Below are 1153433 nucleotides of genomic sequence, written 5' to 3'. Positions count from 1 at the left end.
TTCTGGCATTTTTCTCCCCGTTGTATTTCTACACCTGCCTCCAACCCTCTCTGCAGTCCCTGCTTTCTGGCATGTTTATCCCTGTTTTATTTCCTCACCTGCCTCCAGCCCTTTGTGCAGCGACTGCTTTTTCTGGTATTTTTCTCCCTGTTTTCTTTCCACACCTGCCGCAAACCCTCTCTGCAGTGCCTGCTTTTTCTGGCATGTTTCTCCCTGTTTTCTTTCCACACCTGCCTCCAACCCTCTGTGCAGCTCCTGCTTTTTCTGGCATATTTTTCCCTGTTATCTTTCCACTCCTGCCTTCAGCCCTCTGTGCAGCGCCTGCTTTTTCTGGCATGTTTCTCCCTGTTTTATTTCCACACCTGCCTCCAACCCTCTGTGCAGAGCCTGCTTTTTCTGGCATGTTTCTCCCTGTTTTCTTTCCACACCTGCCTCCAACTCTCTGTGCAGCGACTGCTTTTTCTTGCATGTTTTTCCCTGTTTTCTTTCCACACCTGCCTCCAGTCCTCTGTGCAGCTCCTGCTTTTTCTGGCATGTTTCTCCTTGTTTTCTTTCCACACCTGTCTCCAACCCTCTGTGCAGCGCCTGCTTTTTCTTGCGTGTTTCTCCCCATTTTATTTCCTCACCTGCCTCCAGGCCTTTGTGCAGCAACTGCTTTTTCTGGTATTTTTCTCCCTGTTTTCTTTCCACACCTGCCGCCAACCCTCTGTGCAGCGCCTGCTTTTTCTTGCGTGTTTCTCCCCATTTTATTTCCTCACCTGCCTCCAGCCCTTTGTGCAGCAAATGATTTGTCTGGTATTTTTCTCCCTGTTTTCTTTCCACACCTGCCTCCAACCCTTGGTGCAGCTCCTGCTTTTTCTGGCATGTTTCTCCATGTTTTCTTTCCACACCTGCCTCCAGTCCTCTGTGCAGCGCCTGCTTTTTTTGGCATGTTTCTCCCCATTTTATTTCCTCACCTGCCTCCAGCCCTTTGTGCAACGACTGCTTTTTCTGGTATTTTTCTCCCTGTTTTCTTTCCACACCTGCCTCCAACCCTCTGTGTGGCGACTGCCTTTTCAGGCATTTTTCTCCGTTTTCTTTCCACACCTGCCTCCAACCCTCTGTGCAGCTCCTCCCTTTTCTGGCATGCTTCTCCCTGTTATCTTTCCACACCTGCCTCCAGCCCTCTGTGCAGCACCTGCTGTTTCTAGCATTTTTCTCCCTGTTTTCTTTCCACACCTGCCTCCAGCCCTCTGTGCAGTGCCTGCTTTTTTTGGCATGTTTCTCCCCATTTTATTTCCTCACCTGCCTCCAGCCCTTTGTGCAACGACTGCTTTTTCTGGTATTTTTCTCCCTGTTTTCTTTCCACACCTGCCTCCAACTCTCTGTGCAGCGACTGCTTTTTCTGGCATGTTTTTACCTGTTTTCTTTCCACACCTGCCTCCAGTCCTCTGTGCAGCTCCTGCTTTTTCTGGCATGTTTCTCCATGTTTTCTTTCCACACCTGCCTCCAACCCTCTGTGCAGCGCCTGCTTTTTCTGGCATGTTTCTCCCCATTTTATTTCCTCACCTGCCTCCAGCCCTTTGTGCAGCGACTGCTTTTTCTGGTATTTTTCTCCCTATTTTCTTTCCACACCTTCCTCCAACCCTCTGTGCAGCGCCTGCTTTTTCAGGCATTTTTCTCCCTGTTTTCTTTCCACACATGCCTCCAACCCTCTGTGCAGCGGCTGTTTTTCTGGCATTTTTCTCCCCATTTTCTTTCCACACCTGCCTCCAACCCTCTGTGCAGTGCCTGCTTTTTCTTGCATTTTTCTCCCCGTTTTATTTCTTCACCTGCCTCCATCCGTCTGTGTAGCGACTGCTTTTTCTGGTATTTTTCTCCCTGTTATCTTTCCACTCCTGCCTTCAGCCCTCTGTGCAGCGCCTGCTTTTTCTGGCATGTTTCTCCCTGTTTTATTTCCACACCTGCCTCCAACCCTCTGTGCAGAGCCTGCTTTTTCTGGCATGTTTCTCCCTGTTTTCTTTCCACACCTGCCTCCAACTCTCTGTGCAGCGACTGCTTTTTCTTGCATGTTTTTCCCTGTTTTCTTTCCACACCTGCCTCCAGTCCTCTGTGCAGCTCCTGCTTTTTCTGGCATGTTTCTCCTTGTTTTCTTTCCACACCTGTCTCCAACCCTCTGTGCAGCGCCTGCTTTTTCTTGCGTGTTTCTCCCCATTTTATTTCCTCACCTGCCTCCAGGCCTTTGTGCAGCAACTGCTTTTTCTGGTATTTTTCTCCCTGTTTTCTTTCCACACCTGCCGCCAACCCTCTGTGCAGCGCCTGCTTTTTCTTGCGTGTTTCTCCCCATTTTATTTCCTCACCTGCCTCCAGCCCTTTGTGCAGCAAATGATTTGTCTGGTATTTTTCTCCCTGTTTTCTTTCCACACCTGCCTCCAACCCTTGGTGCAGCTCCTGCTTTTTCTGGCATGTTTCTCCATGTTTTCTTTCCACACCTGCCTCCAGTCCTCTGTGCAGCGCCTGCTTTTTTTGGCATGTTTCTCCCCATTTTATTTCCTCACCTGCCTCCAGCCCTTTGTGCAACGACTGCTTTTTCTGGTATTTTTCTCCCTGTTTTCTTTCCACACCTGCCTCCAACCCTCTGTGTGGCGACTGCCTTTTCAGGCATTTTTCTCCGTTTTCTTTCCACACCTGCCTCCAACCCTCTGTGCAGCTCCTCCCTTTTCTGGCATGCTTCTCCCTGTTATCTTTCCACACATGCCTCCAGCCCTCTGTGCAGCACCTGCTGTTTCTAGCATTTTTCTCCCTGTTTTCTTTCCACACCTGCCTCCAGCCCTCTGTGCAGTGCCTGCTTTTTTTGGCATGTTTCTCCCCATTTTATTTCCTCACCAGCCTCCAGCCCTTTGTGCAACGACTGCTTTTTCTGGTATTTTTCTCCCTGTTTTCTTTCCACACCTGCCTCCAACTCTCTGTGCAGCGACTGCTTTTTCTGGCATGTTTTTACCTGTTTTCTTTCCACACCTGCCTCCAGTCCTCTGTGCAGCTCCTGCTTTTTCTGGCATGTTTCTCCATGTTTTCTTTCCACACCTGCCTCCAACCCTCTGTGCAGCGCCTGCTTTTTCTGGCATGTTTCTCCCCATTTTATTTCCTCACCTGCCTCCAGCCCTTTGTGCAGCGACTGCTTTTTCTGGTATTTTTCTCCCTATTTTCTTTCCACACCTTCCTCCAACCCTCTGTGCAGCGCCTGCTTTTTCAGGCATTTTTCTCCCTGTTTTCTTTCCACACATGCCTCCAACCCTCTGTGCAGCGGTGTTTTTCTGGCATTTTTCTCCCCATTTTCTTTCCACACCTGCCTCCAACCCTCTGTGCAGTGCCTGCTTTTTCTTGCATTTTTCTCCCCGTTTTATTTCTTCACCTGCCTCCATCCGTCTGTGTAGCGACTGCTTTTTCTGGTATTTTTCTCCCTGTTTTCTTTCCACACCTACCTCCAACCCTCTGTGCAGCGCCTACTTTTTCAGGCATTTTTCTCCCTGTTTTATTTCCTCACCTGCCTCCAGCCCTCTGTGTAGCGACTGCTTTTTCTGGTATTTTTCTCCCTGTTTTCTTTCCACACCTGCCTCCAAATCTCTGTGCTGCACCTGCTTTTATCTGGCATGTTCCTCCCTGTGTTCTTTCCACACCTGCCTCCAACCCTCTGTGCAGCGCCTGCTGTTTCTGGCATGTTTCTCCCTGTTTTCTTGTCTCCAACCCTCTGTGCAGGGCTGCTTTTTCTGGTATTTGTCTCCCTGTTTTCTTTCCACACCTGCCTCCAGTCCTCTGTGCCGCACCTGCTCTTTCTGGCATTTTTCTCCCTGTTTTCTTTCCACATCTGCCTCCAGTTCTCTGTGCAGCGCTGGCATTTTTCTGGCATTTAGCTCCCTGTTTTCTTTCCACACCTGCCTTCAACCCTCTGTGCAGCGGCTGTTTTTTCTAGCATTTTTCTCCCCGTTTTCTTTCCACACCTGCCTCCAACCCTCTGTGCAGTGCCGGCTTTTATCTGGCATGTTTCTCCCTGTTTTCTTTCCACACCTGCCTCCATCCCTCTGTGTAGCGACTGCTTTTTTTGTCATTTTTCTCCCTGTTTTCTTTCCACACCTGTCTCCAACCCTATGTGCAGCTCCTGCTTTTTCTGGCATGTTTTTCCCTTTTTTCTTTCCACACCTGCCGCCAACCCTCTGTGCAGTGCCTGCTTTTTCTGGCATGTTTCTCCCTGTTTTCTTTCCACACCTGCCTCCAGTCCTCTGTGCAGCTCCTGCTTTTTCTGGCATGTTTCTCCATGTTTTCTTTCCACACCTGCCTCCAACCCTCTGTGCAGCGCCTGCTTTTTCTGGCATGTTTCTCCCCATTTTATTTCCTCACCTGCCCCCAACCCTCTGTGCTGCGCCTACTTTTATCTGGCATGTTTCTCCCTGTTTTCTTTCCACACCTGCCTCCAAACCTCTGTGTAGCGACTGCTTTTTCTGTCATTTTTCTCTCTGTTTTCTTTCCACACCTGTCTCCAATCCTCTGTGCAGCTCCTGCTTTTTCTGGAATGTTTCTCCCTGTTTTCTGTCCACACCTGCCTCCAACCCTCGGTGCAGCTCCTGCTTTTTCTGGCATATTTCTCCCTGTTTTCTTTCCACACCTGCCTCCAGTCCTCTGTGCAGCGCCTGCTTTTTCTGGCATGTTTCTCCCTGTTTTCTTTCCACACCTGTCTCCAACCCTCTGTGCAGCTCCTGCTATTTCGGGCATGTTTTTCCCCTGTTATCTTTCCACACCTGCCTCCAGCCCTCTGTGCAGCGCCTGCTTTTTCTGGCATGTTTCTCCCAGTTTTATTTCCACACCTGCCTCCAACCCTTTGTGCAACGCCTGCTTTTTCTGGCATTTTTCTCCCCGTTGTATTTCTACACCTGCCTCCAACCCTCTCTGCAGTCCCTGCTTTCTGGCATGTTTATCCCCGTTTTATTTCCTCACCTGCCTCCAGCCCTTTGTGCAGCGACTGCTTTTTCTGGTATTTTTCTCCCTGTTTTCTTTCCACACCTGCCGCCAACCCTCTGTGCAGTGCCTGCTTTTTCTGGCATGTTTCTCCCTGTTTTCTTTCCACACCTGCCTCCAACCCTCTGTGCAGCTCCTGCTTTTTCTGGCATATTTTTCCCTGTTATCTTTCCACTCCTGCCTTCAGCCCTCTGTGCAGCGCCTGCTTTTTCTGGCATGTTTCTCCCTGTTTTATTTCCACACCTGCCTCCAACCCTCTGTGCAGAGCCTGCTTTTTCTGGCATGTTTCTCCCTGTTTTCTTTCCACACCTGCCTCCAACTCTCTGTGCAGCGACTGCTTTTTCTTGCATGTTTTTCCCTGTTTTCTTTCCACACCTGCCTCCAGTCCTCTGTGCAGCTCCTGCTTTTTCTGGCATGTTTCTCCTTGTTTTCTTTCCACACCTGTCTCCAACCCTCTGTGCAGCGCCTGCTTTTTCTTGCGTGTTTCTCCCCATTTTATTTCCTCACCTGCCTCCAGGCCTTTTTGCAGCAACTGCTTTTTCTGGTATTTTTCTCCCTGTTTTCTTTCCACACCTGCCGCCAACCCTCTGTGCAGCGCCTGCTTTTTCTTGCGTGTTTCTCCCCATTTTATTTCCTCACCTGCCTCCAGCCCTTTGTGCAGCAACTGATTTGTCTGGTATTTTTCTCCCTGTTTTCTTTCCACACCTGCCTCCAACCCTTGGTGCAGCTCCTGCTTTTTCTGGCATGTTTCTCCATGTTTTCTTTCCACACCTGCCTCCAGTCCTCTGTGCAGCGCCTGCTTTTTTTGGCATGTTTCTCCCCATTTTATTTCCTCACCTGCCTCCAGCCCTTTGTGCAACGACTGCTTTTTCTGGTATTTTTCTCCCTGTTTTCTTTCCACACCTGCCTCCAACCCTCTGTGTGGCGACTGCCTTTTCAGGCATTTTTCTCCGTTTTCTTTCCACACCTGCCTCCAACCCTCTGTGCAGCTCCTCCCTTTTCTGGCATGCTTCTCCCTGTTATCTTTCCACACCTGCCTCCAGCCCTCTGTGCAGCGCCTGCTGTTTCTAGCATTTTTCTCCCTGTTTTCTTTCCACACCTGCCTCCAGCCCTCTGTGCAGTGCCTGCTTTTTTTGGCATGTTTCTCCCCATTTTATTTCCTCACCTGCCTCCAGCCCTTTGTGCAACGACTGCTTTTTCTGGTATTTTTCTCCCTGTTTTCTTTCCACACCTGCCTCCAACTCTCTGTGCAGCGACTGCTTTTTCTGGCATGTTTTTACTTGTTTTCTTTCCACACCTGCCTCCAGTCCTCTGTGCAGCTCCTGCTTTTTCTGGCATGTTTCTCCATGTTTTCTTTCCACACCTGCCTCCAACCCTCTGTGCAGCGCCTGCTTTTTCTGGCATGTTTCTCCCCATTTTATTTCCTCACCTGCCTCCAGCCCTTTGTGCAGCGACTGCTTTTTCTGGTATTTTTCTCCCTATTTTCTTTCCACACCTTCCTCCAACCCTCTGTGCAGCGCCTGCTTTTTCAGGCATTTTTCTCCCTGTTTTCTTTCCACACATGCCTCCAACCCTCTGTGCAGCGGCTGTTTTTCTGGCATTTTTCTCCCCATTTTCTTTCCACACCTGCCTCCAACCCTCTGTGCAGTGCCTGCTTTTTCTTGCATTTTTCTCCCCGTTTTATTTCTTCACCTGCCTCCATCCGTCTGTGTAGCGACTGCTTTTTCTGGTATTTTTCTCCCTGTTTTCTTTCCACACCTACCTCCAACCCTCTGTGCAGCGCCTACTTTTTCAGGCATTTTTCTCCCTGTTTTATTTCCTCACCTGCCTCCAGCCCTCTGTGTAGCGACTGCTTTTTCTGGTATTTTTCTCCCTGTTTTCTTTCCACACCTGCCTCCAAATCTCTGTGCTGCACCTGCTTTTATCTGGCATGTTCCTCCCTGTGTTCTTTCCACACCTGCCTCCAACCCTCTGTGCAGCGCCTGCTGTTTCTGGCATGTTTCTCCCTGTTTTCTTGTCTCCAACCCTCTGTGCAGGGCTGCTTTTTCTGGTATTTGTCTCCCTGTTTTTTTTCCACACCTGCCTCCAGTCCTCTGTGCCGCACCTGCTCTTTCTGGCATTTTTCTCCCTGTTTTCTTTCCACATCTGCCTCCAGTTCTCTGTGCAGCGCTGGCATTTTTCTGGCATTTAGCTCCCTGTTTTCTTTCCACACCTGCCTTCAACCCTCTGTGCAGCGGCTGTTTTTTCTAGCATTTTTCTCCCCGTTTTCTTTCCACACCTGCCTCCAACCCTCTGTGCAGTGCCTGCTTTTATCTGGCATGTTTCTCCCTGTTTTCTTTCCACACCTGCCTCCATCGCTCTGTGTAGCGACTGCTTTTTTTGTCATTTTTCTCCCTGTTTTCTTTCCACACCTGCCTCCAACCCTCTGTGTGGCGACTGCCTTTTCAGGCATTTTTCTCCGTTTTCTTTCCACACCTGCCTCCAACCCTCTGTGCAGCTCCTCCCTTTTCTGGCATGCTTCTCCCTGTTATCTTTCCACACCTGCCTCCAGCCCTCTGTGCAGCGCCTGCTGTTTCTAGCATTTTTCTCCCTGTTTTCTTTCCACACCTGCCTCCAGCCCTCTGTGCAGTGCCTGCTTTTTTTGGCATGTTTCTCCCCATTTTATTTCCTCACCTGCCTCCAGCCCTTTGTGCAACGACTGCTTTTTCTGGTATTTTTCTCCCTGTTTTCTTTCCACACCTGCCTCCAACTCTCTGTGCAGCGACTGCTTTTTCTGGCATGTTTTTACCTGTTTTCTTTCCACACCTGCCTCCAGTCCTCTGTGCAGCTCCTGCTTTTTCTGGCATGTTTCTCCATGTTTTCTTTCCACACCTGCCTCCAACCCTCTGTGCAGCGCCTGCTTTTTCTGGCATGTTTCTCCCCATTTTATTTCCTCACCTGCCTCCAGCCCTTTGTGCAGCGACTGCTTTTTCTGGTATTTTTCTCCCTATTTTCTTTCCACACCTTCCTCCAACCCTCTGTGCAGCGCCTGCTTTTTCAGGCATTTTTCTCCCTGTTTTCTTTCCACACATGCCTCCAACCCTCTGTGCAGCGGCTGTTTTTCTGGCATTTTTCTCCCCATTTTCTTTCCACACCTGCCTCCAACCCTCTGTGCAGTGCCTGCTTTTTCTTGCATTTTTCTCCCCGTTTTATTTCTTCACCTGCCTCCATCCGTCTGTGTAGCGACTGCTTTTTCTGGTATTTTTCTCCCTGTTTTCTTTCCACACCTACCTCCAACCCTCTGTGCAGCGCCTACTTTTTCAGGCATTTTTCTCCCTGTTTTATTTCCTCACCTGCCTCCAGCCCTCTGTGTAGCGACTGCTTTTTCTGGTATTTTTCTCCCTGTTTTCTTTCCACACCTGCCTCCAAATCTCTGTGCTGCACCTGCTTTTATCTGGCATGTTCCTCCCTGTGTTCTTTCCACACCTGCCTCCAACCCTCTGTGCAGCGCCTGCTGTTTCTGGCATGTTTCTCCCTGTTTTCTTGTCTCCAACCCTCTGTGCAGGGCTGCTTTTTCTGGTATTTGTCTCCCTGTTTTCTTTCCACACCTGCCTCCAGTCCTCTGTGCCGCACCTGCTCTTTCTGGCATTTTTCTCCCTGTTTTCTTTCCACATCTGCCTCCAGTTCTCTGTGCAGCGCTGGCATTTTTCTGGCATTTAGCTCCCTGTTTTCTTTCCACACCTGCCTCCAAATCTCTGTGCTGCACCTGCTTTTATCTGGCATGTTCCTCCCTGTGTTCTTTCCACACCTGCCTCCAACCCTCTGTGCAGCGCCTCCTGTTTCTGGCATGTTTCTCCCTGTTTTCTTGTCTCCAACCCTCTGTGCAGGGCTGCTTTTTCTGGTATTTGTCTCCCTGTTTTCTTTCCACACCTGCCTCCAGTCCTCTGTGCCGCACCTGCTCTTTCTGGCATTTTTCTCCCTGTTTTCTTTCCACATCTGCCTCCAGTTCTCTGTGCAGCGCTGGCATTTTTCTGGCATTTAGCTCCCTGTTTTCTTTCCACACCTGCCTTCAACCCTCTGTGCAGCGGCTGTTTTTTCTAGCATTTTTCTCCCCGTTTTCTTTCCACACCTGCCTCCAACCCTCTGTGCAGTGCCTGCTTTTATCTGGCATGTTTCTCCCTGTTTTCTTTCCACACCTGCCTCCATCCCTCTGTGTAGCGACTGCTTTTTTTGTCATTTTTCTCCCTGTTGTCTTTCCACACCTGTCTCCAACCCTATGTGCAGCTCCTGCTTTTTCTGGCATGTTTTTCCCTTTTTTCTTTCCACACCTGCCGCCAACCCTCTGTGCAGTGCCTGCTTTTTCTGGCATGTTTCTCCCTGTTTTCTTTCCACACCTGCCTCCAACTCTCTGTGCAGCGACTGCTTTTTCTGGCATGTTTTTCCCTGTTTTCTTTCCACACCTGCCTCCAGTCCTCTGTGCAGCTCCTGCTTTTTCTGGCATGTTTCTCCATGTTTTCTTTCCACACCTGCCTCCAACCCTCTGTGCAGCGCCTGCTTTTTCTGGCATGTTTCTCCCCATTTTATTTCCTCACCTGCCTCCAGCCCTTTGTGCAGCGACTGCTTTTTCTGGTATTTTTCTCCCTATTTTCTTTCCACACCTTCCTCCAACCCTCTGTGCAGCGCCTGCTTTTTCAGGTATTTTTCTCCCTGTTTTCTTTCCACACATGCCTCCAACCCTCTGTGCAGCGGCTGTTTTTCTGGCATTTTTCTCCCCATTTTCTTTCCACACCTGCCTCCAACCCTCTGTGCAGAGCCTGCTTTTTCTGGCATGTTTCTCCCTGTTTTCTTTCCACACCTGTCTCCAACCCTCTGTGCAGCTCCTGCTATTTCGGGCATGTTTTTCCCCTGTTATCTTTCCACACCTGCCTCCAGCCCTCTGTGCAGCGCCTGCTTTTTCTGGCATGTTTCTCCCAGTTTTATTTCCACACCTGCCTCCAACCCTTTGTGCAACGCCTGCTTTTTCTGGCCTTTTTCTCCCCGTTGTATTTCTACACCTGCCTCCAACCCTCTCTGCAGTCCCTGCTTTCTGGCATGTTTATCCCCGTTTTATTTCCTCACCTGCCTCCAGCCCTTTGTGCAGCGACTGCTTTTTCTGGTATTTTTCTCCCTGTTTTCTTTCCACACCTGCCGCCAACCCTCTGTGCAGTGCCTGCTTTTTCTGGCATGTTTCTCCCTGTTTTCTTTCCACACCTGCCTCCAACCCTCTGTGCAGCTCCTGCTTTTTCTGGCATATTTTTCCCTGTTATCTTTCCACTCCTGCCTTCAGCCCTCTGTGCAGCGCCTGCTTTTTCTGGCATGTTTCTCCCTGTTTTATTTCCACACCTGCCTCCAACCCTCTGTGCAGAGCCTGCTTTTTCTGGCATGTTTCTCCCTGTTTTCTTTCCACACCTGCCTCCAACTCTCTGTGCAGCGACTGCTTTTTCTTGCATGTTTTCCCTGTTTTCTTTCCACACCTGCCTCCAGTCCTCTGTGCAGCTCCTGCTTTTTCTGGCATGTTTCTCCCTGTTTTCTTTCCACACCTGTCTCCAACCCTCTGTGCAGCGCCTGCTTTTTCTTGCGTGTTTCTCCCCATTTTATTTCCTCACCTGCCTCCAGGCCTTTGTGCAGCAACTGCTTTTTCTGGTATTTTTCTCCCTGTTTTCTTTCCACACCTGCCGCCAACCCTCTGTGCAGCGCTTGCTTTTTCTTGCGTGTTTCTCCCCATTTTATTTCCTCACCTGCCTCCAGCCCTTTGTGCAGCAACTGATTTGTCTGGTATTTTTCTCCCTGTTTTCTTTCCACACCTGCCTCCAGTCCTCTGTGCAGCGCCTGCTTTTTCTGGCATGTTTCTCCCTGTTTTCTTTCCACACCTGTCTCCAACCCTCTGTCCAGCTCCTGCTATTTCTGGCATGTTTTTCCCCTGTTATCTTTCCACACCTGCCTCCAGCCCTCTGTGCAGCGCCTGCTTTTTCTGGCATGTTTCTCCCCGTTTTATTTCCACACCTGCCTCCAACCCTTTGTGCAGCGCCTGCTTTTTCTGGCATTTTTCTCCCCGTTGTATTTCCACACCTGTCTCCAACCCTCTCTGCAGTCCCTGCTTTCTGGCATGTTTATCCCCGTTTTATTTCCTCACCTGCCTCCAGCTCTCAGTGCAGCTCCTGCTATTTCTAGCATGTTTCTCCCTGTTATCTTTCCAAACCTGCCACCAGCCCTCTGTGAAGTGCCTGCTGTTTCTAGCATTTTTCTCCCTGTTTTCTTTCCACACCTGCCTCCAACCCTCTGTGCAGCTCCTCCCTTTTCTGGCATGCTTCTCCCTGTTATCTTTCCACACCTGCCTCCAGCCCTCTGTGCAGCGCCTGCTGTTTCTAGCATTTTTCTCCCTGTTTTCTTTCCACACCTGCCTCCAGCCCTCTGTGCAGGGCCTGCTTTTTTTGGCATGTTTCTCCCCATTTTATTTCCTCACCTGCCTCCAGCCCTTTGTGCAACGACTGCTTTTTCTGGTATTTTTCTCCCTGTTTTCTTTCCACACCTGCCTCCAACCCTCTGTGTGGCGACTGCCTTTTCAGGCATTTTTCTCCGTTTTCTTTCCACACCTGCCTCCAACCCTCTGTGCAGCACCTGCTTTTTCTGGCATGTTTCTCCCTGTTTTCTTTCCACACCTGCCTCCAACTCTCTGTGCAGCGACTGCTTTTTCTGGCATATTTTTCCCTGTTATCTTTCCAAACCTGCCTCCAGCCCTCTGTGAAGTGCCTGCTGTTTCTAGCATTTTTCTTCCTGTTTTCTTTCCACACCTGCCTCCAACCCTCTGTGCAGCTCCTCCCTTTTCTGGCATGCTTCTCCCTGTTATCTTTCCACACCTGCCTCCAGCCCTCTGTGCAGCGCCTGTTGTTTCTAGCATTTTTCTCCCTGTTTTCTTTCCACACCTGCCTCCAGCCCTCTGTGCAGCGCCTGCTTTTTCTGGCATGTTTCTCCCCATTTTATTTCCTCACCTGCCTCCACCTTTGTGCAACGACTGCTTTTTCTGGTATTTTTCTCCCTGTTTTCTTTCCACACCTGCCTCCAACCCTCTGTGTGGCGACTGCCTTTTCAGGCATTTTTCTCCGTTTTCTTTCCACACCTGCCTCCAACCCTCTGTGCAGCACCTGCTTTTTCTGGCATGTTTCTCCCTGTTTTCTTTCCACACCTGCCTCCAACTCTCTGTGCAGCGACTGCTTTTTCTGGCATATTTTTCCCTGTTTTCTTTCCACACCTGCCTCCAACTCTCTGTGCAGCGACTGCTTTTTCTGGCATATTATTCCCTGTTTTCTTTCCACACCTGCCTCCAGTCCTCTGTGCAGCTCCAGCTTTTTCTGGCATGTTGGTTTCTCCCTGTTTTCTTTCCACACCTGCCTCCAACCCTCTGTGCAGCGCCTGCGTTTTCTGGCATGTTTCTCCCCATTTTATTTCCTCACCTGCCTCCAGCCCTTTGTGCAGCAACTGCTTTTTCTGGTATTTTTCTCCCTGTTTTCTTTCCACACCTGCCGCCAACCCTCTGTGCAGTGCCTGCTTTTTCTGGCATGTTTCTCCCTGTTTTCTTTCCACACCTGCCTCCAACTCTCTGTGCAGCGACTGCTTTTTCGGGCATGTTTTTACCTGTTTTCTTTCCACACCTGCCTCCAGTCCTCTGTGCAGCTCCTGCTTTTTCTGGCATGTTTCTCCATGTTTTCTTTCCACACCTGCCTCCAACCCTCTGTGCAGCGCCTGCTTTTTCTGGCATGTTTCTCCCCATTTTATTTCCTCACCTGCCTCCAGCCCTTTGTGCAGCGACTGCTTTTTCTGGTATTTTTCTCCCTATTTTCTTTCCACACCTTCCTCCAACCCTCTGTGCAGCGCCTGCTTTTTCAGGCATTTTTCTCCCTGTTTTCTTTCCACACATGCCTCCAACCCTCTGTGCAGCGGCTGTTTTTCTGGCATTTTTCTCCCCATTTTCTTTCCACACCTGCCTCCAACCCTCTGTGCAGTGCCTGCTTTTTCTTGCATTTTTCTCCCCGTTTTATTTCTTCACCTGCCTCCATCCGTCTGTGTAGCGACTGCTTTTTCTGGTATTTTTCTCCCTGTTTTCTTTCCACACCTACCTCCAACCCTCTGTGCAGCGCCTACTTTTTCAGGCATTTTTCTCCCTGTTTTATTTCCTCACCTGCCTCCAGCCCTCTGTGTAGCGACTGCTTTTTCTGGTATTTTTCTCCCTGTTTTCTTTCCACACCTGCCTCCAAATCTCTGTGCTGCACCTGCTTTTATCTGGCATGTTCCTCCCTGTGTTCTTTCCACACCTGCCTCCAACCCTCTGTGCAGCGCCTGCTGTTTCTGGCATGTTTCTCCCTGTTTTCTTGTCTCCAACCCTCTGTGTAGCGACTGCTTTTTCTGGTATTTTTCTCCCTGTTTTCTTTCCAAACCTGCCTCCAAATCTCTGTGCTGCACCTGCTTTTATCTGCCATGTTCCTCCCTGTGTTCTTTCCACACCTGCCTCCAACCCTCTGTGCAGCGCCTGCTGTTTCTGGCATGTTTCTCCCTGTTCTCTTTCCACACCTGTCTCCAACCCTCTGTGCAGCGGCTGCTTTTTCTGGCATTTGTCTCCCTGTTTTCTTTCCACACCTGCCTCCAGTCCTCTGTGCCGCACCTGCTCTTTCTGGCATTTTTCTCCCTGTTTTCTTTCCACACCTGCCTCCAGTCCTCTGTGCAGCTCCTGCTTTTTCTGGCATGTTTCTCCATGTTTTCTTTCCACACCTGCCTCCAGCCCTCTGTGCAGCGGCTGTTTTTCTGGCATTTTTCTCCCTCTTTTCTTGCCACACCTGCCCCCAACCGTCTGTGCTGCGCCTACTTTTATCTGGCATGTTTCTCCCTGTTTTCTTTCCACACCTGCCTCCAAACCTCTGTGTAGCGACTGCTTTTTCTGTCATTTTTCTCTCTGTTTTCTTTCCACACCTGTCTCCAATCCTCTGTGCAGCTCCTGCTTTTTCTGGAATGTTTCTCCCTGTTTTCTGTCCACACCTGCCTCCAACCCTCGGTGCAGCTCCTGCTTTTTCTGGCATATTTCTCCCTGTTTTCTTTCCACACCTGCCTCCAGTCCTCTGTGCAGCGCCTGCTTTTTCTGGCATGTTTCTCCCTGTTTTCTTTTCACACCTGTCTCCAACCCTCTGTGCAGCTCCTGCTATTTCGGGCATGTTTTTCCCCTGTTATCTTTCCACACCTGCCTCCAGCCCTCTGTGCAGCGCCTGCTTTTTCTGGCATGTTTCTCCCAGTTTTATTTCCACACCTGCCTCCAACCCTTTGTGCAACGCCTGCTTTTTCTGGCATTTTTCTCCCCGTTGTATTTCTACACCTGCCTCCAACCCTCTCTGCAGTCCCTGCTTTCTGGCATGTTTATCCCCGTTTTATTTCCTCACCTGCCTCCAGCCCTTTGTGCAGCGACTGCTTTTTCTGGTATTTTTCTCCCTGTTTTCTTTCCACACCTGCCGCCAACCCTCTGTGCAGTGCCTGCTTTTTCTGGCATGTTTCTCCCTGTTTTCTTTCCACACCTGCCTCCAACCCTCTGTGCAGCTCCTGCTTTTTCTGGCATATTTTTCCCTGTTATCTTTCCACTCCTGCCTTCAGCCCTCTGTGCAGCGCCTGCTTTTTCTGGCATGTTTCTCCCTGTTTTATTTCCACACCTGCCTCCAACCCTCTGTGCAGAGCCTGCTTTTTCTGGCATGTTTCTCCCTGTTTTCTTTCCACACCTGCCTCCAACTCTCTGTGCAGCGACTGCTTTTTCTTGCATGTTTTTCCCTGTTTTCTTTCCACACCTGCCTCCAGTCCTCTGTGCAGCTCCTGCTTTTTCTGGCATGTTTCTCCTTGTTTTCTTTCCACACCTGTCTCCAACCCTCTGTGCAGCGCCTGCTTTTTCTTGCGTGTTTCTCCCCATTTTATTTCCTCACCTGCCTCCAGGCCTTTGTGCAGCAACTGCTTTTTCTGGTATTTTCCTCCCTGTTTTCTTTCCACACCTGCCGCCAACCCTCTGTGCAGCGCCTGCTTTTTCTTGCGTGTTTCTCCCCATTTTATTTCCTCACCTGCCTCCAGCCCTTTGTGCAGCAACTGATTTGTCTGGTATTTTTCTCCCTGTTTTCTTTCCACACCTGCCTCCAACCCTTGGTGCAGCTCCTGCTTTTTCTGGCATGTTTCTCCATGTTTTCTTTCCACACCTGCCTCCAGTCCTCTGTGCAGCGCCTGCTTTTTTTGGCATGTTTCTCCCCATTTTATTTCCTCACCTGCCTCCAGCCCTTTGTGCAACGACTGCTTTTTCTGGTATTTTTCTCCCTGTTTTCTTTCCACACCTGCCTCCAACCCTCTGTGTGGCGACTGCCTTTTCAGGCATTTTTCTCCGTTTTCTTTCCACACCTGCCTCCAACCCTCTGTGCAGCTCCTCCCTTTTCTGGCATGCTTCTCCCTGTTATCTTTCCACACCTGCCTCCAGCCCTCTGTGCAGCGCCTGCTGTTTCTAGCATTTTTCTCCCTGTTTTCTTTCCACACCTGCCTCCAGCCCTCTGTGCAGTGCCTGCTTTTTTTGGCATGTTTCTCCCCATTTTATTTCCTCACCTGCCTCCAGCCCTTTGTGCAACGACTGCTTTTTCTGGTATTTTTCTCCCTGTTTTCTTTCCACACCTGCCTCCAACTCTCTATGCAGCGACTGCTTTTTCTGGCATGTTTTTACCTGTTTTCTTTCCACACCTGCCTCCAGTCCTCTGTGCAGCTCCTGCTTTTTCTGGCATGTTTCTCCATGTTTTCTTTCCACACCTGCCTCCAACCGTCTGTGCAGCGCCTGCTTTTTCTGGCATGTTTCTCCCCATTTTATTTCCTCACCTGCCTCCAGCCCTTTGTGCAGCGACTGCTTTTTCTGGTATTTTTCTCCCTATTTTCTTTCCACACCTTCCTCCAACCCTCTGTGCAGCGCCTGCTTTTTCAGGCATTTTTCTCCCTGTTTTCTTTCCACACATGCCTCCAACCCTCTGTGCAGCGGCTGTTTTTCTGGCATTTTTCTCCCCATTTTCTTTCCACACCTGCCTCCAACCCTCTGTGCAGTGCCTGCTTTTTCTTGCATTTTTCTCCCCGTTTTATTTCTTCACCTGCCTCCATCCGTCTGTGTAGCGACTGCTTTTTCTGGTATTTTTCTCCCTGTTTTCTTTCCACACCTACCTCCAACCCTCTGTGCAGCGCCTACTTTTTCAGGCATTTTTCTCCCTGTTTTATTTCCTCACCTGCCTCCAGCCCTCTGTGTAGCGACTGCTTTTTCTGGTATTTTTCTCCCTGTTTTCTTTCCACACCTGCCTCCAAATCTCTGTGCTGCACCTGCTTTTATCTGGCATGTTCCTCCCTGTGTTCTTTCCACACCTGCCTCCAACCCTCTGTGCAGCGCCTGCTGTTTCTAGCATTTTTCTCCCTGTTTTCTTTCCACACCTGCCTCCATCCCTCTGTGCAGTGCCTGCTTTTTTTGGCATGTTTCTCCCCATTTTATTTCCTCACCTGCCTCCAGCCCTTTGTGCAACGACTGCTTTTTCTGGTATTTTTCTCCCTGTTTTCTTTCCACACCTGCCTCCAACTCTCTGTGCAGCGACTGCTTTTTCTGGCATGTTTTTACCTGTTTTCTTTCCACACCTGCCTCCAGTCCTCTGTGCAGCTCCTGCTTTTTCTGGCATGTTTCTCCATGTTTTCTTTCCACACCTGCCTCCAACCCTCTGTGCAGCGCCTGCTTTTTCTGGCATGTTTCTCCCCATTTTATTTCCTCACCTGCCTCCAGCCCTTTGTGCAGCGACTGCTTTTTCTGGTATTTTTCTCCCTATTTTCTTTCCACACCTTCCTCCAACCCTCTGTGCAGCGCCTGCTTTTTCAGGCATTTTTCTCCCTGTTTTCTTTCCACACATGCCTCCAACCCTCTGTGCAGCGGCTGTTTTTCTGGCATTTTTCTCCCCATTTTCTTTCCACACCTGCCTCCAACCCTCTGTGCAGTGCCTGCTTTTTCTTGCATTTTTCTCCCCGTTTTATTTCTTCACCTGCCTCCATCCGTCTGTGTAGCGACTGCTTTTTCTGGTATTTTTCTCCCTGTTTTCTTTCCACACCTACCTCCAACCCTCTGTGCAGCGCCTACTTTTTCAGGCATTTTTCTCCCTGTTTTATTTCCTCACCTGCCTCCAGCCCTCTGTGTAGCGACTGCTTTTTCTGGTATTTTTCTCCCTGTTTTCTTTCCACACCTGCCTCCAAATCTCTGTGCTGCACCTGCTTTTATCTGGCATGTTCCTCCCTGTGTTCTTTCCACACCTGCCTCCAAATCTCTGTGCTGCACCTGCTTTTATCTGGCATGTTCCTCCCTGTGTTCTTTCCACACCTGCCTCCAACCCTCTGTGCAGCGCCTGCTGTTTCTAGCATTTTTCTCCCTGTTTTCTTTCCACACCTGCCTCCATCCCTCTGTGCAGTGCCTGCTTTTTTTGGCATGTTTCTCCCCATTTTATTTCCTCACCTGCCTCCAGCCCTTTGTGCAACGACTGCTTTTTCTGGTATTTTTCTCCCTGTTTTCTTTCCACACCTGCCTCCAACTCTCTGTGCAGCGACTGCTTTTTCTGGCATGTTTTTACCTGTTTTCTTTCCACACCTGCCTCCAGTCCTCTGTGCAGCTCCTGCTTTTTCTGGCATGTTTCTCCATGTTTTCTTTCCACACCTGCCTCCAACCCTCTGTGCAGCGCCTGCTTTTTCTGGCATGTTTCTCCCCATTTTATTTCCTCACCTGCCTCCAGCCCTTTGTGCAGCGACTGCTTTTTCTGGTATTTTTCTCCCTATTTTCTTTCCACACCTTCCTCCAACCCTCTGTGCAGCGCCTGCTTTTTCAGGCATTTTTCTCCCTGTTTTCTTTCCACACATGCCTCCAACCCTCTGTGCAGCGGCTGTTTTTCTGGCATTTTTCTCCCCATTTTCTTTCCACACCTGCCTCCAACCCTCTGTGCAGTGCCTGCTTTTTCTTGCATTTTTCTCCCCGTTTTATTTCTTCACCTGCCTCCATCCGTCTGTGTAGCGACTGCTTTTTCTGGTATTTTTCTCCCTGTTTTCTTTCCACACCTACCTCCAACCCTCTGTGCAGCGCCTACTTTTTCAGGCATTTTTCTCCCTGTTTTATTTCCTCACCTGCCTCCAGCCCTCTGTGTAGCGACTGCTTTTTCTGGTATTTTTCTCCCTGTTTTCTTTCCACACCTGCCTCCAAATCTCTGTGCTGCACCTGCTTTTATCTGGCATGTTCCTCCCTGTGTTCTTTCCACACCTGCCTCCAACCCTCTGTGCAGCGCCTGCTGTTTCTGGCATGTTTCTCCCTGTTTTCTTGTCTCCAACCCTCTGTGCAGGGCTGCTTTTTCTGGTATTTGTCTCCCTGTTTTCTTTCCACACCTGCCTCCAGTCCTCTGTGCCGCACCTGCTCTTTCTGGCATTTTTCTCCCTGTTTTCTTTCCACATCTGCCTCCAGTTCTCTGTGCAGCGCTGGCATTTTTCTGGCATTTAGCTCCCTGTTTTCTTTCCACACCTGCCTTCAACCCTCTGTGCAGCGGCTGTTTTTTCTAGCATTTTTCTCCCCGTTTTCTTTCCACACCTGCCTCCAACCCTCTGTGCAGTGCCTGCTTTTATCTGGCATGTTTCTCCCTGTTTTCTTTCCACACCTGCCTCCATCCCTCTGTGTAGCGACTGCTTTTTTTGTCATTTTTCTCCCTGTTTTCTTTCCACACCTGTCTCCAACCCTATGTGCAGCTCCTGCTTTTTCTGGCATGTTTTTCCCTTTTTTCTTTCCACACCTGCCGCCAACCCTCTGTGCAGTGCCTGCTTTTTCTGGCATGTTTCTCCCTGTTTTCTTTCCACACCTGCCTCCAACTCTCTGTGCAGCGACTGCTTTTTCTGGCATGTTTTTCCCTGTTTTCTTTCCACACCTGCCTCCAGTCCTCTGTGCAGCTCCTGCTTTTTCTGGCATGTTTCTCCATGTTTTCTTTCCACACCTGCCTCCAACCCTCTGTGCAGCACCTGCTTTTTCTGGCATGTTTCTCCCCATTTTATTTCCTCACCTGCCTCCAGCCCTTTGTGCAGCGACTGCTTTTTCTGGTATTTTTCTCCCTATTTTCTTTCCACACCTTCCTCCAACCCTCTGTGCAGCGCCTGCTTTTTCAGGTATTTTTCTCCCTGTTTTCTTTCCACACCTGCCTCCAACCCTCTATGCAGCGCCTGCTTTTTCTTGCATGTTTCTCCCCGTTTTATTTCTTCACCTGCCTCCATCCGTCTGTGTAGCGACTGCTTTTTCTGGTATTTTTCTCCCTGTTTTCTTTCCACACCTACCTCCAACCCTCTGTGCAGCGCCTACTTTTTCAGGCATTTTTCTCCCTGTTTTATTTCCTCCCCTGCCTCCAGCCCTCTGTGTAGCGACTGCTTTTTCTGGTATTTTTCTCCCTGTTTTCTTTCCAAACCTGCCTCCAAATCTCTGTGCTGCACCTGCTTTTATCTGCCATGTTCCTCCCTGTGTTCTTTCCACACCTGCCTCCAACCCTCTGTGCAGCGCCTGCTGTTTCTGGCATGTTTCTCCCTGTTCTCTTTCCACATCTGTCTCCAACCCTCTGTGCAGCGGCTGCTTTTTCTGGCATTTGTCTCCCTGTTTTCTTTCCACACCTGCCTCCAGTCCTCTGTGCCGCACCTGCTCTTTCTGGCATTTTTCTCCCTGTTTTCTTTCCACACCTGCCTCCAGTCCTCTGTGCAGCTCCTGCTTTTTCTGGCATGTTTCTCCATGTTTTCTTTCCACACCTGCCTCCAGCCCTCTGTGCAGCGGCTGTTTTTCTGGCATTTTTCTCCCTCTTTTCTTGCCACACCTGCCCCCAACCCTCTGTGCTGCGCTTACTTTTATCTGGCATGTTTCTCCCTGTTTTCTTTCCACACCTGCCTCCAAACCTCTGTGTAGCGACTGCTTTTTCTGTCATTTTTCTCTCTGTTTTCTTTCCACACCTGTCTCCAATCCTCTGTGCAGCTCCTGCTTTTTCTGGAATGTTTCTCCCTGTTTTCTGTCCACACCTGCCTCCAACCCTTGGTGCATCTCCTGCTTTTTCTGGCATATTTCTCCCTGTTTTCTTTCCACACCTGCCTGCAGTCCTCTGTGCAGCGCCTGCTTTTTCTGGCATGTTTCTCCCTGTTTTCTTTCCACACCTGTCTCCAACCCTCTGTGCAGCTCCTGCTATTTCGGGCATGTTTTTCCCCTGTTATCTTTCCACACCTGCCTCCAGCCCTCTGTGCAGCGCCTGCTTTTTCTGGCATGTTTCTCCCAGTTTTATTTCCACACCTGCCTCCAACCCTTTGTGCAACGCCTGCTTTTTCTGGCATTTTTCTCCCCGTTGTATTTCTACACCTGCCTCCAACCCTCTCTGCAGTCCCTGCTTTCTGGCATGTTTATCCCCGTTTTATTTCCTCACCTGCCTCCAGCCCTTTGTGCAGCGACTGCTTTTTCTGGTATTTTTCTCCCTGTTTTCTTTCCACACCTGCCTCCAACCCTCTGTGCAGCTCCTGCTTTTTCTGGCATATTTTTCCCTGTTATCTTTCCACTCCTGCCTTCAGCCCTCTGTGCAGCGCCTGCTTTTTCTGGCATGTTTCTCCCTGTTTTATTTCCACACCTGCCTCCAACCCTCTGTGCAGCTCCTGCTTTTTCTGGCATATTTTTCCCTGTTATCTTTCCACTCCTGCCTTCAGCCCTCTGTGCAGCGCCTGCTTTTTCTGGCATGTTTCTCCCTGTTTTATTTCCACACCTGCCTCCAACTCTCTGTGCAGCGACTGCTTTTTCTGGCATATTATTCCCTGTTTTCTTTCCACACCTGCCTCCAGTCCTCTGTGCAGCTCCAGCTTTTTCTGGCATGTTGGTTTCTCCCTGTTTTCTTTCCACACCTGCCTCCAACCCTCTGTGCAGCGCCTGCGTTTTCTGGCATGTTTCTCCCCATTTTATTTCCTCACCTGCCTCCAGCCCTTTGTGCAGCGACTGCTTTTTCTGGTATTTTTCTCCCTGTTTTCTTTCCACACCTGCCGCCAACCCTCTGTGCAGTGCCTGCTTTTTCTGGCATGTTTCTCCCTGTTTTCTTTCCACACCTGCCTCCAACTCTCTGTGCAGCGACTGCTTTTTCTGGCATGTTTTTACCTGTTTTCTTTCCACGCCTGCCTCCAGTCCTCTGTGCAGCTCCTGCTTTTTCTGGCATGTTTCTCCATGTTTTCTTTCCACACCTGCCTCCAACCCTCTGTGCAGCGCCTGCTTTTTCTGGCATGTTTCTCCCCATTTTATTTCCTCACCTGCCTCCAGCCCTTTGTGCAGCGACTGCTTTTTCTGGTATTTTTCTCCCTATTTTCTTTCCACACCTTCCTCCAACCCTCTGTGCAGCGCCTGCTTTTTCAGGCATTTTTCTCCCTGTTTTCTTTCCACACATGCCTCCAACCCTCTGTGCAGCGGCTGTTTTTCTGGCATTTTTCTCCCCATTTTCTTTCCACACCTGCCTCCAACCCTCTGTGCAGTGCCTGCTTTTTCTTGCATTTTTCTCCCCGTTTTATTTCTTCACCTGCCTCCATCCGTCTGTGTAGCGACTGCTTTTTCTGGTATTTTTCTCCCTGTTTTCTTTCCACACCTACCTCCAACCCTCTGTGCAGCGCCTACTTTTTCAGGCATTTTTCTCCCTGTTTTATTTCCTCACCTGCCTCCAGCCCTCTGTGTAGCGACTGCTTTTTCTGGTATTTTTCTCCCTGTTTTCTTTCCACACCTGCCTCCAAATCTCTGTGCTGCACCTGCTTTTATCTGGCATGTTCCTCCCTGTGTTCTTTCCACACCTGCCTCCAACCCTCTGTGCAGCGCCTGCTGTTTCTGGCATGTTTCTCCCTGTTTTCTTGTCTCCAACCCTCTGTGCAGGGCTGCTTTTTCTGGTATTTGTCTCCCTGTTTTCTTTCCACACCTGCCTCCAGTCCTCTGTGCCGCACCTGCTCTTTCTGGCATTTTTCTCCCTGTTTTCTTTCCACATCTGCCTCCAGTTCTCTGTGCAGTGCTGGCATTTTTCTGGCATTTAGCTCCCTGTTTTCTTTCCACACCTGCCTTCAACCCTCTGTGCAGCGGCTGTTTTTTCTAGCATTTTTCTCCCCGTTTTCTTTCCACACCTGCCTCCAACCCTCTGTGCAGTGCCTGCTTTTATCTGGCATGTTTCTCCCTGTTTTCTTTCCACACCTGCCTCCATCCCTCTGTGTAGCGACTGCTTTTTCTGTCATTTTTCTCCCTGTTTTCTTTCCACACCTGTCTCCAACCCTATGTGCAGCTCCTGCTTTTTCTGGCATGTTTTTCCCTTTTTTCTTTCCACACCTGCCGCCAACCCTCTGTGCAGTGCCTGCTTTTTCTGGCATGTTTCTCCCTGTTTTCTTTCCACACCTGCCTCCAACTCTCTGTGCAGCGACTGCTTTTTCTGGCATGTTTTTCCCTGTTTTCTTTCCACACCTGCCTCCAGTCCTCTGTGCAGCTCCTGCTTTTTCTGGCATGTTTCTCCATGTTTTCTTTCCACACCTGCCTCCATCCCTCTGTGCAGCGCCTGCTTTTTCTGGCATGTTTCTCCCCATTTTATTTCCTCACCTGCCTCCAGCCCTTTGTGCAGCGACTGCTTTTTCTGGTATTTTTCTCCCTATTTTCTTTCCACACCTTCCTCCAACCCTCTGTGCAGCGCCTGCTTTTTCAGGTATTTTACTCCCTGTTTTCTTTCCACACATGCCTCCAACCCTCTGTGCAGCGGCTGTTTTTCTGGCATTTTTCTCCCCATTTTCTTTCCACACCTGCCTCCAACCCTCTGTGCAGCGCCTGCTTTTTCTTGCATGTTTCTCCCCGTTTTATTTCTTCACCTGCCTCCATCCGTCTGTGTAGCGACTGCTTTTTCTGGTATTTTTCTCCCTGTTTTCTTTCCACACCTACCTCCAACCCTCTGTGCAGCGCCTACTTTTTCAGGCATTTTTCTCCCTGTTTTATTTCCTCCCCTGCCTCCAGCCCTCTGTGTAGCGACTGCTTTTTCTGGTATTTTTCTCCCTGTTTTCTTTCCAAACCTGCCTCCAAATCTCTGTGCTGCACCTGCTTTTATCTGCCATGTTCCTCCCTGTGTTCTTTCCACACCTGCCTCCAACCCTCTGTGCAGCGCCTGCTGTTTCTGGCATGTTTCTCCCTGTTCTCTTTCCACACCTGTCTCCAACCCTCTGTGCAGCGGCTGCTTTTTCTGGCATTTGTCTCCCTGTTTTCTTTCCACACCTGCCTCCAGTCCTCTGTGCCGCACCTGCTCTTTCTGGCATTTTTCTCCCTGTTTTCTTTCCACACCTGCCTCCAGTCCTCTGTGCAGCTCCTGCTTTTTCTGGCATGTTTCTCCATGTTTTCTTTCCACACCTGCCTCCAGCCCTCTGTGCAGCGGCTGTTTTTCTGGCATTTTTCTCCCTCTTTTCTTGCCACACCTGCCCCCAACCCTCTGTGCTGCGCCTACTTTTATCTGGCATGTTTCTCCCTGTTTTCTTTCCACACCTGCCTCCAAACCTCTGTGTAGCGACTGCTTTTTCTGTCATTTTTCTCTCTGTTTTCTTTCCACACCTGTCTCCAATCCTCTGTGCAGCTCCTGCTTTTTCTGGAATGTTTCTCCCTGTTTTCTGTCCACACCTGCCTCCAACCCTCGGTGCAGCTCCTGCTTTTTCTGGCATATTTCTCCCTGTTTTCTTTCCACACCTGCCTCCAGTCCTCTGTGCAGCGCCTGCTTTTTCTGGCATGTTTCTCCCTGTTTTCTTTCCACACCTGTCTCCAACCCTCTGTGCAGCTCCTGCTATTTCGGGCATGTTTTTCCCCTGTTATCTTTCCACACCTGCCTCCAGCCCTCTGTGCAGCGCCTGCTTTTTCTGGCATGTTTCTCCCAGTTTTATTTCCACACCTGCCTCCAACCCTTTGTGCAACGCCTGCTTTTTCTGGCATTTTTCTCCCCGTTGTATTTCTACACCTGCCTCCAACCCTCTCTGCAGTCCCTGCTTTCTGGCATGTTTATCCCTGTTTTATTTCCTCACCTGCCTCCAGCCCTTTGTGCAGCGACTGCTTTTTCTGGTATTTTTCTCCCTGTTTTCTTTCCACACCTGCCGCCAACCCTCTCTGCAGTGCCTGCTTTTTCTGGCATGTTTCTCCCTGTTTTCTTTCCACACCTGCCTCCAACCCTCTGTGCAGCTCCTGCTTTTTCTGGCATATTTTTCCCTGTTATCTTTCCACTCCTGCCTTCAGCCCTCTGTGCAGCGCCTGCTTTTTCTGGCATGTTTCTCCCTGTTTTATTTCCACACCTGCCTCCAACCCTCTGTGCAGAGCCTGCTTTTTCTGGCATGTTTCTCCCTGTTTTCTTTCCACACCTGCCTCCAACTCTCTGTGCAGCGACTGCTTTTTCTTGCATGTTTTTCCCTGTTTTCTTTCCACACCTGCCTCCAGTCCTCTGTGCAGCTCCTGCTTTTTCTGGCATGTTTCTCCTTGTTTTCTTTCCACACCTGTCTCCAACCCTCTGTGCAGCGCCTGCTTTTTCTTGCGTGTTTCTCCCCATTTTATTTCCTCACCTGCCTCCAGGCCTTTGTGCAGCAACTGCTTTTTCTGGTATTTTTCTCCCTGTTTTCTTTCCACACCTGCCGCCAACCCTCTGTGCAGCGCCTGCTTTTTCTTGTGTGTTTCTCCCCATTTTATTTCCTCACCTGCCTCCAGCCCTTTGTGCAGCAAATGATTTGTCTGGTATTTTTCTCCCTGTTTTCTTTCCACACCTGCCTCCAACCCTTGGTGCAGCTCCTGCTTTTTCTGGCATGTTTCTCCATGTTTTCTTTCCACACCTGCCTCCAGTCCTCTGTGCAGCGCCTGCTTTTTTTGGCATGTTTCTCCCCATTTTATTTCCTCACCTGCCTCCAGCCCTTTGTGCAACGACTGCTTTTTCTGGTATTTTTCTCCCTGTTTTCTTTCCACACCTGCCTCCAACCCTCTGTGTGGCGACTGCCTTTTCAGGCATTTTTCTCCGTTTTCTTTCCACACCTGCCTCCAACCCTCTGTGCAGCTCCTCCCTTTTCTGGCATGCTTCTCCCTGTTATCTTTCCACACCTGCCTCCAGCCCTCTGTGCAGCACCTGCTGTTTCTAGCATTTTTCTCCCTGTTTTCTTTCCACACCTGCCTCCAGCCCTCTGTGCAGTGCCTGCTTTTTTTGGCATGTTTCTCCCCATTTTATTTCCTCACCTGCCTCCAGCCCTTTGTGCAACGACTGCTTTTTCTGGTATTTTTCTCCCTGTTTTCTTTCCACACCTGCCTCCAACTCTCTGTGCAGCGACTGCTTTTTCTGGCATGTTTTTACCTGTTTTCTTTCCACACCTGCCTCCAGTCCTCTGTGCAGCTCCTGCTTTTTCTGGCATGTTTCTCCATGTTTTCTTTCCACACCTGCCTCCAACCCTCTGTGCAGCGCCTGCTTTTTCTGGCATGTTTCTCCCCATTTTATTTCCTCACCTGCCTCCAGCCCTTTGTGCAGCGACTGCTTTTTCTGGTATTTTTCTCCCTATTTTCTTTCCACACCTTCCTCCAACCCTCTGTGCAGCGCCTGCTTTTTCAGGCATTTTTCTCCCTGTTTTCTTTCCACACATGCCTCCAACCCTCTGTGCAGCGGCTGTTTTTCTGGCATTTTTCTCCCCATTTTCTTTCCACACCTGCCTCCAACCCTCTGTGCAGTGCCTGCTTTTTCTTGCATTTTTCTCCCCGTTTTATTTCTTCACCTGCCTCCATCCGTCTGTGTAGCGACTGCTTTTTCTGGTATTTTTCTCCCTGTTTTCTTTCCACACCTACCTCCAACCCTCTGTGCAGCGCCTACTTTTTCAGGCATTTTTCTCCCTGTTTTATTTCCTCACCTGCCTCCAGCCCTCTGTGTAGCGACTGCTTTTTCTGGTATTTTTCTCCCTGTTTTCTTTCCACACCTGCCTCCAAATCTCTGTGCTGCACCTGCTTTTATCTGGCATGTTCCTCCCTGTGTTCTTTCCACACCTGCCTCCAACCCTCTGTGCAGCGCCTGCTGTTTCTGGCATGTTTCTCCCTGTTTTCTTGTCTCCAACCCTCTGTGCAGGGCTGCTTTTTCTGGTATTTGTCTCCCTGTTTTCTTTCCACACCTGCCTCCAGTCCTCTGTGCCGCACCTGCTCTTTCTGGCATTTTTCTCCCTGTTTTCTTTCCACATCTGCCTCCAGTTCTCTATGCAGCGCTGGCATTTTTCTGGCATTTAGCTCCCTGTTTTCTTTCCACACCTGCCTTCAACCCTCTGTGCAGCGGCTGTTTTTTCTAGCATTTTTCTCCCCGTTTTCTTTCCACACCTGCCTCCAACCCTCTGTGCAGTGCCGGCTTTTATCTGGCATGTTTCTCCCTGTTTTCTTTCCACACCTGCCTCCATCCCTCTGTGTAGCGACTGCTTTTTTTGTCATTTTTCTCCCTGTTTTCTTTCCACACCTGTCTCCAACCCTATGTGCAGCTCCTGCTTTTTCTGGCATGTTTTTCCCTTTTTTCTTTCCACACCTGCCGCCAACCCTCTGTGCAGTGCCTGCTTTTTCTGGCATGTTTCTCCCTGTTTTCTTTCCACACCTGCCTCCAGTCCTCTGTGCAGCTCCTGCTTTTTCTGGCATGTTTCTCCATGTTTTCTTTCCACACCTGCCTCCAACCCTCTGTGCAGAGCCTGCTTTTTCTGGCATGTTTCTCCCCATTTTATTTCCTCACCTGCCCCCAACCCTCTGTGCTGCGCCTACTTTTATCTGGCATGTTTCTCCCTGTTTTCTTTCCACACCTGCCTCCAAACCTCTGTGTAGCGACTGCTTTTTCTGTCATTTTTCTCTCTGTTTTCTTTCCACACCTGTCTCCAATCCTCTGTGCAGCTCCTGCTTTTTCTGGAATGTTTCTCCCTGTTTTCTGTCCACACCTGCCTCCAACCCTCGGTGCAGCTCCTGCTTTTTCTGGCATATTTCTCCCTGTTTTCTTTCCACACCTGCCTCCAGTCCTCTGTGCAGCGCCTGCTTTTTCTGGCATGTTTCTCCCTGTTTTCTTTCCACACCTGTCTCCAACCCTCTGTGCAGCTCCTGCTATTTCGGGCATGTTTTTCCCCTGTTATCTTTCCACACCTGCCTCCAGCCCTCTGTGCAGCGCCTGCTTTTTCTGGCATGTTTCTCCCAGTTTTATTTCCACACCTGCCTCCAACCCTTTGTGCAACGCCTGCTTTTTCTGGCATTTTTCTCCCCGTTGTATTTCTACACCTGCCTCCAACCCTCTCTGCAGTCCCTGCTTTCTGGCATGTTTATCCCCGTTTTATTTCCTCACCTGCCTCCAGCCCTTTGTGCAGCGACTGCTTTTTCTGGTATTTTTCTCCCTGTTTTCTTTCCACACCTGCCGCCAACCCTCTGTGCAGTGCCTGCTTTTTCTGGCATGTTTCTCCCTGTTTTCTTTCCACATCTGCCTCCAACCCTCTGTGCAGCTCCTGCTTTTTCTGGCATATTTTTCCCTGTTATCTTTCCACTCCTGCCTTCAGCCCTCTGTGCAGCGCCTGCTTTTTCTGGCATGTTTCTCCCTGTTTTATTTCCACACCTGCCTCCAACCCTCTGTGCAGAGCCTGCTTTTTCTGGCATGTTTCTCCCTGTTTTCTTTCCACACCTGCCTCCAACTCTCTGTGCAGCGACTGCTTTTTCTTGCATGTTTTTCCCTGTTTTCTTTCCACACCTGCCTCCAGTCCTCTGTGCAGCTCCTGCTTTTTCTGGCATGTTTCTCCTTGTTTTCTTTCCACACCTGTCTCCAACCCTCTGTGCAGCGCCTGCTTTTTCTTGCGTGTTTCTCCCCATTTTATTTCCTCACCTGCCTCCAGGCCTTTTTGCAGCAACTGCTTTTTCTGGTATTTTTCTCCCTGTTTTCTTTCCACACCTGCCGCCAACCCTCTGTGCAGCGCCTGCTTTTTCTTGCGTGTTTCTCCCCATTTTATTTCCTCACCTGCCTCCAGCCCTTTGTGCAGCAACTGATTTGTCTGGTATTTTTCTCCCTGTTTTCTTTCCATACCTGCCTCCAACCCTTGGTGCAGCTCCTGCTTTTTCTGGCATGTTTCTCCATGTTTTCTTTCCACACCTGCCTCCAGTCCTCTGTGCAGCGCCTGCTTTTTTTGGCATGTTTCTCCCCATTTTATTTCCTCACCTGCCTCCAGCCCTTTGTGCAACGACTGCTTTTTCTGGTATTTTTCTCCCTGTTTTCTTTCCACACCTGCCTCCAACCCTCTGTGTGGCGACTGCCTTTTCAGGCATTTTTCTCCGTTTTCTTTCCACACCTGCCTCCAACCCTCTGTGCAGCTCCTCCCTTTTCTGGCATGCTTCTCCCTGTTATCTTTCCACACCTGCCTCCAGCCCTCTGTGCAGCGCCTGCTGTTTCTAGCATTTTTCTCCCTGTTTTCTTTCCACACCTGCCTCCAGCCCTCTGTGCAGTGCCTGCTTTTTTTGGCATGTTTCTCCCCATTTTATTTCCTCACCTGCCTCCAGCCCTTTGTGCAACGACTGCTTTTTCTGGTATTTTTCTCCCTGTTTTCTTTCCACACCTGCCTCCAACTCTCTGTGCAGCGACTGCTTTTTCTGGCATGTTTTTACTTGTTTTCTTTCCACACCTGCCTCCAGTCCTCTGTGCAGCTCCTGCTTTTTCTGGCATGTTTCTCCATGTTTTCTTTCCACACCTGCCTCCAACCCTCTGTGCAGCGCCTGCTTTTTCTGGCATGTTTCTCCCCATTTTATTTCCTCACCTGCCTCCAGCCCTTTGTGCAGCGACTGCTTTTTCTGGTATTTTTCTCCCTATTTTCTTTCCACACCTTCCTCCAACCCTCTGTGCAGCGCCTGCTTTTTCAGGCATTTTTCTCCCTGTTTTCTTTCTACACATGCCTCCAACCCTCTGTGCAGCGGCTGTTTTTCTGGCATTTTTCTCCCCATTTTCTTTCCACACCTGCCTCCAACCCTCTGTGCAGTGCCTGCTTTTTCTTGCATTTTTCTCCCCGTTTTATTTCTTCACCTGCCTCCATCCGTCTGTGTAGCGACTGCTTTTTCTGGTATTTTTCTCCCTGTTTTCTTTCCACACCTACCTCCAACCCTCTGTGCAGCGCCTACTTTTTCAGGCATTTTTCTCCCTGTTTTATTTCCTCACCTGCCTCCAGCCCTCTGTGTAGCGACTGCTTTTTCTGGTATTTTTCTCCCTGTTTTCTTTCCACACCTGCCTCCAAATCTCTGTGCTGCACCTGCTTTTATCTGGCATGTTCCTCCCTGTGTTCTTTCCACACCTGCCTCCAACCCTCTGTGCAGCGCCTGCTGTTTCTGGCATGTTTCTCCCTGTTTTCTTGTCTCCAACCCTCTGTGCAGGGCTGCTTTTTCTGGTATTTGTCTCCCTGTTTTCTTTCCACACCTGCCTCCAGTCCTCTGTGCCGCACCTGCTCTTTCTGGCATTTTTCTCCCTGTTTTCTTTCCACATCTGCCTCCAGTTCTCTGTGCAGCGCTGGCATTTTTCTGGCATTTAGCTCCCTGTTTTCTTTCCACACCTGCCTTCAACCCTCTGTGCAGCGGCTGTTTTTTCTAGCATTTTTCTCCCCGTTTTCTTTCCACACCTGCCTCCAACCCTCTGTGCAGTGCCTGCTTTTATCTGGCATGTTTCTCCCTGTTTTCTTTCCACACCTGCCTCCATCGCTCTGTGTAGCGACTGCTTTTTTTGTCATTTTTCTCCCTGTTTTCTTTCCACACCTGCCTCCAACCCTCTGTGTGGCGACTGCCTTTTCAGGCATTTTTCTCCGTTTTCTTTCCACACCTGCCTCCAACCCTCTGTGCAGCTCCTCCCTTTTCTGGCATGCTTCTCCCTGTTATCTTTCCACACCTGCCTCCAGCCCTCTGTGCAGCGCCTGCTGTTTCTAGCATTTTTCTCCCTGTTTTCTTTCCACACCTGCCTCCAGCCCTCTGTGCAGTGCCTGCTTTTTTTGGCATGTTTCTCCCCATTTTATTTCCTCACCTGCCTCCAGCCCTTTGTGCAACGACTGCTTTTTCTGGTATTTTTCTCCCTGTTTTCTTTCCACACCTGCCTCCAACTCTCTGTGCAGCGACTGCTTTTTCTGGCATGTTTTTACCTGTTTTCTTTCCACACCTGCCTCCAGTCCTCTGTGCAGCTCCTGCTTTTTCTGGCATGTTTCTCCATGTTTTCTTTCCACACCTGCCTCCAACCCTCTGTGCAGCGCCTGCTTTTTCTGGCATGTTTCTCCCCATTTTATTTCCTCACCTGCCTCCAGCCCTTTGTGCAGCGACTGCTTTTTCTGGTATTTTTCTCCCTATTTTCTTTCCACACCTTCCTCCAACCCTCTGTGCAGCGCCTGCTTTTTCAGGCATTTTTCTCCCTGTTTTCTTTCCACACATGCCTCCAACCCTCTGTGCAGCGGCTGTTTTTCTGGCATTTTTCTCCCCATTTTCTTTCCACACCTGCCTCCAACCCTCTGTGCAGTGCCTGCTTTTTCTTGCATTTTTCTCCCCGTTTTATTTCTTCACCTGCCTCCATCCGTCTGTGTAGCGACTGCTTTTTCTGGTATTTTTCTCCCTGTTTTCTTTCCACACCTACCTCCAACCCTCTGTGCAGCGCCTACTTTTTCAGGCATTTTTCTCCCTGTTTTATTTCCTCACCTGCCTCCAGCCCTCTGTGTAGCGACTGCTTTTTCTGGTATTTTTCTCCCTGTTTTCTTTCCACACCTGCCTCCAAATCTCTGTGCTGCACCTGCTTTTATCTGGCATGTTCCTCCCTGTGTTCTTTCCACACCTGCCTCCAACCCTCTGTGCAGCGCCTGCTGTTTCTGGCATGTTTCTCCCTGTTTTCTTGTCTCCAACCCTCTGTGCAGGGCTGCTTTTTCTGGTATTTGTCTCCCTGTTTTCTTTCCACACCTGCCTCCAGTCCTCTGTGCCGCACCTGCTCTTTCTGGCATTTTTCTCCCTGTTTTCTTTCCACATCTGCCTCCAGTTCTCTGTGCAGCGCTGGCATTTTTCTGGCATTTAGCTCCCTGTTTTCTTTCCACACCTGCCTCCAAATCTCTGTGCTGCACCTGCTTTTATCTGGCATGTTCCTCCCTGTGTTCTTTCCACACCTGCCTCCAACCCTCTGTGCAGCGCCTGCTGTTTCTGGCATGTTTCTCCCTGTTTTCTTGTCTCCAACCCTCTGTGCAGGGCTGCTTTTTCTGGTATTTGTCTCCCTGTTTTCTTTCCACACCTGCCTCCAGTCCTCTGTGCCGCACCTGCTCTTTCTGGCATTTTTCTCCCTGTTTTCTTTCCACATCTGCCTCCAGTTCTCTGTGCAGCGCTGGCATTTTTCTGGCATTTAGCTCCCTGTTTTCTTTCCACACCTGCCTTCAACCCTCTGTGCAGCGGCTGTTTTTTCTAGCATTTTTCTCCCCGTTTTCTTTCCACACCTGCCTCCAACCCTCTGTGCAGTGCCTGCTTTTATCTGGCATGTTTCTCCCTGTTTTCTTTCCACACCTGCCTCCATCCCTCTGTGTAGCGACTGCTTTTTTTGTCATTTTTCTCCCTGTTTTCTTTCCACACCTGTCTCCAACCCTATGTGCAGCTCCTGCTTTTTCTGGCATGTTTTTCCCTTTTTTCTTTCCACACCTGCCGCCAACCCTCTGTGCAGTGCCTGCTTTTTCTGGCATGTTTCTCCCTGTTTTCTTTCCACACCTGCCTCCAACTCTCTGTGCAGCGACTGCTTTTTCTGGCATGTTTTTCCCTGTTTTCTTTCCACACCTGCCTCCAGTCCTCTGTGCAGCTCCTGCTTTTTCTGGCATGTTTCTCCATGTTTTCTTTCCACACCTGCCTCCAACCCTCTGTGCAGCACCTGCTTTTTCTGGCATGTTTCTCCCCATTTTATTTCCTCACCTGCCTCCAGCCCTTTGTGCAGCGACTGCTTTTTCTGGTATTTTTCTCCCTATTTTCTTTCCACACCTTCCTCCAACCCTCTGTGCAGCGCCTGCTTTTTCAGGTATTTTTCTCCCTGTTTTCTTTCCACACATGCCTCCAACCCTCTGTGCAGCGGCTGTTTTTCTGGCATTTTTCTCCCCATTTTCTTTCCACACCTGCCTCCAACCCTCTGTGCAGAGCCTGCTTTTTCTGGCATGTTTCTCCCTGTTTTCTTTCCACACCTGTCTCCAACCCTCTGTGCAGCTCCTGCTATTTCGGGCATGTTTTTCCCCTGTTATCTTTCCACACCTGCCTCCAGCCCTCTGTGCAGCGCCTGCTTTTTCTGGCATGTTTCTCCCAGTTTTATTTCCACACCTGCCTCCAACCCTTTGTGCAACGCCTGCTTTTTCTGGCCTTTTTCTCCCCGTTGTATTTCTACACCTGCCTCCAACCCTCTCTGCAGTCCCTGCTTTCTGGCATGTTTATCCCCGTTTTATTTCCTCACCTGCCTCCAGCCCTTTGTGCAGCGACTGCTTTTTCTGGTATTTTTCTCCCTGTTTTCTTTCCACACCTGCCGCCAACCCTCTGTGCAGTGCCTGCTTTTTCTGGCATGTTTCTCCCTGTTTTCTTTCCACACCTGCCTCCAACCCTCTGTGCAGCTCCTGCTTTTTCTGGCATATTTTTCCCTGTTATCTTTCCACTCCTGCCTTCAGCCCTCTGTGCAGCGCCTGCTTTTTCTGGCATGTTTCTCCCTGTTTTATTTCCACACCTGCCTCCAACCCTCTGTGCAGAGCCTGCTTTTTCTGGCATGTTTCTCCCTGTTTTCTTTCCACACCTGCCTCCAACTCTCTGTGCAGCGACTGCTTTTTCTTGCATGTTTTCCCTGTTTTCTTTCCACACCTGCCTCCAGTCCTCTGTGCAGCTCCTGCTTTTTCTGGCATGTTTCTCCCTGTTTTCTTTCCACACCTGTCTCCAACCCTCTGTGCAGCGCCTGCTTTTTCTTGCGTGTTTCTCCCCATTTTATTTCCTCACCTGCCTCCAGGCCTTTGTGCAGCAACTGCTTTTTCTGGTATTTTTCTCCCTGTTTTCTTTCCACACCTGCCGCCAACCCTCTGTGCAGCGCTTGCTTTTTCTTGCGTGTTTCTCCCCATTTTATTTCCTCACCTGCCTCCAGCCCTTTGTGCAGCAACTGATTTGTCTGGTATTTTTCTCCCTGTTTTCTTTCCACACCTGCCTCCAGTCCTCTGTGCAGCGCCTGCTTTTTCTGGCATGTTTCTCCCTGTTTTCTTTCCACACCTGTCTCCAACCCTCTGTCCAGCTCCTGCTATTTCTGGCATGTTTTTCCCCTGTTATCTTTCCACACCTGCCTCCAGCCCTCTGTGCAGCGCCTGCTTTTTCTGGCATGTTTCTCCCCGTTTTATTTCCACACCTGCCTCCAACCCTTTGTGCAGCGCCTGCTTTTTCTGGCATTTTTCTCCCCGTTGTATTTCCACACCTGTCTCCAACCCTCTCTGCAGTCCCTGCTTTCTGGCATGTTTATCCCCGTTTTATTTCCTCACCTGCCTCCAGCTCTCAGTGCAGCTCCTGCTATTTCTAGCATGTTTCTCCCTGTTATCTTTCCAAACCTGCCACCAGCCCTCTGTGAAGTGCCTGCTGTTTCTAGCATTTTTCTCCCTGTTTTCTTTCCACACCTGCCTCCAACCCTCTGTGCAGCTCCTCCCTTTTCTGGCATGCTTCTCCCTGTTATCTTTCCACACCTGCCTCCAGCCCTCTGTGCAGCGCCTGCTGTTTCTAGCATTTTTCTCCCTGTTTTCTTTCCACACCTGCCTCCAGCCCTCTGTGCAGGGCCTGCTTTTTTTGGCATGTTTCTCCCCATTTTATTTCCTCACCTGCCTCCAGCCCTTTGTGCAACGACTGCTTTTTCTGGTATTTTTCTCCCTGTTTTCTTTCCACACCTGCCTCCAACCCTCTGTGTGGCGACTGCCTTTTCAGGCATTTTTCTCCGTTTTCTTTCCACACCTGCCTCCAACCCTCTGTGCAGCACCTGCTTTTTCTGGCATGTTGCTCCCTGTTTTCTTTCCACACCTGCCTCCAACTCTCTGTGCAGCGACTGCTTTTTCTGGCATATTTTTCCCTGTTATCTTTCCAAACCTGCCTCCAGCCCTCTGTGAAGTGCCTGCTGTTTCTAGCATTTTTCTTCCTGTTTTCTTTCCACACCTGCCTCCAACCCTCTGTGCAGCTCCTCCCTTTTCTGGCATGCTTCTCCCTGTTATCTTTCCACACCTGCCTCCAGCCCTCTGTGCAGCGCCTGTTGTTTCTAGCATTTTTCTCCCTGTTTTCTTTCCACACCTGCCTCCAGCCCTCTGTGCAGCGCCTGCTTTTTCTGGCATGTTTCTCCCCATTTTATTTCCTCACCTGCCTCCACCTTTGTGCAACGACTGCTTTTTCTGGTATTTTTCTCCCTGTTTTCTTTCCACACCTGCCTCCAACCCTCTGTGTGGCGACTGCCTTTTCAGGCATTTTTCTCCGTTTTCTTTCCACACCTGCCTCCAACCCTCTGTGCAGCACCTGCTTTTTCTGGCATGTTTCTCCCTGTTTTCTTTCCACACCTGCCTCCAACTCTCTGTGCAGCGACTGCTTTTTCTGGCATATTTTTCCCTGTTTTCTTTCCACACCTGCCTCCAACTCTCTGTGCAGCGACTGCTTTTTCTGGCATATTATTCCCTGTTTTCTTTCCACACCTGCCTCCAGTCCTCTGTGCAGCTCCAGCTTTTTCTGGCATGTTGGTTTCTCCCTGTTTTCTTTCCACACCTGCCTCCAACCCTCTGTGCAGCGCCTGCGTTTTCTGGCATGTTTCTCCCCATTTTATTTCCTCACCTGCCTCCAGCCCTTTGTGCAGCAACTGCTTTTTCTGGTATTTTTCTCCCTGTTTTCTTTCCACACCTGCCGCCAACCCTCTGTGCAGTGCCTGCTTTTTCTGGCATGTTTCTCCCTGTTTTCTTTCCACACCTGCCTCCAACTCTCTGTGCAGCGACTGCTTTTTCGGGCATGTTTTTACCTGTTTTCTTTCCACACCTGCCTCCAGTCCTCTGTGCAGCTCCTGCTTTTTCTGGCATGTTTCTCCATGTTTTCTTTCCACACCTGCCTCCAACCCTCTGTGCAGCGCCTGCTTTTTCTGGCATGTTTCTCCCCATTTTATTTCCTCACCTGCCTCCAGCCCTTTGTGCAGCGACTGCTTTTTCTGGTATTTTTCTCCCTATTTTCTTTCCACACCTTCCTCCAACCCTCTGTGCAGCGCCTGCTTTTTCAGGCATTTTTCTCCCTGTTTTCTTTCCACACATGCCTCCAACCCTCTGTGCAGCGGCTGTTTTTCTGGCATTTTTCTCCCCATTTTCTTTCCACACCTGCCTCCAACCCTCTGTGCAGTGCCTGCTTTTTCTTGCATTTTTCTCCCCGTTTTATTTCTTCACCTGCCTCCATCCGTCTGTGTAGCGACTGCTTTTTCTGGTATTTTTCTCCCTGTTTTCTTTCCACACCTACCTCCAACCCTCTGTGCAGCGCCTACTTTTTCAGGCATTTTTCTCCCTGTTTTATTTCCTCACCTGCCTCCAGCCCTCTGTGTAGCGACTGCTTTTTCTGGTATTTTTCTCCCTGTTTTCTTTCCACACCTGCCTCCAAATCTCTGTGCTGCACCTGCTTTTATCTGGCATGTTCCTCCCTGTGTTCTTTCCACACCTGCCTCCAACCCTCTGTGCAGCGCCTGCTGTTTCTGGCATGTTTCTCCCTGTTTTCTTGTCTCCAACCCTCTGTGCAGGGCTGCTTTTTCTGGTATTTGTCTCCCTGTTTTCTTTCCACACCTGCCTCCAGTCCTCTGTGCCGCACCTGCTCTTTCTGGCATTTTTCTCCCTGTTTTCTTTCCACATCTGCCTCCAGTTCTCTGTGCAGCGCTGGCATTTTTCTGGCATTTAGCTCCCTGTTTTCTTTCCACACCTGCCTTCAACCCTCTGTGCAGCGGCTGTTTTTTCTAGCATTTTTCTCCCCGTTTTCTTTCCACACCTGCCTCCAACCCTCTGTGCAGTGCCTGCTTTTATCTGGCATGTTTCTCCCTGTTTTCTTTCCACACCTGCCTCCATCCCTCTGTGTAGCGCCTGTTTTTTTTTGTCATTTTTCTCCCTGTTTTCTTTCCACACCTGTCTCCAACCCTATGTGCAGCTCCTGCTTTTTCTGGCATGTTTTTCCCTTTTTTCTTTCCACACCTGCCGCCAACCCTCTGTGCAGTGCCTGCTTTTTCTGGCATGTTTCTCCCTGTTTTCTTTCCACACCTGCCTCCAACTCTCTGTGCAGCGACTGCTTTTTCTGGCATGTTTTCCCTGTTTTCTTTCCACACCTGCCTCCAGTCCTCTGTGCAGCTCCTGCTTTTTCTGGCATGTTTCTCCATGTTTTCTTTCCACACCTGCCTCCAACCCTCTGTGCAGCGCCTGCTTTTTCTGGCATGTTTCTCCCCATTTTATTTCCTCACCTGCCTCCAGCCCTTTGTGCAGCGACTGCTTTTTCTGGTATTTTTCTCCCTATTTTCTTTCCACACCTTCCTCCAACCCTCTGTGCAGCGCCTGCTTTTTCAGGTATTTTTCTCCCTGTTTTCTTTCCACACATGCCTCCAACCCTCTGTGCAGCGGCTGTTTTTCTGGCATTTTTCTCCCCATTTTCTTTCCACACCTGCCTCCAACCCTCTGTGCAGCGCCTGCTTTTTCTTGCATGTTTCTCCCCGTTTTATTTCTTCACCTGCCTCCATCCGTCTGTGTAGCGACTGCTTTTTCTGGTATTTTTCTCCCTGTTTTCTTTCCACACCTACCTCCAACCCTCTGTGCAGCGCCTACTTTTTCAGGCATTTTTCTCCCTTTTTTATTTCCTCCCCTGCCTCCAGCCCTCTGTGTAGCGACTGCTTTTTCTGGTATTTTTCTCCCTGTTTTCTTTCCAAACCTGCCTCCAAATCTCTGTGCTGCACCTGCTTTTATCTGCCATGTTCCTCCCTGTGTTCTTTCCACACCTGCCTCCAACCCTCTGTGCAGCGCCTGCTGTTTCTGGCATGTTTCTCCCTGTTCTCTTTCCACACCTGTCTCCAACCCTCTGTGCAGCGGCTGCTTTTTCTGGCATTTGTCTCCCTGTTTTCTTTCCACACCTGCCTCCAGTCCTCTGTGCCGCACCTGCTCTTTCTGGCATTTTTCTCCCTGTTTTCTTTCCACACCTGCCTCCAGTCCTCTGTGCAGCTCCTGCTTTTTCTGGCATGTTTCTCCATGTTTTCTTTCCACACCTGCCTCCAGCCCTCTGTGCAGCGGCTGTTTTTCTGGCATTTTTCTCCCTCTTTTCTTGCCACACCTGCCCCCAACCGTCTGTGCTGCGCCTACTTTTATCTGGCATGTTTCTCCCTGTTTTCTTTCCACACCTGCCTCCAAACCTCTGTGTAGCGACTGCTTTTTCTGTCATTTTTCTCTCTGTTTTCTTTCCACACCTGTCTCCAATCCTCTGTGCAGCTCCTGCTTTTTCTGGAATGTTTCTCCCTGTTTTCTGTCCACACCTGCCTCCAACCCTCGGTGCAGCTCCTGCTTTTTCTGGCATATTTCTCCCTGTTTTCTTTCCACACCTGCCTCCAGTCCTCTGTGCAGCGCCTGCTTTTTCTGGCATGTTTCTCCCTGTTTTCTTTTCACACCTGTCTCCAACCCTCTGTGCAGCTCCTGCTATTTCGGGCATGTTTTTCCCCTGTTATCTTTCCACACCTGCCTCCAGCCCTCTGTGCAGCGCCTGCTTTTTCTGGCATGTTTCTCCCAGTTTTATTTCCACACCTGCCTCCAACCCTTTGTGCAACGCCTGCTTTTTCTGGCATTTTTCTCCCCGTTGTATTTCTACACCTGCCTCCAACCCTCTCTGCAGTCCCTGCTTTCTGGCATGTTTATCCCCGTTTTATTTCCTCACCTGCCTCCAGCCCTTTGTGCAGCGACTGCTTTTTCTGGTATTTTTCTCCCTGTTTTCTTTCCACACCTGCCGCCAACCCTCTGTGCAGTGCCTGCTTTTTCTGGCATGTTTCTCCCTGTTTTCTTTCCACACCTGCCTCCAACCCTCTGTGCAGCTCCTGCTTTTTCTGGCATATTTTTCCCTGTTATCTTTCCACTCCTGCCTTCAGCCCTCTGTGCAGCGCCTGCTTTTTCTGGCATGTTTCTCCCTGTTTTATTTCCACACCTGCCTCCAACCCTCTGTGCAGAGCCTGCTTTTTCTGGCATGTTTCTCCCTGTTTTCTTTCCACACCTGCCTCCAACTCTCTGTGCAGCGACTGCTTTTTCTTGCATGTTTTTCCCTGTTTTCTTTCCACACCTGCCTCCAGTCCTCTGTGCAGCTCCTGCTTTTTCTGGCATGTTTCTCCTTGTTTTCTTTCCACACCTGTCTCCAACCCTCTGTGCAGCGCCTGCTTTTTCTTGCGTGTTTCTCCCCATTTTATTTCCTCACCTGCCTCCAGGCCTTTGTGCAGCAACTGCTTTTTCTGGTATTTTCCTCCCTGTTTTCTTTCCTCACCTGCCGCCAACCCTCTGTGCAGCGCCTGCTTTTTCTTGCGTGTTTCTCCCCATTTTATTTCCTCACCTGCCTCCAGCCCTTTGTGCAGCAACTGATTTGTCTGGTATTTTTCTCCCTGTTTTCTTTCCACACCTGCCTCCAACCCTTGGTGCAGCTCCTGCTTTTTCTGGCATGTTTCTCCATGTTTTCTTTCCACACCTGCCTCCAGTCCTCTGTGCAGCGCCTGCTTTTTTTGGCATGTTTCTCCCCATTTTATTTCCTCACCTGCCTCCAGCCCTTTGTGCAACGACTGCTTTTTCTGGTATTTTTCTCCCTGTTTTCTTTCCACACCTGCCTCCAACCCTCTGTGTGGCGACTGCCTTTTCAGGCATTTTTCTCCGTTTTCTTTCCACACCTGCCTCCAACCCTCTGTGCAGCTCCTCCCTTTTCTGGCATGCTTCTCCCTGTTATCTTTCCACACCTGCCTCCAGCCCTCTGTGCAGCGCCTGCTGTTTCTAGCATTTTTCTCCCTGTTTTCTTTCCACACCTGCCTCCAGCCCTCTGTGCAGTGCCTGCTTTTTTTGGCATGTTTCTCCCCATTTTATTTCCTCACCTGCCTCCAGCCCTTTGTGCAACGACTGCTTTTTCTGGTATTTTTCTCCCTGTTTTCTTTCCACACCTGCCTCCAACTCTCTATGCAGCGACTGCTTTTTCTGGCATGTTTTTACCTGTTTTCTTTCCACACCTGCCTCCAGTCCTCTGTGCAGCTCCTGCTTTTTCTGGCATGTTTCTCCATGTTTTCTTTCCACACCTGCCTCCAACCCTCTGTGCAGCGCCTGCTTTTTCTGGCATGTTTCTCCCCATTTTATTTCCTCACCTGCCTCCAGCCCTTTGTGCAGCGACTGCTTTTTCTGGTATTTTTCTCCCTATTTTCTTTCCACACCTTCCTCCAACCCTCTGTGCAGCGCCTGCTTTTTCAGGCATTTTTCTCCCTGTTTTCTTTCCACACATGCCTCCAACCCTCTGTGCAGCGGCTGTTTTTCTGGCATTTTTCTCCCCATTTTCTTTCCACACCTGCCTCCAACCCTCTGTGCAGTGCCTGCTTTTTCTTGCATTTTTCTCCCCGTTTTATTTCTTCACCTGCCTCCATCCGTCTGTGTAGCGACTGCTTTTTCTGGTATTTTTCTCCCTGTTTTCTTTCCACACCTACCTCCAACCCTCTGTGCAGCGCCTACTTTTTCAGGCATTTTTCTCCCTGTTTTATTTCCTCACCTGCCTCCAGCCCTCTGTGTAGCGACTGCTTTTTCTGGTATTTTTCTCCCTGTTTTCTTTCCACACCTGCCTCCAAATCTCTGTGCTGCACCTGCTTTTATCTGGCATGTTCCTCCCTGTGTTCTTTCCACACCTGCCTCCAACCCTCTGTGCAGCGCCTGCTGTTTCTAGCATTTTTCTCCCTGTTTTCTTTCCACACCTGCCTCCATCCCTCTGTGCAGTGCCTGCTTTTTTTGGCATGTTTCTCCCCATTTTATTTCCTCACCTGCCTCCAGCCCTTTGTGCAACGACTGCTTTTTCTGGTATTTTTCTCCCTGTTTTCTTTCCACACCTGCCTCCAACTCTCTGTGCAGCGACTGCTTTTTCTGGCATGTTTTTACCTGTTTTCTTTCCACACCTGCCTCCAGTCCTCTGTGCAGCTCCTGCTTTTTCTGGCATGTTTCTCCATGTTTTCTTTCCACACCTGCCTCCAACCCTCTGTGCAGCGCCTGCTTTTTCTGGCATGTTTCTCCCCATTTTATTTCCTCACCTGCCTCCAGCCCTTTGTGCAGCGACTGCTTTTTCTGGTATTTTTCTCCCTATTTTCTTTCCACACCTTCCTCCAACCCTCTGTGCAGCGCCTGCTTTTTCAGGCATTTTTCTCCCTGTTTTCTTTCCACACATGCCTCCAACCCTCTGTGCAGCGGCTGTTTTTCTGGCATTTTTCTCCCCATTTTCTTTCCACACCTGCCTCCAACCCTCTGTGCAGTGCCTGCTTTTTCTTGCATTTTTCTCCCCGTTTTATTTCTTCACCTGCCTCCATCCGTCTGTGTAGCGACTGCTTTTTCTGGTATTTTTCTCCCTGTTTTCTTTCCACACCTACCTCCAACCCTCTGTGCAGCGCCTACTTTTTCAGGCATTTTTCTCCCTGTTTTATTTCCTCACCTGCCTCCAGCCCTCTGTGTAGCGACTGCTTTTTCTGGTATTTTTCTCCCTGTTTTCTTTCCACACCTGCCTCCAAATCTCTGTGCTGCACCTGCTTTTATCTGGCATGTTCCTCCCTGTGTTCTTTCCACACCTGCCTCCAACCCTCTGTGCAGCGCCTGCTGTTTCTGGCATGTTTCTCCCTGTTTTCTTGTCTCCAACCCTCTGTGCAGGGCTGCTTTTTCTGGTATTTGTCTCCCTGTTTTCTTTCCACACCTGCCTCCAGTCCTCTGTGCCGCACCTGCTCTTTCTGGCATTTTTCTCCCTGTTTTCTTTCCACATCTGCCTCCAGTTCTCTGTGCAGCGCTGGCATTTTTCTGGCATTTAGCTCCCTGTTTTCTTTCCACACCTGCCTTCAACCCTCTGTGCAGCGGCTGTTTTTTCTAGCATTTTTCTCCCCGTTTTCTTTCCACACCTGCCTCCAACCCTCTGTGCAGTGCCTGCTTTTATCTGGCATGTTTCTCCCTGTTTTCTTTCCACACCTGCCTCCATCCCTCTGTGTAGCGCCTGTTTTTTTTTGTCATTTTTCTCCCTGTTTTCTTTCCACACCTGTCTCCAACCCTATGTGCAGCTCCTGCTTTTTCTGGCATGTTTTTCCCTTTTTTCTTTCCACACCTGCCGCCAACCCTCTGTGCAGTGCCTGCTTTTTCTGGCATGTTTCTCCCTGTTTTCTTTCCACACCTGCCTCCAACTCTCTGTGCAGCGACTGCTTTTTCTGGCATGTTTTCCCTGTTTTCTTTCCACACCTGCCTCCAGTCCTCTGTGCAGCTCCTGCTTTTTCTGGCATGTTTCTCCATGTTTTCTTTCCACACCTGCCTCCAACCCTCTGTGCAGCGCCTGCTTTTTCTGGCATGTTTCTCCCCATTTTATTTCCTCACCTGCCTCCAGCCCTTTGTGCAGCGACTGCTTTTTCTGGTATTTTTCTCCCTATTTTCTTTCCACACCTTCCTCCAACCCTCTGTGCAGCGCCTGCTTTTTCAGGTATTTTTCTCCCTGTTTTCTTTCCACACATGCCTCCAACCCTCTGTGCAGCGGCTGTTTTTCTGGCATTTTTCTCCCCATTTTCTTTCCACACCTGCCTCCAACCCTCTGTGCAGCGCCTGCTTTTTCTTGCATGTTTCTCCCCGTTTTATTTCTTCACCTGCCTCCATCCGTCTGTGTAGCGACTGCTTTTTCTGGTATTTTTCTCCCTGTTTTCTTTCCACACCTACCTCCAACCCTCTGTGCAGCGCCTACTTTTTCAGGCATTTTTCTCCCTTTTTTATTTCCTCCCCTGCCTCCAGCCCTCTGTGTAGCGACTGCTTTTTCTGGTATTTTTCTCCCTGTTTTCTTTCCAAACCTGCCTCCAAATCTCTGTGCTGCACCTGCTTTTATCTGCCATGTTCCTCCCTGTGTTCTTTCCACACCTGCCTCCAACCCTCTGTGCAGCGCCTGCTGTTTCTGGCATGTTTCTCCCTGTTCTCTTTCCACACCTGTCTCCAACCCTCTGTGCAGCGGCTGCTTTTTCTGGCATTTGTCTCCCTGTTTTCTTTCCACACCTGCCTCCAGTCCTCTGTGCCGCACCTGCTCTTTCTGGCATTTTTCTCCCTGTTTTCTTTCCACACCTGCCTCCAGTCCTCTGTGCAGCTCCTGCTTTTTCTGGCATGTTTCTCCATGTTTTCTTTCCACACCTGCCTCCAGCCCTCTGTGCAGCGGCTGTTTTTCTGGCATTTTTCTCCCTCTTTTCTTGCCACACCTGCCCCCAACCGTCTGTGCTGCGCCTACTTTTATCTGGCATGTTTCTCCCTGTTTTCTTTCCACACCTGCCTCCAAACCTCTGTGTAGCGACTGCTTTTTCTGTCATTTTTCTCTCTGTTTTCTTTCCACACCTGTCTCCAATCCTCTGTGCAGCTCCTGCTTTTTCTGGAATGTTTCTCCCTGTTTTCTGTCCACACCTGCCTCCAACCCTCGGTGCAGCTCCTGCTTTTTCTGGCATATTTCTCCCTGTTTTCTTTCCACACCTGCCTCCAGTCCTCTGTGCAGCGCCTGCTTTTTCTGGCATGTTTCTCCCTGTTTTCTTTTCACACCTGTCTCCAACCCTCTGTGCAGCTCCTGCTATTTCGGGCATGTTTTTCCCCTGTTATCTTTCCACACCTGCCTCCAGCCCTCTGTGCAGCGCCTGCTTTTTCTGGCATGTTTCTCCCAGTTTTATTTCCACACCTGCCTCCAACCCTTTGTGCAACGCCTGCTTTTTCTGGCATTTTTCTCCCCGTTGTATTTCTACACCTGCCTCCAACCCTCTCTGCAGTCCCTGCTTTCTGGCATGTTTATCCCCGTTTTATTTCCTCACCTGCCTCCAGCCCTTTGTGCAGCGACTGCTTTTTCTGGTATTTTTCTCCCTGTTTTCTTTCCACACCTGCCGCCAACCCTCTGTGCAGTGCCTGCTTTTTCTGGCATGTTTCTCCCTGTTTTCTTTCCACACCTGCCTCCAACCCTCTGTGCAGCTCCTGCTTTTTCTGGCATATTTTTCCCTGTTATCTTTCCACTCCTGCCTTCAGCCCTCTGTGCAGCGCCTGCTTTTTCTGGCATGTTTCTCCCTGTTTTATTTCCACACCTGCCTCCAACCCTCTGTGCAGAGCCTGCTTTTTCTGGCATGTTTCTCCCTGTTTTCTTTCCACACCTGCCTCCAACTCTCTGTGCAGCGACTGCTTTTTCTTGCATGTTTTTCCCTGTTTTCTTTCCACACCTGCCTCCAGTCCTCTGTGCAGCTCCTGCTTTTTCTGGCATGTTTCTCCTTGTTTTCTTTCCACACCTGTCTCCAACCCTCTGTGCAGCGCCTGCTTTTTCTTGCGTGTTTCTCCCCATTTTATTTCCTCACCTGCCTCCAGGCCTTTGTGCAGCAACTGCTTTTTCTGGTATTTTCCTCCCTGTTTTCTTTCCTCACCTGCCGCCAACCCTCTGTGCAGCGCCTGCTTTTTCTTGCGTGTTTCTCCCCATTTTATTTCCTCACCTGCCTCCAGCCCTTTGTGCAGCAACTGATTTGTCTGGTATTTTTCTCCCTGTTTTCTTTCCACACCTGCCTCCAACCCTTGGTGCAGCTCCTGCTTTTTCTGGCATGTTTCTCCATGTTTTCTTTCCACACCTGCCTCCAGTCCTCTGTGCAGCGCCTGCTTTTTTTGGCATGTTTCTCCCCATTTTATTTCCTCACCTGCCTCCAGCCCTTTGTGCAACGACTGCTTTTTCTGGTATTTTTCTCCCTGTTTTCTTTCCACACCTGCCTCCAACCCTCTGTGTGGCGACTGCCTTTTCAGGCATTTTTCTCCGTTTTCTTTCCACACCTGCCTCCAACCCTCTGTGCAGCTCCTCCCTTTTCTGGCATGCTTCTCCCTGTTATCTTTCCACACCTGCCTCCAGCCCTCTGTGCAGCGCCTGCTGTTTCTAGCATTTTTCTCCCTGTTTTCTTTCCACACCTGCCTCCAGCCCTCTGTGCAGTGCCTGCTTTTTTTGGCATGTTTCTCCCCATTTTATTTCCTCACCTGCCTCCAGCCCTTTGTGCAACGACTGCTTTTTCTGGTATTTTTCTCCCTGTTTTCTTTCCACACCTGCCTCCAACTCTCTATGCAGCGACTGCTTTTTCTGGCATGTTTTTACCTGTTTTCTTTCCACACCTGCCTCCAGTCCTCTGTGCAGCTCCTGCTTTTTCTGGCATGTTTCTCCATGTTTTCTTTCCACACCTGCCTCCAACCCTCTGTGCAGCGCCTGCTTTTTCTGGCATGTTTCTCCCCATTTTATTTCCTCACCTGCCTCCAGCCCTTTGTGCAGCGACTGCTTTTTCTGGTATTTTTCTCCCTATTTTCTTTCCACACCTTCCTCCAACCCTCTGTGCAGCGCCTGCTTTTTCAGGCATTTTTCTCCCTGTTTTCTTTCCACACATGCCTCCAACCCTCTGTGCAGCGGCTGTTTTTCTGGCATTTTTCTCCCCATTTTCTTTCCACACCTGCCTCCAACCCTCTGTGCAGTGCCTGCTTTTTCTTGCATTTTTCTCCCCGTTTTATTTCTTCACCTGCCTCCATCCGTCTGTGTAGCGACTGCTTTTTCTGGTATTTTTCTCCCTGTTTTCTTTCCACACCTACCTCCAACCCTCTGTGCAGCGCCTACTTTTTCAGGCATTTTTCTCCCTGTTTTATTTCCTCACCTGCCTCCAGCCCTCTGTGTAGCGACTGCTTTTTCTGGTATTTTTCTCCCTGTTTTCTTTCCACACCTGCCTCCAAATCTCTGTGCTGCACCTGCTTTTATCTGGCATGTTCCTCCCTGTGTTCTTTCCACACCTGCCTCCAACCCTCTGTGCAGCGCCTGCTGTTTCTAGCATTTTTCTCCCTGTTTTCTTTCCACACCTGCCTCCATCCCTCTGTGCAGTGCCTGCTTTTTTTGGCATGTTTCTCCCCATTTTATTTCCTCACCTGCCTCCAGCCCTTTGTGCAACGACTGCTTTTTCTGGTATTTTTCTCCCTGTTTTCTTTCCACACCTGCCTCCAACTCTCTGTGCAGCGACTGCTTTTTCTGGCATGTTTTTACCTGTTTTCTTTCCACACCTGCCTCCAGTCCTCTGTGCAGCTCCTGCTTTTTCTGGCATGTTTCTCCATGTTTTCTTTCCACACCTGCCCCCAACCCTCTGTGCAGCGCCTGCTTTTTCTGGCATGTTTCTCCCCATTTTATTTCCTCACCTGCCTCCAGCCCTTTGTGCAGCGACTGCTTTTTCTGGTATTTTTCTCCCTATTTTCTTTCCACACCTTCCTCCAACCCTCTGTGCAGCGCCTGCTTTTTCAGGCATTTTTCTCCCTGTTTTCTTTCCACACATGCCTCCAACCCTCTGTGCAGCGGCTGTTTTTCTGGCATTTTTCTCCCCATTTTCTTTCCACACCTGCCTCCAACCCTCTGTGCAGTGCCTGCTTTTTCTTGCATTTTTCTCCCCGTTTTATTTCTTCACCTGCCTCCATCCGTCTGTGTAGCGACTGCTTTTTCTGGTATTTTTCTCCCTGTTTTCTTTCCACACCTACCTCCAACCCTCTGTGCAGCGCCTACTTTTTCAGGCATTTTTCTCCCTGTTTTATTTCCTCACCTGCCTCCAGCCCTCTGTGTAGCGACTGCTTTTTCTGGTATTTTTCTCCCTGTTTTCTTTCCACACCTGCCTCCAAATCTCTGTGCTGCACCTGCTTTTATCTGGCATGTTCCTCCCTGTGTTCTTTCCACACCTGCCTCCAACCCTCTGTGCAGCGCCTGCTGTTTCTAGCATTTTTCTCCCTGTTTTCTTTCCACACCTGCCTCCATCCCTCTGTGCAGTGCCTGCTTTTTTTGGCATGTTTCTCCCCATTTTATTTCCTCACCTGCCTCCAGCCCTTTGTGCAACGACTGCTTTTTCTGGTATTTTTCTCCCTGTTTTCTTTCCACACCTGCCTCCAACTCTCTGTGCAGCGACTGCTTTTTCTGGCATGTTTTTACCTGTTTTCTTTCCACACCTGCCTCCAGTCCTCTGTGCAGCTCCTGCTTTTTCTGGCATGTTTCTCCATGTTTTCTTTCCACACCTGCCTCCAACCCTCTGTGCAGCGCCTGCTTTTTCTGGCATGTTTCTCCCCATTTTATTTCCTCACCTGCCTCCAGCCCTTTGTGCAGCGACTGCTTTTTCTGGTATTTTTCTCCCTATTTTCTTTCCACACCTTCCTCCAACCCTCTGTGCAGCGCCTGCTTTTTCAGGCATTTTTCTCCCTGTTTTCTTTCCACACATGCCTCCAACCCTCTGTGCAGCGGCTGTTTTTCTGGCATTTTTCTCCCCATTTTCTTTCCACACCTGCCTCCAACCCTCTGTGCAGTGCCTGCTTTTTCTTGCATTTTTCTCCCCGTTTTATTTCTTCACCTGCCTCCATCCGTCTGTGTAGCGACTGCTTTTTCTGGCATGTTTCTCCTTGTTTTCTTTCCACACCTGTCTCCAACCCTCTGTGCAGCGCCTGCTTTTTCTGGCATGTTTTTCCCTGTTTTCTTTCCACACCTGCCTCCAGTCCTCTGTGCAGCTCCTGCTTTTTCTGGCATGTTTCTCCATGTTTTCTTTCCACACCTGCCTCCAACCCTCTGTGCAGCACCTGCTTTTTCTGGCATGTTTCTCCCCATTTTATTTCCTCACCTGCCTCCAGCCCTTTGTGCAGCGACTGCTTTTTCTGGTATTTTTCTCCCTATTTTCTTTCCACACCTTCCCCCAACCCTCTGTGCAGCGCCTGCTTTTTCAGGTATTTTTCTCCCTGTTTTCTTTCCACACATGCCTCCAACCCTCTGTGCAGCGGCTGTTTTTCTGGCATTTTTCTCCCCATTTTCTTTCCACACCTGCCTCCAACCCTCTGTGCAGCGCCTGCTTTTTCTTGCATGTTTCTCCCCGTTTTATTTCTTCACCTGCCTCCATCCGTCTGTGTAGCGACTGCTTTTTCTGGTATTTTTCTCCCTGTTTTCTTTCCACACCTACCTCCAACCCTCTGTGCAGCGCCTACTTTTTCAGGCATTTTTCTCCCTGTTTTATTTCCTCCCCTGCCTCCAGCCCTCTGTGTAGCGACTGCTTTTTCTGGTATTTTTCTCCCTGTTTTCTTTCCACACCTGCCTCCAACCCTCTGTGCAGCGCCTGCTGTTTCTGGCATTTTTCTCCCTGTTCTCTTTCCACATCTGTCTCCAACCCTCTGTGCAGCGGCTGCTTTTTCTGGCATTTGTCTCCCTGTTTTCTTTCCACACCTGCCTCCAGTCCTCTGTGCCGCACCTGCTCTTTCTGGCATTTTTCTCCCTGTTTTCTTTCCACACCTGCCTCCAGTCCTCTGTGCAGCTCCTGCTTTTTCTGGCATGTTTCTCCATGTTTTCTTTCCACACCTGCCTCCAGCCCTCTGTGCAGCGGCTGTTTTTCTGGCATTTTTCTCCCTCTTTTCTTGCCACACCTGCCCCCAACCCTCTGTGCTGCGCTTACTTTTATCTGGCATGTTTCTCCCTGTTTTCTTTCCACACCTGCCTCCAAACCTCTGTGTAGCGACTGCTTTTTCTGTCATTTTTCTCTCTGTTTTCTTTCCACACCTGTCTCCAATCCTCTGTGCAGCTCCTGCTTTTTCTGCAATGTTTCTCCCTGTTTTCTGTCCACACCTGCCTCCAACCCTTGGTGCATCTCCTGCTTTTTCTGGCATATTTCTCCCTGTTTTCTTTCCACACCTGCCTCCAGTCCTCTGTGCAGCGCCTGCTTTTTCTGGCATGTTTCTCCCTGTTTTCTTTCCACACCTGTCTCCAACCCTCTGTGCAGCTCCTGCTATTTCGGGCATGTTTTTCCCCTGTTATCTTTCCACACCTGCCTCCAGCCCTCTGTGCAGCGCCTGCTTTTTCTGGCATGTTTCTCCCAGTTTTATTTCCACACCTGCCTCCAACCCTTTGTGCAACGCCTGCTTTTTCTGGCATTTTTCTCCCCGTTGTATTTCTACACCTGCCTCCAACCCTCTCTGCAGTCCCTGCTTTCTGGCATGTTTATCCCCGTTTTATTTCCTCACCTGCCTCCAGCCCTTTGTGCAGCGACTGCTTTTTCTGGTATTTTTCTCCCTGTTTTCTTTCCACACCTGCCTCCAACCCTCTGTGCAGCTCCTGCTTTTTCTGGCATATTTTTCCCTGTTATCTTTCCACTCCTGCCTTCAGCCCTCTGTGCAGCGCCTGCTTTTTCTGGCATGTTTCTCCCTGTTTTATTTCCACACCTGCCTCCAACCCTCTGTGCAGCTCCTGCTTTTTCTGGCATATTTTTCCCTGTTATCTTTCCACTCCTGCCTTCAGCCCTCTGTGCAGCGCCTGCTTTTTCTGGCATGTTTCTCCCTGTTTTATTTCCACACCTGCCTCCAACCCTCTGTGCAGAGCCTGCTTTTTCTGGCATGTTTCTCCCTGTTTTCTTTCCACACCTGCCTCCAACTCTCTGTGCAGCGACTGCTTTTTCTTGCATGTTTTTCCCTGTTTTCTTTCCACACCTGCCTCCAGTCCTCTGTGCAGCTCCTGCTTTTTCTGGCATGTTTCTCCTTGTTTTCTTTCCACACCTGTCTCCAACCCTCTGTGCAGCGCCTGCTTTTTCTTGCGTGTTTCTCCCCATTTTATTTCCTCACCTGCCTCCAGGCCTTTGTGCAGCAACTGCTTTTTCTGGTATTTTTCTCCCTGTTTTCTTTCCACACCTGCCGCCAACCCTCTGTGCAGCGCCTGCTTTTTCTTGCGTGTTTCTCCCCATTTTATTTCCTCACCTGCCTCCAGCCCTTTGTGCAGCAACTGATTTGTCTGGTATTTTTCTCCCTGTTTTCTTTCCACACCTGCCTCCAACCCTTGGTGCAGCTCCTGCTTTTTCTGGCATGTTTCTCCATGTTTTCTTTCCACACCTGCCTCCAGTCCTCTGTGCAGCGCCTGCTTTTTTTGGCATGTTTCTCCCCATTTTATTTCCTCACCTGCCTCCAGCCCTTTGTGCAACGACTGCTTTTTCTGGTATTTTTCTCCCTGTTTTCTTTCCACACCTGCCTCCAACCCTCTGTGTGGCGACTACCTTTTCAGGCATTTTTCTCCGTTTTCTTTCCACACCTGCCTCCAACCCTCTGTGCAGCTCCTCCCTTTTCTGGCATGCTTCTCCCTGTTATCTTTCCACACCTGCCTCCAGCCCTCTGTGCAGCGCCTGCTGTTTCTAGCATTTTTCTCCCTGTTTTCTTTCCACACCTGCCTCCAGCCCTCTGTGCAGTGCCTGCTTTTTTTGGCATGTTTCTCCCCATTTTATTTCCTCACCTGCCTCCAGCCCTTTGTGCAACGACTGCTTTTTCTGGTATTTTTCTCCCTGTTTTCTTTCCACACCTGCCTCCAACCCTCTGTGTGGCGACTGCCTTTTCAGGCATTTTTCTCCGTTTTCTTTCCACACCTGCCTCCAACCCTCTGTGCAGCACCTGCTTTTTCTGGCATGTTTCTCCCTGTTTTCTTTCCACACCTGCCTCCAACTCTCTGTGCAGCTCCTCCCTTTTCTGGCATGCTTCTCCCTGTTATCTTTCCACACCTGCCTCCAGCCCTCTGTGCAGCGCCTGTTGTTTCTAGCATTTTTCTCCCTGTTTTCTTTCCACACCTGCCTCCAGCCCTCTGTGCAGCGCCTGCTTTTTCTGGCATGTTTCTCCCCATTTTATTTCCTCACCTGCCTCCACCTTTGTGCAACGACTGCTTTTTCTGGTATTTTTCTCCCTGTTTTCTTTCCACACCTGCCTCCAACCCTCTGTGTGGCGACTGCCTTTTCAGGCATTTTTCTCCGTTTTCTTTCCACACCTGCCTCCAACCCTCTGTGCAGCACCTGCTTTTTCTGGCATGTTTCTCCCTGTTTTCTTTCCACACCTGCCTCCAACTCTCTGTGCAGCGACTGCTTTTTCTGGCATATTTTTCCCTGTTTTCTTTCCACACCTGCCTCCAACTCTCTGTGCAGCGACTGCTTTTTCTGGCATATTTTTCCCTGTTTTCTTTCCACACCTGCCTCCAGTCCTCTGTGCAGCTCCAGCTTTTTCTGGCATGTTGGTTTCTCCCTGTTTTCTTTCCACACCTGCCTCCAACCCTCTGTGCAGCGCTTGCGTTTTCTGGCATGTTTCTCCCCATTTTATTTCCTCACCTGCCTCCAGCCCTTTGTGCAGCAACTGCTTTTTCTGGTATTTTTCTCCCTGTTTTCTTTCCACACCTGCCGCCAACCCTCTGTGGAGTGCCTGCTTTTTCAGGCATGTTTCTCCCTGTTTTCTTTCCACACCTGCCTCCAACTCTCTGTGCAGCGACTGCTTTTTCTGGCATGTTTTTACCTGTTTTCTTTCCACACCTGCCTCCAGTCCTCTGTGCAGCTCCTGCTTTTTCTGGCATGTTTCTCCATGTTTTCTTTCCACACCTGCCTCCAGCCCTCTGTGCAGCGGCTGTTTTTCTGGCATTTTTCTCCCTCTTTTCTTGCCACACCTGCCCCCAACCCTCTGTGCTGCGCCTACTTTTATCTGGCATGTTTCTCCCTGTTTTCTTTCCACACCTGCCTCCAAACCTCTGTGTAGCGACTGCTTTTTCTGTCATTTTTCTCTCTGTTTTCTTTCCACACCTGTCTCCAATCCTCTGTGCAGCTCCTGCTTTTTCTGGAATGTTTCTCCCTGTTTTCTGTCCACACCTGCCTCCAACCCTCGGTGCAGCTCCTGCTTTTTCTGGCATATTTCTCCCTGTTTTCTTTCCACACCTGCCTCCAGTCCTCTGTGCAGCGCCTGCTTTTTCTGGCATGTTTCTCCCTGTTTTCTTTCCACACCTGTCTCCAACCCTCTGTGCAGCTCCTGCTATTTCGGGCATGTTTTTCCCCTGTTATCTTTCCACACCTGCCTCCAGCCCTCTGTGCAGCGCCTGCTTTTTCTGGCATGTTTCTCCCAGTTTTATTTCCACACCTGCCTCCAACCCTTTGTGCAACGCCTGCTTTTTCTGGCATTTTTCTCCCCGTTGTATTTCTACACCTGCCTCCAACCCTCTCTGCAGTCCCTGCTTTCTGGCATGTTTATCCCCGTTTTATTTCCTCACCTGCCTCCAGCCCTTTGTGCAGCGACTGCTTTTTCTGGTATTTTTCTCCCTGTTTTCTTTCCACACCTGCCGCCAACCCTCTGTGCAGTGCCTGCTTTTTCTGGCATGTTTCTCCCTGTTTTCTTTCCACACCTGCCTCCAACCCTCTGTGTAGCTCCTGCTTTTTCTGGCATATTTTTCCCTGTTATCTTTCCACTCCTGCCTTCAGCCCTCTGTGCAGCGCCTGCTTTTTCTGGCATGTTTCTCCCTGTTTTATTTCCACACCTGCCTCCAACCCTCTGTGCAGAGCCTGCTTTTTCTGGCATGTTTCTCCCTGTTTTCTTTCCACACCTGCCTCCAACTCTCTGTGCAGCGACTGCTTTTTCTTGCATGTTTTTCCCTGTTTTCTTTCCACACCTGCCTCCAGTCCTCTGTGCAGCTCCTGCTTTTTCTGGCATGTTTCTCCCTGTTTTCTTTCCACACCTGTCTCCAACCCTCTGTGCAGCGCCTGCTTTTTCTTGCGTGTTTCTCCCCATTTTATTTCCTCACCTGCCTCCAGGCCTTTGTGCAGCAACTGCTTTTTCTGGTATTTTTCTCCCTGTTTTCTTTCCACACCTGCCGCCAACCCTCTGTGCAGCGCTTGCTTTTTCTTGCGTGTTTCTCCCCATTTTATTTCCTCACCTGCCTCCAGCCCTTTGTGCAGCAACTGATTTGTCTGGTATTTTTCTCCCTGTTTTCTTTCCACACCTGCCTCCAACCCTTGGTGCAGCTCCTGCTTTTTCTGGCATGTTTCTCCATGTTTTCTTTCCACACCTGCCTCCAGTCCTCTGTGCAGCGCCTGCTTTTTCTGGCATGTTTCTCCCTGTTTTCTTTCCACACCTGTCTCCAACCCTCTGTCCAGCTCCTGCTATTTCTGGCATGTTTTTCCCCTGTTATCTTTCCACACCTGCCTCCAGCCCTATGTGCAGCGCCTGCTTTTTCTGGCATGTTTCTCCCCGTTTTATTTCCACACCTGCCTCCAACCCTTTGTGCAGCGCCTGCTTTTTCTGGCATTTTTCTCCCCGTTGTATTTCCACACCTGCCTCCAACCCTCTCTGCAGTCCCTGCTTTCTGGCATGTTTATCCCCGTTTTATTTCCTCACCTGCCTCCAGCTCTCAGTGCAGCTCCTGCTATTTCTAGCATGTTTCTCCCTGTTATCTTTCCAAACCTGCCACCAGCCCTCTGTGAAGTGCCTGCTGTTTCTAGCATTTTTCTCCCTGTTTTCTTTCCACACCTGCCTCCAACCCTCTGTGCAGCTCCTCCCTTTTCTGGCATGCTTCTCCCTGTTATCTTTCCACACCTGCCTCCAGCCCTCTGTGCAGCGCCTGCTGTTTCTAGCATTTTTCTCCCTGTTTTCTTTCCACACCTGCCTCCAGCCCTCTGTGCAGTGCCTGCTTTTTTTGGCATGTTTCTCCCCATTTTATTTCCTCACCTGCCTCCAGCCCTTTGTGCAACGACTGCTTTTTCTGGTATTTTTCTCCCTGTTTTCTTTCCACACCTGCCTCCAACCCTCTGTGTGGCGACTGCCTTTTCAGGCATTTTTCTCCGTTTTCTTTCCACACCTGCCTCCAACCCTCTGTGCAGCACCTGCTTTTTCTGGCATGTTTCTCCCTGTTTTCTTTCCACACCTGCCTCCAACTCTCTGTGCAGCGACTGCTTTTTCTGGCATATTTTTCCCTGTTATCTTTCCAAACCTGCCTCCAGCCCTCTGTGAAGTGCCTGCTGTTTCTAGCATTTTTCTTCCTGTTTTCTTTCCACACCTGCCTCCAACCCTCTGTGCAGCTCCTCCCTTTTCTGGCATGCTTCTCCCTGTTATCTTTCCACACCTGCCTCCAGCCCTCTGTGCAGCGCCTGTTGTTTCTAGCATTTTTCTCCCTGTTTTCTTTCCACACCTGCCTCCAGCCCTCTGTGCAGTGCCTGCTTTTTCTGGCATGTTTCTCCCCATTTTATTTCCTCACCTGCCTCCACCTTTGTGCAACGACTGCTTTTTCTGGTATTTTTCTCCCTGTTTTCTTTCCACACCTGCCTCCAACCCTCTGTGTGGCGACTGCCTTTTCAGGCATTTTTCTCCGTTTTCTTTCCACACCTGCCTCCAACCCTCTGTGCAGCACCTGCTTTTTCTGGCATGTTTCTCCCTGTTTTCTTTCCACACCTGCCTCCAACTCTCTGTGCAGCGACTGCTTTTTCTGGCATATTTTTCCCTGTTTTCTTTCCACACCTGCCTCCAACTCTATGTGCAGCGACTGCTTTTTCTGGCATATTTTTCCCTGTTTTCTTTCCACACCTGCCTCCAGTCCTCTGTGCAGCTCCAGCTTTTTCTGGCATGTTGGTTTCTCCCTGTTTTCTTTCCACACCTGCCTCCAACCCTCTGTGCAGCGCCTGCGTTTTCTGGCATGTTTCTCCCCATTTTATTTCCTCACCTGCCTCCAGCCCTTTGTGCAGCAACTGCTTTTTCTGGTATTTTTCTCCCTGTTTTCTTTCCACACCTGCCGCCAACCCTCTGTGCAGTGCCTGCTTTTTCTGGCATGTTTCTCCCTGTTTTCTTTCCACACCTGCCTCCAACTCTCTGTGCAGCGACTGCTTTTTCTGGCATGTTTTTACCTGTTTTCTTTCCACACCTGCCTCCAGTCCTCTGTGCAGCTCCTGCTTTTTCTGGCATGTTTCTCCATGTTTTCTTTCCACACCTGCCTCCAACCCTCTGTGCAGCGCCTGCTTTTTCTGGCATGTTTCTCCCCATTTTATTTCCTCACCTGCCTCCAGCCCTTTGTGCAGCGACTGCTTTTTCTGGTATTTTTCTCCCTATTTTCTTTCCACACCTTCCTCCAACCCTCTGTGCAGCGCCTGCTTTTTCAGGCATTTTTCTCCCTGTTTTCTTTCCACACATGCCTCCAACCCTCTGTGCAGCGGCTGTTTTTCTGGCATTTTTCTCCCCATTTTCTTTCCACACCTGCCTCCAACCCTCTGTGCAGTGCCTGCTTTTTCTTGCATTTTTCTCCCCGTTTTATTTCTTCACCTGCCTCCATCCGTCTGTGTAGCGACTGCTTTTTCTGGTATTTTTCTCCCTGTTTTCTTTCCACACCTACCTCCAACCCTCTGTGCAGCGCCTACTTTTTCAGGCATTTTTCTCCCTGTTTTATTTCCTCACCTGCCTCCAGCCCTCTGTGTAACGACTGCTTTTTCTGGTATTTTTCTCCCTGTTTTCTTTCCACACCTGCCTCCAAATCTCTGTGCTGCACCTGCTTTTATCTGGCATGTTCCTCCCTGTGTTCTTTCCACACCTGCCTCCAACCCTCTGTGCAGCGCCTGCTGTTTCTGGCATGTTTCTCCCTGTTTTCTTGTCTCCAACCCTCTGTGCAGGGGCTGCTTTTTCTGGTATTTGTCTCCCTGTTTTCTTTCCACACCTGCCTCCAGTCCTCTGTGCCGCACCTGCTCTTTCTGGCATTTTTCTCCCTGTTTTCTTTCCACATCTGCCTCCAGTTCTCTGTGCAGCGCTGGCATTTTTCTGGCATTTAGCTCCCTGTTTTCTTTCCACACCTGCCTTCAACCCTCTGTGCAGCGGCTGTTTTTTCTAGCATTTTTCTCCCCGTTTTCTTTCCACACCTGCCTCCAACCCTCTGTGCAGTGCCTGCTTTTATCTGGCATGTTTCTCCCTGTTTTCTTTCCACACCTGCCTCCATCCCTCTGTGTAGCGACTGCTTTTTTTGTCATTTTTCTCCCTGTTTTCTTTCCACACCTGTCTCCAACCCTATGTGCAGCTCCTGCTTTTTCTGGCATGTTTTTCCCTTTTTTCTTTCCACACCTGCCGCCAACCCTCTGTGCAGTGCCTGCTTTTTCTGGCATGTTTCTCCCTGTTTTCTTTCCACACCTGCCTCCAAATCTCTGTGCAGCGACTGCTTTTTCTGGCATGTTTTTCCCTGTTTTCTTTCCACACCTGCCTCCAGTCCTCTGTGCAGCTCCTGCTTTTTCTGGCATGTTTCTCCATGTTTTCTTTCCACACCTGCCTCCAACCCTCTGTGCAGCGCCTGCTTTTTCTGGCATGTTTCTCCCCATTTTATTTCCTCACCTGCCTCCAGCCCTTTGTGCAGCGACTGCTTTTTCTGGTATTTTTCTCCCTATTTTCTTTCCACACCTTCCTCCAACCCTCTGTGCAGCGCCTGCTTTTTCAGGTATTTTTCTCCCTGTTTTCTTTCCACACATGCCTCCAACCCTCTGTGCAGCGGCTGTTTTTCTGGCATTTTTCTCCCCATTTTCTTTCCACACCTGCCTCCAACCCTCTGTGCAGCGCCTGCTTTTTCTTGCATGTTTCTCCCCGTTTTATTTCTTCACCTGCCTCCATCCGTCTGTGTAGCGACTGCTTTTTCTGGTATTTTTCTCCCTGTTTTCTTTCCACACCTACCTCCAACCCTCTGTGCAGCGCCTACTTTTTCAGGCATTTTTCTCCCTGTTTTATTTCCTCCCCTGCCTCCAGCCCTCTGTGCAGTGCCTGCTTTTTCTGGCATGTTTCTCCCTGTTTTCTTTCCACACCTGCCTCCAACTCTCTGTGCAGCGACTGCTTTTTCTGGCATGTTTTTCCCTGTTTTCTTTCCACACCTGCCTCCAGTCCTCTGTGCAGCTCCTGCTTTTTCTGGCATGTTTCTCCATGTTTTCTTTCCACACCTGCTTCCAACCCTCTGTGCAGCGCCTGCTTTTTCTGGCATGTTTCTCCCCATTTTATTTCCTCACCTGCCTCCAGCCCTTTGTGCAGCGACTGCTTTTTCTGGTATTTTTCTCCCTATTTTCTTTCCACACCTTCCTCCAACCCTCTGTGCAGCGCCTGCTTTTTCAGGTATTTTTCTCCCTGTTTTCTTTCCACACATGCCTCCAACCCTCTGTGCAGCGGCTGTTTTTCTGGCATTTTTCTCCCCATTTTCTTTCCACACCTGCCTCCAACCCTCTGTGCAGCGCCTGCTTTTTCTTGCATGTTTCTCCCCGTTTTATTTCTTCACCTGCCTCCATCCGTCTGTGTAGCGACTGCTTTTTCTGGTATTTTTCTCCCTGTTTTCTTTCCACACCTACCTCCAACCCTCTGTGCAGCGCCTACTTTTTCAGGCATTTTTCTCCCTGTTTTATTTCCTCCCCTGCCTCCAGCCCTCTGTGTAGCGACTGCTTTTTCTGGTATTTTTCTCCCTGTTTTCTTTCCAAACCTGCCTCCAAATCTCTGTGCTGCACCTGCTTTTATCTGCCATGTTCCTCCCTGTGTTCTTTCCACACCTGCCTCCAACCCTCTGTGCAGCGCCTGCTGTTTCTGGCATGTTTCTCCCTGTTCTCTTTCCACACCTGTCTCCAACCCTCTGTGCAGCGGCTGCTTTTTCTGGCATTTGTCTCCCTGTTTTCTTTCCACACCTGCCTCCAGTCCTCTGTGCCGCACCTGCTCTTTCTGGCATTTTTCTCCCTGTTTTCTTTCCACATCAGCCTCCAGTTCTCTGTGCAGCGCTGGCTTTTTCTGGCATTTAGCTCCCTGTTTTCTTTCCACACCTGCATTCAACCCTCTGTGCAGCGGCTGTTTTTTCTAGCATTTTTCTCCCCGTTTTCTTTCCACACCTGCCTCCAACCCTCTGTGCAGTGCCTGCTTTTATCTGGCATGTTTCTCCCTGTTTTCTTTCCACACCTGCCTCCATCCCTCTGTGTAGCTACTGCTTTTTTTGTCATTTTTCTCCCTGTTTTCTTTCCACACCCGTCTCCAACCCTATGTGCAGCTCCTGCTTTTTCTGGCATGTTTTTCCCTTTTTTCTTTCCACACCTGCCTCCAACCCTCTGGGCATCGCCTGCTTTTTCTGGCATGTTTCTCCCTGTTTTCTTTCCACACCTGCCTCCAACCCTTGGTGCAGCAACTGCTTTTCTGGCATTTTTGTCGCCCTGTGCAGCTCCTGCTTTTTCTGGCATGTTTCTCCCTGTTTTCTTTCCACACCTGCCTCCAGTCCTCTCTGCAGCGCCTTCTTTTTCTGGCATGTTTCTCCCTGTTTTCTTTCCACACCTGTCTCCAACCGTGTGGGCATCGCCTGCTTTTTCTGGCATGTTTCTCCCTGTTTTCTTTCCACACCTGCCTCCAGCCCTCTGGGCATCGCCTGCTTTTTCTGGCATGTTTCTCCCTGTTTTCTTTCCACACCTGCCTCCAACCCTCTGTGCAGTGCCTGCTTTTACTGGCATGTTTCTCCCTATTTTTTTCCACACCTGTCTCCAGTCCTCTTTGCAGCACCTGCTTTTTCTGGCATTTGTCTCCCTGTTTTATTTCCTCACCTGCCTCCAATCCTCTGTACAACACCTGTTTTGTCTGTCATTGTTCTCCCTGTTTTATTTCCTCACCAGCCTCCAGTCCTCTGTGCAGCTCCTGCTCTTTCATGCATTTGCTCCCTGTTTTCTTTCCCTACCTGCCTCCTGTCTTCTTCCACCTTTATCTGTGCCTCCCAAGCTTATTACCAACAGGTCACGTGAAAAAATTCTTTTCACGTGTGGGGTGTGAACATTAGTTACTATTATGGCAGCCTCTTCAGATAAATGCATTGCCTATAGCAAAGAACATGTACAAAAATTGTTACACTCCCTGTCTGTGTTATCAGACACAAGCAATGGTATTCTAAATAAAAATAATGACCAATGGGATGAACTAGCTCAACTTAGAAAATGTTTAATTCGCACAGAACGACACGGTGTCATCATGCTACAATACCTCAAAAATCAGGTGCTCCCACAAGGTCTCATAGTTAGAAATTAACCCAGGTTATTTTTGAATAATCCTGACTTTAATATCAAGTGGAGATATATATACAATAAATGCGGTCGGGACTGGTTAGTACTCATAATAGATACAGCTACAGAAGTATCTAAACAGATTGAAATTGATATTTCTAAATTACAAGATGAACTAAAAAAAGATTTAGATCTTGATGCCTTTAGAACGTGTAAAGAGGATGTAAAAAGGTTTTTCCTTACATTACTGATGGCTATAAGTTTGGTAACAATCAACAGGGTACAAACTCTATTAAAAAAAGGGTTCACTTCCGTAATACCTCTTACAGCTCAAGTGACGATAGGAGCACAGGCTCTAAAGACCAAAGTAACCAACAGGGCACAGGCAGAGGTCGAGGACAACGGCATCAGAATAGGCAAAGACAAGGACGTCCTTTTTTAGGACAGGGGCCCAACCGAGGGGATTGGGGAAATCAGATACAGACACGCAGCAGAGAGAGGAATCAGTGGTGATTAATTTGTCAAACTATGCCTTAAGCAGGAATTAAGAGCTAGTCCTCAATAAAGGCTTACATTGTGTCACCACTAAATATCATGATCGTTTTGAATTTAGGTCTGAGTTCCATAGTTTCATGCGCAAGGTTCATTTGAATGAATTCTTTCAGAATGACAATGCCTATGAAAGCCTCAACCATACTGGTTTGAGAAACAAATCCACTTTCTTTTAATGCGCCAGCACACAGCAATACCTCTGAATCTCGAGTATTTGAAAAACAGGTACTCAAAGACATTTACAAACTGGAACAACAAGGTATCCCCCGTCATTCCAATTTTGGCAGTGCTCAACGGGCATTGATTTCCAAATTGGCCAAGGTGGAAGACGTCATAGTGAGGCAAGCTGACAAAGGTGGGGCTATTGTGCTACTCAATTGTAATGACTATTTGGGTGAATGCCTATGGTTGCTGAACGATGCTAAAAGCTATCGTCCTATTCCCTCTGATCCTTCAACCACTTTGATGGAAATTATAGAAACCAAGGTGTTGAGGGCCTAAGATGCAGAAATGATCAGCAAGCAAGAATGTGACTACCTCATTAGAAAACAAGGGTGGGTACCGGTATTTTACATCTTACCAAAAGTCCACAAAAGCCTCATTAATACACCAGGCAGACCCATTATATAGGGAGTCCGTTCCATACTAGAACCCTTATCTAAATTTGTTGATTACTATTTAAGACCATTTGTCCTCAAAATGAATAGCTACTTAAGGGACACATCAGATGCCATTAATAAAATTGAGAATTTGCCTTTCAGCCCAGGCAAGTCTTTATTGATTAGCCCTGACATACAATCATTGTATACAGTCATTCCACAAAGGGCCACTCTGGAAGTGGTAGAGGAAATTTTGAGAGACAGAGAAAAAGGGGCACCCAGTCAGCAATGCCTTTATTATGTGGTGTGCAGAGTTTTCTTTAACCAGAAACGTTTTCCAGTTTCAAGGAGCCTTTTTTGAACAAATAGAAGGCACAGCCATGGGTGCTGCCATGGCACCGAATCTTGCTAATCTTTATGTGGAATACTTTGAGAAACATGTCATCTATCCCGTTACCAATCCTTTCAAAAAACATCTATTGAAATGGTTACGGTTTATAGATGATATTTTCATATTATGGGAAGGCACGTTAACAGAGGCAGAGGCCTTTGTGGAATGGTTGAATGTACAGAATCCGTTTCTAAAATTCACCAAGGAAATCAATGTGCAAGAGATTAATTTCCTTGATATCACCATTTTTCATCATGGTGGGAATCTCAAAGTGAAACCCTATAAAAAGAGAACCGATAGAAATGCTCTTCTACATTTCTCTAGCCATCATGCCAACCACATCAAAACAAATTTACCCTTTGGGCAATTTCTCAGGCTAAAGTGAAATAGTAGTTTGCAGCAGAATTACAAAGACAGTGCTGCCCTTCTATCCAAAAAACTTTGCAATAATGTCTATCCAGCTAAACTGGTAAATACGTCCTCCAAAAGGACATACAATAATAATCGGGAGGCTTTATTAGAAAAAAATAAAAGAGATGACAAAGAAAATCGTATTGTGCTTGTCAACACTTTTTTGAATTTATCATATAAAATCAAAGGCATCATCAACAAAACATGGAGAAAAGTCTATAATGACAAATCCATCCCTCCCCCATTAGTGGCTTTTAAGAAAAGTCAGAACATCAGATGGATGCTGATTAGGAATGATATATATCGATTAAGCATATGGCAGGACCAAGACAAACTACTCTATGGGGGCTCCCACCTGTGAAGGGACATTTCCCCTGTAGGAAATGTGTGATGTGTGCCTCGACCAAAGAAACTAAACAGATTACATTAAATCCAACTACTCTGTGGACATTCAATGATATGACCAATTGCAATACAGAGAATGTGGTTTATTTAATCACTTGTCTGTGTGGGCTACAATATGTTGGAAAAACTAACAGGAAATGCCGTACACGTATGGTGGAACACCCAGTTATATAAAAAATCAAATACTAATGGCACCTATGGTCAAATATTTTGTTCAAATGAAACATTCCCATGAAGATTTTAGGTGGGTCATTTTGAAGAAAATTGTAAAAATAAATCAGAAATAGACCGCAAACTAATATTATTTGAACAAAAAATGATTTTTCAATGCCAAAGTCACATCAATGGCCTCAATGAGGAATTGGATCGGCAGCACACGGGTATTAACGTGGTGAGAAAAACGGTGTCTTTTAAGTAATAATCTTGTGCCCCTATAAAAAGGTTTTACCATTGTGACACTGACTGTGTTGTATAATTAAACAAAAATCTTGTGCCCTCTGAAAAAAGTTTTACCAGTGTGACTTTTCTATATAATTATTGCTAGTGTACCATCAGGATGGTTTTCTTTTAAAAAAACAGATATATTCGGTGTTAGTGTCATATGATATTTGATATCAACCATTTCTTGATAGGATATGCTTGGTCGATGCTGTCAAAAGAAAACAAAACTAGACTATTTATATTTTCTAACATGAAATCCAGTGCCGGTTATTAACTCTAGTAGTTTGGGGTTCTGTTATTAATATTTCGTTTTTCCTCTCTGGGGCAGGTCGAAGTGTTGAAGTCTTTTTTCCATGTCTATGGCCACTCTCAGCTGGGTTTCCAAATTGTACCATCACTGGACGTTTGACGTTCCATTTGTTCTTAATTGTGTAGTGGGTTGAAATGGAATGGTGTTTTTCTGTGTAGACCTGTTTGCACAATTACATTTGGTTACAAGTGCAACCGCGTGTGCACAGTCCCCTTTCTATATGCATGGAGGACGATTTTACAGTCCGCTTTCTATCGCGGCACCGTAATGAAACATATTTATACAATTCCACGCATAGTGCGACCGGCACGCTTGTGTGAGAGACGTGGTATACGGACAACCAGTGTTTCCTTGCTTGTTCAGACTTCAGTCATTGATGACAACTTTCAAACAAGGTAGATTGACATATATTTTGTTTTTGTCTTGGTAAAAGCGGCACATTTGCGTGTTTGTAGTCATATTTAAGTGACTCAAAGTGATAGCTTGGTGACCTTTTTTTTTGCTTTTTAAAGGGATCTTACTTTGAAGGTTTTTGAGTGAAAAATCGTTTTTGGCTGTGGAAAGGACCACAGCGGAAACCTTGCGTGCAGCTAATTACCATATAGGAGGTACTATGACAACACTAATGGGTATGAGGTGATGGGTTTAGCAGTACTACAGCACGCCTTTTAGTGCACAGCACAGCCTTCTTTACACATGCTGTGGTGGTTTATGGTGTAGGAGGGCATTCAGTTCTTATTTCCAGAATGAAGGACACAAAATGGTGCACAATATGGTGACAGTGGTGTCGTGGTGATGGGATAAGTTGTTTGGATGTAATCCCATTTTGACATACAACAACGGGTTGTGTTTTTTTGCAGCACTGGTTAGGACCCTTGGCTATTTAGGAGCCACCAAGAAAATCATAAAGACTTGATAATTGGAGTCTTCAGCTACTCAAGTGTGTATTGTTACACCAGCACTACTAACATCCTATTAGGAGATAGGTAGTAGTTTGTAGAGAGTGTAAGGCAGGGTTGACAGCAACATATGGACCTCACCCAGCGCATTGCAATTAACCAGCATGTGTACTGGGTTGTTGAGCTATGTTTTTGAGCTTATACTGACTTTCAAATATGGATGATGGTGACATATAGTGATGGCCCCCGCCTTTCTTCATTTTCTGGCTTTAGGAGAACTATTGAAATCTCCATGTGTGGCCCTGGATTACATGGTGGAAACTAAGAAAATTGAGCTCTTCCCCTGAAGAAAGTTCGTGCAATTAGTGCACTTAAGAACTGAAACATGTCGGGATCGTTGTTTGCCTGAGTTAATAACACTCAGTTTTTGGAAGAAGTGTTAAAGTCATTCGTGTGTTTTTGTACTATGTTGTATTCATTGTATGTGATTATATGTATGTGAAATTAGTGATTTGTATTGTTTTTATATCCACCATGTTTTGTTGTGTTGGGCTATATTCATGCAAAACATTTTCATGAGTTTTTAATTTTGTGGGAAAAACTTTATTAAAATATTTTTTTTATACTGTGGATAAACATTACGTGCTGGGTCTATTTTTTCAAGACTAGGTGTACAGGGAGGGTTTGTTGCATCAGACCATATGTATAGATCAGCAATTTTGAAAATATTGAATCGGTCTCCTTTATGTATAAATTATATGTACGTTGACATCATACCTGTCGAGGAATGATGGCGAGCAGTGTTACCCAAGCAGCTAGAGGCCAATATAACCCAGGCCCCTGCTGGACTGGGCACACTTGTCCCTCTCCCTCGCATTTCCGGTTATGCGCACTTGCATAACCTTGAACTTGAATGTTCTAGGCCTTGCAAGTCTGGCTGTCTGTCCGGCCCTCCCTCTTTCTCCCCTTGCTAGCTTGGTTGTGCTTGAAATACTCATGCAAAGAGGTATTGGATGAGCAACTAACTACAAGCAACATGAAATGTTTTTATTGATCTGTATGCCCCTCTCCCTCCACCCCCTCTCCCCTTACTATTTGTCAAGAACCTCAGTAGTATATATGCCTCTGGCCTAGTATGCTAGCTATTGTTGTTAGATCGTTCGGAATCTTCAAGGCCTAAGAATGACGACTGTAGTCCCTTGTACCCTTTCTGCATTGAAGCATTTTGAAGCACTTCACTTGAGTATAAGCGCTTTACAAATGAACAATTACAATCACAATTAGAATTAAAAAAACACAAGGTGGTAAATAGAGGCTGTGAACTATTAAGTGGCAGACAAAGTCCTGATTCAAAACCCCGACCACAACAACATGCCTTTCAGATCTCAACCATGACCAAGAGTCACTGCCACAGGGCTCATGATTGCTGATTACTGTTAGCAGTAGGGGAGAACACGCAGTGAGAACGGCTGGTCCATTCATGAGGTTTTATTACAAGTGCATAGAAGAAGATTTAATTGCATTTGAACTGGAAGCGAAAGAGCAGGAATATCAGGAAGCCAGTAATCCCAACTGATAAATGCAGAAACAACCAAGAGACACAGTGGCTGGTCCAGTACAGGAGAGAGACCCGCCAAGATCACACAGTAGGTGAAGCACCCGTAAGGACCACACACCTCCAAGACTTTGTAGTTTATGATTTGATCAAGTCATGCAATCAGATGATATACAGAAGATTATGAATTTATTTTGGGGAGAGATTTTACCTGATGGCAACAGGCAAACACTCCTGCGGGCATTTGTGATGAGGCACTGAGCATCATTGTGAATGTTGAATAAACAGAAAGGCACTGCACACAGACTGGTCTTCCAAAATTACTCTACTGAAGTGTGTGCATCCTCTCTGTGGTGTCTTGCTACACCCTCATACCTGGGGCACTGGGAATCGCCAGAGGTGACCATAACAAGACCGTCTATCTTGTTTGTAAATTGTTGACCCTCCTGTAGTGGGTGTTGATCAGTTTTGCTAGCTTCAAGATTCACATTCTGTGGACTAATGCCTTTACGCATGCATCCCACAAGACGCTTCCTTGCTCCTTAGATCCAGTCGTGACTTCCTCCACAATATCCACATGGCATCTTTCCACCAGTCAAAAATTGAATGATTGCTTGAATGCTGATGGCTGCTTTCAGCTCATAAGTCCCTCATACAACTTCCAGCACAGCACTAATACTCAGTAAAGCAATGACAAATCACCAAGGTACTGTCATCTTATGTGGGGTTTCGTGATTTAGATCCTAATCTATAGATTTTCTCCCACTCAGGAAAATCTACAGTCACGTTATAGCTCACTGGTCCCTGCACAGAGGAGAAATATCCATTTGCATATCAGTCCTTGTCCCACCCACAAGGGCAGTCCAGCACCGAAATGTTAGGCAATGCTCCTCTGAACAAGAGTACCATCAACAACCCCATGAACATGTTTTGGCCTTGTAGGGCATCTTCGGTGAGGTGAAGCTAGGCCTCTCTAAGACTGCCAGAGGTAATTACCACCACTGCCTGAGGTATTCCTGAAAATTTGCCAATTACAACTTAGTTAGTGGTATTGCTGGAATACTGCTGGAGATATTCCAGAAATACCACTTACTTTATTTGTTTTTTTATCCATTTCCACCATCAGCTTAAGGGTGGAAATGGAAAGTGTTCATATCACTGCTGTACATTTGTTTAATGCACAACAGGGTCAATTCTGACAAGCTTCATAGTTACATGGGAAAGATGGTGAGAGGATGGGTATCAGAGATGCCCACTTTTTCAACTCTTCCAATGCCCCCAATCAAGAAGAAAATACCAGCCCTTAAGGGAAGCACTTGTGCTTCAATAGTGTACAGAACAAAATGTAAAACACATTCCGGGGACTGTACAATATGTACCTCCACCTCTGGAGTGGAGGAAGAAATTACAGGACTTTCAAGGTGAAATACCACCTTGTAATACTGTGGTATTTTTCCTGCTGGTGGTATTCCCTTGGAATTCTGTTTGAGGTAAATGCCCCCACTGTCTGTATTGAGGTGAGTGTTAAAACTGGTGCTATTTAGTAAATATTTATGTGGTAATCTGTGACATCAGGAACAGAAGGTAAGCGCTACATAGGAGAAATCACCAATCTTTCACAAAATGTAAGCGCTACATAGGAGAAACATCTTTCACAAAATGTAAGCGCTACATAGGGGAAACCTCTTTCACAAAATGTCACTGCAAATTCATCATGAAGCAAGTATATGTCTTCTTTGCCACCAGGGGCAGGGGGGATTGCGAGTCATTTCGAACTGGAGAACGTGCTCGACAGTTTCAAAAAGTTGGGGTTAGCCCCGCAATGTGTCGGAATAGTAAAAATTCTGCTTCATGATTAATTAACTTCTACTCATTGATAAAAGAACAATGAAAGCTTTAACACACTCAACATTATTATTAGTTTTGGGATATTTATTGAGAGCAGACCAGGGCCGGTCTTACAACAGATTGCACCCCAGGCGGGAAGCATGTTGGCGCCCCCCCCCACCCGACCGGTGATCTCATGCATGTGTCATGGTCTGAGAAGTGGGAGTGGGGACTATGAGTTAACAAAATTGTCAATGCTGGCATCTGCTGAATTTCATGAACCTCAGAAAACAGCAATAAGAGGGTCAAACCCGAACAGGCCTGGTTATGTTAGTCTGCTTTTGCTCTTCATTTTTAGTAACAATGACCAGTTTGCTGCTGTGACTCAGGTCAGAGAATCGACAATGTCAGATCTACACTAATGTCATTCGTATTGTCAAACTAGAAATTATATTGTGCCTCCTATTGCTATGAATATATGTATATTGGCCTACGCCAAGCTGCTAACAAGCTGCTTATAAACTACATGTGAATAAACTCGCATTGCAAGGTCCTGACCTTAGAAACCATGTAAACTGTCATTTTGGGACAAGCCGCCATTTTAGGTTTTCTTGCTCTATAAAGTCACCATGTGAGCTAAAATGGTAGCCTATGTTATTCAGAACAGAACTCGATTGTCATGACCTCTGTACAGCTAATGTATAACTTGCCTGCAGGCCACTTGTTAGGGTCATGAGCTGAGACCTTGTCCTTCTGCTGACCTGTGTGCAATGGATTACCTGTATCACCGAAACTGATCTATAATTGAATGAGAACACCTGCTTAACTATATTGTATAAATTAAGTCCCGCATTGTAATGTTAGGCCTAGTTCATACACTAATATACCTATAGATGAGCAGATGAACTAGATTTGACCTGGCAAGGGACCCTAGAGCAGTAACCTATTTATGGAATGGTTAACCCAAAGGAGGGCTGAACAGCAGGCTTGAAATGTATAAAAGCCTGACTGTTTCAATGAATATTTGCACTCACTGAGCACACCGAACCCCGCCGGAGTTCGCTGTGTTGTACTGAGGGTCGATAGCTATCTGAATTTTGTTCTGTTCTTTTGTAACTGGATTCAGTATAAAATAAAGTACTTTGTATGTTCCTTTGTAACCTGTGTTTGGTGTGTTTCCTTTTTGGTTACCCTGCCTCATATTATTTCCTTGTTTTCACAGGCTGACTTCAAACATTTAGCCACTCTTAAAAGGTGATGAACTGGTCTTGAACAGTGTTACTTGAACCTCCAAGAACAAGCACCAGCAACCTACCCACCGATAGCTGTACAAGCCCGTCTATCTCAGCATTAAAATACATGCATTTGTGCAATATGTAGTGCATCAAATATTTCATGGGAGGTTAAATATATTTAGGAGGGACACACGTAAACAATATCACTAGTCCATGTGAGTGGGAAAGTCTACTTTAAACATATGCAGAGAGTTGACATGCATGTACAATTCAACATAGCTCCCAATGTTAATGTTGGAGAGGTGGCGTTCTAAAATTATGACATTACTATGTGGACTTTACATTGAAACACACTGCAGTGCATTACCATGGCAGAGAAATGGCAGTTTGAGTATTGGGGTTTGTTTTGTTCATGCTCGTGAACTCTCAACATTCTTAAATGTTTCCTTCGTGATCACTCATTTTAGCTCCCAACAGCACCATGAAACTGTAAGATCGCAAAGAAAAACGATGTCTACCATCCCAACATAAAAACAAAAAAAACAAAAAATTCTTAAAGGTTGGACGGTAACCTTTTCTTGGGACTCGTTAAGTTTACTTTTTGCAAATTACTAGTCGCGTGCTGCTTGAATAACAGCGGCCCTTGCACATTGTGCAGTGTATAGACGAATTTCATTTCAAGGGACTTGGAGTACTGCGGGTATCAGGGGAAGCATCTCCAGTGTACCCCAAGCGTAGTGCGCTTTGCCCTCCACCCTCATCCCCCAGCCTTGCTGCCCTGTGCTTTTTCACATTCTCCATTATAGTAAAGAACATTGTCCCGAGCTTGGGAGAGAAATGGACTATGCAGAAGGAGCTGCCTCCCCAGGTTGTGTTTAGCTGCTGGTCTATCAAATGCAGAAATGGGTGGCATCAAGAGCCCCATGCTCTGAAACACCTTTCGTGCACTGGCTGGTCACACGACAGAAAGTGTGAGCAGGTGATTCTCCAACACTTGAACCATTATTTAGAGACCTGGCTTTGATTAATGTGGCGTTAGCTAGTCATGGCCATTTCCCAGCGTTTGTGTTAAAGGAGATTGGAAGCTGCACCGTGCTACGGTATTTTAAAGGCCATGAATTGATGCTACAGCATGTCGCCCCCAATGGAACAAAGAAAGTGAAGCATGCATCCTGCAAGTCTGGGTATTTGCATTATACAGAAGACGGGCCAACCGTCCACGGAGACGGGTTCTACTATAGTTGCTGAGCCGCTTTCCCAAACCAGCTGCTGTGCAGACTTCGCTCAGCTTTTGGTCCAGCGCTTGCATCCATCCTTCACACCATCATTCACAAGGCGCGTTCGTGTAGGTGTTTGTTTATCTCGTTAGACTAGCGTGATTGCTATTCCAAACAAAAGAAGCATAACGACAAAGAGTATAAGACAAGTCTGAGCGAACAGTGAAATGTATGAAACTCTTACACTAAAATAAAGTCAGCAGTGCATGCCCAGGAAAGAGGGAACGACAAACAATATGCTCGGGAGCAGGAACTAGGGTGGCCTAGTAACCTCCAAACCGGCTCACGTGTGGTACTGGCCCCCAGGGCCTCGCGCTCGAAGTGATTTTGGCCTGGCCACGGGCTGAATGGCCGACGGACGGACCAATCCAACCCCACTGGAACTTGCAACTGTTTAAGATCTGCTGACGGTGACACTCTGCACAGGTCTTCCGAGAACCGGGCTTTTGATCTCCTGAGGAGAGTCCACCACCAGTGCTCGCTTCCTTTTTCATGACTACTTGATCCTTGACAAAAGTGTCTAGCTTTGTGGCCTCCAGAGGCCGTTCTTGGTTGGCCCAGTCATCTCCGCAATACCATTTTAAAATAAATAAAACACCTATGCAGCAATAGGCCTCAACTGCGAGGACGGGAGCAGGAGAAAAGAAGTGTGCTTGCCTCGGCATGCTGTAGTTACTGCCGGATTTCCTGAAACAAGGTCCAATCAGCGAGGGCAGAATGCGGCAACTGTTTGTATTTGCTGATTCTGCTGCTTGGCAGCTTGTGCTTGTGATGGGAACAACTTCAGGATTTAGTGACCCAATCACTCCTCTTTTCTGTAATGGCCGAAGCCGACAACACCAGCCAGCCCCAATCGATCCACACTTCAGTGTCAGTGCGCGTCCATAGCCTGGAGGAGGGCACACTGCATGTGCGCCCATGGGCCTGGCTGGCGCCAGCGGCGCCGGCGCCACCCGGGGCCGGGGGAAGGTAATAAAGCAACAAATGTTGCTAATTTATTTGCCAATTGCCCTGCCCTGCCTGAGGGCCGAGGCCAGGCCCGTTTCTTGGCCTGGGCGAGGCGGGCAACTGCTCGGGGCGCAATAGCCCTGGGGGGTGCAATTGCCACGGTCCCTGGAGCCTCTGGAGGGGATAGAATTCCCCAGTTTGTGGGGCGGCGCATTGACGTGGGGAAAGTTCCGCAGGTCAGGTGCTGGCGCTGCCCCTTCCGACTGCAATGTCACGTAGTACAGAAGTACTACGTGACATTACAGAAGTCAGAGGCTCCCTCTGACCACTTTCGCGCCACTTGGGGTGGGGGCAATTAGCACACCAATAAAAACACTTTAGGTCCCCCTGCAGCTAAGACCAGCCCCTTCCATCACAATGCCGGCAGGAAACTCCTAATGGTGGCCCATTAGTCACTAAATGGTTTCGTGCTGGCATTGAGATGGGAGGGGAGGTGCATTGGGCTGTGGGGAGTAGGCGTGCCTTGCAGGGACGCACGGTGGGCCCGACACGGTGCAAACGGAGACCCGTTTGAGCCCATGCTGCGTCCCTGCAAGCCCAGAAAATTGCCAAAATAATAGTTTAAAGCACCGCTATTTCTTTCATGCCACTTCTCTTCCAAACTATATATCAATTCCACTTTAAACCACTTCCATGGTAATGGTGACGAGTTACTTCACTATGCGGATAATAGTTTTGACCAGTGTTGCTGAGTAAATATTCTTTAAGCCACGAACCGGTTTATTAATTTATTTATGCAATGTTTGTCGGGTACATGGAGACAGATCATTTATTTATTTATGCAATGTTTGTCGGATTCCTGTATCCGACACACATTGCATAAATAAATAAATATGCAGGTACCCGACAAACATTGCATGAATAAATAAATTATCCTGGTCCATGTATCCTTACAACAGTCAAGACTTTACTGTATCAAAGCATACACTTGATTCCCATTCAAAGAATGTTAAAGTGATTGTTTATTGGGTTCAGGTGTCTCGTTGTCATTGCCCTTTTGGCTTAGGTTGCCTCCAAACCCTCTTCAGCATCTTGTGTTCTTTGTTGGTTGTATATACTGCATCCTATGCCATATTCATGGTCTCTTGGTGTGCCCAGTCCTCATTATCTGCAGCCTAAGTGGGACTGGGGCATACAATTGTCTTGGGCACCAATGAAAAAGTGGCAATTCATTCCTTGTGTGACGGACTGTTTGACTTTGGGTAGGAGTTCCTTAACGATGTAGTTTGGGAATGGCGCACAGGGTGCAGTGGGAGTGGTGCACGGGGTGCGGCAGGAGTGGAGCGTGGGGTGCATTGGGAGTGGCGCATGCGATGGGGTGTGGGAGGGCGCATTCCTAGTGTTTCGCCCTGGACACCAAATGGACTAGAAACTTCCCTGCCCGAGGCCACAGCCTGCAGCAGTGCCAGTGGTAGAATACACGTGTAACACGTTTGTTTCCTAACATTATAAAAAATGAACAGGCACATTTGTTTTTATTGCCCTGACCAGCACTTCCCGTCTCCCCCACACTTCTTGTTACTCCACTTGCACAATCCGAATGTCACAAGGCCTAGTAGGACCGTTTTTGTCATCCCTGTTCCTCCCACCCCCCTTTTGTCGTGTTGTGCCTTGAAATACATTGTGTATAGGCGCATTATAAATACCCAATAAATAAAATAAATAAATAACGCAGCACTCTGGTCCATTGCGACCTGGTGGATTGAGTTGTTGAAGACTGGTTTCATGAGCTGTGCGTCTCTTTTCAAACATTCTTTGGTTACTTAGCAAACAACCACTCTTCTAGCATTACCTCCAAACTCAGAATGAGGCCCGTAGGGCACGTTCGATGACTGGCAGGTGCGGAGACGACGGTGAAGAAGAGGAAGATGAAGGCGAGCTGGGGCGGAACAGGGAACGAGGGAGAGCCCTTTAGGGCCTTCATTTGTCGTTGATATAAATTAATGTGCACGCACCTACCTCCCACAGGCGGATGGACTGGTTATCCCCGGCACAATTCGCTCAACCCCTGGCATTTCAGGGGGCCATTTACCTGCAGCCGTGTATCGTTTGCTTCAGCCCACAGTGTGAGCGCCGCTGCACATGTAATGGGCCTCATTAGTCGGAGCAGTGCCAAGGAGGCACGTCTCCACTCTTTCAAGGCCGCTCTCTCTGTCCCCCTGTGCATGTTTCCAGCCTGTAATGAAGGCGCATAAAGGGGCAGAGATCCAGGGCAGCAGGTCAGGTGCCACGCAGCTCGCAAGATCCCTGCCTGATGGCAATGACACATAAAGCCCTGCTTGAAAACCATGATCAAGGATGTGTCAAATTTTCAAAGGTCAAACCGACACCCATCCGTTGACATTTAGGATCAAGACATGAAAAACCTTCGCAAGCGCCTCCTACAGTCTTTCAGCACTGCATGCAAAAAACAGCCCCAGAGGCCCAGAGGCCCAGAGGCCAATGTATATTCTAAGTGAACAATTCTAATTCACTAACTGCATGTGGCAACACAGCACTGGCCCACACAACTTGTATAGGCAGGTTTAGCGCGCGCGACGTATCTGCGCCTTGAGGAGGAGCATTGGCACGATGCGCTGTATTCTCTGTCTATGGAGGGCACAAGGCAAGAACTATAAGAACCCTCAGCCTCTAGTCCGCAAAAGGAGGAGCTCGATATTAAAGAGTGGCATATTCCTCATCGGCACCTTCAGTTTCAGAATACTAAGCTCCATACTCCTGGCGCGGGCACAGTACGCCACTCCCCGGATAAGCCTGGGTGCTCTGATACTACTACGGTGATGATTTGGCACAGTATGATAACAGATTAACAACAAATAAGACACATAATTGTAATTGTTTATTTATAACGTGCTTAATTAATAGCCAGAGGTTTCTAAGTGCAGATGCGGGGATCGACCCTGTGTTGCTCCGTGTTGTCTTGTGTCCAAGGCGAGCGCGTTGCCCCTGAGCTATCCTCCCGAGACACAAGTGCATGAAATGCGGACAAATTATCATAAACATCAAAGCGGTCAATAGCATGAATAAGTCGGCCTGGATTCCATACACGAGTATTTTTCCTCAAGCAACGTAAGGGTTTGTCACTTGGTCTAATGTCCTTTTCTCTGAGCTCTTTCCTAGACTTTATGGGCCCCATAACAGAAAAACATCAGCGTACACTGCACCACCGGCAGACAAATCCCACCAAGACCGCCCAGTGATTGTGTTGGCATTAATTATGGAACTCGATAAACGAGTAGCACCGCCGATGCCAGGCGGTAAGGCACAAGACTGGGAGCAACCTGCCCAGTGACTACCATAGAGACCCCTTCAATAGAAGTCCCCGTAGTCACAAAAAGAAAGTAAAAAAGCATGGAAGCCAGCAAAACGTTTGGGGGGCCCACAAAGATAGACAAAAGAACCCCAACTATGGAAATCTGCTGGTTCTTGAACCTGGGACTGGAACTCTCCTTTGAGGGTCCCTCGGGCTCCCACTCTGGCTGGGGGCCATTCCTGCTTAACCTTTGGGGTAAAAAAAGAACTTAGCTAACTTTTCTCCCATACACGTGGCAGGCCTATTGGGGTTGTCCCATGTGTTCCTAGGGAGACATTTGTGGAAAATCGTGAAAAGTTTCCTTTAAACATACTTACCTGGACTAAGACATTTTAATATTGTGAGTATAATTAATCACTATTGTCCACTCTTTCCCATAGGAAATAATGGTGTCACTGTAAAAGATTATAGTGACATGTTTGAATCTAGCTCTGTAGGGGGTGAGGGTGGTGGGGGTTGGTTTGGCTGGGACCTTCTTAGGCCCGCCCACCGCTGCATTTCTGATTGTATCTGCTGCTTGTTGGTCCTTTGGCCTGTTGCCTGAATTGCGCCGCCCCTTTTCCTCCCTCCTTTCTAGGAACCCCAGAGGCCTCGCACCGCCTCTTAGGATTGCCCTCTGGAATGGATGTCTAACCAATCACAATGGGGGTCTCATATACTTGTTATAGATTCTTTGTTGGCACTTAATTGGTAGCTTTCTAACCTTGATGCAATGCTAAGCAAAGTGTGAAGTGCACAAAATGGGCCAGATTCTCAAAACGTGTTTGGGCACAAACGCATCTCCTCACTTGCGCCCAAAAAAGTGTCAGCCCAATTCTTAAAGGGCCTCTGAATGAGCCCATCTGTGACAGCTGCGGGTTAAACCGCTCCTGTCACGCTGGCATTTCCTTCCCCCAAACGGGGAGGGCAATTATTCCCCCCCACCCCAGATTATTTCACAGAGAGTGAATTGAAACCACACGGCTGCTGGCAGCCTGCCAAACAATAGTGTGGGGGAGGCTGGACAGCGCATCATTGCGCCACCGTCCATCCTCCACTGAAATGCGCAGGTCACTTGAGAATAAGGCGACCTGTGCATTTCTAAAAATAGCGCAAATGAAAGGAGTGCATTCTCTGCGCTACTTTCATGTGCGCTATTTTTGTGAATTTGTGGCAATGTGTCTTCGTTGTCTGCAGGGACTCGGCGGGCACTGCACTGTCAAATTACAAGGAATTGTTGAAGACCCGGACTTAATGACGTGCGCACCTTGGTGAGTTGGCCTTATAATTATATGGGTGCTTTCCCCCTTCGCTCTCATACCATAAGCGAGTCATTTGGGAATCTTTCTGTTTGCTGAGGAGAGGTGGGGGTGATGGGAGGAGCCGGACTGAGACAGCCCCTTAAGTCAATGGGACGGGTCTCCGCCTCCTCTGCCTTACACTATAGGTGTGGTGTTCATTTCGTACAACATGACTACGACCAAAGGCGATGCAAGAAAACAAAAAATAGGAAACGCCATTTTGCCCTCAGAGCAAAGCGAGCCTATAATGTAAGAAGCAACCAGGCGCCCACACACAGGGCCTCATTCCGAGTTTGGAGGTAATCATGGCGCTATTAGCGCCATGACTATCTCCAATACCGGTACCAAGTCCGCCCTCGTTCAATGGGGACTTACCGGTCTATTCCGACCTTTGCGGGACCGGTAAGTCCCGATTGAAAAAGCCATTCCCCATTCCCATTTGAGCCCCCATAGGGCTCAATGGGAAGGCGCTAATAACGGTACCGCAAATTGCAGTACCGTTATTAGCTCTAAAGTCTCTTAACGGGTCCCATCCTTAACGCCTGGCTAAGGGAACTCGGAATAGGGCGCAAAGGGATTACCGGCACCGGTGTCCTTATCGGTGCCCAGTAACCCTTTGCGCCCAACTCGTAATGAAGCCCACAGTCTTTCTAAAAAAACAATGATCCTTAAAACATCTGGAAAAGCCCTAAATAAGGACGATAATGTTGCAGCCATGCCTGTATACGACCTAGCAGATTGCATTTTATCTGGAATGAAAAATGACGATTGGTCAAACCGCACGAAATTGACCCAGGGGATTTGTGTCACTTAGGGACCAAACAGAATGGGGCCATTAAAACAGGTGTATTTTGTGACATTGAAATGGATTGCCAGGTTTCAGATTTACCTCGGCTAGAAAATGGCCCGAGCAATATGATTTCTAATGTTACCGTAAGTCCTAACGCGGTGTCGAACCACGGTCACCATTTAGAAGAAGAGTGCATAGAGGGTGATGCAGGTGGGATTCCCCACCAAGTGATTGGTCAGCCTATTCTAACCAGTCTATCATCGACTCTGGATCCCGGGGTCCCTGCTCAGGAAGGAAAGGCCTCGGTAAATGCAATAGGTGTGAGTACTGTATCCCATACCCAGACTGGTCCCAGAATGGAATTAGATAAGAGATGTGAGTTGAAGGAAAGTCAGCAGAGTATCTATCCCTCATCAGCTTTATGAAGTCACGAGAGAAATCAACTCTCTGGAAAATTAATGTACCGCAATAGGGTCTAGCGATGCCTTGTTCTGCGTCTCTGTGGGAGCTTTACATTTTGTTATGACGTCAATAGCGAAAATGTTTACTAAGTTAAACGAAACAATTTGTTATAAAGACTTCATGGGAGATTTGTTAATATTAATGAAAGAACTTCAGTTGGAGTCCAACCTCAAACAAACCCACAACATTTTAGAGAGTAACAGGGGGAGGGAGGATGTTTGTTTGTTTGTTTATTGAATTTGTAGGGCGCACCGAACCCTTAGGTAACAGGGCACAGTGTGAGTTTGTTAGTCGGATAATGAGCTGATCCTGGAAACCATTGTTTCTCCTTTATTCTTCCAGTCATTAAGTACTGGGGAGGTAGAAGGTGCAGTGGTAATTCAACTTGACCCATCGCAGAGAGAAGTAGAAGGGGGAACAGTGGACCACAACTACAAAGGGAGAACAGGATAAGGCCGCCAGTCATTACAATCTATATGCTTAGGGTAAAATCATCGGAGGTAAAGTTGGTAAGAAAAGTACCAAGATGAAACACAGATGATCAAGTGGGTAAGGGGATAAGAGCCATGAGCTTGGTAGGGATAGTGCAGACGAGGAAGTGCAGTGAGGATAAATTGCACACCAGAAATCAAACAAATTAAATGTAGATCATTTAAATGGATTAAAAATGGGTCTCAACCCCTATATCAGATGTGGGGACTAGTAAAGCATGGGCGGAAAACCACAAACCGTTAAAACCAAGACACGGCAGGCAGAAATGCCAGTTATGGATTTCCACGCTGAGGCGAAGCACAATTGCGCGGAGGAGGTAATAACTGACCCCGCTTGTATCAGTGGAAAAGAGCATAATCTCCCGACGACTTGTACTAAAGACCGTGAACAGGTTGCAAGAGCTTTGATTGATCCACGCCCCATAAGAGAAATGTATTAATCCCTGGAGGCTCAGACTCTGTGGCTATCATGTTCCAATTAAAGTGATTAGCATGGATAATTTATTTCCCGATGAGCATAGTGCTCCGTTCAGTCGCTCAAAGATTCGAGTGCGGTTTTATTTTATCCCCTCATTAAGGGTTCTTGTAAGGAAGGACATTGACTTCAAAGAATTTCAAAGTGATATTAGCACCCAGAGAGTTTTAATCTATTTTTACAGCAAGTTAGTACAGAGACACATGGTATGATTATGAGTAATGGGAGTAGACCTTCTACCTTGCATGGAAGATGGAGCAGTTTCAGTGATCTCAAAAGTTGTTAGAACTCAAAAAGATCAATTACATGTTCACCTGCAAGGCCCATAAAGCACAGATATACAGGGTAAAGCCGATAGTACGATTATTGTAAAGGTTACAATTCCGATCAAATGGTGAGTGTTATACTTCCAGGACGGATCCGACAAACGTTATAACAGTAGACGTTTTTTCCTGGTTCCTGTATGTGTTACAACTAAGGCTGGCGACTAGGCCCTAAAATGACATATTTTATAGAGATTCTTCCATGGCACACCTGTGGGTCACGGTCGCTATAATGGCTCGAAGGAACCCTTTACGGCCCATGACATTAATCACCCACAGGAAGTCTGGTCTACCGTGGCCTTTATGGTTTATCGTTCTCTGCATACACGAATTACCCACAAAAAAGTCACCCAGACCACCTGGTGGGGGACTACTGATCGAAGTCAGAAGTCGACTCTCAATACAAAATAAGAATCAGCCGGCATACCAGGCTACTTGCTAGTGGGAGAAGGTCACTTTTCCCTCTGCAGTAAAAAATGGTAAAATACTTACCTTGAGCATGTATGACCCTCCTAGATTAAGAGAAAGTGTTACAGAAAGTGTAACTGACAAGATCAACCACAGGAGAAAAAGGCGATTTTAATTGTGGATGCAGTATTTTATTAAAATGTGTCAATGACGACAGCTACCATCTGATTAGAACATGGAGATTCGAATAAGGCCATATTTCAGATACTTCCAGTAACTTCAAGGAATAAAAACTGGGAATGTGCATTTATTTCTCTGGAAATTAGGTTGTTAAATGGGACAACGATTGGGATACTGCTGCTAAATTTACCAGAATGACCACCATCAGTGTCTGTTGTGGACTATATATTTGCATTGGCTTGTGATGACCAAGTGAACATTATTTGGCGGTAACGTTAAGTGACAAGTGTGATCCGTCGTCATTGTTACTGAGATGGCAAAAAATCGATGCTTTTAGGTACCGAAATGGGACAGTTAAGAGCGGCTTTAGGGTCCCCAGAAGTAGACTGTAAGGGCCTTTAGCTATTGAATAAAGCTAAGCTAACTTCAAAAATAAGAGATCTGGATTCGTCCATAATTATGGAAACACTAAAAGCAAAGAAAGGTCTGACGAGGAGCTTAGCTGAAGGGCCATCTTTGTCTGATCTATCAACATGGTGCCACCTAGGTTAAGGAGGCTGAGTAGAGAGATATTAGCAAATTTGTGAAAAACTTCAGGCTATTAAACGTTTCACTGGCAGATCCACCAGATACAATTCACAATCTCTGGGAGGCATTATTCAGTCCCGTCCCGGCCCATTCAATGGAATGAAGCTTTGAGAGATTTCTCCACCAGGGTAAAAAGCCTCAAGATACATCATCCATCTCGGAAAACACCTAAGCCATTCAATTTCCTGCTCAAGAGCATGGAGTCAATGCAGCTAAAAGCTGACTTACAGTTGACGGAGCAGAAAAAGAGCTCCTCTACTCTTCCCATTTTGGCAGCCTGTCAAGTTTGCCAGAGGGAAGGTATGGTTTAACATGAGCACTCTAGACAAAAACCCAGCCTGATGCCAAGGTATGATTCCAACATCACTGACCTACTCTATCAATATTCCGAGTAGCTGCTTACTGAGTATTTTAGCAATTCCAAGGAGCATACCAATCAGGATGGATAGGGTCGGGTACTGTAAGCGGTCAGAAATGCAAGGCAGACAACTTGATAAAGGTTTTTCACAAGAAGCCATTTTATTAACTTAAAAGGTTGTGATAAACGTTTTGTTTTCCCTAACCTAATGTGGATTTCCCTACATATGAAACTAAGACCAAAGGAAAACACTCTAATACATAAGAATATCTGTCCCTCCCACTTCTCCCAATAGCCAAGTTCTGTTTCCAATACAAAATTCCTTCACTTCTGGAGGGTTTCACTTTGTGTCGTGATTGTCTTAGAATCAAACAAAGTTAATTTTTCTTCCAATGAATATTTCGATAGGAATTTTCTTTTCTTGAGAAAGACAGCTGCTACACACTTCTTATTCATACACAACAATATTTTCGTCAGGACGGTTTGACCACAGTTCATCAAACATATTGGTGGCGTTGCCACTTTCTTTCCACCACAACCTTTCACCACAATAAAGTACATTAATATCTTCTTCCTGGTTCACTAACCTGCCAGGACTAACACTGACAATGCCTTTCCTGGTGTACTCTCCTGCCAGGGTGAATCTCCTAACACTACTACAAGTACTATGTGGTGTGGGTTACTTTAAAACATCAGTTAAGTCTTTTGACTGTCAACATTAAGATTCACAATTTCTTCCATAAGGATGCAACACATGTTTATGCTGTTTGTTCCCATGTTTAATTGACCACATGTACGGCAGATTATATTGTTCTCCCCCTTTCCACTCATCACAAAGAGGGCTACCATCTTTGAGTGTTCACTATCACACCTGGGAACTGTTGATATTGTTTTTGTGTTCAACTTTCTCTCTCCAAGAAAGCGGCCTTCCCCTTTTTTTCCAATTAATTACCCTTCTTTGTCTTAGGCAGTGCTGGTTGTTATTTGTCTGATAGATTGCTTCCTCTTTACGTTGGAAATGCTGGTTACAGTTCTGGTTTGATATTGCCCCTTTGCTTTGCCAATGGTGGTTATACTGGGATTTTAAGTGCCCAACATTCTGATTCTTCTCTTTATCATAAATGCCGGTTTTAGTTTATCTTAACTCACTCTGTTTGTAAAACCTGCCTCTAGATGAGGGTTTTCAAGATATTATTGGTCGTTTCTTGTTTTCACAGTTTAAAACAAAGGAAAGATCATATTTCTCAGAAGGGAGGGCACTGATGCTCTGATTATTACACTGACCATAAGGGTTTTCATTATAAACATTTTTGATACCTTTAGGGAAAGGAGTCGCACTCGGACAACAAGCCACTACACATTCTGGCATTATGGCTATCTCATCCTTCAAAGATGATGAGCACTGCATCCCTCCTAGCAGAACCCTTCTGTTCCCTTGGGGGCCATTTCCTCCCAGATGATCCACCCGGCTAATACCACCTCCAGGGTTAGGATCAGGAAATGTCGCCTGCCTCTGGCCACCGTCTCGGGAGGATAGCTCAGGGGCAACGTGCTCGCCTTGGAAGCAAGATGGCACACAGAAACACAGGTTCAATCCCTGAGTCCGCGCTTAGAAACCTCTGGGTGTTAAGCATGTTATAAATAACCAATCATAATCACCTCGGAGGAGACTTTAGGCAGGGATTCTGTGAGGATTCTGCAGGATTCACCACAGTACTCCTTGATACCTCTTTGGTAAAGAGGGACCATTATTGCCACTGCCCATGAGCGTTGGACAATCCTAGCGTCCACCACAGACTGAAAAAGGGTGTTACAAGAGGAAATATTAGTGAATATATGTAGCACAGATGTGCAGGTCCACTAGAGCAGACCTATTCCTTTCTCTATGTGCAAAATCTCTGTTTTGCTGTTAGATGGGACATAAAGATCTCAATGTCCACCTACTACCTACTTAATTTGATGAATGGTGTTTACAGGTGAAGTTAATACAGGTAATTGCTGTGCCATCAATATAGAGAAGCAAGGGAAGGGCACTTCCAGTGAAATCTCAGCGCTCCATCGGCTACAGAGAGCAGCTCAGAGAACGCTGCTGGGCCGGATTGTTCTGCACGATGCCTATTACCGCTTTTTCTTGGAGTACCTTAGCAGTGCATGCTCAATGCCCATGCAATGCCTGAGGTATTTTGCAACCCCATCATAGCATGGTCCATTGGGCATGTAGACTGGGGTACCGTAGGTGCATTTATGTCAAGGGGGTAATCCTACACATCCATGCTATTCCATGCCTCATGGGGTGCCAAATTCTTGGCCTGAGTCCATAGGCAGGAAGCAGAACTCTGGGAGAGGCATTGATATGCAATCTCCAAGCAACCTGCCTGCATGCAGAGTACACAGAAAATCTGAGAGCCTTCAGTGATGTGGGGTCCTGAGGTGGGCTGGTGGAGCGGGTAAGTAAACATTAAAAAGAGCTGTCTGTCTGTCTGTCTGTTTGTTTGTATGTGGATGTATTATTTGACTGGAAGGTGTACATGAGTGAAGGGGGAGTGGAGCTGGCGATTGAGGGGTGCATGCAGAGGCCAGTGATGAGCAAGCAATTAGCTTTGAATGGCATTCCTGGCATATTTTGAGCACTGACTGCAAGATAATCTATTCAAAGTCAATGCTGGCACATATCTGCCCTGCCAACATGAAAATGTCTTCTTACAATGACAATATTGGCATTATTAGGCCACCCGACATGAGTGTGTTCTTAGCATTATAATACTGGCAAATATTGTCAAAGCCAGCATTAAAATGTCTTCTTATGATGGCAAAGCACTGGCATAATTGTGGGCACAGACATCATGAAGTGGGTTTTACATTTACAGTGCTGGGATATATCATGGGCAAAGGCTTTCTACCACATTTTCCCACAGAAGGATGCTGCAACATGTACATATTTAAGGCACTATTTAAAAATAATTCTGATGTAGAAACCCCTCCTCCCCCAAATGATGCTGTACTTATCAGGGCTCCCTCACCACACTCGGTTGCTCGTACTCGTTGGTGTGAAATGCGTCACACCAGACTTAGTGCTGCAGCTCAGAGTTCCTTCCTCACTATGACTGGGGTCAGGATCTAATAGTACGGCGAAGCATTCTAACCAAGATAAACACTTTCAGGCTATGCTCAGCTACTAAACAGAAATCAGATTCACACCCGGAGAAGGGCGTTCAGCCAATCGGGTGGCGGGAACAGCGGGCGAGAAGACATAATCTTTCTAATAGGAGAGTATCTGCAAAGTCTCATGTGGTTTCTGTTAAGATGGATTTCTGAACTCTGACCTGGTGGCCAGAGGTTCAGAAGGACAGCCTAGTTTCTTGGAATAGGGTCACTTTCTGGACAAACCAGACCAAGCAAGGTAGCATTGGCGGCGGTCAAGACTAGGGGCCTCATTACAAGTTTGGTGGTAGCCTTGCCGGTAAAACAGGCAGGCTGCTGCCAAACTTGCGAAAAAGTCTGGCACCCACGAATGGGCAATCACTGGGTCATTACGGCCCTGTCGGAGCCGGTAATTGCCCATTCTCGGGCACTGGAAAATATTCTTCCTGATTCCAATGAGAATGGGGAAGCCGGATGCACCGGCACCATTCATGAATGGTGCCGGTGCATCCGACATGCTCTGCTCGCGGGTGCCGGTACACGCCCGCCAGGCCAATACTGTAGTTACCGGACCAGCAAACTTGTAATGAGGCCCTAGGTCTCAGGAGGGGTGAGGGTGACTGAAAGACCTCAATGAGCACACAGAGTAAAGGACACTACAAATCACTCCCAGGCAGGTGTATCTATATTACAAAATATAAGTACATTTATTTAAGGCCTTTGATCTTCAACACACAGCATTTAGCAATCATAATACATCAAACCAACACAACACTACTATAATACATATACGCAATACCAAGTGGCCTAAAGGGATAAAAGCACAGAATGGGTCCACAACCTAAAAGGGAAGGAAGCAAGCAGTGCAAATAGTCTTTAGGCAGTTCTTCATAAAGTTAACCCTAACTGAGAGGCAGTCCAGTCCCTACGAAGAGAGAAGCCTAGTGCTCAATGTACTTTCAAATGCTGGTGCATGCAATAGAGCAGAAGGGTGAAAACAGGGTCTCTCGCAGGGGCTGTAGCAGCTCAGGAAGGTGGGTAAGGCAATGAAGAACAAGTTCCCACTATACGTGTAGGGTCTCCCCAAAAGGACAGAACAGGTTCCAGGAGTTGGGAAAGGATCGATAGCTCAGGCTATCTGTGGAAAGGAGAGTGGCCCTCAGGGGACAATCATGCGTAAAAATGGATGGATACGCTAGGGGCCCCCGGTAAGGGTTGCAGGTACTCACCTACCCCCTGCACACTCTGGACCAATCGTCGGCAGTTGAGTCCACTTCGGTTGCAGGTTCAAATGCTAAAGTTGTGCGGCTCTGCGGCTCTGCGGCTTTCAGCAGCAAAGTTACAGCAATGATTCCCTGGCGGGACAGTGGTGATTTCTCTGCTCCTGTGGATGGATCAGGCCAGTTGCACTGTAGCAGGCTTCAAGGCTCAGAGGGGAACAGCAGCAAGGCACCTGTGAAGTTCGTCACCACGGCTGGGTGATACAGTAACCATGTGTACTCAGATTCAGGCGATCTCTCTTCATTCCAGACCTGGGAATGGCAAGTGTACGAAATTTGATGTGCGAGGGCCGTGAATATAAAGCTTTTGATGTACCAAGTTTCAAGGGTCTCCTCCAAACGGTTGCAGTGTCAGAGCAAAGGTCCTGCGCAAGCTGGTCAGCCCACTGGTTGGCCCAGGGACACTTCCAAGAAGGCTTACTTGCAGGGTTTGAAGAAGGTGGCGAAAGTAGTTGGCCCCACTATTCCAATGGGTCGAAGCATCTTCGCAGACCTTCTAGTTCGATCAGATGCAGAAGAGTCCAGAGGGATGACAGTGGGCAAAACTTTCCAGCGGGTCACCAGCGGTTACTCGACTCAGCTTCTTAGGTTCAGGATTCTTGGATCCTATTCTAGTTTCAGTGAGAACTCAAGAGATCGACCAGGTTTTAGTGTTTGTGACCTTCTCCTATGCAGAATCTCCTTCGCGCCAAAACGAAGAGGACCCAATGGGAGATCTGCTCACATACAGGCACACCAGACTCTATGGCACCCAGGATTTGTATTGGAACTAGACAGTCCAACCCACATCCTGGAAGCACACACACAAGGCATGCAGAAGCCTGCAAAAGCTTGGCCTTTCACGGGAGAATGCATTCCCAAATAAGGACTGACCTGGTCGGCACGACTTGGGGAAGGCAGAGGGGCAAGATGGCCAAAGGACCGGACAAAGAACCTTGTGGCATGGCCATTTTGGAGCCAGGCCACCTTCCTATGCCAAACGCAGTAAGTGCGGTTTGCATGGCAAGAAAGGGTTAAAAATATGCAAACAGATGAGCTGCCACCAGCCCTGTCCAAGGCACATCCTCACTTCTCCTAAAAAGTCCTTTGAGGGAGTCTGGAAATGAAAGGAAGACCCAAGAGCACTGTACTGTAAGAAACATTGTGCACTTGTTACATGCTGCAGAAAAGTTGCAACATTGGAAAGGACTAAGGGAAACAAAGTCTCCCAGTACTGACTGTCTTTAAGGGCATGTCAGTTTCCCCATAACAAAGTGAGCGAAAGCCCAGTGGAGTGCAGCTGAAGGCTCTGCTTGATTGGCAAAGTCAGACTATGGTGTTTAAACAGCAGCAAAATGTTTGGGGGTACACAACTGGAGGGGAAACTTCACATAAATGGGAATCGTTCCTAACCATTTCCTGGCACATAATTCCCAAGAATGCTTTCAGACGGTGTCGACTAGCAGCCGCCAGCCATGGAATTCGCCAGGAGCTTTACTTAAATTAAAAACGAAGTTTCAATTAGCAAATTACATGCAGTCTTCTTTCCTTCTTGTGGGTACTTAAGGACCTGCCATAGTCGGCATCAGCAATACACCCGAGGGGGCATGCTCTGGAACTGCTGGGAACAGCTCAGGAGAGAAGTGAGAAAAGAGCTGTGTGTCAAAGGTAGGGATCCAAGCTCCATTTAACCTGGAAAGACATCGCCATTGATTAGAGTTCCAAAAGCATGCATGCTCTGATAACTGTCATGAGGCATGCATTACCAAATCGTGGCTCGCACTAGCACATGCCGAGACCAATCATAAACTTTATCCACTTGACCTACTTCTCCCCCTCTGGAGCTTCTCCCTTCCTCCTCTATCCATGCAGGCTCCTCTGCTACCCACGCACCCTAATAGCAACCCCCTGGGTATGTTCCCTGTGTACAGTACAGCATTGCTTGCCAAGCAGGGTCATGTTTTGTACATCCCATGCATATACGTACATCTTGCCTATGCAAACTTGCATGTGCTAGATTTCATGATAACTGTATATTATCACACAGGCCCCACCCTTCTGACCCTACCACAGGCTCTACAAGGACCAGCCGCCACCTGAACTGTAGGCAGACTAGTCCCTACAGTGCTTCCACTTAAGACATTCTGGGACAACTGTACTTAGATCTAATCCCTGCCATAAACCACATCTTATCCTTACTTCCTGATTAGCCCAGAACTCTGGGAAAAGGGGTGGCATGTTGCCGTTAAACCTTGGCCTACCCAGCCCCCTCACACTCTAAAAGCTATGACGATTCGAGAGAATAATAATAAATAATAATAATGATAAGAATGTTCTACAGTTTACATTTATAATATGCAGGAAATGTTTGTAAACCATTTTGTTGGCGTAGTTTGCTTAAAGGCTTGCATCGATTATATAAAGAAATGAAAGCAACATAAGTGAAAGGTAGAACCTAGGAGCAGCCTGTCTCACCTGGAACTAATATAAAGTCTAGCATGACATGACATAGAACAAGCTCTGTAATAAGAACTTTTTTGATATCAGTGAGCCAGGCCTTTTTAAGGTGACCACTCCATTCCCTTACCTTCTGTTACCTGCAACGTTCACCTTTATAGACAGTAATCCTTGATTGCGCCACTCTTGTCTCAGGCATGGCAGTCACAGAATTAACATTCTGGAGTTGGACCTGGGGTGCAAAGTATAGAGACGCCCAAGCAAATGACCCACCAAACTGCCCGTGCACACACTCAAGCCCTTTGTGCATCCAACATTACATTGGGATCTAACTTACAATTCTCAGAATCTGCCTTGGAAACACAACCCAATCATCACAACACTTTAGGGCCTATCCGCCTCTTCCCTTTTGCAGAACTATGGCCCGCCTAACAAGGCTGGCACGTGCCTAGGCTTTCAGAAAACATCCTTTTCCGGCTGAATCTCTCCTTCCCTGTGTTCCTAGCCTCTATTTCTCACTTTCCCATCCACTTATCTTCCCCTCATTCATGTTCTTTCTTTAAGCAGACTAAGGTATGAATTCCGTGTATGGGGGCTGCGTGTGCCACTCCGCGGACAATGCTATGGTACAGTGATGATTTGGGCAGTATGAAAGCATATTAACATAGCAGTGAACCCTTATGGTCCTTTTAATTAAGATAACATATCGTACGATGGACAGGATGAAGAATAACTCTTACATAATTGGCCTATCTTGCGTTTGGATAATGACCTGCTTGCTTTGCTAACAAAGAAACACAAGTTTATATACACTAAAGCTCATAGCATGAAGAACAAGCTAAGTCCAGCAGAGCGTGATACACCAGAATCCAGTTTAATCCATTTTACATCAATAAGAAGACTGACTCAGGAAGTTGGCAAATGGTCTGTTTTATTTTCAATTATCTAAAACAGGGAATTACAACTGACATCTGCGGATGTTGCACAGCATGGTCTCAAAGTATTTCATAAAAAACAGTACGTTTATAGCAAAAACATATCATACGTGACATCATACTACGTAGCAAGCTAAGAAAACCTACACAGGATTGTGATAGGGCTAAGGGGAGTATCTAAGTATACTTTCTAGAAGGGATTGGACTGTTATTGGGTCTCTATAGTCAGGTGGGCAACTTATGCCCTCCCTTAGTCATCTTCAACAGTTATTAGAAACACAATACATCATTGGATCTCAAACTATAAGGCCCCTCGTTATATGGTCCTCTACAATTGTTTGGCACGCTTGTACCCTCTGGAACATTTGATTCTCTATCAGCATGTAAGCTGATACCCCAGGTGCTGGTGGGTGGACTTGACCGTACCTCCCCACCTAATTAGCCCAACATCTCTCATCACTCATGCCTTCTGCCATTCAGATTGTCTTTGAACTTGGCCGTGTAGTTGCTTTTCTTCTCTGGAAATATAAGGGAGTGTCAGCATGTTCTTATCAATGTTCAGGTCTACATGACCACTTCTATTTCTGTCCTGGACTGACGTGACAGGAGACTGTGAACTGGCCCATTTTATAGCATTTAATTGTCTTGAATAAAGAAACTTGGCACTCATGGTGTTCTCTCTTTGCAACTTAACAAGAGATGCCTCAGCATCTCACATTCACTGTTCTCCAAGGACTGATAACCAGTTTTGGGTGGTTTAGCCTTTGATACCAGGCCAGTCTTCCTTTGGTCCATCTTCGAGCCCCCGCTTATTTCTTTGCTGCAAAACACACTCAGCTATCAACCCTCCTTTCTCCACGGGTTGAGCTTACTAAAATTGTGACATCGAATGTCCAGTTTCTACATACATATATATATTGGCGGCACCACCTGCAGTTTATTCACTACGTATAGCCTGCCTTCATGATTTCTTAGGTCTACTTGCGTTACGGCATCTGTACAGTTATAAAACGGCTTCCATGTTCTGCAGTGCTTCTTGCGCATGCAATCTTCATTACGCACATGAACATTTTCTCAATACTTTACTTTGCCATCAAATTCTATAAAGTCTATGAAATCTCTTATTCAGTCATCCTTCTCAGTGCGTCACACTCATTTCTTGTGACATCACCAGCCTCTCTTTTTCACATCTTCACACTTCTTCAGGGGTCTCCCTCAAGAGACCATAATCTCTTTGGGGATACATCACATAGGGTTTTAGCAGTGGATACCTTTTCTGAAAGGCTTTTCATGTAATCGGCACCATAACAGGCACTGCCCATGTCACAATTTCTGGTTTCCAATATATAGGCAGAATAGGGGCAGGACTTCCTGCAGAGGCAATCAGCTGCTCCTCTAAAGCATAACATAGAATTATATAACATAACATAACTATGAAACATTATGTGTAGTCTGTATGGGTTACCTGGGCCTGGTGCCATTCTGGCACCACTCTGGTATGTTCGCAAATTTCTACAGCGGTTACATCCGAGCAATATAAGAAAAGAAAAGTGTATACTTAAAGAAACTGGATAGTGATTACAGCACTTATCGATGAGAAGAGGAGCCCCATCTGCCAAGAAGAAAGTGGAGCGGTGAGGTGGGGCACAAGTGCAGCAAAATAACATAAGGTAGTAATATAGATACCGCCGCAGCAAAGAAGAAGCAACAGACGTAAGTGGCCAACAGATGCACAATCAATATCCACAACTGGTTTCCTCTTCACTCATGAAAGGGGACTACCTCTGAAAAAAACTTCTGGGGGTCAGAACAAAGGGTGACTAACTCAAAGTGATGCAGCAATTTTCCAGATCTGGAGATACAACTCTGATAGTAGGGCTAAGTGAAACTTATGAACAGCAATTTACTGGTGCATGTATAACTGATGCAGAGTAATATGACCCTGGACTATGTATTTCCAGGAGGCAACCATCCAGGCACTGATGGGACCTTGAAGATCCTAATGTGTTCACATATGGACCCACATGAAATACCCAGACAGGTAAGACTAGTGACTTATAATAGACACACAGATGGATTAGAAACATGGATATGTTTTCATGGTTCCCCTGCTATACATATTCCCCTTCTAGGGATCTTGAAACAAGATGTGACGTCCCATGAAAATACAAGACACCCTCTCCAGACAAGACCCATGGAAGCTCAAGACAAGAAATAAGAAAGTTGTCTCTTTTAGAATGCAATGTGACCAATCCGGCCACAATTAGAGTCCTGAAGAAAGCGGAAAGTGGCTTATGCCCGCTGAAACCGGTTGACACGCAGAGGCTCAGGGTGATGTCCTGATCCTCAAGACTCACATAACAAATAGTGAGCTTGGTATAATTACATCATTTTACTAGAAAAGAGTAAATAGTATGATATATAAAAACTGTGGGGGTCATTACGACCTGGGCGCAAAGGGATACCGGGCACCGGTAATGACACCGGTGCCGGTAATCCCTTTGCACCCTATTCCGAGGTCCCTTTGCAGGTCCCTCCCTTAACGCCTGGTTTTACCAGGTGTTATGGACGGGGCCCGCAAAGGGATACCAGGGTCAATAACGGTACCGCAATTTGCGGAACCGTTATTGACGCCTTCCCCCTTTCCCATTGAGCCCTATGGGGGCTCAAATGGGAATGGGGAATGGCTTTTCAAATGGGGACTTACCGGTCCTGCAATGGTCGGAATAGACCGGTAAGTCCCCATACCACCAAGTCGGTGGCAGTACCGGTATTGGTGCTAGTCATGGCGCTATTAGCGCCATGACGAGCACCAACCTCGGAATGAGGGTTATATATATATATATGTTACTTTTATGATTGAGTTTTAAGATTGATGATAATCTGCAAATCTAATAAGTCACTCTGAATGGAAGCAATAAAAATAAAATCAGAGGTTTTTGACTTCCAAACAGTGTGCTCTGAGTTTTAGCTGTTGAGGAATGTAGTGAGTTAGGATAGGGTGAGTTTCTCTTCTATCCCCTCACCTAGAGAGGCGACACACCAGCGCTTGACCAGGGTGAGTACAGTCAAGGGACAGTGAGAACATTCTTTTAGGGACCTCTAGTTAGGGACTGTAGATATAGGAATAACTTTTGAATAAATTGATCCTATCCGTGTTGTGTTAAAGTATAAATGGGTTGGGACAGAAAATGCTAACCCTGTGACTTAAGTTGTATTTAACTCTCCGGGGAATGCTAAGTATAAGCCTGCATAAGCCTGCATAAGTCTGCAGGTATAGGCGGCCGTACTAAACATCTCCAAAACCATCCTGCTGCAAACACTGGACATAACAGACAAACAAATATCCCTCTGGCAAAGCCTACCTGCACTTAGTGCAGCATTATTCAGGGGACCCCTCCCAAATCACCCTCCCTTACTCATCACCCATACATCAATACAGAATGCGGGAGGGGCTCCATCCACCTGTAGCTGCCCCTCCTAGAAGGGAAGAGACCCACCTGTACCCGGCCCGGGCTGACTCCAAGATGCCTCTCGGTCAGGTACACACCACTCAAAATGTTCCCGATGCAGAGCAACAGGAGCACACTTTACTGCCGCACAAGAAACGGATTCAGTGGCTCATTAAGAGTATGGTGCTGTGGGAAAAAAGTGGCGCTAATACTGGAAGCAAATTCTCCCACTTTCCGTCGAAAAAACAGCACAATTGGCGGAATTACCGCTGACGGGGTTACTGTGGTGGTAATTCCGCCTAATTCCCCAGTGGAGTCCCATGGACTCAAACCGCCACCACCACTTGTAATCCAGCAGTAAATCCGCCAGCCCAAGTGGCAGTAATGGTAAACCCGTTGGGCGGCATTCCGTAAGATTCGTTTTCCAAAAATATCATTTTTAGATTTCACGATCTGTGAATCAACCATTTTAACCTCCAGTTGCTTTTCCTATCCATTAAGTCTTCACATTATTTGATGTTCAATCGGCCGCATTTTCGAGCTGTTCAAATGTGAGCATTTTCAATGGAGCGAGGTTCACCTGCTGAGCAGTTTCATAGGTAAAAGTGTGAGCAGCTTCCGTCATCCTCTGCACTGCAAATGATTTTTTTAGCTATTTTCTTATCAGAGCTGCTCCTTTCCCAGCCAGAGCCGGTCCTATGTACCTTCTGCAGATATGAAAGCTGAAGGCGACGGCACATAAATACGCATCGCTGTGACAGCTTGCTTGGTGCCAGGCGCTCATGCCTGCATAGGCTGGTGCCAGCAAATGCACGATTCCTCCTGCGGGATCAAGGCTCAAGTCGAGGGTACACGTGGGTGGACAGAGTCCACCCACTTTTTTCAGAGGGTGGACACAATCCCCCCCCCAGGACTTTAAGTGGACTGGGGCCGAGCAGCCCTGGCAGTCTCCGAAACTTAGTTTTGAGGCGGGGCCCTGCCGGGGCCCACTAATCTCCTCTGGCAGCCCCAGCCACTACGCGAAAAGGCTTTTTTATTCTAAAAACCTGAAGGTCTCGCTCGTGTGCGAGAGCTTCAGGCTTCAGAAAAAAATGCCTTTCAGCCATAACGGTGGCGCCGCACCTGCGATGCATCCCTTTAAGCAAGAGATGCCCGTGGGCCGGCGCCACCATTATGGAGAAAACGTGAGGCCGCTGGAAGCAGAGGCCTTGTTTTCTAAATCCTGAAGCTCCCGCGCATTCGCAGGAGTTTCAGTCTTCAGGAAAACGGCCTCAGCTTCCGGCGGCCTCACCATTCCAGCCTTAATGGTGAAGCTGCCCCTCCCCAGCTGGTGAGAGGCAGCGCCACCATTAAGGCTGAATAGGTGAGGCGCTGCAAAATAGATGCAGAGATCAGCACCCTCTGCCCCATGGGGAGAGGGTGTTGATCTCTATAAAATGCTGCTTGGCAGGGGTGCCAGTAGGCCATTGAGCCATGGCTCGTCCAGGGGCGTGGCCTAATGGGCCAGCAGGCGACCCCCGCCATTAGGCCATGGCCCCTTGATGAGCCCCGCCTCATTTTGTAGTGCCACTTAATGCACTGCATCCCCCCCTCCCAAGCTAAAATGAGAAACATTGATCGTCCTCTTTGAATTTATGAATTAAAGACGACCTCGGGAATCTAACTGCAGTCGTCAGGCTTGCAGGCCAGACACTTCTCCGCTATACTATATAACCTGACAAAAAACGGCAAACTAAAGGAGAAATGTCCCATTTCGGTACTGCAAGTCCCAGGGAAATTATTCGTATTGGTTCTTGGAGTTTAAAACATGCACACCTTTTAACGTTTTCAAAAGCAATATTAGAAGAAAATATCCTCTCTTGGTTTTGTGTGTATTTTGATTTTATGAAAGGCAAATGCCACTCGTCCTGTGGTTTGGGTGGTTATGCAAAGCCAATTTTATGAAATGTGCATATTTCACCTTGATATGCTGATTTAGGGCGACGTCGCATCACATTGCCTTTGTTAATGAGTCCCCCACTTTAATTTTTAGGACTTGACCCCTGTGTGGGATGACCTCCTTTACCTAGTGACAAGAAACACTGGTGTTGTCTTGCTTCCCCAACTTCTGCTCCATACTAACCGCTTTGGGGGAGCGGGGGGCGTAGATCCCCAAGGCGTGCACACCACATGTGTTGACCTAGAACTTGTAAAAGGGGTGCAATCCATTGGACTGGTTGATAGGATTGCGTGGCATCTATCAGGTCTTTCATGATGGATGTGCCTCGCATATAGCCATGTTATGCAATCCCTCTGAGGTCCAAATATTCAGGACCACCAAGTAGCGCTTGGAAGCAGCAGAAGTCTGGCATTAAGGATTATATTATTACAGGTGGACCGGGTCTTCAGAATCATATTTAAAATCCCTGTTTATGGTGATATCCGCCTCTTACTTCCCATTATAAGAAGGTGCTGACCTAGGCTCGGGAAGCTCAACACCCTCTGCTTGCTCGGGTGGACCATACCCTGCACTGTCCAGTGCATTAAAAACACCAAAAAGTAATGGTAGAAACACACTGAATTCATCATAACCACTGGAATTTCCTCTCTGCTCCTTCTGTTCCATTGTTTCTTCATCTCATTGGTAGCATTAGAGGGGACAACCAATATGACATCATCAGCGTTGGCCATGCCATCAATGGGAACAGTCCAACTCAAACTGGTAGGCTATGTAACCTATATGCCGCACTTAGAGTTGAGAACATTAGCCTGCGCCGTATCTAGACAGGACTCTGAATGTTAGCGAGTGCCACACCTAGACGGAATCATGAAGATTGCCAAGCACTACACTTAACTACTAACCAATATAAACTCTAACTCTCTGCATACTTAAAAAATTCACACAGCCATCTCTCGCACAACCAGTTTACAAGCACTTCACCACACTTCAACAACACATAAGCCGCACCAACAGCACATGCGGACTGACACAAATCCAATACTCGCACCAAAGCTCAGCACCCGATATCTACCGAGTTGAAGCTGCCAACAGTACACCACTCCTCTCACTATCCTACGCCCTCTTCACCTTACTAACCCATCCCACCTTCTCATTTACAGATCCTCCAGAGTGCCTGGGGACCAATTCCGTTGGTGACGGTGCTCTATATAAATACCGTTAACATAACATAACATAACATACCCTATGCATGCTAATCTCACCATTGAGTGAGACGTGTGTGGGCCTCCCTTTAATGAGGTGCAGTTTGGTTCCATAGGCAAGGGAAGCTAGGAATCATTATTTGGGGATTACCCCTCCCCCATATGGAGAATCCCTGTAAACGCCACTGAGAATCTCCTCTGGGTTGCTTCCATTCCATCCTAATTTTAGCTTGCTGCTCTATTACAGAAGGGTACCTGTAAATATGCAAATCAATCTTACCCCTGCCACCAATGGGAACAGGGGAGCCCAAACTGCTAGACCACATCCTGCCTGCACAGGAAGTCAAATCCCCCCAATGGTTTCCTGCTTTTCTCCCCAGAGACGGGCCCGTGCTCGCTGTGCCTTGGCAAGCAAGCTGTGCCTTGCTGCCGTGGCCCAACACGACTCTATCTAATGGCAATTCTTATTGTATTTCATTTCAGCAATTCTGATGTGTGTTATTAGCTATAACAAAGCAACGATAAACAGCATACATCCGGGCAAAGTAGTTACAACTCGTGCAACTACAGCAGGTCCGCAATATTTAAAACTGGTGTCATTTCTACAGGCATATGATATGAGATTGCAATCTTGACAGTGTGAGAGTGACACATTGTAACTGCCACTGCTTCAGTAATGCTGCACAAATGTGCGTCCACTGAGCAGCCATTTTTTCTGATGTGCTTTGCAACTATTTGCTGCAAGAAATTCTCCTGAGCACTGTTGCAGACCCTCCATTCTTTGCTGCAAAACATGCTCCTGAGCACTGTTGCCGACCCTCCATTATTTCCTGCAAGACATGCTCCTGAGCACTGTTGCCGACCCTCCATTCTTTGCTGCAAGACATGCTCCTGAGCACTGTTGCTGACACTCCATTCTTTGCTGCAAAACATGCTCCTGGGCACTGTTGCCGACCCTCCATTCTGTGCTGCAAGACATGCTCCTGGGCACTGCTGCTGACCCTCCATTATTTGCCACAAGACATGTTCCTGGGCACTGCTTCCCACCCTCCATTCTGTGCTGCAAGACATGCTCCTGGTCACTGCTTCCCACCCTCCATTCTGTGCTGCAAGACATGCTCCTGGGCACTGCTGCCGACCCACCATTCTTTGCTACAAGACATGCTACTGGGCACTGCTTCCCACCCTCCATTCTGTGCTGCAAGACATGCTCCTGGGCACTGCTTCCCACCCTCCATTCTGTGCTGCAAGACATGCTCCTGAGCACTCTTGCAGACCCTCCATCCTTTTCTGCAAGACATGCTCCTGGGCACTGCTGCCGACCCTCCATTCTTTGCTGCAAAACATGCTCCTGGGCACTGTTGCCGACCCTCCATTCTGTGCTGCAAGACATGCTCCTGACCCTCCATTCTTTGCTACAAGGGCACTGCTTCCCACCCTCCATTCTGTGCTGCAAGACATGCTCCTGGTCACTGCTTCCCACCCTCCATTCTGTGCTGCAAGACATGCTCCTGAGCACTCTTGCAGACCCTCCATCCTTTTCTGCAAGACATGCTCCTGGGCACTGCTTCCCACCCTCCATTCTGTGCTGCAAGACATGCTCCTGAGCACTGTTGCCGACCCTCCATTCTTTTATGCAAGACATGCTCCTGGGCACTGCTGCCGACACTCCATTCTTTGCTGCAAAACCTGCTCCTGGGCACTGTTGCCGACCCTCCATTCTTTGCTGCACGACATGCTCCTTGGCACTGTTGCCGACCCTCCATTCTGTGCTGCAAGACATGCTCCTGGGCACTGCTGCTGACCCTCCATTTTTTGCTACAAGACATGCTCCTGGGCACTGTTGCCGACCCTCCATTCTGTGCTGCAAGACATGCTCCTGAGCACTGCTGCTGACCCTCCATTCTTTGCTACAAGACATGCTCCTGGGCACTGTTGCCGACCCTCCACTCTGTGCTGCAAGACATGCTCCTGGGCACTGCTGCTGACCCTCCATTCTTTGCTACAAGACATGCTCCTGGGCACTGCTGCTGACCCTCCATTCTTTGCTGCAAAACCTACTCCTGGGCACTGCTGCCAACCCTCCATTCTTTGCTGCAAGACGTGCTCCCAGGCACTGCTGGCGACCCTGCATTCTTTGCTGCAAGACATGCTCCTCGGCACTGTTGCAGACCCTCCATTCTTTGCTGCAAGACATGCTCCTGAGCACTGCTGCCGACCCTCCATTCTTTGCTGCAAGACATGCTCCTGAGCACTGCTTCCCACCCTCCATTCTGTGCTGCAAGACATGCTCCTGGGCACTGCTTCCCACCCTCCATTCTGTGCTGCAAGACATGCTCCTGGGCACTGCTGCCGATCCCTCCATTCTTTGCTACAAGACATGCTCCTGGGCACTGCTTCCCACCTTCCATTCTGTGCTGCAAGACATGCTCCTGGGCACTGCTTCCCACCCTCCATTCTGTGCTGCAAGACATGCTCCTGAGCACTGTTGCAGACCCTCCATTCTTTTCTGCAAGACATGCTCCTGGGCACTGCGTCCGACCCTCCATTCTTTGCTGCAAAACATGCTCCTGGGCACTGTTGCCGACCCTCCATTCTGTGCTGCAAGACATGCTCCTGGGCACTGCTGCTGACCCTCCATTCTTTGCTTTAAGACATGCTCCTGGGCACTGCTTCCCACCCTCCATTCTGTGCTGCAAGACATGCTCCTGGGCACTGCTTCCCACCCTCCATTCTGTGCTGCAAGACATGCTCCTAGGCACTGCTGCCGATCCCTCCATTCTTTGCTACAAGACATGCTCCTGGGCACTGCTTCCCACCCTCCATTCTGTGCTGCAAGACATGCTCCTGGGCACTGCTTCCCACCCTCCATTCTGTGCTGCAAAACATTCTCCTGAGCACTGTTGCCGACCCTCCATTCTTTTCTGCAAGACATGCTCCTGGGCACTGTTGCCGACCCTCCATTCTGTGCTGCAAGACATGCTCCTGGGCACTGCTGCTGACCCTCCATTCTTTGCTACAAGACATGCTCCTGGGCACTGTTGCCGACCCTCCATTCTGTGCTGCAAGACATGCTCCTGGGCACTGCTGCTGACCCTCCATTCTTTGCTACAAGACATGCTCCTGGGCACCGTTGCCGACCCTCCATTCTGTGCTGCAAGGCATGCTCCTGGGCACTGCTGCTGACCCTCCATTCTTTGCTACAAGACATGCTCCTGGGCACTGTTGCTGACCCTCCATTCTGTGCTGAAAAACATACTCCTGGGCACTGTTGCAGACCCTCCATTCTTTGCTGCAAGACATGCTCCTGAGCACTGCTGCCCACCCTCCATTCTTTGCTGCAAGACATGCTCGTGGGCACTGCCAGCGACCCTGCATTCTTTGCTGCAAGACATGCTCCTCGGCACTGTTGCCGACCCTCCATTCTTTGCTGCAAGACATGCTCCTGAGCACTGCTGCCGACCCTCCATTCTTTGCTGCAAGACATGCTCCTGAGCACTGTTGCAGACCCTCCATTCTTTTCTGCAAGACATGCTCCTTGGCACTGCTGCCGACCCTCCATTCTTTGCTGCAAAACATGCTCCTGGGCACTGTTGCCGACCCTCCATTCTGTGCTGCAAGACATGCTCCTGGGCACTGCTGCTGACCCTCCATTCTTTGCTACAAGGGCACTGCTTCCCACTCTCCATTCTGTGCTGCAAGACATGCTCCTGGGCACTGCTTCCCACCCTCCATTCTGTGCTGCAAGACATGCTCCTGAGCACTGTTGCCGACCCTCCATTCTTTTCTGCAAGACATGCTCCTGGGAACTGCTGCCGACCCTCCATTCTGTGCTGCAAGACATGCTCCTGGGCACTGCTGCTGACCCTCCATTCTTTGCTACAAGGGCACTGCTTCCCACTCTCCATTCTGTGCTGCAAGACATGCTCCTGGGCACTGCTTCCCACCCTCCATTCTGTGCTGCAAGACATGCTCCTGAGCACTGGTGCTGACCCTCCATTCTTTGCTACAAGACATGCTCCTGGGCACTGTTGCCGACCCTCCACTCTGTGCTGAAAGACATGCTCCTGGGCACTGCTGCTGACCCTCCATTCTTTGCTGCAAAACATACTCCTGGGCACTGCTGCCAACCCTCCATTCTTTGCTGCAAGACGTGCTCCCAGGCACTGCTGGCGACCCTGCATTCTTTGCTGCAAGACATGCTCCTGAGCACTGCTGCCGACCCTCCATTCTTTGCTGCAAGACATGCTCCTGAGCACTGATGCAGACCCTCCATTCTTTTCTGCAAGACATGCTCCTTGGCACTGCTGCCGACCCTCCATTCTTTGCTGCAAAACATGCTCCTGGGCACTGTTGCCGACCCTCCATTCTGTGCTGCAAGACATGCTCCTGGGCACTGCTGCTGACCCTTCATTCTTTGCTACAAGGGCACTGCTTCCCACCCTCCATTCTGTGCTGCAAGACATGCTCCTGGGCACTGCTTCCCACCCTCCATTCTGTGCTGCAAGACATGCTCCTGAGCACTGTTGCCGACCCTCCATTCTTTTCTGCAAGACATGCTCCTGGGCACTGCTGCCGACCCTCCATTCTGTGCTGCAAGACGTGCTCCTGGGCACTGCTGCTGACCCTCCATTCTTTGCTACAAGGGCACTGCTTCCTACCCTCCATTCTGTGCTGCAAGACATGCTCCTGGGCACTGCTTCCCACCCTCCATTCTGTGCTGCAAGACATGCTCCTGAGCACTGCTGCTGACCCTCCATTCTTTGCTACAAGACATGCTCCTGGGCACTGTTGCCGACCCTCCACTCTGTGCTGAAAGACATGCTCCTGGGCACTGCTGCTGACCCTCCATTCTTTGCTGCAAAACATACTCCTGGGCACTGCTGCCAACCCTCCATTCTTTGCTGCAAGACGTGCTCCCAGGCACTGCTGGCGACCCTGCATTCTTTGCTGCAAGACATGCTCCTCGGCACTGTTGCAGACCCTCCATTCTTTGCTGCAAGACATGCTCCTGAGCACTGCTGCTGACCCTCCATTCTTTGCTGCAAGACATGCTCCTGAGCACTGTTGCAGACCCTCCATTCTTTGCTGCAAGACATGCTCCTGAGCACTGCTGCCGACCCTCCATTCTTTGCTGCAAGACATGCTCCTGAGCACTGTTGCCGACCCTCCATTCTTTGCGGCAAGACATGCTCCTGAGCACTGTTGCCGACCCTCCATTCTTTGCTGCAAGACATGCTAATGAGCACTGTTGCCGACCCTCCATTCTTTTCTGCAAGACATGCTCCTGGGCACTGCTGCCGACCCTCCATTCTTTGCTGCAAAACATGCTCCTGGGCACTGTTGCCGACACGCCATTCTGTGCTGCAAGACATGCTCCTGGGCACTGCTGCTGACCCTCCATTCTTTGCTACAAGACATGCACCTGGGCACTGCTTCCCACCCTCCATTCTGTGCTGCAAGACATGCTCCTGGGCACTGCTGCCGATCCCTCCATTCTTTGCTACAAGAAATGCTCCTGGGCACTGCTTCCCACCTTCCATTCTGTGCTGCAAGACATGCTCCTGGGCACTGCTTCCCACCCTCCATTCTGTGCTGCAAGACATGCTCCTGAGCACTGTTGCAGACCCTCCATTCTTTTCTGCAAGACATGCTCCTGGGCACTGCTGCCGACCCTCCATTCTTTGCTGCAAAACATGCTCCTGGGCACTGTTGCTGACCCTCCATTCTGTGCTGCAAGACATGCTCCTGGGCACTGCTGCTGACCCTCCATTCTTTGCTACAAGACATGCTCCTGGGCACTGCTTCCCACCCTCCATTCTGTGCTGCAAGACATGCTCCTGGGCACTGCTTCCCACCCTCCATTCTGTGCTGCAAAACATGCTCCTGAGCACTGTTGCCGACCCTCCATTCTTTTCTGCAAGACATGCTCCTGGGCACTGTTGCCGGCCCTCAAATTCTGTGCTGCAAGACATGCTCCCGGGCACTGCCAGCAACCCTGCATTCTTTGCTGCAAGACATGCTCCTCGGCACTGTTGCCGACCCTCCATTCTTTGCTGCAAGACATGCTCCTGAGCACTGCTGCCGACCCTCCATTCTTTACTGCAAGACATGCTCCTGAGCACTGTTGCAGACCCTCCATTCTTTGCTGCAAGACATGCTCCTGAGCACTGCTGCCGACCCTCCATTCTTTGCTGCAAGACATGCTCCTGAGCACTGTTGCAGACCCTCCATTCTTTGCTGCAAGACATGCTCCTGAGCACTGCTGCCGACCCTCCATTCTTTGCTGCAAGACATGCTCCTCTGCACTGTTGCAGACCCTCCATTCTTTGCTGCAAGACATGCTCCTGAGCACTGTTGCCGACCCTCCATTCTTTGCTGCAAGACATGCTCCTGAGCACTGTTGCAGACCCTCCATTCTTTGCTGCAAGACATGCTCCTGGGCACTGCTGCCGACCCTTCATTCTTTGCTGCAAGACATGCTCCTGAGCACTGCTGCCGACCCTCCATTCTTTGCTGGAAGACATGCTCCTGGGCACTGCCGGAGACCCTCCATTCTTTGCTGCAAGACATGCTCCTGGGCACTGCCGGCGACCCTCCATTCTTTGCTGCAAGACATGCTCCTGGGCACTGCTGCCGACCCTGCATTCTTTGTATTGGAAAAGCACTTGTTTCTCCTCAGAAGGTCCAGCAAATCGTTTTGCTTTTCATTCGATTTCTTCAGAAAATCAGAGCATTAAATGCACCATTTCACCCGTTATTAGGCACATTGTCCGCGAGGGGTAACTAGGATGTGTGATATATGTTGTATACAATATAAAGTATCCACACGGATGCCTATTAAAATAAAGCTGTCGTTCGAAAATGGTGGCTTATATGCTGGGAGCCACTTATCTGGTATATCCCAGCAGAGTAGTCAGGGCACCCTGAGTCAGATTCCCTCATAACTTCCAACAGTGTGGACTATTCCCTGAGACGTCTTTGCTGCAAGACATGCTCCTGGGCACTGTTGCCAACCCTGCATTCTTTGCTGCAAGACATGATCCTGGGCACTGCTGCTGACCCTCCATTGTTTTCTGCAAGACATGCTCCTGGGCACTGTTGCCGACCCTGCATTCTTTGCTGCAAGACATGCTACTGGGCCCTGTTGCTGACCCTCGCCTTCTTTGCTGCAAGACATGCTCCCGGGCACTGCCGGCGACCCTACATTCTTTACTGCAAGACATGCTCCTCGGCATTGTTGCAGACCCTCCATTCTTTGCTGCAAGACATGCTCCTGGGCACTGCTTCCCACCCTCCATTCTTTGCTGCAAGACATGCTCCTCGGCACTGTTGCCGACCCTCCATTCTTCGCTGCAAGCCATGCCCATGTGCACTGGTGCCGACCCTCCCTTCTTTGCTGCAAGACATGCTCCTCGGCACTGTTGCAGAACCTCAATTCTTTGCTGCAAGACATGCTCCTGGGCACTGCTGCCAACCCTCCATTCTTTGCTGCACAACATGCTCCTGGGCACTGTTGCCGACCATCCATTCTTTGCTGCAAGACGTCCTCCCAGGCACTGCCGGCGACCCTGCATTCTTTGCTTCAAGACATGCTCCTCGGCACTGTTGCAGACCCTCCATTCTTTGCTGCAAGACATGCTCTTGGGCACTGCTTCCCACCCTCCATTCTTTGCTGCAAGGCATGCTCCTCGGGACTGTTGCAGACCCTCCATTCTTTGCTGCAAGACATGCTCCTGGGCCCTGTTGACGACCCTCCATTCTTCGCTGCAAGCCATGCCCATGTGTACTGGTGCCGACCCTCCCTTCTTTGCTGCAAGACATGCTCTGGGCAATGTTGCAGACCCTCCATTCTTTGCTGCAAGACATGCTCCTGGACACTGCTTCCCACCCTCCATTCTTTGCTGCAAGACATGCTTCTCGCCACTGTTGCAGACCCTCCATTCTTTGCTGCAAGACATACTCCTGGGCACTGCTGCCGACACTCGATTCTTTGCTGCACGACATGCTCCTGGGCACTGTTGCCGACCCTCCATTCTTTGCTGCAAGACGTCCTCCCAGGAACTGCCGGAGACCCTGCATTCTTTGCTGCAAGACATACTCCTGGGCACTGTTGCAGACCCTCCATTCTTTGCTGCAAGACATGCTCCTGGGCACTGCTTCTCACCCTCCATTCATTGCTGCAAGACATGCTCCTCGGCACTGTTGCAGACCCTCCATTCTTTGCTGCAAGACATGTTCCTGGGCACTGCTGCCGACCCTCCATTCTTTGCTGCACGACATGCTCCTGGACTCTGTTGCCGACCCTCCATTCTTTGCTGCAAGTCGTGCTCCTGGGCACTGCCGGCGACCCTGCATTCTTTGCTGCAAGACATGCTCCTCTGCACTGTTGCAGACCCTCCATTCTTTGCTGCAAGATATGCTCCTGGGCACTGCTTCCCACCCTCCATTCTTTGCTGCAAGACATGCTCCTCGGCACTTTTGCCGACCCTCCACTCTGTGCTGCAAGACATGCTCCTGGGCACTGCTGCTGACCCTCCATTCTTTGCTACAAGACATGCTCCTGGGCACTGCTGCTGACCCTCCATTCTTTGCTGCAAAACATACTCCTGGGCACGGCTGCCCACCCTCCATTCTTTGCTGCAAGACGTGCTCCCAGGCACTTCCGGCGACCCTGCATTCTTTGCTGCACGACATGCTCCTCGGCACTGTTGCAGACCCTCCATTCTTTGCTGCAAGACATGCTCCTGAGCACTGCTGCCGACCCTCCATTCTTTGCTGCAAGACATGCTCCTGAGCACTGTTGCAGACCCTCCATTCTTTGCTGCAAGACATGCACCTGAGCACTGCTGCCGACCCTCCATTCTTTGCTGCAAGACATGCTCCTGAGCACTGTTGCTGACCCTCCATTCTTTGCTGCAAGACATGCTCCTGAGCACTGTTGCCGACCCTCCATTCTTTGCTGCAAGAGATGCTCCTGGGCACTGCTGCCGACCCTCCATTGTTTTCTGCAAGACATGCTCCTGGGCACTGTTGCCGACCCTGCATTCTTTGCTGCAAGACATGCTCCTGGGCCCTGTTGCTGACCCTCCCTTCTTTGCTGCAAGACATGCTCCCCGGCACTGCCGGCGACCCTACATTCTTTGCTGCAAGACATGCTCCTGGGCACTGCTGCCGACCCTCCATTGTTTTCTGCAAGACATGCTCCTGGGCACTGTTGCCGACCCTGCAGTCTTTGCTGCAAGACATGCTCCTGGGCACTGCTGCCGACCCTCCATTCTTTGCTGCAAGACATGCTCCTGGGCACTGCTGCCGACCCTCCATTGTTTTCTGCAAGACATGCTCCTGGGCACTGTTGCCGACCCTGCATTCTTTGCTGCAAGACATGCTCCTGGGCCCTGTTGCTGACCCTCCCTTCTTTGCTGCAAGACATGCTCCCGGACACTGCCGGCGACCCTACATTCTTTGCTGCAAGACATGCTCCTGGGCACTGCTGCCGACCCTCCATTGTTTTCTGCAAGACATGCTCCTGGGCACTGTTGCCGACCCTGCATTCTTTGCTGCAAGACATGCTCCTGGGCACTGCTGCCGACCCTGCATTCTTTGCTGCAAGACATGCTCCTGGGCACTGCTGCCAACCCTCCATTCTTTGCTGCACAACATGCTCCTGGGCACTGTTGCCGACCATCCATTCTTTGCTGCAAGACGTCCTCCCAGGCACTGCCGGCGACCCTGCATTCTTTGCTTCAAGACATGCTCCTCGGCACTGTTGCAGACCCTCCATTCTTTGCTGCAAGACATGCTCTTGGGCACTGCTTCCCACCCTCCATTCTTTGCTGCAAGGCATGCTCCTCGGGACTGTTGCAGACCCTCCATTCTTTGCTGCAAGACATGCTCCTGGGCCCTGTTGACGACCCTCCATTCTTCGCTGCAAGCCATGCCCATGTGTACTGGTGCCGACCCTCCCTTCTTTGCTGCAAGACATGCTCTGGGCAATGTTGCAGACCCTCCAGTCTTTGCTGCAAGACATGCTCCTGGACACTGCTTCCCACCCTCCATTCTTTGCTGCAAGACATGCTTCTCGCCACTGTTGCAGACCCTCCATTCTTTGCTGCAAGACATGCTCCTGGGCACTGCTGCCGACACTCGATTCTTTGCTGCACGACATGCTCCTGGGCACTGTTGCCGACCCTCCATTCTTTGCTGCAAGACGTCCTCCCAGGAACTGCCGGAGACCCTGCATTCTTTGCTGCAAGACATACTCCTGGTCACTGTTGCAGACCCTCCATTCTTTGCTGCAAGACATGCTCCTGGGCACTGCTTCTCACCCTCCATTCATTGCTGCAAGACATGCTCCTCGGCACTGTTGCAGACCCTCCATTCTTTGCTGCAAGACATGTTCCTGGGCACTGCTGCCGACCCTCCATTCTTTGCTGCACGACATGCTCCTGGACTCTGTTGCCGACCCTCCATTCTTTGCTGCAAGTCATGCTCCTGGGCACTGCCGGCGACCCTGCATTCTTTGCTGCAAGACATGCTCCTCGGCACTGTTGCAGACCCTCCATTCTTTGCTGCAAGATATGCTCCTGGGCACTGCTTCCCACCCTCCATTCTTTGCTGCAAGACATGCTCCTCGGCACTGTTGCCGACCCTCCACTCTGTGCTGCAAGACATGCTCCTGGGCACTGCTGCTGACCCTCCATTTTTTGCTACATGACATGCTCCTGGGCACTGCTGCTGACCCTCCATTCTTTGCTGCAAAACATACTCCTGGGCACGGCTGCCCACCCTCCATTCTTTGCTGCAAGACGTGCTCCCAGGCACTTCCGGCGACCCTGCATTCTTTGCTGCACGACATGCTCCTCGGCACTGTTGCAGACCCTCCATTCTTTGCTGCAAGACATGCTCCTGAGCACTGCTTCCCACCCTCCATTCTTTGCTGCAAGACATGCTCCTCGGCACTGTTGCCGACCCTCCACTCTGTGCTGCAAGACATGCTCCTGGGCACTGCTGCTGACCCTCCATTCTTTGCTACAAGACATGCTCCTGGGCACTGCTGCTGACCCTCCATTCTTTGCTGCAAAACATACTCCTGGGCACGGCTGCCCACCCTTCATTCTTTGCTGCAAGACGTGCTCCCAGGCACTTCCGGCGACCCTGCATTCTTTGCTGCACGACATGCTCCTCGGCACTGTTGCAGACCCTCCATTCTTTGCTGCAAGACATGCTCCTGAGCACTGCTGCCGACCCTCCATTCTTTGCTGCAAGACATGCTCCTGAGCACTGTTGCAGACCCTCCATTCTTTGCTGCAAGACATGCACCTGAGCACTGCTGCCGACCCTCCATTCTTTGCTGCAAGACATGCTCCTGAGCACTGTTGCTGACCCTCCATTCTTTGCTGCAAGACATGCTCCTGAGCACTGTTGCCGACCCTCCATTCTTTGCTGCAAGACATGCTCCTGGGCACTGCTGCCGACCCTCCATTGTTTTCTGCAAGACATGCTCCTGGGCACAGTTGCCGACCCTGCATTCTTTGCTGCAAGACATGCTCCTGGGCCCTGTTGCTGACCCTCCCTTCTTTGCTGCAAGACATGCTCCCGGGCACTGCCGGCGACCCTACATTCTTTGCTGCAAGACATGCTCCTGGGCACTGCTGCCGACCCTCCATTGTTTTCTGCAAGACAAGCTCCTGGGCACTGTTGCCGACCCTGCATTCTTTGCTGCAAGACATGCTCCTGGGCACTGCTGCCGACCCTCCATTCTTTGCTGCAAACATGTTCCTGGGCACTGTTGCCGACACTCCATTCTGTGCTGCAAGACATGCTCCTGGGCACTGCTGCTGACCCTCCATTCTTTGCTACAAGACATGCTCCTGGGCACTGCTTCCCACCCTCCACTCTGTGCTGCAAGACATGCTCCCTGGCACTGCTTCCCACCCTCCATCCTGTGCTGCAAGACATGCTCCTGGGCACTGCTTCCCACCCTCCATTCTGTGCTGCAAGACATGCTCCTGGGCACTGCTTCCCACCCTCCATTCTGTGCTGCAAAACATTCTCCTGAGCACTGTTGCCGACCCTCCATTCTTTTCTGCAAGACATGCTCCTGGGCACTGTTGCCGACCCTCCATTCTGTGCTGCAAGACATGCTCCTGGGCACTGCTGCTGACCCTCCATTCTTTGCTGCAAAACATGCTCCTGGGCACTGTTGCCGACCCTCCATTCTGTGCTGCAAGACATGCTCCTGGGCACTGCTGCTGACCCTCCATTCTTTGCTACAAGACATGCTCCTGGGCACTGCTTCCCACCATCCATTCTGTGCTGCAAGACATGCTCCTGGGCACTGCTTCCCACCCTCCATTCTGTGCTGCAAAACATGCTCCTGAGCACTGTTGCCGACCCTCCATTCTTTTCTGCAAGACATGCTCCTGGGCACTGTTGCCGACCCTCCATTCTGTGCTGCAAGACATGCTCCTGGGCACTGCTGCTGACCCTCCATTCTTTGCTACAAGACATGCTCCTGGGCACTGTTGCTGACCCTCCATTCTGTGCTGCAAGACATGCTCCTGGGCACTGCTGCTGACCCTCCATTCTTTGCTACAAGACATGCTCCTGGGCACTGTTGCCGACCCTCCATTCTGTGCTGTAAAACATGATCCTGGGCACTACTGCTGACCCTCCATTCTTTGCTGCAAGACATGCTCCTGGGCACTGCTGCTGACCCTCCATTCTTTGCTGCAAAACATACTCCTGGGCAATGCTGCCCACCCTCCATTCTTTGCTGCAAGACGTGCTCCCAGGCACTGCTGGCGACCCTGCATTCTTTGCTACAAGACATGCTCCTCGGCATTGTTGCAGACCCTCCATTCTTTGCTGCAAGACATGCTCCTGAGCATTGCTGCCGACCCTCCATTCTTTGCTGCAAGACATGCTCATGAGCACTGTTGCAGACCCTCCATTCTTTGCTGCAAAACATGCTCCTGAGCACTGCTGCCGACCCTCCATTCTTTGCTGCAAGACATGCTCCTGAGCACTGTTGCAGACCCTCCATTCTTTGCTGCAAGACATGCTCCTGGGTACTGCTGCCGACCCTCCATTCTTTGCTGCAAGACATGCTCCTGAGCACTGTTGCAGTCCCTCCATTCTTTGCTGCAAGACATGCTCCTGGGCACTGCTGCCGACCCTCCATTCTTTGCTGCAAGACATGCTCCTGAGCACTGCTGCCGATTCTCCATTCTTTGCTGCAAGACATGCTCCTGGGCACTGCTGCCCACCCTCCATTCTTTGCTGCAAGACGTGCTCCCGGGCACTGCCGGAGACCCTCCATTCTTTGCTGCAAGACATGCTCCTGGGCACTGCCGGTGACCCTGAATTCTTTGCTGCAAGACATGCTCCTGGGCACTGCTGCCGACCCTGCATTCCTTGTATTGGAAAAGCACTTGTTTCTCCTCAGAAGGTCCAGCAAATCGTTTTGCTTTTCATTCGATTTCTTCAGAAAATCAGAGCATTAAATGCACCATTTCACCCGTTATTAGGCACATTGTCCGCGAGGGGTCACTAGGATGTGTGATATATGTTGTATACAATATAAAGTATCCACGCGGATGCCTATTAAAATAAAGCTGTCGTTCGGAAATGGTGGCTTATATGCTGGGAGCCACTTATCTGTTATGTCCCAGCAGAGTAGTCAGGGCACCCTGAGTCAGATTTCCACATAACTTCCAACAGTGTGGACTATTCCATGAGACGTCTTTGCTGCAAGACATGCTCCTGGGCACCGTTGCCGACCCTGCATTCTTTGCTGCAAGACATGCTCTTGGGCCATGTTGCCGACCCTGCATTCTTTGCTGCAAGACATGATCCTGGGCACTGCTGCTGACCCTCCATTGTTTTCTGCAAGACATGCTCCTGGGCACTGTTGCCGACCCTGCATTCTTTGCTGCAAGACATGCTCCGGGGCCCTGTTTCTGACCCTCCCTTCTTTGCTGCAAGACATGATCCTGGGCACTGCTGCCGATCCTTCCTTCTTTGCTGCAAGACATGCTCCTGGGCCCTGTTGCTGACTCGCCCTTCTTTGCTGCAAGACATGCTCCTGGGCACTGTTGCCGACCCTCCATTCTTTGCTGCAAGACGTGCTCCCGGGCACTGCCGGCGACCCTACATTCTTTGCTGCAAGACATGCTCCTGGGCACTGCTTCCCACCCTCCATTCTTTGCTGCAAGACATTCTCCTCGGCACTGTTGCCGACCCTCCATTCTTCGCTGCAAGCCATGCCCATGTGCACTGGTGCCGACCCTCCCTTCTTTGCTGCAAGAGCTCCTGGGCAATGTTGCAGACCCTCCATTCTTTGCTGCAAGACATGCTCCTGGGCACTGCTTCCCACCCTCCATTCTTTGGTGCAAGTCATGCTCCTCGGCACTGTTGCAGACCCTCAATTCTTTGCTGCAAGACATGCTCCTGGGCACTGCTGCCGACCCTCCATTCTTTGCTGCACAACATGCTCCTCGGCACTGTTGCCGACCCTCCATTCTTTGCTGCAAGACGTGCTCCCGGGCACTGCCGGCGACCCTACATTCTTTGCTGCAAGACATGCTCCTGGGCACTGCTTCCCACCCTCCATTCTTTGCTGCAAGACATGCTCCTCGGCACTGTTGCTGACCATCCATTCTTTGCTGCAAGATGTCCTCCCAGGCACTGCCGGCGACCCTGCATTCTTTGCTGCAAGACATGCTCCTCGGCACTGTTGCAGACCCTCCATTCTTTGCTGCAAGACATGCTCTTGGGCACTGCTTCCCACCCTCCATTCTTTGCTGCAAGGCATGCTCCACGGCACTGTTGCAGACCCTCCATTCTTTTCTGCAAGACATGCTCCTGGGCCCTGTTGCTGACTCTCCATTCTTCGCTGCAAGCCATGCCCATGTGCACTGGTGCCGACCCTCCCTTCTTTGCTGCAAGACATGCTCTGGGCAATGTTGCGGACCCTCCATTCTTTGCTGCAAGACATGCTCCTGGGCACTGCTTCCCACCCTCCATTCTTTGCTGCACGACATGCTCCTTGGCACTGTTGCCGACCCTCCATTCTTTGCTGCACGACATGCTCCTGGGCACTGCTGGAGACCCTGCATTCTTTGCTGCAAGACATGCTCCTCGGCACTGTTGCAGACCCTCCATTCTTTGCTGCAAGACATGCTCCTGGGCACTGCTTCTCACCCTCCATTCATTGCTGCAAGACATGCTCCTCTGCACTGTTGCAGACCCTCCATTCTTTGCTGCAAGACATGTTCCTGGGCACTGCTGCCGTCCCTCCATTCTTTGCTGCACGACATGCTCCTGGACACTGTTGCCGACCCTCCATTCTTTGCTGCAAGTCGTGCTCCTGGGCACTGCCGGTGACCCTACATTCTTTGCTGCAAGACATGCTCCTCGGCACTGTTGCAGACCCTCCATTCTTTGCTGCAAGATATGCTCCTGGGCACTGCTTCCCACCTTCCATTCTTTGCTGCAAGACATGCTCCTCGGCACTGTTGCAGACCCTCCATTCTTTGCTGCAAGACATGCTCCTGGGCACTGCTTCCCACCCTCCATTCTTTGCTGCAAGACATGCTCCTGGGCACTGCTTCCCACCCTCCATTCTTTGCTGAAAGACATGCTCCTCGGCACTGCTGCAGACCCTCCATTCTTTGCTGCATGACATGCTCCTGGGCACTGTTGCTGACCCTCCATTCTTTGCTGCAAGACGTGCTCCCGGGCACTGCTGGCGACCTTGCATTCTTTGCTGCAAGACTTGCTCCTCGGCACTGTTGCAGACCCTTCATTCTTTACTGAAAGACATGCTTCTGGGCACTGCTTCCCAGCCTCCATTCTTTGCTGCAAGACATGTACCTCGGCACTGTTGCTGACCCTCCATTCTTTGCTGCAAGACATGCTCCTGAGCACTGCTGCCCACCATCCATTCTTTGCTGCAAGACATGCTCCCGGGCACTGCCAGCGACCCTGCATTCTTTGCTGCAAGACATGCTCCTCGGCACTGTTGCAGACCCTCCATTCTTTGCTGCAAGACATGCTCCTGGGCACTGCTTCCCACCCTCCATTATTTGCTGCAAGACATGCTCCTCGGCACTGTTGCAGATCCTCCAATTTTTGCTGCAAGACATGCTCCTGGGCACTGCTTCCCACCCTCCATTCTTTGCTGCAAGACATGCTCCTGGGCACTGCTTCCCACCCTCCATTCTTTGCTGCAAGACATGCTCCTCGGCACTGTTGCAGACCCTCCATTCTTTGCTGCAAGACATGCTCCTGGGCGCTGCTGCCGACCCTCCATTCTTTGCTGCACGACATGTTCCTGGGCACTGTTGCCGACCCTCCATTCTTTGCTGCAAGATGTCCTCCCAGGCACTGCCGGAGACCCTGCATTCTTTGCTGCAAGACATGCTCCTCGGCACTGTTGCAGACCCTCCATTCTTTGCTGCAAGACATGCTCCTGGGCACTGCTTCTCACACTCCATTGGTTGCTGCAAGACATGCTCCTTGGCACTGTTGCAGACCCTCCATTCTTTGCTGCAAAACATGTTCCTGGGCACTGCTGCCGACCCTCCATTCTTTGCTGCACGACATGCTCCTGGACACTGTTGCCGACCCTCCATTCTTTGCTGCAAGTCGTGCTCCTGGGCACTGCCGGCGACCCTGCATTCTTTGCTGCAAGACATGCTCCTCGGCACTGTTGCAGACCCTCCATTCTTTGCTGCAAGATATGCTCCTGGGCACTGCTTCCCACCCTCCATTCTTTGCTGCAAGACATGCTCCTCGGCACTGTTGCAGACCCTCCATTCTTTGCTGCAAGACATGCTCCTGGGCACTGCTTCCCACCCTCCATTCTTTGCTGCAAGACATGCTCCTGAGCACTGCTGCCCACCCTCCATTCTTTGCTGCAAGACGTGCTCCCGGGCACTGCCGGCGACCCTCCATTCTTTGCTGCAAGACATGCTCCTGGGCACTGCTGCCGACCCTGCATTCCTTGTATTGTAAAAGCACTTGTTTCTCCTCAGAAGGTCCAGCAAATCGTTTTGCTTTTCATTCGATTTCTTCAGAAAATCAGATCATTAAATGCACCATTTCACCCATTATTAGGCACATTGTCCGCGAGGGGTAACTAGGATGTGTGATATATGTTGTATACAATATAAAGTGGATAGAGATACCAACTAACCAATACCACTAACAATTTCCTTCTCTGCATACAGCTCTCAAACTCCAAACCAAATAAAACCACAAACCTCCAGCACAGCAAACCGCACAACTTCACTACACTGCAACAACAAAACAAAAAACACACATAGACTCGCACATCAGCACACGGCGACTACCGGCCGCATGCACCCCAGGCCCAGCCGACGGAACCACCGGGCTGAGGCTGCCAACAGCACATCACTGCAATCTTGCACTTTTCCAGCCTCCACCCACTAACCCACCTCTCCCTCCATCTTTCAGAGCCGCCAGAGCGCCAGGGGACCACTCCGGTGGTGATAGTGCGCGGTACAAATGACCTTTAACATTAACATTAACATTAAAGTATCCACGCGGATGCCTATTAAAATAAAGCTGTCGTTCGAAAATGGTGGCTTATATGCTGGGATCCACTTATCTGTTATGTCCCAGCAGAGTAGTCAGGGCACCCTGAGTCAGATTCCCACATAACTTCCAACAGTGTGCCTATTCCCTGAGACGTCTTGTTGGAATTGAAATAATATTATGCCTCCTATCGCAGTAATTGAATGTGTATTGGCCTACGTCAAGTTGTCTAAAATATCATGTGAATAGACTCCGCGGCAAGGTCTTGACCTTAACGAAAAGTAATGTAAGTCGCCATCTTGGATTTAGCCGCCATTTTAGGTTCTCTTGTAATGTGGAAGTCACCCTGAACATCAAAATGGAGGCTGAATGACATTCTGAGTGAGATTCTGGCCGTTGTGACCTCCGCACACACGAATAATTAATATGCCTGCAGGCCACTTGTCGGGGTCGTGAACTGAGACCTTGTCCTATTACTGACCTATGTGTAAATGAACAACTGTATCAGCGGAACTGCATACATTATAGGATTGACCTGGCAAGGAACCCTAGGCCTGATCCCAAGAATGGTTAACCCACGAGGGGGTTGGCCAGGATAAAGGATATAAAAGCCCAAGTATTCCGAATGTACGGTCTCTCTACTAATGCATCGAACCTTCGTTGAAGTTCGTTACGTTACTCTGAGAGCCGAATAGCCATCCGTTTGTCAATTGACTTTGGTAACTGTTGTAGCTTTTTAATAAAGCACTTGTATGTCCTTTGTAACCTGTGTTGGTGTGTTTCTTTTGGGCTTCCCAGCCTCATATCAATTTTTATGTTTTCACAGTTGGCGCCCGAATAGGGACCCTCAAGATTGATGCCGGATCATTGAAGGTTGACGCAGACTATCGAACCGGGATCGGACGGTGTGATTTTGCGGGCCCGACTGAACGAGACGCGATACCTCGGCAGCGCTGCACGATCCGATCCTTGGACGATAGTCGTGTGGTCTGACACGGCATCTTGACGAGGGTCCATTTTTGAGGCGGGCAGATTTGTCGAAACCACCAAACACAAGGTAAAATTCGTTAGGTAAGTTCTTTGATAAACCGTACGGTCCTCCTTAGGTTTGGTCAGGTGCAGTCGTGACCCGGCTCTTAATTTAACCTGACAATTTGAATTTGGCGTATTGTATCTGCAGACACAATTATTGACCAGGTAACACCAATTTTTTGTGAAATGCCTGGGAAATTGTCTAGCTGCTTTAGGGCTCTATTCCGCAGCGATCGACAATCTTTGGAATTTAGCTCCCGGCACCAAAGGAGGGGTCGCCAGCATGTACTATGTACTGTAAGTATGGCATTGGTAGTATAGTATTTAATGATATTTGGCACAGACAGACCAGACATGCCTCCGAATTTCAGTGGCCAATCAATGGCAGTTTTGAGATCTCCCGTATTGAATACCTAAAATCGGTCTTGCTAAAAAAGAAGGCTAAACCTGCAGCCTTTGATGTTTTACAGAATTGGAAAAAAGAAGCGTTACAGCAGCTTAAAAGTAGGGATAAACATGCACGCCGTCATAAAACAAATGCCGAAAAAGCGTTGTTATATGACAAAGAAAAACATTCAGAATCAGTTAAAAATATGGATAGGGCTTTTTCACTTGGAATCCAGAAAATGTACCCCTCTAAAAATGTTCATGTTTCCGAAGAATTTATTGAAAAATTGTTAAACGAACGCAGGCCTGGTGCCTCTGCGCCACCTCCGTATGATCCTTTCTTGGGCGCTCTGCCCATTCCTGCTGTTGCTCCTGCTGTTATTCCTGTTCCCCCTGTACAACCTATTGTTCCTATTCCTCTAGTTGTTGTTCCTCCACCTATCGCAGCGCCCCTTCCTCCTGCGCCGATAGTTGCACCTTTATTAAATTTACCTGCACCTCCGCTCCCGAGTGGTCCCGTATTGACTGAAGTTGATCAAGGTGCAGGATCAAAGATCGTCACTCGTAATACTGTTTCTGCAGATAAGAAACAGGAATTGTTTGCATGGGCTAAGCACTGTATGGAGAAAGGAGATCAAGTTAATGTTTTTTCCACATTATCTAATTTGAACAGTTTTCCCGAGAAAAATGTTTTTATCGAAGGTTTGGGGACTCATTTATGTGTGATGTGGGGTAGATTACAAAATTCGGATCTTCCACAAGGGGAGAGAGATCTAAATGCTTTGGCACTTTCGAGGGACACAGAGCAGAAAGTATATGGTCATGTTGAAAAATTGTTTGGGTATAGGAAGGACTTTGAAAAGTCACGAGATGAGGATGCCGAAGACGATAGTATGTATGTACAGAAACGGTTCCTTCCGTGTCGTAGATCGGCACCTGAGGAAGTACGGATTTGTACCAAAGATGCGATTCGATGGATCTCGGATTCATCGATTCCGCCAGATGAAGTATATGACACGTATAGTCAGTAGACAGTACAAATGCAAAGAAAGGTAATTCAGGTAATGGTACAGTACCTGCAAGAAGAATGTGTAAGAAAGAAGGTTAGTTGCCCCATAGAATTGTTGGGGATTTGTAAAAGGGCTTTTTCGCCCGACACTTCTTCGGCCGCCGTAGCGCTCGACCTGGCTCTGTTACTTAGTAAGCGGCCGGAGGTACCTATATCTCAGTTGCCTATGAGAGAGGTTCCTCCGACCTTTGTCCCAAAAGTTGAGATTCCCGCCAACGCTGGGACTGGTGCCCCCGCTGTGGATATCCCTGCACATTATGTATCACAATTCGTTCACGTCCCGTTTTCACGACAGGAAGTGAACACTATTAGACAATCAGTTCCCGATATCAGAAAAAACCCGACGGGGTTTTACAAAGAGATAGAGTCCGTCTTGCAGTCCTCTGTGTTCACCTTAAGTGATATTGACTTGCTATTCCCTGTACTCCTACCCGTAGATGTATGGAAGCAGGTTCGGACAATAGACGATGTGCCAGGGTTGGGAGATACGTGGGCTAATATGATTAGGATTGATGGGGAAAGACCAGCAGGTGAGAAACCACCACAGGTAATACTTATTTTGCCTGATAGAATTGTCGCAAAATTAAAAACTATAATTCCAGAGAAAAGAATTATTTGGGACAAGCTTACGGCCTGTGTTCAAGGGAAAACTGAAGGCGCCACCGAATTCTTTAACAGATTCGAGCAGGTATTTTCTGACTTCAGTGGGCAGGATTTGGGTACAGAGTCTGGGAAAAGGTTGTTTGTGGACAAATTTGTACGTGGATTGTTGCCCGACATCCAGTCACAGATTATGTCCTCTGAGAGCGCTTGGCAGGCAAAATCTCAATCTGAGGTTTTGCACATGGCTCAGTATTATGAGAACCTCGTTAATAATGAGAAGGAGAAAATAGAAAAGAGGAAAGGAGATTTGAAAACCAAAGTATTATTACAACAAATTGTTAGAAACCCCAGAGGAGGCACGACACAGACCAGAGGTCAGTATGTCCCAAAAGGAAATGTTCCTTTGGGTCCTGTGAATATTAATCAATGTGCTTATTGCCGCCAGGAAGGTCATTGGCGAGCACAGTGCCCCATCCTTCGACAAAGGTCAAACAGTGCGTTTGGGAGTATGGGTAGACGACCCAGGGGCCGCCCTGGAGCAGGGGGCCCTGATAGAGGTCAGTTTTTGCAAGATCCTCAGCAACCTTTTTCACGGGAAAATCAGACCTCGAGTGTGGACTCGAGGAACATATTTGATCACCCTTCTGCTGCCTACCTTTCTGAAGAGCTTCCTTCCGACAATACTCTATTTCATTAGGACTGCCCGAAGCAGGGTTTGGAACCTTCACCTATTCCCGTTAATCAGAAAGGCCCCTACGTTGAATTATTAGTAGGGAATAGGAAACACCAGTTTTTGATAGACACTGGAGCACAGAAGTGCTCCATTGATCATTCTCGGGTTCCAAACATTCCACTGTCAGGGCAAACAAATGTTTCCGTAGGGTTTTCTGGTATACCAATTGTCTGTCCGGTTTCTTCACCGGTGTCTGTTGTTTGGGTCCCTTTACGGACCATTGCCCTTTTCTTCTCACTTTGAACTGTGGAGAGAATTTGCTGGGGTTGAATTTGTTAAAGAAATTGAATGCAGTAATTCATTGTTCCTCTGATGGAGTACGGCTGACGGTTTCACCGCAGCAACTTCCTAATTCTCAGTTTCTGATTCGACCTTTGCCTCCTGAGTTTAGCATTGTCCCGGAATGTTTATGGGCGGTTGACGACAATGATGTCGGGGTACTGCAGATTGAGCCCGTTAAAATAGTTTTGAAACATGGAGTTAAACTACCACGCATTCCGCAGTATAAAATATCAGTTGAGGGCGAGCGTGCTTTGAAATGCATTGTCTCCGATTTTGTGCATCGTGGGGTGATCGAGGAGATTACAGGTAGTTTGTGTAACAGTCCGATCTTGCCTGTATATAAGAAAGGCGACAATGCAATCCCATACCGGTTCATAATTGATCTTCGTGCTATTAACAGAGTTGTCGCCCCACAATTTCCAATCGTGCCTGATGTGACGACGACATTGACAATGATCCCTGCTACGGCTACGCACTTCAGCGTTGTGGATTTAAAAAATGCTTTCTTTAGCATTCCTATACATAAGGAAAGTAGATATTTGTTTGCGTTTACCTTGGGGGGACGCTCATTTACATTCACTAGGGCACCTCAAGGGTATACTGAAGGTCCAAGCATTTATAGTAGAGCTTTGAAAGAGCAGCTCGACACCCTTGAATTGCCACCTACTTGTACACTGCTTCAATATGTTGATGATTTGCTTTTGGCTGCAGACTCTGAAAATGCTTGTAAAGAAGGCACTATACTGTTGCTTGTTCATCTAGCCAAAAATGGTCATAAAGCTTCGCTCAAATAATTTCAATATTGTTGTCAGGAGGTCGCCTATTTAGGGTACCCCCTGTCAAAGGAGGGGAGAAGATTGACACCTGAAAGAATAAAACACATTTCTGGCATGTCTGTTCCAAATACATAGAAGGAAGTCAGAGCCTTAATAGGTATGGCTTCTTACTGTAGGTTGTGGATCCCGAACTTTTCGCTAGTGATAAAACCGATGTTGGCTTTGACGAAGAAGGGCATTTCTCTGCCACTGCCATGGAAATCAGAACATCAACGATCATTTGAGCTTCTCAAAACCGCGATATGCTCTGCACCGGTTCTGGATACTCCAAATTATGACAAGGCCTTTGTGTTGTTTGTGCATGAATGTGATGGATGTGCTTTGGCTGTTTTAACACAGGAACACGGAGGGAAGAATAGGCCGTGCGGCTACTACTCCTCCGCCCTTGATCCTGTCGCATGCGCTTTGCCAAGATGTTTGCGAGCTGTCGCTGCTGCTGCCGCGTCTGTAAAACAGAGTGAGGGAATGGCCCTAGGCCATGATTTGATTTTGATGGTACCTCACTCTGTAGATATCCTATTGAACAAAACCCAAACGCAACACCTCACCTCTGCACGGTTAACAAGGTATGAATTAATTCTGTTTGCCCCGCACATTCAAATTAAGAGGTGTTGTGTTCTTAATCCGGCTGAACTCTTACCTTTCCCGCAAAACACTGTTTGCGGTGACGAAGAATTACATGACTTTCTGTATACCACTGAACAAGAAACGAAGGGAAGGATAGATCTTATAGATACTCCTTTGGACAATGCAGACGGGAAGCTGTTTTGTGATGGCTCCTGCTTCAAACTTTCAGATGGTACATATACAGCTGCTTACGCAGTTACTACATTGAATAAAGTTGTTGAAACTAAGAGAATTTCGCATAACTCCGTGCAGGCCGCAGAGATTATAGCATTGACCCGAGCTTGCGAACTCTCCGAAGGGCGTATAGTAAATATATATACTGATAGCCAGTACGCCTTTGGGGTGGCTCACAACTTTGGGAGGCTCTGGTCGGAAAGAGGGTTCCTGACCTCACATGGGACCAAGATTCAGCATGGCCCCTTGATAGTGCAATTGCTCTCGGCACTCTCGCTTCCTAGGCAGTTAGCGATCATGAAATGTGCAGCACATCGTAAGGTCATAGATGATGTGGGAAAAGGGAACGCCTTTGCGGACCTGATAGCCAGGCAAACGGCCACAGACCTTAGCACAGACATGTACGCGCTAAGAAAAACAAAAGATGCCTATGTAATGGATGAAGGTGTTGGGTCTGTGCGGGATATTCAAACTGATGCTACAGTAGAAGAATCTAAAAGGTGGGCCGAAGGAATGGGGAAACTAGATGATGATGGGTGTTGGGTGGATACATCTGAAGGAAAATGGTTGCTCCCTGATTCATATGTACTGGCAATGGTTACGATGGCACACGGTCCTACACATGTGTGTGCTCAGCAGATCACAAAAATGTTAGAACAAGTTTGGGTGAATAACAAGATTCTGGAGACTGCAAAACGTCATGTTCGGAACTGAATGATCTGCTTAAAGCACAATGTGGGTAAGGGGACAGTAACTCCAAGGGGAAGCTTTGGGCCCCCTTCTGTTCCCTTCGAGGTCATTCACTTTGATTTTATTGAGATGGAACGGTGTAACAATCTGAAATATGTTCTTGTAATTATTTGTGCCTTTAGTAAATGGGTCGAGGCTTTCCCCGTTAAAGATGCTACCGCCATGACCACTGCAAAGATTATGGTAAAAGAATTCTTTCCTCGATTTGGGCTCCCAAGGGTAATTTGGTCGGACAATGGTCCTCATTTTGTTGCAGCAGTAATTTTGCAGATATGCATAGCATTACATATTGAGAAACGATTTCACTCAGCTAGACATCCTCAAAGTGCTGGGTTGGTGGAAAGACATAATGGTATCTTAAAGAATAAGCTTGCAAAAACATGTGCCGATACCAAGCTGAAATGGCCAGATGCCTTACCTATTGTATTATTGGCTATGCGTACCACACCTCAAACTAAGACTGGGCTTTCTCCATTTGAGGTAGTGATGGGGAGATCTGCTAATATTTGGGGTCTCCCAAAAACTAAAGCCCTGAGAGAGGTGGAAAATGTATTGCTTGTAGACTACTGTAACCAGTTAACTAAAAACCTGTATTTCATTTATCACCAGGTCTATTCAGCTTTACCTGTACGGTTCACGGGCCCAGGACACGATATACAGCCTGGAAGTTTGGTCCTAGTGAAGGCCTACGAAAGGTCTTCCTGTCTCGCTCCTCGTTGGAAGGGACCCTACCAGGTGCTGTTGGTCACCCAGACAGCAGTGCGGGTGGCTGGGAAGAAACACTGGATCGACGCGACGCATGTCAAGAAACTTCCTCACCCGACGCCACACGTTACAGAAGAAGCAGATCCCCTCGCTGATGCTACAGTCCCTGATCTTGGAGTAGCAAACAGCGCTGTGAGTGCGTCGGAGAATTTCTCTGAGCCCGTGGAGCTTGGGGAACAGTCCATTTCGTCTCCGCACTCTTTTGAAAAATCACTTCCGGAAAACACTGTTTCAAGTTCTGCGACTTCCGTCGCCTCCGATACGTCGCTTCCCTCAGGAAGTGACGACACCTTATTTTCGGATCAAACAATCTTGGGTACCACCAGGTACAACCTTCGACGAAGAAAATAGAACAACGGCACGGGTTTTTTCGTGCATTTGGGAAAGAGAAGTGATTGAAAGTTTTCTTTTGTATAAGAAAGTTTCTGTTGAACAACAGGAAGAAAAAGGGATTCTGCTGGCTAGGGTTGGGAAGGACTAAGAAATCGCGCGACCTTAGCGTCGCCAGCAACGAACATTGGGGTCGTCGATTGAGGAACTACAATGCCTGCCACCTCCACTGCTGCTCCCTGCACTGGACTTGTGAATAAGGGGGTGACCAACTTGGACAATGAACAATGTGCCTGGGCCCCGAAAACGTATTACTGTGTTTTGATAATGATAATTGTTATTTTTGCAACTACTGCTGTAGGACTTTGGTACTTTGAAGAAATCTATCCTCTAAAACCTCTACTACCGACCGAGATTGTACCAACTGCTTTGACTCCCTCTGTACTCCTCCACACTCTGTCCCCTAGAGACTCCCAACATAGACAAAAGTATCATAATAACACTCTAATGATAGTAATGAATGCAACGCATGCCATTTTTAATAAGAGTAATTGTTGGATTTGCACTCATTTACCGCAACATGGAAACAAGGGACTAGGATGGTATATTCACCCTTTACCTTTAACGACTGCTTGCTATGCCTCTCTTAGAGCACTATTCTTTGGCCGTTGGAATGACAGCATCTCAGGGAATTTTGATGGAACTAATTTGAATGATTTCGAGAAACGTGACTTAACTCCCCTGGGATGCTCGCTTTTTGCAAATAGAAGTAAACCTAATGTCGCTTCTATTAGGCCGTCTGATAAACTGTCTCTTCCTTTTCAAACTTTAATTTCCTTTAAAATGGCTCCGATAGGCAATAAGGACGCTGTGCCTCCTTCTTACTCTATAAATCATAGCCCTGATTCGGTCCCCTTTTGTGTACAAAGAAATGGCACTCGGCCAATAGGAGATTCTGAAGGTTGTATGAACACTGTAAATTTGACTGGAGAAAACAGGCCTCTGTATGTAGTTGGGCCTGTTTATTTTGTTTGTGGTAGCTTAGCATTTCCCTGGTTGCCCAAGGATTGGCAGGGAACCTGTTATTTAGGAATCCTGTTACCTGGGGTATTTGTAGCTAGTACATTGGAGGTTTCTAAGGCTCGCCCACGGCGGGACAAGAACGGAGATACCCCTGGGCAAGTATTGGGAGATGTAGCAAAATTAGTTGTGCCCTTTTGGGGACAAATAACAAACTCTGAGAACATTAGGGGATTAGCAAGGGTACTGGAGAGAACGATCAACCGGACCACGGACATACTCTACAATATGACACTAGAACAAAAAGCAATAAGATTGGTAGCACTCCAAAAATCGGATGGCATTAGATGTCATTTTGGCAGAACGCGATGGAGTATGCAAATTGGTGGGGTCCGCTTGCTGTGTTTTCGTACTAGATTCCTCGCCGACAATTTTTAAAGCAATACAGAACTTGCATATCCTTAGTTCTGAAGTACATATCCCTGTAGGAGATTGGAATCTTAGCACCTGGTTCTGGGATTCTTTACGATCTTGGGGTTGGATGGTGCTTTCTGTTATTCTGGTTATTTCGGGGATCCTGCTATTTCTTTGTTGCTGTTTTCAATGTCTTCCGAGTATATGTGGAATGCTAGGGGGATGTTGTGCCCAAGCAGTGAGCACAATAGGGCATAGAATGTATGCCCCAGATACAGCATCCAAAGAGTTTGTGTTACAAGAGGTTCTGATGAATGACCTAATGGCTATAGATATTACAGACAATGATTCGGGATGTACGGATGACAATGCATGGAGTTATTTGCAAAAGTATTAGAAATGATATTAGCACTTGGCATAGGCCAAAAGGAGGGTTTGTTGGAATTGAAATAATATTATGCCTCCTATCGCAGTAATTGAATGTGTATTGGCCTATGCCAAGTTGTCTAAAATATCATGTGAATAGACTCCGCGGCAAGGTCTTGACCTTAACGAAAAGTAATGTAAGTCGCCATCTTGGATTTAGCCGCCATTTTAGGTTCTCTTGTAATGTGGAAGTCACCCTGAACATCAAAATGGAGGCTGAATGACATTCTGAGTGAGATTCTGGCCGTTGTGACCTCCGCACACACGAATAATTAATATGCCTGCAGACCACTTGTCGGGGTCGCGAACTGAGACCTTGTCCTATTACTGACCTATGTGTAAATGAACAACTGTATCAGCGGAACTGATCAAAATGCATACATTATAGGATTGACCTGGCAAGGAACCCTAGGCCTGATCTCAAGAATGGTTAACCCGCGAGGGGGTTGGCCTAGGGCTGGATAAAGGATATAAAAGCCCAAGTATTCCGAATGTACGGTCTCTCTACTAATGCATCGAACCTTCGTTGAAGTTTGTTACGTTACTCTGAGAGCCGAATAGCTATCCGTTTGTCACTTGACTTTGGTAACTGTTGTAGCTTTTTAATAAAGCACTTGTATGTCCTTTGTAACCTGTGTTGGTGTGTTTCTTTTGGGCTTCCCAGCCTCATATCAATTTTTATGTTTTCACAGTCTTTGCTGCAAGACATGCTCCTGGGCACTGTTGCCGACCCTGCATTCTTTGCTGCAAGACATGCTCCTGGGCACTGTTGCCGACCATGCATTCTTTGCTGCAAGACATGATCCTGGGCACTGCTGCTGACCCTCCATTGTTTTCTGCAAGACATGCTCCTGGGCACTGTTGCCGACCCTGCATTCTTTGCTGCAAGACATGCTCCTGGGCCCTGTTGCTGACCCTCCCTTCTTTTCTGCAAGACATGCTCCTGGGCACTGCCGGCGACCCTACATTCTTTGCTGCAAGACATGCTCCTCGGCACTGTTGCAGACCATCTATTCTTTGCTGCAAGACATGCTCCTGGGCACTGCTTCCCACCCTCCATTTTTTGCTGCAAGACATGCTCCTCGGCACTGTTGCAGACCATCTATTCTTTGCTGCAAGACATGCTCCTGGGCACTGCTTCCCACCCTCCATTTTTTGCTGCAAGACATGCTCCTCGGCACTGGTACCGACCCTCCCTTCTTTGCTGCAAGACATGCTCCTGGACAATGTTGCAGACCCTCAAGTCTTTGCTGCAAGACATGCTCCTGGGCACTGCTTCCCACCCTCCATTCTTTGCTGCAAGACATGCTCCTCGGCACTGTTGCAGACCCTCAATTCTTTGCTGCAAGACATGCTCCTGGGCACTGCTGCCGACCCTCCATTCTTTGCTGCACGACATGCTCCTGGGCACTGTTGCCGACCCTCCATTCTTTGCTGAAAGACGTCCTCCCAGGCACTGCCGGCGACCCTGCATTCTTTGTTGCAAGATATGCTCCTCGGCACTGTTGCAGACCCTCCATTCTTTGCTGCAAGACATGCTCCTGGGCACTGCTTCCCACCCTCCATTCTTTGCTGCAAGACATGCTCCTCGGCACTGTTGCAGACCCTCCATTCTTTGCTGCAAGACATGCTCCTGGGCCCTGTTGCCGACCCTCCATTCTTCGCTGCAAGCCATGTGCACTGGTGCCGACCCTCCCTTCTTTGCTGCAAGACATGCTCTGGGCAATGTTGCAGACCCTCCATTCTTTGCTGCAAGACATGCTCCTGGGCACTGCTTCCCACCCTCCATTCTTTGCTGCAAGACATGCTCCTCGGCACTGTTGCAGACCCTCCATTCTTTGCTACAAGACATGCTCCTGGGCACTGCTGCCGACCCTCCATTCTTTGCTGCACGACATGCTCCTGGGCACTGTTGCCGACCCTCCATTCTTTGCTGCAAGACGTCCTCCCAGGCACTGCCGGAGACCCTGCATTCTTTGCTGCAAGACATGCTCCTCGGCACTGTTGCAGACCCTCCATTCTTTGCTGCAAGACATGCTCCTGGGCACTGCTTCTCACCCTCCATTCGTTGCTGCAAGACATGCTCCTCGGCACTGTTGCAGACCCTCCATTCTTTGCTGCAAGACTTGCTCCTGGGCACTGCTGCTGACCCTCTATTATTTTCTGCATGACATGCTCCTGGGCACTGTTGCTGACCCTCCATTCTTTGCTGCAAGACGTGCTCCTGGGCACTGTTGCCGACCCTCCCTTCTTTGCTGCAAAACATGCTCCTGGGCCCTGTTGCTGACCCTCCCTTCTTTGCTGCAAGACATGATCCTGGGCACTGTTGCCGACCCTCCATTCTTTGCTGCAAGACGTGCTCCCGGGCACTGCCGGGGACTCTGCATTCTTTGCTGGAAGACATGCTTCTCTGCACTGTTGCAGACCCTCCATTCTTTGCAGCAAGACATGCTCCTGGCACTGCTTCCCACCCTCCATTCTTTGCTGCAAGACATGCTCCTCGGCACTGTTACAGACCCTCCATTCTTTGCTGCAAGACATGCTCCTGGGCACTGCTGCCGACCCTCCATTCTTTGCTGCACGACATGCTCCTGGGCACTGTTGCCAACCCTCCATTCTTTGCTGCAAGACGTGCTCCTGGGCACTGCCGGCAACCCGCATTCTTTGCTGCAAGACATGCTCCTCGGCAATGTTGCAGACCCTCCATTCTTTGCTGCAAGACATGCTCCTGGGCACTGCTTCCCACCCTCCATTCTTTGCTGCAAGACATGCTCCTGAGCACTGCTGCCGACCCTCCATTCTTTGCTGCAAGACATGCTCCTGGGCACTGCTGCCCACCCTCCATTCTTTGCTGTAAGACGTGCACCTGGGCACTGCCGGCGACCCTCCATTCTTTGCTGCAAGACATGCTCCTGGGCACTGCTGCCGACCCTGCATTCTTTGTATTGGAAAAGCACTTGTTTCTCCTCAGAAGGTCCAGCAAATCGTTTTGCTTTTCATTCGATTTCTTCAGAAAATCAGAGCATTAAATGCACCATTTCACCCGTTATTAGGCACATTGTCCGCGAGGGGTCACTAGGATGTGTGATATATGTTGTATACAATATAAAGTATCCACGCGGATGCCTATTAAAATAAAGCTGTCGTTCGGAAATGGTGGCTTATATGCTGGGAGCCACTTATCTGTTATGTCCCAGCAGAGTAGTCAGGGCACCCTGAGTCAGATTCCCACATAACTTCCAACAGTGTGGACTATTCCCTGAGACGTCTTTGCTGCAAGACATGCTCCTGGGCACTGTTGCCGACCCTGCATTCTTTGCTGCAAGACATGCTCCTGGGCACTGTTGCCGACCCTGCATTCTTTGCTGCAAGACATGATCCTGGGCACTGCTGCTGACCCTCCATGGTTTTCTGCAAGACATGCTCCTGGGCACTTTTGCCGACCCTGCATTCTTTGCTTCAAGACATGCTCCGGAGCTCTGTTGCTGACCCTCCCTTCTTTGCTGCAAGACATGATCCTGGGCACTGCTGCTGACCCTCCATTGTTTTCTGCAAGACATGATCCTGGGCACTGCTGCCGACCTTTCCTGCTTTGCTGCAAGACATGCTCCTGGGCCCTGTTGCTGACCCTCCCTTCTTTTCTGCAAGACATGCTCCCAGGCACTGTCGCTGACCCTCCATTCTTTGCTGTAAGACGTGCTCCCGGGCACTGCCGGCGACCCTGCCTTCTTTGCTGCAAGACATGCTCTTCGGCACTGTTGCAGACCCTCCATTCTTTGCTGCAAGACATGCTCCTGGGCACTGCTTCCCACCCTCCATTCTTTGCTGCAAGACATGCTCCTCGGCACTGTTGCAGACTCTCCATTTTTTGCTGCAAGACATGCTCCTGGGCCCTGTTGCCGACCCTCCATTCTTCGCTGCAAGCCATGCCCATGTGCACTGGTGCCGACCCTCCCTTCTTTGCTGCAAGACATGCTCTGGGCAATGTTGCAGACCCTCCATTCTTTGCTGCAAGACATGCTCCTGGGCACTGCTTCCCACCCTCCATTCTTTGCTGCAAGACATGCTCCTTGGCACTGTTTCAGACCCCGAATTCTTTGCTGCAAGACATGCTCCTGGGCACTGCTGCGACCCTCCATTCTTTGCTGCACGTCATGCTCCTGGGCACTGTTGCTGACCCTCCCTTCTTTTCTGCAAGACATGCTCCTGTGTACTGTTGCCGACCCTCCATTCTTTGCTGTAAGACGTGCTCCTGGGCACTGCCGGCGACCCTACATTCTTTGCTGCAAGACATGCTCCTGGGCACTGGTGCCGACCCTGCATTCTTTGTATTGGAAAAGCACTTGTTTCTCCTCAGAAGGTCCAGCAAATCGTTTTGCTTTTCATTCGATTTCTTCAGAAAATCAGAGCATTAAATGCACCATTTCACCCGTTATTAGGCACATTGGCCGCGAGGGGTCACTAGGATGTGTGATATATGTTGTATACAATATAAAGTATCCACGCGGATGCCTATTAAAATAAAGCTGTCGTTCGAAAATGGTGGCTTATATGCTGGGAGCCACTTATCTGTTATGTCCCAGCACAGTAGTCAGGGCACCCTGAGTCAGATTCCCACATAACTTCCAACAGTTTGGAATATTCCCTGAGACGTCTTTGCTGCAAGACATGCTCCTGGGCACTGTTGCCGACCCTGCATTCTTTGCTGCAAGACATGCTCCTGGGCCCTGTTGCCGACCCTCCATTCTTCGCTGCAAGCCATGCCCATGTGCACTGGTGCCGACCCTCCCTTCTTTGCTGCAAGACATGCTCTGGGCAATGTTGCAGACCCTCCATTCTTTGCTGCAAGACATGCTCCTGGGCACTGCTTCCCACCCTCCATTCTTTGCTGCAAGACATGCTCCTCAGCACTGTTGCAGACCCTCCATTCTTTGCTGCAAGACATGGTCCTGGGCACTGCTGCCGACCCTCCATTCTTTGCTGCACGACATGCTCCTGGGCACTGTTGCCGACCCTCCATTCTTTGCTGCAAGACGTCCTCCCAGGCACTGCCGGAGACCCTGTATTCTTTGCTGCAAGACATGCTCCTCGGCACTGTTGCAGACCCTCCATTCTTTGCTGCAAGATATGCTCCAGGGCACTGCTTCTCACCCTCCATTCGTTGCTGCAAAACATGCTCCTCGGCACTGTTGCAGACCCTCCATTCTTTGCTGCAAGACATGTTCCTGGGCACTGCAGCCGACCCTCCATACTTTGCTGCACGACATGCTCCTGGACACTGTTGCCGACCCTCCATTCTTTGCTGCAAGTCGTGCTCCTGGGCACTGCCGGCGACCCTGCATTCTTTGCTGCAAGACATGCTCCTGGGCACTGCTTCCCACCCTCCATTCTTTGCTGCAAGACATGCTCCTCGGCACAGTTGCAGACCCTCCATTCTTTGCTGCAAGATATGCTCCTGGGCACTGCTGCCCATCCTCCATTCTTTGCTGCAAGACATGCTCCTCGGCACTGTTGCAGACCCTCCATTCTTTGCTGCAAGACATGCTCCTGGGCACTGCTTCCCACCCTCCATTCTTTGCTGCAAGATATGCTCCTGAGCACTGCTGCCGACCCTCCATTCTTTGCTGCAAGACATGCTCCTGGGCACTCCTGCCCACCCTCCATTCTTTGCTGCAAGACGTGCTCCCGGGCACTGCCGGCGACCCTGCATTCTTTGCTGCAAGACATGCTCCTCGGCACTGTTGCAGACCCTCCATTCTTTACTGCAAGACATGCTCCTGGGCACTGCTTCCCACCCTCCATTCTTTGCTGCAAGACATGCTCCTCGGCACTGTTGCAGACCCTCCATGTTTTGCTGCAAGACATGCTCCTGGGCCCTGTTGCCGACCCTCCATTCTTCGCTGCAAGCCATGCCCATGTGCACTGGTGCCGACCCTCCCTTCTTTGCTGCAAGACATGCTCTGGGCAATGTTGCAGACCCTCCATTCTTTGCTGCAAGACATGCTCCTGGGCACTGCTTCCCACCCTCCATTCTTTGCTGCATGACATGCTCCTTGGCACTGTTGCAGACCCTCCATTCTTTGCTGCAAGACATGCTCCTGGGCACTGCTGCGACCCTCCATTCTTTGCTGCACGACATGCTCCTGGGCACTGTTGCTGACCCTCCCTTCTTTTCTGCAAGACATGCTCCTGGGTACTGTTGCTGACCCTCCATTCTTTACTGTAAGACGTGCTCCTGGGCACTGCCGGCAACCCTACATTCTTTGCTGCAAGACATGCTCCTGGGCACTGCTGCCGACCCTGCATTCTTTGTATTGGAAAAGCACTTGTTTCTCCTCAGAAGGTCCAGCAAATCGTTTCGCTTTTCATTCGATTTCTTCAGAAAATCAGAGCATTAAATGCACCATTTCACCCGTTATTAGGCACATTGTCCGCGAGGGGTCACTAGGATGTGTGATATATGTTGTATACAATATATAGTATCCACGCGGATGCCTATTAAAATAAAGCTGTTGTTCGAAAATGGTGGCTTATATGCTGGGAGCCACTTATCTGTTATGTCCCAGCACAGTAGTCAGGGCACCCTGAGTCAGATTCCCACATAACTTCCAACAGTGTCGACTATTCCCTGAGAGGTCTTTGCTGCAAGACATGCTCCTGGGCACTGTTGCCGACCCTGCATTCTTTGCTGCAAGACATGCTCCTGGGCCCTGTTGCCGACCCTCCATTCTTCGCTGCAAGCCATGCCCATGTGCACTGGTGCCGACCCTCCCTTCTTTGCTGCAGGACATGCTCTGGGCAATGTTGCAGACCCTCCATTCTTTGCTGCAAGACATGCTCCTGGGCACTGCTTCCCACCCTCCATTCTTTGCTGCAAGACATGCTCCTCGGCACTGTTGCAGACCCTCCATTCTTTGCTGCAAGATATGCTCCTGGGCACTGCTGCCGACCCTCCATTCTTTGCTGCACGACATGCTCCTGGGCACTGTTGCCAACCCTCCATTCTTTGCTGCAAGACGTCCTCCCAGGCACTGCCGGAGACCCTGCATTCTTTGCTGCAAGACATGCTCCTCGGCGCTGTTGCAGACCCTCCATTCTTTGCTGCAAGACATGCTCCTGGGCACTGCTTCTCACCCTCCATTCGTTGCTGCAAGACATGCTCCTCGGCACTGTTGCAGACCCTCCATTCTTTGCTGCAAGACATGTTCCTGGGCACTGCTGCCGACCCTCCATACTTTGCTGCACGACATGCTCCTGGACACTGTTGCCGACCCTCCATTCTTTGCTGCAAGTCGTGCTCCTGGGCACTGCCGGCGACCCTGCATTCTTTGCTGCAAGATATGCTCCTCGGCACTGTTGCAGACCGTCCATTCTTTGATTCAAGATATGCTCCTGGGCACTGCTTCCCACCCTCCATTCTTTGCTGCAAGACATGCTCAGCGGCACTGTTGCAGACCTTCCATTCTTTTCTGCAAGACATGCTCCTGGGCACTGCTTCCCACCCTCCATTCTTTGCTGCAAGACATGCTCCTGAGCACTGCTGCCGACCCTCCATTCTTTGCTGCAAGACATGCTCCTGGGCACTGCTGCCCACCCTCCATTCTTTGCTGCAAGACGTGCTCCCGGGCGCTGCCGGCGACCCTCCATTCTTTGCTGCAAGACATGCTCCTGGGCACTGCTGCCGACCCTGCATTCTTTGTATTGGAAAAGCACTTGTTTCTCCTCAGAAAGTCCAGCAAATCGTTTTGCTTTTCATTCGATTTCTTCAGAAAATCAGAGCATTAAATGCACCATTTCACCCAGTATTAGGCACATTGTCCGCGAGGGGTAACTAGGATGTGTGATATATGTTGTATACAATATAAAGTGGATACAGATACCAACTAACCAATACCACTAACAATTTCCTTCTCTGCATACACCTCTCAAACTCCAAACCAAATAAAACCACAAACCTCCAGCACAGCAAACCGCACGAACTTCACCACACTGCAACAACAAAACAAAAAACACACATAGACTCGCACATCAGCACACGGCGACTACCGGCCGCATGCACCCCAGGCCCAGCCGACGGAACCACCGGGCTGAGGCTGCCAACAGCACATCACTGCAATCTTGCACTTTTCGAGCATCCACCCACTAAGCCACCTCTCCCTCCCTCTTTCAAAGCCGCCAGAGCGCCAGGGGACCACTCCGGTGGTGATAGTGCGTGGTACAAATGACCTTTAACATTAAAATTAACATTAAAGTATCCACGCGGATGCCTATTAAAATAAAGCTGTCGTTCGAAAATGGTGGCTTATATGCTGGGAGCCACATATCTGTTATGTCCCAGCAGAGTAGTCAGGGCACCCTGAGTCAGATTCCCACATAACTTCCAACAGTGTGGACTATTCCCTGAGACGTCTTTGCTGCAAGACATGCTCCTGGGCACTGTTGCCGACCCTGCATTCTTTGCTGCAAGACATGATCCTGGGCACTGCTGCTGACCCTCCATTGTTTTCTGCAAGACATGCTCCTGGGCACTGTTGCCGACCCTGCATTCTTTGCTGCAAGACATGCTCCGGGGTCCTGTTGCTGACCCTCCCTTCTTTGCTGCAAGACATGATCCTGGGCACTGCTGCTAACCCTCCATTGTTTTCTGCAAGACATGATCCTGGGCACTGCTGCCGACCCTTCCGTCTTTGCTGCAAGATATGCTCCTGGGCCCTGTTGCTGACCCTCCCTTCTTTTCTGCAAGAAATGCTCCTGGGCACTGTTGCCGACCCTCCATTCTTTGCTGCAAGACGTGCTCCCGGGCACTGCCGGCGACCCTACATTCTTTGCTGCAAGACATGCTCCTCGGCACTGTTGCAGACCCTCCATTCTTTGCTGCAAGACATGCTCCTCGGCACTGCTTCCCACCCTCCATTCTTTGCTGCAAGACATGCTCCTCGGCACTGTTGCCGACCCTCCATTCTTTGCTTCAAGCCATGCCCATGTGCACTGGTGCCGACCCTCCCTTCTTTGCTGCAAGACATGCTCCTGGGCAATGTTGCAGACCCTCCGTTCTTTGCTGCAAGACATGCTCCTGGGCACTGCTTCCCACCCTCCATTCTTTGCTGCACGACATGCTCCTGGGCACTGTTGCCGACCCTCCATTCTTTGCTGCAAGACGTCCTCCCAGGCACTGCCGGCGACCCTGCATTCTTTGTTGCAAGATATGCTCCTCGGCACTGTTGCAGACCCTCCATTCTTTGCTGCAAGACATGCTCCTGGGCACTGCTTCCCACCCTCCATTCTTTGCTGCAGGACATGCTCCTCGGCACTGTTGCAGACCCTCCATTCTTTGCTGTAAGACATGCTCTTGGGCCCTGTTGCAGACCCTCCATTCTTCGCTGCAAGCCATGCCCATGTGCACTGGTGCCGACCCTCCCTTCTTTGCTGCAAGACACGCTCTGGGCAATGTTGCAGACCCTCCATTCTTTGCTGCAAGACATGCTCCTGGGCACTCCTTCCCACCCTCCATTCTTTGCTGCAAGACATGTTCCTCAGCACTGTTGCAGACCCTCCATTCTTTGCTGCAAGACATGCTCCTGGGCACTGCTGCCGACCCTCCATTCTTTGCTGCACGACATGCTCCTGGGCACTGTTGCCGACCCTCCATTCTTTGCTGCAAGACGTCCTCCCAGGCACTGCCGGAGACCCTGCATTCTTTGCTGCAAGACATGCTCCTCGGCACTGTTGCAGACCCTCCATTCTTTGCTGCAAGACATGCTCCTGGGCACTGTTGCAGACCCTCCATTCTTTGCTGCAAGACGTGTTCCTGGGCACTGCTGCCGACCCTCCATTCTTTGCTGCAAGACATGTTCCTCTGCACTGTTGCAGACCCTCCATTCTTTGCTGCAAGACATGCTCCTGGGCACTGCTGCCGACCCTCCATTCTTTGCTGCAAGACATGTTCCTCGGCACTGTTGCAGACCCTCCATTCTTTGCTGCAAGACATGCTCCTGGGCACTGCCGGCGACCCTGCATTCTTTGCTGCAAGACATGCTCCTCAGCACTGTTGCAGACCCTCCATTCTTTGCTGCAAGATATGCTCCTGGGCACTGCTTCCCACCCTCCATTCTTTGCTGCAAGACATGTTCCTCGGCACTGTTGCAGACCCTCCATTCTTTGCTGCAAGACATGCTCCTGGGCACTGCTGCCGACCCTCCATTCTTTGCTGCACGACATGCTCCTGGGCACTGTTGCCGACCCTCCATTCTTTGCTGCAAGACGTCCTCCCAGGCACTGCCGGAGACCCTGCATTCTTTGCTGCAAGACATGCTCCTCGGCACTGTTGCAGACCCTCCATTCTTTGCTGCAAGACATGCTCCTGGGCACTGTTGCAGACCCTCCATTCTTTGCTGCAAGACGTGTTCCTGGGCACTGCTGCCGACCCTCCATTCTTTGCTGCAAGACATGTTCCTCTGCACTGTTGCAGACCCTCCATTCTTTGCTGCAAGACATGCTCCTGGGCACTGCTGCCGACCCTCCATTCTTTGCTGCAAGACATGTTCCTCGGCACTGTTGCAGACCCTCCATTCTTTGCTGCAAGACATGCTCCTGGGCACTGCCGGCGACCCTGCATTCTTTGCTGCAAGACATGCTCCTCAGCACTGTTGCAGACCCTCCATTCTTTGCTGCAAGATATGCTCCTGGGCACTGCTTCCCACCCTCCATTCTTTGCTGCAAGACATGCTCCTGGGCACTGCTGCCGACCCTCCATTCTTTGCTGCACGACATGCTCCTGGGCACTGTTGCCGACCCTCCATTCTTTGATGCAAGACGTCCTCCCAGGCACTGCCGGAGACCCTGCATTCTTTGCTGCAAGACATTCTCCTCGGCACTGTTGCAGACCCTCCATTCTTTGCTGTAAGACATGCTCCTGGGCACTGTTGCAGACCCTCCATTCTTTGCTGCAAGACGTGTTCCTGGGCACTGCTGCCGACCCTCCATTCTTTGCTGCAAGACATGTTCCTCTGCACTGTTGCAGACCCTCCATTCTTTGCTGCAAGACATGCTCCTGGGCACTGCTGCCGACCCTCCATTCTTTGCTGCAAGACATGTTCCTCGGCACTGTTTCAGACCCTCCATTCTTTGCTGCAAGACATGCTCCTGGGCACTGCCGGCGACCCTGCATTCTTTGCTGCAAGACATGCTCCTCAGCACTGTTGCAGACCCTCCATTCTTTGCTGCAAGATATGCTCCTGGGCACTGCTTCCCACCCTCCATTCTTTGCTGCAAGACATGCTCCTCGGCACTGTTGCAGACCCTCCATTCTTTGCTGCAAGACATGCTCCTGGGCACTGCTTCCCACCCTCCATTCTTTGCTGCACGACATGCTCCTGGGCACTGTTGCCGACCCTCCATTCTTTGCTGCAAGACGTCCTCCCAGGCACTGCCGGCGACCCTGCATTCTTTGTTGCAAGATATGCTCCTCGGCACTGTTGCAGACCCTCCATTCTTTGCTGCAAGACATGCTCCTGGGCACTGCTTCCCACCCTCCATTCTTTGCTGCAGGACATGCTCCTCAGCACTGTTGCAGACCCTCCATTCTTTGCTGCAAGATATGCTCCTGGGGACTGCTTCCCACCCTCCATTCTTTGCTGCAAGACATGCTCCTCGGCACTGTTGCAGACCCTCCATTCTTTGCTGCAAGACATGCTCCTGGGCACTGCTTCCCACCCTCCATTCTTTGCTGCACGACATGCTCCTGGGCACTGTTGCCGACCCTCCATTCTTTGCTGCAAGACGTCCTCCCAGGCACTGCCGGCGACCCTGCATTCTTTGTTGCAAGATATGCTCCTCGGCACTGTTGCAGACCCTCCATTCTTTGCTGCAAGACATGCTCCTGGGCACTGCTTCCCACCCTCCATTCTTTGCTGCAGGACATGCTCCTCGGCACTGTTGCAGACCCTCCATTCTTTGCTGTAAGACATGCTCTTGGGCCCTGTTGCCGACCCTCCATTCTTCGCTGCAAGCCATGCCCATGTGAACTGGTGCCGACCCTCCCTTCTTTGCTGCAAGACACGCTCTGGGCAATGTTGCAGACCCTCCATTCTTTGCTGCAAGACATGCTCCTGGGCACTCCTTCCCACCCTCCATTCTTTGCTGCAAGACATGTTCCTCGGCACTGTTGCAGACCCTCCATTCTTTGCTGCAAGACATGCTCCTGGGCACGGTTGCAGACCCTCCATTCTTTGCTGCAAGACGTGTTCCTGGGCACTGCTGCCGACCCTCCATTCTTTGCTGCAAGACGTCCTCCCAGGCACTGCCGGAGACCCTGCATTCTTTGCTGCAAGACATGCTCCTCGGCACTGTTGCAGACCCTCCATTCTTTGCTGCAAGACATGCTCCTGGGCACTGTTGCAGACCCTCCATTCTTTGCTGCAAGACGTGTTCCTGGGCACTGCTGCCGACCCTCCATTCTTTGCTGCAAGACATGTTCCTCTGCACTGTTGCAGACCCTCCATTCTTTGCTGCAAGACATGCTCCTGGGAACTGCTGCCGACCCTCCATTCTTTGCTGCAAGACATGTTCCTCGGCACTGTTGCAGACCTTCCATTCTTTGCTGCAAGACATGCTCCTGGGCACTGCCAGCGACCCTGCATTCTTTGCTGCAAGACATGCTCCTCAGCACTGTTGCAGACCCTCCATTCTTTGCTGCAAGATATGCTCCTGGGCACTGCTTCCCACCCTCCATTCTTTGCTGCAAGACAGGCTCCTCGGCACTGTTGCAGACCCTCCATTCTTTGCTGCAAGACATGCTCCTGGGCACTGCTTCCCACCCTCCATTCTTTGCTGCACGACATGCTCCTGGGCACTGTTGCCGACCCTCCATTCTTTGCTGCAAGACATCCTCCCAGGCACTGCCGGCGACCCTGCATTCTTTGTTGCAAGATATGCTCCTCGGCACTGTTGCAGACCCTCCATTCTTTGCTGCAAGACATGCTCCTGGGCACTGCTTCCCACCCTCCATTCTTTGCTGCAGGACATGCTCCTCGGCACTGTTGCAGACCCTCCATTCTTTGCTGTAAGACATGCTTTGGGCCCTGTTGCCGACCCTCCATTCTTCGCTGCAAGCCATGCCCATGTGCACTGGTGCCGACCCTCCCTTCTTTGCTGCAAGACACGCTCTGGGCAATGTTGCAGACCCTCCATTCTTTGCTGCAAGACATGCTCCTGGGCACTCCTTCCCACCCTCCATTCTTTGCTGCAAGACATGTTCCTCGGCACTGTTGCAGACCCTCCATTCTTTGCTGCAAGACATGCTCCTGGGCACTGCTGCCGACCCTCCATTCTTTGCTGCACGACATGCTCCTGGGCACTGTTGCCGACCCTCCATTCTTTGCTGCAAGACGTCCTCCCAGGCATTGCCGGAGACCCTGCATTCTTTGCTGCAAGACATGCTCCTCGGCACTGTTGCAGACCCTCCATTCTTTGCTGCAAGACATGCTCCTGGGCACTGTTGCAGACCCTCCATTCTTTGCTGCAAGACGTGTTCCTGGGCACTGCTGCCGACCCTCCATTCTTTGCTGCAAGACATGTTCCTCTGCACTGTTGCAGACCCTCCATTCTTTGCTGCAAGACATGCTCCTGGGCACTGCTGCCGACCCTCCATTCTTTGCTGCAAGACATGTTCCTCGGCACTGTTGCAGACCCTCCATTCTTTGCTGCAAGACATGCTCCTGGGCACTGCCGGCGACCCTGCATTCTTTGCTGCAAGACATGCTCCTCAGCACTGTTGCAGACCCTCCATTCTTTGCTGCAAGATATGCTCCTGGGCACTGCTTCCCACCCTCCATTCTTTGCTGCAAGACATGCTCCTCGGCAATGTTGCAGACCCTCCATTCTTTGCTGCAAGACATGCTCCTGGGCACTGCTTCCCACCCTCCATTCATTGCTGCAAGACATGTTCCTGGGCACTGCTTCCCACCCTCCATTCTTTGCTGCAAGACATGCTCCTGGGCACTGTTGCCGACCCTGCATTCTTTGCTCCAAGACATGCTCCTCGGCACTGTTGCAGACCCTCCATTCTTTGCTGCAAGACATGCTCCTCGGCACTGCCGGCATCGCTGCATTCTGTGCTGCAAGACATGCTCCTCGGCACTGTTGCCGACCCTCCATTCTTTACTGAAAGACATGCTTCTGGTCACTGCTTCCCACCCTCCATTCTTTGCTGCAAGACATGTACCTCGGCACTGGTGCAGACCCTCCATTCTTTGCTGCAAGACATGCTCCTGGGCACTGCTGCTGACCCTCCATTCTTTGCTGCATGACATGCTCCTGGGCACTGTTGCCGATCCTCCATTCTTTGCTGCAAGACGTGATCCCGGGCACTGCCGGCGACCCTGCATTCATTGCTGCAAGACATACTCCTCGGCACTGTTGCAGACTCTCCATTCTTTGCTGCAAGACATGCTCCTGGGCACTGCTTCCCACCCTCCATTATTTGCTGCAAGACAAGCTGCTCGGCACTGTTGCAGATCCTCCATTCTTTGCTACAAGACATGCTCCTGGGCACTGCTTCCCACCCTCCATTCTTTGCTGCAAAACATACTCTTCGGCACTGTTGCAGACCCGCCATTCTTTGCTGCAAGACATGCTCCTGGGCACTGCTTCCCACCCTCCATTCTTTGCTGCAAGACATGCTCCTGGGCACTGCTTCCCACCGTTCATTCTTTGCTGCAAGACATGCTCCTGGTCACTGCTTCCCACCCCCCATTCTTTGCTGCAAGACATGCTCCTGGGCACTGCTGCTGACCCTCCATTGTTTTCTGCAAGACATGCTCTTGGGCACTGTTGCTGACCCTCCCTTCTTTGCTGCAAAACATGCTCCTGGGCCCTGTTGCTGACCCTCCCTTCTTTGCTGCAAGACATGCTCCTGGGCACTGTTGCCGACCCTCCATTCTTTGCTGCAAGACGTGCTCCCGGGCACTGCCGGGGACTCTGCATTCTTTGCTAGAAGACATGCTCCTCGGCACTGTTGCAGACCCTCCATTCTTCGCTGCAAGACATGCTCCTGGCACTGCTTCCCACCCTCCATTCTTTGCTGCAAGACATGCTCCTCGGCACTGTTGCAGACCCTCCATTCTTTGCTGCAAGACATGCTCCTGGGCACTGCTGCCGACCCTCCATTCTTTGCTGCACGACATGCTCCTGGGCACTGTTGCCAACCCTCCATTCTTTGCTGCAAGATGTGCTCCCGGGCACTGCCGGCAACCCTGCCTTCTTTGCTGCAAGACATCCTCCTCGGCAATGTTGCAGACCCTCCATTCTTTGCTGCAAGCCATTCTCCTGGGCACTGCTTCCCACCCTCCATTCTTTGCTGCAAGACATGCACCTCAGCACTGTTGCAGACCCTCCATTCCTTACTGCAAGACATGCTCCTGGGGACTGCTGCCGACCCTCCATTCTTGGCTGCATGACATGCTCCAGGGCACTGTTGCCAACCCTCCATTCTTTGCTGCAAGACGTGCTCCCGGGCACTGCCGACGACCCTGCATTCTTTTCTGCAAGACATGCTCCTCGGCACTGTTGCAGACCCTCCATTCTTTGCTGCAAGACATGCTCCTGGGCACTGCTTCCCACCCTCCATTCTTTGCTGCAAGACATGCTCCTGGGCACTGCTGCTGACCCTCCATTGTTTTCTGCAAGACATGCTCCTGGGCACTGCTTCCCACCCTCCATTCTTTGCTGCAAAACATACTCTTCGGCACTGTTGCAGACCCGCCATTCTTTGCTGCAAGACATGCTCCTGGGCACTGCTTCCCACCCTCCATTCTTTGCTGCAAGACATGCTCCTGGGCACTGCTTCCCACCGTTCATTCTTTGCTGCAAGACATGCTCCTGGTCACTGCTTCCCACCCCCCATTCTTTGCTGCAAGACATGCTCCTGGGCACTGCTGCTGACCCTCCATTGTTTTCTGCAAGACATGCTCCTGGGCACTGTTGCTGACCCTCCCTTCTTTGCTGCAAAACATGCTCCTGGGCCCTGTTGCTGACCCTCCCTTCTTTGCTGCAAGACATGCTCCTGGGCACTGTTGCCGACCCTCCATTCTTTGCTGCAAGACGTGCTCCCGGGCACTGCCGGGGACTCTGCATTCTTTGCTAGAAGACATGCTCCTCAGCACTGTTGCAGACCCTCCATTCTTCGCTGCAAGACATGCTCCTGGCACTGCTTCCCACCCTCCATTCTTTGCTGCAAGACATGCTCCTCGGCACTGTTGCAGACCCTCCATTCTTTGCTGCAAGACATGCTCCTGGGCACTGCTGCCGACCCTCCATTCTTTGCTGCACGACATGCTCCTGGGCACTGTTGCCAACCCTCCATTCTTTGCTGCAAGATGTGCTCCCGGGCACTGCCGGCAACCCTGCCTTCTTTGCTGCAAGACATCCTCCTCGGCAATGTTGCAGACCCTCCATTCTTTGCTGCAAGACATTCTCCTGGGCACTGCTTCCCACCCTCCATTCTTTGCTGCAAGACATGCACCTCAGCACTGTTGCAGACCCTCCATTCCTTACTGCAAGACATGCTCCTGGGGACTGCTGCCGACCCTCCATTCTTGGCTGCATGACATGCTCCAGGGCACTGTTGCCAACCCTCCATTCTTTGCTGCAAGACGTGCTCCCGGGCACTGCCGACGACCCTGCATTCTTTTCTGCAAGACATGCTCCTCGGCACTGTTGCAGACCCTCCATTCTTTGCTGCAAGACATGCTCCTGGGCACTGCTTCCCACCCTCCATTCTTTGCTGCAAGACATGCTCCTGGGCACTGCTGCTGACCCTCCATTGTTTTCTGCAAGACATGCTCCTGGGCACTGTTGCCGACCCTCCCTTCTTTGCTGCAAAACATGCTCCTGGGCCCTGTTGCTGACCCTCCCTTCTTTGCTGCAAGACATGCTCCTGGGCACTGTTGCCGACCCTCCATTCTTTGCTGCAAGACGTGCTCCCGGGCACTGCCGGGGACTCTGCATTCTTTGCTGGAAGACATGCTCCTCGGCACTGTTGCAGACCCTCCATTCTTTGCTGCAAGACGTGCTCCTGGCACTGCTTCCCACCCTCCATTCTTTGCTGCAAGACATGCTCCTAGGCACTGTTGCAGACCCTCCATTCTTTGCTGCAAGACATGCTCCTGGTCACTGCTGCCGAGCCTCCATTCTTTGCTGAACGACATGCTCCTGGGCACTGTTGCCAACCCTCCATTCTTTGCTGCAAGACGTGCTCCTGGGCACTGCCGGCAACCCTGCATTCTTTGCTGCAAGACATGCTCCTCGGCAATGTTGCAGACCCTCCATTCTTTGCTGCAAGACATGCTCCTGGGCACTGCTTCCCACCCTCCATTCTTTGCTGCAAGACATGCTCCTCAGCACTGTTGCAGACCCTCCATTCTTTGCTACAAGACATGCTCCTGGGCACTGCTTCCCACCCTCCATTCTTTGCTGCAAGACATGCTCCTGGGCACTGCTTCCCACCCTCCATTCTTTGCTGCAAGACATGCTCCTGGGCACTGTTGCCGACCCTGCATTCTTTGCTGGAAGACATGCTCCTGGGCATTGCTGCTGACCCTCCATTGTTTTCTGCAAGACATGCTCCTGGGCACTGTTGCTGACCCTCCCTTCTTTGCTGCAAGACATGCTCCTGGGCCCTGTTGCTGACCCTCCCTTCTTTGCTGCAAGACATGCTCCTGGGCACTGCTGCTGACCCCCCATTGTTTTCTGCAAGACATGCTCCTGGGCACTGTTGCTGACCCTCCCTTCTTTGCTGCAAGACATGCTCCTGGGCACTGCTGCCGATCCTCCATTCTTTGCTGCACGACATGCTCCTGGCCACTGTTGCCGACCCTCCATTCTTTGCTGCAAGACGTGCTCCCGGGCACTGCCGGCGACCCTGCATTCTTTGCTGCAAGACATGCTCCTGGGCACTGTTGCTGACCCTCCCTTCTTTGCTGCAAGACATGCTCCTGGGCCCTGTTGCTGACCCTCCCTTCTTTGCTGCAAGACATGCTCCTGGGCACTGCTGCTGACCCCCCATTGTTTTCTGCAAGACATGCTCCTGGGCACTGTTGCCGACCCTCCCTTCTTTGCTGCAAGACATGCTCCTCGGCACTGTTACAGACACTCCATTCTTTGCTGCAAGACATGCTCCTGGGCACTGCTGCCGATCCTCCATTCTTTGCTGCACAACATGCTCCTGGCCACTGTTGCCGACCCTCCATTCTTTGCTGCAAGACATGCTCCTCAGCACTGTTGCCGACCCTCCATTCTTTGCTGCAAGACATGCTCCTGGGCACTGCTGCCGACCCTCCATTCTTTGCTGCAAGACATGCTCCTCGGCACTGTTGCAGACCCTCCATTCGTTGCTGCAAGACATGCTCCTGGGCACTGCTTCCCACCCTCCATTCTTTGCTGCAAGACATGCTCCTCGGCACTGTTGCAGACCCTCCATTCTTTGCTGCAAGACATGCTCCTGGGCAATGCTGCCGACCCTCCATTCTTTGCTGCAAGACATGCTCCTGGGCACTGCTGCAGACCCTCCATTCTTTGCTGCAAGACGTGCTCCTGGCACTGCTTCCCACCCTCCATTCTTTGCTGCAAGACATGCTCCTAGGCACTGTTGCAGACCCTCCATTCTTTGCTGCAAGACATGCTCCTGGGCACTGCTGCTGACCCTCCATTCTTTGCTGCAAGACATGCTCCTTGGCACTGTTGCCGACCCTGCATTCTTTGTGTTGGAAAAGCAATTGTTTCTCCTCAGAAGGTCCGGCAAATCGTATTGCTTTTCATCCGATTTCTTCAGAAAATCGCAGCGTTAAATGCACCATTTCACCCGTTATTAGGCACATTGTCACGGAGGGGTCACTAAGATGTGTAATATATGTTGTGTGTATGCAATATAAAGTATTCACGCGGATGTCTGTTAAAATAAAGTTGTCGTTCTTAAATGGTGGCTCCCATTTTGGGAGCCACTTCCTATCGGTTATGTCCCAGCAGAGTAGTCAGGGCACCCTGAGTCAGATTCCCCCGTATCTTCCAACAGTGTGGACTATTCCCTGAGACTCTCAACCTGTAGTACCTTTATGAAGGCAGGCTCCGTTATTTCCACAAAGAGTCAACCATGGGATTGGATTCCAGCACAACAGCATAAGAGCGAGGTGGGCTGAAGGAGGACGGGAGGGGCCAGTGGGCGAGAGGCGGAGCTTTTGGGAGTGGTGCTCCTCTATTTTACTTTAATGAAGTTTTACTGTTCCTATACTTTTATTTTTAAAAGAAACCGTTTGGGAATGTTTTTCTTTTAAAATAAAAGTGTAGGAAGAAATTGAAACTTGCACTTTTAGTGCACTGCACTGAACGTTCCCTTTAACAGCAGGCGCATTTGTTTGGGGGTTTTTGTATTGTGCATGGGAGGTGGCGCGGCGATAGCGTTTGTGGGGAACAGGGGCAGGCCAGCCGGGAACATAGTTCCACAAGTTCTTTCATCACTTCGACCACTGCTTTTCGTACACTTTCGACAACTGGGAGCAGGCGATGATTCACCAAATTGCCAGTGGTAGCTGAAGTGACATCACAGACCGGCTGACATCACAGGACGTGATGTCACTTGACCTTTGACTTGGATATCATCAGTGCATCTTTAACTCTGGTGACATTACCGAAAGTCGCTTGCAGGAGTAAAAAAAAGTACATAAATGTTAACATTTTAAAATACCAAATACGTATTGAAGCAGACAAGAATATTTTTGAAACCAACCACATTTACAAAAAGGGTGCTTCCTTCATATACCATGCGTGGAGTCATGATATAATAGGGATAGACACAATAGTACAACCTAGGACGAGGCAATATTGGTTCCACCATCGGGTTCGCTATTTGAAGATCTAATTAAGCAATAAATATAACAAAGCATTGAGTAATTATTGGGGAGTGCTGTGACCCGATTCTTGCTGAAATGGACTCAGACAAGCTTACATTGATGTAAAACCCGGTGAAGGTGCACAACAAAATGAAAATTGTAAAATGGGGAAAGATATACAGAGAATGTCATTGTATAAACTACAAAGGGAGCTCTTCACACACCTGAGGACATATACAGAGATGCAGTCCTCCATGATGAGATTCCCAGAGCCGAAATATCATTACATTCATAAGCGCCTTCGTCTTAACTCACTAGGCCCCCTATAAAGGTGAGGTCCCATAAGAGGGATCCCTTGGCAAGAAAGATATTGTCGGCTCTGTAGGGAAGCAAAAACACTAAAACATTGGCTGTAGTGCAACACTAGGGCCGAGGAAAATGTGGCTGGGAAAGTTCATAAAGAGATTAGAGGATTTAAACAGTGAAGTCATGTGGGTTAGGCTCTTGTATCGATACTCTACCTCAATGACCATTGCTTTAGTGAATATGTTAATAGTAATCCACAAAACGTTTGGGGCATTTTATTCTCAATTAGTCCACCATAACGAAGTAGGGAAGCAATTATTCGGATAGGTGGAAAATGTAATCTTGTGAGTTAGAAAGGGAGGCCCTGATAGGTATATAGACTATAATATCATATTGTATTGTGTTGAATGAATTAATGTCCATAATGTTTGCTTTAGAATGTTGTGCCTGAATTAATGTATTGCCATTTGTAATGAACTAAGAGTTATGGAGTATATGATTAAACATGTGTTAAATTCTTTAATAAACTATAAACACAAAATAAATAGGTCAAGACACAACTATAAATATGCCACTTGAGCATTGTACGGCCAGTTACTTCCATATTATGCCAATTATAGCTGCATGTCAGGTATTGTCATTATATGAAAAGTAAATCCCCTTATATTGCCAGTTGCTACAATAATACAGTATCCAAAAATCCAATAGATGCAAGTCACATTGAGTGCACAGGAGCATTAATGTTTTAATACAAGGTTATCTATATAGCGCTTTCACCAAAGCGCGGTTCATAGCTCATATTTACATACAATTATCATCCTGACTAAAGTTGGTACTCTTTAGCCTCGGAAGAATGAAAGGCTGAGTTGGTCATGCCAGAATTTGAACCTGCGACCTGCATATCACACACAGATCACAGCAGTGAGCACTCAACCCACTGATCTGTTGTACAGAGGAGCAGGGTTTCACTGACGGGCCCATAGATCAGTGCGAACCCTCTAGTACCTGTAAAACAAGATAGCTGTACCATGTGAGGACTGGGGGTGCAGGATTCACTTACTCCAACACGACTCAATGATGGCAAAGGGAAGTCAGTTTAATGACAAGTACATCAAACAGGGAAGCAGTTAGAAATCAGCATTGAGGCAACCACCCGTCTCGCTCCGACTTCCTCGAACTTCAGTCGAACAGCAATAGTTATAGGCAAAACTCATCATCACTGATGTCTAATTCTACAAAAACTCGACATGCAATACAATTGGTTAGGAAAGATAACTTAAGTATAGGTGCTATATCTGTATATGATAATAGGGTATGCGGATTGGATAACTCTTTTCGGTGGGTGTCTACGCCCATCCCACTACATCACACATGATTGACGTCACTGCAAGTATGACGTCTTATTGGTTCTACTATCTTTAGACCTCCAGATAACTTGGTCCATTGTGATTGGGCAGGTTACACCCCTAGACATAAATCCCCATTTTAATTAGCAGCATGCAGAATGGACACCCATGTGCCTGGTGTCCCAAGTTTCACCCTGCCTCCCTTCCATCAATCAGTATCTTAGGGCTATGTGTCAATTAGTTGGTATGGCCTCGAAACTGTAGCCTCTTATCAGGAAAAGTTATGGCATCCTCGAGTCCTGGATGACATGAGGCGGTGGTACCTCTTCGTGCCTGGCTGGTCACGTGTTAGTTCAACATGAATCTGCTTCAGTTTCCAGCTTTTAGTGCATTTAATTCTGTTTCAGCCTCGCCACCTGCATGGGCCCCCCTTATCTTGACCTTCATGGGGCAGGCTGGTATGCTCTGAAGTTTGAGTCTTGTTAGCTGACGCTCTCCTCCCGTTCTCAAGTTGACCTCGATTTCCCAGGCATGAGCCGCTCTTTGTTGAGTTTCGATTCCGCTCCTTCTCTTGCCTCTTGCTGGGTTACGGAACTTGGCCTGTCAGGCCACTGGCAACCTGGGTACAGTTCTGCTTTTACAAAATGGAGTCGCACTCGTATAATGTGCCTTATTGAGGTAGATATATGGTTGGCGCTTGCCGCTCTAATCTTCTACTAAGCATTGCAAGCAGTATTGTTTCTTTAGCCTCTTGCGTTCCAAGCCTATTTACACACGTTTAACTGGTCAGTTGCTTCCATCTTGTCTCGTAGCAGCGTTTCCTTATGTTTTAACATTGTCTCTTCTCTGTGTTCATTACATTTATTTTCGTAGTTCCTCACACTGGCGTGCTTGTAGCCGCTTTTGTTCATTCACGAGTCTGTTCAGGTCCTTGTATCATTTCCACTGGCCTTCCATTAAGGCTCTTTGGGTCTCTTCATGGACCGTCTGTAGGTACTCTTCGTTTCGTATCAGCGGCTGGTACGGCTGTCTGATATGGTACCGTGCTGCCCAGGGTTGTCTGGTTATGGGCGCTTCAACAGGTATGGATCTTCTGATGTATACTGGGCAGAGTCCCAGTGCAGCTCTTTGTTGATTAATTTGCTCCTCATACGTCACATACCTTGGCGAGTACGCTCCTGGTACCTCAAACTGAGGGGATGGGATGCAGGCCATGTCTGGGACCTCCTCAACACTCCCCCCTCTGGTCGGTTCATCGACCACTTCTGCGACCATTTCTGCTTGCACTTATTTCCTTTGATTCTTCAGTGTCATGTTCATCGTCTTCAGGGTTTGTACATGATGGTGTGAAAGTGTGAGTCTTTGGAGTCCATATTTTCATCACTCCTTTCAAACACCCTGCTGTTTTCACATGTTCGTTTTTGTTCCATGTCATTAGCTAACATTGTCCATTTGGACTGCAGTAGATCCATTTTCCTTCATATCTTCTTCGTTTCTTAGGATATGTGAACCTTGTTCCTTCTGGCGCGAATTTGCTGGCCTTCACAAAGTCTCTTATTTCTTCATCCATCAGGTATCTGGGTTTCCATCCTGGTTGGACATCGACCATTATTTTCATCCCTATGGCGTTCTTCGCAGTTTTTTTGCACTGTGTAATGATTATCTTGATAACACAGAATCCTAGCAGCCCCATTGCTAGTAAAGCTCCCATAAACTTGAATATATCTGCCATCCATTGTGGGACCCAGGAGAACAGGTCTCCAAACCAGCTGTCATCGTCCACTTCATCACTTTCATCGATCATCTGGTTTTTCAAGTTTGTCAACATACTTCTGGCCTCTGTTAGGGTTCCGTTTTCTTCATTGGGCGATGGTACAAATGTGCAAAATGATTCTCTGATTTTTGCACAAACACCTCTATCCATTGCTGTGATCATGTCAAGCACATATCTGTTTTGGAGGGTCATCAGTCTGATTGCTCTCAGTTCTTCTTTGATCGCGTTAAATCCTTTTATAATGGTATTGATGGTCTGCAATAAATCCCATCTGGTTATCTGCAACCATTTAGCATTCACTCCAATTTGGATGTGTGGCAAGAGCATCGTGGTGAACACTGTTGAGGTGAGGCTGAACAGCCTGTGTTTGTATGGGATTGCATGGAATATCTCTTCTGATTTGGTAGAAAAGTAATTTTCTCTCTTCATCTTGGATACCAGTTCCACAGATCTCCTTCTTCTTAGATGAGCATCTGCTTTCGGGAAACTGTCCAACTTCAGGTCATTCTTAGGGATCACTAGCACGGGAACGTGGACGTTAACTAGTGTGCATAGGCCTCCCCAGTTTTTCGGCAGCCTTATGCATGCCTTGGATCCACACGCCCAGTAATGGTCCATAATAACTGCGGTTCCTTGTGTCATTCCTGGAGCTTCAAAGATTTGTCCGCAGTTTAGATTCTCTCCCATCTTCCTTGTGCCATTGTTTCTGAAGCACAGTTTCGGGATCTCCAGTGGCACTATCTGCAGGGGTCCCCCTCTATCTTCGACCCATGTTGGTAACTTTACTAGCTTTGGCCATAGGGGTTTGCACAGTTTTTGAGAGTTTCCTATTGCTTCCTTGCAGGCTCCAAGGACCATCCAAGCTCGGCAGATCACTACTCCTTCTTCCCATCCATTTGGGAAAACCACTGTTCCCCAGATCTGCATTTGGCCTCTGTTCTTCCAGATTTGTGCCTCTTCTGCAGTTTTTCCTTGAATATTCAGTCTCGGGTTTATCACCCATCGTGTTCCTGATCCTTTGACATCAGGATTCTCGTATCGGATCACGTGATTCCTTGTGTGCGCCCTGTTTCTTGTTTTAATGTCCTGGACGTAGCCATCTTCGTCTGGGTAGTCCTTTTCGGTGGCCCATATCAGTGAAGCGTCTCTTCCCATAAATTGTCCTCTGGTGTTGCACATTGCTACGTTTGAGATATAGTGTGCTGTGGGTACATCGATTTCTACAGACTAGAAGATCTTGGATTTGCCCATGCTGTACGGCAGGAGAGCAAAGACGAAGCATTCTCCTTCTGACTGTCTTCGCCCTACTTCCTTCATGTGCTGGTACCATATGTTGTTTCCGAGATGGGCTGTGCTGTCCAGGTAATCATTGAGTTCATTGGTGTCTTCATGTGGGTTTCTCTTAATCTTCAATGTCCTTTTGTAGTTAGCTATAACCACATCTCTAAATGCGTCTATATGACTCTTTCTTGTTGGAGGATTCTTGGGCATGCTTGTTAGCGGAGTTCGAGCTAAAGTGCTCGTTATTACAATCTCTGTAGTTCTATTTTTCAGCTCCTCGTGCAGTTTCTTTGCTCCGACTATGAATGGGAACAAATAATCTATCAGTGCCTGCATTTTCTCTGTGAGTTCCTTTGTGGCTATTTCTGTTCTTTCGAGGGATTTTGCTATGCCCTCTCTCTTGGGTTTCTCACTTCACTTCTCTTGATTACTTCCACTATTTTCTGGAACTGATTGTTCGGCAGGCTGTCTCCCCTTCTCTGCAGCCTTCGTTGGAGGCCCTGTAGCCATTGACACTTGCCCTTGTCTGTGTGCATCCTGTGTGTGGGTGCGTGCAGTGGTCAGTGCCGCATTTTCATTCATTCCATGCTGACCCTGTCTCCAGCTTTTCTCTTCATTTGTTACCTCAAATGTGTCTAAATCACTGTTAATGACATTTAATTTTAGTTCGTTAATTTTACCATCAGGTTTTCTTGGGACTGGAATAACTATATAGGGTCTGGGTGCTTCCGTAGGCCCCAGACGTTCATTATCTGGTGGGTGCACCGAGATTGGGACACTTCGTGCACCAATAAAGAAAGCAGTTCTGATTGTTAATGACAGAAAAACAATAATAATTACTATACATATGCACATTATCGTTCGGAAAGACAATTTGCAACATTTTCTTCCAGGGAAGTGGGGGCGCCCTTCTCCTGGGGGTAAAACCAAGTTACTGTTCTGGGCCCCCATTTCGAACGAGTTCATAGTCAGTTATTTATTCCTTCTCTTGCTCTGATCTCGTAGTTCAAGAGTTCATTACCATTAAAGTGACGAGTGCTTTACAAATGTCCCCCCTCTTCTGGGTGCTGTCGGTGATCTCTGGGTATGCAGTACAGTTCCTTTTGCTAGACTTTGGAAAAGGGTCAGGCTAGCAACCTTGGTACATCACATTCATAATGCATATCTATAGTAGGTAAGGTCTCAGTCACTCCTCGAATTTGCTTTGGTCCTGAGGACATGCTGGAATCAGTTCAATGCGAAGGGATGAAAAGACGGAACTGCTAAAAATCACACAAAAATAAAATGTTGTAAAAATAAAAATAAAAGTGACCATGAACAATAAAAATAAAAATGAAAAATGAAAAATAAAAATAAAAAAATAAAAAAAGTAGAAGGAAAGTACAAAGAAAAAATAAGATGGTGTAGTTCTTGTCTTTGCTCTTCTCGATCTGTCCTGCGGCTGAGTGGTTGAAGAACTGTGTATCTATCCTCGATCTGTCCTACAGTGAAAGTTTCACTGGAATCTTCTCAGAAGTCGATGGACATTAGTGTTTTTAATCTGAGCTATAATGGCATTCAAGAGCATGTTTAGCTGAGTACTCTTTACTGGATCTCCGAGAAATGTGAGTACTTCAACATTGGTTGGTCTACCCACTAGTTCTGGAAAGTTCTCAATGAGGTGAAAGAAGACATGGTATGCGTATCTGCTGTCTTCTGGTGACAACGACATTCGTCCTGTTTTTCTGGTTTCCAGATCATAGGCCTTTCTTGTGACGTGAACAGTCTTTACACTTTCCTGCTGTGTGGATTGTGACCACGTAATTTAGCTTGATCCACACTTGGTTCAGGTATTCATTGTTTCTTGGATCTCTGATGAATGTTAGGGTATCTGTGGTTCTCTCTACGAGTCCTGGGCATTCCTCTATGATGCGAAAGAAAAGCGTGTATGTCAGCTCGTCAATGATCACTTGTGGTGGAAGCATCTGTGTCCTTATCACCGTACTCGGGCAGTACAATAAAGGCTTACGCGATGAAAGTCAGTAGTTGCCAGATTATTTTCTTGTTGGCTGGATCTTGGACAAAGTCTGTGATACTGCTAACTCTCCCTACGAGCGACGGATATGTCTCTAGCACGAACTGAAAACAAGACAGCACATCTCTTGTAATATTCCTGTTGGGGGATGTCATACGTTCTGCAAAACAAAGTCTGGGTGTTGGTTGATTCAGGTGACTGTGTAATGTTCTTAACCTTTGCTCTTAGTTCATCAAAGTCTCGTTTACTAAGAATGCTTGGATATGGCTTGATTCAAAAGTTCGTATCATCAGTGTGTTGTGGCTTAGATGTGCGATTCTCTTCTTCACCCTGCAACTAGAATGCACAGAGTGTTCATTATGTCCTTATCCCCCTTTGCTTGGAGAAATTGTCCAGTTTTATGCCACAACTTTCATCTGGGTTCTTTGTCTTGATTTTCCTGCTCATGCGTCCTTCTTCCTCGTCATAGCTCTCGTCTGCACGTGCTGAGGTTCTTCCCCGTTGTCTGTGGTTTCTTCGTGGTTAGATGTAGCTTGGGGGCTCCCTCCTATAGAAGGTTTAATGTCATTTATGAAGATACATGCCCTTCTGCCCTGGAGCTTGACAGCGGAAGGGGTGCAGTCCTCTACGATGAAAAGGCCATTGAATCGCGGCTCATCCCACCTCTTCCTGGTAAAGTTCCTTGCAAGCACATTGTCACCAGGGAAGACGAGGGGCGCATGTAGACTTTGCACGGTGTCTGCATCAGCACTTCCTGATGTGTTTTGTGCTGCGCTGTCCCCTTTTCGCCGTCGCTGAAGCTGGCCTGAAATGACAGAGGCGCTGGATGTCATACAGTTAAGGTACTCCTTCATCTCTGTTCCCAGAACCTCTCTAGTCAGCTGGGCATCACGTTGTATTGCTCTCCTCTGAAAAGTGCACGGAACTACCATAAATCACCAGTGCAATTATAGAGCAAATACTTCAACCCAAAAACAGACACAATAATTCACAGCCACGCACACTTTAGAAGATAATCAGCTCTTTACGGCTATTTATTCAAAGCTTACAGGTACATAGAAATAACTCGTACAACTCACATGGGCATAGATCACAGAAAACATAAAGACGTCAAAGAAAGAAATACATCACCGTGGGCGTAGCTTAATGGAACTTCATCTCGCCAGAAGCGGCTGAAAGACCCCGATAACAGCCAGGCCGAGAGCACAACAACCCACATGAGTGTCGGACCGAAGCGTCCCCCCTCCGACTGAGGTCTTTGTGCTTATCCCGTCTGACCGTTGAGGGCTTCCGCATATATGCCCTCCTCAACAAGGGGTGGCAACTTCTCGAACCTTCTGGCAATGCGCTTGCGCATTGATGGGTGACCGTTGGTTGCCAGCTGGGTCAACCGACAGTAACCTCAAGGAGCAAAGCACTTCTCTCTCCTAAACGCCCCGGGAAACAATTCCATAACTCATCTCGAAACCTTGGCAAGCCATAGCAAACCAAAACAAACTTCGCTATCAGGTACCAGCCGGCACCTGCAGATCTTAGCTTTCCCAGTGCTGTGTCCTTGGCTGGGAAGGCCTGCATTCCAAGCCCATCAGCGAATAACGTTGAAAACATGTTGTTTCGCAAAGCAAGTGTAGCTTTCCACTGAGGCATGGATAAATATCCATCATGGCTCTGAGTGCTCCCAGAATACACTGCGCACCAGCGCCATGTTTTAGCTCAACCATCACAATCCAACCTTGGATATTTACTTTCCATAGCCCAGTGGCAAAAGAGGCGGTCTTTGAAACCGACGAAATATCAGAACCAAGTTGGGACAACAACAAGCTATTGTGATAGCTAATATAATACAAATACAAGCAAAAGCATAACGCAGTGTACCTCCAATATCAGAAAATAACCAATCCCATCAATTCCTAGTATGCTCTTGGGACACTTGAGAAAATGAGAACCCTCAAACCTCTAATATGACTTTCAATGGATCTACAGTGGTCACTTAGATTGAAACAACACATCCCTTCAACTGCGTTACACCCTAAATTATGTTTCAGCAATAAGTAATCAACAGCAGCTCTGTTCTGCATTAAAACTCTTAACCACTAAACACGCTAATTTCATCAAAGATTTGTAACCTCCGGCAGCTAAACCCCAAACACCTACTAATGAAAGGGTTAATGCTAAAACCTCAGCTTCTGATAGCAAATGTACATGTGAATCACAGTCAGGAGATAATCCCTACAGATGCAAAGATTGACCTTTTATCTCGAGTTATCACTGAGTGTAAAGGAAACATCATTAGTCCTAATCGAGTCAAAGCACATGTTACCACATGGAAAGAGCCATCCTGTTTCAAATGCTACCATCTCTAATTATAGCTCACACACTTGGCAGCATTACTACAAATCAAAGGCCTTAATCGCACAGTTAACTTTGGTGTGCGCATTCATTTTATCTCAAAATATATTATGCTCCTGCTCGCCCAATCCTGCTGCCCAAACAATTCATGAATCATTTTCCTGGCCACATGCAATGTAATAATTTTGGAAAAGGCAAAACATAAACATCTCTGGTTAAGGCAATTCATTTGGAAGGGCAAAACATTTCATTTTCTCTTTTCACATATTAATCTCAAAATGCATTTAAGAATCAGGTTTCAACATGTTGGCATTCAAGTGCTGTTTCACACAGCTGTTTGTGGTGCATGATGTCACAGTCCACAACTCATTGTCCACAGTTCTTTAGGCAAGAAAGGCAAAACAGATCAACAAGGTCATTACAACCGTCGACTAAACCATTTGAATGTGCAGCATCAAATGTTTGACAATATACCAAGTCCGCACCGTGACAGTTCAGCAAAAGGTATTACTTTGTTGGACACTTCTCACAGGTTGCCGAACAAATGTTCTCATACGTCACGCACGTTAGCAGCATTGAGTGCGGTGCAGGACAGGTTCAAAGTTGACATTGCACCTCGCAGTGACTCGCTTTCTCTGGGAATGCGTCTGCTTGACTGATCAGTGTCACCCGGCAATTGCACACGTCTACCCCCCAATCATGGCACGCTACTTTCGTGGTTATTTGCCTAGGCAAAATACAAACAGAAAGGTTAAGATTTCATCAAAAGGTACACTATCAGTGTTATCCACATTAGGATGTCATCAAAACTTCAATATCAGCGTTGTCCACCCCTTTACTTAACACCACCCCCACCTTCAGAAGTCTCATCACTCTTCTGCATGTTACTGGGGGCTTATTTGCACTCAACCATACGGGGTGTAACCGCCTACTCACAAACTCATTTGTGCAATGCGGTCATAGTTGGTCAATGGTACCTCAGACTGATCTGTGATTTTACAAAAGCCATATAATAAGTACCCAGGTCGCACTTCTTAATGGATCAATGTTTTCCTTTGTCACCAAAGCGATCACGAATGCCAGGCACCAACTTGCTTCCAGTGTTTCATGATCTTGATTTAGGTTGCCCTGCTGGCATCACTCCATTTTTCAAAGGTAAAGTCCTTTAGTCCAATACCGCCTGCAGTTGCACAAGCAGCTTTGTTTATCTTCTCTCCAGTTCTCCATACAGGCAGTGTCTTTCAAGCCTCTGGTTTTCCACTTGTCATTTTCCTAAAGGGTGTTTGCGGATTTCTTGGGCCACCCTTTTGAGAGCGATAGTTTGAGTCAGTTCCTTTATTTGCTTCAACAAATCATTCATTCTTGCACTAAGCCGTGAGGCTTCTGGATCATGGCTAATGTGCAGTGTTCATGTTATACTCCAAAGCCTCGCTCTGCATGTTGTCTCTTGCAAAACGGCTACCTTTGTCAGTTTTTTTTTTCTGGAACACCATAATGTCTTTGTCAGTTACTCCAGCCCTGGCAATGTAGCTTGCATTTTTGCCAGCTATGTATTTTCACTTCTCAAAGCGCCTAGAGGTTTCTTCTCCAGTGCACAGCGCTTTACTTCAGTTCACATCACATGGGGTACTGGGATGCAGCTTGCACGGCAATGTCTCTTGAAATGGGCAGCTGTGTCTTTTCTTAGCCCATTCACAGATGCACAGTTTCCCCAAATGTTCATATGCGCGATGCGCGCCCAGTCTGCCATTTGATACTGGGCAAATTCTTTACTTGCATACATCATCATGTGTAAGGTAGATTGCGCTCTTTTTCATCTTCACTCACAGCAATTATTGCCTTCAGTTCAGTTTCAGCATTCTGTAATTGCACCCCCCTCCTCAGTTTTTGCTCACACTGACGGTGTCTCTCACAGGGGATGGAATGCAGGAATGTCATTGTTTATCTTTCACGCAGCAAGCTTATCTCTTTGCTCTATAACTCTTAAACTGTGGCGGCTTCAATGGAAGGCACTCGTTTCAGACAGTTCACCCAGATTAACTCTTTCCTGCGCTGCTCCAGCAACTCAGAAAAGCTCCCATATCTGCCAGCTTCGGTAAACACCATTTCACCGAACAGGAGTGCAGCATTTTTCTTTTCTGCCTTCCTTCAACCGTTTTTTTTTTCGTGCACCTTGCCCAAGACAGTGCAAGTTATCTCCAAGCCACAAGCTCCGCACAGCAAGGCTCTTATTTTCAAAAGAGGCACATTTTCTTGTCATCAGATTCAACTTCATGTAATTTTGCAAAATGTCTTTTTAGCTTGTTTAAACTGATGTCCCATTTAAAGGCATACATTTTTTTTTCTTTTTCCTCGTAACCTTGTAGTTTGGCTTCACAAACTCACTCCAATGCACTGTGCGATCTTTCAAAAGAACCCGCAACCCACTAAATCTTTGTGCTGTCTTATCACACACAGATTTTCCATTCTGTTGTACCATTGCCAGAATATAACCACTTATGTCAGTGCATTCAAAACATGTCATGTGTAGTGCAGCTCCCTGCACGTTATCTGCAAAAGCAACCCACACTCTGTATTGCTTGTGGGCCGTTAATTTGTCAACAACATTTTCACTATATATCACAATAAACTTGTCCGTGTCGCGTATAAAACATACATCCCTTAATAACAGCAGTACTTTTGCTTTTAGCAGCAATTCCATGGTATAGCGTGCAAACAGTCAAAATTCTCTAGGGGCAATTTAGAAAATGTAAATTGTCTTTTCCCCCCAAACCCTTGCAAACTGGTTCTGCAATTTCAAATCAATACACAAAAATCGAAAATTCAAATGCCATTCGCTCCCTTTTTTTTAATCAAGTGAGTCTCTCACCCCTTGCAAACATGGCACAGCTAAAATGCAATGCAGGCAATTTTAGTGTGTTCCTTTAAATGAAATGCACCACCAGCACATGGAATTTATAGTTGCCAAAAAACAAACCCTTTAAGCTTTCAACACCGATGTTACTCTTTCTCCTAAACAAGGCTCATTCCCACGTTATCTTCAGGAATGTGAACACTTCAAAAGCATACATTATAAGAAAGGCGCATCCTCGCCTCCTTTATATTACAGCCCCCCACTCGCTAAGACACTGGGGCTGAATCACAAGGTTTAAACACTAGTCACAATTTGCTTATCAAATACTTGCAATTTTTTCTTTCTCTGCTCTCATGCCAAAATAGAGCAAGCTTTCACTTTGCAACTTTGTCAAGGGAAAGCGCATGAAAAAATTCTTTCCTAATTGAACATAAATCTTTAATTCATCATTCATCGGAGCACTGTGAACATAGACATTTTTTCTTTCTGCTCACGGCTTTTCGGCTCCTTTTTTTTTTAATTTCCAAGCAGTAAGTCAGCCACGACTGCTTTACTGAAGGGGAAAGATCTCAACCACACATGTTATCGGCCGCGGCAGGCCAACACAAAAGGTGCTGTCTATTGGCTGTCTCAGAGCTGCAGTGAGACGACCAAGGAAAGGCGACAGCCTGCTCTGCACTCTCTCACACAATCATCATTTCACAGCAAGGGAAAAGGAAAAAAAAACAAAACAGCTTAACACAGTTCAACACTCACTGCCCAAATAAAACAACCTTTCGCTCGTTGAAACAGATTATTTGGAACAGTTCATCACAAATAACTTGGCTTCAAACAGATTATTTGGAACACTTCATCACAAATATCTCTGCGTTCAGACGGATTCTTTAATATTTGGAGCAATTCATCACAAATATCCCATCCTCTCGTCGCCAAAAATGTATTGCTCTCCTCTGAAAAGTGCACGGAACTACCATAAATCACCAGTGCAATTATAGAGCAAATACTTCAACCCAAAAACAGACACAATAATTCACAGCCACGCACACTTTAGAAGATAATCAGCTCTTTACGGCTATTTATTCAAAGCTTACAGGTACATAGAAATAACTTGTACAACTCACATGGGCATAGATCACAGAAAACATAAAGAAGTCAAAGAAAGAAATACATCACCGTGGGCGTAGCTTAATGAAACTTCATCTCGCCAGAAGCGGCTGAAAGACCCCGATAATAGCCAGGCCGAGAGCACAACAACCCACAGGAGTGTCGGACCGAAGCGTCCCCCCTCCGACTGAGGTCTTTGTGCTTATCCCGTCTGACCGTTGAGGGCTTCCGCATATATGCCCTCCTCAACAAGGGGTGGCAACTTCTCGAACCTTCTGGCAATGCGCTTGCGCATTGATGGGTGACCGTTGGTTGCCAGCTGGGTCAACCGACAGTAACCTCAAGGAGCAAAGCACTTCTCTCTCCTAAACGCCCCGGGAAACAATTCCATAACTCATCTCGAAACCTTGGCACAGGCATAGCAAACCAAAACAAACTTCGCTATCAGGTACCAGCCGGCACCTGCAGATCTTAGCTTTCCCAGTGCCGTGTCCTTGGCTGGGAAGGCCTGCATTCCAAGCCCATCAGCGAATAACGTTGAAAACATGTTGTTTCGCAAAGCAAGTGTAGCTTTCCACTGAGGCATGGATAAATATCCATCATGGCTCTGAGTGCTCCCAGAATGCACTGCGCACCAGCGCCATGTTTTAGCTCAACCATCACACACGTCTAGCTCTATCTCGGGCGGTAAGAGGGGTCCTCATCCTTCTGCCTGTGACTATCTCGTGCGGCGTGAGATGATGGTCTGAGCCTGGTCGGTTCCGAAGTGCATACAATGCCAGTGGTAGACAGTGCAACCATCCCTTTTTTAATGTGAGCTTCAACTTGGCTATCCTCTCCTTTAACAGGCCGTTGAGCCGTTCACATATCCCATTCCCCTCCGGGTGATACGCCGACGAGAACTTGTGCTTTATACCAAGAGACAAGCTAATCTGTTGAAAAACTGAATTAACAAAGTGGGCCCCATTATCTGATCTCATTACCTCGCACACCCCCCATCTAGGGAACACTTCCCTCACCAGAAACTTGGCAGCACAGGTAGGGTCGGGGTGTGTACAGGGACCTGCTTCTATCCATCTAGAGAATGCACACACCACCACAATTAAATACCTGTACCCATTGCACACTTGAATCATATCGACATAATCAATGTGTTAGTGCTGAAAGGGTCCATTTGGCCTGGGGATAACTCCTCTTACTACTTTTAATGTGTGCCCAGCTGTGAATTGCTGGCAGATTATGTAGTTCACCATGAAAAATGCAACGTGCTCCGCTAAATTCAGCGTGAACCAGTCTTCTGCGAACATTGCAGCTAGATTTTCTTTTGACATGTGGATGGGGTAGTGCAGTTGTTCTAATGCTACCTTTAGCAGGGCGACAGGCATCACTGGTTTACCACTGCTGTCTTGCCTCCACAACCCGTCAGAGGGGTTTAAAGAACACCCTCGACGCTTCCACACATTATTCGCCTCCTGAGGTGCTTCCCCTTGGAGTTCAATTAGCTGCATCTGCCCCATGTTACTGTAGGCCTCAGGTGTGGCTCGTGCTACCATCATCCTCTCATGGGTACGTGCCACCTCCACGTCCATGATTGTTTCATTTTTTGATGCCATGCGCTTGGCTTCCGTGTCCGCTTTGTGGTTTCCACATGATACGAAATCTGTCCTCTTGGTGTGGGCGGCGCATTTCATGAATACTTTGTCCACTGGGAGCTGTAGTGCTTTTATCAATCTGACCAATAAGGCTGCGTGTTGCACTAGCGTGCCGTCTGCTCGGAGGTAGCCCCTCCTTTTCCAGCGCGCTAGACCTGCATGTACTATGGAGGTCACATAGGTGGAGTCACTGTACACCGTTACTTCCTGGTCTGCATGATTCTCAATGGCGAGTATCAGTGCCAATAGTTCTGCGGCTTGCGCAGAATAGTGAGAGGGTATTCGCGCACTGACGAGTACTTGGAACTCTTCATTTGCTAGGTGTTTTACCACGGCCACGCCTGCATATCTTTGTCCGTCTTCTTGATCGATTCTCGAAGAACCGTCAATAAACACGATTTTGCCACCTGCCAGGGCATTTTCCTTTACCCTGGGGATTTCATCATAGAATTCCTCATAATTCGCACAGTCATGTATAGGTTCTCCCTCTGTGACTGGCTCAGCTATGAATGTGGCTGGGTTCACAGTTTTACAACGCACCATTTTGATCGATGGGTTAGAGATAATCACTTCATATGCGGATGCCCTCTGAGATGTCAGAGTGCCCTTTGGTTTTTCTAATATGGCGAATAACGAGTGCTCGACGTACAATGTCATGGAGCACCCCATCACAATGGATGACACCTTTTCAATGGCGAAGGCGGCAGCAGCTAGATTTTGTTTGCATGGGAAGTGGCCTTTCATGACCAGGTCCAAACTCCTGCTGTAATACGCTAGGGGCTTGTACCCCAGTGAGGTTCGCTGAGAGAGTACTGCGGTCATAAAATTGACATCGGTATATGAGAACAGGTAGAATTCCTCTGCATAATTAGGAATCCCGAGAACTGGGGCCGCACAAATTGCCCCCTTAAATTCTGCAAACCCCTTCTCCATTGCCTCAGTCCATTCAATTTCTCCTTTTGTTGCCTGGGCTTTCTTCAAAGCCTGAAGCAAGGGCTTGGTGTACGAGCTGTAGTCGAAAACCCATGCTCTGACATAATTGCACAGGCATAAGAAGCTTTGCATTTGTTTTATCGTGAGTGGTTTAGCCGTGTTCATGATAGCTTCAGCCCTTTCTGGGGTTACCTTTTTCCCTTCGTGTGAGATTAGTTGGCCTATGTACAGCACCTATCGCTGACAGTATTGTAACTTTTCCTTATGAACTTTATATCCTTTCTCAGCCAGGATAGTCAGTAGCTGGACAGAGTCGCGCCCGCATTGTTCCTCAGTGATGCTGCAGATCAGAATGTCATCCACATACTGCAAAACAACACTGTCTACTGCAATATTGCTTAGGTCCATCTGCAGGACTCTATTGAAAATGGATGGAGACTCACAGTACCCTTGTGGCAACCTCGTGCTTTTCAGGCGCATTTGTCTGAAAGTAAATGACGTCAGGCCTTGAGAGTCACGGTGCAACAGGATTGAGAAAAACACATTTTTCAAGTCAATCACCGTGAAATATGTTGCCTCAGTGGGTATGTTGCATAGAATTGTGGATGGATTAGGGACTAGAGTGAATTCGGCTTCAACTTTATCGTTTAATGCTCTTAAATCTTGGATCAAATGCCAAGACCCTCCCTTTGATTTCTTGACAGGGTAAATCACTGTGTTGCAAGGTGATTCTGACGTCACTAGAATGCTCTGCTCCATCATGGCGGAAATTGTCTTCGCAATTCCTTCATCTGCCTCTCTGGACATAGGATATTGTCATGCTCTTGGTAAAATTGCTCCTGGTTTCAGTTTAATTTTCACTTCACCTGCCCCCCTCAGGAGGCCTATGTCATAGGGCCCTGTAGTCCATACCGCGGCAGGCACTTGGGCCATGTTGTCATCAAAGTATTCTGGACGTATCAGCGCCAACATCATTCTCTGTGGCACCTCCCGTTTGATCATTTTGACCCAAAATATGAGGCTTACTTCCACCCTTGTCTCTTCTAGGTCAGGGTGTTCTTCGAACATATCGTCATCGGTGACGTCAGTTAGTCGATACCCTTCTTCGATGGCGATAAGCGCACACCATTGTCTGCCTTTGTCATCATATCCTTCGACCAATACCACTTTCCCTCGCACTGCGGCAGATTGTATCATTAAGGGAAATACTTGTCCCTCCTCTTCGTGCATAGGTATTCTGGGTCTGAATAGAAACTCATCAGGTGTCCTCATAGTTCTATCTGCGAGGCCTGGCAATCCCGCCATTAGCACCCGCACCCCATATGCGAAGACTTCTGGCTCTAACGGTATAGCTCTCATGGCTATGCGTCCTGAGTATGCTCTGATCATTTCGCACACGTTTCAATAATGCTTTCCTGGAGTGGAGCACACTATACAGTTCTCGGTAAACGAGATTATCATATTCAATTTAGTCATTAAGTCCCGACCCAGGATGTTTACTGGGGTCTGACGTGAATATAATAAGGGTACATTAATTTCATGCTCTTCCACAGAGACTGGAGTGCGTCTGTAAAGGGAACTCTACTGTGAGCTCCCGTGAAACTCTGAGTATCTATGGCCTCGCCGGACAAGGAAAACTTGCCTTCTCGTATGCACGAGCGCGTCGCACCCATGTCAACTACCCCCTATGACGACATTCACCCTAGGTTCTCTATTAGGGTCTGGTGTCACTGATAGGATAGAACACATCAGAGTCCCCCGTGAGCTGTCCTATTTCATATATAAGTTTGGCCCACTGTATACTTGCTGATTTCCCCCAGCCCCAGGGTTGACTCCCCCTTCGGAGCTAGTGCTCTGTGACATTTGTGGTGGTGCCTGCTGGGATTGTCCCTGCGGTACGTTCCCCATGTGCGGGGGTTGAACCACTTGCTGTGCCCCTTGCTGCAGGCCTGGCGCCTGCTGCGGCACTGTGTGATTTTGTGCACTGCCCTGCTGCGAGACGGCAGGCTGATTCACCATGCCTGCCCCCATCCCTTGGCTATTTTGCCACATGCCTTGGCTTCTGCACACACGCGCCACATGTCCTGTCATTCCACACAGCCAACACACTGGCGTGGTCGGGCCATCTGTCCTGCTGGCATAGCTGGACTGCCCATCTATGCATTCTGAAAGCCACTTTGATTATTCCCTGGTGACCTCGAAACCCACCCTGATTACTCTGCCATCCTCTTCCTCCAAAACCCCTTCCCCTCAGGTAAAATCCTTCGCTACCTTGGTTATTCTGGGATGGGTTAGCTACTGATTGCATGCTTGGTTCAGCTGGGCTTGTCAGCATGGCTCCCTCGAGAGCATACTTTGAGAATTTCTTTTGCACCAGCTTTGCTTCCTCACCCTTACAAGTTGCCTCCTTCTTCCGGTTCTTTTCTTGCAACAATCTGCAGTAGTGTGCAATTGTCAACTGTATTTCGGCCCATGGTTTTGCTTCTACTCCTACCAATTTTTCCAGCTTCTTCTGCACCCGTTCGGGCAACCCCTGACATAATATGTGGTAGAATACAGGGATAGCTTTCGTCCAGGACTCATGCGTTTCGAGCACCCATGCGTCTTGGAAATTCTGGATATAAATCAACGGATCCTCTGATTCTTTCATTTTCCGAGTCATTATAGCTACCATATCGGAAGTGTGTGGATATAGCGTTCGCAGCGCTTTCCACACTGCTGCTCTACAATTATTAAATGGTGCTCTGTCATGGGAGTTGTCGATTATGGTTACCCTAGGGTAGCCTGCCCGTTTCCATACATCGTCTGCTCTTTCACCAAGTATGGCGATTAGGAGGCCCTTAATGTCCCCTATAGCTAAGGTGACACCCCCTGTCATTTTCTCTCACTCATGTATCCACTTCCCTGCTCCCGATGTCAGCATTGGCAGCTTATTTGTTGTGTTCTCTCGGTCCATGTGTGGCCATGGAATATATTGTGGTCTTGCTCCCCCCTTTTCTAGCAGCGGGAATTGGAATGTGCAGTCTTCCTTTTCTTTCCCCATAGTTCTTTGGTCTATAGCTGAGGTGGCATTTACGCCTTGCCGTCTCCCTGGCAATGCCCTTAATCTATCTGCATAGGCAGGTACTGATGCCCCCCTCTGACCGTGGGGTGTTCCTTCATGTCGGCCGTACTGCGCGGCAGACTTCGGTGTCCTACTTGTGGACTCGCTAGCGTCTGACCATCGTACCCCTCGGTCCCCTGGGAGCCGTTTTTCGCACCGTCTCCCTTCCTCCTGTGCCACATCCTCCATTTCCCCACCGGAGTCAGATTCTGAATACTCCTAGTTTACACAACTCCTTGCATCTTCTTCGTTCTGCCCAATCTCCAGCCTGTCTAGGGACATTCCCCTGCTCCCACTACTTCGAGTGCCATCCTCAGTGTCATATAGCTGAGTGCTCTCCAAGCGCTCATCTTCCCTTCCCCCATCGGATATCTGTTCTAGCCCCATCTCACAGTATATTTTATCAATCGTTTCCCCGATGCTTCTGGTGTCGAAGTCATCTTCAATATTTGTCCCAATTATTCCTTGCACCGAGTCGTGTGCAGGAAAGAATTCTTCTATGTCTTCCCATTCTACAAAAGGATTGGGTTTTTTAACTTCCCGCTCCAAATATTCTAGATCTCGTGCCCTCTATCTGCGCTTACGTTCCATTTCCTTATTTACTTTGTTGCGCTTCCTCGCTTCTTCTCTAGCCTTATCTACTTCCCTCATCCTTTCGTGTCTACATTCCTTTGCCCTTCTAGTTTCCTCCTCTCCTCTTCTCTTCGCTCTCTTCTCACGTACCCTTTGCTCTTCTTCTATCCTTTGCTTAGTCTGTCTGTACTGGTAGTAGGCTGCCTCTTGTTTGCGATCGAGCTGTTTCTCTTGCTCTTCGCGATATAGGTGTTCTCACTTCAGCCTATCCTTCCTTCTTGTCCTTTTATCCCTTTCTTCCATCACTTTTCCTCTCTCTCTCCTTTGCGTCTCATCAGATCTCTCTCTTGGCCCTATATCATTGCTTCCTTTTCCATCCAACTTCAGCAATATCTGACCTCCCATCCATTCGCCTTTCGCGAATGCTATCTCAGCAATTCTACCTTCATTTTCCTTTCATTTACTTCCCTCTCTCTCCTTATCAGGAGGTGCACAACTCTGTGCCCGATCTTTTCCTTCATTTTCGCGTCTCTCCTTGTCCCTCGGGACCGCGGAGGCAATATTGTTTTCCTGTTCCCTTCCCTTATTGTCATCACTACTGTATGTAGGCGACTCATATACAGGGTTGCTATACCCCGTGGCTGCCTTAAGTTCTCTTAACGGGTAAAACCCCTCTGTCTTACTCCCTTCAATGACTGGCTCAGGTGGGGCTGGTGACATGGTAGGCGTCTCACCCCCCTCCATACATACATTTAGTATCCAGTCTGTGGGTGGTTCTTCCACCTTTGTCTCTTCAAACATCTTCCACAATTCTAGAACAGCAAGACGTTTCTCTAGCTTCTTGCCTGTGGCATGTAGAAAAGTTGTCATATGTTGTAAAACGGATTTAGATAGGGACCCATTCTGTGGCCAAGGCATAAACATCTTGTGGGCAGTACCCTTAACCCACTCTGTGCTATACTTTCTTAGTTTAGGAGCATGCTTAGGTAGTTGCATGCACAGATGCGCATGTGGGGTGACCTCTTCCATTTTCAATTCCATTACCAACAGTATTTATACAGTTTGTTATCCTTTTACTAGTATGAGCGAGCACCAGATACGCAAGTTCCAATCCAATCTTTTCCCACCAAAATGTTACTATCAATTAACTCAAAACCATCAATTTATTGACGATTCCCTCTCAGTTACAGAATCGCGTAAATTAGTTATTAGTGACAACCATTTTACTTTTTCATAAAACTATGGTTTGACAGATAAAATCATCGTTGAAACATAACTACATCTTTTGAGTCTTTTTGAACATTATTTCTACAAATTGATACTGGATGCCTATATGATCTGAAATTAATTATAACCCAGATTGGGATCTCGGAGAGCGGCTGTATGACTGGGTATTTCACCTGGTCTCCTGCTTCAGTTGTTATTGTTGGCTTGGGTGTCTCCAAACCTTTTACAGCCTGCTCCTGCACAAAGGACTACTTCTGAAAAGACTGATACTTTTTTGAGATTTGGTATACCCTTCACAAGTAGATGAATTTTCCAGTGGTGCCCACTCATTTTGCTTCCTACAGAATCGCGTAAAACCAAATTTCATTTCGGACAATCAACGATACCGTTCTATTACATTTGACGTAAAACAGAACACATATGACAGACACTTGGCAGACTAGACAGACACCAGCTGGTCATACATATACCTGCCTTCTAATCAATACCCTGTCATGGAGTTTAAACAAACTACTTTGATGCGTCTTTAAACATCACCGTAGTCTAATTGTCCCTTATTATATGGCTATGAGTTCATGTTTCTTCTGACTGCTGTATTAAAGTGCAGGAACAAGGCGAATCCTTACGTTTTCATGTTTTCATCTCAGGTGCCCCCCTGGTAATCCTTCGTTTTTATCTCAGGTGTCCCCCTGGTACCTCTTGTTTTTCTCTCGGGTGTCCCCCCGGTATCCACTCTTTATCTCTTATGCTCGAGTCATTACCCCCTATATATATATATATATACATATATATATATATATATATATATATATATATATATATATATATATATATATATATATATATATACACAGTCTTCTCTACTTCTGGCTATTTTAATTTTTTCTACACCACCCACCGTTACCTTTTCCTTACTTGCTCTATTGCCTACAAGACATTTGCCAAAGTAACGAGTTTATTGTTTCACTCATCGCTCATATCTTTTCCTCTCTAGAACTTCGGGATCACCGCTCCTTCCTCTTCCAGCCTTTTAAGGTTTTTTCGTCCAATTGGCTGCCCGTGGAAATGAGAAGGGTTATGCTTGGAAAGGCGGGTTCCTTCAGACCCACTGCAGATTTTTTATGGACTTACTCTATCATTGTCCACGGGGAGCTTCTCAGTCTACTCAGCCGGAATGGCGAAAGGACTCGTGATATTGCCGAAGGCCCAGAGCTACTTCGTGCCGTTGGTCTATAGGTGTCTTATAACTATATTAATCAATAATCAATGGCCGAAACCATCCTCTGCTACCAAGTGTACAGAGGAGCAGGGTTTCGCTGACAGGCTCATAGATCAGTGCACACCCTCTAGTACCTGTAAGACAAGATAGCTGCACCATGTGAGGACTGGGGTTGCAGAATTCACTTACTCCAACACGACTCAATAATGAGGACTCAGTAATTTGGCAAAGGGAAGTCTGTTTAATGACAAGTACATCAAACAGGGAAGCAGTTAGGAATCAGCATTGTTGCGACCACCCGTCTCGCTCCGACTTCCTCGAACTTCAGTCGAACAGCAATAGTTATAGGCAAAACTCGTCATCACTGACGTCTAATTCTACAAAAACTAGACATGCAATACAATTGGTTAGGAAAGGTAACTTAAGTATAGGTGCTATATCCGTATATGATAATAGGGCATGCAGATTGGATAACTCTTATCGGGTGGGCGTTTACGCCCATCCCACTACATCACACGTGATTGACGTCACTACAAGTACGACGTCTTATTGGTTCTACTATCTATAGGACTCCAGATAACTTGGTCCATTGTGATTGGGCAGGTTACACCCCTAGACATAAATCCCCATTTTAATTAGAAGCATGCAGAATGGACACCCATGTGCCTGGTGTCCCAAGTTTCACCCTTCCTCCTTTCCATGAATCAGTATCTTAGGGCTATGTGTCAATTAGTTGGCTGGGTATGGCCTCGAAACTGTAGCCTCTTATTGGGAAAAGTTATGGCATCCTCGGGTCCTGGATGACATGAGGCGGTGGTATCTCTTCGTGCCTGGCTGGTCACGTGTTAGTTTACCATGAATCTGCTTCGGTTTCCAGCTTTTAGTGCATTTAATTCTGTTTCAGCCTCGCCACCTGCATGGGCCCCCCTTATCTTGACCTTCATGGGGCAGGGTGGTATGCTCTGAAGTTTGAGTCTTGTTAGCTGACGCTCTCCTCCCTTTCTCTGGTTGACCTCGATTTCCTAGGCATGAGCCGCTCTTTGTTGAGTTTCGATTCCGCTCCTTCTCTTGCCTCTTGCTGGATTACGAAACTTGGCTTTTCAGGCCTCTGGCAACCTGGGTACATTTCTGCTTTTACAAAATGGAGTCGCACTTGTATAATGTGCTTTATGGAGGTAGATATATGGTTGACGCTTGCCGCTCTAATCTTCTACTAAGCATTGCAAGCAGTATCGTTTCTTTAGCCTCTTGCGTTCCAAGCCTATTTACACACGTTTAACTGGTCGGTTGCTTCCATCTTGTCTTGTAGCAACGTTTCCTTACGTTTTAACATTGTCTCTTCTCTGTGTCTATAACATTTATTTTTGTAGTTACTTGCACTGTCGTGCTTGTCTTCGATAGCCGCTTTTGTTCATTCACAAGTCTGTTCAGGCCCTTGTGTCATTTCCACTGGCCTTCCATTAAGGCTCTTTGGGTCTCTTCATGGACCGTCTGTAGGTACTCTTCGTTTCGTATCAGCGGCTGGTACGGCTGTCTGATAGGGTACCGTGCTGCCCAGGGTTGTCTGGTTATGGGCGCTTCAACAGGTATGGATCTTCTGATGTATACTAGGCAGAGTCCCAGTGCAGCTCTTTGTTGATTCATTTGCTCCTCATACGTCACATACCTTGGCGAGTACGCTCCTGGTACCTCGAACTGAGGGGATGGGGTGCAGGCCATGTCTGGGACCTCCTCTACGCTGTCTTACCGATTTGCTATTAAAAATGCAATGCCACCATAAGAAAGCCTGTGGAAACTGGCTGCAAAATTTAGGCCACTCACATAATAACACTTAACTAACATGTTTGCTGTAGCCTTGATGATGCACAGTAAACCATGCCATGCCACAGTAAATCATACCTAGACTGGCAGCACCAAAATGCCCATCTAACCACGTAATAACACTTATCATGCTTACTCTATCATAGCTGTGCAGAAGAATATACAATGCCACAGTAAGGACTGGCTGCACCCAAATGGCAGTCTAGCCAGGTCATTACACTTATCATGATTGCTTTATTACAGATGCCCAGTACAAAATGTCAAGCCACAGTAAGAAATGGCTAAACTATCTGCAGCAAAATGCAAGTCGAGACACATAATAACATTTATGATGCTTACTTCATTATAGATGCCCAGAAAACATGCCATGACTCAGTAAGAAATGGCTAGACTTGCTGTATCAAAATGCGATTCTAGACACTAATAATTTATATCCTGCTAGCTTTCTAAATCCATTGCTGCTCCGGAAGCTCCTCTGCAGGCAGGCTCATCTCCCATGCTCCATGCACGCAAGGAACAAGCTCTCATCTTCTGCCGACACGTCCTGTTTGCACAATCCTAGCATTGCAAAGATTATTGGGTGTTGTCAATGTATCTGGGACGTAGACCTGGGATGTGTATCTAGTTCTACTAATTTTTTACATGTATCATGCATGTGGTATTGGCATCTATGTACCTTGTTGAAAGTAGTTAGATAGGGCCATTAGCAAAAGATTGGTCTGTTTAGTTGTGACAAATGGAGTGACCCATATGCACAGCTAACATTCTAATTGAATATTCTCTCTCTAGCCTGTTGTATAACAAAGAAGACTTGTTTCTTTTTGTTTTTTGTATCTGAAAGTAATCATCTACATGTGTAATTGACTGCATTATAATAATGATAATGATGTGTTATTTATATAGCATTAATCCAAAGCGCTTTACAGAGAACATATTTACATACAATATCACCAAACCGAAATTGGTACTCATTTATCGACCTCAGAAGGATGAAAGGCTGAGTTGGCCTTAGGTCTGCCAGTATGTAGGGGTTGGTGCGGACAACAGGTTCTAGGTAGGGTTTTATTATCGTTTTGACATTTATTTGTTTGATGTGTATAATTTGAAATAGGCTATACTCATTGTATGTATGTCTGTAGGACCCATGGGCCTACTGAGTAAATAATTCAATTTGTATATCTTTTGTGTCTGCCATTCAACAGATGTATTCAAATATAATCTACGATAGCCATGTGCTCCAGTTAGGGTGTGGCTTTATTGAATCAGAATTCGAAGTGGCTCATTTAGGGGACTTGCCTCTGTGTGATTCCTGTGTTGCGTAGAGCAGGGGAGACAGAGCCTTCCGTGTCCTGTGGGGAGCTGGAGGAGAGGGTTCTTTTTTAAGTCAGCCTAACGTCAAAAAGAAATTAAAACCATAGCAGAAATAAGTTATTTTTGAATTCAGACTGACTTAAAAAAGAAATGAATGGAAAGAGGGCTCTTGTCTGGGAGCTCTCTTTACTTTCGGTTTCTCTTTGCCTCTGCAGACCGCAGGGGTCGCAGAGATAGAGCCAGGGGTCACACAGGAGTTGCCAAGGTTGCAATTGCAATCTCTGGCGACCCCCAATTTACGTCCCTGCCCGACTGGGTGTTTTTGCTTGCGAGGACAGTAAGGGGTTTGGTGCATAGTGGGTACTACCAGTGGTTTGGCAGAACAGAAGGGATGATGTGAGGCATGTACATGTATTTTGTTGTTTTAGAGATGTATGTCTCTTTGGGTGTTTTTCTTGTTCCATTAAAGGAGAGAGATATGTTGTGACTTGTCTTTCCCTTCTATTCCGTTCTGGATGCATGTGAGGTCATGAGTGCATGGATATACAATGTTGAGTGAATGTTCTCTTCTGAGTGTCCTGTGAATATCAGTTGATTAGAGGCTGGCTGGGAGAGAAAGTGACCGGTGGATGTGTCCCATTTGTACCTGTCTTGTCACCTGTAACCTTTAACTCTGAAACTTGCAACTAAGAGGTTTTTCCTTTCATACCTGAGGCCTCAGTGTCATCTGTACTAAGAATGTACTCCTTAACAGTTTCGCTCTCTCCTCAGAGAAAGTCTTGAAAATCCAGAGTCTCCTGACCAATCCAGGAGGTTAGGCAGGTCTGTATCAAGATGTTCAGATTTTATCAAGATGTAGATTAACACACTTACCTATCTAGAGAGATCAATGGATGATGCTGACAGTTTAATTTCTAAAGTTTCTAAACCAAGTTCTTAGTTTTACAAGCAGCTGTAAAATAATCCATAGGCTCTTTATTTTAAGATTTGAACATCTGTAAATCCTTAGAATAGCTCATTGGGATGAGACGCTGCAGCAGAGATCTAGCTGCAGGTTTCACATAAATCACAGCAGTGGGCACATTAATCCATCAAGCAAACATTCCAAAAGAAATCCCTATGAGCAAAGGTGAGAGTGGTTCTTCAACCATTTTATAAAGTACACACCAATAAGAATGGTCTGTTCAAAGTTTTAAGAACATTTGTCAATATTCTGCAACCAAATACATTTTATAGGAGCAAGAAAGTGTAAAAGCTGATTTAGGCACATCTGACATTAAGAGGTCTCTTCCCAATCCATACCAACCTTTTAGAGAGATAGGCCAGTCCAAATGGTGGCACAAATGCCAGATTTTGTCTGAATTTGGGTCACAAATTGGTAATATTACTCGCTTCCTTTACAACCATACCCTGGAAGTGTATTTTTTGTCTAATTGTCAGAAGGAATTTTGGAGTCTCAACGTCTGTACAAGAAAATGTAGATTGTATCTGGGTTAGAACAAAAGATAGACATCATTGATTGATTTGTTATTTATTACGCGGCTATACACAAGTGTTTCAAGGCGCCAACATGGTAGTAATGTTTCTTGATCTGGACTCAATCTTTGACTGGAGAAATTAGTGATCTTTACCTGCAAGATGATCTTCTCTTGTTCGGAAAATTCCGAGAGAGCCCCGATTCCGAAAGGTCTGTTATGCTGGATCCTGATTGTAGTCTCTCGTTGATTCCTGAAGCCTAAAGGCTCTTCCTCCTTAGATGAGTCTCTTCCAGAGGAGTCCGAGAAGTTAACCCATTGTTTGCTTTTATTTCTGCAAATTGATTACTACCTTTTCCCAATTGGTAGTCCATTTTCAAGGATGGCATGTAGTCTGCAGCAAGGTATGCGTAAACGGTTTCCTTTTGTCTGTTGGGTAGAGTGTCTGGCACCGCGTGCAGGATCTAGAATGTTCAGAATGACACTGCTCATCCCCTGATGGTATGCAGTGATAAAACCGCAAAAATGTTGCCAGTAAAAAAAATCACGGCAAAAATGCTGTGGTTTGACCCGTTAAAGGTGTACCCCATTACACCATTTGCAGGGGCAACGGGGGTTGCAGGGGTGTCCCCCGCTTCCCTTAAATGGTATAATGGGTCTGGAGGTTGCGGCGGCAAAACCACAGCCTTTTTGCCACAATATTTTGTGTCCACAGCCATTTTTGCCGCAATTTTAACACATGGAACCCCCCGACATACATGTCATGGTATACAGCAACCGTCCAGAATGTGTGCCTTTTTGTGTCTGTGGTAGATGGAATACGGGGGAGAGGTGCAGTACTCTGGTCTCACCTGGTGTGCGACTATATGCTGTGGTCTATGGAATACCGTAGTGCTATTGTTCTCCAGGACCACAGCCTGCTGGAACCCTTTGAGATCACCCATAGTGGGAGTTGGTCCCTGTGTTCCCGGCTGTGAGGTCTTGCCTTTAAATCTTCCGTGCTCCACTACTGAGCTGCCTGGCTGTTGGCTGCCAGGATGCAGCAATGTCTGTATCAGGCCTTCATGTTTTTTTCGAAAGCCCTACAGACTATGGTAAAGCGGTTAGGTGTACCACACCGGCAGCTTGAGAGCTTGCATGCAGCCAGTGGGTGTGAAGTGCGTCCACACTGCCCACCGGTTAGGTTTTCAGGGTCTAGCTTTGCATTCACTCCTATGAATAGTGAGTGCCTCGTGAGTGAATGGGCTTTCTTTGTTTTGGATCAGTCCAGCTCTTAGTCTGCGTCCTGGCCAAAACGAGAATGCTCGTACAAATGTCCATGTGCTGGCCAGATTACAGACTTTGCAACGCTTGGTTCCACCTTGAGTGAAGAGTGGCCTTCACTGCATGCAGGCTCTACCATGTGCAGAGTGCATTGGGCCACACAGTGCATGCCCAGGACATGGATTCTTCTCTGGTGTCCCACATGTGTTTAAGACTGTTCTGACTTGCAGGCCCGGGGACAGGTGGATCGCTCAGGGCCAGGTTCCGGCTTGCGGGCCCAAGCACAGATGTATCATTTGGGGCCTGGTTCCGACTTGCAGGCCCAAGCACAGATGGATCGCTCAGGCCTGGTTCCGACTTTCAGGCCCAAGTGCAGATGGATCGCTCTGGGCCAGGTTCCGGCTTGCAGGCCCGAGCACAGATGGATCACTCAGGCCAGGTTCCGGCTTGTGGGCCTGAGCACAGATGGATCCCTCGGGCCAGGCTCCAGCTTGCAGGCCCGAGCACAGATGGATCCCCGGGGCAAGGTCTTCCTTCCATTAACTGCTCATTCATTGTATGATGTTTCTTAGGAACTCAACCCTCTCTGCTTTGAACATCTGTCCTCCGGGTACCATGGCATTTAGCCTTGACATATTGCTTTATTGTAGGATCACTTTTTGGACCTGTGCAGCCAGAGCCAGGTTATCAGCTCACCTTGCCTACCAAATGAGTTTCACATTTTATGGTCTTTTAATTTATAAACACTTGCAGGACTGTTGGTTACTTTATTTTTTTACTATGTATCTCTCAATATTGGTCTGATGGTTGCACTTGCTCTCTGATGCAACAAGCATGAAAGGCCCGACACAGAGCTTTGCAGTTCTCTGCTTTCTGGGAATGGTTGCAGGCAAGAATTCATTCTCCTCACTGCTCTTTCTTGCGTAGGTGGAGTGTCCAGTTGAATCTGCTTCTCTTTGTCCTCTTTGCACTTGGATCTGCTTCTCTTTGGCCTCTGTACTCTTTACTGGGTGCTGCCCCTCTTTACCCTTTCTGCTCTTTCTTAAATGGGTGGGGGGTCCTACGTGGATCTGCTTCTCCTTGAAAAGATGGAGGGTCCCGTGTGGATCTGCTTCTCTTTGACCTCTTTGCACTTGGATCTGCTTCTCTTTTGCCTCTCTACTCTTTATTGGGTGCTGCTTCTCTTTTCACTCACTGATCTTTCTTGCATAGATGGAAGGCCCTATGTGGATCTTCTTCTCTTTGCCCTCAATGCTCTTGGTTGTGTGGGTGGAGGGTCCTATGTAGATATACTTGCCTTTGTCCTCTCTGCTCTTTCTTGATTGGGTGGTGAGTCCAGTGTGGATCTGCGTCCTTTTGTCCCCGCTGCTCTTCCTTGCATGCGTTGAGGGTCCTGGGTGTATCTGCATCCCCCTGTTCTCTATGCTTTTTCTTAGAAAGGTGGAGGGTACTGTGTGGATATGCTTCTCTTAGTCCCCTCTGCTCTTTGTTGCAAAGGTGAAGGGTCCGGTGTAGATCTGAGTATCTTTGCCCACTCTGCTCTTGCTTGTGTGCGGCGAGGGGGAGGCTCCTGGATCTGCTTCCCTTTGTCCTCTCTGCTCTTTCTTGTGAGGGTGGGGGTTCCCATTGGAATGGCTTATCTTTTCCCTCGTCACTCTTTCTTGCATAGGTGGAGGGCCCTGTGTGGATCTGCTTCTCTTTGGCCTCCCTGCTCTCTCTTTTTTTTGGTTTTATTTGGCATTCCGTTTCAAACCCTTATTTCTTAAACAGACATGCATGGTGTAGTTTACCAAAATGGCACAAATGGTATTACAGAGTATACTTGGCACATATATATGGAATTCTGTACACATCAGTACACCCATGTGTATATTAGTCAGTTAATGGATTATGCACTGTTAATTCCATCACCCAGTAGTTCCCCTTCATTCGCTTTCCACTCTGTTTGGCACCAGCTAGATATAATCTGAGAGGATTCCATATGTCCTTTGGCCTACAAGTCACTGAAATCGTGGACACATAATACTCCTCCCGTTCATTGACAAATATCAAGTCTCTCAGCCACTCCTCACTCTTAGGGGCGAGTCTTGATTTCCTGTGTCGTAGGATACATTTCTTTGCAACAACGCAAGCTATATTAAAAAATCAACGTGTGACAACCGACACTTTACCAATATCCCCCAATAATTATTTGAATGGCGTCATCAGTGGCGGAATATCCAAAATGTCACCCAATATTGCAGCAATCTCCTGCCAAAACAAGAAACTCAGTGGGCAATCCCAATACATATGGAAAAAATCTGCCGGAGCCTTACCACATTTAGCACAGTCACCGGGAGAACATTTAGCCAGTTTGGCCAGGGTGCAATGCAACTGGTTTAGCACCTTGAACTGTATTAACCGGTGTCTAGCACTCATAGACACCTCCTTATTCAGTAGGCAGTATCTCCTCCATTTGTCATCATCTAATGAAAGACCTAAATCCTTCTCCCACTTTTCTCGCATTATAGTTTTGGATTTTAAATGAGTTTGCAATAGTCTGTACAGTTTGGACACCATATGCCTAGTCCCACCCCCCATGACTTCCTGCTCTTTCTTGCGAGGTGAAAGGGGGTGCTCAGTGGATCTGCTTCTCCTTGCCCTCACGGCTCTTTCTTGCACACATGGATAGTCCAGTGTGGATCTGCTTCTCTTTGCCCTCACTGCTCCTTCTTGCACAGATGGATTATCCAGTGTGGATCTGCTTATCTTTGTCCTCCCTGCTCTTTCTTGCATGTGTGGTGGGTCCTGTGTGCATCTGATTCCATTTGTCCACTCTGCTCTTGCTTGTGTGGGTGGGGCGTCCTGTGTGGATCTGCCTCTCTTTGTCCTCTCTACTCTTTCTTGATTGAGTAGCTGGTCATGTGTGGATCTGCTGCTCTTTGTCGTCACTGCTCTTACTTGCGAGGGTGGGGAGCCCTCTGTAGATCAGCTTTTCTTTGTCCACTCTGCTCTTGGATCTACTTCTCTTAGCCCTAACTGCTCTTTTTTGCAATGGTCGGGTGAAGGGGGCCATCTCTGGATCTGCTTCTCTTTGTCCTCTCTGCTCTTGCTTGTGTGGGTGGAGAATCCTGTAGAGGAGCAGCTGAATGCCTCTGCAGGAAATCCTGCCCCTACCTCCTGTATGTTGGAAGCCTGAGATTGTGCCATGCTTGACAGCAGCAGTTTTGACCATACCCTGAGAATATTCGAAAGAAGGTACTCTCTGAGAAAGCCCTACCAAATGTATTCCCCCAAGAGACGATAATCTGAGGGAGGAACTCGCCGATAAAATATGAAAAGAGCGAGAGTGGAGATGGTGTCATCACAAAAGATGAGCGTGACGCACTGAGAAGACTGGTTGAAGAGAATATATGGACCTTATAGAACCTGATGACGAAGTTAAGAATCAAGTAAACTTGCATATGCGAAGAGAAGATTGCACGTGACACACTGCAGAACATGCAAGCCGTTCAATAATTGTACAGATGCAGCAACGCAGGTAGACTAAGTGATCTTAGAAGCTGGCTATATGTAGTGAATAGACTGCAGGCAAAGCCGCCGTTGTATAGAATTTGGATATCGGTGTCATGAATTTAGTAAGCCCAGACCCATGGAGAAGAAAGGCCGAGAGCTGTGTAGCAGCAAGAATTAGCTGAGATCGCAGACTTGAATGACGAAGCTGTCTGGCCTGGTGTCAAGGCTAATGGAAGCCAAGACTGGTTATCTATTCTTAAAGGCAGCAAACGTGAGAAGCTGAATCATCCCTTGTTAAGGTACAAAGAAAGAACACCAAACATGCCAAGTTTGATTCAATTAAGACATTTAAATGCTGCAAAATGGACCAAACCGTGGTCTTCTGTCATGTGAGCCAAGAGCTTGGAGTTCTAGAACAACGATAGTGCATGCTCGCACTCCCGTACATTCCCAGAGAAAAGAATATGCTGCAAGGCCAAGTTCAAAGACAATCTTCATGGCAGAAGGCATGGGTGATGAGAGATGTTGGTCTAATTGGGTGGGGAGGTAGAGTCAAGTCCACCTCCTGGCACCTCGGTATGAGCTTACATGCTGCTAAGTGAACCGAATATACAATGGAACCATGTTTTCTTTTGCAAAACATGGTCAGCTATTGAATGACAAATTAGACTGCATCTTAAATCAGGGTCAATGAAGTGAGCTGGAAAGGTTATATTCCCCAGATGAGTTTGTGAATGTTATTTGGCATCTCAATCCACCTCGATCTAAATCAATAAATAATGTTAAAATTCACATACACACATTCGAAGACTCATGCCAAAAAAAAAAACTTTAAAAAAAAACTTGCATTGCCTAAAATCAGCACATATTGATTCAAAGTTCTTTCTTGGGCAAAAGTTAAGGCTAATCAATAATTACAAACATTGGTCGCGTGAATATCGAATGCTGCGGAACATTCAAGATGGCCAAAATATGTTAAATTCCCTCTTACCTTCTCAAGTAAAGAATTTTTGGGCTTTAATAAATTTCAAAAATGAATCTCAAAGCTCACGACAAACATCATTAATTTCCTCTTCGACATGGGTAACATAATTCACTGACTATAATTGTGCCTCCTAGTGTCCCGACTAGATCAATGAGGACAAAACACCATGATCTCTCAATATTTGTGAAGATGACTTATAGAACATAATTGTACACTCATCTAAATGTCATATGGTCGGGCCGCATGGACTTACAAATAACATTTTACGATCAGAACCTGAAATATGGGCAGTAATATTAGGCAATCTTTTTGAACAAATAATCAAGAACAAAAAATGCCCGGCCTCTTGGAAACAAGCAACAGTCATCCCCATCTAGAAGAAGGGTCTCAGATCAGATCCAGCAAACTATCGACCTATTGCCTTGATGGATTGCGAAAGTAAGATCTTTGCTGGGTTAGTATTGCAGGACCTCGAAGCATGGGTTGACAGCAAGGGAATCCTGTCCAGATTTCAAGTTGGTTTCCGTAAAGGCCTCTCCACACTATTGAGTGGCACAATACTTAACGCCTTAAAGGCTCAGTCATATGAGACCAATGCTTGTCCTACTTACATAGCACTAATTGATACATCTAAAGCCTTTGACCTCGTCAACAGATCCAAACTTTGGTACAAATTGTGATCCTGGGGCATCCCTGAAAGCATGTTTCAAATTCTCATTGTTCTACAAAAACTACTATTAAGATCTGTCTAAATCAAGCTCGTGATCTATCCTCCGCTATTCCCATAACCAAAGGAGTTAGGCAAGGCTGCCTCCTAGCCGCCCTTCTTTTTAACTTATATTTGTCTGATTTGGTCCCCTTTCTTCAAAATTTCACTTTTGTTTCCCCTCTCATAGGTAATACCAAAATACATCTGATGACATTATGCAGATGATATTGCCATAATTGATAATACGCCTGTTGGGCTCCAACTTCTTCTCAATGCTCTCAAGTCATATGTAACCAATAATGAGTTGGTTGTCAGTCCTAATAAATCTGCCATCATAGTATTCGACAAACCTCATAGGAAAACTCCAAAGCTGCAGTAGTCACTAACTAATCAAACAATCATGATAGTAAAAAAGATCAAATATCTTGGATTTAATATTCAATCTAACCACTCAGTTTTGGACCTTATGAGAGAACTCGAGAATAAGGCCCTTCAATTCACTTGTCAAATGAAAAAACTTCTCTTTGCATTTTGTCACTTCTCCCTATTGCCTCTCATCAGATTTTTACAGGGGTAAGATTCTCCCCTCAATTGTGTATGGCATGGTATGTAATCCGAGCTCTAACAACATTTATTGGGATCGATTGGAAGGAAACATTTGGAAAAACACCTTATTCCTACCAATGTTCCTACCCATTGTCAAATTAAGATATGAACTAGGAATCTTTTCTTTACAGTCATGTTATCAATGGAAGGCACCCGTGAGCACAGCTCGTAGTATGGCGGTCCGGGAATTACGGTACCAGCATACTTACCGGTACCGTAGTTCCCGGACCGCCATGCTTATAATGAGACCCAATGTGTGTAATAAGTCCGGGATGTGACTAATGCACAATAAAAAAAAATAAGAATCAAATGTTCCAGACATGGCACGAGCATGCCAACCAATTGTGGAGGGCCATATAACGAAGGGCCTTATAGTTTGAGAGCCAATGATATACCGTGTACCTAATAGTGTTGAAGATGACTTCCACTAGAGGTAGGCAATAAGTTGTCCACCTGACAGTAGATATCCAATTATAATCCCACTGCGTATAGAAAGTATACTTAGATGTCATCCTTGAGCCTACCACAACCCTTCGTAGGTTTTTCTTATTTGCCACGTAGTGTGACGTCATGTATGACACATTTTTTGTAGATAAATGTGTTTTTATGTGAATTCTAACGAGAGCTTGAGCAAATGTCTGTTGATGTTTTTTGTAACTCCCTGTTTTAGGCCATTGGTAATAAAACAGAAAAACGTTGCCATCTTTTCTGAGTTGGTTCAATTATTTTGTGTCTGAGTTATTCTGCATCCATTGCATGCGTGTTATCCAAAGGGCTCTAAGCTCATCTGCTTCTCTTTGTCCACTCTGCTCTTCCTTGTGTGGGTGCGAGGGGCGGGGAGTCCTGCGTGGATCTGTTTCTAGTCCTGCGTGGATCTGTTTCTCTTTGTCCTCTCTGTTCTTGCTTGGTTGGAAGTTACTGTGTGGATTGGCTTCTCTTTGCCTTCTCTGCTCTTGCTTGTGTGAGTGGAGGTTCCTATGTGGATCCGCTTCTCTTTGCACTCTCTGCTCTAGCTTGTGTGGGTGGAGAATCCTGTGAGCATCGGCCTCTCTTTGCCCTCTCTTCTCTTGCTTGTGTGGGCGGGGAGTCCTGTATGAATCTGCTTCTCTTCTCCCTCACTGCTCTTTCTTGCAAGGGTGGGGGGTCCTATGTGGATCTACGTCTCTTTGTCATCACTGTTCTTGGATCTGCTTCTCTTTGTCCTCTCTGCTCTTTTATGTTTGGGTGGTGAATCCTCTGTGGAACGGCTTCTCTTTGCCCTCTCTGCTCTTGCTTGTCTGGGTGTAGGGTCCTGTGTGGATCTGCTTCTCTTTGCACTCGCCGGTCTTGCTTGTTTGGGTGGAGGTTCCTGTGTGGATTGGCTTCCCGTTGCCCTTTCTGCTCTTGCTTGTGTGGGTGCAGGGTCCTGAGTGGATCTGCTTCTCTTTGTCCACTCTGCTGTGGGGGTTCCTCTGTGGGTCTGCTTTTCTTTGTCCTCCCCAGTCTTGCCTATGTGAGTGGAGGATCCTCTGTGGATCTGCTTCTCTTTGCCCTATCCACTGTTGCTTGTGTGGGTGGGGAGTCCTTTGTGTATCGATTTTCTTTGTCCTCCCCAGTCTTGCTTATGTGGGTGGAGGATCCTGTTTGGGAGGATCCTGTTTGGATCTGCTTCTCTTTGCCCTCCCCGCTCTTTCTTGTGTGGGTGGAGGATCCTGTGTGGATCTGCTTCTCTTTGCCCTCCCTGCTATTTGTTGCATGGGTGGTGGGTCTCTTTGTTCTCTCTGCTGTTGCTTGTATGGGTGGAGAATGCTGTGTGGATCTGCTTCTCTTTGCCCTCTCTCGCTCTTGCTTGTGTGGGTGGGGAGTCCTGTGTGCATCTGATTTTCTTTGTCCTCACCGGTCTTGCTTATGTGGGTGGAGGATCCTGTGTGAATCTGCTTCTCTTTACCCTCTCCTCTCTTGCTTGTGTGGGTGGAGGATCCTGTGTGGATCTGCTTCTATTTGCCTTCTCAGCTCTCCTTGTGTGGGTGGTGGATCTGCTTCTCTTTGCCCTCACTGCTATTTCTTGCATGAGTGGTGGATCCTGTGATTATCAGTTTCTCTTTGTCCTTTCTGCTTTTTATGGCGGATTTGTGCTAGTGCAGAGCCCATAATGCTCTGTTCAGCTCAGGTGGGCATACTGCCAAGAGGCCTCTGCCTTCTCCTTCTCCATATTTGTTGGGGGCTATTTTTGGGGAGCAGTGTGGCGGGCATTGTGAGGGCCTAAGGACAACGAGGCAGGCCAGCTTAGGTCTTCTTTAGAAGTCTTAGAAACAGAGATCAACAGAGGACACCCTCACCCCCTGCCACTCCCAGTCAGTGACATAATTTGGCAGTCCCCAGGGTCGAACCTCCAACCCCTGAAGTCTCCCTTGCTATCCTGTGGTCTCCCTCTTTGTTTTATTTTATTGAAGCTCCTGGGCTGTGGTCAACACCATGTGGGTCTTTGTTTCTGGAGTGGCTGGCTTTCTTGTTCAGGCCTCTTAAAAAAAGCAGGGGGTTCCAAAAGTGTAACACTTTGAGCAGTGACCCTAAATAAGAAAGAATAGTAATAACAAATAATTTGCCTTTCTGGAATTCTATACAATAATCGCTAGACTCATTAACGGTTTATTTCAGGCACACTTCAGGGGGTGAGTCATTGATTTAGTCTGTTATTTAACACCTCAAATTCACAATGCAAACAAATACTTCCAAAAAGCATTTAGAGTAGAATAAGCATCCATTTCGTCCTATGTATTTTGCTTTTTGCAAGTTGCAGTTATAGCATGTTTTTTCTGCCGTTGTCTCTGTTACGATCATCACAAGACATTGCATCTCGGTGGTCCTCGGTCACTTGATAAAATCCTTGTGCCTAAAAGCTTGTGTACAGTGTAGAAATGTTTGACTATAGCACATAAAGTGGCCCTTGATTTCATTGTACCACAATTAATGGTTAGTTGTAATGTGTCTATCTTTGCTATCTCCCTGGCACCCTGGTCAGGATGTTTGCATATAAGAGGTAACGAGTGCCCAGAGTACGGGATGCCATGTGAGTGCACTGCTTTCCCTGCTCCACTCTACATTTTTTAATACACAGTTATGAACCCTCACAATGGTATGTATTTTGCCAGCTTCTGAAGCCTAAAAAGTAGATCCACGCTGGCTTAACATGTGGCCAACTTTGCACCAGACCTGCAAATGAACTGGCCTGCTGTTAAATCTCAGTTACCAGTTTAATGGTATCCACTACAGAGTGTAATTTCCTTTCTGACTTTAAGAACATTCAGACATGTAATTTACTATAGCAGGTAAGCTAACTATAGCCGGCAAGATAGATCAATAGGTTGAGCGCTTCCTGCTGTGAATGTGTGTGTGATCTGCAGGTTGCAGGATTGAATCCCGGCAAGGCCAACTCAGTCTTTCATCCTTATGAGGTTGATAAACGGGTAGCAACACAGGTTGGGTGATATTGTATGCATAGGTGTTCTACATAAAGTGCGTAAGTGATATATAATAACACATCATTATCATTCGACCTTGGACGTCTGCTTGCATTCACAGTTAGTTGGTAATACAGGCCCATACACACTGATATTAACGATACATATGGTGATTCATTCTTGGATGAAATGTATATCACATTACAGTGATATCGTAACCATATTTTTCATAGTGTAATTAGGAACAATGCTATGTGATGACACTTCCTGTTTTGTCAAGGGGGGAAAGATCATGTGCTATCACTTCCCATGATGTCACTTCGGGGTGGGGTCAAGTGACATCACTTAATATGATGTCATCACAGGTTAAGGGTCGTGTGATGTCACTTCCGCTGCCCCCGGCATTTTGGTGAAATGACGCCCCTGCATTGAGCAGCTACCTCTGGACAGGGGGCCATAAACTGCTCAAGTAAAACGGGGCGATCTAAGGTCAGGCCCCGAATCTCGCAAGGCAGGATCACATTTTCCTTTAGCCCTGACAGGAACAGAAGCAGCCAACAACCAGTATGGGGGAGGTATTATTTGCTCTGGGCAAATCAGAGATGCATGCCAGTCAGAACGCTCTGTTCTGCAACCCTGGCGCTGCAGAAGTGTTGTTTTGCATGTAGATTTCTCAAAAGAACAGTGCATGTTAAAGCCCAGGGGGGCCTCAACTGTGCAGGCCTTCCAGGTGCATTGACTTGCCAGGAGCAGTGGTCGAAGTGAGCGGGAACAGTCGGGAACAGTGTTCCACTACTTTTGTTTTTTACTGTTAAACGTGCCACTACTTTTTGCAACCATTTTTTTAAAAACATTTTTTATTGATTTTATTAACAACCTTACAACACAAACAAACACAACAGTGCATGTCATAGAACTTCAAGCTTCATGTCCGATATCGTGACTTGTCCAATGTCCCTTGCCCCTCCCTCTAACTCGAGCCTATCTCGCTTCGCTCCCCTCTGTTGTTTCCACTTGGGATGCCTCCCTCTCTGTATTCTTGGAGGAGTCACCTTCGCTTGGACAAGATTGCGTAAACCCAGACAGTGTGGCCACTAGGTGTCTCCAGGGCACCACGGTTTCCGCTTCCTCCTCCCCCCCACCATTCGTCGCTTCATACCATACTGCCGCTTCCGCTTCTGCCCATTTCAGGAGATCCTGCCACCAAACCTCTACTCTTAGCCTATTATGTGCTTTCCATCCCATGGCGATCCTGCGCTTGGCAAGTATAAAGGCCAGATCCCTGAGTTTGCTCCTGTGTTTCAGTGTGCGCGGTCTTGAGAATCCCCCTACCATACATGCCCATACAGATTCCACATCTAGCATGATCCCTTTCTCCGTTAAGCGGTGGGCTACTTCTCCCCAGAATATTCCAATTTCTGGGCATGCCCAGAACATATGTATCATCCCTGCATTTACTTCGCCACATTTGGAGCATGTTTGTATTTCTGGGCCCTTGAATCGAGCAATCCTCTGGGGGGGTCATGTACGCTCTATGGGTGACATATAGCTGGATCTGATGCAGTCTTGCATTCCTGGACACTTTTTGGTGGTATCTCTGCACCCTCTCCCATAACCTATCACCCATGGGTTCCCCTGCTTCATCTTTCCAGTTCCGTCTCCGCTGGGTCACTTCCTTCCCCACCCTGGACATCAGCAGTTCATAGATTCGGGAGACCTCATGCCCCCCCCCCTGTGAGATATCATACATTGTTTCAATAGCCCTGTCGGGTTGGTCTTCCAGCGCTATTTCGGACCATGTTTCTTTCACCCACCTTATCAATCTAGTGTACGTCATATACTGCTCCGAGTGTAGGCCAGTGTCTTCTACCAGTGCATTGCAGTCCGTTATCCTCCCATCTTGCCATACATCTCCCAGCGTTGCTATGCCTACTGGCTCCCAATACTTGCGGATCGTCTTCCTCAAGTCCTCCTCCCTTCCTGTCAGTGCCACTAGCGGCACCTGTGGAGAACACTGGTCAGGTACTCCATGATCTGGCATGCCTTACACCACATTTTCCATCCCAGTTCTAACATATTTGTGCACTTTTTGAGCTCTGGTTTCGGTAGCCATATCCACTCTTTCAAGAAGTATGGGACACAGTCCGCCCTCAACAATCTGGACTCTGACGTTGAGTCTTCCGTTAACCACTTGGCCACATATTGTAGTTGGCTGGCCAGATAATAAACCTCAAAGAGGGTACTATTATGCCCCCTTTGTCATACACGTTCTGCAGTTTCCATAGGGCTATTCTATTCCTGGTGTTGTGCCATATGACCCCTGTGCAAATACTCTGAAGTTAGACAAAGAATCTCTTGGGAATCATATATGGTATATTCCCCAAAAAGTGTAACAACCTCGGCAGTATCACCATTTTCAACAGTGCCCCCCTCCCTACCATGGCCACGGGGACCCTAACCCAGAATCTCATGCTGCTCTTTATTTTTTTTCCACTGCTTTCTCTGTATTGTGTTTGAATTCAGCCTCCACCGTATGATAGACATCAATCCCCAGGTATCTGAAAGTTCTAGTCTCCCAAGGTATTTGCAATACAGGTAGGTTCTCCCGCGGGATCCCTTTATATCTTCCTAAGGGGAATATGCACGACTTCTTAGGGTTGACTGTAATGCCTGACAGCATCGCAAATCGCTCCATTACTTCTAGGATATACTGCAGGTTTTCCTCCGGGTACTTCAGATATAACAGCATATCATCGGCATACAATAATATTAAGTGTGGTCCTCCTTTTATGTAGATCCCTACCCCCTCATATTGTTGCCTCAGGTATATCACTAAAGGTTCCAGTGCAAGGATGAACAACATCGGGGACCAAAGGCATCCCTTTCTGGTGCCCCTTCTGAGTTGCCACCTCTCTGAAATGATCGCCCCTGTCTTGACCCTACGTTTTGCAACCATTTTCACCATTCTGCAACTGTTCTTTATGAAGTTAAAGCACACTTCTCTCCTTTAACACCGGATATCAGTTACAGCTAAACTGAAATCTATTTGAACTCAATTGGCTGTTAAACAGCATGACTGCAACCCTTGAAAAATGTTCGCACATTGCTCCTTTCCTTCCTACTCTGTCCCCCCACTGGGGTCACAGTTCCACTACTTTTTTGGTACACTTCCATCACTGGCCAGGAGATCAATTTCTGATATGCAACTGACTTTTCCCAGCCCTTCTAGCCTGTAAACATCACAAGCCAATGACTTCCCAGCCCTTCCAACAGCACCAGCCAGTGACTAAATCACCCACTTGCGGGCAAGTCTCTGACTGTGGCCCAGCTCTAAAGTTACGTTCCAGGGGGGTTACGGCCCCCTCTAGGCAGTGTTTTAAATGGAAAAAAGAGATTTAGGTACTCACCATTCTGGGCTTCAAGTGGGCCGGGGCTCAGACCAGGTAAGGTGCAAGAATTGCTCTTGTGCTGGGGCTCTGCTGAGTCTCGCAAATCTGTTTCTATTAAACTTAAACTGTCTCTATTTGTCTCCATTTTTTATTTGTGTCTTTTCCTTTGTGTTTCACCCGCTCTTTCACCCAGTGTAAATTCCTTTTTTCTGAGCTTAAACCTTGGGACCCTGGCACACTGAACCATTACAATCAGTGGTTCCAACCAAAAGCTCAGTATAATGGTGTAATTTTAAGTCATTTGCATGAAATTTGATTTGGTCAGGCTAATGCAGCCTTTTCTCAAAGACATCCATCAATCACAGGCCGATTTTGCCCTGTTTTCACACCAATATTGTGATGTAAAAATGTCACCAGGCTTTGAAGGGAAGGGGAGTCAGAAAGACAACTAATGGTATATGAATAACTATGATCTGTGGGTAAACTAGGGTGCTAAAGAGAAAGTTGCAGATAAACTCTCACAATCCCCATTGAATCCTGCTGAGGGACACAGAAAGGAAACAATGAGCAGAAAGGTGCGTAACTGAGCAGGCCTGTAGGTGTGTAACTGAGCTTGAAACCTGATCATCCCAATGAGTTGCTCTGCAGGCCTGTAGGTGTGTAACTGAGCTTCAAACATGATCATCCCAATGAGTTGCTCTGCAGGCCTGTAGGTGCGTAACTGAGCTTCAAACCTCCTCATCCCAATGATTTGCTCTGCAGGCCTGTAGGTGCGTAACTGAGCTTCAAACCTGATCATCCCAATGAGTTGCTCTGCAGGCCTGTAGGTGCGTAACTGAGCTTCAAACCTCATCATCCCAATGATTTGCTCTGCAGGCCTGTAGGTGCGTAACTGAGCTTCAAACCTGATCATCCCAATGAGTTGCTCTGCAGGCCTGTAGGTGCGTAACTGAGCTTCAAACCTGATCATCCCAATGAGTTGCTCTGCAGGCCTGTAGGTCCGTAACTGAGCTTCAAACCTGATCATCCCAATGAGTTGCTCTGCAGGCCTGTAGGTGCGTAACTGAGCTTCAAACATGATCATCCCAATGATTTGCTCTGCAGGCCTTTAGGTGCGTAACTGAGCTTGAAACCTGATCATCCCAATGAGTTGCTCTGCAGGCCTTTAGGTGCGTAACTGAGGTTCAAACCTGATCATCCCAATGAGTTGCTCTGCAGGCCTGTAGGTGCGTAACTGAGCTTGAAACCTGATCATCCCAATGAGTTGCTCTGCAGGCCTTTAGGTGCGTAACTGAGCTTGAAACCTGATCATCCCAATGAGTTGCTCTGCTGGCCTTTAGGTGCGTAACTGAGCTTGAAACCTGTTCATCCCAATGAGTTGCTCTGCAGGCCTGTAGGTGCGTAACTGAGCTTGAAACATGATCATCCCAATGAGTTGCTCTGCAGGCCTTTAGGTGCGTAACTGAGCTTCAAACCTGATCATCCCAATGAGTTGCTCTGCAGGCCTTTAGGTGCGTAACTGAGCTTCAAACCTGATCATCCCAATGAGTTGCTCTGCAGGCCTTTAGGTGCGTAACTGAGCTTCAAACCTGATCATCCCAATGAGTTGCTCTGCAGGCCTTTAGGTGCGTAACTGAGCTTGAAACCTGATCATCCCAATGAGTTGCTCTGCAGGCCTTTAGGTGTGTAACTGAGCTTCAAACCTGATCATCCCAATGAGTTGCTCTGCAGGCATCCCAATGAGTTGCTCTGCAGGCCTTTAGGTGCGTAACTGAGCTTGAAACCTGATCATCCCAATGAGTTGCTCTGCAGGCCTTTAGGTGCGTAACTGAGCTTGAAACCTGATCATCCCAATGAGTTGCTCTGCAGGCCTTTAGGTGCGTAACTGAGCTTGAAACCTGATCATCCCAATGAGTTGCTCTGCAGGCCTTTAGGTGCGTAACTGAGCTTGAAACCTGATCATCCCAATGAGTTGCTCTGCAGGCCTTTAGGTGCGTAACTGAGCTTGAAACCTGATCATCCCAATGAGTTGCTCTGCAGGCCTTTAGGTGCGTAACTGAGCTTCAAACCTGATCATCCCAATGAGTTGCTCTGCAGGCCTTTAGGTGCGTAACTGAGCTTGAAACCTGATCATCCCAATGAGTTGCTCTGCAGGCCTTTAGGTGCGTAACTGAGCTTGAAACCTGATCATCCCAATGAGTTGCTCTGCAGGCCTTTAGGTGCGTAACTGAGCTTCAAACCTGATCATCCCAATGAGTTGCTCTGCAGGCCTGTAGGTGCGTAACTGAGCTTCAAACATGATCATCCCAATGAGTTGCTCTGCAGGCCTTTAGGTGCGTAACTGAGCTTCAAACCTGATCATCCCAATGAGTTGCTCTGCAGGCCTTTAGGTGCGTAACTGAGCTTCAAACCTGATCATCCCAATGAGTTGCTCTGCAGGACTTTAGGTGCGTAACTGAGCTTCAAACCTGATCATCCCAATGAGTTGCTCTGCAGGCCTTTAGGTGCGTAACTGAGCTTGAAACCTGATCATCCCAATGAGTTGCTCTGCAGGCCTTTAGGTGCGTAACTGAGCTTCAAACCTGATCATCCCAATGAGTTGCTCTGCAGGCATCCCAATGAGTTGCTCTGCAGGCCTTTAGGTGCGTAACTGAGCTTGAAACCTGATCATCCCAATGAGTTGCTCTGCAAGCCTTTAGGTGCGTAACTGAGCTTGAAACCTGATCATCCCAATGAGTTGCTCTGCAGGCCTTTAGGTGCGTAACTGAGCTTCAAACCTGATCATCCCAATGAGTTGCTCTGCAGGCCTTTAGGTGCGTAACTGAGCTTGAAACCTGATCATCCCAATGAGTTGCTCTGCAGGCCTTTAGGTGCGTAACTGAGCTTGAAACCTGATCATCCCAATGAGTTGCTCTGCAGGCCTTTAGGTGCGTAACTGAGCTTCAAACCTGATCATCCCAATGAGTTGCTCTGCAGGCCTTTAGGTGCGTAACTGAGCTTGAAACCTGATCATCCCAATGAGTTGCTCTGCAGGCCTTTAGGTGCGTAACTGAGCTTGAAACTTGATCATCCCAATGAGTTGCTCTGCAGGCCTTTAGGTGCGTAACTGAGCTTGAAACCTGATCATCCCAATGAGTTGCTCTGCAGGCCTTCAGGTGCGTAACTGAGCTTCAAACCTGATCATCCCAATGAGTTGCTCTGCAGGCCTTCAGGTGCGTAACTGAGCTTGAAACCTGATCATCCCAATGAGTTGCTCTGCAGGCCTTCAGGTGCGTAACTGAGCTTCAAACCTGATCATCCCAATGAGTTGCTCTGCAGGCCTTTAGGTGCGTAACTGAGCTTGAAACCTGATCATCCCAATGAGTTGCTCTGCAGGCCTTTAGGTGCGTAACTGAGCTTCAAACTTGATCATCCCAATGAGTTGCTCTGCAGGCCTTCAGGTGCGTAACTGAGCTTGAAACCTGATCATCCCAATGAGTTGCTCTGCAGGCCTTCAGGTGCGTAACTGAGCTTCAAACCTGATCATCCCAATGAGTTGCTCTGCAGGCCTTTAGGTGCGTAACTGAGCTTGAAACCTGATCATCCCAATGAGTTGCTCTGCAGGCCTTTAGGTGCGTAACTGAGCTTGATCCTGATCATCCGAGCGCTGCTCTGAAGATTTTGCAATGCATACTCTTTGGTTCCAAGAGGGTCATTCTCTTCCCTCTACTAACTCCCTATTACTGGCATGTTAGCAGTCCTGCTACGATATTTTGATTGCTTGGCCCACAAAGCGCAAAAGTATGGCAATTCAGGCGAAACCAAGTTTCAGTCTATCCTTTGCACTTTGTAGTGTGTATGGCGTGAGGCATTTACATGAATTCCTAGGGAATCCGCTAGCTTACCGGTTGCTAAAAAGCTGGAGGGTTCCTTTCTGGGACCCCACCCAAACCAGTCAAACCTCTGAAAATCCCCTGGAGTGGAAAATGATGGGTCTCAGGGAGATAGCTCAGGGGCAACGTGCTAGGGGCAACGTGCTCACCTTGGAAACAAGACAACACGGAGCAACACAGGTTCGTTCCCCGGGTCCGCGCTTAGAAACCTCTAGGTATTAAGCGCGTCATAAATAACCAATTATAATTATAAAAAGCCATGTGTAAATCTTTTGTACGTGGTTTTTACACGTAATTTACCACTCAGAGAGATTGGAAAATGACTCCCTAAATCTGCCACGTTGTTATGGAGGAATGTGGTCTGTGGACTCCCAATTTTTGCAGGCAAGTCAGTGACATCAAATCTTGCTTATTGTAATCAAGATTGTAAGGCTTTGTTGACACAAAGCGAAACCTCAGGGGAGCAGCTCTGCTTCCAGGCACTGTGACATTTCACAGGAAAAAGTGCAAACGCGAGCTGGGGCGGCCTTGGGGGGAGGGACGTTTGGCAACATTGAGAACGGGTAAGCTCCTCAAACATGGAGAAGTCCCGGCCCTGGGCAAAAATAGGAAGTGCAGGTACTGAGGAATGGTCAGAGCCGGCCTATTTAAACACCCTAGTGCCACTCCTCCAGGGGCGCAGTGGGAACCAAAAGAGGCCGTGGAAATAATTTTGGAAGTCTCCCCATTTACACATTTTCAGCAAGCCCAACCATTTTCCTATGGGAAAATATTGACATAACACACAAAAGAGGCCCAGGGTGCAGAGGCCTACCTAGAAGTTCCCTATGAGCCGGTCCACCCTGCACTCCTCCCTCTCGCATGTAGGGTGCGCAGGGGTCTTCATGGGTTGGCATCGCCCACAGCAGGTTCTCACCAGCCATCCCTGCGGCTTGGTGGATTTCCTTCTGGTTGCGCGTCCGACACGTTGTCCTCTTTCTCTCTCTCTCTCCCCACGGACATGATGAATCTCTAGCGTCTCCTCGTTTATCGGCAGAGAGGTGCCGCGGCGTGTTTTATGGCTCGCCCCAGTTTCAATCTGTGCAGGCTTTTCTGTTATCTGCTGTCACCGGGAGGTCGGCGCGCCAGCCCCCCATTAATCTACCCTAACAGGCCTCATCACCACCACCGCGTCTCTGTGGGCAGCCGCAGCCCACCTCCCGCAGCTGCCGAGCGGGCACTCGACGTTCCGAGAGCCTGGGCGGGAAAAGTGGCCACTGGAGTGCACTGGCCTGCAGAGAGCGCTGCACACATGTGATTTACGGTCGCTATTTGAATCCAATAGTTCCATATTTTCTGCACGAGAATCCGCCAAACCCTACGTCGTAGTGCTGCATTTGCTCGCACTATGTAACATGAGGTCACGTTGAAAAACAGTTCAAGGGCCGTGTTAGACACCCAGTCCACAGGTACAGCCCTTGCTGACTAGCGCTAGGAATGCAAAACCAAGCAGGTGAGGGCTGGGAGACTTAGAATTAATCCTAACCTGTTTAATGCTAAGGCCAACACATGTCTGATGTTGCTTGTGGTCTTGTGTAGAAGGCACGTGACCAAGCAGTTTAGGCAGGACTGTCCCTTTTTAGGGTGGGACCAAGTCTGATTAGCACACGGTCTTTCCGCTTTCCAAAATGGCTTGGCAGGCTAAAGAAAGACGGTTGGGAGCGTTGCCCAGAGCAATGCCAGTGGTTGGGAATAATTCTAAACCTTGCAGCCATCCCCTCCTTTGTTATGCGAGCGCCAGGAATGCCCCAGTCCACGGAAAAAGGCCTTTGCTCTATACTGAAATGAAGCTAGACCTGCAGTTTAAAGTGTAGGAAAGTGAAGGGCGAGTGCGCCGAGACAGGCTAACAATCCTGGTGTGGCGGGTTGCCCAGAGCATTGCAAGTTGTTCATAATAATGAAAAATGGTAGTCAGTGTTTCATGTATTCCATCCTCAACAACCACAGAGCTGCCGGCCTAGGAGTTTTTCAACATATATACTGGCCCCTGAAACAGTTGCATATGGAGATGCACACTTTTCTCAAACTACACATGCACATTGGTGTCCCGTGAGATGAACCAACCAGCACAATCCAATAGTCAGCAGTCTGGCATCTACACAAAAATCATTACACACATGTATGCTGTACTGCGATACATGCAATAGTTGCAATAGTTTCTAAGCACCTCAATCTGTGTCGTCGATAGACCTTAGAGAGAGGGGTAGTCAGTCTGTTATGTTCCTTTTCCTGTTGAGAATCTCCCTGTCTACAGACTTGACCCCCCCCCCCCCCCCCCATAACACATTTTTTTGGGAGTACCCATTGCTATAACTGCTGTACTGCGAAGGCCATGAATGTCTATTGATTGTTTTGTTTAGATATGCACATTTCAGAGGAATGTCAAATGACTTGTCACCTAATAAGAGCAAATGGACAAGGTTGCTCATTTGAGGAAGCATGGGGGCATTGCTAGTAAATGTCAAGCTGTATTACATGCTGGCCACAAACATAGACAAAGGACAAGATTGGCACATGGACATACGCCTGTATCCAATCATTGAAAATCTGAGGGAGAGCTCACTTTGGCATTTGTAGCCTATTGGGCAGACAGTATTCCTCTCTAAGGCCCAATGGGTAATATGAGTACACGAAAAAGAGGGCGGGGGGAACAGTTATTTGTGACCTGAAATCCTAGGTACACGTCCCTACAAAAGACTCTAACTGCGCCTTGGAGTGTGTGCCTTAGCCCTAGTTAGCGGGGGTGGGCTTGCCCTCTCTAACCTTTTTTACATTATTTTCGGAAATAAAAAGCAAATGAATAAAAAAGTGCATCTGGACTAGTTTAGAATTTGAAATGTTTTACGTACTGTCCACACACCTAACATAAAAACTCTAGACAGGTAGCATAATTATATGTTTAGCTAGAGTATAAGACAGACTACTTTCTGATTTATTCCTCAAGAAAGCGTCTATTGTAACTGGGTCCTCATATCCTATATCTCGGGATAAGTTTCCACGATCTTGCAAAAAAATATTGATGAGACTTTTTTTCACTTCCAATGAATGTATATATTCATTCTACTTGGGGGGCGAGCGAGGGTCGGTTCTGTTTGGCACATCCTCATTAGTCGCATCAGTTCAAAGAGGCTACAGGAGGGGAAAGAAACTGTCCATACGTTTTCCGTAAGTTGGAAATAGTCTACGCAATCATTTGCGGAGCCTAAACTCCAGTGGTTTCTCATGCGGCTCAGTTTCTTAAAGTGGTAATTGCATGCAGGGGACCAACAAGGTTGCCAGTTACATGCTCTTGGGTCCCAGAAGTCAATTTTTTACAATCACAAAAAGGAGGGGACAAAGGAAGAGTAAAAAATAGCAAAATTGCTTTTACTCTTTCATTTTAATCTCCGTTTTATAAATGCTGCCTGCTAATTACACTTCGCAGACTGCATTTACAACGGATTCCTATGGAAGCTGTCTGCATTTAGGAGGTGCTAAATGCCGGCAGATTCCGCAGGAATCCATTTATTTTATGCCTGCATGAAAATGTCATGGATGTGCAAAATAATGTGCTTTTGAAGGTGTAAAGTAAGTTGCTTTTGCAGGCACAGTGGAAACGAGAAGGAAGAAATGATTTTCCCTTTACATTTCACATTATGGAACTAAATGTTCTCCTTGATGTAATTTGGCAGCCGGGAGCCGTTGCGTGTCGACATAGAAGTAGGCGACAACCCGCCACAAAATGTTGGTCATTTGCACAGCAGTGTGCAAATGTGCAGGTAAAAGGTGGCGTACACACGTGTATGCCACCTTTTGCCTGCACATTTGCACTCAACCGTGCAAAGGTGTAACTGCTGACTGCCATGCTCACATCATAGGCAGAATTTACAATGGATCCCTATGGAATCCTCCTGATTCATTTTGGCTCATAAAGCCGCCCTACACCATATGGATTCCTAGCATTTGCGCAGGGATGAAAAACCATGCCGGCGCAAATGTTGGGGTATTTGTATGAGGGGCGGCTCATCCATAATGGACGAGGGGGCGATAACACATTGGGTCTTGGCCCCCTCTCACCCATTATGGAGGAGCCAGCCCAGTGAAATACAAGCACTGCCTCTGCTGTTTTTTGCAGCTGAGGGAGTGCTCTTAACTGTCAAAGGGAAACACTGGGCAATGAGGGAAGGAATGCCATGTATTAATGGGCATCTGATATATGCCCAGTAAAAAATGCCTTGACTGGGCTCCCAAGCACCTCGCATGTACACAATTAATGTGTGCCTGTGAGGCACTCGGAGCCTCAGGGGGCAGGTATGGCAGTTTTTCCTTGGCATCTATGCCCATTAAAAAATGCCATGACTGTGCCCTGAGACCCCAGCTCCTGACACGCATCTGCCTACTCGACCCCCCCAGCACCTCGCAATCACACTTTATCACATTCATCATTAATGTGATTATGTCTGACTGCAAGGCGTTAGCACACCAGGGAGCAGGCATGGCATTTTGATTTACTGTGGGTGGTTGGTAAAGCAAGCATCATAATTGTTATTATGTAGCTAGACTTGCATTTGAATGCAGCCAGTCTAGCCATTTCTTATTGCGGTATGACATTTTATATTGGGCATCTGTGGTAAAGCAAGCATGATAAGCATTATTATGTAGCTCGACTGGCATTTTAGTACAGCCAGTTTGGACATGTTTTCATACTTTGGCATGCATGTATAATGGTAAAGCAAACTGGAGTATGTTCTTACGTGGGGATACTGCCATGTATTGGCAGAATAAACATGGGCATGTTTTCTTATAGTATCATCACTGCCATTATGCACAAAGCAAACATGAGCATGTTCTTATACGGGAACAGTAAGGTATAACGGTGCAGTCAGCATGGAAATGTATGGGCACAGCCAGTGGGAAAATATTTTATATTGGCACATATTGTGGGGCAACAGCATCATGAAAATGTGTTGGAGAAATGCTCCTGTGCACTGTTGGTGACTTGCATCTATTGGATTTCTTTCGTGAGTTACCCTACAAAACCCCATTGCAAACTGTTTGTCTTTTTACCCAATTTTTCTAAAAAAAAGAAAGTGCTCTAAAATGCACATTTTGCACCCATTATTTTAAAAAAAATCTCGTGGGGGAGAAAACCTCCAGAACCCCACTTGAGTGGTGTGGGCTCTGGCATATCTGGGACAAATATTTACGCCCCTCCAGTAAAAAGAATTCACCAGCCACCACTGATTTGTATGGCAGAGAGGAAGGGAGGTGGCGGAAACACAGGTTGCATTCCACCCCTCCTCGCTGCCATAAAAATGAATGAAAAGCAGGTGTGAAAGAAAGGTTTAAGAGCCTTACGCAAGGCTTTTACACCTTCCATTCATATTACTCCCTGAGCAAAATGAGCTTCAGTGCCTACAAAATGTCCTAGAGCAGTAACGAAAAGTGTAGAGACTGGTGTAGCCCTTTTACGGCATGTTTTTACACTTACCGTGACTTTCACAATGAGCCCCAGACCGTTTTAGACCTGGAACCACAGACTACACCACGGGCTAAATCCCAATCTCTATATTCAGGGAGTTTAGGGAAATTCTAGCCCCAGCGGGGAGAATGTGTTGCTGGAAACACATTCCGCTCTAGAAAGAAGCATGCTGACCTTCCGGTCCAATGCCTTCAACATCTTGCTCATCAAGCGTTCCGGGAGCACATTCAAAACCTCGTCAATGTCTCATCAGTGGCAAGTATCTGGGCTTGTAAGGCCTCATCAATCTGACTCTGCTCCCTTGACCACCCTGCTGGCAGACTCTTTGCATACTTGTGTCCTGCGCAAGTAGCAGCCCTATAAGAATGGATGGCGTGGTACCGGTTCCTTCCTTGGTTGGGGCTCCGTAAGAAGTTCAGAATGTGCCCTGCAGGATCTGTACAGGAATAACACTGCCTTTCCAGGCACCAGCTAGTCAATGCCGCACAGCCGGATGCATGACCCTTAAAGCGCTCCTCTTTTCCACTTCACGTGTCCCCGGAAATCCTGCAGGCTACCAGTTGCAGGAGGCTCACCTGGGTAAGCAACCATTTTAGGAGGACCATCGGCGCCCCCAGAAGAGACCGACCTTGAGGAGGAAGGACTGGAAAATGTAAGTTAAGTCCAAACAAAGCTGTTAGCCAACCTTGCATTGTGCAGAAAAGAACAACTGTCATCAAAGTCATATCCTGCCTGTTACTTTGGCTACTACCCGTGTGATCATCACAAAGGTTGTAAGACTCATTATGGCTGACCTCCCAAGACCTGAAAAACGTATCCGTGCCCACTGCCTGTGGATCCAGACTCCACCAGTAGATAAGTTTGGCAAGCCTCACATCAGCTGATGAAATCCAGAATCCATTTGCTGTGGCGAGAAGGCCCTTTTGTATTCCTGTCCACTGCACCAGGAAAGCAGAACGGATGAACTGAGATGTTGTGGTTAACTCAGCAGTGACAGAAGTCCTTTGCTAGCACCCATGGTGGCCTGGACTGGGTGCTTCTCAGGTGGGTGATGAATCTGACGGCAGATACATTGTCCAATCCGAGACAAGTGCAACATGTTATCCTGCCAGACATTTGGCTACAATGGAACCTGGAAACAGCTCCAAGCTATCAACATGTAGATTGAGTTCCTCCTTTCACCATTTGCCACCAGAGGATATATCGGCACATAAAGAATCCCATCCTGACCTGTTCTGGTCCGATTCTATAGTTAGATCTGGGAGTGTATTGCACTCCATCCTCCTATTCCAGGCCTGGTGTGGATCATCCATCACCGCAATACTGTCTTGGGTTCATGGGGGAAGGGATGTGATTTATGGTACTAGGCACATCTGTTAGGGGCTTGATTTTCAACGTATGCAGTGCTCTGTACTTTGGCTGGCCGGTGAGAATGGCTTAAATGGATGAGATTCGTAGTCCTACCAGCCTGACCAACTGATACAGCAAGATCAACTGTAAACATTAAATGATGTCCCGGGGAGTGACGTGGCACTCCTCCATTCGCCAATTTCCAGCCCATACGAGTTGGTACGGCTCAGAAATTTCATATGGCCCGGAAAGTGGGCAATTAGAAAAAGCCAAGTCATTCCCCCAATGTTGCTGTGCTCGCAGCAGGGATCTCAAGCGAGAGCCATGCCTCCAAAGGAGTGACACGTCTGTCTGCACGGTGCTCATGTGCTGAGGAGCGCCACGCTGGCAGCTTCCACAGAGGTCGGAGTAGTGGTTGCAGAGCTCTCAGGGTGGCACTCACTCTCATGACGAGAGTACCATGGTGAGAGCCCTGCTGCTGCTCCCCTCTCTCAGCACGGCAGCATGGAGAGCCCCGAGGGGAATGGCGCAGTGCTCCAAACTGGGCTGCACCTAACAGACTCATGCACGAACACAAAATTCCTCCCCTTACCCGCCTTCTCCTTACCTTACTGAGGTGGATGGCTGCTCCCCCCCCTCGCTGGATGAAATCTTTGCTGGGCTGCACCTCGCATACACGGCCCGGCATCTTCCTAAGACCCCAGCGCCCCCTTGCCAGGATGTTCCTAGCAGCATCCTGGCTACTAAGTCCCACCCACCTCATATTATGTGGTTGCTGGGAACCATATAGTTCCCAGCAACCACTTAAGGCAGACTGCCTTATTTCTTTTCTTTGGGACAAAAAAACTTTATAGACCACACCCTTGGGCCCTACTGGCAGTTATGGTCTCTGAAGACCTTGTTAAACTCCCTCGCTGAGCTTGGCCTTTAACTTGGTCTTCAGGGCCCATAACTCCCAGTACAGCCTTCAGGCTAGGTCTATAAAGCTTAATTAAAAAAGAAAACGCCCCATCCCATCGTGTGCACATTCTGAATGAGTAGTTTCAGTATCAAATTCTTGGCGGCTAAAATGAAACTTTAAAAGTTCTTAAGTTTCATTGGGGTAGGTTTGAAATTATCCTATTATAGGAGGAACTCTTGACCTTCTAAATGAAATCCTTTGCAAGATGAAATTGATCCTTCAGGACCTTCCTGAGAGACCAAAGGGCAGATTGGATGAGAGACCAAAGGGCAGACTAGATGAGAGACCAAAGGACAGATCGGATGAGAGACCAAAGGGCAGATCGGATGAGACCAAAGGGCAGACTTGATGAGATACCAAAGGGAAGATCTGATGTGAGACCAAAGGGCAGACTGGATAAGAGACCAAAGGGCAGACCAGATGAGAGACCAAAGGGCAGATCGGATGAGAGACCAAAGGGTAGATCGGATGAGACCAAAGGGCAGACTGGATGAGAGACCAAAGGGAAGATCTGATGAGAGACCAAAGGGCAGACTGGATAAGAGACCAAAGGGCAGAGCAGATGAGAGACCAAAGGGCAGATCGGATGAGAGACCAAAGGGAAGATCTGATGAGAGACCAAAGGGCAGACTGGATGAGAGACCAAAGGGCAGATCGGATGAGAGACCAAAGGGCAGATCGGATGAGAGACCAAAGGGCAGATCGGATGAGAGACCAAAGGGCAGATTGGATGACAGACCAAAGGGAAACCTGATGAGAGTCTCCAGGAACATTTTTTTATTTTTTAAAATTTTTTTATGTTCTATTGGTTGTTTATCTTCCAACCTTTAATATACATATTCCATACATTCCTTTACATAAAGAGTATAGAAAGGAAAAAAAGGAGAAAAAGTCTTCCACCTTACATCAAAGGAGTTTCGATTTCAGTTCCAGATCAAATATTTAGTAATTATTATTTCACCTATTGGGTCTAGCAGGATAATTCCCTAAGCATAAGATTCTATGTCATTAGTTCAGTTCTGAACAATTCATCTAAAAATGTCAACGCATCAACTGTTGTGCCAATTTAAGTTGCCACTAGAAGTCTCTCCCAAAGTTGATCTTCTCCAAAAAGGTCTACATCATCCAAAAAGGTTGGCATAGCTTTAGTTCTCTGCTCATTTAGCAAGGGGCAAGTTATCAGCAGATGGCTGGTTGTTTCAATCATATCGGCTTTCATACAGATTCTGCAAGTCGCTTCTTGAATCGTGATTTGTTTCCTTGACAAAAGCAGTTCTTTGGAACCAAAAATATTTAATCTCACTCATAAGAGTACGTCCCTATAGTACGACGATGGAAATTTCATCAGGTAGGCCGGTAGTTCATACATTTTCTGCTGTTCCCAGATGATTTTAATGCACAGCTTACTCTGTTGTTTTAGCTTGATAGTTTTGATCCAATCTTTCTCCAATATAGACCTTTTAGCCTTGTTAGGGTTGTTTCTTAGAGTATCAAGATCGATGTTTAGGCTAGTTAGCTGCTCTATGCATTTTAGTTTCCAGCTCGATAAGACTTTACTTTTTGATGAGTTAATCCCTTTTAATATTACATATGGTTCCAGAGGAAAGTCTATTATACATTTCCGATAGAGGGAAAGTGATTTCCATAAAACAATCGATGTTCAAGATTGTAATCTCAGTTCATACCTTATGACAGCTGCAGATATCATATTTGGTAGCCTTAAAACCCTCCTCCAGAAAAGGCCTTCACATAGATCCCAGGTCTTCCCAGACAAATTCAATAGGGACTCAGTGCCATATGTTATAACTGGAGTCACCTTTTGTTTATAAAAGGTGACAATTGGACTCAAGGAAAAAGTACCACAGCGTTGATGCAGACCTCTCCCCTGATTTGTTAGTTTCAAGAGTTTTTCCTTGATTATGATATACTGACCCAATTCATTAATGTTTTTATTAATACATATCCCCTGATATGTTATTCCGTTAACAATTTCTAGAGGACTATTTTCAATCTTCCAATGGAAAGTTCCCAACTTCTTGTACTTGCGGCCGCCTTGGATGGATTGCATGATGATTATCTTAGATTTTCCTACGTTGATTCTCATGTCATTGTTATCCAGGTATGTTTTGAAAGCATTAAGGCGCCGTTGCAATCCATTAGCTGTTAAATCAACGAAGACTAAAACATTCGCATATATTATCCACAGGATTTTTCCCTCCTCGATTTTTGGAGGAAAGCCCCTGACTAATTTCTGAGGCTCCTTCAAGTCAGCCAAATATAGAACAAACAAAAAGGGTGCCAAGGCGCCTCCCTGTTTGATCCCACGAAAGGTTTTTATTTTCTTCGTTAGGTTGCCATCTTTGCACAACTGAATTTGAATCGATGTATTGGAATATAACGCTTGTATTGCCTCTAAGAGATCTTCCGGGCAGCCCCAATTTCTCAGTTTAGTCCAAAGCAATTCCCGACTAATACCATCAAAAGCTTGTTTAAGATCAATAAATACGAGATATACTTTCCTCTTAGTCTCTAATGCTCTTAATTTCAATAGATTCAAAATGAACAAATTTAGGAATGTTCCCACACCACGTAAAAATGCAGATTGTCGCTTCTCTAAGATGTCTGCTTTTTTAGCCCAAGCTTTCAAATTGTGGAGCAGTAGTAACACAAAATGTTTGCCAATAGAGCCTAATAAGGCAATGGGCCTGTAGTTTTTCGGGTTACTCTGATCCTCCTTTTTAAAGATTGGCATGATCAAAGCTTCTTTCCATGATGCTGTCAGGGTTTTAGTTTCCATGATTTGCGTAAAAAGTAAATAGATCAAGTCTGCCCATTCATCTTTATTAGCTTTGAGCATTTGGTTTGAGACACCGTCAGGACCTGATGCCCTAAATGAACTTAGTTTTCCTATCATTCCAAGTATTTCCACTCGGTCGAAGTCAATTGACCATGGTTTATTATGGTTTGCTACAATTCAGAAGTTTTTGTTTTCCAATTGCCTCTTTACTAGAAAAGAGGGACGTATAGTGACTAATCAATCTGTCTTCAGGGACCTGATTTGTTAGTACTGCTGATTGGAAATAGTTTCTGTTATTAATGACGTCCCACAGATGTCTAGGATTGCATGCACGAATTGCTGCCAGCATTTCTTCTGCATCCTGCTGGACTCTATTTGCTTGTGTAGATATCAGCCAGTTTTTATAGACTTGTTTACATTTCCTGATTTCTTCCTTCGTCTTTGGCAGATCCATTTTTGACAGTTTGTATATGTAACGCTCACCTGATTCCCGTAGAGGCGCCGGTCTTGACTGGGCGTATACCGTATCTTCAAAGGTGATGTGTAACACACGGCTGGCTCTTTGGGCTGGACCTCTGTGCACTGTATGTCTGACTCGAAGGGTAAGATGTCTGCAGATAGAAAATATGGGATTAAGGAACTGGGTTATTGAATGTCTCTCTCTTCTTCCCTTTCTCTTCTCCTGTAGAACCCCAAAGGTTAACGCTCTCACCTTAGGTAAGTGAACGCTGTGCTCTCCATCTGCCTCGGGGCAGGGTGCTGTAACCAGTTTCTTCACTGGATAAGGGGAGCAGGCCTCTTGACCTCAGAGGACTGCTGTCCGTCGTTTACTGCACGAACGGTAAGTTTCGAGTAATTCTAATGTCTTTAAAGTCTTAGTAATGATGTCTCTTGTTTTGCAGGGTTCCGGCGATGGCGGATGACGGGCTGAAGTGAGTTGAAGATGGAGCACGTGTGATGAATAGAAGCGCCTGGAAGCACGTAAGTAAGCGCTTGTTGCCTGCTTCACGATGCGCTCTAACTGTCTTTTTATTTTGCAGGTACAAGTTCGGAGCGGCTGCAGGGTGCCGGAATACCCACTGGGTTAGATGTGGAAAGGAGTAATGGCACGTGAGTATTAAAGTTCCCCAATGTCTTTAAACGCACCTTGTTTTGTCTTTCAGATGCGGGATGCAGTGTGAACACCTCCGGAGCGCACGAAGAGTAGGTAAGCCTTTGTCTTTCAGATGCCGGAATGCAGCGCGAGGCGTTGGTGACAGCCGATGGACCAGGTAAGTGAAGAGCTGTCACTGAAGACCGTAATGCTAACCTGTTCTTTCTTGTCTTTTTTTAGGTGTTGCTGAAGACTGGATTCAGGATGGTAAGCCTTTTTCCTTAGGCCCAGGATCAGATGCAGAAGACACGATGAGCGTTCTGCTGCAGAGGATGCAGAATAACGCAAAGCAAGATTCATCCATCGGGTGTGGTTTAAATAGCCTCCTGTAGTGCTTAGGTGTCTCCTTCCACAGCCACGCCTAGGTAAGAAAAGAGTTCCTGCTTTCCAGAAGAGTTCCAGTGTTCTGAATCTAGGGAGTGGCTCCTGCCCCACCCAACAGGAAAAGTAGTTCCAAACAGAAGAGGATCAGAGGCTCAACTGGCAGGCAAGTAAGCAGCATGGTCTGCTGCAGGTAAGTCCACCCAAGCATTATGAGCCCGGCGCTTCCAGCGCTGGGACTGGGCATATTTATGAGCCTGGTGCCACTGGCGCCAGGACTGGGTCCAAAAGGTCCCAATTGGGACTGGTTGGCACTCGGAACCTGGGTTATGGATCTGCTTCCAAGGGAGTTGGGAAAACCCTGACCTTTTGGAAGCAGAGATCATGACAGTACCCCCCCTCAAGGCCCCTCCCAAACCGGGCTTCTCCGGGGGTTTTGGCTTGTCAGGAAATGTTCGGTGAAATCTTTTGATTAGGCGAGGAGCGTGGACATATTCAGCAGGTTCCCAGGATCTCTCTTGGGGGCCGTAGCCTTTCCAGTCAATTAGGTAAAATAGTTTAGATTTGGAGATCTTGGAGTCCAGAATGCTTTTGACTTCAAACTCGAGTTCTCCATCAACTAGGATAGGTTTTGGAGATTTAGTTAGTCGGGTTTGAGGTTGCACGGGTTTTAATAGAGAGACGTGGAAGACCGGATGTATCTTCATGTGCGGGGGCAAGTCCAACTTGACCGCTACTGGGTTTACTATGGTAGTGGAATAGGGACCAAGGTATCTTGGGTTGAATGTGCGTGGCCCTTTTAGAGATAGATATTTGGTGGATAACCAGACTTGATCCCCTACTTGATAGTGAGGGGCTTCCTTCCGATGTTGATCTGCTCCTTTCTTGTATTGTTCTTTAGCCCTTTGAAGGTGAGAAACAGCTTCCTTAAAGGCTTGGGTGATTGTAGAATGCAGGTAGTCTACTGCTGGTGTTTCAAGATCTTGGAGGGGATCCAACTCCGAGGTTCGAGGGTGACTGCCGTACAAAAGAAAAAACGGGGTTTTCCCAGTTCCCGAATGGACAGAGTTATTGTAGGCATATTCGGCTATCCAAAGGATGTCTTTCCAAGTTTTTTCAGTTTGTTGCAGCATGCAGCGTAAATACTGTTCCAGAGTTTGATTGGTCCTCTCGGTTTGTCCGTCGGTCTGAGGGTGGTGACTGGTCGATAGTCTCACATCAATTTGAGCCGACCGACAGCAACTTCGCCAAAAATGAGAAATAAATTGACTACCTCGATCCGAAATTAGAACCGAAGGAAAACCATGCAGTCGGACGATGTTTTCGAGAAATTCTCGGGCCAGAGTTGCTGCTGTTGGCAAGCCTTTGAGCGGAATGAAATGCGCCATCTTGGAGAATAAGTCCACGATTACTAGAATCGTATTGTATCCGGAGCATGGAGGTAGATCGGTGATGAAGTCCATAGAAAGCGTATGCCAAGGGCGAGGTGGGATGTCAATAGGGCGTAAGAGGCCTGCTGGTCTTTCCTTTTGACTCTTGTTTTGGGCGCATACTCCACAGGACATTATAAAGTCTCTGATATCTTTTTTCCAAGACGGCCACCAGAAGTAGCGCTTGATCTTTTCTGAGGTCTTGGCCATACCGGGATGTCCTTCCATTAAAGAATCGTGATAACAAGAGATTACTTTTTTCTGTAAATCTGTGCTGGGTAGGTATAATCGTTCTTGGAAATACAATAAGTTGTCCTTTACTGCAAAGTCCTTTCCCTGCAGATGCCAATTCTGTATGTCTGCTGGAGTTACAAGTTGCCTGGCTTTATCCTTAACTTCCTCTATGGATTCTGTGGCAATTACACCCAGAATTCTTTGTTCGGGAATGATTGGTACAGGTTTAGGGTTGATCAAGTGTTCTTCCACTCCCATCCGAGAAAGGGCATCAGCTTTACCGTTCTTTGTACCAGGTCGATAGGTAATTATGAAGTCAAACTCGGCAAAGAATAATGCCCAACGGAGTTGTCTAGAGGATTGGGCTTTTGCGGTTTTCAAATATTGCAGGTTTCGGTGATCCGTAATCACAGTAACGGTGTGTCGGGCTCCCAGCAGATAATGCCGCCAAGCCTTAAAGGCAGACTTGATAGCCAGAAGTTCCTTGTCAGTAATCGTGTAATTGATTTCAGGAGGCGAGAATTTGCGGGACCAAAATGCCACGGGATGCAACTGATTGGTCACCGGGTCCTTTTGTGATAGAACTGCCCCCATGGCAAGGCTTGAAGCATCAGTTTCCACGATGTAGGGGAGTTCGGGGCGAGGGTGTTTTAAGATTGGTGCAGAGATAAATTTAGTCTTCAAATCCTGGAAAGCTTGTTCCGCCTCGGTAGACCATTCAAAACGTTTGTTTTTCTTTAACAAGGCAGTGATGGGCTGGACTATTCGAGAGAATTCGGGGATAAACCTGCGGTAAAAGTTAGCGAAGCCTAACATGCTTTGCACACCTTTTACGGAGGATGGTGATGGCCATTTGAGAACTGCATCGACCTTCTTTGAATCCATACGCACTCCCCCAGGTGATAATATGAATCCCAAGAATTCAACTTCAGTCACGTTGAAAACACATTTTTCCAACTTAGCGAAAAGTTTGTGTTGACGCAATCTTTCGAGGACCATTTTCACGTGTTTCCGATGTTCAGATTCCGATGAAGAATAAACGAGGATGTCGTCAATGTAAACAACAACACACACATCTATGAGCTCTCTGAGGACATCGTTCATAAAATATTGAAAGGCGGCCGGGGCATTGCAAAGTCCGAAGGGCATGACCTGATATTCAAATAGCCCATACTTGGTGCGGAAGGCCGTCTTCCATTCATCGCCCTCTTTTACTCGTACCAAGTGGTAAGCTCCTCTAAGATCCAGCTTTGTATATATGCATGCTTTTCTGACTTGGTCCAGGAGTTCAGGGATCAAAGGTAACGGATATCTATTCTTAACGGTGATCTGGTTCAGGGAGCGATAATCTATACAAGTTCTAAGGTCTCCTTCCTTTTTTGGAACGAAGAACAAAGCTGAAGAAGCAGGGGACTTGGAAGGATGAATAAACCCATTTGCCAGGTATTGATCCAGGTATTGTCGAAGGTGAAGGTTCTCAGGCTCGTTGAGGGCATAAATTCTACTACAAGGAGGAGTAGATCCAGGTATCAGGTCTATCTGGCAGTCATAAGACCTATGAGGAGGTAGAGAGTTAGCCTGATCCTTCCGGAAAACATCTTGGTATTCTAGGTATTCGGGAGGTAACTGGGGAGTCTCTGAAGAAATTGCTGCCAGTGCAACACCAGGTGGAGGGTGACAAGTAGAGACACATTCTGGAAACTGGACCGTTCTTGCTCGCCAATCGATCAGAGGATTGTGTTTCTCTAACCAAGGTATTCCTAGAATAATCTGAAACTGAGGGGCCTTGATCACATCGAACACGATCTTCTCATGGTGTCCATCTTGACTTACTAGCGTCACCTCTTGAGTGGTATGCGTTACTGGCCCGGAGGCTATCTCCGTACCATCCACCGTAGTAATGACGTCCTTTACAGCCTTGGGACAAAGAGTTAGATTCATCCTCAAAACCATTTCATGATCCACATAATTGCCGATGGCACCGCTGTCGACGTAAGCTTCAATTGCATGTAATCGATCCGGATTATCAGGGCTAATGAGGACCATAGGTATCACGAAATGCGAGGTCACGGAACTGGTTTTCACGCTCGGCAAGAGGACCTCTATTCTTGTCGGGCGAGGTCGTTTCCCTGCTCAGAGTTTGTAACTTTGGTAACTGCAGCTCCTACTGCCTTCTTGGCAGGTTTCACCGGACAGTCTCGAAGAAAGTGCCCTGAGTTTCCGCAATAGAGGCATAATTGCAACTGTTTTCTCCTTTCCCGCTCCTTTTGTGTTAGAGGACCTTTCAGACCCCCTATTTGCATGGGTTCCCCGGAGTCTACTCCTTTGGAAGGAGTTGGCGGTTTGGAAAATACTCGAGCATCAAACTTGGAACGATCGGCCTTCCTGTTCTGCAGTCTGTGATCTATTTGAACGACTAAGTCTATATAGTCCGAACAATCTTGTGGGGGATTCACTACTTGGGCTAACACATCTTTGAGCTCTCCACGTAGACCTCTATAAAACAGCGTAATCCTTTTGTCCTCAGGCCATTGAGTTTCCACTATCAGTCTGTTGAAAGACGCAATATAAGCCAAAAGGTCTTGATTACCTTGTCGCAACGAAAGAAGCTCATTGTCCAAGTCCTGCCCCTGTGAATGTCTTGCGAACAGTTTTTCCATACTGAGCTGAAAAGCTTGAAAATCATGGAGGACCGGATCATCTTGATTTATTAGAGGGATCGACCAGTCTGCCGCATTGCCACTAAGGTACGAAAGCACGAAAGCTACTTTAGCTTGATCAGTTGGAAAGGCTGCTGGCCGGCATAAGAAATGCAACCGGCACTGATTGATAAATACTGCAAACCTCTTTGGGTCACCAGAAAATCGTTCGGGCGGAGCCAGAGGTACATTCCCAGGTAGGTTGATCTGCACTGGATTCATAGAGGATGTAGAAGGAAGATTTCCCCCAGATGCGGGTAACGGGGTCTGTCCGGCTTGTGACTGTAGCAATTGTCTAGCGAGATCATCTGTTCGCTCCTTGGAAACAATCAGTTCCCTTCTTAGAGCATTCGTTTCCTGACGGGCTGCATGCACTTCTGCCCTTAGTTCCCCAAGTAACTGGGCTAGCTGGTCGGAATCCGAGGTTTCCATAGCGCCTGGACGGGAGTTTTGTGGTAGGCTTTGCGTTCTGTAACGCTCACCTGATTCCCGTAGAGGCGCCGGTCTTGACTGGGCGTATACCGTATCTTCAAAGGTGATGTGTAACACACGGCTGGCTCTTTGGGCTGGACCTCTGTGCACTGTATGTCTGACTCGAAGGGTAAGATGTCTGCAGATAGAAAATATGGGATTAAGGAACTGGGTTATTGAATGTCTCTCTCTTCTTCCCTTTCTCTTCTCCTGTAGAACCCCAAAGGTTAACGCTCTCACCTTAGGTAAGTGAACGCTGTGCTCTCCATCTGCCTCGGGGCAGGGTGCTGTAACCAGTTTCTTCACTGGATAAGGGGAGCAGGCCTCTTGACCTCAGAGGACTGCTGTCCGTCGTTTACTGCACGAACGGTAAGTTTCGAGTAATTCTAATGTCTTTAAAGTCTTAGTAATGATGTCTCTTGTTTTGCAGGGTTCCGGCGATGGTGGATGATGGGCTGAAGTGAGTTGAAGATGGAGCCCGTGTGATGAATAGAAGCGCCTGGAAGCACGTAAGTAAGCGCTTGTTGCCTGCTTCACGATGCGCTCTAACTGTCTTTTTATTTTGCAGGTACAAGTTCGGAGCGGCTGCAGGGTGCCGGAATACCCACTGGGTTAGATGTGGAAAGGAGTAATGGCACGTGAGTATTAAAGTTCCCCAATGTCTTTAAACGCACCTTGTTTTGTCTTTCAGATGCGGGATGCAGTGTGAACACCTCCGGAGCGCACGAAGAGTAGGTAAGCCTTTGTCTTTCAGATGCCGGAATGCAGCGCGAGGCGTTGGTGACAGCCGATGGACCAGGTAAGTGAAGAGCTGTCACTGAAGACCGTAATGCTAACCTGTTCTTTCTTGTCTTTATAGGTGTTGCTGAAGACTGGATTCAGGATGGTAAGCCTTTTTCCTTAGGCCCAGGATCAGATGCAGAAGACACGATGAGCGTTCTGCTGCAGAGGATGCAGAATAACGCAAAGCAAGATTCATCCATCGGGTGTGGTTTAAATAGCCTCCTGTAGTGCTTAGGTGTCTCCTTCCACAGCCACGCCTAGGTAAGAAAAGAGTTCCTGCTTTCCAGAAGAGTTCCAGTGTTCTGAATCTAGGGAGTGGCTCCTGCCCCACCCAACAGGAAAAGTAGTTCCAAACAGAAGAGAATCAGAGGCTCAACTGGCAGGCAAGTAAGCAGCATGGTCTGCTGCAGGTAAGTCCACCCAAGCATTATGAGCCCGGCGCTTCCAGCGCTGGGACTGGGCATATTTATGAGCCTGGTGCCACTGGCGCCAGGACTGGGTCCAAAAGGTCCCAATTGGGACTGGTTGGCACTCGGAACCTGGGTTATGGATCTGCTTCCAAGGGAGTTGGGAAAACCCTGACCTTTTGGAAGCAGAGATCATGACAGTATAATTGGGATCGGAATTCTCTCCTTTTTTCAACTAAGATTTTATTGAAAGCATGCTTCCTATTTACCACTGTTAACTTCAACTAACCTTGTTTAGTTCTAAAACTCATCAGCACCCAATCATACTCCACATCTTTTGGGTTATTAAATATATGGGACTGATATTTTTCCGATAGATTGGCAATATTTTCCTGCTTGATTCTTAGTTTATTTTTCTCCCAGCATAACTCAGTAGGAGCACATTTAGGTCGCTCATATTTCATCCAATCAAATGTCATTTCGATCTTCAGAAGGGCATGATCACTATCAACTTGCTTTTTAATTACAAGTGATTTGACGTATTTCCATGTGTTGCCTGCAACAAAGCAGTAGTCTAGACAGGCACAGTTGTTACCACAAAGCCAAGTGTCTGTACCCTTTAGGTCTCCTCGGAGTCTCCAGGAACACTTGGCGAGGGTTGAAAATGGGTATCAGAAGACCAGCGCCCCTCAACTATAGTTGTCTCCTATATAAGAGTCTCCTGGCAGCAGAACATCCATAAGTAGATAGGTTTTTGCAATCTTTAAGTGTCTGTACTATAGCCATAGAAATAGCATTCATAGAAAACCTTTGGGCCGCACTCCTGCAAGAAAACGGCACATTTCTCTTTTCGATCTCACAATTCAGCATTTATTTACAGACACTGGACCTGTAGGAATTCTACTGTAGCAGAAGGATGGACTCGAGGCACTTTTGGTGAAATAATTGTAATAAATGGCTAACTAAAGAGTTTCCCGAAAGTTGCTCTCCAATTGTTTACTCCATGCCTCAACTAAAGTTTAAGTTGTTGTTGGGACACTCAGCTGTTGTAATGTCTGTATACCTTGAGGAACGTCTGCAGCTCCACCACAACCAGTGAATCTCCTTGTGAGGGAGAAGAGACTCTACTATTTCAAGTATATATATATATACATATCAAACTCCTGAAAATAAAGGTACAGATTAGTATTAGCCCTACAAGTCCACAGAGAATCGACCCTAACTTCAGAAATCCAGCCTTAAATTGTCTGGGGCCTTGTGCCCAAAAGTTCAGCAAAGTTTCCACAGTGTGTGAATTGGAAAAAAAATGAAGGTATGGTCTCTGTGGTCAAGTGATCAGTTCCAAGTGTAAGGGGACGAGTTAAACTAGCTAACAAACATATTCCCAACTTTCGCAGTCCTTGTGTGAGCAAGAAATGGCAAAGCCAAAGTGTTAGAAAGGTTTTATAAACGTTAACAAACGTTTAAAGTGAGTTTAGGGGGCAGGTAAGTATCGCTATAACTCACCCCCTGTACGCTGATTCTTCATGAGACTTGGCAAGTCGGTTGAAGAAGGTCCGATGTCACTTTTCCTGCCATCCGCCTCAGAACTTGATCCCCAGGGGTTGCAGGTTCGAGCTGATCTCTGGTCCGTGTCTGATGCTGGAGCAAGGACTCTCAGTGGAAGAATGCAGTAAAATTCGAAGCAGGGCCACTTTCAGGACAGGAATGGATGAAGGTAAGCAATTGTGCATGACTGCCACCAATGCGCAGTGACGCAAAGGGATTCACTTGCCGCTGTCAGACCTTCCCTCCTATCTCAAGACCCCTTGATTCTAGGACCACGAAATCTTGCAGAGGTAAGGCCTGTTGCACAAGCTGAGGATCCCCCAAGTTCCAGGCCTCAATTCGGAATGGTGACATCTGCAGCATGGTAGCCCAAACTCAGAGCTGGTCAGCCACAGGGTGCTCCTCTGGCACTTCTGAAGGCTCTTCTTCGTAGGCCTCCGAGCTGATGTCGAGAATGGATGGTCCCTCTACTCCAAGGGTTGCAGCTCCTTTGCAGGACTGCTGGAGATCTTCCACAGGTCAGGGCTCTACCAGGGCAGTAGCAGAAGTTAGTCGCCAGGCCGTCTTCCAACGGGTCGACGGTCTCCTTGTAAGTCTTGTAGCTGTACAAGAGTCTTGGCGCCACTGGCGTAACAGGGGTCCCCGCACCCCCCCGCGGGGTGGGGGGCCCCACCAGCACATGTCCTGGGAGGGGCCCCCACTTGTAGAAAAAAAAAAGAAAAATATTTTTTTTCACAAAAAGAAAATAAACATTCTTTTGGAATTTACTATGCATTCATAAAGAAATTATTTCTGTAACAGTAACAGAAATAATTTCTTTATGAAGGCAGAGTGACTACAAATAGAAACTTTGTTTTTGAAGTCCGAGGGCAGCGCTCTCCCCATGGCATGGAAGGCCCTAGGCTGGAGGCCTCCATGTCATTGGGTGGGGAAGCCCTATGACTTCAAAAAGAAACAATGGGCCTCATTACAGGTTTGGCGGTAACCGTGCCGGTGCTACCAGCAGGTTGTCGCTGGACCTGTAATGATTAACCGGCACCCGACTTCCCGGTAACACCGGGGGATTACAACCCTGGAGGTCTGGGAAGTCAGGCGCCGGCAAATGCTAAGTCCCCATTTCCATAAAGTCCTATCGGACTCAATGGGAATGGGGACCACAGAAGCACCGGCACCGTTAATAACGGTGCCAGTGCTTCCGTGAAAACTATGCAGATGGTTGCCGTTCTGCCCGGCAGGTATTACCTGCCGGGCAGGATGGCAACCGCCCGCAGAGCTGTAATATGCCGGCCCGGAAACAATGGTGCCGGTAAGCTTGCCAGCACCGTTATTTACAGTCTGGCATAGTTGTAATGAGGCCCAATTTCTTTTTAAAGTGTAAGGGCTCCCCTCAACCCCATGATGAGTGCGTGTGTGAGTGTATGTTGAAAGGGTGCACACTTAAACGTATAGGTGGCTGCTTGTGTGTGCCTGTATGGTGAAAGGGTGCACACTTAAATGTGTGGGTGGCTGCCTGTGTGTGCCTGTATGGTGAAAGGGTGCACACTTAATGTATGGATGGCTGCCTGGGTGTGCCAGTATGGTGAAAGAATGCACACTTAAATGTATGGATGGCTGGGTGTGCGTGTGTGTATATGGTGAATGGTGTGTGTGCTTGCATTCAGGGGTGCAACAAAACCTACATTTCGGGGGCTAACCCCTCAAATGTTGGAAGAGGCGCTAACTTCATGGGCGGTGGGGGAGGGGCAAACTTATTTGTTTGGGGCATCTAATTTCTTTACGCATTTTAATGAGACTATTCTAGTGCAGCTTCAATGTTACAAGCAGTTAACTCTCTCCTTTAAGGTTGAAAGCACCCACTTATGCACTGCTGTGAGAATGAGTGGTCTGCTGTTCCATCTCTACCCTTCCAATCACTCCCCTGGCATGCACGTATTAAACCCACATCACAGTTTCAATTGCCTAAAATATTTGGCATTTGAATGCAGGTACTGACACTGAAATGCTTTATGTTAGTATTTGCTGCGTTCTTGTTAACACCGAAACCCAGGTGCCGTTTAACATCTGTGTCCTGCTCTGTCTGGCAACTGCTCTGAAGGTCAGCCAGGTCGAGTGAACATAGCCCAACATTTCAGGGGGTGAAGGGGAGTGGCGAATCCCAGTCAACTCAATGGAGTTGCACCAATACCTGTTGGTAATCTTCATTACTCCCAGCCCTATTCTTCCTCGTCCCAATGTGTATGAGACAGTACTTGTGTATAAGGCACTCTGCCTCATACACAAGTACTGGGATGAGGTATAGGTACATAGAGGTAATGCCTGATTAAGCTACCTGTAATCTTCATTACTCCTAGTCCCACTCTTCCTCATCCCAGTACTTGCCAATGAGGCAAGGAGCCTCAATCGTAAGCCCTGGGGCAAGGAAGAGGGACGTGGAGATAATTCTGATCCAAGAAGCTGATTTTGGAAGTTGGGGTGGGAGGTAGAGGGGATGTGACGGGGGGCAGGATTGTACTACAAATCATAATGGCTGTACATGTCCAGGCTAAGCAGGCATGATATGTGGTATTAGTGGCTAGAGAGGCATTGTGTTGCAGCCCGTCTAGTCATTCCTCAGTTTGGTATGACCTCTTTTTAACTGGGCATTTCTGATAAAGCAGTCCTGCTAAGTGAATTACCTGGCTAGACTGTCATTTGGGTGCTGCCAGTCTAGCCGTTTCTTACTGCGGCATTGTATATTTTTCTGGGCATCTGTGAGAAAATTATATGATATAAGTAATTTATAAAGCACCTGCACACAGGTGTTTCTAGGCATGACAAGACAAGGGAGGGAAGATAGAGGGAGGACAAGACAAACAATCTTACTAGGCCTTGTGTCATTCAGTTTGTGCAAGTGCGAGAACGAGAAGTGCAAGGGGAAAGGGAGGGGGAAAGTGCAAGGGAAAGGGGAGGGAAAACAGGGCAGCAATGCTCTGAGTAAGTGCAGCCAGGGCAGTGCGGCTCTGGGTAGTGCAAGGAGAACAAGGGACTGTAGGGTTTTAGCCCCTAGGTGCATGGTAGGCCCAGAGGCAGTGCAAGGGTGACTGATCAAGGAGAGTCTGGACTCAGTGAGACTGTGAGGGTAGCCAAGCAACCAGTTGGTACAGCAGACAGGTAGGTGAGGTAGGCCAGCAGGGGAGGGAGAGAGAGAAAGCAGAGGGGAAGAGGAACATTTTGAGCTGCTTCCAGAACTTCAGGTGGTCCGGCTCAAGTTTGAGAGGGTCAGGTAGGCTATACCAGAGGGAGGCACATGCAGAGGAGAGGGATGTACCCCCCACTCTCTGCCTGGAGAAGCGTCTGACCCTTAGAGAGTTGTAGGGAGCTGAGCGAAGGGCTCGAGAAGTAAGATATTTTGGTAGCGAGCGTTGGATGTAATGTGGGCCCCGGGCCCAGAAAGCTTTGTGGACAATGCAAAGGGTCTTGAACTTGATACTTGCAGCAACTGGGAACCAGTGGAGAGATTTCAGGGATGGAGAGATATGATCCCTGGACTTGAGGCCAAGGATATGTCTTGCAGTCCTGTTCTGGATTAGTTGCAGAGGCTGGAGAGTAGAGGAAGGCAGATTGAGAAAGAGGCTGTTGCAGTAGTCCAGCCTAGAGAGAACCAGGGCTCTGGAGACAGTGAGCTTCTGGGGGAAAGTGAGAAAGGGAAGAGTCCCTTTGAGGAGGAGCAGCTGGTAGTGGGACTTCTTGGCGATGTCCGAGATGTCAGGAGAGAAAGAGAGAGTGGAGTCAAAGATGACACCAGGGTTGTTTGCCTCACAGGAAGGCGAAGGAAGTGGGCCCAAGGCAGGAGGCCAGAGTGAGAGAGGGAAAGCAGGGGCAGGAGTCTAAACGAGAAGGATCTCCATCTTTCTGGCATTAAGGCAGTGATCATTGGAGGCACACCAATCCTGAATCACGGATAGACAGTCGGGAATGAGCGAGAGCAGAGAGGAGTCTGAGGGGAGCCTGAAGGAAAGCCGAGTGCCATCCGCATAACACTGAAAGTTAGAGGAGAATATAGAGATCAGGTGGGCCAAAGGGGCCACGTAGAGGTCAAAAAACCAGAGTGAGAGGATGGAGCGGAGAGAAAGGGAACAAGTTGGACCTGGCAGGGGCAGTCCAAGAGGAAGGAGGTCAGCCACTCAAGGGCCTGATCCGTGATGCCCAGGTTCTCATGGAGTCGATTGATCAGGATTGCATGGTTGACCGTGTCGAAAGCAGAGGAAAGATCAAATAGGATGAGGACAGAAGGAATGCTGGAATCAAGGTTAGAGAGCAGATCTTCACAGGTGTTCAGGACAGCAGTTTCCGTGCCTCTGGCAGCTCTGAAGCCAGACTGATGGTCATGGAGACAACCAACAGATTCCGTGTGGAGAGTAAGCTGGGAGATGGCCAGCTTTTCCAACAGTTTGCCCAGGAAAGGGGTGATGGAGATTGGGTGATAGTTTGCCGGGCAGGCAGGATCGACAGACAGCTTCTTGAGGAGTGGGTGCATAAGGGAGTGCTTAATGAGAGAGGGGAACGTTCCAGTGGTGAAAGAGTGATTATAGAAATCAGTCAAGGCTGGAGCAAGGGTGTCAATATGGTTCTTGATGGCTCTGGTGGAGCAGGAGAGCACCTGTTTGGATGACACTTTCATAGATCGGAATTATCTAGAAACCTCATCAGTTGTTGTCAGAGAGAAAGAGGAGAAAGGAGGAAGAGAAGTAGAGATGGCCAAAGGGGGGCCGAGAGAGGAAGAGGAGGAGGAAGAGGAGATGGAGGACAGGATGTCCTGAGTTTTAGCAGAGAAGTGAGATGACAGAGCCATACAGAGGGCCTTTGAGGGAACAGGAGAGGTAAAGACTGCAACAGGATTGACAAGTTCTTTTCAGATTTTAAAGAATTTGGCTGTGTTGTTAGAGGACACAGAGACACGGACTTGAAAGTGTGTTCTCTTCTTGATGAATGTTATTGCTTCGACTGGCATTTTGGTGCAACCAGTCTAGATATGTCTAAATGTGGCCAGGCAAGCTTTACTATATTGTTATTACGGGTTTACACTGGTCTACATTGTGCAGCCAGTTGGACATGTTTTTATTGTGGCATGGAATTTGTAATAGCAAAGCATTAATGTTCCTGTGCGCTGTCGGTGACTTGCACCTATTGGATTGGTGTTACCTTACAAAACAATTGCAAACACTCTGGCTTTTTAGCCAATTTTTCTCAGAAAGTGTGCTGTATATTATATTAAAACACATATTTATATCTTTCTCCTAGTGCAGTGTGCGGCATATCCCTTCAGCAGCATGTTTGTGCGTATTGCGCAAGTGTGATAATCTAGGCCGGCCATTGTGTGGCGCGACCCTTGATTTGTTGCTGAGTTGGGGGGGGCCTCAGCATGGCTCGCAGGGGGCCACCACATATTGTGTTACGCCACTGCTTGGCTCCTTCACTTTCTTCCAGGATCTCTCTAGAGTGGGTGCTGGGGTCCTCTTCATGTCCAAAAAGCCAGGTAAAAGCAGCAGCCCCCAATAGCCAATTACAGATCTACCCCCCACACACATCCCAGCAGTGGTCCAATCAGGACCACTTGCAGCAAAACTCACTCATTCCACCAAGACACGCTGGCACCAGTATGTGGATTGGGACCAGACAGTTCGAGCCCACTTCCTGGCAGCAAACACACATAGCCCTCCAGTAGCCCGCCAAAAGCCTCTGCTTTCCTGGGTACTGAAGTCCATATAAGGATATTCCTGGCCTCACAGGCCAGAAAGAAGGCTAGAAGACAAGATGGAAAATGGACAAGGGAAGAATCTTGTGGCATAGCCATGTTTGGCCAGTAGGCACAGTTAGTAGCCAAATGCAGTAAACACGGTAAGGTTAAAATTAAATGCACCAAAAAATGGTAAAAAGTCACGGCTGCTACAAGTTGTCCATTTAGCACACCTAGAGTAATCAAAAATACTCTGAGTGTTAGTCTAAGGAAAAACAAAAAGTGTACGCCATTGTACTGCATTGTAAAATGCATTGTACAATGATAAAGAGCTACCACAAGTGATAACAAGTTACTAAAAGTAGTAACAAAGTAACTAAAATAAGGGAAACAATATTTCTCTGTGCAGACAGTCTGAAGGACATGTCAGTTTCCCCATAACAGATGAGCAAAACTCCAGTGAAGTGAAGCTTAAGGCTGAACGGCACTGTAAAAAGCACAGGTCAGATACAAAAATAAAAGCAAAAGGTTTTGGGGTCCATAGAAATGGATGGAAAGGAGCAGTAAAGAGGAATCTTTCCTAACATGAGGTAACTCATTTATTGCAGGGCTGGGTGTGTGTTAGCCACCTGGCCTGGGTGTAGCCCCATGTGGAAGCCACCCCAAGAGAAGAGTGGGCACTTTCCACTTGGGCATAGAAACCCACCTCAGGAGATTTTGGAGAACCAGTACTTCAAAGACAGTCCCCCATTGCAGTGGTCTCCTTTTGCTTATTTATTGTGCATTTGTAAGGCACTTATACATCAAGAAAATTCTGTTTCAAAGCACCCACAGGGCAACAGGGAGGGAACATGGGAATGAAAACAAATATATCATTGAAAGATAGAGGAGGCCCTGCTAGTCCTTGTGAGCATTCAGAACATGCAAGTGCAGAGAGGGATGAAATAATGGGTGTATGTGCTGGGTGTACCCAGAGGGAAGTGATGGGGAGTGAGCATCTGTAAGTGCCTAGGTGAGAGGTTAGCTGCAAATAAATAGGTGCATGCCTGTGGTGGCATAGGCCAGTGGGCGCCAATGCAAGTGCTGGGAGCGGGCAGACACTGAGGCGATTGGCTGTGGGAGGCCAGGGCCCAAGAGGACACAAAAGCGCCCTTGCCACCAATCTCAGCAACTATGGAGTTTAGCAGAGGATGGAGGAAGGGAAGGAGGAGGCGAAAAGGAAAGTCTTGAGGAGTCTCCGGAATTTGAGGAGGTCCAGCTCAAGAAAAAGAGGAAGGGGGAGGCTGTTCCATAAGAGTGAGCCTGCCAAGGAAAGAGACCGGCCACCAGCTCGCTGTTCAGCTAAGCGCTTGACACACAAAGGTGGTGCCAGAGGAATGTAAAGATCTGGAGCAAGAGTATTTAGTGAGACTAAGTTGTAGATAGTGTGGTCCCCGACCCCAGACAGCCTTATGGATGATGCAGAGGGATTTGAATTTGATCCTTGCAGCAACTGGGAGCCAGTCAGGGCTTTAAGTGGGGTAAGAAATCGAGGGGGGGGCCTCATTTGGGGGCCTGGCTTGTGGGAGGGGCGTGGCCTAAAAAGTACGCAAATCGTAGGGTATACACACAAATATATATAAATGTTATATATTTGTGTGCGTACCTTACTATGGTTTGTGTACTATGCAAGCCATCTTTTCTAAACATAGAAATATGCAACATATTTCTACATTTCTAAAAGATGGCTTGCAAAGTACACAAACCATAGTAAGGTACGCACACAAATATATAACATTTATATATATTTGTGTGCATACCCTACGGTTTGCCTAGTTTTCAGGCCATCTTTTTTTAAACATTTCAGGTTAATAAAAGATGGCTTTGAAAGTACACAATTCAAGCCATCTTTTATAAAGCTTTGACTACGGACAAAATTGTCAGTCGGCAAAGCTTTATTAAAGATGGCTTGAAATGTGTACTTTCAAAGCCATCTTTTATAAACCTCGAAATATGTCGAGGAATCCCCAGGTTCGCCAAGGGTTAAAGACGCCTCGGCGACCTGGGAAACAAAGGGACAGTAACTGCCTCTGGTGACCTCTCGCGCAAGGGGTCACCAGATGCAGTTACTATGAATGACGGCAGTGGCAGCCAGTCACAGCGTCGCTGTGGCTGGCTGCCACTTCTGTCAGCTTGCCTGACTTCATTGCAGGCGCATCATCCCGTCACGGCTGCGGCCGCAACGGGATAATGCATCCTGCCAATGTTGCGATAGGACGGGGCCCCGGCAGGGCCCCGGCTCAGTCCCACGTTTTGGTGACTGCCAGGGCCCGGCCCCGGCAGGCCCCGGCCCACTTTAAGCACTGGAGCCAGTGGAGAGCTTTTAGGGCTGGAGAGATGTGGTCCCTTGGCTTGAGGCCAAGGATAAGTCGTGCAGCCCTATTCTGCATTAGCTGGAGGGGTTGTAAGGAAGAAGAGGGTAGATTAAGGAAAAGGCTATTGCAGTAGTATAGCCCAGAAGGAACCAGAGCTCTAGAGACAGTGAGCTGCAGGGTGACAAGTGAGTAAAGGAAGAATTCCTTTGAAGGAAGGAAAGAGAGAAGTCAAAGATGAATCCAAGGTTTCTGGCTTCAGATGAAGGAGAAGGGAGATAGCCCATAGAAGATGGCCAGAGTGAGGGGAAGAAAGAGGGGCATGAGTCCCAACAGGAAGGATCTCAGTCTTGCTGGCATTGAGGCATAGATCATTGGAAGTACACCAGGACTGATGGCAGATAGGCAGTCAGGAATGATGGAGGAAGTTAGGAGAGGGTCAGAGGGAAGTTTGAAGAAGAGTTGTGTGTCATCTGCATAACGCTGGAAGTTAGGGTAGATGGTGGAAATGAGGCATACAAGTGGTGCAAGATGGGTGTTAAGGAGCCAGGGAGAAAGGTTGGAGCCCTGGGGGACACCACAGGTGGAGATAGAGGTGGGAGAGGATAAAGAGGCCAGAATGACCTGGAACAGATGGCCATTGAGGAAGGTCAGCCAGTCCAGTGCCCACTCAGAGATACCTACGGTGTCATGGAGCCGTTTTATGAGGATGGAGTGGTTGACCGTATCAAATGCAGAGGAGAGATCAAGTAAAATGAGGACAGCTGCAGAGTTGGAATCAAGAGATCCGAGCAGTTCCTCATGGGTGTTCAGAAGAACAGTTTCTGTGCCTCTGGATGGTCAGAATCCAGATTTATGGTTGTGGAGGCAAGCAACAAGCTCAGTGTGCTGGGTCGCTGGGGGAAGACCAGCTTCTCCAAGAGTTTTCCAAGGAAGTGGGTGAAATAGGGCATTAGTTGGCTGGACAACCCGGGCCTGCTGAAGGTTTATTCAGGGGGAAGCACACACGGGAGTGCTTGAGAGAGGAGGGGAAAGATCCAGTTACAAAAGAGTGGTTGCTGAAATCAGCCAGTGCAGGGACAAGAGAGCCAATATTGTCCTTAATGGCTCTGGAGGTGCAGGGGGAGACCTGTTTAGAGGAGACCTTCATGGAGCAGACAACTCGGTTGACCTCGTCAGGTGTGATAGGAGAGAAGAAAAAGAGAAAGGCAGAGGGAGTATGGGAGGCTGTAGGAGGCACAGTGGTCTGGGAGGGGGAGAGGGACGCAAGGGTGCTCAGGATGACCTGAGTTTTTGCAGTGAAGTGTGTTGCCAATGTGTTACAGAGGGCCTCGGAGGGAAGAGGTCATGTTGGTGGATGCACCAGAGACGTGAACCTGGAGTGGTTGCTTCGGTTGAGACATCAAAGTGGATGTTGAAATCGCCCATGAGAAGGAGTTTACAGGTGGTTGTGAGGAGAGAGGAGGAGAAATTAGCCCATTCAGAGAGGAACAGGGTGGTGGAGCCAGGTGGCCTGTAGATAGTGGCAATGGTCAGAGTGGAGGTGGGAGAGATGACCAGCTTGCAAACCAGGATTTCAAAGGAGGAGTAAGGCTGGATGGGTGTGAGGGAAGAATGCACCCACTCAGGGAAGATAAGAGTAACCCCGCCTCCATCATGGTTAGGGCGAGGCTTAGAGGTGATCTTGTAGCTATCAGGGAGAAGGGAGTCAAAAGCAGTGACTGAACTGGCATTGAACCACGTCTCGGTAAGGGCGAGGATATCAAGGTCAATGTCTTCAAGGAGGCAGATCTTGACAGAGTGTTTGATGGCAGAATGAGCATTGAGCGTGGCTAGGTGCAAGAGGTCTCCACCTTTAAAGGTCTTCCGAGTAGGGGTACAGAGCGTGGTACACCAGCCGGAGGGGAGGGGACAGAGAGAGGAAGAAGGAGTAGCAGGAGTGCGTCAGGCGCTGTCCAAAGAGAAGTAAGTTAGGTTGAGGGGTCTGAACCAATATATTTGGGAGGAATTTAACCATCCGCACAGGGAGTGTGTGCTTGCCTGGGATTGTTTTGATAATGAAAATGAATGATGGGAGATCAAGCTACGAAAATGTGTGAGGCCATTCCGCACACATCTTCTATGCTCACCACACAAAAGCAAAGTCACATGTACTCTGGGAGGACACAGCCTACAGGCGCTGTCCTCCCCTGTCATATTCAGGTGGAATGTGACAGCCACAGGTACATCTAAGCATCTCAAGAAGGGGGAAGGCACACCTTCCTCCGGCCATGGGAAGCCTAATTTAAATATCACAGGCTCCATGGATCTGCTTTCCTGTTGTTTAGTTTGGCTGGTGGCAGGGCATACTAACGAGAGATAATTGAGGCAGAACAAACAGGAAGGCGGGGCTAACACCTCTTTGGTATGCAATGTGGCAACCTGAAGCTAGTTTAAGATAGCCTGTTGTTGCCAACAGGTAACCCAATTGCACTCTTCCTGGACCAAAGTCCTTTTACAATATTCTTACAGTATATTTCAATCAACATATAAAATGTAGAACAATAATGTCCATTATGAAACTTCAGTGAATCTTCAAGAAACATAACAAATAAGCAGATATATTTAATTGAATTACATTGATGCTATCACAACCAATTGTTTTGGTGTTACACCCCTGTTACATCATGTATTTAATAAAGAAACATATACAAATCCAAAGGCAAATGTCTCATCACTTCTCCTTCGCAAAAGAAAGCTGCAATTCCTTATTCACAGACAACTTAAAATTCAGAAATTAAACTAGTCGACTCATTTCGGATATGTAATATCAATCCTCAGGGCCTTGAGTTCTTTCGGTCTAACACTCTACATTTACTTGTTCATCTATCCACCTACAATAGACAATAAAATGTCCTGTTACCTCTCTATTTAATTTATACTTCCAGTACAACCATATTGTGGGAAGCAAAACAAGGACTAACCTCAGGTAATTCGAAGTACTTTATGTGTAACTGTGCCTTAAAACGAAAATGAGTTTTGTTAGCTTTGTGTGTATCAGGCAGTTAAAATATAGCCCATCGCTATGCTCGCTCAAAATGAAGATATAGATGCCTTCATATAACAATCACCCAGCTTTGAGTGTTAGGCAGCCGGCTGGGTGGTTCTGCAGGCTTTGTACTCTTAATGAAAGGCCTTCTGTCTCTCTGAAAAAAAATAGCGGCAAAGTGTGGTGTTTTAAAATGAAATCCCTGTAAAACCATATGAATTACAAGACTGCCCACGTGTTATTGGGTGAACACGTCTGCTGTTCCTAGCTCCGCCAGAGCCACGGTAGCAGCAGTGACAGTGCATACCCTGCCCACGTGGGATATCTGGCTCAAGTCGTCTTTCCGTTTTGGAAACTTCCTAACTCAGCCCCTACTTACTTGATTGTCATCTACATGGACCGTAAGGCAGCCGACCGGGTAACCAGTGGGGCGCCCCACTTCCGTGTGTATGGTAACTATGGTGACACTCCACCTGAGCACTCCGTGAAGCGTCCGAGCGGCAGCCATCTTGCTTTGGAGATCTTTTTATGTAAAAGATAACTCGACTCCTTTTGCTACTCACAGCCAGCCAATGTTCTATTATGGCCTATCCACCAGGGCAGTGTCAATGAAGGGGTCAAAGAAATAACTGCTACGTGCCAATTAAAAATATAACCTGTTGGTAATGTGCAGGGTTGTCTACATATAAGGCTCATTCTGAAAAGTAACTATAAATTATATACTGGATAAGTAACTAAACACGCAAATTGCACAAGTCAGATGTGCATCGACCTGACCAGCTTACTACTCATGTTCTACTCATCTTTAAATTAAACTGCATTCTGTAATGCATATTACATTGTCCCTCACTGCAGTCACTCACCGCCAGCTCCTCTCAGGTTATGAGCCTGCTCACATTCCTTCGACTGCTGAGGAGACCACCCTCCCTATCCATGTCAATACATCACATAAGTCATGTCCTCACAAAGTACCATATACTTTCCCTGTTATTGTAAAGACCTTGCAAATGTAAACTGCACACAATCTACACAAAACACATCAGATCACATTCATAATTCATCCATCTCGGGGTAATTGAGTCCAGCAGTTCTAACCAGACAATCTCTCTTTTTAACAGTTTCTTGTGTAAATCACCCCATTTCCTATTGACACTTGTTCGAATATGACACACTTCAATTGTGCTACATTATGTCTGGCTTCCACAAAATGCATAGCCACTGGGGATTGTAAACCTTTCGTTCTAATGTTGGACTTGTGCTCTGTCCACTCCACCTTACTTTAGCTTTACGCATAGTCATCCCCACATAGTAGAGTCCACAGGGACATTTTATGGCACACACTAAATGTTTTCGAATCACAAGTACACAAGTGTTGTAACTCAATCGTTTTACCTGAGCATGGATGTGTGTTTCTATTGCCTTTCATTAGATTATCGCAATGTTGGCAATTACAGTGCCTCTGTGTGATTCCTTCGCTCTTTTTGGCTGTACTATGTCTGCTCTCACCAACGTAATGTGTAAAGCGTGACTATTTCTGTTGGCGAATGTCGGAGGCTCAGGGAAAAGCCTTTGTAAAATGGGGTCTATTTGCATCATAGACCAATTCTGTTGGTTTACTTTCTTAATCTTTGCACTTTGTGTCGAATGAGTAGTGGCATATACCAACGATGGATTCATCTTTGGTTGTGTTGGTGCCAATAATGTTTCCCTCGGTATCATCTCCACTTTCTCTGATATTCACTTATTCATCTCTTTGTCGTATTTTCTCTCCAGGAATTTTTCCTGCAATCCAGATGCCGTTTTTTTATACTCCTCTTGGTTAGATGTATTCCTTCTGTACATTAGGAATCGACTAAGCGGCACACTATCAATTGTCCCCTTCGGATGAAAGCTAGTTGCGAGCAATGGACTGTTTCTATCAGTGAGTTTGGTGTAGATCCTGGTGTTGAGGCCATTATCCTTGCAGTACACCTCAACATCCAAGAAATGAATCATTGTATCACTGTACTGCGTTGTAAATTGGATGCGTGGGTGCATTTTATTAATCATTTCAAAGAACCTGTCAAGTTCATCTGCTGGTCCTGTCTAGATGCCAAACACATCGTCTATATATCTTACAAAGATAGAGAGATGTTGCATCCATCTTGGTGAATTCAAAACATGTTCCGTTTCTAAATAAAGCATGTAGGTGTTCGGGTATGTTGATTGAAATATACTGTAAGAATATTGTAAAAGGACTTTGGTCCAGGAAGAGTGCAATTGGGTTACCTGTTGGCAACAAAAGGCTTTCTTAACCAAGTGTTGTGTCCAGTCTCCATAGACCTGGAGGCTATACCCAAATGCACCAGAAGGGTTAATGAACAGATAATAGAAATAGATATACTATGTGTCAAGCAGCAGATTGAACATATTGGTAGAAATACAGAAGATTGGGCCCTTCCCGTATTATAACTTGAAGCTAGTTCCCACCCCTCTGTAGGAAAGGCAGTGAATCGCATGTCTGGGTCAGTTAGTTACCATAGGTACCCCTGCAAAGCGGAACCCTTTCAGAGGGGAGAAATATGTGATTTGAGGGAGACAGGACGTCTGCTCTCATCACAAACTTCAAGGGAGACCTTCGCTTTATTCAAGAGTCACAGAGACTCAGTTAACCAGAGAGACCCTTTGATCTACAACAGACAGGAAGATGGGTGGGACTTACAGATATGTTGTCACCCCTTACATCTCCTGTTGCAGAGCACTCTGGTCCTGACCTCATGCATAACAGAAGATTGTTGGTGGAGACCCAGGATTGGTTCATTAAGGTAGTTCTAGCCTGCACCAATCACTGGTGCCCATTTAGCTTTAAAAAGGGCTGAACCCCTCACTTAGCAGAGCATCCGATGACTTCAAAAGGAGTAAGAAGAAGGACTCATTTGGACCCGGGATGAAGGTACAGTCTAAATTATATCTTCCACCAGTGAAGAAAGGCCAAGATCTCCAAGAGGGAAGCAATATCCCTCCCCTAAACATTTCCCAGGGAACAGAAGGCGATACCGGACTCAGCGGGCACATCCAGCAGCTCCAGAACCAGTACCCAGCCAGCACACAGCGTGCCCTGCTAGGTTCTGCCAGCAAGCTTCCTAGGTGGGAAGTGCCAGAGAATATTTGAACTAAGAACAAGGCCATTGCCTGCAAACAATCTTCTGAGCTTGGGCAGTCTGCCTTGAAAGGGCGACACAAGCCCTGCGAAGAAGCTAGGAGGAGTACCACACAAGCATCAACCAGCGTCCATCTTTTAAAGACATTTTCGAGACAGTTGAGCCCTCGAACACCCACCGGATGCACCACTGACTGTTGTCACACCGCAGTCACAAGAGCTGTGTGAGACGCCTCGACCAGCGTTCCATATCTGCCAACCAGCCCAGAGACAAAGATTCTTGACTCCGAGCCGCCATGTAGGCCAGCCTGCAGCGGTCTGTCCACCCTCACTTGCCAAACTGACTTCCACCTGATACCTGTAGCTGTCTCCCATTTTGAACTCTGTCTTGGGAGCTACCAAGCGCCCTAGAACCGCCTCAACGCTGTCGAGTATCAAGAACTTCTTAAGCACCAGTTACATTGTGGTTCTGCCCCCTGGTCCTTCTACAAAGGCCCCTAGAGACAGTTACAACCCTTTGCCTCTTGGTGCTGTGCCAAATAACCTTGAACAATACGACTGATTACTTTACCAACTATGCTCCTGTCAGTATCCAAAGTGCTTCCCTTTCCTTTGTGAAACTGCCTGTCCTCTGTATTCCTTTACAATGGGGGTTGTATTTTGTAGTGTGTTAGAAATGTCTGTTGTAGTAATAATAAAGTAGATATTTGTATACAACCTTGATTGGACAGTACCTTTTATGATTGGGTAATAATTGTATTTCCGCTGTGTTGCAACTAACCAACGATCCACGACCTTGCGGAGATAAGCCTGCCTCTCCTATCCACATTACCAAAATTGGACAAGGAGGTTTATAATGTACTTGTGTTACAAACTGTTCGGATCCCTTCTGGTGTACTAGAGGTGTGGGCTGATTGGTGGTTTAGAAACCAATATTCATCCCTGGACCACTGGTGCCCCGGAAGTTGATTTGTCACAAAAGTACCATTGTGACAAACATTAATGATATACCTGGATGAAGCAAAGCCAGCAAAGAAGACTTCCCATTTAGTGTCACCATTAATAGGTGTGGATGCAAGAGGAGAGAGAATAGAGACAAGATGTGTAGTCCATAGATCTGGAGAGGGGACAAAAAAAAATATATCAGTGAAGACCTGTCTGGAAGTTGCGCTGGCATAGGTTTCTGCTGTAGGTAGGCCAGGGTTAGTGGTCAGGATGTCTTTTTTAAGCTTTTTTCTTCCAGACTATGTGGGAGAGGGAGGATAGGTGATAGTGTGGAAGTTAGAGAAGATAGGGGAGATGGTGAGTGCCATAGGGAAGGAGGAGGATAGTTGGAAGAAAGAGGAGGGGCTGCACAGCACAGTCCAAGCACAAAGGCACCAGGCGGCTTATTAGCCAAGGCAAACAAGAGCGCAGGTGCACTGGGAATACTTTAGTTCAGCAGATGGGTGCAGAGAAGTTAAAAAGAAAAACACACACCAGGCTTCGAATTTGCAAAAGGACACAAGATGCAGTGCAAAAAGGGTGCAAAGATGTTAAAACACATACTAGGCTTTGAATTTGCAAAAGGCACAAAATGCAGTGCAAAAAGGGTGCACCGATGTTAAAGACACACACCAGGCTTAGAATTTGCAAAAGGACACAAGATGCAGCGCAAAAAGGGTGCACCGATGTTAAAGACACACACCAGGCTTAGAATTTGCAAAAGGACACAAGATGCAGGGCAAAAAGGGTGCACCAATGTTAAAGACACACACCATGCTTCGAATTTGCAAAAGACACAAGTTGTGATGAAAGAAGGAATAAGTGAGAATAAGTAAGGCAAGGAAGGCAGAGTGCTGTACAACAGCAGTGCTCAACGGTTGGAGAGACAGCGACAATGTTCAGACATCACTCACAGGTATACTGCGGGATGCGTGGGTTTGCAGAGTCCCAAGTTTGTGAGGTTACAGGCAGCCTGCCTGATGACTGTTCGATTGTTTGCTGTGGGGTGAAAAGGGTCCCTTCAAGCCCTCCTAGGCCCAGACAGACACAGGCAGGGGCCTTAGGTGTGGGTCTCTGTGCTGGGGGATGGCTTCCTCACCTTCTGGTTTCTTATTGGTTTGAAAGAAAGTGCGTCTAGCCAATCAGGCGCAGTGCGACAACATTGCCAGGGTTACCCACTGAGGCACTCCAGTGCCGTGGAGGGTGGCCATCTTGGACTCACAAGTGGGGGTTAAAATCAGAGCCGATTCCGTATTGCCTCAGGAGTCCCCCATCAATGCTGCTACATTTGTACTAATGGAAAAAGTGGTTTGGATGCCCTTGCGCTTTGGTGCGGGGTGCAGAATGGGAGAAAGCGCACTGCTGGTGGGGCCTGATGTGGGCCATTGTACTGGCGGTCGGCTACCTCACCCGCCGGATTCCTAGTGGTCTGAAAGACGGTGTACCCCGCCAATCAGGCACAGTGTGACCATGTTGCCAGGGTTACCCAAGGAGGCACTCCGGTGCCAAGGAGGGCGGCCAACTTGGACAGCATTGATTGCCCACAGACTCGTTGTAGGCAGTACGGTAAACTCAGCACCGGTCAAGCGCAGCACTGCAGATTGATTCAATGTAGTCACTGTGGCCACCGCTCATTGCTAAGGATTTGACTCCTAGGGTACTCATTACTGGAGTCCTTTTGATGTAGACTGACAGCAGAACAGGTTGGAGTTAGAGTCGTCCAGAGGAACATTTCAGACCACATAGGGCTTCCTCTCACCATCTTGGATGCTGCTAGGAATCCCCAAACCTCCTACTCTCAACCCACTTCCTGTAGACAAGGCACTCTGGGAATGACACCAGCAGGCACAGGACACTTGTTGCAGCAGCTTGGATTGGATCATTGACAAGAGCTTTGCTCTGGACCACTCTGCAGTAGCATTTTCCTATATAACAGAGGCGGGGGCTCCTCTTCTACCCTTAGCTGATTCATCTTTGGACTTCAAGATAAGAAGGATGCATCCAAAGGTTCCTTTGTTGGGGGATACAGTCTATTGAAAAGTTCTCTGCCATAGAGGGAAAGACACAAGGCTAGAATGAAGAGGCACGCTCTTCTCCTTAACCATTCCAAGGGCACATGTGTGGTGAAACTCCTGTGTGGACAAGGTCTGCTGCAACGGAAGCACTGATACCCAGGATCCTGACAATGGAGGAGATAGAACCCGAGCAAGATTGCTCTACAAACCTTCCTGGTTGTTAAGGGCAGAAAAAAGAACTCATGCCTTGCCCTGGAGAGCCTGGACTAAGCCTCCCAGCTACCCAGAAGCCATGGGTTCCACTTTAAACCCCTTCTGTATTACACCAACCCAGACATTGACTGCCTGTCCCCAGCTTCTTCAGGCCATGTGCAGTTGCTGCTTGGACCGCACTGTGTGTTGGATCCAATCAACCAGTTCACCAACCAGATTCCAAATCACTGCCCCAGGAAGCTCCTAGAAGCCTGGTTCAATGCCGGTGAACCCCAGAACAAGAACTAAATGTATTTGAAGTGGGCTTGTCCCCCTGGCCCAGCTTGATGGGCTCCAATGGCATTTAAGGCCCCACTCGTTACATATATGAGGAAAATCTCAGTAAACTTGGGCATTGCTAATGAAATTCTTGCCTTTCTGCAGGGTCTTCAAACCGAGCGTGCCTCTTTATTCCAAAGTCTGTGGTCTCTGTGTTTTCCTTTACAGAGGTGGATTATTAGTGTTCTGTTAGTTGTGTGCATTTTTAGTGTAAAGCTTTGTATCTCTATAGAACCTCTGATGGACATTTCTTTTATTTTAGTACCACAGTACTATTACCATTTTGGATGCTTCTGTGCTAGCTCACATCCCTTCTACAGGGCATCACTATCACTCGGCCTGTGCTACCCTAACAGGTGAAGAAGGAGTATCCTTTATGTTGCTCCTTGTTTCACCTTTGTGACTGGGAACACTGCTGGTTCACTAGTAATGTGGGGCTGAGTAGACGCTTTAGTTACTACCCATACATGTACTTCTGAATAGCAGTAGTCATTACGTCACACTTCCTCTGCCAGTTGCAGGATTTTTGGTAGGAACCTGCCAACTCCAGAAGTGTATCCTGAGATCGTTCAAACTTTTCACACCCGTCCTAAACCCACTATTCTGTTTCATGAGAAATGTCAGCATCTGGGAATCCTGCTTGGTCCTCATCAAAGGTTTTGAGGACTACAAGACAGGACCACTGTGTAGATACACTGTTCCCCAGCAAGAGAGCATCCTTTAGAATAAACTCTGCTCATGGACTTTAGATTAATGAGGCCTTGTGTGCCCATATACTCATTGATACTGGAGGTAGACAAGGTTTTAAATGTGCTCCTGGACTGGCAGACTAAAAAGAGTTTGATATTGAACATATTACCCGGGAAGATGAGCATTGAAATACAGTTTTCTAATGCTGCCTTCAACATCCAGTCTTTGGAATTCTGTTGTTAGTGTGTTGCATACTTCCCCATCTAGTAGCTTCCGGAGTCTCTTCTGAATCCACTTTCTCACACTGAGGGATCTAGGCTAGTCAGAGCATCGTGAGTGCAGAATTTCCTCCATTTCGAACTTACTGCCCGTTGATTCCTGCCTGGACGTCAGAGAATGTCATAGCCTCATTCATTTCTCCCCAGTGCCTAGCTATCTTAGACACTGGGGGAATAGTCCCATTGAGGCAGTGATCACTTCCCAAATCATCCTCGTCATAGTACTTGACCCTCCGTAGCATAACTGGAGGTCAACGTCATAGCCTTAAATATCCACCTCTGAGCCAAAAAGCGTGAGGCTTCAATCGCGCCCTTCAGCAAGAAACCTTCTTTTACCTCATCCAACGAATCCTTCGAGGGTGGATCAGGTCCACTCTTGCTTTCATGGCCGTGAGCTTTTCATTCATGAGTTTGGTAACTGCACGCACTGTGCTACGGACAGTCCCATCGAGGCAAGACCCCAGTACTTTCTAAAGCGGTCTGTTCGTCACGGTTGCTTGAAAGGACGGACATCTCGTTGCCCTGAGGAATCTGAATACAAGTTTGGCATGTTTGCCAGCTTTCCCCGTTTATCACCCTGGTTCCTATGTCATCACCTAGCCAATGGGCTGTCACCAGCTTTATAGGTCTCGGACCCTTCCAAGCTTATATGTATAAGCAATGAGACTAAGCCCTACTTCAGTAAGATATTTCTGGGCCTGCTGTGGCAGGGCCGCCGCGGTAGCTGCTGCAGGCCTCCATGATCTGACATGCTAGGCTTCGAGGCCTGTCACCCCGCGCCCCGGTCTCATGAGGATCTGTTGCTCTGCCTCCTTTCAGCCCTTTAGAAGACCATATCCTCAGTCTCTCCCTGGGAAATATGGACAGGAGAAGTTTGTGAGTGCAACGACAATCCCTCTCCGACCGCTTTTGAGCCCTCAGGCCCTGGTCCTGGCCTACTTCCCTGCAGGCTCTGAAGGGTCCTCTAGAGATGATGCTCAAATTAGGTCACTCTGGGCCTGATCAGCAAAGAAAAGGCAGCCTATCAGGTCACTAGCGTTGTGTGCAGCTCACTTGCCAGGATGTTCCCTTGATATGATGCTGGCCACTACAATGAACTCCAGTACAATGTGGGACCAGTACAAAACCGCACAGATCTATCAACAGATAAAATAAATATCCCACAACTCCCTTTTACACAAACAGCACATGCGTATAGCTGTAACAAACATGGAATCATAAATAACACACAATTCCCTCCTAGAAGGGCGGAATTATGCTCATTTCATGCCCAATCCGCCTAGAAAGAGGCAGAGTCCCGCGATGGTGTCATGTTCACGGATGGACACGTGACTGTATTAGAAAATTGAGTCACGTGATGTTTTCATAAGGATCACTCTTTCCCTGGGTATTATGGAAAACTAGTTTGTTGAGGTTTTATCTGTCAATGCTGCAAAAAAGGGGCACAGCCCCTGCCACAGTTTAGGATTGACTCTGTGTTTATCGGATGGCTAGAGCCAAAGCACTGGTGCAGGGGGTTCGAAAATGTGGCCTTCATGCCCACAACCGGACACAGGTAGGACAGAAGCCTTAAGCACGTGGCCCAGGTTTCCGAGAGACTATGACGATCCTGTGTAAAACAGCATTACCTCCAATCGCAGGCCCTAAGCCAGGATCACCTCCCTCATGAGCACTGGGCCAGCACCCAATCAGATATTGAGTGAGCCGAAGTCCCAGCCCCTGAAGGCATCAGAGCTTTTTCTATGGCTGCCTGGACCGTAGATCTGCAAGGCTGCCCAGCTCTCTGAGTTGCTACAGTGGCCCTTCAATGTTACATCAGGACTCACAACATCTCAAACAGATATTCTACCAACTGTACTACCTTACCATAACTAGGCGGTTAGTTGCCACTGTCAGACCCCATGCCCTCCAAAGTTTCACCAAACCATGTTGGAGCTACTCGAAGAACCAGTGAAGAGGGCATCATCTGGTGCTGGGGTTAGACCAGTCGGTGGGCCCCCACCTGTCAATGGACTGTGAACCTTCAACCTGTTTCTGGTGCCAAGTTTGGCACATGCACTGTCCGTCATACAGGTTTGTCTCCAATCAAGAAGCATTTTGCTGCTTTTGAGGTGGTTAGAGTGTTGCCTTTTTTATCCCACCGAGTGGCAACTAGGAGTGTATCCAGATCCCAGTTCTAGGACTTCTGGCAATCAGTGAACAGGGGTCAAAGTGTACCAAAAATAAGTACTACTATGTGCCTCATAAAAGCAAAAAACAAACCTGACCTTTGCCTGCGTCCATGAACGGTGCTGCAGGTAGCAAAAAGGGAACTAAGGCAGATTTCCCGAAAACAGTAGAGGGACATGGTACGCTTTTGTTCCCGCTCACTCTCACCTCTGTCTGTTAACTGTTATGCGCCTGAATCTTTAGTTTTTCTCTCGTCAGTCGGATAGGCAATTATTTTTGTTGTCCTACTTTATTCACCTGGCAAGCTCTCTGCCTTTAATTTCCCTGGGCTGACCTGCGAGGCGGTCCGCACACTGATTGGAACACCCACTACTGAGTTTGGCGCCAGAGGTTGAGAGGAATGTCTTGGCTGATACAGTTGCTTTCAAAATGAAACCATTTGTCTCGGCCCCCATACTCCGCATCTCTGCGCGCTTCCCCAAATTCCTCCCATTTATCTTCCCTTCTAGACATCGATTTTCTTGCCATTTGCTGCATCTGCAAGCGGGAGCCACGTTCTCCGTGATGGCGGCGCGACCGCCTTCCCACAAGAAGGTCGCGTTCATTGTGTAATCAGACTTCTCTTTGGCGCTCCCCTCCATGCAAAGCTGGACTTGAGCTGGAAAACCAGATTTTCCAGCAGCTCTGGGAGTCTGAGGGACCAGTCAGGCCACTCATCGCCATTCTTCTATCTCCTCTCCTCACAAATCTCTCCTCTCTTGTTATATAATACAGGGCAGCGATGGTTAAGGTGAGTCGCGAGTTACATGGGAAATTGAAAAAATGAATTGCTAATAACTTTTTACTTGCACAACGGATTTGGCTGATATTTTGCAGACAACTTTGGACTCACTTTGTGAGTGAGTGGGGGTGCAGAGGAACCTCTTTTTTACCTGCCATTTTCCAAATCACAGCTCTCCTAAACTACTGATAATATGTAGTTCATTGGTATTATAGATGCAGTAATGGGGGGCAGAGGGGAGGACAAAAAAAGTTAATATATTTATACAGCTTCATTGAGGTCGTGGTTGAAAAATCACAGACTAAGGATGTGTCCAGTGGTGCTGAAAAAGACTATGGGATAACAAAATTCTTTAAATTCAGGGAAAACACATTAGTTTAAGTGCAGTTAAGGTGACTAAACATAACGCAAGAAAACCCTTGAAATTCAGCGCATTGGGAAACTCAGGACCGGCTTAGCTCTGTGTGTTCCCGTTGCAAAGCCCAAGAGCACATATATATTATGAGAGAATGGATTCACAATGCCATACAAAATGACATTAGGGGGGATATGGCATTATGGGGGAGATCAACAGTAACACGCCGAGTTAAGCCGGTCCTGTGTTTCCCAATGCGCAAGGATTTTCTTGAGTTATGTTTAGTCACTTTAACTCGTTTTTTCCTTGAACATATATATATATTGTAAGGGTGCAGAAGGAGGAGACTGACAAACAGGTGGCATGATGATTGCTATAGACATTTATTAGTCAAGAAAATAATGAGAAAACCTAACTTTCTCCGTCTCTAAGAGGGGTTTCCCTGCCTCAACTTAAATACTGAAGGTTTGGTCAGAATGTCCATGTAAATCTGGAATCCACCATTGTGTGTCAAAAAGCCTACTTCTGTCCCTTACACTTAAAACGAAAATAAAGATAAAGTAGAATTTCTTGGTCCAGAAGAACGACTCCCTTCTTCTGGACTGGGGATAAATGTTCACTTCCTGGTGTTGGTTTCTTCTTGGGTGAATGGTTTGCTTACCTGGGTCAAAATTGTCCTCCAACACAAATGACAAAGTTCCAGCACTTTTATTTAATAGACAAACAGCTTATCATTTAATACTTTGTATCAGAACGTATTTTCTGCTCTGGTTACCAGGAGAATTACTCCCTTCTCCTGGTATCTGGATATTACAGTTCAACACAACCAGTGGGAATGACTCAATTCCTCTGGCCTTGGTTACCAGGAGAATGCCTATATTCTCCTGGTATCTTGGTTTCAGGGTTTAAGAATGCCAGGGTGGATGCCTCCTTTCCCTGGCCTCCCTTCCACTTGCTTTACCACAATTCACAACACAGTGGGAATGACTCTCTTCCCCTGACTTCTCACTTACTTAGTTTAGCAGTTCACAACACCCGGGAGAATGACTCCCTTTCCCTGGCTTCTCTTGTAGTTGGGTACACAGTTCACACCACCAGGGGGAATTACTTTCTTTCTGATACATTCGTTTTGGAAGACCTAGTTCACTCTCCTACCAGGTACTGCCACAAAGAAGTTGACTTTGGATGGATCATCTTTTGTGGGCACGGGTCCCAGACCCTAGTTTCTCTATGGCTCACTTTAGGCAGACCTGGTTCACTCTTCTGGCAGTTACTGCCCCGAAGAAGAGGATTTCTCTGGCTCTTCTTTTGTGTTTGGGGCTCCCAGACCCATGAGTATGCGGTTTTTCCAGGGTTCCCCTGCTCGGTGTGTTTGGAGTCTCCATTACTCCCTCACGCCCTCACCAACCATCCCTGGCTTCCTCTGGTAGGTCTGGGTTTCTCTGGGCTTCCGCTTCAGTCTTTCCCCAGTTTCTCTTGTTTTGTGGCATGATACGGCAGCTCCACAGCATGTAGTTTCTCTCGACATGCGTGTCTGCACTTACGTACACTGTTCAGGCTCGCCTGGACCTTTGGCTTGCAAGTTATCTGTGTGGTCCTTACTTGGTGGACCGAATACGGATGTTACGGCTCCCTTATTCGCGTCTCGATCAGTGGAATCTGCTCTGTTCACCGCCGAACCGCTTCCTCGCTCATAGTTCCTCCAGGGAGGGCTTGAGCTACGAGTAATATTCTGAATGGACACTGACAACTAGAATGCCCATCCAGGTTCTCATCATGGGTCTTCATTGTTCCACGCCTCCTTCTCATCTCAGTACTTGTCACAGGAGTCATCCTTAGGTAGTCCGTACTCTTCCTCATCTCAGTGGATCTTATGTCACTGGCCCTACACAGGTACATAGGTGGATGAGTATGTTCTTGCGGGTGTACCACAGGAGTAGGTTGGTGAGGGGTAATGGGGAGGGGGGTCACCTCCCCTGTTTTGTTGCATCACAACCAATAGTTTGATATCCTGCCCAGCAATGATCGAAATAAGCATGGACCCCCTTTAATTCCTCTTATCCACGTTATGCGTGCTGAGCAATAATGAACAAAGGGCCTTTCATAAGCAGTTCACAATGAAAGGACCTGTGTTCCAGCACATATACAGGACACTTTTTTAACAACAGCAGCCATGAGGAAGGTATACAGGCTGTAGTATAGTCGCAGAACACACAGCTCAATAAACGTATGAAAAAGGTATACATTACCTAGCAAAGATACAGAACTCAGATTAGCAGCTTCCTAAAATGTGCTAAAAAAAGGTTAGAGGAGTCTGGTTGGAATCAAAGAGAAAGCCATACATACCATTGCTTAGATGGAGGGTACAGATTAAAAGTGACCAGAAAAGTGCACATATCGAAACATAGACTGAGATTAGAAAACGGTCATGGTTCACAAGCAGTAGTGCAATGAGTGAACAAAAAAACAAATGAATGTGTGGCATGTAGTATATCAATGGTCACTACTACACATGACACAACACTGCAATCAATTAAACCACGAGAGATGTTTTTTTGAAGAGAACTAAATCACTCTTACGGGATGATGAGGGAGAGTGAGACAGGATAATGCAATGGATTGCTAATTGGGACCTGGGATGAGGAAGAGTGCAACGGTTAATGGTGTACTAGGACAAGAAAAAGAGGTGGGGTAATTGCATACAAGGAAGAGGGAGGCAGGGATAATGCAACCGATTACTAATGTTGTACAGGGACGAGGACGAGTGAAGCAAGGTTCATGGATTTACTGGGACTAGGAAGAGTGAGGTGGACATAATGGGTTACTGAGATGAGGAAGAGGAAGCAGGGATAATGGGGCATGGGGGCAAGAAAGAGCAAGGCAGGGTAATTCAATGTGTAAATAGTGTTCTGTGAACAGGAGGAGAGAGGCATATGATGGATCGATTACTAATGTCATACTGGGATGAGGAACAATGAGGTGGGTTAAAGCAACAGAACAGTAATGGAGTACTGGGACGAAGAAGCGTGAGGGGGCAACGGGGTACTGAGATGAGCAAGAGGGAGACACGGTTTTACTGGGTACTGAGACTAGGAATAGAGTGGCTCAGGTAGTACAATGGGTTACTAATGGGGTACTCAGACAAGGAAGAGTGATTAGGAAGAGTGATTAGGGGCAATGCACCAAATTACTAATTGGTACTGGGATGAGGAAGAGGGAGGTGAGACAAGGATGCATTCAGTATGAGGAGGAAGAGGGAGGCAGGGCTTAATGGGGTACAGAGGCTGATATCATGGAATGGATTACTAATGGGGTACTGGGATGAGGAAGAGCGAGGTGAGTTAATGCAATGGATTATCACTGGGTACTAGGACAAGGAAGGGGGAAGTGGAGGTAATGCAACTGAACACTATTGGGTTACTGTGACAAGATGAATGAGGAGGAGTAATTCAACTGATTACAGATGGGACTGGATTGAGGAAGTGTGAGGCAGAGGTAATAAAGTACTGGGAGGAGAAAAAGAGGTGGTGTAATGGGGTACTGAGACAAGGAAGTGTGAGGTGATGATAATGCAACAGATTAATAATGTTGTACTGGGACAAGGGAGGTGGGGTAATGCATAGAATTGCTAATGGGATACTGGGACAAGATAAAATGAAGCAAGATCATTGGGTACTGGGATGAGGAAGAGAGGGGTGGGACAGCTGGGTACTGGGACAAGGGAGACGGGGTAATGCAACACATTACTAATGGGGTACTAGGATGAGAATGAGTGGGGCAGGGGTAATGGGATATTGGCATAAAGAAGACTGAGGTGGGTTAACAGGCTACTGGGACAAGGAAGAGGCAGGTGGAGTTAATACTTATATACAGAGAGGAACAATGCTCTTTTGATCACAAAAGAATGTACAATAGATAAGAAATCAGATTTGACGGGAAGCCGTGAGCTTCTTACAATGAGATGAGTTTGAGTGACATTCTGGCCAAGTTGTGAAGGGGAGTAAATGGACCAGTCATCAGGAAGAATACATTGGACGACATACATAGATTAAGGACAACCAACAATAGACATTATTAAGTGCAGGTAGGCGGTATGGCCAGGTGTGTTAGGGATGCGACCATGATGAATGAAATGGTAGAGTGGAGACAGCGAATGTGAGGGACAGAGGCAGGTTCGAGGTGAAGGAAAAATGTTAGCTAGATGGCAGATGAGAGGTAGTTTAAGAGGATAATCTGGAGGCCATTCAGCCTGGTGACAGTACGAGGAAGTAGGTGTGAAGTGAGGGAGTTCAAAGAGAGTCCTGATAGCAAAGTTAATGCTCTTGTCGAGAGGACATAAAGCATAGATGTGGGGACCAAAGAGGATGCTGGCACAGTAGTCTAGTTTAGAGAACACAAAAGTGGTTAAGAGATGCTTGGTGATGTTGAAAGGAATGTGGTGCCTGATTTTCCTAATATTTAGAAGGTTGAAGCGAGCCGCTGTTGCAGTTTTGCAGTTGAAAGTAGAGAAGGTGTGAGCAGGGTAATAGATGACACCAAGGATTCTAGCTGAAGAAGAGTAGGGGAGAGTGTCAGATGGGAACTGGATAGGCAGGGGAAAAGACGAGAGATTATTTGGTAGGGAATAAGAGCACAGCTTTTTTGGCAGAGTTTAACATCAAAGAGTGCAAAGCCATCCAATATTTAATGGCAGAGTCTGAAGGTATGATGAAGCAAGACACAGACAATAGATTCAAAGTTCAAAATAAAATGGTTCATTAACTCAAATGTCAGGATGGCTGAAGGCCTAACTTGCCTTATGCTAAGGTGGGATTTCCCTACTGAAAAAAAACTAAGAAAGGTCGGAGTCCAATGGTTCAACTTAAAAGCCTGTATGTGTCCAAAACCTATCCGTGCCCTCACAACTAAAGCTAAACAATGTGTAGAGATATCAATAATAAAAAAATAATGGTGATCAAACAAACGTGTTGAGCTTCTTCCAGCTCCTAGCTTCCTTTTCAGCTCACTTCCCCAAGTTCATGGTGGCTCCACAAAAAAGCTCTCTGGTTTGAAATTCTTAAGTTGGAGGGTTTCTTTTGGCGTTCCGTCCTCAACGTTCCAAAGTCCACATCAATTACAGCCATCCCACAAGAACTAGGTTTGCTCTCTCTATCAGTTATGATAGACAATAGCAGCATGCAACTCTTCAGAAAAACCCTGATGCCGGACAGTCCACGAGTATACCAAGTGATTGCCGAAGAGGCCACCAAAGGCACCTGTGCACCGCTCAACGCTTGGCTGGAAAAGAAAAAAGCCCAGCTAAAGACCATTGCATGCACCGAAGACGACCTGATAACTAACCTTCAGAGGATAAAAACCAAAATGGAAGATCAAGATTGGATCATGACCTTAGACCAAGCATCCGGCAATAAACTTCTGAGTCATCTACCTCTAATATCTCGCAAAAGAAAAGAGATAGTGACATACGTGAAGAAATTTCCCGACAATAGTCTGAGAGGAACATTCTTGAGAGCAACGCTCAACCTCCTTCTGACCAGGGAAATTCTCGAAATCAGATCACAATCAACAAGTAACGTCTGCAGACTATGCTTCGGAACTAATCAACCGGAAACTATGACACCTGTTGATGTCATGCCCCGCCACTCAAGAACTTAGAAAAGCCTATCTCTCCCCCTTGTTTTTGGACTGTGATCTCCGTGAAGAAGATCTTTGGTGGATGCGTCTCCTCTCCAGCGACAACACCAGATGGACCATCGCTGCAGCCAAAATCCTGAAATTGACAATGGGAAAACTCCAAATTTCGAATCCAGATGAAAAATAAGTCTAATTGGCAGGGCCTGACCTTTGTCGACAACACGGTTTTTCACCACTAACAACCAGTCCTTGTAAAAGCCTAACTTGGATACACACAATAAAAAAAAAAAATAACAATTCTTAAGTACATAACAGTTGCACTACTCCTTTGGTTTGCCTTGCCCAATTTCAAGGCAACACAGTTCCACAGAAAAGGGTCTTGAGGATTCCGACCTCAAGACAATGCTAAAGTTCAACAAGCCTCAGGATTCCCTTCCCCGAGACTTCTACTTGCCAACCTCTGCTTGGTCTCTGTTTCTCAATATTCAAAACAAGTCCAAAAGTAACATAACTTTCCTTCCGGATAAACCTAACAATTCATTCAGTTTACTCTTTCTTGATGTGCTTCAGCAAGGTATTTGGCTTCCACAATTAAGGGCTCCCTGGTCTAGGTGCAGTAGTCAGATTACAAGATCCACCCATTATAGGTCGAGCAACCAGGAACCTCTTAGGTTCTCTGACCCACAGGATCTTTTACTTTTGCTCCTGTGTTGAAGTCTCCACTCACTTGGCTTCTCTCTGTCAGACTTTTGGCTTTGTCACATCGTGTAACACAACTTGGGCCAGTCCTTGACCTTGCCACACTTTATACTGTTACAGGAGTTCACTTAATGTTTATTTCAATCATAGACCACCTTGCGGTCATGCTCTCACACAATCATTCACTGTTGCTTTCTTGCAGTTTACTGGGCTTTCACAAAACAATGTTTGCAGTTTATCTGCATTTCTCGCTTGTCGACTTGGCTTTCACAAAACAATGTTTGAGGTTCATATGCATTTCTCGCTTGTTGCAACTTTCCTCATAAAGGTTTCATTCAGTGCGGTATTCGATAAAAGGTTTCATTCAGTGCAGTATTCGATAAAGGTTTGATTCAGTGTGGTATTCAACACTAACAAGGTATTTGCTTTGCTGTTTAAGTTTCACGCAACCCGTGCCTGGAGTTTTATTAGTTTCATGCTCTTTTACTCGTTCAGCGCTTGCTGTGATTTCAGTTCCCCACAGCCCCTGCAGGAGTGCCCCGGTTCGAGTGACTTTCTCCCTTCACTCACCGATCCTTGGCGTTCACTCCGGGAAACTGCACGGCTCCCCTTCTGTTCCACTCGCTGGCTTTCCTTTGCTTGTGAGCTCCACTCCCTCTCCTGCTGCTCTTCGGTGTTCTCAGTCAGCTATGCTCTGCTTCCGTGGATGCTGGCAGCTGCCTTTCTTCTTTTCCCTCGATCGCAGATCCGGCTGAGTTTTTCTGACCTCAGAGGCTCCCAAACTTGTGGTTCCCGTACAGCTCATCTGAGTGGTCTGCCGGCATCCTGGCTTCACTGCTGGACCCACCATGGCTGTCTCCTCACAAACTGGACTCCATGCTGGACTCTCTTATGCAGGGCTCTCTGTTGGTCCCTTGTGCTGGTTTTCTCTGTTCTTATACACCTCCAACCACTCACAGGTTGCAGGTGTGAGTCTTTAATTAGACTTGCTTGACTACAATTAGAGGGACATGCCTGACCTTCACAGTACTCTGCAGGCATCTACACGGGCACAATACTAGAGTGGTGAATTAGGTTACTAGTGTTCACTACTCCTAGTCGCCTCTTCCTCTCAGTACTGTCATAGGGAAATTGTGGAAAATTGAGGGGGGATGTTTTACAATAGCCCATAAAACTAGGGCTAGGGGAGGGTTAGGTTGGTTTTCAGAAGGAAAAGGGGGATACCATGTCTCGCCTGTGGGTACCCATTTCCCAGTACCCAAGGACCTGCACCCAGGTGATCCTGCCTCGCTTCTCCATGCCCAGGATCAGGATCCAAAAGCGATGGTCTTTCCCGGGCCATCCAAGTAGAGGATCCAGGGGGAGTTGTAATGAAGATACCCTCATGTTTTCTCACAAGAGACAGTTAGAAATGTTGATAGAGGGATCAGAGGAGATTTCAGGGAAAGAGAAGAATATTTGGGTTTCATATCTGTGAAGAGTTGGTACGAGAACCCAAAGGAGGAGATTAGTGCCCCAACAGCAGAGATAGAGTGTAAAGAGGAGAGGACCTAAGACAGTGCTTTGTGGAACACCAACAGTTAGAGGAGTTGAGAGGTGGTGTTGCTCCAGGAGACAGAGACTTGGCAGGTGCCAGGTAGGATTCAATCCAAGTAAGGGCTTGTTCATGTATCCCACAAAGAAAGGTTGTATTAAAGAGATCAGAGTGTTGGATAGTGCCAAAGGCTGTAGGCAGGTCAAGGAGAATTATGATGGAGGATAAGGTGGAGTGTTTAGCAGAGGTGATGAAGTTGAAGGCATTCATAAGAGCAGTTCCATGGAGTGACAGGAGCAGAAACATGCTTGTGGGGGTATCAAAGGGCCTGCAGGTCTAGGAAATGTGTAAGACATTGAAAACAACACTTTCACGCACTTTAGAGTAATGCAGGTGGAGAGACACAATGCAAACTTTAGCCAGTACATTCGGGTCAGCCCTTGCTTTTTTAGGAAAGGGCAGACTGTGGCCGGAATGAAAATAGAGGGAAAGCAAGTGGAGTTGAAGAGCAGGTTGAAGAGTTCAACGAGATGAAAGGCTACTAGAGGAGCAATAGGCTTAACTAGTTGAGGAGCAAAAGAATTCTAGGGGGCGCCATCGGGGTTAGCGTTCATCAGTAGAAATAGGTCTTCTTCAATATTAGTGTGACTAAAGTAGGAGATAGAGGCAGAGAATGATAGGCGATTAGGTGGAATGTAGAATGCATGAGGAGGGAGTGTGAGGAAGGTCAGGAAAACATCCCTCATTTTGGAAATTCAGGCAGTGAAGTATTCAGCTAGGTCATTAGCTATGAGATTGGTGTTGATAGTCATAGGTTTAGGAGGAGTGAAGAGTGAGTTGGAAGTGCCCCGTAGCCGGCAAAGATGGTTGGAGTGAGGGTCAATAAGGATGAGATAGAATTCAATTTTTTATCTATCCAAAGAGGACTTGAGAGAGTTCAGGGCAGGGAAGTACAGTTGCAGGTCATTAGCCGAGTGGGTACACCTCCATTTGCACAGCAGCCAACGCATGTCTGTGTAGAGAGAGCATATGAATGGGGTGACCCATTGTCGAGAATGCTGAGATGTAGGGGTAAAGGTTAGCAGTGGGAATGATAGGAGAATAATTCGTATAATAAGGATTAGAAGCTGGAGAAGGCAGTGTTGGTGGAAGAGTCATCAGGTGTGAAGGAGGAAATTGGGAACTGTAGGTCTGAGAGAAAGGTAGGAATAGCAGATGGTTTACATTGCCTCTTAGAAGAGATCAGAGAGTGGAAAGGAGATGGTGGTGGAAACAATAGAGGGATCATATAGGGATGGTGTGACAGTAGCATTAGTGGCTGAGAGAAAGGTGGAAATAAATAAGAGATCCAAAGTGTTACCCCTGTGTGGGTACATAGGGTATGGATAGAGTGGAGAACATGGTCCATAAGAAAAGACTGAAATTCAGATTTCTGAGAAGTGAGTGGTTGGAGAGGGAAGGTTAAAAATTACCTAAAGAAATTAAGTTATGTTTAGTGAAAAGAGAGTCAAGGAGTTGCCCAAGTTAATCAAAGAATGGGGAATACAGACAAGGAAGAGGAAGGCATGGGCTATGCAACAAATTACTAATGGGTGTGAAGGCATCAATCATGAAGCAAGGCACAGACAACAGATTCATAGTTTAAACACAAGATAGTTGTTAACTTAAATGTCATGATGGTAGAAGGCCTAACCTGCCCTATACTAAGGTGGGAATTTCCTATCTGAACAAAACTAAGGAAAGTCTGAGTCAAAGAGTTCTACCTCAAAGTCTGTCTGTGTCCAAAACCTATGCTTGTCCTCACAACTAAAGCCAAACAATGGGTAGGGATGTCAAAAATGAAAGAAATGCTGATCAACACAAAGTTCTGAGCTTCTTCCAGCGTGTAGCTTCCTCTTCAGCTTCACTTCCCCAAGTTCAAGAAGGTTCCACAAAAGTCTCAAAATGACCTTTCCCACTTTCAAAGTAATGCAATTCCACACAATCCTCACGGTTCCCTTCCCCAAGTTCCAAGCAAGACAGTTCAAAAGGAAAAGGGTCTTGAGACTCCGTTCTCCAGACAATGCTTGCAGTTCCTCAAGTCTCGACCTTCCCTTCCCCAAGATTTTGACTCAATCACTTGTACTTGTTTCAGTCTTTCAAAAGGTTCAACACAAGGTAAGGTCATCCCGACCCTCTTTCTGGATTTTTTCACCAGTTCACTTGTAGTATATCTCCTTGGTTGATTTCACATTGTCTTTCATTCTTACGGTTCATGGGTCATCGGTCTAGGTGCAGTTTTCAGACCACATGGTCGACACATCACAGGTTGCGCAACCAGGATCCTCAGGCTCTTCAGCACACGCATGCTCTTCTATACCTGCTCCTGTTTGCAGAGTTACTTTCACTTAACTGCTCTTTGTTGGACTCTTGGCTTTACATGCAGGTCACACTTTTCTGGCTTCTCCTGGTTAGCCTCTTGGCTCTGCCATAATGTGTCACACACCTCTTGCCAGTTGTTTGCACCTTGCCACACTACATTTACTCTTAATGTTCACTTTGTAGGTTTTGTTCATGTCCCACCTTTCTATGGCATCTTTCACACTTGCACTCCTTTCTATATGTAGCTTTCACATGGGCATGTCCTCCTTGGCAGTTCCTTGCTTTGCCCATTGAAGTTTTACTCCATTTCACATTATAATAAGCTTAACTGCAAGGTTTCATTCAGTTTGCCATTCAATGGATATCAGTTATGCTTGATTTTTCATGTTTTTCTTAGATTCGGTATTCAATATGCACCTGATATGGTAAATTTCAGCTTTTTACTCAGTTCGGTATTCAATATATATTCCTTTAGCTTCTTTCCAGGTTTCCATTTCATTTGGTAAATATTATGCATTCACTTTGCTCACTTTCAGGCTTTCGTTCAGTTCGGTAAATGTTACCTCACTGGCAGCCCGCTCAGAACACCCCGGTTACCAAGTGCCTTTCCTCGACACTTTTTTTTTTTTCTTTGGCGGTCAGCGAACCAGCGTCTGCAAGTAGCGCTCGCATACGGGACTTGCCTTGAATACGCCTATTGCTTTGCTGCCTCTGGACAGATGCAGACAGCGTCCTGCTTCCTCATATTTCCACAGCTCCGGCTGTTGTTCTATAGTCACAGAGGCTCCCTCTCTGGGCTGCTGGACAGCATCCTGGCTCCTCCACAGGTCCCACCACAACTGCCTCCTGCAAAAAAGTGGGTCACTGCAGGTTCTCTCCCCACAGGCCTCCTTGTCTCTTCTTCCTAAAGAGTTCTCTGGCTCTATTTTTATACACCTGCAACCTCCTAACAGGTTGCAGGTGTGGATCATTAACTAGGTTTGCCTGACCACAATAAAGGGGACATGCCTGACTCTCACCATACTCTGCAGGCATCTTCCTCGCCCCAGTACCAAAGTGGTAAAAGGACAGTGCAGTGTTCATTCCTCCAGTCTCCTCTTCTTCGTCCCAGGTTGAATGAGGAAAATTGAGTGAAAAGGTCTTGCAATAACCCATAAAGGTTTGGGGAGGGTTAGGTTGGTCATGAATAGGTAAAGAGGGATACCATATCTTGCCTGTGGGTCCCCCACTCCCACTCTCCAAGGACCCTCCACCCAGGTGATCCTCCTTCGCTTCTCCACCCCCAGGGTCAGGATCCACAAGTGATGGCCTTTCCCGGGGCACCCGAGAAGAGTATCCAGGGGGTTTAGGAGAGAGAATAACCTTGGGTTTCTCACATGGGGTATTTGGATGAGGAAGAGTGAGGCGGGCAATGCAATGGATTACTGATGGAGTCCTGGGACAAAGAAGAGTGAAACAGCGGTAATGGAACAAGGAAGAGGGAGGTTGGGGTAGTCAGGTACATGGACGAGGAAGAGGCAAGTGGAGGTAATGCAATAAATTACTAATGGGATACCGGGAAGGAGAATGAGGCGAGGGCAATGGGCTACTGGGACGAGGAAGATGGAGGCAGAGTTAAGGGGGTTCTGGGATAAAGAAAGAGTGTCTGGGTAATGCAATGGATTAGTAATGGTGTATTGGGACGTGGACGAATGAGGCACGTTAATGGAACAAATTACTAATGGGGTATTAGGACAAGAAAGAGGGAAGTTATAGTAATGTAACGGATTACTATTAGGGTACTGGGATGAGGAAGATGGAGGTGGGGCGGGGATGGATGTGGTATGTATGTGTGTCTGTATAAATATATATGTATATACACATATACACAAATAACATAACGGTATATATGTATAGAAACAGTGTAATATATAAACATAATAGGGGCAAAATTATAGGAGGGGTCCCAAAATGTGTGGTTTTTCCGATAGATATAATGGAAAAGAAATTTAGTCACACCTACAGCCCAAACCACAGGACACATTTTCACAAAATTTGCAGCAGGAATGGGGGCTCGGTCCTTAAAGACGGTTTCTATAAATTTGGTGTAAATCTGTCCAGTAGTTATTTTTAAAACAGCCAAAACGTAGGTACAAAAAAGAATCATAATATCTTGCTTCGGTCTGCGGACTCACTTACCGATTTGGTCCGTGGACAGGCCTCTCATTGGTCCAGAGGGCGGTGTGAAGTCTGCGGACATCAGACGTTCCCGCTGATTGCATGGTAAAAAGCATAAGGTACGTCAGATTTTTGGAAACGTCTGCCATGTTGGATTTGCGGTCAGCTGCTGCTATCCGTGGACAGCACAGTGGGGGAAAAGTCTGGAAAACACATGTGGGGTTATTTGCTAGTGGAAAGAGGTGCTGGGAAGGGTGCAGCAGTGGAAAAAAAGATGATATGGGGCTATTTTTGTAGGTGGAAAAGGGCCAGGCAGGTGTCATAGCAGTCCAAGGGCACCGCAGTAGTTCACGGATGCCACAGTAGTTGAAGGACAGTGCCATGAAAGGACAGCTTGGAAAAGACATTTAGGGTTCTTTGATGGCTGAGAGAGGGCATAGAAATGGTAGGGAAGTGGAATGAAAGTAATGTGGAGCTGTTTTTATAGGCGAAAACAGGGTTTGGAAATACTGTAGAGTCCGCAGTGAATTTCTGTGTCTGCGGACATAATTTCAATTGCAAGGGGGTCATGGTGAGTTTCATTAATTGATGGTTTATGGTATGTACTTGTTATATAGTTCATTGTATTGTGGTGGCTATGGCCAGTGGTCACATTCTGAGGGGCATGGCCTTGGCCCATGCCCCCCAGATTCTGGCCACTGGCTGTGGCCACCACCGTAGTGATATGTGTATAGTAATGGCTATGGGTACTTAGTTTTATAGCGTTCGGAAGCTAATATCTCTGGTTTATTTTCTGTTGATAAATACAGTACAATTTGTTAAGCAGGATAGTTTAAAAGCTGTAGTTGTATACAATTTTACGTATACATTTTCTTTAGACCCTCATAAACAGTACATTTTAAGTACTATGTGTGAGAAACTTAAAGATGTCTCCCTAGCTAGTCCCCAGGGATCTGTCATCCAGGTGGCCAGGACATGGCCATCGCTATTGGATCCAGTTCCTGGGGGTGGACCAGTGAGGGAGGATCACCTGGATGGTGGGGCCTTGGGAAGTGGGAGTCAGACACCGATAGGTGAGATGGGGTATCCCCCTTCTTTCAACACCTTTTCCCCATCCAACCACGTAGGACATTCAAAGACACTGCCCCCCCAGCCCCCTTTTCTGACATGAACACTTTCGCAACGACACACAAGAGAACGGACTAACACCAGAGCCGTTTACCCGACATGTCCTAATACAAGGGTCAGGCAAAGTAAGGCAATTGATCAGAATCACACACACCTCACAGCCTTTCCCTTCCCCACAGGGATAAAAGGTGGAACAAGAGAGCACAGTACGAGCGAGGTAGACAGCACAACGAGATGGCTATCCAGACCCGGCAGTTCAAAAGGAGGAGAAAGGTGGCAAATATCAAGAGGCTGACAAGGAGAGAAGTGACCTTGCCCTTTTCGACTCGGAAGGCCGTGGACATTAGCACCAATGTCTTGCAGCAAATGTCAACGGTACACAGAGCATGTGATGCTGATGAGCAGGAGCAAGAGAAGCTCCTGTGCCCGTGGTACCCGGCCTTGACTCCAGTGAAGAGAAGAGCCATGCGGTACATCACAACCGGTGAGTCCAGGGGAGAACTGATAAAAATCTGGCTGTGTTGAATGAAAGTCGCAGAGTGGCACGTTGAGAGAAATTCTAAGAATTGTAGACATGTTAAGGGAAGACCAGCTGCAGAGGGAACCGGTACCATGTGGGTGATAACTCAAGAAATTCTGGCCAACCCCATGTTGAAGAAAACGGCAAATACCAGAAGGTCGTAGGAGAGCCGCCAAGTCAGGTCAAAGTGGTCATACAGGAGGTCTAGCAAATAGTTAATAAAAGCAAGGGAAGTGAATCCTGCATTGTGAAAGTAAAAGGGAAGTGAATCCCGCCAATATTGAAAGTATTAAAACAGCAATAGTGAACATGAAGGAGGGAAGCCAGTAAAGAGGGGCAAAGTCTAAAGTCCCAAGAAACAGTGTGTTGACGAAACGTGAACCCGGTCGAGGAATGTTCACTGGAACTGTTTAAAAAGACATTAAGATTTGTGACTAGGAAAAGCAATAGTGAACCCGGTGAAGGGAGGCTGAAAGTAAACAGGGGGCAGAGCCCGGAAGAGGGGGACCAGGGGTGAAAAATCCTCACACTAACTGAAACCAGGAAATAAACTGTCATTTTGTTGAAGGAACTTTTGTTTGTTGTTTTTGTAAAACCTATCAGGCTCTTGGAACTGTTTTTGGGGATCCAAACCTGGAAGAGGGAGTTCAAGTGGTTGAGAAAAGCTATCACCCAACTATACGAAGAACAAGGGTCAGGGCCCAGAAGAAGGGGACCGAGGGGTGAACCGTTGTCACCCTAATCGAGAGACATAGTGAACCCGGCAGAGAGAAATTGAGAATCGAGAAGTGTCTGCACCCAGAAGAGTGGCACCCAGGGGTGAGACCATCACCCAAAGAACATATAGAACTAAACCTATTTTGTTTGTTATTTTCCTACCCTCGAAAGCAAGAGACTTTTTGTACAGGAAACTTGACCATCGGGGATCCTTATAAACTGCACCAGAACTGTCGGCTCGTGGTGTGAAAGCTTGATTGTGTGCTGTGCTCCAAGATCCCACCTTACCCCATGCTCAATACCTGGGGAAGGAAGAGCCAAGCTATCGCACCCTGACATATTATTTGTGAAAACCTTTTTCCTTGCTTGAAAATCATCCCACACCCTTTTTGTATTAGTTGAAAGGTTTGGCAATAGGTTTCTTTGTATAGGCCCTTTTTATTTGACACAAGGCCACCAGGACTGCCTTATTTTCCATTTTATGGTCGACGCTTGCTCCCATCTTAGATTTAGGTTTAGATTAGGCATTTTTCCAACCTGCATACTGTTTAATAAATACCCTTTAACTGTGATCACTTGTGTCTGTCTTTACTGCTGCCACCATGAGTTCCTTACATATGTTTGGTACAACATTAGTGTATGAAACACTGCTGTTGTCTTGACATTAAATAATCATTGGGAAATAAAATCCATAGTGTATTAAAAAAATGGATTACAGTTATGTCAGTGTAAGGGTGATAGTATGTTTGTTTGAAGTATGTTATGATTAAGGGAATGCTTGAAGTACTTAGATACCTGTTGGCGTATTATAACTACTTTAGAAGTTAGAAGATGTTTTGTCGTATAAGAATTGAGATGGCGTATTTGAAGTGTTTTGGAATCATGGGTATATTTCAAGTAGTTAGATAACTGTTGGAGTATTTTAACTAGATTGACTTTGAAAAGTACTATCGTAGTATTATGGATGTACTTAGATACCTGTTGCAGTATTCTAAATGTTAATTGTGGTATAGTTTAGTGACTAAATTGGGGTTGAAAGAATATTAAGAAGGCATTTGTTAAATTTGCTAGTAACCTATGTTTTGAAGTAACAGAGGTATTGTTACATTCAAACCAACCACTTCTTATGACATATGCAGTGTAGTGCCCTGAAATGGTTGTGGCACTAGTCGGGTATATTATACCTACTGTTGTGAAGGTTTTCTTTTCAAGAGATACTTGGCCGTGTGTGAAGCCTGTAAGCTTACAGTTTTTTTTGGTACCATGTGCTGTGTACCTTACAAGCATTACTATGACATATTGGCTATGTGAGTTTATTTGTATGGTGGAACGATTGTGTGATTTGTAAAACGAGCATAATATGCAAAGATTTACATTCTGCAGAAGCTGCTGAAATGGAATGGATTCAAAATTGGGTATGGATACATATACAAATTGTTGATTAGGGATGTGGTCTTGTGAAACATGGTTGCATAGAGTGGATGTGTGTTTGCACTTGTAATTTATAGGGCTGTCTTTGGTTAACAGCACTTGTAGTAAGTACATTATGAAATGATGTGGCATTCATAACTCGCCTGTAACCAAGTGTTTCTAGGCGCGACAAGACAAAGAGGGGGAACCAAGGGTGAACAAAATAACGATATTACTATTATTATTTGTAATTCTTCAAAGCGCCACATGCCCATGGGCCTCAAGGTGCAAACCAAAACAAAGGGCCAGATAGATCAGAGGGAACAAGTCAAGCAAAGTGAGAGAAAATAGATCCTAATTAGCAGAGTCACTAGGTATTGTGTCATTCAGATCGCTCAAGTGAGGGAAAGAGGGAAGGGGAGGAGTGCCAGGGGCAGGGCAAGGGGGAAGTACAGTTAACTCACAAGTTCAGCCAGCGAGTGGGTAATAAGTGCAGAGAGAAGGGACTGTACGGTTGCGGATAAATATCCTTAAGTGCTAGCTGGGGAGCCCAGAGGCAGTGTAAGGGCAACTGGACATGAAGGAGCCTGGGCCAGAGTTCAGAGGGTGATCAGGTGACCAGTGCGCCGGAGCAGTCCGGTGCATCAGAAGGAAAGAGTAAGAGAGAAAGCGGAAGCAAAAGGAAGGTCTTAAGTTGCTTCCAGAAACGGAAGTGGTTCTGCTCAAGTTTGAGAGAGGCAGAGAGGCTGTTCCAGAGGGAGGCCGCAGCCAAGGAGATAGATCTGCCCCCAACTCTCTCCTTGTGGATTTTCTTCTGTGTTTATGGTAAATTGTAAGTGTTGTCAGGATTATTTGTGGTATTTCTATGGACGAGCATTTGCAAACACAACTGGTCCGAGTCATTTAAGTAAATGTTGTGAACAATTGGTGACAATTGAAAGAGAAGATTCATTGTTCCATTAGCATAATAATTTACTCCATTTGTGTTACTGAATTCAAATGGACCAGAGAGTTCTCTTTGTGGATTGTAAAACACAGGTACTGCCAATATGTTGTATGAAAAGGTACTTCATAAATGAAAACAATGCCATACATTTTACAAGGTAGTGCAAATTTAATAAAATGTAATTATTGCCTTCACTTAGTTAGTAACACCTTTATTAGGGATCCCAATATCCCCATTTTTGATTTTACATCAATATCAGAGGAGGAACTGACCACCATTATTAACAAACTTAAGGCAACCAATTGCACCGGGGATCCCTGTGCCTCAACTATTATTAAAACCTGTCCCCCCTCTCTTATTCATGCCATATGTACATTTGTCAACACCTCGCTACAGAGCTGTTCGGTCCCAGACGATTTGAAACAGGCTTGGGTCACTCCCTTGTTGAAAAAACCCAGCCTGGATCAAAACGTCCCTACTAATTATAGGCCCATAACTAACACTCCTTTCTTGCTCAAGATATTGGATCGAGTTGCTTATATTCAAATTGCGCAACACTTAAATGCCCACCCCATTCTCAACCCTTTTCAGTCAGGATTCAGACAAGGGTTTGGTACGGAAACCTCGCTTCTTGATCTGAAGTCTCAGTTACTACAAAGAATGGACTCTCAAAAGACCTCTCTCTTAATCTCCCTAGATCAATCGGCAGCATTCGATCTCGTCGATCATGCCATTCTAGCAGATAGGCTCATGTCAGTAGCTAACTGTTCACAGGCCGCTACCAACTGGATACTTTCATTCTTATCCAACAGGTCTAGCAGGGTATGTGCCAACAATGCCAAAGCTCCTGCAATTCAGACATTGTTTGGAGTGCCACAAGGCGCCAGTCTGTCTCCTTGTATCTATAACATCTTTATGTCCCCTTTCTTTGCTCATCTGGCCCATGAGGGCATCCTCTTTTCCAACTATGCAGATGACACTCAATGTGTCATCCCTCTTACAGGCCAGCATTCGGAGGATGAAAAGGAACTTAACCGCATCTTCGCCTTGATTGAACAATGGATGATGTGGAATAATCTTGCACTTAACCGCAGCAAGACAGAACTTATGATTGTAGGATCGGACAGCATCATAGCCAAATTGGACTCAATGTATAAACATTTCCAGCTGGGAGATGTTCTGATCTCCACTCTTCCCAAGGTTAAAATCTTGGGTGTGGTATTGGATCAATCACTCAAGATGAACTCCTATGTAGCCAGTACCGTCTCTTCCGCTAACTACTACACTAAATTGTTATCCCATCTGCGTCCCTACATTTCCCAATCCAATGCTGAGACCATCGCCCGAGCCATTATAGGCTCCAAACTTGACTACTGTTGTAGCCTATTAGCGGGCGCCAGTAAAAAAATCGTCAAACGACTTCAGGTGGTTCAGAACGGAGCAGTCAGAGTGGTATCCGGTCTTTCTCACAGGGTACATGTCTCGGAGGCACGTCGAGCACTACACTGGCTGCCCGTAGAATCAAGAATCTCCTTTAGACTTATGGTCATCACCTTTAAATGTCTTCAGGGCAAGATGCCCCCATACCTGCAAAGGTACATAGGAAAAAAATCCTCTGCTAGAAACCTTCGGTCTAACAACCGGAACTTGCTTCAGCAGCCCAGAGTCAAAAGCAAAAAGGCACAATGTGGTGCTTTTTCCTCAGTGGCACCGGCACTTTGGAATGCTCTGCCAGACCAACTGAGAAACTCATCTTCTCTGAATTCATTCAAGAAGGGCCTTAAAACCTTCCTCTTCAAATAGCTGCCCCTGGTTTATTAATTCTGCTACCCCTTAGATCGTTTTTAGCCTTTCTTTCTTCCTTCTCTGCTTTGTTTTTGTTTGTCTGCGCCCTCACACCTATGGGTTTATGGTGAGCCATATAAATGCAATGTAATGTAATGTAATTTCAGTAATTTATGTCTGTATCTGTTACACAGGTGGTGCAGGTTTGTGGCATATCCCGCATTTACATGGTGGATTCCTGGATGGCTGGTATTTTGCATCCAAAGAGTAATGCCTGCTTATGTGGTACGAGCCATTTGTGATGAATTATTCAGTGGCAGCGGACAGTACAGTGGATTGATGCAGCCAGTATCTCAGCCAGAGCAGTATAATTTATAGCATCATTGATATCCACTATGCCAAATTAAATACAAATATAAAAAATAATTCAAGCTAAACAGGTGTGAGAAAGTTTTGTAAGTGCACTACACATCCAAACATATAAGAATACTGTTGTATGTTGGTGTGCAGTAACACGTGCATTGGCCGATGGTGCTCGCCTCATCCACATATATCCCCCTCCCGTATCAATGACAGTTGGCACCTGTGATTGTGCGTTCGCAAGGGGGCTTGGTGGATGGGGACGATCAAGGTGCAGAACACCATGTGCACCTCAAAGGCATCTTATGCACTGTGATTATTGTCCAAATGGCCACCTCAATTCCAGTGTCTCCAGACTCTCCTTTGAAGACGCTGTTTCTGCAATTAACATATGTATGTGTCCTTTGAACATTGCCCCAGGCCTATCGCGCTCTCCCATCCCCATCCATCTCCATCACTTTCACCTAGAAGATCAACGTCTGTAGTCCTCTGGTACTTTCTTGGATGTACTATTGCAACAGCCTCTTCCTTAATCTACCCACTTTCTCTCTCTGTCCCGTTCAGCTAATTCAAAATAAGGCTGAGAGACTTATCATTGGCCTCAAGAACAGGGACCGCATATCTCACTGTGGCTCTTCAACCTTTACTTGGCATCTCTAGCGCACCTAATCTCTACAATCTTTTCTAACTTTGAGTGTTATATGGATGACACTCTGCTCTCCTTTAGGCTCTGTGCTGCATCCTCTCCTCCCTCGCTTATTTACAACTGTGTATCTGCGATTCAGGAATGGTGTGCCTCCAACAATGTCTGCCTTAATGCCAGTAAGACTGAGATCATTCTTATTGGACCCTTGCTTCCGCTTTCCCTCTTCCAGTCTTGCTGTCCTCCTTGGGTTCCGTACCTTCGCCTTCCGGTGAGGAATAAAATGTTGGTGTCATCTTTGACTCCACCCTCTCCTTCTGTCCTCACATTACGGACGTCTCTAAGAAGTCCCACTACCAGCGGCACCTACTGAGAGGTATTGTTCCTTTTGTCACTATCCCCCAGAAGCTCACTGTCTCAAGAGCCCTAGTTCTCTCTAAGAAGGACTATTGTAACAGCCTCCTTCTAAATCTTCCTGCCTCTACTCTTTACCCTCTGCAACTTATCCAGAACTGGAATGCAAGACTTGTCCTTGGCCTTAAGCCAAGGCATCATATCTCTCAAGTCCTGAAATCTCTACACTGGCTCCAATATGTAGTTGCAAAAATCAAGTTTAAGACCCTGGTCATTGTTCACAAGGCTCTCTGGGGCTAGGGACCGCACTACATGCAACTTTTATCTTCCTAAACATTTTTCTTCTTAAGCCCTCCGCTCAACCACCTCCAACTCTCTGAGGGTTAGACACTTCTCCAGGGTAGAAAGTAGGGAGTGGGGTAGATGTCTCTCCTTGGCTGGGGACTCCGTCTGGAACAGCTTTACTGCCTCTCTCAAACTTGAGCAGAAACACCTCCGGTTCTGGAAGCAATTGAAGACTTTCCTTTATGCTTCTGCTTCTCTCTCTCTCGCCTGCTGATCTTCTTGTTCTGCTGCACTAACTGGTTACCTGGCAACCCTCTAAACCTTATGGGGACCAGGTTTCCTTATGACCAGTAGCCGCATGCACTGCCTCCGGGCCCACCGTGCAATAGGAACCGTATCTGCAACCCCATGGTGCCATGCCTATTTGCACTTAGCTAAAGTAGGCCACCCTGGCATCACTTACTGGAGGTTGCTTATTGCACTCTCCCCTTTCATCCCCCTGGCACTTCTCCTCTTGTTTCCTCTTGCACTTGCACGATATGAATGACACAAGGCCTAGTAAGATTGTTCGGTTTTCCTTTGTTTTTCCCCTCCCTGTCTAGGCACGCCTAGAAACACCTGTGTACAGTCGCGTTATAAATGACTTATCATATCATATCATTGTTGTTTTGTTCCCTGCCCCCCCACCCGTTTTCTGGTCTTGTGGCAACGAGGGGATATTTATTTTTGGGGGTGTAGGTGCTTCACAAATAACCAAGAAATAAATGAATAAAGTAAATGAAGTCTGGACACTCTGGAATATAGGGACCATGATAAGTGGCTGCAGAGTGCAATAGGGCAAAGGTTTATGTGCCACAGTGTTAGCCAACATGGAAATAACGGGTGAAGGAATTTGTATTGCCAATGTGTATTATGAACATGCGCCTGTGACCTTTGCACATTTACATCTTACTGTGGAGGGCAACGAGGGGCACCTGCATGAATGCAGAAAAGGATATGATTGCGGGAATAGATGTACCCAGAAGCTAGCAAGCCTGTACTACAGTGTTCGTGTCTCTACACTGTTACGTGATCGCTGTACTTCTCTTTCTGTCACTATTTTCCGTTCAGGCTCAAGCAATTATGCGGGACAAACCCGGTTGCCTTTGTGGTTGCTTTAAGGATGAAATTCAAGACCCTTGCATTATCCACAAGGCAGTCTGGGGCATGGGAATACACTACACCTGCATCTCTTTCTGGCAAACTACTCTTCTTCACGATACTTTCGATACTGTCACTCCAACTCTCAGTTTGGGAAACGCTTCTCATAGAGAGCAGGGGGCAGATCACTATTGACATATAGGGAAACCATAAATGTATTGGGAACAGGCACGTTGATACTGTTCAAATGGAAGTACATATTGTGATATGTGGTTTACTTGAAATAATTTGTTGTTTTTCAGTACACTGATTGCCAGTAATATTGTTCATTTTTGTGGCATGTGTTACAAAAAACGAAACTGACTCAGGCACGCTGTGAACGCTAGATGAAGGGTCTCATTGTTATGTGTCCTTGAATACACTGCAAAAAGAATTTGAAGGACTAAATGTGTTGAAAATCCACAAAGAAATTATAAGATTCACTATATTGAAAGCTAACGCCAGAAAGTAAAGTTTCTATTTTAGAAAACTGTTTTTTGAATCAGTTGGACCTCCGCTACATTGGAAGAATGGATTCGCAAAACGCAATGTATAAAGTAAGCAAGATTTTAAATAATATTTATTGACGTGTGGATTGAAAGTGGGCTGTGTGCCATATAATGAACTTTCTGATGGATGAATGTTCAATTTGCCACAAAGAATAGACGTGTTAATTGTAACTTAAACTTATAGCCAAAATAAGAATGTACTGGGTATATTCAATTATAAAGTGATTACTAAAATATGCTTTTGCATTCTAGATTTTACATAGTTACAGTCTGCCGGCAAATGGCTTCTTCAACAGTATTTGAACAATAATTAACAACGGATCTGTGATAACAATTATTTGGGGCGATCACCAGTCAACAATCTGTCCTTTGGCGGTTCCAGTAACAAGGAACATGGGAGCATATAGGTTCTAGAAACGTGCGGATGTGAAAGTGTTAGATTTATTTCAATTTTAAAGCACTCCTGTGTAATGGAGCGCCATATGCATAGATTACTCGTTGGTCATAGAAGATAACTTTTTTGAAGAACGCAAAGACTTGGATTAATAGGTCGATGATGAGATTTGGCGTTAAAAGATCACCATGGACATCTACATCAAAAATGAGAACGATGAGAAGTTTGGTAGCTATGAACTGTGTTTGAAATGCAAACCAAGTTATTGCGGACTTCATTTTTTAAAATTGTTGTGTCAAAATGAAAACTATTTGTTACGGTACCGACCATTGCTGTTTTCTTTGAAATAAAATGTTTCCATAATTTTTGTAAAAAGAACCAGAAGTTTTGCATTTGTTGTGTATGTGTGTGTTTAAGTTCCTGGTTCTGCATTAGATAACTTTATGACGTTGGTGATGACAGGGTACGTTTGGCTACGCTGCCCACTAATGTCATTGAAATAGCTGAAGTTCATCCTGACGGTATAGTGATGTTAGCATTAGGGGCGTGCAAGCGTAATCAGTGCCAGGAGGGCCTTTGGCGTTAGGGTGATAGAATCTTATTGAGTCTATCTACTTCATTGAGAAATGTAAAGTAGATGGAGTCTAAGATACATTTTTTTGTTCTATTTCTTACCTGAGCAAAGGTGGTTCCTAAAGGAACCTTTTTTTGTTGATATTTAATATATTTTTTTTGCAGCAGAGGTCAGAAAGTAAGATGAGAAGGGAAATGAGGGAAGAGGCACCAACCACAAATATGGAGGGCAGGTCGACAGGTTAAGATGTTGCACGTGGTAGGTAGGGGGCAGTGTTTCTCATGCTCCTTGATTACAGATTCAAAAGCACTTCAAAATTTCTCCCCCCTGCAGAGTGGTGTATTGCAGTATATACATGGTACTGTTGTCTTCGAAAGATATGGATCAACAGCCTCTTGTATCGCTTGCAAGGTAGCTGGTGGGATTTTGTGTCCAACAGAAGTAGGCTGTGTGGTTACAGTACTGGTTGAGAAAGATGTGGTTTAAGAAGACAGCCTACTACCTCCTAAGCTTTAGTCTTTGGTACATTCTCAACAGTGGTAAAGAACTGCCACGCCCATGATTCTCTGTGGGTGGTAGCAGTAGTCACTTCCTATAACTCATCTTCTCGGTCCTCTTTAGTGTCTTTTGAAGTACTGCTTTTTTTTGTTTTGTAGGTCCTCCAACTGGTGGTGGCGTTGGCTCTTGAGGAGAGGAGGAGGTATGGCAATAGCTGATGCCATTTGTAGGATAAATAGCAGTTGTGCTAATATTCTTCCATGTATGTGCTCTGTGCTAGATTGTTCATGAATAATGAGTAAGAAAAGATGTAGGAGCTGTGTACAGTAAATGTTTAGCTTGAAAGTTGCTAGGTACGCAGAAAATGAAGTTCCAAACTGTTTGCGAAGCACGGACCCGATCGTGAAGTGCGGACGCATTGGCAGACATGTTATCATGCAATGCCCAAGAGCGTGGTCACTTGACACTGTCTGTAAAGTCTGCAAATGTCGACGAACACAAAAACAGTGGAAAAGTGGCAGAGTTTTAAGGTGAAACTTTGTAAATTGGACACAAATGTTGCTATATTTAGGGTAAGTATGATATTACTAAGTTGTAGGATGCACTGGTAAAAACCCATGAAATTAAATGGAAAAATGTTGTTAAAGGAACATTATGTTATGTTATGTTATGTTACTTGCCATTTATATAGTGCTCTATATAGCATTGGTATGACTTCAGAGCGCTGGTAGGTTGAACGCCCTCGGGAACTGTAGTTCAGATCAGTAGAGAGAGATGGTGTCGTAGGGTGCATGGGCGCACCAGATGTGTGCAGCTGATGTAATTGCCGGATGGTAGCTGCATCCTAGCGTTAGGTGTGGTGCTGAAGATATCAGTTGGATGTGTGCAGTTTGGTGAGGGGACACCCAGACTGGGCTCTGGCTGCGTTAGGCCTGAAGGACGCATATGTGAGCAAAAAGGCCGGAATGTGCTCGGCTAGCTGCGTTTTATTAGGGTGATGAGGTGTTCATGGGGTGTGTTTTCGTATGTAAACATAGGGGTATAGCTGTGTTCTAGTTGAGTGATGGTGTATAGTAGAGAGTGAGCATAGTGATGTGATATGATGGTTATCTTTAAAGCACCCAAGACCAACCACCAGCCACGCGAACATGATAGCAGGGAACAGAGCGACACACGGACACATAGATAAAGGGGGCTGGGCTTACAGCGACATGAGGGGGGATACGGATATATAGCAAAAGCACGGGGAGCAGGAAAGCGCGGTATTGCTAACATTCACAATCTTGTCTGGTATAGGCTAGTGTTCACAGTTCTAACCAAGTGTGGCATTGCTGAAAATCACAATCCTGTCTGGGTCTGACATAGGCTAACATTCACAGTCCTATCTAGATGCGGCGCAAGCTAATGTTTACATATTTAACTAAGTGTGGCATTGCTAACATTCACAATCCAATCTAGGGGTGATGCAGGCTGATATTCACAGTTTTAACTAGGTGTGACATTGCTAACAAACACAATCCTATCTAGATGTGACGCAGGCTAATAGCCATGGTTCCGTTTAAGTGGGGTACATGCTACCATTCACCATGCTACCTTACTGGTGCACCAATCACAATTCCGCCTAAGTGTGAAACATGTTGACAATTGTATTTCTATCTAGATGCGACTCAGGCTAATGTTCACAATTTCATCTCTAAGTGTGACACATGCTACCATTCACAATTCTATCTACGAGTGGCACATGTTGACATTTACAATTCCATCTAAGTGCCAATCACAGTTGCATGAATGTGTGGGGCATGCTGACAGTTGCATATCTATCTAGGTGTGACTCAGGCTATTGTTCATGATTTCATCTCTAAGTGTGGCACATGTTGATGTTTACAGTTCTACCTAAGTGTGGGTTCATGCTACCATTCAGGCAAATGTTCACAGTTCAAACCAAGTGTGGCATTGCTAACAATCACAATCCTATCTAGATGTGATGCAGGCTAGTGATCACAATTCTAACCAAGTGTGGCGTTGGTAACATTCACAATCCTGTCTGGGTCTGGCATTGGATAATGATCACAGTTCAAACCAAGTGTGGCATTGCTAACAATCACAATCCTATCTAGATGCGATGCAGGCTAATGGGCATGGCTCCGTTTAAGTGGGGTACATGCTACCATTCACCATGCTACCATTCTGGTGCACCAATCACAATTCCATCTAAGTGTGGGACATGTTGACCATTGTGTTTCTGTCTAGATGCGATTCAGGCCAATGTTCACGATTTCATCTCTAAGTGTTCGCAAAATCTGACGAAGTGCGGCATTGCTGACATGTGCAGTTCTGAGGCAAGATAATGTTGAGTGGCAGGGTTTTCCGAAAGAGTAATTGCTCTACTCCCCACTCATGCCACACTTACTTTTTAGGTTGCTACTGGTTAACGGCTGGTCGCTGGCTTCCCCTGCGGACACCGCTGACACTTTCTGGGGCCGCCTCTGATGGAGCCGCCCTTTGCCTTTGGGTCCTTAGCTGCAACGGCTGCCAGACAAGGGGCTGCCCTGGGAAGGTCGGTTAAGATTAAGGTTACAAGTAAAACCGAAAAACCTCAAAAATTCACCAGTTATGGTAAGCTAAGCAACCATAACTCGCATCACCACTGTGCACTGGTAAGACTAACACCCAGGACATGAAAGATGACATCACATATGTCATTGATGACCTCACTAATGACATCACAAATTAAATTAATTTTAATAAACAGTCCCTACAAGGGGTTGCATTTATAATGTTGGAAACAAGATGTTAGGGGCGATTGGGTGAACTAATCATGAACTACTTAATGTATTAAAGAATGCACTCATGTAAACAAATTGTTATAATTTAGTGTTGTTAGTAGAGGAACTTAATCATACATACATATAGGCAATGGTTGCAGCATGCACCATAGAAGTACAATATTTTTAATCTGGTAATTTCCGATAGTGAAATAATAAATGCTACCTTATGAGAGTTTTGAGTAATGTTAAACATGGAATAAATAGGTAACAATTGAAAACTTACCATGTACAGAAGCACCACAAAAAATTACAGGCCCCTACGCAGCCTGCAGAGTCTGCGGACAGTGCGGTAGTCGGCAGACATCAAAAGAAAGTGTGTGGTGGTGGCATCAAAAACATTTAACTCTTGTGTGGGAAAGTGGTGACTCAGAAAATAGCCTTTTTTTGTATTTTCTTTCAAATGTTTTAATTAGACTAAAGAACATTCTATTAAACTGAACAATTTCTTTAAACGTACAAAAAAGTAGGCATTTTGTTTTCCCTCTGTTTCCATCTATTTTTTTTTGTTGCACCTACTGGAAAATGCTTTCTATATTTACAAAAACTGTTTCAAAGCATTTTGAAAGTTTTGCAGAAAAAGCTAATTACCGGCATCGGTAAGATGTACTCCATCTCTGTGGAAAATATTGGCAATGTCAAATTTAATATTTTCATTATGAAAAGACATAATGCCAACTTCTCCCAAAAATGCACACACAGCCTTGTTAACATTGCGCCTCGCTTTCTTCATTTGTGGACCAAATGAACTTGAGCGCATACACATCTGCCTCTAGGCAATGCGAGAAAAAAATCAGTCTAGAATTCGGAACATTTCCTTAAATTGCCAAATGTCTCCTTCATTACAAACTGCAGTGAAATTTCAGTAACATACCCTTAACTGGTCCCTCCACAATGAACAATGATATTGTCCGGATGTTGCAGTGTGACCATATTTACACAAAATGGGAGCAAGTCTACCCACTTCATGCTGTGCACTCCATACCATTGCACCTGAACATCATCAAATCCAAGATTTTCAGCCACTGCAGAGTGCTCTGCATACACCTTCAGCCAATGGATCCACAAGTCACCCAAAATTCATACACTCTGACTCCTGAAGTACATAGCCATAGCAATCTACAGTCCTCTCAGCAAACAAAGCTTCTGGCAGAGGCTCTCTTGTGTACCACTCCCAGGAAACCTGATTGGCTAATCCCCTGGGCTGCACAGTCCCATTTCCATTCCTGGCATCCGCAAAAGACCTGGATGTGGCACAAGCGTCCGCGGACTACCACTGTGTCTGCAAAAAGATTGTCCAATTGAAGGGGGTGGGGAGAGAAATTAAACACAATATAAGTTATTTTATCTTTAGTGGTGGCTCTGAAAAGAACCTTTTTTTCAGTTTTGATATTTATTGGGAGCTTTTCCGTTTTTCTTTCCTACATCTACTCACATGCACTCTACATCATTTTCACAGGAATTTTCAGAGTGTATTTTGAATGTTTTGAAGAAAGATTACATTACAAAAACAGTGAAAGTTATGCCATCAATGAAAAAAGTATGTCCACCATCCAGCAGAATGTTCTCATTTGGGAAGGATGTCATCCCAACACCATGCAAAAATTAACATACCCCTTTGTTCACAATGCATCTTTCTGCCTCTTGTTGGGGACAAAACACATTGGTGCATCTCCATAGTGCCGTAGAAGCATGTGTGAAAAGATTATCTTTCCACATGGAAATAGTTCCATTAGTGCTTTCAGCAGATGTTTCAATGAAATCTGCAAATATAGTACATTGATGTAGCCCGCACATGTCCTGCACAATGGCCCACAATGATATCTGGACATTGGAAATCAGACATGTTTTTGCAATTTGCAAATAAAGTCTCCCAGTTTTGGCTCGGCACACCATACCATAACCCTCCACTCCCTCCAATCCAATGTTAGAAGAAATGCAACACATTTCTGAGTACCTTTTCAGATTCACCATCTAAGAATCTCCCACCATCCACACAGTAAGCCTTCTCACCGCAACAACCACAGACATCTCCCCTACAGACAGCAATGAAAATAACTGCTACCCTCTCTTCCTATAAACCACAACCAGAACACCTCATTGGCTAATCGCCACAGTCCCCTTTCCATGCCAAGCATCCTTGAAAGACCTGGATGTGGCACGCCCTGTCCATGGACCCCTTAACACAGCGCAGCCCTTCCACTTTCATCTCTGCAGCACTCCCTCATTGGCTACTTTCAAGCAGTCACACACCCATCCGCCAATCGCATCCAAAAACTCTACATCTAACTCTATCATCTTAGTTCAACACTTTAGATGAACTGTTGAACACTCGGAGTACATGTGCCCTGTTACTCACAAGCACCTGCATCACAAACTACTATACAAATCTCCAAGATTTTTATTTGCAGATTCAACCACATCTGCATCTACCAACACACAGTACAGGAATGCTTATATTTTGAAAATTATATTTCCAACTCTTTTACAAATGCATATAAACAGAGTTCCTGACACCCTGCATTAACCTACACAATAATCATAGTCTCTTTTGTCCCACCTCCTGACATCAAGTGGCAGTCACTTGCAATGCTGTGTGGTTGCAAAGTTTTCTTTTAATGATCATTTCCAAAACAGTTTAAAAATACATAATTATAATTTCAGCAGCACTGTCTGTCTTTTTTGTGAAAGAAAAGAAAACCACATTTAACACATTTCTACAGCATGTTTAAATGATGGATCCTGTGTGAAAGTTCAATATATTGACAGCGCATGCATACTTGCCAATATGACCCATTATAATCAATCAAGTGTTATTTAATTCCGTCACGTTCAATACCACTTCTCCCACTAACAAAGTTACACTAAAACTCCAACAATGCAAAGTCAAAACGAAAACTGCATGTCTGTTACTAAAGCATGGCATGTACATGTAAGGAAAAATCGCAAAATGCAGTGTTTAAAAAGATTTATTTCTGCACCATTTCAAGTCAAACTGATAAATGCATGTATACATTTACAACAGGACAGTGTGTAATTTAAAAAAATAAATGTAAGAAAATGGAAATGTGACATTTTTCTGCTGCGGCCACGTTAGGCATACTTATCACAGGACCACCAGCCCCATTAGCAATGTTGCCAGTGCTCCCGGGTACCCAGTCCCATAGAATCCTATGCAACCCCACAGGAATAGGGACCAACATTTTCCAGGAACCTGACTTTCCAGGCCAATGGGACTTGTAATGTCCAGGTGGCACCAGGAAGATAGGTGCCGAAAGATTATTAGGAATCTGGTGGCAACCCGTCTGCAGCACCGGCAGGGTTACCACCATAATTGTAATGAGGCCCAATGTTATTAACTCTTCTTACCAACAACTCCTCCTACATTCATAAATAATGTCTTCTTATACTAAAATTAGTCCACTATTACCATATATAACCACTAATTTTCTTTCGCAATTGCAGTGAACAACCTCCTGCAAGATAACAACCTGAAGAAAACTACTCTTCACATCCTACAAAGTGTAGTAGTATTCTTTCTGTTACTTGTACAGTATTTTTTAGAAACATAGTAGCCAACAAAATTCCTTTCAAATCAACATTTATTTCGCTCTTATTCAGTACACCTCAACATGTACACTCTTTGCATTCTCACCTAAACACCATTATTATAACACCCACTATTATCCTGAAAACATTGTAATGTCCTTACTTATTCATTCACACTACCACTCTCTTACGCACTAAACCAAGCCCTTCAATCATCTACACACACAGCTACTCTTACAACCTTCGCAACCACAACTAGCAGACCATTGCACAATCACACAGTCTGCCATCATATTCACACTATCATTCATAATACACTCAAACATATTCCACAACTTTCAAACCCACGCGTTCCTTTTTTTCCAACAGACAGAACAGAATGCCTACTAAAAAGCAACTCCTACAGAATGCCTACTAAAAACAAAGAAAAAATAGAGCGGATAAAAATAAAAGCATGCCAAATACTCATCTATCAGCCATCAGAACTATTGACTTTGTGTATGAAAATGTATCTGCATCACACTATGTGTACATGGAAATGATCAAGGAACTGTTAAGCTTTGTACTAGAAAAAAATATCTTTTTATTTAACAAAACCTATACCAGCAAACAAAAGGTCTAGCCATGGGCACTTGCTTTTCACCATCCATGGCCAACCTATTCGTAGGGGAATTTGAACAGAAACATGCAACCAAAAACCCTAGTTTGTCACATAAAGTGGTTAAATGGCAACGCTATATAGATGACATCCTCATCATACGGAATGGAAATGAAACTGAAATGTTGGAATTCTGTGAATATCTCAATAGGAATCATTTTGGCTTAGAATTCACAATCAAAACCAGTAGGACAGAAGTGACATTCTTGGACCTTTACATATACATAGAGGTTGGTACATTGGAAACCAGAACATAGCTTAAAAAACAGAAGTTAACGCAACCTTGGAGACAAACAGTTGTCATCTCCAGAAAACTATATAGAGCATACCAATTGGAGAATTCACAAGAGCAAAGAGGAACTGTAGCGACGTAAATGCATGTAGAGCAGAATATACAACTATGAAAGAAAGGTTTGAATCAAGAGGATACAAAACGGACTGTATACAACAGGCCAAGAACAAAGTAGACAGTGGGAACAGAAATGACTACCTTAAACCAAAGAATATATGTGCACCAAAGAAACCTGACACAGTAAGAATGATAACACAGTGTACGTGAAACAATGCACTAATTCGCACATTTTCCTGCAAAAATTGGCGCCTCTTAAAACTAGACTCCGATTTAGTGGAGTACCTAACTGAAAAACCAGATATAATCTACACCAGAGAACCCACATTGCACTCCAGGCTCTGTCCGAGCTTTATGAATGGAGAAAAACTGAAATTTCGGACTAAAATTTTGAATGGAAAACATCTTAAAGGTTTCTTTAAATGTACTCATTGTAGTATGTGTAGATATGCTCTTAATTACATACACAGTTACAGAACAGCCAATGGAAGAAATCAATGAATTTATTAACTGCAGAACTACCTTTGTAATTTATATAATCATCTGTGTCTGTAACAAAATATATGTTGGAAGCACTATTCGTGAATTGAGAGTAAGAATTAGAGAACACCGCAGAACAATCACAAATACAGACAACCCATCAGCATTGTCTGAACACTAGTACAAGAACCATCTGAATGACAAAAAGGAGGACATCAAGTTCTTTGGTGTGAAACACCTAACCCAGGATGAAAGAATGGGAGACAGAGAAAAATGTCTGCGCCAAAATGAATGTAGATTAATCTGTAATCTGAGTGTCATGCATGCTGGACATATTACCTCTGGACCTGGAACAACACCTTCACGCAGAACGAGTTATGCTCATAGAACTACTAGACCGATCTATCCTAAATGGAGATTGTTTGATGCACTGCCGGGAAAACGACGTCTGCATTATTCCCGTCGTTAAATTCATGTCATTCAGGTTAGTCACGTGTGTTATGGTAGTACTTTCATAAGCAGCGTGGATACGTCGCTCGCTGCTTCTGATTGAACCAATATGGCGTTTGGTAGCTGAAACCCTTGATCTGCGTCCTCGCATTTTCTTCAGTTACTTCCTTGGCTTCTTCAGTGTGTTTTTCTTCCACACACAAATTCCTGGAGCTGCTGCCTGGAAGTCACAGGTTGGCCGTACTGTCTGCATTCTCTTCAGTCGCGTGTATTCTGACACGCGGGTTCCTGATTTCTTCGCATGCTGCTTTCCTGACTACGTTAAGTTTGGTCGCGTGTTAATCCCACGCGGACGCTGTTTCCAAGCGCGGCTGTCCTGGGTTAATGTTTGCGGTTAATACACACGCGGACTCTGGAACTCTTCAGGTACGACTGTTCAGACTGCGTGCACTGCTGTTTGCGTATCGCACGTGGTCTACTCTAATCTTTACACGCTGCAGTCCTAGTTGTGTGTCCTTGTGTTGCGTGTGAATCCTAACGCTTGCAAGAGCGGCTGTCCCGGCTGCGTGAACTCTGTCGCGTGTAAACCTGCACGTGGGCTTTTGGAACTCTGTTAAAACATGTAATTCCACACGCATACAATCCTTTACTTTGGAGTGAATTCCTGGCACCTGTGATGAGATAACAGGTGGACTCTTTTCTTCATATTTCTGTTCTATGTGGGAAAGGTAGTATTTCTTTTTTAAGGTGATTGTGCACAGTACTTTGGACGCTATTTAACTACAAAAGCAGCATTCGTGCTTTCCCATTTGGGGGGTACAGCTCCTGCTTGGGCTAATCCTTTATTGGAATCAAACAGTCCCTTGCTGTACAATTGCGATGACCTTCTGGCTGCTATGAGTAAGGTCTTTGATATGCGCTACACCACTCAAGCCACAGATCTGGAGCTGCTAAGTCTACAACAAGGTAGTCAAACTCTGTTGGCTTACATAACCAGATTCAATCAATTAACAGCCGAAACTCAATGGCATGAAGACAAGAAAACGGCTGTTTTCTACAAGGGTCTTTCAGAAGAACTAAAAGATGCCTTGTCTACAGTCCCTGTGGTTCCTACAGGGTTCACAGAATTTCTCGATTTGATTCTACAAATCGATGCTCGAAGAAATGCTCGCAAAGGAGAGAGAAAACCTTTTTTACAAACACCAGTTCGTCCGGAGGCACCGGCAGCTTCCTTGAATGACCCTGAACCAATGCAGATTGGTGCCGTGAGAGGCCGGTTATCTAATGCAGAGAGAGAGAACCGAAGAAAAAACAATGTATGCATGTATTGCGGTTCATCTGAGCATTTACTGGCAGCATGTCCCAAGAAACAAGTTAAGCTTTCGGGAAACGCCAAAACTCGACAGTAGCAGGAGTCCCTGTGTCGAGTGTTACATCGGACTCCCATACCATTCCAGCTTACGCACCTTTAGTTGTTGAGGTGACGTTACGTTTTGCTGACCAAGAATTAGTTTCCAGGGCTATGGTTGATTCCGGAGCCACAAAAAATTACATTGATATCACGTATGCTAAGAAATGTTCTATACCTCTTGTAAACAAGAACAAACCTGAAACAGTTAATACTGTGGATGGGTCAGTCTTGATTTCAGGTATGGTAACCCAGGAGACTGTACCTATTCGGATGACTTTATCAAATGGTCATTCAGAGGAAATGATTTTCGATGTCATTGCGGCACCTCAGTATAAACTATTGCTTGGTCTTGCCTGGTTGACTCTTCATAATCCAACCATTGACTGGGTTACGGGATTGATCCAATATCCTTCCGTTTATTGCAATGAACATTGTTTTACCAGTCAGGAGGTGTCAACCAAATCACATATTTTGGCCTCTATGGAGAGAGGTTCCATTATCAGTGTGGTACATCAGATCGGTACACATATACCATGTGAATATTTGGAATATGCTGATGTTTTTGACAAAGGCCAGGCAGAATAGCTGCCTCCACATAGACAATATGATTGTCCGATTGAACTAATTCCTGGGGCTAAAATCCCTACTGGTTGTGTCTACTCTTTAACTCCCAAAGAAGATGTTGTCCTGAAAGAATACATTGATAAAGCTCTTGATATGCGATTCATACGCCCATCCCAATCGCCTGCTGCCTCACCATTATTCTTTGTTCCAAAGAAAGAGGGAGATCTAAGGCCTTGCATTGATTACAGGGCTCTTAATGAGATCACCATAAAGAACCAGTACCCTTTCCCATTGATAAATGTTTTGTTAGAACAGTTAGGTACTTCCATGTACTTTTCTAAATTGGACTTACGAGGAGCCTACAATCTGGTTCGCATTTGTGAGGGCGACGAATGGAAGACCGCTTTCAAGACGCGGTATGGCCTTTATGAATATCTGGTGATGCCTTTTGGCCTTTGTAACGCTCCTGCCCCATTTCAGTTCTTCATGTACGACATCTTCAGAGACATGATGGACCAATTCGTGGTGATCTACTTGGATGACATATTGATATATTCATCTTCTTTCCCAGAAAATGTTAAACATGTGTCTGCTGTCCTACAAAGGCTCAGAGAGAACAAACTCTGTTAAAGCCAAGAAATGTGTCTTTCATACACAGGAAGTTGAATTCCTGGGTTACGACATTACCAAAAATGGTGTTCAAATGAGTCGTTCCAAAGTGAAGGCCATATTGAATTGGCCCATTGCACATAATGTTAAGTCACTACAGTCATTCCTAGGTTTTGCGAATTTTTATCCCAGATTTATTCGTTCCTTCTCCAAAACAGTGGCTCCATTGACAGCTTTAACTAGTTCCAAAGTATCATTCTGTTGAAACCAGAACACCCAAACCTCTTTTGAGATGTTAAAGGAAGCATTTACCACTGCACCTGTACTTCAACATCCTGATCCTGATTGTCAGTTTATCGTTGAAGCGGATGCTTCCAGTATCGCTATAGGAGCTGTACTTTCGCAAGTTTGTGCAGAAACCAAGGAGGAGCATCCAGTCACTTTTTCTCTCGTAAGCTAACTTCATACGAACAGAACTATACCGTTACTGAGCGGGAATTGCTTGCGATCAAGGATGCTTTCCGAGAATGGCAACATCATCTTCTTGGGGCCAAACATCAGGTGTTGGTGTACTCTGATCATCGGAATCTTCAGGCATTCAAAACTATGAAATGTCTTACAGCTCGACAGGCCAGATGTCATGTGTTTTTTGCTCAATACAATTTCCAGATTACTTATCGCCCTGCCAGACAACGTGTCAAACGGATGCTTTATCCCGCATCGGTGAGGAGTTGAAGGAAGAACCACCGGTGCAAAATACGTTGTTGGCAGACCATGTGATATGTAGTTGTTCTGCACAACCTTCCCTAAAACTTGAATTACAGGAATGGGTGAAACAAAATCCCTGATTGGTTCAGGAACTGAATCTAGACATACACAACGGTTTGCCTTTCACACAAGGGGTGCTTTATCTACCAACAGTTACCACTCGGAACAAGGCTCTCAGTTGGGGACACGATTCCTTGATGGCAGCTCATCCTGGACAGAAGAAGACCCTAGAGCTGCTCAAAAAATGGTGTTGGTGGCCTTCCATAGCACGAGATGTTATAGATTATGTTTCAACATGTTCTGTATGCATCCAATGCAAGAACACTCCTGGTAAACCAGTGGGTTTACTCCAATCCTTACCTGTTCCTCACAAACCATGGGAGATGATATCGATGGATTTTGTGGTAGAACTCCCAAGAAATAATGGTTACAATACCATATGGGTGGTGATGGACTACTTTACGAAATTGGCTCTTTTTGTTCCCTGTATTGGGTTACCAACAGCTGCTATCCTAGCTGACTTATTCATCCGGCATATATTCCGTTTTTTTTGTCTACCTTCAGTGATAATTACCGACAGGGGCTCTCAATTTGCGTCACGTTTTTGGAGGGCACTAAACTCGGCATTACTAATTGATGACAGAATGTCTAGTGCTTATCACCCCCAAACGGACGGACAGACTGAGAGGGTACTATGGAACAATACCTGCAGTGTTTGTGTCTGCAGTTCCAGTCAGACTGGGTCAATGTCCTGCCGGCAGCGGAATTTGCCTACAATAATTCCTACCATAGTGCCATAGGTACTTCACCTTTCTTTGCTCTGTATGGGCAACACCCCCGATCCATTCCTTTGGATTCCGGTTTGTCTATGGATACTCCTGCAGCAGTTCGTAATGTCAGAGATCTAAAGAGTCTACAGACGAAGGTGAAACAGCAATTGGAGCAGGCTAAAAAACGAGATAAGACCTATGCTGATGCTCATAGAGTCCTTGCACCAGTCTACAAAGCAGGCATGAAAGTATGACTGTCTACTAAGAACTTGAGGATACCTGGTAAAAAGAAATTGTTGCCCAAGTACATTGGGCCATATGAAGTGCTCAACGTGATTAACCCGGCTGCTGTCTGTCTTGCATTGCCAATACGATGGCGAGTGCATCCAGTATTTCACGTGTCACTCATCAAGCCATGCTCCGATGCTACTAGATTGCCTATACGGCCTGTTGCTGTTTCTGTGAAAGGTTCGGACGAATTTGAGGTACAAGAAATACTGCATATGAGACTACGTTCTGGTAGGCCGTATTACTTGGTGGACTGGAAAGGCTATGGTCCCGAAGATAGGTCCTGGGAACCTCTTTCCAATATCCATGCTCCCGCTTTATTAAGAAAATTCCATTTGAAAAGGGGAGAGGCTGCTCCTTTGGGGGGTGGCAATGTCATGCATGCTGGACATATTACCTCTGGACCTGGAACAACATCTTCATGCAGAACGAGTTATGCTCATAGAACTGCTAGACCGTTTTATTTTAAATGGAGATTGTTTGATGCACTGCCGGGAAAACGACGTCTGCATTATTCCCGTCATTAAATTCACGTGATTCAGGTTAGTCCCGTGTGTTATGGTAGTACGTTCATAAGCAGCGTGGATACGTCGCTCGCTGCTTCTGATTGAACCAATATGGCGTTTGGTAGCTGAAACCCTTGATCTGCGTCCTCGCATTTTCTTCAGTTACTTCATTGGCTTCTTCGGCGTGTTTTTCTTCCACACGCGAATTCCTGGAGCTGCTGCCTGGAAGTCACAGGTTGGCCGCACTGTCTGCGTGCTCTTCAGTCGTGTGTATTCTGACACACGGGTTCCTGATTTCTTTGCATGCTGCTTTCCTGACTACGTTAAGTTTGGTCGCGTGTTAATCCCACGCGGACGCTGTTTCCAGGTGCAGCTGTCCTGGGCTGCGTGTACCTTGTTCGCGGTTAATACACACGCGGACTCTGGAACTCTTCAGGTACGACTGTTCTGACTGCGTGCACTTCTGTTTGCGTATGGCACGTGGTCTACTCTAATCTTTACACGCTGCGGTCCTAGTTGCGTGTCCTTGTGTTGCGTGTGAATCCTAACGCTTGCGAGAGCGGCTGTCCCGGCTGCGTGAACTCTGTCGCATGTAAAGCTGCACGCGGGCTTTTGGAACTCTGTTAAAACGTGTAATTCCACACGCATACAATCCTTTACTTTGGAGTGAATTCCTGGCACCTGTGATGAGATAACAAGTGGACTCTTTTCATCATATTTCTGTTCTACCTGGGAAAGGAAGTATTTCTTTTTGAAGGTGATTGTGCACAGTACTTTGGACGCTATCCTGTGGTGCACCAACCCGGTATCTAGCGTGAGCCTCGTGCCGTTCAGGATAAGTCTCCCTTACTAACCTTCCCCTCCTTTTCGTTGTTTCAACTCCTGGATTTCTTCAGAGACTTTGATGGAGACTTCAGTTCTAAGCCTACAGGTCAGTGTTGTTAATTAGTGCTCTTGCTGTACTATAGTTGATTTGGGACAGTTTCTCATGATACTTTATTATCCTAGGCTGACTTCCTATAAAGCTCCCATGCCCTTTCCAGTGATCCCTCTCTCTGCCTGTTTCACCAGTCAGAGAGTGCTATCATTTGGAAGGTCTAATTTGACTTCACTACTATCAAGTCGTGTGAATAAGGATCCGGAAGAGCCCTACCAATTGTATCCTTTTTGGTTACCGTATCCTTTTCATAATATACCTTGGTGATTTATGAGAGCTATAACAGATGGTTTAAACACTGATACAGAAATGCACCATTTCCTGTAATAATGTATGAACAAACGGAAGTGGTGCCTGGGAGTTACTAAAAAAGCCATTAAAAAGCCATTAAGAAAGCCTTAAACTTTAGCCACCCTGGTACTGCAAGCAGACTTTGACTAAGGTTGATAACAGCCCATTATTCCATTAAGCCAGAACAGCATTATAAATATATCATATATCGTGACTTAGAAGACGCTGGTCCATTTCATCATGCCTAAATCAGGGATTCAGCATTAGCCAGGTCAATGAGACAAGCAGTGTACAGTTCTTTCGGATACTTACAGAATTATGTATAGGGTAGTACCCTGTCCAAAACTATCCTAAACAGACCAGCTTACCACCATAACACGCCATCGAGATGAACATCATAACGCTTTCCAGGTACTAAAAGAGTTACTTAAGGTAGAACCCTCACAGATATACTCACAACAGACTAACCTTCACATGTCCAGATGATGCTAACTGATGCATCTGGGACAACAACACCAAATAGGTTGTGCCAGATATAAGATACAAATATTCAAACACATTAAGTAATAACGGGCACACTGTGGACTAAGAACCATGGTCAGTGCTACAAATATATAAACGAGAGAGAGAGTAACAACTGATGCTAAGCAACGGACAGGGGAGAGAAACGGAAGATTAATGAAACAACATTGTTATAGTTTTACTCTGTGAACATGAGCCCAATTTTAATACAAATGGGCACTGTAAACATGACAGGTACGTGCCGAGTAGGCTTAACAAACGGGACGCCAAGAGGAGCCCCGTCATGTGATTAGGGCACCCTGATCACATGAATAGTCTGTAATGTCACGAATTGCGACTGTACTTTACCCCGCGCCGAATCACTTGATTCGATACCCACAACATGAAGCAGACGGCAGCACCAAGTACAAAGCAGCATAATTCCCAATTGGTAAGACATCACTTAAAACGCTTTTAACAAGATGAGTTTGCAGGAATACTAATGTATCTGTGTACAAAAGATTGTTAGCCTTCTTAAAGTTAGCCGTACAAACCGTGCAACTTATTGCTGAGGAACGACTTCATATTTCTACCTGTATTTTAATTTGGAACACTATGAGTAGTTAAATGTTGATAAACAATCAAAGGCTAAACACCTAACAGATAGCGGACATCGTGGCAAAGTCAGTTGAGAGTGAATGAAGGGCACACACCTAACACATGCACAGGAATTTTAGCAAAAGAAGTTCACAGCAGACGGCTTTAGTTACTGTCAGTCTAGGCACGGATATATTGAAAAAGAAACGTATGAACTACGCCTCTGTCAAAGACTTGGTAAAAGACAACTATATGCATCACTGAAACAAGGATTGTATACTAAGTAAGGTTTGAGGCTGTTACCTCGAGTTGAATGGAATTTGTCGAAAAACATAAATATAACCAGGTAATCAGGAATGTAAGTAAGGATTACCTCTGAATCATGAAAGAAAAATCAATAACAAAGATGGCATGCATCAATTGGCTCTCCATTGCGGTTAACAAACTAACCTATACTTACCTATTCACGCACATGTCTTTGTACATGAGTATATCACACACTCTGCAGATGGCACACGGCAAAGCCAACTTTCCTGGACTACAAGGAAACCCATAGAACAGAATGGAACAACTGGGTTAGGATGTCCAAGAATGCGGCAACCACGCCTAGGGGGAAATCGGGATATTCTGATTTATGGGCACTAAGTTTGGGAAACCTTGAATACTAAACTGCACGCTCTTAGAAAAATATGTGTTCCTTACACAAACAAATATGAACCTAAAAGAGGTACTTTTTGCGATGACTTACGCACTTAAGCATCATAGCACACAATACCTTTTATAGTTTAACTCAACCAAGGCTATGAGAGCTTAAACAAAACCAAATTAATTAAATATCTGGCTCATAACAGAAAGGTATGTCTTATGTGGTTATAGAAATATATACAAACTTTCTTCTAAAAATAACTCCATATACAGGAATGTACATAACATCTTCTCAATTTTAGGAAATTATATATGCATTCATAACCCAGGAATTTAAACCAAGTGTGGCAAAACACAGAAGATGGACTGCATAACGCTGCAGTATCTTGAAAAACAACAGGACCCCTGGACAGTGGAAGACACTCACCGGAGTTAGGTGAGGATTCCCCTATCCTAACTAAACTGACAAGCAGTAATGTTAACTGGTTGGTGATCCTTCCTACACACCAACAGTTGACAGATTAAACTGACCCACCTCTCTTCTTGTTTTCTAACTCCACAGAACCACAGAAATGTGTTAATTCAAGAAATACAACCAAAAAAACACTGCTAATAGATTATTGATGAAAGATTTATTTTTATTACGCAAATGAATTAAATGTATTTTTGAATCACACTGGATGCGCTAAACCATTGTATTAGTGCCTTGACAAAGCCCAAGAAAGGGCAAAACACATGCACATGACTCTGATGCAGAGTTATGTTGACACGTTTGAGAAGAAAAACTTCACTGTTGTGAAAACACTGTAATTAATAGAATTAAAAATAGCAATTTTATACTCACTAAACAGTGTGCAGTAGCAAATTATTGAAAAATTGAATTTTACAAATAATGTATTGATGCATTCGAACAGGTCTACATAGAAAAAACAATCTCACTACAAATACTCATCCACCTCTAGCAGAATGTGTAGCAAATATTCAAACAGAACTGCTAATACAATCAGTCAACAAAACTAAACCAGCAACCACTAAAAAAAACTAGGGCCCCTCTTCCCAAAATAAATTATTAAAAAAATGTATAAAGAAGAAGAAAACTGATAATGACCCTACCACTATATCTAACAATGTTAACATAGCCACAGTTAAGCATTCCAAAAAATGAATTTTACAAAAAATGTTCCACCGTAGAGTTCTTCGCAATCTTATGAAAACAGCTGAAAAGTCACACTGTACCCTTAACAATTACTGCAGAAGACTAATCATGGAAGCTCTAATTTACAGCACAATTCTGCAGATAAGAAAATTGTTTAAATTAATTTTAAACAGAATGAAACCACTAACAAAATTAATCAGTAAATTACCAAAAAAGTACTTCTAAACATGCGCAATGTCAACATAGATACCATTTCAAACTTCTGTGAAGGTGAATGAATTCACACACGCAGCACAGCACCATATTTCAATGAAGAGGCTTATTAACAAGAACAGAAAAACCCAATTGCCATACATAGTAATGGCCAAGGGTATGAAATGGTAGAAAACACCATTATGCCACAAGAAATCCTTATCGAAAAAATGGCGGCAACAAACGTTCAATCAACTGTTCCTTTCACCCAACCAATCCGTCCAGTCTACAAATGACCATGCAATGTGTAATGTACCGCAGCAATCCTTCAAATCTTTTCTACAATTCCTCAATCACTATGTGAAAAGAAAAGACAAAATTAAAATTAAAACTTTATAAACCATGGACTCCTGTCCAGTGCGCAACTACACAGAACTGCAAGGACATTCATAGGCCTGCATTTCCGGAACTGCTTGCAAAAACACCTTTCATCACATCAAAATGTTAGGAAAACACCATTCCTTTATACAAAATCTTCTGCAGAGACTGTACTATGCAAAAAATCCTGCTTTACAAATGCAACATTTTAATGACATTCTCCTACATGGAACAGCCAAAGAACTCCTTCAACAAATAGAACACATCCAAAGTAAATATTTTGGAAGTGAAGACGACTTAGAAAATTCAGTAACTTTAGAGAACATTAGCGAAAACCTTACAAACACCAATCTTCTAACAAACACATACAAAAAAGAAATAGCAAAGTTTAAAAGCACATCAGCTGAAGTAGCAAACCAAGTATGTGTGTGTTGTCGCAGAACGTTTTATAAAGAGAACAAAAACTCTAGATAGGACTTACAAAATAGAGGGCAATGAGGAATCCCAATGGTTCCAATTAGCTGTATATCTTATAACAGAAAATAAATACAAAATAAGTGACCCCTCAATACTTTGTGCATACTGCAATACAAAGCTTGATAATAACTAAACGCCATCACGTGCTGTCACTAATAACTTGGAAATATTCCCACTTCCAAAACCTCTCGAACAGCTACATTTGTATGAGGGCATTATAATCCAAACAGTACACCCATTTCAAGCTATAATACGCCTTCAACCCAAAACAGCCAAATTGCCTCCTTCTGAATTATTAAAAGGCATTTGTGGCAAAGTAGTATATTGGCCATTAGATCTTAACGAAAATGTAGAAACTCTAGGAGTGCAACGGTCAATAGATCAATCTTTGATTATCCTAGTTAATGGTGTACCAACAAAAGACAAAATAATTTGGCAACAACTAGTAGACTTAAACAAAGTTACAAAAGCCCTACAATATCTAAAAGAAAACAATGGGCCTCATTATGAGTCTGGCGGTAGCCATGCCGGTAAATGCCGGCGCGGCTGCCTCCGGAGTCATGAATTTACTGGCACTCGCCAATGGGGATTTACCGGGGCCTTACAGCCCCAGCGGACCCAGTAAATCCCCATTTCCGGGTGCCGGTATTATTACTCCCCATTTCCATTTGAGTCCCATCATGAATGGTGCCGGTGCATCCATCGAGGTCTGCTCGTGGGTTCCAGTATGCCTGCCAGGTAAGACCTGGCAGGCGGAACAGCACCCGCAAGCAGAACTCGTAGTTTTCTGGTTCGGTAACAACAGTACGGCAAGCTTACCGGTACCGTTGTTACCGGACAAGCAACCTTATAATGAGGCCCAATGAGTACTACAAAGATATAAACATGAAACAGAACTTACGAGAAACCACCCAAATAATTCATGATTCATCAACAACTGGCCAATTTGAACGTGTAGATCCTATTACTGCAGCCAATATTTTGGACCCGTAATCAATTCACCCACTACACTCCAAAGACACCATAGACGATGCATTAGAAACATATCAAATGCGTCAAGCCAAAGTATCTCCAAACAGCATATGGGAGAAAAGTGTAGAAGCATGTGTCTTTCCTCCACTCTTTCTTACAGGAAAAGGAGGAATATGTGATGAAAGATCTACGCAAATAACAGCATCAGAATATTGCTCTTTACCAATGTATTCTGAAGACCCCAGATCACGACAAAATATAGAATACATATTCCATCTCCTGTTCGAATGTGAACTAGCAACTCTATGTTATGGAGTTGCACACACATTAGAAACAGGCTCTAATTTTTTTAACAAGTCTGCTACCGAACTACTAGATACAAGACAAAAATGAGGTTTTGTAGTCAAGTGTCACAAATCTCTTGGCAAACTTGCATGGTACAAAAAAATATTGGTTCCTATGTCACACTGTTGTACGGTGTATGCTAAGGAACCTCAGCCCACCCACAAGGTTTGTTACTTTAAGTTGTTCAGAATATGCATGGGATGACTTGCACAGCTTCTTACGCATAGCAAACCAAAATAAAGAAGCACTAGACATGAAAACACCAGGAGAACTCTGTTCTCTTGACCCTGTGAATGTATCAAGATACTTTTACCACTGCTTTATTGCCATGCTGCACTTCAACTGTAATAAAAATATCCCACCCCTCGGAGAAGTGGAACACTTCTTTCGGAGAAAAGAATATCAGTCCAGAGGAGCACCACACATCCACATGCTTTTGTGGATAAAATATGCTCCTAAATTTGGTCATGACAGTGATGCCACTGTTTTGCAGTTTATTCACAAATACATATCCTGCAACATCCCTTCAGAAAAACACATACTGAGGTACGTACACACATTTTACGCTTCCAAAATCATAAGTCTGGCAAATACTGCCAACGCAGATAGAAAAAATGCCAAATACTACACCAAATGTTGTTTTGCTTTCCCTAGATCAGTTTCAGCAAAAGGACATGTAAACAGCTTGATGTCTTCTTTTAGACACAGTGTGAAAGGCACATCACCTAAACACACATACAGCATTAAAGGAAACAAAGGTTCAAAGTACATCAATCATTACAATGCAATGATTGCCCTCTTGTTGAATGCAAACATAGAAATACAATATATTGCAGACAATTCTACTGCTGTTGCAAGATATCTAACATCCCATCTAACTAACAAAGCTGCAGACCGTTTAACAGGCAAAGCCTGATATGACAAATATGAACACATACTCTGGCTAAGCCTTGGTCCAGCTGCATCCAGAAAAAGAGTGCTGAAATACTACTGAGACATAGAAACAATAGCCAGAAATGATCCCAACAGCCAGGACATTTAAAAAAAACAATGTATTAGACATATACTATCCAAACAGAAGTACTGCTTTGGAAAACATGTGCCTGTACCACATAGCTCAAAATCCCCCCTACAAAAATAATGTGAAACCAGATGGAAAATGTGGAAAATATGTTGTCTCAGCCTGGGAAGGAAGCCTCATCAAACTTACCAAACCTCAACATAGAGAACGTTACTACATGCCCTACTGCAACTTTTTAAACCATGGAGTAAAGAGGAGGATTTATTAGTTAACCATGACTCATTTGAAGCTGCATTCAATGCAAATGAAAGCAGTATAACAAATGTACATTTCAAGCAATACAAAAACATGTTGGACAATGAATGCCAACAAGAGGAAGAAGTTCAAGCACAACTAAATGAAGACACTCCTGAGGGCAGTCAACCTTCTTTTAGAGGAAGCCAAGAACCACTTGGAGAGCCACTCATTCCAAATGAAGCAGAAACAGCCATGACTGAAGTAGAAAACACCATGTATCAATATGAACAATAAGAAGAAAACGTGTCAGTGCTGACATCACAGCTAAATGATGAGCATTTACCTAGAAGTGTCTAAAGAAATTGAACATGATTTGAAGCATGAAATTAAAACATGTAGATGTCAAAATTATAAACCTCTACTCCTCTATAGTGGTGAAACTAGTTCTGGAAAAACATTCTTAATTAAAATCATCAGCAAATTCCTCCAAAACGTAACAAACAACAACCTTTCAGCTGTTGTAACAGCACCCACAGGTTTAGCTGCCAACAATATAGGAGGTGTTACTTTACACCGACTACTGCTCCTTCCAGTAGAACACCAAAACTACAAACTATCAATAGAAGCTGCTACTGAAGTACGCAGAATTCTGTAACAAATGAAAATGTTCCTAATAGATGAGGTAAGCATGGTTGCCAACCTAATGTTGGCTTTAATTCACCTCAGATTGCAAGAAGTCCTTAAAACAGACTACGAAGGACTTGTTGTGGCCAGTGGCAGATTCCTGGGGGCATGGCCTATGGCCACCACACCACAACTCAGCCTGAACCCCCAATTCAAATGATCTCTGCAGACATTGAAATGGACTGCCAACCCTATTTTTCACCTATGAAAATACCCCCATATCATCTAGATTCCACTCCCCTACCCTGACCAAGCCCTCTTGCAATTGGAACATAGGGATGGCGTCCTACCACATAAATTCAACTGAATATTCCTCTGCATTTACATTTACTGCAAAGATTATGTCATTTAATATGCCAAGTATCAAAGAAGCTGTATACTTATGTTTAACGAAAGTATGAAAAAGAGTATCAATAGTGACTGTTAGCTTGTTTATTTAGCTAATGTCAAAAAGATATGGGTTCGATTTCCCATGATATTTAATAGTTTTTTTTAACAACACCTGCCTAATATTTGGCAGACATTTTGAGAAACAGGAGAACAGAAAAGCAAACAAAAACTCAATTAGGATTATTCACACATGGTCATAGGTTTGCCAATACATATACATAAGTGCAGGGCAATTTCTCCAACAATTATGGTCACAAACAACTTAAAGAGCGAAAGTGTAAACAGTGAACTGGAGCTAGTCTTCACAAATATATCCTATTAGTTGTTTCCAAAGTGTGCTGAATATTTGGGAGGTAACCAAGTCTTTGGTCTACGTCTAGATGTAGATCAGATGGTGTGAGGGGACAGGGATGGCTTGCCCAGATGGTGTGGTGTCCTGTGACGTTTCGGCGTAAGGAGCCTTCTTCAAGGGCCTTGACCGGGTCTCCCTGGACATAAAGAAGTAAGTGGTAGGGGTCGTCTTCCACTGGCGCAGAGGTAAGGAAACCTGGCGGCAGAAGTCTGGAAGATGCAGCTGTACTTAGCGCATTTGTCTGAACTTGTAAGTAGGTTTCAAGTCGAAAATCCGGGGCTTGTGAAATCGTCAGTATGGAACTCGGCTGGTTAGGGAGCTCTTCTTATGGTCTTTTCTTGTCTCCTTGTATTCTCGTTATAGAAATGTCTCTGTTTCAAATGTTTATTTATCGGATATATGTAAGACGCCTAAACAACAAATGGTGTTTCAAGGTGCCACAAGACAGAAAAAGGGGGCAACAAAGGAGAAAGATAACGATAATGGTCCTACTAGGCCTTGTGACATTCGGATTGTGCAAGTGCATTAACAAATAGTGCAGGAAAAGGCGAGTGCCGGTCTGTGCGAATAAGAGTGCTAGGGTGGGAAGGGAAGTGCAGGACAGGAGGAGAGCGTGCAAGTGAAAGGGGTGGATCAGGGGGGAGAGGGCCACAAGGGCTAGGCAAGTGCTAAGGTGAGGCTAGGTGGGCAAGTGCCAGGGATTACATGGGGTGCAGGGTTGAGGGTCCACATGCTAAGTATGATTAAGGGGGTGGACTGGGCGGGGAGGCCTGGCGCCCTATAGAATTCAGAGGGAGGGCAGGCAGCCAGTCACTGTGGCAGATGGGGTGTTAGCAGGGGAAGAGGAGAGGGAAGGAAGAAGAAAAAAGGAGGGTCTTGAGGTGCTTCTGGAATTAAGGAGATCCGGCTCAAGCCTGAGAGTGGCAGGGAGGCCATTCCAGAGCGGAGTCTCCTGCGGAGGTAAGAGATCTACCCCCACTCTCTGCTTAGAGAAGCGTCTGAACTAGGATATCAAAGAGTCTTCTAGCTATCTTAAGACAATCTTCTTGTATATTCTCTTGACATTTCCCTTATGAGCTCTTGTAGCTCTTCCAAAACATTCCTGGATCTTATACTGTCTTTAGTGATAAGCTTATGACATCTTTCCTTGAGATACTCTCTCACATTCTTGTCTTTGGTCATATATCTCTCACAGTCTTTAAATTCAACCTCTCCTTGGTTTCATATGACTTTATCCAATTTTAGTCTGCCCCTCCCCTGGGTTCTATTTTGGATTATTACATCTCTTCTACTGTTCACTTGACAGTCTTATCTCATAACACTTACTACACATTTTTGTGGCAAGTTCTCAGCACTCTTCCACCCTGTACTCATGGGGCCTTGTCCTTTCTTCCCAGGGTATTTGTTTCCAGTCTCTCTTTACTTCCCATACAGGGTTCACATTCTTTAATAGCTACTCACAACTCCAGTTAGGCTAGTTCATTGTTCGTATCTCATCCTTATGACTGGGACGAGTTTCTCCACTCATACTGTTGCTCCTGCGGCCTCCCACTACTCTCCCCAGAACCTTTGTATATGTAGGGGAACCTTGCAGGGCTACACACTCACTCGGGTAATTGACTGCGTTGTCTGGCCTCTTGGCCTTTGGTTTCACCAGCATTTCATTCTCAGGTTTGCTGCAAGTGGCTGCCCTCTATGGACGCTGGTGGTTCGGAGCTGCTAGCTCACCCAGTTACGATGGTCTCAGCGTTATTAGCCGGTGTCTTGCCCACCACAATACGGTTGTGGTCACGCCACTAGCTTGCTTGGGACTCTTCTTCCCCTTCAGCCAATGGTTTCCCTTTGGCTGGACTTGGTGACCATCTGGTGTTTGACAGTGACGTTCTTTGCCTTTCCAAAAGTCATAGGCTCTGCGGTTTGCTTCTGCTCTGCCTCTCCAAGGCCGGCTTATGCCAGGGGGCTTCTCCTGTACAGCATATACTCTCTTTCGTCATAATCCACTTGCCTGAGTTAAAAACACGTCTCTTCTTAAAGAGACATCTTCTTTTCCTTTTGATGACTGATTTGCTTCAGCATTGCCTGCATCTAAACGTAAGGAGAGCACATTCTTCATACAAGGCAGTCCCATATATGCAGATATGGTACTTGGTCTAGGGGACATGGGAACGAGAGTCCTTGTCCCCTAAGGGGGAGTCACTCCCTGTGTGGTCGCACTTTCCCAGACCCCTAGGGAGGGTCGTGTGTTGTGGATTCACTTCTTTAGCCTCAAAGGGGGTGGCTGCCCCTTGGGGATAAGGGACGAATACCCTTGATTCATTACATAACACATGGTTTTACACCAAAGCAACAAAAGGCACATCTACATTGCACCCAAGTTGTTTCTTATTTGGTGCAATTCCATTCAGCGATTTTCACTCTAAGTGTGTTCAATGGAAGCACCTTTTTCCTCTATAAGAAAATTATTGGGATTATGCTAAAAAAGGTTTTTTTGTTTTCTGAATACCGTTTGAACTGTAAAAAGCAATTCCCTACATTTTCCAGTTGGAGGGGCAGTGGAAAGCATCATTCTTGAAAAGAGCAAGTCAAATCCGTTGTCCAGTGAGTCAAAGGTTATGTGAATAGTCAGAAATGAGAATCAGACAAAAGGTATTCATATTCTCAAGTAAAGACATTTATTAAAACACAAATGGTTTGGGAAACTGCCTAACTGGCCCTATTCTAAAAGGAATTTCCCTACATATAAATCAAAACTAAGGACCCGTCTATGTCAGGAAGTCAGTAAATGAAAAGCCATTCTTGTGTCCAAAGCATGCTATAATGAGCCTCACACTAATACAAAGCAACAAAGGGCGCGAGGTCATGTCATTTTCTGGATAATGACACCAACAAAAATGTTCTCCAAGGTAGAGACCCTTGTATCCAGTGGGTGGTTCCCTTCCCCAGGTTTCTTAAATGAGATGGCAAAAAGTTCCACTTTAATTAACAGTGTCTTTGCTTTCTCACTGGACTCACAAAACTGGTGATTGAAACAAGAACTTTGTAACAGTCTTTCTGTAAGATTTCTTTTAACTCTGCAGATTGTCTGTTGTACTCCACTGCCAGGAATCTTTTTTTCATTATCAATCGCATGGTATACTCACTTGCCGGGATTTCTGTTATAGTTCCTTCAATCGATTTCAACCACCTAGTATATTCGCCTGCCAGGATTCCTTGTAACCCTAAAAATTGGCTGGTATCCTCCGCTATGGGGTACTTGATATACTGGCTTATAGTAACACTTGCTCAAACTTCTCTCTCACACTGGCATCTCAGGCACCTGTTTTGCTTTGGGGTTTTTCTTTGTACTGTGTCTTGTCTGCTTACAAGCATTCTCCTTATTGGGTGTTGCAATAGTACTGTGTCTTGACTGCATTCAAACATTCATCTTATGCTCTTTTCATTGTTAGCAATCTCATATTTATCAACCATGGGCTGATGCGTTTGTTGAAGCACCCCAGAGTCCCCAGCTGCTACTCCAATCTCTACCATGCACTTTCCACCGTGGAGTCAGCAGAGACCTCTCCAGCGTTCTGTGAGGCTCTGCGATCATACACTGACCTCCTCGCTAACTCTGGATGGATGAATGCTGCTTCCACAAGCAGCCTGACACCCATGAGCTTCTGCACAGCTCCTCGCATCTCCACTGCTTTTTCTACTTATCTGCAGTGTCCCTCCTTCTGTCCCGATAACCTTTTCTGTGTATCCTGCGCTCATCAGCCACCACGTGGAGTTTGCTGTCCTTTCCTGCACTGCTGCTCGACTTCCGAGTGCGGTCACCATCTTTAAATATCCAATGCAATTTATGCTGGTAAGATAGCTCAGTGGGTTAAGCGCTCACTGCTGCAATCTGAGCTTGATCTGCAGGTCGCAGGTTCAAATCCTGGCAAGGCCAACTCAGCCTTTCATCCTTCCGAGGTTGATAAATGAGTACCAATGTCGGTTGGGTGATATTGTATGTAAATATGTGCTCTGTAAAGAACTTTGGATTAAGGCGCTATATAAATAGCACATTATCATCATTATACTTCAAAAAAAAAGTAGCCTGTGCGTTGTACTTTGGGCACTTGTTACCGTGCACAAACTCTCTCAATCTCCTCCTCCTCTCAGTACCTGAATGATTATGGGACTTGGAATCCATGAATATCATTGGGATTCTACTTCTCACATGGTTTTTATTTGGATGTTTACAATATGGCATATTAGAAACAGGAGGTGATATGTGAGAGTTGTGGGTATTTAGGTTAAAGATGGGAGCCTGACTTGAATACTGTAATGAAAGGTTTTCTTGATTTTCTCTAAAAGGGAGAACTGTTAAGTTACAATATGCCATAAATGTGTTGAGTGTCAGAGAGTCTTCCTTACGGCAAAGGGGGCGGGTACTGTGCTTCATCCAATGAGGTCATAACATCTCCGTGGTTGTCGTCTCGTCCAATGTGATCCTCCGTCATAAAGCTGCCCCCAGGGTCAGGAAGAGGTTGCCTTCCCCCTGGCCACATGGGAGGAGATCCTCACCAGGGGAATCTGTGATGACTCCACTGGATTCATCACAGTTATTAGCAATCTAATTTTGGAAAAAGTCAATGCAAAGGTTTTACGTTAACTATATGGCGTCAGTATATATAAAGAGGGAGCGAGAGAGAAAGATGGTTGCATCCCTTATGGAGTGAGTAAAGGACTGGCTTGTGGTGTTTCATTACTGGAAAGGAATGAGTGCTATGATGTTTCCAGTACCAAAACACAGATGAGACGCACAGCATGCTTGATAGCAGAGGTTCTTCTTTATTACATGGATAGCATCCTGGAGCCCCTGGCACGCTGCAGCAAAACGCGTGTCACCCGGCTCAAGCTATTTCCAAGTGAAATCACAGCATGGCGTTGTGATGAAATTACTTCTGCCCCACAGGAGTACAAGAATGAGTAGAGTCTAAACCATCTATTCAGCCCACACACTTCTGAAAAACAGGAGTGATCCCAATCATAAAGATGAAACTGGCACAGTTAAGAAACAGACCTCTTTTGCCTCTTGTGGTAACATGGGCTGAGCAAAAGCTATACTATCACGATAGATGTGAATGTGAACGAGTAGCAAAGTACAACAGTTCGAAATAAATGCATGTCTATAAAAAGATACATAATTTAATTAAACACACCATATGTAAAAAATAACTAAATGGAACCACTCTACACAAAACCCATCCCTGTGGAAAGGGCACAGAATATGCAAAGATGTACTCTGGGTTATGAAACCGGGGGGGAAAGGCAATAAATAACCACAATGTTTGTATAAGACTGTGTTCTTGTGTACAAAAAGGCATTAAGGGTGACTTAACCAGTCTCTACGGCTCAAAGATGTGCTGGGGGCAGTTAGCAGTCAATTATTCCTTCTTGATGTTCTTGGCAGTTCGACAGCCTTGAACAAGGCTTCTTGGTTCTGTGTGAGTGGTTCAAATCTGGGTCGGATGCAGCGAGTAGCTTTGATCCAGTAAGGTTCAAAATGAGGCATGCTGCGGTTCAAATTCCTCCTTAGCATTGAGCTTCTAATTCGAGCCAAGGCAACAATGCATTTAGCTGGCATGGTGTGGCAGCAGAGAGGTTCAATGAGGCAGAAATAGAGGTCCAAAGAATTTGAAGAAGTGCCAAAGGCAGCACCACAGGTTCTGTTGGTTTTAATGCATTTCAACACAGTTGAAATGCAGGAGTCCAGCTGATTGGTCCCAATCCAGGGTCTCCGTGACAAGATAGGTCCTTGTTCTTGGTTCTCCCAAACATGGGGAGGCCAGGAAAAACACCTGCAGCGGTCCTTAATTCCAGTGATGTCCTGGGCACTGCTGTAGCTGGTAGGAAGTGAGTTCTTTCTCCAGCACCTGGTCAACCCCAATGTGCCCTGGGGATGGCTAGCGAGCAGAGATTACCTTTGCCTGTGATCACCTGCCTTCACCTCACAAATGGAGGACTTTGGAAAGTACTGCTATCCCAGCAAGTGTCCAGTGCATTTTTATTTAAGTGCTGACAGCCAGAGATTAATCAAAGAAAGAGTGGAGATCCCCTCTTTTATTGGTAAAAGTCGACAGGTGATTGGACAAAAGCAAGCCCGCTTTAAGGTGTCCAATCAATTAGACAACAGCAAAAGTCTGCTTTAAGGTGTCTAATCCCTGTCCTTGAGACAAGTGGTCTTTGCCTTCTGACATCATATTCAAAGTGCTTTGTGCTAAAGGAAATGGCAAGCACAGGAAAGAAAGAGGGGTACAGTGAGAAACAAGATGGTGGTAGCCTCGGTCAACTATGCCGAGCTCCCTCTGTCTACACTAACCCCACCACCTTCCCAGACCCATAGCATCAAAGGCCTTTTGGAACACAGCACCTAGTATGAGGCTCGTCCTTTTGTGTAGGATGTGCCCTTTGATGCTGGTTTCCCAGGACAACCCCTGCTGAGGGGCTGCCTCCCCCGTAGAGAGGTGCTACCCGATCACACAAAGGGTCAAAGGAGAGGCACTGCCTTTCAGTCTCTTACCCGGCTAGTTGCAAGGCCAGGTTGCCTGAAAGGAATATACACGTTCCTTCCACATCTGGCCTGGCTGACAGTGCTTACACATGTTTTTTTAAATTTTTTCATTTTGTAAAACCATATGATTGTTGCACTCAGCCTACTGTGCCCTGTTACTAACTACTGCATTCTTAGCCTACTGTGCCCTGTTACTAGCTACTGCATTCTTAGCCTACTGTGCCCTGTTACTAGCAACTGCATTCTCAGCCTATTGTGCCATGTAACTAGCAACTGCATTCTCAACCAATTGGGCCCTGTTACTAGCAATTGCATTCTGAGCCCACTGTGCCCGGTTACTAGCTACTGCATTCTCTGCCTATTGTGACCAGACCACCTTTGATTGTGGCACTCAGCCTATTGTGCCCTGTTACTAGCAACTGCATTTTCAGCCTATTGTGCCCTGTTACTATCAATTGCATTCTGAGCCCACTGTGCCCGGTTACTAGCTAGTGCTTCTCTGCCTATTGTGCCCAGAACTTTGATTGTGGCACTCAGCCTATTGTGTGCTCTGTTACTAGCAATTGCACTCTGAGCCTATTGTGTCCTGTTACTAGCTACTGCATTTTCAGCCTACTGTTCCTAGACCAATGACTGTTGCATTCAGCCCACTGTGCCCTCTTACTAGTCATTGCAGTTCCTGCCTATTGCGCCTAGACCAGTGATTACCTAGTGAACTACTTACTGCCATAAACATACCACCTCCCATTGTCTACCCTTATCCTACCTGCCATGTAAAGCTTTACATACCTCGACACACCTAAGCTCTCAGACCGCCTGCTCCAAGCCCATTCCACCAGTATCATTTCTAGCGGCTCAAACACTTACCATGGCCACTTTAAGAAGAGCAACACACACTATGGCCACCCTCCTTCCACTACTTCACAACATATCACCTCTGAACTGTCCACCTTCCACAGGACCCAACATTTCACCCAATACACATACTATCAGTACCGCCCACCTAGAACCACGCCTGTCACCTATAGAATGGATCACCAGATTTGCCATCCCGCACACCTCTTGTCCCATGCCCTACGCTCATAAGAAACACTAGACTAGGCTCTCGCTTTAATTTAGCCAGTGACACTAATCATTCGGTCTCTTGTCCGACTCACTTGAGAAACACTACACTAAGCTCTTGCACCAGCTCTAAGCTTAAGCATCACAGGATGCACACCCAACAGACCAGAAACAACAAAGTGTCGCTGACACTCACAAACTCCCCAATAGCCACGACCTCTTCATACCTGTAGCTATCCCATTAAATGACCTTACAGCACCAGCACCTACCACTACTACAGTCAAAGGCGCCATCATTAACACTTGCTCCCTGGTAGCTCACTCTCATGACATTGCAGACCTCAGCATCGCTAATCATTTAGACTTTCTCGCAGTCAAAGAAACATGGCTCCATTCTGCAGCCGGCCCTGCACCCTCAATTGCCATCCCAGAGAACTACAATATCATCTGAGCTGATAGAAAATTGGGGATTGGGGGTGGAGTGGCCATTATTGCCAAAACTAACCTGAACATTAGAGAAGTCACCAACATTGGCCTACCATCCGCTGAACTTCTATCTGTCAAAATACCACTATCTTACACCCAAACTATACTTCTACACCTCATCTACAGACCGCCTGGTGCCATATGCTCCTTTGAAGAGGACATCGCCCACTTATTGACCTCAAACACTAAACCCGGCTCACCAATTTTTCTTATGGGTGACTTTAACCTTGGCCTTAATGATGCCAACGACATCTCACTCAATTACACTATCACCCACTTAGGTCTAGGTCTTAGACAACACATCACCAAACCTACACACTCAAAAGGGAGATCCCTGGATTTGCTGAATGACGCCAATTGTGACCTATCATTGATTGACATCACCCCTTGTGCATGGACAGACCACCATCTCATCACCTTCTCCATACCCAAAGACCTGCCCAAATGCGCACCTACGCTCAGGACAACACAAACCGCATCCAGAAATGGACGCAATATACTATAGAGAATCTAAGACCTCTCTTAAACCCAATCACCAAGGCTAAAAATCTTATCCCTAACTCAGATCCTATTGCCCTTGTTAAACTTTATAATGATACACTGGAACAAGCCCTTAATCAAATAGCTCTGCTCAAATTGAGAAAGGCTAAACCAGCAGCCCACATGAATAAATGGTTCTCTGCAGAACTAAAAGCTCTCCGCAACATTAAAAGAACAGCGGAATCTAACTGGAGAAAAGCCCTGTCTCTTGCATCCAAAGATAAGTTCTTGACGGCAGCAGCCACCTATAAAACTGCTATCATGAACGCCAAAAAAGAGATCTTTAACTTGAGAATACACAATGCTAAATCAGGCACAAAATCCTAAGAGAATTGGAGTCACCAATGCCTCCTACAGATGACTGCATCAAGGAGAAAGCTTGGTGCAATAATATCCAACAAGCACTTTCAAACAAAATAGCTCTCTTACAAGCTAAGATTGAATCAAAAAAAGCTAGCCCTGCCTCCAAAGACCACTCAAACTTTAAAAATAACTCTTCCAGTCCTGACTCGCCTCCCTTTCACTTCGTTCCAGTAACCGAGGACGAAGTAGTTAACATAATTGCCAGCCTGAAAACCTCAAACTGCCAAGGCGACGCATGCCCGGCCTCAATCATTAAAGACAGAGCTAAAGACCTAGCCCCCTTCATTACCGCTCCGATAAACTCTTCATTTAAAAACTCAGCTGTACCCATCGACCTTAAAGAGGCATGGATCTTACCTCTCCTCAAAAAGCCCAACCCAGACCCCAACATACCGACTAATTAGAGGCCCATCACAACCGTCCCCTTTCTCCTCAAAATACTAGAGTGGCCTACCTCCAAATACAACATTTGGAAGACACTAATCTCTTAGGCCTGCAACAATCCAGCTTTAGACCCAGGCATGGGACCGAAACTGCCCTCCTGGATCTAAAAATCAAAATGGATGAAGCCAAAGACAAGGGCAACTTGGCCATCTTGCTCCTGTTGGATCTCTCCTCAGCCTTTGACTTAGTTGACCACCAAATTCTCACCCAACACCTTTCTTCGGCTGCTGCGTTCTCACAGAATGCCACCAATTGGATTCGGTCCTTCCTGTCCGATAGGTTGACTAGGGTCTTCACACCTTCGGCTGCAACTGACCCTGTCCCAATCCAATGTGGAGTACCACAAGGTTCCTGTATTTCCCCCACTCTTTACAACATCTTTACCAGGCTCCTCTTTGACCGACTTGACGAACTGGATGTCACGTATGCCAATTATGCGGACAACACCCAGGTCCTCATTACACTCACTGGGGGTTATGAGAAAGATGCTGCAAAACTTAACAAAATCTACCGTACAATTCAAGCATGATGGCCACCCATAGCCTCTGCTTGAATGACAAGATGGAACTTCTCATAGTAGGATCCGAGGCACGCCTTAACAAATTAATTAATAATATCCTAGGTACCAATCATTTACCATTGATGGCAACATCATTAAAGTATCAAAAGAAGTCAAAACGCTGGGCGTATATCTCGACACAACATTATCGCTCAAAAAACAAATAAACGCCACTATCTCATCCACGGCCTACACTAACAAACTCATTAATTGCGTTCCACAATTTGCTGCTATCACCGGAGTGCTAGAACCTCCCGCTTTCTGCCTTCTGTATCTAGGTGTGATAAGCAAGTTGGTGTAGGATGACCAAGTGGGTCTGTTGGATTGAATTTTGCTGATCAGGTTTTTAAGATAAACTGGCACATTATTCGAGATACATTTCTGTGTGAGCATGAGAATTTTAAATTTGATCCTGACATGGACTGGGAGGCAGTGGATGTTTCGCATGACAGATGAAATGTGTTTGTGGAGTGGAATATTCAGTGCCACTCTGATGGCATTATTTTGTACAGTTTGAAGTTTTTTGATATTTCTGGTACTGGTTCCAACAAATAGTGAGTTACAATAATCAATCCTGGAGAGTATCAAAGCACTGGCCAGCGTGATGGAGTTGTCCGTAGAAAGGAAAGTTCTGCTAGCTCTTACCAATTTAGCCGTATAGACAGCAAAGGAGACTATAGCATTGACCTGTCTATTTAAGATGAGGGAAGAGTCAATGTAGACCGCAAGAGTTTTTATTTCGTTGGCGACCGTGATGGTATTGCCATCGATATTGAATGATTTGTACTCTTGTGTGCGATTGCTAAACTTCGATTTATTACCGATTAGGATTAACTCGGTCTTGTCATAAAGACACCATTCATTGAGGGTTATCCAAGCCTGGATTGCCAGATAGATTTTGTTTAGATTTTTGGAGTCTATGTCATAACAACCAGTGATCGTTATGAGTATTTTAGTATCATCCACATAGTTTCTATACGTGATACCCATTTTATCCAACCTGTCGAATAGAAGCTTTGTAAATGTGTTGTAAAGGGTAGGCGACACGCAGGATCCTTGTGGTATGCCACAGGTCACCAGTGCAGGTGGGGCTGCTGAGGTATCAGAGAGCACCCTCATATTTCGATTGGAAAGAAAGGACTTGATCCATTTGATGGCTTCAGGAGAGAAGTGGACCGCTGTTTCAAGGTGTTGACACAGAATATCGTGATTGACCAGAGAGGTCTAGAAAGAGAAGGATGCAGAGGTCACCTTTATATTTATTATGGCCCATTTACATTTTCAAGTCCAGAAGAGCAGTTTCTGTTTCATGGCCTGGTCTGAATCCTGATTGTTTTAGGCTCAAAAGATTATTGCATTCCAGGAATTTTTGGATCTGCAGATAGGCTGCACGACCAATGTTTTTAGTAAAAAAAGGGACGGTGGTGATGGGGCAGAAGTTAGTGGGGATGCTAGGGTCTAATGTGGGTTTTTTCAGCAATGGTAGAACCCAGGCTGTTTTTAGATCTTTCGGTACTGTGTTAGTGGCAAACAAGCTATTGATAAGGTTGGTAACAAAGGGCGCAAATTCAGTTGCACATTCTTTTATCAAGGTTGCAGTGCAGATGTCTCCTTTGCATCTAGACGGTTTTAGGCCTTTAATAATATTGATGGCGTCTGAGGTAGACAGTGGGGTGAAGGCAAATTTGTTAACCTTGTGGAATTCCATTGAGGGAAGTGTGGATGGGAGGGTGGAGGTTAAGTTTAGATTTTTTTAGTACTATCTTTTGTTGTAGTAATGAGATTTTGAATGCTAAGGCATTTGTTCCAGTTCATGGAGAATGGTAAATAGTTCTCTGGTATTAGACTGGGCGTTCGAAATTCTTTGGTTGTAGACTTCACTCTTTGCTTTAATAATGTCCTTTTTATAATTATTGGCCGGTAGAGGGTTTTGTTCTCTGGTGTAGGAGACTTGAGCCGGTTGTTTTCTGAAGACCTTTTGGCTGCACGCATGGTATGGAGCTCAAGGGTAAACCAAGGGTTAATGTGTGCTGTGGGTTTGGCTTTTTTGCTTTTTAAAGGGGCTACTTTTTCAATAGCCGCAAGCATGACTTTATTGTATTGACTGACCAAAGCCGATGGGTCATTGTCAGAATACGTCAAGTCCACTAAAGGTGTTAGGAGTAGTATCATGTTATCTCAAATTATATTTTTCATACTTCTGGATGGAGCCGTAGGTGCTATTGGGAGATGTTTCACAACTTTAGTGATAAAAGTGGTAGTGAAGATTATGGTGTTATGATCTGACCAAGATGTTAGAAAGGATGTCAGTGACATAGTTAGTGTTAGCTATCCAGTCTAAGGTATATTCTTTTTCATGGGTGGGGGGGACATATTCTTTGTGTGAAACCTTGAGCTTTCATGGAACTGGCCAGGAGGCCTGCATGAGTATCCGGTGGGTCGTTCAAACCTAAGTTGAAGTCGCCTAGTATGATAGCTTTAGAGTGGGGTTTCATATGTTATGTGCCAAAAGAGAGGTGATGTCATCTTCAAATGTAGAGATAGCGCCTGGGGGCCTATAGATGATATGTAGTATGAGAGTGCAGATATGTGTAAGAGAGATTTTTAGTGTAATGACTTCCCCTGCAGAGAATGGGGGTTCGGTAGAAATTCTTATGTTCAAGGCTTTCTGCGCAGGTAAGGCTACTCCGCCTTCTTTAGTTGTTATTCTATTCTTCCTGAAGATAGAGCAATCCTCTGGAATAGCTAGGGAAAGTTGAGGGCCAGGGGCAGTATAGAGCCACATTACCGTGACTGCTATGAAGTCTAGGTCATTAGTTTTGATGACGTCTACAATGTCCATGGCATGGGCACTGATGGATCTGGCACTGATGAGTGCACCTTTTAGTTGTCGGGTCTCATTGGCATTGGCTGGGGTCTTGGTAAGTGGATATTCACTGGTGAGGTATTTTGGGTTATCGACCGACATGTGTGACTTTGGTTGAGTTGGGATGGGGGTGGTGGCTCCTTTAGTGAGGCCTGAGTTATTATTGAGGTGGAGAGCTAACGTTACAACTGGATAGACATGAGTCTTTGGCTTTTGAGCATTGTGGATGACTGGCATTTGTGTCTTGGTGAGCCGTTGGGAATGGGTAGGAACGCGAAGATAGTCTAAGTCTTCTAGTGAGTCCAACAATGGGACATGAAGGCTGTAATGGGGCCGTAGTTTGTGAGTCATGTGCAGGGGTTTATGTGGAAAGAGGCCAGGAGTCGAGTAGACTGTGGAGGAATGGGAATGTCTCTGGGCTGTACGTGCAGATAGACAGTGTAGTCTGGTAGGTTCGTCTGGTGGAAGTGTGACTAGGGGGCGGGCATTGAGGTGAAGGTATGGCCTCGCTATGTCCCAGGTGAGGGGGGAGTTATGTAAGGAGGAGATGGCTGGGAAGGGCACAGTTGTGTTAAGGAAGGGCGTGGGAGATGGGATGGTGACGGGCACACTGTAAGCGGGCTAAGCCCTTTCCTAGCTGGATGTAGGGATCTGCAGTGCAAGGCAAATCCTTTATGGTTGAAATATCCATGAAAGGGCTAGGATGTGTAGGTTTCTCCAGATGACAGTTAAACACGCAGGCTAAGCAGTAATACCGATGTGACCAAGTTCAGATAAGAGGGTCTAGCATGTCAAGGATGGCTATGTGTGTTTGCCCTATGAGAATACAATATTCAGTGACTGGTAAATTATAGCAGGAACAACTAGATAAGGGATCAATAGGTGCAACAACATTCCGGAAACAATGGGTGCAGCATTAGATTACACAATTTAGTTATTGCCTGGATGAGTACAGAAAAGTTTCAAAATAAAAGGTACATACATATTCTGAGGCAATATTAGAGGATAGTTCAGTGACCGGCGGGATGCAACCACAGGGAGTACAGCAGGGATAGGGTATAGCTAGATGCGAAGTTCAAAAGCGTGCCTAGTAGGTGAGGGATACCGCTTATAGGTATAATGTATCATACCTAATATGAGAAAGGGGCATGGGAAGATATACAATGCTAAGCAGGGACAACACAATAGGCTAAGTTGCTATAATCAGTTCGTAACGTGCAGACTGTGATACAATAATTGGCAAGTTGAGAATCATGATACGTGAGGTACAGCAGCGTGCACAACGCGAATGAAAATACAAGTAAAGTACTTTTGTCTACATTTAGAACAGAGTGCTTGCGGCTGCAGAGCTGTGATGGAGAGGCGAAGCTCTGTATCCAAGGGTGCGTGTCGTCGGTTACAGTGTCACTTACGGCTGAAGCTTGGAAGAATACAGTCATTCGCAAGGGGGGAGCGTATCATTTGTTGTAGGCACCAGGCTTCAAGAAGGAGCGAAGGTGTACTTACATTGTTAGTTAGGGGACTGTGTCAGGTAATGGAGGCGCGCTCAATGTTGTCGATCACAGTGGGTGGCCCACGGCCCCCAAGGCCCTGACAGGCACAGACAGGCTCTGGCCTTGAATAGAGGGCCTTTGGAGAGGGGTCCGTCTAACGTCTTCCGGTCACATCGGTCCGGAAGGCGTTTATGATGTAAATCCAATGTATGATGTAAATCCAATGTGGTTCCTTATAGTTATGTGATTTACTATCCACCATACCCTAATCTCAAGTATGTCTTTAGGTTTAAAGATTAAACAGCCACCAGAAAACAAATTACTCATAACTATGGAGGCCCTTGCAGGAGAGTTACTTTCCACACTGTTGAGCGCTACTGGTGGCCATGCCCCACCCCTCCCACTGATGTCACTGGGGTCTCCCGCCTGAAAAGGAACAGAGGAACACCCTTACGGGGAAGCCAGTTAGGCAAAGGATTCCGCTGAGGTTGGTCTGAGTATGTTTTGCATTGCCGGTTGCTGTTGGAGAAAAGCATCTATTGACTAATTGGATCACTGTTGGAATTGCTCGTTAAAGCTTGTCCTCATTTAATCATTTTCTTGAAGGAAAGCATATGACCGGATTATTATTGGATTTTATTGTCTTGTTGTCGTGTCGCGAAAGTTGATAATCCTGCGCTAAGGGCACGCCTACTGTTGTAGCTGCTGAGGCAGCAGGTGGCCAGGGCCCCAAGATACTGGGAGAATTTGAAAGCGCTTGTGAGAGCCCGGGGAGGGAGTGGGGGGGAGCTGCTGCTTTGATAACTGTATCTCGCAGCTTACTGTTGCTCGCTACTTCTAAACAAGTAAAGTTATTTCATCTTCTATTTGATTATATGCTGCTACTTAGAGAGAATCTGCATACTGGTTTTATTTGGCAATCGAGCACACCACGGGACGAAAACTCTGTCATTCCTAACAGGGATTCTTGAGTGGATGATGAGGAGATAACTTCAGGCAAGAGGGACTCTACTGCACATTGTAATACTGAAGCTGGTCCAGGGGGCATGAGTCGAACTAAGGGCTGAGCGGTCGATCGTTCCCAGTACCAGCCTAAGCACCTTATAATACTGAAGGGCAGGCTACCATATTCTATCAAGGAGTTTCCTCAGCCCTGAAGGACACTCAACCACTGCATTTTCTAATGTCGGCACAACAGGGGGGAGGGGGTAGTCATTCTATGGTCTTCCGCTAAGCTGTCGGGCGAAGTGCTTTGCCGTGTAGATAGCCCGCCATCTGCCATAGTTGTTTAATCAGATAAGCTGCTTAAATAGCCCTGATAAAATGGAAATCATTTCTTTTATAATTTGAACATGTGGAATGCACTACTAGGTACAGTTTAGTTAGCGGCAAGGAGACAGGATTGTGTTTTATATTTTGTTGGCACCAGGATGTTTATAGAATTGGAAGATAGTTCTTTTTGATCAATTTCTAGGAATATAAATATTGTGCATGTGCGTGCTGGGTTCGGGAATTTGTGGATAAAAGTCTCTGATCAGGATCTCCTTTTTTAACGATTGTGTTGTCGAATTGCTTGTAGTTTTGGGCAGCCCAGGAGCCCCAGGAAATGTTTATGGAACGGCCCATTGGTTTTTAACATTAGTATATGAAATCACATTGGGGATATACTGCTTGGCATTCAAACCACAATCCATGCACTGATGCACTTTAGACATGGAGTAAAATTCAGCCATCCAACTTGAACATTTTAAGAACCTAATTTATGATAGCACTTAAGTGTGCCAAGCTGAAGGGGACATAGCTAATCCCGGTGCGACTGTTACAGTTTTTAATCAGTATTCCACCCACCTACCTACCCTATTCACGAATACGGTCTTGTTGGCATTCAAAGAAGGGGATAAGTGGAATTACCAAGATAGGCGAAATGGCCAAATGAAAAGCAACTACAGACCCTCCTCTGACAAAATCAGCTAAAGGTTTAGCCCAACTTAGAACCCTATTGACAAAGGCAATGTGTTAATTATATTAAAGGTCTCTTAAGGTACTTGGATCGTCCAAAGAGAAGTGAGACAGCTCCTTCTGGTTAGACTGGCAAGTTAAAGGCCAGTAGAGGGAACTGTATAATGGAACTAGCTGGGGTACCCAGTGTTGCCCTTGTCCTGATGAAGTGGTGTCTTGTGTGCCCTGGAGGAAGTTGCTCTTGTCCTCATGTCAGCAAGTCTTGCTTCAGTTTGCTCTGGCATCTCATTTTCCCTGGAGAAAGTTGCTCTTGTCCTCTGGTCGGCAAGTTGTGGTGCTGTTTGTTGTTGTGTTTCAGATGCTCTTGATATTGATTTTTGCTTTGCATCAGATGGAGCTTTTCCAAGTGATGTTTGTTTTTTGTGCGGCATGTTTCAGTCACTTAATAGCTTCAGCACCTTTGAGAAAATGTCCAAGAAAGATTGTTTGATTGTGCTCTCTTCTCATGAATGAACTTAAGTAAACTGTAACCTTGCGATTTCCCATATTTGGAGTGGCGTGATAACATTGTTTTAGAAACTATTTGTTTTATAATTCCCATTAAAACTGTTTTTAAAAAACTGTTTCGAACTGTATACAGTAGCAATACATTTGAAAGGAATAACCAACATATCGAACATTTTGCCTCCTTCTAGTACCTACTGTAGTGAATCGGGGTGAGCAACCAGTAAATGAGGGTGTCTACATAGTACATTTATTGCATCCAAACATAGACTACAATCTTGTCCCAGACAAAAGAGAAATCCATGCAAAATTTGGTAGACATGGGTTCAACAGTGTGGATTTGTATAGCCGGACACACATGCGTACATTCAGATTTATATAGGCCAACATAGATCTCAAGCATCAGTGGGGCTGATGAGATTAACAAGTGGCGAGTAAAGGGACAATGGCACCGCCAGAGAGAGCTGAGAACCAGTCAACTAAACTGAATAGAAGTAATAGGATAATATTATCTAGCCTATTAGATATGGGGGGAAAGCTAGTTGATCGAGGTTCCCAAAATTTCAGTGCCATTGGGTGGAAATATCTATAATGTTCCAGCAGAATTGCATGCAAGCATGATTAAAAAGCCACTGCTAATGGCAACCGAACTGAGCAACCCACCTGTCATTACTATTGCTAACAGATTTGAGGTGCTTGGTGTAGAGGGAGCCATTGACACAGTAGTTCCAGAAGTAGAGGAAACAACGGAGTGTAATACTCCCACAAGCATGGGAGTTGATTAAGGCCAAGGGGTGATGGGGCCAGAAGGGGACAGAAGACACACTGTAGAAAGAGGGAAGGAGGGATCTAGCATGCTAAAGGAAAATGGGGATACAGAGAAGCCTCTAGAGGGTGGAGTAAAGACTCAAGAGAGAATAGTAACCCAGACAGCCAAGAGTTGGTTTATACCTGTCACAGTTGTTTGGAATTACAGACAGAAATAAAAGACTTCAAAGAAATTCTGTTTATGTGTAACGAAATGAAAGATATTGCAAAGAAGTTGAATCAGAACCCATGCTGTAAGTAGCCCTTCTTGTGAGGGTAGGGAGGTAAGCCCGCTATGCAGCATTCCCCCTAGGGGAAGTGGGACCTCAAAGGTAGAGACTCCCCTTCTGAGGATAAGAACTCCCTTTCCTTTAGGGAACTCCCTAATGCCCTCCCGAAGAAAATCTCAATATCACTCAGATCTTCCAATATAAAAATCCAAAAAGTCTCTGTTATTGTGATGTTACACAACACACCCATATAAATGTCAAAAGTACTGAGAAGAAGAAGATAGTACACTTCATTTCTGTTACTAAGTGGTTGGCAGCCAACCATACTGAGATGAAGAGGTGGAGAGGACTAGAGATTGCGCCAAGAAAACAGAAAAGGGACTACGTGTTCACAGTGGGAAGGAACCAGTTGATCAAAGATAAAAGGAAAGAAGGACTAACGCAGGAAAATCAGGAAGCTCAGGAGCTTTAAATGTGGAGACACGTAGAGAATCCGAGAAGCCAGGAGAACCACGGGCGGGATGGTGTCTGGAGCAGCCAGATGACCGAAGCAGAGGGTAGGCAGGAAACCAAACCCCACAGAAGAAGAAGCAGAGCTCAAGGTGGTGACAGGACCCAGGAAGGGTCGACCGCCTTGTCCATAAAATACGCAGAGATCGCTGAGACCTAGACTGCAGGGCCCAACAGCCGAAAGGCAACTGAAGCGGAAGACGTGGAAGCTATGGGTCGGGAAGAAGGTGTCCTGGCTCCTGAGGAAGACCCAGTGACAGACACCTCAAAGACAGAAGGTAACAGGTCTAGCGGGAGACTCGGGAGGGGACCAGGATATTGTATCAGGGCTCCTCATACTCGTCCCAGTTGTTATGAAGATTCGGAAGGAAGTGATGATATCATCGGGACCCCTCATACTCATCCCAGTACTGGTGCATGTCAATGATGAAAGCAGAATAAAGAGTACGAAGTTCATCAGGGGGGTATCCGGTCATATTTTTGAATACATTTTTTCTAAATGCAATTTTCTCGAAAACATTTTGTCGGAAATTCTTTTTTCTCAAAAGTATTATTTTTTGGGGTTTCGTAAGTAAAAAAGTGTTTAAAAAACAGGGGCTTGGGGGGAAACCCCACCCATTTTAAACATAAAATAAAAAAAAAACATTTGAAAAATAATTTTTCTGCAACTTTGATTTGAGAAAATGGCATTCGAAAAAATTACATTCGAAATAGTCACTCATACTCATCCCAGTAAAAGCCAATGATATAAAGATAACAAAGACTACCAAGGGAGTGACCAAACCCATCCCAGTATCAGTCACTGCTGGGAAGAAAAAGGAAACTATCAAGAGGACAGTGTTGCAAGGTATTATATATATAAATAAGAGAGAGAGAGTGACAGAGAAAGAGAGAGAGAGAGAGAGAGAGAGAGAGAGAGAGAGAGAGAGAGAGAGAGAGAGAGAGAGAGAGAGAGAGAGAGAGAGAGAGAGACTGTATGAATTGTATGTGAAACTAAATCCACAGTACAGGGGAAGATTCCTAGTATTTCGGAAGTTAACAAGAAACTGAAAGACATTTATTGGTTTGGAGGATAGCAAAGACATGGATCAGTGGCTACGAAAGCTTTGACTTGAACACAGAACTGTGCCAGTAGTAGGAAAGAGGAATCCCGGGAGGGACAAGAGCCCCTTTGAAGAATTAAAGGATGTTGTTCACAGAATCACAAAAAGCCATCCCAAGAAACACTTGCTAAGCAGGGGTCAAGTCCTAAAAATTAAAGTGTGGGTACTCATTAACATACGCAATAGGATGTGACGTCACCGGAAACTAGCATATCAAGGAGAAATATGCACATTTCATTAAATTGCCTTTGCATAACCACCCAAATTGCAAAGGACGAATGGCATTTGCCTTTCATGAAATCAACACACACACAAAACCAAGGGAGGATATTTCCTTCTCATGGTGCTTTTGAAAACATTAAAAGGTGTGCATGTTTTAAACTCCAAGAACCAATAAAAATGTTTTCTCTGGAACTAGTACCAAAATGGGATATTTCACCTTTAGTTTGTTCTTTTTCATCAGGTTATATACTGCATTTATGAGGTGTGCTGGCCTGCAAACCTAACTGCGGTTCGATCGCAGAGGTCGGCTTTAATTCATAAATTCAAAGAGGACATTCAATGTTTCTCATTTTAGCTGGGGGGGAAACTGAGTCCACCCTCTGAAGAAAGTGGGTGGACTCTGTCCAACCACGTGCATCCCCAACTTGAGCCTTTTCGCTAATGCTATATACGCCTGTCCAGGAGAAGGGAGTCATTTTCCTGGACCCTTCTTTTTCTTTGAGTCTTTTTGAACAGTGGTAGGGACAGAATAGGGTAGTTTGGGGCGGAAGACAGTTCCTTACTTTTGACACTCTCACTGACGACGAGTACCCTAGTTAGATTAGCATTAGGTAGGGAAAACACTATATTATTATGGATAGGATAATCCGGCATTTTCCTTTATTGCTAAAATGCTACCAGTGACTCATTCTCCTTCTGACTTACCTCAGAGGGAAGCAGAAAGTGAATGAGGGAAGGAGGCTTAACAACTGAAGCCTAAATTGTCCATTTACAAAGAATGTATCAAGAGCAATATATTATTTTGTTACAGCCAATCCATAGGGGGGGTAGAGGTACAGGGATGACAACTGAAAAACCACACACAAACAATAACATAATACTGTCAAAGTTCACTTGCTGTATCCCGCTGTTCTTCATACGGACATCTCATACTCTTGGAGGTCTGTGGGCTGACGCCTCAAATCCCTCACTGGGTATCATCTCTCCTGTCCTGGCACCATCATGCTCTCCATTCTGTCTTCCGCTCCTTGATCACTTTGTGCAATTTCACCACTTTCTATGAAAGGGGCAGTGTCCTCTGCATCTTCACCCCATTCGTCCATCCTTGGGACTGGATACTCACTTCTCCTGCCTTGCGTCACCTGATTGTCTTGTGGCAAGTTCCTTAGCCTGCTAAAGAAACAGAAATTCCTTGTGATGGTGTCTTGGCCAACAGACGCTGTTATCATGGACCCTTTCATATCCACCACTTGGAAGGGGTAAGGCTCTTGAGGGAGGGCCAACTTCCTCATGGGTGCCTCGAGCGCACCAGAACATTATCGCCAATTTCTAGCTGATATTCTCTGAGACCTCTTCTAACACTCTCCCCTTCATTAGCTCTTCTCCATTGCTTGAATACCTCTCGTTCATCAATGATTCCTGGACTGTGGTCAACTGGATCCAGAATGAACCCTCTCGGACATCGCTGGAGCAGTGCTTCCACTTGTGCCACACCGGTTGAACAGTGGGGTGTTGTTCTGTATTACAGCAGAAGCCGATACGGTGCTCTCTTTTCACACACACCTTACCCACGAGTGATTTTGAAGACCTTATTCAGGGTGCGCATCCACCATTCTGCTTCCACATTAGCCCAGGGCCACACTGCAGTCACTTTCCTGTGGTAAATCCCTCTGCTCCTCAGAAAATCAGATAAACCTTCACTCTGAAATGGGGCCCATTGTCTGAACACACTTCATTTGGCAGCCCATGGGTAGCAAAAACCTTCTCTAGCACTGCAATAGGATCCACGAGGGACATCTATGGCACAAACTCCACCTCAGGATACCGGGATCATTGGTCTACCACCACCAGAAAAAGTGTCACTCTGCATGTGGAACCAAAATCCATATGCACCTTGTCCCAGGGTCGACAGCTCCTTTCCATCGACTTGATCCTTCTTTGAGGACAGGTGCAGCCGCTTGACATGAAATGCACCCTTTAATGATTTGGTCCACTTTGTCCTCCAATCCTGGGAATCAAACTTTTAGTCTGAGACAAGCTTTGGTCTTTGCTACTCCTTGATGACCATGGTGTACCAGCTCAATCCCTTTCTGCACTAACTTGGTGGTTGCCACCATCTTGGACCATCACAACACTAGCCCATCGGTGGTGAACAAAATCGTGTTCCATATCCTCCACAGTTGCTCCAGGGCCACTAGTGCTTCATGAATGCCTCTGTTCATTTTTGCTAGCACGCCTTTCCAGTATCCACTAATTACAGCCTCTTGAATAATCTTAAAGCACTCTTCCTCTTCCGAAGCTGCTCTCAGGTCATCCAGAGACATCACTTTGTGGTGGACGCTTCTGCAACCAACCGAACAACTCTTCAGTGTTCTCCTCTCCTTGGTCAACATTCTTGTTCCTGGCAGGTAATGTCGAGACAAATAGTCTGCCACGTTATCAGTGCTGGGACGGTATGTCAGTTGGACATATTGCAGTAAGGCCAGTAACTACTGCTCGATCCTGACAGGAGACTTGTATGAGGACCCAAGCAAGACAGGAATCAGGGGCTTGTGACCCGTAACCACAGTCACTGGCTTGGAAATGAAAATGCTTACAGCACCACAGCACCACCAACAACTCACTTTCAATCTGAGAGTACCTCTGCTCCGTGTCCGACAGTGCACAGGTGTCACCCCCAACTTTCAGGCTAATTGAGTCAAAACCAAATGGGGTCGCATCCACCACAATCATTGTAAATGCTTATTACTAGCTGGTGATCACCGGCTCTCAAATCCAGTTTCAAGAAGTATCTTGCCCCTTAAAGATCAGCTACAATATTGTCAATAGTAGGTGTAATGTGTTGTTCCCTCTTTATCATCCTGTTGGGGAGGTGCATATCTACGCAAATACATACAGACTCTGGCTGCTTAGGTTTTCTAGCAATCACAATGGGAGACACCCAAGGGGTGGGGCCTTCCACCTTCTTGATGGTGTCCATCTCTACCAGTTTATCCAGCTCCTGTTCCACTTTTTCTTTGAGATGAAATGGGACTCTCCTGTGTTTCAGAACCACCTGTTGTTCTGACCCATCGATGTGCAGGGAAACAGGATCTCCTTTCATCATGCCAATACCAGTAAACCCATTCTTGAAACGGTCCAGTAGTGACTGGATGTCCTCTACATACACTCTGAATTCAACGTTGACAATGTGCAGTGCTTCTGCCATCATACAACCCAGTAGGGTCACATTACTGACATCGAATCTTGCTTTCATTGTCTCACCCTGATGCCTGTCTGGTGCAATGAAAACTCTGTCTAGCGGCAATGGCGTCACGCGCTGCCATGGCCACGCATGCCGCCCACAACACTTACCTTCTGGAGCATGGAGGCTGGATCCCCGGGGCTGCGGGCAGGCATGCTTTTTTTTACGGTCCGTGGGGAGCATTCAAGACCAGGAGGCAACGGCAGAGGATTTGTTGGTGACGCCGCAGTCGCCCGAGATGCTTATGTCACAGCATAATACCATGGCATTATACCCTGGGGTCAGCTGATCAGTGACACCGTCCAATTTCCATGGAAACCGCTGACGCCGGAACTCAGGTTCCGAACTATGAAAAGAAGGTGATAATGCAGCACAGTGCGTCTTAACGTTCCCACGGTCCTGGTCAGCATTCTGTTGCTTCAGTGGGTGTTCCTGTTGCTCACACCTTGTTCTTGGCTTGCTCCTTGCCCGATTCTTATTCCTGCTGCCCGATGCCTTCTCTTACCTGAATCCTGTTCCTGCTTTGGGCCCTCTTCTACTCTGGTCCTGCCTTTACCTTTCCTTGTCCTCCTGCCTTACCATCCATTGTCAGAGAGTGACTCCTCTGTCCTATCCTTGAGACCATCAAGTCCTCCCGGCTCACTGGCACCGTTGTGGTTCCACTGCTCTAAACCATGTTAAATTGGTGGGAGGAGAATCCAGCCCGGGGTGTGGGGGAATCGGTCCCCAACCTAGCCCAAGTCACTCCAATCCACTTGGGACGGAAGGGGGCTGAGTCTCCTGCCTTCACTGATCCCGGATCATCCTGGATGACTCGGGAACCAGTGTCTCCAAGAAGAAGGGAGTAAGCCCGTCACTACAAGGTCCGAGTCACAGCCTACTAACTAAGCCCTTGACAGATTAAGATGCCAGGAGTCCAAACGAGACATGGAGGCACTGCAAGAATTACAGGATGAACTGCCACCATTACGGATGGAGGTAGCATCCCTGAAACAGGAAAATGGCAACCTCTGAGCAGCAATTGTGCATGATGTCGCATCTACAGCCTCCGAAAATACAGTTGCCCATTCCTCGACCATTAACTTTGACGGCGATCCAAGGAAGTTGACTGAATTTGTGAACCATTGCAAAATTCAGTTTCTGTTCCGGCCGATCCATTTTGCACACGACAAGGCCAAGATAGGGTATATCTTGAGCAACCTGATCGGAAATGCTTTGGCTTGGGCAACAGCGTATCTATCTACAAACAGCCCTATTCTGAACAACTTCCTGGAATACAAAAAGGGTTTCCTTGAGATGTTCCAGTCTCCCAATCAGGTCTCGAGAGCCCAGAACCAGCTGGTTGACATAAAACAGGGTTCCCAAGATTTGATCTTGTATAGCAGTCACTTTCGTCAATTAGCGGCTGACGCTCAGTGGCCAGTAGTAACCCAGCAAACCTTGTTCAAATGCGGGTTACGGGAAGAACTGAAAGACAAACTCGTACATTATGGTGAACCCCAGGATCTCAATGCCTTGAATGAATTAGTAATCTGCATTGATCACCGCCTAACCGAAAGAAAGGGAGAAAAAATGGTAGACCCAACAACCGTTCTGCCCAACTAGAACGGTTCCACAACACCATTCGATGGCCCCAGCAGATTCTTCCATGGAACCTATGCAATTGGGACAGTGCAGGGTCCCTTGTCTGAAGAAGAGAAGGAGAACAAATCACTTATGCTTGTATTGTGGCTCACCTGGTCATTTTCTGGGTTCATGTCTGGTCTGACCTCCAAAGGCATCAGAAAACTAGTGGGCTTGTTGATGGACGGGAAGGAGACAACAAATCCGCTCAGCATTTCACTTCCCAGTCCTAACCAAGGTTTGATGCCTACATCTTGTCTTTTGTTCCTGGATGTTCGTCTGTTTAACTCAAAAACCCATCGAGCAATTTCCACTATGGCGCTGTTGGACTCAAGGGCATCATGCAATTACATTGACCAGGCCTCTGCAACTTTTCATGAAATATCATTGGTGGAGAAGATGTATCTGGCAGCGTTTGCCCTGATTGATGGTTCATTGATCTCTTCTGGACCCGTTGCTCTTCACTCGATTGCTCTTGTGCTGCAGATAGACCAACACCAGGAAATGATTACTTTTGATATCCTACAAACACCATTTACACACTGGTACTTGGACTCCTATGGTTAACATACCACAATCTGTTTATCAATTGGGCCAAGCAAACCATCAATTTCGGTTCTGACTTGTGCACCACTTAGTGTAGTTCAATGAAAACTGATGGAACCAACAAAATTTCTGCGCCACGAAACCCAGGCAATTCCGTCCCTAAGATCTGCTCCATTCAGGGGGTTCCCCCTGTGTATTCGAGGTACAAAAGAGTATTTTCCGAACCAGAAGACATACCGCTTCCGCCACATCGGCCTTTCGACTGTGCCATAACGTTCCTACCTGACAAAGATGTACCGCATGGGAGACTATATTCCTTATCGCCCCGTGAATGGCGGGAACTCCAGGAGTACCTGAAAGAATGTCTACGGAAAGGATATATATTACCATCTCAGTCTCCTGCTACTGCACCCCTATTCTTTGTACCTAAACAAGAAGGTACCTTGAGACCATGCATCGGTTATTGTGAGTTGAACAATATGACTGTGAAAGACCGGTATCCCCTAGCCCTCATTTGCGACATACTAAAATCCTCAAAGGGAGCCCGTTATTTCACAAAACTGGATTTGCGGGGTGCTTACCATTTGGTCCAGATAGGAAGAGGGGACAAATGGAAGACAGCATTTAAAACCCTTCAGGGCCATTTGAAATATAGGGTGATGCCCTTTGGGCTTTGTAATGCACCCTCAGTCTTCCAAAGATTTATGGATACCATCTTTTCGGATCTCATTGGATTGTCAATGTGGGCACACCTCAACGATATCCTGATTTTCTCTTCTACCTTTGTCAAACATCAGGAACACAACGCACAAGTATTGCATCGGCTGGAGTCCAATCATTTATATGCCAAACCCTCCAAGTGCCTATTTCATAAAGAAATGATTGATTTTCTATGCCACAGCATCAGCAACCGGGTCATTCAAATAGATGTCTGCAAGGTCCAAGCCATAAGAGAATGGCAGAGTCCCAACAACCGGAAGGCGGCACAACGATTCTTGAGTTTCACAAATGATTACTGTGACTATCACCAACTTCGCCAATTTGCCCATGGATATAACCTAGGTATTACGTACTAACTTGCCCTTTACGTGGACCTCTTCAGCCGAACGGGCCTTCTAGGAGCTAAAACAGGCCTTCATGTCTGCACCCATCATTCGCCATCCTGACGATTCAGCTCCTTTTTACATTGAAGCCGATGCTTTGGATAGAGCCATCAGGGCTGTACTGTTACAGTCAGATCCTAAACCATCTGTGGAACATCCCATTGTGTATTATTCACACACATTAACTCCTAGCGAAGTGAACTATTCAGTTATTGAAAAGGAATTGCTGGCCATCAAGGGAGCCTTCGAACAGTGGAGGCATCATATCCAGGGAGCAAGACATACTGTAATCGTCCGCACCGATCATCGGAATCTGCAACATCTACAGTCATTACTGTGTCCCAATAGCCAACAGGCCCGGTGGGCTTTCTTTTTTTCTCAGTATGATTTTGTCCTTAACCACATCTCCGGTTCTGCCAATATACGTGCAGATGCCTTGTCCAGATCCTTGGATTCAGTTACCATCACGGAATGGTTTCCTGCTACATTCCGTGATCATGTCCGTTCTGCTACATCTAGTGACCCCTCTGTGCTTGAACTAATTGCCCAGCAGGAGGTGCATGGAAAGGATGGACTGGTGTTCTTTTCTGAATGGTTGTACATACCTACTCCCACGCTACGCCAACAGATCCTTTTTGGTTGTCATGATGTCCCACAGGCTGGACACTGAGGTGTAAAATCTACCTTAGAATTGGTCTCTCATACTTTTTGGTAGCATGGGATAAACAAGCAGGTAATGTCCAATGTGCAATCCTGTCCAGTATCTGCTCAGTCCAAGACTTCGACAAAGAGTTGCTGGTTTATTACTACCTATTGAAATATCACCCACACCATGGCATACTATTGCCATCGACTTTATTGTGTGTCTCCCCGAGTCAGATGGGAACACCTGCATAATGGTGGTGGTTGATTGTTTCTCTATACTCGCGCACATCATACCCATGACAGGCTTACCCACAGCCTCACAGATGGCTGGTGTTTTTCTCCAAGAGGTCTATCAACTACACGGTTTACCCTCTAAGATCATCTCAGGTCGTGGTTCTCAATTCATTGCTCATTTCTGCGTTCGGCTCTGCAAACACATGAAGATAAATAGGGGACTTAGTTCTGGTTACCACCCCCAGGCTAACAGCCAAACACTTGAGCAATAAGTACATTGTTATACCACCGTCACACAGAATTATTTATCTTGTTTGGATATGGCAGAATTTGCCAATAACAACTCCAGGCATTCCTCCATTCAGTGACCACCCTTTCCTGTCAACAATGGTCAGTTTCCCAGACTATCTCCCATGGACCACGTCTTCGACAGCCCTGTTCCTTCAGCAGATGCTATGGTACGTCACGTACAGAAAATACACCTGCTCACAGATTCCATTCTTTGGGGCACCACGGCTCAGGCCAAACAACAAGCAAAAAAGTGCTGTTGCCTAGAACTTGCCTACCAGAACGGTGAACGAGTGTGGCTGTCATCTAAAAACCTCCCCTTGTCAAACCTACCTGTTAAGTTAGCTCCTAGGTAGCTGGGTCACTTCACCACCCTGAAGAAGATCTTGTCTGTCGCCTACAAACTCTTGCTGCCCACTGCCTGGTGAATACATCCTGTGTTCCATGTTTCGCCGTTGAAGCCATTTGTACCAAATCTGTATGGTCGCATGCCTGCCCGACCTACTCCAGTGGACATCAACGGCTGTCCTGAGTACATGGTTCTTTCCATTTGTGACTCTCGGTTTCGCAGAGGGCGTCTATTTTACCTGATTGACTGGGACGGTTATGCTCCTGCGGATCGCAATTGGGAACCAGCCTCTCATGTACATGCTCCACTTCAGGTTTGTCACTTCCATCTCCGATACCCCTGGAAGCCTGCTGTTTAAGCTTCCCCCGCAGGGAGGGGCAGAGTGTCACGTGCTGCCCTGGTCACAGGCACTGCCCGCACCACTTACCTGCTGGAGCCTATATCCCAGGTGGTGCGGGCGGGCACGTTTTCGTCTGTGGGGAGCATTCAAGAACGGGAGGCACCGGCAGAGGATTCGTTGGCGACGCCACAGTCGCCGGGATGCATCTGGGATCGGAGCCCCGACATGCCGACATCACAGCATGGCATTATGCCCTGGGGACAGCTGATCAGCGACAGCATCCGGTTTCCATGGAAACCGCTGACACCGAAACTCATGTTGCTGCTTTGGGCCCTCTTCTCCTGTGGTCCTGCTTTTACCTTTCCTTGTCCTCCTGCCTTACCATCCATTGTCAGAGAGTGCATCCTCTGACATATCCTTGGGACCATCAACTCCTCCCGGCTCAGTGGCACCATTGTGGTTTCACTGCTCTACACCATGTTAAATGGCTGGGAGGAGAATCGAGCCCATGGTGTGGGGGAATTGGTCCCAAACCTAGCCCAAGTCACTCAAATCCACTTGGGACGGAAGGAGGCCGAGTCTTCTGCCTGCACTGACCCCGGATCATCCTGGACAATTCTGGAACCAGTGCCTCCAAGAAGAAGGGAGGAAGCCCATCACTGCCAGGATCTGGTAAGTGAAGTCCTACTGACAAAGTCCTTGGCAAGTGGACGTTTCCCTCCAAACGTGAAAATTCAGACACCGGTACTCCTCAGTAGGGGAGCGTCCTTAAACAGTCGGTAGTGGGCATCAGCCATCATGCTAAACAATGCTCCTATGTCAATGAGTACAGGACTATTAGTTCCATGAATTTGCACCATACGCTTTGGCTGGAGTTTCTTCCTTTTCCCCAGCTAGAAAACACTATAAATGAAGAAGATGTCTTCTTCCTCGTCCTCATCACCTGGTTGTGGGACCACCTTTGCGGAGTGCTCCACTTTCCACTTGCGCAACTTTTTGAGGCGTCCTCTGGAAATGCTGTCTTGGCCTCACTGCTCCTCTCGAGTACGATGCTGGGGCACAACAGACTCTCACAAAATGGTTCATGATTCGACACCTGCCACAGATGTGACCTTTTGGCGGGCAGCCATCTGGGTGGGCATCTGCCCTCACCCAGAAGGCTACCATACACTGCCATACCTGCATTGGGAACATGAGGCCATGGCCACACCATGGTTATCTTTTTTTACCCATGGGGATTCCTTTCCCAACTTGCTCAGCGGTGGTTTACCTACCATGCATACTTCCTCCAACTTGAGTGTCTTCATAGGGCCATCCATTTTGGATGCCATCACGTCTGCGAGTTAGTGTGAATGACCAATCTCTAGTATCTGTGCCAACATGATCCCTGACTCCTGCAGAATCTGTTGTCTCATCTTGCGTGAGGAGCAGCCTCAGATGAGGTGCTGCCGAACCACCTTTGCTTCATTTGTCAGGGCACACAAGAGTGCACAGTGACGCAACCTTCCATGAAAAGAGTCTAAAGATTATCCTTCTTTCTGTTTAGCCACCTTAAAAACACTCATGGTCGACGTTGACCATGGGTGGGGAATACTCCCCCAGGGCAACCACAGCCGCAGCATATGAGTTGTCCACCAGTCTAAGGATCTTGAAGATCCTGTGTAACACAGGACCAGCGGAATATACCTTTTATCATCTAAGCGCTCAACACACAATTTCCTCTGTGTGCCTAGACTCAAAGGGGTACCCGCTACATCAAATTCTCTTAGGGAGGCCAGAGTTCCGTGTTGACGGGGCATTCTTCCTACCTCCACGTTGCACCCTCTCCATCCGACTCCATGATGTGCTAATGGTACCTGTAACCACCAAGCGAACCAGAGCCTCCAGCGAACTCCTTCCGGACAACGAGCAGCTGAGCAGTCTAGATCTGTCACACTCAGCACTGCATACAGCAGTGATAGGGCTGTGTTCCTCATAAGGGCTCCTAGGGTGCACAAGCACTCTGTGGGAAGCCACAACCCTGTATGATGATGACTCAGCTACACCCACCTCGTGAGTGCCTCACAGCACCACAAGAGCCACCTTTGGCAATGTAGGCATTGGCTTTCACAGTAAAGGAATGGATGTCTGTCCACAAACAAAACATTTTGCTTTTAAAAAATATTTCTGATACCCATGCGCGCAAATCACCATAGACGGTGATTATCACAGTAATTAGTCTCTCCCACGCCCCGACTTCGAAGCGTTGACTGCACCGCCTGGCCCGGGGTCCATGTGTGTAGAGCACTCTGCTCACCCTGCTGCATGGCGATAAGGGAAGGCCCAACAGCCAGGATACTGCCTCTCACATTGCTGCCTCACGCCAGAGCAAGCACATAGTGTGGGGAGCATAGATCTTATGCTGCCGGCCACCTATGACAAGTGGTGCCGGTGTTGCACAGTCGGCTCAGACCCTTGTCGCCATTGTTGGAATAAACACACAGAGACAGCAGTCTGCTTTGTGGGCTATGCTCATGCACTTCCTGTGTCAACATGTGACACCTTATTTATTTAAAGAGCGCTGTGACATGCTCCGTCACCATCTCTTAAAGGGGACACACACCACAGCATGTGGAACCAAAGGTGAAATGTAAGGGCAGGGAAGAGACCCCAAAAAAGAGCAGTGCAGGAGGGGTGCGCTGCTGCAACCAGGATCCAACACAGAGGCCAGACTTGGAGGGCAGCTGCAGAATGAGTGGGCCAGGAGGACCACAGCTGCAGGGGCGTGAGGATAATCTACCGGCTCTGCTCGGCAACGGATTGAGGGTGAGGTAAAGCGGGGGAGCATGCTAGCAGGAGGAAGCTGGTGCCCTGAAGACCACTGGGTCCCTTTAGCAATAGACTCTGAGGCACCTGCACTGACCGAGCCGAGAATTTAACTGATTGCAGACACAGCGGGGCATAATTTGACGATTTGTATGAGGAGGCGCGCTTAACACTGGGCAAGAGGAGCTGGCAATGTCAAGGAATAGGCACAAAAATAAACCTGCAGACTAATACTACGGACAACTATGGGATAGCTTGCAGGACACCGGGACCCAGGGAGGAAGAAGGTGAGTCCGTAAAGGAGAGCGAAGCACTGGCAGATTCAGTTAAGCCTTTGTTGATCTCGATGTCGGAGATTAGAAGCAGCCTCATGTTATTGGAGAATAAAATTGGTCAAGTGGGTCTGGATGTGTCTTTATTGAGCTAAGGATCCAGAGGATTGCATTTCCACCTTGGAAGATGATATGATGGCAATGAAGGAACACATATGTCAGCTGCAGGGCATGTCGGGCAAGGTGGAGAAGCAGGGTGAGGAAACAAAGGGGTGATCAAGGCGAATACAATATCCAAATTGTTGGTCTGCCAGAGGGTATAGAAGGAGAGTCAGTAGAGCTCTTTCTGAAGTTATGGTTGGTCGATACTTAAACTGACAAGTGACCCACCTTCCCACCCAGTGCTTCTGGGGCATTCCCAATATTAACAGCATGACTTCTGAAATTCAGGGACATGCTTCTTCGAAAATTGAGGCGGACTGGCCAAGTGGTGGTTGGGAATGCAAGAGTGTCACTCTTCCCAGAGTTCACACGAAAGGTCCACAGACAAAGGCAGTCTTATGAGGGGGTGAAAAGAGAGCTGAGGAAGATGTGTGATAAATGCTCTGGTTTCCTGAGAAGCTGAAGGTGCTCTTGGGGGTTGGTGGGAGATCCTAGCGCATATGACCTAAGGGAATGTGTTGTTCAGGTGATTCATAAGAAAGGGAAAATGAGGGAGTGTTGCGAATCGTATAGTCCAAAATCCTAGCTAAATGGGGAGGTAAAGTTTCTGTCCAAAATACTGGCAGAAAGGCTGCTGAAGGAGCTTTGTGACTTGGTCCATCTGAACCAGAGTGGGGTTATGCCAGGAAGTTCTACATGAGTCAATCTACAACAGCTCTTCGGAGTGGTGACATCGGCTGAGCTACTGCCCTCCGAGAGCAAGATAATCCTGCCATTGTACTTGTACAAAGCTTTCAACTCGGTCGGTTGGAAACATTTGTGAGCTGAATTCAGGAGAAGGGGCATTGGGAACAACATTTCTGGGCTCAGTGAAATTGTTGTTCGAATCAGTAACCACTAGAGTAAGGGTTAATGGTCAACTTTAGATCCCTTCTCCCTATAGAGAGGTACGAGCCAGGGCTGCCCCCTGTCTCCTTTCCTCTTTAAGCTCCTGATAGAACCCTTGGCCGAATGGATACGAGGGCATGAGTAGCTCATTGGGTTTTGGTGGCCCGGGGGCCACGAGGACAAGATATCATATGCAGAAGATGTGCTGCTTTACCTTGGAAACCCGAAATGATCAGCACCCAGGGCAATCAAGTTGCTGGGCAGATTTGGGGCCTATAGAATAGAGGTCTGAAAGTGAGCTGGGAGAAGTCGGTTTGCTTCGTGTTGACGGTTGAGGAAGCGATCAATAGCGACTGCGATGAGCTCAAGGTAAGCGACACACCCACCCTTTAAATATCTGGGTACTTGAGTCTCCAGAACTAGCAATGAGTTCTTCAAGATGAACTGGGAACCGGCGGTGAGGAAGTTTTCAGGGGATGCAAAGCAATGGGACAGATTGCCCCTGATGCTTAAGGGCAGGGTGGCCCCCTACAAAATTATAGCTCTCCCTAAGTTTCTATACATTTAGCAGGCCTTGCCATTTTACATTCCACCAGAGGAATTTGACAAAGTCTAAGGGAGTGGTGGGGGTGATGAGAAAGCTTCTTAGGGAACTGCAGTGCCCAGGATTGGCTAACCACACTAAAAACATCATTATGGGAAGGGGGCCTTAAACTCCTGGACCTTTGCTAGTTTTTTTGGGCAATGCAGCTGGTGGTGCCTAATGATAGTTTTTTTCTGGATGATGGGGACCTGTAAGTCCCTGAGGCTGGGAAGATGGAGGATGAGAGTATACTGTATGTGAAGTCATTTCAGAGTGGATGTCCCCCAGATGGAAGCTGGTGGTCAAGGTGTGGCACAGTCTGTTAGACAAGACTGGATGGGAAACCAGAGAGGTGGAGGACCAGCCACTCTGGGGGAACAGTGTTTTCTGCAGAAACTTAGGAAAGCTAGACGATGGGTGGACAAGGGTGTGGGATGCCTAAGGGTTGCGGTCTCGGCAAAGGGAATTTCTTCCTTCATGGACCTACAAGACAAATTTGAACTGGGGGAAAATATGATCTTACAGGACTTGCAGCTATGACATGCACTGAATAGACAGTTTGTGGACAGATTAAACATCCAACAGGAAACACTGCAGCTGAGTAAAATATCTAAGGATAAATGTAAAGAGAAGCCAATTTCAAACATTAATACATGGATAAACGGGGTCACTGCTAAGTTCCTGGAGGTCCTTAAAGCAAGATGACAAGAGGATCTGGGACAACGCGCTGGGACAAATGAAAGAGTTGGTCATTAGAATGAAACACTGAATGATGCACTATAAAATCCTTTACAGAGTGTATTATACCCTCAGGAGATTATATTTAATGGAGTGGCGGAGGGCCCCATTTGCCCCAAATGCAAAGGATAGGAGGTACTTTTATACATATGGCTTCCGTTTGCCCCTAGTTTCAGGACTTCTCAGAGGGGGTGCACCTTAGAATGAGGTCAGTTCTGGGAGAAGAGGTGGAGGCAGACCCCAATGTTTGCTTGTTAAGAGTATGAGGGTTGAGGGAACATCACTGTCCGCAGGGCAAAATATATTGTCTGTTTTAGTGTTTGTCTTGGCCAACAGGGCAATAGCAAGGGTTACCCAGGGAAGGTGTGCTATATAAATGTCAAAATAAATAAATAAATAAATAAATAAATATAAGGATGTGGGGATCTGACGAACCACCCTGCATGGTGGAGTGGGAGTCCAGCACTAATGCAAGAATGGAAAAAAACCTTGATTCCCCAGGGTTATGGTGCGCTATATAAATGTCTAAATAAATAAATAAGGATGTGGGGATCTGACAAACCACCCTGCATGGCGCAGTGGGAGTCCAGCACAGATGCAAGAATGGAAAGGTTGTATACAAAAGTAGGATTTGGCTAGGGAAATATGAGAAACTGTGGGGGAAATGTAGTGGAGGGAGACATGAAGAAAAAGGAAGGAGGTGGCAAACAATTGTCAGCTACGAACTTGATGCTCAATAGACAGGGGGGAAATTGGGAATGTTGAGTTGGGGGAGTTGGCTTAAGGGCACTGTTGTTGGGGTTGTAATCTCATCTGCTTGTATGAAAGAGGCATGTTACTTGATGCAAAAGCTGTTTGTTGTTCTTAATTGCAAAAGAGTTGGTATAAGAAAAATATACATCTATGAGTATCATTTGTTGGAATAACCAGCCGAGTTTAAACACTGCTATGAATAATACAGTGGGACCAGAAAATGTGTAAGCAAACGCTAAATATGCATAATGAAAGGATAGGGGTTTAGTAAAACACCCTGCTGCCACCAATGATAAACATCAGAATGTTGCTACAATTTGTGATAGATGTAACCCGTAAGCGGAGTTCACAGCTCTTCCAATGAAAAGGAAACACATGTGGCATGAAAACGAGAAGAGACCATTGTCGAGCCTTAATATTGTTGGATTCAAAGGGGTCCAATCCATTTGGAGAAACAGTATGACATAGCAAAGAAGAGACAAGTTCCTTGTACTTGGGAGAAAACAAAAGACGGTAGTAAAGAAACAGACATAAAAAGAAAAAAATACTGTGTTCAAAGAACAAAACCAGATGCAGTAATTGCTTTGTCTGACTAGAAAAACATGCAACTCTTCATCTTGATTGTGGCCAACAGGGATCTTTGTTGTAAATGACACAAGGAGGAAGGATAGCTCAGGGGCAATGCATTTATCTTGGAACCAAGACAACGCAGTGCAACGCAGGTTTGAATCCCAATCCCGTGCTTAGAAATCACTTGTTGATATTAAGCGTGTATAAATGAACAATAACAATTATAATGTGTCTTCTCTGCTTTTGCCTCAGTCGTTTCACATGGTTAATAATAATAATAATAAGGCATTTATATAGCGCTACGAACCCTCAGGTATATGAGCGCTCCTTATTATTACCCACGGTGTGTGGTACTCATTTATCGACCTCAGAAGGATGAAAGGCTGAGTTTGGCCCCGCCGGGATTCAAACCTGCTAACAGGCTCTGCACGGATGTCAAAGCGAGCGCTCTACTCGCTGTGCCACTTGACCGGCACTCCCTCTAAATCTATTGCACATAATCAACATGTATCCAATTTACCGTCATGTTTGAGATGAACATGTTTAGGAAAAAATATATAAGTAGACGTCCAACAAGACTTTTTGAAAGTGTTTATTCTAAAATTGAGCAGTGAAATAGGTGCTGAAAATCAGTCCGATTACGTGTCAACATAGACCTGGTGGTAGCATGTGCATATGTTTCACCCTTGATCTGGCTTTGTCAAGGCATAGTAACCAATACTTAGTGCATGCAATTGCATTAGTTCATGACATATATGAGATCATTGTATATGTTAAAGTCGCAGTCTGGCGTAGTACTAAATAGTTGTTTGATGGTGGAGTGTTCAGTTGGGACATGTCATAAGTAGGTCTGTGTGACTAGTTGTGTTAAACATGGTTTCATAAACAAAATGGTGATGTAGTAGTTTAAGTATGAAGTGTGTTCCATTAGGGCCGTGCTCCGTGATCTTTGGGAAGGTGTTGGATCTGTGATTGTTCAGACATTTCCATGTGCTCTGTGCATTAATTGTGTCAATAGAAATCCTGAATGGTATCACAAATATATGGTAAGTTACCCGGCGTGTCCCATGCAAGTAGGTGGTCTGTGTGCCATGTTAGTCCGCAGTGAGGACTAAGCCGTCCTTGTCCCGAGGCATTCTAAATCAAGAGAAAAGAACAGTATATCAGTGGATATTAAAGTAGTATCCCATTCCGTAGTAGAGATCCAAAGAAGAAAAAATGAATTACCTATACTTTAGCCGGTAGGTATCCGTGCGCAAATTGCATTCACTTAAGGAGCGGTATTGGAACCCTTGCAGGTTAGCAGTGCAGTTGATTTCCCATCTATTGAGAAAATAACAAGCCCTAGTGGGGTAGAAAGGTGGCTCAATAAGTTATTTAGACTATACTTAGCTGAACTGCAGGTGAGTGCTTAGCGCTTGTGTCCTTACCTTAGCGATTAGTGTGATGATATCTGGTTAAAGTAGGTAGTAGAGTGCCCTGTCGGGTTAAAAAAAAAGGTGCCAATACTTAATTGAAGCTTAGGGTACGATCAGAGTCCTATGCGCTCATGGTTCCGAGGTTCTTACATTTGGAAGCGATCATAGAGGATTGCAATTCGAGGAAGCCAGCGTCCAGTTCCTGTCCTGTCCTGGAGCGCCTCCATATTGCTTGTCTGTGTTTTTACCGACCACACTTCCTGTAATTAATTGCATGGTGATGTCAAGCACGCGTTTGAATGTGAAGCCGACATGCGACCCTATTTTAATGATGTGTAAGTGCATCTTAAATGTATCCTGTCATATTCGTGAATACTTATAGGTTGCTGATTAGTTGAGAACTATTCAAAAGCAAGCTTCACTATATTTAGTATTAGTTCAGTGTTACTTAATTGTTCCGTTGATACGTCAAATCATATTATAGCAGACCGCATAGTTTGTGACTGCTTTTTGTGAGAGCAGCATAGTTATTAGCATGGGCGGCTATTATTGTGAATTTCAAGGTGTTTGCATCTCTACAGTAATTGGAAACATGGAAGTGCTGGTACTAGTTCACAGTGTAATCACTCACGGCAGAGCACAGCTCCTCATAAGGGTCAGAGTTCAACAATGATATAAGAGAAACCATTCAGTACGTTGGTGAATGTGCCTGGTAGTGAGGTTACGAGGTGGCGGAAGTTACCTGGTGCATGTATTGACATAATAAGGTAATGATTAAAATCATTCTACTGATATAGTTACACTGTGGCAGTGGTTGCTTATTGCTATGCATATATTACAGTAAGTAATGCAGTTAATTATCAGTATTAAGGCTTTCGTTGACTGTCCGTAGGTTACAGATCATCTTGGCCTCTTCTTGTCTCAGTCTTTTCTCTCGGTCACCCCATCTGGGGTCTGACAAAATGTGTTTTATCCCGAAAAATGTAAAGTTTCTCATCATGTCTTTGGAGTGTTCTTTGTTCCAGTGTTCTGCCAATGTCGTTCTTTTCTCTACAGCTGCCAGACTACTTATGTGCTCTGTAATTCATGCACCTAATTCTCTAATGGCACAGCCCATGTATAGCTTATCACAGATGCAAACAAATATGTAAATCACATAGCTAGTTCTACAGTTTATGAATTCCTTCCTATTAATAGTATGTCTTGTTTGGGTGTGTGATTGCACATTAATGATGGCATGTTTGCACATGCTGCAGCTAGAGCATTTGAAGAATCCTAGTATTGGTTTACCAGTGATGATGCTGGTTTATCTTTTGTGTGTTGTACTGTTGATGTAGTTTGAGCTAATTTTAATTCCTATTGGGGGGGCTCTGGTGTAAACTATGTCAGGTTGCTCTGTAATGTAGTCTTTGAGATCGGGTCTAGCTTGACTATGTGCCAGTTTTTGCAAAAGATACTCCTCACAGTGTTGTTGTCATTAGAGTATTAGGTAATACGTCTGACATGGTCCTTTTTGGATTCATTACCCCTAATTTTGGGTGTCAGGAGTTCCTCTCTGTTCTGTGTTGTTGTCTTGTCTTTTGGTTAGTGACACATTGCTTAGAGTATCCCCTGCTGAGGAATCTGTTTTCAATAGTTTCACATTCTTTCCTGTATGTTGTGTTTGAGCTACAATTTCTCCTAGCTCTAAGAAATTCCTCTGTGCGTATTTTATTGATGGTGTTTCTAAGGTGTGAGCGTTCTGCATGTAGTACCGCATTAGCCTGTTCTTTTGCAAAATGTTCTGGTCTGTATCTTCCCTTCTTTTATATAGACGCATAGGTCCAGTTAGTTGATTATTTCTACACTTTTATCTAGTGTGAAAGTTAGTCCAAACTTATTAGTATTAAGGAATTTGCAGTATTCATCAAATTGTGTAGCATTGCCTTTCCATATAATGAGAACATTGTCGATATACCTCATCTATTTCACAACTAATTTCGATAGGTTAGGATGTGCTGTTACATGTTTTTGTTCGAATTCCCCCACAAACAGATTGGCCAGCGATGGAGCAAAGCTGGTCCCCATCGCTATCCCCTTTGTTTGCTGGTACAGTTTGTGATTAGAAATGAACACTCTGCTTTTCAATACAAATGCTAGTAATTTCTATATATGGCAGGTAAGATGCTGATACATTTTGGAATGTGAAGTCGATATTATCCATTGCAAGTTTGTGATTAATAGAGGTGTATAGTGCTTTGATGTCCATGGTACATAGCATGTCGTTTTCTTCCCATGTTACATTTTTGAGGTTATCAAGTACGTGCATAATGTTTCTAATGTATGTGTCCAATTTGTATACCTCTGGCCTTTGGATGATGTCTTTGAATTTTGACATGTTTTCCGTAATCCAACCCTTGCCACTCCCTATTGGTCTAACGTCTGGGAGTGACTCGTGTTCCTTGTGGATTTTGGGTAGGAAGTAAATAGTTGGTATTCTTGGTTTGTTGGTACGTAGGAAGGCCCTTTCATCATCATAGAAAATGTGTTTGCCATGCCAATTGATAATCAAGTCACTCATTTAGCTGCTAACACTATTAATGGATAGTCTGTTAGTTTCTTTGTAACATCCGGGGGGTTTTCAAGTGTTCCTCAACCACCTTGATATAGTCCTTTTTATTCAGAACCACACTGTTACCACCCCTTGTCGGCTTCTGTGATTATTACGTCTTAATAGGATGTGATGTTATTCAATGCTGCTTGTTCTTTGGGGTTGAGATTCTTACTTCCACTTTTTTGATTTGGATGTTCGTTGTCCATCTTTTTTTCTAAATCCTTAATGACTGCCTTGTGGAAGGTGTCAATACAGTTATCCTGTTGTATAATCGGTATAAACTTAGACTTAGGTTTGAGGTTGCTTTCAATTAGTGTGTTGGTATGTATGCCAAGCTGTCAATGAGGTCCTCACTAGGTAGTACAATGTCATCCTCAATGGAGAGTAGTATCTGTGCCTCTGAGATATGCAACTCCTGGCACCCAACATTAGAGGTAATGAATCCAAGACTCTGATGGCAACAACACTGAGGAGAATATTTCGCAAAAACTGGCACATACTCAACCTAGACCCCGATCTCAAAGACTACATTACAGACCAACCCGACATAGTTTACACCAGAGCCCCCACAGTAGGACAATGTGTCACACACCTCCTTGCAAGCTGTGGCCTTGCCACACTACATTCGCGCATAAAAATTCACTGTTCGGCCCTTTTTCACCATTAATACTCTAGACTTTGATGTTTGAATTAAATCGGTGTGTAACATAATCAATTCAGTTCACTGTTCAATGTGCACCCTTATTGCTCAGGTTTAAGGTTCTATTCAGTTTGATATGTATGCACTTTTTGGTTTCAATGTAAAGTTACCATTTAGTTTGGCACTGAATAACCATTTATTTGCCATTACAGACCGTTGTTCACTCAAGGTTTTGTTGGAGCGACCTGGATCCTCTGCGCCCTCCCGACACTCAAGGGTCTTCTGTGCTTCTTCTCCAGTAGTTCCCATGACTACCCTTCTTTTTCTGAAGTCGGGAAAACATACTGGCGCGAGCCATGCTCCCCTGCCGTGTGCCTCTCTCCACACACCGGAAGCTTCAATATTTCTTTTGGCATGTGGGCGGCGTCATCTCTGCTGTGGGCGGCTCATCAGCAGCTCCTGCTGCTCACTTTAGGATAAGGAGACACCCAGGCTTGGGAAAATTACATGGCACAGTCACATTGGGTCCCCCAAGTCCGCTGGGATAGTTGCCGGCGTCCTGACTCGGTCTCCGTTCCCTCCACGGCTGCCTCCTCATGTGGGTCTTATGCTGCTGTCTCCGTTGCTCTGCTTGTCTTTGTGTCTCTCTCTCATATATATATATATATATATATATATATATATATCTCTGCAGCCCCTTGACCTGGCCCTCACAGCTCTTACCGGTCATCATCTTCGTCCCAGTACCAAAGTGGTAAAAAGGGGTAATCTTCATTGCTCGTAGTCTCTTCTTCATACCAGTGCTATCAAGTGTCATATATGGAAAAATTAGGGGAACTGGCTAATAACAGCCCATGAGGTTGGGTTAGGTTGGTCGTTAATAGAAAAAGGGGGATACCATGTCTCACCCAAGGACACACCATTCCCAGGTCCCAAGGACCCTCCACCCAGGTTCTCCTCCCTCGCTTCTCCACCTCCAGGCTCAGGATTCAATAGTGAGGCAGGGGACCACTATCTTCAAAGATTCCTGACCAAATACTCCCCTTCTAGAATCCTCCGCTCCTCTGGCACCAACTCCCTGCATGTTAAGCGGTTTGCTAAACAGAGAGTTGGTGGTCAATCTCTTTCCTCGGCTGCCTCCCTCTTGTAAAAATAGCTTTCCTCTCCCTTTGTTTCTTGAGCAGGACCTCCTAGGTTCAGAAAAAGCATCAAGGGATTACTTTGACCTCTTCCTTCTACATCCTCTCTTCCATGCTAATCTTACAGTAGCATGACTGATGTGCAGGGCCCTTATGTGTCCTCGGGGCCCTGACCCCCCCCCCCCACTCACATCTCTCCTCCCAGCCGCTGTCTTTTCTATTGCAGTTACTCAGGCTCACCCTACCCACTGGTGGTTACACTTACTCTCCTCTTAGCACTTACCCTGAGCACTTGTCAATTAGCATCACAGCACCTATCCCTCGCCCCCCCTACCCTCTGCACTTGCACATTCCGAACACTCACAGGGCATAGTAGGTCCGTCTCACCTCCCTTTTATTCTCATTATTTGTTTGTAATGTTAACCAAATGATATATCTTTGTTGTAATTCAATGTCTACCTTCCTCTGTCCCCACCCTGTTGCCCTGTGGGCACTTTGAAACAGTGTTGCTAATTGTATAAGCACCTAACAAGTAACAAATTAATAAATATGTAAATGGATTTTCCTTGGCCACCTGCGCAAAGGATCCCAGGGGAGTAGGAGTGAGAATACCCTCATGTTTCTCACACAACACTGATCCGAAGGGGGGGCCACTGTTGGGGGGTTTCTCAGTTTTATAACCCTTGGCCAAGAAATAAACCACTGGAGCGGAGAGGTGTTCAACAATAAGAAATGTACGCTCTACTTGATAGGTTAGACCTCCGAGAGACCGTTCTGAAAGAAGGCGGTCAGCATCTTCCTGGATGAATGATGTTGGGAATTCCTTTAGTTTCATATAACAGCTGGTGTCCCTCAACCATTTGGCAGTCTCTGGTGTGCACTGAGAAGTGCCCATTATCACCATATGACCCTCTCTGTCTGAGGGCTTGAGGGTGATCACCCCACACAAAGTCCCTGGGCACAGCCTAGAGCACTACCACGGTTGCCAGAGTCGAACGTCTGACAATCCATTCATTTTGATATTTCTTTATGGAAGGGAAACCCAGACACCACGCAAAAGTGTTACAAACAGAAAACAGACCAGATAAAGTCTTCAGAAAAGACAGCCATCCCCAGACACCCAGCAAGATGGACCCGAGGTATCTTATTCCCTAGATGTGTCCCTTCTTTCAGACATGGCCGTCACACATGATGACAACGGAGTTGAACTTTGCACCCGGTCCTCCACCGTGGGCCTGTGGTTTAGATTCCGATGGGTCATGAGGCAATTATAAAACGAATAGAGAAACAATCTGGCGTTTATGTCGCTGAAAAACAGAAAACCCATTGCGGACACTGTGCAAAAAACAATACCCCCTCCAACTGCTAATACTGTAGGGTAGAGGGACCTTGTGCTATAGAACCATCTGCTGAGGAATTCTCTTTCCAGGGCACAGGGTGTGTTGGGTGTGTGTGTGGATGCGATGGCCAGCAATGTGCACTGCATTCTTTTTTATTGTTCATATGTGCTTACCATGGCTGCAAATGCTACTTCACACATCCAACTTGGTACGGGGTTCTCCAGTGGCTGTTTGATAGAATCCCAGTGTGCCCTCTTCCTAACCCTACCATTAGCTTACAAGGTACCATGACCCCCCCCCCCCCTCCACCCCAGTGTGCTAAGCCACCCATTGCACATAGGAATAACATTGTAACATGCCTGCTGGTAATGTTCCAGCAGGGGAAAAAGCACAGGTGCGTTACATTTCAGTAACGCATCTGTGACTGTTGACCATCTTTGAAATGTCTGTCCCTCCCCTAAGAGAAGCTGTCCCAACCAAACGACTATGGAGACTGCTTAGTCCTGCCCACACTAATTTGCCAACTCTCCACAGCCAAGGCCAAGAGCAAAACTAGCTCTTTCTTTTATTACTTTTACCTCTGGGAGCAGGCTTACGTTCCATGCCCGGCAGTGCACTGACTGAGCCATCTTACCGGACATACACATTTGTTCATCGATACAGGGGAGTCACATGACGCATGCACAGTGCACCGATGTGTGCGCTGTGGGGGCACAAGACGTGCATATGGGGCAATTATGGAGTGAGGTAACGCGAGATCCATGCAATGGTCTGCTGATGTGTGACCGGTGGGGTAATAGGAGACATGCACTGCAGTGCACTGGCGGAATGAGGTTACAGGCGAGATGCGCAAGAGTTCAGTGGACAGCGGTGTCACCGGAGCGATGCAGGACTCTCCACTATTTAGTGGTGTTATACAAGCCATTTACAATCGCACACACTGGTGAAGTATGTGATGCATGCACAGTACTGCACTAGTGTAGCCAGTGGTGGCACAAAACATGCACTACATTGAACAATGGAATGGTAAGTGAGGTCTGTGACAAATCAACTTCCGAGGTAACAGTGGTCCACAGGTGAATATCAGTTTCTAACCCATCATTCAGCCCCACACCTCTAATACACCTGAAGAAATCCGAACAGATTGAAATAACAAGCAAATTATAAACCTCCCTGTACAATTCTGGTAACATGGACGAAATGGCAGGCTTATCTCCAAAAGGTCACAGATCGTTGTTTAGTTACAACACAGCGAAAATACAATTATTACCCAATGATAAAAGAGACTGTCCGGTCAAGGTTGTATAAAAAAAATTTTTACTTTATTTATATTACAGCATGCGGTTCCTGAAACACTACAAAATACAATCCACCCTGTAAAGGAATGCAGAGGACAGACAGCTTCAAAGAAGGCAAAGGAATGTACTCTGGATACTGACAGAAGGGTAGTCGGTATGGTTAATAACCACAATAGTTTAAGGTTTCTTGGCTTCAGCACAATGGGTCTTAATATGTCTTTATGGTCCTTCTGGGAAGGACTAGGCGGGCAGAACCACAATGTACACTGTGCTGTAGGTGTTTTTGTTGCTCCACAGGGTCGAGTCAGCTTCAGGGTGCTTTGCAGGCTTCGGTGACAGAGTTCGAGATGGCAGTCAGCTGCAGGTATCGGGCGGCAAGACGGTTCAGCGAGCAAAGTTGGATGAACAGCTGAAGACTGGCCTACATGTTGGCTCGTGGTCAGGAATCATCTCAGTGCTGATCAGCAGATCTGAAGCACTGGTTGAGATGCCTCAGATGTCGTTAAGCGACGGCAGCATGGCAATGGTCAGCGGTGTAGTCGATTGCGGATTGAGGAACTTGACTGTCCTGAACATGTCTTTAAACGAACATGCTCGTCAAGACACTTCTCCCAGCTTCTTCAGTGGGCTTGTGTCATCCTTTAAGGTGGACAGACCACAGCTGTGGAGTGTGTTGCAGGCAGTTGCCTTACCCTTAGTTGGAGGTTCAGAGACCTTCTAGCACTTCCTATACCGGATGCGTGCTGCAGACCCAAGCAGGGCACCGTGTGTGCTGGCTGGGTAGTGGATCTTGAGTGGCTGGAGGGTCCTCTGACTTCTTTATCTCCCTCTGTTACTTGGGAGATGTTGACAGGAGGGATCTTGCTTCCCTCTTTGGATATCCTGGTCTTCTTTCACTGGTGGAAGATGTAAGGCAGACTGTATCTTCAGCCAGGGTCGAAGGTTGAGTTCTTTCTTACTTCTGGTGAAGTCTTCAGATGATCTGCCAAAAGAGGGGCTCAGCCCTCTTTTAAAGTCAAGTGGACCACAGTGATTGTGTAGGCTAATCTCTTCTATGCGTGAGGTCATAACCAGTGTGCTTTGCAACAGGAAAGGTAAACGTGTAAAAACAGGAACAATGTGTGTCCCGGAACTAAAATGGCAAAACACTTCTCTCAACAGAAAGATCTCTGGCCACACTACCTTGCAAAACTAAGTACCATCCATCTTCCAGTCTGTTGTTGATCTAGGGGTCTCTCTAATTAATGGATTTCTGTGGTTCCGGATTAAAGCAGCAGGTCTCCATTGAAGCTGAGGTGAGACCAGACTTTCTGGCTCCTGCAAACCATATTCTTGTACTTTATGAATGGGGACCCACCTCGCGGGGTGGCCTCCTGTAAACAACAGACCTAGACATCACAGTTCAGTGCCATCAATACTGAGTGGCGGGAGCTGACATCAGATGGACACAGTTGCATATGAAAGTTTGCTGGTTTCCCCCTCCTTTGTTATCCTTTGCAGCCAGGCCCTGTGTGGGCCTGTTAGAAATTCCCCCCTGTTGGTATGATAATCATAGGCCATAGCCACAGCAGAGTGGATCCATAGAGCCTTTGTCAGTTAATTAGGCTGACTCTGGCAGGGGGAAGATTGTCTCTCCCCCTTCCTGGGATGACATTGTGAATTCCTCAGCTGTCACATTCCAACTAAATATGAACCCTCCACTGGCTTTCAGTCGGATGAAGAGCCACTTTCAAGACCCTGTGCATCACTCACCGTGCAGTGCACAAGACCAGGCCATTATACCTGCAAGAAAAGCTAAAACCCTACCTCCCACCGCACACCCTAAGATCAAGCACTGCCCTCCTTTTAGTGATCCCTACCACTAACTCTGTCAGGATTGGAGGGTCTGCTTTCTCGGTCTTGGTCCCAACTCTGTGGAACTCGCTTCCCCCACATATTCAACACACTCAAGACTATGACATGTACTAAAAACGTGTCTCTTTCCAGAACACCAACCTCCACCTTAAGAAGCAATGGAATTTCTAAGACACTGAAATACTAAATACAATGTGTTCCAACTGTGTCATCAATGAACACAAACATTGATTCAGCCATAGACAACCCTAACCCTGAATACAGAATAATGGATCTCCTTGTATCATCACTCCCCCCAAGTTGTGTCCCCTGCCCATTTTGGCCTGTGCTGTCGCTCTGTGCCCCTGCCCAGGATCCCTGTGATATCGTTATGTACCCTCCTGTCCATTACCACCGCTACATATCCATCCGCTCCAGCCCACTGTGCATCACTCCATGCCCCATTGCCCCCTTGGTCCCCGTGTCTCACTGTCCCCGCACCCCTTTAGCCCTTGTGATGTCACTGCGCAACCCACCCTGGCTCTGGTTATATGGCTATGTAACCTTGTGCTGTCATAAGTTCTGTTGCCATGTACCTCTCTGTTTCCCGGGTTATTGCTGTCTGCCCAACCCTCTAGTCCCCATCATGTCTCGATATACCCCCAGCTCTTTTGTCCCCATACTGTCCCTGTGTCCCCTGCCCACTTATTACCCGTATGCTCTTTGTAACCCCTGCCCCGTGCAATTGTTCGATACCCAACCCTCTATGCGCCTCTTGTCCCGTCGACAACACATCTAGTTCTGTGATGCCGGTTTGTACCCTCTGTGTCCTGTATACCCATACCGCCTACTCCGGTAATGTCGCTATTTATCCCCCTGTATTGCCGTCCATGCGATGTTACGGTGTGCCCACTGTGCCCCATGTCATCATGTATTCCTGGGCTGTATCACTGTATACCCCTACCACCTACTCCACTAATGTCGCTATACATCCCTCTGTATTGCCCTCCACTCTAGTCCCTGTGATGTCGCTTTGTGCCCACTATGCCCGTTTGTCGCTGTGTTTCCCGCCCCTTCCCCACGTCATTCTGTATCCTTCTAGCACCCCCATCCTGTCTCTGTAACCCCAGCCCTCTGTCCCTGTGCGCCCATCTGTCGCTGTGTACCTCTGCCCCCCTGTTCCCGTAAAACCACTATATCTCCCTCTGCATCTGCCGCCCCTCTAGCCCCCATGATCCCAATGTGCCTTTGTGTCGCTCTGTACCCTGCCCTCAGGTTTCCCATGTTGTCGCAATGTATCCATCTGTTCCCCGTCCTGTCGCTGTAAGCCCAGCACTCTGCCGCTGTGTGCCCTGTGTGTTACTGTGTTACCCAGCCCTACTGCTCCCTTGATATTGCTATATTTCCCTCTGTAGTATCCCACCACCTCGAGTCCCTGTGAAGTCGCTGTATGCTCCACAGCGCACATGTCTCTTACACCCTGCCTTCTTGGCCTCCCTGTCCTGTTGCTGCAAAGCCATCCTTCCAGTCGCTATGTATCCCTCTGGCCCCGTGTCCTGTCACTGTATGCCCAGCCTCTAGTTGAGCCTCTAGACCACTTCTTGGACCCCCGTCCTGTTGCTGTAAACCCATCCTTCCAGTCACTATGTATCCATATGGCCCCCATGTCCCGTCACTGTAAGCCCAACTCTCTAGTCTCTGTGATATCCTGAGTGCACCTACCTCTCTGGCTCCCGTGTTGTCGCTGTGTACGCCTGCCCCTCAGACCCCGTGCATCACCATCTGGTCCCTCTGACTGTATGCCTGGCGCGCTAATCCCTGCGATGTCCCTATTATGCCCTACCACTACATCCCTGTGCTGTCGATGCATACCCCCATGGTCCTGTGATGTTGTCATCTACCCAACCCCTCCCCTCGATGTCACTGTATAACCACTACCCTTAGGTCCCCACATTCCACTGCTGCCCAGACCATGCCGTTGCTGCGCCAACCCGCCAGTACAATATGACGCAACAATATGCACAGCCCTTGCCTTCCTCACGGTGACGCAATACACCCATCCTCCTAGTCTTCTGTGATAGCTCTGTACACCCATGCCCCTCTCGTGTCCCATGTAGTGACTGCCTGCCCAGCCCTCTAAAATCCCCTTTGTCGTTGTATACCCAGCCACCCTGGTCCCGTAACGCCTCGGTATCCATACACTTGCATGCTAGCTAATTGTCCCTACCAGGGCTCCCCGCAGTATGTACCAAGCCCTCCCGGTCCTCATGTACCGTTCCTGTCATGTCGCCACTGTCCGTACCGCACCCCTGGCTTCGAAGCGCACTATGCTTAGGCGCTTTATGCATGAACCATCATATCATATATCGCTACGCTTACTCTCTACTCTACACCATCACTCAATTAGTGTACAGCTATACCCTTTGATAAATTCGGCCTAGCTACTCACATACGAAAACTACCCCACGAACAACTCATACACTCTAATAAAACACAGCTATATCACATGTCAAACCAGCCTAGCTGCTCACATAAGCGTCCTACAGGCCTAACGCAGCCAGAACCCGGTCTGGGTGTCCACCCAACAGACTGCACACATTGAACTGATATCCCCACCACCACACCTAATGCTAGGACGCAGCTACCATCATGCAATTACAGCAGCTGCACAAATAACTGGTGCACCCACACATCCTACAACACTAACTCTCTCTACTCTCTCTACTGAACTGAGGTCCCCCAAAGACGTTCAACCTACCAGCGCTTTGAGGTCATATCAATGCTATATAGAGCACTATTTAAATGCCAAATAACATGACAGGGGCAGGAGGCGCCTGTAGGAATTGTCCAGCCCGGAATACATGGGTCTATGCTTTGTTGTGGTGTCAGCATAGGAAAATGTGTGTGGATCAGGCCCACACATTTTCCTGAGGTTGGTCTACCATCATTCAATTTATTTAAAAATGTCCAAAAAGCCCAGGCGAGTGAACACCCACCGTGCGGATGGTGGAATACCTCACAGGGTCACAGGAGACATTGATGGAGTAGGCAGTGGTGTGAGGAGGGCAGCTTGGCTACAGCACATCCACAGTATCACTTCCCAAATCCCTTGCTTTCGAAACACGTGCTTTCTCTGTGTTGTCCCTGTGAGAGTTATCCGCTCAGAGCAGCTCGACTAATTCCCAGCGACTAAATACTTAAAGACTTAGAGAGGGAGTTCTTCAATATCTGGGCCTGCTGCGATCTCTGGCTTCGGCCCATGCCGTGCTGGATGTTAACATCCCAGTGATTAAGAAATAACAGCGAGAGGAACGCCTGTCTGCATAGAGGGACGTAATCCAGTCACGCAAATCCTTCTGGGATTTGTAATTTAATTAAGGCTAGTCCAGGGTTTGAAAACTAGCTGACGAGGGATTGCAAATTATGTGCTGTGGCTGCCCCTTCCGTGCAAGATGAGGTGGAATAAATCAGAAGGCTGTGATGCTGGGGGTGGGGGAGAAAAGTAATGTGTTATGGGGGATGGGGGGAGGGTGGAAGGGTTTTTTAAGAAAACATTGGCCGATGTATACAAATAAGAGGGGGCGGGGGTCTAATTTAAAACACTGCTGATTTCAACAGAGGCCGCAGAGACTCAGAACTTTACAGCCTGGGCATGCGCATTCATTCTCCGAGTCATTTCCTTCCAAGATGGCGCAACTCTGCTCGTAACATTAGACCTGCATTAGAAGCAACTGACCTTAGTGGCAGCATTACACGATGGAGTATTTTGATCAGATTCTATATTAATGGGGTAATTATAGGCACAAACTTCTGGCAGGCTGCAGTTCAATCACACAGGATCGAATTGTGATATCCCACCTGTAATAGAGGAGGTGCAGCGGGTGCATTGCGCACCCTGACCCACACACAGACAAGGTGAAGCGTCACAGTGCCCAGTGCTTTAAATGGCAGAAAAGAAGTGCAGGTACTCACCCAGCTACGAAGACACACATTCCACGCATGACTTTCGGCGCCGGCCATTTTGGCGTGGCACCTTGAGCATAGGTCCTTTTTAGGTACACTCTGTTTGCAGGTAATTCCCAGTGAGATTAAATTATGTGCCAAGGAGCACACACTTTGGTAAAGCATCAGAGATCCTATCACACAAACTTCCAGTTTGTTGTTACACATTGTGTTAAGAAAGTTTGAATATCTATATTAAATCAGACTTCCTATTTTGTTTATCAAACTAGCAGATATCATGCCTGTAAACAAAGCTTTAGAAGGGAAGTTTTATCATTGCTCGCTTTCATTGCCTAATACGAAATTTGGTAGGTAACAGGAGCTGTGTGCGAGTTTTCAGCCGAAAATGTTCCAACACAACTCCAATTACTTAAAGATTTACATATTAGAATAGGCACTGCTAATAACAATGAAATATCTTTAAAAAATAATTTCCTTTGCTTTCCAAATCAATCCCTGCTCCATGAAATGACACCAATGGTAACAGGTGAAGCCCTCTTAGCGAAACAGTGTTGAAGGCCTAGTGTGCCGAGAACACAGTAGACGTAGGTTTGTCTCTCCTATTGTTCTACAGACTGGGCCCTGAAGGAGACATTATGGGCACTGTGGGTGGTGGAGGAGGAAGAAGAGGAGGCGGAGGAGGACGAAGAGGAAGAGGAGCAGGAATGTTAAGGATTTCAATCAGGCGATACTCTCTGCTCCCGGCCTAGTGTACAGCGCAATGGAAAATCTTATTTAAGATATAGATTAAATTATTTTAAAGATGTACCACTCGTATCACACCCCTTATTTAAGAATACCCCGGGTCACGCTGGACCAGAAATCAGGCTGGTTTGTAAAAGGTATTAGTTGTTTCTTTAGTTAAGCTCAAAATCACTATATATATATATATATATATATTCAGTGAAAAAACTTTGTTAAAGGGACGTTATGGTTCAAAGTAAAACCGAAAAACCCCTGAAATTCGGCAGTTATGGTAAGATAAGCAACCATATCTTGCGCCGCCACCGTGCACTGCTAACACTAACACCAAGGACATCAAAGATGACATCACAAATGTCATTGATGACATCACATGGCTGGCTCTCCCTTTTTTTCCTTTCCTGACATATCTAGGCCACATGATTTTCTTCAGTAACAGTCAGGAACTAAAAATTGTAAATTACTATATTCGTAGACTTATCCTTCAAGTATGTTCTTAGAATAATTCCCTTATGGTCCAGTCATATCATATGAAACATATACATAGGAGAAGTCACAACCTTGAAAGACAGCAATCCTTTTTGTGCATTAAAATTATCAGTAGATTTATCAGCACTTTCTGATACTTTTGATGTTTTTTTATTACTGTACTTTCCCTCTATATGCTCATATTTTTATATGTTGTACTCACACTATTTTCCTTAGGGTCCAGACTCATCATGTGATATATATAGATAGGGTAAGTAACAGCTTTGAAACAGAGCAATCATTTCTCTGCATAAAGGTAATCAGTTAGGGTGTGAACACTTTCTGCTACTATTGCTGTTTCTTTTTCCTACTTCAATTCCCTTGAATATATTCATATTTGTATGTGGTGTTGTCTCTTTGTGATTTGTGCATAATAATGCAATTATGTAGTAAGTGGGTTTTATTACCTACTTATCACAAGTTTCACTGTACGCAAAACTCTAATATGAAAACAGTTATCATTTCAATATTCAACATGGCAAGCTTATGAATATTGCACCTCCATCATGTATGCTGCACAGAATGCCTATGTTTCTACATGAGTAGCTTAGTATACTGGATTGAAGTTAATAATAGAATATTTATATCAATGCATAGCTTAATGAACTGATTAGCACTTGATATTTATTCCAATAATCTTTGACACTTTTTTTATTAACATTACACTAAGAATCCCTTGTACAGACTTTTCATGAAAGGTAAATGCACATGTGATGTCATCAGTGATGTCATCAATGACATTTGTGATGTCATCTTTGATGTCCTGGGTGTTAGTGTTAGCAGTGCTCGGTGGCGGCGTGAGTTATGGTTGCTTATCTTACCATAACTGCCGAATTTCAGGGGTTTTCCGGTTTTACTTTGAACCATAACGTCCCTTTAACAAAGTTTTTTCACTGAATTTCATAGGTTTTTAGTAGCACAACTTAACCATAATATCCCTGACTTCATATACATGTAACATAGAACATACTAACCCCCTCGTAGTGATTTTCATGTCCGCGGACTGCCGCCAAGTCCGCGGACACATCAAAAATCTGAGCGTGGTGAATGTAAATTTAAATATTGTGCCCCATTTCCCCTTTGAAGTTGGCTCTGAAAAGAGCCGTTTTTTAAAACATTTTTTACAGATGCTTGACAGACACCTGTTATTTTGTATTTTTTTTCTTACTTTACTCCTAAAATCTTTACATAACCTTCTCCAAAGCAACCCTTACATTCCAAAACAGAAAGTCATTTCCCGTAAAAGATAAAGAAATGCCATCTTCTTTAAAATTAACAGCCGTACTGGCATAAATATTCTCATTGTTACAGAAGAACATACCAACTCTAAGCATGAAGGCACACATGCCTCGGTTGATGACACACCTAGCAATGTTTTGCTGAGGACAAAAAACTGAACTATTGTCCCATATTGCCCTAGGTAGTAATCCAGAAAAAATTACTTTCGCATTTGGAAGGATCTTCATTATGGCTTGAACCAAGCATTCCAAATCAGCCAACAAAGTAGGGGCACTGATGTTGCCCAAATGGAAAGCACCATAGTGCAAAACTACCACATGCGGACTGTTCATCGTGGCCATATCCTCACAAACTTGTACAATTCCCTGTACATTGCAATCAGGTACAGTGCTCCACACCACCTCCACTCCTTTCACATCAAAGTTCTTTGCAACATGCCTGCACTGAGCGTACTGTTGTAAACCACACACAAACATGTCTCCAAGCACCAACACCCTGACTTTCTCTACTTCTGCCATCTTCACCACACACAGTCTCTTTCAACACAAATCCACAACCTCGACATATGATTGGCTGATCCGTACAGTCTTCTTTCCATGTTGGATTTCCTGGAAAAACCCGGATGTAGCACGCCCTGACCACGAACAGCCATGGTGTCCGCGGACGGCATCCACTTTACTCTCTGCGCCATTCCCTCATTGCATAAAGCTAAGCAATCACACAATACAAATAACGTCCTCAGAACACCCCCATTTTGTGAATTTTCAAACATTTCAGGACAATTATCATGTCATTATTCAACATATTAACATTACAAATATTATACTTTCATCTTGTACTCTGCACACAATGCTATGTTTCTCCATTAGTAGCTCAGTATACTAGATAGAATCCCATAATATAATTTATATCAATGCATCGTTCAAAGCACTAATAACGGTATGATATTTATTGCAATATCCTTGACACTTTTTTCGCAACATTATTATAAAAATCCCTAGTACACAAATTCCATGAAAAGTACATACACATGTGATGTCATCAGTGATTTCATCAATGACATTTGCGATGTCATCTTTCATGTCCTGGGTGTTAGTCTTAGCAGTGCACGGTGGCGGCGCGAGTTCGTTTTCATAGCTTACCATAACTTGCGATTTTCAGGGGTCTTTCGGCTGTACTTAGAACCATAACATCCCTTAAACAAACTTTTTTTAATATCATGCAAACAATATACAAACATGGCGTGCAAAAACCAAATTCTCACAGATGGCTTTACACAGAATGTTGCAAAGTAAGAATTTATGCTCGTTCACAGTGAAGGTCAGCTGTTTCCATTTTTTTCTCGGGCCCCGGAGAGGCTCACGAAGCGGACTATAAGGTTGTTTTGTGTTTTGACCTTGACAGACAGATTGTGATGAAAGACATCTCTTGAAGGAGTGTTGCTAAAACGTAAGAGAAGATAAGGATGAAATTTCTGAAACGAAACCACTTTTATATATTATATCACTATGCGAAAGATCGTTCGCACACGCAGAGTCGTATTTTGGGACTGCACTACTCGTAGACAATGGAAATTGCAATTGTACTGTAAGTAACCCTTTAGATTATTTTATACCAAATATAATTACAATAGCGTAGCATTAAAGACCGCTCAAGTTGAACTTGTTCGTTGAAAGTGGCATAATGTTTTCTACCGCGCACTATCACCGCCGAATTGATCCCCTGTCGTTTAGAGGGCTCTGAAAAAGGCAGACGACACAGGGTGGGTTAAGAGAAATAATTTACCCGGTCTATAGGCGGTCACTCTACTCGCTGTGCCACTTCACTGTAGCCTGTCAAGTCGCACAGCAAGTAAAACGCTCGCTTTGACATCCGTGCACAGCTTGCTGACGCAAGTTCGAATCCCGGCAAGGCCAAACTCAGGCTTTCACCCTTCCGTGGTCGATAAATGAGCACCACACACTGTGGTTAATAATAAGCACTGCTTAGATACCTCACGGTTCTTAGCGCTATATGAATGGGAAAATATTATTATTTTATTATTAACATACTCCGTTGCACTATCTTCGATAGCAAATAGTTTCACGCCCTAATAAATAAAATGATGATTTTTAATGAAGATCGGCTACTGAGACTAATTTATGTTTTTTAAAACAGGTATGTGGCCCCATTTTGCCTATGTCACGATTTACAGACTCCAGCGGATGGGGTCTTCAACTGCCAGGTGCAGGTCCAAATATGCAACTTCATGACCCTCACCATTTTATGGGACAATCGCCAAGGACCAATATGCCCTTACGCAGTACTAGCGGCTACAAACAACATACCAACCAATAGGGTGGTCTAATGGCTCGTTGTTGGAGCAACCTTCCGATTATCAGAGCGACCATTTACTGCTTTTATCATAAACCAACAGCCTATCTACCGCAAAGGAACAATGCGTGGCTCAAAATAAACTTTTTCTGATCAACAGCAGAGACAATAGCAAATCGCTGAATATTCACTAAACATTTCATGTGAAATAAATGTACTTTACCAAATGTACAATCCTGCTGTTTACTTTTAAACCACAGTTTCATATTCCGAATTGTGGCGCACTGAGTTGTAAGCTGATCTAACACCCTCTGTACCGCAAAGGAACATCGCGTGCCTCAACATGAACTTTTGCGGATCGACAATAAAGACAAATGCAAATTGCTGAATATTCTCTAAACATTTGATGTCAAATAAATGTACTTTACAAAATGTACAATCTTGCTGTTTGCTTTTAAATCACTGTTTCATATTCCGAATTTTGGCGCGCTGTGATGTGACATAATATGTGTTGTCTTCCGGGTTCTGTGTAAAGTCACTTAGGAATGGAGAGGAATGGGACCGTTTGATGACGCACCCTGTAACGTCACGGAGAGAGGCGGGGAATATGAATGCTTTGATAATATCAGGCTTAGGGGCGCGAGATATGATTTAGTGTCGCAAAAGCAGGTCAGACAGGTCAATAGAGCCAGTCATAGGATTATCACATAATGTCGGCACACACCAGCCGGATTTATCGTTTCTTTAGTGGACAAAAAGTCGGCTGACGCCCATAGGAAATTGTACTATTAGCGGACAAAAGGAGTGGTCTTAAAACACTTTCACCCTGACAACGAACAATACAAACAACGTTCTCAGAACACCCCCATTTTGTGTAATTGCAACCATTTCGGGACACCGCGAGTGTTCTTAGAACACATTCAACTAGACAGATTACAATACGGACAGCGTCCTGAGGACACCCCCAGTTTGTGTATTTACGAACAATTAAGTACACCGCGAGTGTTCATAGCTCATTTTTACCTTCCTTGCGAACGAAAATGACACTACTCCGTCCTCTAAACACCCCACCATTTAGTTTATTTACAAAATGTCAGAACAGCCGTATTCTCCGCGGACAAATCAAACACAACAAAAGCGTCTAGCACATAAATAAAATACAACTTTGAACCTATCTCATACTCCCCCATCCTCCCCAAAAACTACTGGACGGATTTACACCAAATTTGGAAAATCACACTTTCGGGACCAGGCCGCTGCTCCTGCCGCAAATTTGGTGTAAATCCGTCCAGCGGTTCGGGCTGTAGGCGTGCGCAAGGTTTTTCCCCATTTAGTCTATGGGAAAAAAAAAAGTTTTGGGACCCCCCCTATAACTCCCCCCCCCCTGGACGAATCCTCACCAAACTTTGCAAAAAAATTCAGAGTGGGCCATATACTTTTTTTGCAAAGTTTGGAGAGGAGTCGTCCAGGGGGAGCGAAGTTATAAGCCGCCCAAAAAGTGCTCTTCCTATGGAAACACCAACTTAACCATAACTACATGGCCGCTGCCGCGGCCATGTAATATATATATATATATATACATATATATATATATATAGTGATTTTGAGCTTAACTAAGTAAATAAATAATATATATATATATTCAATGAAAAAACTTTGTTAAAGGGACATTATGGTTAAGTTGGACTAACAAAAACATATGAAATTCAAAGAAAAAACTTTGTTAAACAGATGTTATGGTTCCAAGTAAAACCGAAAACCCCCTGAAATTTGGCAGTTATGGTAAGCTAAGCAACCATAACTCGCGCCACCACCCAGAGAGAACCCTATGACCATATCACCACAAGCACATTTTTCTTCCCTTTGAAATCTAGCCTAATTTCGAATAACTTTCCCACAAAGCCAGGCCCAGATGGACATGGCCAGTAGCCAGATTGTTTGGATCATGACCTTATTCCATGACCCGGACAATATGGCCACCGCCCATGGCCACAGGCTACCTCTCAGTCACTAAAGGTATACCGCTATTTTTTATAGCTACATTATGACACTTGTCAAATAATAAAACACTGGCACATTTTGCAAAACTATGCTTGTAGGTCCTTGCCAATGCTCCTTACGCAAGTTTGCTGGAAATCCACCCATGTTTTATTTTTTCAAAAGTGTCAAATGTATGCACATACAATCGTCATATAACCTAGCCACCACTTGACAAAATCCATTCAGACTTTACGAAAACATCTATATCTAGATATATAATCTTTTTGCAAACCTTGGTGTAGATTTGTCAAATGGCACCACATTTATAAGCCTTTACAATATTTTGTTCCCTCTTGACAGAATCCAACCAAACTTCGCAAAAACATGTATATCTTGATCTATTATCAGTTTGCCAAATGAAGTGTAGATTCGTCAAATGGCACCTCATTTATAAGCCTTAACATTATTTTGGAATCCCCCCTCTAATTTTGCCCCCTCTTCACAAAATCCTACCAAACTTCGGAAAAACATTCATATCTAAATGGATTATCAGTTTGCCATATTAAGTGAGGATTTGTCAAATGGCACCTCATTTATAAGCCCTTACATTATACAGCATCCCACCAAAACTTTGCATATTCACGCAGAATCAGCCCAGGAATATACATGCAACATTTCATGCAGTTCCATTAAGTTATAAGCCATCCAAGAACTGCATTTCACCAACCCCGTAATGCTGAGGTGTTCGCAAACTTTTCAGGACTGTTCGTGAAAATCCGAACTGTTCGCGGACTTTTGCGGCAAAAAACACCAATTATTTTGCTACTTGCAGCCATATCCCATTCCATCCTCATCACCCCTCTCCTCCCCAGAGATTATTTGCTAAATTTGACAAGTGGAATGCTGTGTTTTTTCATATGTTTTTACCGCGATGTCGGCAGACATCGGCCGCTGTCCGCGAATCCAAGATGGCGGGCGTTTCAAAAAATCTGACGCACTTCACGCTCCTCACCATCCAATCAGCAAACACGTTGCAATTCTGCGGACATGACGCAAGCCGATTAGCCAATCAGAACACTGTCCGCGGAGCGAACAGAGAAGTGTGTCTGCGGACCGGACATAGATATCACACATTTTTTGTGACCTACTTTTTGGTCATTTTAAAAAAAACTACTGGATGGATTTTCACCAAATTTACAAAAGCAGGCTTTCAGGACCAAGCCGCTGCTCCTGCCACATATTTGGGAACTTTGGGACCCCCCCCTATAACTTTGCCCCCCTGGACCAAACCTCACCAAACTTTGCAAAAAACTGAGAGTGGGCCATATACTTTTTTTGCAAAGTTTGGTGAAGATTCGTCCAGGGAAAGCGAAGTTATAAGCCGCCCAAAAAGTGCTCTTCCTATGGGATAAGCAACTTAACCATAACTACACGGCCACTTCCGTGGCCATGGAATATATTTTATTAGGTAAAGAACAATTACCAATGGGGTGACAGAACACAGAATAATATCTTTAGTACACTCGGAATAGGTAATAAGCAAAACAAATGCAGCACAGAAAATAATACTTTTGTGTCGGTTCAGATCAGATAGTACTGTGGTTAGCAGTTCCCCCTGCAACACCCCTCACCCCCCCCAATAGGCAATGTAAAGAGATAGGAGGAGAGAGCAGGTATTCAGGAATGTACAGGTCAAACAGTGTCTCACTTCCCATTGCCCCCTTACACAGAAAAAGAAAAAGTGGGCTTTTCAACTGTCAGGTTGACTTTTAAAGTGGCTGAGCAAGAACTCTAAATGTGTGGAAAATGCCTAAATTGTTATCAATTCCTATGGGAGCCACTTTGAACAGTTGCACACAAGCCTAAGCAATCATTTATTCAAAAGAAAACATTTGCAATCTTAAAATCCAAGTCGGAAGCAGTTTAGAGCTATTTTACACTTGTAAACATTTCTCAAAATGAACATTTGCGGCAAACCTTTCCGTGCATGATATTCGCGTGATATTCGTGAATGGATAGGTACAGATGTTAGCTACAGGTAGGAGTTGAAATTTTGTTTCTATCACAAAAACTGAGGGGTTACAGAGGTTTTAGTGAAGGTCATTTTTGTTAAAAAAGGCGTGAGAATTGAAAACAGAAATGCACTTTTAAAAATGACAAATGGGTTTGCTTACACTATATTAAAGACTACTAAAAAGTAGAATGCCACACAGGAATTTCATTTACAGCCGATCATAACAGTTCGGGTGTGATACTCTGCTTTCTGTTTGGTTTGGGAATTACTTTCTTAATCAATCAATAGGAAGTTAGAGTTAGGAACACATGTGAGAGAAGAGTCTGTGCAAAGATAGTTCTAACAATACGGGTTCTAAATGAAAGATAGGATGGGTATAAACTAGGGACAAGACTATGCAAAGTACATAAGCTATATGACACAGTTCTTCCTATATATACTCACTGGATAAGTTTTTAAATGAGACCGTCTGGATTCTGGACCTATCAGAGACTGACAGCTGGGCACATCGGACTGGACAGGGTCAGCAAGGCGCTCTGGTCACAGCACGGCACAGGACTGGACAGGATCTGCCATCTTGGTTCTAAGGATTTTTTTTATTCAGCTGGCAAGCAGTAACAGCACAGCCCTTCTGTATTATGATGCTTCCCCTAGGCTTTTGGGGTTCTGTTCTAGAATTTGAGGCCTAGCTGAGAATGGTTCAGCTATGCAATTGGCCTTTGCTTTGCCAATTTTCTGGAATCTGGAACAAGGAAGATGTAGATTTCAGCAGTATTCAGGAGCAGGATGCTCTGCCAGTATCAGGAGAGTGATTGGATCTGTGTGTCCCTATGTCTGGTGAGCTGTCTCTATTTATGCTATGAATTTATGCTTTGAAATGACATCATACAGGGGGTGTGTGGGCCGGCTTATCCAAGCTTGCCCCTTTGTGCTGGGATAGGGTCAATACTTCATCTCCGCCTTGCAATTTGAGTGATTGGCTCAAGGCTGGGTGATGTCAGGTTTTATGATTTGTTTTACAATCCTCAGAGACCTCCCTTTAGCCACTGGTCTCAAAATCGGATTTTACCTTAAATGTACATTTCCACATTGGTCACCTTTCTACAAATCACACATACAGATGCCGTATTTTACATAGCAGCTATTCCTCAAAACCCTGTAGCTGTGGCAATTTTGCCCTTTTCACTGTGAACACACTTTTCAATTTTTATGCAAGTTTCCACAAATGTGTGTGTTTAAGATGGGGACATGCGTGTACACTATCACAATTCTAGCAGTCATGCATTTTGCATAAAATCACATTTCTTGCCATTTCTTTCCAGAACATGTCACACGGTTTTGCCGCCTCTTAAAAAGTGAAACCAGAAATTAAATGAACAACTCCGTCCTTTTTATATTTTTCACCATTTTGACTAGCAATTTATAAGTCTTTTAAAAAGTGTTCTTTGTTAATGTTCAGCCACAGATGGTTGCTTGGGTCCGCCTCTTTTTGTCTCCCCGCAGTCCAGGAGCAGGCTCCTCCTTGTTTGTTTCTTGCAGAGGCTATTCACGACCCTCTTCACACCTTGAGTTTCCTGAGCTGGGGCTTGTCATTGTTTCTTTTCCCGCTTTAGACCACATTCTTTCCTACCCTGTAATTAACGCCTCATCATGAGTTCTTGCTGAGGGAAGGCCTTCCTTCTGTGAGAAAGACCTGCTATTCCAGTTTTGCAGCTTCAGCCAGGTTTAATTTAATTGTTAAATCCTTCTGGCTTTTCCTTAGCACAAAACAAACTTGTTGTATCAAATAACAAATAGAATTCACATTCAAGATTTTACACCTGTGGGATGAAACACAACTAATGGTTACTATCAGTAACAGGCCTCTTATATTGCAAACATTTGACTTTCAGTTTATAACATGTTAAAGTTTACTTAGGAAGGCCCGCGACAGCTGTCATCACAGGTAGCCCTCTGCTGCACAGAGATTTTTGTACAGATGCACAGACAGGCCACTTTGGCTGTGGAGATTTCTTTATGTGCTTAGCCTTTCAGGACCTTGTAAATTCACAGTGATCCCTTAAACTAAGTGAATTGTAGCACCCAGCGAAAATTTTGAATACTTGAAGATGTTCTGTACCGGCATTCTGAAGTTTCAGCAGCAAAGAAAGGTGATTTAAAGCAATATTTGGAGTTTCATTTAGTAAAGCACTGCTTTTCCTTCTGCACTACACTTTCAATTGCTGTGGAGCCCACTGACACATTTCAGTAGTGAGAGCTCTGTTCCACCACTGACAAAATGCATGGCAGATTGGACAGCCATCTTTTTGTGCGTTGAAAAGCGCGATTTTCAGGGGTTTTGGCAAACACATGGATTTTGCGGCCATTTTTCTGTTTCTGGCACCACCAAAACAGAGTGATGCAGCATAGCAGAGCAAAAGTGGGTCAATACATCCCACAGAGCCCCCCCCTCCCAACTTAAGTTTGACTGCCCCTCAAGGGGAAGTCGGGAGATTTGGATGTTCTTTTTTCTTTTGTCCATGTGGAGAAAGTCAACTGCTTCTCCAGTCAGTGCTGGAGGCGACCCGCTCTCCTCGCCGGTTCTGGTCAGGAGTATTGCTGGTTCTGGTTGGGAGTATGGAGCGGCACTCCAGGTTTCCTGGGTCTTTCCTCCCGGTCCCGGAGTGGTCCTCCTTGGTGATTAGATGATTCTTAGTTCCAATGCTAGAAAACAGAACATAGCATGGTTATGGAAATTTCCACACTACTACTCCCAGAGGGTGTAGTGGGGCAGATGCATGCATTAAATACAATTTACAATATTCCCCATCTATATTCACTAATGGTTTTATCAGGTGGATTCTTCTAGGTTTCCGGATTTTCCCCCTTTGGGATTCCGGTTGGCGCCTCTTTTTGCCGCAAAGTATGCCTGGGAAGGCAACTCTTCAGCTGGTTTATGTGGACCCACTTGTCTTCCCCTTCTTCCAAACTGCCCTTGGGGATGCAGATTCTATAGGTGAGTCCTGGGATGGTCACCTCTCCTCCATTTCTGAAATTCCATTAATAACTAGGGTCCAAATTAATATCAAGTTGGTTGAGGAGGTCCCGGCTCATATAAAAGGCGGAAGGAACACCTTTCACAACCCAACAAGTATCTATTATGCTTTTGTTATTCCTAGAAATATTGATCATACAACTGCTAAGCAGATGATGTTTGGAGCGGGGTGGATGCAGATACCTTACCCATTGCGGCGCCATTGACTCTACGGCAGGTAGGATCTGGTCTTTTGGAAGTTTCTTGAATTGTGCTTCACTGATGAAGCTTTCTTCGCTCTTCAAGTCAACTCGGGCGAGGACCGACCCCTTCCCGTCATTTAACTGAATCGGGAGGAAGCGCTGTTCACCCTTTTTCAGAATGCCAGCTAAGTTCTGCGCTAGTTTGATGTCAATTTTGGCCTTGAACTTGGGAATTTCGGATGGTACATTAGTACAAAATTTCAATGCATCTCCCGCCAAGGTCGAATGCCACTTGAGACTGGAAGGGAGGCTAATTTGCAGAAATGGAGAAGAGTTCCCCTCAACGTTGGGTGGTCCCATAGCTAGGACAGTGACGTGGGGTGTGTCGTCATTCTGAAAGTATAACCTAACTAGGTCCAGTTTTTGCTCACCCATGTGCATGTGCCATTTAGACTCACATGGTTGACACTTTGCTTTAATTTAATTAGCCTGTGGGTCTGGGTCCAGAGGACCTTGTTGACACAATCTATGAGGGGAGACAACCTGTGGAGGATGTCAGTTTCATACTCAGCGAGTTGAGGAGTCTCAGGCTGCTCCCTTTCTGATTTGAGGCTGTCCCACCCTTTTTGGAGACAGTCCTCATAAGGGCCTTGGGGAGCTAGGGACTCTTCCTCTGGTTCGGGGTAACCCCCCCTTTCTAGAGGCAGTCCCCAGAATAGATTTGGGCAGAAACTTGGGTGTGAGCTTGGGGATCTGCAAAGAAAACAGGATAGTTGAACATGGGGGAGTTTTGGGTTCCCCTGGTTCTGATTCTGGGTTGCCGCCCCCCTTTTTGGAGGCAGTCACCGGAATTGGTTGGAACAAGGGGATTTTCTTACTGGTCATTCTGGGGTTTGATGATGGGCGGTTTTAACTCGGTTCCCACATCTACCCTGTCTTGATCGGAATCTCTTGGGACCCATTTCTCTTTGGGAGGAGTTCCCCCATCCCTGAAGGAGAAGATCCTTTTCCCAGAATCCTCTGACGACCCCTCTCCTTCAAATTGAAAGATTCGCACCTCCTCCACAAAATGGGCCTTTTTATGCTCTTTATTTCTCCTACCGACCCTCTGTTCCCTAGGTTGTCGATTTTCGGGTGTAGGAGATTCTGGTTCCGGTTCCTGGGTTTCCAGGGGCTTTTCACAAGTGGGGAAGGAAGCTTCCTCTAAGGCTTTACACCCCCCATCCCCCTGTGCCTCCTCCCTGGGAACCAATTGGTTGTCGGGGTTCTTCCCCCATCATTGTTCTGGAGCATAAGACCCTTGATTTGAGGAGTTCTGAGTCGCCATGCTCATCTGAGGGTTCTGTTGAGCCCTCAGCATGCAACCCAGATCCTGTGCCATGTTCTGGACCTGGCGCTCCAATTGGGACACCCGCTCTGGCTGGTACGGGGTCCTCCGATCTACCCTTGGTTGATCACGGTAAGGGTAACTATCCCTTCTCACATAATACCCCTGGTTAGGATAGTTTGGGTACCCCTCCACCCTTGGCCTCCCCTCTCCTGGATTGGGCTGCGTGGGCTCAGGAAAGTGGGGCAAGAAAGAAGGGTTGTTTTGGGGGTTGAAGTTTGGCGGGTACCGGGGAAAGAAACTGGGCATGGCATTTGGGGGATTACTGCCCTCCTGGGGAAAGTGAGGAGGGAACTTCCCTGGGTTGGCAGCGGCCTGGTTGTATCCCCCCCCCCTTGGGCTGGAGGAGTCCACACACAGCCCAAGATGGGCTTGTTACCCTTGTAACGGGGGCTGATGTATTATGGGGAGTTAGGGGTCTCATTTGTGGGGCTACCTCCCTGACTCCCTGTTTGGGATTGGCCTGAGGGCCTTCTGGGTCTGGGGTTGGTAGGATTATGTGCAGGAATGTTTTTAGCCCCCCCCATCTCCATAACTAAGATGGGGGCAACCTTCACCTCTGCCACCTTAGCAGCAGCAGGGGTGTTGGTTGGTTTTGGGCTTTTGTTAATATTTTAACTTTCTAGTGGTTTCTGCACTTCGTAGATGCGAGTTGCTTGTTCAATGACCCAGTCTAGTGATCTTTTCTCATGAAAGACCCTCAATAGCTGGGTCATAATGTATTTAGGGAGGGCATGAAAGAAGGTGTTGACAAACTCCCTACTGTCAGGGCGCACCCTTCTGGTGGTCTGCGCAAAGGCACATTTCAATTCTTGTGGGGCCTGGTCTTCCCCACATTGCAGGTTGTAGGCTGCCGTGCGGGCCTCTTGAGGGTTTCTAGGAGTAGGAAAATGCTTCAGGATGGCCGCCCTATAGGTGTACCATCTTGAATGGGTCGGATCCTTCAGCCCCACAAAGAAGCTGAAGTACTCCAGTGAAAATGTCCACTTTACATACTGAATACAGCTTTGGCTGTCTTTCAGGTGGACAGTCTCCATCATTTGCTCAAACAATTCAAGGGGCTACCAAACTGAATATTTGGCATTTTTGTGGTAGGGCGTGATGACGCTCCTAATAGCTTTTATTTGCTTCAGGGGATCTTTGAGTAAAGCTCTCTTAACTTTGTTGGCCATTTTAGTTCTGGTCACCCTGGTCCACTCATCCTCTGACTCAGAGGCACTGCTACCAGAGGTGGCTGTCTGATCTTCTAGACTCTCCCGGATTCTGCGAGCTTGGGAATGGCTGGCAGAATGTGGGGGCCTAGTCTCTTGGGACATATGGTGCTCAGAAGAGTCTTCTGACTCTCCCTTGTTCCCAGGATTGGCTGCGTACCCCACCACCCCCACTGTCCTAGCTGGGAAGAGGTATTTAGTATGCTCATAGTGGGCCTATTTTCATGGAATTCCCCACCAAATTTGACCGACTGATCTCTAGGTAGGTGATATTTTGAAGAATCCAGTTCTCTGATTCTCCCCTCACTGGAGCCTCCCTGATCAGAGAAGATGGCCCTAGAACTTGGGAATCTGTACATAGATGCCCGCCCATCCATTTCTGGGAGGCGCTGATCTATTAGCCCCATAGTTCCCATTGTGTTGAAGTCTACCATCCCCGTGGCCCTTGGTTCATATGAGCCAGTGGACATGGGAGTGGCAGAGTCCATGAAATTGAAGGGATTAAAGTCCCTGATGCCAGGGTTCCTGAAGTTATGCTCAGGGGTTTCCCTCTCCCATCTTACCTCATCTCTTTCAGTCCCTACTCCCTGATAACCTGACAAAATCCGACCCTTTTGTTCCTCTATTAAGGCCTTACTGGTCTCTATGAGTTGTTCCTGCATGGCTATCTGTCTATGGAGCCTGTCATTCTTTTCACAGAGAGCCTCATTGTCGCTCTGTGCTTCCTGCCTGAATTGGGAGTATTGGGCCAATTTTTGCTGCAGGAGACACACCTCCTGAGTTTGGTCCTTACTGGTTTGATTATTCTTTGCCAGAGCATCTTCCACCCTCCTGGTATGCTCTAACAGCTTTTCATAGTCCATTTTGAGTTCACCCAGTCTCTGAAAGGCGAGGTGATTTTCTTCTAACTTCGTTTTTAAATGGCTGACTTCCTGGCCTAAGGCGTCCCTTTCCTGAGTTAGAGTGCCACTCTGTGCAGCCAGGTCATTCCTCTGTTTCTTGAATGCACCAGCTTTCTGGCGCTCTTCATCAAACTCTGCTTGGGATTCTAAATCTTTAATGATTCATTTACTATTTTCCTCTTTTAAGGATTCTAAGCGGTTTTGCAGGGTGACTATCTGCTCTGCACAGACTCTATTATAATTAATTTGCTGCTCCAGCTTTTGTTGGCATTGTTTTAAAGAGTCCAACCTTTCTTGATACTCTTTTTGCAGTGTCTGTATCTGGGCGCCTTGCTCTGCATTCTTTTGCAGTAAGAATGTCAGTTCTTCTTGCAGTTTGGTGGCATACTGCCTAGCCCCTGTTTCAGCTTCTTGGCTACTCTGGAGCCTTTGCTCTGCAGAGGCCAGATTAGTCTGGATATTCTCTAGGGATTGTACTTGCCTCTTTGCCAGATCTAGGCTTTCGGCATATTTTTCCTGTGTTACTCCAATGTGGAGGTACAGGTAAGCCGCTAATTTGGCAATTTTACATTACTCTTCTTTTACTTTTGGGGCCATATACAGTTCACTAACTGCCTGGTGTAATGGACCCTGGTCCTGCCATGTATCTAAGTCTGCGGCAGTGACTTGTTGTTTGATTTCCTGCAGCCAGACTTTCTCATCCTGCTCTACCCATTCACCCCTGACAAACAATGTGTGCAGTAGGTGTTCCCTTGCAATATTGATTTCCACTGGGGTCGCCATTCCGGAAATATTAATTTCCTTCTGGTTTATTTCAGGGTAAATTTAATTTTTCAAACAGGCCTGATTTCTAGAGTATTTATTTTAGGGGTGCTTTTACAGTGTAGCACAATACTCACACCACACAAAGTATTATTACTCTGCAGGTTAGACTGCTGTGTTAGACTGTCATGGTTGGCAGTCAATCAAACCCCGGATTCGAGCCCCCAGATTTGTTAAGGATTTCAATCAGGCGATACACTCGGCTCCCGGCCTAGTGTACAGCGCTATGGAAAAACTTATTTAAGATATAGATTAAATTATTTGAAAGATGTACCACTCGTATCACACCCCTTATTTAAGAATAACCCGGGTCACGCTGGACCAGAAATCAGGCTGATTTGTAAAGGGTATTATTTATTTACTTAGTTAAGATCAAAATCACAATATATATATTTTAATAGGTAAAGAACAATTACCAATGGGGTGACAGAACACAGAATAATATCATTAGTACACTCAGAATAGGTAATAAGCAAAACAAATGCAGCACAGAAAATAATACCTTTGTGTTGGTTCAGATCAGATAGCGCTGTGGTTAGCAGTTCCCCCTGCAACTCCCCTCAACCCCCCCAATAGGCAATGTAAAGAGATAGGAGGAGAGAGCAGGTATTCAGGAATGTACAGGTCAAACAGTGTGTCACTCCCCCCTTCCCCCTTACACTGAAAGAGAAAAACGAAGTGGGCTTTTTAACTGTCAGATTGACTTTTAAAGTGGCTGAGCAAGAACTCTAAATCTGTGGAAAAATGCCTAAATTGTCAAATTCCTGTGGAAGCCGCTTTGAACAGTTGCACACAAGCCTACAAAATGATTTATTCAACAGAAAACATTTGCATTCTTAAAATCCAAGTCAGAAGCAGTTTAGAGCTATTTTACATGTGTAAACATTTCTCCAGTGGAAATTTGCGGCAAACTGTTCCGTGCGCGATATTCGCGATAACAGGAGAACCGCATTGAGTTGGGTTATATTGATAGGTACAGATGTTAGCTACAAGTAGGAGTTGAAATTTTGTTTCTATCACAAAAACTGAGGGAGTTACAGAGGTTTTAGTGAAGGTCGTTTTTGTAAAATAGGCACGAGAATTGAAAACAGAAATGCACTTTTAAAAATGACAAATGGGTTTGCTTACACTATATTAGAGACTACCAAAAAGTAGAATGCCACACAGGAAGGTCATTTACAGCCGATCATAACAGTTCAGGTGTCATACTCTGCTTTCTGTTTGGTTTGGGAATTACTTTCTTAATCAATCAATAGGAAGTTAGAGTTAGGAACACATGTGAGAGAAGAGTCTGTGCAAAGATAGTTCTAACAATACAGGTTCTAAATGAAAGATAGGATGGGTATAAACTAGGGACAAGACTATGCAAAGTACATACGCTATATGACACAGATCTTCCTATTTATACTCACTGGATACGTTTTTAAATGGGACCGTCAGGATTCTGGACCTATCATGGACTGACAGCTGGGCACATCGGACTGGACAGGGTCAGCAAGGCGCTCTGGTCACAGCACGGCACAGGACTGTACAGGATCTGCCCTTCTTGGTTCTGAGGATTTTTTAAATTCAGCAGGCAATCAGTAACGGCACAGCCCTGCTGTATTATGATGCTCCGCTAGGCTTTTGGGGTTCTGTTCTAGAATTTGAGCCTAGCTGAGAATGGTTCAGCTATGCAATTGGCCTTTGCATTGCCAAGTTTCTGGAGTCTGGAACAAGGAAGATATGGATTTCAGCAGCAGGGTGCTCCGCATGCATCAGGAGAGTGAGTGGGTCTGTGTGTCCCTATGTCTGGTGAGCTGTCTATTTATGCTATGACATGACATCATACAGGGGGTGTGTGGGCCCGCTTATCTAAGCTTGCCCCTTTGTGCTGGGATAGGGTCAATACTTCATCTCCGCCTTGCAATTTGAGTGATTGGCTCATGGCTGGGTGATGTCAGGTTTTATGATTTGTTTTACAATCCTCAGAGACCTCCCCTTAGTAACTGGTCTCAAAATCAGATTTTACCTTAAATGTACATTTCTACATTGTTCACCTTTATACAAATCAAACATACAGATGCAGTTATTCCTCAAAACCCCGTAGCTTTGGGATCATGTCTGTCCTTTCCACAGAATTTTGCCCTTTTCACTGTGAACACACTTTTAAATTTGTATGCAAGTTTCCACAAATATGCGTGTTTAACATGGGGACACGCGTGTACATTTTCACAATTCCAGCAGTCCAGGAGCAGGCTCCTCCTTGTTTGTTCCTTGCAGTGGCCATTTACGACACTCTTCACACCTTGAGTTCTGAGCTGAAGCTTGTCATTGTTCCTTTTCCCGCTTTAGACCACATTCTTTCCTACCCTGTAATTAACACCTTATCATGAGTTCTTGCTGAGGGAAGGCCTTCCTTCTGTGAGAAAGACCTGATATTCCAGTTTTGCAGCTTCAGCCAGGTTTAGTTTAATTGTTAAATCCTTTTGGCGTTTCCTTAGCACAAAACAAACTTGTATCAAATAACAAATAGAATTCTCATTCAAGATTTTAAACCTGTGGGATCAAACACAACTATAATATGGGTTACTATCAGTAGCAGGCCTCTTATATTGCAAACATTTGACTTTCAGTTTATAACATGTTAAAGTTTACTCAGGAAGGCCCCTGACCGCTATCATCACAGGTAGCCCTCTGCTGCACAGAGATTTTTTTTACAGATCCACAGACAGGCCACTTTTGCTGTGGCGATTTCTTTATGCGCTTAGCCTTTCAGGACCTTGTAAGTTCACAATGATCGCTTAAACTAAGTGAATTGTAGCACCCTGCAAGAATTTTGAATATTTGAAGATGTGCTGTACCGGCATTCTGAAGTTTCAGCAGCAAAGAAATGTGATTTAAAGCAATATTTGGAGTTTCATTTAGCAAAGCACTGCTTTTTCCTTCTGCACTCCACTTTCAATTGCTATGGAGCCCAGTGACATATTTCAGTAGTGAGAGCTCTGTTCTACCACTGACAACATGCGTGGCAGATTGGGCAGCCAGAAAAGCGTGATTTTCAGGTGTTTCGGCGCGCACAAGGGTTTTGCGGCCATTTTGCTGTTTCTGGCACCACCAAAACAGAGTGATGCAGCATAGAGCAAAAGTAGGTCAATACATCCCACAGGAAGAAGAGGAAGAAGAGGTGGAAGAGGAAGAGGAGGAGGAGGGTGCTGCATTTTCCAGCAAAGGCTGCAGAAGCTTAGTCCTTTAAGTTGCGATAAAGTGAAAAGAAAAGCTTTTATTTTCACCTCATAACATAGTTGAGTACCAATACTCAGAAGTGCAGGGACACAAATGCTCTAAAATAAGAAGTGCGGGTACTCGGGCTGGGTAGGACCGGCCCATTTAAAGCAATGATGGTGCCTAATAAAGACGGAACCCGGCGTGCAAGACCGCAGAGCTCTGCAGCAGTCTCCAACCAGCATGTTCCACCGCAGGAGTGCCGTGGTTCACTGGCAAAATCCCTCACAGGGTATGCTGTCACAAAGCTTGGTCCTCCCCTGCCATTCTTGGGGAGAAGCTGGGCACTCCAACCTCTCCCCATCCCAGATGAGCTAGGCCACAACTGTTGATGAAGATGGGGTGCGGAGCTCAGACGAAGAGGGGGCACCTCCTGTTTACCCACCCACACCCAGAAAAGCTGGGATACCCGGTCCCATTTTCCCCATCCAGGAGTTTGCACCCTGGGAACACCCTCAGCCCTAGGCCCACAAATGGGTCCTCTGGGTAGAACGATTAGATGGCTCAGAAATACACCACTCAAGAATATAGAGACGATGCAATAAAATCTGCAAATTCTTACTCCTAGAAATAGGCGGGCACACAATGTTCAAGTCCCTGGCGGCAACTCGCATGGGGCATCCAAACACTCACTCAAATAAATAAAGAGAGAGGAGAGACAGAAAGAGAGAGACAGAAAGAGAGAAAGAAATAGAAAGAGCTAATTATATTATGGTTCCATCTCTGGTCCTACTCCAATTAACTACGCTGGCGCATACTATGCAAGTCTGGCATTCCCCTACAATGCATAGTCAGTTGGGCCCCTTGCACGACCTGACGGAGCGCAGGGCTGAGAAAATCGAAGCCGCTTTCCAGAGTGTGGCACTGACTGAGATGCACATAGCAAATTGAAAATTACAGTGGCAGAGAAACTACAGCAGCAAAGAAAAGGCCCAGAGAGGGCAAGAGGCGCACCCCCGATGCCCAAATGATGTTATGTTACCATCATTTGTAACGCGCACAGTCGCCCAAGGGCATCATGGTCGCGAAGGACACAGACAGGAGAGAGCTCAAGGTCCTAAAAGAGCAACGTTTTCAGAAGATGACGGAGTTGAAGATGGTTCTCCACCTGCCTAAGAGCACCAGGCAGATTTTTCCAAATTCTGGCTGCCGCTACCGAAAAATGCACGCCCAACCATTCTGATCTGGTGAAACTTGGGAATGGCCACTAGAAGTGCGGTTGCAGAGCGGAGGGGTCGAACGGGCACTTGGGCTGGAATTTGTCCGGAAGACATTCCGCACCTAGATGATAGAAAGCCTTGTGCACCATACACAGGGACTTAAACTCAATCCTTTCAGCCACCGTTAACCAGTGTAGGGATTGAAGCACCGGGCTGATATGTGACCATAAGGGGTAGACGTGGCTACACTAGCAGCTAGATTTTTAAGGCACTGCAGCTGGTGGATAAGGCCAAGAGGCTGGGCCAAATAAAGTGCATTGCATAAGTCAATACAACTCACTATAATGGCAGCTACGACCCGAGGGTGAAGATGAATAGGTAGGTACAGAAGTACTCCACAAAGTACCAGGAGTATAAAGTGCCCTGATTTATATACAGCATTCACCTGGGCGGACATGGAGAGTGAGGCTGAAAGGTACACCCCCAAGTTCTTGACCACCGCCACTGGAGAAGGACAAACACCGAAAGCAGTGGGCCAGAGAGAGAAAGCCCAAGAGACTGAGTCAGAAGAGGAGGACACCACAAGTATCTCAGTCTTGCCCCCATTTAAATTTAGCCAATTGTTGTTCATCCAGCCCCTCACAGCCAGTAGGCACTCACATAGCCAAGCGGACACCCCAGCCTGATCAAGATCTAAATGGACCAGAATCTGAGTGTCATCGGCATATGCGTAGCACCGAAAACCGTACGAGCAAATCAGACAAATGGCTGAACATAGTTGTTAAGTAGTATAGTAGGCAGAGCCGAGCCCTGGGGAACTCCACAGAAAAGAGAAGAAAAAGAGGAGCAGAATGGGGATAAAGATAGGAAATGGCCCCTCTCAGACAGGAAGGATGTGAATCATGCCAGGACTGGACCGCCGAGGCCTGCTGCCCCTATGTGGAACACCAGGGTTGAAGGCCACCAATAGATCAAGTAACATCAGGGCCCCCACTCCACCCTCGTCAACCAGTATGGTAAGATTGTCAACCACAGACACCAGTACACACTCAGATCCACATCCTGCCCGGAAACCTGACTGAACGGAGTCAAAAAGAGAAGACGATTCAAGGAAAGATGACAGTAATGACAAAGTCAGAGATTCCAGTAGTTTCATAAGGAAGGGGAGGAGTGAGATGGACAATAGTGGGTCAAGACAGAAGCGTCTAGTGACAGCTTTTTTAGCAGGGGGATAACCATGCATGCTTAAGATTGTGAAGGATGAAGCAAGATTGACAAGGAAGGTTAACTGTCATGGGGAGTCATCCAAATCAGTGCCTTCAACCCAGGTGCAGAATCGTTATCGCAGGAAGGCCCATACATTCCCTCATCGACATGGGCTCTTCAGTAAATGTGACAAGCAGTGCTCAATTCAAGATCCTAAAGCCATGACCACTCATGAAGCTTACGAAAGTAAGTATATGGATGCAATGGTGATGCACTCCTTCCGTTGCATGGCCAGGACCACATTCCAGTACAATGGTAGTGTTGTGGAAGGAAAACTCTGCATCGCACCAGCAGATATTGCAACACTCTTCAGCTGCAGCATGGGAGAATAAATATAACTTCTGCATTTGGCATTCGGAGTGCATGAGGAAACTAGTGAAGGTCTCTTGGAAGTGTTTGTTGACCTGTTCAATGTTATCGGCTGCCTGTTTTTCACACAAAGTGCGCCTCCATTTAGACGAGACTGTGAAACCAGTTTCCCTCAAACACCACCGCGTCCCCTTCCACTTAATGGCCATCTTCATTTTGCACAGTTCTTCCTCCACTTTGGGCTGTATCATCGAGAGAGCAAGTGAGAAGACACATGGGCTTCAGCCCATAGCTGTACTACTGAACCCCAAAATATAGTCAAGTTTGCACCTGCCTGGACTTGTTCCTGCCCAAACGGGCAGTGAAGAGAGAAAGATACCCAATCCCTATGCTGGATTATCTCATCCCCAACCTACAAGGGGCAACTTTTTTCTCAAAGATGGACCCGACAGTGGCTTATCACCAAACCCCCTTGCACGAAGACTCTAGATACATCACTACAGTCTCCATCGATGTGTGCCTACATCACTACAAGTGCCCGACCTTTTGTATTTCCTCAGTGGCACAGGTATTCCCAAATACTATTTGGGGCTTCATCCCAGGAGTTAGTAACGTAAGGAAAGATATACTGATCTTTACCAGGAAACCTGGAGAGCACCATCGCCGCCTGAGGGCGGTACTGCAAAGACTGAAGGATCATGGGCTCATGCTCAACAAGAGGAATTGTGAGTTCCACAAAGATAAACTAGATTTCTCTGGACCTGTATTTCAAAAGAAGGAAGTCTCTAAAGAGCCCCAACAATTCAGAGATATCAAGGCAGCCCCACTGCCACAAAACTATTTGAACTTCGGAGCTTATTGGGTATGATTAGCCACTGAAAGAGATTCATCCTCAATCTCGCGACAATAACTGGGCCGCTCACTAGATCACCAAAATAGCAGGACCTTGGGAATGGAGCAGGCTACAAGCCACAGCTTTTTTTTAAAAACACTAAAAATGCACTTAGTGTAGACATCACACTGGCCTACTTCAATCCCAAACTGAGCAAAGAAATGATGTAGATGCCAGCCACCACAGGGGAAGAGTGGTGCTGACCCAGTGCACACCATCCAGAAACAACATTCCCGTCGCCTTCAAAGGTCAGATGCTGACACCGTCCGAAACACGGTATTCGCGAATAGAGAAGGAAGTCATAGCGGTGGTGTTGGGGTAACGTAATTTTCAACTGTAGCTCTTCGGATGATCGTTCAAGGTTTTGACAGACCACAAGCCGCCGATCCTGATCTTCAATAGATCATAGCTGCGCCCTCCTCAAAGAATAGAAAAGATCGTCCAGGGAAGGAAACCCAACTGACTTCCTTTCCCAAAACTCATGTGACGTCGCGGTCAGCAAAAAGCCACGGGCATGGAGCAACACGTGTACATGGTAACCACAGGAAACACCCCCTAAATCATGTCCCTGCAGGAGATCAAAGGAAGCCACTCACCAAGACGAGTCCATAGGAGCCATGAAGGCAGAGTTAGCCACCCCAACCTGGAACAGATTCCTGAAAGTGCAACACCACCACACGGAGTCAGCACAACACCACCTTTAGGGCCTTTTTTCTTCAAAGGGATAAGCTTTCCGTTTCCATCGAAGGCGTACTGCTGTGGGGATGGCTCATCGTAATTCCCACATCCCAAACAGAGTGGTTCAACTCGCACATACTGGACCCCCAAGGAATATGCAAAACACGGACCCGCTTCAAGAGACGGTCTGGCTCCTAGCGCTGGAAGAGGCAATAGGACCAATAATATCAAGATGCAACCTGTGTCAGGCGACAGTGCCCATCAAGTCCATGCCCCTGGGAACACCACCCTGGGAGAATGTCAGCGCGGACTTCGGCTCACTTCCTATCGGACAAAACACCTTGATTGTTGTGGACCAGTTCTCCCACTACTCAGAGATAGAAACAGATGACTTCTCAGCGCTGTAATACCAAAGCTGAACAGAGTCTTCGCCACCCATGACCTACTGATATCCTAAAAGACAGACAACAGGCCTCTGCTCCAGGGAGTCGAAATTAGGCAATTCTTCGAAAACCTCAACATTAGACACCAAAAGATCACTCTAAAGGGTCCCAAATGCAGGGATGTAGAGCGCTTCAATCACACGTCATCAAGACACTCCTGAAAGCCACGGAATGCTAAGAAGCCCCAGAGAGAGCGGTCTTTCAGTTCCTAAATAATAGTATCACGCAGCACCACATTGGTCAGTCTTTTACTAGAGAGAGCGCCAAGAACCACTGTCCCCATGCCCCCAGGATGGGTACCCACAGAACAGGACACTCACAGATGCACAGCAAGGCATGAGGAGCAAAACTACTCTGAAAACAGGCGGAGACGAGCACAAGAGCATACATTTTGGTGACAGTGAAAGCATGCTCATCATGACATCTGCAGGAGAATTTCAACCTGCTATTCGATCCTCAGACACTAACTGTGACGGGCAGAGGGGGCCGCATGATACCGGCATGCCAAAGGTCTTCGCACATTATGAGAAACTCTTTGTACTTCAAAGGTCTGTCATGAGATCACGCAATGATGAAGAAACCCATGGCAATAGGGACGATCAAAAGGGGACACCGGGAAGTGATGAAGCAGCAGAAGAGGAAAGAGATACATCACCTGCTGATGAATGCTCCTGAACCAGAGAACACTGCTACGCAGCAGCGCACTCACCCGCCAACCGAACACCAGTAACCTGTGAGAAAATGGATTCAACCACCAGGAAAGTTGAAAGACTTTATTATGGGGTGATCTCACCAACAGGTGAACATATGGGACCCTATTGAAGATGGGAGGCGATGTGAAGGTGTCCAGGGGAGGCACAGTGGGTGCCTCTCAGAGGATCAGGCTTTTGAACGTTTCTTTAGAGAAGAGGCTCTCATGGACAGTGGTTACTCCTAAGCCTGCAGTGAGCACACATTCAGCCCAGCTCTCACTAATATCCACTTCTACCACTTGGCAAACACCAAGCGCATTCCCCTCCAAGTCGTCTTTTTGAGAAGCCCGCACACTTCTCATGGCGCTTAGCTAATCAGAAGGGTGTGCGTCCGTTTATGAGTTGGATCCAGCCTGTTTATCTCTAGTAGAGCTGAAAAGGCTCACTTTGTCTTCTTCTAGGCCACTTCTTCAGCCGCACTTTAACTCATGTTATGTGTAGCAAGCGCAATATCCTGGGCTATGCTGCATGAGGTCCGACTAGCTCTGGTCCCGCGTGCTGACCTTGGTCTCCCAGTGAGATCCTCCAGATTCAGAGGGTATCCCCAAAACTCACACTTTGTTCAAACACGCAGCTAGCACTAGCAATTATTTTCCGTAAACTGGCATCAAAGATGCATTTGCACCTGACCCAACTGTAAAAATGCAACCTGCAGACACCACCAAAATATGTTGTCACCTCATTCCATGCCGCACCTCCAAAAGGTGCCATTGCCTTCCCTTGATTGATAGGTGGAAAGGATTGGACTGTCCTACAGGCCAATCCCCCCAAGGGCTAGCCCAACATGGTAGTGCAGGCAGTTCATCTTTGGTGCAAGTGCTACAGATGTTTTAGCCCAAGTGGGCCAGTCTGTGGCTAAAGTAGGCCAGTTAGACAAGTTACTACACTGTGGAATTCAAGGTTTTTATCTAGGTTACCGATCAAACATGCTTTGCAAGCAGTATTTGTAACTACTACCAAAGACTCTCCCTTGGGAAGCACTCAGTCTGTCACAAAAATAACACTTTCATATTTGCAATTTTGGCCACTTTTTCCATTGGTGTCCAAGCTGAATACACGCCCCACTTTGCCCGCGCAGCTGGAATCTGAAGAATCCCCTCCATTGGACGAAGGAGTTGGAAAGTGGATCTAGACGTCAGCACCAATTTCCTTGGATGATCGCAGAGAGCATGAAGTTCTGAGCATCTCTTTGCATACGGAACAAGTTACTTACCTGTAACTATTGTTCTTCAGCAGGGGTCTGGCATGGAATCACATTCTCATGAATATTCCCCTTTGTCGGGCTGGGAATCCTCAGTAAAAGAAAAACACTTTCACTTACAAACTGTATTTCTCCTTTAAACCAATAAATGTCCTCTGGTTCATACTGCCCCCATCCAATGACAGACCTCTCCCTAAGCCCTCCTCTGGCAGCCATTTTCACATTTGATAAGCATGTAAAGTGGCAGTATGATCAAGGTAAGTAACTTGTTCCATCTCCAGCATGGGGTCTGGCATGGATTCACATGCTCAAGAATAACGAATACAAAGCAATACAACATTACACTTTACTTTATTAATTTATATCGCGCTCCACAGACCCACAGGCTTAAGGGCGCCAACAAAAAGACAAAGGACTGGACATTACATGTACATGAAAAGTGCACCTAGGGCACAGATCCCATACTCAACAAGAGAACCTAAGCAGGTTACAACCATGGGAAGTGGCAAGGCTCAACAGAATCAATTACACTTACCCCTGGAACAGACTCACCTCAAGCAAACAGGTTGCGTAGCCCTGCTTGGCCGACGCTGGACTCCTCCCTGGAATCCCTGTTGACACAGTAGAATTTCATGAAGGTGTGAGTAGACCTCCCTGTAGCAGCCCTGCAGATGTCAAGCAGGGGTACACCAGACAGGATCACAGTCAACGCAGCAATTGCTATGGTGGAATGGGCTCTCGGACGGCCAGGCAGCAGTCGGTTAGCCAACTGATGATAGTGCGAGATGCAGCCAGAGAGCCACCTTAAAATGGAAGTCTTGGACAAGGCCTTCCCATAGTTCACAGGACTAAAGTTCATGAACAGCTGTGAAGTCTTCCGAAAACTCTTCGTGCTAATGCAAGGCCCTTTCCGCCAGCAACAAAGGTTTGGGGAAAGAACAGGTAACACCAAAGGCTTGTTGAGGTGGAATTCCAATGGAACCTTAGGCATGAAGAGGGGTGCGTACATAGCACCACCCTCGATTTGTGGAAAGTCAGGCATGGCTGTTTGAAGGATAGGACCTTGATCTTACCTACCCTCCTGGCAGAGGTGATGGCCACTAAGAAAGCTGTCTTCCATTAGAGTAATTTGGGTAGATCTTGATGCAGAGGCTCAAAAGTGGCCCCCATGAGCCTCCTCAGAACCATGTTGAGTTCCCCCGCCGAGGCAGGAGCCTTCACTGGCAGGAAAGATCTGAAAAGTCCTTTGAGAAACTCCTTGACTGGTCAAAGGGACCAAAGAAACCATCTTCCTGTCGATCTGGTGTAGCGGGAGATGGCCGCCAGATGCACCTTGATGGAGATGTGCGCCTGTCCGGCCTTGGCAAAAGATAGCAAGTACGGCAGTATCTGTGGGGCCATGACCCTCAAAGGGGTAATCTTCTGTGACTGGCATCACATAGCAAAACGCTTTCACTTGTGACCGTAGCACTTCAAGTTCTACGACTCCCTGGCTTTTGCAAGGACCGCCCTGCAGTCCGCCGGAAACTCGTATCCTCCAAACTCTAGGGCTGCTGGAGCCAAGCCCTCCGGTTCAGCGATGCGGAGTCATAATGCAGGGTTGCACCTACTTCTCTGGTGAGAAGATCCGGGACCACCGGCAGCTTTACCGGAGGTTATGCCGACAGGCAGAGAATGTCCGGGTACCAAATCGGCCTCAGCCACGCCGGGGCATTGAGCATCATCCTGCAATGGCACGGTGAGTGTGCTGATGACTCATAGCAGGAGAGGCAATGGAGGAAACTCGTCCGGAAACAGCTCTTCCCACAGGAAGGAGAGCGCATCCCCCAGGCTCGAGGTTGGTGGAATCTCCTGGTAAACGTCTGGCATTTGGAGTTTGCCGCCGTCGGAAACAGATCAATCTGGAACCTGCCCCACTTGAAGATGTGGTTCACCTGGTCCTGCCGCAGTTCCCACTCGTGGCAAGAGCGCAAAGCCCTGCTGAGGGAGTCTGCAATGGTGTTTCTTGTCTCCCGCTAGGTGAAGAGGAACTGGGAGCATCTCTTGTCCGATGGCACATCGCCACAAGTCCTACGCTTCCCTGGAAAGTGCTGGGGATCGAGTGCCCCCCTGTTTCCTCATGTAGAACATAGTGGTGGTGTTGTCAGTGAAGATTCTCACCACCTTGCCCTTCAGAGATGGAAGGAATGACTTGAGGGCACAGAACCCTGCCTGTAGCTCCAGGATGTTGATATGGAGGTCCTTCTCCTCTGGCAGCCACAGGCCTCTGGCGTGCAGACATCTGGTGTGGGCTCAACAACCTTCCAGGGAACCATCCATGGTGACCTTCTCCTGGTATGGAGGGTTTTGAAACACCGTGCCCTGGGTAATGTTGGAGCGGACGCCCCATCGCCTGACGGAACTCATCGTCAAGTGGTATCTTGTCCGCAAAGCTTCCGGATAACTGTATTCAGTGAACTCCATAGCAGGCCTTGTTTAAGGTATGCAGTGTTCCACCATTATTGTGGGTCTATATTGGTTTGGAAGCATCTTGATGTAGCCGACCCTACGTTGAAGTGTAAAGATGAATGAAAGAGAAGACTGGTGATGTCACATGAAGCAGACATGACGCACCCAGAAGAGATGCCAATGAAGAAAGAATATAGACCTTATAGAATCTGATGGCAAAGTAAAAATCTGAGCAACATTTTGGGAGAAAAATGAAGATTACATGTGCGAAGAAGCACTGAAGAAAATGCAAAGCCATTTCATAAATATACAGATTTAGTAACACAAGTAGATGAAGTAATCATAAGGCTGACTATACATAGTAAATAGACTGCAGGCGGTGCCGCCAATATATACAAGTGTGTATAGAATCTGGATGTTCCACGATGCATTTTAGCAAACGTGGACCCTGTGAAAGGGCTGAAAATGTGGCGCACCAGAATAAAACATTTGACAGTGAAGGAAGATTCGAGAAGGCTTGTCTGGCCCAGTGTCAAGAGTCAGGGCCGCCAAGAGCCTGGTCATCTACTCGAGAAGATACAATGAACGCGAGAAAGAGCAGAGTTCCTGTTTGAGGTGTAATGGAAAAACAGTAGAAGTGCCAGGTTTTCTTAATTTAATAGTATTAAATGCAACAAAGGAGTTCAAAACATGGTCTCTAGTCACATGGTCAGATGAAAATAGACTTTGGGGTGAGCTGCACGGAGACCAGAAGATAAGGCCATGCCTTCACTCCCTTTTATTCTCAGGCACGGTGAGCCTTCGCAAGGCCGAGTTCAAAGACTAATTGACTGGCAGTCAGCAGGAGTGATAATGGATGTTGGGCTAATTGGGTGGGGAGGCATGACCAGGCCAACCCTCCAGCACCTGGGCTAGCAGCTTGCATGTTGCCAGCGAGTAGAACATTCCAGAAGGGTACAAACGTGCCAACCAATTGTAGAGGGCCACGTAGCAAGAGCCCTATAGTTTGAGAAGTCAATAGAATGTTGCATATTTCATGGCACGGAATATGACTTGCACTTGGGGTGGGCTTAGTTGTCCTCCTGAACTTAAAGATCCAATCACGATCCCCACCCTTATAGAAAGTACAAATTAGATGTTCTTTTTAAGCCAATCACATCCCCTAATAGGTTTTCTTATTTTTCCACATAGTATGACACCACTTATGACACATTTTTTGTATAAAGTTGTGTTTTTTCATGTAATTCTTTGAGGAACTCTTGAGTAAATACTATGCGGCGTCCGTTGATGCCCTTTGTACTCCGTTTTAACAAGTGTTATTAAAACAGTCATGTTTTTGCCAAACTTCCTGAGTCCGTAGGATTATCTCACATACCGTTACCTCGTCTTAAAGGACCTCAGGGTTGAAGCTTCTTCTCCCTGTATGTTCCGTTCTTCCTGTACTTCGCTTCATACTCTCAATGCCAAATATGCTGTGAATTTACATATGGCAACCGCTGCACCATTCCTTCTGCCATCAGGCCTCAAGATGTGGGTGATCTTTCTTACAGTGGTTCCTCATACTCATTGGTGGGGGGAGATTCCCATAGAAGGGTCACAAACGTGGCTTGTGCAATCAACTTATTTAACACTTTTTTCCTTTTTATCGAGCGACTGCGGTCATTCACGTTCTAGGACAGTATAGTCATGGCAGCCAATGGAAGATAGCCCCCTCAGGTGTTCTTCTCAGATGGAGCCTCGCCGCTAGTATATTGCATCTTTTCCTTATCTGTGCAGTCATCAAGTCTGTCTGAGATGTAATTTTGCTTCCGTCTCTTGTAGCCTTGTTGTAGTTATGCTCGTAATTTCTCAACAATAAATGTGTCATCCTTGCGCCCTGAGCTTTCAATTATTTCCTTTACCATTCTCTCTGTTTTGCAGCTGTGCAGCCCCACAGATGAGCGGCATGCTAGCTGCCTTTCTCCCAAACACCTAGTAAACACAAAGAACAGAAATCGGAAATATAGGAACCAGCCACCTGCTTCCTCTGACACAGATGCAGATATGTTGGGATCTGTGGTGCCCTCAAAGCAGATCCACAGGAAGAAACTGTAATATGACTACTGCCTGTTGTGAAGAGGAACTTTAATGTAAGAATGCATCGCTGTCTCTGTAATTTAGACTTCTTTTAACCTAGTAATTAACAAACAAAAGTGCATGCTTAAGAGCCCATTCCTTACGTGAGGAAAAATGCCCACCTGCCTCATCAACATCATGGGGGGGGGGGTTACTCAGCAATCTTCTTCTCCGTACCACTGACAACCGTGGCTTGTGCCCAAGGCCACACCCGACCACTACTGACCTCCACTAACAACCCACAAGCACCGCCTGGAACAAACCTGGAGAACAACGCCTACCGCCCAGAACAATACCGCCCTAGCAAGACTAACCAGAGCATATAGATTGGAAATAAGAAAAACCAAGAAAGAATTCAATGGGAGCAGAATCTTAAACTCTCGCAACCCGAGCAAGGAACTGCATAGAATAATTTTTTTTTATTCAATTCTCTTGGCTGCTTTTCCCCCCCACTCAACTCCCAATCCTTATGTGATGATTCATCTGAACACTTCCCCAATGTCGCTATCGACAGACACTCCATCATCCTTAAATTGGAAGGTTCGTTCTAAGAGTTAAATTAAAGATGCATGTGTGCATTTTGCCAGGTTAGTACTTGGGTGGGCTGGCGAGGCTCCAGCTGGCAGCCCGGAGGTCAGGCTTGCGAGTGGTACCGGGAAGAATATCATATCCAGACAGCGGCATCCATGTAGTCAATCCACCCGCCTGAACCTCAATCCCTACATGGCCCCACACCACATTTATTTACTACAGCTAAATTCTGTTTGCCTACAAATAGGACACCCTACACTTTGAAAGCGAATGCCACTTCGTAGCTTAAAGACTCCTAGTGGTTTGCTTTGATATCTTTCTGTTGCACAACTCCCTATACCATTTTATACCCGTTAACCCTCCCTTTCACCCTATCCGTACTAGAACACCATCCTCATCTGCAGCTCCCTCCCTCCACAGTGATTCTAATCCCACTCTGCGGCAGCGGACTCTAGCTAAAGACTTACATTGTTGCTGCTCAGGCCAAATGCCAGGAGGAACTTGCTTTGGCTAGGTAATCCTGCACAAAGCATCTTCTCTATTGTCGCAGGTTTCTCACCCAGCCCGCACGGTCAGGAAACCCTCACTTCACCCATTTCATTACCACTCAACTTCTGGCCAGAGCCAAGTAGACCAGCTTCGAGCAGGCAGGTTTCAACCCAAATTATTGCATCAGTAGCTTTAGAGGGTGAAACTAAAAGTAAATTATTAGTCATTGATTTACTCGGGAAACCCTGGACGATCAATCCATTTCAAACCAAATGATTAAATGTGCCATTAGGGGACTAATAATTCCCACAGTGACGATCATATTCAAAAGCCCCTTCTTATTCCATAAGGGGAGATGGGAACCTGTTCCTTAAGAAAATTCCCCCATGGCACTTATCGCTCTCCCTCCACCCCACACTTGCACGATCTGAATGACACAAGGCCTAGTAATATTGTTGTTTTGCCCTCCTTCTGTCTTCCCTTCATTGTCTTGTCACTCCTAGAAACACTTGTGTACAGGCATGTTATAAATGACTTATCATATCCATTATCCGATGGATGCCATAATCGATCCAACATCTATAATCCCACATGCACACCTCCTGAGGGGCCGGCAGGACACCTACGTAACCCAGGGCACAGCACTCAGAAAACCCTCAGCACCTTTAAGGCTCTCAATGCAGTGGGTTTATCCCAGGAACTTAAATTATTCAGGGAATGCCAGCAGGTCCGAGAGTCTGTCAGGTCCCATTTGCGGTTTATAGCTAATATTTTGAATTCAATTATTTCGAATGCAAAAATGTCGAAAACATTAAGTGGAAATGTTTATTTCGAATGTTTCGTTTTTTTTTTCTTTTTTTTTAAATGGGGGGGTTCCCTACAAACCCCTGTTTTTTTTTTTTTTTTTACACTTTACTTACCAAAACCCCAAAAAACGTATTAAATAAAAAAATTAACATTCGAAATGTTTTTTTCGACAATGTTTGACATTTTTGCATTCGAAAAAATGCGTTCGACATACTGACTGGACACCCCCATTTGCCAATGAGCAGTCACAGCACGAGTTCTCACATTGTCCACATAAGGCCGCCGGATGACCTGCTGCAATTGTGCCACCAAACGTAAAGGTGTAAAGGTAGATATCGGGGACTAGACGTCGTAGGGGCTCTATAGGGCCCATCAAGATATCACAACTAATGCAAACCAATGTGCCTGTCCAGATCAGACATCAGCAGCCCCCAGCCTTTCTTGAAAAAAAGCTTCCTTCCTTTTAAATCTCTTCATTAAGTTTCCAATATTGCCACAGTCAGAATTAAGTCAGATCATTCAGATAAACAGTACAAACCTATCTGGTGCTTCAAACATCCCCTGCATTTCCCCAAACCACCCTCCCTCACCTACCCAAACAAACCCAGGCCACGTGTCCTTAAAACAATGCAAAGTGGCCCCCCACATTGCTACACAGCTACATCTGTCAATCTTCGTTCCAGATCCATACTCCAATAGCATGAAAGACCAAGATAGAGTTTCACAGAGGCCTCCCATCAGAAGGCTATAGCAGTCCATTCAATAATGTAGCCCACCCCATTCCATCCGTCCTTTCCACATCCGCATACATAGACTCGGTCCTGGTCAAGGCCACCAGTTCAGCCTTCCCATTAAATCAAGTCCCATGACCAGTCCTTTATTCATGGGCCTGTCGCACAGTACAATGTCATGGCTATTCTCCGTTTAGCCATTACCAAAGCTAGCTCAACTATTTTATTATTTTCGAATTTCTTCTTGTAAATTGTCCCAATAGACAAAGTAACGAAGATCCTATTATTCAAGAGGCTCTCATCTCAATCATTTTAGTCAATACTTCCCTCCAAAATGTCAGAAGGATCAGGCATTGCCATAACTTGTGAAGAAATGGTGCTCCTTCCGTCCCGCATCTAGGACACATTCCTGGCCGCACCGGGTTCAGTGTATGTTTTCTCCTTGGCATCAAATACATTGCGCAAGGCATTGTACAGCAGGAGCCTTAGTCGGGCATTCCGGGACACTGCCTTCGTGTATATGCAAATCCGTTGCCTATGCCCGCTCCTCCATATCAATCCCAGGTCGGAAAAAAATGCTTAGTTGGCATGAAAAGAATATTCGAGAAAAGAAACAGGCACTTAGGAATTAGAATCATTTTAGCTAATGTGATCCTCGCCAGCAGAGATGGGAAGAGAGCAATGCTCCACCTGTCGCTAATTACTGCAAAATTACAAATAGTTTTCAAGAAAAACATGAATATATGGGTTTTCACACGCTGCGGCTTTGGCACAGAAAATCCCTTTTAATAACTATATGGGTGAAACAAAATTGAAGTCGAAATTGTCCAATGTCGGTATGCCCACAGTATCATCGCCCATCTCTTCTTGCAGGGGCATCTTTTCTCTTCAAATGACAGAGGTGGACAGAATACAGGGAGGTCGATCTTTTGATGGCGATGAAACTCCATTTGCAAAAATTAATATCACGCTATAATTTACTTAATCAGGAAGAAAAAGCCAAACATGGGAGTTGCAGAAGTCTGTAACGCCTGGACTCTTCTACCGGTTTAGGGTGAAAGGATCGAATACAAAGTTTTGAAATACAGTTGTTTCGAATTAAAAGGACCGAAAAAAAAAAATCAAATGCACTTTTTTGGGGGGGCTGGGGAGCTGGAGGGGGACCCAAACCCCTGTTTTTTTTGGCCAAAAAACACTAATGTAACCTATACCAAGGCCAAAACAAAAAAAAACATTTAAAAAAAAAAGGCATTCGATTATTTTTTTTTGTGGTCCTTTTGAGTCGAATGTATTGCATTTGACCCTTTTGAATTCAACCCTTTGACTGGACACCCTTCTACCATAGGGAGATCTGATGTTTGGACCATGTAGACATCACAAGTGCTTCGAAAAAGCACAGAGCAATGAAGAGATAGAGAACTTCATATTCAATGGTGCTTCTCCCACGGCCCAGTGGGAACCATTCCAGGTTCTAGAGTTGGGAAAGAAGTTGCCACTTCGGAAAGGCTCCACTCTAGTAAGACATTGTTCATAAAACCTAGTGAATCTTCTGTAATGGTCAGAGTTCAGCACTTTTAAGTATAGTCCCCACTTAAGGTGAATCCTCCAAATTATTTCATGTTTTTTTTTTAAGGCTGATCTATTTTTGCAAGTCCACATGCTCAATAAATCCGCTTGCTTTCTACCAGATGTCCCTACTGCACTGGGCCACGCCCCTCATCCTCTCGGACATGTTTAGAGCCACAGTACATGTGCTTGTCTTCTTGCCACACAGGTGTGACCAAAACGTACTCGAGAACCCTTAAATCTGCTTTCCATGCCGCTGCCTACCTAGTCAACAGCGCAAAGACAAATGACGATGTGGAACCCTGCATTGACTTCTTTTAGAAGCAAGACATCTCGTCAAACTAGGCTGTTTGGCATATAAGTTATTTCGCTTGTGGCAAGTGAGCACCACATCTAGCTGTTAATATTCAACTTTGGGGTGAACTGAGTTCCACGCAGTGCCTGCTCAGGAGGATCACAAGGCCAGGAACATTCAGAACCACTCTTTCACTAACCCCGTTTTTGGAACAGATTATCTATCCTCGAAGTTAGTCCCCACACTTTTGTGTTTCAAATGCCATTTGAAGACCTCTTTTCTCTTTTACTGACTGGTGGGTTGGGCTCATGTTTTCTGTATTCATGTCAATGGTTAAGTAGTGAGGCCATGGACACTAGTCTACTGAAGTCTGTTGCAATCTCAATATTGTTCTAGGGACATGCCTGTAGTGTGCTCATTTACCATTTTACTTTGTCCTGGTTCCCATTTTTATAAATAACTTTACAGTTGCACTTGGAGATGGTGAAAATGGTCTCACCCCAAGCAGCCCCCATCCATTAATTTAAATGACAAGGCGTGGCTATACAGGCCAAGTTGAAGCCCAGCGAAGACAGCATACTATCTCGTACACTTCATTTAAAACATTTATTTTAGTGGGGTGGCTGGCAGGCATCCCCCCTCTCCCCCATGCCCCAAAGGACAGAAATAAGCTGCATTACATGCCAGGCCTTCGATACACAGCCATTTTAGAAAGAGAAATTGCATGCGATGGATGATACTTTGGGAAGCATCGCACCATTGGAGCATGGGGTTTCTAGAAGGGCAGCTTGGCACTGCAATGCGGACAGCACTTGGGAGCGTCATAACACACTGGCTAAAAGAACTTTATCAATTGGAAAGGAAATTCCCCAAATGTACAGCGACGCTGCAAGCGCCTCACAGCTCAAGACATACACTCTCATGGCAGTGGCAGCTTTTTGTGCCAGGGGGTGGGGGGGTGAGGATAGCTCCTCAGAGGGCACCAAGATTCTAAAGGATTCATGCATGGAGAGCCCTCATGCAGAGGTGAATATTTCAGTCGAGGGTCCTAAATGTTTCCTCAAATAAGCACATAGCGATTGGGGACCCTCCCCCCATCCCACACCTGAGAATTGTATTTAAATGAGTTGAAATTATGCATTTTGCAGCACAATGTTTGACAAAAATGAGGCAAAAGCACTATGATTTACAATTGGTTATTTAGTGTAACTTGAAAAAATCGAGTAAATGCTGTATCGCCAACAGTACACTGCATAGGAGCACCTTTTACATGTTCATGAGACTGCAGCCAAGACCCATCTATGCCAGTAATGGTCAGTGTAAATCGCATGCATGAAGCTGCTGCCACAACCTATTCATGCCAGTAACGGTCACTCTAAACTACATGCACAAAATGCTTCAGCTTTCATGCATATTATTTAAAGTGACTATTATTTGCATGGATAGGTTGTGGCAGCAGCTTCATGCATGTGATTCAAAGTGACCATTTCTGGCATAGATGGGACAACCCATCTATGCCAGTACTGATTACTTTAAATCACATGCATGAAACGCTTAATGCATACGAGTTAAAACTACCATTACAGGCATAGTGTGGCAGCAGCTTCATGCATGCGTTTTAAAGTGACCATTACTGGCATAGATATCTATGCCTTTAACGGTCACTTTAAATCACGTTGCTGAAGGTTGAAACGCCTCATGACGTAAAGTGAACATTACTGAGATAGATAGGATACCCTATCAATGCCAGTAACGGGCAATTAAAAACACATGCACGAAGGTTGAAGCGGTTCATGCATATGATTTAAAGTGACCATTACTGGCATAGATGGGTTGTGGCAGCAACTTCATGCAGGCGATTAAAGTGACCATTAATGGCACAGACAGGTTGTGGGCCACAATCTTTCCTTACCTGTAACGGTCACTGTAAATCATATGCATGAAGCTGCGGACACAACCTATCCAAGCCAGCAGTCTCTGCAAAGGGATTTACAGTGACCAACCATGACAAATGTACACAATGTAAATCCATACATAAATATACACTTACCCCGATGCATACACACATACATCAAAACACTCAACGTAGGTCGGCAGGAGTAGGCAGCGCACAGGACAAATGTAGGCACGCAGCGTCAGCGCGCCTCAAAGGTTTTGAATCACTGATGTGCACAGGCAAGGCAAGTGCAACTACGCTAACACAGTTGCCATGGTAACCCTGTGTGCCACTCAGAGGGTTGTTTTGAAAAAATTATTACTTGGGCTGAGAGCCAGCCTTGGTGATATTAAAAAAGAAAAAGACCCCAGTGAGTCGTGCGTTGCAGTGCATACTTCGGTGAGACTCACAGTTTTTAAAAAAAAATATCTTTGCTGCCACTCAGTCAGAGCACCAGCCCTGGTGGCACACCGGGCACCAGTGAGGAGGCAGGAGGGGCAGCCGACCGCATCAACTCCTCCCCTGTCCGACGGTCTGCAATATCAATCGGTGCAAATAGAGTGCCTGAGAATGCACAGATTAGAGCAGTTAGTAATAATTCAGGTGCCGGTGAGGCTTCACAAAACATTTTGAAGGGAAATTATATCCTACAAGAAACAAACTAAAAGGAGTTTAAAGAAAAAAACATCTCATGTTAAACCAACAAAATATGATATTGCTGCTAGATATCCCTCTGCTATTCCCACATTAAGAAATTATTTTCCCAAGGAAACAGTAGAATCTATGGGGTGAAACACAAAAGGCTAGAGGCTCTTACCAAAGCACTCACTCAGTAAAGGTCTCCCATCTAAAGGAATAGGCACCAACCTAGAAGACATCCTGAAAGACATGATCACTTTTCTTCCTCAGATGAGATTATTCTAGAAATGGTCACTCACCACTAAAGGCCCAAGGAGTAGGGGTGGGAAGAGGCAATGTTTGAGGAATCGTAGCTTGGCATCCCAGGTTCCCAGAGTAATGCCCACTCCCATTTCTTCAACACACGTGGAATGAGCTGGAAAAGAGTGAATGCATTCCATAAATGGAAGTTCAAGTCCATCATGAACGGATTCTAATGCAAACTCCTCTATAAAAAAAAATTGAATTATTAGAGTATTTATTAAGCGCAGACCTAGCGTCAGAAAGCAACAGAGCGCTTTACAAGCATAGGGCACAACGTGGCGAGGCAAGCAGAGAAACAAGGGAGCTAACATGGGAGGGGGGCGCAGGCAGTTTGGTAGCAAGGGATCCACAAGCAATAATGGGAGTAAACAGTGGGGTGCAGATCCCCCCAGTCTCAGGTAGAGTGGAGGATGTGTGCACCTAGGTTATAGAGAGGAGCCATATATTGGAGAGGGGGGGGGGGGTTGAAGCAAGAGAGTTTGCATGTGTGGTAGATCCGGATGGCAAAGGGAGCCAGCTAGGCGATTCTTGCACTGGGAGATGATTTCTAACAGAGCATCATGGTACAGCTCCCATTGGAGATTGTAGGCAGTGTGCCTGTTTAGTGTGTTCAAACAAAATCTCAGTACTCCTTGTGAACATAAGGATCGTGGTCAAATTGGCTATTCCAAGATGGACCTTAAAGTCCCTGAAGGGTGAAGAAATTAAGAAAAACAACCAGGACTAAGTGAAACACTAAGTCCAGGCGCTTGACCACAATCACTTCTCCTGGCAGGACCAGGTGCGACTGATGAAGACATACTGCGAATGACCACTCAACCCAGTCACAGCTGCATCATGGATGAGGACTTTGAGGAAAACCCAGTCTGGAGGGTTCTCATTTGGGTCGATTGCTTTAGACATCTGTCACTCAAAGGCCTTGCTCACCTGAAGTAATCGTATTACTGCATCCGACAGTGCCCACCTCTTCTGGTTCCATAAAAAGTAAAGCACAAACAGAAGAGACATAAAACATAGGGTAGCATGAGAGATCATGAAGATGAAGGCAGTGAGGCTATCCACTGGCCAGAAAAGCTTTATGCTCTTTAATAAGGAGGACCCCAAAATAATTATTCTCATAAAACTACACTTTGTCATGAAACACTTGACTTTGTGGAGACTTACTTTTAAAGTTTTTACTTAAAGTTTAAAAAAAACACTAGTGAAACAAATTCATACAGTAAGAATACTTGAGCCACACAACTCTAGTTATTGCTTTGGTGTATAGCAGAATTATTGAGGATCCTATCTTTTTTTCTAGCGCAATGCCTTCATTATCCATGTTGAGACCTCCCAATGACGTGGAAAGGCCTGACAATCCATGTGTTCAGTACCAACCAGTGTTGCTGGGAGGGATGAAAGTATGAAATGCAGGACATGAATGAGAACCAGTTACACGTTTTGTTCAATTCTCTTACCGAAGTGGCCAAATCCAATGCCTTTATCAGCCATTTGCCAAGGTAGTGGAATTGGAATCCCCCTGCCTCATGAAACGTGGCAAATAAACTGCAAAGCACCTGGTGTGGGGGATGATGAAAGAACGAAGAGCAGTGTACTAGCAATGCTCTCTTTCTACAATTACCCCCATAGACCTCTCTGACAACATATGGGGAAGTGTGTCATGATGCCTACCTCCAAGGAGCCAGGTCCGACCCAGCAACCCCAGAGGCAGGCATCATTCTCTCTCTCTCTCTCTCTCTCTCCTCTCTCCTCCCCCTCCCCCTCCCCCCCCCCCAGGGGAGTGCCAGCGGGCCCAAGCTGGGGCCCTTTGGACGCAGTCCTGGCGCCTTAGGGGCCAGGCTCATGTTGGACCTCTGTCCTGGCGCCTTAGGCGCCAGGCTCATAAAGCTAGACATGTGTTCAAGTGTTTTAATGTGCACTTACCTCATCCAGGCCCTCTTGAGGCCTGAATAGGAACTACTTTACCTGTGGGACTACTTTCCACCCGGGTGTGGTCAGGGAAGGATACATACCTGATCGGAGGAAGGATACACACTTGGAACTTCTTCCAAAGCTATTTAAACCACACCCGATCAGCAACTCACGCTTCGCGTTGTTCTGCTCCTCGCAGCTGGACGCTCACCGTGTCAGCTCCTGCATCTGGACTTCACCCACGCCTGTCAGCATCCTGGGTCACCTGCAAAGGGAGACAAGAGACCTACCAGCTAATCTGCACCACCGAGACATCACTGACGATCCTGAAAGGGAAGACATTTTTAAAAGCATTTCGTTACGATCGCTGCAGCGCTGCATTTCACTCACCTTTTCCTGGGTTCCTCCATCTTCAGCAGCGATCATCGGGATACACAGCCACTTCCCAGAGCCTAGAGAAAAAGACAAGAATAAGAGGTGAGAGAAGGAAGGGAATAGGAAAAGCTCAGTTTCCTTCTAAGACTTACCTGTTGGGTCATTCCCATTTCATTTCGGGTCTTGCTGCTTCCAGACAGGACCCCAGCCCCTATGGGGGAAAAAAGACAAAGACATTAGATGAGCGAATGCAAAAACATTACCTCAGCGCTCATCTAGGACTTACCGTATCTTTACTGGAACTGCACGTTTCACTTCGGGTCGGCGCCATATCTCCGGCATTCCGAACCCCGGCCCCTATGGGGAAAAGACATCAACATGAGCGCTTTGTTGCAAGAAGTCTCCAAAGGAATCTTCATTCATCACCTGAAAAAAGACAACGAACATTATTATTTAAAGCTTGAACTTTTGAACTTGCAACAGAACTTTTACAGCGCCTTACCAGTATAATCAAGCTTACCTGAACTCCCATCCAACCTCAATTCAGTGAGGTAACTGGGTTCAACGGCCCCTGGGTCAGAAGAAGGATGGAGAGCTCGTCCTTTCAGACCCTAAGGTGAGACTTCACAGGGAATCGTGGAAGGGTATCGTGGAGGGTTGGAAGAGAGTGGGAGGCTTGAGCATAACTCAGTCAGTAGGTAATACTCCCTTTTCACGCACAGGGGAATATTCCTGCGAGCCGGAGAAGCCAGAGTAGAGGGCCCTTCCTGTCCATCTTCAGAGTCCTGCGCTTCACCTTTGAAGAAGCATCAGCACTCGAAGCCAGACCTGCGCCTCCGTGGGAATCAGGTGAGCGTTACAAAGTGAAAATAAGCACCTAAAGATTTATAGAGACCCGTCAAACAGTCAAAATCCTGTAGGGTTATGAGCATGGTGACCAAGTCTAATATTTCCTTCAACAGAAGTGCATTCAGGTCTCAAGAGAAATCCCCAGACCGGACTCTTTGTTTGGCACCAGAAAGTAGCCTGCATAGCATCATTCCCTCTGCTCCACCGGGAGAATCTTCATTATAGCTCCCTTCATCAACATGTTCGTCATTACCATCCCCTGCAAAACTACCAAGCGGGCAAAACTACCAAGTGGGCATACGTCGGCTCTCCCTTTGTTTCCCAATTAGGCAACCCTCTCTCATCGGTGGGCCTCACACCAGTGTCTTCTGTTTGAAGACTGACCTTGCCAGACTGCACTCTCTCAGGCCATTGAAGGGAGTGTAGGTACACAGCTATCTTAGCTCCATGCCTAATGAATAGCCCTGGTTTTCGAGCTCTTCATCACGTGTTACAAGACTTTGAATTTGGCCACATCAACAATGCTTTTAACATTATTTGATTCCATTTTTGCTGGGTGTAGTTCTCCTCTTGGTCTCTAGAGACTTGCTCACTCTATCCAATATTGACTTTATGCCTTTTTAATTGCACAATATTTTGCATCAGTAAATGTTCTTATTCCACCTAATTTTTGGGAAATATGTCCTTGCGCATGGTCTGCTCGTAGACTCCCTTCGTGCTTTTCCTTCATCTCTCGAAATAGCATTCTTGGCTCAAAGCCAATGTACTGCCCTATTTCCCAAGGAAAACCGCTTCTTCATCATCTTTCTATATTAAAACTCTGGGCACGTATTTTGAGGTAGTTGGGTTGATTGTCATGAGCCATCTTCCATCTTGTTCTGATGGTAGTCCTAAACGTTGAATTTATACCTCTTATAAATCAAGCTTCTATGTATTCTTTCTACCTTGGGTTTCAGAGTATTTACAGTTATTGACCAGTGAACATTTCATTCTTTTTTGGACTCTTAAATACTGCATCATGGAGTACATGTTTCTCATAGTATTCTGATTACATTGTCATTCTCAAGTATTTTCATATCGTTTCAATAGGTTCATGCATCTTCTTTTGGACATTCTTTTCCAGTTATTAGATTTTGTTTAACGTACATCCATGTCGTGCACCATTTAATTCATGGCTGCTTTCCGACAACTCAGCAAAGGACTTCCTTCCTGATCGGTTTCCTCCTCTGTTTCAACGTGAGGATATCTTCTAAATGGCTGCCCAAGTGCATATCGTGTTTTTCATATAGTTGGCGTGGTATGGACATGTTCCATAAACCTGCACATGAGTTCCCAATTGTGGCTCCTCATCTGTCATTTCAATAGGGTAGGGATTAGGGGGCTTCGACTAGGGAGAATGCATCCACCTGCTCCTCTACATTCCTCCCTCTGGTCGCATTCTCAGACTCTTTGCCTCCTCTTCTGCAATTCCTGCTTCATCATCTTTAATCATCTCATCATACTTTCTTTTCTTTGGAACCCATATTTTTGTAACCCCCCTCAGGTGGCCTACATTCTTTGTGTGTTCATCGACAATCCGGGTCATCAAACGACAAACTCCTGCTTGTGCACAAAATATCCATCGTCCCACACACTTTTTCCGATCCTGGAAATAATGGAATTTTGTTCCTGGAGGTGGAAGATAACTTTTCTTTATATTTTCTCTGGTACCTTCTTCTGTTTCCATCTGTTCTTCAGTATGCTTGTTAATGTCAATCATTATCATTCCAATAGCTGTACTGGCTGTTTTCTGGCATTGTCCCAAGATGATACTTAGGAGAAAGAATCCCAACGTGGCCTTTAGTAATACTGTTCCAAGTAGTTTGAAAGCACTTGCCAACCAAGATGAAATCCATCCAATGAATGATAAAACCAGTCGTCTCCTGCTGTTTCATCAGCCTCATCTTACATCCGTGTGTGCAAGGTCATCAGCATCGTTATTGCCATTTTCTCCATCATGAGAAGGTATAGATCTACAGCAAGAAGGTCCGACCTTGGTGCACACACCGCCTTCCATTGCGGTTATCAAATCCAGAACATACCTGTTCTGCAGAGTCAACAGCATGAGGGCTCAACTCTTCCTTCATTGCATTGAATCCTTTTATTGTTGCATTGATCGGCTGAAGCAGTTCCAATCTTGTAATCTCTAGCCACTTGGCATTCACTGCAGCTTGAAGTCCTGATGTGAATATAGATGTCATTATCATAGCGGTCTTGCGGAATAGAGGAATGTTGTCGTAAACCTCTGTTGACTTCGATGAGAAGTAATTCTTCCTCTTTAGTCAGCAAAAATGAAGGGATCTCTTCCTTCTGTTATATTCATTCATTTTCGGGAACTCTTCAATATGGAGGTCACTTCGGGGAATCACCAGTGCTGGGACATATACATTTACTATGGAGCACACTCCTCCCCAATCCTTGGGCAACTGCATGTAGGCTCTGGATACACATACCCAATATCGATCCATCAGAACTGCAGTTCCTCCATCAATTTCTGGTACTTCAATTGTTTCTCCACATAGTTTGTTCTTTCCAACATAGACCTTGCCATCATTCTTGAAGCAGGTTGATGCATTCTTCACTTACAATATATGCACTGGTCCTGCTTCATTCTCAACCCAGGTTAGTAGTCTTGCATGCTTGGCCCATGACTCTAGGGATTCATCATTCACGTTCTGCACTTCACAGATTCCTACCAGTTCTGGTTGCTACACGCCCATATACCAAGAGTTGTGTTTTTTTCCAGCATCCTGGCTCTCCTGATTTTTGATTCATGTTTGAACAATTGATTCTTCATATCAAAAACGTGCATCTTCTCTCTCCAAATTGGAATGGATATACAAGTTTGTTTGTCCACCCTAATACACTCTCCAGCCTCTTTGTCTTTACATATGTATCTTTGTATGGAAAAGTCTGTCTCGATCACCACCTTAAGGTTGCCCACTTCACTTCAAATCGGCCTCTCGTAGTTCAGGCTGCTGCATAACAGACATTTTGTATCATGTGGAGACATTTCTCTTGAAATAAATGTTCTTGCCAAATTCATGGCATACAGTATTAGGGAACAGACATAGCAACTTTCTTCTGATGTTCTCTCCCCTACCTCTTACATGTGATATCATAAGTTATTTGCCAAATGTGCCGATGTATCTAAACTGGAGATGATACTTTCATTATCTTTCCCAGCATCTCTTTTTACTCAGGGAAAGGGATTTTTAATTTCAAAATGTAATGGGCTTCCTGGTCTCTTAATCTGAAAAATAGGAATAATGGGACTGGTGGGGGGGGATGTCTTATTTTTTTCGGGGTTCTCGCTGCTTATATGTGTGAATGCCAACATTATAAAAAGAATAGTCAAAATCGGAATACCACAAAAATCCCACAAATTATTTTATGTTTTGTACATCTGCTTGGAGCTGCAGCTGTTACCTCTTGGAACATTCCCATTGACAACATTTTATTTTTAATATATCAGTTTTTATCGTGTTAAGTTTAAATGATAAATTAATACCAACACTGTAAAATGATAGCCAATACAATTCTTCAAACGGTGAGGCCATTTTTGGGATTTCTGAAAAATTTCACAATGTTTCTATTTCTTTGTATTAAAGTTGGATAAGATTGGAGTATGTAAGAGAAAACGGCAAGTAAGAATGTATGGACGATTGGCAACATAAAAGCTCAAATCTTTTTCCTCTGATTATTTCATAGTTTTCTATATTCCAATCTAGAGAAGATGTTTCAGGATTACTGCAGCCGAATTAATCCATAAATCAATTCTAATCTAAAAGTGTTTTGTTTTCTTTATGCAGGTTCGTGACCATCAATCTGGTGGTCATTCTTTGTTCTTCTCTTGCTTCACTACAGGTACTTGCTTCGCTGGAAATGCTTGCTTCACTACGGACACTTACTTCACTGGGAACGGGTGCAGGAGAGGTCAATGTTGCTTCACTTTTATAAGGTTTGACATTGTGCACCGGTATCGCTACATATTATCCCCACCAAAAATATCGGCATATATAGGTTGTCAGGAACAGCCATAGGCAATATTTGTGGGTGGGGGTCATTTTTTGGGTTTTTGGAAGCGGGGTTGCGGGGGAGTCCCCCGCTTATTTAAAAATATTACAGGGGTTACAGAGGTGTCCCCCGCAGGTTCCATGCCTTAATAATGCCGCAAAAATATGGCAATATGTTTGTATGGCGATATTTTTGCAGGGATATTAACACATGGAACTCATGCAGGTGGATCCAAGCCCATCTACCTTTTAACTTCACTGCAGTAGGGCTTATGTCCTCCACCTCGTGTGGGCCTTCAAATCAAAGGGTACTCCAAGTGCGTAAAAATGTGTGCACTAACACTTGGTCCCCTATAGATACTGGCAGTGCCTTTAATGCCTTTTCCAAATTGTTAAGCAAATTGTCCTCTTTGTTTACATTTGACCCCTCCTGTTGATGCTTGATCTGTTGAGAAAAAAAGATACTTTGAGTCATCCTTTTTAAATAATCGTGCATTTTATCACCTAGTGCCCTTGCTACACAGTGGGCGTCTATTTGTCGTTGTCGGGGTGGATATGGTTGGGGAGAGGAGTTCTCATTTGGCGTCTAGACACAGCTCATGTGGCATTAAATGGTGATCTGAACCCGGTTGGTTCCTCAGTGCATATAATGCAAGAGGTAAGCAATGTAGCCATCCCTTCTTTAAAGTTAATTTGCGCTTTGCTCTCCTTTCTTTCAGAAGTCCATTTAACCGCTCACATATCGCGTTGGCTTGCAGGCGATAGGCCGAAGCAAGCTTCTGCTTAATGCCTAAAAGCAAGACTATATTTTTTTAGAGTTCATTCACAAAATGCGGCCCATTATCGGATCGCAAAACTTTGCACACCCTCCATCTTGGAAAGACCTTGCGGACCAAAAACTTTGCAGCACATGCAGCATCAGGATGCGACGACGGACCTCCCTCAATCCATCTGGAAAAGGGACAAACTACAACTATCATGAATCAATAGCCATTACATGTTTGCAACATATCCACATGGTCTATGTGCAAATGTTGGAAGGGGCCATTATGTCTGGGGAGTACTCCTCTCACCGTTCGCAGGGTGTGCCCTGCTGGGAATTCTTGGCACGCCATACAGTTCAGAATGAGCTGCGCCACATGCTCACTGAGGTTCGGTATGAACCAGTCTTTGGCTATGGTAGCAGCTAAACTCTCTCGAGTCACATGCACAGGATAGCACAGCTGCTCCAATGCTACTCTCAACAATGATAGAAGCATTACTGGTTTTCTGTCCTGCCTCCAAATTGCCTCATTGGGGGATAAAGAACATCCCTGCTTTTTCCACATCTCATTTCCTTCCGGTGATGCTCGTCCTTGTATCTCAATTAACTGTTCAATGGACATCATATTAAATCCTTCTTTAACCTACACACATTGCCATTTCGCTTTCTTTAAATCTTTTAACTCACCTTCATAGATAGTTGAATAATATGCGGCACGTTTGGCATCTATCTTTGCAGCTTCGTTTCCACAAGAGATTAAGTCTTATTTTTGAATGTGCTGCGCATTTTACAATGGCTATGGTTGCTGGAAAGTTCAAGGCTTCAATGAGTTTGTCCAATAGCCCTGCATGTTGCACTGGAGTGCTGTCTACACGGAGGAAGCCCCTCCTCTTTCAACATATTCTGCCTGCGTGTACGGTTGACGTCACATAGGTGGAGTCAGAGTACACTGTCACTTCCTCATCCTCAAAGCTTCGCAGTGCATCGATAAGCGTGGCTAATTCAGCAGCCTGTGCTGAATAGGTTGACGTAATTGTCTGCTCATCAGCACTTCAAAGGTTCCAGTTTGTTTGGTGATTTTGGATGAACCATCAATGAAAACCACTGCCCCTCTTGCTAGAGCATTCTCTCCAACATGGGGAATGTCATAACATTCAGTGAAAGTAACACAATCATGCACATCATCATCATCTCCTCCCCCCCACTGGTTCAGCTATGAACATTGCTGGACTCCCTATACTACAACTTACAATTTTAATCGCAGGGTTTGAAATAATTGCTTCATACTCCAATGCTCTTTGAGTGGTGAGCATGCAATAGGGCTTCTCTAGAACTGCAAATAATGCATGCTTTGCAAATAGAGTTATGCAAGACTCCATAGTTATACTTTTCTATGGCAAATGCAGCAGCCGCCAAAGATTGCTCACAGGGATAGTGTCCTTTTATAATTGGGTCTAGAATCCCACTATAGTAAGCCAATGGTTTATGACCATGTCCTAATGATGTCTTCTGTGTAAGGACTGTGTTTATGACTTCTCCATTTGAAAAGGAAAATAAGTAAAATTCTTTACTGTAATTTGGAATACCTTATACAGGCGCTGTGGTGATCACATTTTTTAATTAATTAAATCCTTCAGTCATGTCTTCTGTCCACCCAAATTTAGTTTTACCCACCTGTGCTTCTTTAAGCGCGTTTAAAAGTGGCTGAATATATGTACTGTAGTCAAAGACCCAAGTACTGCAGTAATTGCATAGACCTAAAAATTGCTGCATTTGTCTCACCACGTTTGGCTGCACGGTTCTCATAAGAGCTTCTGCTCTTTCAGGCGTCACTCTTTTCCCTTCCTGCAAGATCAACTTTTCCATGCATAATAATACTTCTTAACAATACTGTAATTTTTCTTTGTCTAGTTTGCACCATTTCTCTGCGAGTATCGCACATAAGTTTGACATATTCTTCTCTGCATCTCTCTTCTGTCTCACTACACACTAAAATATCATCCACGTATTCAATAATGGTGCTTTCGAGCTCAACATTTCCTAAATCCATCTGAAGGACTCTGTTAAAGATTTACAGGGACTCACAGTACCCATGAGGTAATCTAGTATGTTTCAGCCACTTGTTCTATATGAAAAGGAAGTCCAATCCTGTGAGTCTTTGTGTAAGGGAATTGAGAAAAATGCATTTTTCAAATTGACAACAGTAAAAAACTTGGCTGTTGATGGGATATTGCACCATATTGTCACAGGGTTTGGAACTAAAGGAAACTCTGCTTTGACTATATGGTTTAATGGGTAAAGGTCCAGGATAAATCGCCACAACTCCCCCTTCGATTTCTAAATAGGGTACATGGCCATGTTGCATGGCAAATCGGATGGTACCAGAATGCCTTGTTTCATTAGAGCGCATATAGTTTTGAACATATCTTCATCCGCTTCTCTGGCCATAGGGTATTCTTTTGCACGTGACAAAATAGCTCCTGGTTTAAGTTTAATTTTCACTGCTCCTACCCCTTTCAATAGGCCCACGTCATATGGGCTTGTGGTCCATAACATATTTGCCACATTTTCCATGTCTTGCTGAAAAAATATCTGCTTCATTTTTACCATCACCATTCTCTGTGATACCTATATTCTCAACTTTGATCCAAAAAGTAAGACTTATAAAGAATTCTAATTGGTCATCTGAATAATCATCTCTAAATAGTTCCTCATCTGTCAAGCTCATCATCATTGAGGGCCATCACTGTTCTCCATCCTCTTCCCTCATAGTCTGTCCCATGAAGCATCACCCTTTCTTCTCTTACCACTGCTGCTTCTAGTTCCAAAGGAATAACTTTCCCTTCCTCATCATCAATGGGAATTTCTGGCATGAACAAAAATATTTCAGGAATCATTATTTCACCTGCCAATTTAGGTAACCATGATAATAAAACATGCACGCCATACAAACATACGTCCTCGTCTAGGGGGACTCTCCTTAAGGCTTTCCTTCCTGCAAAGGCTAGTATAAATAACCTCACATTTATAATATGTATCCCCGGGGTTGAAAACACTATGCCTTAGTCAGAAAAAGATATTGTCATGTTAGGTTTTGTCAATAATCATGTCTGAATATATTCACTGGTGTCTGCTTAGAAGATAGCAATGGCATAGACACGCTGTGTTCCCCTATGGAAATAGGTAATTTGTCTGCAAATGGAACTAAAGTCGATGCCCCAGTTAATCCCTGAGCATTCATGGCAATGCCCGACATTGAACATTTTACCTCACGAACACATGAACGTGTCGCTCCAGTGTCAACAAGAAATAAATACGTCGTGCCTCCTATTGTCACCTTAACCCTGGGTTCCTCTTTGGGGTCTGGTGTTACAGATAGTACTGAACACATCAGGTCATCCTGTGACCTGTCCTATTGTGGGTATGAATTCATCCCCGTGCATGTGAAAGGATTTCCTCCTACCACAGTCTCACTTCCTATTTTGGGTTTGACTACCTGTGTAGCTCCTGTGTCCATCTGCCACTACGATGTGACTGTCTCTTACATAGGAATATATTGTATCTGTTGAGTGGGTGCCTGTTGCATTTGCATAGGTGCATGCAGTTTCTGCCTTTGTAATGATTGCATTAGTACTTATAGGAATTGCTATGGCTGTGACACTTGTGTCTGCATTGGCGCTTGCTGAAACTGCTGTGGTTGTGGTGCATATGCCTGATTCTGCATGTGATCTTGAGTATAATATCCTTGTGAATCTGCGTTACATTTTGGAGCATATCTCACCCCCCTCTTGAAGATTGTCTGTTGTGGCATGGATGCTCTACTTCTACATACTCTAGCCATGTACCCTAATTTTCCACAATTCCAAAATATTAATGATTGCCCACCATTAAATCCTCTCCTTCCTTGTGGGTTTTGAATTCCTCCTCAAGGCCTATTCCCTCTGCCTCTTAGCATATAATTATATCCGTTTTGATCTTGAACACCGACTACATTATTTTGCTGTGGGACCTGCATCACTTGTGCCGCGCTTCCCTCATTACTTGTGCAACACTGCTCCTTCTATGGCGAACTTGGATAATTTGTTCTGCACAAACTGTGCCTCTTCATGCTTTCTACCCTCGCCCTTCTTCTTAATTTTTTCTTTTAGCATTCTACATTAATGCGTGATTGCCAATAGCATCTCCACCCATGGGTTTACTTCATTCCCACCTGTTTTTTTAACTGCCTCTGTACTGGTTCTGGCAGTCCCTGGCATATGGGGTAAAAACGGTACAGTTGTATTCCACGGTTTGTGCGTTTCACACGCAGTCTATCCTGAATAAAAGCAATGGGGTCTTCATCCTCTCATTCTTCCTAGTCATTATCGCCCCAATATCCGATGTGTCTGGATATTGTACTCCAAGTGCTCACCACGAGACTACTCAACAATTATTGAATGGCAGCCCATCACACACTGTGTTTTGCCCAGTTACTTTTGGATAACCTCTTCTTTTCCAAATGTCATCAGATCTCTCCCCTAGAATGGCTGACAATAGGCATTTTATATTGCCTATAGCTCTATAGCTAATGTCATTCCGGACAACCTTTTCTCCAATTCCTTAATCCATTTTACCACACCGGATGTCAAACTCAACAGTGTGAATTTATAATGATCCTTATCCAGCTGGGGCCATGGTATATATTGTGGTCAACCCCCTCCTTTCTCCAATAGTGGGAATTGTGAAAACCCTGATCCCTGGTCATACCTATTCACACCCCTTGTCTTCCAGGTAGCATCATCATCGCCTGCTTTTTTTCTACCTGGTAATGCTCTTCGTCTGTTCACATAGGGCGGGGATGCATCCCCTGTACCTGTGCAATGGTACTTGTGGTTGTTTAGTATATGGTATTGATTCTGGTGTTTTCTTTATAGGGGTCCTCTAGATCTAACTATTTACCCCTTTATCTACGCTTGATTGTCTGAAAATCTATATGCGCCTTTGCGCATCTCCTTTTTTCGTTTCCTTTCCTTGTCCGACATCATTATACCCCAACTCGTATGACTGTTGTTCACGTCCGCATCCTCAAGATCTAACCCACTTAAGGATATAGTACTATGATTGTTTATTCTGTCATCTCAACTTCCTCCTGTTCCCCTAAAGGGTGCTCCTTGTTTGCCCTCAAGTTCTATACCCTTCCATATCTCTCATTTGTCTATGTAGTCTCCCCAATCTTGTTCCTATGCTCTCTGTATATTGTTCTCTCCATGTTGGCATATCTAATGGTCCTCGCCACCCTTCGCAAGACGGTTGTGACCCTCTCATCTTCAGTTCGCTCATGCGTTTCGATCGGTATCTTGCTTCTAGGGCATAAATATTCAATCTCATCCTTTTTAAATCCCCTGCTTCTATTAATTTCTTCCTCACGTCTCCTTATTTCCCTTAATTCCTCTTCCTCGTGTTTTTTGCGACCACTTTTTCGTCTTGTTCTTCCCTTTCCTCTTTCTCGAACTCCATCAATATCTTTGTCATCTAATTTGAGTAGTATGTGTCCTCCCATCCATTCAGTCTCTACTATTGTTGTACACTTAACTATGTTATTCTCCGTTGTTTCTCTGCCTCTTCTGTTTATTCTGTCCATCCTTCCCATCACACTGTTTACTTTCATCACATGTCTGTATATATTTGCATTCTCTCTTCTTCCATCTCTTCTTCCATCTCTTCACTAGTATAGGCAGGGGGTTTGTATGGTGGATTAACATACCTGTAACGCTTACCTTAGACTCCTCGGGGACACCACGTGATATTCGGAAACTTCTCAGGGTGCGCAGTTATCTTTTGTTCACTATCCCAACTGGACTCTCAATCTATGCCATAAAAACAATTACCACACCAAATAACTGAGTGATTACTGAAGTAGGGGAAAATAAGAACCTTTTCCAAAAAACTGCATAGTTTGGTTACCTTAGTTGGTGATTTAGTTAGCTCTCCATCCTGCTTCTGTGCAGGGGCGCGTGTTCTGAAGAAGGGATGTGAGAAGGAAGGATGAATTGCCCAATATGGAATTTACCTATCAACAGAACTACCCTACTGTGACTGGAGAATGAAGGGAACACTACGGAACACCTAGAAACACCTAAAAGGGTACACTTCCTAACAGTGCTCAGACAGGAGTGGTGTCGCTAGCCAACTAATTGCAAGGAACACCCAAATGTGTCTAAAAACTGAAGTGCACAACTCGAAAGATTTTAGATTCCTAAATGTGTAAACTTAGTGTACCTAATGACGACAGAAAACACGAACACTACTGTCCCTAGAAACAATATTCTCCACACAACCCCCTTCTGTGAGGCAGATACAACTAGTATGGTTTTAGCATTCACTTGCGCACTAAGAACGAATGTGTGAAGAGCCCCTATGGCACCTTTAGTAATGGAGAAAACTAGATGAGTAAAAATACTTGCTGTGATACAAGGGGCGACAACTGGAACGAGCGCCTCGAAGATTCTCCTCACAAATTACGCCAAAAGGAAAAGCGTACACTGCCAGCTTAACGCTGACAAACGCCAACTTCACACAGGGTTCACAGAAATAGGGACTGCGGACTGAACGGGAAAAGCAATAACCAGGGCACTACTAAAAGGGTATCTATGAAATACTAAGGAAGCTGAGGAATTCCTGTCAGAGGGCTGAACCGCGGTAAGCGTTCGCTGAAACAGCTGAAGACGCGAAGCGCCGTTGAGCAAAGGGGAGGGGCTTAAATACTTCAGAGTGACAGAAAACTAGACTGCTGGCCCAAACTAGAGGTTGTAACATCAGGCCGCCATGTTGGGTGATGAGGAAGAGTCTAACCTACCTATCCTTAGACCAGCAGGAAATCTTGGAAATTCTTTTGCGAGGGAACCCCGTAATCATGACAATACCTGGCTGCTGCTTTCAATTCCTTTAGAGGGTAAAACCCCTCTTTATTTGACGTTTTGTTAATCAGAAGGGGAAAGAGGAGCCGACGGCGTTAGATCTTCCCCTTTATGCTGACTAAGCATCCACACATTACAGACTGGATCTTTCTCATTCTGGTACATTTTCCAAACCTCTTATACTGCCAATCTCTTTTCTAGCTTTTCTCTTATACGTGGCATGCAAATATGTCATCAAATTTCATAATCCTATATTTGACAATGAACCTCCTGGAGGTCAGGACATAATTGTCTTGTTGGTTGTTGCTCGTAATCCTTTCGGAATGGTACTGCATAATCTTAGCTGTTTATCTTGGCAGTGTTCTGCACAGGTGTGAGAGGGCTCTCCTCCATTACAACATGCAAATTCACGCTGTCGATACTTACTCGAATTTTTCTCTTAATTCCAAATTAATTAAATAGATTGTTTCAATATTTTTGAGTAGGTACCATCAATCACCACTTGTATTCAGCAAGCTCAGGATTTTTTTTAATTATTTTTGAAAATAAAATGTATTCCACACATTTTTTTCCAACTCCTTTCCATTAATTATTTTTATATCGTTCTTGTTTTTTTTTAGTATCTTTAGACTTTCTTCTTTACTTCTATTTTGGTTTTGTCTAATTCTAACCTTTTGATCGATGTCAATCCTTTGTCAAAAAAAGGTGCAAGGAACAAGGTTTATTTATCTTGCACTATTCTCTGTTTTTGCTGTTTGTTTTAACCAAACTATCTTTTATACACTTGGAACTAGTGCGTGCCCGTTCTCTCTCTCTTGAGGCCGTGAATTTGAGTTATCCTTTTCTTCTTTTTATAATCACCAAAAAGCCAATCATTCTCTATGCCTCTTACTTACAACATGCCATAATTACAATCCCTGCCCTCATATGCTGTTACCAACTACAGTGGGGTCTACTTACACCTGGCACTCAACTCGAGTCCCCAAGCATTGACTCTTCCGTAATCAACCAGTTTGCCTTACGTCCGCAGGGCACCTGCGGGGACCAAACAGGAATTTCTTCAAAGGGGGACCGGTTGACCATATATCGATCACGTGATTTTGGTTTAGCACACCGTTCGCCGCAGTGAACTACACGCTAGTCTGGCTTATGGTGGAAGTCGTCGATTGTCCGGGAACCTAGGTCTGGGCTCTAGGTTGATAAGACCAGAACCAGCCGCACTGCCACCAAATGTGCTCTACCACCTTGAAGCATTTGTTGTGCTAGATGGAATTCCCAATAAAATACTTTAAAGCAATATTTTACCATCTCCTTTGAGTCTGTCTGGTTATTGGGTTCAATCTCAAGAAATAAAGCAGGCCGAATAAACAAACAATTCGATTCATGCAAGATCACACTGTCTTATCATACCTTATATAATGCTAGATGTGTCATCTATGACGTCATCCTACGTGGCAAACTTCAAAAACCTATTGAGGGGTGGGATTGAATTAAGGGATCATGTATACATACAGAAAATGTGCGCGTTAGTTCCTCATTGGTGGTCTCTGTTATTTAAAACATACTCTGAGCTACTCCTAATCACATGGTTTAGGGTACTTTTCATAGCAGAAAATGTGGCAGCGGACTATTCCTTGGCAACATTTTATGTAAAAGAGCATGGCAGGCTATTCTAATTGGTTGGCAATCCAAAGTCCACCTTGGGCATTCGGCTTGTTAGCAGCATGTACATAGAAACGAAACTCAGGTGGTTAGAGATAGGTCTGCTTTCCCTTTGTTTCCCCATTAGGCCACCCTCTCTCATCGGTAAGCCTCACGCCAGTGTCTTCTGTTTGAAGATTGACCTTGCCAGTCTGCTCTGTCTCAGGACATTCAAGGGAGTGTAGGTACACCGCTATCTTGACTCCAGGCCTAATGAATAGCCCTGGTTTGCGAGCTCTTCGTCACTTGTTACAAGACCGTGAATGTGACCATATCGACAGTGCTTTTAACATTATTTGATTCAATTTTTGCTGGGTGCATTTCTCTTCTTGAACTTTAGAGACTTGCTCACTCTATCCCATATTGACTATGCGTTTTTAATTGTCCAATATTTGGCATCAGTAAATGTTCTTATTCCTCCTAATCTTTGGGAAGTATGTCCTTGGGCATGGTCTGCTCGTGGACTTCTTCCGTGCTTTTCCTTCGTCTCTCAAAATACCATCTTTGGTTCAAAGCCAATGTACTCCCCGATTTCACAAGGAAAACAGCCTCTTCGTCGTCTTTCCATATTAAAAGGTCGGGGATCATATTGTGAGGTAGTGGAGTTGATTGACATGAACCGTCATCCATCTTGTTCTGATGGTAGTCCTAAATGTTGAATATGTACCCCTCATAAGCAAGCTTCTATGTATTCTTTCTACCTTGCGTTTCAGTGGATTTACAGTTACTGACCAATGCACATTTCATTCTTTTTTGTACTCGCAAATACTCTACTAGTAAATACTGCATCATGGAGTACATGTTTCTCTTAGTATTCTGATTAAATCATCATTAAGTATTTTCGTATCGTTTCAACATAGGTTCATCTCTTTTGCTGTTATTCGATTTTGTTTAATGTACATTTATGTTGCGCACCATTTAATTCATAGCTGCTTTCTAACAACTCGGCAAGGGACATCCTTCTTGATAGGTTTTCTCCACTGTTTCAACGTAAGGGTATCTTCTGAGTGGCTGCCTGAGTGCATATCGTATAAACTTGGCATGGGTTCCCAATTGTGGCTCCTCGTCTGTCATTCCAATACGGTTGGAGTGAAGGGGCGTCGACTAGGGAGAATGCGTCTACTTGCTCCTCTACAACAGTCTTACATTTAACCTAACCTGCAACTTAATATTTATTTTATATATACGATACAGTGCAGACCTAGCCCCAAGGAGGAGGTGAACACTTTACAGAAAAAAACAAGTAACTCACATAGTGACTACTGTACTCCTAGTCCAGTGTTCCCTTTCCTCCATACTGTATGGGCATTGCCCTGCAAATTTATGAGTGGGTAGGCACGAGCAGGTGTGACCGCACCTGCTGACGCCGCCACACGGCTCCACACCTAAGTCCCCATTGATGTGCATAAGGAACTACCAACCTAACTACACATTTAAGACCTGAGAGGGATGGGGGGAGGGGCGTATGGAGGAAAGGGGACTATGGGCTAGGAGTACAGTAGTCACTACGGTGAGTAACTTGTTCTTACTCCTACGACCCGTCCCCTTTCCTCGATACTGTCTGGGCAATTCCAACACAGCCCCAGAATTCAGGAGGAGCTAACCATTACTATACGCAAAAAGTGATGGCAAAAAGCAGGAGTGGCCCTTGTCACTGCCTTGCTAATTACACCCCACGGTACATGCCGCTGAAAAGCCACCACTGTAGCCTTGGGTCTTACGAAATGGGCCTGAATGCCTTCTGGAGGATATTAGCACTGCGTTTTTGCAAGCTTACGCTATGCAAGACACCATCTATCTGGCTATGGTTACCTTAAAAGCTTGGTTCCCTGGCAACTTCCCACCAAAGGTAGCAAACCATGTGTCAGAGTTCCTGTACGACTTAGCTCTCTCGAGGTAGAACTAAAGAGCCCTTCTAACATCCAAGCAATGTTGTCTGCTTGACATTGAGGTGTGCTTGTACGGGCTGGAATGCAGGTAGGCGAGGAAGTCAAGTTAGCAGCTGATGTCAAAGGCAACCCCAGATGCTTGCAGTGGCTTGAAAGGTGCCCCAAGATGGTCGATCCAGCTTAAAAATGGGTCAAAGCTGATAATCGCGGTCCAGGGCAGTTTCTTCAATTCAGGGAACTGGGGGGTGGGGTGGCCCAGGATCTCAAAGGGGCAAAGCAGGCCCATTCATTTGCACTCCAGCCAGGGAGGTTTGTAGAGAGGCCTTGCAGGGTTCTCTCACCTACAAGAGCAAGTTCCTATGCAATAGCAAGCTGCAGTAGGCCTTGCCCCGCCCCGCCAGCAGGTCCCCAAATATTCCATTTGGATGTTGGGTGGGAAGGCCTCGCCTTTAACTTGGACAGCTTAGTCTTTACCTCTATGGCATAGGACTCTGGAGCAAACTGTGCTTCCAACCCGGTTCCAGATGAGCCACCCTCCTTCATGTGTTCAACGATGAATCAACTAAGGAGAAGGGTCTCTCCCTCCCAGTCCCTTTATGTAGGCAAAAGGCTACAGCTGATTGGTTCCCTTCTAGCCTTCTGTATGGGGTCCAATCCTTGCTACTGTGTTCGGAATCTTTCCCCTGGTGATACCATACCCATGGTGCTTTGTCTGCAGGAAATGGGGAAAGGTGCGCAGGTAATTTAGGACCCCTAAAAAAAACATTCAACATGGAACGCTTCTCTAACTGGAAAGTTCTCTCCTAGGAACTATACTCCACCTCATTTATCCATATGCCTACATCAAATGGTCACTGTAATTAACATCACATTGTGATTTACTTTGCCCTGGCAGGGCCTACCCTTTGAAGTGTTTGACCTCCCCCTGTGGCAGTTGCTGTCTTCATGGGAAGCGACAACCCTTTACCAGGGAAGATTTTTACTGGGGCAAAACATATTTGGCTTTTTGGGGTCAAACTCTGTTTCAGGCAGTGAATACACCGGAGCCCCTGACCAAGAAGGTCACAAGTAACCAAGCTAATAATACAATTACATCAATAGATTAGGGGCCAGTATGATTGTGGAGTACCAGAGCCCACCATGTCAAAACCAGACATTGCTAACATTTAAATTTGTTATCCGTCACCAGATCCCTGGGCCATAATTAAACAATTTAATTTAGACCTAGGACTGTCTACAGTTAAAAGCACATCCTGGCTGCATGAGCACAGTTGATTTCAGCAATGCCCATGCCACTTTGTTACTACCATGTTGCCAAACCAAAAGGCAACTACAGAGAAGTGTCAGTAGACACGCTCAGCAAAGTCGTGTGTGCACTAAGCTTTTCTAGCATGGAGCATTACAACCTCATTTTCAGAAACAGAGCTATCCCATCTTTTTATTAATACAAATTAAAAAGCTCAGACTATTCCACATTCACGCACATTCATGTGTTGAGTAGTAGGCGGCCCAATACAATGTTCTTTCTTTGGAGTAAGGAAGCATGTGGAACATATAACTACTCCTTTGCTCGCTGGGCACCTCAGTCTGGCTCCTTTGTTCAAGAGGTATTTGATCTCTGCTAGTAGAAGACATTTCAATCGTCTTTCTGGCCTTGGTGGTATTGCACACTTTTGTTGTTGAACTCTATGCAGTGCCTGTATCTCACTGTACTTACCTGTGGTGATCTGCTGCCTCTTGTAGGGATAAAATGCAATTGCTTACCCAAAGGGTAAAGTTTTTTACCTGCACCATTGGGGGTTCAAATGGAAGGTCCACTCCCATTTGCTGCGCTTATGAAATGTATACGGTCATTGTGCGTAATTCTGCAGGTATTGTTCACAGGATGGTGCTGCGGTCAGAAAGAACTGCGGATGCGCTCGTTTCTACTACCTCTTCTAATAGCCAATAAATCCCTCTTGCGGAATGCTCTAGCAGTGATGGCTTCTAAAGATCTTGCAGTCTCCTTCCTTTCTCCTGGGATCTCTTCCTGGGTATTGCATGTGCCACAGCTTTGGTCTCATGTAGGGTTTTGATTAGAAAATCTTCATTGGCTTCTTCCTGGAAAGATTAAACCTGGGCATTGCTCTCGTCAATGTTGCACACTAATCAGTTTGTCTGGAAGGGCTACAATATGGACAGACACCACTCTGGTAATCGTCACACACACTCTGGCTCATTTTGCAAATGTTCTCCCACTTCTGGAAAGTATTCATCTTTCACCTGCACAACAGGCTTACCACTTGAGCAGCAGGTAGTTAATCATCTAACTTTCTATTACCGCTAGCTAGTCGATCCTTTATTATACATACACATGCCAGTGTGTCTTGCATTTTAAGCCTCTCCCGTCTATTTGAAACGGTCTCCTTTTGGTAAATGTCCAGAAAGGCTTAATTGTCTGAATATATCTGTGGGTTCATGTACAACTTCTTTCAATCATTGTTCCTCAATCAGTCTCGGCTCCAGTGCAGCTCGAAATGTGCCTTTTGGTGACTTATGTGGGCTATTTGTTGCCAGAACCAGTTTCTGTGCCCCTTATTATTGTGTCATCATGTTCTGCACCTTCTGTATGCCTGGCCTATCGATGCCAGGTTGCCTTTCAGCAGCAAACCAATTTTTATTACACTAGCAATAATTTTAAAACCACATCCTTCCTTTGCAACTACATATTTGGTTTTGGGGTTGATTATTTTCAACGTCATGTTTCTGGCTGAACATCTGTTTCACGTAAGGGGCTTTGCGGCCACCATGTTGTACCTTGATTGTTCCAGTTGCCTTTCACTGAGTGAACATTTTAAGCATGGCATGTATTTGTCTTTATCCTTCTTGTGGCCCTCTGTGGTAATGTGGTGACTTTTCGGGAGCACTGTGGGAGGCTTCATGAGTGGGTCTGGCAGGCTTTATCGAATGGGTACTAGCATTACCGTGCCGTTCTAGGTAGTTATAATGGTCTCTTTCGAATCAGTTTCCGGCTCCAGATCCATTTGAGCCTCTAGCTCACCCACCTCTGCGAGCTGTGCTGTTTATTCCAAATCATAGGCTCTATCCCATGCGCAGCTATGCCGAGCAGTTCTCATTTGTTTTTAGTGGTTTTGCCCTAAACGTTCGACAGGCCTGACATTTGCATTCCTCATGGTATTGTGCAAGACAGTGGCTGCAGCCTAAATTTGACTTCCCTCTGGAAACCTAGGATAGTAGGATGGACAAAATTTGAATTGAGTATATGACCCAAATTTCTTGGCTGGATGGGGATTGTATAACATAGAACCCACGCTTGCCTGTTGCTGCAAAAAAAACAAAGCACACCAACTATAAAAACTAAAATACAACTGGGGCTTTTCTCCCATGTTTTTATCTCTAATAGAAAGTTGATGCACCACTACCACAGCAACTTTTTCCCTTTTTCTGTGTGTATGCATCGAATAAAGGATATTTAATCCAGTTCCAACTCACAGGTGAGGCCTTTTTTAAACTAACATAAGCAATAAACATCTGCAATAAAGAGAGTAAAGCCTGTAATGATAAATCCTCTACCATATACTCAAAATATCCTGTTTTTGTAAGACAATTCATAGTCATTCAGACGCTCTTCAACGCAGAACTCATGTAACCTGAAATCTCGTTGGCTTCCCCTCTAGGATTACCACAAGGGGTTTCTCCATCTCGTCTTTTCAAAGAATCTTTAAGGTTTGTGTACACCATTGGCTATTGTATATTTTTTCTGTACAACCCAACCAAGCGCTGTTTTAATGTTTATACAAAACTTTGTCTTCGCATTTGATTGATTTGTTAGAATGTTTTACTAAGAATTTGGTCTGATTCGCTTTTTATTTGATTTATTTGTAGAGTGGGTTTCAAAGATTTTGAACAAAAAAACCTTGATAAAAGAAAAGGGTACCATTGTTTTCAAAACTATATGTTCCAAAGTCCTGAAGACTGCTACACCTGCCAAGACCGACATTAATGATAGTGTCTGATGTACTGCCAAACGCCAAAACATATGTTGACTATCACATTGTTAAGAAACATCTATAAGTCTATTTTTGTTGACAGTCTTGATAAATACAATATCTCTGCTTCTACCCCATTATCCGTTTGTGCAATTAACACTGCACTAAAAATAAAAACACGTACTAACCCCACTTTTGTTTTGACTATGAAATTGCATTGTAATTATTTGTTCTTGTGTAATTTAAGTATTTTCTGAATCTGCCTTTTAGATACCCCCCCTTCAGGGGATCCTTTTATAACACTTTAATACATTTAAATATGTTTTCATAGCCTGGTTTGGGAATATTCATTTTAACAGTGTACTGTCCCATTTAACTGTTCCTGGGATCTTTTACAAGTCCAATGTCTGTACATCATTCCAATTAATCTCGAGATGAGATTTGGGGTAATTACCTTCCACTGTGCTCTCTCTTACATCTTTTCCATGAGGGCAGGACACCAAAAACATTTGGGACATGAAATGTTCTCATAACACCATTATTCAAAAAACACAATATTGCAGAGAAGGCCTCAAAATTGTGTTGTCCGCTCTCCCCACTCTCCTCGCCAGGACAAACCAATGGAGGAAAAGTGAAATCTGAGGAAGGGTGGACTAGAAAGAGCATTGTATGCACTGAGTTTGCGCAAGTCCTACATGGATCCTATTACTGAGACGCCACTGTCAATGCCTAACAGTTTAGAAAACAATTTGTAACTACTGGCCACCCACTAAATCTGGACTATGGATAGCATGCGAGTCTAAAACACATTAAAAAGCTGAAATAAAGAGAACTATTTAGAGCTAGGTACTCACAAATCTTTTGTGGAAGGCTCAGAGTTTTAACAGAGAACTGTATGGGATATAAAAATATGCATATCAGAGGACGGCAGTGGAGTGGACAAAGTCTGAACAAGTTCGGTACTGAAAACCTGGACTGGTAAGGGGTCCGCTTGAAGGGGCTGCAAAGGAATAGGCTGGAAGAGGATTTATGTCTACTTGGGGCATGTTACTTTATTTTAAAGAACACTTTACATAAACCAGATCAACTGCAGTGAGATTTGGGTTAAACACAGTATCAGGGAAACATTTAAAGAGCAGAGGAGACGCCCTTGAACTGAAGAGTAACTGGGCCGACTCATAATAGTAAAATCAATTATTTTATTTTAATTCTTAAAGGCATGAATTATCAGCACAGAGAATTTGACAGTGTTACACAACTTTGTCTCTTAAGATGCATAAATCTGAATTATAAGTAGAACATCTTGCCATTCTGTGCGTTTTTGTGCCTTAGCAAAACTAATTGTTATCCTTAAACTTTGCTGTCTGTATGAAATGCAACCCCTTCCGACTAAACACTCTTGAGATTTAGGGTGCCATTCGGTATGGTGCAGGCTACTGGAGCAAATGTGGGCCACGGGTCTCTTAATTTTCCTGTCATTGCCCTGGGCAGAACATGTTATGCACAGGCATTGAAGCTTGGAAATCAAGGTAGGAAATAAAATTCAGATGACAATTTTGTAAAACACACGAGGTCTGATGAGAGAAGATGCAGCAGTGTGGGTTGATATCAGAGAATTTTGCATAAGGGGGCCTTCATCTCTTGGTGCTACAAAGGCTGCAGTCAAGCAGGATATGAATCAATACTATGGCGCGTTTGCTTCAATCTTCAATAACCATGCAGGAGTTCAAGCTCTGTTATTAAAGGGGCCCCACAGCACACTAGAGTGCCATACCTGCTTACACCCTGACAGACCTGCTAAAGGAAACACAGGTCAAAGCATAACGTGAACACAAAATCAATGGGGTATCAATGATGTAAGGGGAGCATTGAAAAGCATACAGTCATCTTGCCAAATTCTTTGCCTAATTTATAAAAAATACCTCCCATGCTGAATTCTCCTTTCCAAAGTTCTCCATGACAACAGGAATGTTTAGGACAAGGTTTGGCTTTAGGGACGTAGATTAACAATGTAGGTACAGGATGGAAATGGAAAAAGAAAGGAGGACAAAGATTGAGGTTTACGTGTAGCTTTAGGGTATGAGTGAAAGATGTAGGGGGCATGTGGTGGCACAGCTATGCACAGAAAAAGGAGAGCGATCAGATTACATAAAATTCCGGGAACAAAAATGGCAGAAACATTTGATGTCAGTTTAGGAAAAAGGGGAATAAGATACACTTACATACAACCATATTAATCATTCCCTAACTGGCATTCTACCGGTTTTATCAGAAGGCTTTTCTCTGTAAAACCAGGTCTATCAATGCTTGGAATAGATTCTATGTCTTCAAATTTACAAACTATGTCTCCTTGGCATGAAACCATTCATCCCGAGTGATCTGGAAGGATACTTTCCCATTCCACCATAGTGCCGTCAATGTTCCTTTTGGCTTTCTAACCCGCTAGATTTTCTAACATGGAAACTGATAGTAAAATTCAGTTAATATCTAGTATTTAGAGTTTGCCGGTTTCCTTAGCCTATTTCTAGCATTTGGTTGGATATTCTTCTTGTACCAGTTTAAAAAAGATTCACAGCTTTGAGTCATCAATTGTGTGCCATTTATGAAGAGTGACACGATAAACTCTCCTTTAGCTGGGGGAGATTTAAGTAGTTTTACGCTACTTAAAGAGCACTAACATTTCTTTACATTGAAGGGTAAAAAATAATTGTGTGCTGAACTGCAAATCACACATTTCATGAAACTCACCAAGCACTCCTGTACATTTGGAGCTTTTGAAACACGTTTTTCATTTTTAAAGGTAAAAACGTTATCTGGAAAAGTGTGGTAAAATTAGAGATGATCCAATTCACATATTAATGACCACAAAGAAAACCGTGGTAGAGGACCATTTTTTATTTGGTACACGTTAGGCCATAACTCTAGTGATAAAGGTTTCCACCTGCTTGAGTTTTCATTCGGGCCTTTAAAAAAACGAAGTTCTGATTAATGATCTATCGATTTCTTCATAAATGCAGCACAACATTTATTACTGACTTAAAAATACCTTGTTAGTCAATAATTTTAGTAACAAACTTTTAAAGACACTAAGAATGCTGGACTGTGAAGGGAACCTAGGTTCATGTTACAACCGATTCTCAAACTTGTGAGGAGAAATGATTGAAAGGATACCTCTGGCAACAGGCAAGGAAATCAATTGTGAACTGCTGTCATTTTTAACAGAAAATTGCTCATGTGTAAGAAAATAAATGGCTACAAAAGGCAATGTTGTTGGAAAGACTATCAAAGTAAAAAATGTATATCATTTGGTGCACATTTTTGGAACAGAATATTATGGCATTCAACATTTATCAAAGTACGCAGAAACCCTTCCATGCAAATAGGTCATTGTAATAGCCACCTCTGACAGCAGTCGTGAAACACTTAATCTGGATTGAAGCCACTCGGTTGCAAGGCTTGGAAATAACATTTTCATTGTGTAAAATATATAATGGTAAATCTATGTAATTTGTCGATTATTTCTTTTAACAAAATGCATACTAAAAACTAACCATCATTTTGCTGAATGGGTATGACATTTCAGACCATGCTATGCACAGGAATTGAAGCTTGGAAATCTAGGTAGGAACTAAAATTCAGATTCGTGGATAGTGAGCTGCTAGTGTGAGGAGTTTCGGTAGCGGCCAGCTCACCTAGGGGAGGAAAGCCCTGGGATCCTTTTTCTGCTTTGAGTGTCTAATTAATCCAACCATATTCCAGTTCTCCGATTAACCCCGACAATAACAAGAAAAATACTGCAGAAACCAGCTGTACAAAGGTCTTTTTGATGGATTTATTAGTCCTTTACATTAGTAAAAATGCCTTGTTGGGAAGCACAAGTACAGGATGAGTTATATGGAACAATGCCAAAATAATAGCCGGAAGAAGAGACTGGCTAAGGTGGTGGGTCCAGGCTGGTTACTCCTCGTCTGAGGGAAGGGTGATTTTGCTGGGGTCATAGTAGTTGAGATCCATCAGGGGCAGTCCTTGAGCCTCTCGCTCTTTGACTTTCATCTCAGCTTCCCTACGGGCCCAGTTCCGCAATCTGTGAAAGAGAAACAACGGCATTAGGCAGGCAGAAGAGGGACACAAGGGTTGCTGCATATTAGAAGCATGCCTACAAATCCCAAAACACAAATGCATCACGTTAGATAAACTCCCATCACAATCCTGTGCTTTGCTTTGGACCAGAGAGAGAGCAGACCTTCCTTCAACTTAAAAAATCCTTTTTGAGGGCATACGCAAACAATTGCAATGACATCTGCTTTTTAACTGCAAACTACATGTTGAAACAATTGGACATAAAGGTCAGAATTTGCTTCTGAAAGGCAGGGTTCTGTGTCTGCCATTGCCAATCACTGCAGAGTGTGCAAGCACACGTGGGAGAAACTCCTCCAGATTCAAAACCAGCACCCGCTCCTGAGACAGCAGGAAGTCCTCCCCTACAGCAAACCACTCATTCTGAGAGTCCAGCATCCCCTGCAGCAGGGAAACATGAATCCCAAGATGCCAGCAACAACTCCTGCTGCAGAATCTGCACCTCGGTTTCTAGTATGTAATTCCCTTCTTCCCACAGTGCAGCCAGCATAACAGAGAAACTGACTTGATATCAAACAAAATCAACACATGACGACCCCCCCTACCTTCCTCTGCCCATTTGATGCACATACACTTCCCTTTGATGGTCGGCATAGCACTGCTGCACGTCTTTGGTATTCATGGATCTGTAGTCTACTTCACTTACCATGCATCAGGGTGCTCATGAACACCACCGCACATAAGGATGAGAAATTCATAACCTGACTTATCTCCTGTAACTCTGGAATGGAGTGTACCAAGGCCCAAGCAAACACAATCCTTTTTGCAGCCCAGTGGCTAACCAAAAGAAGTAACCTAACCACACACACTGTGGCAAGCAAACAGCAGAATTCAGAAGGAAGCACTGAAGCTCGGTCGGAATGGCCCCTCTGCTTTTCGGCACGTGGCCTGGCCGAAAACGTCCCTGGGGAGCGTAGGCCGGTTTTGAAAAAAGAAAAAAAAGAAAAGGTTTTTTTTGCAAAACCATATTTTTCGTAGTGTACTTAGGAACAATGCTATTTGAAACCACTTCCTGTTTTGTCAAAGGGTGAAAGGTCGTGTTTTATCGCTTCCTGGGATGTCACTTTGGGGTGGGGTCAAATGACATCACTTACATTGATGTAATCAGAGGTCAAGGGTCGTGAGGCGAGGGGTGGGCCACTTCTTTGAGGCGAGGAGTGGGCCACTTTTTTTTGGGTGTCCGGGCCTATTTCTTGTCCCAGTCCGACCCTACACTGAAGCAATTAACACATATTTTGAACATATTGTTAGCGTGTTTTAACCCAGAAGGGGTGCCCTGGAGAGTTCAACTCAAAGCCGAGAAAGCCCCTTCCTTAAAAAGACATAACTGATGGCTGAAAATGCTCGAGGCAGCGCTTTTTAAAAACTGTAAATTACTCCAGGCAGGCTTGCAATCCCTCATCTTTCAACTTGTCCCTGGTTTTACAGAAGGAGATGAACCACATGAAAATTAAACTTGACCCTGACATCAAGAGTGAGTAAGTAGTCCATCAAGAGCTGCTGTTCCATGTCCCCCTCTATGAGGGAACGTGGGCTACCCCAAACATGTTTTTTCCTTATTGTGACTCATGAACTAGCTGCAGCTCGAAATCCTCGACATAGCAAGCTCAGGACTCAAGGCGCTGAATGCACCCCTTCCTTCCCCACTTATAAGTCTCAGAATAATGCAATACAAAAGAGTGGTGAATGGAAATGCTTGAGCCAACAATTCTTAACCAACTACTATTCCTCTGGCTAGTGTTGCACCTCTCAGTTACAGAAAATGTAATGAGTTGCTGGCAAAGGTCCTCTTGTAGCACGCTTCCTTTAACCTCTCACAATTGGCAAGATATACAGGCATTCTTGTAGTGTGAGCAAGAGTGTGGAATTCAGGGTTGATACATATGGCAATCTTGAATACCCACAGGATGTGAAGACTCTAGGAAGATTACAAGTCAACAGCACCAAGAATCCTAAACATTGGTAGCCACTACACTGTTTTCCATACAGTACATTTGCCCTTGAGGTGTGCATGTATTTTGTCATTGCTACGGTTCAAGCTTCTGCAACTCCCTCCATGCTGTTACCCTAGTAAAACTAATGCTTAAAACAGGGAAACTGGATTAGTCTAGTGTCATTAGACAAAGTTACTTGTTTCTACTGATCGTTTTACCCAAGAGGAGTACTTCCTAGGGGGCACCACAAATCTGGAGGAATCGAAATTGCTGCCAGTTATTTAGCTCTTGCCAGTGGCCTCGAAGCGCCATGTAGACTTGAGGCCAAAAGCTTTCACAAGCTGCTCTACTCGCCAGGCCAACAGGTTTCATACAAACACACACATTTCCAGACACACAGTTAATGTTGCATAGTTAGAACATAGATTTGGGAGGCATCTAGAAGACTTTAGAAGCATATGTGTCAAGAATATGGGACACAAAGTCATAGTATGTGAATTTAGATGTATGCCACATTATGTTCCAGATCCTTGTTCCCCAACAGTAGCTTCAGGGTACTGAAAGCCAATACCCAGAGGGGTGAACAGGGAAGGGCCTGAGTGGGCAAGGCCAACCCAACATCTGTAAATGCCCACTCCGCATTGGGCATTTACATATACAGAGGGACTCCCTGACCTCTTTTTGTATGCAAAAGGAACTTGAGGTTGGTCACCCTAAGTAACTGGTGATGCCCGACTAAGCTGAAAAACGCATGTTTGGGGTTGCTGTTGGTACTCTTGTTCAAAGGAGGATTGCCATAGCATGTCAGTGCTGGACTGCTGAAGTGGGCGGGAGAGAGACTGATATGCTTATTCCTCCTTTGTGAAAGGTTCAGTGAACTACAGCATCTGACTGCAGACTCTGTGCAGGTACATTCCCACAGAGCACGTTATGCCATGTTCTTTCTTGAAGAGGGGAGCCATGACTTTTTTTGTCACTGCGGTGGGCCCAACTACATTAGCTTCAGGCCCCACTTGTTAGGCAAACGTGGCTACGCCTCGGCCAATACCTAGAAGCTATTAGCTCATGCCCACCAATTCTCATCTGAATTGATTGCAGTGGAAGAAGCTACTCGAGTGGTGAGGATTCAAGAAAAGAAATGGGTGACTTTCTAATGGAGAGGTGTCAGCAGGACTTTCAGTGGGCTACTAAACCCAATTCCATACCTTCCCTGTTGTGATGCTGGAAATGCATCGGAGGCACAGGGCCTCCGTATCCTGCCCCTTTACTGCCTTTTATCGTGTGTTGTGTCACATTTTCCGCGCAGGAGTTCATGTGGGACTCCTGGCGGTGCAGCTCTCTCTTTTGGTTTTGGTGAACAGACCCATGGGATACCCTTAAGGCACCCATGGGTAGGGGTACAATCCTGTGCCCCTAGTGTATGTTTTTGGGCACCTGTGTGTGGGCCACAGAGCAGGGTATGGGCTGGTGGCAGCTCCATGCTGAATTTGACAGGTGCCCCGAGTATCCTCCATTTTGGGATACCCAGGCCCCGCCATTGAAATCAGTTGATTCCTGATAGGAAACAAGATGGCCCCTGTGGCCTCTTGCTTTCTATCGCCTGTTACCTTGTTTCCCAAAGACCTGGGAAGCCCTGACTCTGTCCCTTCCCCCTGACCGGCTGTTGGGTAGAAGTTTCATGTATGGTGTTGTTGTGAAGTGCTGACCAGACCGGCTGGAGCCTTCCCAATGACTGTACGTTGTGGGTACGCCTGTGGGTGGGACCGGGGTGAATGGAGTGTGTGACGAATACGCATTCTGTGTTATTGGTGTCTAGTATCTGATGTTTGACACAATGACTGAGACAGCCCTGCCCGAAACTGGTATGAATGCAGTGTGGAGTGTTGAATGGCTGGGTACTTGTCCCAATACACAACTTGTTGCGAGTGTCTGGAGAGAAGTGAATGGCCTGAATGCACTATGCACCTGATTGGCTGCCTGCCTGCATGAATGCCCTTCTGGCCGATTGGTTGCCTGAGTGTGACCCAGCAGAATGAATGGGAGATCAACTAGTATATCTGGGGGCATCTCACTGCTAGAATTCGTGTTCAGAAGCTGAAGAGAAACTGGAGTTGAAACTGAAGCTTAACCTTGAAGCCCTGCTGGAAGAGAAGAATTGCTGTTGCTCTCCTTCATCGATCTGAAAGCTGCTGTGTCTCCAAGAACTGACCCTGAGAGGACCTGGTAAGGCGCCCTCTTCCCGAGCTACGAGGGACCATTGTGCACCAGCTGATCTTTGCCAAAGCTCCCTGGTAGACAGACCTACGACAGGCTGCAACCGGAGACGGGGACTGCCGCGGAATCCCAAAGAGAAGCGCCTGGACTGTTGTCCGCCACTGTCGACGACCGCCGTCGCCGACCAGAGCCGCTGTGCTCCCGTTTGCCTAAGAACTTAATTTGAGCCAAGGACGCTCTCGTCTGCATCGCCACCCGCTTTATCCCGCTGGAGAAGGCCCAACCGTCGACGAGCATCCGCATGTGGGTTTCCCGCCACCTAAAGACCACAGAGACGCTGACGACTCGACGCCCTTGCTGGGCCACAGTTCTTAATCATCTCTTTGCGGTCCAGAACTATCGTCACCGAGGTGCCCAGCACGCCTCTTCCTTGCAGGACGCCAACGCTCCGTCGTCGACTAGCACTGCTAGGAAAGAAGCTGCCACTTCACCACCGTAGTTCAACCTGCCTTAAAGGGAGGGCACTCAAGAAGGGCCGTCGATTCCCCGACGACGAACGCTACATTCCGGGTACATTGGGCTTGTAGAACTATTGCAGAAGGAAACAAGACTTATAGAACAAGATGCTTGTGATGCATCTTTGCTTTACAGGTTGCCCAGGTGAGGGGATCTCCACACAGAACTGTCTCTAGTCTTACGTGGCCAGCATTCTGCCAATTGTTCAACCATCTTGCTTTCCTTCCTCTCTATACTGCTGGTTTCCTCTTTATTGATCTGTGTGACATTTTGACAGTATAGTTGATGCACTTTAATGAGATCTGATAATTGTGGTACCATTGAAGAACCGTATATATTTACCATTGTTGATTTTCGGAGCACAAAGTGAGTTATTGTGATAGTGTACATAACCTTGAATATTAATTATATAAAGACTGTTTTAACTAATACAGTATGTGGACATTCTTTTGGGGGGGTTTGGGGACTACACTGTACTGAAGAACCAGCCTGCATCACCTCCTGAAAAGCTAGGCCTTGATTGCTCGTCCATAGCTACCGAATGGAGAATCTTGGCTGGGGTCCTCTGTGCCTCTCCTCTACCATATAGAGAGCAGAAGTACAGACACCCCCTCCAGTCTTTACACCTTTGACCTTCATAGTATATGTGTGAACTGTGTCTGCCCTAGCAAAAAATAAAATCCAAACTTGTCATCCTCTTGCATCCCAGAATCACACCCCACCACTGGCAAGTGAGCAATGCTTCAAATACTGGGATTTTAAGATTTCAGGAGTATTCACAATGCCCCCATCAGTCGCATAGCCAGAAGCATTTCGTTTCACTGCCAAGAGCGGAGTCAGTACCTGGCCATATTGCAAAGTCCTTCTCTAGACCTCCAGCTAAACCAGTACGCCTCCCAAGTTGTCAGATCATGCTGTGCCAGTACATCGGCCAAAGAGGCAGATCATGCTGCAAGATAAATTCTTAGATCAGGTCATAGGAACCCATTCACTGGGCCAAAAGTGCGTATAAGGGCTTCTTACTAATGTCTATGTCCTATGCACAAACACTTCAGAAAAGTAACCACTGAAGTTGGTTTCAAGTCATGCCACAGTGACAAATGCCTAAATATCAGCGCGAAGATAGTGTGGAAAAATCTATATTAGATTGAGCCTAATTTAATGACAAATGCCTAATGTTAAAAAATAAAAAACCTGAAACTGGATCTCCTTGGAGAGAGCTAATGTTTTCACCTGTTTCCGTCTTGGTTTATACTAGGACTTCATTTCAGAAGCTGTAATCATGAGGACCACTTAGTATTCCAGTGGAACCTGAAAAGCAGGATGTGGCATGACAAAATTCATATGGATAGGCGCTCGCGAGACATTCAGGTGGTGTCATCCATGAGCTGAACTATTAATCGACGGGGAAGTGCCTCCTGCTCAGTTGTGTTCATATGGGTCAGTCGATGGAGACATGATAAAACTCGGACCAAACGATCTATAGGAGCAGAGAAGTAGGGTACTAGATAAAGTGTGGCATGATCAACTTTGCCCGCACAAAACAAAAAGGTAATTCACTGTCCAGACAAAAAAGATGAAAATACTTATTTTTACAAGATACAAATTTACAGCAAAACATTTAGTCCATTGCAGGCTACATGGCAACTATACATATGGCTCTAAGAGACAAATGCATATGCGTCACAAAAAATAGCTATGGTGTAAAACATGGTCCCTTCATCCTCTTGGCTGTAAGGGGAAAATTACTTTAATGCAGCTCCAACTCTTTTAGGAGTATGTGGGCACTCTGGGTGTTTGTATGGTGACTGTGTCCTCAGGGTTTTGAGTCCAAAAGAGGAGATGGGTTGCAGAAGGGATCAAGTGGGAAGGTTTATTGATGAATGTGGCCACTTTAGGTTTCCGCATGATTTACCGGTGATTTAAGGCGCCAGACGTTGCAGAGTGGATGGTGTGGGGACATTTTGGGGTGATTGCAAGCACTCATAAGGCTACCACCACTTTAGAGCTATGGTGTACTGTGCATGACTGTGGCTGTATGGGATTTGCAGATAACAGTGCGTGGTGTTGGAGATAAGTGCTAGCCCTTTCATAGAGATCCCAAAATATTAGGCGCATTTGCAGGGTTAGGGCCTCTGCATGCTGAAAACTCCATGAAGCCATATTCAGCAGTTTCAATGAATAGTTGGCATTGTTAAAAGTCGGGCCCTGAAGAAGCTTACACATTGTATTAGAATGTAACATACAATAATGAGAAACATGTTGGTTTCTGCTGATCAATAATTGCATAATCATTTAATTATATTGTTAATGGGATTAGTGTATTGGAATTACTGTTAATTAAACATCCATTATTCTAGCCATCATTGAATGTATGAATTACTTTCTGTTGTACTCTGCTTTTCTACTTTGCATAATGTAATACGTTCAAATAAGCACTAGGAGCAAGTTGTATGCAATACAATTGACACAAACCTAAAGCACTACACAGTTGAAACTTTTTTTTAATTATCAGTATTATATAGTTTAGCATTTAGTAAACTTTTAATACAGTCAATAAAACCTGTATCATTCTCTACATCCTAAATAAAAATAGAGAATCTGAATATTGATTGTATTTTATTTGAGGAAATCTGCAAGATAACATTCATGTGAAATTCTACATCAGTTGTGAGTCCAATGTCAAGAAAGAAATTGAGTTGATAATCCTCAGCATTGCTTCGATTATCTTCCACAATTTCGTCAAATGGAAAATACAACCTTCATCTCCAGACATAAAAATGTGCCAAATGTCATAAGCATTGGCAGATGTAATGTTGCCCCAAGCCAAGATGTGTTTCATCCATACATTTTCCAAGATTTGACAATGCAATAAAAAATGTTTAGCTGATTATCTGCTTTTCATTGGATAAAAGACACAATCCGTGCTTACACTGGTGTCTCTAGGGGAGCAAGAATATTTCATAAATCTGGACACAGTTTAACTTAATTCTTATGCAAGACCAAATGAGAGGATACCCAAGAAAGTGTTTTGCATACCATGGAAAATGGTCATACCCCAGGATATGTTCACAATGTGATATTCAAGCATAATGTACTCAACCAGAGTGTTTTTGTTTAGTCACAAAAATCTCCAGAATGTGCCTCTCTCTAGTAATGCTAGTGTCTTTAGTCATGCTAAAGCCCTAAAGTTCAATCCCATAGAGTATAATGGGGAGCACATTAGTCCGATACAATTTAATATCTGTTCCAACTATGTATCCTCCTGCTCTATGGGTTATAATAGCCCCCGTAACCTGGGCTGTCCTAAGCTGGACAAATTGATGGTGTAACTTTCCATCCAATCTGGGGTCTACTATTACTCCCAGATATTTATAGGAGTCAACCATCTGATTTGGTTCCCCATTTAATGTCCCGGTTAACCAGTTGAAACTAAACTAGGCAAATACTGGACACTTCTGCCTTCTCAGTCCCATATTCCCATTCACAGCTTACGCATCAGCAAAAGGAGTTTCCCAATGTTGGTAACAAATGCAAAATTAGACTTTATTCTTGACAAACTATATACCAAGATCTACATGTGATACATTTGGTGTAGTGGGTGAACGAAGTGTAATTCCAAATCCAACTACTCAGGAGCATAACAAAAAGTCACCCTAGTATCGGAACTCAGCTCAGTGGTAGCACATATTCTTTCAAGGTCAGGTTACGAACATGCTAGCATGGCAGCCTCCATAAGATTTGCCTTGTCCCACTGAAGGCAGTACAGCAGACACAGCCAGTCACATTGATCTGAGGAACCTGCTGTTTTGACTACATTACATTACCCCACACCAGCTACAAATAGAAGCTAGAGGCCTGTTCAAGTTAGGCTCCATAATATGTGAGGCTATCAATCTAAAAAAACAGATGATTCTCATGCTCCTCGTGGTTCAAGGACAACACATAGCAAACCACATGGAAACACCATTTCAAGAAACACCAAACCCATAGTCAATCTTTCTCAGGTGGAGCTCCACGAGTTCTGAAAGAAAGTATTTGAGTGCTTTTCTTTATCCGGGTGCTTCCTATAGTCAAAGAAAGGTCTTACATCCTGAAGCGAACTACTCCTTTTACATAGCTCACCTAACATTTCCCTTTCTCACTGTAACCCCGTACCTACACTCACCCCACGCCCTCCAGTTGTAATTTCCTTCCCACCATACCAATAAGTGAAAGACTGATTGTACTGCAATCTGAAAGTGGGCTCCAGGTTCATACAAACAAACCTAGCCACCCCAATATTGCAGATAGACCTACCTACTGTCAAACACGCCCTGCCTAGTGTTCTAGTACTGCTTACTAGAAAGGGATGAAAGGCTGCTTTGTCACAAAAGTTTGACAATTCCCAGGGGTCCCTGGCACCCAATCTTTTCCTGTTCTTTCCATCAAAGAAAGACCCCACCAGTGGAGTTCCTTCCTTAATTAACTTTCCAACAATCCCTCTCACATCAGACATTTTTACTGACATACTAAACCCTCCAGTAATCTCAGACCCAACGTCTGTACACTACGAACCGTCAGATATACAGATCAGCAAGATCCTGATCAACCATGAAGATTGTGCAAACCAAACACTTGTCAATAATCTGTCAATTACTGATAATGTTGTGGATACTAATCAGAGGCTAGGTGTCTCCCCCAGTGTGTAATCCTATACCATACCTCTCAACCAGTTTTGTTCCCTGGGTTGGTGAAACCAGCACATTTCATTTTGGGCAGGCCAAATTAATTGAATGGACGTGAATGGGGCTTGGCAGGGACGATAACTGATTCCATGGTGGGTGAAACCTGCCCAAAGCATGCGAGTTGGGAGGCGGAGGCGTTGCTAGGGGGGGGGGGGGGGGCTGAGGGAGCTATAGCCCAGGGTCTTTTGGTTGTAGCCCCGGAAAGAAACTCCCAGACAGTCCCGACATTAGGGTAGCCCCAGATCATTTCCAGACCTAGCAAATCCCTGTTGGGAGGTGAGCTATATCCTTTCCTTAATATCGGTCAGTTTACTCTTCCGTATCACTACTACTTTAAATGTGTTTTTGATGTGAATATCTTCTGGTGTCAAGTGCTCAGATGCCTTAAAAGAGTCTTCTACAAACTTACATAAAAAGTTAAACAAAGGAACAGGACAGGCAGAGGAATTACTCTCATTTGCAGACAAGTCATGGTACATGAATATCGACATGTCTCCCATAAAAACTGGGTGTGAACTCCATCTTAAACTTTCCACAAATCGTGATGAGACGAGTGCATTTATGAAATTTCACACAAATCTTCTGGAATCATTGGAGGTTTTGTCTACCAGGAGAGTTATTTTGAGACAGGATAGAATATTTAGACTAATCCTGTCGGGAGAATAATGTAGACAGTGTTACACACTTGATGGAACGAGGTGTGCTCGCTATAGATAGAAAGCCCAATTTTGGAATATTTGCAGTATGTAGGTCACCAGAGGACAAAGATGTCTGTATGGACCAGGCATTACATGTATTGAATTGTGTGCATTACCATCAGCCCATCTATTCATATGTAATAGTTATTGTGATTTTATTAAATCAACATGAAATATTCTATATATCATGTATAATTGTTCTAAATTATAATTGTTAGGATATGCAGTTCGGGATTATTTATTGATTTTCATGGATGTAATAAGAATGGTTTTACATAATCTATGACAGTGTTATATTAAGCATTGAGTTCATTTGACTTACTGATAATTGTTCTCTTATTCTACAATTGTCTTAGTGCATGTTTTTACAAACGAAAATGTTAAGATCTTTTAATAATTTGAATGTTTAAAGTATAAAAGGTTTAATTCATACCATAGCATACTTGCAAATAAAGACAATGAAAATGTCAAAAAAAATAAAAAGAGCCTTTTGAAAGGCACCAACTCTTTGCCCTCTATATCTGCATTTCCCCTCACCCAACAAGTCAGTAGAATGTTGCTTCTGCTATACCCTAAAAAAGGTATCAAACTTAATTTCCGGATCCCTAAACTGGTGAAGTTTCAAACATGCACAGGTGAATCGCAAACTCTCATGCGCTTCCTTTTCCTAATCCTCACATCTGTAAAACTAGTATTGTCGCCAGCAGCCTCTCTAATGAACAAGGTTCATTCTGTGGCTTGTAGCACTAGGGAATAATGGCTGCATGTTTTAGGGTGACCAGACGTCCCATTTTAGCCGGGACTGTCCCAGGATTGAGTGCTCTGCCCCCCCTTTCTCAAGATTATTTTTCCATTGGAAAATGCAGTGGTCCCAGTTTTTGGTAGGTCTTCATAGCTGACAGACCGGAATGCACAATCTTGCATTTTACGAATTAAGATAGTAGTAGTTTGTGAGAAATTAATAATGTGTGTTTATTTTACGCAGGGCAGATTATAGTCCATTTAGTGCCCACGGCAAAACACTAGATAGCGCCGCCCGACGCGCCCTCGGCATCCGCGCCACTCCTAAATTACACCCTGCGGTTAAGTAACTCCTACCCAATGTCAATAAATCACTGTTCTACAAATGAAACCGGTTTTATTCCTTTGATATTTAAGAAATTCCTAAGACAAAGCAGAGTACAAAAACAGTGCATACTAGTCTATGTTAAGGGCACTCTCCTTGACTTTGCTGCTGCAAAAGCATTTACTGCTGCTGCATAATCAATTTGTTCAACGAGTACACTCAATTGAAAGTATTTCAAGGGCTGATCGCCTCTCTTCGGTCATTGTGGAACGCAAGTAAATCTTTATTAATTTCATTATAGTAAAGCTCCTCTTGCCACTGTAATTGGAATGGTTAGTAAGAGCCTCATGGCAACCCGCACATTTGGAAACAACGAATGTATATTTGTACAATGAATGTGCTGCACACTTTTTTGCCCAATGTGGCCCAGCTTGAGGAGTTACTTTACTATGTAGGTAGTAGTTTTGACCATTGTTGCTGAATAAATGGTCTTTAAATTGCACAATTTGCATTACATTTTATCCCAAAACTCCCCTTTGGGTACTAGTCATACAGTCTGCTGCATCTGGTACTATTCGAACAGTCTGTCACCCGCTTTGATTCATTTTGATTACTTTAAAACAAGAAATCCTGACCATCCTTCCTCCTACTCATTATCTCGCCTGCCATTCACCTCGATGGTTACATAGAACGATGCAATAAATGCCTCAGCCTAATGGTACTTGCTCGATGAACATGGGAAAGCTGAAAGGCGGCGTCGACCCATCGCCTCTGAACATGCCAATGGCACCTTACAAAACACCTCTGCATTAAAGCTCTGGTGTATCCACCAACTTTTCATAAAGAACTTGAATAATACCATCTGGCTCAAGACTGCATTTTCAGGGTGGAATAAAACAAGGAATGTTCAAAGTGTAGAAATCAGACAACTACACAACTATGAGTCTTGTATGTGTCCCTACTGAGTGGCAATAGGCACTGGTTGACCGCTTTTGTGGGATTAAACAAAGATCCAAAAAAAGAAAAAGTTTAGAGTACCCGTTGACACAACATTTCATTATTAAGAATAAACCGATCCAAGCTTATTTGTGCAGGTCAACACTTTGATTTGTCTTGCCGTGTTCGGGTTCTGCTGCTGCTGGAGGGCTCACTGCTGGCATTCAAAAGCCGCCACGAACACCAGGCACCCTTCTATGCCCGCAAACAGTGGCGTGAAAGCTGAAAGTATGGTGACTCAGGGCACGCACGTAACGCGGGCACATCAGAGGCAGTGCCAGCACCTGCTGCCTCTACTCAAGCAATCGCGGACAGCCCAAGGCAATCGTACCCCGCCCCAAGGCAAATGCACCCCTGGGGCAATTAGAGCCCTCACCAGGGCGGGCAATTGCGCCCCGGACAGTTGCTCACTTTGCCCCGGCCAAGTAACAGGTCTGATTCCACCAATAACACTTATACCACCTTTTCCACCAGCCAAGTCTAGTGCCTTGACAGCCACTTTCAAGAGTTCGTCCTACTTTTATGTTAATTACCCTGTTCCGGTTTTTTACTGTTTTTATCTGGTCACCCTAGCATGTTTGCAAAGACGCAGGCTGTCTATGCACACTTTCTACACAGATGTGGCAGTGCTGAACTATCAGACTGGGGGCTCCGTCACAAGCCTAGGTGTCATTCCTTGTCAAGCTGCTCAACGGGGGTGGGTACATGCCTGTCTGAGGAGACTACTACTCACTCAGAACTCAGTGTGACATTTTAAAAAGCATACGATTTTCAGTTGTACACTTAAACTGAACTCCCTGCTATAGATAGAAGCACTAAACGACAAGTCTGCATCCCCTTTGCACCGACGTTAGTGTTCTGCTTCATACAGTGGACAGACTTCCAATGGCTGCTGGCGTGTGGGGGCTGCCCTCTAGGAAGACAACTACGGGAAGTGAAGTCAGCAGGAGAAGCTCAGCGGCCCGACCCAGAGGTGAGGCCTAGAGCGTGCGCAAGTCATTACTCATCCTTTTTGCTTTCTATCACACTTCTCAGTCACCTTAAACTTCGTGACACCTCCCCTACAGGAAAAGCCGTCCGAGCTGTAACCGAAAGCCACATCTGCTGATGCTCTGCCAACTTGCGTCAGAGCAGCTGCCTAGAGGCAAGGGATTGACTAGCCGAAAACAGGAGACAGTCTGGAAGAAAGGAGGGTAGAGGTAAAAGATAAAGAATGGAGAGTAAACTCGAGAGGTAGATGAAGTGTGCAAGAGAAGGGCACGATGTGTCGGAAGGGACCACAGAAAAAGGAAGCCTTCATGCTGGCCCGAGGTTGAATGCCTTGCCCCCTGGTCCCTCTTCCCCGTCCCAGTCTTTTGGGTGCAAATACATTTTCTTTCAAAATATCCCCAGGCTAGCACATTGGTCGAAGTGTTAAAAATAAATAAAAGTAGTGGAACCATGTTCCATTTGCCCTACCCACTTCACCCTCAAAACAATTTAAATGACATACCAGGGTCCGTGCTTTTCTCTACTCCACCCAGTAATGCTGTTTTACAACAGCTCAGAGAGAAGAAAAACAAACAGTGAAAGAAAATGCGTTCAAATTACCATCAGTGTGTCATTGTCCCCCACAACATGCAGCTTTATGGACTTGACTATAGACACAAACAGCCCTCCTATTACCTGCAAACACTGTTGCACCTACAGACATTTATATGCAGATCGCTGTGGAGCTGGGCTTTTTGACCGATTGGGAATAGGTTTTATATACTAGCCTGCGTCGCATCTAGACAGGATTGTGAATATTAGCCTGTGCCACATTCATATAGAACCGTACATACTAGCCTGCGTCCCATCTAGACAGGATTGTGAATATTAGCCTGAGCCATATTCATATAGAACCGTACATACTAGCCTGCGTCGCATCTAGACAGGATTGCGAATATTAGCCAGAACCAAATCCAGATAGAAGTGTAAATGTTAACTTGCGTCGCATATGCGGGCTATGCCATGTAGAAATACAGAGATACTCACACGCCACATCTAGATCAGCATGCCTCACATCTAGATAGCAATGCCACTAACCAACCCACTAAAAATATCACCCTTCTACATACACCTCTGTAACTCTAACCCAACACAACCACACCTCTAAACCGCAGCAAACCACACGAACCTCACTACACTGCAATAGCAAAACAAATCACACATAGCCTGACACAACAGAACACGACGGCTACCACTCAAAAAGCACACCTAAATTTAGCAATCGGAGCAAACTGAGCTGAAGCTGCCAACAGCAGTGAGCTGTTACACTGGCTTGTTGTTGGCAAGGCCAGGTTCGAATTCCCAGATCAGACTCCATAAAGGAAAAGGTAAAAAACACACAAGTTCCTGTCCTGGTAGGATTCTCAGCATCTCATAAAGGGAAATATGACGTATTGTACAAAAAAGTAGGGGACCTTAGTTACCGCCCACTTTGACCTCTGGTCTAGCACCTTCCCTTATTGAGTTGTGCTTCATTTGATCTCCAGACTTCCAGCTTTTTTTTCGTCTGTGTGGATCAACAGACCGATGTATATGTAAGCGATTCACTTGGTCCAGAGACCAGTTCATATTTTTTTATTGGGAGCTGCCGATATGCTCTCCAGAGCGAGGATAATGAAAGTCACCTCTGCCTTTGTGGGCACCATTTCATTTTTGAGAAAACTCAAGAGGATGTTCCTGCAAGTTGGGATTTGGTGAAAAGCAGTATTGTTTCTTGCGATCATGTCTGAGACAGGGGGAAAGAAATGTCCATGGTGCAGATTACCCACTCAGGGGCCATAAACATAAAATCAGCACACACCACCTTCTCTAAACTGTTTTTAATCCCAGTAATCCCAGCTCCTGCTATAGTCATTGCTGCAGGCACTGCACCCATTATTTCTGCAGAAGTGGTCCCTGTACTTGTGCATCCAGCAACTCCTGCTCTTTGTACTCCCTGCTCCCTCAGATCCTGGGCTACCTGCTCCTGCAATCTCTGTTCCGCCAGCTCGCATTCATGTGCCTACTCCCATGCCACTCACTACTGCAGTAGGGCCTTCTGCGCCTATGTTTCATAGTTTTTCCTTCAATCACTACCAGGAAATGCTGGAGGAAATAATGGATAAAGGTGCTGCTCTAGTAAATAAAAAGAGAATGCAATAAGAAAAGTAGGGTGGCCAGAGGAGTGCAGAGGATCACACAAACGCGTCAAGGAAATCTATTTAGAGGGAGATCTACAAGAGATTCTGGCGTATCTCAGAGCTACAAAAGAGTGGGAACCCCTCTAATGAAAACAAACATGGTTCAAATAGCCTGTTCTATGGGGTAAATCCCACTAAGAAGGGTCTACAACCATATCTCACTGCACCCTTCACAGAGAAGAAATATGTATTTGCAGACCAGTTTGGTCCCATCCACAAGGGCAGTCCAGCACCGAAATGAGGGCTAACCTATAGTATAAGTAAACAGCCATCCACAGCAGAGTGTATAAAGGTACACCAGCTAAAGATTACAGTCATCATCAGGTTATCACTATTTGAGGACATCAGGAATGTCCTGGTAAAAGAATGCAAGGACCCTGAGAAAATGGGGATTCCCAGGCATATTACTCATTTGTACCTAATACAAAAGATAGGGGCAAGAATTCCCACTGCTTTTCAGGATGGACTCCTTGCTTCCTTCTTATTCCAAAATAACTTTGGTGGTCCTAGAGTATACACCCCTGATACAGTTGATTGAAAAGTGAACGCGTCACAAATCAACTTCCGGGGCACCAGTGGTCTACAGATGAATATCGGTTTCTAAACCATCAATCAGCCGTACACCAGAAGGAATCCGAACAGATAAGAAACGCAAGCAAATTATAAACCTCCTTGTCCAATTTCGGCAACGTGGACGAAACAGCAGGCTTATCTCTGCAAGGTCGTGGATCGTTAGTTGCAACACAGCAAAAATACAAGGGACTATCCAGTCATTGTTCTATTAATAATATCGAAATTATTATTAAAGGAATGTAGTGGGAAAACAGTTTAACGAAGGAAAAGGGATGTTCTCTACTGATAGGCGGGTAGTCCGTAAAGTAATAAATCGTAAAATAGTTCAAGGATACTTGGTCTCAGCACAAAGGGAGCAATGGGTCATAAAATGTCACTAGGGGCCTTCGGAGAAGGACCAGGGGGACAGAACCACAATGCACCTTGTGCTTGTAGAAGCTCTTGGTGCTCGACGGGGGTCGTGCCGGTTTCAGGCCGCTTTGTAGTTTCTGCGACAGAGTTCAAGACGGGAGACAGCTATGGTGATCAGGCGGCAGGCAGTTCAGCGAGCGAGGCTGGACGCACAGCTCCAGGCTGGCCTACACAGCGGCTCAAGGTCAGGAATCACTGTCTCAGTGCTGGTTGGTGGGTCTGAAGCACGGGTCGAGGCATGAGCGACTGCGGCATGATAACAGTGAGGGGTGCAGTAGTTTGCTGCTAGAAGGGGCTCGACTGCCTCGAAAATGTCCTTAAAGGCAGACGCTGGTTGATTGTGGTCGGTGCACTCCTCCTAGCTTCTTTGCTGGGCTCGTATCATCTAAGGGTGGATGGCCCAAAGCGGTGGAGTGTTGCAGGCAACGGCCTTATCCTTTGTTCAGAGACTCTCTGGCACTTCCCACCTAGGAAGCTTGCTTGCAGAGCCTAGCAGGGCACGCAGTGTGCTGGCTGGGTACTGGTTCTGGAGCTGCTAGAGGGTGCTCTGGATTCAGCATCTCCCTCTGTTCCCTGGGAGATGTTTAGGGGAGGGATCTTGCTTCCCTCTTAGAAATCCTGGCCTTGCTTCACTGGCGGAAGCTATAAGGCAGACTGTACCTTCAGCCAGGGTCCAAATGAGTTCTTCTTGTACTCCTGGCAAAGCCTTCAGATGATCTGCCAGAAGGGGCTCAAACCTCTTTTAAAGCCAAATGGGCCCCAATGATTGGTGTAGGCTAAGCCTACCTTAATGAACCAATTCTAGGTCCCCATCAACATTCTTCTGTTATGCGTGAGGTAATAACCAGAGTGTTTTGCAACAGGTAAGGTAAAGTGGTGACAACATACTACTAAGTCCCACCCATCTTCCGGTCTGTTGTGGATCAAAGGGTCTCTCTGGTTAATTGAGCTCTCTGTGGTTCCCGATTAAAAGCGGCAGGTCTCCCCTGAATCAGCGGTCCAGACCAGACTCTTGGTTGCCGTCAGACCACATTCACATACCTTCTGAATAGGGTCCCCCCCGCAGGGATGACTACTGTACACAGTTGTCCCAGACATTACATTTCACTGCCCTTGATACTAAGAGGTGCTAGCTGACTTCAGGTTGACACAGATGCATACCATAAATGTGTTGGGGTTTCCTGCCCTTAAGCTCTGCAACTTGGTCTCTCGCAGGTCTGCTTTAATTAACTTTAATCAGTATGCGCTGCCACCAGCAGGACTGACAATGGCCAGGGCATATCCATGGAGCCTTTGATAAATAGTTAGGCTGGCCATGGCCGGAGGAAGGTTTTGCCCTCCACCTCTTGAGATTCCTTCCTGTGCATTACTGGCTGTCAAATTCCAACTAAATCGGAGACAGGAGGGGTGTGGGGGGGTTCGCCTGTAGACTGTATCCACCCAAAGTACACAGATCTATGTGTTTGTTGTACGGTGAGCATAGGAACATTTGTGTGGATTAGCCCCACAAATTATCCGAGACTGATTTCCCATCATTCAATTTATATCAAAAAAAGCCCAGGCGAGTGCACACCCACTGTGCAGATGGTCGGATTCCTCACATGCCCCACAACCTCAACATGCGAGCCACCACCCTACTGAGGGTCTTGTTCGTCATCAAGGCGAAAGTACCGGCTGAGGCCATCTTCATTTCCATGCTGGGAGTCTGGCTTGTGCTGGATGTCCATATCCAATCCCTGTAGGGATAGGGTGCAACACAGAAGCTTAGGGTTCTCCCCTTGCATGGCCATTAAACATCGAAGAGGCCGGCGGTCCGCCTGAATCGTGAAGTGTGACCCAAAGATGTAGGGTTTCAACTTCTTTATGGCCAACACGACCACGTAAGCAGCCCAGTTCCTTTTCCTTTTTTTCAATCGCCTGCTAATGTAGGTGACAGGTTGCTCTACCCCATCAGAGTTCAGCTGTGCCAACACTGCTCCAATCCCAAAATCATAGGCGTCTGTCTGGATAATTAACTCCTGACCATAGTCTGGCACTTTCAGAACTGGGGCCCTGCACAATCCACCCCTCAAATCCTGAAAGGAGGTTCGACAGGCAGGGGATCCAAGTTAACTTCTTTTGCATTTCCTTGGAAGTTTCATCACTCAGGGGCATGGCAATGGTCCCATAACCCTTGATGAACGACCGGTAGTATCCGTGAGACCTATAAAGGCCCTCACCCACGTCTGTGTGGTAGGGATGTTCCAATCCTTCACAGCCCATACCTTTGCTTCGATAGGTTGTTTCTTACCTCCACCAACCATGTGGCATAAGTAAGTCTCTGTGCCCTAGGCCATCTGGTACTTTGTGGCCTTAATAGTCAGACCTGCAATCTGCAGTGCCTGAAGCACTTGTTTCAGGTGGGATACGTGATCCTCCCAGGTGTGGCTGAACACAACGTTATAGTTGCTTGGGGGCACAACTCAGGGGGTCCATGAAGCAGCCAGATGAAAATGAGAAGCGCATATTCCCGTCAGACGCAAACTATCCTCATCAAAACGGTCAACCGTGACACAGTACACCATGGTAGGTCATCATACACTCATCCAAAACACCATCTAGTGGCAGAGGAAGAGACCAAGGAGGCACCACTACTGTATCAATGTGAGATAAACAACTCTGCTACAACCCCCTAAGCAGCCCTCAGTATTTGGGAGGAGTCCTCCCATCCTTATGGAAATGAGGCACTTGGAGGCAGGCTAAATGGGGAAAAGGGATCTCTGACCAGTGGGTCCTAGATCTCATTTACAGAGGCTATTTAATTAAAAGACTTTATTGAAATCCCTCCAACACACACCCTCATTGCGACTCCCATTTCAAAAGCTGAGGTAAAGGAAAAGGAAGTATTCACGGACGTACGAGACCCAAGCAAGAAAGTAATTATACCGGTATCACTTCAAAAAAGAAGTCTGGTTTCTATGCACTACTTTTTTTCATGCACAACATTTCCTGATGTGTTTCATACAGTACTGGACATAAAGAAAGCAAACTTGTTTATCGGGACAACATCATTCAGAACAGCATCAATCGTGACAATTGGAAAACGTTCATTCCGTGGGGGGTGTGTGGGTGTGGATGGTATCCACCATCACCCATACCTGGACGATTCACTAGTTCAGGGCTCACAAAATCTGCTAGCCCACTAGCATTGGCGAGTAGTTTTTATGAAGTATGAGTACCATTTGCACGATACTCGACCTTGCTGCGGAGTATGGGGAGGTGAGAAACATTTTTCATTTAATGCAAACCGAGTGTTTGCAGTAAATGGCAAATACAAGTTTCACTCTGCATGCTTGACAGCATTGCATCAAATATGAAGTGTACTTATGGTGACATGCATCATTTTACAAAAAGCACTGGTAAATATCTGCATTTCTCGTAGCTCGAGTAAGAGGCTGTCTGGCCCCGGAGGGTGGCGCTAGAGGGACAGCCTACATAGCGGGATGCTCCTCTGGCCGCCCCACCGCAAGGTTGGTCAAGCACCTCTCCTCCTCGCTGTCATTTAGGCTGGCTTTTGCATTGGCATTTTTGGGTGCTTTCAGGGTGAACAAGCTGGTCTTGGCCAGGAAAAATGACAGCTCTGGAGGGCCATCGCAGTAGGGTATGTTTACTTCTTTAACAAGAATTTGATTGAGGGGGTGAGGAATAAGTTGAGCAGATGTAAAACTGATCAGTTGGGAAAGGGTAAATGGGTGGAGATGAATGTGTCCCCACTGCAAGACAGCTGCCCGGTTCACCTTTTTAGGCTTTTCCTACCCAAAAGGCCCGTGGGTGGGGCCCACTTTCAATGCATGCGGATGCAACCACCCTCACCATGTTCCAATTTATGAAGGTTTTATCAGCGTCCTTGGGTGGGCAGTGGGCATCCACAGGAAGGGTTGGTCTCCACACAGTTTTAGAATCGGGGCTGCCACCATGGCTTTCTTGCAAGGGAGGTCGGCACCAGCTATCATGAGAATTGACAGATGGGAATCCGGCAGCTACAAACTTTATGTGAGGCCCCAGGGGGACCCTGCCTGCAGGACTAAGTCAGAGGGGAACCGTGTTAGGGAGCACCCCCTTTAATATATGTGCGCAGGAAATTTGTCACAGGAGGGCTGGGTGGAGGGTCAGCGCAGTATGTTTTTATATACCAACAGATAATGCACTTTGGACAATTGGTCATTCTTTTATAGCACAGGCAGAAAAGCAGGCCCAGCAGTGAAAAGTAGGAGTAGGCCTCAATTCAGGATTTCGGGGGACCAAGGTCATCTGGCTGGGTACTACAGGGATGAAGTGGCACTCCTTGTTACCTGCAATACATTGGCAGCTGCAATGGAGGCCTGCACCTAGAATGTTAGTCATCCATCTGGGCGTTAATGATCTTGCCAAGTTCGGGAGGGGCCGTTTGCTGGACCAGGTATAGGTGGCTTTATGGATCTTGGCTCAGGAGCGACCGGGCACTGATAAAATTCGGTCCGAGATTGCTCCAGGGCAGCTCTGGTATGGGGCCTGTTGGGGGAGAGGTGGCCTTTCCCGCCCCTCTCACCACTCCCACATGCACAGACCTCACTTGTGCTGAAGGGGGGGTGGCATCCCCCCTTCTCCCCAACTGTAATCTGTGTCAATCACCTACTAATTACTAACAAAGAAAGCATGTAACCAAGCCTTATTAAAATGCAAAGACTCCACTTCAGCTAACCCGCCAGACGCCATCTTTTACTCGGCCTGAAAATGATCTCTAAAAGCCTGTCACCCCTCTGCCCTGCGCCTCACACCGCCAGCCCAGGCCCCCACCGCTTCCTGCCAGCTTCGCACACATCCTGTTCTCACAGAAGTTCAGCCATTCATTGTTGCAACCTTTACTGCTGTTCCAGAACAGATGAGCTCACTGCACCGTGTGAGACCAGAACAGGCCCCGCCTGAGTGCCCATCCATCTCCACTAACCTGCTCATGCCCCTTCTGACCCCCAAACCGCCAAGCTGTAGTCCACCAAGCCCATGCCCTTTTGCTTTTTGATACAGATACACATCTGATCTCACGTAGTGGCCAAAGGAAGATACCCCAGAGAACCCTGACCCCAGACACTCATTCTTTCTTATCTTAACACTTCGCTATTTGTATCATGAGGCATTAGGTAGGTCAAAACCTCCAAGATGGGCACCTCAGTCGGGGACTCTAGGTTTATGGGTACAAAGGTTCAGAGGGTAGAATGTATACCTATAACTTGACTATGAACTGTGGGAAGAACTCACATTCCTACCAGACTTTACGATTGTCATTTGTCTCATGCTCTCAGATCCTGTTATTGTAGATCAGTTAAGTCAGGGAAAGTGTCATTTTTGCCGGCCTGACTGTCACCTCACGGAGATGAGCCCAGCAGACCCACGTGCTGCAGGAGTGACACCCAAGCAACAACCAATCCAACGTGGTCAGCGCCTACACTTCTATATACAGTACTGACGACTCAACCCAATTGTATTGTATAATTATGTACTTGTAACATTATGTCATCAGTGACGATTCTTTCCCTTATAATTCGGGGGGCGAGGAATGGTGGATCGTCCTGCTAAGAGGCTGACCGACCCCAGAGGGGGCGCTAGAGGGACTGCCTACATAGAGGGCTGCCCCACCCCGGGGGTGGTCAAACACCTTTCCTCCTCCTCTTGGATGCGGAAGGGGCGTCCCCCAGAGCCCAACACATTCGGTTTCGGCGCCTGAGGTGCTCATAAGGCGGGGACTGCGATGATTCAGTCACTTTTTCGCAGCCCCCGCCTGAAATTCCCACACTCCCTCTCTATTCATTAACGGACTGGCGATAGGGTGTGGGATTATTAAGTCTTAAGAGTAAGGCAATCTCTCTGTGCACAGGTGAGGATGTTTACTTTTCTTTTTCAAGTAATGGAGATGTATTACAGTGGTTACGTGTTTTCGCATGATCATATTCTAACTGCCTTCATTTTCTGGTTGTTAACTTTTCTGTTTCAGTCAACAGGGATATGTCACAAGATGTATTACTGTGGTTATGTTTCGCGTAACAGGTTTTAACTGTCTTTTTCTTTCACAGCCGGAGTGCCAGGTGGTCCTAGCCGGGTAGGATATTTGGACGCTGCGGCTTCGGCCGTGAGCACTTCAGGAATGGCTGGACTTGAGCCAAATCCAAGCGACGGACACCAACTCCCCCCTCAGGGACAGTTGAGACTCGGTCATCTGATGTCAGTGGTCCCGATATATACTGACTGCCAGTGCAGAACCAGAAGCGTATGTCTGCTTTGTTGACAAGGGCAAACAGGGAATGACACGTGTCATCCTGGAAATAAATATCTAGCTTTACTGATGTGGCTGGGACCGCCCCAATTTGTTTGCTCCAAACAAACGTTGATCTTTGAGTTTTCAAAAACTTTACAACCATTTGTGGTTTTTTTTTATAAATAAAATGTAACATGTTCCTCAGGCTGTGATCGAAAAATGAGGGGGGGGCAGAGTGGGCGCTGCCAATTGGTGAATGGCCCCGCTATGTAAACCAAGGAACTCGCCCTGCAGGTCTACTGAGATTTTTAAGAATCTGCAAGGCCTGCAGTCCATGTCTTATCCGACAGCTCTTCATGCACAAAGTCTGTAACATTCTGATTTGCCAAATGGGTGATCTATCTGAACACCCTCAAATTCAGTAGAGCCTCATTTGACAATCTTCAGTGAAGGATATTTCTTCATGTCCAGAGAATGCAGAAACTTAAATCTAGACTTTGGGCTCTTCTAGTTCAGCAACAAGCTCTAGCTCATCAGTCGTTACAAATACAAAATGGGAAATGGTGGCATGCAGAAGACTCAGTACCACAGGTGAGGTTAAACGTTAAGCCCAGAGTGAGATATGTGCTGGGTCAATGGTCCTCAGACTTCCTGAATTACAAGACTCATCCCGGGTACCTCTGTATCTGGTACCATAATTGCAGTGGTGGCTAGTGGATGAGCACCTCTGAGAGGCGTTCCTATCTCAGAGTCTCGGTTGTGACTACAGATGTTAGCACAGTGGGTTCGGGAGAAAAGCTGTGCTCCAATTCCATTCAGGTGCATTGCTCCAGTTAGGAAGCCATGAGATCTTCAAATGGAAGGGACTTCAAGGTGATTTTTCTGTGGAAGTGGACCCTCTCCTGCAAGGGTCCCATGTATTCGTTAAAAGTGGCAATCTAGACCCATCCAAATGGAAAGGGAGGCACAAAAGTACACTGACTGGCAGATCAGGTTCAGGAGATTAAGCTTTGGGCGAGTGTCTACTTCTATCCTGGGTGGCATCATATATTCTGGGAAAAGAGAATTTAATAGATTCCTTCTGCAATTATTTTCCATCCCCTCAGGATGTTCATCTATCAGAGGAGGTGCTCATCCAAATGTGTCTGATAATGGGTTGCACATGGATAATCTTTTTGCATCCTCTTACAAACGCCTTTTCCGATCTTTTTGAGAAACAGGGATCCGCAAACTGGGTGTTAGATTCCATGATCTGTACAGAGCCAAAGACACCTTTTCACTTTCACACCCACCCACCCATCCATCCATCCATCTCAGTCTTGACAGGGGTTCTAGTAATGATTAAAGTGGACAAGGCACAACTAATCCTCACTCTCCTCTACTCTTCTCCCTCTTCCCTCCCCAGCTCTCAGGCCTCACTTGGCCCCCCCCTCACCCCTAGACTCATACTCTTTCTCACCCATAGCACAGGATGAGGACTAGTCCTCTCTATGAAATTCTCCACCAAATAGGTGCTCCCCTGCTCCTCCAGAACTATCAAGGACAACATTGCCTCTCTTGAGCCTGCCTCGGCCGATTTCTGTAATCAATCCTTTGCCACTGGCTCCTTCTCACTACCCCTCAAGCACTCCCTAGTGCATCCTCTCCTCAAAAAAGCCCTCTGCCAACACCTCCTGCACAGCAAACTACTGCCCTATCTCCATTAGCCCCTTCATGGCCAAACTCCTGGAGAAGCTGGTCATCTCCCAACTGATCCAAAACACTGAATCTATTGGTTGTCTATATGACCACCAGTCTGGCTTTCAGGGCAGCCAGAGGCATGGAAATTGCTATACTGAACACCTGTGACGACTTGCTCTCAAATCTTGATTCCAACGCTCCATCAGTTATTACCCCCCTGGATCTTTCCTCTGCTTTCGACACAGTCCATCATACCACCCTGACAAATCAGCTCTGTGACACACTTGGCATCACGGGCCTGGCACTGGACAGGTTGACCTCATCCCAGATTCACCAGGGTCCTTTCCTCTCACGTCACACTTACGGTGTTCCTCAAGGCTCTATGCTCTCGCCGTGGTTCCTCAACATCCACCTTGCCCCTCTAGCCCACCTGATCACCGCCTGTACAAACTTTGTGTTATGCAGACGAGACAGCTCTCCTTCAAACTTGCCTCTACTGCCTCCTCTCTCATCCTGGACTGACTGCTATTCAGTCTTTATGTGCTGCCAATGATCTCTACCTTAATGCCAGTAAGACTGAGATCATTTTCAATGGAACCCCAGCTCCCTCCTTCTCTCAGGCCGCTCTGAGTCCCCTACCTTAACCCTCTTGTGAGGCTAAAAAAAATCTTTGGCATCATCTTTGACTCTACTCCTTCTCTGCTCACATCACAGACCTTGCAAAGGCGGCCCACTATCAGCTGCACCTCCTAAGAGGTATTCTCCCTTTCCTCGCCTTCCCCCAGAAACTCAATGTCTCCAGAAATCTGGCCCTCTCTAGACTGGACTACTGCAACAGCCTCTTGCTCAATCTCCCTTTAATCTCCCTTCGCCCCCTTCAATTAATCCTGAATAGGACTGCAAGAATTATCCTTGGCCTCAAGCCCATGGACCGCATCTCTCAGCCCTCTCCATTGGCTAACACCTCCTGCTAGGATCACGTTCAAGACCCTCTGCATCATCTACAAGGCTTGCTGGGGCCTGGGACCCCACTACATCCAACTCCCTCTCCCTAAATACCTCCCTGCTAGAGCCCTTTGGTCCTCTAGCTATAACTCTCTGCAGATCAGACGCTTCTCTAAGCAGAGAGTGGGCGGTAGAGAGAGGGGCCTCCCTCTGGAATGGTCTCCCTGCCCCTCTCAGGCTTGAGCCAGATATCCTTAAATTTTGGAAGCTCCTCAAGCCTGTCCTTTTCTCTTCTCCCTTCCCTCGCACCCTCCCCAACTTCCTTCCCTCTCCCCAGCTAACATCCCTGTCTGCCACAGTGACTGGCTGCCTGGTTCCTGCTGAGTTTAACAGGGCACCAGGCCGCCCAACACCTTTTCCACCCCCCCTCTGCATACTTAGCATGTGGACCCTCAACCCCTGCACCCAATGAAATCCATGGCTCTTGCCCTCCTGGCCTCCCCTTAGCACTCACTTAGCCCCTATGCCCTCACCACTCTCCATTTTCCACTTGCACGCTCTCCTCTTTACCCTGCACCCCCCCCCCATCCGAGCACATCACATTGTGTAGACTGGCACTCCCCCTGAGCCCTCTCCCACTTCTTGTTACTTCACTTTCACAATCCGAATGTCACAAGGCCTAGTAGGACTGTTGTCTTTCTCCCTTGCCTACCCACGCACTGCCCCCACCTTACAAATGTCCAATAAATAAAACAAAATTAAAATAAATCATCCTATTGGTTTAAGATGGCCCAGGATTGCTTGGTTCCATTTTGTGGATGTCCACGACTACTAGGCCAGCATGGAATGGCCCACTTGTCCCACATCCCCTGCTCCGTCGGATTCTCCCTGCACGTCATGCTACGTCCTCATCTCACGTTTGGAAACTGAAATATGGGGCTAATGAACAAGGGTGTTTCAGCACCGGTGCCATTGCAAGTACTGACATTTACATTTCCCTATACACTTCGATCCCATGAGAGGCATTGGGGCTCCTTTGGGTCACGGTAATTTCCTCAGAGCATCCACCTTTTCTACTTAAATCCCTTTTAGAACGTTTGACTTCCTCTCGGAAGGCTTTGCAAAGGGTTTACCAGTCTCTAACCTAAAGGCCCAACTTGCTACAATTTGTGCATTTAGGAATACCTGGGGTTTTATCTTTGGAGTGAAGTCATCAGCTCCCCGCATTTGACATGGGTACTCTTTCACATCCTTCAGTTTGATCACTTATCCCATCCTCCCCCCCCGAACCTCCCACCTCCATTGGGACTCAACTTTAAGACACTAAAGCACAATCCCTTTCAGCCTCTCAGTTGCGTTTCAGAAAATTATTTGACCTGGAAGGGATTCTTTCTGGTTGGTTTTGTTGGCCAGATAACTGGGAGGAAATATGTTATTTTGCCTGCAGCTAGCCTTCGATTTATTACTGAAGAACTAATCCCAATACCTCCCCTGTCATTTCTGCCTAAAGTGGTAATTATTTTCCACATGACGCAAAAGATTATCCTCCCTGCTGTTTGCAACAACCCTCTCCTGTTCTTTCTGGGTGTAGGCAGGGCAGTCCATATTTACCTGGTTCACACAAAATCTTTCTGCAAATCCGAATCATTGTTTGTTACTTATGGCACTGGGCATAGAGGTCAGAACCTGCTACCCCGACCCCCAAGGAGATGGGATCAGGAATCTTGTTTCTGGTTATGATCAGCAGCAGGTTCAGTTGTCCCAACCAATTCTGGGACGCTCCATCGGAAGAGGCAAAAGGTGTATCCTTTGTCGACATCTGAAGGGCAGAAACTTGGTTCCTCTCTTTCTACATTGGTTTTACATTATAAACTCTGTGTGTGTGAATCTGTCATTGAATACTTTTGGGTCCTCATGTCAGAGGTGCTTCGCAGATCTTTGTCGCATTACTGGCTTGGTTTTCTACTGGTTCAATGTACAGTTGCATGATATATCCTCACTGCTAAGGGACTGGGAGGAGGAAGAGCGACGAGAAGGTAATGCCTAGATTATTTGCCAGTAAACTGCCATTACTCATGCCTACTCTTCCGTTTCCCAGTGTTACAGCCCTTCTGCCCACACCTGTTGAATAGCCAGAAATTGTATCTGTCGCCTTGTTTTACTAATGCAGGCAGTGAGGAGGACAGATATAATCCAAAGCCATACGGGGAGGGGCTAGCTGCAGGATGTTATCAAAGAAATGTACGAGGTCTAGATCTGGGCTGCACCTTAAAGGCTGGGACGAGAGTAAGAATCAGAGTGATACGGACGGCAGTAGTTGCACATTATTCAAGAATGTGGAAATAGCCACTTTTAAACCTTGTGCTACATCGATTACAAAATATTGATTGTTCATTTTCCATTTTAGTGGGTGGGCCCCCACACTGGCAGATCACAGACATACATCGGCAGGTGAAAAGCGGGAGCCATAAAACACATCTCTTACAAGTCACAACAGTGCAGTTGAGTTTAGGCTTTCCACTGGTACTGGGCCATCAGGACCTGTCCCTGATGCACGGTGCAGCACGAAACTTGGAAGTGTAAAACGTCTCATGCAACACTGTGGGCTCGAGGTGGAATTGTAATATAAATCATTGGTACACTGTACCAGTAGTTTATTATTTTTAAGTGCATGCCATTGGTTTAAATAAAGGCTCCAGGAAAAGCATCCATGGCCCAGATGCTTTTTCCTTTCTGAGTCAAATTAAGCATCAGCGTGACTCAAATGTTAAGAGTGTACAGTGATTGGCTGTCTGCTTATTTGCACAAATATGCGCTTATAATTGGCCTTTTATCGATTTCAAGCACTGCCCATTACCCATGTCATAGCCAGGGTGAGAGAGACTGCATCCAAGGCTTTGGGGCCAGCACCTTAATGAGGTCACAATTTCTTTTGAAACGCATTTCTTTTGTCATCAGCAGCACATTTCTTATTCAAGGATATGTAGGCAATTGGCACTGTGGTGGGACCTTTTCAACAGAAAGAACCCACACATCTCCATTTAACTAGCAAATCTGTGTCCACTCCCAAGACAGTTCAAGACAGTGGCAAAATAAAGCTTCCTAGAGACTGGTTTATATCCATAAAACCGACTAGCTTGAAATGGCAAAAATGGTTTGCTTTTATGTTGATAGTCAAATGTTCTTAAAATCATGCATAGGATCAAGCTGAACATTTGTGACAAATATTCTCTATACCCAATGACCCTTAGTAGACAACTTCTTTTAGTGTGCATCTTAAAGTGCTAAAACTACAGTGGTTACAACAAAACATTTATATGCTCGTATTTTGCATTCTGGGACTTCCATTTTTCAGTTGAGCATGTGGAAAATAAAGCTACAAGGGTATTCTTTTTACTTGTTTTACAAATGGTCAAGTTGCTTTACACGGAAATGTGCGTATTTTCCAAGTAAACTGTATTAAACTATTTTTTAGGCCTTGAAATAAAAAAAAAACGAGTTGTACCAAGTAAAGCTTATGCATGTGGCTTAGTGCCTAAATTGCAGAGTGGATTCGAATCATTGCATCAAAGTTTAACCAAGCATCTTACAAATGAGCCAAGAATCAGAGAACCACCTGCCTTGGAGCCAAGGACGTGACTGGGATCAGACCAGTGCAGCCCAGGGTCAGAGGAGCATTTTACGAGGGATGAAGTATGGTTGACAAATGACTCGATCTCATGTTCTCACCTCCAGGGCTTTGCTTGTACCTTGGTTCAACTTCAGCCGATTTTATTCAATTGGGGAAACTTCCACCAGATGATTAGTGGCATTTAAAAAGTGAATTAAGTTTAAGGTACGAGAGTGGGTTTGCCCAAAGTATTGATCTTCTGTTTTGTTAAATTACTGTTATTTATAAATACAATAAAGCAATAAGAGGGAAGCCTTCAGTAACATACAATGAATATTACAATGGCACATATCACAGCTGGAGTAACGTCCTGTACTTTTCAAATTGGAAAATGTCATCGTTACCTAATGAGACTGTTCAGGGCCTTATGCAGCTATAATTTAATGTCAATAACTGTATGTTTAATCGATTTGAAATTGTGTTTTAATGTAAATGGTGACTCGAGTATAACACCAATAAACATGTCCCAAACAGAGCGGTGTGTCGAACAGTATCTTATATAATTCGTATACACAGCTGGATCAAAGAGTTCTATTTATTAATACACTGACTATTGCCGTCTCGGATGAATCTAGTACCATTGTTTTAGTATTCCAGGTATTGCCTAGACAAGCTCCAATGCAGCAATAGCTAATACAGACAGCAAACCAAATGTCAAGCCACGCCCTGCCCCCCTTTACCCTGCCACTCCCCACTTTTTGGATGCAATCAGAGTACCACTAATATTTCTTTCTACTACCCAAACGAAGCGCACTTCGAGCTTAAAATGTAACCTAGCCAAACAATTGAAATGAGCAACTTAATGTTTTCCTTGTGCAAAGAGAAAGTGGTTTAAATGACAGAGCAGGCAAACACACAATGGCGGCATCATTCTTCCCTTTCTTTAGACAAGGTAAGGCCTCAATCCCCTGGCCCCAGCTATGACAGCATGTCACTGGGTGAGGGTGGGATAGCCAAGGTTTTGTTGTTTTTAACAATAAGATGAGGCAAGTAATTCTGCTAATCAGACCACTCTCTCTTGTTCCTTGTCAAAATTATAGGGCAATCATGCAACTCCCCCACACCACCCATGCAGGGCATCAGGACAGGTTCAAAGGTCAAATTGCATTCCTGACAGCTGATGAAACACAAAGTCCCAGCAGCTTTTTAATGGTCTGAACTTTGGATTCAAACTATTATAGTGTATCCTAGTCAGCCTGGTTGTATGTTAAACTGTAAAAAAAACAACTCCCGATTATGGCATGGAGGCTAATGGGGTCACACATGTCTAAAGCCACAGTATCATGGGGTGGTAGAGGGATTTATAAAGCGCAAACATCCAACTTGGCTAGGCATCACAGCGCTGAACAAGAAACTGTTACCCAACCCCATTGCAAAGAGGAAAAAAGGAGGACGACATGGAGGAAACCAAGAAATCAGGTGGTTAGGAGTAAGGCGAGGAGGATGTTAAAGAATCCCACAGTTTGGCCGTTTGGACAGAAAATGAGCAGCCGCCCCTCCTTACATATCTGACTTTCAGTCCAGAAAAGTCCTGCAGATGCTGAACAGAGCACTCTAGAGGGTGAGTAATGATGAAACCGGTTACAAAAGAAAGGTGCAGCGAGATTGTAGTAAGACTTGTTCACAAGACAAAACATACGTTGTTCGACAGAAAGCCAATGTAATAAACATAAGGCTGGGGAGATATGAGATCTGCGTTACGTGCAAAAAAAGCCTTGCCAGTGTATTCTGGACAAGGTGTAATCTGTGGCAGGTCAATTTCGGCAGGCCCAAATAGATTGAATTATAAGAGTCCAATGTGATCGACACCAATTCATTAAGACATTGAATTTTGTGAGGGGACGCATAATAGTCCAGAAATCTCTTTAAAGGGTGTAGATGAAAAAAACAGGCTCTAGAAACCATAGAAATGTGGTGATCCAAGGGCAGAAAAGGGTCAAATAGACTCCCAAGTCCCTGACCTTTTGAACAAGAGCTGGGAAAACACCTACCACCTTTTGGATATAATACAAGTATCAGCTTGGTAAGCAGTGCTCCAGGTATGACAGGGATGAGGTTCATTAGCCATCCGGCCTGTTGGTGTCCCCAACAGCCATGTGGGACAAGGACAAGGAAGCTACTTTTTTTAATCACCCGAGCAAGGCCAACACCTTCCGCTGTGGGCACAGGAACCCTCATGCAAGGTCCAGTGGGAATCGGTGCTTAAAAGGCAGTCCTGACATAGCAAAGCCACACTCACACCAAGGTGCTGGTCAATTGAGTCCCATTGAAGTCGCAGTCATGGAATTGAGTTGAGTTAGAAAAGCGGGAGGAGAGGCGTAAGCAGATAGGGGTTTCTACCACCATGGTTTCTGCTAGAGCTCTACAACTTCCTGTAGACAAAGGACTCTCGGCATGATGTCAGAAGGCAAGGACACTTGTTACAAAAGCCTGAACAAAAGCCCTGACAACAGGCTTGATTTGGACCAATCCCCTGTGACAATCTGCCTTTTCAAAGACAACAAATACCTTCTCCGGGTTTATTCATCTTTGGACACCTAGAAGGATTCCCTGGAACTCTGTTGGGAGTACAGTCTATTCCAGAGTTCCCAGCCATAGAAATGAAGATAAAACTCCAAGACAGCAGAAAGTTCTGTCCCCTAGCCATATTTGCTGAACATTAGGGGTGAAACAGATGTAGACCAAGGCATATCTCTGCTTCATGCACACTGGGACCATGATTCTGCTCACTCGAGTTGATGGAACCCCTGCAAGTGCTAGACAAACTTCCTGGAGTGGAAGTGCCAAACTAAGGACACGCCATGTCCCTGGAGACCGTGGATTGATCCTCCCAGTAACACAGAAATCGAGATGCAGCTGGAACTCTGTTTACTGCCTTGAGATGGTATCAGGTAATATTATCCCCATATATATGGTCGCCGTACATAATATCGCCGGGAAAAGGTTGTGGCGATATAATATGGGTGACCATATATATGGGGATAGAGGCAGCCAAAAAAAAAATTCAAAAAAGAAAAAAAAAAGGGTTTGGGGATTGCGGGGGTGTCCCCCGCATGTTCCATGCAATAATTTCCCCACAAAAAACGGCCATTTTTCGGCGATATTTTTGCACGCCGATATTTTTGTGGGGACATTATTACATGGAACCCTTGAGACATTTGCGAGCTGGCCTGCCCGGTCTCAACTCACTGAGAAGCTACACGATTCTCAGTGAAGCATTTGGCACTCGCAGGGTTGCAAAACTCTTACTTGTTGATCCGAGCTATTGCGACACCAAGTCAACACAGTGAAGTGCATCTCTGCCCAGACTCGACCGCAAGCAGGCTGCTGTGGAAGCAATTGACTCGCTGCATCCCACACACCGGGCTGACCCAACAGAAGGATCGCCTTGACCCAAGTGAAAGTCTACTTGACGCATTGCAAGGCATCGGCTTGCCAATCATATATGCTGACTTAACCAAGCAAACACATAGTTTCAACCCGACCGCCGACTCGAGCTGTTGGGACCCATTGATTCAAACAGTCTCAAGTGCCGAATCGATCCACAGAGTCCAGTCTCGAAGCAGCTAGACGCCGACTCAACACAGGATTAACGCGACTTGTATGTCTCAACTGCAGGAAAGTACCCAGAAGCTTGGCTTGATGCTGCTGAGTACCGAAGACAAAAGGTATTTGAAGAGGTCCTTTCTCCCAAGTTAACCTTCAAGGATCATAATGACTTAACCCCCCTTTTCTTTGCCCTTTAAAGAAGCATTTGAACATTGACATTGCTGAAGTCTTTTGCCTGAGCATCTCCTGCTCATCAAGCTAGGTTGCCCTTTCTTATCAAGTCTGGATTATCTTGGTTTCTTGTACAGGGGTGGGTTTTATGCTGTTTTTGGTTTTGTGCATGGATTGTTTTTCATAAAGTACCGATTTTGAACCTTGGTGGACATTATTTTATATTGGTACCACCGTACTATTGTTAGTGTTGCAACTGTATCAAGTTACACACTGCCTCTTTTGGAAGCGCAGGTTATACCTTCAGGCGAAGGAGGTATACCTGCTATGCTTTGCCTATTTCACCTTTACGATTTGTATCACTTCTCATTTAGTAGTACTGCAGGCCTGAGCAGGTGGTTTAGCTATTCATCCCTGTACTCTTGCAGAGCAGGAGTCATTTTCTCACACCTGCTTAATGGGCACTGACAAGAGTTTCCTTGGTGCTAGATTGGGGAGAAGAGTTCCCATCTCCAATATGCCAAGATCTTTCCCAGTAGACTACATATAAAGCATAACCCAGTTGACAGGTTGGGGACAGTTTCTCCATATTTCGTTAAAAAATTGTTATTTTAATTACTGCAATTTTGAAGACATTTCCCGATGTTTGTTAATGTGGGCTTGAGAACACCACAAAACTCCCAATGAGGAACAGTGTCAATTTTCCTTAATGGCACGGAAGTAATCGTACCCACTCCACTGTCCCAATGTAAAATCAGCATCATATTATGTAGGTGTTTTCCTGCATCCCACAGCCTGCCCTTCTCCGGCTTGTTCATGTCTCCTCGTCAGGTCATGCCCATCTACTTTGCAGACGCCTTTCCCTTGGCCCTCAGAAGGAGACCCGACTGGCCCACTCCGTGTACTTGTTGGCTTGATTGCAATTAAGCATACCGAATTCTTTCCCTTATGAAAAAAAGGCAAAACCAGTCCTGCCAACATTTAGAGACAGAATGGGTGGGGGAGTCTGTAGATAAAAAGAGAGAAAAGCGGTAAAGATATAGAAATGGAGAGAAGATGCATTGTTGATGGGGGGAAAACAAAAACGGGAAAGAATAAAACAGAATGTGCCAAGTGGGAAATAATGTAAAAGACACGTAGATGTTGTCAATGGAAAGGGTGAAAATACTGGATCTGGGTTGTTTGACCGTGGCAGAATTGTTTGCGGCCAAATTGACCGTAGTCAATTTTGTCGTTAATACAATTTTACTGCAGCCAAACTCACCAAATCTATGTCCCCCACACCCCAACTGCATGCTGCCCCATCCCCCCAATTACCTTACCTTTTCTCCGTCCACTGCCTCTCCTGACCCTGCAGCGCCAGTTCCATCCCTGTGACGCTGCACGGTCCTCTTTTTTGGTGTCTCCGCTTCCAATGTTGAGGAACCGGGGGACACCCCTGCAATCACTGAAGCCGAAGATACCGAACATGGGGAGCGGGAGACACACCCGCTCTTCATGTTCAGAATTTTTCGGCTTCAAATTGAACTCACAAATTCGAACTAATGGTAGTGATGGAATTTGGTCAAATCTACCATTCATTCAAATTTGGGTAAAACCAAAATACAGACTCTAGAGGAGGAAGAGAATGGAAGAAAGAAGCACATTTGGAAACACAGAGTGGAAAAGGAGGAAGAGCAGCAAAGGTAATAAATGAATAGCAAGTGAACCAGGAGAGTATACAAGAAAGTGGGGGCGGGGAGAAAGACAGAAAGAGAGGGGGGAGGGAGAGAAGAAAGACGGGGCAGGGAGGAGAAGAAATACTGGGCAGGGGGGAGGAGAAAGACGGGGCAGGGAGGAGAAGAAAGACGTGGCAGGGAGGAGAAGAAAGACGGGGCAGGGGGGAGAAGAAAGACGGGGCAGGGGGGAGAAGAAAGACGGGGCAGGGGGGAGAAGAAAGACGGGGCAGGGGGGAGAAGAAAGACGGGGCAGGGGGGAGAAGAAAGACGGGGCAGGGGGGAGAAGAAAGACGGGGCAGGGGGGAGAAGAAAGACGGGGCAGGGGGGAGAAGAAAGACGGGGCAGGGGGGAGAAGAAAGACGGGGCAGGGGGGAGAAGAAAGACGGGGCAGAATAAGTGTCACAGAAGCAAGATAACCACTGAATGGAAAAGACGCATAAGACGGCCTCAAGAGAGAATTTCTGAGGCAGCAGTGCTTGCATTACATGGCACCTGCTCATGTTCCCTGGCACCTCAGGCAACGAGGCACACTGGTCTATGAATGTCAATCGCTGGCGGCCTACATTCCACTGCCGCTCCCGGCGCCATCAAAGAGACTAGATATAACAATTAAGATGTAAGCTCTAGGAAAGCAATCTCTCGCGCCCCTCCCCCACACCATTCAACAAAAGCCCCCGATCTCTCAGTCTGCGTGGAGACTTCTGCAGGATAAGGATGTGTCGGGCGAAGGGGTCGGAGATCAAAAGCGGGAAGGGAGGCTTGAAAGACAAATCAGCATAGGCATGTAGGCTGAACGCACGTCTGTGGGATGCGCGGAGGTAAAAGTACTCGGAACAGCAGTGGGTGTTGCGCGTCGGGATGGGTCTGGTTTGGCTGCGCGGCGCCGTTGCGTGGATCACACAGTACTAGGATCACAGAGCACTTCAGAGGGCAGATATAGGGATTTCGGTACTGGAACAGCCGCCGTTGCTAGAGCTCAGGATCGAGTTGCAATGGCAGAGCAGCGTATGTCGATCAGTTACCACACAGGGGACGACGACACATTTGATGTACACCACACTTTGGAATAGCAGGGTTCACTGGCTGCCAGTACTGGAACAGCAGCAGTGCTTTTGTACCAGAGTGAGAGGCCAGGCACGGGCACCAAAATAAAGAGGATACATTCATGACTCGAAATTCATGAGTGGACACTTTAAAATAAATTGGACCAGTAACACTGGTCAAAAGCATTAGTTGCACAGTACAAAAAGTGGTAAAACTGGTCCATAGCAGGTGTCCACCGTGGACGTCAAGTTTCCCCTTAAAGGTCAGCCGAACACTGCAGTGTTTTGGGTGAACATGCACCGAAGTGTTGGTGTGTCCGTAAGAACAGGAGGTGAAAGAAAGGACGAGAACACAGAACGAGGCGCGTGAGCTAGTGTGGGCCCCAGGAGCGCCAGCTTTAAAATCTAATCAGGTCTGCAGAGTAGCATTACGGCACAACCTTTGATCTATCGGAGGCCTATCGCGGGGCATGGTATTACAGGCACAAAACTGGAGTACTCCCTAACAAGGTCTCTGCTTTTTGGTTTCATTCAACAAAAAAGTATGGTTTTAAATGAAATCGAAAACCAAAAAGAAAACCCAGGGAACCTCCCATGATTCTGGTTGCGCCCCTGTAGAATACATTCTACACCTCAAATCAGATCTATTTTTATCTCAAAAGAAAAGAGCATTCTTTACTCCTTTTTTGTCATACTCCTTTATTGATGTCTTCACATCACCTCAGTAGTAAACGAAGCCGACAGTGCTTGGCCAATGCATTTCGGACATGAAATGAAGCATAACAACTGTCATCGCTCTGGACTGCCTTCAATACCATCATTAGTTCTGCCCTTCTGTGTAACTACAGAAGGGGCCAGCCAGCCATTTACAATCCAATCTAGGTCCTGCCGCCAATGGAAGCAGTGCAGTCTAAACTACCACCGTAGGCCAGATCCCTTTGTTGTTCTTGTGGGAACTGACCAGGTGAGGTGCAGCTAGATTCCCTAGACCGAGGGTCTCCAACCTTTACGTTGGCAAGAGCTACTTCTAGTTAATAGCCAATAGGCAGATGCTACTGGCGAGAGCTATTGGGGGTGAAGTCCCCCAAAGCTTCGGTGCTTTACTGGAATTTTGAACCTCTCTTGTCATCTTTTCGTGATTTTAAGACAAGATTTAAAGTTCCTCGTGTCATTTCTGGTTTCATCAATGTTCTGCCTTTGTCACTGAGTGTAGACCCCATTAGCGAGACCCTTTATGTGGGCGGAGGTCTGTCACCCATCTGTTTGAAGGTTATCTCCATTAAGTTTGCCATTGCCACCGACCACGTAGTGGAATCCCCTGATATTAATCTGTTCCATAATTCATTTTCTTGGAAAATCCATGGGTTTTCAATCAATGGTAGCATGTGGGCTGTTCTGTTTTGTTTGTTGTTATGACACTATTATTAGGTGTTTCAGTGTTTCCGTTTTCTCCGTGTTTTTGCATAGGCGACATTCTGTTTTATCTAGGGCGCCTCTTATGCTTAAAATTTCTTGAGTCGGTAGTAAGTTTAGTCTTGCCTTCATGAGCAGTTTTCTTTTTCTTTTGTCGGGAAATTTTCTGCAGTAGTTAATCGGAGATTTTACTTTGTTGAAAGTCGGTGGAAGGTGTGTGAGGAGTTCGTTATTTGTAGCGAGTTTGAGAGTTCGTATCCAGTCCATCATTACCATTTTTTCCTCGATTCTGTCAGGATTTTCTTTGAGCTCTTTTTCAGAACACGATATTTCTTGGAGTTTCTCTCTCATCTTTTCGGTCCATCTTTTCAGGGCTATGCATTTTGCGTTGTCGATCTCATCTTTGATGATGGTGAAGGCAGGCAAAGGCTCGTCTAGGATGGTTTTCCTGAAGAAGCTCATAGCGGCTTGGTCTACCATGGCTTCGAGGGATACTGGGCCTAGCTCTCTCCTGATTGCCGCCATAGATGTTGATTTGGGAATTCCTAAAACTGCCTTCCAGATAAGCCCTTCTAATGTGGTCCAGATTTTGGGTGGGATGCAGAGTGAGACTTCCATTCCATAGGTCAAGGCTGGCATCACTTTGCCATTGTAGAAATTTATGGCCGGGATCAGGGAAAACGTGCCAAATTTTTTGTCGATGTGGTGCATTTGTGCTGTTAGTCTTTTGGCTTTGTCCCATAGCTTTTTTTGCATCGTCAAAGATGTACTCGAGCTATCCAGGTCGACGCCAATGTATCTGATAGATTTTACTGATTCAATTTTTGCGTTTTCCAGATACCATGCTGGTTGTTTTGATTGCTTGTTAGGCGCTTTCTCGATCGTCAGGACTTTGGTTTTGTTTTTATTGATTACGAGGTGGTTTTGGGCGATGTATTTAGCCAAATTGTTTAGTTTTCGCTGTAGGCCGATTCTGGTCTGATCGATTAAGATGATATCATCTGCGTATAAGAGTCTCAGTATAGATGTTTTGCCGATTTGTTGGCGGGAAGCACCTGACTTCATTTTCAGAGTGTTGGAGGTCGCCTAGGAACGAGATGAAAAGAGCTGGTGCGAGGAGGCAACCTTGTTTGACCCCACGGTTTACCTTAATCGCTTCAGAGAGGGTTCCTTGCTGACTTAGTTTCACTCTTACAGTGTTTTCTGAGTGGAGTGCTTTGATCGGGTCCAGCACTGATTTGGGGCACTTCCAGGTCTCTAGTTTGGTCCACAGCGTGTTACGGTCAGTTTTGTCAAAGGCCTTGGATAGGTCAATGAACGCTAAGTGGATCTTTGGCGCCCCTTCTTTCACCTTTGCCTTTAACATGTTGATGATCATGATATTAAGCGAGGTGGATCCATTTATTTTTTTGGAAACCTGTTTGAAAGTTATCTTTCGATGGGCCGCTTTTTTTCCATGCTCTAAAGTGGTCCAAAAAGCAGGGAAGCGTAGATCTTGCCAATAACGTCGAGTAAAGCGATTGGCCTGTAATTAGCCGGCTCTACGTGGCAACCCTTTGTAAATGGGCACAATTTTTGCTTTCAACCAGGACTCTGGGATTTGCTGATCATCCCTGACCACTGCTTGGGAAATTGCTTAAGTGTCATATTTGTAAGGCCATCGGGGCCGGGAGCGCTGGAAGATTTTAGTTTCTTGATTTTGTCTTCTATGTCGTCTTGGTCAGTTAGGTCTACCCAGCTTCTGTTCTCTTTTCCTGGAGCCTGGGGTTGTGAATCTTTTACCTCTACGAATTCCGCCGTTAGGTAGGATATCCATTTTTTCTCATCGACAGCGCTACATATTTGTGCACTCTGTGTGTGGGCTGACTTTTTTTTTTTTTAATCAGAGACCAGAATTCGCTCGATTTTTTAGAAGCAAGTTTTTCCATCATGTCCTCTGCGTCATATTGATATTGCAGCGCCCTATGTTGTCTTAACCAGTTGCGATACCTTTTCGTCTCCTGGTGCCAGATCTCCCAATCTTCAATGGTGTTAGATTTTTTTGCTCTTCTTTTCAGATGGCGGCTCGTTTTTCTTTGTTCGACCACTTCTTTGTTGAAAGCGTGGGGCGGTTGGACTATTTTGTTATTATTCTTCAACGGTTTGGTGTAGAGTAGTAGAAGCGGTGTGTAGTCTGGTCTTTCTTTTATGTTGTTGTTGGTTTTTACAACACGGAAGTTCGTCATGTATTTGATTAGACCAGACGAGATATAGATGTGGTCTAGTGTTGCGCTCGATGTTCCACGTTCCCAGGATGGGATGTTTGTTTGGTATGGGAACAAGGTGTCGATATTTTGCATGTTTCTTCCTGCTATTAGCTCCTGCCAAGCTTTTCCTCGTTTCCTGGTGGGGTCTGAAATTGTCTGGTGCTTATTGCTGGGTTGAATTGTCTGTTGGAGGTGACTACAGCTTGCGTTGAGGTCTCCGTATATGATGATTTCAATGTCGTCGAAGTCCTCATAAAGCTTGTCGATCGTGTTGCCCATCTTTGCGCAAAATGTTTCAGTAGACATCCGCTGAGGATTCCAGTAGCAATTGATGATGGCTAGCCTGATACTGTGGCCTCCGTTCTGTTTGGAGACCCATCGGGGCCAGGTAGTCAGTCACCAACATTTCATACGCGCTTCTCCACTTTTTTGGTTCTTCCAGGCCCAGTCCTGTTTTGATTGCCGTCAAAAGGCCTGCTGATGGTCTGCCCAGCAGACCCTTTACTGCTAGAGAGATGTGGACTGTGAAGCCATCTATTGTAGGTTTGGCCATCAACCATGTTTCTTGTAAACATAATATGTCAAAGCTACCGAGGTTCACATCACTTGGCGGTGTAAGGTGTGCGTGGCCTCTGGTGTTCCTGATCCCAGGCATATAAGCTCGTTGGAGGGCCGTTCCTCTTTAAATGGTGAAGCGTTGCTGTTTGTGAGGGCCGGCCCAGGTCGTTGCTATTTGCTGCTCTTAGCGTTCCACGTTGATCTCAGCCAGTTCCAGGGGCCTTATGGTTTGCCCAATTCAAAAGATTTTCCGGTGCATTTGATCTCGTCGAGCTTCACAGATGTGTCTACTCGTGGATAGCGATGGTGCTCGTTCTTGATCGGGCTTTTACCTCGGGTTTGGTCATGTTCCTTGGGATGGACTTCCTGAGATTTCTTGGGTGCCGGATAGGTTTTGGTTTTATGACTTTTCTGTTTTTTTATTTCTGTCAAAAGAAGGCCCATCTCTTAATTCTTGGAACGCTTGCTGATTGATTTTTTTCCCCACACTCCGATTCTATGTGGATAAAGGCTTTTGCTCTTTTGTTGCTGCAATATGGCTCTACCAGTTTGATGTCTTCTGTTTTCAGGTGCCTTAGCGTTTTGGCTCTGTGCATTATCTGGAGTATGGTCGGTCGGTTGAGTGGAACGTGGTCTTTCTTAGGGTCTAGTTGTTCTATTTTGAGTAGACACGACCAGATGTTTCGTGGATGTCTGTCTTTTGCTATTTCCAGCGATTTTTTGCTAATCCTTTGTGTTTCCGAGTTTCCAGATGGTTCTTTATCTTTGAAGTTCTGTGATTGTATCGTTTGGGTGAATACGAGTATGTCGATTCTTTACTTTGGTGACTCATCGTGTCGGGGATGTAGTGCCTTTCCTGTCGCGAGTCTTCAGACCTTATTCGTTCTTGTGGTCTCGTGTCTGGTTTTTCTCTCACCTCTTTGTTTGTCTGAGGATTTTAATTCTCAGAAACCCCATCTGCTCGATTTATTTAAAAGCTTGGTTATCGATATTTTCAAAGGCTTCTGCTTTTACGTGTAGGTATGTTTTAGCTACGGTTCCGCTGTGGTAGGGCTCTACTCGCTTTAAATCTTCGGTTCCGATGTTTCTTAGGGATTTGGTTTTCCTCATTAACTGGATGACGGTGGAGCGGTTCAGAATGAGGTACTCTTTGTCCCTTTCTAGTTGTTCGAGTTTGAAGAGGTGGGTTGTTTTCTTTGTTTTGTGTGTTTGGAACTCTGTCTTGCTTCTCCATCTGGTTTTCCGTGGAGTAGTTTTTTCATGTTCGTTGTCTACGTTTTTGTTCCCTATCCCTGGGCGTCTTTGCGTGTTGTTTTGTTTGTGGTGCTCTGGTGTTTGATTCTAGGGGAGCCTTCTCTTTCACAGCTTTAGTGCGGTCGTCCCTTTTGGGTGACTGTTTTATTTTTGGGGGCGTGAGGTCTTCTTCTATGCTGCTTGAGACGTTGTGATTCATATGTTGTGATAGGTTCATTAGGACTCCGTCTAGCATGAGCTCTTCTGCTGTTCTTGGGGAGCTGATTACAATGATTTCTTGCGTTTTATTGTCGCTATGGGGTATTATCGGTTCCTTGGGTGTAAATTTCGAGTGTGTCGTTTCCGTCCTTGTTTTCTCCTGGTCTCTGTTTTTATTTTGGACCATTTTATCTTGGCTTTGTTTTGGCGGAATTTTCATGTTAGATGTGTTGGGTTTTTTTGACAGCTGGTCCTGATCCGAAAGCTTTTTTGGCGGCGTGGCTTTTGACTTGGTCAGAGCGACAAGTAGCCGTTCCAAGTTGGTGATCTTTTTTTCCAACTCTTCAATTCTTATGTTTCTTGTTTGTACTTGCCCATTTATCACGTCTTCCATCGCCGTTAGATAGCTATCGACGTGAGAAATTTTTGCAGTCATGTTAGTCAGGATTGCCGTATTGTCACAAATCTCTTTTATTGCCTCATATAATTTGCAGAAGGGTGCTAATACGACTGACATGATTGTGATCATGTCTGGTTTCTCGTTGGAACTTGCTTTCTGCATTCCTGCAGCTATGTCGCTGAGGCGATGATTTTTTGGCATGGAGTAGGTAATATAAGGCCTTTTTTGTGTTATCATTGGATCATAATTTGGATGTTCCGTCGACAAACTCAGGTCGTGGTCTGCCGTTTTGTGGCTTTTTAAAAGTCTTTGTTTTGGGAATTTGAGGCCATGTTGGAACGCCTCTCCGTCCCAAGTCGTTGATGGCGGCAACTTTAGAGTGCCCATCGCCAGGTGTGGTTTAGTCCATTCATATCTTTGCTCATTAACGTTTTTTGGGGAGCTTTGACCTGGGACGTTATTTGGGCTTGGAGGCTGGGTAATCGTTTCCGTTGCTTGGGCTTTCTCTGCGGGCTTTTCTGGTACTGGATGTGCTGTAGGTTGAGGTTGTACTGCTTCTAGATTATCATTAGTTTTTTTTGTCTGTAGTTCGTCGTTTGGTTGGCTTTCGTCCTGAGCCAGGGCATGGTCATCCATTATGTCAAATTTGTTACTGTTTTGGCCTTGGATGTTATTTTCCAGCATTGCCGAGGGAGCAGTATCTGGTCCAGCTGGTAAAGTTTTTGCGTCCAGATCGAATCTGTGATTTTCTGCTCATTACAAGGGGGTTAGTCGAGTGCTATTTCCAGCATCTCCGCATCGGAGATTTCAAGTTCTGTGGTCAGTTTTCTTTTATATTGCTGTGTAAAGAAGGCTTTTAAGGGGCGTGAGAGAAAGGGGTTTGGTAACGTGTTGTTGGGCTTTCTCCTTCTTTTGATCACTTTAACCAGTTCGTACTCGTTAGGAGTAGGCTTCGGTTCATTCACCACCTTTCTCAAACTTTTTTTTTGGTATTGGCTTTTTTGCTTTTGTCAGTTTAGCGTCTTTTTTTAGTTTTCGTTTGCTTTTTTTTGTATTTGAACCTTTTAATGTTGACTTTGACTGTTCTTCCTCAGAGTTATTAGCGGAGTGTTCCGATTGGATCGATGACTCTGGATGAGAAATCTCTTCCATCGACGCGCTTGTGGTCACACAGTTGTTGGGCGTGTTAGTGGCCTGCTCCTTGGGCCTGGTCGGTAGCTTTGTCTGCATCAGGGGCAAGATGACTAGTAGTTGTACAGGCTGTACAATGGGGTCATTGACTTTTTCCGGCCTGTGAAACAGCGCTTTTGTTGTTTGGCCCGTTCGAGGTTTGTCTGTGCTGTGCAGTTTCAGGACAGGGTTTGCGATTTTTCCATTACTTTCGTAGGAGGAGGTTTCCTCTTTTGGACTCTGGGTACTGCAACTCTTTGGCCCTTCTGCAGGTTTAACTGGAGAGGGGGGCTCGATGAGTAGGATTTCTTCACCCCTGACTCGTGGGGGCAATGACATTTGTACTTCCTGTACTCTGTCTACTTTTTCGGGCACCGGACTTCCGTCTCTGTATTGGTAAAGCGGTCCTTTGATCGCCGCACTGTGCCCTGCCTCATCACCCACGTTCCAGTCGGCCTCGGGCGGGAGCCGTCCTCCGACAGCACCTGCACCGAGGACGCTCGCCATAGTGGCGGGTGATGGATTGCTCGTGGCTACCGGCGGGTGCAGGGAAGGCTCGTTAGCCGGTATTCCGGACTCGTCGGTCCTTCTTTCACGGTCCTCCGACCCGGGCACGTGGGAGTAGTCTGACAGTGCGGCCGGTGTTGCGGGCAAAAGGTCCTCGCTGGTCTCGGTGAGGCTGCCTGCGCTTTTTCTTATTTCTCTTTGGTTTGGAGAATAAGCGAGCGTGTGAGCTTGTTTCTCCATTGCTTGCAGCATAGGGTAAGTAGATTTTGTCATCCTCGGGATCACCCCGGTTTCTGTTGTAGGCTTGGTTGACATATTTAGGCTTTCTTGGCACGCCTCCACATAATCGCTCTTCGTTTTGCTGGACTGTGCGGGGAGTGTGGAGTGGGCGCTAGCCGTACTTGGTTTCCTGACTGATTTCGCCCTGGGGCGCACTTCGGGCTCCATTAAAGTCTTGCTACGAGTCTGCAGCGGACTGCGGCAGACTGCTCCTGAACTCAGCTCCCAACTCCGCTCACCGCTCCGCGGTGGGGTTGGGCTGATAAGTGAGACATCCGCAAAAGGACGTCGGCCGGCTGCAGAATGCTGTGGGGACTGCGGCAGACTGCTCCTGAACTCAGCTCCCAACTCCGCTCACCACTCCGCGGTGGGGTTGGGCTGATAAGTGAGACATCCGCAAAAGGACGTCGGCCGGCTGCAGAATGCTGTGGGGACTGCGGCAGACTGCTCCTGAACTCAGCTCCCAACTCCGCTCACTGCTCCGCGGTGGGGTTGGGCTGATAAGTGAGACTTCCGCAAAAGGACGTCGGTGGCTTATTTGATCTCAATATAAAAAAGGAATAGCATATGCATTTTCCATGATGTTAATAACTTGAAATAAATCTTATTTCATTTTTTTGTAGATATTTCCTAAAAATTGTCAAGCATATCACAATGTAGGGAACCAATCAAGACATTCAACGTGAAGGCTGACACTGCAGGTTATCCACCAGTGCTCAGTAATCTGGTGGGTAGCTTGAAACACCACTCAGATGCTGTCAAAACAGGATCAACGTTTTGATTTCAGGAACTTTCTCTTAAAAAGGCAGATTCACAGAGATGGGCAATCACATTGGTTATAGCACTGAGAGCCTCAATGCCATAGTGTTTGCAACAACTAACTGCATTCCTGACATAGCAGACATGAATTTAGGATAGTTTTTACTCAGCCACGGGAGTCCCTGCGCTTTTCACAATTGCGCCATCTGTAAAAGTACATTTATCTTTCATCAAATTAGCAACTTTGAAGGATGCCTCTAACAGTATTTGCATTGCAGCCTTCAGTTTACCTACATTTTAGAATCGTAGACAGCTTCCTTTGGAAACATTATTTTAATATTGTGTGTGTATTATTGCATAATGCCTATCAACATTATTCTTTTTTCCCCACCGTATCTTGGGCACCATAAAGTATGAACATTTTCTTTTTTATGTTGGAAGAAAAAAAAATTGGTTTCCCCGCTCTGGATGGAAATGGCACATCTTTTGCCCTTTATCGGATGATGCATCTGCATCCAGGGTTTCAACAAGGGTAGATTGTTTTTTAGGGGATGCATGGCCAAAAACAGTTTGAGAAATATTTCATTCGATGAGTTATACGGCTTTAAAAGAAATCTGCATACATCATGTTCTGCTTTGTCAAAACATTAAATCCACTGCTCGTTTAGCATATTCCTGATTCATGCAAATTGCTCACATGCCAGGTCACAGAATTCTGCCAGGGGAAAGTAAGCAAAAGCCTACCTACTTAGTTGACTATCCTTAAAAGTTTTAATGTCAAAATAATTGGCAATATTGAAAAAATGAGCACGTGTTAACCATGTGATCAAGTTATACGCAAGAAAAGTGTAAATCGCAGCGCTAACATTCAGTTTTATAGCGAGGCCTTGAAATGGTGATGAATCATGTAACAACCCAATCGGACGACATATGAACCAGATTAACTTTTTGAAAAGGAGTGTATGGTTTTAGCAAGGAGCAACTTAATCATAATGGGTGGCGGCTAGTAGCTGCATGCTTCTATGAAGGTGGCAGTATCACAGAACAGCTCACAGGACCGCTGCCTCTCCCTGCAGGCATCATGCAGGTCATTGTGGTGCATGACCGGTGGGCCATGCCTGGCTTGCATGTAGAGCTCTCTCTGACATATTGGAATTTTCCATGTGTTTGAGAAATACTTGTAAATTGTATGGCGTTTTGCCCAATTTTGAACAAAAACAGTGCTCATAAATTGCACCATTTCAACCCAGTATTGAAAGGCTGAAAATCCCCATGGCAGAATTTGAAAATATGCGTACTGTTTTCCCCACAGAGCTCTGTAGGTCTCTCGGTTTGTGTACGTAGCCAAGGGGATCAACCATATTCATTGTTCTCCCATCCCATGGGTCAGCTCAGCCGTTAGTTCTTTAATTCCTGTATTGGGGACATGCTTAGAGGTGGGATCCTCCATATCACAGCAAATTCAGTACTAAGCTTGAATACAGTTTTTTGTACTTCTCCTTATTGCGTTTTTTACTACCAAGAAAACAGAACATTCCATATACAGTCATATACATCATAAGCATTAACCAAAACAGTCCCTCTGATTGAAGCCCACTTCCCCATTCCAGAATCGCGACAAGGAGCACTCCCCCTTCACAACGCCCGAACCACCCCAATCCCACTCCCTTTCACTCGCTCAGCTCCCCTGATGTTTAGCATTCACGACCTCTCTCGTAGCTACTGCCCATGTCCCCTTTGTCCCTTTGTCTATTCTGAGATCACATATCCCAATTAACGTCTCACAGGGGCTTCAGGTCTGGGGAGGAGGTTAACTCATTCAACAATTGGTAAACGGACACAAGTTTGGCAGAAAAAGTCACTGGCCACAGCGCTTGTATACGTCAATAATGAGAAAGCACATAGGCTGCAGATGTCTGAGAGGTGTGGGAGCACTGCCAAATGCAACCCACTGATGTAAGTACAAATTGAACACGGGCAATTCTCAGTAACACTGCGCCAAGGTGTGCAATGTAAACATATGTTGAAAATAATTCAAGAAGAGGAATGATTCTAAGTCCAACGGATTTAATCACAAAGTAGCCCGACACGTGTTTCGAGTCTGAACCGACTCTTCATCTGAGGCTAAACATAATACAATACAAAAATAAGCAAATTGTGCGCCATATTAAATAATTAATGAGAAATGCATCCATTTTCAAATTATAGAACAAAGCAAAGGCATAATAAACCGGTGCAAAGGTGTTGGTAAATAAATAAATCATATGTCACGATGAAAGAAACCGTAGCAAAAAATGATAGGAAATAATAATAAACACACAGTACCACATTCAGATGATGTTGAATTGAATGGATTTTCCATGGAACCGAAATGTAAGAGATGCACATGAAACAGAATAAACAGAACAAAGGTGCAATGGTTAGCATGCATCCACCGAAATGTCTAAGCGCATACAGATAAGCAGAGTGGTCCATTAAAAATCAAAAACCATGGGCTTTAATTGTAAATGCACCCCTTGCATGGTGTTTTATTAATGAATTAAACTCTAGGAGATAAAGTACCTTGAAATTTAAGAAAGGGGCCTAATATTGCATAAAGGCAGGACAACTCTCTGGAAGGTCAAAGAAAGAAAAATGGTGTAAGGGATTTGCCAAAATCACAGGTGAAAAAGCACAGAAGAGAATGAAAATTAGACATATACCTCACGGCTTTGCTATTGCGGAAGTTCTGTAAAGAAACACACAAGGAAACGATTTGTAAAAAATGTGTAAATTATTTGGAGCGTATCCACACAATTTGAATGCTTAAATAACTAATGTGAGCCCAAAACCACGCAACCAAGTCAAGATAATTTGTTAACTAGTAAAATTAGGTGTCCATATGGTTTAAATACTTAAATAACTGATAGTAGCCCAATTCCACGTAATCAAGCCAATACGGTTTGTAAACTAGTGAAGAATGGATACATGAAGTGCTTAATTGCGTCGTGCAGTGACTCTTAAGAGTTGTCAAACGCGGCCGAGGGGCCATATAAAAACGTCTTACCAGCACATCATGAAGGCAAAAGTGATCTGGAGAAATCGGCCTGGGCTGCGGAGATAGAAACAGGGCTATATGGAGAGCAGCCAAAGGCAGAAAAATGGCTAAAGGGACCCAATATGGCTGCAATTGAAAATGAATTGCGCCGCCATGTTGGATGTCCTAAGTTACTGTTTGCAAATTAGTACGATGGCTAAATAAAGTAGCGCAAACAATTTGAATTGTGCAGCAATAATGTGAATTCAACTAAATTGAATTAAAAATAAAGACTGCATTATTGGGTAAAATTTTTGGTTGAAAGTAAAAATTATGTAAAACGTGAGCAAAATCCATTTTGCATAAGCTCGTGTCGAATTTCATCACGTGAAAGTGGTGCTAATATAAACCCATTTAATAAATGGTAAATGGTCATGTCTAGTTAGAACGCATAAAATTGGTGCTGAAATAAGAACCAAACGAGGCTGTAACAGCCTGAAAATTGCGACGAGACCACCAAAAGGGGGGTGGAAAGGAGAGAAAGAAGATGAGACGAGGGATTATCAGGATTGTACAGGAGCCAGTTGGACACGGACGCTATCCCTGAATGCGCTGTTATACAGTCATAAAAATTAAAAACAACTGATGTAAACAGTTGTGGAAAAATTACATTTGCATACATCATAGTTACATAGAACAGTCATGTAAAATAAGTAAAGCTGATTCAAAGAATACATGTGTAACTGATCCTATAAGGCAGTTGGAGTGAAATAAACTAGAGTCTGATCCACAGTACAATGGGAATTGTGGCACCTGGATGCGAGCATGTGAATGGACAAAGTAATATTCACAAAAAGGTAGCAAATTCGTGCTCAGAATTTAACCCATTAAATACAGTAGGATATTTACAAATTAGTCTCGCTTCGAGTTGGCGTAGCTTAAGTGTTAGGTTGCCCCATCTGGGAGGCAATGACACTTTGCATAGCCCCACAAATCGAATGTCATCCTTACAGTCTAATTGATGCAATTTTTGCCAATGATTGGCTAGTGGGTATTTAGATTCTTGACTGCCGATTGTGGCGAGATGTTCTCGGATGTGGCTCTTCAATGGACGAATGGTGCTACCAATATATTTTAGTCCACAGGTACAAATTATGTAATACACAACATATTTAGAGCTGCAATTGAGAAATGAATCAATGTGGTCTCCTCTGGCGCCAAAAGAGACCTGTGAAGTTTCCAGAGTGTACTTGCACATATTGTGGAATCCACATTTGTGGAAGCCCGCAGCTCTTGCGGAGTCCAACCAAGTAGTTTTAGGAGTAGGTAAACTCATAAATGATGGGCAAAGTTTATTTTTAAGCGATTTTCTTTCGCTGAATGTAATGCTGACAGCCAGTAGGCAATATCGGAATCAAGATGTAGCAGGTGCCAGTGTTTCTCCAAAATTCTGTGGATCTTGTGACTATCTAAAGTTAAATCTGGTCATTCAACAATTGCCCCCAATCCATATGTGCCATTTCCTCCTCATCTGGCTGATGCTGCCTCCTCAGGTAATCAGCTTCTGCCATTCCACATCCTGAAGCCATTGTCAGACTATTGGGCCCTGGACAGATTTCGATGACATTGCTAACCTGCGTTTAACCAGTACCAACAGAAAACGGGCCATTTTGCGGCAGCTCCTTGGGAATTGTTTTGCAGAAATCAAACCCAGTAAGCAAACGGTTGTGGACCATTCTTAGGTGCAATGTAGCAAACCATTCAGCCTTTACAATATCTACCCATCACCGGACATTCCCAGACTATATGCCAAGGCCGGCAAATCCAGATCTACATCACGGGCATTCATGTGTCACTCAGGGGTTGATCCTGTGCAGTTTAGCCTACACTATGTAGGTAATTATACTGGACCAATTGGAAACGTGCGTTCCGAGAAACCTTCACCTGCTCCCACACCCGAGTCCATTGAGTCTCTGTGAGAGTGACCTACATCCCGTTCTCACTTATTAAGGACCCCCAGCACCTCCCTTGGTTGGGCTGTTCGCAAGTCTGCATACAATCTAGAAACCCTGTGCTCCTCCCACCCCTTTATGGTTAACATTCTGCATCAGGGTGCTCCCCTCCAGTTCCTCCGGACCACTGTCCCACAATTACGCCAATCTCCTCCCAATCCTGGCATATGGCAGAAAGTGTCCAGGCAACATGCCACACTTCGTCTTCCACTGATCAAATGTCAACAACTGCCCCCTTTCAAAGAGATCCCCCAATATTCTGCAGTTACTTCCGGCTAACCTGGCCAGGCCCACGGATCTCCAAGAGCGCCACATCCGCGGATCAAACCCTATGGGCAGTGCCCTATAGAGACCTGCCACCTTTAATTTCCTCAATAGCCTGTGTCACAGGTGTCGTACCATTGAAAAAACAACAGAAGTGCCTCTAGCTCCTATGGGATGCCACAATAATTCAATTTCCTCCATATACAAGGGTATACCGGGTTCAAAATTGAGGCGAGCTGGGAACTATCTAGCTCCTGCTTCTAACACAGTAGAGCCTGGTTAGCTTGGAACCAATAGCTGCCCATAGTTATTTTTGGCTACTAGGGGTAACTGGTGCCTTCCAAACATGTAAATGTGACATTAACTTAGAGCATTTGAGAATGTTAATCAAGAAGAATTAGAACACATCTAATACATATTTAAACACTGGTTCATACAAAATGGACAAAGAGTTAAAGGAGAATTACTGGTAGCTCCTGGTGCCCCTATGGTGGCTCCTGTCTACAGGGTGGTGCCGGACACCCAGGAGCCGGTTTTAGCTCCTGCTCATCGAATCTCAATTTCAAACCAAGGTATACCCCATAATAACCCTATGATTTTACCGTTTGGTGAGGAGTCCCACCGAGACACTGACAGCAGCTGAGCCGCCTTGTAGTACTTTTTGAAATCTGGCAAATTGAGCCGCCCCACCTCAAAATTATGCAACAATGTCTGCAATGCCATCCTCCCCCGTCCCGTGTGCCATAGCAGCTCACCTATCTTTTCGACTAGCTGCTTAAAGAAAATCTTGTTCAAATACGGGATATTCGCAAAGAAATACAAGCACCGCCATCTTACAAAGCGCTACTCTCCCTCAGAGATCGGTAAAATATTCCAGACGTCTATGCCGTCCCTTTTTCCATACAACACCATCCCTGTATTGTGTACAAACGTCTCCTCTATTCTATGGATTATCTGTGCCCCCAGATAGCAAAACGACTCCACCTCCCATCTAAGACCCTAACCTGGTAGCTTCATCTGCCTTTCACACAGTGCTGCTAGGGGAATCATACAGACGTCTCTTTTGACCTGGCAACCCGACAACCTTCTAAAGTTGTACAGAACTGCCAAGATAATCGGGATGGATTCCATTGGGTTAGAAAGATATAAAAACACATTGTCCGCATAGAGTGAGATACTATGGAGCAACCCCTCCTACTACCTGTATTCCCGTCTCCCTATGGACGTCCAGAAGTACCTGGCCAGTTGCTAGAGAGCTAATGAAAACCGTATAGGCGACACTGGGCAGCCCAGTCGTGTGCACTGCCCCAGCTCCCACCTTGACGACACCCAATCTCCTGTTCCAACTCGTGCCACAGGGCCGGTGTACAGAAGCCTGAACTACCCCAGCATATTTGCTACAAAACCAAAAGCCTCCGAGACTCTGAACAGCCAGGCCCACTCCACTGAATCAAACCTTTTAACCGCGTCGAGTGATGCGACCGTCAACTCCAACCCTGACCCCTGCACCTGATCCATAACATGATGTAACCAACTTATATTCATCGTCACAATCCAACCCCCTATGAAACCACATTGGTCCGGATGGACCAAGCTTGGCGCTACACTGGCCAATCTAATCGACAATACTTTCCCTAGCATTCTCGTGTCGGCATTCAATAGCGATATGGGTCTATATGATCCACACTCCTGCGGGTCTCCACCCTCCTCAAGTAAAATTGATCACTGCTTCATGCATGGTGCTTGGCAACAACCCCTTCTGAAATGCGTCATCAGCCCTCTTGAGCTGGGGCACCAATAACTCGGCAGAACTCTGATAAAACTCAACGGGAAATCCATACCCACCCAGAGCCTTGTTCTGCTGCATGGTTTTTAATGGAATGCCGGATTTCAGCCTCCTCCATCGGCGCATCCAGCTCCTCCCTACGTTAGACCGTCAGCCTAGAGAGCTGAACTAAATTCACCAAATCTGTGGCTTCCGCCTCAGAATAAGTGCCCTCACTGGTATATAGTTGCATATAATATGCACAGACTACTTCATTGATCTGCTGTGGAGAGACAACTACATCCTCATTCTTATCCCAGATTCGGGTGACAATCTATTTTGGCTGTTCTTGTCGTAGAAGCCATGCTAGGAGGCAACCTGCCTTGTCCCTCTCTCCCAGTGTATAGTTGCAGTGTGCTTGGATTATTAAAATTTGGATAGGGCATGCGCGCCTTCTGCAGGATTGCATCTCAATCCCTAAAATTGAGCAATTTAGCCACCATCGCTCTTGGATAGCCGCCCAGGGGTGGTAGGCAGCCCAGTACCCTGCACGCCCGCTCTATTGTGAACAGCTTGGACAGACCTCTGATTTTAAACCTCCCCAAAATCAGCTTCTCTGAACAGTTCCACACTTGGACCCTCCTCCCCTTCCGGCACCCCAATCTGACAGATATTGCACCAGCGGGAGCACCCTCCGAGTCTTCTGCCCTTGCCTCCAGGGTCGTTGTCGCACCCACCAACCCTCGCACTTAATTCCGTCTTCCACCGTGGTCTTTGCTCGACCTCTCACAGCCAGTCCTCAGGAGGCTCCCCATAATCACATCTTCCACGTTTTGTGGGTCCCCATCCATCTCCACCGACGTCCCCACTCTGTGCTGGTTTGCTTTGGGTCTCACCCCCACATAATGCTCCATCTTCTGTTGCCCCTTAACCATAAGGGCACTCCATGCAGGGAGCAAGACGAGGCAGTGAAGGAAGAGACTGCCCACCAGCTCCCAGCTAGCACCCACTGCGGCCCCAGGCAGTACCGCTCAGGTGCAATCTCAAGGGGGTGACCTCCCCATATCACCTGGTGTGGCCCACACTCCTCCAATTTTCACCCTCTATTGGGGGATGGGTTGAGTACATATTGCAGCTTCTCTCCAATATGGCAGCAGTCCTATGGGGGATCCTCTCCCCTCCAAGCGTCTATCCCAGATTAACCGCCTCACCATACCTCCCCTACAAGATGTTACTGTGTCCTTTGCATTCTTTGTCCAACTGTGGGTCTGGGGGCTATTTTAGGGGCTAACCGCCTCTTTAGCTGCATCCTACACAGTTGTGTATCTGGAGGAGCAATGTTCAGAGCGTCTCCCCAGAGTTTAAGTCCTGTGGCAAGGAGTCTATTTTTATTTACTCCTCCCATGTCTGCAGCCACACCACTTGTGTAGATGACCTGCCTGCCTCCTATCCGCTTCGGTCAACATGCCGGATCACTCGTAGAACGTGCTGAGGAGCCGGCATGTTACCTCCACTGCCGGAGCCTCTCATCACTGTCCACTGCTGCGTCCCCCGCACAATCATTATGGTGGCACGGCATGGCCTCTGTCTCTTCCTGGGGAGCGGCACACTCCCCGTCCTTGTCGGTGATGTGAACCCTGGTAGGCCGCTGAGTGGTGTTCCCGCATCAAGGTGGAGCCACCTGTCCCTCTGAGCGAGTTGCCACCAGTTACACCACAAGCCGGCTCTGACCCGGTTTTCAGAAGCTGCCCTGAGGCTCAGGTACCCCCGACCTTCCACTGCAATAATATGCTTTATTGTTGCAGGATCTGCAGGATATTTCAGGATTTATAATGGGTGGCCCGGGAGCACCGGTAAAGCATGTCTACATCAGACGGCTGCTGACCACGCCCACCCCCCTTCATTACAGTTGGTGTACTATTGCCTTGAAACAGACAACTCTGTATATTCAAATAAAATAAATAATTCAGTTTAATCATAAACAGCAACACGTAACGCTAGATGAACCTTTATTCTTGCAAGCGAAGACTCGCGTGGATTGTCTTTTTTCTACACATATGCACCGACTGAGCAAAGAAACGAGTACAGCTGTAGCTTTATTTACCCCATTGTCAGAAATTCTACAAATATCAGAATGCAAAACAACGCTAAGCAAAATAAATCTGAAGAAGCACAGTGAGACAAACGATCACAGCCCCAGCTTTGTATTAGTTGGCATTCAGGTTTATGCACCCCTTCCCTTTCTAATCAGCCATCATTTGCACCCGTTGGTGACATTTGCCATAACAGATTTCCCCATTTACTTTTGTTATCAATAGTTAACCCCTTGTTGGGACACTGCCCAAGCTCGTCAAGCCTAGATACAGCACCTTTTCTCATCGATCACACAGCTTTTGACTGTTGGCTTTGCAACAAGAGGCGAAGGAAGGGGACGAGGAAGAGCCCCATTGACTTATGACACCAAAATAAACTCTCAGTGCTCATTTTGGTGTCTGATGCAAAGCGCTACTGGCAAGCCCCAGGTGAGCTACCAATGGCTTGCGATCTACTGGTTGCAGATCCTGACCCCAGACGTAGCAACCAAGGCCCCTGCATCTGAGCATCAGTGACAGGCAAAGTCTGGGTGCAGCTGTCTGCTGCCCAGACCCAGCGCAGCCTTGCCGTGCCTTCTACATCAGCCTTGCCACCCATGTCATCAAGCAGCCCCTGGTTGTTAGGGCTTATCAGCCATAAGACCTGCAGTCCCTGCGTGGGACGTTCAACTGACTGTCTGCTCCTGTGGGGGACTTGGACAGCGTTTCTGTACGCATACCTGCGCAGGATTTGGAATACGGATATTAGGCCCCGTCATAGTGATACTGCCACTGTGGGAAGCTTGTCAGTGATATTGTATGCCCTTCTTTAGAGGGGTCTGTACCTCAGCATTCCAGACTATCTGACGGACACCAGATTTTGAGTTACCTGTGTGGACCAAACAAAGACTCTGTTTTGGAGAAATAGGAGTGGGTTGTGCTTTCGGCACCCTTTTACCACAGGACTAAAACTGGAAGTGCAGCTGCATGCAATCTTTACATAATAAACCAGTGGTTAAGTCAATTAGGAGCTGCAGAATACAAAAAATCATCACTTTTTCTTTTATTTCTGCATTCATCTTTTTGCCTGGAGCGGTTATCCCGAGGACTGATTGAGGGAAAGGAGACTTTTACTGTCTCTGCACATCATCTTAAACACCCTGAAGATTCCGCTTAGTGCAGAAGCCTGACCTATTTAAGGAGGCAGATGTTGCACACACATCAAGCTTGACATGTGTCAATAGTTAGCATGATTGCTGTTGCAGTCGGGACATCGGATTAAATTCACCTGTAGAGTGATCAAAGTAGATCCTTACGCTACAAAAGGAATTCATTCTTCCACCATTTACTCGGCTCATAATCTCAGGGAGATAATCTGTGGAGCCAGGGGCGTGATGGATTGACAAGCCTGGACTTTCTTTGATGAGAAACTCCTGAGAGTGAAAGAAATTGATACTGGGCCAAATATTCATTATCTTCTGATTGAGGGTGCGATGGTCATGTTGTGTGGTTTGTAAAACACGATGTCACTTTCTGGGCAGCCTCCTAATGCTAGTATGGTCTACCTTCTAAGCCATTTTGTTTTAGGCTCATGACATTAAACGACTGAGGATTACTTTCTTTCACTCATGATTAGCAGCAGCAAGAGCTGACCTAGGACTTGTAAAGGAGCGGCAGGGGTACTCTAAGCAGTTACCCCAATCACCAGCAAGGGGGTACTTGGGCCCCAACAAAAACCACCACCGCAAGTACGGAAGACAATCATAGGGCAAAGTTTACTGTATTATCAATTATTATCAATTAAAATGACAGGGATCACACTAGAACAGCATAACGATTCCAAGAGCTTGCATCCTCCAAACGGGGTTCACCCCTTTGTAACTGTTAGTGACGTCACAAAAACAAGTTGGATCCCAAAAATCTAATATACAACCAAATATCAAAGGACAGGTTTGGGGGGGGGGGGGGGTAATGCCTAATAGTTTCTATGAGTATAGCTAAAACAGACATTCTGGGTTGCAAAAGAAGGGTTAGGATAAACAAAAAAACAGTGATCCGCCTAAGAGTTCTTTCCTCTCCCTGCGGTGCTTTCTCTGTTCTTGAAAGTCCTCGTCTCCCCCCAGAGACCCAACTATAAAGAACTGAGGATCCCAAATTGGTGGCTACCAGAAAACAAAACCTAATACTCATAAGTGCTTAGCATTTAGCCTCCCTACTCTAATAACAAAGTTCCCAACAATTAACCAAAGTGAATAGTTCAAAAAAACCATAATCTTCACAAGTCAATCCCTACACTACCTGTATCAAACAAAGGGGTTCTATTAGATAATATTCTTGCAGACTCACAGTATGGGTCTTCTTTCAAGTCCTTTCTGCTTTCACATTTCTAGACCCTCTCCTAAAATCAAATGTTTGGTTTTGACGCTCTTTGGGATCTTCAACTTGGGTGTTTTATTATGCCTCCTTCATAGCGATTGAGGCACTTTGACTTGTTGACCAGATTTCCTCTCATGTCCTGACCCTTTAGGTGGTAGAAGTACATCCTTAATCCTGAATTCGGTCAGTTTTCTCAATGAATCCCCTTTTACACAGTATGGTTTTGCCATGGCTCTTTGTAAGGTCCTCCTATTCAACTTCACTTTATGGGGTCTCCCAAATCATTCCTGTAGACCGGGGTGCTCAGTTTTACAAAGGGTCTGATTTCAGCTCGCGATTTCTGTTGGGCCTCTAACAAGATTCAGCTTTCAGAAATCATAGTGTAGGTGTTCTAGTAGTTCTGATCATAGGGTTACTCTAGAGGTCTCAGTGGGAATTCTTGCCAGGTCATTTGACAGATCTTCCTGCAGCCCTTGGTAGACGAATTATTACTGAGCATTTTCATGATGCCATCTCTTTCAGTCCTCTTGATAGGTCCTCAGACCTTTGTGGCAACAGTTACACTGGGTCTATTGCCAAGGCATCCCTTTGGTTGTGGTGATGGGTATTTGTAGGTATCTACCTTGTCAGGTAGATATTTGTAATGCCCCTCTTGCCACAGGTCAGTCTCACCTTGCGGTCGCTGGTTGACACCCGAGGCTCCTGGACCTCCAGATCCCTCAAGGGAAAGATGACTATGTCCACCTCCTATATAGCCTCTTTATCCAATGTGGCGTTGTGTACCCGTCCCACAGGCAAAACAGGGGAAAAAGGGGGTGGGCAGGTTAACAGCCTGCGGCCCCAGTTAAGGGCCGAGCGAAGCGAGGGCCATTAAATTGGGTCCAGGGCCGTTACCCCTCGGCGTTGCCCATGCAACAGGTACGTAAGGCCATTAGCACCCTGGGTTACAAAAGCTGCAACGTGGGGTGCCAACACAAAAAAAAAAAAGGATTTTCCTTCCTACAGCGGGACGCTGGGCACGACCCATTGTAGGAAGGAAAATACTTCACTAACATGGCTGCCATGGAAAGCTGAGGAAGATGAGGTTGCGAGGGCCGCCGCAGGCGAAATAAAATGGAGATGGAGGGTGGGGGGGTGGAGATGGTGGTGAGGGAGCCAGGTGTTGGGCGGCTTGGAACGCATTCCTAGCCACCTTTATTTGATGGCTCCACCACCCAGGGTGGTAATGCTCCTTATGTTGGGCATGCTCACATCTGGCCTGGTCAGTGTTGCAGGGTTCCAGCTTGCAGCTGCCTTTGGAAATCTGCCTTCCAGATTCTCCCCAAGTTACAAGAGAAGGGGCAGATAGTCTCCCCAAGGATCCTTGCCTCAGTTGTGGTTTCTTAGCGTCTTTCATCTTCCCTAACCTGGGGCTTTCCTCCCTTTTTTCCCCATAAGTTATTCCCCTTTCCTAACTGAACCAGATTGTTTACTCTCTACTGGTAAGTTCTTCCCCCTCATTATCAGTCCCATGTGTGGATTGGTTAATAATGGTCAGCAAGGGACTAAAAGGGGGATGCGTTGGTCGGCACCATGTGGGAAGTCTGCGTGACGCAAGACCACACTGTTGAGTGTCCCTCCAATCTACCAATACTAGTGCCTCACCAAGGCTGGTGTCACATTCTGCACATAGTCTTAATTTCCAGATATTGCACCAGTAAGTATGCCGCCAATCAATCATGAAGTCTGAAAATTGCAGGCTCACTATTCTGGCATTAACGTATTCCCATATTCTTAGGGTGTTTGAGGAGCAGCATGGGTACACGGTCTTGCCGAGGACCATCCGCCCCATCCTCCACTCTGGGGAAGGCTCTGTGAATGTCCCAAAATTACTAAAGTCTGCACTCAGAGGGTTTATGCATTCTGTTGGGTTTCTAGACTCCATGAGATGACACGGGAAAATTCGGGGACAAATAGTCTTGTGTTTCATAGGAGTCGCTGACGTGTTACTGCATCCACTGCAGAGCAACAGGTTTTCAAGAATCTACATCTTCCATCCTCGCAAGGCACATCGGGTAGCAGCCGGACCAAGTCCATTCTTAGCAGTCATCTACTCCCTCATACAAGGATGGGGAGTTTGGGGAACTTAACACAGTACCTTCTGCAAATGTCACCGATTGGAGTGCAGTACAGGCTTGAAATCATACTATATAAGATTGTCTCAAACATGCTGGCATCAGCTTAGGAAAGTAGGTTCAAAAAGGTTACAAAGGAAACAAAAAGTGTACCATCACCTGGACTGAACCAATAAAACCCAGAGAAAGCAGAATGATCTAGCTGCCAAAATGGGAACGGACTGGTTTCCCTTTCCTGAGATGACCAGGACACCCAGCACCCACCCAGGACCACAGACCAGAAGGACCCCAGGTTAACAGTGGACAACAGCAGAGGGGCAGCAGGGGAACAGGAAAGCTCCAGAACCATCCCCAACCTGGTATGAAGCAGCAAAACTCGCTCGGGGGAGCGAAGAATCCTGCAACAAACGACCCTGCTGAGCACATGGCTGGGTACATGAAAATGGAGACTGAAAAAGAGGCAGGGCTAGAGGGCTTTATGAAGCTATCCAGGAGAAGTCCCGTCCTCCTTGGGTGTTGCATAGCTAGCGATTGGCCCGGGGGACCAGCTGATCTAGGGCATCAATGGGAGTAGGTGGTGTGTAGGGGGTCTGAAGCAGGAAAGGCTGGACTATGAAAAGCGAGCAGTTTTAATGAAGGGTGAAAGGTGAGGTCAGAGGGGGAGGCGGACCAATGGACCAGCGAGAGGAGGGGATAGTAGGTGGGGAAGAAGCTGGAAGAGACTGTGGGAGTGCTTTGAGGGTGTGAAGTTCAGGCATTGGGTCTGAGAGGGTGATGCCAATTGAGTTGTGAGTGTGGGAGATATGGAGCTGAGAGTAGAAAGGGGGAAAGATAAGAGAGTAAGTGTAAGAGGCCGTTTGTGTAGATGTATAGGTGATAGAGAGGGAACTGAGAGCTCGGAGAGTAGAGGCAGGTGTAGTCATAGGAGAGAAGTGTTGAGAGGGGCGAACAAGCAGAGGGGGAGTTGACGGGCAGAGACAGGAAAGAGAAAAGTTATACAATGGATCAAAGTGTGAGAAAAGAGAGAGACAGATGGTTAAGACCAGGAAATGGAGTACAGAGAAAGGGGAGAGACCAGTTTGAAGGTGGATAAAGGAGATGCGGGAGAAAACAGTAAGCGCAACCATAAAGGTCCTGATGAAGACCCTGGGAGAGCGAGTTGGATAAGACTACGGTCTTCTTGCCTCCCTAGGGTGAAGGCTAGACCTAGACGATAGTGGTACCCTGGCTGTAGACAACCTATAGTGGGGAGAACTCGGATATAATAAGACTGTTTGCAAGGTTGGAACCCACTTCAAGGTTAAACAAAGGGGAAGGGAATATCCCTTGTTTGGGATCAAATCTGTTGCATGTATATATTTTTCTAAATGAACATTGAAACTAAATAGCCGCTGTCCAGAGTTTTGAGTGACTTTGCAAACTCAGCAACATTCTCAGTCACTTTCCTTTTCGCTTTAAATGAGTGATAATTCATAGCCATTTTTGCTAATATCGGCTTTTTTTACTGTAATATTTTGTTACCTGGCCATGTAGACTATTGTCATTAACCAAATATGCCCTGTGACGAATCCCCTGATGTTATCTCTTCTCCCTGGGACTGGTACTCAGCGGGTGTATCTCATGGGGAGGAAAGCCTCCTATTGGATTAGTGAGAACCTGGGGAGAACATGGTATCCCCATAGCACGCCTAACCCCCGACACGCCTAACCCCCCGACACGCCTAACCCCCCGACACGCCTAACCCCCAGTGTTCCTATATGTTTTTGCCATACCACCAATATAAAAGTACTGGGAAGAGTGTGGACTCCTCAAGGGACACTTACATACTGAGACGAGGGAGAGACCAATTGACTTCCTGGAAGACCTCAAGATCAGTACTGGGATGAAGAAGTGCAGAAGCATAGAGAGCACTTTCGAGAATGGAAATGAACAGTATAGTTTCTCTTGTGCATATCCAGTCGACAGTGGAGAGACCGACCAAAGCCATGGAGAAGCATGTGTCCAGGCGCAAGGAGCAGCTGGAACATGCAGTCGACAGATGATGCACAGCCCATGAGGAACCAAACGCTGCAGAGCCACTGAAGCACACCAGAAAGCAGCATGGGACGCAAGAGGCCCGAAAGGACACAGTAGAGCCTGTGACTGACCAAAGAACACCGGCAAGCCCCCTTCAGGTACCTGGGTTGCCGGCAAGGTTGATGGGCCTCCCAAAGGGCTGACGAGCATTCCAACGCAAGTCAGGGACCTGCACCATTTTATGAAGAATAGCCCAAGTCGTCTTCAGTCACAGTAACTTGCAGGATAGTGAACGATGATTACTGCACAAAGACAGGAGGAATACACAGGTCTGGAACCCATACCCATAAGACAGAGCTCATGTGAAGTGAGAACCTTTGAAGTGAAAAGCAAGCAAGGGGAACGGAGGCATTCCGCCTGGTAATTTTGCACTGTGAATTGTGAATGCCAAAAGGGGTAAAGAAGCCAGGGGAAGGGAGGCATTAGCGCTAGCAGTGTGAACTGCAAGCTAATGTTTAAGCAGGGCCTGGGGGAAGGGCATCATTCCACACAGGCCATGTAACTTTGAAGACAAGAAACCTCAGGAGAAGGCAGCATTACCTCCTGGTGGTTTCCCCACAGATTGTGCATCATGAAGCTAATTGGAAGGAAGGCCCGGAGAAGGGAGTCATCCCCTGGCACTGTGGAGACATTGAGAATCAAATAACTGGCGAACAGAAGCATTATCCAGGAACCCAATCGTGAAACAAAACTCTGGTCAATAAGGAATGATGTTTCAGTTGGAACCTTTTCTTTTGAATTGGAACTGAAACGGTACAGCAGCACAAGCTGGAACTTTGTTTGCCTCGGAAAGAGACTGAGACGTGTAGAAGGGAGTCATTCTCACAGGCGAAATTCCCGCTACAATTGGAACTGTGGCTCATTGCCCAGAGGAGGGGAGTAATTCATCTGGACCAAGAAGATCCACTACCATTTTCATATTAGTTACAAGTGTGAGGAATAGAAGTAGGTATTTTGACACAATGGTGGACTCTCTATTTACTTGGACATTCTGGCAGATTCCTTAGTACAGACAGGTAAATTCCTCTTAGAGTTAGAGATACGTTTCCACTTTATTTTTGCCTGAATAAAAGTCTTTGCCAATCACCATGCCACCACTGTCTCAAACTCGTAATTCTGCACCCTTACGACCCACTTCCATTTCAATATTGTTTTCACAACTAATTATGGCACTATTTGGCTGTTATTACTAGGCCATCAGTATCCAACTCAAATTATAAGGCGCAGGCCTGGAGGCCGCTGTCCAGAACTAAGATTAAAGAGAGTAAGTTATTTAGGATCAAGACCACATGTACTTTGCATCCATGTAGTATTATTGAAGAAAGCTTTATGAATAACCAAAGAAAAAAACGAATATTGGACTCCCAACATTATTTTAACCCCCCCCCTTTTTTTTTTTAATACAAGTTGTCATGAACGATCACCTCTCAGAAGCCAATCTGAACTCATCTAAAGTAGTGCTAGGACAAAAACTGTTCAATTTCTCCAAAGGACAAGTTCTAAGTATTGGTCATCGGGACTCGAGTAAGATCATGTGAGAAGGGAGCAGAAAGACCAGCATTTTTCAAAGCTTCTTTACTTATACCACCTTAGATCTTTAGTTTCCCGGTTCACTTAAATATCGTGCAAGACATAGGACTACGGTGGACTTGTTCTAAGCCCTGCCCTCAATTGGCTGAATATTAACATTCAAAACTAATATTCTCAATGGGGTGGCTTGATAACATTCACTCCATTTGATCTTCATAGGTAACCTATGGCAAAATCAGGCGTGAGAGCGTTGGTGCGAGAGGGACAAGCCAGTCTGTGGCGGTCCGTGGTGCAGCGGGGCTGTAAAATATTCATTGTATATAATTAGTTATCATGAGCGCTGGCGCTAATTAATGCAAAGTAAAATCGGACGCTAGGCTTTATCAAGGGGCTGATGAGGCAGTGCGCGTTCATACTCGTCTGACCACTCTTCGTGAACAGTATGAGGAGAAGAATGATAATACATGGTCGGCTGTTGGTCTACATAAAGGTGAGCTGGGGGAGAGAGCTCTTTTGAGGTAGGTCCTAATTCATGAGGGAAAATGCTGTAATACCGACAAGGACACCTTTAATGTTACTTGAGGGGCAACAGTACTCTAAGACAGAAGTGTCCGTTTTGTACAGCCAAGTAGAGGCAGGGTCCGGGGGAAGGAAAATAAGGAGGTTGTTATGAATACTCAGCGCCGGCCCACGCTGGCCACCGGTTCTTCCTTAGAGAAAGTTGAGACCTCGGCAACACTGAAGACGCTATTATTAAATGCCAGATTACTAAAACATGCACTGGATGTTGCTACATATAGTGTTACGTGATATCGATATCTGTGCTCTAACTGAGACTTGGAGCTGCCGGCCCTTTGTTGATCCTTACTGTGCCTGAGGGTTATAAGATCTACCATCAAGAAAGACAAGATGGTATAGGCAGAGGACTGGCTCTGATTTTTAAACATACCCTGGACATTTGGAAAGTTGAAATTCCAGCCATTGATTGCTGTGAATTGATGCAGATGAAGATTAGGACAGATGCAGAATCCATGTTTAATCTGGTTCTCATCTACAGGCCCCCCTCTTCGATGCCCGATTTCTCCAACCAACTTTCAAACTCTGTGCTCTCTTTTCTTAAAGTTAACACTAAAGCATTAGTGCTAGGGGATTTTAACTACTGACTAGGGGCTATGGATGATACAGGTGCCATTTTATTAAAGGGTGCCCTGCGGGATTTGGGCTTTGAACAATTTGTTAATTCTCCCACCCATAATAAAGGTAATAAGCCTGATTGGATATCCTATTCTAAGTTGCTCTTATCCAGCCATGAAATTAGTCCATGTCCATGGTCAGATTATTGTTTCATCAAGTTTAGTATTAGCTGTGCTAAAGCGCCTATAGCTAAGAAGCCTTTTATAATTAGGATTCCAGTTAGAAACTACAGGAATCTTACTCTTGCTACAATGCGCCCCTGGCTCCTAGCTTTGGAGAAGGACACTAATGATATGGAGTCGGTCGATGACATTGTGGAAAGATACAAAATTATTATGTTAGACACCACCGACTGTCTGGCACCCCTTAAGAATAAAATGATGGGAGGCAGGCTAATCCATGGTTTTCTCCTGAACCTCAAATGCTTAAGAGTGCCAAGATTAAGAGCCTTTATTTATTGAAGGCCTCTCTCACAGAAACAGATTAGGAGAATTACAAACAGACAAACTACTCTAAGAAGGCTGTTATATTGGCTAAAAAGTCTTCACTTGATCATAGAATCAATTTAGCACATTCCCATCCTAAAGAACTGTTCAGAATTCTGTAGGATTTAGAACATACAGATCAAATTGCCATAGAAAGCTCACTAAAGACACTGAGTGGTGCTCCTCTGTTCAGGATGCTATGGAGGACAAACAATATTAAACTTATGATTCGGCAAAATAATCTATAGTACCCACTGAGAAATCATATGTGAGTTTGATACAGGAAGTCTGGAATCAGAATGAATAATTTCACTTTAAACCAATATCTGAGGAGGAACTGGCCTTAATAATCAAAAGCTTGAAACCAACCTCTTGCAAGGGGGACATATGTCCCGCATTAGTTATAAAAACATGCTCTCCCCTCCTTATAAGCACACTGCATTTACTAAAGGATGTATTCACAAATTTGCACAATGTTCCTGCATCTATTAAGAAAACATGGATTTCACCTCTACTGAAAAAAACAGGTCTCTGTCCACTCAATCCCTTGAATTATAGGCCTATTTCCAATTCTCCCTTTTTGTTGAGAATACTCGATATTAACCATTCCACTCAAATCTGAGCTTAGTCAATCTTTGACCCGAGCATGCCTTTCCCTGCATCCCACTTCATGCGCTCATATTACACTCTGTACTCTGAGAAAGTCTCAGTGCCATTTCCAGTTGCTGCCTGTCTCGTGGCCGGACAATAAATGAACTCCTGCAGCTAGACTACCCATAGGTGGTTTAGTGGCCATGATCCAGTGGCTTCCTGGTCAGCTTTTCTTTTCTGTTTCTTGCACACTTCATGCCCTTCGACTATGACCTGTATATTAATTACCATATAGTGCCAGAAACATCCCATCCCTGCAAGCTAATACTGATAGTTGCATGCTCTTTGCCCTTCTTGTGGATCACAACAAATGTTGGGCCTCTGGGCGCTTCCCTAGTATTGATTGGGGCTGCAGGGTTCCAAGCAATAACTTTCAACAATTCTGCTTAGAATACACAGGAGTGATTGGATCACACTTTTGAACTAGGTTAAACACTCAGTCCTTTAGTAGGATACCTACCCCCTGTGACGAATCACAGTATTGTCACTTCTCCCGAGGGAGAGACTTTTACTTGGAGGTGAGCCTGCTACGCAATACGCAAGCAGGACTTCACTGGGAAGAGATCTTACCCCCCCGCCCCCTGGGGACAAGCACTCCAGTTCTTATGAGGAACTCCCTAAGCAACTTATCAGTAGCCCTCCTTCAATATCACCCTGTGAAGCAGTTTTTCATTTAAATACAATTCGTATTTATTCTTTAAACCCAACTCGTTTTGAAATATTCCTTCTCTTCATCGGTGGCACATTTCAAATCATTTCTACAAAGAAAATGTTCAAATATAAGTTTTGTATAACAAAAAATTGTTTATATAGATCTCCTTGTTCATTACATTGCAATAAATGAAAAACTGCTTCAAAGCTATATTTGTGACAAATGACTGTTGATGAAGAATAATTGAAGTGTATAACAAGATGATGACCTTTTATCTACGAATTCTATTCCTAAAAAGTTTGGCTTTCATTATTGGGCCCAGAGACAGTGTGCAGAGGACGGGATTTCCCCAACAGGGAACTTTTATTGGTTCTGTATCGGTTTTTCAACCCATACGCCAGGGTTGACTTTCTCCTTTGCACCTCCAATCAGAGTACTTAATTTTTGTACCCACTAGAAATCTTTGTAAGTTACATCATTACCAAGGAGTGCAGGGTATAACTTTTGGGATTCACTATGTCAACCAGAAGTCAGCTCATGCCCTCAGTATCGATTGACAGTGAAATGTCAGGACTGGGACTGCGTGTTTACAGTAGTCATCCTGGAAGGGGTATCCCTTTCAGAAGGTACAAGTATGTGATTTGACAGAGCCAGAAAGTCTGGTCCAGCCGCAACTTCAGGGGAGACCAGTCACTTTAATCAGGAACCACAGAGAGCTCCGTTAACCAGAGGGACCCTTTCATCCACAACATACAGGAAGATGAGTGGGACTTACTATTACATGTTTCCACCCCCTCAGCTTTTCTGTTACAAAGCACTCTGGTTAGGACTTCACGCATACAGGAGTTTGCTGGTAGGGACCGCATGATTGGTTCGTTAAGGAAGGCTTAGCCTACACCAATCCCTGTGGTCCATTTGGCTTTAATAAGAGGGAGGATCCTGATTTTGGCAGATCTGAAGGCTTCACTAGAAGCCGAAAAAAAAAATCATTGGACCCTGGCTGAAGGTGCAGTCTGTCTTCCAAGAGGGAAGTAAAATCCTGCCCCTAAACATCTCCCAGGCAACAGAGGGAGATGCCGAACCCAGAGGATCCTGCAGCAGCTGGTACCGAGCCAGCACACAGCATGTCCTGCTAGATGGTGCAGCACGTAATCTAGGTGGGAGGTGCCAGAGAGTCTCGGAACCAAGGACATGGCAGCTGCCTGCAACTCTCCCCTCAGCTTTGGGCCATCCGCCTTAAAGGACACTGAGCCCAGTGAAGATAATAGGAGAAGTGCCTCAACGAGGATCTACCGAAGTCCACCTTAAGGGACATTTTCAAGCAGTTGAGCCTGTCGAGCTGCAACGACTGCACCGGTGATTGGTACACTGCAGTCGCTAAACCGTCAGATGCCTCAACCAGTGCTTCAGAACCGCCGACAAGCAAAGAGACGATTCCTGACCCCAAGCTGCTGTGTAGGCCAGCATGCAGCTGTCCGTCCAGCCTCTCTCGCTCAACTGCCTGCCGCCTGATACCCACAGCTGACTCCCATCTTGAGCTTTGTCTTAGAAGCTGCAAAGTTCCCTGAAACCGACTCAACCCAGACAAGCATGAAGAACTCCTACAGCACAAGGTACATTGGGCTCATGTCCCCCTGGTCCTTCGCTGAAGGCCCCTAGTGACATTTTACGACCCATTTATTTATGGAGTATTTATAAGGTGCCTATACACCAAAGAGTGTTTTCCAGGGTTCCTTTGTGCTGAAACCAAGTATCCTTGAACTGTAGCGATGATTATCTATACCAACTACCCTCCTGTCAGTAATCCAGAGTGCATCCCTTTTCCTTCTTTGAAACGGTCTGTCCTCTGCATTCCTTTACAGGGTGAGTTCTATTTCGTAGTGTGCTAGAACGGTCTGTTGTGATGATAATAAAGTAGATATTTGTATACAACTGACTGGGCAGTCCCTTTTATCATTGGGTAATAATTGTATTTTCGCTTTGTTGCGACTAACCAACAATCCATGACTTTGCGGAGATAAGCCTGCCGTTCCATCCACGTAACCAAAATTGGACAAGGAGGTTTATAATTTTCTCGTGCTTCCAACCTGTTTGGATCACTTCTGGCATGCTAGAGGTGTGGGGCTGATTGATGGTTTAGAAACCGATACTCATCCCTGGGCCATTGGTGCCCCAGAAGTTGATTTGTCACACAGACTACTCATGAGCCCCTTACTTAGCTTTGTTAGGTAGCAAACACCCGTAGCATAGGGAAAGATGGGAGTTCTCACCTTTCAGTTAATAAACAACAGCAGTGAAAAGTCAGGGTCTGTGTTTCTCTTCTGATCCACCACAACCCCTACACGATGGCATCAAGGCTCTGCAAAGATCGCAGCCCTGCATACCTATGCTTCAGAAAGCACAGGTTTGTGGCGATGACAACTAGGCCCTGGAGAGAGAAATTTCTTACAAGGCTGAGTTGACTACTGGAAGCGTACATGGTTTGCAGAACCAAGCATACCTTCAGCCATTGCTGGAATTGAAATACATGTTGGGATTGCGAACTGTATTGAAGTAGTGGAAGAGGACACTTGGGCAGTCCCTTACACTGCCCACCGCACACAGTGGAAATGCATTTGAAAAAACAAGATTTATGGCCTGATTGGGCCCCATAGAGTAAATACTGTTACCAGTAGCTGATTCTCTGCAGATCTGCGAAGGAGAGCAACTAGTGCACTAAAAAGCAAACCAAAAAGAATGGGAATAAAGCAAGGTAAACAAGGCAGGGAGGAGTGAAAATGTAAGCAATTAAATGAACACAGAAATAAACATTGCTTTTCCCAATACAGCAGCCACTCTCAAAGAGTTTAGCAGGATTTATAAACAAAGAAGGCAATTATTCTGAGCTCAACAGAATACAAAAATAGCCCATGAAACCTCATCAGTGCTTGTTCACTATCTGAAAGAAAGTTTAATCAAGAATAATAATTAAACTACCAGCTTACGTTCCTTCGGGAGTCTACGGCTACATCACTGTGCAGTGCAATTTTACAACCCTATGTAATTACATATTTTTTTTAAAAAAGTGTTTAGCAAGGTTACAATGCATGAGAAACTTTGTGGTAAACATAAAAATCCTAAATTGTAAAACATCCCAAAACAAAACATCTCTTCCAAATCCCTGTCTATTTTAAACTGGTCCCACTATCAATTCTGGTTTTTCCACCGAGGTCGTGGCGACTTTATCAGGCACTTCTTTAATGATGTTGTGGCACAGTTATATATTTGTGTACTGGGCATCTGTTGTTTCTATGAGGTTGATAGGCACATCCATGGTCTGCTGAAGTGAAATGCTTGCGTGCACTGATGGTGATCTGGCATCCTGAAGTATTGTAGCAATTCCCCGGGATCCACTATAGATCAGTTTGTGAAATCAGCTTTGCTTGAAATGTGTGCTATACATAACACCATATCGACCATAGTTTAAAATGTTTTGCGGAGTGGGAGATGCAACAAATGCTCAACGGTGTCAAGCTTGCCTTGCTTGCTCCACCGCATGCATCATTATAGTGTTAATTTTCTTAGGCCCGACTAAGAGGCTGGCCAGCCCCCAGAGGGGGTGCTAGAGGGACATGCTGCATAGCGGGCCACCCCTCTAGCCCTCCCACTCCGGGGGGTAATCCAACACCTCGCCTCTTGGGAGGCGGAAGGGGTGTTCCAGGGCCTCCTACGCATCCTGCCATCACTCCGAGGTACACTCATAAGGCGGGAGGCTGCTGGCGCTCATTCACTTTTTTTCAGTGCATGCCTGAAGTGAAGTCGCAGCCATCGCAGGAAGTAGATGACGGACGGTTTAAGTAGAAGCAGTGCTGTAGCGAGAAAGAAAGTAAATCTGACTAGAGCGGGGCTGGCCGCAAGACTGCCAGCCCTCACTGGATGTGGAAAGTCTTCCGGTGTGTCCTGCTGGTGATCGGTAGGTTGCAGCCACATAGCATTATATGGCGTCGGTCGACCCGATGTATGGTGCAGGGGCAATGGCGCTCCTTGTTTTATGAGCAAACTTTTCCATGTGCCCAGGGCAGTGGGCACCCGCCTTGGTAGGTTTAAGAACATGGGTGTCACTGCACTCTTCGTTCTTGAGCAAATGTTTTTTGTGTGCACAGGGCAGTCGTCGCACTGCTTGGGTTGATTTGGTATTTATTTTTTGATGCACGCCAAGTTTTTCGGAGCAATGGTTGTGCCGGTGACGATAGAAAGGAAACAAGAAATGGAGGAGGCACCCTGATAACTCATTCAGGGTCCTCCTCCTCATTCCCCCATGGGTAAGGGGGAGGGGCCGGCCTAAGCCTGGCAAAATAGGGAAAAGCCGGCAAAGGGCCAACAAAGGAAATGGACGGGGATGCCCCTTTATAACGGGCGGGCTCCTTGCTGCAGGAAGCAGCCAGTCCCTGCAGAAGGACACCTGCCAGAATTACGTGGAAGGATTTCGTTTTCCACCCACCCATCCTTCAAACAGGTCAGAGTTTGGGCAAGGCATGGTGGGCGACGTCGCAGGATGGCGAGGCAGTGCGGCGGTGTTTGGGTGACCAAGCACAAGAGACAGACTCTGGATGAGCCAGGAGAAAGCCAGAAGGGTCTTCGTTCTTAGACCAGCGCCTCTGGGGAGCCTAAGTGGCAGGGGCTTCTGCTGGTAACAATAAGGGCTCAGCTTCCCTCAAAGAAACTGTGCTCTCCCCGCCCAGGGACACCTGCAAGGGCAGGCGAGGCTTAGACACGAAGGGTTGGGAGAGTTGTGCCTACGGTGGACTTTTTGGAAGGAAAGGGGGAAGTAGGTTGTTGGACACGGAGCAGTCGCCGCATCTTCAGAGCGATTTTCAACAATGTGTGCATTGTGGTTTTTATGATGTTGTGATGTTTTATGCCAAAAACAAGACAAGGCTCATTCTGCACTGTACTGGGGGAATGGAGGAATGAGAATGTACAGTATTGTGGGTCCAAATGGACAGATGCACAGGTTATTCATGCAATTCGTTTTTAAGCAAGGTTTTGGCGAGTCCATGGTGGCTCCGTGCCGCTTCGGCTGATTTGAGATTTTCTTTTCAACACGCTCCTGGTTTTTCGGAGCAATGGTTTTTATGGGCCCATGGCGGTCATCACTGCCTGAGATTGATTTAAGTGAAAAAATGTTGTGTTCAAACATGGTTTGCCACGCTGCATGTGTGAACAGTAGCACATATTGTGCAGCCGTGAAGTTAAAATGTGAGAGCATAAAAGGAGCCCGAGTATACTACTTAGCGCACTGGCATGTTACATTATTACAAGACAGAGATCAGAAAGATGTTTTTATAAGCGTATTATGGCTTGAGCAGCGCGTGCGTTCCTTTGTGGGGATGGGCTGTGCACCACTGGCCCCAGGGGCATTTACACGGTAGCTGTTGGTTGCCGTGGTGTGCAAATTGTAAAATGGAGACTGTTCAGGGGATTTGCATTCAAATGATTAAAGGGGGGTGATTGCAGCAATTAGGATAAAATAAAGGATTATCTGGGCGTTTGCATGAATTTAATAGATTTTTGTATGTCGCGTTTCGTGAGCACAAGTATCCCCATTGAAGTCCTGTTCAGACTCACCAGGGTTACAGGAAACCATTTTTCGCTGCGTGTTTGGTCCCGTGGGCTTGCAAATTTCCTTGTATCAAAACTTGCTGCCTCTCATATTTTGCATTGCTTTAAGCAGCAGTGGGTTTAGTACCCCACGCTCTGAAACCCATTACTGGTTTACAGAAAGAAAGGTTGAGTAGCACTGCACAGCATGGTTCATGTTCTGGTTGGCGGAGACGTCATGGCATGCCATGAAAAATAAAGGTCAGGACGCAGAGGGTCATTTATTTACTTGGTGATTCGGGATTTAGTAGGTATTTATAATGCACCTGTTGGAGATCAAGGGTTGGGAGTCCAAAGGGAGTGGCACAGAATGCGAATTTTTTCCGACCTTACAGTAATAACGGATTGTTTTATGTGCTAAACACAGGTCAAGGACATCATACAAGGGTAAGGGGCCATTTGTAGGTCGGTCACGGTACAAGGGAAGAGCTAGAAATTAGTGGTACGGTTTGCATTGTGCATTCAAGGCGAGAGAGGTATCTGTGGATAAAGTACAAGTCTGTAATATACAGAGAAATGTGTGCCTGCTAGGTGCACCCTGCAGGGGAAGGCAGGAGATAGGAACAAAATGCAGCTTGTTAAAGTGCGTATCACCTTAGGTCTGTTTGGAATGACGGGAGAAGGGTCACCCGACATGTTCGCCATCATCGGGGGAGGCTCCAACAGCCCCAGTGGTAACGAGTGTGAGGATGATCCAGGAAACAATGCGCAGGAAGGGTAGAAACTGGGCAGAAAAGATGCTGGAAGAGGAGCATGATGTGCCTCCACACCAGCAGGTTGTTCAGGGACAGATCTGCTCGCCCACAACGATGGACACTGCCCTGCCAAGCGAGAATCCGGCCAAGGCCCCACCAAAGCGGAAAAGGGCGGGGTGTCAGCAGAGGGGCAAAGCTGCAGACGTCCGGTTACAAGAGCAAATATTATTACAGGTGGCTGCTGACCCCGCCGAGCCCTCTGCTGTAGTGCAGCAGGCAGTTCTGTCAGCAGTTCATGAGTTAGGATAGGGGCAATAGGTGGTTCACTGACTATGGCAACAGGTAACCAATTCTGCGGTGGGGCATTGAGTGTGGTGCGGGAGCTGCCTACCGGTAATGAGTGTGAAAACGTGAGCATTGGTAAACATTGTAAGAGATGCTAAGGTAGTTGTGGGAGTGGTGCAGTTACTTAGAGAAGGGACCACCATTGAAGTTGCAAGGGGGGTTTGGGAGGATCCAGCAGAACCTGCCGCGATCGTGGTGGTTACGGGGGATATTACCTCTCTCGGTACAGGAGGGGTGTCAATCACACCTGAGTTGACGCCACCAGTTCTGCAGCAATGGTCCACAAGACTGGGTGACTGGACTGCGCAGGGAGAAATGGGCAGCAGCCTCAACTTTGTCCATAGGGGTACCCACACTGCAGCAGCCAGATGCATTAGCAGGGCTACATGTACCCGCTTTGACTATGGATGGTGTACCGTTTTGGGTGGCACCCCCTTAGTGACCATTGCGCCCCTACTATCTGGCAGGCCTACCTTAACATGGCATCTCCCCATGCAAGTAAGAGCGAATTTGGGCAAGGGAATATTTCCAAATTTGTATTACCGTCAGTAGAGACAGAGGGTCCAGGCATTACGGTTAGCAAAGAGGAAGACAAGAAGAGGTAGAAAAGAAATAAGGCTAAGGAGAACATATATCATTGAAACATGGCATTCTCTTTGTTAGCAGCAGTATTGATGGAAACATATGCAGAGCAGAGGGCCACATTATGGAAGTTAAGGCTCCACTGGGTGGATAGATTTTCACCAGGATTTTAGATCCATGATGTTGATGGTTCCGAATACGACCTGGGATCAGAAGGACATGGAGGGTTGGATTTCCTTCATGGATGGTAAGGATAGGGCCATTCAGGCAACTGCTGATGTGGTAAAGGGTACACGGAAGTCGTGGTACGGCAAGTATGAGCCCAACCATAGAACAAACTGGCGACCCTTTCATCAAGGCCCCTCAGCAAAGAGAAGAAATGATCAGGCACACAAGAATTCTGGTCCAGGGCAGGAGACAAGAGCATGAGATGGGGCAAAAGCATTGAATACCCTTGCCGATTACTTAACAAGGGGGTGTGCAGTTGGGGAACAAGTTGCAGATAAGCACACAAATGCACAAAATATGGTGGTGGACACCCAGTTGCGAGATGCTAGAAATCTGAGTAATGGGGGCAGGGGCAGAGGGCAACCCAAAGATGCTCAGTACATCCATTTGAGATAAAGGATCCTCCCCAGTCGACAAAGGGGTGCTTCAGGAATGTTTAAATGATTACTCAAAAAACAAGGAACAGAATTTATTATTTAAGGGCTTTAGTGATGGGTTCAAGATTCCTTATGGGGGGGGTTCGCTGACAGTCCATGTTGCCAAACACCTCCCCTCCGTGCTGCAACAACCAAGAGTAGTAAGCGAAAAAATAAAAAAGGAACTGGAACTGGGCAGGTGGCAGGCCCTCCGCCAACCCCTGCCCAATATCAAAGTTTTGCCATTGTGCATTGTGCCCAAGCAGGAACAGGGCAAGTTCAGGTTGATCCATCATTTGTCTTACCCAAAACGGGACTCTGTCAATGACTGGCTTGACCCGGAGCACTGCTCAGTGCATTATGCCTCCTTTGACCAGGCCATGGTTTTGGTGGCCAGCATGGACAGGGGGGGCACTCCTGGCCAAAGTAAACGTTGAATCTGCCTTTTGCCTATATACGTGCACCCAGACAGTTTCCACCGGTTAGGATTTCAGTGGGAGGGCAGGTTTTACATTGATAAATGTATGCCAATGGGCTGCTCAGTGTCTTGAGCACTATTTGAAGCATTCAGCACTTTCTTGGAGTGGGCTGTACGCAGGGAGGAACAGTGAGGAAGCATCACGCACTACTTAATGATTTCCTTTTAATGGGCAGGGAAGGGTCAACAGACTGTGCTCATGCGCGATCTTCCTTTCACAACTTGATGGCCATAATGAGCATCCCGCTGGCACCGGAAAAAAAACAGGGCCCCACAGAGTTAACATTTCTGGGCATTTAAGTATATACGAAGAAGGGTACTTGCAGGTTGCCCCAGGATAAAACACAGGGACTAATTTCCGAGAGAGAGCAACCTATTCAAGGAGTGGACCACTTGTTGCACAAACTGAATTTTGCTTCCAAAGTTATCGCGACATTCAGGGTGTTTGCGCACAAGTTGGCAAGCTTGAAAGAGAACTTGCGAATGTGGCTGAGTATGACCCCTCTATGCAACCCGCGAGAGGTGCATTTCAATCCCTAGAGCCCAACTGTCGGATTGAATTTAACGCTGCCAAGGCTTCAGGAGCAATTTCATATGTAAGTGACCTTGCAGGAAATGTTTTCACCGATTTGCAGCCCTCTAATGCGAATCCCGGTGGGAAGTTAAGGAACTCAATTAGCTTTGGGGTGACTGAGAATGTATGTCATAACATCAGGGACGGGTTTCTTGAAGACACTGGGAACAAGGCAGCATTCCCCGAGCATCCAGGGCATTCTAATTCAAATCCTCCATGTGCGGGGAGCAAGTAAGTCGCTCCTGAACTTCATTCCTATGGGGAAAGGAAGGGAATGCATTATTCTGCCAGTAGGGCAGAAATGTAGTGATAATGAGACTGTAAATTCACAGAGCCCTGTGAGGGTAAACACACCATTATGCCTTACAAGCCATGAGAATGGTAGCACTCCACCCATCTCGACCTTGATTGACGCATTGATGGTGAACGGCGGGCCCGTGCAAGGAGTACCAGAGGTCTTGAAAGAAGTAAGGTGGTGTGTGTCGAAAGCCCTCCCTACTGTTCCAGGATACAGCCAGAGTCCCACCAGCATAGACCTGGAAGAGCAGCGTACGCATACAGAGACCAAAGGCGCTAGGATTGCCTAACTTTGGGAGTGAGGCAAGCACAGACAGCTATTGATTTTGGCCATCGACTGATTTCTTGCAATGTCAGTTAGACGCCTGGGCCGCAATGATAGATCATTTTTTGGGTAATTGGTTGATAGCTGCCGCATGGCAAATCACCATTTTGAGTTGTGCGTGGGGGAGAAACATTGTTTGGGGCAGTCAATTGATTTACTTAGCCAACAAGGAAAGTTCCAACTCTGGCCAATAACAGATTTCTTCAAGTGGCAGGTTAACGCGTATGTCCGAGTTGATTTAGTATTTAAGCGAGTGGTGAGCATGTCCAACCACCATAGGCCATGAAGTGTGCAATTGGGATGCCCGCATTGGATGGAGGGAAGAGGCTGGAGAAGGAGAATCTGCCGCACTGATTAATTGATTTTTCATTGATTCTAGCAGAAGCCAAAACACCAGCTCACCATTGCCAGTGTCTATTAATTGCAGAAATAAATGCGGTCACCTCTTGGAAGGCCAGGGTACTTGACTAGTCTGGGCGTCAATCATGCCCTTGTTCAGTGCAGCAGGATGCAAGCTCTCCATTGCACCGAGCCCTAAAAAGGATGTACCCGGTGCGGGATATGGCCAGCAAAAAGCACGTTGTACACTTCTGCAATGCCGTCTAGCAGCACAAAGCCTGGTGCAAGTGATCATTCTAATTGCACCAGAACTGGGGGGGAAAAGTATGAAAAACGAATGTACTCTTTGGTGATAAATACACACAACACTCATCTATCGCCCCCAAACACAAGCAGACAAAAAATGCCATAACTCCCTCCCACCTCCCTCCCACGCACTTTCCCCTTTCCCATGCACTAGTGCGTTCTCAATTACACTGGGCCTAGTAAGACAGTAGATTTGTTTCCCTCCCTTGCCTCGTCTCGCTCTGAAACACTTGTGTACAAGCGCGATACAAATAAAATATCAAATCAATAACGAAGTTTGCATCAGTACTGTCACACGCAATCCAACTACCATGCGCTCCTCCAACATGCAGATGACACACCACTATACAGCCATTAACAGGAAAAACCACCTAACACAAGAGAAACTCATCTTGTCAGTGCAGAACTTTAATTCTGATTGCCACTAAAAATAACTTGTGCTTTTATTTGCAGAAGTCCCAGAATGAGGGAATGGTTGAACCTTGGCATGATCAGGGCGTGGCATGTTATATGGTGCACCTGCTTCATGGAAAGCATGCAGGTTTCGAAGACGGAAAGTGCAAAAAACTGACCACACAACGAGCTTAACTACAGGTGAGAAGAGGAACGCGTATATCCCTTTCTCCATTGCAAATTCACAGCACAGTGGAAGGGCCTCCTTCCATCTATTTACAGACTGCAAGTAAGGCATATGAAGGTCACATGTGAGGCATAGTTGCGGCCCACAAACGCTCCCTCTCCTTAAACTTATGCAATAACAAAACATTGGGGTGACTGGGGAGCTTGGGGCAGTGGCAACACTAGCCTCAACCTATTCTAGCAAGGAGATGTGGAAACTCTGCCACAACCATTTCAGACACCGAAGGATTTAAATACTCAGCTCTTCAGTGCCAATAACTCAAATTGATTAGACCGTAGATTTAGGGACTCCCCAGCGTGCAGTTCATACAAATTCCCCTTGCTCACACATCTCTACATGAACCACCCATAAGGCAGGGGATAAGGACACCACCACAAGGAACGTGCAACCATATCTTCAGAGTCTGTGGTGCATTTTAGATGATCCAGGGCCCCGGCACTATTAGGAAAAGTCCCCCTGGCAGGTTCTCAAAATTTATTGGGAGGCTTCTGTGCAGTCATATTTACCATAAGCTGTGTGGATATCCTACCTTCTCTATTGGTGAAATGTTGGCATTAAGTCCCAAATTACATTGAAGGAATTTCATAGCCAAGGAAGATATCTGTCGATCAGAGTGGCTGGACTGGCCGCTATCCAGCGGCAAGCTGGGGGAAGATGACTATTCCGGTCTTGTGCTCTAAACAAGGCAATTCACACACCAGAGGAAGAATGTACGCATTTCTAAGGAAGTAGGGTGTAGCTTCATGGTCCAATAGATTCAACAGTTTCCTGCCAAAAGTCATTTTCATACATACCACAATGGGGCGCCTCACCCTGAGCAGACATCCATCCTATCAGCTCATATTACCCTCACAGGAGTCCCTCCTACTTCCCCCGTCATACAAGGAAACTCCAGGGAATGAAGCAACACCCCTCACTATAGATAACTTCCACCTGGTATTTGTGTTCACTGGCGTCGCTGAACAAAGGCCCCACGATTCCCATTAGCAGTAGCTGGCCGAAATGATCAAACAAGGGTTTTCTTGAGAAAGGTCAGGCCTTTCATCTTTGTGCAGCAAGTGTAAAATAAACACTGGCAGCCTAAAAGAAAGCAACAGTCAGCTATAATTAATATTTCGTTCTAGAAAAAGGTGTCGACATCCAGGCTTCAAGGAGAAATACCCAGACCAACCCATTTCTCGAGCAGTGTGGATTGTTACATAAAGTTATGGCACCTACAAAGTTTGGGATTATCCCTAAATGACAAAAATCACCTACGATGTTTGAGGTTATCACACCACCAACCCGCTAGAAGGGGAAGGGCAAGAGATGTTTACCATATTGAACTATACCACCAAATGGGACGCATGCAGCTCTCGCTTTAAACTGAATTATAGAAAACGAGGGCACTGCACAGGAACGTTCACCTTTTAGCAAAAACTGTATGAGAACACATCTGAAGCTGAATGTGGCCACACAGTTGCGTTTGTTTGACAAAGTGGAAAGTAGAGCCTGATGAGAAGTATTTGGTTGAATAGGTTAACAGCTGGGGCTATTCAGCATGATCTTGTTGAGCGCTGCACGTAGACTGAACGTTGCTCTATGAGCTGAACATGTGATAGGCCACTCATTTACCTGCCTACAGCCTTTTGCCATGCTGAGCTAATGCACATTCGTTTGCTGATGGGTGTCTCAAACGTCACTTTGGTCAGTCCTTTAAGTGGGATACAAAACCAGGGGTGTTGGGTCTAACAAGCAGGGTGACCTAAAGAGGGCATACTCCAAACAATACATCAGGATGCCCTGAAAACATGTATTTTGGGTCACTTAGCATGGTCTCAGGTGGTCTTGTTTGCATTTGCTCTGCATATTGCAAATGCATCTCAGACTCGGTTTGTTAAATTAATGTCTTTAAATAAATCACCCACTCAATATATAAACAATTCAGTGAGTAAATCACCCTCAGTTTGTAAATCAGTCACGTGATGAAAAGACGGGGAAGGAATGGCACCAATGTGGGTTCCTGGCAACTTTGCATAAAATGAAGGAGCATTTTGGGAACACAAGAACGACCGATTTTTATGTTTGACATTTGTCTGTGATAGTAATTCAAGCAATTCAAGTAATGTAATGGGATTGGTGCTCGCTTCATTTATCACAACACTCACCAACAGTAAAATGTCTGCAAACCATACACGCTCAGTTTGACAGCCTCAGGTTATGGGTATTAGACGTTGGCTGATTGCTTAATCAGAGGTTCATGTCCAATTTCCCAAAATGCATTCCTTTCACACCTTGTAAATAGATGGCCCCACGGCATTTCTCAATTACCAGAAGTGTGATTTTCCTGAAGTGCATTAAAACACTCACGCACTGAAGAACTCATATTGTGTGCTTGTTAGTGAGTGAGAGGGAACCCCAGCTGTACCCTTGGTCTGGAGAATGCCAGAGCTCCACGAAGCCCTGATACCATAGAAAGTCACTTTCCACCTAAATGATTTTAATGCAGACAGCACACCACTTCTTGTGAGTGCAAATTGTGTGAAATATAGATCACACAACTAGCCAGGCATACAAAGTCCCTCTCCACCTCAATTCTATACATATAAAGAGCACACGATTTCATACTCGCCAAGAGTGAGTGATCACTAACCAGTGCCTAGTGGGAAGTGCACATTTGGAGCCCTGTATATGCTGCCTGGAGCTAGGACGCAGTACAGGGGACCTAGGGTCAACCACTGGTCATCTGCCAGGTTGTCAGAGCCTGCTGTGAAGTTATTTTGGTGCTTTCTGAGAGGGTGGTTAACAGAGTGTGGAGGTAAGTGATCTCATATACCCCATCCAGCAGGTCGCATGCAGTAACCTAAAGGCATCTTCCGCAACACTAATATTAAAGTGAGACAACTAATGGGCATGGCCTGAACTAACTAAAATATCCACAGACCCTGATATATACTAATACTACAAGAGTAATCATACTTCAACCTTAACACCAGCCCAGCACCTAATTACAGTCCTCCTTCCAGGTCCTTTTTCTGAGGACCTGTGGTTAACCTGCATCTAGACTACACCAATGCACAGCACGTAGGGCTGTCAGAGGATTGACATCAACATGTCAAATTACAGAAGGTGGGTAGAATGTGTGTTGGCCTCAAAAAAGACTAAGCACTTGAGGGGCTTGAACTAGCAACCAGTACGCCAACGAATATCATTCAAGGTGTTCTGCAACATGTTTAATACCTGCAGGTCAATTCCCAAACAAACTATCCAACTCCACCCTACTCGCCACTGTGGTCTGCAGACAACAACCAGTCCATAATACTAGGCATACGATGCAAAAGACGCATACGTTTAGGGCCCCCAGGGGACACAGCACCCCTGGGGCATAATCACATCCACATTTTAAAATGTTTTTAAAACTGAAGTGTGAGTAACACTGGAAATATCCTTCCACCAGCCTTCCACCCCACACCCCAAATACCAGGGGGGATAATTTACTATTGAAACACAGGTGCTAAAAAATTCATGGAAGGTTTTTCATTTTGGATGCTTATGGTTGGAGCTGCGTGAAGTCCCAAAGGTGGACTTGAGAAAAAGGTTAGTGTACAAAGCCAAAACAATTGGAACGCTCTGGCACCAGGCATAAGCATAACACTGCAGCCTTCATACAATCAAGATGGAAGTTGAAAAAACGGTTCTATTTTAAAACCTCACACAAACACCACAAAGAACCGAGGCAATGCGGGGCTTATAACTCATATCTGTTGCGTTATATCACAGGGCGGATGTACGGAGAAGGTCAACCATGATACGCATTTCTTTAGTATTTCTTTTTTTACTCATTGCAAGGAAGGGACGAGTGTGGGTGCAATGGACATGTCGGAGCAAGAAAGGACACGAGCTAGCAGATTTTCCAGGTTTGACTTTTCCGCTCCAATCACTTCCCGTCACTGCTGCCGAGGCGCCGCGGCAGCAGGTGAACAGCAACTGCACAGTGTGGGGCAAACATGATCAACAGTCCCAGCCCGCTGCACTGACCACATTCTGTTCATGTGACCTACTTCCACTCCTCTGGGGAGGATAATAAAAACATCCTGCTAATAGAAAGGTGAAAGATGCCAAAGTAAATCTGCAGTGACACGGACGAGAAGCGCTGGGGACTGCGGTCCTTCGGTGTTACCGTGGCACTGGCATATGGACGTGGGAGAGGAAAGTGCTGGACGTTAATAAAGCCAGGATACCGCAATGTGTGGGGGTGCGGGGGTTGAGGGCGACCGAGCAGCGAATGGAGCCCCTCTGAGCCTCTGTACATCCCAAAGACAAGGGAGGGATAATCGCCCACCTCCCTCCCCTCTCCTCTCCTCTCCTCCCCCCAAGGCAAAGGTGGTCCGGCAGCGCTGGAGTTCAAAGCCCTCTGCGTATTCCCCAGGAGGAAGGTTCCACGATACTAGGCAACCTACAGCCGGGCTGTGGGCCCGAGTGGGTCCTGGTTTTGAGAACTGAGGGTATAACCATCGGAAAAGGGAGATCATGAAGTACTCTGTATATACCAGAACAGGGAGGCCGAGCGTGCGCTGCGGGATGAAGACCACAGCCTATCCTTGGATCTGGGCCTAGGACAGCATGTACCGACAGGGTGGGGGAATGAACCCTGTATACCCCAGGGGACGGGTGAGACTGGACAGTGCTCCGACTCGGCCATCTGCTTATGACAAGAGCAGAGGATAGCATAAGTGGGGAAGCAGGAGTGGGGGTTTGGTCATTGTGGTAGGGGTGTTCTTTACTACAGATGGCAGGAGAATTGTCGCACCTGGGTGCAGCAGAGCTTCTGTTCCTTTCATGCCCGTCTTTTCAGGGCATACAACTTGAGATCAAAATGGAGTAGGTATTGCTGAAGTAAACAGCAGACGAGGTTGCCTATGATATGATAGGTTATTTATAACGTGCTCAATACCCTAAGCGCAGACCCGGGGATTGTACCTGTGTTGCTCCGTATCATCCCGCTTCCAAGATGAGCACGTTGCCCGTGAGCTATCCTCCTGAGACAAATGGAGACTGACCAAAGGCAATTTCCAATGAGCATGGAATGGTCTCTTAAAAGAAGCAGTGCCTCTCAGGCTCTTGTCTTCACATCCTTCCATTAAAAAAGAATGACTCACGGGTGTAGAACAAACCAGTGTATTTACCTTGACTGACTTTCAGGCTCTTTCTACTCGCTCTAATCTCCAATTGACTGGCTTCGCTTCCTTCTCATAGCTGGCTCATCTTTCAGAATCCCTCTCTTTGTCTTTATTTTTACTTCTTTATATCTTTCCTGATCAGCTTATTTCTCTCTAATGCCACACTACCCACAACCAAATGCAAACCAGGCGGGCTTACAAAATGATGCAGAGGGTCCTAAAGGGCGTTACCTAACCCCAAACGGCGAGCATAGTCAGAACTTTAAAATACTAGGGACCATGCTTTTTACTTGCTAGTTAATCGGTGGGTGGTACCTTTCTTGCTTTACCAGGCTTGGGGTTGGAGCCCCTACCTTAGATAACTTGCTAAGAGCAGAATGGAAGCACTCTTAAATGTAGCTCGAGTTATGCAACAAGCTATCCTGTAAGCAGCAGATCTCTTTAGCTCTCAGACTGACAGTCTAGATCACCAGCCACAGCTACAACGGGGAAGTTCCTCCAATTGGAGCCATTTAAAAAAAAAAAAAACTATAACGTGGATGAGATTGTTGGATAGTAAAACCCCACTAGTTAGAGGTTGCATAAATAACTGACCTAAAAGTAGGTCTACAGCTGTGAGCCCACAGGAGGAGCACAGAAGCAGTTGCCTAAGCGCTCCAGACATCTGCTTGGCCGTTAAAATTGCGACACAGGAAAACAGTGCGTGGTGCCCGATTTGGGATGGGAGTTGCATATTACAAGTCAGGATTGACTAGGTGTTTTCTAGCTGCTACGATCTCAAATGTAGCCGTATTTCCCACTTGCCAGGTATCTCAGATCGGACTGTTTTCTACTTGCGAGTGTGTGCCAAATGTAGGCGTTTTTTCCCCAGCTCCGAGGTACAGTAGGGGCAGTAATTACAGCACACTAGAATTTACGATATTGCCCACAGTCATAACAGCAAGGATAGGAAAGAGCACTGCCACTAACCAACCTTACTAAAAACTCTCCCTTCTGCATACACCTATACAACTCTGAACTAAACACAACCATACCTCTACAGCCCAACAAACCGCATTCGCTTCACTAGACCACAAGAATGAAACAAACCACACATAGCCTCACCCTACCGCACATGGCGGCTACGAACGGAAAAACAAACCTACACTCAGCAAACTGTCAACTGAACTGAAGCTGCCAACACCTCATCACTGCGCTCTTGCTCCTTCTCCTGCTCAGACAAACTAGCTTACCTCCCTCCCCCTTGCTTTACAGATCTGCCAGAATGCCAAGAAACTACCCAGGTGGCAACAGTGCGCGGTATAAGAAACTTTAACATAACAAACTTGATCTTTCCAGGGCTGTGGAGCCCATCACAGAAGGTGCCTGCAACAAACGCTTGCTGGATTGGTTTGAGTTCCAGTGTTTCTTTCAGCTCCCATGCAGCATCTGCTCAAACCTCAGACTGTTCATGTCTGCTTGCAGTACCACCTGACCTGTGAACCAGGCGCTACATGAAACACCAAGGAGGGTGGTTTAAAGGGAACCCATCTTGTCAGAATGCACACAGACTATTTCCTAATAAATCCCCCCTCCTCACCCCTACTGCTATGAAGTGTGTGTGGTGTCCCCCAGGGGTCTCCGCTGTCTCCTTTTTAATCCCCCATCTTCAACCTCTTGCTGATCTTGTCAGGAATGCAGGATACGGTTCTACACATCTGCGATGATACACAGCTGCTGTTTCATTTGGACACCCCTGCACTCTCCCCCACCCCCCAGAAATTTCATAATCGTGCAGAGGGGGAGTGGATGGCTAGAAATTGGATAAAACTTAACGAAAAAATAGATTATGATCACAGGCTTTGCTGCAGCTCAGACTGCTTGGACCAAGGATTTCTGGCCTGAATCTATCTTTTGGAGTGTGCCCCCTTCCAAGTAAGTCAATAAAAAACGTGGTTGTTAAAATACTACCTTCTGGCTCCCGCGAGTTTCAAATCCCATTGGTCTGTAATTCTGTTTTTTTAAAGCTAAAGATTTTGAAAAAGACACTCCCTTTTCTCCCTTTAGCGTCTAGAGCCAAAGTAGTATAAGCTTCTATTTTAGAGGCAATAGATATTGTAATAGTATCCATCTTGGCCAACCGTCTTTTCTAATCCTGAGGCTCCAGCTTTTGCAAAACGCTGCAGCCAGGCTGGCCTTGGGAGCCAAGTGTTTTGCTCACTCTCAGGATCTGCTCCGGCAGCTGCATTTTTAAGACTCTGCACTATTCACCGTGCCCACCATCATGGCAGTGCAGAATATCTTCAAGACAAGCTGAGCCCTTATTTCCCTATTAGGAATTTGAGGTCAGCATCTCAAATTCTATTGACAGTTCCCTGTTTTCGTCTTGCAAGAGTAGGAGGCCGAGCTTTTTTGACTTTAGCACCCACCATGTGGAACGCCCTTGCCATGCAGTTATGGCAGATTGACAATCGTCTTGCATTCCGGAAAGCCCGGAACACACATCTTTTCAGATAGCGATTATCTTTGCTGTTTTTTTCTGGTTATCCGTTGTTCCCCTAGCGCCTAGATGCCTCCGGGGCCTCAGTTTGGCACTTTATAAATTAATTAACATTACATTACATCTTTTCCTAGCTTTCCAGAGACTTACATGTGAACCTGTTAACATTCATTGCATTGTGGCCCGAATGATTTTCTGCAGAAAACTCTAGACCATTTTAACATTTTCTCCCTCTTGGACTCTAAGCTTTTGTTTGGGTCCAAAATTCTTTATTTCGGAACTATTACAATAATTAGCGTGAGCCTTGAACCTCCCAGCAATTCTGACAGAGTAGTCGCTTGTGCTTGCCCTGCGTATCTATTGGTGACCAAAGGGTACTTCCAAAGATGCTTGGGCCCTGCCTCTGTTGGCAACTGGCGAGATAGGGTGTAGTGAAAGCTCAACTACGGCCTATGAGGCCTCGAGTGCCCCTTCCAATTTATCCTCCCAGTCGGTTACCTAACATCAGTGCTCCAGATAAGATTTTGAGGTGGGAGTATTTTACGCATGATTTTTGAAATTAGAGAGTAAATGCAATTTCAAGAGAGTAAAAATGAGTTTTCTCCTCTGCAAGAGAGTAAAACGTATCCAACATATCACCCATTAATGATATATGGCTGAATTTTAATATGGCCACATACAAAAGAGTCATAATGTATTAATGAACATATATTAATTATAATGCATCATTAAATTATTATTATTTTTTTAAACTTTGGTTTTATTAGCATTTTCTTGTTGTTACAGAAAGGGAACAGTGCAAAATCGAAATAAATACATTCAACCGATCCAGTAACCCCTTACCCCACCTCCCCCATCCCCCCACCCCAACACCGACCCTCCCTCCATCCCCGTGTCCAAACAGGAGCTTTCGTCTAGGGAGACTTAGAATGTTCTCTTCATACCTTATGTTTAAGAGATGATGATGCTGATGGCCATATCGCCGGCTGATTTGCGGCCGCCGTTCCCCGGGCCGTGGGCGACAGGTTTGTTCGTAGCATGTCTCCAGTCCCGTCCCCCTCATGTCAGGGCCTTGCCCATGGGTCAGTGAACGTCCCACCCCCAGGACTGCTGCACCCCATACCAATTTGCAAGGAATGAACCAGAGTCATTATTCACCATGGCAGTCAATTTGTCCATCAGGAACATATTTTTCACCTTCTTCAGCCAATCCTCCTTGGAGGGGGTCACCGGGCTCTTCCATTTCTGCGCCAGGGCCACCCTGCCCGCTCTCAACATTGTTTCCCACATTCTCGGGTATCTGTGTATCTCCGTTTCCTATGGGGTGGGGGGGCAGCAGCATCGTTAGAGGGTGTAGTGGGAGAAGGAACAAGTTACTTACCTGTAACTGTTGTTCTCCAGCATGGGTCTGGCATGGATTCACATGCTCATGAATATTCCCCGTCGTCAGGCTGGGAATCCTCGGTAAAGAAAAAACCAGTATCAGTTTCGTTTCTGATCTGTCTTTCGTAGTAATAACCAATCACTGGTCTCTGCGTCATACTGACCACAGCCAATGACTGCCCTCTACCTAAGCACCGCCTCTGGCAGCCATCTTCAGATTTGGAAGCACGTGAAGTGGCAGTATGACCAAGTGAAGAGCCGCAGAGGGGTAGGCGGGAGGGTTCGCATGTGAATCCATGCCAGACCCATGCTGGAGAACAACAGTTACAGGTAAGTAACTTGTTCCTTCTCCAGCATGGGGTCTGGCATGGATTCACATGCTCATGAATAAAGAATACATAGCAGTACACACATGCACAACCACGGGAGGTGGCAAAGGCTCAACATTAAGCATCACATCAACTCAACATTAAGCATCTTACCTCCTCACCAGGCTCACCTCAGGCGAACAGGTTGCGCAGCACTGCTTGGCCGACCCTGGACTCCTCCCTGGAATCCCGGTCGACGCAGTAGAATTTCGTGAAGGTGTGCGTCGACCTCCACGTAGCAGCCCTGCATATGTCCAGCAGGGGCACACCAGATAGGAACGCCGTGGTAGCTGCGATCGCTCTGGTGGAATGGGCTCTCGGACGGCCAGGCAGCGGTCGGTTTGCCAACCGGTGACAGCACATGATACAGCCGGAGAGCCATCTGGAGATGGAAGCCTTCGAGAGAGCCTTCCCCTGATTGACAGGTCCAAAGTTCACAAAGAGTTGTGACGTCTTCCGAAAACCCTTCGTGCGGTCCACGTAGAACTTCAGCGCTCTAGCTACATCCAGCGAGTGCAAAGTCCTCTCAGCCGGCGACGAAGGCGACGGGAAGAACACAGGTAACACCAAGGGTTCGTTGAGATGGAAGTCCGACGGTACCTTGGGCATGAAGGAGGGGTGCGTCCTGAGCACTACCCTCGTGTCGTGGAAAGTCAAGTACGGGGCCTTGCAGGAAAGGGCCTGGATCTCTCCCACTCGTCGTGCGGAGGTGATGGCCACAAGAAAAGCTGTTTTCCACGATAGAAACTTCAACGGGGCCGAGTGCAGAGGCTCGAACGGAGGTCCCATGAGCTTGGTCAGCACCACGTTGAGCTCCCACGCCGGGGCCGGAGCCTTCACCGGCGGGAACGATCTGAACAGTCCCTTCATGAACTCTTTCACCAGACGATGAGACCACAAGGACGTCCGGCCCGTGGTTCTGGTGTATCGGGAGATCGCAGCAAGATGAATCTTGATGGACGCATGTGCCAGACCAGCTTTGGCCAGCGTCAGCAGGTACGGCAGTACTTGGGGAGCCGTAATCCGTAGAGGGTTAATCTTCTGTGCGTGGCACCAGACAGAGAACCTCTTCCATTTGTGTCCATAGCATTTAAGAGTCGAGGACGCCCTGGCCTTTGCAAGAACCTCTCTGCAATCGGCCGGTATGTCGTATCCTCCAAACTCTAGTGCTGCAGGAGCCAGGCCTGCAAGTTCAGCGACTTCGGGTCGTGGTGGAGGATGGCGCCTCCTTCCCTGGAGAGTAGATCCGCGTCCGCCGGCAGCTTGATCGGCGGGGACGCTGACAAGTCCAGAAGGTCCGGGAACCATATCTGCCTCGGCCACGCAGGTGCGACGAGGATCATCCTGCACCGTGACCTCTTGAGCTGGTTGACGAGCCGGATTAGCAGAGGCAAGGGAGGGAACGCGTAGAGGAACAGGCCCTCCCAGGGGAACGAGAAAGCATCGCCCATGCTCCTCGTCTGGGGAAACCTGCTGGCGAACCTCCGGCACTTGGCGTTCGTCGCCGTCGCGAACAGGTCGATCTGGGGTGTGCCCCACCGTCGGAAGAGGCGATCCACCAGATCCTGCCGTAGTTCCCACTCGTGGCACGAGCGCAGCTCCCTGCTGAGTGAGTCGGCGATGGTGTTTTTTATCCCTGCCAGATGAAACGGCACCAGAAAAATCCCTTGGGCGACGGCCCAATGCCACAGGTCCTGCGCCTCCTTGGACAGCGCTGGGGACCTGGTTCCGCCCTGTTTCCTGATGTAAAACATGGTGGTGGTGTTGTCGGTGAAGATCCTCACCACCTTGCCCTTGAGGGACGGAAGGAAGGACCTGAGGGCCCAAAACACTGCACGGAGCTCCAGGACGTTGATATGTAGGGACTTCTCCGTCGGGAGCCAGAGTCCCCTTGCGTGCAGATTTTCGGTGTGCGCTCCCCACCCTTCCAGGGAGGCATCCGTGGTCACAGTCTTCTGGTGGGCTGGGGTCTGGAAGTCCATGCCCGCCGTCAGATGCGCGCGGGTGCCCCACCACCGTATCGCTCGTCGGAAACTCTCGTCGAGCTTGATCCTTTCCTCGAAGCTGCCCGTCGTCTGGATCCAGCGCGCATCCAGGAATTCTTGCAACGGGCGCATCCGGAGCCTGCACATGGGAATGAGGTAGATGCAGGAAGACATCATCCCGAGGAGGGACTTGATGGACCTCACTTTGGCCGCGTCGGCCACCAACATCCGTTGCACCTTGCCCAAGATGGTCCTGGTCCTCTCCTCCGACGGGGAGGCCAGAAGGGACACTGTGTCGAGCCTCGCTCCCAGAAACAGTGCGACTTGCGCGGGCACCAGGTGGGATTTGGCGTAGTTCACGGAGAATCCCAGGTCCGTGAGGAGTTGGACGGTCCTTGCCGTGTGGACCACGGCGAGCTCCCTCGTCTTGGCGCGGATGAGCCAGTCGTCCAGGTAGGGGTAGACGTGGATCCCCTCGCGGCGCAGCTGCGCCGCCACCGGTGCAAGGCACTTGGTGAATACCCTGGGTGCCGACCGTAGTCCGAAGGGAAGGGCTTTGAACTTGTTCAGACGTCGCAGGTCCAGGATGGGGCGCCATCCTCCCGTCTTCTTCTTCACGAGGAAGTATCTCGAGTAGACTCCGGAGCCCCGAAGCCTCTTTGGGACGAGTTCGATGGCGCCCTTTCTGAGCATCGCCTTTACCTCCAGGAGAAGTTGAGGGACGTGAAGTTCTTTCCTGGCCACGGGGGGGACGCGCGGGCACCTTCTTTGAAACTCGAGCGCGTGGCCCCGGGCCAGGGCGTCCAGCACCCAACGGTCGGTGGAGATGGACTCCCACACGCTGACGAAGCCCGCCAGCCGGCCTCCCACCGGAGTGCTTCGGTGGGGGCCCGACCCCAAGGCCGGTTCAATCCTGCTTGGACGCGGCCTTGCCGCCTTGACCTCCTTGGCGACGACGGCGGGGTCCGCTAGACTTGCCTCGTCCTCTGTAGGCCTCTTGCGACGACGAGCGGGCCGCTTGACGGTAGGAAGCGAAACCGCCGCCGGAACCTTTGGAGGCGCCCTTGCCTCCGCCGCTCCGAAAGGGCGTCCGTCGTTGCAGGACTCCAAGGGCCCGGGCCGTCTCAGTATCCGCCTTGATGGCCTGAAGGGAATCGTCCACTGTCTTCCCAAACAGGTTGTTCCCGTCGAAGGGCATGTCCAGGACTCTGGTCTGGACGTCCTGCCGGAAGTCCGTAGCTTTGAGCCATCCACGACGTCTAAGGCAAACACCGTTGCCCAGCTGGCGGAATCCAGTGTCGGCGATGTCCGTCGCCACGGTGATGGCGTGGTCCGAGGCCACCTCACCTTCCTGCAGGATCTCAAGGGCCTCCGCCCTCTTGTCGTCCGGCAGAAAATCCAGCAGAGGAGCCATCTTGTACCAGAGCTCCCTGTCGTAGCGGGCCACGATAGCCAAGGCGTTGGCCGCTTTAATCGTCGTCGCTGCCGACGAGATGACTCTACGCCCCATAGTATCCAATTTCTTTCCCTCGCCGTCCGGCGGGGAAGTCGATGTGGAGGCCGCACCCCCCCCCGCTTTCTTCCTGGCTGCCGCGGAGACGACGGAGTCCGGGGTAGGCTGCGCCCGGAGGCATAGGGGGGCCGTGTCCGGGACCCGGTACTTTTTCTCGTACCGGTCTCTTCTAGCTGGCGTCGTGGAAGGGTTCTTGAGGAGGGAAAGGCCCTCATCCCAAATGTCGTCCAACAGAGGCACTGCGAGGACCGTCTTCCTCTTGGCCTCGCGCCGCTGATAAAGGAAGCCTTCCTTTTTCTTCTCCTCAGGGCAGAGTTGGAAAAGCTCGGAAGCCCTGGAGATCATGGAGTGGAAAGATCCGATCTCGTCGGGCGGAGAGGCCCTGGTGGGAGGCGACGACGGAAAATCCTCGTCGTATGCCTCGTCGTCCGTACCCGTCGCTGCCGTGTCAGTCCCCGTATCATCCCCTCGGGTGGACGGGGAGGAGGGCTGGAAGGGGCGCGACGGTTGAAAAGGAGGTGGTGGATGGATCCTTCTTTTCTTGGTAGGGGGAACACCAGAAGGTCCCGGTTCTGGATCCCCCGACGGGAGAGGTTCCTCCGTCGGTAACGGTAGCCTCGTCCTTATCTCGGAGCATAAGGACTGTATGGCCAACAAAATGGCCGCCGAGTTGTCTTGCGGCGCTGGCAGAGGGGAATCCGACGGGCGAGCAGGGGCCCCGTCGGTATCCTCGACGATGTCGTCGTCGTCACCTGCGTCGGGGTCCATTCCGACGGGCTGGCCTTCTTCCACGCCTAGGCCGTGGCTTAAGACCTCGATCAGTTCCTCTTCTGAGGTTGAGGCCGACTCTACGACGACGCCCTGCCCCCCCTTCATCTTCCCCACGGAGGGTTTCACGGGGGTCCTATCGATGGGCACAAAGGAAGACTCCCTCCGAGGAGGCAGGGAGATTCTGGGCCCTGAGGTCGCCACCACTGGTGCAGCCACCACAGGCTGAGCCAGGGCCGCCGCGACCGTTTCGATAGAGGGCTTGGTCGGATGGATCAAGGCCTTCACCACCTTAGGTGCGCTCACCGCCTTATCCTTGAGGGAGGGGGCACTGCCACGCTCCTCCTCTGCCTTAGAGCTCGACCGGGGCCTCTCCAGGAGCTTCGCCGGGTGCTCGGCCTTCCTCTTACCCGACCCAGAGCGTTGGCTCGTGGTTGATGGTGCCGGGGAGGGTGCGCCCTGCCTGGCGCCCGCAGAGCCCGACCGTTCGGCGCTCCCGGTGCCAGCGGACTCGCGGTGCTTGGCCTTATGTTGGGCCCCCGTCGCCGGGGCGCCCTCAAAGGTCTTAGAAGACCGCTCGGATTTCTTCTTCTTCTCGCCAGACGGGCTCTTACCCTCCAGCCAGTTGGCGAGACGTTGATGGCGGTCCTTCATGGTCCGTTCCGACATGTTGCCGCAAAACGCACAGTCCTTCTCCACGTGCGTCTTGTCCTCATGAAGGCAGTAAAGGCAGAAAGAGTGTTCGTCCTCCTTGAAGACGTTCTGCAGCTGGCATCCAGGGCAGACCCTGAACAGCTTTCCGGGCGTCGAGCTTCCCTTCTCCTGGGCCATCTCCGAGACAGGGCCTGAGAAGCTTCTGGAGTCCTCCGAAGTGTAGCTCGACGAAATCTTCACCCTTGAGGGGCACAGATGAATCCGACACGGGTCCCCGTTGATCGGATGTAGGATCGGTGGAGCTTGAGGCTCTTTTGACCGAAAGAATCGAAGTTTTTGTAAAAAGCGCGAAAAAATAGCACTAACGCTCGAGAGCAATAGCACGAGGATCCCAACACATGAACGTGCGGTAAAAATCTGAAGATGGCTGCCAGAGGCGGTGCTTAGGTAGAGGGCAGTCATTGGCTGTGGTCAGTATGACGCAGAGACCAGTGATTGGTTATTACTACGAAAGACAGATCAGAAACGAAACTGATACTGGTTTTTTCTTTACCGAGGATTCCCAGCCTGACGACGGGGAATATTCATGAGCATGTGAATCCATGCCAGACCCCATGCTGGAGAAGTTCGTCTGATACTTCCGCGATCCAGTCCCTCACTTTCCCCCAGAAGACTTGAACTTTCGGACAGTGCCACCACATGTGGCTTCTGGTACCTGTCTGGCCGCATCCCCTAGGGCAATTCGGAGACACCCCCGGGAACATCTTTGATAATTTCACTGGGTCTCTGTGCCACCCCTGCAGAATTTTAAAGTTGTGCTCCATGTCCGAGGTGAGTAAGTTCCCATGGAATTCTATTTTGAATATTTTCGACCAAGAGTTCTCTGAAATTTCCTCTCCTGCCAGGTCGTTCCAGAATGAGCGGAAACTCCTCCTGCCCTGAAGATTGTTGGTGTTCAAGATCTTTACATTCTAGACACCGCCCCCTTCCTTGAGGTCGTCGTGTCCAGGAGCTTCTCAAAGGGGGTCAATTGTCTCCTCAGATTTTGGCCCCATGACTGATCGCAAAGGAAGCCTTTGAGGCGGAGGTATTCAAAGATGGAGAGAGACCCATGTCCGAGGGCGTCCCTCAGTTCCTCATATGTCAGGAATTTGCCCTCTCCAAACATCTGCCCCGCCCACTCCATTCCCTTGTCAGACCAGGTCTGAGAGTTCCGGAACCCCTTACTACCAAGTCTGAGCAGGTGGCCCCATCGGGGACGGCCATGAGGTGAGGTAAGCAGTTTGGGGGCCCTCTCTCCAGATTTCCCAGAGAACTCCCAGGGTCAGATGGGATTTCAGGTTCCTCGGGATTGTTTTACACGGGGCCCACAGGAGGTCGCGAATCTTTAGAGGGTGGGCATCCATGTCCTCCAAATATGACCATTATGTCCCCAGGCCTTCCTTCATATGTTCCAGGAGGACACGCAGTTGGGCGGCACAGAAGTAAAAGTGAAAGTCCGGCAACCCAAACCCCCCCTCCTCCCTTGGAAGAGTCAGGATGTCCCTTCTGGTCCTCAGGGTTTTTCCTTGCCATATAAAGTCTCGTACCGTGTTCTGTAGATCTCTGAAAGTGCGTTCGGGGACACTGGTTGGGAGCGCAGTGAAGAGGTACAGAAGCCGTGGCAGTACGTTCATCTTTACCGCTGTCATCCGGCCGTACCAGGACAAGATCATTTTACCCCATCTCCTCAGGTCTGATGTGATCCCTGCCATTATGGGGTCATAGTTGGTGGTGGCGAGTTTCGACAGGTCCCTGGTAAGGACGACGCCCAGATACCATATGGAGTCCTTTCCCATTGCGATCCCATGGATCCAAGGGGTCAAGCTCTGGATATCGTGTTCTCATTGGGAGCAATACTGATTTTGTCGTGTTGATTTTCAGACCCGAGAAGCGGCCAAACGCGGCCACCAGGGACAAGAAGGGGGGGGAGCGAGGAGCTCGGCTCCACCAGGTATGCTAGAATGTCATCCGCAATCAAATTATAAATATATATATATATATATATATATATATATATATATGGGATACATTACTCACCGTAATCGTATTTCTGATGCTTGTATCTGCTTAGATTCACATGCTGTGCATAGGCCGACATCTAGTGGAAGCTGCGGAGTATTACAGTTTGTTTTTCGAAAATCGAAAATGGGCGTCGACACAGGGCGTGCCAGTAATACTATCCCTAGTGGGACGTCCACTGTACCCATGATCCCTCACGCGTCTAGGATCCCCAGATTGTGTTTTTCCTGACATGAGGTAGCATGAGGAGTAGCGTGAGTACAGATAGTCCAAGCAGATAGACAGAAAGGTAAGACTACAAGCAACCATGCGCCTTCTCTCGGAGGGGAGGAAGGGTGGGTCGCATGTGAATCTAAGCAGATACAAGCATCAGAAATACGATTACGGTGAGTAATGTATCCCTTCTGAGGCTTGTGGAATCTGCTTAGATCACATGCTGTGCATAGATTAGCGAGCAGTACCAGAAGAAGGAGGTGGGATGTGAGAAGGGTCATGAGCAAACAGGTGTCTTAGAACCGCTTGTCCCACTTGTGTATCTGTCTTGGAATGAGTGTCAATGCAGTAATGCTGAGTAAAAGTGTGAATAGAGCTCCAAGTAGCTGCTTTGCAAATGGTGTCGAGGGGAACATTTGCAATGAAAGCCAGAGTGGCCCCAATGCCTCTAGTAGAGTGGGCCCTTGGCGTAAAAGGCAGAGTCTTTTCAGAAAGAGAGTAACACAGCTGTATACAGTTGATAATCCACTTAGAGATAGCGCCCTTAGAGACGCGATCCCCCTCTCTGCCTGTAGCTACGGAGACAAACAGTTGATCTGTTTTCCTTAGCGGTCTGGTTTTATTTACATAGTATAAGACCGCCCTACGCACATCTAGGGTGTGTAGTTTCACCTCAGCCGAGCTTTGTGGGTTTTGGAAGAAAGCCGGAAGCTCGATGGACTGGTTTACATGGAACTTGGATATGAATTTTGGTGAGAACCTAGGGTGTGTGCGTAAAACCAGTTTGTCCTTGTGGATAGTAAAGAAAGGATCTTGCACTGACAGAGCCTGAATTTCACTGACCCTTCTTATGGAGGTAATGGCTACTAAGAAGGCCGTTTTATAAGTCAGGTGTTTGAGACTACTTTTATGCATGGGTTCGAAGGGGGGGCCCATGAGCTTAGCTAGCACCACGTTGAGGTCCCATCCTGGCGGTGGGTTCGAAATAGGAGGGTGAAGTCTCTTTACTCCTTCCATGAAGGCTTTAACCACTGGTACTTTCCACCACGAGACCCTGTTATGGGATGTGGTGTAAGCCGAGAGGGCTGCCAGGTGTACTTTCAGAGAGTTAAAAACCAACCCTGCATCCAGCAGGTGGAGCATGTATGTTACAACGTTGGAAGGAGTGCAATCAACCGGGTTGATTTGTTTATTCTGGCACCAGATAACGAATCTTTTCCACTTGTCAAAGTAACAGTGTCTTGTATTTGGTTTCCTGGACTCTTTTAGAATGTCCATACACCTCTGTGGTAATTTGAGATGTCCAAACTCTATGACTTCAGGAGCCATGCTGCTAGGTTCATAGAGTTGGGTTCCTGATGCACTGTTTGACCTTGTTGCTGGGACAGAAGGTTGTACCAGGCTGGGAGTCTGATGGGCTCGCACACCGCCATCCTGCGTAGGTGTGGAAACCATGGTTGTCTCGCCCACATGGGAGCAACTAGGATGAGCGTCATTGATTCCTTGTTCATCTTGTACACCACCTTCCTGATGAGAGGAGTTGGTGGAAAAGCGTACGCAAACATTCCTGACCAGTTCATCCACAGGGCATTCCCCTGGGAGTCCGTTTGGGGGAACCTGGATGCAAATCCTGGGCATTGTTTGTTTTCGCTTGTGGCGAATAGGTCTATAGTGGGGAAACCCCACTGAGAGAAGAGATCTTCTACTACGTCTCTGTGAAGGACCCATTCGTGTTCTTCTGGGAGGGAGTCTCTGCTTAGAGCATCCGCTAGGGAATTGAGCTCCCCTGGAACATGTTGCGATGATAGGAAGATGTTCCGTCTGAGTGCCCATATCCATATTTTCTGGGCAAGCTTGGACAGATTTGGCGAACGAGTCCCTCCTTGCTTGTTCAGATAGAACATGGCTGTCGTGCTGTCCGTCCTGATCTGCACCGACAAGTTCAGTAGATGGGGCTCGAACGCCTGCAGCGCTCGGAATACTGCCAGAAGCTCTAGCAGATTGATGTGGTTCTTGGCTACTGAGTGAGACCAGAGACCCTGAGCTGTGTGGTGGAGATGGTGAGCTCCCCACCCAGTCAGGCATGCATCTGTAGTCACCACTGCCTGTACTTCGGGATCGTAAAAGGGTTTCCCCTTTGCGAGATTCTCTCTTGTCCACCAGTGTAGGCTCTGTACGAGTGTTGGCGAAACGACCACTAGATCGTCCCACTGACCACTTGCCTGAGACCACTGTTTCGCCAACCATTCCTGCATGGGACGCATGCGCAGACGCGCGTGGGGGACCAGGTAAATGCATGACGCCATCATGCCCAGTAACCGCATAGCTTTGCGTACTGTTATCTGTTGACCTGACTGATAATGCGGAATTTGCAGAAGTATATTCCGAATTCTTTCTTCCGAGGGGAAGGTCAATTCTTTCTGAGTATCTAGGATAGCTCCTAGAAACTGTTTTGAGGTGCTTGGCACCAGACTTGACTTTTTCTCGTTGATAGAGAAGCCTAATTCGTGGAGGAGGTCGATAGTCCTCTGAATGTTTGACCTGCAGATTCCTGGGGTTTCCCCCGTTATGAGCCAGTCGTCCAGATAAGGGTACACTGGGATTGCCTCCCTGCGTAGGTGTGCAGCTGCCACCGCCAGTACCTTGGTGAATACCCTTGGTGCTGAAGCTATCCCGAAGGGCAGTACCTTGAATTGGTAGTGGCGACTGTCCACCTTGAAGCGCAAGTATTTTCTGTGCGCCAGGAGCATGGAAATATGAAAATAGGCATCTTTCATATCCAAGGTTGCCATGTAATCCCCCTTTTTTAGGAGTGGGATTACCTCTTGTAGCGTGGTCATACGGAATTTTTGGGGCTTGACATACTTGTTGGCAGGCCGTAAGTCCAATACTGGGCGCATTGTTAAATCTTTCTTTGGCACAAGGAAGTAAGTTGAATAGATACCCTTGTTTACCTGGTGTCCTGGGACGAGTTCTATCGCGTCCTTTAGGAGCAGATTGTAGATTTCCTCGAGGAGGATCTTTTGATGTTCTAAAGAGTGGACTTTTTGTCTTGGAGGATGGTTTCGGGGACGTTGCAGTAGTTCTATACAGTACCCCTTGGATACCGTCGACAGCACCCATCTGTCGGATGTTATCCCTTCCCATGCCTGGGTGAAGCTGGATATTCGTCCCCCTACTGGGGTTGCATGGGAAGGGACCCTGAAATGAGCGTCACTGCTTTGGTGGAGGCGTGCCGCCTCCTTTACTGGGGCTGCCTCTGCCTCTACCACGTCCTCTTCTTCTAGCCCTACCATACCCCTGGGTAGACTGTTGTGAGTTGGTGTTCCACTGTGTACCCTGGGTGTGGGAATAGCTATTTCCTCTATTGGAATTTTGGCCGCGGGGGCGACGAAAATTGCCGTTCCCTCTTTGGTTAGGTGGTTTTGTAGTTAATTGGCCAAGGGATTTGAGGGTGTCGAATTCCTCCTTAGCGTTTTTTAGAGCGTCCTCGACTGCCTTTCCAAACAGGAGATCACTTTCCACTGGTTTGTCTAAGAGTGCAGCTTGTGTTTCTGCTCTGAATCCCGACTGCCTCAACCAAGCATGTCTTTTGATGACAGTCCCCTCTCCTATAATTCTACCCGCATTGTCTGCGGCGTCCAAAGTTGCTTTTAAAATGCAGCCTGAGACGTTTCTTCCCTCTGCACAAATGCGAGCTAGCTGGCTCTTAAGGGGTTCGGGAGCGGAATCTATTAGTGCTGCAACTTCTTCCCACTGATGGCAGTTGTAGCTGGCCAACAGTGTGGTGGAATTCGCGATTCTGGTTTGGTAGGCTGCCGTGGAAGCTACTTTTCTACCAAAACCATAGAGTTTCTTACTTTCCTTGTCGGGGGGAGCCTCCGAGGAAGATAATGGGGTTCCAGCTCTCTTGCGGGTGTTAGTTACGACTAGAGAGTCTGGCTAAGTTGGCCTCTAATATATAGAGGGTCCGACTGGGCAGCTTTAAACAGCTTCTCTACTCTCGGGTTTACAGGTCTTGTCAGGTTTGGGTTGACAAGGGATGGTGCTATTCTGCGTTGAATAGATTTCAGGATGGGAATGGTCTGGGCTACTGTCTTCCTTTCCCCTATTAGTTCCTCCGCGAAGTCCCTCTCTTCTTGGACACCTTGTGTGTCTATGTGGAAGTGGTTAGCTGCCCGAGAGAGCAGTTCATTTAGGAGGGGCTGATTATCTATTGGGGAATCAGACACTGGGGCTTCCCTTTCGACTGGTGAGTCCATTCTGAAAATATCTGGGCTATTTTCTGGCTCATCCTCGTCTTCGTCCTCCTCGTAATAATCTGACACTGCGAGATCTTCTGGTGTCTCAAAATCCTGGCCCTCTATAAGGGAAGAGTCTCCTTGGCCTGTAGGGAAAAGGCAAGAATAGGGTTGGACCTCGAAGGGGTCTGAAGCCTTTAATGGTGTCTCGACCCGGGGCCTTTTATTTGAAGGGATAGGGTCCCTTGAACCTGAGGGAGAAGATTCCTGAGGGTTTAAAGCTAGGAGTTGGTCAGGGTGTCTTTCGAAGAAATTTGCTAAGGAGGACATCCTTGACATTACTCTGTCAATGTCCTCGCATGACCAGAGTTTTGAGCTTGGGGTGACCTTGCTGGAACTCTCTATGGACTGTCCCTGAGAAGACTTGGACGGGGAAGACAGTTCTATTGTTGTGGGGGATTGCAAGGGTTGTTTCCTTTGTTGCTTACCCCCTTCCCCGTGGGTGGAAGTGTGTTTACCATTTCCCTTATCTTTCGACGCCTGGCGTCGAGGATCGGAGGTGGAATCCCTGTGTTTCGAACTAGGCTTCGACACTGGGCCCTCCTTACTCCCAAGTGCTGTACCCTTTACCTGGGGTGCAGGCTGGGGATGGAAGTCGTGTTCGTCTCCGGACGAGTGATCTTCCGTGATGTTAATGGGCGAGGCACTATGTGCAAGTGTGGAGGCTTGCCTGACGTCGTGCGGCGACCTCGACCGGGACCGCCCAGAGGACGTCCTTTCGGACCGCTCCTTCTGTGCCTCTTTCCGAGGTTTCGACGACGTCGAATCTCGGGTGGCTTTTTTGTGTTTAGCGTGTGTATGTGTAACGCTCTTGTCGCCGGGGGACTTCCCCATAGTCGCCGGGACGGACGACCTTCCGAGGCCGGGGACGTGCGTTAGGCTGTCTTTCGACGCCTTGGTGCCCTCGCCGTCCGAAAGTCCGGCGTCGCTGCCGTCGCTGAAGGTACCCTCCGCCTCCATAGCTGCTAGCTTGGCGTGGTGGGCCCAACGCTTGGTGGAGCGGTCCTTAATGGTTTTGGTCTTAAACCTGCTACAGGCCCTGCAACCCGCCTCGGGGTGGTCTCTGGGCAGGCAAAGGTTGCACGTAGCGTGCTTATCTACCCAAGGGTATTTCTTATTACACTTGGGGCAAAACTGAAAGGGCGTACCCTCCATACGCGCCTGTGGGCAGCGGGCAAGTGTGTGTAGGTAAGAAGGTGTCTATAACCGAGTGTGGAAGTGTACCACCCCCCACTCTCCCTACTTGTAGGGCCGAGGCCAGCGGCCCAGGCCCGAGCCGAGGCGGAAGCCTCAAGGCCCAATCCGTCGGGTTTCGACGATGATCTCCTCCCCGGTTCGGCGTCGAGATGCTGATCGACGTAAGGGTGACAAAACGGGGCAAATTAGAATTAGTTTTAAGTGCAAATATGGCAAAGCCAGGGAACTCCGATGAAGTGCTTCCGACCAGAATGGCGGAAAAAAACAATCTGGGGATCCTAGACGCGTGAGGGATCATGGGTACAGTGGACGTCACACTAGGGATAGTATTACTGGCACGCCCTGTGTCGACGCCCATTTTCGATTTTCGAAAAACAAACTAATACTCCGCAGCTTCCATATATATATATTTCAGGGTTGTAAGGCCTGCTTTTCGGAAGTCACGTTTAGGGAGTGGAAGTTGGCTGCACCTCCCTTTCTTTAAAGGATCTTTCTGGGAGCTATTGTTTTTATATGCCCTCAATGTGTGCATTATTCATTAACTCCGAATCTATGCTGTGCTGTGCTGTTATATGAAAGCAGGTTTATCATCTTATTCTGTCTTTATTGCAAATAAGCTAGCTGCCTAAATTGCTTACTTATAGTGCTATACTTTTAAAATATGAGTTTTCTTTGGTGAATGTGACACTTAAGCAGCACCCGCTCTTGACATCTCATCACCAGGGAAAAGAGGCCCGGCATCCCAGCTAAAACAAAAGTAAGTATTCAGAACAAAAAAAGTAGTGCAGACAGTGGTGCAATGACCATTGAGCAAATGGGCCTTAGTCCCCCACCCCGAAAATGGTTGGCTAGGTTAATTTGACCTGGCTTACCAACAGGACCATTAGCAGGCAGGACTGAAACAGACTTTAAATGGTACCGGGCCTGTACTGTTCACAAAGGCCCTAAACTACTAATGTAAAGCAGTTCATTGTTAGCAACTGCGTTCCTATGCATACATTTTTAGGCAATTGAAATGGTGTTGAAATGTTAGCACTTGCCTATCAGGGGAGTGCTTGTAAGGGTACAACAGTCCTTAAGTGTCTGGTTTCAGACATCAAGGTGAGAGTTAAATGCTTTTAGCATTGAACTTCACTTCAATATCTGATGTTAGCGCCTCTACCAACATTTGAAGGGTCAGCCCCCAACATGAAGATTGTCTAGTGGAACCCCAGAGTGCAGGAATTAGCATTAACCATGTGAGTCAGGGAGGCATGCTACTTATAAGACCACCCAGAATTGAAGTTTTCTGGCAAACAGTCATACTGTCTCACAAAGGTGCCCACTGAAGTGAACATGCACAACATTTTAAATGTTCTTTGCGTGTTCAGTCACATACCCCCCTTTCAAAACGGGGACTTGTGCTTGTGAAGAACCGGGAGCCCCAGAGAATCACCCACTGTCATTGCACCACTTCGGTCGTACTCTTTTTAAATGATTTTCTGAAATGAAGTCAGTTACAATGTGTCACATCCCTCTGTTTCCTATTGGTATTTTTTAGAATTATGTTTTGTCCGAAGGTCAAAGCCTTGGCCAGTAGTTGATTATATGTCTGGTGTATTATTAGTATCATGGAGCAGGCCAGTGCTAATGACACAAGCAATTCGCACCTCTAAAAATGTACCCATCCCATTGATCATGCAGCACCTAAGCACTTGTAAGCAGCGCTGTCTATTTGGGAGAGACCTTGGTCACTGGCAAAACGGGCCAGTGATGCAAACTATTTTGACAGTGTAATGCATGCTTCTAAAGTTGATTTCATGCCGGCTGAAGATTTCTGGGGGCCCATTTCAACAACTTGGCTGAGGTCCCCCCTACTTAGAGTGGAAAACAGTCTCAGGCACCCTGCGGCGCATATATTATAATGGAGATAAAGAAATCCAGCCGGTAGTTAATAGCCGCCGATAATCATGAGACAGCCACGAGCGAGCTGAAACACTAACGGCCCCCTGAAAGGCTATAAATCCTTTGTCAGCAAGTGTCGGATGAGGTGGAACCGATGTTAAAAGGCAATGAGGTGATACCACTTCTTCCTATCACAGGGGAAGGGACAGCCGGAAGGGCTTCAGCAAACACCCTGTAAAGAGAGCGCTGTAAAACGCACATTTAAAGCACCAGAACAAAAGAAATCTAGAAAGGAATCTACTGATGTGTTATAAACCTGCTGACTGGCAACATGGAGGCAGCTGATGGGCCCCCTCAAGGGTACTTTCAGCTAAAAGTCTCTGGTTGCCTTCGCTGCACTTCGGAAAGGTAAAAATCTGCAGACACATGCCAGCTAAAGGGCTCCCACAGACCGACGTGGCAAATCATGTGTACTGGTCAAGAATCTTTCTACAGTTTAAAACACCTAACCCACCCCAAATCTCCCTTTACCTTCAGTCTGTCTGCTCGAGTCATGTAAGTCTCCCATTTCCAAGTCCAGTGGGTGTGCCGACTCCTCTTATGTCTCCCGTCACCAGAAAATATCCTAATCTGCTGCTGTGCTATAATATGGATGCAGGCTATAATCACCAGGCATTGGCAACCAGATAGGGTATAGTCCAGTCATAGTATCCACAACAGTAATACTGCACTGGCCTTTGCCCAGCCAGTGCAGCCCAAGCAGCCAAGCCCCCAGAGGTGCCATTGCAGAGAGCTCTTGGAATGTCTGCTGCTAATGCAGGGCAAAATAGTTACATTAGGCTCATGGAGAGGGGGTTGCTGAGCAACGAGCCTTGTGGCTGCTCTCTCTCACTCGGCAACACCTACAATACTTTTGACTTGGAGAATAAAACAAAAGAAACGCATGCACACTTTAAACTTACCTTTCCCTGAACAAAAATCGGTCTTGCAGCCATCCTCTCTACATTGCGGTAACTTCTCATGACGGCCCTGAAAGCTTGCAAGAAAGTGCAAATGACATAACTGGCTCTGTTATCTGATCTCCGAGGTGATTTACTGTTCAGCACGTCTGGAGGCCCTAGGATGTTTGGGTGCTACCAATGGGAAGCACTGAGAAAAGAGCACAGTTTATGATTTCACCATTAGGCAAATTAACATACACGAGGATGTGATGTTCGTTTAATCGAACATTTCATGGGAGCACTGCCTGCTGCTAGTATACAACACACAAGGCTCCCATTGAAAGAAGGCCAGGTAAACTCAGCCTCTCAGGTTGGCTGCGAAAGAAGCCACACATTTCTCATTGCAGCCTTCATGTGCAAACCCACTGCAAAAGAGCTCTGCTTAGGGGACCCACTTGTTTACTGGTAGAGTGTGGGGGTTTGCAGAGCAGCTGGGATGGGGAGAAGGAGCTGAAGGCAGGGCAGATTTAGGGATTTAGAATGCCAAGCCAAATCGACATGACAGGCTGCTCGCCTGCTTACAATGCAAAACGAGGACATGGAGACATGCAATGCATAGCCCCCTCATGAGACACATGGGCTGCGTCAACAACACTGTATTGTGGAGTTCATCAGGGACGCAGCCTGTGTCTCAGGGGGACCGTGCCTCTGGGAAACAGACAGTTGCTTGATCATCCGACCCGACTTCGGAAGAAACAAAATACTTCAAACTGTTTTAAATTGCGTTTTTTTTCTTCTCTCCGACAGCCCGGACCATGCGAGATTATATCAGATAGAGGTCCGGACTGTGCAAGAGAAAATAAAAATGCAATTGAAAAGCACTGCCAGCAGCAGAAGGGCGTTATGCTTATACCTGGCTGGTGTCACCACGTTTGTAGCCTCCTCTCTAAGCTCACTCTGCAAATAAAAAAATGCAGCAGGACACGTGCATTTCTGGAAAGGTCTTCCAGGAGCGGTGGTGAGGGGGTGGTTTGAGCCCTGGATTAGGATACATGTTTTAGAGAGAGACTGTCAAGGGAAGGGTCTGCCGGCCTCAAGGCAGGAGCTTGCTTGCTACAGTGCCATCTAGTGGCGGAAAGTATTTTTTTCATGGTACGCAGTAGACAAATAATCCGTATTTCCTTTCATTATATGCGTAAAAAGGCACAATACGCACCTTAACTGTAGGGCTGCCCAACACCAAAGTAGAGCTCCCAATTTTGTGGAAGGTCTGCATCCCACCGATTTTAGATACGTGGATGGAATGGATCTAGCGGCAGTATATTCACTACTGGAGAAAACCACAGCCCAGACGATGGGTGTTTCTACAACAGCCTCACACAAGACGTTGTGGTGGTGGGTGCAAGAATGGGGAGCATTTACTTCATTAAAAAAAGGGTGGTCAACGCACGGAAATGCCTCCTGGCACGAGACGTGGACACAGATTCAGTAACAGAATTAGAAATACCTAGTAAAGATACACATGAGTAACCATACTGTCAGAACACAAGAGCAAAGACAGAGATGAACATTAATTAGTATGTAAGATGTCGCGGCAGGGGACCTGGGTGTTCATAAATGCTGTCAAATAGGTGCCCAAATGTGTATTGATTCGGCATTTTAAAAAGGTGCACAGATTGGGGAGTGTCTAAAAGAAGACAATTTCCCATAGCGATCTATGGAGTGGAAGCACTCCGCATTAGCCAATTTTGGGAAATCCTGAACACCTTTTGCTACTGCCACAAACCAGATTGCTGCAGGTCTGACCACTGCAGATTTCTGACCCCCCAATGAACAAACACGTTTTATTTAAAGAATAAAAATAAAAAAAGATATCCCAGATTTACAGCTACAGATGCATCCCAAACCGAGGTGTCGTTTATTTGCATACTAGTCAATTTAAAACACATTGTCTAGTTCCTGAAGGCATTTATTTAACCTGTACAATGCAAAAGCGTATCATCCCCAACCCATCATATTAGGAATATTAATACCCATCCATAAAAGGGCCATCATGAGGCTGCCTGGAGAAAGTGCCTCTCCTCGCTATGTATGAATAAAGCACTTCTGGAAAATGGTCGACAGGTCTACCTGCAAAGTTTTTTTTAGCTCCAAGAAGCTCCTAATGTGCCCTTTGCAGGGCCGTCATGAGCAGAGTCTAATGGCACAAATTGCACTGAGACAGAACATTTTCGGTCTCTTGCGCAGGCAAGTCTTCTGAATCATTCTCACTTGCCCATGGTGTGCCTCAAGGATCAGTTCTGGGCCATTTTCTATTCTCACTTTACACATCACATGTCGCGGCTGTCATTTCCTCCTTTGAGCTGTCCCACCATTTCTATGTGGACGACACCCAACTATTTCTTTCCTTCTCTCCGGAAATCCACCTTAATCTTTCTGCTTGCCTGGTGTCAATCACATCTTGGATGTCCTCCCATTATCTCACTCTTAATGCTACAAAAACCGAGGTATCGTGTTTCCTTGCCAACAATCTTTCTCCTCATCTTACACCTTCTTGTATATCTTTTCCACCTTCTAAGCTTCCACAGCTCGTAATCTCTCCTTTTCTTTTTCTCACAATATCTCACTAACTGCCCGTTCTTGTCACTTTCACCTCTAAATATTCGTAAGGCTCCCACATTTCTTACTTTTCAGGCATCCAAACTTCAAATATCTTATTTTTTCTCAACTTTTCTTTTGCCCCTCTGTCCTATCTGGCCTCCCTAACTCATCTTGCCCCACTTAAATCAGTGTTCAACTCTTCCATTCGTCTTTTGTGTCTACTCTGAACGAGGGACTCAATTACTGCATCTCCTAAAACACTTGGTTGGTTATCTTTTCGTTCTCAAATTAAACTGAACTTTCTTTTTCTTGTATTTAAATCTCTTCATGGTCTTTTTCCCAGCTATCTTGCTGCACTAATATCTTCTTCTATCCCTGAACACTTCCCTTGGCTCCTCGTGCCCCCTGTGCATAGTCCCGTTTTCGTTCCTTTGAGCTTCTTGCTCCTCTCCATTGGAACACTCTTCCTTTCTCTCTTCACTCCATTTCTACCTACTCTGTTTTGTGGTTCTCTGAAATCACATTTGCTTCAAAATATTTGTGTGATTGCTCTCTGGATTTTATTGTTCATACCTTTACTTTGTAACCGTTTGTATCCTGCTTCGGCGGTAAATAAAATATAAATAAAATTCAAAATACAAGACCTTTGCTTCCATAAACCCCACCATACACCATTAACACTCCTCTATATAGAACAGCAAAAATCCCTATCCAATGGCAAGCAGTAACTTTTTGAGCACACAATGAGTGGGAAGGCTGCTCCTGCAGTACTGTTCATTAAAATCAGTGCAGGTCGCCCAACTAGGTCAGGGATCTGCAACCTTTGAATCTCCAGTTTAGTCAATGGTGAGGGGTAATGGGAGTTCTAGTCCAAAGCCTTTGTGAAGCCCTGCAAAAGGCTCTCCATTTTTGCACAGATGTTAGTGTTTTACTTGAAAAATTAATTTCACCATAACCCTTAACGTTCCACACACTGCACTGGTTACCTATCAAATTAAAAGTGCAGGATATAAATACATGCACTGTACCGTTGGAAGTACCTTTAGCTGAAATATATTTTATTTATTGGGTATTTATAATGCACCTCTACAACAAATTATGTTTCAAGGCGCAACAAGACAAGAGGGTGGGTGGAACAAGGATGAAGAATAATAAACAGCCCTACTAGGCCATGTGTCATTCGGATCGTGAAAGTGCAGTAAAAAGAAGTGCTGGGGTTGGGAGGGATGTGCCGGTCAAAGCGCAAAGGAAGTGTAGGTTGGAGTGGAGATTGCGCAAACGGTGGGGTCTTGGGGGACCTGGGCTAGGCAAGTGTTAAGTGGAGGCCAGGTGGACAAGGGCCAATGGAATGCAGAGTGCAGGGAATTAAGGTCCACATGCAAAGAGCAAGGACAGGGCTGGATGGGCTCAATAGAGGTGCAGGCTCTGCCAGGCTGGCTAGAGGAGGAGAGGGAGCCTGGTTGGGCAAGTGCAGGTTTGGGGAGGGGGTTAGGGGAGACCGAGGAGGTGGGGTACACTGGGCGACGAAGGCCTGGTGCCCTGTATGAATCAGAAGGAACCAGGCAGCCAGTCAAAAAGCAGCAGAGGGGGACATTCGTATGGCAGAGGGAAGGAAGAAGAGAAAAGGGGGGTCTTGAGAAGCTTACAGAATTTAAGATCTGGCTCAAGCCTGAGAGGGGCAGGGTGACCATTCCAGAAGGAGGCTCCTGCGGAAGAGAGAGATCTACCCCCGACACTCTGCTTGGAAAAGCGTCTGATCTGCAGAGAGTTGGAGCGAGAAGACCGAAGGGCTCTAGCAGGAAGGTATTTAGGGAGAGCGAGTTGTCTGTAGTGAGGTCCCAGGCCCTAGAAGGCCTTGTGGATGATCCAGAGGGTCTTGAACTTGATCCTCACAAAAACTGGGAGCCAGTGGAGAGATTTTAGGGCTGGTGAGATGCAGTTCCTGGGCTTGAGGCCAAGGATAAATCTCGCAGTCCTATTCTGGATTAGTTGAAGGGGGCAAAGGGCAGATTTAGGCAGAGGAAGAGGCTGTTGCAGTAGTCCAGTCTAGAGAGGACCAGAGCTCTGGAGATAGTGTTTCTGGGGGAAGGTGAGGAAAGGGAGAATGCCACTGAGTAGATGCAGCTGAAAGTGGGCCTTCTTGCCAAGGTCCACAATGTGAGGAGAAGAGTCGAAGATGACGCCAATGTTTTTTTTTGCCTCATAAGAGTGTAATGGGAGGAGGCCCATTGAGGGTGGCTAGAGAGTAGGAGTAAGGGAGTTGGGGACCCAATGAGAAGGGTTCTTGTCTTACTGGCATGAAGGCAGAGATTGTTAGCAGCATACCAAGCCTGAATAGTAGTCAGACAGTCAGGAATGAGAAGAGGAAGGAGGCGGCAGGGGAGGGAAGCCAGAAGGAGCTGCGTGTAGTCCGCCTAACACAAAGTGAGGAGAGAAGGCGGAGATCAAATGGGCTAGAGGGGCAAGGCAGATGTTGAAGCTGGGATGGTCGGTTAGAGAGGAAGGAGGTCAACCAGTCCAGTGCCAGGTCTGTGATGCCAAGGGTATCACAGACGATTAATAAGGGTTGCATGAATGACCATATAAAAGGGAGAGGAAAGGTCAAGAAGGATGAAGACGGAAGGAGAGTTTAAATCAAGATTTGCAATCACGTCTTCAGGAGTGCAGTTTCCATGCCTCTGGTAGCTAAGCCAGACTGGTGGTTGTGGGGAAAACCAACAGATTCCGTGTGGTGGATCAGCTGGGAGATGACCAGCTTCTCCAAGAGTTTGCCTCGGAAAGGGTTAATGGATATAGGGCGGCAGTTAGTCGAGCAGAAGGCTTTTTGAGGAGAGGCTGCATAAGAGAGTGCCTGAGGGGTATCGGGAAGCAGCCAGTGGCAAAGGAGTAATTGCAGAAATCAGTCAAGGCTGGAGCAAGAGAGGCAGTGCTGTCCTTGATAGTTCTGGAGGAGCAGGGGAGTACCTGTTTGGAGGAGACCTTAATAGAGAGGACTTGTCTAGAGACCACATCCAGTGATCTGGGCAGGAAAGAAGAGTATGAGGGAATGGGAGAAGGGGGGCCAAGGAAGGCCTGCGAGTGGGGGAGGGGGAAAGGAGGTATAGAGAAGAGGGAGAACAGGATGTCCTGAGTTTTGGTTATGAAGTGAGAAGCCAGTGCACAGGGTCAGGGATGGCAGAAGAGCAGTGGAGACTGCAGTAGGCTTATTGAGTTCCTTGCAGATTTTTAACGGTTCAGCAGTGTTGTTAGTGGACCCAGAGATGCAGGTTTGGATATAGGCCTTTGTCTTTGATCAGATTGAGTGTCTGCATTGCCTTTGCAATAGGCCAGTCTGTCAGAGGATGTGCCGAAGTCTGTCACGTCCACTCAGCAACTCTGCACTTGAGCTTCAGAGAGGCTAGGTTGGAATCATGCCAGGTGTTGAGCTTGGAGGCAGGCTTCATGCAGATCCTCACAACAGGGGAAATTATGTCCAGAGTGTTGGAGATGGAGAGGTGGAGGTTAGCAAGGGCAGGGTGAGAGTCAGTGGCGGGAGCGGAAGGGGGAATGACAGTGGTGGCAAAAGCAGAAAATGACACTTGCTTCATCGGCTGATTGACAGAGAAGGAGACTGGCAGTGCAGGCAGAGGCTTAGCCAGGGGACCCAAGAGATCCAGCTAAGAGGACAGGAGAGCATGATCAGACCAGGAGAGAGGTGTAGCGAGTGGGTAGGAGATGGGGATGTCTGCTGAGATTCGAGCATCCAAGGTTTGTCGGGCCGAATGCATCGGAAACAGGAAAGAATGGTGAGGGAAAGAGTCACAGAGGCTGCATTAGGGGAGTCAAGGTGAATATTGAAGTCTCAGAGGAAGAGAAGCTTGGAGGTTGAGGCCAGGAGAGAAGTGGTGAGATCAGACTACTCTGAAATGAAGTGGGAGACATGAACAGAGGTCTGGTCGATAAAAGTCAGCGAGAGGATTGGAGAGACACTGAGCCTGCAGACGAGGCATTCGAAGGTAGAGTAGGTCTGAGTAGGTACAATAGTAGCAGGGACCCATTCAGAGAAGATCAGGGCCACTCCGCCCCCAGACCAGTTAGGCCTGGGATTAGAGAGGATCTTGAAGCCCTCTGTCAGGAGTGCGTCAACAATAGTGACAGAGCTGGCAGTAAACCTTGTCTCAGTGAGAGCAAGGACGTCTTGCTCAAAATCAACAAGGCGGTGGCAGATGTCAGAGGAGTGTTTAATTGCAGATCGAGAGTTGAGGGTAGCTAAGTGGAGCTGGTTGCCACCTTTGAAGGTCTTCCGAGAAGGGGTACAGAAACATGGTATGCCAATCAGTGGTGTAGAAGGGGCCAGAGGGGTGGCAGTTGGAGGAGTGACAGGAAAAAAGGAGGAAGTTGGTGAGAGATAGAAGACATCTATAAACGAGGAGGAGGTTGGGCTGAGAGCCCTGCACCATGTCATTACCAGTCTGGTAGACAGTAATGATGCCCCTAGAGGATGGGAAATATGCCAAGAATACTTCCCATTGGGTTCCACCATTAATGGGCAAAGAAGAGAAGTGGGAGAGCACCAAGAACATATAGGGAATCCAAAGGTCCGAGAGGGAACGACAAAGAGGATGTCAGTGACAGTCTGCCTGAAAGAAGCATTGACATAGGTGTCAGCGATGGGCAGGCATAGATCAGAGACCAGTAGATCTTTCTTGAACATTTTCCTTCCAGGCTTCAAAACAGAGATAGGATGGGTGATAGAGTAGCAGTTAGAGAAGATAGGGGAGATGGAAAGCATTATGGAGGGAGAGAGCAGAGAGATGGGAGGGAGAGAAAAAGGGAGGGAGAAGCTGCACAATGCACGACAAACTCACCAAGTGACCTAGCAGCAAGACTGGCGAAGGCGAATCAGGTGCATGAAAAAGGAAAGTCCAGACCAGTGAAGAGAGAGTCCTGTGGCAAGCTCGTGCGAAGAGCCCAAGAGAATTGATCCTTTGCCAGCCTTAGCCTCCCAGGTCCAACATGGGTCCTTCCTCTCCTCCATCTCCATCTCTACCTGTGATGTTCCCTGGGGGTCTAACCTTTCTCCCTGGCTGTTCAACCAATACCTTGCACTTCTTGCCCACCAAATTGCCACTCTCTGCCCTAACTTTCAGTGTTATGTGGATGACACTCAGCTCATTTTTTAGGATCTCCTCAGCCACCACTTCTCCTCTCATCTCAGACTGTCTGTCTGCTATCCAGGAGTGGTGTGCCACCAATGATCTCTGCCTTAAGGCCAGTATGACAGATTCTCCTCATCGGCTCACCCACTCCCCCCTTTCCTGTCTCTCTCTGGCCCGCCTCTCTTTACCCTCTTCTTGCTCCCACCTGTGAGGCTAAAAACCTCGGGGTCATCTTCGACTCCTCATTCTCCTTCTCTCCTCACATCTCTGACATCTCTAAGAAGTCCCACTACCAGCTGCACCTCCTCAGAGGTATTCTTCCTTTCCTCTCCTTCCCCCAGAAGCTCACTGTCTCCAGAGCTCTGGTTCTCTCTAGGCTGGGCTACTGCAACAGCCTCTTTCTAAATCTGCCTGCTTCTACTCTCTGCCCTTTGCAACTCACCCAGAACAGGACTGAGACTTGGCCTCAAACCCAAAATCGTATCTCTCCAAGACAGAAATCTCTGCACTGGCTCCCAGTGGCTGCAAGGATCAAGTTCAAAACCCTCTGCATTGTCCACAAGGCCTTCGGGGGTCTCAATACCTTAAACTCTCTTTTCCTAAATATCTACCTTCTCGAGCGCTTTGCTCATCCGCCTCCAACTCCCTCAGGGCCAGTCGCTTCTCCAAGAAACGAGTTGGTAGTAGATCTTTCTTTGGCTGGGGCCTCCTTCTGAAACAGCCTCCCTGCCTCTCCGAAAATTGAGAACCATCCTCGGAAGCACCCGAGGACCTCCCTCTTTGCCTCTGCTTTCTCGCCTCCTCTCCCTTGCTGAACTCCTGGCTGAAACAAACTGCACTTGTCACCTGGCTACCCACTGTTACCGGGCCCAGGTCCCCTCCCCACCAGTTGCACACCTGCACTGCCCCTTGGCAACCCTTGCACTCTGGGGCTGGTTCTGTATCGCTACAGCTCCCTACCAGCACCTGCCACCAGCTGGCTGCACCTCTTATTTATTGTTTCTATTCATTTACTGCTTATCCTATATACTGCACTTCCCCTCCCTCTTCCTCACCTCCCCTGCACTTGAGCAATCTCAATGTCACCTGGCCTAGTAAGATCATTGTCTCTGTCTTCCCTCTGTTCCCCTCCCTTGCCTCGTTGCGCCTTGAAACACTTGGGTATAGGCGTGTTATAAATGCCATATCATATCTTATCTTACTTTTGCCAAGCCGCCAAAGGAAGGAAGGAAGGAAGGAAGGAGGTGACACTACTCTGCTTCTGAATCGCCTTCGACTTCTGATCCGGCATGGGTAACAGCTCTGTGTCAACGGTGTTTAAAGCAGCGTCCACACAGCACCCCCCCTCACCCACTAGCTACTTTGTGTGTTTAAATGGGCTCAGCGGTCTTATCCGCTCCGTCTCAGCTCACCGAACCAGCAGCTGTATTCATGTATCATAGAAAATCTACTGTCCCAAACATTTGCACATGCCAACGCAGTGCGCACATATCAATCATCCGGGTCACCATAATGCCGTAATACTATAAATGGTCTGTCACCAAGCTCAGTGTCTCAATCTGTGTTCGAATACAATCACTGTTACAGATTAACAGTAAAGGGGTTTCCTTGTTGTGGCATCTCAGCCTTGTTATAATCGATAGTGTCAGAAATGTGCACACAACCACCCCTTTCCCAGTTTGTAAATGAGGTACGTTGGCACATACTACCACAACAAATCTTCATCTAGCTCCATCCAGGGGCTCTGTGTGTAACCAAATTGACCAATTGCGTATACCGGCTGTAGAACCAGCCTTCATCCCTGGTATCATAAGGGTCCACATAGGTGATCCTGAACTACGTGTGCGTGCCTCAATCCTAAAGTGGCAGCTGTCCACCTCAGATTCAACGCTTCCACAAAGCCTCTCCTGTCTCCCTCCACACAGCGCTGTTAATAGCTGATCCGGCATAACGAGATCAGTGCTTCCCACCATCTTTCAAGCAGTCGTCCCGCTGCCTTCACCACTGTAGCCAGCTGCAGCGCTACGCCGCCTTAAAGATCACAATACAGAGGTCGGGGCAGGAAGGGGGAGATCAGGCGTCACCACCTACATTGATCTACGTGCCACCGAGGCCCTCACTCCCTGCCGCGCCTGTACCGTTCCACTCCTCCTAGCAGGTTGCGTACTTCGGCCCTGTTGTCTGCCATCTTGTGTTAGCGTGACTCGTTTCGCTGTGTCTATTCTAGCACTTCTAGCATTTCGGAGCACCACAAAAGTTACAAAGTATGCTGTAGTAACCGGCTGCCCCAACCAAAACTTTGCAAAACCGAGGTTAAAATTATCAAACTGTCAACCCTGCATTACACCAACTCCTGAACGTGCCCCAGCTCCTGGCTTGTGACGGCTTAAGTCCTCCTACATTTAGGAGATTGTAGGCAGAATTCTGCTGTGACTCTCAGGTAGGGCACCAACTGGAAAGGAGGGCTACAGCGAGAGCCTGTCAAATTTCTCACCTCAGAGAGCAGAGTATTTTCGATTATTTTGTATTTATTGATTGAACATTTGTATGGCATAGTGTTTCCAGGCACCACAAAACAAAGGGGAGGGGAGACAGGAGAAATAACAATGATGTTCCTACTAGGCCTTGTGACATTCAGATTGTGTAAGTGCAGAGAGAAGGGAAGAAGGAGAAGTGCAGGGGGGAGAGGGGGCGCAGGGGCTGGGAAAGTACCAAGGGAGGCCCAGGAGGGCAAGTGCTTGGGGAGCAAGGGACAAGGGTTAACTAGTGCAAAGGAGGGGGTGGACCAGACTCGGTAGGCTAGTCAGGGAAGGGTGTTCAACAGCAAGTGCTGGTAGAGGGGGAGAGGGGGGGAAGACTCATTGAAGGAGGGCCTGGTCCTAGTAAGGGTCATGAGGGAACAGGCAACCAGACAGAGGCAGGTGGAAACTAGCAGGGGAGAGGGCAGGAGGCGAAAAGGAAGGTCTTGAGAAGCTTCTGGAACTTAAGGAGATCCGGTTCAAGACGGAGCGGGGCAGGGAGGCCATTCCAGAGTGAGGATCCTGCTGAAGAAAGATCTACTCCCCACTCTCTGCTTGTGACCTGCAGAGAGTTACAGATAGAAGACCGAAGGACTCTAGCAGGGAAGTATTTAGGGAGAGAGAGTTAGATGTAGTGAGGCCCCAGACCCCATAAAGTCTTGTGGATAATGCAGACGGTCTTCATTTGACCCTTGCAACCACAGGGAACCAGAGGAGAGAGGAGAGATAGAGAGAGGAGAGAGAGAGGAGAGAGGAGAGAGAGAGACCAAGATGACACCCAGGGTTTTTGCCTCACACAAGGGTGAGGAAAGGGGGCCCAAGGAGGGTGGCAAGAGGGAGGGACGGGTCCCAATGAGAAGGATCTCAGTCTAACTGGTGTTAAGGCAGAGATCGTTAGCAGCACATCATGCCCGTTTAGAAAATCATTAACGTGGCATCAGCAACAAACACAATGGCAGAACACAAAGGCCTGCAAAGGAGTTACACCAGTATAGGAAACTGGCTTGGTCAAGACAGAGCTGCACTCCAGCAAACGTTCCATCCACGGCCTAAACCCCCAATCTAGGCTAGCCCAGCAGACTCCAAGAACTGTTCCCTGTCTCCCAAGTGGGGTGCTTCTGGAGATAATGTTTAACATAGGAGGCCCATTCAGAAACTTCCATAGCCTTGCATCCGGTTGACAAGCTGCTCAAACTGGTATACATAGGTCTTCTGATTTACAGACATGTTTCTGTTAGGGCGAGTATAGCGACAAATGAAATTAGCAATAAGGCCAAATCGCATTACTTGCTCAGAATAGTTTCTCGCGGTAACACTAGCACAGATGCATTTCAAATATAAAAAAGGTATGTGGGCATTCTTATGTTCCCAAAATGCTCTTTGATTTTATTAAAACTTTCTGGGCAATGAGGAAGGTGGAGAGGTCAGCAGTCCAATGGTATAATGGTTCCAATCATGACCAGCTTTTCAATGCTGCAATCCAAGCCACCCCAAACAAATATTGAGGCTGGCTCCGACCCTGTTAGCAGTTCTCAGATGTTCCACAAATCTGCACACCCTAGGCTTTGGTCATTTCATAGTGTCCCAGACCACAGACTAGTATGGTTTACTGGGCTGCATGCTCGGAGCTCAGTTTCCCCATGCCATTCATGAATATCGCATGCATTTCTGGCTAGCGTGTAATTTTTGCTTCCCCTTTTAAATGTAGGGTTATAAGTCCCAGGATGCAATTGGAAAAAAATGAGCTACTTGCATATGATGGGCGTGAACTGGGCTGTGTCGTCCAAAATGTTTACATTCGTCACAAAAATACAACATACAAACTTGAAAGATAAATAAAGGTGTGGGTGTTACCGGATAAGCCTCAGCAACGTGAGGCCATTATGGCGACCACTGGCACAGTATAAATTGCAGTCCCATCAGTTTAGCTATTCAGCTGTATTCTAGGGATGGCAGTCAGAAGGCACCACCCCTAGCAGTGATGCCCACAGCAGCTGGGCTTTGGGGAGGGAAAAGGGGGCAGGTTTAGTGGCACCGCAGTGAATGAGGTCAAGGGGAAATGACTCACAGCGGAACACCGGAAGTAGAGGGCCTTTCCAGAGGAGGGATATTTAAGGCCTCGCTAGGCATGGGGTCGCCCTCTTTGGACTGGCTCCTCACTCCTGAAGACTCCCGCCTACCCACAACTCCACGTTGCAGGATATGTCAAACGTTTGTAATTGTCTTTTATTTCTCACAGGTTTGCACAGCGTATGTTACATAGTGTATCCCTTTAGGAAAGCACTGGCAGAAACCAGAAGTGTACTGCACAGCCAACAACTTCTAATTCCAGCACCAACAGGTACGAGACTCCTGGAGATCCCTGAACAAAAGGTGAGAGAGAGGGGAGATTTGGAAGTCCTTCCAACACCAACATCGTGGGATGGGGAGGGTTGCAAAGAACAAGGGGATACATTCTAGCTGTGAGCGGACACTGCTATAGGTATGTTCAGTTGTCTCAATAGTTTATTGGTTTTTCTGATTAATGTCAAAGTTCGGGGTACATAACCATTGGACAATGCCTCTGAAGAGGCATTCAAGTTAATGGCAGAACTTTGAAAGCCAGTGGTATGGATTGCACACCCTTAGTCTATCTAAAGAGACAGCACAATGTAAGTGAATGGTGTTGTTGATCTTGCTGTATTTATAGGTTGAAAAAAGTAAAAGACTACAGAATTTTGTTGAGACAAAACAGTGTTGTATTCAATGTGTTGACGACTATACTGTGGCAAATGCCAAAAAGCTACAAAGCCCATGCATTTCAGACCAATGGTCCATTGGCGGGACATATAGCTGTGCGTGTCATGAAGAAAGCCATCCAGACCCCAAACAATCAGTGGAGCAAGGGCAACACCATGCTGATAACTTAAGGATACATCAATAGTGAACCGTGTAGGCTTTGTAGCGTTTTGGCATTGGCCACAGTACTGTGGTCAACACATTAATGACAACATTGTATTGTCTCAACAAAAATCAGTATTTTACTTTATTCAACCTATGAATACAAAAAGATCACCAACGACGTACATTACTCTGGCTCTTTAGCTAGACTAAGGATGTGCAACCCACACCACTGGCTTTTACTAGCCAGGGTCCAAGGTTCTGCCAAAGGACAAGGGGATGTCACAAATGCAACAAGAATGAATTGGGAAGAAACAAAGAGCAGGTTGATGAAATGTTACAAGACCAAGTAACAGATAGGAGAGCAAAAAAAGAATTGGGGTAAACTAAGGGAAAGGGCACAAAGGGGAAGGGAGCGAGTGTGCAGGGGAATACACAAGGGGTCAATTTGTAGGTTGGCTAGACAATGATGACAACGGGAAGTAGTTTAGCAGATTCGGGGTGTTACTGAGGAAGGGGAGAGGGATTCCAGAGAACGGGGAGGTGGAGTAGAGGGATTAGAAAGAGGGAGGGGCAATGGTTAGAAGAGCTCTTACTGGGATAAGTCCAAGTTGACAGTGGGGGGTATAAAGGAGATCCCAAGGCGAAGGAGCTGGCTAGGGCAGAATAAGAAGGGGGCATCAGCGGAGCATGGGGTTTTTAAATGAGTACCAACACAGGTTGGGTGATGTTGTACGTATAGTTCTATATGAAGCACTTAAGCGCAACTGCTATATAATAACACATCATTATCGTTTGGCCTTGGACATCTGGTTGTATTCACAGAGATATGGTAATATGGGCCTATACGCACCGATATTAACAATACATATGGGGATTCCTTTTTGTATGAAATGTATATCACTTTACTGTGATATCCTAACCATATTTTTCGCAGTGTACTTAGAAACAATGCTATGTGATGCCACTTCCTGTTTTGTCAAAGGGTGAAAGTTTGTGGTCCATTTCTTCCCGTGATGTCACTTGGGGGGTGGGGTCAAATTACATCACTTCCTGTGATGTAATTAGAGGTCCGGGGTCATGTGATTTCACTTCTGCTACCCCAGGCATTTTAGTGAAATGACTTCCCTGGTCGATGGGCTTCTACCGCCGGCACAGCTCTCTCCCCAAGGCTACCTCATCTTCTTACAGAGGAGGCAGTTTAGTGCTTCCCCCATCACGGGAAAGATGACACTCCTGCGCGCTCTGGGCCTGTAATAAATAGGCTGACCTGGGTGATAACATTAACATTTTATAGGCTCACTCACTGCTGCTAAATCACCTCTTAAACATCTTTATCGCAATATGCTCAAAGGCGCACAGTCTACTCTCTGGATTGTGGGCATTACACGCCCCTTAATCGCCAGATTAACCGCCTCAATAAATAACACACAGGCATTATCCAGACAAGTAGCGCAAGCACCCCCAGTGATCCACACAAGTTTACCTAAGCAATCGTCCCACAGTTCAGGCCCGGCTCCAGCAGTGGAACCAGGGGGGCCAGGCCCCCACGCAATAAACTGCTATAGCCCCCCCTTAGAAGGCAGCATCTGACCAAGAGTTGCTTGTGTACAGTTTTCTTTTCGCTCAGTTCATGAACAAACAGAAAACGGTACACGCACTGCAGACAGCGCGCACATGTTCACCAGCTTACTATAGAGTTAATTGGGAGGCATACAGGCGTGCTATTAGATACCAATGTACTCGTACAAATTTGCACCCGATAGCCAGTTAATACCTCCACAGCTGTGCCTGCCAAATGCTTTTCCATGCCTGCACAAAAGCCCAAACTGTTTTTATTGCCAGTGCTTGTTTTGCTTTGGGCCCGCTTTAAATCGCTCAGGGGATTCGCTAATCACTTTTCTTTTTTTGCCTTTCGATTGATTGGCAAGGCACCCTGTGGTGCGGAGCTTGCACAGTGCCATGTGCAATGACACTCTACAGTGCTTCTATCTCGGGACACGTAAATTGCGCATGTGTAATCAGGCATGTCAATGTCCTGGGTGTTTTGCAACCACGCGGCCACGTAGTTACTCACACAGTAGTTCTTTTTATTGCCCCCCCACACACGTTCACCATAGTTAATTTTGCCCCACACTGCAACATCCTGGCCGCTTTAGAGGAGCTCATGATTTTCCAGGGCTCAGACTTGTGGTGCAGAGCACAGGTGAGCTGAAGAGAGACTCGCGTTCCATTTGAAATGTGCAGTCTTTCTTTTGAAAATCGCACTTGGCTACTAGTACGTATTTGCAATGAGAATAAGCATAGCAGATTTTTGGCGCAGAGGAAATGCACAATTTTGGGACTTACTGACATCTAACGTAGCACTTCCGTACTTTGTCACATGCTGTATCAAACAATAAGAAGCATTCTTTCATAAGTATTAATAAACCAAAACTTTCATGATTAACAAAAGAGCTTCAATTTAATTCATCATGTGATGACCCAACGCGTTTCGAGTATTCACACTCTTCATCAGGTGCAAAAATCTCAATTTTCAAAGTTTCTACAAAAGCAAAAACAAATTACCGAAGAAAGTATTAATGAATAATATTATAAAACTTAAACAAATCTACTGTGCAACAACAGTTTGTGGCAATCAAAACAATGTACATCTTCAAACCAAGCATCATAAATACATGATATGGGTAACATCTATGTAGTGCTTCAATATTGACATCAACATTGTTATCAACCTAATGATGTACATTTTAAATTAAATTAGTGAATTCATCACTCCAATCAGTCCAGAAAACTAAGGACTATTTATTTGAACCAAACCTGTATATAAGTGTATGATTGAGAAATAGGTATGAAAGATGTGAAGAGAAGTGAATTCTGCTGACCTTGTGTTTAGGATGTATTTTTCAAACTGGAATAGAACGTTTTCTTAAAAAGAATGAAAAACATCCAGCATCATATGTGGGAGGGGCTATCACCCAGGGAATACAGGATACTACCTGTAAAAAAAAGTAATCGGGGATATTAAGGGCTGAATACGCACAATTAACAAAAAGAAATGTATGTTAAAAAGAAGGTGCTAACCTTATTAGGTGTATGTGCCACGTGATGACACTCCAGCCACTGCAGTAGTTTCCAAAAGGAATGTATATCAAGCCTGTACTCTATTTCTATGAGTGATCAAAAAGACTCCACATCAGCGAACTGCATGGGAGGGAAGAAAGAGTATACAAAAAGTACTTAGTCTCACGGTGTAATGGACCGGGTCTACAGTAACCCAGAATATAAATCAATTCAAGACTTACTCATTTACATGAAAAAGAAGTCGCTCCGCAGAACACGCGAAGAATCACAGGAGCAGGCGCTGCCTCTGCTGGATGTTAAGATTTTTATCGTTGTCCACTTAATATAGCGTCATTAGGGTGACGATTGCGCGTCCTACGTCACACACGTTATAGCGTGATCCCGTCAATGGGAGCTGACGTCATCGTGCGCATGCGTCGTGCTATTGTCCGGTAATTAGCATAATTTAAATGAAAGACGCGGCCGCATCAGTATTAAATGTGTCAGAAGCACAGGAGCGTGATGACAGCTAGAGTTCTCATATACGATTGTAAGGAGAAGTGGAACACATACAAATGCATTCCGAAACCGGTCGAGAGCCCAAATAAATTTAGCCAAACAGAAATGTAGGAATACGGTACAACAAAATCTGTGAGTGTAATCATAGTTGGTGTTACTTACACAATTATATATCCATATGGGAAGAATAACTCAGAAGTAGTAGAAAGTGAAGGAGTGGAATCTATATCCTACGAAAGATGGTCATGGACATATAATATGATCTATTGTTATGGTCAAAAATTAATCTTAACCTCAAATGATAAAATGTTGACTGTTGCTGTTCCATTTATGGATTCACAATCTGATACATGACATACACATCTGTATATATATACAGTACTTGAATATTCATAGTAAGCCACTCCTATGTAGTAATGACTTCTGAAACAATATTCAACTCATTTAACAGTATCTGGATGTGATGTCTCCGGGGAAGTCATGTCCCATTAAATAAGGTACAAACTGATGGAAACTGCTAAATAGAGGAATGGTAGCTGTTTAATAGAAAAGGTCCCAGATAGTAATCTTCATTAATCCCTAGTGGGTTAAGAGAGTCAAGGCGATGGATCCAGTATAATTCTCTTTGAGATAATCTCTTTTGTAGATCTCCTCCTCTTGGGAGCGGGTGGAGTACCTCAAGCATAACCACTCTCATTTGTGCAACATTGTGTTTGTGATCTCGAAAATGCCTGTAGACGGGTGACTTAATATTTTTGGTTCTGATGTTTGATTTATGCTTCGTCCATCTTTCTTTGGCTTTCCTGGCTGTTTTGCCCACGTAGTATTTACCACATGGGCATCGTAGCGCGTAAATGACAATTTTTGAATCACATGTAGCATATTGTGTGAGTGGAATTTTCTTGCCTGTATTGGCATGTCTGATGTGATCACCCTTAATTACATTTGAGCAGTGTTGGCAGTTGAGACAGGGAAAAGTTCCATTCTTTAGTTTGCTGAGGGTGCTTTGTGTAGATTGTCTTACTTTTTCTGCTTTGATCAATCTGTCTCTAAAATGACTGCCCCTTTTAAATGCTAGCATGGGTGGTTCTGGAAAAAGAGTATTCAAACTGAGGGTCTGTTTTGATAAGGTCCCAGTTTTTATGGATTATCCGCTTTATTTGAAAACGTTGACTAGAATATCTTAGTGTATGTATTAAGTTGTTTTTGATATTCTTTGGCTTCTGTGTCAAAAGTTCTTCGCGACTGTGTTTCTGTTCTCCGTATCGCATTTTCCACTAGGTCTTCAGGGAACCCTCTTTCAATAAATCTGTTTTTAGGATCCTAAATTCATCCTGTAGTTTTTCTGTATCGGAAGTGATCCTTTTGATTCTTAGAAGTTGACTATATGGTAAATTATCCTTACGATGCTTAGGGTGAAAGTTTTGCAAATGGAGAGAACTATTCACATCTGTGGGTTTTCTGAAGATCCGTGTTTTACACAAAGCACCCTGAGCAAACCAAAGAACAGAACTTTTCCCTGTCTCAACTACCAACACTGCTCAAATGTAATTAAGGGTGATCACATCAGACATGCCAATACAGGCAAGAAAATTCCACTCAAACTATATGCTACATGTGATTCAAAAAATGTCATTTACGCGCTACGATGCCCATGTGGTAATTACTACGTGGGCAAAACAGCCAGGAAAGCCAAAGAAAGATGGACAGAGCATAAATCAAACATCAGAACCAAAAATATTAAGTCACCCGTCTACAGGCATTTTCGAGATCACAAACACAATGTTGCACAAATGAGAGTGGTTATACTTGAGGTATTCCACCCGCTCCCAAGAGGAGGAGAGCTACAAAAGAGATTATCTCAAAGAGAATCATACTGGATCCATCGCCTTTACTCTCTTAACCCACTAAGGATTAATGAAGATTACTATATGGGACCTTTTCTATAAAACAGCTACCATTCCTCTATTTAGCAGTTTCCATCAGTTTTTACCTTATTTAATGGGACATAACTACCCTGGAGACATCACATCCAGATACTGTTAAATTAGTTGAATATTGTATCAGAAGTCATTAGTACATAGGAGTTGCTTACTATGAATATTCAAGTACTGTATATATACAGATGTGTATCTCATGTATCAGATTGTGAATCCATAAATGGAACAGCAACAGTCAACATTTTATCATTTGAGGTTAAGATTAATTTTTGACCATAACAATAGATCATATTATATGTCCATGACCATCTTTCGTAGGATATAGATTCCACTCCTTCATTTTCTACTACTTCCGAGTTATTCTTCCCATATGGATATACAATTGTGTGAATAACACCAACTATGATTACACTCACAGATTTTGTTGTACCGTATTCCTACATTTCTGTTTGGCTAAATTTATTTGGGCACTCGATCTCGACCGGTTTCGGAATGCATTTGTATGTGTTCCACTTCTCCTTACAATCGTATATGAGAACTTTAGCTGTCATCACGCTCATGTGCTTCTGACACATCTAATTCTGACGCGGCCGTGTCTTTCATTTCAATCATGCTAATTACCGGACAATAGCACGACGCATGCGCACAATGACGTCAGCTCCCGTTGACGGGATCACGCTATGACGCGTGTGACGTAGGACGCGCAATTGTCACCCTAATGACGCTATATTAAGTGGACAACAATAAAAATCTTAACATCCAGCAGCGGCGGCGCCTGCTCCTGTGATTCTTCGCGTGTTCTGCGGAGCGACTTCTTTCTCATGTAAATAAGTCAGTCTTTAATTGATTTATATTCTGGGTTACTGTAGACCCGGTCCATTACACCATGAGACTAAGTACTTTTTGTATACTCTTTCTTCCCTCCCATGCAGTTCGCTGTTGTGGAGTCTTTTTGATCATTCATAGAAATAGAGTACGGGCTTGATATACATTCCTTTTGGCAACTACTGCGGTGGCTGGAGTGTCATCATGTGGCACATACACCTAATAAGGGTAGCACCTTCTTTTTAACAAATTTATTTTTGTTAATTGTGCGCATTCAGCCCTTATTATCCCCGATTACTGTTTTTTACAGGTAGTATTCTGTATTCCCTGGGTGAGAGCCCCTCCCACATATGATGCTGGATGTTTTTCATCCTTTTTAAGAAAACGTTCTATTCCAGTTTGAAAAATGCATCCTAAACACAAGGTCAGCAGAATTCACTTCTCTTCACATCTTTCATACTTATTTCTCAATCATACACTTATCTACAGGTTTGGTTCAAATAAATAGTCCTTAGTTTTCTGGACCGATTGGAGTGATGAATTCACTAATTTAATTTAAAATGTACATCATTAGGTTGATAACAATGTTGATGTCAATATTGAAGCACTACATAGATGTTACCCATATCATGTATTTATCATGCTTGGTTAGAAGATGTATATTGTTTTGATTGCCACAAACTGTTGTTGCACAGTAGATTTGTTTAAGTTTTACAATATTATTCATTGATACTTTCTTCCGTAATTTGTGTTTGCTTTTGTAGAAACTTTGAAAATCGTGACTTTTGCCCCTGATGAAGAGTGAATACTCGAAACTCGTTGGGCCATCAAATGATGAATTAAATTGAAGCTCGTGTTAAATCATGAAAGTTTTGGTTCATTAATACTTATGAAGGAATTCCATTTCAATTATTTTTGATGAACAGTGTATAAATACATTTGAAGAGCATTAACTACATATGGTGTTTTGTATATCAGACACCATATGGTTAAAAATTATTGGTCTGTTTTGACAGATCTTAGACAGTGTGCAGGGGACGGGAGTTCCCCACTTTGGGAACATCCACTTCTTGTTTTGTTATTGTACCAACCCGGATGCCAAGGTTGAGATCATCTTCCCTGCACCTCAACATATTTGTAAACATTTTTCTTATAACCATTTGAGGATTTATTTCAAACTATTCACAAATATTGTTACTATTAGGTGTGCATAGTGTTGTATTTCTTTTCACTCATGGAAGTAAGACAGCGCAGATCAACACAAAGCAAGGCTGCTGGATTGCACAGCCTTGGTCCACGCCTGTGCATTGATTGAGCAGTGACATTCTGTAATTTCTGCATGTGACCTCACTATATGCAGGCCAAGTGGCAGCGGTCACACCTAAACACTGGCACAATATCGCACTGCATGCAGTCACAGGGCCAGCTGCAGTGCCTACATTTTACTTTGGAACTTGGTCAAGGTCAGAGTAGGAGTTGCAGGTAGGTGAAGGAGGCAGAGGCCAGTCGAGCCCTGGGGTGTTCAGACCGGAGTTTGATGTTTTGCTTACTTTTTTTTTTTTAATTGGCTGACACTTCTATGAGTTTTGAGAAAATGCTTCTCTTGCGATGTCGCAGATAATCCAAATTCGATTTAAGAGCATATAACAAAATACTCTTTTCCTCTGCTCCCACATGGCATGGGAGGAGTGGAAAAGAGTATTGTGTTCTCATTAAAATTTGGATTATCAGCGACATCACAAGAGAAGCATTCGGCTTATCCACGCTGCTAAGTTTGCTTGATTGAAAGCACACTTGAAGTGACAGGCAAACTAATAATGGGTAGTTTCAGGCCATTGGCTCTGGATGCCTGGGGCTCAGTGTCCGATAACTGATCGGAGTAGTTGAATATAAGAGAGGCTTACCAGCTTCTGTCAGTTTCCCTGCGGCGAACTGCAGAAAAAACTGCACTCTTGTCGTCATAAAAAATATGCTGGTTGCTGGAAAATTCCTGGGCTCATGGAAACCTTTAAGTACTTGTCAGCGACGCTGTGGCTAATGTTCACACAGCTGTGTGACATTGATTAATCCCTAGGTCACTGAGTGAGCCATAAAGGCCTCCATCTTGTTGCATGGGGTTTGAAGAAATCCCATACTGCATCCCACTATCTATGGTAGTAACTCCTGGCCCAGGCGGATGATGTCAGCAGAGGTTGATTTACCCACTGCTGGCACAGTTGGGGGCACAGTCCCTGCGCACAGCCCGAGCGGAGGAGCTGGCACCGTCTGCGGCACTGGGGGGTGAGGGAACCTCCTGCAACTCTGGGAGGGGAGGTGCAAGAACTCCCTGCAACACTGCAATGGATTGGCCTCAGACTTTCTCCCTTGCTCACGCTCTCTCCGATAATCGCATGATCACCCTGTTCAGTCTCCTCAGCTCTCCCAGTGCCCTCTCTCTTACTTCCAGCCTCATTCACTTTTTCTTCCTGTGCTTCTCCTTTAGTCTCTTTTTGTCTGGAAGATATTTACCCAAACTCTTCATAAACTTAGCAACTGCAGCTTCTCTCCGTGCCCCACCCTACTCATCCCCAAACGTACCCCTGATTGGGACCTCTTCTTGTCGCCTTACCAGCCCCTCTACAATGCTCTTCCTTCGTCCTACCCCTACTATCCCTGTGTTGTCTGGACTCCACCCTGTCATGCAATCCCCTTGCACCTTGCCATTGCCACTTTCTCCCATTATTCATGTAGGTGGAGGGGGTGCACATATCCAGGGGTGGGGCAGGGGCCCTGGGGTAAGACTAGCAGCAGATGCATTGTACAATCAATGTCGGCGAAGAGGCATAAGGCCCCAAGATACGAGGGGCGCAGAGGGGCATCCCTTCTATTATAGGAACACACACCAGTCCTAGGCCCTCCCTACAGTCCTAGGCCCATGCGCTCCAGCGCTCCTGCATTGTGGGGTATCAGGGCTGTCACATCCTATCTTCAAAGAGGCCGCCAAGGGAATGGGCAGGAAGGAGGCATGAGGGGGAGAGATGTGCGAGTACAAGGATGAGCCAGGCAATGGCGAGGATGAGGGGGCAGAACGAGAGAGGGGCAGCGATGAAGAAAAGGATGAATGGGGGCAGGAAGAGAACAGAAGTAACAAGCAGCAACAGAGGGGTGGGGTAGAGCGGATAGGCACTGAGGATGCGAAGGATGGAAGGAGAGGTGCAGGGAAGACAGAAAGCAGAAGGGATAGGCAGGACATGAGGGTTAGAGATGAGTGAAATGAATATGAAAGAAGAGAAGGATGGGAGAAGATGGGCAATCAGAAAGACAGGGGCAGAGGGGAAGGGACAAGTAGGAAGCGACAGATGGCGCAGGAAAGGCAGGAAGAAAGGGGCAGGGAGAGGTAGAACAGAGTAAGGAGGCAGCAAGAGAAGGTTGAAGGAGGGGTGCGTTAGGCTACTCTCATACCAACTGGAAATTGGGCCCACCCAACAACACCTCTGGTGCACCTAGATGGTATATTCTGGACCCGGGCCTGCCACAGTTACACTAGTAGTACACTCCTACAGAGCGGGTTCAACATGTGCCGTGGCAGAGTAAATGGACAGAATGACAACAGTGGAAGCCTTTCACTCGCATACGTGCAGGCCAAACAAGACACACGAAACAGGCACAGAACCGTACAGGGACAACAGAGGCGGCAACATATGGCACACATGCACAATTTGGACAAAAGGCACAGCACTGAAGCAGAGCAAGACAAACCGATGCACACCATTCATCTAATCTGCATCTACAGCGCTGACACCAATACAAGCTTCACACAGGCCCAGATTGGGATGGGCAAACTAAGCTCAGACACACCGCAGAGGTGCATCACACAGCACAAGCTTCCCTAACACGAGCCCTGCATAATTGCCCATGGCGCTAGCTTACCGTGCATGTTCTCAAACACGCTCAGCTCCGCCAACATGCACAGGCAGTGGCTACAAACTGATTTACAGGGTGGAGCTTGGACAGCTCTGGTCGGATGAGGATATGTTCGCCTCAGACAGGACCACGCCAATGGGTATATGACGCCAGCTGTGGCCCCGGGGGAACCATACTGAAGGCTGCCTCCTGTGCACAGCAACCTCCCCCACCCCCGAGGTTCAACTTAATCGCTCATGTGTTTTCGATAAACGGGCCAGACCCTTTCAAACTCCGCTTTGCGATTAGCAACCTCACCCCCTTGTCATTTTAAACCAGAAGACACGCCAAGTAGCCCCACACCGCAGGACATTGGCTCTTCACACCCCACCTCACAGATGAACTTTGCACACCAACAAACATGTGGAATGCCTTCAGTGAAACATTCAGCAATATCGTCGGAGTTCCTTCATGTCATACATTAACAAAACAAAAACATACATTCACTTTGATCTTTCAAGATATATATAAATATATATTTTAACGTGTTCCCACATAGTGCTGCTCAAGCCTACAAACAGTGGGTGCTCTTTTTTACGGTTGCGGGACAAAACCGTCTAAAACTTCAAAAAACTGTTCTGAATCTGGCCTACAACGTTTGATTATCGTTTGTATAGACAGATGCGGGACGGCAATGGGATCCTGCATAGCCCCGGCATATGCAGACCTATACATGGGGTGGTGGGAACAAAAGATGGCGTGGTCAGACGTTAATGACAAATATTTGAATCAAATTATTTGTTGGTACAGATACATTGATGATTTGTTCCTAGTGTGGAAAGTATCTCAAGAGTCCTTGTCAGAATATGTTAAAATGTTGAACACAATTGATATGAACCTGAAACTTGCATTGGAACGTAGACCCTTCTGATTCGTTTTTCTTGAAATTAGAGCTATTCATCAGTGACCAAAAGATTGATAGCATGCTACACAGGAAAATCATTGCCTCAAATTGCATTCATCATGGCAAAAGTCACCATCCAAAGAAAATGAAAGCGCATTCCTTATGGTGAAATGATAAGGGCCAGGAGAAATTGCTCACGTAATGAACATTTTCAGATCCTGCAATATGGGAGCACGCTTTTTGGAAAGAGGCTATACTAGACAAAGTATAACAAATGCATAAAGCCAGACAGTACATTGTGAAAGACAAGAATTGTTAAAAGTAAAAACACAATAAGGAAGAGAATAGAAGATTCATTACAACCCACAGTCTGCAAGCAGCAGCTGTAAGAAAGATTTTCCAAAAGCATTGGTCGATCTTACAAGCTGATGTTTCCTATCACTTTGTTTAGGACTGCAATTCTTTGATTACCTTCTCCAAAGATAACTCTTTGAAAGATCCAATATCACTTAGCATGCCCAGATTAAATGCAGTTCCAGACAATTGGTTAAGAAAGATCTACCAATAAATGTTTTGACAAATGTAACAATTGTAAAATGTGCAAGTATGCAGACACCAAAGAAAGTATTTTATGGTATCAACCAACAAAAATATTGAAATATTGCACACAAGATTACCTGTCTGACTAAATTTGTAGTCTATGCGATTTTATATCCATGTGAACAGATGTATATTGGGTCTACAATTGGTCAGTTGAAGGTACGCATTTCACAACATTATAGTGCGATTCTTAATTAAGATGTCAATTATCCCTTGGCTGTACACTTCGCAGACAAACAGTGATGCTTCACTCAATCGGTTCTTTGAATTGGCACATATACTGGTGCACAAAAGAAGAGGAAATGTTTTTACAGTTTGTACTATGAGAATTGATAACATGTATATTTGTAATTTAGCACACTGATTGCACTGGGCACTTGGCACTTTCTATAAAATAGAAGTATAGATTAAATTTTAAGATAAGCACTTTTGCACATTGACAATGCACTGAATTAGCACCATAGGAAGCACTTTATAGCACATAGGCACTTTAATCATTCTTATATGGAGTGTGGTATAACCATTTAGCCCACTGGGACAGAATTGGTAATTTGGCATTGCATAAATGCTACATTGAAACTAGATTGCTATTCAGTGATCAATTTTCATCCATGTAAAACTTCTGCCGCAATTGTTTGGTTTTGATAAAATGAATAGTCCAAGACATGCCACACAGGATCTCACTGTGTGGTTTTTCTTGTATAACAGATTGGCCACTTGGCCTTGTGGGCAGATCTTAAGAGATATAAAGAAAGAAGCACATCAAAGAGTCTAATAGAGCAACCTTGTACATGCATAATATGTAGCAATGACTATATCTCTAAAGAAATGAGAGATGTATTAAATACATAAAGTGAATAGCCAGGCAAAGATGGCCACCTGCATTGCGTATAAATTTGAGAGCAAGCTGGAGTAGCTGCCACGTGACTAGTAACATTATGACTGTGTAGAAATAGAGAATGTTAAAAGCAGCATGACAAACAGCAGAAAAAAAAGATTTATTTTGAGAGCTACTTAGTAGTTTGGACCAAAGATCTAGGTAAGATTTTGAGGTGAGAATATTGTACTCCTACTTTTACAGTTTGAGCGAAATTATTTTACTGAAGGCGAAAGTTCCCATGGGTAGTTGTAGGCAAGTTAAGATACATTGGATTTAAAAAACCTATTCTTTTTGTTGTAATCTGCTCTTTCTACACAGCAATTAACATACAATAATAAACAATCGTATAGACCCTCTTAAGATCACATAATAACAGAGCACCACTGAACGTCACACTGCTCAAACCTCTGGCCTGGACCCATCAGCACTGCAGTACAGGCACAACAAGTGACAGGCATGGGTTGGGGACATTTGTCCAATTTTAGGGAGTAAAAACAATCCTTAACTGAAGGGTTGCTTAGGACCTTCAGTCCCACAATCACTTTCAATCTGCTAACAAGCAACCATCACAACATAATTCAACAACACAATAAGATCTTTCTTAAGGCTTCCACAGGAACATCTCACAAGATGTCGATAGCCGATCACCGCAACGGTGCAAAACTGTCTGCAAACAAAAAGTTGCAAAAAGCATTACACAAAGCCCTGGAGAAGTTGCACGTGGTCTTAACAGCAGTGGGCAAGTTTACACATGGCAGACCGCACAATACTAGCCAAAGGTCCATGAGGTGTTGCTGCATTTCTTATAAGACATAGCTCCATATGTATCCAAGCTGAGCAATGGATGGTCAGCCAAAATGCCATCCGACATATCCCATCTACAATCACTCTCTGTATCTGGTGCTTCCAAGACATCTCACAAATGGGGCAATGGAGCTGCCTTCCCCCATTTCAACCCCGTAGAAAATAAGACTTGAAGGAGGAATGTTTAGTTTGTCTGGAAACCAAGCTCTTAGTATTTGTGTGCTTAAGTCTAACAACGAACCTTAAAACATTAAAAACAGATGCAAAGATACCACTAATGGGTGTGGGGGCAGACTGCAATAACTACAGCTCCCATAGCCTCCGGTATTATGAGAAAATATGGAGCCGATTTATGTGGCCAGTTAATAAAAGCGAAGATGCATTTGGACGTAAATAGATAACAGACCAACAGCTGCTGAACGTTAGACTCAGGGCTTCCCTAACTCAGAAGACGGTCCTGACGACACAGAGGTCCACTAGAGTAGAGGAGTAGAGGACCTAGAGCAAGCTGGGGCTTCCAGTGAGGCGTGACCAGGTTGAAAGAGCGGCTTGGAGCTCTGCGAATGAGCGTATCTCATGCAGGTACTACAAGCAGCAAAGCACAAAGGAAATTCAGTGGAGAGGCATGGTAACCAAGTCCAGCCGTCAGGGAAGTGCAACTGTGTGGTGAGGCGTAGCAAAAGCGAGTGGTCCCCCACTCCAGGGAAGCTCACAAGTTGCTGCTGAAAGGAAGAGGAGTGTGGCTTTTTCAGACAAGGACGAAAGTGGCGGGCGCCTGGGGAACAGCACTGTCAGTGCCTAGAAATATGAATACAAGGCAAGGAACGAATAGGGCATTCATGCGGATAGAGATTGGAGTGAATTGGGTGTTGTGGGGACTGGGCCGAGGCAAAGGAAAGTAAGGTATCCCTCTAAGAGGTGGCATGGTCACCATTTCAATCTTGGAGGGAAAATGGAAAAGGCCACATAGTGAAACAGTTTGAGAAACTGAATCCAGGCAAGACCTGGTGCCGTACGGAGTGCTGGACTTGTCACAGTGATGCAGTGGGAACAACAGTGCTCTAAAGATTAACTGTGGTAGCAGCTAAGGGAAGTGAACCGGAGGAGAAGGCCCACAGAACAAAGGCAAAGAAACGGGAACGAAGGGGACAATGCATAGGTCGGTGCCAGACACTGCGTAACAGGGGAGGCAACAAAGATAGTCGAGATTAGCACTACCTGGAGTGCATACAGCCACCATGAACATAGATCCGGTAAGCATAGCACAGAGCCTGTTGAACTGCTATGGACCGAGTGGTGAAAGTGGTGTTATATGAAGGCACACCTTCGGTGAGAGAGGGGTGTGAGGAGTCGGCAGATCTGAAGAACCATGCAGAGGCATCAATAAGGAGGGACATCAAGACGGGTGACAGCAATTGCAGCCTTCCAAAATACAGGACAGAAGTAAGGATGGCAGGAGACGGATCCTCATCTGGAATGGCATTATCAACCAATCTGGCCACGAAAGATGATATTGGAGGAATTCTCTGAGATTAAGGCTTGAGTGACATTCAATCGTCCATAGTAGAGCTGCGATGGCTAGAAAACAATCGGCTGAATGGAGACCTAGCTGAGGGGTTAGATATCTGGCTGATGGAAATTAAATCAAGGAAAGAAGGTCTGCTACCTAGGCTTGACGATCTGGAAAATCACAAACGCATTAACAATATCCGGTTACTTTGAGTGAAAGAGCAAGATGGAGAGTCACCCCAAGATGTCGAAAAAGGGTGCAGGAAGTTGTTAACCACCTGAGACGTACGGTGGGAAAGTTGGGCACAGAGGAGAAAGCCCTTCTGATGGTGGCCTGCACACTATTATTGTGCAATTTCACAGCGATCGGGAAAAGACAGAAGCACTGGCCAAAGCAAAGTTGGCAACAGAGATGGAGTTAGGAGGAGGAAAGGTCTGGCTTTTTCAGGATCCCTCTGGTCTCACCCTGTCCAGGAGATGAGATTGTCGCCGTCTCACGCAATGGTTCTCTGGCAAAGCAATCGGGTACCGGTGGGCCTATCCGTTTGCATTACAATTAGAGTGCAGAAACAAAGAGGACCGAATCACCACAGCTGCAGAAGCAACACAGGTCCTCTGCCATTTATCGACAGTGCTGAAGTCGGATCGTGAGTCTAAATCTAAGGAGGCAGTGGAGCGGCGGCCGCCGCCAAGAGGACTTCCCCAACGAAAAAAGGGGATTGAACGTCAAAAGTACATGAAGTTGGGCAAGTAATCCCCAGGAAACAAGCCCTGAAGTAGGGCATTATGTAAAAGTTGATTTGGTTTGCAGAAGACGCCTGCCATAACTATAGGAGGCCATGTGGCTCTTAAATGGGTGGTATCTTGGAAAAGGCTTTGGGCTTGGATTTTAGTGTAGAAGGTAGATGTGATAGAATGTTAGAGATGATTTTGGCTAAATATGTCACTAGGAGATGATGGCTAGTACAAAAGGACAACCCGTGAGGGAAAACCGAATACTGGTGGGATAATTGAACATCAAAGGATTGAACTCACCTATGAAGAGATTGTTGATAACACGAGAATTCCATAGAGCGGATATGGACGTACTGTTTCTACAGACAACTAGGGTCAAGGAGGGGGAGGAACGTCGCTTAAAAGGGGCATGTCTGGGAGATGGTCATTGAGCTTCCAGTGAGGTGCAAAAAGGGTAAGGTGGGAATTCTCCATAAAAGGCTGCAGTTGATGCACACAGATGTGTCTAGGTTGCTGAATGGCCGTCTTTTAATAGTACAAGGTATGCTGAGGGTGGTCATTTGGTGTTAGCCTCCACATATAGTCCAAAACGGGGACAAATAGCATTTAGCAGACAAGCTTTGGATGAAGTGTTTGGTCGCAACCACAATTGCTGCCGCACCGACTTGGGAAGACTGGGTGGACGCTGCAGTCACGGCTGCATTTGTCGAGAAAGATCAAGCGCCCAGACCTGCAATGGCTCGGGGTGTTCCTGGTCCGTTCAGGACCAGATACAGATTGCTGTGGCATTTGGGGGATTCCCAATGCCACGGTATCCAATAATCTTCAACATTGCGTTCCAAGTGTGACGTCACAACATGCTAGGCCCTTTCTTCTCCTCCAGACCTTCACCCGCTCCCCTTCTCTGTATTATAAAAGCTCACTGATTCAAGAGCTATGTGTCTCGCAATGGTGAAAAACCACCTTGCCGCTGACCTGTGCATCCTGATGCCTTGTGATTTATTCCTCCTAGATAATTAGGTTAGGCACCAGGATCATTGACAGGAGTTCCCAGAAGCCAGGAGTCTCAGTGAGAGGGTAAGGAATTGCTGAAAACTACTGTTATATATATGTGTATGCTTTATCATCAGATGGCCTGTTCATATACTGTTTTTGTCTTCATTGTAACTCCTGCATCTCTTGTGCCACTAGTTCCAGAGGGGGTATGTCCATTAGCACTCCTGCCTGGGGGACCTGATCACACAGGCGGTTTACTAGTCTGTTGGGCTGGTTGCTTTAGGGAGGTGGAGCAAAGCGTCCAGGACCTCCGAGGCCTTACACAAGAATCGACCATTTTGATCACCGGGAACTTAAGGGTAGAATACGTCAAAGTGAGAGAAGACCGGTGGGGTGGACGGATCACAATAGGGTATGTATGACTGTTGACATAACAGTGGTGGACAAAAGATACGAGACGAAGGAACAATGATTTGCTGTGGAGAGACCCAGTGTTTGCAACCCGGTTGGACCAAGAAATATGAGAATATTTTTAACTGAATGATATGGGAGATATTGGGATGAATTATTTGGGAAGCGGGGAAAGCAACATAGCATGGCCTGTTGATACGAGCGCGATCTAGGAGAAAGGAGAGGTTGATGGCTTCTGCTTTGCGTAAAGATGTATGTGAATTATAAGAAAGATGACACTGCTTATTATGAAGAGGAAAATGACATGATCGTTCATAATAAGCGTACACAATTTACAGCAATAGAGATGAGCAATACAGCGAGGAAACAGATTTTTAAAACAGATGTTTTAAGAGAAAGTCATAAATGGTTCAGATACTGACAGAGCTTGTAACTCACTGATCCTTCCGATTGATGTGATGGTAACCAGGAAAGCAACTTTGTAAGAAAACTAAGTGTTGCCTTCTGCATCGGTTCAAACGGTAGACCCATAATCTGCGAGTACTGTGTTTTAATCCCACCTTTGTGGGGATTTAGCCCGCACAATATTTTTTGTTGTGATGTGGTATAAGCTGCTAATGCTGCTAAATGTACAGTAAGCAGATTATAAACAAGATATATATTCCCACATCTGTTACTGAACAATATATGGGGTTGATCTCGTTTTTCTTAAACGAAATGACAAATCTTTTCCATTTGTTGAAATAGTGTCTGGTGTTTGGTTTTCTTGCTTTGTTTATAATATTCATACATCGTGAAGGAAGATGTAAAATTACCAAATTCTAGGACCTCAGGAGCCAGGCCAAGTTGTTTGTCTGAGGCATCGGGTGTGTTAGTTGCTTGTTCTTTACTGTGAGTAGGTCTTGGTATAGAAATACAAGCAATTAGAGCTAGGGTGTCCTCTTTTTTAGGGGGATGTGTGGCCGAGGACCAAATACAGGCATATACAACAAGAAATGCCACTGAACAGCTACCCACCTACACACGCACTAAGTGTGTCTAGTTGCAAATGGTGCTACCAATCATGTCAATCAATGGATCAAGACGGGAACAATAGAGAGGAACATTTTTTAATCAATGAGTATAAAAACAATCAGATCAATTTCCATATAAAAAAGACAAAAATGCATTTTGTTTACACAAGATATCACATAAAACAACATTCTGTCACTGATTGCAATGAATCAAAGCTACCACAATTCCCATATTTAACAATATTGTGAGGTTAGTAAGGGTGTGTGGTGGACATTTGGCTGTTTCATATGTCCTTAATTCTTATAACTTGTCCTTGGCTCTGTCGACACAGAGAAATGTGTTTCTGGGAACTAGCAACAATTTGTATAAAGCACTCTATAGCCAACTTAAACCACTATTAGATGTGTGCTGAACCCGTCTTCAGGACTTTAAATGGTGACAACAAGAATTTGATGTCGAAAAAGGTTCATTGGTTGACCCTTCACATTATGGCAATCTAAAAACCAAAACAGAAAGTGTATTGGTAACGTAGTTAAAAACCCAAAGTGGGGTATCATATCTCTATACGTGTGCACAAGCCACTATTGACACTAACCTTCTGATTACTTCATTGGCGTGTGTGGCATCGAATTGGGTAGGCATGTAGACCAAATTCGAACGTTAAGGCTGTGGATTCTCACAGTCGTTGGAACTGAAAAGCAAATATGAGATGGACCTTGCAAACTCAATCTTGCAATTTGGCTTCTGCTTTTGGTTTTTTTACTTTTTTGCACAGCTTGGTGCAAGTTATGTGATAAGTGCACAGCAATCTGAAACTGATGTAAGGGCCCAATATAGAGTACTATCTATTGGACATTCATTTACATTTTGTATTTTCAACCTGCTAGGGATGTTTCCATCGCGTGTAAAGTGAAGTGCTGAAATCATAGATTTACCTTCAGCAAATGCACGTGTTGTGCCCAGCGTTAGAAAAGATCGCAGTGGATTCGATTTCTGGAAAAAATGCTCAGAGTAAGTAACTCAAAGCATTGCATTCAACTTAAGTTATTTTGTAACGGATGCATTCGTGCGCTTACCTTCTTTGTATATCTTTGTTGGTTTGGTTGCCACACTGTCCGTTTTCTCAGTGGTTCTTAATTGAAACAACCGGATATAACTCCACGGATGTGTTGTGAAACTAGACTGTGACTGAAGGAGCAATCAATATGGTGCAAATTGTGCACCATCTTGAAATCAAAAATGGTGACTGTACCTAAGAAAGTCTGGGTTGAAGGTATGTTTAAAGGCCGAATGCAACTGGATTTTTACAGCTATTATGGTCTTTTCTGTTGAAGGAATCCAGACAATATGTATTGGACCTGAACAATGCCTAATAAATCATTTGTACAAGAGAAAGGATCATTTATGCAAGAAAAGACTCCACTCTATTCCAATGTTGAGGCCGGCCTGTACAGTATTAAGTTTATAAATCCATTTTTGCTCAAGTTTTAGTTTAGTTTTCGATCTCTGTCTCCCCCGCGGGGGTGGGCTGACAGTTTGAATTATGAACCACTTTATATCTTTGGCAGTATGTTTGGCTTTTACAAAGTGGCTACTAGTGGTTTGTCGGGCACTGAGTTTTTTACGCATGAGCGATGTTCACAGATCCTCTGCTTAATGGGTCTCTTTGTTTTACCGATATATATAAGCCCACATGGGCAGGTATTGGCATAAATTGCCCATGTTGTATTGCAATTCGTAAAGTTACTTAGGTGCCAGATCTGACCGTTTAAGTTAACGGATTTGAGATTTTTAGTCAAACCACAAACTGAGCAGTTTCCACATTTGAAATGGCTGCTGACTGGTGGCAAGTCCCATAAAGTTGTTTGTTGCGGAGTGGAGGGTGTCTTTGAGACTTTATACATGTGCACCAATTTATCACGTAAATTGGGCATACGTTTGAATGCGAAACGTGGTTTTTGGATGGAAAAGTCTTCAGTTTGAATCAGAGGCCAATGTTTCAAAATGCAACGACGCAAGTCATTGCTGATCGGAGAATAAGTGGAAACACATGTGATCTTGTCCGCCTGGACCCTTTCTTGTTTTTCCAGACAGTGGGATCTATCGGTGTTTCGTGCCCTTTCCATTGATCGTCGGATGATGTGTGGAGGATATCCCCGTTCTTTTAATCTGCGAGACAAATTTTGGCTGTTGCTGTCAAACTCTTCCTTTGTTGAACAATTGCGTCTGATACGCAGGAATTGCCCAAAAGGAAGGTTTTCTCGCAATGATTGCGGATGGAAATTTTTAAATGACAGCAAAGTGTTCTTGTCTGTTGGCTTCTTATATAAGGTGGTGTTTAAATTGCCAGAAGGTGTCTTATAGATCTCTAGGTCTAAAAACGCTATCTTTTGGTGATCAAAGTTCATAGTGAATTTGATACATGGATCTTGAAAATTTAACCAAACAAGAAATTCTGTTCGGTTTGTTTCACTGCCATGCCTCAATAAGAACCGGTCATCTATATAACGGTGCCAAGCTTTTGTTTGCATCTTGAGGAGATTGTTTTCATGGTACACACATCTATGTTCTAAACTGTCCATGAATAAATTAGCTAGATCGGGAGCAAAGGTCGCACCCATGCTTGTCCCGTGTAGCTGTTGGTAAAATGTATCTTCCACCATGAAAAAATTATTGACCAATGCTATTTTTATACATTCACAAATGAAGTCAGATGGAACTGACAAATCTTCTCTTTGTTCGAGATACGTGTGTATAATCTCGATGCATTGCAATTGGGGAATACTAGTATATAGCGATTCAACATCTAGTGTGACCAAAATATCGCTCGGATCCATAACAAGGTTGTTGACAATTTTTATCATGCTGGTGGTGTCTTGGACATATGACCTCATTTTTAATACAAAAGGTCTAAGGAAAGAGTCTGTGTAAATAGACAAAGGTTCTAATAAAGAGCCAATTGCAGCTACAATAGGGCGCCCTGGTGGATTGAGGGCATCTTTGTGAATTTTTGGAAGACAATATAGGGCTGGAATCGTGGGATGACTTGTTGTAACGACTTTTCATCATCATCAATCCAGCCTTCATTGGATGCATGTAGCAGAAGGCTGCTAATTTCATCCCGTATGATGTTTGTTGGATTGCCCGTGAGCTCTGTAGAACTTTCTATTTTCTAGTTGTTTATTGACATCAGCTTTGTATTTTTTAGTGTCCCATAACACCACTCCACCACCCTTATCCGCAGGTTTAATCACAAAAAGGTCATTAGTTTCTAGACCAGTGAGAGCTAGTTTTTCTTCCTTCGAGAGATTATTAATACATCTGTTTTTTGTTTTAATAAAAGTTTTCATCTCTCGAAGCACTTTGTTTTCGAAACTAAGGATCTCAGGCGAAACCATAGATGTCAATGGTATAAAAACGGGGGGGGGGGGGGGCTTAAGACCTGTTGCACTTTTTGTTCTTGACCTATAGGATCCTTGTCCCGGAAGAAATATTTTAATCTTACAATGCGAAAGAAGTTGCGCATCTCGATTTCAGTTTGGAACAGGTTGGCATTATAAGTTGGCACGAAAGGCAAACCTTTACTTAAAAGATTGATTTCAATTGGGGTCAGGGTATGTTGACTCAAATTGAAAATTGGAATCCCTGGTGTTGGAGTTACTAAGTTTGGGGCGGTGGTTGCCATTGGCGGGTGCGCATCCCATGATTGCCTGGCTGTCGCATTTTGCCTCTTTTGCCACGTCCTTGAAAAAATTGGCCTCGTGAGGAGTTGCCAGGCAAAGAATCCTTCACTGCCATAATCTGGTGGACATTGTTATAGAGGGAACAACTGAACATTTCTAACAAGAACACAACAGATGACAAAATGTTCATTCAGAGGACAATGACGTGTTTCAGCCATCTGTATGGGCTAAGTGAGCCTCGTATCTGATACGGCCTTCATCAGGACGGGGGGCTGTATGAGAAGGAACTTGTATGGGCAACCGTCTCGTGTTATGGTCCCAAACTGCTCCTCAGAATGGGGGCTGTAATCAGTGCTCTGTACTGGCCTCGCGGCAACAAATGTCCTATTGATATTTATCTCACGCGCCACGCTTCCTGTTTCACGAGCTCACGGAATAACTCAGCAATCCGTGCAGAGCTCTGCAGCACCTTGTCTGCCAGACGCAGCCCGCGAGTGCCGCGTGAAATAAATATCAATAGGACATTTGTTGCCGCGAGGCCAGTACAGAGCACTGATAACGGCCCCCATTCTGAGGAGCAGTTTGGGACCATAACACGAGACGGTTGCCCATACAAGTGCCTGTGGCCATTCATTCCCATAGCACTCTACTAACTTACTTCTTATACAGCCCCCCCGTCCTGATGAAGGCCGTGTCAGATACGAGGCTCACTTAGCCCATACAGACAGCTGAAACACCCGATGTACACGCACCTTTTTAAACTAGTGTATCGTCACTGTCCTCTGAATGAACATTTTGTCATCTGTTGTGTTGTCCTTGTTAGAAATGTTCAGTTGTTCCCTCTATAACACTGTCCACCAGATTATGGCAGTGAAGGATTCATTGCCTGTTTTGATACGCAAGCAATTGGACTAATTGTTTTGCTTCTTTTTTTTCACCCTGTATGATGGAAAAATGTGGGTTTGTTTGACCAATGCAACTTATTTAATTATAAAAATCAAGCAGTTACCCCTTCTGGGTACTATAAATTGAGTGTTGTGTGTAATTGTTTTGGGTATAGGTCCTAAGGAGAGTGCATAAGTGAACCTTTGTTTGACCTATTCAAGTGTATCCTTGTTCCATTGAAAGCCTAGAGTTGGGCACTGAACTGCAGTGATCTTATTTTTTTGTTTTCGATGTTGGAACCAAACCCACGGACAAAGGTTTAGTTCAGTGATTGTCCAATTTTGTTTTGGGCTTGGGGTCTTGGGCAGCCATATGGATGCCAGGGGTTGTCTCCACAGCACGTCCTGAAGACAGCCCTACAGAGCAGGGGGCCGGCTGCAAGGAAATGTTCGACATATCCTGCTCTTCAGAGTCGCTCTTGAAGTTGGTGCCAGCTTCCCTTGAATTTTCCATTGTATCGGTAGGTTTTCCAAACTTCTTTTCAGACTGCTATGCATAGGCTCTTTTTGTACAATGCTCTTTCAATTAAAAAAGTTTGCAAACTTTGAGCCGAGATTAGTGATCCCTTGGAAGACCGCTATTGCACACCGGGTGCGCGGCCTTCCACAGTAATCTGGCAGTGCACGTGGGGTAGAATTTACATGGTGATTTCTCCATTGGTTAGCCAGGAAATGGGAAAGCTAAATGTAAAGAGAGTAGGTGAAACTACATTAGAGGTTAAAAGGCATACTCTAAACGTGCATGTAGGAAGATTTAACTTTGCCCTTGCACCACCCTCCCTACTGCATCGCCTTTTCGGCACGATATGCCTCTGTGTCCGGTGTAGGAAAACACGGTTCACGCATTTACACTAAATGTCAATCTTCTGTGATATGGACCTCAAACAGGCCTCGATGGTTTAGACTTAACATTTGTTTACAGAGAATCCACATTTAGCACCCAAACTTAATGGCGGAAAAAACAATCCAAAGACGTCGACATGTGAAGGGTCATGGGCCCGTACATATAGGATAGGAATAGTGTTGCAGGTACGACCCTGTCAACACACTTTTCCAAATTTAAAAAACATACGTAATACTATGCACCAACCATTAAATGACGGCCTATGCAAAGCATGTGAATCTAAGAAGATGCACAAGCCCCAGAAATATATATGAACTAAATTGGGAAATTAGTGTGTAAGAACTAGTGAGATTAACGCAGGCTGATAAATTTTGTTTTTTAGTGTACAAGCTGCTCGCAATAGGGTAACATTGTGGTGACTTCCCCTGCATAAAGCTGGAGACTGCCTTGGTCTTGATTTAACCTTTAATTCTATTAAAATAAATTAGAGTTTTGAGAACACTGCCTGTTTATTGCCCAGAACTGTGGGGTGGGACAGAATATTAGGGCACCTTATATTGGGGATTACCACCTAATGTAGAATTAAAAAAAAACTTTTAGCCGTAGACCAGAGTTTGCTATATTTCTATTGCTACAGTATTGGTAAATCCATTCAGAATCGTTTTTCATATTTCTATGATTCGGGGTATCTGTTGAATTAGATTGTTAATGAAAAACATCAAGAAATATTTTCAGAAAGAGAAAAAGAAAAAGAAAGGGCAAGTCTCGCTCTGCCATAGCATAAAACATGCATCCACCCATCCTGGGTCGCGTTCACTACAGGAATCTTTTGAAGGGAACTCAACCATGCAGCCTCCTTTAAGGGCTGCAGACGCAGGGCAGAAACACACACTGGAACATTCCAACAGAAGGGTAGTGTTATAGTGCGGCACATTAAAAGCTCACTCGCTGGGAAATAATGCGATGTGCACATGCAAGTAGCAGAACAAGCCAAGATAAAGCTCATGGCACTGTCCCAATGGGGCACAAACAAGAACGGGGCAGAACAACATTATTTGCCAGAATGTGCCTTCCTAGGTGTCAATCACTCCCACCCCAACCGGCTATATTCGTAAAACGTACCTGCTCCAGGATCACACCAAACCTTCACTTCACATCCTCCAACTCCTCTCTTAACCATCTTTTAGTATATCTTTGTTTACCGGACACCCTCCACACCCCACCCCCCACCATCATTCCCCAGGATTTCCTCCATCTACACTCCTGTCTGTTTTCCTAAACCATCATTCCTTGCCCCTTCGCCACCGATTACCCATTCCTTCTCAACCTCTACACATCTTTACTTTCCTTACTCCTCAACCGTCACGAACTTCGCCAGCCTCTAATTTAGCTACCCTTTCTCTTAAATATTTCCTTGAAGCCTTTGTGGTTACTTTCTGCAACCCATTTCTAAATCGGTTCTTGTAATGATTTCTGATAAAAAAAATACTCCCCTATCTTAGCTCTATTCTCTTTTCAAGTCTTTCTTCACTTACTCCCTTCCCCTACATTTCTCTTTCGACTCGCTGGACTACAATTCACCTACTTTCTTACAACCACAAACAATCCTGCTTCCATCTCCCACACTGAATCTCCGCTGATACAACAGCAACCGCCTTCGTTGCTGAAAACGTGAACTTTATTAATCTTGTCTCTCTTTAATGTTCTCCCAGGGAGACTTTTTAATGAGGCCCCATCAATTACACAACTGGACTTTTTCTTAGTAGGGCATGAAAAAAGAATCCAAGAAGTGTGAGCGAGGAGCTCAGTAATGGGCTTGTTATGGTACTTTCCTCCGTGAAATATTAACGCTGTGTCTGAAGTCCAGCGCACTGCCTTCGCTGTATTCACATCTACGAAGGCGGCAATCAGCGATTATCCAGACTTGCAAAAGCTATTTTTTACCCACTTCTTTTCAAATATTTATCCCATCGCTACTGGGGGTTGGAGTCGCACATCTCTCAGTGTAAGGTGCATGCAGGTCTTTTAGGGCAAAACTGTCACATCGCCACCACATTCTTTTTGGCTTCCTTCGCTGCAGTTTTACATCTTAAAGGAGACATACAGTTTTCAGAAAAGTAACATATACCGCTCCCAACTGTTAATGTTTGATCCTCTGCCCATTTCCAGCGGGAACAACCCCACTCCATCTATCTTATTATCAGCATGTTTGCAAGCATTCACTTGCTATGGATGGTTGTCATCCATTTTGGGAGCTGCTTTCAATCCCTTAAGGAGAACATTTCATCAGAGTAGGAGAGGATGTGCAGTCTGCAGATGCTTCAAAGCAGTAAAGGGGCAAAGCGATGCGTGCCATTTCTTTGACCTTACACCACAAAGTTTACTTACCAGCTCAGGGCTTAAAATAAGTAGTGTCACCTAGCAATTTTGTAGGATTTCTACCTAAGTTGACACTTGTGTAGCACCACCTGCTATTTAAATTACCCTGCTCAACGAAAGCACAACTCACCGTCCATTCTCTTGACTTCAGGGATGGCTCCACTCTCTTTGAACTTACAGCGAACAGAGAAAAGAGGTTAATGGAGAAAGTTCAGCAGTAATCTCCTCCAATCTCAAAAGTGCCAAAGGTGAGTGCTAGGCAAGAACAGTTTTTTTAAATAATTGCAAACCAGAAGTAAACTGGATGATCCTTTTATTACGATAACATTCATGTTTCTCAAAGACCGGTTGTGTTAACAGCATATGTGGATACTGCAATTCCAGTCTTAAAATTTAAGTTGTTATATCAGGGCGCAAAATCAGCACTCACCATTTGGCTAGTGATATTTGACTCTGTGCGAGTAAGAAACCTGGGCTGTATGCATGTATGAAACTGAGGTGGCGGGTGACTTGTATGGCTGGCTATTGGCTTCCAACTTGAATTTTTGCACACTGGTTATATAATTCATAATTACAGTATTGGTACTGCAAAATACTGCATTGTTGCAAGTCCAGGTTTATGTTAGTGTATCGAAATCTCAGTGTCAATTATATTTAATTTTGTTGAGAAGCTGCATCATTTAAACCAGTGAACACGGACTCAAAACTCCTTGACCGTCTATCTGACCACCCTGTTACTTTATACCAGCTACCCTGAACATAAAATGGCCAAAAACTGCAATATCCCAGCTAGTTTGCCCAGTTCTCTGCTTGCTATGCCATCCACTCTGGTTAGTCTCCTCCTCTCTTTCCTCAAAGTAGTGATCAATACTTCCATCCAGTCTATGGATCTACTGCAATACCATACAGTGTAGTTCGCCTCCAGAGCTCGCTTTGTTCTACTACTGATGGGATTAAATATTGGCACCTGAGGAGAGAGCTGGTCAATCCAAATCTGCAAGAAGCCGCCTGCCTTTCATACTGGCTCACTGCACCTCTACACAACCATCACATTATCCCTGGAGACGGTGCTCCAGGGCGAATGTCCACTGGAGTGCCACATTACAAAACGCCCACCCATCTCTCTGCCCACTCACCTGCGCACCTCCTGGCTCACCTTCAATTCCTGGAAATCGTTATTACCAATCACAGACACATGAGTAATTTTTTTTTATAAGGGAAGCAATAACTGCACAAAACCTGGTTCCCTAAAACAAAAAATATCTGCACCACAGATGGCAGCTCCGAGTGCCAACAGCAATAAATATCGGTTTAATAGATACGCAGGGCTGGAATGCTGCGCTTGGGCCTACCTGGCTCGGGTTTCAGGGACATTAGTGGCCCTACCGTCTACCGAAAGTGGTATTTAATGTTATAATGAAATTAGCCAATATCAATGACCGGCAAAGCCTGCCGGAAAACCATACTACGTAGTTAATCACAGGTTAGAACTTCACTAACATTTTTGTTTTTGATTTATGAAACATCTGACCTTCTCCTTACACATCAAACAATGGGTCAACCATACACTATACATGGCACTGCCCCGTGCAATACAGCAGCACAGAGCATTTCACTAAAAACTGTTTTCAGAGAAATTGTATTCCACCTTTTATTTGAATCCATTCATGCAGTTGAACTTTTCATTTTACAGACACTAATCGCAATGTTCAGCGGTACACAAGAATGCTGCATTGTTGTACATTTTATGTCTTGGGTACAAATAACTTCTGGTGACCTTAAAATATTAGTACAACATTTCTACTTAAATAGGTTGTTAGCTAATCAAGACAACTTTAATTAGCAAACTCCACTAATCAATTTTTGAAAACGAATTTATGCCTTGCATTTAACCCCCCAGCAATAGAAGCACTACAACGTGTGCCAGTAATATTACAGTGCTATCAGTAGTAATACATTTAGAATTCTGAAAAACCAGAGGGTGTTTCACAACCTAGTCCCAGAGGATCCTGTACTCAGGTGGCCAGGGAAAGGCCATCGCTTTTGGATCGCGGCCCTGCCAGTGGACAGGCAAGGATCACCTGGGTAGGGGTTCCTCAGTGAGTGGGGAAGAAGCATCGGATGGTGAGACAAGGTATCCCCCTTTTTCCACATCCCATCTAACCCCTATCCCTGCTTATTTTATGGAAAACTACAGCTCCCATAATTCCTCCCCACTTCACATTGACAAAACTGAGCCAAGGAAAATGAGGAATGAGCCTATGAAGATTACCTCTACTGACTTGCAATGGCTGTGTCCCTTTAATGAGACCAGGCAGAGTCAGGCGTGTACTGCTAACTTCACACACCTGCCACTCGTGAAAACTCCCAGTCAGGATAAAAGGTGGTGCACACAAGCACACTCCATGCGAGGCTGGGTACGAAAAGGGCAGCTCTTTCGGGGCTGATGCAAACCGGGCTATGGAAGTTGGAAGGCCAAGGGGCTGATCGGCAGTTGCGAAGAACGAGAGAGCGCCAGGCAAGAATTCACACTTTCGAGAAGCCGTAAGCGTTCCAAGACACAGAGTGAGTGGAAAAGAGAAACCTTCAAGGTGCTTCAAAGCAGACTGCTACCGTCCCGGGTGAATGACAGAGCTGGGGAGGGGAAGAGGAGGCGTTGGTAACGGCATTGACTGCTACATGAAAGGCACTGAAGAGAGAATGGAAATTAACACGACCAGTGAGTTATCGAAGGCAACAAAAGCCTTGTTTGTATTGTAAACAAAAGTAACTAACGAGAAGTTGAAGGTTGGGCGTGTGCTTATAAAAAGCAGAATGGAAGGGACAATTGCTGAATAGTAAAGAAAGTATACAAAGTTCCAGAGTGGTCCTGCGAGATGGAATCGCCCATTCAAAAGTCTGATATGTTCCGAGATTAAATGTATTAAACAGGAACCGAAGGCAAGAAAGTAACCGCCATCGTGAAGCAAAGTAAAAGCAAAGTATGTGCTAGGCAAATTATATGAACTTTGAAAGATGCCATGAGGGCAAAGTAACGAGAATAAGAAACTACAAATACCAAGACGCATTGGTGTTGCAAGATAAGGCAGATTGTTGGATTGTTGAGAGAGGTTGAAGTGGCCATGCAGAGGTCCGCTTAAAATCCTTGCAGTTTTGAAAGTATTCGACAGTAAAAGATACAAGAACAAAACGCGGGGAAGGGAATCCTCAGAGAAAGACAGCCCAGCGGAGGGACGTCTGTGCTGCACTGTAGCAATGTAAGTCGAGAGTGAAACTGTATTTTTGAGAAGGCGGACGAACGCTAAAGAGCTGATTGAACTTCTAAAAGCTTGAATCCCAAGCCTGAACTGTTGAATTATACCAGTAAGCCAGAGTGTGCAAGACTGATAGAACTGTGTGATCCACCTATCCTTTAAGAAACTGTCAAGACCCCGTTCTGCTGAAGGGAGTGGTTACATAATCCAGTCTGACATTTCTTTTAAGACGCTATTTTTCTTTTTGCATTCCCGTAACACATTTCTTATTTCGAGAAGGAGGGCAAGGTTCGTTTTTTTTGTATTGGACTTTTGACTAGACTGACTTGAAGTTGTTTTTTTTGTTTGAATGGTTGAGACTACTCCCATTCTAGACTAAGGGCCATTTCTGGTCCAACCCACTCGGCTGGACACTCTTGATGCCCTCATCCACTCTGCTCTTTCACTCTCTTCCACCCTGGTCAACCCTCTCTCCTGGTGAGATCACTCTTGTAGAGGAGGATCCAAGTGCCTCTACTTTGTATGCCAATAGGAATTTTGTATGCTAATAAACCAAAGCACCCCATATGCCAATAAACCAGCACTCTAAATCAAATGGAAGTGACGAGACTTAATTTACTTGCTGGTCACGACATCCGATGTCCAGCGCCTGAGTGTATGTGGTTCTTATCAACCCCTTTACTTACTGTCATAAGCCTTCCTCACCTAATGGTAGTCCGATATCTGGGATTCAATGCACTATTTGTTCAGCTATTCCGTGAACCATCAGGCAGTGAGTAAATCAAACTTAGTTTCCTTGGTGGCCTATCTGGCCCCACCAAAATCCAGATTAGCGCTCACAGATAGCTTTCTCCCCTTATGTCACTGCCTTTCTGGGGTCTTTAAGCTTTGCCTTACAAGTCACTTGACCCAGCTCCACCAGGGTTTTTAGCCCTGGCCCCAGGCTTTGCCCAAGTCTGATCCCCAAAAGTATTATCTACAACCTTGCAGACCACGGTTAGCCAGTGGCCCTCTTTGCGTGGATACTTATTGTCTTTCAGAGTGGACTTCACTATCCGCCAACACCAACATCCTTTGCTTACTACAATTCCATCCTTCTGTGATCTTCTCTGTCCTATGTGTCCTCTCTGCTTTCTTGCATTGTTCTGTCCTCCCCTCATGCCTTCCACATCTTTTTCCTCATTCTGCCTCCCTGCAGGGATGGTCCTTCCATTCCTACCTCATCTTCCTCTCTCTGAACCTTTTCCCTTCTGCAATACATCCCTCTTCCTTCTTACAGTCTACACCTCCACACATACCCCTGCACTGCCAAAACATCAGCTTTTTCTGCATCCATTACTCTGTTCTTCTGAGTCTCTCCATGTGCCAGGGCTGTTGTCCTGCTATTGTGACTCAAACTAGCATACGCTGGCAGTAAAAAACCACTAGTATGTTCGAGGTTTGGCCTAGTCAGAGAATGTAACAGTCGAATCATCTTCCGGAGTTCTAGTGGTTCCAGGGATGAAGATCGGTTTGTAAACCATCAATCAGCTCCACAATTCTAGTACACCAGAAAGAATCCAAACAGATTGGAAACGCAAACAAATTATAAACCTCCCTGTCCAATTTTGGCAACATGGACAAAACAGCAGGCTTATCTCCGAAAGGTTGTGGATCGTTGGTTAGTTGCAACACAGTGAAAACATTATCACCCAATGATAAAAGGGACGGTCCAGTCAAGGTTGGTATGTTAACGGTACTTATATAGCGCACCGTCACCAACGGAATTGGTCCCCAGGCGCTCTGGAGGATCTGCAAATAAGAAGGCGGCATGTGTTAGTAAGGTGAAGAGGGCGTAGGATAGTGAGAGGAGTGGTGTACTATTGGCAGCTTCAACTCGGTAGGCACCATGTGCTGAGCTTTGGTGCGAGTATTGGATCGGTGTCAGTCCGTGTGTGCTGTTAGGTGCGGCTTATGTGTTGTTGCAGTGTGGTGAAGTGCGTGCAGCTGGTTGTGTGAATTTTTTTAAGTATGCAGAGAGTTAGAGTTTATATTGGTTAGTAGTTAAGTGTAGTACATGGCAATCTTCATAATTCCGTCTAGATTTGGCACTCGCTAACATTCACAGTCCTGTCTAGATACGGCAAATGCTAGTGTTCTCAGCTCTAAGTGTGGCACATGCTAACATTCAAGTTTCATCTGGGTGTGGGATACGCTAACATTTACAATTCTGTCCCGATACGGCGCAGGCTAATGTTCTCAACTACGTGTGGCACATGCTAACATTCACAATTCTGTCTAAATATGGCGCATGATAATGTTCTCAACTCTAAGTGTGGCACATGCTAACATTCAAGTTTCATCTAGGTGTGGCACATGCTAACATTCCCAATTCTGTCCAGATACGGAGCAGGCTAATGTTCTCAATTCTGTCTAGATACGGAGCAGGCTAATGTTCTCAATTCTGTCTAGATACGGCGCAGGCTAGTGTTCTCAATTCTAAGTGTGGTGCGTGCCAAAATTCACATTTCTAACATTTCAATAGGAGTTCTATCAAGTGTGGTGTATGCTAAGCCTTCCTAATTCCATCCAAGTAGGCAGATGCCGATATTTACAAACCTATCCAGATGAGACGCATGCTGGCATCCACGATTCCCTCCAGGTGTGACACTTGTTAACATTGACTAGTATGTTAGGATGCAGTGCAGGCAACATTTCAAAAACTGTCATAGCTGTAATCCGGATGGCGGTCACACAACTTTCTAAGTATGCATGGGCTAAATCTATGGCAGTCTATGATATGGGAAGATAAGGTAGAGTGGTGGGGGCTTTCTGGTGTAGAGTAATTGTTCTACACCCCACCCATGCCACACACAGTTTTGTTGTTGTCTGTTCACTGCTGGCTTCATTGGCTTCCTCGGCGGACACCTGCAGACACTTTCTGGGGCCGCCTCTGTGGGAGCCGCCCTTTGCACCCCGGGGCCCTTAGCCACATGGGCTGTTTGACAGAGGGCTGCCCTGGGTTGTCCTTAATGAGCTTGCAGAGCGCCAATCAGGTCCGGAGGGAGGTCTGGGAGGCGGGGTAAAGGAGGTCCCAGGAAGCGGCAAGGCCGTGGGGAGAGCTCGCTACGGCCTCTCGCCACGTGCTTTTAAAAGCACGCACATACATTTTCTGGCCTGCTATGGGGTCCTGGGGGGGAGAGGGGGGGCAAAACTCACCTGCCATGGGGATTTTCCAGCAATGGCGCCCGTGAGCCACTTGCACCAGGTCAGTAGACCTGCGTAGTCTAGTGGTGCAGAGCACCAATCAGGTCCGGAGGGAGGTCTGGGAGGCGGGGTAAAGGAGGTCCCAGGAAGGGGCAAGGCCATGGGGGAGAGCTCGCTACGGCCTCCCGCCACGTGCGTGCTCCTCATCTTGGGTACACAACAGAGACGCAACAAACTGAACCCTTTGTTCAGCTCTTTCAATATTGACTGCAACTCCATCAAAGTATCTAAAGATACCAAAACTTTAGGAATCTACCTCGATTCCACACTCTCCCTTGCCCGACAAACCAATGCTGTCGTAGCCGCCTCAGCCTACACCTGCAAGCTGATCACAGCTTGCCAACCATTACTCACCACACAAAATTGCATTACTTTGGCCAGGACACTGGTTATGTCCAAACTGGACTATTGTAATGCTATATAACAGGGCACCAATCAATGCAACCTCAGCAAACTCCAGATCACCCAAAACAGTGCCATCAGAGCGGCCCTTAACATCCCCAGATCATCCCACATTAAAGAAACTAGGAAGAACCTTCACTGGCTCTCAGTCTCCCAAAGGATTTCCCTGAAAGCTTTGGCCCTCACTTTACAAATGCATAAACAACCAGGCCCCCATCTATCTAGCTTACCGCTTCACCCAGTACATTCCAACGCAGTCTCTAAGATCTGCCCAAACTCAAGGTCTCACGATTCCCAGATTTAAGCTGCAAACAGCCGGGGGTGTCAGCTTCCCAATCCAAGCGGCTAAACGCTGGAACACTTTGCCACTCACCATCAGAAATATACCATCATTTCACTTATTCAAACACAAAGGCAAGCTCTGGTTAGCTACCTCACATGAATAAATGTGCATAACTCGACCCCAAGTATGACCGCTGGGACTATCTATTGCCGTGCACGATACTGCTCCATCGCACTTTGCAACGTTAACCGTAATTCCGCCATGATTGTAACCACTTGGCTGATTGATTATGTGTCATTTTTGTAATTCTTCTAATTAATTTTGAAGACACGCGCCCGGTTGCCCTCGGGCCTGGCTGCGCTATACAAATAAAACAAATACAAAAGAACGCACATACATTTTCTGGCCTTCTATGGGGTGCTGGGGGGCCCACAACTCACCTGCCCTGGGGATTTTCCAGCAATTGTACAAATGTATACTTTATCACGACAGTTCTAGCACACTACAAAATACAACCCACCCTGTAAAGGAATGCAGAGGACAGACAGTTTCAAAGAAGGAAAAGGGATGCATTCTGGATACTGACAGGAAGGTAATCAGTATAGGAATCGCAATAGATACTTGGTTTTAACACAAAATGAGCAATGGGTTGTAATATGTCACAATGGGGCTTTAGAGAAGGACCAGGGAGACAGAACCACAATGTACCTTGTGCTGTAGGAGTTCTTGGTGCTCGACAGGGCGGAGTCGGTTTCAGGGTGCTTTGCAGCTTCTGTGACAGTTCAAGATGGGAGACAGCTGCAGGTATCAGGCAGCAGGCAGTTTGGTGAGCAAAGCTGGATGGACGGCTGCAGGCTGGCTTACTCTGCGGTTCGGGGTCAGAAATTGTCTCAGTGCTGGTTGGCGGTTCTGAAGCACTGGTAGAGGCGTCTCAGACGGCTCTAGCAACTGCAGCGTAGCAGTCAGTGGTGCAGTAGGTTGCCGCCCAAGGGGGCTCGACTGGCTCAGAAATTTCTTTTAATGGCAGACATCGGTAGATGCTTGTCGATTTACTCCTCCTAGCATCTTAACTGAGTTTTGGTCGTCCTTTAAGGCGGACAGTGCCAACGCTGAGGAGAGTGTTGCAGGCAGCTGCCTTGTCCTTGGTTTGGTTCAGGGACTCTTTGGCACTTCCCAACCTAGTATGCTTGCTGCAGAGCCAAGCAGGATACACTGTGTGGTGTCTGGGTGCCAGTTCTGGAGCTGCAGGAGGGTCCTCTGGATTCGTTATCTCCCTCTGTTTCCTGGGAGATGTTTAGGGGAGGGATCGTGCTTCCCTCTTGGATGTCCTGGCCTTTCATTACTGGCAGAAGATGTAAGGCAGACTGCACCTTCAGCCAGGGTCTAACGATAAGTTATTCCTTTTGCTTCTGGTGAAGCCTTCAGATGATCTGCCAAACGAGGGGCTCAGTCTTTTAAAGCCAAATGGACCACAGAGATTGGTGTAGGCTAAGCCTACCTTATTGAACCAAACCTGGGTCCACCACCAATCATATCCTGTATGTGTGAGATCATAACCAAAGGGCTTTGCAACAAAAAAAGTAAAGGGGTGAAAACATGTAATACTAAGTCCCACCCATCTTCCTGTCGGTTGTGGATCAAAGGGTCCCTCTGGTCAATGGAGCGCCCTTTGGTTCCTGAGTAAAGCAGTAGGTCTCCCTTGAAGCTGCAACAAGACCAGACTTTCTGGCTCCATCAAACCACATACCCTAACCTTCGGAATAGGGTCTCCCTGCAGGGATAACTAGTGTAAACACAAAGTCCCAGACATTACACTTCACTGTCAATCAATGCAGAGGGTGGAAGCTGGTATCAGGTTGACAGTGCATATGAAAGGCTGTTGAGTTTCCCCATCTCCTTTGTTAGCCTCTGCAGCCAGGCCCCATGTGGACCTATTTGAATGAAACTCTGAATAATATGTGAATACTGCCAACAGCTACAGGGATCAACAAAAGGACAGTGCTGATCCAAGGGCCTTTGTTAGTTAATTAGGCTGCCATGGCGAGGGGGAAGGTTTGCCCCCCCCCCCCCCTCTGAGACGATATGGTGTACTCCTGGCTGTCCGAGCGTCTGGAGACTGCCTTTGGATGGTAGCAGTGTGCAGTATAAATCAACATAACATATTCCAACTAAATACAACAGGGGGGTGGAGGGGAGTGTGTATGTTGTGCGGTGAGCATAGGAAAATGTGTGGATTAGCCCCACAAATTTTCCAGAGAATGATCTACCATCATTCAATTTCATTTAAAATTTCAAAAAAGCCCAGGCAAGGGGGGCGTGGCTTGGAGCCATGGCAGTCGGACGTGCTCTGTGAGAGCTCCCGGCTGGTGCCACGTCGCCATCGAAAATGCCCGTGTGAACACCAGATTTAATCGATCTACCCGACCGCGACCGAGAGCTGAGTCGCTGCTGCATGCCTGGGCTGCATATCGAAGCCCCACTGATGCTGATCGCATAGATCCACCGACCGCGACGCACCAAGAGGGTGCGGGGAACAAGATGGCGGCCTCCTCCCAAGCCCGGCACTGATCTCGGGGCCTGGAGGTTGGAGGCGGAGCATTCCGGTTGCGGGACTCGGTCTGCGGGAGACAGCGACTTGGCTCCGGCGTCGCCCCTGAGGCTCACCGGCATCCTTCTGGGGCCCTTCTGCCCTCGACGAGGGGTCCGGCTCCTGGGGCCCCTCCCCCACCTCCCCTGCTCCTGAGTCTGGCGGAATCGGCGGTCCTCCCTTCCATCCCAGCCCCGCACTCCAACTACTCCGCCGGGGCCGGCGTGTCCGGGACGTGGCCGTGGGCCTCCTCGCTTCCCCCCTCCCTCCTTCCGGATAATCTCAGCGGCGGCTCCCGTCTGCCTCCTGTCTTCGGTGGGGGCGGTACCCGCGGCCGCCGCGTCCACCAGCAGGCCGAGCCAGCCCGGAGGAAGGCCAGCCGCAGCGGGCCAGCGTGGACTCAGCCCCCAAGCCAGCAACCCTGCGGGACGTTCCGGGAAGCCTCCAGCTTCGAACCCAGACAGGGGCCTTAATTTAACAGCCGCCCAGGGGCTGCAACGTGGACGCTCCTCGCCGAGCCCCCTCCAGCTGCACCCCCCCTGCCCCTGTCAACGGAGGGAGACGGTCCGAAGCCTGATCCTCCCCCTCAACAGCCCCCACCCTCTCCCCGCCAACTCACAGCTTCATCGGGCGAACGGCGCCTGGTGCCGCCCGTTCTGGTGTGGACGGGGCCGGCCCACCTCGGGGCCCACGGAGACCGCATCTTCCAACATAGCTCCCAGGGGGGGGCCCATCTCCGGAAACAAGGTGATCCTCTCATTGGACGACCCCCCCCTCCTCACGCCGCATCAGCAGCACATCTAAGGCTCTCCCTCCTTCGTTGCCCGCCGCGGACCATGCGGTGGCCCTTGATCCCCTCAATAACCTCGGCACTCCCCCCCCCTCGATGCATTGAAGCCGCAGTCAGGAGACTCGGCCTGAGGTCCTGGGGTCCCACTGCTCGAAGGACTCTCCACGCTCCCAACCCTGCAGGTTGTGCCCGCATCGGGGCACCCATCAGCGTCTGCCCCGCACGCCCGGGCTCATGGATTTCCTTTCGCAAAAACACGCTTCTGGCTCACTTCCAGAGGGGGGAGGCAGCCTTTCTAAACCACTGCCACAAGGTAAGGCGGCACCTGCCGCATCTAACCCCACCTGGACGCTCTGCTGCCCTCCGGGCCTGGCTGGTTGCCCCCCCCGCCTCTGTCCTAGCTGCAGGGGCTGCTCCAGGGCGACATGTCCAAATCGGGTAAAGCCGCCAAGCAGTCTGACATTTCCACACTTTTAACCATGCCTACTGGGGGAGAAAAAAGCAAGAAGGGTGAGCGTATTGAGGCTGGGGCGGGGAATGGCCACCCTGATGACCAAGCATCACAAGCGGTCACGAAGGCAGATCTCCAGAACCTTCTATCGGCCCTCACCAGGGAATTCCATAAGGGCACTGAAGAAGTCAAGACCCAAATTGCCCAGCTGGACAGGAGAGTGGGGGAGGTGGAGGCAAGAACCGAGGAGATTGAGACTACATTATGCGAGCAGAACTTTGAGATCGGAGAGGGGGCGGACAGGATTGGGGCCCTGGAGTGCAGGTGTGAGGCGCTGGAAGCTAGACAAGAGGATGCCGAAAACCGCTCGAGGCGGAACAACATCAGAATCCGGGGAATCCCGTCGGCAGTCTCGGAGAATGATCTCCCATCCTATGTTTCCGATCTCCTCCGCCACATCATCACCCTCCCAGATGACTCCCCCCCTGGAGCTGGACAGAGTACACAGGGCTAGACCCAGGCAGAGACCCAGCGGGGCGACCGATGTCCTGGTCAGGGTCCATTTCTATAAACTCAAGGAGGAGATTATGCAGGAGGCCAGGGCCATGGGTCAGATCCACTTCCGCGACTCAGAGATAGCCCTTTTTCAAGATTTAGCCGCATCTACCCTAGCCAAACGAAGAGCTCTGAAACCCATGGCTGACTGGCTACGGGAACGCAAGATCACCTATCGCTCGAGCTTCCCTTCGGGCCTCTCCTTCACTTGGGAGGGAAAACCTCAGCAAATCCCATCTCCACGTGAAGCGGCAGCGTTTATGGACTCGGACATGGAGGAGGAGGTCCCAAAGGGCCCGGCCCGCTCCCCCGAGGGGGCTGTGGGGGGGACTCTCCGCCCCTGGTCCCGGGTGGTCGGTCGACGCAGGATACGCGGCCCTCTGGCAAGGGGGAAAAACACCAATACTCACTGAGAACCCAAACGGCCCAGATCCAAGCTTATCCTCATCAAAGCCATACAGCAGCCGCCTGACCGCCCCCTGGGAGCCTAGTCTTTAAACCTAGAGCCTTACAACCACCTAGCCCATCCGGGTCGCTACGGAGTGATCCTCCAACTTCACAAGCCGATTGGCCGGGGCAGCCGGCGGCACGATCTCTCAATCTGCAAGATCTTCACCACTATAGCATGAGACCTCCTAGTCTCCGACACGGATGGCGTCTGTGGCCCAGCCGACAGCCCGGTTGGTAGAAGGCTGGACTGGATACCTTTATCTGTTTGTTGTTTTAGGTTCTGTTCTAGTTTATGTTTGTGGTTCTCCTTGGTCAGGGGGAAATGGGCTGGAGCTCGGGCGGGTGGCGAGAAGGAAAGGACGGACAAAATTCAAGCTGACGATGCGCGCTCCTCTCTGCTTGGCATCTCCAGGGCAGCGGCGAAGGGGCCAGCCGGATCCGAGGGGTCCTCAGCTCCGCAATCCAAAATTCGCAGGGTAAAGTCTCTATCAAACACACCCAATAATGTCTCAGCCGGATAGGGAACTTTCGCTCCTGACCTGGAACGTTTAGGGTCTGAATTCCCCCAGGAAAAGGAAGACCGTGGAGCATAGGCTCACCCGACTGGCACCGGACATCATTTGCCTGCAAGAGACTCATCTCCTCAGGAGCGACGAACGCTGCATAACCTTTCAATGCTACACCAAAAGATTCTTCGCCTCTGCGGATCTCAAGAAGAGAGGGGTGGCCATTCTGCTAAGCCGGGACTTACCCTTATCCAATATCACCACCAAGCGGGACCCCGAGGGTGGTTATCTCCTACTAAAAGGCCTCCTGTTAGAACTTCCCATCACGATAGCCGCTATATACTGCCCAAACACCGGGCAAAGCACATTCCTCCGGAATCTCCTACCAATACTTACCGCCTTCATAGAAGGTCGCGTATTTATAGGGGGCGATTTCACCCTGGCTCCCGACCCAAACCTGGACAAATCGCTCCCTCCATCGAAAGAGGATTTCAGCAAAGCCCTTGCCATGGCGGAATTCCTAAGGGAGAATGACACTATAGATGTATGGAGACTGGCCAACGAGGGAGAAAGGGACTACACTTTCTTCTCCCACGTTCACCTGGGTCACTCACGGATCGATCTGCTTCTAATCTCAAGCATCCTCATACCCTGCGTCGAATCCATCCAAATCGGGCTCAGAGCACTCGCGGATCATGCTCCAGTCATGTTGAACCTGAGGGTATCAGGCCTCCCGGAACCTCCCCAGAGACAATGGAAACTGCAAGACCACATCCTATCTGACATCGCAATCAGAACAGAAATGGCAGAAGCCCTCAAAAATTATTTCAGGGAAAACACCACCAAAGACTCCTCGCTGGCCACGATATGGGACGCTATGAAACCTGTCATCGGGGGCACGGCGAACGACTGCACAGCTCGATTCAGACGACTTGGCAAGCTGCAACAAGACGCACTTGAAGGGGAGGTGGCAGAAGCGGAAAACATCCTTAAAAGAGGCCCGAACAGGAAAGCGAGCCGCATGCTCCAGAGGGCGAAACGCTCCTTAGAAATGCACCTGGCCGACAAAGCGGCCAGGGCGCTAACATACACTAAATAGTTTTACTATGTACACAGCAACAAAGCAAACCGGCTCCTGGTCCACAAATTAAAAAAGCTACGAATGAGAAACCTCATCCATAGCCTCGCGGATGCGCAAGGGACCCTCCGTTACTCCATCAAAGAGAAAATTGAAATCATGGCTTCCCATCACAGAACGATCATGTCGGGTGCTCCCACGGCCGAAACAGCACAAGCCCAATATCTGGCAGAAGCACATATTGCCGCCCCATCCCCACAACTTGAGGCCCTGGAGGCCCCCTTCTCGGCAGAAGAAGTCAGTGAAACCATATCTAAATTGAAAAATTCAACCCCTGGCCCAGATGGGCTTACAGCCCAATTCTACAAAAAATGTTCATACATCCTATCTCCCCACCTGGCCACCTTATTTAACTCATTCCTCCTCTCAGGCACGACCACCCCCTCAATGGAAGAATCAATAACCGTACTCCTGCCGAAGCCTGGAAAGGATCGGAGCCAGTGTGCCTCCTATAGACCTATCACCCTTCTGAACTATGACGCAAAAATCTTCACCAAAACCCTCGCGAACAGGTTGGCCCCCCTGCTTCCATCAATTATCCACCCGGATCAGACGGGATTCATACCCGGCCGCTGCACCCATGATAATATAAGAAGAACCATAGTCCAGGTCCGTCAAGGGGCTAAAACAAAGATTGAAGTTCTAACGGTGGTCTCGGTGGAGGTGGGTGGGGAGGGAGGTGGGGGGGGAATTGTTTTATGTTCCTTTGAAGTATTCACACGGCAATGATTAACCATTGATTTTCTGCTTATATTTTGTTGTAAAGCTAATAAAGAAATTAAAAAAAAAAAAGAAGAACCATCAATGTCATCGAATCTGCCAATAGGAGGGGGCAGGCATTGATGGTACTATCATTGGATGCACACAAAGCCTTCGATATGCTTGACTGGGGCTACATCCGAAACTCACTCACACACTTTGGCTTCGGCCCACACTTCATAAAATGGACACTAGCAAATTACCAACATCCCTCCACCAGCCTCAGAATGAATGGAGCTAAGTCCGACCCGATCAAAATCTCAAGAGGCACTAGACAGGGGTGCCCCCTGTCCTCCCTGGTATTCGCCCTCTCCATGGAGCCATTCGCGATCAGGGTTCGCCACAATGCAGGGATCCAAGGTCTGGCAGTCAAGTCCCAAACATATAAAGCCGCCCTGTACGCCGACGATGTCCTCCTCACCTTAACCAAGCCGGAGGAATCCATGAAAGCCCTATGGAAGGAACTGCTAGATTTCGGGGAAGCCTCGGGTTTTAAGGTTAACCTTACCAGGTCCACAGCATTAAGCATCAACCTTCCTAGCCAGCTACTATTGGACCTGGAGAAGGAATATCAGATCCCCTGGGCCAGAAAGAACCTCCCGTATCTGGGGGTCCAGCTCCCCGTCGCTTTAAGCAGACTATACAGAGCCAACTTCCCGGCACTCCTGAAAGAACTCAAAGCCGATCTCTCACGCTGGCAAAAACAAGAGATCTCCTGGTTTGGAAGAATCACGGCCTTGAAGATGAACCTCATCCCCAGACTGCTGTACCAGTGTGCTGCCATACCCACTACAATCCCGAAGCAAGAGATCCAGAAGTTACAAAAGAATATCATGAGCTTTATCTGGGAGGGGAAACAGCCGCGCATCCCGCGAAAGATCATGCTCCGGGGTCGGGAGACGGGAGGTCTGGGAGCACCCGATGTTGCAAGATATGCTCTGGCCGCTCAGCTCTCGTCGGCGTTCGCTTGGCTCCCCGCCGCCTCCAAGCCCCGCTGGCTGGAGCTGGAGGAGGCCTGGAGTCCAAGCCCAATAACCTCACTGCCACACCTGAAGGAACCCAACGCAAACAAGGGAATGGGTCCTCTGTCGGCAACTGAAAACACAGTAAGGAGCTGGAAGAAAGCGGCGCAACTATGGAACCTCCGTGGCACGACGGGCCCACTCACCCCGGTTTGGGGAAACCCAGAATTCACCCCAGGCTGTAACCCCAGTAACTTCAGGAGATGGAAAGATGGAGGACTGGAGAGGATACAAGATTTTTATGAGGAAGGAATCCCCCTAGACTTCGAGGCCTGCAAGGCAAAGTTCGACGTGCCGGAGAGCGAAAGATTCAGATACACCCAGCTCCGCCACTGGCTCTCGAGCAGGGAGATGAAGCGTCACGGAAGCAGGGCCCTTACAGCCCTGGAACTCACCCTCACAGGCTCCCCGCCAAAGGGCAGAATCTCCACCCTCTACAAGCTCTTGGACAGAACAGACCCATCCCGCAAAGAACCATATATGCTGAAGTGGGAAAATGACATCGGGAGGCCTATCGATTTGGAGGAGTGGAACCACATCTGGACAAGAGCAAACAGAAGCTCGAAGTGTGTTTCCAACAAGGAAGGGGCATTCAAGGTATGCTTCAGTTGGTATCGGACCCCAGAGACACTCAAATGCAACCCCACGATTCCCCCGGCTTGCTGGAGAGGATGCCCAGACAAAGGTACACTCTTCCATCTGTTTTGGTCATGTCCCAAGGCTATCCAATTCTGGAAATCAGTGCTGGATCACATCAAGAAAATCACAGGTCTCTCCATCCCATGGGACCCGGGCATCGCTCTATGGGGATCAAGCGGGGAGGGCCAATTCCCCCTCTCCGGGCACAGAGCAGAGTTATGCTCCCACCTGTTGACGGCCGCAAAAATCTCCATAGCTAGGCTGTGGAAAAATCCAGAGGGCCCAGCAGTACAAATGTGTTGGACGAAATGCTGGGACATAATCGCAGCAGAAAAGATAACTGCCCTCCGGTTCGGAAACAGAGACAAATTCTCCCAAACATGGGCTCCCTTTTTGGACTACACCCAGAAATTCCCAGGGTTGGCACGACAACCCCCCTCCCTACGATGGATGGACAAAACTGAATAAATACAGAGGGGACAACGCAGTAGCAGAGGTACAGATTGGCCCAAGATCCCACAGGCTATTAAACCCAGGAATAACGCATCAAGGCCCGGACAATCTGACGCTCACCGCCACCCACGCATGACCCAGCGCCTAAAGAACATACAAGGATCCCTTCTCGCCCACTTGTAACCTATCACCGCCCACTAGGGCTAAACTAACCGCTTGCCCTTCCCCTTGAACTGTCCCCTGACCTGTTATTACTGTTGTTTTGTTATGAAGGACATTGTCCTTGTTGTTTTACTACTTGTACCTCGAAGCTCAACGTCGCTGCTCGCAGCGCTCTTTATGTACTCGCTACCACTCGATGCAATGTATGTACAAAAACCAATAAATATATATTTTGAAAAAAAAAAAGCCCAGGCAAGCGGACACCCACCGTGCGGATGGTCGAATTGCTCGCAGTAACGAACAGGGCTCACCGACTCATGCTTTTCAGTGGCAGGATGCAAAGGAATGTTTGTCTTCTGGTGAGGCAAATTGGCACTGTTCACCCACTCAGACACTTTGTTTCAATCTTGATTTTTTAAATTAATAGTTTTGCAAAACTTCCACTAACATCTTGCTATTTCTGCAGCGAGATGATATACAGAGACTCAGAAAAAAGGAAAAGGGAAAAAAAGCCACCCAGAAAGAAAAGGTAGGCAGACAGGGCTGGCCGCAGTGCACACATTGGAACATGTCACTTAAGTCCAGAGCTTCAGCTAACTTGTTGGAAGAGGCAGTCAAAATTCCATGTTTAAAAATGTGAAAGCCAGTCCATGTTTTTAAACTTCGAACTGCTTTCATGCTTAATATTTTTGGGTATATGACAACCGTGACAAACAAAATCAAAGTAAATAATGAAGTAATAAGGCAGTTGTACTTGCTCTGCTTTCTGCGTGTCACGTCCGGGAACAAAGCGGAAGACATTAGGAACTGGAATTATAAAAGTCCAACTCTAGCCACAATTAAAGTAAAAATACCATCACATGTTTAAGAATGCTTCTGAGGCTCCACAACTTGAATTCATATTTTAAACACTGTCATTTACAGAAGTCCAACTTCTTTTTCAATTTTTGTCAAACTTTTTCTGGATCTAGAAATGCTCAAATTTGGCAATGCCCTCAATGCAAAGCCATGTTCCATGGATGTAGAGGCACGCGTGCCAAAAGAAAATGTGCATATGTTATTTGGATCACAATGTGGAGATTTCTGTAGCGTGTCATAACACACAGGATTCTGGGGTCTGGATATGCAACATGGCAGACACCTCAGACAGAAACCAAGAGCTGTGATATGTGGGAATAGGCCTCCTTTGCAACTCAAGAAAAAGTCAGTGTCCTATTGTAGAATATCCGTAGCAGCCCCTGTGCACATTGAATTCAACCTGTTATAGCACACAAACATCGTAGGGAGCAGCACCAAACAAAACTGGTGCGAGTTTGTTTTGCTTTGGTATCTCATTCCATTTCACCATGCTGTAAAATGTCAATACGTTTAGAATTTTCAGCCCGATGCATTTACCAAAAAAAAAAAAAAAAAAAAAAAAAATACTTAAATGCTCTTGTAAACAAAACGCTAACAACTGGAAAACACGGCAACATTGGGGCACACGTGTCTGCCCCAGGTACAACAGTAAAATGCAGGCCCACATACTAGGAAACAATGGGGAACTATGTTAGGTTACATTATATTTGTATAGCACCTTATTGTCACTGTTATGGGACTCAGAAGTATTTTATGGAGCGCAGTGCTAAAAGTGGGAAGCGGGCCAGTGCAAGTCAGTCTGTCAACACGAAGGTCAAATCTCTAGAGTTGTGGTCTCTGCTATACTTTACGTGCAGAACATATGCACACTGAATAACATCACAGGCACATTTCTCAGATATGTCAAATATGAATTCAATACATGTCTTCTAGTCAAACGATTCCAGATGGGCCTTCGATGGAAAAGAGGGAACAAATGCTTCCTTTGTATGAAGGGAATTGGTAAATAAGCCACTGGGCCTTGAATATGTGAGAATTAATTTAGAAGTAAGGTTGTAAAATCATGCATAGCATTCTAGCTACGTCAAGGAAGACATTCAATGTGAAGGACAACGCTCTAAGGGGGCAACAGTCCATTAGCAGGCCTGCATGTAGAGGTTGCCCCCTTAGGCATAGGGTTTGTGGCCATACTGCACTACCTAGGTGTATTCAGTTGATGCCAAAAGGAGACAGTGAGCACACATTCTTCCACTTAAACCCTGCACACTGAACAGCCAAGTTTAATATACAGAAACTGCTGTAAGATATATTTTGCTTAATGTATGGTTCCTTCACTAAGCAGGCACCATTGATCCAATGCCCCGTAGCATGCAGTCCGACCCCACATTTCTGGGCAAGGAATAGTCTTGATCAAAACTCAAATTTACTAAAATAACAGAATTAACGGTGGTCCCCAAGATTTATGTGGGGATGTCACCACAATATTACACAATCACAGCCAGCTTGTCCACAATAAACAAAAATAACCTGCCTGCTTCAACACACCATTTCTCACACCACACACAAACATCGATTAACATAATCAAATCTCTCTATGTTTAATTCTGAATAGCAATAGGCATTCTAAATTCTGCCGCTTATGGGCCAGTGTGTTCAAATTCTTTACATCCAAAACATTCCCAAATTACGCATAAAGTTACATTTACAAATGTTACAATAACACACAATTTATGGAATAAAATTCTTGCATGTCTCTGATTTCCCTTCCTTATTAAATAGTTATGGTCTTCACAGAACATACATCAAGCAGCTCTTCATTAGGCAATGGTACGGACGTCTTCATATCACAGACAAATGTTAAATATTTCTGTGAAAACACTTTGGGTACAATTTAATGAGATCATTTACAAAGATTGGCATGCAGATTGTATAATATGCTACCTGCACCAGCTTGCCACAGCTCAAAAATATATGTTGGATTGAAATGACATCTCACTTGATTTTAAATTCAGTTATAATGTAAGGTACATTTCCTATTTAATCAATGTACTGCAGTGAATCTGGACTATTCATCCCTTCTCCACAGAGGGGGATCTACCCCCTTAGAAGGTGGGGAGGTAATACCGCTGAGCAAGACCCTCCTTAGGGGTCTGGGCAAGTGAGACCTCACTGGGAGACTACCTCTTGGGGACAAGGATTCCCATTCCGGTAAGGAACTCCCAGTTCAGCATACGTTCTCTGCCTACATAGGAATTGGAAAGACTGTTATTACTTCTGTTTTGAGCCCACCAAACGGTGACAATTCCTTAAATCTTTGGCTTCAGGCAATGCGGAATGATATGATATTTTATTTGTATCGCGCTCGTACACAAGTGTGTAATCTCACCTGAATTCCACAGACAAAGCAGAGACACACCCTTTTTGTTTCTGTTAACATACATAAAACCAACAGAAACTTTGAATCAAGTAGAGCAAAACTCACACAGAGGCTCGGAAGGGGGGGTGTCGTGGAGGAGCAGAGCTAAGCTAATCGCAGAGCTGTTGGTAGTGTAGAGAGCAAACAAATCACTAGCCGATTGCTGGTCGGGAGAAGGATGGAGACGTTGGAGCAGTGTCTGGTCTGATGGCATGACCACAAAGATATGCCTGGATCCTGTTGCCGAATGCGGAGACCAGTCTACAGTGGAGACACCGGATCTCCATTGAAGAAAGATAACTGCTGAGCCAGGAAGCATAGGTGAAGCACCCGCTCCCTTGGAGACAAAACCGCTTTTAAGGGCGAACCAGGGTTACGAGAACCAAGAAAACCCTAGGGCCAGAAGTGAAGCACCCACTCCCGAAGAGAACACTGCTGAGAGGGGAAAACCGGGGTTACAGTAACCAGGAAAACCCAAAATCTGGAAGGGCAGATGCCCAACCGAGGCCCTAAAAAAGCAAACCTTGCTGAGGGACAAAGGGACTTGGAGAGTCGAGAGAAACAGACAGAGGGTGGGAAACCCAGATAGGTCACGGGAGCCAAGAAAACCCTGAGTGCTACATACAGGTAGACGCCCCACCAAGGTCGTGAAGTAAACAGAGCAGAGAGCCAAGGGCTCCAGTTTTTAACAAGACAAGGACTTTATCCAGCACCAAGGAGGAAAGGTGGTAGTGTTAAGGACTCGTTTTTGTGAAGAAAAGGAAACAGTATGAAATTTGAATAAAGACAAAAACCTAGCATGCAGAACCTGCTGAGTGGCTGAGGACTGCACTGCAAGAAATGGAGGAATTTTGGGTAGAGAAATTCAGAACTTCACAAACATTTAAACCACCTCCCTGGAAAAAGGGAACCAAGTTTTGGGCCGGGGAGAAGCCAATGATGGAGGCCCTTGATTACGTACTCCATTTTGTTACGTTTTTCTAAAGTAGTAAGGCCGGTTAGTGATTAAGATTTGGACGAGGGACTATTTACTTTTGGACTTGGACGACCACCCTTACTTTTAATTAGGTAGGGAACTCCCTGATGGCGAAAGGGCTAGATAGGAGTTTTATTTTTATATTGAATAAACGCCCTTGAACAATGGCTCTACTTAGTCCAACTCCTTCCAGTTCACCACAGTACTTTGACATCACCATCCAAATCACCACCCTCTCTGGCATTTAACAGAAAAACAAAAAAATGGTGGCTAGCGAACAGATATTACTTAATTTGGGGAATTCTCATACTCACTTTGGATGAATCTTTATTAAATGTGTGTAGCCAAAAGAAGCCCTCAAGTGTTTCCAGAGCGGTCTCAGTCAGCAGGACCCTCTTGCTCTGCTTCCACCAAGTCAGAATTGTTTCAGGTTCCCTTCTCTACAGGCTCTTGTGCAGAGTCCTCTCCTCAGAACAGGAATCCTCCCTTCTGCAGTCCTTAAATTGGTCTCCCCGATTAATCCTTCATTTAGGAACAGGTGGCTTCCTTCTTGCACCATTTTCCCAAGGTTGAGTTCTATTCTATATGCCCCCACTTTCTAAACTATAAAATATTCCCATGATTGTGTCACAAAATTTGATTGGCCCAAAATTTCTATTGAACTGCCCATTAAATGCACACCACCAATCTTTATTAGATCTTCACATTTCTTTATTTGTAAGAAAATAAAGCTGAGGGCTCAATTTTCTCCCAAAACATTTGACTGAAAATTCATTTTTATTCCAGAAATCACAGTAGGAACCTGCCATATTAATGATAGGGATTGTTGTACTCCTTACAGATGCCGGCTTGCATATACAGCATTGTGTATGATATTCATAAAGTTACTAATATTTTCCATTTTAATAATCTTAAGACATTTCTGGCTTCTGGTTTAGAAACTGGCGTTCGAGTTGTCTTGCATGTGAGGTTGTTGTGTGACCCGTCTTGGGATATCCGCAAGGTTAAGACTCAATGCCTTGGTTGTGCACTAGTGTCATGATGGGTGTGTTTGGCCGGTAGTATAATCATGCGCACTGGCTTGTTATATCCATATTGGGAGGTCTAGTTGTGTGCAGGAGAATGTTATGTTTTAGGTGTGTTTTAGTGCATTTTATGTGTAGTTTGGCTGGAGTTTTTGCGGATGTATGCATTGGTTTGTTCCGTCGATAAGGCTAAGGTCCAGTGTCTGGGATGTTTTTTGTGCGCTGATGTTAGTCAAGTTTTGTGTGCGTTTGTGTAGTTTGGCTAGGGGGGAGCAGGAGTAGTCAATTAACCATTTACTTTATTCGGAATATAAGTACATATGAAACATGTTTACAAAAAAAAATGTAATTTGTCGAAAAACATCATACATATTCAAAACAAAGCTATTATCAAACCAATTCCCTAGCATACGGTATCATTAAACATTTTGCTTAAGTACATAAAAAACATGAGGAGAGCAAACTCAAAGCCTCATTATAAATCAAATAATAAGATTTACATCTGCATCATCACTGACATTGACCAATATCTTCATCCTAAAAAACCGAGCCCTGTGAACATATCTGGCAACTGCAAATGCAATAGGATGCTCTTTAAAAGATTTACAAAACCTCAGCGCCTCTATAGTCGATCGTAAGCCAGCAGTCCTAGCAAGAGGTGTAGGGCATAGAATTCTCAATTGTTCACTGTTTATTTATATGTGCCAAATTGAAACAACAGTTCCCATATCCAGGCACACAGTGGGCATATTCAGGATACACCACAACCCCCGGATTTGGTAAAGGATGCCAGATGTAGCGTACCCATCCTAAACTGAATATACAGAGATTTCTCATATGGCGGATGGACACAATCTAAATAACCGCCCAAGCCGAAGTCGGTTTATCCTCAATATAGGCTGGACCCAGCTTACGTCTTGTAGCTGCATCCAACATCAGCTCCTTATTTCGCATCTTCACAATACTCTTTATCCTGCTCAGGATATACTCTCAGGATAGTCCCACAGTTCTGCCTCATTTAAGCCCATTAGTTGCTTCTTAACATGGGCTACCAATGTAATACATCCCCCCTTCCAAACTCAATAAATGCTTAAATGCCTCTTGATAAGGCCCCAGACTGTCTGAGCTCCACAGCATGAGCCAGTAGAATACTGGATATGCAGATAGCAAGTTTCCTAAAGGGGCACCATCTAGTTCCAAGTGCAAAAGTGCAGACGGTGAACTCTGTGGCAATAACAATAGGTGTTGGTGCCTTACATTCTCCCCTTTCTCCAATTCACTCATAGTCCCATGACCCCAGATTTCAGCGCCAAAGGTTGAGGCAGATATCGCCTGCCTTTGATATAACTCCAGTGCAGGAGAAATTGCTCCTCTCTCATGTCTTGCAAAAAAGGAGCGAGTTGCCCCAGCATACTTTCCCAAGTTCGAGGCATTCTTGGCTAATTGGGACGACCAACCACAATTCTCATTCAATCATATACCCAAGTAATCCTAGAACCTTGTCTGCTCTAGTTTGTTTTCTTGCATGTATACATCCAGACCTTTAAACCTGGCACACTGTGGCTTGAATACCAAAAGGATTGTCTTGTCTGCATTTAATTGCTATTCCAGGGTCCGACAAACATCCCATAATACGTCCAAAGTTGTTCTTAATCCCTGAAGTGTGGTTGACAATATTACCACTTCATCAACATAAAATATAGCTGGGTAACTAAATTTACCCATCTTGGGGCAACCCATACAATTCAGGGTCAAATCCATAATTACTACTTTGAATGGATTGTGTCCTCCCAGGTATTCCTTGTCTTTTGATATATTTGTCTCCAGGCTTTAGCGGCTTTGGAAAATAATGTTCGGCAGAGGGTGCTGTGCATCGATGCAGAAGACTCAATGTCCCTCGAGGGCCACGATCTCTATGTCAACGTCATCAGTGGTACAAATGGCACACGCGCCATTTCGTCTCACTTCCGTTTTTCCGCCAAAGAAAACGTTTGGAGAATTACAGCACTTCGTTCCAGTTATAACCTGCAACATACTTGAAAATGATGGCATTTTCACCGACACCATCAACCCTGGAGACCAGCAAGGCATAAATTCGTCTTGCAACATTGATTAGTCAAGACTGCTAAATAAAAATATTTTGATTAGCAATTCAACGTATATGATTAGCAAATGTGTATATCCTTACTTTCAATCAGGGCCAATGCAAGACATGTTTCCCCTGTACGGCAGCAGAGGACCTAGGGACCTCACAGGCTTGTTTCACCACTGGTGCTATAATTAGGTTGCCTTTTGTTGGACATGTGAACAGACACCACTACCCTTGCAAATTCAACAGGGCTTCCCACTAGCGCCTCGCAAATAGTCAACAATAGTCAACAACTCCCAGAGTTGCCTACGCCAACCACATCACTCCGCCTAAATTCAAGAAGATCAATGCTGGAGCCTCTAGTTTCCCAGCCATAGCTGACAAACACTGGAACCTCCTCTCTCCGACCCTACATGCTGAGCTCTCCTACTGGACTTTCCGAAGAACTCTAAACACACTAATGTTTGCCTGAATGTTGGACACCGGCTCATTACCTGGTCTGATCTTGGAAATTATACTAATTTTTACTGAACAACTATTACACCGTGCTTATCCCAAAGTCTGTACATTTCTGAGTAACTGGTCATGCAACATTATCTTGATGCTCTTGGGCTTAGAGCGCTATACAAATGTAAAAATAAATAAAACACACACTTGTCTATCGGCAGGGCCATTAAATGGCACGCTCCTTATTAGTGGTGGTTCATTGATGAATCATTGTTTCCAACAAGTGTTCAAATTCCCATCACATGATATGCAGTAGCAAGCATGATTCTGTCAAACAATGACTACAAGAAGGTGACCTTATCATACAATACCTTTATGTGTGTCTAAGTCTTAAACGTACATTCAATGCCCCTTCATCGGCACAACAAAGTTATTTGTCTCTTGGCTTACTAATACAAATGTTTTGTAATGTAATTTACCATCAACAAATTTAGTATACAAGACTACATATGAGCTCATTTTCTGTGGTATTGCTTCCAGCGATGTCAATACATATGCAAATGAGTGAAGGCTTCATGTATTGCACAGTCACTTAAATTATAAACCTGGCAACTTTCACTGGAAAGCAAAGTTCACATTTGTCATGAGTTTAATTCTAGCATGCATATCAAGTTCCCATCACATGGCATTTGCATTAATTAAAAAAGACTAGCCTATGCTTCGCATGCTTGGTTCGGACTATAGAAACTGGTTAACCATAATCTTAGCTTTTGGTGCGGTCATTGAATTAAAATGGTGTCCAAATGGTAACATGTACAATACCCACAGTAACATACCATGGCACCGCAGCTTTGCATGAGCAATGCAGACTTTCACATGCACACAGACCTCAGCCTTACATGTGCACAACTAGCCTTTCATATGCAGCATAGCTTTTCAGGCACAAATAACTAGCCTTTCACATGCATGAACACCAAAAATGCACATGTGCACACTCAGCCTTTCACATCCTTTCAGATGCATCACACTAGCCTTTTGAATGCGTACATGAAAGCCCATCATGTTTAAGGCCATTGCAGTCTGAGTGGAATATAGAGCTCACCAAAGGTGGACAGCGAAGAGAGGGGAATTAGACAATTGATTTAGGGAGCAAGATGTGTGAAAACAAATAGATGAAAGAAGAGCCTCTCAGAATTGATGAGGAGAGATGGGGAAGAGAGAAATTTATAGGGTCATTGTATACATGAGAGCAAAGTGTACAAAAAAAGTGGTAGACATTTTAAGGGTGCAAAAGTGAGCAGACAAATTATGAAATAGAAAAATGCTGGGGAACAGAGGTGGAAGCAATGACAGATCAGAGAGAAGGGGAGGGCTAACGTGTTTAGTGGCATCCTGTATCCCTCCCAACATTTACAGTGGAAGACAGACAAGCTCCCACAGAGTCACCCTATCTGCAGTTTCCATCAGCCAAAGTCATTAAAAGTGAACTTTGGGGTCAGCCTGCAGCCTGGATCTGGCTTTCCTTTGTATAGGCCTGCACTGTCCTGGAGCTTGGTAAAAGGATAATAAACAACACTCACCTTCTCTGAAATTACATCGCAGTTAGTGCAACATGATTTATAAAATTCATCATTCTTGTCTAGGGAATTGTGATACTGGTTATTTTATGCCTTGACCGGTTAAAAAAATGCCATGATTGCGGCACAAAGAAGTCGCTCACGGACCTTCATCCAGTGTGTCTGTGGTGTCTTGGTATGGAGCATGAGATGACAAACTGTTGATCCTGTCAAGCAATGACTGGTAAGGCATTGAAAGAGCGAAACAAGAAATTAGCGGTGGGCAGGCCCCCCCAACTAAATCTCCCTTGATGACTCAGTCGAAAAAGCACTCGTCCGACGAGTTGAGAGACGCTCCTCAGAGGAAAAAATCCAAAAAGTGCTCTCGATCCAGAGTGGGTCACACCATTCTTCATCTTCTTTCAAGAAGATGAAAAGACGCCATAGGTCACCTTGCACTTCTTCCTCCGATACTTCTCCTGAGACAACAATATCTTGCCTGACTAAACCATTGACTACATACTAAAAGGGAACTGTTACAAGTTTGAAAAGAAACAGAAGACCAAGAGTCATGCTCCTGTCACGCTGTTGAAGGCCGACAAGGGGAGGACCAAGCAAAAATTCTGTGAACCTTGGAGCCCGGGATGCCTCGAGGTCTCAACGAGAAATCAAAGACTATTAAGTCGGGGATCGAGCCCCTCGAGGGTTTTGATAAAGTCTTCAAAAACATTGATGCCATTAGCGTCAAGACCATCAACGCTATCAATGTCAAAACCATTGATGCCAGGTGTTGTCGCCATCAGGGTTGAGACCATCGACGCCTTTGCCCTCTAAACCTGCCATTGTCATTAAGGAGGTTGCAAAAACCTTTAAACCTTTACCCAGGAAGGGTTTCTTCATGTACGTCTTCAATTTATGAAGAATATGAACCTTCAGACACAGATACCCCCTCCTTTTGGTTTAGAATATGGTACGTCAAACGTCCTAGAAGGCGTAATCTCTTAAGAGTAGAGGCTAAAAGATTTATATGAAACCCTTCAGTCAGCCAGTGGAATCGACACTTCATAAAAATGTGAATTTGGTAAACCGCACCTGGCAGAACACGTTGGTGCCCCATACAGACATCTTATGTCTAGGTTAATTGAATTTCTAGGATGGGGCAGGCTTGTTCCCCCATTCGAGCAAGATGACCTGACCAATATATCCTTGATAGGAGACCTCAGAAGGATCCAGTCCTCCCTTTCCATATTGCCCTGAAAAAAATGGTAAAGGCAAACTGGGAGGCACTTGAGGCAAGTCCTGCATTGAACAGAAACCTCACCAGGAAGTACAGGCCATCCAGTAGCGATCCAGACTATTTGTCTAAACATCCTATGACAGAAAGCCTGGTAGTTCAGGATGAGACTTGTACCTCTAAACACGCAGTTTATCAAACAATTCCCCCAGACAGGGATAAACATTTCAACGTTTGGGCAAGGAACGTGTTTTCTGCTGGGAGCATGGCTCTTAAATCTGCAAATGCCACTTATGTCTTAGTTAAATTTACGTTCACCCTGTGGGACTGTGTAGCCATGGCGGCTTAGCATATTTCTGAAGGGGAAGAAAGAGAGCTTCCTGAATATTGTAAGAGATGGAAAGGAGGCTGCGTGCGAGTCTCTTCAGAGAGAGTTAAGAGCACTTCTAAAATTCTTACTCCCTCCTCTAAATCTGACACTGTTTTGGGAGTCTATCAAAAGATGAGCAATACATGGGAGGACACAATCCATTCGAAGAACAAGTTACTTATCCTTGATAAAGTTAATTACGGAATGCTACAGATTGGCTGAGAGAAATCCCCCAGTACTACTCAGGGCCCATGCCACGAGGGGCATGGCAACATCTTCTGCTTTACAAAGGGAGGTGCTGATACGTGGTATTTGTGCAGCAGCCACATGGTCTTCCATTCACATTTTTACTAAACATTACTGTCTGGCTTCATCCACAGGCCAGGAAGGAGGATTTGGGAAAGTGGTTTTACACTCTGTGCATGATTCATCTTAAGAGCACTCATAAAATTCTTACTCCCTCCTCTAAATCTGACACTGTTTTGGGAGTCTATCAAAAGATGAGCAACACCTGGGAGGACACAATCCATTCGAAGAACAAGTTACTTATCCTTGGTAACGTTCTTTCGATTAGATGCTCCTCCCATGTATTCCTCATCGACCCTCCCAACCTACCACACTGTAGAATTTCCGTGCATTACACTTAACGCTCTTTCAAGGTCTTACACGGACATCTGCACACTAATGCCAGTAATTCTGCAAGAGGAAAAGGGGAGTAAAAACAGAACTGAAGCTAACGGGCGCTGCACGTGTTGCCTGTTTTGCTCGATTCCTCTACCGTGCTCCTCCTACTGCCTTCCAGCCTACTTCTGCAGGAGTCTGTCCTGATACATTCTGGTTTCACCATCACCGTCTTGTAGCCAATACTGGATTTGACGTTTATGGACTTCATTGATTCACAGCGTGTCACGCTTTCTCGTGGTGGCCCGGAATCATGCTGTTCCCATCTTCATCTTGTACCCAGGCTTTGCAACATTGCGTGTTACTACGGACTTCTGCAATTGTATTCCCTCTCCCCTCTTGCTTCTCCACTCTATTTGACAGCTTACTCTCTGTTCTCTCCTCCTCTCCCTTTTCCTATCTACTCCCCTCCTCCCCTTACTTTATGCACTTACTCTATCAGAATTGTGCCTGGACCCAGTATGATAGCAACCTAGTCTGTCTCCTGCCCCCACCCCCCACTTGTTTCCCCCCCCCCTTCCAGCACTATCTGAAATGTCATCAGGCATAGTACGATAATCGCTTGTTTTGTTCCTCCTCCCTTTCTGCACCTCTCTCCCTCACCTTTCGTTTTCCCCAGCTCTACCAGAAATGTTGTCAGGCCTAGTACGCTAGTCGCCTGTCTTTCCATTTGCTTCCCACACTCCCCCTCCTTTCCTTATCTACGTCTTAACTCTTGCACTATCTGAAATGTCGTCAGGCCGAGTAGGATAGTTAATTTCACATCCTTACTGTTCATGGCCTGTAATAATGACATGACAATGCATTACTTACCGGAAAAGCATTTCTGATGGTTGTATCTGCTTAGATTCACATGCTGTGCATAGGTCCGACATCCAGTGGTCACTGCGGAGTATTGCATTTTGTTTTTCGTAGTCGAAAAAGGGGACGTCGACAAGGCGTGTCTGTAACACTATCCCTATAGTGACGTGCATTGTACCCACAATCCCTCACGTCGAGGTCCCTCTGTTTGTATTTTTCTGCCCTGAGGGAGCCTTCTAGACGTGAGTGAGTACAGAAAAGAGAGAAATATAGAAAAGGATGTCTATGTTCCTTCCATCCGAGCGGGGAGGAAGGGTGGGCGCATGTGAATCTAAGCAGATACAACCATCAGAAATGCTTTTACGGTAAGTAATGCATTGTCTTCTGATGTTTGGTAATCTGCTTAGAATCACATGCTGTGCATAGACTAGCGAGCAGTACCCGGAGTTGGCGGTGGGTTATGAGAAGGAACAGTAGAGAGAAGATGTCTTAATACTGCCTGTCCCACCTGGGAGTCAGATCTAGAGTGTGCATCTAGACAGTAGTGTTTTGTGAAGGTGTGCACAGAACTCCAGGTAGCCGCTTTGCAGATGGACTCAAGGGGAACATTTGTAATGAACGCTATGGAAGCCCCAGTGCCTCGAGTGGAATGTGCTCTTGGCTTGAAGGGTAGTTCTCTCTTAGCAAGAGTGTAACAGAGAGTGATGCATTGAACAATCCATCTAGATATAGTGGACTTTGAAACTGCATCTCCTTCTCTTCCTGCTGCCACAGAGACAAAGAACTGATTAGTCTCTCATTGGTCTGGTTCTTTCCATGTAGAACATGACAGCTCTGCGTACATCTAGTGTATGCAGACTTTTTTCTCCCAAGCTGGAAGGGTTTTGAAAGAACGTTGGTAGTTCTATTGACTGGTTTACATGAAATTTCGAGATGAATTTTGGTGCAAACCTTGGGTGTGTGCGTAGAACCACCTTATCCTTGTGAACTGTTACGAAGGAGTCTAGTACAGAAAGAGCCTTTAGTTCACTTACTCTCCTAATGGAGGTGATAGCTATTAGGAAAGCAGTCTTAAGAGTGAGGTCTTTAAGAGTTGCCTTGTGCATGTGTTCGAAAGGAGGGCCCATGAGTCTAGAAAGTACCACATTTAAGTCCCATCCGGGAGCTGGGTTAGCTATCGGAGGGTGTATTCTCTTTACCCCCTCCATGAAGGCCTTGATAACTGGTATCTTCCACCACGACACTTTAAGTTGGGAAGTGGTGTATGCAGAAAGTGCCGCTAGGTGGACTTTAATGGAATTGAGGACTAGACCTGAATCCAGTAAATGGGTCAAGTACAGAACAATGTTAGTGGGAGAGCAGTCAACCGGGTTGATGCTCTTACCTCTACACCAGATGACAAATCTTTTCCACTTGCTAGAATAGCAGTGGCGAGTATTAGGTTTTCTGGTTTCCCTGAGGATGTCCATACATCTCTGCGGGAGTTGTAAATGTCCAAATTCTATGATCTCAGGAGCCAGGCTGCTAAGTTCATGGTCTGAGGGCATGGATGCAGTGTCCTGCCCTTGTCCTGTGACAGCATGTTGTACGGGCAGGGAAGTTTCACTGGGGGGGATAGGTACATCTCCATCAAGTGAGCGAACCATGGCTGCCGGGCCCACATTGGGGCCACTAGTATCATGGTAACCTGCTCCTGGTGCATCTTGTGTACCACTTTGTTGAGAAGGGGAGTCGGGGGAAAGGCGTAAGCAAATTTCCCTGACCATTGAATCGACAGACCGTTCCCCTTGGACTGGTTCTGGGGGTACCTGGAGGCGTAACTTTGGCATTGTGAGTTCTCCAGAGTTGCGAACAGGTCTATTTCCGGGAACCCCCATTGCGTGAAGACGTCTAAGACGATGTCTTTGTGCAATTGCCATTCGTACTCTTCGGGTAGGGGGAAGTCTCTGCTGAGTTTGTCTGCTAGCAGATTGAGTTCCCCTGGTACATGTTGTGATAGTAGAAACATGTTGTGTTTGAGAGCCCACTTCCATATATTCTGGGACAGCTTGGACAGTCCTGGAGAGTGAGTGCCCCCTTGCTTGTTGAGGTAGTACATGGCTGTGGTGCTGTCTGTGAGGAACATCACTGTCTTTCCTTGTAGGTGTTCCAGAAAGGCTTTCAGTGCTTTGAATACCGCTAGTAGTTCCAGCAGGTTTATATGCTTGGATGCTAAGCTCGGAGTCCACGCTCCGTGAGCAGTCTAATGGGATAGGTGAGCCTCCCATCCTGTAAGGGATGCGTCTGTGGTTAGAGTGGCTTCCACTGCGGGTGTGGCAAAAGTTTTCCCTAATAACAGGTTTTCTTTTGTCCACCACCGTAGCGAGAGAACCAAGGCCTGCGAGACCACCACTAGATCGTCCCATTGTCCGCTGGCCTGACACCACTGGCTGTAGAGCCACTCTTGCATTGGGCGCATGCACAGGCGCGCGTGAGGTACCAAATAAATACATGACGCCATCATCCCTAGCAAGCGCATTGCTTTGCGTACCATCACCTCTCGACCTGCCACATAATGGGGGATCTGAAACAGCATGTTTTGGACCCTCTCGTTGGAGGAGAAGATGAGGCCGTCCTTTGTTCGAATTAGAGCCCCTAGGAATTGTTTGATTTGGCTGGGGTCTAAGCTGGACTTCTTTTCGTTGATGGAGAAGCCCAGTTGGGACAAAAGGTCCTTTGGGTATTGGAGAAGCATGTTTCGTAAGAATCCCCCGTTATGAGCCAGTCGTCGAGGTAAGGGTATACCGGGATGGATAACCTGCGCAGGTGGGCCGCTGCCACTGCTTTCGTGAATACCCTTGGTGCAGATGCTATCCCGAAGGGTAGTACTCTGAACTGGTAGTGCTTGTTCTCTATCTTGAACCTGAGGTATTTTCTGTGCGCTGGCAACATTAAAATATGAAAGTATGCAATTTTTCTGTCAAGTGTTGTCATGTAATCCCCTTGTGATAACAGTGAGATTACTTCCTGCAAGGTCACCATACGAAACTTTTGGGGTTTGACAAACTTGTTCGCTGGGCGCAGGTCTAATACAGGGCGCATGGTTAAGTCCTGTTTGGGTACAAGGAAGTACACTGAATAAATACCTTCTGTTACCTGAGATAGGGGGATAGCCTCTATAGCTTTTTTTTTCAGTAGCTCTTCTACGTCTTGAAGAAGGATGGTGAGGTGTTCCGGTGTCATGCGTCGGTTCCGTGGGGGTCTGTACTTCGGGGAACCGTTGAATTCGATGCAGTATCCGTGGGCTATGGTGGATAAAACCCAGCGGTCTGACGATATTCCCTCCCATGCTGATAGGAACGATGTTAGCCGCCCCCGACCGGTGATGCATGGGAGGGGACCTGAATCTTCGGGTCATTTGTTGGTATTGGGCGTGGAACCTTTGGGGCTGGAGCCGCGACCTCTTCCTTTGCCACGGCGTTGGCCTCTTTGACTGAACTGGTTGTTACCCTGGTTAGAGGGCCAGTTGGTAGCAGGATAAAATTGCTGTTGGTTCTTCTGGTGTTGGCCACGAAAGGAGCGTCTATTGCCATAGCCACGTCTGTTAGGGGGCCTAGAAATTTGTTCAAGAGTCTTGATGGTATCAAACTCTTTCTTCGCATGTTCTAGGGCCTCATCAACTGCTTTCCCAAAAAGATGTGTTTGTTCTATGGGCTTATTTATCAGGGAAGCCTGGGTTTCCGGCTTAAATCCCGAATTGCGCAGCCAGACAATGGCGTTTGAGAAGTATTCCCTGAACCAGGGAACGGCCAGCCGTCTCTGCGGCATCTAAGGAGTTCTTTACGATGGCCTGGTTTACAAGAGTTCCCTCTGAGATTATGGCTAACAGGCGTGAACGCAGGGGTTCTGGTGCGTCCTCTGCCTCACTGCGCAGCTTGCTCCACTGTGCATCTGCGTAGCTAGCTAGTAGGGAATTGTTATTTGCAATCCTAGTTGAGAAGGCGGCGGAGGTCGTGATTCTCTTCCCAAGTGCATAGAGCTTCTTGCCCTCTTTGTCAGGTGGTGCCTCACTAGTGGATAGTGGTACCCCCTCTCTTTTTCTTGTATTAGTAACTACAAGGGAGTCCGGAATAGAATGTCCTCTGATGTACAAGGGGTCAGAGGACGAAGGGCTGAAGAGCTTTTCTATCCGAGGGTTGACCCCTCTGACTAATGCAGGATTGGAAAGGGAAGGAGTTATTTCTTCTCTTTATAGAAGCCAGGAGCGGAATAGACTGACTAACAGGGGCCTTTTCTTTAATAACTTTTTCTACAAAGTCTGTCAGGAAGAGTTTCCCCTGTGTCTATTTCAAAATGTGCTGCTGCCTTGCGCAATAGTGCATTAAGTGAAGGTTGGTCATCTATGGGAGAAGTGTTTCCAATAGGTGAATCCTTGGGAGGAGAAGGGTGAAAGGCATCAGGGTCTGAGTGCACTGATGGGGATTGCCAAGGCTGCACTGATGGGGATTGCCAGGGCTGCGAGGTAGCTGTATCTTCTTCAAAAACTCCTGCACTAGTGTAAGGATCTTCTTCAAACCCCTCCTCCTCATGTTCTTCCTCTCCACCCAAACACTCCTCATCTTCCTGGAGGTATTGCTCCTCTTCAGTGAGGTTATATACGTCTGTAGAAGGGGGAAACAGCCTAGGGATCTTGACCCTAGGGTCATCCTGGGGCCATTCTCTTGGTCTTTTGTGTGTGGGTGGGTTTTGGCTTCCCAAAAACCTTTCCATTTTCTCCATACAAGAATGGAGTCTTTCAAGGGTCTCATGGGGGACCCCCGAATAGTCTAGAGGGGGGAAATCAGTGTTTTCACCTTCCAAACGCTTAGAACGCTCCCACAACGTCGAAGAAAGGTTTCCGTCGCCCTCAGAAAAGCCCTCCGGTAGTTCAGAAGTGCCCTTAGAAGAAGGGGGCAGTTCCTGGCTACTCTTGTGCTTTTTCGGCGTTTCTATAGCTTTTTGTGCAGTATTCGACATCTGTTTCGGCGTCTGCTTACGTTTGTCTTCGGAAACAATTCTCGCCAGGCTCTCGACAACGAGTTCGTCAGTAGAGGGCTCTGGTGTCGACGTTGCCTGCGTTACGCGTTGTTCCTCGACGGCCGCTCTATGGAGCGTTACGTCGGATGATTTTGAGGTAGCGCCCGTGTTTGATGAAAGCCCAATCGCTGGTCGCGGCTGCGTTTGCGGGTGGGGCTTGAGACCCTTACGGTCTGAGGTAGACGCCGGAGTGCCCTGCGTCCCCTTCGGCGCTGATGGATCCTTCGTCTTCGACGAAGAAGAGCCGTGGGTTGTGTGCTTAGGCCTATGGGGTCTATGTGCGTCCTTGTCGCCGGGGTGTTCATCCCCATAAGCAGGGCGTGAGCCGAGCCCGTCGGGGCCGGGGACGGACGTCGAGGAGCGCGAGCGCTCCTTCTGGGGGTTAATGACTTCCGTAACGGACGTCGAGTTATCAACCTCCTCGTCACTTTCTGTAACAGCGGCGGCGGGTGAGTAAACTGACTTCGACATAGCGTAGTCCGCCCACCTCTTAACTTTCCGTTCTTTAAGAGCTCTTGGTTTCAAGAGCTTACAGGCCGCGCAGCTGTCCTCCTTATGATCGAGGGGCAAGCAACGATTACAGAGCTTGTGTTTATCCTTCCAAGTGTATTTGCCCCTACAGCGTGGGCAAAACTTAAAAGGTGTCCTCTCCATAGCTGAGGCAATAATAACTGGTGATAACAACCCCAAGGGAAAGATAGGGGAGAAAGAAAGACATTCTCAAAGAGAAGATAAAAGTTCGAACCCCCACTCTCCCTACTGTATGTTGGCCGGCGAGGCCAGGCCACGTGTTCGGCAGCACCGAAGGATCCCCTCCGTCTCTTCCCCTCCGTCGAAAACTTGCTCGGCGGCTTCACAGCTAACGTCGAGTGGAGGGATCTTTATCAATATAATAAGTATAAGTAAGGACCGAGGTCCATAGTAAGTATTTTGCAATGTCTCTCGTAAGGCGACCAGAAGCTGGGTGGAAAAAAACAATCTGAGGGACCTCGACGCGTGAGGGATTGTGGGTACAACGCACGTCACTATAGGGATAGTGTTACAGACACGCCTTGTCGACGTCCCCTTTTTCGACTACGAAAAACAAAATGCAATACTCCGCAGTGACCACTGGATGTCGGACCTATGCACAGCATGTGAACATATTCTGTATAGGCGCTATATAAATAAACTATGATATCATATGTACCAGTGATGACGTTGACATTGAGACTGAGGCCCTCGAGTCGACTGCATCGACTCAAAGCACCCTCTGCCGTAAAATATGTTCCAAAGCAGCTGGAGATGAATATATCAAAAGATGAGGAATACGTGGGAGGAACATTCAATCAAAAGAACGTTACCAGGGGTAAGTAACTTCTATGTATATATTAAAAAGGAGGGGGGCAGGGACACAACCTTCCCTTAACCACCTTTCTACTACAAATTGGTTAGTTAGCTCCCTGGCTTGCCCAAAGCGAACAGATGCCATATTCTCAGTGTACAGTGACTGAAAAGCAGTGCCCAGCTTTATAGGTGCCCCCTTTCCCTCATATTCCTCCAGAATTCGCCCCTCAAAATGCTGTCAAATGCTGGCCAGAGAGCCACAAACACAGCATATAACCTCATCTTCAGGTGTATTTCTAAATGAACTGGAACAACTGAAAACTTTGGTCAACTGTACTCCTTTGGAACCCTGCCTGAAGGTAATTAACAATCTTGTGGTCTTCGACCCAGGCTTGAAGAGCTGTCGCCATGCTGTCGAGAAAAGATGGGATGTAATTTGCAGGCAATTCCCTCCCTCCATTTTTACAAATCGTCATCACCATCGCATTTCTCCAGGTGGGAACTGTCCACAATCGCTATAAGGCATTACAGTTTTACGTAATTTTGGGCCCCAAATCATGACTTCATCCTTGTAGAAATCTATTGTTAACCCATCCCGCTCTGATGCCTTACCACTCGTTTGACTCAATATAGCCTTAGTCACGTCTTCTGACTTAAAATGGGGGAAACCATCCCCTGCACCAATAGTCATACCTGGGCTCATCAGCGCCTTCCAGGTGTCAGATTTATCATACAAATTCACAAAATGTGTTTGGCAAACCCCTGCCGTAATAGAGATAATTCCTCATTCACCTCTTTTCCGGCAACAAATTTCCAATAGGAGATGAAATTCCCTTCATATGCCTTTACCAAAAGTTTTTTCTTTGCTATTACTGACTTCTAGTAATTCCTGTATTCTCCAAGTTGTAGCTTATCCACTACCCATGGAGCCTTAAGGCATGCCAATATCTTATTTTTTGCATCTCTGTAAGATTAATCATACCAGCCAGTTTGGCTTTTGAGAAGTTTTTAGAGTCTAAGGGCTGTATAGGTCAGACACATGACCAGATTCTGCATCAAATTATTAAGCTCAGTCACCACCTCCCCATCAGGGGTGCTGTCTGAACTAATAACTACAAGGTTTTCCAAAATGTCTTTATATATTGTGGACTTCAGATCTTGGTCGATTACTCTAGCCAACGTCACTTTTTCGTTCAGGTCCATTAGGGACTATGGCCTCCCTCTGCCCTCCTCTGCATGTCACGTGATGGATTAGTTGCCGCTTCAAAATGTATTGAGGCATTTAAGGGTTTGTGGTCGCTTTCAACTCAGAGTATTCCAAAACCACCAATCCTTGCCCAGCCCTTAGCAGAGATCAAAATATAATCTATGGTAGACTTCCCATTATGGCCTATGAAGGTTGGTTTTGCTCGTTGATCTTCTAGGAACCAGCCATTACAGGCCCTAAGCCCCCTATATTGTTCAAACATCAGACGAAATACATAGCACGCTGATGGACCCGTCTATGCGGTCTGCCATCAGCGGAGGCATATCCCAGGCATTATCCAAATCTTCCCAGAGTCCCTCCAGCTCACGAATGGGCTCCAATTGCATGTTCAAATCGCCTGCTATGATTATGATGCTTTTTGGATACAGCGACTCCACCTAAGATTGAACCAGTTCATGGATCTTTTCCACTACCTCAAGCCCTGTGGGTCCATTATATATTAAATAGCAAGAACCAGTTATCGTCCCCAGTACATATTGCCAAATGCTGGAGTTCCCCAATATCAGTTTGTTGCACCCGCATTTCCCAATTAATAGTGGAATCCAACCAGATGAGGAGTCCACCCCCCCGTTCCCCCGCATGGCCTACATTTTAGGCCCTTTTTGGCTGGGACACAGAATGATCGGTAACCCTCAAAATCTATTGCATTGGTAGCCATGTTTCTTGTAGGAGCATCAGCTGGAACTTACTTATTAATTCGATCCGGCTAAAATCTTCCAAGTGCTCTAATATTACAGCAATATTCCATGAGCGGAAATGAATGTCCACATCAGGCGGGAGAGGGATAGAAACCTGATCCAGTCAATCCACCTCCTCAAAGTTCCCAATCTCTGGCTCCCTCATTCTATTCGCCCTCAGCCTTGCGATGTATTCATGCAAAGAGCCGTTGACTACTGGTAGAGCAGTAATTCTGTGGTCAGACTTATCTTGAATGTTTAGGTGTGGGGAATAATTAAAATCGAAGTCCCCATAGGGGGGAGTGATCAACAATCAATAGCCAGCATTCCATCTACCAGGTCCCAAGACCGCAAAAACACCTAGATATAGTCTGCGTGTTGATTGGGCATTGGGACCCTGTGGCATTTATCTATAATCTTAAAGATAAACACCTCTTAACATGTCTAAACCAGTAAATACTTTAATTTTTCAATGCCCTCTCAGCCTCAAACATTTTGTCCAAGTTTGGCACATTAATCATCATCATCATCAGAAAGGGTGTTTTTCTTCTCCGGTCCACTATCTTTTCTCTACTCTCTACGGGATTCACAGCATCAGGAATTCCCATGCCATTCCGTGTATTATTTTGTTGCAGACTACCAAGGTGAAACAGAATGCGGAGCATTATTTTTATGTCCCGAATTTGGTTTTGGATTTGTGATACATTCTGGGTGCGTCTGAACTCTATTGCAGACACCCCCAGAATGATCCACAATACAACATGCGCCTTCATGAGAATTCAATGTTACATCATCTTCACCATGCGTATAGTTCGATGAAAGTCTTTTAGGTACATTACACTGATTTTTTAGAATCATCCTCCTTTCGCGATAACATTTTCCTTTATAACATTTATGTCATCGACTAGACTCTTCAAACAACTGCCCAGTTTTTCAGCAACCCATTACCAATCTCCAACTAATCTCCAACTGTCATGATGCCTACCCCCGGGCATCCAGACCAAGTCCATCAACCCCGGAAGCAGGCATCATGTTACTGAGAAAAAGCCCAGCAACCCCTGTTAGGGGCTATATGGGTACAGTCCTGGCGTCTATGGCGCCAGGCTCATTTGGGGCATCAGTCCTGGCGCAATAGGCACCAGGCTCATATGTTAAAACTTACCTGATGCAGACCATGCTGCAAGAGATCCAAGCCCATGTGAGGCTTGGAAGGGACTACTTTACCTTAGGGACTATTTTGTTACTCGGTTGTGGAGGAATACTTACCTGGGACTACTATGGAGGCTATTTAAACCACGCCCGAAGAGCAGCACACGCTTCACGTTATTCTGCATCCTGCAGCGTAACGCTCACCGTGCCTGCAGTCAGCATCCAGCATCTTGCCACGCCCGCCTCGAGTCCAGAGCGCCTAGAAAGAAGGGAAAGAAGAAGGAAGGTTAGAACAAGAACATTATTGGGTTTCTTATCTGATTCTGGATTCATCGCACCTTTGAACCAGAAACAGACTATTTTAAACGCGTCGCATCGCCAGCAGCAGCGCCGCGCCATACTCACCGTTCCTCACAGCATCTCTACGAATCAGCGCCATCTCCCTCAATATGTTGCCGCATTCCAGCACCTAAGGGGGACAAGAAAACAACAAGTTGAGCCGAGAGAACAAACAAGGACAATCTCTTTGCCACCAGACACTTACCTGATTTTACCGCCGGAGGTATTATTCACCAGCACGCCAAATCTTCTTAAGCCGCACCTGTAAGAAAAGAGAAAGCAGCGAGTTAAACCTTGGCATCATTTAACGGACAGTGTGGGATAACACAGACTTACCTGAACGCTTTTAGCTGCCACAAGACTATCTTCTTTTGGGTCTAAGCTGCAAGAAAAACAAAGGAATTGGACCAGAGTGATTATTCAGACATTTTTTAACTCTTAAGAACTATATACTTGCGGTCCTTCGCCAGGAGGTTTGGAGCCAAGATTTGTCTAGAACTCTTCCAATATCCTCAAGCCAGTGAAGTAACTGGCCATCAACGCGCCCTTGCGTTCCTCACAGGATGGAGACCTCATCATTCAAAACTATAAGGTGAGCTTTGTGAACGGGAATATCAGAGGTGATAAATGGGGACGCAGTGAGGGGCTATTACTCAAATCCACGGGTGGCTAATTCCCTTTCTCCGCCTTTAGGAGACTACTTCTATGGGTCAAGCAGACGAAGCTAGGTGGGCCAGTCCAATCAGTCATCTCTGCACTACTGTGGCTGTCCAGTTCCGCTCGACACCCCTGTGAGAACCAGGTGAGGGTAACACCAACAGCATACCTCTAATCTAAAAAGTATTCACTTGGTCAATACATGGCTCGCTCACGGTAATTAGATTATTTCTAGTCTTAACCTTGAAGTCTATTTCTGTGGGATCATCTGCTAATTTTCCTGCTTTTGCATTACAGGCTTTTTATATACTCTTATAGCCCTTCGGTGGGAGTGGTTGCTTAGACCTTATCAGCGAGTGCAGAATATTAATTACTCAAAAGGTATCCAAGGATCAATCACCATTGCTCCCATGACGTTCACTTTGCTTCTCAGAACACTCTCAGATCCTTCTATTTCAGTTTCGGTCACCATTCCCAATTCTATTATTTCCAACAAATTACTCACTTTTTCCCCTGCCAAATGACATTCAATTATTCAGTTGACTGTATTTTGAGAGCGTTTACTCCCCCATCAATGGGGAATATATAAAACTTTTCCCACTGTCCTACCAAGGCCTATTTTCCACCTCAAAAAGTGCTATTGGATTTTTGCTTAGCCTTCGTCTATACACATTGAGGTCATTTGTTTTAGACAGTGCGGGTTCAAAAGAAATCAGCGGGTGGTCACTGCTCCCGTCCACTACCACAAAATTGAACCCTGCCCTCTCCACTGCACTACCCACAGTTCTATTTTTTACCACAGGTCTAATTTTGTCATTTGGGCCCTCCATTTCATTTAGTAACCCTTTAATCTCAAATATGAGATGATTGGCATCCTCAATCGGCTTAAACATTCTGGTTATTTTTTATTGTCTTGCTTCAGAAGAGATAATTATTAAAAATAAAATAAATTTTCCTAAAAAACCAATAAAACAATTTGCTCAATTACACAAATAAGGACTCCTTTGACTCTCGAATTTCACTGCAATCTCTACTGCCCCACACAAAAAGGATATATAGAAAGTGGCAACTGTTAGGAAGGAGGGAGGCCATCAGACTGACTTGAGGGGCAACCAGAATACGACTGCACAGTAACATTTCAAACAGGGTGATAGGAAGTGGTGTAAACTGGACCCCTGTTGAGATTGAAAGTCAATGTATAGGCTTGTGACTTTGGAGTCAAGCCCCCAGGTACTTCAGATGCACCAAAAGCTCCAAGTCTCAAAATTACCAAGTCACCAAACAGTCCCATCCATACTGTGTGCCTTCAATTCTTGTCACATATTATCATGTGGCAGTCCTTATCATTAAGGCAATATTGACAGGGTTAATAATTGCCTACAGTGAATAATGAGTGTATTCCCAATAGTAGCCGGAGTGAGCGTCAACATCAAGTTTTAATCAATTCAATTACAAAAAGAAAGAAAAGGACTCCACAATCGATTTCCACTATATCAAAAGTTAAGATTGAAAGTAAAAATAAAAAAGACAAATGCTTCCGAGTTATCCTTTTTCCCATATGAGTAAAGGGAAATAGCTTAAAATGGAAGTAGTATGTCTGCAGTGGAGAACAGAGACACAGGAGATATAGCAGGAGATTGTAGCAAAATCAAGAGTGCTAGACTTTGAACACCCAAAATTAAATGGCGCTCCTTCTCACCCCCACCCCCAGAGAGTTTCTTTCAATCCTTCAATCTTTCCTTGTGCCAAGGCTCCCAGGGCTCCTTCCGTATTCCGCACTGTACCATGGTGTGGGTAATCAAAGCGATTACAAGTATCAAATTCACAGGCAGTCATCGTCAGAAAGCCTCACTTACTTAGTGATGCCCCTTCCCCCCCAACACACTCCCGATGCCCAGTACCACTACTCTTCAGGACTTGCACATCCTGTAATGCTCGTGGATCAGGAATACCAATGTAAGCAGCCATCTTACTTAGACCCGCTAGCACCGAACACTAAGCATCACCAAACACTGCACCCTTTCCCTGTGCAGGCTTCACCCATGCGGGGAGTTCAAAATTATTTTAATGAGATCAAGGGCCTGGTGTCCACAGGTTGCGGAGTTGCTCTACACTCTCCCAAGTGGTGCCAAACACTGCACCCTTTCCCTGAGTAGGAGTAGTGAGGTTTGTTAGTACGTTGGTTACTCATAAAATTCTTCCATGTATGTCCACGGAGGTCATCTAGCTGCAAATCAACTGTACCCTCCAAGTCTTCCAGCTGCAGTACACTGGCCGCCCCTGTCTCCTCTACAAACTCAGAGCACTAGCTCCTCCCACAAGTTCCTCTGAGTGCAACACATTGACTACTCCCATCAGTCCCCATTTGCACAGCAAGAATTATGAGATACAATTGTGCTTCTGGGTGTTGTAAGATTAAAAGCTAAAGTGATGCATGGCTAATCTTCACAAACTTTCTATAAGTGATGCGTGGCTGATCTACCCAATCTATCTAGAGTGACACATGGTTAGTCTACATAATTCTATCTAATGTGATACATGGCTAATTTTTACATGTGACGCATGTCACAGATCGGTCTAATTTGAAGCAGGGCTGCTCTTTGCAGATCTAGCTCTGTGTGACTAGGAGAGGAGGAGTGGGAAGAGGTGGGTTGGTTGTTAGGGGATTTTCTTCGGTCCTCATTGGTATCGCTGGTGTTGTCCCTTTTGTGTTGGTCATTGGCAGTTGAATAGCCATGTTTTCAGTCTTTTCCTGAAGGGGCGGTGCTCTTCTCTGGTTCTAATTTCCTTTGGCACTGTGTTCCATAAGTTGGCAATTAAGCGCGAGAATACAGTTTCTCCAAATTGCCTTTTTCGTATTGTTTTATCTCCATTTAGAGGTCGGTGCTTGATCCTCAGTCCCTTCCCGGTCGGTATCGGCTCCTTGTTTGTGTAGAGATTTGTGGGCAATGCCGAGGGCCTTGAATTTAATGCATGTTTTATACTGGGAGCCAATGTAGGCTTCTCAAGACCTCTTGTGTAGTATCCTTGCTGCAGTGTTCTGGACACGAAGTTTTTTGATGGGCTTTTCAGGCATTCCGAGGTACAGGCTGTTTACATAGTTGATTCTTGACAATATCAGGGAAATTATTGCAAGGGTTCTATGTGGAAAAGTAAGGCACACGAGCATCCCTGAGTAGTCTCAGAAGGTAGAAGCATTTCTTTGTGGTATCGGTGACCCGGGTTCCAGAGATAGTCTGTTATCCATGAGCATGCCTAGGTTGTTTATCACACTCCAAGTCTCAGGTTGGGTTCCCATGCCTGGCGGCCAGTCCAGCTGTGAGTTGGTTCTGTTGCTCTCTGTGGATGAGAACTATTTATGTTGAGGGTGATCATAGTCATCCAGCTATATATGTCTGAGAGACAATTGAGGGTATTGTTTGGTTCTTGGGATTGTGGCTATCTTCACAGCGAGTTATCTGGCATCTGCGTAGTTGTAGGCAGTCAGTCTGTGGGTTCGAATGATTTTTATCAAGGGGGGGACATGTAGACTTTGAAAAGTAGGGCGAGAGGGTGGAGCCTTGAGGGACTCTGCAGGAGATATTTTTGGTGTTTGAGGTGAAAGGCAGTAGGGCAAGTCCTTTCGGTTCGATTTATGAGGCAGGAGTTTAACCATTTTAAGACACAGTCCATTATACCGCATTCCACCAGTCTTTATTAGTGTTGTATGACTGATTGTGTCGAATGCCACTGAGATGTCCAGCCAGTAGTATGAGGGCAGATTGGGTGCTGTTGTCTGCATCTATTTTTCGGTCGTCCCATATGGATACGAGTGCCGATTATGTTCCTCTCATTGGTCTGAAGCAAACTTGCAAGTTGTTGAGTATCCCATTAGTTCCTAAGTAGTCAAGTAGAATTTTGCATAGATGGTTCTATGGTATTTTTCGCCAGGTAGGGCGGGTTGAATATATGTCTATAGTTGCTGGGGTCTTCCACACTTTCCATTTCTTTTTATCAGTGGTTTGATGTATGCCACTTTGAAGGACTTCTGTACTATTCCTGTGTTTAGGGATACATTCATTAGATGCCAGGGTGCTGTGGTTGAGGATTTCTTTGTAGATGTCTGGGAGGTGGGGTGGGGAGGCAAGTGTCGCTTGGAGATCCTCTTACGTTGGTATCTTTAATTAGTGTAAAGAAAGTGTCTTTGTCTATTGGTTCAAAGCAAGTCAAGGCAAGTCTTGCTGTGGTTGTTGTATCACCAGTTATCTGTGATTCAGTGGTTGTGTTTATATTTGCAGTTTGTATCGATGGTCTGTTGGATTGTTTCCATTTTTGTTCTACGGTAGTTGTAGATGTTGCATACTGCTTGTGTTGGGATGGCATGGCGACTTAGTTCTAGGATGAAGTTTTTTTTAATCTTAATTCATAGCAGGCTTCCGTTCCTTTATTTGACATTCGACTTTGTAGAACAGCAGATGCGTTTCTAATGTTTTAATGCATCTATGAGGAGTGAGGGGAAAAACGGTTTCGAAAGAAAGAAGGGGTGAAGGAAAGAAGAGGGAAGGAGGAGTACTGGTTCGAGACAAATAGCACTTTCATGCTGCTTTCAGCAGACAACTGATCAGCAAGAGCACTGGCAGTGCAGTGGACAAAAACCAACATTATTACCCGGCACGCGCAGCTGAACAGGAATACTGTGTGGTGGATTGGCTCATTTGCGAGCCATACCACACTGTATTCCTGTCCACGCTGTGTTTGCCGGCTACTCTGTTCCCGGCGAGGGGCGTGGCAGCCCCTCAGCCAATGAGGAGCCTCGAAACGGGGCAATCCCCGCTTGGAGCCTCCCCATGGCTGGAGGCTTCCTTCGTCCCCCGCCGGGGACTCGGGTAAGATTTTTTTTTCCCCCCAAGCCTTTCCTCCCTACTCCCTCCCCACCCCACTTACCTTGTATCCCGCGGTCTCCGGCGGGGGACGATGGAAACCTCCAGCGGTGTGGAGACTCCACACGGCTGGAGGCTTCCAACCTTCCCCTGCTGGAGACCGCGGTACGTTTTTTTTTTCTTCCTCCCCATCCTCTCCCTTCCACCCTCTGACCCCACTTACCTTCTTTTTTCTTCTGGTCTTGGAAGCAAACGCGCTGGGAACATTTTTGTTCCCAGCGCGTCCGCTCCCGATGGCCGCCATGGAAATGGAAAACGGACTACGTTTTCCCTTTCCATGACGGCAGCCATTTTTTTTGCCGTTTTTTTTTCTGTTCCGAAACGTGTTTCAGAACAGAAAAAAATGCCATTAGCACCCCGATCCAACGGGCCGTGGTACTAATGGCAATAAGACCCTCGGCGGCGGGCCAATACCGCCGCAGGTAATGCCCGGGGGCTTCGTTAAGGCCCTTGCTACGCTCGGGCCTATAACTACGGCCCCGGGCATTACCTGGGGTGGTAATTGGCCCGCTGCCTCTGGTCTTATTGCCACAGTAATGCTTTCTTCAAAGTTGCATGTGTCAACAACTGGATCCAGTAGAAGCTATTCGGAAATAATGAAGTGGCATTTGGATTAAAATGAGACACAATCCCCTCTTAGAAAAGCATTAGGTGGTGCAAATGATAATTTTACAAAATTATCTTTATTTTAGCTTAGTGGAAAATCCATCCAAACTGTTACAAATGTTTCGTTACTGCACTGCCCTTGAGTCCCAAAGAGTTTATTTTAATTTCACCAAGGAACTGGTTATTGGTGTTAATTGACTGACATTTGTATGCAGCCAGTGATAGACCTTTTCTTGCCAATTGGATTAAATATGGCTTGTTTCTTTATAATTGCAGTTATAACTAAGCAAAGCCACGTTACTCCTGCTGGTGGCCCAAAGCCAGTGGGAAACAAGACGAAGGACCACCCAGGTTGAGGGCGTCCGGACGCGGTCTCCCTGCCAGGATTCGAACTCGGGTTGCATAGCTGCAAGGCTATCGGAACACTTGTCACGAACCTGCAAAATGTCCTTGATAATGTCAATATGAGAGGTTTTATTACTTATTCTTAGACACACAATGTGCACACAGTTAATGCTTAGCCAGCAACGTTATTGGAAAATATGCTCTCTTGGCAAATGTGTATATCCCGTGCACCTTCTTCAGTTGGTAAAAACAAATGGAAAGAAACGTGCATATTTCCCTTTAAGAGATATTTTTTCCTGCGATGTCACTTGCCACTGTGTATGTCACAGTCTTCCCAATGTTTGTAATTTTATTTTTTTTAATTTTTACGACTTGCGCCCTGGGCCTCACCAAACCTTGACGTCTAAATCACGATAGTTCTCTGCACACCATAAGTTAAATTATTATGTTTAAATAAACTCCATTTGTATTTGGGTGCAAGGGGAGAGAACAACTTTGGCACAAAAGTCGTATACACACAACAAAAGGTTGGGATCGCAATTTAGGAATACCCCTTTCCCCGGCACCCCATTAGACTGGGAGAGGCCGGTCAGTGGTAATATCTTGAGACGGACCCGTTGGCAGGGAGCAACTGCTCGTCTAAGCCTACCCTACTGCCCTCAGCCAGGCCGTCTAATGAACAGTGACAGACCCTCCCATCCCCTGCATGTGAGCTTTCTTCAATCCGACTGCTTCCCTTTCAGAGACTTATTAACCACTTTCAAGATGAGTAAGAACAAGGCAAACGTCATTAGGGGCTCTCTGGCGAAGCAAGGCCTGGTTGCCTCTGCGACTTGGGGGAGCTCATTTGGGCCCTGAAATATAAAGTAATTGCAGGCGACTATGCTAGGAAAGGCGGAGGGGTGGTGGGCAGTGAGGACTCTCGTCTGAGAAGTAGAAGCATGTGCCGATGCCAGGGTAGATTGACAACATGACGGATGCACGCTCACTCTTCGTGCATAACGGTCTGGCTCAGCAACCAGAGTACCAATTGCAGAATAATTGAGACCTAGTGACGGGCCGTCAACTGGACATATCCCTGTGTGCTGGCTTCCTCCAACCCCCCAAGCGACATGGAAGACGAAAGCCAAGCAAGCCAAGCAAGCCAAGCAAGCCAGAAAGCCACCGATTGCCTCAGGCCTCTGCAGTCAGGGGACTCCCAAGAAACTAATAATAGTGATGGGTGAAAGGTACCCTCATTGCTATGAGTGATCAAAAGGGAATGCTAGTGGGAGGTATTAGACCGTGGTATGTGCATCGGAAAGGAGGCATTGCTGTAAATAGGGCATTGCTGTAAATACACAGGGAGCTGCAGGAGGGGGTTGATTCTCAAACGAGAATCTACACAGCGGTATGCAGAAGTCTTAAGGTCGATGGGAATCCACAGTAATTTCCAACAAGAATAAGGGACCCAGAGAGTTAAAGTCGCAACACAGAGTGCAACAGACACAGACTCTCCCTGTAGCAAATAGCTAATGGGAAATCCCAATGACATCGAGGGAACAAGTGCGCTGAGCACCAGCTACAAGGTCAATAAAAGATCAGGGGAAAACTCGGGAGCCAATTGCATAACCCATGAGAGAAGTCAGAAAAACTCAAGGCATCCGAGAGCTAAAAACTGCCCACTGGGACTATGAGACGGGTTGGCATTCAACTTGACACAACCCTGCGATTTTGTAAGAGAATGGTAACTACATCATCATTCTGAAGGACATGCCACATGAAATGATTTCTTAACATAAGGATTGTGGGTTTTCAAAGCCAAGCTAAGAAAAATATGGTCCAAGTTAATTGATTTGGGTTTACTTTGATATATGGCATTTATAACGCGCCTATACACAAGTGTCTTTGGAATGCTTGCTCAAAGACACAGAAGAGTTGCGCTCCCCATCTGAAATGGGTCGACTGATCCAACTCCCTCTTAACAAGCGCACACGTTGGCTGAATAGCCCATATATGTTCTTGCAACATGAAATACGATGACGACTTGGTATTTTTATTGCTTTGTCTGGATAAAACATTTCTTTGAGGGGCACTGCATCAGGTCATGAGCTGTAGTCATGTCTTTTAATTAACTTGATTTATTGTTCTTCTATAACCTTGTAAAGTTCATAAAAACGGATTTATACTCGAGATTTCATACGGGTTAAGGCATTGGAAAGCTGGATTTTACTATGTTTATTAATGAGGCAGTGTGTCTAATGTAGTAACTAAAATGTATGATACAATATTTATAGTCTATTTAGAGAAGGATGTACTGTGTTATTACCTAAATGAGGTTCCTTTTTAATTTTGTGTGCTAGCATTGTTCAGAAGAAATGGGTTCAGAGAGTGCAGTAAGACATCCTGAAAAAACAGACACTCTGCTAGGCCTGCAGCAAGTTTGTCCTTTGTTGTTCTACCATATATGCAGCAACATTAGGCCTCAGTACAGGCGCTTCAGTCACTGTGAACGCTGCCCTCTGTAGCACCCCGGAATCTATTGCCTACTGAACACGGAAAAAGGGTGGCAGTATCGAAACCTACGTTGAGTCCCGTTGATATCAATCACCTGTTTCTCTACCTGTTGGTCATTTGTGCCACAGATCCGAGATTACTCCGATGAATGGAGGAATTTGAAACGTCACCAAACAGGGTCAATTGGGTGTCTCCTCCTAGACATCTTATGACATAAGAAACAAAAGCACAAATTAAGAGGCTTCTCATGCACCTGCTCTGCCAACACCTTTCTGAGCAGGCCCGCTGATTCCCATGGGCCCTGTGCTCCGTTTTTCCATGCTCCCTCCCTCTGTCCCTTGGGCGACTCTGGGGCCTGCTCGTGTGCCTTCTGAGCCTGCTAAACCATTGTCGGAACTAGTTTTTGCTCATTTCTGCTTTACCAATAGCTTCCATCTACTTGAACCCAGCAGTTCCTACACCAGCTTAATAGGTCCTGCAGTGCCCTTGCCTGCTCCTGCGAGCCGCGCGAGCCGTATGCCGACCACTCCAGTAAGTCCTTCTTGCCACATGGCAGCAAGCACACATCAGCAGACTGAAGATTTAACTGCAGTGGCCAGATCGGTTACCATAGCCCTGTGAAAGGAGAAGCAACCACCAATGAGGCTGATGCAGAAACGGAGGACACGGCAGATTCCATGGGCCACTAAAGCCCAGGAAGGACAGCAGGAGTTTCTCTGTATGTGTATGCAAGCTTCGAAATTTAAGGGAGCTGGGAGCCATCAGCTAGTAGGAGCTCCTTTCGGCTCCCCAGCTAACAGATGCCAAACAAACACGCCTATGGTAATTTAACTGTGCGTTTGTGACAATCTATAAACATTAGGACACATCTACACAACATTTAAAGCTTAAAGGGTAACAAATGATGGAAGGAATGATGCGTTTGCATCTTGTGTGAAAATTAGAATTACTTAACGATATGAACTAGCTCCTCATTCCCCAGTGGTAGCTCCTGGTCAATGGTTAATGCAGGATACCCAGGAGCTTCTTTTAGTTCTTGCTTATCCAATCTTAATGTTGATCTCAATGTATGTGCAAATTGTTATATCGCGCAAGCCTAACAGAAGCAACAGCATGCTGTACACAGACATAACCTGAGATTGTACAATGACATGCATTCAGTCACATCACGGAATGCATGTGCTTTCCATGAGGTAGAACGTCCTTCCATTTCAGATGAAGTCAGGGTCTGGGTGTTCCAAATTACCCCTGCTTCGGGACTTCGGATTCTGGAACAGGTCAAGAACTTACTTAGCAGGAAATTAAATTAATCAGGCAGCTTTCTGGCTCTTACATATTCTCCAAAAAAACAAGGGGGTTGGGGGGCACTGGGAGTCCCTCTGCCGGACATTGGTCCCGGTTCCGAGAACCTTAACCAGATTCTTTAGCTCACTATCTTTCACAGAGGAGAAATATCCAAAACATATCAGTCTTTGTCCTGCCCCGGGGCAGTGCAGCACTGAAATGCTAGGCAATTTTCCTTTGAACAAGAGTACCAAAAGCAATCCCAGACACATGTTTCGGTCTAGTTGCCCTCATCAGCAGGGTGGTGCTGTGCCTCTCTAAGAATAGTGAGCAAGAGGGCCACGTCTGGATTCCCCTAGTAACTTAGCGTGAGACAGCATTTCAGTGAAGTAAGTATTTCAATGAAGAAATTGTCTATGTATCAATCGTCCCAAGCATGGGACTGCAACTGCCCTCAACTTAAAAAAACAGCTTGACCACGCCAATGACTTGGGCACCCTCTCCCTGCTCCTACGCCTTGACCTTTTGGCAGCATTTGACCTTGTTGATCACAAGATCCTCTGCCAAGCCCTCACCTCTGCTGCCTACTTCTCCCCTGAAGCTACCAAATGGATTGCCTCATTCCTGTCAAACAGATCCTCTAGAGTATTTGCAGGGGAGGCCACTACTTCTCCCACACACAACTCCTGTGGAGTACCCCAGGGCTCATGCGTGTCCCCCACCCTTTACAACATGTACACCAAGTTGCTGTTCGACCATCTCGACACGCTTGGAATATCATACACAAATTACGCAGAAGACATTCAAATTCCTATCCCCCTCACCGGCGACCACATGACCGATACATCTAGAATCAACAAAACCTACGAAACCATCCAATCCTGGATGGCCACACATAGCATCTGCCTCAATGATGAAAAGACTGAACTCCTACTCATAGGGCCGCTTGCCCGCCTATAGTCTCTACCCCAGGAATACAAATCCTTCACAATTCACGGCCACACGATATCTGTTCCCCCCCAGTCAAGACCCTTGGGGTCTACCTTGATTCGTCCTTTGCTATGACCGGCCAGGTCAATCACATTGCAGCTGCGTCAGGATACACCATCAAATTGATAAACTCCAGCAAACCCTTCCTCATTACCAATAATCGCTCAGAAGTTGCCCGAGCACTTATAGGATCAAAACTTGACTATCGTAAATCTCTACTCTGTGGCATCTCTGAGAAGAACCTTCCCAAACTACAAACAATCCAAAACAATGCGCTCAGAGCTGCTCTTGACATTGGCAAACGGGACCACATATCAGCAGCTAGGAAAGCAGCCCACTGGCCCCCGTTAAGGACAGAATCAACTTAAAAATTCACTCCCTTACGCACCAATGTCTCTCGAACGATACACCGAGTTATTTTGCAGACAAACTAAAAAAATATGACACAGAAAGATCTACAAGAACTGCCTTGTCACGCCAAGGTTCAAGCACTCCAACACTGGGGGAACCAGCTTCCCAGTCTGCGTATGGGTCACTTTGAAACTAGCTTCCCCCACATCTGAGAGGCGAACCCTCCTACAATGTCATCAGGAAGCATATCAAAACATTGCTATTCAACTAACCCCTATCCTTACTTCCTCACCATTTCTCCACTATGACTTACTTCCTGTAACTAAGATATATATAATGTGATGTGGCATTTATAACGCGCCTGTACACAAGTGTTTCTAGGCGCGACAAGACACTGAGGGGGGAAACAAAAAAAGGAGGACAAAAACAATGATCTTACTAGTCCTTGTGCCAATCAGATCACTCAAGAGCAGGGAAGGGGGGGCAGGAGAACTGCAGAGGGGTAGGGGGAGGAAGGTGAAATGCAGGACAAAGGAGAAAAAAAAACACGAGTGCAGCCAGCGGGAGGTAATAAGTGCAAGGGAGGGGACTGTAGGGTTACAGATCCAGCCCACAAGTGCAAGGGAGCCAGAGGGGCAGTGCAGGATTGCAGCTGGACAGGCAGGGACCTGGGCCCAAGTTCATAGGGTGACCAGGTGACCAGTGCATGGATGGAGCTAGCAGGTGATCAGCAGGGGAGAAGAAGAGAAAAGTCAGAAGCAAAGAGAAAGGTCTCGAGTTGCTTCTGGAACCGGAGATAGTTCTGCTCAAGTTTCAGAAAGGCAGGAAGGCTGTTCCAGAGGGAGGCCCCAGCCAAAGAAAGATCTGCCCCCAACTCTTTGCTCGAAGAAGCACCTGAGCTTTAGAGTTGGAGATGGAAGAGCAGAGAACTTGAGAAGGCAGATATTTAGGAAGAGATATCGAGGTAGTGTGGTCCCCGGCCCTAGAAAGCCTTGTGGACAATGCAGAGGGTCTCGAACTTGATCCTTGCCGCCACTGTGAGCCAATGAAGGGCTTTCAGAGCTAGAGAGGTACGATCCCTGGCCTTGAGGCCAAAGACCAGTCTCGCAGTTCTGTTCTGGATGAGTTGAAGCGGACAGAGTAGAGGCAGGGAGATTTAGAAAGAGGCTGTTGCAGTAGTCCAGTCTAGGGAGAACCAGAGCTTTGGAGACAGTGACCGTCTGAGGGAAAGTGAGGAAGGGAAAAATACCTCTGAGGAAGTGCAGCTGGTAATTTGACTTCTTGGAGATGTCAAAGATGTGAGGAGAGCACGCGAGTGTGGAGTTCAAGATGACCCAGAGGTTCTTAGCATCACAGGTAGGAGAGGGAAGAAGGACCAGGGAGGACAGCCAGAGAATGAGAGGAAAGGAGGGAGCTGGTGTTCCAATGAGGAGGATCTCAGTCTTACCGGCATTAAGGCATAGATCACTGGTGGCACACCACTCCTGGATTGCAGAGACGGTCTGGAATGAGAGATGGTATGGAGCCGGCTGAGGGGAGCCTGAAGGAGAGCTGAGTGTCATCCGCATAGCACTCGAAGTTGGAACAGAGGGCAGCTATGTGGTGGGCAAGAGGTTCCAGGTATTGGTTCAACAAGTAGAGAGAGAGAGATTAGACACCTGGGGAACACCACAGGCAGAGCGAGATAGAGGAGAGGAAGGATCCAAGTTGGACCTGGGAGGGTCGATCAGTGTGAATGGAGGTCAGCCATGCCAGAGCCTGATCAGCGATACCCAGGAAGTCTGAAATCAAGATGGCATGATTGACCGTATCGAAAGCAGAGGACAGATCGAGGAGAATGAGAACAGAAGGAAGCTTAGAATAGACGTTTGAGAGCAGGTTTTCACAGATGTTCAGGAGAGCAGTTTCCGTGCTTCTAGAGGCTTGGAAGCCAGACTGATGGTCATGTGAAGACAACCAACAGATTCAGTGTGAAGGTTAAGCTGGGAGATAGCCAGCTTTTCCAGGAGTTTTCCCAGGAAAGGAGTGATGAGATCATGAGGTAGTTGGCAGGACGAGGGATCAACAGAAGGTTTCTTACTAAGGGTGAATAAGGGAGTGATTCAGAGGGGAGGGGAAGGTAGCAGTGGCGAAAGTGATTGGAGAAATCAGCCAAGGCTACAGCAAGGGTTTCAATGTTGTCCTTGATGGTTTTGGAAGCACAGGGAAGTACCTGTTTTGAAGAGACTTTCATAGATCAGACTTGTCTAGAAACGTCGTCAGGGGTGAATAAAGGAAAGGAGGGCAAGGGAGGAGGAGAGGCGGCCGCAGGAGGGCCTGTAGAAGAGAAGGATCGAGAGGAGGCGAGGGGGGGACAGGATTTCCTGAGTTTTATTAATGAAATGAGAAGCCAGAGCCATACAGAGGCCCTGGGAGGGGACAGGAGAAGTAGAGACTGCAGCAGGATTGGCCAGCTCCTTGCAGATTTTAAAGAATTCAGCTGAATAATTTGATGCCGCAGAGACACAGGCTTGGATGTGCACTCTTTTGGCAAGGACAGTCTGTAGCGCCTAGTTGCCCATGGGCTTTGCACGCTGCTATAAATGCATGAATAAAATGAAAAAGAAAAAAGAAATAAATGCATGTAATCATTCATTGAAAGGTCTTTTCTGACTTATATGGTGAGCACGCAATACCTGGGGAACTCTCTGGGTATTTTATGTCATACGTATCCTATGCAAAGATATGAGGGACATGATCCTGTCACATTAAAGGTTAATTCCCGTTTACAGAACATGGCTGGGAAAACTGCAGTGTACACAGAAGCTCAAGATTTCATCAACAGGAGAATTTAGGCCTTCTTGGAAAGCGGGTATGCATCATTCCAGTTTGGACCATGGATTCAACCTATGCGGCCTACACCTAGCCCAACTTTTGGGAAGCTAAAGAGGAGGAATCGGACCGCACTGAATTACTTTTAATAAACTACTTGTCCTAATTCCTGTCCAGTCTGGCTTAGGCACCATAAAATCATTGGCCAGTCTCTTCTACTTGATTGTTGGGGTTAGAAAGGAGTATGGGATGCAAGGAGTAAAGATCAAATCTACACAAATCTAAGCGCCGCTTGTTAGGACCAAAACTGCTAGATGTAAGACTGTGCTTGTCAAGCAAGTAGAAGACGACCAGAGGTCCAATTCCGACTGAAGTCCCCTACTTTCCGACACAGGAGTCAAAAGAATCAGATTCCCTACAGAACTCTGACAACCACCCATGAAGAGGATGTGGCCGGCAGCTTGGTTCCTCCAATACCTACGTTCCGTCCTCTTAGCAGCCAGCCATACAGCACCAATAGCAGTCAAGATTGCCTCAGTACACCCAATTACTCAAGCAGATTAAGGGTAGACAAAGAAAAGCCAGGCTATCAAACTACAGTGTCAACTGATATCCAATTTGAGGTAAAGGTCCTCTCCAGTCACTACTTTTTGGCTACAGATACAGGAGAGGTGGCCATGGTGTTCAGAGTCCAGCAGGGCCTGACTTCAGCTAAAGCCCCTTATCTTGAAGATTCTGCAGCTGAAACCCACAGAAGATCAGGGTTAATCCCAGAAAATAGTTATGTCCCACTGGCCCAGATAGTCACTTCAATCATGGCTTAATTAATAAACGCTATTCAAGGGAATGTACCTGAATCTTCCCCCGCACGCCCAATCCCACACACACGATCCTGACGGGTGTAAGCAGTCTTGGTCTGGGTATAATAATTGTACACCATCACACTGCGCAACGGACCTGGGAGTGACCAGACAGAATCAGGGTCTCAATTCGGATGGAATCTGCAGCCATCTTTTCAGTTCTCAATTCAGTCCATTCATCAGTAAACCTGGAGTGGTCAAGACAGTCAATCAGAGGCTTATGTGCATCATTATGGGGGTCCTCAGTGTGCACACCTTGCAGAGCTCTGACTGCACCCTATATTTCAGGAGAGGAAAATTCAGTGGTGGACTCCCGGAGTCAGATATTTTCATCATCTTCCATGTTGGAATCCCTATTGCATTCACAGGTTTCAGCTGTGCCTGGTTGGATCACCGCTTCCAGAGGAGACACCATGCTGCCTCTTTTAAACAGCAACAGTTGGTTGTATGCAACACAGCCAGCCTCCTACATACAGGACACAAAAATATTTCGAAATGTAGATGCACCCCAGTACCTCCTACGCCACTGACAATCCGGTCCCAGTGCTGCCAATACCACAGACAATCACCACCACTGGAAAAGGGGGTGGGAGGACAGAACTGAGTTTGCCAGTGCATTTTATCAATTTCCAGCACTGACAACTTCTGCATCATGAACCCAGGAACAAGAGATTGGATCATCCGGACTTGGGAAGCAACCGAAATAGACAGCAAGCCACCACATTTAAACAAACTCTGGTTCAAGAAGCCTCAGTATAAAGCAGTGAGCATGGGTGGCTCCAGGCTAGGGCTTGGATGGGCTAAAGGTCTCCCACTTTGAGGCAGCATGCAACACTCTGCTGTGATGGCCATCCCATACTCGGGTAGCAAGAACCCGTCACATTTCTCACCTCGGAGAGCAGTGTATTTACTTACTTTTAAACTTCAAAAGTTAGCAAGTACACCACTCTCAGAGGTGAGAAAACTGTAATGGACGTGACTGCAGAAAACGTAGAGGCAGAAGACAAAAGCCTGCCATGGGGATATCAGTATACCCCCACCCCCTAAATTAAGCTAAAGGCTTAACTGCTACGCTCTGCTTTTACATGGCCCATGCCTTTCAATAATTAGCCTAACTAAAAAAAGCTTTCTTTGCATGTATGCGAGGATTTTATGCATGCATACGAGGGAGTGTGTAAGTGGGTGTATATATGCAAGGGGGTGTCTGTATGTGCATGTATATGAATATATGCAGTGTAAATGGGGTACATGGATGTGACTGCGTGTGAATGAGAATGCAGTGTAAATGTTCTGGGTGCTTGTGTGAATGACAAGCTCTATGGGTGAGTGACTGGTGGCTGAATGTGTATGCATCAGTGTATGTGTGTATATATATATAGATATATGTGTGTGTGGTTACATGTGCAAGCATGAACATTGTTTGACAGGAGCATGGCATGTTTTATTGGTATTCTTGGGTAAAGCAAAGTCAAATTGAGTGTTATTATGTGAAGGGGGTTGGAGTGGGCAGAGGGTACTGCAACCGGGCTGACTGGGTCCTACTGTGGCATCGAATTTTGTACTCGCATTAAGGGCAAACCCAACATGAGTGTTACATGGGGAGGGCATGTTACCTTACTGTGGCTTTTCATTTTTTTTTTTTTTTACTGCTGTTAAGGTCGAAGGCAACATAAGTGTTATTAGATGGGGGAGGCAGCATTTTCGCAGCCTGCAAAGGCAATCTTTGTTACTGTGGCATGACTTTGTTTACTGGTGTTAACCTCGGAAGGATGAAAGACTGAGTTGACCTTGCCGGCAATTTGAACCTGCAAATCACACTAGCTCGCAACAGCAATCATTCAACTTGCTGAGCTATCTTTCTGTGGCATTGCATTATATTATTGGTGTTAAGGCCAAAGGCAACATAAGTGTTCTTACGCCGGGGTGGGGGCATGTGTGCAGCCTGCAAGGACATTTTTTTCCTGCCGTTAGGGAACAAATACAATATTAGTGTTCTTATGAGAGTTCTTATATGGGCATGGGGGCATTTGAGTAACAATCAGCGATAGGTTTTAGTGGGAAAAGGCAATATGAAAACGCGTTCCAAAATAATCCTATGCATTGTTGGTGACTTGACAACTAATGGACGAGGTCTTACTTTTAAAAAACATCGACTGTAAACTATATGGCTCTGTACCTAATTTATCACAGAAAGTGTACTGTAAAATGCACCATTGAACCCATTATTTAATACAATTTCTCAGGGGAAGAAACTCCCCTCCCCCCACCTACCCCCCAATAACAAACCTCTCTCTTGATTGATTGATTGATTCACCCTCCCTCACTACGATCAGTCACTTCTTCGCATTTGGCAGGGGCAGAACAAGCCCCATTCCTTCTGCAGACTTTTCTTAGTGCTGGCCCTACCACATATGCCCCAAGCCCCACTTCTTACACAATCCTGGCTACGCCTCTGGGTGAAAGATGCATCTAATGGGCTAAGGCAGGATTAATATCTACTCGGCTGGTGGGGGGGTAGCACAGAGGGAATGGGTCAATAGCTCAATATGTTTAATGTCCTATCTCACTAACAGTTTTCAAAACGGCCATCCACCCCACCACTCCCCTCCCAAAATGTTGAGGATGGCTCCGCTCCTGTGTGAGAGACAGCATGTGAAAATCAACCCAGTGCTGCAGGCAGGCCCTTGAGGAAGACATCAGCAGGTGCACCAGCCCACGTAGGGGGAGATAGAGGGGCAGCTCGCATAGCGGGCCACCCCCTCCGTGAACTCGCCTCCCCACAATGAGGAGTGCGCGTCTCCCGCCCCCCTCTTGGGTTCAACTGGAAATGGCTGGCCCTTTGGTGGCGCATAAATAGCCTGGGCTCAGAGGGCCAAGTCTCTCTTCCAGCCCAGGCAGCAGCAGCCACCCTCCCACTCAAGCAGTAGTGAAGGAAGAGGAGTAAAGGATTAGTGTTTGCTAAAAGGCAGGGTCAAAATGTTGTTCTGCAATTTTGTGCTTGTTTTTATAATGTCTGACAATTGTTAACAGTTTTTATTTAATGAGGGTTGGTTTGCTCCCAGAGATTGCGCACACAGCCAGAAGTTAATGTATTCAATTAAGCACAATTTAATGCAATTGAAAGACAGCCGACATGTGTTTTGAGCACAAGCTCTTCTTCCAAGACTGCAAGGATGTAAACATATTTTGTACATTTTTGACAATCATATATTGGGATTAGCAAAAATTGGACATCAACCAGGTCCAGAAAACAGAGCAAACGTAGAGGTGGCATGTTAAGTAAACAGCACAACATTTCCCAACAAGATTTGCCAATGTAGTTTGCATTCCAAAATATGGTAACATAACATAACAGTGATAACATAAACGTGAAAGGATATGTAGCCAATTGTTCATTGGTGTTCATCGAAACGTCGAATCAGTGCCATGTATGAGAAAGGAGAGAATAGAGTATATATACAATAAGGTCAGTGATGGGAACAGTCCCGCAAGTTCAAAACTCCCCATACTTATGTCCATGTGCTCGCAAAAAATTACAAAAGTAGTTTTACCTGCGGAGGTTTGACACTGGTTCTGATACATGGGGAAAAGTTTGGAAAAGTTTTCATTGCTTTAAGGTTGCATGAATATTTGCAAAAACACCTCATGATCGGTTTACAAGGAGTTGCCTTATTATGTTGCTTATCCAAAATACGGCAATTTGCTAAAAGTTTCTCGCATGTATTCTTACAATTATGTATAACAGATAAGTATCCGACAAATTTCGATTGCAAAGCCACCCTGCAAAGGACGAGGTTTTTGGCCTAGGCATGTTTATAGCCTGAGTAGGGCTGGGCCTGCCCGATAGGATGACTAAGAAAGCGACCATGTGTTACCAATAAAATGTAATGGGTTTCCAACTTTCAGAAAGTCTGTCACATCTCATTGTGTGTAAACAAAGCATATGAGATATTATGCATTACTGGGTAGGGGGCAGAAGGGGATAGCCCCGCTATGCACCAGTGAGGTTCACCCAATATGAAATGCATTAAAGAAACATGAGGAGATGAGGTAGTATCGGTTCATTTAAGAGCCCCGTTCTTCCCACGGCTCATTACTGTGCTGTTCTCCAAGCACCACGCCGGTGCGTGGAGACATGACACGAGACAGGGCCAGACGAGATGAAAGCAGAGCAGAACGTGGAAGGAATTGAACCTGTGCTACGCTGGGAAGTTTACTCGGATGCCAGTGAATTATCTTTTTACAAATGGTCAAGAAGCATCTACCAATCCGTGTGTAATCTCCCTTTGACCTCGACAGATGTCCTTGCACTGTTGTACATGCGAGACCTCAAGGCGCTGGGCGAATTTGGTCACCAGACATGTGATTGACTCTCCCAGCCCTCAAGCTTTCCCGAGGTACAAGACCATGACGCGAAAGCTTACGGCCTCCCCTTAGGGAAGTCAGTCTCTCTGCCCAACCCTGAAAAGTCGAATGGAGGCAGTGGGGCTGATGTGGAGGGGGCTACAGGGGGACTGTGAAGGACAAAGAGGAGGTAAGAGTCTGCAGAGCCGACGAGGAGCAGGCTATGAATTTTTCATGTGTTTCTCTGTGTTGCTGTCGGGGGAAAAGCAAATGCACAATTCATACTCTTTGGGATTAAATTGGAGGGCTTTATAAAGAAATTTCATTGAGAGAGTGGCGGACTACAGTAATGAGAGAGAAAGGCAGCAACAAAAGAGAATGGGGGTTGGGGGTACTAAAAACATAGGAGGGGTTTTGGTTCTGGAGCCTAGTGATCTGAATAGAGGGGAGCGTAAAACGAAGGAATAGGAAATACAATGCGAACAAACAGCCAGTGCACAGTATATCTAAAGGAATTGGGGTGGTGAGGAGCAGAGCTGAACCCTCCCGCCCCCCCACCGCCCTCTCAAACCCCTTTTCAAATGGGATAGAATACCATCTATGGGAGGAGAAAGGGAGATCGACAGACCAATAAAATGCATGTCAGGATAAGTCTAAGTACTGTCAAGTAAAACCATAGGGTGCATATTCTATAAATTAAGACTCGCTGTTGTCCACTGTTACCGATTATTACATGAATACAGAGAGAAATCAAGCGGTTTCCTATCAATATTTACTAGAAAAAAATACAAAATTATTAGTTCTAGTCATGCCTTACAGGCCACTGGCTGTGGAAACTAGTGCTTAAATGGATGTAGGAGTGTCTCAGGATAGCAGCAATGCTGAATATGTGCATGTTTTAGGGTGTTGTGTGTCTGCATCCAGGCCCTAGAGTGGGTACGGGACGCAGCTCTGAGTGCATATGTAGCTTTCACAAATACATCTTCGTGTTTGTTAAAGGGGAATACATGTTTGATCTGTGTGACACAAGCTCCTTCTGCGATTCATATATAAGTTTTCCACAACAAGGCACATGTTCTCCGTTTGTAAATTCAGTTATTTGTACTAAGGGTGTAAAATATCACTCGCATTGACTTTTAGGAGCCCATCTTCAGGTGCATCCCATGAGTCAAGTATATATTCTACCCCATTTAACTTGAAGGTGAACTTGGCAGTGGCTTGACCTGCAGCCGTCTAGCTCCGTCTAATTACAGCCATCCAAGTAATAATATACATTTCGAAGCTGTGAACATTTTTTAAAAAATACTACTTGACAATTATTTTACACAGGAAAATACAATGTGGATGAATACAGAAGGACCTTTTAATGAATGAATAACTTAAATTATCACTGTTTGGCATAGTTACCTTATTAAGGCACCATTTTTTAAGTTCACGCACCATTTCAAAGTTCATGCTTTGAGCAGCATGTTCTGTTGATGGCGTGGGTCTTCTAGGATGATAAAAGATTGTTGTTTTTCTGGTTCACTCACAAAGATTGCATTAGCTTTGCAGAAAAAGTAAGTGTCCCAATCCGAATACCTTTCGATGGGTTGGGGAGGTGGCTTGGAGCTGGATGGTCCCCAGTTCAGGTGAGGTGAGAAGGTATATTAATTGTTGGTATAGTGAAAGGGAAACAAAGATCCCTTCTTTAAATTGTATAGTATATGGAGAGCAACGTCAGAGAGGGTAGGAATACTTTGAGCTGGATGGCCGTTCCAAGCACCAGCAGATGCGAGGACTGGGTGAGGAGAAGAGGGGGTGGTTGAACTAGTGGTGAGGGGTAGTGGGGCACACAAATAGATTGGCATCCTTTAAACTCGTGGCAGGCCTGCTTGTATGTGCCAGGAGAGTGAAACATGAGCTCTGGTTGAGGAAGCTGCCTCGTACATGGATGTAGGCTGTGGCAGACTAGCCTTCCCCGAGGCAAATATGTTGCTCCTTTAAGAACTCAATCTTGGGCTCTCCAAATCTCATGGCTTTGGTGACTTCCTCTCTTTGCAGTTGGAGTGGTCCAAGGCCTTTTGTAGTAGTATTCCAAGCAGCATGAAAGAAAGACCTGTGCCAGTCTGTCCACAAGACTTCTAAAATCAGCCAAAAGGCGGGAACACTGACAAAAGGGATCTTTACTATAAAGGACACATCGCGAATGTATCAGGTCAAATGAGATGGGAAGGACTGCAGCATCGCTCCGCATCGTTTACTGTTTCTATGGGCCACTCAAACTAGGGTATGAACATTCTGAAATCTAAATGTTTACCCTATAACCACATTAGCAACCAAATTTGCAAGCTAAGAATTATAAAAAAGTTCCTATTAGATCAAGCCCAACAATTTGCACGAATTAAACATTAATTTTTTATAATAAATTGGTATCTTGAGAATATTTGTGATGCTTATATTGATTTTTGTCAACATGATTTATGGTCATAAATTGTTAAAAAAGTGATCCCAGCGATAGTTCCTTCTCCACAGGAATATTAAATATACATAGGAGTGTATTTTACATCGATGGAGCAGAGAAGTGATCTATACAGCGTTATGCGATAGAAAGGTATGCTCTTGCACAAAATATGAGAAGTGATGACAAATACTGATGCTGCACAAAGCCCCAGAGAGAATGACACTCACGATCTCTGCCTTAATGCAGACCCCACAGAGAGATAAAGTCCAAAGCTGCAAAGTATTATCCCATTTTCCACCTCTATTTAATGGAAGGGTGGCACTGCTACCGTCACTGTTTCAAAGCGCTCTAGAATCTACCAAAAGTGAAGAAAGCCATTGTGAGAGAGAAGAGTCACAGCCGACCCGGTTATTAATACAAATTGTGTTACAAATACTTGCACCCAGTCGGGTAACACAATGGCGAAGAAAGGCATTCTCCTGGCACACAAACTAAATATTGTTTGTAACTTTTGTGACTTGGGGAAGGGAGTCATTCCCCCAAGCTATCTGAAACTGAATGCCAGGAGAAGGGGGCATTCTCCTGGGACCAGAACAGTACTGCTTTATTCTTCAGCTTTTAGTGTAAGGGACGGAAGTAAGGTTTTCTTGACACAGGACGGTGGACGCTTTATCAGACATTTTGACAGTCACTTTAGGTGAGGCAGGAAAACCCTTCTAAGGCATAGGGAAAGCTAGGGAAAGATAGGTTTCCTCTTGCTTTAATATTGAATAAAAGCCTTTAGCCCCAAACATGCCACCATTCTGTCTGAGTCCTTCTTCTGCACCCTTACAGTATCCAATGGAGTCCCCGTTATCACAGGCGAGCACATTGCCAGACTGGCTCAGAGAACTGCTGCATTTGAGAGCAATACCTGCCAGCCACCTTACTAAAATTTAGGTAGCCCTAACATCCAACCAAATTTCCCAATGACAACTTCATTAGCGGTATATGAAATGAAGAGGAATGGCCTTCCCGACGAAGCGGACATTGGCCATGTAAGATGCTCCGTTTCTTGGTCTGGCTTGACTTTGACAAACATTTGTCTCGCGCCGGAGTCTGCAGGCACCACAGCGCATAAACACACAAGACAACACAAAAGACTGGACATAAAATAAATTTTAAAAAGTGACATCAGCAGCCAAGTAAAAGGTTACCATATGATATATAAAATTAATATTATTTCCATTCATTAACACATGTCCCATTCAATTATTTTGTCATCACAACTGTTATCATAAGATTTTAGATGTTTGTTCCGTATTCCATCTAGACTCTCACAGTGTATCAAAGTCGACACAAACAAGCTCCTCTACAATGACCAAGTCTCACACCCTGGATTTCAAGCAATTTAGTTACATTGAATTTTAGCAATAAGTACTGTCGTGCTATAATGCTTTTAGGATATGGTACAACTTGGCACTGGTCTTCGTGCCAGCCAATATTGAATAAAGGTCCCACTGTTCGTATTAGTGGCCAAACGTACAGTATCTGTTTATCTCTGTACACACAGTCTTTGTTTCAACCATTTTTTCAAAGCAAGTAATCTATTTCCCCAGCTGGTTTTATAAACCCAAATAACCAGGTCTTGCTTTTTAATAACAATATACCCGAAGTTGCAAAATGGTCAAAATTATCTAACCCCCGTGTATGCTTTAACAAACCTCGAACATAATGGTGCCATTGTTAAGGCCTTCAAGTTTCTCATAGCACATAACCATCCTGCTATTATATTCCACAACAATACTTGTTTGCCCACATTCTAATCTTAAGTGTTCTATTGGCAGATATCTAGGCATTCTGAAAAACCCCCTTAGAATTTTTGCTTCAAGTTTGTCCAAACATGGCAAGTACCTGTCAACCCATACTTCCACAGCATAAAGCAAGGAACAATCTTTGATGCATAAAGCAACAAGATGGTCTGAATTAACTAGCCACCCTGTCTGTCAATGAATGAACTTATACTATATGCTATATTCATACAATTAAGCTTTTGCTTCCCAATGGTAGTTCCAAGATAACTTATCAACCAGCACACCTAATTTTTATAGTGCCTTACAATTTCAACTTGTTCTTCGTTAATCTTCCATACAAATTTGGGAGGCACATATTTAGTCTTTCAGAAAATACCATGATTTTGGTTTTACCAATGTTAATTCCTAACCCACTTACACTAGCATAGTTTCCTAATGCATTTTACATACATTGAAGTCCCTTAGGTGTGTGTCTAGTATGAGCAAATCATCTGCATAACCCAACCAGCCTATCGTTAGGGCTCACATTTTTACTGGACAGCCATCATCGATACAGAGTGCTTGGGCAAGATCAGCAAGGTGCAGATAAAAAGCGTTGCAACCAATATGCATCCCTGCTTAACTCCCCCGCTGGGTGGAAAACATATTAGACAGCCTCCCCTGACTATCTAAACGCAATCTCACACTTGTGTTTTGGTGCAATAACTTGATCATATATATAAAACAATCCTTCAGAAATAGGCCAGTTAATCAATTTCATCCATAGGCGATTACAATATCAAATGCAACACTGAAATCTATATATGCAGCATATATATATATATATATATATAGCGCTTAGCCTACTCTCAACTCTCAGCTTTCGTCTCCTCTCACTCCATCCCTCCCCACCCAGTGCTTTTCTTCCCTCCTGATACTCACACCTTCCCCTTCTCCTTTCATCCACTTTCCCCCTTCCAATCTCCCCGTCTCGACCCATGCCCACAATCTTGGCCTCCATATTGACTCCTCTCTCTCCTTCTCCAACCACATCTCTCTAACCTCTCGTGCCTGTCAGCAGCACCTCTTCCACCTTTCGCACTTCTAAACTCCTAATATCCTCCCTTATTTTCTCCCGTCTCTTCTACTTCTCCTCTCTTTGGACTCCCTGTCTCTCACCTCACTCCCCTAAATCCATCTACCACTCCTCTATCCGTTCTCTATGTTTTCTCGGCCCTCGAGACTATTTCTACCTCACTCTCTCAACTTGGCTGGCTCACCTTCCTCTCACAATTGAAATTTCAATTCCTCTGCCTTGTCTACAAAACTCTCCATGACCTCACCCCCCCCCCCCATCTTTCCTCCCTCCTCTCATTTTACTCTCCCTCCCGCTCTCTCCGCTCAGCTGACCTCTAACATCTCACTGTACCCCCCAGCCCCTTGTACCTCCTCGCGCTTCCACTCTTTCCAACTCTTGCCCCCCTCCACTGAAACTCCCTACCTCTCTCTATCTGCTCCAACTCCTCCTACCCATCTTTCCACTCCTCCCTAAAACCCTTCTTCTCCATCCCCCCCGACTCTCCTTCCCTACCTCTCTCTCCCCCCAAATCCCTGCCCCCCTTCCCCTTCCGCCCTCCCTCCCTCCTTCACCCTCCTCCCGATGACCTCACATTGGATGCTGTACCACCTAAGGGCGTAGGTGGTCACCTGGAGGCTACCTCCTCCCTCTTTTTGAGTAAATTGTTCTACATACTATACCACTGGTTTGTTTCAAGTTTGTAAATATGCTTCTTTCATTATGTACCTCGTTGTTATTCTGTAAAGTGCTTTGTAGTAAAGCGCTATGTAAACTCAATAAACAAACATACAGGCAAATTCTGCCACTGCCAGGCCTACCATACCACCGATACTGAGATGAGGAGATTATGTGAGGTGCCTTGACTGTTTCATGAGACCAGTTTGATTTGGAGGTAAAATATTAGTAGAAGGCCTCCAGATAAGGTGGATACTAGGCCTTTTTACGCAAGAAAATCTTGCAAATACGACAGCTTTATTATTTTCCTGGGTACATTTACACACAAGTTTAGAGCAGAGGCCAGTGCAAAGGTCAGGTTACTTGATAGAAACTAGGAGGCTTCTTTTGATTTTTATCTATATGGATGTAATTGCAAGCCACCTCTGAAACAGAATGCATTTCTCTAAAGCCTTTCAAAAAAAGAAAACTGCACACTGTGATAAAAGGAATTGTTTCTTTCCATTCAGCTTTAGAAGCACTGTGCATAATTTCCTAGAATTTTAGGATTGTGTAATTAATTAGATGGAAAACTAAGTTGCAATTGAGAATTAATATTTTGTAACAAATTATGCTCTTTTCCAGTGAAAGCAAACCAGTATTGCACAATTGTATTTTTCAGAGTTCTGGTGCTGTGTGCAAAATCATGCAGAGGCAGGTCATTCTTACACTGATAATTTAATTAACAATCTAATTATAAGTGTGTAAAATGATGACTATGCACAGTCTAGCTTACATCAATTCAACCTTGCAGTAAATGGGGTACATTACTATAAATGGTCAGTGGCTGCAGAGTCTTTGCTCAAGGGTGAGTGATTGTCATTACACCAATCACAGGTGTTCTAGCCTCGCAAATCATCAAGACTACAATTAAAACATCCAAAACCTGACTCTCCAGGAAGTGCAAGCGCTGTTCAAAAACAAACCAATGAAAGTTATATTTGTAACTGAAATAGAAACTCAGCAAAACCTGTCCCTGTGATAATCCAGATAGGTATTTAACTTCATATAGTGCTTCATAAATTGTTCGTCCAACATCTATGTACTGTGATTATTATACCTCAGTCGATACTCAGTTAACCGACCTCTGAAGGATGTTAACCAATAAGATAGCTCAGCCGGTTCAGCACTCATTGCTACAATCTGTGCGTGATCTGTAGGTTGCAGGCTTGAATCCTGGCAAGTCCAACTCAGCCTTTCATCCTTTCGAGGTCGATAAAGGAGTACCGACTTTGGTTTGGTGATAATTGTGATAAATATGTTCTATGTACAGCGCATGGCCAAAAGCGCTATATAAATAACCATTTGACCATTGGATTAGATGTAGAATTTAGCATGGCGTCATTGCCTCTCTGCACTGTTGTATCAGAACATTGGCATATCATTACGTAGTAATAGCTCCAGAAAATGAGGACTCATTAAACATCAAATGACAATTCTGCTATATAACCTCAAAAACCACAATACAATTCATGTTTACTTTACTATGTAATTGGCTAGGTTATTGTGATTTCAACATTTAAATATATACAGGAGAGATCAAATGGCCAGACCTTCAAGAAATAATGAAAGGTGTATTCTGTCACAATGCAGAAGAACAAGTTACTTTCTTACCTGGTAACGTTCTTTCGATGGGATGGTCCGACGACGTATTCCATATCTATGACATGTAATCAGCACAGCTGTGGTGATTACATGTCATAGATATGGAATACGTCGGAGGACCCAATCCCCTCGAAAGCTGCGTACGGTAATGATTTCCATACAGTTTGTGCATGCGTCGGCTGGATGTCACATCCATTTTACTCTCTTGCAAAGGAGAAAAGTCATTTTTACTCTCTTAAAATCACATTTACTCCCACCTCAAAATCTAATCTGGAGCACTGATTAGTAGCAATCCAATCATTCAGTTCATTAAGCAGAACCCTTACAAATATGTTCGCTGGATATCTAGCATCGCTAGCATACGATAGTTATCTGGGTCTTTCCAACATCCTTTTTTAAAAACAGGGAAGATATTACTCTCATTCCAGGTTACGGGTAGTTTACCATGATTACCTATATTTACCAAAAGGATATATAGCGCCTAGGCCCAAATGGATGGAGATGACTTGATCCATGTATTACAAGTGCCATCTTGGCCCGCAGCCTTTGATGCGTTCAGACGCTCAATGATTGTAATAATACCAGATACAAATGTTTGACATTCCAATTTTCCACATGTGAGGTGCTCAACCTCATCTATTGGTTCCACAGTCCCCGATGTCTTTGCTATACGAGTACAACAGGTTTCTTCACACACACTATTTATAGTTCAGTCTTTTTTGTTCCCACTCTTATCTACCCTCCATATGCCAGTATTATTACACAACCTTGCATATATCGCCAACTGTTGCCACAGCTCAGTTTCACACTTAGTCTGGTGATCTCGCAAGCAGTGACGATATCTAAATTTCAGGATTTTTATATGTATTGTCATTCTCGTATCAGTAAGCGTGACATTAGTTCCTTTGAGCGTGTCCAAAATTTGTTTACGTAAGCTTCTTTTTGCAGCGTGTATGTTATGGTCATACCGACGATGGTCTGTATCAGTGTTATTCCAGCGTTCAGCTACACTCTTACAATTAGTTTTCATACGGATCACTTCTTTAATTCGTATGGTAATCACTGTAAATAGGGGCGTGGCTATCTAGCCATGGGATAGGACGTGCCTTCTCGTGCAGCTCCTGTGGATCCGACACTGATCATGGAAATTACGCCTGAAAAATGACTTATGTGCTCCAGAAATGAAGATATGGGCGTCTGAATAGGTACCCTGCAACACTTTTGAAAAGCAAGCAAGTCGTGCACGGTATCCGGAAGAAAACAGAATTTCAAGAAGGCGGCCGTATTGGATACAATGTCGCCAAGATGGCGGACAACAAAGGGATCGCATCCGCAGTTGCGGGGATAACAATGAAGCCGAGCGGCAGCAAAGAACAAAGGAGGTTGGCTTCTGCAGGTCGTGCAACGCTCTGCTTACATGCCTCGCTCCTGACATTTGCTTACAATAACAATGAGGCAGTACTTTGGAGCTTGAGCTGCCGAAGTGATTGCTATAGTGGATACAGTTGCCACGTGACGGGGGACAGGCATCTGATATTCGCGCGGCTCCCTGCCGCTCACATCCGTTCGATACTGCTGTAATTGTGTTTAACCACAAGCGATACAGACCGCGGGCAACGGTGAGATCTGCATGGAAGAGATCAGCCGCGTGCAGTGCATAAACAATGGCAGCAGGGCCCCGGACGCATATTGAATGTTGCGAGTGACAGCAGAGGAAACTACCGAGTGCAGAGCCGGCAGAAAAGAACATCTCGTTAAATGAACGATGGTGAGCGAGCTGCACTGGGTGAGGGTGCCAACGAGACCAGCAGGAAACACCCTTTGATTACAGAGGTGCTGGGAAACACTGACTGGTACGCTGCCCCACTATAATACTGTTTGGGAGAAGTGCTCCACAAAATGGAGTGATACACTAGTGCTGGGAAGGCATTGGAAGTCCGCTCTTCTATTTGGTTGGGGGCCCAGGAACTGATCTAACATTGCTGTCCCTAAGAGTAGCTGGGACTTACACAAGGAAGCTGGACCCACACTAGAGCGCTGCTGGGCAATACAGATATTGGAGAATACTGACATTATAGTATCAGGAGTGAGCAACAAACCAGCCTATCTTGGACAACTGCCGGATGCTGGTACGACCAGGAGAAAGGCAGCAGGCACTGGGGTGAACATGTAACACTAAACGCCTCATAAGCCCGAAATGGTGGCGGAGAAGGAGGCGCACCTAACGGCCCCTGGGAACAAGTGAATGGGGTGTTTACTACAATAGTCGGAGAAGGTACGTGGGAGGACACAACCCACTCGGAGGGTAACATAGTGCACGCTACCATAGATGGCAACCCCCTGAGGACGATGTGCCTGGGCCCGAACTGACCTGGTGGCGCCACAGAAATACCGGGATACGGTACTGGCACGACACAGAGGGACTGGAACTGGAAACGCAGGCAAGGCCGCACAATGTCAGTAAAAGGACCCAAGGCCAGGAGTAAACAACCCACAATGGATGTCATTTCTAGGACACAACGGACCCCCACTGCTCCGGCACAAAGTGCAGCAGCAACTTCAATGGACGGTAACCCGGAAGGAGAAAACAACCTGGTCCTAGCAGCTATAACAGAGCTGAGAACCTCATGGGCGACAACAACGGCGGACCTACGAACTGCCTTGGAGAACAAAATCGATGCAGTTGGAATTGAAGTCACCTGGCTGCGACAAGATGTTCGAGCGCTGGCTGAAAGAACAAGCAGTCTAGAGTGCAGTGAAAATCAACACATACCAGCACAAACAATGCGAAGGAAGTTCACATACTAAAGCAACAGGTGGCTAATCTTGAGAACCGAGCAGAGGAAGCAGAAGGAAGGGCAAGACGCAACAACATCCGTGTGGTCGGCCTGCCGGAGGGAGAAGAAGGCCAGGACCCCACGGACTATGCAGAGACTATGATCCTGCAAGAGATAGGAGCAGACAAGCTCTCACAAGGGTTTATGGTTGAACGAGCACACCGGGCCCCGATGTGGAAACTGCGGCACGGGGCCCCTCCTAGAGTGATCATTGCGAACATTTTAAACTATAAAGACAGAGAAAAGATCTTGGAATACTTCCGTAAAGGTGGAACGATAGAAAGGGCATCTACCAACATCACGGCGTATCCTGATTACACCATGCTGGTACAGCGACAGCGATACAGCTATGTGGCGGTCAAGAGGAGACTGCGCACAGCAGGGATCAAGTACATGCTTTTGTACCCTGCAAATTTAAAGGTCTTGCATAAAAGTAGAGCGTTCTTATTTGACACCCCAGAGGAAGCGGCGGCATGGCTGGACTTGCAGGGTTGTCCGGAGCGAAATGAGGAGCAAGATCATGAGGAACGTGACAAGTGAGGGGGATGTGCCATGAATGCTGAGGGGATAAGTGGGGGTGAGTCCTAGTAAAAGACTGAGGGACAATTGAATTGCACTACTGTGTTTCTTTGGACTTCCTGGCCCTGTTGGACTAGAATATAGAGGATTAAATGCACAAGTAAATTGAATAGCGGTAGGCGTAGTGCGCTTGAAGTAATCAGGAGCAGCAAGATGGAGGCAACCTACCCCCAGGAATTAGTAGTAAGACAGCCACTAGGGCGACTTTACCCTGCTGAGCCACGAGTACAGGCTAGTGCCAGAAAGGGCTAGATGCGGGGATGCCCAAGATCCAGGGATGGAGCTGGCCATCAGTTGGGGAGGGTGTTGTTGGGACAGGGAAGGGAGGGGGGTGGGAGGGTAGGTGGGGTGTTTGTTTTGTTTGTAGTTAAGGGTAGTTTGAGTTGGGGAACGAGCCTATATAGATTAGAAATAAGAGTGGATCTGTACTGCATAGGAGAGGGGAGGAGCGAGACGCTGTCTAGTCATGGGGGATCTTAAAATAATTACTTGGAATGTCAGGGGGCTCAAAAGCTACTTGAAGAGGAATAAGGTTATGCTATACCTGCGTAGACAGAAGATAGATGAACAAGTTACTTTCTTACCTGGTAACGTTCTTTCGATGGGATGGTCCGACGACGTATTCCATATCTATGACATGTAATCACCACAGCTGTGCTGCTTCGGAAACTTTTCGGCGTCTGCGTCCTGCGTCGATGACGTCGATGCGCCGTCGTCGAGGACCTCCTCCGACGTCCGACGTCATCCGATGTGATAAGTAGGACGCACGACGCCCAAAGGCTCAGTTGTAGTTTTTTCCCCCAGAACGTGTGACATAAGTCAACTGCCAGTCAGACACAAAGCCTTGCGGAACGTAAGCTGCAATCGCAAAAGAAATTCTGCAGCGGGGAAGGCAGGGCGGGAGCGATATGGAATACGTCGGCGGACCATCCCATCGAAAGAACGTTACCAGGTAAGAAAGTAACTTGCTCTTCGAGGGGATTGGGTCCTCCGACGTATTCCATATCTATGACAGACTCCCAAAGCAGTACCAAAGCAAGGAGGAGGGAAAGAATTTAGAATCAAAATTTAGAATAGCCAATCAAATAGCAGAGCAAAGGACCGCCATGCCAAAGGCCAGATCCTGTGCTCGGATGGAATCGAGGGAATAGAGACGTACAAATGTATGTACTGAAGCCCAGGTGGCTGCATCACAGAGGTTGCGAATAGGAACACCCCTCTGCACGCAGTAGACTCAGCCATACCCCTGGTAGAATGGGCCCGCAAGCCAGCCGGTGGATCCTTACCCGCCAAGCGGTAGCACTCCGAGATGGCCAAAATAATCCAGCGAGACAAAGTCTGTTTCGTCACAGCTTGCCCCAAACGCTGTCCAGCGTAACCAATAAAGAGTTGATCATCCACTCTGACCCGGGACATGCGTGAAACATAAAAGCTTAAAGCTCTCCTAGGATCAAGCCTATGGAGCCTCTCCTCTTCCTTACCAGGATGCGGAGGAGGATAGAATGCCGGAAGAACAACCTTCTGGGCCAAATGAAATTCCGTCACTACCTTCGGAAGAAAGAAGGACGAACTCTAAGGACAACCCTGTCCTTGTGAAATACAGTGAAGGGAGGCTTAACTGAAAGTGCCTGTAACGCACTCACTCTGCGAGCGGAAGTAACCGCAACTAAAAACACAGTTAAGTGCGTCTGTCAGGGTGGCTTCCCTTGCCCTGTTTAGAAAGACCTTAATAAAAGATGGCCTTCCAATCTGTAACTTTATTGGCCAAGAGCTCTCCTCCTCGTCCTCCAAAGCCGCTCTGCTCTGGGTGAGTAGACAAGAACACATACTGGAAGAAGTGTCATGTTCCAAACTTGATCTAATTTCGAACCCCCAAAGGGTAAATGGAAAAGTAAAGAACCAAGACTGGATCTCCACTATTGATAAAGCGGTAGCTATGAAGTGCTTAAGACATCTTCCGCCAACATTTAACAAGTTGAAGTTGCCCCTACGATACTGTACAAAATTCCCAGATAAAAATCTGCGAGGTATATTTTTGCGAGCACGTCTTAACCTGCTCCACACAAGAGAAATCTTGGGGATAAGATCTTTAACTGCTACAACCACCTGCAGGCTATGTAACGACCCTGACTCCACGGAGTCAATTCGCCATCTCTTGTTAAACTGCCCCTCGCTGCACCGAGAACGGATGGCCTACCTTCTTCCATTATGGCACGATTCAATCTTGATTGAAGAAAACACATGGTGGTGCCGTTTGATTTCCGGGGAAAAACCCCGTTGGGCAACGGCCACGGCAAAAATAATGCAGGCGGCTTTTCTTAAAATTGCGAACCAAAGCAAGAATTCCACACCGGAAGCGCTTGCTGCTGGACATCAACCTGATAACACAGGTGCATGACATGAGGCTACAACAGGCGAACCAGGCTCCGGTGGATGCTCTCCTCTTAATCTGTAAAAATCCCGCCCTGACTCGTTTTTTCACATCAACGCTTCAAAACCTTGCCTGATTCCCGGCTTTGCACCTGTGTGGGTTCTCGAAACTTATGGAATTAAGAACTGATACCTCTTGTAAAAATCATGTTTTTTTTTTTTTTCTTTGATTATGTACAAGTAATAATAAAAAAAAAAAAAAAAAAAAACACAGTTTTCAGAGTTAACAGCCTCAAAGGGCAAGAATGTAAAGGCTCAAACGGAGCACCCATAAGAAACTTAAGAACAAGGTTTAAATCCCAACCGGGCACCAGGAAAGGTGACGGAGGGAACACATTAGTGAGCCCTTTCAGGAACTGTGAAATCAAAGGGATTTTAAAGTAAGAACACTCTTCAGACGAGCGCTTAAAGATGGACAGCGCCACCAGGTAACCCTTAACGGTACCCACTTGCAAGCCCCTGTGGGCCAAAGAAAGTAAAAAGGACAGAACCATAGGGATGTCACATGCAAAAGGATCCACATTCTGAACTCTGCACCAGTTGCAGAACTTACGCCAACGGCAACGGTACAGAGACTTTGTTGCTGGCCTTCGGGCCGAAAGCAACACCTCCATCACGTCCTCAGGGAGGTCCCAATCCTTATACCTCAACCTTTCAGAAGCCAAGCGTGAAGGTTGAGGGATCTGACCTCTGGATGGAGAACCTGACCCCCCTCCCGTGAGAGCAGATCGTCTCGGTAGGGAAGACGACGTGGAGGGCAGATGGATAAGTCGAGAAGGTCCGGGTACCATGTCCTCCGAGCCCACGCCGGGGCAATGAGGATCATCCGGGAACCGAACTTCCGTAACCTCCGCAGCACTTGCGGGATGACGGGGACTGGAGGAAACGCGTACAGCAGCGGGAAGGACCACTCCACCACGAACGCGTCTCCTAAGGCTCCTTTTGGAGGAAATTCCCGCGAGCAAAACCTTTCGCACTTCCGGTTGACACTGGAGGCGAAGAGATCCACTTGAGGGGTCCCCCAAAGGGCGAAGATCTCCAGGAGAATCTCCTGAGCCAACTCCCACTCGTGAGAGATCGCGCTCTGCCTGCTCAGAGCGTCCGCCGTCACGTTTTCGGCTCCGGCCAGATGAACTGCCGAGATCGAAACTTCCTGCTGGATGGCCCAGAACTCGAGCTGCATCGCCTCCCTGCACAGAGGAAGTGACCCCCCCCCCCTTTTTGTTGAGGTAGTGCATGGCCACTGTGTTGTCCGTCAGGATCAGGACATTCTTCCCTCGCACAGACGGCAGAAAAGCCTTCAGGGCTAGCCTGACGGCCCTCAGCTCCAACAGATTGATATGGAGTCTGGACTCCGACGGAGACCAACGACCGCTGACTGTCAGCCCGTTGGCATGAGCTCCCCATCCCGTGAGGGATGCATCCGTCACGATCGTCACCTCCGGCCAGGGAAGCCAAAATGGAGCCCCCCTCATCAAGTTGCCTTCGACGGCCCACCACAGAAGGTCCCGGGCGACCAAGGATGGCACCTGAATCGAGTCCGACATCCTGCCGGAGGACTGCGACCATTGCGTCTTGAGTGCCCACTGCAAAGATCTCATCCGCAGGCGAGCCTCTGGCACCAGAAGAATGCAGGATGCCATGAGGCCGAGCAACCTCAAGAACTCGAACGCTGGGAGCGTCTAGGCATGCTGAAACTTGTGCACCATCTGCTGAATGTGAAGAGCCCTCACCTGGGGAGGAAAACACAGCCCCAGGGAAGTGTCGAGCACTGCTCTGATGTACTGGAGCCGCTGTGTTGGCGTCAAATGGGACTTCTTTAAATTGAGGGAGAGGCCCAGCCTGTGAAGGGAGCGACAGGTGACCGACAGATCCAGGACTTGCTCGGGAGAGCTCCCCCTGATCAACCAATCGTCCAGGTAGGGGTAGACGTGAATCCCCCCTTGCTTGAGATGCGCTGCCACCACCACCATGAGCTTGGTGAAAACCCTCGGGGCGGAGGTCAATCCGAACGGCAGGACCCGAAACTGAAAGTGCGAGTCGCCAACCGCGAACCTCAGGTACTTCTTGTGCTTGGGATGGATCGGCACATGGAAGTAAGCATCCTTGAGGTCGAGTGACACCAACCAGTCCTGAAGCTGAAGGGCCTGGAGGACTTGAGAGAGAGTAACCATCTTGAACTTGTCCTTCCTGAGGAGTTTGTTCAAACCGTGCAAGTCCATGATGGGTCTCAATCCCCCGTCTTTCTTCGAAACCAAAAAATAAGGGGAATACCATCCCTTGTTCCTCTCCGCTACAGGCACCAGTTCTATGGCGCCTTTCTCCAGCAGGGCTTGAATTTCCTGCGCAAGGAGCGGATCCGGACTCTGCAAAGAGAGGTTCCCCGGTGGATTGTCGCGAGGCCTGTGCCGAAAGGAAAGACAGTAGCCGTGGGTTATGATCTCCAGAACCCACACATCTGAAGTAATGGCTTGCCACTTCACAAGATGCTGCGCAAGCCCTCCCCCAACCGGCGAACCATGGGACATGGCCTCACGACTGAGTGGGAGCGGCTGCGGCGTTACCTGAGGGCAAAGAGGCAACTGCCCGAGCGGCCTTGGCACCACGGGTACCCTGTCGTCCACCTCTGGTACCCCTGCGTTGGCCTCTTTGACTGCCAGTCCTCTCGCCTTACTGAAGGATGAGTAATAGCGAAAGGAACCACCCCTCCACTGCTGTCCCCTAGGACGAAAAGGCGGAGGTTGGCGAACTGCAGCGCCCAACGACTTCACTGCAGCTTTTGAGGTCTGCAACCTCTCAAGGCTCTCGTCAGCCTTGCTGCCAAAAAGGTGTTCACCGTCAAAGGGCATGTTGAGGAGCTGGGACTGCACATCAGGAGCAAACCCCGACTTCCGCAACCACGCAAACCTGCGTATCACGGTGCTCGCCGCCATGGACCTACTGACGCATTCAGCCAAGTCCAAACCCGACTGAACGGACTCACACATGGCATCCTTACCATCCTGGACCATAGCAAGGAAACCATCCCGTTCGTCCCCTTCGGGAATATGTTCAGCCGCTAACGCAACACAGTTCCACAGAGTGTGCGTGAAACGCGACAAGGCACAAATGGAGTTGGCCGCTTGAAGCGCCATACCACCAGAAGAAAACACTTTCTTCGCCCAGCCATCAAAACGTTTGTCGTCCCTATCAGGAGGGATGGTAGGGTACGACGCCTGCTTCGCCAGGGCTGTGGCCGCCTGCACCACCAAACTCTCCGGAGTGGGGTGCCTGGTCAAGTAGCAGGGGTCGCCACTGGCTGGACGGTATTTTCGCGACAAGGATCTGCCCACCGCCGGGAGACTCTCCGGAGCAGTCCAAGCCGCCGCCACCCTTCTCTGTAAAGCCATATGGAACGGCAGAACCGGGTCAGTTGGGGGACCAACATCAAGGATGTCTGTCAGATCATCCTGCACAAATTCCCCTGGGGGAGCAGACCATCCCAAGTACTCAGAAACCCTAGCCATAAGCCGCCGCTACGAGGAATCAGCATGAGAGCCAGGCTCAGGCCTACAAAACTCCACCTCCGGAGAGGTGTCCAGTCCACTAGCATCATGCAGTGACTGTCTCAACTCGTCAAACGGACTATGGCCCGAGACAATTTCATCCGGAACCTGACTAGGAACCAGGCCATCAGAATCCTCATCCGCCTCTGAAATATAGTCCAGGTGGCGAAAAGAAGGCACTCGAGAGTGCTTGCTCTTAACCAGAGCCTTCCTAGGGGGTCCACCCGTGCCCTGGGGTACCTCCGACACGAAAGGCGTCGATGGCGTCAAGCGAATCGGCGCCAGCGTCGAGAGAACCGGCATCGGCGCCGAGAGGATCGGCGTCAACGTCAGACGCAGCGCCTCCAGAATCGGCGGCGTCGACACAGCCCTCGAGGCCGGAGCCCCGAGCGTGTCCCTCGACGACCTGAGCGTCAACGGCATCGACGACTTCCTCGGAGCCAGAGCCTCGAGAAAGCCTGTCGACGCCCTCGACGCCACAGACGTCGATGCCTTCTTCGAAGACCTCACAGGTGCACACGGTCTCGAACGCGTCGAGGACCGGGACCTGGAACGGGTACGTCGAGAACGAGTCCCCTTGTCCGAACGGGACCTCTCCCGTGACTCGTGCCGACCACTCTTGCGAGCGGTGTCTCTCGACCTCACACGACCGACCCCACTAGTGGGCACGGACGGCCGAGTACCCTGCGACTCAAGAATCGCCAGCATCTTCTTCCCGAAGGAAGCCCATTCCTCCGGCGTCGCACGGCTGGAGGGGTAAGCGACGCCCCAGGCAGAGCCCTCCGAAGAGGACCTGGAAGACGACCGGTGTCGGCGCTTCCGAGAATGCCTCGAAGAGGCTGAGGAGTGGCGAGACCGACTCCTAGAAGGAGACCCATGAGACTTCCGACGATGACACGGAGAGTCACCCCTCGAATCATCCGTCGAAAGCCCCGCAGACTTCGACTTCCGGGGCTTGGACACCCGACCTACCGACAACTTCTTCCTACGTTCGCGTAAGGCTTTGGACGTGAGCGACTGGCAGTCGATACAGTCATCCGTGTCGTGGGCCTCCCTGAGGCACCAGAGGCAGGTGTCGTGCGAGTCCGTCACCGACATCTTGGACCCACACTCCCCGCACTTCTTGAAACCCGGACGCGGGGTCGAAGACGAAGTAGACATCTTCAGAAGGATTTTCACAAACGAACAGGTTCGAAGAACCGAGAAGAACAGAACTCCAAAGAGTCGAGGCGTTTAAACCGAGAAACACGAAGCAACACGTTTGCGGAAAAAACGGAACTGAGGCTATGGGCGTCGTGCGTCCTACTTATCACATCGGATGACGTCGGAGGAGGTCCTCGACGACGGCGCATCGACGTCATCGACGCAGGACGCAGATGCCGAAAAGTTTCCGAAGCAGCACAGCTGTGGTGATTACATGTCATAGATATGGAATACGTCGGAGGACCCAATCCCCTCGAAATAGCCTTACTGCAAGAGACGCACCTGACACAGAATAAGATGGAGATGATTGCGAAGAAATGGAAGGGGACCATGGTGGGCTCATCATATTCGGCTTATGCCATGGGAGTGATTATCCGGGTGGCGCCACATATCCCGTTTCAGCTTTTACAGAACATAGTTGAGCCGGATGGGAGGATGGTCATAATGAAGGGGTTGGTGGAAAACAGGGAGATAAGCGTGGTAAATACATATGCCCCGAATCAAAACACGGCAGCATATTTTAGAACCTTGTGCAACAACCTTAGCATGTGTGTGGGGAGCGCTGTGATTTGGGGAGGAGACTTCAACTGTACACTGAACCCTAAGGTTGATCGATGGGATGGGAAAATGGATAGACCTGCCCCAGCCGCTAAGGCGTTGCAGACATTGCTGAATGACTTTGGGCTCGAACATGCGTGGCGGTCGCGACACCCCCAAGAGAGGCAATACTCGAATTTTTCTGCCCCGCAGGAATTACACACAAGGCTGGATTATGTTTTTGTCATGCTAGAGATAATGACAGAGGTTACGCAAGCAGAATATAAAGCGATGGTCCTTTCAGACCATTCGTCTTTGATCCTCGGATGGCAATGTTGTCCCCCGAGAGCGAGGATTCCGACATGGCGCCTCAGAGCAGAGGCGCTGAAAGACCCCCTTTTCAGGGAGGAAATTGTTAACTACTTTGACACGAATACTGGCAGTGTGGACTCGGCAGGCGCGTTGTGGAAAGCCTTCAAAGTTGTGATGAGAGGGGTAGCCATAGCAAAATCTAGAGGACTGCAAGGAGGGATCCTAGCTGACCTGCGGGAAATGGAAGGAGAATTGGAGAGGGCATTAAAGGAAGGTAATAATGCCAAGGAAGGCACAGACTTGATACTCAGGCTGCAGCAGAAATGTGCTGGATACTGGGAAAGGCTGTGTAACCTAAATTACAAAAAATATATAGAAAGACAGCACGCGGGAAGGGATAAACCAGGTAGGATTTTGGCATGGCTATATAAGAGTGAAACCCCCAGACCTGTGATTAGGACGATAAGGGTAGATGGAAGTGTAGCTGATAAGCAAGAGGGAGTTAACCGGGAATTTGAGACTACTATAAGTTGTTATATGGAGATGATGGGGAGATTAATTACACAACGATAGTAGAAACACTGGAGGGTATAGTATTGCCTCAGATTAGCGCGGAGGAAAGAGGAGCTGGATGCACCAATCACTTTGGAAGAGGTGGTGAGGCAGTTACCCACTACCACGACGCCGGGGGCTGATGGACTCCCAAGTGAGTTCTATAAAATATACAAAGCAGAGGTGCTCCCCCCGCTTTTAGAAATGTTGAATGAGGCATATGAGCTGGGCAAGCTGCCAGAGTCACTTAGAGAAGCGGTTATAATACCTCTGCCCAAACCTAACAAGCCCGGGCATTGCTGTGGTTCATACAGACCCCTATCAGTGTTGAATCAAGACAGCAAGATATTGACGGCTGTTTTTGCAAACAGACTGAGGAGGGTTATTAGCAAATTAATACATCACGATCAGACGGGCTATGTCCCAAACAGCAACATATCCAATAATCTCAGACGAATCCATCGAGTTATTGAGCATGGTAATGAGAGCCAAGGCGAATTGGCAGTTGTGTCACTGGATGCAATAAAGGCCTTTGACTCGGTCAAATGCCCATGGCTGCTGGCGGCCTTGGCTAACTATGGCATAGGGCCTGGATATTTACAATGGGCAAAAATGATATATAGCGAACCGCTGGCAAGAGTTAAAACGGGAGCAGTGATATCTGAAAGAGGGCAACTCCGTAGGGGTACTAGACAGGGGTGCCCATGGTCCCCGATCCTCTACATATTGGCCCTGGAACCTTTAGCGATATACCCGAGGCAACAATATGATACGATAGGCATAGCTGTGGGAGGGGAGCGACACCTAATCTCCTCATATGCGCATGACATGTTGCATCTGCGACACCCGGAGGAAAACTTCCAATACATTTTGGAAGTGATGGAAAGATATGCAGGGCTGTCTGGTATAGCGGTGAACCCTCAAATCTAGCATGTTCCCATTGGGTGGATATAAGGGATCCCACTGAAACAGCTGCCGGTGTTACAGATACCATGGGAGCCCAGCACATTTCGCTATTTGGGGATATATATATATACCAGAAGAGGAGCATAAGGGCGATACAGAGGTGGTTATTAAGAAAATCGAAAATCGCATGAGGTTCTGGATGAAGCTGCCTTTGACAATGATGGGACATGGGGCAATGTTGAAGATGGTGGTCCTACCTAGGCTCCTACACTACTTTGGGAATATACCGTACTTGATACCGAAGAAGTTCTTCATTAGATTGGACAGTGTGTGCAGGGATTTCCTTTGGCATGGCACACGAAATAGAGAGGCCCTCTGGAAGCTACAGAATTTTTATGAGAAAGGGAATATAAAACTGCCTAATTATGAAGTTTATTATATAGCAAGCCAGCTGCAATATGTAGCTAAATGGCTCTCAGAGGAGGTAACCTCGGAGTCCAGGCTGTTTAGAAAAGATTGTACCCAATTTTACTTGAAAGAGATTGTGTGGCTGCCCAAGGCAGGAATGGAAGGGTGTCCAAAGATGATGGTACTTGGATGGAAGATGTGTCCTAGCGCATGCCAGATGATGGAGAACCCATCCCTGTGTTCCCCGCAGGTGCCACTAGTAACACTGGCGGGTGTAGAAAATCAACTAAGGCTGATAATTAGGAACCACTGGGAACCAGTTGGGATAGCAACGATGGGTGATATTTGGCAAGAGGGGGCTATAATAGATTTTGAGATGTTAGGGGAGGAAACTGGGTTACATACTTATATATTACGTATCAGAGAATAGTGAGGAAAGTTAGACATGGCCCGAAGTGGTGTTGGAGGGGGAACCGGATGTTACCATAGATACAATAAATGACATATCGGATGGGAGACATGAAATATCCAGAATATACGAGATGATGATGTCCAAAGTGGGGAAGGAGGTAGTACAGCTGAGGCAGGACTGGGAGACGGAAGTTGGAGCCCCGATGGATGATGGGATGTGGGAACGGGCCCAAGGGTATCATAAGAAAGTGTTGAGGAATGCCAGATTAAAGCAGATACAGCTGTATGTCACGCATAGGGCGTATATGACACCCCAGAGGATAGCTAAGTTTAAAAATGTGGGACGACAAGCATGCCCCAAATGTGATGAAGAGAATGCTGGTATGGTGCACATGTTTTGGTCATGTCCTGTAATCGAGCGCTTCTGGAGCGAAGTGGCACATAGATTAGCAGAAAGAGGTATCAAGATTGTGGTTGATACAGTGTGGGCCTGCTTGTTAGGGGGGTTCCCTAGATCACGAAAACTCAGGCACGTGAGCAAACTAAAAGATCTAGCATATGTGCTTGCAAAGAGGAGAATCGCTATGGGGCGGAAGACATGGCACAGACCACCACTAGAAGCATGGTGGAAAGATTTGCAGAAATGGGCAGAAGCAGAAAACGTGGTATGGCAAGAATCGAGCAGTACAGGGGGGGGGGGGAGGGGGGAAACAGAGACCCTTATGGCCTGGAAATTGTTAATAGCAGTTATTTGGAGCAACGTGACACCCTTAGAGAGATACCGTGTCGCAGGATGCAGGAACAGAACGTGAGTCGAAGTAGGCTCGAAAGGGGGGTGGTGGGAAAAGGGAAGCAGTGAATACAATAAAGCGATGTATAATTGAAATGTTACAGTATGCACTGCAAGTTTGGTTTGTATTGTTTGCTTGAATAAAATAATAAAAATGTTTTAAAAAAAGAAAATCACTGAAAATACGTCGATGGATGAGAACCCATCATCCCCTAGGCAGTTCACATAGCGTAATGGCAGGTGATCGCTTTCCACCCAGATTCAAATTGACATATCTTCCAACATTCCATGAGCAGCCCGGTTCACAAATGCATATAGTCAATGGTGGAAGCACTTATTCCCCCTATACATGTGTATGCTTTTCCAGCATCGCCAGCACAATGCCCATTCAGCATAGTAAAAGGATGTTGGTGTAACATTTGACCCCAGGCTTTTCCCTGAGGATTTCGACAGGTTTGAGTGACTGGAGCAGACTCATATAGGGACTGCTTACCTATTACATGTGTCCCTATATTGGCATTAAAATCCCCTACTATCCAAACTGGAGTGTTACCATCAAGCTAAACGATAGTCTTTTGTACAGTTATGATGTTCTGTTTGTAGAACAGTTGATTTGACGGATTGTAAATATTTATAACAACCATACTCTTACTTCGAATCATGTCATAGGTCATTTTCACTGCCTGGACATAGCTGTAGCATTAATAGTCGCCTTAATATACCAGGGGGGGCGATCAGATATAGCACCTTTTTCCAAGTTTGAGTAGATCACTTTCATAGTGAAGGATGTAGTCGAGAGTGGCTTCTGCATTAAAGCATATATTTGAGGCGGCAGTAGAGTTATGTTCCTCCTGATCTATCTTTATAAACTCTAAAGTGATTCCCCGTAAAGGGACCACTGATGTAGTATATTCAAAACCGCAAAGCGATTCAGTGGCGGGTGGATGGATGAATGGGGTGTTGGCCGCAGTTGTAATGCTCCAATTCGTTAATACACTCTGCCTATTTATAGTAGAACCTGAACGAGTAGGTAATGCTATTTGAGAGGCAGCATTAATCAGCTTTCCACCATTCACACTGTTTGTCTTTGCATTGGCAGGATTGCCCGTTGGGTCAATTTCGCCTACGAACAAGCTCTGCACATCTTCCAGCACACAATCATCCATACCTCTATCCACTCATTCCCCCCTCCTATTCACAGCAGTGTTATCCACTGTACACCTCTTTGACCCCACTGTGACAGTTTTGTTTATCAGCGTCTCCTCCACCATGTGTCTGCAAAATGTCTTCGATGTCCCACATTCTTTACACTAGTAGCATTCACAATGGATATAGGTGGCCCGAGCTCTTCACACACACACACTATGAACTGAGATTACACGAGTTGTTCTCTTGGATTTTTTTGTTTTTGTTGTCATATATGTGTGTGTTATGCACTGGAGGAATATCCGTCTGATCTAATTAGACTATATCTAGATGATTATCATCATCATCACATGCGACACAGGCATTCTTTCCACTAACATTGGTGTGCTAGCCGTGCATTATGGCCTGTGAAATTTTCTTATGTTTCTTTCGTATCTTGCCCCCTGACTCCATCATAACCTTCTTTTGTCTATTAATTACATTTAGACTACTTAGCATTTCTATTTCAATATTTGAAAAGGGCACGGATGGATGTGCGATGTCAGTATTTATTCGTGCTGATTCACAGTTGTGTGCATCTAACAACATACTCAGACATTATGAACACTTTCTGTGTTTGTGCTTTTAGGGTTTTCCTATAACGGTTAATTCTTTCGTGGAGTAGGAGTGACTGTACATTCAAGCTTGTTTTCTAGTCTTTCACAGCGTTCAACTACTGTAGTTAGTAAGTTTTCAAAAACTTCGAATATTGCATTTGAAGTTAAGCTTGCAATACTCGTAATACTGATGTTCACATTCTCATCAGTTTCCACCACTACATCTCACATATTTTCGCCTACAGACATGCTATTTTTATTTATGGATCTTTGATAATTTGTGGAGCTTGGAGAGTTATATTACATAGCTCCCTAGCTGCATTAACTAAATCAGGTTGTGATTTACAGTCCGTTTCACCTAGAGCATATGCTGGGGTAGAAGTGTCGATCGCAGTAAACTCGTGCACATCGTCATCCACATCCTCGCACTCTATTTCGCGCTCGGTGACATACAATGATTCACATTCCGTGTCACCCACAATCTGTTTGTTGCTAATAGACTCAAACTCACTTGAACATACATTTAAGCACTCGGTAGGGTGCGATTCTGCAGCCGATTCTACAGACATATACTTTCTAGTTGTTAACTCAGTCATAATTTCACACTCCAGCGCTTCGTCCCATGGATGGTCAGGTATGACACTCACTTGCATGTTAGAAAGCTCAATGGGACGCAACGCAACACATTTGGTTTCCACGTATAATAGTGCTACAGTTATCTCATCATTTATATTTTTTATCTTTACCTCTTCCACCCATAGCTTTAGCTGCCTGGTCAGACTCGGGAACGAATTGGTAGGTTCTAGGATCTGGCAAAAGGTTTGATAAAAACGGTCCTAGGGGACAGTGGGACTCATCAATCTTTCAATTAACTTGGAGCCTAAACAAGGTAATGAAAGGGCTAGATCTAGCACCCATTCTTTTGCAGCTTCTTGTGAATGCATGCTTGGCTCCAATTATTTTGGCTAGTATTTTGTCATGTTAGTGGACTTCTTTGTATTCAGCAAATTTGATATTACCTTAAGAATACACACCTTACAATGACTTAAGGGATAAATGCGGTCCCTAGAAACCGTAGCCTTTTCACCTCTGGTGTTCCCTTCCATGATCTATAAGGCACGAGATGTGTTGGCTATTGGGTTCCCACCACATTTTCTCCAGGTTCGCCAATCCTAAGTGGAGTAAGGGTTAAAAGGCATCGAAACAGGCTCCCAGACTCCAATAATTTGTTCCCAGCTACCCTGCAGACAGCTAACAGCACTCAATGAGCACCCACTTGATGTGTGCATGCGGATTTGTGCGCCCGCTGCCTAAGTACTGCTTCCGGTATGCTGGTGGCGTGGCTTGTAGAAACACGCCAGAAAACAACAAAGTCCAGATAATATCCAACTGCGAGGGGGTCCAACTGAACAGCTAACAGCACTCAATGAGCACTCGCTTAATGCAGATTCCTTTCCTGGTGTAAATCAATGGGCAAAGAGTTCCAGGCATAGGGTGCCTGTACTGGGAAAGACCGGCCATTTCCATTCACGTGTCGAACTCTGGGACAGGAGAAAACGTTAGTGTTGCTAGAGCGCAGCGCTCTCCTTGGCTCATATTTGACTAAGCTTTGCTTAAGGTAAAAAGGAGCCATACAATGAAGGCATTTGTGTGTCAAAGTAATCTTGAACTGCATTCTAGCAGCCACGGGCAACCAGTGGAGTTCTTTCCTAAATTCGGAGATCTGACTCTGCGAGGGAGGTTTTATACAATACAAACTGCCTCATTCTCCACAATTTGGAGTTTATGGATGCTACCTTTGCCAGCACCAGCCAAAGGAGCATTGCAACAGTCAATCCTGGGTAGAATAGTTACTCAGGAAAAAGTTTCAGTTTCTGAAGAGACAAAAGGCTTAACCTATCTAAGGAGTCGAAGATGGTACTATTAATTTTGTACAATGTCATTAACATGTGGCTGTTTGCATCGGGAAGCTCCTGTGTATTTACCCGTAAAAACCTTAATTCTGATGCACTTGACCAGGAGTGTGCAGGATCTGCAAATGGGAGAAATTGAAGTATGACTGCGGATGTGACAATCATCCAAATCCCAATCACTGCCTATAAGCCCTAGAGTTTTGAACCAGTATTTCACACTTCATCGAAGAGCTAAGAATACAATAAAATAGCCTTCCAGAGTGGGACTTTGCCAAACTCCAAGTACCTGCTCATTGGGGACAGTCTGGGAGCAAACATCTTTGAGCCAAGTGGCTGAATCTACCTGGCTGCAAATCAAACAAGTAATTGCCCAGCAAATAGAGGGACAACTGCCAAAAGGCACACATTGCCACCAATGTCCTGTCCATTTCAACTGGCAGCCGGGTGGGATATGGACCTGACCAATTGAGCATGAAAGCCCAGCAGAGGACCTATGCCGGAGGTTATTAGTGTTGACTCCAAACCCCAGGTGAGCATCAGGCATTCCCACATTGTGAGCAAGGCAACTCACCTGCAAGAGCACTCCTGGCTGCATCCGGGAGACTGGCCCCCTTAACACAAATTGGCAAATGTGCCCCCTGCACTTACCTTGCAATATCACTACCATACAACAGCACCCCACAGCAGTGTGAACAATTGTTACACTGTACCTAGTGTGTCTCCACAGATGTGTCTCTGCTGTAAACTTTGAACATTAACTGGCCTCAGAATAAAGATCGTTGATGGTGGAGGAGGTTCAAAGAAGTGACATCCTCCAAGAAACTGCTATCTTCGGTCCAACAGTGCTGATGAAGGCATTGGGATTACATGAAGACTGCTTTGCAGGAGTACAGGGATATGTATTGGATAAAACTACTTAGCCCCACGCTACTACTAAATCAGCAGTGATCACAATCAGAAATGTTAAACAGGCACAACCTCTTGTGGTAACATGGATGGGCTGAGGGCAGACTACTCTTCACGAGGCATGTGAGCTCGCAATGAAGCATCAAAAATACAATAGTACTGGGAGTCAAACAATGTCAAATCAAGGTTTGTTACAAAAATAGTAATCTTTAATTAAACTATTTAAAAAGATAAGGCGTGGGGTCTCCAATGTCGCTGGGGTGCTTTTAAGAGGGGGACGGACTACTAAAAATACCTTTATGACTTGTTCTTGATACTCAGTGTGGAGACAGGCTCCTAGTTGCTTTCTAATGAATAAAGTCAGCATTGGGACAGCAAAGTCAGCTGTTCCCAATGGATCAAGCACGTCGAGATGACTGAATCGACTCAACATGATCCAGCGATGCAATGCAGTCCAGTCCCACAGTGATCATAGGCTCAAATTGGATGGAGAACATGCAGAGGATGATTGAGTTGGCACCCGAAAGTAGCCAAGATTGGTTCAATGATGCAGTCCGTCAATGGCAATTAGCCCGAAAAAAGCTGGAGCGCAGCAAGCAATGGTACAGAGAGCAGCTCGAATTGGATCAAAAACCAGTGAGTGTCAAAGGCAGCTGCGTGGAGTGGGTGGTGGCCTTCAGTTGCTCTAAAATGACTAAAGCAGCCAAACCGGCGCAAAAGTGAACAGAGGCGCGAAAGTGAACAGAGGCGCGAAAGTGAACAGAGGCGAGAAAGTGAACAGAGGCGAGAAAGTGAACAGAGGCGAGAAAGTGAACAGAGGCGAGAAAGTGAACAGAGGCGAGAAAGTGAACAGAGGCGAGAAAGTGAACAGAGGCGAGAAAGTGAACAGAGGCGAGAAACCGAGTCTTGCATGTTTTTTTTATTCATGGGTTGCTAGGCACCCCCATGCAGGCTCTTCAAGGACAAGGAAAGTCCTTGTTCTGCCCTTCTCAATCAAGAAGGTTGCCAGAAAGCACTTGTAGAGGCGGCCGCTTCCAGGGAGCAGTGTCCTGGCTCTCGTGTTTAGGTAGCAGGTAGGCCTTTTAAACACAGTTCAACTCAAATGTTCCTCTGGGATTGGCGAGAGAAGGATTTTTCTCTCTACTTGGAGTCTATAGCTTTATCTCTATGGCAAAGGACTTTGAGCAGACTGTACCCCGATAAAAATCCAGGTGAAATACTTCTTCTAAAATCAAAAGATGATCCAATTAAAGGAGTGCTCTCAACCACTTATATAGTCAACCTATCACATTGGTTTGGTCTGTGGTCAACTGCAAGCCTTCTGTAAGGGTCCAATCCTGGCTGCTGTGATCAATATCTTTGCCTGGTTATGTCAGTCTCCGAGAGCTTTCACTGCATGAATTAGGGGCAGGGTGTATGGGAAGTTTGAGAGGCCTTGGAGAATCCAAGATGGTGAGACCCTGCCCTAGACTGCAACCACTCTCCTGGGATACTCTGCCCTCCCCCCGGTCTGCCCAACTCAAAGATTCTACGATACCACATTGTGACTTTCCTCTTGCTGGCAGTATCTATACTTTGCAACAAGAGGCCCTTCTATGCCCCTTTGGGGGCAGATCCTTTTCTCTTGGGAGGTAACAGGTCTTCACAGAAAGAACAAAGGCTTTGCTACGGCGGAAACCAAGTTGTCTAATTGAGGTAAAGCTTAGTTCCATACAGTTGGATTAAACTCTGATAAGAGAAATGGCTCACTAGAAACCAACTAGACAATACAATGTTATCAATAGGTGTTGGCCAATATAATTGCAGATTACCAGAGGCCACCATATAAAAACCAGGTTTGGCTGCTATATGGTTATTCATTTGCCACCAGGCCCTGATGGGAGAGGGGGGCACAATTATAAATTTTGATTCAGGGCTGGCCATGGTTCAAGTTAGTCTCTGGTTGTTGGAACTTTGGGTTCCATCTGGCAATCTGCAGGAGTGCATATTTCTCTGCCATGTTGCCAAACTACAAGGCAGCTACTAAGGGTTGTCAGTAGATTGTCTCCACAGAGTTACATGTGTGCACTTTACTTTTAAGCATGGCGCATTATAAAAATTAGGTCTGATTAGAAGATTGTACTTTGAGACAGAATTACTAGCATCATTATATGATACATTACTCACCGTAATCGTATTTCTGATGCTTGAATCTGCTTGGATTCACATGCTATGCACAGGCCGACATCTAGTGGTAGTCGCAGAGTATTACATTATTTATTTTCAAAACTCGAAAAGGGATGGCGACAGGGCGTGCCAGTAAAACTATCCCTAGTGTGATGTCCACTGTACCCATGGTCCTTCACACGTTGATGTGCCTCAGATTTTTTTTGTTTCTGACATAAGGTAGCATGAAGTTGTAGCGTGATTACAGATGTAATAAAGCAGACATGAAGCGATAAAGCCAGAATCCATCTATGCACCTTCAACTCCAAGAGATGAGGAAGGGTGGGCACATGTAAATCTAAGCAGATACAAGCATAAGAAATACAATCACGGTGAGTAATGTATCCCTTCTGAGGATTGTGGCTCTGCTTAGATCACATGCATTGTATAGACTAGCAAGCAGTAGAATGAGAAGATGGTGGGTTGTGAGAAAGTAGGCCAGCAAATAGATGTTTTAGCACTGCTTGTCCCACCTGTGAGTCTGCTTTAGAATGTGTGTCAATGCAGTAATGCTGAGTAAAGGTATGTATGGAACTCCATATAGCTGCTTTGCAAATGGCGTCTAGTGGGGCGTTTGCAATAAAAGCCAAAGTAGCTCCTGTACTTCTGGTAGAGTTGGTGTGAAAGGCAGAGTCTTCTTTGATAGGGAATAGCAGGGCTGTATGCATTTCACTATCCATCTGGAGGTGGCGCTCTTTGACACTTGATCCACTTCCCTGCCAGGTGCTATGGAGAAAAACAGTTGATCTGTTTTTTGTGCGGTTTTGTTTTGCTTACATAGTACAAAACTGCTCTCCTTGCATCCAGTGTATGGAGGTTTTTCTCAGCTGAGCTTGATGGACTTTGAAAGAAAGCGGGTAGTTCAATGGATTGGTTAACATGGAACTTGGATATGAATTTAGGTGAAAACCTAGTGTGTGTCCCAAGTACCACTTTGTCTTTGTGGATAACAAAGTGTCTTGCACTGACAAAGCTTGTAGCTCACTAACCCTTCTTATAGAGGAGATGGCTACCAGAAAAGCTGTTTTGTAGGTTACGTTTTTGAGGCTGGCTTTGTGCATAGGTTGGAAGGGAGGACACACGTTTTGAGAGTACAAAATTAAGATCCCAACCTGGAGGCGAGCTGGAAATTTGGGCGGAGGTATGGGGGATAAAGTCTTTATTCCTTCCATCAAAGCCTTAACCACAGGAACTTTCCGCCAGGGCACCTTGTTTTGTCAAGTGGTGTACGCGGACAGAGCCGCTAGGTGAACCTTGATGGAGTTAAATACTAGGCCAGAGTCTAATAAGTGGAGCATGTAGTGAAGAATGTGTGAAGTAGTACATTCAATAGGGTTCAGATCCTTTGATCAGCATCATATTACAAAGCATTTCCATTTATTGAAGTAGCAGTGCCTGGTGTTAGGTTTGGGTGCCTCAGTGATAATTTCCATACACCTTTGAGGTCAATTTAAATCTCCAAACTCTAGGACTTTAGGAGCCAAACTGCCAATTTCACAGTGTGAGGATGTGGGTGGAATGTTTCCTCCCTGTGCTGGGACAGCATGTTGTGGGGGCACGGAAGCTTGATTGGTTTGCATATCACCAGTTTAAGTAGATGTGGAAACCAAGGTTGTCTTGCCTACATAGGAGCAACCAGGATTAGAGTCACTTGATCCAGGTGCATTTTGTGCACTATTCTGCTCAGGAGCGGTGTCAGTGGAAAAGCGTAAGCAAATTTCCCTGACCAGTTCATCCACAGGGCATTCCCCTTGGATCTGGGTTGGGAAAAACTGGAAGCGAAGTGTGGGCATTGTGCATTTAGGCTTGTGGCAAACAAGTCTAACGGAGGGTAGCCCCAGAGGGAAAAGATATCACCTGAAATGTTTCTGCTGAGCTGCTGTTTGGGTAGGGGATCTCTGCTTAGTGAGTCTGCTAGAGAACCGAGTTCCCCTGGAACGTGTTGTGACACTAGAAACATGTTCCGCCTCAGTGCCCACATCCACAATTTTTGGTCTAGCCTGGATAGACTTGGAGAGTGCATGCCTCCCTGCTTGTTTATATAAAACATAGCAGTGGTACTGTCTGTGAGGACTTGTACTGTTTGACCTGATGGATGCACTTGAAATGTTTGTAGCGCTTTAAAGACTGCTAGCTGCTCCAAAAGGTTTATGTGATTTTGGGCTGTGATATGCATCAGCAGGCCATGCTCTGTGTGGTGAAGATAATGGGCTCCCCACCCGGTGAGTGATGCGTCTGTTGTAGCAATCACTTGCACTGTAGGGTTGTGAAATGGTGCCCCTTTTAACAGATTTTCCTTTGTCCACCATCGCAGCGCTTGTACTAGGGTTAACAAAACAACCACTAGATCATCCCACTGACTGCTTGCCTGAAACCTCAGTTTCGTTAACCACTCCTGCATTGGGGGCATTCGCAACCGTGCGTGCGGAACCAGGTAAATGCATGAAGCCATCATCCCAAGCAGCACATTGCTTTGTGCATTGTTATTTCACGACCGGCTAGATACTGAGGTATTTGCAGCAGTATGTTTTGCAGTCTTTTGTTTAACGGGAAGAGTAGGCCTTCTTCTGTCTTTATGATGGCTCCTAAAAACTATTTGGCTTTGCTTGGAACGAGACTTTATTTGTTCTCGTTGATTGAGAATCGCCAATGGAACAGCAGATGGATTGTTCTTTGGGTATTTTGCTTGCAAATTTGAGGCGATTCCCATGTTTATCAACCAGTCATTCAGATAAGGGCACACTGGGATTGATTCCCTGTGTAGGTGCACCACCACTACTACTACTACTACTACTACTAGTACCTTGGTGAATACCCTTGGAGCGCAGGCAATGCCGAAAGGTATCACCTTGAATTGGTAGCGTTGATTCGCTATTTTGAAGCACTGGAATCTTCTGTGCGCTGGGAACATTGAAATATGAAAGTATGCATCTTTCAATTCCGAAGTTGCCATGTAGTCCCCCTGTTTTAGCAGTGGGATTACTTCTTGTAGCGTTGTCATGCGGAATTTCTGTGGCTTGAAATAGGTGTTTGCAGGGCGCAGGTCTAGGACAGGGCGGATTGTTAGGTCTTTGTTTGGCACAAGGAAGTACATTGAATAGATACCGTTGTTTACCTGGTTTGCCGGGATGATTTCAATGGCATCCTTTAGCAGCAGTGCTTTGACCTCTTCTAGCAGGATGTGCTGCTCTTTCTGCTTAGTTTGTCTTTGTCTTGGCGGGTGGTTGTCTGATGTTTGTATTAGCTCTATGCAATAGCCCCACGCCACGGTGGAAAGTACCCACTTGTACGACGTGATCCCCCTCTCATTCAAGGGTAAAATGAGAAATAAAACCTCCTACTAGGGAGGCATGGGAGGACCTGTCACGGGTGGTCATTGCTTAGGTGGGGTGTAGCCCCCTCTTGTGGAGGATCTGCCTCTACATCTGGACCTTCTCTGGCCCCTTTGAACATTTTGTTGGGAGGACTGCCCCTGTGAGGAACCCCAGGATGAACTCTGTCCCCCGTTGTAGTATCGGACCGCTGGGAGTTCCGTCCTTTAAACCGCCGTGTATTAGAACCTCCTCGCTGCACAAATGGTTTGTGAGTTGACTCAAGGATTTGAGGGTGTCATTTTCCTCCTTAGCGCTTTTCAGTGCGTCCTCGACCACTTTACGGAATAATGCATTGGGCTCAATAGACATGTTCAAAAGGGTGGCTTGGGTCTCCAACTTGAAACCCGATTGACGTAGTCATGCATAGCGTTTGATGAGGGTAACTTCCGCCACAATCCGCCCCGCATGGTCTGCTGCATCTAAATTATTTTTAAGGATGCAGCTTGCTACTGGTCTCCCTTCAGCAATTGTTTGCAAGAGGTGTCTTTAGGGGTTCTGGGCCCTAATCCATTTGCTGTGAGATCTCGTCCTACTTGTGGCAGTTCTACCTGGACAGTAGTGTAGTGTTGTTGGCTATCCTCACTTGGTAGATGGCTGGGGAAGCCACTTTCCTGCACAAGGTGTAAATCTTTTTGCTCTCCTTCTCAGGAGGCGCTTCGGCAGAGGCTAAAAGGTGTGCCCGCTCTCTTCCTTCTGGTGGTCACTACTAGAGAGTCGGACTTTAGCTGCCCCGTAATGTACAATGGGTCTGGTGGGGCTGGCCTAAACATTATCTCAATGTGTCGATTGACTGCCCCTGTCAAATTGGGGGTTAGTAGAGAAGGCTGAATGTGCCTTTGGACAGATTGGAGCAGTGGGATGAATTGTGCTGCAGATCTTTTATCCCCAAGGATGTCCTCTGCAAAGTCTATCGATTTGAGCCTCCTGGGTATCGATGTTAAAATGCTCTGCAGCTTTTACAAGATTATACTGCAGTTGGTTGTCTACAGGGTAATCAGCCACTGGTTGGTCGGTATGGTCTGGGGATTGGAGGATGTATACACCCTCATCGTCATAGCATTGCTCTGCGTCCTCCATTTCCCCTTGGTCTCCTTCGTCCGCTAATGAGCCAGGGTCTTGGGAACCTGGAGTGTCATCATAGTATAGGTCATCAGAAACTGTTTGATAGGTAGATGTACTAGGTTGAGATAGGTCTACGCTAGCTTTTTAGGCGTTGGGTTGCTTGCCAGCTGATTCGCCTTGAGGGGGCTCCTGGAGGTCGGTAAATTGTTCTGGGTGTTTATCCAGAAAATCAACAAAACTAGAAATTCTTTCCATAACCCTATCAAACTGTTCTGGGGCCAATTGGGAGGATGGTACTACTATGGGAGCATGTGCAGGCAGAGGCTCTGGAGCAGGGGGCTACTTATGGTGCATTGCCTTTCAAAATGTGTCCTTAGGGGCAGAATATTCCCCATCCTTTAAACCCTGTGATTTTGAGGGTAGGGGCGTCAAGGATTTGGAGTTTTATGATGTCTTAGCCTTGAGGAGGGTGAGTTCACTCATTTTTGATTTTTTTGCGGGAGCCATCGATGCGTCTTTCGACATATGTTTGCCGAAACCAGAGGGTTTTCCTGATTTGCTCGCGGTGTCAGAAACGGATGTTGGGGTCCATCGTGTGGTGAACGCTATGGCCCAGAGGATAGGGATTTTTTGGACCTTCCCTTTGATACAGCATGTAGCTTATCGGTCGACGCGTGGTCGACTGCCGGCCATGGGGAGTGTGTTAAGTGTGGCGTGCAGTGGCAGTGCCTGAGCCGCCGGGTGTCCTCTCCCTAGCAGGACCGCCGGTCTGCCTGTTGGGAGTCAGGGGCTCACACGCAGGAATCCATCGGGTCCCGAACACCCTCACCGTCAATTAATACTCAGACGCTGCCATCGCTGGAGGCTCCCTCGACGTCCATTGCAGCCTCGACCTGCATGGCGTGGTACGCCGAGCGTTTAGTTTCTCGGTCCTTTAAAGTTTTTGGTTGAAACAGTTTGCAGGACGTGCACTGTTTCTCAGAGTGTTCCCCAGGGAAGCAAAGGTTACACACACTGTGTGAATCCTTCCAGGAAAACTTGCTGTTACTGGAAGGACACAATTTAAAAAGTGTATTTTCCATATTGTGGAAGGATGGCAGCCTGGCGAAATAAAAGGAAGTATAGGGAAATATGCATTCTCTGAATGAGATGGATTATGACCCCTTCCCCCCCGCCACCCCACTCTCCCTACTGTACAGGGCCGAAGCTCGTTGGGGCCAAGCTAAGTCGCAGACAAAGTTCGTCGAGACGGGGGTCGCGGTCGTCGACAAATGGTCTTGTCCTCAAAAGCCACCGCTGGAGGTCTTAAGGTGTACGGTCATCAAAAGGACAGAAAGAAAGTCTAACTTTAAACTTTTTAGAAGTAATGGCATCAGCCAGAAGAAGGAACTCTGCGATATGCGTCCGACTATGATGGCAGAAGAAAACAATCTGAGGGACCTCGACACATGGAGGACCATGGGTACAGTGGACATCACACTAGGAATAGTACTACTGGCATGCCCTGTCGGCATCCCTTTTTGAGTTTTGAAAACAAATAATATAATACTCCACGGCAAAGTGATATAGGCATGTCTCTGATCGGAGTACTGAACAACTGTCCTGCAAGTAAAGAAAAGTACTTTGTTGAAGAATCAAGGTACTTACCATTGAACTTCGACTAGAGGATTGGTCGACCTCTTAGTACCACGCAAAATTTAGAATAATTCTTCAGATCTACAGACCACTAGGCTATGCTCTCTACAAGCTAGGAAATGTTTGTTTTCTCATGGGGCTAGGAATTAAAATGTTTGACCGTCCTTCCCTTTTTTCAGTCTCCCTGTGGCTGTGCTGCTGTTGGATTGTGAAGACTTTGTACCTTTCTCTGTGCAGGGCTAAGAATGCATATTCTTTTCAATACTGTGGTGAACCGTAGGAATTATTGGTACTGTTACTTTGGAATAGGTAATATGGAGGAAGCAAAACCTTACCTCTGAAAGCGTGGTACTATCTAGAAAGTATAACGTAGCTGTTCCGACTAGAGATAATTGCTTGCACGTGTGCCCAGGATTTGACTCCCCTAGTTTGTCAATTAAGGACCCCAAACAGGGGTGACGACACAGGACTACCATTAAAAGCTGCTACTGCAACTGAACTACCCATACCAATATCAATATCAAACAGTCTGTGACCAACAATGAACTGTAGTGTTGCTTACGAGCCGGGACCCTTACTGGAAATCAAATAAAGTCAAGCTCTTAATTATCTTTGTGCTATCCAGGCACAGCAGACTATTTTACCAGCTCAAAAATCACATGGCATGTTGCCTAGGCTCAGTGAAAGTCAATCACCGAGAGGTGGCGAGTACATCAGATGCATTGCTTGAATGCAATCATGTACAGCATGTGGCTCAAGGAGGAGAGTAATGTAAATATGGTAATAAAGATACTCCCACAGGACAAGGAGTCGCAAGTGACAACCACAGAAAAAACATTAAAGGGTATGGCAGTTTGTGACTCACATTTTGGACTGCTGCGGACACAGAAATCCTTTTAGAGACGCTATTCCCAGGCCTGTTCGCATCGGAAGCGAGAGGATGCCACAGTACAACTATTGTACATTTATAGGGCCCTCTGTTTTGACTAAAATACTGTGCACCCACGGCACAGAGCTTTTTTTCAAGCATGCAATATGGAGAACCCAAAGATCTGTAGCTGGCTGAAAACTGTGCTAAAACCCACCCGACGCTCCAATTTCACAACACTTTATAGATAGGTGAAATGCTACACAGGGTCAACCTTTGCACCACATAGCAGTTTCCCAAAACTTTGAAGAGTAACTTCGAAGCAGCATCTTCTTCAGAGAAAACTAAATGTACGGTAATGATCGATGGAGCAAGAGATGAGGCATGTTAATGTAATGGGGTCATGCACTGCGCGCCCTTGCCACTTGCATGATCTCTTGGTGCTCTCGCGGATTTCCAATGGAGGAAGGGAGGTTGATGGTGGGATTGAGAGGGACAAAAACAAGAGAACTTTGATTTGCTGTTGGTCGTTTCAGTTCGGAAAACCGGTCACTGGACGTTAGTGCGCTTTCAGTTGGAAGCTTTGGTTTCATGTTGGGTGTTGTGAAGTGTGTGTGATTTGTGTTGTGGTAGAATTATGGTTGTATTTAGTTCAGAGCTTGTGGGTGAGTATGCAAAATGTTGATTTTTTAGTTAGTTAGGAGATGCACATTTCCTACCCCCAACAATCAAAGTGCGATACATTTGCTACCCCAACAGGATAGTTGCACAGAGCATACCCAAACATGATATCAATTTTGCACAATGCTTATCTCCGAGGGCAGCTGAGGGTAGTTTCCAACACCACACAGACATAATATATATATTTTTTTTATTTGTTTATTGTGATGTAGTCAAAAAATAAGTTAAAATTTGACTTTTCACAAAACCCAAAATTGATCACATATCAATAGTAAATAAAAAAAGAAAAACAAAGAAAACAAAACAGGAAAACCAAACCAAACATAACACAAGCAATCATCAAAATTGAGCACTTCACGTTTTTCATCAAAGGTAAGATTTAGCTCCACACCAAAATATTTATACATGACAACAGTTTAAAGCACTAAGCAATGATGTTTCTCTTAGTAATTAGAATGATCTCAACAATTTCAATTCTCTCAGTAGTTTCACTACTTCAGTTGTAAGAAAAACATCATTGTCCGATGCCAATCTTTTCCAGAAGCAATCCGTTTCCAACCACCAGTTGTGGGGGGCAAATTTGGCCAGCCTTTGCAATCTTAGCTCAATGGTCCTAGGGCAATCAATCATCAAATGTCTTAAAGTCTGAATTGCTGTCCCATCACATTTTTGACACCTGGGATTCAAAATCTCTACACCATCTCTAATATGCTGGATTTACAAGGTTTGCAACAAATTTAAATGGAATCTCAAAAAGTCTGCTAATAGTAGGGTCGGGGAATTTCATCAGATAGGTGGGCATCATGGATCTGGGTTTATCTGTAGTTGTCAGGGAAGCAAAGATCATAGATGTTCTCATTTTGCAATAGTTCTAATTCAATCCATTCTTTTCATTAGCTCTTTTTCTTTCATTGGATTTTGGATCAGTCATTTCCAAACATTCTCATTCCACCAGACTATTAGTACACACTCTTTTAAGATATTCAAATATTGGTTAGATACCCCCTGGAATACCACCAAAGCATCTTCATACAGAGAAAGGGAAGAGGGAGTGAGAATCAGACTTCCATTCTAAGCATGCCCTTAGTGACGGCAAACCCAGCTCGTATCTCAGGCTCGCTATAGGGACACAGTTGGGCAAATTCAACACTCGCCTCCACAGTTTGCACTCCATTCTCTCCCAATCTATGGTATGCGATTGTGTATTAGTATCAAAGCCAAACAATAGGGCCAGTATTATCTTGCCAATATAATATTTGATTAGTGGAATAATGGAAAATGTGCAACATTTATTTAGTATTCTTTTCATGTGTGACCCTGATTGGAGGATTTTTGCGTCCAGACTGACTGTAACCAGCCCTTTGGTTGGGAATGATCTGACCACCGATCCCAAATAGGTAATCTCCAACTTTTGGGATCGCTTGATTATCCAAACACCAAATGAAAGACTTTGGGGCCCTTAATGGATGTTTAAAGAATACGATTTTAGATTTTTCTGGGTTAGTCTTTAGGCCATTCAGTTCTGCATATTTCTGGAAAGCGGTGAGCAACCTCTGAAGACCCATCTGAGTGCGATCCAATAGCACAATATTGTCGGCATAGGCCAGCCAACTGATTTTAGTAGTACCCAATTTTGGGCTTGCCAGTGCCAATTCCACAATTCATTTTACCAGGTCGGCTAAATAAAGATTAAACAGAAAGGGGGCTACTAAACACCCATGCCTAACTCCCCTCGTTATAGCAATGGTTTGGAGAGGTGTCCCGACCTGTCTAGTCTAATCTGCAATTATGTATCCTTATGTAATTCAATCAAGATGGTCAGCAGGTTTTCTGGCAAACCCCAGTCTCTTAATTTCACGCAAAGGTGGTCCTGATTGATGGTATCAAAAGCCTGGGACAGGTCTATCCATGACCCAAACAAAGGTTACCCGTCCATGGAGAAAGATTTGCTGACCACAGCATGCAGGGCAAAGCCATTTAAAGATGTTGAGAGGCCTCTCCGAAAGCCTGTTTGATGTTTTGAGATAATACCCTGTGTTTTAGCCCATATTTACAAGTCTCTCAGGACTAAGCCAGCGAAGACTTTCCCATTGGTGTCCAGGAGGGAGATTGGGCAGTAATTTGAGGGATCCAAACGGTCCCCTCTCTTAAAGATATGAATTATAACCGCCCTTCTCCAAGAGCTTGGAATTTGTTTTTAATGTACTATATCCTTAAAAAGGGCTTTGAGTACCTGCGCCCAAGTATCAGGATCGGACTTAATCTCGTTGCTTAGGCCATTTGGGCCAGGAGATCTAGATGTTGAACATTTAAGTATTACGAGTTTTTATTTCCTCGGACCAGGCTATGTCATTTTTGCTCTTCAATTTAACTAAACAGTTGATACCCTACAGCGCGGAAGTGCTCAACCCACACTTGTTCCTGGATAACTCTGCCCTGAGCTGCATTAACCGGTTTGTCAAAAGACCCAACAATTGACCAGAAGATTCGAGAATTACTTTGCCAAATGGGTCTCAGCATGACTTCCCTCTCCAATTGTGCATGGTAGGCTTGATGGTATCTGGACCAATGTATATAGGTATTTTTCAGAATTTTTGCTTCCCTCCTATAGTCCCGTCCATCCTTAATCCTGATCTTAAGCTTTCTTAATAGCCTTCTCATTTCCCTTTTTTCCCCCCAGGTCTGAGCATCAAAATAATGGGGATATTTAACAGGCCACGGCACAGATGTCATGTCAGGGGGTTAATGTCCCTAAGGAACTTCACGAAGGTGCTTGGCTCGCACACCTCCTGCAGCCCCCCTTCCGACAAAGGGAAGATGACCCCAAACGATTGGTCCAGTCCCGACCGTTATTTTTAAATCTGGAGACTCTATTCCCCCACGTTGTTCAAGGTCAGATCTTGATAAAAGTGGTGGTCTACCACCTGTATTTTCCTTTAACAAAATCTGCTTCTAAGATGGCATGATCACTCTGTGCACCATTGGAAATGGCAAAACGAGTACAGCTTTTAAACAATGGTCTAGACAAGAACAAGTAAACAATCGTCAAGAAACTTTCCTCCCTCCACCAGGTGGGAGCAGGAGGAATGTCCACCTCAATAGTACTGTTAGCCATCAAAAGGTCCCAACTCAATTGAAATCGCCCATAACCAAAAGTTCATGATATGGAAACTGCACCACCCAGAGAAGCAATAAATCTGCTAGAGACTGCTGGAAATTCAATGGGGTCACACTCATCGGGTTCCAATAGATGTTTACTACAATCCACTTTAGGTTGCCCCTTTCCAGCCTTGATTCAACCTTCACAGCCAGAATACCAAACTATGCATTGGAAAGAAGGACAGTATGGCAAAAAAACAAATTCTGCAGGCACTACTTAAGCCCCCCCACCCGAGGGCCGACCCACTCTCTCGCCTACTGCCCATTGTTGGAATACTGAGAAGCCATCCAGCCCAAAAGGGATTTGGTGCCATGTTTCTTGGAACACAATCGGATCAAATGTCACAAAAATGTATGCCTTTCTTCTTTGCGTTCTAAAGGACCTATGGCCCCTTGTATTCCATATTAATAGTCTAATAGACTCTTTTACTAGAGTTGCTTCCCAGGTAGACCCAACTATATATTATATATTTTGTATTTTATTGTTATGGTTGAAAAAAATGCAACCTTTCAATTGTTACTATACAAGTTAAAATAACATTTACATAGTTAAAAACAAGGAAAATAAAAACATTAGTAACAAGTAAAAAAGTGAGTAAGATAAGGAAAACACAAGGTATGCACAATTCAATTGTCGGCTCATGTGAGAGACTGCACATATTTCTTGAAGGTATTCTTCATCCGGCATTATCATTCACCCGGCATTATCCTATGCTCTCTAGTAATACCATTTGTTGCATAAAACAAGCAGAATCATGCGCAGTAAGAGGTTGACTCATAGCAGCACGTCGGCATTTTAAAGGTGATCTTGAAGAAACAGAAACTGAAATGTAACCTCAGGCTAAATTGGCTAGCCCAAGTTAAGCGTTAACAGAAATTTGATGTCTGCGATGCCAACACTTATACGTTCTCCATTAAAGATTTTTAACCATAGCAGGTCGCAGGTTAAGTTTGTGTAATCTTTGAACAGAGATTGCAAAAGAAAGTTCTCTTTGATGACAGACGGACAAAATGCAAGCAAGTGTCTTAGAGTCTCAGATGCTTTCAAATTTTGACAAAATCTACATGTGCTGTCCATTCTGGAGATTTGCCTCCGTTGGAGCGAAACCTCTCTCGTTGGCAACAGATTTAAATGGAGACGAAGAAAAAAGTTTCTGTACGTAGGACAGGGTAACTTCATTAGATACGATTCAGTCACATGGAGACTCTTGATCTTGAAACTTCCAGACTTAAAGTGTTGATATCTCATACATTGTTCCCGTGTTCCAGTCGAAGCGCCATAATTGAATCTTTGCTCGAGCTGAATTGGTTTTGAGAAGCAAAATTCAAATCTCTGCAGCTGCCATTATTGCAATGAATTTCTGTCTCCAGGTTGTCATAAAATGATCTTTGGTGGAATTCATGTAGGAGGCCAAGGCAAATAACAAAAAGTGGGTTAGCGGCCAATAAAGATTTTCGGAATAGACTGCACAATTTCCAAATGTATGAGATGCCAAGTGAGAGCAGCCCCAGTTTGTGCCTTATTATGTACATTGGTTGACTGGCAGGCAGACAAAGCACCAGTTTCCGAAAAGGCCCTCTAATGTTAGCCAACAAGTATTTTCCTTCCAGGCTCTGGTCTATGCACCATAGATGATAATGGGCACAACTTTTTGTTTATAATATGGAAAATGTACAATACTTCTTCTGAATGATCCGTGCTTGTGCAACGGATGTTAAAATTTTGCACCTCAGTGCCTCACAATACAGCAAGTCAGAGGGATGATTGTTAGTATTGAGGTCTAAATAGCGATACTCGCTGACTACTTCCAAAGGTGAGCCATGCAGATGCCACGAATAAGAGGATTTGGTAATTTGCCAGTTACTTGCGCAAATCATGTTTTTTGTCTTGGTCAAATGTATTATCATCAACTGATTTGCGGTAGCATAATGCTCTAGTGCTGTTAGACGATTGAGGGCTTTGGGAGTCTTGGACAAGAGAACCAGGTCATCTGCATAGAGAATATGTAAAAAAGAGGGGGGGTACATTGACCAAGCTTGGGAGAGTCAGCAACAGCGTTTGAAAGGTGCTGACCCATATCCAATATGAAACAAATGAGTGCAGAGGCTAGAAGAGTAGGAATTGGTCTTGACAGTCTTCCGTCCAGGGACATGCATATTTAGACTGAGGTGTTGGAATGTAATTGAGAGACCAGAGCCTGGATGTGGGAGGGGCACGCAGCTCTTGTTAATGTATCCGTCAACAATTGACGTGATACAGAGTCGAACACAGTTTTAAAATCCACAAATGCCATATAGAGTGGTTATTTGGATTGCTGCTCATGCATTTTAATTGCAGTTATAGTTAACATATTAATGGCAGTGTCTAACCCCGGGACAGAACCCATTTGGAATTAGCCATACAACCGTTCAGTAGCAATCCAGTTGTTAAGATCTCATAACAGACGAGCAAATCATTTCCCTGTGACATCTAGTAGGGCTATGGGCCTTTAGTTCTCAGGTCTCGCATGATCCCCCTTTTTAAATGTGGGAATAATAGATTTTTGCCAAGACGGCGGAATCTGATTTTGGACATTGGCAAAAATGTTCTGAAGAATAGACGTCCAGCCTCGGGATGGGCTTTTGGCATGATGTTACTTAGTCCGTCGGGACCTGGGGCCCTTGAATTGCTCAGTTTAGATATCTGATAAATGATGTTGCTTTTATTGAATTGGAGGACAGTGCCTTTGGTTGCCGGCTGTGTGATGGTGTATCTTGCTATCGGCCCTGGTGTCCGTGAATTTTTGGGTGGTCGGATGTAGAGTACCTGTTTAAAATTTCATCCATTGCTCTTTTTGCACCACATTAATTTGCCTTGGGATATGGGCGAAATGGTTGACATGATTTAATAAATCCCAAATGAACGTAGTGTTTTTTTAGGCTTCTTTTTTTGTTTGGCTTCTAAGATCTTAGACTCGAGAGATAAGCTGACCAAGTTTCTCAAACAAAGCCACAAATGGGTCTTCTTTTTATGCAGCTCCTGATCATAGGTATGCTTGTGTATATATGTGGGTTTGGTTGAAATGGATGGTTGGAGCTTAAAAAGCTGTAACACAGCTACATATAGACCATCAGATACAGTCACTTCAGATTCTAATGAATCATGACTTTGCATTACAGTACTGAAGAGTCAGTGATTCTGGGGACCACATAAACCTATTTCTGCCACTAGAGAGGGAGACTATTGGTTAATATAAGTTAGGTGAAATTAGAGGATACGTCCAGAACCAGGTAAGTGAGAGGAGTTCATGGTGCTGCTGAGGAATGACTTGGAAAGTCTCAACACTTACAAACAGATTTCCATCTGTAAAGATGTATTCGATAATGGCTGACTGGTGTCCTCTCTGCCAAATGCTGTGGGGAGGTAGATCTCCCTGAATGGCACAATTGAGCATTTTAAATTACCTCTTGTCCATAGAGGTTAACCAGCGCTGCTCAAGGTCAGCATATTTGTGCAACCTCTTGGTAAGGCAATGGAGGTTGAACCCGGCTGCCAGAATCACATAGCTTATATATGTGCCATCAATAATGAGATTTAGGCTGTGTGTCATATCTCGAAGGAAAGACTCTGCATCAATGCTGGAATGATTTAAATAGATATTAACGAGAGCCAGCACTTCCGAAGGGGGTAATGATTTTGACCAGTTGGATAAACATATTGGGGAGGACCAAGGTTCCAACAGTAGACCTTGTGACTTTTTAACTGCAACAAGAAGGCTGGCCATGGGTCTACCTATGGCTAGATTTTCGCTGTTGGCAAAGAGATGGCATAACCATTCCATGCAGAAGCTTGTGTTAACCACATTTCTTGTAAGGCTACTATGTCGGAATCGCTCACAGAGTTATTAGTGGGGTACAGGAGATGCATAAAGCCCCTAGTGTTCCAACTGGAAAGTTTACAAAGGTGCTCGATAGATGGTATGGATTGCTAACTCGGGTTTGAGGATTGGGAATGACAAGCACACTTCGAATTGTGTAAAATGTCTACCTGTCGAATGGTGTTAAAGGCCCCCTGGGTGCACAGGACTTTCATAGGAAGATCTATATCAGTGTTAACAATCATCTGAGTGATCGCACCTTATCTTGGTTGCACGGAAGTGAGAAGAGATTGTTCTTGGGTAAGTATGAAGCCCAGTTGGAATAGTTGTGGTTTGGGTTGCCAAAGAATATTTAGAACGAGTCCAGAATAAATACACAGTCTGACAGCTGACAAATCATCATGTTGCAAAAACTCTACTTAAGCTATATCTGAGGAACATAAAACCGCAAGGCTCTCTATGTCACTAAAAATGTTTAAGATGCAAGTCCTGTTTAGATCATTGATTGCAAATGGACCCAGTCTACACTGCAGATAAGATGAGGGGTTGAAGGAAACTGTTTAGGCATATCATCTGACCTAAACGCCAGTTGGGGTGGTTTTGTATGAGCAACAACAGGACGGCGCAATGAAGAGAGTTGATTCGCCCCTGTTGGTTTGGAAAGCAAATTGAAAGAAGTTGGGAGCACTAAAGTTTGGCACTTGCTGCTGCTGATTTCCTCTGTCAAGAAGAGACTGAATGCGATTGCTTTGTGGCCAGGGAGGAGATGTAATACGATTGCTTTGTGAGCAGGGCGTGGGCAAGGCAGCATATACGGCAAGCGACTTGGCAATTTCATTGCGTCTTTGCTCTAGGTTGAGGAACTTATAGCTCTTAGGGCTACTGGGCTCAGGTGCACCTCTGACTTGAATGTAGGATTTGGCCTCGAAGGTTGGGAGACTGGCTCGGCGACCTTGTGATTTGAGAGCTCTACTTGTTTTACTAGGTCATCGAGCGGCTCGTAAATTAGGTAATCAGCATTTATATTATCAAGCTATTATCAAGCGCTGAATACTTAACACTCTTTTGAAGAACTCATTTAGAGCAAGCTATGGTAACATATTTCCTAGTTATGGCATTCTTTGCAATTAAACTTTGTTTGGCAGGTGTGGTAAGGGATTGGATACATTTACGAGCGCCTGTTTGAATAGAGCCTAGAGGCGCTTTCATATTTGTATTTTTCTGGGGGTTAGAAGCTTTATCGACAATTTTCGGCATGGAAAAGATCGTAAATGCAGGCTTTATAGAGAGGGGAGGAAACAGTTCAGCCGAATGGCAAGAATCAGGGACTACGATGATAAGAGTCCTGTTTCAGAGGCGGAAGGGAGATGATGGCATCCTCAACTCGCACCTCTTGAGCTGCGTCGATAGATACAGATATAATACCTATCTCTGAGTGGAGCAGGAGGCCCATATCTGAGCGCAGCTGGGGGCAGAGTCCAGGAGAGTGTAAATACGACACACACACTGATCACAGCAGGGAGCAAAACACCACAATACAGATGTTACACAATGCCTATCTCAGGCTGTAGAATGGAGCACATGGCTAACTTGCACAAAAAGGCTAGGATGTCGGGAGATATATGATATGATAGTAGGTAATAAGAGTGGTGGGGTTTTACTGGAGTACAGTAATGGCTGTGTTCCCCACTCACACTTACCATGGACAGGGTTCAGTTGGGGACAGTGGGACCATATACAAGGGTAAGTTGGCACAATATTCACCCGATCTTTGACGCACATCCAAGCAGGCAGACAGTAAGCAGGTCTGCTTAGTGACAGCGGGAGGTACACTGCCATCCTAAAATGATTAGTCAGACGCTCAAGTTATAGACACATGAACCAAAGAGCTAAAAATAACCCCCTTAATCACTGCCATGGAAAGTGTCTTATAATGGCAGCTGGCCGGCAGCTAAAAATATCACTCAGAGCTGCATACAGGGCCGGCCGGCCGGCCAGGAGACGAGGGACATGCAGAAAAGGAGGTGCTGATCAAAAGATACTAGTGTAAGGGAGAAACAGGCAGAGGGTATGAGTGTTAGAGGCAGCAGGTTAGAGCAAGCAGGGGAGAGTCTGATGCATGAGTGAAGGGGTTGAGAGGAGGCAAGAGGCAGAGTACAAGAGAAAGAAATGCAGGGGCAGCTGAAAAGAGGATAGCCATGTGAAGATATGCATTGTGGCAAAGTTACTTACATTAGTACCTGGAGACCTGGTGTTAATTCCTGCACCGGTAGGCAGGCGACCAAAACAGTTGATTTTGAGCAAATTAATCACCATAAGCCTCAATTGCAATGAATATCTATAACATGCATCCAAACGATAATAACAATACATTGTTCGGTGTGCCATCTAATGCTACTCAAACTATAGGTTTCCAATCGACCCTCTCTCCACAAGTATACATGACTGCCAGGATCATGCATCCTTATAAGTAATTTACAATACTAACTCTGCTGGTAACCAGCTTCATTATAAGCCATGCTAAACCCCTGAAGGCAAGAATGTAGTCACTTTTTAATGAGAGCTTTTAGAAGACATGACCGTGTAATCTGATTGTGACATTTATAAAATGCCCATCATCCTATGCCCTTCACAAATATATTAATCACAGTTAGAATCAAAAGGTCTGGAATTTTCATATGTTACGAGCTGTGAATGAGTACGCTTGTGCATTGCCCATCTCTGAGAAGGCACTGTATTGGAGAGAGAGTTAGACGATGACCTCTTCAGGTACGAACAGGTACGAACTCTGACCCACAAATCTATACTGCTAAAAGAAAAATCAGAAAAACAACATTCTTGAACATCATTATGCCAAGCTGGAGGAGGTAAGGACGGAGGAATCAGGTGAAGTTATCAAAATAACCCAAGTCCCTGCAACAAGTACACAGTTTCTGCAGATGCAGATTATTTATGATGGGCAAACGACTTTAAAGCCAGAAATACTGGCCTAGCATAAAAAGGGTATACATAACGTGTGTAACGCCCGCCTCAGATTGGGCCCTTTCAGTTATGGGTTTATAGATGGGCATAGGAAGTGGAGTGTGTAGTAATGTGGCTTACAGAGTAGCAGGGTCTGTGAGGTCATCTGCTTGTGGAATGTTGTGGTGGAAGTGTTCTGCTGGGTGACGGTTGGTCGGAGAGAGAAAGCTGTGAGCAGAGAAGATGGGTGTGGGGGTGAGCCCGGTGTTTCCCTTGTCATCTTGTGTCCCCTACCATCCCTGTGTCTTAGTACAGGACAAGGACAATAGAGACACTGAGAACTTACCTGGAGTACTGGCAGTCATCATTGTTACTGAGTGTTAAGGAAGAGGATAGATAACATAAGACTCAAACACTAAAGGGTATTAAACAATTCTTTATTAAAGTGTATGTGCTTTGATTGTGTTTACTAGACTTATCGGACTGTAGTAAAGTTTCTCCACGATGGGGGCCACCTGAAACCTTCAGACTGAAGACAATGGGCAGGACTCCCCTGCCAGTAACAATGGACTTAACTTTGTGGAGATACCAAGAGAGGAGATTTAAAAATAAAAAGTTAAAATAGGAAAAACGAAAGAAAGTAAAGGTGTGGTATCCGGGGGCTTTGTATCGGGGTGCCACCCACCCCCAGAACTGTAGGGATCCTGCTAGCCAGGCAGCGTACGCAAGCTGTGGCCTGGCGGCATCCAGAGACCAGGCTGCATGTCAGAAGCAGCCCGGAACACAGTGTGGTTTGAGAAGCTGTCAGCCCACCTGGGGGCCAGATCAGGTGGACCCAATGATCGATGCTGGCCTGGGTGAAGTTGGCGTGGTCTGCGGGGCAAGTCCACCAGCCATATGGCCAGAAGGGGTGTGCGATGAAGGTTCAACTTCCTCACTGGCCATGTAGCATGTGTAGTGGCCTCCCACACCATCAATGAGTCTACAATGTCTCCCTCCTCCCCAGGCCCAGACAGCGAGGGCAGCAAAGGGACTTATTTGGAGCCATGGCCACTGCGTCCTACATTGGAGGAGTGTGGTGGCTCATAGTATGCTCACCCGGTTACGCGGGTACCTGGGCAGAACTGAGCACAGGACTGCAATGGAGGAAATCTGGGCTTCTGTAGCCCTAAATATAAACCGAGCACTGCGATAGGAAGATTCCAACACAGGTTTTTACGAGAGAATTCGTCAAATTCTTTCCACCGCATTTTACCGCAAATGTATGGGGGTTAGGGGGTTAATAATAAAAAGGTAAGGGGATTGGGTGCCTCCCCTTCCATGGTCAGGGAAAGGCAGTCACCAACTGATCCTGACCCTCTGGGTTTTGTCAGGAGGGAGGATCACGGAGGACATGGAATACCGGGGAGAGTTGATGGCACCAACAGGAGAGATGCGGTATTCTCCCCTTTTTTGAGGAGGAAAACTTGAATACAGAATCTTTAATGGTATACTGATGTTTATAGTAACTGTAATGATGTTGCAACTGTTCAAACGAGTGACGTAAAAATCCATTAAAACCTCGTTGGACTGAAAGTTCCAGAAATCCTTAAGTACTGTGACGAGGAAGAGGAGTTCATGCGGAGGAAATGTGACATTGAGAACAATGTATGGTCTAGTTGTCATAAAGTTAATTAGCTGCGCATGACTTTTAAATGCCCACGTCACCTGCAGCAGAGCAGATGGACAAGGCCAGGAACAAGAATGTCGATGGAAAGAGAAGGCAGGTTGCAGAGGGCATGGAGCGGGAAGCGTGGCTGGTGACAAAAGAAATCCACAAAGGACTGCGGGGAGAGAAGTACGTCAGAAGACAGACGCAGAGGGTGCGCAGCGGAGCAGTGTGTGGAGACGCGGTCCTGAAAAGCAGCGCCGCTCTTGCCAGCGAAGACGAGAAGCCGATGCAGGGACGCAGCAGAACTCTCGACACTGAAGGGGAGCCAGCCCCTTGCGAGCAGCACAAAGACACAAAGAGCTGGAGAGTCTATCTTCTAGTAAAGGGGGCCCCGTGACATGCAAATATGCTGATAAGCATATGAAAAGTACTTTTAAGTACCAACCTAATATAACTAAATGGAAAAGGCAAATGTGGTGCAATTTCCCTGACATGAGAGGTCAGTGGGGGGGGGGGGGGGGGACATCGGATCAGCATTACCTTAGCCAAGATCCATTGTCAAAAGAACGAAAGGGCCCAAAACTTGCGGAGAATGGCTTAAAGATTTGGTCTATGCCAACGAATGGGAGGAGGCCTTTACAGCCACAGTCACCGCGGCCTGCTGATCCAAGGACATTTGGGCCTTGTTCTGCACATACCTGGCTTGTGAGGAGAGACAGAATGTTGAACAGTAGAAAGTCTGAGGGGTGGCTGTCCCCCAGTTTTGCCACAACAGATGGAACTGCTTTTTTATGCACAGATTCACACTCATGTCATGTCGCTATGTTTATGTTTATTTTGTTTATATAGCGCTTTACGCCAAAGCACTGTACGTTATAACAACAAGAATACAATAACAGTAGAAGCAATTACAAGATATGAGTCAAACCAGTAGTACTGCAACTAGACCAATTAGCCAGGGGAGATAAATGAGGGAAGGGGTGGAGAGGGGAATGGAGTGGGGAACAGAAAGTGAAGTAAGGTGAAGGCGAGAGGGGGGAAGAGGGGACATAAGGAGACAAGGCAGGGATAGAGAGGCAAGGTGAGGAGGATAAAAGAAGGGTGGGGGAGGGGGAATGGTGGGGGAGGGGGAAGGGCGGGGGGTGGACCAGAGTATCAGGGAGGGGAGTGGAGAAGGAGATTTTAAGGAGACAAGAAAGGAGGAATAAGTGGGGATGGAACAGATAGAGAGGGGAAGGGAGTTCCAGTGGAGCGGAGCAAGTAGCGAAAACAAGGAGGCGGCACATGGGGACGGGGGAACAAGGAGAAGGAAGTGATCTGCAGATCTGAGGGAATGGGAGGGAGCGTACAATGATATGAGAGAGGAGAGATAAGGGGGAGCAAGTTCATGGAGAGATTTAAAGACAAGACAGAGGAAGTGGAATTTGAGTTGGGAATGAAAGGAAAGCCAGCCAAGCTGTGAGAGCGAGGAGGAGATGGAGTCATGAGATGAGAGTAGACAGAGGGTGCGAATGGCAGAGTTGTAGAGGGATTTTAGAGGGGCAAGATGAGATGCAGAGAGTCCGAAGAGGAGAGAGGAACAGTAGAAAAGACGAGAGAAGAGAAGGGAGAGATTAAAAGTTTAGTGGGGTGGAAGGTTAGAGAGGAACATACTTTGCGGATATTGAAAAGGTGGTAGCGACATGCGCGGGAATTGAGAGAGATATGGTGGGTGAAGGAGAGGGAGGAGTCAAAGTAAATGCCAAGATTACAAGCATGGGCAGAGAGAGGAAGATTAGTGGGAGGAAAGTGAATAGAAGGAGGGGTAGAAGGAGGAGGAATAGTGTTGGAGGGAAAGAATAAGATTTAAGTCTTGTCTGTATTGAGAGAGATAAAGTGGGATGACATCCATTTTTTAATGGCAGTAAGACAGGAAGAGAGCTTAAGATGGAGGACAGGAGTGAAGGAAGAGCAAGAGGAAAAGCTAGTTGTCATCAGCGAAGAAGTGATGAGAAATACCGAAAGAGGAGATGATAGGGGCAAGAAGAGAGTTGTAGAGAGTAAAGAAAAGGGCCAAGGACAGAACCTTGGGGTACACCATAGTCCAGTGGGAGCGTAGAAGAGGTACGACCGCCCCAGGAGACGGTAAAAGAGCGGTGGGAGAGGTAATAAGAGAGCCAGTTGAGGATGGAGCCTTTGAAACCTAAAGAGGAAAAAGTGTTGAGCAGTAAGGGGTGATCGACAGTGTCAAAGGCTGCAGAGAGATCAAGGAGGATAAGGACAGAGGATTGCTTAGAGTAGCGAGCAGTGAGGAGGGAGTTAAGGACCTGGGTAAGGGCAGTCTCAGGGGAGTGTTTAGGGCGAAAGCCAGATTGAAAGGGGGGGGGGGGAGAGAAAAGTTGGTGACAAACGCAGAGAGCTGGGAGTAGACTATGCGTTCAAGTAATTTAGAGAGAAATGGAAGAAGAGAGATTGGACGGAAGTTGGACACAAGAAGAGGATTAGCAGAAGATGTCTTCACAATAGGGATGATAGTAGCATGCTTGAAGGCAGAGGGGAAGGGAGGAGAGACATTGAAGGTGGTGGTTAGGTAAGGAATGAGGAGAGGAAAGATCTTGAGAATAAGGAGGGTAGGGAGTGGATCAGAAGGCACAGCAGTGGGATGAGATTTGGACAGGAGAATGGAAACTTCAGATGGAGTGATAGGAGAGAAGTCAGTCATACAGGTATAAGGGGAATGGGGGAAAGAGGGAGAATCGGAACACAAAGAGGAGGAAGTGATGTTTTGGCGAAGAGAGTATCTTGGAGGAGAAGAATTCAGAGAAGTCAGAAGGGGATAAGGGAGATGAGGTTGAGGGGTCCTGAGTAGGTGGGGGAGAGGAGGCGAGAGAAGGTTTGAAAGATACGACGAGGATGAGAGGCTTGAGAGTGTAGAAAGTTAGAGTAGTAAGAGCGTTTAGCAGAGCTGAGGCTGGAGTCATATAAAGAGTGGTAAGAGAAGTAGGAAGTCTGGTTAGATAGAGAGGGGAATTTGAGCCAACAACGCTCAAGGCGGTGTAGGAGACAACGCATAGATAGGAGGTGGGAGGAAAGCCATGGTTGAGAAGGTTTATGAGTAGGGCGGAAGGGTGAGAGAGGATAGAGTTGATCCAGACTGGAAGAGATTGAAGAAGACAGAGGATAGGGCTTAGTTTGCCGAGAGGGAAGAGAAGTCGGGGAGAGAGGAAAGTGACGTTGGGGAGAGGGGGAAGAGGTGGAGCAAGTATCATGAAAGAGAGAAGGGCTAAAGTTGCAGAGATCTCTTCGAAAGAAGGCGGAGGAGGAGGAGGAGGAGGAGGGTGGCGATGGAGAGGGTTGAGGCAGAGGGGGAGTAAGGGAGAAGGAGAGTAGGGCATGGTCAGAGAGATAGATGGGTAGAGTAGAGACAGAGGAGGAGGAGTAGGTAGAGTTGAAAATAAGATCAAGAGTGGAGCCAGAAGAATGAGTATGAGGAGAAGGGAGTGGTGATAGGAGGTCGGAGTCAAGGATGAGAAGAGAGGGGAAGGATGAGGAGGTGAAGATTGAAATCGCCAAGAACGGTGAAAGGAGAAGGAGAGGGGGAGATGAGAGAGAGGAGGTGGTCAAGGTCTTCGTAAAAGGAGGAAAGGAGGAAAGGAGGCCAGGAGTTTTATATATAATTAGAAAAGAGATAGGATGAGGGGAAGAGAAGGATTTGTAGAGGTATTCAAAGGAAGGGAAGGTTGGGAGAGGTACAGGGGGGTAGAAGAAAGGTATTTAGAGTGGAAGAGAAGTCCAGTGCCTCCACCACGACCAGAGGAACGAGGGACGTGAGAGAAGGAAGAGGAGGATGTAGTGAGAGAAGCAGGAACAGTAGAGTTGCGAAGTGGGATCCAGGTTTCAGTTATGCAGAGGAAGTGAAGGTTAAGTCAGAAAAACATGTCCAAGACAGCTGTGGTCTTATTGCAGATAGATCTAGCATTCCAGGGAGCGATGTTGATAAGCCTGTAGGGTTGGATAATAGGGGGGTAGATAAGATTGGGACGAAGGGGAAGTGGATGGGGTGGATGGGGAAGGGGGTTGAGAGAGGGAATGGACATGATAATGAGGGGATGTTACGCTCACTTGGTATCCACAGGGACGCCACCCAGCTGGGTTACTCGCTTGTATGGTTCTCAGCTTTGCCCTGATGCGGTCTGCGGGGAAGGTTCTGCCTGAAAATACAGGACTGTGTTCAAGACTGACCGACTGGGGTAAGTAGCCTCCCTCCACCCCGTATACCTTCAGTCCCTCTGGTGCCCTCTCCTCACCTTGTGGTAGAATTAGGCGTGCTCTCCGTCCTGCCTTCTTTGCAGGGGTGCGTTGTCTTTCATGGGCGAGTGCGGTCCAGTTAGTTCACCGACGCTGGCCCGTTTGATATTGTTCAGGTAGGTCTTATTGCTGTTCTTTAGTGTTCTTGCTATCCTGCATGCCTTTCTTGGTTTAAAATGTCTCTTTTCTCCCTTAGGTATGCAGAGCTTCAGCGCGGCGAAATAGCTTGGTTGAGCCCCGCTGGTAAATGATGGCGCGAGCGCTATGATGTGGTAAGTAAGTAAGTGCTATGCGCAGCGCTGCGAAGTCTTGCCTTTGCTAACCTGTGTTTTCCTTCCTTGTAGGTCGCAATGTTCTTCAGCGCGAGTGGACTGTCCGGAGAGGTGCCAGCCGAGCGGCGTCCAGCCAGGTAAGCCTTTTGAGCAGTTCGTAATTTGTAAATGTCCTTTCAGGTCGTTCTGTCCGGGAGGCGTGCAGATTCAAGGAAGCTCTTCTCAGTAGCTGCGAGTGTTTAAAGATGAAGACAGCAGGTAAGATGTTGCTGCTAATGATGTTCCTTTTGTCTCCTTGCAGGTTCTGCTTCTCCGAGGTTCGAGGGAATAGCTGGACACGGCGAGCGTCAAGTTGCAAGCTGCAAAGTAACACGAAGCATGTTCTGCAGTCAGGGTGTGGGTTATATAGCTCGGTAAAGTGGTACCAGGGAAAGTAGTTCCAGCCTGCCACACCCATAACACTAGACCGCATAGCTTGGTTCATAGGAACCAAGCTATGTGGATGCCTCCATGTTGGCTAACAATACAATAAAGTAGTTCCCAAGCACATTGTTGTTCATGGTGTATGAGCCTTAGGGCTTTTGAAGAGGCCCGAGTCCTGACTCCACCTGGCCAATGGGTTTGCCAGAGGGGGTTTTGGGCAAGGGTCATGACAGGGGAAGGGAAAGGAGAATGGGGAGGAGAGGGAGGGTAAGAGAGGGGGAAGAGAGAGAGGAGTGAGGAGGACGAGGAGAGTGAGGATTGGCGATGTGCATTACAGAGATGCTTGAGTGAGTGGGTTAGGAGGGTCCAGGAGAGGAGGCGGGCCGTATTGGTCCTAGTAGTGGCAAAACCAGTGGTTATGGTGGGGGCAGGCAGTCCAGGGAGAAGGGAGTCCGGTGAAGGGGGAATGGTCAGTAAATATGAAGGGACCAAAAGGCGGTAGAGGTCAGTAGACAGGCTTGTTCCGTATTCTGGCAGCCAGTGAAGGAGGCAGCGGCACTGAAGGTGGCAGGTAGTCCGTAGGGTTATGTCCGCAGGATTAGGCAGCCAGTGCAGGAGGCAACAATTGTAGGTAGAGCACTAAATAGATGCCCAGTGGTGGTAACAGAGGTAACCAGTGAAGGAGGCAGCAGCACTGAGGTGGCAGGTAGTCCATAGGATAGTGACCGCAGGATTAGGCGGCCAGTGCAGGAGGCAGCGACAATTGCAGGCAGAGCACAAGATAAATGTCCACTGGTGGTGACAAAGGCAACCGGTGTAGGAGGCAACAGTACTGAAGGTGACAGGTAGTCCGTAGGATTGTGTCCGCAGGAGTAGGGCAGCCAGTGCAGGAGGCGGCAACAGTTGCAGGTAGACAACTAAATGGATGTCCAGTAGTGGTAACTGAGGCAGTGACAGTGACTGCTCAAGTCAAGGAGAGGCAGGGACAGCAGTAGGCACGTCAGGCTGTTGAGGTGAGAATAGGAGAGGCAGTGACAGGCTCACTAAAAGCCAAGGAGGCAGCGGCAACAGCAGGTTCCTTCAGGTAAAGAGGCAGGAGCAGGAGAGGCAGTGAAACTCCGCAGCCTCGAAGGGGCTAGAGCAGAGGAGAAGAAATGGAAAAATGCGGGTCGTGGCCAGTTGAGGAACAGCTCATCCGCCCAAGATAAGAGCCGGAGGACCAGGGGAAAGATGGCTGTGGAGCCAGGGAACGGAGGTGGTGACTCACCATAGTACCAGCAGCAGCGGAGGGCGGTGAGCCAGGCAGCAGAGGAGAGGCCAGGGAGGGAGTGACTGCGGCCCCAGCACAACAAAGCAACAGAAGCTGGAGAGCTGTGGCCCCAAACCTTGAAATCTGCAGCACCACAGCAGAGGCTGGAGAAATGGTGCGGCGGTGACAGCAGAGAGGGGCAGAGCAAGCCGGCAGATATCCAGGACACCGGCCCAGGACAAACGCCTAGGAGGGGACGGGGCTGGGAGGCGCCGGCACTGAAGGCACCTATGGGTGGAGCAATGGCTGGCTGAGGCCCAGGACAGCAGCACAGAAGAGGCGCCGGCGGCGAGCGGCAGCAGAGGAAGGAGGCGAGCCAGGCACATCCAAGAGGGTCGCCGCAGTAGAGGAGACAGAGGCAGCAGGCACAGACTTTGACTCACCGCTGTACCCGCTTCAGAGGAGAGGTGGTGAGCCAGGCAGCGGAGGAGAGGCCAGGGCAGGAGCGACTGCGATCCCCAGCACAGAAGACGCAGCAGATCCGGAGCACGCGAAACGGAGGCTGGAAGATGCCGAGGAGAAGCCAGGACAGGAGCGTCCGCGGTCCGGAGCACAAGGAAGGCAGAGCAGGGGTGTCCAACGTCGGCACAGGAGGCGAGGTCAAAGCCGTCAGCTCTCCGTCAGACACACATAGGGAGAAGCAGGAACAGGAACGGCCACAAAACCCCTGAGCCAGAGGGGGGTTGGGGGGCCAACGCAGAGAAGGCACTGATGCGGGCAGGCAGATCCAGCGGAGGCCCAGCAGACCCGCTCCAGCAAAGGCGTGAAGCGATCCGAGAGGTGACCAGAGCCCCAGAGCAGGAAGGGAGGCAGCAGGCACGCAGAAACTCGGTCCGGAGGTGCACCAGGTAAGTAAGTGCCGGTAAGAAGTGTTTGGCTGGGAAAATTGTTGTATTTGTTGTATTAATTAGGGTTTGATTCAGCCTGAAGTAGAGAGGTGCTGGTTCAGGCAACCAGGCTTCTGCGCCCCTTGATGGCTCAAGAGTATGTGTATGTATCCTCTTATGTTAATGTCATGCAGTCTGTGTTTTTCAGTTGAAAATATAGTTTAAGAAAAAGAACGAAAGGGACAACTATAGTGTCATTCTCCTGACTTAGAGGACACTTGGGAGATACTTGGGACAAGCATTGCCAAGAGTCAAGAAAGTTTGTTGAAAGGAAAAGCTTGAAAAAACCCTCAGATATTGGAAGAGGATTTTGGCGGGAGGTGGGCGGGTTGGTGCAAGTAACATTTAAAGCACAAAGTGTATGTGCAGAGAAGCCTGATAAGGATAGTAGTGAAATCTTTTTGGACAAGAACACCTGGCAGGAGAGTACACCAGGAGATCGCAGTGGGCCAAAAGGGGGATATGCCTCGGAGAGTAAACCAGGAAGTTAGGAGTTTACAGTTGATGGGTTTTCTGGCAGGAGTGTGTATCCAGAAACTCACTTTGAGTTTCTGGACCAAAGAGATTTGGTCATCTTAAATTCTTGTTTCCTTTGAACATTTTATCAACCAAAATCTTTTACCTTATGCAAACCAACACTGTGGAAAATATGCTTTGTTTGCCAAAGAACAGGAGAAACTCTTTTTTCCATATCAGTCTCACAGAAAGAACATTTGTTTGATCACCTTGAGGAAAGTATTCAGAGAAAGACATTTGTAGTGCCTGTAAGACACAGGTCTTGACACAGAATACTGTTTCTCGTTTGCTTGAAATAATCCAGGGGAAGGGAACCAAGCCTTGGATAAAATAAGTGTTTTGTTCAAGTTTTAGGTTTGAATTATTGCACCTTTTATGTTGATCTTTGAAAGATTTATCTTGCGCATTTTGTTTGTATGCATTAGTGTGAGGGTTGGAGTGAGTTTGGACACAAGGTCATCCTGCATTCGTTTGAGTTTCGTACGAAGGGACACTCTTGTTAGGATAGGGATCACTGGGTCTTTATCCAAACCCATTTCTAATAATAAAATTACCAATGGTGAGAATAATGAATCTTTGTGTCCGCATCTCATTTCTAACCCATCACAGCACCTCTTCCTCTTCAGCCGGTCTGGGAGGGTGGGGATAGTTCCAGTGTTGTCCATCCCTGGCTCAGGAAAAATGAATGTTTACCCTTGCCCAGGCCAGGGACAGAAAATTTAGGGGCTACATGTGCATCAGTTTCCAAATACCTAGACCCAGTCGGCATACCACCATTCCAACGCAGGAGATTTTGTTGAATCCCGTTTCCACATTTCTTAAAACACATTTCATCGAAAATATAGATGGCGGATTGTGTTTTGGTATAAATTAAGGGGTGGGGGGAGATGCGAGAGGGCTGCAAAGGGATCTCCCCTCACATTTATTTTCAGTGAAATGTGTTGATGGAAAAAAAAGCAATTAGATGGAATGGGATTCGATTAAAAATATTTTCTACGGACTCACGTAGCTCCGACCCAGTCAGAACCTAGCCACTGCGGCAAAAGCTTCCGATGCAAAACTTTTGCTGTGACATTTTTTCAACAGGAAGGACCAGAGCCCTGCAACATGTTACTGCTTGTGAGCATCTCCGCTAATAAGAGGGGCGTTGCCATATCTGTGTCCTGGAATCTGGGTTCACGACCTGCCTCTTTTCTTCAATGTGTTAACAGCCTTGTGGGCAAAGTAAGGAGTTGGAGACCATGGTCTTTGCCTTTTGAAATAATGTTGCACCCTAACAAAGCAATCTTGCAATTTCATACCATGGTCCGCTTAGGCTTTCCACTTCCTAGCCAGGCCACTGTACTACCACCTGCTTTACACGTGGCTGTGCAAGTCAGAGTGCTCCAAGATGGCAGGTCCCCTGCAACAAAGAACTTGTGCCTGGGACCTGTATGGGTTCAAAAGGTGAGAAAAGCACATCTCACCTACCCCAGAACCTGCCTGACCTTTGTTTTATTATATGCATGCCTTTCCCGGTATCTGAAGAGAACACAGGTAAAGTGGCCAGAAATCTGACTGCCCATATTGAGGCATGTGGAGCATGGCTGCCGAATAAGCTTCGGATGGAGAGAAGTCTCCATCCAGTATGGTGCAAAACTATAGACTGGGACTTTGAGAGCAAATCCTTCAGAGGATACAGCAGAGAAAAGGATTCAACACCGCGAGCAGAGGTCTGTATGTGGTGCAGCACACATTTTCATCCCACAGGTATGGATCACTGCAACTCTGAGGCACTTCCTTTTTTGACCTAAAACAGAGAAAAGGGAATTTACACCTGCTTCCCTGGCTTGCTATATTCCTTGCAGTGGCAGGCATTTGCTAAAACAGTGTGTGCTTATAATCCTTACTTAGTTGTAAAACAAAGATAACTATGGTAAGAATAGCTTTAGCCTGGGAAATCCGTTCTGCGACTCGAAATGGGCCTTGTGCAAATAATAAGGTAGCTTGACCACCCTATTGCCCCTTAAAGGATTTCGGCATAGGTTTGACAACACATAGTAAGCTAGGAAACAAGTGACCCTAGTTTTTCTATTAGAAATTAACTAGAAGGATCCAACGAACCATATGGCTATCAAATAGCACTTCCACCCATAAAAGAGATTATCGTTTTAAAACTATATGGGTGATTCACAAGACCCAGAAGCATCTGGGCCATCATCTAAACAGCCAAATCGACAGAAAGAGAAGAGGGTTTGAGTGAGGCGCATCTCTTAGAAAAATCTTGGAAACCTTGGAAAAAAGACTAAACTCAGGGTTAGGGAAGGTACCTGGCTGAGAATGAAGAATGACAGGTAGGGGATAGAGGAACAAAAGAAAAGGGGAGAGAAAGAGGTTAAAATCGAAGTGGTAACTAGTCTTTCTTGAAACAAAACAATTTTACGCCACTAGGCTAAATGATGCCCCTAACATTCCTAAACTAGTTTACTAGACAAACAACTATTCAACCCTATAACGTAAAAAAATATACCTTTCACAGAAATGAGAAACAGCTCTCTACTTCTGGTCAATATCGAAAGCGCTGTTTAGGCTATCCATGGCTGAATTTAGTTTGCGGTTTGATGGCTGCAAGAATGAAGCCAGACACACAAAAGAGTGCTGTGCTTACCAAGATGCACACAAATGAGTATTGCTTCAACCTGTGGGCTATCGGAGCACAAAGGTAGGAGTAGGTGCAGCAGAGGGGGGGGGGGGTGGGCGGTAGTTGGGAGAGGAGGGAAAGGGAGGAAGTAAAGGCTGCCCGGATGAGAGGCATGGTCCCCAAAAATGGCATGCTTGCGACCAGATGGTGAGCTTCCAGAACGCCACTCTTATGCCAGTGGCCTTCAGACATACTTCCATTAACGTATCCGGCTCACTGTAATAGATAGATGTTTGATTTAAGGCAATCATGAGTTTGGAGTCATATCTCCAGGTACTTAAGTTGTCTTTGTGTCCTGTGAGGGCAAGTAAGCATGTAGGAGCTTACACTGAGGGCCTTCACGCCATCAGTCAGCCATTACTGTTATCTCAGATTGTCTGTTCCTTGGCACAGTCCAGCCATTGCATCACTTTCAGAGCTGGGGCAGATTCTTGGCTTTTCCTGGAAGTTTGTCATAGGTATAACATGTTTTTCAATGTTTTCAAATTGGTCGATTCTCCAAGTTTAGCTTTATTAAAAGGAATTGTATTAAATGGACATTAACTGTTTTTCTTTCCAGTGTTCACTTACTGTTCAGATAAGGATCTTTTCCTTCGACCAATTAGTGGGGAGCAAAACTACTGTTTTGAGCAATTTGTCCCCATCTGGGCTAGTCTTACTCACTCTGCTTTGGCAGGGGAGGTAGCCAGTTGACTTGTGAGACTGGGTCAACTCTTCCACTAATTACTGATGGGTCACTCAAGTCCTTGGATACATGGACATAGACAAGATGAGCAGATCACTCCAAAAAGGTGTCACAATCTCAGCCCATATAAATCTTCCTTACACAAAAGATGGTGCATTCCCAAACACACTTCTTTAATACTTATGACACATGGGTTATAAGTATATGACGTGATTCTGATCACCTCTACCGCACAGAGCATTTTCCTTCCTATGGACCTCACCAAACTCCAACCCACTTCACATGGGCTGATCCATCTCTTACGAACGAGGACTTGGACTCGCTTCTCCAAGAAATCAATATCATACTCACAACCAACAACCACCAAACCCCAGTGAAACAAAGCACCCTCAAGCCTAAACCTTCCACAGCCTGGCACACTCAAGAACTCAACTTCAACAGAGGAACCATAAGAAAACAAGAAAAGACCTGGTGAATATCTGCAGCGCATCCAACTTCGCCCTGCTCAAGGAACTCTGTGCTACACGCAGACGACTAACCACCACTGCCAAGGTCAACTTCAACAAAAACACCATAGTCAAGGCAAACATTGAAAGCAGAGGCGTCTTCAAAACCATCGAGCACTGCATCAACCTTCTACCCGGCCTACCGTTCCCAAATCCAACGAAAAATCCACCACCATCAACTCTTTCTTCATCAACAAGTTCATCATGATCCGCTACAACTGACCGCAAGCAACACATTCCAGCTCGCAAAACCAGAATTACCTCCTGGACAACTTTCAACTCACTATGGAAGACTTCACTGCCACCATAGCATCCTTCAAAGCCATACTCAAGACCATTCCTACTGAAGCACCCCTTCCTTACCCGACAATCATCAACAGCTCCCTAACACAAGGCTCCTTTCCCTCGACCCCCAAAAGACAGGACAAATTCTCCAGCTTCTCAGGAAACAAACACTGAACCTGCAGGACCTCAGCATCTACCGCCCTATCACCCATCTTCCTTTCCTAGGTAAAATCCTTAAGAAAGCACTAGCCACGCAACTCCTCCAAAAACATTGAAGCCAACAACCTCTCTTTCAGGCCTACCAATCTGTATTCAGAATCCAATGCAGCACAGAAATGGCTACAAGTAAGGTGATTGACGATGCCCTTAAAATCCTTGTTGATGGTCAGCATTGCCTCCTGGCTCTCCTTGAACTCTCAGCAGCATCTGACCACCAAACACTCGCAGACAATCAACATCGCTGCATGGGGATCAGAGAGATCCTCATCCGCTGGTTCAAATCGTACTTTGCTATTCGCCACCAGTTTGTACAAATGGATTCCAGCACATCACCAACTCTACCCATCAACTGTGGAGTCCTGCAAGGATCCATCCTCTCCCTCATGATCTTCAAACTTTACATGGAACCATTTGGAAATCTCTACGCTCCAAACAACATCCGTCAATATGCAGATGACACGCAGCTCTATATCAAGAGTTCCTTCATCAAAGACATCCACAGGCTACCGGGCTACTGCTCATTGATCCAGTCGTGGATGTCCAGTGCTTAGCTGAAACTGAACGCATCCAAGACTGGAAATATACCGCTGACCAACACCTAACACCGTGACATGCAGACATGGCTCTCTGATATGCACCTCAAGGATTTCACACCCCAGCTGGCCGCCTGTACAAAGTACCTTTGGTTCGACACTGACAGATACCTCTCCTTCAAACAGCGCACAGCAAGGAAGACCAACAGCTTGGTACCAACTTTCTCACCTGCAAAATATCAAGCCCCTCATCCAAGAAAACTTAAGATCTGCTGTCCATGCCTTGGTCCTCTCCCACCTGGATGGATGGTACAAGTTACTTACCTGCAACTTGTTCTCCAGCTTGGGTCTTGCATGGATTAACATGCTCATGAATATTCCCTGTTGTCAGGCTGGGAATCCTCAGTAAAAAGAAAGTTTCGCTTTAGACTGAAAACTGCTCATCTACTCTATAGCCAATCAGTGTCCTTTGAGTCATACTGTCACCAGACAATGCCACTCTTGCTCCTAAGCTCCACCCGTGGTGGCCATCTTAAAATTTAGTAGTGCACGTAAAGTGCCAGTATGAAACAAGAAGAGCCAGAGGATGGAGGGAGGGTTTGCATGTGAATCCATGCAAGACCCATGCTGGAGAACAAGAATTGCCAGTATGCAACTTGTACCTTCTCCAGCATGGGGTCTTGCACGGATTCACATGCTCATGAACACGATTACACAGCAGTACACAGGCGCAACCGCAGGAGGTGGAAAGGCTCAAAGAAGCAATACACTTAACCTTGGAACATACCCGCCTCACAAAAACAGGTTGCGTAGCAACACTTGGCCGACCAGGGACTCCTCCCTGGAATCCCTGTCAATGCAGTAGAATCTTGTGACGGTGTGGGTAGACCTCAACGTAGCAGCCCTGCAGATGTTGAACAGGGGAACACCTCAGAGAAACGCTGTTGCTGCGATGGCTCTGGTGGAGTGGGCTCTTTGTCTGCCTGGAAGAGGTCTGTTGACGATGACAGTGCATGATGAAGCCAGAGAGCCACCTTAGTATGGAAGCCTTAGACACGGCCTTCCTATGTCCCGCAGGTACAAATTTGACAAACAGCTGAGACGTGTGCCAAAAATCCTTTGTGGTTGCCACATAGAACTTCAAGGCATAAGCGACGTCCAGCAAATGCAATGCCCTTTCAGCAGGCGTAGAAGTATTTGAAAAGAAAACTGGCAGGACCAAAGGCTTGTTGAGAGGACAGTCCAAAGGAACCTATGGCACAAGGGTGGAATGAGTCCGCAGCACCACTTTTGTAGCGTCGAAGGGCAGGTACAGCTGCTTGCAGGAGAGGGCCTTAATCTCTCTGACCTGCCTGGCCTAGGTGAATCCCACCAGTAAAAGCAGTCTTCCACGAAAGAAACTTCAGAGGGGCATGATTTATTGGTTCAAATGGAGCCTCCATGAACTTAGTCAAGATTACGTTCAGTTCCCAAGCCGGGGCAGGAGCCTTCCATGCCGGAAAAGTGCAAAAGAGGTCTTTGAGGAACTCTTCGACAAGCCTGTGCAACCACAGGGAGCGCTTGCCTGGCGCACCCATGTGTACCAGGATATGGCAGCCAGATGACCCTTGATGGAAACGTAAGCAAGCTCAGCTTGAACCAGTGTGAGCAGCTACGGGAGGACCTGCAGAGCCGTTATCCACAGAAGAGTAATTGTCTGTGTCGTGCACCACACTGAAGCGCTTCCATTTGTGTTTGAAACAAGAGCTCCTAGAGGGAGCCCGGGCCTTGGCCAGGATTAAATTGATATTTTATTTCTATCGCGCTCATACACAAGTGTTTCAACAAGTGTTTCAGAGTGCCAGGATCTTCTTGCACTCCAGGGACAGGGGATAGTGCCCAAACTCTAGGGCTGTAAGAGCCAGGCAATGAGGCTCAGAGACGCTGGGTTGTGGTGCAGTTTGTAAATTTTTCTCTCAGAAGAAGGTCTGAAAGTGGAGGCAGTAGGAAGGACAGAGCCACTGACAAATGGACAGTCTGGGTCCCAGGTTTGCTGCAGCCACGCCGGCGCGATGAGGATCATCCTGCAATGGCAATGTCAGTGTGTGCTGATTACACATAAAGGGGCCAAATCGGAGGAAAGGTGTACAGGAACAGCCTCTCTCACAGAAATGATAAGGCATCCCCCAGACTCCGTGGCTGAGGAAATCTGCAGGCAAACTTCGAGCACTTGGAGTTGGCAGCTGTCGAAGTGGTTGATCTGGGGAGGACCACACTTGGTGAAGAGAACACCAGTGCTTGTTGAAGCTCCCACTCATGGCAGGACGGCAGCTCCCTGCTGAGCGAGCCTGCAATGGTGTTCTTTGTGCCCACCAGGTGAAAGGGGACAAGGAAAAAGTCCTGTAGAATGGCCCTGCACCACAGGGACTGGGCTTCCAGGGAGAAAGCCGGGGGAGTGTGACTGCCCTGTTTCCGGATGTAAAACATGGTGGTGTTGTCCGTGACTATCCGCACCACCTTCCCCTGTAGCTGAGGCTGGAACGACTTGAAGGCCCAGAAGACCGCCAAGAGGTACAGGACTTTTATGTCCAAGTCCTTCTCCGGGAGCCAGAGGCCTCTGGCTTGAGACGGTCTTGTGTGGGCGCCCCAACCATCTGGGGAGGAGACACCAGTGACCGTAGCCTGGTGCGCAGGGGATCCAAAAGGGAGCTCCTTGAGTGAGATGTGGGCGCACCGACCACCATTGAAGAGCTTGCTGAAATGCCCGAGTGATGGCTCTCTTGGCTGTCCAAGTGCCCGAGACCTGCTCCCGGCTTGCGCCTAGGAATTCCTGGAGGGGCCGCATCTCGAGCCTTCAAAAGGGGACCAGGTGGATGCCAGAGGACATAATTCTAAACAGGCATTTGATGTACCGGACTGTTTCGGTGGATGCTGTCGACAGCTGCTGAATTTTCCCTACGATTACTTTCACCCTCTCCTCCGAGGGGGTTGCTAGACATAAGAGCATGTTGCGATGGGCGCCTAGGAACAGAGCATTGTGAGATGGCACCACAGAGGACTTTGAATAATTGACAGAGATCGGAGCAAAATCAGAAGACTCATTGTCTCACCGGTGTGCTGGGTCGCCAGCGCGTGGATACGGAACTGAAGGAGCCAATCCAGATATGGGTACACTTGTATGCCGTTGCGGCATGTGTGTGCCGCAACCCGAGCCAAGCTTTTTGTGAATACCCTTGGTGCCGATTTTAGGTCGAAGGACAGGGCCTTGAATTGGTAGTGCCGTCCCTAGACATCAAAACACAAGAACTTCCACATCACAATTTATCGCAAACAATGGAAGTATGCATCCTCCAGGTAGAGTGTTGCCAGAAAATCCCCTTCCTCCAGCTGGTCTAGCACGTTCTGCAATGTGACCATCCCGAACTTTTGGGATCTCAGGTACTTGTTTAGGCATCGCAAGTCTAGGATCGGTCGCCACCCTCCCGACTTCTTCCTTACCAGAAAGTATAAGAGTACACTTTAGAGCCCTGGAGGTGCTTAGGGTCCAATTCTATCGCCCCTTTTGGCATCATGGCCTGAACTACCTGTAGTAGTTGGGCCAAGTGAAGTTCTTGACGTGCTACAGGAGGAATGCAGGGTGACCCGTTTTGAAATTCCAATGCATGCCTTTGCTGAAAAGCATCAAGCACTCATTTGTCAATAGTGATGTTTCTCCACTGCTCGACAAAGTTCAATAAATGGCCTCCCACTGGGGTGCTAAAGAGGGGAAGGGGTCCAATGCCGGTTGAGGCCTGCTTGGGCACCTGTGTCCTGGACTGTGGACTACGTTGGCCTCCACTGCAGTAGGCCTAGGAGGGACCTATGTAGGCTACCTGGGTGGTGTAGTGGGAGGGCTGACGGTAGGGGGTAGTGTACCCCTTGGAGGGCCTGGTAACTCTCCCCTCGGGGAACGAAAGGAAAACCTCCTTTGCTGCAGGGTCCCCAGAGAGCATGCCGTCTGTCCGTTTTGATGGCCTGGAGAGTCATCTACTGCCTTCACAAACAGGTTGGCCCTATCAAACAGCATGTCCACAACCTTGGTCTGCACGTCAGCTCGACAATTTGTGGCCTTCAGCCAACCGTAGCGCCAGAGGGCCCTACCATCTGGTGAAACTGAGTCTGCACTATCGTGTGCCACTGTAATGGCGTGATCTGATGCAACTTCCCCTTCCTGGAATAGGGCCAATGCTTCAGCCTTCTTGTCATAAGAGAGGAAGTCCAGCTGGGCTTGCGCTTGTACCAAAGCTCCCTATCGTATCGAAACAGGATGGCGAGGGCGCTGAAGGGCTTGATGTGGAGGGCGCAGTGTAAATGATGCGCTTGCCAGCCACATCCAGCTTCTTGCCTTCCTTGTCGAGAGGCACCATGGATGATGACAAAGGGCTGGATGATCACTTCCTGGCGGTGGCAGACACCACCAAGCCTGTAGAAGGTAGAGACTTGGGCGCAAAATCTGGGTCCCAGTACTTCTTCTCCAGCCCGTCACCATTCCATGGCAAGGTATGCAGAGCCTTCATGATGGCCAACCAGTCTTCCCAAACGCTGTCCAGCAACAGGACAGACACAACAGTGTTACTTGTAAAAGTGTTACGGTGTTACGCTGTAAAATGAAGTCCTCCTTTTTCTCCTCCAGCACCAGATTGAAGAGCTTGGAATCCTTCGGAGAGTAAGGAGCCAATTTCATCAGGTGGTGAAGTCCTAGCAGGCTTGTCAACATCTGGAGGTTCTCCATCAGCATAAACATAACCCTCAAACTCATCAGTGTGAGTCGTGGTGGTATCAGTGTCTGTGCAAATTGGTTCCTCTTCAACCAGTGTGAGCTTGTGGTGACAGGTGCCCTACAGGAGCAGTCGGAAGACGCTGTTGAATTTCCGCCACCAAAGTTTGCAGGGTGGTCAGGATGCCCAGTAACATCCCTCGGTGCAGCCAGGGCAAGAGCCAGGCTGAAACCCCTCGGCAGGTCAAACGGCTGGAATGGCTCATGAGACCATGATCCTTCCTGAGACATAGGTCCCTGGCCTCCCTCATGGTCTGAAATAGAAATCTTCTGCAGGATCATCCTCGGAACTGGTGTATATATGCAGAGACTTCCGCTGGGATCCCACAGAAACTCTAGAGGACCCCTTGGTGGGCAGGAAATTCGTAGGTGGAAGTCCCTCAATCTGCCCGAATCCTGCAGAAAGGAAGCCACAATGGGAATTTGCAGAATAGGCACCAGCGAAGATAAGGTTGTGGTCGGGTACCGCCGACAGAGGTCTCGGAGGCAAAGAGACCTTTGGAGGTTCACAGTCGTGAAGGTTGAGGTTGGATATTTCTCCTCAACCAAAACAAAAATTTTTAGGTGTTTTGGATCTTAATATGAGAGCGCATGTGAGCAGTGTTATCGCCGCATCCTCCTACTATGTGAAACTAATGACTCATTTGAGACCTTTTATCTCTCAGGCAAACGCTGAGACCATCGCTAGAGCCATAGTTGGTGCAAAGATTGACTACTGCAGCAGCCTCCTGGTCGGTCTGGGAAAAACCAATTCCAATAGACTTCAAGTAATCCAGAACGGGGCAGTCCGTGTAGTTACGGGACTAGCCCGGCGTGATCATGTCTCAGCTGCCCGACGCATCCTACATTGGTTGTCCATCGAGGCACGCTTTTAATTTAGACTATTAACGATAGTCTTTAAATGTAGACTTGGCATAATGCCCAAATACCTGCAAGATCACATCCTGGATAAAGTCAACCTGAGGTCAAGCAACCAGAATCTGCTAACTCTGCCACGATGTAAACTCAAGAAGGTCGAGAACGGGGCATTCTACATTGCGGCACCCAAAACTCTGGGATTCTCTTCCACAGATTCTCAGACAGCACCCTTCTATCACCTTGTTCAAGAAGGCCCTTAAGTCCTGGCTCTTTTACCAATCATTTACTCTCACGTTGACCTCTATCTCAGCCCTAGTCCTCTTACTCCTGATGCTCGGATTACTTTGTGTGTTTCTTTTTCGTTTGTCATGTATGCACCCTCACGCCTCAGGGTTCATGGCTGCGCTTTAGAAATTGATTAAAGTAAAAGACAGTCGCTGTTGAACTTTTCAAAGAGGATGGAATATTTCCTGAATTAGTCGGCAAGCTTGTTGGCGAAGCGTTCGTAGACGGTGCAGTGGTCTTGGTCATTGACGAAAAGGCCGTCAAAGTGGTCCTGGTTTACTGGGTTCTCGACGGGGCCCTTATCACAGGCGGCGACTGACGGCAGAGCTGCCGCCTCCAGACGGCTTGCTCTTCACTGACTTGTGTTTAGATAGGGTGGAGGGTGGATTTTTACCTTCATTTGGATCTCCCCAAAAGGAGACTCCTCAAAGGAACTCTTTTTTCCAAACGGAGTACACTCATGGAACCTTGGATGAGATATGACTGCGCCCAGAGGCCGCGTCAGCGGTCTTCTCTTTATTGAACCAAGCCACTAACCTCCTGTGGTGATCCTTCTTGGTCTTCGATGAGAAACCACAGCAGATGTCACAGCCACCCGCATCATGATACAGCGAATAAAGGCACTTGAGGTGCCATTGATAGACGGAAATGTTCTTAAGGCCACAGGACTCACAGGGCCTGAAGAGACTTTTCTTTGCCACTTTGAACATGGTCGAGGTGAATATGTAGGGCCAAGCCTGGGTCTGCTGGAGTCACAGAGCGAAGATCCAATGATGAAAAGACAATTTTTGCCAACAACGCCCATAGCCCAGGCCATTACTGGGTTGAGGCTAGACTACTGCAATGCCCTTTTTGCAGGAATTTCTACCCGAAACCTTAATAAGCTACAAGTCATACAGAATAATGCTCTTAGGGCTGCCTTGAATATCCCCAGATGGGAGCATATATCTGCCGCCAGAAAAGCAGTGCATTGGCTTCCGATCAGACAAAGGATCATCTTCAAGACTGGCTATCACGCACAAGTGCCTGGCGAATACTGCTTCCGTGTAACTTTCGCAAACATTCCAAAAGACCAAAACCACCAGACCCACTTGGTCTATTCACATGAGCAAACTTGTCATCTCTAAATTCAGGAGGAAAAGATTGGGGAAGTGGAGGGGGGTGGGGTGGGGGAGCTTTCCGGTCATCGCTGCTGAGAAGTGGAATGCCCTTCCACACGACCTTGTATCGGAACAGTCGTACTGGGTATTCCACAAGAACCTGAAAACATTGTTTACACAGAAGGTATTCTATCCTAGCCTTGCTCGCTAAAAGGTTGTGTACCTTCACCTACTGACTGCATGTTCCTCACCATATGCTTTGTCTTAAGTGTCTTACTATTGACTCCTATGTAACTAGCTCCCTGATGCCTGAGGATTTGGTGCGCTGCTACAAATGTCAAAATAAATAAACTTTACTCCCACTTCAAAATCCTATCAGGAGTACTAAGGCATTGCTACAAAAGATACCCATGGAAGGATACAACTTTATTTGCAGAAATGTGTTGAGTTGCTGTATTCGGATGAGATGTTACAGACCCTCACGAGAATTTGGCATCAATGATGGCAAGGCCACCAAATCATCTTTCCCCTCACAAAAAGCCCGATTTCAAGACCAGCCTGGCTTTGGGTGGCAATTTAGCCAGATTAAGTACCTGGGAGTCTTGATGGCCAATAATGTAGACACCCTCTTCCATGGACATTTTGGGAAAGTATGGATGCACTGAAATCAGCAGAGATGACAGTGCTCCACAAATGTTTTGCCCATCAACATACTAATAGTTTTACTGAAAAACGTTTTTCTGTTTTTTTTTACCCAACTGTGACAAGTACTATTAGAACTTGTTTGGGCTGGTAAAACGGACAGGATTATCTGGTCAAAACTTAAGTACCATTGAGTGGTCTAGCTATCTGCAACCCTTGGCCTAATTGAGGCCCAGCTAGGTATGGGTTACATGTGTTTATTAATATCTCACAGGAAGGAAAGGATAAATAGAAAGACACAATGGGTTGCGCAAATAGTTTAATTAAATGAGTTGTTAAGTATAGTGTGGTTTCAGCACTTGACTGTGCTATTGCCCTGGAGATGGTAGAACCAAAGTCCCCTTCACAGTCCTTGGAATGTTGGGAGGCCAATAGACTGATCTCCCCTGTCCAAGGACAATTGACTGGCCTGCGATGGAGAATTGAAGGTAGTGAAGTCCTTGGCAGCCACCCATGGCAGAACAGGAGTGGAGGACAACATTGTCATCCACAGTAAGGGACTTCATTATGAATGTTACTACATTAAGTATACATTTAACTCTGGTGTACAGTTCTTTGCTTGATCCCCATGTACAGCCGTTTTATGTTTATTTATATAACTTATGTTGGGCCTTTTAGGAAGTTGATAAGGAGCAACAATGGTGGGATACAATAGGAGGATGAGGAGATACAGTGAAGTAGTTTGTCTTCAGCCAAACTGGTGAGATGGGGTGACTAGGAGCATCTACTAATTCAAGGGTTCAGGGTGACCATTAAGTGTGATGTAGGTCAGGAAATGGGTGTTGCTCTAACTGGCTCTGGGAGTCCCCTTTGCAACTCATTTGAGGGTGTGGCGGGGAGCTCAAGTAAGGTCTCACAGGATGAAGTGTGCATCAGGAAACTGAAGACAGAATTAACAGATCAATAGAAAGCGGACACATGTCTTCTGTAGCTCTAAGTATATAGTCCCCCCCACTTTGCGTCCCATTCCCATCTTGGTGTCCTCTGGTTATTGTAAGTTGTTGGTTTTCATTGGAACTCAGGGAGGAGACTATCGCCTATCATGAAGTTTACATCAGATATCCAGGATGTCCATCTCTCGCTTCCTTTATCGATGTGGGGAGGTGGGCATAGAATGGTCAGGGCCAAATAATACCAGGGCTACATATGCCTGAGCAGAGGTGAACATTTTGTCCTTCTGGTACTCTCCTACTCTGGATTGTACCCACGTTGAGATCGAAAAGCCAATTGCAGCCCCAGCACTATTTAGATCTGCTTGTGCTGGGATGCATCAAATGTAAGCAAGGGGAAACCAATGTGGTAGCCTGCACTCACTGTTCCTGTGCTACACCTGACACTATGTATGGGATTGACGAACTGTACCCACCACCTTTGCCGGTGACTAATATCCCTTGCTTGGAAGGGTTGTATTCTAGGTCTAAATTATGGGTACAGAACAAAGACACAGGTGGCATTGTGATCGTTATATACTTTTATTTAGTCCGAAAATAAAAATAAAACCTAACTTTCACCGTCTCCAAGAGGCGTTTCCCAGCCTCCATGAAAAACATTAAGGGTTCTGTCAGAATGTCTGTGTAAATTAATAGTCCACTGTCATGTGTCAAAAAACCATACTTTTGTCCCTTACACTTACTGCAAACCTAAGATAAAAGTAGACCTTTTTGGTCCAGAAGAAGGACTCCAGTCTTCTGGACTGGGGATAAAAGTTTGTTTCCAGTCATTGGCTTCCTCCCAGGGGAATGGCTCAATTCACTGATCAAAAATGTCTTTAAAAAAAACAAAAAAACTGTAAAAGTTCAAGCAGTTCTCCTTAGCCGACACCGCCTATCTTCGAAAAGTATGTATCAGAAAGTCATTAAAACGTTAGTTACTTGGAGAATGACTCCCTTCTACTGGTATCTTGGTTTCAGGATTTAACAATGCCACGGGGAAATGCCTCCCTTCCCCTGGCCTTTCTTGCACTTGTTTTACCACATTTCACAAAACCAGGGGGCATTAGTCCCTTACTCTGCCTTTCTCCTATACTTGGTTTTGGTACACCTGGTTCACTCTCCTCCCAGGTACTACCACAAAGATGTCTTCGGATGGATCTTTTGTGGGCAAAGGGCCCAGACCCGTAGGTATGCAGTATTCCCAGGGTTTCTCTGCTCTGTGTGTTTGGAGTCATCCGCGTCTCCCCCACGCCTTCCCCAACCGTCCCAGCAACCCTAGTACCTTTCGGGTTCTTGCTGGCTCTCTCCAGTAGGTCCAGGCTTTGTCTTTCTCCGGTTTCTCTCATTCTCTGGTGGGCTGTGGCAGCTCATCAGCATGTAGATTCTCTCAGCGGGATTGTCTGCACTTGCACGCACCATCCGGGCTTCTCGGACTCCAGGACATTTGGCAGGCTTATCGGTGGCGGTGCCACCTGAACCTGATGAGGAGGCTGAGGAGCGGGAGAAAAACCGCGTACGCTGCTGTCTACAGCGGTTATTCCCCGCAGGAGTATCCACGCTGCGAGACTTGCGGTCGAGGTAGCCCCGAAAACCAGATGAAGGTCGACTTTGCGACAACGGTCTCTGGGATTTGAAAGGAGCTTTAACCAGAACAGACAATGACTTAGCCGTCTGAGTGCTATCCTTGGTTTTGGTGAGCTCTACGTCAGTAGAAGAGTGAAAAAGCTCCTTACCATCGAATGGAAAGTCCAGTACCTTGTCTTGCACTTCCTTCGAAAACTTAGTGGCATGCAGCCACGCTTGCCTCGAAGTATCAACCCCCCAAGCATCAGGCCCCGAGCCGAGGTCTCTACGTGATGAGCCACAGCCTCCAGGAGATCCTGGGCCAAGACTCTGGCATCGGAAATGCTCCCTCTGAAATCTTCCAACTTCTTGACCGGAATGTGCTCCTCAAACTCCGACAGACCTTTCCACATCCGCATATTAGCTCCCGCCAAAATCAATTCTGCATTGGCCTGCCTGAGCTGCAAGGCCGAATTGGAAAAGATTTTCCTCCCAAGGGAGTCCAGGAGCTTGTCCTCCTTTCCCAAGACCTGAGTAGCCGTCGCGGAAGAGGATGCTGCAGGTCTGGATTGCAACGTAGCCGCAGCCACCACTGTGGAGGAGGGAGGCGGACAAGACGACAAGGCCACTTCTTCCGAGGAATGCAGCCTGTACCTCGCGTCAATCTTTTTATTGACAAAAAGTCCCGAGTGTGGTTTTTCCCAAACTCTTCGGACCTCGGCCAGAACGTCCTTCTGCAGGAACAGGCCAGTACGCTCCACGGGAGACAAGGTGAACGCCCCAGAAAGCACGCCCTCCTGTGGAGTGGGTGCCTCGGGCACCGGAACATCTAAGAAACTCATCATGTCCAGCACCCGGTCATGCAAATCTCTGATAGAGCGGGGAAGATCCTTGTTGTCCTGATCGCCTTGAGGGTCATCTGACAGGTCAGGATCCTGCTGAGCCGTGTCGGGCACTGCCTTGTCCACTGGGGACAATGGTGGCAGAGGCGGAAGGGCAGCGGGAGGCACCACGGGCAAGGGAGGCGCCGGCAGAACCACTGGAGGAACAGGTGAAGCCGGAGGCGCAGGTGAACATATCTCCTTGAAAAGCCCTTTGAAATATTCCCTCATCTGGTTGGTGCGCATGAGCGCTTGCAATTTACCGAAAAAGGCATCCTCAGGAGATTGTTTCAGAACCCAAGGAGGCCTCTCATGAGGTGGACAAATCCAGGGACGTAACGGAGAAGGGTGCCACACCGGCCCCTCCACCAACATATCCACATAACTCAAGGGAGCCGCCGCCCCGGGAAATTAAACATTGTGCGGAAGAGGCATCTGGGCGTTCCAATCAAACTGGCCGGTAAGGATGCGCACAAGGGACCTTAGGTTCACCCAAAGGACCGAACCCTACACCAAGGGCCGATGGCGTAGTTGTAGGGGTAGTACCTAAAATGGCCACCGTGGTCGTGGCATGAACGGCCGCAATTTTGTCCTCATCTGAGGGGAACTGCGGCACGTGAGGCAGGGGACCCCATCGATGGGTCAGGGGTCTTAATTTTAGCCTTAACATAGGGAACCTCGGCAGAGCCGGTACTATGAGGCCTGGAATGTTTCTGCGACATACCAACCGCCAACTGAGCCTTCGAAGGAAGGGCCTCGGCACTGCCGGTAAAAGAAGAACCTTTCTTCTTTGCCCCCTCAACAGATCCGGTGTCACCACAAAAGCGGGAACGGTGAGCAACTGCTTTCACCGACAGGGCCTTGCTCGGCCCCTCAGAAGTAGCCTTAGCCTCTGTACGAGGGACCTCGGACCTAGGCCCGGTAAAAGCCTCATCGGCACGGGCCTCGAACATCCGTTCGGTAACCGCAAGCCCAGCTAAGGCCTCGGGGCGCACCCCGGTTTTGTTTTTGAGGGAAGCCGAAAGAGAGGCCTCAGAGCAAGCTCCGGTAGCCCACGACTCTGTAGAACTGGGCCTACAAACAGCCCCGACAGGAGGGGCCTTGGAGCGTACTCCAGTGAACACAGGCCCCTTACGGAGACCCTCAGAGAAAACTCTGGTAGAATTATTAGGCCCGACTGGCACCTCAGGGTGAACCCTGGTAACAGAGCGATCAACGCCCCTCCCGGCCCGAGAGGAACCTGGGAAGGTATCCCCCAGTCTGAAAAGTAAAGAACTTACTGGGCGTTTCTTCTTCTCGTCGATGAATGGCTGAAAATGAGAAGGAGGAGTTCGTCCGAACACCACCTCCCACCGCTCAAACCGACGTTGAAGTGCCAGGACCGAAAGGGAGTCACAGTAAAAATAGGAGTCCCAACGGTGTTCCGGACCCAAACACTCTAAACAAAGAGGATGGGGATCCGCCCTCACGAAGCGACGGTGACACGTTGAACAGTCTGGAAAATCTAGTTTAAAAGACATAGACAGACTAGTAAAGGAACGCTAGCGAGAGCCAGAGCGGAAAACAGGGAAGAAAATTTTCCGAGGATGCAAGTGCGTCCGGCCCCGATCGTGCGGAGAAAAGGAATGATGGGCGGAGCCAAGGTGGGCGGGGCTACAGCCGCGTGCCGGGCCCCGCGCAGGAAAGAGAGGAGGGACAGATTTTTTTTTTTTTTAAATGTGGATGCTTTTTACAAAGTGCTCCGGTCCCGTCCCACAGGACAGAGAGATGTCCCACAATTATGGAGGAAAGGGGACGGGACGTAGGAGTAGGATTGAAATATGTATATATGAGCACGTGTATATGTATATATAGATCCATCCCAAAAAAATAAAAAATAAATAAAAAACTACAAATATCAACGCAAACAATAAGGGATGAAATGGACTTGCAAAGATTTATTTTGTAAAAATTGTTAAAATCAATTAAATGAAAATAAAAAATTATTAAAACATTTCATCAACAATAAATGTCTGTCTAATGTGCTCAATTTTGCAAATAACATAGAAGTTTTATAATCTAAAATATCACTAATGCACATCAAATTGCAATCAAGTAAATGATATTCATGAGGTAAAGATTTCGGCAGGCTAAATAAAATTTTTAAAATGTTTGCTTGAAGCTTATTCATTTCATTCAAAAAAATGTTACCCCAGATTTCAGCAGCATATAATAAGCATGGTACAACTTAATGAAACGACTCAATGCCATAACAGTCTTCATACATTTCATGTTGGTCTCACTCCAGTGCTGTTTCCAGCTCAAATTATGGCCTATGAGCACACCCAAGTATTTGTAACACTCTACCACTTCAATCTGTTGGTTTATAAAGCACTTTATATTTTTTTGTAGAGAACGTTTGGTTTTTCCTAAAAAGATGATCACTTTACTTTTCCCAATATTCATTTCTTGACCATTTGAGTCTGCAAACATTTCTAGAGCATTCAACTTAGTCCGTAGGCCTTTAAGGGTATAATCTAGCAACAGGTCGTCATCCACATAGCCCAAACAGCCTTATTTCAGGGTGCCCATTTTGATATCAGAAATTGTTGCATTGAGGTCAGCTGGAAAATCGGCTAAATACAAGTTAAATAGTGTAACCGCCAAAATGCAACCTTGCTTAACACCTCGCAGAGTAGTAATAGATTCAGACATTTTTCCCTCTCCGTCCAATTGCACTATCACAGATGTATCTGTATACAGGAGCTGAATCATAGACAACAGCCCGTCCGGTATTCCCCATGCTTTGAGCTTGATCCACAGTTTCTCTCACTATGGTATCAAAAGCCACACTAAAATATATGAATATGACATAAACGGGCAGTTTGCGTCTATTCCGTGAATATTCAATTGAGGCCACTAAATTAGCTATGTTGCAGGAAGCAGATGATTTCACTCAAAATCCTGATTGGTTTGCAGGGAGAATATGGTGAGCTGCTATCTATTGATTTAGTTCTGCAAGGAGGAGTTTTGCAAATATTTTGGCAGGGATATCCAACATTGCCAGCATCCTGTAATTGGCTGGATCTTTCCAGCTTCCTTTTTTATGTATAGGTAGGATGACACTTTCTCGCCATGTTTTCGGTATTCGACCATGCTTACCTATCTACTGAAATAGGATATTCAGGGCTTGTGCCCATTTCTCAGGGGACAAACGGACAAGTGCATTGCAAGTGCTATAAGGGCCTACAGACATCGAACTATGTAAGTTCTTAATCAATTTAGTGAGGCTAACCAATGTATAGGTGCCACTCCAAATTGCCACATTAAGCGGCACTACTTCCTCTACAAATCCTTCGGCTCCTAGTGTCTCGTTTGCGTGCAGGATCCATTATTGCTCAGTTGCACTGTTTATAGGCAGCATTTTCTTTTTAGAACCATTAATCACTGACCATATGGCCCGATTATTGTTATTATTGGCAAATGAGGCTACAGTAAGCCAAGTTTCATTTGCCTTGGATAATTGATGAGGTCGTAGCCACAGTTGATACTGTTTTTTAGCCACTTTTATTTTCCAGGTAGCATGTAAACATTTAGAATTCTTCAAATAATTAATCAATGCTCTTACTGTTATACATGAGGCTAAGAATAAACGATCAAAAGTTTTGGCCTTAGCATGGCTGACATTCCATCTCTCACTATTACTTGTGCATTTGCGTTTTTGTAATGTTACTGCTTTAATGTTACCAAGCATTTGTTCAAATGTTTGAATCGTTATGTCTACAGTTATCTATAAGGGAGACTGAATTCTCTATGAATTCAGTTCACTCACATTCAGCTATCATTCTACATTTGCCTAATTTGGTTGTGTTCCAAACAATTCAAATAACTATTATTGAGGCCAATAGTACAATTTGATTGAAAGTTACAGATCTCCTTGGTTGTAGGAAGCAGCAAGTACAGCGGAAGATGATCACTTTACTCGCGGCATCCTACTGCCATATCTAATACCAGTGAGTTGGCATTCCCATTAATCAAAATATAATCAATTGTAGACAGACTATGCCCACTTACTCATGTAGCACTGCGATTACAATCACTATGGGAATTTCCATTCAACATAACCAATTGGTGTTGAAGGAACAATTTTGCCCTAAGGTATGCCTTGCGTATTAGAACGATCATGTTCTATGGGGCCAGATAAATGCTCTTCTTCCATACATTCATTTGAGTATACAATCTAAGCATTCAGGTCTCCAAGTATTAGGATAGCTGTGCTTGGATCGCTTTCTTCCAAGATCTTGATGACAGTTGCAATGTTTGCTTTATTATGCACTCCATTAGAAGGATTATAGATGTTCACTATTAATAGTGGAGGGATCTTAGACTACGTACTGCTTATAGACACCACTAGTACCATGGCAGTAGACCAACTCATATTTGATCCTATCCAGGCATGTCTAATGGAGGTCAGCAGGCCTCCTTTCAGCCAGCCTCTAGGTCCCTTAGTTGCTAAACTTTGTATTGTGGAGCAGCCATCTATATCACATTATTCATACAACCACGTTTCTTGTAGGGCAACTATCAGAAAATGTTGCATATTAGCATGTAAACCATTTTCACTTAGATAATGCAAATTCCCTCTTGTATTCCACAATATCATTACATCAATGTCATCAGCACTGATTCTCAAAGTGAGTCTTGAAAGCCAACGGTAACCATTGCTAGTAGCCTTCAAGCTTGTCGCAAGGTAAGGTTCCTTCTAGAGTGTTTTCTCTATTCTTGTTCGCTGTAGTAGTAAGCGGTTTCATTGTCTGGATAGCTTTTCCGCTTTTATCAACTACTTGTGTATGTGTATTCTTATCAGAACTAGTACTCACGCAGCCAAGCTGATTTTTCACTTAACACATTGACATTTCAATGCAAGACTAGCCTAGGCTCTCAAAGCGACTACCATGGATTAGAATATACTCAGGAGTAGAGATATCTGAGCACCATACAATGGTAATTACCAATGCAGGAGTCGCTAGCTGATCAACCATCTTGAAATTCTTAGATGCCACCATATGTAAAAGGGACTATTGCTTCACATAGTTCGATAATACGTCTTCTATTCACCAATACCCATTCTTTGTTTGAATCTATAGCTTGGAATTGTAGAGCACGTGTATAATATTGAAGATCCTTTTCATGAGCATTTTTTTGCAGTCCTGTTGCATAGGTCATGACTAATTACAGATACTGCATATTCAGTCGCAGATTTCATTCTATCAGGAATGGAGGGAGTGTTATCTGAGATTGCAACATTTCCATTATTGAGACATTCTCTGTCTCGTCTTTCGTCAAAGATGTTGTTTATGTCAATTAACACTATCAGATATGCCAGTGTTTTCCTTTGCCTTCTTTGTTCTCTTTAAAATAGTTTTGAGAGCTCCCTGCCAGCGAGCTATTGGTCGAGACAACTCCTTCTGCATAGGATTCGCTAACAAGGATGTAATGTCGTTAGTACATGCAGCTTTAACCGGTCCTCTCGGGAGTGGTATTTCACAGTTAACATGTACAGCCACCGTATGAGTTTGAACACTATTGAGCTCTCTAGAGAGGGGGACGGGTTTCTGCGACTGCTTCTTGGATGCAATCTCTGTGGGGAGCAGTATAATTATATCATTCTCAATATGGGATGAGCTGCCTACGATACTTAATCCATTATCGATACGTGGATGGATCCTTTCTCTATACATTGTTGCCTGTGAACATTTTTTCTTTTTGGTAGGGATTTTATTCTTATTCAATTTGTTCTGAGACATGTTTTTATTTTCATGACTAGTGTCCTTCATAATTTGATTTGATTTTCAGTTATATTATATCCAATACTTATTGAACAGCAATGTCCATGTTTATCATGCATCCAGAGCAATGTGTCATGATATTTTTTAATGGAGACACCTCGGTATTGGTGCCCATATCTTTAAGGACTTTTCTGCCCTTGTTTATACTTTTATGTAGCAACAGGGAATGCACATCAAGTTTGCGACCCATGTTACATTTATCCACTGATAATGTTAGAAGATTTTCGAGTGCCTCAAACATTTCACCAGATCTCATGCTAGCGGAGCTCACATCAGATGGAGTCAAGGATAGGAATGTGAAGCAAATTAGACTCTGTTGTTCTCTGTCAACATACAGAGGGATTCATTAAGGTTAGTAGGTAGATATTTCGGGATTAACTGGCCACTAGAAGGGTGAACTTCAACTCTACAGGTGGAATTAACCAATGGCTCAATCTCATTGGGCCATAAAGGTACAGTTTCTGTTAAATGAGTGTCTTGGTGTGAAGGATTTAGCAAGTCATTATGGGGACAGCTCGCACTAGCTTTATTATTACAAAATGTATCTGCCACTCGATCTGTTGACTCAAAGCCTTCTATATCGCTGTCTTGTGCCAATACATCTGATGTTTTAGTAGCTATTCATTTCTGTGGCATACTCTTTTCGGCTATCACCTTTAGAATTGGCACTTTTGGGGTGACAACAAAAGTCATTGTGCAGCACGCGGAGCTCGCATTCATTACTAGCGCAGCTACAGTCTCTTTTTCAATCAGAAACACCTCACTCTGTATACATTCACCCCCATTCACAGGATCACACACCATGGAGGGCACACTCATTTCTAGCAATCACTCTTAGTAGGTCTCTGCAGCACCTGAGCTTCTTCTTCTTCTTCTTCTTCTTCTTCTTCTTCTTCTTCTTCTTCGTTTGCCATTTGTGAGCATTTATTACAGTTGGCAGATCAGAGTTCCATTCGGTCTGCAATCAAGCAGTGTCATAGTGTCTGTGCACCGAAGGTCGTGTGAGCAATCAGCGTGATCGAATCAGATGCCGAGTTCGGTACACAGAGGTGTAAAGCACGTTGATTTCTCGCTCGCTATTTGGGCTACAGCAGGGGAACACACTAGGTATGACAAGCAATCGAAAATCTTTGCTGACTGTGTTAAAATACCAACCTCTCATAAGCCATGCATCCAAAGATGGGACCTTTTTGTTTAATGGGTTATATGCACCAGACCCTGCTTGGAGCCCCATCATAAAAGTTGTTCCCAATGTGGCAGAGTGTACTGACCCCCAGCAGGTGACATGTTCCTAAAGCCTACTCTGCAAACTTGCTGTCCTACAACAACCTTTTTTCCCCACAGACTTTATTATGTTATTTTGACTCCTTCCATGGCTTGATATCTTACTGAAAATAAAAACTCCTTTTATGTTGCTAAAAAAAAAAACAAAGATGGGTCCGCAGAGAGCAAGGAGATCAAGTCGCCAAACTAGGAGCGATAACTAAAGCACTCAAGTCCTATACTAATGCTGTTGCGTATCGCAAAAAGCGAACAGCCACTTCAGACAGGCACTTGCGCCGGTGCACGCCTGTTTTAGTAGGCCACTCCGGGGGAGGGTCTACAAACAATACTGCTTCCACAGATATATCCAGAGACAACCACGGATCCTGAAGGCACCAGAAGAGTGTTCCTCGGCCAGTAAACAGCCACTTCAGTCAGGCACTTCTGCAAGGTAAAATGGGCATAACTAAGAGATACAACTCCTTAGCCTTTGTGACAAAGGCAGAGAGAAGACTATTCTCTCAGATGGTGTGTGAATGTGATCCAACAGCAATCCAACCCATAGTGCAACAGTTCAAAATAAAGCAATTTCAATTAAGGCTCTATAAAACATGTTTTTACTTTGCTTACACTTTGGAAAAAAATGTTTGTTCTATGTGAATTTCAGATAGATTAAATAGATAATCTATCAGTATTCCTATCCATGTCCCTGATCTAATTCGAAGGTGGACTAAAAGAGGGGTAATTGAGCTTTTTTGTGCGTGTTTTTGACACTTTACAACTAGTTCCTACTTTAGCTCAATCCCCCTTAAACAAAAAAATTGGGACTCACCCTTTCTTACGCCTCTACAAAACATGTACTTCATTCAAACACACTAATGTACAACTATTAAAAACACTATCACAAAAACATGCCTGGAAATAATGATAGAAATGTAGACTGCAAAGATGCAAGCTCTCTGGATAGTTTGGCATAGAAATACCACAATGTTAAAGAAGCATATGCTTCTTGGTGTAAAAAGGTGCAAAAGGTGGCTTAACCAGACTCTAGGGTTCAACAAAAGGACCAGGAGGGCTGGGGCCTTCCAACCAGTACCTTAATTTGTTCCTGATGGTTGGGCTGTGTTGAGCCAAGCTTTGAGAAGTTCAAATCGTATTCATACGTGGCGAGTCGCAGGGCAGCAGGCATCGGGTCGGGTACGAAATGAGATTGATGCTGCGATCTAATAAGGCAGATAGATTACCAGAGTCGATTCGCTGTTCAAGCACAGGAAGGCCGATGCTGGTGGCTCGAGATGCATGGTTAAGATGCAGCGATTTAAAGTCTTTCCATAGCAGCAAGCTTCTGCTGCGAGCCGAGGCAATTATGCACTCAGCATGGTGCAGCAGCAAACTGATTCAGGTATGCAGCAGCACCCAAAAGAAGAGTTTGAGTGAGTTTTGTCAAATGCAGCACCAGGCTCTCCAGTTGCTGAGAGGCCCAGGTACAAGAGGAGTCCTTGTTCTCTTTCCTCCCAACATGGAGGAGGACTGGCAAACACCTGGAGGGCTCTTTCACATCCAGTAAGGTTCCAAGTACCGTTATGGCTAAAAGAGAGGTAGATCTTGTTCCGCAGCAGGTCACCCCAAAGGACACCTGGGAGTGGTTAGGCGGCCGCCTTGCCTCAGAACACTACCTTCACCTCACTAACGGAGGGCTCTGGAAAGGTCAACTCTTCCAGAAGAGGTTCAAAGTAATTCTTCTTTGAGGCCTCGATGGTCCAGAAATGAACCAAAGAACAGATGAGAGACCACCTCTTTTATAGGGAAAGGTCCAAAGGGGATTTAATGAAAGCAAGTGTTTGGTGCTAAAGGAAACGAAAAATACATGAAGAAAACCGATTTACAGAGAAACAAAATGGTGAAATCCTTCCCCACATGTGCTGAGCTCCCTCCACTACACAAACGTGCCCCCTTCTCCGACCCATAGCATTGAAGGCCCTCTGGTATTCAGCACCATGCAAGGCCAGTCCTTCTGTTTAGGATATAGTCCGATTCCTGTTCCCCCATGACCGTTCCTGCCGTGGGGCTGTCCTGCTGGAAAGAGGTGCTATGCAACCTCACAAAGGATCAAAAGAGAGACTTGGTCCTTTCAGTCTCTTATACTGCTGGCTGGCAGAAACTGTCCGACTACAATACACAACCGATCCCACAGTGGACCTGGGATCACAGTTCTTACATGTGCAGGATTCAAATCAGATGTGGCATTAAACATTATGCAAATTACTAGCCACCAAAACCCAAAATTCAGGCATGGCTTATGTTCCAAGATTAAACTGCTGCCAGATAATTCCACAAGACTTTGGTACAGGGGTACAGAATTAAAAGCAACTGACTATGCTATCACAGTAGCTCTCAAAAAAGGCACTTGACCTTTGAACCTGCTCTGTGCCACTGGAGTGCAGGTACTGGAGATCAGGGGACTGATGCAGCACGGCACATGTGTCACTATGCTTTTGGCATGGAGTTTAATGAACATGGTGTCTGGTTAGCAGGCCTACATTTCAGAAATTGAATTATCTGCATGATTTTATAAAACAAAAGGCAGGCCAGGGCTTCTACACCGTTCACCGATGGCATTTCCTCGCATTTAATAACAAGTATTTATTTCCCTTGTGTCAGGTCTGAAAGAGGATCTTCTACTGAGCTGGTTCGGTTTGGATAGTGTGTAAACAGATGTCAGTAATTTGAGACTTCTTCACTGACCATCTATATTGAATCTGGTGGGAATTGTGTGAAAAAGAACAAGTTACTTTCTTACCTGGTAACGTTCTTTCGATGGGATGGTCCGACGACATATTCCATATCTATGACATGTAATCACCACAGCTGTGCTGCTTCGGAAACTTTTCGGCGTCTGCGTCCTGTGTCGATGACGTCGATGCGCCGTCGTCGAGGACCTCCTCCGACGTCCTCCGATGTGATAAGTAGGACGCACGACGCCCATAGCCTCAGTTGTAGTTTTTCCCCCAGAACGTGTGACATAAGTCAACTGCCAGACAGACACAAAGCCTTGCGGAACGTAAGCTGCAATCGCAAAAGAAATTCTGCAGCGGGGAAGGCAGGGCGGGAGCGATATGGAATACGTCGTCGGACCATCCCATCGAAAGAACGTTACCAGGTAAGAAAGTAACTTGCTCTTCGAGGGGATTGGGTCCTCCGACGTATTCCATATCTATGACAGACTCCCAAAGCAGTACCAAAGCAAGGAGGAGGGAAAGAATTTAGAATCAAAATTTAGAATAGCCAATCAAATAGCAGAGCAAAGGACCGCCTTGCCAAAGGCCAGATCCTGTGCTCAGATGGAATCGAGGGAATAGTGACGTACAAATGTATGTACTGAAGCCCAGGTGGCTGCATCACAGATGTTGCAAATAGGAACACCCCTCTGCAGGGCAGTAGACGCAGCCATACCCCTGGTAGAATGGGCCCGCAAGCCAGCCGGTGGGTCCTTACCCGCCAAGCGGTAGCACTCCGAGATGGCCAAAATAATCCAGCGAGACAAAGTCTGTTTCGTCACAGCTTGCCCCAAACGCTTTCCAGCGTAACCAATAAACAGTTGATCATCCACTCTGACCCGGGACATGCGTGAAACATAAAAGCTTAAAGCTCTCCTAGGATCAAGCCTATGGAGCCTCTCCTCTTCCTTACCAGGATGCGGAGGAGGATAGAATGCCGGAAGAACAACCTTCTGGGCCAAATGAAATTCCGTCACTACCTTCGGAAGAAAAGAAGGACGAACTCTAAGGACAACCCTGTCCTTGTGAAATACAGTGAAGGGAGGCTTAACTGAAAGTGCCTGTAACTCACTCACTCTGCGAGCGGAAGTAACCGCAACTAAAAACACAGTTTTCAGAGTTAACAGCCTCAAAGGGCAAGAATGTAAAGGCTCAAACGGAGCACCCATAAGAAACTTAAGAACAAGGTTTAAATCCCAACCGGGCACCAGGAAAGGTGACGGAGGGAACACATTAGTGAGCTCTTTCAGGAACTGTGAAATCAAAAGGGATTTTAAAGTAAGAACACTCTTCAGACGAGCGCTTAAAGATGGACAGCGCCGCCAGGTAACCCTTAACGGTACCCACTTGCAAGCCCCTGTGGGCCAAAGAAAGTAAAAAGGACAGAACCATGGGGATGTCACATGCAAAAGGATCCACATTCTGAACTCTGCACCAGTCGCAGAACTTACGCCAACGGTACAGAGACTTTGTTGCTGGCCTTCGGGCCGAAAGCAACACCTCCATCACGTCCTCAGGGAGGTCCCAATCCTTATACCTCAACCTTTCAGAAGCCAAGCGTGAAGGTTGAGGGATCTGACCTCTGAATGGAGAACCTAAGTCGAGAAGGTCCGGGTACCATGTCCTCCGAGCCCACGCCGGGGCAATGAGGATCATCCGGGAACCGAACTTCCGTAACCTCCGCAGCACTTGCGGGATGACGGGGACTGGAGGAAACGCGTACAGCAGCGGGAAGGACCACTCCACCACGAACGCGTCTCCTAAGGCTCCTTTTGGAGGAAATTCCCGCGAGCAAAACCTTTCGCACTTCCGGTTGACACTGGAGGTGAAAAGATCCACTTGAGGGGTCCCCCAAAGGGCGAAGATCTCCAGGAGAATCTCCTGAGCCAACTCCCACTCGTGAGAGATCGCGCTCTGCCTGCTCAGAGCGTCCGCCGTCACGTTTTCGGCTCCGGCCAGATGAACTGCCAAGATCGAAACTTCCTGCTGGATGGCCCAGAACTCGAGCTGCATCGCCTCCCTGCACAGAGGAAGTGACCCTGCCCCCCCCTTTTTGTTGAGGTAGTGCATGGCCACTGTGTTGTCCGTCAGGATCAGGACATTCTTCCCTCGCACAGACGGCAGAAAAGCCTTCAGGGCTAGCCTGACGGCCCTCAGCTCCAACAGATTGATATGGAGTCTGGACTCCGACGGAGACCAACAACCGCTGTCAGCCCGTTGGCATGAGCTCCCCATCCCGTGAGGGATGCATCCGTCACGATCGTCACCTCCGGCCAGGGAAGCCAAAATGGAGCCCCCCTCATCAAGTTGCCTTCGACGGCCCACCACAGAAGGTCCCGGGCGACCGAGGACGGCACCTGAATCGAGTCCGACATCCTGCCGGAGGACTGCGACCATTGCGTCTTGAGTGCCCACTGCAAAGATCTCATCCGCAGGCGAGCCTCTGGCACCAGAAGAATGCAGGATGCCCTGAGGCCGAGCAACCTCAAGAACTCGAACGCTGGGAGCGTCTGGGCATGCTGAAACTTGTGCACCATCTGCTGAATGTGAAGAGCCCTCACCTGGGGAGGAAAACACAGCCCCAGGGAAGTGTCGAGCACTGCTCCGATGTACTGGAGCCGCTGTGTTGGCGTCAAATGGGACTTCTTTAAATTGAGGGAGAAGCCCAGCCTGTGAAGGGAGCGACAGGTGACCGACAGATGATCCAGGACTTGCTCGGGAGAGCTCCCCCTGATCAACCAATCGTCCAGGTAGGGGTAGACGTGAATCCCCCCTTGCCTGAGATGCGCTGCCACCACCACCATGAGCTTGGTGAAAACCCTCGGGGCGGAGGTCAATCCGAACGGCAGGACCACAAACTGAAAGTGCGAGTCGCCAACCGCGAACCTCAGGTACTTCTTGTGCTTGGTATGGATAGGCACATGGAAGTAAGCATCCTTGAGGTCGAGTGACACCAACCAGTCCTGAAGCTGAAGGGCCTGGAGGACTTGAGAGAGAGTAACCATCTTGAACTTGTCCTTCCTGAGGAATTTGTTCAAACCGCGCAAGTCCATGATGGGTCTCAATCCCCCGTCTTTCTTCGAAACCAAAAAATAAGGGGAATACCATCCCTTGTTCCTCTCCGCTACAGGCACCAGTTCTATGGCGCCTTTCTCCAGCAGGGCTTGAATTTCCTGCGCAAGGAGCGGATCCGGACTCTGCAAAGAGAGGTTCCCCGATGGATTGTCGCGAGGCCTGTGCCGAAAGGGAAGGCAGTAGCCGTGGGTTATGATCTCCAGAACCCACACATCTGAAGTAATGGCTTGCCACTCTACAAGATGCTGCGCCAGCCTTCCCCCAACCGGCGAACCATGGGACATGGCCTCACGACTGAGTGGGAGCGGCTGCGGCGTTACCCGAGGGCAAAGAGGCAACTGCCCGAGCGGCCTTGGCACTACGGGTACCCTGTCGTCCACCTCTGGTACCCCTGCGTTGGCCTCTGACTGCCAGCTCCTCCCGCTTTACTGAAGGATGAGTAATAGCGAAAGGAACCACCCCTCCACTGCTGTCCCCTAGGACGAAAAGGCGGAGGTTGGCGAACTGCAGAGCCCAACGACTTTGCTGCAGCTTTTGAGGTCTGCAACCTCTCAAGGCGCTCGTCAGCCTTGCTGCCAAAAAGGTGTTCACCGTCAAAGGGCATGTTGAGGAGCCGGGACTGCACATCAGGAGCAAACCCCGACTTCCGCAACCATGCAAACCTGCGTATCACGGTGCTCGCCGCCATGGACCTACTGACGCATTCAGCTAAGTCCAAACCCGACTGAATGGACTCACACATGGCATCCTTACCATCCTGGACCATAGCAAGGAAAACATCCCGTTCGTCCCCTTCGGGAATATGTTCAGCCGCTAACGCAACACAGTTCCACAGAGTGTGCGTGAAACGCGACAAGGCACAAATGGAGTTGGCCGCCTGAAGCGCCATACCACCAGAAGAAAACACTTTCTTCGCCCAGCCATCAAAACGTTTGTCGTCCCTATCAGGAAGGATGGTAGGGTACGACGCCTACTTCGCCGGGGCCGTGGCCGCCTGCACCACCAAACTCTCCGGAGTGGGGTGCCTGGCCAAGTAGCAGGGGTCGCCACTGGCTGGACGGTATTTTCGCGACAAGGATCTGCCCACCGCCGGGAGACTCTCCGGAGCAGTCCAAGCCGCCGCCACCCTCCTCTGTAAAGCCATATGGAACGGCAGAACCGGGTCAGTTGGGGGACCAACATCAAGGATCTCTGTCAGATCATCCTGCACAAATTCCCCTGGGGGAGCAGACCATCCCAAGTACTCAGAAACCCTAGCCATAAGGCGCCGGTACGAGGAATCAGCATGAGAGCCAGGCTCAGGCCTACAAAACTCCACCTCCGGAGAGGTGTCCAGTCCACTGGCATCATGCAGTGACTGTCTCAACTCGTCAAACTGACTATGGCCCGAGACAATTTCATCCGGAACCTGACTAGGAACCAGGCCATCAGAATCCTCATCCGCCTCTGAAATATAGTCCAGGTGGCGAAAAGAAGGCACTCAAGAGTGCTTGCACTTAACCAGAGCCTTCCTAGGGGGTCCACCCGTGCCCTGGGGTACCTCCGACACGAAAGGCGGCGAGCGAATCGGTGCCAGCGTCGAGAGAACCGGCATCGGCGCCGAGAGGATCGGCGTCGAGGAAATCGGTGTCGACGTCAGATGCAGCGCCTCCAGAATCAGCGGCGTCGACACAGCCCTCGAGGCCGGAGCCCCGAGCGTGTCCCTCGACGACCTGAGCGTCGACGGCATCGACGACTTCCTCGGAGCCAGAGCCTCGAGAAAGCCCGTCGACGCCCTCGACGCCACAGACGTCGATGCCTTCTTCGAAGACCTCACAGGTGCACACGGTCTCGAACGCGTCGAGGACCGGGACCTGGTACGGGTACGTCGAGAACTAGTCCCCTTGTCCGAATGGGACCTCTCCCGTGACTCATGCCGACCACTCTTGCGAGCGGTGTCTCTGGACCTCACACGACCGACCCCACTCGGGGGCGCGGACGGCTGAGTACCCTGCGACTCAAGAATCGCCAGCATCTTCTTCCCGAAGGAAGCCCATTCCTCCGGCGTCACACGGCTGGAGGGGTAAGCGACGTGCCGGGCAGAGCCCTCCGAAGAGGACCTGGGAGACGACCGGTGTCGGCGCTTCCGAGAATGTGGCGAGACCGACACCTAGAAGGAGACCCACGAGACTTCCGACGATGACACGGAGAGTCACCCCTCGAATCATCCGTCGAAAGCCCCGCAGACTTCGACTTCCGGGGCTTGGACACCCGACCTTCCGACAACAACTTCTTACGTTCGCGTAAGGCTTTGGACGTGAGCGACTGGCAGTCGATACAGTCATCCGTGTCGTGGGCCTCCCCGAGGCACCAGAGGCAGGCGTCGTGCGAGTCCGTCACCGACATCTTGGACCCACACTCCCCGCACTTCTTGAAACCCGGACGCGGGGTCGAAGACGAAGTAGACATCTTCAGAAGGATTTTCACAAACTAACAGATTCGAAGAACCGAGAAGAACAGAACTCCAAAGAGTCGTGGCGTTTAAACCGAGAAACACGAAGCAACACGTTCGCGGAAAAAACGGAACTGAGGCTATGGGCGTCGTGCGTCCTACTTATCACATCGGATGACGTCGGAGGAGGTCCTCGACGACGGCGCATCGACGTCATCGACGCAGGACGCAGACGTCGAAAAGTTTCCGAAGCAGCACAGCTGTGGTGATTACATGTCATAGATTTGGAATACGTCGGAGGACCCAATCCCCTCGAAATTGCTAGTTCGGGTCTCGTAATTTGGGTGTTTTTTTGGTGGGAAAACTGTTATGCAATCAGCCCCCAAATACCCTATGACCAATCCGTCATGGCAGCGCCAGCATAGAAGAGACCTGGCGCTGTACGCTGAACGCAAAGCTCACCTTTTATAAAATCCACATGCCTTTGACTCCAAAGACCTTTCAATCGATCTAATGGAGAAGGAGCAGCCACTCTGCTCCTTTGAACACCAACATCTGAAGGACGCAGCGATTTCCCGAGGCAGGATTAACACAACCTTGGTCTGAGAGCTCACTGGCCATCTGTGCTCCGTTTACACAGGCAGAATGCGAGACTCGCATCCCTTCGACAGTGTTCAGCTCATATGCCCAACAAATGATCCAAGGTTCTGGCAGAGAGGTAGACACTAAGTTACCAAAGCTAAGTACACCAGTATGAATTCCACTGTACTAAGACAGCAGATCCTATTCTGGGAGACTAACAAGTAAATCATAAAGCTTCAGAAGATATAATAAGCCCCTAAAACAGTTACTAAGAAAAAATAAAAAGTAAGATAGTCACTAGATAGTTAAAAAGTAAGTGTTCCTGGTAGGACTTTTTAGACACTCTGGTAGTTAGTAAGTATTTAGATAGACCCATGAGCATAAATCAATTTGTGGACAGTAGTATCAAGTAGGCTGGAGTATAAATTGGGAGTTAAGGTAGGTTAGGCATTCTAGTCAAACAAAAAGCTTTGCAGGGGAATCTTAACCAAGCAATTAAGCAGCAAAGGAGGAGAGATTAGTATTCTTGAAGACTTCAGGTTGGAATAGAAAATTTCCCAGAGGCAACTTGAAAAGACAGAAATCATTCAGGCTATCCGTGGGATGTTTGCAGGTGAATATCAGAAAATTGACGGCGGGGTGGAGTGGCAGAAGGGTAGTGCAGTCTAGAATAGAAAGGATACCACCTTCAGGAAATTAACATTTTTCCCAGTGTTTCCTAGAATCAGACCAACAAAATTAAAATAACAGGGTGGCACTTCTTCTTTTCGATTGTGAACAGCTAGAATTCTGGTGTGACCGGCCTCTCAGGATCTATGGGCAGTGCAGCTCCTGTGGAGCTTGAATGAATTGTGGTTCTGGACACTTGGAAAGGTTTCAGTCAGGCTGTATTTTTATAACCCACCAGCCAGCGTTTACTCTTGTAGGCCAAATTCCTTGATGCACACTGCGTCCCGTCTCCACGAGGGTCAGAGATGCAGCCCTCAGTAGGTTTAATGTTTTTTCCTACTCCTGGCTGTACCAATATTTGAGCAATAGCTACCAGCTGGTTTGTTGCTTTCTCGCGCTCTCTTCTCTGGGATTGGTGCCAATGTCTGAAAAATAGCCCTGAGCCTGCCCTTGGCTTTCTTTCCTCCTCCTTTGGCCCTGGTCTCTGCCCTGGATAGACTCAGCATGCTCTTTGCTTTGTCCCTTAGGCTTGACCTTGTGCTTACACTCAGGGTCGGGTTCTCTCCTTGGGTCTTCTCTGCTCCTTTTATCTTGCGGATGTTAAAGGGGTCTGTGACTCCCCCTGTTTGGTGCTCTACCCTTTATAGAGTACTTGATTGTCCCAACTGTCCAATCCACCTCTTAATGTATTACTACCGCTGGTAGCTAGACTAATGGTTCCTGATAGTTTATTGCCGCTTTCAATTCTGCTTCCCCAGTTGTTTCCTGTGATTATCAAGGAAGCCATGTGATCATGATGCTCTACTCTCAGCATGCTGCTCGAGTTAAGAAGCAGGTTGCTGCGGACAAAATTTGAAAGGGTCACAAATACATTTTGAAAGCAGGCAGAAGGACACCTATATACCCGTGGCTGTGCTGTGGGAGTCGCAGTGTCTCCGAATACTTTAGGTATGGTGCTCAATGCAGGTTATCTGCACTGTCTTTGTTACGACAGGGGAACAGGTGGGTGAGCAGGTGAGCATCACGCAGGTGGGGTTCTGTGCTCCCATGGTCTCGCTATCTCCTCAGCCCCCTCAACGTCACGGGGGGTCCATGTTGGCTGAAGAGGATGGCAGCCTTGAAATTAAAATACAGCGAAAAGCAGGTGAGGATCAGATGTTGGTGGTAACATACCTGCAGGGGGAGGGGAGTAACAACGAGGTAGTATAACAGTCACCTATGCTTAAATAAGAGGGGATTTTTTTATTTTATTAGACGCTTATACAGCAAGTCTATTCTGTTTCAAAGCCCAACAGGGAGGGAACATGGGATGGGAAAAAAATGAATACAGTGGAAGGTAAAGACGAACCTGCTATGCCCTGTGAGTATTCAGAACATGCAAGTGCAGCGAGAACGGGGACGTGGGGGGAGAGGGTAAGTGCTCGAATGTCCATGCACGTGGGTGAGCAGCACATGAAGTGCATAGTAATGTAAGTGCTATGCGGCATGGGTCCGCATTGGGTAGTAAGTCCAGGCCTACAGGAATGATGCTAATGGGTGCTGAGGCAAGCGCTGAGAGGTAGACAGAGGTTGAGGTGATTGAGTATGGGAGACCAGGTCCCCGAGGGATGCATAAGGGCTCTGGGCCACCAATCACAGCGACTGTGATATTAGCAGAGGAGGGGCAAAGGGAAGGAGGAGGTGAAGAGGAAAGTCTTGAGGAGTTTCTGGAATTTGAGGAAGTCCTGATCAAGACGGAGGAGGGGGAGGTTGTTCCATAAGAGGGAGCCAGCTCAAGAAAGTGTTCGGCCACCGGCCTTCTGTTTAGCGAAACGGTTTACACACAGAGTTGGTGCCAGAGGACCATAGAGGTCTAGAGGGAGAGTATTTAGTAAGGAAAAGTTGCAGATAGCGTGGTCCTAGGCACCAGACAGCCTTGTGGATGATGCAGAGGGATTTGAATTTAATCCATGCAGCAACCAGGAGCCAGTGAAGAGTTTGTAGGGCAGGAAAGATGTGGTCCCTGGACTTAAGGCCAAGGATATGTCTGGCTACCCTATCCTGGATTTGCTAGAGGGGTCGTAAAGTGGAAGAAGGTAGATTCAGGAGTAGGCTATTGCAGTAGTCAAACCTAGGAGAACCAGGGCTCGGGTAACATTGAACTTCTGGGGGAAAGTGAGAAAAGGAAGAATTCCTTTGTGAAGGAAGAGTTGAAAATGGGACTTCTCTGCAATGACCTGAGTGTGAGGGAGGAAGGAGAAAGGATTCAAAGATGACTCCAAGATTTCTGGCTTTAGAAGAAGGAGCAAGGGGGAGAGCCCATAGAGGATGGCCAGAGGGAGCAGGGGTCCCAATGGCAATGATCTCAGTCTTGCTGGAATTGAGGCAGAGATCGTTGAAAGTACACCAGGATTGGATGGCAGATAGACAGTCAGGGATTATGGAAGATGAAAGTGGGTCCACAGGGAGTTTTAAAAGGAGTTGTGGGCCATCTGCATAGCACTGGAAGTTGGCGGAGAAGGAGGAAATTAGAAGTGCCAGCTGAGCAAGGTAAGTGTTGAAGATCCTGGGGTAGTGGTTTGAGCTGTGGGGACACCACAGGTGGTGAAGGAAGTAGGTGAGGAGAAGGTGCCCAAAATGACTTGGGACAAACTGTTAGTTAGGAAGGAGGTAAGCCAGTCCAGTGCCTGCTCCGAGATGCCATGGGATAGTGGAAGGTGAAGGTGGCTGCGTAGACACGTGCTCATTCTGCTTGTCAAAATGATAGCTGTTGTATAAGTGGAAAGGTACACTGAAGTGCAGTTTTCCATTTGGACAGCAGAGGGCAACCTAACACTGATAGATCGCATCAGCTGAGTATGGAAACATACCCAAGCGTTAGATAGATTTTATAAACAGCCATTCATGCAAAGTCTGTGGGGCAGACATGACCCAGAGCAATATACTGGGGTTATTACAAAGGCTGTCCTTCTTGGCCACAAAGACCCAAAAACAATCAATCACACAAGCCGTGCTTTTTTGGTGTGAAAGCATGAACACATCAGCATATGCAACTGGTCTCCCTCATACCCTTCTTCTATACGTTACATATATTACATTGCAGCTGACCATTCAGAGGCACGGGAAGACATACATCCTCCCTCCATGGCTCGCAATTTACCTATATGCCAGTGTGTCCCTGACCCAATATTAACAACTGAAGCAGCAGATAGGAATTTAAAGCATTTTAGCAGTATTTAATGTGTTTGGGATGTTGAAATGATCTTTCCCAAGGATTGGGCTGTCTGGACCGCCCTACTCCCTCCACTCTGTTCCTCAGGTCACCTTTATGTTCACACTCCCCACTGCCTTCTTGTAGCACCCCACTCAGGCCTTTTTCTGCACCAGGCTTGTCCGTGGAGGAGCGTAGCGTCGGCAGTAAGCAACAGAGGCTACTAAGTGCACTAAGCACTCATAAACAGCCCCCACTTTGATCAATGCCATTAGGGCAGGCTTCCTGGTGCTTAAATGCCACCATTGCCTGCTCCTTGGGGCTGTAATTCTCAATTACTCTTGATCATTGCCTTCTACTTTCACAACTGCCATTTACAATCGCCCTGGTACTCCACCCCATATTCTTATTGATATATTTGTTTTTCAAGGTTTCTTGTATAGCACGTAATATCTCTTTAAATGCGTTTCAAAGCAGAGGATGATGGAATAAGAGACTGTGGAAGAAGAGAGGAACGAAGGGCGGGAGGTTTCAAAAGAAATAAGAGGGTGACAGTGAGAAGTGACATGGTTTTATTCTACATTAAACAGAGGATTAACACAATTGACCGTGAAACATTACTATATCAGTCAAGACAAAAGACACCAAGGAACTGAACACACTAGTATATGTGTCAAAGCTCTCAGTACAGAGCAGTACAATTAAAACCACCATTAAAAAACATTGGAGAATCTTCAAAGACGATGTAAGAGTGCAACATCTGTTCCAGGAACCTCCGATCTTTGCATTCCAGAGAAGCCACATTCTACGAGATGAACTAGTAAGAACCAAACCTCCTACTAAGGAACTGGCAACACAACGTACAGGGACATTTCCCGGTTTACATTGCACCAACTGCAGTTTTGTACTCGAAGGTGACATGGTTTACCATCCACGCACAGGTGAAAGAAATCGGACAAAAAACGTTTGGTACTTGTGACAGCACCAACATTATTTACGGGATCAAATGCCCCTTTGGGCAGTATTAGGTAGGGAAGTCGACACGATCAGCAAAAACTTGCTGGAATGAACACCGTTCAGGCATAAGGAATGGCATAATTCAGCAGTAGCACGTCACTGGATTAATAAGGGACATAACTTGGCACAAATAAGGTTTCTAATTCTTGAAGTGGTTTTGAAAAACAATCCGCATGAGGACATTGAGCTTAGATTGGACAAAAGAGAAACATTTAGATAGATTGAATGAAGAGATTCATTTTCATTGCTACATTCGAATTTTCCGATTATGGTATTGACTTATGAAGATCCATGGGTTTGGAACATGTAATTTTTGTTTTGCGATACATATGTCATGGAGTGAAGAGTATTTAGCGTACTCTTATTGACTCCGATTGGGGTCTGTACCAACTGTATATACACATGTACATTTGTTGAGAAGCGAGTTATCTAATAGATCCAAGGTACTTACATTGATGCATATTGGGATCTGCACAAGAGGGGACACACATGTCACCATTAGTAACTGTGTATATACATGCACACTGAAAACTTATTTGTGCAACATTCCGAATATTGTACCAGGTGGACCATCCCGAACGCCCACATGAGCGTTTGGGGCGCGAGGTGCAGTGTGGTGCAGCACCCACATGCCTGGTAAGCAACATGTATGTTAGTATGTTTAGGACTGAACAGCAGTATGGCACTCTGGTCACCATGGAGATCGCATCATTGGAGCTCTGCGGCTAGGATCTCCTTGATGACCAGGCCCACAATTGCTCGTAAGATTTTTACAACATATATTGTAGCCTGTATGAATTAATAATGAACAATATTTCTATATCTGCATGCAGCTTGGAAACTCCATCTAAGTACAAACACCAAAAGAATAGAGCGCAGAGTAACATAGCTTCCAATGGCACATGCCGGCGGAGCACACAAAATAGTCCTGTTGCCTTAGCAACGGACCCAAACAGGAAGTTCAGACGCATTCGCGTTTGTCCTCACGTCGTACGCCAGCAGGTGAGCGAAAGGGCGACAAGAAGCAAGGGAATCCAGCTGGCAAGGGTCAATGACAGATATTAACTTGGGACATATGCCCTTACTTGCTCCTTTGACCTACATCACGGAGCCCACACCGCAGAAAGGACTCTTACCGTTGCTTGATCACTCGCACAGAGACGCCCAAGTGACATTCACAAAAGATGACCGTAACACAATTGAAAACGCAAGTAACACGGGTTAGACGTTTTATACATATAGATAATCTTATGTTAAGTATGTTAATTATGCAATTGACTTGCGTTTCTTGAATTTCTTCTTTTGGTTACATGTGCTAAAAACAATATGAAACATGGAACTTATGGTATGTGTTTCAAAAATTGTTGACTTGACGCTAATGTATAATTGTTGACTAAGAGGTTCGCCCTGATGAAGGAATGATTTTCCGAAATGCATTGACAAAAGGACCTATATATGTACATGTGCTGATGTCTTCCTCACTAAGAAGCAATTAGTGAACAACTAAATATAGTCAATTTGAGAATTGAAGACTACGGCTGATTTTCTTTAATGACCATTGCTAAATGCATCTGAAATTGTATCCAAAGGAAACATACTTTTCTTGAAACCCCTTAGTTGGGGTAGTAATAGAGAGCGACTGAATAGCTGGGTCTCATTACCTAGCTTCTTGCCTCACACTTATCGGACACAGCAGTCAGAAAATAAATAAACGACAACAGACATTATACACTTGCTCCAAATTTCAAGCAGGATACCTGTCCTCCGCTGAAGCTAGAACAGTCACCTTTGAAACTGCACTTCCGTTAGCGGTGGTCAGAGATGAATTTCAAGGTTCCTTTACAGCGCTGTGAATGTATGCTATGTGACAGAAATAAAAGGAGGTCAATGTGACAGACGCCCACTAGACAGCTCAGAGCAGCAGTAGCTGTGACGGGGTAAAAGCAGAATAACAACCTCTAAAAATAGAAATCTGGTTGTATAAAGCTCTTCTTTTCCTGCGTAGTGTCAACTAATTGCAGCAGCCTCCTCATATCAGCTACCTCGCTGGGATGAAAGGTTCAAGTGACGGAATCAGTCTCAAAGCATTGAGGAAGCAGCCATTATTCACTTGGCTCAATACCTTTGTATCAATGCTTACGAAGACACCTGTGCCACAACGTCTGTGTTTCCAGCATGGAACAAGGGGTTAGATGTAGCAGTTTGCACGCATCTTTAAAGTAGGTCAGCTAATGCGCAGGTGAATTGTAGATGTGGGTCATCTGGCTCTATGTGGTTTCATGGAAAAAAATGGTGGGTGGTAATTTTGGTCGATCTAACTTTAGTTTTTTGTTTTTTTAATTGGGGAGTGCGCCTCACCCCCCTCCCACCACCTTGTGCGTGTGTTTAGATCACATCTCCATATTTATCCATCTCAAGTGCATGGCATAGTTAAGGGGTGAAGACGAATAGTCAATGAAGTTTCATAAAATAGATCTGAATTTTTGAACGCTTCCATGAAAAATTAAAAAAACATTTGACAGTAACATTTCAAGGTAGCTGCCTCTACATGTAAACATTTGTGGAAGGTACCTGTCCTCAAAGCATTTATGGAGGGGGTAAAGAGATTACACCCTCCAATCTCTAACCCACCGCCAGGTTGGGACCTAAACGTGGTACTCGCTAAGCTCATGGGACCCCCATTCGAGCCTATGCACAAGTCTAGTCTCAAACACCTGACTTATAAAACTGCCTTCTTAGTAGCCATCATGTCCATAAGAAGGGTCAGTGAAATCCAAGTTCTGTCAGTGCAGGATCCTTTCTTTACTATACGTAAGGAAAAACTCGTTTCACGGACTCACCCTAGGTTTTCACCTAAATTCATTGCAAAGTTCCATGTAAACCAGTCAATTGAGCTGCCGGCTTTCTTCCAGGAACCCAAAAGCTCTGCTGAGGTAAAACTCCACACACTAGATGTAAGGAGAGCGGTCCTCTACTACGTAGACAAGACCAGAACGCTAAGAAAAACACATCAACTGTTTGTCTCCATAGCGCAAGGCAGAGAGGGAGATCGCATCTCTAGAAATTCCATCTCTAGGTGGATAGTCAGATGTATCCAACTGTGCTATTCCCTATCAAATAAAACACTGCCTTTTACGCCAAGGGCACAAGAGGTACTGGAGCCACTCTGGCTTGCACAAGAGGTACTGGAGCCACTCTGGCTTGCACAAGAGGTACTGGAGCCACTCTGGCTTGCACAAGAGGTACTGGAGCCACTCTGGCTTTCATTGTAAACGTCCCCTTAGACAGTATTTCCAAAGCAGCTACATGGAGCGCAATACATACTTTCACTCAGCACTACTGCATTGACACTCATTCTAAGAAAGATACACAAGTGGGACAAATGGTTCTACGACACTTATTCGCTCATGAACCACCTCACATCCCACCTCTTCCACTGCTCACTAATCGATGCACAGCATGTGAACTAAGCAGATTCCGCAAGCTCAGAAGGGATACATTACTCACCGTAATTCTATTTCTGATGCTTGTATCTGCTTGGCTTCACATGCGACCCACCCTTCCACCCCTCTGAGAGAAGGCACATGAATGCTTAGGAGTTGTCTTATACGTATCTGCTTGGATACAACTGTACTCGCGCTACACCTCATGCTACCTCATGTCAGAAAAATAGCAATCTGAGGGACCTCGACGCGTGAGGGATCATGGGTACAGTGGATGTCACACTAGGGATAGTATTACCGGCTCACCCTGTAGATTCCCTTTTCGAGTTTCGAAAACAACAACTGTAATACTTCGCAGCTTCCACTAGATGTCGGCCTATGCACAGCATGTGATCTAAGCAGATTTCACAAGCCTCAGAAATATATATACACACATATACATACTATATATATACTATATATATGCGGCCTGCGGTAGCGGGCATGTAGTTATGGTTAAGTTGGTAAACCCATAGGAAGACCACTTTTTTGACAGCTTATACCTTCGCTCCCCTGGAGGAATCCTCACCAAATTTTGCAAAAAAATATATGGCCCGTTCTGAATTTTTTCGGCAAGTTAGGTGAGGTTTTGTGCAGGGGGTGGGGGCAAAGTTATTTTTTCCACAGACTGAATGGGCAAAAACGTTGCACACTGCTACAGGCCGAACGGCTGTATGGATTTGCAGCAAATTTGCGGCAGGAGCGGGGGCTTTGGTCAGACAGCGTGCTTTTGTGCGTTTGGTGGAAATCCGAGCAGTACTTTTGTTTCAAAGAACTGAAATGTACATCTCAAAAAATGTGTGATATCTCGCTTCGCTCCTCTGACCCATTTCCCTGTTCGCTTGGTGGACAGGAAGCTCATTGGCTTGCAGTACGCCATGCTGTCGACGAACTTTGGACGCGGCCGGTGGTTGGCTGGAGGGAAGCGTGTTGTGAGTCTACGTTTTTGGGAAACGCTGCCATGGTGTATCGGAGCATAAGAGGAAGAAGAGGATGAAGTGGAGGAAGTGGAGGAAGAGCCGTCACCAGTAGGAGAGAAAGTCCAGGGTGTGGCAATTTTTCACGACCTTTGGAAATGTCCCAAAGGCTCGTCCAAGCAAGGTTCGATACAGATTGCAAAGTTGTACTCGGTCACGGGAAACCTTGCTTGTATTCCTATGGGACTACAATGAGGCACCACACCAAATCGACCCACGCGACTGCTCTGAGAAACGAATTACCTTTCTCAGGTAAGAGCAGATTGACTTCCTCCACCCAATCATCTTCATCTGCTCCTGTCACCACAAAGGATACTCCTTTGGGGCAGAGGATCCCAGCGGCGGCTTCACAGGCCAAAAAGAATGCTGTTTACCCTTACCTTTCAAGGGTCACAGTGCTATGTATGTACTGTTAAGCACTGATCTGTAGGGGGCAGCAGCTTCAGAGTGCTTTCGAGACTGCTGCCACCTACCCGATTAAGGCCCCACCCAACATCTTCCTGTCTCCACCTGCCCCTTCGTCCCTGTGGTTGGTGTCCCTTCCCTCCCCTACCTTGCCTCTCCTGAAATAAATGCCAAAAACAAAAAACACAGAATTGAAAAAAAAAGGTTCCTTTAGGAGCCACCGTTCACAGTTAAAAAATAGAAGTGAGAAAAAAAAGTCCCAGGCCTCTCTGCAGCCTGCATAGTCGGCGGATAGCGCAGTAGTCTGTGAACATCTACAAAATTCCAGGCGTGGGGTGGGAGAATGAAAATCATTTGAATTGTTTTGCGTTCAAAAAAGGTGGCTCTCAAAAAAAAACATTTTGCGTTTTTGGCTTTTATATTTTTTTAAATGAAGAAAACATTTCACTGAATTTCATTATTTCTTCTCACTTTCACAAATACTGCTTCAAAGCATTTTGAATGTTTTCCACAAAAATCCAATTTCCCACATCATTTAGATGGACTCCATCTCGCCCAAAAATGTTGGCCCATCAACCTTTATGTTCTCATTATGAAACTGTCATGCCAGCAGCATCTCAAACAAAAGCACACACACCTTTATTGACTCTGTGTCTCGCTTCTTCCATTGGTGGACCAAATGAACTGGAACGCATCCACATCGGTCTCTGGGCAATGCGTGGAAAAATAATGTTCGATTGGGGAACATTTCCTTAAACTTTCCCAATATCTCCTTCATTGCCAACTGCAATGCAATTCCAGTCACGTTCCCCAAACTGTTCCCTCCACAATGAATAATAATAATGTCTGGATGTTTCAATTCAACCATATTGCACAAAATGGGAGCAAGTCCACCCACTTCATCACTCGCACTCCAGACCAGAAAACTTCCAGTTCAGGGAATCCAAGATGTTTGGCTATTCCACAATGCTCAGCATACACCAACCAATGAACCCAAGAGTCCCCCAAAATTCAAACATTCTGCCTGCTGAAACACATTGCCATGGCCACTTTCAATCCTCTCAACTCCTACTAACAAAACTCCTGCTACCCTCTCTTCCTGTACACCACACCCAGGAAACCCGATTGGCTGATCCTCCAATGCCCGCATACAACCACAGCTGTCCGCGGTTTACGCAGAGCCCTTTCCGTGCCAGGCATCCTCAAAAGACCCAGATGTGGCACGTGCTGTCTGCGGACTACCACAGTATCCGTGGACATCGCAGCCACTAAAGGGGGTGGGGGTTAAACACAATTTAACTTATTTAATCTTTAGTGGGGTCTCTGAAAAGAACCTTTTTTGGGGGGTTCGTTAAACACCTTTTTTGATTTTATATACAGTAGTACTGTACACTCTACATCCTCCTTTACAATTTTCTTACAGGAACCTTTCCAGTGCATTCCTAACATTGTAAAGGAAAATTGCATTTCCGACATCTGTGAAGTGAACTCCATCTTGACAAAAACAAATTCACACCATCAGAACTTATATTGTCATTCACAAAAGATGACATGCCTGCAGTATATAAAAAAAACAGATACAGCTATATTGACAAGCTGCCTTGATTGTTCAATTTGTGGACTGAAAAGGTTTGTTAGACATCTCCATGTTTCCCTCCGATTTATTTCAGAAAGAAATAATCTTATCAGCAGGAAACAGTTGCATTAGGCTTTTAAAGAAATCCTTCAGGGCAACCTGCAAAGACACTGGAGTCACAAACCCCAAACTGTCCTTTGAACAATACACAATCACAATGTCTGGACATTGGAAGTGAGCCATATTCACTGAATGAAAAGAAGCTTGTCCCGATTAAGCTAAAAACTCCATGCCACAAAACGTCCACTTCTGGCAATCCAATATTTCTAAGGATGCCATAATTCTCAGCATAAATCTTCATTGAGTGAATTGAAGAATCCCCCAGAATCCACACAGTCTGCCTTCTCAAACACATTGCCATTGTCGGTGCTTTCACAACTCCTGCAAACGAAACTCCAGCTATACTCTCTTCCTGTACACCACATCCAGAAACCCTGATTGGCTAATCCCCCAGAGTCCCCTTTCCATGCCAGGCATTCACAAAAGACCCGGATGTGGCACATGCCGTCCGTGGACTACCGTGGTGTCTGCGGACCCTGTAGCACAGGGGCAGCCCTTCTACCCTTTCCACTTACATGTTCTCAGCACTCCCTCATTGGCTGCTTTCAAGGAGTCACACATCCATCCATTACATCCAAAACGTCTACACCAAACCCAGTCTCAATTAAACACTTCAGATGTATACTTGAACTCTCAGGGTACATATCTCCTGTTGATAAAGGGCATCTGCGTCAAAAATTACTGTGCAACTGTCCAAGATTTTATATATATATATATATATATATATATATATATATATATATATATATATATATATATATATATATATATATAGAGAGAGAGAGAGAGAAAGGGGGGAGGGGTTCCTGCTACTTACACGGTAATATGCATATTTAGCATATTCTCTTTAACCATTCTATGTCATGCATTGCAACATTCGTTACCTGCTGACATGAAGCAGCAAACAATTACAATGCTCTGCACTTCAAAATGTTTCTATTTACAATAATTGTGATGAAAGTTAAGAAATTCATATGTGCATGTACACTGTGTCACTGTTTCATAAAACAAAGGACGAACAGATAAAACAGATCTTTAGACCATTTTTAAGTGGGACTTTGTGTTTGCCATTTTAATATGTTGGCAGCACATGCATACATCCCAACATCACCCATTCCATTCTATAGGTGTTTATTAGGTTTTTATTTTATCCTTTGCATTCTGTCACTTCCAATTAACTTCGCCCATTATGAAACAGAAAGCAAAGAAATAAATGACAATTTAAGATTAAAAACTGACATTTATATCAAACAAAAAATGATGTGCTTTTCAAAATATTTGAAAGTTCAAAAATTCATATCTGCATTTACAGCAGCACTGTCACTTTTGTATAAAAGAAAGCAAAAGCAGAGAAAGTAGATGTGTACACCATTTATAATTGGCATGCAGTGGTTGCCAGTTTAATACATTGACAGTACATGTATACTTGCTAACATAACCCATTCCAATCTTCAGCTGCTATGCAGTCATACTTTCTTCTCTACATTCTGTGACTAGTACTCCAACTTTCACAATAAGAAAAGTTGAACTACAAATCCCAGAACACAAACAAAAAAATCTAGGACTACATAAACACCTACCGATTAGAAAACATCATGTTGGCAAGTATGCATATACTCCTAACATATTAAACTTCCACACACCAACTGCCATTTAAAAGTGTACTACAACTCTTTTGCAACACCTTTTCTTCTCTTTTACAAAACATTACAGAGTGTCTACAAATAAACATACGCATTTATTAACTTTCATGAAAATGCTTCTAAAAGCAACCATTTTTAACCGTCCACTAATTTTAATAACTGTTTGTCCCCACCACTCCTCCTTCCTTCATAAATATGAATCTTGTTTACTAAAATTACTTCGCCATTACGACATATCCCCACTTACATTCTTATACAATTACAGGAAAGAAGTACATTAGGGAAGACAAACGACTAACGAATACCCTTCGCATCCAACAAAGAAAGTACATTAATGTACCATGTATATGTATGTAATTCCAGCAGCACAGTTCCACTATACATTATCACAGGCTACTCTTTTCAAACCAACATCTTACACTCTAGCTTATTATATTCCACCATTCACACTCTTACTATTCCCATCTACACACCACCATTGCAACAGCAACTCTGTTGTTCAAAACCGCACACTCGCCCTACAGATTCCACCACTCCCTTACTCACTAACCCAACACCATGACACCTCTGCACCCTTCCCTTACTCTCAGCACCACACCTATTATAACAGCTCACAATCAAACAACACTATTCAGTTCTACAATCACACCCACAAACCAAAGCACCATACATGCATACACATTGCACAACTTTCCAATGCAAACATTCTTTTTTGCCAAATGCCTACCAAATAGCAACTCTGTAGAAAAGAAAGTAACCTCACTCAATAAAACAAAACTAGTCAAGACTAAAAAAAAGCAAGGCCCCTCTTGAAAAAACTAAGTGTAAACAAATATGTACAAAGAAAAGCAGACCTACTAACAAACGTAACCCTTTATCTACCAGTGTTAAGGTAGTCACGGTAAAGCGATCCAAACAATTTATGTTACAGAAAATGTTCCACTGTAGAATTCTTCACAATCTTATAAAAGCAGCTGAAAAATAACGACCTACCCTTAAAAACTACCGCAGGAGACTAATCCTGCAAACTCTCATTGACAGTGCTTTTCTATTAAAGAAAACATAGTTTGTATTGATTTTAAACAGAACGAAACCACCAACTAAATCAATCAATACATTACAAAAACTACTTCTGAACATGTGCAGTGTCAATATACAAAACTTTTCAAACTTCTGTAATGGTGAATGGATTCACACAAGCAGCACAGAACCATATTTCAATTAAGACACTTATAAACAATAACAAAATACAATTGCCATAGACAATGGTCGAGGGTGTAAAATGGTTGAACACATTATGGCAAAAGAAACCCTTACAGAAAAAAAGTCCAACAAACTTTGAACCAAATGCTCCTTTCACCCAAACCGTCAAGTGTACAAACGGACATGCAGCTCAGTGTGTAATGTACGCCAACAATCCTTTAAATCATTACGACAATTCCTCAATAACTATCTGAAACTAAAAGACAAAACTAAAATTTACAAACCATAGGCTCCGGTCCAGTACGCAGTTACACTGGTCTGCAAGGAAATTCATTACCCTGCATTTTAGGAACTGCTTCCAAAAGCACTTTTCCACCACATCAAAACAACACCATTCTACTATATGGAATCTTGTGCATCGACTATACTATGCTAAAAGTCCTGCTCTACAACTGCAAAATGTAAAGAACATTCTCCTACATGGAACAGCCAAAGAACTGCTTCAAGAAATGGAGCTCATCCAACGTAAATACTTTGGTCCTGAAGGTCATATGCTGTACCTTCACAAAACATTACCGAAAATCTCAAACACCAACGTCCTAACAAAGACCTACAAAAAAGAAATAACTATGTTTCAAAACACATTTGCTGAAATACCAGAGCAAATATGTGTCAGTTGTTGCAGAACCTTTTATAAAATAGTAGATCTACCCTACAAAAATGGAAGACAATGAAAAAACTCAAAGGTTCCAATTAGCTTTATATCTAAAAGCAGAAACTAAATACAAAATAACCCCTCAACGTACTGCAACAAAAAGCTTGACAATAACCAAATGCCATCACGTGTTATCACTAATAACTTAGAAATATTCCCACTTCTGAAAGCGCTCCAGCAGCTTAACTTGTACAAGAGCATTATCATACAAACAATGCTCGCATGTCAAGCTATAATACGCCTTCAACCGAAACCAGCAAAATTACCTCCATCTGAGTTACCAAAGGGCATCCGTCGCAAAGTAGTATATTTGCCATTCGATCTCAAAGAAAATGTACAAACTCCAACGACCAATCGAGCAATCTTTGATTGTACTAGTTAATCGTGTGCCAACAAAAGACAAACATTTGACAACTAGCCGACTTAAAGTTAGACAAGCCCTACAATATCTAATAGAAAACAATGAATACTACAAAGAAATAAACAGAGGAAAATGTAAGAGAAACCACCCAAATGATTCAAGGCCCACCAACAACTGGCCAATTTTAACATGTAGAATCTTTTACTGCAGCCAACATTTTAGACCAGTATACAATTCACTCACTACACTCCAAAGACACAATTGATGATGCATTAGAAACATATCAAATGCATCAAGGCAAAGGATCCCTAATGAGCATATGGGGGAAAAAGTGTAGATGTTATTTTTCCTCTACTCTTTCCCACAGAAAAAGGAGGAAGATATGATGAAAGGTCTGCGGAAATTAGTGCATCAGAATGGTGTCCAGTCAATGGTCGAAAATAAAAGATCGAATGACCATTTGATCGACAGTCAAATGGTCGAAAAAAAAGGTCAAAATTTTTATTTATTTATTTATATATTTTTTGTAAGTTTTGGTTGGTTAAAAAATATTTTAAATAAAGAAAACGGGAGTTGTGGGGGGAACCCCCCTAAATAAATAAATAAATAAATAGAACATTTTTTTCGACCATTTGACTGTCGATCAAATGGCATTCAACCCTTTGGTTTTCGACCAAATGACTGGTAACCCATCAGAATATCACTCTTTAAGAATGTATTCTGAAGATCCCAGATTCAGACAAAATGTAGAATACATTTTCCACCTCCTCTTCAAAAGTGAACTAGCAACTCTATAATATGGAGTTGCAAACACATTAAAAACAGGCTATAACTTATTAAACATATCCGCTACCCAACTGCTTCAAAAAATAAAAAGACAAAGAATGTTTTGCAGTCAAGTATCACAAATCTTTGGCAAACATGCTTGGTACTAAAGAATACTAGTTCCAACGTCACAGTGATGTATGTTGTATGCTAAGGAACCTAGGCCCACCCACATGGTTTGTTACTTGAAGTTGTGGAGAGTAGGCATTGGTATGATTTGCACAACTTCTTACAAACCAAAATAAAAACTAAATATGTATATAAAAAAAACCCTGTCAATGTACGAAGGTACTTTCACCATCGCGTCATTGCCATGCTGCATTTTATCTGCAATAAAACTACCCTTTGCTTAGAGTAGTGCAACACTTCTTTTGGAGAAAAGAGTATCAATCCAGAGGACCACCACACATCCACATGTTTTTGTGGATAAAAGATGCTCCTAAATTTGGCCATGATAGTGACGCCACTGTTTTACAGTTTATTGAAAAATACATTACATGCAGCATCCCTTCAGAAACCAGATAGTGACCCACATACACAAGTCTTACGCTTCCAAAAACAAATGTGGCAAATACTGCCGATGTAGATATAAAAACAAAGGCAAATACTATACCAAATGTCCATTTGGCTTCCCTAGACCAGTTTGCTAAAAAGGACAATTAAATAGCTTGATGTGTTCCGTTAGACACAGCGTGAAAGGCAAAACCCCTAAAATAAATACAACATTAAAAGGGGCAAAGCATCCAAGTACATCAATGATTGCATTACACAAGAGGGCAATGATTGCATTGTAAACAGACATATAATACATTGCAGGCAATTCCACTGTAGTTGCAAGATATGCCATAGCCTATCTCACCAAAGCTGAGAAAACGGAGCTAAAAGACCTCTGGGATTACATATCAACTGACAAAACACTATCACAAAAATTGTACAGCTTTGGTATAAAATGCACTCCCATGGAGAATGCAGGCGCTACGAAGCTGCAGACGGTTTAATAGGTGCAGCCTTATGTGGAAAATCTACACATTGTCTGGCTGAACCTTGGACCAGCTTCATCCCGAAAAAGAGTACTAAAATCCAACCAAGAGATAGAAAACAGCTACAAATGATCCCAACAGCCGGGACATTTTGAAAAACAAATTTGACACGTACTACCCAAAGAGAAGAACAAGTTACTTCTTACCTTGTAACGTTCTTTCAACGGGATGTTCCTCCGACGTATTCCTTATCTTTGATAATACGTTACCAGCTTGCTGGCCTCGGAACTTTTTTCTGTAGAGGGCCCTGCGCGTCGACGTCCGCCGAGTCGATGTCCCTCGACGGCCACTGTATCGGCGCCGACGTCACCATGCCCATAAATAGCCACGCGCTGCGTCCGTTGCTCAGTTCCGTTTTGTAGCATAAGAAAAGTCATGCCTGAATTGGTTATTGACCTTGAAGGAGTGTAAGCTGCAACCACAAGGGAAGTATCACTGCTGGGATGGATGGGAGGGGCGATATGGAATACGTCGGAGGAACACCCCGTCGAAAGAACGTTACAAGGTAAGAAGTAACTTTCTTCAAAGGGATTGTGTCCTCCGACATATTCCTGATCTTTGATAGACTCCCATAGCAGTGGCATGTAATTGGAGGTGGGAGTGAGAATGTGATGTATCCCTTTAGGGATGGACCGAATGTAATACGGCCTTGCCAAATCTGGTCTCTTGACTAGTGGAGGAATCCAGATTGTAAAATTTTGTGAATGTATGTGCGGACGACCATGTGGCAGCCGCACATATGTCTCGGACCGGTACCCCTCTTTGGAGAGACGAAGAGGCTGAGATACCCCTGGTTGAATGAGCCCTGAGATTTTGGGGTGGCTCTTGGTTGGATGGTTTGTTTTGTTATGGGTAGTCCCAAATTGTGACCCGAGTATCCTACAAACAGTTGGTCTGCTTGCCTGATCCTAGCCATTCTGCTGATGTAAAAGCTGAGAGCTCGCCTTGGGTCCAGCCTATGTAGCCTTTCTTCCTCTTTCCGCGGATGGGGAGGAGGGTAGAACGAAGGTAAAGTAATTTTCTGAGTAATATGAAATTCAGAAACCACCTTTGGGAGGAAATTAGGCTTCACCTGTAGGACAACTTTGTCCTTGTTGAAAATTGTATGTGGGGGTTTACAGGAGAGAGCTTGTAGCTCGCTCACCCTCCTAGCAGATGTTAGTGCTACGAATAGGACAGTTTTAAGCGTGAGAAATCTCAGCGAACAAGAGTGAAGTGGTTCGAATGGAGTGCCCATTAGGAAGTTTAAGACTAAATTTAAGTCCCATAAGGGAACCTGGAATGGTTTTGGAGGATAAACATTAGTTAATCCCTTGAGAAATTGTATCACTAGAGGAAGTTTGAAATACGATGGTTCCTCCGCAGTGCGCTTGAAGATAGAAAGCCCTGCAAGATAGCCTTTTACAGTGCAAACTTGAAGGCCTGAGTTTTCCAAGTAGAGTAGAAACGATAACACTGTTGGTGTACCACATGAAAAAGGGTTGATATTCCCTTCCCTACACCAGCTGCAAAATTTGTTCCAACGGCAGCGGTATAAAGACTTTGTTGCTGGCCTTCTGCCCGAAAGCAACACCTCCATGACGTCATCAGGGAGATCCCAATCCTTGTACCTCACCCTTTCAGAAGCCAAGCGTGAAGGTTGAGGGTTCTGGTGTCTGGATGGAGAACCTGACCTCCCTTCTGCGAGAGAAGATTCTCTGAGTGGAAGACGGATTGGAGGACAGATGAACATATCTAGAAGGTCCGGGTACCACGTTCTCCTGGCCCAATCCAGGGCAATTAGAATCATGGTTTTCCGGAATCTTCTCAACCTCCTGATCATTTAAGGAATAACAGGGACTGGTGGGAACGCGTAAAGGAGTGCAAACTCCCAGTCCACTACGAACTCGTCTCCTAGAGCTCCTCTCGGGGGAAATTCCCTTGATCAGAACAGATCGCACTTCCTGTTGGTGCTTGTGGCGAACAGATCCACCTGAGGGGTTCCCCAAAAAGGGCAAAGATCTCTTGAAGGACTTCCTGAGCTAGCTCCCACTCGTGGGAGACTGTGCACTGCCTGCTCAGAGTGTCCGCTGTCAAGTTCCTCTCTCCGGCTAGGTGGACTGCCGATAGAGAGATTCCTTCTTGGATTGCCCAAAACCAGAGCTGCATCGCCTCTCTGCACAGTGGCAGTGATCCTACGCCTCCTCTTTTGTTGAGGTAGTGCATGGCCACCGTGTTGTCCGTCATTATCAGGACATTTCTCCCCTGTACTGATGGCAGGAAAGCTTTCAGCGCTAGTCTGATCGCTCTCAGCTCCAATAGGTTGATGTACAGTCTGGACTCAGATGGAGACCAACGACCGCTGATGGTCAAGTCGTTGGCATGGGCTCCCCACACCGTAAGTGAGGCGTCTGTGACTACTGTTATCTCCGGCTATGGTTGCCAAAACAGTTCTCCTTTCAAGATGTTCTCTGGATAGGCCCACTACTGAAGGTCGTGGGCTACCTTGTCCGGCATCCGGAGGAGATCTGCCATTCTCCCTGAGAATTGCGACCACTGACTTCTCAGTGCCCACTGAAGAGATCTCATTCTCAGGCGAGCCTCTGGCACAAGGAAGATGCAGGATGCCATGAGGCCTAGCAACCTCAAAAAGTCGAAGACTGGGAGACGTTGGGCATTTTGAAACTTGGTGACCATCTGTAGAATATCTTGAGCCCTCACCTCTGGTGGCGAGGCTTTTCCCGGGGAAGTGTCCAGGACCGCTCCAATGAACTGGAGTCTCTGTGATGGTATCATCTGTGACTTCTTTAAATTGAGGGAGAAGCCCAGTTTGTGAAGGAAGTGGCAGACATAATCTAGCTGGGCCTGGGCTTGTTTCAAAGATACAGCCCTGATCAGCCAATCGTCCAAGTAGGGGTAGACGTGGATCCCTTCCCTCCTTAGACTCGCCGCCACTACCGACATCAGCTTGGTGAAGACCCTCGGGCGGAGGTCAGCCCAAATGGCAGAACTCGAAATTGATAATGAGTCGCCAATTGCGAACCTCAGGCATTTCCTGTGTTTGAGATGGATTGGTACATGGAAATAAGCATCCTGAAGGTCCAGAGATACCAGCCAGCCCTGGAGCTGTAGGGCCTGAAGGATCTGAGAGAGAGTTACCATCTTGAACTTGTCCTTCCTGAGGAACTTGTTCAATTCTCGTAAGTCCAGGATGGGTCTCAGTCCTCCGTCCTTCTTTGGTATGAGAAAGTAGGGAGCTGTTCCCCGGTGGAGGACTCTGAGGGATGTGTAGAAAGGGTAGGCAGTAACTCTGGGCAACTGTCTCCAATGCCGAAGCATCTGACGTTATAGCTTGCCATTCCGTCAGATGGTGAGTTAACCTGCCCCCTACAGGTGTATTTTGTGGAAAGGCCTCAGAGTGGTTTGGGGGCGGCTGATGCAGATGCCGAGGGTAAAGAGGCACCTGCTGCTGCTGCGGCCTTAGTACCTTTGACCCGTCCACCTCGGGTGGATCTCCTTTGACCTCTTTGAGCCGGCTGTCCTCTGCCTTTCCCGAATGCGGAATAATAGCAAAAGGACTTTCCTCACCAAGAGGTTCCTGAGGGGCGATAAGGAGTTTGGTGGATAGCAGCTCCTAAAGATTTTGCTGCTGCTTTAGAAGTCTGCAACTTTTCCAGACTGTCAGCCTTTTTTCCGAATAGTGAAGAGCCATCAAAGGGCATATTGAAAAGTCTGGCCTGTACATCTGAAGCAAAGCCAGACTTTCGCAACCACGCATGCCTGCGGATTGTTGTACTTGCCGCCATGGCCCTGCTGATACTGTCAGCGGAATCGATGCCAGTTTGAAGTGATTCGCACATGGCATCTTTGCCATCTTTAATAATGTTAAGGAAGGCTTCCTTTTCCTCTCCTTGGGGTATGCAGTCAGCCGCTAATGAAGCACACTCCCACAGTGTGTGACTGAACCTGGCGAGCGTACAGGTGGCGTTGATGGACTTCAACGCCGCACTACAAGCAGAGAAGACTTTCTTCGCCATAGAATCGTGTCATCTCTATCCTGTGGGACAGTAGGGTAAGCGGTCCAACTGCTAGATGAAGTTGCCGCTTGAACCACCAGGCTCTCTGGAGTCTGGGGTGTTTTGATAAGTATTCAGGGTCAGCAGCCACTACCCTATACTTGGCTGACAATCTTTTATTGACCGCAGGGATAACTTCAGGAGTTTCCCAATTAGATGTAATTTTCCTTTGTAAGGCTGCATGGAAGGGGAACACAGGGTCCTCCTGTGGACCTTTGTCTCCTATGTCTCATATGGGTCTGGCTTAACAAATTCCACTTCTGTGGAAGTGTCCAGCCCACTTGCCTCATGTAGTGACTCCTGTAGGTCCTTCAACCTTCTTTCCTCAGAGGTGAAATCCTCTGAAATAGGCAGTGTGGTCCTCTGTAACCCATATGTTTCCTGGTCAGAATCTTCCCCCTCTTCATAAATTGAAGATAGTCCAGGGTACTCTGACCTCTGAAATGGTTTAAAACCCATCTCTAAGGCAGAAGGAGCCAAACTCGTCATTATTGGGCGAGAAAACGTCGATGTCGTTGACGCCGATGTGACAGGCTTCGAAGGCGCCGAGAATGGCGTCGAAAAAACTGGAAGGGGTCTCGAAGAACTCGAGAGGATCGGGATCCTACTCGAGGACATCGACGACGGTCTCGACGTCGTGCCGGAGGCCATTGGAATCACCGTTGGCTGTGGAGTAGCCTTGGTCTTCTCTTTCATCGGCGTCGATGTCGGCGATGGCATAGAGTCGATCGACCGATGCATCGAGGAACCCTTCGACAACGGCTTCGATGGCGCCGATCCATGCGTCGAAGGAATCTTCGAAGACGGTGTCGTCGAAGACGGTGCCTTCTTACCCGATGGCTCGTGGCGCTCTCGGGTGGAATGTTTCGCCGGGTGCTGCGACTCGCGGCGTTTTGATTTTTTGGGTTTTTCACCCGGGGTATCACCCTCAGCTGTCTTCGAGGGGGTCGAGTCCGCTTTATCGAAAGCGCTTAACATTTTCTTTCTGAATTCCTCCCACTCTGCCTGAGAGCTGTGTTTTGTGGGACAAGAGACCCTTTCTGGGGAAACAGAAGACGAGGAAGGGGCTCTTCAACGTCTCTTTTTTGAGTGTCTTGATCTCGACGAATGGTGGGAGCTACTTCGAGATCTAGAATGGGAATGTTTTCGACGGCGAGGAGACGAATGCCTCGACTCAGCCGAAGAAACCTTTGAGGAGGTTTTGACTGACTTACCTCTCTCGAGCTTCCCCTTGCGCTCCCTCAAGGCTTTCGCCGTCATGGAAATGCAGTCCTCACACTCCAAACAATGGTGCTTGGCTCCCAAGCACCACAAGCAGATCCTGTGTGGATCCGTTATGGACATTTTTTTACCGCAGTCTCGACATTTCTTGAAGCTGGATCGCGGCGTCGTCGGTTTCGATGAAGATGCCATCGAGAACGAGTAGGTATTATTCGAGTAGATATAGTTATCCTGACTGAACTGAGCAACGACGTTCCGAGGCCCCACGAAGCACGGAAAAACTGCTATGGGAGTCTATCAAAGATAAGGAATACGTCGGAGGACACAATCCCTTCGAAGAACAAGTTACTTCTTACCTTGTAACGTTCTTTCAACGGGATGTTCCTCCGACGTATTCCTTATCGTCCCTCCCATCCATCCCCGCAGTGATACTTTCCTTGTGGTTGCAGCTTATTCTCCTTCAAGGTCAATAACCAATTCAGGCATGACTTTTCTTATGCTACAAAACGGAACTGAACGACGGACGCAGCGCGTGGCTATTTATGGGCATGGTGACGTCGGCGCCGATACAGTGGCCGTCGAGGGACATCGACTCGGCGGACGTCGACGCGCAGCGCCCTCTACAGAAAATATTTCCGAGGCCAGCAAGCTGGAAACATATTATCAAAGATAAGGAATACGTCAGAGGACACAATCCCTTCGAAGTACTGTTTTGGAAAACATGTTTCTGTACGACACTGCCCAAAACTACACCTACAAAAAACAATGTCACATCAAATGACACAACTGGAAATATTCAGTCACTACTTGTGAAGGAAGCCTAGTGAAACTCACCAAACCCAGTCTAATTAATCATATAAAGTTCTCATTTAAATCTCCACAACATAGAGAACTGTATTCCATGGCCCTCCAACTTTTTAAACCTTGGAGAAAAGAAAAAGAAATATGAGGCGATTGTTACGCTCACCTGGTCTCCACAGGGGCGCCGAACGGGACTGGCTGGTCCGATCTTAAGTGGTTTAACGTGCCCCTTCTGAAGTCCGCTTCCGTCACCAAGTTGCGCCTAAAAGGTTAAATGAAATGTTACCCAACTGTAAGGTGGCAGGCCTTCTCCCGCGGCCTTCAAATACACCCCGCTGCTATGCCTCACCTTAGTTTTATGAATGGCAGGCTCTCCATGCTGCAACAGTATGCAGGCGTGCATAGAGTTCAAGGATCTAGTTACCTCACTGATCCTGTAGAGTTCCAGACAACATTGACTCAAATGGGTAAGTCTTATACCAATGATATGGTTCGCCGTAGAGTTCAAATTGCCCAAGTTCACTTCTGTGCCTTTTTCCTATAGGTTTCCCTTTGGTGCGAAAATATGAAGAACGCAGAGTTGTTTTCCAAGGTAAGTTCACACCGGCATTCTGTGATAAGTCTCCATTTGCGCTATTGTCCTTCTGCGCGACTGACCTGCTGTTCTTTGTATTTTGCAGGCGCTGTATCTCTGGGATGGATCGCGTGGTGAAACCTTGCGGGACCGCTAGGAAAAGCAGCCTTCAGGTGAGTAATGGCGCTGCGTAAGAATTAAATGTCCAATGCAGGCTTTTCCCAATGCGCAGCTAACCTGGCATTTTTCTTATGTTCAACAGGTGCGCGACTCCGGAGCAGCGGGCGAATGATGGCGGCGGTTGAATGGTGGTACTTCGCTGGATCGCCGGAATGAGCAGCTCTCAGGTAAATATTAGCAGTGCTCAGAATAGCAATGTGGATTTGTTGGTCTGCGCGGCTAAACTGATGTCTTTTCCATTTCAGCTCAGCAGACGAAGACACGAAGGTTCAGGTAAGAGTCTAGTTCTGTTTCTTCACCTTTCTCTTCCTCCCTTTACAGGTAGCTCAAGAAAAACTGGACGCGCGTAGCTGAAGACTGGCCTGAAGGTAACAGACACGGTGAGCGTTACACTGCAGGAGTGCAGAATAACACAAAGCGTGTTCTGTACTGAGGACGTGTTTTATATAGCCTCCAGAAAGTAGTCCCTAGGTTAAGTAGTCCCAGCAACCACACCATAGCAAATAGTTCCCCAAGAGAGTAGTCCCTTCAGCCTGCCTCAGACTGGTCTACACGTGGTTCAATATTGGTTATGGCAGCATTAGCCTGGCGTCAACGGCGCCAGGACTGAGTCCAGGAAGCCCCTAAGGGATCCTTTGGGGCCTTAAAGGCCCCCATGGATGCCGATGCCATGGGCAGGTTGGTCTGCACCTGATGTTTGGGGGCATGAACCGTGACAGCAATTGACTCATTTGAAGCTGCATTCAAAACAAATGAAAGCAATTTAACAAATGACAATTTCAAACAATACAAACTAATGTTGGACAATGAGGAATACATTGAAGCTCAACTAGACAAAGACTCTGAGGACAGGCAACCTTCCCTTACAGGAAGCCAAGAACCACTTCAAGAACTCCTCATTCTAAATGAAGAAGAAATAACCATGACTGAGGTAGAAAATACCATGTATCGATCTAAAACAATCCGAGGAAGACTTGTTGGTAGTGGAATCACAGCTAAATGATTAACAACTCACCATTTAGCCAGAAGTCACTCAAGAAATTGAACATGGTTTTAAACATGAAACTAAAACCTGTAGCTGTGAACATTATAAACATCTATCTGCTCCTGTATGTAAGTGGTGAAGCTGGTTCTGGTAAAAATATTCTTAATTAAAATAATAATTTCTACAAAACTTAAACAACCACCTTTCAGCAGTAGTAACAGCCCCCACAGGTTTAGCTGCCTACAGCATAGGAGGAGTACCTTTACACAGACTACTGCTCCTCCCTGTAGAACACCAAAACAAATTAGAATCCTACAAATTATCACCAGAGGCTGCTACTAAAGGACGCAAAATTCTAAAACAAATGAAAGTGCTCCTGATAGATGAAGCAAGCATCTTCTCCAACCTCATGTTGGCTTTAATTCATCTCAGAAAGCAAGTAGTCCTAAAAACCAACTACAAAAACAGTTTGGAGGAAAACAGGTTATTGTTTGAGACCTACAGTTAACACCAATGAAAGATCAACCTATTTTCAAAACATTGGGACACAAACAAATGTTGCAATACCCTCGGCAGCATTGGAAATGTAAAACTCCAGCAACATTTTGACTAGAACTAACTCAAAACATGCGCCAGTCTGCAAACCTCACCTATGCTAACATTTTAGAAAGCATTAGAACTGGTCTGCTTACTAAAGATGCAAAATCCATCTTAAATAGTAGACTGATCCATGAGCTATATGGACGAACCAAATCTACTCCTGATGTCATGCAAAAAGTAACTCAACAAAATATAAAATGTACGTCCTTGATGCCAACCCTTGCAAGCTGTAGTCAATTCAACGAGACAATGTTGAAAAAATAAATGCAACCTATACTACATATCAGCTACACAGACAAACTAGAAGGAACAAGTTACTTACCTGTAACTGTTGTTCTCCAGCATGGGTCTGGCATGGATTCACATGCTCATGAATATTCCCCGTCGTCAGGCTGGGAATCCTCGGTAAAGAAAAAACCAGTATCAGTTTCGTTTCTGATCTGTCTTTCGTAGTAATAACCAATCACTGGTCTCTGCGTCACACTGACCACAGCCAATGACTGCCCTCCACCCAAGCACCGCCTCTGGCAGCCATCTTCAGATTTGGAAGCACGTGAAGTGGCAGTATGACCAAGTGAAGAGCCGCAGAGGGGTAGGCGGGAGGGTTCGCATGTGAATCCATGCCAGACCCATGCTGGAGAACAACAGTTACAGGTAAGTAACTTGTTCCTTCTCCAGCATGGGATCTGGCATGGATTCACATGCTCATGAATAAAGAATACATAGCAGTACACACATGCACAACCACGGGAGGTGGCAAAGGCTCAACATTAAGCATTACATCAAACTCAACATTAAGCATCTTACCTCCTCACCAGGCTCACCTCAGGCGAACAGGTTGCGCAGCACTGCTTGGCCGACCCTGGACTCATCCCTGGAATCCCGGTCGACGCAGTAGAATTTCGTGAAGGTGTGCGTCGACCTCCACGTAGCAGCCCTGCATATGTCCAGCAGGGGCACACCAGATAGGAATGCTGTGGTAGCTGCGATCGCTCTGGTGGAATGGGCTCTCGGACGGCCAGGCAGCGGTCGGTTTGCCAACCGGTGACAGTACATGATACAGCCGGAGAGCCATCTGGAAATGGAAGCCTTCGAGAGAGCCTTCCCCTGATTGACAGGTCCAAAGTTCACAAAGAGTTGTGACGTCTTCCGAAAACACTTTGTGCGGTCCACGTAGAACTTCAGCGCTCTAGCCACATCCAGCGAGTGCAAAGTTCTCTCAGCCGGCGACGAAGGCGACGGGAAGAATACAGGCAACACCAAGGGTTCGTTGAGGTGGAAGTCCGACGGTACCTTGGGCATGAAGGAGGGGTGCGTCCTGAGCACTACCCTCGTGTCGTGAAAAGTCAAGTACGGGGCCTTGCAGGAAAGGGCCTGGATCTCTCCCACCCGTCGTGCGGAGGTGATGGCCACAAGAAACCCTGTTTTCCACGACAGAAACTTCAACGGGGCCGAGTGCAGAGGCTCGAACGGAGGTCCCATGAGCTTGGTCAGCACCACGTTGAGCTCCAACGCCGGGGCCGGAGCCTTCACCGGCGGGAACGATCTGAACAGTCCCTTCATGAACTCTTTCACCAGACGATGAGACCACAAGGACGTCCGCCCCGTGGTTCTGGTGTATCGGGAGATCGCAGCAAGATGAATCTTGATGGACGCGTGTGCCAGTCCAGCTTTGGCCAGCGTCAGCAGGTACGGCAGTACTTGGGGAGCCGTAATCCGTAGAGGGTTAATCTTCTGTGCGTGGCACCAGACAGAGAACCCCTTCCATTTGTGTCCGTAGCATTTAAGAGTCGAGGACGCCCTGGCCTTTGCAAGAACCTCTCTGCAGTCGGCCGGTATGTCGTATCCTCCAAACTCTAGCGCTGCAGGAGCCAGGCCTGCAAGTTCAGCGATTTCGGGTCGTGGTGGAGGATGGCGCCTTCTTCCCTGGAGAGCAGATCCGCGTCCACCGGCAGCTTGATTGGCGGGGACGCTGAAAGTCCAGAAGGGCCGGGAACCATATCTGCCTCGGCCACGCAGGTGCGACGAGGATCATCCTGCACCGTGACCTCTTGAGCTGGTTGACGAGCCGGATTAGCAGTGGCAAAGGAGGGAACACGTAGAGGAACAGGCCCTCCCAGGGGAACGAGAAAGCATCGCCCATGCTCCTCGCCTGGGGAAACCTGCTGGCGAACCTCCGGCACTTGGAGTTCGTCGCCGTCGCAAACAGGTCGATCTGGGGTGTGCCCCACCGTCGGAAGAGGCGATCCACTAGATCCTGCCGTAGTTCCCACTCGTGGCACGAGCGCAGCTCCCTGCTGAGTGAGTCGGCGATGGTGTTTTTTATCCCTGCCAGATGAAACGGCACCAGAAACATCCCTTGGGCGACTGCCCAATGCCACAGGTCCTGCGCCTCCTTGGACAGTGCTGGGGACCTGGTTCCGCCCTGTTTCCTGATGTAAAACATGGTGGTGGTGTTGTCGGTGAAGATCCTCACCACCTTGCCCTTGAGGGACGGAAGGAAGGACCTGAGGGCCCAAAACACTGCACGGAGCTCCAGGACGTTGATATGTAAGGATTTCTCCGTCGGGAGCCAAAGGCCTCTTGCGTGCAGATTTTCGGTGTGCGCTCCCCACCCTTCCAGGGAGGCATCCGTGGTCACTGTCTCCTGGTGGGCTGGGGTCTGGAAGTCCATGCCCGCCGTCAGATGCGCGCGGGTGCCCCACCACCGGATCGCTCGTCGGAAACTCTCGTCGAGTGTGATCCTTTCCTCGAAGCTGCCCGTCGTTTGGATCCAGCGCGCGTCCAGGAACTCCTGCAACGGGCGCATCCGGAGCCTGCACATGGGAATGAGGTAGATGCAGGAAGACATCATTCCAAGGAGGGACTTGATGGACCTCACCTTGGCCGCGTCGGCCACCAACATCCGCTGCACATTGCCCAGGATGGTCCTGGTCCTCTCCTCCGACGGGGAGGCCAGAAGGGACACTGTGTTGAGCCTCGCTCCCAGAAACAGAGCGTCTTGCGCGGGTACCAGGTGGGATTTGGCGTAGTTCACGGAGAATCCCAGGTCCGTGAGAAGTTGGACGGTCCTTGCCGTGTGAACCACGGCGAGCTCCCTTGTCTTGGCTCGGATGAGCCAGTCGTCCAGGTAGGGGTAGACGTGGATCCCTTCGCGGCGCAGCTGCGCCGCCACCGGTGCGAGGCACTTGGTGAACACCCTGGGTGCCGACCGTAGTCCGAAGAGGAGGGCTTTGAACTGGTAATGACGCCCTTGAACCACAAACCTGAGGAATTTTCGGTGCCCCTTTAGGATGGGAATATGGAAGTAGGCATCCTCCAAATCCAACGACGACAGAAAGTCTCCTTCATCCAGCTGACCCAGGACGTGCTGGAGGGTGACCATCCGGAACTTTTGCGCCTTGATGAACTTGTTCAGACGTCGCAGGTCCAGGATGGGGCGCCATCCCCCCGTCTTCTTCCTCACGAGGAAGTATCTCGAGTAAACTCCGGAGCCCCGAAGCCTCTTTGGGACGAGTTCGATGGCGCCCTTCCTGAGGATCGCCTTTACCTCCAGGAGAAGTTGAGGGACGTGAAGTTCTTTCCTGGCCACGGGGGGGACGCGCGGACACTTTCTTTGAAACTCGAGCTCGTGGCCCCGGGCCAAGGCGTCCAGCACCCAACGGTCAGTGGAGATGGACTCCCACACGCTGACGAAGCTCGCCAGCCGGCCTCCCACCGGGGTGCTTCGGTGGTGGCCCGACCCCACGGCCGGTTCAATCCTGCTTCGACGAGGCTTTGCCGCCTTGTCCTTGGCGACGACGGCGGGATCCGCCAGACTTGCCTCGTCCTCTGTAGGCCTCCTGAGACAACGAGCGGGCCGCTTGACGGTAGGAGGAGAAACCGCCGCCGGAACCTTTGGAGGCGCCCTTGCCTCCGCTGCTCCGAAAGGGCGTCCGTCGTCGTTGCAGAACTCCAAGGGCCCGGGCCGTCTCGGTGTCCGCTTTAATGGCCTGAAGGGAATCGTCCACTGTTTTCCCAAACAGGTTGCTCCCATCGAAGGGCATGTCCAGGACTCTGGTCTGAACGTCTTGACGGAAGTCCGTAGCCTTGAGCCATCCACGCCGCCTAAGGCAAACGCCGTTGCCCAACTGGCGGAACCCAGTGTCGGCTATGTCCGTCGCAACGGTAATGGCGTGGTCCGAAGCCACCTCACCTTCCTGCAGGATCTCCAGGGCCTCTGCCCTCTTGTCGTCCGGCAAGAAGTCCAGCAGGGGAGCCAGTTTGTACCAGAGCTCCCTGTCGTATCGGGCCACGATAGCCAAGGCGTTGGCAGCTTTAATCGTCGTCGCTGCAGACGAGATGACTCTGCGTCCCATAGCGTCCAATTTCTTTAACTCGCCGTCCGGTGGGGAAGTCGATGTGGAGGCCGCACCCCCCCCCCCGCTTTTTTCCTGGCCGCCGCGGAGACGACGGAGTCCGGGGTAGGCTGCGCCCGGAGGCACAGGGGGGCCGTGTCCGGGACCCGGTACTTTTTCTCGTACCGGTCTCTTCTAGCTGGCGTCGTGGAAGGGTTCTTGAGGAGGGTGAGGCCCTCATCCCAAATGTCGTCCAATAGAGGCACTGCGAGGACCGTCTTCCTCTTGGCCTCGCGCCGCTGATAAAGGAAACCTTCCTTCTTCTCCTCAGGGCAGAGTTGGAAAAGCTCGGATGCCCTGGCGATCATGGAGTGGAACGATCCAATCTCGTCGGGCGGAGAAGCCCTGGTGGGAGGCGACGACGGTACATCCTCGTCGTATACCTCGTCGTCCGTACCCGTCGCTGCCATGTCAGTCCCCGTATCATCCCCTCGGGTGGACGGGGAGGAGGGCTGGAAGGGGCGCGACGGCTGAAAAGGAGGAGGAGGGTGGATCCTTCTTTTCTTGGTAGGGGGAACCCCAGAAGGTCCCGGTTCTGGGTCCCCCGACGGGAGAGGTTCCGTCGGCAACGGTAGTCTCGTCCTTATCTCTGAGCATAAGGACTGTATAGCCAACAAAATGGCCGCCGAGCTGTCTCGCGGCGCTGGCAGAGGGGAATCCGACGGGGATCAGGGGCCCCGTCGGTACCCTCGACGATGTCGTCGTCACCTGCGTCGGGATCCATCCCGACGGGCCGGTCTTCTTCCACGCCGAGGCCGTGGCTTAAGACTTCGACCAGCTCCTCCTCCGAGGTTGAGGCCGAATCTACGACGACGCCCTGCCCCCCCTTTTTCTTCCCCACGGGGGATTTCACGGGGGTCCTATCGATGGGCACAAAAGAGGACTCCCTCCGAGGTGGCAGGGAGACTCTGAGCCCCGAGGTCGCCACCACTGGCGTAGCCTCCACAGGCTGAGCCAGGGCCGCCGCGACAGACTCGATAGAGGGCTTGGCCGGATGGATTAAGGCCTTCACCACCTTAGGTGCGCTCACCGCCTTATCCTTGAGGGGGGGGGACAGTGCCTCGCTCCCCCTCTGCCTTGGAGCTCGACCGGGGCCTCTCTAGGAGCCTCGCCGGGTGCTTGGCCTTCCTCTTACCCGACCCAGAGCGTTGGCTCGTGGTTGATGGTGCCGGGGAGGGTGCGCCCAGCCTGGCGCCCGTAGAGCCCGACCGTTCGGCGCTCCCGGTGCCAGCGGACTCGCGGTGCTTGGCCTTATGTTGGACCCCCGTCGCCGGGGCGTCCTCAAAGGTCTTAGAAGACCGCTCGGATTTCTTCCTCTTCTTCTCGCCGGACGGGCTCTTCCCTTCCAGCCAGTTGGCGAGACGTTGATGGCGGTCCTTCATGGTCCGCTCCGACATGTTGCCGCAAAACGCACAGTCCTTCTCCACGTGCGTCTTGTCCTCATGTAGGCAGTAAAGACAAAAAGAGTGTTCGTCCTCCTTGAAGACGTTCTGCAGCTGGCATCCAGGGCAGACCCTGAACAGCTTTCCGGGCGTCGAGCTTCCCTTCTCCTGGGCCATGACCGGGCCTGAGAAACTTCTGGAGTCCTCCAAAAGCGTAGCTCGACGAAATCTTCACCCTTGAGGGGCGCAGACGAATCCGACAAGGGTCCCCGTTGATCGGATGGAGAGTCGGTGGAGCTTGAGGCTCTTTTGACCGAAAAAACGAAGTTTTTGAGAAAAAACAAGAAAAAAATAGCACTAACGCTCGAGAGCAATAGCACGAGGATCCCAACACATGAACGTGCGGTAAAAATCCGAAGATGGCTGCCAGAGGCGGTGCTTGGGTGGAGGGCAGTCATTGGCTGTGGTCAGTGTGACGCAGAGACCAGTGATTGGTTATTACTACGAAAGACAGATCAGAAACGAAACTGATACTGGTTTTTTCTTTACCGAGGATTCCCAGCCCGACGACGGGGAATATTCATGAGCATGTGAATCCATGCCAGACCCCATGCTGGAGAAGTGCATGGCATGGCACTTCCTATGTGTCAGCAAGCAACAGCACGACTAAATAGCTTGAAAAATGTTAACACAGCTGGATTGGAGAAAATATTGACTGTCTAAACTGCAGAGTAATTCTAAAACGTAACCTTCCGTAGAACAAGGTTTAGTCAATGGAGCAATTGATACAGTTGTTGGCTTCAAACACATCCACATTACAACATTGTTTGTCAACCTCCACTTTCACAAACTTGCAGAAGTAAAAAAAAAAAAAAAAATAATGAATTTGCCAGACAATAGCGCGTTTCCTTCTTTTCAAAGCCATGTAAATACGCAGAGCGCAATTTTCTCCATTTCTTGCATATTCTGTCACTATTCACAAAGTCTAACCCTAGATCAAGCATTGATTAACATTGGCAGCACAGTCTTTAAAGAAGATATGAGTTAAGTAGTACTTTCATGACTAAGTATACTCAATGGTCTATTGCTAGTTAACTTTGATGCATACATGTTGCCCCAATAGGTTTCGATGGGGCCCACTAGCCATGGCCTTCGGCCGTGTTAACTTACCATTTTGCACCATGAGTTCCATAAAGTATCCCATTATCCCACCACAACCCCCCCGACTTCCTGAAACATTCCACATTTTTGTATTAATCACTTTTTAATAACTTTTTGAAAGAAAACGTGTTTCCATAATCGCCGTTAGTAAAACTCAGATAATAGTAATGTTCTACAAATAACCACTGTTCTTCATGTGATGCACTTGCATTCCCAATCCCGTTTGCTACTAGGACTCTGGTTATGAGGAAAAGTTTGAGCTCCGAACTTGGTCCCCAGGCTCTGCCACCAAGCCCCCATTTTCACATGGTGTCCTCCTTCCCCTCCTCTAGTTCAAGGTCATTTCATCCCTTTTCCTTACTCCAGATGGTATTTTTTCCAATTTTTCGTTTTCAGCTAGCCCCGATTATTTAGGGAATAACCCTGGTTCTCTCGCATCGAAGGAAAAAAATAAAAAAGGAAAACCCTCTGCTGCAAAGCACTATGGGAGATGAAATATCTTTTGGGGAAAGGGTACCCCCTTCTCCCAAAATTGTAAAATTGTAGCTTTAACTATTGGACAGAATAATCCCAGACCCCTCCCGGAAAACAAATCAATGCTTCGTGCCAGAGTTTTTTCGTACCAGGTCCAATGCCGTCCAGCAGTTTTTGCTGCGCAGTATGTGACTGCCGCACTATAATAAACAGGAAGAGAATGAAAACCACCGAAGGGAATTGGTCGCTTTCAACAAGACTTTGTTGCCAGGGAGGATATGAGGGGTGGAGATGGTCCCTGAGAGGTGAAGATGCTCCCGAAGGGGCAGGCAATTCGCGTAGCTCACAGACAGTTAGCACAGACACAAATATAGAGTCTGCCTGACACTTCCAACACAAAGATCCCATTAAGATTACTATTCTAAACAGCCCTTTTTAGAGTTACTTTTAGGAAAACTAATTTCCTTTAGGTGAACCAGCAATCAATGCACACTTCTGAGCCTGCTTCCCCATCAGTCAGGCTAATGTGTCCAAGCTATTAGCAGCATTGCCTGACAATTTTCCCTGGGTATAGTATGGTCCCTGCAGCCCTATTGTTAGCAGCTTCCCATGCATCTAGGAGCAGAGAAAGCAGCAATCATTTTCCAATAAAGCAGCAGCAAGCCAGGGGCACGGGCCCGTTGAGATCTGCTTATGTCATTCGAGATCCACTTGACGGATGGTTGCTGTGGATAGTGCCATTGGCAACTGCTCCACATTTAGACAGGTGCCTACCACGATCACCACACTTGCATCCCAGACCCGCCATCATTATTGACGACATCCGTCAAAATGCAAAAACTCCCAAAGCCTTTGGCCACGGAAGGAGAGCATTGGTTCCTGTAGTGTACAGCACAAATTGAACTGCGTCTAGACAACCGACATACTCAGTGCAAGTGAAAAGAGCCCCATCTAGATGGAAAGATACTAGCAAGACTTTTCATAGCACAGCATGTATTACACCTGTACAGTGTACATTTATCCTGATGTGTGGAGAAAAAGCGTTGACACTATGCCCGTTACCAACGGCATCACTTCTGAAACTGGGTCCTTGGTTAAGCAGTTGTAGCGGGTCAGAAGGAGGATGCGAACACTGGGAAGACATTTGCACCCATTATTAAATTATAAGAAAATAGGCCTACCTTTCTCTATTGTTATGTGGGTTTTCCCTGCCTATATAAAGAACTAGGTGCTCCTCCAGTGCCAGTAAATTGTCAAAATGAAAAAATCTGCTCTCTAAATGACCCTAGTACTATGCTACGATCAGTAGAATGTCTTCCTTCTCCCAATTGTCTTTCCTTACATTGTTATTGGTCTTTCCTTGCATTGTTACTTCTTTGCTTCAGACTTATTAGTAGGCAGACTCTAAAAAAGTCGTTTGTCACCGTCCGTTCAAGTTCGTATAACTATTTCACAAGTTATTTGGGCTTGGTCCTCTTTAGGGATTTTATTGCAGGAATCCCTTTAACTCTCCATTTTATCTTTTAAAAAAAGAATTTAAGTGCTTATAGTTCATTTAAACCTTTGCACTATAGAATTATTTTAAACAATTTGAAATACATAGTTAAAAACAAACAAGTAGATTACAAAAAATGTACAACTCATCAGTTGATTGAAACATCAGAAAAAATAAGAACAGTTTCGTCAACATCTTTGATATGTTGTGATTACTTACAAAGCAATAATACTTGGGCAATAAGAAAACAAACCGTAAAAGAAATTAAAAAAAATAAAAATGCTTAGGACGATTTTTTTTTCAAATTTCAAAAGCATTTTATCCTTTGGTCCACATATTTTCTTGATCATTAATGTTCCCCCTCCCTCCTGGGGTGCATTGGTTTCTATAACATTTCTCTTTGAGGCTTTCCTTGCCCTTACCTCATAGAATTATCCTTCTAGTTTGTTACCATCTCTGCTTGTTAACATGCGTGGTACTTTCCCCCCTGATTTGATTTGGAATTTGTATTGCGCTAATCCATCCGGAACCAAGCAGGGAACCCGCATCTAGGCGCAGACGTTCAATTCATACACAACCACTTTGAGCCCTATTAACACAAAGATTATTGAAACAAGTGAGTCTTCCGTGTTTTTATGGAAAAGGGGTTTTCCGGAGATCGCAGGCAGTGCATTCCAAAGATGGGGGACCCCGATTGAAAAACATTGTGCACCCCGAAAAACAAAATGAAATGGTGGCACGACCAGCACATTTTGCCCTATCCAGCAAACGAGAGATAAAGCCTGATTTTGGAGACTAGGTAACTGAGTGCCACACCCACGATGCATTTATGCATTAGGCTCAGGGTTATAAATTAAATTTGTTTCGGGACTGTCAACCAGTGTAGCTTCCTCCGATGCACAGAGGCGGATACCATTTTAGAAACATTGTATATAAGTCTAACTGCATTCTGAGCTACTTGGAGTCAGTGTCGCTTACTCGCTGGTGCTCCTAAGAGAAGAGTGCCACAATAATGAAGTCTAGAGTTAACCCTTGTCCCCACAGTCTGGTTATAAATGGCAGAACAGGTTTTGGAAGCCTAAGTTGGTAAGACACAGATCTAATAACTTCAGTGACATAAGCATTACAATATACATCTACATTTCTCACCTTCCAGGAGAAGGTGGTTGTAACCTAAAGAAATGTCAGGACAGAAAGTTGTAGCATGGAAATCAGTTACTCGGTTTTTTGGGCCAAACACAATGACCTTGGTTTTTGAGGGATTACGTTTTTTCTGCATTGGCATAGACCAAGATAGGTTTGATGGTTTCAGGCAGCCCTACAGATAAGGGGTGTATTAGCCACTTTTACTACAAAATACTCCCAACAAAAATATGAAACTAGACACACATGGCCTTGTGCCCCCGTTTTCACTTACAGCACCATGGTTATGTTCGGACAGGCTGTGCATGTATTACCATAGGAAGAAATGTGCATTATTAATGACTGATCAGAAGTAAACATGCATATTTTAATATGTATAAATAACTAGGTGCAAAGAAATAGGTATTGCAAAAACAAGTTCCGTTTCCCAGTTAAACAAAATGTTTTTCGCTCATAAACTCCATTGCGAATTGGATTTACATTTATATTCCGTACAAAATCATTTCACTCCCAACTTAAAAAAACAGGGAGCAAAATACTTGCACTTCAAAATCTTATCTGTAGCATTGGCTTCAGGTGAAGATTTTAGACAGATTTATGAATCATCAGCATAGGGTTGATGATTCAATTCAAACCAGGAGAAGATGTCCATTAGTGGCCTAAGCTAAACATTGAAAAGTATCTTCCCAGAGTATTTCTACGAATCACAGGAATTTGTCCCTTCTCCCCAGAGGGGGGAGGCCGCCCCTGTGAGGCTAGGGAGGTGAGCCTTTTCCGCCTACAGCCTCCATAGGGGTTGCGGCAAGTGGGACCTCAACGGGAGAGACTCCCCTTTGGGGACAAGGACTCCTGTTCCTGTGAGGAAGTCCCTACAGAACCTTCAATAAGTACTGCTGTAAACCCATCCAGTAAAGAAGAAGGTGAAGAAAATATCATTGTGCGTTATCGTGAGCAAGAAAATAACTAACCTTTAAAGGAGAGAAAAAAAATAATATATCACATTTTACTGGGATGAGGTGACGAGAAGGGGAAAAAAACAGAGAAAGCAATACAGAACTGTGCAGCAGAAGTCCCACAGCTATGTAATATATGGGAGGGGAGGAGACTGGAGACAGAGCGCAAGCCTGCGAGTTAGGAATTGGCTCACTCAGAACAGCGTCAGAACCGAAGAGGAGAGAGCAACCAAGTTGGACGTGCAGCGTCCCAATCGAGAGAGAGACAGACTGCAGAGCGGTTGTGACCACAACTGACGTGGTGGATCAGCTGTCCTGTAAACAGCGCTAATACGGAACCTACCAGTAGAAAACAGATCAAAGAACCAGCCTTTGCGACGGCAAGAAGCAAAAGCAACAGAAGGAATATGAGAGGCCAAACTGACAAACCAGACCGAGGACCTCGCATGTTTGAAAAATACGGTGACGGTATCCGTAACTACAGGTAACAGGGAAAACGGGAGACCCAGGAGGAGGATGGAGAATCATTATTGGAATGCGCATACTGGTCCGAGTCAGGGAGAAATAATTAACACACAGGGTTTGAAATTAAGATTTGATGAGCAGGAGCTAAACCCAGCTACTGGGTATCGGGCATCAACATATAGGCAGCAGCTGCCTCTGGGGAACCAGGAGTGAGTACCCGGCACAATACAAATCTAAATTCCACATGACATGCAAAATAACTTATTAATGATTCATTGTGCTTTCAATGTCTTATAAATATGTCCTAATGCTTCTTTGATAACACATTACCAAATACACAAAGTTAATGTCACATAGGTTTGTTAGATTGGCACCAGTTGGCATGTGGAGCCAGAAACAGCTCGTGGTAACGTTTGGAGTCAAGCTAACCACACTCTCCTAGGCTAGAAGCAGGAGCTAAATAGCTCTCCGCTCCCAGCAATTTCAAACCCTGCGATATGAACGAGTGAGCAAGCCTCAGTGCTGGAATGTTTATACTGGTATCACACAAAATTAAAAAAAAGGTCACATTAAAGAGGAAAGAGATAATAGAAAAGAAAAAACTGAAGACAAGGTTGAAACAGAATAGCAAAGAAAGGTTTCAGAATGAAATCGGAGACTGAATTAATACCAAGGTCCAGAGCCAGAGGGGAGAATTAAGTATTGGGCAATTTTACCTTGGAAAGAGAGAAAAACAACTAAGTACCATAGTTCAAGAGAAGAACAAGAAAGGAACCTTCTCATTGCAGAGAAGACACAGAAGCTAAACAATCCTTTAAATGAACTGTACGGATATCCCCCTAATATTGACATGAAGATGAATTAACTTACCAAAATGAGAGATTTCTCAAATTGAAAAATAACTCACTTCAACCAGAATTTAGATATAGAGCATGTATTGATGCAACAAGGCATAGTTTGATGACAAGGCAAAGTTTAATGGTAAGGCTTGATTAAAAGAGCTGAAGGGGGGGGGGCTTGCAGGAAGCAAATCGCAAAATAATGTTGCCTACACAGAGGAATTTTAAAGCTCCTTAAATCCTGCACCACCACAGCCTCCAGAAGCCCCCAAAGAGACTGGGCCCAACATCATTTGTCACATATATGTGCACCCCTCTCAAGGGAGGGGGCACTTTCTCAATGTCCCAATCCTTTCCAAGCCTAAATGGCATTGTCCAATGAGGTAGGCTTTTGTTTAATCTTTAGTGTTCAGAACGGGGAACATTTCAATCTCTCTCCAGATGTTCCATCTCATGCACATTACATTCCAGTTCTACACCATCACCCTCCTTCCCAAAATAAAGCTCCACACACACAGTTTTAACAGATTATGTGCTTTTACATCTTTATCCCAACACAAAGTCTTGCAGATACCTTGGGTCCTGTCAAATCTTCCAGGACACAAACTGGACATGGTTTGGCTGAAACCTCCTACATTGCCAGAACATTGAGCATCATCATCATCAGCAGCCATTACTGTCCCACTCCTAATCATCTCCTTTAGGGTTGGCACCATCCTAATGAACCCCCCACATACAATCCAGACACTTAACCTTAATCTTCTTACCCTTGAAGTCACGAAATTTCACATTAAGTCCTAGTCTTCATTTTGGACCATCACCCAACTTTTCAAACACCAGATAACCTTTGCATCCCCTTTCTGCACATTTCTTTTGTAATTTATTTATTATGTGCTTAAGCATGCATGCGTTACAGCGCAATGCACTAACATCAAAACAGACATGGGGAAGGCAACAGGCAAAACCAAATAAAGAACAATGCAAAGAGTTCAGAACAAAGGATGGAGGTCAGCATCTAAATCAAGAAAAGTAATGTACGTAAAGAATGTACGTACACATTTCAGAGAATAAAAAAAGTTTGATTTGTTAGGGTCTAGATTTCGGTTGTCTTTGGTCATCCAGATGTTTATCTCGTTCAGGGAGTTTTTGGATTCAGTGCTGACAGTGACCCTGACAATTAGTTGAGTTTCATCTACGTCGTCGTAGAATGATGGTCTGTGTTTTTTTTTTATTAGCTTCATAGGGGTCAAGTGCATGTTGAGGAGAAGTGGCGAGAGAGAATTGATCCTTGTGGGACGCCGCAGTCGGTGGTTCGGGTTGTCGAGGGGAAAGGAGGAAAGTATGTGATTTCAGGTTTGTTTTCAAGGAAGGGTTTTAGCCAGTGCAGGGTTATTGATGTCGGATTCTTCTACTCTCTTGATTAAGGTTGTGTGGCTGATGGTGTCGAAAGCTGCGTATATGTCCTGTAGGATGATAGCTGATGGTGTGTTCTTGTCAACATTCATTTTTAGGTCATACCTTATGGAGAATAGTGCTGATTCTGTTCCTCTCATAGGTCTGAAGCCAACCTGACAATCGTCCGTTTTATTCCACATCAATCGAGAATTTCTTTGTATACATAGCTCTCCTTTATTTTGGAAGGGTAAGGCCGTAGGGATATGGGCCTGTAGTTTGTTGGGTCTGCTTTTCCCGCTTCGCTCTTTAAGAGTGGTTTAATGTAGGCAGCTTTGTAAGCCTTTAAGTGCGATTCCTTTTTTCAGTCAAAGATGTATCGGTTTTTGGAAAAAGATGTCTAGGGTCACTTTGGTTTGTATGTTTTTGTACATGTCCGGCGGGCAAACAGCACTGACTGATCCGGCCCGGTTAGTCTGCTTTGTTAGTCTTTTGAAAGTTTCTTCTGAAATTGGACTGAAGGGTCTAAAGTTCTGTTGTTAGTGTTGGGTTCCGTGTGTTTGGAACGCCGTTTGCCATGTTGGAGGTAATTGTATGGCCCTGAAATGGTTTGTGATGTCACATCACCATTGTGAGGGCATGAGCATGTTGCATATGGCACATGCAATGATAACTCTGCACACAGCGAGTATCCTGCCAGCCAACCGCGGCAGACGTGAGGCTCAGGGACCAGGCCTGGATGGATTTGGCAGGTACAGCAGCCACTACTACTATTGGCAGTGACAACTGTCCAGCACTAGGCTGAACTGCCAATGACATGCAGGATCTGTGCTCTGAGGAAGCCCTGCCAACCTAGAAAACTGGTAGAGCCTGAAAGGCTTTTCAATATCAGTCAAAGAGCAGAAGAACAAGTTACTTACCTTATCTGGTAACGTTCTTTCGATGGGATGTTCCTCCGATGTATTCCACATCTATGACAGGTAATGACCACAGCTGTGTTGCTTCGGAAAATTTTCGGCAGAGGGCGTCCGGCATTGATGACGTCGATACGTTGTTCCTTGAGGGCCTCCGTCGAGAGTCGACGTCACTGGATGTTATATATAAAACGCATGGCGCCCGTAGCCTCAGTTGTAGTTTTTTCCCCAGAACGTGTGGCACCAATCTCCTGCCAGTATGACTGCAGAAAGCCTTGCAGAAACATAAGCTGCAATCGCAAAATAAATTCTGTAGAGGGGCGGAATACGTCAGAGGAACATCCCATCGAAAGAACGTTACAAGATAAGGTAAGTAACTTGTTCTTCGAGGGGATTGTGTCCTCCGACGTATTCCACATCTATGACAGACTCCCAAAGCAGTACCAATGTATGGAGGTGGGGAAAAGAATTTACAATTTTACAATTTTAGAATGCCCGATCAAATGGCTGAATAGAGGACTACCTTACCAAAGGCCAAATCCTGCCCATGGACGGAGTCCAAGGAATAGTATCTCATAAAAGTATGGACAGAGGCCCATGTGGCTGTTTTGCAAATATTGCGAATCGGAACATCCTGCTGTAGAGCAGTGGAGGCAGCCACACCCCTAGTAGAGTGAGCTTGTAAGCCTACTGGAGGGTACTTTCCCGCCAAACGGTAACACTCTGAGATCGTCAAAATTATCCATCTAGACAAGGTCGGTTTGGAAACAGCCTGACCCAAGCGCCTTTCATCATAACCAACAAAGAGCTGATCGTCCACTCTGACCCGGGACATCCGTGAGAGATAGAAACTCAAAGCTCTTCTAGGATCCAACCTATGGAGCCTCTCCTCTTCCTTACCAGGATGTGGAGGAGGATAAAACGCCGGAACAATCACCTTCTAGCTCAAATGGAATTCCGACAACCTTCAGAAGAAAGGAGGCCGCACCCGCAGGACAACCCTGCCCTTCTGGAACACAGTAAAGGGTGGCTTGGCGGAAAGTGCCTGCAACTCACTCACTCTGCGTGTGGAAGTAACCGCAACTAAAAATACAGTTTTAAAGGACAACAGTCGCAACGGACAAGAATGTAAGGGCTCAAACGGAGCTCTGATTAGGAACTTTAAAACCAAATTCAAATCCCACCCCGGCACCTAAAAAGGCGACGGTGGAAACACATCAATTAGCCCTTTTAGAAACTGAGAAATCAAAGGGATTTTAAAATAAGAATATTCGTCAGACGAGCGCTTAAATATTTACAGCGCCACCAGGTAACCCATAATGGTACCTACTTGCAGGCCCTTGTGGGCTAAAGAAAGCAAAAAAGACAAAACCAAAGTAATGGAACATTGGAAAGGATCCACATTCTGTACCCTGCACCAGTCGGAGAACTTTCTCCATCGGCAACGGTACAGTGATTTCGTGCGGGCCTTCTGGCCGAAAGCAACACCTCCATCACGTCTTTGGGGAGGTACCAATCCTTATACCTCAACCTTTCAGATACCAAGCCTGAAGGCTGAGAGACTTGACCTCTGGATGGAGAACCCGACCCCCTTCCTGTGAGAGCAGATTGTCTCGGTAGGGAAGACGGCATGGAGGGCAGATGGACATGTCTAGAAGGTCCACGTACCACGCTCTCCTGGCCCATGCCAGAGCAAATGAGGATCATCCGGGAACTGAACCTCCGTAACCTCCGCAACACTTGCAGAATGACGGGGACTGGAGGAAACGCGTACAGCAGTGGGAAGGACTACTCCACTACGAAAGCGTTCCCTAAGGCTCCTCTTGGAGGAAATTCAGCCATTTGATCGGGCATTCTAAAATTGTAAAATTGTAAAATTGTAAATTCTTTTCCCCACCTCCATACATTGGTACTGCTTTGGGAGTCCGTCATAGATGTGGAATACGTCGGAGGACACAATCCCCTCGAATCATTCGCAATTCCGGTTGACACCGGTGGCAAAGAGATCCACCTGTGGGGTTCCCCAAAGGGCGAAGATCTCCAACAGAACTTCCTGAGCCAGCTCCCACTTGTGCGAGACGATGCTCTGCCTGCTCAGAGCATCCGCCACTGCGTTTTCATCTCCGGCCAGATGAACTGCCGAGATCGAAATGTCCTGCTGGATGGCCCAGAACCAGAGCTGCATCGCCTCCCTGCACAATGGGAGTGACCCTGCCCCCCCTTTTTTTGTTGAGGTAGTGCATGGCCACCGTATTGTCCGTCATAATCAGGACATTCTTCCCCCGCAGAGACGGCAGAAAAGCCTTCAGGGCTAGCCTGACGGCCCGCAGCTCTAACAGATTGATGTGGAGTCTGAAATCCGACAGACCAACTGCCGCTGGCTGTCAATTCGTTGGCATGAGCTCCCCAACCCATGAGGGATGCGTCCGTCACAATAGTCACCTCCGGCCAAGGTTGCCAAAATGGAGCTCCCTTCATCATATTGCCGGTGACGGCCCACCACAGACGATCCTGTGCGACCGAGGGTGGAATCTGAATGGGATCTGACATCCTGCCGAAGAAAACCCGACTTCCACAACTACGCAAACCTGCGTATGACGGTGCTCACAGCCATGGACCGGCTGACACAGTCTGCCGTGTCCAAACCCGACGGAACGGATTCACACATGGCATCCTTGCCATCTTGCATGAGGGCTAGAAAACCATCCCGTTCTTCCCCTTCAAGAATATGTTCAGCCGCCAAAGACACACAATTCCACAGAGTGTGAGTGAATCTCGCCAAGGCACAAACGGAGTTGGCTGCCTTCAAAGCCATACCCCCAGATGAAAATACCTTCTTCGCCCAACCATCAAAGCGCTTATCGTCCCTATCAGGAGAAATGGTAGGGTAGGCAGCCAGCTTCGCGGGGGCCGAAGCCGCCTACACCACCAAACTCTCCAGAGTAGGGTGCATCGACAAGTAGCAGGGGACACGACTGACTGGGCGGTTATTTTTTCAGAAGCGACTTATTCACTGCCCGGAGACTCTACGGAGCAGTCCAAGCCGCCGCCACCCTTCTTTGCAAAGCCATGTGAAATGGCAACACTGTGTCAATGGGTGGACCTTGGTCCAGGATGTCCGTCAGATCATCCTGATGAAAATCAACAGGTGGAGCAGACCACCCCAAGTATTCAGTCACCCTTGACATGAGACCCCTATGGGAGGATTCGGCATACATCCCAGGCTCAGGCCTGCCAAACTCCACCTCCGGAGAGGTATCAAGACCACTGGCGTCATGCAAGGACTGACAGAGTTCCTCCATCTGACTGTGCTGCGACAAAAGGTCATCAGGAGGCACAACCATCTCATCATCAGACCCTTCCTCCACCTCCAAAATATACTCCAAAAGGTTGCAACAAATCCAATCTGGGAAGAGGAACAGAGTAGGGCTCAAAAACAGGCCTCACAGATTTACTGAGACCCTTCCTCTGAGCTTCCACAGCCCTCCGGGCCACCACCGGCAAATCCTCCACAAACTGTGTCGAGGGCGCAGAGGGAATCGGCGTCTACGTCGAACGAGGCGCTGACGGCATCGTCAACTTCTTCAAGGGCAGAGCCCCGAGAGCTTCGAAGGCTTCACAGAGTCCGACGGTCTCGATGGTGTCGAGTACCTGGACCTGGTACGTCTATGGTGATCTCCCTTGTCCGAGCGGGACCTCGAAAGCTCCTGATTATCACGCCGACCGCCCGAGCCCAAAGGCGTGCGAGTGATGGACCGAGCCCGTTCCCTGCCGGCTTCTTTCGAAGGCACGGCCGGAACTGTGCCTTGCGATTTGAAAATAGCCATCATCTGCTGGCGGAATGCATCCCATTCGGCCCGCGGTGAAGACTTGGCGGGACAAGTCAACTGCCTGCCCGAGTCCTCCGACGAAGACGGGGAAAGCGACCGTTGGCGGCGCTTCATAGAATGCCTCGACGAGGCAGAGGAATGGCAGGAACCACTCCGAGACTGAGATCCCCTGGACTTTCGCTGACGCAGAGAGTCGCCCCTCGAGTCATTGGTCGAAAGCCCAGCAGACTTCGACTTATGGGGCTTAGACACCTACCTCCCTTTAATTTCTTCTTAGGTTCGCGCAAGGCCTTAGATGAAAGGGACTGGCAATCATTGCAGTCGTCGGTGGCGTGGCTTTCGCCGAGGCACCAGAGGCAGATGTTGTGCTGGTCCGTGATGGACATCTTCGAACCGCAGTCCCGACCTTTTTTAAAGCCCGACTTCGGGGTAGTAGAGGAAGACGACATTGCTATCGAAGAGAAGAATCAAGCACACCGAGATTCTGAAGCAAACACGTTTGCGGAAAAAAAGTAACGGAACAGAGGCTACAGGCGGTGTGCGTCCTATATATGACATCCGGTGACGTCAACCCTCGACGGAGGCCCTCGAGGAACAACGTATCGACGCAGGACGCCCTCTGCCGAAAAATGTTCCGAAGCAGCATAGCTGTGGTCCTTACCTGTCAGATGTGGAATACGTCGGAGGACACAATCCCCTCAAAAATGGGTATGCAACTGATGAACCAGTAAAGTTGAAGCCTACTAGATCTCAGAGATCATGCTGCACAGCCAGTTCATAGGCAGAAACCTGGAGCGGACAGTCAGATTTTCATAAACTGCATTGGCTCCCATCCAAGACAAATGTTTAAGTATGATCCATAGACAATGCAAAGAAGGCACCTAGGAATATAAAAAAAAACACACACTCCAGGAAGGAGCCTCTACTCTCAATCTTACAAACAAACTGCCTCAGTAAGATAAAATGTTTATATGAGGTGGTTGATGGGAGCCCTAACAGAATCCACGAAAGCCTAGAACGAGAAAATACAAATCGGGTATGACTTCCGTATAAGATCCTGGAATAGAAGAGGCTACAGCCATTTGATGAGAGCCATTGATTCCAGAATGAATAACTTAGATATCGTCTGCTACCAGGAAACCTGGTTGCAAGAAACTCCCCTACTAGATCGCTACACTGGCTATTTAAATGTTGCTTAAAAAGGTGCAAAAGGCAGACCGAGCTTGGGGCTGCTTACAATGATATATTATATGGGTCGAGTTATTAATACTATCCACCGCCACTCTTCGATTCAAATACTGGTTATCAAACTGGTGGACACAATGATCGAGAAGGAGGGAATCCTGATTTTATTTAACTTGTATTGGAATCCACAGGCAAAGGAATCCAACACATTCATAGAAGAAACAACAAAGTGGATCAACAACTTTTGAGGGGAATTTTCGGACCCATGGATCATACTATGTGGGGACCTTAACGTCAACGGTTTAGCAAAAGTATTAAAGAGACTGTTAAAATCTGGTGAAAAGCTCCAAAGCAAACAAACAATGGTGCTAAGCAGTTAAAATCAGAGACCTCCAGACGGTAAACGGGCAGGTTACCAGTGATTGGGATGGAGCAACCACATGGCCCTCCTCTGTAGCGAGCTCTACGTTGGACTGTTTTTTCGTGGACTCAAATACTTATCGTAGGGCTGTTTCCTTAATGATTCTTTAATGTAATAAGAGTGATCACAATCCTCTGATCTTGACCTGCCAACGACCAGTAATACTGAAGCCCAACAAAGGATTAAGATCACTTTGGCCTCACAATGTACAACTGGAGCAAAACAGAGGCAAGCTACGCATTACTCCGAAATCAACATTGAGACTAACAAACATCTTGGAAGGATGGCTCTCAAATAAACCTGCCAGAGTGGACTATGAAGTATGCCTATCGATTTTTAGAGAAGATGGTCGAATAAGAGCAAGCCTTCTTTTAAACCTAAACACCAGTACGATGAAATTCTGGCGGAAAGAAAGACCCAATTAAGGAAAGATGTCAAAAGTCTGAGTAGCCTACCATTGCAATATAACTAAAGCGGAAATAACGGAACTGGGTAGCTTCTTACAGAGGGACTCGGAAAGGATGTTACATGCGGACCTTTCTAATAATGGAAAGAACTTATGGTCCCTCTTGAATGGTTCAGATGAAATAAGTGCTGATCTCCAGCTCAAGCTATTCTCGGGGCCCTCTAACACGGAGGCTCTGGTTTCCTCGCAGGCCACAGGTGCATGTGATATTGCGCTGGACAGAACAGAAATCAAAAACATCATTACAAAAGCTAGTGCTTCCCGTGCACCGGGCCTTGACAGAATGACAAAGTCCATGTTAAAACTGGCTCCCGATCTGTGGACCGACTTTTGTATGAGCCTTTTCAAAGAAATATTAACGCTGGGACAAGTGCCACCTTCATGGAAAAAGGGGATCATAGTGCCCACTTTTAAAAAGGGCGACAGGTTGAACCCAAAGAATTACAGACATATCGCCCTTTTGGACGTGCTGGGTAAGGTTTTTGCGGGAGTTCTCTTGAAACGCCTGAAAGATTGGATTAAAACTTCAAAATCCTACGACAAGACAATCAGGTTTTGTGACTGGCACTGATTGTGAACTAAATTTGTTTATATTAAGCCTGTTAAAGGTAAAAACTCTAAAGTAAAGGAGTGCCTTTATGTCGCCTGTGTCGATATGGAACCGGCATTTGACTCAATAGAGCGCTTCTTTGGTCCAAGTTGCTGAATAGAGGCTGCCCAAAAGACCTTGTGTCTGCAATAAAAGATCTATATTCGGGAACTTTGCTGCAGGTTAGGTTGAACAAAGATGGGAGCCTCACAAGGGCTTAAAACAGGGTTGCCCTTTGGCGCCTATATTGTACAACTTCTTTATCAGTGATGTACAAAACGTACTGGACCCCTCCCCCCTGGCCCTCTACCCACCCACAATCCTGCTCGCCAAGAATCAACAGAGAACCTGCCGATTATCATACGCAGACGACTTAGTCTTGCTGGGCAGGACTCCCTTAGGCCTAGAAAAGAAATTTGATGCGCTGCACGAATGTGCAACGTCAAACAACCAGAAAATAAATGCAGAGAAAACAGAAATTCTCCTTATTCAAAACTGAGGTGGTAGATTGTATGGCGACTGGGAATCAGCAGACTAACTCCAACAAATTCCATCAAATATCTGGGAATCAGGATCAGCGCGCAAGCCAAATAGAGTCAGCATGGACGGCAAACTTAATAGTGAAAATTGACCAACTGACAGCTCAGGGTATGGTCCTCGCCAGAAAATACTGCAAATTCTCCCTTTTGCCACTGATCACATTTTATAACCCGAAGGCAGTGCCTGCTCTAGGGTATGGAGGCAAAGCTGGTTTGGGCATATCTAGTTAAATATGGCAAAGATCTGAGAGCAGGTTCTGGAAACTACTGCTGCGGCAGCAAACTCCATTCCTAAAGAAACCATAAGACACAAACTGGGCTTAATATCTATGCACGCAAGGATCATCTGGAAGCCACTCTCCCTCTTTGACAAATAAAATTCTTGGAATTGCCCCCCACAATACAATATTTTTAAAAATGGGGAGACGGGTCATGTAAATGGACTCTGAATTAACGGTCTACTAGCTGCAAGGAAATCCTGTCCCAGTGGGGTCTGCCTGTAAAAACCTTATCAGAAAACCCACTACATGTGGAAAGAATGAAATGTGCTGCAGACTGGGCGGTGACAGAGGCAAAAAGATCAACCTCAAAAAACCACAACTTATCAGAGACACTTAACAGTGAACTAAATGTTGTTCCAGCATATCTGAGGAAGTACCCATCCCCTGCTTTTCGTAACACCTACTTAAGATTCCGCCTTAACATTCTTCGAAAAAATATCTGTGCTGTTTTGCTATGGAGGGTGGGCGAAAGACAAGAATTGCAGATTATGTTACCTTCACGAAGAAACACTGCAGCATTTGACACTTCATTATTCAGAGTTCAGAACAAAGCGAACCTTGATCCTATATGGGAAATTAAAGAATATAGCAGGTACAGCTCCTGATCAATGGTTGGCCCATTAGTATGGGGTGCACCACTCCATCTATGATCAGATGTATGATATCATTTTTGGATAGGATCTTCAAAAAGACTTGTGGAGGCAAAAGAGCTTGAATAAACCAGAATTGGTAAAAAAAATAAAAATAAAAAAGGGGGTGGCCTTAATCAAACTCCGAAGCCCAGAATATCGATTTGGATGGGACCTGGAGCATTGATTGTATACATTTATTTGCTCTATTTCTCCCCTCTTCTTTCCTCTAACTTGCCGTCTTGAAATCTTGGATTTTAAACGATTCTTATTCTTTCTTTGGGATTTTTTAAACTGACGATAAAAGGATAAACAAAGGTTTTTGTATTAAAACAGAATGTTTAATTAAAAATGTAACGCTTTTTATTCCAGGCCACATTCTCCAGGCGAAACTACACTGCAATTCTAGCTGCTCAAGAAATTTGTTCTGACCGCACACTGCTTGCATCAGGCTTTCGATTGTTGTAACACCCCCATCACTGATTCCATGACTTGCAGCTAAGGAGCAAAGCAATGTAGTGCTGCATGTGGCAATATATAAGCACAAGATTAATAATCATAATAATAGCCCGATTATTGTGGTCAGAGCAGTTTTTAGTAGGAACCGCCAGGTAGCAGCATCAGAATGTTGTGAAACCATGTAATGATTTCACTCTCAGCGATGTAAAGGCACAAATCAGAACCTTTCTTGACTTTTCTGAAGCAGACCGTCTGACTGAGGATAAGCAGCGAGGAGCAGATGTAATCGAGTAGCTAAGATGCTGACCTTGAATCATGAAACATTGGGTTCTAGTCTCAGTTCTAGTCAGGTGCACACCACCACTGGGAGAATTGGGCTTCAGTCCCTGAGACTGTGGATCGTCGCTCATAGGACGAACACATCCATGGATTTAAGGAAGAAAGGATGCAGGGATCGAAATTAAGATCAGATGAGCAGGAGCTAACAGCAGCACTTGGGTAGATGTTATTAACCATAGCGCAGGAGCCATCATTGGGAAACCAGATGCTAGAACGTAGTGTTCTGCATATCTAACTGCTACAAAGATTTTGCGTTTTTTTATGGCTCCTTCTGCTTTAAATGTCATAGCTGTGCCCTAAAGCTTATTTATAGTCTCATAGGTGTGTTTGTTCAGTATTATAATCAGTTGGCCTGGCGAGCCAACAGAAACCCCTGGTAGCTGTTGGTGCCAAGCTAACGAGGCTCTTCTAGGTTACAAACAGGAGCTAAATAGCGCAAAACTCCCCTCAATTTCGAAGTATGTAAATGACACTGGTGCACGGCCAGCACGTTCACAATGGCATGGCGATTACTTTGGGAACACATCCCTCTTTTCTCTACAACAACTTTTATGATGAGTGAATGCTTAGACTCTTCCAAGTCTATTAAAGTGAGCCACTAAATGAATATTTTTGAAAGCTTAGCTTATATTCATGATGTAGGCCAGGTTGCTGGCCAAAAGAAGGGCTTGCTTTTATGTGGATATTTACACCTATTGGACTCTTGAGGGACCAGGCTACCAATCTCGGCGACAGAGGGGATGGTTATCACAGGGGTGGGAGGGTTTTAGGAGGAAGAGAAGAAAAAGGTTGTCTTGAGTGGTTTCTGGAACTTGAGGTGGTCTGGTTCAAGATGGAGAGAAAGAGACTGTTCCATAGGAGGGCTGAGGAGAGAGATCTGCCCCCAGCTCTCTGCTTGGAGAAGCATTCGATCAGCAGAGTTGGAAACAGAAGATCGAAGGGATCTGGAGGGAGAGTATTTACTGAGAGTTGCAGATAGCCTGGTCCCAGAGAGCTTTGTGGATGATGCAGAGGGTCTCAAATTTGATACTTGCAACAACCGGGAGCCAGTGGAGAGATTTTAGAGCTGGAGAGATACATACCAGGGCTTGAGGCCAAGGATACATCTTGCAGCCCTATTCTGGATTCGTTGAAGAGGACAGAGCGAAGAAAGAGGCAGGTTGAGGAAGAGGCTGATAAAGTAATCTAGCCTGGAGAGGACCAGAGCTCTAGAGAGATTGAGCTTCTGGGGGAAGGTGAGGAAAGGGAAAATGCCTCTAAGGAGGTGAAGTTGAAGGTGGGCCTTCTTGGCAAGGTCCAAGATGTGAGGAGTAAAGGAGGGAGAAGAGTCGAAGATGATCCTGAGGTTTCTGGCCTTAGTGGAAGGAGAGGGAGGTGAGCCCATAGAGGGCAGCCAGAGTGCAGGAGGGAAGCGGGGAGCAGGTGTCCCGATGGGCAGGATCTTGGTCTTACTGGCATTAAGACAGATCATTGGAGGTGCACCAAAACTGAATAGCAGACAGGCAGTCAAGGATGATAGAGGAGGAAGAGGGGAGCTTGAAGAAGAGTTGTGTGTCATCTGCGCAACATTGGAAATGAGGAGAGAAGGAGGAGATCAGGTTAAGTGCCCAATTTACAGAATGTGTAAACATTCTGTTTCATTGCTTAATCAAAGAGTGACCCCCAACACATATGATAAACTTGCTGGCCCTTACCTGCAATAGGGGTACCTAGCACTGGTTGTACATGCTATTAAAACACAACTCTTACTAGGGGACAGGTTTAATGTTGTTTAATGAGGTGCATTATATTCAATCAGATAATTGCTTCAGCGGCTTGTAAGCAAACTCAAGTGACGGGAAGAGAAGGATATGAAAGTTGGTTCTGCTGCATCCAATCTGCTACACTAGAGGTTACAGTGCACAGACTTGCTGATGAGACTATATATATCCTCCTGTCAAAACAAGTGATATGGAACTGAGATGGAGCTGGTCATACAATAGAGCAATTCTAGGCGATAACCTCTTGGGGAACCAGCAGAGGAGCACAGTATCCCCTTGTGCTCCTCTGCTGGTTCCCCAAGAGGTTATCGCCTAGAATTGCTCTATTGTATGACCAGCTCCATCTCAGTTCCATATCACTTGTTTTGACAGGAGGATATATATAGTCTCATCAGCAAGTCTGTGCACTGTAACCTCTAGTGTAACAGATTGGATGCAGCAGAACCAACTTTCATATCCTTCTCTTCCCGTCACTTGAGTTTGCTTACAAGCCGCTGAAGCAATTATCTGATTGAATATAATGCACCTCATTAAACAATACATTTTCAGAATGGCTGCACTGAAATATCATGCAATTAACATTAAACATAATATGGCCACTTTTTTATTTACTGAAAAACGAAATCCGATAATGAAAAGGAGCTGCTGTATTTATGCGGACATGTAAAAAGGGAACATGCAGACATACACAACTTTTATCTTAGTATTCTACAAGGAAATTATAATTGCACATCACATGCCCTTTCAACAAATAATTCAATGGGCCAATAGAAGCAAAGAAGAGGGTCCTTATGGGTCTGAGTAAATAAAGAAAACCTATCAGAGGTTCTGATCAATCCAAAATTGCAGAGTAAAATGATGCTGCATGGGTGTAGTTTGCTGGGCTTTTTAACTAAACTAAAGGAGAGAGTATGTTCAACAGGAGAAAAGCAGACTGGGGATGCACCTGGATGTAGCGGATAGGAAATCGCCATAAAAGGGCATTTCAAATATGTGACTAAATGCAGAGGTCCTTCAAGACAAACAGATTACTCTGAGAGGGATTTTGGTAGCAGGTGGACATACTGAAAAGAAAAGACTATCTAGCAAGGATGCCGGAAGCCAGTTGATGTCCTCATCTGTCATCTACCCTTGAAAGACAAATCAGAAGCGAGTATAATAATCCTTGAGCATTTACATACATTTCCCAAGAACTCAAATCCCAGATGGGAGAAGTATTTTGTGGGAATCCTCTTTACAACCCAAGTCACTAAGAGGACGGGCGTGGGGTCGACTGATCCTGTATATGAAATTTTGTGGAAGTATATTTCAACAATAAACAGCAATAAATTGGTCTATAATTGTGCATAGCATATTCGTCTTACAGTACCCAATTATTCATTAATTGCCTGGGTTTTCACAGAAGCAAATTATATCTGTTTGGTTTGGGAGGGTGGTGTTTAATGCATCTCAGATTTGCAGACGGAGACACTTCTTGACCTATGAAAACCATAGTTTATTAAAAAAAAAAAAAGAAATTCTGAAGGGAGCTTCTACTCATTAAAGTGGAATATAGAGGAAGTTTGGTTTCGCCTTTTTATTCCCAAGAAACGTATGTAAATTTAAAAAACCATTGCCAATTTTTCCATGTAACATTGCACAGAAATAGGATTCTGCTTTAAGTGAACTCCTAATGCCATTTAAAATAAGGCAATTAAAATGAACTTGAGTCGTCTTACATTTCTATGCAATAATCTCATGCGTGTGTGAAACTTGAATGCACCAATGCGTTTTTGCTCCCCAAAATAAAAGGATCAGACAACGATTTCCAGATATTGCAATAGGAAAACCAGAGTAATTTGCAAAAGTCCTGTCCATGATACTGATGTAAAAACGGCTTGCTCAGATCACCACACATTTGTAACAACTCGTCATTTCCAATGAAAAATTTGAAATTACTTTGTGAAATAACGGAAAAGTGTATCTTTCTTACTGAACACCATAAATTGCAGTTTGATCAGCACAAAACATAATTATTTTCCCCATATTATTGAACTGTTTCTTCGGAGTTGTGTGTTATTTAAAACTATGAATGAAGTATTTTGTTTTGAGTATCAACAGGTTACAACATCCCATTTTAGTCTAGAATAGTTATAGTGCAGCGACCACCGCACTATAAGTCGAGTATCAAGTTCCATAGGAACTTTTGCCTCAAATGATGGATTAGTTTGATATTTCACAAACAAATAGACACTCCGAAAACGAAAAGTGGAAAACATTCCATTTGGAAGAGAACACCATGTGAAATTTGGGGTTTGGTAGAGGGTTTTGAACCTTCTAAAAACTGTTATTTTCACATAACCAGGGTTTAAGTAGAAAGCGGAATTGGGAATAAGTGACGGTTGCATGAATAACTGGGGTTATTTTATGAATAGTCAAGGTTATTTGCAGTACATTACTATTATCAGGGTTCTACTAACCGCAGTTACGGTATACTTTTTTTTTAAGTTGAAAAAAATGTGAATCCAAAAGAAAAAAAAAGAAAAAAAAGAAAAAAAAAGAAAAAAGAAAAAAAAAGAAAAAAGAAAAAAAAGAAAAAAAAAGAAAAAGTGGAATGTTACAGCTACAGTGAGGTGGGGGGTAATGGGTGTGGCCGAAGACTATGGCTACTGGGTTACTTTAAGGAACAAAACGCTGCAATATGGAAAGTGGAAACGGCCAAAGCTCATGGCGAGTGGGCCCCCAAGGAACCCTATTGGGGCAAACATGTCATGGGGCCATGGCTAGTGTGCCCAAAAGAAACAGTGATGTGGCCACGGTCGGCAGCCAAAGCCCCTGGCCAGGCCCAAAGGCTCCAACTACAGAAGGTACTGCAGTGGCAGGATTGTACACCGTGCTCTGACTTGCAGCAGGACCCCTTTATGAAATAAATAAATGCAGCATCTAGCATTCCAAGATGCTGGTCTTGTGTTCTCGACCTCTGGAGAGTGGGGTTTGGGGAGAAGGGAACACCTACGCTACACATTGTTAGCATCTCCCTCCCAACCACACACCATACTGTATTGTGTGCAGAACCACATGTTCACAATTATTCTGCTACAATAAATGACAAGTAGGATTGGCAAAACCAATATTTTTGGTTTCTGTACAGGCATTTTCCCGGCACTGATATAACAGCGCTACATGGCCATAAAATGACAAAAGCAGGAAAGTGGTGGTAGTACATGGTCATTATTATGATAACGCCTATTTGATGCCTATAGAAGAGCCAACACTATTTGCTTTGCCAATGCGTGTTTTCACAAAATGTCAGTGCAAGCAACAGATGCAAGGGTATGCATATTGAGTATAAATCAAGTGGCTTATGACACACTTGATTAAGAAATTGTTTTTGCAATAGGAGCTGGTTTACAGCTGAAATTAACTTTCCAAGGACTGCTAAGAAATAACACCAGCATTGAGGGGCAGTGGTAGAATGGCCATGGACAGTCATTGGGTGGGTAAACATCTAATAAAACCCGCTCGCGGTTTTGTCCCGTCTCACATCCCTTTTCACTTCTCATGCCAATATATTTCGGCGTTTAAGCAGCAGCAACAGTGCCACCTAATCAACAAAACTAAAAAGTAAGCAGTAAGAGTGCCATGGCGCAGATCACTCTCCAACACAAATCCTCCTCTCGTGGAAGCATGCTTCAAGGAGCGGTTTCCATCTCATAAGCATACTTACAAAAAATGTAATTAAAGCCGGGATCGGTTTATTAAATCCCATATAAAGCCAACGTACGCGCATAGGTGTCTAACGGTCAATAAAGCTGGCAGCTGATGCTTCACATGTGGTGGGGGACCGTTTTTTTTTTCTTCATAGTGTGAACCCAAAAGACGGTATTTTACCCCAAATACGGTATTTTACCCCTGGCTTAAACCCTCCATCGTCTGAATGTTCAGCAGGCTCCTCAGTGGTCATTTCCGCCGAGACCCTGCAGTGATGCACGAGACCTGAAAGCGCGGGCACACTGCTTGCCTGTCAATGGGAAGCATAATCTCCCTTTTTCTTGGGCGACGAAACAAACTGCCAGTGCACAGTCTGCACCGTTGTACAGCTGTAACCAGAAACACTTTCCATTAGAACTACTGAGCATTTACACCGAGTCATATTTACAAAAAAAGGATCTTTGTAGTCTGGTCATAAAATGACCCGAATTATAGCCAATAAGTGTCTACCCTGCCCGCTCTCCCCCTCGCCACCCTCAATATACCCTTTTCCATTCTATCCCTGTTTTCGAATGGACGGTATGATGTGAATGCCAGCAATAAGTGTCCAAGGCACCAGCAACACCAATAATTTAACGAGTCTTTCTTTGCTTGCACAGAGTTCATGCTTGTTGGATAAATTAAAAATCTACAAAAATAACGTTGGTATTTTCATGAAAAACGAGACGCGCGGAGATATGGGGTTTGGGGGTGGTACATAATGAGATCCCACGATACCAGCCATTGTTACTTGGAAATATTAAATGTAAGCCCCCACCCCACCCCCCTGCACCGGATGTCAGCCCAGAAGGGCAGCACAGCCGGCTCTCTTCAACCCCGGCGAGAACCGGGAGGGGACATTCTGTGGAGCGGAGCTAATGAATATGTACAGCAGCCAGAGCTGAGTGAAGAGGTTCGGCGAGGCATGAATGTGCAAATGGAGGGGAGGAGAGACGTGTAAAGAGGTTGCTGGCCGGAACAATTAACACACTAATGGATGGGGAGCAATAGGCGAGACCCAAGATGGAGGTTTGGGTGAAGCGCTAGGACGTGTAACAGCAGCGGGCCTTGCAGCAAGGACGCTTTGCAATTGGTGTACACGATCACGGGGGCTTAGGAGTGACCGGACACAAGCCCTCGGTCACTGCTTTGGCCATTCTCATACAAGTTCAGGGCACACGCAGATATAGGCGTGACTTTTGATCTGTATGGATTGATGGCAGTGGAAAGAGCATTTTCATGCCAAGGATGGAAGCCTGCGATATCCGTATGCAAACTAACAATGTCATATTGTAGGCTAGTTGTGACATCAATACTCGCTTGTAATAGTTTCCTACACTTGGTCGGAGTAGTCACAATGGCTGCGGCTTCAACATGAACGATTAATGTGCACTGCTGGAATATAAAAAAGGGAAGTAAGAATCGATCTGCATGCCATCACTCATTTGATCAGAGAGTCCAGCTGTCCGCCCACCTCCCCAGGTCTTGCAACTATCTCTCCAGTCTAGCTTTTCACCACCCTCCTTCCCCAGACAATTCTTCTCTCACTCTTCCACCTCCCAGGACTCCTTTCCAGATATTAACTCTCTCCCTCCAACCTCCTCATAGGGCTCTCTCCCAATTGTATCTTTCTCCCATCCATCTCGTCAGCAGGGGGCAGCATTTGTTGTCCACACTACACACTGGCTAGTGAGAATTGCCCCTTTGGCAAGTAAGAAATTGTGTGTGTTTATGTGTAAATTTGAGGTAGCAAGTGACTTTCCATGGCTGGATAGTAGCTCACAAATTGAAATGCTTGCCCAGGTCCACAGTACACCTCTCCAGATGGTAACTCTCCTTCGCTGGAACTTCCCTCGTCTCGTTGATGCACCAACATTCTCCTCTCTATAGACCACTCACTCACCAATCTCCTCTAAACACCTTCCACCATCTCCTCCACAAACATCTCACCCTCTCTGACTGAGAAATCTTGCTTTTATAGTCTGGTCTCTTCTCCCCTTGGATGGTGCTCAGGGTCATAGATGGCATCTGTGTCGTGTGTGCTGGGCTGGTCTGGGATTGAGCCACGTGCTTGTCATGTGGGATGCAGAGGATTTATTTATTTTATTGATTTTTATTGTATTTGTATAGCGTGCAACACCCCGTGGCACTTGTTACAGAGAATGAGCATATTTGATAGCATAACTATACAGTTGTCATATGCACTTGTTTAGAATTAGGATATATGTACATAGATTACATTACATTTATATTACAATATACAATTTGAGGAGAGTGGTATGAGGGTGGCAAAGGAGTTAGTTAGGATTTGGCCTGAAATTATGTCAAGGCTGGCCCTCCCCTTTGGAATCCTGTTGGCATTGCCTGCTGCGAACTGGGTCCCTCCAGTTTCCTAGCATGTAAATTAAAAGTGAGAAAAAAATGTTGGTAAGTAATGGAATGGTGTGAATAATATGCTTTCGTTTTGGGGAAATGGCAACTCTAACCTCCAACACGGAAAGGAGTGAGGGTGTTTTTGATTGCACCTCCCACGGTTAACATGTTTGTCAAGTGCAACAATGGGATTATCGTGAATGTTTTCTACAGCTGTGCTGGGTAAAATAAGTGAATTCAACACTCTGGTGAAATCAAAACACTGCTGAATACATGCGTCTTGAATTTAGTAGTGGATTTCCTTTTCATTTGAAGACTGTACTTGGTTTTCTTTTCCATTTGAAGAAATGTACCACTATCATGCTCAATACATCAACAATACATTGAGAAGTAATGGTACAGGTTTGATTTTTTAATTGTGTAATTGAGGCACTGAGGGAGATTGGATTTAGCATGTTTTACCTTTATTTTGAGGTGCGTTAGGGAAGCATACCCAATTAATTAGTCTCCAGCACGACTGACAACCTTTTTATGCAACACCCATCAGCAGCACAGCATACTGGGGTTTTCCCACTGTCTCAGATCAACTCAAAACACTGCAGCCGTTTCTTTAAAGGGGAAGTTAGTAATTGATATGTTTGTGTGTGTCTGGCTATGTGGCTGGACTGGAACAACCCTCTCGATCTCCCAGTATGGTAAGAAATATCCTTAGAGGATTTGGGACTGATCCCCAGCACCCAACTGTCATTGCTGGCAGTGGGTGAGGGAATGCACATGCGACTATCCCCCCACCCCATATAGCTCCTCTGGCTGCAACATCCGCTAGCTTGGGAAAGCCTCCGGCCCCTGGCAAATCCCATCCTCACAACTGTTTGCGCCCAAGATTATGCAGGGGACCTGGTCACCAATGTGAGTGCCTACAACACTGTTTTCTTGTTAAGTGATCTTTATTAAGTAATTATAATAACATTAATACAGAATGTAATAATTAGTGCTTTGATATAAAACACTGCAGTTGTGTCATGGCTGGCATCCGCATCTTCGCCCATCTAAAGGTAGTGGTTGCTAGTTTTATAAGTGGCAATCCTCACCGATGCATCCAACTAAATAGATAGCCAACTGGTGGAAGAGGTGTTAAAAAACAACCCAACAATAGCATTCTGTAAACATTTTATCCAAGTGTTTCACTTACAACCACATAGGGCATGTATGAATCAACGTATAGCCCAAATTTAAAAGGTGGGATACAAAGTGCAAATATCAGCAAACACATAGGGGAAGGGGTTGCTTTCTTCAACCTGGGCTAATGGCAGAATGAAAGCCATTCACTCTAAAACTGTGCTCATGTAGAACACATCTTGTCAGCTTAGATCATTTACAGATGAGATTTTGGCTAATGCAAACAAACATGCAATTGGTCCCAAAGAACTAAGTGACCAAGTTCCAACAATGAGGGCGAGTTGACATCAAATTTTGCTCTTGTCGCTACCGATCGGCTATTTGACTCTTGGAAATAGTGTGATGTATGTGAATAATTTAAAAAGGAGAGTTAATTTGTGTGCTTGGCTAGTAACCTGCAACATGAAATGTTTACCCAGAGGGAGAGTATGAAGAATACACTATTTTATTTCGATGGAATGTCCCTTTGAAGAGAAGTGACCAGCAAAGTACATCGCCAGAGCTCAGAAAATCAAACATTGTGGACAAATGTTTAGTCAGGCAGGATCAATTGAGCATTTATGAGGTACAATACTGCTAAATAAACGGATTCAAGAACAGATTTCAAGTCCAACAAAGTCTCCCAGAGAAAAAGGACCCCACGCTAACCATGAGTTAGAGAAAACACTCTTTCGAAGTTCTACCTAGACACAAACAGCAAATGGCGCACAGCTTATTCCTCTGCTGCTATTAGCGGTTATTATAGAGATCATGCCAGCTACTGCTCCGAGGTGTCCATTGCAGTCAATCTTTCCTGTTCTCATGGTCTCATTATGTCAGAGCTGAAACATGCACTTGTAATGCCCTGTCCAAGAAACCGTGGTTAGATACCACTTTCCCTGCACGTTCTGCCCTATTTCTCTTCTACCGTTCTTTATGAAACCTCTGGCAATTCTGATCTTTACTCTTCTTACTACCTTCCTTGAAGAATCTGGTTTCTTTAACCCATTTCAGTCAGGGTTCCAACCAGGCAGAGGCACCAAGAGTGCGCTGGTTTCAGTGGTCGATGATCTCGCCCAGCTGGTTGATCGGGGAGGAGTATGGGAGATGATTCTTCTCTCAGCAGCTTTTGATACGGTTGACCACCCCCTCCTTATCAGCCGCCTCACCACGGCCAGCTTGTCCGGCCCAGTCCCATCGTGGTTTACTTCCTTCCTGGCTGAGGGGTTAAACTCTTGCTCTCTCTTTTCATCCTATCGCACCCTTTCATGTGGTGTCTCCCAGGGCTCTGCTCTCTCACCTACATTATTCAAGGGCTACCATACAGCTATGGGGTACTCATCAGCTGTCACAGAGATGAGTTTAAGCCAATTGCTTCCAATCCATCCTATTAAATCACTCTGCATATTTCAGCGGGCATTCTAGGGTCAGGGCGCAGAGTATTTGCAGTCTAAGTGTCAAACTTATTGTCCCACTATGCTCTCAGCATGCCTGTCCGATTCAGGTTCCTGGGTTGTGCATATCCAGGCTTGGTGGCCAGTCCCTTCTCTGTGCCCACAGCTAAGCTATGGAAAGCTCAACCATTTACTCTCAGGACCACATAGAACTATTTGCAGTTTAGACATCTGCTGAAAACGTACTTGTTTTAGTTATTCTGTTTTTAATCTGACTAAAGTTCTGTTGCTAGCCTTAGCGCCAAGTTGCCTAAGGTGTTCATGTGCTTTACAAGAATACATAAGTCTTGGGTTTGGCAGCATCTGGCTTTGGAAGAAGGAATAACTCCCATCCCACTCAGTGTGCCAACAGTTCTTTTTTATATAACAATGCAGAAATGTCATGGTTTGCACCAGTGCCTCATATAAAGATGGTGTATAGGCCTCGAAGACCTGTAAAATGGCATTTAGGTGCCAGAAAAACTGACATGTGAGGGCAGCCAGAGGTTGTGGCTATTCACACGCCTGTGCTCTGTACAGTCAGAGATGATGGGAACTTAAAAGATTATAGGTAGAACTTGAGACATCAACAAGTTGGCTTCCTGAAATCAACAAAGTGGCCCATTTCTCCTGTGAGGTAAGGACTACACATGACAAGGCAGGGCTCCTACGCAACACAATATGTACTTGGGTCATGCATACTGTTGGTCTGACGGGGAGGTAATCTGCACACAGGGGGGTCAAGCTACACACATGGGGCAATCTGCACACATGGGGGCAATCTGCACACATGGGGGGGGGGGCAATCACCACTGAACTCTATAAAACCATAACACCATGTTGTGACTGAGCGAACGGACATGTAAATTAACCAGAACCCTCGTAATGGGGGAAAGGAAAGGCATCCCCACCTGAGTGTCCAGAAGTCCCCCTATGAAGGAAAGGAACCCAACCAGACAGATTTCGTTACATTGGCCAAAAGAACTAAATTGCTGCCTTTATCTCGTGGCACTTTTGATTTATAATTTTGCAATCCCAGCTGGCGCTGTGGTATGCGTTCCCTCTCTCCCTCCCTCCCTCCCTCCCTCCCTCCCTCCCTCCCTCCCTCCCTCCCTCCCTCCCTCCCTCTCTCCCTCCCTCTCTCCCTCCCTCTCTCCCTCTCTCCCTCCCTCTCTCTCTCCCTCTCTCTCTCCCTCTCTCTCTCCCTCTCCCTCCCTCTCTCCCTCCCTCTCTCCCTCCCTCCCTCTCTCCCTCCCTCCCTCCCTCCCTCCCTCTCCCTCTCCCTCTCCCTCTCCCTCTCCCTCTCCCTCTCCCTCTCCCTCTCTCACCCACCATTATTCAATTATCCAGCAGGCCTGTCCTGGGTTAAGGGTCTTCAACCCACCCTCTCCCTTCCTCCCCGTCACAAAATGCCTTCCCTCCCCCACCCCCATCCTTCCCACCTTCAGTAGTGATGTATATAGCACGTGCAGCGCCCATTGGCTTCAGATCTATTTTTTTCTTTCAGTAGAAGCTACCCACATAACCACGGGTTTGATCGTACTAAGATCTGAAGGAGTGAAAGCTGTAATAGCATGGGAAATTCTACTGTGAGGTGGGCTGGGGGGAGGCGATGAGGAATATGTGGGAGGAACATCCAGTCGAAAGAACGTTACCAGGGGTAAGTAAATTGTTCTTCGAATGGATTGTGTCCTTCTACGTATTACTCATCTTTGATAGACTCCCAAAGCAGTGTTTGTTTTGGTGCAGGGAGTAAGAATTTAGCCATCAATGGTTTCCATGAACCGAATGCAGGACAGCCTTTCCAATGCATCCATCCCGACTGAGTGAAGACTCAAAGCACTAATGCTTTGTGAAAGTGTGTATAGTAGACCACGTAGTGACCTCACAAATGTTTTCGATCGAGACACCCTTTAAGAGCTGTAGAGGTAGCTATGCCCCTGGTGAAATCGGCCCTTAAAAAGGAAAATTGTGTCATCGTTTTATATTAAACGAGTTTAATGATGATATTATATATAGAAATAGGCATAACGATTGCATGTTTTAATTGTTGATGGAATGATGAAAATGTATATACATTTTGCCCGCCAGTCTGCAGGCATTCTGAAATTGCCAGAATGATCCATCTGGTTAAGGTCTGCTTTGTCACATCCTCACCCAGTTTGTGACCGGTATAGCCTATAAAAAGCTGATCATATACACAAAGTCCGGTTAATCTAGAGATGTAGAAGCTTAGAGCTCTACGTGAATCCAATCAGTTTAATCTCTCCTCTTTGCCAGGATGAGGTGGATTCCCTCTCCCTTTCTATCGTCGTTCCCTCTGGCCCGAGTCACTCTGCACAGCACACGCTTGATGTCTTGACCTCCTCTGACCTCCCAGTCTCCATCCCTCTGACTACTATTCTCCTGGAGCGATCACTCCCCTCCTCTCCTCTCATCTCATATCTCCCTCCCTCTCTTCCCCTCAGGCCAAGCCTACCCCACCCCACCGCTGCCACCTACCTTCTCAGACATCCGGCCTATGAAATGTGTGTCAGTTGAGGCATTCACCGCCACATTCTCCCCCCGCCCCCTCTGCCTCTGGCTGCCTCACATCCTGACAGTCCTTTCCATGCTCTACTCCTCCATCTCTGATACTCTTGATGTTCGTGCCTATGTCATGAGGATCTGTTTGAAGCACAAATCCAAGTGCAATTCTTGGTACGACTCTGACCTAGCTATCCTTCAACATAAGTGCAGGGTGGCTGAAAGGAAATTGAGGGCTTCTTGTTCATCCTCTGACAAACTGGCCTGCCGCCTGCTCCAAAGGCAATATCGACTCTGTCCATACTAAGAAGAGAGCCCACATCCAAACCCGTGTCTGAGGCATCTAATAACTAGGCCGAACCCTTAAAAATCTGCAAGGAGCTGGCCAACCCTACTGCAGTCTCTACCTCTCCTGTCGCCTTCCAGGCCCTTTGCACAGCCCTTGCCTCTCACTTCCTCTCAAAATCCCAGGACATCCTATCCACCCTCTCGTCCCCTCCCCCTCTTCTTGCCTTTCATTCTGTAAACTCTGGCCATACTGCGCCGCCCCCACCCTCTTACGCATCCTTTCCTCTTTTCTCCCCTGCGAGGTCTCTAGACAAGTCCGATCTATGAAAGTCTCGTAAAAACAGGTTCTTCCCTGTTCCTCCAAAACCATCAAGGACCACATTGACACCCTCGCTCCTGCCATGGCCGATTTCTGAAAACCTCTCCTTCACCTCGGGAGCCTGCCCCTCCCATCTGAAGCACTCTTGTGCACCCTTTTCTCAAGAAACCCACTGCGGACCTTTCTTGCCCAGCAAACTATTGCCCAATCTCCAACACTCCTTTCCTGGGCAAACCCCTGGAAAAGATGGCCATCTCGCAGCTTAACCTTCACTCTGATTCTGTTGGTTGTCTCCACAACCATCAGCCTGGCTTTAGAGCTGTCAGAAGCAGGGAAACCGCTCTCCTGAACATCCGTGAAGATCTGCTCTCCAACCTAGACTCTAACATTCCCTCTGTTCTCATCCTACTCGATCTCTCTTCTGTCTTCGACACAGTCAACAATACCATCCTGCTCAACCGTCTGACAACCTGGGTATCACTGATCAGGCTCTGGCCTGGTTGACTTCTTTCCTCTCTGATCGACCCTCCCAGGTCCAACTTGGGTCCTTCCTTTCCTCTATCTCCCTTTCTACCTGCAGTGTTCCCCAGGGGTCTGACCTCTCACCCTGGCTTTTCAACCAATACCTGGCAACTCTCACCCATCGCATTGCCGTTTTCTGCTCCAATTGTCAGTGCTATGCGGATAACACCACATTTTCAGGCTTCCCTCAGCCACCTCTTCTTCTCCCATCTCTGATTGCCTGTCTACTATTCAGGAGTGATGTGCCGCCAACAATCCCTGCCTGAATGCCAGCAAGACGGAGATCCTCCTCATCGCCAGAATGTCACCCTCCTTTCCTGTCACTCTCTGGCCGCCCTCCTTTGGCCCTCCGCCTACCCCCACAAGCGAGGCTAAGAACCATGGGGTCATCTTCGACTCCACGCTTTCCTTTTCTGCCCACATCTTCGATGTCTCTAAAAAGTCAAACTTCTTACTGCACCTCCCTCAGCGGTATTCTGCCTTTCCTCTCCTTCCCCCAGAAGCTCACCATCTCTTGAGCCCTGGTTCTCTCTAGGTTGGATTATTGCAACAGCCTCTTTCTAAATCTACCTTCTTCTACTGTCCGCCCTTTGCAACTCATCCAGAACAGGACTGCGAGACTTGTCCTTGGCCTCAAGCCCTGGGATTGTACCGCTCCAACCCTGAAATCCCTTCATTGGCTCCCAGTGGCTGCAAGGATTAAATTCAAGACCCTTTGCATGGTCTACAAGGCTTTCTGGGGCTTGGGTCAAATATACCTTCAACTGTCCCTCTGTAAATACCTTCCTTCCCGAACTCTTTGCTCCTCCTCCTCCAACTCCCTCAGGATCAGTCGTTTCTCTAGGAAATGAGCTGGGGGTAGATCTCCATCTTCGGCTGGGGCCTCCCTCTGAACAGCCTCCCAGCCTCCCTGAAACTTGAGGAGAACCATCTCTGGTTCCGGAAGCACCTCAAGACCTTCCTCTTTGCTTCTGCCTTCGCTCCTCCTCCCTCTGCTCTGTTTCAGCATTGTGCACCTCATTACCCCCTGACTTCGGGCCAAGGCACCTGCTCACCCTACCACGCACCCGCACTGCCTCCTGCAACCCTTGCACTCGGGCCTGTTTCTGTAACCCGAGAGTCCCGCCCTTTTCTGCACTTGTCAGACACTGCCTGTCGGTTGCATTAAACCTAGCACTTGTCACCTGCTGGCTGCACTACCACTGTTGTGTTTTTATTCCTATGCACAGCACTTTCCACTTCCCCACCTGCAATTTCCCCCTTCTCTCTCACCTGCACTTGCACGTTCTCAATGTCACTGGGCCTAGTAAGATCTTTGTTTTGATCTCCCTTGTTCCACTTCCTTGCCTCGCTGCGCTCTGAAACACGTGTATGAGCGCGATACAAATAAAATACCAATATATCAAAGTGGGCAATACAATTTTCTGTCCTACAAGAAAATCTGAAATGATTTTACATAAAAACAAAGGCTTAACCCCCAGAACAACCTTATCTTTGTGGAAAATAGTAAAAGGTGGCTTAGATGATAGTGCCTGCAATTCACTCACTCTACGGGTTGAAGTTAGTGCTACCGATAGAATGGTTTTAAATGTTAGCAACCTTAATGGACATGAATGCAGAGGTTCAAAAGGTGCACACAATACATTTTAATACCAGATTAAGGTTCCAAACTGGAACCTGGAAAGGAGATGGCGGAACACATTGGCAAGTCCCTTCAGAAAGTGTCTTATCAGTGGGATCTTAAAATATGTTGATGCCTCAGAGCAGCGCTTAAAAGCTGGATAGTGCTGCCAAATAGCCTTTAATTGTTCCAACCTGGAGCCCCAGATTGGCTAGGTATAGAACAAAAGAATACTTCGGGTGATTTGTATAGTAAAGGGTCTACATTTTTGTCCTTGCAACAGCTGCAGAATTTGTTCCAACAGCAACGATACAAGGATCTCCATTACGACATCCGGGAGGCCCCAAATCCTTGCATCTCAGCCGCTCAGAAACCATGCGTGAAAGCAGAGTGTCCTGACCTCTGGATGGAGAACCCCGACCCTCCTCTCGCGAGAGAAGGTCCTCTCTTTGTGGAAGGCTTATTGGAGGGCACATGAACATGTCCAGAAGCTCAGGGTACCACGTCCTCCTGGTCCAATCTAGGGCAATTAGGATGAGTTTCCCAAACTCTCTCAACCTCCTGATCACGTGAGGAATGACGGCGGACTGGAGGAAACGCATACAGGAGTGGAAACTCCCAGTCCACCACAAACGCATCTCCTAGAGCTCCTCTTTGAGGAAATTCCCTGGAGCAGTACAGTTTGCACTTCCGGTTGACACTGGTCTTTAACAGATCCGCTTGACTGGTTCTCCAAAGGGTGAAGATCTCTTCCTGAGCTAGTTCCCACTCGTGGGAGATTGTGCTCTGCCTGCTCAGAGGGTCCGCTGCTGTGTTCTCCTCTCCGGCTAGGTGAACTACCGATAGGGAGATTCCTTCTTGAATTGCCCAGTACCAGAGCTGCATTGTCTCTCTTGACAGTGGTAGTGACCCTACACCACCTCTCTTGTTCAGATAGTACATGGCCACTGTGTTGTCCGTCACTATCGGGACATTTGTTCCCCATACAGAGGGTAGAAAGGCCTTCAGCGCAAGTCTGATTGCCCTTGCCTCCAAAAGATTGATGTGTAGTTTGGACTCTGATGGAGACCAACCATGGCAGAGTGTCAGATCGTTGGCGTAGGCTCCCCACTCAGTGAGTGAGGCATACGTCACTACTCATCTCCGGCCGCAGAATGTCTTAAGCCCGCACCTCGGGTGGCGAGTTCATTCCCAAGAATGTATCCAGTACAGCCCCGATGAAATGAAGCTTTTGAGAAGGTGTCATATGGGACTTCATGTAATTGAGGAAGAAGCCCAGTCTGTGAAGAGAGTGGCAGTTGAGGTTGAGATGATCCAGGACTAGTTTCTGAGAATGAACCCCGATAAGCCAATCGTCCAGGTAGGGGTAGTTGTGAATCGCCCCTCTCCTGAGACTCGCTGCCACAACCACAGAACTCAAAACTGATAACGAGAACCACCAACGAAGAACTTTCTGTGCTTGAGATGGAATGGCACATGAAAATAAGCATCCTGAAGGTACAATGAAACCATCCAATCCTAGAGTTGGAGTGCCTGAAGGATCTGAGAAAGTGTGACCATATTGACTTTGTCCTTCCTGAGGAACTTGTTGAAGGATCTCAAGTCCAAGATGGGTCTCAGTCCTGCGTCCTTCTTGGGTATTAGGAAATATGGAGAATACCATCCTTTGTTCCGCTCTGCTACAGGGATTGGTTCTATAGCGCCTTTCTCTAGCAGGGGAAAAATGTCCTGCACAAAGAGCGGATCGGGAACCCTCTAAGAGTGGATCCCCGGTGGATGGTTCTGAGGTCTCTGAATCAAGGGCAGGCAGTAACCTTGGGCTATGGTTTCCAATGCCCAAGCATCCAAAGTAATGTCTTGCCATTCTTTCAGATGCTGAGACAGCCTGCCTCCCACTGGTGTTTCGTGACTCAAGACCTCAGAGGTTTTGCAGCGGCTGAAGCAGTGACAATTGGTAAGGATGCCCCTGCTTTAGCGGGTTTTGCACCTCTCCCTCGTCCACCACAAGGGAATCTTCTTTGGCCTTTTTGACCAGCCATTCTTCTTGCTCTTCCAACTGAGGAGTAGTAGCAAAAAGATTGAACAATCCAAGGCTGTCCACTGGGGCGAAAGGGCTGAGGCTGCATAATAGCGGCACCTAAAGATTTGGCTGCTGCCTTAAAGGTCTGCAACTTCTCAAGGCTTTCGTCAGCCTTGTTGCCAAAAAGGTGAGACCCCGTCAAAAGGCATGTTAAGGAGTCTGGACTGCACATCCGGTGTAAATCTCAACTTCAACCACCAAATCTGCGTATTATGGTGCTTGTTGCCATGGCTCCACTGATTCCGTCATTAGAATCCAGACCCGCCTGAAGAGACTCACACATGGCTTCTTTGCGGTCTCTAACAATAGCCAAGAATCTGTCATTCCTCCGCCTCAGGAATATGCTCAGCCGCCATGGAAATACAGTCCGACACACATGAGGAGTCGGCTGATTTAAGAGCCATGATCCCTGGAGAAAATACTTTCCTTGCCCATGCACCTACTCTCTTGTGTTCCCTATCTGGAGGGATGGTTGGGTAAACTGCCTGTTTTGAAGTTGCCGTAACTGCCTGCACCACCAGACTTTCTGGAGTGGGGTTCTTTGATTGATAAGTAGTTTGGGTCACTACTAGATGGACGGTACTTTCTAGTTAGGTTTTTGTTTACTGCCGGATTAGACTCTGACGTTTCCCAATTTGCAGTCACCCTCTTTAGGAGAGCAATGTGGAATGGTAAAATGGGATCCATTTGGGACCCTTATTAAGGATATCTCTTAGATAATCCTGCTCAAAAGGGAGGGTTGGTCTACTCCATCCCAAGTAATCTACAACCTTAGACATTAACGGTCTATATGATGCATCTGCATGCTCACCAGCTTCAGGTTTACCACATTCTAGCTCTGGTGAAGTGTCCACTCCACTGGCTGTTTTCAAGGTGTCAAAGATCTTTTAGTCTCGACTCTGAAATAAAACTCTCAGGCACATTTGGTGTACCATATTGTAGCCCAAACGGTGCATCGATATCTGATAGCTTATTTTCCTCATAAATTGAGGTTAATGATTTGAAGTAATCCTTCCTTGGTAAAGGAATATATGTCTTACCTGGAATGGGCATCGAAGGTTTCAGAAATGTTGAACTTGACCATCGAGGAGTCGTCAAAATGTTTTGTTTTCTGCTTGAATGGCATTGAAGGCTTCGATGGTGTTGAATGCGTCATTGGTGTAGATGTCGCAGCCGGCACCGATGGCGCAGCTGGCGTCAATCTCGACTTATGCTTCGACTTACGGCTTGAAGGATCCTTCTATGATTTCTCATCGAGAGCCATGGAGGATCTGGCCTTCATCCCCGGGCTCGAAGGCGCACATGATTTAGCTCAAGCCCTTTCCTTACCGGCTTTAGAAGGGGCTGTAGGAACATGGTTTGTCGAGGGTTCTTGTTTCTCGAATATATATAGCATTTCTATCCTAAATTCTTCCAATTCGGCAGGAGTGGAGGCCATTGTGGAACAAGATAGAGCCCTCTCAGGGAAGCGGTCCGCCGACAAAGTCGAAGAAGGCAACCTGTGGTGCCTCTTTTTTGACTTTAACGATGATGAGGAGTGGTGGGAGCCACTCCTCGACCTTGACCTTTTTACCTTCTTCCTTCGAGGAGCATCTCCTCTCAGGCTCATCCGAAGGTGGTTTCTTCGACAGGGTAGTCCATGGGGATTTTTTGGGGTTTCTACCTACTGCCAATTTTCCTGTTCACTTCATTACAGCCTTTCCAGTCATCGACTGACATTTGGAGCAGGGCAAGGTATTGTGCTCCTCACCAAGACACCACAAACATACTTGATGTGGGTCAGTCATCTACATCTTGGAGCCACAGTCCTGACACTTCTTGAATCCAGTCTTCAGGGTAGTAGGTGTCGAAGAAGACATTGCGAACTGAACAATAGAAGCGTGCAGTACTTTTTCGAAGCATAAGCTTACTTGAAAAAATAGAACTGAAGCCAACGGGCGCTGGGCATACTATATATACCTTCGATGACATCACCCTTGAGACAGAGGCCCTTGAGGGACATCAGGTCGACTGCATCGACACACAGCACCCTCTGCCGAAAAATATTTCCAAAGCAGCTGAAACTGTATATTGAATATCAAAGATGAGGAATATTTGGAAGGCCACAATCCATTTGAAATACAGTTTTAAAGTGAAAGTGCAACTGTTTTTTCTTTTACTGAGGATTCCTAGCACGACAAGAAATATTCATGAGCACGTGAATCCATGCCAGACCCCGTGCTGAAGAACAGAAGTTTTTGTAAAAAATGCAATCCCAAGATTCAAAATAATAACAAAAAGCAATGCAAAAAAGATGGGCCAATCAGATCACACCAATCTTTTTAAGAGAAAAACTACTTGCGTCTTATCCAGAGTAACGACATACACGCCTGTCTATCTACACCTACACACTCCACTGCTACTAGTGCCTGCACTTGCACACCCTGTAATGTAACATAGCCTTAGCAGAATGTAATCACTCATGCTGATTCTATCATACCAGAGGTTCAGGACCAGCCTTTTCACTTTATTTCTAAACAAATGATCCTACACCTACAGCTGCACTAACATATTTGAACTCAAGGAACAACATGATGGCTCACTTAATGATAAAAGGGAGGTAAAGCATGGCAAAGTGAAGTAAGATAGCAAATGGACTCATTCAAATCTAGATATGGATGGTCAACTCCTTAAAGTCCACAGCCTTGTTTGTAGTGCATTACTTGAAACCCTTGACTGTCTTGCAGTTATTTCACAACATAATTCCTTTGCAAAGCATTCAGACGGATTACATTGTTGGAGGACTACTCCTTTGGAAGTGTGATTGAATACTTCAATTCTGTATTCATCTAAGACTACATTATGGCATTTGATGCTGACCGGGGCAAAATGGGTTACGAATGTCCAATTGTTAGAACATCAATTCGTAGGAACGACTTACCAGGAGAAAGAAGGACTTCGTCCCTATTCAATCAGTTCCGCCGTTGTCATTCCTTTACCCCAGTGAAAATAAATCTGACGATTGTCAATCTTTTTTAAACCCTCCACTAGCATAAATCATGACCATCACTCAATCACCATCGATGGACTTGGCACCAGAACGGTTTATGTGCAGACTGTAAGAGAGAACAAAGAGGAGCCAGCAAATTCCACCTGGTAATGGCTACCCCCTACCCTACAACCACAAATTCTGCACCAACTCTAGTCGATATTGGTCTTTAATATCATGGAACATCAGAGGATTTACTAACTACAGTGACGAAGATGGCTTGATAGTATTAATAACTTCAGTGTAGTGCTTTTGGACTAACGATTGATGGCAGAAATACAATACAAGAGCTCACAACGAAAGGTCTCAAAGGCAGAACAAAAGGAGGTTTAGTTATAAGTGTTCTTAACACCTATTTAATTACTAAATTAAAGACCACAACAGGTTGTTTTAGTGGGCAAAATTCACTGACAAACTAAGCTGGCAATAAAAGCTTCTCTGCTAATTAGTCTATGAAATTAATGATTGATCAATTCGGAGGACACATTACTCTCATCATTATGGTTGATTTTAATTCAAAGATCCAATCAGTCTATGCCTTTGCGTCTAATTCAAGCCAAAATTACATTGATGTTATAGCTGGGTTAACTTGCTATATTTTCATAGGTTCACTATGTGGAGTGGACACTGCCCAAGCAATTTACCACAGTGACCAAAAACAGTGCATCAATCAATGATCGTGTTTTTCTGCATTTTTTCTGTGATCGATATGCACATGCTATCAAAGTGGCCACTATCCACTCATAATTTACCAAAGCATTGGGGAGACAGAGCCGAGCCTTGACCTAATCGGGAATATTTCTGTTAATTTAGGACTGAACATAATCAACTAGAACCCTCACAGTTTAGATAAGGCAAGGCAAATAATGTACTTAACAGTCTGGAAAGGAATTACTTTCCCAAACTTAATAATTGGGCTTCAACAGTAGGCAATAATCAATATGCAGCTTCTTACTTAGCCGAATACAAGCTCTTAGTAATGCAAATTGTGGCCAGCACTTTATACGAAAGAAAAAGTGACCTTAACCAAAGGCTTGATGATAAGAATATTATACAACTTGGACCTTTTAACAAAAAGATCTTTGGTCTAAGAAACTGCTAATGCACGAGTTTTGATTTTGTGCTCATAAGCAGTTGGAAGCTGTCACCCATGGTAAAGCTGTTTGGGAAATGAAGATGCCTACCAAAAATGGTAAAGAGTCCATTTATATATACTGGACAGGGAACACTTGCAAACCTTGGCCTCTTGTATTAGTGACCGGGATTCCAGGGCTTTTGGAACATCATTAACACTAAATCTACTTCCTCCTGAATAAACAGGGCATCGCTGAACTATTGAGTAGCTCACAATAGTAACACTACGGGATCATCAAGTGACACAAACTACACTGACCACGGCAACAGTAGTTGGGTATATTCTTTGAAGACACATCAGATGGCTAATATTACCAAATGTACAAAGCTATCACAAGCCCCTGGACCTAGCTGGCTGGGTAATACCCTACTAAAGAAAAATTCCTAGTGGTGGGCTAAAATCTCCCAACCAATTGCCCAACTCTTGGACCGATAGCATAATAGTGACTGTATTAAAAAAAAGGTCCACATAATGAGCCTGGTAATTACAGGTTCTTGGCTATGGGGGACCCCCCAGCTAAAAATCTTGTCCCATTTTATTACTAGAGCTGAACGCTTGGATTGAGGAGTATAACGTCATATACATCAACCAAACCGGTTTCCAGAGAAAAAAACAAATACAATAGACAATGTTTTAGCCTTGGTACGATTATTCAGCAGGCCAGGCTTATCCGGAATCGGTCAATCAATATATGCATCATTCATTGACTATAGTTCAGCATTTCATACAGTCAATAGAGGGCTTTCTCTGGCAGAATGTCAAAACGTGGAAGTGCCCATTGTTTTATTGAGAATAATTACGGCTCTTGACTCTACTAGGCTGAGAGATAAACAAGGTGGGAGCAGTGACTGACTGGATACTTTGAGGTGGTAGTGCAATAATGGAAAAGAAACCAATCAGGTGTGTCGGTTGCGTGACCTGTAATGGGTGGACCGTGTGGTCTGACACTGCGCCTAGAACAAGCATACATTCATCAATATCACATGAATTTTGTGATATTGATGAAAGAGCCAAAAGACTGAAAGCTGGGAAGAATCCCGAGGCAAAGTTTTGTTGTGAAAACAGAGACAACCGAAAGCTTGTGGAAGGGAAACCCTTTATGATTGAAAGTGAACTCTTTGGAGTCCTGGTGAGGGAGAGCCCCTTTCCGACCAAGAGCTGGAAGAAGCTCTGAACTTCTGTTTGAATATGGTTTCCTTTGATGCAGACATCCCTATACAGTTTGGGAACATAGATGTGATGTATAGGTTTTGGACACAGACTGACATTTACTTTGGACTTCCTGACACAGACTAACAGTTTTAGTTAGGTAGGGAAATCCCAGTTTAGCATAGGGTAAAGTAGGCATTACCCCCAAACTGTGATTTTAATAAAGGTTTGTAGCCCAAACTTTATTCCGTTGTATGTGCCTACTTCCGGATGCCTTCACAATACCTCCTTCCACAGTCTTAAGAAGGTATGCATACTGCTACCTACTCTTTAACCTTTCCCACTGCTTTATTTTCACGTAACATTTCCTCTCCAAAATTAGGCGATTTCTCAATTCATTGGTTGGGGAACGGAGATGACCTTCGTACACTCAAGGGGCTCCATGAGCAACTTAGTCCCCTTACGGCCTTGTAGTGAACCAGAAGGACTCTGATGACTAAGGGTCATTTTCAAGGATTTTTATTAACATGAAAAGAATCAAAATGCCTAACTAACCTCATCGCTACGAAGGAAGTTCCCTACCTGGAAAAAATAAAAAAGGTTGAACTTTAAAGTCCAAAATAAAGTTCTACTGTCTGAATCCTATTCAACTAATTGGCCCTACCACTTTAAAAAAACACCAAGCTAAACCGTAAAGCCTAAGCAGGGCATCTGCCTGGCCCAATTTATATTTGGTTTGTTCTTGGGTTTCAAAATTCCTTTCATTCACAGCAGGATATTCCTCCCAGTCTTTATATAAAGTTGCAGGTTTCAGTCTCTCCTGTTAAAGAAAACTGTCTCTTGTTAATATTTCCATTCCTCCAGGATTTCCTACAAACAACCACACAAAAAACACTTCCTATTCAAGGCCTTGGGTTTTCCCCAAAGTCCTTGGGTTTTCCCCAAAGTCCTCTCATCTTCATACAGGTTATTTTCTTTCACCCAAGTTGTTTCACACAGGGCGGTTGCCCATACTGTCCTGTCAAAGTTCTTTACCTTCTGTTGCTTTCTCAGCCTTAATCCCCCATTCATACAGTATTTATACACTCTGGTTTCTCAGGCTCGCCTCCCGTAACCTCAACAGCTTTTTCCACAGCTACTTCTCTGTAGCTACGGTCCGACATGTGCAGAGCTCAGGGACTCGGGCTGCCTCATAAGATCTGGTCTCTGCATCCGTTACCAGCCTCACGGCACACCATAGCTCAGTCGAGACAGGGGCATTCCAGTGTCGTCTTCCTCTCTGATCTTGGCTCCTCGGTTGGGTAGAAAGCCAACACTCATTCACAGTTTACTCCCCGTCCTTGCTGCCACCTGCTCCACTGCCCAGCGTGGCTCCACCCCTCCAGGATGTCAATGATGAGGAGGCCTGCCTCTACACAGCTGTTCTTTCCTCTGCAGGAGTTTCATCCTTTTATACACATCACAGGAATAAACAGAACTGTGTCCTTCGCTGACCATGGCTCTCAGGCTGTATTCAGAATTGCCAGTAGCCAATACAGGTAAAGAAGGATCTTTGTGGAATATAGTCGTTGCAGGAGATATTAGTCGTTTCCACATCCATATATGCAGACAAGGTGGTTTGGTCTGGGAATTCCGCTGTGGAATGGGAGTCCTTGTCCCGAAGAGGCGAGTCCACCAGTGTGGTCCCACTTGCCCAAACCCCTACGGAGGTTCTTGCGTAGCAGGCCCACCTCCTTAGCCTCAAATGGGGTGACTCCCTTCTGGGAAGAAGAGACAAATTGTTCAGATACGTCACAGAAAACGCAAAGCTGAATGGGTTGAAAATTAGCACAACAGAAACCATAATAAAGACTTTCCATCCTAGACGTACCCATCAAAAATAATACATCCAAAACATATTGAATACATATTCTACTAAAATGAAACTATTAAGAACGAATTCAACTATTGATTTCATATAAGTTAATCATGATTGAAGAAAAACAGTCGACGTGTTTCACATTTCGCCCTATATATAACTTTCAAAACACCTTCAGGACCAAAAATAATGTGTTGGGAGTAAAACGATACTCTGCAATTTCTACAAATGTTCCAATTGACATTGTCCCAAATGGGAGTATAGCCTGAAGAAAGAATATATGAAGAGTGAATTAACTACAGGACAAAAGGGGGGACAAACCATAAGGTAAGGTATGCTTTCAAGACCAGGTATATCATGTTCCTATCTGAACTGCAGCATAATGAAAACATGTAGTCCTCACACCACCGTGAATTAAAATAATTTTTTCAACTATGAACAAATGATCAGCTTCTTTGAGCTTAATACAGCATCAAGTTCTCGATCCCCTAACTTGGCATTGCTTAACAGGAGGCAAGATAACTTTGTCCACCAGACAAACAAGTGACCAGTAGAGCAGTTTGTCTGGATCTGCCGATGTGATTGTAGCGGATCGATCCCGTCCGCGCTGTACAGCTTAACCAAATAAATATTGTACGAAGCCAAAGCCCAGCTCTTACAATTTGGTGCTGTAGGTGACAACAGCTGTGTGAGATAGTACAGGTCTGATAATTGCCAGTGATTACGAGTCTCAGTAATGCCTCCTGCTTGGCAGAAGACTTGTCAAACGGGCAGCGTCCCAAAAGCTGCAAGCTTTGCAGGGTAGGGTTACACCAGAGCAAGTCCTCTTGGTATCTCAACAGCATCTAACACTTAATTATTTCATGGCATGGCGCAGAACCCAAGACGCTGTAGATAAAGGCACATTTATTTTATATTGCACGCCTTAACTCGGCCTTACAAGAATTTTGCTCCGAGGCTGAAGGACTACTGTTGGTGACAAAGCTGGCCCTACCCATAACCTCCCAAAACATATCGGAATTTCCTAAGCAAGGAGGAAGAAAGCCTGTATAATGTGCACTGAAAGCAAAATGTATGTTGGTAATTGGCAGGAAACCTTTAAACAATGCTATTCCAAGAGAAGGCTGTCTCGAGAAAAGGAGGCACGTTTAGTGGGGAAGGTGATTTGGAAGCACTCTGTTGAAGATTTTGTGCATCTGATGATCCACAAGGGACGATCAGGAGTTCTTTCCTATGAAAGAACATGTGTAATATTCAACATCTTTCCTTTTTTTCTCGTCATCAATAATTCAATGAAAACACCAAAAACGAGAGAGGGAGAGACAGTAAAGGATCAATGGAATGCACATCAATGCAGCACTACCAGTCCGTCAAAATACAGGTCACAAGCAGCTTTACCAATCGGTAAACGGCGGACAATGGCACCTCTAGGCGTGGGTAGGTAGGGAAATGGCATAAGGCCACAGGAACATATGAAAATACAAACCTACAGCATGCCAATCAAGACCAACCACCAAGGCCCCCTGAATGTCCCGCTAAACCCCTGTGCACCTCCCAATTGCCCTTACATACACTGCGCTCCAGCTGTCAAACATTCAGATCTACTGGAAAGTAAAACCATTCACCCACATTCAAGAGGGAATGTTTATACTTAAAATATACACTGAGGCAGCTAAATTTAGGAACATAAGAGTAGGAGATACAATTAAAATAGCTTTGGTGCGACCAATAAGTACAGGTATTGGAAAACAACAAAGAAATAGGACTCTGGCCACACTTGACATCTGCCAGGATTTACTCCAAAATGAGGGGCCCTGTTCTTGAAAGCCACGGCATGACCAGTGTGGATGATGAATCCTACATATAGTGAGTATACTCTAACAATGGTATGCCAATAGATGAACTAAATCTTGTGGTGAATAATTGACATCATGTTATGACGACTGAGCCCAGTCTTTTTCTGTAAATACATTTTTTGGGGAGAAAACCCACACAATTGTATTCACTGAATTAAGACTCTTGATACTTTAAAGAAATGTCTAGATGTGTTGAGAGTGATCACACTAACAGAATGTTATATATACACTTTTCCTTTAGAAAATCACATGCCCCTGATGAAGAGTGAATGGCACTCGAAACGCATTATCACCATGAATAAAATTATTTTTTGTGATAAATATCTGACTGAAGCTTTTTTTCTTGAATATTACTCGATGACTAGATAACACCGATGTTACTGTGTGAATTACATATTATTTGTCTTTAAAATTAATCATTGCTCAAAAAATTAATAAATTATTGGTTTGGTTTTCCAGACAAAGTATAGTGTGCAGGGGACGCGAGTTCCTTAATTGAGAACTTTCTTGTTTGTCTTTTCAACGGTGAAAGCAGAACACTACCTTTCTATTTACAGAAAGAGGCAAACCATTTTAGTAGAGTTTGCCATTATCAAACCATCACACAAAACAAGCAGGGAATCGAAAGAGAAATGTAGTAAAGGCGGTGCAGACAAAAACGGACAGATCGGAAACAGAAGATTAAACCTAAGCTTAGAAAATTCCATATGCACCCCCCTTCCCCGAGCCACGCAACCCACTGCCCCCTCGTTGCGGAGACGCAGTATGGATTCCTTCTCGCTGACCGCTAATATTGCAATTAGTTACAAAAAACATGAGTGATTCTCTTAGAGAGAGGTCGTTTACTTCTCCATATGGTAGAGCTGCACCACAAATCAGATGTATTGGTACAAGCACCTCAGCTAGGTATAAGAAAGACTTTTGCAGGCAAGTCTATCCCTTTGCACCCCCGTTTATTCTATTTCTTTGCACCCCCGTTTATTCTATTTCGGATCCCTTCCAAGGAATATACCACACGCTGTTTACCAAGAAGTATTGTTACTGTGCAGCAGGAGGGGACTGGCCCAGAAGTGGAAACACTCCTCTCCTTGCGTTGGAACAAATGGGCTTCTTAGGATGTGGCACACATTAGAAAAGCACACCTATCTAGCACGCAATAATATCCCCACCTTCATAGAGGAATCCCAGTAATTTCTGAACAAATACACAGACTGCGAGTCACTCTTTAGGTGAAAGAAGGGCAGCCTTTTCCAGTGCAACAAGGGTTTAGTACAATGTTCTTGGGAGAGAAGTAAAGAGTCTGGTAGCAGGGAGTTTCCAGTTACACCCACCTTCACGTTCTAAAAACTAGGACTCAGACGTGGGTGTACTGAGCAACCCCTTAATAAGGATGATTGAGCAACTGATCCAGCATGAGTAGCTGAGCCTGCTAATTAGAAATAGCTTCTCATATGTGGGTTTCCCACTCCACCTTGTTTAATCTTTTGTCTACCCCTTCATAGGTTGCTTTTACTGTTCCAAGGACCTGCGAGACTAGAGGCACACCAAATTGTACTTCATGATTTGGTTCTCAAGTTATACATGATGGTAAGTTTTTGACCTACAACCAATATATCTTTTTGGAAACTATAATATACAGAGAGAAAATAAAAAAAATAAAAACATAAATCATTAAGATTAAATCTACTCCATAAGTAATGCAGCTCCTCTGCCCCAAAGAAGCAGGACTACTCATGAAGGAAGGAGGAGTCTCAGGTGAAGTGATCACACCATGCATCTTTATTACTAAGGGAAATATGACATCCAAGTACAAAGAGGAAGGTAAAAAGGGAACGAAGGATATGGGCTTGGAGAATGAAGGATGTGAGAGATTAATATAAAAATGTAAAGTAAAGCAATAGCCGACTTTGATAATGTCATGGAATTCTAAGGGCCTGAATATCAGGTTACAGCAGCAAACTATCTTTCAAGAAATCCAAGTAGAAATGATGATAATATATTAAAGTATTAGGAGAGTAAGGTAACAGATGCTGAATTATGTGGTATTAAGACAAAAAAGCATAACAAAAAACGACAAACCTAGCAGAAAAACAAGGGGGAATGGGGAGGGGGGGTCACAGTTTTAGTAGTGGTCAATACAGGCATTGAGGTTTTATATATTGTGCTGCTGGCCCAAGATGATAAATTGTTATTACTCAAGCAACCATTTAAAGAATCCTCATTAGAATGGCATGGTAATAATGGGCCTACTGAGAATGAACAAAAACCTTGAACACCAAGAAGAACTAGCAGTGGGGGGACTCTTACAAGGGGCGATTATGATCTTGCTCTTCAACCAGATCTCAACAAATCATAAAAGAAGATAAATAGCTACCCAAGACACACACAAAACTAAGAGCCAAGATGGAAGATCCAAGCTTAGTTTATATTTGGAGAAGAAAGCATCCCACGGTCACTCAACTCGTGTTCTATTCTACTTCACACGGAAGGTATTCCAAGAAAGATTATTTTGTGGTCATTACTGAGAAGAAATCTGTCTCAAACATAACACCTTGTTTTAGGTCTGATCCTTCTAAAATAGAATTACCTATGCAATGCTAAAATGTTAAGAAACAAACGAAAAAATAGACCATTGACAATTTGATTAAAAAACACCAAACTCCTAAGTATTCTAGGTGCACACTCTAGGATTTGTAAAGGCCAAGGATCAGCATCACAGTATTTCGACTCCTTGAAGGATACCTCCATGGACAGATTACAGTATTAGGTAGTGTAACCGGTCACAGGACATCGAGAAACTATTTCATAAATGCAGAAGTGGGGAGTGGGATTAGGCCGGGTCTCTGGCATGCTAGCAGCCATACTGAAAGGAGGTAGGATGCTTTGAGGGACATATAGTCTTTGGGAGTCAAAGTTCTGTACATGGATGAGAGGTTTGTGTTTGAAGGTGCTCCTTCCACGGTAGAGCTAAGAACCACCCCCACCGACCCCCCGGCCTCCAACTGCAGCTGGAAGTTCAAAAGGACTTAAGATGCCGGAGGAGTCTTCCACGACTTCAGGGAGTTCGCTGGAGAACATATTCATTGATCTGTCCTTGGGAGTAGGTGCCAAAACCAAAGGGGAATGCCACCAACCATCTGTTGACAGTGAATTGGACAATGTGACATATAGGAGGCATGCACCAAAACAGAATATGCCCAACACATTTGCAACATAGTGGCACACAACATTGCATAAAGGTGCTCCGAGCACAAAAGTGCTCCTAGAAAATTGTTAGGTAGTCCCAACTTCTTTTCCTCGATAGTTAAATTGCAACGGTATAGCGCACCTGAGGCGGCCTCTTCACACTCCACTTCCTCTTAAAGACATGCCCCCAGGGACAGGCGGTGAAGACATAGAGGACAACTTCAAAGATTGACACAAATCTGGAGAAATTGACTGAGGCAGTCTTTTAGCAGGGGAACCGTGACTTGAGGCTAGTATAGGTTTGTTCCCTGGAGCAGACGAGGGCCATAAGTGCCTACCTGTTTAAAGAGAATAGAGCCTTCAGGGAATATGCTAAACAACTGGAGAAACACCAGAGGGCATCTATAATGAGATAAAAGAGGTTCACGGCGGCCGTTGATGGACTGGATTTGTGGAGTTTCTTCAGCAGTTTACAAAAGACCATCAGAACTGTTGAACCAATGCTATGCAGCCCAAAATAGCAAAATGTTATCAACTGGCACACGCGGAAACGCAACGTAGTACAGAAGGAGGGTCGGGCCAGACTATCACAGGAATGAGAGCGATGGTCTTGAAGAAGGTGAGGGCTAAGAACGACCTGATCCACTGTGCAGGCAATGGGGTTTTCATTTCCCCTCTACGCCTTGTCTCACTTTCCCTCCAAGTCTGCAAAGCGAGTAGCCAGAGAAGAAGAGTACCTAAGGTCATTAAGAAAGCCTTCGTTGAACACGGGCAGAGGAGCCCATATGAAGACAGGCTAAATATTGGCAATGAAGCAAAAAACGTCTCTTGGGCTGTCGGCTTGAATATTCTTGTAGTCAGAAGCAACTAGGCCTCAAGAAAAGAAAAAGAAACACCAGTACTACTACTACCACCACCAAAGGTGCATTTATTTCAACCTCTGGTCTAGTACATTGGCAGCAAACCGTACTAGATGGTAATCATTATACAATGGTTCCGACAGATGTCGCTGCACATTTCCCTATATCCCACACAATGAGGACATTGACAGCGCAAGAGACTAACTTCAGAAATTTCGATTTTACGGTTCACATCATGAAAACATGATTTTTTTTGTTGCAACAATGCCTTAAAGCAACAATGTTCACTTCATAAGGGTTTTTCCAAACTAAAGAGAGATCTGGTCAGGCAGTCTTTTAAGTGCCCAAAGTTCAGCTAATCTGCTTCATGTACTAGTATCTGGAGGCAGACTTTAAATCAACTTTGAAAATGATTAAGTTGTACAGATTTATAGGTGGCCTATTCATGGTGCGGAAAAGTTCAAAGCAGCAACTAAAAAAAGCTATTTGTTATGTCAGTTGGAAATCAATCAAACCATTATTTTAATAAAACCAGGGGGTATAAATGTCAAGTTAGGACCTACTAGCCCGGCATAAAAAGTCACCAGCGCACTCAATTTTCCATATTGACACAGCACACCATTTCATACTTGCCAAAAGTCAATTATCACTTGCCAATGGCTTTCAGAGTGTGCAATTTTGAGGCCTAATGTTACAGTTCAAAATTAACCCTTTTTTCTGACCATTTTATGCTTTCAATAAAACTAAAATAGAACAACAAATAAAAATAAAATAGGTTCCATTCAAAGATGGCATCACATGGATGATATTATGGATCATTTATCCAAATCAGAAAAACAGTAAATGATAAAGGAATTTGAATAAAATAAAGATGAATTACAGTGGAAATTGAGACGAGGGTAACCCCAAGGCAAATCAAGGATACAGAAGAACCAGTTAAATATTTTGAAAACGGAGAAAAAAAATGACACTTAATTTTGTTATTACATTCCAAAGTGGCAACACTAGCATATAAAGTGATGCAAGCTCTTCGGGTGTGTGTCCTACATAAGAAGCCTGCTTGCTTAGCGCTGTCCTCGAGCGCCCATAGCAGCCAAGACTACAGCATAGACTGCGGATCAAGAATATGCAAGAGCCTTTTGGGGTGGGGGGGGGGGGGCAGAGGGTGCTTAAAATGAAACAGCTTGCATCTCAAAATGGAGGAGATGATTGATCCCGTTTGATCTACTATGTATCAATGGCCTCTTCCCAGAGTATCTCACTGCCAAAGTCTGTCGCTACTTATCCTGCTAGAGCATTGCGTTCAGGAAATAATCTTTTGCCGATTGTCCCACGATCCAAATCTGTCTCCAGATGGGATAGGATTTTGATTCTTCGGACCCAAGCTTTGGAATCATCTCCCAATGGAGATTAGAGCTTGCCAGTCATTGGTCCTGTTTAGGAAGGCTTTAAAAACCCACCTGTTTAATTAGACCCCTCCAGCTCAGGGATAGCATATGCACATGATCTGTTCAGTACCTCATTTCGAGCTTTTCTTATCCACCTGCACCCGGATACAGTTAAGTCTGCCTTGGAGCGTGATACAAATCAAAATCAGATGGGACGTAGAATTTATGTCCTGCAATGCATTATCTTCCAAAGACCATAGGAACTAATCATGACCAGGGCTCAGCATGAAAAAGTTCTGACAGCTCACCATATTCTTGGCTAGGAAAACCGACGCTGTGCTCTTCTGGGTAAGGAGGTTTTATCAAACCCCAATCTGACTTTTTGAGCCTTTCGCCCAGAGGCATTGTGAACTATTCACATACAGCTGGGTAAACCGAATTACACAATTTACCGGGAAAAAATGATCTAATGGTACATTTGACCAATTTCAGCCGGTAACATTCGATCGATTTTTTAAAATACTGAACATGTGGCGTAGGGGTTGCAGGGGTATCCCCTGCTTCCTAAACATTAGAGGCAGGGGACCGAGAAAAAAATAATTGACCCTACAGCCAAATCTGACACTACAGGGGTGCATCATAAGCGGCAGTGGCAAGCAAACTGGTAAGCAAACTGGTAAGTAGCGGAAGGGGATGGGGGCTGTTGTAGTGAAAAATTTGGTTTGTTTGGCCGAAGTAATAAGCGAATCGCAGAAAAATAAACTATGTTCAGTTCCACCGCGAAACATTTTACTATGGTTAAACAACCCAAATCCAGGTAAACTACTCTGTAGTCTTTCTTGGGTTCCTGAGCCTCATCAGGATGGCAGTGTCTGAGTCCAGAGACCAAGATTAACTGCTCAATGTACTAAAATACAAGGTGCAGCAGCTCTGTTGCATAAGCAGGGATAAGAAAGTCACTCTCGACCTCAATTCTACATCTACACACAGTACGCCATTTGTTACTCGCCAAGAGTAAAATGTCACTAGGCATTGGCTAGCGACGAGTGCACATTTTTCACTGTGGAAGAAGGTTGCCCCAAGCTTCCATGTGGACTGCTACTGTGGACAATTATCTATGGGAGATGCAGATTCTTGAAACTATCCTTGCACCAAATGGAATCTCAATACCTAATTGGGCACCACACTTAAATATGCCTCAAGCAGTCATTGTGAGGGATGTGAGCAGTAAAACCATAATAATGCTGGAGGAATCCGAAGCGCTCACTCAGAACCAGACAATACATATTAAAGCACTGCATCATGATTCCACCCTTTTGCAAGAAGTAGATCCATTAAAACATTTAACTGCCACCTTGATTAGAGGAGAAAGGGGTGGTAGCATATTCCTGGTTAACATGTTTACTTCATGCAGTTAAGTTTGTGAGGAATTAGACCATCCGCACGGTGGGTGTGCACTTGCCTGGACCTTTTTTGAAATGTTATATTAAATGGAATGATGGTAGATCAATCTCGGAAAATGTGTGGGGCTAATACGCACACATTTTCCTATCCTCACCCCATGACAAACACATAGACCTGTGTAACTCTGGGTGGACACAGCCTAAAGGCGCCGCCCCCCACCTGTCACATTCAGTTGGAATGGGGCAGCCAGAAATACATCAAGGCATCGCAAAGGGGGAGGGCAAAACCTTCCTCCCGCCATGGCCAGGCTAATTAAATAACAAAGGCTCCATGGATATGCCCCATCCTTTGTTAGCCCTGCAGGATGGTGGCAGCAATTAAACATAATAAGCATACTAATAGAGTATATTTCAAACAGGCCCACATGGGGCCTGGCTGCAGAGGCCAACAAAAGACAGGGGAAAATAAACAACAACATTTGATATGCACTGGCAACTTGAAGCCAGTTCCCGCCCCTCAGTATCAAGGGCAGTGACGTGTCATGTCTGGTACATTCATTTACAGTAGGCAACCCCCGCAGGGGCACCCAATTCACTCGGTAGGAGTATGTGATTTGATGGAGACGAAAAAACTGTTCTCACCTCAACTTCAAGGGAAACCTGCCTTTAATCAGGAACCACAGACAACTCATTTAACCAGAGAGACCCTTTGATCCACAACAGACAGGAAGATAGGTGGAACTTAGTATTACATGTTTTCAAACCTTTACCTTTCCTGTTGCAAAGCATTCTGGTAATGACCTCATGCATAACAGAAGATTGTTGGTGGGGATCCAGGATTGGTTCATTAAGGTAGACTTAATCCACACCAATCACTGGGGCCCAATTTGGCTTTAAAGGAGGGTTGAGCGCTTCTTTTGGCAGATCATCTGTTCGCAAGGATTAACAAGAGCTCATTTGGACCCTGGCTGAAGGTACAGTCTGCCTTACAGCTTCCGTCAGTGATGGAAGGCCAGGATTTCCAAGAGGGAAGCAAAATCCCTCGCCTTAACATCTCCCAGGGAACAAAGGGAGATACTGAATCCAGAGAATCCTCCAAGCAGCTCCAGAACTGGTACCCAGCCAGCACAAAGCATGCCCGGCTAGGCTCTGCAAGCAAGCTTCCTAGGTGGGAAGTGCCAGAGAGTCTCTAAACCAACCGCTGGACAAGATTGGTGCCTGCAACACTCTCCTCAGCTTAGGCCTGTCTGTCTTAAAGGATGACACATGCCCAGCGAAGAAGCTAGGAGAAGTTCATCGACAAGTATCAACCAGCGTCTGCCTTAAAGGACATTTTTCCAGACATTCGAGCCCCTTGAGCTGCAACCGACTGCACTGCTGACTGTTGTGAGGCTGCAGTTAACCAGTTTTTCAGACCCGTTTACCAGCACTGAGACAACGATTTCTGACCCTTAACCGCTGTGTAGGCCAGCCTGTAGCCGTCCGTCCATCCATCCAGCCTTGCTTGGCGAACTGCCTGTCACCCGATATCCGCAGCTGTCTCCCATCTTGAACTCTGTTGCAGAAGCTGCAGAGCACTCTGAAACCAACTCTACGCCGTTAAGCACCAAAAACCTCTACAAGCACAAGGTACATTGTGGTTCTGTCCCCCTCATCCTTCTCCGAAGGCCCCTAGTGACATTTTATGACCCATTGCTCCCTTTGTGCGGAAACCAAGTATCCTTGAACTATTGCGATTAATTACTTTACAGACTACCCTCCTGTCAATATCCAGACTGCACCCCTTTTCCGTCTTGAAACTGTCTGTCCTCTGCATTCCTTTACAGGGTGGGTTGTATTTTGTAGTGTGCTAGATAAATTCGATATTTGTATACAACCCTGACTGACAGTCCCTTTTATCATTGGGTAATAATTGTATTTTCGCTGTATTGCAACTAGTCAATGATCCATGACCTTGCATAGATAAGCCTGGCGTTCGGTCTACATTACCAAAATTGGACAAGGAGGTTTATAATTTGCTTGTGTTTCCAATCAGTTCAGATCACTTCTGGTGTACTAGAGGTGTGGGGCTGCTTGATGGAATAGAAACCGATATTCATCCCTGGACCACTGGTGCACCGAAAGTGATTAGTCACAAAGGTTTCCAAGGAAAACCAGACGCCACAGAAACCGAGGTAAAGTAAGCTGGGTATAATCTGGCATTTACCACAGAGTACCTCCCTCTGCACTTTCTTCCATTCTGTCACAACAGGCTGGGTAGAAATTATTTTTGCATGACTCCACACTGAACATTTTGGAAGCTATGGATACTGGGGAAAAAAATTCCGACCAGCAGCTGGGACACTTGCTCTCTGCAAACTCAATTTGTTGACCAAGGATGCCATTTATTTTCTCTGAACTATGACATAGTTAATTACTTGTTAGAAGTGTTTGCATACGGACGCCCCTTGCAATGAAACATCAGCTGAGCGTAATGCTCACGTACGACAGGTTTGTTAAGTTACATCTGTTAAAAGAAATGCAAGGCCCGAGTTACAGTTCCATCAGATCAAGTACAAAAAAAGTGCAGTAGCAAGATAGTCAGTCATGAGACTGAAGCTTTGCCAAAAGGTGTTGGTGCGTAAGTGCAGGGATTCTCGCATATAAATGCATAACTATGTATTAGTTAATGAAGAGAATATAGTTTTAAGTTGAAACTTTTAAGAAGGCAAATGATAAGACATATTTACAGAACCTACAAGATGCCTGTCTGCTAAAACCAAGTGAATGAAAACATGAGCAAGCAACTGATTTGTGACGGCAGAGAGCCGAATAGATCAATGAAACAATAAAATAGTGACTCCAATCCGGTTTTGAATCTAGTGGTGTTTTTTTTGTGCATGTACTCAGCTGACCTAACCTAGTCTTTAAACTGCTCCAAAAACGTTGAAGTCACACACAGACTTTTTACCTAAGGAGCCCACGACTAATTGAGCACAAAGTTGATCAAAAGCCCTGCATTGGTCTAGATGTCTGCATCTGATTAACCAGGGTTCCATGTCTAATCCAACAATTTGCTGCACCTGCCAAGCCCGCGTGACAACCACTGCACTGAAAAGCAATTATTTCAGCCAGAAATATCCAATTGGTAGCGTTTTGCAGAGCTCAGAAAAGCAATGGACAGAGCTATTCTGATTATATCAGCACCAAGCTACTCTTTCATTTATTACAAGGCATATCAACCTAGAACTGAAAATCTGTGGATTATGGGTGGTTAGATCCCAGAGACAATACCGACATACATTGTATACGTCTCTTTGGAGCATTGCATCCAGAGTGACAGAGGTCCTACAAATCTATTTAACCAGCAAAGTATAGGTGCTGAAGCATCTACTTTAAAACACGACTCCTGTTCAAAATCATGAAATAAGGAGCAGCAGCTAAAGCTTTTTGAAACCTTAAAACACTCTTGCAAAAAATGATATCCAGAGCCACCCTGTTGCAAAAGATGCGCAGAATCCCATGTGGCCCATCCTATCCCACAGGGCCCTTGCAACACTGCACAGAATGTTTTGTGCCCCTCCACCAAAACCCATTGATGCAACTGTCGGGTGCCCAGGGCATTGCTTGGTTACTCCCTCCTTGCCTTCCCGCACACCCTATCCCGGCGTACTCTACACCCATCTTAAGAGGTACCAGGAAAGTTTCACAGACTATGTCAGTATTAACTTCTCGGTATGGTTACCCATTTTGCAGACTGCTAAACGCCCCCTTCTGCAGAGGGCCAGCATTGCCAGGTGAAGCCATCCATACAAATGTGGTGGTTAAAGACAAAGAGGCCTGCCATTCCAGGTCTCCTTCACAAATCGATGCTGAAAAGAAGTGAGGCCATCCCTTCCATTCACTCCCACAGGGAAATGGCAAAAAGTGGTGCATGGCCTGTCCATACATGTGTCACTCACACGAGGATGGATGTCACTCACATGAGGATGAATATTACACAATTGCAATAGGGCTGTCCATTCCAGGTATCACTCACTAAGAAATCAATCACACCATTCTGCAAGACTCCTTCTCATCTTCATTTCATACATAAGATGGGAATCACCCCAAAAAATATAGTGGCTTGTTCAACTGGGTTTCGCATGCACAAATGAGTAAAAACAACCAAAGAGCAATAAGAAATCCTGCCTATGACAATTAGTCACCCTATCCACATATAGGCTCAACTTCTAGAGGCTCGGCCATTGAATTCTGACTCCCACTAGTAACACTCTAGGTCAGTGCTCTCCAACTCCAGGCCTCAAGGGTCAGAATCCTGATGGTTTAGAACTACTGTATGTACATTTAATTCATGAATATTGATGGCTCTAGCCCTTTAGGCCTGGAGTTGGACTACCCTGCTCTAGGTCATGCAGAGCTGATGCAGGATTTCTCATGCACACAAGCTAGTGTGAAAAACCTGAGGGTTTTTCCCTCCCTACTCCCGGGGGACTTTCCAAACAGGTGACCAGGGGAGGGCCATCGCTTTTGGATCCCGACTCTGAGGTCAGACTAGCAAGGGAGGATCGAATGGGCGGAGGGATTGGGAAGGGATTACCCGGGGCGAGACATGGTACCCCCCCCCTTTTCAGACAAACCCCTATCAGACATTCCCACCGCCTACTGTCAACCAGACACCTGGTTTCCCCTGAGACAAAGTTTCCCCCGTCTTAGTAACAACATGACGGACTTGCACTCAAGAGAACTCTTCTCTTTCTGTGAATGTCCAGCTAATAAGGCAAGGCGATGCGAGGTCAGGCACTGGCCTATGATACCAAACACCTGAATCCAATTGAGGACCGAACTGTGAATAAAAGGTGGAACCTAAAAGAGCACGGAATGTCAGGAAGGCAAGGAAGCATTCGCCAGGCAGAGCAAAGACTTAAGAACCAGGCTTGAGAGAACGGGATGTTGAGATGCTCCATGGCTGCCAGTTGAAGCAGATGAAAGCGTGGCGATGGAGCCGTGTGTCCAGAGCCAAAACATTTTGTTACAGAAAGCCGAAGAGGGTGCCCATCTCTGAACTTTTTGCCAGACAACTGCTTCTTTCACAGGGACAGCAAAGCCACCCAAGAAGGTCCGAGGGGCAGGAGGGGAGAGACCCTGACCTTGGATGAAAGGAAAGGGAAGGACGCGTCATTCAAATACAACCAGTGAGTTCAGAGAGATGAGAGAGCATGGTTTGTAAACAACCCAAGTGATTACAAAGTTGCAAGTAGAAGATACACATGTGAAGTGAGACGTGTGGAAAGAAAGCTTTGAATGATTCTTGAACTATGGTGAAACAAAGTAAAAGAGTGGTCCTGCGGAATGCTGCATGATCGCAAAGTCTGTGAAATAGGAATGCTAAAATAAGTAAACGTTAAAGTGAAAAGCAAGTTGAATAAATTGATGAAAGTGGAAGCCGAGCGGAGAAGACTACGAAGGAAAAGGATAAGTGACGTAGGGATCCAGACGAGGATTGAATTAAACAGAATTGTGCAAATAGATGGAAGGATAAACAAATTATACTTGTTGTGGTCCTAAGAAAGCCTGTTTAAAAAGGACTAACAGGAAAAGACTACGAGAACCAGAATGCAACAGCGTAGTGGGCAGGCATAGGATTGAGTAAAGCTATGCCTTTTAGAAAGTCTTCGACGGAAAACATGTAAAGAAAGCAAGCTGAACTCAATGTTAAGGATGAATACGTATAAAGATCCTGGAGCTTCGGTACGGTTCAATCCGGCTTTTAAAATAGACAGAAAGGTTGGTTTCTGGCCGGATTGGTTTCTGGGTGGCATAAGGTGGATCGCTGATCTTTTTAAGAATGGGAAATGGATGACATCTAGAGAAATACAGCTGCAGTTTGATATTGTGAATTTCAGAGTCTCCGACCATAGAAAACTCAGGCGTGCCATCGGAGACATTGATTTAGAGGCTAGGTTGAATCTAGATTGTTGGGCATGTGTTCATGAATCCGGTTCCCTTGAACATATGCTGTGGGATTGTAGAAAAGTGAGAGGATTTTGGTTTGAAATAGGTGCGATTTGTGAAAGGGTGCTAGAAGAGAAACTAGCGTTTGATTTCAAAACCCTGGTGCTGGGGAGTGATGAAATCTTGGAAGCTCTTACTCAATATCAGAAAAAGTGGTTGTTCAGAGGAAGATAATCACAAGTAATTGGAAGTTTGCTATTACCTTGAAAATAGATATATGGATCTCGGACATGCACACCCTGGCAGAAATGGAGAGAGTATGGTACAGAAAAGAGGGGGAAATGCGCTGTTTGAAAAGATCTGGGGGAAATTTATTTAGATGTACTAAACCTAATGCATGTATGATGTGAACTAGAGGGGGTTGGGTTGGAGGGGTTTGGGTGGGTTGGGTGAATGAGTTGAAGTTGAAAGAGTGATGTTAAATAAGTACTTCCTTACATGTGTATAGTTTTGACGGCCATATGGTTTGATTAATTCAGGATTAATTAAATGATTTTCAATACTTCTGTATTGTGTAATTGAAAATAAAGTTTCACGAAAAAAGAAAGGAAATAATGTTACCGAATTACTAAAAAAGTGTTACATTCAGGAATTGTTGAAACAGATGAACAAGTTACTTTCTTACCTGGTAACGTTCTTTCGATGGGATGGTCCGACGACGTATTCCATATCTATAACGGGTAATGTCCACAGCTGTGCTGCTTCGGAAAATCTTCGGCGTCTGCGTCCTGCGTCGATGAGCCGTCCCCGAGGACCTCCTCCGACGGCCAACGTCACCCGATGTGATAAGTAGGACGCACGACGCCCATAGCCTCAGTTATAGTTTTTTCCCCCAGAACGTGTCACCAGTTTTCTGCCAGTCAGACACACAAGGCCTTGCGGAACGCAAGCTGCAATCGCAAAAGAAATTCTGCAGCGGGGAAGGTAGGGAGGGAGCGCTATGGAATACGTCGTCGACCATCCCATCGAAAGAACGTTACCAGGTAAGAAAGTAACTTGTTCTTCGAGGGAATTGGGTCCTACGATGTATTCCATATCTATGACAGACTCCCAAAGCAGTACCAAGCAAGGAGGTGGGAAAAGAATTTAGAACACAAATTTAGCATGCCCAATCAAATTGCGGAATATAGGACTGCCTTGCCAAAGGCCAGATCCTGCCCTCTGATGGAATTGAGGGAGTAGTGCGTACAAAAGTATGTACTGAAGCCCAGGTGGCTGCATCACAGATGTGACGAATAGGAACACCCCTCTGCAGGGTAGTAGACGCAGCCACTCCCCTGGTAGAATGGGCCCGCAAGCCAAGCGGAGGGTCCTTACCCGCCAAGCGGCAACACTCGGAGATAGCTAAAATAATCCAACTAGACAAAGTCTGTTTCGTCACAGCTTGTCCCAAACGCTTTCCAGCGTAACCAATGAAAAGTTGATCGTCCACTCTGACCCGGGACATGCGTGAAATATAAAAGCTCAACGCTCTCCTAGGATCAAGCCTATGGAGCCTCTCCTCTTCCTTACCAGGATGTGGAGGAGGATAGAACGCCGGAAGAACAACCTTCTGGCTCAAATGAAATTCCGAAACCACCTTCGGAAGAAAAGGACGAACTCTAAGGACAACCCTGTCCTTATGAAACACAGTGAAGGGTGGCTTACCTGAAAGTGCCTGTAACTCACTCACTCTGCGAGCGGAAGTAACCACAACCAAAAACACAGTTTTCAGAGTTAACAGCCTCAAAGGGCAAGAATGTAAAGGTTCAAATGGAGCACCCATAAGAAACTTAAGAACAAGGTTCAAATCCCAACCGGGCACCAGAAAAGGTGACAGAGGGAACACATTAGTGAGCCCTTTCAAAAACTGAGAAATTAAAGGAATCTTAAAATAGGAACACTCTTTAGACGAGCGCTTAAATATGGACAGCACCGGCAGGTAAACTTTAATGGTCCCCACTTGCAAGCCCCTGTGGGCCAAAGAAAGCAAAAAAGACAGAACCATGGGAATGTCACATTCAAAAGGATCCACATTCTTAACTCTGCACCAGTCGCAGAACTTTCTCCAATGGCAACGGTACAGAGACTCTGTTGCCGGCCACCTGGCCGAGAGCAACACCTCCATCACGTCTTCAGGGAGGTCCCAATCCTTATACCTCAACCTCTCAGAAGCCAAGCGTGAAGGTTGAGGGATCTGACCTCTGGAGGGAGAACCTGAGCCCCCTCCCGTGAGAGCAGATCGTCTCGGTAGGGAAGACTACGTGGAGGGCAGATGGTCAAGTCGGGAAGGTCCGGGTACCACGTCCTCCGGGCCCACGCTGGGGCAATGAGGATCATCCAGGAACCGAACCTTCGCAACCTCCGCAGTACTTGCGGGATGACGGGGACTGGAGGAAACGCGTACAGCAGTGGGAATGACCACTCCACCACGAACGCGTCTCCTAAAGCTCCTTTTTGAGGAAATTCCCACGAGCAAAACCTTTCGCACTTCCGGTTGACACTGGAGGTGAAGAGATCTACTTGAGGGGTCCCCCAAAGGGCAAAGATCTCCAGGAGAATCTCCTGAGCCAGCTCCCACTCGTGAGAGATCGTGCCTGCCCAGAGCGTCCGCCGTCTCGTTGTCATCTCCGGCCAGATGAAAAGCCGAGATCGAAACTTCCTGCTGAATGGCCCAGAACTCGAGCTGCATTGCCTGCCTGCACAGAGGAAGTGACCCTGCCCCCCCCCTTTTTGTTGAGGTAGTGCATGGCCACTGTGTTGTCTGTTAGAATTAGGACACTCTTTCCTCGCACAGTCGGCAGAAAAGCCTTCAGGGCAAGCCTGACGGCCCTCAGCTCCAACAGATTGATATGGAGTCTGGACTCCGATGGAGACCAACGACCGCTGACTGTCAACTCGTTGGCATGAGCTCCCCATCCCGTGAGGGGTGTGTCCGTCACGATCGTCACCTCCGGCCAAGGCAGCCAAAACGGGGCCCCCCTTCATCAGATTGCCTTCGACGGCCCACCACAGAAGGTCCTGGGCGACAGAGGGCGGCACCAGAACAGGGTCCGACAGCCTGCCGGAGGACTGAGACCACTGGAGCTTGAGTGCCCACTGCAAAGAGCTCATCCGCAGACGAGCCTCTGGCACCAGAAGAATGCAGGATGCCATGAGGCCAAGCAGTCTCAAGAACTCAGACGCTGGGAGAGTCTGGGCAAGTTGAAACCTGTGCACCATCTGCTGAATATGAAGAGCCCTCACCTGGGGAGGGAAACACTGCCCCAGGGACATATCGAGCACTGCCTCCGATGTACTGAAGCCGCTGTGTTGGTGTCAAATGGGACTTCTTTAAATTGAGGGAGAAGCCTAGCTTGTGAAGGGAGTGGCAGGTGATGGACAGATGATCCAGGACTTGCTCAGGAGAGCTCCCCCTGATCAACCAATCATCCAGGTAGGGGTAGGGGTAGACGTGCATCCCCTTTTCCTGAGATGCGCTGCCACCACCACCATGAGCTTGGTGAAAACCCTCGGGGCGGAGGTCAATCTGAACGGCAGGACCCGAAACTGAAAGTGTGAGTCGCCAACCGCGAACCTCAGGTACTTCTTGTGCTTGGGATGGATCGGCACATGGAAGTAAGCATCCTTGAGGTCGAGAGACACCAACCAGTCCTGAAGTTGAAGGGCCTGGAGGACTTGAGAGAGAGTAACCATCTAGAACTTGCCCTTCCTGAGGAGTTTGTTCAAACCGCGCAAGTCCATGATGGGTCTCAATCCCCTGTCTTTCTTCGAAATAAAAAAATAAGGGGAATCCCATCCCTTGTTCCTCTCCGCTGCAGGCACCAGTTCTATGGCGCCTTTCTCCAGCAGGGCTTCAATTTCCTGCACAAAGAGCGGATCCGGACTCTTCAAAGAGAGGTTCCCAGGTGGATTGTCTTGAGGCCTCTGCCGAAAAGAAAGACAATAGCCGTGGGTTATGATCTCCAGAACCCACACATCTGAAGTAATGGCTCTCCACTCTACAAGATGCTGCGCCAGCCTTCCCCCAACCAGCGAACCATGGGACCTGGCCTCATGACTGAGTGGTAGCGGCTGCGGCATTGCCTGAGGGCAAAGAAGCAACTGCCCAAGCGGCCTTGGCACCTCGAGTACCCTTGTTTCCACCTCTGGCACTCTTACGGTGGCCTCTTTTACTGCTAGCTCCTCTCGCTTTCCTGAAGGACGAGTAATAGCGAAAGGAACCTCCCCTCCATTGCTGTCCCCAGGACGAAAAGGCAGAGGTTGGCGAACTGCAGCGCCCAACAACTTTGCTGCAGCTTTGGAGGTCTGCAACCTCTCAAGGCTCTCGTCAGCCTTGCTGCCAAAAAGATGTTCACCGTCAAAGGGCATGTTGAGGAGCCGTGACTGCACATCAGGAGCGAACCCAGACTTCCGCAACCACACAAACCTGCGTATTACGGTGCTCGCCGCCATGGACCGGCTGACACAATCTGCCATGTCCAAACCCGACTGAACGGCCTCACACATGGCATCCTTGCCATCCTGAACCATAGCAAGGAAACCATTGTGTTCGTCCCCTTCGGGAATACGTTGAGCCGCTAATGCAACACAGTTCCACAGAGTGTGTGTAAAACGAGACAAGGCACATATGGAGTTGGCCGCCTGAAGCGCCATACCCCCTGAAGAAAACACTTTCTTCGCCCAGCCGTCAAAACGTTTGTCGTCCTTATCCGGAGGGAAGGTAGGAAACGATGCCTGCTTTGCCGGGGCCGTAGCCGCCTGCACCACCAAACTCTCCAGAGTGGGGTGCCTGGACAAGTAGCAGGGGGTCGCTACTGGCTGGACGGTATTTTCGCGACAAAGACTTGCCCACTGTCGGGAGACTCTCCGGAGCAGTCCAAGCCGCCGCCACCCTTCGCTGCAGAGCCATATGAAATGGCAAAACCGGGTCAGTGGGGGGGGGGGGGGATCAAGACCAAGAATGTCTGTGAGATCATCCTGAACGAACTCCCCTGGGGGAGCTAACCAACCCAAGTACTTGGTGACCCAAGACATAAGGCGCCGATATGAAGAATCGGCATGAGTGCCAGGCTCCGCCCTACAAAACTCCACCTCCGGAGAGGTGTCCAGTCCACAGGCATCATGCAGTGACTGCCTCAGGTCATCAAACTGGCTATGGCCCGAGATAAACTCATCTGGTACCGGAACCGGAACCAAGCCGTCATCAGAGCCTTCATCACCCTCTGAAATGTACTCAGGCGGGGAGAGGAAGACATCTGGGGACCAAAGCAGTGCCCGACCTTAGCCAGAGCCTTTGTAGGGTCTAACCCCGTGCCACAGGGCCCCTCCGACACCACCGCCTCGAAATGCGTCAAGGGGGCGAACGAGTCGGTGCCGGCGTCGACAGAAACGGCGTCGAGCTAATCGGCGTCGACGTCAGCTGCAGCGCCGCCAGCATAGACGGCGTCGACACAGGCCTCGAAGCCAGAGCTCCGAGCGTGTCTCTCGACGACCTAGGCGCCGACAGCGTCGACGACCCCCTCGGAGGCGGAGCCTCGAGAGAAATCGTAGACGACCTCGGTGCCACAGGCGTCGACGTCTTCTTCGAAGATGGCACAGGATCACACGGTCTCGAGCGCGTCAAGGACCGGGACCTGGAACGGGCATGGCGAGAACAGCTACCCTTGTCTGAGCGGGATCTCTCCCGCAAGCCGTGCCGACCACCCGAGCCCAAAGGCGTACGAGCGGTGTCTCTCGACCGGTGCCGACCGACTCCACTCGGAGGCGCGGACGGACCGGTGCCCTGCGATTCAAGAATCGCTAGCATCTGCTTCCCGAAGGAAGCCCATTCCTCCGGTGTCACTTGCATGGAGGGATAAGCGACCCGCCGACGGGCGGAGTCCTCGGAAGAGGACGGGGAAGGCGACCGATGCCGGCGCTTCCGGGAATGCCTCGAAGAGGCGAAGGAGTGGCGAGACCGACTCCTGGAAGGAGACCCACTGGACTTCCGGCGATGATGCAGAGAGTCGCCCCTCGAGTCATCCGTCGAAAGCCCCACAGACCTCGACTTCCTGGGCTTAGACACCCGACCTACCGACAGCTTCTTCTTGCGTTCCCGCAAGGCCTTTGCCGTGAGCGACTGGCAGTCGACACAGCCGTCCGTATCGTGGGCCTCCCCGAGGCACCAGAGGCAGGCGTCGTGCGAGTCCTTGACCGACATCCTGGACCCACAGTCCCCGCATTTCTTGAAGCCCGGACGCGGGGTTGAAGACGAAGTAGACATCGCCACGAACAGGTCTTCACAAAAAAAACGAACAGGTTCAACGAACCGAGAAGAAAACAGCAAACTCCAAAGAGTCGAGGCGTACCGAGATTCATGAAGCGAACACGTTCGCGGAAAAAACAGAACTGAGGCTATGGCCGTCGTGCATCCTACTTATCACATTGGGTGACGTCAGCCGTCGGTGGAGGTCCTCGGGGACCGTGCATCGACGCAGGACGCAGACGATTTTCTGAAGCAGCACAGCTGTGGACATTACCTGTCATAGATATGGAATATGTCGGAGGACCCAATCTCCTCCAATTGTGTTATGCTTAAAAGGATTGACTGAGGCAAGGAAAGCCCGAGAGAAATGTGAACTGTGCTAAATAAGAACATTCTTGGACTACCTTTGTTTGAACTGTTTTGAACAAGCTGAGTTTTTGGAGATCCAGAGCAACTTCGGCTTGGGGAAGGGAGCTGAGAAGAAGCTTCATGGTCATCCCGATATTCATTTGAGACACGTATATATTTTAACAATACCCTACACATTGTTAAGCTGGAAAGTGAGGGAAAGCATAGGTATGACACAGAGACTTAGTTTGACAAACAGACTTTTGGACTATTCCTTTTCTTTTACTTTATGGTCAAGACTTCTCCCATTTAGAAATGGGGCAAGATTAGGCATTCTCCAAACCCAATTTTCATAAATAAAGGTTTTGAAACTTGCAAACGTGCGTCTGTCTACCTCTGAGCACCATGCCTTTCTCACACTAGCCATTTGATTTGAACTTAAAGGTTCTCATATGTGTTATAGCAAATCAGCTGAGGTTTGTGTTCTAAATAAAGGCACACTTACAAAATGTTTTAACTTCTCTGACTTTGTAGGGAATTTAAAATGGACAAACTGCGGCGACGAGCTAAACTAAGTGCATTTCTGTGGACAAAAATATACTTTACAGGTACATAAGATTGAGCAAACAACAGGCTAGAATGAACCATGCCTTTGGAATACTTTCCAAGTACGAGGTGGTTTTAAGTGTCCCCATTTTAGCAAGAGGGGAGAAGAAAACCAACATTTGCCCAATTTGATTGCAAGCCAAATATTACGTTTCATTTATAACGTGCACCAAGGGCCTGGAGGCATACGGGCGCACAAACAACAGGACAGGTAGATGCAAATAAAGAACATACATGGACAGCTACTGGTCAGAAACCAACGTGCAGAACCAGACCCAAGGACCCTACCTAAACAAGTAGGACTTTAATTTCTTTTTAAACATTTCTCTCGATTCAATCCCCCTGTGATCCGGTGGAATTGCATTCCATGCCATGGTTGCTTCTACAAAAAAAGCACTTTTGCAGACGATGGCCAATTTAGTCGCATGGCCAAATCCAGCAGTTGCCATTAAGGTAGGTGTTTCTCAAGTAGACATGCCTTCTGCGCTTAAGCCGACATCGTAGAGACTTCTTCCCTCGCCTGAACTTGTATTTCATCGAAGAGGATTAGCTCTAACGCAGCAGAGAGTTTTCTTTCAGAGGGTGCGGCCCTTACCGAAGGCAAATTACAACAAGGATCCTCTGGGAGAGGGATGCAAGTTTTCAGGGGCCAAACTCTTATTTTCTTCAATCAATTGGCTTCAGACACATTATACCCTCTCCTCTCCCCTTCCTCTGAGGTGTCACTTTTAGTGAAGTTAAAAACCAGCTAGTCAACAGTGCAGGTAAACTCAGAATCCACTGCTGCCCGGAAAAGAAAACATGTGGAAGGCACTGTCCTTTCCTTTTTATTTGAAACTGTATTTATACATTTTCATACAGAACCAATTAACAGGGATAAAATGAAACATATTGTAATTAAAAAAGGAATAATTAAGTAATGTTTAAATCTTTCCAATGTTTCTAAATCCTATCTAAAGCAGATTGTAATTACATATTGAACAATAATGAGAAGCAAATATCCCATAAAGCAACCAGTGTTTACAAAAGAAAAACAAGACACACACACAAACACACACACACACACACACACAATCCCACCCCTCATTCTCAATTCATAATGCATTCTAGTGCAAACAATCTAGCCAAATACATTAAAAGGCGTTCATAACTCAAAGTAAAGATCCTCTCAGTCCTTATTCAGCATCGCCTTTCCATAACTGGACAGGACCTACAACCCCACCAACCAATCCTCTATATGTGTTTTTTTCTAGTTTTTCAAACATTTCCTTAGACCATCTACTGAGATGCAGCAATTATACTCCCCTTAACGAGAGCACTATTTTCAGATCATCTAATGTTTCAACGAAGAGATGAGATGTTACAGAATGCAATGCAGTGGAAGGCCTACCATCCAATGCTCACTCCTAGGCAGATGCTGCAGTGCACCAACACTATCGGAGGCCTACACAACCACTATCGCTCCCAGGGACATGGTGAAGAGCACTACCCAACCACTATCACTGCCAGGCAGATGGTGAAGAACAAGCTGTGAGAGACCTACCTATTCACTACCTTATTCCCATGGAGATGCTGAAGGGCACTGCGTTGGGAGAGGACTGCCCATTCTGTATTGGGCTTACGAGGAGATGGGGAACAGCAGCAAGCAGCAGAAGGTCTACACATTGTCTCAATTGGGGTCCCCCTCACCAGGTCGACAAGGCCATCAGCAGAATCATCTATCTTACTTCCATGGAATCTGCCACACCTTTGCAATCTTCCTCACAGAGCTCAACAAATGGCACAGAGATTGATCAAACTTACAGTCAAAGCATACAATAGTTGTTAATTGATTAGCAGAGTATGCTGTTTAAAATGTTCTTGATTCGCAAACAAAACTAATTTGATTAGCAACTGTGCCCAATTGTTTTTAATTCCTCATGAAGTTATATGTAACAAAGACATACAATAAACAATACAGCAGGGTTGTGCTCATCGAAATAAAACAATGAGAGGAATCTGTGTAAAAGTCAGAAGGGAACACAAAAAATACTAAGTAAATATGAAAAGATTCTAAAAATGCTTTATGCGCTTATATGGTTAATCCATCCCGGATCGCTAGGTTTTGCGTTTCAGTTACACCACTGTTATGTTTTCTATAGGAGTAACCTGCCATTGGCCGTGTAAGCAAGCTCAAATGCCAAAACAATGCAGGGTCATACCACATCAGTATACAGAGCAAGCATCCGAGCACCAACTGGTCTGCGCTTGAATCACAGTTGACCTTAGGCATCTAAACCTCTGCAAGCTCACAAATACCCTATTCCATGAGATGGTCCGATGGCATAAAGGACGCTCTTCAAGGAGGGTGTGCTACACTATTGAGGTTAGCCGCTGAGCCCCATGTACATTTTGCATGTGTGCTTCAGCTCTGTGAAGGCCAACTAACTACCTGTGGAAAATAGCATCTCTTAAATGCTGCTCTTGCTCGCACCATTCTGCCTGCAAGGACTATTCTAATGCCACAATGTCTGCCATACATGCTTCACAGCGGCCCTCACCCAAACATCCCATTCTGCTGTGTGCGTCTCAAGAGTCTCTCCACTGCTCAAGTGTTCAAGTGCCTGTATCCTTCATCATAAGATTGCCACGGTCATTGGGACCATTCTGCAGCATCCGCGTATAATCCTACTCCCACAAGCCCCCTTTCCGGTCGCTTCTATCCCACTTTCAACCAGAATCAAAGGCGAGGGTCACCTTGGCAGCACACCTGCCTTTTTTGCATATTACATTTGTAAACTAATGAAGAGAAAGCTGTAATAAAATTATCATCAGATGAAAATAAACAGGGCGGGCGTTGTTTAGCATGCAGCGAACAAAAAGCCCATCAAAAGCAGCAGCCTTAATGAAACATCAGAATTGTTAATGCAAAAAAGCAGCTGCATTTCATCCTTTGCCATCACCTTCCTAACGAGGCCCTCCCTTCCGCCCCCATGTTTGTACGCGGTTGGAAACAGGGAAAGGGGGATTACTAAAACAATTAGAGACCGCGCTTCAGAGCGTTCCAGAAGCTAGCCCCAATCACACGGAGTGCGCGACCTGCTCCAGCTTCAGTTTCTCGCAGGACAAACACAGCAGGAAAAGGGGCAGATACCTTTACTACTACAGGTGGGAGAGCCAAAGGATTCACGTGTGGAGCCAAGCAGACGGTCTTGCTTGGTTACGAGAGCGTGCAATAAATCGTAAATAAAATGTATAATCAGTCCAAGCTTCTGCTAAACAATCAGCACAGCACAGCACAACCCACTGGACCCCCAACACAAGATCACATAACTGGCAACCTTCTTTTCAACATGCCCACAAAACAAGATCCTTCCTGAAGTTCTGCCTCGTAACCACCAACCCCCACCCCCGCAAACCCCTACTTTGCGTCCTGCACCTAAACACAAGACCCCTAAAATAGGGGCCTTCCTCACTACCCACTTTATAGGCAGGCGGTGATGGAGTAGCCCACCTGCCCCAGCATTTCAGGGTCAGGGAGGGAGGAGGGCGCTCACAGCCTTAATGTGGGGAAGCTGCCACAGCAGCAAAGGTTGCAGGGTTCTTTTTGGGAGAGGCAGGCAACTGTAGAGTCTACATTCCCAGTATTTGAATGGTGGGAGGGGTGACGAGAGTAATCAGGGCCACTTACCTTGCCTGCAACATTTTGAAATAAAACCTCAGAAAACACTGAGTTGCGGGATAGTAAGTTAGGCAGCTGACCTGCCCGGAGCCACGCAAGGTGTTACATGTTCTCCCCTTCTGCAAGTAGCACAAGGAGGCAGGGCTCAGCCTGTGTTTTTGACTAGTGGTTCAAAACAGAGCCAGCTGCATGCCCAGTGGCTCACTTTCCTCTATTGTTAGATGCGCACCTCCTGTGAAGCCAATAAAGTAGGCTACAACCCATATTGTATTCAACTATTTATATTTATTACTCGTATGGCGCTAAAAATGCCACCAATACATTCTAGATCGCTCAGGGCCAGGGAAGTAAGTACCTACAAAGAAGGACGAGAAGAGAAGAACCTAGCTTTAGAGGAGAGCAGGGCGTGCGACGAAATGGAACCCGCTTTATTCTACTCAGCCAGATTGTGATCTTTCTACAGCAAAGTTGGTTGGTCATAATCCGCAGCCTCTGCAAAATTAATCTGACATTCAATTTCCGACTCACTTACTGCTACAACTTGTAAGGTAAATCGTGCTCGGCCAGACTGGAAGGCAACAGGTAGGCTGGCTTTTACGGGTATAGCAAGGGAAGCCGCTCCTGTAGCACCTTTTGGTAGCAAACAACCAGGCTGCGGTTAATTGTACAACAAAGGAGGCAGCTCCAGCAGAGTCGACCAGGCATATTTTTACTGGTTCAGCAGGGGCTGCAGCACCTGCAGTGCCAAAGTTGCAGCCCCTAGCAGGCAGACCTTTACTACTACAGCATGGGCTGCAGCTCCCGCAGAGCCAACCTAGCAACCAGGCTACTTTTTACTGCTAGATGTGTGCCTTCAGATCCTGCAGAGGCAGCTAACCCAGCACAAAATGTGCCATTTCAGAACTTGCTTTGCTCAACTAGTTTGCTCATCCTGACGACCACCAACTGTAAAGCTTTGTTTGCATTTTTTAGCACATTACCAATGTTGCCTCTGAATCACTCAAACAAAACTCCAGGTCAACTCAGAGGCTACCCTCGGGCACTTCCATGGTAACCTGCCCAAATATAACTTTGGGTGTATCCAGTGCTGGAAATGTAAAACATTTACTCTGGGAACACTTGATGAAGGGGTGATGAGGGAATGGGGCCGGGAATGGGTGCCAGGAGGCTATGAAAGTGATTCAGCAAATTACCCTTTTGCACGAGCAACGGAAGTTAGACTCTTCTCTTCATTGATCGCAATGCTCACCCTAACAAAAATGTCTGTAAATTGCAAGACGTATATACCATTTGGATAGCTTCTGAGCAGGCTGTGAGGCTTTGGCCGTTTCTGCTTTCAGTGGTGGGCTGCTCTGCTTGGGACCAGATCTGGGAGTTTCGTGGGCTAGCCCCTGTGCCTCAGGACGGAGCCACGTTCTGGAAAGACAAGCTTTGCCAGACCTCTTCTCTTCCTTGTTCCGGCCCATTTCCTACCCTGGTGCTGTCCACATGTTGGTGGCATATAGATATGAGAAACAGAGCTGTGAGGCTAAACTTCTGAAACTGAGAGTAGCTTGCAGCAACCGTGTACTTTATTTTTCTCAACACATTCACCCGATTTACAGATTTACCAGCAGTGGCCCAACAGCATTTCTTAGATATGCGCTCCTGGCCCTTACCACTTTTACCGTTATAATGAGGGTCGCTTGAACAGTTGTAGTTCACTTGTTCTCTTATTCCATTTCACAATTTTAATTATAGACGAGAAAATACTACACAATTCATTCGAACAGTTGCAGTTTCGCTATACTCACTAATTCAAATAGATATGAATTTAAATTATCCCATATTGTTTTCAATACATACTCAGTTATTTATATTTTCGTTCTATCCTCTAAAGACAGAAAAATTAATGTGCAATCGATTCAAACAAGTGCATTTTTCTTATTGCCATTAGTCTGAATAGATCTGAATTTTAGCATCTTCGATCCTCTGTGGATTCATTTCAATGTTTTTCATTTATCTTCAGAGTTGCAAATGAAAAGATTCGATGCATCCCCAATAACGCAATCCCTTCCACATCTTTGTTCACAGTTAATTGTATATTGTAATTCTTGTAAGGACTCGACATTAAGTGCGCAATGTTGTTGCATTTCCATTCCAAATAACTAGAATATCATCCATCTGCCCCAGTGCATGATGTTATTGCCAGTTGCAGGTAGGAGGTGTCCATGCAAATTCAATGTAAAAAAAAAAAATCCCATGAAACAGTTGCCATATGGTGGAGCTTTTTATGAACGCATGGCTGTTACTGGTCTGCAGAGGTGTCCATTGAAATACTAATGTGGTTTAATTTGAAACAGAGCATCGTTGTTAGCATGTTGTGGTCTTCATCTAGATTTAAGAAAATGACTGCACATGTTGAATACTTATGTAAAGTAATGTTACATTCGGTGCAACAATTCTGTTCTTTTTCCACCAAGTAATTTGTTTGAGTTGTTAAATTACATACCTTGTGTCCTTTTTGTATGATACCAATGTTTGTGCAAATACATCAATATATTTCCGATTGAAACAGAAGGGAAACGTGGCTGTTATTTGCAAAGTTACGTGCATTAAGCATCCACAAACATACAACTACTCAAGGATTGGGTGAATTTAAAGCAAGTAAATTCAAAGGCGTGTATGCAGCCAACTTCTTTATACATTTTATGTATAGCACACAGGGTCTATTTATATTTGCAAGAGAAATAAGCTGTATTTACCCTAAATAAGGGTGGAGAATGACCTGATTGGGCCCCCTACATACGAGTGAACGATTATGTAAAAACCATCCTTGGTGGTGGCATTTTGAAGATTTCATCCTTTGTTGGTCAATAACAGTCCATTCCTGAGGAAGACTGGCATCAGCGCTATTGTAACTCTGGATGCGGCTTTGCTGAAACTTGGAGAAGGGAAGGTCTATGTAAATCTGAAAACTAGTAAGATTTTTGAACTTCCTCTAGTTGACAGATAACGTCTTTTGTGTCACATTATCATATATAAAATGATACAATACTTTTATCCTATAGATAAAAGAGTAAATATTTGGACACATTTTCCAGGACTTTATGGTGTATATTAGGTGGAGAGAGGTCTATGCAGTAGAAATTATTGTTACTCCTCTTCAGTGGAGATTGAGATGCATATTATGCACTATACATTTGGCAGTGTATTCCCTACATTGTGTCCCCATGTGTTTTTTTTAATGTATATATGTTTCTATGTTTAATCAAGTGAGAAACGCGGTTATAATTATGATGTTATAAGGATAAAATATGTGCATTTTGCAGAACTCCATGTCCAGATTGTCTGTCTGCCTCAGGCCCTTTTTGAATTGAAGCATTTTTCCTTCAAATAATGTGTCCGTGAGACACTATGCTTGTAGTTCTTTTCTGTTATTGAATATAGAAATTAAATAAAAAATGGAAAATGTGTATCCAATACTGCAACAGTTCTGAATAATGATGGTATATTATACATTGCTATTTTTGACCTCAAATCTATTCTACCCCTCCCCTTATATATAATTTTCCTAGTGTCTTCTGTCTTGTGTTTCCCATTTGTACAGTATTCACTTCGCACAGTGTGATCTTCATCATTACGTTCTGCATATTTAAACCTATTCACTCAACATAAATTATTTTATACATTTGTAAATGTTATAGTTTATGTTTCTATAATGTATGGGGAATCCCAGACTGTCACAATTAGGTGACTTCTTTACCTTTTACTGGGAGGTAAGTAATGATATATGGATGAGGTAGTAGGATATTATCAACAGTTATGCCAATATTACAGTGATGCTTTAAAAAACATTTAAATGTATTCACAATATGATAAAAAATACGTATAAATGATACATTTTAGAAAAGTTAAAAAAACCATTACAGTGCATACAATGTTAAAACTATTATGTAAAACACAAAAACAATAGTCTGTGACATCAATACTTTTCCTTTTTAAGAGGTCACGGTGTATAGAAATCACTCAGTTTGTTATTTATCTGCCTCTGTGTTCATTTTGAACTTATTGAGGGTAGCCAAAACTTCAAAGGTTTTCATGTACATTTCTAGATATATTGTTACTAGTCTGAAAGACTCGACATGTTTCTGTCCTCTATTTTCATGTGGGACATTCGTCAGGAGGTGTCACTTGAATACCAGTTCTAATATGAAGCACTAGATCTTTGCCGTTGAAGTTTGCATCTTGTATTGATTGGGATAGCTGTTGATAATCTATAAAACACCTGGTCAGTTATGAGTACTATAATTCTGGGTGAAAATATAAAGTTGTATATGCTAGTCAGCTGGTATAAATATTACCTGCTTCTGCGTGTGGATTACGTCCAAAAAACAGCCCTGTGCACCACTTAAGGTTACTATGTAGTCTGGAAAAAAGCATATAAATTGCATTTAGGTACTATATTAGTTCACTATTGTGTTACCCTGTGATTTCTCTCTTTTGAATTCTTCTTAATGTCTTACCTTCCGGTTCTGGAAGTTCCTTGTTTCCTATTTTCAAAGCAGTGCATTCACATCTTTTAGTATTTCCTATTAGATAGTTGCGATATGGAGTGGTTGCACGATCTTGAGGACCGAAATATATCGAGTCTTTCAGTCTAGTAATATTATATATAGAAATTTACATGAAAACCTTTAGTTTTGTCTACACTCAAGTTCAAAATGAACAGAGGCAGATAAATAACCAACTGAGCCATTTCTATACTCTGTGACCTCTTAAAAAAGAAGTGTTATGTCACAAAGACTATTGTTTTTTTAGATAATAGTTTTAACATTGTATGCACTGTGATGTTTCTCTAACTTTTCTAAAATGTATCATTTATAAGTATTTATCATGTCAATACATTTAAATGTTTTTAAACGCATCACTGTAATATCGGCATAACGGTTGATAATTGCCTACTACCCCATCCATATATCAATACAGTTTATCTAGTCATATTTATATTGTTCGTTTAGCATGTCTAATAAAGTATTCAACCTAAAAATTGAAATTGTTTTAACAGGACTTGCCTAAAAATGGCAGGGTGTTGTACACCACTTAGACATTTGTGGTAGGTTGCTGCATGCGTGTCGTGATCCAGTTGCAAAAGTGTGCCTGCATCAGGTCTGTGAAGGATGCCTTGGTGGCAAGGCAGGACGTGGATGTGTGCCCTATAACCAGTTCTTGTGCATTGTGGTCAGAGGTGGGTTCACACAGTGGTGCTGCAGGCTGTGCGTGCATGACAGGATGGAGACTGATGACATTTATTTGTATGCAGAAGTTGTCCTGACTTGCGAGAAATTGTGTTTAGATAAATATGGCAACGGGTGATACAACCTACACAGAGTGAAAAGATAGCTTGGTTTCTCTGATGAAAGCGTGGGGTGCATGTTATTTCTGCCGGGCTGAGATGGCCGAATGCAGCAAAGAAGGCGAAAATCTGCCAATCATAATCTAAATGTGTTCAGGCCGTAGGTAGATTGATGTCAGATCCAAGAGGAATAGAATAACCATGTAAAAAGATCAATTTCCCCTTGAAGCGTCTTTCACTGACTGGACATTCGTATTTATTGAGTTGAATCCATCTATCAGGTGCAGCACTTTGCAAGCCCCTTTCCTGCAGCGTTTCAATAGTGAATGCAGAGGTCAAAAAACGAAACATTACTGGGATTTTGGAAGCCACATCATACCTTAAGACTTTGTTGTGCCACACAGAGCGGAAGCAAGAAAACCTGCGGACTGACTGATGTTTTTTTAAAGCATTCTATCAAGTAACAGAAGATGGTGGGCATCTCTGTAGTGGCATCAGCAACTGTACCCAGCAAAAGAGTAAAGAAAATGACAAGCAGAGGGCGATTATCAAACCATGCAAATACTAATAACGTGGTCCCTGTCTCTATGCTTGGCATCATGTCACCCAGCTTGAGTATGCATCTGCCTAATGATGTGCGGATGAAGAGGCCCGTTCCAGGATCCCTGGACAATGAAAAATCAATAACCCCTCGACGAACTGGCACTTATTTTCATGTCAGCGAAAAACGCAAAGATATTGCAATTGGAAGGACAGAAGGGACCCGAGATGGACCCAGGGTAATGCCAGGTGTGAAGGAATCAGTCCCCTGAAAGCGAGGAACAAAATCTTTAACAAGCAGTGACAAGGACAAGAGGCTAGACTTGCTGCTAACAGTTAAAAGCGTATGTAAGTGAAGCACAAAAAAGGTATGCTGTGTGCACGTGTGCATTTGCGTTTAAGGTAGTCATTTGCAAAACACAGTATTGTTAAATGCAACGTGATATGTGGCTTGCTATCTGCTATCTGAAAGAATTTCCACACAGTGGCAGCATGCTTAATTTAAGAACATATACTGAGCTGAAAACTAGGTACAGTCCATGGTGGTGTAGCATGGAAATTGTCAGACACCATCTGTTTATCTAGGCATCACCTACAATACAACTTCTGTATGCACATTTTCCAGCATGTGGTCCTCCCACTGCGACTATATGGCAACACACATTTTGATATGCATATAGAATATAAAGTACCCCTACTATACGTTATACGGTTATGGAAGTCACTGAAGAGATCCATGAGCAAATAGAGCAATGAGTCCAAAGGCAGAGTTACTTTATATTGTCGCAGAACGCCAATGTGGCATACATCCTTTTTACATACGCAGGTGGTATTTTTTCCCCCCATATAATGCATGGCCATACACTATTATCTTCTGTTAAATTGTTTAATCTTACACGAAATCTTCTAGTTGTTGATACATAAAATCAACGTGATCTGTTTGATGAAAGAAATATCAATAGACAGCGTGTAATGTGTTGCAGAAAAATTTTTTAAGCAAATAAATACAATGGGGTTCTGCTGAGCAATCCGGGTGGCTGCTTAATCACAGAACTCGGACAGAACAACAAATGATTGTGTCACATTTGCGGTACAGTGTTTATAGTGGTGTACCATACGTCCCTTACTGACGGAGAGATCCTGGGAGCCCCTGTTAAAGTTATCGGTGCCAGAGGTTCTTATGCACCACCTGTGCATGCTTGGCTGTGTTGGTGGCCGCTACATAAGGTGCTGTATCTGCCGGTGGATATTCAAGTTACTTCAGTGACACTGGAGGGCAGATTTATTGGCTTGCGCACCAAGGCCAGGCATGCTGGAGATTGCGGTGTCGGATGCCGTGGACCGGCTGGCTAGTGGAGGCAGGTTGAGATCCTCCACTGACAGGGCTGGTGCCATCACTAGGTAAGGTTAGGCGCTTGCCTATATGTGCAAAATGTTACAGCGGTAAAATGTTGCTTTAACTCACACTATGTTTGTGTTGACTTGCCCGTCATAGCAGCAGCCCCGTCTCCTGTACACTGTCTGTAGGCTGGTGCTGGCGGCGGCAGTAGCAGAGTCAGAGACCAGTTATCGCCGTGAAGGTTGGGGTTCGGTCAGACCTGGGTCACAAGTGGCATCATGGGTGTGGCAGCTCTGGCTGGCACCTGCGCATTATGAACGGAGCACCCCACGTGCCCCTCTGCTCTGTCTTCTGTGCGTCGTTAGAAGTAAGTACCAGGCATCCCACAATATTCAAAGGATGTCGTGGAGAAAGCTGTGCAGGCAGCTGCTGAACAAGAAGAGTTTCCTGCTGGTGCCTTGGCAAAAGGTGCAGATTAATCGGGCGAGACAACCCGGCCCTTTCCCCCAGTTCTGTGTCATATCCTTGTCCCTGTTGCTGTTGATACCCCCTCTCTACGGTGCCCCTGCAGTTTCTGTGTATATCGGTTACGTGTAATAATGCCTCTATCCAACCATCAAAATGAATCTCCCCGTCCCCATCGGCCCCTCCCATAAGTCTGTACATGTTTACCCCCCTCTGGATAGTGCCCCACCCTGAATGGTGGTTGACTTTACCCCTGTACATGGGCAGGCTCCTCTGATATGGTCACATTTTAGGCCTTTTTCGTGCAGCAGGCCAGCGCCCCATGGAGTTCGGGACCCATGGGTTTATGAAGCACCTTAAAACTGTTTAGAAACATCAGTGCTGATCCTTAACCAAATAAATTCCAAATCCTTGGCAGAGCAGGGATCACAGTGCATCATATCTTTGACCATAGGAGAAGCACCAAGGGCAGCTTTGCTTGTCCGGCCTTCAAGCATCACACATTTTACATACATGAGAAGGTAACAGTCTGGCTGAGAATGCAGTGGACTATGGCTTTTTGACTTTGAAGGATGACTGCCTACTCACAAGATTTGTTGATGGGTTGTTCAGTGATGCTTGTCTTTGGGGCATTAAAAAGTACCCACCTTGCATTGCTCACAGTGAATATGAATACACAGAACACGGGAACTGGCAAGACAAGCCAGAGGTGAAGAGATCACTGCAATTCTGGCTAAAGTCAGAGATCACACTTTTCCACTACCTTAACTCTGTATTAGGGGAAAGCCACAGCTGCTCAGCAGCACCTCCAAGGGCTTTTGAGATTGTTTGCATTTGTGGCCTTTAAGTGGTGTGTAATTGCCTAGGGAGCATCACAAATCGAAATAAAATTACAAAGACATAAATAACTTCCGGTAGCTGAGCCTTCCATAAATGCAGCATCGGAAACTGCAAGGCTCAGTGGTTTGGTGGCGATTTATAGCGTGAAGCGTGATCACAAGTCCTCGATCACCTGGTGATTTGTTTGGTAGCAATTTCTAAATGGGTTTAAGTAGTGCATTTGCTAAATGGAAAGTGTCTACTTTTCCAAGAAAGCCACTACAAACTCTGAGCAAGCATTGGCAATGCCAAAAGTTTTGACTTTTGTGTAGCATAGGTACAAGACCTTCATCGTCAGATAATACCCAAAAGGGACGGGTAGTGTCCTTTCATGCAGCTTTTACCAGAGTCAGAATACTATCCCCTGTGTTCTTCCATTTTAAAGTGGGAAATATTCCTGTAACTTTCCATGTGCCCGCTTCATTGACACTCCTGTAGAATACACCCCCCCAATCTTCAATAGAGGATTATCATTTCAAAATGTATGAACCAAAACGGTTGGGCGCCCAGTCTGCTCATAATACTCTTGATTGTTTTATTTCATAATTTAGGGTAGCAACCAGCTACATTGAGATGTGGATTGCTGTACTCTACAATCACATAGGTAGTCTGGATATGTAACATGAATTTACAGCATATTCATGCATAATTTTATGAATATGAATCATTGTATTAATTGTAAGAAACGTTGATTTAGACTCATCTGGTAGATTACAACACACTCCTGGGGTGGTTTATAACTAGTAAGCATGGTTCAAAATTGAGTTTTGATGAGCAGGAGATAAAACCAGTTCCTGGGTGTCGGAGATCACCCTGTAGACATGAGTTACTGCAGGGGAACCAAGAGCTATCAGAGATACTCCTTAACTTTTTGTCCACATTTGTATGAACCATTGAGTTTAAATGTGTATTAGATGTGCTCCAATTCTTCTTTATGAACATTCTTAAATACTCTGTTAATGTCACATTTACATGTTTCGAAGGCACCAGTTGGCAAATGGAATCAAAAGTAGCGCCTGGTAGCTATTGGTTTCAAGCTGGCAAAGCTCTGTTATGCTAGAAGCAGGAGCTAAATAGCTCCCAGCTCCCCTCAATTTCGAACCCTGGTATGGTTGCAAAGTTATCTTAAAGGTTTGTTTTTAAATCCAAGTGTCATGTCAATTTTAAATGAGTGCATGATTTACTATGAAGTCCAAACATTTGTTCCCTTTATGGGGTAACGGAATTCATGATGCTAACAGGGCTCTTTGACGAATCAACACCCCCTGTGATGCTAGGCACGCAAGCCCACTTCACAAAAACCTCCCTAGGGGGTCGAGGAAAATGGGATCTCACCAGGCGACACCCCCCCCCCCCTTGGGCATAAGGTCTTCCGTTCAGGTTAGGAACTCCTGAAAACGTTACACATAATGGCATACATGTGACTCTCTAAAATATCAAGTACTTACAAGTCTCAAGACTTGGGTGAAGAAAAAGCCAAACTACACCATTATCTAGAAGAAAGAATGTATCCCTTAAATACAATTCTCCAATCAACTGAGACAAGTGTGTAACACCTGAAGGAGGCGGAGCAGAAGCAAGCCTTTGTGCCGGCGACATTCAAGCTTGCGCTGGATAGAAAGGGCAGACACAGCGTATCTCATATGCAAGAAGCAGAGGGGGGGTGGAGCCCAAAACAAGGTGGTGGCGTGACCAAGAAAGATACGTGGTAGGAAGGCGGCCCTCAAACAAATGCAACTACCATCCCGAGAACGAAGCAGGCAATCAACCCGATTATCTGAAGAAACACAGGGATACCGTGGGAACAAGACAGATTCCCAGCAAGAGGATGCCAGCTAGAGTAAGCAAACAGCAACAAGGAGCGAGAGAGTAGCTCCCAGACAGGCACAAAACACATAGACATCCCTAGGTTGTTGAAGGTAACAGGGAGAATGGGAAGACTGGGGCCAAAAGAGAATTGTTATACAGTTGAAGAAACTCATACAAGTACAAGTAAAGAAAAGGTGAATACAAAAGTGATGATTTTAAATTGCCTTAATGTAAGAAAGAGAAGCATTGAGGGGGAGAAAAAGCAACCTTGTATATCACTAACCTGGGGAAAATGCCCAAACTTTCAACACAGAACGAACGGACCATAAAAGAAAAAGAATGTTATTAATGGAATTACATAAGTAAACAATATACAAAACATAATGTCAGAAGTACAAAAGTACAGAAGACATTTTACATCTCCAGGTCGATCTGAGTCCTTTCAAAAAGGATCAAAGAAAGTATAAAACACCATGGAAAGATTCTTTAGGAAGAGAGATAAGCTAATGATCTCAGGAAAGAGCTGCATGAACTGATACAGCAAGTAACTAGAGACTATATAGGACTACCTATTAACAAGAAACCCAGAGACTGAGCCAAGAAGTATCCTCAGGAGAAGGAGCCCTTCTCCTGACCTCTGTTCAGTTAGAATAGCAATAGGGCCAGTTAGATTAGTTTTGGGCGGTGGACGTCATCCTTTATACATTCACAGATGACCGACAAGCACCTTGCTTACATATTTAGGTAGTGAACACCCTATATCGATAGGTAAAGTTAGGCCTCATTTTTATTTCTTTAATAAACATTTGAAAGACGTCCTCAGTATCTGTGTCCTTCTGATCGTCCACACCTCTCACTCAATGATTGATTTGAGTCCAACGACTGATTTCTCATTCAATCAGAAAAGCCGTGTGGCCTACATAATGGAAGACAGGGTCAAAAGGTGAACACTCGAAGCACAATAATGTATTCCATGAAGTCTGGCCAGAGACATGACTGTCTGGTCACCAGATCTCAATCTCTGCAAAACATCATGAATTTCATTTCTGTTGGAATTTTAGTATGTATTTATAAGGATGGATTTCAAAGGTGGGGCAGCTCATTAACTCTGAAGACCTGTTCACAAGTCCTTTTGTTCCTGGGGTTATAATGGGCTTTTCATGATTAAAGGTAAACAGAGGATATACATACCAGAGGGTCAACGCAAAGCTTGTGGGAGTCAACCTCCCCCACGTGTGTACCTGAATGGGGTGGGGGGGCTAAAAGGGAGAAATTAGTTGGTCAACATTTTCGCTGGAAAACTATCCAGCCCTGCATGAAGTCAACTCAAGAACTTCTTAGGTTTCTTTATGTCTAAAAGATTTAACCACTTCTGTTATGACAAAATGTAAACCATTCCTAGCAACCAATATTTCAATGGCTTCATTCTTTTTGTGCTCAACATAACGTAAGCAAAACTGCATTTTAACTCAAACACGGTCAATAAAAAGAAACCGTTAATACACTTAAATTAGAGACATTCTAAATTCAGTAATGGTTCATTCAGGCTTCTTTTTCATGTACAGTAGTGAAACTTCATTTTCAACATTTCTGCAACACTTGCCATATTCCATTTTTGATACTGCTTTATTCCCTACCAATCATGGAATGCAGTACCTGTTGACATGTACTGCTGCTCTGCATCTCCCCATTACTTAAGGATAGTATATTGCTGTCAATCATTAATACAGCGCGGGGGGCACAGTGCTCTATGGCAACAGTTTTTAACCTTGAAGCTTTTCAGCACTTCCTGTTGTCAATTTAAAGTTATTCAAACTTTAGTCTTTGGGTGAAATATATCCAAGGCTCAATATTATTCCAGAGACTGTTTAGTTTGTGTTACTATCCCTACCATGTGTCGAATGCTGTCTCAAGTATGTAGGTGACTACCTGCATCCTGCAGGTGCACTAGCTCTGTAGCAACAGAAGGAGGAAACGGGAAAAGGCACTATTCTGGCACCTCTCACTTTCAATTTAGGAAGTCTTCATTTGCCTTTGATTTTCCCTACAAACCTCCCATGCTCTTCATAATTCAACCAATGTGTGTTTAATCCGGAAACCTGCAAAAGACAGAAAATAAAAGACTGAATGGGAGACCTGGTCGAATTTCGGCTGTTCAAAAATTTCAAACGCCCGAAACCTTCGACCTATTCCCCCATTTGGTGGCAAGGGCTGTGGGGGTGTCTCCCGCACCCTTGTTCATTATACTGTGAATGGGAGTTGCAGGAGGTATCCCCCCCCGCAGCCGATCCCATAAAAAAAAATAATGAAAACATTTTTTTAAAAAGGAAAGGACCACATGGTGCCGGTTCTTGAACATGGAAGTGAAAGGGAACAGGCGTTGCAGGGACCGAGTGAGTTGGCGGCACACAGCAAAGTGTGCTGCCGCTGGCTAAGTAGGGGGCTGGGGGGAGGGGTGGGGGTTTATGAGCCCATGGCTGAAAGGTTTAGGGGAGAGAAGACGGAAAGTTATTTTTGGAAAAATAACTCAGTCTTTTCTCCCTCGTGCATTTCACAGCCACGGGCTTCCAACCCCAATCCTTTACTCCAGGAGATTCAACAGCATTAACTTGTGGCCGGTTTTAAATATTGTCACAAATTGATTCTACAGTTTCTGTGGTGGCAACTACGTTTTATGTTGATAAGGCATTTTACTCGTTTCCCTATTAATTCTTCTTTGATGCTATAGAAGAACAAGTTAATTTCTTACCTGGTAACGTTCTTTCGATGGGATGTTCCTCTGAAGTATTCCACATCTTTGACAGTGATTACCACAGCGGTGCTGCTTCGGAAAACTTTTTCGGCGTAGGCGTCCTGCGTCAATGACGTCGACACGCTCCCTCGAGGACCTCCTCCGACGGTCGACATCACCGGATGTTATATGTAGGACGCCCGTAGCCTCAGTTGCAGTTTTTTCCCCCAGAACGTGTGGCACCAATCTTCTGCCAGTATTACTACAGAAAGCCTTGCGGAAACGGAAGATGCAATCGCATAAGAAATTCTGTAGAGGGGCAGGTAGGGAGGGTACGATGTGGAATACGTCGGAGGAACATCCCATCGAAAGAACGTTACCAGGAAAGAAAGTAACTTGCTCTTCGAGGGGATTGTGTCCTCCGACGTACTCCACATCTTTGACAGACTCCCAAAGCAGTACCAATGTAAGGAGGTGGAAAAAGAATTTATTATTATTATTATTTTTTTTTTTTTTTTTTAGAATTGCAGAATAGAGCACTGCCTTGCCAAAGTCCAACTCTTGCCCATGGATAGAGTCCAGGGAATAATGTTTCACAAAAGTATGGACAGAGGCCCATGTGGCTGCTTTGCAAATATTGCGCATCGGAACACCCCTCTGTAGTGCAGTGGAGGCAGCCATACCCCTAGTAGAATAAGCCTCTAAGCCTACTGGAGGGTCCTTTCCCGCCAAACGATAGCACTCAGATCGTCAAAATGATCCATTTAGACAAGGTCTGCTTGGAAACAGCCTGACCTAACGCCTTCCAGCGTAACCAATAAAGAGCTGATCGTCCACTCTGACCCGGGACATCCGTGAGAGATAGAAACTCAAAGCTCTCCTAGGGCCCAACCTATGGAGCCTCTCCTCTTCCTTACCAAGATGTGGAGGAGGATAGAATGCCGGAAGAATTACCTTCTGGCTCTGATGGAATTCCGACACAACCTTCGGAAGAAAAGAAGGACGAACCCCAAGGACAACCCTGTCCTTATGGAACATAGTGAAAAGTGGTTTGGTGGAAAGTGCCTGCAACTCACTCACTCTGCAAGCAGAAGTAACCGCAACTAAAAATACAGTCTTAAAGGACAACAGTCTCAATGGACAAGAATGCAAGGGCTCAAACGGAGCTCCCATCAGGAACTTTAAAACCAAATTCAAATCCCATCCCGGCACCTGGAAAGGCGACGGTGGAAACGCATTAGTTAGCCCTTTTAGAAACTGAGATATCAACGGGATTTTAAAATAAGAACATTCCTCAGACAAGCGCTTAAATATGGACAGTACAGGCACACTTGTGGGCTAAAGAAAGCAAAAAAGACAAAACCAAAGGAATGGAACATTGTAAAGGATCCACATTCTGTATCCTGCACCAGTCACAGAACTTCTTCCAATGGCAACGGTACAGAGATTTCGTTGCGGGCCATCTGGCCGAAAGCAACACCTCCATCACGTCTTCAGTGAGGTCCCAATCCATTTATCTCAGCCTTTCAGATACCAAGCATGAAGGCAGAGAGACTTGACCTCTGGATGGAGAACTTGACCCACCTCCCATGAGAGCAGATCGTCTTGGTAGGGAAGAAGGCGTGGAGGGATGGACATGTCTAGAAGGTCCGGGTACCACGCTCTCCTGACCCATGCCGGAGCAATGAGGATCATCCGGGAACCGGACCTCCGCAACACCTGCGGAATGACGGGGACTGGAGAGAATGCGTTCAGCAGTAGGAAGGACCACTCCACTATGAACGCGTCCCCTAAGGCACCTCTTAGAGGAAATTCTTCTTGAGCCAGCTCCCACTCGTGAGAGACCGCGCTCTGCCTGCTCAGAGCGTCCGCCACCACGTTTTCGTCTCCGGCCAGATGAACTGCTAAGATCGAAATTTCCTGCTGGATGGCCTAGAACCAGAGCTGCATCGCCTCCCTGCACAGTGGGAGTGACCCTGCCCCCCCCCTTTTTATTGAGGTAGTGCATGGCCACTGTATTTTCAGTCCTAATCAGGACATTCTTCCCCCGCACAGACGGCAGAAAAGCCTTCAGGGCTAGCCTGACAGCCCGCAGCTCTAACAGATTGATGTGGAGTCTGGACTCAGACGGAGACCAACGACCGCTGGCTGTCAGATCGTTGGAATGAGCTCCCAACCTGTGAGGGATGCATCCGTCATGATCGTCACCTCTGGCCACAGTTACCAAAACGGAGCCCTTCTGAACAGATTTCCTTCGACGGCCCACCACAGAAGGTCCTGGGCGACCGAGGGAGGAATCTGAACGGGATCCGACATCCTGCCGGAGAACTGTCACCACTGCATCTTGAGTGCCCACTGCATGGATCTCATCCGCAGCCTGGCCTCTGGCACCAGTAAAATGCAGGATGCCATGAGACCGAGCAATCTCAAGAACTCAAACGGCGGGAGACTCTGGGCACGTTGAAATTTGTCCACCATCTGCAGAATGTGATGAGCCCTCACCTGGGGAGGTGAACACTGCCCCAGGGATATGTCTAGCACTGATCCGATGTACTGGAACCGCTGGGTAGGTGTCATATGAGACTTCTTTAAGTTGACAGAGAAGCCCAGCTTGTGAAGGGAGTGGCAGGTGATGTACAGATGATCCAGGATTTGCTCGGGAGAGCGCGCCCTGATCAACCAATCGTCCAGGTAGGGGTAGACATGAATCCCCCTTTACTGGAGATGCGCTGCCACCACCACCATCGGCTTGGTGAAGACCCTCGGGCGGAGGTCAATCCGGGCGGAGGTCAATACGAACGGCAGGACCCGAAAATGAAAAAGCGAGTCGCCAGCCGTGAACCTCAGAAACTTTCTGTGCTTGGGATGAATCGGCACATGAAAGTAAGTATCCTTGAGGTCGAGAGACACCAACCAATCCTGAAGTTGAAGGGCCTGGAGGACTTGATAAAGAGTAACCATCTTGAACTGGTCCTTCCCGAGGAGCTTGTTCAAACCACGCAAATCCATGATGGGTCTCAATCCCAGTCTTTTTTCGGGATCAAAAAAAATGGGGAATACCATCCCTTGTTCCTCTCCGCTACAGGTACCAGTTCTATGGCACCTTTCTCCAGCAGGGATAGGATTCCTGCGCAAGGAACGGATTCGGACGCTTCAAAGAGCTTCTCCGGTGGATTGTTGGGAGGCCTCTGCCAGAAAGGAAAACAGTAGCCGTGGGCTATGATCTCCAGAACCCACACATCTTAAGTAATTGCACGCCATTCTACAAGATGCTGTGCCAGCCTTCCCCCAACTGGCGAACCATGGGACATGGCCTCATGACTAAGCGGAAGCGGCAGTGCCTGAGGGCAAGGAGGCAACTGCCCGAGCGGGTTTAGCACCTCGAGTACCTTGCTTTCCACCTCTGGTACTCCAAGGGTGGCCCCTTTGACTTGCAGCTCCCCTCGATCAACCAAAGGAAGAGTAGTATCGAAAGGAACCTCCCCTCCATTGCCGTCCCCTTGGACGAAAAGGCGGAGGTTGACGTACTGCAGCGCTCAAGGAATTTGCTGCAGCTTTGGAGGTCTGCAACCTCTCAAGGCTCTAGTCAGCCTTGCTACCAAAAAGGTGGACACCATCAAAGGGCATGTTGAGAAGCCGGGACTGTACATCAGGAGCAAACTCCAACTTCCGCAACCACGCAAACCTGTGCATCGCAGTGCTCGCCACCATGGACCGGCTGACAGTCTGCCACGTCCAGACCCGACTGAACCGTTTCACACATAGCATCCTTGCCATCCTGAACGAGGGCAAGAAAACCATCCCGTTCTTCCCCTTCGGGAATATGTTCAGCCGCCAAAGGCACAATTCCACAGAGTGTGCTTGAATCGTGCAAGGGCACAAACGGAGTTGGCTGCCTTTAAAGCCATACCCCCAGAAGAAAATAGCTTCTTCGCCCAACCATCAAGCGCTTGTCGTCCCATTCAGGAGGGATTGTAGGGTACGCAGCCTGCTTTGCTGGGACCGTAGCCGCCTGCACCACCAAACTAGGGTAGGGTGCGTAGACAAGTAGCAGGGGCCACCATTGGCTGGGCGGTATTTTTTCGGCAACAACTTATTCACTTCCGGGAGACTCTCTGGAGCAGTCCAAGCCGCTGCCACCCTTCTTTGTAAAGCCATATGAAAAGGCAACACCAGGTCAGTGGGTGGACCTTGGTCCAATATATCCGTCAGGTCATCCTGCAGAAAATCCACAGGTGGAGCAGACCACCCCAGATACTCAGTCACCCTCAACATGAGGCGCCTGTATGAGGAGTCAGCATGTGTACCAGGCTCAGGCCTGCCAAACTCATCCTCCGGGGAGGTATCAAGACCACTGGCGTCATGTAAAGATTGATGAAGGTCTTCCAGTTGGCTATGACCAGACAACCGGTCATCAGGAACCTCGGGAGGAACAACCCCTTCTTCATCAGACCCCTCCTCTACCTCTGAAATGTACTCCAAGGGTTGGATCAAGTCCACCCTGGGAGGAAGAACAAAGTATGGGTCAAACATAGGCCGCACAGACTTGCTGTGCCCCTTTCTCAGAGCTTCCACAGCTTTCCGGGGCACCTCCAGCAAATTTTCCTCAAAAGGCGTTGAGGCCGCCAATGGAAGTGGCGTCGACCGAGGCGCCGACAACTTTGAGGCCGGATCCCCGATCGCGTCCTGCGACGGCCTCAACGCCGACATTCTCAGAGCCGGAGCCTCGAGCAAGTCCCTCAACGGACATGGCGCCGATGGCATCGATGCCTTCTTTGAAGGCCTCACAGGCTCCAATGGTCTCAACAGCGTCGAGGACCAGGACCTGAAGCGGGCACTGTGGCGATCATCCTTGTCCGATCGGGACCGTGACGGTTCCCGATCGCGCCAACCGCCCGAACCCGAAGGCGTGCGAGCGGTGGCTCTAGCACATTCCTTGCCGGCTTCTCTCGAAGGCGCGGACGGAACGGTGCCCTGCGATTCAAAAATCGCCATCATCTGCCGGCGGAATTCGTCCCATTCGGCCGGCGACGAGCGTTTCGTGGGACAAGCCAACCGCCGTCTGGCGGAGTCCTCAGACGAGGACGGGGAAGGTGACCGGTGACGGCGCTTCCGTGAATGCCTCGAAGAGGCAGAGGAATGACAGACCCATTCCTAGAACGAGACCCCCTGGACTTACGCCGACACGGAGAGTCGCCCCACCAAACATCAGTCGAAAGTCCAGTGGATTTCGACTTACAGAGTTTGGAAACCCTACCTACCGACAGCTTCTTTTTCCGCTCCCACAAGGTCTTCGATGTCAAAGACTGGCATTCATCGCAGTCATCGGTGGTGTCGCTCTCGGCGAGGCACCAAAGGCAGACCTTGTGTGGGTCCATAAGAGACACCATGGAACCGCAGTCCCGACACTTCTTGAAGGCCGACTTCGGGGTAGCAGAAGACAGACATTTCTCGAACAATAGAAGAACCGATTCAACAGGAGAACCGAGGGGCGACGAGATTTCGAAGCGAACACGTTCGCGGAAAAAACGAAACTGAGGCTACGGGCGTCGTGCGTCCTACATATAACATCCGATGACGTCGACCATCGGAGGAGGTCCTCGAGGGGGGTGTGTCGAAGTCATCGACACAGGACGCCTAAAATGTTTTCCAAAGCAGCACAGCTGTGGTAATCACTGTCAAAATGTGGAATACGTCGGAGGACACAATCCCCTCGAAACAAAGATTTGGTAGGTACGCCACCTACTGCATCAAGTTTCTATATATTCTTCCAGTTGCCAAAATTAAGATTAACCTGGACTTCTCATTGAAATGTCCACTTGGGAGTGGAACTAGGAAGGGTTGGCCACCGAATTACTATTTGGATTTGCAATTGAGCCTCTACCGGATTGAATTCTCCACAGGCATATTGAAAGAGGGATCCATGCATGTGCTGTGATGAATCTAATGGCGTCCTCGCTCCTTTCTCAGCGGTGACCTCCCCTCATGTGGCAAGGGGACTGCAACCACTACCTGATCTTGACCGTGAGGCAGCTATATGAGGGAGGATCACATTTTAGGTGTCATGGCATCATCTGATGGGACATTGTATCCACTTCTGCTTCAGAGGATATCCCACCCATACCTAATGCCTTTATGGCATATTGTTACACCTCCCTTCATCCACCTAGGAAGAGTATTGAAAACCCTTTCACCAGATCGGTATACAAACCATCAACACCTGACTTGCCTTTGAAAACCACTAAGAATGTTTGCCCAAACGTCATATGCAACTTCTCAAGAATGGACTTCCATTCCCATAAGCATGAGAATACTGGGATGAGGAAGATGGATTGATAAATACAGGTCACCCAAGCCCAAAAGCACAAGCCGCGCTCTAGTCATTTCAAGCTTTTACCTACAGCTGGGAAATGTAAACAGTGGAAGCAGCTGACCAGGCAGAGCTGCTGGCGGAAGATGACTGCATCTCTCTGAAGCGCAGACACAGGACTAGAAAGCATTCTGTGGAGCCAACTAGCTTATCCAGAAGAAGGGAAGCAGACGCTGTAGAAAAAACGTGTAGGGATGCCAGAAGCAGAGAGAGGAAACCTCTTGGCATTTACAGGTGTTAGGAGGTTGTCCCCACCTTGCCGGTGCTCGGGAGGATGCCATAGAGCCCAGCAGGAGCCACAAAGAGCAGAGAAGTCAGGAAACCGAAGCAGAGAGCAGAATGATTGCTGCCGGACCGGCTTACTGTAGGAGAGACACAATATGCCAGGAACAACCAGTGAGTCCACGGAAGGTAAGAAGACACATTGGTAGTATCGACAGACATGTCAAACACTGTTAATGAACAAAACAACCCCTGAAAGAGTATATGCAGGTGAACATTGTTATAAACGGGAAAAGTAATCAGAACAAGAGACTTACAACCGTATGAGTGTATGCAATACACATGTGAAAGAAGTCCTGGCAGAATAGTATACCAGGCTATTCTGCCAGGACTTCGTTCACATGTGTACCAGAGAAGGCTAAAATAAGAGACTATCAGCATTGGAAATGTGCACAGAGTCGACATAAGAAAGCCCCGACAGGCGAGTATACTAGGCAAATGCAAGTTGAAAGAGTGTTCATAAAAGAAAGTCCCTGGCAGGAGAGTATACCAAGTGGATGTCAATTGTGAACATGTGTCTTTTTGAGAAAGCTATGACAAAAGCATATAAACAAAATATAAAATAAAATTGATTCAGGAAATACTGATCAAAGCCCATCAGGAAAAGGCAGAGGAAATATATTAAAAGAGAAAGGAAACCTGGCAGGAGAGTACACTAGGTATCCTAACACGACAAAGTCAGGTTATTTTGTGCGCAAGACGCATTTATTTATTTATTTATTTTTTATTACATTTATATAGCGCGCATAACCCTCAGGCATCTGGGCGCTTGAACTTAAGAATATGGTTACATTGCAAAGACTTGGTAAGGAGCAATGTTGCAGATACAGGTATAGTGTCAATACAAGTTGGTACAGTTGCATTAGTATGTGTTCCATTACAATTTCAATCATGGATATTTTCATAATCGATATACCAAATATAGTATCCCAGTTTCTGGTTATGCTGTGTCGGTCTAGTCTGAGGACGATGGCCTAGTACTCCTTAGTGGAGCAGGGTAGATTCCTAATGTCCTGGTTGAAGATCAAAAGACTGAATCCTGAACAGAAACCAGGGGGAGGAGAAATCCAGGGGAAGGTAATTGCCCTCAGAACTCTATCCCTTGGAACGTTTTGGGTTGAAGTTGCGCATTTTCTTTTTTTAACATTTGTACATCACTTAAGGCTAAAGACACTTGCCACTTTCTGCTCAAATTTCCAGTGCTACGCTGACAACAACTCATTTTCAAGCTGCCCTCTGCCACCTCCTCTCCCTCTCTCATCTCTGATTGCCTAACTGCCATTCAAGATTGGTGTGCCACCAATGATCTTTGTCTGAATGCCAGCAAGACGGAGATCCTCCTCATCGGCACACCTTCACCATCCTTTCCCCTCACTCTGTGGCCGGCCTCCCTTGGCCCTCCTCCTACCCCCACCTGTGAGGCTAAGAACCTCGGGGTCATCTTTGACTCCACCCTTTTCATTCTCCGCCCATATCTCTGAGGTCTCTAAAGTAAAATATCCGACTGCACCTCCTCAGAGGTACTCTGCCTTTCCTCCCCTTCCCCCAGAAGCTCATGGTATCTCAAGCTCTGGTTCTCTCTAGCTTGGACTATTGTAACAGCCTCTTTCTAAATCTACCTGCCTCTACTCTCCGCCCTCTGCAACTAATCCAGAACAGGACTGCGAGACTTGTCCTTGGCCTCAAGCCCTGGGATCGTATCTCTCCAGCTCTGAAATCTCTCCACTGGCTCCCAGTGGATGCAAGGATTAAATTCAAAACCCTCTGCATAGTCCACAAGGCTTTCTGGGGCCTGGGTCCAAAATACCTTCAGCTATCCCTTCGCAAATACCTCCCCTCTCAAGCTCTTCGCTCCTCTACCTCCAACTCACTCAGGGTCAGTCGTTTTTCTAAGAAACGAGCTGGGGGTAGATCGCTGTCTTCGGCTGGGGCCTCTCTCTGGAACAGCCTCCCTGCCACTCTAAAACTTGAGGAGAACCATCTCCGGAAGTACCTCAAGACCTTCCTCTTTTCTTCTGCCTTCGCTCCCCCTCTCCCCTGCTGATCTGTTCTCTCTTGGCACCGTGCACCTGGCCACCCTCTGTCTTTTGGGCCCAGGTACCTGCTCATCCTGCCACCCTCCCTCACTGCCTCCGGGCCACCCCTTGCACTGGGTTCTGTATCTGTACCCATACAACCCCCCCCTTTTTCTTCCTGCACTTATCTTACCTACCCTGTCTGCTGCCTTAAACCTAGCACTTGCAAATTGCTGGCTGCAGTACCACTGTTTGTTGCCTTTATTATTTATTTATTGTTATTTATCTGTTTAAACTCTGCTTCGCACTTTCCACCTCTCCCCCCCTTACATGCACTTTTCCACTCCCCCTCTCCCATGCACTTGCGCGTTCTCAATGTCACTGGGCCTAGTAAGATCGCTGTTTTGTTCTCCCCTGTTCCCCTCCCTTGCCTTGTCGTGCTCTGAAACACTGGTGTACGAGCGCGATAGAAATAAAATATCAATCAATCAATTTCCACTTTAGAATTGTTTTGTTAGAATGTGAGGGTCAGAATAGAACTTTGGACGCAGGACGTTTTGTTTTGGACATTCTGATCTCCGACAGATCCTTAGTTTTGGGTTCAGGTAGGGAAACTCCTCGAGTGCAGGGACATAGACATTTCCCCAACCTCTTATTTTATTAAAAGTCTTTGATCATCAAAACCATGAACCCCTTGTGTCAGAGTTTCATTCCTGACACCTCACCGTGCAGTACCACCGATTATTTCAGACTATGCAAATATTTATTTGTTTGTGAGAAACCCTGAGAATAAGCTTGTGCCAATTATCAAGGATGAGTCATTGTTTGGTGTGTATTCAGATCAGTCCATCAATTGGGTGGCTTCTGCTAACTAATCATACCATTGCTCCAGCAGATGCCCTAGAGTTCCGATGGGCACCAAATTCTATCACATACTTGGGTATTGCATTTTCCTCATACTGTTTTTGGTGTTGTAGTCTACAATTTGGGAGGGTATCTTGTTCCACTGCAAACTAAATTACTAAGATAAATGAAGCTTCCTATATCTTTGTTGGGATGGCAAGACTTGTTGAAGATGGTAGTCTTGCTAACCGCCGTTACTATGTTCAAAATATTCCTATTTGGCCAGGACAATCATTCTTCAATGAATTACAATAGAATGCTGCATTTGTTTGGGCCCCCCGATCAGTCCGAATGAAGCTGGCATATTTGACTGATCCATACAATGAGGCACGGTCGCTGGTTCTGGATTTTGCACAGTACGATCTGGCAGATATGTTTCTTCTATTATTGGTATGAGGATGTACCTATACCCTCAAATGAGGCATGAGGCCAAAGTTGTAAAATGATTTAATCTCAAGGCAGGAATGAGTAGTGCAGACTATGTGAATGCCATTTTGACCCCCTAAAAATACCCACATTATCTCGGAAAAATATCAGAAACAGGCTGGGAATTATGACTCCATACCATTGGAACTTCCAGATCTGAGGCAGGGTCTAGAAGAGCGTGGTCAGATAGACGCCAACAGCTACTCTTGGCTCCCCAAGCCAACTGGTGCTGCACAAATATACCCATTTGTATAAAAGGTGCATTTGTAAACCTCTAGAAGACATGTAAACATGAATGACCATATGTACTGTACAAAAAGTTCTAGTTGCATCTCATTTGGGAGTTTGATTTGTTGTATGCTATGTATCGGCACCTCATTCTGCAGCAGCAGAGGGAAAGAATGAGCAAGGTGGCATCGCAGAAAAAGAGGTGGCAGCAGAGATGGTATCAGCGATCAATACAGTAACAAATGTAGTAGCAGTTACGATGTAGTGGCAAGAATAGGTAAGGACTAAATGCGTAGCACCAAGATGGAATAACAGACTAAAAAGAAATCTAAAAGAAATCAAAGAGAGCAATTTAAAGCGAATGTGAAAAGTGAAGACATGTAAAGTAGCGTGGCAAGAGATGATTCAACAGAAACCACAATGAATTACAAAACAAATCAATAAAAGGAGGGGTGCAAAGTATGTGCTTTTTTGGGTGCATGTAACCGTTGATCTATAAAAAAAAAAATGAAAAAATAAAAAACAGTTCCACCAATTTTCAAGCACTCTTTTCATGGCAATGGACTTAGCTCCTGGGTCATGATGAGTAACTCCTGGGCAGAGGAAAATCCCGACAACCGGGAGCTATTTTCAGCTCCTGCTCTTATGAATTCCAATTCCAACCCCTGTGAGGTATTCTAGACATGTCGCCTATGCACGAGGCAATTATTTTAAAGTTGGGGGAGCGAGCTGTAATTAGAGTGTTACGGGATGTATTCCTCTGTTGAGAGAGCAGGAGCTGTTGGATGCACTTTATTGTAATATTTGTGCACACGCGCTGCTTTTATGTCAACATGGCCAATGTTCCCAACAGAACTCACTGTACACTCATCCCTAAATGATATACACTTAGAACACTAAGCACTTTGTCTCGACTTTTCGTAACATGACAGCATATGACTTCAGTTTATTTTTATTTAAACATTTCATTTACAAAACAACCACGGTCTTACACTGAACATTCAAATTCAGAACCCGATCATATGTCACTTAGTCCGATAGAATCTGTTTCCAATGTCAAAAGCAAAAGACCAAGGGCTTTGGTCTTTGTTACTTCACGAGAAAGATGGAAATCTGAACCTGGAAAAGGGAATTTATGCTGTGTAATGGGAAATGTTTTCTCACTCAGCAAGTATCCTTAAATTCCAAGTTCCAGTCAATATAGTTCAAGCTACTGCACAGTTTACATTACACCCATGTGAGACTGAGTCAGAGTCATGAGGGAAGGTGAGGGACAGACAGGGACCACTCCTGACCTGGGGTGGGTGGCCTACGGGGGTGTATTCCACACAGGATCCTAATCCAGACCATAGGTGAGGAAGTACCAATGCAGAATATGTTCTCATGATGTGGGCGTATCCATTGTTACTTATGTTGAAGAGATGCACGTTCTGTGTTATCTGTAATAACCGCCACCTGTATTCCCTTTGATCCGGTGCAGTCATTTCCAGGGCAAAATCTCAGTGACATACGCAAGTTCTTCAATCTTGGCTTCCAAACTGCTCAAATATGAATACCGCGCGACTTGACCCGATGCATCAGGCCTCCCAGTGTGTAACAAATGAGAGAACAAAAATTGGCTAGTAATGTCGAGGAAGTTTTGGGGACCAAGTCCCCTTTGGTCTACTTCTCACGAGAGTGGAAGCAGTGACGCTGCACAGCACCAGAAGAGGCAGCGAAGATCCTGGGGATGTCATTTGAGCACTCGACGGAAGAGGACACCATGAGTAGATGGAGACGAGTGTGGGGCAGGAGCCTGAAGGAGAAGGGGGGGCCTGTCCAAAGCACATCCGGATGACTGGCCCCATATGGCGTGTTCTGAGACATGTCTGGACCTAAAGGCCTTGGCATATACGAGAGGCTGTGTAGCATGAGCTATTTTGTGTATGTGGGAGTGTTTCGGCCGGGTGAGTTGAGGCGGGCCTGTTCTGAGAAAGGGAATGGTCTCTGGTGGGACACCTCTTCCTCTACACTCTGAAGAGTAGTTAGGCAGGGCGGGGGGTGTATTGATGCATAATGATCCTGGCAATTTTAACCTAGGGGGAAGCGCTATTGGAGTGTTTATTCCAACGTGGTCATTCGCTGTGAGGAATAAGGGACAGCTTGTAGATTTCCAGTTATTGTCCTAGGTGGGTTGAAGCGGAGATGTGTGTCCCACAATGTTAGGGGCCTGAACTCTCCCAGGAAGAGGCGCACTTTGCTACATTGGCTGAAGCATTCGCAGGTGGATGTTGCGTTCCTTCAAGAGATGTACCTGCACAGGGTTGATGTGGGCAGGATCCATACACAGGATTTCCTGGAACAGTTTTTCTCCCACACACCGCCTCAAAAAAACGGGGAGTGAGCATCCTTATAGGGAAGACAGTCCTGTTCCAGACTGAGGGGACCAAATACGACATGAAAGGGAGACATCTTTTTAGCAGGCCTCCTGGCCAGAGCCCAGGTGACGCTTGCTGTCGTGTATGGGCCCAACATCAACCAGAATGACTTCCGATGCAGGATATTGGAGGGAGTTGTTGGTGTTCTCCAAGGCTCATATTATCCATGGGTGAAGGTGGGACGTTAACTTGCCCATTGACCCCAATTGGGCCGAGAGTAAACAGGACTATTGGGGGTCTGTGCGTCCCTCTACCATCCTCCTTAAAAAGCTTTCAGACTCTTGTATGGTCGATGTGTGGCGACACATGCACCCAGAGTAGAGGGACTACACTTTTTTCTCCCTCCTATCGTATATACTCCAGAATAGACTACTTCTGTATTGGGGAGGGGTTGATCTCCAAAGTAAGTTACACTGATATAGGTGCCATCGACTTCTCAGACCATGCCCCTATCACCATGAGTCTCAGTATTCCCGAGCGAGCCAGGCCATTAGTGCTGTAAACTCAAACACACTCTCTTCAATGATCCTATAATGAGGGAGGAAGTTAAGGGGGTGATTGCAGAGTACTTTCAGACTAACCCGGTTGTGCAGGTCCAAGAGGTGACTCGATGAGACGCATTTAAGGCTTACATAAGGGGGAGTGGGGTTTCATTTCCAAGGCAGCGGGATAAATCGACACAGACGGGAGCAACCCATTCTATTGGGGCAGAAAGTGAAGAGAAGAGAGGTGGAATACAGGGAGACAGGGTATCCTAAGGCTTTCCGTGCTCTAAAATCTGCACGCAGGCAAGTTAACATGATAGAAGCATAAAGGACGGAATTTAGCATTTTGCGGGCTAAACGGATATTTTGAAGAAGGCAACATAGCCGATAAGATCCTGGTGTGGACGTTAAAACAGATGGTTGTCTCGGGGAGTAGCTGGTATTAGGTTGGGGAGGGCAAGCTGCTGAGTAACAACGCAAACTGCTGGGGAAGTTTGACTCCTTCTCCAGAACATTGTATACCTCAGACCAACCAGACCAGGCCACTATAGGAAGGTTTTTGAATCAATGCCCTTTGACTTGTCTGCCCACTGAAATACAAGAGCTATTATAGAGGGTGATCACTAAGGAGGATATTCTGCAGGTGATCTCGTCCCTACGGGTGGGGAAGACCCCCGGGATAGATGGCCTGATGAGGTCCTTCAAGCAATTCTCTGGAAGTCTCTTGGAACCTTTCCACACCTTGTTTAACGGAATGTCTCCTCAGGGTGTTTCCTCACAGACCATAGGTCAGACTAGGATTTCCCTCATATCAAAGCCAAATGAGGACCCAAACTCTTGCTCATCATACATGCCCATTGCAGTGCGAAATACTGATGTAAAGCTATATGCTAAGATCTTGTGTCTGAGATTAGCTAAGGTGCTGTCGCTTTTTGTGGGGGAGGATCAGGTGGGATTTGTAAACGGTCATCAGGGGGGCGGCCAACGTCTGGAAAATTGCGAACCTCAGCTGTAGCTCACTGTACTGGCACCCCAGCCATACTGCTAGGGCTAGATGCTGAGAAGGCATTTGACTGCATAGAGTGGTCTTTTCTCTGTGAGGTCCTGCGCAGGCACAACTTTGGGGACAGCTTCATCAAGGGGGTGTTCGCACTGTACTCGTCTGTCGGCATGGGTATCTGCCAATGAGGGGGTGCAGGGGATCTCTCAGGGTTTCATGCTTTCCTGTGGTACTAAGCAGGGATGTCCACTCTCCCCTCTTCTATTCGCGCTAGCAGTGGAACCTCTCGCAGTGAGGATTAGGGAAGAGGAGCGTATGTGTGGTATTACCTGTACGGGGGAGGCAAACTATGCGGATGATGTGCTTGTGAATCTGGGGAGGGCTGAGGCCTTGGTCCCCAAGCTGATGGAGATCCTGGATACTTTGTCCGATATCAGGGTTTAGGGTAAACCTGGGTTAAAGCAAGGCTCTGAATATCTCCTGTGGGGTGGAGGCTTTAAACGCTCCGTTCGTCCCGGCGGCTGACAAATATATGGTGATTTATCTTGAGTCTCATTGCGATGGCTTGTTCCGAGCCAAATACCCTGCTCTGTTTAGGCCATTAAAGCAGATTTACACTCCTGGGGGATGAGGCCTATCACGTGGTTTGGGATGGGCGCAGCTATCAAGATTAATATTTTACAGTGGTTGCTGTACCACTTTCAGGCACTTCCGATTAATGTCCCGGCCAATTCATTGGCTCACTGCAAAGGGAGATCATGGGGTATGTCTGGAGGAAAGGGGGCTGGGGAGCCCGTATCGTCAAAGCTACGCTCTATAAACCAAGGGACGGAGGTGGTATGGCACAACTAGACATACAGTGATATTACTGGGCAGCTCAACTACAGGTCATTCGGGACTCGATTTACCTTTCCTCTACTAAAGCGTGGCATCACCTGAAAAAGGATATGGTGGGTAAGCCGCTTCAATACCTCCATTGGCTGCCTCAGTGTATGAGCTGGGGAGCTACTGGGGTAACCATTCAGGTGTTGGACACTGAATGTGCGTTTGGGCCTCTCATCCTTCCCTCTCACCCTTATTCATTTTAATCCTAGCTTGCAACCGACCTATGATGGTATAGCATATATTTGACCAGGGCACGATTTGCTCCTTTGCATCCTGCAATGACACGTTTGAGGTGAAAGAGGGGGACAGGTTTCAATACTGGCAGCTGCAGCACTGGGTGATGCAGCCGCACAACCGGCAGGCAGCCACCAGGCCTCCTACGAATTTTGAGAAACTCGGACTCTCACTAACTCCCTCCAGGGGTGTCGGGCCTAACCTTTACTCTTGCCTGGGCAGAGACATTCCCGTCCAATGTGTATGCATGGCATCAGAACCTGGGATGTGTGCTCTCCCCCGAGGAGTGCAGCAGGTGTGGAGGGGTCTTAGGAGGGCAACCAGGAGTGTCCAGTGCGCTGAGCGTGGGTTCAAGTTCCTGGCAAGAGGGTATTTAACGCCAGATAGGATGCAGCACATGGGAAACATGAGTCTGGTTGGGCAAGGTTGGAGGGGATGTGGGGACATATATATATATGCGTTGTCCTAAACACTCACAATACTAGCTGGTCTGAAGTGATGACCGCCATTAACTGCATAATGGGGATTTCTCTGCCGCTGGAGCAGAGCGCTTGCTTCCTCTGGGTTCTCCAGGGGGCTTTAGTGAAGTCTTAATGTAGCCGAACCTTGAGCATAACTTTGTTCTTTTGTCAAAATGGAAATAAAAAATATTTCAAACCAAAGAAATTGAATGAAGTGTTTGGGAGGGAGCATGCATCACAATTTCCAGATTTCCGAGACCCCCCCTACAATACCGGGTTGCATGGTTTGGTATAGAGCTCTGCACCATTAAGCCAGTGGAATTGCTAGGGGGAGTTGAGGGGGCTATAGCCACGGATCTTTGGGTTGTTGCCCCAGATAGAAGCTCTGGGGCTACAACCAAAAGGCTAGCTAGCCCAGACAGTCCCGACATTAGCGTAAACCCAGATCTTTTCCAGACCTAGCAACACCCATGCATTAAGCTAAATCTAAAAAAGGCAGCCTACTGCTGTGGTGGTTCCAAACCATAAACGAAGGCCACTTTGGGGGAATTATTTGGCATAACCTTAACATACAATATCATGCCATCACAATGTTGAGAGATCATGCTAACACCGGCTGTGACATGTGGTCCTGCTCCAGGCAACTCGGCTATACAATCAACTCTCCCCCGCCCCCCACATACCCGCCTATATGAGACCGTTTGTCTAGACAAGTAAGTGGACCAGTGATTTCCAAAGATCAACTGCATGGGGTACAGTGTGTCCGGCAAGCAATGTCACGACGCACCATCGCCTACCACGTTATATAACGCATAGAATGCATGTTGCTTTAGGGGAGATTGTACAGCACACGTGCAACCTTAAGGCCAGCAAGCAGCGAGACAAATACTATCTTCCAAAACCGCAAACGTAGTGAGGATGGATGTACCCTACCGAATAAGAACTGTCTCTGGGCCAACAAAGGAACAAACGAACAGAAATCATCACGCAAACATGTTTAATTACTGCAGAACGAGGAGAGGAAACACTCCAGCAATGTGCTGCAGATTCACAGCACAAAGAAACGAGGGTCGTTCTTATAAACACGCAGAAGAGCTATTATTCTAACACGGGAACAGAAAAGCTGCCAAATGAAAGACTATCGGGAGCAAGAATAAAAACTAGGCAGAGTGCATGAACCAGGCATACAGCACATTCCAACAGACAGAGGTGGGGCAGAGGCTCAGGCCGTTGTACTACTGCTGCCCCAAGGTCCACTGAACCAGCTGCAGGAGTTCCAATCGCCAGGCCATGCAATCAATTTGCGCAGAGAAAAGTACTTTTCGTAGCTCCAGATATACTGAACAGCCCCACACCTATAGAAAAGGCTCAATATGTTTCGCTTATTCTTCAACAAATGTAAAACAGATATCTTAACAGCCTTGACATCTTTTCATCTTGACCGATTTGATGTGAGGAAAAAACAATGTTGCATTCTCATGTTTTGGAGCGCTAGCCCATCCTGCAGTGCTCTCTCTAACAATGCCTCATCATGCTGAGAGAGAGCATGTCACTCAACCCAAATCGCATGATTCACATCCATATGTGCCTAGATGGTTTTGGGTTGCGCATGCAGCTTCACAAATTCAGAAATTAAAAGAATGAGGTGGTGCCCTCATCATTTCTAATCTCCGAGTGGCAGCCAACCTTTTTGTGCACAAAGTGCTTGCATGCCTGCTTTCATAGGTTAGCAAGCGTTCTACCAATAAGGCCATGAATGTGTGGTGGCGGGGGATCAGTAGAAAAAAATGAAAAGCATTGAAAGTCCTGTAGAAGAGATAACCTTGTGTTAAAAATGGATGGATGGCGCTTCAAAGCTGTCCAGTATACTTCTAAATCCATACTAAAATTGACAGTCACGATTTGCATGGCACACAAATAAAGGAGAAATTCAATGTATTGTTTTATTACTAAAACCTGTCTCTCCCGGAATCTTAAACCACAAACAAATGGGTAGTATCCTGCTCTTAGAACAGCGTCAAGCGCCAGTTAAATGGCACTGTCACCCCAGCTTCTGGGGCACTGACCAGAGGCGTAAGGTCGAAGGAATTCTACAATAGTGAATCATTTCTGAGAGCTAGAACACTAAAGTGATTCTGCCACCACTGCAGGACTCACAAAAGTAACAAAGTGCAGATTACAACCAGATCACTGGGCGTAGGGCAGGAGCATTCGAGAATTTGGGAATCAAAACTCGTGGATGCAAGATACCAGGATTGTGGAGAAGAACCCCTCCGCATGGGTGGAACTCAAGGGATACTAGCCGAGTGGAACATCCATTAGATTTGTAATCCCATATGTTTGGATTACACCAATGAAAAATAACCTGTACTGCAGCGCTGAAACAGCCTGCATTGCAGCTGGTAGCTGCTGCTCAGCTTTCCAAGGCCGCCACGAGTGGGCATCTTTCTCAAAATGAAGTAAGGCTCGCCACTATGCACAGAGCCACATTTATTTTTCCCCATTGATGAGAAGGCTGGATTTCCTACTAGCCAATGTAAACAATCGCATTCGTCTATGGTGCTGATGAAATGGCTACCTTATATGTGGAACACAGCCTGTATACAATGGGACAGCAGGGCGTGTCATGTTTCCCTGGGCTAGAACCACAGACTGATGTAATATAAATGACCTCTCGTGATGGGCACAATAATATCCACCCACCCTTCTTGGTGGGGGTCAAAAGTTCAGAGATGGGGCCAGGAAAAGCCACATGGTAGCTTGCATCTCAAGGTAGAACATCAGCTGGGACAACCAGTGTCCCCGTGGGGGATGGGAGAGAAAGAAGGGACCACGGTGGGGCCAGAGAGAAGGAACTCAGGTGGACATGGAAAGATAAAGAGCCCTCGTGTACACAGAATTCTTTACAGATACGAAGTGCCATCTCCTACAGTGGGCGAGAAGTATCTTGTATTGGGCATCAAGTCACGAAACCAAAAAACAAAATGCAATGGTGGAAGCTATTATTGTATCAACAATCACTGGCAGCCAGCAGGTGGTACCTCCGTTCTCCAACCAAAGAACTGCTAACTTTAATATTTTAAGAACACTCATAGGTACCATACTTTAAAACGAAATTGTAAAATAGAAAAGGTCATTGTCTATCATGTAATTTTAGAAATGTATTAATATTTAGCAAATGTGTTTATAAAATATTCTGCTGTAAGTGTTCACTCATTTGTTAAGTTAGAAAAGTGGAGGAATGCACAGGAATTTAAAAGCACTACAATGAAATATGTTGGTTCTAAATATATGCAAAGTATAAGGATCTGACTAAACCTAGAAAGTGACTTTACTTTTTTTCCAGTGCGACTCTAGAAAAAGGACAGCAACAGCAGCACTACTCTATTTTTAAATGGCATGTGTGTGCTATATGAACGCCCATGCAGAGCTAATATGTTATGAGGGAGAACGTACAGGTCCTTAACCACACAAGTAGCGAACAGGAGCATGGAGGCAAGAGGAGCAGGTCATAAGTGCGCCATTTTGGAGCCCAGGACTCAAACCAGGATGTGAAGGACAGGAGAGTGTTTTACAACTGCAGGAACACAGAGGCAGAGGTCGGGAGCCCCAAAAGAAGCAGGCCAAGGACGGCAGAGCGCCAAGTTAGCAGGTAGGAGGATTTCTAATGGGGATTCTTGATCTTCTTTGATAGACGTTTGAACTGAGCAGGCAGAGGCATGTTTAAAGAGATGCGTTTTTAGGAGTTAGCTAGAGACCGATTACCTTTACATAGAGCAAATCTGAGCATGCCATGCTAGAAATGTGACTGTTCCGAGAAAGGGGACTCTAGGTCAAACACAGACATGAGAAGCCCACGTGAACAAGGAAACCCCGAAAATGGGCTCTATGCACGCAGTCCACAGCAATACGGTATACTCAGTTAGAAAGGGCCCCTCCAATCTAAAGTAAAAAGAGGAAAACGGACGGAAAGAACTGCTTCTATTACAGTGATAGAGGGCTGTGCCGAGTACGATGTAATAAACCATTTCCCACAATGTCCATACACGTTGGACCTCACACAGTACATCAGTCCATGGCACTCACCATGATGAAATCAATGGCTTGCTAGAAGGGCTGCGGTCTGATTTATAATTAGGGACTACGGAAAACACAATTCATCAAACATTCACTTCAACCTTCTCTAGCACATCATCTCGGCACCTTCTCCTCCACTCTTCCTCCATCAGGACCTAGAGCTTGGTAGAATCTCACACTTTCTCCTCAGCATAGAGATCACAGTATACATGCCTCATTCATACCACCTTCAAACAAAGGAAATGGATATATAAAATGATTTGTTTTGCTTTGTGTGGCTGTATGAATGCATCAATGAACGGGACTGCAATGAAACCACTTGCGTTCATTCTGAAGTCATTGCTCTACCCACATACACCTGGGGGTGCAGAAGTCCAGGAAGGTGAATGCCTCCCAGGGAAAGGAAAGGCTGCATGTGTTCATTGAGATCAAAGCCATTGGGTGCACAGAGAGTAAAGGACATGCCATCTCTACCAGCAGTAAGAAATACATTTACCAATATTGTGCACGGCGGAGATCAAGCCATTGGCCCACTCCTCCATCAGAACACCACCAAAATGGAAGAATGTGTGCGTTAAGACCACTTTGCATCACTTCTGAAAAAGACCCAGGAAAAGATGCACCCAAACGTAAGGGACACGGGAGAAGGCTTGCTACTCACCCACGGTCTGGCAGGTAGTGAACAAACACGGATCCCAGCACAATGCAAATCGATATGCCAAAGAAGAAGGTCATGCGCATGTTCCACACGTCCACATGCGGATCATCCGAGAAGCCGTGGTAATCTGGGTTCTGACGAGGAGAGGGAGAAGAGATGGTGTAAGCGAGGGAAGGAGGAAGGCAAAACGTTCGGAAGCATAAAGACATGGAACATCAAATGGGTAAAACGACATGCTGACTTCAGTGGGCGTGGAGACAGACTAGCAGGAGTGATTACGTTAAATGTGGAAAATAAATTTGCATGAAAGCCTTACAGCTGGAAAATAAAAATCATATTTCGAAAATTCTATATTAAAACGTGCCTTATTCTCGATTTTCTATGTTTGCCAGGTTCTGCTTAAGAGGAGTACCGAACGAGTTGGACTATTAAAGGTATACAACCTATGGACATAGCAACCCATGTCATTTTGAATAACAAGAGGCCAAAAAACAGCAACAATTGTTTGTATACAGACATAGGAAGACATGTGTCCAACTCTAGTATCTAGTATGCCCGTTCATTCATGCCCCATCGGTTTGCTGAGCAGTACTAAAATGGTCTCCAATCTATGGTGTTTATCAACAATTGCTCCAGAGCATCAGTTAAGGTTGGTGCCTTCTTAAGGAAACAGCGTGTAACCATCGTTTTGAATTAAAAGCAAGTAATTTAAAATGTCTCCAACAGTCATCCAAAGTATTTACCTTCTGCAATAGACCAACAGTATTCAAGTTTATTGCCCAATTCCGCTGAAATACATTCAGTGGGGTTGGGGTGGGTGGGGGATCTTCGTTAATTGCTTGGTGCACCAAACTGCTTTAGAAGGAGTTAGAAGCCTGCTTGCTTAAAATGGAAGAAATGGGCTATGCTCGCTGTCTAGAAGAAGGCTCAATAATGAACACCAGTCTCAGAACGATATGCAACAGTCACCACAAACTGAAGGCCAGCTACATAGACTTCAAAGTTCACTAATCTGTCAAGATACACTGCCCACACAAAGCCGATTGGTCTCAAAGAGTGGAGCTGCCGTTTCTGTTGCAATGATGCGATAGATCCAAATAGACAGCAAAGACTTCCCTCAACCCTTCTTCTGCCCACACATACTTACCTCACCCACTCCCAGCCTGGATCCCACAATTCAAACCTACAGAAAAAAGCTAACGAACACAACCCTTCACCTGCTAACAGTAATTTCCAACCAGCCCAATACAACTTCTGCCAGCACACCCCTGGGTCACAACCTCAGTCCTTTGTAAAGGACTGCACTGCCCCGTGAGGCCTAGTTCGGCTATAGAGAAAAACTAAATAAATCAGTAAAGAAATAGATCACAGGCTTAGTTGTCAGTGATACGATTCTCCCCGAGGATACACACACAAGATCTGGATGTGTTATTCTTGTCAACACTCTAGGTCACAGTGGGTACTTATTTATTTACAGAAACAGCCTTTAATGCAAGCATTCACGTTCGTAAGAAACTGGACCATTGGTGTGAGGTAGAAAGGTGTCTTCATAGCAGAAAATCATTTTTGTGAACATCTCTGGGTGAATGTCAGGAAAAACGTGTGTGAACCAAGACATAGAAGCGTGGCAGTTATTAAAATGCACAACAGCCGGACGGTAGCGCTCCCAGAGAATTAAAGAGAAGACACTGATCACCCGCAGCTCAGGAAACGGTGGTTAAACTAGCATTAACAAAGCCATTTACAATTTTCTGTAATGCAGCCATTTTAAAAGGCATTTCTAAATAAAGTCCTCCTGCACAACCTACTGTATGTCGGCACCAATGAACACTGGGATTTTGTGAATATTTTTGCAGCCAGCCTGATGGAACTGGTGGGGAGAAAAGACGCTTAATATCTCATCGTAATTCCATCATGATATGGGTGCGGCATCCATGCTTTTCCCTTGCACTTTGTCTTGGAAGCAGACGGACTTGGTTGCTAACTGGAGATGTGTGAGGTCTTCCAACTGGAAATGCCCAATCACAGTGCCACTTCCCTAAAGATTCATGCATAAGAAGGCCTTCTGACAAGAGGAGAAATGTGTTAGAAAAGTAGTTGTGAGGCTTTTGTTAATGTGTTGTACTGGAAACCCCCCTCGCCGCAGGATGCAGATTATTTGCATTTGTCCCTTATCACAACAGTTATGAAAGTGAGCAGGAAGAAGGGCCCTTAGCATCGGCCGCGAGTTTCAGAGTAGACTCTTCTTACTTACAATACCTTGAACGCAGAAGCATACACAGAGCACGGAATGTGCGGAAGCCAGTATTTAGTTCTGTCAATTTCCTCAACAATTCCTCAACAATTCCCCTTAAACAAAAGATGTACAGCCAAATCCAAAACTAGAAACGCAATTGCTGAAGAGACACAAGACAACCTCTTATCCCTGCCATGGCCCATCCCTACCCCTGTTTAGTGTAAGGACCAACAGTTGGGGCTGTACACGACAAACTCCGTAGCTTTAGTGCGGGTTGGAGAAAACGGAAGTAGTTTTATCACACTGACTCTTTCGAGCACACTGAATCTATCGCGTTGTCCTTAAGCTCATCACTAGCTTCCTAATCTACAGAACCCCTTCACGAGTCCCCTAAACAACTCCTTCCCGGACCTCGGCCTCTTAAATGATTCTTCAAACTGATGGTCCCATGACCTTTAAGGAGATTTCCACCTGCCAAAAAACTCTAGCATACACTAGCAAGAACTTGGCATCTCTCCTATCTGGACCTCCATCCCTTGACTATCTTTCTCACATTCTACCTCACCGCGTCCAACGTCACTATTGACCTCCTACCGGTCTGCTGATTTCTCCCACCTACTCTTCAACATCATCCGTCTGTATGCTCCCATACTACTTCTTGTATCTAAAGAGAAGTGTAAATCTTACTCATTGGCTCTCTACCTGCCTAACTGCCAGAGGTCATCTCCTCTCAACTAACCCTAGAACCACCACCCAAGGCCTCCTCTATTAACTTGGCTCTTAGCTCCCCATCAAAAAACACTAAACAGCCTTCAAACCTTGATTCCATGCACCCCATGCCCCCAGCACTAGAGCACTACCGAGGTGCACCATCTTAAAACTAACATGGGCCGGTACTTGCAGTAATTGAGGAAATCTTGCTAACTCTACTCCTCGTCTCCCACAGCTAAGCCCTCTCATCTGGCACTACTTCTCCAGCTGAAGCCAAATCTGCAAGGAGCTGGCCAACCCTGTTGCAGTCTCTACCTCTCCTGTCCCCTCCCAGGCCCTCTGCACTGCACTGGCCTCTCACTTCATCTCTAAAACTCAGGACATCCTGTCCTCGCTCTCCTCCTTTCACCTCCCTCCCTCCCCGACCCTTCCTCTGGCCCTTCTGCGGTCACCCCTCCTCCCTCTTTCTCTGCCTTTCCACCTTTCTCTGCTGACGAGGTTTCCAGACAAGTCCGATCTATGAAAGTCTCGTCTAAACAGGTTCACCCCTGTTCCTCCAAAACTATCAAGGACCACATCGACTCCCTGGCTCCTGCCCTGGCTGACTTTTGCAACCACTCCTTCGCCTCTGGAGTCTTCCCTTCCCCCCTCAAGCACTCCCTTGTGCACCCTCTTCTCAAGAAACCCTCTTCCGACCCCTCCTGCCCGGCTAACTATCGCCCTATCTCCATCACTCCCTTCCTGGGCAAGCTCCTGGAGAAACTGGCCATCTCCCAGCTTAACCTCCATGCTGAATCTGTTGGTAGTCTTCATGACCATCAATCTGGCTTCAGAGCTGCCAGAAGCATGGAAACTGCTCTCCTGAACATCCGTGAAGACCTGCTCTTGAACCTTGATTCCAACACTCTGTGTGTTCTCATTCTGCTCGATCTCTCCTCTGCCTTTGACACTGTCAACCATGCCATCCTGCTCAACCGTCTCCGTGAAAACCTGGGTATCACTGGTCAGGCTCTGGCGTGGCTGACCTCTTTCCTTTCAAATCGACCCTCCCAGGTCCAACTGGGGTCCTTCCTCTCCGACATCTTTTTCTCCACCTGTGGTGTCCCCCAGGGATCTAATCTCTCTCCCTGGCTGTTCAACCTGTATCTGCCACCCCTTGCCCACCGCATCGCCGCTCTCTGCCCTAATTTCCAGTGCTATGCGGACGATACCCAGCTCATTTTCAGGCTACCCTCAGCCTCCCCCTCTCCTTCCCTCATCTCTGACTGTCTGTCTGCTATCCAGGAATGGTGTGCCGCCAATGACCTCTGCCTTAATGCCAGTAAGACTGAGATTCTACTCATCGGTACACCCACTCCCTCCTTCCCTGCAGCTCTCTGGCCTGCCTCCCATGGCCCCCTCCCTGCTCCTACCTGCAAGGCAAAAAACCTTGGGGTCATCTTCGACTCCACACTCTCCTTCTCTCCTCATATTTCTGACGTCGCCAAGAGGTCACACTACCAGCTGCACCTCCTCAGAGGTATTCTTGCCTTCCTCTCCTTCCCCCAGAAGCTCACTGTCTCCCGAGCCCTGGTTCTCTCGAAGCTGGACTACTGTAACAGCCTCTATCTTAATCTGCCTGCCTCCACTCTCCGCCCTCTGCAACTCATCCAGAACAGAACTGCGAGACTTGTCCTTGGCCTCAAGCCCAGGGACCGTCTCTCTCCAGGACTGAAATCTCTACACTGGCTCCCAGTGGCTGGGAGGATAAAGTTCAAAACCCTCTGCATTGTCCACAAGGCCTTCTGGGGCCTGGGTCCTAAATACCTTCAACTCTCTCTTCCCAAATATCTTCCTTCCCGAGCCCTTCGCTCATCCGCCTCCAATTCCCTCAGGGTTAGCCGCTTCTCGAAGCAACGAGCTGGGGGTAGATCTCTCTCCGCGGCAGGGGCCTCCCTCTGGAACAGCCTTCCTGCCTCCCTGAAACTTGAGGAGAACCATCTCCGGTTCCGGAAGCACCTCAAAACCTTCCTCTTTGCTTCTGCTTTCTCTCTCCCTCTCCCCTGCTGAACAGCTAATTTAATTCCTCACTGAAACTGCACTGATCCTGAAACTGGACCACTCTAAACGGCCTCGGCCCTGGGCCCTGCCACTCTCCACTTGCACTGATGCCCTGGAACTCCTTTGCACTGCGGGACTGTCTCTGTATCCCTACAGCACCCCCCTTCCCCAGCACTTGTTCTGCACTTACCTCACACTTGCCACCAGCTGGCCCTATTTATTTATTTATTACGTTACGCCACTTACCTTGTACTGCACTTCCCCCCCCTCCCCTTCCCCTTGCACTTTTCCCCCTCCCCCACCCCTGCACTTGCGCGATCTGAATGACACCTGGCCTAGTAAGATCGTTGTCTGTCTCCCCTTGTCCCCCCCCTCCCTGCCTCGTCGCGCCTTGAAACACATGTGTATAGGCGCGTTACAAATACCATATCATATCACCTACATAAGCAACCTTATCTTCACTCTTACCTCACAAACACACCCATTGCCTTCAGACCATGATGCCCCATGGTCCTGCATCCATCTCTTCTTTCCTCTCAGAAAACCACTGTATCCCGGAATTCTCCTGAAAGGGCTGTGGAACACTAACTGCCCCAGCCGCCCGCCTTCTCCTCCACTGTCACTCGGCCCTTTCTCTGAACCCTGTCCCCTCAAGGCTCTGCCCTTGGCACGCTGCTGTTTTTTCCCCCACCTTTCGCATTTTGCGGTTTGAAGCATAGCGATGCTGTGGCTTCTACGGTTGTGCTACCCTCCAGAGACGGGGAGTTTCTTGACCAGATAGGGTGCTGTTGCGACTGCTTCATGGGCGATGCAGGTGGCTTTTTACATGCTGAGGGCTTGAAGGAGTAGCAAGAGTAGCAGTGCAGCACCTTGAGGAAGGGGGAAAATGTGGTCAAATTTGCATAGTCCTATGATGAGTCATGCTGGACAGCTTTCAGAGGGGCCAATACTCCTGTGAGTCAGTTGTTGCCACTGTCCAGATTCGATCGGACCAGGGCTGGGGCAACTCTTCTGAAACTTGGGGTAGGGGTGAATGGCTTGACTTTGTAGAGGCACACAAGCTGGTAGCATGCTGCTTGGGTCTTCTTTTCGATGTGCGTTTTAAATGAGACCACAGCAATGGTAAAGTCGAGAGAATTTGCACTGGGCGAGTTGAGGCATGTATCCATCACGCTTCAGGTCAGTCAGACGATTCTGGACTTGAGTATGCTTGGTGGGGTTTCCTGGGATGACGAATTCAGTATTTATTGGGTTGAGCTTGAGGCAAGTGCTTAACATCAAGGCTTGGATGAGGCTCAGAAGTGCCTGAATCAATAGATGTCATTTACGCAACAATATGCAGAGACACCCAGCTTTACCTAAACATCAATTTGCATTTTGTTGTCAGTGTTGGCAAGGAGTTGCCCGAGAGGTTCCATGTACAGGTTGATGACAAGATAGGATGGTGCATCATGGAACCTTGCAGGCTACTGGGTGGCAATGGGATCTTTTGGGGGCCATTTGGGTGAGCTTGATTTTAATGGCAAAGTAGGAGGCACACCACTGTGGTCTGTTCTGCCAAAGCCCATGTGCATGGTGAGTATGTTGAGCAGGGCTTCACGGTACACAGCATCAAAAGGCGGCAGATAGTCAGAAGGACTGGTAAAAGCAGGGGTCTCCCATGTCCAGGATATCTAGAGCGTAGTCAATAACTTGGATGATGGCAGTCACTGTGTCAAGATCCGAGTCTACCTCCCCTTTCTCCTCACCTGACTCCCCTGAGGTAAATCCTTGAAGGTCATTCTCGGTCTTCTGGGGTCTCCTCTTCGTCCGTGAACCTTTGACTCCAGGTGCTCGAACCTTCTTTTCGTGTAGGTAAGGTCTGGCCCCCTCCGCAGGCCACCTTGGCAGAGGTGAAGACCTGCCCTAGGGGAACACTACGGGGCCAGCCTCAGTTCTAGGGAAAAAGCTCAAAGGCAGAAAAAACCCTAGTCCATAGATGGGTTCAGATGAGTTCAAGAGATGGCATACATCTTGAGGTACAATGTCCAGGATAATAGTAATCGTGGAATACACAATCCGAAGAGAGGATACTAATAACAATGGATAAAGAGAAGAAGACAAAAGTAAGGAATTAGGAACAAAGAAAGTAGCGGAGAGCAGAAAACAAGGAGAAAGTAAGTCACAGTAATACGTAATACACACAAGAGGAGACACAAAAGAAAGGGAACACCTTATTAAGCTCCGCTGAACGCGGCGCAGAGAGGCGACGCCGAGGCCGCCAGCAAGAAGGAGGCAGGAAGCCGAGCGGACAGGGAGGTAAGCAAGGAGTACGGAAGGGTTCCGTGAAAGAGGAGCCGACACCGACTACACCAAGCGGTAGGCGAGCTCATGTAGCCAGGAGGAGAGGAGGTAAACCAACAGCCGGACAATTTAGGAAGACGGAACTAAGGAGGACAGGTAGAAAGAGAGGGATATTAAAGTAGTACTGGATAGGATGGAGAGAGAGAGAGAGAGAGAGAGAGAGAGAGAGAGAGAGAGAGAGAGAGAGAGAGAGAGAGAGAGAGAGAGAGAGAGAGAGAGAGAAGGGCTAAAGAGGAATCCACAGCACGGGAAGGAAGAACGAGTACACAGGTCTCGGAGCGTTGAATGAAAACAAACAGATACAACGCGCCGAGTAGTGGGCGAGGCCTAGATTTATAGGTACCGGCGCCATGTTGGGTGAGGACTAGAAAGTTCATCGAAGTCGGAACTTCCAGCGACTCCAGCATTTCCAATCCTGGTTCCTGACAGTCTGTGCTGCATCGTGGGTAAAAACCAAATTGTTAGTTCAAAAGGCGATCATGCAGAGTGATCCTTTCGGGCAACTGGATGACAGTCTTTTCAATCACTATGCTGAAGAAGAGTTAATGCATGTTTGGGTGGTAATTACCCATGTCATCTTCGAAGAGTCGAGATTTGTTCACAGGGGGAGGATCTTTCCTGTTGTCAGTGCATTTGGGAAGGAGTCTAGTTTGATGGGTGGTGGTGTTAACATTGAGAAGTGGTATGCAAGTTATACCTGTGAGGACCTTCACAATGGAGTCGAGGATGTCCTCTTTGTAGCTGGTGGGTTTGAGGGCTTTGAGCGTGTTAGTCAAGACTTCAAGACTAATTGTCCTGAATGGGTGGGACTGTTCTGGTATGTTTTGAGTAGTCAATATGTTGCCCTATCTGGGTCTGTGATGTTGATGTTGCATTTATCAGTAGATAGAAATATTGCAGGGAATGCCAGGAAGTTGAGGAAAAATCACAATGCTCTTGTTAGAAGCTTCCATGATGTTTGTTGTGTAGCAGTTTGTTTGGCTGTGGTGAGGAGCGTCCGGTGTGCTGAACGCAGGGGGTATATGGGTTGATGTTCTTCTAGTCGGTTGAATTTTCTCCAGCACTTCTCTGGTCTACGTATGGCACGTTTACTGTCAATGTGTTCCTGAGTTTACCAAGGTGAGGATGGCTTAGGTTTGTTAAGGTGAACCGTTGGAGATTCATGGGTACTAGTGCTCCCAGTTAGGGCGGGGTAGAGTGCCATGAGCTGTAAAACCAAGTTGATGTGGTTTCTTTCTAGTGCATCCATTGAGGGTGGGGCAGGAGTTGCGAGTTCTTGACATGGAGTTGCAATGTCTTGGGTGGTTTGCTTGGGTTGACCCCAGGTGTGGGACTGGTGTGTGATGGAGCAGGATGGGTATGGCTGCATGGACAGGCCAGTCCAAAAGTAAGTGGCATCAGGACATTCGATTGCTAGAGCGGTGGTGAATATCGGGTCGAGCGTGTTGCCTATGTTGTAGGTTGGTTCAGTGACAGGATGCTTAATGAACATGTCACATAGTTCAAGTAGCGTGCCCCTGGTTCTCTGTGTTCGCACCTTACCTTGGAGACTGCATTGTTCTTGATAGCGTTGAGACAAAGACTGTGCCCCTGGTCAGCCACCTTGGCCTCTGAATAATAACAAGCGTGGGTTGTGGCCAAGCAGACCACACTACAACATGATTGCACCCTCACCCTGCACCGCCCTCTCCCGTTAAAGCTGTATAGTCTGGATGTTGCTGCATTACTGTCCAAAGGCAGCAGTAGCGATACAGGGAATAGCAGACCTTGGATCCACAAACCAGAAGTGGATGAGGGAACAGGAACCAGGACAGACAAGGGGTAAGAAGTGAGGAAGGGAAAGGATGAGCATGCACAGAGTACAGAGCGAGAAGGAACACAGAAAAGATGCAGGAACGAGTATCGGAGCAAAGAGTTGGGACACAAGGCTATCCATGTTCTGTGTGGTTTTATAACCAACAGTCTTTAGGGGCGAATCCTTCAGCACCATCTTGACGTGCCTACGTCACCGCACTCGTGGCTCGTTGCCTCCTCTCTGAGGACAGACGCAAGGCTCAGCCATGAGGTTTCGATCTTTTGCAACTTCCAACGTTACCTGCATTGATGACGGATGTTGTGATGAGGTGTGTGACTTTGTCGAGAAAGTCCTAGTTAGTTGGGGGGTGGCCAGAAAGATCCATTGAAATGTAGCTGTCTGAACATAGGTGAAGGGGAAGGGCCAAGTGAAGAGTTCCATAGATTCAGGTGGGGTGTACTCCTAGAGGATGCAGGTCTATGAAGTCTAGAGGATATGAAGTCTATGAAGTCTAGAGGATAATACCAGGCCCTCTGCCTTTGTGGTACTTGTGTCAGATGCAGTGATAAAGAGCAGTATAAGTGTCTAAGTCAGCAATTTCTGCTACATGCCGTATTGCAGCGTGAGCATTGATTAACATGAGGTGGATGGGGACTACTGGCCACTCAAAAAAATCTAGATGTTCCCAGCAGCCAGACATGGTTTCCCACAAAAGGCTCTGAGATTGTGGGGCAACATTTGTTATGGTATAAATCTTTAGTACTGCGCAAAATCACCACCATAGTGATATCAAAGTGCAGAGGCTTGTCTGAAGTTGGTGTATTGTGAAACCACCTGTGGTATTGAGATGGTAGTCTACAGAGGAAGGGGAATAAGGGTTGGAGAAGCAAGGTGCAGGTTAAACAAACAGGGGAGTTGAAACAAAGATAGGGCAGGAGAAGGAGTAAGTTGCTTACCTGCAACTTCTGTTCTCCAGCATTGGCATGTTTCATACATTCTGTGAATATTCCCTGGCATCAAGCTGGGAATCCTCAGTTACCCTTTTTTGACTTTTCTAAAGAAAACACTGCTCCATTTTAGTATGCCATCACCGTCCTTATTGGTGTTTTAGGTCCCCATCCAATGGGACATTGAGTAGTATGCCCCTCCTCTACAGCCCTTCCTCAGATTTGTGTCACACTGGAAGGAGTTCTTGGGTTATTTCTCCAGTGAGAAAAATGTTTCTGTGAAAGTTCTACTTTGAATATATTCAGAGGGAATTTCCCTCTTCATGTAATTTTAGAGAGGAGGACTAGACGGATAGTTTTGTGGAAGTTAAAACCACCAGGTTGAAGCCAAGGGAAAGATGTTATTTTCCTGTGACACCGGTGACCTGAAAAATGACTTTGAAGGCGACAAGCACGGTGAGTGCATTTACTGCCTCCACCCAAACCACTCAAAAAATTGTGATATTTGCAAAGAGTTTAGTGCCAAAACCCTTAAAGGTGGAAAAGTGTTTTTGATAGTTTGGGTGCATGTCCATATAGCCAAAGTAGATCACAGATCGGGATTGCATTATTTAGGAGAGACAATTCGAATATGTCTAAAGAAAAAGGGAATATGTACCCAAAGGAAGCTTTAGCAAGAGGCATAGGTATTACTAGAATGGACTCGAGATGTGCTCAAGAGCACCCTTGACGCATGCCGGCTTTTATTGCTCGGGCATATTTTTTATTTCTCCAACAAAACCATCTCCAAAATTTCCAGAGTAGTATGTCTGGGGATGCCAAGCCTAGTTGCCAAGTATAGACAGTGTGAAGGACAAATGAGGACAGAGACAAACACGTTACGTGGAGAGTGAGTGGGCCAATATGGGGCCTTCTGTATGCAGTCTTACAATCACATTTGTAAAATGTTCTAGTGATTTGAGCATGTCTTTTGCTCAGGGAAGGTCCGCCTTTCAGCCGTTCCTGAAATGCATCGGCGTCATCAATAGCATGTGTGCATTAAAAGGAAATCTGGCAGGAACAACAAGCACTGTTAAAGGAGGGCAATTCATCTGGCAGAAATGCCCTAGACCAGGCCGCTTGCAAGTAGCTAAATGGGGATGGTTATTTTTGTAAACTGGATTCCTCTTGGGCTGAAGCTCGGCTTTCTAGAGTTAATCTGCATAATCCATTCTGGTCTACCTTTTACCAATTACCTTAACTTGTTGAAAGGGGGCAGCATGGGGATGTTTATGGTAATAGAACAGTTCTGTCAGCAGAAGCAGCTCTGATTAGATCTGCACAAATCTGCATTTTCAGGTTTAATACATAGCCCTCTCCAGCCAGTGGCGTGACAAGATCTGGGGGCCCCCCTGCAAGCCATGCGGAGGGCCCCCCACCCCAACTCGGCAACAATTCACGGGTCGCGCCACACTCTGGGCCGGCCTGGATTACCACGCTTGCGCAATACGCACGAACGTGCTGCTGAAGGGGTATGCTGCACACTGCACTAGAAGAAAGATATAAATATGTGTTTTAATGCAATATATAGAACACTGAGAAAAATTGGCTAAAAAGCCAGTGTTTGCTATTGTTTTGTAGGGTAACACCAATCCAATACATGCAAGTCACCAACACTGCACATGAACATTAATGCTTTGCTATTAAAAATTCCATGCCACAATGAAAACATGTCCAACTGGCTGCACAATGTAGACCAGTGTAGACACGTGATAACATTACAGTAAAGCATGCTGGGCCACATTTAGACATACCTAGACTGGTTGCACCAAAATGACAGTCGAAGCAATATGACTCATCAAGATGAGAGCAAACATTCAAGCCTGCGTCTCTGCAGCCTCTAACAACACGGCCCAGCTCTTTCAAATCTGCAAGGAACTGGCCAATCCCGTTCCATCAACAGCTCCTCTGTACGGCTTTGGCCTCTTGCTTCTCTGCTAAAACTCCGGACATTCTGTCCACTATCCCCTCTTCCTCTCCCTCTTCCTCTCTCGGCCCCCCTTTGGCCATGTCTCCCTCTCCTCCTCCGTTCTCTTTCTAACCCTGATGAGGTTTCTAGACAAGTCACACCTATGGAAGTGTCTTCAGAACAGGTACTCTCCCGCTCCTCCAGAAACACCAAGGACCATATTGACACCCTTGCTCCAGCCTTGCGCGATTTCTGTAATCATTCCTTTTTCCACTGGAACTTTTCCCCTCTCCCAAACTCTTGGAAAAGCTGGCCATCTCCCAGCTTACTCTCCACACTGAATCTGTTGGTTGTCGCCATGACCATTAGTCTGGCTTAATAGCTGCCAGAGGCATGGAAACTGCTCTCCCGAACACCTGCGACAATCTGATCTCTATCCTTGATTCCAGCATTCCTTCTGTCCTCGTCCTCCTTGAACTTTCCTCTGCTTTCGACATGGTAAACCACGCCATCCTAATTAGTCGACTCCGTGAGAACCTGGGCATCATGGATCAGGCCCTGGAGTGGTTGAACTCCTTCCTCTTCCTCTCAGGTCCAACTTGGTCCCTTTCACGCCACCACCTCTCTCTAACTCTGGCGTTCCCCAAGACTATCCTCTCACCCTGGTTTTTCAAATTCTATTCGGCCCCTTTGACCCATCTGATCTCTACCTTCTCCTCTAACTTTCAGTGTTATGCGGATGACTCAGCTTTTTCTTCAGGCTCCCCTCAGCCTACTCTCCTCTCTCGCTCATTCCTGGTGTCATCTTCAACTCCAATCTCTCTTTCTCTCCTCACATCTCGGACGTAGCTAACTAATGCAGAACAGGACTTTAAGACTTATCCTTAGCCTCTAACCCAGGGACCGTATCTCTCCAGCCATGAAACTCTCCACTGGCTCCCGGTGGCTGCAAGGATCAAGTTCAAGACCCTTTGCATTGTCCACGAGGCTTTCTGGGGCTGGGATTTGCACTACATCCAACGCTCTCTTCCAAAATACCTTCCTTCTCGAGCCCCAAGGGTTAGATGCTTCTCCAGGCAGAGAGTGGGGGGTGGGGGAGTAGATCCCTCCCCCCTGCACTTGCATCCCTCTGGAATGGCCTCCTTGCCCCTCCCAAACTTGAGCCAGACCACCTGAAGTTCCAGAAGCAGCTCAAAACATTACTCTTCTCCTCTGCTTTCTCTCTCCCTCCCCTGCGGACCTACCTAGCTGCTGTACCAACGGGTTGCTTGGCTAACCTCAATCTCACTGAGTCCAGGCTCTTTCTTGATCAGTCACCCTTGCACTGCCTCTGGGCCTACCACCCAGTTCGGGGCTGTAACTGTAACCCTACAGTTCCTTGTTCTCCTTGCACTACGCAGAGCTGCGCTGCCCTGGCTGCACTTACTCAGAGCACTGCTGCCCTGTTTTCCCCTCCCCTCTACCTTGCACTTCCCCCCTCCCTTTCCCCTTGCACTTCTCGTTCTCGCACTTGCACTATCTGAATGACACAAGGCTTAGTAAAATCATTTGTCTTGTCCTCCCTCTGTTTTCCTTCCCTTGTCTTGCCTAAAAACACTTGTGGACAGGCGCGTTATATATGACTTATCATATCATATAATTTTACCACAGAAGGCCAGAAAAAAATACAGTGCCGCAGTAAGAAACGGCTAGACTGGCAGAACCCAAATGCCAGTCTAGCCAGGTAATTACACTTAGTAGGACTGCTTTATCAGAAATGCCAGTTCAAAAAAGTCATGCCAAACTGAGGAATGACTAGACTGGCTGCACCAAAATGCCTCTCTAGCTACTAATATCACATATCGTGCCTGCTTAGCATGGACATGGACAAACATTATGATTTATTGCACAATCCCACCCCCTCCGCACATCCCCTCTCCCTCCCATCCCCTACCCCAACCACCAAAATCAGCTCATTGGCCCATAATCATCTCCACGTCCGTCTTCCTTGTCCTAGTGCTTACGTATGAGGTTCCTTGCCTCATAAGTACTGGGATGAGGGAGAGTGGCACTAGAAGTAATGAAGATTACAGGTAGCTAAGTCAGGCATTACCTTCTTGTACCTCTACACCTCATCCCAGTACTTGTGTAAGAGGCATAATGCCTCATACACAAGTACTGACTCATACACAAGTACTGGGATATGGAAGAATAGGGCTAGGAGTAATGAAGATTGCCAATAAGTAATCAAGGCATTAAACACAAGTAGTGGTGCAACACCATTGAACTGGCAGGGCTTCAGCACTCCCCTCCCACCCCCTGAAATTGTGGGCTATGTTGGCTTGACCTGGCTGACTTACAGAGCAGTTGCCTGACAGAAAAGGATACAGATGTTAAACAGCACCTCGGTTTTGCCGTTAACAAGGGCCCAGCCCAGCAATTACTAATGTACAGCATTTCACTGTTAGTACCTCCATTCAAATGCCAATTGTTTTAAGCAATTGAAATTGTAATGTGGGTTTAGTACTTGCATGCCAGGGGAGCGATTGGAAGGGCAGAGCGGGAACAGGAGACCAGTTATTCTCACAGCAGTCCATAAGTGGGTGCTTTCAGAGAGAGGTAACTGCTTGTAACATTGAAGCTGCACTAGAATAGTCTCATTAAAATGCATAAAGAAGTTAGATGCCCCCACATAAATAAGTCTGTTCCTCCCCACCACACGTGAAGTTAGCACCTCTCCCAACATTTAATGGGTTAGCCCCCCCTAAAATGTAGGATGTGTTGCACCCTTGAACACAAGCACACTCACCACACACACACACACACATTTAAGTGTGCACTCTTTCACCATACAAGTTTATCCAGGCAGCCACCCATCCATTTCTGTGTGCACCCTTTCACCGTACATGCACACGTGCATACCCAGCCACCCATACATTTGTGTGCACTCTGACCAAAACGCACATGTCATGGGGTTGAGGGGAGCCATAATACTTCAAAAACACATTGGGCCTCATTACAAGATTGCCGGTACGGTAACAACGGTGCCAGTAAGCTACCAGCACTGTTGTTACCGGACCGGCAAACTATGAGGTCTGCTCACGGGTGTCTTTTTTTGCCCGCCAGGTCTGACCTGGTGTGCAGACCATGTTGGATGCACCGGCACCATACAGGAATGGTGCCGGTGCATCCGGCTTGCCCATTCTCATTGAGCCCTATGGGAATGGGGAAGGATATTTTCCGGCGCCCGGGAATGATCAATTACCGGGTCTGCCGGCGTTGTAATACCCCAGTAATTGCCCAGTCTCGGGTGCTGGAAAAAAACGACTCCGGCACGGCTACCACCAGAGTCATAATGAGGCCCATTGTTCTTTTTGTAGTCACTCTGATTTATGAACTTGTTCCAACAACAACGGTACAAGGATTTAGTTGCTGGCCTTCTGGCCGAAAGCAAAATCTCCATTATGTCATATGGGAGCTCCCAATCCTTGTATCTCAGCCTTTCAGAAACCGTGCTTGAAGGTGGAGTGTCTTGACCTCTGAATGGAGAACCCAACCTTCTCTTGCGTGAGAAGATCCTCTCTTTGTGAAAGACTTATTGGAGGGCAGATGGACATGTCCAGAAGGTCTGGGTGCCACGTCCTTCTGGCCCAATCCGGAGCAATTAGTATAATGGATTTCCCAAACTTTCTCAACCTCCTGATCACACGAGCAATGACGGGGACTGGAGAAAACCCATATAGAAGTGGGAAATTCCCTGGAGCAGTACTGTACTGTTGACATTGGTCGTGAACGGGTCCACTTGAGGGGTTCCCCAAAGGGTGAAGATCTCTTGAAGGACTTCCTGAGCTCATTCCCACTTGTGGGAGACTATGCTCTGCCTGCTCAGAGCGTCCACCGCCATGTTCTCCTCTCCAGTTAGGTGAACTGCTGATCGGGAGATTCCTTCTTGCATTGACCAGTACCAAAGCTGCATTGCCTCTCTGCACAGTGATAGTGACCCTACACCACCTCTCTTGTTGAGGTAGTACATGGCCATTGTGTTGTCCGTCATTATCACGACATTCTTTCCCCGTACAGAGGGCAGGAAGGCCTTCAGCGTTAGTCTGATTACCCTCAGCACCAAAAGATTGATATGTAGTTTGGACTCCGATGGAGACCAACAGCCGCTGACTGTCAGATCGTTGGTGTGGGCTCCCCAACCCGTGAGTGAGGCGTCCGTTACTACCATTCTCTCCGGCATGGTTGCCAAAATTGTTCTCCTTCAGAATGTTGTCCTTGCAGGCCCACCACAGAAGATCCTGGGCGACCCTGCTTGGAACCTGCAGTAGGTCCGACATCTTTACTGAGAACTGGGATCATTGAGTTCTTAGAGCCCATTGAAGGGATATCATTCTTAGACGGGCCTCTGGCACCAGAAAAACACACGATGCCCTGAGGCAGAGCAACCTCAAAAGTAATCGAAGGCCTGAAGACACTGGGCACTCTTTTTGACCATCTAAAGAATGTCTTGAGCCCTCACCTCAGGTGGCGAGCGCTTTCCCAAGGATGTATCCAGAACAGCTCCAACTAATTGGAGTTTGAGACTGTGTCATATGGGATTTCTTGTAATTGAGGGAGAAGCCCAGTCTGTGAAGGGAGTGGCAGGTGACGTTGAGATGATCCAGGACATGTTCGGGAGAACGTGCCCTGATCAGCTAGTCATCCAAGTAGGGGTAGACGTGAATCCCCCTCTCCCGAGACTCGCTGCCACCACCACCATCAGTTTGGTGAAAACCCTCTGGCAGGGGTGAGCCCGAATGGCAGAACTCGAAAACTGCCAACTGCGAACCTCAGGTATTTTCTGTGCTTGAGATGGATTGGCACATGAAAATAAGCATCTTGAAGGTCCAATGACACCAACCAATCCTGGAGTTGGAGGGCCTAAAGGATCTGATTAAGTTTGTCCTTCCTGAGGAACTTGTTCAAGTATCTCAAGTCCAAGATGGGTCTCAGTCGTCCGTCACTCTTGGTTATTGGGGAATACCAACCCGTGTTACTATCCACTTCAGGCACTGGTTCTATAGCACCTTTCTCTAGCAGGGATAAAGTCTTTTGCACAAGGAGCAGATCCAGAAGCCTCAAAGAGTTGTCAGCTGGTAGATTGTTCTTAGGTCTCTGTGTAAAAGCAAGGGAATAACCGTGGGCTATGGTTTCCAAAACCCAAACATCTGAAGTAATGTCTTGCCATTCTTCTAGATGCTGGGAGTCTGCCCCCCCTCCCCTACTGGTGAACTGTGAATCAAGACCTCAGAGAGGTTTTGAGGCAGCTGATGGTGGCAGATGGTAAAGAAGCCCCTGCTTGAGCTGGCTTTGCACCCCTTCTTAGTCCACCATGAGGAAATCTTCTTTGGCCCCTTTGAATGGCCATTCCTCTCGCCCTTCCAACTGAGGAGTAGCAGCGAAAAGATCTACGCCTCCAAGGGTGTCCACTAGGTCGAAAAGGCTGAGGTTGCCTAATAGCAGCGTCTAAAGATTTGGCTGATGCCTTCGAGGTCTGCAACTTTTCAAGACATTCGTCAGCCTGGTTGTCGAAATGTTAGACTCTTCAAAGGGTATGTTGAGAAGTCTGGACTGCACATCCGGTGAAAACCCTGACTTCCGCAACCACACAAACCTGCGCATAACCGTGCTGGTAGCCATGGCTCGGTTGATGCCATCAGCAGAATCAAAACCTGACTGAAGAGACTTGCACATGGTTTCTTTGCCGTCTCCAACACTGGTAAGAACCCATCTCTTTCATCCCCCTCGGGAATGTGCTCTGCCACCATGGAAATACAGTCCCATAGAGTGAATGTAAATTGTGCGAGGGCATAAGTGGAGTTGGCAGATTTGAGTCCCATACTCCCTGCGGAAAATACCATCCATGCCCATCCATCTACTTGTTTGTTGTCCCCATCTGTGGAGATGGTAGGGTAAGCTGCTTGCTCAGATGTTGCAGTAGCTGACTGCACCACCAGACACTCTGGAGTGGGGTGTTTCAAAAGTAGTCCAGGGTCACTACTGGAAGGGAGGTACTAATTTGTCGAGTACTTATTTACAGCCAGATTGTTTTCCGGTGTTTCCCAATTCATCACCACCCTTTTCTGCAAAGCAACATGAAATGGTTAATATGGAATCTGAGTGAGGACCCTTATCCAAGATGTCTGTTAGATTATCTTGTTCGAAGGGCAATGAAGGTGACCACACCCCACGTAGTCCACTACCTTAGACATGAGATGTCTTTAGGACGCATCTGCATGCTGCCCAGCCTCTGGTCTCCAAAACTGTGAGGTATCCACCCCACTTTCAATCTGTAGGTTGTCAGAGGTCCCTCAACCTCGACTCCTCTGCAATAAAACTCTCAGGAACATTTGGCATACCAAATTGGAAGCCAAATGGAGTCTCTTCATCTGACTGCTCAGTCTCTTCATGAATGGAAGAAAGACTTAAAATACTCTTTCCTGGGTAGTGGTACATAGGTTTTCTCAGGAATGACGGATTTTGCAAATAATGGGTTAGACGCTGGTATTTTACTGGGGCGCTCGGCGTCGATGGCGCATCTGGCAATGATGGCACCGCTGGCAATGAGGCCTTCGGGGTTGATGGTTTAGCTGGCGACGACCTCTACCTTGATTTATGCTTCCGGCTCGACTGATGCTTCAATGAGACTTCATCGGATCGAGGGCTCGAAGGCTCTCAATGCGGATCGGGCCATCATCCCAGGCTTGAGGGCGTGTGGGATTTAGGTCAAGGCCTTTCCTTTCTGGCTTCTTTCGAAGACGCAGTAGGGGCATGGCTTGGAGGCTTTTGTTTTTCAAATATTCTGAGCATCTCTGCTCTGAAGTCCTCCCACTCAGCCGGAGTGGACTTTTGGTTGGGCAAGAACCCCTCTCGGGGAAGCGTCCAACAACGAAGTCGATTAAGGCAACGTACGGTGCCTGCTCTTCCACTTAGAAGACGAAGAGTGGTGGATCCACTCCTCCATCTAGACCGCTTGGCCTTCTTCCTCCGAGGAGAGTCACCTCTCGACTCATCGGACAAAGTTTTCTTGGTCAGGGTAGGAGATTTAGTGATTCCACCTACCTTCAACTTCTCCTTACGTTCCTTCAAGGCCTTTCCAGTCATGGACTGGCACTTTGAGCAGTCCGAGGTGTTATGGTCCGCCCAAGGCACCACAAACAGCGATGGGAATCGGTCAAAGACATTTTCGACCCACAATCCTGACACTTTTTTAAACCCGGTCGTCGTCGAAGACATTTTCGATTTCTCAAAATAAAGTCATCACAAAAGTGAAGAAGCGTGCCATATTTCTCAAAGCTAAAGCGGCCGTGGAAAAACGGAACTGAAGCCAACAGGCTCTGCACGTGCTGTATATGCCTTCAATGTCGTCATCCTCGAGATGGAGGCCTTCGAGGGACAGCAAGTCGCCGCCATCGACACAGCGCCCTCTGCTAAAAAAAAGTTCTTGAAGCAGCTGAAGCTGGATAAATACATGGGAGGACACAATCCATTCGAAATACTCCACCATTTATTCCAACGTCATAAGACAACGTCATACCTTTAAATGTAGTGGAAACATTCTTATCAGTAGTGTCTTTGTACGCTGGGACAAATGAATACTGCGCAAAGATGGCAATCTTTTTTGGCAGTTAACACAAGAGGGGACTTGGAACCTTCTCTTTTTGCAGATACAAGTTCCAGAGAAAAGCATCTATGCTTGGCTGAAGATCTGGCACCATTGGATAAAATATGGATGATGTTTCGCTGTAGTGAAAAAAAATATGAAGACATGACTTTGAGGAGTCTAAACATTTGACTTCTTTGCTGCTTCCATTTGACCAACTGGTGTCATTCGAACAGGAAAAGAAGTAGGAGAATCAGGAGAGTAGATGGAGCTAACCGTCTTGGATGAGTGAAAGGTGCAAGCTTCGAAATTCAGATTCAATGAGCATGAGCTAAAACCAGCTCCTGGGTGACAGGCATCACCAAGTAGGCAGGAGCTACCAACATGTGGAACCAGGAGCGAGTACCCAGCGCACCACAAATCTTACACATGAAATGCACACTAACTTTTTGGCCATTTTGTACGATTCATTATGTTCAAGTGTGTAGTAGATGTGTCCCAATTTTTCTTTATAAGCATTCCAAATACTCAGTTAATGTCACATATGCATGTTTGTGAACCTGTGGAGCCAAAAGTAGCTCCTGGTAGCTGTTGGTTTGACGCTACCAAGGCTATCCTAGGCTAGAAGCAGGTGGTTAATAGCTCCCAGCTCCCCTCAATTTCGAACCCTGAAGGTGTATGCTGTGGTTCTTGGTTTTTTTGTCATGTTAAGATGGTTCTGCAGGCTTGTCCAAATGCTTCTTCCTCGTCTGGCTTTGGCTCCTTTGGTTGAACATGAAGCAAGTTAGGCTCTGTTGGAGTGTAAGGTTTGATCATCCTTCTAGACCCTGCCAGCAATCTGGGCTTTCAAATTGAACATATTTTGTTGTTAAAATTGAAAAGATGGACCTCTATGGCGAGTCTACCATCATCGAACCCCTCCAAGAACTGATTGACCGCAACAAGCAAACAATGAGGTCTCACGACAGCAAGACTTCTCATAAGTGAGACTCAATATCTGGTAGTACTTGCAGCAGTGGTGTCAGTGAGCGACACCCAGGGTATCTTACAGCTGGTTCCTGCGGTGCCAAATGAACTCTGGAGATTTGGGGGGTGTTGGCCCTATAATTAAGGACTCATGGAATGCCTAAGGGACAAACCTAGCTTTGTCTTCAAGCTGATCCATCTCCTATCCTTTCACCTTCTATTATATGAAGGCATCTTCCGAGGAGAGAAGCAGCTGTGGTGAAGAAAACGTGTTAATTCGCCAAAACATGTTCACTAGCAAGGTGCCCATGAAAGACGTTGCGTGAAAGTAGAAAACTGCTTCAAATTCGGTTTTAAAAAATATATTCTTCTGAGAAGAAAAAGGGTCTCAAAGTCCTCCTCTCATTGAACATAAAAAAGTACTGACTTTGTACCATGTAACCCTAGAAGCCTGGTTGCTATTGGCAATTGGGGCAAGGAGGGGGCAAGAGAGCGCTTACAGACCCGTTGTGTGACCCATAGGAGCTCCTCAGAAAACAATTAAGTGTGCATATTAGCATGCAGATTGTTCTGAGTGCATATTCTCAAGGAGTGCCGACTAACTGTGTGATCTTGGGCAGAGATCCTTTGCAAATATTGTCTTCATGGTGTCACCCTATATAAAACAACTCAGTTCCTTGATGGCGGAGTGCTTCCGAATACTACCAGTTGCATCTCATCTGGCCAACCGTTGGAAAAAGTCTGTCACATTACCAGTCACCTAGCTAGTGCCATACCATCGACAACTGGCTCCAGCACACCAATTCCTGAAACACTATGCTCCATCTAATTATCTAAACATGGCAAGAATCAAACATTACATTCAGCCTTATACCCCATGCACCATTCATCGTTACTATGTTGCTGTCATTGCCATACACGTGCAAAGAAAATCGGCATGCCAAAAAAGGTAGGCTATTGCCAGGGCTCACTCACGTCCTACATAAAGTGTGTGCGTGAGGGGGGAGGGGAGTGGGTTGCGTGGGAGGGTTTGGGGGCGGGGGGATGGTAGGACTGTGATGCAAGCATAGGAACGTGGCATCACATTAAGTAAACAGGGACATTTTCCTGTGTCTTGACGCACACTTCATCTGGTCTTGCGGCTAAGAGGCGGGTTTCAAATGCGCAACTTGTGTTCGAGACCCGGCAACAGAAATAGATGAAAGGTGTGGGCAGGAAATTGATGCATTTTTGTTTTAATGTCTTAAAAACACAGAGGGGTGGACAACCACACTCTCCAAAAAAAGTGGGCTGATGCCGTCCACCCACGTGGTCCCTCGACTTCAGCCTTGGCTATTGCATCTGCATTTCTTGAAACATGGTCCTCAATGCCTCCCAATAACATAAGAACATTAATTCTCCCCTAATGGTTGGTCAGAACCAACAGCGAATGCTGTCGCAATACAGACTAGTTTTCAGATCTGTCAGAAGATTTTTAAAAATGTCAGGACGCAGCGGGGGTTACCTTTTCTAATAATGTCAATGCATCATGTAGACTCCTGGTACTTATCCAGTGCTGAGTGGCAATTAGTTTAGCAAAACCCTGATACAATTACAACAGATAGGAAGGCGGAAGGAAAACACAGAAGGGGTGCCAACTTACTGGGGCAGTACACAATTGAATTTGGACTATAAAAGAAACTATCACGTCGGGTAACTGTGCAAGGGTAGATGGAGGGAATAGAGAAATGGAAAAAGTTAGCTTGGAAAAATCATAAGGTGAGAATTTCTTGTGAGGAAGGGTCTAATATGGAGAATGCAAAAAGCCAGGCAACGGGTGTAGAGAGGAGAATGAATCAAGGGGTAGTAGTGTGTGCAAAGGAGTATTCAAAAGGAGTTAGATCGAGTGAATGCAGAGCACATGATCTCAATAATATCCAAGGAGGAGCAGTGGAAGAGTAGACGTCAGAGGTAGAGGGATGTAGGGGAGAGGGAAAGTGTGCTGAGAACAAGGAAGCACTAGGAAGACCAAGGGTTTTAAATGGAAAAGAAAAGCGACATGTGTGGAATGGGGTAGAAAAGGAGGGGGAATGTGCGGGGGTCGGTCGAGAAAAGAGACGAGAGGACACAAAGCCTTCAGCACAAAGGCCTTCTTTTGCAAGGAACCGAGGTAGCATCCGCGCAGGCGCAGCAGTGAGACAGCGCAAGGAGGCCAGCCGTTGAATAAGAGACCTTGGAACCTTGCACAAAGGCCTCCAGCGTTAATGAGCCATGCCGGCGGCTTTCATGCATCCTCTTTCTTTTTCATCATTTCCAGCTAAAAGCGGGACGGCAGCCCTGTGACGGCCAGGCTCGCAGATCTGAAGGACTCGCTGTTGAAGGCCTGTCAGCAAGGCATGGGACTCGGACACGTGCCATACTTCACCACATTCATGGTGAAGCGACTCCTTCCTGGAGTGAGAACAAGAAGTGCACTGGGTGTCGTTAACCAAGAGCAGACAAGGCTGTCAGCTAGGACCCCACCAACAAGTCGGAAATACCCCGAAAACAAGAGACCAACTAAGCGCAGGGCTCGCTGCCTACTAGTAGAATGCCTTTTCACCAGCCAGATATCACACTGGATTAGTTCTGGTTTTTATTCAGGCCAAATAGGATGATACCTGGCTGCACAAAAAATAAGCAAGTTAGGTTTGGCTGCAAGTTTAGAGCAGTGTTAGGGAGAATTTTCATTTTTAGTGCTAAATTCATCCCACCTTTGAGACCCCCAGCTCTTTTGCTGGACTTGGGACTTTTTAATTTTAACCCTTGAGTGAGTGAGATTTTTTTCTTGCTCTCTCATGTGTTTTACCTGATTTGGATTTTGTGTTTTTACTGTTTTTCCAGTCTGAAACTCCATAGGCATCTGCTTTTTTATGGTGACACATAGCACCTCCAGTGCAGTGTCACAGAGAAATCCTTAGATTACTCATAAGGTTTGACTATCTTTTCTTGTGTGAACTACCGTTCACAAGAACAGTAAAGCGAAATTGCCTTTACTTACCTTTTCTCTTTGTAGGTCCAGCGCACACACCATTTTACGTGGAGTGCTGGGGGTTACCTAGTAGCCCCTTATCCTACTCTCTCATGTAACATTTGCATGTTACCCTCACTACTTTAAATGGCTGGTGGCAGTGTTTTTATTCTCCTACCATTGTACTTTTCTACCACAGCCTGAACCCTCCGCTGCAGTACAGCACCCATGGGTGACCATTTTGTCAAAATTGCCCCATCTTCTTTTTTCGCCATTTTCTGTTTGTGAGGTCTTTCTTGGGTTTTACTCTGTGTGTAGAGACAGCTTTGAGCCTTTTGTTTGTCTTGCCTTTTGTTTGTCTTGCCTTTGGCGGGCCTCAGCCCTGAAGCCTGCCCCTGCCTCCAAAGTGTCTGGAAGGACAGGATGTGACGGAGGGTCCCAAAACCCCCGTCCTTTGTCTCTAGGAATGCCTGAATGCAACTTGTCTCGATTGGTTGACTGGTGTAATTGACAGCCTAGGCTGTGCATGAATGGAGGAAACCTGCTTAAAAAGGCGAGGGTTTTGCGACTTCAGGCAGAGTCTGCCACTGGTAGAAGCACCCGATAAAGAAACTGAACGAATCTTGCTGCAACCTCCTGGGCCTTTGAATTGCCCGGTGAAGCCCTGCTGCTTTCCTGAACTCCTTCACCTCGACAGAGAAGCTCCGAATGGAACAACTTCTCCCCTTGGGTTAGTGGGACCAACTAACTCTGAGAGACGAACTCTACTGCACCACCATACCGGTCTTGCTGTGCCTCTCCATTGCTTAGGAAGCCCAATGCCAGGGGTCGAGTGTCCGTAGGAGTGCGTCTGCCGCGGAACAAATCTTGCTAGAAGCTCCAGGAGACTCCAGGACCATCCCAGAAGCAGGATCTCCAGATCCAGAGTCCCCCTCACCAGAGTGCAGGACTGAGGGAGCAAAGAGAATAGAACCGGTGTCCAAGATCCGCAACAGTGCCGTTTGCTAAGCGCTGAAACCGCAAAGTGCCACTGATCGGAAAAAAGAGTCCTTACCTGCCGACAACCTCCCAAGTACCGCCACACGAGCCCTCCAACATCCTCCCTCTTGTCCCCACGACTAAGGCTCAGGAACAAGGGTCTGCACCGATGTAGCAAGACGGAATCCAGCTGGACCACTCTTCTTCAAACCAGAGGTACTGTTTAGGCTTGGGGTTTGTTTGTTTATTTATTTGGTAATGAACACCAAACCTGTAGGTAACTGGGTGCAGCAGATAAGAATACTTTAGGCTTAGTAACAACAAGGTATCAATACAGTAAAAGACATAATGGGTACAGGTAGGTTACATTGATGATACAGTAAGTTACATGGATTCAGGAGGGGGGTGCAGCAGTACATGCATGGTCGGGATACTGGAGGGTAGATCAGGTGTCCACGCTTATGTGTTGTTGGACCGCAACCAGTTTAGTGAGTTGCGTCTGAAGCTAAAATAGGGTTGATCAATTCTAAGGCTGAGAGGATCAGGATATCAGTTTTATCGTCATTCAGGCCGAGGCCATGGGATGCCATCCATGTCTGAATGAGGATCTGGGTGTAATCTGCATAGTTAGTGTAGGTGACACCCAGAATTTCCAATTTATCGAATAGGGGCTTGGTAAAGATATTATACATGGTAGGCGAGACACATGATCCTCGTGGGACAATGCACATAGTTTGAATCAGGTCAGCTGTCGCCGAAGGGGGGAAAGACTCATTGTCATATTTGTTAGAAAGGACTGGACCCAGGATATTGCATCACTCGAGAAGTGGGCGGCCGACACTAAGTGTTTGCACAGGACTGCATGGTCCACCAAGTCGAAGGCGGTGGACAAATCGAGAAGTAGCACAGCAGTTTTGCCTTTGTCCTTTAAGCTCTTCTATTTGTGTCTTTACATCAATTAATGCCGTTTCTGTGCCATGTTGTGGTCTCAAACCAGATTGGCGAGCGCCTAGGAGGAGGTTAGCTTCAAGGTAGTCCTGAATTTGTAGGTAGGCTACTCTGTCAATTATTTTGAGAAGAAAAGGGACCATAGTGATGGGTCTGTAGTTGGTGGGGATGGAGGGGTCAAGCTTCTTTCTTGAGGAGTGGTAGCTTCCAAGACACTTTTAGGCTCTTTGGGACACTGTTGGTTTTGAAGGAAGCGTTAATTAGTTTATAAATAAATGGTGCTAGATCTCTCGCTGCGTCCTTGACTATATGGGCAGGACAATTATCCCTTGACCGTTGGATGGCTTTAGGGACAGGATCATTTTCTCAGTTTCCAGAATGGAGACTTTAGTAAAGCTAAAGGGTGTTGGCATACTAGGGACTTCTGGAGGTGTGGGTACGAGGATCTCGGTAGGTGGCAGTGAGGCTTTGTTATTAGCAATTTTGGTTTGGAAGGATGCTATTTTGTTAGCTAGTGCATTTTGGATGCTCGTGCACCATTGTTTGTCCTTCGGTGCATTGTCAACAGGGTGTATGGGGGATTCTGGTTCCCGGAGGATCACAAAGAGCTCTTTGGTGTTAGAACTAGCTTTGGAGATTCTTTCATTGAACACTTTTTTTGTACTAATTGTTAAGACGGATTTCTGAACTTTGTCCTGGTGGCGCAGAAGTTCAGAAGGCCAACCTAATTACTTGGAACAGGGTAACCTCTGGACGAGCCAGACCAATCAAGGTAGCGATCGCGGCGGTCAAGACTAGGTCTCAAGAGGGGTGAGGTTGACTGAAAGCCCGCAATGAGCACACAAAGCAAGAGCGCTTACAAACTACTCCAAACAGTTGTTATATCAAAAATATATACACATTTATTTTAAGGCCTTTAAAATAATGACCGTAGCGAGAAAATCACAATATCACAATATTAAGCCAACACATACCATACCAATACAATATATATACAAATACGACAGTCGCAAGCGTTATATGCACGAAATGTGTAGTCCACCTGAAAGGGAAAGAAAACAGGCAGTGCGATAATGCTTTAGACTCAGTTCGCCTTCAGAGGCACCTAACTAGATGGAAGTCCGAGCCCTGCGAAGAGTGGAGCCTTGTGCTCAAAGTACCTGCACACGCTGGTGCCAACGGGCAAAAGGAGAAGCTCCTCGGAGGAAGTCAGGCAGTTCGGGTTAGTGCACAACAGAAGAAGAACAGGTTCCGCGACTCAAGCGCAGCCTCCACAGTGAGCAGAAGCAGAGCGTGAGTACGGACAAAAGGGTGCTGTTTTTACACAGCGGGGAAAAGCAATGGGCTACTGCAGGAGGGCGACCAGATTCTAGCTATACTACTCACCGGTCCCCGATGCAAGCAGACCCAGGCTTCTCCACGTTAGTTTCAGCAGCTGGCAGGTTCCGAAGAGCCGGGAATGCCTCGTCGTCGTGTAGAGAAAAAAGACGTCCCAATCGAAGAAACCTGCACAGTTTTGTCACCACCGCAGGGCAACGGAGCGGCCGTGTGTATCGGAGCCAAATGTACACTACTCACTTCAGACTTGGGAACGCCAAGTGTACTAAGCGTGTGAGAGTGACAAGGACTCGAAATACAACACAACCTGGCGGCGGTTACAGAGCAAGACTCCCTTGTAAGCTGGTCAGTCAACTGGATGGCCCAGAGACGCTTCCGAAGGCTTACTGGCAGGAGATGATGAAGTCGCCGAGAATAGCTGTTCCTGCTATTCCAAAGGTCGAAGCACCAGTACAGGCCTTCTGGTTCGATCAAAGGAGGAAAGGGTTTCACAGGACGACAGCAGTGCAAAGGAGGAGTCCTTCAGCGGGTCACCAGCGATTCCTCGGTCCAGCCTCTTGGTTGCAGGATACTTGGCTCCTGTATTCCTTCGTTCGTGAGAACTCAGGAGATCGACATGGTAGTGGTGTTTCCAGCCCCCTCTTATCCACGGTTCCCTTCGCGCCAAAACGGAGGGGAGCCAATGGGAGATCCGCTCATCAACACACACACCATTCGTGGACCAATCACGGAGGTCCCAGGCATTCACACCACCCTAGACTCTCTGGCACCCAGGATGTGTATTGGGACCAGACATCCCAGCCCACACCCTGGAGGCACACAAAAGACATGTAGAAGCCCGCGAAAGCATCCGTGTTTCGCGGGAAAGTACATGCCCAAATAAGGAAGGCCCCGGGTCGCGCGACCTGGGGAAGGTGAAGGGAGCAAGATGGTCAGTGGACAGGACAAAGGAGCCTCGTGGTCTGGCCATTTTGGGAGCCAGGCCACCATTTTGGGTTCAGCGCGAAAAATGCGCTGAGAACGCCAAAAGGAGCTCAAAATACACAAAACGATCGCTGCCACCATTCCAGTCTCTGAATCGCTTGCACCGATCAAATACAATCCTAAACGAGTATCTAGGGCCTGTAGAAGGCTAGAGACCCAAGAGAGCTGTAACTTAGCTTACAGTGCCCTCTTGTGTCATGTTGCACTAAAGCCGCAACACGATAAAAAGAAACTACGGGAAACAGCGTTCCCCGGTACTGACTGTCTTAAGGGCATGTCAGTTTCCCCATAAGAAAGGAGCAAAAGCCCAGAGGAGTGCGGCAGAAGGCTGCACTTCTCTGGCAAAGTCAAGAACAAGGTGAAAAACAACAGCAAAAAGTTTAGGGGTTGCCACATGGAAGGAAAATTACCTACAATTACGAAATCTTTCCTAACACTAATTATTTCTTTCTTGTATTTGTTCGCCAACTGCAGTTCGTTTTCCTCTGATAGGGAGTGATGCCAGAGGGATTGTAATTTCCTTTCCTGGAGTCTTAGCTCTTTAAGATAGGGGGTAAACCAGGCGTTGAGATGGGCCTTCTGTTTACTTTTGCGCAGTTTGACCGGCACAATGCTATCTAAAGCCTTGGTCATTGTATTATTAAAGACCTCAACTAGGCGGTTCTGGTCGGTGTTGCTTGGTAGCGAATTAAGGGAGGGAAGGAGGAGAGGCAGTAGTTTGTCAGATGTAATATCTTTTTGTATCTGGTAGGTAGAGGCGGTGCCACAGCCGTGGCTTTGGGCATCCGTTTATCAATTGTTAGTGAAAAGTCTATCAGATTCCAATATCCTTACAGAAGTTGAAAAAGGACTTGATGTTTGTGATCTGTGCTTGGTGGTTGGCACCTCTTCTGTTGTGTATCCTGCTGCAATGTTTGCTCCTCAAGTGGCTGCAAGGGGCGTTCCAGTGGCAGAGTTTAATATGGAGACCACTCCTGCCACCACTAGTTTCAGTTTTCATTTCCAGGGACCATCCGGAACAACCCTGCCCCAAGCACTCGCTCGTCATGAAACCGAAATGATCTCTTAAATAAAATGTGACCAATCGAAGGCGATAGTGAAGAACCTTTAATTGCAAGTAAATACTGTGTCAATTTTGTAACAGTGGATAAGTGATCAAAGAGCCCACCAGAGGGCGCACATCTGACATCATTTGCCAGTTTAGGCTCTCGTTTTTACTGGGAAAATGAAAACTAAATGGAAAGACTGATTATTTTTCGAAAATATGTGTAATCCCTTCCCATCAGTGCACATGCACCTATACTGCCGAAGAAGCAAGTCTCTTGAATAGTAAATGATCCAATCTCTGTTTGGACAAGCAATTATCCTGGCGCTTGTTTGTGATTTCAGCTGTGGACTACATGTTTCCAAAGGTGTCCAGACTGGAAGCATGGTTTGTATGTCAGTAGCACATTTCTAATGCAAATTATCTGCTAGCAAAAATAAAACTTTAAGCTTTGTGTTGAAAAAAAACAAAAAAACAAAAAAACAAAAAGAAAAGAAAAGTCTATCAGATGATGGTCTGTCCAGGGTTGCAGGTTTATATTCAGGATAGTGGTGGTGCAGTGTACGTCGGCAACCCAGTCAAGGGTTATTCCTTTGTAGTGGTTGGGGGCTTGGACTTTTTGGGTGAGGCCATGCTCAGCTAAGATAGATGCTATGCACTGTGCCTGTTTATCCTCCGGGTCATTAAATCCTAAACTGAAGTCACTTAACACTAATATCTGAGATGACTCATTATTATTGTTAGCCAACAAACTGGATAAGTCATCCTCGAGGGTACCGATAGGTCCTGGGGGGGGGTCTGTATAGCAGATAGATGGTTAGTGTCTGGTTGCTAGATATAGGTAGTTTGGCCGTGAGCAGTTAGCAGGATTTAAGAGATTGTGTGGTGCCTAGTCTTAGTGGAAGGCTAGTTCTGGACATAATAGCTATGCCGCCGCCTCTGGCACTGGGTCTATCCATTCTGAGGATCTGATAGTTGTCTGGGATAGCTAACATAAGGGCAGGGCCAGCTGCATCATGAGGCCAGGATGCAGTGACTGCCAGGAAATCCAAGTTATCAGAGGATAGCAGATCAGCTAGTTCAGTGGGGGTACTTAACCTTGTTAACTTTTAGCCGCACCCTTCTCAGTTGAGAATTGCATTGGCTTAACTTTTAGAGTTGATTTCAACTTCCTTCTCTCAGGCTTAACAGCCTGTGACCCTGCAAGTGATTTAAAAAAAACTCTAACTTTGTGCAAGACTTTGATCCAAGAAGTGCATCAGATCCATAGACTGTGTCCCAAATGACTTTGGCTGTCCTGGCTCCCTGAAGACTCTTCTAGTCCATTGACTGATACGGGTTGTCCCTCATGGGTGGTAGCTTGTTGTATACTGTTACTGCTGGAAAAGGCTCATCTCGATTTCTTTGGAAGATTTAGTTGTCGTCACCTATACTGAGAAACTGTCTAACCTTTTCCCTTCCCTATCCTATCCTTTCTACAACCTCAGAATCTGCCAAGTATACTTGTGAGATATATAAATGCCATAGCTGTCCATGTGATTGAAGTCACCTCAGGGTGTAGGAATTGGGTAAGCATATACCGAGATTATCCACCAACTTGTTTTGATTCTGAAAAGTAATTTTAAAGCCTATATACATTGTTACCACAAACTGCCTTTTTAAAGAATGCTTATTTAAAAAATTGATGTTAATTAAATATAACAGAAACCTTGAGTATAAGTGTTACTTGGGTACTTGTATTTGCGAATTTCATTTGCACAACTCTACAGCTCAAATTTACCCCTTTTGATATAGGCCTGTCTGCTCAGTCACACTACCAGCATGTGTAGTACAGACCTATACCAAAAGGTGGGCTATCTAATACCAAGCGGATAAGGGTTGGGTAGTCTCACACAGTGTGAATGCATCAATTCATGCCCATTAAGTGGCAGAGACAAAACTGGAAAAGGATCACCTGGTAGCCAAGAGGACAAAGAAGGTTGTGCCTGGCAACAAGCGAAGAGACCAAGCAGGAGGCAGCCAGTCAAGAGTCTAATGAGGATAAGTTTTGGCTGGCAGCCCAGAGGCCAGCCAGCAAGCAAACTGGCTACAGGTTAATACACCAAACAAAAGGAAGGGGAGCTAGTAATCAAAGACAGACTAGGGTGAGGCTTGCGACCAGCACAGAAATAAACAAAGCCCAAGTCACCGAGAAAAGATATTAGGAAGAAATGATGGCAACTAGGAAATATGCCAAAATATGGCCATGTACCATTAAAACGGCAGCCAATGGGAGGCCAGGTTGCCAGCCAAAGAGACAAACAAACAAGAAGCATGGTTGGTAGTCATGTGATCAACAAAGCAGCAGAGAGGCCAGCCAAGAGATCAAGCAGGATCAGGCGTGGCCCTCTAAGAGACCAAAGAGATGAGGACTTGCTGAGGCCAGAAACCATATAATGGGCCAAGTGATAAGGAGCTGGGATAACAGAAATGGTCAACAGACCAAGGCCAAAATACCAAAAGTACAACCCACCATTGAGGAAACAGCCAGCGACTGGGACACTACCCAGGAGCAGACAAGGCCAGTACCCATGATATCAAACTGTAGTGGGATTATAGACTCCTACTAGGAGGCAAAATGGATACCAGGAAAGATAATAAGCAGCAAAAAGTCTGGTCAGTGACCAAGAGAGCAACCAAGAGGAAACCTGGGCACCAACCAAGAGACTCTGGAGAGGACACCTTGAAGTCATCCATGAAACCAACCAGGAGAATCTTGGGCCAATGGGAAGAGACCAAACATGAGTAATCCTGGTTTACAGCCAAGAGACAAGGCTGTAAACAGACCAAGCAAAAACGAGTGTTGTCTAATAGTCAAACAAAGGAGAAGACCTTGCAAACAACCAATCACAGGGGCTGTCTGTATGCCAAAAGACAAACCAAGTTGAGGCCTGGCCATCAGCAGAGATCGAAAGATGGGCTGAACAACTTATTTTATACCGACCACTAGGAGGCCTTCCCACCAACCAAGAGATTAACCACATACAGGCCAGATACGAGCGAGGAGTTGTCATTGACTACAGCTTACTTACTGGCCAGAGAACCAACAAAGAGGATGCATGGATATGAGTCAGGAGACCAAAGCGCAAATAGGAGTCCTAGTCAGCAGCAAACACCAATGAGAAAAAGACTGGATGGCAAGCGAGCAAACCAATTAAGAAGCGACAGTCCGTAGCAATTAGAAAAGGCATGATGCCAAATAAACACCAGATAAGCTGAAGTTAAGGCATCAGCAAAGACACCAAATAGGAGAAGGCTAGACCATAAGCAAAAGGAAGTCATTACTGCCCAACAGTTCAACTAGGATGTGACCTGAATGACAATCGATCAACCAACCAAGTGGAGGCACGGTCCAAGTCAATAGATTAACCAACGAATATCTGACTGTAGCTAAGAGACCAAGCAGTAGCATGCCAGGCCAGAGTCCAGAGATAAGTTAAGAAGCATGTTGGATTCCAAACAAAAGACCAACAAAGAGAAGGCCTGATGGGCATCTTAGACAAAGCAGGAAGTGGGTCTAGCTAGCAAAAGGCCAGCCAGATGACATTCCCATAATACAATGAAAAGTAACTCATCAGGAGCTAATTGAGAAATTAAGCAAATGTAAACAGTCCAGTGTGTTAATATAAAAAGCAAGAGGTTTCCGCAATTCCATGCAGTACTGCTAGTGAACTGCTTAGAACGGGTTATGGATCGAACAGTTTGATACTGCTGTATAAGGGAAGCAGTGGTACAACGAGAAAGGCCAAAGATACCATGTTACATAAAGAACGAGGATTCAAGTGTACCAACAATAAATCTAAGCTCTTTACAAAGGATTGTATACCAGCCAGAAAGCATGCATGGTCAACCAAAATGAAAAGCAAGCCAGTCATTAATACACTTACTTCACAGTTAACAAGATACTACCCAAACACACTGTGATGAAGAGCAATGGAAAACGGTCCTCGGTCTCCACGAACATGCATAATCAGTCCTTCAAAGCAGGTACTTCGACCTATGGAAGCATATGCGCCTCAGGCTTGATGAGGTGCATTCTCAACCTCTCAGATGCACATCCCCATGCTATACACATAGGAGAAAGAGAGAGACTGCTTAGATAGGAGAGATTTTATTTTTTACATACGATGTTCAGGTATAGTGTACAAGCAGTAAATTGAAGAAAACCTTTGGATCCATCAACATCTACCAATTTTGACATGAACCTGAACATCTCTTCAATAGACTATTGTTGTATTAACTGTTTGTGGCTGATATGCCTAGACTTTCAGGTAAGTTCGTGGAAGAGATTATAACCCTCTAATCACTCCATCAAATGTTGCTTTCTCTGACTGGAAGATATTTATAGTATATACTAAACTATCAACCTCTTACAGCATTGTTTGATAAGTCAGAGGCTAAGAGAGCAAAAACTTTCTGGATTTATGCATAGGAAGATGGAGTAGGCAAAGACTCTTCAAACACCAAATCAAGGTTTTGAGAGCCAGAACATAGAGCAGCAGAGAAGTAAGACAAAGAATGCAGAGCGCCCTTAAAGAACATCACAGACAACATGAAAATATAAGATCACTGAACTGTACATCTACAAATAATATGAAACTGAAAAAAATCAATCTTAAATTTAAAAAATGAATACATCTACTCTATTCCAGAGGTAGCAGTGACCTGAGGGGTATGGGGAACATTATTCCAATAGTTTCTCTGACCCACATAATTGCAACTCAGGAGATCGGTTCTTAAAATTGGTTTGAATTAGAGCACCTCTATATAGTCAACAGGAAGGGGTCCGATCAACTGTTTCCTCAGGAAATAAATAGTGCCTTACATACCGGTCTTTATAGATCATTGAACCATTGAAATGTGCCACAAGACAGAACCACAGGAGTAAAAGGGCTCGGGGAAGGACACCAGGACCAGACAGAATCACACTAGATTTGTTTTAGATATACCAGATATCTGTCCTATACTACTGAATGTATTTAAAGTATTGAACAAAACAAATCAATTGCTTAAGGGAAGTGCTGAGAGTGAGTGCTGTTCGGCTGTGTACCCTGCCAGACACCAGAACAAATTTGAAGCCTCGACTATGGTGAAAACTAATGTGGACTACCTGGTAGGACTTACACTGTTCCCTACCTAACAGATATACAGACAAACAAGGAGCCTTAAATATCTGTTTTCATTTGTTTAGATCGCGCCCAGAAGCATACTTAACCCCGTGCATGTGCGCGTCAAGGGAGTGCCGAGAATGAGTGCTGTTCGGCTGTTCAGCTGAGCAGCCCTCGAGGAGCACCCCATTTGCTAGAAACAGTCCGGTGTGATCCAGTTTGGTGTGGAAGAACAGCCTTGTTGCTGATGTACATGCTAAAAACCAATATACCCACCGAGGCAGCGGATGCAATGAAAAGGCTAACAGCTTCTCCTCATGAGGGGCGGAGACCGAGGATGATGGCAAGTAGAACGAAAAGCGTTAGCAAATTTATGGGAGCCGCTCTAAATTAGCCGGAGCTGATATTAGAGAAATATGGTCTGCCGGCCGGAGGAAAATGGCTGCGAGTATGTATGGGAACAACATGAAACTGCCCGGATCGAACACTGCGGCAGGCATTACTCAAGCTGTGTCGGAGTACGTGACTAACGCAGAACTCCTGGAAATCAACACCCAAGCTAACAGACAAGTAAGCGACTCTCTAGACTAGATAAAACAGGAAACTAGCAAAGATGCGAGTAAAACTGTGTCAGAACTGTCTCATAATGCAATCCATGCCCAAGTGCAGGAAAATGAAAACATGGCAATACCAAAACTGTATGCCCAAGTTGTGATGAAAAATATTTGCCACCAAAACAACGATATAATTGAAGATGGTGACATGAATAATACCGAGCATGCAGGAAAAGGCGGCGGTAAAACTGCCCACAATAGTAATGGCATTGTGAGCAAGAGTACACACGCAGGAAATACTTGCGGCAATGAAGCCTTTGAGAAAAGCGGCAATGTGTATGTGCCAGAAACACAACTGAATCAAGTGGGAGAGCTCCAAATTGATAAGGGAATACAAAATGACCCAATTTATCTGCTTCTCCTATACTAGGTATCAGAATGGAAAATCCATTACTAAACTCTTCTGTTTCAATAGATGAAGCCAACATTCAACCCACCCCGAGGCCTTTGTTTGGTTTCAAATACTCAAACATACCATCGTACGATATCATTCTTACAGCCATGAATCCTGGTTAATTTGGGCTAACGAAAATATATGAACATATGGAGTCAAAAATTGAGAGCAAAGCTTAAATACTTGCAACCTTAAGCGCAAATTTTGAACAAGTCTTTCGCAAATTAAACCAAATAAATCTGACATGGTGGAAACAAAGCATGAGACCATTTGGATGGACATAGAGGCCAGATGGAACCTCAGCGTCGGTCAGGTGGGTAATAATGAGAGCGTACCCAATCCGTCATTTATACAGGAAGAAGACAGAGAAAGGGAGATAACAGAGGCGTCCCTGACCATGACAGTGGAGGAAGATAGAGTGGAGACCAATGAAACCATGAGAGTAGATCAGACACCACTAACAGATCCTAATAGTGAGACAAGCGCGACAGACACAGCCCGATTACAAGATCAAGATGTTGTGTATGACATTTCAACATTAGCAAAAACGTAATTATAAAAAAACAGCACAAAGAATACTAAGAAAACTACAAACCAGAATAAAATGAAATTTTATAAACTGCAGACAAGAGAAAATGGTTAAAAGCTTTAACTTTTCAGATGAACGTGGAAAATAATAAGAAAGAGAAACAACAAAAACCAAACAAGCCAAAAAATCCAGATGGAAATGAGGAAGTGGAACATGAACCGGAGGAGTGCAAAAATACGCCTCTTGACCAGGATGCATGCCCCACTTCCTGCCCAGAACCAGAGTATGATAATAGTGATCTAATGAATTTAAGCACATCTACGATAATGACAAACACTAGGCGAATAGAAGGAATCCACTGCTCTTGCTTTGCTGGATTTGGTTAATCCAAATTTTAATGACTCACAATCAAAATATAGAACAATTGAGGAAAAAAAGGAAACAAACTTGTACTAGCAAAGATGAGAGAAGATGCAGTGATAAATAAAAAAACAAGTGATATTCAGAAAGAAGAGAGACTGCAATTAATCTAGAGGACAAAAATACAAGCGAAGATAAACATACCAGAGATATAGGGCTAGTCAACAATAAAAACCTCACAATAGTAACGACCAATAGGAGAGAGAAGGACCCATACCCAAATAGAACTACTATAATAGCAGCACTGCATACTATTAGATCCCTATGAGAAATATGATCTAGGGATATTGAAACAGGAACCATCGTAAGAAACAGAAGAATGGACACTGTAATGATATGTGTGCCCTCTTTAGCAGTCAGGAATCTAATGTGTGGAGAAAGACATTGCATATATGATAAAGGTTTTGATATACAATGACAAAAAGAAAAACGGTACATAGAAAGGCAAATTATAAATCTGACTAAATGGAAAAACAGGCTTGGGAACCCACCCTTAGACCACGAATAACAAAATGTCAGGGCATCACAAGGAATCTAAAAAGAGTCGTCTATTATAAATAAGCAGATGCTGCTAGCCCTGTGCATGAACCATGTAAATGGAGTTGGCCGATTAAAGAGAGAAGCGAAACTAAACATGGAGAGCTCCAATAGACTATAAAACAAAAGGTATCAGATACTTCGAAAATTACTATCAGGAACACCAGAGGGCACACACAATTTAAGCCAAGTTGAAAGTGCAAGTATCTTAAACTATGATTTAGTCTTACTACAGGAAACGTGGATGACAACGTCCCAGACTTGGCCGAATCATCAAGTTTGCTAGATTCCAGCCCTGAAAGGCACCAAATGAAGACCAACAATGGGTTTAGTAGGCGCCCTGAAAATGACACCACCAGGCAAGCTAATTCAATGGAACAATCCACACCCTGGTTTACAATTGCTGAAGTACGAAGTTGATAACCCAAAACATCCAATGACTCCTGTTATGGTCATAATTAATACGTATTGGAACCCAGCAAACATAAGTGAAGAAAAATGTCTGAAAATGGTTGCGGATTTAATGGAAAAAATGGATACTGATCCAACAATTAGTAGGACATTAATTGCAGGAGATCTAAATGTAAAGTGCATTAGTAATGGCAAGAAAATAAGGTAAGAAAAAGCAGAAAATTGTTAAGATTAATGAAAGATAGAAATATGACAATGCTAAATGGATGCATGGAAGGTGATGTGCCTGCAAGACCAACTTGGAAGAGAATTTCAGAATCATTAATAGATTATGCCTTCATATCTAAAGAGCACATGGAAATAATAAGTTTGAAGTAGTCCCTACAGAATTAAGTGATCACAACATACTATCACTTGTGCCACTTTTATGAACCCTGAAAAATGTAGATACAATCAGTCCTTTGGAATGAGCCAAGGTCTCAATAGAATTCAATGGACTCATAATAAACTAGATTATTTATTAGAGAATATAAATCAGAATAGGCAAGGTGACTATGTTAATCTGATGCTCCAATTTAAAAAGGGATTAAACAAAAATCAGCAAGAAATAATGCTCAAATCTTTCGATCCTATCATCAAAAAGAAAAAAAGGGAAAAAAGAAGAGCAATCAGAAACATTACTGTCAAAAACAATGTAGAATATAAGAAAGAGAAAGCCAAAATCATTATGAAATATAAAAAGTTATCAAATGCCACAAAAAATCAAAAAAGACCAGATTAAAACGAAAACATGTTAAGAACTCTTGTGACAAAATCAAGCACCCAAATATAGCATCTGTTAAAGGAGGGAGCCAACACTGAAAGAAAGCCTCATACACTGAAAAAAGCATTGGCAAAGGGGCGCTTGTGGAACATTTCTCCAACCTGTTCCAATGTAATCATCTAGAAAAAGAAACAAAAAGTTCAAAACACAACAGATGTACGCTGGATGGACATAGACCTAATGGATATTAAAATTGCCATTATAAAATGGAGCACATATAGGGCACCAGGGCCCGAGGGAATTTCCAACGCCACTCTCAAAAAAATATCCAGAGAAATGGGCTCTGATATTGCTTAAGATCTACGAACAAATAAATAGGACAGGAAGTTTTCCAGCCTCATGGAAACAATCGATTATCTTTCCAGTGTTCAAAAAAGCAGACAGGCTAAATCACGCGAACAATAAGCATTTGGCTTTGTTAGACTCGACAGGTAAAATCTATGCGAGATTCACATTGGGCATTTTCGAGAAATTGCTTAATGTAAACAACCTGAGAGACCATAAACAAACTGGTTTCATAGTAGGACTTGGAACCACTTCGAATATACTAACTATGCAAACCCTTAAACATTAAGCTATTAAAGCAAAATAATCCATATACGTAGCCTTCAATGATTACAAACAGGCTTTTGATACTTTATCACACCCAAGAATTTGGGAAAAATTACAAATAGCAGGATGCCCAGCATACTTAGTGAAGCTAATAAAGCAGTTTTATACAGGCACGTCCATAAGCGTTAAATTAAACAGCGATGGCCATCTAACTAGATCTATTCCAACGAATACTGGCCTAAACAAGGATGTCTGTTCTCATCGACACACTTTAATTTTTACATTAGTGATGTGCAACAGGATCTTGGCAAAGTAAGAAAGATCCTCTCCCCCGAAAATGTATCAGATCGAGGTAGATCATCTGCTTTATGCAGATGATTTAATAATAATAGAGCAAATACCGATAGGACTACCTAGATCCTTGCGTGATTTCGAAGAGCATGCAAAGAGCAAAATCTAAAGATAAACCCAGTAAAATCAAATATAATGGTACAGCGAGCATCTAAAACATCAGCAAAGAGGCAAAGCAAACAATGCACTATTGATGGGGTACAAATACAGGTTGTGGATAAGCTTAAATACTTGCGAATAAATACAAACACAAGCAAGACTGACATACCCTATAAAGAAGAATTAAAATATAAAATGTGTGCTGTGTTCGCAAGCCAAAATGATCGAAACAAAGTATGGAAAGTACTCAGATGCCCCAATCGTTATAGTACAATCAGAAGGTTAGCCCCACAATAAAATATGAAGCTGCATGTAAGTTATTTAAAGGTCAATCTGACTGGACTTCCTTGGACAGTGCATTTTGGAAAAAAATATCCCTACCAAAAAGCTTTCCAATTCCGATTATTTGACATGAAATAGGATTAACTTCTTTGGAAGCAGTGGTTGACTGGAGTATGCTAATGCTGTATGAAAAGTGTAAGAAGAAGGTAAAATATAAGATCACTGTAATAAATAGTATAACACAACCCTTTAAAGAGGAGGGTAATAACATGATAAACATGCAGGAAAGAAATTGTAAAGAGATGATGACCAAAGCTGACATTTGTGATGACCTAATTAGTGCACAATCCTAATCAGGCTAAACTGAAGTTATGGAACTCAGATTGGATAAAAACAATAGCAGAGTGCGGAGAATATCAGGTCTTTAAAACAGGATATTTTGAAATTCAAAAAAGAAAATACATTTTTAAGTACTGTCGGAAACACCCTGATATATTTTACAGGACAAAGATAATGAGATTTAGATTTGATTTATGGCCAACCAAAGCAAGGATAGCTGCTTGGGGCAAAGATGAAATGGTAAACGCTACCTAAAGATACTGTAAAAAGAGCATAGACAGTTCAGCATGTAATAATTGATCGTGAAGCACTGGGGAATATAAGAAATCAATATTTCCAGAAACATTTTAAAGAATACAGAGTGTTCGACAAAAATATCATGAGGATGAGGATGCATAATGCACAGAGCATATCCCTTAATTTGGCAGCCATAAGATATTTAGAGAAAATAAAGCTTGATGGGCAGTAACAGGAATATGGTGGATGGCTGGTAAATAGAACCACATAGATGAAGATCAGTAATAATTACATCGAGTATCAATGTTATGAACATCAAAATAAAATACTAAGGCAGGGAAATAAGACATGACATGATGAATAATGTATCTAATGTATGCTGTTTGTGAACTTGTACAACGAGTAAGCAATGACAGAAGGAACTATCCAACTGCCCAAAACAAAAAAGTTCATATTAATTACCTAAGCACTTTCGTTTCCACTTTCCTGATCTCTCTGTTGTAAAGCATGTTTTATTGTATTTTTATGAAAGCATTAATTGTCTGAGATTTTATAACTATACTATTTAAAAATGTGTAAATATTTTAAAGAATTGTATCTGGAAAGTTGCTTTGCAACTAAATAAAATAAAGAATTGAAAAAAATAAAAAAATAAAAAAAAGTGCTGGATTCTTAGCAGCAGGCAGAGATAATGCAGTCATTCAAAAGGGACCCATTATTAGGCCACCCTTTTGTGTCCGGCTTTGCATCTATATCTGTATAGATTGCCTAAAATGTGACTCTGTTTGCACTGTGTATAATTTATTACATTCACAAGTCACTGGAGGTGATGGTGTAACACAGGTATCACTGCACACTATCAAATTGATGGATCTTGCTGACAAGATCCTGGTTTGTAAAACTACGATAATGAAATGCAGTAATTATCTCGAGAGAAAATAAGAAAAAAAGACAAAAAGATAAGAAAGGCAAAACAAAATAACAGCCAATTAATAAATGCTGATTGGATTTGAATGAATAACCGTGTTTTTTGCACCTTAATCTTGCAAGTACGTGCATGGTACACTTAAGTTAGGCTGTGTGTACAAAATATGACATAACATAGTATTGTTTGTTTTAATGAAACACGAACAAAGAAATACTAAGGGTAGGACGCCCCCCCCCCCCTGTGTTGATGTAATTCAAAAGGGGACAGAAACACAAACTAGCTGCTATAGAAGGATTATCCTTGATGGCAATCATGTCAGACTGTCTTTCAAACTATATAAGCACCTGTACCACCACCTTGTTGAGTAGGTATAGAAATGCTCTTAATGGGTCAAGTATGAGTGGAAAGGGCATACAATAGTCAGCCAGTGTCTTAACCAACATTTCAGTGTGTTGAATTGCTGCCTTCACTTTGGAAGTGGTCAATAGGAACAAACTTTGGCAGACGTTAGACGAATTGGGGGGGATTTAAAATGGATTTCTAAAATGCACAATGGTACTGCATGGTGGTAACCATGCTTAGGTACGATTTGGAAGTCTGCAGTGCATCTAGCCACTGCCTGTGAGAGACAGTTGGCCCAGATACTGTTAAGGTTAATCAACATAGTAGAGCGATAACCAAGACGGGGCATCCAATTTCCCCAAAGTAAGGTGAGAAAGACTAACACTATTGTTTGCAGATGATACAGTCATGGCAAAAAATCAAAACACTGCGATTATATTATTAACTATTTTTCATTAATGTTGCAGAAAGCGCAGCGACTGTTAATGCAGAGCATTCCAAAATGAAAGTCATGAAACACAGGGCAAAGCAACGATGTTATTTGTGATTGATAATGCTCCTTTGGCCGCAGTTCAGACTAACAACTACTTGGGCATGAGATAAGCATCAAACTCATATGGGAAGTTCATTTACAACACACGCAGCAGATGATGGTTCAACGAACCGAGACTCTCCTTGTTTTTTACTATTGCATGTGAGCTTGCAATAGTAAAAAATAGTAATAAGTAACCCCCAGCCTTTTACACAATAACTTTGGCTGAGACCATATGTGGGACTGAGCGCTGGGGCTTTTGGGAATGTTCAGCTCTAGATGTAGTGGAATAGAAGTTCCTTAAAAAAATGCTGGGAGGTACCCTGGCTTCACATATCGCTATTGTATTTAGGGAACCATGTGTTAAGCACATCGCGAGTGCCAGGTTGTGAAGGCGAAAACCTTGTTGAGCATTGGGTCAATGTCTGGTTCTGCAGAAGCAGCAAGCCGTTAGGTAATTTGATTAGTAAAACTTAGGCACATTATTTTGCTGCAAAATCCCATAGATGAAGCCTATTAAGTCCCTTTGTCGCCTTCAGAAATTAAGTTCATAGGCTCTCAGTACTTCTTGAGGTTGCCAAAAACTGGTTGCGAAAGACTAGCAGCAGAATGATGGAACTTCACACTGACCAAAGCCATGAACTTCAGTTGCAGTAAGCATGATCCACTAGTAGATGGTTGCAACATATCTTCATGTAATTGTATACAATGTTGATCTGACATTATGACCCAACTTGGTTTCAGTTAGCTCCCCCTTGTAATAATCAAGCAGCGAGGCTTTCTTTTGTAGAAACTCATACCATCTGCCTGCGCGAGTCATGAAAAAGACCTATACCACTTCGCAGTGAGGAGAAAAGAAAATGCCTCTTGAGAATTAGAAGCCAATGATCGGTTACATGTGATTTTATCGAATCCAAAATAACTAATCCCATTACAACCAAAACCATAATCCTTTTTTGTTGTTTTTGGGGTCTCCTCTCACATTTTGGTTTCCCTCACCCCCAAAAACAATATGCCAATTCCCAAACCCTTATTTTTTTTTCTTCAAAATGTATTTTGGAATTCCTTTTTTTCGATTTATTTTAAATTGATTAGTTATTTTGTGATTCATTACAATCACTGCATACCTAATACTTGCATCAGGAAGTATTAACCAGCAGTGTAAAGAACAGACCTCTAAGATGGTCTTTAACGGCCGGGAAGTCTAACAGCCTAGGGATGTCTTCTGCTGAAAGGCTACAGGGTTTACTTCCTGGGGAGCAAACGAGGAAAACGTCTGAGGCTGTCAAGCCAGGACAGTTCCTCAAGGCAAGCACAATCTACATTGTTGGATGCCCCCAGGTGGTAAAATAAGGAGTCCCCACAGACTGTGAGCAAAAGTCCACCTCTAGGCTGTTGGGCCTCTCTCTGGAAAATGACCATGAAACTAAAAGAGCCTACAGGACATTGGGACCTCACACCCTACCAGGTATCAAAACCAAGGCATTTCATCATTTTTGTGATTCCTGGCAAAAGAAGTGCTAAAGACGGGGCCCGTCTGTGAATATGGTAACCTGAAATGGGGAGATGAAAATTAAATTGTGTTTTTCAATTAACTCAAAGAAGAAGTGTTATACAAACCCAAGATGTTTGGTCGGGCTAAAGACAAGGTAGAACAGCAGGGAATGAAATATTACATCTTTGATTAAGGGACAGACCCACGTATTTAAAGGCAACCTTACCGCAGAAGCCCTTCTTACCAACTTGAAGTAAGAACCCAGGAATCACAATACCTTAGGCGAGACTTGAGCATACGGGACCTAGATAGGAGGAGGAAAAATTACTGTTGACACACGTTACAAATTGGGGCCTTAGAGATTCAGTGGGTGGGAAGGGGTGGCGCTGCTATTGTGATGGTACAGTTTGTGAGAAAATGCTACCTAGTCAGCCTCTACCCCGCCCCATCCTCCTTACTTATCATATGTATTAAACATAACCCAATTTTTTGCGCATCGGTTGGCTAAGGCCCCCTGGCCCACCAAAACATTCCTTGTTGAGATTGTAAAATTCTGCGACCTGCCAGTGGGTGGCAGTGGCTGCACAGTAATGGGATACGGCTTTTCCTTTATATGATGTCTATGCGATACCTCCTTGCATCTGCCAGACTAGACCTGGTGGCACAATTTATTTCCCAGAGCCCAATGACCGTGATGTTACGAAGAGCAGGCCATGATCGGCCTCTCACAGCCCCTGCGAGGCTCCCATCGGAGTAATTTACCAGGTTACTCACCATAGTGACCACCTTACTCCTAGTCCATAGTCCCCTTTCCTCCATACTTATGGGACATCTCTCCGTCCTGAGGGACGGGACCGGAGCACTTTTAAAAAAAGCATCCACATTTTTTTCAAAAATGTGTCCCTCCTCTCTTTCCTGCGCGGGGCCCGGCATGCGGCAGTAACCGCGCCCACCGTGGCTCAGCCCTGCGCATCGCCTTCAGTCCTTTTCTATCGCAGGGTCCAAGACCCATTAGCAATAACAGAGGAACCTTATTAGAGGGGACGGCGGGCGGGCGTATGGAGGAAAGGGGACTATGGACTAGGAGTAAGGCGGTCACTACGGTGAGTAACCTGGTAATACTCCTACATCCCGTCCCCTTTCCTCCAAACTTATGGGAGATTCCCAAACACTCCTTACAGGAACTATGGGTGGATGGAAATATACCTTACTGAAACAGGTTCTTCAGCACAGCCTGGCCGAACTGAACGTCAGCCCTAGAGCTCATATCGAGGCAGTAAAGCTTACAGAAAGCAGATGGGGAGGCCCAAGTAGCCGCTCTAGCGATGGACTCCCAGGGAACATACTTCTGAAAAGCAACTGCAGCTGCCTTGCATCGCACCTGATGTGCATGGATACCGTTAGGAGGTTTCAGCTTTTGGACGGTGAAAGATTCCGTGATACAGGCAGCAATCCATCTGGAAATAGATGCCTTAGACGCCGGTCTGCCCTGGGGTTCACCGAAGGTCACAAACAGTTGGGAAGAACTCCGAAGCTCGGCAGTCCTGTCCAGGTAGAACTTAAGAGCTCTTCGGACATCCAGACAGTGTAGAACCCTTTCCGCCTCCGAGGCAGGGTTCGGAAAAAAGACCGGAAGGGAAATCGACTGATTCAGATGGAATTCGGTCACTACCTTTGGTAGGAAAGCTGGGTTCGTCCGAAGGACTACCTTGTCCTTGTGAAAGACCAAGAAAGAATGCTCCACCGACAATGCCTGGAGCTCACTCACCCTCCTCGCTGACGTAACGGCTACCAGAAAGGTAACTTTCCAGGACACGTACTTTAGGTCAACCGTAGCCATTGGCTTAAAAGGTTTATGGCACAGCGCCGTCAGGACTACATTTAGGTCCCAAGGCAGGTGCAGACTACGAACCGGAGGGTAGAGTCGTGTCAAACCAGCAAAATGTCTCTTCACCACCGGGTTAGTTAACGAATAAGAACACCGGTCTGTAGAGAGGTAGGCGGAAACCGCCGAGAGATAAGTTCTGCAGGACAAGACATGAACCCCTGACTCTGCTAAGGAGGAGACAAAGGACAGCACCGTGTCAATCGTCGCCACTATGTGGTCCAATTCTTTCTCCAAACACCAATGACAGAACCTGAGCCAATTACTCTTGTATTGGGATCTGGTCGAGGGTTTCCTGGCTGCCTGGATAATGCGCATGTTATCCGCAGAAAAACCCAAAGGCTCTAGAGCCGTGAGCTCAGGCACCATGCCGCCAAGCTGAGCAATTGTGGGGAGGGGTGCCACATCTGCTGTTCCCCTTGGTGAAGAAGATCAGGTTACCAGTAACTCCCGATCGGCAGACACACCGACAGGTGTTGAAGTTCTGAGAACCAAAACCTGACCGGCCACCACGGAGCTATCAGTAGAAGAGAACAGTTGACAGAACTCTTCAACTTCCAAATTGCTCGATGAACCAGAGGAAGAGGCGGGAAGGCTTAAGCTCTCATGTTGTGCCATGGGATCTCAAGTGCGTCCCCCAGAGAGGAGGCTCCCAGCCCCACTCTGGAGGTGTACTGAGGAAGCTTCTTGTTTACTGCCGCAGCGAAGAGGTCCACCTCCGGTGTGCCCCAACGCGAGAAAATCCATGGTAAGATCTCCGCGTTCAACTCCCACTCGTAGCTGACCACTGTCTGCCGGCGGAGGGCATCCGCGGTGACATTCAGCCGGCCCGGGATATGCACTGCAAGCAGCCAGACCCCATGAAGCACGGCCCACTCCCAAATCTGGATGGACAGATCCACGAGAGGGGGAGACTTTGTTCCCCCATGCATGTTTATGTAGTACATTGACACCGCATTGTCCGTTCTTATGCGGACCACCTTGTTGACAATGAGGTCTGAACGTCTTGAGCGCCAGAATAATCGCCAGAAGCTCCAATTGATTTATGTGCAGGAGCTTGTCCTGAGGTGACCAGAGGTCCGAGACCTGAAGAAGATCTAACGTCACACCCCACCCGAAAAGGGAGGAGTCTGTCGTGATCGTCACCATGGGGCTTGGGTCCTGGAACCCGACACCCACTGACAGGTTGCTGAGAGAAGACCACAAGTCCAGTTCCACTCTCATGGAATCCGGAATCATTATCCGTTTGGAATCCGGGTCCACAGCCTTACGCCAGGAACTCCGAAGAGCCATCTGGGTCCGTCTCATTTTGAGACGAGCAAGAGGAAGAGCCAGCACACACGAGGCCATGAGGCCCAGAAGCCTCTGGAACCACCAGGCCGACCTGCTCTCTGACTGCGTAAACATCTGACACGTGGCCAACAGATCCGCCATTCTGTCCCCGGCCAGATACACTCAGCAGTCTATCGTGTTCCAACGAAAACCCAGGAAAGTCAGGTCCTGTGAGACCGTCATGGAGGATTTCCGCCAGTTCACCGACAGCCCAAGATGGAACAGGAGCTGAAGGAGAGACTGGAGATTGCCCGCTGCTGCCAACGGGCAAGGGCTGCATAGGAGCCAGTCGGATACCCTGGAGACAAAGATGGGCCGCGATCACCGACATCTTCGTGAAGACACGCGGCGCCGAACTGAGGCCAAAAGGAAGCACCCGAAACTGGAAGTGCTCCTCTCCCAAAGAGAAACGAAGGTATCTCCTGTGTGGGTTCCAAATCAGGATATGCATGTACGCATCCTGAAGATCCACCACGCTGAGCCAATCGCCCGCCTGCAACAAGGAGCGAATCTGGCCGGGCGTGATCATCTTGAATTTCTCTTGGGGTAGGGAAAGATTGAACTGGGAAAGGTCTAGGATGGTGCGCAGGCCAGCCTGGTTGGGTTTGGGCACCGTAAACAGCCGGGAGTAGAAGCCCTTCCCTCGTTCCCCAGAGGGAACGGGTTCCACAGCTCTGAGGAGCAGAAGTTTCTGAACCTCGGCCTTGAGGGAGGGTGAGCCCGACAGCTGAAAAGTAGGGTTGAGGTAGGGGGTAAAGGTAAGCGGAAGCCCGCTTGAGCGTCTGTCTTCTGCGATGGTCTGCCACGCCTCCCAATGAGACGCAATGCGTCCACCCACCGGGGTCTCGTGCGAGCGCGGAAAACCTTCATTTGGCAGGTTTATCGGTGGCGGTGCCACCTGAACCTGATGAGGAGGCTGAGGAGCGGGAGAAATACCACGTACGCTGTTGTCTACGGCGGTTATTCCCCGCAGGAGTATCTACTCTGCGATTTTTGCGGTCGAGGAAGCCCCTAAAACCAGAGGAAGGTCGACCTTGCGACAACGGCCTTTGAGTCTTGAAGGGAGGTTTAACCAGAACAGACAATCATTTGGCCGTCTGAGTGCTGTCTTTGGTTTTGGTGAGCTCTACATCAGTAGAAGAGTGAAAAAGCTCCTTACCATCAAATGAGAGGTCCAGAACCTTGTCTTGCACCTCCTTCGAGAACTTAGTGGCATGTTGCCAGGCTTGCCGCGAGGTATCAACCCCTAGCATCAGACCCCGAGCTGAGGTGTCTACGTGATGAGCCGCAGCCTCCAGGAGATCCTGGGCCAGGACCCTGGCATCGGAAAGGCCTCCTCCGAAATCCTCCAGCTTCTCGACCGGAATGTGCTCCTCAAACTCCGACAGACCTCTCCACATCCGCATGTTAGCTCCCGCCAAAATCAATTCTGCATTGGCCTGCCTGAGCTGCAAGGCCGAATTGGCAAAGATTTTCCTCCCTAGGGAGTCCAGGAGCTTGTCCTCCTTTCCCAAGACCAGAGTCGCCGTCGCGGAGGAGGAAGCTGCAGGTCTGGATTGCAACGTGGCCGCAGCCACCACTGTGGAGGAGGGAGGCGGACAAGACGACAAGGCCACTTCTTCCGAGGAATGTAGCCTGCACCTCGCGTCAATCTTTTTATTGACAAAAAGTCCCGAGTGTGGCTTTTCCCAAACTCTTCGGACCTCGGCCAGAACGTCCTTCTGCAAGAACAGGCCGGTACGCTCCAAAGGAGACAAGGTGAACGCCCCAGAAAGCATGCCCTCCTGCGCAGCGGGAGCCTCGGGCACCGGAACATCTAAGAAGCTCATCATGTCCAGTACCCGGTCATGGGAAGCTCTGGTAGAGCGGGGCAGGTCCTTGTTGTCCTGATCGCCTTGAGGGTCATCTGACAGGTCCGGCTCCTGCTGAGCCGAGTCAGGCACTGCCTTGTCCACTGGGGACAAGGGTGGCACAGGCGGAAGCGCAGGGGAAGGCACCACGGGTAAGGGAGGCGCCGGCGGAACCACCGGCGAGACGGGTGGAGCCTGAGGCGCGGGTGGACATATCTCCTTGAAAAGCCCCTTGAAATACACGCTTGAAATTTACCGAAAAAGGCGTCCTCAGGAGATTGTTTCGGAACCTGAGGAGGCCTCTCATGAGGTGGACAAATCCAGGGACGCAACGGGGAAGGGTACCACACCGGCCCCTCCGCCGAAGTATCCACATAAATCAAGGGAGCCGCCCCCCCGCGGGCAACGAAACATTGTGCGGAAGAGGCATCCGGGCGTTCCAATCATAAACCGGCCGGTAAGGATGCGCACAAGGGACCTTAGGTTCACCCGAAGGACCGAACCCTACACCAGGGGCCGATGGCGTAGTTGTAGGGGTAGTACCTAAAATGGCCACTGTGGTTGTGGCGGGAACAGGCGCCATTTTGTCCTCATCTGAGGGGAACTGCGGCACGTGAGGAAGTGAGGCAGGGGTCCCCGTCGATGGGTCAGGGGTCTTAATTTTAGCCTTAACGTAAGGAACCTCGGCAGAGCCGGTACTATGAGGCCTGGAATGTTTCTGCGACATACCAACCGCCAACTGAGCCTTCGAAGGAAGAGCCTCAGCAATGCCGGTAAAAGAAGAAACTTTCTTCTTTGCCCCCTCAACAGATCTGGTGTCACCACAAGAGCGGGAACGGTGCGCTGTCACCGACAGGGCCTTGCCCGGCCTCTCAGAACTGTTGGTAGCCTTAGCCTCTGTACGAGGGACCTCGGACCTAGGCCCGGTAGAAGCCTTATCGGCACGGGCCTCGAACATCCGTTCGGTAGCCTCAAGCCCAGCCAAGACCTCGGGGCGTACCCCGGTTTTGTTTTTGAGGGAAGCCGAAAGAGCGGCCTCAGAGCAAGCTCCGGTACCCCACGACTCAGTAGAATGGGGTCTACACACAGCCCACACAGGAGGGGCGTCGGAGTGTACTCCGGTGATCACAGGCCCCTTACGGAGACCCTCGGAGAAAACTCTGGTAGAATTATTAGGCCCGACAGGCACCTCAGGGCGAACCCCGTTAACAGAGCAATCAACGCCCCTCCCGGCTCGAGAGGAACCCGGGAAGGTATCCCCCGGCCGGGGTGCTCTGAAAATTAAAGAACTTACCAGGTGTTTTTTCTTCTCGCCTATGAACGCCTGAAAATGAGAAGGAGGAGTCCGTCCGAACACCTCTTCCCACCGCTCCAACCGACATTGAAGTGCCCGGACCGAAAGGGAGTCGCAGTAAAAACAGGAGTCCCAACGGTGTTCCGGAACCAAACATTCTAAACAAAGAGGATGGGGATCCGCCCTCCCGAAGAGGTGGTGACACGATGAACAGTCTGGAAAATCTAGTATAAAAGACAGACAGACTAGTAAACGAACGCTAGCGAGAGCCAGAGAGGGAAAAAAGGGAAGAAAATCTTCCAAGGATTCAAGTGCGTCCGGCCCCGATCGTGCGAAGAAAAGGACTGATGGGCGATGCGGAGCCAAGGTGGGCAGGGTTACTGCCGCGTGCCGGGCCCCGCGCAGGAAAGAGCGGAGGGACACCTTTTTGAAAAAAATTTGGATGCTTTTTACAAAAGTGCTGCGGTCCCGTCCCACAGGACGGAGAGATGTCCCTTAAGTATGGAGGAAAGGGGACGGGACGTAGGAGTAAAAGGAGTTTACTTTATGTTCCCTACCACATAACACCTAGTCATGCATAATTTATTTCTTAAAGTCGCCGTCCTTGCAAGTAGTGTTGGTCGGCACCTGGATCAGGGACACAGAGCTATCACAGATCATGCAGACATCTGTATAGATTTAGATTGGACACCGGATGACAGGGGGAAACCAAGGACGAGACTTCATTCCCTCCCATTATCTAATGCCAAATATATGGCAGCAATGGAGGAGTCGGCGTTATGGGGAAGATGTCTTCTTCTCTGACTCGCTTAAAACAGCAATTTTTATTACAGACCATTAGCTACTCAACCAGACAAATGACCCATATTAACATCGAGACTACCCTCAAAAACCTTGAGTTGACAGAGGTTAGCAACCCATCTGCAGACAGCCTGATGAATGTGCAAGAAGTAAAAAACAATTTTTCTGGTCTGAGCAGGCCGAGAAGGTAGTTTTCAATACATGCCAGGCATTTTGAGAGTATGACAAAAGGGCAGTTAGGCTTCTTGCGTTGCAGCTAAAGAAAAGGTCAGCTGCCACCATCTTTAACAAACAGCAGAAGGGTACTCACAAATAAGATGGAACTAAGTGGTGCATTCTCTTGTTTTTTCCACAATCCTACATGCTACTTGTGAAGCTGTAGATACAACTACTCTGAGATTGAAGTGCCGTCAGTAACTGATGGGGACTCCCTACTCCTGGAATCATAAAAGGAGATTATGCAGCCTGGAGTCAGAACAGCTAATCCGTGGTGGGGCCGGAGAGCCGGCGCAATGCTGCCGAGCCCAGCAGTACTCCCTGCTCTCTACCCGAGAGCGACCCCACTGCTACCAAGGTGGAAGACTAGCATGACAAAGAAAAGGCACCTGCCAGTGGCAGCAAGGAACCAGAGTCCCGAGAATGAGGAATCCACTGACAATGGAGTGATCACCCGTCCCTGGAGAGAAGACTGCAAAACAGCAGGTACGTGTTGTGTGAGCTTAAGGAGGAGGGCATTTGAGCTCTGTGGTGACCACGTCGGAAGCTCAGAATTCTGTAATCCAGAGGCATGACTGGCCCAGTGAAAACACATGAGTGATAACCAATGAAGGGATACCAGTACCCCTTCTAACTAAAGGGACCCCTAGTAAACAGAGCATAAGAGAAATAACCCCATGGGTGGGTGAGGAGAGCCAGAAGATTATACTCTAAAAGTGTGTGTGAACCCAGCAGAGCAGAGAAGACCCGAGGGGGGTGTGGGCAAACGGGTCAGTCCACCCAAACGAGAGAGGCGGTCGAGAGACAAAGTTCTAAGCTGACCAGATAATACTATTTAGAGAAGCCCAAGTTATTTAATCAAAACTGTGAATCAGAATCCATTGGTCCATAGGAGACCATCAGAAACAATCCCAAACAAGAAAATGAACTAATCTAAGAGGAGAGCCAAAGAGGCTAAAATAACTATCTTTGATATTACAAAGCAGAGTGAAACAGGGTGTAAGTGCCCTTGTAAAGGTTGTCTGTAGTGTGGGGAAGAACCCAGAAATTCACCCTTTTCATTTGAACTAAACAGACCGAAAGCTTTTTGACTGTGGTCTGCGAATGCCTTTGAAGGAAGAGTGCATTTATTTTGTGGATTATAAAGACTCAAGGGAAAGCAGACCAGAGAAAACCAAGCGCAGCAATTACACCTTTCTAAAAGTACTTTATGACTTTGTTGGAACTACAACCAGAAGCAAAAACCTGGAAGCTGAGAAAGACATTTTGAGAGACATTTATTGGCAGGGGATGAAGCACCACCCAGCAGCAAACCAAGCCAGGGTATTCAACTGCACTCCTTTTGTTTTTCTTTTTGAGCGAGGTAGGGTCAGTTAGTTAGCTTAAGTTTGGACATAGTCCAGTACTGAGTTACGTCCTGACTAGCACCAGTTTAATTTTGTAGAGTAGGAAAATACTTGTATTTTAGCCAGGATTAGTTATCAGAGACCCATCTCTGGCCCACCACACCAGATTACGCATTAATGCATGCTTCCTCATCAATAACCTTAGCACTGATTACCCCAATTCCTAAACCAAGGAGGACACAAACCGGTTGTGCTAATGTCCTCCCCATTTCCCTGCTTAACTTCGATAGTGAGCAGATGGCAAAAGCCTTCAGAATTAGACTTGACTATGTGATGCCAACTTTGATCCACCTGAAACAGGTTGGGTTGGGGGGGGGGGGCAAAATGAACTACCATGGGAATCTACAGGAGTGCATGCACATGTTCAATGTGCATAATAGGAGAACAATTCCTCCATGTTTGTCAATGTATGCCGATAGGGCATTTGACTGGTGTAGTTGCACTTATCTGTACTACATGCTGAGAGAATTCAGGTTCAGGGCAGGTTTCCCTGACTTATTACGAACCACACGCCCTAGGTCCAGGATTAGTGCAATGATGAATAAATCATACATAAATAGGGATACTCAGCAGGGCTGGCCCCTTTCCCCTACCTTTTCAATCTTGCCATCTAGACACTTGCACTATCAATTCAGGGACATAAGGGTGCTGCAAGTGTCATGTGTCCAAAGTTCTTCCTCAGTCAGATGGCTTCCTGGCAGTGGAGAAACCTTGCTGAAAATGTTGGAGGGGACATGACATCTGAATAAAAGGTGCACCATTCAAATGAATGGGGACAAAATGGTGGCCCATGAAAGTTGGGGGGGGGGGGGGACAAACACCCCTGTCCCCCCCTAAAATTACGCCCATGCTTCCTGGTGTTGATGTTTAAACTGGAGTCCTCGTAACACAATATGTCAGACTTTGAGGTCAAGGTCACAGTAATGCCTGTTTAACACAGCAATCGTTTTAGGCTTGGACATTAAATGGACAGCCAACAAGTTTTTCTACCTGGTAATCAAAGTATTACGGACCACAAATAGAGATTGTTAGACACATCTTGGCGAAATGCACACTTGGGTGGAAAATTCTGGATCTCGCAGTCTTTGATAACAATCAGAGCATCAAAAATGCTACTCATGCATCTGACACCTTTACCAGAATCCTTTTCCTAGTCACAGCGAAAGTGCACAAGAGTATAAGCAGATATTGCTCCGATCATTCTTATGGGAATAAGTAAAAGTACCATTATCTATTCGCTACAAAGAAGGGCGTTTTTGGCTTCCCTAATGTGGAGCGTTACCATTGTGCCTTCTCTCTTCACTCGCTTCACAGAGGGGTCTCCAAGTCACATGGCCCGGGAACAAGTTGGCTTAGACATGCATTCTCTCCTACCCAACTATTGTCTTGGGATAGCCTCTCCTTAAAGGAGGACTCGGACCTTTATCAACTATACAATCGGGGATAAAAAAAATGATTGTATTTTGGCTTCAAATTCAAACCTTTTGCGACAAATTACATACAATACAGTCAAAAAATGAATAACATTTCATAGAAAGTTCAGGATATAAAATATCATGAAAACAATTACAAAAGAAAAACAAATCTCAACCTAACACTTAAAGTGTCAACAGTACATTTCCTCATGGTCCATAATTACCCATCTGCTGGAAATATGTGCATTAATAATCTAATGCAAGTGTTAAATATATCTTTAACAAGTATTTTGTGCCAGAATCTGGCCAAGGTGATTTAGCTCAAGTCCTTTATAAAGCTACCCAAATATTAATTACTAGTAATTGCAAGAGCTCTATATATTCCACCACCAGGTATTCCAACATTAGCAGAAGCATTACAAAACCTGCCCACCTTATTGCATCGCTCAATCTTTGCTCTCACATCCAAGATTTCATATGTGGGCAACAGGTTAAGTCGAGGTAACCCTATCCAATAAGAGTTAGGGAATTTTCTCAATATAGACAGGAGCTGTATTAAAGGGTTTCTCCCAGGTGATGGCATATAAAAATAGCCTGAATTCTTATGCAGTTATCTATCCTCCTTATCTAATTTAATTGCCAAAGTTTCCCTTTCATCTCAAGGGGTGTAGGGTGTCTTGAGACCCGTTTCAATACCTGTTGGACAAAAGGAGACCCGAATCTTAGGCTTGTCCAAAACAGGATACTGTTTGGGTTTTATTGATCAGCTACTGAAATGCACAAACATGGCCTTTCGGACTGTCTGTAGGGCACGTAGGAAAGCTAGAGCTCAATGGTTCATGTGTGAGTATTTATTTATTTTATTTATTTGTATGCTTATACAGCGCCGAAAGCCCGCAGGCATCGGGGCGATTGACATAAATCATACAACAAACACCTCCACTTGGCACAAAACAAGACATTTAACACCAATAGGACAACAGGCAACACCAAACATTGAGCGGGTTACTATAGCCGTGTGTTAGAAGAAAAACATGTCTGTAACAGGGCTATGGTGAGAGCACAGCTGTTGACAGACTACTACCATTCACTAATTCAGAACAATTCTGATGTTAGTAGATAAACACACATGTTGCGAAATTAAACATTTGTTTAGATACATGGGTAGACTGCTGGATCCACAACCCACGACAATACAGTCAGTATTGGCCATAGAGCACCACTTATCGATCTGCATTCTACGAAGTACTTTTAGGTAAGCGTTCTTACGCGATTAGGGTCCACTGTAGAGTTAAGCCAAACAAAAAGCTTATTTTTCAGGGCTTGCCTAAATTCAAATCGGCTTACATGTTTTGGAAGGAGGTTTGGTCATGGCATCTCTGGTCACCAACTGTGGCACCCTGAAGGATATTTTGCTTGCTTTACTCTGCATAATCCCACAGAATCTGGGTGTCCCAGGAGTTTTAAACTGGTGGCTGTACAGGGGACTAATAAAAGCTGAGAAAGATTTGAAAGGTTTGGAAATCTGATCAGAAATCCTCCACGTATCTATCACCGCCCGAACTGTGGGGCCTAAATTCACAACCTTACAGGGTGCTCGCCATAGCCAACCCCAGCAATGTCACATACTCAGCGCTTCCTCTCTCCACTTTCCTCCATTGTAATAGGGCATATAGTTTATTGGGGGTTACATTTCACAACTTTAAACTCTTGGAATATAACTGCAGGGCACCTACTTCCCAATATTGATCTAGCTTTGTAAATTCAGTCGGTATATTCATGTTTGGTTGTGCTAAAAAAGGGAGAAAAAAAAATATATGTATATGTTTTAAAGTGCCTTGGGGGGCTCTTCGTTGGTCAACATTTTACCAAAAAAGCCACTACTGAGTAGAAGAAGAAAAAGCAACGTTCTATAATGAAAGGTCTGTAAAAATGTAGCATCTGGTCGATCTTGAGAATGTACTGTTCTAGCTAAATCTACACCAAAGAGAAGAATGCAGAGAAAAGCGCCAAATTTAAAAACACAAATGCGAGGTTCAGCATGCACACATCATCTGAAAAAGACGTGCAAGAGGAAATGTGTGATGTTAGCAGCCCATCTAGACAAGAATATATGACAAGTATATGAATAGGCACAAAATTACATCTCTTTAGTTACCAGAAAGTATCCAGCAACCTTTTGTTAAATTGAAAAACACTCCAATCTACAATGCAAAGCAACCATTTTATTTGAAAGTAAAAATCGAATATGGCCCGACAGGATTAAGAATCCATATTAGAATATTAAACCTTCAGAGTATAAAAAGTCAATATCGGACAGCAGAGCGATTGAAAATGAAATGTTAGGTTGTGCTGCGCTGTTTATAGTGAGAATTAAAGTGGAGAAATGTAGGTAATAAAATGACTTTTAAAGGCTGCATTTGTGAATAAAGCCAGCAACATGACCTAAGCAGCCAAATGACAATCCTCCCACAACAACTTCAGGTGGAGGTGTGGGGGGAGGGAAGGGTGGCTTGCTCCTAGGTAATGAACTTTGGCACACTGTTTGGAAAATAAAAACAAACACTATCTGGAATCCACTAAAGGACCGCATATTTTGTTGTCAAAGATGGGCCTTGCAGAAGAAGACAAACGCCCTATAAATGCACTGAATTCATTCTGAGCAGTGGTCTTTTTCCATGCAATCAGATTTTTTGATCAGCCAGAACCTTCCAGGAGAATGAAATTCACACCTTTAAAGACTTGACCTCTGACTAAAGGGGGCAGGCATATGCAGGAATCACTGGGGGGGGGGGGGCTTAAGGGGGTACGGGGTCATAAATGGCCCTGCCAGCAACTGTAACTTCAAAGGGGCTTCAGACACACTTCAACCAGGGCACTCAGCATGTTCAGCAGTCATAAATTACTCGCTGTTAGCTTCAAAGGATGTAACATTATAAAACACAAGATGTTCGGATTTCAGTAAGAGGATCTGGAGATGCCATTTAATATTTCGTTAAAGTTTAAAAAAACAGCCTTTTGATGTTCAAATGAACGTAAAAATAATTATTTCTGATATTATGTTAATTATGTAAATTAGGCGATTGTGAATATATTCACACACAAACAGGCACATCAGTGATTCATATCCCAGCGTCTGTGCCGGCGAGTGTTATTCTGAGAAACAAATATTTGTTTTACAAAATTATCAGCAAGAAAAAGACAAATATATCACACATGCCTCACACGTCATGCTGAAATCAGGCTAGCATCATTTGATTCGCCCGAGTGAGAGCAATCTGATGTGCTGATTAGTAACAATCACAAGTGGAAAACATGTTTCAGAAAACTGCAATTATTTAAATGTAGAAATCTCCAAGATGACATCACATCAAATGGGAGGGGGACTGAGTTTGGAAGTCACTACCATTAGACTTCCCTCTTCATTATAATGCCCAAGAAGTACAGCGGGGATGGTTTAGTGTTCCGTCACTTTTTAAAGGGAATGGTTTCTGATCTATAAAAAAGTTCCACCCCATACAGTCTGGGGACAAAGTCACTTGCTCACTTACCAACTGGGATAGATTGACTGAAAATGAATGAAGGAGAGAAGGGAGTTTGCAATAACCGATAGATGGATAGATTGCATTCCTTTTGGACCTATTCTGGATTACTAGCAGTACACTGCAAGGGGGGCCTACCTGAAGTTAAAAGTTCCATGACTTCTTCAGTTAGAGACAGCAGACAGAGCCCAACTTGCTGACTGATGCCCACCTGTTCCTAGAGGGAGCAAACTGAACCAGTCCTTAAAAGGGTGTGTCTGAGACAGCCAACAGATATTCCTATGCAAATATAATATTCAGTGGAAATAATTCCGAGGTGTGCAGTGCTCTAAAGGGGAATAGATTAAATCACAGCCCTTTTTATTATCATTGAAAGTACTGAGGTGCGGGGGATATGAATTGACTTTACATCCTGAGAAATTAATATTTCAGTAGTTTTGGGCTTCTGGAATTATCGATTTGATAGGATAGGCCCTATGGTCTAGATACTGGGAGATATGTGCCTCCTCTGTGTAACGATCAAGCACAGACGAAACATTCTGCGAGTCAAAAGCATATATCTGTGTGCATACCTAGAAAAATATTGTAATCAAGTCATTCCCCGGCTACACCACCAAGCAGAATCCTGTTATTAGTGCTGAACCATGCAAGACAAAGGAAAAGGTTATGAACTGCTACCGATTTCCCCACCTTTAATGTGCCTATTGAAAAAGATGAATGTACACTTTTACATGGTAACGCAAAAGAAACCCGAATGATGGGAATCTAGCAAACTTAGATTTTCATTTTGCAAGTGCCAAGTAGCTTGTCTTTCAATTGAGTTATCTAGGACGCGGTTTTAAATTCTGACAGGTCTGTGAGGGGGCATTTATTTTCAATAAATGAAGAGAGAGATTTAGATATGCAGGGATGTCGAGTTAATTTGGGTTTTTAATCAATGAAAGCTTTATCCTGGATTCTCATTCATTTTAACATGTGATGAATGTCCGCTGATGGTAAAATCAAAAAGTTATAAATGGCGATGTGTGCGTTTACAAAAGTCCACATTCAAGTAAATGTAGCATAGAAAAATGATGCGACTAGTGCATTGCTCATCCTTCATTGTCGTAACCATTGGACATTGAAGTTCACAGAAGCATAATGTGTTGCTATTTTAAACTAATTCAATTATTTCAATTTTATTAATAAATATACTTTTGTGTTTCTTGACCCAGAAGAGGGGGGGCTGTATGGAGCCAATGTTAAATTGAGGATTCCTGGTTCTAAAAAGAACTTATTCAAAAAAAGACTTATTGCAAACACCTGATTTGGGGTGGGTGGACGAGTGCCCCAAACTAGTTGTCGCACGATTAAAATATTCTACAAAACCACTGTTAATATATGCGCAGCCTAGCTCGAGGCTAACAGTGCTTGACATTGGGCGGCACAAGTCAGACCTGCGTAGCAAACTTGTCCATTTGTTTGTTAAAATGTTAGCTTACTAAGAACCTTTAAAAACAGTAAAACAGACCTTGCAACACGGTTTAAATTAATAAGAGATTGTAAACAAAAGTTGCATGATACTAAACACTGCAGCAGGTCATCTATGAATATTTAAAAATGAACCATTTAACATGAATTACTTATTTCCATACTCAATATTTCCTTCTATCACAACATTTCCAGAATCAAACTATTAACTTTGCACTCTATCAGCATTCACGAACACTGTTCCACTGCTCTGATTTAATATCAATGGTTGCCATGCAGAATTACCAAAGATCGTATATCTTAATAAATGTAACTCTTCACATAAGTGCCTTAAAGTTTCAACCTGATCTTAACAATATCTGCAATGTCATGTTGCTTTGTAGAAGGCTGATAAGAGCTGAGAAGCAACAGAATGGTGACACCTGTCACTTCACACACACACAAATAATTAAATAATGCACGTTAGTCACAATTTAGAACAGCAAAAGAGGACTCTTCTTAAATGAAGATTACCCTGCTTACCTCTAATAACGGGACAAGGTAACTGGAGCGAAGGTTGAGAAGGTTAGACAAAGCTGGACCATGCAGAATCATTCGAAGAAGAGAACAGGCCAAAACGAATGTAACCTTCCCCGCCACTGTAGTCATCCCGATAAGGCTATGATGTCTTCCAGGCAGCTCGGTACACTACACCTTGCTGCCAGGGAAACCACAGAGCAAAACCCACCTTCATGTAAGAGTGCCCCTACTAGCATTAAGCCTTTCAGTTTATAGAACCTGGCCGTAAATGGCCTAGGGATTAATTAGATAGTCTGTGCTCTCCTGCTGCCTTGGGCACTGCCTGTGTACACCTAGACAGTGCAGGAAGGCCTCAAACCCTGTGCCGAATGTGCCACACAGCCTCTCCATACGGGATCTAAAATGGACAGTTGCCCTCTAAGAGGGATGTTCATAATGAGAGTGTCTCACTTAACTAAGAGAACCTACTTGTCTCTAACTGTCATACAGCATTCCAGAGGCTTATTTACGAATTTACTACATACAAGGGTGACACTTGTTCCTTCTTCTGCACCTGCAATCAGTCTGGTATGGCTAGAGGGTGGGGAGAATCCTCTGTCAAATTCTCCTTTAGTGTACCCGAGCACTCATTCTTCATGGAGACATCAGAAGGAATGAGTCTAATATGATTATCTGGTTAGTAGTCCCCGCAATTTACAGAAACTCTTGGCCAAATCTGAATATCAACATGATTCCAAAAAATGACAATGTAATATCACTGCTACACTAGTAATTAGATGTATTAATGTTCTGCTGGCCAATATGGAAAGCTCATGTCCCTTCTTGAGATTATTTTTAGTTTTTTGACCAGCAGAAACCTATAGATTCACCTCAATCACTACAACTCACATTTCGGTTTTTTTTCCCCTACATACTGAGAGTTAAGACTGTATGTTCATGTCTCCCTAACATTTCCCACTCTCTCTAACCCGCTCTCCTTGACCTGTTTTTTTTTCACCCCAAAAATCACATTCTGGCTGCCACCCTGGATGCGGTCACAAGTTGCCTCTACAAAGAGAAGGTTGGCCCTTTCAGACCACTACATAAAAGACATAACATAACAATTACATAATTTTCTAATGCTTTCTGGTATCTGCACGCCAGCACCAGTTACTTCTTATTTGTTGAATCAAAATAAAGCATATCGTCTCATTCTCATATGTAATGGAAAGAAGAGTCATGTAGAAGGCCTGATCTTTGCGTTACTTTGGGATATTAACATTCAGTTAAACTTTCTTTACATCTTAATATTTCCACTAACAATCCTGTGTCTTTATCGTCAGAATTAACTAAAAAATAGTGGGTAACCAATCCCTCCCATTTCTCATAGCTACCTTCAATTTCCGTACATTCAAGTTTAATGGCTAGGTTTCTTTGAAGTGAAAGGAATAAGATGTTGGCAATGTTGTGGTTTCTACATGTCTTTAGCTTATATAATGCTTTGCGTTTTATTTGAACTATGCATTTACATTTTATGAAATTGACTTTGCTCTTTGAAATAAGGTTATTTTGTCTTTATACTTTGAAAAGAATACGTTCTTTTCCTCCATAGAGGCAATCTTTAGGACACATTTTAAGAATTTCCCTTGCAGCAGTTTCCCTGGTCATTAAACCCAATTCAGAATGTATCGCTCCTACTGGAGTCGACTGTGCTAAACCTAAAAATGTCCTATACATTTTGACTCCTAACTTAGTCAACCAGTTATGGTAATATAGGCCACGATATACAGTCCATATGAGACAGTTGGAATCAATGTAGTCATTATAAATTGTATTAAATGATTCAACAAGTAACCTCCTTACTCTTTATCAAACAGCATAACATTTATAATTGTTGTACTTTTTCCACTGCAAGTGTTCAGTAATATGGATTAACAAATACACAAGTTCAGAAACAATTTCCATCTTTTAGAAACCGTTTAGATCTTGAGTTCATTGTTCAATGAGCGAATCTTGTCTTTTTTGTAGTACTTTAGATCGGAAAACTTTGCTCTGCTGTGAGCAATCTTTGAAGTCCAATCTCAGTTATGTCCAGTAAAATTAAATAGTTGACCTATGGCAAAAAGGTTATTGGTGTATTGTCCACTTTTGGAGGGAAACTTTACTGTAGAGAAATTAGATGGTGTATCAGCTAACCATGTTAACGGCTTGGTGCTGAACGCACCCCTGCTCCTGGCTGGGTTAAGTCGGAATTTCCATGGTTACTGTACCCCTATAATCAAAATGACCTTGAACCTTTGCATTTCATACTAAACCTTTTATGAACCAAAATGGTTCTTGGCGCAGGCTTCTGTTCCCGTGGACTTGCAGCAATTTGTATGAGATGCCCAAAGACGAGATGGTGCATTAACTGAAGAATAATAAATTGCCAGTTTGCATAACTAGACCCTCTTATAGCAATGTATCCAGTCTGAAATTGTGGCTATGATTGGTTGTATGACAAGTTTATACAAAAGTGCTTACGGGTGGTCTTAAAGCTGTTTAGAAAAGATAGCCCTGGGTGAGATGGTACTTTTAACCAGGATTGTAAGCATTTCCAATTGAGGACTTTGACATTTACCTTGACACCATTATCACTGCACCTAGAGACAGATCTGCTGCATAACTCTTTCTGATGCCGAGATGCGTACTGATTCAAGATATGTTGAAAATTGTATTTTTGTGTACATAATTCCTGGTGCTTCTTTGCTTTTCTGGATTTGTTATGAATACAGCTTATTAGAACTGCGTGATCATTGTTGCTGTAGCGGAAATACCATTTTGTTTTTAAGTCATTTACAGGAACTGTACTGTTGGTAATGCAGCGATATTGCCCACTATTAGGGGATCGATATCTAATGGCGATAGCTTTAACCCCTCAAGTGTATGTGTAGGTTCGTCCTGAATTCCCACAGGAAATCATTGTAGGATTTCCCACTCCTGCAGTTAAGTGGTTATAAGTTGAATGAGGCGTCACAAAGCTGGAAAGGTAGCTCAGCAGGTTGGCTGATGGTTGCAAAGATCTGTGAGCAACCTACATGCCACTTATTTGGAACCTTGTGAGGGACACTGTCCCTCCTCCAAACCCCCCCCCAAAAAAAAATATTTTTCCCCCAGCCCTGCTCCTGTGAAGATCTCACACAGCAAGACTGATTTCTCAGGTGAACTGGTTCTTTGCAGGTCAGATTTTTCGAACAGTACTGTTTAGCTCTGGAAATAAAACTGTCAAAAATCCCTGTGTGCCAATTCTAAACTGTTACACTGTTGAAGTTGAAAACTTGGGAGCTAGGAAACAAGGAGTCAAATCCCAGCTTCCTACGTCACTTCAATGTAATCCTGAATAAATCACTTGACCTCAACTGTGCCTTATTTTCCTTTACTGACAAAACGGAGATCCTTCAGACTTACTCCAATATGTACAGAAAGAAAATCTCACCCCTACACTGTTTGTCTATGGTGCTGCTCCATATAAAATTATATTATACATTTAAATAGTGCACACTCCAAGACGAACTGTCTTATTGACCACTCGTGTTAACATTTCAGAGTCATGGTTCTAACAGAAAAATGAATTAAAGTGACATATTACAATGATTACGGACCTATGTTGTAACTGCTTGTATACTTCCAATTAGACACATTCGGCTATGTTGGCTTCTAGGACACTAAATGTTTTTTTTTTTTTTTAGAGAGAACGCCGATTCTAGGCCCCAGTAGCACATCTTTCACATGTGTTTACTCTTCTCAGAAACACCATTACTACAGCTTGGAACCTCAAGTATATTGACAAAGTTACTCACCATAGGGACTACCTTTCTACTAGCCCATTGTCCCCTTTTCTCCATACTTGTGGGACATTCCATCCATTGAGAAGGAAGTACTTTAAGCATCAAAACATTTCTTTTTTGTCCTTTTATTTTTACACTGGGCCACCGAACGTGACCGCAGCCCTGCCTACCAGAGCTCTGCCCAGCGCATCATCCTTCAGTCCTTTTCTATCGCCAGGTCCAGGACCATTTAGCAAAATAGATGATACTTATTAGAGGGGATGGCGGGCGTATGGGGGAAAGAGGACTATGGAGTAAGGTAATCACTACAGCGAGTAACTTTGGCATACTCCTACGTCCCGTCCCCGTTCCTCCATACTTGTGGCACATTCCCAAGCACTGACCAAAGGAAAATGAGACGATGGAAATTTCCCTTATTGAACAAATTCTTAAGAACTGTCTGACCGGATTGGGCATCAGCCCTGGAGCTCAGGTCAAGACAATGTCTGCAAAAAGCCAAAGGGGAAGCCCATGTAGCAGCCTTGACTATGGACTCCCAAAGGACGTATTTTTGGAAGGCAACAACAGCCGCTTTGCCATGGAGCAAATGCGCATGAATGCCTTTTGGTGGATGAAGGCCTTCAATTGTGTAGGCCTCAGAGATACAAAAAGCTATCCAACGAGAGATGGACGCTTTTTGTGGCAGGTTTCCCTTTTGGGTCACCAAACGTAACAAAGAGTTGTGAAGAGCCTCCAAGTTTACTTTTTCTGTTGAGGTAAAACTTCAGAGCTCATCTGACGTCTAGGTTGTGTAAAACCCTCTCTGCATCAGAGACCGGGTTCGGAAAGAAAACCAGTAAGGATATTGACTGGTTTATGTGGAATTCGGAGACAACCTTGGGAAGGAAAGAAGGTTGAATGCGAAGCACAACCTTATCCTTGTAGAAAGTTAGGAACGGATGTTCGACAGAGAGCTTCAATCTCACTTATTCTTCTTGCAGATGTTTCCGAAATCAAGAAGGCCACTTTCCGAGAAAGGTACTTTAGCTTGGTAGTGGCATAGGTTCAAAAGGCTTATGACAAGAGGCAGTGCGTACTACATTCAGATCCCATTTTGGATGAGGAGGCCTAACCAATGGAAAGAGATGAAGACCCCCTGCATAATGTTGCTGGATGACTGGGTTTGGCAGTGAAAATAAGCTGCAATGGCTGAAAGGTATGTCCTGCATGATAAAACATGGATGCCAGAGGCTGCAAGGTCTGATATAAAAGAAAAGAGTCAATGGAAGCATGTCAGGGATCAAACTGTTTAGCTGCTAGACACCAATGACAAAATCCAAGTCATTTGCTCTTGTATTGAGCCCCCATAGAAGGCTTACGTGCCACCTGAATTATACGCCCGTTATCCTCCGAAAGTTTGAACTGCGCGCCAAGGACTTGAACTGGGGTACCAGTCCGCCAAGCTGAATGATTGTGGGGAGGGGTGCCACAACTGGTGGTTGCTCTGGTGAAGGAGGTTGGGAATCAGCGGCAACCTGATCGGGTTGAACACCGACAGGTGCTGCAGGTCCAAAAACCAGAACCTGGCTGGCCACCAAGGAGCTATAAAGAGCAGAGGGCAGTTGGAAGCACTCCTGAGTTTGCAGAGCGACCAATGAATCAGATGGAAAGGAGGGAAGGAGTAAGCCTTCACGTTGTCCCAAGGGATCTCAAGAACATCCCCCAAGGAAGACTCTCCGAGATCATCCCTGGAAGCATAAAGAGGAAGTTTCCTGTTAGCCGGGGTTGGAAAGAGGTCCACAGCTGGAGCACCCCATTGCTGGAAGATCTTGGTGACAACATCAGTGTTCATCTCCCACTCGTAACTCGCCGCTGATTGGCAGCTGAGGGAGTCTGCCACAACATTGATGTGACCCGGAATGTGCACTGCCTGAAGCCAGATATTGTGCTGGATAGCCCAATTCCAAATTTGGATCGCTGGACCAGAGGAGGAGACCAGGTGCACCCCCGTTTGTTTGATGTAGAACGTTGCTACAGAATTGTCTGTGCAAATTCAAACCACACTGTTGACAATAGAGGGCTGAAAAGCCTTTAGTACCAGAAAAGCTGCCAGAAGCTCTAGGTAATTGATTTGGGACTGTCTGTCCTGGGGCGTCCACATATCTTACAACTCGAGGGGACACAGTGACGTCCCTGACCCTACAAGAGAGGAGTCTGTAGTAACCGTTACTTGTGGGCAGGGCTCCTGGAAGGAGGTTCCTACCGAAAGGTTGCTGGCGGAAGACCACCATTAAAGATGCATCATCATGGAGGAAGGACCTGTAATCATTGTGGAGTATGGATCCATAGCCCGAGACCAGTAGCTCCGAAGAGCAAGCTGAGTGCGCCTCATTTTCAATCGTGCATGAGGTAGATCTAACACACAATAGGCCATAAGACCCAGGAGTCTCTGGAACCACCAGTACAACATGTGGGAGGACCACAGGAAAAGCTGGCATGTGGTTGACAGGTCTCTAATCCTGTCCTTCGTCAGTAAAACACTGATGGTACTCACAGTATCCCAATGGAAACCTAGAAAGATCAGGTCTTGAGCAACCGTCAGATGATTTCTGCCAGTTCACCGACAGCCTGAGCTGGAACAGGAGCTGGAGGAGTGACTGAAGATTGGCCGTTAAGGCTTGTGGCCAAGAACTGCACAGGAGTCAATCGTCCAAATATGGACACAAACTCCCTGCAGTCAGAGGAATGCTGCGATGACTGACATATTCGTGGAGACACACGGCACCGAGCTGAAACCGAACAGTAGCACTAGATACTGCAAGTGTTCTGTTCCCGCGGAGATCCGCAGATTTTTACGATGCGGGCTCCAGATCAGGATATGCATGTAGGCTTCCTGAAGGTCTACTACACTGCGCAAATCGCTCTTCTGGAGAGAGGACTTTATCTGGCTGGGTGTTATCATCTTGAATTTCTCTTGGAGACGAAATCCTGGTTGGATTTGGGCACTGTAAACAGACAGGAGTAATAGAGTAATAGCCCTCCCGTGTTCCCGCAAGGGAACAGGCTCCACTGCTCCGAGGTCTAGAAGTTTCTGAACCTCTGCTCTGAGGGAGGGTGACCCAGTCTGCTGAAGAGGAGGGTGAGAGGGTGGGGTAGGAGAGAGGGGCAAGCGCAAGCCCACCCGGGCGACAGACAAAACCCATAGCTCTTCTGTGATGGTCTGCCACGCCTCCAGATGAGACGATATTCTTCCTCCCACCGCAGTCTCGTGAGACCGATGGAAAACAATTTCAGTTGCTTAAGAAGAGGCTGTTGCTCGGGAGAAAAACTGGCCACCTTGCCTTTGATGCTTGTGGCGAGGCCCACCAGTAGGAGCTTCTGCCAGGCACCCACAAAGTTCCTTGAACCCTCAGAAACCAGAGAAGGCCCTCGTTCCTGACCTCTGAGTGCAAGCTGCTTTAGCTGGGGTTCTGGCAAGGACCGACAAAGATTTAGCCGTTTGCTTGCTTGCCTTTGTTTTGGCGAGTTCCTCATCAGTAGAGTAGTGGAATTGCTCCTTACCTTGGAAGGGAAGATCAAGTACTTTGTCCTGAACCTCCTTTTTGAACTTTGTAGCATACAGCAACGCTTGGCGGGAGAAGTCTACTCCAACCATAAAGTCCCGAGCGGAAGTGTCGACATGATGGGCCACAGCCTCCAGCAGGTCCTGAGCCATAACTTTGGCATCTGATAAGCTGGCCTTAAAATCTTCGAGCCTGTCAGGAGGAATACATTCCTGAAACTCAGCAAGCTGCTTTCACAGCTCGAGATTAGCAGCCCCCAAGATGACCTCTGTATTAGCCTGTCGCAGCTGAAGAGCCGAATTAGAAAACACTTTTTTCCCCAATGGCATCAAGAAGCTTGTCCTCCTTGGAAAGGACTTGAGACGCTGCAGTGGAAGATGTAGAGGACGGCTTAGACTGCAGCGTGGCTGCGGCCACCACCGTCGAAGGGAGTGAACATGCAGTAAAGGTCTCTGACGTGTGACGCTTGTAGCGAGCATTTTCCTGTTCACGTGCTGCTCGGAATGACATTTTTCCGAGACCTTGCAGGCTTCGACCAGGACATCCTTTTGAAGGAAAAGTCCTGCAAGCTCCTGCGTCGACAAAGTAAGGGCTCCGGAAAGTACACCTTCCTGAGGAGCCGGAGGCTTGTATATTAGAATATCAAGCAACGCCATCATATCCACTACCCGGTCATGAAAAGGTCTGATAGAGCGGGGTGGGACGTCACTATCCTGGTCCGCTTGACCTTCATCTAGTGCGGTGGGGACAGAATCTTGATCCACAGCACGTGGCACCTCAGACCCTGTGGGCAGACTTGACTGCGCAACTGGAGATAAGCACAGGTGAAAGTGGAGATCGCTGTGGAAGTGGATGAGGTGGCTCCACTGGAAGAGGAGGTGGAGGTGGCCCTACCAGAACCTGCAGAGGGGTCGCCGGAGCAGGAGGTGGCTCGGGAGGCTTAGGATACATTTCTTTGAATAGATCCTTAAAGTATGCCTTCATCTGATCAGAGTGCATAAGGGTCTGGAACTTGCCAAAAAACGCAACCTCAGAAGAATGCCTAGTCACAGAGTGGGTAGAGGCCGCTCTGAAGGGGTATACCCCCAGGATTGCGAAGAGGCTGGTTGCCAGGACACCATCCACCAGCTGAATCCACGTTGTCGAAGGGTTCAGATGTAGGAGGGAGCGAGACTGTGTGGTGGCAGAAAACAACCTCCATCCATTGGCAGGCAGAAAGGATTTCCATTATCCACATTACATGGAAAAGGCTGCTCAACCCCAAAAAAAGGTCCCTCGGTACCAGCCATTAAGAACGTTGGTGTGAGAGAAGTAGTCATAATGGCTGCCGCAGACCGCAGGGGATGGACCGCCATTTTGTTATTGCGTGAGAACTGCGTCACATGTGTCAGTGAGGACGTTGTCACCATAGGGGTATCAAGAGACTTCTGTTCCATTTTAGCCTTACTAAAACCCGGTACTAGCAGGTATAGAACGCTTTTGCAACCCCTTAGAGTCTGCTGAATAATTAGCCCTCAGTGAGGGAACCTCGGCAGAGCCGGTACTTGAAGACTTAGGGTGTTTGCCCGGCTTCCTTGCCCCCCCTCAGCAGGATCGGTTCATCCACTGGATTGTGTGTGGGAAGGCTTAGGGTCAGCCCCATAGCCGGAACCCTCGTAGGGGGCCCATCAATCCTGCCGGTTTTAGATTTAGCCCCTAGTGGGGGATCCGCAGGGGGGTAACCCTGGTGCTTTTAGTCACTTTATTGGAAACCGCAAGACGAGCCTCTGTAAATTTAGTTCCAGATTTAGAAACCTCTGGGACTACCCCAATTAAAACCGCTCCAGAAATGCTGGGTTTAACTTTAGCCCCCAGATGGGAAACCTCTGATTAATATCCCGTCCTGGCAGCCCCTTTACCGGGAACCTCAGAGGAAACTCTGGAGTGCAGGTTGGCTCCCTTTCGGGACACCTGAGGGAGCGTCCCGGTACCAGAGCCACTTGGGCCCCTGCCGGAACTAGAAGACCACAGGAAGGTGTCCCCTGGCCAGGGTGCCCTAAAAAGGAATGAACTGACAGGACGCTTCCTTTTTTCTTCAATGAACTGTAAATGCAAAGGAGGAATTCGCTGGAACACCTCCTCCCACCTGACAAGCCGACGCTGGAGTGCACGGATGGAGAAGGAGTTGCAGTAGAAGCAAGAGTCCCACCGGTGTTCCGTGTCCAAGCACTCCAGAGAGAGTGGGGATCCGTCCTTGCGAAACGTTTGCATGAAAAACAGGACACGACTCCCAGATTCTATGGCATAAATGGAAGAAAGACGACTGTGGAACCGGAGCAAGAATATGAAGGACAAGGGAACAAAAAGAAAAAATTCCCCAAGATGCAAGTGTGTCCGACCCCACCCGCGCTGAGAAAAGGACTGAAGGGGAAGCGGAGATCAAGAAGGCGGGGTTGCAGTCAAGTGCAGTGGCCCTACCTAAAAATAAATAGGACAAAAAAGTTTTGTTATGCTTAAAAAGGTGCTCCAGTCCCATTCGGATGGACGGAATGTCCCCCAAGTAGGGAGGAAAGGAGACGGGACGTAGGAGTATGGAATAGATCATGTGTTCAGAACTTCCTATAAAGCATAGGTTGCACCCTTCTATACAATGTGTTATTAAAAAAAAGTGTACTGTAAACGGGACATTTTAATACTTTCCTTGAAAGAAATCATGTGGCGAGAAAACCCCTAACCCTTCATCCCAATTAATTAAATTGAAAGTTGACACAAATTACCAAGGATACCTTAGGGCAAGTTGGATCGGATCTCTCGTGTGAATAGCTGCGTCGAGGTGCAGTACGAGTTTGGGTGTAGCGTGCGATGCTTCTACTCTCTTTACCACATTTACCAAGCCAGTGAGGTCCTTGTAGTGGAGGGTCAAGTTTACTGATCACACTGACGTTATCATTTAGGAAACCCCCGCCCTTCTTGACAAAAGCTATAGCACTACAAACGAACTCAAACAATCTCTGAAACATCAAAGACACAAAACAGGACAAAATCAACAGTAAGCAAAAACTAGACTAGAGGCCGGCACAGAAAACCTTTGCACAGCGAAAGGGCTCCCACTATCCCATAGGGTAGAGGTGGAGACAAAACCTGCGGCAGTGCCAGTGACCAATGACTGGATGTAAGGAAATAAAGAGAAGCCAGGCGAAAGTCAGTGGCGTGCCCTCACTCTTCTGAAAGCCCTACTGGCATTTCAGAAATATTCAAAATGTACCTCTATTTGGAAGCATGCCAGCACACGTTACAAAAAAAACACAAATTAATAAGTGCCCCGGCTGGTTCGGATGAACTCTGCGCGCATTTGGTTCCACATTCGCAATCTGCGTCATGTTTAAAATAGAACAGGGCAGGCGTCAGCAAGCGATATTTGGAGCGCCATCCAATCCCCCTGTGGGGATATTAAAAAATACAAGACGGCAGAAATCTGCGAGCAGCCAGCGAGACCTACTTCGACGTGGCGGCCCCGCGCCTGGTAGTGCGAACAGATTACTGACCCCTCATGTGACCAGGCGGCGAAAAGATACGCGGGTACCCAGAGCAGAGGATGCAATAAAATACAAGTTTCATTACTTGCCTCTTGGCTGTTCATTGTTGGTACAAATCTCATTCATAACTGCGTGGGCACTGCCAGCTGAGCTCTGTTACTGTACTCAAACCGCAATCTAATTGGGATTTTTAGTGCTGCTGAGAGGCGCCGCTGAATGATGCTGTAGATATCAACTAACTGAGGTGCTGGCACACGCCTCGGGCAGCGCAAACCAAAAGACAGCCGGGCGCACAACAAACGCACACAACAGAAAGAGAACGAAATTGGCATACACATGCTAAATACACACACACCAAATAAGATACATCCGCACAAGTCTGCAAAATACACCGCCAATAACATCTCAAGAACGTGAGGTGGGCACAGGTCCTACAGGGCAGAGGGTGTTTCCATAACATTGAAATTAGCTCCCATGGCCATCATTTTGAGGGTTGGATGGACAAGCCGGCAAGGGTGTTTGTCCCCCAACTTTCGTGGCACACCATTTTGTCCTGGTCCCCATCATTTGCCAGAGGCTCCTTTCCTTTAGGTGTCATGCCGCCACCACCAAAAAGTTCAGCACAGTTACTCCACTCTTTGCTTCATTCAAGTACGAAAAGGAAAGCCAAGCTCCATAGTCATTCAATCTGTAGCCTCTGCTTAGCGACAGCTTTTTTTGTTTGAGAAGTAGGCTACCTAACATGGGCCATGGCCATTCCATCAATGGTCTCCCACGTGCTACAGAGTTATAGATATCTATCAGGGAGGGGCGCGAGAGGGCCAACTGTGTGGATAATTAGAAGAGCGTCTCTTCAAGCTCTGACAATCTACTGTCTTCCGTCACCAGTAACACATTAGAAACATTTTCTTCTAAAATGGTTTTTCTCGATCTAAAAAAAAGAAAATACAGGCTCATTACTATCAACGCTTCTGCTAGTGAGTGGGACCGCATATACCTGCAAGACAGCTCTGGAACAACGGCAAAGTGGGGCCGTTCGTCGCAGTGGCTTCGAGGATGCATGGCATCTGCAATCCATCATCCCCTAGCAGCAGTGCACCCCCTGCCCCAGATCTCTGTGCGCACACACAAGGGCGCGCGCGAGAGCGAGCGGGGCGCACAGCGGCGAGAGGGTGGGATGTAGTGAAGTGCAGACCCGGCTGAAGATGTGTGGGGCCCATTTCAACAAGATGGTTGCCCCCCGACCCCCTTGCTTATAGCGAACACAGTCTGAGGCACCCATGAGGTGCGTACATTATAATGACGCCAAAGATATGGTTAATAGCCGCCGAAGATCACGAGACGGCCAGCCAGCAGGGAGCTTAAACACTAAATGCTCTCTGAAAAGCTATAAACCCTATCGTTAGCAAGTGGCAGATGTGTAGGAACCAGTGTTAACTGGCAACGAGGCGCTAACCGTTTTGCATACCCCGAGGGACACCACAGCTGTAAGGGCTCCAGCAAAAGCAGCGTAGGGGAGCACTGCAAAGCACATATTTTAAGCCGCAGAACGGAATATTTACAATAAAGGAATATATGGCCGTGTCGCAAGTATGCTGACTGGCAACATGGGTGCAGTTGCTGGGGGCCACCTTGAAGCTAGAGGCCCCTTTCATTTGAAATGGTTGAAAGGCCCAGGTGCCGTCCGTCCGTAGTTAAGGGATCCAGGGGGTATTCACTGCAAAGAGACAGAAGATGAGAAGGGGTGTCGGGGGTCAGGGAGAGAGAGGGAAGAGTGAGTTCAGCAAAAAGAGGAAGCAGAGAGCAACAAAAAAAAAACGACCATAGAGAAAGCAGAGGTGAAATAAGGGGTCACACAGATAGAGAGCGTGGTCTACAGAGGAATAGACTGAAGAGATAGGACAGGGAGATAAATGTAGAGAAAGGGAGGGAGTGCATATGGGCGGGTAAATATGTTAAGAGTAGACGTACAGATGCAGAGAACCGAGAGAAGAGGAGGAAGATCAAGTGGGAAAGCAGCAGCCGCTACCTCGGTGTGACCCTGGACAGCAAACTCAACTGGGGAAGCCATATCAAGAATACTCAGCAAAAGGCAACAGGAAAGATGGCAGCACTGTACCCACTCCTGGACACAAAGTCGGTGCCCCTCCAGGCAAAGATCAATCTCTACAAGGCAATCATCACACCAACACTGACATTTGCCTCCCCAGCATGGATGACCTGCCATGAGCGACACCGGAAGAGTCTTCAGATACTCCAGAATAAGGCCCTGCGGATATGATCCGGAGCTCCAATCTTCACAAGGATAGCAGAACTTCATGTTGGACGAACATCTAGCAAAGCAGATTCAGAACTTCTGCCAAGGACTGGATCAAAACCTGAACCCTCTGATCAGAAGACTCACTGCCACTACTGCAAACCCCTTCAATCGCTACCCGCGGCCCATAATGGCAAAGACCATGTGAAACCAGCCCTGCTATGACAAGTCCACAAAGACCAAGAAGAATTCTAACCCGCGACTATACACTCAACCCGAAAAGATGGAGTAATGAGGCTCAAGCTTCGGTATCCAAAAATCACTGCTGATGGATAAAATCAGCAAGAAGAAGCAGAGAGGAGGAAACACAGAATAGCTGGAATGGTGGTGTGTGTGGGGGGGGGGTGAGGATGTGCACACAAGACGACTAGGGTAAGAGCAGTTAAATGGGGCAGTCATTCCCTGGCCCTCAGTACCAGCTTATTTTTTAACATTTGAGTATCTGCACTTATCAATGCCTGAAAGTTAGGACCACTATTTTGCGACGTGAGGTAACTTAAAGGACAATGTGTCTGCAGACTTTGATGAGGAAAGCATCCCCTCCCCCCCCACTCCGCTCCCTCCTTACCGCCCTACCTCCTCTCACAGTGACTATAAGGTCTCATTCAGGACCCTCCCTGCACAACAAAAGGAGAGACAAACATCCATCTACTGTGTTTTCAGCACACTAGGAACGCTGCTTAAATGGGCTTCACCTGCTTCCATTGGAGTCCTTTGATTGAGCAGGGATTGAGTTGGAAAGCCTGGAAAATACCTTTGTAAGAGGTTTCTTTGTTATTAGCAGTGGCTATTGTTAGGCAGAATCATATGCAGTACCCTTTGGGAATACCACACACAATTAAGACTACAAGTGTGTACAAATTCACCTTTGGTACAAGCCTGTACTACACAGTAAAGTGGTAGCGATGGCTGATCAGCCAAACTTATCGCAAGAGTAAAGTGAGCAGTATCAGAAGTTACACAAAGGATAGCAATTGCTATGGTTCAAACAAACACCGACTCAAGGTTTCTGAGTAAAAGAATATACATTTATTTACACATTCATTTGTAAAACAGTTCACTAAGTAAGCAGCAGAAAAATCACAATCTTAATATACTACACAACACCCAATCAATTTTGGACAAGTTAAGCTCAAAATGAAGTGTGAGCAAAATGGCACTCCAGCAATTTAAAAAGGGAGGGAAAGACAAGGTTATTCAAAATCAAGCAGCACCAACAAGTAAGTAGGCAGGGCAATCTAGAAAAGGCTTGCTACAACGAGGATTCAAATCAATAGGCCTGGGCCAATGTTAGTGGTTCAGAGTCTTTGCAGAGGATCACACAGTTCAGAGTAGTTTGCGTTAAGTCTTTGCCAAGAGTTCGAAAAGAAGTTAGTCGTAGGAAAAGTTACTTAAAAGAGTAGAGAAAGACAAGCCCTCAGATTGGCGAACGATTTAAGACACTTTCACCGCGGTCAGACGGACAAACAACGGGGTTTGAATAGTACCTTAGAAGAAGAAGAAGGCCATAACTGAGGCAGAAGTTCATGGTTCCTGAAGCAACTGTCGGACTGACACGAAGGAGGAAGACTAGAGGATCCTGCACTGCACAGGGAAGAAACCAGCAGCAGAGCAAAGCAACGGATAAAAGTTGCGCTCCTTAAAACCCAAACGGTCCGGTATTCCTGGCTATCTGGTATGGTATCAGTGCTTCACCAGGAGGTTCAGTCGTGGTAGTGGTCCTCTTCCTTCAGCTTCTCTTTGGTTCTCTCGATCCAGTGGCAACTCTGCCTTCCAAGTCCCAGAGACCTGTTTTTGAAGCAGTTTTCCCCCATTCACACAGCAGGGTGGCTGTCCTGGCAGGACAGTCACCTAGCCAATCAAAAAAGAGTGCAACTTGGGTTTCCAAGGGAACCTTGTGCAGGGGTCCTTAAACCCCTCCCTCACATCTTGTTTACCTAGACTCTCAGGCGCCTAAGGAGGGCTTCTGTGCAGAAGCCTGCCAAAGGACGGTGAACAAAGGAACCAAACCTGGTTTGGCACGCATAGTAAAACACGAGAAAGACCTTTACAAAAAGAAATGGTGAATAAACCCAGCCGGAACCAAATAAAAGTAAATGGGGTCCAGCGGATTAAAGTTCGAGGCTACTAACATAGCCTAAAACAGTATCAAGGCTATGATCATAGACCACGGTAGAAAGAATATGGTAGATACCAGTGCCACCAGCCAAATCTTAAAAAAAGGGGAAAAAAATAATGTTCCATGAGAGACAGACAAAAAGGGATAACTATTAACCCTTTCCAGTACTCAATGTAAGATAGTTTGTACTGGGTCTGTGAATTTAAAAAGACAAAGTCAATGGCATCTTTACATGTTCTGGCAGACAGACAGTCCCAGAAAATGGAATTTAAAGTGGGAAGTCTGAAAAAGACAACCCTGTGTCACTGCACTAAAGGTACTGTGTGACACACTGTAAAAAAGATGGTGCATATGGAGTGGTTGAGGCTCCACAGTCTATGAACACAAAAATGTAAAACACCCAGCAAAATACATAAGAGTGGGGAAAAAGGCTCATACTCTTACCAAGTGAAAAAAATAAATCATAGAAATCCAGCAAAGCTGCTGAGGGACTCAGTAGGCAAGGGCAATTATCCATTCTGGAGAATTCTCCCCAAAAGCTATTCTAATACATAAATGTTTAAGTAATTGGAGTTGTGATGGAAAGTGGTCTACTGAACTTGCACACAGCTCCAGTTACCTACCAAATTCCAGATTCTGCAATAAAAGCAAGCAATAATAAAACTTCCACTCTAAAACTTAGTTTAAAGCTATGATATCTGTTACTTTGATATGCAAAGAAGAAAGTCTCATTTAATATAGCTATTGAAGAAAGTTTAACACTATGCATAACACACTGCAAGTTTGTGTGAATGGATTTCAGATACACTGCTTTACCAAGCAGTGTGCTCCTTGGCACATTATTTAATCTCACTGGGTATCTCCTGCAAACAAGAGAGTGTGCCTCAAAAGGGACCTGTACCGAAATGTTATGCACTGAAAGCCCTACACCAGAATGTCCAGCTTCGTAGCTTGGCGAGTACCTGCACTCTTTTCAATTTCAAGCACTGGTATGGGGCAAGGGACAGAGCGTCCGAAAGGGGCACAAACAGGAGGAACCCCCCCTACCCACCATGCTGGGGAACAAATGGGACAGAGCCCACCCACCCCATATGCAGGGAACAAGACCCTCACTGGTATTTTTAATTCCAGAACTCCTGAGTATCTCATTCACGTCTTCTTCCTTCAGTCTTCCAGTTAACACTTTGGCCCGTTAATCTCGCAACTACCTCTTCTACTGCCTTCAGCTGCTCTGCTCGAAACCGGCTCCTCTATACCACCTGGCGCTTCTCTTGCCACCAATGCATCCCTACGACCTTTAGTCCCTCTCCACAAAAAAGACTCTCTTCCAACTTCTTTACTACCACTTTCTCTACCGCCTCCTCCTTAGTGGTCAGCACCACATTTACATCTGTCACTACAAACACCTCATTCCTTTCTGGTTCCATTACTTTCTCATCCCCTACCACCTTTGCCACTTTTGTTACTATCACCACCCTTTTCCCCTTCTGATGTCACCACAACCTACTCCACTTTAGAAGTCTGCTCCTCCCCTTTCCTGTTGCTCCATCTCCAGCCAAACCTTTGGCAACCCACCCTCAGTAACTGGGCGGTTGCATTTATATTATGTTCCCTCCCCATCGTGAGTTTGCTTTTCATAGATGGTATGCACCTGGGAGTGAAGATTGAACAAGGGCTGGGAATGGCTAGCTTCAATAATTAGGGCTGACTTGGGATGAAGGGATGGAACCAAGCCTATAGTCTACCTGTACGCCATTTTGGATTTTAGAATCGTTCCTCTGACCCTCCCTGAGGCTGCGTACAATGAGCAGGTCTTGTGTTTTTCCAGCGTGTGAATTCTATACTGGAAACGGACAGGGAAACCTTTTTACACTTTGGTTTACTGAATAGTCTGTATGCTTGAGGAATTTGTAACCCTGTATTGCTCAGGCAGAAGATTTATCTGCTGGGACACAATGCTTTTACAACTTGGTTTTCCCTCTAATACAATTACTGTGTCAGACAGCCACAGGATTGAAACGTTGTACAGACAGAACTGTCAGATTCATTGAAATTCCCCCTTTAAGCAGCAAAATACCGTTTATGAGGATCCAAACGAAGCATTAACACTATTACTAAACATGCTACCCGAGTTTGTTGAAGCGAACTATTTTCCCTTAAAAGGGAAAAGCATTTTGTTTCTACACTTGAGCTGGAGGTTTGTAAAAGAGGTCATTTTTCAGCCATAACCCATTAAAGCCATTCATGGATAGAGACATGCAATTGTACAAAGAACAAAAATATGTATTTCTTATAGCCAGCTGGGAGAGTTTCTCATGTCTAAAGGGCAAGCAAAGTCTCAAAGCCCTCCATATCTAGCATACATTTATAGAAAGAAAATGACATCAATTCTGTTCTAATATGAATTTTACAATATGATTGGTCAGGTTTCTATGAGTAAAATGCATCACCCTTTCTCACTGAACACAAATGTTTCCTGAAATATATTATTTCCACTGCCAATGACCCACACTCTGCTAATCAGCATAAAACTTATCCCAATTTCAAATGAATCATGGAACTTGTTTTGCAACTTAGAGTCGGTTAGAAGCAGCTTTGGGATGATACAGGCTGAAGCTCAACTCTGCCAAGGACATAAGGCCTGCTGTCGTGTTTCCATAGGCTACTTCATATCCATTTCTAACTCACTGCCAACTTTTAGTCCAAGACTCCCTTTGTTCCATGGCACAGCTAGATTCGTATTTTACTACCATTTAATACTGCTAAATTCATACACCTGGCTTTTGCCCACCTCCACCCCGTCCCCAATAACCATGGTTGAGTTGGTAACTATTTGTCTGAGCTCTTCACAACTCTATTTCTGCGTGTTCAGCGTGTTTATCTGTCAATCACCAGAGGAGATGGGGTAGTCATTTTTGGCCTACACCTCTTGAGGTTAGTTTGGAAAGGGTTTCAGGCTTTCTCAATTAAGGGTGGGGGGTGCCTCATTATCCTGCACTGCACCCCCAGGGGTTTCTAGAATTGAACTGACGGGTGTACTAATGTAATTGAGAGTGTTGAAGCTCCCAGCGCTCGTCTGGTATGATGCAATGTTACTGGCCCCTGCAAGCGACGGACCATGGGAGAATAGGAGAATTACTTGTGGATCCACTCAACTCCGCCCCAACATCCACTGACTTCTGGTGGTACCCAGGACTCCAGCTATTTACACAGCAGAACACAAAGGCAAAGGGGCTGCGCTCGAGCAGGGGAGCCAAAAGTGTGATCTGAGCCAGTGGATTTTCCACCCCCAGCCCAACACCCACTGGCTCAGGGTGGCACTAGGCCCCCTAAGCTATTTACCCAGTGATCCACAGAGCCAAAAAGGGCTGTGCTCGAGCAGGGGAACCAGAGGAGTGATTGCATTTAAATTAAGGAGCCAGTGAATCGATGGAAGAACAGCAGCTGCAGCGAGGAGGGAAGCCAGAAACCATGACAAGGGAGACAAGGTGCAGCGAATAGGGAGGGTAGATATAGAAGAGAGAGAAAAAACATTCTAGGAACTCTAAAGTGACTTTGTGTGCAGTACAAACTGCAATCAAAAATGGCATGGTAAAAGAATGCTATTGTTCAGGACAGTGAGGGACCATCCGCGGACTAGGGATGCATCCAGGTGAGCCCTTCACTCACAATTTAAAGTCCTTCATTTATTCCAATTTCTAATAGTCAGCTTCATTAGTAAACACCCATACTTATTTGGGGGGGCTAGGGGGCAGTAACAACTTTTTTTTACTTTGCAACCTTGGATTTCACATTAAAAGGGGGCTGCATTAGTAGTTCTCCCTGTTAAATTACGGAACATGTGTTAAATCTATCCCATGCATTGAAAAGCCTGCCACAAACCAGTTACATGTAGCTTAACTAGAATGGTAATTTGCCAGTGAGAGAAAACAGAGGACTACTCGTCCAGAGGCTAAAAGCACCCCACTGGGGCTGGGTACATTGTTATATGCCATGAGAAAAGACATGCTCTGTGCTACAGGTCCCTCATTTATTCGATCTTAGTGTCTCACAAAAAGCAACAACAAAAAATGACATGTGAGCTGCAGCTTGGAACGTCCCCTCGGGGAGAGCAGAGGCTGCAGTGCAAGAGGTGAGCGATGAGAAAGATGCGCTGTGAAGCGAAAGGCAACTAGAAAGCTCAGCTGTGGGGATTTTGGCGCCAAGCTCAGCATAGGACAGAGCTAGAGCAAGAAAGGTCGGATCAAGGCCTGCTCTATATCCAGTCTCCTGAATAAGGCAATGGCTACACCGTGAACAGCTACTACACGCTAGGCTACCATGTGGCATGACATTCTTCATTCCTGTATTTTTATCCACACTTGGCATACGCTTCTAGAAAAACGAGCCTCGTGCGCTAGCTTACAGAACGCCAGCACGGTGCACTTATCTCTGTGCATGATCGTTTCATTAACAAAATGTAGGCTCCCCATTCAGACTCCAAGAAAGGGGAGGCGGGCCACACAAAAAGGGAAGACAAACAAAATGGCTTAACAAAGCAAGTATTATACACAGGACAACTCATGGGCCTCCAAGACTGTAAGAACGCACAGTCAGGATATCCTCACAAAAGAAATCTAAATTCAGTGAATGTAGACGGGGGTTGTTTGCATAGTCAATGGTTATTGTGAGGTGTGGTAGTCTCAAGCACCGCAGTTCAACGCTAGCTAGACATTGCCCGGGTTATCTGCTAATTTAGGAGCTTGCCATTGATATTGTAAATGTGAAAATACATAGAGTGACAGCAGTCGCACACAAAGTGTCCCCCCCCCAGTCACCCAAAATCTACTTTGTATTCTGAAAGACCTGAATGGAAATAAATGCACACCAAGCAAAATACAAAGACAGCTGCTGCCATCGTTGGAATTTCATTGGAATTTCACTTCGAGCGCAGGGGACTACGGCTGTACAAAGAACGTTGAAACGGCTCTGGTTTTTCCGTTTACAGTTTAGATTTTACGTTCCCCTTAGCCAGGAGCCTGCATTCAGCGCGATGCGATAGCAGCATCTGGTGGACGAAAACGGCACTGCAAGCAACCTCAGAGGAATTCATCATCCAGTTAAATAAAACGTTATTTGCACAATTTACAAGCGCAGCTAACATTTATCTTGGAGGATGTTAGCAGGACAGTTTCTAGGTAATATGTCGCCAAGGGAAGACAAATAAAACTATGCACAGTCACCTTCGAACGCCCATGCCCAAAATGAGTGTGCCCAGCCCCTCATTCACAAACACGGCAGTAGTTGCGACAAACATAACCGCAGCCAAAGACCTTGGCGACAGAGGGTGTAAAAGTCAATCGTGCAGGACGACTCCACACTTAGTCGGAGGGAGGCAGACTCTCACACTCACCAAATACTGCACTATATATCATTTACTGCCACGCCCTACTGTTGGTAGGATTGGGCCAGAACAACACTGATAAGAGCTTCGGCAAAGTTTGTCTTTTGGAGAGAGGCCGAGGTGGATGATGGGGTCTCCAAAGGTGCTTGGGGTTGGCAAATGTGGTGTCGAAGAAGAGAGGATTGCGGGGCGAGATCAAAGCTTTGGGTCAGGCGTATGTGGCAGGAAAGGAAGGATGCAAGGTGTTCACGGATGGTTCGAAGGATCCTGTGTCTGGGATAGTGGGTATGGCGTATTATCTGGAAAGCACTGGGGAGTATAAAGTGGGACGATTGACGAATGATGTGTCGATTTGTACGGCTGAGTTGGTGGCGATTGCGTTGGCGATTGATAGGGTGTGCCAGTTGGGGTTAGAGAAGGTGGTGATGTTTTCAGATTCATTGAGTGGGTTGCAGGCGATTGTGGCAGGGGATGGTGATAGGAAGGATGTGATTTTGGACATCAGGAGGAAGATTGATCGCTGTGTGCGTGGGGGAATGGATTTGGAGTTGGTCCCCAGTCACAGTGGCATTTTGGGTAATGAGTTGGTGGATCTGGCGGCGGGTGAGGGTATGAGAAGGGGAGCGGTTGATTTGAGGCTGCCTTTGAGTGTGGATGAGGTGAAGGCTGTGGTGGTGAGACGGGTCATGGATGAGTGGCAGGAGAGGTGGGTGAGTGGGGTGAAGGGCAGGTGGATGTTTGGTGTTCGTTGGAAAGTGTCGGTGAAGGTGGATGCGGGGAGTCTGGAATGGTGGAGGGGGGAGGAGGTGATGCTGAATCGATTGAGGATAGGGCATGTGGGGCTGAATGACTATCGAGTGGGGAAGCACGAGACGAGGGATTGTGCGGTGTGTGCGGTGCCTGAGACTGTGGGACATTTTCTGCTTAGATGTGAGAGACATGTTGAGGAGAGAGAATTGATGAGGGTTCGGTTATCTGCGCTGGGTGTGGCTGAGCTGAGTGGGAAGGCTTTGCTGGGAGGTGACGGGGTGAGAGGCAGGAGGAGGAATAGTGCGATGTTGGATTTTGTGAGGCAGACGGGGTGGTGGGAGGAGTTGTGAGTTTATGTGAGCTAAGTATTGATTGGTGGGTGGGTCTGGTGCACATCATCCTTTAGGATGGGGAAGCGCCTGCGTGGGTCCGCCCACGAATCTGATAATTAAGAAGAAAAAAAAAAAAGTTTGTCTTGAAAGCTCCTCCAACCCGAGGCCCAGGAAACTCCCAGAAATTTTCACGAGCAGCCCGTGCTCGACTCGGCACCAAGCGTGAATGCAGAAACAGCAAACCCTCGCATCCTGCTCAGAAACTGTCCATATTTTCCTATGTCTTTCAATTTACATACGTTTTGACCACTGAAAAGAGCAGAGTCCAACTTCCATAACTCGATCAAAAGTTTCTCGCTAAATCACTGAGGCATGTATCAAATGTAAAATTGTGGGAATGCTTATGTTCCCGAAAAGCTCTTTGCTTTCATGCAAATTGCCATGCTTGGGGTCACATGAAGAAATACTGTGCTGCGTGACCTGGCCTGGTGCCACGTCTCTCTGTCCCGCCCCCCACACACGCCCCGAAGAGAAGAGGGTCCCAGGGGACATTTCTTCCATTTCATGCACCAAGAAAGATAATGGCCCACAAATAACCATACGATTAGTTGGTCAGGGAACAATTCAACCTCACAGAAATGAACATTATATGTTAAATGTTATAGGTATTTGTACCGCGCACCGTCACCAACGGAATTGGTCCCCAGGCGCTCTCATATGAAAAATGCTGCAGTCCATTGAACTGTGGACGAGAAAGGCTTTTTGTGTGCAGAGAACGAGTATCTATTGTAGGCTTGAAACGGACCTGACATTCTAGCTCTCCAGATGGGTCTTTCACAGGGTCGGATGGGCCCCTCGGCCTTTCAGCCCGTGGCCGGGCCGAAATCGTTCCTGAGCAGTTGGGGCCGGTTTCTGGCCATGCCTGGGCCAGTTTGCAAGGAAAAAAAAAATAGAAAAAAAAATATTCATTTTTTCCATTTTTTTCTTTTATTTTACAAAAAGCCTTTCATCCTTCTTAGGTCGCTAAATGAGTACCAACACAGGTTGGGTGATATCGTATCCATATTTGTTCTATAAAAACGAGCTTAAGCATAAGAGCTATACAATAACATATTATCATTTGGCCTTTGACGTCTGCTTGGATTCACAGTAATTTAGTGTACTTAGGGACAATGCTATTTGATGCCAATTCCTGTTTTGTCAAGGGGTGAAAGGCCGTGTTTCATCGCATCCCGGGATATCACTTTGGGATGGGGTCCAATGACATCACTTCCGGTTTACTGGGTCTATTTCTTGTCCCAGTCCGACCCTGGTCTTTCAATGACACCTCAATCTGTTCCATCACATTTCTCTCAATTCCCCGTCTCGCTCATTCTCAGACACTCACCTACATTAGTCCAAGTTTCAGTATCACACCTCCAAGTCTCCTCGTTTCTCGCTCACCACCATGTCATTATCTTGACACCTTTGCGAGACCGTTTTTCCCTATACAGGGTTCCAAATTGGGATTTGTTGACTAGCAGCAAGAACTAGCTCCTCAGCGTTGGGCATAACCAATTAGGCAGGAGCTACCTCTGGGGAACCTACATAGTGTGCCACAAATCTAACTTTGTGCAAGATGCTAACTCTAGGTCCATTTTATTTTAAACAACATGCTCTAAATGGCCCTTATGTGTTTTCTCCATTCTCCTTTATATGCATTACCAAACATACACAGTAAATATCACATAGCTAGGTGTGTATGGTACCACTTGCCAAATAGGATACGGGGGTGGACCAGTGAATACAGGATGACAAGGTCCAACTAAATCCATGTGCTACATGGACATTTTTATTTTCTCAATACAAAAATATACACGTCATCTTTGATATGATACCAGTATGTATCTATACCTTAAAAAACACTCCCACCGGACTAGACTAGATATGCGTCCTCAATTTCCATCACCCGCAGTACGCAAGTCTTCCGATAGATGTTTCTTGGTTGCTTTTAAAAGGATAGCCGACAGTCAAATTTAGTTGTCTGATGTCAATCTTCCGGTCATTGAGGTCCGGTCAATGCTTCCAAAGGTCTGCGTGGTACCTAAATTCCTCTCGGCACCCTATGCTAGGGTCCACAGTTCACTTCTGTTTGTTCTTGTCCCAGATCGAGGAACCAAGAAATAACCATCAGAAGACTCGCGTACTGCCGGTGATGGAAATTGAGGACGCATATCTATTCTAGTCCGGTGGGAGCATTTTCCAATTTAATAAGCAGCAAGCACGGTACCCCAGCCTGTTGTTGCTGGTGTGTAAATTACCCAGAAGTATTCCTGGTACCTCTGAGGGATTTATTCCATTACATCAACTGCACCTCCAAATTAATTAACCGGAGATGGTGAGGCTTACTCCAGTCCATAAAAGGCAAGACAACCAAGCTTGACCTTACATCCTGAGGAAGGTCTACAAAAAGAAGGGACTGTATTATCTGTTCCAGGAGACCGAAACACATGTCGACCATAAAAAGAGTTTGAAGTGTTAACAAACTTTCATACAACACCAGTAATAAAGATAGGGTCGGAATATGTGGATTAATTGTTTACATAAACTATGAGAAATATGAATCTTTATTTTACACAAACAATAAGAAAAGCCATTGCTATTTTGTGAGATAGTATGGGAATGAATGTGGGGACCATTAGGGTATGAGCCTGATGTGTATTCTTGTTGAGTAATCACGTTTTTAAGGTATAGATACATACTGGTAGCATATTAAAGATTACATATATATTTTTGTATTAAAAAATTGCACGTAATATATTGATTTAGTGGGACCATCCTTTATTCACTGATCCACTCCTGTATCCTATTTTGTTGCTCTTCTGCCTGAGGGACCAGGAATGTCCAGGCATCCCCTTTGTGTATCAAATTTGGTACCACTTGCCACAAGAGTTAAAAGTAGTTCCTGGTAGCGCTTAGCTCCAAGCTAGCCAGGCTCCCCTTGGCTATAACCAGGAGCTAAATAGCTCCCAGCAATTTCAAACCCTGCCTCAGATTCATTAAGTTCCCAATTCCACCCCTAGTATTGTATGTATTCACCACTCCCCACATCCCTGCTTTATTATTCATACTGCTTCTCCTTCTCTGTTTCTATGTCATTTATCAGTCCATTACTCATTCCTTATGTCGATTGGTTTTCATTCAAACCACCATTTTTTCCACCTTCGTGTCCTCCCTCTGGTACATATGTCCTTACCTTGACCATCATACTCAGTATACTGCTCACTTTTCTAATACCCTCTTGAGGATTTTTACATCCCGACATCATCCAATCCCTCTTGCTTTCCATGTATTTTTATCCCATACGGACTTGCTCCACCCCTTTATTCAGAGAAGCCACACCAATATTGACTCCCAAATACCCATCCATCTGACCAAGACAACTTCAACCTACAGAAAACAGATAGTTTAAGGTCTTGTGTTTCAAATACACATTTGATTCAATCAATTTAATTCTAATAATCCCCAAGCAAATTGTATTCCAGTGGCTAAACTGACAAATGTGGAACTAGATCTTACTTGTAATTCATGCCCACTCACTTCAAGAAATGTTGCGATCCTGAGTAAATCACATTTTGGGTAGACGTTTTCCACAGTTTATGACTGCACCAAAATGTACTGTTCAAAAGTCTACTGAAAAGTACATTTTGGTGCAGCCACAAACAATGGGGAATGTTTACCCAAAAATGTTATGCGAGTGGGCATGAATTATAAAAAGATTGTTGCAAAGAGACTTTCAAGCTATGTTGTTCACATTAATGCCCAAACATCACAATCCTCCTCCAATGCAAAGCCCCTCATCCACGCAGTTTGCGCTTCCATCTCCCCTACCACACCGGTCTTTCATTTGTCTTCTGCTCTTTACAGAAGTCCTACTTCTCAAGAAAGAATGAAACAGCAGATGACACTGAAGCTGCAGACTCTTATAAAGCTTTTCCACAGCACATGCAGGAAAACGTTCTTCCTTGCACATTGGGAAGCTTAGAAAGGATAAGGTCTCAAATAGTAAATCTCAGTGCAGGTTTGCTGTAGACTCCAGCAAATTGATGGATACTGGGGCACGTCGGTTTCTTTTTTTAAATCCTATTTTCCTTCTGGCATTCTCATCCACTTTTGTTCTATGCATGCTTTCATCCCTTTATATCCTGTTTTCAAGTTCTTTGCCTTTCCTTCTCCCATCAGGAACCTCATTTTTTCTCTATCGTTCTCCCTGCCTTCCACTAAAATTCCTGCCACCCCTTAACCACTGTAACCACATACCTCAATGCCTAATCACACAGGCCCACCCCAGTTCCGACACTACCTTTTGTGGCTAATCGCAGGTAATTGCCCCTTCTCCTCTAGGTGAAGACTCCCCCTGTGAGGCTAGGGAGGTCAACCCGCTCCGTAAAACCCTCGCCAGCGGTTGAGGCAAGTTGGACCTCACCAGGAGAGACTCCCCCTTTGAGGACAAGGACTCCCATTCCTATGAGGAACTCCCCAAGTCAACTACCATAACTGCACCTTTGGGAGTATCTTCGACGAAGAGTTGTGTGGCAACGTTATGTTTGGTTGAAGACAATGTGAAAATAAACATAAGGAGGATGCCTCTTTAACCAGAAACGTGTATTTAACTGGGACGAGTCAGAGCAGAAGGAGAGTGCTAGGTGCAGGAGAAGCTTCCTGATATCACGCCATGTGAAGGTTGAGTCAAGTCAGGTGGCGTAGCCCGCAACTTTCAAAGAGGCAGTTAAACAAAGTGGGAGACGCCAGAGTCACAGTGTATGCAACCGACACGGAAGTGGTACGAGAGGGAAGAGGCCTCCCTCTGGAACGGCCTCCCTGCCCATCTCAAACTTGAGCCGGACCACCTGAAGTTCCGGGAGCAGCTAAAAAATGTCCATCTCCTTGGCTTACTCCCTCTCCCTCCCCTGCTGACCTCACTCCCCTCCCCCCCCCACCTGCCTGCTGAGCTGACTGGTTGCTTGGATACCCTCAGTCTCACTGGGAACCAGGGTCCTCCGTGACCAGTGCTCCTGCACTGCCTTTGGGCCATTCGCACCCCTCTACAGTCCCCAGTCTCCTTGCCCAGAGCAGTGCTGCCCTGGCTGTACTTACTCAGAGCAATGCTGCCCCGATTGCACTTTCCCCTTCCCTTTCACTGTTCCCATCCCCTTCCCCCTGCTCCTAGCGCTACCATACTTGCACGATCTGAATGACACACCGGATAGTACGATTGTTTGTCTTCCCTCCGTACCCTCCATTGTCTTGTCGCACCAAGAAACACGTTTAAAGGCGCGTTATAAATTACTTATATCATTAACACCTGGTAGTGGCGGGACCATGTTTGCAGAGTAGTGGGCTGGACACCAGCGGAACAACGGTGAGACGGGAAGCCTGAAGTCTTCCGACCACCAACGTCTGGAGAAGGCAGACACTGAGAATGGGAATCCGAGCAGTGAGAAGTAGTATCTCTCCCAACACAACGAGAGGTACCGGGGCAAACAGGAATAGTGGGAGGTCACCAGGGAATCATATGCGTGAAGAAATACGTCCCAGTACCAAGAAGGAGAACAAAAATATAAAATTGATGATTGGAACTTTAAACACCCAAGAAAGTAAATAAGAATCTGGTCGGAAGAGACCGGTGTCACTAGTAGCGAGAAACTCGTCCCCGTGACAAGATAGCATTGAAGAAAGCAGTTTGCAACGGAAGTGAGCAATATATAAAAGAGATTTAACCAACACAGGTGTGGAGCAAACACACAGGGAACTAAAACCTTGGGAGGAAGGGCAACCATCCTATATCTGCAGAGTTGAAGGCTGGAAAATATACAAACCAGAAGCACATAACGAGAAAGTTTAGATAAAGCTTGCCAGTGAACAGGATAAACATGCATACAGCCTCAGAGAATCTGTGGTCAAGAAAGCCTAAAAGGGAATCAAGGCAACAAATGTAGGAAAGCCTGAGCAAACAGACTGGGAAGAACATATATGTGATACCAAGAGTGTTTGACCGTACTGGAAGGAAAAGTATTCCAGCGAGGGGGCCACAGAAAGCGCTAGACCCAAGAGTCACTTTGGAGAACTACAAGAGTTGATAAGAGACTATCAAAGAAGATTACGCTAACCATTATATGATCCAAAAAGAAACTTGTATAACTATCCAAGAAGAAGAAAATACCAGTGGAAGAAGAGAGTTTCTCTTGGCCCTTTTACTTTAGTTAGATTTAGTGGTAGGGTCAGATAAGTTTAGACGGAGGACATTTTTACTTCCTACTTCTGACAAGCACCTTTATTTAGTTCCTTAGGATAGTACGGTATTCCCTTTAGCAATAGGGGCAAAATCTGCATTCTTATAATTTCCATCAAAGAGAGTACAGCATGTCCTTAGCATGTCAGACTCCTCCTTCCGACCCACAACACTTTTTATTTACTGTTAATGGTCTTTTGTGGGCATTGTATGCCTCAAGCATTAGCAAATTTTTAGTGGCACCCGTCAGCCATGGCAAGTCTCTCTCATTGGGGGCCAATTTTCACACCCTGCCTAAACCTTGGCTCCATCGAAGTTAGGGGTGCTCAGTCTGACAAAGGGTGCCAATGTTTGAGTGATAGATTGATAATGAAAGGCTAGGTGACTTGCATTATGCTGCTGATCCTGTTGTACCTTCAAACCCCTTGCACACTCCCCAAGAAACGATTGTGGATCTTAGAGGAAAGAAGCGCAATGCCTCCATCTCCTGATTTTCCACTGGTAGCATTGGATATCTTGTTCATATTGCACCTTTGTGCAATTGCTAAACGGGTGCCCATCAAAAATCCACGTTCCCTCAGAACTGGGGCAACGTAGAGGATGTGGATGGGATCAAACAGACAGGCCCTGCCCCTTTGGTGGCAGTCTTATTCTGCCTTCTAGCTATCTAGGTCTAGATCCCATCTTCGAGAAGTCTGTAGCTCTTAACCATAGTTACTAGGTCCTTTGTCAGCCTGACATATTTTGCACTTTACTTGTATGGAGTACCATATATCATTTCATTTTAATATGTGGACAAACCGATCAACAAGCAAAAGGACAGTTTGAAAAAAGCAAGCGCGCGGCTATGAAAGCAATCAGAACAGACAATTTGCACAAACAAGAAATCAATGGCAATAGAGGCAGCGCTGCGGGAGAGGCCGTGTCAGCGGTAGCCTGTAATAGGCACCACTTTCAGCATTAGAGGCGAAGCGCAGGGCCTATGCAGCAACCAGTGTTGGACACAGAGCGTTAAATAATGAACGCACCCCAGGTGATAACTTGGGTTCCTGGGGCAGTTTACACACAAACCGTTGCAGTCCGCATCAGAACGCCCTTCATAATGTCTCTAAAGCATTCGAGAGAACACAATATGTTGCTTTTATCCGCTCCCCACCAACGTGGCAGAGCAGGCGCGGGAGGGGAAGTGTTAGTCATTGCGAATACCAAGTATGATTTGGGAAATCCCGCACTCGCTGGTTCAGTTGGTACCGGGTGTGTAAGCTATTTTGCTGAGTGGACACATTGATATAATTCCTCCTCTTCCCCCCCCCCCCCCCCCCCCAACTATACGGTCCGACTCCACAACTCTGGGCAAGAAACTGGTAGTTTTATCAAAACTCGATTTTATTGAAGTAAAGAAATTAAAAGATTAAAAGTGAAATCAAAGCAAAGGTGGTCTCCAGCTTTATGCAGGGGAGGTGAACACAATCAGACGGCTGGATAAAAAAAAAACGAAAATGACCTGCCTGTATTCATCCATTTCTCATACACACCCATGTACACAATGAATAATATATCTGTTAAATTCTAAATTATAAAAGATCTGTAATTTCACTTCTGTCCCTCATCATTAAAACATTTACAAATGAAGTTACTTTGGCAAATGATGCAAAAAGTTGCTTTCCTCAATGACAACAGGTATACATCTTGTATCTTGCTTCCCCTTGTATGCATGGTGCTTTGGGCTGCTACCATGAGTGTGCAGTTTAGAATATGCTTATCATGAATTGCAGTTAGAATTCTGCAGGTTTTGTTTGAGAAATCATGTTTTCAATTTAGAAAGCAGAGAGTTTTGATTTATCCACCCCAACCTGAGAAAACGGTTTTGAGACTGTATTGAACAAATATAAAATAACCGCCCCCTTTCACATCACATATGAAACTCACTGTACAATTTCAGGATGAGGTTTTGCATCCGATTTACACTCACTATTTTTGTAGGATAGAAATGACTCCTTTCAGCTCTTTTCCATCCCTAAATATTTTTTTTTTTACAATCTACGGCAGCCACAGAATGCAAATTAATATATTCTCTGTCAGTTTACGCAGTCGGGACCTCGGTTCACAGTCTGAAATGGCAACTACACATGTGGAAAAACACAGGGTTCTATTTTATTGGACTAGATTTAGAAATAAACTGCCCTTAATTTACACAAAAGTGCTGCCAGTTTGACTATATATTAAAAGCACAATTGGTTTTCCTGAAAGGAAATCTCATTTGGTACTTAACTAAAGTGAGAATAAAAAAAAAAGCATTTCACATTAAAATACCCTACCACTTCCAAACCACCCACTCCCTGGACCCTGCTTTAGGGGATTTTTATACTTACTTCGGGGTAAACATGCATACAACGGCAATTAACCAACGTGTCTGCATATACAGGACGCAATAACTTACAAATCAATAAAACAAAAACCAAAATTCTGGTCCTATCAAAAACAGCAAACAAGCAGCAGCCTTACACCTCATGGTTTCTGGATAAAATGAAAATTGAAGTGGTCAATGAACACAAATATCTGGGAGTGATGCTAGACAATACACTGAAAGAAAATTCTCTCTGGACAAAAATTAGAAATTTGACAGCACAAACCCGAGCAGTTGACAAAAGATTCGGGAAATTCTCATGGAGCCCAGCTCTGCAGTTCTATAAATCAAAAGTAGTCCCAGCGATTACTTATGGGATGGCAGCAAACTTAAATCTGCCAACTAAGCTCTGGACCCAGTTAGAAGGATTTCTATGGAAATCGGTGTTGGGCTTGCCAAAATCAGCCCCTATTCCAGCGATTCGGCACGACCTTGGCCTAGCATCCCTAGCTTCTGTAGTGATGCAAAGCGTCTCACAACTCTACAGAAAAATACTGATGCCAAACTCGGTGGGCAGTCATAATGTCGACACCAATAATGTCGACAGTCAAAATTTCGAAAAATTAATGTCGAAAACAATAATGTCGACAAACAAAAATGTCGACATTATTTTTTTTCGACATCTATTTTTCGAAATTAGTAAAATAAGAAGCATTCATCAATTACTACAATATTAAATAATTTATTAATCACAGGTAAGTAAAGTAAGTTTTTATTAATACAATATAATATTCAAATAGTAAATATATCACTATAATTATTAGTTACATGTAATTGTTTTTAAATAAAAACTTTTAGATGCATGTATCTACTTAAATAAATAACTGTATACTAAGTCGAAATTTCATTTGAACATGTAATATATTAAAAAACCATTTGATGGTGCTAGTGTGCTAAAAATGTATGTATACTAATAATAACAAATGTTTGTTTTGGTTTCTTACGCACGGTACGTCCGGCTACGTAAGCGTAAGCGCCATTTTTAAAGTTCACTCTCGAAAAGCTTCTCCCGCGGTCGCGTCTCCTTTAGTTCCGTCTTTTTCGGATTTTTTCGTGTTTTCACTACTTTTTCTTGCATTTTTCATTGGATCGACCGGGTCTACTTGGATGCTTCCTGGATTCTTGGATTCTTTTCCTTGGAGCTTGGATATTTTTTTTTTCCTGTTGGTCTGGATTTTCCCCTTGGAAGCATCACCTTTTTCTGTTCATCGGAATTTCGTTTTTTTCGGTTGGCTTTTTCGTGGTTCAATTATATGGTATGCAGCTTTACACCAGGATTCGTGGGATTTTCTTGGAGTCTTCACCTATTTCACCGTGGAATCGTGATCACCATTAACTGTAAGTGCTTTTCAACATTTTAAATTAAATGCCAGTGAATCTAAATAACTTTCCTTGTTTTCCATGTTGAATTTGTGTACTATTTGCATTAATTTACTGTCATAATCTCTGTATTTTTTTCGTTTTGGTGCCTGGTTTGCCAACGATATTGTTTGTGAAATACGTAATTCCTGGTGCTGTTCTTCTAATTTTAAATCCTTTAAAAAATGCCATAAATTAGGATGCTGTGTGTTGAAATTTTCATTTATGCGGCTATGCCAGCCTTCTAATGCGTTATTTGTTCTCGGTGTGTTTTCCATGGTAGCCTGGTGGCAGTTCCACAATTATATTGGGTATTTTGGTCTGCGTCTGTTTCCACTTCTCGTTAATTGGCCTATCCAGGTGTTCTCAAAGTAGTCGAGTAAATTTGTACACTCCTCCTCATGATTTTTATAGTATTGACTTTCTATTAAATGTTCGTAAAAAGCAATGACATGATTTTCTGGTACAAAAGCTAAGGCAAAAAGTTTCTTAATGTTAAATTGAAAGCAACTGTCCTCTATATTTTGATCCCAAACCTAATTTTTGTATCTTTCTCCAAACACTCTGTGTAAAATGAAAAAAACATCCCTTTACTTTAGTTTCTCTGTACACGGTAGAAAATCCCTTGATCTGAGCTGTTTCGTAATCCAGGATTATTGTCTCTGGTTTCGATTCTGGTGCTGTTTCCTTAATTTTATTGTACACGGTTTTGTATGTTTCCTCTGTTTTTTTTGGCATCAAAAAATATACTAGCGGTATTATTTTGTCATTTATTGTCCCATGAACTGTGTAAAATTGAAAAAACGGGTGAGGGCATACTTTAAATGTTGCGTCACTGTGCCATTGTTTGCTTCGACTCAGATGCTCAAAGTTATTTGCGGTAGAGAATACCAAGATTTTGTCAGTGTTCATTGCAAGTGTGCCATGGTAAAAATTCTCTCCTCTTGCAGTAACCTTAAAAATATCCGGAATTGTTATATTTTCAAAGGACATTGGTGGTGGTGGCAGGTTTTCATTCGCATGTTTTGTTCGGTTAATTGTGCGCTGCATTAATTTTTCAGCCGGCAACTGAGCTGTTATATGGGTCGGTAACTGGCCACAAACTTCTCTTAGCACAGATCCGCTAGCTTCCCCCTGATGTTCATTTGCTTTTCTTTTCAGTTCCGCCAAGGTTTTCCTGATGATTATATTAGTCTGATCAGGCATATGATTGTGTTCTTGTTTCCCTTGTACGTCTGGATCCGACTGTTATTGCGCGTGCTGTACACTTATTTTTTGTATATTCCGCACAGCGCCAGTAAATCCGTTCTTTTCTCTGTAGTTCTTTATTGAACACGTAACCATTTAAAATTAACTGCTTTCCGCCTTTTTGACTGCTTATGAATTCCACGTTGTCTTCCATTATATCACCTGAAACGATACATACAATTATTTTTTGTGGTATTTTATACTATGTGTTTTATAGTACATTTTATTTTCTTTTAATGTTCGTGTGTCTTACCTGTTTTGAGTATGAATGAATTGTAATCTATTGCCTGAAGTACGATCTCACGCGATGTTCTGTCAGGTAATGACGGTTTTCCACAGCCGTTACTCGTTTCCTGCTACCAAAAGAAGGTGCTTTACTCAGGAATGTCACCTATTGTGTTAACCATTTCGTAACCTACCTTTCTCTAGTGTGTTAGACGAGTGGGTGATCACGGGCGAGGGGGATGGGGTGTTGGGATGGTTCGTGATGTAGGGTGAGGTTGGGGGCTTGGGGGGACCCCCCCAATAATAAACGGTATTTTTGTTATGTTTATTTATTTCGTGTTATTGCTTACGTTAATCGATCATTTTTTTTCGACATTTTTTTTTCGGAAAATTGACTTTCTCCATTATATGCATAGGATGTCGACATTATTGTTTGACATTTTTTTTTTGACATTATGACCATAAACCGCCAAACTCATCACCTATTTTCCAGATCGTAGCCTGTGAAATCAACAAAGGGTCTTGCAAACTCTTAACTGACTGGGTTAAGAAAATCCAAGTCAATTTAGAAGAAGTAGCTTGCAACGAAGAAATCCTCATCTCAAACCCGGCACGAGTAAAAACTAAATTAGAACAACAAGACTGGATCAATACAAATGCCAAAATTCAACTCTACAAATCCTTAAAGCACCTTCCTCCCTCTCACAACCAGTTAAAGGTGCCTCTAAAGTACTGTGAAAAATTCCCAGAGAAAGACTTAAGAAAAACATACATGCGCGCTCGTCCAAACTTACTCCACACGAGGGAAATTTTGGCTATTAGAGCGCTGTCGCCTACATCAAATTGCCGGTTGTGTGGTGCCCAGGATCAAGTAGAAACACTGACACCTCCTTATGACGTGTCCAGCTTCAGCAACCGAAAGACTAGTCTACATGACACCACTCATTGTGCAGCCGTCGACATTGAACGAAGAAACCTGCTGGTTCAGGTTAATAGCAGGAGACTCAGCCAGATGGTCCAGGATAGCAGCCACATTTTTGACGATGGCGCTGAACAAAGCAAATGCCCCAGAACTCACCGCGCCTCCTGTCGATGTCTCGCCTGGGCCCGTGAAAACTGGTGTATTTCTCAAACTTTACGAAGCAACTGAACTTGAAGTGGTGTCTTAAATGTAGCGCACAAACAGTAAAAAGTTCAAGTTCCTGCATCAATTCGATTTTTGTAAAAACCATATAGGTTAAAAACAAATAAAGAAAAAAAAAAAGAAAAAATAAAATAACAAACATGCATCAGTTAGGCGCATGGTCCCCCAGGTCTCGTGTCCCCACGGCACAGGAAATCTGTCAACACCAGCTTCAATCTCCCTCCACAACAAGGCTCCTCATTGCCAGATATTCCCAAATCAGCACCCTTGCAGTTGCGCAGACAGATTGTTGTTAATCATGAAAGATGGTATTTTCCAGCATTTATTTCCAGTGTCAGAATCCTATACCATCTGTGTGAGCAGTTTTTAAAGGATCAGAAATTCCGAAGTTAATGTCATAGTTGTCAAACTATTTGATTGACGAGATCCTTCCAACTGGCTAATCCAACAGTCAGATCCTTCCATTAAATACACACCCTGAATTGTTATAATTTCTATATTTTCCGTATTACCAAAGGAGGGGGCCTATATCATTCCTATAGTGCACAATGCCATTTTGTTCTACCATAATATAGGGATCAATATGCTAATTCAATGCAATCAAGATCAATGGAGTCTGTCCTTGCAGAACACACCTGGGTAGTGGAAAAGAGGTCTACCTGATGGTTTCATGAACTAAGAAAATTACACTGAAGAAAAAAAAAATGCTTGCAGAAGATGCCTGGGTATGCAAATTAACTATTTGGCAGATTGATTCATAAAGCTATGAATTCTCATTTTAATAATTTCTGATAAATACAATTCGAATTTTGTGTTAAATTAACAAGGAGACTCTCTTCAAACCCACCAAGTTTCATGTTAAACCAAGGAAAATGTACATGACTGAACATGCCCTTGAATTCCAATTGGGTCCCAGGCCCGTCACATGAGTTATGTACATAGCTTTTTGTGAGGCCTTGATTATTGATTGTGTAATTTTGGGCACGCCTCATTCTCATTGCATTCGTCCAAGCAAATTACTGATTTTTCTGAAAGCATAAAGGTGCCAGCTAATGGATACATTTGCTTTGAGGCTGGCTCATAGACAGACCATCTGGCCACACTACATCATAATCTTCTGTGAAGTCCACAGATTTCATATTCTTGGAACTTTAAAGTATTTTTCTAACATTCTTCCCTGGAAGACTGGCAAAGGATAGAGTGAGAGCTAACCAGTTAAGAGTTGAAAATCACGTCAACTTGAAGTCAGCACAATATCAGTCTGAATGTAATAGCAATATTATTCAGAATGCAAGTGATGCTTGACCTAAAACACAGCTGTCTGAACACAGATATAGATTTTATGACACCATGGCCAACATTGAAACGAGGTCCAGCAATGCCATCACATCAACAAATTTAGAAGACATCACTCCAGTACCATTTCCCACCATCAGCTGTTAGATAGAAACTACTGCTGCAGACTCTTAATGGGACCACATAAATCTTGGGCCTCTAAGCTCAAATGGGTGGCACCGAGCAAATGGGAACAGCGGATACTGCACCATTAAAAAATGGTTAACCTCTTTCACATGTGCCACACTATATGCAAGTGAGGAAACCACTGCAGCTGAAGCTTGAGGCACATGGCAATAGCTTTGGAGACTGCACCAGTTAAACCTCAAGAACATATTTTGTACTGTCACATTGCATACTGGCAGGAAAACATAGCAGCTGCATTGGAATCACTAAAGTGTTCTGACACTACATAAACACCTTTTTAGAGACACTCAGGAAAACCAATACTGACCACGTTTCTTAATTAGGAGTTTTTAAATAGCTCATTTAAAGAAGCTTTTTAAAATAACAGTAATTTTAGGGACTCACCAGGTCAGACTAACACTGCCTGGACCAATTTTAACTGTGACATATGAAAAGGATTTGCTTTTCCTTTTTTGGGAAATGTAACTTTCAGATAGAAATACCATTTTCTTCCAAGCCACAACGTTTTCTGTTTTTTTGATGGCCTTTTAGAGGAGCAGTTTCCAGTCCCACATTCCAGGCATATTGTTCCTTTAGCCAATTAAGTTTAAAATGCTATTTTTATTCTTCATTGTATGATCAAACTGGATTGCGCGTCTCTTTACAAATCATTTCACACTACACCATCTGACAAATAAGTCTGTGGGACTTCGTAAACCGATGCTTTGTTCCTTCTGCATATTTTCACTTCCTCCAATAAAGGGTATCAAAATCTCAATTTCATGTGATTTTAAAACTGGACTGACATGGTGTTGAACATTTTTCTTTGCAAACCAACACAAACTAATTACTGCTTTTCTTCATATTTACACTGTAGGATATTTAGTCAACTATGTTATTATACGCTTTGTACAATCAGACATTTGTTGGAGCAAAAAAACATGACATTAAAAGACAGATTGAGGATATATTTCCTTTATTTGCTGCCGAGTAGAAGACATCAATGAGTGCACCATGGAAACCCTTGACAGCATCCTACCACTGAACTTTTTTTTTTTCAACAAAACATTTTTAGGCATTTTTGATAAGATTTACAATTTATTTGTATTTGTATAGCGCACCTACAGCCAAAGGCATCGAGGCGCTGTTACAGGACATTTTAAGAAAACTTGATTAAATGGTTACAGGCGACCCAAGTGGCCTCTTGAATGTAGATACATTGGTAATGACAGCATAGATAAAAGATGAGGCTAACAGTTGCATACATCACTCATAATTATATCAGTCATTATTACAGTAGTGCGTGAGACATTTCTGGCAGCAGCTAGTATCCGGCCACAATACAGCAATATGTACAGAGTGCAACAATCAGACAAAATTATTTGTTTTGATCACTTTGCAGAATGATAGGTGGGAATTGATCATCCTTAGGCGAGAGGGAAGGGCATTCCAGTGAGGGAAAACTAGTGCACCCAGCACAGACTCTTCGTGTCTTGGGAGTGGTAATCATGTTGGAGTAGCCCTTTCTCAAAAGGTCTAGTAGAGGTAGGTTTGGCAATTCATTGGACCAGGTAAGGGGGTGCAAGATCATGGAGGCATTTATGTGTGAGGGAGAGGGTTTTAAAAACAATTCTCTCTTTGACGGGGAGCCAGTTAGCCTGCCTCCTCACTTCAGAGATGTGGTCGTCCCTCCAAGTTCCTGTGGCCGCCCTAAGGGCATTGTTCTAAACCAGTTGGAGTTTAGCCAAGTTTTTACAGGAGGTCCCTAAGAGGAGGGCATTGCAGTAATCAAGTCTTGATCAGATTATTACCCTGGCAATGGTAAGGCAGTTCTGCCGAGATAAGAAGGGTCTAGCTGCATTGAGTACTTTAGAGTAGTAGGCTGATGAAGAAGCAATAGCATTGACCTCTATCCATAGTCAGATCTGAGTCGAGGTAGACGCCAAGGTTCTTGACGTTATGGGATACATTGATGGGTATATTATCTACAGTGAAGGACATGTATTGCTTGTCAAGATTACCCAGGGTGGTGGGTGATCCGTTTAACAGAAGTTCGTTTTTCTCGCTGTTGAGGCATAAACAGTTATCTGCAATCCATGATTGGATCGTAGAATAGATAGTAGTGAGGGTGTTCATATCTGAATTGTATTATCCAGTAAGTGGGTTAAGCACCGGTGCGTCATCCGCATAGCTGGTGTACGAGATGCACAGGGCGTCAAGGGTGCTGAACAAGAGCCTCGTGAAAAGGTTATATAGAGTGGGTGCAATGCAGGAGCCCTGTGGGACTCCACATTTGATGTGGCTTGGCGTGGCACATGCTGAGTCGGAAAAGAAAAACTTTCATGGCCCTCTCGTGAAGAAAGGATGTGATCCAGGCACATGCCTTCAAGGAGAAGTTAGTCGCAGTAGAGAGATGGAAGCAAAAAGTGTTGTGATCCACCAAGTCAAAAGCTGCAGATAAATCGAGGAGCAGAAGGATCGCAGGTTTGCCTGTGTCTCTGAGATCATCCATTTGGTTTTTTCGGTCTAGGAGAGCCGTTTCAGTGCCATGTCGTGGGCGGAAGCCAGACTGCCAAAGGCCGAGGAGACTGTTGTCTTCTAGGAATTTTTGGACTTGCAGGTAAGCTGCTTTGTCAAAAATCATTTGTGGAATGGGACAGTGGTAATGGGCCTGTAGTTCCCCAGAACCGTTGGGTCCAGGGACAGTTTAAGGAGCGGGCATACCCAGGCTTCCTTAAGTCCAGTGGGGACGTGGCCAGACTGGAAGGATGCATTAATGAATGCAGTTAGGAAGGGGGCGAGGATGGGGGCTGAATCTTTGATAAGTTGGGCCGGACAGGCATCACCTTTTCCATTGGATGGTTTGATGGATCTGAGCAGGGAAATGACTTCTAGTTCAGTCATATCTTGAAAGTCGAAAGGCGTGGAAGAATTCAACTTGGTGACCGTAGGCGCGTTGCTGTGAAGGTTGGCTATGAGGTGGGTCAGAGCTTTTTGATGGCCAAAGATTTTAGTTTGCAGGGTATTAAGCTTATCCAGCATGGCAGACTGTCCTTAAGTAGAGTAGGGGAAGGAGTGGATGGTTTTTCCAGATCTCTAAAGATGGTGAAGATTTCTTTTGACCCCGATTTGGCATTATTAATCCTTGAATTGAATGTGGTGGCTTTAGCCTGGATTATATAGGCTTTGTAAGCTTTGGGGATAGCCCTGAAAGCACTGGTGGCTTCAGAAGGGTTGATTTTCCAGGCTGAGAGTGCAAGCCTTTTCTTAGAGCGTTGTTCAAGCAGCTCCCGGGAGAACCAGGCATTGGAGTGTTTAACTTTTTTGGCTTTCTTTAGGGAGAGAGGAGCGATCGCGTCAACAGCTTGGGTGACGAGTTTAAAAGTGCTAGCTAGAATGTTAGGGTCTTTGGAGAATGGAGGCTGCAGAGCAGGCACCATGCGGAAAGGTGCTATGTTTTCTGCGGTAAGTTGATGTGAGGTTCTAGCGATGGCCGCTGGACATGGGATTATAGGCTTAGGGGTCCTTTTTTTTAATATTGAGGTCAAATTGAATATAGTGGTGGTCAGACCATGAAATAGGAGTGTTAGCAGTGACTCGGACAGCGCAGTTGTGGTGACTGATCCAATCCAAAGTTTGCCCTTTGATGTGAGTAGGCTCAGATGACGACATATCTGCATTTTACACACAAATAGATCACAACACAAGTTTGTTAACGGTGTATCCCTCTACCGGGATTCGGCGTTAGGGCTTTGTTCTGTCCATTACCACCGAACTTATTTTAAAATTTCTGTAACATGGTCCATTTTCTCTGGTCAACACGATCATATTTTTGACAGATCTGGGAATCCTTGCACTTTTAGAAATTAAGCTCAGTTTAAAACTGGTGCATCGTGCATCTCCCATTTTCACTTGACACTGGTAAAAAAAACAACAAAAAACACACCACACAGTTTTTCAGTGGAATGTAGTCAAATGCACACCCTTGTTGTGAAAGCAAGTAAGAAATCATAAATAAAAAGTTACATTTTACTGGTGCATCTCACTTAAACTTGAAACAATCTCCACTTGTCTTTGATTCTCCCCCACACTAATCCATCGGCCTCTCACTTGAAAGAAGCAGCGCAATTCACTGTTTTTCAGCATCCGTTCGCTTTAGGGAAACAGTCTTGGGTTCTATTTACGCTGGCAGCCATCTAGTCAGTGGTCTTTCAAGAATATGCTTGGAACATAGAAACAAGTGTTTGAATCACTGGTGTAAGCCTAGAGAGGGAAAATAACCTGCTTCTACCATAGGCACTCTAGTGGTTCTCATGTGAGAATTAAACTCTGTACCTGAACTAGTAATTCATAAGGCAGCTTGACAAGAACTCCTCATGTGGTTTCCTGAAACCATAGAAGGTGGGTTATCCTATGTTTTATCCTACATAACTGCTGATCAAAGACAGTTTTCTTGTCCCAGACCTTGTGGAAGAAGGCCAGAAAAAGATACCATAGTCTCATTGAATGGATAGACGAGGGATGGAGGCATTAATTTGCTTTGGTGAAGACCAAAGCAATACAGAGACATGATCACAACTTGAGGCAGTCAAATGTGAATTTACCGCCAGACGTGCATTACAATATGGTTTTTCCCTGGAGAATAGGACCTAGAACCCCCTGTGGTCACATTATGCAGACAAAAATGTGCATGGTATGAAAGGCTAAATAAGAATACACTCTGCCTTGCTTGCTACAACACCATCTACCTATCATATACAAGGCATAAATTCGTTTTCAAAAACGGATTAGCAGTTTTCAACCAAAAAAAAAAAACGATTAGCCAACAAACTTATTTGATTAGCAATTTTGTACTAATATTTTTAATCAGAAAAGTGATGGAAGGTTTTGAATAAATCGGAACCTTCCAGCCATCACCTTTTTATTTTGCTAATATTTTTAAGGTCACCAGAAGTTCTTTGTACCCAATACATCAATTGATCAACAATACAGCATTTTGTGTACCGCAGAACTAAGTCATTACCGAGAGGAGTGCAAAATGTAAAGGTTAGCTCCGTGTATAGACACAGATATGATAAAGGATCTGAAAACAGTTTTCAGTGCAAAACTCTGTGCTGACCAATCATTTGCTGTGCAATATTAAAGGAAAGCCATAGTCTGAGACGAAGTATATAGTATGGTGTTGCGGCAGGAAGGGTAATTTTCAGCTTCAGGTGGTCAAGATGGCCCTTACCTGTCACAGATATTAAATGTTCTCAATATAGCATTAAATATCACTTTCGGGGGAGGGCACAGTGGCTAACAGTACTCAAGCCCGAGCCAGGTAGGCAGAAGTGCAGCATTCCAGACGTGCGCTCCCACATTTAAGCGGTCAGCACTGCCATCTGGGACACATACTTTTTTTGTTTTTAAGGGAACTAAGCTTTGCACAATTCATGCTTCCCTTTAAAAGAAATGGCAGGTCTACATTTGGAAATAACCGTTTCCAGTGCCTGGAGGTAAAACAGAAGTTTTGCATGTAAGTGGGCAGGGGGTGGAGGTGTGGCACTCCATGGAGACTCGGGCACATCCTCCAAAAACCTGATGAAGAGTGGGCAGAGGAGCAACGGTTCTGGCATTTAATGCAAGCAGCTACTTGCAGTTTCTGCTTGTGTTCCTGGCCTCCGATTTGACTAGCTCTCACTCCCCTGTTGTCCATATATAATACAATCATTATCATAGAGCAAAGGGAGCTCTGCAGGCTAACTACAGAGTATAGTATTGCAGTAGATCTGTAGATGTACAGACAGATTGAAGTATAGATCACTACTTTGTGCAAACATCTAGTTAGTCTGTCTTCCTCCTTACATAATGAATCAACAAAGCTAAGAGTGGATGGTGTAGAATTTGGGCAAACTAGTTGGAATATTGTAATTTGCGACCATCTCAGGTAGTCAGGTAGTTGGTATAAAGCAAGAGTGATCAGATAGAATGTCAAGAAGTTTGGTATTGAGCTCATGGATTGAACACCAGTTTCAACAGATCTATGCAACCAACAGGTCAGATCACATAAGTAGGTTTGCCATCAAAAGCATTTGGCCGTGCAATCATGTACATTTTCAAAAATGTTCACTCATCAATATGATGCACCTTCCACAACAAAATGAAATAGCTGATACTTTGAGATTTAGATAACACCAACCTAAGCATTACAGAAAAACATGGAAAGAATGCAGTGTTTCACAGTAGCAAAACTAATTATGCATTATGTAACCACCTTAAATTTTAATAATGGAATAGCAGGTCTTTCTTTAAAAAGAAATAGTGTTGTGATGTGCTCGTCAGTGTATGTGGAAGCCTGTGAGGTCAGATGGAATGTTATGTTGTGGAGAGCGGATGTTTGGGTGAGTGTTCCAAGACGAGGCAGTTCGAGGCTGCAGGAGATAATATGCCTCAATGTAAATGCCAATTTCAGCATGTTATGGATGCAGTGCCATGTTGTCGGAGGGAGTATTTTACAGCTGAAATAATTGTTATATTGTATTTGTACTGCACTTTAGAATGGATAAGTATGTTATGTGGTGTAAATGTGGGAATGGATAGTAATGGTAGCGGTTGAGCGGCATGATAGAGGAGAGGTGTGATGGCTATATTTTGCTGCAATGTAGAATCTGACCTTTTGAGGATTTGCAGCATGAGGACTTTTGGGTTAAGAAATGGAAGTGTAGATTAAAGCCATGGATGTCGAAGGACCTTTAGGTAAAATTAAGTTGTGCAGAGATGTAAGTGGTTAATGTTAGACATAACTATATGAAACCAAAGTTGAGGTTTTGCAGATTTAGGTTGCTCCAATGCAACATGGACTTGTAGTATTATGAATTTGTATAAGGGGCATCTTTAAATGTACATACTGAAATGTGTTACAGAATCTTAATGATATTAATCTGAGTGGTGTGTGTGCGAGTCACACCAGGTTAGTCAGTGTGAGTGAGTCTGTACTGTTTTGAAGGTACGGTTTGGGTAGAGAGGGAGGGACTCCTTCTGGGTTGTGGAACCTAAGTTAAAGGGGAGGTGGGACACCTTCTCCAGAGTTGCTTACTCTCTAAACAAGGCGCTTCGTGTGTTGGGTAGTCTAGTAATTTTGGATGGATGCGTGTGCGTGTGCGTGTGCGTGTGTGTGTGTCGTGTCGTTCTAAGGAAGGGAGATGTGTTGCGATGTACTTGTCAGTGTATGTGCAAGCCCGTGATGTCATATGGAAGGTTATGTTGTGGATGAGAGAATGTTTGGGTGGGGGTTCCAAGCTCAGGCAGTTAGAGAGTCCCCATGTAACTTAAATGTGTAACTAACTGAAGAAGCTGCTAATAAACCTGAAGCAAACTACAAGCAGCATTGAGGTCACTTTATTACATAAAGTTAACACATACTAGTCTTTGCCAAAGAGGATATAGTTAGCTTAATAAAAGTATCAACCAAAATACTTTTCTTTTTCAAATAATCACAAAGCAAGACTTTTCTTTCCTAGCACTCCCACAGAGGCCGATGGCTCTTAAGAGTAGAAGAGATGATTACTGCTGCACTCTGCCTTCATTAGCCGCTTTAAGCTTGCAGTGAACAGAGAAAAGAGGGTGGAACGAGCCCAGAGGGGGAGAGAGAGGAATGCAGGGTGAGCTGTACTTTCATTGAACAGGGTCATTTAAATAGCTAGCTTTGCTACACAAGTGTTAATTTAATTAGCTAACCTACAGAATTGCATAGCACATTTCTATGAGACACTGCTTATTTTATGCCTTGCTTATATGTACTCCCACCCAACCCATGTCGAACTGTCAGATTTGTACCTAGTTTATGTACCAACTTGAGATTGCCACTAGAATGTATGTCAAGCAACAGTGCCACCGCTGGCATAGTCTCAACTCAGTGGTTGCCCATTAAACAGCAAACCTGAAGGAGATAATAGTCATTCCTGGAGTACTGCCAATTCAAATCCTTCCGTTTTGGAACACTTAAAATGCACTAATGGCAGACCACCATCCATGCTGTGTCAATACAACAAGCCCTTTTCAAAATCCCTTTTGAGAAATGCAGAAACAATTATCCATATTTTGAAAGACATCACATTCCAAAGAGGCAAATGACATACCATTACCACACTGTAAACCAAGCCCAATCTCTGAAATATGACAGCAATGTAGGAGGTCATTGAGACTGCTAAATGGCTCTTGCCAGGTCACTCATGAGACACTTCTTCAATCCGATGCTCTCAAATGGCAGACCAAGAGGCAAAGATGTCTGAAGCTGAACCCCGCGGGGAGAACGATACAGAAGAGGACATGGGATGCTTGGGAGAAGACAATCCTTGTCCAAACTCATCATTGTAATGAGAAACATGCCACTTTGGACCAAGATGGGATTACCACTAGCACAAGGATCCTCCTTTTTCAAATCTTCATTGGTAATGCCAAAAAGGGGGGGCGGGATGTCATTCCCCATGACCATGGAAATAACACTGACTCCTGACTCCTGAAACTAACTTGAGCACTTCTGTATTTGTGCCAGGAAATAATGAAGTTGGAGTTTGACATTCCCATCTATCAACAGATTTCTGCAAAGGTCAGGCGCAAGAGAAGTGAGGGACCGAGAGAAAATAATGCACCTTAAGAGAGTCTTATTTCTAGGTTATCTACTCCAAAGATATGTACCCTAAGAGATGATGCAATATAACTCAAACTGGGTATTTTCGCCTACAACCGCATGCTCTCATGTGCCAATACCAGCACTCTCCCTGTTGTGAGAAACGAGAAGGTGTCTCACCCGAAAGTGCCCGGGGATCTATCATCCAGGTGGCCAGGACACAGACCTCACTTTTGGATCCAGTTCCTGGAGGTGGACCAGTGCAAGAGGGTCACCTGGATGAGGGGTCTTCAGGGAGTGGGACTGGGACACCGCATGGTGAGATGCGGTATCCCCTTCCCTATAACACCTTATCCCCATCCTACTAGGTAGGATACTTAAGATAGCTCACCGTGAGCGAAAATGGACTAATGCTAAAGTCGTATACCCGATATGTCCCAATACAATGGTCAGGCAAGGTCAGGCAATTACTGTTCATTACACACACCTGATTGCCATCACACTACCCCCCCCCACACAGATAAAAGGCGGAGCACGAAAACATACCGAGCAAGGCACAGCACACGAGGAAGCAGCAGTTCCAAGATGGCAGTTTAATATGAGGAGAAAGACAGCGAGACCAGAAAGGGTGACAAGGAGGGAAGTGCCCTTGACCTTTTCAGAGCATTACTTTCGTGTACCTTGGAACGTAAGAAACCTAAGACCTGGGACTAAAGCTGAAGAAACCTGCATTGTGTGTCGGAGGTACCCAGGGATCTCCCGCATCGATAACCAAGGAAGGGAGGAGCGTTAGCCTCTGTGGCACTGTCCTTGGCTCCTACAAAAAAGCAGCACCAGTAAAGACAACACAGCCGGTGAGTCGGAGAGACTGATACCAGACCAGCCTGTGTTAAAACCAAGGTTGCAAGCAGCAACAATGTATGAAGAAATCTAAAAAGAACAGTGTGTGAAACGTATGCGACGAGCGACGCAAATAATTGAAAACCAGGAGCGACTGAACTTTGAAGGCCAAGAAAGATACCATAGACCGAGTCGTCTGGCACCACGTGGGTGCTCATTCGAAGGTCTCTTTAGGTATCCAAATTGATGGCGACTGAGAAAGGGGGATTTTGAGATCCAAGTGGTCCTGCAATGGGTCAAGCTAAACCCTGTGCACATTTCGAAAGTCTTCGATAGTTTAATGATAACTGAAATTGGTCCGAGCCCGGCTGAGGGAGACCAATTGAATAAGAGGAAGGAGCTGAACCCTCTGAGGGGGATCCGGGGTGAACCTAGAGACACGCAAGAAAGAATATTCTCTGAACATTTCATGAAGAGGCATCTGAGCACAGAAGAGGGGAGTCCGCATTGACGATTGTGATATAAAAAGGGACCCGACCCCGGCTGAGGGAGATCCAGGGTGAATCAACTGAATTGAGTACTTATAAAAGGAAAGGAACTTTTGTATTTTGTTTTAGTACATCCATCCCCCTGAATCAAGAGACTTCGTAGTAAAGACACTTTGGCAAAGAAGGCCCTGATGCTGGTAATGAAATTGTATCCTTGTGCCGGAGAAGCCAGTGTGTGTGCTTTGCTCACGAGAACCGCCTTGTCCCGTGCTGAAAACATGGGGAAGGGATGCCAACGGCCTGAACATCCTGACATATCATTTTGTGAACACCGCTTTCTTTAACACTACTCCACACTATTTGTTTTTAGCGGTAAGGATTGGCGATAGTTTTTTTTAGTACAGGATCCTTTTTTTTTTTAACGAGACTCCACTAGGACTGCCTTATTATTATTATTATTGGATGGTCGTAGCTTGCTCCTATCTGTAGATTTAGGATTAGAGAGGCGTTCACCACACCCAAGTTACATGAGAAACGTGTGGGTTACAAGAAGCATGTTTCCGCATAGTTCTACCAAACACCACAAGCAGGTTTAACGTTACATAGGGGTTATACAAAAAAAGGTGCGAGGAACAAGTATGGTTGGCCGGGGGGCCAAATAGCCATGTTTTAATGGCTTGAAGTTCAACAAACAGCCATGAACTGTCACTTGTGTCTTACTGTTGATACCATGACTTCCTTACACCGTCCATAGCTTGACAGATGGATCAAGAAACTGATATGAAAATGGCCCTGTAAATGGCGGTTAGTTAAGAACCGTTGGATGGGTTTTGCTTTTCTGCTTCAGACCAACAACCTTGTAAGGTGTGAAGGCATCATGAAGCAAGACTGACAACATATTCAAAGTAAAAAAGAAAGAAAAAGGTTATTAACTCAAATGTCAGGTTGGTTAGCAGCCCAACTTGCCCTATCTAAGGTGGGTTTCCCTACCTGAAATAAACTAAGAAAGTCTGATAGTGAAACCTAAAAGTCTGTGTCCAAAACAGTTCCTTGCCCTCACAAGTAAAGCTACACAACGTGCAGGGATGTCAACAATAAAAGAACTAGCGAGCAAAACAAAATTGAGCTTCTTCCAGTTCCTAGCTTCCTTTCAAACAGTTCCACAAATCCTTCGGGTTCCCTTCCCCAAGTTCAAGTCAATATAGTTCCAAAGAAAAGGGTCTTGAGGGCTCCGTCCTCAAGACAGCATTAAAGTTAATCATGTCTCAGGGTTTCCGTGCCCCAAGACTTCAGCTTGTGAACTTGGTTTCAGGTCTTTCAACAACTCCAAATCCATTGGACACTCTTAAGAATTCAATTAACTGTTCACTTAAATTATTCCTTCTTGGTTTATTTCCACAATGTCCTTGGCTCTCACAAGTGAGGGTTCCCTGCTCTAGGCGCAGTTGTCAGGCCACACGGTGCACCCAACACAGGTTGCACAACCAGGAACCCTAGGCTCTTCAGCCCACAAAAGGTTCTTCTGCATTTGCCCTGTGCACAGATAAACACTCAGTTTCGTGACGGCCTCCTGGCTTTATATGAAAGTTCATACTCTTTTGGCTTCTCCTGGTTAGCCTCTAGGCTTTGCTACAATGTGTCAAATCCTCTGCCAGTCTTTGGATTTGCCGCACTGTATTCATGCACAAAGTTCACTGCGTGGTGGTTTTATTTCTTCTCCACCTTTCTGTCATGCTCGTTAGCAAACTTCACGCATGCCTTCTTAATTAGCATGTTATTTTCAAAAGAGCGCCTTCATATTTATCTTGTCATCAGATCGTAGATTTGCCCCTAATGTTTTCATTCAGTTCGGTATCCAATATTCATGATTTATTTCGCTGCTCAGTTCTCATTAAAACTGTGGCTTTGGTTTATTTCAACTTGCATATATTTCTTTCATTCGGCATTCCATTTGGTTCATTTGGCATTCCATTTGGTTCATTCAGCATTTCTCACAGACATGGAGCTCCTGGCTTCGAGTGACATTCCCGTTGGGCTGTTGCGTCGCTTCACTTCTGCTACTCCAGCTGCCATACCAGGCACTGCAAGCTCCTGCACGCTTGTCAGATGTTTCTCCCAACTCACCGGCAGCTCTGCTTCCCTTCTGGGGACGCGGGCGGCGAGTCTGCTTCTGTCCCCTTTGCTCGCAGCTCCAGCTGCTCCTTTCCGACCACAGAGGCTCCCACACCTGTGGGATTCTGCCGGCACAACTCGCCATGGGCTCCAGAGGTCTTCTGCGTCATCTGCCGGCGTTCCAGCTTCCCTTTCAGGTTCCAACACAGCTGCCTCCTTACAAAAAGGGTTCCCTACTGATCTCCCCAACAAAGGCCTCCCTGTTGGTCGCTGGCTTCCTCCCTTCTTATACACATGCAACCCCTTCACAGGTTCCAAGTGCAAGTTTTCAATTAGCACTGCCCGACTGCAATCAGAGGGACATGCCTGATCGTTGCAGTATTTTACAGGCATCTTTCTCATCTCAGTACTAGAGTAGTGAAATTACTCATTGGTGTTCACTATTCCTAGTTACCTCTTCCTCATGCCAGTACTATAGTAGATTGAATGAGGAATATTGAGGGGAGTTGTTTTACAGTCGCCCATAAAGGCCGGGGGAGGGTTAGGTTGGTTTTCACAGAGGAAAGGGGAATTCTATGTGTCGCCTGTCGGTACCCTTGTCCCAATCCCAAATGACCCTCCACCCTGGGGAGTAGGAGTGATGATACCCTCAGGTTACTCACAAAGGACAGAATAATTCCCCAGCCTAGCCTGCTGAAATCTGTTGTCTGAATCAGAGATGGACCAGGGGACAGTAGGCAACCGTTAGTCAAGTCGCTCAGTTTCATCCTCCACTACATAGCCTCGCTGATCAGAAGAGTAACAGGAAGCAACTTTTTAATGGTTGAAAATCCAGAATCTAGTGGCCAAGAATGTGAGCCACCAGTGGAGTTGGGGCCCAAGGAACCAGAGACACCAAACCACACCACACCACACCAAATCCTCTATGACAAAGTCATATTAGACACCCCTCCCATTGAGATTGCAGGGGTTCCGAGGACCAGGAATGTAAGCCTGCTATGCAATGTACTACCTAGAGGATGTAAATGGAGTGGGATCGGGGGGGGGGGGGATTGAGGGAAGCGGCAGACTCTGAATTGTCCAGAGCCCCATCTCTGGTACAAGCCCTTAGCCAGGGTCGCCCAACTCCAGGCCTCGAGGGCTGGAATCTTCACAGGTTTTCAGGATATCCTTCATTAATATTCATGAGAACATTTGCATACATGTAAAATACTTGTAAATTCATCTCATGGATATTAATAAGGAGCATCCTAAAAATCCAACATGTTTTCTGCTATCGTGACCTTGAGTTGGACAACCCTGCTTAGGCCATGCTCCAAAAGCATATATACTGTGCATAGACTCCAGCACAGACAGATGTCCTCTCAGGAAAGTGATCTTTTTCCCCACCACTCTCCAGGTCATGAGGTCTGGAGTCTGGACATTCCCAGCAAGGACTTCTTCCACCTGACTCCCACTACTCATTCAGCAACAGGGTCTGCATCCACTCATATGGCCCTAAAACCAAACTGGAAACCCAAACTCAAAATTCCCCAGGTTAGAAAGAAGCAAGCGGGACACAGACATTCGAAAATGCCCAGCTCTGTACCTGCAAAAGCAGCAAGCCACAGAGACAGGGAACAATGTTGCTTAGCAAACACCAAAGCACGTCAAATTCAAAATGGCTGGTGCCTTTTTAAAGCTCTACACCCACGGTCCCAAACTACAAAGCCTCACTGCTAAGCAGCTTGCTGCCAAGAAACACCTGGCCCCACGAGCTAATTATGAAGTAGGCACCTTGACCTGGTAGCATAGCAGAGGCTCGGTTGCCTTAGTATGGGAGAAGTGGGTGTGTGTGGCCAGCAGAGATTTGAGCAGGACGCGTTTCGTTCCGTGCTCCCATACGGATCCATTCAAGATAAGCATCTTGTGCATCTAATTATATATAATTGTCTTTGCAGCAGGAACAAGACATCACAGAGAAGCTTTCCGAGGCTAGACAGAGCTGCGTGAATGATGTAATGTCGAGGAGAGGAGCCGAGACTGCGCTGATCGACTCCAAAATGAAGGGCGCTGTATGGAGGAAGTGAAGAGAGATTGAGGGACCCACGGAGGTGAGGTGAAGTGAGCCGGCAGAGCGGAGGAGCAGCAGACGTCCAGAGCGATCTGGGCAGCTGCAGCCTGATTGGGGGAAGAAGGGGGCGGTGAGAGACGCGGGGGAAGATACCGGAGCAGCTGTGAAGCCGACTGCTGCGTTGAGCGGTGGCACAACACTGAGTGTGTTGCCCTGTGTTTCTTGCCGGAAATCAGTTGGGGCAATCACTGGGGGTATGCCCCTCCCCCACCTGTGTACAACTACTTCCCGATCCCCCCCCCCTTTGGATGCTACGATCACAGGGCTGGGGGTCCACTGGGGACACTGGATCAACACCAGAGATAGGAGTTTGAAGGGGAGTCTGCAGAATTACAACCCCCCCACAATACGATGAAGCAGCAGTTCTGCAAGCGCATCCACCAAACTGAAGGCAGAGCGACATGGGTCTGAAAAAAATTGAGAAGGCTCGCAGGAAGAAAGGGACAAGATAGGTTGGAGTCAAGAGCACCTGGATCAGGATTGGGCTGGGAAGAGCATCCCTCGGGTGAAAAAGATTACAAGAGTAAGGAGGCTATAGCAAGGCCAGTGTTGCTGTGCTATACAGCGAGGTGCAGTACAGAGGCCTGAATAGATAACTAAAGTAGGCACGGATTGGGAGAAGTGCATGAGAGGTCTTATGTCGGAAGGGGGAACCCCAGAGAAGCAGAGGTAAACAAAAATGGAATGTGTTTGCCAAGAAAGGAGAGCCCAAACAAGACCCTAGGGAGACTGCGGAGCGAATCAGGGCTGACTACCAGGAGTCTACGACAGAGGACGCAGATGCTATAATACTTGAGGCAATTACAGCCCTGAAAACATCAATGGAGATGTGGGCCTCCTGCGGCAGGATGTGCAGAACTTGGCAAGCAGAGTGGGGGAGACTGACAGGAGGGGCGAGTGGAGGAAATGTCAATCGCCACAAAGGAATTGCAGGAATTGCAGGTTACAGACCAAGAATTGAAGGCGAAGGTGCAGATTTTGCAGGACCAGGCAGAGGATGTGGAAGGAAGAGCGCAAAGAAGCATTCCGATCCTGTAACTGCCGCAGGGTGAAGGCGGCAGGGATCCCACCACATTTGTTGAGAATATGTCGCTCGAGTAAATTGGGCCGGGAACACGATCACAGGGGTTTACAGTGTAGAGCGCTCACAGGGCTCTGACGAGAAGAACTCTCCACCCCTGCCCCGGAGAACCGCCCCGGCCGATAATGGCTAAAATATTGAACTTCAGAGACAAGGAGAGAATCCTAGACTTCTCCAGAGAGTGAAGTGTGATCCAGAGAGGATCAGCCACACTGCCAATTTATTCAGATTATTTGTTCCAACGAAAGACAAGTTGCAACAACAGGGCATCAAATACATGTATCCAGAGAAAAGGAAAGTGATACACAAAGGGAAAACCCTGTTTTTTGATGCACCCGAGGATGTAAATGTGTGGATGGACGCGAATCACATGAAGCCAATGGCGGAGAAGAAAAAAACACTAGACACCATGCCGAATGGAGAAATGTCGCAGCGTGCTTAAAGTCCCAGATGCGAGTGCTGTGGTTATGGGACAGGAGCGATCAGACTGTTTACTAAACTTGTTGATCCTTGCAGACGCAGAACACTGGGGATCAAAGGGAGAGGAGAGCTGGCAAGCAAGTGCAGGGATTTCTTCTTTTCATGTGCACTCCCCTTTTCCTTTTTGGAAATTTGTAGATACTGTGGGGCATCGAGCCATCAATGTATAGGTGGGGTTAGACTAAATGGCAGTTACACCTCTAGAGAAAGGTTCTGATGGGTGGATAATTGAAGGTCAATGTTGTTTGTTAGGCTTGAAGCACAGCTTGGTTAAGTTTTATAACAGCGAACAGGGGTTCACAACGAAAATTAGAGGACTAGGATGGGAGGTTTTAGGGTGCCTACAAAGGACTAAGGCAGAGGAAAGGAACAAGTTACTTACCTGTAACTGTTGTTCTCCAGCATGGGTCTGGCATGGATTCACATGCTCATGAATATTCCCCGTCAGGCCAGGAATCCTCGGTAAAGAAAAAAATCAGTATCAGTTTTGTTTCCGACCTGTCTTTCTTAGTAGTAACCAATCACTGATCTCTGGGTCATACTGCCCACAGCCAATGACTGCCCTCTCCCTAAGCCCCTCCCCTGGCAGCCATCCTCAGATTTGGTAGCACGTAAAGTGGCAGTATGAACAAGTGAAGAGCCGCAGAGGGGAAGGAGGGAGGGTTCGCATGCAAATCCATGCCAGACCCATGCTGGAGAACAACAGTTACAGGTAGGTAACTGTTCCATCTCCAGCATGGGGTCTGACATGGATTCACATGCTCATGAATAGAAGAATACATAGCAGTACACACATGCACAACCACGGGAGGTGGCAAAAGGCTCAACATTAAGCATTACATAAACTCAACATTAAGCAACTCTTACCTCCTCACCAGGCCCACCTTCAGGCAAACAGGTTGCGCAGCACTGCTTGGCCGACCCTGGATTACTTCCTGGAGTACCGATCGACGCAGTAGAATCTTGTGAAAGTGTGCGTCGACCTCCACATAGCAGCCCTGCAGATGTCCAGCAGGGGCACACCAGACAAGAACGCCGTAGTAGCAGCGATCGCTCTGGTCGAATGGGCTCTCGGACGGCCGGGCAACGGTCGGTTTGCCAACCGATGACAGTGCATGATGCAGCCGGAGAGGCATCTGGAAATGGAAGCCTTCGAGAGAGTCTTCCCTTGGTTCACAGGTCCAAAGTTCACAAATAGCTGTGATGTCTTCCGAAAACTCTTTGTGCAGTCCACGTAGAACTTCAGCGCTCTAGCCACATCCAGCGAGTGCAAAGTCCTCTCGGCCGGCGGCGGAAAGAAAACAAGTAACACCAAGGGCTCGTTGAGGTGGAAGTCTGACGGCACCTTGGGCATAAAGGACGGGTGCGTCCTCAGCACCACCCTTGTGGCGTGAAAAGTCAAGTATGGAGGATTACAGGATAGGGCCTGGATCTCTCCCACTCGTCGTGCAGAGGTGATGGCCACAAGAAACGCAATCTTCCACGACAGGAACTTCAACGGTGCCGAATGCAGGGGCTCGAATAACGCCCCCATGAGCCTGGTCAGCACCACGTTGAGCTCCCAAGCCGGGGCAGGGGCCTTCACCGGCGGGAACGATCGGAACAATCCCTTCATAAATTCCTTCACCAGGCGATGGGACCACAAGGACGCCCGTCCTGTGGTTCTGGTTATCGGGAGATCACAGCCAGATGTATCTTGATGGAGGCGTGAGCCAGTCCAGCCTTGGCCAGCGACAGTGGGTATGGCAGCACTTGAGGGGCCGTAATCTGCAGAGGGTTAATCTTCTGTGCATGGCACCAGACAGAGAACCTCTTCCACTTATGTCCGTAGCACTTCAGAGTTGAGGACGCCCTGGCCTTTGCAAGAACCTCTCTGCAGTCAGCCGGGATATCGTACCCTCCAAACTCTAGTGCTGCAGGAACCAGGCCTGCAAGTTCAGCGACTCCGTGTCGTGATGAAGTATGGCGCCTCCTTCTCTGGAGAGAAGATCCGCGTCCGTCGGCAGCTTAACTGGTGGGGACGCTGACAAGTCCAGAATGTCCGGGAACCAGATCTGCCTCGGCCACGCCGGTGCGACGAGGATCATCCTGCACCGGGACCTCTTGAGCTGGTTGACGAGTCGGAGCAGCAACGGCGGGAACGCATATAGGAACAGGCCGTCCCAGGGGAACAAGAAAGCCACGCCCATGCTCCTCGGCTGGGGAAACCTGCTGGCGAACCTCTGGCACTTGGAGTTCGTCACTGCTGCGAACAGGTCGATCTGGGGTTTTCCCCATCGTTGGAAGAGTCGATCCACTTGATCCGGACGTAGTTCCTACTCGTGGCACGAGCGCTGCTCTCTGCTGAGTGAGTCGGCGATGGTGTTTTTTATCCCCGTCAGATGAAAAGGCACCAGAAACATCCCTTGGGCGACGGCCCAATGCCACAGATCCTAGGCTTCCTTGGAAAGGGCTGGGGATTTGGTTCCTCCCTGCTTCTGGATGTAGAACATCATGGTGGTGTTGTCGGTGAAGATTCTCACCACCTTGCCCTTGAGGAACAGGAAAAAGGACCCGAGGGCCCAGAACACTGCACAGAGCTCCAGGATGCTGATGTGGAGCGGCTTCTCCTCTGGGAGCCAAAGTCCTATTGCTTGAAGTTCTCCGGTGTGCGCTCCCCACCCTTCCAGGGAGGCATCCGTCGTCACCGTTATCTGGCGAGATGGGGTCTGAAAGTCTGTGCCCGCCATCAGATGAGCGCGGGTGCCCCACCACCGGATCGCTCGTCGGAAGGTCTCGTTGAGCAGAATCCTGTCCTTGAAGCTGCCCGTCGCTTGGATCCAGCGGGCGTCGAGGAACTCTTGCAGAGAGCGCATCCGAAGCCTGCACAGGCGCACAAGATATATGCAGGAGGACATCATCCCGAGGAGGGACTTGATGGACCTCACCCTGGCCACGTCAGTGGCCAGCAGACGCTGCACCTTGCCCAGGATGGCCTTTGTCCTTTCCTCCGACAGCGAGGCCAGACGCGCCACTGTGTCGAGCTTGGCTCCCAGAAACAGTGCAACTTGCGACGGGACCAGGTGTGATTTGGGAAAGTTGATGGAGAATCCCAGGTCCGTGAGCAGCTGGACGGTCTTCGCTGTGTGTTCTACGCCGAGCTCCCTTGTCCTCGCTCAGATGAGCCAGTCGTGCAGGTAGGGGTAGATGTGGATCCCCTGCAGGCGCAGCCACCGGTGCGAGGCACATGGTGAACACCCTGGGTGCCAACTTCAATCCGAACGGGAGGGCCCTGAACTGGTAGTGCCATCCTTGGACCTCGAACCTGAGGAACTTTGTGTCCTTTTAGAATGGGGATGTGGAAGTATGCATCCTCCAAATCCAACGACGACAGGAAAATAGTCGTCCTCCAGCTGTCCCAGCACGTGCTGGAGGGGGACCATCCGGAACTTCTGTGCCTTGATGTACTTGTTCAGTCGTCGCAGGTCCAGGATGGGGCGCCATCCTCCTGTCTTCTTTTTCACGAGAAGTACCTTGAGTATACTCGGAGCCCGGAGCCTCTTCGGGACGAGCTCGATGGCACCTTTTTTGAGCATCGCCCTAACCTCCAATAGCAGTTGAGGGACGTGATTTTCCTTCCTGGCCACGGGTGGAATGCAGGGGCACTTTTTTAGAAACTCGAGGGCGTGCTCCTGGGCCAGGGCATCCAGCACCCAACGGTCGGTGGTGATGGACTCCCACACGCTGATGAACTTCGCCAGCCTGCCTCCCACCGGGGTGCTTCGGTGGGGGCCCGACACCACAGTCGGTTCAATCTTGCTTGGAGGACGCCTTGCGCCTTGGCCTCCCTGGCGACGACGGCGGGGTCCACCCGACTTGCCTTGTCCTCTATAGGCTTCCTGCGACGAGGAGCGGGCCGCTTGGCGGTACGTAGAGGAGCCACCCTGCTTGCCTCCGGTGCTCCGAAAGGACGGCCTTCGTTGCCAGAGAACGCCTAGGGCCTTAGATGTCTCCGTGTCCGCCTTGATGGTTTGGAGGGGCTCATCCACTGTTTTCCCAAACAGATTGTTCCTGTCGAACGGCATGTCCAAAACCTTGGCTTGTACGTCCTGGCGGAAATCCGTCGCCTTGAGCCACCCTCGTCGTCTAAGGCAAACGCTGTTGCCTAGCTGGCGGAAACTGGTGTCGGCAATGTCTGTTGCCACCGTAATGGCGTGGTCTGACGCCACTTCGCCTTCTTGCAAGATCTCCGGGGACTAGGCCCTCTTGTCGACCGGTAGGAAGTCCAACAGGGGGGCGATCTTGTACCATAACTCCCTGTCGTAGCAGGCCACGGTCACAAGGGCATTGGCCGCCTTAATCGTTGTTGCCGCCGACGAGATAACTCGTCGTCCCATTGCGTCCAGCTTATTTCCTTTGCTGTCCGGCAGGGAAGTTGATGTTGAGGCCGATGCCCCCCCCCACTTTCTTCTTGGCCGCCGCTGAGACGACCGAGCCAGGGGTCGGTTGTGCCCTAAGGCACAAAAGGAGCCACGTCGGGGACCCGGTACTTCTCGTACCGATCCCTCTTGGCAGGCGTCGTAGACGGGTTCTTGAGAAGGGTGAGACCCTCGTCCCAGATGTCATCCAGCAGAGGCACGGCGAGGACGGTTTTCCTCTTGGCCTCACGCCGTTGGTAAAGGAAACCTTCCTTTTCTTCGGGGCAAAGCTGAAAAAGCTCGGATGCCCTGGCGATCATTGCATGGAAAGATCCGATCTCGTCGGGCGGGGAGGCCCGGGCTAGGGGTGATGGGAGCTCCATCCCGTCGTCAACGCCGTCGGTACCCGTCGTGGCCATGTCCGTTCCTGTGTCATCCCCAGGGACGGGGGACGTGGGCAAAGGTCGAGTAGGCCGCGAGGGCTGAATGGATCCGTATTCTCTTGTTCGGGGGGCTTCCTGCCGGGCCTGGCTCTGGCTCCTCCGTCAAGCCTGGTTCCGGTTCCTCCGTCGGTGGTAAGGGCAATCTCGTCCTCATCTCCGAACATAAGGATTGTATTGCCAACAAAATGGCCACCGAGTTGTCCGGCAGCTCCGGCAGCGACGGGTGACTAGGACCCTCGCCGGTGCCGCCGTCGCTCTCGTCGTCACCTTCGTCGGGATCCCCCCCATGGGAACGGGCCTCTTCGATGCCCTCATCAAGGCCCTCTAAGACTTCTACCTACTCCTCCTCGGATGCTGTGTCCGTGTCCACAATGGCCACCGCCCCCCCCCTCTTTTTCCGCCGGTGTCTTCACGGGGGGCTTTTCGATGGGTCTGAAAGAGGCTTCCCTCCGCGGAGGGAGACTCTGGGCCCCGAGGTCGCCTCCACTGGTGTAGCCTCCACAGGCTGCGCCATGGCCGCCGCGACTTCCTCGACACTTCCTTACCACCTTATGTGGGCCTGTGGCCTTCACTTTGGGGGGAGGGTCACCGCCTCACTCCCCCCCCCTCGGCCGGATCCTTCAAGCTCGACCGGGGCTTCTCCAGAAGCTTTGCCGGATTCTCGGCCTTCCTCTTCCCTGAGCCAGAGTGTTGGCTCGTGGTTGATGGCGCTGGAGAGGATGCACCCTGCCTGGCAGCCGAGGAGCCCGACCGTTCGGCGCTCCCGGTGCCCGCGGACTTGCAGTGCTTTGCCTTCTGTTGGGCCCCAGTCACCAGGGCGCCCTCACAGGACTTAGAAGACCGCTCGGACTTCTTCTCACCTGACGGGCTCTTTCGTTCCAGCCAGTTGGAGAGACGAAGGTAGCGGTCCCTGATGGTCCGTTCCGACATGTTCCTGCAAAACGCACAGTCCTTCTCCACGTGCGTTTTGTCCTCATGAAGGCAGTAGACACATTTCGAGTGCCCGTCCTCGAACACATTCTGCAACTGGCATCCAGAATAGACTCTGAACAGCTTTCCGGGCGTCGAACTTCCTTTCCCCTACCCATGTTCGGGTAGGCCGCAGAAACTTCTGGACTCCTCCAAGAAGCATAACGACGAAATCTTCACCCTTGAGAGGCATAGAAAAAATCCGACACGGATCCCCGTTAATCGGATATAGAGACAGTGGAGCTTGAGGCTCTATTTGACCGAAAAATGAGAAATACTCTTTGAAAAAGCGCGAAAACGCAGCAAAAGCTCGAGAGCTAAACACGAGGACTCCCAACACTTGAGTGTGCGGTAAAAATCTGAGGATGGCTGCCAGGGGAGGGGCTTAGGGAGAGGGCAGCCATTGGCTGTGGGCAGTATGAAGCAGAGATCAGTGATTGGTTACTACTAAGAAAGACAGATCAGAAACGAAACTGATACTGATACTGATTTTTTGTTTACCGAGGATTCCCGGCATGACGGGGAATATTCATGAGCATGTGAATCCATGCCAGACCCCATGCTGGAGAAATGGAAAGCCTAGATGGCGGAAGTGCTTAAAATTACATTCTGGAATATCCGGGGGCTGAACGACTATGTGAAGAGGGTCAGGGGGGCGTCATAGATAGAACGCAAGGGTATTCAGATAGTGTTGCTCCAAGAGACATTTCATCGCAGACAGACAGGGCCAGATCCTACGAAAATGGGGAGGGAAGGGGTTTGGATCAGCCTACTCTAGCTATGCAAGGGGGGGTGCTCATCTGGGTTGCCCCGACTCTGCAAGGATACTGAAGGGAGAACAGTCCTGGTGCACAGCTTTTTAGATGGGAAAAAGGTCTGCCAGACAAATACCCATGCTCCCAACCACGATGCATCCACCTTCTTCGTTCCCTGTATAGAAGATTGGCCCCCTATCGAGGGAGGACTTGGATATGGGGAGGTGATTTTAATTGTACTCTAAATCCAGAGCTAAATAGGTCAGAAGGTAAGCTTGCGTCCTGATGACACTATTAAAGGAGCTACAACTGCAGGAAATCTGGCGTTGGCTAATGGGACCTATGAGCATACCATTCAAATATGCATAGAGTTGATACGAGCATTAACTATTTCTTCACAGTTGTAGACCAACTGGGGGAATTTGTGAGGGCCTTGTACGAAGGTAGGACACTATCGGACCTCTCTCCCCACCCATAGAATGGGCAATAATCAACAAGCCAGACCCAATACGCACATGGAGCCTGCGGGACGAGACCCTGCGGGACGAGACCCTGCAAGACGGACCCTTCCGGGAGGGAATAGCACAACAAATAGAAGAATATTTCAGTGTTAATGAAGGGAGCGTGGGTAGTAAGGGGACCTTATGGGAGGTCTTTAAAGTTGTGATCTGGGGAGTCACCATGGCAAAGGCTGGAGGCATTCAGAGGGAATTGGAGAGAAGTCTGGCAGACACAGGAGGAGGAAATTAAAGTGAGGGAGAAGGCACACCTAAGGGATGAGAACACAGAGTACGCTTATTAATCTTAGGCAGAAATCTCTAGAACACTGGGAAAGATTGGGACGATACAACTTTGCATGATACGATACTTAGAGAAGCTACATGGGCAGAGGGACAAGACGGGAAGACTATTGGCATGGCTGTATAGGGGCGCAGACAGAGGGGATTGCTGAAATAGAGGATGAGTGTGAATTATGGAGGTCACAGAGGGAAATTAACGTGATAGAAGGCGAGGGCAGTGATAGCTACACTGCTTACGGGTAAGAAACCAGGGGGAGATGGCCTACTAGATTAATGATATAAATAATCCTGGGATTTACTGCCTGAACTCGCACTCCATCTCGATGCAGCTTGCCTTATTTAGAGTCTGGCAGAAGTCTAAAATTCTGTACCCTGACTGACGGAAAACGAGAGGATGTCACCTGAGAATTTGTGCCTTTTCATTTTCATACTCTCATTCAGAACTGAATTATGAATTGAATTTACTTGATGAATTATCTGATGAATTTGTGTTTCTATATGTGTTTTTGTGTTCTTATGTTGTGAAAAGTCCAAATAATGGATTATAACAAATTATATTTTCACTTTTTGTATTGTACTGCACCCACCACTTTTTTTGATAGGATTGTAAAGCGTATGATGTTTACATGTTTTTAATCAATTTGTGAAGAATAAAATGTAATAACAGTTTCTTTGTATGTTTATGGCTTTGTGGTTGACACATCTAATATTTGTTGAATGAATTGTGTTAGCTGTTCCAAGTCAAAAAGAGACAGTGCAAGGGTAGTTGGGTTCTCTAGTCTTAGTTTTCAAAGTCTTTTGGGGTTGAACCCAGCAACCTATAACTTCCTTGTCTCTTTCTTTGGTATTATGGTCATTATATCCACGCCTGACATTTGCCTTAAGGAGAGTGAGGGGGGCGGGAGGGTGGAGTTATTAGCCCTAACCCAGAGATTGCTGAGATGTGGATTGAGCACTATGCCCCTGAGGCTGAGATAGTTCAGTTATTTTTGGTAGGTAATCCCAGGCAAGAGGAGAATTTCCATCATTTGGCGATTGGTACACTTTGAAGCTGGACTATGGAAATGTTATCCTCACTGGACTCCCCAACAATACCCTTGCCCCACCCTCCCCTGCAAGCCATATAGAATGCTTCAGCACGACTCACTCTACAGCCACCAAAACGTGCACATCTCCTTAGCTCTCCCGCAGCTACACTGGCTAGCAATACCCCTGAGAAAGCCTGTTAAAGGACTCTGCGTCATATATACAACGCCATCCACCTCAAAACCACATCCAGTCTTCACAACAAACTGAAACCCATCATACACAAAACCAAGCCTTCACCCAATGGGCACTAAGAAACTGAAAAGCCCTACCACCCCACAAGTGTTATGCATCTTCCATCATCACCTTTCACAAAAGCCTCAAAAACTTACTGTTTTCCGCGCACGGAACCAGACAGACCACTTCCCCGGCTATCCTTTACCTACCATAACCAGAAAATAATTGAACTCCTTTTTCACCTCAACCGTTTTGTACTTTTTAATGTGCTCCTACACCCCCTGGGTGGAGCCAGCACTATAGAAAAGAAATCAGATAAAATAATATCCCCATGCAAAATGTGTGGCCCTGAACACAGAACCCTATGGGTTTTAGTCATTATGGAACATTTAGTTGGTTACATTAACAATGGACTTCCTATTGGAGTGTCCTCCGACCTTGTAGAGAAGAACATTAACAGCACCACACAATGGACACCACTGCTTCCGTTCCACTTCATACCCGACCATGCACCTAGTACCCAACTAATGCCTATTCCGGTTCTCTGGTAGCTAAACGCGTTCATATTACGTATGTGGGGCAGGTTGCTGGGCGCACCAGTGCCTCAGAAAGAGGCTAACGTACTTGAACAGCCTTATGGACTCATGTGTGTGGTAAGTCAGTCACACCACCCAGGGCAAAAAGAGGGGAGGTTGCAGAAAGTCAGAAGGGTAAAGGAAGCCCAGCCCTAACCACAGAAGAAGAATGAGTACCTCACAAAGGAAAGAAGGGGGCTCCACAGGGACCCAAGTGTAAATGTAGAGTACCCAGGGCAAAGTATTCAGGTGCTTTCCCCAGAAGAATACCCGAGGCAATAAGGGGATGCAGCGTCATCCAAGGCGAAGTAAGGAGTGTAGTGTCCCGAAGCTTACCCAGTGACAAATAAGTGGGAGATCCAGGATGAAGGACAAGGGTTCAGTGTCCAGGAGAAAGTGATACGCTCTCCAGAAGAATTAGGTGCTACATCCCAGCAGGGGACCCAGGAGCCACAGCCCATCTGGGGACAGGGCAAACTATGTAAAAGAAGTGAAGTGCCCAGCGTCCCCAAGGGTAGCGATCGGCTTCCAGGCCAGGATTTCAGAGAAGTCAGTGAGGACTGTTGTGTTCCATTGCGGCAAGTAAATGCAAGAAAATGCTGATGAAGAGCGCTGTTGCGCCTGTGATGAATTCTGGGATGTAGTCAATTAGTGTGGTTGGAGGGGTCAAGGTATCTGTTGCATCACCATGGCCAGTTGTTGTAGTCCTGTCATGTCACGTCATATCATGTCACTGGACTGGAGTGCTTGCTGTCAGAATGTTGATGCATGAATGCAGATCAGTAGAATGTTGTGTGGATCTGTAAGTGAATGTTCTGTGAGTGTCAGTTGGAGGCCTGAGCTGAGATGGATGGATGGCCGGTTGGTTTCCTCCTCTGTATGTAGGTCCATTACCCCTCTTTGTCCCTGTCCTGTACCTAATGTCTTGTATATAACTGAAGAGTAACTGGATGATGTAAAGACTGTACATCTGTATCAATAAAGATACCTGGAATTACCATTGACGCCACAGCAGGTCTGTGTGTTGAGTTCCAGCTTTATTAACCACCTCCAGCCTTTATAACACCAGTGTATGCACAGAGGCATCGAGAGGGGGAGGATGAAAATGCCTTCCCGCTGAGTGGCCCAGTCTGACTGACATTTTTCTGTTGCTTGCGCGGCGCCGGGCCGCAGAATTGTTGGTGCTCAGTTGAGCTTGGGGACTAAAATGACACGGATTATGTAATGCGGTGGTCAGTGAGACTTGGCGATGGCTTAGAACGCTTTGAAATACTGCGCTCTGAGCATTCAGGCTGGTGGTGTGAAAAGGGCACCCACCAACGCCTTGTGAGCGTGACGACGTCAGGCACTTCCTAGAAGTAATGTGGTAGATCATTTTCTTTGCAGCAGGAAGAGATCCAAGGACTGCGTGACTGTTTGGAATGCAGTGAGGACACACTCTCATGCTTGCTGTGTGCCACGGTCAGCATTTACTTCAAAGTGGAGACACATCTTTTACAGATACTGAATGCACCAGCGGCTTCTGAGGAAGCTGAGCAGACGTTACGGGTCATGAAGTGTAATCTGTCTGCTTTAATATGTGCAGTTTTCTTCATGTTCTTGTGGAGATTAATGTTATGCTGACACAAAGGTACTGCACTTCTGTTCGAAGTTTACTGTGACTGCCGTGTCTTCATAGTATTTGAGTTTTGTAAAAGGTGATAAGCACTGAGTGTCTAGAGATGTTACGCCATGGAATGAAGATGTGATGCGTTGGGTTAGATTTGCAGAATGTATTGATGTGAATGTGCTAGTCATTAACCATTTGAGGAATTTCAGATTAGCAGCTGTGAGCTGCTATGGACTTGTCGGGTTATGATTAAATGTATGTGCTAGTCGGTAATCATTTGATAAATTTAAGGTTTGAGCTATGCAGCTATAGGCCTTAAGAAGTTGGCAATGTCAAAGATATGTAAGTTAATGTGTGCAAGTTGATGTTATGCATTGTACTAGACATAACAAATTCAAGGAATTGCAGTTATGGAGTTGTTACACAACTATGGACGCTTAGCAATGCGATATAAAAAGTAAGTGTCATGATGTGTAGAGCTTAATATTTGACATGGATGGAAGATTGTTAGATGTATAACATTTCTGTGTCTAGTACTGACATAATGAATGGTGAAAGAAAGTGAGGTTGTGTAGATAGGGGGGATGCAAGCCTTTCGCTATATGAGAGTGGTTGCGAGTTGTGTGCCAACCAGAGTAGACGGGGGGAGGAGTGTATGCCTTCCATACAAAGTGAGAGGTTGCGCATTGTTGTAAAACTTAGTATATGGATGAGTGTGTTTGTTTGCATTCCGCCAAAAGTGTGTGGTAGTGGTGTGGTGTACCCCAGGCATAGTAGAAAGGGAGTCCACCTGCCATCATATAAAAGTTGCTGTAATGTAATATCTGCAAGAGTAGAGGGGGTGGTGTACACCTTCAGTGTTACTGATCGAGGGCGCTTCTCGTAAAAAAAAGGCGCACCGTGTGACTTTGTTGCGGATACGTGATACCCAGTGAGTTTGAGTATGTGATGAGTGTATGTGGTGTTTGAAGAAAGGAGATGTGTTATGATGTGCTTTGTATGAGATGCTATTTGGAAGAAAGGGAGGGAGATGTGTTCTATAGTGCTTGGGGATGAATGCAGAAGCCTGTGAAACAAGATGGAATGTTATGGTGTGATCGAGGGAATGCTTGTGGAGAGGGTTCCAAGCCTAGGTACTTGGAGAGTCCCTGCCTGGATAATGGGAGCCAGTGTATGTTCCTACTGAGCTAACTATGTAACTTAAGTATATGTGATAAAGTAAGTACTGGAACTTACTTGTGAGCGTAAGGATCCTACATTATTTCAAACAAACGTACACTCAAACAAAAATCCACTTCCTTCTTCGTTTGATGAAAAGAATCCCTTTCCAAGTGCGAAAAAGAAAAAAACAGCACCAATGGTATTCCTGGATAACCAAAGAAAATGGGTAGAGTTTAAAACAAAAGTACCACTTCTGCTTTTCTTCTTGTAAGTTCTGCAGCATCTTGAAAACAATTTGTCAGGATGCTTCTTCTTAGGGTTTGCTCTCTCCGTTGCAACTCCCTTCTGCCAAAGATACTGAGAGCACGACCCTTTGCCTCAGTCTACTACTGCTTCTACTACATTCAAATAATAATGTAGTGACAACATTTTCGACAACCACAGTTCTACGGTGTCTGCTACAACCTGATACTTCGTGCATCCTTTCTCCCAATCTGTAGCACCCTGCAACTTCAACAAAACTCTTCGACCCCTACAGATTGGCACGGCACTCTTCTTTCTTGTATGGTACGAAAAGGCAGCCTCTTCGCCTTTCCTTTTTGTCTTGCAGCTACCACAAAATCTGTCTTAGCTTCCTGCTCCTCTCTTATCTTCAACAGTCTCAGCTGTACAGATTAAAGATTAGTTCTCGTAACAAGCCCCAAGCTGCTTTCCCCAGCTTCATGTACACCTTCCAGTCTCCAGTAGTTACCCGAAATCTGTAGTGCCACTCTGCCAGCCTTAGGTAACCTGGTCACCCTTTATAAGAGGACTCTGGGTTTACAACAGCTTCAACAACTTTAAAACAATGGTGTTCAGTTCTTAATTGGGCTGGTTTCACCTTAAAAGGCCTTTCTCTACTTGCTTGGGTAATGCTTGTTCTTCTTGTGATTTGAGCAACTTCCACTACTAAATAATTGTTCAAGATGTTACAAGAAGTACGGTTCTCTGTAGAAACTAATTTACGTGCATGCGTTCATTTTCATGACAAACATCCACTTTAAAGATCTGTGTTGCCTCTTATTTTGGCAGTGTTATGCTTTAATAAGAATCGGGAAACACTTTCATATGTGCGACCCCTCTTTGATGTTATAAAGGCTTGTAACACGCTGGGAAAAGTCAACTTCTATTTAATACAGGTTTACCAGCAACCTTCTCCTTAATAGGAGACTCACGACCGTTCGGCAAAAGTTCAAATCTAACAATGGGGAAAGGAAAGGCTCTCTATTCATGCGGGCACTTAACTTCGGTGAAATAAGCGCGTGATGCAATTCACTCGTTAGACAGGCCCTCCAGTTCATAGCAATTTTTTGATCACGCCTAATGCAGCAAGAACTGCTATTTCTTTTTAAAAACTACTGTTTAAGAAAAATTAAAAAAAGGCGGGAGGACAGTTCTCAAAACCTATTTTTATGCAAGAAATGAAATGCGCAACCAAATCTCAAAACAAAAAAGAAAAACAGTCCAATCCACTATGGCATCTGGATGGGCGCATCTTGTATGGATGGACCCCTTTGCAGAAATCGGGGGGTGTTTCCGCACATTTAAAAGTGCATCGAAAATGTACAAACAGGAAGCGCTTTTTAATGTGCAGAAATTCTAGGCAACCCTAGTCGGTTGCTTTGAATGGGCACACGGTGGGTGCCACAGCTTGATAGGGTTTTTCCTGACAGTGTCATGCAATTTCTTTTTAAAGTGTGAGAGCAGAGTTATAAACCGGTGTGGTCCAACTTGCACGTCTGTTCCTCAAATGGGATAGAAATGCGTTTTTTGGGGTCGTATTTTACAGTGGCAGGACCCTTAAAGGCCTGTCACTGAGAAATCCGCTGGGAGCCTGTAGAACATTGTCAGGAAAGCGCTTCCAACAAACGTATTCAAGGCGGCTGGCCAGTGCATCATTTGCGCTACAGCTCAGCCCCGTGGAAATGCGCAGTTCACCTTTGAGAATAAGATGACTTTGATCATTTCCAAAATTGGGTTATCTAAAAATAGCATATCCTCTGCTATATTTTTAGATGCTCAATTTTTTGAGCATCTGGGTCAAAATCTACATTTTTTTAAAATAATATAAATGGCCACAATATGAGAGGGAAAGAGAGGGGTAGAGAGGTGGTGGGTGCGATGTGGAATGGTAGGTAAGAACGCATGGGAGAGCAGTGGATCTGAGGGGAAAACAGTGGGCAAGAGAGCAAAGAGTGAGTGGAGATACAGCAAGTAGAGGTAGTGTGGGCCTCAGGGGGAGCAGTGGGCCAAAAAGCAGAGAGGAGGCAGTTGGCCTGAAAGAGGCAGGGAGCTACAGATTGGGAGAAAGGATGAAAGAAAAGTGCGATAGAATAGGAGAAAGGATGCACAATGCAAAGTAGCACAAAAGAATGCAGGACTATATAAGGAGGGAGGAAATAGGGAGCGTAAGGTGTGAGTTTGGAGTGTGGTAGGGACTGGGGAGTGCAAATTGTGACTTGGCAGTGTGACGGAGCATTTGAGTATGTGTATGACTTACAGTGAGAGCTTTGGGAATGCAAGTGATGGGGAATTGGTTAGACGTGTGGCGTTGGTGAGAGGTGTGTGGGTGTTTGGGGATTGGAGAACATAGTAGTGGAATATTTTCAGCATTACAATGGATAATGATAAATACAGTTAATATTAAATAAGCATGCAAATTTACCAAACACATAGCCAAAACAAACACTGTTCTGCCAAGCCAGAGATATCTGGGACTCTTTCTATTAAATTGATACAAAAAAGGTACACATGGCACCCTGGCTCTCTTGTAGCCACACTTTCCAGCAATGTGCCAATCACACATCCTCCAGTCAAAAAATGTGCTGCAAAAATGCAGCAATAAACAAACATCTGTGCTGCAAAACCTATACGGCGCTCTAAAAGAAATTTACAGCAGGATTTCGCAAGCTAAATCAGGTACAAATTCATTGTTCACGATCCTGAAAGAACTTGAGAATCCGATCCCTGCACACAATAATTGTGCTAAAGATAAGACATGGTGTTCTGACATACAGAAGGCCCTTACGGACAAAATTTTACACTCCAAGTCAAAATCTATAAAAAAAAAAAAAAACTAAACTTACCCACCACAACCACACAAGCATGCACACCACCCACTCTACCTAAAGCAGCACGCTTCAACTTCTCTAAAGTATCAATATTAGAGGCCGAAAAAAAAGCATTTTTTTGCTTGAACCATCCAAATGTCATGGAGATAAATGTCCGGCACAAATCATAAAAAGACACAGCTAGAGACCTAGCTCCATTCATCTCCGAGCTTATCAATGTGTCATTTACTGCAGGTACCATCACAAGTAACCTAAAGGAATTCTGGGTCCTTCTGCTCCTCAAGAAACAATCGCTAGATCCTACCATACCTACTAATTACAGGCCCATCACAACAGTGCCTTTCCTTCTAAAAATCTTAGACAGGGTGGCATACCTACAAATTCAGAAATTCCTTGAGCAGAACCAACTTTTGGGAGACAAGCAATCAGGATTCAGTCCTCAACATGTCACAGAAACTGCTCTGATCGACCTCAAGGTTCAGGTCGACGAGCTGAGAGACAAAGGTAAATTTGCCATATTACTCCTCCATGATCTCAGCAGCGTTTGACCTGGTGGACCACAAAGTCCTCTGTAACCATCTAGATTCAGCAGCACACTTTTCTCAACAAGCCATAGCCTGGATCCAATCATTCCTAAGCAATAGAAAAACGAGTCTTCTCTCCCACAGCAACAGCAGCCCCTATTGCCATTACCTTTGGAGTCCCTCAGGGGTCAGGCGTTTCCCCCACTATGTACAATATATTTACCAAGCCCCTTTTTGATGATCTGGATTGTCTCGGGGTCACCTACACTATGCAGATGACACCCAGATTCTCATACCGCTTACAGGGGATTATGACAAGGATTTGGCCTTGGTGAATAGGCTATACCTCATCGTCCAGGCATGGATGGCACACCATGGCCTATGCCTGAATGATGACAAAACAGAACTCATCATTCTGGGGACCTTAACCAATATCAAACTTGGCTATAAATACACCTCCTTTGACATAGATGGCAACACCATCAAGGTTGCCAAGGAGGTAAAAACCTTAGGCTTCTACCTGGACTCTAGCCTTATCTTGGCCAAACAGGTGAATGCTATGGCATCCTCTACAGCCTACACATGCAAGCTGATTAGATCGGCCAGACCCTTCCTCTCAACAAGCAGTTGCACCACACTGGCTAGAGCACTTATTCTGTCCAAACTGGACTACTGTAATGCCCTATATCCTAGCGCGAATAAATATATCACCAGAGGTAAGGAGGCAGAATAATTGGCTTTTCAAGATGGATACAATTGAGCTAAAAACTGCCTCATTAACTTTCAAGTGCCTAAACAATGCAGCACATCGCTACTTGATGGACAGAATCAACAGAAAACCCCCCCTCCGACCCACTAGAGTGGCCTACTCCAATTGCCTGACAGTACCTAGTTTCAAACAGATTAAAGATGGTTGCAACAGCTTCCCAGTCAAAGCGTCCAACTGTGGAACACCCTACCCCCCCCCCACCTCTCTAATGACCGACCAAACCTACCCTAACTTCAGACTTAACATGATCAGCTGGCTCAAAGAAAATGACCACTAACATTAATATGCCCCACCTGATCTTGCAGGCTCCAACACGACTCAGCCATGACTCGACCTCTCCCACTTTTGTACATAGGTAGCTTAGCACATTTCTCACCGCTTGTGCATATATGTACTGTACATAGCTATCCCTCTATTGTAAGTCACTAGGACCTTGTATTTGTAAACACATTTTTCTGTAACTTAAGCACTGTATACTTCTCTGTCTGTCGTTGATATCTAATTGTACATTATATTGTATCTTGTACTGTACTCTGCAACTTGTAAGCTGAAAATATTCTTGTTCGGGCGCCCCGATACCTTCGGGTCTGGTGCACATTATAAATAAAATAAACAAAAAAACGTGCCATTTCATGCGACAGAATTTGACATTTCATGATTTATCCTGGAGGGTCTGGTTAGAGTGACGTCCCACGTCTGCATACAACTTTACTCGCTTTTATTCGCACGCAAGTATCAATTCAGCTGGTTCAGTTACCAGCAAGGTATTCCTGATGATTTGGAGTACAGCGCTTCATTTACCGGCTCCACAATCTCAGCAGTTGTGGGCGGCTTCTACTTCCAATCTTTATTTCTTCTGCTACTACTGCTACAGGCACTCTTGGGACCACACCCCTCTGCAGCACTGATGTCTGAGATCCGGCCTCGATAATGGAGAGTCTACTTTTCACCAACTTCCCTCGGCTTGCTTCTGCACACGGCCCTCGGGTAGATGCAAGACTTCAGCTCTGCATTCACAGCAATTAGGCTCACCTGGAAAGGCTGCCAGTTTGTCCCAGTCTCCTCCAATGCAGCTACAACCAAACATGGCTTGTGAGCACAGGACTAGAACAGCCTTCCGGTTGAAATCTGCTCTTCCTCTGCTCTGGTGTCCCTTCTGTGGTCACACTTCCTAGTGAACTAGCAGCCTTGTGCTCTGCTTCTACTACTAGCTGCTGCTGACCTTCCAGCAGCTGCTCCAGCTTCCTTCTACTACTCCTTCCTGCTGAAGCATTTTATGCCCCTCAGGTGGGTTAATTGGCTTCAGGTACAGTCAGAGCTAATTGCTTGACCCTGACAAAATCTATTAGGTCTACCTGCCCGTCCCTGGCTTCACCGTGGGCTATGGGGCATTTTGAGAAATTCAGTTTTCCTACTTCTTTAAAAGGTTTAAAATATTGTTTTCTCTTGATGTTATTGGAAGAGGGATTATAGAGTTTAACCTTTTTATAGACAGCTGGGAATGTAAAAGTCAAATTTCTATCATTCTTTTTGGTATACCTTTGGCATTGGGGAGGATATGGGGTCTTATGGGTACAAAAGACATGTCCTTTTGTACAACACAGTGTTGAATCACATCTTTAAAGTTTGCCCTCCCATCCCTTGTAGGAGGCTGAGATACATAAAAATGGCAATAAGCCAATTCCTATAAGTGCATGGCTAAAGTATTACTCTTCAAGGAGAAATACTGTGTCTCGCCCTGCAAAATCTCCCCACCGCCCTGGGCCTGGTCTCCACCCAGGTGATCCTCCCGCAGTACACCAACCCCAGGATTGTGGGATCAGGAAGTGTCTGCCCTCTACTGGCCACCTGGGAGGAGACATTAGGCATGGTTTTGGTGGGGGATCTGCAGGATTCTCCACAATGCCCAGACGTTGGTCCCGTGCTTGCCGGGCCTAGTGCCCAAGCTACTTCTCACTGAGGAGGCCCAAAAAGGCTGAGACCATGTCTGTGGTTGCTTGGGTGTCGTGCAGAAGGGATGTGATCTAGTAGCTCGGGCTGGACTGCCCCCTGTAGGTTGGGACCAAGCCTGGTTTGCATATGGTCTTTTCCCTTCTCTAATGGCTTGACAGTCGAAGAACGATGGTCTGGAGGGTTAAGATTAATTCTAAACCTTCCAGTCATCACCTCTTGTGTTTTGCTATTTGCACAGGCTCTGCATGCACAGTGTGTGTGTCCAATGTAAAGCCATTGTAGTAATTGCGCAGACAGGCCTAGTATCTTCGAGGTACTTTTCATGAGTAGCTCCCATTAGTTCCTGTTCTCATGCAGTATCAAGGTGGCAGAGCTTCTGCAAAATGCCAGAAAGGCTGCACGAGGCAAGGCCTGGCAGGAGCCAATAAAAAGAAAATGCAGCCGCATCTGGGACAACCTCCATTGGTTGAGGCCCTGGAAAATGGACTTGAGGGCACGTGATTCACAAGTGCATGCAGCACACAAAGGAAAAAGGTGTGAAAATGTGAGCCCCTTATCTGGGATTGTGAGGCAAATACTGAGGATTTATCACTGCCATTTCTTCCCAATAGGGTGCGGGTTACTGGCACAATTCTAGGTCAGCAAAAGAAAAGCTGAACTGCCCATGCCTCTTTCTGAGTTTGGCATAAGTCATGGCCAAGCACAGCCTTTCCAGGCAAGGTGTCCAAGGGGGAAGAAGAGCAGTGCCCTGAAGTCTAATGAATTCAGCTGTAGAAGGCCAAATTTACAGGAGGTTTGCCTCCTACCTGAACATTTTCAAACCATTTTCTAGATTTCTCTTGCATACTTTGAAGGGTACACATACACAAAAATGTACTTTGCCTTTTTTCAATTTTTTTAGTTTACCAAGGTTGCCTTAACTTGACAAGCTATTTAGTGTGGATGTCTGAGCAATGTTTTAAGTGATCTCCAATCTGAGGAGGCCTTTCCTAGTCCCTTCTTTGAGCTTCATTGCACCAGCAGCCCCAAACTTGCCGCTTGTTCAGAAACTAGAACCCCTGACTATGCCAATTCATTATCCCCAGTGAGCAGATAAAAAAATGTTGCTCTACAGAAGTTCTCCTCCAAGTAAACTAGGGGCCTAGAGTATAGCACATCGCTACAAGCTTCCAAGTAAACAATATTTTACAGCTAGAGCAAACAAAGCGTGTGAGAAAGCGATTTGCCAAGGTCAGTTCGGTCAAGTGTGAAACACTGAGGAGTACAGGTTCCCTGCTTCATCATTTAGCAGTTTAACATCCCCATATCAAACAGCTTCACTTTTTTTACTGCTCTCCCACTCTTTGCGTTAGCAGCATGTTGCTCCTGGAGACAGTAATTCCTCGTGAACGTGCGTGGGACCGCCCAGGTGGCTGCCTGACAAATGTCTTTCAGGGGCACCGCGGACCACATCGCCACTGAAGCTGCCGCAGCTCTTGAGGGGTGGACAATAGCAGGCCGAATGAGTGGTTAGCTTGCTTTTGCATGGCACAAGGAGATGGAGGATATCCACCTTGCGGTTCCCTGTTTAGAGGTAACTTTTCCTTTGTTTAGAGTTCCATATGCAGGGGAACAGCTGTGTGGAGGCTCTTGATGACCTATTTCTGTGGATGTAATATTTGAGCGTTCTTAACATGCAAAGAGCGAAAAACAATTTCTGCTGGTGTCTTTGGTTCTTGGAAGAACACTGGGAGTGTACGAAAATGTATGAAAGACAGATAGTATCTTTGGGGAAAAAAAGTAGATTGGTTTTGGAGGTCCACCCTGCATTTGTAGAATCAGAGGTATGGTTCGAATATCAAGAGGGCTTGTAGCACCAAAACTCTTTGCCGATGTAATGGCTACGAGGAATGCAACCTTCCAAGAAAGGAACTTCAGAGGGGGCGTTGCCAGTGGCTCGAACAGTGCTTCCATGAGCCCAGCCAGTACCACGTTGAGACTCCATTGCGGTGGAAGCTTTTTTGTTGGCGGGAAAGTTGTAAAGAGACCCCTCAAAAAATGCTTTATAGAAGTCGGTCGCTGAAAAAAGACGTTTTCCTCCTTTCTCTGTTGCATCTTGAGATGGCCGTCAGATGCACATTAATGGAAGTGTGAGAGCGTCCCCCTTGTACCAAAGATAAAATAGCTTCTGGACTTGGAGAGATGTTGAACATTCGGTTGCTGCAACCACAAGCAGCAGAACCTTTTCCATGTACTTTATTTCTATTTTTTGCAAAGGCAGCAAGCTGCCTTTGCAATGTCTGTGCATTCATGTGGAATGTTCAAATGGCTGAATTCTCTGAACTCAGGAGCCACAAGGTCAACCCAAGTGTTTGGAGTGGCATCTTCCCATGGTATTGTGTGAGGATTTCCGCATGGTCGTGTAGCTGGATCTGCTTGCTAGCCCCCGCTCCTCAACAACCGCAAAAGGGCAGAATACCCAGTCTGCCCCGGCCAATTGGGTGCTATCAGAAGGACTTTGACACCGGTACGTTTGCATTATCTGGATTACTTTACTGGCGGGCAGGCTTATGCGAATAGGCCTGTCCAACAGAACGAGAACAGGTTCCCCATTGATCCCATCCGGTGTATCCTGCTGGTGAACTGGACACATTTTGTGTTTCCTTTTGTCGCCCCCACCTGGCGAACAGTGCATTCAACTCTCTGTCGCGTAGTTCCGACTCGTGGGATTGGCTGGTCACCCTGGTGAGACTGTCCGCAATCCGGTTGTTCACTCCCAGGAGGTGAAAGGCTTGCACTGGTATTTTGTTGGAGATGGCCCAATGCCAAATTCATGGCACCTCCTGGGATAGCGTTGGCGACCTTGTTCCCGTCTGCTTCCAGATATAATAATATATAGTAGTTGTATTGTCGGGCGAGCACTCCGACTGGAGTTTTTTGAGAACTGGCAGGAAGGACTTTAGGGCGTAACACACCACCCTGAGCTCCAAAATGTTTATGTGGAGACTGGTATCCTCCCTTGTCAATTTGCCCTAGATGTATAGGGGTCCCACGTACCTGCCTCATCCCGATAGGGAGGCATCGGTTATGAGGGTCTTGTCCAGGATGGGGTCCTGGAATCCGCGCCCCCGGGTGATGTTTTCTCATGCTGTCCAATTGCAGGCAAGCTTTTGCGTGACCCGCACTCTATCTTTCCATGATCCTGTTCTTTGGGTCCAGTTGGTCGCCTGAAACGCTTGTAGCGGGCGCATGAGGAGTCTGCAGTTGAGTATGAGCAGAATGCAGGAGGAAATTGTCCTCAGTAACTTCATGCACCGTCTTACGGTGAATTGCACCCCTGGCTTGAATCGAGGGATAATTGGCTGAAGTGTGCGTAGTCTGTCCTGAGAGGGATGGCCTAGAGCCTCGGATGTTGCATATTGGGCTCCCAAAAATGGATTTTGGATGGTTCCAGCAAGGATTTCCGAAGTGTTTCTCGAATCAGAGACGCTGCAGCAAGCCCTTAGTTTCCGAGAAAGACAGGTGTGCCTTGGCAATGCTTGATGCGCGCACTTACCAGTCATCGAGATATGGGTATAACTGTTCTCTTCTGTGGAGGGCGGCTGCGACCGGCACTAGGCATTGGCTGAACGTTCGTGGGGCGGATTTTAACACTAACTGGACCACCCTGAACTGATGGGGCTGGTTTCCCCATTGCGAAACGCAAGTACTTTTGATGTTTTCGGTGTATAGGTACGTGTAAGTACGCATCTTAGATCTAATGACGCTAAAAAGTCGTTTGGTTGCACCGTTCTAATGATTTGTGGGAGGGTAACCATTTTGAACTGTTGCTTAGTTTTTGCAGATGTAGTATCGGGCGCCAGCTTCTATCCATTTACTTCACTACAAAGTACCAGGAGTAAACCCCCTTTCCCCGTTGATTGTTTATTACTTTTTGATGCCTTTTTCTTGCCTTTTTTTTTTGTCAACATTTGCTTTACCTCTTGTTTTAACACCTTTAAGTGTGGGACGGAATTGTTGACCGGGGGGAATATTTGGCGGTTACTTGTTGAACTCTATCAGGTGGCTGTATTGGACTACCTGCAACACGCGATTGTTATGTTGCACCAGTGGTGCTATAGTCTTTCTCCCACTAGCACCGTCCTCGTTGCGCAGTCAGGCCTGCGTTTTTGTCCTACCACTTTGGGAGCCGGTAGATCCTCTTCGCTGCTGCCGTTTGTAGTCCCTTGGTCAGATACCCTTGAGAGTATTTCTTGTATCCCTGGGAGTATTGGGAAGATAACCAGTACACCTTGAAACCCCTGGTAGATCTCCCTGCTGCACCTCGAAAGGAGCGACAGGTGCGTTTGGTTTGCAGCGTGGTAAGTGACTTGACTGTGTCCATATCAGTTTTAATTGCTTTAAGCGCTTCATTGGTTTTAGGGCCAAAGAGATTTTCGCCCTCAAAAGGCTTGTCTAGAACTCATAGGCAAACCTTCTGTTGCACTTCTGGCCTAAAGTCAGTGCAGCATAGACACCCTTGTCGACGTAACACCACTCCATTATTGATCTGTTTGAAGCCGGTCTCTGCCAAATCGACAGCAATATTCATGTTTTGGTTTGCAGCTTCCTCCTATTCCTTTAGGATGGCAACTGTTTCCACGTCCTTTTCCTCCAGTAAGTGTTCTAGTACTTGTGTCAGTCAGTGCAACATTTACCAGTCATACCTCGATGTTATTGCCAGTGCATTCGCCACTTTTACTTTGGAAGCACCTATGGAGAGTATCTTCCTTCCTAGAGTGTCCATCTTGCGGTCTTCCGGCTCTGGGCGTGTTATACACTTAAGCGTCTGAGCGTGCATATTCCATGTCACTGCTGCGGATACTACAGACTCTGGCAACCGTTGCTATGTGAGGCACTTAGGTGTGGTATCTGCTGCATTAAATTTCTTTTGGAGCCTGCCTTTGAACGCTGGTTCCGTGAACAGGTGCTTCATTATGAGTAATCCCTCCTCCCATACATGGTCAACGATGGTCAACGATGGGGATAGATACCACTGATTTTCTTCTTCTGTGCATGTGATCGAAAAGAAAAACATTGTTTCTTGGCACGCCTTCATTATTAGTGTGCGCAATGCCCAAATCTCATCCGGCGGGGATGGATTCTGGAGCTCCTCCACCGGGACATCCATGTCATCATCCGTGTCCCATCGGTCATCTGAGGGGTGGCGACTCAGAAGTGGTTCTACATCCTGCATCTTGGTCTGTGACCTTGAGTTACCCTTCCTCTTGGTGTACTTGCCCAATTGTCGGTGCAAGTGGGCGTATGCGATTTCCCATGTTTGATTTTCACGGGATGTCACCCGGGAGGGGGTGCTCTGCCTGCAAGTCTGAAAAGGCAGAGGCTCTTTGGAGTGCTTCAAATTCTGATTCTACTTCGTACTGCAGGATCTCTTCAGGCATGACCTGGGAGTATGTGATAGAGGAGAGCAGAGCTGTGATTGGCTGGGATTGTGGCACGCCCTGCTCTCCTGCGTGAGGCTGTGGCGTTTGTAATATTTGTGTAGTGCCCTGGACCTGCATGACCTCATCTGTATGTTTTGGCAGACCTTTGCTGTGTTTTATCACTTTTGCGGTGCCCAGTTGTAATTCCTGTGATTGGCTGTCAGTCGACGAGCGCTTTTCTTCAGTCATCACTGATGCGCCAGGGTGTTTCCTTGTCTTTTTTTTTTATTTCTTTTTTTTTTTTTTTAAGAGTTTTTCCCCGTTGAAGAGTGTTTTCCCATCGACAACTGCCTTCCATTTGGTGAATGTTTATCCATCGACTGGCGACTCGCCGACAAGGGATTCTCTGCAATCAACAAGGCCTTATCTGTCAACGAGCGCTGCTTGTCTGATTGGCTTTTGCCTGTCGACGAGCAGGGTTTTTCCATCAACTAGCTTTTCTCCTTTGACGAGGGTAGGCCTTTCGCCTTATGGTCCCACATGGACGAGCTCCCCGCCGTCGACCGACCGACCGTCCGTCCGTCTGCGGTTTGTCTTTGGGCGACAGCTCCTTCGTCATCGAGTGTCCGCACTTGGTCGATGACTGTACCTGAGCAGTCGACAAAAATGCTAATAAGGGCTCCTTTATCGATGACAGAATCTCCTGGGGTTTTGTGCCCCGTTTGAGTATTCGTTTTGGTGCCCCAGGAGGTCTCCCCTCCGATCTATCCCTTTTTGGGTTAGGCTCTTTCTTGTCTGAGCGCCTAAAGCCCACCAGGCTTCTAGAAGACTCCGCTTCTGAGGGGGATTGGTGGCCTTCATTCAGCCAACCGACCAGACTTCTATGCCCATCTTTAAGCGTTTTTGTGATAAACTCCTTACATATTTGACAATCCTCAACAGAGTGATGGGGGTGTAAGCAATAAAAGCATTCAACATGCTTACCCTCCTCAGACATTCTTTAAGCCACAGGCAGCATAGGCTTTAAACAAAGACTTCTTCCCCTCCATTATTTCCCTCATTATCTGTAAGACAGGTGGAATAATATTTGTGTAGGTATCTTTTGTAGTTAAAGTTCAGGAGATTTTCCTGAGGAGAACCAACATGAGGACTAATTCCAGCATGACATTCGGTTAGAACCTGAAGGGAGGCTGCAGGGGAGAAGCTACACACTCAGCTTCTCATTGGGGGAGGCCAAAAACATTCAAAAGGAAGGAAATATGCATCTAGTAGGCTTCTATTATGTAGCCTATTTTTTCTTTAATTACTAATGCAAAGTTAACCGAGGATTCCCAGCTTGATGACGGGGAATGATCATAGCATGTCCTATGAAAAATCCAATGCTGGAGAAAGAATATTCTGAAGTGAAGGGCAGAGAAGCCTCAGGAAAAAATGGTAGACAAGACAGGCTACACCAAGAAAGGCTGAAGCCTAATTGTAAAGCCCTAGAAATAAAAGACACTTTCCACAGTTACCCAGAGTGCATATCAAAGGATTCAGCAAATACTAAATAAAGATATTAAAGAGGGCATGAAAGCCAAAAGTCTGCAAAGATAACTAAAGGAACTGGTACAGAAAGTATCAAGAGAAAATTTCAGAATTGAAAATTAACAAGAACGATTAAAGAAGAGAGTGCGAGAAACTTACATCAGGACAAGGGAGTCATTCCGCTGACCTTAATTTGTTAGAATAGAGGTAGATCAGTTAGCATTAGTTTTGGACAGCAGACTTATTCCTTTAGAAATTTACAGATGACTAACAAGCACCGGAGTTAGTAAAATAGGTAGGGAACACCTCATAGGGAAAGTAAGGTCTTATTCTTAAATGGATCAACATATAGAGGGAGCCAGAAGCATCATGTGGTAGATAGGGCAACATGAAAATGGCAAACACAAAATAAATTACCACTGTTATATACACATTTTTCTCCATGATCTGTATTCGTGTAGGAACCAGACAATGGAGTATGTAGGACATGACTAATTGCAAAACCAACCAACAAGTGTACTGTATACAGTGCCCCTGTGACTGAGATATGTGGGACAGACCATGAGCTCAGCCAACATCAGGATTTCGGAACACAGAACTAAAATTTGTTTTAAGAACCCGACTGCACCTCTTGTGCAACACTACATTGAGGCCCAGCATTCACCAAATGACCTATCCTGCCGGATACTGGAAAGAGTGAAAGGGGACCCCAAAGTGCAAAGGAGTCTCCTAGAAAAAGAACCCTGCTGGATCCACAGATTGGAAACATATAACCATGGACTCAATGAGCAATTCTCACCATCTACCTAATGGCGTCAATACACTGGCACATAGGCTATCTAGGCACAATTTGAGTCGCACACCTTACCGCCATGTGCCATGCAACTACACCGAAGCATTGAAGCCAGGTCCACATGCACCCCAGCCAGGGGAAAGGTATCCTCCAGCAGGTCCTCATTTTTCACCGTCAGGCCCCCGCCAGCAGAGGGGGGCCTAGACTTATTCACACCTGGACCGGAGCCCCACACTGAGGCTGACTATTTTTCAACAATGTCAAATACAGCATGACATGTTTTATAATAGGGAGCTAGTCCATCTGTCCCATACTGGAGCTCCCTACAGAACCGGACAGGATTGCTCCAATCGAGCCCACTGCGAGCACTATGGATTTTCCCCGTTCCCATGACTATGACGCAGACGCGTCTGAAAGTAGTCACGCTAGGCCTTATGGGACCAAGCACAGCGCTCCACAGGTGGTTTCCATGACCACAGCAGTATACTAAAATCCCGGCATGGACCATGTCGCCAACGCAGAGTTATTCTCTCGTCTTCTCTTCGGATTAAATCTGCCACGCGACACACGTGCAGTTAGGTAAGCCCAAAAACAAGGACTTACTCCAGGAACAGTCACAACGAAACACAGATTCTTCTAATTGAGTACTCCCTATTTTTTGTTTTCGGAGGGGGGGTCGTCTCTGCACATTGGGAGACTAGTGAAGCAAACTTTAAAAAAAGACTGGTCGACTACCCCTCTCTTTGAGGCTATGAATAAATAAGGTAATTAGACTCACTTACTGAATGATCTAAAAATAAGTAATTGAACTGGAAGAACATTCTCATAGTCCAATGTATGTCCAAAGGTAGTGTGTTGCACCTGAAATCTGGATCTTAAATCGTACTAGGATCCCGGTTGAACCTTTCTCAACATCCCTAACTAAGCATAGTGAACTACAGGTCAGTAATCTTGGTGGTAGCTTTGACAAATACTGCAGGCATTGCCTAACCAATACAAACATTTAGAAGGAGTTACATTTGAAGTTAAATAAAAATGTTTTGCTTCACTTCTGTTATAGATTGAAATTGAAGAAGCATCGCATGTGGGAAGAATTAAAATTCTTGGAATAAATGATGCGTTTTGTCCTGAAGATGGCCCATATACCAATTAGACCAACAGCATCTGAGGGCGAGTAGTATCTGTCCATGTGGCCGAAACATATGTCGACATAAAAAGGAAATATCTATTCAGCTATTTTCCTGTTCTCCACTTGTAATTGTAGATTGCTGGTTGTTCTATATATTATCCAATTATAGTATTGATCAAAACCCGCACATTTCAGATTAATAAATCCGGAGAGGCTGTATAAAACAAAGAAACAAACAGTATCTCTCTTCTGTGTATATGTACTCATCTACAAGTGTCAGACCATAGAATTTACTGGTTGATCATAATCTTTACATATCTTGGGAATACTTTTCCCAAAAGTATTGTTTTGATTTTTATTGACTTGTGTCACAATTAAGTTTTTTTGTCAAATAATTGTTAAATGTTTTTGATGATTGTAGTAGATGTGTGTCTTTGATGTCTTATAAGTGTGCACTATTTTTTAGTGGTTAAGCTTTTATAGAAAGGTATAAAACTTAATAAAATGTAATGTTTACGTTTTTCGAAAAAAGAATGTGTGTGGACAATGCACCGAATTATCTATTACATGAATAGATCTCCCATTTACTGACAGGTAGACACACAGGGACTCAAGGGAGGGGTAGTCGACCTGTCTTTTTTCAAGTTTGCTTCAAAACGAAACACAGCCATGCAGTTCGCTACCACCCACATATTCGCTTAATCCCACTTTCGGTTTTTACAGAGGGATAGCCGTGTGAAACGATCCGCTGATCAGCCTTGCTGTTCCCTACTCGTGCAGAACGTCTGTTTTGCTCGCGAAGAGTGCACAGACAATTATTCATCACCAGTACATTTGTAGAGCAAGAAAATACTTTGAACGCAGGTAGATGAAGCAATAACTCACAACCAGATATGCAGTTAGCAAAATAATGAGCACTTATACGGCTATTTATTCATAGCTTAGCAGCAACAAGTGATAAAACAGAAATAAATCACAGAAAGGACAGAGAATTCAAAAGAAAATACATCACTGTGGGCGTAAATGAATCCCTCATCTCGCCAGAAGCGGCTGGAAGACCCCGGTAACAGCCAGGCAGAGAGCACAACAGCCCACAGGAAGGTCGGAACAAGGCGTCCCCCCTCCGACTGAGGTCTTTGTGTGGTTTCCACCTGACCTTTCCGATAGCTCAGCATATATGCCCTGCTCAAAAAGGGGTGGCAATTTCTCGAAACTTCTAGCATTAGCGCTTGCGCATTGCTGAGTGACTGTTGGTTGCTGGCCGGGTCAACCGACATTAACCCCAAGGAGCAAAGCTTCCCTCTTCTTCTAAAACACCACGGAAAACAATTCCATAACTCATAGCAAGACATAACAAAACCAGCTTTCCCAGCAGAATGTCCTTAACTGAGGCTGCATACCAGGCTTAGCAACAAATAACATTGAAAGCATGACTTTCAGCAAAGCAAGTACAGCTTTTCAATGAGGCATGGAATAAATATCCATTATGGCTCTGAGTGCCCCCAGAATGCACTGCGCACCAGCGCCATCTTTTAGCTCAATCATAACAACGTCTCAAGGGACTCGGGTAACATTACAACCCTTGGGACACTTGCAGATAGACAGCCCGGGCTCCATATTTCCTCCTCTTTCAATCATCACAGGTGATCCAACAAGCTTAAACACCCATCTCCATTTTCCTTCCCTCCTCCTTTTGTTCAGAACACAGGCGAACTGTAACCCATAGGGACCCAGTGCCAATATGGGGTGGGCACACCACCACTGCATGAGAATTCAGTGACTTACACGACCACAGCACTGCCCGCATTGACCGCCAGGCACATGTCTCTAGCACCACGAGTAACCTGGTGGGAGATAGAGTAGGGAGTTACGAAGGGCAACAGGAGGTGCAAGAGAGTCAGCAAAGGGGATGTCCTGATCTCCACCCTCCCTGTGCGTCAAACTACTTAGTTTGTTTCCTTTTCTCCAGAGACACATCAAATCATCCACCAACGGACCCAATGTTTTATCCATAACACAGGGTCAACACTCCCACTGGGACCAACAGATGCCAACGTCGCCTGCTACATAGAGCTGCCCCCTATAGGGGATGAGACATGGAGCCTTAACCCCAGCGGTAAGTGACCCACAGGGTTCATACCAGAGGCCCTTTAGTTAGAATCATATCATCAACTGTCCAAACCCTCCTAACATCCATGTACGTCTTTACAGGGTCGCTTAAAGGTGCTCCGCATTACCTGCACCGCCGAAACGTGACCTTTTCTGGGATGTTCTCGCTCACAGGTGAATGTCCCAGCCCACAACATCAAGTCACTTTTATCACGTTGGAAGACAGACCCTATTAAATGATTCACAACCACTGGAGCTCGGTGAGTGCGCCCAGAACCTTGCTGCCCATTTTCCACCTTTTTGGTGCCATTCTGCGGTCCCCGTGCCCCCCAGGTATCTCCCTTGTCACCCCCTCGCTCCCCGCACCCTTTTCCCGATTCCCGCCCTCTGCCGCCTGCAGCTCCGGCCCAACCCGCTTCCATTGGTATACCCCCCACCCCCCCGACACACCTCCCCGCTCTGACTGGTCCTTGCAAGGAGAGCCCCCTCATTGCCAGTCCCCCCAGGGCAGTCCTCGGCCCGGCAACCCATCGGCTAAGGACCCCGAGGCAAAGGACGGCTCCTATTGAGACGGCTCCAAGCAGTATCTGCAGGAGAAGCAAGAAGCCAACGATAGGTAAGTGTGGCAAGGGCAGGGACAGAAGCAATTCCTTCACGCGATACTACCCTACCACTTAACTACCCATTAAGATTTTCTGTTGTAAACTCGTCACACTGCATAAAAGCATGCATTCAGTAAGTCTCCCAATAGCATATCTGTAACATAATTGCATTTGGAACTAAACCCATTGTAAAAATCGTCATACTCTGGTAGTATTACATTTGTAAGTCCCCCTTTGCACCATGTCTGTGGTATAGTTGCTAATTGGAAGCTAGAATTCGTCATTAGCTTTGGAAGTGTGCCCAATAGCGTGCCCTACTTGAATTTAGAACTGTGTCTAATTTCCTCTGTGTAAAGTTGAATTTAGAACTGTGCCTAATTTCCTGTGTCTAAAGTTGAATTTAGAACTATACCTGAGAGCCTTTCTATGCAAGACAGGACGTTGGAAGTGCGCCTAATATCTCTCGGTGCATAGTTTAATTTAGAAGTGTGCCCAATAGCGTGCCCTACTTGAATATAGAACTGTGCCTAATTTCCTCTCTGTGTAAAGTTGAATTTAGAAGTGTGTCCAATAGCCTCTCTGTGCATGACTTGAATCTTGAAGTGCCCCCTAAATATCCCTTCTTTGCAAAGTTGAATTTAGAAGCGTGCCTAATAGCCTCTCCGTTACAAGATGAAGTTAGAAGTGCGCCTAACAGCGTGCATAGTTTAATTTAGAAGTGTACCCGATAGCGTGCCCTACACGAATTTAGAATTGTGCCTTATAGCCTCTATGTGCAAGACTTGAATTTAGAAGTGTGCCTAGTATCCTCTCTGTGTAAAGTTGAATTTAGGACTGTGCCTAATAGCCTCTCTGGGTAAAGTTGAAATTGGAACTGTGCCTGAGAGCCTCCCTATGCAAGACTTGAATTTGGAAGTGTGTCCATTATCTTCGCTGTGTAAAGTTGATTTCAGAATTGTGCCCGATAGCGTGCCCTGGTTGAACTGACTAGTGCCCCTAATAATCTCTCTGTACAAAATTGACTTTAGAATTGTGCCCAATAACCTCCCTGTGTAAAGTTGAATTTAGAAGTGTTCCTAATAGCGTGCCCTAGTGGAACGGACTAGTGTCCCTAATAGTCTCTGTGCATAGTATAATTTAAAGTTAAAAAGTTGATTCTAGAATTGTGCCCGATAACGAGCCCTGGTTGAACTGACTAGTGTCCCTAATAACCTCTCTGTACAAAATTGACTTTAGAATTGTGCCCAATAACCTCCCTGTGTAAAGTTGAATTTAGAAGGGTTCCTAATAGCGTACCCTAGTGTAACTGACTAGGGACTAGTGTCCCTAATAGTCTCTCTGTGCATAGTTTAATTTAGAAGTGTACCTGATAGCATGCCCCAGCTGAACTTAGAAGTGTGCCTAATTTCCTCTCTGTATAAAGTTGAATTTAGAAGTGTGCCCGGTAGCCTCTCTGTGCCAAGTTGAAGTTAGAAGTGTGCCTAATAGCCTAACTGTACCAAACTGAAGTTAGAAGTATGCCTAATAGCATTCACCGATTAATTTAAAAGTGTCCCTACTAGCGTACCCTGGTTGAATTTAGAAGTGTGCCTGATAGCCTCTCCATTACAAGTTAAAGTTAGAAGTGTGACTAATAGCATGCATAGTTTAATTTAGAAGTATACCTTATAGCATGCCCTAGTTGAAGTTAGAAGTGTGCCCAATTGCGTACCCTACTTGAATTTAGAACCTTGCCCAATAGCCTCTCTGAGCAAGGCTTGAATTTAGAAGTGTGCCTAAAATCTTCTATGTGTAAAGTGGATTTTATAATTGTGCCTGATAGTGTGCCCTGGTTGAACTGACTAGTGTCCCTAATAACCTCTTTGTGCAAAGTTGATCTTAGAATTGTGCCCAATAACCTCTCTATGTAAAGTCGAAGTGTTCCCAACAGCGTGCCTTAGTGGAACTGACTAGTGTCCCTAATACTCTCTCTGTGCATAGTTTAATTTAAAGTTGATTGTAGAATTGTGCCTGATGGCGTGCCCTGGTTGAACTGACTAGTCTTCCTAATAACCTCTCTGTGTAAAATTGAATTTAGAAATGTGCCCAATAGCCTCTCTATGCAAGACTTGAATCCAGAAGTGGGCCTAAATATCCCCTCTGTGCAAAGTCGAAATTTAGAAGTGTGCCCAATATCCTCTCTGTCCCAAGTTGAAGTTAGATGTGTACCTAATAGCGTACCCTAGTTGAATTTAGAAGTGTGCCTAATTGCCTCTCTGTTACAAGTCGAAATTAGAAGCGTGCCCATCAGCGTGCCCTACTTGAATTTAGAACTGTGCCTCTAATAGCTTCTCTGTACCAAGTCAAAGTTAGAAGTGTGCCTAATAGCATGCCCTAGCTGAACCGACTAGTTTCCCGAATAGTCTCTCTGTGCATAGTTTATTTTAGAAATGTGCCTAATAGCATGCCCTGGATGAATTTAGAAGTGTGCCTAATAGTGTGCCCTAGTTCAACCGACTAGTATTCCACAAAAACCTCTCTGTACAAAGTTGAATCTAGAAGTGTCCCTAATTAGCGGGCCCGGGTTGAATTTAGAAGGGCGCCCAGTAGACCACCCTGGCAGAATTTAGAACAGTGCCCAATTTCCGCACTTGTAAAGTTGAATTTAAAAATGTACCTAATAGAAGGTTGCTGGAAGAAAGTCTACCCAACAGCGTAACTGTGCTGTAGTTGCAACTAAATAGGCGGTCTAATAGCATATCCTAAGGTGTAGCTACACTTCAAAACTGCCTAATATTGTGCGGCCTAGTTACAATTAGTACCCTAAAACCTAGAATAAGTGAATAATATCACCCTGCTTAGTGCAACCCAGAAACCAAGACTAATCTCACCCAGTGATATAGCCGAACTTGTAAAGTCCAACATAAAGTGTACGTTGCACCTGAAATTACACCTATTAGCACGTACTAACCATGAGTGCACCCAATCCACCAGGGTCGGTCCTAAACGACCACCGCGGACCGCCTCCACTCTCCGGTCAGCCTTGCCTCCCCTCCTCCCCCTTCCCAAATCATCCCACCCTCCTTCACATTCCCTACACATCCCCTCTCCAAACACCAAGCCAGAGGGGCACAATGGCGAGCCAACCACCCTAAAACCACTGCTCCCCCGAACCCCACCACCAACTTGCCTACGTTGATCATGCCTGCTCCCATCCATATCATACCGGGCACTCCCTGCCCTGCAATCATGCACCCCCGCTTTTCCCCAATAACCCCCAGCAGCCTCCCGCCCGACCACACCCTTTCCCCTCCCTAAAGACTGCACGCCTAGCCCTAGCAAGAACAGAAGCCTCATCCCTCTGACCCCCCCCTACCCTCTCGCACACACCAATCGAGACAAAGACACGAAAGAGGAAACGTACCTGGTCCCCCTCTATCTCTCAGCACTCATCGCCTCACCTGTCTCGACCCACCACCTCATTCCCCCAATCACGACCTTCCCCCATTGCTTCACACTTCCTGAAACCCCTCTACCTCGATTTCTCACCGACCGCAACCTAAACCCCTAACCGCCAACACCCCACCTTCAAACCCCTTGTGCCAAACCCAATCACCCTAACACACGCATCCATCCCCACCCAAAACCCGCCAACTTTTCTGATCGCCCACTTTTTCCATCAATCATCAACCACCTCACCCCTCTCTAGTTTCCACCCTCTTCCCCCCCCCACAACCCTCCGCTCCAGCTCCAACACCACCCTCACCTACCGAAGTGAATTGCATCCTATTTAATGCCCGATCTGTAGCAAAAAACAGACACAGCATCTTTGACCTCCTCGCCTCTGACAAACCTGACCTGGTTTCAATCACCAAAACCTGGTTCTCTGATGACTTCGCCCCAATCGCCAATGAAGCCGCTCCCCCACCCCCCCCCCCGACAACTCCCTCAACCCACTGAGCCGTCCCTCTAGAGGAGGGGGAATAGCATTCGTCTTCAAGTCTCACTTCCACGCCTCAATCATCGACAATCAACCTTCCATTCCTTCCTGCGAAGCACTCCTCGTTAAACTATCCCTCTCCCCGTCGTTCTCACACAGTTTCCTAATAATGTACAGACCCCCTGGCTACAATAGACAATTCTCAAACTACCTCTGCGACTCTATTGCCACCCTTCAACTAAACCATCCCAACCTCACCCTTCTTGGAGACTCCAACATATGGCTCGACATCCCCACCAACCCTATGACAAACTCTCTGGTTGGCGGTCTAGACGCGATTAACCTCCAACCCCACATAAACGGCCCAACTCACTATAAAGGACACACTCTTGATGCCTTCTTTAGCTCCCACAACCGGATACATCTAAATCCCCCCCACCCCTATCATCTGGTCCGATCACTTCATTGTTTCTTTCACCATTGGCTCACCCACCCCACTTCCCGTACTCAAACCTGAACCCCCGAAGCTACGCAAATGCTGGAAAAAACTAATAATCGTTCCTTACCTAGCCGACGCACTCCTCCAGTCTCCCCCACCCACCTGCCAGCTCAATAAACAACTAACCCCCCGATGCCTTTGACTCATGGCTCAACACCTCACTAATGCGGCTCACACCCTCTTGCAAACCATGAGCCCTCCGTGGCCTGTTCCCTAGATGGTTCACACCTGAATTGAAGACCACTAAACAACTATATAAATACCTAGAACGCAAATGGCAGAAAGACAAAACCCAAGAGAGCAGAACCACCTTGGCCCGACAACTTCATCAGTACAAGGCCGAAATCCAAAAGCAAAAAAAGCCCACTACAACTCCCAAATCCTAAACTGCAAAAACCCCAGCAAAGAACTTCACAAAATCATCTCCGAATTCACCAAACCGGCATGCACTACCACCGTCCCGACCCCATCACAATCACTGTGCGACTCACTCTCTCTCCACTTTCACGCCACGGCTCTCGAAAGAACAAATGCGCTAACCACCAAACTGGCTCTCTTACATCCACCAGCCAATCCTCCCCCCATACCGGCCAAACCACCGCCTGCGACCACTGCGCATACAACGTTCTACTCCTTTAGTCCAATATCACCCGACCAATTTCTCAAACTTCTCTCTGCCCGCAAACCATCCGACTCTCCGCTAGACCCTTGCCTGACCACAACCCTCAAAGAAATGTTTGCTTCGACCTGCGCAGGAGAACACGCAAGATCCATCATCAATGACTCCCTTTCCTCTCGTATTTAGCCAACAATCTCCTAGACCCTGCGCAATCAGGTTTCAGAGCCCGTCACAGAACTGAAACCACCCTAACCTCAATCTGGGATGACCTTAAAATCACAGCAGACTCTGCAGGATGCGCCACATTAATCCTTCTGTACCTACCGGCCGCCTTCCACACAATCAATCACTCAATCCTCCTTGACCGCCTCCACTCCCTAGGAATTCGTGGAACCGCTCTCAAATGAATAGCTTCATTCCTCAAAGATAGGTGGAGAGTATCGTTATTTGGTACCTATTCTTCCCAAGCCCGACGAGTTGACATGGGAGTTCCCCAAGGAGCATGCCTATCTGCCCTCCAGTTCAATCTCTACTTGATCACCCTCCCACCAATAATTCATTCACACAACATCCTGTGTTACAACTACGCAGATGACACTCAACTAATTCCAAAACTCTTGAACTCAAAACCCTACCGCCGACCTGACCTCACCTCCTGCCTCCTCGACATAGAGCTCTGGATGACCCAAAGCCACCTCTTGTTAAATCCCTCCAAAACTGAAATCATGGTATGTGGCAACTCTGAACTTCTTCCACACCCACTACCCTGGCCATCTGCAATGGGCAACTCACAGACTCCCTCTAACTCAATAAAAAACCTTGGATGCACCCTTGACTCGGACCTAACACTCTCGCATCAAGTTAACCACGTTTCAAAATCCTGCCACTACCACCTTAAAACTCTTAAGCGCATCTTTCCATATCTCTCCTTTCCCAACAGACTCTCCGGGGTCCAATCAATTGTTATATCAAGACTGGACTACGCTAACCCCCTCTACCTCGGAGTCCACCCTTACCAACTGAATAAACCTCAAAGAGCACAAAACACTGCAGCCAAACTGCTACTTGCACTCGGCCCGAGAGACCATGTCTCCCCAGGCCTTAAAGCTCTGCACTGGCTTTCAGTAGCCCGAAGGGTGACCTTCAAAACCTTATGCATCTCTCATCGAGCATTGCATAAAACCAGACCTCAATATCTTGAAGACCAACTGAAACCCTATCATCTTCCACGTACTCTAAAATCAAGCTCAGCCAGCCTCCTAGTCATACTTAAAACAAACTCAGTCAGATTAGGCGGATCATCATTCTCAGCCTTGGCTCCCACCCCACATCCGCCTAACTGAAGATCTAATGTCTTTCCGCAAACTACTGAAAACTTGGCTATTCCCCTAAAACCAACCCGTATACAAACCAAGCCAAACTGATTAACTGCATCTCAATGACACCAACCCAACAAACTACTAGATCTTGAATAACAATAAGACAAATAAAAACACAACATTAATATCCATGCGAGACAACCAATGGCCGCTAATGTAAACTAAAAGGACAAACAGAATAGAAAGAGTAAGTTAGATCAAAGCAGTGAAGCGGATAAAAAGAATAAATCGTACACAAACAGTAATGAGGTTTAAATTAATGAAATGGATGTAAAGAATGCAATGGATAAAATGAACGAAACGGGCGCAAAGAATAAAGAGAAGAAGATGGAAAGATGAATTCAAGATACTATTTGAATACACAGACAGTTGACACCGACAGTGTGCATGCATGGCATAAAGAGAAAGTACAGAATAGATGATTCAAGTACATGAGACGAGCGTAGTGCATGAAACAGATCGAGAACACGGAACGGTTGACAAGTGAAATGGCCTGAAATCAATAATGCATGACGAAGGAACGAAGTGAATGGAGCGGATGAAATCGTTAGAATGGATGAAGCACGTGGAACGGACGAGTGTATTGAGCAGATGGGGTGTAGAGCGGATGAGCGTGTTGAGCAGATGGGGGGTAGAGCGGATGAGCGTGTAGAGCGGATGAGCGTGTAGAGCAGACAAGCGTGTAGAGCGGATGATTGCGTAACCGTGGAGAAGTATGTAGAACGCAGGGAGCACAGAGCAGATGAATGTGCAGAGGGGATGAATGCAGAGCGGACGAGGGTGCGCAGAGCGGAGGGTGCGCAGAGCGGACGAGCGCCTAAGAACGGACGAGCACCTAAGAAACGGACGAGCGCCTAAGAAACGGACGAGCGCCTAAGAAACGGACGAGCGCCTAAGAAACGGACGAGCGCCTAAGAAACGGACGAGCGCCTAAGAAACGGACGAGCGCCTAAGAAACAGACGAGCGCCTAAGAAACAGACGAGCGCCTAAGAAACAGACGAGCGCCTAAGAAACAGACGAGCGCCTAAGAAACAGACGAGCACCTAAGAACGGAAGAGCACCTAAGAACGGAGGAGTGTGTAGAGTGGATGAATGGGTAAAACAGACTAGTGGGTAGATCAGACGAGTGTATGGAGCGGGTGAGTGCGTAGAAGCGGGTGATTGCGTAGAAGCATAGAGAGGGTGAGTGCGCAGTGCCTAGAGCGGATGAGTGCCTAGAGCCGTTGGAACGGGTGAAGTACTTGGACGAAACAGGTGACGTACATGGGTAGAACGGGTGAAGGACGTGGATGAAACAGGTGACGTACATGGATGGAGCAGAATGGAGCGCACAAAGAGGTCTGGAGCGCACAAAGAGGTCTGGAGCGCACAAAGAGGTCTGGAGCGCACAAAGAGGTCTGGAGCGCACAAAGAGGTCTGGAGCTGACGGGAGTGCACGGAGCTGACGGGAGTGCTCGGATCAAACGATGGTGCATGGATCAAAGGGGAGTGCATCGAGCAGGCATGAGTGCTTGGAGTGTACTGGAGTACATGGAACAGACTGGAGCGCATGGAGCAGATTGAAGTGCACAGAGAGGACCGGAGTGCATGGAATAGAGTGAATTACATGGAATGGTCTGGAATGCATGGAGCATTTGAAAGAGCATGTAAACCATCATATCACATCGCCACGTTTACTCTCTTCTTTACACCACCACTCAACTATAACACAGAGATACTATGACACCATTCGGTTTAGCTGTTCTCATACCAACATCCGCCTCATACTCCCCATCAATTAAACACTGCTGGTTACACACCCCCCAGCCAGGCGTTCTCCTCCGGCCTAAAGCAGCCACAGTCGGCCTGGATAAATCCTGCCAGGACGAACACATACTTTGATCTCTCAACTACCACACCTACCGCTAAGAAGCAGCTTTTACACGAATGCCACACCAGCTGCACACACATCCAGTGCCCACACGCACCGTTGACTCCCTCTACTCTCTCTACGGACTTGAACTTCGGTTCCCAAGGGCGTTCAACCTACCAGCGCCTTCAGACCATACCAATGGTACATAAGGTGCTGTATATGTTTCAAGTAACATAACAACCAGAGCTCATCAGAGAATCAATCAGATGAGTTACCACATCCGAAGGAGATGTAAATCAAAGACAAACAATACACAAGACGGGAGATTTCATGAATAATTTCTGAATGAAATGAACACAGAACTATCTCCCAATTGTAATTGTGCTCATGAAATTCAACATGTGATTTTCGAATTGTTCTCTCTCCTTTTATTTCTTCTTCTGTTTTCCACTATGATCGAATGTTGAAAGAGAACGAATTAATGAAATGTAAAAATATTGTGATTTCTGTCCCCACCTTCCGCCTTACTCATTTGTTTCAAACATTTCCTTCCAACAAATCCCCCAGGGTCTTATATTGCGACAAAACCTTCTTTTGCTTTTTTAGAATAGATGTATACACTGTGAATTTCACACTTTTTAATAATCTGTAACTTTATGACTTTTTTTATGCTGTATTTATTTGTTGTCTATGTTTTGTTAATATCCATAGGGTATCATTTTATTATATATCAAAAAAGTGGCCATTCTTTTTGTGTTTAGATGATATCAAATAAGGATGTTTGTACAATAAACACGTGTTTATCTATACTTTTAGAGTGTTTTTGACGATGGTCAGTAGGACAGTAAATGTAACAGAACACACTGAAACTAAATCAGATTGGAATCACAATCGTGGAGAAAAATGTGTATATACCAGTGGTATTTTTTTTTGCGTTTGCCTTATTCTTAAATGAACATAAGTTGGAAATATCCCCAGAGTGTCCGTATCCTCATTCTGACTCGCCACATCTCCCACAACATGTATTGTGCTTTGAGGCAAGGTTGGTGCTAGGGCTACACCTGTAAAATTGCTGAAGTTTAAAAGTGTGTGAATTTGCAACATGAACTGTCCGCCATACAAATGATGGAGTGTGACTTTTATGGCTAGTAGCTTAACCGTTGAAATGTAACGTTGTACCCTGTATGCAATTTAAATCCTTCTGCATTATCAAAGCACCCAATCCAACAAGCCGGAATACTTACTAAATCTTCACCTCACTGGCAAACAGGCATTTCACGGAGTTCAAATGCAGTGCTCTTTGAATGCCAGAAAAAGCACTAAAGAAAAACAAAACATACCTTCTCATGTTATGATCCTGCAATCTGGAACTATCCCATCCACCAAAGACTTACCTCTCCTTACCAAAATACAGATTTTTTTTTTTTTTAAACCCAAGCATCCTAATCTTCGCAGATATGAACTGACCTCCCCTATAGTCCTGTTCAACCAGCTCTGGTATTGATCACCTCCCCAATACGTCAACATTTACCCCCTCTCTTCTTTGTAAAATCTTGCCAATCCGTAGCCTGCACAGTATATCCCATTTTACTTTTGCTATTTGAAGAATTCGCTGCACTGCTCCCTGGGTCCAGGTGAGCACTATTCAATTAAGTTAATAAAATACGCACAAGCCTGTTCGTGGTGCCCTGCCCGACATTGCGGCTTGGCACAATCTCTTCATTCAATTACTCGCGCCTATTAGAAGAAGCCAGAGAGGCAATGGTTTAGCGATTACCGGTAGGATACGATACGATACCCAGATGCCTGCTGGTGATCACACACACTTGCAAGGAAGTAGGCAGGAACAGTCAAGGTTTCATTTAAACGTGTGTTCGGTTTCCCATGCCCAACCACCCGCACCGCCCAATATGCTAAATGGCTCAAGGTAGGTACAGTCTGCAAATGCAATGGTTATATTTTGTGAGTGGGTCATAGCTGTATAAAGCCCGTTTATGAATACGTCTGTGTCATCATCTGGACATTATGGTTACACTGCACTCCCCCAAAAATATTTAAGTCATGCATTCCACTCTCCTCCCAGGCTGACCCAACACCTGTTATGGAACCAAGATAGCATGATGCCTTCACATTAGGATAATATATATATTGCCAAAGCGCTTTAAATAGAACATATTTACATACATTAGGATAACGTTACTGTAGGCAAGGGAGAGTGAAGAAAAGGTCTGGATAACGCAGACACCCCAGAAAGGCCAGCCTCAGCCCGCAGGCGGAGATGGGGGTGCCACCCTTCAACACTATAGCCACCCACAAGAACTTCCAGGCCAGTGATCCCGGGAGCTGCCACAAATCAAAGCCCAAACTGGCTTGAAAGCACCCATAGTTCAGCCCACCTTTACTACCTATATGGACTTGCTGTTAGGGGCCAAGAGAGGAGTTTTTTTTACTCTCCGTCCTTGGAGCTGCAAAAGCCCAACTCATCTTCTTTTCTCCTGACAGCTGGCACATTGCTCAAGGCAACATACGTGAGGTTAGGAGTGATTCCACATTGCCTCTTTCTGCTTTGACTGGTTACTTTCCTATATCGAAGTGCTTGTAGTTCTGGCAGGCTGGGGAACCGAAGCATACCTTTTACCCCATACTCTTGGTTGAGAGACTGGGCCCCACCAAACTAAGTACTCTGTTAGATACTCTAAAATAGGCCAAGATCACGCAAACACCGGCCAATCAAGGTGTCTGATTTTCACCTTATCAACATCCACAAGACAAGTGTTTTAAAGTGGTCTATGGATGATATGTAGCACTTTACAAAACACCTCAATAACCAATGTGTATACATCCAAATGGAATAACTGCTGGACATTCTCTTCTTGTGCCCATGGTTCAGGGAGAAAAGGTTGCGTCTGAATTAGGGTGATCAGACGTCCCGGCTTTGCCGGGACAGTCCGGGGAAATCACGCTCCGTCCCGGGCTCCCGGGAGTTTTTTAATTTTAGAAACACTGTCCAAGGTTTGCATGGTTGGGTTAATTATTTTTCACAACGCTTACAATATTTTGAAGTTTGCCTCGAACCCCCAACTTTTCAGGTACAAGTCAAAACACTTACTGACTGTGCCACACAGACTGGCTTGGAAATCGTTGTACAGCAAGCCATGTAATATCAATTAGAGCTAACGCTTGTTTTGAATTAAAATGACAATATTCACAGACAAAACTGCACAAATGAGATCATATACAGTTTATAGAAAGGAGAAGTGCTGGAAATATTGTTGGGTGGTGGTTGTGGGGGCGTGTTGTGGGAGGGGCGGTAATTGGTGGGATGCGATGGGGTAGTCCCCATTTATGTTGTTGACCGTCCAGGTTTTTCGTTTTGGAAATCTGGTCACCCTAGTCTGAATGCTATGCGAAATTCATAAATGCAGAGAAACGATTCTTGTATATACGCACTTGCACAGCAATTCCTGGAGATCTCACGAATGACAGTTAACTACTTCTGTAGTATATGGAAGGAGACGGATAAAAAGATGAAATTGCTGCAGCGATTTTGATAAAAGCTTCAAATAAGAGTAAAAAAATAACAGGACAAATGAAAAACCACAGAAATAAAATGGAGAACATGGTTTTGTCTTCCTCTGCTACTTCCCCCATTTCAATTTCTTTGTTCCTTTGCTTCAAAACCTTTAACAGTCTACCATTTATTAACCCCTTATCGTGATAAATTTAATCAAAATCTTAACGCTCATACTCGGGGGTCAATCTGTCAGTATATGTTAGAACAAGAACAATAGCTAAATAATCGCCCAAGACTGCAATGCACGAATGCGGGACCCTAGAGAAATAGAGCACCAGTGATGGTGAAGCATATAAAATGCCTCCGTTTGGATGTCAAATTAAGTAAGCTTGGCTAGAGTCATCAGGAGAGCCACTCCAAAAAAAAAAAAAATCAGCCAGGAGGTAGGAGAGAAGAGGGCAACTTAAAAATGGAAGTCAAATGTACAGCAGTTGAATGAATTTGAGAGTAGATGCAAAATCACCAGTGGGACACGGGAGAAAGGAGGAGTAGGGTGAAAGCCAAACCCCAGGAGGAGAGGGAGAGGGGAAATATGCCGACTCTTGAAGCACCAAGGAAGAAACTTCTAAAAACAGATGTGGGTCGGATGGCTTACTGATGGACAGAGGTTCCCATTAAAGCTGCGCCTCAAGGAGCCCTTCAAATCATGCAGGTTATATAATCGTTGATTGGCAGAGAAGGTTTCCAGGGGTCTTAAAATGAACCTTCACAGGACAGAAAATGTAAACAGCCTAAATAAATCAACTAAGAAACAAAAGCATCCGAGTCTTCACCAGACTTGGAACCTTCATGGTTGAACAGTGGCGCATGGGATTCACAAAGCATGGTGCCAGACTATCACCCCAAGGCATGGCATGAACTCTGAAACCCAGGAAAGCTGGTCTGCCATTAGCTTTCTGCCAGAATGGTGAGCTACGCGATGTGCGCAGTGTGGCTGTGGCGCAGTCCCCATCCTAATCTATACTCTCTCCAAACCTGGAGAAAAATCTATGAAGAGGACAACAACGGTGGAATGCATGCCAAGGTCCTTTGTTTAATTACATGTGGAGGTCAGAAGAAGCAGGCCAAATATTACAGATATCTCTGTAATGGTAGATCACTCAGACACCTGGGCAATATAAGACACAGCCATCTCAGTTGGGGCACTCACAGAAAACCAAACCATCAGCTGACTATCTTCCACATTACCTGGGATGTGGCTCAGGCTTTGGAGGTTGGTCTCCCTTTTAGGACAAATGGCGGTCTCAGTGATCGTAGCAACCTAGCAGAGGTTGCTTTGCATACAGGGAAGTCCTGAAGATGAAATGGAAAGACTGTCAGCTCCATCTTTCCATGAGTCCTGCGGTCAAACTGCCTGCTCCAGCTATGACTGAAGGTTTGATTCTCTTCACCAAACCAGTGGCCATCTTGGAACGGACATTCTGCCACCATGTCTTCATTCATCTTCCTGCAACTGGACTGTTGTGCTTCCTAACTATTCCAGTTCACTCTTCATCTTCCTTCTTCTTCCTAACCTTTAAAGAACTGTTTTCCTTGATTCCCAGTTCGGTGAGGCATGAGGGGAGATTTAAGGGGGGGGGGCGGTGGGGGATGTTTGCATCCATCCTGATGTTCATGGACGAAGACCTGAAATAAATTACTGTGGATCTGATTAATGTTTCTCCTTTTTCTTGTGCTTCGCCTCCATACTGCATTCATTTTCTTCTCTCCCTTTTCCATTTTCTCTGCCTCTCATTATTCTGATGTACCGAGAAGGCTGGACTGTTATACCATAAACCCGCAGCAAATATTTCCTCTTAAAGACGGGGGGGAGGGTCTGCTGAGCCCGTCTTACTTTCTCCTTTAGCTTTTTTGTCCCCCTTTGACTCGGGGTCTCTTTTCCTGTGTTTTACTAGCCTGTGGGCCCTCCTCTTCCCTCCCCTTTTTTTCTCTCCCTTCTATCTTGCCATTACTACTAGCGACTAGTAACAGTGTGGGGAGTACTACATAAACACGTAAATAAAAGATACAATGCCCTGTGGGAAATGCAGTAGTGCCTCGAGTCTCATAGCAAGATGGACCCTCGTAGATTAGTTCCGAACATCCCCCCCCCACGCCAGAACATGGAAGAAGACTGCACAACTTCCAACTCGAATACCGCCAGTCAGCAGTGATCCTGGATGATACCAGCTCATAGCAAAGAGCTGCTGCAAGGATGGCACAAGCATTGCTACAGCCTGCAAGGAAGCCAATGAGCTGGGGGCAAGCCGCCAGAGTGGAGCCTAGAGGCGAAGATCGAACTTCTGCTTGGACCAAAGCTGGCCACCAAGGTTGAGCTAGCCTCCGGAAGCCATTGACTTGAAATAGCAGTGGCAAAATAAAGAATTCAGGCACAGTGCCAATCTAGAGGCTCCACAAAGTAAACCAATACAGGGTTGTGGGAGATAGGTCCTCAAGGCGTAAGTCCAATGGGGAAAACAATGAAAAAACAGACCGGGAAGGTGAAGAAGCAGTCAAACAGGAAACAATGAGCTTCAGTTTCGTGAGCACAGAAGCCACAACTAGGGAAGCAGAGGCTGAGGAAGGACTCTGTTCGAATACACCAGCTAGCAGAGGTGAAATTCCTGTAAAAACATGGAAGACTGGCTTAGCTTTGCTACCTAAGAGCTTAAAAGCTTGAGGCTGGCAGGCCTGAACCACCTTAAATGCCCCGAGACTTTCAAGAAAAAGTGGATACTACCAGAGTACTCCATCAATGCAGGTCTCTGGTTGCTATCAGTGAGCAAATAAAAAAACAGGTTTTCCATGGTTCATCTTCGGTAGCAAAGTCAATCATAACGTGAAGTTAGTTGCAGCATAAGACAAAGCAGTACCGAATACATTACGAATACCCACCAGCAGGGTTTACTTAACACGAAATGACAACGACAATGGGTCTGGCTTTATTTAATGTCCTTTGCAGTCTCATCTGTCAATGGACAGCTCACAATTTGTAAAGTGTGAATTCATTATTGTACGATTAATGATTCGTAATTCATCAAAAAGTTGTTTTGAATATTACGATTAATTGTGTATGAATGTGATATAACAGTGAGAGTGAAAGAAAAAGTGTTTTTCCCGATTTCTACATTCATGGCGTTATCATAATAAACATGTTTGCGCATAAAAATAGGATTGTACTTTTCTTCTTCTTTTGGTCGTGTTTTTTTATATTGACTTATGACTGCTTTAATTTTTTTAACCACGACTTCTGTAATTGCACTTTCTAATAAGATCACATGCACAGGCGTGCCATCAACTATTCTAGTTGGAGCCTCATATGGAGAGGTAATGCCATCATAGGACAGGTGCAGCCAAATACATAGTTCAAATGTCAGCCTTTGTAAAGGTTCAACCATGTAAACCAGACATAGCCATCATATCCAGACACAGCGGTATGCCAAATACAGCCTGGTTTGTAAGGCACAACTTCAAATGCCCAGATACGCCACTAACATGCAAAGATTTAGCATCAGAGCACTAGGTACCCGGCACACATACAGGAATGCTTGCTCATTCGCAGAAAATACAGCCACCCCAGGAGTACATATGTTAGAATGTAGTCTGCCTTGTTCTTGCACAACAGAAATTACGTTTCCTATGCAGCACTCAGACTACCACACTGCAAAGAACCCGATTTAAAGTAAGCACTGTGCATCAATCAGTTCTCAGATCAGAAAATGACTGTCACAGAAAGCCCCATAAGAGTCCCTTTTAAGAAGCTGCAAAACATTCCCTGCCGTAAGCCCTGCACCACAACCTATCCCGGGTACAATGCCTGCTTGGACTGCAGGGGTAGGTGCAGCCATCACCAGACAATTTTGAATTGTTCATGTACCGTATATTTTCAAAACGAGAATCAAAAAGAGAAGATCAAACCAACACAATCACTGCAATATTCGTGGAAGACAGCAATACCAAGTCCCTACACTGAACCCCCTAAGGGCAGTGCATGAATGCAAGTGCTTTTTCAAACAATAACCATTTCATGCTTTTCAGGTAATGTCTTTTACATGGTGTACCCAGAACAGACCAGAATAACAGTTTAAAATTAGCAGAAAAAGACAGACTGGTCTGGATTTCTTTTTTTGTTTGTTGCTTTAATCTTTTATTAAGGTGAAAGAAAAAAACATTACCAAACATGTATTTCATCATGCAACACTGCAACCAAAGTAGCAAACCAACAAGCAGCCATACCAGGTCAATCCTGTAGCCAGTCCGTTGCGTAACGAATATAACAGACCCCGCCCCCCGAACAGCCCATCCCCACTAACCCCAGCTGCCCCTTACCCCACCTTCTCTAGTGCATGCTCTGTTTTAATTGTACTTTAGCGTACGATACAGTCCATTACTGAAGTGGCCCGCGTGATAGGGCGGTCGTCCCTGGAAAGGGAGTTCGTGCGCATGGGGTGGAGAAGGCGATCTCAGTGCTGTACTGACGAGGATCCAGGGCACACCTTGCTCATCTAAGCTCTGCCCGGTTTCACCCCGATATACATTGAAAGGTGCCCTCCCCTAACCCCCGGTTTCCTTTCTCACGCAGCTAAAACACTACGTTTCATTTAGCTGTAAAAATTGATCACCTCCCAGAAGAGATCCGCTGGTGCAGAGCTAGATGGATGCTTATACCAATGTGCTCTACAGCGCACAATTTAGCAAGCAGGGTAAGCCATGCGGCTTTAGTGTGCAGAGTATCAGATTTCTAATTAAGAATTAGGAGTTTGCGAGCTGTGAAGAGCATCACATCGATAGGTTTCAGGGGGTAATCGTGCCATTCCCCACTGTTCACTCCCATCAGCATAGGGCCTGGGGCACGTAGGAGCCCAACATCGTCTATGCGGGAGATCTTCCAATGGACCATACCCCAAAACGGTTTGATCTGTGTACAAGGCCACATAATTTATCCCATATACCCTAGTTCCGCACAGTGTCGCTTTCGCACCTGGCTGTTTGCATGCACCATCTTGTAGAGCTTGCTAGGGGTATAATACATTATCTGAATTATTTTGAAGTGAATTTCCCCGTTCTTAATGTTAAAGGACACCGCCGGGACGTGCGCCAATGTGCGATTTCTACCCGCGTTGTTGGGAATGCACATATTATAAAATGTGAGAATGTTATCTTGTTGCGTTCCATTTCCTACTCACATGCAGATGGTCCGGACTGGCGGCACTGCTCGAAGGTATGTGCAGTGATAACAGATTGAAGGGTCCTGTACCGAAGCAAGTCAAGAGTCCCCCAGGACCCGGTTCCATTCATGAAAGGCTAGTGGTCATCCCCGTCCTATAGGTCCATTACCCTAACGTGTTGCCATGCAGTGTCCCGACCTGGGTGCAGTTTGTGGTCGAGCCCATATGACAATGCTCCGATACTGATCCAGACTGGCATCTTGTGAGTGGACAAGCTCAGAGTAGTCCGCATCTTTTGCCATTGGGTAAGTGTCAGTCCTATTATAGAGTGTGCCTTGAGTACATAGTTTGGTCGGCAGGATGGCCAGAACATCATGGGGAATACTGAGCCAGTAAGGAGAGCTCCATTGACTTTCAACTCATCTCGTCGTCGTGATTGAGACAACGTTTGGCAAAACAAACTTATGCCACCTGATCATACCCCTTGCACAATGGGAGAGCCTTATAAGCCTGTAGAAACTTGAATTGAAGCTGTGCCTTCCTAACCCGCCATATGAATTTGGAAAGCATTGAACATTTGGGGAGTAGGCGCTGTGGGGATCATTGTGGCCAGATATATCAGCTTTGGTAGGCAGTTAATTTTAAAGGAGTTTACCCTCCCCGTAAGTGATAGAGACAGCAAGTTCCCACCTGTTCAGGTCTCCTTTAATTTCGGCAAGGACCAGGGGATAGTTTCAGATTCAGTATCTCGCTATGTGCTGCACTTATGTGTTTACCCCAAGATATTTGATGTGTTGTAATTGCAGCCTGAAAGGGGTGGCCCCACCTGGGTCCCAGGGGGATATCAGTTCTTAATGGGAGGAGCTCTGACTTATCCAAATTAATTTTGTATCTCACCATGGGACAATTCCTCTAGAAGCCAGATCTGTCAGAGCAAGGCCACGCATTTAGTAACATATAGAAGTAGGTCATCATCATACAGAGAGACCCAGCGTTCCTCACCTCCCCTTGATATGCTCATCCACCCGGGGTTGTTACGAAGCTTAATCGCTAAAGACTCCATGATTAGAGAGTATAGGATGGGGGGTATAACGGGCACCCCTGATGCGTTCGCGCGTGCACAGGAAGGGTGCCATTGTGACCACAGAGGCTTCAGGATCCGTGTATAGTAGTTTGACCAATTTTGTAAACTAGTGTGGGAAACCAAATGTATTCAAGACGTGAACATAAAGTTCCACCGGATCTTATTGAGGACAGCATCCTCTGGGTCCGCTTCTCCTGCTACAATGTTTCCAGCCACCACACATTGTCGGTTGAGTCTATTATGAATGAAGCATGTTTGGTCCCTATGGATCAAGTGCGAGTGGATCCTCTCTATCCGCTGTGGCAGGGACTTTGCCAGAATTTTGGCGACAGAGTTGATCAAGGAAATGGGTCTGTAGGAGCTGCAGTCCCACAGGTCCCGTCCCTTTTTATGGAATACTACAAAGTTAGCAGCCAGAATGAAGTACTGCAGCCTGCCGTGCTCACCAGACTTGGAAAATACCACTTTGAGTATTGGCACAATCTTATTGACCAGTGCCTTGATAAGGTCAATGGGCAGCCCGTCTGGGCCGAGGCTTTGCCCCTGTGAAGGATTGTATGGCCCTACTTATCTCTGATGGCATGATCGGGGTATTGAGGTTCTCTCTCTGGGATGGCGTGAGCAAGGGCAGCGCAACGGAAGTGAGGAAGTCGCTAATGTGCTGCGCCTCCTGCGCCGGGTTTAGCATACAGTTCACTCTAATACTCTGCAAATTGAGCATTGATCTGTTAGTCTCCCATTCGGAGGGTCCTGCTTTAGTCCCGGAGGGAGTTGATAACTTGTGCCATTTGCCTATTCCTCAGTGCTTTTGCCATCATATGTAGTGGCCAGTCTCCCTCCCGGAAGAATGTCTGCGACCAACTCGTAAAAGGATTTTTGGGCACAGGCTGATACCCATTTTAATTCTGGGCTGAGTTTAAGAAGGCATGCACGGGTTTGAGGATCATGTGTGCGGTGTCTCTACTACATGGATGTCGGCCTCTAGTTGCATCCCCCAGTTTTCCAAGGTTTTTAGCTTGTGGAACTATCGCGAGATACACTGGCCACACATATAGGCCTTAAAGGCATCCCAACAGTCAAGACTGGTATTTTCTGAACTAACCTTCGATGAACGTCTTGTTTCCCAGTTGACCATGGGCCCCCCCTCAAGCAAGTCTCATCATATTAGTGGTGTTGAAAACATATCGCCTGATGCTCAGTACAATTTCTTTGTTGCAAGGCACAAGTTTGAAAGACATTTTGTCCACTGGACAGTGGAGAAGTGCAACTCATAGTCCAAAGCCTTTTTAATGTCTTTCCCAGCAGTCTGTACCAGCACTTACCATTGGCTCATGTGTGGGCCAGGCCCGACAGTCTCTAAAAACCTCAATCGAGCCAGGGCTCCGTCGGGGCTCACACTACCCCAGACAACCACTTTTTTGCACAGGATTCGATCCTGCGCAATGCCGGTAACTAGCCAGTGTCACGTTGCACTGTACTGCTTGACACAAAGCCCATAACTATTGTATAAAACAAACGAAATTGCGCACCTATGAAATAGCAGTGCGCTCCAACACTGGTTTGTCAGCAGCAGGGCACGGTTTGGAATCCCTAGCATGAGACAAACAAAAGCAATTTTTCTTATTTGTTTTACCCTTGCTGGGGATTTGAACCAGAGCACTGCTGATGACAAGCCAGTGTCACAAAGGCATAAATCAGTTTTCAAAAATTGATTAGAGATTGCCAATTAAAATTCTCTCGATTAGCAAACAACTCATTTGATTAGCAATTTTGTACTAATATATTTAAAGTCACCAGAAGATATTTATACCCAAGACATAAAATGAGTAGCAATGCAGCTTTTTGTAACGCTGAAGTAAGACGTTCGTCAGAAGAGTCGGGCCTTGCAAATTATTTAAAATTCTGCTAGACCTTCAGGTCGAGTAACTTAGTTTACCTACTCGACCTAAGAGAAATGTACTTGACCCATAGCAATGGATGACAAAAAAAAACGTAAATGCGCTTGGTGCAGGTCACCACAAATACACTTTCTTTGGCACACTGCTGCCACCCAGAGGCTGGCCAGCCATGCACAGTGAAACTTGTATTTGGCATTTACTGCAAACAAAGTACATGTTACATAAAAGTTTCAAACATCCCCTGCAAATAGTACTCTTTCCAAAAACCTACTTGACTGCAAGTGGGCAAGTAGACTTTGCGAGCCCTGGCTGAGTGTCTGTAAAATGTAAAATTTAGCTGCTTGAATGGACACAAATAAATAAATGGATATTGTAAAAAAAAAAAAAAAAAAAAGGCTCTGAAAACAGTTTGGCCATCTGTCTCCAGCAAGTGCTTTCATATAATGCAAACCCAATAATCGTGCAAAGCGAACTCTGGAGGCTTACTACAGTGTAGGGTACTGCAGTAGATCTGGAGATGTATAGATTGGATGGAATTATTAATCACTACTTTGTGTAAACATCTAATTAACTTTGTGTATTCATTATGTAAGGGGAAAGTCAGACTAAGCAGATTGAATGGCGTAGCAGTCAGAAAACTGGCCAAACTAGGTGGAATATTGTAGTTTGCGGCCATTCACTTTCAGGGTAGCTAGTATAAAGCAACAGGGTGATTATATAGAATGTCAAGAAGTCCGGGATCAGCTCATTGGTTGAGCACCAGTTGCAAAGATGTATGCAACAAGTAGGTCACAGAACTAGGTTTGCCATCAAAAGCATCATCGCTGTGTGATCATGTACATTTTCAAAAAGTGTTCACTCGTCAATATGATGCATTTGCCTCAACAAAATGAAATATAGTTGACACCATGTGATTTAGATACAATAACCTAAACCTAGGACTATCTTTCAAAAAAATAAAGTGAACACATACTGGGCCTCATTCCGAGTCAGGCGGTCCAGTAAAAAAAAGTTTCAGTATCCGAGGATACCGGCACTTTACCGGACCACCCGACTACCCGAGTGCCAATGGGGCACCTGGGTTACCTCCAGCGAAATGTTGTAGGTAAGCCAGGCGTCCTACAGGCCAAAAAAGCCCTTGTTATCGCAACCAGTGGCGACGATATGCCAAATCCCCTCATGGAGTCCTATCAGACTCCATGAATGGGGATCAACACCGCTCCACCGGACAGGGTGTTGGAAACGGTATCCACATTTGCCAGTATCCTGGCAGCTCTACCGGCAGGAACAAGAGACTAATGCAAGGTGAGCTGTGCTTTCATTGAACAGTATAACTTATATAGATAGTTTTGCTACACAAGTGGCAATTTAATTATCAAACCTACAGAATTGCATAGCAAATTTGCTATGCAATACTGCTTATTTTATGCCTTGCACATCTCACAATGCTATTTCGTAGGTGCTGGATTCCATTCGATTCATTCAATTGACTGCTTGACACAAGTCTATTGAATGAAACAAAATGAATTGAGTACCAACGGAACAAGACAGTGCAATTCAACAGTGGCTTGTCACCGGTAGGGCTCAGGTGAAACCCCAGAATGAGAATAGACATTTTTATTTTAAAGTTATCCAACAACTTTATTTTGTCATGTTGTGCTGGGGACACTTCTGGTCACGACCATAATTTAGGCCACACACCCTCGATTTCTCACCCCATTTAAAGCACTGGTGTCCACTATTTGGCAGTGTTTCAGAACATGGAAGTTACACAGCAAGGAGGAGGTTAGTATTTGTTTGCTTTCAGTTTACACCAGCCGCTCACACACAATGGTACATGAATTTGAAGAGGTATGGGTAGTGGGTGCGTTTTCTATCCAACTGTTCAGAATGCTGTCACACATGAAGAAAAGGGGTTTTATAAAAAGGTGAATTTAGCAGCAGTGAGTCACTAGAATGTTTAAATCAACACAGTCTTTGTTTGAGGAAGAGTAACCGGGAGAGGACTAGTCCAACCATTCAAGTATTAATACAGCTGTACTGGCAAAGGGCTAATACCCTTGGGTCAATAATCTTGCCGTTGCAGCAAGCCTCAGGATAAACATTCTGGTGCTCCAACCCATGGTGGGAGCAGTAGAAAGCAACTGAATAACTGCAGTGCTTAATGCAACCATGTCTGGATCAATCAAGGATCAAGTGGAAAGACCATTAAAGTAACCACCCAGAATTGACGTAAGTGATTAACACATTTAATCTGTAAAGTGAACCAGTTAATCCAAGCATAATTAAAAACAGTGCGATAAGCAACTAATCAATAACTCGCACTGTTCAATATGCAGCCAAATAGGTTTATCGCAGCTAAGAATGATAAATTTGATGGAGAGGCGTGGAATACACATTAATTCAGATTTTAAATTATACAGTATGTCGTTAACAGAGGTTTGTTCCAGATTGATGATCAAGGTAGTTTGTCAACTTAAACATGAAGCTTGCATTTGTCACAACAATTGCTGTAATTCGTTGAAATAATGCTGTAGTTTAAATTCTGAAATATCCAGATCTCCTAGTGAATGCAAACTTGTGTGTTCATTAAGAACTATCCTATTTCTATTTGGAGAGCCACGCCTCCCTAAAGTCTGTGTCCACTGAAGAAGACGACTGTCAGTAGTCAAGGTAGGGAGAAGGTGCTCCCGACTGCCTGGATGGAAGACTGAATCAGTCGCAGGATGGCTCTCCCAAAGCATGTCATTTTAGTAACGGTGAAGGCAGAGTCCCATCATTGATGGCGAAGTGGTGACATGCATAGCATTGCAATCAACATTTCTGCCGACTCCTGTTCTTATAAACAAGGTTATCTACCTCTCCTATGGCAGTTCCTCCTCCTTCACACAGAACAAGTAGCTCGGTTCTAGTATTTGTGACCTCCAGCAACTTTCATGGCTGACCGGAGGCATCTACAGACAGACTAAATTTGACTGAAGCAATTTTGTCTGAACAAATCTTGCTCGCAAGGGCCAGCTTTTTGTAATACAAGGCAGTGCTGCAGTGTAAAGGACAGTTCTGTGATACTTCAACTATAGGGTGCCAGGCCCAGGAGAACACCCAGCACAGTGACAGCATATTAAACGGACCACTCCTATAGTGGGACCAGATTTCCAAATGAAAAACCGAGAGAGACCACCACCCTTTGCAGGCTTAGACTGACCTACGAACAAACAAGGAGGGGGTGGGGGGGGGGGGGGGGCTCGGATCATCTATCCCGGTATATAGGCTGGTAGAGTCTCAACCAGAGTCTTCAACTCGCCATCCTTTCACAGAAGAGAAATCTCCACTACACATCAGTCTTTGTCCTGCCCAAGGGCAGTCCAGCACCAAAATGCCAGGTAATTCTCTTCTGAACAAGAGTAGCAACAGCAACCGCAGACACGCATTTCGGCCTGGTTGGGCCTCAACAGGGAGGTGGAGCTGTGCCTCTCTAAGAACAGTGAGCAAGGGTTCCATGTCTGGATTACCCTAGTAATTTAGGGTGAAAACCCAAAGCTACTTAATATGCACAAACCAGGGGGGTCCTGGGAGTGTCTCTCTACCGGCCTACATCCCGGGTTAGAGTCTCAACCAGAGTCTTTAGCTCACCATCCTTTCACAGAAGAGACATTTCCACTACATATCAGTCTTTTTCAGAATGGCACACAGCGGATCAAATGGGATATTGCAATTTGCAAATCTGAGCCTAGCATAAAGACACAAATGCTGGGGTTAGACAGAAGCTCGGTTTTAGTTCCTACTACAGAAATGATGACATAACCAGATAAGACTCTTCTAGCATAGATTATTTAAACGCATACCAGTTTTTGGTATCCTTTCTGCCAAGAATTAGTCAATACATGCAAGCTTTAATAGTGGCTAAGTTCTGCTACCCGATTCTTGGTCAGTGCTCTGGGTACTGTCAAAGCAAGGTCTGAACGGCACCTGTGCCCCTAGCGAACGTTATTCACCAATTTGTCCTTGCTGTAGCATGACCTTTCTTAACTAGAAATAAAATTCACAGGAGACTGAACAGGTTCCAAGGTCGGTAACTATCCTTGCAAATCCAGGGCATGTGCTCACCTTAACTTTGCAGAAACTGCTATCAATCATTCCCAGTGCAGCAGAAGCAGATCTGCACCATCATTTTCCTTTATTGCATGGAGAGACTCACCACCCTCTAAGCTGAAATGCTGGTCTGGGTTCACTCATCTGTGTGCCTTTCCGATCACAGTACGAATGGGGCCACCGTGTACTCCGAGTGTCGTCAGTGACACCTATGTAGATGCTAGGGGAGTTCTGGGCAAGTATCACAAAATAACTGCATGCTCATCATGCGAGGGCGAGTAGCGAGTGTGCACCATTGGCTTCCTTTAGATGGGGTCCACTCGCTGTGACCGCGAGCATGTTTAAATCTTGATTGATTGCACTTCTCCAACATCACAGCAAGCCTGGCCTCAGTCTGAATGTTGGGTAAAATTTAGTACTCACTCGGATTTAATGAATCAGCGCCACTTTTTACATATCGTTAACAGAAAAGCTTTTCAATCATAATTCGATCTTCATGACACAACCCCTCAATAATCACTATTTCAAGATAGGTTGAACAGATGTCCTGTTCATATGGGGTTTGGGGGGAAAACAGTGAGGATATTCACACCATAACTTGTCCCAGCAAACACTTATAAAAAGTGTGAAGCTTTGCCGTTTTGCATTATGCTTAGAAGCCTAATGAATGGACAGCAGATCACTGTGGAAAGAAATGGGCATTCCATAACGGAATAAGTGCACTCAGATACAAGTAGGGTCTTCTAGGCTACAAGCAGGAGCCAAATGGCACCAAGAAGCTTGCTGGAAACGCGACCCTTTAGATTGGACGTCTTCCTACAACATGTTCTTCTAAGGGGTTCCCTGCTACAAAATGGTTTAGCCATCAGAACCCAAACAGATGTGAACCTGCCCCCCATGGGCAGATTAAAGTGAATTTACTTTAGCACTGCATAAAGTTCTCTTGTGCTGGAAGGTCACTCCCAATTAGCTTTCTCTTGCGGTGCAATTGGCAAAGAAGCAATGAATTACAAGTTTATTATTAAAATGGCATTCTCGTACACCCAGACTGTCGACATAAATGGAACCCAACAATATTTCCCTAAAGCAAACTGATGCCGAAAAACAGCAATGCTCCTTTTAAGAGTAAGCCAGATGGCTGCGTTTTAAAGAGAATCAAAGACCAATGGAGGCCGTTTCTAGCGTGAATGAGGCGCCAGTAAGATCCATCTTTTATTTATGATTTACACCTCTTACTCGCTTCCACAACAAGTGTGCACCTGCAGGATGCAGGTAATCAACTGTGCACCCAAGAAACCACTAGACACACTGGGCCTTTGAGTACATTCCACCCAAAGACTGGCCAATGACAAGGAAAATATGGGATGCAGAATGTACCCGCTGAAAATGGAATGTTTATGTGGGCCCAAATCGGTCTAAAATATAATCCTTTCAGGAGAACACCAACTACATTACATAAATTTTATGAAGATAGAATTCCAGTGGTAGGATGTTGTCAAATGTTCTGAATAGCACACGCATATTTCCAACTGTACATCAAATGAAGGAAAGACGTTATTCTCACAAAATAACTCTTTGCAACTTTCCCTCCATAGTTCCTATGGACATCCATATTTTGTTTTGCTCCGTTCATAAACATGTTCTGACGTTTTTTTTTTTGTTTTTTTTTTTAAAGGTAAATTAAGTCTTCAGCTTCACTGCCCTTGCACTGCACTCATTGTTGGCGGGAAAATGACCACTCCTTCAGACCATCAGTGCTGGGAAGCTAGGTTTCCCTTTTGAATGTGTGTAATAATCATTGCACAGAGCACATTACAGTGCAATGTGGACACTTTTGCATCACCATAGCTTTTTACACTTGGGATTTTTGGTTACTTTTATAGGTGCCTAAAGACAAGCTGGTGGCAGCAGATACATTTCAACAATGTTTGCATTATTTTAAGTGCTCACATTCACATTTACCGCGTATGGCTACTAAACATGGCTGGTACCCTAAAATGGCCGTGCCAGAAGATTTTCCATTACTTATTTGGCCATATTGTTATTTGGCCATCTTCCTGTCTTGCAAGCCGCAGAAAGGTGCTGCTTTCGTGGACTAGTTACACCTTTGTGTGTGCGGCCCAGCAAGGGGGTGGGACTGTCTAGTTCCACTCCTCATCCGTCGCGCTAGAAAGACTATGCGGGGGCAAACAAAACCAGTTGTTGTCGGAGTGGACAACAACCAGCTTTTTGAATAGTGAAAATCCTTACATTGCTGGGCTTGGACTGGCTTCAAGCTTGGATTTTGGATAAGAGAACCTCTGCAGCCATTTCTTCAGATCATTGGAGCCAACAATCCATTTGAAGACTAGCAGCCTGCTGAAGATCTGATGTGGCCCAGCAACCCTTCCAGTGGCCAGCCCGGGGGAAGTCTTGCTCCTATGCCTGATCTCCGAAGACCCTGAGCATTGCTTCAGCCCCTGGACTCGTGGGAACAACAACCCTCAATGCCTTTGCAAGGATCATGCTCTACTGAGGAAGTGTCCCTGGACTGCCCTGTAGACTGATCAGCTCTCTCGTGGGCTACCTCGCCAGAAGCATCGCCATTGTGCATTATAGTGCATCACCATTGTGCATTATAGTGTCAGAAGTCTCCTTCTACCCATATTTCTCCATCTCAGCAACACGGGATGCTATTCTGGAGCAGCTTCTGTGTCTGCGACTGGAAGGACGCCGGTCGTCGCCGGTGTGCAGAGCCAGTCACTAGAACTAGCCTTTTACCAACCTGTAAAGTGTCCTGAAGAGGTCTGCATCAGTGTTCCTTGATCGACAAAGGTTGCATCTTGCAGCTGTCCTCGACCAGAAGAGTCCTCAAACCCGCAACTTCTGGCCAGCTCTCACCAATGGCAGAAGACCAAGCCCCCAATGACCACTGGACAATCCACAAAGTAATCTGGGAAAATCTGAGTCGGGGTGGGTAAGTAAACGCAGTGCATCGGTCCTCCCCTGTCATCCATATAACATTAGAAATAAGCCTATGTCTCCTAAATTCACGTATGGTCGTCGAACCTGGGTATTGTGTCCTGAAAAGCATTTACGCACCTTACCAAAATTGTTGAACTTTTTAAACAATCCCCAACACAAGTAAATTAGAACTCGCCTGCAGAGGCACCATTCTGGTGAGAAACATTGCGGCTCCTGTGACCTTTGTGCACAAAGCCCCATTCTTCTTAGGGTTTGGACTGCTTGAGTTAGGTTATTGACTTGTGATCTGGTTCCATCATTTCATGCATCTAATTTACTTACCTACTTTGCTGCATAGGTTATATTTGATGTATTTCAGAATCTACGGTGACTAAATACTTGCATCATAAGAGCATTGTGCGATCATACTACCTGTTAAATTCATTGTTTCAAAAGGCTATATTAAATATGTTTTATACTAAGAAGCAATCATGAAGGAAGACAGACAACAGATTCAAAGTTCAAAACAGAATACTTTTTTTATTAACTTAAATGTCAGGCTGGTGTAAGGCCTAACTTGCCCTGTAATAAGGTGGGATTTCCCTACCAAAAGAAACTAAGGATAGTCCAAGTAAGTAAGCTCAACTTAAAAGTCTGTGTCCAAACCTATATTTGCCCTCACAACTAACGCTAAACAATGTGTAGAGATGTCACTAACAGTGTTCCAAATAAAGTTCTGAGCTTCTTTGAGTGCTTAGCTTAATATCCAGCTCCCCTTCCCAAATTCAAAGCAGTTCCAAACAGACCTCTGGGTTCCCTTCCTCAAGGCGACAATAAAGTTCAATGTCTTAGGTTTCCTTCCCGAAGACGTCAGCTTGTCCAGCTTGCCAACTCACACTTCGTTCAAGTCTCTGAATACTCAAAACCAGTTCCAGGTCAACTTAATCCTTCAGGCTCTTCAATAATTGATACAGATTGCTCAAGTGAATGGAGAAGATAGCAATCTAATTCACAAGTGGAGAGTCGTTATCTTTCCTTTTCCTTGCCTTTTTCAAACAGGGTACCTCAGTCTAGGGGCAGTTATGAGACCACACGGTCCACCCATTAGAGGTCCCACAACCGACTACCGATGGTTCACATTCAGTTTGGTTTCTCCTTGCCAGTCTCTTGGCTTTGCCACAATGTGTTCTTCCACACAATTCACTCTGTGGTGCTCACTCGCTTTTCACTACCTTACTTTCACAATCTTCAGCAATATTAATTACTTGCTTTTCACTTTATTCAGTAAGAGTCATTTTTTGTCTTTCAGCGTTTATTACTTGTGTTTCACGCATGCTTGCATTTCAGTCATAGGCTCAAAGCTTTACTTTAGCTAGGTATTCAATAATGCTCGATTCACATTTCACTTACAGCTCAATTTGCTCTATTGTTCAATAGAACTAAAACCCCTCACTTAGGGTACACTTTCAATAGCACATATCTTTCCGTTCCTTCGGCAGTAACATTTGCCCTGTAGTAGCCCCAGGGGAACCCTGGTACAAGTGTTCCATCGGAGTCACTCAACCGATCTTGGCAGCTCCTCCGGGTGTCGTCTCTCTTAGTTCTCGACTCTGCGCACACTTACCTGTAGCTTTCGGAAATCTTGCTGTGGGTTGCCAGTAGCTCCACTCGTCACTCGAGGATGCTACTAGTGGCGTGCAGCACTGGTGACTCTTCCGTGCCCTACAGCTTCGGCTGTCGGCACCCAACTAAGGAGGCTCTAGCAGCTTTCACCCTCTCACGGCACGCTCGGCCCCTGGCATTGCAGTCTCTCCTTGAAATTACTGGTGTCCTAGCCTCCAGGCAGGACCCTCCTCGGCAGCCTCCTTAACAGGAATTCCCCACTCTCAGACCCGTGCCTCCCAGCCGGCTTCTCTTCTACTGGTTTCCCTTTCCATGCTGGTGGCTCCACCTTTTATGCACCTTTGACCTGTAAACAGGTCACAGGTGCAAGCCCTTCAATACAATTGCCTGACTCAAATTACTTATGTTCTTGGGACATGCCTAACCCTTGCAATAGTTTCCAGGCCTCTTACTCGTCCAAGTATTAGAGTCGTGTGACTGAGGGGAAAGAGGGAAATATTGGCAACAACCTACAACAGTATGAGGAGACATTTATTAGTATCATTAGGCACGCTGCTACTACCCGTGTGCTTTTTAAAGTGAGTCAGGAGTTGTCGCCTAGATTTGAATTTCAACATGGCCAGCTAGAATTGTGACTTACTATTTCACCTGAACAGTGGAAAATTGACAAAAATGTGATTTGTTACCTTTTACATTGTGTTCACTGGGAATTACATTGTCTGCCAGAAACGGTGGACGCCACGTTTTAAAAGCTCAGCATTTCTGTTACTTTAACTGTTGCATTAATGCACTATAAAGAGGCTCTTGGGTGGGAAAACTACAATTCCCATCTGCTCCAGCTGCCTATTAGTTCCGCGACCAGGTGCACCAGCGTCGGCACACCAGGAACAAGCCAGTATTTGCCGGTCCTCAACGAACCTCGGCGCACTCTGCTTTTCACCTACTCATACTAGGTAAGATTATCTAGGCCCGTGTGGTAGCTCTCAATTTTGGTATCTCGAGTTCTTTTCACTTCTGCCCTCATCAATTACTCGGGTCACTGCTTCAGGACCTGGCGTACTTGCAGTACCCCATTCTTTCTGGCCTGGTAACTTCCTTAAGCAGAGGAGCGTTGCACCTCTGGGCTTTACAGCTCCGCTCGTGACCCACAACTTTGTGCCATGGGTTTTTCCTGTAATCTTACCATGCTGTTCGCAGCCCAACAAGCAAATTGCCTCCATTTTAAATAAATATGTGCATTTAAAACCAGACGACTGAAGACCTTCCACACCCTCATGGTAATATCTGCCCCCAGTTGAGCACCAACTTTGCTACGCAACATGCTCCCACCCGAGTCCCTGCAGCAGGCTATTATAGGGGTACCCTTAGCCCTAACACCTTCTGGGGGTGCCGTTGCACGGCACACAAAATGGCTGCAGCCTGAAAGTGCTCTGTCGGAGGCCCCAATATATGGAACAAGATCCTGCACTTCGGGACAGTTGCCAATAGGAAACTCTACGATGTATTGAAGCTGAACATCTACTGAACCTGGGGGTGCCACAAAGGTCCTGCGGGACCCTCTAGAACCCGTGTTATCTACACAGGGCCCCGGCGCTTTGTATATTGAGGTTGAAAAACTGCGGGAAGCCCATCCCACAGCAGCAGCTGTCTCGGCGCTGAGCTTGCGGGGCCCCGCCCGGAGCTAGGAGTGTCCGCATCAGGAGCGTTCTGCATCTTCAACATCCCTCACCCAGGTGGGGGCCTGAACACAGTCCGACTGTCCAAAACCCACTGGGGATGTGCTGGTTGCAGCTTTGGTGCCCAAGTAAGAGCACAACATTTTGGGTCTGGTCCACCCCGCGCCCTGGCAGAGTATACTACCGTATAATACCCCACACATGGAGTTCCCGGACCCGCCTCACATCCTGCTAGGGCGCCGCAGCTGAGTGGACCCACTGCACAGTGGCCTGGAATTCTCCTCTCCGAGTTTCACGCAGCCCGCCCGGACCCCGTGCCCTGGGACAGATGTGAAAGCATCATTCGCCGGAGCGGTGGGCCGCCGGACTCACCTCCCGGCCCAAACAAGTCTACCCTGCTGCCCCTTCTCCTGCTACGAGACGCTGGGACTTTAACAGCTCTACCCACCACCCGGTGGGTGTCAATGCAGGACAGGGTGGCGTCCGGCACACCCCTCTCAGATACACAGTGAGTCGGGGTGCTTGGGGGGGGGGGGATCCCCGCACATGCTGTTGTCCCCCACACCCCTGGTCGGTGAGGCCTGCGCCCCTCCAGCTAAGAGCGCTTCAGTCCCAAAGACATGCTTAAGCCACTGAGCACCTCTAGACCCAAGAGACTCAGACAGTAGCAGAGCAGTCCACAAGGCCCATGAACACTGACTAGCCTTAGACACTCTATACCGCAGAAGAAGGGGCCCCTTTGAGCACCCGCAGCCAAGCCCTAGAAGCTGAGGCAACCCCGGAGGTCACAGGACCAATCAGTGGAAATCCCAACCCCACATCTGCAGGGCGATCCCCCTCAACATCAGTCCCTCCGCAACCACTGGCAAGGCACACCCAGAACTGCGAGCCAAAGACTCCCCCCACCCCTCCCGACTGAGACCTGGGCCAAACGGGACCCACAGGAGCAAAAGCAGACAATCCCCCGACGTGCCACAGAGATCTTGCCTTGCCCATCATGGCCAAGGCACTCAAAGCCACAAAACAGGTAGACTCGGCCATGCTAACAGCTGCAAGCACGGATAAGCCTAAGAGAGGGGACCGCCCGAAGCGATGGCCGCAAACACTCACGCAGAGGGGGACCCCGTCCCCATGGCACAAACAGTGACCAAGTCTGACCTACCTATAGGAACGGTTATAGGACCGCACAAAGGAATACCAGAAGGGCACAGAGGAGGTCATGAAAAAGATCACGGTCTTAGACAAACGGACGGGGGGGAAGTGGAGGCGAGAACCGAGGAGGTGGAGTCGACCCTATGCGAGTGCAGCCATGAGATTGGGGAAGGCTTGGATAGAATCACAGCACTCGAGGCCAGACGTGAAGCCCTTGAGCTTGGGCAGGAAGATGCCGAAAACCGATCCCGTCAGAACAACATCCGCCTGAGGGGGGATTCCGAGGACAGTCTCGGACGCAGACTTGGGCCCCTACGTCAACAACCTCTTTTGCTTCATTCTGACCCTTCCAGATGAGGCCCCGCTGGAACTGGACAGGGTGCACCGAACGAGACCCAGAGCAAACAGCCACCCCGCCCGACGTCCTAGCCAGAGTTCATTTCTACAAAGTCAAGGAGGAAATTATGCAGGAAGCCAGGGACTCGCCCCGCATTCTTTGCAGGGACGCCTTTGTCTCCCTATACCAGGACCTGGCTACCACTACACTAGCAAATGGGAAAGCCCTACGACCCCATCACTGATTGGTTTAGGGAGAAGAAAACCACCTATCACTGGGCATTCCCCACGGCCCTGGCCTTCACCTGTTACCATGTTACAGGAGGCGGAGATGCGGTTAATCCCGGCAGCATAAGACGATCTCGATAAGGACACATCCTCCCGAACGGCCCGAGCAAGGAATCCAGATCCCCACTGGACCCGAGTGGAGAGATGCCGCAGGCTCTGTGAACCGCCGCCCAAGAGCAAGCCGAACGGCTAGAACTCAGCGTACCTCCCATAGGAGAATCTAAGATGGGGGGACCGAGTAGATACCCACGATACGGACCGCGCCCCATGATGGCGGATCTCATGCAACCCTGGGAGCGTCAAGCCGGGGGACCGGAAAGTCAGAATTCCGTTGTTTTACCAAACATAAGTTGAGGCACCATTGCCTCCAAAGTTGTCGGTTGTGTTGGCCCCCCCCGGACACCCCGTTAGCAGAAGGCTGACACTGGAGACTTGGACTGTTTTGTGGGGGGGCAAGGGGGACTCAGTAATCAACAGGGGATCCGATTTATCATAGAATCATCAGCAGAGGCAATCTAAGAAGCACACATGCAACACCAACCCGGAGTATGGAGACCACTAAGGAGCTCACCATGGTAACCTGGAATGTGCAGGGCCTGAAATCACCCAGGAAGCAGAAGACCGTGGAACAGAGACTAGCCCACCTGGAGGCGGACATAAACACACCTCTTGCAGCCGGACGAGAAGAGAGTGAGCTTTTGACAATATCCTACTAAATTCTTCGCAACATCGGGCCAGAAAAAGAGGGGGGGGGGAATCGCCATTTTCCTCAGCCATGCAGTGCCGCTAACATGAATCTCGGTCAAACGAGACCCGGAGGGGAGAGATCTACTACTCAAAGGGCTCCCGATAGACCTCCCAATCACCATAGTAGCAATATACACCCCGAACACTGCATAAGAATGCTTTCTCAGTAACATCCTTCTCCACGCTCACTGCCTTCGTAGGAGGACACCTGCTAATCGGAGGAGACTTTAACCTCACCCCAGACCCTAATATTGACAAAACCCTCCCACCCTCCAGGGAAGACTTCTCCCAGGCACTGGGAATGGCGGAATTTTTGAGGGAAACAGGCACCATTGACACTTGGAGACTAGCTCATCATAGAGACCGGGACTACACATTCTACTCCCATGTCCACAGAGGCTACTCAAAGATAGACCTCCTGCTGGTGACCAGCGCACTCTTTCCTTGCATTGAAAACATACAAATCGGCCGCAGGGTCATATCGGAACATGCTCCAGTCATGGCCCACCTGCGAGTCGATGGCCTTCCAGCGCCCCCACAGAGCTGCTGGAAGCTCCAAGACTATGGGCCTCATTCCGAGTTTTGCGATAAGTATGGGTTTTTACCGGCATGGCGGAAAGACCAAGTCCGGTCTGGTACGACGCCACAATTTACAGGCCATTCCGACTTCGCGGGCACAAGCTTTCCGCCATGCCGGTAAATCCCCTAGCGGCATACCGCAAAAAGGGCCTGTAAAACCCCTTAGCGGCATGAAGCGAGACGGTCATTACAACACCGCCACCGAAGCTTCGCTGTCCGTTATTAGCGGTGACCGTAATTTACGGTATCTGTAAATTACGGTCACCGCTAATTAACGGATACGGAAATTACGTCATCGCACAGGAACGGAAAGGAGCGCGGCGGCCATCTTTAAAAACACAATCCACTGCCATCCTCTTAATACAGTGCCTGGAGGTATATTTCGACCCTCAAAAAAGCCATCAGTGACCAGTATCATGCTGAAAGCACTGAAGAAAGGTGCCGCCCGCATCAGGAAGGAGCGTTTCACGCAGGACGAGCTCCGGGTCCTGGTGGACACAATGCACGCAAATGCTGAGACAGTATTCAGCAGCGACATGCGTAGGCCGACCATTGCCAGGAAGAAGGAGATCTGGGACTTGGTAGCACAGAGGGTGAGCGCCGTAGGGAACACCCCCCGTACGACGAGGGACTGCAGGAAACGGTGTGATGACCTCCGTCTCAGGGTGCGGGCCATCCTATCGGCCAACCGAACACAGGCCCTGGAGACAGGAGGAGGCCGAGCTTTTCCAATCAAGATGATGCCCTGGGAGCAAACATGTGCGGACATGATGGGCACTGAAGCCATGGAGGGGGTCGGCGAGATGGAGTGCGGTGCCCCGTCATCCGCAGATGGAGGTGAGTGTCATGAGTGAAGATAGTAAATGCATTCCCAATGTAAGGCACCGCCAAGGGCTGGGCAAGCAGTCACATGTATGGGAACCCCCCCCCATCAAATCATGCCGTCACAAGTAAGACCCAGGCTGATGCCAGGTGCAAGGCTCCAACCCATATTGGCCAGAGCACACAAAGAGGCAGTCAATGTGAGTCAGCACAGTACTCCACCAACATGAGTGACCCAGACACCTGCATGCATTTACCGTCCAAGCCCAGATCACTGTCCCACTCCCAACCCAAATGTCAAAAAAACGCTGCAATCCCATTGTCATACCATAGGCTTGAAGAAATGCTGACCCCCAAATCATAGCTCATGCCATCTCTCTCTTCCCCCCCACAGGCAGCGGCCATGAAAGTGAGGGCCAGGAAGCCACACAGCCCTGTACCTCCAGGGGCACAGCCAGGGGACAGGGTAAACCTGCAGGAAGGATGAAGGCACGGGCAACACCACCTGCACCAGCAACCCCCAATGGAGGATGCACAAGCCACACCCACACCCCTACCCATGCCTGCACTGCCGACAGAGACATGCCCCACGGTGCACTCAGAGGAGTCCAGTGTGGCAGGGGAGAATGCTGCCATGTGCCTCCCCGAGGAGCCAGATAGCCCGACATCAGTTCCCGTATCCGACGTGGAAGGAGCCCCATGACATCGTGCACAGCCCAGACACCCCATCCTACAGTCAAGTTGCACACAGCGACTCCGGGGAGAGTGACACCCCAGGCCTCACAGGCCAAGGAGCACCACCTGCCAGTCCTGGATCCACCTCCCCTGCAGAAAGCCCCGAAAGGGCTGCAGGCTCAATACCACGGCTGCCTAGCACATCTGCCAACCGGCCATGGATGGATTACACTCCCAGCGCCTCACGGGCCTGATTGAGGACTTCATCCGGGACAACCGTGAATCCAGGCCGGAGTGGCACAATGACCTGCAGGCCCTGGGCGAAGTCCTCACTGCCAACACAAACCGGCTCTGTGAGGTGCTGGGCCGGATCGCTAATGCCCTGGAGGCAGCACCCCCCAGACCACAGCCCCAGTGGGAGTGTCCTCCACGCAGACCAGCCCTGTCCGTCGGTCAATGCGCACACTCCGCCGCCAGAACATGGATACCCCTGGCTCTGGAAGCACACAATGACCATACCGCCACACACAAGTGGCCTATGTTGCACTGATGGGACTATTGTGGGGTTGTTGTGGTGGGAGGGGGAGGGGGGGGGAGGGTGTGTGTGGGAGTTGGGGGGGGGAGGGGTGAGGGTGTATGTGGGAGTTGGGGAGGGGAGGAGGGTGAGGGTGGTGGTTTTGTTGTACACGTTCCTACATAAATGTTGAATACACTGGTTGTTCATTCCCAAAAAACAGAGTGGACATTGCTCATTTTGCTTGTGTCTTTTGATGTCCCACATTGCATGGTGTACATGTATCCCCACACCCAGTGCCCAATGTCCTCACCCTCACACCCTCTGCTGACTTGTGAGTCAGAAATATTGTCCAATCAATGATTGACGCACTGAACGTCCCTCCTGTGCATCGGCACCATGCTGCTGTCCTGCCATTCCTTCCTCCTCCCCCTCATCATCATCTGGTGGTAACAGTTCCACGTCAGGGGGCAGTGGCACGTTCCGACGGATGCACATGTTGTGTAGCATTACACATGCCATGGTGATCTTGGACACCTTCTCGTGGCTGTAGATGAGTGCCCCACCAGACAAGCTGAGGCAACGAAATCGTGCCTTCAACAGGCAGAAGGTCTGCTCTATCACCACCCGTGTACGGGTATGGGATCTATTGTAGTCCTCCTCGTGCCTGTTCTGTGGGTTGCGGACCGGGGTCATGAGCCACGGCTTTAGAGGGTAGCCAGCATCACCTGCATGAAAGTGGAAAGGAGGTAATTGTGTGTGCATTCATGGATTCATGGTGGAGAATTGTACTAGTCTTACATGGCCGCAGATTATTACTGGGAGGAGTGTGCATCCGCCCCCCTTTCCCACCCAGGTGGGTTATGCATCCCCCCCCCCCCTTTCCCACCCAGGTGGGGTATGCAGGCGACCTACTCACAGCCCCAATGCACTGCCATGGCCCATTCAGGTTACTCACCAAGCAGCCAGGCACGTCGTCCGGCATGTCGCTCCATGTAGCGTGGTAGTGTTGAGTTCCAGAGGACCAAGGAGTCATGAGTTGATCCGGGGTATCGGGCATTGCAATGTGTGATGGCTTTACTGGCATTACACACCATCTGGACGTTGGAGGAGTGGTATTGCTTGCGGTTGCGATACGGCACCTCCATGGCATGCGGGACCATTAATTCCACGTGGGTGCAGTCGATGGCACCTATGCAATTTGGCATGCCTGCCAGTGCATGGAAGGCAGCTTTGGTGTGATATCTCCTGGGGAGTACGGGGTAGGGATATGTATTCCCTTGTGTGGGTGAGGAGGGCATCCAGCACTTGTTTGAGTATCCGTGAAAATATGGGCTGTAAAATGCCATGCATGTGCCCCACTGTATGCTGGTAGCTGTCTGTGGCGAGGAAGTGGAGCACAGACACTACCTTCAGTAGAGGGGGATGGCAGTGCGGATTTCTATGCGGCTCACTGTATCATCATGTATCATGTCCACTATGCTGGTAATGGTGTCCCAGTCAATCCGGTACAGGGTGTGGATCTGCTCTGGTGTGAGGTTGAAGGGGGTGGCTCTGATGCGGGGCATTGGGGGCTGCCGGCGTGGTAATGGTGGCTGCACCGGTAGGGCATACTGGGCCTGTCTCACCCTCCTTCTCCTCCTGTGTATCCTCTGTGGTGGGGGTTGTGGTTGTTGTAGTTGCTGTTGTTGTAGTTGCTGCCTTGCAAGCAGGGCCTCCAGCTATGCTGCTACAATTGGTATCATCTTGGTGTGGGAGGGGGTGTGGTGTGTGGGTGTGCTCCTTTTGTGCTATGCCAGACTCCATTGCCTCCTTTTGTGCTGATTGAGTGCACCAGTTCCTCTTGGAAACACTGCTCAGGGTCCTTAACACCTTCTCAGCGATGCCGGTATTTACTCCATGGCGGTAAGGTACTTTGCGGTCTTGTGGAGGCCGTTTTTTCCATGTCCGCTTTACTTGGGATCAGCTCCGGTTTACGCCATGCCGCTAATTACGGCATGGCTTGTCGGGCGCGCGCCACTAAACCGCTATTTACGGCATCGTACTTTATGACGCCGTAAATAACGGTCTGGTGGGTCAGAATGGGCCGTAACGGGAAACGATGCCGGTATTCCTTTACCGGCATCATTTTTCCCTTACCACCCAACTCGGAATGAGGCCCTATGTCGTAGCAGACACAGCATCCAGCAGCGAGCTCCAAGATGCTCTTTTGAACTACTTCATAGAGAACTCAACTAAGGGTACCCCCAAAGCCATGGTCTGGGATGCAATGAAGCCAGTCATCAGAGGCGTAGCTATCAAATGCACAGCGGCACACAAGAGGAGGCACCAACTCCAACACTCCAAGTTGGAGGAGGAGGTGGGCAAACTAGAGGCGCGATTCAAAAAACGACAATCCAGGCAATTGGGCAGAGAACTCAAAAAAGCGAAGGTGAAGCTCGAAATGCACCTAGCAGACTGAACGGCCCGGGCCTTAGCCTACACTAAGCAATACTACTACATCAACAGCAATAAGGCCAACCGTCTGCTGGTGCACAAGCTAAAGAAGGTACACTCCCGAAGGTACACTCCCGGAACAAGATACTAACACTTCAAGACCAAAGAGGCAAGCCCTGCTGCACAGAAGCGGAAAAGCTGGTGATCATCACAGGGTACCACAAGGGGATCATGTCCGGCCCCACCATGAGCAAAGAGGCACAAGGCCAATACCTGTGACAGGCCCAAAGGGACCCCCCCGTTTCCACCGCTGGAAGCTCTAGAACTCCCCCATCACCAGGGAAGAAGTGTCCGACACAATTCGCTCTCTTAAGAACACAGCTCCATGCCCCGACGGACTAACAGTGCAGTTCTATAAAAAGTACTCCTATATCCTGGCTCCCCACCTCGCGTCACTATACAACTTCTTAGACTCCGGCTCAGTAACCCCCTCAATGGAGGAATCCTTAACAGTGCTGATCCTGAAACCGGGGAAAAAATCCAGAGCTCTGTTCCTCGTACAGACCGATCACGCTGCTGAACAAGGACGCCAAAATCTTCTCCAAAATCCTGGCATGCAGATTGGCGAAATTCCTCCCAGAATTGATCTACCCAGACCAGAGAGGGTTCATCCCAGGCCGTAGTACCTTTGACAACACCAGGCGCACCCTAAATGTCATTGAATCAGCAGGAAGGACAGGGGAGCAGCTGGCAGTCCTGTCACTAGATGCGAACAAGGCATTCGACATGCTGGACTGGGGATACATGGAAGAAACCTTAAAACACCTAGGCCTCGGCCCAGGGTTCCGGAAATGGACCCTGGCCAAATATCAGCACCCAACCACAGCGCTGAGGATAAACGGAAATAAATCGCCCAGCATCCAGATCTCTAGAGGCACACGACAGGGCTGCCCTCTATCCCCGCTAATTTTCGCATTATCCATGGAGCCGTTTGCCTGCAGAGTCCGCCAAAACCCCTTAATAAACGGCCTAGCGGTGAGGGAAGAAGCTTACAAAATAGCCCTGTACGCTGACGATGTCCTACTGACCCTCACCAATCCCAAATATTCCCTGCAGGCCCAGTAGAGCTAACTGGCCCGCTTTGGGGCAGCCTCAGGGTTCTCGGTCGATCTTGAAAAATCCACGGCCCTCGGGATCAACATGTCAGGAGCCATGGTACAGACACTAGCCGCCAACCACACCATTCAGTGGGTCAGCTCACACTTTACCTACCTGGGCGTACAGATGCCACGCAGAACAGAGAAGGTGTACAAATTAAACTCCCCCCCCACTATTAAAGCAGCTGCGGACAGACCTGTTAAGATGGCAGAAACAAGAAGTGTTATGGCTGGGAAGAATAATGGCAGTAAAAAGGAATCTGGTACCAAGGCTGCTCTACCACTGCCAGGTCCTCCCAATCTCCATCCCCAGGAAGGACCTGCAGAAGCTCTCAACAAACATCATGAAATTCATCTGCGGGGGAAAAGAAGCCATGAATAGCCAGAAGGGTGATGCTGCGAAGCAGGGCAGCAGGCGGCCTGGGGGCCCCAGAGGTGGACAGATGCTGCCTAGCGGCCCAGCTCTCACCACCCTTCGCCTGGAAGCTAACCACAGGCAGACCTCGCTGGAGGAGGACTGGTGCCGAAGCCCCCTAGAAGCACTCCCGCCCATCGACCCCCCGCCCATCGACCCCCCCCCAAAGAGGGGCCGTTAACTGCGACCAATAACAGTCAAAAATTGGAGGAGGGCAGCCAGGCGATGGAACTGCAGGAGCACAACAGGCCCCCCTGTCTCCGGTCTGGGATAACCCAGACTTCACCCCCGGAATTGGACCAAATAAACTTCAACTGCTGGAAGTCGGGAGGGCTGAAATATGTGGGGAGCTTCTATGCAGAAGGATCCCCGCTAATATTCTAAGAATGTAAGGAAAAATTTGGGGTGTCAGAAACAGAAAGATTTCGCTACTCGCAGATCCGACACTGGCTCTCGCAAGAGCCAATGAAATCACAAGGCAGCAGAGACCTAACGGCTCTGGAACAAACGCTCACAACGCTTCCCCCCAGGGGGAAAATAGCACCCCTGTACGGACTACTGGACAGAGGAGACCCCAACAAAAAGGGAGTTCTATATGGAAAAGTGGGAAAGTGACATCAGCAGAGCAATTGAGACGGGAGAATGGGGACATATCTGGACCAGAGTCCAAAAAAGCTCAAGATGTGCGACTAATAAGGAAGGAGCAATCAAAACCGGTGGTACTTAACCTCGGAGACCCTAAACAAGAGCAACCCAGCAATCGCCCCGATGTGCTGGAGAGGCTGTGCAGATACAGGCACATTGTTCCACTTGTGGTCATGCCCGAACTCAAAATACTGGAAGGAGATTATGGATCTCATCAAGCAGATCACAGGCCTGACGATCCCATGGGACCCAGGAATAGTCCTACTGGGCAGTACAGGTGGCGGCCAACTCCCGCTAACCGGCAATCTGGCAAACCTATGCACTCAACTTCTCACAGCAGCAAAAATAGCGATAGCAAGACTGTGGAAGCATCCAGAGGGCCCTGCAGTGAGCCTGTGGTGGGCCAAATGCTGGGACATCGCAGTGGCGGAAAAAATAACAAACATTCGCCTGGGAAATAGAAACAATTTCTTAGACACCTGGGCCCCCTTTTTAGATTACACAGAGCAGTTCCCCGGAAAGGCGAGAAAACCGCCGTCCCTCCGCTGGCTATCTAAAGATGACTAGCAAATCCCAAACCTCGGCCGGAGGTCCTCATTGAACTCGCCTGCTGAGTTCCGGTGACAGAGAATCAGAAGCAGGGGCGTGCAACGCACATCCCACGATAGGCTCACACCGCAGAAAATGGTCAGCCAACCGACACTGCAGTAATCAACAGTCCAAGCCAGGACCCCTATGACCTATAACACCCCCGCCTATTGGATCCCCCCTGTTCCCGCTGTCCTCCCCTGAGCGCCGGAGGGGGCTGGTTTGCCTCGACCCGGAAGATGAGGACGGGACAGACTGGCCTTGTTGGGAAAAGTGGCGGTCCATAGTGTCAGCCATGCGGACAAGGACCTCCCCGAGCCTCGCTATCTCATCGCATAGCCTGTCGGTGTTGGCGTCCATCCGCTCAGTGCAGTGCCTCGCCGCCTCGACAATGTTCTCTCTGAGATTGGCAGCCTCCTCAACATGCTGGCCGACCAGCACAGTCAGCTCGTTTTGGCGCTGCAGGATGGTGGTGAGTTGGGGGGCAGTGCTGGGTGACCGTGCCCTGGATGCTGTGCCCTCCGATGCATCCACTGCAGCAGGTGATGGTAACATGGGGGACATGATTGCAGGGTTGGTGTCCTCAACAGTCCCATCAGACCCAGGGGTCTGGAATGGCACAGGCGCTGGAGTTCCAGGGGGGATTGGGGTGTGCATCTCCATGTGCTGGCCTAGGGTGTCCTCTGGATCGGATAGGGGGGCAGTGGCGGCTGCCTCACCAGCGGAGCTAGCCACAGCTGATGGTGGTCCCTCGGTGGCTGCCATTGGTGCCAGTGGGTTCACCTCCGGTGGTGGGGCCGCAGTTGGTGGTGCAGCTACTACTGCCCTGGCGGTGGCACCGTGACGATGTTTCCTACCCGTCAAGTGTGCCCTTCCCCACCTTGCCCCTGGATGTTGTTGGGGTATCCTCCGGCTCCTGTGCCCGTGCCCTCTTGCATGTAGCTGGTGCCTTTGATGCATCAGCGGCATCCTCCCCATCTGTATGTGAACCTGTGAGGGAAGAGAAGGGGGATATCATTGGTTGCGATTCAATTTACTTAATGAAGATTACATGAATGATGCAGTTGTGGCCATTGGGACTCAGTGGTTGTGGATGCAGGTGATGTGCCAGTTCAGTGCCTCATCCATGCATGGGTGTGTTTGGGACTTGTCTCTGGTGATGTGTGCATGTGTGTGTTTTTGGGTCTGACACTGACATGGTGAGGGATGGATGCATGTGTGGATGTGTGTCCATGCATGAGAGGAGTCTGTGCTCACATATGGGGGTAACAGTACATTCACACCGCATCCTGTCATGTGTACACTCACCTCCATCTGAAGTGGTAGCCACGCCGATCTCCATGCTGCCCACTCCCTCAATGGATTCAACGGCAATCATGTTTGCGCATGTCTCCTCCCATTCCTTCATCCGGATTGGTGAGCCATCTCCACCGGCACTGGCAATGCGGTGGTTCTCAGCCAGGATGCCCCTCACCCGCAGCCTGAGGTCGTCCCACCTCTTCTTGCATTCGCGCACGGTGCGCATGCTGGGTCCCACAGCACTGACTTTGAGAGCTACCTCCTCCCAGATGGCTTTTTTCTTCAGCAAGGTTGGGCGGCGCATGTCATTTGCAAAGATTACCTCCGCATGCTCTGCAAGGGTCTGTGTTAACATGACCAATTCCTCATTGGTATATTTTTCCTTGCGCTGCCTGTCACTGGTTTTCTTCAGAGCCTTGGGCATGATGCAGGTGTCCCAGATGAATTTGCACAGCTCCCAACTCAAAACAGGTCCAGGGTGCAGAGGATGGCAATGGATTGTGTTTTTAACGATGGCCGCCGTGCTCTTTCCCGTTCCTGTGCGATGACGCTATTTCCGGTTCCGCAAATTAACAGTCACCGCTAATAGCGCGAGGGCGGAGGTGCTATCTGCACTTTCACGGAAGGCGGTAAATGACTTTTTGGGGACTTTAGCGGCATGGCGGTAGGGTCATTAACGGCATGGCGCTATGCTCGTGTCCGCGTACTCGTAATGGTACGCCATTAGCGCCCTCTTACGAGGGCGGACACGTTAATAGCGCCATGTCGCTAATTTGCAGTTTATAGCGCACAACGTCTAATGAGGCCCAATATAACGTTATATTAGGGGACCAAACCCCGGTGGGTCTAAGGCAATCTTGTGTTCCCCTTATTAATTACACTAACCAGAAAGGGCTTGTTAGCAAGTTTGATTAATGTAAAGTAATGGTATTTGGAAGAAGAAAACTCATAAAAACCGTTCCCAGCGTATGGTCACTGGGCAACTATTACTAAATAAGATATCATGGCACATTGGTAACTAACTATAATACTCAAACCAGAAAGTCCTATTTTATATAAACTGATTAGGAGGGTATCCGGTCATTCCATCGAATCCAAAGCATCAACAGACCATAACATTGAAAAAAATGCATAGAAAAAAAAAGAAAAAAAAATGCTTTTTTTTTTTAAATGGTAAAAGGTTTAGTTTTTGTAAAAATTGGTTTTTAAGGTTTAAAAAAGGGGGTTGGGGGAACCCCCATAAAATCTTTTTTTTTTTAAATGCATTCAATGTTTTTTTTCGATGCTTTGGGTGTCAATGGTACGGTTGTCGATGGAATCACTAGGAACCGACGGTTTTTCATTTAAGAGTTTTATTAAATACTCCACTGGTTTTTCCTTTGGGGGTGTTAGGAAAGTATCTTTCCAGTGCGATTCCTGCAGTGAGCCATGGATTAGATACACATTATCAAATAAAAATAAAAAATGGCATGGTTACATACTATAAAAGGGAACACTTGGAAAGGCATCCTTGGGCTTCTACAGTCCATCCCTATTTTAGAGCTAGGATGCTACTCTTTGGAAACTGAAGTGGGGCTGGCCCAACGGGTCGGAAAAGCTGCACCGAGGATACTGGGGCCACCTCGGCAGATGGTCACAGGGAAGTCCCTCTGTATCAGCTTGCCCACGATGGAAAGCGCTCCACTAGCAGACAAAGTCGCACCCGGGGAAACCGGGGCCAAATCGGCTGTCGTCTTGCCAGCAGGTCTCTGGCCCATCTGCTGTAGGGTTGTCCTCCAGCGGCCCAGAGTGGCGTGTGTCGCTTTGTGGCAGACCATCTTTCAGGCCTCAGTTTCCCCACATGGATAGGGGCCATGGAAGGACACTTCTTCCATCCCTCACCAGGTGAGGAATCGTAGTGGGTAGACCCGTGCCCATGTTTCCCTTCTGGGCGGGGGTTCTTACAAGTTACTGCTGCAGCGCCAGTCCCACCCAGTTGAGGCTCCCGGAAGCAGGAGTTGGCGCTTGCAGCGATCAGGGACATACAGCGCCCGGGTCTTCCTTCTGCTTCAGAGATGGATTGTGTTGCAACAGCAGTGGTGACGGCCGTGGCCAGGCTCGACCAGTCAGGAGCTCTTCCTGGCCTGCCTTCTGCCTGGCCACACAAGCACTCTTCAGGGAGAGCAGCGGCCTGGCTGGCTGTTGTTCTTTTGGCCTCACGCAGGCAGGAGATCTTCCTTGCTCTCCTCTGGTGCATGGCCACTGCTCTTGGGCGTTGATGGTGGTGGGGACGTACCCTGCTGCGTTATCTGCTCCTGCCCCTTTGGTCGCAAGGATAGGCAGTCACTGTAGTGGTTTGCGTGAAGTTGTGACGGCGCCAGTTGTTGCTGCCTTCTTCTCTCCCAGGCAGGTGCTGATGGCAGCCTGTTTGATCCAGGCTCGCTTTCGTGCTCATCTCCTGCCCAACCGCACAAGCACTCTAATCAGGGAGAGCCGCAGTCATGACAGCGTTGTGGCAGGGACTTGTGGTGCATGGGTGCAGGACGGGCAGTTGTCCATGTTGTGCCTTCTGCAGGCTCCATTCCAGGAGGGAGTAGCTCAAGGTTCAAAATGGGCATCGGTCCATGTCGTGCTCTCTGCTAGCTCCCTTCCAGGTGGGAGAGTTCACTTACTGTCCTGGGCTCCGGGGGTATAGCCACTGCTGCACTGGTTTTTGCAGTGCTGCTCTACTCACGTTGAGTGTTGGGGCCGTGCACCAGTGCATGACCTGCTCCTGACCCGTTGACCGCAAGGATAGGCAGCGTCACGTTGGTGGCTTCCTGCGAAAGGCACGGAGGCACCAGGTCTTGCCGAGCGATGCTTCTTCTTCGGGATTCACCTACAGTCAGGAGTTGCTTTAGGCAGCGCACCTCTCCCCTAAACGGGAGTCCCTTGTTTGAAGCAGTGCACCTCTCCCTCTGACATGAGCGCCTGTTTCCAGTGGGCCAGGGTGTTCCTCTGGCTGTTGCCCCAGGCAGGGGTCTGTAGTGCTGTCGCAGCACGGGCCGCTTGTTCTCCCCCAGGCAGGAGTACCAAATGCCCTTGTGGCAGCATGGGACACCAGTTCTCCACCAGGCAGGAGTTACAAGTGTGGCGGCCTGGGCTGCTTTCTCTTGCCCCCCCCCTGTAGGTACGATTCATCTTGATTGAGCAGAGTGCCTTTTAATCTTCCCCAGGCCAGAGCTCCTTGGGAGCATGCGGAGGAGCCGACTGTCTCTCCGTCACCCCTCTCTGTCACGCTCTCCCAGTCAGGAGTACAAAATGTCACGATTGCGGCATGGTACATCAGGTCCATGTGGTAGCGTGGGCCACCTGCTCTCACCCAGGCATGAGTCTACCCAGTCACCGTGGCAGCATGTGCCAAATCTCTCTCCCAGGCAGGAGCACTAATGTGGCAGCATGGGCTGTACACCCTTTTCCAGGCGGGAGCTCCACTTGCCTGTAGTGGCAAGTGCCACTCACCTCCCCCAGACAAAAGTATAGTTGGTTGCACGCAGGGGCAAGCTGCATGTAGGGGGACAGACGGTCCACTGCCCCATCCCTTGTAGAGGCAGCTTCTTCACCTGCATGTCTCCCCCAGGCAGGAGAGCTTACCCCATTACAGTGGGACCTTGTCAGCTTCTCAGTCAGCTCGCACACTGCACTCACACCCACCCCTCTGTGCGGGAGAAACTTGCTGCACACAAAATGTCAATCCGCGACGCCGGCAGGGGCCATGCCGCATGCTCTGCCTCCCCGGATGGGAGACTTGCTGCTCAACATTCAGGTGCCGCGTTCCCCTTCCTCCAGACGGGAAGCACTTCAAAATTCTTTCTTTTTCTCCCTCCTTCTGTTGGAGGCGAGCATGCCGCTCAATCCCCCTCCCACCCCCAGGTGGGAACTTATCTCCATGGTGGCGGCGGCATTCCACTTCCCACCCCCAGGCGGGACGACATGACATTGTCTGCCCGATTCATGGAATTATTTGCGTGAAAAACGCAGATTTGCGTGCCTTTCTGCCAGAAAATCCCCATACTTCAAACAGGGATTCTCGGGCAGAAGGCGAGCAAATCTGCATTTTTCACGCAAATAATTCCATGAATCAGGCTGTGTATGTCGTTATGGTGGCACGGCGGCTGCCCCCTTCTCCCTTTCCCAGGCGGGGGGATTTAATTTTTTCATTATGGCCACTCTCCACTCGGCAGTGCGCTGCTATTCTGTTCCAGGCTGGAGCATTTGATTTTTTTTTTTCTTTTGCGGCGTGCCTTGTGGATGCACCCCCCCACCAGGCTGGATGCTTACATCACCAGTGCGGATGTCCTACGGACTGCAGGACACTGTCGCTACCACAAGGGGCTAAACTCTATGCTCCGGCAGCAGCTCTCGGGTCGTGCTGGGCCCTGCACCTCGTAGAGGGCACGTGGACCCTGTTTTCTTTCCTTTGCCTCTTTTTCGGGGGACCAGACCAAGTCACCAGATTTTACAGGGCGTTGCCAGCCCCTGTCATAGTGATGGTGCCCCTCAGTGTGGGGCGACCCAGTGGGCCCAATGGTGCGCGCCGGACACGGCGCCAGCACAATCACACGGACACAGCTTTGGTGTGTTACTGCAACTGCAGAGCGGGAGACTACTCGTCAACTTTATTAGTGCGGGCCACCATGTGACTTGTGCACGAGCCATGGCGCTCGTGCACAAGTTACAAACAAATCCTGGGTCACAAATACTTGTTACTTTTATCAAAATCGTTTTAGCCAAACAGCATCATGGTCAAACAACACCATCTCTTAGACAAAGGAATTAAATGTAATGCATGCACACTATTTAGTTGGCACCTCGTGACAGTAAGATTTATAAACACAAATCTGTTTTAACTTTATAATTCATTTTTAGGAAAAGTTAACGAATTATAAATGTACAATTAATGAATTTTGAAATGTGTGCTGTATATTAGAATAATGTATTTTGTATATGTGTAAAGTTCTTGTGAACTATATAGCACATTATATTAAATAGTGATTAATGGAAAATAATTTAAAATGACGCCTGAATAGAAAGTTTAAGCAGCGTGCTTCATGAACATTTCGAATAGAAATTCTAATATTCTAATTATAAGAGTGACCAAAGGATGGGTGACCCCTACAACGTGGACCTGGGGGAACAACAAGAGATCAAAGAAAGCAAAAAGGTGGTCACACAGCCAAGAACTATAATAACATTACCAAATAGTTGGTTCGACTTCTATTATACAGGCCAAGGAGGGGATAGATGGTATAAAATATACATATTTTATTGAACAAATATCACCATGATAATAAAAAATTTTTTTTAAAAAACACAACACATAATAGATGATAAAATAGATGTAAATTCGTGGATAAAAGTTATTAAAAATGAAGTACATATCTATAATTGTAATTAATATGTTTGCCACTCTAATATGATAAATATGATAAATGGAATATTGTAAATATACCCAAATTAACCTGTGGTGGCCTGGAAGGATGACAGGACGCCTGGAGTACTTCTAAATATATTTATTGAAGGGATACAAAGGGTGGATAGGTATTGTCCAGTTACTTCACTGGAGGCAGGGTGTGCACTTGGATGGCACGCTGTGGGCTTCCAGGGCACCCATGAGGCCTCCTATGGCATTGGACTAACGTCCCTGGAAGCCTGGCTGCATAGCTCTCTGCAGTTCAAAGTTATATCATCTCCTTATCAGGAGCAGCACTATGTCAGACTGCTTTCCTGGCGCTCCGCCAATATTCTCTAGAAATCGCAGGTTCCCGCGATGACGTCGGCACGAGATCTCGCGAGATTACGTTCCCGCAAGATCTCGTGACTTCTCCACACACCTCCTTTGATGGGAAAAGGATGGATGGTCATTCCATGACAAAGTCTGCAAACTTTCTGGGTTTTCTTTTCTCTCTCTGTGGTCTGCCTTGTTCTAGGAGCGGGGCAGGGTTGCGGGAGCACTCTTGGGGAGGTGCAGGTGGATCTGGTTCTCCTTGTCTTGCCCTTCACTGTTAGACTCCCTGGGTGGGGTTGAGGAGTTTGTGCTTGAGAACTCGTCGCCGTAGGGTGACTCCGAATCATCTCTTCCTGACTGGCGAGGGTAGTCGGACGACTCTTGTTGGTCTTGATCTTCTCCGGTTTCCCACAGTGGCCGTTCGATAGATTCCTTTCTGCCGTACATACCCACCCTTTCTGGATTCCATTTCCTTCCGTCGCTGGTGCAGATGTGGTTTGACCCTTTCGTGACAACTTCTATGGGACTACTGTATCTGGAGCCGGTCGTAGTGTCTTTGTGGGGAAGGCGCATCTTCACCAAATCACCTTTGTTAACTACTGTGTGGCGAGCGGCTCAGCGTGTGTCCCCCTTGAGCTTTCATGGCTTCTTTGTTTTGTTACATATGAAAAACTATGTCTTCCATGTCCACATCTTCATCAGCCCTCACTTGGTGGAGCCAGGGTGGCACCAGTGTGGATGCTGCCCTTCTCCCCCTTAGCAGATGGAACGGTGAAACACAGGAGATGGCGTTGGGGGTGATGCGGTGGGCCGCGACGGCTTCCTTGACAGTCTTGTACGGGTATAGGCCCGAGGCATGCGCTAGTTGCAGCGCCCCTTTGATGAAGCGGTTCGCCCGCTCAACCCTGTGGGTGGTAGAGGCTTGCTCTTCGCTGTCGAATATTGTTAAGTTTCAGGAATTTCTCCATTTCTTGAGAGACAAACTGGACCCCATTGTCCGTCACAATTTTCTCAGGGAGGCCTTCACGCTGGAATATGGCGGTGAGCGCCTCAATGACTGTTTGTGGTGATGTCTGAGGTGAAGTCTACTTCGAATCACTTGGAGAAGTTACGATGACTATCCCATATTTGTGTCCAGGGTCCCAATGAAGTCCAACCCTAATTTTCACCATACCCCTTTGGAGACTTCGGTGGGCAGCATAGGAGCTTGTCTCACCAACAGGCGCTTGTCGCTGTTCGTGCATTTATGGCATCTTTCAACCATTTGCAGTATGTCCTGATCCATGCCGGGCCACCAATAGGCGTCGAGCATCATGCGTCTGGTCATGTTGCACCCCAGATGGCCTCAGTGTGCTCTGCACAGTATCACTTTGCGGATTCTGCCGGGCGGGATCACTTGGTCGCCTCTCAGAATGAGACCGCTCATGGTGGTGATTTCATCGCTCACCTTCCAGTAGGGACGTAGGCCTTCAGGGATTGCCCTTTCATCACGCCACTCTTCGCGGACCCAGACTGCTACACACCGTAGGGCATCGTCCAGCTCGTACTCCTGCCAGTGGCGTTCGCTCAGGTCCATGTACTCGCCATTGCAGAGATCACTTATTGAGGCTACGAAACATTCATCTTCCAAGAATGTGGTCCAGGAGCCTGGACATGCGGTCCGCCTGCGCGTTTTTCAAGCCGGCAATGTGGGCTCTCATATAAGCATACTCTTGAAGCTTGGCGGCGATCCTGGCCAGCCTCTGGGTTGCAGTCTTTGTGCCTCCTGGGCTTAACATGTGAATGAGGGGTTTGTGGTCAGTGACCAATCTAAATTTTGTGCCCCAAACGTAAGATCTGAAGTAGTCGGCGGCCCAGGCACATGCCAACATTTCTTCTACGGTGGAGTAGTTTTTCTCCGCCGACGATAGGGCCTTCGATGCAAATGCTACGATGTTTTCTGTGTTGCCCTTTTTCTGGGTCAGTGTGGCCCCCAACGCGTACGCACTGGCGTCCGTTGTGATGCAGGTGTCTCATTCAGGGTTGAACAGTTTCAGGCACAGTGTGCGTAGGATCCTGCATTGGATTTTGCTGAAGGCATCGTCTTGCTCTGGCCCCCAGGAGTAGGTTGCCCCCCCCCTTATTCAAGAGTTCCCTCCTGGGGGATGTGGTTTTGGAGAACCTTGGGACACATTTTGCGTAGTACTCTGCGAGGCCCAGGAACAAGCGTAATTCTCCTCTGGACATCAGGGACGGGGTATCTGTTATGGCCTCCAGAAGGTTCTTCTTGGGGCTCACCCCTTCACTTGAGATGCGGTACCCAAGGTACTCTACCTCGCTCACTCCAAGCGCACATTTCTCGTGGCGTAGATGGACGCCAGCTTTTTGAAGCTTGCTTAAGACTGCCCTGAGAGCAGTGTCATGAGTCTCGTTGTCTTTGGCATACACGAGGATGCCGTCCTGAAAGTATGAAACGTTTGTGACTCCTTTTCTCCATTCCTCTGGAATGCGGACGCTGCCGAAGACAACCCAAACGGCATGCGAGTGTACTGGAATGTGCCAAAAGGGGTGATGAACACCATAAGGGGCACAAAGTTTTGTGTAATGGAATCTGGTGATGAGCATCATGCATGTCCAGCTTCGAGAAGATTGCCGCTTCTTTCATCATGAGGACAATCGCTGATGCTGTGGAGCGGAAAGCTATCGGTAACGACCTCTAGGTTCAGACTTCTCAGGTCGATGCATATTCCGAGATCGTTGCTGGATTTCTTCTTTACTAGGACCACTGGTTCGATGGTCCCATTTCAACCATCTTCCGGAGGTGGGCTTCTAACGCTGGTCTCACCATGGCAAGTACAGGTCTGACTTTATGTTTCACCGGCACTGCATTGGGTTTCAAACGCATCTTGTGGACGTAGTTCCTCACTGTCCGCGGGTTTTCAGAAAACAGGCTTGGAAAAACCTCTGAAATTCTGCGCTGCTCCCGAGGAGACCACGAGTACCTGTTCCGGGGTGCTGGGGTCCAGTTTTATACTGAGCCTGTGTTGATCATCCCATCCGAGCACGGCTGGGCCTTGGGACGAGAAGTACACCTTGGTGGTGGTAGACCTGCCTTTGAACTCAATCTGAGCTCTGATGTAGCCGAGTAGGTTGACTGTTGCACCTCCGTTCCGATTTCCACTCTTGCTTGTCCCATCATTTCCTTGTACGTGTCCATGGGAAGGATTGGGAGGTCTCAGCCTAAATCGGCCATGACACGTGTTTCCATGCCATCCACTTAAATGGTGCACTGGGGCTTTTCTCTCCTGACGTGGAGGGCGTTGACTATTTCTCTCCTGGCGTGGAGGGCGTTGACTATGACGACCATGGGTCTGTGCTGTAGCTCGTCGTCCTCACTTAAAGCGCGGTCGCCATCGACGCGGAAATGGTTTTGTCCCGCCACGTGCATGCCAGGGCCACGTGACCTATGTGTCCACACGTTGAGCACTCCTTGTTCCTGGCGGGACAGTCACGATCGTTCGCCATGTGTTTGGTGCTGGCACATCTGTAGCATTTCAGCGCATCCCTTTGTCTAGGACCTTTGTCTCTGGGGTTGTCACGGGACTGCTTTCCTCTACGGTCTCTCCATTGCAGCGGCATAAGTTTGGGCACTGGCAGATGGCTTCCCACCTCTTTGCGCCTGCTGGAGGCTTCCTCTTCCTCCCTGGAAATTTGGATGGCCTTGTCAAGGGTCACCTCCTTTTCTTGGATGAGCTTGTCCTGCACTTTCCTGGAGTTTGTGTGAACGACAAGCATGCCACAGATGACTTGTTCTGCGCTATCGCCGTAAGTGCATAGGGATACCAGCTCCCTGATCCTGGTGTAGTCGTCCACGGGCTCGCTCCCTCTTGTTTATGGGTGTAGAACCTCTGCCTGTGTAGCACCACGTTCTCCTTATTGGTGAACCTCTTCACTATGCGACGGGTCGCCTCCTTGTAGACGTCGTCGACTGGTATGACCGTCAGACTGGCAAAGATGCGCTGTCCTTCAACTCCCATTGCGTTCAGCAACATCGCCTTCTTCCTGGCAGGGGCATATCCCATGCCACCCACAGCCTCGAGATACGTGGGGAAAGGGGGTTCCCACTGCATCCACAGAATTGCTGGGGTCCCAGATGAGGGGAGAAACGCAGCGGGTGGTGTGGCACTTTGCATGGCGGACCCGTGGGTCTTTTGGTATCCTCGTCGCCAATTATGTGGTGGCTCCGCCAACACCTCTGGAAATCGCGGGTCCCCATGATGACGTCGGCCTGAGATCTCACAAGATTACGTTCCCACGAGATCTCGTGACGTCTCCACATAACCCCACTGCAGTTTAGGTTAAAATCAATGTAATATAGAGATACTGCTGGTCAAACAGTGGACTGGATCTTGCCCAAAGTACTTATTAAGTGCAAATTATCGCGGTACTGGATCAGCATACAAAGTGACAAGCATTCAGATAAGTATAGTAATAAAGTATTCTATTATAAAAATAGACAATATCAAAAGAACCTTAAAGTGCAAAAAAGTCATAAAGTGCTGAATTTAATTAAAAAAAAAAACCTTTCAAAAGAGCACCCTTTTGCTTTCTTAGAATTTAATAATGATAAAACATCTGCCACAGAAATAACACCTCGGAGTGTTAAAAGTGAAGCAAAAGCAACCTTGGGCGAAAAGTGCATATTACAAAGAAACGGCCCCGTGCTTTACAAAAATAACACATTTCTCACTATCACACTTGACTTTACAGTTGTTGACGCGAGTGTTACAAGCAAGGGAGCATGACGTAAAAAGTCTCCGTCCTCACCTTCTCATACAGGTTGACATCCTCGTGCTCCGCTTCCAAAGCTCCGCGCGCGGCCGGTGGGTGAAACCTGTCAGAGGATTGTGCAGAATACCATCGCTGGGTTGAAGGAGCGATACGAATCCGTACTCCTGACCCACGGGAGCTAATAGCCCGCAGCGCTCCAAGAAAGCCTAAGCGTAGCGCCATGATCACTTCTGACAGCACCGGTCACCTCCAGACAACACCGGAAGCACACAACGAGACATAGCTATTGCTTTCAGAGTGAGGCTTGGAACGCAATACAGCATCCCCACTAAGGCATGCTGGGATACCCATGCTTGAAAAGTAAAGCAGGGTTGCCTTTATGCACCGCTGGTTGCTGAGAACGCGTTGCCATCGTAGGATTCTGTTTTTTAATCAGTATAGCATCAGAGAGTTATATATGGTATGTTTCCAGTTTCTACTCATACAGCCCAGGAACAGCCATAAGTAAAGCGTATAGTGTAGGGTTGCTACCGTTGTTTGAAGAAAAAAACGACTTGAAGCAACGCCCACATTTTAGAACCGACCCACCCCTCCACCTTGATACAACCCCCTTGTACAGGTGGAAAACTATTACAATAGCAAGGGGAGAGAAAACAAAATCGCCCGGGCAGTTTTTTTTATGTACCTATATTCGGTGTTTGTTTTTAGCAATCTACAATATTAAAATTAAAATAAATAAATGCTGAAAATGGCATTCCAATCAATTCTATGCCATAGTTTTTTTAATCTATGAAAGATGAGCTGGTTCTGATAAAATTGGATCTAGTGACTGTCAACATTTTCGTATTTTAACAAGATGTGCATTAACCCACTTGCCATATTAATAGATAACATTGATCATTTCCAAAAATGTTGCTTGTTTTAAAAACAGTTGAAAAAAATAATCTTATGCTATTCATTTTAAACTGTGAAATCCTTTGAATCCTTGGAAGAGCTGAGTGGCTTAAGAACCTGAAGCATAGCTCTAGCTGCAGGTGTCGCGTACATTATTGTAGCAGACACATTAACCCACCAAGCCAAGATTGGAAAATAATCTCACGGGAGAAAAGATGAGTGATACTTCAGCCATTTTATAAAGTGCACATCAATAACTGTATGGGCTGTTGCTAATTTTAAGAAACATTGCCATTATTGCCCAGGCTAATTAATGTTCCAGGAGCAAGAACGTTTAAAAGCTGTTTTAAGCACATTAGCATTTACCTGGCTCTCCACAATCCTAACCAGTGTTTGTTTTAGAGGTATGATATGATATGATATTTTATTTATAGTGCGCCCAGACACAAGTGATTCAAGGCACGATGAGGCAAAGCAGAGGTACAAGGGAGGACAAAACTACGATCTTACTAGGCCCAGTGACATTGAGAATGTGCAAGGGAGAGTGCAAGGGGCAGGGGAGGAGTGGAAAGTGCTGAACACATGAACAAAACAACAACAGGTAGTGCGGCCAGCAGGTGGCAAGTGCAAGAATTAAGCGCGGACAACGGGTGTCTAATAAGTGCAGGTAAGGGACTGTAGGGTTGCAGATACAGATCCAAGTGCAAGGGTTGCCAGGAGGCAGTGCCGGTATGCAGCAGGATGGGCAGGGATCTGGGCCCAGGTTCAGAGGATAGCCAGGTGCCCAGTACAAAAACAGACAGAGATCAGCAGGGGAGAGGAAGAGAGAAGGCAGAAGCAAAGAGGAAGGTCTTGAGGTGCTTCCGGAACCGAAGATGGTTCTCCTCAAGTTTCAGAGAAACAGGGAGGCTATTCCGGAGGGAGGCCCGAGCCGAAGAAAGAGATCTACCACCAACTTCAACTTGTTGCTTGGAGAAGCAGGGCTGTCACAAGGTGGGGCCGAGGGGGGCTAACTGCCCCAGGCCTCGCGCTCACAGTGGGCCTCGCGGCTGCCTGGGTCATGAATGCAATTTCAAAACAAAAATGAAGTGCATCTGATCTGCATAACACAGCATGGGAGGGTGGGGGTCTGACTCTGCCCCACTCAAGACTGTTAATGAGAAGTTGATACTTGGCAGAATGGGGAAAGTAAGCAGAGGGGCCAGGGAACAGAATGATTTATGCTGATGTGTTTGCTTTTACTGCGAGAAGCCAGGATAGATGAGGAGGTGAATTAGGTCGAACATCTCTGCTTTGAAGCATTGAATTACAGGCAGAAGCTGATAAGCATGGGGAGAATGTTGAGTTGTATTTCATTTCATGGCCCAGGGTCAGGGATGTGTGAGCTCACTCAGACCAAGGCCAGACCCAGCAGCCAATTAGGCTGCCACTGCCAGTCATGTGCATTGGGTGTGTCTGGGAGCTTGCTGGGTGCAGTGCCACACTTTGGCAGAGCACAGGCTGCCTGGGAGCCTTGGCCTGGAGAGAGATGGCAGTGTAATTGGAGCAGGCAGGCCTGGATGCTAGTAGTCGACTCAACAGGTGACAAGCGGTGTCAGCCCTTTTTTTTTGGAGCTGCCTCTCACCCTCACCTGCAACCCTACTGCTGCTTAGCTGTAGTGACTCCAGCCCCTGAGCCCCAGGGCCCTAGTCACCATGGGGAACTGAGCCACCTGCGATGCATTCGAGGAGGGAGACGACTCACTCATCATCATCTGACAAGTAAGTAAATGCTGCCGCGGAGCGCTGCTCCTGTTGGTGTTTTAAAAATGTGCAATATATACATTATGATATACATTTGATTTCTTCATGCAGGCAGATAACACAGCATGCATAAATCAAATGTATATGATAATGTAGATAATCTGCCACCCCCCACTCCAGTGTGCTCCATCAGAAGGACTTGGGCTGGAGAGCCCAGATGATGCCTTGGATTGTTCGGCACTTTACACCGATCCCTCTAGGTACCGCAATCTGAAAACTTGGGGTTGGTTGTCAGCACTGCTGTTTTCCGTAGACTACCCGTGCAGTGACAAATGAAATACAAAATATGCTTAAACGTGTTTGACATAGTTCACCTCGTGTTCAGCGCATAAGAAACCTCAGACAAAGCCATATCGCTGCAGGGACGTATTTATTGACTTTGCCTCTTTTCTGTTTCTTAACACCGTCAGAGAATAAAAACTCAATAGCATTGCAGTTGGAAGTAGGTTTATATAAAAGGTTGCAACTGTAAAGGGAGTGGGCACTCGAAAAAGATTTCTGGTTCGTAGAAAGCTGAACACTTGTGTAGAATGCTTGCATTTGGTATGTTCTTTGCCTATTAATGTTGGATTTTTCTGTCCTGTCAGGTGTGATTTGACTGGCCAATGCCTGCTGCCTCCACTGCTGCTCGGCTTCCAGCACAGCGGCTCGGATATGGCAACTTAATCTAAAGGTGCCTATCAGTATCAAAGACTGATGATGCTCCTTGCAATGTCCTTTTTCTGTGAAGTCATTTCTGCTGGTGAAATGAGGAGGTTTGCATGTATTTTGCCACGGACGCCTGGACAGAGCTCTAATAGATGAGATTCCTGCATGATGCATCTGCAATGATTCTGCAGTTTTATTTTTTTGTTGTGTGTTGAAATGCCATCTGGCACTAATGTGACCAAAAAAGTAGATTGGGGCAGGGGTGGGAGGTTTGGGGCCACGAAGGAGACCATATGGAATTCTGCGCACTGCATTTGGGGGACATTAGGAGGACTTTTTTCGTGGCACGACATAAACTGGATGCAGAGGCTTAGTGATGACAGTCGACTTGCGAAGCGTGAACCCCCCTCCCCCCACCCACAACACAAGGTGAATGCTCCTTTTAAAGCCATACGCTCCTCCCACCCTTCAAACCTATCCCTCTTAATGTGCATCAGTCAGCAGTGCACCACCTTACACCTTCATCATGAAACAAGGGTTCTAACTTCTGGCAGAAGTAATAGAGCAATCTTCATATTTGAGTTCAACTGATATTGCCATTGCTCAGGCTACTGTTGGGTCTGAATCACAGCGTTATACAACCGTATCTTTCTTCTGTATTCTAAGTATGAATCCACTTACTGGTGCATTTAATACATGATCCAAGTACAGTTCATACACAGTTTCTGACTAGAATATGTCTGAGGAATCACTGTACTAGGGGTAGCTTTTATCATGTAGGGCAAGTTCTGGACATGCATCTCTAATGAGCTTTCCGCCATGACCTGAGGTTTACCTTTTAGCAATGGGCTAGAGTTGGGCATGCTGACACAGCTGGGAATTCACCCTCTCCCTTAAACTTTAGGCCATTTTTAGTTTTAGCCATTACTTGGTGCTAAAGCGCCACCTATAAACAGACACTTGTATTGGAGCACAGCTAGGATGGAACTGACAGGTGAGGAAAGACACACAGCGTGAGTGCGTTGTTTTACTACCCACCCATTGACTGTCCCTGGGCATGTCAATTCATATGGCCATTCCCACCAGTTACCTGCCACTCCACATAAAACACAAATCCCCCCGAGATCTTTTACACAGTTCATAAACCAGTAACATCAAACCTTTTTTTAAAATTTTTTAAGCAGTCTGAGAGCTAATGTCTTAATTGCAACTATGAATGTGCTACACGGACAAGGCCAACAGTTGTGTCTAGTGTATAGGTCTTGTTATATATGGAGCAACTCTATAGTCAGGCTTTATTTAAATAACAGCATGATATACTAACATACGCTCTGAAGTGCGTCACAGAGCTGCAGATAAGACACAGTGTGATTAAATCATCTGCCCAGGATCACACACTTTGGTTAAATGGTGAAACTGGGATGTGGAAAATGTAAGCAACTGAGCACATCTTCACAGGTTTAGCTGATATAAATATGTATTTCTAACAAGCCCTTGAAGATAATGCATTCACTACTTTCAACAGTGTATGCTTTGACACGTCCGTCTTGGCTATGCATGAAATCTGAAAATGTAAAATGTGCCTACTTCAAACCGCCCAGGCATCTCACCCTATGATCCACTCTGAGAACAATCAAACATGTACTGGCCTAAGAATAAATATATTGACAACCCAATACCTCTGAAAGACGTTGTAACGCTCACCTGATTCCCGTAGAGGCGCCGATCTTGACTGGGCATATACCGTATCTTCAAAGGTGATGTGTAACACACGGCTGGCTCTTTGGGCTGGACCTCTGTGCACTGTATGTCTGACTCGAAGGGTAAGCTGTCTGCAGATAGAAAATATGGGATTAATGAACTGGGTTATTGAATGTCTCTCTCTTCTTCCCTTTCTCTTCTCCTGTAGAACCCCAAAGGTTAACGCTCTCACCTTAGGTAAGTGAACGCCGTGCTCTCCATCTGCCTCGGGGCAGGGTGCTGTAACCAGTTTCTTCACTGGATAAGGGGAGCAGGCCTCTTGACTTCAGAGGACTGCTGTCCGTCGTTTACTGCACGAACGGTAAGTTTCGAGTAATTCTAATGTCTTTAAAAGTCTTTAGTAATGATGTCTCTTGTTTTGCAGGGTTCCGGCGATGGCGGATGACAGGCTGAAGTGAGTTGAAGATGGAGCCCGTGTGATGAATAGAAGCGCCTGGAAGCACGTAAGTAAGCGCTTGTTGCCTGCTTCACGATGCGCTCTAACTGTCTTTTTATTTTGCAGGTACAAGTTCGGAGCGGCTGCAGGGTGCCGGAATACCCACTGGGTTAGATGTGGAAAGGAGTAATGGCACGTGAGTATTAAAGTTCCCCAATGTCTTTAAACGCACCTTGTTTTGTCTTTCAGATGCGGGATGCAGCGCCGAAGGCCTCCGGAGCGTGCGAAGAGTTGGTAAGCTTTTGTCTTTCAGATGCCGGAATGCAGTGCGAAGACCTCCGGGCGCACGAAGAGTAGGTAAGCCTTTGTCTTTCAGATGCCGGAATGCAGCGCGAGGCGTTGGTGACAGCCGATGGACCAGGTAAGTGAAGCGCTGTCACTGAAGACCGTAATGCTAACCTGTTCTTTCTTGTCTTTATAGGTGTTGCTGAAGACTGGATTCAGGATGGTAAGCCTTTTTCCTTAGGCCCAGGATCAAATGCAGAAGACACGATGAGCGTTCTGCTGCAGAGGATGCAGAATAACGCAAAGCAAGATTCATCCATCGGGTGTGGTTTAAATAGCCTCCTGTAGTGCTTAGGTGTCTCCTTCCACAGCCACGCCTAGGTAAGAAAAGAGTTCCTGCTTTCCAGAAGAGTTCCAGTGTTCTGAACCTAGGGAGTGGCTCCTGCCCCACCCAACAGGAAAAGTAGTTCCAAACAGAAGAGGATCAGAGGCTCAACTGGCAGGCAAGTAAGCAGCATGGTCTGCTGCAGGTAAGTCCACCCAAGCATTATGAGCCCGGCGCTTCCAGCGCTGGGACTGGGCATATTTATGAGCCTGGTGCCACTGGCGCCAAGACTGGGTCCAAAAGGTCCCAATTGGGACTGGTTGGCACTCGGAACTTGGGTTATGGATCTGCTTCCAAGGGAGTTGGGAAAACCCTGACCTTTTGGAAGCAGAGATCATGACAGTACCCCCCCTCAAGGCCCCTCCCAAACCGGGCTTCTCCGGGGGTTTTGGCTTGTCAGGAAATGTTCGGTGAAATCTTTTGATTAGGCGAGGAGCGTGGACATATTCAGCAGGTTCCCAGGATCTCTCTTGGGGGCCGTAGCCTTTCCAGTCAATTAGGTAAAATAGTTTAGATTTGGAGATCTTGGAGTCCAGAATGCTTTTGACTTCAAACTCGAGTTCTCCATCAACTAGGATGGGTTTTGGAGATTTAGTTAGTCGGGTTTGAGGTTGCACGGGTTTTAATAGAGAGACGTGGAAGACCGGATGTATCTTCATGTGCGGGGGCAAGTCCAACTTGACCGCTACTGGGTTTACTATGTGGCAGTAGGCGAGAGGTAGGGTCAGGAGGAGCAGGGAACAAGGTAAGCACTAACTAGTTGAGCGGGAGAAGGCGAGGACACGATCCGGAACAGAACGCGTTGAGACGCGATCTGCTCCCGACCGCGTCTCTCCCTTTATGGGCCGCCGGCGCCTGCGAGGCCTGGAGCGCAAGCCTGATGGTTGCCAGGCGCCGGCGGCCCCAGAATGAGGCTTGAGCAGCAAGCTGCTCCAAGCCTCGGCGGCCGCCCCCACGGCGCATGCGCGGGACCGTAATCGCGGTCCCCGATGCAAGCGCCGCGGAGCTGCCGCCCCTGTCCCTGGAGCTCTCCCCCCGGCGCCCCCCCAAACGCGGAAGCGCGGGTAGAGGCGCCAGGGAGGGGGAGCGCGAACAGTGAACCCCGGTCTCCTGGTAAGCGTGACACTATACCCCCTCCTAGGAAGATCCGGAGCCCTAGGCTTCCAGGGAAACCGCCGATAGAACTCGCGCACAAGGCGCGGAGCGTGCACATGCCGAGAGGGTTCCCAAGTGCGATCACAGGCCGGGTACCCCTTCCAATCCACCAGGAAATGGAGCACCCCCCTGCGATAGCGGGCATCACAGATCTCCTGAACCTCGAATTCCGGAACCCCCTGTACCAGAACTGGGGCTGGACAAACACTGGAACGTCCATAAGGATCTGCCACATAGGGTTTCAGGAGGGAGACATGAAAAACAGGATGAATGTGCCATGAACGAGGTAGCTGGAGACGAAAAGCTACAGAGGATAGGCGTTTGACAATCCTAAATGGGCCAAAGTATCGGGGAGCTAATTTAACAGGTAGGTTGCGGAGAGGCAGATTACTAGAGGACAGCCAAACCCTATCACCAACCTGGAAATCGGGTTCCATCCGCCTCCCACGGAACCTTCATGCGGTCACGAGCGGCCGTCAAAGAGGTACGTGCCAATTCCTGCTGCTGTTGGATTGTGGAGACCAAGGTGCAGCGGAAGGAACCGTACTGGTTGGTACAGGGTGGAAAGGGAACAGCTTGGGATGTTGTCCCATAGAACAATGAAAGGGGCTGGTACCGATGGAAGAATGAAAAGAATTATTGTAGGAGACCTCAGCTAGGTCTAAATAGGTGCTCCAATTGGTTTGTGTGGCATTAGCAAAACTACGGAGATAGGCTTCCAAGGTCTGATTCGTTCTCTCCGTGAGACCATTGGACTGTGGATGATAACCTGAGCTTAAAGCTCTATGAATGCCGAGATGACCACAAACCTTACCCCAAAAGGAAGAGAGAAACTGAGACCCTCGATCTGAAATGATCTTCTCAGGAAGACCATGTAAACGGTAGATTTCGTGAAGAAAAGCAGTGGCCATCTGGACCGCAGTGGGTATCTTCTTAAAGGGAATGAAATGGGCATACTTTGTAAAACAGTCCACTACGACCATAATACAAGTATGTCCTGCAGAAGGGGGAAGGTCGACAATAAAGTCGGTAGCAATTGAGTGCCAAGGGTATGGCGGCAATTCAGTAGGAGAAAGCAGCCCTAAAGGATGTTGTCTGGGAACCTTGGATTGGGCACAGATGGGACAGGCCTGTACATACTTCCGAACCTCCTCAGCCCAGCCAGGCCACCAAAACTGTCGTGATAGTAACTCTTGTGTTGCACGAATCCCACGATGACCTCCAATGGGGGAATCGTGAACTCCATGCAGAATGCCATCGCGAATATCCCCTTTAGGGATGTATAGTCTCTTCCGAAAGAATAAAAGGCCATGACTTTCAGATATTGAGGGTCGTTGGAGCAAGACTGACCTCCAAGAATCAGACCGGGTAGCATCTGATATCGACTTTAAGAGTGGCGATACAGTCGATAGAAAACGATGAGAAGGAATCAGAGGTTGAATCTGACTGGAGCTGTCTTCGTTCTTCTCTCTCTCCAAGGACCGAGACAAGGCATCTGCTCTTACATTCGAGGATCCGGAGATGTAAGTTATATGGAACACAAACGGAGAAAAGAAGAAGGCCCACCGAGCCTGTCTGGGTGTCCGACATTGTAAAGAGCGTAAATACTGTAGGTTACGGTGATCTGTACGGACCTCAACCGAGAAACGGGCTCCCAACAGATGGTGTCTCCATTCCTCGAAAGCTATCTTGATGGCCAATAGCTCCTTCTCAATAACTGCATAGTTCCTCTCACTAGGATTCAGTTTGCGAGAGAAGTAAGCCACGGGATGTTCGAATGACGTAGCAGGATCCTTTTGTAACAGTACAGCTCCAACAGCAAAGTCCGAAGCGTCTGCTTCAACGATGAAGGGCAAGTCATCCTGTGGGTGGCGTAAGATCGGGGCAGCCATAAAGGCAGATTTCAGGGCGTTAAAGGCTTGCGAAGCGGAATAATCCCACAGAAAGGTTATCTTGCTGCTTGTCAATCTCGTAAGAGGTGCTGAGATTTCAGAGAAGCGTGGAATGAATTGCCTGTAAAAATTGGCAAATCCCAAAAAGCGTTGCAGAGACCTTACGTCATGTGGCTGCTGCCATTCTTGAATTGCCTTTACCTTCTTGGAATCCATCTCAATACCGGACTGACTTATTACAAACCCTAGGAATTCGATCCTGGATTGATGGAAGGAACACTTCTCCGCCTTGACAAACAGGTGATTATGGAGCAGTCGATCGAGGACCTCTCGTACATGACTTTCCTCCTTAGATCGGGAAAAGATTAAGATGTCATCCAGATAGATCCAGACAGAGATTCCAATTATGTCCCCAAAGATATGATCCATGAGCCGTTGGAAAATCGCAGGGGCATTGCACAGACCAAAAGGCATAACCCTATATTCGTAATGCCCAAAAGGAGTCTTGAATGCCGTCTTCCATTTGTCTCCACTCTTGATTCGGACCAGATGATATGCCCCTCGAAGATCTAGCTTAGTAAAAATCTGAGCCTGATGTAAGGTCTCTAGGATACTTCGAATCAGCGGTAGTGGGTACCGATCCTTGATGGTGATATCGTTTAAGAGCCGGTAATCCACACAGGGTCTTAAGGAACCTTCCTTCTTCTTTACGAAAAACAGAGGAAACCCAGCGGGAGACTTGGATGGTACGATGTACCCCTTACTCAAGCAGTCCGATAAGTAATCCTGTAATACTCGTCTCTCTTCCCGAGACAACGCGTACAGCCTGCCATGCGGAATCTCAACTCCCGGAGACAGTTCTATGGCACAATCGAACGACCGATGAGGCGGCAGAGGTATATTACTCGGTTCAGCAAACACTTGTTCGAAGTCAGCGTACTCAGGAGGAATCAGCAATGCAGAACAAAGGTGAGTCCCCTTGTCTCGGAGTTCCAGATTAGTTGAAGAAGCCTGAGTCGGGACAGGCAAGCTGCATCTCGAGGTACAAGAGGTGGAGGAGAAGGTCAAGGTATGAGTCCTCCAATTAATAACTGGATTGTGATGCTGGAGCCAAGGTAACCCCAAGACCAACTTGTAAGTAGGTGACCTGATGACGTCCAAAGCAAGCCTCTCCACGTGATCGGCGATCCTAAGTCTTAGTCCGACAGTGTGCAGACGAACTGGTCCAGAGGATAAAGGAGTACCATCAATAACCTCCACAGGAAGGACTGAGTGTCTGGGCAAAAGAGGGATCTTATGAGTGCTAGCAAAATCCTCATCAATGTAATTGCCCGATGCTCCACTATCCAACAACCCAAAAACTTCAAGTGTCCGGCCGGGCAGTTGAATCTGAATCTTCAAGGTTAGTAGAACAGCTGGTTGCATGGGAAGAAGAATCGAGCAAAAGGCGGAAAGGTCTGAAAAAGGGGTGAGACCTGTCGTTGCCTCTCCTCCACACGACAGGTCCTCTAGTTTCCCGACTTCTTCTTCTGTGGCCGTAAAGGACACATTCCCAAATAGTGTCCGGCGGCTCCACAATACAGACATAATCGTAATGTTCTTCTCCTCCTTCTTTCTTCCTCCGATAATGGCCCTCTCACGGCACCCAACTGCATAGGTTCTGGTCCAGATTCTGTCGAACCAAAGGCGCCGGCGGGAAGACTGGCCGTTCTGGGAGCGACTCTCTCTAGTCGACGTCTCTCGGTCTTTCATTCGGTTAGTCTCTGGTCTATGCGAAGCACCTGGTTAATTAAGAGTTGGAGACTTTCAGGTTCAGGGATGTGAAGTAGTTCGTCCTTGTATTCCTCCCTCAGCCCCCGGCGAAACAGGGTCTTTTGCGTAACTTCGGGCCATTGCGAATCCGTAGCCAGCAGGCGGAAGCGACTGATATATGTTATTATGTCTGAGCTGCCCTGTTTGATGTCCATTAACTGATTCTGCGCAGCGGCAGCCAAGTTTGGTGTCTGAAAGACCTCCAGAAATGCCTTCTCGAAAGCAGCAAAATCGTTAAGAATGGGACTGTTGGTAGCCACAAAAGGTGTCGCCCAAGCTAGGGCGTTTCCAGTTAAGTTTCCCAAGATATAACCGATCTTGGCCTTATCATTATTGAAATAGGTTGACCTGAAAAGGAAATGGATACGACAGTGGTTGCAAAATTCCGCCACTCGACGCGGGTCTCCATCGAACCTGATTGGGGCAGTATGGGCCAATGAACTTTCGGCCTGTGGAGAACCTCCTGTCCCCTGAGTTACCATCTGTCGTAGGACTTGATTTTCTTGATGAAGGGCAGACATCTCTGCCCTGAGGGCTTGCAACTCACTCCGCAGGTCCTGCTTGTCCTCCATATCCAAATCGGAAGGAAGGCGTCTCAATCTGTTAAGGTGAGAATCACGGGAATGCTGCGTACCTGTATTTCTGGATGGTCTCGACGGGGCAGCCAGACTGACAAGAAGACTTGGTGACACAAGCAACCAGCCTCTCCTCCACCCTGAGTGGGAACTGGGTGAAAGATGGACCGATTCCCAATGCCACAACCAGGTTCCAGAGATGGCAGTTCTGCACCGCGTTGACAGAAGAAGTGGTTGGAGGGAATCCTTGAAGAGGAGTTGAGAGTCCCAAGGTGTGGGAGGCCACACCCGTAGCTGGCAGTGGGTACGAAGGAGTTGAGAGTCCAAAGGTGTGGGAGGCCACACTTGTAGCAGGCAATGGGTGCTGAGAAGTAGAGTCCAAAGGTGTGGGAGGCCACACCAGTAGCTGGCGATGGGTGCAGAAGAGTAAGAGTCCGAAGGTGTGGGAGGCCACACCCGTAGCTGGCAATGGGTGCTGAGAAGTAGAGTCCAAAGGTGTGGGAGGCCACACCCGTAGCTGGCGATGGGTGCAGAAGAGTAAGAGTCCAAAGGTGTGGAGGCCACACCCGTAGCTGGCAATGGGTGCTGAGAAGTAGTGTCCAAAGGTGTGGGAGGCCACACCCGTAGCTGGCAATAGGAGCTGGGAGGTTGGGAATCCAAAATGGCACAGGAGAAAACTTAGGGAATTGGCCAGGCCAAAAGAAGGGAGGAAGGATGCAGGCAGAGAACCAGGGCTGACAAGAAGGGGAACCAGGAGGGAATGAAGCAGGACCAGAGAATAATCCCAGGAAGGAACCTGGCCAAAGGAGGCAAGTGCGGCAGTAGGCGAGAGGTAGGGTCAGGAGGAGCAGGGAACAAGGTAAGCACTAACTAGTTGAGCGGGAGAAGGCGAGGACACGATCCGGAACAGAACGCGTTGAGAGGCCTGGAGCGCAAGCCTGATGGTTGCCAGGCACCGGCGGCCCCAGAATGAGGCTTGAGCAGCAAGCTGCTCCAAGCCTCGGCGGCCGCCCCCACGGCGCATGCGCGGGACCGTAATCGCGGTCCCCGATGCAAGCGCCGCGGAGCTGCCGCCCCTGTCCCTGGAGCTCTCCCCCCGGCACCCCCCCAAACGTGGAAGCGCGGGTAGAGGCGCCAGGGAGGGGGAGCGCGAACAGTGAACCCCGGTCTCCTGGTAAGCGTGACACTATGGTAGTGATGGAATAGGGACCAAGGTATCTTGGGTTGAATGTGCGTGGCCCTTTTAGAGGTAGATATTTGGTGGATAACCAGACTTGATCCCCTACTTGATATTGAGGGGCTTCCTTCCGATGTTGATCTGCTCCTTTCTTGTATTGTTCTTTAGCCCTTTGAAGGTGAGAAACAGCTTCCTTAAAGGCTTGGGTGATTGTAGAATGCAGGTAGTCTACTGCTGGTGTTTCAAGATCTTGGAGGGGATCCAACTCCGAGGTTCGAGGGTGACTGCCGTATAAAAGAAAAAACGGGGTTTTCCCAGTTCCCGAATGGACAGAGTTATTGTAGGCATATTCGGCTATCCAAAGGATGTCTTTCCAAGTTTTTTCAGTTTGTTGCAGCATGCAGCGTAAATACTGTTCCAGAGTTTGATTGGTCCTCTCGGTTTGTCCGTCGGTCTGAGGGTGGTGACTGGTCGATAGTCTCACATCAATTTGAGCGGACCGACAGCAACTTCGCCAAAAATGAGAAATAAATTGACTACCTCGATCCGAAATTAGAACCGAAGGAAAACCGTGCAGTCGGACGATGTTTTCGAGAAATTCTCGGGCCAGAGTTGCTGCTGTTGGCAAGCCTTTGAGCGGAATGAAATGCGCCATCTTGGAGAATAAGTCCACGATTACTAGAATCGTATTGTATCCGGAGCAAGGAGGTAGATCGGTGATGAAGTCCATAGAAAGCGTATGCCAAGGGCGAGGTGGGATGTCAATAGGGCGTAAGAGGCCTGCTGGTCTTTCCTTTTGACTCTTGTTTTGGGCGCATAATCCACAGGACATTATAAAGTCTCTGATATCTTTTTTCCAAGACGGCCACCAGAAGTAGCGCTTGATCTTTTCTGAGGTCTTGGCCATACCGGGATGTCCTTCCATTAAAGAATCGTGATAACAAGAGATTACTTTTTTCTGTAAATCTGTGCTGGGCAGGTATAATCGTTCTTGGAAATACAATAAGTTGTCCTTTACTGCAAAGTCCTTTCCCTGCAGATGCCAATTCTGTATGTCTGCTGGAGTTACAAGTTGCCTGGCTTTATCCTTAACTTCCTCTATGGAATGTGTGGCGATTACACCCAGAATTCTTTGTTCGGGAATGATTGGTACAGGTTAAGGGTTGATCAAGTGTTCTTCCACTCCCATCCGAGAAAGGGCATCAGCTTTACCGTTTTTTGTACCAGGTCGATAGGTAATTATGAAGTCAAACTCGGCAAAGAATAATGCCCAACGGAGTTGTCTAGAGGATTGGGCTTTTGCGGTTTTCAAATATTGCAGGTTTCGGTGATCCGTAATCACAGTAACGGTGTGTCGGGCCCCCAGCAGATAATGCAGCCAAGCCTTAAAGGCAGACTTGATAGCCAGAAGTTCCTTGTCAGTAATCGTGTAATTGATTTCAGGAGGCGAGAATTTGCGGAACCAAAATGCCACGGGATGCAACTGATTGGTTACCGGGTCCTTTTGTGATGGAACTGCCCCCATGGCAAGGCTTGAAGCATCAGTTTCCACGATGTAGGGGAGTTCGGGGCGAGGGTGTTTTAAGATTGGTGCAGAGATAAATTTAGTCTTCAAATCCTGGAAAGCTTGTTCCGCCTCGGTAGACCATTCAAAACGTTTGTTTTTCTTTAACAAGGCAGTGATGGGCTGGACTATTCGAGAAAATTCGGGGATAAACCTGCGGTAAAAGTTAGCGAAGCCTAACATGCTTTGCACACCTTTTACGGAGGATGGTGATGGCCATTTGAGAACTGCATCTACCTTCTTTGAATCCATACGCACTCCGCTAGGTGATAATATGAATCCCAAGAATTCAACCTCAGTCACGTTGAAAACACATTTTTCCAACTTAGCGAAAAGTTTGTGTTGACGCAATCTTTCGAGGACCATTTTCACGTGTTTCCGATGTTCAGATTCCGATGAAGAATAAACGAGGATGTCGTCAATGTAAACAACAACACACACATCTATGAGCTCTCTGAGTACATCGTTCATAAAATATTGAAAGGCGGCCGGGGCATTGCAAAGTCCGAAGGGCATGACCTGATATTCAAATAGCCCATATTTGGTGCGGAAGGCCGTCTTCCATTCATCGCCCTCTTTTACTCGTACCAAGTGGTAGGCTCCTCTAAGATCCAGCTTTGTATATATGCATGCTTTTCTGACTTGGTCCAGGAGTTCAGGGATCAAAGGTAACGGATATCTATTCTTGACGGTGATCTGGTTCAGGGAGCGATAATCTATACAAGTTCTAAGGTCTCCTTCCTTTTTTGGAACGAAGAACAAAGCTGAAGAAGCAGGGGACTTGGAAGGACGAATAAACCCATTTGCCAGGTATTGATCCAGGTATTGTCGAAGGTGAAGGTTCTCAGGCTCGGTGAGGGCATAAATTCTACTACAAGGAGGAGTAGATCCAGGTATCAGGTCTATCTGGCAGTCATAAGACCTATGAGGAGGTAGAGAGTTAGCCTGATCCTTCCGGAAAACATCTTGGTATTCTAGATATTCAGGAGGTAACTGGGGAGTCTCTGAAGAAATTGCTGCCAGTGCAACACCAGGTGGAGGGTGACAAGTAGAGACACATTCTGGAAACTGGACCGTTCTTGCTCGCCAATCGATCAGAGGATTGTGTTTCTCTAACCAAGGTATTCCTAGAATAATCTGAAACTGAGGAGCCTTGATCACATCGAACACGATCTTCTCATGGTGTCCATCTTGACTTACTACCGTCACTTCTTGAGTGGTATGCGTTACTGGTCCGGAGGCTATCTCCGTTCCATCCACCGTAGTAATGACGTCCTTTACAGCCTTGGGACAAAGAGTTAGATTCATCCTCAAAACCATTTCATGATCCACATAATTGCCGATGGCACCGCTGTCGACGTAAGCTTCAATTGCATGTAATCGATCCGGATTATCAGGGCTAATGAGGACCATAGGTATCACGAAATGCGAGGTCACGGAACTGGTTTTCACGCTCGGCAAGAGGACCTCTATTCTTGTCGGGCGAGGTCGTTTCCCTGCTCAGAGTTTGTAACTTTGGTAACTGCAGCTCCTACTGCCTTCTTGGCAGGTTTCACCGGACAGTCTCGAAGAAAGTGCCCTGAGTTTCCGCAATAGAGGCATAATTGCAACTGTTTTCTCCTTTCCCGCTCCTTTTGTGTTAGAGGACCTTTCAGGCCCCCTATTTGCATGGGTTCCCCGGAGTCTACTCCTTTGGAAGGAGTTGGCGGTTTGGAAAATACTCGAGCATCAAACTTGGAACGATCGGCCTTCCTGTTCTGCAGTCTGTGATCTATTTGAACGACTAAGTCTATATAGTCCGAACAATCTTGTGGGGGATTCACTACTTGGGCTAACACATCTTTGAGCTCTCCACGTAGACCTCTATAAAACAGCGTAATCCTTTTGTCCTCAGGCCATTGAGTTTCCACTATCAGTCTGTTGAAAGACGCAATATAAGCCAAAAGGTCTTGATTACCTTGTCGCAACGAAAGAAGCTCATTGTCCAAGGCCTGCCCCTGTGAATGTCTTGCGAACAGTTTTTCCATACTGAGCTGAAAAGCTTGAAAATCATGGAGGACCGGATCATCTTGATTTACTAGAGGGAACGACCAGTCTGCCGCATTGCCACTAAGGTACGAAAGCACAAAAGCTACTTTAGCTTGATCAGTTGGAAAGGCTGCTGGCCGGCATAAGAAATGCAACCAGCACTGATTGATAAATACTGCAAACCTCTTCGGGTCACCAGAAAATCGTTCGGGCGGAGCCAGAGGTACATTCCCAGGTAGGTTGATCTGCACTGGATTCATAGAGGATGTAGAAGGAAGATTTCCCCCAGATGCGGGTAACGGGGTCTGTCCGGCTTGTGACTGTAGCAATTGTCTAGCGAGATCATCTGTTCGCTCCTTGGAAATAATCAGTTCCCTTCTTAGAGCGTTCGTTTCCTGACGGGCTGCATGCACTTCTGCCATTAGTTCCCCAAGTAACTGGGCTAGCTGGTCGGTATCCGAGGTTTCCATAACGCCTGGACGGGAGTTTTGCGGTAGGCTTTGCGTTCTGTAACCCTCACCTGATTCCCGTAGAGGCGCCGATCTTGACTGGGCGTATACCGTATCTTCAAAGGTGATGTGTAACACACGGCTGGCTCTTTGGGCTGGACCTCTGTGCACTGTATGTCTGACTCGAAGGGTAAGATGTCTGCAGATAGAAAATATGGGATTAATGAACTGGGTTATTGAATGTCTCTCTCTTCTTCCCTTTCTCTTCTCCTGTAGAACCCCAAAGGTTAACGCTCTCACCTTAGGTAAGTGAACGCCGTGCTCTCCATCTGCCTCGGGGCAGGGTGCTGTAACCAGTTTCTTCACTGGATAAGGGGAGCAGGCCTCTTGACCTCAGAGGACTGCTGTCCGTCGTTTACTGCACGAACGGTAAGTTTCGAGTAATTCTAATGTCTTTAAAAGTCTTTAGTAATGATGTCTCTTGTTTTGCAGGGTTCCGGCGATGGCGGATGACGGGCTGAAGTGAGTTGAAGATGGAGCCCGTGTGATGAATAGAAGCGCCTGGAAGCACGTAAGTAAGCGCTTGTTGCCTGCTTCACGATGCGCTCTAACTGTCTTTTTATTTTGCAGGTACAAGTTCGGAGCGGCTGCAGGGTGCCGGAATACCCACTGGGTTAGATGTGGAAAGGAGTAATGGCACGTGAGTATTAAAGTTCCCCAATGTCTTTAAACGCACCTTGTTTTGTCTTTCAGATGCGGGATGCAGCGCCGAAGGCCTCCGGAGCGTGCGAAGAGTTGGTAAGCTTTTGTCTTTCAGATGCCGGAATGCAGTGCGAAGACCTCCGGAGCGCACAAAGAGTAGGTAAGCCTTTGTCTTTCAGATGCCGGAATGCAGCGCGAGGCGTTGGTGAATGCCGATGGACCAGGTAAGTGAAGCGCTGTCACTGAAGACCGTAATGCTAACCTGTTCTTTCTTGTCTTTATAGGTGTTGCTGAAAACTGGATTCAGGATGGTAAGCCTTTTTCCTTAGGCCCAGGATCAGATGCAGAAGACACGATGAGCGTTCTGCTGCAGAGGATGCAGAATAACGCAAAGCAAGATTCATCCATCGGGTGTGGTTTAAATAGCCTCCTGTAGTGCTTAGGTGTCTCCTTCCACAGCCACGCCTAGGTAAGAAAAGAGTTCCTGCTTTCCAGAAGAGTTCCAGTGTTCTGAACCTAGGGAGTGGCTCCTGCCCCACCCAACAGGAAAAGTAGTTCCAAACAGAAGAGGATCAGAGGCTCAGCTGGCAGGCAAGTAAGCAGCATGGTCTGCTGCAGGTAAGTCCACCCAAGCATTATGAGCCCGGCGCTTCCAGCGCTGGGACTGGGCATATTTATGAGCCTGGTGCCACTGGCGCCAGGACTGGGTCCAAAAGGTCCCAATTGGGACTGGTTGGCACTCGGAACTTGGGTTATGGATCTGCTTCCAAGGGAGTTGGGAAAACCCTGACCTTTTGGAAGCATAGATCATGACAGACGTATAGGGCTGTTGCAGAGTCTGTCAGTGGTTAATCAGAGCCTGATGTGAGGCAGAGTCTATCCCAACCCTGCGGACCTCTCAGAGGCACAGACCCTTTGAGAAATGCCCTAATGTGTCCAGCGGTGGGGGAGCCAGTTTGCCCCCACACTGGGCTCCACAGTGCAGAAACTTCCCATGGCCATGCTAATCCCTATGGCAATTCCGACCCAGTTCCTGCCTACCCCCACCCAAGACACCTCCTCATTGGAACTCTTTGAGGAGGTGTTTTGGAACTTCAATCAAGCCGTACTATCAAACTCTGCCCTAAAAGTGTCTGCGAGTGGTTTCTCAAACGAGAGTAATGACTAAATGAAGTTGTAAACATGCTACTGCTGTAATAAAAATGGCTTGACCAGGTCTGCCTTCAGCCACTTGATTTTAAAGCACCACGTGTCTTTCACTGAAGTCCTGTTAAAAACAAGCAGTGGCAAAGCCAACAGTTTTGGCTTGTGCATAAGTATTAGGCATTTGCCAGGCACTGCTATCAGATGCTCAGGTACTCAAACCATTTTGCACCTGCTACCATCAACGACCAGTTAATACCAATACAGCAGGGTCTTTCCCATGCCTACACAAATGCCCAAACTGTTAGCATTGCCAATGCTTGTTTTGCTTTGCCCTTGATTTACAGGACCATGCAGAAAGGGTAAAGCAAATATACTATTTGGCTAAACTGAACCACATTGAATATAGGCCAGTCTAGTCAGTAATAACATTTATGGTGGATAGTCAGCCTGGACATACTTTCTTTTACTGGATGGGAGTCCTTATATGGTAATAATGGCATATATTGGTGCAGCCTGAATGGACATACATGGGAAGAACCAGCACAAATATATTTTTATATTAGCTTATGTTGTGTGCAAAACAGTCATGACATGTATTGGAAAATGTTCCTGTGCATGGTTGGTCACTTGCAACCATTGGTTTTTTTCATGTGCTTCCGTACAAAACCAGTTGCAAACTGTATGGATTTCTACCCAATTTTGCAAAGAAAGTGCCATAAAATGCATCATTTTAACCCAATGTTTAAAACATTTTCTTGGGAGTGAGACACCCCTCAAACTCTCCTTGTTTGGTTTGGTCTCCCTCACTGTGTTTTGTCGATCTCGCATAATTGATGCAAACATTTAAGCCTCTTATGTCATGAACCACCGTTCGCGTCCCTTCTGGACTTCATGGTCCCTGACCCATAGGGGACTGAACTCAGTAGTACTCCCAACATGGCCGCTGAACGCAGAACGCTGTTTGCCAGTCTCCGCGTTGCACATTCTACGTTCTACAAAGCAGACACACCCTGCGCGTCTCAACGCTACCGCTTGCAGTAGTCAGAGGTGTGTTACCGGAGCTCGTTCAGCAATTACCTCTGATTCCTGGTTCCCGGTACCCTGAATTCCTCTTCCTTCGTCCTTCCTCTTATCCTACCTTGCATATCCTGGATTTCCCCGCATTCGGATCTCTGAGTGCGAACCCAATTGTTTCCTGATCTCCATCCCGGACAACTGAACGCTTCCTAGAGCTGAGTCACGAACCGCACGCTGGAACCCGAGGACCCACGCACAGGGTTATATAAATCCCGAACAGTGCGAAAGAAGAGATCCCCGAAGATCACAAGCAAACAATACAGACAGGTGAGAAAGGGGAAACCTTGACAGATTGAGACGTCAACAAATTGATACAGTTACGGAAATGGAGGCTGCAATTCTGGACCTCATGCGAGGCATGCAGGAGTTAACAACAGAAGTCCAAAATCTTAAAGATGAAAATGCGGCATTGAAACAACTGGTCTTGTCACGTGACTCTGCAACCAAGGAAAGCGTGTTGTTGGGTGGAGAAGTGGATAAATATGATGGCTCTTCAAAGACCCTTCGTGCCTTCCTCGATTCAGGTTCAGTGCACTTCACCTTTAAGCCCTACTACTTCTCCACTACCAGGGCAAAGGCGGGCTTTATGATCTCACATCTCTCTGGGAATGCTTTGACTTGGGCAACCCCCTTAGTTAATTCGGGCGATGCCCTCCTGGATGACTATGATGTTTTCTTGCAGGCGCTAAAGACCATGTTTGATTTCCCAGAGCAGGTTTACAGTGCCCAGTAACGTTTATTGGACTTTCAACAAGGATCCCAGGGTATGCTTACCTATATGACCCTCTTTAAACAACTTGCCAAAGAAGCAGACTGGTCTCCTGAGGCCTGTTTCACCCTCTTTCGAAGAGGATTGAATGAAGAGATAAAAGACGAGCTAGCCCGGGTAGCTCGCCCAAGTTCCTTCCAGGCTCTCATGGATCTTTCCTTGCAGATTGACTTTCGTATCCAGGAAAGAAAGGCGGAAAAGAAGAAGACTAAATTACCCTTTCAAAAGGCCTCTACAGACCATCCTTCTAAACCTGAGCCTGCAGCTTCCCCGACTATGGACCCAGAACCCATGCAACTTGGGGCCTTCCGCAGACCCATAACCCCGCAAGAAAGGATGTGACGGATTCACACTGGTCTGTGCATGTATTGTACCTCTGATAAACACCTTGTGAGAGAGTGTCCTATTGCCCCTCCACGGCATTCGGGAAACGCCAGCTCCCGACCCTAGATGGAGCACATTTTCGGGAGAGAGATGTTTGCTCCACATCTATTCCATCCTTGAACTCTCCTGGTCTCAGATTCTGTAGGTTTATCACTCACACTTTCCTTACCACTAGCCCACTCCTCACCTGATGATTCTGTGTGGGTCTTTACGGATTCGTCTGATGAGCTGTCCGGCTTTTCCCTCCAGGATGTCTTTGTCTTTGTCCTGACGATCTTATTCTTCTGTTTGACGAAATAGGAGCGAGCTCCCCCGGAGGCCACCTTGCCTATGAGCAATTAGCCCTGCAGCGGGGACTCCGGGGAGCCCACCCCAAACCAGGGAAAAGCCTTGCCGAAAAACCCTGGAAGATTGTGTAGCTGTAGTTGGCAGGAAGCTGTCGGTGTGCATCCGTACTTCAATAACCAGCATGCACTGGTAAGTGTTCTTAGAAGATAAGGAAATAACGATCCAGTGCGGAACAGCACAAACAGTACAGTACTCCAAAGAACTTGGACAACGAAGTGTTCCCAACAAAGAGCGACTGATGGCAGGTGAGACGCTGAAGCAGGAGTGAGTACTAGAAGGCAGCACAGAGCGCGGCACAATAGCGGAAGCAGAAAACAAACAGGTAAGCGGAATAAACGGGAGGAGGAAACCGCGAACAGCGGTAACGGAAAGACACGGGCAGACGAACAGGGAAGGAAGGCACGGGAAACACAGAGAAACAACTGGAGGCAGAGCACAAGCGTAGTGAACTCACGTAGGCAACAAGAAAGTTGCAACGCACAGGTGTTCTCCATTTTCAGGTACTTGTAGGTAGTACAACAGAAAGACTAGACCGCACCTTTGCAGTGACTCGGAGTCTAGTCCTTCTTCCATATCGCCCATCTGCTCCATACTTTCCATGGGCGATATATGACACCTGGACAGAACAACCTTGTGATTCTGCAGGCCTTTCTATCGCCTTCCAAGAAAAGAATCTTACCCATTCTGGCATTAGTGGATTGTGGGGCCATGGGGATTTTCATAGATCCTGATTGGGTCACTACCCATAACATTCCATATGAAACTCGAGACATCACGCAACCTGTAGAGGCTATCGATGGAAGACCTCTCTCTTCAGGACCCATAACCCTTCAAATCAAAGAGATCCTGCTTTTTATAAACCACCATCAAGAGAGAATCAAATTCGACATCATAATATCTGCCCATTACCCAATGGTTCTGGGAATGCCCTGGTTACAGAAGCATAACCCCTACATCAATTGGGCAGCAGGATCCTTGTTTCTTGGTTCAGAACATTGTATGTCCCACTGTTTATCCCTAGACTCCTTGACAGGGTCCTCTGAAGAATCGCAAGCGAACCAGCAAGGTCCACTCACTGTCTCAAATATCATCCAGGTTCCTAGGGCCTATCAGGCTTACACAGATGTGTTTTCGACCGCCATAGTTCAAGCTCTTCCCCCTCTCAGACCTGAGGACTGAACTATCGATACGGAACCCTCAGCTGTGATTCCTTTTGGAAGGATGTTCATTCTATCAGAACCTGAGAAAAGAGCCCTCCGAGAATACTTGGATACCAACTTGGAAAATGGTACTATACGACCATCCAAATCCCCGGGGGGAGCTTCATTGTTTTTTGTTCCCAAAAAAGATACCAAGGATCTTAGGCCTTGCGTAGATTATCGTGGTCTTAATCAATGTACCCTCAAGGACCGCTACCCGTTGCCCCTAATCTTGGATATCTTGGAAGCAGTAAGAGGGGCTGTAGTGTTCACAAAATTAGATCTCAGAGGTGCCTACCATCTGATCCATATAAAGGAAGGTGACAAATGGAAAACAGCCTTTAGAACACCCTTTGGTCATTTTGAATACTTGGATATGCCCTTCGGACTTGCCAATGCCCCAGCAGTCTTCCAACGTTTTATGGACCGGGTGTTCTCCGATATGCTGTTCCTCTTCGTCATTGTATATCTGGACGACATACTGATATACTCTAAAGACCATCTGAAGCATGAAGAACATGTTAAGGCAGTTTTACAACGTCTAAGTGAACATAAGCTCCTGGCTAAACCCGAGAAATACCTTTTCCACGTGCCTACTGTTCACTATCTTGGTTTCGTCCTTAGCCCAAAAGGAATTGGAATGGACCGCTCGAAAGTAGACTCCATTCTATCCTGGCCTGTTCCAACTACTGTAAAACAAATTCAATCCTTCCTGGGGCTTGCTAACTTCTACCGGAAATTCATATCCTCTTTTTCAGAGATTGTACATCCGATCATTACATTGTTAAAGAAGGATATCCCCTTTCACTGGGCAGCAGCCCAAGATGAGGCCTTTCAACGGTTAAAGTCGGAGTTCACACAAGCTCCCATCTTAGCCCAACCTGACATTGATCGACCCTTTCTAGTGGAAACTGATGCCTCTAACTCCACCATCGGGGCAGTCCGGAAACAGGTGTTCGATGACAAGCTAGAACACCTTTATATAAACTACCATCTTCATCTGAACTTGCCGGAATCTTCCTAGAACACATATTCCGACTCCACGGACTACCCTCCAAGATTATATCTAACAGAGGACCCCAGTACATATCCCAGTTCTGGAAACAATTATGTCGTATACTGGGAATCAAACGTGCCTTATCCTCAGGTAATCACCCACAGAGCAATGGAGCTACTGAACGCGTAAACCGAACTCTAGAAGAATATCTTCGCTGTTTCGCCACCAAGGTCCAGGACGGTTGGTCACTCTTAATACCTGTGGCTGAGTTTGCCTACAAGAATTCGGATCACTCGGCTATCAAAACCAGTCCTTTCTTCTATAGTCAAGGATTCCATCCTTCGGTTCTACCATCCATTCTCCCACATCCTACCCCAGTTCCTACAGTTGACTGCTAGATGCAAACCCTCATTAACGTAAAAGAAGAAGCAAAAGAACACCTAGAAAAGGCCCGAAGAAACATTAAACATCATGCTGACTCCAAAAGAAGACTAGGACCGTCGTACTCAATAGGTGATACGGTCTGGTTGTCTTCGAAACTTCTACCCCGACACCTGCGACCAAACAAACTGGCTCCCCGGTATAACGGTCCTTTTTCCATAAAGGAAGTCATTAACCCAGTGGCCTTTCGACTCAGACTACCAGAATCTTGGAAGAGGATCCACCCGGTCTTTCATACTTCTCTGTTGAAACCATACATCCAGTCCTCTCGAACTGCTCCAAGATATACCCCTGTGATTGTCAATTATCAGCTTGAATATGAGGTTTCCAGAATATGTGACTCCAGGTACAGATGTGGTCAGTTACAGTATCTGGTCGAGTGGAAAGGGTACCCTCCCAGTGAACGCACCTGGGAACCAGTCTCAAATATAAATGCCCCCAGACTGCTCCGAAGATACCACCATATACATCCGGGTACACCCAGAGGAGCTGGGTTTTGGAGGAGGCATGCTGTCATGAACCACCGTTCGCGTCCCTTCTGGACTTCGTGGTCCCTGACCCATAGGGGACTGAACTCAGTAGTACTCCCAACATGGCCGCTGAACACGGAACGCTGTTTGCCAGTCTCCACGTTGTACGTTCTATGTTCTACAAAGCAGACAGGCCCCGCGGCCCTGCGCTTCTCAACACTACCACTTGCAGTAGTCAGACGTGTGTTACTGGAGCTCGTTCAGCGATTACCTCCGATTCCTGGTTCCCGGTCCCCTGAATTCCTCTTCCTTCCTCTTATCCTACCTTGCATATCCTGGATTTCCCCGCATTCGGATCTCTGAGTGCAAACCCAATTGTTTCCTGATCTTCGTCCCGGACAACTGAACGCTTCCTGGAGCTGGGTCACGAACCGCATGCTGGAACCCGAGGACCCACGCACGGGGTTATATAAATGCCGAACAGTGCGAAAGAAGACATCCCCGAAGATCACAAGCAAACAATACAGACAGGTGAGAAGGGGGGAAACCTGTGACATCTTCAGGTCAGAAATTCACCAGCACCCACTTTACATCATCTATCTGTCACTGTTTATGATGTGTGTTTTAATGTGCACACAGGGGCAGGATGCTCCTTAATGCTGGTATCAAGGCTGGGTGGACTTTCACCCCACTCCTCCACACCTGTGTCTTCCCAGGAACTCTCTGGTCTTTCTGTCTTTCTCTTAAGTCTTGACGACTTGGTAGGTCGTTCTCTTCGTTCCTTCTTGTGATGAAGGTAAGGGCGAGCCCCCTCAGTCGCCACCCTGACCAGGGAGGAAACCTGGGTCAAGGCGAAGACCGAGGGACAAGCCCCTAAATCAGGGAAAAAGCCAGAGCAGAAAAAACCCTAATATCTGAGATGGTAACAGATGGATCTTCTGGTATGGTATGTATGGCTGGAGATGAATACAGCTGACAGTCTTTGCTAACAGATGGGTCTTGCGGTATGGTATGTATGCTGGAGATGGATACAGCTGACGGTCTTTGCGTAAGGAGGAAATGAGGGGAAACGTTCCAGGACGTGAACACAATTCCACAATCCGGAAAACTAGCGGAAGGTTGAAACGGGCCGGAGAAAACAAGGTAAGGACGAAACAAATCGGGAAAAGCTACCCAAGGAGGCTGCTGTCGGGGTACTTAATGAAAGGAACAGAAGCCGAAGCAAGGTAAGGAGATAGAATAGCAGGTAAGTAACAAGGAAGGCAATACGAAAGACAGAAGCGGAAGTAAATCCACCAAAGCAATGAAAGTATGAATAATTGTAAGGTAATAGCGACAGGGCACCGAGAAAGAAGAATAGACAGAAAGCGATCGTCTGGGAAGACGAAGATGAAAGGATTCAGAAAAGGGTCCGAACGAGATAAGAGATTACTAAGAAGGGAAAGGCTAGAAAGGTAAGGTTGAAAGCGGAAAGTACAATAGAAGCAGAGCCGAAGGCAAGGGGAGGATAGCACAGACAAGGAGTGCCAAACAAGAATCAAAAAGCACCCAAACGTACCTTAAAGAGATAAGTCCACGGAGTGTGAGTAGCGAACACGGAAGGAACCTAGCAGAGAGGAGGAGGGGAAAACAAGGAAGGGGAACGAGAGAAGAAAATGCATAGGAATGTCAATCGAAACTGCCGGCAAGTGAATCAAAGACGATACAACGCACCGGCGTTAGAGGAAAGGGCCTATTTATTGACAGCGGCCATGACAGAAAAGACATAGAACGTTGAGACAGACAGCAGGCGGCCATGTTAAGTGAGTCGCCATCGATTCCAACGCTTCCATGCCTGAAGCATGACAGCTGGTATGACGCACCACACGCCGTCATAACATCCTATATATCTTTATGCATATGATACAAAAGTTAGTCTGGCATAAACCTTTCTTCAGTACAGAAATCGAACTTTGCTGTAGTTGATTTGCAGTTGTAATAATTACCCATATTTGGGTTCCTCCACATAAACTCAAGGGGAGATTTCTCGTGTCTCCTGCTTCCGGCGGTGTCGATGCTGGCCCAGTGCAAAAAATTGTAAGGGGGGGCCTGTGATAAACCTGCTATTCTTTACCCATTTATTGGGCATACTGGCTCTGTCTAAACCAGGTTAAACAGTCAAGTGAAGGGTTAATTATAACTTGCAGATGGGAGGAAATGATTGATAGTAGTGTTGTCCAATCAGAGACTCCCTTTCAATGATAACAACTGTTTTCTTTGCTTACATCTGGTTGCTAGGAAACGGAAGAGCTGGAGAGCCTGAATGACGGTTACGAGTGGGCTTACTAGAGCAGCTGTTAAAACAGAGAAGCACACAGAAGTTTCAAGAATTGAGCCAAGTTGCGCCGTTGCGCTTAAATGAAGTTTTGTTGGTATGGAGATAGAGCGACCGTCTGAATCACCATGTTAAAAGAAGTTTACTACTGCCCGTGTCCTGAGTAGGGGAGACGCGCTGCCAGTTACACGGGAAGCAGAGAAGCACTCGAGAGGGCATCGCCTTTTGGAAGTGAGTCTGTATGGTGTGTAACCTGTCAGCTGTTAATACGCTGACGAAACCTTCTCAATACCCGACGAATCGCTGAATCATTTCAGCGTAATCGTCGAGAGCTGTGAGAACAGGGAGGAGTCGCCGCTGAGCCGCAACGATAGCTGAAGGAGGCGGTGAACTGCGAAAGTCTTCGATTGGGCATAGTCTTTTAAAATGAAAATAGACGTTGTGAGAAACGAAGCCAAGACAGGGAAGCTGTCTCTATCATGAAGTGCCAATACTGAAAGCTAATGTTCAGCTCATTTAAAAAGGTGTGTCGACACTGTCGATAGAATACCGGAAACAGACTATCAATCGAATAACAAGATACCCAATGAGGAAATGGAGACCAATTAATTTAAATATAGTATAGAAAGTATAGTATAAAGTATTAAAGTATAAAAAGTATAGAAAGGTCCTCCAAAAGAGAAGAGAGGAGCTGAGGTTCATCTGAAGACATAAATAACATGGGGCAAGAGCACAGATAAAATAGCATCAGAGAAGGAATAGTAAAGACTGGTATAACGAACTGAGACATTCGTACTGAGTTCAGAGAAGAAACAAAGAGAGAGGATAAAGACATTGATGAGAAAATTGCAGAGACTTACCTGAGTGAGCAAAGTATATGGTAGGAAAAGAATATCCAATCCAAGAAGCTTGAAGAGAAGAATACGTATCCTTTTTCCTAAGAAAGAAAAAAAAAAGACAAAGTTACAAATTAATAAAAGTTGTTTCTGAAACAAGTTACCACCTACTTTATGTCTCAGTTTGCTCATTCGTTATCTTAACATGGTCACTCCTCACAATTTGGTGTTAGAAGTGGGATTTAAAGAGAACACCATGGAGGAACTCATTAAAGCGCTCTCTGAAGGTCAACAACTTCTCCAACAAGCCTTACAAATACAAAACCAGCAAGCTCAAGCCGATAGGCAAGCTTTCCAACAGGCCACTCAAGTCCAGCAGGCGCAGTTACTAGAAGCTACCTCCTTACGCAGACATTCTCAGATACCGGCTTCTGTCCTTCAAAAATACTCTGCTGGAGAAGACCCCGCCCACTTCTTTGTGAACTTTGAAAGGGTGGCGAGGAATGCACAATGGTCTAACGAAAGCTGATGCCATTATATCGCGCCACCCATGACTGTTGAAATGCAGAGTGCATACCAGGCAGAGAACCCAACTGGAGAAACGAGTTATGTGGCTATGAAAAGAGTAGTGTTGGAACGCTTAGGTCATGATGAAGAGGCATACAGGCTAAAGTTTCGGGAGATTAAGTTACAAGCGGAAGAAACACCACAACTATTCTACAGGGTCAAAGAACTAGGAGATAAGTGGTTACAGACATCAACCACCAATACCCAAGAAATGTCAGAGAAAATTGTTATGGAACAATTCATTGATGCACTCCCCATTCCTATGCAATGGTGGGTCCGTCAACATCACCGACCCACCCTTATTGAGGCAGTAAACATCGTATCTGCCTATCAAAAAGCTAGACAGGGCCGAACAATTACCTATTTGACGAATACCAAGCCGTCCACAAGCTTAAATAATTCTTCGTCCAGATCCACGAATGTTACAAGATGGCCTAACTCAATGCTTCGGAAAACAGATTGGGAACCCACTAGAATTCGACCTACCAGTGAAAGTCCTGTGGGAATTCGTACCGCAAGTGTGATTCCTAAAGGAATTCAGTGTTTCGAGTGTGGCGAATGGGGACACTTAGCAAGAATGTGTCCTAAAAGAGTCAAAACAGAACCCATGGATGTGGGAAACATAGAAGTTCCTAAAGAAGGAGAATTTCAAGAACCGGCAACAGTTCCAAGATCCTCTTATACCTATACCTGCGAGGCTGAGGTAGACAGTAAACCAACAAGAGCCTTGGTCGATGCTGGCAGCTTACAGACAGTAGTAAGTACAGATCTTGTAGGCAATACAGGAGACGCGAATAGGAAAATCCCTATTCGCTGTGTCCACGGTGATGTAAAGTCTTACCCTACCAAAGAGATGAATCTAAAAGTGGCTGGGGAACAGATGGAGGTCAGGGCAGCTGTAATGCCGGTATTGTCAGAGCCGCTCCTTATTGGATCAGATGTCCCTAACTTTTCAAGGATAATAAAAAAAAGTAGAAGAGAATTGGTTATAAAGTGCCCCTTTTTACCACCATGAGATTCCTGTAACCTTAGTCAAGGAGAAGAAAACGAAAGCTACGTTAAGGAACTTGAAGAAAGTCTGGGGGCAAAGAAATGTTTTTCCCGTTGCGGTTGACTGGAAAATTGATGAGGGGGGGTGATAGTTTTCGAATGGCCCAAGAGTTAGACCCGCTATTAGGGATTTGCTAGGTCATGCATTCAAGATGATACATCTGGAAAAGGACCCTACTTTACTTGTGAAAAGGGTCTCTACTATCGAATCAGCAAAGATGCCACCAGAGTTACTGTAAAACAGTTACTAGTACCCTGTAAGTATTACCAAACCGTGATGGAAGTGGCTCACCTGCAAATAGGTGAAGGGCCTTTGGGAACTGATAAAACCACACTGAAAATATTAGCAAGGTTTTATTGGCCAGGACTGTATGCTCAAGTAGCTCGATTTTGTCAGGCTTGTCCCGAGTATCAAAATTAAAATAGAGCGAATATTAAGAAAGCTCCTTTACAACGCATGCCAATTATCTTGGAGCCTTTTATTAGGATCGGTTTGGACATTCTTGGGCCGTTACATCCATCCTCCAGGGGACATAAATACATCTTAGTTATTGTGTATTACGCAACCAGATACCCAGAAGCTTTTCCTCTTAAGTCTACTAATGCTCAACAAATCTGTGACGTATTGATACCTTTTATCAGCCCAGGAGGGATACCAAAGGAAATTGTCACAGATCGTGGGAGTAACTTTATGTCAGCAGTCATGGAGCAAGTTTGTGAGATTTTAAAAATAAAACATTTGAAAACTGCTGTTTATCACCCACAAACCGATGGCCTTTTGGAGAGATACAATCAGACGATAAAGCAAATGTTACGCAAAACAGTAGATCCAGGAGGTAGAAGTTGTGACAGGATTTTGCCTTGGATATTACTCACTCTTCGGAACACACCACAATCTTCGACTGGCTTCTCTCTTTTTGAACTGCTTTTTGGGAGACCTGTGAGAACTTTACTCGACATCTTAAGGGAGAGTTGGGAAGAAGATCATGGTCAAGAGATTTCATTAACAGAATATGCTTGTCAACTTAGAGAAAGGATAGAGAAGTTGCAAAAGATCGCACGAGAACATTTGTTACAGGCCCAAGTCAAACAAGAACAATATTACAACCAGAATTCTCAGTTGCGAACATTCAAAAAAGGGGATCAGGTATTAGTACTATTACCGACCTCAGAAAATAAAATGTTGGCGGCTTGGAGGGGTCTGTATGTAATAGAAGAAGTCCTTGGGCCATTGACTTATATGGTGAGACAAAACGACAGAAGAAGGCAGATACAAACCTATCAGGTGAACCTGCTTAAGAAATGGACAGAGCCTGTGTCATCTGTAGCAATGTTTAACACTAATGAAACATCGATGGAACAATTTCCTCAATTAAAAGGAGAACTTGGAGTAGAAGCATTAAATATAAATCAGGATTTGTCCAATAATCAGAAGATGGAGATACAAATGCTTGTCAATATATATATTCCGAGACGTTTTCTACTTTACCAGGCAGGACAAAGTTGGCTTACCATCATATTAAAACCCAACCTGGAGATGTTGTTATGATAAGACCTTATAGGATACCGGAGGCAAAGTTACAGTCAATTAATAAGGAGATCCAAGAGATGTTGGAAATTGGAGTGATAGAACCTTCAAATAGTGAGTGGTTGTCACCGATAGTGTTGGTTCCCAAGCGTGATGGTACAGCTCGATTTTTGCATGGATTTCAGAAAACTGAATGAGATCTCGAAGTTCGATGCATATCCCATGCCTAGGATAGAGGATTTACTTGATAAATTAGGTAAAGCCAAGTTTTTAACAACAATAGATCTAACCAAGGGATATTGGCAAATACCTCTCTATCCCGATGACAAGGAAAAAACTGCTTTTGCCACGCCCTCTGGTCTGTTTCAATTTACTGTTCTACCTTTTGGGTTACATGGCGCTCCTGCAACCTTCCAGAGACTTATGAATTCAATTGTTAAAGGCCATGAGCATTATGTCAGAGCTTACCTAGATGATATTATTGTCTTTAGCCAGTCTTGGAATGATCATTTATTACATTTAGATACCATATTTCAACTTTTACAGCAATACAGACTACATGTGAATCCTAAAAAAACATTTGTGGCCAATTTCCATACAAAATATTTGTGATATTTTGTCGGTCAGGGGGTCATTAAGCCCCAAGAGGAAAAACTAGAGGCTATTAAAAAGTTGCAATTTCCTACGAATGTCCGACAAGTTAGAGCTTTCCTTGGATTCGTGGGATACTACAGAAGATTCATACCACATTTTTCGACCTTAGCTACACCTTTGACTAATCTCTTGAAGACATCTACATTACAAAAAAAGAATGGCATACTGTTGAGACAGAGCAGGCTTTCAATAAACTGAAGAATGCCCTCACTGAGAAAGCAGTTGTTCATTGTCCGGATTTTACAGCTCTGTTTTTTCTACATACGGACGCATCGGGGACGGGCCTTGGAGCTGTGTTGTTCCAAAATCAAGGAGAGGCTGAAAGACCTATTCTCTTCATAAGTAGGAGTTACTTCCTCATGAGCTACCTTATGCCACAATTGAGAAAGAATGTCTCGATGTGAAGTGGGCCATAGAAGCACTCCGGTATTATCTGTTAAGCAGGGAGTTCACTTTGGTGACCAACCATGCACCTCTGATATGGTTGGCACGAAATAAAGATACGAACCCCAGAGTCCTCCAATGGTTTCTTTCCCTTCAACCTTTCACCTTCAAGACAGTGCATTGCCCTGGAAAGTTGATGGCACAAGCAGATTTTTTATCTCGTAACACTTCCCTTCCCGAGCGTAAGGGCATAGAATGGGGTGTGTGTGATAAACCTGCTATTCTTTACCCAGTTATTGGGCATACTGGCTCTGGCTCTGTCAATACCAGGCTAAACAGTCATGTGAAGGGTTAATATAACTTGCAGCTGGGAGGAAATGATTGATAGTGTTGTCCAATCAGAGACTCCCTTTCAATGATAACAACTGTTTTCTTTGCTTACATCTGGTTGCTAGGAAACGGAAGAGCTGGAGAGCCTGAACGACAATTACGAGTGGGCTTACTAGAGCAGCTGTTAAAACAGAGAAGTACACAGAAGTTTCAAGAATTGAGCCAAGTTGCGCCGTTGCGCTTAAATGAAGTTTTGTTGGTATGGAGATAGAGCGACCGTCTGAATTGCCATGTTAAAAGAAGTTTACTACTGCCTGTGTCCTGAATAGGGGAGACACACTGCCAGTTACACGGGAAGCGGAGAAGCGCTCGAGACGGCATCGCCTTTTGGAAGTGAGTCTGTATGGTGTGTAACCTGTCAGCTGTTAATACGCTGACGAAACCTTCTCGATACCCGACGAATCGTTGAATCATTTCAGTGTAATCGTCGAGAGCTGTGAGAACGGGAAGGAGTCGACGCGGCGCTGCTGAGCCGCAACGATAGCTGAAGGAGGCGGAATCAAGATGGCCCACTGAGAGCGGTGAGGGGTGATCTGAAGAACGCTGCGGGGAAAAGCTTCGCACCCAACGCGTAATGACAGGAAACTAAGAAAGAAGAAGGTATGTGAAACTGCGAAAGCCTTCGATTGGGCATAGTCTTTTAAAACGAAAATAGACGTTGTGAGACACAAAGCCGAGACAGGGAAGCTGTCTCTATCGTGAAATGCCAATACTGAAAGCTAATGTTCAGCTCATTTAAAAAGGTGGTCGACACTGTCGATAGAATACCGGAAACAGGCTATCAATCGAATAACAAGATACGCAATGAGGAAATGGAGACCAATTAATTAAAGTATAGAAAGGTCCTCCAAAAGAGAAGAGAGGAGATGAGGTTCATCTGAAGACATAATTAACATTGGGCAAGAGCACGCATAAAATAGCATCAGAGAAGGAATAGTAAAGACTGTTATAACGAACTGAGACATTCGTACTGTGTTCAGAGAAGAAACAAAGAGAGAATAAAGACATTGACGAGAAAATTGCAGAGATTTACCTGATTGAGCCAAGTATATGGTAGGAAAAGAATATCCAATCCAAGAAGCTTGAAGAGAAGAATATGTATCCTTTTTCCTAAGAAAGAAAAAAAAAGACAAAGTTACAAATTAATAAAAGTTGTTTCTGAAACAAGTTACCACCTACTTTATGTCTCAGTGTGCTCATTCGTTATCTTAACAAGGTCACTCCTCACAATTGGCCTTACCCAATTTTTTGCCCCAGGCCTCACCACACCTTGTGACAGCCCTTTGGAGAAGCGACTGATTCTGAGGGAGTTGGCAGTGGAGGAGCCAAGAGCTCGAGTATGAAGGTATTTCTGAAAGGAGAGTTGAAGGTATTGCAGACTCAGGGCCCAGAAGGCCTTGTGGAAAAATGCAGAGGGTCTTGAACTTGATCCTTGCAGCCACTCTGAGCCAATGAAGAGATTACAGGGCTAGAGAGATACAATCCCTGGACTTGAGGCCAAGGACAAGTCTCACAGTCCTGTTCTGGATGAGTTGCAGAGGGCGGAGAGTAGTAGCAGGCATATTTAAAAAGAGGCTGTTGCAGAAGTCCAGCCTAGAGAGAACCAGAGCTCGAGAGACTGAGCTTCTGGGGGAAGGAGAGGAAAGGAAGAATACCTCTGATGAGGTGCAGTTGGTAATTTGACTTCTTAGAGACTTCAGAGATGTGTGGAGAAAAGGAAAGTGTGGAGTCAGAGATGACCCCGAGGTTCCTAGCCTCACAGGTGGGTGGAGGAAGAGGGCCAAGAAAGGCCAGCCAGAGAGTGATGGGCAAGGAAGGTGCAGGTGTTCCGATGAGGAGGATCTCTGTCGTACTGGCATTAAAGAAATAAACAAAAAATTGTCCTTAGCATTGAGGTTGGAAAGACACTTCTTACACACTTTTTACACACAAAACTCAATTTTATTACCAAAGTAACACATTCAAATTCCTTGTACTGTTTCCTCGTAAAAATAAAATATACATTCAAAATTTAAACATCACATTATTCATTCCACCATACATACACATTCTCTCAATATCACAACATAATAAATCATACAAATAAATGGGTTATCATTTCCATAAAACCCTGTTCAACAAACAAATCAATTAATCCTTTGCACCCTTCCAAGATACAAGTGTGTCTATCTGTTAAACAGCACAAAACAGCTTGTCAACTTGTCTACACGTGTTTCGGTTGGTATAGTGGGCTTCTAATGTTGCCCCATGTTGACCCGACTTCTCCAGGACGATAGATGGGGCACCAATGTCGCCTCACCCATACACAAAATCCAGTGGAAGATGTCTTCTACAACACTATAAAACAAACAATACAACCTAATTACCAATATGATCCCCACCAACCTCATTCATTATACAAAATGGCATATATTAATTGTGCATATAATTTATTCCGTAATTATACAGATTGCCACTCACCTCCAATGTCGAATCATGGGGGTAGTGCAAACCATAGAACCAATCCCATATGCTCCAGTAATTGGACCAAATCTCAGCAGAGACTATTGCAGACAAAAGCACAAGGTAAGTGAAGCACTATCTCTGCTGTTAAATGTTACAACCATTCTAGTACTTTCATAATATGCTGTCCATGCATAATGTCAGTGCTAAAGTACACTTACTTTCAGTATCCAAACGAAAATGGTCAGATGCCGATGTTCCCTTGTATTCACTCTTTGTGGCAACGTTGCCCATGATGCATTCAATTCGCAAAGTATTAAAAAAAGAAGTCCCCAGCAGGTTTTAATTACACGAACTCCACTGCACACTGATGAAAAAGCAGAGGAATAAATCAGTCCGGGCTTATCCCTTCAGCTTGTTGCAGAACTGTGCAACATCACTTATAAAGATATGTTTTTGCTCCCATAGGTTATCACACCAGTGCATAAACAACACCGCAGTGTGCACCTATCGGCAATTAGTTCGAAAGTCTTGTGCATCCTGTCTAGTCTAAAATAATTTAACACACGTGCCATGCACCAGGCATCCTATATTCAGAGGCCACACTACACAGCAAACCACTCGTCAATAAATCTAAAGTTAATCATCAGACCCAAACTCAAACCGCGGACACGTTGCACGGCAGAGTTGGAAAAACACGTTAATTCACTAATTCTCTGTGCAGAGCCTGAGCTGTTGTCCAGTAACCTTACCAACGTGTCAGCGTGTCTGTCTTCGTCTCCTACGGGATGTAAAGTGTTCAGGGGGACTTGTAATCCACCTGTTGTTATCACCTAGAGCGACCATGGCCCACACCATAGAGATAGAAATGGGACTACGGCCGCATCATGCATACAATACGGAATAAAAAGACAAAACTATTGCCAACGTATTGTAAATGATGCTAAATGATTGTCTAGTAGTCATGCTAATTTCAAAAAGCGTGATAGTACACACATGATTTAAAATCGTCTGTCACCTACTGTGGCGTTACAGTGGATGGGAGTTGAAGTCCATCCACCCTACTCGCGACCTGCATGGATCACTTGAAGTTGTGATCTCTTCCAGAAGGAATCTCTCCCGGTCATCTCATGTGTCGGGTCTATAACAGACCCTACCTCTGCTGTTCATATGACAGCACCGCCTTTAGGGGATGTCCTACACACCCCTCCCACCAGCTGGTGAAGGAAGGGATATGGGTATCTCTTCTCTCATACAGAGATATCCAGTCAGTGCAAGTAGAGACCTTCCATATTAAGTGTAGAAATGGTCATTGCTGCTCACATATCTTGGGTCGGAGAGCAGTCTTTGTGACTGTATCAACACTAGATCTTACACAATCATTAGTCTATCTCAATGTCTATTGTTCACATATCAACTTGTTCCATTCAACTGCCACATTTAGGCCATGGCGCACGGTATCCAGAGAATAAATCAATTTTTGTTCTCTCTCATGCCGCATGGTAGCCATGTCTCCTCCTAGTGTTTGGACCCTTATGGTTTGTAAAACAAACCATTTAACATCTTGGTCTGTATGTCCTGTCCTAACATAGTGATCCACCAGAGGTTTATCCAGCACTTTATTTCTAATGCATGATCTATGTTCTGAAATCCTCTGGCTGATCTGTCTCGTGGTTTTACCCACGTAGATCTACTTACACGGGCATAGGATGATATAAATTGCATTGTTCATTAAACAATTTGCATGTCCTTTTAATTGCCATTTCACTGCTCCATGGTTAAAATGGTGCCCAGTTTCCGTAAAAGGGCATGCTGCGCAGCTACCACATTTATAGTGATATGTGACCGGGGGTAGACCCCACTGGTTCAGCACTGTTTGCTTTTTCTCAATGTCCTCCTACATGTGCACTAGTTTCTCCCTGAGGTTACTGTTCCGCTTAAACGCGAACATAGGTTTCTTTGCTAGGCGCCCCGGTTGTTTAATGAGATGCCAGTTCTCACTAATGGTTTTCTTAATCGCATTACTTATGGGATTATAGGTAGTTACACAGATGAGTCGATTGTTGACAGGTTTGACCCTAGGGTGAGGCACACATCCCTGTGTCTGTTCGCTGCCCTTTTGATGTTTTCTTTTACCATTTTTCTGGGATACCCCCTTCCCATCAATCTTTCTCTCAGTTTGGTTGCATGGTCAGCAAATTCCTCTTTTTTGGTACAGTTTCTGCAGATCTTCAGAAACTGCCCATAAGGCAGATTAAGTTTCAACCCATCGGGGTAAAAGCTAGATTAAGGCAAAAAGGAATTTTTATCGGTGGGTTTCCTGTAGAGTGTAGTTTCCAGTACTCCTTCCGATTTACGGATAGTTAAATCCAAAAAATTCACTTGCTTCATGTTCCATTCGATGGTGAATTTGATATGTGGATCACATTTGTTGACCCATTCAAAAAATTCAAGTAAAGAGGTGGTAGAGCCTCTCCAAATCAGGAACACGTGGTCAATAATAGGTTTTCAAAATTCACCATGTAAAGGTTTGCCACACCTGGGACGTATGTAGCACCCATGCTGACTCCTTTTAATTGTTTGAACAATTGCTGATTAAAGAGAAAAAAATTCTCAGTCGTTGCCAAAAGTGTGCATTCTAAAATAAAGCCAGTGGCTGGAATTTGTGGCATGGTGCGTTGATCTAAACATACCATTTGTGGAATTGATGTGTATAATGATATGATATGATATTTATTACGTGCCTATACACACGTGTTTCAAGGCACGACGAAGCAAGCGAGGGGGAACAGAGAGAAGACATAGGCAACGATCTTACTAGGCCAGGTGACATTGAGATTGCGCAAGTGCAGGGGAAGTGGGAAGGGGAACAGTGCGGGGGCAGGGGGCAGTGCAGTACATGGGAACAACAGTAAAAATAAATAGAATAAATAAAAGCAATAAGTAAAAGTGCGGCCAGCTGGTGGCAAGTGCAAGGGTAAGTGCAGACATCAGGCGTGAAGTGCTGGTAGGGGCCTGTTGGGATTACAGAAAACAGTCCTCAAGTGCGGGGATGCCAGGGAAGCAGTGCAGGTGTGCAACTGGCGGGGGAGGGGACCTAGGCCTGAGATCAGAGGGGTAGCCAGTGCAGTTTCAGATCCAGCCAGGAGTCCAGCAGGTGAGAGAGGAGAGAAAGCAGGAGCAAAGAAGAAGGTTTTGAGGTGCTTCCGGAACCGGAGCCGGAGATGGTTTTACTCAAGTTTCAGGGAGGCTGTTCCAGAAGGAGGTCCCAGCTGAAGAAAGAGATCTACCATCAACTTGTTGCTTGGAGAAGCGACTGACCCTGAGGGAGTTGGAGGCAGATGAGCGAAGAGCTTGAGAAGGAAGATATTTAGGAAGAGAGAGTTGAAGCTATTGAGGCCCCATATCCCAGAAAGCCTTGTGGACAATGCAGAGGGGTTTGAGCTTAATCCTTGCAGCCACTGGGAGCCAGTGCAGAGATTTCAGTCCTGGAGGGATACGATCCCTGGGCTTGAGGCCAAGGACAAGTCTTACAGTCCTGTTCTGGATGAGTTGCAGAGGGAGGAGAATAGAAGCAGGCAGATGTAGAAAGAGGCTGTTGCAGTAGTCCAGCCCAGAGAGAGCCAGTGCTCTGGAGACAGTGAGCTTCTGGGGGAAGGTGAGAAAAGGAAGAATACCACTGAGGAGGTGCAGCTGATAGTGTGACTTCTTAGAGATGTCAGAGATGTGAGGAGAGAAGGAGAGTGTGGAGCCGAAGATGACCCAGAGGGTTTTAGCCTCATAGGTGGGAGCAGGAAGGAGGGCCAAGAGAGACGGGCCAGAGAGTGACAGGAAAGGAGGGACCAGGTGTGCCGATGAGGAGAATCTCGGTCTTACTGGCATTAAGGCACAGATCATTGCCGGGCACACCACTCCTGGATAGTAGACAGACAGTCAGAGATGAGAGAAGGAGAAGAAGTGGCGGACGGGAGTCTGAAAATGAGTTGAGTGTCATTTGCATAGCACTGAAAGTTGGGGCAGAGAGCGGCAATGCCGTGGGCAAGAAGTGCCAGGTATTGGTTGAACATCCAGGGGGAGAGGTTAGACCCCTCGGGAACACCACAGGTAGAGAGAGGAGTGGAAGCACCCAAGTTGGACCTGGGAGGGTCGATTGGAGAGGAAAGAGGTCAGCCAAGCCAGAGCCTGATCGGTGATACCAAGGATCCCACATGTAGACTACAGGAGGAGATCACGAGTTTTATGAGGCATGCCCCACGGAGGAGAAATGGCTCAATAAAGAAGAGGGGGCGTTCCTATGCAAGAGCTACCCGAAGAGAGGTGCATTCTATATTCTCCCAAAGTTGCACAAAAATGTAGACAATCCGCCTGGGAGACAGATTGTGTCCGCCATAGACTCTCACTACTGGAGCCCCTCTCAGTCTATACCGATTTGTTTCTAAATCCTTTTGTACTAAAAATGTCAGCATATGTCAAGGACACTACTGATATGATTAACATCATTAAGGACATTAAAATTGATTCTAACAACATTCTGGTGACGATGGACGTCGAGTCATTATACATATCCATTACACAAATGGAATGTTTAGATGTATTAGGTAACTGTTTAGATCAATGCGCCATGCAACAAATTCCACCCACTGGCTTTATTTTCGAATGCGCACGCCTGGCAATGGCTGAGAATTTTTTTCTCTTTAAACAGCAATTGTTCAAACAATTAAAAGGAGTCAGCATGGGTGCTACATTTGCCCCAGATGTGGCGAACCTTTATATGGCGAATATTGAAAACCTATACATTCTGGGCCATGATAATGCTTTGAAAAGATCGATATATGGAAACCATTTGGTCGTGTGGAAATGTTATATTGACGATGTATTCCTGATTTGGAGAGGCTCTACCACCTCTTTACTTGAATTTTTTGAATGGGTCAACAAATGTGATCCACTTATCAAATTCCCCATTGAATGAAACATGAAGCAAGTGAATTATTTGGATTTAACTATCCGTAAATCGGAAGGAGTACTGGAAACTACACTCTACAGGAAACCCATCGATAAAAATTCCTTTTTGTATCACTCTAGCTTTCACCCGGATGGGTTGAAACTTACAGGCCGATTCATGGAATAATTAGCGCGGCGCAAGTGGGCAAAAACGTGCGAATCGCAGTGGAATAGCAAAAATCGCAGTGCAATTGCGAAAATCGCACGAAAAGCAGCGCACGTCGATTCATGGAAGGCCGTGCGCGAGAAAACCAGCGGATGTGCGATAAAAAAGTGCGCGGCGCACGTTGGCGCACAGGCCATCTAACAGCGTGCGCCAGGTCTTAGCGAAAATCGCACAGGCCACAGCGAAATTCGCACATAGCGCGGCGCACGCAACAAAAGTAGGCGGAACACGGGCGTAACACTCGGAATGGGGAACAACTTGCCAAAACGTGGGCGTCACGGGGGAAGTACAGGGCACAAGTGCGCGGAACGCCCACACGCTCGCCTACAACACGTATTCATGGAATAGAATAGGGCAAAAAAGCGCACGCTCAAACCAGCGCACAGGCACAAACACGACCGCGAAAGCAGGCAGTAGCGTCTCTGCGGCTGTAAGAAATGTGCACCAAAAGGTGCGCCAACAAATAGCACCTATATACTGCCATGATGAATGTCCCATACTGTGGCCCTCCAGGAAAAATGACGTGCAAAGGGGTACCCACAAACACGGACACCCGCTGACAAAAAATAAGTGTGCGTGTATACCGGGGTGCGCGGGAAGTCTAATACGCGATTTCAGCAGGGTACGTGCATCACAGGGGTTCGCGTGAAGTTATTCACGCGATCGGGCCTGGGGGAGCGGGCTACGTGTATTTCAGGGGTTCGCGTGAAGTTTCACACGCGATCGGGTCTGGTGGAGCGGGCTACGTGTATTACGGGGGTTCGCGTGAAGTTCCTCACGCGATCGGGCCTGGGGGAGCGTGCTACGTGTATATCAGGGGTTCGCGTGAAGTTTCACACGCGATCGGGCCTGGGGGAGCGGGCTACGTGTATTACAGGGGTTCGCGTGAAGTTCCTCACGCGATCGGCCCTGGGGTAGCGGGCTACGTGTATATCAGGGGTTCGCGTGAAGTTCCACACGCGAATAGCCTGGGCGCGTGTATTTCAGGGGTGCGCGGGAAGTTCCACTCGCGAATAGCCTGGGTGCGTGTATATCAGGGGTGCGCGGGAAGTTCCACATGTGATTTGACAGTGTGGGTCCTCCCAGGTGTACCCTGTACACCCTCCACGGCCCCTGCAGGCAGCCCACACCACAGGGGACTACCCTGCATCCCTGGTCATGTCCCGCAGGCAGCCCACCCACCATGGGCATGCCCCCCAGCAAAGGCACATGTCTCCTTGAACTAATGACCACCAACTCATGTCCCCTTGCACCCCCACCCCCCAGCACTGTGGGGCACCTGCCAGCAGGCCCCCACCCATGTCCAACTCATGTCCCCCACCACCCCCACCCCCCAGCACTGTGGGGCACCTGCCAGCAGGCCCCCACCCATGTCCAACTCATGTCTCCCACCACCCCCACCCCCCAGCCACCAGGGTCACCCTCCACCAGGCCCCCACTCATGTCTCCCACCACCCCCACCCCCCAGCCACCAGGGGCACCCTCCACCAGGCCCCCACTCATGTCTCCCATCACCCCCACACCCCAGCAGTGCAGGGGCACCCTCCACCAGGCCCCCACTCATGTCTCCCACCACCCCCACACCCCAGCCACCAGGGGCACCCTCCACCAGGCCCCCACTCATGTCTCCCATCACCCCCACACCCCAGCAGTGCAGGGGCACCCTCCACCAGGCCCCCACTCATGTCTCCCACCACCCCCACCCCCCAGCCACCAGGGGCACCCTCCACCAGGCCCCCACTCATGTCTCCCATCACCCCCACGCCCCAGCAGTGCAGGGTGACCCTCCACCAGGCCCCCACTCATGTCTCCCACCACCCCCACCCCCCAGCCACCAGGGTCACCCTCCACCAGGCCCCCACTCATGTCTCCCACCACCCCCACCCCCCAGCCACCAGGGGCACCCTCCACCAGGCCCCCACTCATGTCACCCACCACCCCCACACCCAAGCAGTGCAGGGGCACCCTCCACCAGGCCCCGACTCATGTCTCCCACCACCCCCACACCCCAGCAGTGCAGGGTCACCCTCCACCAGGCCCCCACTCATGTCTCCCACCACCCCCACACCTCAGCAGTGCAGGGTCACCCTCCACCAGGCCCCCACTCATGTCTCCCACCACCCCCACACCCCAGCAGTGCAGGGTCACCCTCCACCAGGCCCCCACTCATGTCTCCCACCACCCCCACCCCCCAGCCACCAGGGGCACCCTCCACCAGGCCCCCACTCATGTCACCCACCACCCCCACCCCCCAGCAGTGCAGGGGCAGCCTCCACCAGGCCCCCACTCATGTCTCCCATCACCCCCACACCCCAGCCACCAGGGTCACCCTCCACCAGGCCCCCACTCATGTCACCCACCACCCCCACACCCCAGCAGTGCAGGGGCACCCTCCACCAGGCCCCCACTCATGTCTCCCACCACCCCCACACCCCAGCAGTGCAGGGTCACCCTCCACCAGGCCCCCACTCATGTCTCCCACCACCCCCACACCCCAGCAGTGCAGGGTCACCCTCCACCAGGCCCCCACTCATGTCTCCCACCACCCCCACACCCCAGCCACCAGGGGCACCCTCCACCAGGCCCCCACTCATGTCTCCCACCACCCCCACCCCCCAGCCACCAGGGGCACCCTCCACCAGGCCCCCACTCATGTCACCCGCCACCCCCACACCCCAGCAGTGCAGGGTCACCCTCCACCAGGCCCCCACTCATGTCACCCACCACCCCCACACCCCAGCAGTGCAGGGTCACCCTCCACCAGGCCCCCACTCATGTCACCCACCACCCCCACACCCCAGCAGTGCAGGGTCACCCTCCACCAGGCCCCCACTCATGTCTCCCACCACCCCCACACCCCAGCAGTGCAGGGTGACCCTCCACCAGGCCCCCACTCATGTCTCCCACCACCCCCACCCCCCAGCCACCAGGGTCACCCTCCACCAGGCCCCCACTCATGTCTCACACCACCCCCACCCCCCAGCCACCAGGGGCACCCTCCACCTGGCCCCCACTCATGTCACCCACCACCCCCACACCCCAGCAGTGCAGGGGCACCCTCCACCAGGCCCCCACTCATGTCTCCCACCACCCCCACACCCCAGCAGTGCAGGGTCACCCTCCACCAGGCCCCCACTCATGTCTCCCACCACCCCCACACCCCAGCAGTGCAGGGTCACCCTCCACCAGGCCCCCACTCATGTCTCCCACCACCCCCACCCCCCAGCCACCAGGGGCACCCTCCACCAGGCCCCCACTCATGTCTCCCATCACCCCCACACCCCAGCAGTGCAGGGTGACCCTCCACCAGGCCCCCACTCATGTCTCCCGCCACCCCCACCCCCCCAGCACTGTGGGGCACCTGCCAGCAGGCCCCCACCCATGTCCAATCCATGCCCCCCTGCACCTGGGTCCCAACATTCCCCAATCATGTCCGTAATGCCCATCCTCCCCTGCCAAAAGGCCCAACCAACTATCACACCCACCCACATATCAAAGGCAATTACATGTTACAACCCCAATTTAAATAATGCAATTCAACACATGTCTGTCACACACAATGGCTGCAAGTGAATGACAAAACACCCAACATGACATGCCTGAAAGCAATGAGATGATACGACACATTGAAGATTAAAATAATAATATGTATTGAACAGCAAGTAGAATGGAAATGAAATAAGAAAAAACACAAAGCAAATCAAACAAAACAAGATGAATGTCCAAGAAAATAATCTGAAAAATTAAAATAAGCCAATGAAGAACCATGAAGAAGATCATCCTGGGTCCATGAGCCCAACCAAATTAAACCTAACTATGACTACTAACTAAAAACTGAACTATATACAAAAAAGTGGTGCATTGTCCAATCGCAACCAAAAGAAAAATCAAAAAAACAAAGGAAACCTAACCCTAACTATACAACTATATACAAAGGCAGCGGGCTATTCGGACGGCTCACTGGTTGTTGTCATGGGCCAGGGCATCATCGAACTCCTGGTCAATGGCTTGGAGGCGGGCATGTTCCCTGGCCCCGAGGTCCCGCAGGGATAACGCAGTGTCAAGCTCAAACTCCCTGCGAAGACCCTCGAGGCACTCAGCCCGCCTCAGCGCCCTCCGCATGGAGTCCTCCGCCCTGACCATCGTGAGCCGTTCCTCCTCTGCCCGCTGCCGCTCCGCACCTATCCGCTGGCACAACCGCTCCCACACGGAAGCCACTCCCATTCCAGGGTTCTCCTGCCCTCCAGCCGATGCCTGCACCCCTGATGTTGATGGCCCCGAGCCATGATGCCTCCCACGTTGAGCCTGCTGCTGCCTCCGACGCAACTGCCTGTGCCAGCACGACGGCATCCAGGCTGATGGAAACCACCGACGCCGTCGTGCACGTGCCCTGCCCGATGATGCCGTCACATCCTCCATCTGCTGGGGTCCAGTTGCTCTGGTGTCCACCCCTGCTGGATCTCTGACTCCCGACTGTGGCAGGGATGGGATCCCCACCGAGCTGGCTGCATTGGTCGGGGCAGGTCCACCGGGGGACCTGGTGGCATCTGGGCTGGAAGACGGCAAGGAGAACGACTGGTGGATAGCCTGCACAGAGGAGGAGAGGGCCGCCACATTGGCCAACACATGCAGGAAACCCCCGAACATGGCCGATCCCAATTGGGCCACGTCGGCACGGTGCACTTCGTGATGACGTGCATGCTCCTCCCGGGAAGCACGCACGGCATCACGAATCACAGCCGTGCGCATCGCGACCCCAATCAGGACCTTCTCCGCACGGCCAGGGGTTCCCACGTCCGCAGGTGGAGGGGAGTCAGGTGACATGGACATCCCCTCTACCTGCGGACAGGCCTGGGACGGGGCATCCCTGCTGGTGCATGGTGGTGCACTCACAGGGTCAGGGACAGCGACATGCACAGGCCCCTCCACGGTGACCTGTGCTGCCTCCTGCCCCTGGCCCTGGACTGCACCACTTGCACCAGCAGGGATGCCCCCACCAGGCCCCATGTGTGCCCCAGTGGCGGCCTCCTCCTCCTCTGTGCAAACCACCAACCTGGATGGCTCCTCACCGTCTCCCACCGTAGCAGGCCCCTGTGGGGGCTCACCCACCCCTTCCGCTGCAGCCGTGGGGGCATCCCCGCCGCCTTGCTCCACAGCGCCGTCTCCGCCCTCTTCTTCACTAGCCGCTGCGTAGAGGGAGACAAAGAACACAAGCATCAGGGCACTGTACAATGGTCCCCTAGACAGGAAGCAATAGCAGATGAGCACCACTGTCAAAGTACACTTCCATCATGTCCCTCCACAACACATGGGTCAGTCCAGGCAAAACACACACAGTAACAGGCATGGTGCATGCCATGGACATTTCCATGCATGTCCAATGGACTCTTGAAACATTCAATGATATGTAACTCACATGCATCATGGCTCATGCCCATCACATGCACACACTTCACCTCAGTCACATCCATCTGGCCCCAAACACACCAAACACAGCGGATACAAGGGTAATTTGGCTGCTTTACTGAATCTGTGCATTGTCACACACGTGTCATGCATCCATGGCATGCACAAGTCACAGACGCGCAGGTCAGGCACACAGACATGGCTACCATATATGTACCTGGCATCAGCACCCATCCCTCACCCCCACCCATGTCCAGGTACAGAGACTGGCATGCTCTCATGTTCAAAATCTGCATAGGGCTCCCCATGCGGCATTTCAACACATGCAACAACCATGTGCATCACACATCACTGGTCGCACATGCATTACCATGATGTCCCTGCACACATACATGCATACATGGCCTATGGCACACATACAGGCAAGTATCATAGAACCAGCACACCGCAACATGCCCTGTCTCACACAGTAATGCATGGACACTTACCGCTCAACTCCAGACGGGCCTCCCTCTCAAGGATCTGGGCGTGGAGCGCTGGGCGTACGCGTTCCAGGACCCTCATCTGGATGGAACTCATGCGGCCGCGGCCCCCCTCCACGAGGCGCCGGGCCTTCACAAGGGTCCTGGACCTCAAGTCCTCCCAGCGCTTCTTGATCTTCAGGACGTCGCGGGTTGCCACCCCCTCCGCGTTGATGGCAACCACACAGTCGGCCCAGATCCTCTGCCGTCCTTCCTTGCTGGCGCGGGACGATCCAAAGAGGGCATCATACTGCCCCAGGACATGCTCCACCAGGACACCAACTTCGGTGACAGTGAAGCTGGTGCCCCTCTGCCCCTCTGGCCTGGGGTTGCCACTGGTGCCAGATGTGGAAGTGCCCGACATGGCAACCCCAGAGGCAGGTGTGGGTGGGCAACTGGGTCCTGGGGCTGGGCTGTGGAGCGATGTAATCCCAGTCGGGAGTCTTCAGTTCCAGCAGGGGTGGACACAGCAACTGGACCCCTGCAGATGGCTGATGTGCAGGCACCAAATGGCAGGGCACGGTGGCAGCAGGCAGGCAGGCAGCAGCAGATGGCACGTGGGAGGCTGCTCGGGGCACTGGGGGGCAGTAACTCGGCCTTCTGGGCAGGAGCGTGGGCTTCCGTGTGTTTTCGCGTGGCCAGCTTGATACGGAGTGATTTGGCACGTGAAAATCCTGCACGTCAGCGTGAAATCCGAGGAAAGGCCCTTAGCGCGTAAGCGCGTCAGCACGCATACGTGATTCTATTGGACCAGAGTCCCTCAGCGCGTAAGCGCGTCTGTGACGTGACCCGCACAGGTGTTCCCCACTCAGCACGTGATGACGGGGCACACGTGGAGATACTGCACGTCAGAGTGTCATCGCGTGTAATTGGACAAAAGTGCGCGTACACGCGATTGGCCTATGTACGTGTATTTAATGGGTGCGCGGGCACTTACACACGCAAGTACGTCAGCGAACCTGTATCCCGTGGTGCGTGTGAATTTCCACACGCTATTGGACTGGGAACTGGATTCCAGGGGTGCGCGGGTCACACGCTGTATCCCGTGGTGCGTGTGAATTTCCACACGCTATTGGACTGGGAACTGGATTCCAGGGGTGCGCGGGTCACACGCTCGCCTAGAACACGCGCAAAGCATAAATTTGCGGACTTTAACAATAACAAGCTCAGACGGCAGGATGAACATACCGTTCCTAGCAGCAGTGGCAGTGGGCTACCAAAGGAGGAGGAGGAGGATAGTCAGGGCCAGAATATTCACACCCAGAACCAGCCTTTTCGGGATGCCTGATGACCAGGTGTATGGGAGGTACAGGTTTCCACCACACATCATACTGGACCTGGTGAGTGAGTGGGAGGATGACCTCACATCACCCACCCTGTGCTCCCAAGCACTCAGCCCCCTGGAGAAGGTCCTCAATGTACTTCACTTCTTAGCCACTGGATCATTTCAGCGGACAAGTGCCATAGTGGGTGGGGTGTCACAGGCCACCCAGTCACGCTGCCTACACCAGGTCTTGAACATCATCACTGCACGCCCATCAGTCCGCAGGCACATATACCTGCCCAGAACACCTGCAGAAAGGCATGCTGCCGCCCTGGATTTTTACGCTGTGGCACGATTCCCCAAAGTGCTAGGTGCCATCGACTGCACCCATGTGGCTCTACGTCCCCCCAGGGCATCTGAGCACATCTATAGGAACCGCAAGCACTGGCATTCCATCAACGTGCAGGTAGCATGTAATGCCAAGGGAATCATCACCTCAGTATATGCCAACTATCCCGGCTCCACCCACGACAGCTTCATTTACCGAATGTCCACCCTAAGCCGGGACCTAGAAGCTGGGCGGCATGGCGATACATGGCTGCTTGGTGAGTATGTATGCCACTGCACATGCATGCATGTTGGATACTGAGCAAGGTCACAACCCCACCAATGATACCAATCACCACCTCCACAGGGGACAGTGCCTACCCTCTCAGCCCCCACATGATGACGCCAATTCGGAACCCCACCACGCCACCCCAGGTAAGATATAACACAGCCCACATTACAACCAGGGGCATAGTGGAGCGCACATTCGGAGTGCTAAAGTCACGCTTTCGCTCCCTTGACCGTTCTGGCGGGCAGCTGTTATACGCTCCCCCAGTAGTGTGCAGGATCATAGTGGCAGCATGTGTCCTGCACAACGTTGCAACACGCCGGGGCCTGGCCGTGGACATGGTGGTGGCCCCACATCCCCAACCACATGCACAGCCGCTGCGCATGGGAGGGGAAAGGGCACGGGGGGAGGCAGCCCGTACACAGCTAGTGGCTAATTACTTCACATAGAAATCACACCCCTGTGGAGTGCACACTGCCCTGGCACATTCCATCTGACAATCAATGATGACTCAACCTGACACTGATCCTGAATGTCTGGAGAATGAACCGGGAATACCATGTCAGCCTGAGATTGTTCACCTGGAAGTGTCACAATGTGTGCATCCCTACCCACACAGACACCACCAATGCAGTTTTGTGAAGTTACACATGGAAGCAGCTAAAATGAGTACCCACTTGCAAAATGCAACAAGAGGACAGTGCCATGTCAGCCAACCCAACCCCAGCACCGCCACACGACACACCGTGCCATGTCATGCTAATTGCAGGTAAACAAAGTAATCCCCACAACATGACATCAGTCTCACTATGTACAGTGGCACTATTAGAAACCTGCAACACCTGAAATGCTCACAGCAATGCCGGACCAACAACATACTTGAGCACGTAGTACCATTAACATGACATCACAAATGTTACATATTAGTAGTCTCACCACCTGGAAATGCCTGCACTCCCACCACTACCAACTGTGCAGTGTTGTCGCCATGTAGAGTTGTAGGTGCACTGCTGCCAACATGGTCCCCATCTCCAGACTAGAGGTCCTTGTGTGGACATGAGGAAGGGACCTGCAAATTGGGAGGTAGACACAGAAGAAGAGTTACACATCAATGCAACATGCAGTGTACAACACAACAGCAATATGCACTATGAATGTATACACAGTATTGACTACAGACTGGCCACACAGCTCATGGGAGTCCAACGTCACTGTGTAATTCACTGTCACTTGGGCACACCCTTTGCAAGCCCATGGAAACGGGAAGCAGGAGGGGTGTGTGTGACTCAAACCCAAGCATCTGAACCAAATACATTACAAGCCTGCATGTGCCCAGCCACAATGCAGCGTATGCCCACAGGAACCACGGAAGCCAACAGATCGAAGCCAACAGATCGTCCCAAAAAAATTGGGAATAAAAGAAATCAAAATAAAAATAAAAATAAGAAACAATCAAAAATGGCCATTGATGGGCCCGGGGGGGTTGGGGAGGCCACCCAGGAGGTCCGAGGACAGGATGCACACCAGAACCCACCTGCGTGGATCCTGGGAAGATAAAACACCTCCATGGGCTCATGGCCCACACGGCTACCCTATTGTGGGAGGATTCTATTGGACCAAAGGCCCTCAGCGCGTAAGCGCGTCTGTGACGTGACCCGCACGGGTGTTTCCCACACAGCACGTGATGACAGAGCACACGTGGAAAGACTGCACGTCAGAGTCTCATCGCGTGTGATTGGTGGAAATGGCCCTACACGCAGAAGTGACAAAGCGTGTAATAGGAGGAAATGTCCCTACACGCAGAAGTGACAAAGCGTGTAATTGGAGGAAATGTCCGTACAATAGCTGTCGCTATTATCACCCTGTGCAGCTGCATCCGGAGGTGGTTGCACTATGGGAGGCAGCCCACGCAAGGCCCTAGTCTGCTCCTCCATGGCTGCAAGCATGCGGGTGTGGTAGGTCTGGTTCTGGAGGATGAGTGTGCGGAGGTCCCCATGCAACAACTCACGGGATGCCCGGACCTCCGCCCTCGTTGCCTGCATCTCAGCTGAGAGCGTACGGGTGAGACGCTCCTGCTGCTGTTCTGTCCTTTGGTGTGTTGAAGCCTCAAGCTCAACAAGAGTCGTCCTGAGGTGAAGGAGCTCCTGCCTCAGGGCTTCCCTGTGGCCCTGGGACTCAATGGAGATGGCCTCCTGCAGAGTCGCCAGTGCCGCCCGCCTGTCCCTGTTGGACCCCAACATGTCCTCCCTGTGTGACTGGCAGATGGAGTCGGTTGCCTGCTCTAGTCGCTCCATCAGCCTTTCTGGGGGGACAATGGAAGTGGCCACCCTATCCATGGCCTGAGCCATCATCTCGGATGATGCAGCCTGTTGGGTTGCCATACCGTAAATGGATTGCTCCCATGCGGTATTGCCGGGTGGCGTACGGCCACCACGTCGGCGGGCACCACACCTGTCTGGGGCAAGGCGAACTGCGCCTTGCTGTGCCGGCACTGCCTGAGGCTGCAGGACTGCATTCCCCCTCTGATCTGCTGGCCCAGGAACAGGATCAGATGTCGCGGAGTGTGACCCTGCATCCGTAACCACCGAAGGCGTAGCTGCCAACACTGACATCCCCATGGAGGGTCCTGACCCTGGTGCAGGTGGGTGAGACAGAACAGAATCCCTCCCTGGAACACTCACCTGCGACGGCACGTAGGTCTCATCCGAATCAACACCTGAGTACAGCTCGGGGGAGGTGCAGCCAGAGACACCCCTTGAGAGCACGACCTGCAGCACTTGTGGGTTCTCCCCCACCACCACACCACGTCCCTCACTGGTGGTTGGTCGGCCCTCGGACCCCTCCTGGGTCTGCACCATCTCCACAACCCCAGCAGTATCAGGTGCGTCTTCCCCTGCAAAGACATGAAAACAAAGAAATGGAAACAGGCATTAGCACCATGCCACACAATGAGGGCTGAGAAGCAAGAGAACCAGTACTTGATTGACACATGTCCCACATGACTAAAACCCTCCCATGCATGCACCCTCACTGCGTATGAAGTGCAGGCAAAAGGCACACACTGATGACACCAAGATGGAAGATGAACACATTTTCTGCATGCTGCCTGGCAGTGGCATCACACATTGGCCTGTGATTGCCAGGTGAAACACACATGCCATCACACAGATGGCATGTACCATTGCAATTGAGTGAAGATGGAGAGGAGGGCAGCACCTATTCATTCAGTCCAGTTCCCGCATGTAATTGCTTTTCTAATTCTAACAGGTCAGATTTTTCACCTGGAGCTGCCAGTCTGAAATGGTCCAATTGCACAGGGACATGTGTGTACAAATGATATCCAGGTAACAAAGTCACTCCACTTTACCATACCCATGTCAGACATGTGACTAGTGGACAGCGACATGCCTAGTGAAAGTGGTGGAATGCAAACAAACTGACTGAATGAACAGTGAAAAATAAGCAAATATGTTGTGGCAAGGTGACACTTCAAGGGCAACTGGCGTGCAGTTGGCCTAGATGTCTACTGTTGGCAGAAGGGATACTGCTATGGCCAAATGCAGCTGCGCAGGAAGGATTGCATGAAGCACATGGCTGACCCATACGACTCAGGCGCACACACTCTCACCTGGCACACAAACAGAAGCCCTCACACACACACCATGCACATGGATGACACACACATGCATGTGCACTCACCGGACAATGCCTCGTAATCAGCCAGATCTCCCACGCCTTGGATCTGTTCCTCCGTGACGTAGGTCCCAGCGACCGACTCATGTGGAGTGAGTTCCATGTCTACTACTGGAGACCCACCTCCAGTCACTAGAGTTGCGGCATGACTTGAGGCCAGCTTACTCTTTGCCCTGCGCTTTAGGTCATTCCAGCGCTTATAGCAATCATTGGCTGTGCGCCTCACAATTCCAAGGGCACTTACGATGTCCGCAACGGTCTCCCAGTGTGCCTGGCGTTGTGCAGCTGTGGTCTTGGATCCTGCAACAATGACCATCTCGTTGTCATGTCCGGACACATACTCGACAAGTGCATTCAGTTCGTCATCCGTGAAGCTGGGCTTCCTGGACGGGCCGGACTGTGTAGCCGTGTCTGGGGCATCAGCCTGTGCCGGACGAGCACTCTTCCTCTTCCGCTTGGAAGGTGGTGGTGATCCTGAGTGTCCTGCGCCGCTCTGGACACTAGGGGCAGAGCGGCGCAGACTCTGTATCAGGAGTGTGGGATTGCACACTCAGCATGGGAGTTGGTGCAGGCATTGGGTCTAGTGTGATGGTGTCAGGGGGAATGTCAGCAGCATGGACTAGGACCGACACTGTCCTGGCTGGGTGTGTGAGGGCTGGGGTGGATGGAGCCGCAGCTGCCCCTGCAGCCTCTCCGCCCTGCCTCCTTGGTGCAGCAGATGACCTTGCTGCCCCAGATCCACGTGGCATGATGGCATCAACGTGCACCAGCGCACGTGTCGTAGCCCTGCTGACCTGGAAGTCAGCCATGGAGTCAGCCAGGTCTGGTGCCACAATGGGCTGGTCCAACAAGGGCTGAGCATGGATGGTGTCAGCCACATCAGCCTCAATGGGAGGGGGGGGGGGATTATGGGTGCCCGTGACTGGTCCTCCACACATGGGGGGACAGGCTCACCCTGCAAGTTACGACCACGTCCCCTACCGGATCCACCACGGCCACCACTTGTGGCTCTTCCACCTTTGCCACCCTTACGGAATCCTCGCCTCCCAGCCATGGCACTGATGTTAATGTGCGTATGGGAGTGGATGTAGACTATTGTCCTGGGCAATTGGGGGTCAAAGGGGTTGGGTACCAGATGGTAATTGTACCCTAGTGCTCTAGCAAGGCTGAATGTAACCCCTGGGGAAAGATGACGGGTCACGCAACGCACAGGAGGCCCAAAAAAGGGAGATGACGTGCACGCAACCCCTCCTAGACCACGTGTGCAGAAAGAAAAACCTGCACTACGCTGTGGCACCCAGAAACACAAGAATGAACGTATGCGTGTCACACGCAGCCTAGAATGACCTCTGAAGGGGTAGGCTACACACGGGGCAAGCACAGATGTTAGATACGTGCGTGACTCACCGTCTGCCTGGTAAACGAGCGTGTAAAAGGAGCACGTTTGGTTGGCAACACCCCCGCCAAAAGAAGATTTGTACGCTGTCTGAGGAGACAGGACAACAGTAGAAGGGAACACTGTTTGAGGGAACAGGCCCAGGTAAACCAGTAAAAGCGAAAGAAGAGAAAAATCTGTCAGAGGTAACAGGGAATACGAACTTGAAACGCCGTGAAGTAAATCGCGTGTGAAACGACAAGAAGTACAGAATTCACCCACTCGCTCTCCACGAAAAGCACGTACAAGGAAGTGGTGTTCTACGCGTACCTTTTATACAGGCCCACACGTCCAGCGTCACTTACGCGGCGTGTACGCGCTAGGGCCATTTCCTCCAATTACACGCTTTGTCACTTCTGCGTGTACGGACATTTCCTCCAATTACACGCTTTGTCACTTCTGCGTGTAGGGACATTTCCTCCTATTACACGCTTTGTCACTTCTGCGTGTAGGGCCATTTCCACCAATCACACGCGATGAGACTCTGACGTGCAGTCTTTCCACGTGTGCTCTGTCATCACGTGCTGTGTGGGAAACACCCGTGCGGGTCACGTCACAGACGCGCTTACGCGCTGAGGGCCTTTGGTCCAATAGAATCGCGTATGCGTGCTGACGCGCTTACGCGCTAAGGGCCTTTCCTCGATTTTCACGCTGACGTGGAGGATTTTCACGTGCCAAATCACTCCGTACCAAGCTGGCCACGCATAAGCACACAGAAGACCACGCTCCTGCCCAGAAGGCCGAACTACTGCCCCCCAGAGCCCCGAGCACGCTCCCACCTACCATCTGCTGCTGCCTGACTGCCTGCTGCCCACGTGCACTGCCATTTGCTGCCTGCACATCAGCCAGGGGTGCTGTTGCTGTGACCACCCCTTCTGGTACCGAAGACTCCCGACTGGAATTCCATCGCTCCACAGCCCAGCCCCAGGACCCAGTTGCCCACCCACTCCTGCCTCTGGGGTTGTCATGTCGGGGCAAACACTATCTGTGACCACTGACAACCCCCGGCCAGAGAGGCAGAGGGGCACCAGCTTCAGTGCCACCGAAGTTGGTGTCCTGGTGGAGCAAGTCCTGGGGCAGTATGATGCCCTCTTCGGAAGTTCCCGCGCCGACAAGGAAGGACGGACTCGGATCTGGACTGACATCGTGACTGCCATCAACGCGGAGGGGGTGGCAGTCCGGGACTTACAACATGTCAGGAAGCGCTGGGAGGACTTCAGGTCCAGGACCCTGAACAAGGCCCGGCGCCTCTTGAAGGCAGCGGATGCCAAGGGGCGCCGGGGCCACTTGTCGGAAGAACAGATGGGGGTCCTGGAACGCATATCCCCAGCGCTCCACGTCCAGGTCCTGGAGAAGCAGTCCCGTCTGGAGTCGAGCGGTGAGTGTACATGCATCCTGATTGTGAGCAGTGCGTGTGGTGATTATTCGGTATTGTGCAGGTTGCACATCTGTTTGTATGGGGTCGAGTATGGGTGGGGGTGTACATGGCCGTGGGGCTGACACATGCGAGGGCTGTAATGTGTGAGACATGGATGGTGCTTGTGTGTGTAGGCTTGCATGGCAAATGCAGTTGTGCGTGCACACATGTTTGTATGTATGTGTATGTAAGTAGACATGTCCGTGATGTCACGCATGTATGTTGTATTGGGCTGCATGTATGAGCACTGTGTACATGTGCATGTGTGTGTATTTGACAAGGGTGCAACAGTGATGCAACATGGATGCATGTGACTGCGGTATGTGTAAGCCTGATTGGCAGATGTGACATGGATGCCCGTCTGAACAGTGCGACACTTGGCCGAGGTGTACACATGCATGCAAGTGTGGTGGTGTGTGTACATGTGTGGTGCACTTCCTGTGTTGCATGTGATGTCTGGGTCAACTTTGGCTGCTCATGCTGTTGTATGTGTATGGATGGTGGTGGCAGTTGCGATATGGCTGTGGTATGGCTCATGTGTGCGAGTTGCAATGACATGTGTGTTGGGGATTGTGATGACATGTCTGAGGTTTGCCAATGCCACTCATGTGCAACTGTCATGTGTGTATGTGTCCATTGTACAGTGCCCTGATGCCTGTGTTTTGTTTCTCCCTGTCTGCAGCGTCAACTGATGAAGAGGGCGGAGAAGGTGCTGTGGAGCACAGCGGCGGGGATCCGACCGCCAGCCGGAGACGCAAGGCCCGGCTCCCCTCCCGTGTTGTCATCTCGTCGGGGAGTGAGGAGTCCGGTGCCGCGTCCCAGGCCGCAGCTGCCGGGGGGAGGTCCAAGAGGCGGAGGTTGGAGTTGGACTCCTCGGCAGCAGAAGGGGCAGCTGGGACCCCACAGGGCCCAACAGGGGAAGATGGCACGGAGTCATCCAGGTTGGTGGGGGGTCTGGTGGAGGAGGAGGCCGTGCAAGCACCAGAGACGGGGTCTGGAGGTGGGGATCCCACTGGTGCTAGTGGTGCAGTCCAGGACCAGGGACAGGAGGCAGCACAGGCCGCAGCGGAGGTGCCTGTGTGCAATCCTGTCCCCGATCCTGTCCCTGCATCATCTTGCACCAGCAGGGATGCCTACGCCCAGACCCGTTTCCAGGCAGGGGATGAGCTGACGTCAACTGGCCTTCCTCTGCCTGCGGACGTGGCTATCCAGGTCCGGGTTGAGCCTGTCCTGGCTGGTGTGGCGTTGCGTCAACGGGCCATGCGAGGTGACCTGCAGTCTTTTCATGGAGAGACTGCACGTCATCTCGAATGGCTCGTTGACCACGTCAGCCTGCTGGGACAGGTCACCCAGGCCGGATTCCTCCGTCTGATGGGGCTTGCTCCGACCCCCTCCTCAACTGGACCCCCTACGCGCCAGTCGTCCTCTGTGCCATCTTCCCACCCATCAGTCACCTGGGTGCCCTGTGGAGCTGCCTCTGACGGTGCGGCCAGGCTGGTGGAGGAGGCATCCCTGCCACAGTCGGGAGTCGGTGGTCCAGCAGGGGTGGCCACATCAACAAGTGCACCCCAGCCGGCGGAGGATGTGCAGGCAGCAGGAGGCAGTGCACGGGCAGAGGCAGAGCAGCAGCAGCAGCAACATGGTGGGAGCCATGAAGGCTCGGGGCTTTCGATATCGGAGGGGCAGGCATCGGCCGGAGGGCAGGGGGACCCAGGACAGAGAGTGTCTTCCGTGTGGCAGCGGTTGGGCCACGCCATAGGTGCGGAGCGGCGGCGGGCGGAAGAGGCGCGGCTCACAATGGTCAGGGCGGAGAACTCCATGCGGAGGGCCCTGAGGCGGGCCGAGTGCCTCGAGGCAATCCGCAGGGGGTTGGAGGAGGACACAGCGTCGTCCCTGCGGACCCTCGGGGCCATGGAACTGGACCGCCTCCGGGACATCGAACAGGAGTTCGATTATGCCCTGGCCCGGGACACCACAGAGTGAGCCGCTGGACTTGCCCGCCGCCTTTGTATATAGTTCTTTAGTTTTAGGTTTCCTTTCTTTCGTATTATGATTTGGAGTCGACGGACACTGCTCCACTTTTTGTATATAGTTGATTTTTAGGTAGATTTTTTAGTAGGTTTCCTTTGTTCAGTTGGGCTCATGGACCCTTGTTATTTTTGTACATAGTTCTTTATTGCATGGAGATTTTTTTACATTTGACTTTGGACAAAATTTTTTTCAATTTGGATTTCAAGTTTAATTTTTTCATACGGACATGCAGCTTACTTTTTTCTCATTCACATTGTAGTTAGTTTTCTTTCTTTAGCATTCTTATTTTTTTTCAATACAATTTTGTTTGCATACTTCACTGTGTGGTATCATCTCATTGGTTTCATGCATGTCATGTTGTGTGTTTTCCCATTCAATTGCAACCATTGTGTGTGACGGACATGGCTTCATTAGCTTCATGAACATTGGGGGTGTAACATGTGATTTCCATTTCCATGTGGGTGAATGGGCTACTTGGTAGGGCTTTTTGGCTGTGGAGGCTGGCCATTACGCACATGATTGGGGATTGTGAGGACCTGGTGGGGGCTGCCCATGGTGGCAGGGCGGTGGGGGGTGGTGGGAGACATGATTGGGGGCCTGGTGGAGGATGCCCCTGGTGGCTGGGGGGTGGGGGTGGTGGGAGACATGAGTGGGGGCCTGGTGGAGGGTGCCCATGCACTGCTGGGGGGTGGTGGTGGTGGGTGACATGAGTGGGGGCCTGGTGGAGGGTGACCCTGCACTGCTGGGGTGTGGGGGTTGTGGGTGACATGAGTGGGGGCCTGGTGGAGGGTGCCCCTGGTGGCTGGGGGGTGGGGGTGGTGGGAGACATGAGTGGGGGCCTGGTGGAGGGTGCCCCTGGTGGCTGGGGGGTGGGGGTGGTGGGAGACATGAGTGGGGGCCTGGTGGAGGGTGCCCCTGGTGGCTGGGGTGTGGGGGTGGTGGGAGACATGAGTGGGGGCCTGGTGGAGGGTGACCCTGCACTGCTGGGGTGTGGGGGTGGTGGGAGACATGAGTGGGGGCCTGGTGGAGGGTGACCCTGCACTGCTGGGGTGTGGGGGTGGTGGGAGACATGAGTGGGGGCCTGGTGGAGGGTGCCCCTGGTGGCTGGGGGGTGGGGGTGGTGGGAGACATGAGTGGGGGCCTGGTGGAGGGTGACCCTGCACTGCTGGGGTGTGGGGGTGGTGGGAGACATGAGTGGGGGCCTGGTGGAGGGTGCCCCTGCACTGCTGGGGTGTGGGGGTGGTGGGTGACATGAGTGGGGGCCTGGTGGAGGGTCACCCTGGTGGCTGGGGTGTGGGGGTGATGGGAGACATGAGTGGGGGCCTGGTGGAGGCTGCCCCTGCACTGCTGGGGGGTGGGGGTGGTGGGTGACATGAGTGGGGGCCTGGTGGAGGGTGCCCCTGGTGGCTGGGGGGTGGGGGTGGTGGGAGACATTAGTGGGGGCCTGGTGGAGGATGCCCCTGGTGGCTGGGGGGTGGGGGTGGTGGGAGACATGAGTGGGGGTCTGGTGGAGGGTGCCCCTGGTGGCTGGGGGGTGGGGGCGGTGGGAGACATGAGTGGGGGCCTGGTGGAGGGTGCCCCTGGTGGCTGGGGGGTGGGGGTGGTGGGAGACATGAGTGGGGGTCTGGTGGAGGGTGCCCCTGGTGGCTGGGGGGTGGGGGTGGTGGGAGACATGAGTGGGGGCCTGGTGGAGGGTGCCCCTGGTGGCTGGGGGGTGGGGGTGGTGGGAGACATGAGTGGGGGTCTGGTGGAGGGTGCCCCTGGTGGCTGGGGGGTGGGGGTGGTGGGAGACATGAGTGGGGGCCTGGTGGAGGGTGCCCCTGGTGGCTGGGCGGTGGGGTGGTGGGAGACATGAGTGGGGGCCTGGTGGAGGGTGCCCATGCACTGCTGGGGGGTGGTGGTGCAGGGGGACATGGGTGGGGGCCTGGTAGAGGCTGCCCCTGGTGGCTGGGGGGTGGGGGTGGTGGGAGACATGGGTGGGGGCCTGGTGGAGGGTGCCCCTGGTGGCTGGGGGGTGGGGGTGGTGGGAGACATTAGTGGGGGCCTGGTGGAGGATGCCCCTGGTGGCTGGGGGGTGGGGGTGGTGGGAGACATGAGTGGGGGTCTGGTGGAGGGTGCCCCTGGTGGCTGGGGGGTGGGGGTGGTGGGAGACATGAGTGGGGGCCTGGTGGAGGGTGCCCCTGGTGGCTGGGGGGTGGTGGGAGACATGAGTGGGGGCCTGGTGGAGGCTGCCCCTGCACTGCTGGGGGGTGGGGGTGGTGGGAGACATGCATTGTTGATCAGTAGTGCAAGGTGACATGTGGGTTGGCTGGGGGGCATGCCCATGGTGGATGGGCTGCCTGCGGGACATGAGCAGGGGTGCAGGGTAGTCCCCCGTGGTGTGGGCTGCCTGCAGGGGCCGTGGAGGTTGTGGAGCATACACCTGGGAGGACCCACACGGCCAATTCACGTGTAGTACTCCCCAGAACCCCTGAAATACACATACCCTGCAGAAATCGCGTGTGGAACTTCCCGCGCACCCCTGGAATACACATACCCTGCTGAAATCACGTGTGGAACTTCCCGCGCACCTCTGGAATACACGTACCCTGCTTGCACGGGGCCAATCACGTGAGAGACTTCACGCGAACCCCTGAAATACACGTAGCCCGCTCCCCCGGCCCGATCGCGTGAGAAAGTTCACGCGAACCCCTGTAATACACGTAGCCCGCTCCCCCAGGCCCGATCGCGTGAGAAACTTCACGCGAACCCCTGTGATACACGTAGCCCGCTCCCCCAGGCCCGATCGCGTGAGAAACTTCACGCGAACCCCTGAAATACACATAGCCCGCTCCCCCAGGCCCGATCGCGTGAGAAAGTTCACGCGAACCCCTGTAATACACGTAGCCCGCTCCCCCAGGCCCGATCGCGTGTGGAACTTCCCGCGCACCCCTGAAATACACATACCTTGCTCGCACTGGGCCAATCGCGTGTGGAACTTCCCGCGCACCCCTGAAATACACGTTCCCCGCTTGGCGTTTGCTGTTTGCCAGCCCGGTGAACTGGTCCAGGGTTAGCGCAGCCCTTTGCGATGATTTAGCGATTTTGATGGCTTTTCCTTGCGCGAGGGCGTTCTTGGGGGCGTAACTGGCGCTGCTGCAGGGTCGCTGCGATTCTCTGTGCCACGGCTGGTTTGGGAGCCTAAAATCCATGAATACGCTGTGCGCGGAAATCGGTTTTAGCGCACGTGCCTGGCGCAGGCAATCGCACGCGGACACTCTGCGCCAGCCGCTTGCGACACTTTTCTGCGAAATTCTATGAATTACCCTCTTAATCTGCTTTATGGGCAGTTTCTGAGGATCTGCAGAAACTGTACCAAAAAAGAGGAATTTGCTGACCACGCAACCAAACTGAGGGAAAGATTGATGGAAAAGGGGGTATCCCAGAAAAATGGCAAAAGAAAACCTTAAAAGGGCAGCGAACACACAGGGATGTGTGCCTCACCCGTAGGGTCAAACCTGTGAACAATCGACTCATCTGGGTCACGAGTTATAATCCCATAAGTAATGCGATTAAGAAAAGCATTAGTAAGAACTGGCATCTCATTAAACAACCGTGGAGCCACGCAAAGAAACCGGTGTTCGCGTTTAAGAGGAACAGTAACCCCAGGCAGAAACTAGTGCACACCTATAGTGACAGTGAGAAAAACCAAACAGTGCTGATCCAGTGGGGTCCACCCCCGGTCACTAGACACTATAAATGTGGTAACTGTGCAGCATGCCCTTTTACGGAAACTAGTTACCATTTTAACCATGGAGCAGTGAAATGGCAATTAAATGGACATACGAATTGTTTAATGAAGAATGCAATTTATATCATCCTACGCCCGTGTAAGTAGATATACGTGGGTAAAACCACAAGACAGATCGGCCAGAGGATTTCGGAGCATAGATCATGTATTAGAAATAAAGTTCCAGATAAACCTCTGGTGGATCACTATGTTAGAGCAGGACATACAGACCAAGATGTTAAGGGTCCAAACACGAGGAGGAGACATGGCTACCATGCTGCATAAGAGAGAACAAAAATGTATTTATTCTCTGGATACTGTGCGCCATGGCCTAAATGCGGCAGTTGAATGCAACAAATTGATATGTGAACAATAGACATTGAGATAGATTGATGGTTGTGTAAGATCTAGTGATGATACAGGCACAAAGAGTGCTCTCCGACCCGAAATATGCAAGAAGCAATGACCATTTCTACACTTAATATGGAAGGTCTCCACTTGCACTTACTGGATATCTCTGTATGAGAGAAGAGATACCTATAACCCTTCCTTCACCAGCTGGTAGGATGGGTATGTAGAAGATCCCCTAAAAGGGGTGCTGTCATGTCTGAACAGCAGAGGTAGGGTCTGTCAAAGACCCGACACATGAGATGACCAGGAGAGATTCCTTCTGGGAGAGATCACAACTTCAAGTGATACATGTAGGTCATGAGTAGGGTGGATGGACATCAACTCCCATCTACCCTAGCACCACAGCAGACGAGTGAGGCGATTTCAAATCATGTGTAATATCACGTTTTTTTAAATTAGCATGAGTACTAGACACGCATTTAGCATCATTTACAACACGTGGCAACAGTTTTGTCTTTTTATTCCATGTTGTATGCATGATGCAGCCGTAGTCCCATTTCTATCTCTATGGTTTGGGCCATGGTTGCTCTAGGTGATAACAATGGGCGGATTCCGAGCTGCCCTGATCGCTTTACATCCCGTAGGAGATGGAGACAGACACGCTGACACATTGACTGCAGGCAGGGCCGGCCTTAAGGGCAGCTGCACCCTGGGCGAAACAGCGCCACCCCCCCTCGGCCACCGCGCGCCCCTCACCTCGGGGAGGAGGTTAAATAGGGCGCGTTAGCACCCCATTGTCATTGAATGAGCCCGCCGCTGCGGGTGCATTCAATGGCAATGAAGCGCCTGCCACTACGCCAGCTCGGGGGACCCCTCGAAAGACCCCCCCCGAGCTGGCGTGGTAGGGGGCTAATGGCGCCTTTTCTTATGAAAAGTGCCCGCGGCGGAGGGGCGCATTTAAATGCACCCGCCGACGCGGGCTCATTTTACAGTAAAAGGCCGCCTGCCACGCCTTCTCCCACAACTCCAGCTCGGGGGAGCCCTTGAAAGACTCCCCCGAGCTGGCGTGTCGGGGGCCAATGGCGCCCTGGGGGGCTCGCCCCCCCCTAAGGCCGGCTCTGACTGCAGGTAAGGTTACTGAACAACAGCTCAGGCTCTGCACAGAGAATTAGTGAATGGACATGTTTTTCCAAATCTACCACGCAACATGTGTGCGGTTTGAGTTTGGGTCTGATGATTAACTTTAGATTGATTTATGAGTGGTTTGCCGTGAAGAGTGCCCTCTGAATGTAGGATGCCTGGTGCACGGCACGAGTGTTAAATAATTTTAGTCTAGACGGGATGCACAAGACTTTCTAAGTAATTCCGGATAGGTGCACACAGCGGTGTTTTCTATGCACTGGTGTGATATCCCATGGGAGAAAAATCATATTTTTATAAGTGATGTTGCGCAGTTCTACAACAAGGTGAAGGGATAAGCCTGGACTGATATATTCCTCTGCTTTTTCATCAGTGTGCAGTGGAGTTCATGTGATTAAAACCTGCAGCGGACTTCTTTTTGAATACTTTGCGAATTGAATGCATCATGGGCAACGTTGCCACAAAGAGTAAATACAAGGGAACATCGGCATCTGACTATTTTCGTTTGGATACTGAAAGTAAGTGTACTTTAGCACTGACATTATGCAAGGACAGCATATTATGAAAAACTAGAATGGTTGTAACATTCAACAGCAGAAATAGTGCTTCACTTACCCTGTGCTTTTGTCTTCAATAGGCTCTGCTGAGATTTAGTCCAATCACTGGAGCACTAGGGATGGGTTCTATGGTTTGCACTACCTCCATGATTCGACATTGGAGGTGAGTAGCAATCTGTATAATTATGGAAGAAACCATACTCACAATTAATATGTGCTGTTTTGTATAATCAATGAGGTTGGTTGGAACTATATTGGTAATTACGTTGTATTGTTTGTTTTATAGTGTTGTAGAAGACATCTTCCACTGGATTTTGTGTATGGGTGAGGCGACATTGGTGCCCCACCTATCCTCCTGAAGAAGGTTGGGTAACATAGGGTAACATACGAAGCCCACTATACCGACCGAAACACGTGTAGAGAAGTTGACAAGCTGTTTTGTGCTGTTTAACAGATAGACACACTTGTATCTTGGAAGGGTGCGAAGGATTAATTGATTTATTTGTTGAACAGGGTTTTATGGAAACGATAACCCATTTATTTGTATAATTTATGTTGTGATATTGAGAGAATGTGTATGTATGGTGGAATGAATAATGTGATGTTTAAATTTTGAATGTATATGGTTTTTTTTAAGAGGAAACAGTACAAGGAATTTGAATGTGTTACTTTGGTAATAAAATTGAGTTTTGTGTGTAAAAAGTGTGTAAGAAGTGTCTTTCCAACCTCAATGCTAAGGTCAATTTTTTATTTATTTCTATGATTCTTTCCTGGAGGACCGTTAGCTCTACAGGTACCCTTATATTTTGTTTACTGGCATTCATGCAGAGGTCGCTGGCGACATACCACTCCTGGATTTTAGACAGAGCGTCAGAGATGAAAGAGTGAGTAGAGGTGGCAGATGGGAGCCTGAAAACGAGCTGGGTGTCATCCGCATAGCACTGACATTTGGAGCAGAGAGCAGCAATGCGGTGGGCGAGGGGTGTAAGGTATTGCTTGAAAAGCCAGGGAGAGAGGTTAGAACCCTGGGGAACACCACACGTAGAGAGTGAGATAGAGGAAAGGAAGGGCCCAAGATGGACCTGGGAGGGTCGTCGGAGAGGAAAGAGGTCAGACATGCCAGGGCCTGATCAGTGATACCTAGACTATCACGGAGGCGGTTGAGCAGGATGGCATGATTGACCGTGTCGAAGGCAGAAGAGAGATCGAGTAGGATGAGGACAGAGGGGAGATTAGAATCAAGGTTGGAGAGCAGGTCTTTACGGATGTTCAGGAGAGCAGTTTCCGTGCTTCTGGTTGCTCTGAAGCCAGACTGATTGCCATGGAGACAACCAACAGAATCAGTGTGGAGGTTAAGCTGTGAGATGTTATGTTATGTTATGTTACTTGGCATTTATATAACGCCTTATGTATCATTGGTATGACCTCAAAGCACTGGTAGGTTGAACGCCCTCGGGAACCGCAGTTCAAGTCAGTACGGAGAGAGTGTGTCATATGGTATGTGTGCAGCTGGTGTGGTTGTTGCATGATAGCCGCTTCTTAGCAGTAGATGAGGTAAGTAGATGTGGTGTTGAGGAGATCAGTTGGATGTGTTCATTCTGTAGGGTGGACACCCAGACTGAGTTATGGCTGCGTTAGGCCTGAGGAGATGCTTAAGATAGCCGGTATGTGCTCAGCTAGCTGTGTTTTATTTTGTTGAAAATTCAATTTTATTGAAATATTTAGGTTATGGCAAAACAACCATACAAACACAAAAATTAGAATCAAATACATTCACAACCTTTCCCCCCATCCCTCCCTCTCCCCCTCCTCCCCCCTCCCTCTCCTTCGTCATGATTCGTTAGATAACAGTTACGGCAAGGGTCCAACACAGTATAATATAACATATTACAAATAGTAGGTAGTCCTCGTGTAGGCACTCAGAACGTAGGGCCCGGTACATCCGGATTGAGTCGTCTGCCTTGTCAGGCCCCTCCAATATTTGGGGCGGGGTCCAGTGAGGCCGAAAACCAAGTCGGGTGATCATTGTGGAATGATTCTTAGTACTCAGGCCGCCCTCCCATATTTATCAAAGAAAGGGAGCCACAGGCCCTCAATATTGGTTTTCGATTAGTCAATTAAGTGGGTAAAGAATTCCATATCGTATATAGCGCAGAGTTTGACAACACACTCCTTTTCCCCTGAAGGTTGGGCAGCCTTCCATCTTTGAACCCAACAACACCTGGCTGCCACCAACTTGACCTGTAGCATATGGTCATGTGTTACTTTCGGGCCTCCCTCAACCTCAATGCCGAATAAGACCAACTAGGGGGATAGAGTTCTTTCAATTCCGTCCACCTCTTTTATCCAGGACAGAACCTCACTCCAGTAGGTTTGTGCCACATGACATTTCTACCACATATGTACATAGTCACCCCGTTCAGTGTGGCACTTCCAACAATGTGGGTCATAGCCCTTCCTCATCTTGGCTATCCTCTGTAGGGGGTAATGCCATCAGTGGATCAGTTTCAAGGCTTGGTGGCGAAATTGGGGCGCAGCTGTAGAGCGGTTGGCTTGCCTGCACATTTTGGTCCACCTCCTGTCGGTGATGGGCATACCAAGGTCCTTCCCCCACTGCACCTGGGCGGGAAGGGGATCTCTCGGGGTGGTCAACAACAAGACGCCATAGAGCCTGGATATTACCCCCTTGGTTCCCTTGCGTGTGATCAGGAGTTTCTCGAAATCTGTTAGGTCCCGCCTAAGAGTATCTCCCCATCTGCTTTCAGTGAGGACCCCTTTCAGCTGCAAAAATCAAAACGGGGAGAGGTTGCTCAAGCCCAGGAGGTCTTGGAGATCTCCGAGGGATATGAATGTTCCGTCCACCCAAAGCTGCCTCGCCCTGCTCAGGCCCGCTTCGTACCATTGTTGGAAAGCTAGTGGTTCGTCGATCCCATCCATAAGTGGAGGGGCCCAGATAGAGCTCAAAGGTGACGGCCACGCCGTGAGCCATCTAAAGTAACCCCCCTCTTTCCACATGGACCACAATACCCCCAGGACTCGGTGATTGAGGATACTCCTCGGAATGCGCGCCTTGGAGACCCACAGCCATTCATCGAGGGTAACTGGGGAAAAAAGTTTGTTGTCCAGTGCTACCCATTGTTTCTTTGTGCCTGGTGCAAAATGATCAACCAGAATCCTCAGTTGGGCTGCCTTATAGTATGTGTCGAGGTCTGAGAAGTTCACCCCCCCTCGTCCTTGGGTCTTGTAAGTATGTCATAGGCAATTCTATGAGACTTCCCCACCCAAAGGTAGCGCAGAAGGGCGCGCCTGATCTCGAGGAGAAATGGCTTTGGTATCTGGGTTGGGAGCATCTGGAAAAGGTACAGGAATTTAGGAAAGATCACCATTTTAATTGAATTGAGTCGAGCCATCCAGGATAAACCAGATTTCGCCCATCTTTCCATATCTCGTTTGATTGCGGACCACAGGGGTGGGTAGTTGGCTATGAAAAGGTCGGCTAGGTTTGGCGGTATCTGGATCCCCAGGTGACAGAAGCCCTCTACACGATTGCAAAACAGGAGATCCGCAATGTATTGTCTCTCTACCTCATTGAGCTGCCTTGCCACAAATGCAGCCGACTTCCCCAGGCTTACCTTGTAACCCGCAAGGGCCCCATATTTTTCTAAGCTGTTCAGAAATTCGGGAACTGACCAAGACGGGTTGGAGAGATAGAGCAGCACATTGTCTGCGAATAGACTCACTTTACAGTTCATTTCCCCGATCCCAAAACCTTTGATCTTCCCATTCCCTCTAATCGCTATGGCCCACGGTTCCATCACTAGTGCATATATGAGAGGAGATAGGGGGCACCCCTGCCTGGTGCCCCTCTCCAGTGGAAATGCTGCCGATTCGCCGCCATTGACCACTACTCTCGCTGAGGGGTTGGAGTAAAGAGCAGAAAGCCACCCCTGCCATCTTGGCCCCATCCCCAGAGACGACACAATCCCCTCCATAAAGGACAGCTCACCCTATCGAACGCCTTCTCCGCATCCAAGGATAGGAGAAGGGCGCCCTCCGTTCTGACCTCCCTCGAGCTCAGTATGTGCAAGGTTTTGCGCATACTATGGCACCCTGCCTGTTGAGCACAAAGCCTACCTGGTCCGGGTGGATCAATCGGGGGAGGTACCTCTCAAGACGCGTGGCCGAAATTCTGGTGAATATCTTTGCATCGACATTTCGAAGCATAATGGGTCTATAAGACCCACATTCTGACGGGTCCTTACAGGGTTTTGGTATGACCGTAATCAGAGCTTGTAGGAATTTTGGCGGGATGGTCTTTGGGGTCCTAATCTGGTTGAATAGTTTAGTCAACGGTTGTATCAGGACCACCTGGTATTGTTTGAAGAAGTCCGCTGTGTATCCATGCCCCCCTGGGGCCTTGCCTACCTTTAGTCGCTTGATGGCTTGCTCTACCTCTTCCTCCGATATGTCCCCCTCCAGGGCCTCCCTTTCTGGTTCTGTGAGTCTGGGGAGGGGGTGGTGCTGAAGGTACTCTCGGAGTTCCTCCGGGGACCCGTCCTCCTGTCTGGCGTATAGTTCTTTGTAGAACTCTGCAAAGGACTGCATTATGTGTTCAGTTTTGGTTTGGATGGTGCCTCCTCCTCCGCTGATACCCACCACCCGTCTGTCCTCCCTGTCCCCCCTTAACCTATGTGCCAGGAGGGTCCCAACCCTGTCTCCCTTCTCGTAGTATCTCTGCTTAGTATATCTCATTTTCTTAACCACTTCACCAATTAGGACTGTATGTAGGGCTTGTCTCTTTTCTCACATTTTCCCCAAAAGGGTTGCCCGATCTATGTCTCCCTTGGTGAACTGTGTCCTCATGGCTCGCAGATCTCCCTGCAGTCTAGATTCCATTAGAGCTCTCTCCCGCTTTTTCCTTGAACCCTCTGCTATAAGGAGGCCCCGGAAGGTGGCCTTAGCCGCCTCCCAGACCATGACCATAGATGTTTCTCCCGTATCATTTGTTACAAAGTAGGCTTCAATCTCTTTTCGCAAGAATTCTTTGAATACCTGGTCCCTCAGGGGAGTGTCATTACAGAGCCATCTGTACGATTTCGAGGTGTCCTGTAGTTGCCAGTCCATGACAAGCAGTTCATGGTCCGACCAAGTGACGGACTCGACAGATGGGCTACTAATCACCCCTCCTCCCTCCTCTGATACCAGTAATAGGTCAATTCTAGTATACATTTGATGAGGGGGAGAGAAGAAAGTATACCCCCGGGAGCCTGGTGACACTTTCGCCATACATCTACCCAATAATATTCCTGCAGGATGTCCCTCATAGCGAGATTGTCCTTTGTGGGTTCCTTTGTCCCTATGCCTTTAGCGGACCACCATTCTAGTCGGGGATCGGCAATGAGGTTAAAGTCTCCCCCCAGAATCATTGCCCCCTCTGCCCATTCATCCATGACTTTAAATACCTTGTGGATAAATTTGACCTGGCCGGCGTTAGGCGCATACAAGGTGGCCAAAGTGATTCGCCTACCCTGAGAGAGCCCCTTTATCCCAAGAAATCTGCCCCAAAGCCCCTTTTCATCTCCACATCGGTAAGGTGCATTGATTTACCCAGGAGTATGCCCAACCCCTCTTTTTTGGAAGACTTATGGGAGGCTGAGAAGTTCCTGCCTATTTCCTTCCCTTTTATCGTCGACTCAGCTCCCCTCCTATAACGGGTTTCCTGCAAGAAAAGGACTAGTAGTTCTTGCTTACAAAATGATATTGCTCGTAAGGGAGCGCTTGTTCTGAGAATGTAGGCCCTTTATGTTGAGTGTGCCGATTCGACCCTCAACCATGGTCGTCGCTACCCATGTCCTTTGAAATACCAGTGTGGATCCCCTGGTCCATTTCCTCGCATAACTTGTTGTTCCATGATGTGTTGTTGCGGTTGTCCTTTTCCCTCCCCTCTCCCCTCTTCCCTATCCCCCTCCCCTTACCCATCTAACACAGTGTTTGTTTCCTTTCCCCAACTTGCGCTGGAGCTAGTCAACGAACCACCATGGCTGCTACCCTGGCACCTGGAATTTCCTTAGCTACAAGGCATATTCTCGCATCTCCGGCTCGGGGATGGCCCCAAGTGTCAGTCAATCTCGGGGTTCCAACAAGGGCCTCTTTCCCTTATTCCCGGATACACCAAAACCATTCATCCCCCCCATTGTGAGTCCCTCAGTGGGGCCGCGCTCCTTGCTGACCCCAAACAGCCCCCCTGAACCTGGGGGTGAAGTATGGAAACATCAAGCTACATAGCTTCTCGTGCTTCCCTCCGAATAACTTTGCACTTTAATATCTCACCTTTATAAACCAAAACAACTCGCCAACCATGGCAACATGCGAGATAACCTTAATTTCCCTCCCCCCCCCAGGTCCTAAAGACCCCAGAGAAGTCACAAGAGCAATTTTGTTACAGTAGGTCAACTCTTAACCTTCCAAATGTGTTCATGTGGGGCCCCCATGGTCCATGGGGGGGTGCCGAGTTTTCCGGAACTTCCGTGCACCCTTCACCTTGAGCTTCCCCTGAGTTAGGTCGGGGCCCCATGGAGCACGGCTGTGGTCCCTTTCACCTTCACTTTGATCTCAAGATGTGCTCGGAGCTCCCACTAAGTCCTCAGTGGCTCTCTGGATGTCTTCCTCAGTTACAAGTTGACACCTCTCCCCCTGCCACTCAAAAGCCAGGTCGAATGGGTGTCCCCAACGGTAGCGGACTCCCTTCCCCTGCAACCATCTGGTGATGGCCCCACATGTTTTCCTCATCTGAAGTGTAAGTACCGAGAGGTCCTGGAAAATTGTCACTCTTGAGTTCCCATATTGGATGTCTTTCAAGTTCTTTGCCCTTTCCAACATCTTGGCCTTGTCCCTGTAGTAGTGGAATCTCGCCAATACAGAACGCGGGCCTCTTCCGCCTCCACCCGTTTTGTGAGTCCTGTCAATCAAGACCGTTTCCCCAGAGTCAATTCCAAGGACAATCCTGATGATATCTTGTACTTTGCCCTCCAGGCCCTCCTGAGTCTCTCCTTCCGCCTCCACCAAGCCAAAGATCCATAGGTTATTTCTCCTCTCACGATTTTCCATGTCATCAACTCTCAAACGGAGGTCCTCTTCGCGGCGTCGTATCCTCTTGAATCTAGCCTCTGTCTGTGTTTTCGACCCCCTCATTTCGGTCCTCCAACGTGGACACCTTTGCGGTGAGGTCGGCCAGTTTAGCCCCCATGTCGGACCTCATCCCTTTTATTTCGTCAAGGATCGTTTGGATACTGCCCTGAATAGCAAGCATGTCTGGGGTCGTAGTGGAGGAGGAACCGGTCTCCATATCTAGGTGCCCTGGTGCAAACTGATATTTTGCCACAGTCTCCTTCCAACTCATGGGGCACCGTTCACCCTAAGCGGCTGTGGTTTCCTCCCATGTCTTATGATGTCTTCCCACCTCCAAGGACTGCTCTCCCGCTACAGCCACAGGTCTTCCCCAGCGTCGTGCAGTTGGTTTGCCTCTGTGTATGCCCCAGGAAGGTCGGGTCAACGCCCACCACCGGGCCTTACTTTGCCACTGCTCCTGTTCCCAACCCCTCCAATTATCGAGGTATAATTGCCAGTGGTGCTTTTGGGTTCAAAGCGAGGTTCGGGATGACATGATGAGGATGGGTTTGGGGTCCGCTTCCTGTACTCAGGACCTCTACAGATCTCTAGAGTCAGCCTCTGCACTGCACATCTGTATACCTTTGGGCCAGCTGTCTATGGCACCCCAAAGTCGGGTCTGCACCCCAGAGGCACCCCGGCCCCCCACCGATTCACCAGAATGCAGAGTCGGGTGTCTCTCCTTGTTACAACATTTCCCTGTGTACCACCTGTGTGTTTCTTGGGTATAAGAAGGGGTGGGGTGGTATCCCCGTGAAGTACTCCAGGCTACCTCCCCCAGCAGTCTCTCCACACTTTTTCCAATGAGGCCACCGTATGTATGTGGGGCCAGATGTTGGTCCCTCTGGTATATGAGGTTGCTTGCCAAAGTTAGGGTGGGGTGCTGGGGCAAAGAACCCCCTCCTCTACAGGGCTTCTTGTGTGGCACCCAGTGGGAGATCAAACTTCACCCCCCCCCCTCCGGCGGCAGTCTCTCCGTGCAAACCTTGTTTCTGAGCGTAGGCAGGTGGAGAGGGGCATGGGCGCGCTCCAGCGTCGGCCCAGGCCTGCTGATGGGGGAGCTGGGAGAGTACGGCGGCTACGGCGCAATTAGCTCCACAGCGCCGTGGCTCCTCGGGTAGCACCCCGTTGATCACGTGGGGTCCGGGCGAGTGGGCGCTGGGGGGCCCGGGTGCGCTCCCGCGTCGGCCCAGGCCTTCTGTTGGAAAGGCTGAGAATGGTCGGCGGCTGCGGCCAATCAGCTCTGCAGCGCCGCGGCTCCTCAGACAGCACCCTGTTGGTCTCGTGGGGTCTGGGTAGGCGGGTGGAGGGAGCCGGGCGCGAGCAGGCGTCAGCCCGGACAGATCCGCTGGAGCGCTGGCAGAGGACGAGGAGAGTCCCACAGTGCAGCCCGGCCGCACAGGTCACAGGGGTTTGGGAGCATGCCGGGCGATCCTGCACCCCGGTCCGCCCCTCCTCTCAATGAGGCGCCGAGTCCACTAGAGCCAAGGAGCGGGCAGGACCAGGGTGCCCCAGTGGGGTCGGGGTAGGCTGGGTGGGCAAAGTCAGCAAAGCACCGGTCTCCTCTCCTGTGTGGCGGAGGGCTGCCTCGCGGTCTCGGACGTTGCGAGGCCGGGTGGGGGAAGGGAAGCCCGCACCTCTCTCGATGGATATCTCCGGAGCGGGGGCACCTTGGAAGCTCGTTCAGGTGTCTATGAGCTCCATACACCCTCAGGTGGCCGAATCTCACAGTGTGAATGGGGCAACATCCCTTTTTATTGCATTTCTTGGCGTTTATCCCGGGGCCTTGTAGGGAGCATAAAGATCAGGCGGCCATATTGCCTGCGCCCTCTGGTGGCCTCCAGCTAGCTGTGTTGTATTAAGAGGATGAGGTGTTTGTGGGGTCATGTTAGTATGAGAACAGCCAGGCCGAATGTGTCATAGCATAGCTGTGTTCTAGTTGAATGATGGTGAATAGGAGAGAGTAAGCATAGTAGTGTAATATGGTGGTTATCAGTAAAGCGCTTGCGACCAAGCACGAGAGCAGGACAGGGGGCGTACATAGCAGCATACGTATATAAAGCAACAGGATAGCTAGGGTAAACATGTGATACAGATAACCTGGGGATACATGTACATAGCATATACATAGCATAAATAGGAGATACAGAGATATACAGGGATATATCCACTCCATCCACTAAACTTTAGCACAGTGATGATATTAGGCACACTTTCTAAATTGAACTATACTACAGTGACGCTATAAGGCACACTTTCTAGATTCAACTATCCCACAGTGACTCTAATAGGCACACTTTCTAGAATCAACCTCAGCACAGTGACGCTATTAGGCACACTTTCCAGATTCAACTATACCACAGTTACGCTATTAGGGACACTTTCTAAGATCGAACTTTTGGCACAGCGACGCTATTAGGCACACTTTCTAGATTCAAAATTTAGCACAGTGATGCTAATTAGGCACACTTTCTAAATTCAACTATACCACAGTTACGCTATAAGGCACACTTTCTAAGTTCAAACTTTGGCACAGTGACGCTATTAGGCACACTTTCTAGATTCAACTATACCACAGTGATGCTATTAGGCACACTTTCTAAGTTCAAACTTTGACACAGTGGCGCTATTAGGCACGCTTCTAGATGGCTAGCTTTTCCAAGAGTTTGCCCAGGAAAGAGGTGGAAGAGATCGGGCGATAGCTAGCAGGAGGGATCGGATGTGGGCTTCTTGAGAAGAGGGGGCTCAAGAGAGTGCTTCAGAGGGGAGGGGAAGGCTCCAGTGGCGAAGGAGTGGTTGCAGAAGTCGGCCAGGGCCGGAGCAAGGGTGTCAATATGGTCCTTGATGGTTTCAGAAAAACAGGGTAGAACCTATTTTGGAAAGGAAGAGAAAGAGGGAGGAGAGGTGGCTGCAGGAGGGCCAGAGGTAGCGGAGAGAGTTGCAAGAGTTGGAGGAGAGGAAAAGAGGGTGGATAGGATATCCTGGGTTTTAGAAAGGAAATGAAAAGCCAGGGCCATGCAGAGGGCCTGGGAGGGGACAGGAGAGGTAGAGACTGCAGCGGGATTGGCCAGCTCCTTGCAGATTTTAAAGAGTTTGGCCGAGTTGTTAGATGCCCCAGAGACACGAGCTTGGATGTAAGCTCTCTTCTTAGTGCAGGCAGAGAGCCGGTATTGCCTTTGGAGCAGGCGACAGGCCAGTTTGTCAGAGGATGCACAAGATGCCCGTCATTTCCTCTCAGCCACCCTACACATGCGTTTAAGGGTGACGAGGTCGGAGTCGTACCAAGAGTTGCACTTGGCTTTGGGCTTTCAAGCAGATCCTCATGACAGGGGCAAGAACATCGAGAGTAGCAGAGATAGCAGAGTGGAGCTTGGAAAGGGCTGTGTCAGGCTGAGAGTCAGTAAGAGATGGAGGAGGGGGAGAGAAAGTGGCAGTGAAGCCTCAACTGACACACGCTTCATGGGCTGGATGAACGAAGGTAGGTGGCAGTGCTGTAGCTGGCTTGGCCTGCGAGGTAGAGAGGTAGAGATGGGAAGAAAGGAGAAAGTGATCACTCTGGGAGAGGGCTAGGGAGGGGGAGGTCAGAGGAGATGAGAACGTCCGGAGTGTGCCCTGCAGACTGAGTCGGGCCAGAGGGAAGAATAGAAAGAGAGAGTTGCATAGGTCGCAGAAGAGTCCCAAGGAGGGACAGGAAGCATCCCACTCAGAAAGCAAAGAGGTAGTCTGACCAGGTGGCCGATAGATAGTAGCGATGGTAAGAGACTGGCCAGGAGAGAGAGAAAGCCTGCAGACTAGGCATTCGAAGGAGGAGTCGGCCTGCATAGGAATCACAGAGGAAGGAATCCACTCTGGGAAGATCAAGGCTACACCCCCACCAGGACGGTTGGATCTGGGTACAGAGAGAATCTTGTAGCCATGAGACTGAGGACATTGAGGTTGAGTTCTTCCAGGAGGCGGAAGATGTCAGAGGAGTGTTTCCCAGCAAGTGTTGAGAGTGGCACTATGAAGAAGGTTGCCAACCTTCAAAGACTTCAGGGGAGGTGTACAAATCAGAGGTACGCCCTGCCGAGGTGTAGAAGGTGCCCAAGGGGGGCAGAAGAGGAAGGAGGAGAGGCCAAGGTCACCAAGGAGCAGGCAGAGATGGGAGGCAAGGAAGCCGGAGAGGAGAGGGAAGGCATAACAGGAGAAGGAAAGAAGTTGATGAGGCACAGGAAGTGCCTGTCAAAGAGGAGAAGGTTGGCCTGTGGGCCTTGGCCAGGACGTTGCCATTCAGGTAGTCATTAGGAGTGGAAGGGAGCCAGAAGGGCCTCCCCCCGGCTGCCACCATTAATGGGAGAACAAGAGAAAGGAGAGAGCACAGAGACCATATGAGGAGTCCATAAGTCTGGCGAAGGAACAACAAAGAGGATGTCAGTGAGGGTCTGTCTGGAGGAAGTGATGGGGAGACCAGGGTTAGAGACCAAGATATTCTTTTCGAACTTCTTCCTACCAGACATAGTGAGAAGGGTAGGATAGTCAATGGAGAAACAGTTAGAGAAGCTAGGAGAAACAGAGAGCACCATAGGTGACTTGGAGGAGGTGGAAGAGGAGAGAAAGGGGGGGTGGGCACACTAGAGGAGAGAAAGGGGGGAGCAGAGGAGGTAGAACAAGACAGGAACAGCAGGACAGTGTAGCACAATGCAGTCCCTGGGCACAGCCAAAATCAAAACAAAGTACAGCCACAGGGCACAGCTAGATTCATATTTTACCAACAGGTGAAACACAGTACAGCCACAGGCACAGCTAGAATCGAATTTGAGCAAAAGGTGAAATACAGTACAGCCACAGGGCACAGCGTGAGGCAATAAGAGTGGGAGTCCAGGTGAGAGTTAGGGTGGGAAAGTCAGAAGGGTAGGAGCATTTATGGGTAGAGGCAACTAAAGCATTTTGTAGTGAAGTGAAAGTGTCACAATAGTTCTAGTTTCTCCAGGAGTGAAGGAGCGCCAGCCCCAATGCGCTAAGGAGGGGTGCAGGAAGAACTTCCAGACCCAACCAGGCACCGGGCAGGGAGCAGACAGGGCCTTAGAGGCAGGCCTTTGATTTGCTGTGCCAGCTCCCGCCTCTCGGTCCAAGTGATTGGCAAATGAATGACCTGGCAGCCAATCCAGGTCCCAAAAGGCTGAAGCCTCGAGGGTGGTTCCAGTCCTAACTGCAAGCTCGTCGACCACCAAATTCTCACCAAGCACCTCACCACAGCTGCAGCTTTCCCACTAATGCATCGGATTGGGTTAACTCCTTCCTTTCCAATCGGATCACCAGAGTTTTCTCCCCCTCAGCCTCAGCAGACCCTACACTACACCCACTCTCTGTGGAGTCCCTCAAGGCTTGTGTGTGTCACCTACTTTATACAATATATTTACGAAGCTGCTATTCGATCGCCTGGACAATTTGGGTGTCATCGACACCATCAATGCAGTCCTCATCCCCTCACTGGCTGTTACGACCAAGATTCTATAACTACTGAACAATATTTATCTTGAAATCCAAGCATGGATGGCTACTAACAGCTTATGTCTCAATGACGATAAAACTGAGCTAATGATCGTGGGCACTCGGGCACGATTGAATAAACTCAACCCCAGGTACTCATCCTTCGACATTGACGGCAATGTGATCATTGTATCCGAAGAGATAAAAACATTGGGGGTCTAACTTGACTCAACACTTTCCCTTAAAAAACAAGTCAGCAGTGTGGCGACTTCCACAGCATACGCCAACAAACTGATTTACAGCTGTAAATCGTACTTATCCACTAGCAACTGCCTAACTTTAGCTAGAGCACTTGCATTGTCTAAACTAGACTACTGCAACACACTATTCCTAGGCTCATCTGAACACAACCTTAATAAACTCCAGGTCCTCCAGAACAACTCACTGAGAGTAGCACTGAGTCTACCCAGATCCTCCCAAATCTCCACACTCAGACACAATGTCAACTGGCTGCCTATCCATGATAGAATCACACTTCACACACTGGCTATCACGTACAAATGCCTCACGAACACAGCCCCTAAATATCTGTCCGATCAAATCCGCAAACACCAACCATCAAGCAACACCAGATCGACCCACTCTCACAGCCTTGTGATTCCAAGGTTCAACCTAAAAACAGCTGGAGGAGTCCGTTTCCCAGTCCAAGCTGCCAAACGATGGAACTCCATTCCCATCTCTCTCAGACAACAGCCTTCTTTCCTCACATTCAAAGCTAGAATAAAAAAAGTGGCTGAGTAACAAGCCCCTACATTAGGATAATACCCATCTTCTCTTGCTACCATACTGCACTACCTGCTTTACTGTCATTTACCTGCCCTCTGTTTATTTATGATGCTGTACAATGTCTCTTGTTGTCTGTCCCATCTGTAACCAGGGTCCCTCTTTCTGTTGCATGCTTGCCTATCAATGTATACTGCTTCATCATGTATGTAACTCAAGTCTTTCAAGCGCCCAGTTACCCTAGGGTTCGGTGCGTGATATAAATAATAAACAAATACAAAACACATCTTGGAAGGCCAAAAAGGAAATGTGCTTCCCAAAGTCCAGGCTGCAATTGAATCAGATCAAGATCTGATTCCTCACTGGGGTAAAGATATAATAACCCTGTACAGTTTTAGGCCAGTCATAAAATCCTGCCAGATAATATTTTCCACCAGATTCATATACATTTTATCAGATGAGAAGAGGCTGAGTCAGTTACACTGGCTTACAACAGACTTCTCTCAGTTCCTCCTAGAATTTCCAATTGCTGTGGCACTTTTTAAGTATGCCACACAGCAGTAACATAGATATCTTGCTCTCTTACACGCAAATCAGACCCTCCAGCATATAGAGATTTTTCGTTTGCTAAAAATACAGCAAAAATGGATTTACAAAAAGCAAAATCAGGCATTTTTGTAAAAACTCCTGTGAAATTCACAGTTTATTTTTTTTTGCAAAAGCACCCACAATAAATGTAATTTTTATACAAATGGCATTTGCTTGAAAAAACATAATATCTGAATTTGTTCTAAAATGTAAGAGTAGTCACCATATGAGGGGGGGGAGCAGAGAGGTGTAACAGTAGGCTAGAGGGGGAGCATAAACCAGATGGGGAGCTATGAGCTAGAAAGTAGGGGAGGAGTGGTGGGCCAGGGGGTAATGATCTCTGGTGGGCAAGAAAGCAGAGAGGAAACAACAGTGGACCACAAAGAGAGTGAGTGGTGGGCCAGAAAAAAGGATGCGAACTGCAGATTGGAAGAAAAGATGGGGAAAGAATACAATGACCTGGGAGAAAGGCTGTGAGATGGAGAAGGAGTGAGAAATAATGAAGGGCCGTAGACTGCAGGAGTGTCACGCCACTTACCTGGAGACCGGGGTCCTCTGCTCCTACTCGCTCTCCTCCCTCTTGGCGAATCTACCCGCGCTTCCGCCTGCGGGGATCCGCCATGGGGAGAGCTTCTGGGGTTCCCGTCGGGAGTCCTCTGCGCATGCGCGGGAGACCACGGTCTCGATTCCGCGCATGCGCAGTTGATTGGGCTCTCTCCACAGCGAGTGCTTGCGTTCCGAGCCTCGCTTTGGATGTGCCGGCACCCAGTAACGAGGCGGCTTGCGTTTCAAGCCTCTCTCGGGTGACGGCCATCCTATAAAGCGAGCCTCGATCAGGAGCAAGTCGCGTCTCAACATGGTTTGCCCTGATCGTGTTTTAAGCTCGTTTCGCTACCTACCAGTTCCGGCCCTGCTCTGTCTCCAGCTTCTGTCTGAACCCTTCCCTGGGTTCCTGCCCCTGCAGCTTTTCTGGTCCTTCTCCCTTTGGGGTCTTGGGGATCCTTTTGGGCTCCTGAGTTCTTCCCTGGGGTACTGTTTAATTTTCCCTGGGTTCCCCTTCTCAGTCCTTTCCTGTCCTGTTCCTGGGTTGGTTTCCCAGTCCTGTTCTTGGGTTGGTTTCCCAGTCCTGTTCTTGGGTTGGTTTCCCAGTCCTGTTCCTGGCTTCGTTTTCCAGTCCAGTTCCTGGGTTGGGTTCCCAGTCCTGTTCCTGGATCGGGTTCCCAGTCCTGTTCCTGGGTCGGTTTCCCAGTCCTGTTCTTGGGTCAGGTTCCCACACTCTGCCTGAGTCATCGCCTGTTTCCTTTGGGGCATTGAGTCCCCCAGCTGCTTCCAGTCGGATCTACCACCTGCCTGCCATCCTTGTTCCTCCAGTGGTTGCGGTTGTTCGACTCTACCACCAACTTCGGACTTCACAGTCTTTGGACATTCGACTACTGCCTCTCCTGTCAGTGCTTGCACTGTCCTGACGCCACGCAAATCAGGGGAGTGCGTCCCGTGGCGTTGGGAGTCGGTCCATCTTCCACCTTGTTAAAACCTTGGGTGGCGGAGAGGCCGGTTCCTCGCGTCATACGCTCATCGTCAGTCTGGCTGCCACGTCAAGATCTTCTTCCAAGTCTTCAGGTACGCTTCACTCACGTGATACCCAGCTTAACAAGGAGGAACTGTGGAGCGTAAGGTGTGAGTTGAGAGCACGGTTAGGAGTGTAGCTGGGATCGTCATAGAGAGTTGTAACTTAGCAGAGTGACAGAGCAAGTATGCACATGACTGTCAGAGAGAGAGATTTGGGGGTGTAAGTTGTGATGGAGAATTGGTGAGTGTGAGGGTTTTTAGTGAATGGAGGGTGTTTCGTTGCTTGGGGGTTGGAGAACTTAGAAGGGGAATATTTGCACCATTACAACTGATAACGATCAATAAAGTGCATATTATAAAATAGGCACATACATTAGACCGAAGAAGTGTGATCAAAAACACTTTACTGTTAAACTGTGGACATCTGGCACTCTATTTAATTGATAGCAGAAACCAGATACAAAAGGTCCAATTAATGACATCCTCACACACACTGTTTCTTTCTAGCAGCCTGGCTCTTTTACACCATGGCTCTTTAGCACCATCCAGTCAATATAATATCTTCATCATTCATAACGAAGTTCAATTTTCCCAGTAGAAATTCAGATCTACAAATAGACTTGAAGGTTAGTGTGGACCTGGAGGCCATGAATGGTGTAAATCTAACTTGAAATGAGTTATCTAGATAGATCCAAGAGGGGGGCTGCATTCAAAAAAGCTTTACAGATTGAGATGTGGTGCCATCACATGTCTGACATCTCCAATACACCCTGATTGGTCATTCAATAGCGGTTTGAATTCTGGTCGTTTTGGGTTTCCCAAATGTGTGTGCCGCAAATCAAATGGATCTTGTCATCGGCTAAAAAGCCAACGCTATCCAGCTTTTTCCCCCATCACTGCCTCCTTACTCTATATGGTGGTTGTGAGGCAGAGATGTATATTCACTCATGCCATGTCGGTCAGGTGTGAGTGGTGAATCCAGCGCGAGTGTTTCTCTGTGTTCTGGTATTGATAGTTTTGCTTTTCATTTATCTTTGCAGAGATGTAAGTGACAGAATGCAATGCAAAAGAGGAAGCAGGCATAGATGTTCTACTGCAGCGGTCTGCAACCTTTGGCTCTCCAGATGCTTTTGAGTACAAATCCATGAGACCTATCCAGTATAGTCAATGGGGACGTATCATAGGAGTAGTATTCTAAAATGCCCGGAGAGCCATATGTTGCAGACCCATGCTCTGCTCACATGTTTCACTGGGACAATTTAAGGTGTGTGTGAAGTCTGCTGTGGGTTGGCTTTATTGATAATGAACATTGCTTACTTTTTTCATTATTAAAAAAAGGGTTTTAAGCATATTGTTTACATAGGTGTAAATAAAATGTGCAGGTTTGCACAAAAGTAAATTAGTTTCCTTTCAAGCCAGCAGGCAGCGTTTACACATTTCTATACATATTCAGCTGACCTATTCTTTCCGAAATAAACCAAATAGCTGGTAAGACTTGTGGTCTGGACTTGGCTTTAAAAAGCATATGGGTAATCGAAATTACAGCCTTAACCTTAGCATGACGAGTTGGAACTTTGCACACGAAAGGGTCACTTAAGGAGAACTTACCCCCATTACACATTTTCCATTAATTGCTGACTACTATGTAGCCCTTATCTGACAAAAGAGTTGTAAATCACAGCTCAAATGAACACTGCAGGAAGCCCTTTCAGTTAAGGCTGACACACCTTGAACCCCCAGATGCAGCACTGCTACATCCCTGGCTTCTGAGTCTTGAAACAAAGACTGCCATCCAAGGGCGGGATCAGCTCCAAATGCATTGCTTGTAAACCGAACAAAGCACTAAAAAACTGTCAGTCCGGACTAAATCCGGGCTCGTGGCAACTCCAGTATCCCGACGACCTATGAATGAGATGTATTCTGTGCATATCGTCAATTGTAGGCTCAAGCATTGTGCTTTAACATCATTCTAGCATACACAACTCAAAAGTACAACGAATCGTATGAGGGAATGTACAGCTGATATAAAAATGTATGTTAAATACATCTCTAACATGTTAATGCTGGGAAATTGGTAAATGTATGGAAGGTATTCTTAGAAATAGAGCCTTAAAACTAAAAGCTATATTTGACAGCTATAGATTTTATAATACTGTGACGAATCGAGGGAATTTGTCCCTTCTCCCCAAGGGTGAGCCGCTCTGCAAAACACCCTCCCTAGCACTCCCATTCCCGTGAGGAGCTCCCTAAACCTGGAAACATGATGTCTACACGAGACTGTCCAGCATATCAAACACTGTTAAATACCAAAACTGGAATGAAGAGAAAGTTAACATAGACCATCATATGGGAGAAAGGGATGTTGGCCAATTCACTGCAACAAGTGGATTAAAGGAGGAGTATTTGTCAGAGCGAGCGAGAGAGAGGAGCACATACAGAAGCAAGAGAAGGTGCCTAATGACGTGAGTTCAAGAGGTGGCGAAGCCGCTGATTAACGCAGAGCCTGCAAAATCCTGAGTTGCTGGAAGACAGCAAACCAAACACTGGAAATCCGGAGTGTGCGAGTGTAAGGAAGGCATGGTATCAAACAGTGAAGACAGACACAAGTGATCACAGTTCAAGAGTGTTTATTGAACTCCAAATGGGTTAATTGAACCCCTCTCTAAACCTAAATCTAAAGATGGGAGCATGCTACGACCATCAAATAACAATAACACAGTCCCAGTGGAGTCTGTCAAAATTAAAGGGCCTATACTAATACACCTATTGCCAATCCTTACTTCTAAATACAAAATGGTGTGGGACAACAATGTATGCAAAAGAAAAGTGTTCAAGAAATTATATGTCAGGATAGTTGAGGAGTTGGCTTCCCTACCCCACGTTTTCAGCACGGGGCAAGGCGACACGTGTGAGCTTTGCACACACTCCGGTTTCTTGGCCACGAGGTAACAGTTCAAATCATAGGGCCTCATTACACGTTGTGCGGTAATGGAATACCGTTACCGGTAATGAATTACCGGTACCGTTAATTCCCTAAGCAAATCACGACCCGGACCCACCGCTATCTGCGCACGAGTTCATTACGGTGCCACTAATAGCGGCAAGGCCGCGGGCGCGCGACCCACATGCCGGAATTAGCGCCATGGCGCTAATACCAGGCCATCACAAGCCATGCGGACATGGTATTAGCGGCATGTAAAACACCCAAAAACCCCTTACCGGCATGGCGCTAATAACGGCATCGAAAAGCACCCGTTAAGAGACCTGAGCAGTGTACCCATCAACTACAGGTGGACACAATCAGCACAGGTGCATGCAATGGAGACAGGCAGCACAAAAGAGCACACCACACCCCTACCCACACCCCTACCCACACCCCTTCCCACACCAAGATGGTCCCAATAGCAGCAGCATGACATGACAGCCTTGACTACATGATAGCATTGCAGCACCTACAACAACAGCCAGCACCAGAGGTGAGCCGTAACAGGCACCCATTCCTCACACCATACAGGCGAAGACAGCCATCCACTGAGGAGGTGGCTCCTAACCCCTGTACGTAACCCACAGAACCATCAGGAAGAGGACAACAATATAGTACATCCTTCCAATGACAGTGCTCCGCTGCCTAAGCGGCCTGGGTGTGGCACTCCTGTACGGCCGTGTCAAAGTAGCAAAGACAACCATGGCATGTGTAGAGCATCACAAAATGTGCATATGATGGAATGTGCCTATGCCACTTGAAATTGACATGCAACCACCAGAAGAGTATGATGTGGCTGGGGATGAGTGCGGGTGGAATGCCCCGGCAGGACATGAAACAGGCAGTGCCAAGGAGGCACACGATGTGCATCAGCATCTGATTCTGTAATCTCATCATGCACCAAGGTGAAATAGCATGGACGTAGATGGGAATTGTTGCCCTGGTGCATGTTTCGAGGCCCACAAAGGACCCTGTCCACAATGAATGACACATACACAATAATGGAGACCACGCTTGGGTTTCAAACTCTGAACAGTGTATATTGAACATATTGTGGTACTAAAGTGCATAACCCAAACTCCCAAAATACACCCTTACCCCCCTCCCCCCTCAACACACCCAAATACACCCTTACCTCCCTCCCCCTTCAACACACCCAAACACACCCTTACCCCCCTCCCCTCTCAACACACCCAAACACACCCTTACCCCCCACCCCCCTCAACACACCCAAACACACCCTTACCCCCCTCCCCCATCATGTGAGTCTCATGACGTGAATGTGTCCATTGCCACATGTGGCACACGAATCCTGGTGGCCCTATTTGCCAGTGCCTGCATCGTCATCTGGTGGTTGTGAAGCCGTGCGCCGCAGGTTCCGCATAGACCGGCGTAGGGGACTAGTCTGGCGTGAACTCCCAGACGAGGAGGGGCCTGGTTCTTCCTGGGCTGTGAGTGGGCACCCACGCTCAATAGCGTCTGCTATGCGGTTCATGGCTTGCCGCAGTTGGGCCATTTCACTGCAGATTGGCTGGTGCATGCCTCCATGCCCTCCCTTGTCTGCTGTGCAAGTGTAGCAATGTCCTCCCTCAGGCGGGCTGTCTCTGCCACATGTTGACCTACAAGGCCACTCATCTCGGTCTGCCTCTGGTAGATAGCCGAGAGGTCCTGTCGCATGGTGGGTGCTGGTGGGATGGCTGATGCACCTGGTCCCATTGCACTTGCATCAGGAGAGGATATCTGGGGGCTCCATATCCCTCAGGGGTGGGTGAATCTCCATGACTACCCGGACCTGAGGAGTACCTCGGGCTTGCCAGTAAGGGGCTTGTTGGTCTGGGGCTCTGGCTATCAGCATCAATGGCAGGTGTGTCCTCCTCATCTGAAGGTGGGGCGGTGGCTGCTGCTTCACCCGTTGAGCTGGTGGCAGCAGAGTGCATTCCCTCGATGTTGCCCTCACCTACTGAGAGACACACGTCCGTGGGTGCCACGACGGGAGCAGCCATGGCCTGTGGATGCGTGCAACTGGTGTTCCGGCTGCTTTTGTCCCTGTGGTCATGGACACTTGTCCTGGCTGCCCTTGTGGATGTGGCGGTGTCCCCTGTGGCATCCCTCCTTGCTTTTTTGCTGGATGTGGGAGCAGGTGTGGAAGTGCGTGCCTCCTCAGTGTCAGTGTGTGATCCTGCAAGGGTGAGAAATGTTGACAACCATCAGTAATGGGTCGACCTGCCTTGAGCAAAATTAATACGTCATGCCGTTCTATGCATTCCGGGCTCTTTAGTGTGGATGCAGGTAATGGGGATGTTGGGTGGGTCATGCATGAATGGGTCTGTGTTGTACGGGCATGTGGTGATGCATGCATGTCTGTTTGTGGCTGGAGCCACGGCATTCATATGGACACATGATTGGGGTGAACATCACACTTCACTGTGCATTGTTTGATGCATACACTCACCTCCATCGGACGAAACGGCCATGCTCCATTTGTCCAACTCCCTCAATGCATTCCACCCCGATGGTTGATGCACATGTCTCCTCCCACTCAGTGAGCTTGATTGGCGATTCACTGCCTCCTCCTGTGCCCGTAGCCAGGTTGCGGTTCACAGATAGAATGTTCCGCACACGGAGCCGGAGGTCATCCCACCTCTTTCGGCAGTCTTTTACTGTGTGGGTTGTGGTGCCTACCGCGCTGACCTTGTGGGCTACCTCTTCCCAGATGGCCTTCTTCTTCACAATGGTCTCCCGACGCATGTCGTTGTTGAAGACGACATGAGCATTGTCTGCTAGTGTCTGCGTTAGCATAAGGAGCTCCTCCTTGCAAAATTTCTCCTTGCGTTGCCGCTCAGACGATTTTTTAACGGCCTTGGGCATCTTCACGGTGTCCTTGGTGTATTTCCCAACGTGGTTCCTGGTAAGGTGTCCTGGATAAGGAGGATGGCAATGGATTGTGTTTTTAAAGATGGCCGCCATGCTCTTTCCCGTTCTGGTGCGATAACGCTATTTCCGGTTCCGCAATATTACGGTAACCGCTATTAGCGGTGACCGCTAATGGCGGTCACTGCCATTTGCGGAAACAGCTATTTGCATGTGGCGGCAGGTCGGAAGTGCTAAAAGCGCTTTCGAGGATGCCGTTAAGGGACTTTTTGGGGACTTTTGCGGCATGGCGGTAGGCTCATTACCGGCATGGCGGTAGGCTCGTGCCCACGATCTCGTAATGGCATGCAATTTGCGGCCTCTTGCGAGGGCGGACACGCTATTTACGCCATGCCGGTAATTAGCAATTTTTACCGCCTACCGTGTAATGAGGCCCATAGTCATCAGGGCCTTACGCCAAAGTATCTCTCCCAATGTCAGTCTCTTATTGCAGAGAGTCTGATGTAACAAAGAAAACACAACCTTTGTTAGGGTTTTCACATTTACAAGTTCACAACTGGTCACCCTCCTTCAGGCGCCCGGACCACAGGACCCCCTCATTCAGGCTCAGACCCCTTTTCCCCCAATGTACAAAACTGGTCTCCCTCATTCGGGCTCAGACCACGGATCCTTGTCGTTTAGTCTCAGTCTCCTTTTCCACAATGTTCTTAACTGGTTTCCCTCGTTCGGGCTCAGATCCTCTTGATATCAGAATCGAAGTCTTTCGAATGTGCGATGGGTTTTGCTTAAACCATTGCAGGACCCCTTTGAATCACTTCACACAATTGTATTTCACATCAATCTTCTGCTTTCGTTTCTCTTGTCAGGATACCTTACAGTGACCTTTGATTGAGCACATTAATGTTGCCGGACCACTCTGTCAGGGGTATGGTAACTTTCCTTCTCAAAATCAAACATTCATCAGCAGTTTAGCTTTACTCGCGTCTTTCATCACACGCGTTTAACAATGTTCGTTCCAGCGCTCATTATACAATGTTGCTGCTTGTGACTTTGACTTCAACAGAGACCGGTCTTGTATTGGTCTCCCCAACTCACTGGCTGTGTTCATCTCTGTCGAATTTTTGTTCTTGGAGCCAAGGACGATACCACAGCGTCTGCTGGCTGCTCCTCCCTTCCTTGGGCCCTCGGTATCTCCGACACACAATGCAAGATTCTTCAGTTTGGTTTCCTGGGCTTCCGCTTTCTGCCTTGAAAGTTTCTTCAAAGTAACAGTGTCTTGCCGAAAAGGTAAAGGGTGCTTCCCTTCTTTCGAACCCTTCGTGCTTTGCTGTCTTTCTCCCCTCATTCAGCTGCCAACTGGAAACTGCTGTACCTTTGTGTTCTTTGCCTCACTTAGAATGTGCTCTCATGCTCCGCCTTTTATCCATGTGGGGAAGTGTAATGGAAGTCAAGTGTGAGTGATTGTCAATAATTGCCTGACCTCGACTGACCCTAGTATTGGGACATGTCGGGTACACTGCTCGGGTGTGAGTCTGTTTTCTCCCAGAGTGGGCTGTCTGTGTGAAAGTGCTGGAGAAGGGAAAGGGGGGCAAGCGTCCCAAGTCTACTACCTGGTAGGGTAGGATAAAGGTGTTGCGGGGGGTGGTATGCCTCGCCATCCAGTGTCCCACTCCCACTCCCCAAAGACCCCTCACCCAGGTCATCCTCCTGCCTCCAACCCCAGGGTCTGGATCTAAAGGCGATGGCCGTACCCTGGCCACCTGAGAGATCCACAGGGACTAGCGTGTGAGAACCCTTCAGGTTTCTCACATGAGAGACAGAGAAAAGCAGAGCCGACTGAAAATTGGTAGTGGCGTGATCAGGAAATTATCATGAAGGCAGACGGTCCTTGTGACAACGCTGATACTACTACAGGACGGTCGCAGTCAAAGACTCGACTCCCCAGTGCGACACAGAGAAATTTGGAGAGAGAGTGAGGATCGACTGACAGAGACGCCGGTAAACACAAGCAGGAAACAAGACGAATGGGAAGAGAGAAGCCAAGGTCTGTGTGATGTGGCAGGATTCATATGCTAATCTCCCTCACAGACTTAAGCCCTGGATCCTCCATCTTTTCCCAGCCTGTAGCCTCACACTGCACCCAACTTCATTGACATGTCCACACCCGACTTGGCAGAATAGGCTGGGCCCAGCAACAGCTACAAGAACACGTCATGCACCTTCTCCCACTTGTTTTCTGTAGGTTCTGCATTATCACCATATATGGAATATAACAGTTGTTTTTTCGCATAAGCTGCTTATCTGTATTGCAGCAGAATGTTTATCTATTTATTTATAAGGTGCCGGAGCCCTCAGGCATCAGGGCACACCAAACATGAACACAAGGGAACAAACAAGGGAAACGGGATAAGGAGACATCTGAGGAGAGAACTGGGTGAACTTATTCGAACAGAACAGTTTTTAGCTTGCAGCAAAATCTGTAGGTATTATTTTCGAGCCTTAGATTGAGGGGGAGTGCGTTCCAGATTTTAGCCGATATGGCTGGAAAGGATTTGCCTAAGCCATTAGACCGTTTAAAGCATGGGGGTTTGACCTGGCCTTTGTCAGATGAGCGCAATGATCTGGTCAGAACATAAGGAGAGCTCATAGATTACAAATAATCAGGTGCAGAACCATGAAGACAATTGTGTACCAGCACTGCTGCTTTGAAAGAGATACGAGCAGTGATTCAGAGCCAATGAAGATCCTGCCTTACACAGAGATCTGTTCCTGTCTTGACTTTCTCTTCACTATATGCACTGCGTCATTCTGAATAGTTTGGAGTTTGGTAAATGATTTCTTTGTAGCTCCAATCAGGAGGGAGTTACAGTAATCAAGTCTTGACAATACAATAGCTCGGGCAATAGACGCAAAATTCTTCTCAGCTTGAAATGGCCAGGTATATCTCAGCAAAGGGAGACAGAAAGAACAATGTTTTGCTACCTGATTAGTATGAAACTCAGAGAAGAGCGTAGAGTCAAGAGAAGTGCTGAGCGTTTTAACTTTTTTGACGACTGAGATGCTACAGTCGTCCAATAGAAAAGATTGACATTTGGAATCTGATTTGGCCTTTGTTTGAGATAAGCCAAATATCAACAACTCAGTTTTATTGCCATTAAGGAACATCCAGTTGATATTAATCCAGGACTCAATGGCATAGATGTGTGCCATTTGTTTTGAGTTACGCTTATATTTGCCAGATAGTTCCAACACCAACTGGGTGTCGTCGGCATAATTGGTAAGAAGACCCCAAGGTCCTCCAAGATACTGCACAGAGGCCTGATGTAGAAGTTAAATAACAAAGGAGACATACAGGCTCTCCTGGGACGCCAAAGATGATAGGAGCTTTGGGGGAAGAAGCTTCTCCCTGGCAAACTTTAAACATCCGATGCGACAGGAAGGATTGTACCCAGTCAATTGAATTCTGATTGCATAACCCCACGTCATTAAGGGTTTGGAGCAGGCGCTCATGGCCCAACAAGTCAAAGGCCACAGATAGGTCTGAAAGAATCAGGATACCAGTATGTCCCCTCTCCATAATACCCAACACATGGGCTTGAAGATCTAATAGGGAAGTTTCCGTAGGGATCTGGAGCCTGACTGTCGAAGGTCTAAAATGTCAGCTGCCTTCACAAGTTCCTAGAGTTGGGATGTAGCAAATATGTCCAGGACCTTCAATAGAAAGTTACAGTTGGTGATGGGTCTCAGTTTGCTAACGGCTAGACCCGATTTCTTAGGAGCGGGGGTAACAATAACCACTTTAATAGTCTCTGGTACTGTCTTGTGGTGGAAAGAGGAGTCAACTAGTCTGACAAAAAAGGGAGCAAAGATAACCCTATTGTCAAGGATAACTTTAGGAGGGTTGACATTTTCAGGACAAGATGAGGGGTGTATCATAGGTAGATGTTTGATCATGTATGTCAGTGACTGAAATAGAGTGGAAGTCAAAGCGCTGTTGCCCCACCACTGGAGGTTTCGTTCTAAGGGTAGAATCCAATTTCTGTATAAGCAGAGAAGTCTTAATCTTGTCACAATCTTTTGATATCTTAGCTTCAAAGGCGAGCTGAACTCTAGTACAATCTATGTCAGTAGGGCTGACAGCTGTTTGTTGAGCTTTTGGTTTTTCTAAGAGACTGAGAATTTGAAAGAGTTTTTTGGTACTGTTTTTCGCCTTGCCAATCTGTTTATTAAAAAAATTCTTCTTAGTTTCCAAAATGACTGCCCGATAAACTTTCTTGCAAGCCTTCCAGATGTTCTTGTTTATGTCAGAAGCATCTTTTCGCCACCTTGCCTTTGCTTTTCTTTTATCATTCGTCAAGAGGCTCAATTCTTGTGTGAACCATTTATGATGACTTGCATTCTCTGTAATTAGTTTGGGCCTGAGCAGGGCCACTTTTTTAAGCATGTCTCCCAAAACTATGTTAACAGTCATAACCAAGGAAGTGGGGGAGTCCAAGTCATTAGAGGAAAGCATAACCTGATCAATGCAGGTCCTCATGTCAGTTGAGCTAATTGTGTTACATTTTTTTTATTAATAATGTGATGTAGTCAAATATCTGACTTATCACAATATATAGTGTAAATAATAAATACATTTCGTACAGACAAAATTAACTCATTAATCTAACAATTTTTGAAACATCAACCTACTAATCCCCAGGACTGAGGCAGATCTTCATACAGTTTTAAAATTCGTAGCAACTTATACAACTGCAAAGATAAAAAAAAGTCTCATGCCCTGCAGATAGACAATACCACAAACCTCTCGAATTTAACCAGCATAGGCGGTCCACAAACCTTGAAAACACTAAGGGCCTCATTATGAGGTGGAAGGTAGTCATGGCGCTATTAGCGCCATGACTACCTCCAATACCGGTGCCGTGTCCGGTCCTGTTCAATGGGGACTTACTGGTCTATTCCGACCTTTGCAGGACCAGTAAGTCCCCCATTGAAAAAGCCATTCCCCATTCCCATTTCAGCCCCCATAGGGCTCAATGGGAAGGTGCTAATAACGGTACCGCAAATTGTGGTACCGTTATTAGCTCTGAAGTCCCTTAACGGGTCCCTTCCATAACGCCTGGTAAAACCAGGCGGTATGGAAGGGACCCGCTAAGGGACCTCGTAGTAGGGCGGTAAGGGATTACCGGCACCAGTGCCTTTACCGGTGCCGGTACTCCCTTACCGTCCACCTCGTAATGAGGCCCTAAGACTCTGTTTTCTCGTGCTCCAGCAGATGCTATCATTAAATGGTACAGAGATTAACTGACATTAGTATTACAACATGGACAGAAATGTTTCATTGAGCCAATTAATCTCCTGCTTGCTGATATTTCACCGGTGGGCAGTAAGTTTAGCCGGAATCGTAGAGTAGAATCTCACCCTCTACAATCAGGGAATTGTACTAGATAGCGCAGACTTGTTTACAGCCCTTTGGATTCTAGATCAGATCCATTCTGTTTTTTTGTACATACCAAGATTGACTCTGCTTTCGCCCTCAATTTTTTAAGTAGCCAGCTTGATCCCTGCTTATCATCCTGGGCTAAATCCATATATAACGAGTTGTCTTGAGGCCTTCTAATAGACTTATACAGTTGTAACAGTCTCCATTTGTGACTCGCCCTTAGGGATTTCAGGCCTAATTCATAGCGCAAGGCTACCATTGGCAGTGATAAAGGCAGTCTCAACGCTCTTTTCCATATTCTTCCCTCCCAATAGTCCCAATCAAAGTCCCAGGGCTGAGATTCTAGGTCTAACCCATAAAGAATTGTGGGAATTATTTTGCCCTTCTAGAACTTGAGCATTGGCTTCAATGAAAACATACAGAAGTTCGATTTTATGTTTGTCAATTGGCCCGTGAGTTGATCTATTGTCTCTCCCAGTGTTCTTTTAAGTAGGAGGACGTCAGGATGTGCTGTCAGAGTGAAGCCCAAGTATTTGGTTTTCAATACTGGCTTAATGCTTGCAGTTTCCAATTTCCAAGCAATGAGTGACACTTTTTTTACCCGTTTACTCATCTTCAAGATATTAGTTTTGACCGGGTTGATTATTAATTCATTGGTCAAGGTAGGTAAGTAGGATATCATCGGCATATGCCAGCCAGCACACCCTTACTGATCCAATTCTAGTACTTACAAAGACAGCTTCATTCAGATGGTTTTTCATATCTGCTAAATACAGATTAAAGCGAAAGGGTGCAAATATGCATCCTTGCCTCACACCACGGCTTGTCTGTATTCTTTTTGATAAATTGCCAGAACTGTCCAATCTCACCACGATGTTAGTATCCCTATATAGATAGGTAAAAATTGCTAGTGATCCCGAGGGGGGATACCCCATTTTCATAGCTTTTTTCCACAATAGAGCTCTATTTACTGTATCAAAGGCTTTGGTAAAATCTATTAAGCTACATTATTGTTTTTTATTTACTTTTACTGTTGCTCCCATGTACTGCACTGCCCCTCCCCCTTTAGCCTTGCACTTTCCCCCTGCCCCCTCCCCTTCACTTGCGCGATCTCAATGTCACCTAGCCTAGTAAGATCGTTGTCTGTGTCTTCCCTCTGTTCCCCCTCCCTTGCCTCGTCGCGCCTTGAAACACTTGTGTATAGGCGTGTTATAAATGCCATATCATATCACATAAAGAGGTGCCTTGTCCTTATACCAAGCCTGATCTCTAATTGTGTTCATTATTAGCCCATGCAGAGTGGTGGACAAACCTTTCCTAAATCCGATCTGGCCTTTGTCTAGTATATTATTTTCATCTGCCCACTTCACCAATAATTTCAAAACAACCCCAGCAAAAATCTTGCTATCCGCATTCAAAAGGTTAATCAGGCAATAGTTGTCAGGTATCGCACGGTCGCCCCTTTTAAAGATGGGCACTACCGCTGCTGATTTCCTGCTAGCTTGGCATTGCCTTGTCTCAAAACAATTAATACAGCACAATTGATCAATCATCAGCATTCTTTTTTAGTATATAATTAGAGAGACCCTTCAGGCCCGCTACTCTAGAGCTGCAGGCACCCATGATCAAATCTCTAACTTCTTCTCTCGGGCCACACCTTAGCCACGGGACGCTGGGTAGAAGCGTCCTGTAGGAACCTCCCCATGATTGAAACATTCTCCAAAATTAGTTCTCTGCACTTCTTTCGTAACACAGACATTTTGACCTGAGAACTGGGAGGCTTTCCCACCATTCATAAGGGGCCAATAGTTCCTGCTATTTTTAGTTATTAGAGCTTCTAGCATTTCTTCTCCCTGACGCTTGTTTCTGAGTAATTTATTTGATCTTTTCTATCTTTGAAAAGCGGCCAGGTAGATCTTTTTTCTCTCTTTTGAATTCATCCTGATCTTTACATTGCTTCCGTAATAATCTTAAATTACTCCTTAGTACTTGTTTCCGGAGTAACATCTTCTCATCAAACTGATTCTTGTGGGTGCTTCTCTTATTATAAACAGAAAATAGTGGGTGTTCTAGTTTTCTCAAGAAAATCTCGAAATTTGTAGGAGTGCACTTCTGCTGCATAACTTCCCAGGGTGTATTTGGAACTGCTCTAGTCTGTTTTTAGTTCAATCCCTTGCCGTGCCTATTATATTCCACTAACCGTTTTTTCCCTTGGTTAATTTCCAATTCTGCTAGATACATCCCGGGCTCCTTTCCCGAATCAAATATAAGCCTTAAGCATAGCTTGTTGTGGCCGCTATCTACTGCTTCTTTTACAATTCATTATTTACACTATTGGGATAGATCACAAGAGGTGATTATATAATCTATGGTCGTCTTTGAGTTATTACTTTGCCAGGTATGTTTTGAGGGACAATCACCTTGTATGATACCAGTACAAATTAGCAAATCCCAGTCTCTGCAAAAACGAGCCCACTTTAAACCCCTCTCCTCCAACGATCTGGCTCTGTAGCCAGCATATTCCTTGACCAAGCAATTCACATTCATGCCCCCAGCTATTAGGATGTGCAGATTCTCGACTCTATTCATACATCCCAACAACATTTTAGCAATTTTTCCAAGAAGCTGTCCACAGAATTTCCTGCAGGGTTGTGATAAATATTCAAGACTAAGAGAGACCTTGTCGCATTATTGTGATTCAAAGTCAACAACACTGAAAGAATGCCATAGGTGTTGTTGGAAATTAATTAATTCTTTTCAAATTTTGAGTTTCTGGATGCCAACAGCTTCCATTACAATTCCGGATAATAGCCAAGTTTCTTGTAATAAGATAATATCATGCCAACGTAGGATTTCCCTGCGAGCATTATCACAAATAAAACATTTATGGCTGCGGGTATTCCAGCTAATTACTCCTACTACTGTTCGAACTAGAGTAATGGATCACTTTCACTTCGTTTTTGTAAAACCTGTGTGAGGATGCCAGGCAATGCAGCTCAGATCTTGCTGTTAGCAATCTCATTTGGCTCTTTTCCTTTTGTTATACCATTCACCAAATTAGGCGTTACTGCTGTGGAGTTCTTTTGATACTCCTCCATCAACCTATTTACAGTAACTTTTTCTTTTGGCTTGGTTGTGGAGATATTCAGCCCTTTTTAGCAAATGCTCCTGCTACTGCTAGCAGTGCGTTCACACTAAGGTGTGATTGCAAGCCCACCTCCACTATGCTGTAGAGCTTTAATACGGAAAACAAATATATTCAATGTCCAATGTAGAAAAAATATATAGTTCAAGAATTTCTTTCACCACTTTTAGAATAGTCTGATGATTCAAAACTGTTCCCACCTTCTTATAATCTATATATTCGATCCAAAGATGTGGGTGTTCAAAAAAGGTATTGGAGAAGTCCTTCATCAGTGGCGCACAGATCCCTCAAGCATCTGCCGCCCACCTATGGAGGGCATTAATTTGGCAGCTGACACTGACAGCTGGGAAATTATCTTCTCACTGATGCCTTGATATAAGTCTGGAATGGCATTACTCGCTGCTTCACATAGCAAATCTTTTTGTCTTCCCGGCATCTGGTGTCCTACCACATTCTGATTCCCTTCTTTATATTTTCCTATACGGAAAATGGGGGCCCAGAGATTCCTTGGTAGAGTGTTTGCCCCTGTAGTTTTTGTTACTCTTGCTTTTACCATTGGACCTACGTGGTCCACATTCAGTGGCGTTCCCGCGTTAGCATGGAATCTTTTTTGTCTAGCGACATTCATTCTTTGCATTTCCTTGCTTTTGGTGTGGGGAGGTTTTTTCTTCTCCTTACTTCCTGATAATATTTGGTTCGAGACTGAGTTGTTGCTGCCTCTGTCCAACACTTGGATGGTCTCCATATTAATATTGCTGAGCAGCCGTTCAGGGTTCAGGTTCCTGGATACTCAAATCATCCAAGATATCCAAGTATCTCAGATATTTCCTCGAGCCTTCCTTCTTGTTTCCTGGTTTCTTTTTTTCCCCGCCTTGACACTTCTTCCTCATATTTTTGGTTTCATCAGTATTTATTGGGGAAGAATAGGCATTATCCACTTCACGGCAGCCTCCCTTTTCTTGTACTTGAATTCCTACGTTGGTTTTGTCGGGGAATGCCAATTCCAAGTTAGGTATCTGTGCAGTCCTGAATTCCCTCGTAGAAACTTCCTTAGTGATTACCTGGTCTAAGCATTGCTTAATGTTGGTTTGTTGTTCGTACACTAAGCATAAGGTACAAATTAGTTCTTGCCTCCATTTTCGCTTCAAACAGTGATTGATTGGAATAATGATTTCCTAGAGCAACATTCATCATTTCAAATGCTAGTTTTATTTCTGCGGATTGGAAAACTGATGAGGCAACAGAGTCTTTTATATTTACAAATGAGCTTAGCACTATGTTTAAGGTCGAAATGGAAGGGGATGATAGTTTGACTTTATCATCCATCTCTTTAACTAGAGACTCATGTAGGATTTCCTGCTCCTGCTTATTGCTTTCTTCTGTCGAGTCGAAGGTTAGGTGTTCCATGAGAAAAGAGGCTGGGTCCACATGCAAATCAATATCCGGTACCACAGATTGCTTGTTTTCATTTTTCAACCTCTCCTCATTCAGACTTCCTTTAGATGTGCTAATTGTATCAGTTCTTTGAGTCTAATCCCGGCTTTAGCCAGATTAGTTCTAGCTCCCAGTTTAACAAAGAAATCCTTCATGTTTTTCTGAAAATTGTTGCCAAAAATGAAGGGTTTATAATCCCATTTGAATATGCTAGGTTGGTGGATCTGCGCTTCCGTGCATACTACTGATGGTCCTATTACAGTCTCTTGCTCCGCAGTGGCTACAGTGTTTGTAGACATATTTCTTTTCCGGAGGTCAGAGTCCGTTTTAGTAGTCTGGGCTGAACAAGCTCCTTCTAATCCCTTTGGTGTGGATGCACAGCTCGGCAATCTCATTTTATTACATTTCTTCCTTTCCGCTGTTTTGGAAAAGGCTTTCAGATTCAACTCAGACATTGATGTAGCGCCCTCCTTCCTTCCCTCGTCTTTGAGATGACTTTTTGCAGCTTCTATGGTAGTTCTTCTGCACTGATATGTCGGGTTCTTCTGTTGTTATCCCTGGAGAAGACAGCCTAACCTCAGCATTTGTGTAGGCTGTTACATCCTCCATCAGTACATGTATCGTCGGTGTAGGGGAGGGCGCTAGTGACCCAAGCAAGCTGGCCGCTCCCCTTTGAGCTCCCGCACGGCCCAACAGAATTCTGATTAATCCTGACGCCTCCGGTGGAATACCACTTCTAACCTGCAGCACACATTGCCACAAAAGCCCCAGCCACCAATCCGGCAGAAAATCGTCAGTCACTGGAGCCCTGCGCAGCCAAAATCCTGACCGACACACCCGGGTAGTGGGGGAGACCCGGAGGCCCGCCGGCGCCCGTCTGCCTGCCTGCACCGGACGTGCCGGCGAGGCGCCAGCAGCCGCAGCAGAGAACAGCAGTGGGACCCCAAGCATATATGGGCTGGAGCGGCTCCGTAGGCCCCTGGCGGTTCGGGAAGACCCAGGCACCATCGCTGACTGCAGTGGGAGCCGGCTCTGGAGAGCGCTGCCTGGCCGAAGGAAGGGCGCAGAGATCGATCAGGCCCCGCAGGCACAGACTCCTGAAGCTCCGCAGCGGACTGGGGCTCGCGAGAGGGGTCGAAGCCAGCGAGACAACATCATTGCCCTCCCTCGTTTGAGTGCGGTGCAATGCTGTCTGAGAAGGCCCCCCCGGCGGTGTGGAAACTGCTCGGGCGCGGCGCCCGGCCCAGGCCCCCCCACTGCCCGACACTGCTGGCCATACTACGCTCCATTCCAACAGCGGCTCACAACGGGCCCACCTGGCTGAAGGGAGAGAAGACGACGGGGCCCCCACGCCCGCCCCCTGCAACACTCCAGAGGCGCAGTCCTGCCCAACAACCGAGGCCTCGGCCAGCCATAACGGAGGTAGGAGAGGCCCTCGAGCCGCTGCTGGAGAGGGACAGAACATCCAGGTACGGCGCCTGCAGCGCGGCAGAGGGCGAACTCAGCACTCCAGGGACACAGACCATCAGGGTCCACGTGCTCCCAGGCTGAGGGGTCAGGCCCATCCGGGTTGTCCCCCCGCCCGCGGTTCACCGCAAGAGACAATGACTTTGCGGCTGGGAGGCTGCGGCGGACAGCGCTAGCACATATCGCGGCTGGCCCAGCCTCCTTTAGCCGCCTTTCTGCTCCCCTGCCAATACCTACCAGCAAAAAATAGGACAGTACAACTGTTCCCACGCAATTTCGAGCGACGCCACTAATCCGATGAATTGATACCACCCCAACCCATCGGGCACCTATTGGGACTCTCGCTCAGAACCACGAGAAATGCATCATTCAGCCGCACCAGGCAATTCAGCAATCCTGAAAACTCCACAGTGGCACACGCCTCCCTACCAAACAGCGTGGTCGCCTAGAACCAGCGCCCGGCACCAATACCTCAGTCCACCAGTCGGTCGAACCAGCAGAACAACATCCACACAGCGCACGCAAGCTCGCGATGGGGAAATCTGACAAGTCGCAACGCAAATTGAACTTTGAAGGGGGCACTTTGTCCAAACAACCAAGACATATCAGCGAACCAGAATCCCCACCACAGATATCCAGCCAAGAAGAGTGCGAATCACATACGCTCGACATTAGAGCACTGCTCCTAGAATTGAAAAATGGAATCACCAGTCTGGATAGTAAACTGGACGACCTCTCATCCAAGCGAGCGCCTAGATGGGGCGGAGCAACGAATATCCAACCTCGATGACGGAATGACATCCCTCACCACCAGAGTGGCGACTCTTGAAGCCCAGATGAAAACAGCCAATGCACGGAACGAAGACCTTGAAGGGCGCTCTAGGAGGAACAACATCAGGATAGTTGGGGTAAGGGAAAACAACTTCAAGTCAAAATGGAGGACCACGTGGAGGAGATGTGCAAGTCCCTCTTTGGCCCTGAAGCACTTTCGCATTTGTTTGTCATCGAAAGGGCCCACAGAATACCGGCATGAAAACCCATCGTCGGAGCGCCCCCAGACCAATAATCGCGAAACTCCTCAACTATAAGGACAGAGATGCGATCCTTCGAATGGCCAGGGAGAAAGGCGAGCTACAACACGACGGAGATACGGTTCACTTCTACCCTGACTTCTCCCCAGCCGTCCAGGCCCAAAGAAGGTCCTTCACTAACATTAAACAAAGACTCTGATCCAACCATATCCCTTATTCGATGCTGTTTCCTGCTCGCCTAAGAGTACAACACCAGGGAAGGACCCAGTTTTTTCAAACCCCAGAAGTGGCACACGCATATCTGGATCAAGCTGGCTGCAGTCCACCAGAGAATAACCAACCACTCGCACAGAGAGAACGGGCCCAACGGAATCCACCATAGGCAATAACAGGCAACAGAACACTGCATTAACTGAAAGAATATTCCACCGGAACACACCATGAGGGTCTGTACACCCCACGGCCGTGCGACTTGGGAGGATCCTAGCGCCCCTAGCACAGCAAAGTTCAAGACCACTAGTTTCACGTTACTAAGTTGGGTCTTAATGACGAGCGAGTTGGGGGTTGCTCGTGAAGAGAGGGAGGGGGATTCACACCAGTTGGGAGTTAACAAGTTGCACCAAGTTCGATGCTACCCACATGCGCTGCCCACGAGGAGGCCACGCATCACCCTGCACCCCGCCAGCCCCACACGCCGCCTTTGCCTTTTAATGGCAAACCACCTAAAACTGCTTGCGCAAAAAAAACAAAAGACAGCACCTTCACCGTAGCCACGTGGAATATCAAAGGAGGTAACCAGCCGGTCAAGGTGAGAAAAATGACGCAATACCTACATCGCCACAAGATCGATATAGCTCTTATCCAAGAAACTCACCTATGTCCGACCACAGAACGCCCCTGGGCAAAGGACTGGGTCTGCCACCGATACTTTGCTTCATTCTCATCGTATACTAGAGGAGTGGCTATCCTCATGAATAAAACAATCAACTTCAGACTAATCTCAGAAAGGAGAGACACAGAGGGCAGATCGCTACTGATACACGGAACAATCGATGGCGAGGACATCACTCTGGTAAATTCATACGGACCAAACACTGACAGCCCCAACAACTTTGAATGGGTAATGACCCAACTAAACTCTGTGGGGCTCGCCACGATCATATGGGCGGAGACCTCAACACAACACTCAATCCCTCTAAGGATAAATCGCATATGTCGTCAGCGACCCCTTCCAAAGCAAGCATGCAAATCAGAGAAATCTGCGGAGCCTACCACCTTGTTGATATCTGGAGAAACAAACACCCCGACACCAGAGACTTCACCATCCACTCCTGGGTACATAAAACCAGCTCAAGAATAGATTATCTCCTGGTGTCCGCACACAGCCGTCTGCAATGGGGAGAGTGCAACATTCAACCACGAGCACTGTCGGATCACTCCATGGTGTCCCTGGAATGTACCACCGCACAAGCAATCAAAACTACTCCACATTGGAGATTTAAACCCAGAGCGCTACAAGACACCGTCTTCTCAGACGAGCTCCGATCAGAAATAAAATCCTTCCTAGACATCAACCAAGGTCCAGTAACCTCAGCCGGGACTCTGTGGGAGTCCATGAAGTGCTTCACCAGGGGAGTATGCATGGCAAAAGAATGCAGAATTCTAAAACTAATACGAAGAGAACTGTATACCAGCGAAACTTGTCTCAAAGACCTAGAGAGCTCCCTCTTAGTGAGCAACAACCCACAGGTCCTCGCTGAGATCAAAAAGGAGCTGGAGACTTTCAGGAACACAGCTGAAAGAGAGGTGAAATTCCTCGACCGTCACCGTAAAATTCGCCAATACGGCTAAGGGCAACAACCCGGAGCCCTCCTGGCGAGACTTATAGCAGCCGACAGAAAACCTACGTCAATTGAATCAGTGACTGACCACTCCGGCAACACCGTCCACTCTGCAATCGAAATTGTCAAAACATTCCGCCGTTTCTATCACGACCTGTACGATTCAAGTTACTCCGTAAGCCCGAACGAGCTGACGCAATACCTAAACACAGTGGACCTCTTCTGGGTCGACTCAGAGCCCAGAGAACTTTTGAACGCCCCCATCACCATCGACGAGATCCTCAAGGCCATCAAGGAGCTACCCCACACGAAAGCACCCGGACCAGATGGCTTGACCAGCAAATTTTCTATGCTGGTCAATCTACGCAAAGATCCTAACAAAGAGACTATTGCCCCTCATGCCCGCCATGGTTCTGACTAATCAGGCAGGCTTCATCCCTGGAAGGAACACCTCGTACGGGATAAGACAAATGTTTGGAGCAATGGAAGCACTCAACGCGGAGAGACAAGCGGTGGCGGTTCTACTAGATGCCGAAAAGGCATTCAACTCAGTCGAATGGCCCTTTCTCTTCATGATTCTTGAGAGGATGGGTCTGGGCAAACGCTTCATACACCTGATCTCGCTACTTTACAAAAAGCCAACATCCAACATCACACTAGGAGGTCTGCGATCAGCTGACATTCACCTCAAAAGAGGGACCAGACAAGGCTGTCCTCTTTCCGCACTGTTATTCGCTCTCGTAATTGAACCATTGGCTTCTGACCTGCACCTACACCACCTCCACAGAGGCCTTTCATTCGGGCCCCACAAGATGATCCTTGTACGCAGACGACATCGCCCTGTTCCTCCAGAACACCGAGTAGAACCTGAACCCTGTGATGAGAGCAGTTATTCAATTCGGACGCTTCTCAGGATTAAGAATTAATAATACCAAATCAGTCATCTTCCCACTCACCGCCGCAACCACCGAATTCACAGACGACTTTGGCTTCCAATGGCAACATTCAAATGTGAGGTACCTCGGCATCCACATGTCCAGACTGAAAGAAGACATTGTACGTGATAACTACGAGGCCACATTTACCTCTATCCAACTCAAGATCGACAGGGGGAGGTCGCTGCCGCTGACCCTCTGGGACAGAGTATCACTGGTAAAAATGATCATTCTGACAAAGCTAATGTACCTATTTGTGAATATCCCTTTGCTGCTCCCCCAGAGGCTCCTGCAATGCATTAAAAGCATGGTCCTTGACCTCATCTGGGCTGGTAAGGTAGCGAGAGTTGCATACACCACATTGACACTACCAACGCAGCAGGGGGGTTTGGCCCTTCCAGACCTGGAACGCTACTAATGGGCCGCCCAAGCACAATTTTTGAGCCATTGGTATGCAACACAGTTTATAAGGCCCCATGTAGAAATTGAGAGGGCACTCTCAACTCCACACCTCCTTCGCGCCATAATTTTCGGTCACTTCTCAGCCAGCCAACGATCAATGAACCCTGTCGCCACCACCTACTCAATATGGAGAAAGATAGCTAAATAAAATGATGTCATAACCAGATTCTCCCTGCTTCTCCCAATCAAACACATCCCAGGAATCCCAGTCACGTCTGAGAAAGTATTTTTGCTAAGGGCAGCAAAACTCCAGTGGAATGCCATGCACGATCTCTTCCTGGAGGGAACCTTCCTGACCTTGCAACTAGCACGAGAAAGGGGAAATAACAACGCCCTTGATACCTTCGTCTACTTAAGACTACGACGCTCGCTGCAGGCGGCAATCCCGACCTTTCCGCATCAACCACCTGATTGGCCACTGCTACACAACACAATTCAAGCCCAGGGAGAGGGACACCTAGTGACGAATATCTACAAAGCCCTCCTCAGCGAACAAAAACCGCCTTGCTCGAAAGCAAAGAAAAAATGGGAAAAAGTGCTAGATACCAGAATCCCAGACAAAGAATGGGCATACGTTCTAAATCTTACACAAAAGGTTGCGATAAACCCGAGATTTAAATTGATTCACTTCAACTTCCTTCACCAAACATATCACTCCCCCAAGCGACTCCATACTCAAAGAGAATCAATATCTGCAGAATGTCACAGATGCAGAGCACCAGAGGCAGACTTTCTTCACCTAGCATGGTCCTGTCCCCCTGGAACACAATCTTTGAAAAAACTTTGGCGATAATAGGAACGGATCTCGACATTGACCCAAAGACGGCGATGCTAGGCTTGACTCAATCACTGCTGGATGCTGTCAGGAAATTGACAGACTTATTACTCATCCTAGTGCGAAAAAGAGTCACATGCACTTGGGGCAGAGGCCCCCCTCCAAGCTCCCAACTCAGGCTTAAAGACATTGCATACTGCCAAGACGTAGAGACGGATTTCTTAAAGACTCTACCGCTACACTCACGCCCCCCAGACATTTGGGGGCCATACATTGCTTTCCTGTTGTCAACGACAGACACATCAGACTCGCAGTCACCATCCCTGTCACGGAGTCCGGTCATCAGCGTACTACACAACGACACGGCCACCAAGGCGGCACCATGCAAATAACTGTTTAGGTTTAAAGACTATGCTAATTCAAAGGGCGGGGAGGGGTGTGGGGAGAAGGGAGCGGGTTTCAAGTTTTGTTCAGCGCATGGCCTGTATGCTATGTTGAAAATACCAATAAAGAAAGTTAAAAAAATAATAATAATGTATCGTCGGTGTAGAAAACAATTCCGTGTTTGTTGATGTTGTGCTGTTCAATCTTGTTGTGCGCTCCCAGTTTTTACGGCTTCAGAGCTTTGACATGCAGCCAGCGTGGGGGACAAACTGTCATGCACCAGCCATGGAAGATAGCTTACCGTTGGAAGTACTACTAACATGGAATCCATTAGCTAAACCAACGGTCTAGCTTATTCCAAGATGGCGGATGGAACCTATAACTGGCTGATCAAACTAGCGCACGGTGCGTTGTATCGTATGTGTTACCTGCGCTGCCAGTCTCTTACAGCGACTAGCTTTTCTCCGTCACCTGTATTACTTTGCTTTTGCCTTACTGTTCCTTGCCACTCGCGGTGTCTAATGGTTTGCAGGTAAGGTGATCGGGGACTTTTCTAGCGACTTTCGCTTTCACTACGCGTTCCCTTTCTCCACGCGTATTCCGTGTACTTGTCTCTCTCTGCAACCCACTTAGTCTCCGTCATATCCCTCTCTAGTGTCGGCAGACTTCTATCTTTACTCTGTTGTATCCTAATTTTCGTGTTCCCTCTATTGTTACCTTTTCTGATCAATTCTTACCTGCATCGTTACCTCTGTGCAGAATCTTTCACGGAAGTCCGCAATACCGTTTAATCCTACGGACCCTCTATCCCGGTTCCGAAGGCTCCAGCAACCAGCCTCTTCTATTTACATCGGAGCTTCGAGTCTGTGGTGTCAGCAGACCAGATTCCCCACTTCTGCAAGTCTTCTGGTTTATCATCGGACCTTCCCATTACAACAGTCTTGGAATCCATCTGGGTTTTTTCTGCCAACCGGCTTTTTCCCCTTTTTAGGGCGTGCTCCTCGGATTACCTCCGGATCTGTACTATATTCAGACCACGGAGGCGGCCGAGGGAGCGCGACCCTACCTACGTCAAAAAAAAAAGGAGGAGAAGCCTGGACAAGGAACGAAGATAAAGACCAAGAAGAAGAGCTCAGTCAGGGTAGAGGAAGTACCTGAGCATACAGGTGAGGAGGAGTCAGGGGAGGAGGAGAGCCCGTCTGACAGTATACAACGCCAAAAGAAGGAAATGGCATCTCCGGAACAAGTCCAAGAGATGTGTAATGCCATACAAGGCCTTAGAGCTGATATGCAATCACTCCATGCTGAAAACCTCCATCTCTGACAGCAAGCTTCGGCTCGAGAAGCCAGCAGAGATGACCTACCTCCAATGCCCTTTACCTATGGAAAATATGACGGAAATCCTAAATACATTAAGGAATTTCTAGATGCCTGCTCGGTCTATTTCTCCTTTAGACCTCGAGCATTTGAGTCCGGAAGGGCGCGAGTTGGATTCCTCATAGCCAATCTGGCTGGAAGTGCCCTGGCATGGGTGACCCCTTTAGTTACCGGCCAAGACCCAATGGTGAATGACTATGCCCTGTTCGTACAAGGATTTAAGAACAGATTTGAGCGCTCTGACGTACAGTACTCTAAGTACGACGCCTTCCTCGAAGTCAAACAGGGGAATCAAGATTTACAAGGTTATATTGCACAATTCCAGGCCTTGGCCGTGTGAACTGAATGGCCAGACACCGCAAGACAGGCCTTATTCAGACGAGGCTTAAATGAAGAACTTAAGGATGAGCTGGCTCGAGTGATTCGGCCTAACAGCTTCCAAGAACTAGTTACCCTAGTACTCCAGATTGATTTCCGTCTTCAGGAAAGGCGGAAAGAAAGGAGAAGAGGAAGGGGAACGACCTCTCAGTATAGCCCCCCACAGGGAAGAAGAGAACGTCCTACCATGGAGGAACACATGCAAATAGGTTCTACCAGAGGACCTCTTACCAAGGCCGAAAGGAGGCGAAGACAGGACCTGAATCTCTGTATGTACTGTGGGTCAGCGAAACATACTCTCAAGGACTGTCCTGACACACCCTCTAAGCGACAGGGAAACGCCAGACCCCAGGTGATTGCAAGGGAAACCATGGGGAAGACAGCCCAAACCCTTGCAATTTTACCCGAACTACCCCAGAAGGAGTAGAAGATAACCGATTGATGGTGTTCCAAGTTACGTTTACTTGCAGACCAGGGCAAGAACTCTCGGTTTTGGCCATGCTGGACTGCGGAGCGGCAGGAAACTTCATCGATGTGACGTGGGCCCAGGAGAACAAGATCCCACTAAGAGAAAAGGACAGACCCGTACCTGTAGAGGGGGTGGTCGGGCGCCCTCTAACTTCTGGACCCATTACTATGGAGACCATTCCCATTACGATCGGAATGGAGTATCATGTCGAGACTCTTCGCTTGATGTAATCAGAGCAGCCCATTTCCCGTTGATTCTGGGAATCCCATGGCTGAGAAGACATAATCCTAGAATCGACTGGACAAGGAACAAGATTGATTTTGACTCAGACTTTTGTCAAGAACACTGCTTGAATCCGAGGGTCTCCTCGACAGAAGTCCGATCCAGTCTGGCCATGTTCAAGGAAGCCTCTTGGTATCCTCCTTACCTAGGCACTACCAGTCTTTTGCTAGAGTATTCGAAGATCTAAACCCTAGACTCCTCCCGCCTCATCGCAACGAGGACTGCAGCATAGACCTCAAGGACGAAGCTTCACTTCCATTCGGACGCATATATCCGCTATCCTTGGCCGAAAAGGAAGCCTTGAAAGAATACCTAGCTGCCAACTTGGAAAACAGCCTTATCAGACCATCGAGATCATCAGGAGGAGCATCATTGTTTTTCATTTCCAAGAAGGACTCGAAAGAATTACGGTACCATGTATTGATTACAGGGGTCTGAACAGTATAACCATTCGAGACAGATACCCGATGCCACTTATCAGAGACATTCTCGAGGCGGTCAGAGACTCCAAGGTGTTTACCAAACTCGACCTCCGAGGAGCATATCACTTGTTAAAGATCAAGAATGGGGACGAGTGGAAGACGGCATTCAGAACACCATTGGGGTTGTTCGAATATTGTGTTATGCCATTTGGCCTGGTGAATGCCCCTGCTGTGTTCCAGCGTTTTGTTGACAGGATTTTCGCGGATATGTTATACGTATCAGTTGTCGTATACCTCGACGATATACTGATTTTCTCTCCTTCCTTTGCTGAACATCGTGCCCATGTAAGTGAGGTTCTCCGCAGACTGTTAGAGAACAACCTGTTTGCAAAGACGGAGAAATGTCAATTTGAAGCCTCGGAGGTACCTTATTTGGGATTCATATTATCCGCCAAGGGAATCTGCATGGACCCAGCCAAGGTTCAAGCTATAGATCGATGGCCAGAACCCTCCTCAGTCAAGGAGATTCAACGTTTCTTAGGTCTGGCGAATTTCTATCGCAGGTTCATACCAAGGATCTCTGACCTCGTATTGCCCATCAACAATCTCCTCAAGAAGGGAGTAGCTTTCCATTGGGGACCCTCCGCACAGGAAGCCTTCAGGAACCTAAAAGGATCTTTTACCTCTGCTCCTGTTCTGCTCCAGCCTGATCAGAGTAAACCCATTGTTCTGGAGACAGATGCCTCTGGGGGTGCCTTGGGAGCCGTCTTGTTACAGAAAGGAACTGATGAGTTGGAACACCCGATTGCTTATTACTCTCGTACCTTGACAGGAAGCGAAAGGAACTACTCGGTACTCGAGAGAGAACTGTTGGCTATACGAAGTGCCTGCCAAGAATGGAGACATCTTCTACAGGGAGCCTTACATCAGTTCATAATCCGGACGGGTCATCGAAATCTGAAGGTTCTTCAACAGATGGAGTGCAGAAACTCAAGACATGCTGGTTGGGCATACTACTTCTCTAACTTTGACTTCCAGATCACCCACATACCGGGATCTCAAAACAGTGTCGCTGACGCCTTATCCCGAAGTTGGGCTAATGAGGAACTATCTGAGGTGAAGACGGAGAAGATCCTGCCCAGACACCACTTCCTTATGATTGCCAATCTTTTCCTTCAAGAGGTCAGAGAGAAACAACTTCATAGCTCCCAGGAAGAGAAGAACTCCTGCCAGTTGCAGGAACGTGGGGGATTGTGGTTCCAACAATCGGCTTTGTTTCTTCCCACACCCACTCTGAGAACACAAGCCATTGGTTTTTGTCATGACCTACCCCTAGCCGTACATAAGGGAGAAAAGGCAACGTTTGAGCTGGTCTCCAGGAGCTTTTGGTGGCCGGCTATGCGAATAGCCATTACATCTTATGTTTCTTCGTGTCCCACCTGCGCAATCAACAAGACCTCCCGTCATAGACCACATGGTCTCTTGCACCAAGCTAAGGCACCTGCACGTCCCTGGGAGGATCTCTCACTGGACTTTATAGTGGAACTTACGTCCCCTGCACACTATCTAATATCTGGAATACCAGACCAACAAGTAGATATATTTAACAATTGATTTTTCTTAATAAATTCAGGAAAGTCTGTAAATGGTAATGCATAAAAAGCGATAATATGTTCAAAACAATGACTTTGACTCAGGTAAGGTTACAAGAAACATTCTTGATTGTTTATTCTTGATGTTGAAGCTGTGGAAGGCCCAACGCGTTTCGAGTGCTACAACACTCTTCATCAGGGGCAATAACAAGGGTTTCTAGGAAAAAATATATATATAATATGTACATTAGGAATATATTTACACTAACAACATTTGTTCAACAACATTTCCAAATAACTCATTTTAGATCAGGATATGTATCACAATAACACATGGCATTCAAGGATTACCTATGTAACAGGACGTGTATCACAATAACACATGGCATTCAGGGATTACCTATGTAACAGGACGTATGACATTTTTGAATATACTGACTATATATTAACCCTCAAGGGGACAACCTATCCTCCATTAATACCTGTAGAAACTAATGGACAATTCACTAGGTAAGTAGTATCTTCACTGCTATGATCGAATATAGAAAAAATATATAGAGAATAACTTATGAAAGTCAATGCATTAAAGTTTAAATAAGATAGAGTGAGCAACTGTGTAATTATATAAAGAGTCTAACCTTGTGTTTTTTATAAAAATGAGAGAGGTACTTCAAGAGAACGGAGGTGGTCTGGGGCGGGAAAACCAGGCCTTCGTCCAAACAAGACAGCGGATCTTAGATGGTAAATCCTTAACTGTAGAGATGAACATCAAAAACGTCTATTTAGACCATTGTATGTGACATAGTTGCAATAGAATAAGTTAAGCCAGTAATGAGTCACTTACACCGGTAACGCGGTTGACCAATATCAACGAAAGCTGAGGGGAAGTGGTACGCAATAACCGCAAAAGGTATGGAAGTTGTTCAGGGCCGGAGCGCTGCGAAAAAGTAAGTAGGGTCTCAGTAATGGACACAAGAAGTGAACAGGGTGTTCAAATGCTTTGTTGTGAAAGAAAGGGGTGAGCCAGTATTGGAAGCTTAAAATTCTTACCTAGTGTAAACCAGTGTGGCACACATGGAGACCAGCTGCCGAAGGGTTGCTCGACTCCATGGGAAGTGCCGCCACTGTTTATCAAATAGTTAGTAGTGTGACGTAATCACGTGCTTGCGTGTAATGCGTCATACTGTGCGCTGAGCTCTAGGCTTGGATCGATGAAAGTTAGCCACAATTAAATCTAATTAGTCTCCTCTGGAAGGATGCTTTACAGGGGCAAGTATGGCTCTAAGAGCTTAATCAGTTGAGTGAGAAGAGAAAAAAGAAAAAGACAGACCGCGGCGTGTTTACCATGTGACGTCATTACGCAAAGGCGTCCATGATGCAACATGTAAACAAACCTAGTGACGGGGTGAAGGAAATGATATCATGTGTTCTTAAAGTTAATGACAATGCCCAAAATGTGCATAATCCTTGATGGTTGAAATTAATATAATTCGTGCGAGAATCTGGACTCTAAATGGCTAAGCTTATAAAAATCATATGGATCATCATCCACGCATTTAAAGTATCATGAATAAAATACAATTAGAAAACTGGAGTTGTAGTTGTAATTATAGTAAAAAATAGTTGGTACTAATGGTTAGGTACATTATCATAATGCTACCAACCAATGCCATCCTGCCCACCCTTTTGGTTCACAGTCTAGTAAGGGGAATATCAATTGTACAGATTGTATAATACCGGGATGGAGTCAACAATATGTCTGGATATGAATAAACTTTGAAAACATTATAACATTTCTATTTAGCTGTCCAAGTTGGTTGGTTCACAGTCTTATAATGTGGTTATGCAAATTCTAACCAACAATCATAGCAAGTGTTTTAAAGAGACGTTGTTGGAGATGCATGGGAAGAGAGCATTTGTTTAAATGAATGGTCCTAAATAGTACTCTTCATTTAGACCAAGTGGGGTCATTGCATCTAGTCTATGAATCCAGTACAATTCTTTTTGTGCCAAGAGTTTGGGTAGGTCACCTCCTCGTTGGAGGGGGTGTAATACCTCTAGTATGGCAAATCTCATTTGCAAGATATTATGCTTATTGTCTCTAAAATGCCGGAATACAGGTGACTTCACATTTTTTGTGCGAATCTGAGACTTATGTTCAGTCCATCTTTCTTTAGCTTTTCTACTGGTTTTCCCAACATAGTATTTCCCACAGGGGCATCTAATGGTGTAGATGACATTTTTGGAATCACAGGTAGCGAAGTTTTTTAGGAAAATCTTTTTACCATTGTTCGGATGTCTGATGTAATTACCTTTGATGATGTTCGAGCAGTGTTGACAATTAAGGCAAGGAAAAGTACCATTACTTGATGGCTTCAAAGTCCTTTGGGTAGATTTTTTAGGTCTTTCAGCTTTGATTAGCATGTCTCTGAAATTCCGTCCTCTTTTGTATGCTAGCATTGGGGGGACTGGAAAGAGACGGTTGAGGTTAGGATCCGATTTTATAAGATCCCAATTCTTCGTGATGATTTTTTTGACTTGAAAGCTCTGGGCAGAGTACTTCAATGTGTAAATGAGATTTGACTGAGTTAGTTTCGGTTGTTTGTTAAGTAATAAGTGACGGGGGTGTGCTTCTGTCCTGGAAATGGCTTGAGCTACTACTTCTTCCGGGAAACCTCTTTCTACAAATCTTGATCGTATTGTATCAAATTCTGTCTGAAGTTTTTCAATGTTGGAGGTTATCCGTTTAGCCCGCAATAGTTGGCTATATGGTAGGTTTTCTTTTAAATGTCTCGGATGAAAACTGTTGAAATGAAGGGAACTGTTAACATCAGTTGGTTTTCTGTACATTAGTGTTGTTAATTCCATGTTTTTCCATTCTACTGTTACGTCCAGAAAGTTCACCTGTGGTGTGCCAATTTCCATAGTGAATTTGATTCGTGGGTTACATTGGTTAATATATTGCCAAAAATCTGTCAGTTCCTGCTGTGTGCCGTTCCAAATGCCAAATACATCGTCAATATATCTTAACCAGCAATGTATTCTGTGTTTCCAATGAGGTTGATCCAAAACAAAGGTTTTCTCAAAGTAGAACATGAAGATATTTGCGTAGGATGGAGCCACAGCCGAACCCATAGAGGTACCCGAAATCTGTAAATAGTACTTATCATTAAATCTGAAGTAATTGTTGTAGAGTATCAGATTGATAAGTTCAATAGCAAAGGTTTTTTGAATCTGAATTTCATCATGTTGTAAAAGAAACCATTCTAGGGCCGCTATGCCTTCATCGTGGGGAATTGAAGTGTATAGACTTGTGACGTCCATAGAGAATATTAGAGGATCCGGAAAACTGATCTGTAAGTTGTTAATTTTCTGGAGAAAATGTGTGGTATCTTTTAGGTATGTCGGTATTTTCTGTACCAGGGGTTGCAGCGCTGTATCAAGGTAGACCGCCAAAGGTTGAAATATACTGTCAGTTCCAGCGACGATTGGTCTAAAGGGCGGGTCTTTGGGATCTTTATGAATTTTAGGTAGCCCATAGAAAACTGGGATAATTGGGTTAGTTTTAATTAAAAATTCTTCTGTTTTGTCTAAAATCCAATCCATCGTACTAGCCTTTTCAATTGTCTGTTTAATGATGGTGCTGATGTCATTTGTAGGATCGTTGTCAAGCAGTATGTAAGTTTGTCTATCATCCAGTAGTTTAAGACAGCCCGTGTTGTATAGATTAGTGTCCATGAGTACAAGGGCTCCTCCTTTGTCGGCTTGTTTAATTGTGATAGAAGTGTCATTGGCAAGTTCTTTAATTAGTTTGAGTTGATGACGCCGAATATTCTGCTGAGTAGAGGTCTCATATTTGATTCTTCTCAGGTCACGAGTGGTTTTGGTTTTAAAGAGATTAAGGAGTGGATTGTTAATTTGCGGATGGAAATTACTCTGGTTCTTCATCTCTAGAAAATCATGTTGTTTGGCTGGGGTTATTTCTCCCAGATTGTCAAAAAAGATTTTTAGTTCCATTTTGCGTAACAACTTGAAAAGATTAATTTCTTCTTCAAAGAGGTTAGTTGAGTTCGTGGGGATAAATGATATCCCAAGATTAAGCGTATCAATCTGAGTTTTAGACAACTGTCTTGAAGAGATATTAATAATCAGGGGTGACTCTATTTGTTTTTTTGGGCGTGGTTTTCTTTTGCCCTCTTCTGGTCGGGCGTCTCCTAAAAAAGGCTGCGCCGGGATTATTGGAATGGATGTATCTATTTTCCTTGGGGTAGGGTCACTGCTGTCTGTCACTATGAGGGTGTTGATTGGGGTTGCTGAACTTACACTAGGTTGTTCTTCTAGTTCCCCACTTGTAATGTCACTGCTATCTGTATTGTTGTCAGGAGATGGTTTCTTGGGAACTCCGGATGGACCAGGTCTTGGTTTGTGGTTACTATAGTAGTCTTGCCAAGTGTATACTATTTCTCTGGCGTAGTCTAATGTGTCTCTCCGGAATTTACGAATCTTTCGTTGCTCAATATCCCGTTTATAACTATCGAGCTTATTTTTGGTATCTTCCAAAATTGTTTGGAGTTCAGATGCAGTTTTGAGTTTCAAAAGTTGTGTAGAGACTTCTTCAATCTCTTGGTTGATGATATTAAGTGTTTTTGCGAGTTCCTCTATGGTAAGTAATATCAGATCAAGGGAACATTTGTTTAGGATGTGCTCCCAACGTTTTACAAACTCCTTATTGTCCTTACAAAGTGTTGGGCGCAGGTATACCCTTAGTCCTCTCGGAATTCTCTTGGCCTTATAGTACTGGGTTAAAGTAGTAGCGTGAAGTTTCTGTGAGATTTCTCTCCTAATAAGTCGTTCAAGTCGTTGAATGAGTATTTCTGGATTTTCTCTATTGATTGCCTCCGTACTAGTATCTCTGATTAGGCCTAAGATCCTAACAGCCTCTTCATCCGAAAACGCTAAGGTAGTTGCTGCTTTGTCTGTTAAGCTATTGATTTTAGAAAATGACATCTCAAAGATATTGGGGTGCTCAGGTCCAGGGTAAGGTGTCAACCCCTTACGGGGTAACAATTGCAAGAAAGGAAGGATAGGACAACTATGGCACACCCTAGTGACGAAAAATGTTTTAAATATTAATAGTCAGCTTAGATACTAGGTGTTTAGACAGAATGCTTATCAAGTATGAGGTGCAGAGGAGAGAGGGGCAACCATGACACCTTGGTTGCACAATACAATGAAGAGAATTTAAGTTCCCAAACCGGGAACTCACGTCCCCTGCACACTATCTAATATCTGGAATACCAGACCAACAAGTAGATATATTTAACAATTGATTTTTCTTAATAAATTCAGGAAAGTCTGTAAATGGTAATGCATAAAAAGCGATAATATGTTCAAAACAATGACTTTGACTCAGGTAAGGTTACAAGAAACATTCTTGATTGTTTATTCTTGATGTTGAAGCTGTGGAAGGCCCAACGCGTTTCGAGTGCTACAACACTCTTCATCAGGGGCAATAACAAGGGTTTCTAGGAAAAAATATATATATAATATGTACATTAGGAATATATTTACACTAACAACATTTGTTCAACAACATTTCCAAATAACTCATTTTAGATCAGGATATGTATCACAATAACACATGGCATTCAAGGATTACCTATGTAACAGGACGTGTATCACAATAACACATGGCATTCAGGGATTACCTATGTAACAGGACGTATGACATTTTTGAATATACTGACTATATATTAACCCTCAAGGGGACAACCTATCCTCCATTAATACCTGTAGAAACTAATGGACAATTCACTAGGTAAGTAGTATCTTCACTGCTATGATCGAATATAGAAAAAATATATAGAGAATAACTTATGAAAGTCAATGCATTAAAGTTTAAATAAGATAGAGTGAGCAACTGTGTAATTATATAAAGAGTCTAACCTTGTGTTTTTTATAAAAATGAGAGAGGTACTTCAAGAGAACGGAGGTGGTCTGGGGCGGGAAAACCAGGCCTTCGTCCAAACAAGACAGCGGATCTTAGATGGTAAATCCTTAACTGTAGAGATGAACATCAAAAACGTCTATTTAGACCATTGTATGTGACATAGTTGCAATAGAATAAGTTAAGCCAGTAATGAGTCACTTACACCGGTAACGCGGTTGACCAATATCAACGAAAGCTGAGGGGAAGTGGTACGCAATAACCGCAAAAGGTATGGAAGTTGTTCAGGGCCGGAGCGCTGCGAAAAAGTAAGTAGGGTCTCAGTAATGGACACAAGAAGTGAACAGGGTGTTCAAATGCTTTGTTGTGAAAGAAAGGGGTGAGCCAGTATTGGAAGCTTAAAATTCTTACCTAGTGTAAACCAGTGTGGCACACATGGAGACCAGCTGCCGAAGGGTTGCTCGACTCCATGGGAAGTGCCGCCACTGTTTATCAAATAGTTAGTAGTGTGACGTAATCACGTGCTTGCGTGTAATGCGTCATACTGTGCGCTGAGCTCTAGGCTTGGATCGATGAAAGTTAGCCACAATTAAATCTAATTAGTCTCCTCTGGAAGGATGCTTTACAGGGGCAAGTATGGCTCTAAGAGCTTAATCAGTTGAGTGAGAAGAGAAAAAAGAAAAAGACAGACCGCGGCGTGTTTACCATGTGACGTCATTACGCAAAGGCGTCCATGATGCAACATGTAAACAAACCTAGTGACGGGGTGAAGGAAATGATATCATGTGTTCTTAAAGTTAATGACAATGCCCAAAATGTGCATAATCCTTGATGGTTGAAATTAATATAATTCGTGCGAGAATCTGGACTCTAAATGGCTAAGCTTATAAAAATCATATGGATCATCATCCACGCATTTAAAGTATCATGAATAAAATACAATTAGAAAACTGGAGTTGTAGTTGTAATTATAGTAAAAAATAGTTGGTACTAATGGTTAGGTACATTATCATAATGCTACCAACCAATGCCATCCTGCCCACCCTTTTGGTTCACAGTCTAGTAAGGGGAATATCAATTGTACAGATTGTATAATACCGGGATGGAGTCAACAATATGTCTGGATATGAATAAACTTTGAAAACATTATAACATTTCTATTTAGCTGTCCAAGTTGGTTGGTTCACAGTCTTATAATGTGGTTATGCAAATTCTAACCAACAATCATAGCAAGTGTTTTAAAGAGACGTTGTTGGAGATGCATGGGAAGAGAGCATTTGTTTAAATGAATGGTCCTAAATAGTACTCTTCATTTAGACCAAGTGGGGTCATTGCATCTAGTCTATGAATCCAGTACAATTCTTTTTGTGCCAAGAGTTTGGGTAGGTCACCTCCTCGTTGGAGGGGGTGTAATACCTCTAGTATGGCAAATCTCATTTGCGAGATATTATGCTTATTGTCTCTAAAATGCCGGAATACAGGTGACTTCACATTTTTTGTGCGAATCTGAGACTTATGTTCAGTCCATCTTTCTTTAGCTTTTCTACTGGTTTTCCCAACATAGTATTTCCCACAGGGGCATCTAATGGTGTAGATGACATTTTTGGAATCACAGGTAGCGAAGTTTTTTAGGAAAATCTTTTTACCATTGTTCGGATGTCTGATGTAATTACCTTTGATGATGTTCGAGCAGTGTTGACAATTAAGGCAAGGAAAAGTACCATTACTTGATGGCTTCAAAGTCCTTTGGGTAGATTTTTTAGGTCTTTCAGCTTTGATTAGCATGTCTCTGAAATTCCGTCCTCTTTTGTATGCTAGCATTGGGGGGACTGGAAAGAGACGGTTGAGGTTAGGATCCGATTTTATAAGATCCCAATTCTTCGTGATGATTTTTTTGACTTGAAAGCTCTGGGCAGAGTACTTCAATGTGTAAATGAGATTTGACTGAGTTAGTTTCGGTTGTTTGTTAAGTAATAAGTGACGGGGGTGTGCTTCTGTCCTGGAAATGGCTTGAGCTACTACTTCTTCCGGGAAACCTCTTTCTACAAATCTTGATCGTATTGTATCAAATTCTGTCTGAAGTTTTTCAATGTTGGAGGTTATCCGTTTAGCCCGCAATAGTTGGCTATATGGTAGGTTTTCTTTTAAATGTCTCGGATGAAAACTGTTGAAATGAAGGGAACTGTTAACATCAGTTGGTTTTCTGTACATTAGTGTTGTTAATTCCATGTTTTTCCATTCTACTGTTACGTCCAGAAAGTTCACCTGTGGTGTGCCAATTTCCATAGTGAATTTGATTCGTGGGTTACATTGGTTAATATATTGCCAAAAATCTGTCAGTTCCTGCTGTGTGCCGTTCCAAATGCCAAATACATCGTCAATATATCTTAACCAGCAATGTATTCTGTGTTTCCAATGAGGTTGATCCAAAACAAAGGTTTTCTCAAAGTAGAACATGAAGATATTTGCGTAGGATGGAGCCACAGCCGAACCCATAGAGGTACCCGAAATCTGTAAATAGTACTTATCATTAAATCTGAAGTAATTGTTGTAGAGTATCAGATTGATAAGTTCAATAGCAAAGGTTTTTTGAATCTGAATTTCATCATGTTGTAAAAGAAACCATTCTAGGGCCGCTATGCCTTCATCGTGGGGAATTGAAGTGTATAGACTTGTGACGTCCATAGAGAATATAAGAGGATCCGGAAAACTGATCTGTAAGTTGTTGATTTTCTGGAGAAAATGTGTGGTATCTTTTAGGTATGTCGGTATTTTCTGTACCAGGGGTTGCAGCGCTGTATCAAGGTAGACCGCCAAAGGTTGAAATATACTGTCAGTTCCAGCGACGATTGGTCTAAAGGGCGGGTCTTTGGGATCTTTATGAATTTTAGGTAGCCCATAGAAAACTGGGATAATTGGGTTAGTTTTAATTAAAAATTCTTCTGTTTTGTCTGAAATCCAATCCATCGTACTAGCCTTTTCAATTGTCTGTTTAATGATGGTGCTGATGTCATTTGTAGGATCGTTGTCAAGCAGTAAGTAAGTTTGTCTATCATCCAGTAGTTTAAGACAGCCCGTGTTGTATAGATTAGTGTCCATGAGTACAAGGGCTCCTCCTTTGTCGGCTTGTTTAATTGTGATAGAAGTGTCATTGGCAAGTTCTTTAATTAGTTTGAGTTGATGACGCCGAATATTCTGCTGAGTAGAGGTCTCATATTTGATTCTTCTCAGGTCACGAGTGGTTTTGGTTTTAAAGAGATTAAGGAGTGGATTGTTAATTTGCGGATGGAAATTACTCTGGTTCTTCATCTCTAGAAAATCATGTTGTTTGGCTGGGGTTATTTCTCCCAGATTGTCAAAAAAGATTTTTAGTTCCATTTTGCGTAACAACTTGAAAAGATTAATTTCTTCTTCAAAGAGGTTAGTTGAGTTCGTGGGGATAAATGATATCCCAAGATTAAGCGTATCAATCTGAGTTTTAGACAACTGTCTTGAAGAGATATTAATAATCAGGGGTGACTCTATTTGTTTTTTTGGCGTGGTTTTCTTTTGCCCTCTTCTGGTCGGGCGTCTCCTAAAAAAGGCTGCGCCGGGATTATTGGAATGGATGTATCTATTTTCCTTGGGGTAGGGTCACTGCTGTCTGTCACTATGAGGGTGTTGATTGGGGTTGCTGAACTTACACTAGGTTGTTCTTCTAGTTCCCCACTTGTAATGTCACTGCTATCTGTATTGTTGTCAGGAGATGGTTTCTTGGGAACTCCGGATGGACCAGGTCTTGGTTTGTGGTTACTATAGTAGTCTTGCCAAGTGTATACTATTTCTCTGGCGTAGTCTAATGTGTCTCTCCGGAATTTACGAATCTTTCGTTGCTCAATATCCCGTTTATAATTATCGAGCTTATTGTTGGTATCTTCCAAAATTGTTTGGAGTTCAGATGCAGTTTTGAGTTTCAAAAGTTGTGTAGAGACTTCTTCAATCTCTTGGTTGATGATATTAAGTGTTTTTGCGAGTTCCTCTATGGTAAGTAATATCAGATCAAGGGAACATTTGTTTAGGATGTGCTCCCAACGTTTTACAAACTCCTTATTGTCCTTACAAAGTGTTGGGCGCAGGTATACCCTTAGTCCTCTCGGAATTCTCTTGGCCTTATAGTACTGGGTTAAAGTAGTAGCGTGAAGTTTCTGTGAGATTTCTCTCCTAATAAGTCGTTCAAGTCGTTGAATGAGTATTTCTGGATTTTCTCTATTGATTGCCTCCGTACTAGTATCTCTGATTAGGCCTAAGATCCTAACGGCCTCTTCATCCGAAAACGCTAAGGTAGTTGCTGCTTTGTCTGTTAAGCTATTGATTTTAGAAAATGACATCTCAAAGATATTGGGGTGCTCAGGTCCAGGGTAAGGTGTCAACCCCTTACGGGGTAACAATTGCAAGAAAGGAAGGATAGGACAACTATGGCACACCCTAGTGACGAAAAATGTTTTAAATATTAATAGTCAGCTTAGATACTAGGTGTTTAGACAGAATGCTTATCAAGTATGAGGTGCAGAGGAGAGAGGGGCAACCATGACACCTTGGTTGCACAATACAATGAAGAGAATTTAAGTTCCCAAACCGGGAACTCACGTCCCCTGCACACTATCTAATATCTGGAATACCAGACCAACAAGTAGATATATTTAACAATTGATTTATCTTAATAAATTCAGGAAAGTCTGTAAATGGTAATGCATAAAAAGCGATAATATGTTCAAAACAATGACTTTGACTCAGGTAAGGTTACAAGAAACATTCTTGATTGTTTATTCTTGATGTTGAAGCTGTGGAAGGCCCAACGCGTTTCGAGTGCTACAACACTCTTCATCAGGGGCAATAACAAGGGTTTCTAGGAAAAAATATATATATAATATGTACATTAGGAATATATTTACACTAACAACATTTGTTCAACAACATTTCCAAATAACTCATTTTAGATCAGGATATGTATCACAATAACACATGGCATTCAAGGATTACCTATGTAACAGGACGTGTATCACAATAACACATGGCATTCAGGGATTACCTATGTAACAGGACGTATGACATTTTTGAATATACTGACTATATATTAACCCTCAAGGGGACAACCTATCCTCCATTAATACCTGTAGAAACTAATGGACAATTCACTAGGTAAGTAGTATCTTCACTGCTATGATCGAATATAGAAAAAATATATAGAGAATAACTTATGAAAGTCAATGCATTAAAGTTTAAATAAGATAGAGTGAGCAACTGTGTAATTATATAAAGAGTCTAACCTTGTGTTTTTTATAAAAATGAGAGAGGTACTTCAAGAGAACGGAGGTGGTCTGGGGCGGGAAAACCAGGCCTTCGTCCAAACAAGACAGCGGATCTTAGATGGTAAATCCTTAACTGTAGAGATGAACATCAAAAACGTCTATTTAGACCATTGTATGTGACATAGTTGCAATAGAATAAGTTAAGCCAGTAATGAGTCACTTACACCGGTAACACGGTTGACCAATATCAACGAAAGCTGAGGGGAAGTGGTACGCAATAACCGCAAAAGGTATGGAAGTTGTTCAGGGCCGGAGCGCTGCGAAAAAGTAAGTAGGGTCTCAGTAATGGACACAAGAAGTGAACAGGGTGTTCAAATGCTTTGTTGTGAAAGAAAGGGGTGAGCCAGTATTGGAAGCTTAAAATTCTTACCTAGTGTAAACCAGTGTGGCACACATGGAGACCAGCTGCCGAAGGGTTGCTCGACTCCATGGGAAGTGCCGCCACTGTTTATCAAATAGTTAGTAGTGTGACGTAATCACGTGCTTGCGTGTAATGCGTCATACTGTGCGCTGAGCTCTAGGCTTGGATCGATGAAAGTTAGCCATTTATTTAAACTTTAATGCATTGACTTTCATAAGTTATTCTCTATATATTTTTTCTATATTCGATCATAGCAGTGAAGATACTACTTACCTAGTGAATTGTCCATTAGTTTCTACAGGTATTAATGGAGGATAGGTTGTCCCCTTGAGGGTTAATATATAGTCAGTATATTCAAAAATGTCATACGTCCTGTTACATAGGTAATCCCTGAATGCCATGTGTTATTGTGATACACGTCTGGTTACATAGGTAATCCTTGAATGCCATGTGTTATTGTGATACATATCCTGATCTAAAATGAGTTATTTGGAAATGTTGTTGAACAAATGTTGTTAGTGTAAATATATTCCTAATGTACATATTATATATATATTTTTTCCTAGAAACCCTTGTTATTGCCCCTGATGAAGAGTGTTGTAGCACTCGAAACGCGTTGGGCCTTCCACAGCTTCAACATCAAGAATAAACAATCAAGAATGTTTCTTGTAACCTTACCTGAGTCAAAGTCATTGTTTTGAACATATTATCGCTTTTTATGCATTACCATTTACAGACTTTCCTGAATTTATTAAGAAAAATCAATTGTTAAATATATCTACTTGTTGGTCTGGTATTCCAGATATTAGATAGTGTGCAGGGGACGTGAGTTCCCGGTTTGGGAACTTAAATTCTCTTCATTGTATTGTGCAACCAAGGTGTCATGGTTGCCCCTCTCTCCTCTGCACCTCATACTTGATAAGCATTCTGTCTAAACACCTAGTATCTAAGCTGACTATTAATATTTAAAACATTTTTCGTCACTAGGGTGTGCCATAGTTGTCCTATCCTTCCTTTCTTGCAATTGTTACCCCGTAAGGGGTTGACACCTTACCCTGGACCTGAGCACCCCAATATCTTTGAGATGTCATTTTCTAAAATCAATAGCTTAACAGACAAAGCAGCAACTACCTTAGCGTTTTCGGATGAAGAGGCCGTTAGGATCTTAGGCCTAATCAGAGATACTAGTACGGAGGCAATCAATAGAGAAAATCCAGAAATACTCATTCAACGACTTGAACGACTTATTAGGAGAGAAATCTCACAGAAACTTCACGCTACTACTTTAACCCAGTACTATAAGGCCAAGAGAATTCCGAGAGGACTAAGGGTATACCTGCGCCCAACACTTTGTAAGGACAATAAGGAGTTTGTAAAACGTTGGGAGCACATCCTAAACAAATGTTCCCTTGATCTGATATTACTTACCATAGAGGAACTCGCAAAAACACTTAATATCATCAACCAAGAGATTGAAGAAGTCTCTACACAACTTTTGAAACTCAAAACTGCATCTGAACTCCAAACAATTTTGGAAGATACCAACAATAAGCTCGATAGTTATAAACGGGATATTGAGCAACGAAAGATTCGTAAATTCCGGAGAGACACATTAGACTACGCCAGAGAAATAGTATACACTTGGCAAGACTACTATAGTAACCACAAACCAAGACCTGGTCCATCCGGAGTTCCCAAGAAACCATCTCCTGACAACAATACAGATAGCAGTGACATTACAAGTGGGGAACTAGAAGAACAACCTAGTGTAAGTTCAGCAACCCCAATCAACACCCTCATAGTGACAGACAGCAGTGACCCTACCCCAAGGAAAATAGATACATCCATTCCAATAATCCCGGCGCAGCCTTTTTTAGGAGACGCCCGACCAGAAGAGGGCAAAAGAAAACCACGCCAAAAAAACAAATAGAGTCACCCCTGATTATTAATATCTCTTCAAGACAGGTGTCTAAAACTCAGATTGATACGCTTAATCTTGGGATATCATTTATCCCCACGAACTCAACTAACCTCTTTGAAGAAGAAATTAATCTTTTCAAGTTGTTACGCAAAATGGAACTAAAAATCTTTTTTGACAATCTGGGAGAAATAACCCCAGCCAAACAACATGATTTTCTAGAGATGAAGAACCAGAGTAATTTCCATCCGCAAATTAACAATCCACTCCTTAATCTCTTTAAAACCAAAACCACTCGTGACCTGAGAAGAATCAAATATGAGACCTCTACTCAGCAGAATATTCGGCGTCATCAACTCAAACTAATTAAAGAACTTGCCAATGACACTTCTATCACAATTAAACAAGCCGACAAAGGAGGAGCCCTTGTACTCATGGACACTAATCTATACAACACGGGCTGTCTTAAACTACTGGATGATAGACAAACTTACTTACTGCTTGACAACGATCCTACAAATGACATCAGCACCATCATTAAACAGACAATTGAAAAGGCTAGTACGATGGATTGGATTTCAGACAAAACAGAAGAATTTTTAATTAAAACTAACCCAATTATCCCAGTTTTCTATGGGCTACCTAAAATTCATAAAGATCCCAAAGACCCGCCCTTTAGACCAATCGTCGCTGGAACTGACAGTATATTTCAACCTTTGGCGGTCTACCTTGATACAGCGCTGCAACCCCTGGTACAGAAAATACCGACATACCTAAAAGATACCACACATTTTCTCCAGAAAATCAACAACTTACAGATCAGTTTTCCGGATCCTCTAATATTCTCTATGGACGTCACAAGTCTATACACTTCAATTCCCCACGATGAAGGCATAGCGGCCCTAGAATGGTTTCTTTTACAACATGATGAAATTCAGATTCAAAAAACCTTTGCTATTGAACTTATCAATCTGATACTCTACAACAATTACTTCAGATTTAATGATAAGTACTATTTACAGATTTCGGGTACCTCTATGGGTTCGGCTGTGGCTCCATCCTACGCAAATATCTTCATGTTCTACTTTGAGAAAACCTTTGTTTTGGATCAACCTCATTGGAAACACAGAATACATTGCTGGTTAAGATATATTGACGATGTATTTGGCATTTGGAACGGCACACAGCAGGAACTGACAGATTTTTGGCAATATATTAACCAATGTAACCCACGAATCAAATTCACTATGGAAATTGGCACACCACAGGTGAACTTTCTGGACGTAACAGTAGAATGGAAAAACATGGAATTAACAACACTAATGTACAGAAAACCAACTGATGTTAACAGTTCCCTTCATTTCAACAGTTTTCATCCGAGACATTTAAAAGAAAACCTACCATATAGCCAACTATTGCGGGCTAAACGGATAACCTCCAACATTGAAAAACTTCAGACAGAATTTGATACAATACGATCAAGATTTGTAGAAAGAGGTTTCCCGGAAGAAGTAGTAGCTCAAGCCATTTCCAGGACAGAAGCACACCCCCGTCACTTATTACTTAACAAACAACCGAAACTAACTCAGTCAAATCTCATTTACACATTGAAGTACTCTGCCCAGAGCTTTCAAGTCAAAAAAATCATCACGAAGAATTGGGATCTTATAAAATCGGATCCTAACCTCAACCGTCTCTTTCCAGTCCCCCCAATGCTAGCATACAAAAGAGGACGGAATTTCAGAGACATGCTAATCAAAGCTGAAAGACCTAAAAAATCTACCCAAAGGACTTTGAAGCCATCAAGTAATGGTACTTTTCCTTGCCTTAATTGTCAACACTGCTCGAACATCATCAAAGGTAATTACATCAGACATCCGAACAATGGTAAAAAGATTTTCCTAAAAAACTTCGCTACCTGTGATTCCAAAAATGTCATCTACACCATTAGATGCCCCTGTGGGAAATACTATGTTGGGAAAACCAGTAGAAAAGCTAAAGAAAGATGGACTGAACATAAGTCTCAGATTCGCACAAAAAATGTGAAGTCACCTGTATTCCGGCATTTTAGAGACAATAAGCATAATATCTCGCAAATGAGATTTGCCATACTAGAGGTATTACACCCCCTCCAACGAGGAGGTGACCTACCCAAACTCTTGGCACAAAAAGAATTGTACTGGATTCATAGACTAGATGCAATGACCCCACTTGGTCTAAATGAAGAGTACTATTTAGGACCATTCATTTAAACAAATGCTCTCTTCCCATGCATCTCCAACAACGTCTCTTTAAAACACTTGCTATGATTGTTGGTTAGAATTTGCATAACCACATTATAAGACTGTGAACCAACCAACTTGGACAGCTAAATAGAAATGTTATAATGTTTTCAAAGTTTATTCATATCCAGACATATTGTTGACTCCATCCCGGTATTATACAATCTGTACAATTGATATTCCCCTTACTAGACTGTGAACCAAAAGGGTGGGCAGGATGGCATTGGTTGGTAGCATTATGATAATGTACCTAACCATTAGTACCAACTATTTTTTACTATAATTACAACTACAACTCCAGTTTTCTAATTGTATTTTATTCATGATACTTTAAATGCGTGGATGATGATCCATATGATTTTTATAAGCTTAGCCATTTAGAGTCCAGATTCTCGCACGAATTATATTAATTTCAACCATCAAGGATTATGCACATTTTGGGCATTGTCATTAACTTTAAGAACACATGATATCATTTCCTTCACCCCGTCACTAGGTTTGTTTACATGTTGCATCATGGACGCCTTTGCGTAATGACGTCACATGGTAAACACGCCGCGGTCTGTCTTTTTCTTTTTTCTCTTCTCACTCAACTGATTAAGCTCTTAGAGCCATACTTGCCCCTGTAAAGCATCCTTCCAGAGGAGACTAATTAGATTTAATTGTGGCTAACTTTCATCGATCCAAGCCTAGAGCTCAGCGCACAGTATGACGCATTACACGCAAGCACGTGATTACGTCACACTACTAACTATTTGATAAACAGTGGCGGCACTTCCCATGGAGTCGAGCAACCCTTCGGCAGCTGGTCTCCATGTGTGCCACACTGGTTTACACTAGGTAAGAATTTTAAGCTTCCAATACTGGCTCACCCCTTTCTTTCACAACAAAGCATTTGAACACCCTGTTCACTTCTTGTGTCCATTACTGAGACCCTACTTACTTTTTCGCAGCGCTCCGGCCCTGAACAACTTCCATACCTTTTGCGGTTATTGCGTACCACTTCCCCTCAGCTTTCGTTGATATTGGTCAACCGCGTTACCGGTGTAAGTGACTCATTACTGGCTTAACTTATTCTATTGCAACTATGTCACATACAATGGTCTAAATAGACGTTTTTGATGTTCATCTCTACAGTTAAGGATTTACCATCTAAGATCCGCTGTCTTGTTTGGACGAAGGCCTGGTTTTCCCGCCCCAGACCACCTCCGTTCTCTTGAAGTACCTCTCTCATTTTTATAAAAAACACAAGGTTAGACTCTTTATATAATTACACAGTTGCTCACTCTATCTTATTTAAACTTTAATGCATTGACTTTCATATGTTATTCTCTATATATTTTTTCTTTATTCGATCATAGCAGTGAAGATACTACTTACCTAGTGAATTGTCCATTAGTTTCTACAGGTATTAATGGAGGATAGGTTGTCCCCTTGAGGGTTAATATATAGTCAGTATATTCAAAAATGTCATACGTCCTGTTACATAGGTAATCCCTGAATGCCATGTGTTATTGTGATACACGTCCTGTTACATAGGTAATCCTTGAATGCCATGTGTTATTGTGATACATATCCTGATCTAAAATGAGTTATTTGGAAATGTTGTTGAACAAATGTTGTTAGTGTAAATATATTCCTAATGTACATATTATATATATATTTTTTCCTAGAAACCCTTGTTATTGCCCCTGATGAAGAGTGTTGTAGCACTCGAAACGCGTTGGGCCTTCCACAGCTTCAACATCAAGAATAAACAATCAAGAATGTTTCTTGTAACCTTACCTGAGTCAAAGTCATTGTTTTGAACATATTATCGCTTTTTATGCATTACCATTTACAGACTTTCCTGAATTTATTAAGAAAAATCAATTGTTAAATATATCTACTTGTTGGTCTGGTATTCCAGATATTAGATAGTGTGCAGGGGACGTGAGTTCCCGGTTTGGGAACTTAAATTCTCTTCATTGTATTGTGCAACCAAGGTGTCATGGTTGCCCCTCTCTCCTCTGCACCTCATACTTGATAAGCATTCTGTCTAAACACCTAGTATCTAAGCTGACTATTAATATTTAAAACATTTTTCGTCACTAGGGTGTGCCATAGTTGTCCTATCCTTCCTTTCTTTTTATAGTGGAACTTCCCATCTCAAAGGAGAAGACCGCTATTCTAGTGATAGTAGATTTGTTCACTAAGCTGGCACACTTCATATCCCTTTCAGGGGTTCCTTCTGCCTCAGAGACAGCTACCGTCTTCCTTCGTGAGGTGGTTAGATTACATGGGTTACCACGTTCCATCATATCCGACAGAGGGACGCAATTTACCTCAAAGTTCTGGAATTCATTGTGCACCCAACTGGGTATCAAAAAAGCCCTGTCTTCTGGGTTTCACCCGCAAACCAACAGGCAGACAGAGAGGTTAAATGCCAACCTAGAACAGTATCTTCGCTGGTTTTGTAACAAGGAACAAGACGATTGGGCAGTCCTGCTGCCTATGGCGGAATTCGCCTATAATAACACCTACCACACTGCAATCAGAATGAGTCCTTTCAAGTGCAAGTATGGATATCATCCTCACCATCTACCAGGAACTTCAGTTCTCAGAGGTCAGACCACCACTCCCGCTTTGGAAAGGATGCTCACTGATCTCCGCCGTACCCACAAGGAAGCCTTACAAACACTAGAGGACAGCCGCAAGACATACAAGATCTATGCTGATGCCAAACGCAGTGATGTTCCTCTATGGAAGCCGGGTGATCTGGTCTGGCTCTCTACAAGATATCTTCCCCGGTGGGCGCATATGGGAAAGTTTGCAGCCAGATATATAGGTCCCTATCAGATTCAGTCTCAAATCAATCCAGTGGCCTTCCGATTAAAGCTACCTCACGCCTTGCGGCGGATACATCCTGTCTTCCATTCCTCCCTACTCAAGACACATAAAGAAGATCCCTTTAAGAGATCTAGGAGAAGACCCATAGTCACACCTCAGGAGGAACCGGAAGAATATGAAGTGGACAGAATAGTGGATTCCCGTTACAGGAAAGGAACATTACAATATTTGATCCACTGGAAGGGCTATCCTATAGCCGAAAGAACATGGGAACCAAGAACCCATGTGAATGCCCCCAGACTTGTACAGCGTTTCCATAGACTGTATCTGGGGAAACTAGGAGGAAGCAAGTATAGGAGGGGGCATACTGTCATGCACCAGCCATGGAAGATAGCTTACCATTGGAAGTACTACTAACATGGCATCCATTAGCTAAACCAACGGTCTAGCTTATTCCAAGATGGCCGACGGAACCTATAACTGGCTGATCAAACTAGCGCACGGCGCGTTGTATCGTATGTGTTACCTGCGCTGCCAGTCTCTTACAGCGACTAGCTTTTCTCCGTCTCCTGCATTACTTTGCTTTTGCCTTACTGTTCCTTGCCACTCGCGGTGTCTAATGGTTTTCAGGTAAAGTGATCGGGGACTTTTCTAGCGACTTTCGCTTTCACTACTTGTTCCCTTTCTCCACGCGTATTCCGTGTACTTGTCTCTCTCTGCAACCCACTTAGTCTCCGTCATATCCCTCTCTAGTATCGGGAGACTTCTATCTTTACTCTGTTCTATCCTAATTTTCGTGTTCCCTCTATTGTTACCTTTTCTGATCAATTCTTACCTGCATCGTTACCTCTGTGCAGAATCTTTCACGGACGTCCGCAATACCGTTTAATCCTACGGACCCTCTATCCCGGGTCCGAAGGCTCCAGCAACCAGCCTCTTCTATTTACATCGGAGCTTCGAGTCTGTGGTGTCAGCAGACCAGATTCCCCACTTCTGCAAGTCTTCTGGTTTATCATCGGACCTTCCCATTACAACAGTCTTGGAATCCATCAGGGTTTTTTCTGCCAACCGACTTTTTCCCCATTTTTAGGGCGTGCTCCTCGGGTTACCTCCGGATCTGTACTTTATTCAGACCACGGAGGCGGCCGAGGGAGCGCGACCCTACCTATGTCAAAAAAAGGAGAAGAAGCCTGGACAAGGAACGAAGATAAAGACCAAGAAGAAGAGCTCAGTCAGGGTAGGAAGTACCTGAGCATACAGGTGAGGAGGAGTCAGGGGAGGAGGAGAGCCGTCTGACACAAACGCTCTGATATATACCACTGGACTGCTCGGTGCCAAATCAAAGTCATGCTTTATTGCTGCTCCTGTAGCCCCTACAGGGTCGGACTGGGGCAAGAAATAGGCCCGGACACCCAAAAGAAGTGGCCCACACCTCACCTCAAAAAAGTGGCCCACCCCTCACCTCAAAAATGTGGCCCACCTCTCGCTCAAAAAAAGTGGCCTAAGCCTCGCCCCAAAAAAAAGTGGCTCTCAAACTATCATCTATGAATGGCGTCAATTCACAACTTTACAGAAAATGCCACTTATGGAGGGTTCATGTGTCTGTTACATTACAACACAACTCATAAAATAACATAACTTTGCATACAGTTCTGTGACAGGACCACAGCTCCCTGAGCCTCCATCCAGGGCCATAACGAAAAGACCACCCGGGGCTACAGCCTCCCCAGATCCCCTACCCACCAGCAATGCCCCCGCTCATGGGAACTCCCTGAGCTCACCCCAATCAGGCCCCATCAACAAACTTTGCACAACAAGTGCCCCCGCCAGCGCGTTCCTCAAAGCCGTCCTCTGAGAGCCAATAGCTCAATTGGAGTTGCAAACCGCTACTGGTGAAATAAAAATGTCTTAACAAGGTCATCCCAGAGCCACTCGACCCATAGGCATTCTGTGTGACCTGCTCTGAAGTCTTGTCAAAAACTAACACTGGCAAAGCCAACAGCCCTGACATGTGCACAAGTGGCATTTCTCAGGAACTGCTATTATATGCCCAGGTACTCGCTCGCACCATTTTTCACCTGCTACCATCAATGGGCAGGTAATACCACTACAACCGTGCCTGGCAAGTGCCTTGGCCATGTCTTCACAAAAGCCCAAACTGTTGGCATTGCCAATGTCTTACACTTGCATATAGAATGCGACCCAGGACTACTCCCATCCTTCAAAAGGCCTTTGAACATTTCACTCAAATCCAAGACTTGTTACTTTACTGGCTGAAACCCTTATGAATGCGATTGGCAACCGCATATAACAAAGTTACAAATTCAAAGAAGCAACACCCTGTGGACCACAAGAAAGGGAGCGCAATCCTGCCCCTAGGTCACAACATCCGACCACATCTCCTTCAGAATATCACAAGGACAAAAGCTTTGCCTTTAAAATGAGTGTATTTGTCAATGGGGGTCTGAGTAAGTATTTTTGTCCGATACAACCACTTTATTCTCATGTTATCCTTTCACTGCTAGCACGTCCCAAGGCACCAATGGTAGCAACCACTGGCACCCAATGACCCACTTGGTGCCCCGTCATTTCCCCCCGTATCACCTCCACTGTACAAAGATCCATGCCACCTGCCTTTTGCCACAACTGCTGCACCCACCCTACCTCTGCACGTTCTCCACACAAGCGCGTCACCCCACACAACGCTCTTATAAATCAACAATAAACAAATACAGCGTGGGAATTTCAGCAAGCACAGCTGCACTTACTCCGGTGATACCAGGGTGACTACTAGCTGCATTCGCTCTATTGATAGTGAGTGGCTCACAACTGCACTCACTACAGTGGCACCCGAGTGACACACAGCTGCACTCACTCCAATGATACCAGAGTGACTCACATCTGCCTTTATATGATATGATATGATCGTTTATTTATATAGCGCCTATACACAATGTGTTTCAAAGCGCTTCAAGGCAAGGGAGGGAACAAGGGAAAATACAACAACATGAACAGTAAGGATGTGAAATTAACTATCGTACTCGGCCTGATGACATTTCAGATAGTGCAAGAGCTAAGACATAGATAAGGAAGGGAGGAGGAGAGTGGGAAGGAAATGGAAACAGACAGGCGACTACCGTACTAGACCTGACGACATTTCTGGTAGAGCCGGAGAAAAACAAAAGATGAGGGAGAGGGGTGCAGAAAGAGAGGGGAGTTCAGTCCATTAATACCCAAGTAACAAACAGCTGCACTCACTCGATTGACTCACAGCTGTACTCACTTTAGTGATACCTGAATTGCTCAGATCTGCACTCACCACAGTGGTACCCGAGTAACACACAGGTACACTCACTACAATGATACCAGAGTGACTCCTAGATGCACCCACACCGTGATTCACAGGCGCATTTACTCAGCGTGCTCAGGTTTTCCGTGGTCATGCGTGAGAAGGCAGTCCAGACCTGTTTTTACTTGGAATTCTGGGGATTGTAGTTTTCCATCTTTCAAATCAGAAATCAGAAATAAAAAACGAAAAGTTCCAGAACTCAATGCGGAAAAAATGGGACTGGATGGCCTCACGCAACGCCAGGGGGATCTTGAGAGCTCTGGGTAAATTGCACTGATGTCCAAATAACTCACTAGCTGACTGAAGTCACAGCTGATTAAACCACTAAAACAGAAGTAACCCACAAATTCTCACACTAGTGCCCCCTCCCTCACCTCCCACAGTAGTGCCAGAGCACCTCATTGCTGCGCTCACTCGTCCCAGTGATTCTGAGGGGACTCGAAGCTTCCCACACTCTGCAGTGATTTACAGCAGCTAGGAATATACCAGCTGACCCAACCCCCCCCGCCTTGAAGGCAGGCTACTACCCCAGTGCTGCTCCAAGTTGGTTTGGCAAAAGTATGCAAAGAAGCTGCCTGTAAATTCAGCTCAAGCCACACTAGCACTCACCCAAGCGTCAGTTCCTTACAAAAATAAAAAGCACCTCTAAAAAATAATAAACAAACACACACACAATTTTCCTGCTCCAGTCTCCTCGACTCTTTGGAAGCCGGAGGGAAATGTTATTTGAGGGCCTTACCTTCTCCTGGCCGGTAGCCTACATTTCCAGGAAAGAAGCAGGCTCAGGAACAGCAGCTCAGGCCCCAGCCCAGCCCAGGCAGGCAGGCATCAGCTAAAGGCTAACTCTCTGCACATGTGGAGGACCGAGGCCAGACCCTGGGCTCCTGGGTCCAGGATCCCTGGGCTGAAGGCTCGACCAGCACTCGATCAAGCAAGATGTAGGGGGCCCAGCTGGGAAGCCTTGGATTCTGGTCCACCACGCAGCTCACTGCTGCAACTTGTGGCGGGCACTGGAGGCGGTCGCGGAGAACAGAGTCTGTGTAATACAAAACACTGGGAGGGAGCAGGCCGGGCTGTGGCAGCCCCGCCCAGCCCTGCCGCGCCCTCCCAGTGTTTTGTAACACTGACTGCTGCTGGTGCCAGGGTGTCGCTGCAGGCCGCGGCAGTTGGCCGCCAGCCCACCGCATTTATCAAAGAAAGGTAACACTTCAGTGTTACCTTTCTCTGCATCTGCGGCGGGCCGGCGACGGCAGGCGTGGGTTCTGAAATTGCAAAGGATCTGTAAATTACTTAGTTACAGATACTTTGCAACTTGCATCTGTCCGGCGAGGCCGAGGCCGTGGGGCTGGTTCCTGAAGTGTGAAGCCCAAGCCTGGGCTGAAACCGGCCCACATGGGCTTCAGGAATCGGCCCTCAGGTCTCTCGCCATGATTTTGCATTGGCCACGGGCCAATTGACTGACGACCCAATCCGACCCCGAGCCCCTATTGTCCTCACGTGTTTGAATGGCTGATATATCTGAGGAGACTATCGAGAGCGAGGTTCAAAGGACTCCTAGGTCCAACAGTCATGCTCAAACTCGAGCCTTAATCCAGACCGAAACAGGACACTGAGGGGTATACCGCATACACAGACAACAAGCACGATAGAATTGTATTATTGGGCCTCATTACGGCGGTAAGGGTTAACCGTCACCGGTAGGGATACCGGTGACCGTTAACCCTTACCGCCTTACTACGAGGTCCCTTTGCGGGACCCGACCTTAACGGCTGGTGTAGACCAGCCGTTAAAGTTGGGACCCGCAAAGGGACCTTGGCGCTAATTACGGTACCGCAATTTGCGGTACCGTAATTAGCTCCTTCCCCATTCCCATTATGCCCTATGGGGTAAAAATGGGAATGGGTAAGGGCCATGGAGAAAGGGGGAATTACCGCCCCGCCAACCTTGGAATGGGGTGGTAATTCCCCTTTCCTCCATGGTGGTACCGGTATGGTACCGGCGGCAACCATGGTGCTAATAGCACCATGGTTTACCGCCTACCATGTAATGAGGCCCATTGTCTGTGTTATTAAACACAATCTTACAAGACTTCCAGTACGAACAACGGTGCAGAAACGGACCCAGGCCTCTTCCTCTGCCTTGAAGCAGCCAAACCGCTCACTTTGCTGTGAGCGTGCGCACATGAGCGCGAGGTCCCCCTTTATATCCGGTTTCCTGAAGTCAAATAGACGTCCAGCAAGATGCCTGTCCAGCTCCTTACTCAGTTTAGAAATGCACAGGGAATGCCCTGGGTTCACCCCCAAACCGTTCACTTTGCTCACTTAGCTCTGAGTGCATGCACATGAGCGCGAGGTCCCCCTTTATATCCGTTTTCCTGAAGACAAATAGACGTCCAGCAAGATGCCTGTCAAGCTCCTTACTCAGTTTAGAAATGCACAGGGAATGCATTGGGTTCACCACCAAACCGCTCATTTTGCTCACTTGGCTCTGAGCGCATGCGCATGAGCGCGAGATCCTCCTTTCTATACTGTTTCCTGAAGTCAAATAGGTGTCCAGCAAGATGCCTGTCCAAGCTCCTTACTCAGTTTAGAAATGCACAGGGAATGCATTGGGTTCACTACCAAACCTCTCACTTTGGTCACTCGGCTGTAAGCGCGCCCGCATGAACGCGAGGTTCTCCTTTATATACTGTTTCCTGAAGTCAAATAGGTGTCCAGCAAGATGCCTGTTCAAGCTCCTTACTCAATTTTGAAATGCATAGGGAATGTGTAGGCACTGTGTTCATTGCCAAACCTCTCAATTTGCTCACCGGGCTGTGAGCGCGTGCACATGAACACGAGGTCCTCCTTTATATACTGTTTCCTGAAGTCAAATAGGTGTTCAACAAGATACCTGTCCAAGCACCTTACTCAATTTAGAAATGCACAGGGAATGCACTATGTTCACCACCAAACCGCTCACCTTGGTCTCTTGGTTGTGTACGCGTGTGCATGATCACAAAGACCTCCTTTATATATTGTTTCCTGAAGTCAAATAGGTGTCCAGCAAAATACCTGTCCAAGCTCCGTTTTTTTTAAAAACAATTTTATTAATTTTATTATACTCAAACAACATACAACCAAACTTTTCAGTACATGTCTTGACATTTCAAAATGTCCCTATATTTTCTGTGTCTACTGCTTACCCTTTCCCTCCACCCATATGAGCCTACTTCTCTTCTCCATCCACATCTTCTTGTTCCCCAGAGGTTCCTTTTAGTATGTCCTCAACAGAGTCCTGGTCGCTCGACCAATCTTGGGTGGGCCCGTGCAGTATACCTGTCCGAGCTCCTTAATCAGTTTAGAAATGCACAGGGGAATGCACTGGGTTCACTGCCAACCCACTCACTTTGCTGACTTGGCTGTGTTAAAGTTGCGGCTGATACCTTTTGTTAATGGGCTTTTGTTTTCTGAGATCGGATCTAACAGCACAATATGAAAATCAATGGGATGATGATCAGACCATATACAAGGGGTTGTATTGTTAATGTGAATGTCAAGGTTCCTAGCCACAACCCAATCAAGGGTGTTGCCATAGGGTGTAGTGGGGTTGTGATTGAGTACAAGAAAGTCAATGTTATTTAAGGCTGAGACTAATGCAGAAGCTTCTTTGTCCAAGTTATTCAAGTTCAAGTAACTGCAATGCTTCATCAAAAGTCAGCCTTCTTAGTTATTGCAAAATGTCTACAACGTGATGGACTGCATCACTTCGAAATATGCCAATGCCTGAACATATTAGTGATATGCTTGTGACATGCCCATATAAGATGTGATGATACTCCTTGTTACTGCAACTGCGAAAGGACATATTGGTGTCTGGCGATTATCCCAGATAATGGTTAACACAGATGCGTTGCTGATGATTATTGTCCAATTGCATTTGAAGAAGCCGTTGACCGGTAGACTGTACCTATGACAGGCGCATACCGATGTAATATAACTATGTTAAATCGAGAATGCAAAAATATATTTCAGTACCCACTTTATAATTGAATATACACAGTACGATGTCTATACTTTGCGTCAAATTGAACATTCATCCGTCACAACATTAATCATGTAGCATACAGCACACTTGCCATCCTCACTTGCATAAATATTATTTAAAAGTTGGCTTACATTGTTTGTTTTGTTTCCATTCTCCCTATGTGGCGGACGAGCAACCGCTTCGAGAGACAGATGTCAGTAAAAGAAACATAACTTTCCTACGTTAGATTTCAAAATAGTGAATCTTCTCAATTCTTTTTATATGCATGACACATTTTGTCCTTCAAATTGTTAGTGTAGTGGATTCAAGGACCAGTAACAATGGGACCATTCATCAAGTGTTCACTGCGTGCCAGAATGAGTTTAGTTTTTGGGAACACATGCCACAAAAATGCACAATATTAATGGCAATCAGTGCAGTGTAAGGAATGCATGGTGGCAATAGTAAGACAGACACAGGTGACCACAGTTCAAGGGTGTTTATTGAACTTTTGCAAGGGTGTGATGAAGGCTTAGCTAAACCTAAATCTAAAGATGAGAGCAAGATACGACCATCAAATAATAATAATAATGCAGTCCTAGCGGAGTCTTGTCAAATTAAAGAGAGCCTATAAAAAATACCTATTGCCAATCCTTACCACTAATTTACAAATTAAGGTGGGGTGATTTTCATGAAAAAGAAAGAAGTGTTCACAAAATGATAAGTCAGGATGTTCAGGCCGTTGGCCTCCTTTCCCCACGTTTTCAGCACGGGACAAGGCGGTTCACTCGAGCAAAGCATACACTCTGGCTTTTGCGGCATGAGGATACAGTTCCCTTCCGACAGTTCAAGACCTTCTGTGTCTAAGCCTCTTTACTTCTTGTAAGTCTTGTGACTCAAGAGGGCCTGGTATACAAAAACACTACAAAAATGTCCTTTTACTTTTCCAACACTTAATTCGGGTGTTCACCCTGGATCGCCCTCAGCCGGGCTCAGATTCTTTTTCAAAACACAAAGTTTGACATTGGATCCCCCTCTTCTGGGCTCAGATCCCTTCAAACTATGTTCAGATCATTCTTTCTCGGGTCACTTAAGGTTCACTTCGGATCCCCCTCAACCGGGCTCAGATACCTTTCTTTCACTCAATTAGTCTCGCTCAGCCGAGCTCGGACCATTTGTGATGTACTTTAAACTATCGAAGACTTTCAAATGTGCACTGGGTTTTGCAAGACCCGTTGCATAACCACTTTGATATCAGTATTCCTTTTTATCACACTCAGTATCAGTTGGATACCTAACCTTCGAATGAGCACCCACGTGGCGCCGGACCACTCTGTGTATGGTATCTTGGGTTTCCTCCCAAATTCAATCACAAAGTTCAATTACGTCTTTGGTTCCAATTATATCTGTGTCATTCTTTGCAAACGCCTCACACACTGTTCTCTTTGTACAATGTTGCTGCTTGCAACCTTGGTTCAAAACACAAGCTGGTTTCGTATCAGTCTCTCCGACTCATCGGCTGGGCTGTCTTTTCTAACACTGCTTTACTGTAGGAGCCAAGGACAGTACCACAGTGGCAATCGCTCCTCCCCGCCTTCGTTATCGACACGGGAGAGCCCCGGGTACCTCTGACACACTACGCAGGTTTGATCAGCCTTAGTTCCTAGTCTTCGGTTTCTTACTTTCCATGGCTCACAAAAGTAATGGTCTTTAGAGGTCATGGGTACTTCCCTGCTTGTGACTCCCTCTGGTCTCGCCATCTTTCTCCTTGTATTAAACTGCCATCTTGGAACTGCTGTTTCCTCGTGTGGTTTACCTCACTCAGAGTGTGCTTTCATGCTCCGCCTTTTATCCGTGTGGGGAAGTGTGATGGAAGTCAGGTGTGTGTAATAATCTGTAATTGCCTGACCTTGCCTGTTCATTCTGTTGGGACATGTCAGGTATACAGAGTTGGTGTTCGTCCGTTGTCGCTCACGGTGAACTGTCCGTGAGAAAGTGTTCGTGTTGGAAAAGGGGGGGGGTGAGTTCCTAAATATCCTACCTGGTAGGATGGGGAAAAGATGCTACAGGGAAGGGGATACCGCGTCTCACCATCCGGTGTCCCACTTTCACTGTCTGAAGACCGCTCATCCAGGTGATCCTCCCACACGTAGTCCAGCCCCAGGAACTGGATCCAAAAGCGATGGCCGTGTCCTGGCCACCTGGATGACAGATCCCTGGGGACTAGCCAGTGAGGCACCTGCTAGTTTCTCACATACCCTTCCCCTATGCAAGGTGGATATGACTGGTCTTTGTCCAGGTTCTTCATTATTAAGACCTGGGAAAAAAACAGTGATGAGATATATCCAAGGACTCTCGCATATTCCAATGAGGCGAGGTGGCTTTCAAATAACTAAAATAACCAACAAACTGGTAGCTAGGGGTTGACATTTAGGAATAGTAATTAGAGTGCCAGCAGTCCTGGGGTGAAAACTCTCTAGAGGGAGGTGGCGTGTCCTGCAAAAGAGTGGAATATGTAGGGAAATCCCGACCTGCAATGACTTCCCTGGTGAGCCCAGGAATGATGGCTGAAGATATTAAACATGACTTGCCCCTGATGTTAATGTACACTAGTATTTTGGGGTATATTTCATTGTCCCCATTTACACAGGTAACTCTAACTAGGTGTAACTCACCGATAGCTGAACAAGCCAGGCCATTGCTCGACCTCAATGCACAGATGAGAGGGAGCTGCTCCGGATAATAGTTCAGCCCAAGCTGTGGTGTTTTTCCCAATAGGGAATACACCCAGAACCAGGCCTCCTCAACTTGAGGAACTCTTTTTAGCAATATACTCTTCTGCTGTGTAGGGTAACAGACAGAATGGTGGTTTGCACAAAAGAGCGGAGATACTCACACCGCTACGCCAAGACTGTAAAGGAAAATGACAACAGGTTAGTCAGATGAAAGGAACTACCTTCAGAACAATTGGGGGCTGAATGTTAATCTACCTGTATCCCCCTAAACAGAAACTTGGGATTCAATTGGAATGGATCTCTACCAAATAGTCAACAACTGGAAAAAAAAGAGACAAAAACAAGAAGGAACCAGTTAACCCCTTAGGTGATAGGATAATGCCTAAATAAGTACCCTATTGAGTTCTTACCCTTGGTGAGGCAGGAAGGGCAAAGTGGTTGAGAAACAACGACAGGAGAAAATAACAAATAGGGAGGTTAGTAGCGGGAAGTACCCCGGACGACAAGCGGAACGCAAACTAGAGCCGGGATGGTGCACTAACAACAGGATAGCGTCCACAGTGCACAAAGGTTCCAAGGCGTAAAGTTCCACACAGAAAGAGTCTCTACTAGGCGATGATATCAAAAGGTCCACTTGGCAGGAGGCGAGTTAGTTTCCAATAGAGTGTCAAGAAACAAAGGAAATTCACCCCTTGGTTTGCTAAACGGTAGTATTAATGTATTGCAGGGGTAATACAGCGTTGGCAAAAAAGGATTGCGATCTCACCTTGAGGCTGACAGGGCTGTGTCACGAATTCCAGGAGAGAAGTTATGGAGGTGATGTTAGGTTGCCTGTTGCAGCGGGAGGTGAGAATGAATGAAGCGTACTGACACTCCGCGCGGAACTTTAACAGCGGAAGAGGCAGCGTGCAAAAAGGAAAGTCCAGAACACTGCAGTAGGCAGGGAAGATTTAAGGAGGAATTTACCTCCAAAAGACCGGTACGGAAACCGGAACCAGTTCAACAAATCCAAGGGAGTAGACAAGCAGCAAGGTCGGGTCGAGGTCCCAAGTCTGGTAAACAAGAAACAAGGTTTGTATTAGATAAAGTGAGGAACGCTAATTATGAGCAGCGTTTTGATGCACGGCTGGCGTTTATGAATGCCTTGCCGGAGGGGCGCGGCCTCTGTGTGTCGCCGTCAGCTGACTTACACGTGACGCAGCGCCGAGGTGAGAGAGGCGAGCCTCGCGTCTCCACAGCAACCTCGAACATTATGAGGAATGGAGACGCACACCGCCTGAATGTATTTAAACGGGCCGTGCGCCTACAGCGCGGGGCCCGAAATGTTACACTAGGGTAGCGTTCTCGAGGTCCGTTGTTGTGACCAAATCAGCTCTTATCGAGGTCTGCTTGTTACCTCATTCAATTAACGCTGTCACTTGCTTCCCATTCACCCAAGCTTATTCATACATAAAGTCTCCCTTTAAACAGCCTATTTCCATGGGTTTTTCTTTTAAATTGTTTGGACGGTGCCTGGCCAAATGCCCAGTTTCTCTGCATGAAAAGCAGATAAAGGTGGTGTGGGGGGTGGTCTGCTTCCTTTAGGTTCCCTCTTTTACTTTCTTCTCTACTTTTACGGTCAGATCTTTTGGCTTCTATTCTTTCCTTTGGTATCCATTCCTTGATTTTATATGACCCGCCTTGTTTATGTACTCCCTGAGGTTGGGGTCGGTGAGTAGGTATGTAATGTTTACGTTCTTCACCTCGATGTACTATGAGAAACCTCAAGATGTCTCCTTAGCTAGTCGCCGGGTATCTGCCATCCAGGTGGCCAGGACACTGCCATCGCTATTAGATCCAGGTTCCTGAGGGTAGACCAGTGAAGGAGGATCACCTGGATGGGGGTCCTCGGGGAGTGGGACAACGAAGGGTGAAACACAGTATCCCCCTTCCTTTAACACCTTTTTCTCATCCTCTCACGTAGGACATTCCAAAACACTGCCCCCCCCCACACTTTTCCAACACAAACATTTTCGCACAACACAATGGACAACAGACTAAGACTAGAGCCGTTTATGAATACCGGGGGCAGGCAAAGTCAGGTAATTGATCAGAATCACACACACACCCGATGACCCTTTCCCCTCCCCACAAGGATAAAAGGTGGAGCCAGAGAGTATAGTACGAGAAAGGCAAGCATGGCAGACAGCACGAGGAAACGCGGCAGATCAAAAGAAGGAGAAAGGAGGCGGGAAGCAAGAGGGTGGTGAGGCGAGAAGTGACCTTGCTCTGTACAGGAGGGCGGAGTGTCCTCTGACGGGCGCATAGGTCAGAGCTCACCCTCGAGTACCTGTAAGACAAGATAGCTGCACCTTGAGGAGGTTGGGGTGCAGGATTATCTTACTCTGACACAATTCAGTAAGGACAACTCAATGGTTTGGCAAAGGGAAGTCCGTTTAATGACAAGTACAAAAAACGGGGAAACAAATGGAAATCAGCAGTGTTGCGATCGCCTGTCTTGCTTCAACTTCCAAATTCTTCAGGCAAACAGTAACTTTTATCGTAGATTCTCGTCATCATTGACGTGTAACACTCATAGGTTTGACATGCAATTCTATTGGTTGGAAAAGCTAACTTAAGTACAGGTGCTATATCTGTATATGGTAACAGAGCGTGAGGATTGGATAACTCTCATCGGGTGGGCATCTACGATCATCCCTCTACATCACTCGTGATAGACATCACTACAACTACGACGTCTTATTGGTTCTACAAGCTATAGGACCCTAGATTATTTGGTCCATTGTGATTGGGTAGGTTACGCCCCTAAGCATAAATCTCCACTTTAATTAGCAGCATGCAGAATGGACACCCAAATGCGGAGTGCCCCTAGATACACCCTACCTCCTTTCCATCAATCAGTACTTTTAGAGCTATGTGTCAATTAGTTGACTGAGGATGGCCTCAAAACTGTAGTTTCTTATCAGGAAATGTTATGGCATCCTCGGGTTCTGGGTGACATCAGAAGTTGGTACCTCTTGCCCTTGGCTGGTCACGTGTCTGTTCACCGTGAATCTGCTTCATTTTCCTGTTATTCGTGTATTTGATTCTTCCATAGCATCGCCACCTGCCTGGTGCCTCTTTATCTCGACCTTCGCTGGCTGGCTGGTATGCTCTGAAGTTTCGATTCTCTGAGGCTGCCGCTCTCCTCCCTTCTTTAGGTTGACCTCGAATTCCCAGGCATTGAGCTGCTTCTTACTGAGTTTCGATTCCGCTCTTTCCTTTGGCTTTGGCTGGAATATGAATCTTGGCCTTGTTAGTCCTTTGCTGCCTAGGTTTAATTCTGCTTTCCTAAATGGAGTCGCACTTGTATACTGTGCTTCATTGAGGTAGATATATAATTTGGCACATGCCGCTCTATTCTTCTACTAAGCACTGCAAGCAGTTCTGTTTTCTTAGCTTTGTGCGTTCCAAGCCTATTTACAAGTGTTAGCTGGTTGAAGACTTCCATCTTGCTTCACAGATACGTTTCCTTACATCTCTTTATGTATCAACATCGTTTCTTCTTACACATCCATGACATCGTTATTCTTTGTATTTCGCCTTGTGCGTCATCTTTCGTTCGTCGTTTATGTTCATCTGTACGTCTGTCTGGGCTCTTATGTCGTCACCATTTACCCTCCATTAGGGCTCTTTGGGTCTCTTCGGGGACAGCCTGTAAGTAGTCTTCACTTCGTGTCAACTGCTGGTACAGTTGTCTCAGTGGGTACCGAGATGCCCATGGTTGTCTGGTTATAGGCACTTCAACAGGGATTGCTCTTCTGATGGGCACTGGACATAGGCTCAGTGCAGCTCTCCGTTGGTTCAATTGCTCCTCATACGTCATGTACTTTGGCGAGTATGTTCCAGGTACCTCAAACTGTGGGGTTGGGGTGTAGGCCATTTCTGGGACCTCATCTACACTCCCCCCTCTGGTCAGTTCATCGACCACTTCTGCATCCTCCTTTTGGTTTGTCTTATTTCGCTCTTCTGCTTCTTGTTCATCTTCTTCTGGGTTTGTACACGATGGTGTGAACGCATTTATCTTTGGGGTCCATATTTTTATTACTCCTTTCAGACTTCCTGCTGTTTTTACATGTTCGTCTTTGTTCCAGGTCATGAGCTGACATTGTTCATTTGGGCTGCAATAGATTCACTTCCCTTTGTACCTTCGTCGTTTTCGGGGATACACAAACTTTGTTCCCTCACACAGTCTCTGATTTCTTCATCAGTCAGGTCTCTGGGCTTCCATCCTGGTTGGACATCGACTACGATCTTCATTCCAATGGCTTTCTTCGCAGTCTTCCGGCATTGTGTGACGATTAGCTTGATAACACAAATTCCTAGCAGTATCATTACTAGCAGGGCTCCCAGAATTTTGAATATGTCTGCCATCCATTGTGGGACCAATAGAAATAGTGTTCCAAACCAGCTGTCGTTATCAACCTCATCGGTTTCCTTGATCATCTGGTTCCATTTTCTTCATCATGCGAAGGTCTAAACGTGCAACATGATTCTCTGATTTTTGCGCAAACACCTCCATCCATTGCTGTGATCATGTCTAGTACATATCTGTACTGGATGGTCATCGATCGCATTGCTCTCAATTCTTCTTTGATTGCATTGAATCCTTTTATGGTGGTGTTGATGGTCTGCAGTAACTACCATCTGGTTATCTGCAACCATTTCGTATTTACTCCAACTTGGATATGTGGCAAGAGAATTGTTGTGAATACTGATGAGGTGAGGCTAAACAGCCTGTGTTCATATGGGATTGCATAAAATGCTTCTTCTGATTTGGCAGAAAAGTAATTTTCCCTCTTCATTCAGGATACCAGTTCCACAGACCTCCTCTTCCTTAGGTGAGCATCTGCTTTTGGGAAACTGTCCATAGTCAGGTCACTTTTCAGGAATACTAGTGCAGGAACGTGGACGTTCACTATCGTGGATATGCCTACCCAGTTTTTCGGCAGCCTTATATATTCTTTGGATCCACATGCCCAGTAATGGTCCATAATGACTGCGGTTCCCGAGACATTCCTGCAGCTTCAAAGATTCATCCACATTTTTGATTCTCTCCCATCTTCCTCGTGCCATTGTTCCTGAAGCACAATTTTGGGCTTTCCAGTGGCACTATCTGCAGGGGTCCTCCTCTGTCTTCGACCCACGTTAGCAACTTCACAAACTTTGGACATCGAGGTTTGCACAGTTTTTGTGAGTTTTCTATTGCTTCCTTGCAGGCTCCAAGGACCATCCATGCTCGGCATATCATGACTCCTTTCTCTCATCCATTTGGAGAAAGCACTGTTCCCCAAATCTGCATCTGGCCTCTATTCTTCCAAATTTGGGCTTCTTCTGGAGTTTTTCCTCGGATGTTTAGTCTGGGGTTTATCTCCCATCTTGTTCCTGCTCCTTGCGTTTCTGGCTTTGCATGCCTGATCACGTGATTCCTGATATGGGCTCTGTTTCTTGTCTTAATGTCATGGACATAGTCATCTTCATCAGGATATGCTGTTTCTGTTGCCCATATCAGTGAGGCATCTCTTCCCATAAACTGTCCTCTGGTATTGCACATTGCTACGTGTGACAAACAGTGTGTTGTCGGGACATCAATTTCTACAGCTACGAAGATCTTGGATTTTCCCATGCTGTACGGTAGGAGTGCACAGATGTAGCATTCTCCTTCTTCTTCCGACCTCTTTCATGTGTTGGTACCAAATGTTATCTCCTAGATGTGCTGTGCTGTCCAGGTAATCATTCAGTTCATTATTATCTTCATGCGGGCTTCTCTTGATTCTTAGTGTCTTTCTGTAGTTAGCAATAACTACATCTGGAAATGCGTTGGTGTGACTTTTCCTTGCAAGAGGACTCTCAGGCATGCTTGTCGGTGAAGCAGGTTTCATTGTCTGTATCGCTGTGATAAGAAGCGGTTTTGTATTTCTCTTCCTCTCCTCTTGTATTCTTTCGTAGAGTGCTTTTACCCACCATCCGTTTGGCATCGGCCAAACGTAAGGTCGTATCATGGGCCTGGTGTTTGCCGTTTTCATTGGAACTGGTATTCTTGTCACTCTAGTCTCTGTAGTTTTATTTTTCACCTCCTCGTGTAGTTTCTTTGCTTTAGCTATAAATGGGAATAAATGATCTATCAGCATTTGTGTCTTTGCAGTGAATTCTTTTGTAGCTGCCTCCGTCTTCTTGAGGGCTTTTGTTATGTCTTCCTTAGTTGGTCTTTCACTTGATTCTTGTTGGTCACTTCCACTATTTTCTGGGACTGTTGTTTGGTAGGCAGTCTCGTATTTTCTGTTGCCATCGTTTGGGGTTCTGGAGCCATTGACACTTGCCCTTGTTCGTGTGAATTCAGTGTGTATGCGTGTAGTGGTCAGTGCTACATTTTCATTCATTTCGTGCTGACTCTGTCTCCAGCTTTTTTTCATTCGTTACCTCAAGTGTGTATGAATTACTGCTAATTACATTCAATTTTAGGTCGTTTACGTTACCATCAGATTTTCTTGGGACTGGAATTACTATATAGTGTCTAGGTGGACTCATGCGTACCTTATCCGGTGGGTGCACTGAAATTGGGACACTTTGTGCACCAATGAAAAATGCAGTTCTGATTGTTAATGACAGAAAAACAATTATAATTCCTATGCATATGCACATGATTGATCGGTACGACAGCTGGCAGCATTATCTTCCCGGGAAGCGGGGGCGCCCCTCTGTTTGCTGGAGGACCAAGTTACTGTTCTGGGTCCCCATTTCAATCATGAGTCAATTGTCAGTGTTTATTTCTTTTCACTTACTCCGTTCTTGTTTCTCAAAAGATTCGTATCATAAAGTGTCAAGTGCTTCTCGAGTGTCCCCCTCTTGTGGTGGACGATTGTCTCTGGTTATGTGAATTAGTTCTCATAATGGATTATGGAAAAGGATTAGACTAACACCTTTGGTAAATCACATTCATTATGCATATTCAAAATAGGTAAGTTCCCAATGTAGTCCCCGAATCTGCTTCAGTCCTGAGGACATGCTTGTACCTGAGAAATGTGGAAAAAATGGAAAAAGTGGTATCACTCAAAATTAAACCAAAAATAAAAATAAAAATGAAAAACAAAAATAAAACAAAACGGTGAAGTTCTCTAACGGTGAAGTTCTCTTCTCTTCTCTGCTCTTCTCAGTCTGTCCCACGGGGGAAAGATGAAGAATTGTGTCTCTGTCCCCTCGATCTGTCCCTCGGCGGGAAGATGAGGAACTGTGTTGTGTCTCTGTCTCCTGGATCTGTCCCTCGGCGGAAGGTTTCACTGGAATGTTCAGTGTTTCTTGGATCTCCAATGTGCGTGTGTCCGTGGTTCTCCCGACGAGTCCTGGACACTCCTCTATGATACACAAGAAAAGCGTGTACGTGAGTTCATCTATGATCACTTGTGGTGGAAGCATTTGAGTCCTTATCACTGTATTCCGGCAACTCGACAAAGGCTTCCGCGATGACAGTCAGCAGTTGCCGGATTACTTTCTTGTTAGCAGGATCTCGAACAAAGTCCGTGACACAGGTTACTCTCCCGGATAAGATAATACCACTAACTGGAAGTAGGTGAGTACATCCCATGTGAGATTTCTGCTGGGAGATACCAAGTATGGCTTGATTCAAAAGTTCGTATTATCTGTGTGTTGTGGCTTAGATGCGCAATTCTCTTCTTCACCTTGCAACTACGATGCAAAGAGTGTCCATTATGTCCTTATCCCCTTTTTTGCTTAGAGGACATGTCCGGTTTAAGCCACAACTTGCAAACGGGCTCTTTGTCTTGGCTTTCAAGCTCATACATCCTTCTTCCTCGTCATGGATCTCGTCTGCACATGCACATGCTGAGGTTCTTCCCCAGTGGGGTGCAGCTAGAGGGATCTCACCAATATAGGGTTTAATGCCATTAAGGAAGAGCCATGCTCGCCTGCCTTGCGCTTTAACTGCTGACGGAGTGCAGTCCTCGACGATGAAAGGGCCATTCAATCTTGGCTCGTCCCAACTTTTTCTTGTGTGGTTCTTTACCAACACTGCATCACCAGGGAAGATGATTGGCGCACATAGACCTTGAACTGTGTCTATTTCAGCACCTCCTGCTGTGTCTCGTGTTGTGCTGCAACCTTTTCGTTGTTGCTGTACTTGGTCTGAAACGATAAGAAGGCTTGATGTCATGCAGTTCAGGTATTCCGACAATTCGGTTCCCAGGACCTCTCGAGTTGGCTGGGCATCACATCTAGCTCTATTTCGTGGTGTAAGGGGGGTTTTCATTCTTCTTCCTGTGACTATCTTGTGCGGCATAGGATGATGGTCGGTGCCTGGTTGGTTCCGAAGAGCATACAATGCCAGTGGAAGGCAGGGCAACCATCCCTTCTTTAGAGTCAGATTCAACTTGGCTATCCTCTCCTTCAACAAGCTGTTGAGCCCCTCACAAATACCATTACCTTCTGGATGATACGCCGACGAGAACTTGTGCTTTATACCAAGCAGCAAGCTAATCTGCTCAAAGGCAAGAGTTTGCAAAATGAGCCCCATTGTCTGATCTCATCACCTCGCACACCCCCCATCTAGGGAACACTTCCCTCATCAGGAATTTGGCAGCACAGGTTGAGTCTGGGTGTGTACAGGGACCTGATTCTATCCATCTAGAGAATGGACACACCACTACAATTAAATACCTGTACCCGTTACACACTTGAATCATATCGATATGTAAGTGCTGAAAATTCCCATTTGGCCGGGGGATGACTACTCTCATTACTTTTAATGTGTGTGCAGCGGTGAATTGCTGGCAGATTATGCAGTTCACCATGAAGAATGCAACATGCTCCGCTAAATTCGGTATAAACCAGTCTTCTGCGAGCGTGGCAGATAGATTTTCTTTTGTCATGTGAAATGGGTAATGTAGTTGTTCCAATGCTATTTTTAGTAGGGCTACAGGCATTACTGGTTTACTAGTGCTGTCTTGCCACCACAATCCATCTGAGGGGTTTAAAGAACACCCTCGACGCTTCCACAGGTTCATTTTGTCCTGTGGTGCCTCCCCTTGAATCTCCATCAGTTGAGTCTGCCCCATATTATTGTAGGCTTCTGGGGTGGCTCGAGCTACCATCATTCCTTCATGGGTGCGTGCCACTTCCACTTCCATGATCATTTCATTCTTGGATGCCACACGCTTGGCTTCTGTGTCTGCTGCGTGATGTCCGCGTGACACAAAATCTGTCCCGTGAGTATGGGCGGCGCATTTCACGACCGCTATGCCCACTGGGAGTTGCAGTGCCTTTATCAGCCTGTCCAATAAGGTTGCATGCTGCACTGGCATGCAGTCCGCTCGGAGGTAACCCCTCCTTTTCCAGCGCGCTAAGCCTGCGTGTACTGTTGACGTCACATAGGCGGAGTCGCTGTACACTGTTACTTCCTGATCTGCGTGATTCTCAATGGCGAGCATCAACGGCAGTAGTTCTGCCGCCTGTGCTGAATAATGAGATGGTACTCGTGCACTGACAAGTATTTAAAATTCTCTGTTTGTTATGTGCTTTACAACGGCCACGCCTGTATATCAATGTCCTTCTTCTTGGTCGATTCTTGACGAACCATCAATGAAAACGATCTCACCTCCCGGCAGGGCATTTTCCTTCACCCTGGGGATTTCATCATAGAACTCTTCATAGTTTGCGCAGTCATGTATTGGCTCTCCTTCAGTGACTGGCTCCGCTATGAACGTAGCTGGGTTTACAGTTTTACATCAAACTATTTTGATCGATGGATTAGATATAATCACTTCATAGGCAGAAGCCCTCTGTGATGTCAATGTGCCTTTTGGTTTCTCCAAGATGGCGAATAATGAGTGGTCGACGTATAACGTCATGGAACAGCCCATTACAGTGGTTGTCGCCTTCTCTATGGCGAACGCTGCGGCAGCTAAACTCTAAACTTTGTTTGCATGGGAATTGGACTCTCATTACTGGGTCCAGATTTCCACTATAATACGCCAGGGGCTTGTATCCCAACAAGGTTTTTTGAGAAAGCACTGCTGTCATAACTCTGCCATCTGTGTGTGAGAACAGGTAGAATTCCTCTGCATAATTAGGCATCCCGAGAACTGGAGCCGTGCAAATTGCTCTCTTGAGTTATGTGAACCCTTTGTCCATTGTCTCAGTCCATTCAATCTGTTCCTTTGTCGCTTGGGCCTTCTTTAGGGCCTGGAGTAAGGGCTTGGTATACGAGCTGTAGTCGAAGACCCATGCTCTAACATAATTGCACAGGCCTAAGAAGCTCTGTATTTGCTTTATCGTGAGTGGCTTAGCAGTGTTCATGATGGCTTCAGCCCTTTCTGGGGTAACCTTTTTTCCTTCATGTGAAATTAACTGGCCTATGTACAGCACTTCTTGTTGACAGTATTGTAGCTTTTCCTTGTCAGCCTTATATCCTTTCTCCGCCAATATGATCAGTAACTGGATAGAATCGCGTCTGCATTGCTCTTCAGTGGTGCTGCAGATCAGAATGTCATCCACATACTGCAAAACAACACTGTCTACTGCAATATTGCTTAGGTGCAGTTGCAGGACTCTGTTGAAAATGGACGGGGACTCACAATACCCCTGTGGCAATCTCGTGCTCTTCAGACGCATTTGTCTGAATGTAAATGATGTCAGATCTTGCGAGTCACGGTGTAACGGGATTGAGAAGAAAGCATTTTTCAAATCAATCACCGTGAAGTCTCGATCGGTATGTTACACAAGATCGTAAATGGATTAGGGACTATAGGGAACTCGGCTTCAACAATATCGCTTAATGCTCTTAAATCTTGGATTAAATGCCACAACCCTTTCTTCGATTTCTTGACTGGGTAAATCACCTTATTAAAGGGTGATTCTGACGTCACTAGGATGCCCTGATCCATTATGGCGGAAATTGTCTTTGCAATCCCTTCATCCGCTTCTCTGGACATGGGATATTGTCGCGCACTTGGTAAAATTGCTCCTGGTTTTAGTTTAATTTTCACTTCCCCTGCCCCTTTCACAAGGCCTACATCATAGGGCCCTGTAGTCCATACTGAGACAGGCACGTGAGCCATATCGTCATCAAAATATGCGGGACGGATCAATGCCAACATCATTCTCTGTGGCACTGCTCGTTTGATCATTTTGACCCAGAATATGAGACTTACTTCCACCCTCGTCTCTTCTAAGTCAGGGTGTGCTTCGAACAGATCGTCATCGGTGACGTCAGTCACTCGATACCCTTCTTCAATGGCGATAATTGCGCACCATTGTCTGCCTTCGTCGTCGAACCCTTTGAACCCTTCGACCAATGCTACTTTCCCTCGCACTGCTGCACAATGTATCGTTAAGGGAAATACTTGTCCCTCTTCTTTATGCATAGGTATTCTTGGCCTGAATAGGAGCTCATCAGGGGTTCTCATAGTTCTATCTGCGAGGCCTGGCAATCCCGCCATAAGCACACGTATGCCATATGCGAAGACTTCTGGTTCTAACGGTATAGCTCTCATGGCTATATGTCTGGAGTATGCTCTAATCATTTCGGACATGTTTGAATAATGCATTCCTGGAGTGGAGCATATTATGCCCTTCTCCGTGAACGATATAGTCATATTCAACTTTGTCATTAAGTCTCGACCCAAAATGTTTACTGGGGTCTGACGTGAATATAATAAAGGTACATTCATCTCACAATCTCCTACAGAGACTGGGAGATTGTCCGTAAAGGGAACTCTGCTGTATCTATGGCCTGGCCGGACAAGGAAAACTTGCCTTCTCGTATGCACCGAGCATGTTGCACCCGTGTCAACTAAGAAGGAATATTCTTTCCCCCTATGACGACATTTACCCTCGGTTCCCTGTTAGGGTCTGGTGTCACTGATAGGATAGAACACATCAGGGTTCCCAGCGAGCTGTCCTATTTCATGTATAAGCTTGTGTATTTTCTCCATTCCCAGAGTTGCCTCCCCTTCCGGAGTTTGTGCCCTGTGACATTTGCGGTGGTACCTGTTGGGATTGCCCTTGTGGCGGGTTCCCCATGTTTGAGGGTTGAACCCCTTGTTGCGCACCTTGCTGCAAGCCTGGTGCTTGCTGCTGTACTGTGTGATTTTGTGCACCACCCTGTTGTGGGACAGCAGGCGAATTCACTGTGCCTGCTCCCATTCTTTGTCCATTTTGCCACGTGCCTTGGCTTCTGCATGCACGTGCCACATGCCCTGTCATACCACACAGCCAACAAACTGGCGGTGGTCGGGCTATCTCTCCATATGACATATCTGGATTGCCCATCTGCATGTTTTGAAAGCCTCCTTGATTATTCTGGAAACCTACCTGATTATTCTGCCATCCTCTTCCTCTGAATCCCCTTCCTCTCTGGTAAAATCCGGCGTTACCCTGGTTATTCTGCGACAGGTTAGTCGCCTGTTGTGCGTTCGATTCAACTGGGCTGGTCAGCATAGCTCCTTCGAGAGCATACTTTGAGAGTTTCTTTTGCACCAGTTTCGCTTCCACACCCTTACAAGTTGCCTCCTTTTTTCGATTCTTTTCTTGCAACAATCTACAGTAATGTGCAATTGTCAACTGTATTTCGGCCCATGGTTTAGCTTCTACTCCTACCAATTTCTTGAGCTGTTCCTGCACCGGTTCTGGTAACCCATGGCACAATATATGGTAGAATACAGTGATAGATTTCACCCAAGATTCATGCGTTTTGAGCACCCCACGTCTTGGAAATTCTGGATATAAATCAACGGATCTTCGGACTCATTCATTTTTAGAGTCATTATAGCTCCCATATCGGAAGTGTCTGAGTACAATACACATAGCGCTTTCCACACTGCTGCTCTACAATTATTAACTGGCACTCCGTCATGGGTAGTGCTAATTATGTTTACTCAGGGTACCCTGCTCTTTTCCACATTTCGTCTGCTCTCTCACCAAATATGGCGATCAGTAGGCCCTTAATGTCCCCTATAGCTAACGTGACACCCCCTGTCATTTTCTCTAACTCGTGTATCCACTTCCCGGCTCCCGATGTCAGCATTGGAAGCTTGTTTTTCAGGTTCTCTTTATCCATGTGTGGCCATAGAATATATTGTGGTCTTATTCCCCCTTTTTCTAGCAGCGGGAATTGGAATGCGCAGTCTTCCTTCTCCTTCCCCATGGCTCTCCTGTCTATTGCTGGAGTAGCATTTCTGCATCGCCATCTACCTGGCAATGTCCTCAATCTGTCTACAGGCAGGTGCTGACACCCCCCCTCTGACCGTGGGATGTTCCTTCATGTCGGCCAGGCTGTGTGGCAGACTCTGATGCCTGACCATCGTACCCCTTTGTCCCTTGGGAGCCGCTTCTCGCGCCATCTCCCTTCTTCATTTATCTAGTCCTCCATTTCCCCTCCGGAGTCGGACATTGATTGTTCCAAATTCACACAACTCCTTGCCTCATCATTGTTCTTACTCATTTCTGGCCTGTCCAGGGACAATCTCCGGCTCCCACTACTTCGGGTGACCTCCTCTGTATCATATAACCGAGTGCTCTCCAAGCGCTCGTCTTCCCTTTCCCCGTGTAATGTTGGCTCCTACTCCATTTCATCATATATTTTATTAATCGTTTTCCCGATGCTTCTGGTGTCGAAGTCATCTTCAATATTTGCCCTACTCGTGCCCGGTACTGATTCGTACGCGGGAAAGAATTCTTTGATATTTTCCCATTCTACAACAGGATTGGGTTTTTTAACTTCCTGCTCCAAATATTCAAGATTGCGTGCCCTCTGTCTACGCTTACGTTCTATATCATCGTCAACTTCCTTGCGTCTCCTCGGGTCTTCTCTAGTACTTTCTTCTTCCCTTTTTCTTTCATTCCTACGTTCATTTACCCTTCTAACTTCCTCATCCTTTCACCTCTTTATCCTTTTTTCACATACTCTTTGCTCTTCTTCCAAACGTTGCTGATTCTTTCTGTACTGATCATAGGCTGCCTTCTGTTTGCGAATGAGCTGTTTTTCTTGCTCTTCGCGAGTTAGCTGTTCTTGCTTCAGACTATATTTCCTTTTTATCCTTTCGTCCCTTATTTCCTTCTCCTTTTCTTTCTCCCTTCTTTGCGTCTCATCAGACTTCTCTCTCGGTCTCATATCATCACCCCACTTTCCATTGAGTTTCAATAATATCTGTCCTCCCATCCATTCATCTTTTGCAAATGCTATCTCATCAGCTCTATCTTCACTTCCTTTCCACTTCGTTCCTTCTCTCTCTTTATCGAGAGGTGCACCAATCTGTGCCTGGTCCTTCCTTTCAGCATCGCGTTTCTCCTGTCCCTCAGGACAGTGGAGGTAACATACATTTCCTGATCCTTCCCCTTAATTTCGTCACTACTATCAGTAGGTGACTCATATGTGGGGTTGCTCTACCCGGTGGCTGCCTTAAACTCTCTTAACGGGTAGAGTCCCTCTGACTTACTTCCCTCGATCTCTGGCTCAGGCGGGGCTGGTGGCACGGTAGGTGTCTCACCCCCCTCCGTGCATACATTTAATATCCAGTCTACAGGTGGCTCCTCTTCTTTCGGCTGTTCGAACATTTTCCAAAGTTCTAGAACAGCGAGGCGTTTCTCTAGTTTTTTACCTGTATATATGGCATGCAGATAAGTCGTCATGTATTGTAGGACGGCTTTGGATAGGGACCCGTTCTGTGGCCATGGCATAAACATCTTGTAGGCGGTACCCTTAACCCACTCAGCACTATATTTCTTAAGCTTGGGTGCATGTTTAGGCAATTGCTCACCTAACTGGGCGAGTGGTGTAATATCCTCCATGCTTGAATTCTGTTTTCAACAATATTTTCATGCACTTTCAATACTCCCAACAATATGTGCGAGCACCAAATACCGCAAGCTCCAATCCAATCTTTTCCCTCCAAAATTTTATATCATCAATTTATTCAAGAACAATCCATGTGCGATTCCCTCTCAGTTAAAGAATCGCGTAAAACCCAAACTTCATTTCAAACAATCAATGATACCGTTCTCTACATTTGACATATAACAGAACACGCACGACAGACACTTGACAGACCAGACAGACACCAGCTGGACACATATATCGCTGCCTTCTAATCAATACCCCGACATGCAGTTTAAACAAACCCCTTTAATGACGTTTTTAATCGTCATAGTAGCCTAATTTTTCCCTATTATGTGGGACTATGAGTTCACGTTTCTTCTGACCGCTATATTAAAGTGCAGGAACAAGGCGAATCCTCTTACTTTTTTATCTCAGGTGTCCTTCCTGTATCCTCAGTTTTCTCTCGGGTGTCCTCCCGGTAACCACTGTTTTCTCTCGGGTACCATCCCGGTAACCATTGTTTTTCTCTCGGGTATCTATCCCAGTAACCACTGTTTTTCTCTCGGGTATCTATCCCGGTAACCACTGTTTTTCTCTATTATACTCTAGTCATTATCCCCTTATATATATACAGTGTTCTGTACTTCTGATTATTTTATTTTCCGCCACCCTCCGTTACCTTTTCCCTTACTTGTTCTAATGCCGACAAAACTTTTGCCAAAATATTGAATCTTTTTTGTTCACTCACCGCTCGCATGGTTCCTCTCTGGATCTTCGGGATCACCTGCCCCTCTGTTACTGCCTCTCCGGTCTTTTCGTCCGAATGGCTGCCTGTAGGAATGAGAAGGGTTATGCTCTGTAAGGAAGGTTCCTTCACACCCACTGCAGATTTTATGGACTTACTCCATCATTGTCCACGGGAAGCTTCTAAGTCTACTCAGCCGAATGGCGAAGGACTTGTGATATTGCCGAAAACCTAGAGTTACTTTGTGCTGTCGGTCAATAGGTGTCTTATCAATAGTTAATCAATACTCGATGGTCACAACCGTCCTCTTGCTACCAAGTGTACAGGAGGGCGGAGCGTCCTCTGACGGGCCCATAGGTCAGAGCTCCCCCTCGAGTACCTGTAAGACAAGATAGCTGCACCTTGAGGAGGATGGGGTGCAGGATTCTCTTACTCCAACACAATTCAATAAGGACAACACAATGGGAAGTCTGTTTAATGAGTAAAGTACAAAAAACAGGGAACCAAATGGAAATCAGCAGTGCTGCGATCACCTGTCTTGCTTCAACTTCCAAATTCTTCATGCAAACAGTAACTTTTATAGTAAATTCTCGTCATCATTGACGTGTAACACTCATAAATTTGACATGCAATTCTATTGGTTGGAAAAGGTAACTTAAGTATAGGTGCTATATCTGTATATGGTAACAGAGCGTGAGGATTGGATAACTCTTATCGGGTGCGCGTCTACGCCCATCCCTCTACATCACTCGTGATAGACATCACTACAACTACGACGTCTTATTGGTTCTACAAGCTATAGGACCCTAGATTATTTGGTCCATTGTGATTGGGCAGGTTACACCCCTAAATCTCTACTTTAATTAGCAGCATGCAGAATGGACACCCAGATGCGGAGTGCCCCTAGATTCGCCCTACCTCCCTTCCATCAATCAGTACTTTTGGGGCTATGTGTCAATTAGTTGGCTGAGGATGGCCATGAAACTGTAGTTTATTATCAGGAAAAGTTATGGCATCCTCGGGTTCTGGGTGACATCCGACATTGGTACCTCTTGCCCTTAGCTGGTCACGTGTCTGTTCACCGTGAATCTGCTTCATTTTCCTGTTATTCGTGTATTTGATTCTTCCATAGCATCGCCACCTGCCTGGGTCCTCTTTATCTCGACCTTCACTGGCTGGCTGGTATGCTCTGAAGTTTCGATTCTCTGAGGCTGCTGCCCTCCTCCCTTCCTTAGGTTGACCTTGAATTCCCAGGCATTGAGCTGCTTCTTACTGAGTTTCGATTCCACTCTTTCCTTTGGCTTTGGCTAGAATATAAATCTTGGCCTTGTTAGTCCTTTGCTGCCTGGGTTTAATTCTGCTTTACAAAACGGAGCCACACTTGTATACTGTGCTTCACTGAGGTAGATATATAATTGGCTCTGAGTCCTTTCTGGTGGTCACTTTGACGAGGGAGATTACTCCTGGTATCTCCTTGGTTCTTACTTTCTTCAACACTTGTACAGTGATGAGGGAAGATTACTCGACTTATTTTTTACTCTCTGTTTCTTCCCTATAATCGCTGTGATGAGGGAGATTACTCCTGATGCAACTTCCACTTTCTGTGTCTCTTTGGTAATTACTGTGACAAGATAGATTACTTCTGAGACTTTATTGACTCTTGGTTCTCTGGGTCTCACTACTGTGACAAGGGAGATTACTCCTGAGGCTTTCTGGTCTCTTTGTTATCTGGGTATCACTACTGTGATGAGGAAGATTACTGCTGAGGCTTTCTTGACTTTGTTCTCCCCAGACTACCGGGTGTCCTGCAGTTCCCGTTGTCTTGGGAGCGTGTGTCCAGTTCTTCCCGAGGTCGTGGGTGGTTTTCTGTTCGCCCAACGCTTCTTTCTGGTTTGACTGTGAAGCTCCACGAAGGCCTGGAGCTGGCGGCTTCGGCATTGCTATCGAACCGAACGGTCCACCTCCCACAGGTCATGCCACCACCTCGACTTCCCCAGCACTGGATCGAGTTGGCTCTCTGCCGGCTCACACGACTTCTCTGCAACTTCCACTCTTCTGCATCGTCTCTTCAGGGGACCAACTTCTCTGCACAGCTGACAGACTCCCGGGTTCGAACTTCGTGTGCTTTGCTGGCTTCTCTCTTCTTTCAGTCCTTCCTCCGTTTTTTATCTCTCCGAGCTGGGCCCACCCCAGCACAGTGTCATAGTCATTTGGTCATTTCCATGAGGTACACCTCATGCCTCCTCATGACCACATCTTCCCAGCTTTTTCAGAAAAAGGGATGTCATCATTCTTCTTTGTCTCAGTGGTGTCAAGTCTCAATGAAGGAAGGGAAGGAATGTAATACTTTCGGTTGCACTCTGTACAGAATTTTGAGTTTTTATGGGTGCAAGGGCAAGCTGGTTAGGGAGTTCCTTCACGTAACAGAAGTGATTATCCCCATGAGAAGAGTCTCTCTGTGTAGTCCCACTTTCCACCACCACTATGGAGACTATTGGCTAGCGGCCTCACATCCCTAGCCTCACGGGGAAGGGCTACCCCCTAGGAAGAGGTGACAAGAACCTGTGAATCGTCACACCACTTGCACATATAAATTAGGTCTTACATCTGCAGACCTCTGACCACATAGTTTTGGTCCTAGGGATACTAAAATTATTTTTTTTATTGCTCTGCCTAACCTATAAAAGATTGCGAAAGCAAAATTTAAAACCAAGGCTAAATGCACCTAGGATTCACAATGCTAACGCGGCTGTAATTGTGTGTAAAACAACCTGTCAATGTTGCATTTGTTCATGCAGTCACAACCTTTGTCTTCCGAGCCAGGACTTTAAAGGAACAAATTGAGTAAGTAGGATGACTGATGAATTTTATTCTAAAAAATAAAAAAAATAAAAAAGTTCTTTTAACCATTATTCTAATGACTTATAGTAAACTCCACTGTTATTGGAGTACTGTGGGAAACCTCTAATGGCACTATTTCCTATGATGAAATGTTTTTCTACTTCTTTGTATTTCTATTTCCAACCTCCAATTTTTATCAGCTTTTAACCTGTGTTAGATTAGTGTCTATTTTACAGTATCAATTGTAAGATGTATATTGTTGTTCACCTTTTATGGCCTTTCAATGAATAAAGTAAAGTATGATGATGATGAAAGTGCATCGGTGGAAGACATCATTAGCCCTACATTGGAAGGGGTCATTTTAGGTACTCTTAACAATCAAAACTGTGATAAAGGTAAAAGAACTACTTGTGTGGGTGCAGGCCACATATTGTACACAAACTGAAGCCCCAACAAATTAAATACAGTCTGGTAACAGCTAGTGTACTATTAATATTTCTATGACTCTGAATACATCTTGAACTAAGGTTCAGGTTTCTGAGACAGTACTGTTGAGTTGCAACAAGAGACCCATCTGAAAAGTAATGTCACTGCCACTGCAGATGTGAGCAGTTGGCAGTGGTGGAGGAAGAAGAGAGCGGTCGCTTGAAAGGAAGCTGCGCATTTACTGGGTCATGGTATTGTGTTATAGAATATATTTTCGGTTTCATTCCAACTGTGGCTATGTGCATAGGTGCCCCAGGTGTACTGCCCTTCTGAACTGAAATGCAGTTAGGAACTATCATAGTTAATGTCTGCCACTGCCTCTGGATCTTAACCATCTATGCAGATAACACCAGAGGCCTTGTTGTTGTTACCATTCAAGTGGTTCAGACAAAACTAGATGAATCTTTGTGGCTGAGACCATCGCACAGGTGAGATTCTGGTTGGTACTGTGCTAACAGTTGGTATTATTGTATAATGAAAGGCACTCTGAAAGACTGTTAAATGGCACACAGCTGGTAATGTAGAGATAACTGTTCAAGATGTGTCGGATTATATAGCCCATGGAGGAGACACACCTGTTTCAAATTACTGCGAAGGCATCAGGAAGTAGGACACAGACAACAGAATCACTTTTCTAAAATAAAATGATTTATTTATGTGAGGAGGGAGTAAGGTCTAACTTGCACTATGCTAAGGTGGGATTTCCCTACCTAAAGAAACCAAGGATAGTCTGTCATTAAGTTCAACTCAAAAGTCTCTCTGTGACCAAAACCTATACTTGCCCTCACAACTAAAGACATACAATGTGTAGGGATCTCAGCAACAAAAAGAAACTGTGTTCTAACAAAGTTCCAAGCTTCTTCCAGCTCCTGGATTGCTCTTCAGCATCCCCTTCCCCAAGTTCAAAACAGTTTCAAGAGGTCTTGGGGTTCCCTTCCCCAAGTTCAACATAGATCACAAGGTCTCGGAGTTACCTTCCCTAAAAAAGTAGCTTTTCCAGCTTCAAAACTACAGTCAGTTCAAATCTCTCAGCTTTCAATAATGGTTCCAAGTCAACTTTGTAAACTTTCAGGCTTTTCAACAGTTCACGTAGAGTTCTCCACTCTTTAATCACTTCAACACTTGTTAGTCAAAACAGCTTCAGTATCTTAACTTTCTTTGGTTCTTTCCAAGTAGGGGGTTACTCGATCTAGGCGCAGTTGTTGGGCCACACGGTCCACCCATTACAGGTCACGCAATTGATAACCCTTGGCACTTTTTTATATTCACATGTTCTCAATTGACAAACTTGCTCTCTAAACCTGTGTCAATAGTCCACTTTCAATTCTGTCTCTCTTGCTCTTGCTTTCACTTACTCCATAAGTGCACATCACTGGTTTTCACTTTGTTCATAATTACACAATACTTTCTTTTCACTTGTACAGTGCTTTCATATACTTTGCATATCTTTCTTCTAGTTTGCTTTTCAATAATACTTTTTGTAACTCATAAGTAGTTTGCAGCTTGTTCGGTATTCAAAATTCTTCCATTCGGTTTCCAGACCCATTCATTATAATTTTCATTCGATCTGCCTTTTCCTCTGCCCAAGTCTATCCCCAGGAGCGCCCCGGCATGAGTGTTCCCTCTCTGTCACTCACCAGTGTATGGACACTCCTCCAGGTGGCATTGGTTTCTGCTTCGGCTTTCTCTCGCTCCCCTTTCACTTGTCGGCAGCTCCAGCGAGCAACGTTCTCCTCTTCCAAACCTTGCTGCTGTGGTCGGTGGCACACTGAAGTTTTCTGTGTCCCACAGCTCTGTCTGTGGACACACGACACAGGGGACTGCAGGGCTCTTGACCCTCTCACGGCCTGTTCAGGCATCAGCGTCTTTCTCACCCCTCATGAAGCGTCCTTTTCAGTGGCCCCTCTCCAGCCTGCTTCATGTCAGGTTGCCGCCTCCTTCCCCCGATGGGTTTCTCCTCTGCTCTTGCCCATCGCTCCTTTTATGCACCTGTAGCCTCTCAATTGGTTGCAGGGACAAGTCCTTTGTGAAAAACCAAAGGGTGTCTCACCCGCTAGTCCTCGGGGATTTGTCATCCAGGTGGCCAGGAAACAGCCATTGCTTTTGGATTTAGTTCCTGGGGGTGGATGAGTGTGAGAGGATCACCTGGGTGAGGGGTCTTCAGGGAGTGGGGGTGAGGCAGCCGATGGCGAGACGCGTTATTCCTCCCTTTTATGTTCATCTAACCCATCCTATTTTTTAAGGATTCTCTGAGGTCCCAACCCCCCGCCTTTTTTACAAAAACACTTGGTCGAGGAAGAGGGTGACAGAGTAACAAGACTAACCCTCATACATCGTACTGGACATGTCCCGTTAATCGGGTCAGGCACTTGACATTAAGTGCATACACCTGATACCAATTATCTCTCCTCACACGGATAAGAGGCAGAACTTAGAGACACAGTCTGAGCAAGTCGGAACACAAGTATGAGCAGCACTTCCCGAGTAAAGGCAAACCTACTGGAGCAGAGAGACGGACCAAGGGACAAGAGCAAAGGGTCGAAAACCTCAAGAGTTCCCTATTGCAGGTCGTTGCCTCCGACATGTCGCAAAGACACGTGGAGAAGGCCAGATCCCATATCAGAAGGCTGTATTGTGTTTCAACGATGCCAGCGACCCTCGAAGGTGAGCAACAGAGTTGGGGAGGCGAGGCCAAGCCTGTGGTACTAACCTTGAATCGTGAATTGGAAATCATCAAACCAAGAAAGAAACGCACAAAGCCGGTGAGTTGGCAAGCGACCTGAGAGACCAGTGTGTGTTAAAGATTGGCAAAATAACATCGCAAGTGAAGGACATGGCGTGTGGATGAGACATGAAGAAAGGCAGCCCTGTGAATAAACTTAAAAGTAAGGACAGCTGTGAAATCAGCTGTACTGAGTAACGGAGTGGTCCGGCGAAAGTAAATAGCCCACTTGAAAGTCTCTGTGAAAGGTGCATTGTTTGTAATGATAAAGCGAATGAACTACAAAAGTGAAGTAAGCAAAATTAACTCCTAGAGAAGAGGAGAGTGAAAGTTAAAACTTGAACTTTTAGTCTCAGTGGTCCTGCGGAGGTCTGTAAAGAAAGCCACGCACATTCGAAAGCCTTCGACATCCGAAAGTGGTCTGAACCCAACTGAGGAAGACTCAAAGTGTAATAAGCTTGGGGAAGGGAGCCCCCTTGCAGATCTTGTTGAACTGTGTTCTGAAGAGTTCTGAGCCCGATGGTGTCACGATTCGCTCCCTTCGCTCCTGTTCCGACCATTTGGGTGCATGATTTGGGGTTTATTCCCTACCGCACTTTCCTTCCGAACCTTATGCTACAGTGCTGTGATGAATTGGGAGCGCTAAATCCTTATTTTCCAAGCTACTTCCCTTCCGGATCCATCCCAGGTTTTTGGCAGCCAGCGTGCTGCTTTAATCAAATGACTATGCTTCCCAGAATGCCTGGCCCACTGCTTCATCTCCACCCTTGCAGGACAATGTTGGGTGGAGGATAGGCAACACCTGTGGCTGCAGGTGCAGCAAGCAGCACAACTGAGGCTTGTGCTCGTTAAGCAGCTTTAAAAGCCTCAGTTTGCTTCAGTTTAGCGCTGGTCAATGATGCACTGTTCCTGTTTGTGACTGGCCCCTTGTTCCTGGTTCTTAGCTTTGTGCCTAGTTCCTAGTTTATATTTCTTGTTCCTTATCCCTGGATTTCTAATTTAATGTGCTTTATTGTTATTGTTATTGTTATTTTGCACTTATATAGCGCCTTATATACCATTGGTATGGTCTGAAGGCGCTTGTAGGTTGAACGCCCTTGGGAACCGAAGTTCAGATCAGTAGAGAGAGTAGGGAGAGTCAAAAGGTGCGTGTGAGCACCGGGTATGTGTGCAGCTCGTGCGGTACTCGTGTAATAGCTGCTTCTTAGCGGTAGGTGTGGTGGTTGAGAAATCAGGAGAATGTGTTCGTTCTGGCAGGATTTATCCGGAACGGATGTGGCTGCGTTAGGCCTGAGGAAAACGCCTGGCTGGGGGTGTGGAACCAGCAGTGATTACATAGAATGATGTGGAGTAAGCGGCGGAATGTTGGTATGAGAACAGTTATACCGAATGGTGTCATAGTATCTCTGTGTTCTAGTTGAGTGGTGATGTAAGGAGAGAGTAAGCATGGTGGTGTGGTATGGTCGGTTATATGCTCTTTCACTGAGCACACTTCTAATTGCAACTTTCCCAGAGAGGGTACTGGGTGTATTTCTAAATACAGTTTTCCACAGAGAGGCTAATTGGGCACACTTCTAGATTCAGTTTACTAGAGGCTATTGGGCACACTTATAAATGAGACTTTCCAGAGTGTCTATAGGATACAGTTCTATAGTCAACTTTCACAGATGCTATTGGGGACACTTCTAAATTCAACTTTACAGAGCGTCTATTGGATACACTTCTATAATCAACTTTCACAGAGGGTATTGGTTGCACTTCTAAATGCAACCTTCATAGCGACGCTATTGGGCGCAATTCTAAATTCAATTTTCTACGTAGTGGATTCTGGGCGCACTATTAAGTCAATTTCAGAGAGGCTTTTCCAGAGAGGGTGTTGGGAACACTTCTAAATTCAATTTAACAGAGAGACTATTGGGCACACTTCTAAATGCAACTTTCAAGAGTGTCTAAAGGATACATTTCTATAGTCAACTTTCATAGATGCAATTGGGAATACTTCTAAATTCAACTTTACAGAGCGTCTATTGGATGCACTTCTATAATCAACTTTCACAGAGGGTATTGGTTACACTTCTAAAATGCAACCTTCACAGCGATGCTATTGGGCGCATTTCTAAATTCCATTTTCTACGGAGAGGCTACTGGGCGCACTATTAAGTCAGTTTTTCAGAGAGGCTTTTCCAGAGAGGGTGTTGGGAACACTTCTAAATTCAATTTACTAGAGAGACTATTGGGCACATTTCTAAATGCAACTCTCAGGGAGGCTATGGGTACACTTCTACATTTCACTGAGGGGAT

General features: G+C 46.6%; 1 protein-coding gene across 1 annotated transcript; it reads right to left on the bottom strand.

Moving 5' to 3' along the window:
- Positions 1-384319: 384319 nt before the first annotated feature.
- Positions 384320-996311, bottom strand: NDUFB11 (NADH:ubiquinone oxidoreductase subunit B11). Its single transcript, XM_069647486.1, has 3 exons — positions 996002-996311; positions 803346-803476; positions 384320-384595 (listed from the first exon to the last, which is right to left on the bottom strand). The coding sequence occupies exons 1-3, from the start codon at positions 996185-996187 to the stop codon at positions 384469-384471; spliced, it is 444 nt and encodes a 147-aa protein (XP_069503587.1). The 5' UTR covers positions 996188-996311; the 3' UTR covers positions 384320-384468.
- Between the last annotated feature and the right edge of the window lie 157122 nt (positions 996312-1153433).

The sequence above is a fragment of the Ambystoma mexicanum genome, chromosome 2q (assembly GCF_040938575.1).
Source record: "Ambystoma mexicanum isolate Mex_15411 chromosome 2q, UKY_AmexF1_1, whole genome shotgun sequence".
In the NCBI taxonomy this organism is placed as follows: Eukaryota; Metazoa; Chordata; class Amphibia; order Caudata; family Ambystomatidae; genus Ambystoma; species Ambystoma mexicanum.
The sequence above is the reverse complement of the archived record's forward strand: the minus strand, read 5'-3'. Positions and strand labels throughout refer to the sequence as shown.

Bases quoted from the DNA above. Each gene is read 5' to 3' on its own strand.
- NDUFB11 (XM_069647486.1), bottom strand. From the start codon at position 996,187: ATGGCGCTACGCTTAGGCTTTCTTGGAGCGCTGCGGGCTATTAGCTCC. The intron at 803,477-996,001 runs GTGAGGACGGAG...TCTCCTCGTCAG, and splicing joins ATGTCAACCTGTATGAGAAG to AACCCAGATTACCACGGCTT. The intron at 384,596-803,345 runs GTGAGTAGCAAG...TCTCTTTCACAG, and splicing joins CACTACCTGCCAGACCGTGG to ATTGCGGAACTGGGCCCGTA.